This window comes from Lissotriton helveticus, chromosome 6 (genome assembly GCF_964261635.1).
Source record: "Lissotriton helveticus chromosome 6, aLisHel1.1, whole genome shotgun sequence".
Lineage (NCBI taxonomy): Eukaryota > Metazoa > Chordata > Amphibia > Caudata > Salamandridae > Lissotriton > Lissotriton helveticus.
In genome coordinates this window covers 41,921,297-43,074,729 of record NC_136067.1, presented here as the reverse complement: position 1 = coordinate 43,074,729, position 1,153,433 = coordinate 41,921,297, and the positions used below count along the sequence as shown (strand labels likewise).

General features: G+C 46.4%; 1 protein-coding gene across 1 annotated transcript; it reads left to right on the top strand.

The window, feature by feature from the left end:
• Nucleotides 1–384,908: 384,908 nt before the first annotated feature.
• On the top strand, nt 384,909–1,115,610 carry GLP1R (glucagon like peptide 1 receptor). The gene is made up of 9 exons (XM_078647341.1): nt 384,909–384,912; nt 385,736–385,843; nt 626,595–626,707; nt 693,171–693,274; nt 774,341–774,494; nt 782,616–782,775; nt 1,056,719–1,056,779; nt 1,089,195–1,089,264; nt 1,115,518–1,115,610. Exons 1-9 carry the CDS (start codon nt 384,909–384,911, stop codon nt 1,115,608–1,115,610), a joined length of 867 nt encoding a protein of 288 aa, XP_078503467.1.
• The last annotated feature ends 37,823 nt before the right edge of the window (nt 1,115,611–1,153,433 follow it).

Genomic DNA, 1,153,433 nt, shown 5'->3' with positions numbered 1-1,153,433 from the left:
CGGGACCAATAACAGGAGGGTGGACGGACCACGAGGAGAGAGAAGGCGGAAGGGAGTTTTTTTGGAAGGAAGACGTGGGACCCGACCAGAGGAAAGAAGACGCGGGACCCGGTTCCAAGCAGGAAGACGCGGGACCCGACCAGAGGAAAGAAGACGCGGGACCCGGTTCCAAGCAGGAAGACGCGGGACCCGAGAAGCCTTGGACATCGGAGATTGGTGAAGACGGTGAAGAAACCTGGTCGGAGGATTGGTGGTGTCCGGAGGTGGCTGGGGAGCGGCCGTGACTCAGGAGAGTTACGGCGGAGCCAGGTTAGTGCTGGTGACTTGGGAATAGGTGGGAGAGGGTGGAATAGAGTCGGGCGGCCATAGTGTGGTGGGGCCATAGAGTATGACAGGGGAACTAGGTTAACTCCTTCTGTGACTATATACGCTGCCATAGGTAAACCACTTACCGACGCACCCCTTGTGAATGCGCACCTTTTCTTTCCCAGTAGGCACTGAACAAACCTACATTAGAAACTAGAATACCTTTTCGTTTCTCCTTTTCCTTACCTTAAACCTACCTTACTTTGCTTTGGCTGTGGGACTATCCTCGAGGCACCTCAAAACATAGTGCACTAAGGTGTGGTGATGGAACTACACATCTAAACCAGTGCCATATATCAGTCTGACGGCTCCTTTCATTTCTTTGTCCTCCTATGAGCCTCCGGGGAGAACACCACGGTCCAGGACAACCCGAAAGCAGAACACCTTTATCGTCAGACCATTCCAGTTCAAGGGAAACATCCGACGAAGAGGAAAAACCAACAACAGCTATAACTCAACAACCTACATCTACTATTTTTGTTAATAAACCTACATTTAAACCAGTACTTAAGCCTCCACGCCTGTTTATCAAGCCTGTCCTCCCACATTCCCCTTTGCCAAGTATCTGTCGGAACAGCTCTCCAACATACTCACAAAGGTTATCTCCCTCCCCCTTCCACGGGACCACCCGGATTCTAATATTGTTCCGCCAGGACCGGTTTTACAAATCCTCGGAGTGGGCCTGGAGATCTAGGTTTTGTTCCATGAGACGAATAACATCCAGCTGAAGTTGGTGGATTTCATTTGCAGTGCCCAAGTCATGCTCCTCCAAGGTCACCACCCGCTCCCCAATGGCATCGACATCCCGCTGCATCTCGCGCATATACGGGGACAGCTGAGAGCGGAGTTCCAAGATGTCCTCCTTTATGGCTGAGAATAGTTCTATCATGAACGCTTTGGTTGCCGGGAGATCATTGTCTTCAGGTTGCGAGGATTTGACAACCGACTGAGAGATAGCTTGACCAGTCGCCTTCTGGAGCAGGTCCTTCAGGGGTTTGTCCCTCGTATTCCTGGAGGACGACATCTTGCCGCAGGCAAGGGCCCGCGTGCAGCAGCACGTGGATGGGGCAAAGGTATAATCAGCTCCCCAGGGACGCAGCCGTAGCCCACTCACGTCGGGGTGCAAACACAAGCCCAGACAGCAGCTCCTCACACCGCCTCACTACGCGGCCCTCGTGGCTGTCCGGAGGAAGGAGGGCCAGAGTTTGGTCGGGCCCCCAGCCTGTCCCTCAAAGCGCCACAGATCCCCAGGACAGAAGTTGTGTCTCAGCCAAAAGAAGGGGTCTCGGCCGAGGGCCCGGATTCCGGCCGCAATAGATGTATACTAGGGGCGGGGGGGAGGGTGGCACTCTGCATTACATACAGCGAGGTCTCGCTCGACCGTGCCGTCCCCCACCGTTGGGCCACACCGCACCACCGTCCGGCGAAACACAAACCGTGAAGGCGGCTGAGGCGCTCCACACGTCGCTCACCACCACGCTCGAGCAGACACAGGCCCTCAAGCTCCTCTTGGGCCAGCGGCCCCTCTCCGCCGCCATCTTAGCCACGCCCCTTCTGTCTTCTTTTAAAAGAGTCAGCAGGGAAATGTCTCTGAGCAGCTCTCCACTCTCATCCTCTGATCTAACTGTCGCTGACTGGTAGAGTGTCTCGTAATAGGATGTAAACGCCTCTGCTATGTCTGCTCTTGACCCTCGCCTAGTGCCATCCGTCATACGGATTTCAGCGACCAAGTTGCGCTCTCTATCTTTCTTTTCTAACCATGCGGTGAGCTTATTGGCCTTGTCCCCTAGATCGTTCAGCCGCCTCTGTTTGGCTACTGCATGGTGTCACTGTGCCTCTTCCTCTAAGTCCCTAAGTTCCTTTTGTTTAAGGCATATTGTGTGTCACAGCCCACAGGTCTTTGATTTGTCACCTTGCGTCGTTTGATCTAGTGTTCTAGCTTGTCGCACCTGGAGCGCGTCTCCTTCTTAAAACCCCCTACCTTTGCCTGTATGTATCCCCAGGCCACCACTTATATGCCTCCCATAGGGTGCAATGTGAGTCAACCGATCCCACGTTTTCATCAAAATATTGCTGTGTTTGCTGTCTAAATTTGTCTTGAAACTCTCTATTGTGGAAGTGCCAGGGTGCTATACGTGGCGGTGTGGTTTAGTCACTGACTGGGTCCTGAAGCAGAAACTCAACCGGTGATCGGAGATGCCTCTGGCTTTGTGGTGTGTCCGGTAAAGGTGCCCCACATGCATGCATTGCGTGAAGAAATAGTCCAAACATGACCCTCTGCCATGTGCAGCAGAAATATGCATGTACTGGATGTATGACATTACAACGCATGCTTTTACAACGCATGCCATTACGACGCAACTTTTACAACGCAAGTCGTTACAACGACTTGCGTTGGGGGGCGCTGGATAGTGAATAGTTTAATTTACTATTCCAACTCCAGTCCCCGTGGATAGTAGGGAAGGTGTTGGATAGTAATTAAACTATTCCCTATCCTAAAGCGCCCTCCAGCGCAAGTCGTTGTAATGACTTGCGTTGTAATAGTTGCGTCGTAATGGTAGTGCATTGTAAAAGTTGCGTTGTAAAGGATGTTTCCCCATGTACTGCCTACTGGTCGAGTTGTGCAATCTCCATAGGTCCGACAAGCCCATTACCTTCGCAAATACCAGCTGGGACAACCTCCCCCTACCAGGGCCAGTGCTGTTGTCCTGTCCAGGCTGTATGACATTAGGGTATTCATGTTCCCACCCATTATGAGCACTCCAAGGGGCATATCCACCAATGTTTTGCTTAACTCGGGAAAGGTTTCTGCGTGCAACTTTGGTGGGATGTATGTTGAACATAAGTTGAGGGTTTGCCCTTTCCATGTTCCAGTCAGAGCCACTAATCTTCCCAATGGGTCCTGCCAGATGTGGCCCTTTATTAGAGGCACTGAGTTTTTAAACAAGATCGCCACCTCCGAGATCCTGACGCGAAGCCCGCCTGGGCTACTAGAGTGCACACATATCCATTGAGTGGTAGATATTGATTACCTCGCAAGTGTGTCTCCTGGAGAAAGACCAGGTCGGGGGAGTTTCTGCGTAAGTATTGCAGGACTATTGTCTGTTTAATTTTGTTCTCCAGGCCCATCACGTTCCATGTCAGGACTTTCAGTGTGGTCGAGGGCTACGATGCTTTAGCTTTGATCAGGTGCTTAGTGTCTGGATTCCCGTTCCCTTCGCCCTCCCTAATACTCCCCCCTTGGCTGCCGCCCAATGTGTCTCACCTGCATTGATGGATCATTGTGTAGATCAAAATCAACATTTAACAAACATAACCTTGTAGTTAGTAAACTGATCCCCTTTGTAGTTACCCCTTCCCTGCTACCCTGCACTGTAGGTTTCGAACTACCCACTTCCCCAATTTGCAAAGCGCCTGTCGCCCCATTAGAACAATGTTAACAACTTGGTGGTGGCTGGATCCACCACTCATGTATATGTAGCCGCCCACCCACCCTCGTTACATCAGTTAGTTAAACAGACATAGGGATTGTTGTCTAACTCCCGGACCCTGCTATCATGTCCTGCTTTGGTCATCAGAAGAATCCCAATTACCTGTCAGTTCCCTTGGCATCCCTCTTGCCTCTCAAGATGGGCAGTGTCATGCTATTATTTTTCTTTGCTTTTCGGGACTCCTTCGTGCTTCCCCCTCCCTACTCAGGCGGTCGGCACCTGGGTGCCAGTTCCAGAGAAAGTGTTAGTTTCTGTTTCATCATTGTGGATTCTCCCAGGGGAGGTGTGCCCCTGGTCCTCACGTCTCCGACTTGGTTCCTGCTGCCGTTGTCTGGTGATTTTTCGTTCTCCTTCGAGCCATTCGCATTCCTCATATGGTGTTGTGAAATACCAGGATTTGTCATTGTCTTGAACTTTTTCCTTGGCTGGGAACAGCATCATGTATTTGAGGTTTTTACTTTGCAGAGTTCTCTTGACTTCATCAAAGGTGCGACGTTTCTGCTGGACCATGAGGGTGAAGTCCGGGGAGAACCGAATTGATGCATTTTCATAGGATAGGTCGCCCTTCATTTGGGCGGTTTGCAGGATTATGTCGCAGTACCTTAACTTATGGTCCGCAGCGGGGCCCCCGGTTTTGGTGTTGCTATCAGTGCTTTGTGAGCTCTTTCCAGCCGAAAAAAGTTTGATAGACGTATAGGTTGAAGGTGATTAAGTATGAGGTCTTCTATGAATAGTTCCGCGTCGGGCCCTCTGCCCCCTCTGACAGCCCCACCACCCTGATGTCATTCCTTTGGGCCCATCCCTTCTGGTCCTCAAGCTTTGCCGCCATTACCTTGTGGTGGTGTATGAGTCGCTGTATCTGTTCTTCCTAAATTTTTGGTGGTGACTTGTAATTTGGTGATATTCATCTCTGCCACCGCTATTTTCCCAGAGGTCTTGTTCGGGTCCGCTCTCGGGAGGTTCACTTCAACTGTGACCTTGTCTATTTTGGACTCGAGGTTCGTCCCCAGCTCCTGGATTGCTGTCATGATTTCCCCCAACGGGGGCTCCACCGGTTCCTGGGTCCCATGTGCCGGAGCCACTTCCGCCATAGACACCTTGGGCACTGTATATTTGTCGAGCTTATTAGCCTGAGGTGGGGGGGCGCCCTATGGTCGCATTTTACTCCCTGCCTCAGGAGTGGGAGGGGGGTTGTTTCAGTGTCTCAGTCTAGGCTGGCGCTTCTTGGGTCCGCCACTAGCACAGCCGCAGGCCTGATCGGGAGTGGTCATTGTACGGCTCCCCAGGGCTCTGTATAATGTGGGTTTTGGCCTCTACGGTTTGTTGCACATGTCCCCGGAGGCTCACTGTTATGGATTCTACCGCCGTCACTCGCCTTAGGGTCCCATCTGCCCCTCCAGCTACATCACTTATTCGTCCAAGGGGAGGAGATGCGCAGGGAATACTGAACATCAATTTTGAGGATGCCTCCACTGAGGTCCTGTTGCATCGAATGAACTTCCCGCGGCTGCTGCTGCAGTGGCAGGACCAGGTCCCCCATCTGAGCCAAGCCCTGATCCCTGTCGTAGGCCTCACCGGTCGGGTCAGTGGTTTCCGGATGTTCCACTGTCCCTGCAGGGTCAGTGGTTAGTTCAGTCGTCAGCCGGCCACTCACAGGCCCCAAATTCAAATGTACTCATGGTGCAGCCCAGTGTTCTCTTCTCCTCCAGGTGCCCCCATTTGGTACATCTGCGGGGACCTCACCGGGGAGGTCGAATGTCTATTTTAGATTGCCCTCACTCTGGGGGCGCCACCGAGTAGAGAGCGCGTCCCATGACCTCCCCTGTCACGCCAGGACCCCCGCTGCAGCCTAGTCCCAGTACTGTTCAGAGCCCAATAGCGAGTCTTCTTTCTCAGTGGGGCCAGCGGCTGTCACAGTCTTCAGTCGGTTGCCAGCCGGCTCCGACCTCGGGCCCTTTCCTGATGCAGCTGGTCCTGCGCCTCCAGCCCCAGCCAATCCCAGTACGGCTCCTCCCTCCAAGCCGCACCTCGATCCCTCAGGCCCAGTGCCGGTAGGTCTCCTGGGGTGCCGATCGCAGCCCCGCTTCGGTTTGCACAAAGCCCTCCTCTAGCATGAGCACTTGTAAACGTATTGTATTTATATAGCACACTTCTACCCGGAGGTCTCGTAGCGCTGTATTCATACCGCTATGGAACCCATCCTGGCTTTCCTGTGAAATGTCCACTCCTGGGCACTTCCAAGGTGAAGCCAAGCATCCTAGCGCTGCTGGGGCCTTTGTGGAGATTAAGCAAGCTATTGCCCAGAGTTGCAGAGTGGGGCCCATGATTAGAATAGGCACCGAGGCGAGAATTATCAGGTCCGAGGAAATTGAGCCCTAGACCCACCGAGGCGGGGAATTGAACCCTGGTCCCGGACCAGACCTCTGCATCAGGGTCTGCCGCTCTAACCATTGAGCCACACTTCTCCTCCTTTCTTGTGCAGGGTAAGTTGGACAGTGCCGGATTTTCCTGAGGGCGGCAGGGCCGCCGTGGAGCTCTCTGACTACGCGGCCATATTGGCTAGCGTCAAGCCCTCATGTCCCAGGTTCTTATTCTGCACATTCCTTCCTGCCTTTCAAATCCCACATGCAGCATATGGATCCAGTTGTTACTTACAAAACTCCGCTGCCTTCTGGGGCTAGATATGTTATGTGAATTTGTAGAGCATGGCTAATCACGCGTATGGGTATCCAAGTGGTTTATCATTGCCTTAAAAATAGCTCCTGCCTGTACCCAGTGCGCCACTGCCCCAGAGGTGAGCTATCCACCGATGAGGGCTCCTTCGGCCCTTGCTCCACCATGGAGGGTTGATAGGGCGCTGCCACCTGTTGCACGAGTGGGAGCGGACAGGAGCGTCTTCTCCACGGCACACTTGTGACCGTGAGCGTTGTGGAATTGTTCATTAAACAGTCAGGGCCCGATTCAGAAAGGGCCTCTGCATGTATTGCAGAGGTCCTGAAGTCGTGGCTGGGGTCCGCAGACACAGCAGAGGTTCTGATATCCTGCCGGGGGTCTGCACCCATGGCAGGGGTCTTGAAGTGGTGGTGGGGGTCCTCACTCGTGGCAGAGGTCCTGAAGTCATGGTGGAGGCCCTGCACTCGTGGCGGAGGTCCTGAAGTCATAGCTGTGAGTATGCACTCGTGGTAGAGGTTCTGAAGTCATGGCGGGGGGTCTGCACCCGTGGCGGAGGTCCTGAAGTCATGGTGGAGGCCCTGCACTCGTGGCGGAGGTCCTGAAGTCATAGCTGTGAGTATGCACTCGTGGCAGAGGTCCTGAAGTCATGGCGGGGGGTCTGCACTCGTGGCGGAGGTCCTGAAGTCATAGCTGTGAGTATGCACTCGTGGCAGAGGTCCTGAAGTCATGGTGGAGGCCCTGCACTCGTGGCAGAGGTCCTGAAGTCATGGCGGGGGGTCTGCACTCGTGGCAGAGGTCCTGAAGTCATGGCGAGTGGTCTACACTAATGCCAGAGATCCTGAAGTCATGGCGGGGGGTCTGCACTCATGGCAGAGGTCCTGAAGTTGTGGCGGGTGGTCTGCACTAATGGCAGAGGTCCTGAAGTCATAGCTGTGAGTATGCACTCGTGGCAGAGGTCCTGAAGTCATGGCGGGGGGTCTGCACTTGTGGCAGAGGTCCTGAAGTCATGGCGAGTGGTCTGCACTAATGCCAGAGATCCTGAAGTCATGGCGGGGGGTCTGCACTCATGGCAGAGGTCCTGAAGTTGTGGCGGGTGGTCTGCACTAATGGCAGAGGTCCTGAAGTTGTGGCGGGGAGTCCACACTTGTGGCAAAGGTTCTGATGTTGTGGCGGGTGGTCTGCACTAATGCCAGAGGTCCTGAAGTCGTGGTGGGAGGTCTGTACTCATGCCAGAGGTCCTGAAGTCATGGCGGGGGGTCTGCACTTGTGGCAGAGGTCCTGAAGTCATGGCGAGTGGTCTGCACTAATGCCAGAGATCCTGAAGTCATGGCGGGGGGTCTGCACTCATGGCAGAGGTCCTGAAGTTGTGGCGGGTGGTCTGCACTAATGGCAGAGGTCCTGAAGTTGTGGCGGGGAGTCCACACTTGTGGCAAAGGTTCTGATGTTGTGGCGGGTGGTCTGCACTAATGCCAGAGGTCCTGAAGTCGTGGTGGGAGGTCTGTACTCATGCCAGAGGTGCTGAAGTAGTGGCGGGTGGTATGCACTCGTGGCGGGACCTCCGTATTGCAGTTTTCAATTGCCACGTTCCCGCCACAACAGCATCCCCACCCCAGGAGCGTGGAGGCCTTTGTGAGTCAGGACTCATCCTCACAACAAACATCCTGGAAAGAGTTGCCTTGCACCCATCGGGATGCTAGTGAACGGTTGTAGATGGAGAGCTTACCTCTATACAGTCCAGCCGCAGAGAGACGAGATTGCGACAATCTGTCAGCCACTCTACTAGGAAGCCGACCTTCCCATAGGACCTCACAGACATGATTATATGAGACCACAGTAAACACCCCCATCAACCAGGATGTAAACGCTGTAAAGTATAAAGCTTGGACTTGCAAAACATCCTGGGCCCTATGCACAAAGGTATTTTTTGCCGTAAACATACATTTACAACTGAAAATACATTATTTATGCAGTCGATGAATTGAGCGAGGGAACCCTTGTAGGTGTAAATGGATGGATGGATGACGTTACAACGCATGCTTTTACCACGCATGCTGTTACAACACAGTTTTTACAACGCAAACCTTTACAACGCATAGTGCTTTGGGCTGGATAGTGAATAGTTTAATTTACTAATCCAACTCCAGTCCCTGTGGACACTAGGGAAGGTGTTGGATAGTAAATTAAAACTATTCGCTATCCTAGAGCGCCCCCCCAGCGCAATGCGTTGTAATGGTTTTCGTTGTAAAACCTGCGTTGTAAAAGCACTGCGTGGTAAAAGTTTCGTTGTAAAGGATGTTTCCCTAAATGGATCCCTGACTGCAGATTTCAGCAATCGTAGAACATAAGTCAGGAGTGGGAAGTGGGCGTTGATAGGCATGATGTGCCTTCCAAGTTTGGGTGCACCCTCCCTTTGATACCCCTCCCTCCTTTATCTTCTTCTGTTTCATTTCTCCCTCCATCCTGTTTACAATCACCAGTAGCGGCCAGTATGACTCGCGGGTGGCGGGGCAGGGTTGGGAGTGGGGTGAGGCTAGCGGAGCTGCGCAATACAAAAAATATATATATACATTTACCTTGCCGCTGGTGCCCTCTTCTCTTCTCCTGCTCTCCTCGTGGGACTCGAGGAACAGGAAGCCAGAAAGAATAGCCAGGCTCTGACCAATCACAATACTGCAATGCAGGTTGTGATTGGTTTTTAGCATCCTGGTCTGACGCTCAGTAAGGGAATGTAATGCAGCCTGCATGGAGAATGGGGAGAGTGCGCATGACTGGTTTGGGCGGCCCAAGAGGGCGACTAAACATTCATTGCACACTTAGGAGTGGGCAAACCACTCCTGCCCTGCTCCAAAACTCAAAGTTATTATCATTTTATATTTCCTTTACTTTGCACTGCTCAGAAGCAGTGGGCCGACGCTCTCCTGCCACAGCGGTGCCTTTCCCTCTGTAAAGGGCTGACATTTATTTATAGTGAGCAGTGTCTGATCAAAGCCTGAAGCTGCGAAGAACAAAGCAACCGTGGCCTCTAAGCTCATGTGTCACTCATCTGACACCTGCATCCATCTTTGGCACCTGGAAGCAGCATCTACTTCAGCCAAAAGAGATGACCAGGGGCTAGATGTAGGTAATTTGGATTTACCGATTCATAAATACCGAATTTTACCGATTCGGTATTTATGAATCGGTAAATCCAATGTAGGTAAAAAATCGGTAAAAAAATACCGAATCGGTAGGATTCGGTATTTACCGAATTGGTATTTACCGAGTCGGTAATTGCCATTGATTCCTATGGGCCTTGATGCCCATAGGAATCAATGTCAATTACCGAATCGGTAAATACCGATTCGGTAAAATTACCGAATTGTCAAGGGGGACAGGGTGTCAATTTGACATCCTGTTGCACCCCTGATTGTGGCTTGTGTGCCGTGTGACACACATACATGCCCTTAGGGCATGTATGTGTGCCACATTACATGCACAGATGTGCATGTATACAGGAATTCGTTATTTATCATGAAATAGTATTTCATGGTAAATAACGAATTCTTAAGGGCCTGTGGCACTGTTTTCAGTGCCACCTACATCTAGATTTAGCGATTCGGTAAATTTACCGATTCTGTATTTTACCGAATCGGTAAATTTACCGAATTGGTAAATTTAAGGATCCCTACATCTTAAACACCAAATACCAATTGGTAACGGCCGAAATTCGGTAATTTCGGCCGTTACCGACCGGTATTGGGCCACCTACATCTGGCCCCAGATCCCTTAATACATCGAGGTCTAAGGTCATCAGGTGTGGCAGGAAGTGACGTGCACCTGCGCCGCTCATCAGTGGGGCTCCTTGGTATTTATTTACAGATACATTTGCTTATTTATTGTTTTTTTGATTCACAGTTGCAGACAGAGCCAGGCTTTACTTCATGGCAGCGCATTGTACAGCTGGATGGATGAATAATTGACCGCGGCTAATTTGCATCCAATCTCTTTCCAGCTTTTCGAAAAAGATATATTCAGCATCATGGAATTAGACAAAAACTTTTCGCCAAATACACAAAAAACAGAAACAATTAAATGTCCAGACAAGCATGGGGTAGACTTCTATTAAAACAATTGGAGATTGGTTTATTGGTATCAGCATAGTTGTCAAACTCCAGACTTAAGAGGTCAGGGGTCATTCAGAGCGTGGTAATTGTAGTAATGTGACGGTCTAGTCGACGTGCACCCACGCACCCCTACATCCGCAGGCCAGGCGTGGCCTGCGGGGTTAAATAAAAGAAGGACGCACGCTCGTGCATGTCACTTCCGACGGAGATTCTGTGTGTGCCTGAGTGGTGTCGCTGGTGCGCGATCTGCCCCTGCGCAAGCGGCCCAACCTTGATGCGGCTTTCCTAAGGCCCGCGCACACACAGCACTACATTGGCGACGAGCGGAGGGGGCCCAACCCTCGTCCGTGCACCGGAGTGCTGCCGGAGCCATCCGCTCCCTTCCGCGGCGCTGACCGCGTGTCCCCTGGCTACGGTGCACGCCTCCACTGGGCCGGCCCGACCTTGCCTGCTCTTCCTGCCAGGACCTGAGCGTCCTCCCCACTGCCGCTGTAAGGGGGAGAGACTGGGCCATCGCTTCTGCTGCTTCGGCCACCCCACGGGGTGCTGGACGTCCCGCTTCCTGCGTGGTTCGTGGCCGATGCCGCCTCTGCCGATACTCACGCATCTCGCGTGAGCGGCGAAAAAGACCCTGCCATCGCCCACGCATTGCGCGTGTGCCGCGTTTTGACCTGTGCAAGTCTTGGAGGGTGCTGCTGCAGCCTGGAGGGGAGGCTACTGGCCAGCCTGCATCTGGAGAGAGACTTTGGGGGGGACCACGACCCTCACATCACTGGCAGCCGGTTGGACTTGTGGTAGGACCGAGGTGAGACGCGCAGCTCCCATGCAGCGACGCAGAATGGCGAACAGGGCAAGGTCACGCCACCTCGACGAGTAAGGAGACGGAAGAGACTCCTGGTGCGGCCCATCCACCCGCAAGTCTACCTTCATCATGGGAGACGGCAACCCACCAGCACCTATCATCAATATCCCTTTTCAGCGCGCCGCTACGGGGGTGCTGCCGCCTTTCATTGAGGCCATAGACCCATCCACGTCCTCGCCGCGATGGAAGATCTGGCTCGAGAGGTTGGAGAACTACTTTGTGGTTACGAGGGAAACAGACAATGCTGTTAAGAGGTCCCTTTTACTACACTAAGCGGGGGATGAAATCTTTAGACTCTTCAAACACCTACCGAACACGGGTGCGGCGGACAGTTACGACGCAGCTGTTGCCGCCCTTAACGGCCATTTTGATCCCCAGCTGAACGTGGACTTTGAAGTATTCAAATTGGGACAGGCACGCCAGCGGGAGGGCGAATCGATGGACCAGTGCCACACTCGCGTCAGGGAGCTTGCCAGCTCCACTGATGAGGATCAACCGAGAGCAATAAGGAGACAGATAATTCAGGGATGTCGAGACAAGACACTGAGAGGACTAATCCTACGTAAACCAGGAATTACACTGGAGGATATCCTTATTCTGGCCAGGTCTCACGAGCTCTCGAACGTCAGAGCCACGGCCATGGAACAGGCCCTACATAAAGCTCCAGTCAAAGTTGAAACCATTAAGGTGGAACGCGCAGATGCCGTGCGGCCCCGACCACGCGGATCTCCACAGAAAGGATACCGGAGAGATCCACCCCGAGCACGCTGTGGATACTGCGGCCACGAGCCCCACGCGGCCAAGGACTGCCCAGCCCAGGGACAAACATGTGCGAACTGTGGAATCCCAAACCACTTCGCATCGGTCTGCCGCAGGAAGAACCAATCCAAAAACTCCAAGAAGTCGTGGACGCCCACCAAAGCCGTCCGTCAACTATCACTGACCGACCCGCCACCGGGGAAGGCAAAAAAACACCTACCCACAGTGTACGACGATTCGGAGTCGGAAGATGAAGAGGCGCATGTCATATCATTCGCACGGGAACTTAAGAAACGACGACGACCGCAACCAACGTGCGTTGTGCAAATGGGGAAAAACGAGGTGAAGGCCGTCATTGATACTGGCGCCACCGTCAATGTCATGGGACTGCAACAATTCAACAAGCTACGCCCACGGCCCGAGGTGCTACCTTCCAAGACAAGAATCTTCGCCTACGGAGCAGACACGCCACTGCCCCTCAAGGGTAAAATCATAATACCCATCCAGGGTGATGAGTCAGAGGTAATGGCGACGGTCCACATAATCGACCGAGAAGCTGACACCTTGCTAAGTAGTCACACAGCGGAGGACTTGAAACTCATTGCTTTTGCCAACCGCATCAGAGCACACCAGGTGGAGGAACTACTAGAACGATTCCCAGAGTTGTTCAGAGGCCTGGGATGCATAAAATGCGAACCCATTAAACTCCACATTGATAAATCGGTCACTCCCGCTGCACTACACCACCGCCGGATACCATTTCACCTTCGCCCGCTGGTGGAAAAGGAACTTGAGAAACTGGAGGGGCTAGGCGTCATAGAAAAGGTCACGGGACCCACCCCGTGGGTCTCGCCCATGGTCATCGTAGAGAAGCCTAAGCAGCCGGGCGAAATCTGCCTATGTATCGACATGCGGTTACCAAATGCGGCCATTCGGAGGGAGAGGCACCTGACCCCCACAATGGACGACATCGTGGCCGATGTGAATGGGTCAAAGTGGTTTTCCAAGATCGACTTCAACGCTGGCTACCATCAACTACCACTAGCAGAAGAAAGCCGTTTCGTCACCACTTTTAGCACGCATCTTGGCCTCCAATGCTACAAGCGCCTAAACTTCGGCATCTCTTCAGCGGCGGAGGTGTTCCAAAACACAATCAGAGAACTCCTGTCTGGATTGCCGGGGGTAATAAATGTCAGCGACGACATTTTGATACATTCCGCCACCGCGTCAGAACACCACAAGCACCTTCGAGACGTCCTGAAGAGACTGAGCACCTATGGAGCGACGCTCCACAGAGACAAATGTCAGTTTTTTCAACCATCCATCGAATTCTTCGGCTATGTCTTCAACCAGGAGGGAATACAGATTGACCCGAGGAAGTCAAAATCCATAAAGGACGCCCCGGCGCCAAAGTCCCCGACGGAAGTGAGGAGCTTCCTCGGGATGGCCACCTACTGTGGCCGGTTCATACCGGGCCTAGCCACTCGAAGTGAACCACTACGAGCACTGACCAAAACGGATGCCACGGAAAATGATGCATTCCAGGGAATCAAAGATGCCCTTTTGGAAAAAGCCACACTCTCCTATTTTGACCCGGCGAAACGCACCGAGGTGATCGTCGATGCCAGTCCGGTAGGCCTTGGCGCTGTCCTGACTCAAGAACATGAACCTGGGCAATGGACGGCCTTATCATTCGCCAGCAAGGCTCGGACCCCAACCGAGACCAGATACGCCCAGATCGAGAGGGAGGCTCTCGCCATCAAGTGGGCGTGCAGCCATTTTCATCTGTATCTACAAGGACACCCCTTTGTCATGGTCACTGACCATCAGCCCCTAGTGCACTCTTCAAAGGAACTGCCCCGCACCCGCCACCTCGCATTGAGCGATGGGTGATTCAACTCGAACCATACGCAATGGAGGTGGTATATCGCCCAGGGGCCAAGAACCCTGCTGATTACCTGTCGCGTCACCCCTCCCAACAGGAGCCGGAACCAGTGGATGATGACTGCGAAGAGTATGCCCAGTGGGTGGCCCTCACCTCATGCCCACAGTGTATGACAATAGAGGACATCAAGGAAGCAGCTGCCAGTGACAACGTCTACGCGAGGTCGCTTCAGGCAGTTCGAGAAGGGTCGTGGACCGACTACCTACGCCCACCCGACTCCTGGACTGCAGAAGATAAAGAGGCACTCACGAAGATCTGGCGCATCAGACATGAGTTGAGTGCCACAGAAGAAGGAGTATTGCTAAGGGGGACACGTCTGGTGATTCCACGGAGCCTAAGATACCGGGCCACACAACTCGCCCACGGTGGCCACCAAGGTGCGACAAAGATGAAGGTGCGCATGAGGGAGAAGGTATGGTTCCCCGAGCTGGAAACCATGGTGGAAGAATATGTGAAGAATTGCATGTCCTGCCAGTTGACGAGCGATCCTGAAAGACCTGCACCCATAATCACGGAAGAAGCTAGCACGTCTCCCTGGACCAAGATCAGCATAGACTTTGGGAGCTTCCCGGGGGAAGGACATATACGTTGGTGGCCATCGACTCATACTCCAAGTACCCGCTAGTAGAGAGAGTTGTCTCCACGGCATTCACACACGTTGGGCCGGCACTGGAAAAGATATTCTCCATGTTCGGATACCCGGCCGAAATACGGAGCGATAATGGCCCGCCATTCCAGGGGGCTGAGTTTGCCACGTTCCTCAAGACCAGAGGTATTCTACACCGACGCATCACACCTCAATGGCCCCAGGTCAATGGGGACGTTGAGGAATTTATGCGGACTCTCAATAAGGTATTCCGGATAGCGGTGGTGGAACAAGCTGACCCCGAACAGAGATTGCATGACTTCCTGAGGGAATACCGAGGAACTCCCCACCGTACCACACAAAGGAGCCCGTGGACCATCATGTTCCAAGGACAACGCAGAGACTTCCTCCCCACTGTCCCGGAAAGGAAACCGGATCTGAACAATGCAAATGCCACACAAGAACGGAGACGGCGATGCAACCAGCGAACCAGCCGATGCCGGAGAGCCACACCAAGACACCTAAGGCAAGGGGCTCGAGTGATCATTCGAAATAGACGCCCTGGGGGAAATTCCAAACCCGCTATGAGCCGGGTACCTGGACAATAACGTCCACCAAAGGCACTATGATCACAGCAAGGAAAGGGGAAGAGGAAGTGTCGAGAAATACATCCTGGTTCAAAGTGGTGTCCCCCGTGCCGAGCCAACATTCGGAGATCACGGAAGAAAACAGTGAACCACCAGTAGCCGCAACGCCCGGTGATGAGAGTAACTCGCCCGCCGGAAGCCAGGGGGAGAGGTCCGAACCAGAATGTGTATCCTCCATCCCGTCGAGTACAGTCAGAGATAGTACTCCAAGAATAGAAGGTGGCTGGGGCAACATCCTAAGGTACAACCTACGGCCTAATCCACCACCCAGTCAGAAGTTGAAAGACTATGCCTGTTTGCTGAGGCCCTGAAGCTACCACCAAGGGATTTGCAAATACAGAGACTGTTTTGTTTGAACTGAAAGTCTACACCGCACCTATGTTCAGCTGCTGTGAAAATTTTATATAGTTGGATAGGGATGTAGTAATGTGACGGTCTAGTCGACGTGCACCCACGCACCCCTACATCCGCAGGCCAGGCGTGGCCTGCGGGGTTAAATAAAAGAAGGACGCGCGCTCGTGCATGTCACTTCCGACGGTGATTCTGTGTGTGCCTGAGTGGTGTCGCTGGTGCGCGATCTGCCCCTGCGCAAGCGGCCCAACCTTGATACGACTTTCCTAAGGCCCGCGCTCACACACAGCACTACAGTAATGATGGGCATCTGATGACATGGGGCGGATTCCCTGTTGTGCCACACTCCTCGATTCCCAGCTCATTAACCTCATGCGTGCGGCATGATTTCCGCCCGTACGCTGGATTTTGCGGATTCGCACTTTACATGACGAGCTCGTCATGAGCGTGCGAGGAGGCTACCTCATGACGAGCCCAGCTCGTCATGAGCGTCGAAGGGGTTAAGATTCGAAAGAAACTTTTCGTTCCGAACGTCAGAGCCTCAGCTGACTCCTACGCTGGAGGCCCTCTGGCAAGTGTCCTGTTTAGGGTGGGACTTCCGGTTTAGGTCTTTCTAGGCAGAGCAGCCTTGAAAAGCATGGTAGTCGTAGGTAGTAGGAAGGAATATAAAATATCACAATGCACAAGGAGGAAACTGCCTGTGTGTCGTGGGCTTCACTGGATTTTTTTTATCAAAACATTTCAGACTTTGGGGCTTAGTTTTGAAAGAAAACTAAATACTGAGCAGGCTGTCTTGGCGCCATGAATGAATGAGTAATTCCTCTATACACATGCATTCCTGTGTCGTTGGAAAACGTTTCTGCTAAAGATCCTTCCCACAACAGAAGGGTGAGGCGAAATGGGGGTTTAGTGAGGAATTTAAGATCTAGTGCAGAAGGTTCTAAGAGAAGGTCAAGAAGGCTCATGAAAGCTGGGTGAGCCAGTGGAAATGTAAGACACCTGATGGAAGGTATTCATTAAAGAGGCTAGGTCCTGAAACAGCCTTTGTCTGTCGACTGGAACATTTTAATTCAGTCTGTAAATGTCATGGCTTCCTCGCTGATCTGTATTCAGGTTCTGAGGCCAGAGAGCCCCAGTAAATTACCTTGTTCTTTTCAAACACTTGGAGTCTTAATGCCTGGCCTTTATACATCACCTTTACTAGTTCGCTTTCTCAATAGCCCCTTCACCCCTGTTATTCACGATTGTGGAAGAGCCCTGCTTAGAAGGTGCATGGACGTCACTTACGGGTCGCCAGGGGTGGCAGCTGCAACCCCTGGCTTGCTCCGTGCGACCCCTGGCACTGACTTTGCAATCCTGGACCTCAGTGGAAGTGAAAGCAGTGCCAGGAAGAGAAGGTAAACAGTGCTGTGTTGTGCACTATTTATTGACTGCAGCTCCAACTGCGACCTGAGGCATTAACCTCTTAGCTGAGTTAATATACAACGGCGCAATGTACACTCTCCTGAGTAGAATAAGGAAATAAAATAAAAAATAGACATTTTTAACATAATATTGCCGATTTTAATTATTGTGAACACATGGGAAATGATGTGTTAGAATAAAAACTTCACACATAAACGGACAGTTAAGGTAACAAAACAGTTGCATCACCCAATATGTCCTCTTTCAGTGATATTGCCCACCTTCCAGGATTAGGGCCCCCATTAGGATGACGGGCGGACACATCCCATCGCAAAAAGGGACTGCCCACCATAAGGGCGGGGGTCCCGTTGGTGGCATTAGGATGCGCCCACCACAGTGGCGGGCGCATCCAGCATTCCTACCATTGTGGCGGGCGGTGCACTCAGCACCGCCCACCACAATGGCAGGAAGGCATGCTGGGCACTTCCATGCACAACATGGCAGGCATCGCTCGGTGGGGTACCATAGGTACCCCCCATGTGCACCCCCACCCCCCTGGAGTCCTTGGGGGGCCCGCAACGGGCCCCCAAAGCAGACTCCGCATGCCGCCACGGAAAGGCATTGCAAAATGCCCATCCTAATATGGCTGGCGGTGTCTGATAGACATCGCCACCTTCCAGAACGCTTTTCCCTTGCGACCGGGGCGGAAAAGCGGCGGACAGTCTTTCCATCCGACGCGGACCCCCCAGCCATCCTAATATTGGGGGTGGGGGGTCATTCCGGCACCGAATCGGTAAATTTAGCGATTTTACAAGGGGGACACCCTATTGCACCCCTGTTTCTGGCTTGTGTGCCATGTGACACACAGACATGCCCTTAGGGCAGCCATGTGGCCATGCACAAATGTGCATGTACACTGGAATTTGTTATTTTACACGGAATAGTATTCCATGGTAAATAACGATTCGGTAAGGGCCTGTGGCACTGATTACAGTGCCACCTACATATGGATTTACAGAATCGGTAAATTTACCGATTCGGTATTTTACCGATTCTGTAAATTTACCAAATCGGTAAATATACCGATTTTGTAAATATGAGGCCCCCTACATGTCAAAACCCAAATACCGGTCGGTAACGGCCGAATTCGGCCGTTACCGACTGGTATTTGGCGACCTACATCTGGCCCAATATTTTCTAAATTGATATTTCTTACAACAATATTAAAAACAACACTTAATAAATATTCTAACCATCAATATTCCTGTTGACAATATTTTTTTGACATCCCGATATACTTGACATTATATTTTTGTATCACAATATTTTTTATCTGACGTTTTGTAGAAAACACCAATGGGACTCAATTATTGCAACCGCTCAGAAAATTCTCAGGCTTGATACTGATTTACATGCATTACTGGACCAACTGGAGACAATATTGCCCTCTCCGGGCAAGGAAATTGAATCACAATATACAAGGCACCAATGTCAGGTGTAAAAGCTACAGAGACACCCTCTTTGTTAACTGTGAGGGAATCACAGACCTTCGGTTGGATGTGAAAGGCAGGATCTTTTTAGTTCCACAGCAAGATCTGGTTCTAACAACTACGTCTATCTTATTCTTCGGTTGCTCAGCCCCATCAACCGAAAACTCACCTGTACACAAAGAGCATATTAATAGAGAAAAATATAATCCAGAGAATTTGGAACTCAACTAAAAATCTAAAATCGAAGATATGTCAGATTCAATTACAGATTTTGCAACCATGGAAAAGTGTTTCAGTACTTTGTCAGGTGGTGAAAGCGCTACACAATTGCTACTACAGTACAACGCAACACAATTGAAACAAAATGTAAAATGTAATTTAAAGCAGTAGTTTTAAAGACCTTTATAAATACATTTGATGACTAATTCAATTTCTTACAACACACAATCGGAGACATCTGATGCTCTGTGTTCAGCGTTAAGTGGTTATATTTTGAATAAGGTCAATTCATTATAAATTGTTTTTAACAATGCTTCATGGTTGGTGTGCATCAGCCCAATGCTTCCAGGTCCCACAGCTGTCTCAATCCTGTATTTGGAGCCCTCTTTCAAGTAAAATGTAGTAATGGAAATCCTGTTATTGTAAATATTTTGCCTTTATTGAATTGTCTTACAGTGAATAAATCAGTTGCTGTTTAATTTGTTTTGGATTTATTCGAATAGTTTCCTCTTTGTTTTCAAATATTTCAAATATAAATAAATTAAATTAATGTAAAAAAAGAAAAATTCAACCAGAACTGAAGGTATACATCTTACCCCAGACAGATGTTCTTTTTGAAATTTTGCCTAACAAACAGTATGATGTCCTTGCTGAGCATCAGCAGCTCTCTTATCAAGTTAAGATTATTTAAAAAAAGAAATATTATTCATGGTTTTCCATGCACGCACCTTCCTATTAAACTCAACACCCTCACCAACCTAGGGTGCTTGCTCAGGTACCTGAATGAGCTGATGTTGGAGTTGGCCCTTGATCACACGACCGGGAGACACAGGTGTTGCTCTCTGTGCTTTTGGGGACATTGGGGAGGTCTTTCTCCTGTGGCTTATACATTTGTCCTAATGGCCTTCCACTGAGGACCAGTTTGCTGACGGTTTCAAATGATGTGTCAGAGGAAGTCCACCTGCCGGACTTATGAGGATGCGTCTTGAGATGGACCTGATCCTCTGCCACTGATCTAATCCAAATCAGCCTTCCGCCTTGACACCCTGACCCTACATACAAGAGTCTAAGTACCTAACTGCTTTCATGGCTGCCCATCCACCACCTCTGTTCATTCATCACAGTGGGGGAGACCATCTTTGATCACTGCTGTTTTCTTGATTGGTGTCAGAAATGGGATTTCTGGTTGGCTGAGGTATGCACCCAGGCCAGGCAGCAACTACCACTCAAATGAGGTAAAGCTAAGTACACACTAAAATATAACCTGCACTCACCCTCTGGTGCAGGGCACAGACCAGCTAGGCATATCTAAAGAGGCAATGTGCAAAGTATTTGTGCAGCACACACGCAGTAACACAATGAATACACCACTAAAAGACTCCAGGTTTATAAAAAAAGATTATTATGTTTTAAACTAAACTAAACAAGACCAAAATGATAAACAAATCCCATGTTTAGAAGTTGAGAAATTGAATTTTAAAAGAATAAATACAAGTTACTTTAAAAAGGTTGCTTTAGGTCGCACTGGACCAGGGCAAAATCAAAGTTCGGGTCAATTGCAATGGATCGCGGACAGGCAAAAGGACCCACACAGACCGGGGTGAACAAAGTAACTTTCCTGGTTGCAAACAATGAGATGTGTCGATCTTCTACATGCAGTAAAGGCAATGCGTCAGCTCTGAAGATGAGTGCACTAGTCAAGAGGAGTCAAGGGATGCGCAGGATTCTGCCATGCAGTTTAGGGGATGCATCAATGTCACCAAGCTGCAGCGGCGACGATACACTGTCCGATGCATCGGTCTCTGGAGGCAAAACGCTGCTTCCGAGGCGATGCACCGATTTCACTCCTACAAATGGTTCTGCTACACACAGACAGGAGATGCATAGAAATCCATATAGCACGTCTCTGGGCCACTTCCAGTGAGCCAGGCACAGGAGCAGGGGTAGAGACTTTGATATCCCTGAGTCTCAAGCAACAGGAAGCAAGCCAACAAGCCCTTCGAGATCACTTGGAAGGGAGACAGAGTCAAACTCTCCTTCAGCAGAGTCAGAGAGCAGGAGGCAGCAGGGCAATAAACAGAAAAGCAGGCCTTCCAGATCAGCTGTCCAGTTGAGTAACTTTAGCAACACAGTAAATCTTCTGGCAGAGCTTAGTTACAAGCCCAGTAGTGTCTGATTTTATGGGGTAAGAGACCCAGTACCTATGCCCAAACGAGCCTTTGATGTGGGGGTGACTTCAAAGCAGCTCTCTGAAGTACACAAGGATTACTTCCAACCCAGCCCGCCTGCCAGGCTATCTGTGGAGGGTAATCAGTCCTTTGTGTGGGCAGAGAAAACAGCCTATTCAAGGGAAGTGTTAGCTTCATCCTTCCATCATGCTCAAGCAAGGCCATAAGAATGCAGATGTATGTAAATGTGTACTCAGAAACACCTATCCTTCCTGTGTTGTGAATGTCTAGAGGGAATGCACAAAGTGAAGCTGTCACCCACCCAAGACATGATTTTTAGACAGGCTGTCAGGCACACAAACCAGTAAGTGTGTAGAAATGTCCACTTTTTTTAAACAGTAATGTCAAAACCAATTTCCCGACTACCTCATTATGATGCGACCGCACATGTGTGGTTAAATTCTGACAATTCCCTGTGGGAGCATGTGTTACGGCCGTAAACCGGCCGTACTACATGCTCCCATAGGGAAATGTGAGGTGGTGTTTATCCCTGCACCCCGTGGCAGGCTCCTCATGGGGCCTGCCACGTGGTGTAGGGATTAACAGGGGGGCAGCATAGGTGCCCATAAGGCCACCAACCCGAGGTCACAAAGGAAAGGGGGCCCTACTAGGGCCCCCAAACACGTTGTCCGACAGGGTTTCCATGTTGGAAAGGCCAGCATGGAAACCCTGCCAGAAAGCGTGCAGCATAATCCGGACGGCATAAAACGCTGTCCATTGGATTACCGGCCGGTTCGGACTGGCTGATGGACCCCTTGAGCCCTTCGGAAGCCAGCCGGAATGACCTGTCTGTTTCAATTCCGACTGACTGAATCTAAATCAGCTGGTTGGAATTGAAACCAATGATGTGGGTCGTAAGGCCTCCAACCAACATCGTAATAGGGCCCAATGTTGTATCCACATTGTTTAGCTGAAGTAAGTATTAAGTTGGTTTGTGCATGAATTTTCTTTCTTTTTTTTCTTCTCGAAAACAGTCAGACACACACAGCCAATGCATTTCGCCCAAAACGTGGGCTCCTTCAGGGCTGCAAACATGTCAGAAAATGTATGCATAAAAAGGTTATCTAAAACGTGTAAAAGATGTTGGAAAGGAACCCTTGTTTTTGACCAAATCGTACACAGTTCCCAACAACCAATTACGATGCCTGGAAACTGGTAGGGCTGTCCAAATCTGTTCCGAAAGGAATTCGGTCAGGTCGCATCTTTCGGCACCGAAGCGTACAGCTCTATGGACTGTTCCAGTTTCTCTGGAACGAATTGGCTGCCAGAATCTGTTTTGGGGGGCCCGTAGCAGGACCCCCTTCACCCGGGGCTCTCTGAATGGGGCCCGTGGGGGTAAACAAGTGACCCCCTTTTCCAATCATGCACAGTGTGGCAGGCACCATGGGGTGCCTGCCACAGGGTGCAAGGCTTTCCCCAGCCACCTCTTTTTTCAATGGGAGCCTGAGTTCTCGTTAAGACCATAGGCTCTCATTGAAGTCAATGGACGTCCGACCGAATCGTATCGGAAAGCATCCGGATACATCCAAATCTCTTCATCGGACTCACCCGATCTGAGTAGTCCGGAAAGCCTTTTTGGAATGATTCAGTAGGAATGTTTTCCGGAATAGATCGTAATCAGTACCTTAATATTTGCTCAATTTTTCTAGCTTCCAGGGTATCACAACTAGGTAAATAGACTTCCTCTATCATCTCTTCAATAGTGAAGGCACTATATTTACTATATATTTTCTAATAGCACGGAATATGGTTTAACCCAATCGGGTGTGACCTGTTTTTAATACATGACTCTGGTGACTCACTGATTTTAAGCACAGAGGGTATTATTTGGATGCAACTTTGTGTTTTTCAATTGCCTCTCATCTGGTAGCAGGTCATTTGAGGTGGGCAATGATCATGCAGTGTTAATTGTGTGACTACTTTAGGTGGTGCAGTGACAGAGTTTCCTAGCTGCCAATGTTTTTTTAGTACACCAAGGTGCTCTACAGAGCTATGTTATCTCAGATTCTTTCTCATCGATAAGCCAATGAGGCCCAGATCTATCTCAAGATTTCTTCGCCGAACAACATCCTCCTACTCTAACACCCACATCCTGTTTCTAAGACACTTTGGCTGAGACTGTGAATGCTTTCTCCAAGTTGCTTGCCCATTCACTTCTCAATAAATCCCTTTATCTGTTCTGGCTTAATTGTGTGTATATGTTGATTTGCTGTTGTTAATTCATTGTTAATTGATTGTTATCTGTTTGTGAATTCATATTCTCTTGGAAAGCACTCTCGTGCCGTTGGTCCGCATGGGATCTATAGAAAACTAAAGTATATAAATAAACACTGTTCAAAGGGTTTTTCTAGCCTCTTCTTGCATTTAAGGAACAGGACAGTGTTCACAAAATGGTGACTCCCAACCAAGGGGCCGATTAGGATTGCAGTGAATCCGCATCCTCCTGGCCGGCGGAAGCCAGTCCTCCAGACTTTGGATAAGTACTGACATTGTGTGCTGAGCGTCCTGTGCTCATTTCAGATCTGCCAGAAGACTGCTGTCCAGCTGTGAGAAGTACTCTTCAAGCACCACAGCCGTCTAACCATTCCCTTCAAGGTGATGACCAAGCCAAAACAACCTGAGAAATTACTGCACCTGCTTTGCCGTAGTGCAGGAAGGATGGCGCTAGTCTGCTGGGTGTGGGATCTGCTCTCCACCAGAGGGACAATGCCCAGGCCTAGCTGATGGGTGGCCAGCTCCAAAAGAGTCAGCACAGGAACTGAGCTGACCCTGGCCAGATCTGCACACAATGGAGATGACTTTGAAGGAGAGTTGAGGAATGTGATTAGGAGCCCAGCATTACCCTATCTGCCTACATTAGTGGGTATTCCAGGAACAGAAAACCAGTGAAATAATTTGTATCATGCACTATGTAGAAACTATCTCTGCACAGCAACCCATCTCAACTGACCATGAGAAGGTGGCCCATGACCCCAGTACTGAAGTCTGCTTGAAGAGCATTGACCTCCGCCACACCTCTGGTGAGCCCATGTAGCTACTGACCAATCAATGGTGCTGGAACTTAGGGTTCCTTCAAGTCACTATCAGTTGGCTATAGAGACCTCTTTGTGGTCAGATGAAACCGAGGTATAAAACAGGAAATGTGGTGTTGTTACATTCACACCTCCCGCAGAGCCTTGAAACAAAGTCTTCAGTAGAATCATGTGAATCAATTTACTGCTAGATGTTCTTTGACACAACAAATTATTATTTTTAGTTAACCCCTTCGGTGCTGATGACGGCTCCCGGCCGTCATGAGTTATGGTGGGCGTGTGCTGATGCTCATGACCACTCCCGTGATCGGAATGTCCCGCACAGACGCTGAATTCCGGCCGCGGCCAGGGGGTTAAATTACAAACAAATAGGCATTTTCCGCTTGAATATCAATGAAACATTTCAGATCTTAGTCCACCCTTATTTTGAAGCCTTCTCCAGGGTGTTTTAATATAAGTTTTTTATAGGGAGATATTATAATGACATGTACATTTTTTAGTGAATTTTCCACAGTCGCTAGTTCTATCACCATACATAAATCCCGATGGTATATATGAACTATAATTACCATACATCGTTAAAGTTTGAAACATACACAGATTAATCCTCTTTGGGTTGCCCAGATATGCCAGAAAATTCTGAGTCTCAATTGTACTAAATGGGTTCTTTGACCTCTTGTAACTCTGAGGCAGCGCCAAAAACTTACACCTCCCCAGGAGAAGCGTAAGGGAGGCTACAACTAGGAGAAATATATTTATGGCTCCTCGTTTTTCCTTTTTCTCTGTGTGCTGCAGGATGCAGCACACATAGAAAAAAGAAAAAGTCTCACATGATTGTTTTTGTGGAAGAAGGTTTCTCTTCCTGCACAAAAATATTCATCCTTGCAACGCAGGCACGCTCGCACCATGGTGCAAAGGTGCCTGCCTTGGTGCATGGCAGCCCTTTGTGCACCAGCGCAAGAGAAAAGGACAGGAATGTGCTGTATCTGATAGATACAGAGCATTTCTGTCCTTTTCTTTTGCTGTAGGGCAGCACAGCAGGAAGGCCTGCAGCGCTGCCCTGTGGCAAAACCTCATAAATGAGACCCTCAAGGCCTTATCTACAAGAAAGTGACTCAGTGCGGCACCGCAAACCATTCGGCCGCGCCGCATTGAGTCACTTTCAAAGCACAGTGATGACTCATATTTACATTGATACGTCAAATCCCTGTCCTTTCCCCTGCTCAGGCGCACTATTGGCTGCCAGGCGCCAACACTGGCACCCTTGCACCATGTGCAAGTGTGTGTGCGTTTTAGGGAAGATTGTTTTTGTGCTGGAAGGGACACCTTCCAGCACAAAAACAATCCGGAGAAGTGATTTCCTCTTTCATGGGTGCTGCAGAATGCAGCTCATGTAGAAAGAGGAAAAAACGAGGAGAAATTAAAAGATTTCTCCTCGTTGCGCCTCCCTACGTTTCCCAGGGGAGGTGCAGCATTCTGACGCATTCCCACGTTTACAAAAAGTTGTACATCTGGGAATGCAGCAGGAGCCATGGGTGTTATGTGGGAACACCGACAGCAAAACCCACAGCACGCCCCATTCACGCAAAAGTGCTGCGTGAAAAGCGATCATATTTTTACAAGGACACGCAAAAAAGCCACACAGGGTGGCTTTACGTGTCCTTGTAAATATGGGGCACCAAAATGTGTCGCCGGTGAATCAAAAAAAGTGACAAACAGCCGGCACAAGGGGCTTGTAAATAAGCCCATACGAAATCAATAAAATATGAAACAAAACGGAAAAAACCAGGGTCCAGTCAATACATTATTCTTAAAAAAAGAATTACTATAATACAGACACAGCTACAAATTCCACATAAAAATACACGTATAGATATAAACTGGCAGGTGGAAATACCATTTATAACCCCTCCTAAAAACAGGGGTGCAAATCACATTACCTGATAAAAAGCTCACAGCAGGGAAATAAACCCCTAAATCTAGACTTGACCCATTAGGTTAGATGTGCATTGAGTCAGTCGTGCACCAGCGGGCTCTTCCGTACCCCCGTTATGTGCTTATAGCTCAACTTAGAAAGATATTGACTATTAGAAGCCATGCCTACTGGCTGTGCCAGGGATTCACAATTACAGTCCCATTCGCATCATCAGAAGTCTACATAGGCCTGTTCCAGTCCTCTCCGCGCAATGCATTGTGGTACGTGTAGTACAAGGAAGCCACGAGGATTGTTGTCATTGAGCATTGATGCACACCCAGTGCTGTGCAGCCTCTGACACCAGGGCTTCAGTCAAGTTCCTTTGTAATGGACATGATCTGATGCTCAGTTTATAGGGATCTGTGTTCACCACTCACAGGAGCTGACTCCAGGCCCTGAAAACCAAGCACCAGCTCCTCCATGAACAGGACCTGAGGGTGGCCTTGCACACCATTCAGAATTCTGTTCCAGTCCTCTCCACCCAATGCATTGTGAAGCATGTAGTACATGGCAGTCTGTTGGACAGGCCCCACGAAGGGCTCGCTCCCTCCCCGCATGACAGGGCCCAGACACCGGCTCTCCGGGGGCTACCCGCAGAAGCAACCCGCAACCCGTCCCCTCCGGGACGCCTGCTCCCGGATATCTCTGTGTCACGGGCCCGGGCCCCCGTCAGCCCCATTGCCCGGCCCAGCCGCCATCTTGGACACTGCACCACGCGGCCGCGTGGCCTCAGCTCGACCCCAACCCTGGGCCCGGCCAGGCCCCGCCATCCCGGCACCACCATCCATCCAGGAGGTGAACGGACCACTTGGCAGGCTAATGGGAGAAAGAAGTGTCGATGGCTCTCCCCCGCCAGGTGCCGATCGCCCCCAGCCTCCCCGGGTGCTGGCTCCACCCCCCTGCTGGGTGTCTGGACTCCCTCATCCCGGACCTCCCGACCTCCCAGTGCGAGGGTCCGGACATCAAAGGGCGCCAGACCTATAACCGAGGCAGCCCCAGAGCAGGAAGGCAGTTGTATCCTGGAGTCGAGAGACACCGAGAAGAACTCATCCTTGACGGACTGCTGGTGCTGCCGCAGCCCTGCCTTGTGAACTATCGTCCTGCCTGCTGGCGCTGCCGCGGCCTTCTGCAACCTTCATCCTCGTGGGACCTGCTGGCGCTGCCGCAGCCCGTTGTAACTTCCATCCTCGTTGGGACCTGCTGGCGCTGCCGCGGCCCGTTGCCACCTACGATCTCTTCGGGACCTGCTGGCGCTGCCGCGGTCCGACCCGTCCGACCACCGAGCTCGAGGATTGTGAGCTACCGCCGTTTCACCTCAGTACCCGTAGGTACCAAGACTGTCCCGCTACCCCCTTCCCCTACTAGAGACTAGAATTGAGAGGATCATCGTGTCCTGATCTCCTTGTATCGTACTACCTTACTTCAAGAACTGCCTATAAAAGGTGTTAATCTGATCTTCGTGTGGTGTCCATCTGTGGGGGGGGGAGTTACTTGTCTGTACGATCGCTGGAGACGGCCCTCACCAGAGGCCTCTCCCCTTGTGCTCGGCCGACCCTCCAGGTCCCCGTCTAACATTGGTGGCCAGCGGCGCGATCCGAACCAACGCGTAACCGTACAGAGAGTAACTCACCCTACGACTAATCCACAATGACGACCAGAGAGAGCGGATCTGCAGAGAAATTCCAGATGGAAAAACTGGAAGAGTACAACCACCGAGAGCTAAAACAATTTTGCATAGAACTAGGCATTGCCACCACCGGTCTGAGCACGAAAGAGGACTTCAAACACGCCCTAGAATCCTGGGCAGAGACAAATATCGCCGGACCCCGGGACCCCGAAGCCCCGGAGACAAACACCACTCTGACGGAAGAAAGGAGAACGGATCTCTCCCGGGAAGAGATCCGAGAACGAGAGAAAAATAGACTACACGAGTTAGAGTTGGCACGGCTCAAATTAGACGGAGAATTGAAACTGGCAGAACAAAAGATGAACTTAGAACACTTACGGCTCCAAGAAGAGCGAGAGGAAAAGCAGAGACAGAGAGAACTTGAAGAAAAAAGACTGGCATACGAACACGAGTGCAAGCTAGCGGAGACAGAAATGCGCAAACAGAACAAAGACCTAGGGGTGCCCGAGCAACCGCGCCCCCCAGGTACTACCGAACAGAAGGTCCACATCCCCAAGGATGTGGTCCGTGAATACTATCGGAACGACGACATACAGCAGTGGTTCAAGGCCTACGAGATCGCCATGACTGCCCACCGGATCGCTCGAAGTGACTGGGGAGCCGGTCTATGGGGGAGATTCGTCAATGAAGGCCGGGATGCCCTGCTGCAGCTTCCGGACCATCAAATGACATCCTATGACCACATGAAGGCCGCCCTCCTCAGTCGATATGGGCTGACGCCCGAGATGTACCGCCAGAGGTTCCGCAACTGCACCCGGATCCCGGGTACAACCTGGATAGAATATGTGAACTATTTCAGCCGAGCCTTCGAGGGATGGATCAAGGGTAGCAACGTAACAACCTACGAACAGCTCTTCAACCTCATTGTGTGGGAGCACCTCTCCAACAACTGCTTCGTCGAGCTCAGGCAGCACCTCCTCGACAGTAAATTGACTGACCCACGGCAGCTCGCCGCCGAGGCTGACCGATGGGAGAGCACCCGAGTGACCCGGAGTGGGCCAAACGAGCAGAACAGAACCAACCAAGGTCATCATCGTCCCCGAGGAGGAGGAGGAGGACAGGGCCGGGGCAGAGACGCCGTCCCGGCCGCTCCCGCCAACAACACCCCGCCCCCGGCCGGCCGGGGCAACCCCCCGATGCGCCCGGGGTTCCGAGCCAACATTACGTGTCATCGATGCCAGCGAGTCGGCCACTATGCCAGGGACCCGACCTGCCCAAAGAACCAGACCCCCGGACCCCGCCAGGTGGCTGCCGCCGCCCTAGGAGAAGAGCAAGTCTCCGAAGAGCCTGAAGAGTATGAGCAGGAGCAGCCCGAGTGGGAACCTGCCGCCATGACCCTGGCCTGCCTAGGGGGAAGAGACCTGATCCCGCGGGCTCCCCTACCAGCCAACACCAGGAAATACAGCCAGTGGGTGAACATAAATGGGCGTAAGGCCGAAGCCCTGCGTGACACAGGGGCCAGTGTGACGGCCGTCCGTTGTCACCTGGTGACCCCAGAACAAATTCTGCCAAACGTTCTTTGCCCCGTCCGATCGGCCGACAATTCGGAGAGCCTGTGTCGGATGGCCTGCGTCCCCTTCGAATGGGGAGGAGTCTCCGGTATGTTAAAACTGACTGTCCGCGACGATGCCCCCGTCGACTGCCTCCTGGGGAACGATCTCGAGAGTTCCCCGTGGGCAGCCGTTGAAAGAAGAGAGCACCTGGGGATGTTAGGCCTCCCGGGCTGGGCGTGCGTAACAACCCGGTCCATGGCCGCCGACACCATCCCTAGATCTGAAGGACCCGAATGGCCAGCACCTCCTCCCCCGATCGCTCCAGAGGGAGAGTCCATCCCTACCGACAACCCGGAACAAACCCACGAAGAGCCCGCTCAGCCCCAAGACCTTCCGGACCTGGCTCAGTGGCGTCAGGAAGGGGGGCCCACCCAAGAACAATTCCGGCAAGAGCAAAAGACATGTCCCTCCCTCGAGGGACTGCGACAGCAAGCGCTCACCCAGGGCGCAGGAGACACCGCAGGGGCCCACTGGATCTATTGGGACAATGACCTACTGTACAGCGAACAAAGAATAGCGGAGCTGGGGGCCAGTCGAGTGCTGGTGGTGCCCCTCCGTTTCAGAGACTTCCTTCTGAACTTGGCCCATGATGTCCCTCTGGCTGGACACTTGGGCCAAGACAAAACATACAACCGCCTGGTGACTCACTTTTACTGGCCGAAAATGAGAAATGACGTCTCCACCCACTGCCGGTCCTGCCCGACCTGCCAGGCCAGCGGGAAGAGCGGCCGCAAACTCAAGGCACCTCTGCAACCCTTCCCCGTTGTGACCACCCCGTTCGAAAGGGTGGGAATAGACATTGTGGGGCCCCTGGACCCCCGAACAGCACAAGGACATCGATTCATCCTGGTCCTGGTGGACCACGCCACCCGCTATCCTGAGGCGGTTCCCCTTCAAACTGTAACAGCACCAGTGGTAGGTCGAGCCTTAATGGGGATCTTCTCTCGAGTGGGCTTCCCCAGGGAAGTCGTCAGCGACAGGGGCACGAACTTTATTTCAAAATATATGAAATCCCTATGGCAACAGTGCGGAGTCACCTACCAATTCACAACCCCCTATCACCCGCAAGGAAACGGACTGGTCGAGCGATTCAACCGCACTCTCAAGGGGATGATCATGGGGCTGGAAGAACCCCTACGCCGCCAGTGGGACGTGCTACTACCGTGCCTCCTCTTCGCCTACCGAGAAGGCCCCCAGAAGTCCCTCGGCTTCAGCCCTTTCGAACTCCTGTACGGACACCCTGTTCGCGGGCCTCTCAGCCTAGTTAAAGAAGAGTGGGAAATGGCCCCCCTGAAGACCCCTCCAGACGTCTACAAGTACCTCCTGACCCTCCGTAATCAGACCCGGCGATTCAGAGAGCTCGCCAAAGCCAATCTTGAAGCCAGTCAGGAGGACATGAAGAAGTGGTACGATCAACATGCCTCCTCCATCGAATTCGAGCCTGGCCAGCAGGTATGGGTGATGTCCCCCATCGAACCGTGTGCCTTACAGGACAAATGGACGGGGCCCTTCAAGGTGATCGAGCGTAAGAGCCCCGTCACCTACCTCATCGACATGGAATCCCCCCGGAACCCCCTCCGGGTCCTCCACGCCAACAGACTCAAACCCCACTTCGTGCGCTCGGAGCTCAGCCTGCTGATGGCTACAGACAGTGGGGCGGAAGAGGACTCCGAGCCCCTCCCTGACCTACTGGGGGCCGGGGAAAAAGATGGTTCAGTGGACGGGGTCCAACTCTCCGAGGCTCTGACCCCAGAGCAGCGCCAAGACTGTCGGGCCCTCCTGCTGCAATTTGCAAACCTATTCTCCCTCACACCCGGGGTCACCCCCTGGTGTCTGCACGACGTGGACACTGGCGACAGTCCTCCTATCCAACACCGGCCGTACCGAGTACCAGATCGGGTACGCACCTGCATCCAAGAAGAAGTCTCCAAGATGCTCGCACTCGGAGTCATCGAACCCTCGGATAGCCCCTGGGCCAGCCCGGTTGTACTGGTCCCCAAAGCTGCGGCCCCGGGCACCACACCCGAGCTCCGGTTCTGCGTTGACTATCGGGGTCTGAACGCTGTCACCCGAACCGACGCTCACCCCATCCCCCGAGCCGACGAACTAGTTGACCGCATGGGGGCGGCCCGCTACCTAAGCATCTTCGACCTAACGGCGGGCTATTGGCAGATCGGCCTCACCCCCAGGGCACAAGAACGATCCGCTTTCTCCACCCCGGATGGACACTACCATTTCAGAGTGATGCCATTCGGCATGAAAAACGCTCCAGCCACGTTTCAACGACTTGTGAACCAGGTATTGGCGGGCCTCGAAGAGTTCAGCGCCGCATACCTGGACGACATCGCGGTGTATAGCCGCCACTGGTCAGACCACCTCCGCCACCTCCGAGGGGTCCTGCAGGCCCTCCAACGGGCCGGCCTCACAATCAAGGCCAGCAAGTGCCAAATCGGCCAGGGGTCCATGACCTACCTCGGACACCAAGTGGGGAGCGGTCTGGTGGCCCCCCTCCAGCTCAAGATCGCTGCCATCCAGTCCTGGCGCCCCCCCGTAACCCAAACCGAGGTCCGAGCCTTCTTGGGGCTCACCGGATACTATCGGCGGTTCGTAAAGGACTATGGCAGCATTGTGGGGCCCCTCACGGAACTCACATCCAAGACCAACCCAAAAACAGTCAACTGGACTCCCGACTGTCAAGCGGCCTTCGAGAAGCTGAAGGCCGCCATGTGCACCGCTCCGGTGCTCCAGGCCCCCGACTACAGCCGTGAGTTCATCGTCCAGACTGATGCCTCAGACCATGGCATCGGGGCCGTCCTCTCCCAACTGAACCCCGAGGGAGTCGACCAACCAGTGGCCTTCATCAGCAGACGCCTCCTGGCCCGAGAACAGCGCTGGAGCACCATTGAGCGAGAGGCCTTCGCAGTAGTATGGGCCCTCAAGAAGCTCCGGCCCTACCTCTTCGGAACACACTTCCGGGTACAAACAGATCATCGGCCCCTGCAATGGCTAATGCAAATGCGGGGGGAGAACCCCAAACTATTGCGATGGTCCATCTCCCTGCAGGGGATGGACTTCACTGTGGAGCATCGCCCTGGCCAAGACCACGCCAACGCGGATGGCCTGTCCCGCTTTTTCCGCCTCGACGAGGAGAGTCCCCAAGAGGATGGGTGACTCTCCCCGCCTTCAGCTGGGGGGGACGCATGTTGGACAGGCCCCACGAAGGGCTCGCTCCCTCCCCGCATGACAGGGCCCAGACACCGGCTCTCCGGGGGCTACCCGCAGAAGCAACCCGCAACCCATCCCCTCCGGGACGCCTGCTCCCGGATATCTCTGTGTCACGGGCCCGGGCCCCCGTCAGCCCCATTGCCCGGCCCAGCCGCCATCTTGGACACTGCACCACGCGGCCGCGTGGCCTCAGCTCGACCCCAACCCTGGGCCCGGCCAGGCCCCGCCATCCCGGCACCACCATCCATCCAGGAGGTGAACGGACCACTTGGCAGGCTAATGGGAGAAAGAAGTGTCGATGGCTCTCCCCCGCCAGGTGCCGATCGCCCCCAGCCTCCCCGGGTGCTGGCGCTGGATAGTAGAATAGTTTAATTTTCTATTCCAACTCCAGTCCCCGTGGATAGTAGGGAAGGTGTTGGATAGAAAATTAAACTATTCCCTATCCAACAGCACCCTCCAGCGAAAGTCGTTGTAACGACTTTCGTTGTAATCCCCGCGTTGTACTGGTTGTGTGGGGTAATAGTTGCGTCGCAAAGGATGTTCCCCGATAAGATGGCACTATGAGGATGGACTTAACCTCTGTACAATGGAGTTCTTTGTAAGAATGATAAGGGATCCAGATCTTTGATAAAAATCCCTTAAGGCAAACCCGAAGGAAGCCCTTTATCGATGGATACCCAGGGTATGATTAAAAATAGTGGCGGCAGATGAATAACAAGTGCTATGACTTAATCATCCTGAATAGTGTTGACATGTTTCAGCCCACTAAGTACCAATATGGTCAAGGACTTTCATCAGGGCAAATGGGATCCATAATATTAGATCTATATACTCCATCATGCACAGGTGAGATAAAGTTCCACATTGGGAATTTAGATGTAAGACCTAGAATATAATTAAAATATTAGGTGTAAAACAATTCAAAATATAGCATGGATATGCACTATACCCTTCCTATCAAAAGCACGAGTCATTGCAGAGGCTTTATGACAGAACATGAAAGCACAGCAAACACACTACATTTGTGAAAGAAGAATGTAATCTTACTGTCCGTAACGGGAGGTGTAATGGTCAGCCGGGTCTCAGCGGAAATGGACACCCTCTGTAGTTACCCACTTATCGGTTGTAGGAGTAAAAGGTAGCACAAAGAACACAGATGTATAATTCTCTGAATAGCGCCCATGTCTGTAGCATCAACGTGACACTTATTGCAGGGACTCACTGGAGCATACCCATACATCATGGTACCTGGTAATAAGGAATTGGCCATGGAATTCATTGATGGCAGTGGGGGTTCAACAACTACCTGAATTGTGTGATCTGAGCGGTGTCATGGTGTTAACAGCAATAGGCATACATTCTTATGGGGAGAGGCTCTTGCAAGTCAGGTCCCACATAAAAAGAAATGTAAATGTAGATGTAAATGTGTTGTACTTGTAAAGCGCACGGCTGCCTCAGCAACGGGACATCCCGGCGCTGCACTCATACCGCTGTGGAAGCCTTCCTGGCTTTTCCCTGTGAAATGTCCACTCCTGGGCACCCCCAAGGTGGAGGCCAGGCATCCAAGCGCTGGTGGGGCCGTTGTGGAGATTAAGCAAGCTATTGCCCAGAGTCACAGAGTGGGACCCATGATTAGACTAGGCACCGAGGCGAGAATTATCAGGTCCGGGGAAATTGAGCCCAAGACCCGCCGAGGCAGGAATTGAACCCTGGTCCCGGGCCAGACCTCTGCATCAGGGTCTGCCACTCTAACCATTGAGCCACACTTCTCCACTCACATTGATATGCAAACAATAAAAACATCAAGGACCCATGCACTTGGAGGGTAAGGGATCTGCACAATTCAAGCCTGGTAATCTTTCTCACCCAAGGTGCCACATTTTAAATTTGCCAAGAGCTTGTGTCCTGCAGGATTACCTAATCCTTCTTCCATAAGCCAAACTGCTCTCTTTAGCCAGCTCAGGGTGCTGCTAAATCTGTTAACCTGGTGCAAGACCCGCCCGCCACATGCGTTCATGTGCGATGACGTCACACCAGCATTACGCGCATGGTGGACATGTGATGTATCTGACCTTCTAACTCTCTTTGTGTGGCTCAGCAGAAGCTTGCATAGACCCTACCAGAAGGTGGAGTTGCACTCTGTTCACAAGCCGGCTCCAGACCCCTCCGGGCAATGCATTGTGGTACATGTAGTCCTCACACATTGTAATTGTAATTGTAATTGTAAAGGCTCTTCTATAGCGCATGGCTACTCGGAAGCATCCCAGCGCTTAGGACTAACCAAAGGGAGATAAACTGCAGAAGATGCGGAAGATGCGGAAGCCTAAGTTTATCTAAATCTTAGGGAACAAGACAGTTTTTAGCTTCTTTCGAAATGCAAGTAGGTTAGGCTCTTGTCTGAGGAGTGGAGGAAGAGCATTCCATAACCTAGCTGCATTATACGAAAAAAGACGGCCTCCTGTACGGGCTCTATTAATCCTGGGAATTACCAAAAGGTTTTGCTGGTTCGAGCGAAGATTCCTAAATGGTTTATATGACTTAATCATATCATCCAAGATGGGGGGGCCCCTCCCATAGACTGTTTTGTGGACCGTACAAAGGGTTTTGAAGTGAATCCGTTCCCTTATAGGAAGCCAATGCAAGGTACGCAGTGCGGGTCCCGCTGATGTACGGTAGCTAGTACCCGTAAGTAACCTCGCTGCAGAGTTCTGGGCGACCTGGAGTTGCCGGGTAACCGAAACAGGAGCTCCAAGATTGAGCGCATTTCCATAGTCCAGCCTAGATAGAATGAGGGACTGGACTATGGTTTTCTTAGCTGTTTCGGGTAGCTTAGGAAGGATTTTACGAATTGTCTTCAACAGTCCGAAGCAAACGGCCACTGTCTTTCTTGCCTGGGTCTTAAATGACAGCTCCGCATCCAACCAGAAACAGAGACTATTAATCTCGGTCTTTGGAGTGGGTCCAAGCCCCATGCTGGAAGGCCAATGTGTCAAGTTATTAAAAGTGGCTTTTTTTCCTAGTAGCATCAGCTCAGTTTTCCCCCCATTCAATTTCAGGTGAGAAGAATCCATCCATTTCGCAACCGCCTCCAGGCATCTGCAAAGATTGGTCGGGAGTGATTCCACCTGATTTAGGGAGACAACTAGCTGGGTGTCATCGGCATAGCTTACTAATTGGATTCCAAAGGGGGCCACTACTTCTGCCAGGGGCGCCATGTATACATTAAACAGTGTGGGGCTAAGGGAGGAGCCCTATGGAACCCCACACTGTAATGGTACGGGCGAGGAACAGCTGTTCTCCGAAAAGACCTTAAAAACCCTATCACTAAGAAAGGATTCAAGCCACATAAGGGCCTTGCCCGTGACCCCAATCCTTCCAAGGCGAGATAGGAGGACACGGTGGTTCACCGTGTCAAAGGCGGCACTGAGGTCCAGGAGGATAATGGCCGCGCTGCCACCCGCATCCAGAATCCTCCTGGAATCCTCGACCACCCTCAACAATGCTGTCTCAGTTCCCTGTCATCTCCGGAATCCTGTTTGAGATGGATGAAGCAAATCATAGGTCTCTAAAAAGGATGCCAGCTGTTTATTCACCCATTTTTCGATAAGCTTACTGATGCCAGGGAGAAGGGAAATGGGGCGATAGTAGGAGAAATCTTCAGGGTCAAGGTTAGGTTTTTTTAACAGAGCCCTGACCATGGCCAGCTTCCAGTCTTGTGGTACCATACCAGACTCAAGGGAGATGTTAACTAGATTAATGATGTGGGTACTAATATGGGGCAGAGCCAGATTTAAGATGGGCATAGGGGCAGGATTGAGCGGAGAGCCGCTCTTTATGGAATTAATGAGCGGGGGTAAGAGTTCTGCACTGAGGGGGGAGAAGAAAGAAAGATAAGGCGGAGTGGAGTCAGTATCGCCTATTTGAGGGGGAATTAGTTCTTCCATAAATAAGGGGGGGAGGGAGAGAAGGATCTTTTGGATTTTAGCAGCAAAACAATTTGCTAATTTATCGCAACGAGCGCCAGATTCCTCAGCGAATAATAATAATAATGGCGGTTCTGGAGCTTTTAGCAAGGATTTAACTATCTTAAACATCTCTCTAGGGGCATTGGCAGAGACCTCAATTTTTTCTGCGTAAAAGGTGGATTTGGCCATGTTAAGGGCAGATTTATATTTCTTTATGGTTAGTCTGTATTTATTTTATTTTGGGTTTCTTTGTTGTTGCTTGAGTCCTGGTGTGCATCCAGTGCTATATAGCTTTTGGCACTAGTGTTTCATTCTTGTCATCAGAACGTTAAAAACATAAACTTGTTATTGTTGTGATTTTCTCGTTTTTCACACTAGGAGCCAGATGTACCAAACATTTTTATGATCACAAATCCTCCTATTCATTTGAGCAGTCATCAGTGATGTCATCAATTATGTCATAGAACATGTGTTGCCATATGTGAGGTCACGAGCAGTGCATGGTTGGGGCGCAAGCACTGCTAACAACTACTTGTGAATTTCTGTAAAACATAGTTTATACTACATTATTTTAGCCTTAGTTTTTGCAGTGAATTTCTAGTTTTTATTTTTAAAGTAAATTAATTATTTTTGTGAGTGTATGTATGGTAGAATGACTTTATAATATATGTTGGGTTCTGACATTATTTTCTTAAAATAATGTTTTTTTGTTGTAACAAAACAGGGTATGGATCACAGTTTGCAAAATCTTTGGAAAATGTGTGTGAGCATTAAACAGATAAATATTCAATAGAATCTATTTGCTCAGTTCTTGTGACTCTGATATCAAGACATGTCACCAACAATCTTTTTTTGTGGTGTCATTTCTCTTTCAATTATGGATGTGCGTGGTAGGGTGTGTAGAGGAACTGGTCTCTCCACTGAGACCCCGTCCTTGTAATCTTGGATTTGTATAGTAGGGAGAGGAAAGGGACTCAAAGTCATAAGTTTATTCTTTAGTTAGTTAAAACCATAACAATTTAAAACCAGCTTTTAAAAACCAAAAATAAAAGAGAAAATCATTATCGTACAAGAAGAATAACCATACATTCATTTAATCTCTTCTGATACTTCTGAAATTCATTATAAAAAATACAGTACAGTAAGATCGACCGTCTTCCTCTTTAACCGAGTTTTCAGTCTTTTTAACCCCTTCCACGCTCATGACGAGCTGGGCTCGTCATGAGGTAGCCTCCTCGCACGCTCATGACGAGCCCAGCTTGTCATGTAAAGTGCGTTTTAAAAAATCTCAGCGTGCGAGCGGAATTCCGCCCGCACGCATGCGGTTAACAAAGCTTAGTAAATGCTTTAAGGAATTTAATCAGTCTGCTGTTCAGAGGGGGATCTTCCGGATTTAGGCACGCTGTTATTGCCGCTCTGCATGACCTAATACCTCTTACATTAAAACTTGATTTTAGTAGCATAACTCGTTCATTGTACAGTTTTTGGGCATATGCAGATTATATGGATGAAATCTTCTTTGGGGAAGTTGCACAGCCGGCATAATTTAGAACCTGTGTGCACCCAGGCTGGCTGGTCTGCCAAAGATGGTAGTTTACCAAAACGTAATGTCATTAATTGTTTTTTTACATTATGCTCAAATAAGATGCTGGAACAAAGGACTCCTTTTCAGACCTCTCTCTCAGATGACAAGGTGCATAGTAGGCTGTGTGGAGGGACTGGCCTCTCTGCTGAGACCTCTCGCTGTAATGATTAATGGGTGTAGTAGGATGTGAGGAGGGACTGACCCTTCCGATGAGACCTCTCTCTGTAATGATGATTGTGCGTAGTAGGGTGTGGATAAGGACTGCTTCTCCTCTCAGACCTCTCTCTCAGATGACAGGTGTGCATAGCAGGGTGTGTGAGGAGAGTGCCCTTGCCTTTCAGACCTCTCCCTCAGGTGACAGGTGTGCGTAGTAGGATATGTGGATGGACTGGCCTCCCTGCTGAGACCTCTCCCCAGTGCTTAATTTGAGCCGGTGGTTTCCAGTGCACAGCCCTGGCACTTAATCGTCAGCACCAGCGCTTGTGACAGTCTGCCACAAGGTGGCGCTGTCTTGCTAATTTAGAGATGACCACAACAACAGGTAATTATTTATTCAATATACATTACAAATGACTATTACCTGCCGACCAAGCCATTCTAATAGCTTTGTAGGCCTGGAATAGTCCGAATTGTCCCACTTGTAAGAGTGAGATGGTTAGTAGAGGGGTTGTTACTATCATTGGCAACATGGCAGGGGCAATGAGTGGTACAAGCTGCAGTGGCCTGCTGACGAGAGGCTTGGCACATATTTTGTTTACAAATTAAGAGCTGCCTCTCTCTGTAATGATAGGTGTGTATAGTAGGGCATCCTTTTAGACCTTTAGCTCAGATGATTGGTATGCAAAGCAAGGTGTTTGAATGAGCCTTAACTCTACTCACAACTCTTCTCAAACCAATGAGCAAAAATAGTAGAGTCTGATAAACCCCATCTCTAATAAGACTCCTTCATACAGTAATACGGAATTCACACAGTAACAAATGTGCATAGCAGAGTGTATTAAAAAATCACCTATTCCTTCCTTTTTTTCACAATTCGGTGGGAATCTCGCGAGATCGTAACTTAAAAAAAAAGAGATATAGGGGGCAGATGTATCAACATTCAATTTTGCGATTTCTTAATAGCGATTTTTAAGGAATCGCTATTTAGAAATCGCAAAATGGAATGTATGTAGAAAATCGTTATTTTTTTGCGATTTCTTAGTCTTTCTTATTTGCGAATTCGCATTTTGCGAATTCGCAATTAAGGAATAATTTCCCATGCATTCCTATGGACCCGGAGGCCCATAGGAATGATTGTGAAATAATTCTCAATTTGCGATTCGCAATTTACTACACGCAAATTGAGAATATTTTCAAGGGTGCAGGGGTGTCTCAAAGACACCCTGCTGCACCCCTGAAATCTACATGTGTGTGCATTTGGTGCACATGCATGTCCTATGGGCATGTGTGTGTGTCACATGCCACCTTCAAAAATGCCAAGTTGTGCATTTTTTAAAGAATTCGCAAATTACCATCAACTACAAGTTGGTGGTAATTTGCGATTTCTTAACCAAAATTCGCAATTCAAAAATGCTACACTCATAGCATTTAAGGAATCGCAAAATTGCGATTCCTTAAATGCTATGGCAAAATAAGGAATCGCAAATTTTTGCATTTCCTTACTTTGCGAATTTTTGATGCATGCCAAAACATGCAAATAGACCCTTTGCGATTCGCAAAGGCCGAAATTCTGCGAATTTCGGCCATTGCGATTAGCAAAAGGCTTGATACATCTAGGCCTTAATCTTCTAATGATTACAGTACTTATGTCTTATCTATAACAAGGGCCACAATATGCGTTCCTACTAAAAGAGTCTATTGAGGTGTCATATCATCCCTTTTAATTCTCAGGATCCCGCAAGATCGTAAACATTAGTTAAAACCAATATACATTTATCTTCACAGTAGTTAAACCATAGGCATCTCCTCCGTAAATCTAGAGGGACAGCATGCCTTTCTACTGCTGCCTTATATTGTTTCTTTACTTAATTTCCGCAACAACCCAAAACGGTAATGGTGGCCGTATCATTTCTAATATTCCAACAGCCAGCAAATCAGAGTGCTCGTTCTTGCAGGACTCACGGGAGCCTGAAGGCTCACGGGAAAAATGGGCCACTCGACCAATCACAGGGCTCTATTTTTGATTTTGCGCTCTCGCGGGAGGCTCGTGGGACTCTTGCAAGCCCAACTGCCAAATTATAAAATTATTTTTTACCCTTAATTTCTCAAAAACTACTGAATGGATTTACACCAAATCACAAAAAGCACAATCTGACGACCAAGATCTAGCTTGCTGACAAATTTCGGCATCAGTTCGGCAGTTTTTGCTTTAGCCATTATCTAAAGATGTCTATGGCAAATGCATGGAATTTTTCATTTTATGAGACCCCCCTCTTTGTTTCAGCCCCTGCTTGGGGGAACACCCCGAAACTTCCCAGGAAGGAGCTGCGGTGGTTTATCTTTTTTTTAGGGAAAGCTTTGCGGACATTTGTCAAACAGGGCCAAAGGTATTAGCAAATAAAAAAACGCTCTGTCTATGGAAAAGCAAACCTAGCTACAAATATGGTCAGATTTCGGCTGCAAGAAAGTTGGGGAGTTTTTTGATAGATGTGGAGGTCAAATGTTCTAATAGCATTTTTGGTGAGGATAAATTCGATAATCATAAATACTGTTATCAGAGATCACCCTGGCTGCTTATGCTCAACCTTCAAAATAGTCCCTGAACATGCAGCCTTCTGAAAACAAGCATTGGAAAAGCCACTAAACTTAGGTTTAATGTGCTAACACATGCCATCTTAGTGCTTTAACCCGTTGAGTGCTCATGACAAGCTCAGCTCGTCATGAGGCACGGTTGAGCTGCACTCATGACGAGCTGAGCTCGTCACGGCCGTTGGAACGTTCGCACGCGGGGATAATTACCCCGCATTGCTGAACGTTCAAAAACGGGTGTGGCTGTGACGAGCTCAGCTCGTCATGCGTGCAGCTCCGCTGTGCCTCATGACGAGCCGAGCTCGTCAAAAGCACAGCGGCGCCGCGCGTGGCCCCCCAGCCCACGAGACAACTCGCTGGGAACGGGTTAAAGTGGGTCGCAGGCACCGGCGGGGCGGGCCAGCAAGGGTGGACAGAAAGGGCTACAGTTGTAAAATAGTTTATCATGCGGTGGGGATGGAAGGATACACCAGTGTAATTAGGCGATTGATCAGTACTGCTGTGGACTGTTCCAAGATGTGATCGACAGTCTCACACCAATAAATAAAAGAGGCCGGTCGAAGAGAACCAGTGGTTGAAAGGGGAAGACCCAAAGCCTACTTTATGAATTGTTCTTAGCAATGGGTTTGATTGACAGATTCAAACTTTCAAGAGTTTAGCTGAGTAAGTGTGAAACTCCCTACCAACATTGTAATATTGCAGCAAGTGATTGAGATATCTGGAAAAGAATCATGCATTCTTCTGTCGAGGGCTCAAACTCAAGGCGAATTATTTTTCACTCCATGTACAATCGTACATCATGGCGGCTAAATAAACTCCATGAGGTGAAATACAAAATGATCAATGAGTGGTGTATGCCCTTGTTGCCTCGTTCACAGTATGGGTGATTAGGTCCTGCCTCCTCCCACATTCCACCCCCTCCAGTGGTATTGGATGGGGATGTATGACGTTACAACGCACACTTTTACAACGCATACCTTTACAACACATTTTTTACAACGCAACATCCATTACAACGCATTCCATTACAACGAAATTTTTAAAACTACATTTACAACGCATTCCATTACAACGCATAATACCTTTACAACGCATACCATTACATCGCATAACATTACATTGCATGTTTGGTAAGTATTGGATAGTGTAGGGGTTAAAATTACTATTCTAACTCCAGGGGGTGCAACAGTAGGGTAAGTGTTGGATAGTGTAGGGGTAAAAATTACTATTCTAACTCCAGGGGGTGCAACAGTAGGGTAAGTGTTGGATAGTGTAGGGGTAAAAATTACTATTCTAACTCCAGGGGGTGCAACAGTAGGGTAAGTGTTGGATGGTAATGTTATGCGTTGTAATGGTATGCGTGGTAATGACTGAGTTGTAATGACATGCGTTGTAGTGGTGTGCGTTGTAGTGTCATGCGTTGTAATGGTTGCGTTGTAATTGCATGCGTTGTAATGGATGATGCATTGTAAAAGTTTCGTTGTAATGGTAGTGCGTTGTAAAATTTGCGTTGTAAAGGTTGTTTCCCATTGGATTGATAGTGCAGGCTTCCTCGGACTTTCATGCAGGTAACTATAGAGCCACTGACAAGAACAGCAATGCTTGCTCGACCTTCACAACCACAGATCTAGTGTTAGACGAGGGGAAGGCAGATCCACGGCTCCACTTCTCCCAAAGAGGCCACCTGAACACAAAAAGCCACCATGCCTTTGCTCTAGCTGTCTCTTCTTCATCCATAAATTCAGCAGTTAGCACAGAGGGGACATTTTAGCCTGAAGGGTAGAATTCATTAGTCCATGTCTGCACTTATGAAGACACTAATCAAAGGATTAAATAATGCAAAGAGAGCAGGGTGAGGGAGTTATGTCTGACCTTCACTGGGGCTTGAAGCATAGCGCAGGGGTGCTGTGAATCACAGGCTGCTGGTCACCTGACAGGCAGGCTGACGCAGGCCCAGGTACACCTCTTACATGCTGCACTGACATGCACTGGCCACGGGGGGCACTCACCTCACGCAGGATGCCTGCATTAGTGCCAGTCTGTGGTTTGGCACAGAGTGACAGGTTCAGTCACAGCACACAGGCCTGCATTTACATTCCAGGGCTGACGATATAGACACGAGTGCAGCCCCTGGTTTTCAGACCATGTTTAGAAACCCCCCACATGCACCGCAGGCAATTGATTGTATTTGATATTGTTGCAAAGTCATCCTGTGCCCTGGGCACCCCCCAACTTTTTGCTGACTGGAACTGGTGGTAACTGACTCTGACTGACCCTGGGCTCTGTTTAACCGGGTCGAGGGTCAGTGCCAAACTAAAAGGAACACATTAGAATGCAGTTAAGACACCCAACATACACTAGGGTACACTATGGTATGGTGGGGTACCCCCTGTAATTGGCATGACCTACCACCTAAGCCCCTAGTATGTTATAGGGCAGGGGATTGAAACTACCTAGAAGTCTACAGTATCCTGGGGCATGGAAGTTTAGAGGCCAGCAGATTTTCTGCTCTAGCATGTGTGCAGTGCTGAAGCCTGAGGTCAGTTTAAAAGCATTCCTGGTGGCCAGGACAGCTTTTAAACCTTAAATTGTGCCCAAACTTGACTTTGGGGGTAGGGGCCCTTAAAAATGAAAAACCTACCATGGTTTTGCATATTAGGGACCCCCAGGGTCACCCCTAGGTATCCCAGGGGTGGGGGTCAGTCATCTATAAGTAGCACCCTTATAAAATGAGTTTTTATATGCCTGGGTAAAGTGAAATTTTAGATGTCACTCCCCATATTGTGTTAAAGAGCTGCTCAAATTCGACTTGCTAGAAGAATTGGGTAAGGATAATCTGCATGATTTCTGCCGATTCAGAACCCCTGAAGTCTCCCCTAGTTGCACAGGGGGTGGGGGTCCTGTAGAAATTAGGGAAATACTTACTAAATATGGTTTTATAAGCCCTGGTTCTGGAAAAGTGATCCAAGCCATTTTCCCCATTGCAAACCCCGTGGCCCATAGGTTAACATGGAAGGAAGTGATTGATTAATAAATATTGATAGGAGAGGACTAGCCGGACCATTCAAAGACTTCCCAGAATGGTAGTAGTAAATCCAACAATATTATATTGTTGAATTTCTCCTAAAGTGTACATACAATGAGTTATGAGACTTTCTTGTTTGTAAGTCCAAATTCAGCCTTTCAGTGGTCTGCCCTGATTGGTCAGTTTTAAGTGGATTAGTCAGCCTGCTGGGAGGGCAGTGATCTGTTCTATAGGAATTCCAGGCCAGGAGGTGGCATCGTAAACTACGCTCTTCAAAGGCAAGAGGGGAGGCCTGGGTTTCAGTCCACAATGACAGTCTTGACCCAGAGTCAGGGCTAGGATTAAGGAAGGTATGTGCAGATGGTATGTGCAGAGAAGTAGTGTGGCACACTGGTTAGAGGCGGCAGACCCGAGAGCAGAGGACGGCCCGGGACCAGGGTTCGATTCCCGGCGCGGCAGGTTTCTGGACCAGGGTCAGCGGACTCGATAATTCTCTCGCCTCGGTGCCCACTCTGATCAGCGATCACACTCGGCAACTCTGGGCATTAGCTTGCCTCATCTTCACTAACGGCCCCACCAGACCGCCGGGGATGCCTGGTCTCACCCTGGAGAAACCCATTAAGGGACCATCTCTCAGGGAAGCCAGGAAGGGTTTCGCAGCGGTCGAAGCGCCTTGGGACCCTACGGGTAAGTAGTGCGCTATATAAATGCCTATACATTTACATTTACATTACATGGTAGGGGGAGAGTCCATGGAAATAAGCTATCCCAGGGGGCGTGTTTAGCCAGCTCTTACCTCCTTGCTGGAAAATCAGCCATTATGGATTTGGAAGAATGATGCACTCTGGGACAAACTAATGCCACACTCTACAGGATGTGGTCATAACTATGAGGAGTTGCCCTGCTCTCCTTGGTCAGCAGTGACCTGGGGCCCGATTCACAGAACTAACTTAAGACAAAATCCTAAACTTACGACTTTTGGTATTCACAGAAGTTAGGATTTTGTCTTAAGTTTGTCTTAAGACTGACTTAAGACAGACTTAAGACAAAATCCTAACTTAAGTCTGTCTTAAGTCTGTCTTAAGACAAACTTAAGACAAAATCCTAACTTCTGTGAATACCAAAAGTCGTAAGTTTAGGATTTTGTCTTAAGTTAGTTCTGTGAATCGGGCCCCTGGTGCTTGACCCAGAGAATTTTGAATAAGTATCTAAGAGGGGCAGAGCCCTCCAGATCTGCTGCTTGAAACTGAATGAAGCAAGAAGTGCCCTGCTGAAGATTTTGCTGTGCAAGGAACTCTAAGGCCTGACCTATGAAGACTGCACCATTTGAAACTACAGCCCTGTGGATTACCTTGCTGCCAAAAGACTCAAGAGTGGAACTCCCTGTAAGCTACAGGTTAACAGAGCTCACCTGGACAGCCCCACAAAGAATTCAAAGCCTGGTGTACCAGTGGATTTGTAAGGGTTTTGTTCAAGTGGATTGCGGAATTGAAGTTTCACACTTTCAAGGACCCTCTTGGAGATTCCAGAACCTTGGATTGTGTGTTGGATACTTTGAGACCCGCAAGCAGAACACCAGGAAGGTGTTCTAACTGGACCCCGCTTGCTGAAGAAGGCGGCCCACCACAGTGGTGAGAAAATTCTTCAGAACAATTTATAAAGGTCTGTCCCTGACAGAGAAAACGAAATGACTAATAAAAAGGGCACTGTTAGTTTCTAAGCACTAGAAAGTGACTAATCCTTAAACATTCATACATCAGGTTCCCTACAGTGGTTTTTTCATCTTGGTGTTATTTAAAACATAAAAATATTATCTATTTTTATAAATTGATGTTGGATTTTTATTTTGTGCTGTCTTAATTATTTACTGAAATGGTGTTTTTAAATGCTTTACATACCAGTCTTTGAAGTTAAGCCTGTCTGCTCGCAGCCACGTTACCAAGGGTTGAGCAAAGGAATAATTTTCTAAGACCTATGCTGAGTCCTATCATGTGCTAGTGGCCTTATTGCCAGTGGCAGACCTACATTTGCCCCCATCAATAACCCACTTTCCAACAGATATGAATTTCCTGCAGCAGTAATTCTTTGTATGACTTGGCTTTGCATGGAATGTCTGCACACCGGTGGTCTCAACAGGCCGGAAGCACGGGGGCAGACCTCCACAGGGGTTGCAGTGTGGACTCTGTGCAGGCCACGGGGGTGTTGGTTAGTATCAACCACACTTTGTACTCTGAAACCAGCCAGGCCTGGCTGTCAGCTGCAATCACTGCTCACCACATGGCCCACACAAAGTGGCTGACCCTTTGAGAGGGAGAACAGCCATAACAACGCGGGGATTACCCCGCACTGCCATTACAACGTGGGGATTACAACGAAAGTCGTTACAACCACTTTTGCTGGAGGGCGCTGTTGGATAGGGAATAGTTTAATTTTCTACCCAACACCTTCCCTACTGTCAACGTGGGCTGGAGTTGGAATAGAAAGTTAAGCTATTCCACTATCCTGCGCCCTCCAGCGAAAGTCGTTGTAACGTCTTTCGTTGTAATCCCCACGTTGTAATGGCATGCGGGGTAAAAGCCCGCGTTGTATTGACATATAACCTTTGAGAGGGACACTCGTCCATATGAATAATGCATCATCACAGGGGTCAACCCGGGCCTCTGTCACATCACAGTGAAGTGTTTAAGGTCTCAGTACACGTTGGTCGGATTTAGGGTCAGAGATTGGAGGGGGGGTTTCTGAAGTGGAATCTCTGATTCCTGCTGGTATCCCCAATAAGGATACCAGGGGACCAGAATCTCTGAACTCATACCCCTTGCAAACTTTGTATCCATTACATGTTATGACCTACATAATGGGGAATAACTATGCCGATTCAGGAATACTGAGGGAAAGATGCATGTTTTCCTAATTTCGAAGATTACTTGTTGAAATTTACCACCGCCTGGGCTGAGCTGCTTGTAAATATCAGTGGAGGTGCAGGGCAGGGTGGGTGGAACGGTGTCTGGTGCAGGGTGGGTGGAACGGTCTCAGGTGCAGTACAGGATGGGTGGAGAGTGTCTAGTGCAGGGTAGGGTGGGTGGAACTGTGTCAGGGGCTGGGCAGGATGGGTGGAGGGTATCTGGTGCAGGGCAGGGTGGGTGGAACGGTGTCTGGTGCAGGGCAGGGTGGGTGGAACGGTGTCTGGTGCAGGGCAGGGTGGGTGGAGGGTGTCTCGTGCAAGGAAGGGTGGGTGGAAGGGTGTCTGGGGCAGGATGGGTGGAGGGTGTCTGGTGCAGGGCAGGGTGGGTGGAGGGTGTCTCGTGCAAGGAAGGGTGGGTGGAAGGGTGTCTGGGGCAGGATGGGTGGAGGGTGTGAGGGAAGGGTGGGTGCAACTCTGTCTGGGACAGGACAGGGTGGGTGGAGGATGCCTGGTGCAGGGAAGGGTGGGTGGAAGGTGTTTAGTGCAGGGAAGTGTGGGTGGAAGGTGTCTGGTGCATGGAATGCTGGTTTGAACGGTGTCTGGGGCAGTGCAGGGTGGGTGTCTGGGACAGGGAAGGGTGGGTGGAAGGGTGCCTGGGGCAGCATGGGTGGAGGGTGTGATGAAAGGGTGGGTGGAACTGTGTCTGGGACAGGACAGGGTGGGTGGAGGATGTCTGGGACAGAACAGGGTAGGTGGAGGGGGTTTGGTGCAGGACACTGGGTGTCTGGTGCAGGGCAGGGTGGGTGGAAGGTGTCTGGTGCATGGAACGCTGGTTTGAACGGTGTCTGGGGCAGTGCAGGTTGGGTGTCTGGGTCAGGGAAGGGTGTGTGGAATGGTGTCTGGGACAGAGCAGGGTAGGTGGAGGGGGTTTGGTGTAGGACACTGGGTGTCTGGTGCAGGGCAGTTTGGGTGGAAAGTGTCTGGTGCATGGAAGGGTGGCTTGAACGGTGTCTGGGGCAGTGCAGGGTGGGTGGAATGGTGTCTAAGACAGAGCAGGGTAGGTGGAGGGTGTCTGGAGCAGGGCAGGGTGGGTGGAATGGTGTCTAAGACAGAGCAGGGTAGGTGGAGGGTGTCTGGTGCAGGGCAGGGTGGGTTGTGAGTCGAGGGTGGAGGGTGTCTGGCCTCACAGCAGGCGTAAGACTGACGCAGGCCCTTTCACATGGTGCTTTCCCCATGTGAAAGGACACAATGTTGGAGTTGCGTCACTTTTGTGACACACTCCACCAATGCGTCACTTTTGCGCCATACAGATACGTCAGAAATACTGACGTATCTGTAACTCCTTGCGCAATGATGCGTCATACTGTAAATATGACGCATCATTGGTGTCGCAAGGAGGGCGCAGTGAAAAGTGGCGCATCGGTGTTTTCACGCAGCGATGCGTCACTTTTCATAAATGAGGCCCCTGGTGTTTATGGACTTGGTAATGCCAGGTCCAGAACTAATGGCAACCTCATAAAAGAGCATAATACCCCCTCCTCCAGACACTCCTCCACCAGACTCAAAAAGAGGGCCTAGTTCATTAATTTTAGGTACATTATTGTACTGCACTAAGGAAACAGTCTGGTGCGTAATTTATGTTATGTAGAATCAAAACTTGTGTACAATGTTAAGTTATGCTCTCAAAATGAGCATAATTCATGCAATGTTGGGTTACACAAAATACACAAAATGTCAGAAAACTATGCCATTGTGAAAGTTTGCATTTTGAAATTTTGAATTTTTTTTATATTGAGAACTGGTTCCAAAACATCCTACAAAAGGGTAGAGGAGTTGGCCTAATGGCTAGGGCGCTCGACCTCGGACCTGGGGATCTGGGTTCGAGTCTCAGTAAAAACGCCAAAAATCCTGTGATTCTGGGCAAATCATAATCTCCCCGTGCCTAAAAAAAATGTATGTGTGTCCTCATGTAACGTAACTGGTGCTATGAAAAGCGCTCTGATACCCGATTTGGTTCGAGTCAAGTTCGCGCTATATAAAAATACTCTGGAAAAAAAAGACATGTTTTACATTACGCAGTAATGGTACTGGCATTTTGAGTGACTTTTGAGCACAAAAGGCCGCATTACAATGTCGGTCGGAGTTGCAGGGATTAGCAGGGGAGCACCATAGGTACCCCCTCAGCCCCCAATCGGAGATCACAGGGGACCCTGCTAGGGGCCCCCAATGTCGCTTTCCAACAGTCTTTCCATGTCAGAAAGCCCAACATGGAAAACTTGTCAGAAGCCAACATCGTTATCCCTAATGGAAACGCCGTCCATAGGAATTACGGGCCGGTCTCCAACTGGCCGATGGGCTCCATGAGCTCGTATTGATCCATCCGGAAGAACCGGCCGTTTTGAATTCCGGCTGCCGTATTTATAATATGGCAGTCAGAATTCAAACTGTGGATGTTTTTTTTTTTCTTTGTTTGTTTTTTGCATATTTATATAGCGCGAACTCGACCCGAAGGTATTGGAGCACTTTACATGAGCACCGTATTTACATTACACATTCAGACACGGGGAGATGAAGTGATTTGCCCAGAATCACAGGATGCGGACGCAACCCCCGATGCTCGAACCCTGGTTTTCAGCACCAAAGTCGGCAGTCTAGCCGACGGACCACATCCTCTCTGACCTGCAGTCGGAGGCTTTCCAACCGACATTCAAATCGGCAACAAAGTATGCTCTTGCTTTTAATTTTCACTCCAGATACTGCAAGTGCATTTTGTACAATTTATCAAAAATTCTGCATCATTTTCCTGACATTTTGTGTAAATTCGGGAAGCAAACGAACAAGATTTTGCTCATCTTTAGTAGATGGGCTACCTCTCAGTGAAGTGCAGGTTTACTTGCCATATCTGTGACTGGATGCATGCATGCACTGGTATTTTTATAACAAAAACAAAGCTGGGGAGGTATGTTATGGAATCGGGAATTTATAGAGCGCACAATCACCATAAGCTCTCTTGGCGCTAAGGTAGAGGAAGCAAGGACAGCAGCAAGATTAGCCGTAAGCTTGTCTGAGCAGCCACATTTTAAAGCGTTTTCTAAAACACACAAAGGGCCTGATTATGATGTCATGTCTGCCGTCTCCGGACCGACCGATCTCCGGTCGGCGGTCCCGGCAACACTATTAGAATGCTGCCATATATGTTGCGGTCGCATACTCCCATTTCTCTATGGAAACTTGTGCCTCGGCCGTAAACGACCATAGAAGAAACAGGAGATTCTCTTAATCTCTACACCCAGTGGTAGGCACCTCAAATCTTCTGATGTTCCTTATTCTCCGAAGTTGAAGAAAGCAAGAGGACGAGACAGCCCTTATCTGCAGTTTCAGGGATAGATCCTCATCAATGAAAATCACAAGACTTTTCACTGCTTTCTTGGGCATTGGGGGGGGGGGGGAGAATCACATTCCAGGGGGCCAAAAGGAAGGCTTCCATTGATGCAGTTTTTTTTGCAGAGTTTTATATAGCACGAACTAGACCCGAACTGAATCAGGTATCAGAGCGCTTTACATATTTTTCCAGTTACGTTAAATGAGGACACACTTTCATTTTTTTAGGCACGGGGAGATTAAGTGATTTGCCCAGAATCACAGGAGGTTTTGGCGTCGTTACCGAGACTTGAACCCAGATCCCCAGGTCCGAGGTCGAGCGCCCTAGCCGTTAGGCCAACTCCTCTTTGTTCTTTGTAACCGTAATTTCGGTTTTGTCGGAGTTTAGCTTCAACTGGTGACTATTCATCAAGTCCCAAAAATATAACATATTGTTTTGAAAAAAAGCCTGAGATTCAGTCATGTTGTCAATGGTGAAAATCAGCTGCAATCATCAGCGTAGTTGAATATTTTCACCTTTTGCTTCTGTAAGGAATGTATCAGTGGGTGAATGTAGTCTGAACAAGTGAAGGGAAAGGGAGGATCCCTGAGGAACCACACAATTTAGTTGGACATTAGCTGAACAAAAAGGGAAGAGGTGGACCGATTGACCCTGGTCTCTAAGGAAGGAGGACAACCATTCAAGGGCAGTGCCCTGCAGGACTGCAGAGCTGATACAGTTGATCAAAATAGCATGGTCAACCGTGTCAAAGGCTGCTGAGAGATCTAGAAGGACCAGTGGTGCCAATATCTGCTTCTTTTCGCAGATCATCCATTACAGAGAGGATGACTGTCTCGGGTGAATGGGCGGGGCAAAAGCCAGCCTGATGAGTATCAAGATGGCAGGACTCCTCCAAAAAGGAGCACAGATGTTGAGAAACATGGCTCTCAATACGTTTTGCTAGGTAAGGAAGCAGTGAGATCGGTCTGTAGTTTTTCAGTATAGCCGGGTTCTCCTCAGGTTTTTTCAAGAAAGGGAGCATAAAAGCCTCCTTAAAATGTTGAAGGACCTTGCCCTCACTAAGGGATTGATTGAGAAGGGAGGTGGCCATCTCAGGAAAGTGGGAGAAAACTGTTTTAAGGATGAGGGGGCAGGTATAATTCGGAGAGCCTGATTTAAATATGTCCAGCAGCGCGGTAAAGCATTTTGGTCAGAAAAGCGGGGAGTGTCAAGGGATTTCTATTTCTGGGGAAGCAACAAACATACATGTTCTGGGTGGGATTAACGGCCAGATTCATCAATGTCCCGTTTTGCGAGTCCTTAATAGCGATTATTAAGGAATCGCTATTAAAGACTCGCAAAACGGGATTCATGTAGAAATCGCAAAAAAATTGCGATTCCTACAGCTTCCTTATTTGAGATTAGCAAATTGCTAATCGCAAATAAGGAATGACTCCCCATTCATTCCTATGGGCCTTTAGTTATTCCTTATTTCCTTATTTGCGATTAGCAATTTGCGAATCGCAAATAAGGAAGCGGTTTCAAGGGTGCCAGGGTGTCCAAAGGACACTCTGTAGCACCCCTGAAATGCAAATGTACACAGGTGGTGCGCATGCACATGTCCAAAGGATACAACTTAGATACAACTTAGAAAAATGCACTAAAGTGCATTTTTCTAAGTTTTCGCTATTTACCACGAAGTTACACTTCGCGGTAACTAGCGGCCCCATATTGCGAATTCGCAATTTTAAAAAGGTACATGAATAGCATTTAAAGAATCTCTAATTGAGATTCCTTAAATGCGATTCTTCGCAATTAAGCGATTTCGGTAATTGCAATTTTTGCATTTGGGTTGATGAACCCCAAATGCAAAAATAGCGCTCGCAAAGGGCTGGATTCTCAGAATCTGGCCCTTTGCGAGCCGAATTTACAATGATGAATCTGGTTGTAAGTCTTTTATTACTTTTATTACTTTTATTTTCTCAATGAAAAATTAGCACAAGTGGTTGCATGGGAAGAGCAGGTAAAGTTTTTCTGTCTTGATTGGAAAGTACTCGGACTATCTCGAAGACGGTCTTTGTTTTTATTTCTGATTTCAAATTTTTATTTGAAAAGTCAGTAGATTTTGCATATACAATTATTTTTTTGTAGGTTTGTAGACATTGGACGAAGACTTCCCTGCTTTCATTCAGGTAGGTATTTCGCCGTTTCCATTCTGCCTGCCGGAGTTCAAGTTTTTGCAAGTTTCAACTCCTCTAAAAAACATTTAGATGCTTAGTGGCGACGAGTGTGTTTAGGTTTGCGGAGAGGGGCATGAAGATTGCTGGCTACCCTAAGCCAGTCCAATATTGCTTCCTCTTGATCATCCAGGTTTTCAGTGGGATGAGGTACAGTATCAGTCTGTGGGCCCGATGTAGGTAATCCCAGATTACCGATTCTTAAATACCGAATCATACCGATTCGGTATCTAAGAACAGGCAAATGGGATGTAGGTAATTTTTCTTAAAAAATTACCGAATCTGTAAGATTCGGTAATTACCGAATCGGTATTTACCGATTCGGTAATTGCCATTCATTCCTATGGGCCTGGAGGCCCATAGGAATGAATGTCATTTACCGATTCGGTAATTGGGGGAAACATTGAAGGGTGGCAGGGTGTCACTTTGACACCCTGTTGCACACCTTAATTGTGTATGGGTGCACATGTTGCAGACATACATGCCCTAAGGGCATGTATGTCTGCCCTAAGGGCATGTATGTCTGCAACATGGCACTGTTGGAAAAGCAAAAATAAATGCTTTTATAAAGGTTTTCATTATTTACCACCAACTTGTAGTTGGTGGCTAAATAACGAATCCTAAAATGGGAAAATCACTCATTTGAGTGCTCCCTACATATCAGGATTCGGTAATTTACAGAATCGGTATTTAAGAATTCGGTAATTTACCGATTCCTTAAATTACCGATTCGGTAAAATACCGAATCCTTAAAAAGCACCACCTACATCTCAAAAACCCAATACCGGTCTGTAACGGCCGAAATTTGGTAATTTCAGCCGTTACCCACCGGTATTGGGCCACCTGCATCTGGCCCTGTGTGTTTCAGAGCAGATTAAGGTCTCTACCCTTCCAGTTCCTGGAAAGAGCGCCCAGATATGTAGGGGGTTTCTAAAAAGATATTTATTTTTAAGATAAATGTAATCTAGAAACGGTCCAAACAAATGCAAGGGGAAACCGTAAGGTTAATTATGGTTAGTCAAGAGGACTAAACCTGATCTAAAGTATGGCCTTTAATGTGAGTTGCTTCAAATACATGTTGGTCAACATTAGGTTTAGTTGATGACTCCATTAGGTCTAGAGACATTTGTCCACCAATGTCCTCATTCTCCCAGTAACTAAAATCACCAAGGGGTCTGATTTTCACATAGTCAACCGCTAGTGTGGAAAGTGACTCAGCTAAAAGTTAGGGTTAGTCCTACATGGGAAACAACCTTTACTACGCGGTCAAAACACCGCAATACATTCACAACGCAGCTTTTACAACGCAAGTCGTTACCACGACTTGCACTGGAGGGCGCTCTAGACTAAGGAATAGTGTGATATACTATTCCAACACCTTCCCTACTGTACGTAGGCTGGAGTTGGAATAGTAAATCTTACTATTCCTAAGTCCAGCACCCTACAGCGCAAGTCGTGGTAACGACTTGCGTTGTAAAAGCTACATTGTAATGTATCGCGATAATTTTGATCGCGTGGTAACGTCATACATCCATATTGTCCACCATGGGAATCGAGATTGGGTTGAGTTTGTCAAATCTAAGGTGTTTTTCTTACAATTGTCACCACACCTCCACCTTTTCCCCCTGTGGCCGATTAATATGAAGTAAATACAATTTGTCAGGAAGAGATGCTGAGATGTCTGGAGAGTGAGAGAGCTGGACGTGAATGGGTGCGTCGAGGTACACAATGAGGTGTATTTATATATTTTAAAAGCATATTTTATGTATTACATAACTACATGGAAAATGCATGTTTATTTTTTCCTATTCAGCCTTTTTGATTAGGAAAATTGCATTGTGTCTTTTGAAATGAAAACAATGAGCTCTGAAAATTATTATTCTGCACTATTTCCTCTCAAAGAATGGAAGACAGTTAGCTTAGAGGCACACAGACTAAAACCCATCCTCTCTGCTCGAGGGTGTTTTTTAGTCCAACAAGTTCTCTGGGTTCAATTGAGCTCACAGCATTGAACAGTGCACATTGCATTGAGCTCTACAAACCAGTTCCCCCAGATGATCAGTGCAGAAAGCAAAAGAACAAAAGTCAACTGCAATAATTCATCTCATGCACACATCAAAAGCACGTATAAGTATGACTCTAAACTTCTATGACTGTTTAATGCAGACAGAGTATTATGGGCCAGATGTAGGTAACTTCAATTTACCGACTCATAAATACCGAATTTTACCGATTCGGTATTTATAAATCGGTAAATTTGGAGGTGGGAGATGTAGGTAATTTTTAAATTTGATTTACCGAATCGGTAACATTCGGTATTTACTGATTCGGTAAATACCGAATCGGTATTTCCCATTGATTCCTATGGGCTGTGAAGCCCATAGGAATCAATTGGAAATACCGATTCGGTATCTACCGAATCGGTAAATACCAAATCCTGCAAGGGTGCAGGGGGTGTCACTTTGACACCCTCTAGCACCCCAAGTACAGGCATGTGTGACATGTGGCACACATGCATGCCCTAAGGGCATGTCTGTGTGTCACATGGCACAGGTGCATGCACACCTAAATTCGGTATTTTACCATCCAATAGGATTGGGTGGTAAAATACAGACTCTTAAGGGCCTGTGGCACTCTTAGGAGTGTCACCTACATGTGGATTTACCGAATCGGTAAAATTACCGATTCGGTATTTTACAGAATCGGTAAATTTACCGAATCTGAAAAATAATGGCCCCTACATGTCAAACACCAAATACCGGTCGGTAACGGCCGAAATCGGCCGTTACCGACCGGTATTTGCTCTCCTACATCTGGCCCTATGTTCCTAAAATTATAGGACTACTTCAATTTAAGATATTGACAAAAAATAACTATGCGATTTATGTTTGAACATTTCATGTCCCAAACCTAGACCCAGCAAAAATCTGAAATTAGCAGGATTAAACTAGGCAGGTCAGGGGAAAAACAATTAAAAAAAAAATTGTAATCAGGCGCAGCTGTAACTGTTCTTGTCTGAATTCAAAATGCATTAAATCCTATTTTGTGAGCTGCCCCTTCATTTGTATTCCACTGTTTATGTCTGTGCGATTGGGTGTGACACCCCTTCAAATAAATGCATGCTTGGCTTGGTAGTTGGGTCTGGGGGCCCTGAGTTGAGTCTGCTTTGTCTGTGTTAGTTTCCCTGGTGGTGTGCCAAGAATAAAAGACAAAACCTTGACCTTTGATGTAGAGAGTGGGAGACAGATATGCATCTGGTGGCTGAATTTAAAAATATCGTACCAGAGAACATGGAATCAAAACTGACTTGCCTACTTGTCCAAATTGTGTGATCCTACGCAAATATTTTATTCCACAGAGCCTCCATTATTTTTAATATCACATGTGAGCACACTTTTAAACATAGTCCGAGTTTCTTTTAATAGACTATAATGTTGCTTCATCTATAATAAGAATCTATGACACGTTTCGGGTTTACGTCACTACTGACTTAGCTCTTAATTCACTTATGGTATTGTCATGGGGCATGCCATTAATGTTTTGAAGTTTATGTTTAAAAATGATCACTTTTAATAAATGTCTGTCTATGCAGTGATATAATCTAATGTACTATGCTGAAAGGCTTCCGCACACTAAAAAAATAGGCTTCTTTAGACGGCAGACTGCGTGCTTCGAAAATACAGTTACTACAAGTGATCCTAGGGCAGGGAATCCAGTCTTTGTGATGTGTACGACAGGATTCTTGAGTTCCCACGGAGAACAAAAGGCCAAGTTGTGTCCGGCAGGGGGGTGGGTGCAGGGGGGTGGGGGGGTGGGCTTGGGGTGTAACACACCCACAAATGTATTCTTGGCTTGGGAGTTGGGTCTGGGACCCTCAGTTGGGTCTGGGACCCTGAGTTGGGTCTGCTATGTCTGTGTTGGTTTGTCTCTCCTTATTCTCATTTCACTAACAGCTTTTAACATATTGATTTTTTAGGGTGGAAACATGCATTGATTGGTTTGCCCCCAAAAAAGTACGTTTGCAGGCATAGTAAAATCGCTAATTACTGTAAGGAAGATGGACTCCGCACGCTTTGGTACATGGAAAAGACCCTTCTGTGGTAGACGACTGGGTGCATTACGTAGGGTGGTTTGAATATGGATGAGGGGTCAGGATTGACTGAAAGACAACACCACATTAAAAAAAGACGCAGAAATATACACAACACTGTAGCTAAATAGGGCCAGACCCAAAGATATATGGGGCCCACCTAGATGAGACAATGTTACCACTGATTTGGAAGCTACATTAAATGAATAGTGTGTATATGTTACAGCTGACACGAGAAGGCGGTGGAGCATTGATACACGTGAGGTGATGTGTTACTTGGTACAAGTGGTGGGGACGTGCTGCGTGCTTTTGTTCTGTTCAATTATTTTAACTGATTCTGCGTCACTGCCCATATAAAAAATAATTGGGTTCACCTACATTCTTTCAGGAAATTGAATGTATGCAACACCTATCATCTTTATCTTCTATCCTTTAACAATGTTTGCCAAAGTCTTAATAAAAAAGATATCAGTTATTGTATTTTATGAAGTATATTTCAGCAACAAAGAGATGTTCTCAGTGTGCTACAAAGCCACTCAATCTGTACCACATTCCCACGTTTCCAGCTTTGATGTAAAAATAATTGTCTAAATACTCTGGAGACAGAATAACATCTAAATTAGCAGTCCTGCCTAGTGAATAACAATGGTTCCTAGCCTAGTGAATAACAAAAGGTTCCTAGCCTAGTGAATAACAAAGGTTCCTAGCTTAGCTTAGAATTCCTTAATTGCAAATAGCCAATTGCGAATCGCAATTAAGGAATACTTTCCCATTCATTTCTATGGGTCAGGTGGCCCATAGGAATGAATGGGAAGTTATTCTCAATTTGCAATTCGCAATTTGCGAATCGCAAATTGAGAATAATTTCAAGGGTGCAGGGGTGTCTAAAGGACACCCTGTTGCACCCCTGAAATATGCATGGGTGTACATGTATGGGTGGGCATGTATGTGCGTCACATGGCACTTTGAAAAATGCAAAAATGTGCATTTTTCAAGGAATTCACAACTTCCCACCAACTAGAAGTTGGTGGTAATTTGTGATTCCTTATGGGCATTTTGCTAATTTTTTTTTGCTACATACATTGCATTTAAGGAATCGCAAAATTTGCGATTCCTTAAATGCAATTGCAAAATAAGGAATCGCAAATTTTGCGATTCCTTATTTTGCACCAGTTTTGCTTCATACATTCCATTTAGCAAATTCGCATTCGCAAAGGCCGAAATTCTGCAAATTTCTGCCTTGGCGATTGCGAATTTGCATGATACATATGGCCCAAAGTCCAGGGCAGAGTTTCGATTAATCTGGAAGAATCCCTTAATCAAATTTCTAGTTTTACAAACCCATGTCTGATCTTATAGTAAAGGTTTATCAAATTACCCCCTACCTCTCCCGGTCGGCCTAGTTTGATTTCAACTGATACAATAGCGTGGTCAGAAAAAGAAGCACTTGCCCAGATAACAGTTGCTCCTCTATCAATCGTTTGTGTAAAAAAAAAAAGAAAATGCAATTGTGATGCAATATTGAATTGACAAGAGAAACAGTTAATTGCAAGCCATTGTGATGATCAAAGCGCCGGGACCAATAAATGCAAAATCCTCCTTGAGGTTTGCAAGTAACCCCCCCGTCTTAGGTTTTAGTTGCTTATTCGCCCTATTCGAAGCACCCAGTTTTAGATCCTGAATATAATTAAAATCACCCCATAAAATTTGAAATCCTTCTGCCTCCATAGCAAGTTTGTCTCTAACAAAAGAGAGGGACCCCAACGTCCAAAAGGGTAGGGTACCAGACGACAAATTGTCAATTAAGAGTTCCCTTTTGGGTACAATTTATATATTAAGCACTTTCTGACCATACAACTCATTCATACAAGAGCAAAAAGGAAAGATTAGTTAAAAAAGACAATTTATTAAATCACAGATTTGCTAAAAGATGCTAATCTTCTCTTAACATCAGGTACAATAAAATATATTAAACGAAATTCTTCGTTAACAAAGTTTAAACACATTAAAAGCTCATTACAATACACAAGTGGGAAACAAAAGGCAACGGAATTGATGAATCCAATTAGCATGAGATAAGTACATTAGTGACACACATCATATTCTACTCTGATAGTCGTTTTTTTTTCTTCACCAGAGTTGTTATCACAAAAACTTAAAGTACTTCTACTCAAACAAAAAGGGGAATCGACGCGTTCGGTGGGCACAATAATTGGAAGCCAACACCTTCTTCAGGATATAATAGTTGAATCCCACACAATATTTAAAATATCTCATACGGGGACAACGAACATTTCCTATAAGTCCGTGTATACGTATTGATGCCGCTAAGGAGGCTATCTTACTTTCTATCGGATGTGGTCCTGACTCAACGTTTCCTTAAGGGCCACTCTAGCTTCAGTCTAGCATCAGGCATAAGATATCTTCATATGTTCTTTTATATAGCGCAAAAACTTTCAAGCGCTTTAGAGTCTGCTTCACTTGATATCGGGCTACTTTATAGTCCCTCTGTCACAGCCGACACGGTTCTGAAAATCTTAATACGGGCTCTTCAATCATACACTCGTTCCAAAGGGTTCCATAGCAAGTTTGTACAGTTGTTTCAGGGATTCTAGCTCATCTGCGATCAAGCCATAATAATTAATGAAGTTCACAAACTTAACCCAAATCCATCTTCCTTTATCACCCCTCGTCTCATCTAAAACATGCCAATTTACCTTATTCAATAAGTAGATCACCACTGCCCTCATGGCAACCCCATGAGGATGAAAAACATGCATGGATAAAACTTCTGGAAATAGCTAAATTCTGGTTATTGGAATTCAAATTTGTCTCCTGAAAGAAGATCACTTCTGCCCTGAGCATAGACCACCAACTCAGTACAGCACCACATTGTTCAACAATCCATTGACATCACAGTGTGGCTCAATGGTTAGAGCGGCAGACCCTGATGCAGAGGTCTGGCCCGGGACCAGGGTTCAATTCCCCGCCTCGGCGGGTCTTGGGCTCAAAAATTCCACGGACCTGATAATTCTCGCCTCGGTGCCTATTCTGTCCCACTCTGCAACTCTGGGCAATTGCTTGCTTAATCTCCCCAACGCTAAGGATGCCTGGCCTCCACCTTGGGGGTGCCCAGGAGAGGACACCTCACAGGGAAAGCCAGGATGGGTTCCACAGCGGTATTCGTACAAGCGCCTTGAGACCCTTGCAGGTGAGTAGTGCGCTATACAAGTATCAATTTACATTTACACTTAACTACCTTAAATATTTTCTCCATTATGTAAAGAAAAGAAAAAGAAAACAAACACAAATTGAAAAATCAAAGACCTGCTTCTATTCGCTAACTCTTGGAGGACTTCCCTGACTAAAAATAAAAAAAACACTGTGCATACGCAGGGTGATATTTTTGAGTAGGTAGTCTACAGCACTTTACAATTTACTAGCACTTTAATTAATAGGAATGTGGTTTATGAAATCGAATGATGTCTATGCAAGGGGAACATCCTTTACGACGCGGATGTTACCCCGCGCTACCATTACAACGCGTCTCTTACCACGCAAGTCATAACCACGACTTGCGCTGGAGGGCGCTCAAGGACAAGGAATAGTTAATTTACTATTCCAACACCTTCCCTACTATCCACGGGGACTGGTGTTGGAATAGTAAATTAAACTATTCCTAAGTCCGCACCCTACAGCGCAAGTTGTGGTAACGACTGGCGTTGTAAAACACACGTTGTAACGGTACACGTGGTAATAGCCCGCGAAGTACCATCATACATCCCTATGCAACGTTCTCTTGTACTAATATTTAATAAATGGAAGTTATTTCTTTGGTATGCTCTTTACTCGAATTCAAGATATCATCTGGTAAATGTTCAAACTATTGGTATGGATGGACTTTAAGAAAATGCACATATTTATATGCGAGTTTTTGTTTCCTCCTACTAGGCTCGATAAAAAAAAAATCAGATTTACTTTTGGTTGTTAGGGAAAACACAAAGCACATTTCTTTCTGTCTCTTCCTCAGCGCATTCACTCATACATTCATTCAACCGAAGGGAGGAGTTTATTTTGAGATAATGTCACCATCAGCACTTAGGAGTGCAGTAAACTAGCAGTGAAACTTAAGGAAAATGTAATTTGTAAAGTGCATTGAAGCTGAACACCTTCTTAAATTTTTTTTGTCATTAACCCCTTGGCCGTGGCGTGAATTTTGCCGGGGCGCGGGGGGTGGGGGTTCAGTGCAGTGCCGCTGTGCTCGTGAAGGAACCATGCCGTCATGAGTCACGTGCGGCGTGTGCTCATGGCGGCGTGGTTCAGTCACGGCCCCGCCCGCTCATCAATTCGCCCGCACAGGCGGGGAATTAATGCCGCGTGGGCGGAGGGGAAGCCGCATGACGGAAGCACGCCGTCATCAGCACACGCCGCCCGTGGCTCATGACGGAACCACGCCGAAATTTGAAGGTCACGCTGTGGTGACCTTGAAATGAAATATAACATGTTGAAAACTTAAACAAAACTAAAAAAAGAAATACAATGTGGAAAACACAAATAAGAAACAACTTCGTTGTGTAGTAAAGCAGTTTTTTGCGCCCTAAGCATGAGCTTATCGTAAGCCTTATGAAAAGAAATAGAGCTCCAGAGGGATTATAATAGATATTTTTAACGCATCAGACAGCGGCAAGACAGACGCCCTCCTTATGGTTACACACAGTGTTACTGTCGCCGCGCAGTGATGGCTGCCGTGCTGATGAGTGCGGTGACAGCCTGCCACTGTCTGCAGCGTGCGTGATAATTATGGATTACACTCAAGAGGGATGGCGCTTCCTCGCGAGGACAGATGTGTTCCTGTGAGCAGGCCTGATGCAGGCCATTCCTCACTGGATGGGCCGTCCCCGTGGCAGGGAGCTGCTGCTCCCTGTAAACCTGGAGAAGCCGCTTAACACCTTCGATGCTGAGCCCGTCATGAGGTATACCTCTCGTGTGCTTATGACGAGCTGAGCTCGTCATGACCACACCCATTTCCATTGTGGCCCAGCACAGCAGAGGAGCTTCTCAAGCAGCCAAGGTGTTAGATGGCAGCCCTGCGCGAAGCTACATAGGTGGTAAAAGAGCTCACCTGCATGGACGTCGACTTACCAAAATGTCAGGGGTAGCGGAAGTGACATCACACGCCTTTTAGGCCCTCTCACGTCCTTTAATGACATCACCGGAAGTGGCATCAGATACCTGAGCACCGGAGGCAAAGCGAAAGAGGTCATATGACCTTTGACCCCCTAATGTCATCACAGGAAGTGATATCATTAAAGTTGAACAAATAAACATTGGAAAATGCAATAATAAATTCAAGTCTATTAAAATAACTACAAAGTTGTGAAAGCTGGTATCAGTACATGTAGATGATGATAGATGCCTAACTTTCACTGAATGCCAAACCACTTGGGATGTATGACGTTACAACGCATGCCTTTATAACGCATGCCTTTACGACGCAAGTTTTACAACGCAAGTCGTTACAACGACTTGCGTTGGGGGGCGCTAGATAGTGAATAGTTTAATTTACTATTCCAACTTCAGTCCCCGTGGATAGTAGGGAAGGTGTTGGAAACTATTCCCTATTCTAGAGCGCCCCCCAGTGCAAGTCGTTGTAAAAGTTGCGTTGTAATGGTTGCGTCGTAAAGGTACTTCGTTGTAACAGTTGCGTTGTAAAGGATGTTCCCCAACCACTTGGACTCACCCTGCTCAACAAGCTAACCCTCAAGGAACACACTGAAAAAAACAAAGATAGCCTGGTATCAGCTCTCGCTTCCAAAGAAAGTGTAACTATTTCTTCCAGAAAACAACTTCAGAACTGCTGTTCAAGCCCTTGTACTCTCACATCTGGATGGTGGTAACACCGAGCTCTGTGGCCTCCCAGACTCCACACAGGCACCTATTAGGGGCACCCAACCTGCTGGATCAGGTCTCATCCAGGGTTTGAAGAAATATGATCACACGACCCCCATCCCCATGAAACCCCTTAGGCTCCCCTTGCCGGCCCACACCATCTTCTAAAGCACCATCATTTGCAAAGACGAGTTCACCATTCCTGGCGGCTTACACCACACCCGCAGCAAGGCCACCATCAGACTAATAAGTGTAAGAAAATTCAGAATCACCTCATCACAGCAGGATGGGGAACATCCTTTATCGCGAAACGTTTACAACGTGGTACCATTACCACGCACCTTTTACAACGCAATTCATTACAACGAATTGCGCTGGGGGGCGCTCTAGGATAGGGAATAGTTTTATTTACTATCCAACACCTTCCCTACTATCCACGGGGACTGGAGTTGGAATAGTAAATTAAACTATTCACTATCCAGCGCCCCCCAACGCAAGTCGTTGTAACGACTTGCGTTGTAAAACCTGCGTTGTAACGGTACGCGTGGTAATACCAGGAGTTGTAACGTCATACATCCCAGCAGGATACAGGAAACAGGGACTTATCCGGAACCTGTTTATTTCCTGACCATGTGTGCCGAGCTGAGGTCTCAACAAAATGGGTCATCAAGTACAAACAACATGCGTTTCGATCAACAAATGACTGGTTACCCTTTTCTCTTACTTATTGATCATTTTACCAGTTGATGCAGAGAGGTCACGCTGCTCCAAACGAATGTCTAGATACCTGTTTCATATGGTCAGTTAGACAAAAGCATGTTAACTCATTTGTGTTTTTAATTTCTACCAACTGGGGACAAGAATAAATCATTGACAGTCCACCAAGAGGTCGTTTTTGTTTGTTTCTATCCCTCTGCACACTCATACATATAACTAGCAGAACCCCCTCCTGTATTCCACCCAATGAGCTCCTCTGGGTGAGGGTGGTAACACACGCCTCCGTCTTCTGCAGGTAGCGGCGCGAGGAGGTGCCCTAAAATAAAGCATGCCACCCTAGGGTGGGTGATGTCCTTCATCGTTTAAAGTAGAGGACTTGCTACCTATATATCTACCTACCCACTCACTCATGGCTACCCCTTACCATGAGCTATTTCAAATAATCCTGCCCGCTGTGATGGGTACACGTGTTATGTTTTATTTTAAGAGTACGCTTGGACTAGCATGTGAAGTTTCACAAGACAAAATACTGTTGTTATCAAAGACAGAGTAAACAGAAGTAGTTTAAATTGTGTTGATTTTAAATGTGAGAGGGCACAGTCTGCAATAGACAAATCCAATAGCAAGCAATCGGCTAGCCTCATGACAATAGTAATAGACAGTGAATAATCATCATCATGCTGGTGCTGTTTGCCCTTTGAAGAACCGGGTTATTTAGAACCCAGCGGTGTCAGGGGACACACCCGAAGTCTCCGCATTCACCTGTCTCAGACTACAGAAACGCGGAAACTTCTTGGTGACGTCAAAGATCAAATTTATTGGCTGCAACCAGTAACAGAGGTCCACGAAGTACAATGGCTGTATATTCGTAGGAGACTGCTCAGTCTTACAAAGCAAGCCATCCCTTTTATACCAAATATTGTGCTTCAGGCAAACATTCCTTATTTACAGTTGACCAATCCCATGTGTACACGACAAAAGTATGGCATGACAAACCCACATTTCATTGTCCAGCCCACCATCAATTTCCCGGGAAGGCCCAACATTCTTCATCAGATAAGTCGAACGGGCCCCTAATAAAAACGGGCACCTCCCCATCGTAAACGTGCCATAAAGAAAGGAGCAGAGACAGGTGTGAGTAAGATAAGACATAGTTGTGTGCAATAAAGGGTTTATGATGTCCTGTGCCTTGATCCTCAATCTTGATCAGCTACTGGGAAAGGAACTGCCCTAACAAGTTTGGCTTCGGGCAACGGAGTCAGCTTGCCCAGGTCACACAGAAGTCAGCTAAAGGTGTACGTGTCCCAAAGACTCGTTCGGCCGTAGTCATCGGCCTATGTGAGGGCAACCACAAAATGGCTGCCGTACACAAAATGGAACCCAAGGGTTCAGAACGGAATCCCTGATTTCATGGTGATCTCGTCACTCGATCATGACGAAAACACTCGTACATCCTACACTCACCATTTTCGGTCCGTTGATACCAAAATCGTCATGATACGACGACATTTATGAAACGGGTTCAGAATCTCAGAACCTCAGCCCCTCCTTTTGCCCTTACATAGGCAATAACCTAAATCCATGTCAGTCTGAATCCAGGTCGATACTCATCAGATCTTCAAGATGTTGCTGTAGCATTATCCTATTACTTAGCACGTCTCTTGATACAGGTCTCCTTACACACGATGTAGCACAGAGGCCACATATAGCAGGAGCATACTGTACACAAAGACAGAACAGGAAAAGGATGGCTAAGATCATCCCAATGACCATCAGAATCTTCCATCCCCACGTGGATAACAGTTCCCAAAACCATCCCATCAACGACCAATCTCCTTTATCCACGTGTATAGATTCGGAGATCTTGTGTAACTTGGAAATGGCCTGGTACACTGTTGGAGCATTGTCTGGAATGAAAACACAGCAACTTGATTGGATCACTTTACATACCCCACCTCGATCTGCAAGTATGACATCTAACGCAACTCTGTTCTGGAGAGTCATAAGACGATCCGACTGGAGCTCAGCAGTCAAGTTACTAAGGGCACCGGCAGTTTCAACTACGGTGGACTCAACCACTCTCGTCAATTGCTGTATGTTCCTGCTGTTAACCATAGGTCCCCAAAACGGCAGAAAACCCCTCAAGAAATCACCTAATTCTTGTCCTGCAGTATCTTCCTTACTAAAGACACCTCTAACAACTCTCGTCTTGTGGTAATCTGCCGCAGCTGTATACGTAGGAAGCAACAGGAACGAGTCAAAACATGTGCCCGAGAAATCAGGGGGCAACCATTTGTGCGCTCTATCGTAACAGACAAAATAGGTACCCTTAGCTGCTAGAAACGATGAGGAAGTCTGGGACGCAAAAACATACGTCTCAGTGCAGATACTCTTCCCTAACTGAGCTCTCGGATTCTTGCCATTGCCTTGCAGACAGTAATGACCCTGATGAGGTACAATCCAAATCGGAGCGGATCTTTTCGCTCGCTGGTTCTCACTCAGACTCGCTCCATATCCTGTCACCTTCCATCCAATATACGCTAGTGTCTCATCTCTTGGGATAGTCTCATAGGAACTAGCTCCTCTAATCATATCGACTATACCCTTAACTAGAGCACTATTTTTTGGATTGTCTTTCACAGAACGTAGGGGGTGGACTTCACGAGCATAGATGAACATCGTTCTGTATGCCCACACAGAACCATTGTAGCTGAATGGCAGGACCAGGTAAGGAATACCTTTATCAGTAGTATGAGGCATAAGTCCACACACCCAACAGTTAGTCGTGTTCACTACTAATTGGTGTTGGTGCAAAAGCTGAACAAAGGAGTTATTAATGAATTCCAATCTTCTAATGGATTCATGTTCAGGCAGAAGATGAAAAGAATGTGAGGAAACAGTAGAAGGAGGTATGGGCTGTGTAGTGGGTGCAAACGTCACTTGAAAAGAGAATATAATATATCCCGTTAAAAACATCATTAAGCTAAGCAACATAAAAAGACACAATATTAAAAAACATTTTCTACTCATTATTTTACACATTCTGCTTCTGAAATTCATTTCTTCAACAGGTCTCTCCATCTCGAAAAACTCCATCCTCTAACCGTGCTGCTCGCGGCGGTAGGGTGTTCCGTGCTAAGGAATGCGTCTGTCAGTCCAGGGAACGCCCTAGGACCAACCAGAACCATCGACCTTGTGTCTTCAGCTTGCACTCCAAAGACCTGACACCGCGATCCTACAGCTGAACCCGATGGCGGTTCGAAAAACAAAAATCATTCAAAACAGTTTCTCAGATGGGAGAGCTGAATGTTCAAAAATAGTAAAGGAAAGGATTTTTCATTTTATTAGTCCCACAACTCTTTGTCGTAAATTATAACGGCCGTTCCCAGGCAATGTCTGATCTCGGAATAGGAGTTCAGGCTCGGTAGTGTCCAATCGAACTGACGGTGGCACAGCTTCTTGCAGAAGATCGTCACTTTCACGCTCAGAGGTTGTCCCAATTAAACGTGCATCGCTAAAAGGCAGAAAACGAGGCACAGTCTCAGTTTCCGAATCAGGAATACCCTCCTGGACCCACCGGTCGTACGGCAGAGGCAAAGGAACCCTCTTACAATGTACGCCGTGGATCCAGTTCTTCTTTCCCTGCACTCGCACTGCAGATCGCGTAGATAACAGCACCAAGTAGGGACCAATCCAGCGGGGTTGATCGTTCTTTGTCCGCTGAAAATTCTTGATCAGCACCCATGAGCCAGGATCGATAACATGTCCTGGATCTTCAGAAGCCTGAAGCAGTGTATCATGAACCTGTAAGACACGCAATTTAGCCGTCAAATCATACAGATAGTCAAGCAATACAGGGTGTTCAATCTCGCTGAATTTCGTCGGCCTCGGCACTCCCCATATGTTGGCCGGGCGACCAAAAATTATTTCATAGGGACTAAGTCCCACTCAAGAATGTACAGTCATCCTTGTTGACAAAAGTGCTAATGGCAAAGCATCAGGCCATTTAAGACCAGAGCTTGGCAAGTTTCAGTTTAAGAGTGCCATTATAGCACTCTTCTAGTCCAGCTGATTGAGGGGGATTTGCAGCGTGGAATTTCTGGCGTATTCCTAACCCGTCACACACTCTCTTCATCACTTGACCCACAAATTCGCTCCCATTATCACTCCAGACCATTCTCGGCAAACCATACCTAGGGGAAAACGCTTTGACAAGGGCTTTAGCTGTGGACAGGGCAGTATTATCTTTCAGGGGATATGCTTCTACCCATCTTGAGAAGGCACAAACAACCACGAGTACGTATTTCAGGTTGTTGCATCTCTCCATGTGAATAAAATCTAGCTGCAAAAGCTCGAACGGATACGTCGGAGGAGCAAAATGACCAGCTGGAGTTGGAGTTCCCTTGCCAGGATTGTACCTCAGACAAACCATACAATTCTTGACCACATTTTCTGCACACTTAGGAATTCCAGCATTTTGCCATACTGGAGCCAACAACTTACAAATCCCTTTCACACTGATATGGGCCATTCCATGCGCCATCGTAACCACTGCAAGCACGTACGCATCGGGTAACAACCATCGCTGATGCTCTGACAACTCAACCCAACAACCATTCGCATCCAATTTACCCGTACTCTCTCTCCACACACTCAACTCTTTCTCTGTAGCTTCAGCTTGAATCGTCTTCACACTCTCTATCGTATCCTCACACATTCCTCTATCCGGAACCCATCTCGCCGGACCCGCAACATACATTCGACTCATCACATCCCTTGCCACGTCTTTCGCAACTTCGTCTGCAAATGCATTACCACGACCAACGTCATCGGTAACCTTCTTGTGTGCACTGCATTTCACAATCGCAACTTGCAACGGCAAGGTAAGTGACTCCAGAAGCTCATTCACCAACTGACCAATCTGAATCTTCGTTCCATGAGACGTGAGGAACCCACGATCCTTCCACAAACTACCAAAACTATGAGCCACACCAAACGCATACTGGCTGTCGGTATATATGGTCACTTTCTTTCCTTTCGATAACACACACGCTCTCGTAAGTGCAATCAACTCTGCTGCTTGAGCTGAATTATGTGGGATACGTGCAGCTTCAACAATCGTATGCAAAGTCGTAACAGCATATGCCGCAGTCGTATCACCATTCGGAAGCTTGAAGCATGAACCATCCACCCATAAGGTACCATCACACTTCGCAAGAGGAGTATGCCTAACATCTATTCTCCCTTTCGTTTCCTCTTCTGTCCTGAGAAAACAATCATGCTGTTCAGAAACATCTGTCTCTGCTGAAATCGGCAACAACGTAGCTGGATTCAACGTATTGCATCTCTTTATGTGCACATGCCTCGCTAAAAGTGTCAACTCATAACCTGACAATCGAGCACTAGTTAAGTGCTGTGTCTTGGTCCTGTTTAACAAAGTATCCACTGCATGTGGAACCATCACGACCAGCGTATTATTCATCACCAAACCAGCAGACTGTCGAATAGAAACAGCTGCTGCCGCTGTAGCTCTCAAACAACTTGGCAACGCCCTAGCTACCGGGTCCAAAGTCGACGAGAAATACGTACATGGACGCTGCTTGTCCCCAAAAGATTGTGTCAACACGGACAACGCACATTCCTCTCTCTCGTGGACATAAAGTGTGAAAGGCTTACTGTAGTCGGGGGTACCCAACACAGGAGCCGCACACAATGCATTACGCAATTCGGAAAAACTTTTCTGACAATCTTCAGACCACGGGAGGGGATTCGGTGTATCTTTACAGGTCAATGCCACCAGCTGTTTGGCCAGCAGAGAAAAATTTGGTATCCATTGTCTGCAATATGACGTAATACCCAAGAAAGCACGCACTTCTCTCTGTGTAATTGGCACATTCATGTTCGCAATCGCTTGGATTCGTTCTGGGGTCAATCTTCTTCCCTCCTTCGATAAGAGATGACCTAAGTAGGTCACTTCTTGTCGACAATACTGTAATTTCAAAAGAGACACCTTGTGATGGAAATCAGACAAATGACGCAACAATGACAAAGTAGCTTTCTTACAAATCTCCTCATTATCGGCAGCGACTAGCAAATCATCAACGTACTGGAGAAGAGCAGCACCATCAGGTAAAAAATCGTATCAAGCTGTGTTTTCAAAGCCTGACTATAGATTGAAGGACTCTCACAATAGCCTTGAGGGGCACGCTTGAACCGGAAGCTTCGACCTCCTAAAGAGAAGCCGAAAATATCTCTACTCTCCTCGGCAATCGGGATGCTGAAGAAAGCATTCTTCAAATCAATCACCGAAAATCAAGTGGCTGAGGCTGGAATCATAGTCAATAAGGCAGTGATGTCAGGAACAACAGGAAATTGTGGCACGACTATTTTGTTCACCTCTCTAAGATCGATCACAAACCTGCAAACAGGTGGCTGAGAAGAGTCAGTGCGTTTCAAGACAGGCAAAACAGGGCTATTGTAAACATTACCTCTTGTTTCTTCAATTACATCTTTCTCAATTAGATCATGGATAATCGCTAGCAACGCCCTTGCTCCATCACAAGAGATCTTATATTGGGGAATGCGTGGCATTTTAACATTCGCTTTCAGCGTCACAACATATGGCGGTATCCCCAAAAGACCCACATCATTAGGACCAGTAGCCCAAAGAATATCAGGAAGAGAAGACAATTCCGTTGGAAGTTGATCCTTCGACAAATACATCGGGGAGACCACTTTCTTACCTAATGTAAGTTGTACTCCCGAAGGAGAACAATACAACATTGCATACAATCTTATCAACAGATCCAATCCCCACAGGTTCTCACCACAACCTGTCGTCAGAATAAGGGGTGCTTCTAGTTCGCGAGGTCCAACAGAAAGAGACAAAGGATTAGAAATTGGGTTTCTAACTGGGGCTCCAGAAAAACCTACTGAAACATTCGTTATGCCAGACAAAGGTGCGCCAGGGAGTTTAGAGTGCATAATAGAACTCTTTGTAGCACCAGTATCCAACAGAAAAGGTTCTGACACACCTGATGTAATCACTTCAACATAAGGTCCACTCTGATCCACTGGAACTGAAACCACTCCCTCTCTTTGTCCATGGCTGTCCTAGCAATCGTTACCATCCATATTCTCACCTTCAACATAGTAGTCGTCAGCATAGTACTGAGTCGTCCTACCAGATGCACCATTCTGCTGATCAAAACTATTCATCGAATTTTGTTGAGGAATGCAACGCGCGTTCTGGGGTAAACCCCCACGTCCCCTACCTCTAGAAGCTTGCAGAACACCCTGACCTCTTGTGCCAGAAACACCATTCATACGCTGCAACAAAACAGGGCAACTATGTTTAAAATGACCCTCTTCCTTACAATATGCACATTGATTAGGACCGACGGGAAAACGCGGTTGAGGAGATTCGAACCTTTGCGGGTTTCTCTGAAACTGCTGAGGCTGTTGATAATCACGCTGATTACTACGGGGCGGATACGCTTGCTGTAAAAGCACCTTTGTCTCCAACTCTTTAGTTTTCTTGTCTGCTCTATCCTTCTCATCCTTATCCCTATTTTCGTAATACTGTGCAGTAGCCAATATCTGTGCTGAAGAGGAAACGGCCCAAGAACTCTCTGAATCCTTCAACTTCTTACATAATTCGGGAAGTAAATTATGCACAAACTTGCCAACGAACAAACGTTGACCACCCTCTGTACTCATGTCTTGACCACTATGGTCGATAAACTTCTCTTCAAACCTAGTGAAGAAATCAGACATGCTTTCATCTTTCTTTTGCTTACACGCGGACAATTTGTCCCAGTTTACTCGCATAGCGGGCATTAAAGTTTTCATGTAGGTAATGACCTTACCAGGGAGTTCTGCAACTACAGTCTCAGGTTTAGCACCACCAACTTGTCGGCCGTCCGCAGCACTAATATTAACCCATGTATCACCTAACTCCTGCGCATGATCCGTATGATGAATCAAACCCCATAAAGGCTGTGGAACCACATTTCCAAACAACATGTCTATATCAGTTAGATTCATAACACATGAGTCTGCGGTCTGTGATAATTCCTTATAATACCCTGCAGGATTTTTACGGGGGTCAGGCAAAGTCTGCTTAAGAGCCAAAACTTCAGCTCGTTTCCATGGAACATGCACCCTAACACGTTGAAAATGAGCCGGTACGGCATCAATTTGATTAGCGACATCAGCCGCAACAGCGTCCTTCCATACAGGAGGAACTTCTCTCATTGGGTACTGTCGCACCTTCCTCCTAACAGAGGGGTCAGGCTCAAACAAAAGCTGAGAAGGAGACTCGCTCCTGAATGACAACAATGTCGCAACTGCTCTCTCAACATCGGAACCCACAATCGTACCTTTCGCAAACTCGGATTGTACACGGAGCAACTCAGACGCAGTCTGTCCCAAATCATCATCTTCCCATTCTTCACGAAGGAAAGTACACACCTTATCGAAAACATATCTCTGCTTCGGTGCTTCCCATTGACGGAAGACATCCATAACAGATTCTACATCATATCTTAAAGGTCGAGTGACCCATTTACGCGCCAAATGATCCAATACTTCCCTTTCTCGGGAATCAGGCAGTTGACTACGCAACTGTTTACGCTCTGAAACGGGGGTCGTATTAAATGACCCAAAGAAAGGAGATAATAGACTAGTAACAGTATCAGTCATTCTCTGTCGAACAGAAGGAGAAGTCGACGAAAGAACAGGAGGAAAAACAGGATAAGACATAGTAGACATAGAGGCAGTATCAGAAGGAATCACAGGAGAAATCGGAGACGGAGCAGATATCAAAGTCGGCGGCCCTTGAGGAGGCTGCACCAGAGGAGTAGGAGCCAACTGAAGAGGAGCTGGCGGCTGCGCAATAGCAAGAGGTAAAACAACCAGAGGTTGCGCAACTAAAGGTTGCGGAGGTGCTGTAGCACTCTGCGCATAAGGGGGTGGCGAATTCAACAAATGCGACATCAAAGGATCTTTCTCAAGTTCCTTCACTGCATCTTGCTGAAGAAGCGGCGAAGCTGGATAGCATTTATCAATCGCCATTTTACGTTGCCTGTGCAACTGCTCACTTGCTTGATCTTCTTCATTATCTTTAAACTGTATAGCAGCTTGCATTATCGAGATACCCTTCTCTCTTTTATTGCTCTTCGCTAATTTAATTTCTTTCTGTTTGGCTTCCTTTCGCCATAGGCGGAAAGAGTCAAACATCGCCGGCCGGGCTTTCTTCTTAAAAAGTCTAACCTCTAAATTATCTAAAACTTCCATGTGAAAACTACCATATTGGGGCCACTTGAGGACACCATCCTTCCTGGTGTACCTAATCCATACTTCATTATACGTGATGGGGCCCACTCCATGTTTCACATAGAGCTCATAGGTTGGAGTTCCAATCGGAGGAACCGGACACGAGTCCTCCAATCGGGAATCCCCATTACAACCACAACAAAATATCTTACCAAGTCTTCTAAGACCAGGCATCTTCGCTCACTAGCCTAGCTTCAAACTTCAAAGGATTATCGAATACGATAGTCTCGTGAATACACTAGTCCCTCGGCTTTGGTACTTGCAAGTCCCAAATCAAAGATCCCAAGGGGATACCCAAAAACTGAGGACTGGGAGACGCTCCACTCATACTTAACTGAAGTATCGATGACGTCACCAGAAGACCCGTCTATCGTCTCGCTCTACAAATCGTCTAAGGCTCCAAGACAGGGCGACAGTCAGGGCAGCAGTCCTTCGTAGCCGTCGGAAAGCGGGGAACCTCACAGCAAAGACTTTCGGACCATGACAACATACAGGGGTCAATGAAGTGGCAGGCCTTCCTCCAGAATTTTCACACGAAGCTCCTCATGATCGTCAGGCTTGGACCGGTACCGCTGAAGTCGCCACACGTTGGGCGCCAAATGAAGAACCGGGTTATGTAGAACCCAGCGGTGTCAGGGGACACACCCGAAGTCTCCGGATTCACCTGTCTCAGACTACAGAAACGCAGAAACTTCTTGGTGACGTCAAAGATCAAATTTATTGGCTGCAACCAGTAACAGAGGTCCACGAAGTACAATGGCTGTATATTCGTAGGAGACTGCTCCATCTTACAAAGCAAGCCATCCCTTTTATACCAAATATTGTGCTTCAGGCAAACATTCCTTATTTACAGTTGACCAATCCCATGTGTACACGACAAAAGTATTGCATGACAAACCCACATTTCATTGTCCAGCCCACCATCAATTTCCCGGGAAGGCCCAACATTCTTCATCAGATAAGTCGAACGGGCCCCTAATAAAAACGGGCACCTCCCCATCGTAAACGGACAATAAAGAAAGGAGCAGAGACAGGTGTGAGTAAGATAAGACATAGTTGTGTGCAATAAAGGGTTTATGATGTCCTGTGCCTTGATCCTCAATCTTGATCAGCTACTGGGAAAGGAACTGGCCTAACAAGTTTGGCTTCGGGCAACGGAGTCAGCTTGCCCAGGTCACACAGAAGTCAGCTAAAGGTGTACGTGTCCCAAAGACTCGTTCGGCCGTAGTCATCGGCCTATGTGAGGGCAACCACAAAATGGCTCCCGTACACAAAATGGAACCCAAGGGTTCAGAACGGAATCCCTGATTTCATGGTGATCTCGTCACTCGATCATGACGAAAACACTCGTACATCTTACACTCGCCATTTTCGGTCCGTTGATACCAAAATGGTCATGATACGACGACATTTATGAAACGGGTTCAGAATCTCAGAACCTCACCTTCCTCCATCTGCTCAAGTTAAGGAAACCAGACATGCAGAGCCAACCTCCCTGGCAGGAGAGGCCAGGACTCCTGCCCTCTGGAAGCAGAGCTGTTCCATCACTCCCCTTTTCAGCCACCCCTGAAGCTGGGGCCACGGAGTGCTTAGGAAGGCTTGTGGTCAAAGGGCCTTCACAAATAGCCACCAGAATAGACTTTGACCCAAAAGGGTCAGACAGAAGTTACATGAGGCAGGAAGATGGTGGAAGTGCACTGAACAGAAGGCACCAGTCCCAGAGTGAAGGGAGAGAGCCAATCAGTAGCTAGGGCGGCAGCGCAGGAAGCATCGTGGCCACAGGGGAAGAGCTGGGATATCTGTGGGGCTGGAGGTAGGAAGCACAGTGGGACCAGTAACTCATTCCAGAAAGAGCCCCACTCCAAAGAATCCAGGGTTGAGGAAAGAAAAGGGTAATCTGCTTACACCTGGTAGATTAAGGAGGCTATAGTGATATAGCATACAAGGGAAGGGGCAAGAAACAACCCAAGTTAGGTCCCAAAACCTGACCACCCACACAAGGCTCTTAAATACCACTTATGGAAGTAATCCAGGCTCTATCTCAGTGGCTATAACATCGATTGACCCAAAAACGTGGGTCTCCTCCTTGACCCCCACAAGGACCCCCACTTGCCCACGGATGTATGTCGTTACAACGCATGCTATTACAACGCATGCCTTTACGGCGCAAGTGCAAAGCGTTGTAATGACTTGCGTTGTGATGGTTGCGTCGTAATGGTAGTGCGTTGTAACAGTTGCATTGTAAAGGATGTTTCCCCTTGCCCACCTACCATGGAGCACCAGTACCCAGCACCACCCACAGCCCACCAAGACCCCCACAGGTCCGCACGGAAGAGCCCCACTCTGCTCACCCCAGCAAGCAATCCTTCCCAGGAATTCTAGGGACACCTCCCATCCACCCAGCCCTGAACTGCTGAAGGTGGAGGCGAGAGGATCAAAAAGTGCCTGAACCCCTGCACAGAAGAGGAACAACTGGAATCTCTGGTAGTGAACCCCAGGCTGAGGTCCTGGCTGATCTCTCTTAGTGGATCTCGGCTCCAGACTCAGCAGACACGCCCCTTAGGCCACGCCCCCTACACCTCGATCATGGACCCCAAACACCAAACAAGTCTCTTTCAGGCCCGTCTTTTGGTGGAGGCCACACAAGTGTCTGTGCACACGAGGGGTGATCACGGCTGTCATTGCACCCCGATCCAACCAAGGAACACACCTGCTCTTCGAGGCACTGTAACTCACAATTCTGCCAGTGCCTCTACTCACAGCGGCCACCGCAGCCTTGCTCTTCTAGGCGCTGTAACTCACAATTCTGCCAGTGCATCCCCTCACAGCGGCCACAGCAGCCCTGCTCTTCTAGGCGCTGTAACTCACAATTCTGCCAGTGCCTCCCCTCACAGCGGCCACAGCAGCCCTGCTCTTATAGGCGCTGTAACTCACAATTCTGCCAGTGCCTCCCCTCACAGCGGCCACAGCAGCCCTGCTCTACCAGGCGCTGTAACTCACAATTCTGCCAGTGCCTCTCCTCACAGCGGCCACAGCAGCCTTGCTCTTATAGGCGCTGTAACTCACAATTCTGCCAGTGCCTCCCCTCACAGCGGCCACAGCAGCCCTGCTCTACCAGGCGCTGTAACTCACAATTCTGCCAGTGCCTCCCCTCACAGCGGCTACAGCAGCCCTGCTCTTCTAGGCGCTGTAACTCACAATTCTGCCAGTGCCTCTCCTCACAGCAGCCACAGCAGCCCTGCTCTTCTAGGCGCTGTAACTCACAATTCTCCCAGTGCCTCCCCTCACAGCGGCCACAGCAGCCTTGCTCTTCTAGGTGCTGTAACTCACAATTCTGCCAGTGCCTCTCCTCACAGCGGCCTCAGCAGCCTTGCTCTTCTAGGCGCTGTAACTCACAATTCTGCCAGTGCCTCTCCTCACAGCGGCCTCAGCAGCCTTGCTCTTCTAGGCGCTGTAACTCACAATTCTGCCAGTGCCTCCCCTCACAGCGGCCACAGCAGCCCTGCTCTACCAGGCGCTGTAACTCACAATTCTGCCAGTGCCTCCCCTCACAGCGGCCACAGCAGCCCTGCTCTTCTAGGCGCTGTAACTCACAATTCTGCCAGTGCCTCTCCTCACAGCAGCCACAGCAGCCCTGCTCTTCTAGGCGCTGTAACTCACAATTCTCCCAGTGCCTCCCCTCACAGCGGCCACAGCAGCCATGCTCTTCTAGGTGCTGTAACTCACAATTCTGCCAGTGCCTCTCCTCACAGCGGCCACAGCAGCCCTGCTCTTCTAGGCGCTGTAACTCACAATCCTCCCTGTGCATCTCCTCACAGCGGCCACAGCAGCCCTACTCTTCTAGGCGCTGCAACTCCCAATTCTGCCAGTGCATCTCCTCACAGTGGCCACAGCAGCCCTGCTCTTCTAGGCTCTGTAACTCACAATCCTCCCTGTGCATCTCCTCACAGCGGCCACAGCAGCCCTGCTCTTCTAGGCGCTGTAACTCACAATTCTTCCAGTGCATCACCTCACAGCGGCCACAGCAGCCCTGCTCTTCTAGGCGCTGTAACTCACAATTCTTCCAGTGCATCCCCTCACAGCGGCCACAGCAGCCCTGCTCTTCTAGGCGCTGTAACTCATAATTCTTCCAGTGCCTCTCCTCACAGCGCCCACAGCAGCCCTGCTCTTCTAGGCGCTGTAACTCACAATTCTTCCAGTGCCTCTCCTCAAAGCGCCCACAGCAGCCCTGCTCTTCTAGGCGCTGCAACTCCCAATTCTGCCAGCGCCTCTCCTCACAGCGCCCACAGCAGCCCTGCTCTTCTAGGCGCTGTGACTCACAATTCTCCCAGTGCCTCCCCTCACAGCGGCCACAGCAGCCTTGCTCTTCTAGGTGCTGTAACTCACAATTCTGCCAGTGCCTCTCCTCACAGCGGCCACAGCAGCCCTGCTCTTCTAGGCGCTGTAACTCACAATCCTCCCTGTGCATCTCCTCACAGCGGCCACAGCAGCCCTACTCTTCTAGGCGCTGCAACTCCCAATTCTGCCAGTGCATCTCCTCACAGTGGCCACAGCAGCCCTGCTCTTCTAGGCTCTGTAACTCACAATCCTCCCTGTGCATCTCCTCACAGCGGCCACAGCAGCCCTGCTCTTCTAGGCGCTGTAACTCACAATTCTTCCAGTGCATCACCTCACAGCGGCCACAGCAGCCCTGCTCTTCTAGGCGCTGTAACTCACAATCCTCCCTGTGCAGCCCCTCACAGCGGCCACAGCAGCCCTGCTCTTCTAGGTGCTGTAACTCACAATTCTTCCAGTGCATCCCCTCACAGCGGCCACAGCAGCCCTGCTCTTCTAGGCGCTGTAACTCATAATTCTTCCAGTGCCTCTCCTCACAGCGCCCACAGCAGCCCTGCTCTTCTAGGCGCTGTAACTCACAATCCTCCCTGTGCATCTCCTCACAGCGGCCACAGCAGCCCTACTCTTCTAGGCGCTGCAACTCCCAATTCTGCCAGTGCATCTCCTCACAGTGGCCACAGCAGCCCTGCTCTTCTAGGCTCTGTAACTCACAATCCTCCCTGTGCATCTCCTCACAGCGGCCACAGCAGCCCTGCTCTTCTAGGCGCTGTAACTCACAATTCTTCCAGTGCATCACCTCACAGCGGCCACAGCAGCCCTGCTCTTCTAGGCGCTGTAACTCACAATTCTTCCAGTGCATCCCCTCACAGCGGCCACAGCAGCCCTGCTCTTCTAGGCGCTGTAACTCATAATTCTTCCAGTGCCTCTCCTCACAGCGCCCACAGCAGCCCTGCTCTTCTAGGCGCTGTAACTCACAATTCTTCCAGTGCCTCTCCTCAAAGCGCCCACAGCAGCCCTGCTCTTCTAGGCGCTGCAACTCCCAATTCTGCCAGCGCCTCTCCTCACAGCGCCCACAGCAGCCCTGCTCTTCTAGGCGCTGTGACTCACAATTCTCCCAGTGCCTCCCCTCACAGCGGCCACAGCAGCCTTGCTCTTCTAGGTGCTGTAACTCACAATTCTGCCAGTGCCTCTCCTCACAGCGGCCACAGCAGCCCTGCTCTTCTAGGCGCTGTAACTCACAATCCTCCCTGTGCATCTCCTCACAGCGGCCACAGCCGCCCTACTCTTCTAGGCGCTGCAACTCCCAATTCTGCCAGTGCATCTCCTCACAGTGGCCACAGCAGCCCTGCTCTTCTAGGCTCTGTAACTCACAATCCTCCCTGTGCATCTCCTCACAGCGGCCACAGCAGCCCTGCTCTTCTAGGCGCTGTAACTCACAATTCTTCCAGTGCATCACCTCACAGCGGCCACAGCAGCCCTGCTCTTCTAGGCGCTGTAACTCACAATCCTCCCTGTGCAGCCCCTCACAGCGGCCACAGCAGCCCTGCTCTTCTAGGCGCTGTAACTCACAATTCTTCCAGTGCATCCCCTCACAGCGGCCACAGCAGCCCTGCTCTTCTAGGCGCTGTAACTCATAATTCTTCCAGTGCCTCTCCTCACAGCGCCCACAGCAGCCCTGCTCTTCTAGGCGCTGTAACTCACAATTCTTCCAGTGCCTCTCCTCAAAGCGCCCACAGCAGCCCTGCTCTTCTAGGCGCTGCAACTCCCAATTCTGCCAGCGCCTCTCCTCACAGCGCCCACAGCAGCCCTGCTCTTCTAGGCGCTGTGACTCCCAATTCTTCCAGTGCCTCTCCTCACAGCGGCCACAGCAGACTTGCTGTTCGAGTGTCCCATACACAGCTCTGGCGCCTCAGTGGAGCCTCCTGCTGAGCCAATGCTGCAACCTTTGCCATCAATGACCCGTATGTACCTGAACTATGACCCTGGCAGCTCTGTCCGCGCCCTCCAATGCTGCCCTCCAGGACCCCGGTCACTAGTAGGGATCCCCGCGTCATAACCTATACCTACGGCTACATACATTAACCCTATGTACAGGTCGGATTCAGCACTTACTGGTGGAGAAACTATGGGAAAACCGAGTACATTATCATAATATTGATGACAAATTGAAGGGCGAACACACATTTATTGCGCCAAAGACTGAGAAGTATTTGTGGAATGCCATAGGCTCCTTCCGCAGTGGCAAATTACAAACATTTATATCATATAAGCACTGACACATTTCTGAGTATTGCATCAATGTAACTGCGCCAATGAAACAAGAACCCGTGTTGAATCCACTGGAGGTCAGTTAAGCCAGTACAACTTGTGACAAGTAAAATACTTAAAACTAGATGTAAAACAAGCACAGTGCAGTGAAATAACTGGGAGGCGCATTCCAGTGAGGAACGACCCTTCATAATGAATATTCCACATTACAACAAGAGAGCGCACAAGCAGCGGGTGTTGTGCTGACCATCGCTGGACCCCTGCAAAGTGACCCTGTCACCCCCAGGCTTACGGTGCGCAGCCGCGTCACAGACCCTTAGGGGCAGATTTACAAGCCCCTTGCGCCTCTTTTACGCCGCCGTTGCGTCACTTTTGTGACGCAGCGGCGGCGCAAAAGATGCGCCATGGTGCGGGGTATTGACAACGTGACGCATCCCTGCGCCAGAAGGAGGCGTTCCATCGCAGGGGGGTGGTGGCTTCCAGCGCAGGAACGCCTCCCAAAAGTGGCTGAGTGAAATCTACAAGATTTCACTCAGTCAAATCTACAAGATTTCACTCAGTCACTTCTGAGCCCATGCTGCGTCAAAACCCTGCGCCTGCTTGAAGCAGGCGTATGGATTGACGCAGCATTCATAAGATAGGGCCCCCCAGGGCATTGCTGGAGCTGCGTCTCGCTTGCGATGCAACTCCAGCAATGCGCCACTTTTACGGCACAGATGCGTGAGGCATCTGTGCTATTTTTGCCCCATGGTGCGCCGCATTATAAATGCAGCGCAACCAGGGTGGCGGAGGTGCGGGGCACAATAACTGTTGCATCCCTGCTGATACGTAGGAATGCGCCAGTTATTGTAAATCTGCCCCTTAATGAGCAAGACGTAAACACGCTCATTCACTCCTGCACCCTTGCCCAGAGGAAGCTGGGTTGTGTGTTTTCGTTTGCATTCTCTGTGTTTTTAATGTGATGCAAAGGAAAGGTCGGAGCTGCCCTGTAGTCTACAGTATAACACGGCTTGCAGACTGACACACCTTTGTGCACTGAGCACCGTCATCACAGAGGCACTGATCGTCTGCTAGGGGTTGATGCCACTCTCAGTATATTTCAACAAGCATTTGCAATGCAATCGGTCTCGCCTTTGGGACCTTATATGTATTTAGCTATGCAGCACATTAGACTGGGTGCTGAAACATCTACTGTTCTTTAACATGGAGGGAAAGTAAGCACCAAACTGCGTGACACGCCAGGTACGGGAACACATGGAGAGAAATATTGCATTTCAGCGGGAAATGGTGTAGTCCAAAGTTCTGTTTTTAATATGAAATCAGGGTCTTCGGTGGTCATATCACTAAAAAATACATGATTTGAAAAAAATATTATTGCCTACGGGTACTTGTGGAAGACAATTTCTATGGACTGGAATCTCAGAGAATGCTAAAGTGATTCTGGTATTTTACTGACCTCTGCTGGTCGTTTTCTATCAAGACAGTTAAATAGAGGCAGTTGAACAGAAAAAAAGTCCCGTAGCGGAAACAGACAAGTCCTAGGGCTGATCTCCAGAGCCCACACAGTACATACACATATAAGTATATAATAAGTCTATACTAAAGTATATACAAGACGTCTCAAATGCTCGACCTAAAAACTTGTGTGCTCAATGGCAGGCACGTGCCGGTAGCAGTCTATCTTGCCTCTGCCGCGCACGCACTGCTGACGTAGAGACGAAACACACTACTATGCTCTTGTTCCCCCAGCCAACCACAGGCTGGTTAATGGATCAGGATGACGCTGATGGACCTGGTAGAGCCCAGCCTCTTCTCTGACTCTAGTCGTCATAAGCCTGAAGGACTTTGGGAGAAACAAGTATGGGAATGATTCTATGGAAATGCGGCAAAGCCGCCTTTGCTTTCAGTTTTTGTCACAGCCCAGCTTCTGGGCCGGGGGTCCCAAAGGTAGAGCTAGGAGTAGCAAAGGGCAAGCTGGGGGTCACAGCCACAACCCCAGGCAACCCCCAATTGATGTCCATGCTCACATGGTTAATGAACATGCTGCAGGAATCAGTATGCAGTCTGTACATGACGGGTGTGACTCTCAGTGAGGAAAGTTCAGATTCTCATGCACCTTACGTCAAGAAAATGCTTTCAGCTGGGTTGGGTCATGCCCCATTACTTACCGGCAATCTTCATTACTCCTGCTCCTGTGGTCCTCGTTCCATTCATTACATGCGAGATATCCTATCTCACTAGATAGAAAAAAAGAACAGAGGAAAATTGGTATATATACACTGCCCCTCCCACTGGAAGATACTATGGCCTTATAGCCTGCTGTAGCGGGCTATACCGACTAGTAAAGGCCCGCTCCTGTGTTAAAGGCCCGAGCCAAAGGCGAGGGACTTTAACGAGACAGCGGGACTTTAATAGCCGGTATAGCCCAGCTACGAAGGGCTATAAGGCTATTAGAACATTCTGCCACTAGAGGGTAGAATGTTCTAACAAATTAAACAAAGGGTTCTCGAAGCTCAAGGGGATATAAATTGTCTGCAATGGAGCTCCCAACATTCCAATGTTCTAATTAAGCAGTATGTGCCCAGCATTCCTCCTAAACTACCAAGCCCCCACCATCTGAAGGCCAGCCAATGCTGAAAACCACCCCCATGCCTCTCATACGGTTTCAAAGTAGAAGGCCTGAGGGACTGCTCGATAGCAACAGCATCATGCCCGGAAAGTCCCTTACTCTGCAACCCCTGCCTCTCAACTTCCAACCCGAGAGACGCAGCCTCTATAGAGGCTGGAAAGGAAGATGACCGGAGACAAGAGGGGGAACATGGGACCATCCACAGACCCCGGATTGCCAGAAATGTGAGTCTGCGGAATCATGAGCGCCAGGGCCAAAATGGACCCACCATGACCACAGCTCTTGCTTCCCCCAACAGTCTCGTCAGTAACTTGGGAATGGGCGGAATAAGGGGGAAAGCATCCAACGGTTAATCCGGCTATGGAAGAGTTAATCTGCTTGCTCCCCAGGTCCCCTCATGCTGACTGCGGGATTAAAACCTGGGAATTTGTGTATTGAGCCAGTAAGCAAAGAGAGCTACATAAGTCACACCAAGCCTCTCACACAGACATCCCTGGTCAGAGACATCTCCTGGGAAGGAAAAAAAGACCCGGCTGAGAGAATGCCCCACCCCTTTGTCCATACCTCTGATATGAACCGCCACCAGAGACTGCACGTGAACCTCTCCCCACTGAAAGAGCAGGGTAGCCACAGCATTCAGGGACGTGGATTGGATCCACTCCTGATAGTTCTGTAGGCCACTGTAACCTGGTTGTCTGACCGGGCCACTGGATTGTGACCCACAAGAAGGTGTCCGAACCGGATGTATGTCGTTACCACGCATGCTTTTACAACGCATGCCTTTGCCACGCAACTTTTACAACGCAAGTCGTTACAACGACTTGCGTTGGGAGGCGCTGGATAGTGAATAGTTTAATTTACTATTCCAACTCCAGTCCCCGTGGATAGTAGGGAAGGTTTTGGATAGTAAATTCAACTATTTCCTATCCTACAGCGCCCCCCAGTGCAAGTCGTTGTAACGACTTGCGTTGTAAAAGATGCGTGGTAAAGGTAGTGCGGGGTAAAAGTTGCATTGTAAACGCTGTTTACCGTCCGAACCCCATCACATCTCTGATGCTAATTGACAAAATATAACACAAACATGGCTGAGCTTGTGTGTTTGCTAAATATTTGCACGTGCAATCAAAACCCATCTCAATGTGCTGTTTGGGAATTGGTGCCTATCTTCGTCAAACCTGCTAAATTAATGAGTATTCAGAGCAGTGCTTCCCAAATTGTTTAGAACCACAATTCACTTTTTAAAATGACAATCTTTTGCACCCCACCTACTTTTAATGGCCATGAGGCGGAGCAATCTCTGAATGTAACTAAAAGCCAGGTATGACAGCGCATTGTCATATACAGACAGCACATTTTCCAATCAACTGGTCACCGCACTTGCACAAACAGACAGAATATTTATCACATGCGCAGCACTGGCATACAATACATTAAGGTGGGGGTCCCTCCAAAGTACGTGGAGGGACCCCCTCCGGACTCAATCAGGGGATCTCCAGCCAGAGTACTGTGCTCAGGGGACCCCTCGGAGCCTGGAGCCCCCCCCACACTCCAGGGACGGCGGGGTCATGTTTTACGGGAAACATCCTTTACGACGCAACTTTCACCACGCAGTGCCTTTACAACGCAGGTTTTTCAACGCAAGTCATTACAACGAATTACGCTGGAGGGCGCTCTAGGATAGGTAATAGTTTAATTTACTATCCAACTCCTTCCCTACTATCCACGGGGACTGGAGTTGGATTAGTAAATTAAACTATTCACTATCCAGCACCCCCCAACGCAAGTCGTTGTAACGTCTTGCGTTAAAAAACCTGCGTTGTAAAAGCATGCGTTGTAACAACGTACATCCCTGTTTTACGCCACTGGTGTACAGCACCAAGTGAATAATCTTGATTTGTTTTGATCCTATTAAAGTATCTGTTTCCAGCACACTTTGCAACTACAACAAAGTGCTTAATTTTTGCTTTCCTAACTGCTGAAAGGATAGAGTTAAATGTACAGGAAATGTAAATGTACAGGAATTTATATAGCGCAAATCACCAAGCGGTTTCTAAACGCTTGCTTAGGGAACCCGTCCTGGTATTCCCCTGTGAGATACCCCGGCAGGGTATCCGCAAGGTGAAAGCCAGGCATCCCGCCGCGAGGGGCCGTTGTGGAGATTAAGCAAGCTATTGCCCAGAGTCGCAGAGTGTGAACCCCTGAATCGAGTAGGCACCGGAGCGAGAATTGTCGAGTCCATGGACATTTTAGGACTCAAGACCCCACAGAGCCGGGAATTGAACCCGGGTCCCGGGCTGACCTCTGCTTACAGGTCTGCCTCCTCTAACCAGTGAGCCACACACTTCTCCACAAGAGTTCATGTACAGGTGTTTATATTTTATTTTGTGTTCCGAAAAAACAACATCCCACAGTCTGCCCTTCACACTCCCTATACTCCTGCAAGATTGTCACATAATTCTCTTTAAAAACTCTTTTCAAGTGCAGTCAGAGAAAAAAAGTAAACACCAACCCACATGTTAAAAGAAGAAGCAGCGATCTGCCAGAAGACATAGCCTGACATTTGACCTCTGTCTTTGGAGCACTGGCAAATGTGACAGGATAACCATAGAATTTAAAGGCAACTTTTTTTATTACTTAGACTGCTTGCAACCCACCAGTGAGTCATGACCCACAATTAGGGAAAGCTGTTTTGGAGGATATTTTTTATGTGTTAAGGGTTAACCTAATTACTCATCTATGCTAATCAATGCTGAAAGAATATTCAAAACATAGAGGTCCGAAGAACCCCATGGTACCAGAAGGGAAGAGAAGTCCTTTAAAGCAAGGATACAGTAGTAGTTATGTAGGGAGGACTTCACCTTGGGGGTGCCCAGGAGTTGGTTCCTCACAGGGAAAGGCCAGGAAGGGTTCCTCAGCGGTATTCGTACAAGCGCCGAGATGCCTCTGGGTAGTCGTGCGCTATACAAGTGTGTTCACTCTTATGAAATGATTACCCACTCCTGGGCACCCCCAAGGTGAAGCCAGGCATCCTCAGCGTTGTTGAGGCCGTTGTGGAGATTAAGCAAGCTATTGCCCAGAGATGCAGAGTGGGACCCGTCGTTAGAAGAGGAACCGAGGCGAGAATTTTCAGGTCCGAGGAAATTGAGCCCGAGACCCGCTGAGACAGGAATTGAACCCTGGTCCCGGGCCGACCTCTGCATCAGGGTCTGCCGCTCTAACCATTGAGCCACACTTCTCTACTTCACTCTTATGTGTTAAGAGTTTGCATAATTACTCACCTTTTCTAATGGATGCTGAAAGAATATCCCTTAGGAAAGTCTGGCCTACTGCCTGCAACAGGAACTGATCCAACTAAGGACAATAGGAGTCTTTGCGATGGGATTCCAATTGACCTCGGTTTGATCTGTTCCTGTTACGGGCACTAGGCTCAGCCGCACCAGTGGCGCAACATTTTAATTGGCACAAGTGGGGTGATGCTGGATGGGAGGAATGTTGTGGATGGGGAACAGCGTTTACTATGCAACTTTTACAATGCTGTGCCTTTACGACGCAACTTTTACAACGCAAGTTACTTGCGCTGGGGGGCAGCAGTGGCGCGTGCTTCTTTTCACAACACTGCACAGTGCAGATATGTAGTGTGTGCCTTCTTTCACCCCAGTGCACAGCTGTGGTGCATGCTTCCTTTCCTCCATTGCACAGTACACAGCTGTGGCGAGTGCTTCCTTTCAACCCACTACACAGCAGTGGCGCGTGCTTCTTTTCACAACACTGCACAGTGCAGATATGTAGTGTGTGCCTCCTTTCACCCCAGTGCACAGCTGTGGTGCATGCTTCCTTTCCTCCATTGCACAGTACACAGCTGTGGCGAGTGCTTCCTTTCAACCCACTACACAGCAGTGGCGCGTGCTTCTTTTCACAACACTGCACAGTGCAGATATGTAGTGTGTGCCTTCTTTCACCCCAGTGCACAGCTGTGGTGCATGCTTCCTTTCCTCCATTGCACAGTACACAGCTGTGGCGAGTGCTTCCTTTCAACCCACTACACAGCAGTGGCGCGTGCTTCTTTTCACAACACTGCACAGTGCAGATATGTAGTGTGTGCCTCCTTTCACCCCAGTGCACAGCTGTGGTGCATGCTTCCTTTCCTCCATTGCACAGTACACAGCTGTGGCGAGTGCTTCCTTTCAACCCACTACACAGCAGTGGCGCGTGCTTCTTTTCACAACACTGCACAGTGCAGATATGTAGTGTGTGCCTCCTTTCACCCCAGTGCACAGCTGTGGTGCATGCTTTCTTTCCTCCATTGCACAGTACACAGCTGTGGCGAGTGCTTCCTTTCAACCCACTGCACAGCAGTGGCGCGTGCTTCTTTTCACAACACTGCACAGTGCAGATATGTAGTGTGTGCCTCCTTTCACCCCAGTGCACAGCTGTGGTGCATGCTTCCTTTCCTCCATTGCACAGTACACAGCTGTGGCGAGTGCTTCCTTTCAACCCACTGCACAGCAGTGGCGCGTGCTTCTTTTCACAACACTGCACAGTGCAGATATGTAGTGTGTGCCTTCTTTCACCCCAGTGCACAGCTGTGGTGCATGCTTCCTTTCCTCCATTGCACAGTACACAGCTGTGGCGAGTGCTTCCTTTCAACCCACTACACAGCAGTGGCGCGTGCTTCTTTTCACAACACTGCACAGTGCAGATATGTAGTGTGTGCCTCCTTTCACCCCAGTGCACAGCTGTGGTGCATGCTTCCTTTCCTCCATTGCACAGTACACAGCTGTGGCGAGTGCTTCCTTTCAACCCACTACACAGCAGTGGCGCGTGCTTCTTTTCACAACACTGCACAGTGCAGATATGTAGTGTGTGCCTCCTTTCACCCCAGTGCACAGCTGTGGTGCATGCTTCCTTTCCTCCATTGCACAGTACACAGCTGTGGCGAGTGCTTCCTTTCAACCCACTACACAGCAGTGGCGCGTGCTTCTTTTCACAACACTGCACAGTGCAGATATGTAGTGTGTGCCTCCTTTCACCCCAGTGCACAGCTGTGGTGCATGCTTCCTTTCCTCCATTGCACAGTACACAGCTGTGGCGAGTGCTTCCTTTCAACCCACTACACAGCAGTGGCGCGTGCTTCTTTTCACAACACTGCACAGTGCAGATATGTAGTGTGTGCCTCCTTTCACCCCAGTGCACAGCTGTGGTGCATGCTTCCTTTCCTCCATTGCACAGTACACAGCTGTGGCGAGTGCTTCCTTTCAACCCACTACACAGCAGTGGCGCGTGCTTCTTTTCACAACACTGCACAGTGCAGATATGTAGTGTGTGCCTCCTTTCACCCCAGTGCACAGCTGTGGTGCATGCTTCCTTTCCTCCATTGCACAGTACACAGCTGTGGCGAGTGCTTCCTTTCAACCCACTACACAGCAGTGGCGCGTGCTTCTTTTCACAACACTGCACAGTGCAGATATGTAGTGTGTGCCTTCTTTCACCCCAGTGCACAGCTGTGGTGCATGCTTCCTTTCCTCCATTGCACAGTACACAGCTGTGGCGAGTGCTTCCTTTCAACCCACTACACAGCAGTGGCGCGTGCTTCTTTTCACAACACTGCACAGTGCAGATATGTAGTGTGTGCCTCCTTTCACCCCAGTGCACAGCTGTGGTGCATGCTTCCTTTCCTCCATTGCACAGTACACAGCTGTGGCGAGTGCTTCCTTTCAACCCACTACACAGCAGTGGCGCGTGCTTCTTTTCACAACACTGCACAGTGCAGATATGTAGTGTGTGCCTCCTTTCACCCCAGTGCACAGCTGTGGTGCATGCTTCCTTTCCTCCATTGCACAGTACACAGCTGTGGCGAGTGCTTCCTTTCAACCCACTACACAGCAGTGGCGCGTGCTTCTTTTCACAACACTGCACAGTGCAGATATGTAGTGTGTGCCTCCTTTCACCCCAGTGCACAGCTGTGGTGCATGCTTCCTTTCATCCCACTGCACAGTGCACAGCTGTGGCGAGTGCTTCCTTTCAACCCACTACACAGCAGTGGCGCGTGCTTCTTTTCACAACACTGCACAGTGCAGATATGTAGTGTGTGCCTCCTTTCACCCCAGTGCACAGCTGTGGTGCATGCTTCCTTTCCTCCATTGCACAGTACACAGCTGTGGCGAGTGCTTCCTTTCAACCCACTACACAGCAGTGGCGCGTGCTTCTTTTCACAACACTGCACAGTGCAGATATGTAGTGTGTGCCTCCTTTCACCCCAGTGCACAGCTGTGGTGCATGCTTCCTTTCCTCCATTGCACAGTACACAGCTGTGGCGAGTGCTTCCTTTCAACCCACTACACAGCAGTGGCGCGTGCTTCTTTTCACAACACTGCACAGTGCAGATATGTAGTGTGTGCCTCCTTTCACCCCAGTGCACAGCTGTGGTGCATGCTTCCTTTCCTCCATTGCACAGTACACAGCTGTGGCGAGTGCTTCCTTTCAACCCACTACACAGCAGTGGCGCGTGCTTCTTTTCACAACACTGCACAGTGCAGATATGTAGTGTGTGCCTCCTTTCACCCCAGTGCACAGCTGTGGTGCATGCTTCCTTTCATCCCACTGCACAGTGCACAGCTGTGGCGAGTGCTTCCTTTCAACCCACTACACAGCAGTGGCGCGTGCTTCTTTTCACAACACTGCACAGTGCAGATATGTAGTGTGTGCCTCCTTTCACCCCAGTGCACAGCTGTGGTGCATGCTTCCTTTCCTCCATTGCACAGTACACAGCTGTGGCGAGTGCTTCCTTTCAACCCACTACACAGCAGTGGCGCGTGCTTCTTTTCACAACACTGCACAGTGCAGATATGTAGTGTGTGCCTCCTTTCACCCCAGTGCACAGCTGTGGTGCATGCTTCCTTTCCTCCATTGCACAGTACACAGCTGTGGCGAGTGCTTCCTTTCAACCCACTACACAGCAGTGGCGCGTGCTTCTTTTCACAACACTGCACAGTGCAGATATGTAGTGTGTGCCTCCTTTCACCCCAGTGCACAGCTGTGGTGCATGCTTCCTTTCCTCCATTGCACAGTACACAGCTGTGGCGAGTGCTTCCTTTCAACCCACTACACAGCAGTGGCGCGTGCTTCTTTTCACAACACTGCACAGTGCAGATATGTAGTGTGTGCCTCCTTTCACCCCAGTGCACAGCTGTGGTGCATGCTTCCTTTCATCCCACTGCACAGTGCACAGCTGTGGCGAGTGCTTCCTTTCAACCCACTACACAGCAGTGGCGCGTGCTTCTTTTCACAACACTGCACAGTGCAGATATGTAGTGTGTGCCTCCTTTCACCCCAGTGCACAGCTGTGGTGCATGCTTCCTTTCCTCCATTGCACAGTACACAGCTGTGGCGAGTGCTTCCTTTCAACCCACTACACAGCAGTGGCGCGTGCTTCTTTTCACAACACTGCACAGTGCAGATATGTAGTGTGTGCCTCCTTTCACCCCAGTGCACAGCTGTGGTGCATGCTTCCTTTCCTCCATTGCACAGTACACAGCTGTGGCGAGTGCTTCCTTTCAACCCACTACACAGCAGTGGCGCGTGCTTCTTTTCACAACACTGCACAGTGCAGATATGTAGTGTGTGCCTCCTTTCACCCCAGTGCACAGCTGTGGTGCATGCTTCCTTTCCTCCATTGCACAGTACACAGCTGTGGCGAGTGCTTCCTTTCAACCCACTACACAGCAGTGGCGCGTGCTTCTTTTCACAACACTGCACAGTGCAGATATGTAGTGTGTGCCTCCTTTCACCCCAGTGCACAGCTGTGGTGCATGCTTCCTTTCATCCCACTGCACAGTGCACAGCTGTGGCGAGTGCTTCCTTTCAACCCACTACACAGCAGTGGCGCGTGCTTCTTTTCACAACACTGCACAGTGCAGATATGTAGTGTGTGCCTCCTTTCACCCCAGTGCACAGCTGTGGTGCATGCTTCCTTTCCTCCATTGCACAGTACACAGCTGTGGCGAGTGCTTCCTTTCAACCCACTACACAGCAGTGGCGCGTGCTTCTTTTCACAACACTGCACAGTGCAGATATGTAGTGTGTGCCTCCTTTCACCCCAGTGCACAGCTGTGGTGCATGCTTCCTTTCCTCCATTGCACAGTACACAGCTGTGGCGAGTGCTTCCTTTCAACCCACTACACAGCAGTGGCGCGTGCTTCTTTTCACAACACTGCACAGTGCAGATATGTAGTGTGTGCCTCCTTTCACCCCAGTGCACAGCTGTGGTGCATGCTTCCTTTCCTCCATTGCACAGTACACAGCTGTGGCGAGTGCTTCCTTTCAACCCACTACACAGCAGTGGCGCGTGCTTCTTTTCACAACACTGCACAGTGCAGATATGTAGTGTGTGCCTCCTTTCACCCCAGTGCACAGCTGTGGTGCATGCTTCCTTTCATCCCACTGCACAGTGCACAGCTGTGGCGAGTGCTTCCTTTCAACCCACTACACAGCAGTGGCGCGTGCTTCTTTTCACAACACTGCACAGTGCAGATATGTAGTGTGTGCCTCCTTTCACCCCAGTGCACAGCTGTGGTGCATGCTTCCTTTCCTCCATTGCACAGTACACAGCTGTGGCGAGTGCTTCCTTTCAACCCACTACACAGCAGTGGCGCGTGCTTCTTTTCACAACACTGCACAGTGCAGATATGTAGTGTGTGCCTCCTTTCACCCCAGTGCACAGCTGTGGTGCATGCTTCCTTTCCTCCATTGCACAGTACACAGCTGTGGCGAGTGCTTCCTTTCAACCCACTACACAGCAGTGGCGCGTGCTTCTTTTCACAACACTGCACAGTGCAGATATGTAGTGTGTGCCTCCTTTCACCCCAGTGCACAGCTGTGGTGCATGCTTCCTTTCCTCCATTGCACAGTACACAGCTGTGGCGAGTGCTTCCTTTCAACCCACTACACAGCAGTGGCGCGTGCTTCTTTTCACAACACTGCACAGTGCAGATATGTAGTGTGTGCCTCCTTTCACCCCAGTGCACAGCTGTGGTGCATGCTTCCTTTCCTCCATTGCACAGTACACAGCTGTGGCGAGTGCTTCCTTTCAACCCACTACACAGCAGTGGCGCGTGCTTCTTTTCACAACACTGCACAGTGCAGATATGTAGTGTGTGCCTCCTTTCACCCCAGTGCACAGCTGTGGTGCATGCTTCCTTTCCTCCATTGCACAGTACACAGCTGTGGCGAGTGCTTCCTTTCAACCCACTACACAGCAGTGGCGCGTGCTTCTTTTCACAACACTGCACAGTGCAGATATGTAGTGTGTGCCTCCTTTCACCCCAGTGCACAGCTGTGGTGCATGCTTCCTTTCATCCCACTGCACAGTGCACAGCTGTGGCGAGTGCTTCCTTTCAACCCACTACACAGCAGTGGCGCGTGCTTCTTTTCACAACACTGCACAGTGCAGATATGTAGTGTGTGCCTCCTTTCACCCCAGTGCACAGCTGTGGTGCATGCTTCCTTTCCTCCATTGCACAGTACACAGCTGTGGCGAGTGCTTCCTTTCAACCCACTACACAGCAGTGGCGCGTGCTTCTTTTCACAACACTGCACAGTGCAGATATGTAGTGTGTGCCTCCTTTCACCCCAGTGCACAGCTGTGGTGCATGCTTCCTTTCCTCCATTGCACAGTACACAGCTGTGGCGAGTGCTTCCTTTCAACCCACTACACAGCAGTGGCGCGTGCTTCTTTTCACAACACTGCACAGTGCAGATATGTAGTGTGTGCCTCCTTTCACCCCAGTGCACAGCTGTGGTGCATGCTTCCTTTCCTCCATTGCACAGTACACAGCTGTGGCGAGTGCTTCCTTTCAACCCACTACACAGCAGTGGCGCGTGCTTCTTTTCACAACACTGCACAGTGCAGATATGTAGTGTGTGCCTCCTTTCACCCCAGTGCACAGCTGTGGTGCATGCTTCCTTTCATCCCACTGCACAGTGCACAGCTGTGGCGAGTGCTTCCTTTCAACCCACTACACAGCAGTGGCGCGTGCTTCTTTTCACAACACTGCACAGTGCAGATATGTAGTGTGTGCCTCCTTTCACCCCAGTGCACAGCTGTGGTGCATGCTTCCTTTCCTCCATTGCACAGTACACAGCTGTGGCGAGTGCTTCCTTTCAACCCACTACACAGCAGTGGCGCGTGCTTCTTTTCACAACACTGCACAGTGCAGATATGTAGTGTGTGCCTCCTTTCACCCCAGTGCACAGCTGTGGTGCATGCTTCCTTTCCTCCATTGCACAGTACACAGCTGTGGCGAGTGCTTCCTTTCAACCCACTACACAGCAGTGGCGCGTGCTTCTTTTCACAACACTGCACAGTGCAGATATGTAGTGTGTGCCTCCTTTCACCCCAGTGCACAGCTGTGGTGCATGCTTCCTTTCCTCCATTGCACAGTACACAGCTGTGGCGAGTGCTTCCTTTCAACCCACTACACAGCAGTGGCGCGTGCTTCTTTTCACAACACTGCACAGTGCAGATATGTAGTGTGTGCCTCCTTTCACCCCAGTGCACAGCTGTGGTGCATGCTTCCTTTCCTCCATTGCACAGTACACAGCTGTGGCGAGTGCTTCCTTTCAACCCACTACACAGCAGTGGCGCGTGCTTCTTTTCACAACACTGCACAGTGCAGATATGTAGTGTGTGCCTCCTTTCACCCCAGTGCACAGCTGTGGTGCATGCTTCCTTTCCTCCATTGCACAGTACACAGCTGTGGCGAGTGCTTCCTTTCAACCCACTACACAGCAGTGGCGCGTGCTTCTTTTCACAACACTGCACAGTGCAGATATGTAGTGTGTGCCTCCTTTCACCCCAGTGCACAGCTGTGGTGCATGCTTCCTTTCCTCCATTGCACAGTACACAGCTGTGGCGAGTGCTTCCTTTCAACCCACTACACAGCAGTGGCGCGTGCTTCTTTTCACAACACTGCACAGTGCAGATATGTAGTGTGTGCCTCCTTTCACCCCAGTGCACAGCTGTGGTGCATGCTTCCTTTCCTCCATTGCACAGTACACAGCTGTGGCGAGTGCTTCCTTTCAACCCACTACACAGCAGTGGCGCGTGCTTCTTTTCACAACACTGCACAGTGCAGATATGTAGTGTGTGCCTCCTTTCACCCCAGTGCACAGCTGTGGTGCATGCTTCCTTTCATCCCACTGCACAGTGCACAGCTGTGGCGAGTGCTTCCTTTCAACCCACTACACAGCAGTGGCGCGTGCTTCTTTTCACAACACTGCACAGTGCAGATATGTAGTGTGTGCCTCCTTTCACCCCAGTGCACAGCTGTGGTGCATGCTTCCTTTCCTCCATTGCACAGTACACAGCTGTGGCGAGTGCTTCCTTTCAACCCACTACACAGCAGTGGCGCGTGCTTCTTTTCACAACACTGCACAGTGCAGATATGTAGTGTGTGCCTCCTTTCACCCCAGTGCACAGCTGTGGTGCATGCTTCCTTTCATCCCACTGCACAGTGCACAGCTGTGGTGCATGTTTTCTTCATCCCACTGCATGTGCCCCCTCCATCACACCCACGTGGTTCTCTCGTTTTCATAAACAAATTTTACACACAGATGCCCAGATATCCGATGTTAGCATTTGTGAACTCACTGGACCTTTTCTTACAAGGCGTGTCCCCTCCACCCTGGCCGAGGGACAGACCCCACCGCAATAAACTGGATTATAAAGCGCTCTGACAGAAGCACCAAGGCGCTGGACCTTGCAGCTTTCCTTACAAGGTGCGTCCTCTCCACCCCGACCGAGGGACTAACTCGTCCACCACAAGCAGCTGTGATAGTATTGTCATATTATTGATTTTTATTATTCGTTGCAACTTTGGCATTGACATTATTGCCCTTTATTACACTATTTGTTAGTTTTTAACTCATCAGCAGCAACATTTGTGCCCCTGTGCTCCCCAGACAGGAAGCACACCAGTACCGCCACTGTACCAGGAGGCAGACTCACCACCCCCCACACTTCCAACAAATGGTTCTTCAGTAAACAGTCTGTGTATTGTTTATTATCGCTGCAATTTGTCTCCCTTCACTGGCTCCTCACCCGCCCCCTTCACTCTTCCCCTCTCTCCCTTGTTTAGGCTCTGTTAATCTGCAGGTACGTTAATACCCCGAACAGGCCCACGCTGCCACCTCTTTTTTATTTTTTAGCTAAACTGATTATATTGATATGCCAAAACCATCCAAACATCCAACATACAAAATAAAGGACACAGAGCATTAAAAGATGTTTTGTTTGTGGGAATATTGTTAAATAAAGAGTTTTCAGTGGGAAGCCTGCACACGGGGACAGTTCAGAAAGCCGGCACATTTCACTCTACGGCAGGAGGCCTACAGATCCACCTCTGTGTACCAGGCGTCCCTTGTATTACAGCTCCTTTGAGTGTGTTGTGTGTGTAGTAGTCCAGGCTCTTGGGGCTTGCTCGACCCAGGGCATAACGCAGTCCTCTGCTGGGAGCTTAATTTGAGCTGGTGTATGCTGGTGCGCACATAGGCACTTAACTATTAGCAATTGCTTTTTGTGCATGCTTGCTGGCACTGGCTGCTAAATAATGCCTCTGCGCAGCTGTGGTGTGTGCTACCTTTGACATGTCTCTACAGTGCACAGCTGTGGTGCGGGCTTCCTTTCCCCCATTACACAGCACACAGCTTAAAAATTGACCGCACCGTTTAACATTCGCGTTTTTCAGCACCGTGGTGCGTGCTTCCTTTCACACCTCTGCACAGTGCACAGCTGGTGTGCGTGCTTCCTTTCCCCCATTGCCCAGTACATCGCTTCGAAATTGACCGCACCGTTTAACATTCGCGTTTTTCAGCACCGTGGTGCGTGCTTCCTTTCACACCTCTGCACAGTGCACAGCTGGTGTGCGTGCTTCCTTTCCCCCATTGCCCAGTACATCGCTTCGAAATTGACCGCACCATTTAACATTCGCGTTTTTCAGCACCGTGGTGCGTGCTTCCTTTCACACCTCTGCACAGTGCACAGCTGGTGTGCGTGCTTCCTTTCCCCCATTGCCCAGTACATCGCTTCGAAATGGACCGCACCTTTTAACATCGCGTTTTTCATCACCGTGGTGCGTGCTTCCGTTCACATCTCTGCGCAGCTGTGGTGCGTGCCACCTTCTACAACACATATTAAAAATGTTAACAAAGCCAATAGCTAACACTTATAACGTCCCTAAGACGGGACCTATTGGCTATGCCAATGCTTGTTTTTTTTGCTTGCCCTCTGCTCGTGTATCAGCCCGGCGCCCGCTTCACGGACACCATGCCTCATGCTTTGGACAAACAAGAATGTTATATTTATTTGTATTTGTTTGGTCACAATGTGCGCCTTTGGCTCACTTGCAATAAATCCACCCAATTGCATGGGTTTATCTGCCTCACCATGATGTGGAGGCCCCCTTCTGAATGTGATGAACCCCCCTACCCTTCCCCTCACTACACTCGTCGCAGACCGCCCACCTCCGTACAGTGTTTACTTCTCCTGCTTTTCCGCTGGCAGCTGCCATCCCTCACTTTCTTCCTCTTATTCCCTCTCTTTCTGACTCTGTCTCGCTCCTCCTCACTTGCTGAAAAACGTGACTTCAACAAATGTCTCTTTCCATCTCTTTCCTTTATTTGTTCCCCTGTGAAATGCATCCAAAAGAGAAAGCACTTTGCTCCAATTTGTGTCTTTTTCTGACATTTTTCTATTCCAAATTGTAGCCTTGGGATAGAGAGAAAAAAAGGTTCAAAATGTGAAAAATAAATAAAAAACGAAATAAAGCAAGACAGAGTGGTCACAAAGTGGCCATATTGGTTTCATTCACACCCACACACATTAGCGCCACTTTCCAGAGTTTGGCAGTGTAGCACTACTTTTGTTTTCTCATCTTTCTTCGGACAACATTGTTTTCCCTGGGTGGGGAAGTGCACCGCTCCTGGAGGTACTGCAATATCTGGTTGATTTTAGAGTGGAAAATGTTTAATGTGATCTTTATCAGCTGTTTAACTTATTTTAGCTCATAAAATGTGTACCACAGCTCTGTGTTTAGGGATGTGGGGGCATATTACCAACAACTAGCGATAATTATCGCTATGTTGGCTTAGCGACAATAATTTTATCGCCGTGTTGCGGCGATTTTTATCGCTTAGGAGCCTTGCTATTATCAAGGTTTATCTCCTAAGCGATAAAAATCGGCCGAAATGCATGAATATCGCTGTAAAATCAGCGATATTCATGCATTACCGAGCTAATGCTCTTAGCCATGTTATCCAACTCCCATTGGATAACATGGCTAAGAACTGCTCAGGGGCAGGTGTTAGCTTTTGAAGATATTCGTGCTTAGCGCGAATATCTCAAAAAGTTGGTAATAGGAGATAGCGTTGTTAGCGACTGTTTCCAGTCGCTAACATCTTGGCACGCCCACTTTGCATGTCATTAGTGATAAATTTCTCTGACATGCAAAGCGGGGCCCAAGATGGTCGCTATCTACTACTAGCTGTCGCTAACTGGTGTTAGCGACAGCTAGGTAATAGGGAGATAATTTTATCTCCGCTTTCTTGGCTTTTAAAGCCAAAAAAGCGGAGATAAATTGCTTCATAATATGCCCCCCGGTCTTTTCAAACCATACTGCTTACATTTTGTAAAGATATCAGAAATGGACATTAAAACGGGTCTTTCGGGCCCTGTAGTCATGTCCTTAACTTTTCAGGCAAAAGGACTAATTGATTTCTGAATAATAAGTGTAAAAGAGTTAAGGTAACCACGTTGTTCCTGCTTACATTTCACATGCTTTACTTATTCCTACTTTCCCTCTGAGTATTTGCTTTTTTCCAGGATGTTGTTACTTTTTTTTCAGGCAGCACATTCCACATCTCCCCTACTATATATCTATTTCTCATTTTCTGGTTATCCAGCGCTGCGAGGTCATATGAATGGCAATAGCACAATGCAAATATGATAACTTCACTGCAAATACAAAAACAAAAGTAAAACACTATTATTTTCAACTCCAATACCTCTAACGTTCACAAATGTGGGACCAACTACATTGCAAATGCTTGTTTTATATGTCCCTTGTGTCTAGTAGTCTTTTTGCACCCCTGGGGGTTGAGAGATTGGGGGTAATCTCCCCATTTGCCCCTAGGGGCGGCAAGAGGACTGCCAGCATATTTTTGGGGGGGTGTATGGCCATTGCCATGATGAGTAGCCCCACCCAAAGATGTTTTTTTTATAGATTGTCTACTAGGCTTTCTCCCCTCCCGGAGGGGAAAAGAAATGCCAGCATACTTTTTCAGTGGGGAAGGGGCGTGGCCATGCCCATGATGGGCAGCCCTGGTCGTAAAAATATATATATGCCCTGGAGGGCAGATTGGGGCTAATCGTCCCCATCTTCACCCCCCAGGGGTTGGGGGGCACGGCCATGCCCATGATGAGCAGACCCCACCTCTATATTTATTTTTAAATTAAGCAATGATGTCCAGTGGGCGTTCTGCTCCCCCTCTTAGGGGGCAGATCTGGGGAAGTTATCCCTATCTGTTTCCCGGGGGGGCAGAAGGACTGATGTAATATGGGGTTCGGGGAAGCAAAGGGCGGCTTCCCCCAAATCCCTGAATTGGTGTGGCGCCGCGGCCAGGGCGACTGACGCTGGAATCTGGGGATCAGGGTTCGATCCCCGGCTCCGGCGGCAGGTTAGCCCAGCACCATGTGACTCTGGGCAATAGCTTGCTTAATCTTCCCGACGGCCCCCAGCGCCTAGAGACCCTTAGGGGTGATTGTGCGCTTTACAAATGTGGATTATTATTATTATCTTATGGGGGGATCCCTGCATGGGGATTGCTCTCCTGTGGCGATCCCCAAGCAAGGATCCACTGGGCAGGGATATAAGTTGGAAAGGGGGAATTCTTCCCTGAGATGTGCCCCCAAGCACTGATGCAGTGAGAACAAAACAAGCCCATCTGCTTGTTTTACTTTCACTTTAGTGTAATGACGTGAGCACGCCAAGTGTGCTGATTGTCATTACCCTAAAGGAAAAAAAAGACTCAGGCTGCTCGGGAAGCTCTTCCCAAGAAGTCTGAGTTTAAAATGTATTATAGGAATCCCTCTGCTGTCTCTGCACCAGAGTGCCTTTATCTGCTTTCCCAGTGGTGGCCAATGGCCGACAGATGCACTGGGGAGGTAGTGCTGGTGTCTGCCATTGCCAAGCTTCTGCACTTAAGAAGTTAAGAACAACAATAATGATGATGATGACAATAAAAATAATAATAATATTATAAGGGATAAAGTACACCCTTCCTTACAAAATGAGGATATTGCAATTCACCAAGGAGTTGCATAAGTACATAGAGGAGCAAGGTTGAAGGCTAAGTTCTTTTATAAGGTTATTGAACTCCGAGGTGACTTGCAATATTCTTTTCATGTACACCAGGGGGTACTTCATCCCATTTAATACGTGGTCGCACATCACCTTTACCATAAACCACTTAAAACCTTTGTACGTAGCTTTTTCATATGAAAGGGTGAGCATGTTTGCAAACATAAGGAATAAAAATAAAACATATAGTGTAAAATGTGTGAATGCCTTAGTAAATAAAAGTGCAAGCGGGTGAAAAATGTAATGTGTTAGTGAGTGAAAGAGTGGGTGAATGAATGAGTGAATATGTTAGTGAGTGAAAGAACGAATGAATAAACGTGTTAGTAAATATATGAGTGAGGGAGTATAAGCATAAGGGAAGGTGTGAGTTGTTGAGTGAGTGGTCTTCCATAGATCACTTCTGAACTGAGTTCCCATTGGTTCGTCCCTTACCGAACGGATGTTGACCTGACTCCAATGCTGCAATGAGGTGAGGTGTGGTAGTCCCCCAAGACAAAGTGCCAGTTTATAGCAAAGAATGAACACGTTAAAAGAAGGTAAATACAACATGGTGGTAATCATTCAAAAAGAAGTTGCGCTCTACCCGCACACAGTGTACGGCAGATGTGTTCAGTGTCCCCCTACCTCCACATTTGTGGTTTGCATTATTCTCCGCGTCTCTAGCCACTGGGATTGCGCAGACATGCTAAATTATATTTCAACCATGTTTAGGCCGAGTGTACTAGCCAGTGCATTTGATGTCTGTAGAGAGGCATATTGTGGCTTACCGTGAACATAGAGGGGTCTGGAGCCAGGTCCGGACAGGCCGTAGCGGGTAGCGGGTACCGGGCAAACCCCCGATGGACCGCATGGGTAGGGGCCGGTTTTGGGCCCTTGGCGTCCGTTTTTGTAACAGGGTTAAAGCTGCAAAATCGGCCCTGTAACTAAATCGTCCGAAAACCGGCCCTGGCAAAGAGCACCCTCAACCCCCCGGGGGGTGGGGGGCCGGATGAGCACTTTGCCAGGGCCGGTTTTGGCTCCCAGTCCGGCCCTGACTGGAGCCTGCTCCGTGCTTACCATTGCTTGGCTTTCCTTCTCACTCTACTTTGCCTACTTTTTATTTGCGTCCCAGCCTCTCAACCATGTGTTTGTCCCTCCCACAAAGCATTGCCTCTTTACCGTGTGTGTGTGTTTGCCTGGTTTTGAGCTGGATGTTGAGGAACTTTTTTTTTCTTTCTGTGGAAGCACTCGCAGAAAGCGCTTGTGTTTGCGTACTACTTGTCCCCCTCATGCTCCGGCTGGTCACTGTGTGCTTCTCCCTGTTCCCTCCCTGTTGCAATCACCAGTGGGCTTCTCCATGTTGAATCCACTCCTTCCCTCTCCCCATGTTGCTTCTGTGTCCCCCTTCTCTTCCCAGTGTTGCTTCCATCTCTCTCGGCCCCCTTATTGCTTCCGTGTCCCCTCCGCCCACCCCGTAGCCTTCCTGTTCCCCCAGCCTGCCCCGTGCTGCATCTGTGTCTCCCACTGACGCAGATCCGTAACCGAAAACAAATAAAAGCATTTGCGTCATTTTATAGGCGCATGTGTGGCGCATGAGTACTTTCGTCATGCGGTGCACCATCACAACCACTGTTCAGCATGGCTACAAATCATTGACAAACCCAATAGACCAATGCTTGTTTTATGGTTCCCACGATTCTTAGAAAAGAAATGGTCATTTGATTAACTTGGCTATTCTGGAACAGACAAGGGCTGAGTGGCGCAAAAAAATGTGTGCATGGAATTGTCACGGTTCTTTGTAACATTATTATTATTATTATTAATTGGGTTTTGTAGAGCGCATAGTAACCCGTGAGCATCCCAGCGCTGAAACCAAGACAGTCGAGAGAGAGGTGTGCACGAGAGAAAAGGGGAATCAAGGGAAGAGGTGCGTTTTCAGCATTTTCCTAAAGCGGAGGTGGTCTGATTCATTCCTTAGTTTGCGGGGGAGGGAGTTCCAAAGGCTTGCCGTGTTCACTGAGAATCGACGGCCGCCTGTGCGGGCCTTTTTCACTCTGTGGACTGTGATGAGGTGTTCGTGGTCTGAACGGAGAGATCTTGTGGCTTTGTAGGGTGTGATGAGGTTTTTGAGGATGGGGGGCCTTTGTCCTGTAAGAGTTTGTGAGCCAGGCAGAGCGCTTTAAACTTGACTCTTTCTCTTACTGGGAGCCAGTGGAGGAGCTTCAGGGCTGGTTTTGCTGAAGATCTGGCCGGGGTATTGGTCAGAAGCCTGGCCGCGGAGTTTTGGATTCTTTGCAGTTTATTGAAGGTGGATTCGGGGGCTCCTAGGTAGATGGCATTGCTGTAATCCAGCCTAGATAGAATAAGGCCTTGGATCAGCAGTTTGCGAGAAATGGTAGGGAGCAGGGGAAAGAATTTCCTAACTGATTTCAATAGTCCAATACAAATGCCAGCAGTTTTTTTTAGCTTGGGTTTTGAAGGACAGGTCTTCCTCTAGCCAGATTCCCAGGCTCTTGATCTCGGTTTTGGGGGCCGGAGGTTCCCCCAGACAGGAGGGCCAGACATTGTGGAGAAGGGAAGGCCCTTATTGACCGAGGAGCAGGATTTCAGTTTTGGACCCGTTGAGTTTCAACGCTGAGTTATTCATCCACCCCTGAATTTTGGAGAGACAGCTGTGGAGATTGGATGGTTCTTGGTTGGGATGAGATAGGGACACCACAAGCTGGGTGTCGTCAGAGTAGCTAATGATTTTCACTCCGAACGGGGTGACTACCTCCTCCAGTGGGGACATGTAGACATTGAATAATGTCGGGCTGAGTGACGAGCCCTGCGGCACTCCGCACTGGAGGGGGACTGCTGGGGAGCGAGTATCATTTTCCCAGACCTGAAAGGAGCGGTGGTTTAAGAATGACGCAACCAGGCAAGGGCCATGCCCTCCACCCCGATGTCTCTGAGTCGCTGGATTAAAACCCGGTGGTTGACAGTGTCGAAGGCCGCACTGAGGTCTAGGAGGATCACTGCCACTGATCCTCCTTCGTCCAAAATGCATTTGGTCTCCTCCACTGCAGCCAGGAGGGCGGTGTCCGTGCCCTAACCTGGGCGAAATCCCGTCTGCGAGTTCCTGAGCAGGTTGTTAGACTCCAGGAACTGGGAGAGCTGTTTATTCACTATTTTTTCAGTGATTTTACTGATTCCAGGGAGAAGGGATATTGGCCTATAGTTGGCCAGGTCCAGTGGGTCCAATGAGGGTTTTTTAAGGAGTGCCTTAACCACGGCCTCCTTCCAGCTGGGGGGGACCTTTCCCTGCAGTAATGAGGAGTTAATGAGGTCTGTAAGGGGGGGGGCAATGGTGGAAGACACTTTTTTAAGTATGCGTATGGGCACCGGGTCACTGGGCGAGCCACTTTTGATTGTGGCTAGCGTGGTCGAGACTTCTTCGATGGTGACCGGACCAAGGGTGTCTAGATGGACAGCCGGATGGGCCGGATGAGCGCTGGAGATAGGGTCAGGTTTGGGGCGGCCCTTGTTGTTAGTAAGGTAGTCGACTGGGGGTAGGGTAGCGAGAATTTTCTGGATTTTTTCGTCAAAGTATTTAGACAGTTTGTGGCATTTCTCCTCAGAGGATTTGCGATCAGGAGGTCTATCCGGTCGGGGATTCGGGACTTTGAGAAGTTCTTTCAAAATAATGAAAGTTTCGCTGGCTGAACAAGAGGATTTTTTTATTCTTTCGTCAAAGAAGTGACTTTTGGTGTTACGTACGGCAAGTTTGTAGGTTCTTATGGATGCACAAAAGGCGTCCTTTTTGGCAGTGGATTTGTCCTTTCTCCAGGTGCGCTCTGTTCTTTTGCAGTCCTTTCGTAATACGTTAAGCTCGGGGTGTACCAAGGGGCCGGGTTCAGTCTTTTGGCTCGTTTCACAGAATTAGTTATCGGAAGTATGCAGTCCAGTGATTGGGTGAGCCAGGAGTTAAACTGCGTATCGGCGGTAATAGGGTCTAGGGCCGGGGGGGGGTGCTTCTGTGAGCTTGGAGGCCCATTCTTTGGGCGAGAGTTTGTGCCAGCGTCTATCTGTGACCCTGGTAGTGAGCAGTTGGGGTGGCGGGACCTGGAGATGCCAGTCAATGGGAATTAGAAAGTGGTCTGTCCACGGGAGCTGATGGGGAGTACGAGTCTTGAGATCGGGGATGTTGGTGAGGACGGGGTCCAGGAGGTGCCCTTTGACGTGTGTCGCCTCTGAGTTCACCAAACGAAGATCATATGAGGTGAGGTCCGTGAGAAGTTCAGAGGCAGTGCGGTCCTTGGGGTCCAGTAAGTGGAGATTAAGGTCGCCCAAGATAACAAAGTTGGGAGATGTCGTTGCCAAGAGGGTAACGGTCTCTACGAGAGTGTTAGGGAACTTAGAAGGGGCTCCTGGTGGCCGATATATCAGAAGGCCAGAGAGGGAGGTTATAGCTGAGATCTGTAGGGCGAAGTGGCAGCTTTCGCAGTCATCGATGTTGCCGTTATAATGTTCTGCAAGCAAAGTGCTCTCTGTATATTATTGCCAGGCCACCTCCTCTTCCGAGGGGTCTGTTTTGGGAGTGAATTTGGTAGCCGGGTGGAAGGGCATTGACGATGTCGGAGTCAGTGCTGGGGGTGAGCCAAGTTTCCGTAAGAAACAGAATGTCTATTGCCAGGTCTTGTAGGAGAAGATTTATTTCAAGAGAGTGTTTTGGGAGGGACCTACAATTAAGAAGGCCGAAGGCCATTGCAAGTGCCCTTCTGTTTTAGACAGTTCTGAAATACCTGTCACTGATTTCTTGATATTTTTTGCTTTATAGGTCTCGCCTACGCAGCGCGCATGCGCTACATAGGCAGAAAGACCTTTTCCGATGGCTTTGGCTTTTCAGCCAAAAACGTGCACGCGTTCCATTGCCATCAATGGCAACGCGTGCACGTGAGGCGATCTACTTGCGGTAGCGCGCACCGCCATTTGGCAGCAATTATCGCTCCCACAAGTGCAGGCCCCTCCACCTCCCCCATGCTGCTGCACCTCCTCCTGCTGCCGTGTAAGCTTTTTTTCTGTTGCTCTCAGTTCCCCCGGGGCAGAAGCAGTCATCCACTTCTGTCTTTTTGTTGCGATCAGCTCTCCTGACAGAAGTGGATGCCTGCTTGTTATTTCTTATTTACCGGATTTTAATGAAACAGCCGATTCGCAAGAGTGGATTTTACAGCAGAGTTCAGACCTGCTCTACATCATCTTCCATGAGCTGTTTCCATTGGGCGGGACTGGGCCTCTGTGCACCTGCAGCTGCGAGCGCTTTAATTTGCATGTTCACCTCAGCCGGTGTTATGTGTTTTCTGTTGAGAAGATTCTGGTATGTCCGGATCTGTTTACACAGGTTAACTTCTCTCTCTCGAGCCTTCTATTCGTGCACGCGTTTATCAATCAACGTGTGCTCGACATTTCTGCGGCGATGGTTATTGTAGTGTATATGCAAATGTACTCTTGTGTATTCTAGGGAGACACTGGGTGTCAATGGGGTGCAGCCGGGAATTTCAGGGCCACAGATCACAATCCAGGAATCGACTCCCTGTCCTGCTCCAAGGCAAACGGCACACCCCAGGGATGGCGGATGAATTCACGGGCAGCAGTTCCCAATGCTCTCGGCCTCCTCGAGCAATCTGCATACTTGAGCTCTGGACTCCGCCTTACCCTACCTGCCTTAATGTTGCTTCAGTGTGTTTTGGTGTCAGGACATGAATTTACACCGATATATGGTATCCCCATACACCCGCAAACCCTAAAGTGGCTTGGGTCATGGCTAGGGGCGACATTATGCAGCATATTAAATGGGATGAGGTGGCAGGGTTACAGAGCTGCTCGAGGAAGATGACATCTTCCTCAGTGGTCGGCCACGCCTCCCCATTCGACATTCATAACCATGGGAATATATTGAAATTGATTGCATCAATTCCAGAGCTTTCACATCTCGCAACTGACACCTGTGATTCTGTACAATTTAAACATGACATGACAATTTCACAGAGGGAAATTACTTGCACTAGGTAGCTAAACAAAGATACTGCAAACAAGGTATTGAAAATAGCTACTGATCCCTAAAATTTCAATGAAGAGATAAGAACAACTCAGCCAAATAACCAGGGTCACAGATAGAAATACTGGGCCCGATTCACAGAACTAACTTAAGACAAAATCCTAAACCTATTAACAGTTTGGTAGTCACAGAAGGCACTTACTCGTTTTGGTATTCACAGAAGGCACTTACTCATTTCGGTATTCACAGAAGTTAGGAGTCCTAACTTTAGGACTCCTAAATGCCTTCTGTGAATACCGAAAGTCTTAAAGTTAGGATTTTTCTCAGTTTAGGAGTAGTACAGTTAGGACTCCTTACTTTAGAACTCCTAAATGCCTTCTGTGAATACCAAGTCTTAAAATTAGGATTTTTCTCAACTTTACTACTACTAAACTGAGAAAAATCCTAATTTTAAGACTTTCGGTATTCACAGAAGACATTTAGGAGTCCTAAAGTTAGCAGTCCTAACTTTACTACTCCTAAACTGAGAAAAATCCTAACTTTAGCGAAATGAGTAAGTGCCTTCTGTGAATACGAATATGGTAGTAAGTTTAGGGTTTTGTCTTAAGTTAGTTTTGTGAATCGGGCCCACTGCAATATTAGGAGGAGCTTCTGGCCCACTTTTTAAACCTATACTACCCTCAGGTCTGGTAATTAGAAGTTACATTTCTGGCTCACATGTTTCTGCGGACAAATTCCAAAGAGGCATGGCCTAATAGAGGATTGGGCTTGGCTCCGAGCAATCCTTACAACTGGAAACCCAGAGGAAGACGACTCATGGTTGATTGCCTCAGCCAAGTCTCAATTACCTATTAGTCTGGGGGCCATATTATCAAGAACAGGCGATAAAACAGGTTAACACCAGAACCTGGGCTGCTGTGGGAATTCACAAGGGCATATTATCAAGCCCATTATCACTTTAGCAGCAGTTTTCTGCTGATAAAGCGGCGATAATTTTATCGCCTGTTCTTGATAATATGGCCCTGAGGGCCAGATGTAGGAGAGCAAATACCGGTCGGCAACGGCCGAATTCGGCCGTTACCTACCGGTATTTGGGTTTTCAGATGTAGGGGCCAATATTTTACAGAATCGGTAAATTTATCGATTCTGTAAAATACCGAATCGGTAATTTTACCGATTCGGTAATTCCAAATGTAGCTGGCACTCCTGAGAGTGCCACAGGCCCTTAAGAGTCGGTATTTTACCACATAATCCTATTGTGTGGTAAAATACCGAATCCAGGTGTGCATGCACATCTGTGCATGCACACTGTGCAATGTGACACACAGACATGCCCTTAGGGCATGTATGTGTGCCACATGTCACACATGCCTTTACTTCAGGCGCTAGAGGGTGTCAAAGTGACACCCTCTGCACCCTTGCAACATTCGGTATTTACCGATTCGGTAAATACCGAATCATTATTTCCCATTGATTCCTATGGGCTTTACAGCCCATAGGAATCAATAGGAAATACCGAATCGGTATTTACCGAATCGGTAAATACCGAATGTTACCGATTCGGTATTTCTATTTTGAAAATTAGCTACATCTCCCTCCTTCTATTTTACCGATTCATAAATACCGAATCGGTAAAATTCGGTATTTATGAGTCGGTAAAAATAGAATTACCTACATCTAGCCCTATGTTCCTTGAATGCGCACAGCCTTTCTAGATTGCTGGAGGATTGTGATACAACAACCTTTCCACAGATGTTTGACTGATGTTCTGGGAACCTTGGAATGAAGCAAGGATGCTAGGTGTGTCGAGAGAGCACAACTCATAAATATTAAAATATTCATAATGCTAATAACAGTTTGTTTTCACATTATGCCTGTTGTTTATGAATTTGCTTGGCTAGGCGATACCATGTGGCCTTACTGCCTTCTCAGAGCCCTATGTCGTCATTCCGTAGTGCAGAGGAAGAGGGTAAACAAACATTTTCAATGCAGTTATGAGACTTTGAGCTATTGGCTTGTAAAAGACAATGGGTTTTATTTATGTGTTGTCTTTAAACAGATAAATAAGTGCATTGTCATTTACAATGCCAATAGCTGAAAATCTCGCAAATGCGAGACCTATTGCATTGCAAATGCTTGTTTAAGTTTATGTTTTAGAAGGGAAAACGTAGCAGATTTCACTGTGTTTCCAATATTGTTACCAGCCTGAACTTGATATTACGGGCCCGACTGGGAAAAACAAACAAAAAAAAAATCCTAGTGGCAACACTACCTGTTTTATAATATTTATGGGGCCTCATTTATGAAAAGTGACGCATCGCTGCGTGAAAACAGCGATGCGTCACTTTTCAGTGCGCCCTCCTTGCGATACCAATGATGCGTCATATTTACAGTATGACGCATCATGGTGCAAGGAGTTACAGATACGTCAGTATTTCTGACGTATCTGTAGGCGCAAAAGTGACGCATTGCTGGAGTGTGTCACAAAAGTGACGCAACTCCAGCAATGTATCCTTTCACATGGGGCAAGCCCCATGTGAAAGGCCCTGCGTCAGTCTTACGCCTGAGGTGAGGCAGGCGTAAGAAATTGACGCATTTGTGTCCTAGAAATGGCGCAATGAAATTTTATAGATTTCACTGCGTCACTTCCATGACCCTTTCTTGCGTGGGAACGCCCCCCCTGCATACATTATACCTGGCGTAGGTATAATGTAGCGCAGGGGTTCAAAAAGTGACGTATCTACATAGATGCGTCACTTTGTAAATATGGTGCAACAAGGCACATTTATTACGCCGCCGGTACGTCACAAAAAGTGACGCACCGGCGTCGCAAAGGTGACGCACGGCCTCATAAATGAGGCCCATGGTATTTTCAGCTCTCCACAAAATAATCCCGGACTGGAGTTAGAATAGTGCATCCGCCCCCCTGTGCCGGTCCCTGATGGGGTCAGCCTGGCTGACTGCTGAATGATATTAACCCTTTCACTGGAGACGCGTCCACGTGACGGAGCTGCTGCAGGTTCTGTTAGTTCCACAGCACGCCCCCCTCATTTCTCTCTGTCGCCCCCCCTGCACGCCCCCCTCATTTCTCTCTGTCGCCCCCCCCTGCACGCCCCCCTCATTTCTCTCTGTCTCCCCCCAGTGAATTCTCGCCTCGCGCGATGCCCCATCCTTCTCTTCTAAAGTCACTTTAATCCCAGCACTTTAACCCTCATCTTGTGACTCGGAAGACACACTGGGCTGGCTCTTAATTCCATTTATTGATTTTCAAGGACGCTCAGAACCGTGGAAAAGGTTAACAACGGAGACGTCACATCCGTCTCTTCCCTGAGAGCCTGAGCACAGGAGCCACAATGGAGCGGCCTTGTACCTGCGCTGTGGATGCGGCGGACGGCGCCCACCCGCAGCCAATCAGATTCGCTTCTATCTTCCTTTATCGAGTTTTATATAGCATAGAGTAGACCCTCCCCCTATAGCATACAAGGAGGCTCACAAAAGGCGTTCTCGATTTGTCGATAAATTGCTATTCGCTAGCCCCCAGATGCATCAAAGTCCTGTTTTGCGAGTCCTTAATAGCCAATTTTTAAGGATTCGCTATTAAAGACTCGCAAAACGGAATGCATGTAGAAAACGCAATATTTTTTGCGATTTCTACAGCTTCCTCATTTGCGATTCACTAATTGCTAATCGCAAATAAGGAATGGCTTTCCCATAAAGGCCCATAGGAATGAATGGGGAGTTATTCCTTATTTGCGATTAGCAATTAGCGAATCGCAAATAAGGAAGCAATTTCAAGGGTGCCCAAAGGACACCCTGTTACACCCCTGAAATGGTAATGTCCACTGGTGTTGCGCACGCACATGTCCCAAGGACATGTGTGTGTGTAACATACAACTTAGAAAAATGCACTAAAGTGCATTTTTCTAAGTTTTCGCTATTTACCACGAAGTTAGACTTCGCGGTAAATAGCGGCCCCAGATTGCGAATTCGCAATTTTAAAATGGTTCATGAATTGCATTTAAGGAATGTCAAATTGAGATTCCTTAAATGCAAATAATCGCAATTTAGCGATTTCTAGAATTGCGATTTTTGCATTTGGGATGATGAATCCCAAATGCAAAAATAGCGCTCGCAAAGGGCCAGATTCTCAGAATCTGCCCCTTTGCGAGCCGATCTTAGTTTGATGAATCTGGCTGTAAGTCTTTTTAAAAATATATATCCTAGTATGTAGGTGAAGTACAGGAGAAAAAAGCTGAACAGAATGAAAAACTATGGCAGTAACAAAAGGAAAATGGAAATACATGTTTCAGCCGGTAGACAAAATAGAAAGATGAAAAGTTGAAAGGTCAGAGCGGAGAAAACACAAGTCAAGGTAGGAAATCAGGCAGGAAGGGTCAGAGTGGATTGCTTAATTACAGGGCTTTTAGTGGGATGAAAAAAGTTGGGAGCCCTAAAAGGGGTGTGGCCTATGTAATTAAAGGCCTGGCCTTAACATGTAAGCTAGAATTCTGTGCTTCCCGTAGAGTGCCATCCAACAGGCATTTTAGTGCCTTTCTGAACTTCCCGGTATTGCGTCCAGGTACATCACACAACTGACATTCACCTAAACACCCAGGAGTCTTGGTTTTGCCAATAGTTGTTAGCTGTGATGGTGCTTTTCTCTGGTAATTTAATGCACCACTGGTGGACCAGGAGCTCCTCAACAAAGTTATAATGCGAGCTGTAAAGCACCTTAGGTTTTAGAATGAACATGGGACATATAATATAATAAAACCATAAAGGTTTATTCCAGTTTAAAATTTATTTTATTTATTTATAAAGTTTTATATAGCACTAGCTAGACTCGTGGATATCGGAGCGCTTTACATACTCAAAGGAAAAGAAAAATTGCATAACATCGAAGGACATGAGGCTGCATAAAGATATAAGCAAAGACATCATACTTCTGTATCCCGTGAGGGGAGAAGACGCAGGTGGTTGACACAGTCAGATAATCACCATCCATGATGGTCAGAGTGTGGGGGGGAGTCCATTATGTTATTGAAGTCTTGGTCGGTAAAGTATTGGTTGAGGAGAAGGATTTTCAGGTCCTTTTTGAAGCCGGAGTAGGAGGGGTTGCATCTGAGGTCAATAGGGAGTGCGTTCCACATCCTCAGCACGTTACCAGAGAAGGACTGGCACTGGGTCGTTTTCTTTTTCAGTTTCGGAGGGATGAGAAGAAGTGAGTTGGTGCTTCTCAGAGGTCTGGATTTCCTGCTTTTACTAATTTGCTGTTTAGGTAATTGTGGGATTGGGTGTGAAGGGCTTTGTGTGTGATGCAGGCCAGTTTGTAAATACACCTCCCTTCCATGGGAAGCCAGTTGAGAGCCTTGAGGGTTGGATGAGGTATATACCTGGGCTGACATCTATGCCCAACGTCGTCGAAACAAACCAACGAGTCAAAATACTGATACTTCCTCCTCTGGAAGCGATACCTCGAGTAGGCAACCTAGAAAAACACCCCATGAGACCACCAGGGGTCAACAACAAGATAGAGCACAAGCAAATGAGAGCGCCTCTACATCCAACAGCGGTCCTTTTTTAGAGAAGGGCCCCGCGGCAACCGACGACCCAGGCGAAGCAAGAGACAAGGAACCAGATGTTCCAAACACAAGAGGCTCCAAGAAGGACAAAAAGAAACAGAATCGCTAGTCATTAATATCTCGGATATTGAATTATCGCAACATGAGATTGAACTCTTACAGAAAGGCACGTCTTTTATCCCCACTTCATTTACCAATCAACTGGAATTGGAGACCAGCACATTCAAATTAACTAGAAAGTTAAGACTACGCCACTTCTTTGAAAATGTAATTCCACCATCATCAGATCAGAAAGTGGATCTTCTCTGTGGACTACGCCCCACAAGTTCATATATACCACCGGTTAGCCACAAAAGTATAGACACTTTTGAGACTTTAGTCAAACAGGATTTGGGAAAAATTAATTTCAGGAAAAAAACTAAGAACAGAAATTTAACACAGAAAGATAATGATACATTGAAAAAAATCGCCAACAACAAATTGATCAAATGTATTAAGGCTGATAAAGGCGGGGCTCTCGTCGTCATGAATTCTAGCATGTACAACGCCAAAATGGATGAACATATCGGGAAAACCGATACTTACATTCCATTAGATTCTAACCCCACGAACCTATATAAAACCACACTAACAGTGATTATCAACGCAGCCCACGACAAAGGAACCATCGATGATCGTACCAGGAAATTCTTATTGGTAGATTTTCCAAGAAGTCCCACCATAACCCTGTTACCGAAAATCCATAAAAATCTGATGGACCCACCCATGCGGCCAATAGTGTCCACCAAGGGATCCCTCCACGAGCCTGTGGGAAAATTTCTAGATCGGCATTTGCAACCATTCGTGAAGGAATTGAAAAGTTATGTAAAAGACACAACGGAATTCATTCTCAAATTGTCGGAAATCAAAATAGATAAAAATGACAAGATTTTCTTCTGCACAGCAGATGTGAATAGTTTGTACACCTCAATTCCACACGGAGGTGGAATTGAAGCAATTGAAAAGAGCCTAGCACACAGCAATATCTCAGAAACTTTGAAAGTATTCCTCATGGAGCTCATGATTTATACTTTATACCATAGCTATTTTTGTCACAACAACAACTGGTTCCAACAATCATCTGGGATGTCTATGGGCAACTGCGCCGCACCGGCGTACGCTAATATTTACATGGCTGATTTCGAACAACAGTACATCTATGAAAATCCAACTTGGACCAACAACCTACTGATGTACGTCCGGTACATCGATGATTTATTTTTTGTGTGGAAAGGCACTAGAACCACGCTGGAAAATGAACTCAACAATCTAAACACTAAAGATGATCGAATTCAAATCACATGGAATCTGGATGATACACAAATCAACTTCTTGGATGTACTGATCAACAGATCTGAAACTGGTTTAATCACAGACCTTTACAGGAAACCAACCGATCGCAATAATACGTTGCATTTCACAAGTTTTCATCAACAATCATTGAAGCGCCATCTCCCATACAGTCAAATGTTACGATTAAAACGCATAGTATCCAATCCGGATACATACATTCAAAGGATTGACGAAATGAGTCTAAGATTCACAGCCAGAGGTTATCCGGCAAACACCACAGCGGAAGCAAGAAGAAAAGCATCTGCAATCACACGTGAAACAGCTCTTAAAAAGACAACGAAAAAAGAAACAAACCGGATGGTAGTTGTTTCGAAATATTCCACACTAAGTGGTAGATACAAGAAGATTATTTTACAGCATTGGAGAATTTTGGCTTTGGAACCAGATTTCAAAGATATGTTTAAAGATCCTCCAATTTTTGCATACACTCGTGCCAACAACCTCAAGGAAATCCTATCGAAAGAAACACCTGTTCAACCCACCTACAAAGGCACAAAACCGTGCCTTAACTGCAACAATTGTAACAACATCATCAGTGGTAACAAAATCAACCACCCAATGAGAGGCACAGCAATCAAGGTAAAAGTCAATGCAACATGCGACTCGTCTAACCTAATTTATCTTCTCAAGTGTCCTTGTGGGAAGATTTACATAGGGAAAACTGAGCGAAAAATGAAAGTCAGATTGAATGAACATAAATCTAATATCAGGACAAAGCAAGCAAAATCAAGTGTAGCTGTACACTTCATGGAAAATCATCATACAGTGGCACAGTTGAAATTCATGATTCTTGAAATTGTGGATAAAAAAGAAGGAAGAGATAACAGCAAGTTCCTCCTCCAAAGAGAGACTTCATGGATTTACCGTTTGCAATCTTATAAACCGTTCGGTCTCAACGACCGCATTGAACTGAGTTGCTTCCTATAAATACCCGGCTGGGTATATAAGGACACATTAATAATTGTGCGAGTTTACATATATGTTTACATATTTGTGTACACATGAATTTATTGTTGCATTTTTTTGACTACTTATTTTTGATTATTAATTCATGGTTTGTTGCACCAACCCTTTTGTCTTACTCTTTGTTGTGTCCTCTACCATTTTTTTACACTGTTTGACGACTCCTTTCTTAGCTTTTCTCTATCCTTTCCCTCGCGGCAAACACCCGTTCCAATATGGCGCCCAAAGTCGCTCCGAGTTAGTCCTTCCTTGATCTTCATGATCAGTCAGCCCGCCGCGCGTTCATAACAGAGTCAGCCTTGCATGAGACCCCGCATTGCAAGCCAGCGACTTCACGTCGCTACTAACCAACCCGGAGACCCTTGCAGTCCCTTGAAGAATCCAGCTTTGGTAAGCTTTGACAACACTTTCGAGTGTGTCTCAAACGCGCTAGTACCCGCCCACAGAGCGTTTTCCTAACCTGCTTTTTCTTTCCGTCCCATCCAGCACGGCAGTTTCTGCCCGACATACACGTGAGCAAATTTTCATTTGCCTATCGCTTTCTTCTACTATCTGCTTTTATATCTTGGTTTCCTTTTTGGGTGCACCGATCATTTTCTTACATGATTTGATCACGCATGTGAAACAATGTGATAAGTCACTTTTGGTTCAAAAGTCATACTGGCTTTTTACGCACAGATTGTTTACATTCATTTAATTTTGCTGTCATTCACCGTTGAGAATGTCGTTTTCACTTGATTTACCTGTTAATGCTATGCTGATACAAACTGAGATCGTTCTCATTCCTTCACAGAGCTCCTTGAGAAAGATTTTTCAACTCGAAATGCATTGGAGCAATGTTGTTTTTGTGTAAAGGATAAACCTGGATGAAAAATAATCCATTAATGAAAATATGAATTTCAATTCAAACCAATAAACGTTTGAACAAAAACAGAGGAGTCCTTTTTGTGAACCAGAGGGAGTGCCCACTATACTGGGATGTGCGCATTGATTTGCTCACACATTTCTGGAGCACCTTTATACTCAATTAAAAATAAGACGAAGAGTTCAACTTTCCCAATCGACAACGCAGTGCATTGCCCATCTCATTTATTTGGAATTCAAATCTTTTTACATCAGTTATGAGGGATGTATGACATTACAACGCATGCTTTTACCACGCATGCCTTTACAACGCGGTATTTACAATGCATGCCTTTACAACGCATAGCGCTTTGGGGTGCTGGATAGTGAATAGTTTCATTTACTATTCCAACTCCAGTCCCCGTGGATAGCAGGGAAGGTGTTGGATAGTAAATTAAATCTATTCCCTATCCTAGAGCGCCCCCCAGTGCAATGCGTTGTAATGGTTTTCATTGTAAATACCGCGTTGTAAAGGTGCTGCGTTATAAAAGTTGCGTTGTAAAGGATGTTTCCCATTATGAGTCGAGCGGCCATGTTAAAGACTGACCTCAGGGGGGCTAGGTGAGCTTTTGGTGACCCTGTTAGGATGGCCTTTCCATAGTCCAGTTTAGGAAGGACTAGGGATTGTACAATTGTCTTGAGATCATCTTGAGGAATGAAAGGTTTAATTTTCTTGAGGTGTTTTAGAGAGTAAAGCGCTCTTTTTGTAGATTTCTTGATGTGGTCCTTCATTGACAATTTCTTATCCAGGGAAATGCCTAGTGACTTTACCGATTCGGATAAGACTAGGGAGTAGTTTAGAGCGTCAAGCTCCTTGAGCCAGTTTTGAATTCGACGGTGGTTACTTTTCAGAGAGAACACTATTAATTCCGTTTTGTCCAGGTTCAGTTTTAAGTGGTTTGCGTTAAACCAGTATTGAATCTTGGTTAGTGTCGGACTGGGTGATTTGATTTTGTAGTATATTTGTGTGTCATCTGCATATAGGTGGTATTGAACCCCTGCTTGTTTCAGAATAATTGCAAGGGATTCCATGAAGAGTTTGAAAAGGGATGGTAAGAGAAACGATCCTTACGGGACTAAAAGTTTGACTTGTGTTGGTACAGAGAGGCAGGATTTGATTTTAATCTGTTGCGAACGGTGCTGAAGGAAGGAAGTGGACCATTCTAGTACTGTGCCATTAATGCTAGAGCGTCTGTTCAGAGTCTCAAGCAAAGCTCAATGGTTTATTGTGTCAAATGCCGCTGATAAGACAATGAGGATGAGGAGACCGGCTTCACCTACATCTAAGGCTCTGTGGATATCATCTGCAATGTTGAGCATCGCTGTTTCGGTGCTACAACCTTTCCCGAAACCCGACTGAAAGGTGTTGAGGAGGTTGAAGTCATCAATATATTTGTTAAGTTGTTGGAGAATGCACTCCTCCAATGTTTTAGCTAGGAATGGAAGGTTGGAAATAGGTCTGAGGTTGTTGAGCTTGTTGGGGTCGGACCCTGGTTTCTTGAGTATGGGTGTCATTTGTCCTAGCTGAAGGGAGTCTGGGACACAACCTGATGTGAGAGAGGAGTTGATGATTTTTGTCCAGAAAGGGGTAATAATGTGGGTGAGTATTTTTACTATTGTGGATGGGGGGGGGTCCATAGTGTGAGAAGTAGGCTTAAAGCTTGCAATTATATTGAAGACTTCAATTTCCGACATGAGTACAAAGTTCGACCAATTAGCGTAATTTTTCAGTTGGAAGCAGGCCTGGTCGTCCGTGGTATGATTTCGATCTGTTTGCTCAAGGGTGGCTAAAGGGGGGCAAGTTGTGAGGGAGGGAGGATTTGCAATTTGTATGAACGATTACTCCATTTTTGTGACTGTATCTGTGACGAAGTTGGCGATTTCTTCGCATCGATCTTTGGTGGCTTTTATTTCTTGTGGGGGTGCTGTTTGTTTGACTTTTGACAATGTTTTAAGAGTACTCTAGGTCTATTCTTCGCCTGGTCTAGTTGGCTGCGGAAGAAAGTGGCCTTTTCTCTAAAATGTGTTTTTCATAAGCCAACTGGGTTGCTCTTAGTTGCGTTAAGTTAAGAGTCGAAGGATTTAGTCTCCAAGTCCTTTCTGATTGTCTGAGTTGTCTTCTTTCGTTGATAAGATTCACGTTGAACCACGATTTAGATTTGATAGATCTGAAATGTTTGAGTTTGAGTGGTGCTAGTTATCCTAACAACTCTGACATTGTGGAATGAAAGAGGGCTATGAGGTCCTCGGCCGTTGTAATGGAGGGCTCGGGTACGAGATGGGCATGAATCCTGGATTTCAGTTCGGTTATGGGGACTCCTTTGATGTTCACTACAGAAGGCAACATTGAATGGTTGGAAGGCAGTCAGTTAGTCATTTATATCAAGAAAAAGTGTGAAGCACAGAATGACATGCAATAAATAATTGTATAGAGCCAGATAATATTTCATATCTACTGAATATATCAAAGTCATAAGTCAGGTGTTATTGGGCTCAGACTCCCTTAAATCTGAGGTGGCAGCACCACAGTTGCACTGCCTCCTAAAACTTAATGGAGACTGAGTCCAATAACCTTAAGGATGAGTGTCTTCTTTTGTAATGCATTATAGAATGGAAGTCACTCAGTTAATACAATTGTGCAAAAGTCACTCCGTTTGAACCAATCACATTAGAGAGGGAACAATACAGTTTCTTAGCTCACATACTCAACATTATCCCACACACTCATTTAATGCAGATTTCATCCCTGGTGCCTTTGAGATGCCTAGATTGTTAATACAAGCGTCATGACTTAGCAAACAAGGGATAAGTCCTCATAAAGAATCCCACCGTGGTCCCAAAAGGTGAGGTCTTCGGAAATTTAACTCCCTGGAACAATGTGCTTAAAGGAAAGAAGCATCTTTCTGTTCATGTGAAAGGGACAATATATCTCAACATATTGTTTAAAAGGTTTCTTGTGTATAAAACGTCTGTGCGCAGGGTGAGACAGAGGCCGGCCACATCATGAAGAGAAATGTTATGGCTACCATTTCAGGACACAGAAACCCGGTCTCTCTGTCCAGAAAATTACAGAAAAAAGGTATAAAGGGATCAGGGAAAAGGGGGGTACCCTGACCCCATGGTCCTTGTGGACGGTCCTAGAGGGTGGGCACATTTTAAAAAGTATGTATATTTTTGGGTTTCCGTGATCCCAGGAGTGACTCACAGGAGCCAGCGTGTCCACTGGACTCCTGCAGGCTGTACTGGCTCCAGCGGGGCACTCATGGGATCAGATTTTTTTGTTTTGTAAAAGAAGGTGGTGGGGCCTAAGTGTCTGCGGTAGGTTGCCGCAAACAGATGAAGGCTGTGTGCCGAAGGGAGGTTGGTTGGCTGGGGTTGTAGGGTTGGGCACAGGGTGTTGGACCACAGGCCCTGTGGTCAATCCCACGCTTCACACATCCTTTGGCTGCGCACAACAGGGGTGTGGTGACTACAGACTGTTGGATAATGGACCTGACCGTCGACTGGGCACGGTGGCCAACACCACACCGCACATGGCCTCATAGCTTGCTCGTGGGGGTTGACCTTACGTATGGTAATACAATATTATATGACTATATAGAAACTAGAAATTCACTGGAAAAAAAACAAAGGTTAAACTGATGTTATAGTTAGGTATGGTAAGATTATCTTACTTTGCAATACAAACTCAACATTTTAAACATAAGAAACACTAAAATTCAACAGTTATAATTATTTCAAGTACCTATAACTCATGCTCTTGCCATGCACTGTCTATGACCTCACATATTGCAAGACTCGCGACACATTTTGTGACATCATTGATAACATAACTGATGACAAGTGACCTGACATCCTTGACAACAACAAAGTTCAAGGCGCAGGTGCAAGTTTAACTGACATTATCACCTAGGTTTAATGTTATTGCTATTAAGTGCTTGTAGTGTGCACAAATACTCTAGAGTGTCCTGGCGCGGGAGTGAACTGGGGTGGAGCAAGCATGACCCAATTAGAAGACCTGACTGAACAGATGCATCTTTAAGCGTTTTTTAAAAAGTCGGAAGTCTTGAATGTGCTGTAGATCTGAGGGGAGAGCATTCCAGGCCACTGCTGTTTTTACAGAAAGAGACTGGCCTCTCAAACGTGATCTGCGGAATCGCGGAATAATCATCCGACGTAGAGAGGCAGACCGCAGAGATCGATTGGGCAAATACAGAGCGAAGCGCCTCCTATACTGGACCTTGGCCATGGAGGGCCCTGTGCGAAAGGGTGAGGGCTATAAATTGCACCCGCTGGGCCACAGGCAGCCAGTGCAGATCCCGAAATGCTGCAGAACACTAGATCTCCTAGAGATGTTGAACAGGAGTCTAGCTACGGCATTCTGTATAATTTGCAGTTTTTTCAGCAAATACCCAGGAGTGCCAATGAATAGAGCATTGGCATAGTCGAGGCGGGAGAGAATCAAGGCACAGGCTACCATCTCTTTGGCCTCTCTAGGGAGCAAGGGAAAGAACCTTCTTAAGGCCTTGAGGGTGCCAAAGCAGACACCGGTAAGTTTTATGACATGATCAGCGAACAGGAGATCCTTGCTGAACCACAACCCTAAGTTTTTTGCTGGGCCTCCTTCAGAGTTAGGACAAGGGAAATCTAGAGGCCACAGAGATTGTCTGAAGGCTGGAGGGAACTGACCATACAAGAGGACCTCTAACTTGTCCTCATTGCACTTCAAATGGGCCTGTGCAAGCCAGCGAATTACGGACGCTAGGCCCGTCTGGGCGATGTTAGTGTCCAGATCCGAGCCCCTCCAGGTAAATAGCAAACGGGTGTCGTCCGCATACGCTATAATTTCTGCTCCTAGCTCCACTGCCAGATAAATCAAAAGGATCAAATATATATTAAAAAGCAGAGGGCTCAATGTAGGGCCCTGAGGAACCCCATAGAGAGTTTGATGACAGAGGATGAAAAAGGAGCCATGTGGACCTGCTGAGTACAACCATCCAGGAAAGATTTTACCCACTCCCATGCCGGACCGGCAATGCGATAGAAGATAGCTGGGCAAGGAGCAGCTGGTGTGGCACCGTATCGAAGGCGGCAGAGAGGTCAAGTAAAATCAAGGCCGCCCTGCCGCCCCCCATCCAGGCACTCCCTGATCGCCTCCAACATCTCCACCAGAGCGGTCCCCGTGCTATAGGCAGTTCTACACCCAGATTGGTCCGGGTGTAAAGCACCCGATGATTCAGAAAACGTCTCAAGCTGCCGGAAAACCACCTTCTCACAAACTTTGTCCAGGGTTGGTAGTAGAGAAATAGGCAGATAATTAGCTGGAATCAGAGGGTCCAGCGAAGGTTTCTTGAGAAGAGGTAACAGTTTAGCCGGTTTCCATCGCACGGGAACTGTGGCGGTCCGTAGGGAGAGATTAACTATCGCCACTACTTCAGGGCAGGCCTCCTCAGCAACCCCAGCTAAAACTCAAGCCGGGCAGGAATCAGTTGGAGAGCCCTACTTGAGAGATCTAAGGATGGCCAGAATGTCGGGCTCGGCAGCGGGCATAAATAGTGTGAACCGAGGGGTAGGGGCGCTGGAAATGGGGGAAGACACCGCCGGAGGAATCCCTATTTCCCTGGAATGTGAACCCATGCTGTCCTGAATCCTTGATATCTTTTCAACAAAAGAGGTAGATATCTCATCGCACCATTGTTGGGAGACAGGAAGAGTCCTTTGGTCCGCACAAGGCGATAAAAAGCTCTTGACACTAGCAAAGATCTCCTTGCTGTTGTTACTATCCATCGCAATCTTCCCAGCATAGTAATCGCTTTTAGCTTTCCTAATGGCCGTGTAGTTCTCCCTCTGCGCTATTCGGAGGGTCGACTTGACGGAAGTACAATACTTCTGGCACCAACAGCGCTCCAGTTTTGTACACCCCAATTTCATATCCTTGAGAGCCTTCGAAAACCAAGGCTTCGAGGGTGGACAGCGCTGTTTACTGCAACAGACTGGTTTGGAGAAAGAGCTAACCCTAGAGATGGCGAGCTCCACTACCGGAGCACAGGACTCACTCAGTCAGGTCTCCATTATAAAAAGAACATCCAATTTAGCATCCAACAGAAGCTCATGCTGCGTGCATTAATGAGTGCTGCCTGAATCCTGGGTCACTCGCAGCTAAAATAGGAGGGCTTAAGATGCTTAAGAGGCAGAATTTACAGGAAGGGTACATTCTAGATAAACTATGGAGGACGTCCCACTGCTTACCTCCACTACAATTAGTACCATCAAGCGCTAACAGTTCCTCACGGGTGAAGAGCCACCTGCCACTGCGGGCATCAGGCTCAGCCCAGCCATCGTGGCTGGCGCTGGTCGCTTCCGGGATGCGGACGGGCTTGCCTTTAGTGCACCTTCAGCTCGCCCGCTGCGCGTCCAGGCAGACATGTGCAATTTATGCTGAAACCCCTCCCCCAGCTAGACCCCTGCCTACGGTCCCGCCGGGATCCGGGACTCGCACCAAGATGGCGTCCTGCTCTCCACTCAAGCGGCTCAGAAAGCCGTGGTGGAACAGGGCAGGGGAAGCATACCTCCTTGCTAAGGTACGTGGGCAAAAGTGAGCAGTGCAAACAGTAAAACTTTAAAAGTCAGGCGTTAATATGCGAATCTTTAAAAAGTGTTAATGTCACTTTAACCTTTGTTTTTTTCAGTAAATGTATGAGGTTTATTATTGCAAAATATTGTGCAAGAGACCCCTGTCACCCTGTCAGACGTGTTCTTGTGCAAGAGACCCCTGCCAGGTGTGTGTTTTTAGACCCATGCCAGGTATTGTTCTTGTGCAAGAGGCCCTTGTCAGGTATGTGTTCTTGTGCAAGAGTCCCCTGCCAGGTATGTGTTCTTGTGCAAGAGTCCCCTGCCAGGTATGTGTTCTTGTGCAAGAGTCCCCTGCCAGGTATGTGTTCTTGTGCAAGAGACCCCTGCCAGGTGTGTGTTCTTAGACACCTGGCAGGTATGTGATCTTGTGCAAGAGACCCCTGTCAGGTATGTGTTCTTGTGCAAGAGACCCATGTCAGGTTAGTGTTCTTGTGCAAGAGACCCCTGTCAAGTTAGTGTTCTTGTGCAAGGGACCCATGTCAGTTATTTTCTCTTTTGCAAGAGACCCTGCCAGGTATGTGTTCTTGTGCAAGAGACCCATGTCAGGTTAGTGTTCTTGTGCAAGAGGCCCTTGTCAGGTATGTGTTCTTGTGCAAGAGTCCCCTGCCAGGTATGTGTTCTTGTGCAAGAGTCCCCTGCCAGGTATGTGTTCTTGTGCAAGAGTCCCCTGCCAGGTATGTGTTCTTGTGCAAGAGACCCCTGCCAGGTGTGTGTTCTTAGACACCTGGCAGGTATGTGATCTTGTGCAAGAGACCCCTGTCAGGTATGTGTTCTTGTGCAAGAGACCCATGTCAGGTTAGTGTTCTTGTGCAAGAGACCCCTGTCAAGTTAGTGTTCTTGTGCAAGGGACCCATGTCAGTTATTTTCTCTTTTGCAAGAGACCCTGCCAGGTATGTGTTCTTGTGCAAGAGACCCATGTCAGGTTAGTGTTCTTGTGCAAGAGACCCCTGTCAGGTATGTGCTCTTATGCAAGAGACCCATGTCAGGTTAGTGTTCTTGTGCAGGAGACCCCTGTCAGGTATGTTCTCTTATGCAAGAGACCCTTGTCAGGTATGTGTTCTTGTGCAAGAGACCCCTGTCAGGTATGTGTTCTTGTGCAAGAGACCCATGTCAGGTTAGTGTTCTTGTGCAAGAGACCCCTGTCAGGTATGTTCTCTTATGCAAGAGACCCCTGTCAGGTATGTTCTCTTATGCAAGAGACCCCTGTCAGGTATGTGTTCTTGTGCAAGAGACCCCTGCCAGGTGTGTGTTCTTAGACACCTGGCAGGTATGTGATCTTGTGCAAGAGACCCCTGTCAGGTATGTGTTCTTGTGCAAGAGACCCATGTCAGGTTAGTGTTCTTGTGCAAGAGACCCCTGTCAAGTTAGTGTTCTTGTGCAAGGGACCCATGTCAGTTATTTTCTCTTTTGCAAGAGACCCTGCCAGGTATGTGTTCTTGTGCAAGAGACCCATGTCAGGTTAGTGTTCTTGTGCAAGAGACCCCTGTCAGGTATGTTCTCTTATGCAAGAGACCCTTGTCAGGTATGTGTTCTTGTGCAAGAGACCCTGTCAGGTATGTGTTCTTGTGCAAGAGACCCATGTCAGGTTAGTGTTCTTGTGCAAGAGACCCCTGTCAGGTATGTTCTCTTATGCAAGAGACCCCTGTCAGGTATGTTCTCTTATGCAAGAGACCCCTGTCAGGTATGTGTTCTTGTAAAAGAGACCCCTGTCAGGTATGTTCTCTCATGCAAGAGACCCCTGTCAGGTATGTGTTCTTGTGCAAGAGACCCCTGTCAGGTATGTGTTCTTGTGCAAGAGACCCCTGTCAGGTGTCTTTTAACAGGTGCTGTAGATGATCTTTGAAGATTGCTCATCAGCTGAATGTTAAAGTGCTCATTCCTCAGAGGGTATGTGGGGTCCTCCCTGAGTGGTACAGATCTTCACAAGGGTGCTCCTGTCGTGATAACCGTGGCATGACACTGCTAGCGGCAGCCGACAAAAGCAGTGATAAACAGACATTTTTACCTGAGCCCCAGCAGAGGAGGCCACCTCCTGGATATCACTGGTCAGTCCATGTCGGAAGTCATGAGTGCTCAACCTGATTCTTACTGACTCTATGTGGTGTGCATGAGGGTGCTTGGGTGCCTGTGACGTCGGGTACGCCTGCTGCCCCGGATGGGAGTAGCCCATAAGGCCGCAGGGTGCTTCCTCAGTGATGCTGTCTCCTTTTCTCCGTACATGTCCCTTTCCAGTGTCCTCCAGTTCCTCTGTGGTATGTTTCAAGGCTCCCATGAGTCTGCCCATTTATTTTGCCCAAGGGACCTTGATATATATTGACTTTGCGATGACTGGGCCCGATTCACAGAATGAACTTAAGACTAAATCCTAAACTTACTACTATTTGGTATTCACAGAATGCACTTACTACTTTCGGGATTCACAGAGTGAATTTACTACTTTCGGGATACACAGAATGAACTTACTACTTTCGGTATTCACAGAATAGATTTAAGACTACTAACTTTACGTCTGCACTCGGGCCGGAAATTCAGGCCCGGAGGTGGAGTTTCCGACCCGGAGGCGGAGCTTCTGGCTTGGGGGCGGAGCTTGTGGCCCGGAGGCAGAGCTTCCGGTCCGGAGGCGGAGTTTGCGGCCCAGAGGTGGAAATTTCAGCCATGGCTAAATCCCCACCTCTGAGCCGGAAGCTCCGCCTCCAAGCTGCAAGCTCCGCCTCTGGGCCACAAGCTCCGCCTCCAGGCCGGAAACTCCGCCTCTGGGCCGGAATTCCCGGGCCGAGTACGGACGTAAAGTTAGTAGTCTTATATCTATTCTGTGAATACCGAAAGTAGTAAGTTCACTCTGTGAATCCCGAAAGTAGTAAGTGCATTCTGTGAATACCAAATAGTAGTAAGTTTAGGATTTAGTCTTAAGTTCGTTCTGTGAATCGGGCCCACTGTGTGTGTTCACCTGATAGGAACTTCTTCTCGTAAGACAGGTTTGTGCTGCTTATATTGAATAGGCCAGAATAATCTGTTTTATTTTGTGCATACATTGACACAAGCCTTCTGCTTCCACTCAAAGTTCTTTTATTAGCTGAAGTTTGAAAAATGTCTTGCCATATTATTAAGTAACTGAGGCGAGGATGTGGCTAAGGCCAGAGCTGCCAACTTTGGAACTGGAAAACCAGGTTTGAGTCTCGGGCCGGCTCAACAACCTGTGATTCTGGGAAAATAACTTACATCTCTCTGTGCCTAAAAAATAAAATAATTGTGTCCTTGTGTAATGTGGCTGGTGCTCGTGTAAAGTGGCCCAACACCTTCAGGTCGAGTTTGTGCTATGTAAAAAATTCAAAAATATATCTGCAAATACAAAATATACTAACACTTTGAAGACGCATTGCATCTGAAAATGTTGGTACTCATGGTTTGCTCAACTGAGCACATTTTTCAAAATATATTAAGTATGAAAACACAAATGAAGCGCATTTTGTTTAGTAATTGCGAAAAGTGCTGCAAACAAAATTTTTGTTACATTCAAAACAAATCTTGGTGATGCACAAAAGATAAATATTGTATTGTAGCATTTGTATAGTGCTAAGTACCCCTGTGTTGTGTACTGAAGCGCTTACTCACATGGGAAGCAAGTTACGCTATATATATACGTTGTGTGGTTGGAAGGGTGCTGTCTTCGTTTTGTGATCTTACGGGGAAGTGTTTCCATGTCGCGGGTGATGACCACCAAGGTGCGTTGTGAAAGAAACAGATGCACAGTATATGGTTTTTCAGTTTGATGTTAGCTGTGAACAACTCTGCAGGTCTCTTTGTGGTATTGCTTATGTTTATGGTAACCCTGGGCGAAGGACTTCGCTACGCCCACGGGCGTAGTGTTGCCTACTTCGCCCTTTGCAAAGTAGGCCTAGCAGGCAACACTCCGTGGGCGTAGCGAAGTTGCCCGCCACCCGCCTCCCTCCCACCCTCCCCTACATACCTAATTTCTGAAAATAGTAAAAGAAAAGTAAAAGAAAAGTAAATAAAAGGCACTAACCTTGTCCGCTGCGTCCCGGGGCTCCCTCTTCTCGTTCACGCTTGTTCGCGCTGCCGTCTTGGATACCAATGCGCATGCGCGGCCGCCCGCGCATGAGCATTTCTCGTGAGAAATGCGCATGCGGTGGCGGCTGCGCATGCGCATTGGTATCCAAGACGGCAGCGCGAACGAGAAGAGGGAGCCCCGGGACACAGCGGACAAGGTAAGTGCCTTTTATTTACTTTTCTTTTACTATTTTCAGAAATTAGGTATGCAGGGGAGGGGGGCAGGCGGCGTGTAGTGGGGCTACGCGAAGTGCGTAGATGGGCTTAGTTTCTCGCCCACTTTGCGTAGCTTCGCGTAGCCCCACTACGCATACTGCGCCCAGGGTTAGCTGATGGTCTGCCCAGCTGCTGTTTTGAGTTGACCAATTAGAAATGTTGTCTCTAGTTGTGGGCCTGAGCTGGTATTGATGGATGGAAGAGACCTGCTGGAATGGGCTTTATTACTATCAGCTCATATCTGAGTGTCTTTGTGAGATGCAAAGAAGCGTCTATAGCGTTATAGATATTTGGGACCTGTAGTTGTAGACTAGATTAAAGACCTCTGATTGGCCAGCAGTGTGTGACAGATCTCTTCAGGTATTCCATGACTGTTCATTTAGTGATGGCTGGTTTATTGGCTGCACAGTACTGGTGACTGACAACCCTTATAGCAGATACGTCTTATGTGAATGTAAGAGGTGTAAATTACAGTTCGCTGCTGACTCTGAGTGTTATGGTGTTAGTATTAGTGCGGGCCAGAACTGTTACGTATGAAGTTATATAACTATATAGTACCCTGGCCAACCACAGATCAGCCCTCCATCACTCACTGGCCTATAGAACATTGTTGCTGGTTGGATTGTTTCCAATCTGCGGATTTTAAGGTGAAGATTTAGTTTGAGGGTGTGACTGCCTTTCTGGGTTCTGTAGTTGGGCCGAGGGGTGCTGTGGTTGTCTTGGAATTAGCCATGTTTTTAAATGTGTTCTGAAGTTTATTTGCTCCTGGATGCTTCAAATGCGGGCTGGTCGTTAGTTCCAGAGGGAATCAACCTTTACAACGCAACTTTTACAACGCACTACCATTACAACGAAACTTTTACAATGCAACATCCATTGCAACGCATGCCATTACAACGCAACCATTACAACGCATGACACTACAACGCACACCACTACAACTCATGTCATTACAACTCAGTCATTACAACGCATACCATTACAACGCATAACATTACCATCCAACACTTACCCTACTGTTGCACCCCCTGGAGTTAGAATAGTAATTTTTACCCCTACACTATCCAACACTTACCCTACTATTGCACCCCCTGGAGTTAGAATAGTAATTTTGACCCCTACACTATCCAACACTTACCTTACATGCAATGTAATGGTATGCGTTGTAATGGTATGCGTTGTAAAGGTAGTATGCGTTGTAATGGAATGCGTTGTAAAGGTAGTTTTTAAAAATTTGTTGTAATGGAATGCGTTGTAAATGTAGTTTTAAAATTTCGTTGTAATGGCATGCGTTGTAAAGGTATGCGTTGTAAAAGTGTGCTTTGTAACGTCATACATCCGTTCCAAAGCTTGGTGCCCTGGCACTGAGGAAGCAGTGCCTCCTACGGACTTCTTATGGTAAGGTAGTATGATAATAAGTGGTGCAAGTCTGGAGTGGTGTCCTGAATTGTTTACATTGCTTGGATTAAGCTTGTAGGTATAGTTGTCCTTTTCCTTTGAGGCTCTGTGGAGAATGCAAAGTGCCTTCAACATTGCCCTTCGAGCTATAGGTAACCAGTGGAGTGATTGCAAGACTGGAGTCTAGTGTTCCCTTGGATGAAGGCAGAGAAGTTTTGCTGCACCATTTTGGATGAGTATTATTTTGCTTCTGATGAATAAGGTTTTGCCAAGTTATTGGTTGTTGACATAGTCAAGTTTGGAGATTACGAGTGCGAGGATGGTTTGCAGTTTCTGTTGGTATGCAAGGTATGGAAAGATGCAACATACTTTTTTTTATGTGTAGAAGACCCTCTGTGTAAGATTAGGATGTGGTATCAAATATAGGTTAGAATCGATGGTTACCCCTAGGTTGGTTTCTGACTTCTCTTGATCTCATTGGAGGGGCCTCCTGTTTCTTATGCACGTAGTGGTAGGCTGGAATTTTTTCAATTGTCCGGCGGTCATAATCACTGGGTCCGATTCACAGAACTAACTTAAGACAAAATCCTAAACTTACTACCATTTTGGTATTCACAGAAGGCACTTACTCATTTCGGTATTCACAGAAGTTAGGAGTCCTAAATGCCTTCTGTGAATACCGAAAGTCTTAAAGTTAGGACTTTTCTCGTTTAGGAGAAGTAAAGTTAGGACTCCTAACTTTGGGGCTCCTAAATGCCTTCTGTGAATATATAAACCAGACAGTGGTATTTGATTCGGGTAACACAGCGCCACATAGAAAATATACACAAATTATTATAAAGAACCCTGTATTTGATGGTGCTATAAAGTGAGGAGAACCACCCCACTCCTCAGGATAGGCCTCTGCCTTCTGGAACAAATAACACTCCTTAGTACACGTGACAGTTTAAAATAACACAAGTATGTAACTTGTTTCCACAAAATATAATTTAAGTAATGAACAGAAGATTAGTATTCTTTCTTCTTTGTTGGTCACTTTATTTAGTGCAAGTCTTCTCAGAAGTATTTCAACAGCCAACACGTGTTTCATCGCATTAGGGGAAGTCGTCCCATGACTTTCTCAAGGCTAATTCCTGTATGTAAGTTGATTTTAATATGCAGTGATAATTCCAAACCGCATAGGGTTTCCAAAGTGGTAGCGTCTGTTGTATGGATCGGGTTTCACTGGTATCTTAATCGTCTGGTATTTATTTTCTCTGTGCTTCTTCAATTGACGAAACTCCTCCTTGATGCCACCAAGTCTCCTCGAGGCTGAGTACGCGTACTCAGCCTCGAGGAGGAGTTTCGTCAATTTCCATGCCTAGCTGTCTTGTTGGTTGATGTCTGACGATGGTCTCCTTCTGTACAGCACCTTTTGCACAACCTTCCTGTAACTATGAGGGGTGTATGCCAATGTCTGAGTCTGCTAAACGTCCATGCAGTTTTGACTGCTGCTTTTTATCAAATGTAATTGAACTAACCATCTTTTGTCACACTCTTATAGTTGAATTCATTATGAGACCTTCCCAACCATCCCTGTAAAATTATATTTTAATTCTATTTAGTTATCACCATTGTTGCAGCCCTAACATTTATAAAACACACTGTTTGCCACACATTTCCCAAAATGTAGTTAATGGTATTGCATCCAAACTCTCTGTAAAGTGTCTTTAACCACATTGGTGCTAAGGCAATTCCCCCTGAGTGCTGTTACTCCAGATTTCCCATTGTTCATGACGAGCTCAGCTCATCATCAGCACAGGAGCAGTGCACTGCATGACGCGCTGAGCTCGTCATGAGCAGCGAAGGGGTTAAATTAGTGGTCAGTTAAATTGAAAACTTCACTTCTGAAGTTGTGAGGAGTAAGGAAACTCCACAGTGTACAAAGCAGATTAAGTTTTGTTACTTCACTTAAGGTAAGGTTTATCTCTTTGGGTCTTCCAGGTGTGACGATTTGCTGATGCAGAATGTCCCAGATAGGACATCCTTCCACAAAACATGCTGAGTGTGGATGCTGGCCATCCACCACCTCTGCTAAGAGGTGTAGGAGACTGCTCTCTGAGCTGAGCCCAACATATATTTTTTTTAAAGAGCCTCATTAGCTTTCCTAAGCTTAAACAGTGTAGAAATACACAAATTGTCATGTGAACTGTCTTTACAACTTTACTACACTAATTTACAATTCAAAGGATTTAAAGATGTATCGTGGAAAGTTGTTTGAGTATGCTGCAATGTATGCCTTTAAAAATTCACACAGTATTTGAGGATAGAATATCAAATCCAACATATCGACAGAAATATATATATACATACTAGCAGCCCGTCCCGACGTTGTCCGGGTATGAAATAGAATGTGTGTAATGTGTGTATTTGGCAAGGGCAATTTATTTTAAAATCTCGCGGTAGACAAAATTTTTTGTTTCATTAGAATAGGGACGGAGAAGGGCCAGCTGCAGCCCTGGTTGATGTTAGCAGGCGCGTGTAATTGGTGTAGTGATTCGCCGCCTGAGCCCGGCTACAGCCCTGGTTGATGTTAGCAGGCGCGTGTAATGTCGTTGAATGAGAAAGTTATCAGCCGCGGGGAAATCCGTTTAATGAGAGAGTTCAGTGACAGCGAGTAGGAGAGGCTGCAGTAATTGTCCCCGCAGACACGCTCATTTGCGTGTTCCCCCGCTTGAGGCCCAGCTGCAGCCCTGGTTGATGTTATCAGGCGCGTGTAATTAGTGTACTGATCCACCGCCTGAGCCCGGCTAGAGCCCTGGTTGATGGTAGCAGGCGCGTCTAATTTCGTTGAATGAGAGAGTTCAGTAACAGCGCGCAGTAGAGGCTGCAGTATTGTTACTTACCAGGCCTCCGGCTGAACGCATTTGTCACGCCCCCAGCACACGGCCACAGCAGACGATTTTCTGATTAATGTACGACCCACATGGCATGAAGGGCGGTACGTAGCACATGCCCCCAGCGTACGCCCCCAGCGTTTCCCTTGATGTGGCGCAATTGCGTTCACATGGCATGAAGCCGGACACACGCCCCCAGCGTGTCACGCCCGCAGCATGCCCCTTGATGCTGCGCAGCAACATAATTGGCGCTTGTATGTATGACTCACATGGCATGAAGGGCGGACACATGGCCCAGCATTTGTCACGCCCCCAGCTTTGGTCACGCCCACAGCACAAAGCAGACACGCCCACAAGGGACTACTTTGCTGGCACTGTTCTTTTACCTTTTAAATGTATATGGTGTCCTACGGTACAATTGTATGTCTTGCACTGTATGATTGTGATGAACACCACTGTTTCTTGAAAAGTTAATAAAAACATTTAAAAAATAAAACATTTATATGGTGTCCTTCTGCTGCAACTGTCCTTTCCAACGCTGTATTGGGTGTTGTGATTGGTGCTGTGGTTCCTGAGATTACCCGCCTCAAAAGTTTGGGCTCTCTCTTTATTATATTAGTATATATCTTCAAGGTACATTGACGTGGAGTTAGAATCCATAAATCTATACCTCCGTGTATTCACTTACCTTTCGATATTCTGCCCTCGATATTCTTGTACCACGGTATTCTGAGGGTTGAAGTGTGGTAGTACAACCAATCACATCAACAAGTATTTGGGGAAAAATGTATGTATAATGCACAGTGTTCATGTTTAGTCATAGCTCCACTCCCCCCAAAAAAAAAATATACTTCTTGCTGCAGGCCTGCCACAGTAATAAATATCAACCACAGCATCGGGTTAATAATGCGCTGCTGTGCGTTCTACAGAGCAACACAGAAAAGGACTGTAGTTATAGGGTTGAAAATCTGCTGAAATAAAGTTGATTTGTACTCTCTGCTTATTTTTACTAAAAGGTGTTTTCTGAGGTGTATACTATGATGCGTCAATAGGGCCGACAAAGCCTGGCCGCCCCTGTCTTGGCAATGACAACGGGTTAAGCAGTGACGTGCCCGGAGTGGGCGTGTCCTAGCAGTGAATGTACCAATGATTGCAGAAAAGTGGGGAAGAACAGACAGCCAGGAAAGCGTAACTTCCGGGGTCCCTCCTCATAATCAGTGTCTTGCCTTCATCAAGGCTCGATTTATACTCAACACTGTTCTTTCCTTCTTGTGTCTACACATTCTTCGTTGCACAAATGTAAGCTCATTCCTAAAGCGTAGTTGTGAATATGCACCCTATAAGTGCTTCAATGCCTCATCAGTGGTAGTAAATTCCAAATAAATACTATTACAATACTGTAGAATTGTGGGGCTGTCTTTATGATCACGTGTGAAGTCCATAGTCCCAAATGCCCAAGAAGGCTCTGGGTGCTGCTATGACTTTCCCCACTCCTCTAGGGTTAACTGCACAAGGCACAAGGAGGTTTTCCAGCGATGTTCCATGGAAAACGGCGATAACCTTGCTGATACGACCTTGTGGTCGTATCAGCATAATCCACCCCAAATGTTAAGTATACGTAAGTCAGCATTTTAGCAGACGTTAGTTTTTGGCGGAACCCGCTGTTTTCGCCAAAAACGAATGTCTGCTAAAATGCGTGGGCCTCCTCGTATATATCGCGATGTGCACATCAGCGATAATTTACATGCAGTACCGCCCAGTGACGCCCACTTTGCATCGCATTAGAAATGCAAAGTGAGGCGTCGGGAAAAACGGGTGCTAAGATGCACTAATGCATGTTCGCACCCACTTGTAAATAGGGTGATAGTTTTATCTCCGTGGAGATAAGGCCCTTGTTGATATGCCCCAAAGGGAGATGTTTGCATAGCAGCATTTTTGCCGGGTTTCTTCTAGTTCCGCTGTAGAGCCCGGCTGATGACCTGAGGGCCGGTGCTTCCAAGACAGTGGTTAAGTTCCTGAATGTCTGGTCACCAGAGATGTAGCGTGTGAAAACAGAGAGTGAAAAAACATAGACCACAAAAACAGACTGAAAAACTTCTAGGGGCATATTACCAAGGGTGGCGATAGGCAATTATCGCCGGTTTAGCGGCCGTTTCGGCCGCTAAGTGGCGATAATTCCATCGCTCTATTAGCAAGCTGTTGCTAACTGATGTTAGCGACAGCTTTTAGGCGATAGCGAGCGGTTTGGGGCCCGCTTTGCATGTCAGCGATATTTATCGCTAATGACATGCAAAGTGGGCGTACCCAAACTGTTAGTGACTGAAAGCAGTCGCTAACGTCGCTATCACCTATTAGCAAGGCAGGCGTAGCGATGGAAATATTCCCGCTATCGCCAAATACCAACGCCTGCTCAGACCAGTTCTTAGCCATGTTATCCGATGGGAGGTGGATAACATGGCTAAGAGCATTTTGTCGCTAATGCGTGAATATCACTGTATTCTCAGCGATATTCATGCATTTCGCCGCTATCGGTGGATATTTTAGCGCAATGCAGAAAAACGTTGCTAATAGCATGTTTTCTCCACTAACATATCCAACGATAGGCAGCGATAAAAAAATCGTCGCTAAGCCTATTTAGCGATAATTATTGCGACTTGTTGGTAATATGCCCCCTACTGCCTAACTTTCTACCATCCATAAATATCTCCTGCAGTGAGTGTGGCATTCCCAGGGCCCAATTCAGAATAAACTTGATTCGATCTAAATAAGTAGACCATAAAAGCACAATAAAAATGCAATGCATTAAAATATAATTTGATTCCAAGAATGCAATTACAATGCATTATAAAACAATTAGAAATTAATTAATAAAAGAGCACAATAATGTATTGCTATTCCGCACCCCAAGGCGTCCAGATAACAATGTTCCATATTTTAATTCAAATCGAGAGGAAGGGAAGGAGGGCAAAAACTTCAAATAAGGGCCCACTATGCACTCCTGCCTACCTAGTTATTTCCAAATATCCAAAAGGTGCTGAGGGGCACTCCACATATCTGGCTCACCATGGATGTTAACTCGATGTTAACTCGATGAGGTGTAAGTTATGGCTGATGGCTCAGTGGACTGTGGGGGCTTGTGTTCAACTTCATGGTCACAGGTTCAAATCCTGGTAGGTACACTCAGCTGTTCATCCTTCTGAGGTTGATAAAATGAGTACCATTGAGCTGGGTAACAAGAAACTTCTGTTTTTCAGTGCCAAGAGGCCCTTCTGGGTGAAAGCACATAGTCCAACCCTCCCTGGTGTAAAACCCAATCACAGAGACAGGGTATTATGACCTTCACTTCACTGTGTTACAGCACACACATGATGGACGGAATGCTGACAATGCAAACATTCTCCCCCAGTCAAAAAATCTGGGTTAAATCCATCGTTCTTTTGCTCACTACGCCACCGCAGTTTGGACCCAGCTATATGCAAATTAGCCTTGACCCTGTGCCTCATGGGAACAGTCCAGACAGAACTGCCAGGCCAGGTCCTCCCTGGACGGGAAACAAGCATCCTGGGACCAGTTTCAGGGTATGTCACCCTTCTTCAGCCAGGCTAGCTTGAATCCAGTGGCACAGTGAGCAAGGGACCCACTTCACTGACTACCAGTGGTAAAAAGGCTCTATGTTTGATATGCCGGCCTTTTTGTCTTCAAGACAAGATTCAGAAATATGGCCCAACCAGCTCTCTTCGTTCAGCCCCAGAGCACAGTCTGGGATGTATGACGTTACAACGCATGCTATTAAAACGCATGCCTTTACGACGCAAGTTTTACAACGCAAGTCGTTACAACGACTTGCGTTGGGGGCGCTGGATAGTGAATAGTTTAATTTACTATTCCAACTCCATTCCCCGTGGATAGCAGGGAAGGTGTTGGATAGTAAATTAAAACTATTCCCTATCCTAGAGCGCCCCCCAGCACAAGTCGTTGTAAAAGTTGTGTTGTAATGGTTGCGTCGTAAAGGTACTTCGTGGTAACAGTTGCGTTGTAAAGGATGTTTCCTCTGGTATTCCTTCACTTCTTGGAATGCCCCTTCCTCACTCTATGGATTTGTAATTCTCCATCAGGGAAGCGCTAAAAACCATCCTCCCTGAGTGATCTGTGAGGGGGAGGTGGGAGAATCCGAAGTTGGCTAGCGCCAGGACGCCCAATAGGGCAGTAGGTGGGCTCTATAAACAGCGTCACATAACATAACTTCAATCCGCTACCCACCACTCCAGTGCTTGGGGCTGAGTTCGAATATTAGATGAACAGAGCCCTCCAACAGGAAGGACAGGGGAGCAATGTAAAGCAGACTGACGTTTCCGCAGGCAGATATGTGTGTTTGGGAAACATCCTTTACAACGCAACTTTTACAGCGCACTTCCATTACGACGCAACTTTTACAACGCAAGTCATTACAATGAATTGCGCTGGAGGGCGCTCTAGGATAGGGAATAATTTAATTACTATCCAACACCTTCCCTACTATCCATGGGGACTGGAGTTGGAATAGTTAACTATTCACTATCCAGAGCCCCCCAACGCAAGTCATTGTAACGACTTGCGTTGTAAAACCTACGTCGTAATGGCATGCGTTGTAAAAGCATACGTTGTAACGTCATACATCCGTGTGCTTGGCAATGAGGATGGCTGAGTCCATTGGCTACAGTTCAGTGGCGGCTGGCACAGATGGGGGGTGGGAGGGCGGGGACGGCGGAGGCACCATGGCTGTAGTAAGTAGGTGATTCTCCTTTTTGCAGGCAAGACATTTGAACAAGCCAACTGCTTGGTGTCTGCAGTACAGTCTTTCTACAGTTTCTACCACAAATTTCAGAATTGGAGGTGCTTTTTTAAAAGAGGAAGATTGTGCACTTACCCAGCAGGCCTGCTGTGAGAAATGGGTTCTGTCCTATTTAATCCCTGTAGGAAGGGGGAGTCTCTGGTTGGCGCAGTGCAGCACTGGCGACAATCAGGGCCTCTCTCTTCCTCGTCAGGGCTGAGGGTTACCTTCAAGACAACCTCTGCTTACCCTCTAGGTAGTGTGGCTTAAGCAGTCTTAGGCTAATCTCTGGGGCATGTAGGGTTAAACATTTGCAATATTACACCATCACCACCAACCCACCACACAATGACACCAAACTGTATTTGTAAAAATATATATCTTTATATAAATCTCAAGCAGGCTTGTAAATACAGTCTTGGTTGCTTTGAAAAGGCAAGGTTCCAGTTACTTTCAATAATGTCACAGTTCTTATTTAGCTTGTAATAAAAACAAATAGTCTTTACCCCTCAAAAAGGGTGCCACAGTTCCTGAATGCGATCTTTGGGGTCACCTACCCCGTTCCAGGAAAGTACAGCGCTCCCTAGAGCTTCTGGGCGCTTTATCCGGCTTTTGCTGCAAGTCCCTATCAACCCTCACGCCTTCCGCGTGAGCAGGGGTGCGCGGCGTTCACTCCGATGGCCGAGAGGAGGCGTACCGGCCTCCCAGTCACCGTCACAAGCGCACAGGGTTTGGCAGCCAAAGAGCGGAAAGTGCGGCAATCTCGGGGAAGGGGCCCTTCAAGGATGGGGCAAGGTTAGCAGAGTACCGGCTCCCCTTGGGGGGGCGTTAGGGCACCTCGCAGGCTGAGAGGCGTTCCGCTGGCAGTGCGTCTCGAACTGGGCTGCGGGACGGCTTCCCGAAGTCTCGCAGTTCAGAGCGCACAGAGCGGGGGCCAGCAGGGGACGAGGGGTGCGCGCCTCACGGACTCCGTGTCCAGAGCGCGGCGCACCTCAGCAAACACAGTACCTTTTAGTCCTTGAAGGCGGGGGTCCGGGGCGGACGATGCCGGGGTTGATCTCGGGTCCCACGTCGCGGTGTCTTCCTCTGGCGATCCGAGCGGCGGCTCGGCTCAGGAGGGCGGCGTTGCGGTGGGGGTCAGATCTTCCGGCGAGGTGCTCCCGGCCTGGCAAGAGGGGGCAGGGCCCCGGGCAGCAGTGTGAGGCGCGAACACAGCCTCTGAGCGCACAGCGGGTAGTCCTTCTCTCCCCACGCCGCTGCAGCTTGCAAACGGCGGCGGCTGGGGCTTCAGGGCAACTTCTTCTCCTGTGAAGCAGGCAGGCACAAGGCAGGGTCCGTTCTTGCGGTGCAGACCGCAGTTAGGCAGGCGACAGGTACGGTGCTTGGGCCAGCGAGGCTGGTCCTGGCGATGTCAGCTGGGGCCTGCCAGATAGCAGTTGCGATGCTCGGCGGGACGGGGGTGCCAAGGGCCTCTCAGAGGGCACAGTGATTCTCTCACGGCGCTCTCCGCTTCTCCTCAGTAGTGGTGCAGGCAGATGCACGACACACAGCAGCTTTCTCTTCCAGGGTAGCGCCCACTGTTCCCGGGGCGCTGGTCAGGGGGCAAGTTCACAGGCAAGCCCTTGGAGATCTTTAGCAGAGTTTGGCACAAGTTGAATAAAAGCAAAGTCTTTCAGTCTTTCTTCTCCTGCTCTCCTTCAGCAGCAAGGCACCCACCACAGGCCAGTCTCTTGGGGTCAGAGTCAGTACTTCTCCATGCAGCTTCCAGGGTCCTTCTCTTCAGGCAGAGCTTCTTCTTTGCGCAAACTGGATCTAATTTACAAGGAGCAGGGCTCCTTCTTTTATACCCAGTTTCTTTTGTTCTAGCAAGCCAGGGGGGCCTCTGCATAACTGCTCCAGTCTCTGAGTACTTGCTGTGGGTACTTCTGGCTTCTGCATTCAGTGTGAGGGCAGGCACATCAGCCGCTCCCCAGGGGGGCGGAGCCGGCATTGTGAGGACAGGAGTGGCCTGAGCACTTTGTTGACAAGCTTCGGTCCTTCCTGGGCCAGGTGCAGGCTGAGTCATCAGTCGCTCCCCAGGAGGGCGGAGCCAGCATTGTGGAGGCAGGGGCACAGCCTGATGCATCATTCAGGGGAAACTCCCACCACCCACTAAGGGGTCCTCCTGCTAATCACTACCTGTCAACTCCCAGCCCTGTCACTCACACACACCAGACAGTCAGATCCACATCCAAGCAGAGGCGGGCTGAAATGGTTAGGCAAGCAAATGCTAACTTTCTAAAAGTAGCATTTGCAAACACAGGATAGTAAAATAAACTTTACTAAAAGAAGTATTTTATTATTCTGAGTTCAGGCATACTAAAAATTAATTTCTACCATGTTCCCTGAGCCTGCTGGGATTATAGAGTGTAATAATTCCAGCAGCCCATCTGGCCTAGAAGGGAACTGGTAGCCTTACAATAGTGAAAAACGAATTTGGCAGTAATTCACTATTAGAACATGCCACACACATCAGGGCATGTTCTACCTTACACTTACAATGCACCCTGCCCTCAGGCCTACCATAGGGGTGACTAATATGAAGTTAAGGGAAGGTTTAGGGGCTGGCAAGTGTGTGCACTTGCCCAGCCAGCATGACAGTACCAGACTGCACGCAGGTTCTGCAGTGGCAGACCCTAGACACATTTTAAGGCTGCTTCTGTGGGTGGCGCAACCAGCGCTGCAGGCCCACTAGCAGTATTGGCATTCACAAGCCCTGGCACTCCTGGTGCACTTTACTAGGGACTAACAGTAAATCCAATGGACCAATCATGGACATCAATCACATGTACACTTTTCAGTAGGGAGAGCATATGCACTTTAGCACTGGTCAGCAGTGGTAAAGTGCCCAGAGTCATTAAACCAAACAAAATAGGTCAGAGAGAGTATTGGAGGAAGGCAAAAAGTTTAGGGATGACCCTGCCAAGAGGCCCAGGTCCAACACAACCCCCTTCCAGCCAAAACGCAGGGTAGACCAATCACCACTGTGATGGGCTTCCCTGCTTTGGGCGATAGAACCTGGACCTGGCCCGCAACAGCAGGGGCACATTCCAGTTCTACGCCAATCTGCACCTCCTTCAAATCCTCTGTTCATACTCTCAGGGTCCACCAAGCCAATCCATGGGAAACCCTTCTCTACACCTGTGGACACCACCTGTGCAGCCTTGAACCTTAATTCGCTCACAGGTGTGTCCCAACAGGCAGACAGAAAAATGTCACAGTGGCCACTGACAGTAGTCAGGAATGAGACCCAAGCCTTACGCCTCTCAGGGCTCTCAAACCTCTGTGGCCTTAAAGAGTGGGGGGCATTAGCCCCAGGTGCTTGGCACCCTTGGTCCACTCTCCCTCCTGTCAGGTCAGGTATGCCATCCTGGCACTGACCCACCAGCCTCAGGTCTGTACCTGACGGCTGTACTAAAGACTGGGGTGGCCTCTCCCACACCCGGTCCTCCTCCTGGGGGCTCTGTACCCTCCCACCTGGAGTGGTACCCCCTTCCAGAATTGTCAGGGCACCTGTGGCAGGTGACCTGCACAATTTGCCCACCAGTTCAGGGGTGCTATCCTGCAACTGGGGCACCAGGTCAGGGGGGACACCCTGCACCTGGCCCTTAAACCTAGGGTCTAAACCCTCAAACTGCACCGGGGTCAGAGGCGAGGACTCCCTCCCTCTGCACCCCCTTCCACAGTACTGCCCACTCCCAACTGGAGTGGTACCCCTAGAAGTGACATGGGCCAGGACACTGATTACAGTGGCCCTGCCCTCCAGGTCAGACAACACCTGACCCTGGCTTCTCAACTCAGGGACCCAACCCTGCAGTTGAACACTTGCCTGGCGCACCAGGACTTTCCGGGGAGCACGCCTGCCCCCCCTGAGGGTGGCACATAGCTCATGTGTCGTGCAACAGCCTGCCCGGCGCGGATCTCCCAACCCCTGTCCCTCTGACAGTGCGGGAAGATCCCCCAGGACAGAAGTGGTGTCCCCCTGGTCATTCACTGGGGACGCAGCCCTGCTGGCTGGCCCCTGACCCACTGGTTCTTCCACTGGGGACTCTTTCCCCCTCTCGCCCCTCTTTCTGGACTTCTGCACCCTCCCAACTGGAGTGGTACTGCCAGTCACCAGAACTACTGGAGCCCTGTTTACAGAGCCTCCACGTTCTCTAGCCACTGGGGGATCCCCCTCAGCGGGTGACTCATCCGGACAGCCTAGGCTCCCCACCTGGTGTTCCCTTAAAGAACCATCCAGGCTCTGAGACTGAGGTTGGGCACTACCGGGACAAAACCCATTCTCACTCCTTCCCCTTAAGGACAGGACGTGAGGCCCTACACCCATCTCACTACTACAGGACCTAGCTGGGCTACTCTGCGCCACTTCCACCACTCTGGGCTGGAAGATACCTGAGACACTCCCCACAGGATCACACCCCAATGCCTCTCCAGACCCTCGGGAATCCACCACAAGGTCTGCCTCCAATGTGAGCTCCCTGGGGCCAGAGAACTCACTCTCAAACAGGTGTTGGCATAGCTCTGGAAAACTGGGACTTAAAGTATGCTCTCCCACAATTGGATTACACAGCCCCCTAGTAGGGTTAACCAAATTATCCTTCACCTCACCATCCAGCGCCTCACACACATACTCCACACCATTCTTCTGAGACTGGCCAGACAGTAGCGAACTGTCTCTGTCACACAACCCACACTCTTCTGGGCGGTCCTTACACTCACCCACCAGGACCTCAACCATGGGGGAATCCCTCCCACCACTAGGACCATGAACTCCTACGCCAGCTACCCTATTCCCTTCAGGGACGCTGCGCACTACTGGAGCTACCTCATGCCCTTGAACCTCCTGGTGTATGTTAACCCCCTCCAAGTCAGGTGCCATATCTCTAGGTGCGCGCGCTATGCTGTCTGCACTAGATACCTGAATGTTGCTGCCACCATCTGAGCTGGACTCCACCTCCAACTCAGCAAAGCTCAATCTCTGAGCTACACACATTTCTTGTTGCTGGGCTGAAGCCCTCCTGGCCTCAAGCGCCTCGAGCTCCAAGTCAAGTTTCCTCATTCTTAAGTCATGCGCAAGCTCCATTTTCATTACTTCCAGGGCTAACCTCCTAGATTCTAGCTCCAGTTGCCCATTTATTTCCAGCTCTGCCAACTTCAATTCATGATCTCGGGTTGCCTGTCTGTCCGCCAGCTCCTCTGGCGACAGACCTCGGCCAGAAACACTGCTACCCAATGGGGAGGTTGCACCCCTACACTCTGGAGTCAGGGGTCCCTCCAGCTGCTGTTCTGCATCCTCAAATTCAAAATCCTTTCCAGGGGCATTCCTTGCCTTGACCCAGGCCCTCAGCGCCTTTTGGAACTGCTCCCTTCTGGAGAGTCCGGTCATGGAAATGTTCAAATTTTTGCAGAAGCTCCTGAGCTGTTTCCCAGTGTAGTTTTCTAGTTTCTCCCAATCACAGTCAATAGAAGAAATGGATGCTGCCTTTTCCATTTTCACTGACACAGGCATGACTTCAAAAACACATGGAGATCTCTTCTCGCAAATCATAAATCCAAAAAAAACAAAGTCTGTGGCTTAGTTACTGGACTGTCATCACTGTGCAATGGTCAATAGTTAAGGCATGAACACTGCAAATGTAAATTCGCTATCCTCACCGCTGCGTCCAATGTAGGAAGGGGGAGTCTCTGGTTGGCGCAGTGCAGCACTGGCGACAATCAGGGCCTCTCTCTTCCTCGTCAGGGCTGAGGGTTACCTTCAAGACAACCTCTGCTTACCCTCTAGGTAGTGTGGCTTAAGCAGTCTTAGGCTAATCTCTGGGGCATGTAGGGTTAAACATTTGCAATATTACACCATCACCACCAACCCACCACACAATGACACCAAACTGTATTTGTAAAAATATATATCTTTATATAAATCTCAAGCAGGCTTGTAAATACAGTCTTGGTTGCTTTGAAAAGGCAAGGTTCCAGTTACTTTCAATAATGTCACAGTTCTTATTTAGCTTGTAATAAAAACAAATAGTCTTTACCCCTCAAAAAGGGTGCCACAGTTCCTGAATGCGATCTTTGGGGTCACCTACCCCGTTCCAGGAAAGTACAGCGCTCCCTAGAGCTTCTGGGCGCTTTATCCGGCTTTTGCTGCAAGTCCCTATCAACCCTCACGCCTTCCGCGTGAGCAGGGGTGCGCGGCGTTCACTCCGATGGCCGAGAGGAGGCGTACCGGCCTCCCAGTCACCGTCACAAGCGCACAGGGTTTGGCAGCCAAAGAGCGGAAAGTGCGGCAATCTCGGGGAAGGGGCCCTTCAAGGATGGGGCAAGGTTAGCAGAGTACCGGCTCCCCTTGGGGGGGCGTTAGGGCACCTCGCAGGCTGAGAGGCGTTCCGCTGGCAGTGCGTCTCGAACTGGGCTGCGGGACGGCTTCCCGAAGTCTCGCAGTTCAGAGCGCACAGAGCGGGGGCCAGCAGGGGACGAGGGGTGCGCGCCTCACGGACTCCGTGTCCAGAGCGCGGCGCACCTCAGCAAACACAGTACCTTTTAGTCCTTGAAGGCGGGGGTCCGGGGCGGACGATGCCGGGGTTGATCTCGGGTCCCACGTCGCGGTGTCTTCCTCTGGCGATCCGAGCGGCGGCTCGGCTCAGGAGGGCGGCGTTGCGGTGGGGGTCAGATCTTCCGGCGAGGTGCTCCCGGCCTGGCAAGAGGGGGCAGGGCCCCGGGCAGCAGTGTGAGGCGCGAACACAGCCTCTGAGCGCACAGCGGGTAGTCCTTCTCTCCCCACGCCGCTGCAGCTTGCAAACGGCGGCGGCTGGGGCTTCAGGGCAACTTCTTCTCCTGTGAAGCAGGCAGGCACAAGGCAGGGTCCGTTCTTGCGGTGCAGACCGCAGTTAGGCAGGCGACAGGTACGGTGCTTGGGCCAGCGAGGCTGGTCCTGGCGATGTCAGCTGGGGCCTGCCAGATAGCAGTTGCGATGCTCGGCGGGACGGGGGTGCCAAGGGCCTCTCAGAGGGCACAGTGATTCTCTCACGGCGCTCTCCGCTTCTCCTCAGTAGTGGTGCAGGCAGATGCACGACACACAGCAGCTTTCTCTTCCAGGGTAGCGCCCACTGTTCCCGGGGCGCTGGTCAGGGGGCAAGTTCACAGGCAAGCCCTTGGAGATCTTTAGCAGAGTTTGGCACAAGTTGAATAAAAGCAAAGTCTTTCAGTCTTTCTTCTCCTGCTCTCCTTCAGCAGCAAGGCACCCACCACAGGCCAGTCTCTTGGGGTCAGAGTCAGTACTTCTCCATGCAGCTTCCAGGGTCCTTCTCTTCAGGCAGAGCTTCTTCTTTGCGCAAACTGGATCTAATTTACAAGGAGCAGGGCTCCTTCTTTTATACCCAGTTTCTTTTGTTCTAGCAAGCCAGGGGGGCCTCTGCATAACTGCTCCAGTCTCTGAGTACTTGTTGTGGGTACTTCTGGCTTCTGCATTCAGTGTGAGGGCAGGCACATCAGCCGTTCCCCAGGGGGGCGGAGCCGGCATTGTGAGGACAGGAGTGGCCTGAGCACTTTGTTGACAAGCTTCGGTCCTTCCTGGGCCAGGTGCAGGCTGAGTCATCAGTCGCTCCCCAGGAGGGCGGAGCCAGCATTGTGGAGGCAGGGGCACAGCCTGATGCATCATTCAGGGGAAACTCCCACCACCCACTAAGGGGTCCTCCTGCTAATCACTACCTGTCAACTCCCAGCCCTGTCACTCACACACACCAGACAGTCAGATCCACATCCAAGCAGAGGCGGGCTGAAATGGTTAGGCAAGCAAATGCTAACTTTCTAAAAGTAGCATTTGCAAACACAGGATAGTAAAATAAACTTTACTAAAAGAAGTATTTTATTATTCTGAGTTCAGGCATACTAAACATTAATTTCTACCATGTTCCCTGAGCCTGCTGGGATTATAGAGTGTAATAATTCCAGCAGCCCATCTGGCCTAGAAGGGAACTGGTAGCCTTACAATAGTGAAAAACGAATTTGGCAGTAATTCACTATTAGAACATGCCACACACATCAGGGCATGTTCTACCTTACACTTACAATGCACCCTGCCCTCAGGCCTACCATAGGGGTGACTAATATGAAGTTAAGGGAAGGTTTAGGGGCTGGCAAGTGTGTGCACTTGCCCAGCCAGCATGACAGTACCAGACTGCACGCAGGTTCTGCAGTGGCAGACCCTAGACACATTTTAAGGCTGCTTCTGTGGGTGGCGCAACCAGCGCTGCAGGCCCACTAGCAGTATTGGCATTCACAAGCCCTGGCACTCCTGGTGCACTTTACTAGGGACTAACAGTAAATCCAATGGACCAATCATGGACATCAATCACATGTACACTTTTCAGTAGGGAGAGCATATGCACTTTAGCACTGGTCAGCAGTGGTAAAGTGCCCAGAGTCATTAAACCAAACAAAATAGGTCAGAGAGAGTATTGGAGGAAGGCAAAAAGTTTAGGGATGACCCTGCCAAGAGGCCCAGGTCCAACAATCCCTCTGGGTTTTTCTTACATTTTGGACAGCCTGGTTTTCGGACTTCTACTGTGACGGAGACTGACACACTGTCATCTCTGTTAAAATGGACTAGAGTGCTAGCCGCTGGTGCCCGCCTTTTAACACAAGGTCTGCTGCTGCACAGCTGCCGGAAAAGGCTCTGGGCTGTGCATGTTCACAGGCTGAGCAAGTGGGACTACCGTCCAAATGAACCTGGTATCTGAGCACAGGTAGCTCATCACAGAAGGGACCCCACAGGGATTGGTGCTGACCTGGTGTAGGCCATATAATGTGAGCTGCCTCAATGGAGAGGTTGTCCTTACTTTATTACACACTAGCTTACCCGTCGCGCGTTGCTGCGATCTCCGAAGAAAGGAAATTCAATGAAACTCGTTATGATAACATTCAATTTACATTGTGTCATTTTTATTGAAACTTATTCATTTTAATATGGAAAACATTTCAAAGTGTAGTTTTAATTCTATTTATTTATTCGAGTGCTTGTGGATACACGATTTTTTGGTTTTCCGTTTGGTGCGTACATCAGTATTCGAAAGATTATGAGGGCTCTGGGGGTCTGATATTTAAAAAAGTTTTATGGCAGAAACCTTCGCGGGAGTGTACTCAACAACTTCCCAATGTTTCATGGCGATCGGATGAATGGTGTAGTAATACATAAAGGACAAACAGACAGACAGACAGACATTCATTCGTTTTTATATATATAGATTATGGGCGAAATCTGCACCAAAATACAGTTTTGCCATTTTAAACCCTAAAGACTAGTGCTGGACACACTGAATATTTGCTAAAAATGGACCCAGGTGCAGATTCAATGTTATTTTTGCCATAGCTGCACTCCTTTTGCCATTTGAGTATTTGTCATATTTCCTTGACTCATCAACATGATCACATTGATAGGAGTCAGACCAAAGCTTTCTCCACCTCAAAAGAGTTTCCACCGTAAGCTCCCAAAAGATTGATCTGAGGCTGTGGATTCCTTTTTGGCCTCAGACTACAAGAGTAACCACATGAGAGAGAAAAGCCTTCTGTCAGTCTAATAAAATAACAATTTACTAAAAGAAGCCATTCATCGCAACCCACAGCCTTGCACTGGATATCAGCCTTTGTCTGAAACCTCCACTGACTGAATTTTTGTGTTTTTTTTTACTGCAGCCATCCAAACACCCTTGGCGACAATCACTTTTACAGCTTTCCATGCCAGTAGTCACTCCCATTGACTTACACTGCAATGGGTAAACCTATTCGCTCCTATTGACCAACACTGCAATGGGTAAACTTCTTTTGACCGCCCTGACTTCGTCAGAAGCGGTCGCTCCCTACTGCCCTTGCTCGCTCCTGCCTACTCTGCCTGGTATCGTTAGCGCTGCGCTGCTGATCTTAATTAGCACCTGACCGTGCCTGCAGTATTATTTCATTATTTCATTATTTCTTTATTTTCACGTGCCTGTTTGTTTGCTCGACAGTGCCTGCATTGTTTCATTAATTCTGAGTGCCTGTGTTGCTCAGCTCGCATTGCCGCATCGTTTGTGTATTTATTGCTGTGCTGCCCACCGCGTAAATAATTTATTCACTTTCCCCCAATCCCGGTCTGCACTTCCGTTTTAGCCGCCATTAGCATTGTTGTTGTTGTGCCCGGAGCCCGCCCCCTCCACCACGCACCTGCCTCCCAGCTGCTCCTCCCTCGCCCCTCCCCTTCCACTATCCATATATGTCAGATGCATTGTCGCGCAGCGTTTACGCGCAGCGATCGCGCCACATGCGCGCCGAAGGTGCGCCAAAGGTAAGCCCGTCTGCGCCCGTCTGTGCCTGGACCGCGCCCAGAGCCTGTCCCCCTGGCTCCCGCTGCTCCCAACCCTCTAGAGTCACATATGACGCCGCAACTCTCCTCGCCCTCAACCCCGGACGAACACCACAATGCTGCGAAGCCGCCCCAGGTCGTCCCACGGACCTTTCGCCTGCTTCTCCTGCAAATTCAACTGCACCAGAACCCTCACCAAATCCAACCCCTCCACACACAGCTCCGACTCTAACCGCCTGAAGTGCATCCTGCTCAACACCCGCTCGGTCCACAGACACGCAACGGAACTCTGGGACCTACTCGACACTACATCACCGGACATCGCCTTCCTCACAGAAACATGGATGAACACATCATCAGCACCCGACATCGCCATAGCCATACCGGACGCTTACAAGATCACCCGTAAAGACCGCACCAATCAAACAGGAGGAGGCATCGCCATCATCCACAAGAACACCATCAAAATCACGACCAGCTCCGAGGATAACCTTGCAACCGCCGAATATCTCCACTTCCAGATCCACACCGACCCTAGGACCACTCTTAGAGGCACCCTCATCTACAGGCCTCCAGGTACCCGTAGTCAATTCAGCGATGACATCACTGACTTCATCTGCCACCATGCCCTCGCCTCCGAGAACTACATTCTTCTAGGAGACTTCAACTATCACCTTGAAAACAAACACGACAGCAACTCCTCCACCCTTCTGGACAACCTGGCCAATCTCGGACTCAAACAACTTGTTGACACCCCCACCCATGTTGCCGGACACACGCTCGACCCTATCTTCTCCTCCAGCAAGCATATCTCCTTCGATCGCACCACAGCTCTCCATTGGACAGCCCACAGCTGTGTTCACTTCAGCTACAAAACCACACTGACCCACAACCGCCCACAACCTATTCCTCGGAGAAACTGGAACAAAATCACCTCCGACCAACTCGTCACATCACTCAACCAAAACCCTCCCACCCTCTCGTTAGACCCAAACCAAGCGCCCACCAATCTCAAGCAATGGATCACCCACAGTGCTGACGAATTAGCACCCCTGAAAAAACACCAGATCAAATCAGACTGCAAAAAGGCTCCCTGGTTCAATGATGACCTTAAAAAATCTAAGAAGCTATGCCGCTCCCTGGAGAAAACATGGAGAAATAACCCAACCTCCGACAACATGTCCATCCTCAAGGCTGCCACCCACAAACATCACCAACTGATTCGATCCGCTAAGAAATCAGCATTCAAGGATCGTCTTGACAACAACAATCACAACAGCAAGGAACTTTTCAACATCGTCAAAGAATTCACCAACCCCACCGCAGCATCTAACGACATCACTCCCTCCCAAGACCTCTGCAATGCGCTATCCTCCTTCTTCTTCAACAAAATTGCCGACATCCACAACAGCTTCGAGAATACTCCCAGCTTCCAACCCCCCCCACCACCCTCAGATCCTACTCCGCCAACTAACAACCTCACCGCCTGGAACCCAATCACCACTGAAGACACCATCCGCCTAATGTACTCCATCCACTCTGGCTCGCCAACCGACCCCTGCCCCCACCACATCTTCAACAAAGCGAACTCCATCATCGCACCCCATCTCCGTGATGTCATCAACTGCTCTTTCAACTCTGCCACCTTTCCAGAAAGCTGGAAACACGCCGAACTCAGCGCCCTTCTGAAGAAACCCACAGCAGACCCCTCTGAACTTAAAAACTACCGACCCATATCCCTCCTCCCTTTCCCGGCCAAAGTCATTGAGAAAGCAGTCAACAGCCAGCTCGCCACCTTCCTTGAATCCAACAACTCCCTCGATCCATCTCAATCCGGATTCCGAGCCAAACACAGCACCGAAACCGCCCTCATTGCAGCAACAGACGACATCCGAACACTACTGGACAACGGTGAAACTGTGGCCCTCATTCTACTCGACCTCTCCGCCGCTTTCGACACAGTCTGCCACAGCACCCTTATACAGCGCCTCAGCAACATCGGAATACAAGGAAAAGCCTTGAACTGGATCACCTCATTCCTCGCTGGGAGAACTCAAAAAGTCCGACTTCCCCCATTCAACTCTGAGGCCACTGAAGTCATCTGTGGAGTACCACAAGGATCTTCACTCAGTCCCACCCTCTTCAACGTGTACATGAGTCCACTCGCCTCCATCGCGCATCAACACAACCTTAACATCATCTCTTACGCCGACGACACCCAGTTAATCCTTTCCCTCACCAAAGACCATAACACCGCCAAAACCAACCTTCACGATGGCATGAAAGAAGTAGCCAAATGGATGAAACAGAGCCGCCTTAAACTCAATTCAGACAAAATGGAGGTGCTCATCCTAGGATCTTCCCCCTCTTCCTGGGATGACTCTTGGTGGCCGTCCGCTCTGGGCACAGCACCCACACCCACAGACCATGCACGTAACCTTGGCTTCATCCTAGACTCCTCTCTCTCGATGTCCAGACAAGTCAACGCAGTCTCATCATCCTGCTTCAACGTACTTCGCATTCTCAAAAAGATCTTCCGTTGGATCCCCCTCGAGACAAGAAAGACTGTCACCCACGCACTGGTCACGAGTCGACTGGACTATGGCAACACACTATACGCCGGAATCACAGCAAAATTACAGAAAAAACTCCAACGCATCCAAAACGCATCAGCGAGACTCATTCTAGACATCCCTCGCCAAGATCACATCACCGGACACCTAAAAGACCTCCACTGGCTTCCCGTCAACAAAATAATTACATTCCGCCTTCTCACCCACGCACACAAAGCCCTTTACAATCTAGGACCCGAATGCCTCAACACTCGACTGTCCTTCTACAAACCCTCCCGCCAACTAAGATCGTCCAACCAAGCCCTCGCCGCCGTCCCGCGCATCCGAAAATCCACCATGGGTGGCAGATCCTTCTCCTTCCTTGCCGCCAAGACCTGGAACTCACTCCCCACTCACCTCCGCCTTACCCAGAACCACATCTCCTTCAGAAAAGAACTTAAAACCTGGCTATTCGACAAATAATGAACCCCTACCCAAGCGCCTTGAGACCCTCTGGGTGAGCAGTGCGCTATACAAATACCGAACTTGAACTTGAACTTGAACTTTTTGTCCAGATTTTCTTTGAATGTTTTTCATAGTTCTTAGCTGATGAATGCTTTATTTTTAAGAACAGGTCATCTGACTTCTCCAGTTTCAGTAGCTGCATCCAAAACATAAGAGCCACTTTTTTGGGAAACATTTTGGTGTAAAAACAACAAATGTCTCTCAGTGCCGGACACTGTCAATGCTCATAAAGTATTATCCATAGCAAGATGAGGGCATTTCCAAGTATTTTAGTGAGATTTTTTTTTACTTTGTGCTGAACGCCTGCCACCATTTCAATAGTGGTGTTTCACGGGGTTAACTCCAATGGATATTGCGGCTGACCCCTCACCTTAGATAAGAAGGTTGCTCCACCACCATTTCTGGTGGGATAGAGTCTGGACCTTGATGGAGTTGCTCGAAGAGGTGCCTGCTCCGGCAGCATGTATGTCACCTATAGTATACGGCAAACATCCTTTACGACGCAACTTTTACCACGCAGTGCCTTTACAACGCAGGTTTTTCAACGCAAGTCATTACAACCAATTGCTCTGGGGGACGCTCTAGGATAGGTAATAGTTTAATTTACTATCCAACACCTTCCCTACTATCCATGGGGAATGGAGTTGGAATAGTAAATCAAACTATTCACTATCCAGCGCCCCCAACGCAAGTCGTTGTAACGACTTGCGTTGAAAAACCTGCGTTGTAAAGGCATGCGTAGTAAAAGCATGCGTTATAACAACGTACATCCATAGTATACTAGATAGGGTTGCTACAGAGCTCGACGTGTTGAAGTCAATCTACTGTTTCTTGGCGAATCCTTGTTACCGCCATCCTCACTCAGCTGGTTAGTTTGACCCTTATTACTTGTCAGTCATTTAACCATGCTATTTATTTGACTTGGTGATTTTCGCACCCCCGGGTCCTCCAACAGTGGGTCTTGGCCTAGACCTGTGCTGCACAAGGCAAAAGGGATGTTTAACCCTCCTGTGCTCATGACGAGCTGAGCTCGTCATGACCGCGCCCGTTTAATGGAACGCTCGCACGCTGGGCTGATTTCCCTGCTGTGCTGAGCGTTCCATTAAAACGGGCGCGGTCATGACGAGCTCAGCTCGTCATGAGCACCGGGGCGCTGTGCGCGCCCCCCGCCCCCAGCACAGCGGGGGGAAACACCCCACAGTGAAGGGGTTAAATTCTCTTTGTGACGTCCTGGGGGGGCTTAGCATTAATACATCCTCTGTAGCCTGGTCTCTGGTAGCTAGCATTAACGGTGGGGATCCTGTCGACCCACCAAAGTCTTCAGGGTAGCCTCCCCCCCAAAAAAAGCAGTGGTTCGCAAATGCAATATTTGTAGGCCTAGGCTAGAAGCTTTCTCAATGGTTTGCTGCACATTTTAGTTTAGAGTTCACCAGTTTGCACCTGGACTTGTTGCCTGGTAGAAGTGAAATCGCTTTTCATGGCCAAATTCACCTGAGCATGGATTAAATAAACAATGAGACCAAACGTATCTTTCCTACTGAATGTATCTACCTTTACTGGGATCATTTTGTTATGTACCATATAACTTTTTATCTACGAGACAATGTGTATACTATCATTGACTTGCACTGAACCCTATGCTTAATTACCTGTACTATGCTAACCAAGACACTTATCCTGTCTTGTTCGCGCTGTATAACACTTTCAAAATAAAATAAATAAATAAAAGGGGGGCTGCTTTGATTTAAAAGTTTTCCCTACTTGGTGTCTGGTTTAGTGTTAACCCCTTCAATGCGGGGTTGTTTCCCCCCGCTGTGCTAGGAGGCGGGGGGCGCGCACAGCGCCCCGGTGCTCATGATGAGCTGAGCTCGTCATCAGCCACGGCGCTCGTGTGCTCATGACGAGCTCAGCTCGTCATGACCGCGCCCGTTTTAATGGAACGCTCAGAACAGCAGGGGAATCAGCCCAGCGTGCGAGCGTTTCATTAAACGGGCGCGGTCATGACAGCACCGGAGTGCCGTGGCTCATGATGAGCTCAGCTCATCATGACCACAGGAGGGGTTAATATCGCACACATAGTGAGTCCCACACAGGTGAAGACAAGCGCTGCCTTCTAATGTGCGCTGAGAAGGGCAGGAGATCGAGCTGCCGTGCTGCTTGCCGCTCGGTGGACTACAAACTCCATCTTGGAGGTGTTGCACGGTTATGGTCGCCATCTTGGAATGGATTATTTACCACTGTAGACACTGCATGAAAAGGCTTCCAATATGGAGACAAGGTTACAGGCAACCACTGAGACACCAGGGCAGCTGTTTTTTCCCATAATGAGAAATAAGAAAGTCTGAACCATTGGTGAGTTTTGTTTCTGATCTTGTGAGAGTTTGGGGTTAAGTTGTGAGGATCTGCAAAGGGCATCTCAGTGCCATTGAGTCTGTAACCTGTGAGTCATTCTCATGCAGGACCCACAGCACAAATCAAACAAACCGTGTTTGCATTTCTGAATTAGTGCCTCTGTCACTTCATTAAGATGATAAACCTTTACACTGCCTTTGTGTTTCTGAGAATTGTTTATTTCACAGTGAGATGCTAGGCAGGCAAATGACTTCCATATATTTCATTCCTCCATCCAGAGCCTCTGGAGTGAGTTTTTTTAATTATGATGCCCTGACATGAACAATCTGACTAGACAGGGCTGTGCTCAGTTTTGTTTCTACTCAATATTTAGATTTGGCATAGACCAAGACCTTTATATATTTACTGAAATTTCAGCCAGCCCTCTTCACTTATTCAGTGGCGGCCGGCACGAACAAATGGTGGTAGGGCGGGTGGGGAAAGCGCGGGAGGGTGTGCGGGCGTGTTAGGAATAATTTTAAATAAAAACTTACCTGGAGCTGCCAGCTGCCTCCCGCGGGGTACAGCGTTTACAACACAACTTTTACCACGCAGTACCTTTACCACGCAACTTTTACAACACAAGTCGTTACAACGACTTGCGCTGGAGGGCGCTGTAGGATAGGGAATAGTTCAATTTACTATCCATAACCTTCCCTACTATCCACGGGGACTGGAGTTGGAATAATAAATTAAACTATTCACTATCCAGAGCCCCCCAACGCAAGTCGTTGTAACGACTTGCGTTGTAAAACCTGCGTGGTAAAGGCATGCGTTGTAAAAGCATGCGTAGTAATGACATACATCCGCCTCCCGCTTAGCATCGCTCCCGCTGTCCTCTTCCTGGCCCCAGCAGACTTCCATCCAATCCCCGTGCTGCAGAGCAGTGCCGGGATTGGCCTGAGCGGGCTGGAAAGACACTCTGGTCATGTCAGCGAGTCTGTGGGGCTAAGTGAACCCCTCCACCCGGCCCCACCCCAGAGTAGACCGACTGCACGTGATACCTGCATGATCCTGTGTCTCCTGCGTTATACAATTGCTCAATCAGGAACAGGTGCCTCAAGCTTCTGGCGACGCGGTTATGGAAAGATGGCGTGGGCACGAGGACAGGACCAAAGACTAGGACAGGACTCAAGACTAGGACAGGACTCAAGACTAGGACAGGACTCAAGACTAGGACAGGACTCAAGACTAGGACAGCACTCAAGTCTAGGACAGGACCCAAGAATACAATAGGACCAATAGGAGCAGGATGGGACCCAGGACTAGATAGGACCCAAGATTAGGGCAGGACGCAAGACCTGGATAGGACCAAAGGCTAGCTAGGACCCAAGCCTAAGACAGGATCCAAGAGCAGGATAGGGCCCAAGTCTAGGACAGGTCCCAAGACAATCATAGGACCAAAGCCTAGAATAGAACCAATGAACAACTAGGACAGGGCCTAAGACTAGAATAGGGCCCGAGAGAAGGATCGAACCGAAGGCTAGACTAAGACCTAAGGGATGGAGTTAGTGTCAGGATCAGGACAGGTCCCAAGAGTAAGACAGGACCCAAGACTACAGTAGGACCCAAGGGCAGTATAGGATCAAAGGCTAGACTAGGACCCAAGCCTAGGACAGGACCCAAGACTAGGACAGGAACCAAGACTACGACAGGACCCATGACTAGGACAGGATCCAAGAGCAGGAATGGACCAAAGCTAGACTAGGACCCAAGCCTAGGATAGGACTCAAGACCAAAGCCCAGGATAGGGCCAAAGACTAGATTAAGTGCCAAGAGCAGGATAAGGCCGAAGACTAGGACAGGAACCAAGACTAGGACAGGACCCAAGACCAGGATAAGACTGAAGGGTAAACTAGGACCCAAGATTAGGGCAGGATCCAAGATCAAGATAGGACCGAAGGCTAGAGTAAGTCCCAGGATCAGGACAGGTCCCAAGACTAGGACAAGACCCAAGGCTAGACTAGGACACAGTATTTGGGTTTCAACATTTACCACCATTGATCGTTCATCATCCAAAAGTACCAATCCCTCATCATTCTCTGAGGCTGGCAGAAAAGGAGTGGAAAGGTGCGAGTTGTTCTTGAAATAGGTCTCTTAATGGCCTCACGAACACTTCTAGATGAGTCCTTGATGGAGACAAGCAGTGCAGCCCCATGGAGAGGCCAACATGCCTTTATCAGGATGCGGAGGGAGAGAAGACTGACACGTGCAACTTTAGCCATCATTTTTAAAATGTCATTAAAATTAACACATTGGGTGGATGTGTTGGGAACACCCGCTCCCCACTCATGGAACGCTTCCCTGGGGGAGAGCAATGCAAGGCAACAATTCCTGCTGCCTCGCGTTACTCACGATTTACTAAGTCACGCAGGACCACGCAAGGTGGCCGTGTGTGCCTTGATAAACCTCATTATGGGCCATATGTTTCAACATTCCGTTTTGCGATTCCTAAATAGCGATTTTTACGGAATCGCTATATAGAAATCGCAAAATGGTATGTATGTAGAAATTAGCTTCTTCTTAGCGATTTCTTAAAATTCCTTAATTGCGATTAGCAAATTGCTTATCGCAATTAAGAAGTAATTTCCCATTCATTCCTATGGGCCAAGAGGCCCATAGGAATGAAGGGGAAATTTGCGATTCGCAATTTGCTAATTGCAAATTGTGAATATTTTCAAGGGTGCAGGGGCGTCCAAAGGACACCCTGTTGCACCCCTGAAATCGGCATGGGTGCACATGTGGCGCACATACATGCCCTAAGGGCATGTATGTGCGTCACATGGCACTTAGAAAAATGAAAAAATATGCATTTTGAAAGGAATTCGCAACTTACCACAAACTAGAAGTTGGTGGTAATTTTCGATTCCTTAATGCCAATTAGCTATTTTTTTTGGCTTCTTACATTGCATTTAAGGAATCGCATATTTTGCGATTCATTATTTTTAAAGAAGATTTCCTTGATGCATACCATTAGTCCAAATTGCATTCGCAAACGCCAAAATTCTGCTTGATACATATGGCCCTATAGGTTTTGCATCACCCTGCACCCCATTGTGTGATGCAAGGGCGATGCAGACCCCTTCCTTGATAAATATGCCCCATACTGCATTCTGAAGAATCTAATTGACTGCCCCACTGTCAACAATGCAGAGAATGTGTCGAGCTACTGTGCAAAAGTAACTTCTCTGCGAAATCACTGCCTGACAGTTTTTGAGAAGCCTGGGCAAAAATCTAATGAAGAATTTATGGACACTTCTTCAGTTTTTTATGAGGGGCCACAAGCACCTGTATTACACACAAAAGCAGTCCAGGGAAAGACAAAATATGGCACATCATGGCATCTAGGGATATTGAGCCACAGGTACGTAGCTTTTTTGTTGTCGCAAATGGCCCGATTCGAAATTGGGACTTATTTGATGAATATTAATGAGGTAGGTCAATTGCGACCCCATTAGGAATCACTAAGGGCTAGATGTAGGTAATTCTAATTTACCAACTCATAAATACCGAATTTTACCGATTCGGTATTTATGAATCGGTAAATTAGAAGGAGGGAGACGTAGGTGAATTTATTTTTTGAAATACCTAATCTGTAAAAATCGGTATTTACCGAATCGGTAAATACCAATTCGGTATTGCCCATTGATTCCTATGGGCCTTGAAGCCCATAGGAAACAATGGGAAATACTGATTCGGTATTTGCCGATTCGGTAAATACCGAATCCTGCAAGGGTGCAGGGGGTGTCACTTTGACACCCTCTAGCACCCCAAATACAGGCATGTGCGCCATGTGGCACACAGACATGCCCTAAGGGCATGTCTGTCTGTCACATGGCATAGGTGTGCATGCACACATGTGCAAGCACACCTGGATTCGGTTTTTTACCGCCCAATAGGATTGGGTGGTAAAATACCGACTCTTAAGGACCTGTGGCACTCTTTGAAGTGCTAGCTACATCTCATTTGCAGAATCGGTAAATTTACAGATTCGCTATTTTACCGATTCTGTATATTTACTGAATCGGTAAATTTACCGATTCTGTAAATCAAAGGCCCCCTACATTACAAAACACAAATACCGGTCGGTAACGGCCGAAATCAGCCGTTACCGACCGGTATTTGGGCTCCTACATCTGGCCCTAAATGTGTCAAGGACACATTTGTACATAGGGTTTTGCAATTTCCTAATAGCAAATCAGAAAAAAATCTCTATTAGGAACACACAAAATTAATCCTACATACATGTGGCCCCGTGTTCTCATAAGATACTATATTATTATTACAGGCAACAAACTGATTTCAGTTTAACATCTATAAATAGATGTTGCTGAAGAAGCACAGGTCCCCTGGAAAGAGCACAGCCTGGTGCATAATGCCTCATCCTTGACCCCTGTGATGACCCTATCACTGAGCTGACTTTTCTGGCAATGCGGGGCTTGGTATTAAGATTGCAGAGTGGACGGTGCAATTCTCCAACATCTGCACAGCCTGATAAGTGCAAAAAAAAAGAACATTTCCCTTGATGCAAATGACAAATGGAATCGTTAAATGTTGCTTCAAACCCACCAGCACTTCCGGATGAAGGGTGCGCCTCTGGCTGCTGGGGAACCTGCCCTGTGGGCCTCATTCATGAGCCCTTGCGTCACTTTTACGCCGTCGGTGCGTCACTTTTTGTGACGCACCGACGGCGTAAAAAGTGCGCCTTGTTGCGCCATATTTACAAAGTGACGCATCTAGGTAGATGCGTCACTTTGTAAACCCCTGCGCTACATTATACCTGCGCCAGGTATAATGTATGCAAAGGGGGGCATTCTGATGCAAGAAAGGGTCATGGAAGTGACGCAGTGAAATCTATGTGATTTCACTGTGTCACTTTTAGGATGCTGTTGCGTCAATTTCTTACGCCTGCCTCACAGCAGGCGTAAGACTGACGCAGGCCCTTTCACATGGGGCTTGCCCCATGTGTAAGGGCGCATTGCTGGAGTTGCGTCACTTTTGTGACACACTCCAGCAATGCGTCACTTTTGCGCTTACAGATACGTCAGAAATACTGATGTATCTGTAGCTCCTTGCGCCATGATGCGTCATACTGTAAATATGACGCATCATTGGTGTCGCAAGGAAGGCGCAGCGAAAAGTGACGCATTGCTGTTTTCACGCAGCGATGCGTCACTTTTCATAAATGAGGCCCCGTGTTTCGATGTTTTCGCAATTCATTTTCATGCAGATTATGTAGGGGCGCTTCGAAAACATGCTAATGCTAAACTAGGCGCTATATGAATGTAAGATAAGCTGATATGACAAACCATGTGATTGCAACGAATCGGCCACACTATTCGATCAGAATGAAACCATTGTTAAAGGTATTGCCAGCTGTCATCAGGCCCCACGTGTTTGTGTAAAATGTGAGAACAATGGGGCCTGGTTCGGATCGATATTATTGGATCGTAGAAGGAGGCCCGTGGCTGGAGCGGGGGTATTCCCGCTGCCTGTGGTGACGTGAAGGGTAATGATGCTGTCACTTGTAATGCGAGGAAACCTCCTCTCCAGGGGGTCCCTGCAGCAGTGAGCAGGAGTGAAGAAAGCCAGCAGCTGACCCTGCACGCCTCCAAGCCCGGCTTCCAATGACATTCATCAGATTAAAGGTAGCATTCCGAATGATTTTATTCCCACATGAATTGCCAGAAGCGACAAGAAACACGTCCGTGTGTTACTTCGAAGAATAAATGCACTTTTAACTGGATGTATGACATTACAACGCATGCTTTTACATCGCATGCTTTTACAACGTGGTTTTTACCACGCATACCATTACAACGCATAGTGCTTTTAGGCGCTGGATTGTGAATAGTTTAATTTTCTATTCCAACTCCAGTCCCCGTGGATAGTAGGGAAGGTGTTGGATAGTACATTAAACATATTCCCTATCCTAGAGCGTCCCCCAGCTCAATGCGTTGTAATGGTTTGCGTTGTAAAAGTTGCGTTGTAAAGACACTGCGTGGTAAAAGTTGCGTTGTAACGGTTGTTTACCCTTTTAACTGGACGTAAATGTACATTTACAACCAGCAATGCTTCTAAAACCATCGAATCATGGAAAGGACGTCATATCCGTGAACTCAAGGCTGAATTCAAACCTATGATAATCTTCTACAGATTCAACAATGACTTCCAACCATTGATATAACATTATAAACAAGCACTGGCAAACCCAATGGCTCTGGAGCTGTTTGGGATCTGGCAATGCTTGTTGAGCTCTGTCATGGTTTTTGCAAAACCTTAGGTTTTTGGGAAGCTGACAGCCCTCATCAATCTAAAAAAGAAAAACATTGGCTAAAGGCAAATATATCTTTTGTCTAAAAAGCACACATTACCATTGTACTCCTTTGCACTGAAGGAAACTCCTTTGTGAGTTCCTTATTAAAGGTGAGCATGCTGTAACTCGCAGTGACGTCAGCCCGTGGCTGAAGTGGGCTGAGACATTGACCCTGGAGTGGGTGGAACACCTGAAAGTTGCAATAACGGACTAATGGATGAAGTTTATTTAAAAGCCACGATAACTGACTATGTTATGCATATAATTTGGGTAAAATGAAAATGTCTGTTCCAGTAGCGGCTCCTGGAGGGAGTGCTGCGGGGCGGGGGAGGGGCAGGGTCGGGGGTAGTAAACTCCGGCATACGGACGATCGGAGTTAGGTAAATAAATAAAACGAATTAAATAGATAGATAGATAGATAGATAGATATGGTTGCATAGATAGATAGAATCAATAGATAGATATGGTTGCATAGATATGGAGTGGTGTGGCTCACTGGTTAAAGGCGGCAGACCCGGAAGCAGGAGTCGGCCTGGGACCAGGGTTCAATTCCCGACGCGGCAGAGTCGTGGACCAGGGTCAGCGGACTCGATAATTCTCGCCTCGGTGCCTACTCTAACCAGGAGTCCCACTCGGCAACTCTGGGCAATAGCTTGCCTAATCTCCACAACGGCCCCATCAACGCCGGGGATGCCTGGCTTCACCTTGGGGACTCCCAGTAGGGACCATCCCACAGGGAAAGCCAGGACGGGTTCCCCAGCGGTATACCGCGCCAGGATACTCCGGTAGTAATTGAGCGCGTTACAAAACAGCTTATAACATTATAACATAGATAGATAGATAGATAGATAGAATCAATAGATAGATATGGTTGCATAGATAGATAGATAGATAGATAGATATGGTTGCATAGATATGGTTGCATAGATAGAATCGATAGATATGGTTGGATAGATAGAAAGATAGATACATATGGTTGGATAGATAGCTAGATAGATAGATATGGTTGAATAGATAGATAGATAGATATGGTTGGATAGATAGATAGATATGGTTGGATAGATAGAAATATAGATACATATGGTTGGATAGATAGATATGGTTGGATAGATAGAATCAATAGATAGGTATGGTTGGATAGATGGAAAGATAGATACATATGGTTGCATAGATAGATACATATGGTTGGATAGATAGATGGATACATAGATAGATAGATAGAGATAGATATGGTTGCATAGATAGATAGAATCGATAGATAGATATAGTTGGATAGATAGAAAGATAGATACATATGGTTGCATAGATAGATAGGTAGATACATAGATAGATAAATAGAGATAGATATGGTTGCATAGAGAGATAGAATCGATAGATAGATATGGTTGGATGGATACATAGATAGATAAATAGGTAGATAGATAGATAGATAGATAGATAGATAGATAGATAGATAGATAGATAGATAGATAGATAGATATGGTTGCAGAAATACAGAAGGCTGCATAGATACACACATAAATAACATACATGGTTTCAAAGATAGACAGACAGTCAGACAGACAGACAGACAGACAGACAGACAGACAGACAGACAGACAGATAGATAGATAGATAGATAGATAGATAGATAGATAGATAGATAGATAGATAGATAGATAGATAGATAGATAGATATGGTTGCAGAAATACAAAAGGCTGCATAGATACACACATAAATAACAGACATGGTTTCAAAGATAGATAGACAGACAAACAGACAGACAGACAGACAGACAGACAGACAGACAGATAGACAGATAGATAGATAGATAGATAGATAGATAGATAGATAGATAGATAGATAGATAGATAGATAGATAGATAGATAGATAGATAGATAGATAGATAGATAGATAGATAGATAGATAGATATGGTTGCAGAAATACAAAAGGCTGCATAGATACACACATAAATAACAGACATGGTTTCAAAGATAGATAGACAGACAAACAGACAGACAGACAGACAGACAGACAGACAGACAGACAGACAGATAGATAGATAGATAGATAGATAGATAGATAGATAGCTAGATAGATAGATAGATAGATAGATAGATAGATAGATAGATAGATAGATAGATAGATAGATAGATAGATAGATAGATAGATAGATAGATAGATAGATAGATAGATAGATAGATAGATAGATAGATATGGTTGGATAGATAGACAGACAGACAGATAGATAGATAGATAGATAGATAAATAGATAGATAGATGAATGGATGGATGGATGGATGGATGGATAGATGGATTATGCAATCGATATTTCAACATACAACACAACATATAGAGCGTTAGATGTGTCTGGATGACACCAGGCAGGCTCTATGCCTGGTATTCTGGATTATGCAGGCAGTCACCGGGTGGGCGGTGGGAGCTATGCATTAAGTAGACGAGCAGTGGCAGGGCGCCTTATCTTTCACCCTAGATGAAGTGGAGCACCTTCACTGGGCTCCATGAAGCGCTAAGACGAACAATATGCCATACCTGGTATTCTTTGCATAGATTTCAACTTTAGTAGATCCAATACCATGGGTTTGATTAAAAGATATGTGTGGAAGTCAGAGTGGAACAGGCAGGGTCTCTGTTGAAAGGCCAACACATATTTTGATAAATGCAACACCATCATTTTGGAACATTATAAGAGAAGAAGCGCCCATTGCCAGGGGCAGTCAGTCTGGGGCGATAGTTCCTAACTGGCGTATGCATCAAAAAGGCCATTTGCGAATCCCTATGAGCGAAAAGTAAGAATTTGCTAATAAGGAATTGCAAAAGCCGACACAAGTAGGAATCGCTAAAAAAATTGCGATTCCTACAAATTCCTTAATTGCGACTACCAATTGCGAGTCGCAATTAAGGAATGGCTTTCCATTCATTCCTATGGGCCTACAGATCCATAGGAATGAATGGGAATTGCATGCGCCCATTAGGTACTCGCAAATTGCCCATGCAATTTCAAGGGTGCAAGGGTGTCAAAAGGACACCCTGTTGCCCCCCTGAAATTGTAATGCGAACCCATGTTGCGCACACACATGCACTAAGGGCGTGTGTGTGTGTAACATGCGACTTCAGTATATTTTTCGAAATGTCTGCTAATTACCATCAGGTATACTTTTCCGGTAATTAGCGGACCCTAATAGCAAAATCGCTATTTTAAATGGCATCTTGCATTGCATTCAAGGCATTGCAATTTGCGATTTTTGCATTTGGGATGATGCATCACAAATGCAAAAATTCCGGTCGCAAAGGGGCAGATCCTGAGACTCTGCCGGTTTGTGACCCTTTTTTTCCTCGATGCATGTGGGCCTGTATACTTTAAAGATTCTGAAAAGATCAATAATCTCCTGAGGAGTTCGAAAGGAAACATTAACTTCAGGGTTTTTATGACTTGACTCTGTGACGCAGCGGTAGCGCCTTGAAGTGTCTTCGTAGGTTTGTCAATGCTTAGAAATAACCATCACAGCATTCAGTAAAACACCATTATTTGGTTGTAAAGGATCATAAACAACTACACACTCCCCGACCCCTAGAACTAATAAACTTTAAACTAGTGAAGTGCTTTTCTGCTCCGACGGGCCAGTACGAACATCATGCTGAACTTACATACACGGGAGTAATGCACAGCTTTCATCTTCGTCCTATAGGTGCACATGTCCAGATAATACAAAATGCATTAAACGGGTTCAATTGTTAACTTCTTCGACGCTGATGATGAAACCACTCTGTCATCAGCCGCGGTGGCGCTGTACTGATGACGGAGCGGTTCCATCATGGCCCGCCTGTGTGGCGCTGATTTCGTGCCTGCGCGGCGCGTTCTATTGAGCGGGCGGGGCCATGACGGAACCGCTCCGTCATCAGCACAGCTCACCCGAGGCTGGTGACGGAGCAATTCCGTCACCAGAGTGTGAGCGCCGCGCGGCCCCCTGCCCCCGGAATAGCCGCCGCAGCGAAGAGGTTAAGTGACCTGTCCCCACATTAGGTAACTATAGGGATGATTTAAGAAGTCGCTCATCTCCCCCCCCCCCACCGCTCCCCCAGCGCCTTGAGACCCTCACGGGTGAGTAGCGCGCTTCAAAAACCCCCTATTGATTGATTGAAAAAGTATTCATCTTCTGCTAATATTAAAGAGTGTTTTTAAACCCCTGCCCACGCTAGTTTATGCGGATTCAGGTGCTCTGTCGACTGCTGACGCGGTTCCCTTAGGACTAAAAAAAACACTTCACAATATTCTCTATTCTGGGTCCAAATCAGTGGATTTAGTAGAAGCTGCTGCATCAAACCAACTGACAGTTGTGAGGTTTGTGGAAAATCTTTGCCCTGAAAAAAATTCACTCTGAAGAAAACAAAAAGCATCCTCCTGGGAAGAGTGTCTGGATCCCGGCAATGGTGTACGTGCTCTAGAAATAAATCCGTTTAATAAACTTTGAAGTGCTGTTTGTGAAGAGCATCATTGAAGAGTAGCAGCAACCTAGTCTAGAAGGTTACGCGCAGCTCCCAGCAGCTTTATTGGGAGCACAAAGTTCCTCGGATGTACGTTGTTACAATGCATGCTTTTACCACGCATGCTTTTACAACGCAGGTTTTTCAACGCAAGTCGTTACAACGACTTGCGTTGGGGGGTGCTGGAAAGTGAATAGTTTAATTTACTATTCCAACCCCAGTCCCCGTGGATAGTAGGGAAGGTGTTGGATAGTAAATTAAACTATTACCTATCCTAGAGCGTCCCCCAGTGCAATTCGTTGTAATGACTTGCGTTGAAAAACCTGCGTTGTAAAGGCACTGCGTGGTAAAAGTTGCGTCGTAAAGGATGTTTCCCCAAAGTTCCTCTCTGTGGAACAGCAGCAGTCAGACAAGCAAAGGCCACTCCAAAAGGAATGAAGTTTCAACAGCATCAGCAGGAGATGGGGTCTGAGAAAGCTGGAATGTGCCCTGTGCTCACATCAGTAGTCTCCGACTGTCACATCAGGCTCTGAACCCAAAGTCAACACTAAAGTATTAATGAAGTAAAAACACTGGCACTGAAGGGAACTACCTTGAGTGTGGATGCGCTCATTGTGATAAGGCTTAATGCAGTCACTTGAAGTGAAGTTAGCCAGTGGTTAAAGTAGACTGATCCGCTACCCCATGCTGTGATCGGTAGGAGTGGAAGCAAAGTATGAATGACACAGGCCAATGGATGACAAGAGCTGGCTGAAAGCCTCTTTAAATGTGTATATATGCACATCATTTTTAGTAAAATCGAAAGATGTTCTCTAATGTGAGATCTAATAATGCATCCCTAGTAATGTGTGAACAAGGACTCATATCCATATCTATAAGGATGTGGGCCAATCAGCTTCGGAGTCATGCCTGCCGTTACAGACATCTTTCTTGAGGAACAAAGAAAGGGAGAAATGTCCACTTGAAAGAAGCAGAACGCCAACATAAAACTCCAAAGACTCTGACCCTAAATCACATTTGGTGTTTGGAAAAGGACAATAACAATGGGAGTCCCCAAAACTTTGTCATCTGCCAATCAGCCAGATGGGCTGTGTGAGGAGGGGAATCTCTGCAAGACATCTGCCCGTGACCAGGGCTGGGAGTAACAACTTCCCAGTCTCCCTGCTGGGTGAAGGGACATCACCTGGGGAAATCAAGATTACCTCCCTGGAGCACCAGGACCTGCCTGCTTGCCAAGACCAGTGTTCCCTGTGACGAAGAGGAGAGCTTTGGAGAGAGCAAGGTCCGGTGGGGATCCCTACTCTGAGGGCTCCCTTTGTGAGATGTGAGATGTGAGGATTCAGCTCTGCACGGATTAGGCCATAACCCATGTGTAGGATTGTTTTTGGTGACCCGCGTATGACAGAAGAGGGCCGCCATAGGTCTTGCTGTGCCCGTACTGCAACGCTGCAGTGACCCTGAATGCCAAAGGGGCCATTGGTAAAATTGCCACTTTGAGTAGTGTCACGATTTGGGACGCTCTGGCTGCGGCACTTGTGCAAGAAGAGTCTGCGCCCATATTATTATGTACAACAGCAAGACCATATGCCAGGAGGAGCTGCCAGTTCCAACTTGCCAACGATTCGGGCCACCGTCTGAAGGATAGATAGAGGTTATGATCAGCAGCCTGGACCCGCAGCAAGATGAAAGTTACCCAGACTCACCACTGAGGACTGCCGGGGATGCAGTGGATGTTGTTCCACCAGATGTATGACGTTACAACGCATACTTTTACAACGCCTACCTTTACATCGCAGTTTTTACAATGCATGCTGTTACAACGCATAGCGCTAAGGGGTGCTGGATAGTGAATAGTTTAATTTACTATTCCAACTCCAGTCCCCGTGGATAGTAGGGAAGGTGTTGGATAGTAAATCAAATCTATTCCCTATCCTAGAGCGCCCCCCAGCGCAATGTGTTGTAATGACATGCATTGTAATAGTTGCGTCGTAAAGGCACTGCGTGGTAAAAGTTGCGTTGTAAAGGATGTTCCCCTGTTCCACCGTTGCTTTCTCCAGTCAGGAGCTGAAAAAAGTATCCTTCGTTGAGCAACGTCAACTTACTGCATCTTCACAAGTGGGGAGCTGCTCTGACAACTGATAGACCTGGACAGAGAGCCTGCACCCCTGGGTGCTGCCCGGTGGGCTGCAAAGGAGCCCGACTTCTCCGAACTGAGCAGGACTCGCGGATGAGCCTTGAGGGCTGCCACTGCATTGCTGAATTCTTCCATGCTGTGAGAGCGGGTATGATGTGAACTGGGTCAGCTGGGCCCCGGGGACTCGCTGCGAACGGTGCTGTGGCACCATGCACACTTTTTATTAAAGTCCTAAAGAGTCAAAGGGAGAACTCTTGAGTAGGGCCTAATAGTTTGCATGCTATGGATGTGGCCGGATGTATGACAGTACAACGCGATCATTTTGATCGCGGTACTTTACATCGCGGATTTTACAACGCAAGTCGTTACAACGACTTGCGTTGGAGGGCCCGGATTGAGGATTATTATAATTTTATATTCCAACACCAGTCCACGTAACAGTAGGGAAGGTGTTGGAATATAAAATTACAATATTCCTTAACCAACAGCGCCATCCAGCGCAAGTCGTAGTAACGACTTGCGTTGTAATGGCAGCGTGGTAAAGGTCGTGCGGTGTAAGCACCGCGTTGTAAACGACGTTTACCCTGTGGCCACCCATGAATGGGGAATAACTCCAAACATATTGCATGAAGGAGGGTGGGACAGAGATTTGCTTGACAACTACTAGAGACCCAAGCTCAAGGGAGATTGTGTTCTTGCTTCTGAATGTCGTACTTCTTTGTATCTTTTAAGTTAGAAATAAAACACTACTTTTCTTATCAAAACAAATATTTGGCTGGGCATTGATGTATTGTTTGCACTGTTTGCACTTGGAGTTAGAAGTTGTGTCCACTGAACTGTTTTCATCCCCCCCCTAGCAAACCTTGACTGATCGACCACAGCTGCCACTGAGAGTCAATTGCAGAAGGGGTACTTGGTCCAGTTAAGCAGGATCCATAGTAGGGCAGGTCCCATGACACGAGGAGTAAACGGCCTCATTCACCACAATTGGGTCCCAGTACCCCCTGCATGACCTGTGGCCCTCTGAAAGGGTTTTCAATGCAAAAAACACATTTAATAACTGAGTTGTGGTTCTGGCTCAAAAATGTATCACTCACATTCACCAGTTATGTTCATTAATCCACACAATACACTGTTGTTGTACGCCATGTTGATCTTATAGCTACAAAACAGAACCAGATGGCAGGGATTATTGCCACACTAACTAACAGTTTTTGAACCGTTCCTTGGTTCTAGCAACCATACACACAATTGCCCACCTCCTCAAACCAGCCACCTATGTTGGTTTGTGAAATACCATCAGACTACTTTTGCATACATGTGGAGAGGCAATGTGTACAATACAAGTTCTAGCTTTAAATGCCATGATAATATATAAACAGATGACAGGAGTGATGAGTCTCCAAACAGATGATGTAGATTTCAAATGCTTTTATTTCGGTTCATTTAATCCACAGCCTACGCGTTTCGCCCAACACGGGCTTCTTCAGGGCTTGTCGTTTTGTCTTGAGAAGAAAAACACGTAATTCCTATATTTACATAGTCTTCGCGGGATTCCTAATCATGGAAGAACCAATGTGTCATGGACCATGACATCACCAACTCAGTTTGCAAGTGGAGTATAGTAATTCCCTTCTATCCGCTTGAAGGGTATCTTTGCTTTCCAGGTTAGAAAATATATTTTGTGTCTCGGTAGCAGTGTTACGCTGTCAATGTGCCGATTTGGGCACAATTGGTTATCTCCTCTCTCGAAGTCTTCCTGCGTGTATCCTCGGTCCGAAAAAGAAAAGAAGATCTTATGACAACTGTTTTTGTGTGTTATTGCCTTTGGCAAACTGGTGTTTTGAGCATCTATATTTGAGAGTCAGCAATTGCAACTCTGTAGTTATAGGCATCTTAGTGTTTCCATTAAACAGCCATTTTTGTTCTCTTTATAGCTTTGTGAGGGGGGGAGAGTGTTAAAAAAAATTACCTTTCCCATTTTAACTCCCATAGGAATCTTTGCTCTCTGCTACAGAAAAACAGTGCGCATGTTTGCACCAAGCATGGTATGAAAGTAGAACTTTACTCAAGGAACTACTTTTGCATCCCAAAACCCAAAGAACTTTCACCCAGTATCTAGGCTGCCTTTCTAAGCGAAAGATTGTGGATCAGCATGTACAAAGAATCCTGTTGGTATTCACAGAGGAACATAATTTGCTTAATGCGCGGCAGGCAGGTTTCAGGGCACATCACAGCATGGAAGTGGTGATGCTCTTGGTATTGGATGAGCTTAGGCTAGCGGCTGATAAGAACGTGCCTTCAGTGTTGATCTTATTGGACCTCACAGCCGCTTTCGACATGGTGTACCATCAAATGTTGATGGACCGAATTTGAAAGCAGGAAACCACAGGTTCTGCCTTTCAGTGGATATCTCCCTTCCTAAAGGATCGGTTGAAAAGGTCCAGCTGGGTGGTTATGGGCCACATGCATCAAGCTGTTTTGCATTCGCAAATGGTGCGAATCGCAAAATTCGTGTGTTTGCGAATGCAAAAACCTTTTTTGCGATGCATCATTTTTTTTTCCATTTTTCGCAATTTAAGAAATCGCAATTTTTTGCGATTTCTCAAATTGCGATAGCATTTAAGAAATCTCAAATTTTGCGATTTCTTAAATGCTATGCATGATTTTTTTAAATTTGCGAATTCGCAATTTGGAAGGGGAAAATTACCATGAAGTAAACCTTCATGGTAATTTGCGAAAAGTTTCAAAAATGCAAAAAAATGCATTTTTGAAACTTATATTTTACACACACACATGCCCTTGGGACATGTGTGTGAGTAAAATGTACTTACGTGACATTTCAGGGGTGCAGGGGGGGTCCTTTGGACCCCCCCTGCACCCTTGAAATTGCATTCTCTTTTTGCGATTTCTTAATTGCGAATTTGCAAAATGAGAATGCCTTCCCATTGATTCCTATGGGCCTCTAGGCCCATAGGAATCAATGTAAAGCGATTCCTTATTTGCGATTCGCAATTAACGAATCGCAAATAAGGAAAATTAAGAAATCGCAAAAACGTTTGCGAATTCTTAATGCATAGGAATTTGCGATTCCTAAATTGCGATTCCTTAATTTTCGCATTTTAGGAATCGCAAATTCCTACAATGATGCATGTGGCTGTATGTGTCTAGACTAGGAGCACTTTCATGTAGAGTCCCCATAGCTTTTTAATATTTACCTCTAGCCACTGGTGGTGGCACTAGCACAAATGTTTAACTATGTGTTCGACACTCTATTGATCCTTCAGATTGATAATTCTAAACAAGCACAGTCTAAAGCACAACACATCCTCAGGTTTACAATGAACTGGATGGCAGCTAACTCGCTTAATGTGAACCCAGATAAGACAGAGGTTCTAGCAATCACCACAGCTGGTAACCCCTGAACAGATGGTTTTTGGCCACAGGAGTTAGGTGCCACGCCGACACCGGTGCCTATTGTGAAGAGTTTGGGTATTAAGTAGGAAAACAAGTTGGCACTGACCGGGCAGGTGACAACAGTGGTGCGAAACTGTGTGGGCCTACTGAGGCAACTTCAGTAATCATTACCTCTTTTATCCTTCTCAACGAGGTGAACTGTGGTGGCGGCACTGATTGTAGCGCCACTGGATTATGGAAATGTGCTATACATGGGGCTGCCCGACTAGTTGCTGGGTAGTCATGAATGATGCTGCAAGATTAAGGAATATGTAGGTTTTGCTAAATTATTTGCAAATCCTACATACATAGCGTTTTGCGATTCTCAAATAGCGATTCACAAAAAATCGCTATTTGAGAATCGCAAAAGAACACGTGATGGATGTATGACGTTACAACGCACACTTTTACAACGCATACCTTTACAACGCATTTTTTACAACGCAGCTTCCAAGCTGGTCACAAGCGGCTCCATTGCTGTAAGAATTGCATTGGCTCCCAGTCAAACAGAGGATCGGGTGCAGGGGCTTATGTATTGCACATAAGACCCTAAATGGGACGGTACCAGTGCATATCAATGGACTGTCTTAGGAGGTATGTTTCGGGACGATGCCTTCGGTCATCAGAGGCAAATTTGTTTACCTGCCCACAGTTTGACAAATTGACTATGGTTGCACAGGCTGTTTCAGTACTTGATACCTCAGCTGTGGAACAGGCTGCTGGAAAGTTTGCAAGAGGAAACTAATCTCCTGCCATTTTGGAAGAAATTGCAAACTTTACTTTTCAAGCAAGCCTTTGAACAAGATAAAGGGCTATATGTATCACAATGTTCTTTTGCGATTCTCAAATAGGGATTTTTTGTGAATCGCTATTTGAGAATCGCCACACGCTATGTATGTAGGATTTGCAAATAATTTAGCAAAACCTACATATTCCTTAATTGCGAATCGCAAATTGTAATTCGCAATTAAGGAATACCTCCCCATTCATTCCTATGGGCCTAGAGGCCCATAGGAATGAATGGGAAGACATTCTCAATTTGCGATTCTCAATTAGAGAATCGCAAATTGAGAATGCACTTTCAAGGGTGCCAGGGTGACAAAAGGACACCCTGTTGCACCCCTGAAATGTGCATGTGTGCACATGTGGCACTCATAGTATGTGCGCCACATGGTACTTTGAAAAATGGAAAAAAAGTAAATTTTTCAGAGAAATCGCAAATTACCACCATTAAGGCCAAATTGCACCTTTTCTGTGCTTCTTACATAGCATTTAAGGAATCGCAATTTGCGATTCCTTAAATGCAATCACAAAATAGGGAATTGCAAATGTTGCTATTCCTTATTTTGCAAGGCAGTTTTTCTTTCATACATACTACTAAACCCAATTGCGATTGCAAACGCTGCGAATTTCAGCGAAAGGGAAGTATGAGAAGTAATAACTGGTGTTACTTTCATACAAGCGCTAAAAGACGGTTGATCATTAGGCGCTATACAAGTAACATGTAACATAACAAAACATGACATCTACTCGTTTTTGAAAAGTTAACAATTAAAAATTTGTTGCAGGATCGGCCTTTAAGGGTGAAAAATGTTAGAGATAGTTGGATTTGGGTTGGCAGACCACCCACGGACGAAAATAAAAAATCTAATGTGATTTGAGGAAGGAGCTTGTACCCCCATCATCCATTTCACGCCCTCAAACCTAAAGCTTGGTCTTAGGACCTGAAGTCTCTGATTGATTTCAAAGTTTGGTCGATCACCCAAAAAATCAAAAAGAGCCACAAAATCAAAGGGGAGCAAGGTAGGGTAGAGGGCAATAGCTAACTAAGGGCCCGATTACGATTGCGGTGAATCCGCATCCTCCAGGCCGGCGGAAGCCACCGCCGGCCCGGAGGATGCGGATTCACCGCTGCGTTGAGAGTAATGACCCCCCGCCAGATCAGGATGGCGGGGGGTCATCTGCGGACGGCAAGACCGTCCACCACTTTTCCGCCGCGAGACCGCGGCGGAAAAGCTCTAATATGGTGGCGGTGTCTATCAGACACCGCCAGCCATATTAGGATTTGCTTAGGGATATGCCTTCCCGCGGTGGCAATGCCACCACGAAAAGGCATACGGTCTTTTCTTTGGGGGCCCATTGCGGGCCCCTAGGGTGAAGGGGGGGGAGTGGGGGTGCACATGGTGCCTGCCGCTTTGTGCATGCAAATGCACTTCCTGCATTTTTAATATTGCGGCGGGTGCTGCTTCAAGCAGCACCCGCCACAATGTTAAACATACAGGATGTGACCGCCAGGGTGGCGGTCACATCCTAATTTGCACGGAGGGACTGCCGCTGCCCCTGCGTACGGTCCCTCCACCTCTGGGGTGGCGGACGGACCCAGGTCCATCCGCCATCCTAATAGGGCCCTTAATGTTATCAATTGAAGAAGTGGATGGGGAGCTACAATGTTTTTTTCAAACAAAACTTTAGAAAATAATGAAAATTGCCCTCTAGAAACAATGGGAAAGCATAAAAATAATATTAGCCTGTGAGGTGACCAGGTATGAATTGCCTTTTCAGTAGGTAAATCTGGGGGATCATTTACAGGTTGTCAGATGTGGGTCCGTCTGCCAAAAGGTGCACATGTCGAACGCCCCCTCCCAGCTTCATAGTTCCCATGCCTGTCCCATTTAGATGTTAGAAATGTACTGTGTTTCTACCCATGTAGCCTCAACCTGTCTCACTCGTGAAAAACTTTGACCTGGTGGTTCTCTTACCCTATTTATGACTAGGTGATGGTAACTAGGGGGCATATTACCAAGGCGGGCGATATGAGAGTATCGCCGCTTTAGCGGCCGTTTTCGGCAGGTAAGCGGCGATAATTTAATCACCCTATTAGCAAGCTGTCGCTAACAGCATTTAGCGACAGCTTCTAGGCGATAGTGATCGGTTTGGGGCCCTCTTTGCATGTCAGCGATATTTATCGCTAATGACACGCAAAGTGGACGTACCCAACCTGTTAGCGACTAAAAGCAGTCTATGACATCGCTATCGCCTATTATCAATGCAGGCGTAGCGATGGAAATATTCCCGCTAAGCGCGAATATCTCCAAACCCTAACGCCTGCTCAGACCAGTTCTTAGCCTGTATATCCAATGGGAGGTGGATATTTAGGCTAAGTCCCTATTAGTGATAATGCCGTGGTGGATGTATGACATTACAACGCATGCTTTTACCATGCATGCCTTTACAACGCTGTTTTTGCAACGCATGCCTGTACAACGCATAGTGCTTTGGGGCACTGGATAGTGAATAGTTTAATTTACTATTCCAACTCCAGTCCCCGTGGATAGTAGGGAAGGTGTTGGATAGGAAATTAAACCTATTCCCTATCCTAGAGAGCCCCCCAGCGCAATGCGTTGTAATGGTTTGCGTTGTAAAAGTTGCGTCGTAAAGGCACTGCGTGGTAAAAGTTGCGTTGTAAAGGATGTTTCCCGCCTGAATATTGCTGGATTTCCAGCGATATTCACGCATTTCGCCGCTATCGCCGGAAATTTTATAGCTTTAGAGAGAAACATTGATAATAGCATGTTATCTCTGCGATATTATCCAGCGATGCGCGGCAATAAAAAAAAATGGCGCTAAGCTTATTTAGCGATAAATATCGCTAGTTGTTGATAATATGCCCCTAGATTTCCCTACCCAGACCAAAATGTGAAACAAAGTGGACCTCTGAAGGGAAAACCAATTTCAATCCTGAAACGTAGCCAGAAAATTTCATGCTCGGCAGCGCCATTGTTTTTTTGGTTTGTTTTTCTGTCCAGTTGTAACTGATCCCTCTCCGTCTGTCACTGTCATGATATAAGTGGCGGTAGATTTCCCTGTAATTAACCTACCCCTGATTCCAGCCAAGATTTTTGCAGTCGGCAGTTGTCCCACAAATTGCTTTTCCCATGGAGTACTTTGATGGGTGCCATTTATACCTTTTCTTAGATAAGTAAGCTCTAATTACAGTGACTGGGGAGGTTGGGATCCTGTTAGTTCCAGTTTGGAGTCTGCTCCAGTTCTGGTAGAGATGTAGCACTCTCATAAAACTTATCTCTGGAGCATTTTTGCCAAACTTCTAAGTCTACCGTTGAATTCAAATCTAAACAAATAGGAGATTGCCTTGAAGATGGATTTTCTAGTCAATGCCTAACCCAATTTATAAATATTATTTTTTGTTTTTTATTTGAAGAAGGCCTGGATGAATGGTCACCCTTAGATAAAGGTTGGTGGAAACATTTCTCCCATAAAGTACTAAGTTGGAGCTGTGCAAGACCTCTGTAAACCAGCAGCTGTTGCAGCAGTTCTATGGGTTAGCTTGCCTAAGCTCTCAGAGAGCATTGGCAAGTGAAAGCCTTCTAATCAGCCCACTAGCAGCCCATCTCATAGATGAAATAATAAATTACTACCCATGTGCAGGACTTGGCCAGACTTTGACTGTCATAAGTTCATCTTATTCTTTAATGGAAAGGACAACGCTTATGCTTCTGATCTTCAGCCGATCACCAGCCACTGCTACTAGGATCAGTTTAAGGGATACAATGTGGGGACTTATTATTATTATTATTATTATTATGCGTTCTTATATAGAGCTCGATTACCCGTAGGCATCTCGGCACTTGCCTTGGGAACCCGTCCTGTTTTTTTTCCCTGTGAGATACCCAAACTGGGCATCCCCAAGGTGAAAGCCAGGCATCCCGCCACGGGGTGGCCGTAGTGGAGATTAAGCAAACTAATGCCCAGAGCTGCAGAGTGTGAACCTGTGACTCGAGTAGGCACCGAAATGAGAATTATTGGGGCATGTCGATATTTGGGCTCAAGACCCTGCCGTGTCGGGAATTGAACCCTGGTCCCGGGCTGACCTCTGCTTCAGGGTCTGCAGCCTCTAACCAGTGAGCCACACTTCTCCACTTCTATAGATAAGCCATCCTTTGTAAGTCTAAATGTTGCTATTTTTCTATTCATCTAAATGTGACTGGATTTAGGAAACGAACAACCACTTGCTATACCTGTCAATGGTCGTTGTTCACGGTAGTGCAGAGCGAGCTCTCTCGCCATCGACAAGGCATTTTGCCAGGAACCTTTTTTCTGTAGCCGGAGCTTCTGCATGTAGGATAGCATGTGTGTGAGGTCCAGTTGGCAAATCAATGGAGTTAGCATGCTCACTGTAACATTTAAACATATCAACATGAATGAGGCAGGTCTAGATTAAGTGATTTTTACAATATTTCCTTTGTGTTCTGTAGCTGAGATTGCCAGTTCAGTTCAGCCCGTTTATTCACAAATTAGGACCTGATTTAAAACTGAGTAATAATTGAAAGTCCTCAAACTTGTGTCGGAAGTTGTAGATTCTCAGTTGCAGGCTTTTCCCCCAGTAGGATGATTCTCAGTTGGAAGATTCTTCCAGGTGGAGGATTCTATCATTAGGATGATTCCCAGCGGATGATTCCTCTCAATAGGATGATTCTCAGTAGAGGATTTTTCCCAGTAGGATGATTCTCAGTTGGAGGATTCTTCCAGTTGGAGGATTCTATCATTAGGATGATTCTCAGCGGATGATTCCTCTCAATAGGATGATTCACAGTGGAGGATTTTTCCCAGTAGGATGATTCTCAGTTGGAGGATTCTTCCAGTTGGAGGATTCTATCATTAGGATGATTCTCAGCGGATGATTCCTCTCAATAGGATGATTCACAGTGGAGGATTTTTCCCAGTAGGATGATTCTCAGTTGGAGGATTCTTCCAGTTGGAGGATTCTATCATTAGGATGATTCTCAGTGGATGATTCCTCTCAATAGGATGATTCTCAGTAGAGGATTTTTCCCAGTAGGATGATTCTCAGTTGGAGGATTCTTCCAGTTGGAGGATTCTATCATTAGGATGATTTCAGCGGATGATTCCTCTCAATAGGATGATTTACAGTGGAGGATTTTTCCCAGTAGGATGATTCTCAGTTGGAGGATTCTTCCAGTTGGAGGATTCTATCATTAGAATGATTCTCAGCGGATGATTCCTCTCAATAGGATGATTCACAGTGGAGTATTTTTCCCAGTAAGATGATTCTCAGTTGGAGGATTCTTCCAGTTGGAGGATTCTATCATTAGGATGATTCTCAGCGAATGATTCCTCTCAATAGGATGATTCTCAGTAGAGGATTCTTCTCAGATGGATGATTCTCAGTTGGAGGAATCTTCCCAGTAGGATAATACTCAGTTGGAGGATTCATCCCAATTGGATGATTCCCACTGGAGGATTCTTCCCCATAGTGTGATTTTCAGTTGGAGGATTCTTCTCAGATGGATGATTCTCAGTTAGAGGATTCATCCCAGTAGGATTATTCCTAGTGGACAATTCCTCCCAGTGGGATGATTCTCCCATCACCCTATCCATGTCTGGTGGCTTTGCAAGTCCTTAGTCATCTGATGCAAAGGGCCTTGCCCTTTTGTCTCTCAGTCTCAACATGAATAAGGAAGCACTGGCAAAGCCAACAAGTCTGATTTTTCTTTAGGGGAATTGTTTGGCACTAGGTGGGTGACTTTGTGTGTGTTGCCAAGAAATAACACAGCATTGTAAGTAACATCTTAGTCCACAGAATTTTGGAAGTTCAGAGTAATTCCTTGATGCTGAAGAGACTGCATTTGCATTGTTACTTTGTATCCTCAAAGGAGAGTATTGTGAAAAGGATTTAAAAGTTTGTGTTGTTGGCGCTAAAGTTAAAAGGCATAGGCTGTAAAATATTCATTAATAGACAGTTTTAACAAAGGAACATTATTTTCAATGCGTCGCTATAAAAGTTTAAATGCTCACACATCTATACTTTCTCAAAACAAGCACTGGCAAAACTAACAGGTCAGGCCTCGGCATGGTCATTTTTTATTTTTGTTTTGAAAGCGAATGCCACAAAAATTAAAAGAACATAGAAAGAGAAACATGCTGCCACTTAAATGTGGTGGCCATATGCTTATTATAAAAATGTCAAATACAAGAAATATCACATAGGGTGCTTCCTTGCAGACAGGTGTACTGGGCAGAAAAGTCCTTGATAGTTTTCATGCACATCACAGAAAAATATGATTCTTATTAGCATAAACGAAAAGGTACTACTGCCTTTGAATTAATGTAAGCTGTAGACATAGTTAAAGCAATCAATGACATCTATAAGAAATACACCAGGATTGGCAAAGCCAATAGGGCTTGGTTCTAACAGGACAAACTGTTGGCTTTGCAAGCTTTTTTTGTCTTCCACTCACATGTAAACACATACAACATGGCGGACACACACCCTTGGCCAGCAATCGGGCAATGTGGTATTGATTAATTAAAACCCATTACAAGATGGTTGCCGATGCATACTCATGTCATGATACTGGCACATGTGTGCATCATGACGCACGTGTACGCATCGTGCATGCACATGTACTCGTGATTTGTGGTGCACAAGAGCCATTTTTAAATTACTTCTTAACATGGTGGACTGCCATTTTAAAAGGATAACTTAAAAACAAAAAAGTGAAAAAAAATTAATAGCAGCAGAAACAAGGAATTGCACAACCTGGTAGCACGTTGAAGCTGCCAGGCCCTCCTAAAAATAAATAAATAAAAGATAAAATACAATGGCTTTGATGGACATCACATCTAAGCAAAGACAAACCATCCAAAGCACAGGAAAGTCAATGACTGAAGAGGGCTGACCAAAAGCCCACACTCGCTCAGTACTTTTTGAAGAATTGATAACATGAGGTTTTCCAACCAGTAAAACTGTCTGTAGCCAGATAATAAAATAAAAGCATATCAGAAGCTGGGAGAGCGATAGTGTTGGACCGTCTTGAATCATTTTTACAATAACTAAATGACATTTTCAATTCTGGCGACGAGGATGAGTGTTGCTTCTGTCCATGCAGTTCTTCCAGGCACCTGCCAAGGGGGGTTTCTATTAAATGTATTATTCCTATGAAAGGATGACAGCCAGTCCAGTTCCTGCACCAGAGCTCGTTTCGCGAACTTCTGCAAGTCTATGTCTAGATTGCGGATCAATTTTGCATTAGGAGCATTATCGAAAGCTTCAGCGGAATCCATATCAATGGCCCATGTATTGTTCCCTTTATCAAGCCTTGACTGGTCTCATCGAGCGCGCTAATTAAAAGCCCGCGCGGAATCCATCCGCCAGGATCCATGATGTTTGGAGTCCCCGCTGATGTGACACGCGCAGCATTAAAGGGCGCTTGCTCTTCACGGGCGATGGGCTTCGATCTCCAAGCATCCCATGGGATTCATTGTTGAGCGTAAACAAATCAGCATGGTAGATGGGATTTTAATTAGATAAATGACTTTAGGTACATGGTAAAGATGCCCCTCTTCGATTAAGAGCACTTCAGGAAAGCCTGAACATTTTGTCTGAATTACAAAGAAACACAGCCCATGTGGCATTGTCGACAGTATGGTTCGCGAACATAAAGCTGAAGTTATAGAGGGAATGGTAGGTGAACAAAGATCTGTAGAACCGTAAGATGGGTGAACATAGAGGTAAAAGGGTAGAAAGTATGGAAGGTGAACATAGACTTAAAACTCTATACTATATGGAAGGTTAACATAGAATTGAAATGGTCTGGCATGATGTGATGTCTTATATGCTCAAGAGAAATCAATTTATAGATGATGGAACTACAAACTTGCAGCACTACACACGTGGGAAGACGCGCTGCTGAAGAGATACCAACAAACAGTGTCACAGAGATGAGAAAATGCGCTGCTGAAGAGACGCCAACAGGCAGTGTTACAGAGATGAGAAAACGCGCTGCTGAAGAGACACCAACAGGAAGTGTTACAGAGATGAGAAGACACACTGCTGAAGAGACACCAACAGGAAGCGTTACAGAGATGAGAAGACGCACTGCTGAAGAGACGCCAACAGGAAGCGTTACAGAGATGAGAAGACGCACTGCTGAAGAGACGCAAACAGGAAGTGTTACAGAGATGAGAAGACGCACTGCTGAAGAGACGCCAACAGGAAGTGTTACAGAGATGAGAAGACGCGCTGCTGAAGAGACGCCAACAGGCAGTGTTACAGAGATGAGAAGACGCACTGCTGAAGAGACGCCAACAGGAAGTGTTACAGAGATGAGAAGACACGCTGCTGAAGAGACGCCAACAGGCAGTGTTACACAGATGAGAAGACACGCTGCTGAAGAGACGCCAACAGGCAGTGTTACAGAGATGAGAAGACGCACTGCTGAAGAGACGCCAACAGGAAGAGTTACAGATATAAGAAGACACACTGCTGAAGAGTCGCCAACGGGCAGTGTTACAGAGATGAGAAGACACTGCTGAAGAGACGCCAACAGGAAGTGTTACAGAGATGAGAAGACGCGCTGCTGAAGAGACGTCAACAGGCAGTGTTACAGAGATGAGAAGACACACTGCTGAAGAGACGCCAACAGGAAGCGTTACAGAGATGAGAAGACGCACTGCTGAAGAGACGCCAACAGGAAGTGTTACAGAGATGAGAAGACGCGCTGCTGAAGAGACGTCAACAGGCAGTGTTACAGAGATGAGAAGATGCGCTGCTGAAGATACGCCAACAGGCAGTGTTACAGAGATGAGAAGACACGCTGCTGAAGAGACGCCAACAGGCAGTGTTACACAGATGAGAAGACATGCTGCTGAAGAGACGCCAACAGGCAGTGTTACAGAGATGAGAAGACGCACTGCTGAAGAGACGCCAACAGGAAGTGTTACAGATATAAGAAGACGCACTGCTGAAGAGTCGCCAACGGGCAGTGTTACAGAGATGAGAAGACACTGCTGAAGAGACGCCAACAGGAAGTGTTACAGAGATGAGAAGACGCACTGCTGAAGAGACGCCAACAGGAAGTGTTACAGAGATGAGTAGACACACTGCAGAAGAGACGCCAACAGGAAGTGTTACAGAGATGAGAAGACGCACTGCTGAGGAGACGCCACCAGGCAGTGTTACAGAGATGAGAAGACGCACTGCTGAGGAGACGCCACCAGGCAGTGTTACAGAGATGAGAAGACGTACTGCTGAAGAGACGCCACAGGAAGTGTTACAGAGATGAGAAGACACATTGCTGTGCTGAAGAGACACCAACAGGAAGTGTTACAGAGATGAGAAGACACACTGCTGAAGACACGCCAACAGGAAGTGTTACAGAGATGAGAAGACACGCTGCTGAAGAGACGCCAACAGGAAGTGTTACAGAGATGAGAAGACGCACTGCTGAAGAGACGCCAACAGGAAGTGTTACAGAGATGAGAAGACACACTGCTGAAGAGACGCCAACAGGAAGTGTTACAGAGATGAGAAGACGCACTGCTGAGGAGACGCCACCAGGCAGTGTTACAGAGATGAGAAGACACACTGCGGAAGAGACCCCAACAGGAAGTGTTACAGAGATGAGAAGACACGCTGCTGAAGAGAGGCCAGCAGGAAGTGTTACAGAGATGAGAAGACGCACTGCTGAAGAGACGCCAACAGGAAGTGTTACAGAGATGAGAAGACACACTGCTGAAGAGACGCCAACAGACTGTGTTACAGAGATGAGAAGACGCACTGCTGTAGAGACGCCAACAGGAAGTGTTACAGAGATGATAAGACGCACTGCTGAAGAGACGCCAACAGGAAGTGTTACAGAGATGACAAGACGCACTGCTGTAGAGACGCCAACAGGAAGTGTTACAGAGATGAGAAGACGCGCTGCTGAAGAGACGCCAACAGACTGTGTTACAGAGATGAGAAGACGCACTGCTGTAGAGACGCCAACAGGAAGTGTTACAGAGATGATAAGACGCACTGCTGAAGAGAAGCCAACAGACTGTGTTACAGAGATGAGAAGACGCACTGCTGTAGAGACGCCAACAGGAAGTGTTTCAGAGATGAGAAGACGCGCTGCTGAAGAGACACCAACAGGAAGTGTTAGAGAGATGAGAAGACGCACTGCTGAAGAGACGCCAACAGGAAGTGTTACAGATATGAGAAGACGCACTGCTGAAGAGACGCCTACAGGAAGTGTTACAGATATGAGAAGACGCACTGCTGAAGAGACGCCAACAAACAGTGTTACAGATATGAGAAGACGCACTGCTGAAGAGACGCCAACAGGAAGTGTTACAGAGATGAGAAGACACACTACTGAAGAGACGCCAACAGGCAGTGCTACAGAGATGAGAAGACACACTGCTGAAGAGACGCCACCAGGAAGTGTTACAGAGATGAGAAGACACACTGCTGAAGAGACGCCACCAGGAAGTGTTACAGATATGAGAAGACACACTACTGAAGAGACGCCAACAGGCAGTGCTACAGAGATGAGAAGACGCACTGCTGAAGAGACGCCACCAGGAAGTGTTACAGATATGAGAAGACGCACTGCTGAAGAGACGCCACCAGGAAGTGTTACAGATATGAGAAGACACACTACTGAAGAGACGCCGACAGGCAGTGCTACAGAGATGAGAAGACACACTGCTGAAGAGACGCCACCAGGAAGTGTTACAGAGATGAGAAGACGCACTGCTGAAGAGACGCCAACAGGCAGTGTTACAGAGATGAGAAGACACACTACTGAAGAGACGCCAACAGGCAGTGCTACAGAGATGAGAAGACGCACTGCTGAAGAGACGCCAACAGGAAGTGTTACAGATATAAGAAGACGCACTGCTGAAGAGTCGCCAACGGGCAGTGTTACAGAGATGAGAAGACACACTGCTGAAGAGACGCCAACAGGAAGTGTTACAGAGATGAGAAGACGCACTGCTGAAGAGACGCCAACAGGAAGTGTTACAAAGATGAGTAGACACACTGCAGAAGAGACGCCAACAGGAAGTGTTACAGAGATGAGAAGACGCACTGCTGAGGAGACGCCACCAGGCAGTGTTACAGAGATGAGAAGACGTACTGCTGAAGAGACGCCACAGGAAGTGTTACAGAGATGAGAAGACACATTGCTGTGCTGAAGAGACACCAACAGGAAGTGTTACAGAGATGAGAAGACACACTGCTGAAGACACGCCAACAGGAAGTGTTACAGAGATGAGAAGACACCCTGCTGAAGAGACGCCAACAGGAAGTGTTACAGAGATGAGAAGACGCACTGCTGAAGAGACGCCAACAGGAAGTGTTACAGAGATGAGAAGACACACTGCTGAAGAGACGCCAACAGACTGTGTTACAGAGATGAGAAGACGCACTGCTGTAGAGACGCCAACAGGAAGTGTTACAGAGATGATGAGACGCACTGCTGAAGAGACGCCAACAGGAAGTGTTACAGAGATGAGAAGACGCGCTGCTGAAGAGACGCCAACAGACTGTGTTACAGAGATGAGAAGACGTACTGCTGAAGAGACGCCAACAGGAAGTGTTACAGAGATGAGAAGACGCACTGCTGAAGAGACGCCTACAGGAAGTGTTACAGATATGAGAAGACGCACTGCTGAAGAGACGCCAACAAACAGTGTTACAGATATGAGAAGACACACTACTGAAGAGACGCCAACAGGAAGTGTTAGAGAGATGAGAAGACGCACTGCTGAAGAGACACCTACAGGAAGTGTTACAGATATGAGAAGACGCACTGCTGAAGAGACGCCAACAAACAGTGTTACAGATATGAGAAGACACACTACTGAAGAGACGCCAACAGGAAGTGTTACAGATATGAGAAGACGCACTGCTGAAGAGACGCCTACAGGAAGTGTTACAGATATGAGAAGACGCACTGCTGAAGAGACGCCTACAGGAAGTGTTACAGATATGAGAAGACGCACTGCTGAAGAGACGCCAACAAACAGTGTTACAGATATGAGAAGACACACTACTGAAGAGACGCCAACAGGAAGTGTTACAGAGATGAGAAGACACACTACTGAAGAGACGCCAACAGGCAGTGCTACAGAGATGAGAAGACACACTGCTGAAGAGACGCCACCAGGAAGTGTTACATAGATGAGAAGACGTACTGCTGAAGAGACGCCACAGGAAGTGTTACAGAGATGAGAAGACACATTGCTGTGCTGAAGAGACACCAACAGGAAGTGTTACAGATATGAGAAGACATACTACTGAAGAGACGCCAACAGGAAGTGTTACAGATATGAGAAGACGCACTGCTGAAGAGACGCCTACAGGAAGTGTTACAGATATGAGAAGACGCACTGCTGAAGAGACGCCTACAGGAAGTGTTACAGATATGAGAAGACGCACTGCTGAAGAGACGCCAACAAACAGTGTTACAGATATGAGAAGACACACTACTGAAGAGACGCCAACAGGAAGTGTTACAGAGATGAGAAGACACACTACTGAAGAGACGCCAACAGGCAGTGCTACAGAGATGAGAAGACACACTGCTGAAGAGACGCCACCAGGAAGTGTTACATAGATGAGAAGACACACTACTGAAGAGACGCCAACAGGCAGTGCTACAGAGATGAGAAGACACACTGCTGAAGAGACGCCAACAGGCAGTGCTACAGAGATGAGAAGACACACTGCTGAAGAGACGCCACCAGGAAGTGTGACAGATATGAGAAGACGCACTGCTGAAGAGACGCCAACAGGAAGTGTTACAGAGATTAGAAGACACACTGCTGAAGAGACGCCAACAGGAAGTGTTACAGACATGAGAAGACGCACTGCTGAAGAGATGCCAACAGGAAGTGTTACAGATATGAGAGACGCACTGCTGAAGAGACGCCAATAGGAAGTGTTACAGATATGAGAGACGCACTGCTGAAGAGACGCCAACAGGAAGTGTTTACAGAGATGAGAAGACGCACTGCTGAAGAGACGCCAACAGACAGTGTTACAGAGATGGTAGGACGTTCTGCTGAAGAGACGGCAACAGGAAGTGTTACAGAGATGAGAAGACGCACTGCTGAAGAGACGCCAACAGGAAGTGGTTACAGAGATGAGAAGACGCACTGCTGAGGAGACGCCAACACTCGTGTTACGGAGATGAGATGACGCGCTGCTGTAGAGACGCCAACACTCGTGTTACGGAGATGAGATGACGCGCTGCTGAAGAGACACCAACAGGAAGTGTTACAGAGATGAGAAAATTTACTGAGAGAAAATCCAAACTTGAATACTTTCGGTATTCACAGAAGGCATTTAGGAGTCCTAAAGTTAGGACTCCTAATTTCTGTGAGTACCGAAATGAGTAAGTGCCTTCTGTGAATACCAAAATCAGTAAGTTCCTTCTGTGAATACCAAAATGGTAGTAAGTTTAGGACTTTGTCTTAAGTTAGTTCTGTGAATCGGGCCCGTCATTCTAAAGAAGATGTTCGTGTACATTGCAAACAATATCAGTTCGAGACACCTTCCAAACTTGACGTGTCCACATTAGCTATTGCAATGCTGTAGTTTCTATACATTTACCACTTACCATACCAAGGCTATACGCACGCCTCAATCTCAGCTGTGTACACTTCGGTGTACCTTGCAAACCAATCAAACCTAAGTTTGTTTCGGTCGTGAGACCATAAAAGTGCAAATGTGCATAATAAATAATAAATACATTTTGAAACAAATAATTAAAATCAACCACACTGTTAATTGGGGGTCTCTAGTTGGCACAGGTAGGCACTTGTGACAAATAGGGATCCTCTCCTCTAGTCAGGGTAATGGGGTACACTCCTAAAATAATCCCCGCTCACCCCCTTGGTAGCTTGGCACGAGCAGACAGGCTTATCTCAGAGGCAGTGTGTAAAGCATTTGTGAACACATACAGTAATTAAGTGACAACACTACAAATGGACACCAGACAGGTTGTATATTTATAAAAATAAGTATCTTTTATATAGATTTACCACAAGACCAAAAATGATAAGAATAATTCACAGTACTACTAAAAATCAAGAGTTCTTGTTAAAAATGCTTAAATCTGAATTCTGTGCGAGTCGATAGCCCTGTCCGGCTACAGCGTTGATAAAAATAACACAGAGTCTAACAATTCCAGCGGACCGCGACAATGCCGGGCCCACTCAAGGGTAGACAGACTCGGTCACAGTACCTTTAATTAATGCAGCAGGCACGGGCGTGCGTGACGGGTTCGGCGTTCGGCGCATTGTAGAAAAGAAAGCGCTGCAGGACGGGTTGTCCCTCGATGCGGTGCAGGCAGAGGCCCGTTAACGGAGACGGGGGGTCCAAAGCTACGTTGCAGGGCGAGAAGGTGCTTCGTTGCGGTGCTTGCAGCTTGCGGTGCAGCGACAGAACCGGAGTTCGGGAGCTGGTGTCGATTAGTCCGGACAGCGGTACGAGTCGGGTGGTGCGTCACGGAGCGTGCGAGGCGGTACCCAACTCCAATGCATTCACAGGACTTGAAGTTAGCATCCGTGACCGTGTCGGTCAGACCAGTACGATTCGGTGTAGCGAGGCATTGCACTTCGCAGTGTCACAGGTTCCGGTGCAGGCAATGGCTTGGTGACGGAGTTGGTGAGCTCAGAGTTTACGTTGAAAGATGCGGATGTTGTTCGATACGGTTCCTCCAGGACACCGGGCCGGTTGTGAGAGTCGGTCACAGCTCCCTGCCTCTGTTGCCACTGAAACAGCGTTTCCAGCTGCAATCCACAAAGGCTGGTGAAGTCTACTGGTCCAGAGACTTTGGTCAGGGGGCAATCTCTTTTCCAAGCCCTTGGAGATCCTTCACAAGTCGAATACAGTGCACACAAAGTCTTTTATCCTTTCTTTGGCAGTCAGGCAACCACTGCAGGCCAATCCCCCCAAGCAGCACTTCAGCTTAAGGATAGCTCTCCTCAGTTTCTTCAGGTTCTTCTCCTCAGCAAAGGTTTCTTCTTGTAGTCCAAAAGTGATCTAATTTCTTGGGCTCAGGGTGCCAATATTTATACCCCAAAATCCTTTGTCCTCTGAGGGCAGAGGAGCCTTTGCCTAGTCCAAACCTGTTCTGGAGCATGACTCATTCTTTCCTTTTACAGTGCGGAGCAGAAACATCAGACAAGCCACAGGAGGTGGAGCCAGCATTGTGGAGGGAAAGCACAGCCCAGGAGCACTTTATTGGCACGATTACTTCTCTCCATTCACAGTGCAGGGCAGAGACATCAGACGCACCATAGGGGGTGGAGCCAGAACTGTGGGGGGCAGGCACAGTCCTATTCAGGTCCCAGGTGCAACTCCTCCCTCCCATCTAGATGCAGATCTCCCTATTGAGTTGGGTAACAAAATACATCTGTTATTTCAGCGCCAAGATGCCCCGTTGCTGGGGTGAACCAGCACTTTACAAATACACCTGTTATGTTATTCACCACTGGGTGGACTCACCCTGTCTCCTTGAATCCCCCAGCCCTGTCACTCAAACTCCAGACAAAGAATACACAACCTAGCAGAGGCAGGTTAGGATAGTTAGACAAGAAAATACCTACTTTCTATAAGTGGTGTTTTCAAACACAGAATGTTAAAACCAACTTCACTAAAAGATGTGTTTTATCATTCTTAGTTCAGGCACACTAAACTCGAATTTCTACCATGTTCGCGGAGTCAGTTAGGATTATAACATGTAATAATCCAACTGCCCGTTCTGGCCTATGGAGAACAGGCAGCCTTGCAATAGTGAAAAATGAAAATGGCTCTAATTTACTATTAGGACATGCCACACACACCAGGGCATGTCCTACCTTACACTTACAATGCACCCTGCCCTTGGGCCTACCATAGGGGTATCTGATATGAAGAAAAGGGAAGGTTTAGGGACTGGCAAGTGGGTGCACTTGCCCAGTCAGCATGGCAGTACCAGACTGCACACAGGCTCTGCAATGGCAGACCTGAGACACACATTTACAAGCTGCTTCTGTGGTTGGCACAACCCGTGCTGCAAACCCACTAGCAGCATTTGGTTTACAAGCCCGGGGCACACTCAGTGCACTGTACTAGGGTCTGACAAGTAAACTAAACACACCAATCATGGAATCACTAATCCATACATCAATTTACAATAGGGAGAGCATATTCACTTTAGCACTGATCAGCAGTGGTAAAGTGCCCAGAGTCATAAAACAGCCAACAACAGGTCTGAAAAAATACAGGTGGAAGGCAAAAATGTCAGGGATGACCCTGCAAAAAAGGGCCACGTCCAACACAAATGATGCATTATACGTACTAAAAACGTTTGCTTATTAAAAAAGACTAGACGCTGCAAGTTCAAATGAAATCAGCAAAAGCCACCAAGGGCGATTGGGCCCACTAAGCTGTGTGCAGCAAATACGCAGCAGAAGAAATTACTACGTTAAAAATAACGATATTGCAACAACTTAACACACTAGAATTTTTATAACAACAGAGAACGGGGCTTGTGTAAATTCCTTCTAATACCCCACATGCGGCCCAGGAATTTAGACAGTGAGCAGGTAAACAATGGTCTACGTCAGATCTAATGATACGCAAAGGGAACCCAGGGCCTCAATTATGAAAAGTGACGCATTGCTGCGAGAAAACAGCGATGCGCCCTCCTTGCGACACCAATGATGCGTCATATTTACAGTATGACGCATCATGGTGCAAGGAGTTACAGATACGTCAGTATTTCTGACGTATCTGTAGGCGCAAAAATGATGCATTGCTGGAGTGCGTCACAAAAGTGACGCAACTCCAGCAATGGGGCATTACACATGGGCAAGTCCCATGTGAAATGTGCCTGCGTCAGTTTTACGCCTGCCATGAGGCAGGCATAAGATATTGACGCATTTGCGTTCTAGAAGTGGCGCAGTGAAATCTTATATATTTCACTGCGTCACTTCTACGACCCTTTCTTGCGTCACTACACCCCCCCATGTATACATTATACCTGGCGCAGGTATAATGTGGCGCAGGGGTCTACAAAGTGACGCATCTATCTAGATGCGACACTCTGTAAATATGGTGCAACAAGGCATATTTTTTACACCGCTCACAAAAAGTGACGCACCAGCGGCGTAAAAGTGACGCACAGCCTCATAAATAAGCCCCCCAGTTGTTTCCATAAAGGCGTTGGCCACCTTGCTCTTGGGGATGTTTAGGCCGGGCAGGAGAATAAGGCGTGTGCAATTTATTCAATAGATGCAAAACAGCAGGGACATGACTGTGAATGTGTTTGTTTGCAAGGCCATGATCTGGGAAAGGCGTTTAAGGGAAGTGTTCCAAACCTGGACTGGATGTAAAGTTTCGGCTCTATAGGTGACTGGATAATATCCAGATAGCCTTCCAGTGATCTGGTCAATTTGAAATCAACAAAGTCCGCTGTTAACCTACACCGCGAGGAATTATTGAGTACAGACATAAGTACCCAGTCCCAGTACATGGCTTTTTATGTCAGGGAGTTAGCATTGTCCCATAGGTCCTTTGACCCCAAGAGATTTCAATAAACATTTCATGTTTTTTAGCCAACATATCTTATTGATCTGATCCTGTGCCAAAAAAGCAACGGGTGTAGGGATGTATGACGGTACGACGCGGGCTATTACCACGCATACCGTTACAACCCGTGTTTTCCAACGCAACTCGTTACCACGACTTGCGCTGTAGGGTGCGGACTTAGGAATAGTTTAATTTACTATTCCAACTCCAGTCCCCGTGGATAGCAGGGAAGGTGTTGGAATAGTAAATTAACTATTCCTTGTCCTTGAGCGCCCTCCACCGCAAGTCGTGGTTATGACTTGCGTTGTAAGAGACGCGTCGTAATGGTAGCACGGGGTAACATCCGCGTCGTAAAGGATGTTCCCCGGGCGTAGTCTTGCAATATCAGAAATAGATTTGCAACCCATGTCCAGTGTTCTTGTGACTCTGTGGTGATGACATCAAGCTCCTTGCAAACAATAAATGAGGGTGCTGTCTTTTATAGGAAGCACGGCCAATGTCTGTCAATCACAAAATCTCCAGCAAGCGGCACCCTTCAATATGATTTTCCCTAGGAAGATTTCGCAAAAGTCAAACAAAATACCGCCACTGGCGTTCTCCAGCAAAAAAAATGGATTGAGCATTCTCATTTTGCTATGCATGTCGTCGGTAAGGTTGATGCGTTTTACGGATGTAGCATATTTATCCAGCGGCCCCCAGGATTGTGGAGGCAGCGCTTATAGAAAAGTGGAGTTCAAAGCAGAGGGAAAAAAGCAATATCTGAAAGTGTTTGTAGGTTTCACCTTCGGATGTACGTTGTTACAACGCATGCTTTTACCACGCATGCTTTTACAACGCAGGTTTTTTAACGCAAGTCGTTACAACGACTTGCGTTGGGGGCCGCTGGATAGTGAATAGTTTAATTTACTATTCCAACTCCAGTCCCCGTGGATAGTAGTGAATGTGCTGGATAGTAAATTAAACTATTACCTATCCTAGAGCGCCCCCCAGCGCAATTCGTTGTAATAACTTGCTTTGAAAAACGTGCGTTGTAAAGGCACTGCGTGGTAAAAGTTGCATCGTAAAGGATGTTTCCCTTCACCTTCACATCGCTTGCGCTGTGCTTCTGAAATCTCTTGTATTTAACATATCATATCTTAAAAGGGGGCTCTTATCAGTTCCCATGGCCGAATTACTGTGTTTATTCGCTTTTCTGTGGAACGTCTCTTGGCTGCACACATTTGCAATACTTCAACCAAAACTGTTCACTGTGTTTAAGGCCCATTTCACTGTCAAGATAAGATCTCTTCCCATGGAAAAGGCAGACAGTTTCTAACAGTATGCTGGAATGCTTGCTTTTTATTACTTAGTTGTGTAAAGCAGATACTTTAGCCTTAAAACCTTTGCGGCATTTCCTATTCATGCCTCAATACTTGCACTTTGTAGGCATTATCAGATTGATTTTTTCAACTTAATTTATTTGGTTATTATGATCAAATTCTAAATGTTGTAATAAACATTGCATTTTTAAAATAAAGTTAATATACAGGAGCTATGCTATATTTTACTACTAAACAGGCAGCCTCAAGTGCAGTTTCATGGTAGAATACAGGGTCATGATTTGAATGGTGCAGCAGGTGCAGTAGCACTGGGTCCAAAAGTTATCAGAACTCCTCTAAACAGATAACATTGCGATATTTGACAACTAAATAGACAGTGACAATTGCAGTTACCTTGCAGCTAAAAGGGACTTGATTTAAATGGTGCAGCATGTGCAGTGACACCGGGGACAAAAGCTCTAAGGACCCCACTAAACCCAGATTACTACTACATTTTAATACTTAACAAGACCGTCACAAGTGCATTTATCCAGCAGGCAATAGGGTCATGATTTGAATGGTGCAGCAGGTGCAGTAGCACCAGGACAAAAAGCTCTAGGCACTCCCACTAAACCCCTAATATTGCTATATTTTACTATTAAACAGGCAGTCACTAGTGCAGTTACCTTGCAGACAACAGGGTCATGATTAGAATGGTGCAGCAAGTGCAGTGGAACAGGGCCCAACATTTGTCATGACCGCCTCGAAACACCTAATATTGCTATATTTGACTACTATACAGAAATAATTGCAGTTATCTTACAGTTAAATGGGGCTTGATTTGAATGGTGCAGCCGATGCAGTGATATCGGGGCCAAAAGCTCTTGGGAACCCAGTAAACACAGAATATTGCTAAACTTTACTACTAAACAGGCAGCCACAAGTGCAGTTATCTAGCAGGCACTAGGGTAATGATTTCAATGGTGCAGCGGGTGCAGTGGCACCAGGGCACAAAGTTGTCAGAACTCCACTAAACACCAATTATTGCTAAACTAGCAGCCCGTCCCGACGTTCTCCGGGTATGAATTGCTGCCGGCCAGTAGTGTATTGTTTTGTAGGATTTCGTTTAGATAGCATTTCTTATCCGTGACAGGCCTGTGAAACGCTCCGATTCACAGTGCACTGCTGATGCACTTAAGAGTGCGCGTTCAGTAGTGTGTGAACTCGAGTTTCCCTACTTTATTTTTCCTTGCAATATTATATAGCCCGAACTCGACAACATGGCATGAGCACAATTTACATTACAGAAGAACACATTCATTTGTGGTAGGCACGGGGAGACAAAGCGATTTGCCTGGAATCACAGGATGTTGAGCTGATGCCGAGATTCGAACGTAGCTCCCCAGCTCTAAAGTTCGCAATTCTAGAACTTGTGGCGGGAGGTGTGTCTAAAAGTGTATGTCGATGCTGGCCATCAATGAGAGAGACCTGTGCATTTTTCAAATGGGTGGTGAAAAAATATGAGTATGTTGCTGGAGATGTGGGCCGCCGTGCCACCAATGTTCTTACCGGGGGAGGGTAAACACCCATTATTCCGCAACTTTCTTTCCGCATACCATCACTCCGCATACTTTCATTACGAAAGTACCATGACTCCGCAATGCCATTATAAAGCATGGCATTACATTTTATATGCTTTTACCACGTGTACATTTACAACGAAATTCGTTGTAAATGCATGAATGGTAAAAGCATGTTTTTTTTAATGTTTGGATAAGGTAAGTATGGGTTTAGGGGTATATGTTTTGGGGTACTGAGGTATATGTTTAGGGGTGTTTGGATATTTTAAGGGTTCAGATATAGTTTTGGGTTATGGGGTACAGGGGTAGTTTTAGGGTTTAGGGACAGGAATGGGTTTTGGGGTACAGGGGTATTTTTAGGGTTCTGGGGTAGGTTTGGGTTTTGGGGTACAGGGGTATTTTTAGGGTTCAGGGGTAGGTTTGAGTTTTGGGGTACAGGGTATTTTAGGGTTCAGGGGTAGGTTTGGGTTTTGGGGTACAGGGTTCATTTTAGGGTTCAGGGCTAGGTTTGGGTTTTGGGGTACAGGGGTATTTTTAGGGTTCAGGGGTAGGTTTGGGTTTTGGGGTACAGGGGTATTTTAAGGGTTCAGGGCTAGGTTTGGGTTTTGGGGTACAGGGGATTTTAGGGTTTAGGGTGGATTTGGGGTACAGTGGTATTTTTAGGGTTCAGGGCTAGGTTTGGGTTTTGGGGTACAGGGGTATTTTTAGGGGACTAGGTTTGGGTTTTGGGGTACAGGGGTATTTTTAGGGTTTAGGGATAGGTTTGGGTTTGGGGGTACAGGGTATATTTATAGGGTTAAGATGGGTTAGTGTTTAAGGGTGTTGGGGTATTTTAAGGAGTAAGGGTGGGTTATGATTATGGGGTGCAGGGGTACTTAATGGGAGCAGGGTGGGAATAGCACACAATATGAGACATGGCATGAAGGGCGGAACGTACCACACGCCCCCAGCGTTTGTCACGCCCCCAGCACACGCCCACAGCACAACGCAGACACGCCCACAAGGGACTACTTTGCTGGCATGGTTCTTTTACCTTTTAAATGTATATGGTGGGCGTCTGCATAGCCTATGTCCTTCTGCTGCAACTGCCCTTTCCAACGCTGTATTGGGTGTTGTGATTGGTGCTGTGGTTCCTGAGATTACCCGCCTCAAAGGTTTGGGCTCTCTATTATATTAGTATAGATGTAAATACTAAATAAGCAGACACAAGTGTAGTTACCTTGCAGGCACTAGGATCATGATTTCAATGGTGCAGCATGTGCAGTGACACCAGGCCCAACGCTCTAGTATCCCTGTAAAACCAAATATTGCAATATTATTCTACTAAACAGGCAGTCACAAATGCAGTTTCCTTACAGGCAATAGGGTCATGATTTGAATGGTGCAACAGGTTTAGTGGCACCGGGCCCAAAAGTTTTAAGAACTCCTCTAAACACATGATATTGCTATTACATCAATTAATTCCATTATTTCCCACTTTCATTTCATTTTTCAGAAACTTGCTATTACTTACTCGCACTATACCACTAATAACAGCACAATATATTGCCAGTTTGTAAATAAACAAGTCATAAGGCATCAACAAACTTTCTGTAACTTATATTTTACAACTACTCAGCAAGCTACAACTTACCACAACAGCCCCCTACGCGGCGAAAATTCTATCGCCCCATTATCAAGCTGTCGCTAACAGCAGTTAGCGACAGCTTGAAGGCGATAGCGAGCGGGTTGGGGCCCGCTTTGCATGTCAGCGATATTTATCGCTAATAACATGCAAAGTGGGCGTACCCAAACCGTTAGCGACTGAAAGCAGTCGCTAACGTCGCTATCGCCTATTCACAAGGCTGGCGTAGCGATGGAAATATTCCTGCTATCGCCAAAAACTAACGCCTGCTCTGACCAGTTCTTAGCCATGTTATCCAATGGGAGGTGGATAACATGGCTTAGAGCATTTCGTCGCTAATGCGTGAATATCGCTGTATTCTCAGCGATATTCACGCATTTCGCCGCTATCGCTGGATATTTTAGCACAATGGAGAAAAACGTTGCTAATAGCATGTTTTCTCCGCTAACATATCCAGCGATAGGCAGCGATGAAAAAATCAGTGCTAAGCCTATTTAGCGATAATTATCGCTACTTGTTGGTAATATGCCCCTTTATTACTTAGAAGCAGGCGCTGCTAATCGCACCTGCCACAATGTACGTTGTATCTAGAGGGCCCTACAGTATTTTTTGGGCCCCAGGCCTCGCATGCACTTATGACAAGTTAAGCCACCACCTTTCTGTGGTGCTGCATTATTTCAAAAGACCCAGCTGTGCCACCTCACTGCGGGCGCTGCCTCCTCTGTGGTCGCGCACCGACCCATGAATGAATGGATGCCTGAATGAATGAATGAAAAACATTATTGTTCAGTTAATTAAAACCTACATTTAAAACACATAAACATTAACAGAAGTGAGCGCACAATCCTCATATTATGACCTAAAAGTGCCTAGTGCACCAGTGGGGTTTTATAGAGTCTGTGCGCCCCGTGGCTGCATGGCTCAAGATCCCTGGGGGCCCTAGAAAGGGAGGGCCCCTGCCTCCTCCATGGTGTTGCACCAATGCACTAGTGGAAGTCTGTGGATCTGTGTCCCACGGTGCCCCATGTACCCAGGGCTCTGGTGGGCACCTGCCTCCGTCATAGAGGTATAGCGCTCAGACGCTGAATGGGCCACACTTCTAGCCCACTCTGGAGGGGCCACGTGGGGTTACTGTAAGATGAGTGGTGCAGGTATCACTTGCCCCAGACTCCACCCCACAACCCTAGAAGCGGTGGGACCACTGAGGCAGCCAACCTGGGGTCTGTCCTCTCAGCACAACTCACAGTGCCACAGACTGAGGGGCATATTACCACCGATTAGCGATATTTATCGATAACTAGGCTTAGCAACGACTTTTTTATCGCTAAGCATCGCCGGAAAATATCGCTGAGATAACGTGCTATTAGCAACGTTTATCTCCAAAGCGATACATTTTCCGGCGATAGCGTGAATATCGCTGAGAATACAGCGATATTCACGCATTAGCGACTAAATGCTCTTAGCCATGTTATCCACCTCCCATTGGATAACATGGCCAAGAACTGGTCTGAGCAGGCGTTAGTTTTTGGAGATATTCGTGCTTAGCGCGAATATTTCCTACGCTACGCCTGCCTTGTTAATAGGCGATAGCGATGTTATCGACATGCAAAGCGGGCCCCAAACCGCTCGCTATCGCCTCAAAACTGTCGCTAACATCAGTTAGCGACAGCTTGCTAATAGGGCGATAGAATTATCGCCGCTTAGCGGCCGAAAACGGCCGCTAAATTGGCGATAATTGCCTATCGCCCCCCCTTGGTAATATGCCCCTGAGTGCGGCGAATCATTCCAGTAGCATTAACCCCATCCTCATATGACATACAAGCACATAGAACACGCGTGTAAGGCCTTGTGCTGCTGAAGGAAGCGGCACAAGTGCTTCAATTAACTGACTACAAACACTGAACCTGAACCGCAGCTGAAAGCGAAGGCCCCTGACAAGTAATCCATACACAGCTGAGACTCCTGGAAATACATAATTATACTAATAAGACCCTTGCCCCGGGGCCCTGGTGGGCGGCATGTGGGAGCCAAATGAAGGCTATCAATAGAATGAATGATTCTAATGAGCTGCGGGCTGAAACCGTCAATAGAACAGCAGGTATTACACGACTTAAAACACCCCCCCAGCGACAGGCATCAATCCGTCTGCCAGCGTGGTGCGACCACGCAGAGTGCGCACATAGATTGTACAACTGAGCCTTCGCGAAGACGCATAGTATAATTAGGGCTCTTAGTTTTATGGTGTTTAGTTTTTTAACATTTCCGACTGTATTTTTTAATATTTATTCTTTGGCCATTTTATCTCTATTTATCCATATTTCTTTTGTGCTTTGTGGATAAATGAAGTTGTAAAACTGTAAATTTCCATATTTATTTAACTGATAAAAGCACACTCACACTTTGATGTCTGTCATATTTTAGCTATTTAAGCTACCAGATATTACATAACAATGCATCGGGAAACATCCTTTACAACGCAACTTTTACCACGCTGTGCCTTTACGACACAACTTTTACAACGCAAACCATTACAACGCATTGCGCTGGGGGGCGCTCTAGGATAGGGAATAGGTTTAATTTACTGTCCAACACCTTCCCTACTATCCACGGGGACTGGAGTTGGAATAGTAAATTAAACTATTGACTATCCAGCGCCCCAAAGCACTATGCGTTGTAATGGTATGCGTTGTAAAAACCGCATTGTAAAAGCATGCGATGTAAAAGCATGCGTTGTAATGTCATACATCCCAATGCATCCGCTGGTAAAGGTATTAGCATTTTATCACAAATGTATGTTGACACACGCCATTATTTAAATTAATTTCATCCTGATTTTTTTATTTCCCACGCTGTCCATCTGCTCAGCTTTTGGCATATAATGCATGAAAGAAAGCACAGAGAGTCCCTTAAAAGAAGCCCAATGTTCTGCACTTACCAACTTTTAAAAATAAATACAGATTTGCATTCTGTCTGTGTTTCTATGTAAAAATCCATAAAAACGGAAAACTGGGGGCCTTAGTTATAATGTACTCATATCTGACTAGGAATCAGTGTCAGCGGGAGCTGAGAAGGAACCATTGCCCCAGAGCAAAAGGCGTTACCAGGGCTCTGACGTCAGCTATGTGTGCTACTCTGTTTTCCCATTGTGCCATGTTCAATGTGACCCAGGCCAGATTTTATGGATAAACAGTTATTTTATAACCAATATCTACAAGTCTAGTAGAACATATACTCCATCCAGCAGTGCCATCCATCTCCGGTACAAAAGGGGGTGGTAATGGACGGAGCATTTGAACCAATCAAACACTCACACCCAGTCAAAAGATCTGGGTTTAATCCATCACCGTTCTTTAGCCCACTCTGCCACCCCAGTTCAGACATGGCTATGGTCCATCACCACCCCCTTTTGTACCGCTTTGGCCGCCATAAGTGTGGCAGGGTATGCTCAGACGTGAGTCCCTTGCTCACTTTGCCACTGGATTCAAGCAAGCCGGGCTGAAGACGGCTGGAATGCCAGAAACCAGTCCTCGGAAGCTAGTTTCCGGTCCAGGGAAGGCATGGCTTGGCAGTCCAGGCTGGACTGTTCCCATGAGGCACAGGGTCAGACTGATTTGCATATAGCCATGTCTGAACTGGGGTGGCAGAGAGGGCTAAAGAATGGTGATGGATCAAACCCATATCTTTTGACTGGGTGTGAGTGTTTGATTGATTCAGATGCTCCGTCCATCACCACCCCCTTTTGTACCATCCATTCATCTCCTGCATCTTAAAATTCCTAAAACTAGGGATATTCCCACCATGCACTGCTACCTGGCACCTCTCAACCACACATCCTGTTCAGGCTATATCTCCTCACATACAAAATATCATGTGGGCTGTAACTCATATATTTATAACTCATGGCTATGAGTTCCAGAGCCACCACATCTCAGCCATCACTCAGACTCTGATACACCCTTAAAATTCTGCTACACTGGCAGGACTTCACGCCGACCATGACCTTCCCACCAGGCACCTGCAAAGTCGAATGATCACAGCAGAGTACCTGAGCAAACCTATATCAGATCAAAGGATGTGACTGTTGCAAGTAGATTGGGTGAGGCGTGTGACATGCAAAACATTCTGGCGACGAAAAGCAACCATGCTTCAAGACAGGGTCCCCAGATGCACCGTCAGTGATCCAATCCAGGGTTATTTCCTAGACAGTGAAGGCTCAGCAAGTGGTGCATTAATAGAATGGGAAGCGTTTAAAGTATACATACAAGGCATTTCCATTAAAGTGACATAGGAAGTGAAAATGATCTAGAGTCACCCAAAAAGATGATAAAATAAAAGGATTTAGACTAAAAGTGGGAAACCCAGAAACTATCAGGCACTTACAAGAAAGCGAGCTACACAACAATACTTGAATATCCGAAGATGTTTGACTATATGAAAAATGTACTCAAAAATCAAATGGGGAATGAATCACTCGACCTGAGTAACCAGGGCTAGCAACTTTGTAACGAGAAGCCATCAATCACATTTAGTAAGGTTGTGTGGCGGTATATCTTGGATCTCTGTCAAAATCTAGAAACGTGTAAGCCTCATCATTGGGCTCCCTTTTTGTAGTTCGCTTACCTCCACCAGGAGGAATACCACTGGTTATTGCAGTAGTGATTAGGTATACAGTGAAGGTGCTCAAGTGAGGCGAAAGTCGAAAAAGCTTGTATGTCCTTGCCAATTATTTTTAATAAGTCAGGAATCAAGTATTAATAAAAAACAAAGTGGTGCGTGTGTGGACGAGTTACTAGTCCTACGCTTTTTCCAGGGCGCCGTAGAAAGAGTCAGCACAAGACGCTACCACCTTACGAAGCAGAAGGTAAGAAGTGCCCGCTGGCCCCCTGATGAAGCGCGCAATGTCGAGCTTGAAGTAATAATTTACTCTCCACACAGAACGGAACAAGTATAGTTCCTATTAGATACTTGTGTCATTCGCAAGATACTTTCACACTTCCTTTGAGGTCCTGAAGAAAGCCCTAATTAACCATTCAGGCGTACACACAGGGCTGAAACATGTCGACCTTTTCACCGGACTTTAGTATAGCGTAGGACTAGTAACTCGTCCACACACGCACCACTTTGTTTTTTATTAATACTTGATTCCTGACTTATTAAACACATTTTTGTCAAGGACATACAAGCTTTTTAGATTTTCACCTCACTTGAGCACCTTCACTGTATCCCTAATCACTACTGCAATAACCAGTGGTATTCCTCCTGGTGGAGGTAAGCGAACTACAAAAAGGGAGCCCAATGATTAGGTTTACACGTTTTTAAATTTTGGCGGAGAACCAAGATATACCGCCACATGACCTTACTAAACGTGATTGAGTGATTCTCATTACAAAGTTGCTAGCCCTGGTTACTCAGGTCGAGTGATTTATTCCCCATTTGATTTTTGAATATTATGACAAGGAAGCTGAATGAATCGCGAATCGTTTCATCTCCCCCCCATTGATTTATGATATATGAAATATGTAGCCAAACAACAAAAGGAAGGTGATAAAGCTGTTTGTATATTAGCATGCCCGGTAAATACAGACAAGGCACACTCATCTATAACATTGTCGAAGAACTATGACGACATAGTGTAATATTCTCCAAAGGAACTTGGACTCCAATTAATGGAGAATAATATACAGGTAGATGACATTACATCCACATATCGCACAGCAGAGGTGAGATACCATCTGACTCTGATCCCACTACAGAACCTTTCCTCAGCACAGTATGAACAGCTAGGTGTTCTACCAACATTAGCACAGAATACAGGTGCAGTAAGGGCCCGGCAAACAACAAGGCGTCCGGTAGTGAGGGACCCCCGAATGAGTTTTACACAACATATAGCATCTGTTACTAGATATGCATACTGTAGCCAAGAAAAGTAATCGACTATGTCCCACTACTAGGGAATCGATGGTTGAATCACTACCTAAGCTGTATAACGATCCCCTGAATGTAGCTACTTACCGCTAATTGTTGATGCCAAACCTGGATTGTAAAATCAGCGCCGCGCAGGCGCGTCGGGCGGGCCATGACGGAAACGCTCCGTCATCAGCACAGCGCCACCGTGGCTGATGACGGAACGGTTCCGTCATCAGCATCGATGCGGTTAAGACAATATTGGCAAAGCGAGACTCAGTGATGTTCTTATAAGGCTCCCTATGCTGCTAGTTTGTAGGGTCGCACTCTCAACCATAGAAGGGATGTTAGATCACTGTGGGCAGGTCAGTGCTTAATTTGTGAGAAAAAAAAGTGCCAGGGCTCTTGCCATGAGACCACTGCATCTTGCACCACACAGTGCCAATGCCATGCTGCAAATGATAGTGACAACCCAACTACTAACCATTACACTCCTACAAGTGTGACAATTCAGACTATTGCAGACCCCCAAAGCTATAAGAATGGCTTGGGTGGCAGGCAATACTCATTTTTAATGTATATTGAATTATTAATTAAATTATTCAGACAGCACCGCCTTGTAGCAGACTGTCACAAGTACCACTGTTGACAATTAAGTCCTGGAACCACTGGCTCAAATTAAGTACTGGGGTATCACGTGGTCCATGCAGCCATTGTCATTTTCCCCGTGTTAGCATGAGACTGTTACAGGCTGTTCTCTGCTTTGCGCATGTTACTTGTTAGAAATGGGATTTCTGGTTGGCTAAGGCTTGTGCCAAAGCCAGGCAGAAACCACCACTCTAGTCAGGGCAAGGGGGTTACACGCCGAAGATAACCCCTGCTCATCCCCTTGGTAGCTTGGCACAAGCAGTCAGGCTTATCCCGGAGTTAATGTGTAAAGAGAATGCGCAACACAGACACAGCACCAAAATCCTAGGCACACCACAAAAGAAACTCCACACAAGGTTATATCAAAAATAGCCTTTGTATTATCATAAACACATAGAATAATAATCACATAATATACACTGTGCCAACTGGCACTATGCAATATTTACAGGGGATTATATACACCTGGCAGAGCCAATTGGCCTCTGTCAGAACCATCACAAGTACACATGATAAATGTAGAACGTATAATACACTTAGAACACAACCAGTATGTTATGTTATGTTAGTATGTATTTGTAGAGCTCACGTTCACCCTGGGGTTTCTTGGCGCTGTGTACCACTGGGGAACCCGTCCTGGCTTTCCCTGTGAGATGGTCCCTATTGGGCATCCCCAAGGTGAAGCCAGGCATCCCCGGCAGAGAGGGGGCCGTTGTGGAGATTAAGCAAGCTATTGCCCAGAGTTGCAGCGTGGGTCCCATGGTTAGAGAGGCACCGAGGCGAGATTTATCGAGCCCGCTGACATTGGTCCCGTACCCTGCCGCGTCGGGAATTGAACCCTGGTCCCAGGCCGACCTCTGCTTCTGGGTCTGCCGCCTCTAACTGGTGAGCCACATCCGATGAGGACATCAGACTCTCATGACCATGGTGCACGGGAAGCTCATCACCCTGCTGTTCTATTCATTTGCTCCTGTTTATAAGTATTACTGGTAAACACTGTACTTAGCATCCTCTCCTGCAACATAAGTCATATTATGTAAGCAACATCACATTAGGCATGAAATACATTCTGCTCCAACCTCACCAGCATAAACACATTATGACATAACCTCACCAGCATAAACACATTATGCAATCATCTCATAGGTCTAAACGCATTAGACCATAACCTCACAAGCATAGATACATTAGGCAATCATCTCTTAAGTCTAAACGCATTAGACAATAACCTCACAAGTAACCCTGGGCGCAGCACTACGCTACGCTTGCGGAGTTTGCGCAACTTCGGACTACGCGAGCTGCACGTAGCACAGTGCGAACATGCGTAGTGCAGCATAGCATAGTGCAGCGGTCATTTTTTGCTTGTTCGCGGTCCTGAACGTCATGTTCGCGACCGCGAGCAAGCAAAATGACATCCCGGCGAGATTTTCAACGCGGGGAGGTCAGGTTTCTCATTGTGAGTGGTTGCGCATGCTCGCGACCGCTCTCAATGAGAAACTACCTGTTCGCGTTGAGAAAGCTGCCGCTCGAGTAATGATCTACTCGAGCAGCAGAAAACTACAGCTCGCACTGTGCAAGATGCCGTTTTCAATGTTTGCACAGTGCCGGATGCTTGTCCGCACTGTGCAATCATTGAAAACGCATCTTGCACAGTGCGAACATGCTACTACGCAGCTCGCGTAGTGCTACGTGAAGTTCGCGTAGTGCAAAGTGCACTTCGCGTAGCTTCGCGTAGCTTCGCGTAGCGCTACTTTGCGAACTCCGCCCACCCCTACAGTCACGAGCATAAATACATTATGCTGTAGAACATAAATCACATTAGGGCATTGCGCCCTATTAACCTCACACAGTCCAACTGGCCTTCTCAGAGGGCTCAAATGCCCTATGTCCCAAATGTCAGGGAAGCTGAATCCACAAGTGCGAAATTGCGCTAGGGCAGAGGAGTGTATCTCACTCCTGTCTCATTCAAAATGCCCCAAAAGAGCTAACAGCCTAAACGTTGCAGCTGACGCCAATTGCTGTGAAGCTGTGAGGAAAAGAAGGCCTGGCACCAGTGTGCCCTCTCTGGTCCCACTCAGGGACTTCTAGTAACCCTGGGCGCAGCACTACGCTACGCTTGCGGCATTTGCGAATCGCAAACGGTGCTTTGGTATGTAGGTGCACATTAGCAAAATAAGGAATCGCAAAAATTGTGATTCCTTATTTTGCTTATAGCATATAAGGAATCACAATTTTGCGATTCCTTAAATGCTATGTAGGGGTGCTTTAAAAATTGCGATTTTTGCATAAGGAATCGCAAAATACCACCTACTTCAAGTAGATGGTACTTTGCGATTTCCTTCAAAAATGCATTTTTAAAAAAAAATTCAAAGTGCCATGTGGTGCGCCACATGTACTTACAGGCACATTCCAGGGGTGCAACAGGTGTCATTTGGAAACCCTGGCACTCTTGGAATTGCGATTCTCAAATTGCGATTTTCTGTTTGAAAATCGCAATTTGAGAATGTATCCCCATTCATTCCTATGGGCCTCTTGGCCCATAGGAATGAATGGGACACTCATTCTTCAATTGCGATTCGCAATTTGCTAATCGCAAATAAGGAATATTAGAGATTCGCTAAAAAATTGCTAATTTTTACCTACATTCCATTTTGCTTTTCTCAAATAGCGATTCCTTAAAAATCGCTATTTGGGAATCGCAAAATGGAAATTACCTACATATGCCCCTTGGTCCTCTGTGAGTGAGTAGGAGGGCAAGTAAGACACTATTGCTAGTCGGTCCTGGGCTCATGGGTACTAAGGTGGTAGGATAACTCAGTCCCTGCCTACTAAGGTTTCATGACCCCAAGCATAGTTCTGTGACTTCCAGAAGTTTCACAGTCCCTGTCCACTATGACCTAAACTTCCAACTGAGTATTGACTTTAGGTAGTTTCCTTTAATCTGACCTGCTGTTTCCAAAGCATCCCATCCATAGACACTGAAGAGCCACTACGCTTGTGTAATGCAGATGCTGGCTTGTGTTTATAGAAGGGTTTGATGAATTCTCCACAATTAAACTTTCATTAAGTGAAGGCTGGATTACACGTTCTCCTTCTGAGAATCAACATCCATTTCAAGGAAGGACAGCGATCTATCAAACTCCCTACGCAACGTCATCATGCCTCATCCACCAATCGAAAATGTAGTCAATCGCTCTTAATTCCTCATCGGCTTTTTTGTTAGTTGCTGTCTACTTCATGCACTAAAAGGATACATTGCTTGTGCTGCCCACCTGATTTCAGATCAATAATAGTTTAAAAACCCCAGGGAGAGGCACTTGTAATCCACATGAGAAGGAGCAGAGAATGGCTTCAGAGGAGCTTAACATACCTTTTTGTCTGCTTTCCCTTACATTGAAATGTTTCCTCTTTAGACAGGAGAGGCTCCCATGTAAGGGCTGTGTGCGTAACTCTGTGGCTGGCGAGGACCTCTTCACCACGGGGGGAGTGGGGAGGGACAGACATCACCACCACTCTTAGGCCCTCGTTTATGAAAAGTGATGCATCGCTGCGTGAAAACAGCGATGCGTCCCTTTTCATTGCGCCCTCCTTGTGACACTAATGATGCGTCATATTTACAGTATGACGCATCATGTCGCAAGGAGTTACAGATACGTCAGTATTTCTGACATATCTGTAAGCGCAAAAGTGACGCGTTGCTGGAGTGTGTCACAAAAGTGACGCAACTCCAGCAATGTGTCCTTTCACATGGGGCAAGCCCCATGTGAAAGGGCCTGCGTCAGTCTTACACCTGCTGTGAGGCAGGCGCAAGATTGTGACGCATTTGCGTCCTAGAAGTGGCGCAGTGAAATCTCATAGATTTCACTGCGTCACTTCTACGACCCTTCCTTGCGTCAATACGCCCTCCTTGCATACATTATACATTGGCGCAGGTATAATGTGGCGCAGGGGTTTACAAAGTGACACATCTAACTAGATGTGTCACTTTGTAAATATGGCGCAACAAGGCGCATTTTTTACACCACTGGTGCGTCACAAAAAGTGACGCACCGGCGGCGTAAAAGTGACGCACAGCCTCATAAATGAGGCCCTTAGAGCTGAGAGGACACTTACATCTCCCTGCTATCACAGGGCAAGAGGCACTTTTACATGGAGTGGTCGCTCTGATTCTGCGCCCAATTTAGGGGTCATTGAGAACCCGCTGGTAATCCAACAGAGTTTAAAATTACGCAGAACTTTTCCATTTGTGGTTCGCCCTCAAAGCATGTTTTATATATTCCAAAGTCACCCAATTATTGATGCCATATTTGTTCATATGGCCTCAAAACACTGTTTTTAGTCAACCCTGCTTATATGCAGATTAGTAAAATTGCTCCACGCGAGGAACCTAGAGTGAAAAAGGCCTCAGCTTTAGAATCCTCGCTACATGATGATGATTGCAGTTCACAGAGCAAACAGGCCTGTGGACTGCGGCTCCTCGTGATTACAGTTCACGGTGCAAACACACCCGTGGACTGCGGTTCCTCGTGATTACAGTTCACAGAGCAAACAGGCCTGTGGACTGCGGCTCCTCGTGATTACAGTTCACAGTGCAAACACACCCGTGGACTGCGGTTCCTCGTGATTACAGTTCACAGAGCAAACAGGCCTGTGGACTGCGGCTCCTCTTGATTACAGTTCACGGTGCAAACACACCCGTGGACTGCGGTTCCTCGTGATTACAGTTCACAGTACAAACACACCCGTGGACTGTGGCTCCTTGTGATTACAGTTCACGGTGCAAACACACCCGTGGACTGCGGTTCCTCGTGATTACAGTTCACAGTACAAACACACCCGTGGACTGTGGCTCCTTGTGATTACAGTTCACAGTACAAACACACCCGTGGACTGTGGCTCCTCGTGATTACAGTTCACAGTGCAAACACACCCGTGGACTGTGGCTCCTTGTGATTACAGTTCACAGTACAAACACACCCGTGGACTGTGGCTCCTCGTGATTACAGTTCACAGTGCAAACACACCCGTGGACTGTGGCTCCTCGTGATTACAGTTCACAGTGCAAACACACCCGTGGACTGTGGCTCCTTGTGATTATAGTTCGCAGTGCAAACACACCCGTGGACTGTGGCTCCTTGTGATTATAGTTCGCAGTGCAAACACACCCGTGGACTGCGGTTCCTCGTGATTACAGTTCACAGAGCAAACAGGCCTGTGGACTGCGGCTCCTCGTGATTACAGTTCATGGTGCAAACACACCCGTGGACTGCGGTTCCTCGTGATTACAGTTCACAGAGCAAACAGGCCTGTGGACTGCGGCTCCTCGTGATTACAGTTCACGGTGCAAACACACCCGTGGACTGCGGTTCCTCGTGATTACAGTTCACAGTACAAACACACCCGTGGACTGTGGCTCCTTGTGATTACAGTTCACGGTGCAAACACACCCGAGGACTGCGGTTCCTCGTGATTACAGTTCACAGTACAAACACACCCGTGGACTGTGGCTCCTCCTGATTACAGTTCGCAGAGCAAACACACCCGTGGACTGCGGCTCCTCGTGATTACAGTTCACAGAGCAAACACACCCGTGGACTGTGGCTCCTCCTGATTACAGTTCGCAGTGCAAACACACCCGTGGACTGTAGCTCCTCGTGATTACAGTTCACAGTGCAAACACACCCGTGGACTGTGGCTCCTCCTGATTACAGTTCGCAGAGCAAACACACCCGTGGACTGCGGCTCCTCGTGATTACAGTTCACAGAGCAAACACACCCGTGGACTGTGGCTCCTCCTGATTACAGTTCGCAGTGCAAACACACCCGTGGACTGTAGCTCCTCGTGATTACAGTTCACAGTGCAAACACACCCGTGGACTGTGGCTCCTCGTGATTACAGTTCGCAGTGCAAACACACCCGTGGACTGTGGCTCCTCCTGATTACAGTTCACAGAGCAAACACACCCGTGGACTGTGGCTCCTTGTGATTACAGTTCACAGTGCAAACACACCTGTGGACTGTGGCTCCTCGTGATTACAGTTCACAGGGCAAACACACCTGTGGACTGTAGCTCCTCGTGATTACAGTTCACAGTGCAAACACACCTGTGGACTGTGGCTCCTCGTTATTACAGTTCGCAGTGCAAACACACCGGTGGACTGCGGCTCCTCGTGATTACAGTTCGCAGTGCAAACACACCCGTGGACTGTAGCTCCTCGTGATTACAGTTCACAGTGCAAACACACCTGTGGACTGTGGCTCCTCGTGATTACAGTTCACCGTGCAAACACACCCGTGGACTGTGGCTCCTCGTGATTACAGTTCGCAGTGCAAACACACCCGTGGACTGTAGCTCCTCGTGATTACAGTTCACAGTGCAAACACACCCGTGGACTGTGGCTCCTCGTGATTACATTCACAGTGCAAACACACCCGTGGACTGTGGCTCCTTGTGATTACAGTTCACAGGGCAAACGCACCCATGTACTGTGGCTCCTTGTGATTACAGTTCACAGTACAAACACACCCGTGGATTGTGGCTCCTCGTGATTACAGTTCACAGTGCGAACACACCTGTGGACTGCAGCTCCTTGTGATTACAGTTCACAGAGCAAACACACCTATGGACTGTGGCTCCTCGTGATTACAGTTCACAGTGCAAACACACCTGTGGACTGTGGCTCCTCGTGATTACAGTCGCAGTGCAAACACACCTGTGGACTGCAGCTCCTTGTGATTACAGTTCACAGTGCAAACACACCCGTGGACTGTGGCTCCTCGTGATTACAGTTCGCAGTGCAAACACACCTGTGGACTGCAGCTCCTTGTGATTACAGTTCACAGTACAAACACACCCGTGGAAGGTGGCTCCTCGTGATTACAGTTCGCAGTGCAAACACACCTGTGGACTGCAGCTCCTTGTGATTACAGTTCACAGTGCAAACACACCCGTGGACTGTGGCTCCTCGTGATTACAGTTCACAGTGCAAACACACCCGTGGACTGTGGCTCCTCGTGATTACAGTTCACAGTACAAACACACCTGTGGACTGCGGCTCCTCGTGATTAAAGTTCACAGTACAAACACACCTGTGGACTGTGGCTCCTCGTGATTACAGTTCACAGAGCAAACACACCCGTGGACTGCAGCTCCTCGTGATTACAGTTCGCAGTGCAAACACACCCGTGGACTGTGGCTCCTCGTGATTACAGTTCACAGTGCAAACACACCCGTGGACTGTGGCTCCTCATGATTACAGTTCACAGTGCAAACACACCTGTGGACTACGGTTCCTTGTGATTGCAGTTCACAGTGCAAACACCCGTGGACTGTGGCTCCGCGTGATTACAGTTCGCAGTGCAAACACACCCGTGGACTGTGGCTCCTCGTGATTACAGTTCACAGTGCAAACACACACGTGGACTGTGGCTCCGCGTGATTACAGTTCGCAGTGCAAACACACCCGTGGACTGTGGCTCCTCGTGATTACAGTTCGCAGTGCAAACACACCTGTGGACTGTGGCTCCTCGTGATTGCAGTTCGCAGTGCAAACACACCCGTGGACTGTGGCTCCTCGTGATTACAGTTCGCAGTGCAAACACACCTGTGGACTGTGGCTCCTCGTGATTGCAGTTCGCAGTGCAAACACACCTGTAGACTGCAGCTCCTCATGATTACAGTCACAGTGCAAATACGCCTGTGGACTGCGTCTCCTTGTAATTACAGTTTGCAGTAGAAACAGGTCTGTTGACTGCGGCTCCTCGTGATTACAGTTCGCAGTACAAACAGACCTGTGGAATACAGCTCATTGTGATTACAGTTCACCGTACAAACACACCTGTGGACTGCAGCGCCTTGTGATTGCAGTTCACAGTGCATACAGGCCTTTGGACGACAAATCCTTGTGAATATAGTTTGCAGGGCAAACACACCTGTTGACTACCGCTCCTTCGTGCCGCCCTCTGCTCTTTAATAACCCGATAGCTTATTGATGTTGCTGCCAGCTCTTGGACTGGCTACAATAACATAGGGGCTCATTAGAATGGCGGGTGGATTTGATCCGCCACCACCGTAGTTGCAATTGGGTTTGACCGTAAAACGTGCGGCGGTCCCTCCCATTCAATTACAATGGGACTGCCACTGCTGTGGTCGGATTCCGCATCCTTAACATTGCGGCAGTGGCTGCTGACAGCAGCACCGCCGCAATGTTAACAAGAGCATGTTGTGCATTTCAATGCAATACGTGGCAGGCACTACACTATGCCTGCCACTTGGTGCAGTGAAATGTAGGGGGTACCAAGGGTAAACCACCGGCACACCCACACCTTCTCCCAACACAAGGGGGGCCCGCAAAGGGCCCCAGAAGACATTCTGTGCCAACCTTTCAATGGCAGTTCAACCGCCATGGAAAAGCTGGCTTCCACCGGCATCATAATTGTGTCGGCGGAGCCTTGTAGGCTCCACCGCCATTGTGAGCATGCTGACCGCTCGCCAGGCAATCGTGATGATCGCTACTAGCGGAAAAGCGGCAGACGGACTTTTCCTCCACCACGGTACCCACCGCCTTTCTAATTGGGCAGTGGGTAAATCCTGTGCGGTTGCGGAAGGACCGCCACTGCAGGCCCGGTGGTGGCGCTCCTTCCGCCATCCTAATCGACCCGATAGTGTGTTGAATCGTGTCATTTTTTGTCATCTTAATACTTTTATGTACACTGGCAGGGCCCTCTTGCTGTGAATAACTTTTCGGTCCCCTGCCCCTGTTTTCAATGGTCTAAATGTTGTCTATGATTGATTGATTGATTGGTTTTTGATTAATCAATCAAATCAATCAATCAATCATAAATGTTGTCTATGGATTTTCCACTGTAAAAAGGTCCAACGAATCTCAACCGTGGTATTATTATTATTGTTTTTTCTATTTCTCTACTGATTTTTAACACATGATAAATGCATTCAAGACAAGTAGAAGAAGGCATCCTGTTGGGGATATGATTGCATACAATAGTATATTTGACTAGCATGCAGAAAAAAGGAAAATTGAGGACAAACAAAAAAACAATATAGCCTTATAGCCCGCCGTAGAGGGCTAAACCCGGCTATTAAAGGCCCTCTCCAGCGTTAAAGGCCCCGAACCGAAGGCGAGGGCCTTTAACAAGGGAGAGGGACTTTAATAGCTGGTATAGCCCATCTACGAAGGGCTATAAGGCTATTAGAACATTCTGTCGCTAGAGGACAGAATGTTCTAACAAAAACAACAAAGCCTTTTGGGAACGTGAGGGGATTGGAATCCCCTCAGGGTCCCTGAACCCTTTGATCACAGCCAGAGCTGTGAACGAAGAAGCATTGGAATGTTGGAGCTCCGGGCTTCTACCAGCCATTAGAAGCCCGGAGCACTCCATTGTTTTCAACGGAGCTCCCAACATTCCAATGTTCTAATATGCGGTACAGCGCTATTTGTTCTGAACCATTTCCCGACTTGCTACAGGCAGTATTGGATTTAGGAAGAGAAAGAAGTCTACATATAATAAGAAGCTAATACTCTGTGTGGTTTGCTGCTTCGCAGTTTGGTCTCATGAGAGAAACACGCACTCACAAATAGTTATCGGTTAATTCATCTGTTTGCCTGAACATTGCATCCATTTGTCTTAACTGTATGCGAGGGGCGTGCGTCTGTACTAACATGTATCAATACTTAAAAGGTAGTACCTTCAAGATGGCATCTTATCCAATCTAATTCTAATATAAACAATATCATGTCCCATTCTTCAGGTGGCACAAGCATATTCAGTTGTTTTTGTTCAGCAGTATCCAGTAAAATTATATGAAGCAAAAAAGAAAGTGCTCGGTGAAGCTGTCCATTGGTGTGACAAAACACTTGAGGGCATATTTACAAGCCTCTATCACAACAGGAACGTCACTTTTAGTGACGTTCCTGTGGCGATATGTGCTTTGCCTTATTCACAAGGCAGCGGCGATATGTGCTTTGCCTTATTCACAAGGCAGCGGCGATATGTGCTTTGCCTTATTCACAAGGGAGCGGCGATATGTGCTTTGCCTTATTCACAAGGGAGCGGCGATATGTGTTTTGCATTGTTCACAAGACAGCAACAATATGTGCTTTACCTTATTCACAAGGCAGCGTTAAGCCACACAAAGTGGCTTATCGCTGCTTGGTCAATGAGGCCCATTTTCATGCTATACTTAGTGCGAAAGGGGTGGGCATTGGTTATTATGTGGGCACGACACCGCACCACTCATTGATTTTGACACTGCCCTATATTTACAAGGGTGGCGTAAATATGGGGCTCTGCTAAAATCGATACCTGGGAAAACCTGGTCTTAAACAGGCACAATGAGGAGAAATCTTTAATTTCTTCTCGTGTTTGCTGCTTCCATGTGTGCTGCGTTGTGCAGCGCACATGGAAACAGCAAAAGGCCTTTGATTATGTGCAGGAAGGGGATCCTTAATTTTTTTTTTTTTTAATTTTAAATAAATAAAAAAAAAAAAATAATAATTCCTAAACATAAACAATCAATGAAAAAATGTTTAAAAAAAATTCCTAAACATAAACAATCAATGAAAACAATGATGTTTTGCAACTGATATGTGTACTGCATTAAGCAGCACACACAGAAGTTTCAACACACCTTTTAAAGATTGTTTATGCACAGGAAGGGACACCTAGTGCAATGGTGTCTGCTTTGAGGGGACGATTGTTTATGTGCAGGAAGGTGCCCCTTTCTGCATATAAACAATCTTCCCCTCAAAGCAGACACCCTTGCACTACGGTGCAAGGGTGTCTGCATTGGCGCTATTCTGCTAAATTTAGCACCAGCGCAGGGGAAAACGCAGGGCTGCACCATATTGTTGTAAATATAGTGCAGTCCTGCGATTCAGAAGTGGCGGAGCGCGGTGTAAAGGCAAGGGGGCTAATGCCACGCTCCGGCACTTCTATACTAAATATGGCCCTTAGAGTCAAATCTAGAGAACTTGAAAGGATATTGCTGGAGGGCGATACATTTAGTCAGCTTGTAATACCAAGGTTTATCTGCGGTAAAAATCGCCGCAGGTCGGCGATAAATTTTTGTCTCTTACCAAGCAATAGCGATAATTATCGCTATTGCTTGGTAATATGCCCAATATTCCTTAACCAACAGCGCCTTCCAGCTCAAGTCGTAGCAACGCCTTGCGTTGTAATGGCAGCGTTGTTAAGGTAGAGCGGTGTAAACACTGTGTTGTAAACGATGTTCCCCGGTTTCATCTTTACCTATAACACCAATTTTGCCTGTTTTGTGGACCATAGTGGAACAGTGATCTGGTGACCCTTCTGTGGCTTTAAAGGGTAGCGGAGTCGATCCACCACCCCGAGAATAACATATGGTGGAAGGCTGATCAATTTAACCGCAAACATCTGGTCAACATCAACTAAAACTTCATTCTTTGTTGTTCGGGCCAATGCCACAATAAGTGGAAGAGGGAGCCCAGACTGCTGCACTTCCTCCAGCAAAGCTCACTCTTATAACCATTCCATCTGTATATTCTACTAGGCTTTTAGGGCCACATGCATCATCCTAGGAATTTGCGATTCCTAAATTGCGAAAATTAAGGAATCGCAATTTAGGAATCGCAAATTTCCATGCATCAAGAAATCGCAAAAGTTTTTGTGATTTCTTAATTTTCCTTATTTGCGATTCCTTAATTGCAAATCGCAATTAGGGAATCGCTTTACATTGATTCCTAGGGGCCTAGGGCCAGATGCATCAAGCATCCATTTTGCGATTCCTTATTAGCGAAAAATAAGGAATCGCTAATAAGGAATAGCAAAATGGAATGCATCAAGCAATCACTACATAAATAGCGATTCCTTAGAATTCCTTAATTGCGACTCGCAAATTGCAAGTCGCAATTAATGAATACCTCCCCATTCATTCCAATGGGCCCAGAGGCCCATAGGAATGAATGGGAAGACAATCTCAATTTGTGAATCGCAATTAGCAATTCGCAAATTGAGATTGCGAGTTCAAGGGTGCAGGGGTGTCCAAAGGACACCCTGTTGCACCCCTGATTTTGATCTGTGCACATATGTTGCGCACACACATGCCCTTAGGGCATGTGTGTGGGCAACATGAAAATTTAAAATATGCACAAAAGTGCATTTTTCTAAGTTTTTGCAAATTACCACGAAGTTGTACTTCGTGGTAATTTGCGTGCCCTATTAGCGAATTCGCTATTTTTGAAACTTTCATGCATTGCATTTAAGGAATCTCAATTTGAGATTCCTTAAATGCAAACAATCGCAATTTAGCGAATTCTCTATTAGCGATTTTTGCATTTGGGATGATGCATCCCAAATGCAAAAATACCGGTCGCAAAGGGGCAGATTCTGAGAATCTGCCCCTTTGCGACCGGTTTTTAGCTTGATGCATCTGGCCCTTTGAGGCCTAGAGGCCCATAGGAATCAATGGGAAGGCATTTTCATTTTGCGAATTCGCAATTAAGGAATCGCAAAATGAGAATGCAATTTCAAGGGTGCAGGGGCGGTCCAAAGGACCCCCCCCTGCACCCCTGAAATGTGACGTAAGTACATTTTACTCACACACATGTCCCAAGGGCATGTGTGTGTGTAAAATATAAGTTTCAAAAATGCACTTTTGTGCATTTTTGAAACTTTTCGCAAATTACCATGAAGATTTACTTCATGGTAATTTTCCCCTCCTAATTGCGAATTCGCAATTTAAAAGAAATCATGCATAGCATTTAAGAAATCGCAAAATTCGCGATTTCTTAAATGCTATCGCAATTTAAGAAATCGCAAAAAATTGCGATTTTTTAAATTGCGAAAAAAAAATAAAAAATGATGCATCCCAAAAATGGTTTTTGCATTCGCAAATGGCCGATTTTTGCGATTCGCACCGTTTGCGATTGCAAAAACCAATGATGCATGCGGGCATTAGTACCAGGGTGTTGCAATTTTAAATAACATCTCTTCCACCACTGTGCCGGACGCGCTTAGCCTAGGTCTAGAGAGGATCTAACTCTTTGGTTGTAGTTGACTTCCCCAGTTGAGACTCCCATCTCTTCTCATGGGTGTGGCAGTTGTCATGGTTGAGGGCCCTACACATCCTGCTTAATAAGTGTTGATCTCCAGTTTTAAGTAGGAGCCATCTTTCATATGTAGTCAACAGTCTACTTGCCATATGTTTTTCACTGTCTTATTTGAAAATGTCAAACTCTTTCAGTTTTGGGGATCCCCAAAAATGTCTTGATCTGTTAAAAAGGTTTCATGCCTTGGGTGTCAACAAAATCTCCCTTTTTTGTACCCAGCTGTTCTCGAAATTCTCGAAATGCCTGTTGTTCCATGTAAGTTTTAATGTTTACATCCCCCCAAATGTGTCATCTTTTGAGGCAAACCTATCTAAATTTGATCAGTAGATTTAAGATGACAATATCCTACCTCTGTGTTTTTAATAGCAGGGGATCTCAATTCGAAACTCTTTCTGACTTGCTTCGATGAAGCAATGTACGACCAATTGTCCTTTCGTGAATTTCAAACTCGGTACCTGCTGTAAAGAGCTGCCCACCCACGGCTGAACAAGTACAATATCCTTACAGCCCGCCGTAGCGGGCTATACTGGCTATTAAAGGCCCGCTGAATCGTTAAAGGCCCGAGCTGAAGGCGAGGGACTTTAACGAGACAGCGGGACTTTAATAGCCGGTATAGCCCTGCTACGAAGGGCTATAAGGCTATTAGAACATTCTGCCACTAGAGGGCAGAATGTTCTAACAAATTAAACAAAGGGTTCTCGAAGCTCGAGGGGATATAAATCCCCTCGAGCTTCGAGAAGCCTTTGTAGAACAATGGAATGTTGCTCTGCGGGCCTTTACCGGCCCGTAGAAGCAGGGAGCACTCTATTGTCTGCAATGGAGCTCCCAACATTCCAAAGTTCTAATAATGCTTTTAGTCCAACAAAACTTAATTACCTTTAATGGTTGCTTTTTCTTTGATAGCTCTGGCATTGCTACCTCCATATAAGGCAAGCAAACGGCACCAATGGATTGCTCCTTTGTTTCATGGAAACATTTACAGCTTATTATTTATTTATTTATTTATTTATTTATTTATTTATTTATTTATTTATTTATTTATTTATTTTTTATTTTTTTTTTTTTTTTTTTTATTTATTTATTTATTTCCAAAGTGAAACACTTATCCAGTAGGAAAGTCATGGTGCTGAGTAGTTGCCCGAACTGACCACTGAGATGTCACACTAAACAAGAGACATTATACCGTCCTTTAGCCCGGGAAAAGCCAGGTTTTCAGTTCCTTTCTGAACCTGGTATGATTATCAATAAGACGAATCTCCAATGGTAGGGAGTTCCACTCAGCCGCGGCAAAATACGAAAAAGATCGGCCCCCAGATCTGACTTTCCTTTGGTTTTAGCTTGGGCCAAATTACGAGATCTCAGATCGCGAGTGGGTTTATAAAACTCCACCCTGGCTTGCAAGATCTCTGTACCTACGTTATGCGAAGCTTTATGAGCATAGCATTAGAGTTTGAAATTAGCTCGCTTGTGCATGGGGAGCCAATGTAGAGAGGCTAAACAGGCTGAAGCAGATCAAAATATGTCCATATTACAGATTAACTTGGCAGCTGCGTTTTGGATTACCTGCAGTCTTGTAAAAAAGGTAATCTGCCATGCCTATGAATAATGCATTGCCATAGTTCAGCCTACTTGTTATGAGGGCCTGAAATATGATTTTGTGCCATGCTGTTGGAATCCATTTAAACATCCTTCTCAGTAGCTTAAGAATGCCAAAGCATTTGCCGGGAAACATCCTTTACAACAAAACTTTTTCCACGCAGTACCTTTACAACGAAAGAATTACAACGCAAGTCGTTACAGCGACTTGCGCTGGAGGGCGCTGTAGGAAAGGGAATAGTTTAATTTACTATCCAAAACCTTCCCTACTATCCACGGGGACTGGAGTTGGAATAGTAAATTAAGCTATTCACTATCCAGCGCCCCCCAACGCATGTCGTTGTAACGACTTGCGTTGTAAAACCTGCGTTGTAAAGGCATGCGTGGAAAAAGCATGCGTTTAAATGACATACATCCGCATTTGCCATATGTAGCTCTGACCTACTCTTGCATGGAAAGTTGGTCCTCAATATTGACTCCAAGGTTTTTTGGCGATTTCTTGGGCATGGGCATCTCCCCAAATGTCTGAGGCCACCAGGAGGCATCACAAATCCAATGTGCAATTCAGAACAACAAGATCTCTGTTTTCTCTGCATTAAGTTTTAAGCACTGCTTCGTCATCCCTCCCGCAAGTTCGGTGAGGCATCCCTGTAGATTGTACGTTGTGATACTTCCCGAGTGATAAGCAAAAAGGATACACTATTCCCCTAGAGAAAATAACTAATAAAAGAATAGATTAACCAAACTACGTAAAGTGGGAAAAGGGGGTCCGGGGGGAATCCCCCTTTCGGAACTAAAACCCTCACACACCCAGCAAGCTAGGTGTCATGCTACATCATCTGGGTTCTGCTCCTCGTCAGACTGGCGCTGCAATGTCTGACGGGCACCCGTAAAGGGGCTCTTTATCGGAGATCTTTTGTTCCTGCCAGTTGGTGCATGTGGGTGTGAGGGCTCTAGTGGGTGTGTAGACGTGAAAGGTGAGTGTATCTTAAAACAGGTTAGTTAATCCAATAAGTCTTTTTAATAGGGTGGTTAACTACCTGAGTAAAAATGGTGGGGTGAACCTACACGCTGGTGCAATGATCCAGAAGTGTACGTTCTACCTAGTGGTCAACATGTTTCATGCTCTTTATAGCAATTCGTCAGGACCAAGAACTTAAACAGTGCTACACGTTGTGGTAGGATAGGATATTACCTTACCCAGGATACTAGTAAGCAGGCCGGTCGGTCCTGCCCATTCCTAATGGGACCCTATCTGATGCTAACACTGGCGTCAGCAGTCTTCTCCCTTGTCCAGGCATTAATAGGTACCCTGTCCGCATGTCGGACGCTGGCCAAGAACCTACCCGCAGGAGCGTCAGGCGGTCGGAGAATCTTCTAGTTCCAGGGCCTATACACTGGACCCCGTTAAAAAGCCCTCTTGGTTCCTATCTGTTGAATACTTCCCTAGTGATACCATCAACTAGGTATCATCTGCGTAAGACATGACCTCAAAGCCTCAGTTCCTGACTACTTTTGCCAGCGAAGCTAAACGACGTTAGAAAGAGTGGGGCTCAATGAAGAACCTTGTGGGACTCCACAATTCGATGTAAAAGATCTGGATCTGCAAGCACCCACCTCCATTGTCTGTGTTCTGTTTATTAAAAAGGAGCCCAGCTAACTGAGGGCACAGGAATGGAAGACAATCTTGTATAGCCTGCCAATCATCAATCTATGTGAGAAGGTGTCAAAAGCGGCAGACAGGTCAAGCAGGATCCTGGCCGCGGCTCCGCCCTGATCGACTACTGACCAGATGTCGTCCAACATAACTAGAAACATGAACTTGTGCTGTTATTGTCTCAGAAACCCATCTGGGAAGGATCCAACAGGTTGCTGGACTCCAAACAATTGGTCAATTTTTTAATCACACATTTCTCAAGAAATTAAGTCTTGAAGGGAAGGAGAGATATGGGGTGGAAATTGGAAAGGATTGACACCTCAATGCTAGATATTATTGCCAGGGGTAATAGTGTTTCTTCCTTCCAAAACTCTGGATATGTCCCTTCTGCCACATCGATTTAAAATAGGGGCCTAAAGTCGTAGCTAATTGAGAGTCGATAAACGAGTGTAAGGGTTAAACGGTGAGTCAGATTTAATTTCCCTCATCGGCTGTATTATCTGTGTGTCTGATAGTGTTTCAAAGGGGAACATCCTTTACCACGAATCTTTTACAACGCGGTACCGTTACCACTGAGGTTTTACAACGCAAGTCGTTATAACGACTTGCGCTGGAGGGCGCTGTAGGATAGGCAATAGTTTAATTTACTATCCAACACCTTCCCTACTATCCACGGGGACTGGAGTTGGAATCGTAAATTAAACTATTCACTATCCAGCGTCCCCCAATGCAAGTCGTTGTAACGACTTGCGTTGTAAAACCTGCGTGGTAACGGTACGCGTTGTGAAAGCATGCGTTGTACCGTCATACATCCGGTTCAAAAGCTCCCAAATAAGCCTTTATATTTGGGTGGGTGTCAAAGATGGCCCGTGACAGATGAGTAAGAGGGGTTGATTCTCAAAAGATGTACAGATCTTTGCAATGTTATCCATAAAAAATACCCAATTTCCTCACAGTATGCCTCTCTGTGAGGAATCGACTGAGACAAGGGCAAGTCCCTTTATAATTTAAAATAGTTCCTTAGATGAACTGCTATTGTCTTTGATTCAATTAATAAAATAGCCCTTCTTAGCTCTTTCCAAGGAATTATAATATCATTTTTGGAACTTGTGGCATGTAATGATATAACTAGCTAATCGAGAGAGTACTCATTTGTTTTAAAGTTCACTCCCCAAATACCCTTGTAACACCAGGGGCAAGATACCTGATGGGGTGCTTTGACGCAGAGTGTTATGACCTAAGGAAGGAAGTAAATGCAATGCGCTGAAAACTGATGAATAGTAAAATCCTTGTTAACATCATCTGAGTTGAATACCAAAAGAAACAGACACCACACATCACTATTCCAAAGGAAAGTCTGTTGGTCTAAAATGCAAGAAGCACTTGTACAAGAAAATTCTGAAAAAGCCTGACTCCTGATAAATAAAGTGGTGAAGATAAGACCATGCAATGTTGGTCAATCCCTTTGGGCCCGATTCACAGAACTAACTTAAGACAAAATCCTAAACTTACTACCATTTTGGTATTTACAGAAGGCACTTACTCATTTCTTTTAAGACTTTCGGTATTCACAGAAGGCATTTAGGAGTCCTAACTTTACTACTACTAAATTGAGAAAAATCCTAATTTTAAGGCTTTTGGTATTCACAGAAGGCATTTAGGAGTCCTAAAGTTAGGAGTCCTAACTTTACTACCACTAAACTGAGACAAATCCTAATTTTAAGACTTTCAGTATTCACAGAAGGCATTTAGGAGTCCTAAAGTTAGGACTCCTAACTTCTGTGAATACCGAAATGAGTAAGTGCCTTCTGTGCGTACCAAAATTAGTAAGTGCCTTCTGTGAATACGAAAATGGTAGTAAGTTTAGGATTTTGTCTTAAGTTAGTTCTGTGAATCGGGCCCTTTGTACTCCATGCCCATGCACACTTGCCTCCAAGGAGTTCCTCGAACATCTTGGTGGCTACTGTCGTCCATGCAGACTATGGTCATGAGGGGAACACTGGAGACCAAAGTGTGGCAGGGGACATATGCCTTTGCCACCATGTGCTGAATCTTCGTCCCTACCCAACGAGCCACATTTCACAACTAATTATCAGTGGCCCATAAACTGTAAATCAACAAGATGCACTTGACCCAGTGAGCCACCCACCCCATCTTGTGATCTAATGTCAAGTAGGACAGCCATCTCAAACCAACTCAATTAGGTAGACTACAAAGCAGATAGTAAGTGGCTAGAAGTCAGGAAGACGTCAAAGGGGGCATCCCAAAATCACAGATGGAATCTGGATACATGTATTGAATTAGCAAAATCGCTCCTCAAAGGAAATAATTGAATTGCTTGTACACTGTTTGCATGGATGTACGTTGTTACAACGCATGCTTTTATCACGCATGCTTTTACAACGCAGGTTTTTCAACGCAAGTCGTTACAACGACTTGCGTTGGGGGGTGCTGGATAGTGAATAGTTTAATTTACTATTCCAACTCCAGTCCCAGTGGATAGTAGGGAAGGTGTTGGATAGTAAATTAAACTATTACCTATCCTAGAGCGCCCCCCAGCGCAATTCATTGTAATGACTTGCGTTGAAAAACCTGGGTTGTAAAGGCACTGCGTGGTAAAAGTTGCGTCGTAAAGGATGTTTCTCGTTTGCATGATAGGTAGGAGTTTAACCTAATGTCTGTGATATATGCATTACAGAGTGAGGTGACAGCTCAGGCTCTGTCTGTTGAGTACAGAAGTGTACTAACATCTGACAAGACAAGTGTATAAACTATGAAGATAATAAGAACGTGGAGAGACAGAAAAAAAGAGACACTGTGCCAGTCACCACATACGTTATACAGACATATGTTTAAACAACATAAGCAATTTAAAAAGTGCAGCTGTTTGGATTTTTCAACCCTCAAACATTAAATGAGGTATATTTGAAACACTTTAAATGCCTCTTTCCAGCTAGCTTCATCTACAGTATTCAATGTTTCGGCACTGTCCATCAACGCAGTAGATCTTCATCAGGGCATTGTGTGTAATATCCGTTTACTTCTTTCTACGGGGTAGTGTGAAATATGGCAGTTGATGCCTAGAATCAAATTGATCATCCCCAGTTATAGGACTTAGAATTATATCAGTCAAGCATCAGAGAAACGATATCGTCAATTGATCTGCTTCTACCTTTGCTGATTTGATAAGAAGTATGGGGTAAAAGTGGAATTATTCAGCTATTACTGAGAAATAGGGAAGCCTCACTCAGAATCTTTATATTCTTGTACGCCCAGATAATAACAGTCAATATCCTGTATTAACAATGTTAATCGAGAGTGAATAAAGGAATCAATATTCCTCAAAACTTATCTAAAAATTAATTTGGCGGTCTCAGTTGTCGCGTAGGAAAATCTTGTGCATAACGCCTGAACTGAAATGAAAGAAAAACACAGAAATCCTGCAAAGGGACGATGTCAAAAGAATTTGTATTTTGTCGCACAAGCATAGATAAACTAAAGGCTAACTTCAACTGCACTAATTCTTCCTAGTCGAGGTGCCACTCTGCAAGAACATATGTGTCGCCTACTGAAGAATAGACTATCCGCCTTCCACCAGCATGAGGGATGCTTGGAGAGCTGAGATCAATCAGGCAGGTACTTCAGTTGAATTGATGTCAACCGAAATTAAAGCTAAGAGGGAAAGCAAAACATTAATAAAAGTGGCCCAATTACTTAAGCTCTTTTTTGTGTTGTCATTTCTCGGAAAACAATACTCAGAGAGAATTGTGAGAAGCCTGGCAAAGCCAGTCAATCATCATCCAAGCACTGATTAATTCAAGCTGAAGGAGTCAGTGTGGAATATCTAATAAATGAGAATTTTGTGGCCAGTGATCATCCTTGTGTGGACAAAAGGATACAATGACTGTTTAGAAAGCCCAGACAGGCCCATGATCTGATAGTCCAGGGAGTCAAGGTTAGAGATGAGACTTCTTGTATATACTTTAGTATATACTTATATGTGTACGTACTTTGTGGGCCCTGGAGATCAGCCCTAGGACTTGTCTGCTTCCGCCTAGGGATTTCTTTTCTGTTCAACTGCCTCCATTTACCTGCCTTGATAGAAAACAACCAGTAGAGGTCAGTAAAATATCAGAGTTGCCTTCTGCTTGTTCAACTGCCTCTATTTAACTGTCTTGATAGAAAACAACCAGTAGAGGTCAATAAAATATCAGACTTGCTTTCTGCTTAGGCACTTTTTTTTTGGCAACTGCCTCGATTTAACCTTTCTTGATAGAAAACGACCAGCAGAGGTCAGTAAAATACCAGAATCACTTTAACATTCTTTAGATTCCGGTCCATAGAAATAGTCTTCCACGAGCACCCGAAGAAAATTATATTTTTTTCAAATCTTGTATTTTCAGTGATAGGACCACCGAAGAACCTGATTTTTTTTATTAAAAACAGAACTTTGGACAATACCTTTTCCAGCTGAAAGGCAATATTTCTCTCCCTGTGTTCCCATACCTGGTCTGTCACGCAGTTTGGTGATTACTTTCCCTCCATGTTAAAGAACAGTAGATGTTTCAGCACCCAGGCTAATGTGCTGCATAGCTAAATACATATAAGGTCCCAAAGGCAAGACCGATTGCACTGCAAATGCTTGTTATGGTTGTATGATGTTACAACGCGATCTTTTAGATCGTGGTACATCACAACGCATCTTTTACAACGCAAGTCGTTACCACGACTTGCGCTGTAGGGTGCCGGACTTAGGAATAGTTAGATTTACTATTTCAACTCCAGCCTACGTACAGTAGGGAAGGTGTTGGAATAGTAAATCTACTATTCCTTAGTCTTGAGCGCCCTCCAGCGCAAGTCGTGGTAACGACTTGCTTTGTAAATGACGCGTGGTAATGGCAGCGCGGTGTATTGACCGCGTTGTCATGGATGTTCCCCCTTGTTATCTCTGCCTACACCCTTTCTCTCCTCTGCCTTATTTATCCCTTTTCCATCGTTCTCCTCACCTTCGTTTTGGATCAAAGACACAGGATGAAAAATAACTCTTGGTTCCAAGAAATAAGAGCCAGCGCCTCTACTACTTGCAACTTCTGGAACAAACTAAGCGCTAGTGGCAAGAAGTCACATCAAGTAATGCAACATTATACGAGGATGTAATGTGGGTGGTTATGTTGGGATTGGGCTGTTGCTCAGTAAAAATCAGCATATCTGAGTGTGACTGCCTTGTATGGTTTGATTACACGGGTTATAATATTAACCCTTTCCTTGCTGCCGTCTGCCGGATGTACGTTGTTACAACGCATGCTTTTACTACGTATGCCTTTACAACGCAGGTTTTTCAACGCAAGTCGTTACAACGACTTGCGTTGGGGGGTGCTGGATAGTGAATAGTTTAATTTACTATTCCAACTCCAGTCCCCGTGGAAAGTAGGGAAGGTGTTGGATAGTAAATTAAACTATTACCTATCCTAGAGCGCCCCCCAGCGCAATTCGTTGTAATGACTTGCGTTGAAAAACCTGCGTTGTAAAGGCACTGCGTGGTAAAAGTTTCGTCGTAAAGGATGTTTCCCCGTCTGCCAACGTCCGTCGCAAGCGCTACCTTGGTAGTGCTGCACACGTCCGTTGGCCGACGCGGCCCCGCCCACATAATGGAACGCCCCGCACTGCGGCAAAATTATCGCAGCGGTAAACGGGTTAAACAGAATAAAGGAATAACTCATTAGTTAAATTGTAAGTACGGCAAGCAAACACCCTACTTTGATTTAATCACAGAGCAATGTCAACTTAATGAAAAACATTTTCACGCGCTGCTTGCTAAGCAGCAGGGCAAGCCTGCTAATGCCAGAAACCTGTGGTTATCAGAAGCATTGTTTATTTGAACTAATTATCACGTGCACACTTCACAATGTTTCACCCACAAAAGATCAGGACATAAGGCGCTTCACAGACGAAAAATAAATGACTGACACATAAAATAGGCATTTGCAATTCAATATGTCTTGCATTTGGGAAAGTTAGAGCTATTGGCGTTGTAAATTACAATATTTTTTTCTTATATTTTTTTGTGTGCAGTGGAGTGATCATTTAGAAAAGGAGAGTTAGAGCTATTAGCGTTGTAAGTCTAAATATTTTTTACTTATGTGTTTTGGAGTGGAAACATCCTTTACAACGCAACATTTACCACGCAGTGCTTTTACATCGCAACTTTTACAACGCAAACCATTACAACGCATTGCGCTGGGGGGCGCTCTAGGATAGGGAATAGATTTAATTTACTATCCAACACTTTCCCTACTATCCACGGGGACTGGAGTTGGAATAATAAATTAAACTATTTACTATCCAGCACCCCAAAGCGCTATGCGTTGTAACAGCATGCGTTGTAAAAACTGCGATGTAAAAGCATGCGATGTAAAAGCATGCGTTGTAATGTCATACATCCGTTTTGGAGTGGACGTATGTGGTGTGCAGTGGAATTATATGGATAGTAATGTGGTATGTAGTGTTTTGGAATTATGTGGAGTAGGATTGTCTGGTATGGAGAGTGATTATGTGGAATGGTATTTTGTGTTGTGGAATGTTATATAGTGGAGTTTATGTTGAGGGCTGCTGGATGTTGTGGTGTGATGTGAAATTATGTGGTGTGGACTGTGTGGATGGGATTGTGTTGTTGATAGTGGAAGAGACGAAAAAAGAGGAAAAAAGGGAGGAAGGGAGAGAGGAGGTTTGAGGAAGAAATAAAATAAAAAAGACTAAGGGCCAGAATTAGGTAGGGCAATACCGGTCGGAAACGTCCGAAAATACCGATTTTCGGCCGTTTCCGACCGATATTTGGACATTGATATTTAGGGGTGTTTAAAACATACATATTCCATAATTTTACCGAATCGTTAATTTTACAGAATCGGTAAAATTACAGAACCGGTAAATTTACCGAATATGTGAATTTTACCGATTCGATAAAATTACCGAGCGGTAAAATTACCGAATATGTATTTTCAAATGTAGGAAGCACTGTTAACAGTGCTACAGGGCTTTTATTTATTTATTTATTTAGCGATTTGTATAGCGCCTGGTGACCCAAGGGCATCCCCGCGCTGTAAAAAGGTTGATATCCATTGAGGGAAGGGAAGGGAGGAGGGACATTTATTTCGGGAATAGGTGCGTTTTCAGTTTTTTGCGAAAAACCAGGTAACTGGATTCCAGTCTGAGGGTGCGTGGGAGGGAGTTCCATCCCATGGCCGCTTGAACCGAGAATCGTCGTCCTCCTGTGCGTGTCCTTTTGAATTTGGGGATGTTGGCTAAGTGCTCATTCTCCGAACGGAGGGATCTGGATGCTTTGTAGGGGGTGACCAAGCTGCTGAGGATCGCAGGGCCAGATCCGTTGATTAGTTTGTGTGTCGTGCACATGGCTTTGAATTCCACCCTTTGGCGCACAGGGAGCCAGTGCAGGGCCTTGAGGGCTGGTTTTGCTGACACTCTCGAGGGAAGGTTCATGAGCAGACGTGCCGCAGCGTTCTGTGTCCGCTGCAGTCTCGTCAATGTGGCCTCTGGGGCTCCCAGGTAGACCATATTGCTATAATCCAGACGGGACAATACTAGTCCCTGGATAAGGAGTTTCCTGGAAGCAGGTGGTAATAAGGGGAGAATCTTACGGGTAGTACGCATGAGCCCGAAACAGGTACCCGCAGTTTTTGCCGCTTGCGTCTTCATGGTGAGCTCAGGTTCGAGCCACACTCCAAGGGTTTTGATTTTACGCTTCGGAGAAGGGATTTCTCCGTACACGTCAGGCCAGACTGTTGGGGGGATGGTCGCCCATTGTTTTCCCAGGAGCATCACTTCCGTCTTAGACCCATTTAATTTTAATGATGAATCACTCATCCAGCTGTGGATTTGTGTGAGACAGTTGGCCAGGTTCTCTGGGTGGTCGACTAGTTGGGATAAGGAGACGACCAGTTGAGTGTCATCAGCGTAGCTTACCATTTTTATGTCAAATGGTGTCACCACGTCTTCAAGAGGGGCCATATATGCATTAAAAAGCGTCGGGCTCAGGGAAGATCCCTGAGGGACCCCGCTTGTGAGGGGGAGGGTGGATGAGTGGTAATTGCCGTCCCATACCTGGAACGTGCGTCCGGTGAGGAAGGATTCTATCCAGCTGAGTGCCGTCCCGGTGATCCCTGCTGCCGCGAGTCGGTGGAGAAGGACACGATGGTTAACTGTGTCGAAGGCTGCACTGAGATCCAGGAGGATCACTGCCACTGACCCTCCTGAATCCAGTATGCGCTTTGCCTCCTCGATGACGGCGAGGAGGGCAGTATCTGTGCCATGACCCGGGCGAAATCCAGTTTGGGATTCCCGTAGGACGTTGTTTGTTTCAAAGAACTGGGACAATTGTCCGTCGACCAGTTTCTCAGCTACCTTGCTGATTGCCGGAAGGAGTGATATTGGTCGGTAGTTTGCCATATCTGCTGGATCGAGCTGGGGTTTTTTAAGGAGTGCTTTTACCACGGGGCTCTTCCAGCTGGCAGGAACAGATCCCTGGGCAAGTGAGCTATTAATGAGCTCCATGACCGTGGGGACGATGACAGGGGCCACGGTTTTGAGGAATCTAATGGGAGCCGGATCCAGAGGTGATCCGCTTCTCATTTTGGTCATGGTTCGTTCTACCTCTACGTATGTTACTGGCCTGAATGTCGCAAGTTGAGGGCGGGGATTATTTTCGGTCTGGCTGGGAGGTGGAGGATTGTCCAAATGGCTGGCGGGACCAGGAGAGGGGAGGGAAGCTAGAATACGGGCGATTTTGTCGTCGAAGTAGGTGGCTAGATCATTACTTCGGTCCACCGGGGGTGAGCTGGAGGAAGGAGAGTTAGGTACTTTAAGCAGCTCCTTAACAATTAAGAAGGATTCCCTGGCCGAATTGGAGGATTTTGTTATCCGCGTGTCATAATGGGAAGCTTTGGCGTGCCCAATGGCATCTTTGTAGAGTCTGACTGTATTATGGTATGCTTCCTTGCTGGTGTGCTGCCAGTCTTTCCTCCAAAGCCGTTCGGCTCTTTTACAGTTTTTGCGGAGTAGTCGGAGGTCCGAAGTATACCACGGGGCGGACCCGGGTTTACCGTTTTTATCCTCCCTGGTTCTTAGTGGGAGTACGGAGTCCAGGGAGGTGGTGATCCACTCTCTGAAATTACTGTCGGCGACAACCGGGTCTTCTGCGTGTACAGGGATGGTGTTTTTAAGATTCCTGGCCCATTCTTCGGTGGGAAGTCTGGACCAGGTCCTGTCCCTGATGTAGGTAGGCGGTTTTTGAGGTGTCCTGAAAGATCCTGGTAGTAGGAAGGAGACTAAGAAATGGTCTGTCCAGGGTAAGGGAGAGGCCTCCTTCACTTGCATCGCAGGGGTGCTAGTGAACACTGGATCCAGCAGGTGACCCTTAGTATGAGTGGCTCCAGAATTAAGGAGGTGGATGTCAAGTGCTGCCAGATCGGAGATCAGGTCAGCTGCTGCCGGGTCGGTAGGGTCATCCAGTTGGATGTTTAGATCCCCTACGATCAGGAAATTTGATAAGGAGTGTGCCTGGGTCGCTACAGTGTCCAGGAGAGAGCTAGCGAAAGGGCCTGGATGACCGGGAGGGCGGTAAACAAGGACTCCTGTCAGTGAGTTGGTCGGGTCTAGCTTGATTGTAAATTGCAGGCTTTCAGAGTCAGGGATCTGCGCATCGCCGGATTTGCAGTGAAGGTAGTCCCGATGAATGATGGCAACACCACCACCTCGGCCTAAGGGGCGGGGTAGGGACTGAATGAGGAAGCCCGGTGGGGTAGCTAGCACCATGTCTGACTCCGAATGTGGGGCGAGCCATGTTTCCGTGAGGAAGAGGATGTCAATCTCCTGGTCTTCTATGAGGTGGTTAATCTGCGTCGCGTGTTTAGGGAGCGATCGGCAGTTTAACGATGCCAGTTTCAGGGCAGCGGGCTTGTGAGGTTTTGTAGGTAGTTTGAGCTGGACTGGCTTGCAGAGGGAACAGCGGATGAAAGGTCCATTTAGGTCATGAATGTATTCACAAGGGGAGGTGGGGGGTCTGAGGCTTAGTAGCTCCCGACGTGAGTAGCTTACCTTAGGGGCAGCTGTATCCGCCAGGGATTGTGGCCCTAGGCCCGGTGGTGCGCGGACGGGCGCAGACGGGCTTGCCTTAGGCGCGCAAACGGCGCTCCCGCTGCGCTCGTCCGCTGCGCTGGTATGACCGGCACATTTGTAGTTGGTGATAGGGGCGTGGCCTCGCAGTGGGCGTGGCTTCCGCGTTCTGACCGCGCTGGCGGTGTGGGCGTTTCCCAGCAACAGCGCTGGGGTCGCTGTGTCAGGGGAGGGCTAGGAGGGCTGTGAGAACGCTAGTAACTCAGCGTTTCAGTGCAGGTGAGCTCCGTGATAGTTTTAAAATCAAACACACGAAAGAAATACAATTTTAAAATCACTTGTGGGCACAGTCCTCCGGCTTCCGCCTCAGAGGATATCAAAACAAACACTAATGCGACGCGCTTGATTTCAGCGTTTTATAGTCATGGGGGCGTGGCCTCGCAGTGGGCGTGGCTTCCGCGTTCTGACCGCGCTGGCGGTGTGGGCGTTTCCCAGCAACAGCGCTGGGGTCGCTGTGTCAGGGGAGGGCTAGGAGGGCTGTGAGAACGCTAGTAACTCAGCGTTTCAGGATTCGGTATTTACCATGTAATACTATTACATGGTAAATAACGAATCCCTGTGTACATGCACATCTGTGCATGTACACCTGTGCCATGTGGCACACAGGCATTCCCTAAGGGCATGCCTGTGTGTCACATGGCACACAAGCCAGACACAGGGGTGCAACAGGGTGTCAAAGTGACACCCTGTTCCCCATGTCAATTCGGTAATTTTACCGATTCGGTAATTACCGAATCGGTATTTGCTATTGATCCCTAGGGGCTTCAAGGCCCATAGGATTCAATGGCAAATACCGATTCGGTATTTACCGAATCGGTAAATACCGAATCCTACCGAATCGGTAAAAATTACCGATTTTTTATCTACATCTAATTTACCGATTCATAAATACCGAATCGGTAAGATTCGGTATTTATGAATCGGTAATTTAGCTTTACCTACATCTAGCCCTAAGTGAGATAAAAGAAGGAATTAGTGAACGAGAAATAGAGGGAGCAGGAGAGAAAGAGAGTGGGGTAAAGGTAATGTAAATAATAAGGAGAAGGGAAGGAGGTAAGGATAAGTTAAAGGAGTGAAGGATGGGAAGGAGAGAGGAATTAAACGATTGTAAGGAATGAGTACCTGATGCAGATGAAAGGAGGATGTAAGGCGTTAGAGCGTGGATGCAGTGGAGAAGAATGAAAGTGAAAAGAGAACTAGAGGACTGAATGCAAGAAATGCAGGAAGGTAGTGGAGGTGGTTTCTGCATCCCTGAAGTGTGTAGGGATTGCTACAGCAGAATGTGCCATCCCACGTGGCTAACGTGCCTTAGTACATTTGAAACTACTAAGTTGTAGCCATTTAGGAAGCATCTGCTCTGCCTTTCATCTTTCTAAACTCTGTACAACAAATACCTTTGAGTTCAGTAATACAGTGGCGGCTGGTAGGGAATGGTGGCGAGGTGGCAAGGTGGGTAGAAAATAAAAAATATAGAAAAAATAAAGAAAACTTACCTGCTGGACACGTTGTCAGCCGCAACCTCTCCGCCGCCTCTCCTTGTCGCACAAAGCACCCGGGCTCCCAGGCTCCCATAGCAAGTGACATTGCTGCAATGCAGTGTTGTGATTGGTTCCCTTCAGCCAATCACAATGCTGCTTTGCTGTGCAGCATTGCGTTTGGTCAGAGTGCCGTAGTTCGGTGCTCAGACGCTGACAGGGAGCCTATGCATGTTCCCCGCCAGGCTGTGTAATGCAGCCTGGTGGGGAACATGCAAAGTGCGCATGACTGTATGGCCGGCCCAAGACAACTGGTCAAACATTCATGCGCACTTTGAGTGTGCTCATCACTCCTCCCCTGGGCCCTGCTCTGGCTAGCACCGCCCCTTCCTGTACCTAGGAATGGAAGAATAAAATGATAATCACATTTCGTTATTATCATTTTATTTTCCCTCTGCACTGCTCTGAAAGCAGTGGGGTGACGCTCCTCCTCCCTACCGGAGGAGCCGCCCCTGCAGTAATAACACAAGTTATTTGCAGTGATAAAAAGGGTCAAACAAAACTCCGCCCATTTATCTTTTCAAGGGTAACCTCAGAAAACTCTGAACTATAAATAAAGGTTATTAGCTGCCAGACTATTGGTGTGTGCCTGCCCAGTTATGAACGGTTATGCTATTTTTAATAAGCATCTGTATTACCATTTCCAAAACATCAGATATGGGGAATCTGGGTCGCCGCTATGAGAGACTGTGGAAGCTACCTTCTCCCATGTTGTGCGTAATTCTGCCTGACTGTAGGATGTGACTGGTAGCTTGGAGTCTGTATACCCAGCCAGGGAAACATCCTTTAGAACGAAACTTTCACAACGCGGTACCATTACCACACAGGTTTTACAACTCAAGTTGTTACAACGACTTGCGCTGGAGAGCGCTGTAGGATAGGGAATAGTTTAATTTACTATCCAACACCTTCCCTACTATCCACGGGGACTGGAGTTGGAATAGTAAATTAAACTATTCACTATCCAGCGCCCCCCAACGCAAGTCGTTGTAACGACTTGCGTTGTAAAACCTGCGTGGTAACAGTACGCTTTTTGAAAGCACGCATTGTACCGTCATACATCCCCCAGCTAGGATCAGGAAAAGGGTCTGACTGTCAGCTGCTGTCCATGATGAAGGAGGATAAACAGAGTATTATTGAGGTACGTTTGCTGGATAGCCGATGGACTTGTATGTAAAAAGTTCATTGTTATTGCTATATCATTGACATCACCATCTGGGGGAGGATTATGTGCAGTAATAGAAGGCCAAGCACCGGACAGGGGCCCCTTTTAGCAGCAGTCGCGTCTTCTCTCCACTTGGGTCACTGCGTCTGAAGATCCTGTTGCAAGAATGGCGGCAACAACTGTTCATCATGGTTTTTTAAGTTCTCCACAAACTTTTGTTGGTGTTACACCACACGGCACTGGCCCAAGCACCACATCATAGCATCACAGGGAGATTCAAGTGGCTGCTTACACGGCGGAGGAATCGGTGGTCCTCTGTTGTATACTTCACTATCATTGTATCCTTATTTATTGTACACCTTTGGGCGTTTATATTTTCTTCGGTATCATTTACTTTTGCCTGGTGAGGTTTTAAGAATGTTATGTGTGATAGTGTTCACTGCGACAAGCGTTCTGTGTCCAGCGCTTCACAGGTACGGAATTGAAGGGGATCGCATGAGTGCAGGCAGATGAGCTTGCATAATCCCCTTACTCTGTTACTGAAGAAAATAAAAGGAATTAGAAAATTGGAATTTTGGGAGCTCCATTGAAAACAATGGATTGCTCTGGGCTTATAATGGCTGGTATAAGCCCGGAGCTCCAACATTCCAATGTTTCTTTGTTCACAGCTCTGGCTGTGAACAAAGGCTTCAAGGGCCCTGAGGGGATTCCAATCCCCTCAGGCTCCCATAAGGCTTTGTTCTTTTTTGTTAGAACATTCTACCATCTAGTGGCAGAATGTTCTAATAGCCTTATAGCCCTTCGTAGCTGGGCTATACCGGCTATTAAAGTCCCTCTCCCTTGTTAAAGGTCCTCGCCTTCGGCTCGGGCCTTTAACACTGGAGCGGGCCTTTAATAGCCGATATAGCCCTCTACGGCGAGCTATAAGGCTATATTAAAGAACTCACTTTCCGTCTTGAGGATGATTACTCACCACTACATATTGGCGACAAGCAGAAGGAAATTCCTATTGGTGGTTGAAACGGCAGCTCATTGGCAGCGCTAATGCTTGTTAGTGTTAGCGATTCAAAAAGGGGGGTGGTGATGGACAGAGTATCTGAATTAAGCAGAACACTCCTACCCAGTCAAAAGATCAGGGCTTGATCCATCACCGTTTTTTAGCTCACTGAACCATCCCAGTTCAGAACCTGGCTACATGCAAATTAGTCTGTCCCTGGCCCAGTGCATCATGGGAACAGGGCAGACCAAACTACCAAGCCAATTCTTTACTGGAAAGGAAACAAGCTTCCGGGGACCGGTTTCTGGCATTACAGCCGTCTTCGGCCCGGCTTGCTTGAATCCTGATGGTGCAGTGAGCAAGGGAGTCACATCTGAGCATACCCTTCCACGCTTGTGGTGGCCAAAACGATTCAAAAAGGGGGGTGGTGATGGACAGAGTTCTGAATTAAGCAGAACACTCCTACCCAGTCAAAAGATCAGGGCTTGATCCATCACCGTTTTTTAGCTCTTCCACGCTTGTGGTGGCCAAAACGATTCAAAAAGGGGGGTGGTGCAATGAGCTAAAAAACGGTGTTGGATCTAGCCCTGATCTTTTGACTGGGTGAGAGTATTCTGCTTAATTCAGAGACTCTGTCCCTCACCACCCCTTGTTGTAAATATTTTTGTCCACCCTAAGCGTGGAAGGGTATACTCAGACATGAGTCCCTTGCTCATTGCACCATCAGGATTCAAGCAAGCCGGGCCGAAGACGGCTGTAATGCCAGAAACCGGTCCCCGGAAGCTTGTTTCCTTCCCAGTGAAAGAATTGGCTTTTGTAGTCTGGTCTGCCCTGTTCCCATGATGCACTGGGCCAGGGACAGACTAATTTGCATACAGCCAGGTTCTGAAACTGGGATGGTGCAATGAGCTAAAAAACGGTGTTGGATCTAGCCCTGATCTTTTGACTGGGTGAGAGTATTCTGCTTAATTCAGAGACTCTGTCCCTCACCACCCCTTGTTGTAAATACGTTAGTGTTAGCAGCACTAAAGTTTCCAGCGTTCCTGTCTCCTATTGGAATGATCTTGCCATCCAGCGAGTTGGAGAAACTTAGAGTCTCAAAGGACAGGAAGTATTTGGGAGTAACTGAGCCAAGTCGGTTGTGACGCTTTCGTCCAGGCAGGCTGCGGTGGACTGGTCAGGCAGCATCCAACACAAAAAGGAAAGCTAACGTCACAAGTGTCTATTGTTCAGGCAAGAAAATAAAGTAACACTATCTCAATTTTTTGATGCACAGCACCCCTGCCATGTGTTCCTGTGAAATGTGCTTCGCTGCAGGTGTGAGTGCTGCTGCCATGTCATAGGAGCAAGGAGAAAAAAAACAGCGATGGGAGGTGGTAATGGAGGAGAGCACCGCATGAAGAGATTAGGTAGGGAGAGAAGGGGCACCAGAGACACAAGAGAAAAAAAAATAGCGACGGGGGGGGGTGGGGAGATTAGGTAGCAAGAGCAGGGGCACCCAAGACACAAGCTGGACTTGTAGTGCAGGGAAGGGCAGCAGAAGGAAAAGAGTTCTGAAAAACAGCAGATAAGCCCTGAAAGCGTAGGGAAACTGTACTTGGCCAGTGCTCCTTAGCCTTCAGCAGAAGTGACATATCAGCTGCAGGAACCACTTAGGAGTCAGGAAAGAAGAGCACCGCAGGAGTCAACCAATGGCAAGCAGCAGGCGGGATTACACTCCGTATACTGATTACAGCAGGTCTTGCTGACAGCGCATGTGCGCTGCCTAGGCTCGAACTAAAAACATGCCCGGCTCAAAATAAGACATTTAAACAATATACAGAACGTAGAATCCGTAGGCTAAAGAGTACAGGCGAAGAATGCAAAATGTTTTGTTTTGGTGTGGGGAGGGCATTGGGAGGAGATCTGTGTGGAGTTTGTCTCTGAACTCTACTCAAGTCTCAGGTCTGTAGATGCACTTGCACAGCATAATTCCTTTAATTTCCTTATATCTTCCTCACTACCCAATGGTCATAAATGGCCCTGCTAACAAGAGTCTTAAAATTAGATGTAAAGATTTAGAGCACTGCTCACATGCACTTTACGTGATATTTTAACATTCAACACTCCCAGCAGTATGCCTGAATGCTCTGGTCCAGGGAAGGCATGGCTTGGCAGTTCGGGCTGGACTGTTCCCATGAGGCACAGGGTCAGACTGATTTGCATATGGCCATGTCTGAACTGGGGTGGCGGAGTGGGCTAAAGAACGGTGATGGATTAAACCCAGATCTGTTGACTGGGCGTGAGTGTTTGATTGGTTCTGATGCTCCGTCCATCACCACCCCCTTTTGTACCCCTTTGTTTGCCATAAGTTGGCAGAGTATGCTCAGACGTGAGTCCCTTGCTCACTTTGCCACTGGATTCAAGCAAGCCTGGCTGAAGACGGCTAAAATGCCAGAAACCGGTCCTCGGAAGCTTGTTTCTGGTCCAGGGAAGGCATGGCTTGGCAGTTCGGGCTGGACTGTTCCCATGAGGCACAGGGTCAGACTGATTTGCATATGGCCATGTCTGAACTGGGGTGGCGGAGTGGGCTAAAGAACGGTGATGGATTAAACCCAGATCTGTTGACTGGGCGTGAGTGTTTGATTGGTTCAGATGCTCCGTCCATCACCACCCCCTTTTGTACCCCTTTGTTTGCCATAAGTTGGCAGAGTATGCTCAGACGTGAGTCCCTTGCTCACTTTGCCACTGGATTCAAGCAAGCCTGGCTGAAGACGGCTAAAATGCCAGAAACCGGTCCTCGGAAGCTTGTTTCTGGTCCAGGGAAGGCATGGCTTGGCAGTTCGGGCTGGACTGTTCCCATGAGGCACAGGGTCAGACTGATTTGCATATGGCCATGTCTGAACGGGGGTGGCAGAGTGGGCTAAAGAACGGTGATGGATTAAACCCAGATCTCTTGACTGGGTGTGAGTGTTTGATTGGTTCAGATGCTCCGTCCATCACCACCCCCTTTTGTACCACTTTGAATGATCCCCCAGACGTAGGTTTCCAGGAGCACTACTGAGAAAGTCATGTGACCGTCTCAAGAGGCTCCTATTCCCACAGGCTTAACCTTATGTTGCCTCTAGTTCACCTTAGGGGCAATGGAGCCCCTGTACATATGCACATGTCTTTTGTCCAGGGTAACACAGTCATGGTCTGAATGTGGATGTGTGAGTTGTGACTGTACGTCCTACATTGAGGTTGTGAGATGTTTTGTGAATCGGACTCACTGATGTGTAGCTGTTATGATCTATGCGGTATCTGCCCCGCCAATGTTGTCGAAGATTCTCATTTATTTATAACACAGCTTTTGGCTTATCCTTTACTGTGCACACCTGTGTCATTGGCTGTGACTCTACATGAATCTTTAATAAATTAGTTAATAAGTGCATCTGTCCCTGTTTACAGATTGAAAATTGCGCTCTCTGTTCTACATCAAGACCTCATTCACGGGGTGTGGGTATGATATTACCTCTCCCTGGTTACCAAGACTTGATAATTCTGGAATAAGGGGATTAAGCTGTATTCCAAAGTGTACCCAAACATTTCTAGGAATTTGGGAATTACTGTAGAGGTCTGAGTTATTGCACCAAATCGCCATGGTATTTTCACCTGTAGCCGGTGCCTAGGTGGAAATTCCATTTTTTGCAGAATTCAACTCTCGGTGATAGCCACGAAATTCAAGAGAACGTTTTAATAATCTTTCATCTAGTGTCAACTATCAGATGGATCTTGGGTGATGGGATGATTTTATTTACTTTGCGAGACCTGGCCTGTGAGGTTCTATTTTCTGTTAGGTTGATCTCAGAGGGGAACATCCTTTATAACGCAACTGTTACAATGAAGTACCTTTACGACAAAACCATTACAACGCAACTTTTACAACGACTTGCGCTGGGGGGGCGCTCTAGGATAGGGAATCGTTTCCAACACCTTCCCTACTATCCACGGGGACTGGAGTTGGAATAGTAAATTAAACTATTCACTATCCAGCGCCCCCCAACGCAAGTCGTTGTAAAAGTTGCGTTGTAAAACTTGCGTCATAAAGGCAAGCGTTGTAATAGCATGCTTTGTAACGTCATACATCCATCTCAGAGGGTTGACCTCAGGGGGGCCTCCCCCTAGAGGTTCACCGCTGATTCTGTTCTCCTCTTGTGCAGTGTCCATGGGGGGGCTCCCCTACCAGCAGCTACTCGCATTCTACACACCGACCTCTGACTGGCTTCACCACATCATTCACTTTATGTTTTACTCATGTGTCAATTACATGAGGCTTGTGCTGGGGCCCCAAACTTACTCATGCCTATGAGTAGTCAATTGGTAGATTCTGGGTTAAAAGTGAAGGCATAAGAAACTAAAATGTTGTTTTTTGGACTCCTTAAAGATGAATTTTTCACTAATTGTCAGTTTTGAAACTTTGTGATCACATAAGGCCTAGTTATCTCTACCACATTAAATTCATGCTACAATTTTCACATAAATGCCCTGGAATCATCTACAGTCAAAGAAGTGTTTTATCATTTGAAAATCTGGCCAAAGAAGTAGTGATAGACCTGTCAACTTTAGAATGGTTTTTGCCCAAATGATTTGCCTGCCTCTTCTTTTATTTTGGCCAATGGTCTCTGGGCACTTTATCACTGCTAACCAGTGACAAAAGGCCTGTGATCACTCCCCAAAACATGGTAACATTGGCTTATCCCGAATTGACATATTACATTTACTCATTAGTCCCTGGTAAACTGCCCAGAGCCTGTAAATTAAATGCTACTAGTAGGCCTGCAGCTCTTCTTGTGCGACCCATCTAAGTAGCCCATTAAACATGTCTCAGGCCTTCCTTAGCAGCCTGTGCGTGCAGTTTAAACTTCCATTTCGGACTGGCCAAATAAACCTTTTTCTGGGCCCAAATCTTCCTTTTTAACATATATGTCACCCCTGGGGTAGGCCCTGGACTGCCCAGAAGGCAAGGTGCAGTTTCTTAAAAAAGTTGTATATGTTCTTTTAAGCTTTACATTTACTGTGAAGCTCCTAAAGTTGTATTTTTTACTGCTGCACGGCCTACCTCTCCGATAGGATAACACTGGAGTTACATTATTGCATTTAATAAGCTGTAATTTCCAAATGGGAGCAGGAGTGCAGTTCATGTTTGGTGTCTTTAGAATCGTAATGAAAAATCCTCTCTCATGGTAAAGTCAGATTTATAATTGGAATTTTCAAAGTTGTCATTTTCCTGCCTTAGCCATTTAGTGACTGTAGCCTGTCCCTTGGTCACATGAATGGGTAAAGCTGACAGGTTTTGTGTATTCCTCCTAAAGAGCCACACTCAATAGAGGTCCTAGGTCTGCCTGGATGGGACATCACTGGCAGGATGGAAGCGTAGAGCTTGGCATAGCCATATTTACACTTGAATAGGCTGTGTCCTGCCTCCACACAAAGGGCTGAATAGTCCAGGGCAGGGAAGGCAGGATGCCTGAGGACTTCAAAGGGAAACCTCCAGAGGAAGGGCAGCAGGTATAAATATTGGACCACAAACACCACCTCTGCATGATACTTTGGGACCTGTGGATATTCTTCAGGAAGAAAGACTGCTGTGCTGTGGAAAGGACTGCCTCTCTACTGGACTGCTGCTTTTAAGGACTGCTGCTCTGCTGTGCTAGCCCGCTTCCCTCTTGATTGGATGAGAAGGACTGGGCCTGCATCTGTTGAAACCAGGACCCCACAATGACTCCAAAGGCTAGTTGGCTGGCCTCCTGAGTAGAGCGTCAGGGACAGAAGACTCCAACAACCTTGAATCCAGCACCTGGACTCTGCCATCTATGAGACCTACCAAGTGGTGCCACTGCACTCCTGAACCCCTGTAAGTGGGCCTGAAGGTGCTCTGCCAGCTCATCTGTGGATCTAGCAGGATGGAGCATCTCCTCTGCTTTGCAGCATAAACCCCAGCAGAACCGATGGATTGCTTCTGCTATGAGAGTTCTCCTGACGCAAAGGTCTCTGCACCGACCCCACAGCTGCACCTGAATTGCCTCCTGTGGGATGCTTTCCTGACACGTGCTCATGCATTCCTCTTTGAGAGCAGCCTCACTGACGCAAGTTCTCGCATCACAGCCTCAAAGCTCCTCGGAACCGACACTTCACCTCGACTGTGCGACACATCTTTGATGCTGGACTTTGCATCGCAAGCCCTCTTCAACGGGGCACTCGAATCTGATGCAGGACCTCACATTGCAGCTCCGCATCACCCTGGAATGGACGCATCTCCTCACCCGCTCGATGCTTCCTTGGCGTCGAACCTCGTAACGCTCCGCAAACAGGACCTCAGGTACTTTGTTCGGCAGGCCTAAATGTTTTTCTCCAGCCAGCTAACGCTCCATCGCGGGTGCCTGAACTTGTGACTTTATACCAGCCTGGCACGACCAGATAAACCCATTTTGCACTTTGTGTTTTTTTGGCACACCTTTCACTGAAATCTTAAAACCTGCATCTATCTGGTCCTACCAATTGGATTTTTGTCATATTGGGCATTGTTTTATTTATTAATATTTTTCTACTGTGGTGTGGGGTCCTGTTGTGGTGTGTTTTTACCCTGTTACTGTTTGAAGTGCTGCACACTTTGCCTGTGAGTGAAGCCTGACTGCTCCAAGCCAAGCTACCTGAGGGTTTGGCACAGGTCAAATTACTCTTTCAGAAAAATCACAGGGCAACATGCCTAGTCAGTCTTTTTAACAGGGGAGGAATATGAAAAGTGACACTTCAGGGCAGCTAAGGTTAATGAGCAGTCATGCTTGGATTATGCCTTCAGCAAGCCCACAGGACAGATTCAAACTCAGACTCACATACAACCACCTCCCCACGTTTGTCGATATGGACAGGACTTCCAGAGTCTTGCCATCTCTATCCCCTTACAATCTTTGAGGGCTCTTTTAAGAGGAAACGGTCTGGAGAGTTGATGCGCCCCTGCCATCCAAGTAAAAAAGGACAGAGAGGCCAAATGCTTCCTTGTATAGGCTGGTAGGGGAACAACCTTTACAACGCAACTTTTACAATGCACTACCATTACAACAAAACCTTTACAACGCAACATCCATTACATCGCATGCCATTACAACGCAACCATTACAACGCATGACACTACAATGCATACCACTACAATGCATGTCATTACAACGCATACCATTACAACGCATAACATTACAACGCGTAGTACCCTTACACTATGCAACACTTACCCTACTGTTGCAGCCCCTGGAGTTAGAATAGTGATTTTTACCACTACACTATCCAACACTTACCCTACTGTTGCACCCCCTGGAGTTTACCCCTACACTATCCAATACTTACCAAACATGCAATATAATGTTATGCGTTGTAATGGTATGCATTGCAAAGGTAGTATGCGTTGTAATGGAATGCGTTGTAAATGTAGTTTCAAAATATTAGTTGTAATGGCATGCGTTGTAATGGAATGCGTTGTAATGGATGTTGCGTTGTAAAAAATGCGTCGTAAAGGTATGCGTTGTAAAAGTATGTGTTGTAACGTCATACAACCCCATCTGGTTTCTTGATTCAACACAATAGTGGAGCTGGGGCAGAGTGGGAGCCATTAAAGGCATCCATCAGAGGCACTTGTCTGTTGCCAGGCCTCCACATTTCTCTGTAGACTGGCCTCCCTTTACTCTCTCAGTCTAGTTTATTTCAGGAAATTAACAGTGTTTTCTGGCAAGGAAATCATTTTGATAGGACACAAAGGATGTATGACGTTTCAACGCATGCTTTTACAACGCATGCCATTACGACACAGGTTTTACAACGCAAGTCGTTACAACGACTTGCGTTGGGGGCACTGGATAGTGAATAGTTTAATTTACTATTCCAACTTTAGTCCCCGTGGATAGTAGGGAAGGTGTTGGATAGAAATTAAACTATTCCCTATCCTAGAGCGCCCCCCAGCGCAATGCGTTGTAATAACTTGCGTTGTAAAAGTTGTGTCATAATGGTAGTGCGTTGTAAAAGTTGCGTTGTAAAGGATGTTCCCCGGACACAAACCCTCTAATCATATGTTTCCTTCTGGTTCATGAATAAAGAGCTAGAAAGGCACTTCTGCAATATAAAAGTAGGACCATCGAATACACAGGAGAACAATGACACACATACCACACACGAAAACAGAAGAAGGACTGGAATCTAAAGCCTACCTGACTTCAAAGTTCCTCGAACGTGAGCCATCCAGGCAGTGCCTGTGGTAGGGAAAGCATAGTGGAGAGGTCGGCGCAATAGAGTTATTGATGGATGATTATACAGTGATAAAAAACCTGCGTAATTAATTCTTTTATTGCTCTTCTTTTCGCCTCCTGCCCTTTGCAACACTTTAAGGAGTTTTGTTGTAGGATCATCTCTTTTAAGTTTAAAGGTGATTCTATTAAGGGAAAGGATTACATTAACACACAAGATATGATAACAGTGAAAATAAAAGAATTGCATACAATATATCAATTTAGAATTAATAAAAGAAGAGAAATTTGAATGAAATACAGTCGGATATATCATGTACAAGTAAAAGAACAGTTTTATAGAGAACATCGGTATGGAAAGGAAACTTATATGATATTTTTCTATTAAAGCCCCTCTCCCTTGTTAAAGGCCCTCGCCTCGGGGCCTTTAACGCTGGAGAGGGCCTTTAATAGCCAGTATAGCCCTCTACGGCGGGCTATAAGGCTATACTATAATTTCATTGCAAAAAATAGTCTAAGATGAACTAAATAATATCAACATGAAGGAAGTCATGGAGGTTTAGTTACTTCTTGTTGTTGAGGAGTATGAAACAGAGAACGTCTGGCACTCATATCAATGCATATCGTAACACGTGACCATAAGTCTAGGTGTTTCACTGCCATGTGTAATGGATAAACAAATGTCGTATCCAGTCTGTGGTTATAACAGACAGCATACCACCATGCTTGGTAAGATAATTTTGTGAAGTCTTTCCAATTTTTGGTTACTTGTTGAAAGGCCACTGCTAATAATAAATCAATTATCTTGACATTACAGTCGCAACTTCCCCTGATAGGGGAGAAACTGCCTAAAAAGATGTGTGAGGGAGAGAAAGGGTGACTGGAATTAAAGATGGAATTAATTTGAGACCAGACCTTTTCACAAAAATTTGTAACAAGTTTACATGTAAAAGGCAAATGACAAAGGTCAGCGTGTGGTGATGAGCAGGACCAGCAAGTATCCGGAAGATGAGAGTGTTGTGCATTAAGAGTTAATGGAGAAAGTAAGAGCCTATTGTATATAAAGAAGAGTGTCTGTGTGGTATTTGCAGCCCTAGAGGATTTTCTGATTCTGAGCCAAATACAATCCCAAAATTCTACAGACCAGGAAGTTTCTATCAGCTAGATGCATCAAACAAAAATCCGCTCGCAAAGGGGCAGATTCTCAGAATCTGCCCCTTTGCGACTGGTATTTTTGCATTTGGGATGCATCATCCCAAATGCAAAAATCGCAAATTGAGAAATCGCTAAATTGCGATTATTTGCATTTAAGGAATCTCAAATTGAGATTCCTTAAATGCAATGCATGAAAGTTTTAAAAAATAGCGAATTCGCTAATAGGGCACGCAAATTACCATGAAGTACAACTTCATGGTAATTTACAAAAACTTTAAAAAATGCACTAAAGTGCATTTTTCAAACTTTCATGTTGCACACACACATGCCCTAAGGGCATGTGTGTGCGCAACTTATGTGCACAGATCAATTTCAGGGGTGCAACAGGGTTTTTTCTGGACACCCCTGTACCCTTGAAATCGCAATCTCAATTTGCGATTCGCAAATTGCGATTCGCAAATTGAGATTGTCTTCCATAGGAATGAATGGCCCATAGGAATGAATGGCGAGGTATTCCTTAATTGCGACTCGCAATTTGCGAGTCGCAATTAAGGAATTCTAAGAAATCGCTATTTTTTTAGTGATTTCTTGATGCATTCCATTTTGCTATTCCTTAATAACGAATCGGTATTTTTCGCTATTAAGGAATCGCAAAATGGGTTGTTGATGCATCTGGGGGTAAGTCTTTTTCCCACAATGTTTCTACCTTGTTTGTTTCTTTCAAACTAGATGAATTATGCAAAGGTTTATATATAGTGGATGCCTTAGATTCGTTAATATTAAGGGTCCTTAATTTATCTGTATGACAAAGTCCTGGGGAAGTGCTTGATGGAGAGGGTATATATTGTGTGTAAGCAGCTTGAACAGCTGTCAATAAAAGAGAATATTAAGAACTAAGAGTAGAAGGCAAGGCAAACAAAGTGTGGGCTTGTGCAAAAGACAGAGGTTGGTCGTTATCATATAATTAATGTACCCAAATCAGACCCTGTTGTCTCCAGGATTTCCAAAACAAAGGTTTATTATTAATCAAAATATATGTGTTATGCCGTATAGGAAGATTAAGAAAGGGAGTTAGGGAACCAAGCGGTATTATCTTGGAAGTATACTTGATTATAGGGGTGGATACAGACTGCGGTTTACGTGTGAAGGAAAGGTATTCCTGAAATGAGAATGGTGAAAGAAAGGATTGTTCAAGTGCGGTCTAAAGAGGACAGCTAGAAAGCCATTTTAATGCCTGATGTAATAAGAAGGATTTGTGATAAGTAGGAAAGTCAGGAAAGTTTGTCCCACCTTCTGACTTTGGACGAATCAGTTTTGATATGGACATACGCGCTTTCTTGTTACCCCATAAGAAAGAAGATAAAATGGAATTAAGCTTTTTTAAATATTTTGAGAGAATAGACAGTGGAATGTTAGAAATTGTATATAAAACAATGGGGGAGAGCATCATTTTTATGGTGTCTAAGCGACTGTAGGATCCTCTCTAATGTCTTAAGAGTAACCCTGGGCGTAGTATGCGTAGAGGGGCTACGCGAAGCTACACAAAGTGGGTGAGAAACTACGCCCATATACGCACTTCGCGTAGCCCCACTACGCGCCACCTGCCCCCCTCCCCTACATACCTAATTTCTGCAAATAGTAAAAGAAAAGTAAATAAAAGGCACTTACCTTCTCCGCTGCATCCCGGGGCTCCCTCTTCTCGTTCGCGCCGCCATCTTGGATACCAATGCACATGTGCGGGGGGCCGCGCATGCGCATTGGTATCCAAGACGGCGGTGCGAACGAGCGCGAATGAGAAGAGGGAGCCCCGGGACGCAGCAGACAAGGTAAGTGCCTTTTATTTACTTTTCTTTTACTATTTGCAGAAATTAGGTATGCAGGGGAGGGCGGGAAGGAGAGGGGTGGCAGGCAACTTTGCTACGCCCACGGAGTGGGCGTAGTGTTGCCTGTTACGCCTACTTTGCAAAGGGCGAAATAGGCAACACTACGCCCACTCCGTGGGCGTAGCGAAGTCCTTCGCCCAGGGTTACTTAAGAGCTGTGAAGTGAAGTGCTCACTTGGACTGAAAAAAAGCACAAGGTACCCTGCAGGACAGTGGTGCCGGCTGAAGGGCTGTCAAGAGAGAGCTTTTGTACTCACGTGCTTTCGTAAGGGAAACATGGGTGGAGGGGGAGTAAACAAAGCCTTTCTGGGGCAATGGTGCTATTGATAGGGCAGAAGGATATTCCTCAAACAAAGCATCAGCAAATTACTATTATTGTGGTAAATAAATAAATAATACCCTATTTTTGAATGCATAAATGAATAACAGATAGCTCAATAAATAAGAGTCAAGATTCGAGGTAGTAGGAGTTTTGCAGGTTTAATACAGCATAAGGACAGGAACAGGACGACCTGCACGGGAATAGGATGGCAGCTGCCGGGGGCAGGATCGGGACAAGGGAACGGAACGGATAACTTTTTAATAACAGTACATGGGCATATATACATATCGCAAACACATAGCATTACATTGCAATGGGCGTAGCAGTGGGTGGAGCAATAGGCGTGACGCGTAGCAGTCGCGAAAGATAAGGGTGAAAAGAGGTGTAACAGGGCGTATACATAGACATGTGATGCAAACGTAACAGAATATGTCATGAATGGGGCGGAAACCATGGAGGGGGCTACCTAAGGAGCCGGGACCTCTAACCTGATGGTGCGCGCAAACTGGCAATGACGTGTCACTAGGAGAAGCTGGGGGCTTCGAACTCTGTGCTAGGAGCAGAGACTGAAGTCTGGAGAGTCAGGGCGACATGTACCTAAACAGTATCTAGTATCTGATGTTTAGAGAACATGTTGATATAAACTAGAAGTCAGGAGGGGAAAGGCTAACAGACTCTAAGACTGGAGCATGCATTATTCTACATGTAGTGCGTGATGAAGAATATTAAATGACCATTAATACAGTATTTCTCTAACATGGGGCCGTAAAGGCTAGACAATGACGGAAACTATTGATGCAGTTCAGTAGCTTTAGGAATGCAGAGGAGGAGGACTGAACTGATAACTGGAATCATAACATACTCTTGGCAGACTCAGAGGCAGAGCCAAGCTGAACCGGGCACTGCGAGGCAGGAAGTAAGTGAAGGGTCGAGGATACAGGTGGGGGCTGTATCACTCCTCCGCGAGGCTTCAGGAGACAGGAGACAGGAGCTGAATCTGGTGTCCGGGCCCTTTTGAGGCCTAGAAACGGGGACTTTACAATGGAATAACGTGCACACTGAGAAACGTGGCAACGTAGTTTTACATAGGCCTGATATTCGTAGTATTCACGAGAACTGGAAACTGCCATACTAGAGGTGGACACAACTGTAATTGCGTCTTTAATCAAACATGGGGAATAACATATGCATATTAATCATGCACATATAACATATGATGGATGACATGTAGGGACACAGAACATGGCAAAATTTACTTTTCCACATTCCCTCCTTGTCACTACGTTTCATCAGGAAACATCAATATTCATGATACCATCTATCATTTCATACAGTATCATTTGCTCGTCTCGAATTTTCTTGGAACGGGATTTAGAACGGGGCTTGGGACTAGGAATACAAGAGGTAGCACAAATGCCGCAAATCGCAGGGCCACATTGTATACAGAGGCAGCAGCTGAATATGATCGCTACTGCAATACCTAGAAAGGACAAGACTTTCCATCCCCAGGCGGAAATTATATTCCAGAACCAACCGGACCATGTCCAGGTGCCTGGATCTTGGTGTAACAGATGAGCAATTTTATGGAGTCTGGTTATAGCTGAATAGACAGACGGCGCGTTATTTGGAATGAAAATGCAGCAACTAGATCCGATGACTCTACAGGCCCCGCCCCTATCGGGCAATATGACGTCAAGGACGAGACGATTTTGGAGCACGACAATTCTCATAAAGGATTGTTCTTCGGTTAAATTACTTAGAGCCGAAGTAGTCTCAATTACTACTGCTTCGAGGGTTCTGGTTAATCTACGTATCAGTTTACTATTCACAACTGTACCTAAATAAGGGAAGACACCTTTATTGATATCTATATATTGTTCTAGAGCAGTTTCAGTATAATCGACAATCGGGAGGTTTCTCTTGTGTCTAGTATGTACTAGGTGGGAATTCCTATGGTAATCGGGTGGGGCTAGAAAAACAGGTGGCAGTAGGAAGGCAATGTAACAGGTTCCCTCCCAATCGAGGGGCAGACGAACATATGCGGTCTGACCACAAATAAAATAAGAATGACGTGAAGCTTTGAAAATAGATTTCCCACTGTCACTATACTTGACAATAGTAGTACAATCACTATGTCCTACGTGTACGGAACCATTATTTCGGACACATAATTCGCCTTTGACTGGTAGTACTGAAATTGCAGGTAAATCTGGAGTAGTATCAGACTGAACATTCAGGACCATGAAATTCGAAGAATAATTACCTAAATTGTACACTTCATTTTCTAGATCTAACCCGATTCTGTGGGGAAGACCTTGCTTGTCTGGAAAACATGTACTGTTAAGAAAAGACATATCTGTTGAGGATGACGTTAACGTGGACCATGCTCCACACGAACCATTATGTGAAAACGGATAAGGAAAGAGTGGCAGAACTCCCTTCGGTGTCTGGAAAGGGGGGAGTCGACCACACACCCAACAATTAGTGGCATTGCTGGTTTGGTGTGAATAATGTAGCATGCGGATAAAAGAATTATTTCGCATAGCGAGGCGGTAAGAGAGTTCATGAGGAGGTAGATCACTAAACGTGTGCTCTACTGTAGTATTAGAAGACGTATTTACATGAGAAACTGGGAAACACAGGTAAAATGCATAACTGGTGCAGGAAATCATAATGCTGAGGAATAATATGAAACATAGAAAAATGATACATCGGATTGAGTTTTGACTAACTCTCTCACTATGGGGGTCTATTTTATACATGTCAGAAACAGTCAAAGCGTTTCACCTAGGGGAGGACTTAGACAATCAAACTGGCTGACTTATTTTACTAGACCGGAGTTTCAACTTATACTCCTGCTGCGGAGTTTTCTCTACCAAGGGAGGGGTTGTATCAATGTCATTTGCGGGACAGTCCTTAGGAACAATGTTTTGACAAGTCTTGATATCCTGGGAAATGTTCTTAGAGACCGGTTTTAATCCGTAGAATTTCTTGACGTGCGAAAGATGCACCCAGCCGCGGCGTCCTTCCAATTTCACGGCTGTACGGGTGGCGAGGAGGACCTGTCGGGGCTCCTTCCAGCGTGGCTCCAGCGGACTTGAGCGGTCAAAATTCCGGACAAGGACCATGGATCCTGGAACGATTTCATGCGGTGCCACCTCGGTGTTGTCTGGAAATGCGGCGGCAACCTGTGAACGACAAGAGTTGAGGGCAGACATCAAGGAAGCTAGGTAATCTGTCAGCATATTACTTGAAACATCGGTAATACTTCGGGGTCTAGGAGTACCCCACATGTTAGGGGGGCGGCCGAAAACGACCTCATACGGGGACAGACCTGATCTGGAATGTGCGACCATGCGCATATAAAACAAAGCGACTGGCAGAGCTACTAGCCAGTCCACACCTTTCTCTTTACAAATTTTAGCGATGCGGATTTTCAGGGTCTGGTTATGTCTCTCTACGAGACCGGCTGCTTCAGGATGGCGTACACAATGGAACTTCCACTGGTACCCTAACAAAAGGGAAACATGCTTCATTCACTCTGATGAGAATGGCTGGCCGTTATCAGAATATACGACCCTAGGGAGTCCATAACGGGGGAAGAACTCACGAACCAACTGCTTGGCAGTGGTCACGGCTGTGTAATCTGGGACTGGATATGCTTCTGTCCACCTGGACAAGGCGCATACAACTACAAGGACATACTTGAAACCTCGACATCGTTCCATCTGAATATAATCCATCTGGAGGACTTCAAAAGGGTGGTCAGGAGGCTGGAATCCCCCTTGTTCCACCGGGACACTTTTACCTGGATTAAACTGACAACATATCATACAGGTACGGACTTTCTGCTTGGCTGCAGCTCGTAAATGCTTGTTGAACCAAATGTTCTGGATACTGTCTAGCATAGCTTTTTCTCCTAAATGTGCTGGACTATGTGCGGTATTGATAATGACTTGAACCATAGAGTCGGGGAGAAACCATGTGGCTTTACCCTTCGTTACCCATCCTTGATCTGTCTGGACCCCTCCTTGTTCGGACCATTTCTTGATTTCATCGGGAGTAGCGTGTAACTGGATATCTATGACATCTTGAGTAGGGTCCTTAACTGTCATACATGGAGTCGGATCTGGAGTGTGTGTCATGTTAACTGGAATGTCTGGAGTCTGTGCTGTAAGCTTGGCTGTGCGATCTGCTAGATCGTTACCCTGGGAAATAATGTCAGTAACTTTCGTATGTGCTTTGCACTTCATGATAGCAATGGATGTCGGTAAATGTATGGCATCTAACAGAGCTTGAATAAGGAGACCATGCTGAATCTTGGTTCCATGAGAAGTCATGAAACCTCTCTCCTGCCAGAGCACTCCAAAGTCGTGTACGACTCCGAATGCGTAGCGTGAATCTGTGTAAACATTAACTTTCCGGTTCTTAGCGTGTATACAGGCTTGTGTCAGAGCAACTAGCTCTGCTGCTTGAGCGGACAGGGTGTCAATACGGTGTGTCTCAATAACTTCGGTGTCGGTAGTCACTGCATACGCGGCGACTAGTTCTCCTGTACTTGTTCTCATACATGAACCATCCACATAAAGTGTCAGGTCGGGATCTGGTAACGGAATATCTGTCAGATCTTGTCTTGGCTTTGTCGTAATGTTAACTACTTCCACACAGTCATGTGTGTCCGGACTTAAAGTAACTGATGGTAACAATGTAGCAGGATTTAAAATGTTGCAGCGTCTGATTTCTATGTGTGGCTGGAACAGTGTCAATTCATAACCTGTTAAACGTGCAATTGTCAAGTGCTGAGTCTGTGTTCGGTTTAAAAGAACTTCCACGGAGTGTGGAACTTGTACTGTCAGGGAGTGTCCTAAGACTATGGAATCACTTTGTCTGATAGCTAGTGCTGTGGCTGCAACTGACTTGAGGCACGCAGGCAGAGCCTGGGCTACAGGATCTAATGTGCTCGAAAAATAAGCACATGGCTTGTATTGTCCTGCTTGATCTTGTGTGAGAACAGATAATGCTGTACCTTCGCGTTCTGTGACGAAAAGTGTAAAAGGCTTACTGTAGTTTGGTGTAGCTAGAACTGGAGCTTGACATAAAGCTTTCTTTAACTCATTGAAACTGAGTGTATGTTCAGATGTCCAAGGGAGGACAGTCGATACGGCTGCCTCCTGTGTCGTTAACTGTATCAGTGGCTTGGCTAGGAATGCATACTGAGGAATCCATTGTCGGCAATAAGAAGTGAGGCCGATAAAAGCACGTACCTCCTTCTGGGTCTTGGGCTGAGGAAGACTCGCTATTAACTGGATACGGTCTGGTGTCAACTGCCTACCCCTCTTGGACAGTAAGTGTCCTAAGTATACCACTTGCTGGACACAGAATTGAAGCTTCGAAGGGGACACCTTGTGCCCCATCTCGGCTAGGAAATACAGAACCGTCAGTGACGCTCGCTCGCAGTCACGTTCAGAACGGGCTGTGATCAGTAGATCATCGACATACTGGAGCAGGGCAGTGTCAGTTGGCATGTGAATGTTGTCTAGTTGTCTCTTGAGTGCTTGACTGTAAATACTAGGACTTTCTGTGAAACCTTGAGGAGCTCGTGTGAACATATAGCTTCTTCCATTTAAACAGAATCCGAAAAGAAACTGGCTGTCTGGATGAATGGGAACACTGAAAAACGCGTTCTTGAGGTCTATGACAGTGAAGAATGAGGCTTCGGAATCAATGGCTGTCAACAGGGAAGAGATATCTGGGACAACTGGATACTGAGGAATAATACATTTATTAAGTTCTCGTAGGTCAATCACTAATCGATATACTGGGGGTGCATTTGGATCAGTACGTTTCATGACTGGAATGATCGGAGAATTGCATACATTGGAGTCAGTTTCTACAACTACTCCTTGAGCGATGAGCTCGTCAATAATTTTGGATAAGGCTGCTACAGCCTCAGGTGGCAATCTGTACTGTCTGATTCGTGGTAACACTACACCTGGCTTGAGAGTCACACGATGGGGTGTGATTTGCATGTAACCTACATCAGTTGGACCTTGCGCCCATAAATGCTGCGGAACATTAGACAATCTGGGATCAAAATCTCGTAATACATAGTGACCCTTGAAGTCACGTAGGAACAGACGTATTCCCTCTGGGGAACAGCATATAACTGCACCTAACTCTTTCAGTGTTTTAATGCCTAATAAATTCTCTGGACATGACTTAGTAAGTAACAGATCAGTAGTACGGGACAATGGACCTACTTCTAGAGTAACTGGCTTTGATATTTCATTTACGATAGGTTTTCCTGAAAATCCAAGGGAAACATTTCTTGAGCCTGAGAGCGGAGCCCCTGGAACTTCGGCATGGCTAATTGTGGTCCTACTTGCCCCTGTATCAATCAAAAACTTTCTATCTTTCCCTAGTACTTGACTGTGAACATAGGGACCTTCTTGATCTACAGGTATCTCGATGAGAGGCAAGCCTACCTCCCTCTCTAGGCTGTTTCATGAATACTGCTGGTACTCTGGATACTCGGACTGTGCATACTGGTACATCTGCTGTGTAACGTGCTGTGTTGCAGCGATGGGCTGCGGTGCTGTAACTGTCTGTGGTGCATTCTGTGGCTGAGGAATCTGTAAAACTTGTTCTTGTCTAGGCGGACGTGGTCTTTCTTTAGTCTTACCAGTAGCTATGTTGTGTTTCAGAACTGCACACTCGTTTATAAAATGACCTGGCTGTTTACAATAATTGCAGTTCCCTTTAACGGGAGCTGCAGGATGACTGGCTTGATTTGGACCCCTCTTCTGACTGTCTTGAGGAACAGATTGTGCAACTAGTACTTTCATTTTCGTGTCTTTCATACGTTTTCTCTCGTGTTCTTGCTCTTCCCTGATTCTATTCTGGTGGTATTGGAGCATCTGTAACATCTGGGACGGGGTATTAGCTTGCCAGGTACTTTCGACTTTCAAAACTCGATTTTTAATTGGTGGACTTGAATTCTCGACTAATTTAGTAACAAAAAGATGAGGGTATGACTCACTACTTGTCTTGAGACCACTGTTGATGCTAAAACATTTCTCAAATCTAGAATAAAAATCACTAATGTCTTCATCTTGTTTCTGTTTACAGGCTGAGATTGCATCCCAGTCTTCTTTTCTAGTTGTCAATAATCTGGGTAAAACTTGTATTAATAATTCTGGTAATTCTTTACATTTCGCTCCAAGACCGGTACCTGGTACTCGTGCCTTATCTTCAGCTTCTAGAACTGCCCAATCGATCTTTTTCTCTCCCACCTCCCATTCTTTTTCCTTGAGCTTTTCATACACCCCTGCGGGCAGCAGAACCTTTAACATTTTAATTATATCTGGATACGTGTATTCTCCCATACGGAGCATGTCTTTTAATTCTCGGTGGAACCCTGCTGGATCTTTATCATGACAGGGAATTAATTTCTTCATCTCTAGGAGTTCCATCTTTGTAATCGGAGTGTAAACAAACACTCGTTCTAGTTCGCCACCCGTTCCTCTAACTGGGTGGACTTCTCGTAACGGATTCTGTCTCTCCATGTAAAATGGTTTACTTTCTGGGGGTGAGACATGAACAAAATGCGGGTTCAAAAACGTTCTATATTTGTGACGCTGTTCTAGAACGACACTAATTAAATCGGTACCTAAACCTTTCAATCTATACTGGAGTAACTCGTTCAGGATATCATGTAACGGGCCTGGATCAGAGTGCTGACCCTCATACAATGTAATGAGGTGCTGAATCATATACATACCCGCCAGTCGTTGCTCGGCTGGGGGCATTTTCAGAAACATTTGTGCCACTATTTCGTCTGGAAAAGTGGTAGAATCAGTAATCCATCGGACTGCTGATCGGACTAGTTCTTGTTCATGCATGGTACTCAACTCACTGTAACCGATTCGTGATTTCAGAATGTGATCGGTAGCTTGGAATACTTGTTCTAGAGAACCTTGTTCTGGTGCTGGATGATGGAAAGTAGACTTGTGTTCTAGGCGTAAATGGCGATCTGGAAATCTAGATTTTCCTACATACGCTATTCTGTCGGGATTCTCGTCCTCTACCTCTTCAGTATCAGAGTTACTTTCTTTCTCGCTTACTTGTGTTGCTTTACGTTGATCGTGTAACCTTATTATTTCTTTACGAATTTTCTTGTACATACTTTCCATAGCACTGATGGTTCTGTGCTTACCCTCGGCTATATTATCACTCCACTTTGTCAGGGTTCTCATTTCGGCTTGATCTTTGGACGGGTAATCTTGTTCTCTTATTAGACAATTGATCAGAAACTTTAATATCATGAGCTGGGTCTCAGCTTTCCTTTGAGACATGGCCTCGCCAATGCTTTCTGGATCATCCCCCGTACGGATGAAACGATATATTCTGTCTAGGTCTTCTTTCATATTCGGTAGGGTGACTAGATACTCGGCCACCCTTCTTACACGTAATGAATATAAAACCATATTATCCTCGCCTGGGACTGGATCATAGCCGCATTCATTAAGGGCTTTTCTTATTTCTGCTACAGACTGATGTCTGGGCGTACGCTGTGACGCTTGCATATGTAATTCGGCTGTCGTTAAACGCTTATGTGGCGGCGGGGTCTGAGGAGGACCTCCCCCTGCGGCCCCTAAACTAGAGTCGTCTACTGATGCTCTTCGTCCTGGCAGAGTGGGAAATGGAAATGTAGGCTGAACTTGTATGGCGGGCTGGACCGGGGGTACCGTAACAGGTACTCCGGTGTCTGGAGGAGCGGGAAGTGCCTGATTTACAGGGACTGGCGGAGCGCGAACAGGATTTGCATATTCTGGGACTGTGTCGTCCAAATAGGACGAAATGAAAATATCAGCTGCGGTCTGTTTGTGACGTAGCTTGGTCGGAACTAACGGTGGCGGAAAGTTACTGGATGCCTCCGGGGTCGCTTTTGGCAGGCCCTCGGCAAGAAGAGGATACATACCCTTAATAAGAGCATGCCTCTGTCTGTCTGACTGTTCGGTTTTAACTTGTTCACCTATCTCGATTAATTCTTTTTCTTGGGCTCGTTCTAAGGATTCTCTACTTAATTCTGACTTTCTGATTTCTTTTTCGGTTCTTTTATGCGCCATAACTCGATGGCATCTTTCTGTGACTGTCTGGCTTTCTTTTTCCATAATGCTTCTTCTACTCTCATGATGCACTCGGCATCCCATGTACCCGATACGGGCCATCTATACTTTTCTTCTAACTGTTTGGTATACTCTACCCATAAATCTAGATATAATATGGCACTTATGCCATGCTTCTGATACATAAAATGACCTGGACTGTCCCTAGGCGGAACTGGAACTGCTGCTTCCAGCAGACCCTTTCTAGTTTTTAACTGACGTAACTTAGAAAACAAGGGCATGACTGGACTGTAATCTAGACACAATACAATACACAATGAACACGATACTTATTCCCCATTCATACCACGACATTAAAATACATGAAGAACATCATAACATAACAGTTCGGACAGAATATTACCTGGAATACTGAGAACAGAAACACAAGAATTTCTCGAGAACGGAACAGACTAGAGTTACTGGATGCACTGCTGAAACAGTACGGAACATACCGGTCCCATAAAGGGACGCATCAAGACCCGTATCCACCTAGGTGAACACTTCGTTTGTGGGTCTGTGTACCACCAACCCACAGACCAGAGTCAATTTAGATTGACCCTGTCTAGATACTACCCCAGCGACGGTACTCACCTGGCAGCAAGAACGGAAGGCCTCGGATCGGACTGGACTGCTACGACGACGGACGACGAACTTCGGACTTCAGTTACGGGTGGACCTCCAGATACCTCGGACCTTGGACTCTCGGCTTGGGCTCTGGTCGGGACTCGCCACGTTCCTCCACCGTCTCGTCTGGATGCTGGACCGCCTCCTCCGTCTCCTCCGTGGGCCTGAGGGATACTTGAAGCAGAAATATCTGCCGGTGCGCAGAAGAGTTCCGTCACGACTGCAGAGGGTCAGGGGGTCGGCGTGGCTTCACCGACGCGTGGGGAAAGGGCAAGTCCCTGTTCGGGCGCCATTATGTGGTAAATAAATAAATAATACCCTATTTTTGAATGCATAAATGAATAACAGATAGCTCAATAAATAAGAGTCAAGATTCGAGGTAGTAGGAGTTTTGCAGGTTTAATACAGCATAAGGACAGGAACAGGACGACCTGCACGGGAATAGGATGGCAGCTGCCGGGGGCAGGATCGGGACAAGGGAACGGAACGGATAACTTTTTAATAACAGTACATGGGCATATATACATATCGCAAACACATAGCATTACATTGCAATGGGCGTAGCAGTGGGTGGAGCAATAGGCGTGACGCGTAGCAGTCGCGAAAGATAAGGGTGAAAAGAGGTGTAACAGGGCGTATACATAGACATGTGATGCAAACGTAACAGAATATGTCATGAATGGGGCGGAAACCATGGAGGGGGCTACCTAAGGAGCCGGGACCTCTAACCTGATGGTGAGCGCAAACTGGCAATGACGTGTCACTAGGAGAAGCTGGGGGCTTCGAACTCTGTGCTAGGAGCAGAGACTGAAGTCTGGAGAGTCAGGGCGACATGTACCTAAACAGTATCTAGTATCTGATGTTTAGAGAACATGTTGATATAAACTAGAAGTCAGGAGGGGAAAGGCTAACAGACTCTAAGACTGGAGCATGCATTATTCTACATGTAGTGCGTGATGAAGAATATTAAATGACCATTAATACAGTATTTCTCTAACATGGGGCCGTAAAGGCTAGACAATGACGGAAACTATTGATGCAGTTCAGTAGCTTTAGGAATGCAGAGGAGGAGGACTGAACTGATAACTGGAATCATAACATACTCTTGGCAGACTCAGAGGCAGAGCCAAGCTGAACCGGGCACTGCGAGGCAGGAAGTAAGTGAAGGGTCGAGGATACAGGTGGGGGCTGTATCACTCCTCCGCGAGGCTTCAGGAGACAGGAGACAGGAGCTGAATCTGGTGTCCGGGCCCTTTTGAGGCCTAGAAACGGGGACTTTACAATGGAATAACGTGCACACTGAGAAACGTGGCAACGTAGTTTTACATAGGCCTGATATTCGTAGTATTCACGAGAACTGGAAACTGCCATACTAGAGGTGGACACAACTGTAATTGCGTCTTTAATCAAACATGGGGAATAACATATGCATATTAATCATGCACATATAACATATGATGGATGACATGTAGGGACACAGAACATGGCAAAATTTACTTTTCCACATTATGATGGTACATGTGCAAAGAGATAAACTAAATAACTATTTCATATCCGCCATCTGCTAATTAAAAACACGGGACTTATGGTGCACACAAGCCCCAGCGTATGTTTTATGTCAGGATCATAGGTTCAGATTATGCTTGTTTGCTGCTTCGAACGTTCAGCGCCAGTGCTGAACGTTCGAAGAAACGGGTGCGGCCGCGCCGGCCGTTGGACGTGCGCAGCACCAGGGAGGTAGCTCGCGTGACGTCCAACGGCCGACGGCAGCAGCGAACGGGTTAAAGCTGGTGCACCACAATTGATGCAATAGCAGTTATTGGTTTACAATAAAACCTTTTAAACATTGAATCTAAAGACTAATCATAATCAGCAGCCTCATACTATTCTCCAATCTACAATACCATGGCCCCTCTGACAAAGTGAGCCCCGAAAATACGTACATCAATTCCTGCCTCACAAATGAGCCACCTTACCCACCGCGCCAATGTGGCGATGAAAGCGGTTTGAGAGGTTTGTGCAATTAAATATTGTCTGGCATTATCATGTCTGAATTGTCTAGTAAATTCATCATAGGCCTTTAGCACAATTTAGGATTGTCAGGAAAAATGCACATTTAGAAACGGTTTTGTACATCTGGAAATAGCAAAAGTAACTTCCACAGGAGAAAGTTTCCTGCCTGCTAAATCAGGAACTCTGTGGAAAAGTAAATTTTGCCATGTTCTGTGTCCCTACGTGTCCTCCATCTTATGTTATGTGTGCATGATTAATATGCATATGTATTCCCCATGTTCGATTAAAGACGCAATTACAGTTGTGTCCATCTCTAGTATGCCAGTTTCCAGTTCTCGTGAATACTACGAATATCAGGCCTATGTAAAGTTACGTTGCCACGTTTCCCAGTGTGCACGTTATTTCATTGTAAAGTCCCCGTTTCTAGGCCTCAAAAGGGCCTGGACACCAGATTCAGCTCCTGTCTCCTGAATCCTCGCTGAGGAGCGATACAGCCCCCACCTGTATTCCTGACCCTTCACTTACTTCCTGCCTCACAGTGCCCGGTTCAGCCTGGCTCTGCCTCCGAGTCTGCCAAGAGTATGTTATGATTCTAGTTATCAGTCCAGCCCTCCTTCTCTGCATTCCTAAGCTACTGAATCGCATCAATAGTTTCCGTCATTGTCTAGCCTTTACGTCTCCATGTAAGAGAAATACTGTATTTATGGTCATTTAATATTCTTCATCACGCACTACATGTAGAATAATGCATGCACCAGTCTTAGAGTCTGTTAGCCTTTACCCCGATAACTTTTGGATTCTATCAACATGTTCTCTAAACATCAGATACTAGATAGTGGTAGGTACATGTTGCCCTGACTCTCCAGACTTCAGTCTCTGCTCCTAGCACAGAGTTCATAGCCCCCAGCTTCTCCTAGTAACACGTCATTGTCAGTTTGCGCGCACCATTAGGTTAGAGGTCCCGGCTCCTTAGGTAGCCCCCTCCATGTTTCCGCCCCATTTATGACATATTCTGTTACGTTTACATCACATGTCTATGTATACGCCTCTTGTTACACCTACTTTCACCCTTATCTTTCGCGACTGCTATTGACCACACCCACTGCTCCGCCTACTGTATTCACTGTAATGCAACTGTTTTAGTATATATGCTTGTGTATTGTTATTGAATGTTAGCGCGCTCATCCCAGATCTAGCCCCGGCAGCTGCCGGGCCACGCCAGTCCAATCCTGCCGGGCCACGCCAGTCCAACTCTGCCATCCTATTCCTATGCAGGTTGTCCTGTTCCTGTCCTTTATGCTGTATTAAACCTGCAAACTCCTACTACCTCGAATCTTGACTCTTATTTATTGAGCTATCTGTTATTACTATGTCCAGTAAAACCTAGATCCGGTATTATTTATTTATATACCACATAATGGCGCCCGAATAGGGACTTGCCCTTTCCCCACGCGCCGGTGAAGCCACGCGTGCCCCCTGATCCTCTGCAGCCGTGACGGAACCATACCGTGCACGTGCAGATATTTCTGCTTCAAGTATCCCTCAGGCCCACGGAGGAGACGGAGGTTGCGGTCCAGCATCCAGACGAGGCGGTGGAGGAACGCGGCGAGTCCCGACCAGAGCCCAAGCCGAGAGTCCAAGGTCCGAGGTATCCAGAGGCCCACCCGTAACAGAAGTCCGAAGTTCGTCCGTCCGGCGTCGAAGCAGTCCTGTCCAGTCCGAGTGTGGTATATAAATAAATAATACCGGATCTATTTTTGAATGAATGAATGAATAACAGATAGCTCAATAAAATAAGAGTCAAGATTCGAGGTAGTGGGAGTTTTGCAGGTTTATTACAGCATAAAGGACAGGGACAGGATAACCTGCATAGGAACAGAATGGCAAGGACTAGCATGGCCCGGCAGCTGCCGGGGACAGGATCTGGAATGGCTAGCTCTACCATTTAATGACATTACATGAGCATATATACATAACGCAAACACATAGCATTACATTGCAAGGGGCGTAACAGTGGGTGGAGCAGTAGGTGTGACGTGTAGCAGTCGCGAAAGATAAGGGTACAAAGGAGGTGTAACAGGGCGTATACATAGACATGTGATGCAGACGTAACAGAATATGTCATGAAATGGGCGGAAACCACGGAGGGGGTACCTGAGGAGCCGGGACCTCTAACCTAATGGTGCGCGCAAACTGGCAATGACGTGTTACTAGGAGAAGCTGGGGGCTATGAACTCTGTGCTAGGAGCAGAGACTAAAGTCTGGAGGGTCGGAGCGACATGTACCTAAACCCTATCTGGTATCTATGTTTAGGGAACATGTTGATATAAACTAGAAGTCATGAGGGGAGAAGCTAACAGACTCTAAGGCTAGAGCATGCATTTATTCTACATGTAGTGCGTGATGAAGAATATTAAATGACCATTAAATCCAGTATTTCTCTTACATGGATCCGGAAAGGCTAGACAATGACGGAAACTATTGATGCAGTTCAGTAGCTTAGGAATGCAGAGAAGGAGGACTGAACTGATAACTGGAATCATAACATAGTCTTGGCAGACTCAGAGGCAGAGCCAAGCTGCACCGGGCACTGCGAGGCAGGAAGTAAGTGAAAGGTTGAGGATACAGGTGGGGGCTGGATCGCTCCTCAGCGAGGGTTCAGGAGACAGGGGCTGAATCTGATGTCCAGGCCCTTTTGAGGCCTAGAAACGGGGACTTTATAATGAAATAACGTGCACACTAAGAAACGTGGCAACATAACTTTACATAGACCTGATACTCATATTACTCATGAGGACTAGGAAATGGCATATCAGAGGTGGACACAACTATAATTGCGTCTTTAATCGGACATGGGGAATAACATATGCATATTGGTCATGCACACATTACATATGATGGATGACTCGTAGGGACACAGAACATGACAAAATTTACTTTTCCACATTCCCTCCTTGTCACTACGTTTCCATCAGGAAACATCAATATTCATGATACCATCTATCATTTCATACAGTACCATTTGTTCATCTCGAATTGTCTTGGAACGAGATTTAGAACGGGCTTGGGACTAGGAATACAAGAGGTAGCACACATGCCGCAAATCGCAGGGCCACATTGTATACAGAGGCAGCAGCTGAATATGATCGCTACTGCAATACCTAGAAAAGACAGGACTTTCCATCCCCAGGCAGAAATTATATTCCAGAACCAACCGGACCATGTCCAGGTGCCTGGATCTTGGTGTAACAGATGGGCAATTTTATGAAGTCTGGTTATAGCTGAATAAACAGACGGCGCGTTATTTGGAATGAAAATGCAGCAACTGGATCCGAGGACTCTACAGGCCCCGCCCCTATCGGCCAGTATGACGTCAAGGACGAGACGATTCTGGAGCACAACAATTCTCATAAAGGATTGCTCTTCGGTTAAGTTACCTAGAGCGGAGGCAGTCTCATCTACTACAGCTTCAAGGGTTCTTGTTAACCTACGAATTAGCTTACTATTTACAACTGTGCCTAAATAAGGGAAAACACCTTTATCAATATCAATGAATTGCTCTGCAGCAGTCTCAGTATAATCGACAATCGGGAGGTTTCTCTTGTGTCTAGTATGTACTAGGTAGGAATTCCTATGGTAGTCAGGTGGTGCTAAGAAAACAGGTGGCAGTAGGAAGGCAATGTAACAGGTTCCCTCCCAATTGAGGGGCAGACGAACATATGCAGTTTGACCACAAACGAAATAAGAATGACGTGAAGCTTTAAAAATAGATTTCCCACTGTCACTATACTTGACAATAGTAGTACAGTCACTATGTCCTACGTGTACAGAACCATAACTACGAACACATAATTCGCCTTTGACTGGTAATACTGAAATAGCAGGTGAATCCATAGAATCTGGAGTAGTATCAGACTGAACATTCAGGACCATAAAATTCGACGAATAGTTACCTAAATTGTACACTTCATTTTCTAGATCTAAACCTGTTCTGTGGGGGAGACCTTTCTTGTCTGGGAAACATGTGCTGTTAAGAAAGGACATATCTGTCGAGGATGACGTTAACGTGGACCATGCTCCACACGAACCATTATGGGAAAAAGGATAAGGAAAGAGTGGCAGAACTCCCTTCGGTGTCTGGAAAGGGGGGAGTCGACCACACACCCAACAATTAGTGGCATTGCTGGTCTGGTGTGAATAATGTAACATGCGGATAAATGTATTGTTACGCATCGCGAGGCGGTATGAATATTCATGAGGAGGCAGATCACTAAACGTGTGCTCTACTGTAACATTAGAATGCTTATTTACATGAGGAACTGGAAAACACAGGTAAAATGCGTAAGTGGTGCAGGAAATCAAAAGGCTGAGAAATAATATGAAACATAGAAAAATGATACATCGAATTGAGTTTTGACTAACTCTCTCACTATGGGGGTCTATTTTATACATGTCAGAAACAGTCTAACCGTTTCACCTAGGGGAGGACTTATACAATCAAACTGACTGACTTATTTTACTAGACCGGAGTTTTTGCTTATACTCCTGCTGCGGAGTTTTCTCTACCAAGGGAGGGGTTGTATCAATGTCATTTGCGGGACAGTCCTTAGGAACAATGTTTTGACAAGTCTTGATATCCTGGGAAATGTTCTTAGAGACCGGTTTTAATCCGTAGAATTTCTTGACGTGCGAAAGATGCACCCAGCCGCGGCGTCCTTCCAATTTCACGGCTGTACGGGTGGTGAGGAGGACCTGACGGGGCTCCTTCCAACGTGGCTCCAGCGAACTTGATCTGTCGAAGTTCCGCACGAGTACCATCGAACCTGGAACGATTTCATGCGGGGCCACCTCGGTATTGTCTGGAAATGCGGCGGCAACCTTTGAACGACATGAGTTGAGGGCAGACATCAAGGAAGCTAGGTAATCTGTCAGCATATTACATGAAACATCGGTAATACTTCGGGGTCTAGGAGTACCCCACATGTTAGGGGGGCGGCCGAATACGACCTCATACGGGGACAGACCTGATCTGGAATGTGCGACCATGCGCATATAAAACAAAGCAACTGGCAGAGCTACTAGCCAGTCCACACCCTTGTCTTTACATATTTTGGCAATTCGGATTTTCAGAGTCTGATTATGTCTCTCAACGAGACCGGCTGCTTCAGGATGGCGCACACAATGAAACTTCCACTGGTACCCTAACAACAGGGAAACGTGCTTCATGAGTTCAGATGAGAATGGCTGACCGTTATCAGAATATACGACTCTAGGGAGTCCATATCGAGGAAAAAACTCACGAACCAACTGCTTGGCAGTGGTCGCGGCTGTGTAATCTGGGACTGGATATGCTTCTGTCCACCTGGACAAAGCGCATACAACTACAAGGACATACTTGAAACCTCGACATCGCTCCATCTGAATATAATCCATCTGGAGGACCTCAAAAGGGTGGTCAGGGGGCTGGAATCCACCTTGTTCCACCGGGACACTTTTACCTGGATTAAACTGACAACATATCATACAGGTACGGACTTTCTGCTTAGCTGCAGCTCGTAAATGCTTGTTGAACCAAATGTTCTGGATACTGTCTAACATTGCTTTTTCTCCTAAGTGTGCTGGACTATGTGCGGTATTAATAATGACTTGAACCATAGAGTCGGGGAGAAACCATGTGGTTCTTCCCTTCGTCACCCATCCTTGATCTGTCTGGACCCCTCCTTGTTCGGACCATTTCTTCATTTCATCGGGAGTAGCATGTAACTGGATATCTATGACATCTTGTGTGGGGTCCTTAACTGTCATACATGTAGTCGGATCTAGGGTTTGTGTCTGTGTCGGATTAACTTGAATGTCTAGAGTCTGTGCTGTAAGCTTAGCTGTGCGATCTGCTAGATCATTACCCTGGGAAATAATGTCAGTAACTTTCGTATGTGCTTTGCATTTCATAATAGCAATGGAGGTCGGTAAATGTATGGCATCTAACAGAGCCTGAATAAGGAGACCATGCTGAATCTTGGTTCCATGAGAAGTCATGAAACCTCTCTCCTGCCAGAGCACTCCAAAGTCGTGGACGACTCCAAATGCGTAGCGTGAATCTGTGTAAATATTAACTTTCTTTTCCTTGGCGTGTATGCAGGCTTGTGTCAGAGCAACTAGCTCTGCTGCTTGAGCGGACAGAGTGTCAATACGATGTGTCTCAATAACTTCAGTGTCAGTAGTCACTGCATACGCGGCGACTAGATCTCCTGTACTAGTTCTCATACATGACCCATCCACATAAAGTGTCAGGTCGGGATCTGGTAACGGAATGTCTGTCAGGTCTTGTCTTGGTTTTGTCATAATGTTGACTACTTCCACACAGTCGTGTGTGGCAGAATTTGAATTAACTGATGGTAACAGTGTAGCAGGGTTCAGGACGTTGCAGCGTCTGATTTCTATGTGTGGCTGAAACAATGTCAATTCATAACCTGTTAAACGTGCAATTGTCAAGTGCTGTGTTTGTGTTTTATTTAAAAGAACTTCCACGGAGTGTGGAACGTGTACTGTCAGGGAGTGTCCTAAAACTATGGAATCACTTTGTCTGATAGCTAGTGCTGTGGCTGCAACTGACTTGAGGCACGCAGGCAAAGCCTGGGCGACCGGATCTAGTGTGCTAGAAAAGTAAGCACACGGCTTGTATTGTCCTGCTTGATCTTGTGTAAGAACAGATAATGCTGTACCTTCGCGTTCAGTGACGAAAAGTGTAAAAGGCTTACTGTAGTTCGGTGTAGCTAGGACTGGAGCTTGACATAAAGCTTTCTTTAACTCGTTGAAACTAAGTGTATGTTCAGATGTCCAAGGGAGGACAGTCATTGCGGCTGCCTCCTGTGTCGTTAACTGTATCAGTGGCTTGGCTAGAAATGCATACTGTGGAATCCATTGTCTACAATAAGAAGTGAGGCCAATAAAAGCACGTACCTCCTTCTGGGTTCTGGGCTGAGGAAGACTCGCTATCAACTGGATACGGTCTGGTGTCAACTGCCTACCCCTCTTGGACAGTAAGTGTCCTAAGTAAACCACTTGCTGGACACAGAATTGAAGCTTCGAAGGGGACACCTTGTGCCCCATCTCGGCTAGGAAATACAGAACCGTCAGTGACGCTCGCTCGCAGTCACGTTCAGAACGGGCTGTGATCAATAGATCATCGACATACTGGAGCAGGGCAGTGTCAGTTGGCATATGAATGTTGTCAAGTTGTCTTTTAAGTGCTTGGCTGTAAATACTAGGGCTTTCTGTGAAACCTTGAGGAGCTCGTGTGAACATATAGCTCCTTCCATTTAGACAAAATCCGAAAAGAAACTGGCTGTCTGGATGAATGGGAACACTAAAAAATGCGTTCTTAAGATCGATTACAGTAAAGAACATGGCTTCGGAATCAATGGCTGTCAATAGGGAAGAGATATCTGGGACAACTGGGTACTGAGGAATAATACATTTGTTAAGTTCTCGTAAATCAATCACTAATCGATATACTGGGGGTGCATTTGGATCAGTACGTTTCATGACTGGAATGATCGGAGAGTTACATACATTGGAGTCAGTTTCTACAACTACTCCTTGAGCCATGAGCTCGTCTATAATTTTGGATAAGGCTGCTACAGCCTCAGGTGGCAATCTATACTGTCTGATTCGGGGTAACACTACACCTGGCTTGAGAGTCACACGATGGGGTGTGATTTGCATGTAACCTACATCAGTTGGACCTTGCGCCCATAAATGCTGCGGGACTTTAGACAGTCTGGGATCAAAATCTCGTAATACATAGTGACCCTTAAAGTCACGTAGGAACAATCGTATTCCCTCTGGGGAACAGCAAATAACTGCACCTAACTCTTTCAATGTCTTAATGCCTAATAGGTTTTCCGGACATGACTTAGTAAGTAACAGATCAGTAGTGCGGGACAATGGACCTACTTCTAGAGTGACTGGCTTTGAAATCTCATTCACGATAGGCTTTCCTGAAAATCCAAGGGAAACATTTCTAGAGCCTGAGAGCGGAGCCCCTGGAACTTCGGCGTGACTAATTGTGGTCCTACTTGCCCCTGTATCAATCAAAAACTTTCTGTCTTTCCCTAATACTTGACTGTGAACATAGGGACCCTCTTGATCTACAGGTATCTCGATGAGGGGCAAGCCTACCTCCCTCTCTAGGCTGTTTCATGAATACTGCTGGTACTCTGGATACTCAGACTGTGCATACTGGTACATCTGCGATGTGACATGTTGTGTTGCAGCAACAGGCTGCGGTGCTGTAACTGTCTGTGGTGCATTCTGTGACTGAGGAATCTGTGAAACCTGTTCTTGTCTAGGCGGACGTGGTCTTTCTTTAGTCTTACCAGTAGCTATGTTATGTTTCAGAACTGTACACTCGTTTATGAAATGACCTGGCTGTTTACAATAATTGCAGTTCCCTTTAACGGGTGCTGCAGGATGACTGGCTTGATTTGGACCCCTCTTCTGACTGTCCTGAGGAACAGATTGTGCAACTAGTACTTTCATTTTCGTATCTTTCATACGTTTTCTTTCGTGTTCTTGTTCTTCTCTGATTCTATTCTGGTGATACTGGAGCATCTGGAGCATCTGAGACGGGGTATTAGCTTGCCAGGTACTTTCGACTTTCAGAACTCGGTTTTTAACTTGTGGGCTTGAATTCTCGACTAATTTAGTAACAAACAGGTGAGGATATGACTCACTACTTGTCTTGAGGCCACTGTTAATACTGAAGCACTTTTCAAACCTAGAATAAAAATCACTAATATCTTCATCTTGTTTCTGTTTACAGGCTGAGATTGCATCCCAGTCTTCCTTTTTCGTTGTTAATAATCTGGGTAAAACTTGAATCAATAATTCTGGTAATTCTTTACATTTATCTCCGAGACCAGTACCTGGTACACGTATCTTATCTTCTGCTTCTAGGGCTGCCCAATCTATCTTTTTCTCTCCCACCTCCCATTCTTTCTCTTTAAGCTTTTCATACACCCCTGCGGGCAACAGAACCTTTAACATTTTAATTATATCCGGGTATGTGTATTCTCCCATACGGAGCATGTCTTTTAATTCTCTATGGTACCCCGCTGGATCTTTATCATGACAGGGAATTAATTTCTTCATCTCTAGAAGTTCCATCTTTGTGATCGGAGTGTATACAAACACTCGCTGCATTTCGCCACCCGCTCCTCTGACTGGGTGGACTTCTCGTAATGGATTCTGTCTGTCTATGTAAAACGGTTTACTTTCTGGGGGTGAGACATGGACAAAATGCGGGTTCAGAAACGTTCTATATTTGTGACGCTGTTCTAGAATGACACTAATTAAATCGGTACCTAGACCTTTCCATCTATACTGGAGTAACCCGTTCAGGATATCATGTAGCGGGCCTGGATCAGAATGTTGACCCTCATACAGAATAATGAGGTGCTGAATCATATACATACCCACCAGTCGCTGCTCGGCTGGGGGCATTTTCAGAAACATTTGTGCCACTATTTCGTCTGGAAAAGTGGTAGAATCAGTAATCCATCGGACTGCTGACCGAACTATTTCTTGTTCATGCATGGTACTTAACTCACTATAACCGATTCGTGATTTCAGAATGTGATCGGTAGCTTGGAATACTTGTTCTAGGGAACCTTGTTCTGGTGCTGAATGATGGAAAGTTGGCTTGTGTTCTAGACGTAAATGGCGATCTGGAATTCTAGGTTTTCCTACATACGCTATTCTGGCAGTATTCTCATCGTCTTCCTCTTCAGGATCAGAGGTACTTTCTTTCTCGCTTACTTGTGCTGCTTTACGCTGTTCGTGTATCTTTATTATCTCTCTACGGATTTTCTTGTACATACTTTCCATGGCACCAATGGTATTGTGCTTTCCTTCGGCTATATTATCACTCCACTTTGTTAGAGTTTTCATTTCTTCCGGGTCTTTAGACGGGTAATCCTGTTCTCTTATTAGACAGTTAATTAAGAATTTTAATATCATGCGCTGAATCTCGGCTTTCCTTTGAGACATGGCATCACTAATACTTTGTGGGTCATCCCCTGTACGGATGAAACGATATATCCTGTCTAGATCTTCTTTCATATTCGGCAGGGTGACTAGATACTCGGTCACTCTCCTTACGCGTACGGAATATAAAACCATATTAAACTCGCCTGGAACTGGGTCATAAACACATTCACCAAGGGTTTGCCTGATCTCTGCAACAGACTTATTATTCTTAGGAGTACGCTGTGATGCTTGAGCATGTAATTCGAGTGCTGATAAACGCTTGTATGGCGGTGGGGTTTGAGGAAGACTTCCTCCTGTGGCCCCTAAACTAGAATCATCAACTGATGCTTTTCGTCCTGGCAGGGTGGGTAATTGTAACGTGGGCTGGACTTGTATGGCGGGCTGACCCGGGGGGGCTGTTAAGGGCACCCCGGTATCTGGGGGAGCAGGAATTACCTGGTTTACAGGGACGGGCGGAGTGCGGACAGGATTTGCATATTCTGGGACTGTGTCGTCCAGATAGGACGAAATAAAAATATCAGCTGCGGTAGGCTTGTGACGTAGCTTGGTCGGAACTAATGGTGGCGGAAAATTACTGGATGCCTCCAGGGTCGCTTTTGGCAAGCCCTCGGCAAGAAGAGGATACATACCCTTAATGAGGGCATTCCTCTGTCTGTCTGATTGTTCAGCTTTGACTCGTTCACCTATCTCGATTAATTCTCTTTCTTGGGCTCGTTCTTGGGATTCTCTACTTAGTTCCGACTTTCTGATTTCTTTTTCGGTTCTTTTATGAGCTTCTTTGCGCCATAGCTCGATGGCGTCTTTCTGTGATTGTCTGGCTTTCTTTTTCCATAATGCCTCCTCTACTCTCATGATGCACTCGGCATCCCACGTACCTGATACGGGCCATCTATACTTTTCTTCTAACTGTTTGGTATACTCTACCCATAAATCTAGATACAATATGGCACTTATGCCATGTTTCTGATACATAAAGTGACCTGGACTGTCCCTGGGCGGGACGGGAACTGCTGCTTCCAGCAGACCCTTTCTAGTTTTTAACTGACGTAACTTGGAAAATATGGGCATGACTGAACTGTAATCTAGACACAATACAATACACAATGAACACGATACTTATTCCCCATTCATGCCACGACATTAAAATACATGAAAAACATTTAAAATAACAGTTCGAACAGAATACTACCTGGAAATACGGAACACAGAATACATGAATTTTCTCGAGAACAGAACTGACTAGAACAGGAACTAGATGCACTGCTGAAACAGTACGAAACTTACCGGTCTCTTAATGAGACACGTCAGGACCCGTATCCACCGAAGTGAACACTTCGTTTGTGGGACTGTGTACCACCAACCCACAGACCAGAGTCAATTAGATTGACCCTGTCTAGATACCACCCCAGTAACGGTACTCACCGGGCAGCAAGAACGGAAGGCCTCGGACTGGACTGCACTGCTGCGACGACGGACGACGAACTTCGGACCTCGGACTTCAGTTACGGGTGGACCTCCGGATACCTCGGACCTTGGACTCTTGGCTTGGGCTCTGGTCGGGACTCGCCGCGTTCCTCCACCGTCTCGTTTGGATGCTGGACCGCCTCCTCCGTCTTCTCCGTGGGCCTGAGGGATACTTGAGCAGAAATATCTGCCACTGCGCAGAAGAGTTCCGTCACGACTGCAGAGGGTCAGGGGGTCGGCGTGGCTTCACCGACGCGTGGGGAAAGGGCAAGTCCCTATTCGGGCGCCATTATGTGGTATATAAATAAATAATACCGGATCTATTTTTGAATGAATGAATGAATAACAGATAGCTCAATAAAATAAGAGTCAAGATTCGAGGTAGTGGGAGTTTTGCAGGTTTATTACAGCATAAAGGACAGGGACAGGATAACCTGCATAGGAACAGAATGGCAAGGACTAGCATGGCCCGGCAGCTGCCGGGGACAGGATCTGGAATGGCTAGCTCTACCATTTAATGACATTACATGAGCATATATATACATAACGCAAACACATAGCATTACATTGCAAGGGGCGTAACAGTGGGTGGAGCAGTAGGTGTGACGTGTAGCAGTCGCGAAAGATAAGGGTACAAAGGAGGTGTAACAGGGCGTATACATAGACATGTGATGCAGACGTAACAGAATATGTCATGAAATGGGCGGAAACCACGGAGGGGGTACCTGAGGAGCCGGGACCTCTAACCTAATGGTGCGCGCAAACTGGCAATGACGTGTTACTAGGAGAAGCTGGGGGCTATGAACTCTGTGCTAGGAGCAGAGACTAAAGTCTGGAGGGTCGGAGCGACATGTACCTAAACCCTATCTGGTATCTATGTTTAGGGAACATGTTGATATAAACTAGAAGTCATGAGGGGAGAAGCTAACAGACTCTAAGGCTAGAGCATGCATTTATTCTACATGTAGTGCGTGATGAAGAATATTAAATGACCATTAAATCCAGTATTTCTCTTACATGGATCCGGAAAGGCTAGACAATGACGGAAACTATTGATGCAGTTCAGTAGCTTAGGAATGCAGAGAAGGAGGACTGAACTGATAACTGGAATCATAACATAGTCTTGGCAGACTCAGAGGCAGAGCCAAGCTGCACCGGGCACTGCGAGGCAGGAAGTAAGTGAAAGGTTGAGGATACAGGTGGGGGCTGGATCGCTCCTCAGCGAGGGTTCAGGAGACAGGGGCTGAATCTGATGTCCAGGCCCTTTTGAGGCCTAGAAACGGGGACTTTATAATGAAATAACGTGCACACTAAGAAACGTGGCAACATAACTTTACATAGACCTGATACTCATATTACTCATGAGGACTAGGAAATGGCATATCAGAGGTGGACACAACTATAATTGCGTCTTTAATCGGACATGGGGAATAACATATGCATATTGGTCATGCACACATTACATATGATGGATGACTCGTAGGGACACAGAACATGACAAAATTTACTTTTCCACATTAGGCTTTCCGTTCTTGCTGCCCGGTGAGTACCGTTGCTGGGGTAGTATCTAGACAGGGTCAATCTAATTGTCTCTGGTCCGTGGGGTGTGGTGGTACACATATCCCAAAACGAAGTGTCCACTTCGGTGGATGCGGGTCCTGACGTGTCTCTTTATGAGACCGGTGAGTTTCGTACTGTCTTAGCAGTGCATCTAGTTTCTGTCCTAGTCAGTTCTGTTCTCGAGAAAATTCATGTATTCTGTTTTCCGTATTCCAGGTAATATTCTGTTCGAACTGTTATTTTAAATGTTCTTCATGTATTTTAATGTCGTGGTATGAATGTGGAGTAATTATCGTGTTCATTGTGTATTGTAATTACGTATTGTGTCTAGGTTACAGTTCAGTCATGCCCTTATTTTCTAAACTACGTCAGTTAAAAACCAGAAAAGGTCTGCTAGAAGCAGCAGTTCCTGTCCCGCCTAGGGATAGTCCAGGTCATTTTATGTATCAGAAGCATGGCATAAGTGCCATATTGTATCTAGATTTATGGGTAGAGTATACCAAACAGTTAGAAGAAAAGTATAGATGGCCCGTATCAGGTACGTGGGATGCCGAGTGCATCATGCGAGTAGAAGAGGCATTATGGAAAAAGAAAGCCAGACAGTCACAGAAAGATGCCATCGAGTTATGGCGCAAAGAATCTCATAAAAGAACCGAAAAAGAAATCAGAAAGTCAGAATTAAGTAGAGAATCTATAGAGCGAGCCCAAGAAAGAGAATTAATCGAGATAGGTGAACGAGTTAAAACCGAACAGTCAGACAGACAGAGGAACGCCCTCATTAAGGGTATGTATCCTCTTCTTGCCGAGGGCTTGCCAAAAGCGACCCCGGAGGCATCCAGTAATTTTCCGCCACCATTAGTTCCGACCAAGCTACGTCACAAACCGACCGCAGCTGATATTTTCATCTCGTCCTATTTGGACGACACAGTCCCGGAATATGCAAATCCTGTTCCGCCAGTCCCTGTAAATCAGGCAATTCCTGCTCCTCCAGACACCGGAGTACCTGTTACGGTACCCCCGGTCCAGCCTACGTTTCAATTTCCCGCCGCGCCAGTACGAAGAGTATCAGTTGACGATTCCAGTCTAGGGGCCGCAGGAGGAGGTCCTCCTGGTACCCCGCCGCCACACCAACGTAGAACGTTGGCAGAGTTACACGAATGTGCGTTACAGCGTACGCCCAGATATCAGTCCGTTGCAGATATCCGACGAGCTCTTACTGAATGCCGCTATGATCCAGTCGTAGGTGATGATAGTACGGTTATATATTCCGTACGTGTCAGACGGGTGACCGGGTATTTGGACACCCTACCAGATATGAAGGAAGATCTAGACAGAATATATCGTTTCATCCGTACAGGGGATGATCCACAAAGTATTAGCGAAGCCATGTCTCAAAGAAAAGCTGAAATCCAGCTCATGATATTAAAGTTTCTGATTAATTGTCTAATAAGGGAACAAGATTACCCGACTAAAGATCCGAACGAAATGAGAATCCTGACAAGGTGGAGTGATAATATAGCCGAGGGTAAGCACAGAACTATCAGTAGTATAGAGAGTATGTACAAGAAAATTCGTAAGGAAATAATAAGGTTACACGACCAACGTAAGGCAGCACAGGTAAGCGAGAAAGAGAATGACTCTCCTACGGAAGAGGTAGAGGACGAGAATCCCGACAGAATAGCGTATGTGGGAAAATCTAGATTTCCAGACCGCCATTTACGCCTAGAACACAAGTCAGTTTTTCATCATCCAGCACCAGAACAAGGTTCTCTGGAACAAGTATTTCAAGCTACCGATCACATTCTGAAATCACGAATCGGTTATAGTGAGTTAAGTACTTTGCATGAACAAGAACTAGTCCGATCAGCAGTCCGATGGATTACTGATTCTACCACTTTTCCAGACGAAATAGTGGCACAAATGTTTCTGAAATTGCCCCCAGCCGAGCAGCGACTGGTGGGTATGTATATGATCCAGCACCTCATTACTCTGTATGAGGGTCAACATTCTGATCCAGGTCCGTTACACGACGTCCTGAACGAGTTACTCCAGTATAGGTGGAAAGGTTTAGGTACCGATTTAATTAGTGTCATTCTAGAACAGCGCCACAAATATAGTATGTTTTTGAACCCGCATTTTGTTCATGTCTCACCCCCAGAGAGTAAACCGTTTTACATAGATAGACAGAATCCGTTACGAGAAGTACACCCAGTTAGGACAACAGCTGGTGAAATGCAACGAGTGTTTGTTTACACCCCGATTACAAAGATGGAACTCTTAGAGATGAAGAAATTAATTCCTTGTCATGACAAAGATCCAGCAGGGTTCCACCGAGAGTTAAAAGACATGCTCCGTATGGGAGAATACACGTATCCAGATATTATTAAAATGCTAAAAGTCCTATTGCCCGCAGGGGTATATGAGAAACTCAAGGAAAAAGATTGGGAGGTGGGAGAGAAAAAGATCGATTGGGCAGTTCTAGAAGCTGAAGATAAGATACGAGTACCAGGTACCGGTCTTGGAGATAAATGTAAAGAATTACCAGAACTATTAATACAAGTTTTGCCCAGATTATTAGCCACTAGAAAGGAAGACTGGGATGCAATCTCAGCCTGTAAACAGAAACAAGACGAAGACACTAGTGATTTTTATTCTAGATTTGAAAAATGTTTTATTATAAACAGTGGCTTGAAGACGAGTAGCGAGTCATACCCTCATCTTTTTGTTACTAAATTAGTCGAGAATTCAAGTCCACAAGTTAAGAATCGAGTTTTGAAAGTCGAAAGTACGTGGCAAGCTAGTACTCCGTCCCAGATGTTGCAGATGCTCCAGTACCACCAGAATAGAATCAGAGAAGAGCAAGAACACGAGAGAAAACGTATGAAAGACACGAAAATGAAAGTGCTAGTTGCACAATCTGTTCCTCAAGACAGTCAGAAGAGGGGTCCGAATCAAGCCAGTCATCCTGCAGCTCCCGTTAAAGGGACATGCAATTATTGTAAACAGCCAGGTCATTTTATAAATGAGTGTGCAGTTCTGAAACACAATATAGCTACTGGTAAGACTAAAGAAAGACCACGTCCGCCTAGACAAGAACAAGTTTCACAGACTTCTCAGCCACAAAATGCACAACAGACAGTTACAGTACCGCAGCCTATTGCTGCAACACAGCATGTTACACAACAGATGTACCAGTATGCACAGTCCGAGTATCCAGAGTATCAGCCATATTCATGAAACAGCCTAGAGAGGGAGGTAGGCTTGCCTCTCATCGAGATTCCTGTAGATCAAGAAGGTCCCTATGTTCATAGTCAAGTACTAGGGAAAGACAGAAAGTTTCTGATTGATACAGGGGCAAGTAGGACGACCATCAGTCACGCCGAAGTTCCAGGGGCTCCGCTCTCAGGCTCTAGAAATGTTTCCCTTGGATTTTCAGGAAAGCCTATTGTAAACGAGATATCTAAGCCAGTTACTCTAGAAGTAGGTCCATTGTCCCGCACTACTGATCTGTTACTTACGAAGTCATGTCCAGAAAATGTGTTAGGCATTAAGACACTGAAAGAATTAGGTGCAGTTATTTGCTGCTCCCCAGAGGGAATACGATTGTTCCTACGTGACTTCAAGGGTCACTATGTATTACGAGATTTTGATCCGAGATTGTCTAATGTTCCGCAGCATCTATGGGCGCAAGGTCCAACTGATGTTGGTTATATGCAAATCACACCCCATCGTGTGACTCTCAAGCCAGGTGTAGTCCTGCCACGAATCAGACAGTACAGACTGCCACCTGAGGCTGTAGCAGCCTTATCCAAAATTATTGACGAGCTCATGGCTCAAGGAGTAGTTGTAGAAACTGACTCCAATGTATGTAATTCTCCGATCATTCCCGTTATGAAACGTACCGATCCGAATGCACCCCCAGTATATCGATTAGTAATTGACCTTCGAGAACTCAACAAATGTATTATTCCCCAGTACCCAGTTGTCCCAGATATTTCTTCCCTATTGACAGCCATTGATTCCGAAGCGTCATTTTTCACAGTCATAGACCTCAAGAACGCATTTTTTAGTGTCCCCATTCATCCAGACAGCCAGTTTCTTTTCGGATTTTGTTTAAATGGAAGGAGCTATATGTTCACACGAGCTCCTCAAGGTTTCACAGAAAGTCCTAGTATTTACAGTCAAGCACTCAAGAGACAACTAGACAACATTCACATGCCAACTGACACTGCCCTGCTCCAGTATGTCGATGATCTACTGATCACAGCCCGTTCTGAACGTGCTTGCGAGCGAGCATCACTTACAGTCTTGTATTTCCTTGCCGAGATGGGGCACAAGGTGTCCCCTTCGAAGCTTCAATTCTGTGTCCAGCAAGTGATCTACTTAGGCCACTTACTGTCCAAGTGGGGTAGGCAGTTGACACCAGACCGTATCCAGTTAATAGCGAGTCTTCCTCAGCCCAAGACACAGAAGGAGGTACGTGCTTTTATCGGCCTTACTTCTTATTGTAGACAATGGATTCCTCAGTATGCATTTCTAGCTAAGCCACTGATACAGTTAACGACACAGGAGGCAGCCCTATCGACTGTCCTCCCTTGGACATCTGAACATACACTTAGTTTCAATGAGTTAAAGAAAGCTTTATGCCAAGCTCCAGTTCTAGCTACACCGAACTACAGTAAGCCTTTTACACTTTTCGTCACAGAACGTGAAGGTACAGCATTATCTGTTCTCACACAAGATCAAGCAGGACAGTACAAGCCTTGTGCTTATTTTTCGAGCACATTAGATCCTGTAGCCCAGGCTTTGCCTGCGTGCCTCAAGTCAGTTGCAGCCACAACACTAGCTATCAGACAAAGTGATTCCATAGTATTAGGACATTCCCTGACAGTACAAGTTCCACACTCCGTGGAAGTTCTTTTAAACCGAACACAAACTCAGCACTTGACAATTGCACGTTTAACAGGTTATGAACTGACACTGTTCCAGCCACACATAGAAATCAGACGCTGCAACGTTTTAAATCCTGCTACACTGTTACCGTCAGTTAATTCTAATCCTGCCGCACACGACTGTGTGGAAGTAGTCAATATTATGACTAAGCCAAGACAAGATCTGACAGATATTCCATTACCAGATCCCGACCTGACACTTTATGTGGATGGTTCATGTATGAGAACAAGTACAGGAGAACTAGTAGCCGCATATGCAGTGACTACTGACACTGAAGTTATTGAAACACACCGTATTGACACCCTGTCTGCTCAAGCAGCAGAGCTAGTTGCTCTGACACAAGCCTGCATACACGCTAAGAACCTGAAAGTTAATGTTTACACAGATTCACGCTACGCATTTGGAGTTGTACACGACTTCGGAGTGCTCTGGCAGGAGAGAGGTTTCATGACTTCTCATGGAACCAAGATTCAGCATGGTCTCCTTATTCAGGCTCTGTTAGATGCCGTACATTTACCGACATCTATTGCAATCATGAAGTGCAAAGCACATACGAAAGTTACTGACATTATTTCTCAAGGTAATGATCTAGCAGATCGCACAGCCAAGCTTACAGCACAGACTCCAGACATTCCAGTTAATCCGACACCGACTCATACTCCAGATCCGACTACATGTATGACAGTTAAGGACCCTACTCAAGATGTCATAGATATCCAGTTACATGCTACTCCCGATGAAATCAAGAAATGGTCCGAACAAGGAGGGGTCCAGACAGATCAGGGATGGGTAACGAAGGGTAAAGCCACATGGTTTCTCCCCGACTCTATGGTTCAAGTCATTATAAATACCGCACATAGTCCAGCACATTTAGGAGAAAAAGCTATGTTAGACAGTATCCAGAACATTTGGTTCAACAAGCATTTACGAGCTGCAGCCAAGCAGAAAGTCCGTACCTGTATGATATGTTGCCAGTTTAATCCAGGTAAAAGTGTCCCGGTGGAACAAGGTGGATTCCAGCCCCCTGACCACCCTTTTGAAGTCCTCCAGATGGATTATATTCAGATGGAGCGATGTCGAGGTTTCAAGTATGTCCTCGTAGTCGTATGCGCTTTGTCCAGGTGGACAGAGGCATATCCAGTCCCAGATTACACAGCCGCGACCACTGCCAAGCAGTTGGTTCGTGAGTTCTTCCCCCGTTATGGACTCCCTAGAGTCGTATATTCTGATAACGGCCAGCCATTCTCATCTGAGTTGATGAAACACGTTTCCCTTTTGTTAGGGTACCAGTGGAAGTTCCATTGTGTACGCCATCCTGAAGCAGCTGGTCTCGTAGAGAGACATAATCAGACCTTGAAGATCCGAATTGCAAAAGTATGTAAAGAGAAAGGTGTAGACTGGATAGTAGCTCTGCCAGTCGCTTTATTCTATATGCGCATGGTCGCACATTCCAGATCAGGTCTGTCCCCGTACGAGGTCGTATTCGGCCGCCCCCCTAACATGTGGGGTACACCTAGACCTCGAAGTATTACCGATGTTTCAAGTAATATGCTGACAGATTACCTAGCTTCCTTGATGTCTGCCCTCAACTCTTGTCGTTCACAGGTTGCCGCCGCATTTCCAGACAATACCGAGGTGGCACCGCATGAAATCGTTCCCGGATGCATGGTTCTTGTCCGGAACTTTGATCGTTCAAGTCCGCTGGAGCCTCGCTGGAAAGAACCCAGACAGGTCCTCCTGGCCACCCGTACTGCCGTCAAGCTGGAAGGCAGGAAGGGCTGTGTCCATTTGTCACATGTGAAGAAGTTTTATGGACTAAAGCCTGTTTCTAAGAACATTTCCGAGGATTTGAAGGACTGCCAAAGTACTATTCTTAAGGACTGTCCCGCAAAAGACTCTGATACTGAACCCTCCCTGTTAGAGAAAACTCCGCAACAGGAGTATAAGCAAAGATTAAGGTCTAGTAAAATAAGTCAGCCAGTTTGATTGTCTAAGTCCTCCCCTAGGTGAAACGGTTAGACCGGTTTCTGACATGTATAAAATAGACCCCCATAGTGAGAGAGTTAGTCAAAACTCAATCCGATGTATCGTTTTTCTAAGTTTCATATTGTTATTCAGCCTTATGACTACCTGCACCAGTTATGCTTTTTATTTGTATTTTCCAGTTTCTCATGTAAATAAGTCTTCTATTGTTACAGTAGAGCACACGTTTAGTGATCTGCCTCCTCAAGAACTCTCTTACCGCCTTGCTATGCGTAATAATTCCTTTATCCGCATGTTACATCATTCACACCAGACCAGCAATGCCACTAATTGTTGGGTGTGTGGTCGACTCCCCCCTTTCCAGACACCGAAGGGAGTTCTGCCACTCTTTCCTTATCCATTTTCACATAATGGTTCGTGTGGAGCATGGTCCACGTTAACGTCATCCTCAACAGATATGTCTTTTCTTAACAGTACATGTTTTCCAGACAAGCAAGGTCTTCCCCACAGAATAGGGTTAGATCTAGAGAATGAAGTTTATAACTTAGGTAATTATTCTTCGAATTTCATGGTCCTGAATGTTCAGTCTGATACTACTCCAGACTTACCTGCTATTTCAGTACTACCAGTTAAAGGCGAATTATGTGTCCGAAATAATGGTTCCATACACGTAGGCCATAGTGATTGTACTACTATTGTCAAGTATAGTGACAGTGGGAAATCCATTTTCAAAGCTTCACGTCATTCTTATTTTGTTTGTGGTCAGACCGCATATGTTCGTCTGCCCCTCGATTGGGAGGGAACCTGTTACATTGCCTTCCTACTGCCACCAGTTTTCCTAGCCCCATCCGATTATCACAGAAACACACATCTAGTACACATTAGACATAGAAGGGAGATCGAGTCCCCGATTGTCGATTATACTGAAACTGCTCTAGAACAATATACAGATTTCAATAGAGGTTTCTTTTTCTTTATAGGCCCTATCCAGAATAGTAAGCTAATCCGTAGGTTAACAAGAACCCTCGAAGCCGTAGTGAATGAGACTGCCTCTGCCCTAGGTAACCTAACTGAAGAACAATCTGCTATGAGATTTGTCGTGCTCCAGAATCGTCTCGTCCTTGACGTCATACTGGCCGATAGGGGCGGGGCTTGTAGAGTCATCGGATCTAGTTGCTGCATTTTCATTCCTAATAACGCGCCGTCTGTTTATTCAGCTATAACCAGACTCCATAAAATTGCCCATATGTTACACCAAGATCCAGGCACCTGGACATGGTCCGGTTGGTTCTGGAATATAATTTCCGCCTGGGGATGGAAAGTATTGTCCTTTCTAGGTATTGCAGTAGCGATCATATTCAGTTGCTGCCTCTGTATACAATGTGGCCCTGCGATTTGTGGCATTTGTGCTACCTCTTGTATTCCTAGTCCCAAGTCCCGTTCTAGATCCCGTTCCAAGAAAATTCGAGACGAGCAAATGATACTGTATGAAATGATAGATGGTATCATGAATATTGATGTTTCCTGATGGAAACGTAGTGACAAGGAGGGAATGTGGAAAAGTAAATTTTGCCATGTTCTGTGTCCCTACGTGTCCTCCATCTTATGTTATGTGTGCATGATTAATATGCATATGTATTCCCCATGTTCGATTAAAGACGCAATTACAGTTGTGTCCATCTCTAGTATGCCAGTTTCCAGTTCTCGTGAATACTACGAATATCAGGCCTATGTAAAGTTACGTTGCCACGTTTCCCAGTGTGCACGTTATTTCATTGTAAAGTCCCCGTTTCTAGGCCTCAAAAGGGCCTGGACACCAGATTCAGCTCCTGTCTCCTGAATCCTCGCTGAGGAGCGATACAGCCCCCACCTGTATTCCTGACCCTTCACTTACTTCCTGCCTCACAGTGCCCGGTTCAGCCTGGCTCTGCCTCCGAGTCTGCCAAGAGTATGTTATGATTCTAGTTATCAGTCCAGCCCTCCTTCTCTGCATTCCTAAGCTACTGAATCGCATCAATAGTTTCCGTCATTGTCTAGCCTTTACGTCTCCATGTAAGAGAAATACTGTATTTATGGTCATTTAATATTCTTCATCACGCACTACATGTAGAATAATGCATGCACCAGTCTTAGAGTCTGTTAGCCTTTACCCCGATAACTTTTGGATTCTATCAACATGTTCTCTAAACATCAGATACTAGATAGTGGTAGGTACATGTTGCCCTGACTCTCCAGACTTCAGTCTCTGCTCCTAGCACAGAGTTCATAGCCCCCAGCTTCTCCTAGTAACACGTCATTGTCAGTTTGCGCGCACCATTAGGTTAGAGGTCCCGGCTCCTTAGGTAGCCCCCTCCATGTTTCCGCCCCATTTATGACATATTCTGTTACGTTTACATCACATGTCTATGTATACGCCTCTTGTTACACCTACTTTCACCCTTATCTTTCGCGACTGCTATTGACCACACCCACTGCTCCGCCTACTGTATTCACTGTAATGCAACTGTTTTAGTATATATGCTTGTGTATTGTTATTGAATGTTAGCGCGCTCATCCCAGATCTAGCCCCGGCAGCTGCCGGGCCACGCCAGTCCAATCCTGCCGGGCCACGCCAGTCCAACTCTGCCATCCTATTCCTATGCAGGTTGTCCTGTTCCTGTCCTTTATGCTGTATTAAACCTGCAAACTCCTACTACCTCGAATCTTGACTCTTATTTATTGAGCTATCTGTTATTACTATGTCCAGTAAAACCTAGATCCGGTATTATTTATTTATATACCACAACTCCCACATCTGACACCCTCCTGCATGACACCAGACATAATGAAATGCTTAATTTAGCCGAAATGTGTTTCGAAACACAGATTCTTATTAACCTAACCCGAAAACCCTGAATAAATATAAATGTAGAAAAAAAATGTAAATTGATACTTGTATAGCGCACTACTCACCCGCAAGGGTCTCAAGGTGCTTGTACGAATACCGCTGTGGAACCCATCCTGGCTTTCCCTGTGAGCTGTCCACTCCTGGGCACCCCCAAGGTGGAGCCAGGCATCCTGAGCATTGTGGAGATTAAGCAAGCTATTGCCCAGAGTTGCAGAGTGGGACCCATGATTAGAATAGGCACCGAGGCGAGAATAATCAGGTCCGAGGAAATTGAGCCCAAGACCCGCCGAGGCGGGGAATTGAACCCTGGTCCCGGGCCAGACCTCTGCATCAGGGTCTGCCGCTCTAACCATTCAGCCACACTTCTCCACTACATTCCACAACCTTGAAGAATGAAGTAATGGTGAATTGGAGGTTCTTATTCCTCACATCACTTTACTTACCAAGAAATGTTTGCAAATTGATTTACTGTCTACTGGAGAATGCCCTGCCGAAATGGTAGAACAACATTGTTTTAATGATCTGTACACAAATCCAACAGAGCCAACTCAGATAAAGTTAATAATGAATAGTAATTGTACCGACACCGGATTCATATCCCGTCTGTCACACCAGTCCACACATCTCTTCCTGGATGAAGAATATGGATAATGGACAGTATTCAACCAGAATTGTCTGTGATGGTTTCAGATTGATGAGATAAGCCTGGCAGGAGCCAACGACCCCGGAAACATTCCAGAGATGTAGCTGCTACTGTGGCAACAAAGGATGCTGATGTCTCCCCAGAAATACCAACGTCTCCGTAAAATATGGAAGCTCAACCAGAGAACCCCACAACATCTCTAGAAGAGCTGGGAACCATGGGGCCGATTCACAGAACTAACTTAAGACAAAATCCTAAACTTACTACTTTTGGTATTCACAGAAGTTAGGATTTTGGCTTAAGTTTGTCTTAAGACAGACTTAAGTTAGGATTTTGTCTTAAGTCTGTCTTAAGACAAACTTAAGACAAAATCCTAACTTCTGTGAATACGAAAAGTAGTAAGTTTAGGATTTTGTCTTAAGTTAGTTACGTGAATCGGGCCCACGACTGTGCTCTCCATATTAGAGCCACCAATATCAGTTCTGCTTCTTGGTTCCTCACTTAAGCTGTTACTCGAGGAATCATCACAAATGAGGGAACTGACTAATTGAGGGAACTGTTCCAATGCTGAAGGAATGCATCCATGGCTAATGCCATCGGATCTGGTCTCCAATTTAAGAATTTGTTCACTGGCTTATTTATGTGGGAGACAAAGAGGTTCATGTCGCAGGGACCTCATCTGTCTTGAGATATCAGTGGGCCTAATTTCCAATCACTGACGTTCCATGTAAACTGCTCTCATTTAGTTCTTTACCGTTTCTATCTTCTGAGCTGGTAATAACAGATCTGAGGCCACTGAGGTAACTGGAATGCCAAAACTCTATGCATTAGCATGGGCTCAATATGGACTTCCTCTCATTCACTAACAGGTACATGCATCATTGTCGGAAATTGCGATTACTAAATTGCGAGAATTAAGGAATCGCAATTTAGGAATCGCAAATTCCTATGCATCAAGAAATCGCAAAAGTTTAATACATATAAGTCACTCATAGGGTATCTTCTAAACAGCTCAAAGGGTAGGGTGCATTGTATTTAAAAGGTTGGGCATGTAATTACATTTGTTTTTGACTACTGTGAGGCCTGCTTCTTCCGTAGGATAACATTGGGTTAGCTTATTACATTTAATAAGAGATAACTTTTGTTAGAGAGCAGGTGGAAATCTCATGTTAGGTGTCTAAGGAATTGTATTTTAAAATCCTCGTTAATAGCAAAGTCCTATTTTAAGTCCCAATTATGAAAATGCCACATTTACAAAGTTGTAACAAGGGGAGTTAGGCCCAGTGGGCCATCTGCTGGCTGGGCCGTTTATAAATGTGTAGCAAGGAAATGGGCCAGGGCCTGTGTCGTTTAGGATTTTGTCTTAAGTTAGTTACGTGAATCGGGCCCACGACTGTGCTCTCCATATTAGAGCCACCAATATCAGTTCTGCTTCTTGGTTCCTCACTTAAGCTGTTACTCGAGGAATCATCACAAATGAGGGAACTGACTAATTGAGGGAACTGTTCCAATGCTGAAGGAATGCATCCATGGCTAATGCCATCGGATCTGGTCTCCAATTTAAGAATTTGTTCACTGGCTTATTTATGTGGGAGACAAAGAGGTTCATGTCGCAGGGACCTCATCTGTCTTGAGATATCAGTGGGCCTAATTTCCAATCACTGACGTTCCATGTAAACTGCTCTCATTTCGTTCTTTACCGTTTCTATCTTCTGAGCTGGTAATAACAGATCTGAGGCCACTGAGGTAACTGGAATGCCAAAACTCTATGCATTAGCATGGGCTCAATATGGACTTCCTCTCATTCACTAACAGGTACATGCATCATTGTCGGAAATTGCGATTCCTAAATTGCGAGAATTAAGGAATCGCAATTTAGGAATCGCAAATTCCTATGCATCAAGAAATCGCAAAAGTTTAATACATATAAGTCACTCATAGGGTATCTTCTAAACAGCTCAAAGGGTAGGGTGCATTGTATTTAAAAGGTTGGGCATGTAATTACATTTGTTTTTGACTACTGTGAGGCCTGCTTCTTCCGTAGGATAACATTGGGTTAGCTTATTACATTTAATAAGAGATAACTTTTGTTAGAGAGCAGGTAGAAATCTCATGTTAGGTGTCTAAGGAATTGTATTTTAAAATCCTCGTTAATAGCAAAGTCCTATTTTAAGTCCCAATTATGAAAATGCCACATTTACAAAGTTGTAACAAGGGGAGTTAGGCCCAGTGGGCCATCTGCTGGCTGGGCCGTTTATAAATGTGTAGCAAGGAAATGGGCCAGGACCTGTGTCGTTTTTACGTCTTGAAATAGCGCTAGACCAAAATATTTCTTGTATTTGATCTGGTACTTTATTTATACCTTTCTTCAACTTTTTTTAAAATTCGTTGTTACCTATTTGGAACAAAAATAGACAATAATGTGTATATACAGAAAACACTTGTGTACATATGATTAACAAAACATTAAACAACCAAATTGTGTTTTAAATACACAATTTAAAAAACATTAATTTGAACAAACCATAAACTAAAGCATCCTAATATCTTAGAAGTCTTGTATCAAAATCCTATTTCATATATTTATATTATTTCATATATTTTCGACAAATGATTTATGTGTCAACATTTCAGTTAAGCAAACCTGAAAGAAATAACACGGGAAAAACATTAGTGTCAAATACATGGGACTTAGCCTCTATGTCCTGCCAAAAAATAAATTCATAATTCCTCCATGTTCATATCACGAATCATGATAAAGCCAGCGCGTTTCAAGTCTCGGATACTAAATATGCGGACTCTCATCAGGGCTCTTCATTTTTAACAGCAATGTGGGTTTCTGGGCACTAGTGTGTTTTTTTCTCCGTTTTATCTTTTCTTTCAGCCCAGGGTGCTTAGCTAAGGACTGCTCTGCCTTTATTTTATTTCATAAACCGGCTCTGAAAATTGTGGTTTACTTACAGCTCACGGGGACTTTTTAACGAGCTGTGTGGTTTAGCGCGATGAAACCTTTGTGCTCGACCTAAAAATATATATGTACCCAGTGGCGGCTGGTGACATTTGAAAGTGGTTAGGCGTAAAACTATTTTTGTACTGCACTGCGGCGAGCTTAGAGCACGCGCCTGAATCACATACGGGGGTTTGTTAAACCTTTAGGGTGCACACCTTCCCCTGCAGACCATAGGTCTGGGGAATACAGGCTGCTGAGCTGGGCCACAGCAGTGAAGTGATAACCCCATGTAACTGGAGCCTAAACTTTCCTCAAACTGCATGCTTGAAGGAGCGTCTTGGCCAAGAATCTAAGGTACTCCACTTCTCATGAGCAGGTGTCTGTGAAACACAGAAGAGGGAGGGGATCCTTACCCTTTTCTATGCTGCGGGTAGGAGTGACGGTCACCCCCTCACTGAGAAGCAGCTGCTGAGGACGGCCAGCGTCCCCCATGCGACCCAGAAGAGGACAGAACGCAGGAGCTGAGAAGTGCCCTTTCTTGCACACGCATAGACACCGAGCACTCCATGCCCTCCCTGCAAAGGCATGGGCAGAACTTCACACAAGCAGGGTTAAAAGACACACGCATTGAACAGCCAGCTTCCTTGCACCAACACCACACAAGCCCAGCTTCAAGATACGCGCTCTGCCACCCATCTCCGAACTGCACACCTAGCTCCGTCCTAGTGAAGCTGTTCTTGCCCCAGCTCACAGAAAAAACATCAGAAGTATCAGCCGCCATAGACACCCACCGTGCGGAACGCACGCAGCCTACATAGAGAAAAAGGGAGAGTGCGCATGACTGCTTTGCTCGGCCCTAGGGCCGACCAAACAGTCAGCACCCACAACAGTTCGTAAGCCACTCCCCCCTTACCCTAGACCAGGCCCGCCCACCCTCCCTCCCACAACCAGGCACTCCAGGCACTTCTGCTTTCTCGCAATGCGAGAAGGCAGAAACACGAAACGGCAGTTTTACCATTTTATGTTTCTGCCTTCTCGCACTGCGAGAAAGCAATGGGGCGACACCCCCACGCCCCTATGAAGGAGCCGCCACTGTAAATATACCTGGGTAGAGTTGCCACATTTTTTAGAAAAAATACCAAGAATTTGTTCACATTTCGCTGTTCAAGAACAAGAGCTGATGGTGTAAGGCAGGGCGGGCGCTAGGCATGGGCCCAGGGCCTCGCACTCATCCCACCAGCATGGGGCCACGCACTGGTGATGTGCCCTGTCGATTCCCTGGCGATCTATTACAAAGAAAGGTGTCACCTTTCTTTGAAATGGAGGGGCTCCCCTCCCCGGGCCTCTCAGGGATGGTATCTGGATACATAGGGAGGGAGACGCTCCCTTCAATTGAAAGGAGACCCATCCACAGACACTGTGGGGGGCCCATTGTCCATCATTTTGGCGACCCATAGTTTTAACTTTTAGCCCAGAAGCAATTCTCACACCTATCGGACTGAAGGTGTGAGAAATGCTTGTGGGCTCAAAATTAAAACTGTGGGGGGCGACAAAATGCTGGACAATGGGCCTCCCGCAGTGTCTGTGAATGGTCTCCTTGCAAAGGGCCACTTATCTACATTAGAGGGGCCTCGCACATTCCCTTTTAGCCCAGGGCCTCGCAAATCCTAGAACCGGCCCTGGTGTAAGGACTCGTATTTAATGTGGCAATTAGCTCTCTGTTGAATCATTCTCCAAGGATTTCCACGTGATGTCTTAAATTCTTTTTGATGGATTTCTTTATATGTTTGTTGTTTAGGTTTTTGTTTCAGGGAGGATAAATACCGCATTTAACTGCTTTTGACAATACCTTCACTGGCATGGAGTTAGAAATACAGGTCAGGCTGGTGAAACAACGCACACCAGAGCGTAAAGACACCCGCTGGCCCTGGAGTGGCTTCATTTAATCTTCTTTCAAGGAAACTGCCCCCCCTGCGGCGTTCCTTGTTCGTATTATGTGACAGTCTCCACCTGCACTGCAGGGGGGGAGGGGCACCGAAGAAACACTCACAAAAAGGTGTCAAATGATATAAAAAGAGACAAGGAAAGTGGTAGGTGTGCTGAAGGGCACCGCTGCGTCACTCCAGGCGCGCTGCGTCACTCCAGGCGCGCTGCGTGGGAGGATGATTGCGCGCTGCGTGGACCCTGACAGGTGCCACCAGGAGGCGGGCACAGACCGGAAGTGGTCATCAGCAGCTGTCACCAAACAGGTCCCTCCAAGGTTTGCAGGAGAGAAATATGCAGGGATGACTGACTGCTTCGAAAATATGTTATTTCACAACCATGAGTCAAGATTAAAGTGTCTTTAACATTTAGTGAGCATAAAACTCGAATACTCATAAAAGGGTAAAAAAAAAAAAACGATTCAGGCTAAGCCATAAGAGGAGACAGCAGCACTTTTTAATGCGGAAGTGGTGCTGTGTAACAATAAGAAACTGCACACAAACCGGCACTGTGAGTGACACGTGATGAAAGATGCAGTAAGCGCTTTCTTTCACTCCTGTGCATCTCAATATATATATATATATATATATATATATATACAATGTATGGATGGATGCATGACGTTACAACGCACACTTTTACAACGCATACCTTTACAACGCATTTTTTACAACGCAACATCCATTACAACGCATTCCATTACAACGCATGCCATTACAACGAAATTTTAAAAACTACATTTAAAACGCATTCCATTACAACGCATAATACCTTTACAACGCATACCATTACAACGCATTACATTACATTGCATGTTTGGTAAGCGTTGGATAGCGTAGGGGTAAAAATTACTATTCTAACTCCAGGGGGTGCAACAGTAGGCTAAGTGTTGGATAGTGTGGGGGTAAAAATTACTATTCTAACTCCAGGGGGTGCAACAGTAGGGTAAGTGTTGGATAGTGTAGGGGTAAAATTTACTATTCTAACTCCAGGGGGTGCAACAGTAGGGTAAGAGTTGGCTAGTGTAGGGGTAAAATTTACTATTCTAACTCCAGGGGGTGCAACAGTAGGGTAAGTGTTGGATAGTGTAGGGGTAAAATTGACTATTCTAACTCCAGGGGGTGCAACAGTAGGGTAAGTGTTGGATAGTGTAGTGGTAAAAATTACTATTCTAACTCCAGGGGGTGCAACAGTAGGGTAAGTGTTGGATAGTGTAGGGGTAAAATTTACTATTCTAACTCCAGGGGGTGCAACAGTAGGGTAAGTGTTGGATAGTGTAGGGGTATAAATTACTATTCTAACTCCAGGGGGTGCAACAGTAGGGTAAGTGTTGGATGGTAATGTTATGCGTTGTAATGGTATGCGTTGTAATGACTGAGTTGTAATGGCATGCGTTGTAGTGGTGTGCGTTGTAGTGTCATGCGTTGTAATGGTTGCGTTGTAAATGCATGCCTTGTAATGGATGTTGCGTTGTAAAAGTTTTGTTGTAATGATAGTGCGTTGTAAAAGTTGCGTTGTAAAGGTTGTTTCCTGTATGGATGATTGAGTAGAGTATCAGAGGGCCGTGCCTCCTCAAGCAAGTATTCACTATACTATAAAGCAGGCGTGTTTGTTTCAACATTATTAATTTCGACCAGAAGGTGCTTTAAGCTAGTCGGGTTTTTATTTCGGAATAAACAACATTAGGTATATGCAAGGCCACTGGAATTATTCAATATTGCTTTTTCTGGATGACAGCACATCACCCTTGACCGACCAAAGTTGGAATCTATAGTATAGAGTTTGCAAATATTCAAGAACAGGCGACCAATACAGATTGAATTCTAAACTGAGTAGGGACAAGCAACTAGATTAGGTATCTCCCTGGCATTGGATTAAATGCAGAACAATTTAAAAAACGATTGTGGCAAGAGGGACCATCTTTCTACTGTTAGATTCTTTGGGCCTCATAAATGACGCATCTACCTAGATGCGTCACTTTGTAAATATGGCGCAACAAGGCGCATTTTGTACGCCACTGGTGCGTCACAAAAAGTGACGCACTGGCGGCGTAAACGTGACGCACAGCCTCATAAATGACGCCCAATGTTTTTGCTCCACCACATTTCTGTGTTTTTATCTCCACTGATACCTGATGTCTGCAGTTTCGCCTCTGCCACTCTCTGTATCTTCAGTTTAATTGATGCCCCGTTCACCCCTAAGCAGTGTCACTGGCACAGAGGGTGAGGCCGGACACAGTGCAGGAAAAAGGGTCCTATGCCAGGATAGACGGAGGAGGATACTTTTCTTACTGCTTGCACTCTTTTTGTCTTATTCTGCTAAATGAAGGTCCTATTTCTTGATTAAAAAATACAAGTGTTACTTGTAAAATACTCTGGTACTCTTGGCAATCTCTGCTTTGTATAAATATGCATAATGAAATGAAATAGGAAGATTAAGAGGGCAGGAGTATTAGACATTCCTCCAGGACTCTCCTAGTGATGGGAGTAGGTGTCCTGCAGTGGCAGTGGCAGGAGACACAAAGATGGCTTCCACTCAGCCTGTGCTTGGTTTCAGTTTCATTTCAATACCATGAAAAGAGCTGAGAGGGTCAGGAGGAACACGTTAAATTTAAATATAAAGTGTCTGTGGTAAAAGAGACTCGGGGCTGCAGAGTGACAGTATTTTCAGAAACTAGATTGACTGATTGTTTTTCAGGACAGCAATGAAGCTTTTTGGATAGATTGGCATTATTTTAGGAGAAACCGTAGATTGCCTTGAGGCCAGGGCATAATGCCTCTCAGGGCGGATCTTTCAGATCCCACTGCCACGTCTATGATTAGAATCCAACGGGAAACAACCTTTACAACACAATTTGTTTTAATTTATTTATTTCTTTATTTCGGCCGGTTGGCCATAAAAGACACACATATATACACGCATAAAACAGAGGGTCATATCAATATACATACATCAGTTCATTTAAAACAACAAATTCTAAAATGGAGTGCAGAATTAATTTTCACCAGTCACTTTAAAACATCATTCATTTAGCAGCAAAGGTAAATCTGTAAAGTAGTCCTACTTAAAGCATCTGACCCAATTTCCTTCGGACGATATGCACAGAATAGAGGAACCTGCTGATACTGAATACAATAAACTGGGCAGTATTAGTTTTTAAGATCCTGTATGCTGTTAGACAGGATCTAGTTCCTAGGAGTACACACATGGGTTTAAGCCATCTTTTCCGAGCTTTCAAATACGCTTTGCATATAAACAACATGTGGACCTCGTTCTCCGTACACAAAACTGAGCACATAGGACATCTCCCACTTATACTATTCAGACATTCCGGTTTATTCTTTGACCAACGTTCTATGTTGGAATTCAACATGAGATTCCCATACCTAAATTTCAGGTAGAGAGTCTTAGCAACAGGGGGCTCTATTTCGTCCAAAAAGGATTCAAAGCAAGGTTCATCTTTGAAGGATAAGACATTTTGGGTTAGAGTGCCAATTCTGCTTTCATGAGCATGCCTATTATTCATAAAAGACCAGTAGGCTCTTTTTACCATGGGTTTAGCAAAGGGAGGTAAATTCTCTGGGTTTTCCCAGAACGAATACAAGCCCAGAATTATGAACCATTTTTTGATATGCCCGAACCACTGAAGGGAATTAAAAGAGTCTAGGTTCAATACTTCTCGGAGACCATTCCTGTAGTCTATCAATTCTGGGGTGGACCAAATCCTTATCCAGAACATTAACGGTCTTATAATGGTTAGATGATCAGTTCGTTTAAAATTCAGATCAAGCTGGAGGGGAATTAGTGGTGTACTAGTTGGAACCCTTACAATTGTTCTCATGAATTTATTATCCAGGCCTTGAAATCTCTCCCTGGCCCATGGTCCCCATATCTCAGCCCCATATAGGGCGGCAGATTGGATTTTGAATTTAAAAAGTTCAAGTACAGGTGTTACACTTTTACTTGTGCTAGCATTCAATCTACTGATTATTGGTTTGGCATTATGAGCATATGACACCTTACTTTTCTCAATTTGAGCCTTCCATGTTAACTTTGAGTCAAGTACTACCCCCAAATAAGAAAAATTCTCCACAGTTCCTAAAATTTTCCCGTTCAAAATCAAGTTCCCTCTGTCCGGCCTACTAGGATTCAAAGCCATACATTTAGTTTTATCAACGTTTATTTCTAGCCCTTTGGTCACACAGTAGCTACTAAAGGAGTTTAAGAGTGCCTGGAGGCCCTTCTTGGTTTGGGATATTAAGATGGTATCATCCGCGAAGAGCAACGCAGGCACCCTCTCTCCGTTGAGCTGAGGTGAATCATTGCTACAAACATTCAGGTGATCAGGAACATCGTTGACAAATATAGAAAATAAGGTGGGGGCCAAGACGCATCCTTGTCGGACACCACGCTCAATCGGGATGTCACGCGTCAGTTCACCATTCGGACCCCATCTGATGTTAGCATGATTTCTAGCGTGTAACTCGATTATATGTACCAAAAGGCTCCCTGGCAGGCCGGCTTTGTTTAAAGATCTCCAGAGCAAGTTGCGAGGGACAAGATCAAATGCCGCTCTCAGGTCAATGAAAGCTACATACAAATGACCTTTCCTAGTGTGAACATACTTCCAATATAAACAGCAAAATCTGAAGACCTGGTCTATGGTGCTAGTCTTAGACCTAAAGCCTGCCTGAAATTTGGAAAGTATTGCTGACTCCTCCAACCAATCATTTATCCTAAATAACAAATGTTTGGCATAGGGAATTTACAATTTTTGGACAAAGCATTAAACAAACGATTGATGTAGGGAGCCCAGACTTCAGTTTCGTGTTTATAGAGGTCACCCGGTATTTTATCAGGGCCAGGAGCTTTGCTATTTTTTAATTCATTCATTGCCCTTTTTGTTTCGTCCAGGGTAAAATCAAGACATACAGGTGGTGGAAGTAAACATGGAATCTCCTCAGCATCACTATCATATTGTTTGTACAGATTGGTAAAATGTGTCACCCATGTCATTTCATCAATGAACGTGTCCTTCACAACTCTTCCTGCATGCCCCCCGTTTGCAACCAACCTCCAGAAGCCAACATTATCATTTTGTTTTGCAGCAATCAACATGTCAGCCCAAATCAACTCTTCCCATGTTTTTTTTTAGACTTTTTGGACATGCTTGTACTCATCCCTAGCAATTCTGACATCTTCTTTGGATTTATTTTTAATAGCATTTAGGAGCTTCCTCTTGGCCATCTTACATGAGTGATCGTACCAGAGTTTCCCATGGCATCCCACTCGTACATTTTGCTGTTTCTTCCTTGGCATTTTGGACATGTAGGTTCTTAGTTCATTAAAGAAAACCTTGTGTAGCTCAACAAAGTAATCAAAGCTGTCAGTTAAGAAGGGTTGTCCTACTAAAGGTGCGAAAATCTTACCAAAAAGTGAGTAGACTGATGCTAAGGTCTTACCTTCAGTTAAAAGATGCGGCCATTTTAAAGCACGTCTGTTATTATTAATAATGTGTACATGTTCGCATAGATCATCAGTGACTATCTCACTCGATATAGGGGCAGGGATGTCTCTAAACATATGTACGTCAATATAAAGTTCCAGAGGATAGTGATCACTCTCGTCCCTTGTTGTTACTTTAAAATCAATCATATAATGCCAAATGTTTAATGAGACAAAGATAAAATCTAGCCTACTTTTTGATTTCCCAAAGGTTGGTTGTTTGGTTAGGTCAGATGGAAGGCGGCCATTACATGCTCTGAGACCATGGTCAACTGTTAGCCTCAGTAATTGGACCGCCAAAGTAGTACATTGAACATAATTCGAAGTTTCAAGCTGGGGAATATTATAAGCTTGATCTTCATCCTGAAAGACATCAGTAATCCCAAGGATCGGTTCGAAATTACAGTTCAAATCACCTCCCAATATCACTGGAGTCGACATAATTTGCCCATTCAGGATCTTTCAGATTTTTGCCTAGCCCAGCAATGTTCCATGACAGGAAAAACAACTTTGGGGTTAGCCCACTACCAGAGAAATCACATTCGACAATGGGCGACACTGGTACCAACAGAGGAACTACTCTATCTTGGTGTGAGTTGGCTATTTGGTTCCCTTCATCAGTGATCAAAACCCCTATTGTAGTGCTAATTGTTCCACCAATACAACCCTCATCTATATCGTTACATGCTAGGTTCAAAACTGGATGACTTTCCATATTCTGAATGCTATTTCCTGGACTAAGATAAAAACGCCCAACACCCAATGTGCAATAGGTGTCATATAGCTTTGAAATACAATTTGGCATAGTCTCAAGTCAGTCAACAGCATCTAGGCAGCTGAACCTATTAAAGGTGGAAATTCCACTCCACATGTTTCGGTCATTCTGCCTGATCAGACTTGGCGCATATCCATGATGTTGATTAAAAGTATCCCAACTGGATCCATAATTTAATGGCCTGGGTGGGGTATAGAAAAACGATAAGGGTCTGGCTACAATGGGTGATGAATCTCCATATGTTTTCCATGTACAAATCTGATCAGCACTATGGGGTTCTTCGAATGAAACAACTATACAATCGCCCGGGATTGACTTTGCTAGTGGACCGACCCATGGTACCCTTCGAACCATAAGAATTTTACTTTTCGTATGGTTTGGAATTGGTTTGTTTGAATTTAACCAATAGATCACCTTGTTTTTTAAAGATGAAAAATTCTCTTCATACTGGTTTTCCAATTCAGGTACCCCAGTAAGAACAATTACAAAGGGACTGACATCGGGGGGCAGGTCAATATATCCTCCCTTAAAATTGTGAAAAGCATGGGCCGGTTGGTTATTATGTAGGTTGGTTCTATTGGCAAAGGATCTGTCAGCCAAAGGTTTATTAGGACCCGAGATAGTGTGATTATTAGAAGGTATAGTAGATGATACAGACTTCTGCGTGACAGGAGTCTTAGGAGCAGAAGAATGGGTAACAGCAACATTTACTAACTGAGATTTTTTGCTTTGGACGGGACCCCTCAACAAAGGTTTGGTAGTAGTGTTAGCTGAGGGCGGGTTTGAGGGTGTGAGAACAGGTTTTATTTGAATGTTTTCAGTCAAATTTGTGCCTGTTTTTTTTCCTGCTCCTCCCTCTTTTTGATGCTGTACACTAGATGGATTGGGGTTCGGAGGTGCCACAGGGGCCGTAGTTGGAGCATGTATTGGGATATCACTACCATTAAGGCTTAAGCTTGCTAAAGTTATGACACTCTTTTCCACCTCTAGTAATTGATTTTCGATGCCAGTTAGCCTGACTTCTAGCGGCCTAAGAAGTGTTTTGAGTGTTTCCCATACTATTTTCAAGAACTCTTCCCTGTCCCCTTGTAAGGCCTCCATGGATATGGACGTTTTCTCGCCCTCATCTACAGAATGATCTACCATTGAGTCCGGTTTAAATGCCTCGGTATTGACAATAATACTTTGTACATTGGGGAGCATCTGATCAGACCCATTAGCAACATTAGTAATAGGTTGTTGAACCCCCCCCCACTATAAAACATTGGCTCGAGGCTACCTTAGCCTTTTTCCTGGCGTACACGGATGGATTTTTACGTTTGCGCTTTTGTTTAGGACTTGACTTAGCGGCCCCCTGGGTTCTGTTCAGAGCCGCTTCCCCTGACTCCTTTACCCCCTCAGTGATCACAATCAGTGGATCTGAAGATAGAATATTTTCAGATGCAACACTGACGGGTAACCCTGGGGGATCTGCTTCAAAGTTGACGGAGGAAACTGAGTCCTCGGGAATAGGATGCACCTCGACCAAGGTGATAATTGGTACGGGGCCAGAGGTGCGCTCGGGAGTTTTCGAGGTTGCAATACTACCCAATGAGGATTTCTTTCTTAGCGCTAGTTCGGTTGACAGCCTTCTTGCGGACTCTAATTCCAGGGAGACTCTATGCTGGAGTTTAGTAATCTCATTATCAATTGATAAGCTGGTCCTTGTAATGAAATCGTCCAGGGTCCCTGTAGCCTTTTTCCCAGTTTTAGTGGCCTTACTTCGTGTTTCTCGAACAGACATAGTTAAAATGGAGGGTGAAGGATTAAACAAACACTAATAATTTAGGGTACCGTGGCAAATACAGCCAAGGGGAATGGCCCGGTCCGGTCTTATTCGGTCTGGAACGGCCTGAAACGGCCCAGTGTTTGCCCAGTCTTCGCCCGGGCTGCGTCCCGCGTTGCGGGAGTTTGAGGTAGTAATATAGGGGGCGTGGTAGGCGGTGGGCGGGCCAGCAGGGAGAGCGGACCGGAAGCTAGCCGTCGGTCTTGCAGGGACTTCTGGGTATTGAAGTCCCCGCACGCTCGCAGCCCCGCTGATGCCTCACGCCCGGTGCCGCCTTACCGCCTCAGTCAGGCGCTGCTCCTCGTTGATGATATGGCCCCGTCACCCACAAACGAAGCGGCACCCGCGGAGCGGGTGCGGCGAGTAGTGGGCTGGTGCGCTGCTAAGCCTCTCTGATAGTTCCACGATCCTCCGTTGCCAAACAAACGATTGAGTAAGTGACCCACACGTTAAGCCTCAGGAGCACTGTTAAGAAGCCTCAGGAGGGCGGTGGGCGGGCCAGCAGGGAGAGCGGACCGGAAGCTAGCCGTCGGTCTTGCAGGGACTTCTGGGTATTGAAGTCCCCTCACGCTCGCAGCCCCGCTGATGCCTCACGCCCGGTGCCGCCTTACCGCCTCAGTCAGGCGCTGCTCCTCGTTGATGATATGGCCCCGTCACCCACAAACGAAGCGGCACCCGCGGAGCGGGTGCGGCGAGTAGTGGGCTGGTGCGCTGCTAAGCCTCTCTGATAGTTCCACGATCCTCCGTTGCCAAACAAACGATTGAGTAAGTGACCCAAATTTTACAACGCACTACCATTACAACAAAACTTTTACAACGCAACATCCATAACATTGCATGCCATTACAACGCAACAATTACAACGCATGACACTACAACGCATACCACTACAACGCCTGTCATTGCAACGCATACCATTACAACGCATAACATTACAACGCATAGTACCCTTAAACTATCCAACACTTACTCTACTGTTGCACCCCCCTGGAGTTAGAATAGTAATTTTTACCCCTACACTATCCAATACTTACCATATATGCAATGTAATGTTATGCGTTGTAATGGTATGCGTTGTAATGGAATGCGTTGTAAAGGTAGTCTTTAAAAATTCGTTGTAATGGTATGCGTTGTAATGGAATGCGTTGTAATGGATATTGCGTTGTAAAAAATGTGTTGTAAAGGTATGCGTTGTAAAAGTATGCGTTGTAATGTCATACATCCGAATCCAACTGGGTTTGATTGAAACCTGTAACTTCTGACTTAGAGACATTTGGGGTACATGAGATATTCTTGAGGGAGGACATTCAGAATATTGGGGTACCAGAGTGGCATGAGCATTTGAACCCAATGATTTAGGCAATGGCATAATGAAACATGGAGGGCCCACCCACACCCCAGACCCGTTCAGAAGCTCTCAGGCCAGGGACCCGTGCACACTGCCCGAGAGGTCCCCCTGGAGCTCAGGGCTCCGCCCCGCACTGGATGGGCAGGGGTGAATGTTACGCCACTGGTTTTATGCAGGCAGACTGACAGATTGCTCCGAGCCAGAATAGAAGACTCTTGACAAAAGTTGGCCTTGCCCAATCTTTCTTTAGCGTACAGTCAATATTGAAAGGACATATTCTGCGTCATAATAAAGACAGTTTATTATTTTTGAAAAACACTGAGGAGATGTTTTGGACTGATGAGAACAATTACTGCTGAGGAGAATTACCGGTTCCACCGAGTAGCATACATAACTTATTGAAGGTGGTTCTATTTTAAGGCTAACAAAGCAAACAAAAGAAGATGATGGACGGAGCTCTGAAACTTTTCAGACACTCCCCCCCAGTCACAGATCTGGGTTGAATCCATCATCGTTCTTTAGCTCACTTTACCACCCCAGTTCAGACCCAGCCATATGCAAATCAGTCTGACCCTGTGCCTCATGGGAACAGTCCAGCCCGAACTGCAAAGCAATGTCTTCCCTGGACCAGAAACAAGCATCCTGGGACCGGTTTCTGGCCAATCAGCCGTCATTAGCCAGGCTAGCTTGAATATAGTGGCAAAGTGAGCAAGGGACCCACATCTGGGCATACCCTGCCAACTTAGGGCGAACAAAGCAATACCAGGAGGTGATGGACGGAGTGTTGAACAATGCAAGCACTCACCCCCAGTCAACTGATCTGGGTTTAATCCATCAACATTCTTTAGCTCACTCCACCACCCCAGTTCAGACATGGCTATATGCAAATCAGTCTGACCCTGTGCCTCATGGGAACAGTCCAGCCCGAACTGCCAAGCCATGTCTTCCCTGGACCAGAAACAAGCATCCTGGGACCGGTTTCAGGCTAATCAGCCGTCATCAGCCAGGCTAGCTTGAATCCAGTGGCAAAGTGAGCAAGGGACCCACGTCTGGGGGGCATACCCAGATCTGTGACTGGGCGTGAGTGTCTGTAGCTTAATGACCGTGCCACTTGTAACAATCCCAATATTAACCTAATTGCAGCACAAGGGAGGGCCTAAATATAATACTCTTTGATTCTATGCCATGCACAGATTAAAACTTGTTGATAGCTTCCAGTTTAGTGGTTGTTAATTCCCTTCGAAAGTCCCCTTTAATTTGTGTGTTCTTTTACCTTTGCCCTCTACAATTTCCTGAGTAGTAATGGTTTTATGCCATAATAAAGTTCTTTCTTTTCTTAAATCAAGCACTGACTATTTATCGATTGTTATGAAATAATTTATAAAGTTCTGAGTTTCTACCCCATGCTACCTCTGGGAATAAACCCTGAACTGTTCGCGTTCACAGCCCAGCAGATCAAAGGCTAATCGGATGCACTTAGGGGCAGATTTACAATTACTGGTGCATCCCTGCATATCGGCAGGGATGCACCAGTAATTGTGCGCCGCAGCTCCGCCACCCTTGAGGCGTGGGGCAAAAACGGCACAGATGCGTCACGCATCTGTGCCGTAAAAGCGACGCATTGCTGGAGTTGCGATGCAAGCGTGACACAGCTCCAGCAATGATCAGGGGGTCCCCTTTGTGCACAATGCTGCGTCAATCCTTACGCCTGCTTCAAGCAGGCGCAGAGTTTTGAGGCAGCATGGGCCCAAAAGTGACTGAGTGAAATCTTGTGGATTTCACTCAGCCACTTTTGGGAGGCGTTCCTGCGCAGGGCTTTACAACGTGACGCATCTGGGAGATGCGTCACGTTGTAAATACCCCGTACCATGGCGCATCTTTTGCTCCGCCGCTGCGTCACAAAAGTGACACAACGGCGGCGTAAAAGCGGCGCAAGAGGCTTGTAAATCTGCCCCCTGGTGCTCAATTTTGGGGTTCAATGATAGCCTAAAGCTCCAGGTCAAGAGTGGAAAAAAAAATAATTTCAGTATAGCAAACCAATTACCCTGGGAATCCTGAATCAGTTCCCACAAGTATTCTTTCTTTTTTTTTTAAATGAAATATGCCACCCCTAATCCATGCATAATTTGTATAATTCTGGCATTATTTTATTTTGCATATATTCCTTGTATGCCAAAAGTTGCTGTGATTCTCATTTTCTTCTGAGCTGCATCAGCCGTCTGTGGAAGGTGCTAAATTAATTTTAAGGAACAAGGGAGCAGCTGCCCATGCTGTTGCAGTAGAGCTTTTAATGGGAACTCTTAACCTCATCGCTGCGGCGCGAATTCCGGGCCAGACCTCTGCATCAGGGTCTGCCGCTCTAACCATTGAGCCACACTTCTCCACTACCTCCACTCCACTACCTATTGCATGTCTGAGTCCTGCTCCTGAAGCTGATATAGATCTGAAACAATTGGGAAAAGAAAATCTACCCTCCCTGCCGTTCATGGAACCCTGTCATCTGCTGAAGCACTAGAAAACCATAGGTGGGTACATGGGAAAATTACACAGCTTGATCATGTAGACATCTGATGCAGAAGGCAGCACCCAGATGCAGAAGGCGAGACGCAGACACAGACACTATGAGGGGGCGCTGATGCTGCCGGTGCGGAATTGCTTAACCATTGAGCGCCTTGAGACCTTTTGGTGAAACGTGCGCTATACAAGAGCATATGACTATGACTATGACTATTGTGGGAGCTTGAGGATCGGCCTGTGCCCCACCCCGGTTGAATCGGTGGGCTTGTGGCAGTTGTAGGACACCATTTGTTCCCACTCCGTGTTCATCAGGTTACACGGTATACACGGCATATGCTGCATACATGGTGCCGAGCAGCCTATTTCTCCCAGCAGTGGTGAGCCAGGAGACTGCAAAGAACTACCAGTGGGATACACCGATAGTGCTAGGGGAGCCCGCTCTTAACCCCTTAGCTGCGGCGGCTATTCCGCCGCAGCTCTAAGGGGGAGGCGGGGCCACACGGCGCTCCCGTTCTCATGACGGAACCGCTCCGTCACGGCCCCGCCCGCTCTTTAGAACGTCAGCGCAGGTGTGGAATTCGCGCCGCACAGGCGTGGCGAGCGGTCCGTGACGGAACCGTTCCGTCACCAGCACAGCCCACCCGAGGTGAGCAGGCTCTTACCAGTGTGGGAAAGCCTAGTAACAGATATGAAACTCTTAACCCCTCCCATGCTCATGATGAGCTCAGTTCGTCATGAGTCACAGTGGAGCTGTGCTCATGACGAGCTGAGCTTGTCATAACGGCCGCGGCCCGGCCACGCGCGTCTAATTCCCTGCCTGTGCGGGAAAATTAATGAGTGGGCGGGTCTGTGACGAGCTCAGCTCATCATGAGCACAGGTTCACGGCATAGCTGAGCCACGGACCCCACCCGCAACCCGCACCGTAGGGGAATCACCCCAGCTGCCAAGGGATTAAAGGGGGTGCCCCTGAGCCTAAGTCTGAGGATGGGAATGTTGCCTCAAGCGGGCCAAATGCCCAGTCACCGGCACAGGAGCAAACTAAACACTGGCATGCCATGATAGGAAGAATGAATGGTATGCAAGACCGCTGATGAGCAAGTCTGAGGTTCTGGCAGACAAGCTAAGCAAAGATGTCAACCCCCATCCAGTGGTTTATTGGTTTGCCTCACACTGGAGGTAGTAACCGAAAGCTCTGCTATAACAGTGGACCCGCCGGAAGATAAATGTCCTAGTAACAAGTCCTTGGGTACTAGCGCTTTGATATTTCTGGACCCTACTCTGCTAAGGAGCCAATGAACGGTACAAAAGGGGGTGGTGATGGATGGAGCATCCGAACCAATCAAATACTCACACCCAGTCAAAAGATCTGCGTTGAATCCATAACCGTTCTTTAGTCCACTCTGCCACCCCAGTTCAGACATGGCCATATGCAAATCAGTCTGACCCTGTGCCTCATGGGAACAGTCCAGCCCGAACTGCCAAGCCATGCCTTCCCTGGACCGGAAACAAGCTTCTGAGGTGCCTATGAACAGCACAGTGCGAGTGAAGGTGCGCACTGGGGGGCGCGGAAAATTTGGTGCCCCACAGTATCCTTGTAAACCAGTCTTCTGGCAGTACCTTGATAAACTTGGAGGCAACACAAGGCTTTAGAATCTCTGAAGCAATGAATGTCCTTTATATAGGGGTAATTTCATTCAATTTATTGTCAATGTATAATGTGTACTTGTGATGTAAAGTGCTCTGGCACCGTATATTAGGATGGGTAGCGCTATAAAGAAATAAAACAAAATCGTGGCACTTCAAACATTTGAGGAAATAGTGGAAAACCAACACATCTGACTTTCTTATCCCCTTCCATGCTGCCACGATTCTGCTCCTGTGCTGGACATTCCAAGCGCGGGTGTGGCCATGACGGCCCCCAGCCGTCATCAGCACACGAGCACTGTAGTGCATGACGGCTGGGGGCCGTCATCAGCATGCAAGGGGTTAAAGTGCATGTATATCTCTTATTTACGGGGACTGAACAAAGTCAAAACCATGCCTCTCTTAAGTACTTGTGAAGTAATAAGCTGTGTGCCTTTGTTTCCTCCCCATTAGATTTGCATCTGATTGTGATGTACCAGAGAGCTCCCAGCCAGGACTCTCGAACAAAAGGAGGCCTAATGGCCCCTTAACTTCGGATTTTGTTTTGGGACCAGCTGGAACTGAAAATCACAAACCCTCCTCCCCGTCTACACCTTGATGCTGGGAAGAAAGCAGTCAATCAATCAATATAAACTTTATTCAGTTTTAAGAATAAAAAACATAAAAGCAGTAAATATGAAATAGCACTTCCAATAAAATTCGACGTAAAACATACTAGATATAAAAATACTTGTAAAAGCCACAACCATTAAAAACGACCCCTAACAAAAAGTTTAATCACAGCTTTTCCTCAACCTTACAGCAACTTTAAAATAAAACTAAGAACATTAAGTATAATATCTCATGCAAGCATCTGCAAATAAATAAGGGCTGGTCGAACCTAATAAAATTTGCCCTTTTCAATATGGGGAGAAAATATAACTTCCCGAGAACAGCATTAAAACTACAAAACATCGTAAAATGTAAAGTGTCCTGTGGAGACCAGTTGTCTCAGCCGCTGGACGAATGCTTTTGGCACCAATTCCCACAATTACCACAACCAGGGTAGGCTAAAAAAAAGGCACTAGATCCATCCGAAATCTTGTTAGTAAAAATTGGTCATACCGGTCGCAATATACCGGCTCAAAGTCAAAGTTTCAGGCCGACCGGATGGAGCACTAAGCGGCTACCACTGAGGGTAGGTCCCGGCCACAGTTTTTACCTTCGGACCTAGAAACTTTTCTGGAGCTTTTTCTCCGGGGGTCCCTCGATGCTCTTCACCAGGCTGGATTCGGTGAGGGTTCGCCGGCCTCAGATTTCTTCTACTCCCGGTCAAACTCTGGAAGTCAGACCTACAGAGCTTTTAGCGGAACGAACCTGGATGGCTTTTCCGGCTCGCGGTTGAAGGCAGGCGGCTTGGATGACCAGGTTGAGTCGGTCCCCCTATGGAGATTTTTTCCAAAGTTGCTCCAAAGTTCTCCAAACTTCTGGAACTTCTTCCTGAAGTTCCCCAAACTCACTCCAAGGGTCTGGAAGTTCTATGATGGTCCTTGAAAGTTGAGGACTTCAGTTCCCACAATCCACTTGGACAAAACCCTTACAAATGCACTGGTAGTTCTCCAGGTTGAGGATCCTTTGTGGTAATGTTCCAGGTGAGCTCTGTTAACCTGTAGCTTGCAGGGAGTCCACTCTTTAGTTCTTTTACAGCAAGGTAGTCCACAGGGATGTAGTTTCAGCTGGTGCAATCTTCAGAGGGCAGGCCTTAGAATTTGCACCCCAACTTCTCAGCATGGCAACGTCTTGTCTTCTTAAGTTTCAAGCAGCAGATCTGAGAGACACTGCCCCTCTCAGATACTTATTCCAAGTTCTCTGGCCCAAGCAGGAGGTCACTCCTGACCAATGGGAGCAGGCCAACACCCAAAGGATATGACCACATTCTGTAGAATGTGGCATTATTTTGTCCCAGAGGGCACAAAATCCTCCAAATTCTTAATGGCTGATTCTCACGCAGGGAGATAAGAGCTGGCTAAACACACCCCTAGGATGGCTACTTTCCATAGCCTCTCCCACCTGCATCTGTGCATGCATTCCATTAGCCTAGCTCCGGCTTTAGGTCAAAAGAGTGAAGCTGTAAATGACATTGAGGCCGTCCCCATGCATTTGAAGACCATGGTTTACGACTCCTCTCCCTGGTCTTGGATCTGAGAGCACCATTAGATTGGGCTTGCATGAGTCGAGCTCTCAGGTAGGCCGGACCCGTCTTCCGTAGTGCTCTGAAGACTAAGATCATAGATTTAAATTGGATACGTTTTGCCACAGGGAGCCAGCGAAGCTTCTTCAGGAAATGGGAGATCGAATGTCGGTAAGGGATATTGTAAATCAGCCTAGCTGCCGCATTCTGGACTATCTGTAAGCGTCTGATCAGGTAGGCAGGAGCCCCTGCGTACAAGCTATTAGCATATTCTAAATGGGAAGTAATACGTGCATGAATAACGGTTCTACGTGAGTCCTGAGGGAGAAAGGGGAAGATTTTTCTGATCACGCAGAGTTTACCAAAGCAGGCTGCTGATACTTGATCAATTTGATTTTTGCATGAAAGTTCGCTGTTGAATCTGACCCCTAAGTTCCTGGCTGATGTCACTGGTTCGGGAGGAGGGGATAATGCTAGAGGCCACTAAAGGCAGGGAGGAGGAGGGCTAGGTTGGTTAAAAAGTAGCACCTCCGTTTTATCCGAGTTTAGCTTAAGGGTATTGAGGGCCATCCAGGACGAGATGTTGCACAGGCAGCCATGAAACTTAGAAATGGTAGCTTCAGAGTGGTCCCTGAAAGAGAACACTAACTGGGTGTCGTCAGCGTAGGAGATCACACGGACTCCGTAGGCTGCGACAATTTAAGCTAGGGGGAATAGATAAACGTTAAAAAGTAACGGGCTAAGTGCGGGGCCCGGTGGGACACCACAGTTCAGTGGTTTTTCACAGGAGACAAAGGGGCACATGCATCATTGTCAATTGCATTCGCAAACGGTGCGATTCGCAATTTTCGGCCGTTTGCGAATGCAATTGACAAAATTGGGATGCATCATGTTTTTCGCAATTTTAGAAATCGCAATCATGTTGCGATTTCTAAAATTGCGATTGCATTTAAGAAATCGCAATTTGTGATTTCTTAAATGCAATGCATGAACATTTTAAATTTGTGAATTCGCAAATAGGGAGAGGTAAATTACCATGAAGTCGACCTTCATGGTAATTTGCGAAAACTTTCAAAAATGCACAAAAGTGCATTTTTGAAAGTTTCATTTTACACACACACATGCTCTTGGGGCATGTGTGTGTGAAAAATGCACTTTAAGTTATATTTCCCCCCTGCACCCTTGAAATTGCATTCTCAATTTGCGATTCGCAAATTGCTAATCGCAAATTGAGAATGACTTCTCATTCATTCCTATGGGCCTCTAGGCCCATAGGAATCAATGGGAAGGGATTCCTTAATTGCGATTCGCAAATTGTGAAACGCAATTAAGGAATTTTAAGAAATCGCTAAAAAAATTGTGATTTCTTGATGCATAGCCGTTTGTGATTTCTTAATTGCGATTCCTTAATTTTCGCAATTAAGAAATCGCAAACGGGAACAATGATGCATGTGGCCCAAAGGGGTGCAAGGAGACTGATTGAGAGTGATCAGTTAGGAATGATCTGAGCCAGGAAAGGGGGGGACCCTGGATCCCGAGGCTGAGTAGGCGCTCTATCAAGATGTCATGGGAGACCGTATCGAATGCCGCAGACAGGTCGAGGAGCACTAGCATGGCTGCCTCGCCATTGTCTACAGTTTTGCGGATGTTTTCCGACACCTCCAGCAGGGCGGTCTCAGTGCTAAAACTGGGTCTGAAGCCAGACTGAGAGTCGTGGAGAAGGTGGTTGGCTTCAAGATAGGTGGTGAGTTGTTCCTGGACAATTTTTTCAAGAACCTTTGCCGGTTTAGGTAGAAGGGAAATGGGGCGATAGTTTTTAAAAACTGAAGGGTCAGCATCAGGTTTTTTTTAAATCAGGTATAAGCATGGCCTGTTTCCAGGCAGAGGGGAAGATTCCAGTCTGTAGCGAAGTGTTCCAGATGGTGATCAGTGGAGCGATAATAAGGGGGGCAATTAAGCTAAAAAGAGAAGCCGGGCAGGGGTCAATGGGCGAGCGAGATTTACAGGAGAGCCATTTTTGAAGAGCAGCTTCTGTGGGAGATCGTAGAAAAGGAGGTGAAAGAGTGGGCAGTGGAAGGTTCAGTGATGGGTTCAGGGTGGTGCAAGGACGGGTCGAAGGAAGAGTAGATCTCAACAATTTTATCATGGAAAAAGTTAGAGAGGCCGTCACAGAGTTCCTGAGTAGGGGGAGTCTTACTGGATGGGGCATCCGGTTTAGCAAAACATTTTACAATTTTAAAGAGGGATTTAGATGACTTGCTGGCCGAGTTGATCTGCTTAGCGTAATAGTCTTTCATTTCTGCGCGCTTTAATCTGTGAAAGTTCTCAATGGCAGCTCAATATATGGCTTTAGCCTCTAGACTATAAGTGAGTCTCCAGCTAAGCTCCAATTTTTTGCAGCGGCTCTTTTGCGGCATGTAGTGCGGGGGTGAACCAAGGGGCAGAAGGCTTAAGTCTGGTGGAGACAATTGGTTGGAAAGGGGCAACATTGTCAAGGGCAGAGGAGAGCCAGTCGTTAAAGCCGGTAACAACATGATCCAGGTCTCCACTAGCCCGTGGCAGGAGGTTGTCAAGGGCAGGGGCCAGGGAAGAACAGGTGACCTTGCACCATTTTCTGTCATTCTCCCGGGTAGGGGGGGGGGAGGGGGCTGGAGAGGAGGTGGAATAAAATTGAAACTAAAGGGATCAGCGAGTAGTTTGACCAGGGGAGGGACAAGGGTGTATTAGTGACTAGGTTGGAATTGTTTGAGAATAGTAGGTCTAGAGTGTGGCCAGCCCTTTGAGTGGGACCCTTCACCCTTTGCGTGAGATTGAGGCCACTCATAGTTTCTAAAAGTTGGGTAGCTCTAGAACAGACTACGTCATCGACGTGATGGTTGAATTCGCCGAGAACAGTGAAGTACGCGTCTTTTAGTGATAGATCGGCCACAATGTCATAGAAATCTACGAGCGGTTGTGGCGGGGAATTAGGTGGATGATAAATGAGAATTCCATCCAACATCAGATTGGAGGTGGAGGATATGCAAAGGTACATTGCTTCCAAAGGACTAATATTAGTGATGGTTCTGGAGGATAATTCCCAGCCGTGTCTGAGTTTCTCAGCAATTTCACCGCCTAGTTTGTTATTAGGTCTGTTAATACCCGTGAGGTGGTAGTCTGGTGGGAGAGAAAGCTTAATATCAGGGTTAGAGGAATACCTGATCCATGTTTCGGTCAGAAACATAATGTCCCAGGCATGGATTGTTAGGGAGAGCCATATGTCATCAGAGTGGCGAGGGAGCGATCTACAGTTGAAAAGACAGGCTTTTGCAGTTAGGATTGTAATTAACCCTGGGCGAAGCACTACGCTACGCTCGCGCAGTTTGCGAAGTTTGCGCAACTTCGCACTACGCGAGCTGCACGTAGCACAGTGCGAACACGCGTAGCGCAGCGTAGCGTAGTGCAGCGGTCATTTTTTGCTTGTTCGCGGTCCTCAACGTCATGCTTGCGACCGCGAACAAGCAAAATGACATCCCGGCGAGACTCTCAACGCGGGGAGGTCAGGTTTCTCATTGCGAGTGGTCATGCATGCTCGTGACCGCTCGAGATGAGAAACTACCAGTTCGCGTTGAGAAAGCTGCCGCTCGAGTAAAACTCTACACGAGCGGCAGAAAACTACAGCTCGCACTGTGCAAGATGCCGTTTTCAATGATTGCACAGTGCGGGATGCTTGTTCACACTGTGCAATCATTGAAAATGCATCTTGCACAGTGCGAACATGCTACTACGCAGCTCGCGTAGTGCTACGTGAAGTTTGCGTAGTGCGAAGTGCACTTCGCGTAGCTTCGCGTAGCACTACTTCGCGAACAACGCCCACCCTTAATAATGTCGACTTAGCCTTTCATACTGGGGAGATAAAATGAGCATCAGTGAGTTTGGTAAGGGCTGTGAGAGAGTACTCTGCATTGTGGGCCTTGGGGCCCGGAGGGGAATGAATAGATATGAAATGCAAGGATTGATGGGATACAGTCACAGGAACTCGAGGGAGACTTAGTGAGAATTCTGACTGGGGCAAGAGATGGGAGTAAGGAGGGTAAAGGTCACTGGAGAATGGGGAAACTGGAAAAGGAGGAGACAGAAGGAATTGTCCATCCACCACCAGGGAATTATGATAGAAGAACCTCACCTATTGATACTTAAAACACGGGTAAGCGGGCCCATAGCACTTCATTGGTCTTACAACTAGACATGGGTACTCCATCTGGAGCAGAAATCCTATATTCCTGGCTCCAGCAGCTTAATTGACCTCATCCAAAGTAAAACTAAAATAGGAGCTTTAACTATTATTCATAATAAATCACTTGTCACTGATCTCCCCTTCCCTGTGTAGTTGTGTAGGCCACAGGTCAGCACACATCACATCCTCCAGGGCCTGATCTGTATACTTACTTCCAGGACATCCGGAAACTGGTCTTCAGAACACCCTTGCATCATGGCTATGACACGCCTATTGCGTCTCAACCCCAGCAGATCTCACATGGCCCTTTTTTGCCATTTTTAGAATTTCTTTACCATGTATCCTTCATTGAGTGACCAAAGCTAGGTTATGTGGTGAGGCTTGGGTTGCAGCGTTGAGATCACGCCTGGCCTTGCTACAAGCCTTGGCGAACCATCTGTATCTGCGGGGGGTAACCTTAAGTGTCGATTGGAACCGTCATGAATCTGATATATAAACATTTATAGCCTCAAACACTTTCACAACCTCCACATCGGGAAACATCCTTTACCACGCAACTTTTACCACGCAGTGCCTTTACAACGCAGGTTTTACAACGAAAACCATTACAACGCATTGCACTGGGGGGCGCTCTCGGATAGGGAATAGTTTTAATTTACTACCCAACACCTTCCCTACTATCCACGGGGACTGGAGTTGGAATAGTAAATTAAACTATTCACTATCCAGCACCCCCCAAAGCAATGCGTTGTAATGGCTTGCGTTGTAAAACTTGCGTTGTAACGGCATGCGTGGTAAAAGCATGCGTTGTAACAACGTACATCCTCCACATCACTTGCCTGTAAATCTAAACAGGGGCAAAGAATGAATGAAAACTACTGGATCGGCTTTGGCCTAACAAATTCTTCTCTCATCGTTAGAGACCATCTCTGGCCTTAGGACAGAAAAAGTACCGGTAGAACGGGTGGCGCCATGAAAATGATCCAGGGCGTGCTTAATTTCTAATAGAACAAGTGGTAATGTCCAAAGTTATGATCAGACGGCCCGCAGCCGGTGCTATAGAAGTCGGGGTGCGATTGTCAAGGTGAGATGTCTTGATTCCACCTCACTTCTCCACCACCAGACACTCCCTGCCTCTTCATGTCACTCTTGCAGGTTCTTTTTCATCTCTGCTGTAGGACTTGGCCTTTTTGGTTAGAGTTCTCGAAACTTTTTGCTTCGCACCTAGACCGTTTTCCTGACCTAGAGATGCCAATTTAGATGCTTTGGGTACTTTGCCTCTGCTGATCAGTGTCAAAGTACAGGAGTTCCCTGTGTAAAATGTAATGGTGATTGGTGGGCCACGATTGATATGTTGCCTTACTAGTAAAGGTCCCTAGTGATGTGCACTGTGTGTGCAAGGGCGCGCAGAGAAGGGAACTCAGACCTTCAGTGTAGTCCTGACAAGTGCAACCACTTGTCAGGCCTGACTTTCCCTTTTACATACACATGGGGCACCCCTGTGGTAGGTACCAGGTAACCCCTGGGCAGGGTGCAGTGTAGGTGAAAGGCAGAATATAAACTGAGCTGTGTGTGTTGTGTTCCGACAGTGAAACACTCTCTATTTCGATTTTCACTGCTGAAAGTCCATTCTGTCCATAGGACTGAAAGGAGGAGGCTGGGTGTTGTGTTAGCCTAGTTTCCTGTCAGTTTATAATGGAGAGGTGAAGTTTAGTATGTATGGACTCACAGTGTCATAATGCATCTTTCTATGAAAGTGGCTCAGTTTTGTGCTCTGAGCATTTCTGGGTGCCTCTGAAATGTGGATTGTTTGTCTGCAACTGAAAGGTGAGAGGAGCTGGGAGAGGTCTTGAGCCAGGGAGGGGTTGAGATGGCACCAGGCTGCCCTGCAGCTGGAGAGTAGGGGGAGGAGAAGCCGGGAGATGAAAAGGCCTGGGCTGCTGCTATAAGCCAACTGACCCTTCTCCTGCTGAGTGATTAAGGATCCAGACCCCCAGTATCAAAGGGAGAGAGGTGACACTGGGAGGGAGACGCCCAGAACCGATTTAGGGAGGGGTCAAGGACCCCTGAACACATACAAACTTCAAAGACATTAAGGGGTATAACTATGAGAGCTGAAACCCCTGAAAGTAGAACATGAAACAGATATGGATTGAGACAAAAAAGGCTTTGACCCATTCTGTGGTCAAGAGGAACCTCTGCTAAAGAAGGAGAAACTGAAGAAACTGCTGTGGATAGACCAACCCTTGCTTCGTGATCTGGGGCTGGTCTGCAGTTTGCTGTTCTAACTAAGGAAGAGGCTGTTGGGACTGTGCTGTGTGCTCTGGGTCCCCCTGCTTGAAGTAGACTGTGCTTTGTGCTGTGTCTTGGAAACACATGGACATAAAAGTTTCCAGAGAAGACTCTCAGATACGCCGTGGGTGTGTGTGCTCTGTCTAGCCTGAGACCTTTGCAATTTGTGTCCTGTGATCTTGGGCACCGAGAGTTCCAAAAGAAACTCGGACACGTGGGGTGTGTGTCGTGATGCAGCCCGGGTGGTGGTGAAGAGCGTCTGGGCCTCGTGTGCGCCAAAGGAAGAAGTGAGTCTCGGACGCGCTGGGTGCGTGTCGTGGTGCAGCCCAGGTGTTGGTGAAGAGCGCCGGGGCCTCATAGGCACTAAAAGAAGAAGTGAGTCTCCGACGTGCAGGAGTGCGTGTCGTGGTGCAGCCAGGGCATTAGGGAAGAGTGCCTGGACATCGTGTGCCCCGGGAGAAGAGGTGAGACTTAGACGCGCAATAGTGCGTGTCGTGGTGCAGCCAGGGTGTTGGTGAAGAGCGCCTGGACATCGTGTGCACCGGGAGAAGAGGAGAGGCTCGAACGCGCAGGGCACGTGTTGAGGTGCAAACAGAGCATTGCTGCAGAGTGCTGGATCGTCGTGAGCACCAGAGAAGAGGCGAGTATCGGACGCACAGTGTGCGGGTCGAAGTGCAGTCTGAGGTGCTGGTGAGGAGTGCCGGGTTAGGGTGTGCAGCGAATTGAAGTAAAGCCTCCACAGTGCGGAGGGCGGGTCATGGTGTGGACAGAGACCGCTGGAATGAGGGCCAAGTCAGTGGGGCTCTCGGAGTCAATCAGCAGCAGCCCGGACCGGTAGCCACAGAAGAACTGAGCCACCGGCCTGAGTCCACCGCAGTCCGTGACGGAGTTCTGGGTCATGCCCAAGTCGCTGACGTCAAGGAGGAGAGTGGGATCGCGCCCCCACCAGGTAACATGGATCAACACCTGGGGTGTGGTGCGTACCCGGAGGGACACTCTCTCGCCCTCCCACTTCAGTCAGCAGCGCGAGCCGTTGCTTCAGCTCAGATCGTGGCCCATGCTGACCCAAAACGGGGCAGTACTGGGGCCGGAGTGGGAAGCAGTACTTTTTGCGTCATCATTTGATCCATAACAGGGGCACTGTTAACTGAGCACATAAAACTGTCGTATTACACTTTGCATTATTGCTGCTAACGAACTATCGAGCTGGTGTGACGTATTGCTTTGTTTCTTCCTGGTACAGGGCATGCTGGTGGTGATACGCATTGCATTATTCCTTCAATTGCAAAGTACATGACTGTGGCGCTACGTATGTTTCTCTGTTGCACAGTATAAGAGAATATTGTTACGCATTGCAGCATTATTTCCTTTTGCAACTTGTGTGATTCTAGCAATACGACTTGCCTAACCTTTTGGGAAACAGTTAGAAGTGAGCTTACCTGTTCGTTAGAAGCAGTGGTTGGAATTTGAACCTACCGACCCACCGGAAAGAATACTACCCATTCTTATATGTTGATTTTGTATTGTGTGGTCGTATCATATAATTGCTTATATAAAGATTGTACTCATTTTATAAATACCCGTGTGAAGTCTATTTGTGATGACATCATGGGTTTACTGTGAGCTGGAGATAAGCCTGGTTGCTCGTGCCAAGCTACTAAGGGGGGTGAGCCGGGCTATCTCAGACGGTGTCCTTACTTAGCCTAACGTTGAAGCGAGGGGTCGGGCGCATGCCTCCAGCATTTGGTGGCAGCGATAAGCGACAGGGACCTCCACTTCTAACATCTGCTTTCTGCCTTTGTTGCTGTTTTTAAGTATTTTCGTTCCGCCTTCTTTCCCCTTTTGTGTTTTTACCTGTCTTGCTCTGGATCAAATTTTGTTGACAAATAAAAACGGTCCCCAACAATTAGTGGTGGTGGGGCTCACCTTCAGCCACTGGCTAAAATTATGCACTAAAGCCAGGGCTAGTATCATAGAGGCACCTTCGTTCTCAGGTTGTGGGTTAATGTCAAACGAATATGCAAGATTTCACAAATGACAAGACACTCATGTATGTTCAGTGACTCAGGACTTTCCTCTAGTCATAAAAGTGGAACTTGTGAACATCAGTAGAACTTTGTCCAGAGCAACTATTCAGGTTATCAGCCCCGATAAAGTCTGTCGCTAGCCTCCCCTGAGGGTCTGGTCTGCAGACTAGGACTGGCCTTGGGTTATCTTTGTAGATCTGAGTCTCACAGAAGGACAGCAGAAGATCTAATCCACCCAGCCTGGAACTTTCCATTAACACCACCCATGATGTCTACTTTAACTTTAAATCACTTTAAGAAGTATTCAGAAAAGGATAGAGCCTAGCATAGCCAGTTTAAATTGCTTTAAGAAGTATTCAGAAAAAGATGGAGCCTATCTAACTCAGTTTAAATCACTTTAAGAAGTATTCAGAAAAGGATAGAGCCTAGCATAGCCAGTTTAAATCGCTTTAAGAAGTATTCAGAAAAAGATGGAGCCTATCTTACTCAGTTTAAATCACTTTAAGAAGTATTTAGAAAAGGATAGAGCCTATCTTACTCAGTTTAAATCACTTTAAGAAGTATTCAGAAAAGAATAGAGCCTAGCATAGTCAGTTTAAATCGCTTTAAGAAGTATTCAGAAAAGGAAGGAGCCTATCTTACTCAGTTTAATTGCTTTAAGAAGTATTCAGAAAAGGAAGGAGCCTATCTTACTCAGTTTAAATCACTTTAAGAAGTATTCAGAAAAGGATAGAGCCTAGCATAGCGAGTTTAAATCACTTTAAGAAGTATTCAGAAAAGGATAGAGCCTAGCATAGCCAGTTTAAATCACTTTAAGAAGTATTCAGAAAAGGATAGAGCCTAGCATAGTCAGTTTAAATCGCTTTAAGAAGTATTCAGAAAAGGAAGGAGCCTAACTTACTCAGTTTAAATCGATTTAAGAAGTATTCGGAAAAGGATAGAGCCTATCTTACTCAGTTTAAATCACTTTAAGAAGTATTCAGAAAAGGATAGAGCCTAGCATAGCCAGTTTAAATCACTTTAAGAAGTATTCAGAAACGGATAGAGCCTATCCTACTTAGTTTAAATCACTTTAAGAAGTATTCAGAAAAGGATAGAGCCTAGCATAGTCAGTTTAAATCACTTTAAGAAGTATTCAGAAAAGGAAGGAGCCTAACTTACTCAGTTTAAATCCATTTAAGAAGTATTCGGAAAAGGATGGAGCCTAACTTACTCATTTTAAATCGATTTAAGAAGTATTCAGACTATCCAATAACTCAGTCGAGTGTAGGGAGCGATCATTGCCATAATGCCCTATGTAATAAATAAAAGGAAGACCCAGCATTAAGGGAAATGGTTAATGAATTCAGTGCATATGAGCAACAACACAAGAAATGCATGGGGTGTCAGACCACAAGAGGAACTGCAGGCCCTGGAAGGAGAGGTGCAGGGGTGAAATGTGCTGCAGCACCTCAAAATAACTATACTGGCGTTCAGAAGGTCAAAGTGCAGTAAAAATGACTTTACATTTAGTTTTTATCTTGTCACATTTGCTGTGCATTCAAATACAGAGGTAAAATGTCAGGCTATGCCTTCTGACAAATTACAGCTTATTCTTTTAACATGAGATTGGTGTTTACTTTTCTTTATCTGGCTGCAAAGATAAAGGAGTTTACAAATTGGACTATGTGACAATCTTGCTGGTGTTAAAGGAAAACCTGTAGGATGTCATCTCTTCTAACACAAAACCGAATTTAAATTCCTATAAATGAACTGTATAAATATGTCAAAATATATCAGCATTTAGGAAAGTACAGATGAAGTGCATTTTTAATCCTTCTGAGTTGCGATGGAAACAAATATTTTAATAAGAGCAAAACAAATGAAGCCACTTGAAAATGCGCGGATCCTCACTGAAACCGATTTAAACTCATAAATGTTAGTTGTTCAGCTGGTGAGTACCTAGGGACACTCAAAAGTTTGTCCGACAGGGGCCAGTGATTGGCCACAACAGTTTGCTATCGGATCGTACATCATCCTCCAAGCTGTCCTTGGTTTGTCCTTGGTATGTTCTCAACTTGTATCAATCAGTCAGGATGTATACAGCGCAGCAAATTACCTGTGAGGGTCTCAAGGCGCTGGAGTTGCTAGATGCTTCACGGAAAAAGCAGCAAAAATGAGGCAAAGCAGGAGAAAGCACTCAGAAAAACAAGGGAGAGGAAGGATAAATCAGTAAAAAATGAGGGAAAATGAGGAGAAAGCACTCAGAAAAACAAGGGAGAGGAAGGAGAAATCAGTAAAAAATGAGGGGAAAAGGAGGAGAAAGCACTCAGAAAAAGCAGAGCGGTGCAGCAGCTCAGGAGGGCAGGGCCTGGGGTCTGCTCAGTGGGGTCGCACTGCGGCCTCCATTAAGTAGGTCCTGGGAGGAGGGAGGGGCTTTGGGAGGTGGTGGGCGGGGCTAGGTGGGAAAACAGGCAACAGGGGGACTAGCAATTGAGGAAAAAACAAAGAGAAACAGGGAAAAACGACGCAAAAGCAGGCGACAGCACTCAGAAAAACAGGGGAGAGGAAGGAGAAAACATTACAAATGAGGGAAAATCAGGAGAAAGAACTCAGAAAAACAGGAGAAAGGAAGGAGAAAACATCAACAAACAAGGCAAAAGCAGGAGAAAGTGCTCATAAAAACAGGAGAAAGGAAGGAGAAAGCAGTGAAAAACGAGGGAAAAGCAGAAGAAAGAACTCAGAAAAACAAGGGAGAGGAAGGAGAAAACATTACAAATGAGGGAAAAGCAGGAGAAAGCACTCAGAAAAACAGGAGAAAGGAAGGAGAAAGCAGTGAGAACAAGGCAAATGTAGGAGAAAGCCCTCAGAAAAATAGGGAGGAAGCAGAGCGGTGCAGCAGCATAGGGGAGCAAGGCCTGGGGCCTGCTTATTGGGGTCGCACTGCAGCCTCCATTAAGTAGGTCCTGGGAGGAGAGGCGGGGCTTAGGAGGGTAGTGGGCGGGGCTAGTGGGGAGGTGGGAAAACAGGCGACAGGTGGACTGGCAAATGAGGAAAAAACAAACAGAAGCAGTGAAAAACTATGCAAAAGCAGGAGACAGCACTCAGAAAAACAGGGGAGAGGAAGGAGAAAGCAGTAAAAACAAACAAGGCAAGAGCAGGAGAAAGCACTTGGAAAAACAGGGGAGAGGAAGGAAAAAGCAGTAAAAACTAGGCAAAAGCTGGAGAAAGCACTTAGAAAAACAGGGGAGAGGAAGGAGAAAGCAGTAAAAACTAGGCAAAAGCTGGAGAAAGCACTTGGAAAAACAGGGGAGAGGAAGGAGAAAGCAGTAAAAACTAGGCAAAAGCTGGAGAAAGCACTTAGAAAAACAGGGGAGAGGAAGGAGAAAGCAGTAAAAACAAACAAGGCAAAAGCAGGAAACAGCACTCAGAAAAACAGGGGAGAGGAAGGAGAAAGCCGTAAAAACTAGGCAAAAGCTGGAGAAAGCACTTAGAAAAACAGGGGAGAGGAAGGAGAAAGCAGTAAAAACAAACAAGGCACAAGCAGGAGACAGCACTCAGAAAAACAGGGGAGAGGGAGGAGAAAGCAGTAAAAACTAGGCAAAAGCAGGAGAAAGCACTCAGAAAAACAGGGGAGAGGAAGGAGAAAGCAGTAAAAACTAGGCAAAAGCTGGAGAAAGCACTTAGAAAAACAGGGGAGAGGAAGGAGAAAGCAGTAAAAACAAACAAGGCAAAAGCAGGAGACAGCACTCAGAAAAACAGGGGAGACGAAGGAGAAAGCAGTAAAAACAAACAAGGCAAAAGCAGGAGACAGCACTCAGAAAAACAGGGGAGAGGAAGGAGAAAGCAGTAAAAACTAGGCTAAAGCTGGAGAAAGCACTTGGAAAAACAGGGGAGAGGAAGGAGAAAGCAGTAAAAACAAACAAGGCAAAAGCAGGAGACAGCACTCAGAAAAACAGGGGAGAGGAAGGAGAAAGCAGTAAAAACTAGGCAAAAGCTGGAGAAATCACTTAGAAAAACAGGGGAGAGGAAGGAGAAAGCAGTAAAAAAAAAACAAGGCAAAAGCAGGGGACAGCACTCAGAAAAACAGGGGAGAGGAAGGAGAAAGCAGTAAAAACTAGGCAAAATCTGGAGAAAGCACTTAGAAAAACAGGGGAGAGGAAGGAGAAAGCAGTAAAAACTAGGCAAAAGCTGGAGAAAGCACTTAGAAAAACAGGGGAGAGGAAGGAGAAAGCAGTAAAAACTATGCAAAAGCTGGAGAAAGCACTTGGAAAAACAGGGGAGAGGAAGGAGAAAGCAGTAAAAACAAGGCAAAAACTGGAGAAATCACTTAGAAAAACAGGGGAGAGGAAGGAGAAAGCAGTAAAAAAAAACAAGGCAAAAGCAGGAGAAAGCACTCAGAAAAACAGGGGAGAGGAAGGAGAAAGCAGTAAAAACTAGGCAAAAGCCGGAGAAAGCACTTGGAAAAACAGGGGAGAGGAAGGAGAAAGCAGTAAAAACTAGGCAAAAGCTGGAGACAGCACTCAGAAAAACAGGGGAGAGGAAGGAGAAAGCAGTAAAAACTAGGCAAAAGCTGGAGACAGCACTCAGAAAAACAGGGGAGAGGAAGGAGAAAGCAGTAAAAACAAACAAGGCAAAAGCAGGAGAAAGCACTTAGAAAAACAGGGGAGAGGAGGGAGAAAGCAGTAAAAACAAACAAGGCAAAACCAGGAGAAAGCACTCAGAAGAATGGGAAGGAAGCAGAGTGGTGCAGCAGAACAGGAGAGCAGTGCCTGGGCTATGCTCAATGGGTCTCGCTGCGGCCTCCATGAAGTGGGTCCTAAAGAGGATTGCGTGATTGGCCACAACAGTTTGTTGTCAGATGGTTCATCATCGTCCATGCTACCCTTGGTATGTCCTTGGATGGTTCTCAGCTTGTATTGTCTGATGGTGATGCTGTGGCCTCGTCGGGTATTCGTGCTGAACTCTTGTCTGTTATGTGTGGGTGATTGTTTCGGAGTCTTTCTAGCAAAACAATAGTGCCTCCGCTGCCATTACTAACAGGTTAAAAACAAGGCCAATGTGTGCCTAATCGACAAAAGCATTTCTGAATCATCGTGTAAACGTAATCTCAGAGGTCGTGAGCATCTTCGTGGAATGAAATGATTTCCAATATGGACAGATAAACAATTACACTTGGATGTATGACGGTACGATGCGTACCGTCACAACGCGTGCTTTAACAACGCATCCCTTACAACGCAAGAAGTTACCACCACTTGCGTTGGGGGCGCGGATTGAGACTAGTATAATGTACACAACAGCAAGGAACTTTTCAACATCGTCAAAGAATTCACCAACCCTGCCGCAGCATCTAACGACATCACTCCCTCCCAAGACCTCTGCGATGCGTTATCCTCCTTCTTCTACAACAAAATTGCCGACATCCACAACAGCTTCGAGAATACTCCCGGCGAACAACCCTCCCCAACCCCCTCAGATCCTACACCGCCAACTAACAACCTCAGCACCTGGAACCCAATCACCACCGAAGACACCATCCGCCTAATGAACTCAATCCACTCTGGCTCGCCAACCGACCCCTGCCCCCACCACATCTTCAACAAAGCTGACTCCATCATCGCACCCCATCTCCGTGATGTCATCAACTGCTCGTTCAACTCTGCCACCTTCCCAGAAAGCTGGAAACACGCCGAACTCAGCGCCCTCTTGAAGAAACCCATAGCAGACCCCTCTGAACTTAAAAACTACCGACCCATATCCCTCCTCCCCTTCCCCGCCAAGGGCATCGAGAAAGCCGTCAACAGCCAACTCGCCGCCTTCCTTGAATCCAACAACTCCCTCGACCCCTCACAGTCCGGCTTCCGAGCCAAACACAGCACCGAAACCGCCCTCATCGCTGCCACAGACAACATCCGAACGCTACTGGACAACGGAGAAACAGTGGCCCTCATCCTACTCGACCTCTCCGCCGCCTTCGACACAGTCTGCCATAGCACCCTTATACAATGCCTCAGCAACATCGGCATACAAGGAAAAGTCTTGGACTGGATCATCTCATTCCTCCCCGGGAGAACTCAAAGAGTCCGACTTCCCCCATTCAACTCAGAGGCCACTGAAGTCATCTGTGGAGTACCACAAGGATCATCACTCAGTCCCACCCTCTTCAACGTTTACATGAGTCCACTCGCCCCCATCGCGCGTCAACACAACCTTAACATCATCTCCTACGCCGACGACACCCAGTTAATCCTTTCCCTCACCAAAGACCCTAACACCGCCAAAACCAATCTTCACGAAGGCATGAAAGAAGTAGCCGAATGGATGAAACACAGCCGTCTAAAACTCAACTCAGACAAAACGGAGATGCTCATCCTAGGATCCTCCCCCTCTGCCTGGGACGACTCTTGGTGGCCTTCCGCTCTGGGCACAGCACCCACACCCACTAACCACGCACGCAACCTGGGCTTCATCCTTGACTCCTCTCTATCGATGTCCAGACAAATCAACGCAGTCTCATCCTCCTGCTTCAACGTACTTTGTATTCTCAAAAAGATCTTCTGCTGGATCTCCCTCGAAACAAGAAAGACTGTCACTCACGCACTGGTCACGAGTCGACTGGATTATGGTAACACACTATACGCCGGAATCACAGCAAAACTACAGAAAAAACTCCAACGCATCCAAAACGCATCAGCGAGACTCATATTGGACATCCCTCACCAAGATCACATCACCGGACACCTAAAAGACCTCCTCTGGCTTCCCGTCAACAAGAGAATTACATTCCGTCTTCTCACCCACGCACACAAGGCCCTCTACAAATTAGGACCCGAATGCCTCAACACTCGACTGTCCTTCTACACACCCACCCGCCAACTTAGATCGTCCAATCAAGCCCTCGCCGCAGTCCCGCGCATCCGAAAATCCACCATGGGTGGCAGATCCTTCTCCTTCCTGGCGGCCAAGACCTGGAACTCACTCCCCACTCACCTCCGCCTTACTCAAAACCACATCTCCTTCAGAAAAGAACTTAAAACCTGGCTATTCGACAAAAACTGAACACCCTTCCCCAAGCGCCTTGAGACCCTCTGGGTGAGTAGTGCGCTATATAAATCCCTGAACTTGAACTTGAACTTTACTATTCTAACACCAGTCCCCGTGGACACTAGGGAAGGTGTTGGAATAGTAAATATACTATTCTTAATCCTCTAGCGCCTTCCAGCGCAAGTCGTGGTTACGACTTGCGTTGTAATGGACGCGTTGTTAAAGCCTTGCGGAGTAAAATCCGCGTGGTAAAGGATGTTTCCCATTACACTTTCTTCGTGTAAGCCTTATACACTCAGCAGCACGCCACTTCGGAATGCTAATGGTGAAGGACGTGTTGGGCGTTACCGACCCTCCAGCATCCAATATTGATATTGACATAAACAGTTGTAAAGATGCAAGCAAGCCTGCTCTTATATATGCTGGAGAGGAAAGCTGACATTTGCTGCTAATTTGGATAGAGTGAGTAGTGTGCGAATGGTGTTACGTGCTGCCTTTGTTTTTTAATTCATCTGTCTCACTGTGTTGGGATTAGCTGTGTCTACGCAGTTGTGCAGTTTTTATTCAGTTATTAAATTTGCTTACCACAATTTAAATTACTCCTTTTTGTGTCGCTCCCTTCCCCGGTCCACGGTAGCTCGTGCTTATTGTGTGGAGGGAGTTCTCGGGGACTTAGCTGCCCGTTCTCCTCACTTCCGGTTGCACGATTAGTGTCGGCCATCTTGGAAGCTGCGGACTAGTCTTTTTGTCGGCTGCACAACAGTATAAAAGTCGAGCCATGGCGCTGCCGCGCAGCGGATGCGCACAGCGGGCGCGCCAAAGGCAAGCCCATCTGCGTCCGTCCGCGCCAGTTCGACGCCAGACATGCTGCCCTTTCTAGGAGGGATATTGTCATCTACACACGGGAGGACTTGTGGGAGCTTAGGACCTTGGGGAGTGGCTGTAAGCAGGATTGTGGGTATGTTGCTGAGGGCCCTTTTTGTTGTTTACGATGTGGCTTCCAAGCCACATATACTTTGCCCCTGTATCACCACCGCCCTGCTAAGCCTAGGATGCATATGAGCATATTCAGCCTTAACCGTCACTTGTTAGCTAAACGCCATGCCGATATTCTTGACTTGCTAGAGGAGGCTTCCCCGCATGTTCTTTTTCTTACTGAGACATTGCTCTCTGATGCCATGACAGCTGAACCTGGCATTGCGCTTCCCGTGGGCTACGGCATTCTCTCACTTAATAGAGCATCCGGGGGGGCGGGTATAGCGATCATTTTCAAATCTTGCTATTCATGCTCTTTTATTAAACATGTGGTCATCGGCTGTAAGAGTGCATTTTTTAAGGTCACCTTGAGCCCAAACTATACTATGTCTGGCCTCCTAGTTTATCGACCTCCAGGGCCATCCCCAGGTTTTAGAGAGGCTCTTGTAGATACGTTCAATATACTGGCAGTCAACACCGCTAACTTTACGGTTCTGGGGGATCTCAATCTCCACTTGGACAATACTGAGGACACTGATATGGCGAGTTTTTGTAGCCGACCTTGCAGCTTGTCAACTGCTGCAGTTGGTCGCAGGCCCTACGCATATTGCAGGACATTTACTTGACCCTGTTTTTACTAATATACCCCAAATCACCATGCGCGCACCCATCAGGCATTTCTTGATCTCAATGTCCCTTCATGGAGTCATCCCTGCCCAGTCTGAGGGTCGGCTGGCCTCCATGAAACGGCCCTGGTACAAATTGGATTGGGATCATTTTGAGGCTTGTCTCTTGGTCACCCGCCCAAATTTACCAGAGGACACTAATGAGGCACATAGGTTATTCTCAGAATGGTTAAGGCATCCATTAGACACTCTAATCCCTATGAAATGGTTAGTCAATCGTAAACCCAAAACAAGACCTTGGTTTAAGACTGAACTTGCTGATATGCGCAAGGGTTGTAAGAAATTAGAGCGGATATGGTGAAGAGATTTCAGCCCGGCGGCTAAAGACATCTATCGGGCAGCAATTAAAAGATATCATAAAGCCATATATCAGGCACAAGCAGTTTTTCTCTCCAACCAAATCCGCGAGAGTGCTAATCCCTCTAAGAGCACGTTCTCAATACTTGCCAGTCTGCAATCCCAGCAAATGGGGAACATCCTTTACGACGCGGATGTTACCCCGCGCTACCATTACGACGCGTCCCTAACACCGCAAGTCGTAACCACGACTTGCGCTGGAGGGCGCTCAAGGACAAGGAATAGTTAATTTACTATTCCAACACCTTCCCTACTATCCACGGGACTGGTGTTGGAATAGTAAATTAAACTATTCCTAAGTCCGCACCCTACAGCGCAAGTCGTGGTAACGACTTGCGTTGTAAAACACGCGTTGTAACGGTACGCGTGGTAATAGCCCGCCTCGTACCGTCATAAGTCCCCAGCAAACTAGTGCCGAGTCCACCATCAAGTCCGATAAGCAGTGTGAGGACCTGGCCACCATATTTGTTAAAAAGGTGGATGATATCTACAGATCCTTCCCGACCTCACACAGTAACTTGCCAGTGGCACCTTGTTGTCAACGGCTAAATACTCTTCACACTTTTCCACCGATCTCGGCAGATCAGCTGCTAGCATTCTGTAGTAGGATGACGTTGGGTTCTCCTGCCGATCCTCTCAAACCAGACCAATTTAAAAAAGGACTGCCGACCATTTTATCCTTTCTAAATCAGGTGATCAATGGGTCACTTAGTACATCCACGGTGCCCAGGGCTCGGAAACAGGCTAAGGTATTTCCGTTACTCAAAAAACCTGGGCTTGACCCAACAAAATCAGAGAGTTATCGCCCTATCTCTCTGCTTCCCTGGGCAGCAAAGATCACTGAGGCATATGCGAACTCCCTCCTGTCGGATTTTCTTTCCCTAAATAATATACTGGCTCCCTCCCAAAATGGTTTTAGGCCAGGTCACAGCACAGAGGGCCCCATGTAGGTCACCAAATACCGGTCGGTAACGGCCGAATTCGGCCGTTACCGACCGGTATTTGGTGATTGAGATGTAGGGGCCATTATTTTACAGATTCGGTAAATTTACCTAATCGGCAAATTTACAGATTCTGTAAAATACCGAATCTGTAATTTTACCGATTCGGTAAATCCCAGATGTAGGTAGCACTGTTTACAGTGCTACAGGCCTTCAGAATTCAGTATTTTATCACCCAATACAATTGGGTGGTAAAATACCGAATTCAGGTGTACATGCACATCTGTGCATGTACACTTGTGCCATGTGACACACAGACATGCCCTTAGGGCATGTCTGTGTGCCACATGACACACGAGCCTGGAATTGGGGTGCTACAGGGTGTCAAAGTGACACCCCGTTCACCCTTGCAGGATTCGGTATTTACCGAATCGGTAAATACCGATACAGTATTTCCCATTGATTCCTATGGGCTTCAAGGCCCATAGGAATCAATGGGAAATAGCGATTCGGTATTTACCGATTCGGTAAATACCGAATCGTACAGAATCGGTAATTTATTACCTACATCTGCCTGCTTCCGATTTACCGACTCTTAAATACCAAATCGGTATGATTCGGTATTTAAGAGTCGGTAAATCGGAATTACCTACATCGGGCCCAGAGTCAGCTCTCCTGGCTGTACCTTTGGTTATTTACAACAAGGGGTGGTGATGGACAGAGTCTCTGAATTAAGCAGAGTACTCTCACCCAGTCAAGAGATCAGGGCTAGATCCAACACCGTTTTTTAGCTCATTGCACCATCCCAGTTTCAGAACCTGGCTGTATGCAAATTAGTCTGTCCCTGGCCCAGTGCATCATGGGAACAGGGCAGACCAGACTACAAAAGCCAATTCTTACACTGGGAAGGAAACAAGCTTCCGGGGACCGGTTTCTGCCATTTCAGGCGTCGGTAAATCGGAATTACCTACATCGGGCCCAGAGTCAGCTCTCCTGGCTGTACCTTTGGTTAGCCATGGTTAAGGGGCAAACGCCTGCGTTGATCCTGTTGGATCTGAGCGCCGCATTTGACAAGGTGTCTCGAAACATTCTGTTGAGACGCCTTGTGGAGGTAGGAATCACGGGCATGGCACTGAAGTGGCTTGCCTCATTTCTTCATAAGAGGTCATTCTCCGTATCTGCTCCTCTGTTTGCTTCTGGTGAATATTGCTTCAAACAAGGGGTGCCACAGGGTTCCTCCCTCGGTCCCCCACTATTTAACATCTATGTTCAACCTTTGGCTGCAGTAGCCATTATCAGGGGCTTGACCATGGGCTCCTACACTGACAATACTCAGTTAGTGGTGGCACTCTCTGATAACACCGAGCAGGACGCCCTTAAGTTTCAGGGCGACCTTGCGGCAGTGGCCGAGTGGGTGACTGCTAACTGCCTCCAACTGAATCCCAACAAGTTATGTTATGTTATGTTATGTTAAATTTAATTTCTATAGCGCACGGCTACTTGATTAGAGTGTCCCGGCGCTTTATTTTGGCAGCTCAGAGAAGAAACATAACACTATATAAAACATTCATGAACAGCAAAAAAAACAGCACAACGGAAACACACTAAAGGGTAAAAAGCCAGGTTTTAAGGCCCCTCCTAAAAGACAGAAGATTGGATGTACCGCGTAAGGCCAAAGGCAGAGTGTTCCAAAGCTGTGATGCCCTCAGTCTGAAGGAACGCCCCCCGATACGGGCCCTCTTTACTCGGGGAACCGCCGCAAGAAACGAAGATTCAGATTGCAAGGATCGGGCCGGGCGGTAGAAGACAAGCCTACGCTGCAGATATTTAGCTCCTGAACCAAAAAGCGCCTTATGGGCCAGGGTCAACGCCTTGAAAATTATCCGCTTTCGGATAGGCAGGCAATGGAGCGACTGCACAAGGCCAGACACTCTGGCTCGCCTGTGAAGGCCAAAAATAGCGCGTGCCACAGAGTTCTGCACAACCTGCAGCTGCTGTACAAGATATTCTGGAAGACCCAGATAGAGGACGTTGGCATAGTCCAATCTGGAGCCAATTAAGGCTTGAACCATAATCCTCCTGTGCTCTTCTGTGAGCAGAGGCAGGAACTTCCGGAGCATCTTGAGAATGCCAAAGCATGTGCCCGTCAGACCGAGGATCTGAGATCTCAGCGTCAGACCATTATCAATCTTGACTCCCAGATTTTTTGCCAACTGGGACGCCTGTGCAGGGGGGGAACATATCCACTGGCCACCATGCCTGCCAGTCAGGATCTAAGGAGCAGCCAAAGAACAGCACCTCCGACTTGTTAGAATTGCATTTGAGGCTGTTCTGTTGAAACCAATTGAAGACCGCCCCGAGATCAAGTCAGATGCACTGTTAGTAGGTAGGGACCATGGTCTGTGGAGTGATCTCTGTTGGCCTGCCAGCCAGCCTGGGCAAGCCCCCCCACCCCAAACAAGTGGTAAAAAACTTAGGGGTTTGGTTGGACTCATCCTTAAACTATCGATTCCAAACCAAATAAAACAGCAGGGACCTGCTTTGGACTTCTACAGGGGCTCAGACCATTGCTGGGTTTCTTTGACGCCTCCACATGCCAGGTCATCCTCCAGGTGATGGTTTTGTCCAGACTTGACTATGCCTGCTCCCTCTATCTAGGGTCCAACAAAGTGGAGGTCCTGAGTCTGCAAAGGGCACAGAACGCAGAAGCAAGAACACTTCTAGGTCTGCGCCAGTTTTGTTCTGTGCCCAGCGCTATCCGTCATCTTCATTGGTTACCTGTGGCCAGGCGTATCGAATTTAAAGCCTTATGTACTTCTTTTAAGGTCTTGAAATCCGCCACCCCTCCTATTCTGGCCAACCTTCTTTCGCCATATGTTCCATCACGGCCCCTTCGCTCACGGGGCCAGCATTTAGTAGTGGTTCCTCGTATATGAAGAGTTCGAGCCGGTGGCAGCTCCTTTCGCTACAGAGCTGCCACTTTATGGACCACACTCCCTGTGAAGAGCCGTGGCCTCAATATATATTTGCAATTTAGGAAGGCCCTCAATACTTTTCTTTTCCCTGCAATTTAGTCTGTGTTAGCTCTGCTGTTATGCCAGTTTTTCTTACCAGCGCGGGGACGCCCCTTTGCTTGGGCAGCTGTTGCGCTCTATAAGACAACATAACATAACATATGGTTATCACAGCTAAACAAACATTTGCGATGCAAATTGATCTTGCATTTGTGAGAGTTATAGGTATTGGCGTTGTAAATAAGAATGTCTTTTACTCATGTGTTTTGGATTGGAGTGGATGTATGTGATGTGGAGTGGAATTATGTGGGTTGGATTGGAATTGTTAGTTGTGGGATTGCGTGGAGTGGAGTGGATTTGTGTATTGGAATTATGTGGCATGAGGTGCACTGGAAATATATGGATGGTAATTATTTAGTATTGACTGTACTGGAATTATGCGCAGTGGGATTGTGTGTGATAGAGTGTAATTATGCGGAATGTTATTTTGTGTTGTGGAGTGGAGTGTTGTGGAGTTTAATTATGTGGTGTGCTGTTGAATTTTAAGGTATGATGTGGAATTATGTGGTGGGGTTTGGATGTATGTGGTGTGTTGTGTAATTGTGTTGTTGAGTTAAAATTTGTGGGTTGTTGTCGAATTATGGGGTGTGGAATGGAAATGTGTTAACCCCTTCGACACTCATGACGAGCTGAGCTCGTCATGAGTTACGGCGCTCGTACGCTGATGACGAGCTGAGCTCGTCATGTAACGCGGCTTTTAGAAAAACGCAGCACACAGCGGGAAAACGCTTAGCGCGCATGCGGTTAAAATGAATTGTAGCCCAGCGCATTCAATTCCAGCAGCGACAAGGGCATTGACGATGTCACCCAGAGTCTTTCCCATTATCTCTGCAACTGCCCGATTGCCCTAATAGTTTAACTCACACATAGACAAGGCTTTTTAGCTTGCCAATGTTTAATGTAAATAGTGAGCCTGGTCCTTATAGTATTGACCTAGAAGGGTGAAAATACTTACTGGACCTGTCATATTTAAAGCTGTGTATTGTAGGTTGCGTGAATATCTTAAGCAACAGAGGCATTCACTCACTGAGTTATCCCACAGCTGCACTACCTTTAGAGAATAAAGAAACGGATCAACTACAGTGACCCATGTGTACCACCCCAGTTGTCACAGATCCAAAATGTGATGCTGTATTTATTTATTTTCATAAATTCCTGTATTTCGTCTGCAATAAATTTGAATATATCTGAAGGCATGGCTGCATTTGTAAAGAATGTTTTAATGATACGTATTTGTTGTTTCCAACCTGTAAGCAAAGGTCTGCAACTGCGAACAGACGGGCATCATTCAGAAAGATGCAGGGAGTTAATGTCCCAATAAGCATTTAGCGAAACAATTCTGCAAGGCTTACACGTAAATCAGTCGCGGCCGGCATGAATCGCGGGTGGGGAGGAGGGGGGTTGCACTGGGAAGGTCACGCGGGGAGGAGGGGGGAGGTTAATTTAATAATAAATAAAAATTTACCTGTTAGCCAGCAGGGTCCTGTGTTTTTTTTTTTTTATTATTTAAAAAGGCTTTTATTGGCATCAGCAGGTCCTGTGTTTTTCAGCTTCTGCTCCTGCTCTCTTGCCTCCGGCAGGAACAGGAGGTAGGCAGCCTCCCTCCCCTCTCCTAAGCCAATCACAGCGCTGCAGTGGCAGCATTGTGATTGGTGTGGCCGCCGCCCAGCCATGGGCTTAAGGGGAGGCCATGTTCTCCATGTAGGCTGCATGAAGAAAGGGCAGAGTGTGCGTGACTGGTTTGGGAGGCCCCCGAGGGCCGTCGAAACAGTCATTGCGCCCTCAGGAGTGAGCGCACCACTCCTCCCCTTCTCGCAGAGTAGCACTGCCCAGCCGCCGGCCGCCTGCACGCAACTAAACATAAAATGGTAATAACGGTAAGTTGTTACCATTTTATGTTTCTGTTTCTCGCACTGTGAGAAAGCAGAGGGGCCGCCCTTGACCTAAATTGCAATAGAATTAAAAGTGTACCAGATTTATAGCCTCATTTTGTGGCCATTGGGCGCAGCGGAAGTGTGCCTCGAGCTAGGCCATCTCTGAAAAGAGTTGGTGGGAGGCGGAACCCAATTATTTAGTCTAAGGAAGGAGAATTGGATTACACATTTTACAATACAATTAAACTACATTATTCAGTTCAATGAGGGGTAAATAATTGAAAATGTCTGAAAATTATTCAAAAAATGTATTTTGATAGCATGATTTCATTCTCCTGGACATTGGATGTAGGTGCAGGAATGTATGTGCAAGCGCACGAGTGTGGATGTTTACGAGTGTGTACCGTATTAGTATGTGCGTGCCTATGAGTGTGTAAGAATGTGTGTTGTATGTGTGAATGAGTGTGTGAAGTGTATATCAGTCCGTCTATGATTGTATATGTGTATGTGTGATTGCCAGTGTGTTATTTTTGCGTGTATTTGTGTGTGTTGTTTGGGTGTGTTAGTGTGTGTGTTACTGGGTTAGTGTATGTGATTGCATCAGTGTGTGTGTGAGCACGCGCATGTGTGTGCATTTTTGTGAGATTGTTTTTGGGTGTCGAGTGTGCGAATGTATCTATCTATCTGGGTCTGTCTGCATGTGTTTGTGTATCCGTGAATGTGAGTGTGTCTGTGTTGTTTCTGTGTGTCAGTGTGCATGTGATTGTTTGCTTGCGAGTGTACGAGTGTACGCGTCAGTGAGTGTGTTACATTTTGCTTTAGTAACAACGCACGACTTACAGGAAATGAAAATGCATGCATCATATGTGTCTGAATTACAGGCTGTGAGCTTTTGTGAAGAATTTCTATTAAAAAAAGGAGCAAAAAATATATCAGAGGGTGGCTCATTTGGTAGTGCATGAGGAAGAGTGCGATAAACGTCCGTTGGTGATCCGGACAGTGACAAAAAAGACAATAACTGTGACAATATTTTTTTCCTTAACCCCTTCGGTGCTGATGACGGCTCCCGGTCGGCATGCGTCACGGTGGCCGTGTGCCGATGACGGCCGGGAGCCATCATGGCCACGCCCGCGATCGGAATGTCCAGCACCGGCGCGGAATTCGGGCCGCAGCCAAGGTGTTATAGGCGACACAATATTTTTTCAAAAAAGTGAACCGAAGTAACTAACTCGAACTGTAGCACCAGGGATCGGAGGAAGGGACTTTGTGCTGCAAGACATGCTGCCCAACAGGTTTCTGCTTACCATGGTAGGACCTGGGCAAATAATAGATAAGCATCGAGTTAGTTGGTGATTTTTCACACACAACGGCTTCTAAATAGGTGCGACCAGCCGTTTATTCTGGTTCATTTTATGGACTGGATTATGAGGATTGTAGCGTGAACGGTCGCCAGTAGAACAGTCAGCGACTGTGAATTGATTGTTTTGGATATTATTTTATGCCGAGTCTAGTTTGAACTTATCTGTTCAACACCGATAGCAGTGATTCTGTTTCTTTGTATCTGATGATTTTGTTCCGACTTTTTGGATAACATTCATCTCTGGGAGATTTGGAAATGTACAAGTCTTTTGAGGTGTGACCAGGATTGGTCCATCAGGGTTCCTAATCGCATTTTGGATGCCCTATGGTCTTGAACCTGGTGATACGTACTAGCTATATGCCTTGAAAAACTCTTTTGTAAAACGAAACACGTGTCGGCAAGTCGTGTGCTGGGAGTTTATTTATGGAGAAACTGATTTTGGAATAAAAACAAATGAACAGCAAGATGACTACTTGTTCTGGATTTTCTGTTTGGGAAGAGTATTGTTGAGAATGTCCCTATAGCTTAATCAATGGGATTGTATAAACAGACGGTCTTAATACAAGTGTGTAGAACCTAATAACTGATACTAGGTGTGCTGGTAAAGCCCTACAAATATTCCTTGTTTTGCTGCACATCCAGGTGTGCTAACAACACCTCTAGGTAGTAGGTGTTCAGGGCGAACGTAGCACCCATAACCAATACTCTAAATCGGATATGTATATTGCATGCTTTTACGGGATGATCTTTATATTGTGCTAACGAATGTGCGGACTTTTCCCTGTTAGGGAACACCACTACATATTTCTCTTTTTGTGTATAACTAGAACACTTCACTGGTTTTGCTTGACGTCCCATACCTTTACTATCTGCCGTAAAATTTTATGTTTCCGTGTTCCTTCGTCCCTCCCCCTTCCATGTTTTTTTATGCTCCGTCTTTGACAAAATAAGCTCCGCCTCTTGACCACCAGGCAGCTCAGCACCACCACTGCTGTTTCTTGTGCACCGGTTACAATCAGATTGGCTTTCTTTCGCCCACAGAAAAAACAATATTGGCAATTCTATAGGTCTCACATTTAATTGCGATACCTATGGCATTGTAAACAAACATCCCTAGCTGCTTGTAAAATGAAAGCGCACATGGCGCGCTGAATGTACGCAAAGCACGTCGTGCCTGCAGTCAGAGAAACTCAATAAAGAACATAGTGCTTACAAAACTAAATAACACGTACCGTGTAACAACCGAAGTAAAGGGGTCAGTTGCCATGGGAGGTTACACATGAAGACAAGGTGGTACCAAGGAGGGATTAACAAACCTAGTAAGGAATCAAAAGCCAGCATTTATGATGGACAATGACACAAGCCAATGACACATATGAGCGGAGAGTGGGCGGGGCTTCTGTTCCATACTCCTGTACATTAAGTCTCGCAGAACAGCGCATGCGCACTGACTCTAGGCTCGACCTAAAAATGGACCAGTAAGACAAGAAAGCAGTAGTTTAAAGATACTATTGGTGTAGTATCATTGGCTATTTTTAAATGCAAGGAACAGCCTGGCTCGCCTTGGCTCTTCGTGCTGTCCTAGTAGGAATATTAAAGCTGTTTGTGGGACAGAGTCCAGTGAAGAGGAAAGGTGTTTGTCCTGCCTGAAGATGAGGGTTGTGATGACAACAACATGTAATGTGAGGGCTCTTCAGCTGAGGGGTGCAGGCAGTGTGGAACAGCAGTGTCCTCCAGGCGTACCACGCTAGAAGAGGGTCTCTGGAGAAGGAGGCAGGCTGAGTAGATAGGGCTCTCCTGAAACATTGTCACCTGATACAGGAGGCACCAGAAATACATTGGCATGGAAGGATAATCCATATTTGGTTTCAGATGTCCGGTAGCACGCGGACTGGGCTGGAAGTGTCTGTAGAACTGATAGTGGCTAGTGGAAGAGGTGTGGCCAGGGCGACTGACTCCGGAACCCGGGGGCTCACGGTTCGATCCCCTGTGCCAGCGGCAGGTCAGCCCAGCACCATGTGACTCTGGGCAATAGCTCACTTAACACCTCTCGTACGCTCATGACGAGCTGAGCTCGTCATGAACCGCGGTATTTTCAAATCTTCAGCGCACAGCGGGAAAATGCGCCGCACCGATGCGGTTAATCTTCCGGTGTCCCATAAAACTGGAATGTGCAATATATTTTGCAAATTATCTTGCTTCCAAGAAGTCTCACAGACTAAATGATTTTTTCCCTCAAATTTAGTGGGGACGCTGATTACAGACATACAAACAATACTTCCCCTAAGATAACTGTTTGATCAATCAAAAAGAGCTTATATCTTTCTTCTCTTTCCACAGACCCTCTTTATGACATAATGATATTTATTAGCCAATCACTGCCTGTGCGCACCTCAGCGATCACTTTGTAAATATCAGAGCGCGCGCACACCTCTGACCTTCACCCCTTAAACCAGCAGATTGGAGAGGTGTGCGTGCCTTCCGTTATTTTAAACAAATAGAAGTTCAAAGGGAAGAATATTTTTAATATTTATTATTTTTGTATGTAAATTTCGTCAATGCTACTTGGCTGTTTCTTTTCTCACTTACACTTGGGGCCAGATGGAAGGTCCTAGCGCAGGTACTAATGCACTAACACCTGCACTAATGCATGGGCTGGCAATCGGTGCAAAATGTCATTCATGCAATGGTCGTTCCAGAAAATAGTGGGGCATATTACCAACAACTAGCGATAATTATCGCTAAATGCGCTTAGCGACTTTTTTTTATCGCTGCCTATCGCTGGATATGTTAGCGGAGAAAACGTGCTATTAGCAACGTTTTTCTCCATTGCGCCAAAATATCCAGCGATAGCGGCGAAATGCGTGAATATCGCTGAGAATACAGCGATATTCAGGCATTAGCGGCAAAATGCTCTTAGCCATGTTATCCACCTCCCATTGGATAACATGGCTAAGAACTGGTCAGAGCAGGCGGTAGTTTTTGGCGATAGCGGGAATATTTCCATCGCTACGCCTGCCTTGTTAATAGGCGATAGCGACGTTATCGACTGCTTTCAGTCGCTGACGGGTTGGGTACGCCCAGTTTGCATGTCATTAGCGATAAACATCGCTGACATGCAAAGCGGGCCCCAAACCGCTTGCTATCGCCTAAAAGCTGTCGCTAACTGCTGTTAGCAACAGCTTGATAATAGGGCGATCGAAAACGGTCGCTAAAGCGGCGAAAATTGCATATCGCCCCCTTGATAATATGCGCCTGTGCTTTTTGTACTTTTAAGGCAGTGCGAATGTCAGATGCAAACTGCACCGAGGCATCCTCTGCAAACCTCTCTCAGTACTTGACTTCCCTGCTCCAGATGTCTCGGTGCACGTCTCTGTGCACCGGTTTCTTGATTGGTTCTCTCTGGGTCGTCTTGGCTTCTCTGACAATGTTTCTCTTTGGTTTTCAATTCATTCATCACGGTTTGGTGTAACATCCTACCTCAGCATCCATTTTCTAGGGTCACGTTGCTCTTTCTTTATTCCTTTTTGCAGTAAAGAGCACATTTTTCATTCTTGAGTTTATTTCTTTATTTAATGAATTTTATATAGCGCTGGCTAGGTCCGTAGGTATCAGAGCTCTTTACATTCGGTTATACAATGTTACAGAAAATGATAACAATTACACATTACGTCAAAAATAAACAGCACATTAAAAGAGGAAAGAAAAGTGAGAGAAGTAGGGAGGAGGGGGAGAAGTGTGAAGGGGGACGATGAGGGAAAAGAAGGCAGGAGAGACGAAGGGAAGTCTGCCCAAAGACCGACTGGGTAGGTGACGACCGAGGAGGGAATCCACAGCCCGTCTCCCCTTTATCTAAACAGGGTAGCTCCATTTGGCATCAGTCAAATAGCTAGGTCTCAACTGACGAGGGAAAGTTCACATAAGAAAGTCCAGTGGATAAACAGGGTGGGAACTATGAGCAAGGACGGGTGAGGGCAGGGGTCAAAAGCTGGAAAGAAGAGAGGAGTAGAGTGGTAGGGGGTAGTGTGAAGGGGAGGAGGGAGATAAGGTCAGGGGTGACGCAGGAGAGTTTGCCCAAGGACCGGCTGGGTAGGTGATGGCCAAGGAGGGAATCCGTAGCCCATCTCCCCTTTAGCTCGCGAAGTAGCTCCACCGGGCTTCAGTCAAAATGGCTGGGTCTCAGCTGTCGATGTAGAGTTCACAGACTCAAAGACTGAGGCGACCATCTTGAGGTCAGGCAGGGGGGGATTAGTCATTGATGTTCGAATTCAGAGGATCCCCACAATTTTCTACAATCCGGATGAAAGGGGGTGTAAACTAAGCAGAGGATCGGCATGATGACCAAAGCCAGGATCCGCATGTCTTTAGGGGGAGCGCGTGATGTCGAGTGATAACCGCCAGAAGGAGAAACAGCCCTCTCAATACAGTTTGGAGATAGGGGTGGTGTCATCCCTCATAGGTGCCGCAATGCATGAACTCCCTTGACTGCTATTTTAGGGTTAAGGCTTCCGCCTGACATAGACCCTCTGGCTAGTGCATGTAACTCCTCCACGGGCCCCGCTGAACAGTTCTTTGTCCTGCCGCCGCTGCTGCGCTCTTACGATCCGGGGCACAGCTCTCATCTGGCTGGGTGGCCTGGGACCGCCATGTTAGGGTCAGGCACAATCGAGTGCCTGACCCTGGTGGTCTTTCCCGCCAGGCCCAGACCCTCAGGCCAACACAGCTATCTCCTCTGCGACAGCGTTCCTTGCCCTGCTGCCGCCACCGTAACCCTCCTTCAAACTAGCGTGCATCACTTATCTGATTGGGTGCCCTGGGATGCAGCACATAGCTCTCCTGGTTGGCTGCACTGGGGAGCTTACAGAATAAACATACTTTCTGTTTTATCTATGCTGCGCTCCTGGGGCCATATTACACATGACTGCGCCGGCCCTAGTTGTCGCTGTGCACCGGAGTATGCGCCCATTGGCATTATGGAGGATCGGTTTGTAATGCGCAGCGATTTTGCTGCAGACTTTGCGCTCTGTGATCATGTGCGTCTGCGTCTGTGTGCATATTGTATTAGTGCTGGTGTAAATGCATTTTTGGCTGCAACATTCCAGTGCGTGTGGTTGCACAAACTGTTTCCTATTATAAATAGGTTTTGCGCCGCAGCAACATAATACAGCGCATAAATAAACATTCAAAGGGGCGCAGCGCAGATGAGACGGCGCACATTTGTATGCGACGTGTGCAAATCGTTCCGTAATACGTCCCCTGGTTTTCTTTTGTCCACCATGGAATGAATCGTAACAAAGTGGCGACATACCTGCCCCCGCTAGTGCGCAGAGGGCACATCCACTGCTCACCACTGGTTAACAAGTATTTAAAATTGTCCTTTTTCTGTTTCTGTTCTAGAACTCTGACGTGTCAATCATCGAAACGGTGCAGAAGTGGAGGGAATATCGACGCCAGTGCATCAACTTTCATTTCCAGACCCCCCTCCCTGTGACAGGTACGTTGGCTGCCCCCATTAAACTCATGTTTATAGACTTGTTGTAGTAACAAAGTCATGACCATTACTGCTAAATAGTGGGGTGGATGGGAACACACTGGTAGTCAGGCCCTTTGTTGCCTTCCTGCCCCAGTGGAGAGGACAACCAACCTTCTAGCACCCCGGACACTGGGGTAGGAAAGAGAGGTACCCTTGGAAAGCAGAGAAGTTCCCCTTTTTGATGGTGCACCTCCCAAAAGACCGTGAAGCGTAGAGCAGATCTTTCACACTAGAGAACATGAAGGGTGAAGCACCCACATGGCTGAGGGTCACACTCAACCCTCACACTCACCCACTCGGAGTGTTTTCCCTCTAACTGGAGGTAGAACAAGGAATTGCCCCCTCCCACGCCCCCAACCTGCCCTAGCCTCATCACTGCGGCGCAAATTCCGCCGAAGTGCTGAGCATTCCAATTGCGGGCGTGGTCATGACGGCTCCCGGCCGTCATCAGCACACGCCCACCGTGACTCATGACGGCCGGGAGCCGTCATCAGCGTCGAAGAGGTTAAAGGCAGATGAAAGCATAATAGATCCTAGGCATTCATTTGACATGAAACACAGATGATTCTTGGTCTTGTCGTGACCCGTAGACAGGTCCTCCATTTGGGAATAGCACAGGTGCGAAGGGGACAGTGTTCCCTACCTACAGTGACCGTCCTGTTGGTGTTTGAGTCTGGGGTACTGTGGTTTCAGCCCATGGGGTTGATACTATAATGTGTCAAGTGATTTCTGCTGTGCTTCTCTCCTCATCTTTGTCTGGGGGGAGATTGGTGACGGATCCTAAGATCTGCCTTCGCCTCGGTAGGTGATCATCTGCGGGATGTTAGAATTCAAGGTCCGTTTGTGTTTGCGTGTCGTTCACAGGTGTGTAGTGGTAAGGAACCTTTACAACGCAACTTTTACAACGCACTACCATTACAATGAAACTTTTACAACGCAACATCCATTACAACGCATAACATTACAACGCATAGTACCCTTACACTTTTCAATACTTACCCTACTGTTGCACCCCCTGGAGTTAGAATAGTAATTTCACTATCCAACACTTACCCTACTGTTGCACCCCCTGGAGTTAAAATAGTAATTTTTACCCCTACACTATCCAACACTTACCCTACTGTTGCACCCCCTGGAGTTAGAATAGTAATTTTTACCCCTACACTATCCAATACTTACCATACATGCAATGTAATGTTATGTGTTGTAATGATATGCGTTGTAAAGGTAGTATGCGTTGTAATGGACTGCGTTGTAAAGGTAGTTTCTAAAAATTTGTCGTAATGGCATGCGTTGTAATGGAATGCGTTGTAATGGATGTTGCGTTGTAAAAAATGCATTGTGAAGGTATGCGTTGTAAAAGTATGCGTTGTAACGTCATACATCCATTCTGACATAGGAGTCATAATAATATGGTGATCCCTAAGAAGGGCATTATTTTGGGTTGGTGAATTGATGCACAACATTGTCTTCCACCCCATGCCTGAAGCAGTATCACAAGAGGACTTCATCACACACTCATAGGTGACTTTGTGAATTGTCTCTGAAATGTCCAAGCCCCCATCAGATCAACAGCAAGAAGGGCACACAGTCTATTTGTACTAAGAGTGTTAGAATGTATTTTTATTTGAGATGTTATGATAGCAGAGTCCAAGGGCCTTTCTTCCTGATCTGAGCTGGTCAGCACTTGTGATCACATCTTACAACAGTGACATGAAGTCACTAGAACTAGGCACAGCCCCTTGGTGCCACCATTCTTTGGGTAGGAGGGTGGCATGGCCCACCATGGACTTGTGTTTACACATAGTCCTGAATTACTACCAGGCAATGCCTTGCACCTGGAGCAGGCCGGGGAACATCCTTTACAACGCAACTTTCACAACGCACTACCATTATGACGCAACTTTTACAACGCAAGTTATTACAACGCATTGCGCTGGGGGGCGCTCTAGGATAGGGAATAGTTTAATTACTATCCAACACCTTCCCTACTATCCACGGGGACAGGAGTTGGAATAGTAAATTAAACTATTCACTATCCAGCGCCTTCAACGCAAGTCATTGTAACGACTTGCGTTGTAAAACTTGCGTCGGAAAAGCATGCGTTGTAACGACATACATCCGACCAGGCCAGGAGCTGTCTATAGTGAAGCAAAAGGGAATTCATGAAGTGAATGTAGTCCAGAGACTGTTTTTGTCATTAAGTAAGACATGCATGTACACTGATATAACTGTTTCCGGCTGTACTTTATCTCTTTCCAAATATGACAAAACTCAATAAACTAATAAATGCATGCAGTGTTCTTGGAAGAAAGATGCAAAGACCTTGTTAACAACATTCAATGACCGACCTCAAGGGTTTGCTGCCTTTCTGGACTTCAGTAAAGACCTGAAGACTTCGGTGAATGCCCTCTTCTCATACTGCTCCCTAGCCTGGCCCTGGGGAGAGAGGGGGAGGGGGAGAGAGAGAGAGAGACGGGAGAAGAGAAAGAGAGAGAGAGGAGGGTAGAAGAGAGAGAGAGATATTAAGTACCAGGGTGTATTTTATCCCATATAATACATGGTCGCTCCATTACCTTTCCCAAAAAACAGTTAACACCTTCGCTGTGGCGGCTATTCCGCAGCAGCGCTAAAGGAGCGGGGGGGGCCGCGCGGCGCGCCCAAGCTGGTGACGGAACCACTCCATCACCAGCCTCGGTTGAGCTGTGCTCATGACGGAGCGGTTCCGTCATGGCCCCGCCCGTTCAATAGAATGCGCCGCGCAGGCGCGAAATCAGGAACCGCTCCGTCATCAGCACAGCGCTACCGCGGCTGATGACGGAGCGGTTCTGTCATCAGCGCGGAAGAGGTTAAAACCTTGGTGCGTAGCTCTTTCATATAAAAGATTGAGCATGTTTGTAAACATAAAGAAATAAAAATAAATCTTTTAGTGGAAAATTAAACACATCAAAAACCTGTAAAATATTTTTTGTAAACATATATTAGAAAGTATTCAATACGAGTCACTTAAAAAATAAAACAGCCGTATCAAGAAAGATTCTATTTTTTCTCTACCTTCGGAGTGCAATAAATAAACATATTCTCTCTACTTGCATTGTAGCTTTTAAAATAGAGCGGAAAAAAGAAAAGCCGCATTTCGATTGCTTCAAACAGCTGCTTCAATTATGCTCAGGGACAGTTTCAGATCTGGCAGCAACAGAAACACATCTGTTCCATGTCTGCAATTTCTGAGTGATGTGACTGTCTGACACGCTGCTCTGGTTTACATCACTGAAGGGTAAAGATGCCGGATGCAAGAGTGTGTGTGCCGAATATTAGGTTTTGTGTTTCAATATTGCAGATTTCTTGTTTAATAGTAAACTAATGTGAAAATGTCAATATTAAAAATAAGATCAAATTCTGGCCTTTACGCCTTGCACTTGGCAAGCTTCATTATAACTTGATCCTTATAGAAATGGTAACAGCCCCGTCACAGATGCAGCTGTTTGTGAGTAAATCTGAGTGATGTAGCTGAGTGGGTGGTGTTTTTGCATCATTGACAATGTTTTGCGCTGAACTATTATTTAGGGAGACTTGACACCCATCTAGCAACTTATTTCAGGGCACACATGTGAACTCCCAGCTCACTTGGGGGCAGATGTATCAAGCGTTTTGTCGCAAACGCTGCGATTCGCAAAATAGCAGCGTTTGCGACAAAAAAACAGGAAATGCGATGTATGAAGAAAATCGATTCGCAAAATTAAGGAATCACAAAATGTGCGATTCCTTAATTTTGCGCTACCATTTAAGGAATCGCAAAAAGCGATTCCTTAAATGGTATGTAAGAAACAAGAAAGTTTTGCGATTTCACACTAAGAAATCGCAAATTACCACCAACTTGTAGTTGGTGGTAATTTGCGAATTCTTTTACAAATGCACTTTTTGGCATTTGTAAAGGTGCCATGTGGCGCTCATACATACCCTTAGAGCATGCATGTGCGCCATATGCGCACACATGTACATTTTAGACACCCCTGCACCCTTGAAATTATTCTCAATTTGCGATTAACAAATTGCGATTCACAAATTGAGAATACCTTCCCATTCCTTCCTATGGGCCTCCTGGCCCATAGAAATAAATGGGAAATTATTCCTTAATTGCGATTAGCAATTAGCTAATTGCAATTAAGGAATTTTAAGAAATCGCAAAAAAAGAGCAAATTTCTACATACATCCCAATTTGCAAATCCCAAATAGCGATTTAAAAAAAATCGATATTTGGGAATCGCAAATGATGGTGATGACACATCTGCCCCTTGATGAGCTAAAATATTTGAGGTGTTAAAATGCCTGTGTGAATAGTCCACAAGCAAACAGTACTGTCCTACTGGTCGTCTGTTCTAATTTTGACAACACCTATCTATCGGGCTATCACGATTAGAGATTGTTTTTTGATTCGACAATGTATGCTGCGTTACAATCTGGATAGACTAGAATTGTGTCTATTTTTCAGAAACTTTAAAGACTTCTGAATTTCACATCTTTTTCTCCACATACTGCAAAAATAGGAATGACATGAACCTTGACAGCTTCGAACCCCAACTATCTCCCAGTGCCAGCTTCCCTGGCATCGCCCTGGACAGCAGCCCCGTCCTGAAGAAACATATTGCCAAGAAAACAATAGTGCCTGGGACCAGCTCACTTGGCTAAAGAAAGTGAAACTGTTACCCCCAAAAAGTGACTACAGACCTGCTGTTGGAGGCCATGTTCTCTGACTTCTAGATGGTGGAAACACCCCGCTTCACGCCCCCCGGGCTCAGCACTGGGCCCCCCGAAGGGCATTCTACATGCTTGATTCCGGTCCAGGGAAGACATGGCTTGGCAGTTCGGTCACAGATCTGGGTTTAATCCATCGTTATTTTGCTCACCAAGCCACCTCAGTCCAGGCATGGCCGTATGCAAATCAGTCTTGACCCTGTGCCTCATGGCACAGTCCAGCCCGAATTGCCAAGCAATGTCTTCCCTGGACCGGAATCAAGCATCCTAGGACCGGTTTCTGGCTATCAGCCGTCTTCAGCCGGGATAGCTTGACTCAAGTGGCTTAGTGAGCACGGGACCCACGTCTGGGCATACCCTTCCCACATAGGGTGAAAAGCAAAACACACAAGATGATAGACGGAATGTTGCACAATAAACAAATAGTCTGAGAAGGTGTATGCTTTCCAAAGATAAAGAAAAGCGCATGCAATATTGGTATACGTTCCCTATGAATTTAGTAGGACTGTGTATTAGAGCAACACAACTTCATAAAATAGGTACTGAGTCTTCTTCTGTCATTAGTAAATGGTGCTTTGACTGGCTCACAGTACCACATCTAAACTCCTAAACCTCCAGAGTTATACATGTTGTCGGCAACCTCGAACATGACCACTCCTATTCCCAAGGAATTCATGGAAACAGATCTAACCTTTTGTTTACCACTTTTGCATACTCAAGGTTTCACAAAGACAAGAGACAATAATACATTTTCAAATGTTTTTAAAAGATCTAGGGCCATATGTATCAAGCAAATTCGCATTCGCAAAGGCCAAAATTCGCAGAATTTCGGCCTTTGCGAATGTGAATTTGCTAAATGGAATGTATTAAGCAAAATGTGGTGCAAAATAAGTATTCGCAAAATTGGCGAATCCTTATTTTGCGATTGCATTTAAGGAATCGCAAAATTTGCGATTACTTAAATGCAATGTATGATGCAAAAAAAATTTGCTATTTGTCCCTAAGGAATCGCAAATTACCGCCAACTTCAAGTTGGTGGTAATTAGCGAATTTCTTGAAAAATGCCAATATTTGCATCTTTCAAAGTGCCATGTGACGCACATACATGCCCTAAGGGCATGTATGTGCGCCACATGTGCACCCATGCTTATTTCAGGGGGGCAACAGGGTGTCCTTTGGACACCCATGCACCCTTGAAATTATTCTCAATTTGCGATTAGCAAATTGCGAATCGCAAATTGAGAATAATTTCACATTCATTCCTATGGGCCTCCTGGCCCATAGAAATGAATGGGAAATACTTCCTTAATTGCGATTAGCAATTTGCTAATCGCAATTAAGGAATTTTAAGACATCGCTAAAAAAAAGAGAATTTCTACATACATACCATTTTGCGATTTCTAAATAGCGATTCCTTAAAAATCGCAATTAAGAAATCGCAAAAGTGTATGTTGATACATGAGGCCCTTAAAGCTTGTAACTAAAACATGTACTGCAATTATTAGATTGATGACACACATCATTGTTATAAGCACTATTATAATGGAGAAAAACACAAAAATTCAACCATGTTAACTGGCCTTTTGTTACTCCTATCAATCACTAATATCCATACAGTAGCGAGAGCGTTGTATGTGTCCCTGCCAGACCCTATTGGAATGATCTAACCCAAACCTTAGTGTAATGTCTGAGGAAGCTGGCATCAGTGCATTAAAGAATGCTCTCTGTCTCAGCGTGCAACCCTGCATACATCTACCTGTGTAGCTATCTTCCTTCTGAGAATGAATGTTGGGGCCTGCAGAGCTGCATCCCAGCCACAGCTCTCAGCAGCTTCCATGATAACTCCGGCGTGAAGTGCCTGCCACCGAATTCAAAACGGATGTTGTTTAACCCTTCTACTGCGCCCGCGATTTTGCGGAAGTGCGTCATTTCCGCAAAACGGGCGGGGCCGTGTCGGCCATTGGCCGACGGCAGCACCAGCTAGGTAGCGTTGCCGTCGGCCAATTCGCCGACGGCAGCATGGAAGGGGTTAAATAACACAACACCGGCCTTACCTCATTCTGCCAGAGATGCATAATAATATCTTAGTGTGGGCAAAAGGGTAGTCTCCTATGAGCAAATAATGAAGCAGGGACATTGCGTTCTGAAATGTGTGTCCCTGAAACGGACAGTGCAGACGACAGAACAACAATGGCTACCAGAAATAAATAGGTGCTTGGCATTTTATTGTGTTAAGGAAAAACATGTTGAAACCACCATGAAGGCCTAATGTAATCCCTATAAAAATATTAGAAAAGAAACCTTGGCCTTAGTCTACATCTTAATTCAGTGATGCCAGAGCATTCATGAAATGTGGCGCTATTATACCTTGAATTGTATGAAGAAAATGTACATTCTGGCTTAGTGTTTTATTCACTACACATAATATGCACGGTTCATAAGGGTTACAGTGAGCAAAATTGCAATTTATTTTCCAAATACGCGAATGTTTGCAAATACTAGGTCAATGTCTCACATGAAAATTGGACATGAGGCCAAGCCGCGTACACAGAAGAAACAGGTGATGCCAGTAGGAAACTGGTTAGGGGAGGAAATGTCTTGAAACTTGTAAGACATTTTGGGGCAGATTTACAAGCTCCTTGCGCCTCTTTTACACCGCCGTTGCACAAAAGATGCGCCGTGGTGCGGGGTATTTACAACGTGACGCATCTGGGAGATGCGTCACATTGTAAAGCCCTGCACCAGAAGTAGGCGTTCCTGATCGGGGGAGGGGGGGCGTTCCGGCGCAGGAACGCCTCCTGAAAGTAGCCGAGTGAAATCTACAAGATTTCACTCAGTCACTTTTGAGCCCATGCTGCGTCAATACCCTGCGCCTGCTTGAAGCAGGCGTAAAGATTGATGCAGCACTTTTCAGATAGGGCCACCCAGAGCATTGCTGGAGCTGCGTCTCCAGCAATGCGCCGGCTTTACGGCACAGATGCGTCACGCATCTGTGCCGTTTTTTGCCCCATGGTGCGCCGCATTGTAAATGCGGCGCATTCATGATGGCGGAGCCGCGGCGCACAATACCTGTCACATCCCTTCTGATATGCAGGGATGCGCCACTTATTGTAAATCTGCCCCTTAATGTTCAGACTAGGGTCTTGCAGGCAAGAATTATGTGAAATTGTATATTCATTCAATGGCAAGCAATATTGCCTAGTTTCATTAACTCCTAATTTGTGTGTTTCACAAGATTTCACCTGTGGGCCTGATTCACAAAGGCACTTACAACTCGTAAAAGGATTCGGGTGGAATCTCCACTCTGCAGTGCTCAATGCAGAGATTCTGCCCTGGGTCAGAGACTCCGCCCCGAGTACAGAGACTCTGCGCTTGTAACTTTACGAGTTGTAAGTCCCTTTGTGAATCGGGTCCTGTGGAATGGAAATGTTGCCAAGGCCTAAATTGGGTATATGTGCTACTACTGTAACTTTTGCAAAAATCTGTGTCTACCCTACATGGCATAAAATCACAGGTTTTTATCCTTAGATTTATAATATGTGTCAATGAGATAACTGCAGAAATCTTCTGAAGGAACAGGTTTCCATGTATGCCAAGGTTGCAACATGAACAAGGTACAAGCATTGTCAAAGCCAACAAATCTTCCTTGGACGCTAGCCTTTTGACTTTGTCAATGCGTGCCGTCCTTTTTTATAAAAACCTGTTGTTGGGGGAGCTACTGGGCCATCGCCAATATGAAAAAAAATTGATTAATAGCAAGCCTATTTTTTGGTCTAAAAAAACCACGCAATACTATAGCACTACCTTACACCATACGGTACTACTGTAATGTAACGTAATGATGTCTTGTAAAGCGCATGAATCACCCCACATGGGGTATCTCCGCGCTGTAGACCACTGGGGAACCCGTCCTGGCTTTCCCTGTGAGATGGTCCCTGCTGGGTATCTCCAAGGTGAAACCAGGCATCCCTGGCGTCTGTGGGGGCCGTTGTAGAGATGAGGCAGGCTAATGCCCAGAGTTGCCGAGTGTGATCCCTGGTTAGAGTAGGCACCGAGGCGAGAATTATCGAGTCCGCTGACCCTGGTCCACGACCCTGCCGCGTCGGGAATTGAACCCTGGTCCGGGGCCGTCCTCTGCTTCTGGGTCTGCCGCCTCTAACCAGTGAGCCACCACTCCACTTTACTGTGTGTGAAGAAGTGCTTCTTGTGAAAGAGCAAGGGAGGGCAGGGCAACAGTGGAGAGAGAAGGAGCTAGATAGGCTTGGTGGCAGTGAGTGGAATCAGGGCTTGGCAGAGAATTCGACAGCTGATGATCTGTTTGTTCAAGATATACCAGGGCAGGCTAGCATGAGTTGCTCGGAGGCAGCAGAAGCCCCCCCCGCGGTGTCTCTACAACTCACTCAAAGCCTCTGTCAAATTTTTCTAGTTGAGCCAAAAAACATTTTCTTTTTTGTTCTATTTCTGATTTGACCTATCTCTAATTCTGCAAGTCTTTTTTTTTCCTGCTGCTTCTGAGTATTTACTCTCAAAGTCCGGTTTCATGATCACTTCACCCCCTCAAAAGAATTCTATAGAAAAACTTTCACAATGCCATGTGTTACCGTATATGCAAAAATTTCACAAGAGTTGCAGCTGGCAGCCAAATGATGCATACTGCATGGATGCCAATTATTTTCATTTTTTTTCCGTAGCTCTTAATTGAATTTTGGACATGGTCATAGCAGTTGTGAGGGATTTGCAAAAGCTAGCATGAAGGACAAAACAATAGCACAGAACCATTAGTCACTGTGGCATTCTGAAAGTCTGTGCACTGCACCCGCTAATCCCTGTCCTGATGGGTACTGGTCTTTCATGATATCTGTGCCAGCCAGGCATGCTTGGTATCTCTTCAATGAGGGTTTATACCGCCCAAGAGGTGTCCTTCGTGCGTGGTACAGTCCGTGCCCGTGGGTGCTCGAAGTGGGTGCGTCGTCGTGAGCCCCAAGTTGTGCACCGGGATCTGCCCAATCATGGAGAAGTGTGGCTCACTGGTTAGAGGCGGCAGACCCGTAAGCAGAGAACGGCCCGGGACCAGGGTTCGATTCCCGACGCGGCAGGGTCGTGGACCAGGGTCAGCGGACTCGATAATTCTCGCCTCGGTGCCTACTCTAGTCAGAAACCACACTCGGCAACTCTGGGCATCAGCTTGCCTCATCTTCACAACGGCCCCCCCAGACCACCGGGGATGCTTGGTCGCACCTTAGAGATACCCATGAGGGACCATCTCTCAGGGTGAGCCAGGACGGGTTCCCCAGCGGTCGAAGCGTGGAGATACTCCTCCGGGAGTCGATTCCTAGCGCTATATAAACCCACAATTAAATTAAATTAAATTAAATGGAGAGTTCAGTCCTTCCCTGATCTCGTTCATGCTTGGCCACCAAGTCCTTCCAGTACCTTGCTATTTCGAGGCAGGACCAGACCATATGCTGGAAATTCACTGCCTATGAGGGGCGTCCCGGGCATTTAGGGTCCACTCCTGGGAGCATGTGGTCCAGCTGCACAGGGGCTAAGGTATGTATGGTGGAAGTCATTGAACTGAGTATACTTAATTCTTGGGTCCCTTTTCACCAGCAAAACACACAAGATGATGGACGGAATGTTGCACAATGGCAAAACATTCACCCCCAGTCACAGATCTGGGTTTAATCAATCACTGTTGTTTAGCCCACTTTGCCACCCCAGTTCAGACATGGCCATATGCAAATCAGTCTGACCCTGTGCCTCATGGGAACAGTCCAGCCCGAACTGCCAAGCCATGTCTTCCTTGGACCGGAGTAAAGCATCCTGGGACCGGTTTCTGGCTATCAGCCGTCTTCAGCCAGGCTAGCTTGACTCCAGTGGCCTAGTGAGCACGGAACCCACGTCTGGGCATACCCTTCCCACATAGGGTGAACAGCAAAACACACATGATGATGGATGGAATCATCGAACCCTCCCACTGCTCATTTGTCAATTCCTGTCCTACGACACATGTGACCCATTTACCCCACAGACCAGGGTAGTCAGTGAGGCTGGACCCCAGGTCCACGGTATATAACAAAGGTACCACCTTGTTCCCCCCATCATGTCCTAACCAAAGCCCCAGAGTTTCGGAGGAGGAGGGGGTAGTTTGGCCTAGTCCTGGCCCTATGTCCTCTTGAATATATGTGTCAGTGCATTGAACGTCAGGTAGGAGGCCAGGCAAATTCCATAATTCTCAGTCGCCTCTGGGAATGTGAGCATTACGGCGTGTTCAAACATGTCTCCCAATGTGGACAGTCCGGTGGTTAACCAGTGTTTCGTGTCATGGTGTAAGGTGAGTGCGTTAAAGTCCGGGAGTGACCGTAGCCGCAAATCCAGAAAATATGATGTACCGGGCATTCCAACATGCACATATTTATACAAACAGTACATTGCCAAGATTGCCAGTTTGTTAGTTGCATCATCAATCCCTGGATCCAGCAACCTCTCTAATAATGACTGCGCTATGAGCCCCCGCGTAATTTGCATTGCCTTGGGGGTCATGTTATCCAATAGCCTTATCATGGAACACTGCAGTACAACTCATAGTTGGGTCCCCCAGACCCATCTATCCATTGGGTGATACAGTTTCTGCAGTGCAACCCTGCACCAGCCATAACCTCAGACCAAAACAATCAGGACACTGTTTGTTAGATCACATGTACAGGATATGGATGTATGACATTACAACGCTTGCTTTTACATTGCAGTTTTTACAACGCATGCTGTTACAACGCATAGCGCTTAGGGGTGCTGGATAGTGAATAGTTTAATTTACTATTCCAACTCCAGTCCCCGTGGATAGTAGGGAAGGTGTTGGATAGTAAATTAAATCCATTCCCTATCCTAGAGCGCCCCCCAGCGCAATGCGTTGTAATGACATGCGTTGTAATAGTTGCGTTGTAAAGGCACTGCGTGGTAAAAGTTGAGTTGTAAAGGATGTTTCCCACAGGATATGTATGCACTGACACCATGTAAAAGTTCTGGTACTTTCCTTTCCTAATGTGCAGTGTCCTTAATGATGTTGCAGTAGTGGCTGGTAACTCAAGCAGGAGTGGAGTGGGTAGGCCACACATGGACACATAGACACTCACCCATCTACATGCACACTCACTCAAGTGTGCACATATTACACCCACCATTCACAAGCACACACACACACCCATTCACAACATGCACTCTTAAATACACATTCATTCATACGTAGACACAGGCACGCATGCACCAAACATTAAAAAAATAACACTTAGCTTCTGCAGCGTCTCAGGGAGCAAAGCCTCTGTTGTTCGAGAAGGGTTGGGACTGCTGCCTCCAAGGTCAGCCAATGAGGGGAAGCGGCAGTCCCTATCTCCCTATCTCGTCACAGAGTGGGGCGGAGTCAGTGATACTACTGACCCCATACCACTCTTTGATGAGGCGTCAGTGATAGACACTCTGCCTTGGGCACTTCAGGGCTTAAAACTGAAGTGCCACGGTCTGAGGCAATCAGTGACGCTCCCTCTCATCACGAGGTGTAGGGTCTTAAAGTGATTTGCCAGGCTGAAGAGGCCATGCCCACAGGGCTGTGATTTTTTCAGCCCAGCAAAGTTCAGTTCAGGCAGCCAGATGCCTGTGCATTTAAAACATGTCTAGCTCCAGGCTGCCTGACCTAACAATCTGAAAAGAAAGAGTGTCTGTCAGGCTCTTCTTCGCTCAGCCTGACAGGCACTCTTTAAGTTGGCCAAAAGGCGTGGGGCATGGCCATTCCGCAGTTATGAATGGGCTGACTGCATTTTTAATGACAATGAGGTCTATTCACAAACTGCATTTTGTAGTATGTTTGTAGTACTGTCATAGCACTACAAAGTACCATTCATAAACTTATGTGCAGTGGCTCCACCTCCTTCTCTCCTAATATTTCTGTGCAGAGAGCTCACCCCTGCAAGGAGTCTCCGCACACGTAAGTATATGATTTAGTAGTATAAGTCGGAATGACAGAGGGGAGTGGCTGTAAAATGGAGAATAGATATGACTAAAGGCGATGGAAATTGGAAGGAGTAAGGCGGGGTAAGAATGGTCAGGGATGGGTTTAGGGAGGTATGTGCACCTACTCATAAGAGTAAGAGATTGCTATTCACAGACTGCACATCTAAAGTTACTACAGCCAAAAAGGGATTTAAGACAATAGCAAATTACTCTAGTTCAGAGCTGGGGTAAGTCCTATACACCACACATGGCCAATATCTGGCACTGTAGCGCACTCTCATAGAAAATAATAGCAGTTAGGGCTATTTCGAAAATAAATAACTATAATGTAATGTTAAATATATATAAAAGAAATCATATGTTTTATTTAATTATAAAATATTTAACTTTTTTTATTTAAAATTAATTAACGATTAAATGTACTGAAATATATTTAAATTAATTTTAAATAATTATATGCATCACTTTAAATAATTATTAATGCCTAATAAAAAATAATGTTTGTACTTTAGATGAGAGTATAGTTTTCAATTAAATGTCAGAATTCTTTTTTTTTTTTAATTAATTAAAGATTTATTTCAAAATTAAGTTAATGGAGCTGTGGTATGTTTTACTTCTGTTTCAAATTTAAATAAAGATCTCAAATTAATTTACAGTAATATTTAACATTAAAAAAAATTACAAACTTTTTCCAAGTTAGAAATACTTTTTTTCTACTTTTCCCTATAATTTACGATAGGGAGAATCTACTTTCTATTTTATTATACATTAAGGGCCAGATGTAGGTAATTTTAATTTACCACCTCTTAAATACCGATTCATACCGAATCGGTATTTAAGAGGTGGTACAATAGAGGGGGGGAGATGTAGGTATTTCAGATTCGGTAAATACCGAATCGTTAAGATTCGGTATTTACCGATTCTGTAAATACCGATTCGGTATTGCCCATTGATTCCTATGGGCCTTGCAGCCCATAGGAATCAATGGGCAATACCGATTCTGTAATTACAGAATCGGTAAATACCGATTTTAGCAAGGGTGCAGGGGGTGTCACTTTGACACCCTCTGGCACCCCAAAAATAGGCATGTGCGCCATGTGGCACACAGACATGCCCTAAGGGCATGTCTGTGTGTCACATGGCACAGGTGTGCATGCACACATGTGCATGCACACCTGGATTCGGTATTTTACCACCCAATTGGATTGGGTGGTAAAATACCGATTCTTAAAGCCCTGTGGCACTCTGACATGTGCCAGCTACATCTGCATTTACAGAATCGGTATTTTACCGAGTCTGTATTTACCGATTCGGTAATTTTACCGAATCGGTAAATACAGAATCGGTAAAATACCGATTCTGTAAATGCATGCCCTACATCTCAAAATCCAATTACCGACCGGTAACTGGCCACCTACATCTGGCCCTTAGTATTACAATCAGAAACGGTTGTTAAATTATTTTATAAATAAATAATACATGTTTTAGTTGTACTTATTTAACATAACACTATATTTATTTTTATTTTTTGCGATTTTAAATAATCTATTTTAATTTTACACTATTTCCTATGAGGTTTTATTTTAAGTTCTTGTCTCTAGTATATTCTGTGGGAGGGTGTTGCGGTATTAGTGGTTGGCCACAGGTGCTGCTGGACTTCCTCTGTTTCTTTTATGGCAGTGGTAACTTTCACTTTTTGCTCAGAATTTATATTATAATTTGTTTTCATGATTCTAAGGGATTTTGGGACAAACTCTAGTTTGTTTTATGTGTTTTGTCTTAGAAGTTAGCACTGTGTTTTTGTACTTCAATTCATGGATTAGATGTTGTTAATCTGAATTGATCTCTTGCTTGAAGTGTTTTATTACTTTTTTTATTACATTTTTCAACCTTGAAAAAGGAAGTTCTGTACATCCAGTGAAATGTACAGTCTGAACTATTTGCAGTCATTTGAGGCTGATTTATAGATGATAACTGAAAACTCTCATAAGTTTGGAATAAAGAATCATTTTACTAGACAACTTATAAGGACTTGTGTTACACACTGAACGCGTGCACCGCAAGCTTCAGTTCAGCAGTAGCAGGCTTGCAGGATGTTCTTTAGGTCCAAATTAGGAAAGGACTGGCCAATCAGAAGGCGGTTTATTAGAGACAAGTCAGAAGGGGATGTTTTTAGGAGCCAATGGAGTTGCTGTAGAGAATGATATATGATTTTATCAATTAGAGAATTAGATTCGTTTTTAAGGGCCAATAATGAGGTTTTGTGAATTGTGTCCTGTTCACTAATTAAACTATTTTATCAATTGTTAAGCAAGTATGTGACTCCTTAACGATAACCTACAGAGAGGACCTGGGAAGAAGACAGATGTAAGAAAAAGAGGTATTGGTTAAGGAGGTGGGAGCCCCATTCAGCCAACAGCCACAATCCTTGTCAGGGCGAACTATGAAAGTCACTAAATCAATCTGTGCTGAACCCTCTGGTAGCTTGCCACAAAAGCGAGTAAGGCATAATTATGAGGCAATGTGCAAAGTCTTTATGCAATACAAAAACAGTAATAAAGTGAAAACAAAACACAAGAAAAATTCCAGACCAGATTAGAAACACTTCGCTGAGGTAGAGGTTAAAAGGTCCGGATCCCTTACTGGCCGGCATATGAGCGTAGATTTTCTTTTCTGGTTCTTGCCCTTAACAGGGGGAAGATCCCTAACCCCCTAATGCAAACAACGTTCAACAGGTTTGTCTGGGCAAGATTTATTTCATCCGTTCTGTTCTGGAAAAAATTCCAATCACGCACTGTTTTTTTGTTGTTTTTGTATGGTGTTTATAATGATTTTTCTGACACTCTGTTTCAAAGAGTGTCGACTTCAGCCGAAACTATGACTAAGCAGACGAGCATTATGCCAATATTATGAGAAATCCAGGGCCTAACCCAATTACGATGTTGAGGGACAGCATAAATATTCTACTCGCCCTGAGGAAGCCCCAGGCCGGACGGCCATGTAAAGGGGTGAAACACGTGTTGGCTGTTGTGTTGTTCATTCACTCTTCGCAAAAGAGTGTAAGAAAAATCATTATAAACACATTACACAAAAAAAAACAGTGCGTGATTGGAATTTTTTCCAAAACGGAACTGATGAATTAAATCTTGCCCAGAGAAACCAGATTAGAAACACACAATAAATGTCAAATAACAAAATGAAACCAGAATGACAAAACTCCAATCAGTAGACCTGCAGATATTCAGTTTGAAAGGTTTTGGTAAAAATAGCATCCAAAAGCATGAAGCGACTCTTGTGGTCATCTGGTCACAGTAGACGGGGGGGTCACAAAATCAGGCCTGCTGCAATGCAGCGTGAGTCTGATGCATTGGACCAAGTTAGTCCCACCAAAAAGTTACCTTTTAAGTTTGGTGTGAAGTGTTCCATTCAACGTTTGGAGAAGACCGCGAGGAGGAGGCTGAGTGTTGTTGACAGTTGTCGCTGTAGTGAGAAGAGTAGGTCAGGCATTGGGGACAGTCGTCGCTGTTGTGCGAAAAGCCAGTCGAGCGTTACGGACGGTCAATGCTGTAGCTTTGTGTTGCCCGTCGTCGCAGGCAGTCGTTGCTGTAGTGCATAGTTCAGGTCTTGCGTTGCCTGATGTCACTGGTGGTTTCTGCCGATGCATAGAGCAGGTCTCACCAGAGCTCCACCTTGGCAGTCGCCACGGGTGGCAGAGTTTTGGCACAAATGGACCCGTTACGGTCATGAGGATCTCAAACCTCAGGATTTTCATCTTTTCTTCAGAAGGAGTACACTCTGATGCCAGCCACGAGCCAACACCTAGAGAGGCACCTCTTGGGGATCAGGGATCACTGCCACAGAGGCCAGCAGGGCTCCGGAAGATCTGGGTACCGGTCCTGTTGCAGTAGGTCAGCTGGGCAGCTGTGGAGAGGCCCCTGAAACTTAGGATGTCCTACAGGGGGTTAGCCAACTGACCCTTGGAATCATTCTGGCTAGCCTGGGATGAAGGTAATCAGTTCCAGTCTTCCTTCTCAGACAGCAAGGCAGTCCAATATTTATACTTTGTGCCAGCCTTTGTGTGGAGGGACTTCCTGTCATATGCCCACATCTGGTTCTGGAAAGTTCTTCCCCTTCCCCTATCAAGGCTTCAACCTGTTTGAGGTGAAAAAAGACTGGGCAGGCCTGGTGTCGGATTACTTTGTGTGTGCAGGAGACAAAGCCCTTTGATGTGCAAGTGGGGCTGGGGACAGCCCCTCGCCAGTGATTCTGTAAGGATGGCCCATGCTGTCCACACCTAATCCCCCTTCGTGTTACTGTCTGGAAGCAATACACAAACCTCAACAGTTGAGCCATTCACAGGCATGTAACACAGGATACTGGTAAAAGGCACAGTTGGTTAGGACACAAAATGCCAACTTTCTAAAAGTAATACAAAAGGGGGTGGTGATGGACGGAGCATCTGAACCAATCAAACACTCACACCCAGTCAAAAGATCTGAGTTTAATCCATCACCGTTCTTTAGCCCACTCTGCCACCCCAGTTCAGACATGGCTATATGCAAATCAGTCTGACCCTGTGCCTCATGGGAACAGTCCAGCCCGAACTGCCAAGCCATGCCTTCCCTGGACTGGAAACAAGCTTCCGAGGACCGGTTTCTGGCATTACAGCCGTCTTCAGCCCGGCTTGCTTGAATCCAGTGGCAAAGTGAGCAAGGGACTCGCGTCTGAGCATACCCTGCCACACTTATGGCGGCCAAAGCGGTACAAAAGGGGGTGGTGATGGACGGAGCATCTGAACCAATCAAACACTCACACCCAGTCAAAAGATCTGTGTTTGATCCATCACCGTTCTTTAGCCCACTCTGCCACCCCCTTTTGTACAACTTTCTAAAAGTGGCATTTTCAGAATTACGATTCAACTTCGCCATTATAATTCATTAAGTGTATATAGTAGTTTTCTATGTCTTCCCAATCCCAAATCAGTAAGTATTACAGGTAGTAACATACCCCACTGCTAATCCATAGGAGAGATAGGCCTTGAAGCAGTGAAAAAAGCCTTTAGTAGTTTTCGCTCCCAGGACATATAAAACATAAATACACAAGTCCTACATTTCAGATACAAAATACCCTGCTCTATGAGCCTTAAGGGCCTACGTTAGGGGTGATTCATGAGTTTTAAAAAGGAAGGTTTAGCCTGGCAAAAGGTTTATTTTGGTAGGTCGAAATGGCAGTTTAAAACTGCACAACAAGCTGCGCTGGCAGGCCTGAGATATGCTTTAACCGCATCGGTGGGCGCATTTTCCCGCTGTGCGCTGACTTTTTGAAAAACCCGCGGTTCATGCGAGCTCAGCTCGTCATGAGCGTACGAGAGGTGTACCTCATGCCGAGCTGAGCTCGTCATCAGTGTCAAAGGGGTTAAAAGCCTAGTGTAGTGGGTGGCACAAAGAGTGCTGCCACCCACTAGCAGCATTTAATTTACAGGCCCTCGGTACAGGTCGTACCATTTACTACAGACTTACAAGTAAATTAAATATGCCAATTATTATCAGTCCAATTTTACCATGTTTGAAGGAAAGAGCAGAAGCATTTTACAATTCAGAGACCTCAAGCCAACAAAACAAATTCACAAACAGGAGGGATGAAGCCAAAATGGTTGTGGGAATACCATGCCAGAGATGTCAGGTCTGACAGAAGGCACCCTCTCTTGCAGCTGGACGCCTTGGGGGATGGGCAGAGGGAGCCAGTGCGAATATGATCAATGATACACCAGACCAGGGGTCTCCAACCTTTTCTGTATTGAGAGCTACTTATGTTCAATAAAACACATTAACAGCTACTAATATTATTAGTGCAGTATAATTTCAATTTCTTTATATGTATATAATTCAACCAAGGAAAATCTTTCTAATTTAATAAGCTGAGCTGCACACAGGTGAGCTAGTCAGAGTTACCTCAAGCGTTACAGTAGCTTACGAGCTACTGGTTGGAGACCCCTGAACCAGACCATTGGCTGGTAAGTGATAACATCTCTCCAGCAAGTTGGAGACAAATTTATGTTTTCCTTCTAATAGATCGGGATGGCCATCCAACCTTGCCCTGCTGTTGAGGCAGAATCGGATGGAGAAGAAATCGGTCTGTAAGATGTAGTTGCCGCCCAAAGCAGGGGGGGGGGGGCATTTAAATCATCAGCGTATGCAGGCTTGGGTACAGCTTTGTTGAATGTGTTCATTTTAATGGGAATTTAAGACATTCAAATAGGGTTTTCAGATACAGCAGCTCTAGTCCTGTGACTGGGAAGATATGCTAGAGTAACTGTTCACTCACGTGTGGAAAAGACCGCCACGCCAGGAGGCAGTACTGGCCCATTGTGGAGAGGTGTGGTGCAGCGGCCAGGGCAGCAAAATCGGAGGCGGAACTTCCGACCCAGAGGTGGTCATTTCAGCCATGGCTAAATCCCCACCTCCGAGCCTCAAGCCCCGCCTCCTCGATGGAAGATCCGCCTCCGGGCCGCAAGCTCCGCTCCCAAGCCGGAAGCTCCGCCTTTGGGCCGGAATTTCAGGTCCGAGTGCCCGCGTAAAGTTAGTAGTCTTAAATCTATTCTGTGAATACCGAAAGTAGTAAGTTCATTCTGTGAATCCTGAAAGTAGTAAGTTCATTCTGTGAATCCTTTGCCCCTGCCTGCAGGGCTGGTCGCTCCACACACCGCGCAGCTCCCTCGTTGAGTGGCGGGACCCCCGACCCCCCCCGCTGCTGCCTCGCACAGGTGTGTGCCGGGACCGCCACTCTACCGGCTCACCTCCTGCTTGTGCCCCTGAGCGCCTTAGCGGTATTTTCGCCCGTCTACAGCGTTTGTTGTGATTTTTGGGAACTGTTTGCATTAACCTGTGCTTTGTTTTCCCTTTGTGCCTCCTGTGCCGCCCTTGTGTCCTCCCCGCCGCTTGTCCCCCTCCCCGCTCCCCGCCGCTGCTCCCCTGCGGCCCCGCCCAGCTTCGCTAGCTTTGCCGCCCATTGGCCCACCCCGCTCCCGCCTCCCAGCTGCCCCTCCCTCCCACGGTCCCACGGTCCATTTATAGTGGTCGCCGCGCGGTGGTGAGCTGTGACCTTTGCCCCTGCCTGCAGGGCTGGTCGCTCCACACACCGCGCAGCTCCCTCGTTGAGTGCCGGGACCCCCGACCCCCCCTGCTGCTGCCTCGCACAGGTGTGTGCCGGGACCGCCACTCTACCGGCTCACCTCCTGCTTGTGCCCCTGAGCGCCTTAGCGGTATTTTCGCCCGTCTACAGCGTTTGTTGTGATTTTTGGTAACTGTTTGCATTAACCTGTGCTTTGTTTCCCCTTTGTGCCTCCTGTGCCGCCCTCGTGTCCTCCCCGCCGCTTGTCCCCCTCCCCGCTCCCCGCCGCTGCTCCCCTGCGGCCCCGCCCAGCTTCGCTAGCTTTGCCGCCCATTGGCCCACCCCGCTCCCGCCTCCCAGCTGCCCCGCCCTCGCTCCGCCCCCCACTACGCCATTTATGGCGGAGTCCACGCGTACGCGCAGCGGGCGAGCCGATTGCGCGCCGAAGGTGCCCCAAAGGTAAGCCCGTCTGCGCCCGTCCGCGCCAGGACCCCTGGCCCCCGCAGACCCCAGCCTACCCGCCGGTCGTACGACGCCGCCACCCTCAACGCACTCAACGCCGGCCGAGTCCCGGGCTGCACCGAGCCACCCCGAGACGCACCCACGGACCCTTCAGCTGCAACTACTGCAAGTTCACCTGCATCCGGACCTGCACCACTCCAGCAGTGCCCAAGACCTCGACGAGCAACAGCAGCAGCCACCTGAGATGCATCCTGCTCAACACCCGCTCCGTCCACAGGCACGCCACCGAGATCTGGAACCTGCTCGACACCACAGCCCCAGACGTCGCCTTCTTCACGGAAACCTGGATGAACGCCTCCTCTGCACCTGACATCGCCATCGCCATCCCAGACGGCTACAAGATCATCCGAAGGGACCGCACCAACCACACCGGAGGAGGCATCGCCATCGTCCACAAGAACACCATCCGCATCACGACCAACACCGATGACACCCTCACAACCGCCGAGCACCTGCACTTCCAAGTCCACATCAACCCCAAGACCACCCTCAGAGGCACCCTCATCTACAGACCCCCTGGACAACGCACACAATTCAGCGAAGACATCGCCGACTTCATCAGCCCGCACGCCCTCTGCTCCGCTGACTACATCCTCCTAGGGGACCTCAACTTCCACCTGGAGAACAACAACGACCGCAACACCACCACCCTGCTGTGCTGGACAACCTCGCCAACCTGGGACTCAAGCAACTGGTGACCACCCCCACCCACTACGCCGGACACACACTCGACCCCGTCTTCTCATCCAGCAAGGACATCGCCTTCAGCCACGCCACCGGACTCCACTGGACGGACCACAGCTGCGTCCACTTCAGCTTCGCAAGGACCACGGTCCACCACCACCAGCAACAGGCTGCACGCAGGAACTGGAACAAGATCACAGCCGACCAGCTCGCGTCCTCCCTGAGCACGAACCCTCCCACCAGCACAACGAACCCTAGCCAGGCGGCCACCAACCTCACGAAGTGGATCAGCGACTGCGCAAACGAGCTCGCCCCCCTGAGGACCCCGTCCTGCAGACCCGGCAGCAAGAAAGCCCCATGGTTCACCGACGAACTCAAGAGATCCAAGAAGAACTGCCGAGCCCTCGAGAGAACCTGGCGCAGAGACCCAACACCGGACAACATGACTGCCCTCAAGCTCGCCACCCGAAAACACCACCAACTCATCCGCGCCACCAAGAAAACCGCATTCAAGGAACGACTGGACAACAACACACACAACAGCAAAGAACTCTTCAACATCGTGAAAGAGCTCTCCAACCCCAACGCCGGAAACAACGACATCACCCCTTTGCAAGACCTCTGCAACTCCCTCGCCTCCTACTTCCACAACAAGATCGCGGACATACACAACAGTTTCAGCACTCAACCGACGCACGCCACGACCGAACCACCGCCCCCCACCACCACCCTCCGCGCCTGGACTCCGATCAGCACCGAAGACACCGTCCGCACGATGAACTCCATCCACTCCGGATCTCCGACCGACCCCTGCCCTGATCACATCTTCAACAAGGCCGACACTATCATCGCACCCCACCTGCGGGACATCATCAACACCTCCTTCGACACCGCTACCTTCCCGGAGAGCTGGAAGCCCGCCGAACTCAGCGCTCTACTCAAGAAGCCATCGGCTGACCCCACCGACCTCAAGAACTACCGCCCCATCTCGCTGCTCCCGTTTCCTGCAAAAGTCATCGAGAAGACCGTCAACAAGCAGCTGGCCGCCTTCCTCGAGACGAATGGATCCCTCGACCCCTCGCAGTCTGGCTTCTGGGCCAACCACAGCACCGAGACCGCCCTGATCGCAGTCACCGATGACATCCGAGCGCTGCTCGACAACGGAGAAACAGCGGCCCTCATCCTCCTCGACCTCTCCGCGGCTTTCGACACTGTCTGCCATCGTACCCTAGTACAACGCCTCAGCAACGTCGGAGTCCAGGAGAAGGCACTGGAGTGGATCATCTCCTTCCTCGCCGGAAGGTCACAGAGAGTCCGCCTCCCCCGTTCAGATCTGAAGCCACCGAGGTCATCTGCGGCGTCCCTCAAGGCTCCTCGCTCAGTCCAACCCTCTTCAACATCTACATGAGCCCCCTCGCAGACATCGCACGCCAGCACAACCTCAACATCATCTCCTACGCCGACGACACCCAGCTGATCCTCTCCCTCACCAACGACCCCGCCACCGCCAGAGCCAACCTTCACGAAGGGATGAAAGAGGTAGCCGAATGTATGAAGAACAGCCGCCTGAAACTGAACTCAGATAAGACGGAAGTCCTCATCCTGGGATCCTCACCCGCCGCCTGGGACGACTCCTCGTGGCCCCCCGCCCTGGGCAGCGCACCCAAACCAACAGACCACGCACGCAACCTGGGCTTCATCCTGGACTCCTCCCTCTCCATGACCAGACAAGTCAACACCGTCTCCTCGTCGTGCTTCAACATCCTGCGCATGCTACGTAAGATCTTCCGGTGGATCCCCACCGAGACCAGGAAGACGGTCACCCAGGCCCTCGTCACCAGCCGTCTGAACTACGGCAACACCCTCTACGCCGGAACCACCGCCAAACTCCAGAAGAGACTCCAGCGAATCCAGAACGCCTCAGCACGACTCATCCTGGACATCCCCCGTCGCAGCCACATCTCCGGACACCTGAGAGATCTGCATTGGCTCCCAGTCAACAAGAGAATCACCTTCCGCCTCCTCACCCACGCACACAAAGCCCTACACAACCAAGGCCCAGGATACCTCAACAGCCGCCTCAACTTCTACGCTCCCACTCGCCAGCTTCAATCGACCAGCCACGCCCTCGCCGCCGTCCCCCGCATCCGAAGAGCCACCACAGGAGGAAGGTCCTTCTCCTACCTGGCCGCCAAGACTTGGAACTCCCTCCCCACCCACATCCGCCTGACCCAGGACCACCTCGCCTTCAGGAAGCAACTCAAGACCTGGCTGTTCGAGCAGTAGCAGATCCCCCCCCCCAGCGCCTTGAGACCCTCTGGGTGAGTAGTGCGCTATATAAATACGATGATTGATTGATTGATTGAATCCCGAAAGTAGTAAGTGCATTCTGTGAATACCAAATAGTAGTAAGTTTAGGATTTAGTCTTAAGTTCTTTCTGTGAATCGGGCCCTGTGTGTTCAGCTGGTGGGTGGGTGTTTATAACAGGCCATGTTTGAGACCTCTGGTGCTGAGGCTGATGGCAGTGCCAGTTCCTCACAGTGCCTATCAGTGTGTCATAAAGGTGTTCAGAATATATATGTTCTTTAAATCATCGCCTTTCTGCAGATCACACAGAGAACTGGTGATGTAGCCGGTTTTAATTATGATTCTATGCTCAGTTCTTTGCAACAGGTACACAGCTGCCAAAAGAATGACAGGGAGGAAGTGAAAGAAACTAAGGTTCTTACAGGTGGGTGGGTGTGCTGTGTGCGTGTGGGAGGTGTTGGAGTGATGGAAATGCAAGGAAGTAGATGTAGAAAAGAGAGTGCTGAAGAGGATGAGATAAGGTGTAAGACATGCATATAGAGGATTTCAGACAATTGTGGGGGAAAGAGTGTGTCTAACAGAGAGATTGCAGAGGAAGGTGGTGTGAAGGAAAGAACAGGAGTGACCAAGGGCCATATGTATGAAGCAAATTCGCATTCGCAAACGCCGAAATTCTCAGAATTTCGGCGTTTGCGAATGCAAATTTGCAAAATGGTATGTATAAAGGAAAATATGGTGCAAAATAAGGAATCGCAAAATTTGCGATTCCTTATTTTGCAATTGCATTTAAGGAATCACAAATTTTGCGATTCCTTAAATGCAATGTCTGAAGCAAAAAAAATAGCAAATTGTCCCTAAGGAATCGCAAATTACCACCAACTTCAAGTTGGTGGTAATTTGCGAATTCCTTGCAAAATGCACATTTTTGCATTTTTCAAAGTGCCATGTGACGCACATACATGCCCTTAGGGCATGTATGTGCACCACATGTGCAACCATGCTTATTTCAGGGGTGCAACAGGGTGTCCTTTGGACACCCCTGCACCCTTGAAATTATTCTCAATTTGCGATTTTCAAATTGTGAATCGCGGTGAATCGTGGTTCTCTGATCAAAGCGCCAGGATGCCCGCTGGGTGACAGGTCTGCGCTCTAAAAGTATGCGAATAAATAAATATAAATATAAATAAAATTGAGAATACCTTCCCATTCATTCCTATGGGCCTCCTGGCCCATAGGAATGAATGGGAAAGTATTCCTTAATGCGATTCGCAATTTGCTAATCGCAATTAAGGAATACTAAGAATTCACACAAAAATGCACATTTGTACATACATACCCATTTGCGATTCTCAAATAGCGATTTCTTAAAAATCGCTATTTTAGAATCGCAAATGGGTACCTTGATACATATGGCCCCAAGTCACTCCGAAGAACTCTACCCTTTCCAGAGACCTTATTGATTAATTTACAATCCTATTTTCAGAGTTGAAACATTTTCAAACATTTTCAATGATAAATATTCCCTACATAATTCATTGTGTCTTACTCATTCATATCATACTGCTGACGAGCACTGGCAAAGGCAAAGCGTCTACCTAGTTCTGTGTGCATGCCCGCTACTATGTGATATGTGTAGATGCAACTTCAAAAACCTCACAAAAAAACATTGCAATACTGGTCAGCTGACACATCATGAAAAGCAAAGCATTGTAGTTTTCATGGTTTAACCCCTTCCATGCTGATGACGGCCCCCAGCCGTCATGGCACACAGCGCTCGTGTGCCGATGACGGCTGGGGGCCGTCATGACCACGCCCGCGATCGGAATGTCCAGCACAGGAGCGGAATTCCGGCCGTGGGCAAGGGGTTAAGCTACACCTATGATTACCTGTGCTATGCCTCTTGTAAAGGCTTCTTCTTCGGCCATCCCTCTTTTAGAAACCTCCCCAATGTTTCTATCAAATTCACTCCTGCCACCTCACATGGGGCCACCGTGTGTCACACAGTATCAGCTTCCTTCACACCATCACCAGGTGAGAAGCCGATATCACATGCTGGCGGGGAAAACAAGCTGGAGACCGCTGCAAAGGATGGATTTCCAGCTCGTCTTCCGAGGCTTTGAATAGCTGATATCCATTAACAGGTGTGAAAACACCCCAGGACATCAACACCAGCCTCAGCAAGCTTTTTATTTAATTTTTTACAGGAGGATATTTGGTGGGAGAATGGGGGACAGCTTAGGTTCTACTTGATACGCGGCCTCGTCACAAGGCCCTCTCCCTCACAGGGGGACTTTCTTTTTTTTTATTTGGCAGGTCTCCAAACATAAAGCCCAGAGTAGGTTTGCTTGCAGGGTGTGTGGGCAAAATATCGAAAACACAAATATCTTAAGACAGAATATTGTGTCAAAAATACCAAGCACAAGAATATTGTGAAGGTTAATTCTTATGGGTAAGTAAAGTTTTACTATATATAACTCCACATATATGTACTTTGATGATATATATATCTCCAAGGTGCCTAGATCTGGAGCTAAGAATAGTAAATTTATACCTTTCTATTTGCACTTACCTACTCGATATTTTTGCCCTCGATATTCTTGACACAATATTCTGTCCACACGATATTTGTGTGTTCGATATTCTATCAGTGAACCGTAGACGTCCTTAGTACAATGAGGTTGATCAAGGTGGGTAGGTGCACGAGAAAAGAAAGAGCCGGCCATAAGGCGGCAATGGCTGGTGAACGGGCTTTCCAAGGAAGGGAAAGACTGATAGGGGACGAGAAAAAACTGACACAGAAGTAATTCTTGGGGAATGGAAATGTGGATAGGAGAGGAGCATTAGAGCCCGGGGGAGAGGACGTTTTTCAGGATGGAGGACATGACAGACAGAAATGTCTTTTTAACACTTATGGATTTATACTGGTGTGAGCCAATGGGCACAGGATCTGTTTTGTTTTTATTTCTGTCCTGTGTCGCAGTCGCGGTTGCTGCCTAGAAGCATCATATGGGGGCGAAGGGGTGGGGGGAGAATTGGATAAAAAAAATAAAATCCTCTAATTCCCAGCCATCTCTCCTGTGTCTTGTCGCGTCCTCTTCCTAGCTTCTTGTGAGAAACAGGAAGCAGGAAGCACCAGGGCTCCCACACTCCCCGCAGCCAATCCCAACACTGCAATAGAGCGTTGTGTTTGGTCTGAGCACCGTGACAGGGCGCTCAGCCAAGGGCTGCACGGGTGGGGAATGTTTTCCGTGCAGGCCGTAATGCAGCCAGCATGGAGAACAGGGAAAGTGTGCATGACTGTTTTGGGCGGCCCGAGCAAACAATCATTGTGAACTTAGGAGGGTTGTACCCTCCTACCCTGCTCTGCAGCCCCGCCCCCTCACGCACGCTGCCGCAGCAGGAGGACAAAATAAAATGAAAGTAACATTAAGTTATTATCATTTTATTTTTTATTTTATTTTGCTGTTTCCTGGTAGTGGGGCAACGCTCCTGCGCCTTAACGGAGGAGCCGCCACTACTGTGTTGACAAGTGTAAAGAGTGTCTGAGGGCATTCATTTGCTGCGTTGACAGTGAAATTCGCTTAGTTGCAACCTGTGTGCCTTCTTGGTCAGTTCAGGTCCTGCGTCTGAAACAAATTATGTCGGTGGACCTTCTCTGCAACAAATGCTGTTCATTTCACCTCCGCTCCTTCTGCAAGGCTTTTACGGCGGCTGCAATATCTTTGACATTTGAGGGTGCGGACGCCAGGGCGCAGCGATGCATTTATCTTCTTTTGCTCCATAAAATTACCATTTTCATGTTTGATCAGCAGGGCATTTCAGTTTCAGTGCGGACAGTTTAATAAATCCAAGGCTGAAGCATTAAAGCATTTAATATGCAGTAATCTTGATGCACGACTCTCGGCGGGCGCGTTTAACCGTATGGTCTTTGTATTGGTTTAACATCTGCAGCAGTGGGCAGGGGTGGTGGTGACATGTCGCATTGGCGACAAAGGAGCTGTGTCCAGCTGCTGCACATTGTCTTCACAAATAATAAAACGTCAGCGGTGCCAAGGGTTCCAAAACATACAGTGACAGAAAAGTTGAAAATGAATGTCAATTACTGAATCGGTAAATATTTGAACATTGAAGGGTGGCAGGGTGGCACTTTGACACCCTGTTGCACCCCTCAATTGTTTATGGGTGCACATGTTGCAGACATGCATGCCCTAAAGGCATGTATGTCTGCAACATGGCACTGAAGCAATTTGCATTAAATTGCTTTTTTTTTTTTTTTCGTTATTTACCACCAACTTGTAGTTGGTGGTAAATAACGAATCTTAACATCGGATAAGCACTCATTTAAGTGCTCCCTACATTAGGAATTCAGTAATTTACCGAATCGGTATTTAAGAAATCGGTAATGTACTGATTCCTTAAATTACCGATTCGGTATATTACCGAAGCCTTAATTTCGGCCCCCTACATAAGAAAAGCCCATTACTGGTCGGTAACGGCCGAATTAGTTCATTTCGGCCGTTACCGACCGGTAATGAGCCACCTACATCTGGCCCTTGGTTGGCTGGGAGAGTGGCCTAGTTTATAGTAAGCCAGTAAAACCAGAGCCAGGAGTTACTCAGAGCCTAGTGATTTCACTAGTGCACAGGAACTTCCTGTTGTCACTGGCCTATGAAGTGCCCTTAGCAGGACACTTAGGGTTTAGAAAAGCCCAGGGCATGTTGGGCCCTTTGTTCTATTGGCCAGGGATGCACAGAGACAAAGAGCGGTTCTGATGCCCCAGTCCCGCCTACTAGAGTAGTGGTAAAACAACAGGGAGGACCAAGGCACTGTTAATGCCTCTACCAGTTGTCGGTGTTTGATTTCACTTGGTGGGAATAGACATAATTGATCCATTTAACTCCCCCTTCACAGTCAAGCAACATGTTTTTCAAGGGTGTGGTAGACCATGCCACCAGATACCCAAAAGTTGTACCTCTGAGGAGCATGACTGCACGATTGGTAGTAAGAGCTATCCTTGGGATTTTTTCCAGGGACCGAATAACAAGAAAGGTAATTTTTGACTGGGGAGCCAACTTCATCTCCTCATACATGAGAGAGATGTAGGAGCAAGCTGGAATTAAATAAAACTTCTCCACAGCATACCACCCACAAACCAATGGTTTGGTGAAGCGGTTTAAACACTGACGAACATGATGGTAACTCTGCTAGAGAACCTCAGGAGGAAGTAGGATCTTCTCCTGCCATATCTCATGTTTGCCTACTGAGAGATTCCATGGGGGGTTGGGTTCAGTCCCTTTACGCTTCTGTATCAACACTGGGTGTACGGTGCACTTACCTTAGAGAAAGATGAGAAAGAGACTCAAAGTCTCCACGGAAGAATGTAGGGGACTATGTGATGGGCCTTAGGACATTGAAAGCACAATACATGAGTCAGGCAAATAAAAACCTTTAGGGAAGTCGAGCGCTGAGGAAGAAATGAAACGACAAGAAAGCTATGCCTACTGGGTAGCTGAAAGATCAGGAGGTGTTAGTGCTAATGCCTATTTGTCCCAGGACTTTGTAGAACAAATCGTGTGGGCCACACAAGGTATTTCAGAAGATTTCTGAGGGTAACTACTTGGTGGACACAGGTTCCACAAGGGAACCCAAGAGGGGGTTGCATGTAAACAGGCTGAAGCCTTACTTCCGGAGGCATTTGTACAGTAATTGTCAAGCTATGGAACAGGAAGACCGTCAACCTCTTCCTTTCTTTCTGCATTGTGGCATGAAGGATGGCACTGTGGAAGTGATTCAGTTAGCCTCTAAGGTAAAACGTGAGCAGCAATGGGAGTGTAAACAGGTGCTGGGACAGTTTTCCAACCTCTTCCTGTTGGCTTCAGTCTTGCCTCTATTAAAAGAGAGGGACCCAATGACCCAAAGGAGTAGGGTACCAAGTGACAAATGTCAGAAAATAAGTTCCCCTTTGGTAACTATAAACCTAGGCATTCATTCAGCTCAATGATATCAACACAAAACATTAGTGCAACATATGTAAACAACACATAAGGAAATGCAGAATCAATCAATGTAAAAAGATATAGTAAAAATTACAGTTTATTTAAACAAGTTAAGACCAGCTCAGGCTTGTATTAAGCATATCCGTTAAAAATTACATTTGAAATTGCATATACATTAACATTGTACAAATACATAATAAATGGCAAAAACACCTGTCTGTGTGCAATCATAGATACAGGAGTTTGTCTGGCAGTGAAGGGCAGGATGTACAGAATCTGTGACTGGGTTCAGGGATGCATTGAGGCGTAACATGCCAAAATGTTGGGCCTTGCGGTCATTGAGAGATCTTATAGTCCGTGGTCTAGCCCAGTGGTTTTAGTACCAAAGCAAGTGTTTACTGAATTACAGTTCTATGCTGACTAATGAACTCCCTATGAGGTAACCAAGACTGTTGCCCTTCTAATCCCAAGAGGAGTGAATGAGTCTGTGGATTAGTTAGATGCTGCACAGTACTTGAGCACCTTGGATCTAACCCATTGATTTGTCCGATCACTTTGGCACCAAATGCTAAGGGGAAGACTGCATTTTCTACAACAGAGGGGCTATATCAGTCCAAGGCAATACCCTTTGGTTAGAAGAATGCTCTGGCCACTTTTCAGCACCTGGTGAACCATGTTTTTGCAGGGCTGGGAGTGGGGCCAGTGATTGCCAACACTCAGCACCAGCACTTGCTTGTGAACACCGGCACTCATGACAGCATGCCACATGGTGGCTGTGTTTGTCTTGTTTAGAGGTGAGCACAACAGTTGTCTATTAGTTCACATGACTCATTTCTGCCACCCAGGCACTTCTAATGGCTTTTTGGCCCTGTAATAGTCTGAACTGTCACACTTGTAGGAGTATGGTAGTTGTTAGTTGAGTTGGTACTGTCACTGTCATGGGCAATGGGTGGTGCAGGCTGCAGTGGCCTCCTAAAGAAGGCCCTGCACTTATTTCATTTGACAAATTAAGTACCAGTTGGAGTTCTGTGTGCCCTACCTGAATGACATTGCAGTGTTCAGCAATTCAGGTGTTGGCTAGGATACAGGAGGCAAAACTGACCATCAAGGCAACCAAGTGTCAGTCCTCTATATTCTACTTTGTGCATGAGATGTGGAACGGGAAGATTAACCCATTGGATGGCAAGCTTCAGTCTGTAATGGAGAGGGAAGTGCCTACTACCCAGACTGAAGCGAGGGCCTTTTTTTTTAGTCACCGGATATTACAGGAAAGTTGTGGTGAACTACAGAAGTATAGTTGCCGCATTAACTGCATTGACTTCCAAGAAGCATCCTAGAAAAGTGATGAGGCCTGAGGAGGGTCAGAAAGCATTTGAGAATCAGAGGAGGGCACCATGCACTGCACCTGTACGGAAAGCACCGGATTACAGTCAGCTTTTTATTTTACAGACAGAAGCCTCTGACAATGGAGCTGAAGTGTTGTTAGCTCAACAGAGTGACAGCGGTAGAGAGCATACAGTAGCCTTTATTAGTAGAAGGTTCTAGAACTGGGTGGCGATTCAGAAGGATTGCTTTACCATAGTTTTGCGTAAATTCTGCCCTTATTTGTGTGCCACTAAGTTTGTGGTGCCAAAGGATAATAAACCACTGAAATGGTGGATGGCTATGAAGGGAGAGAATCCCAAGATGTTGAGATGGTCTATTACTTTGCAAGGGTTAGATTTTGTGCTTCAGCACAGAGCCGACTTGAGCAATTGGAATGTTGATGGAGTTTCCCACCTGTTTTCCAGTTAGAAGTTGGTACGGGGTTGGTATCTAGACCCTTTCGCTGAGGCGAGGCAACAGGCAGGGATGCCCGCTATCACCTCTGATTTTTGCCTTAGAGCTGGAGCCTCTGGCGGCTTCGATCAGGGTAATTTTTACCCCTACACTATCCAACACTTACCCTACTGTTGCACCCCCTGGAGTTAGAATAGTAATGTTTACCCCTACACTATCCAACACTTACCTTACATGCAAAGTAATGTTATGCGTTGTAATGGTATGCGTTGTAAAGGTAGTATGCAATGTAATGGAATGCGTTGTAAAGGTAGTTTTTAAAAATTCGTTGTAAATGCATGCGTTGTAATGGAATGCGTTGTAATGGATGTTGCGTTGTAAAAAATATGTTGTAAAGGTAGGCGTTGTAAAAGTATGCGTTGTAACGTCATACATCCGCTAGATAGAGATGCGATGCCAAGTAATAACTACGGAACCATTCTAAACACTCATAGGGGAAGGGAGGGCCTCCCTATACATAGTGTCACTGTGGTGAAATGTTGGACCAAAGCTGAAATATACGCGGGAGAGAGAGATTCGCTGACGGCCATGACTCGCCTCTGGCACAGTGATAGACAGGCAGAGGTCTCCAACCTGATCGGCTTCTCAAGATGGGCACACATAGGTATTGAACATCTTGGGGATATATGGAGGAATCAAGCCTTTATTTCTTTCGATACTCTAAAGCAAGAATTTGATTTAGCAGACTCCCAGACACTCCTCTACCACCCAGTGTTGTTTAAATGCCCCTCACACACCAACAGGCCCCTTGGTGTCATGCTTCATCATCGGGGCCTTCGCACCCCTCTACGGGATGCGGCGTGCTACGACTCGCGGATACGCAGGAGCACTTTGAAGTGGACTATGTGTGGGGGTGTGTGTGTATATAGGATCAAAAATGTGAGTGAGGTGAGGTGAAAGGTTAAAAAATACCTGGCACGTGGGAGGAAAAAATATTTTAATTTAATCCCCGGCTGGTATTGTTAAAAAGAAGTGCAGGGCGTGGTTAAATAGATACGAGTTAAGGTATCGAGAACCACTAGTAAAGTGTCAACATGTTTCGGAGGTCACAGCCTCCTTCTTCAGGACAAGGGTTATGCACTTACCCTCCCCTTACTCACATGCAGAATGTTAAAGTGTATTAAAAAAATTACAAAATTACCACAATGTGTAATATTCCTAACAGTGTTTTAAGTGTTAGCGAATGCAGTTGCGCCCAGTTGGCGAAAGAACCTGCGAAAAGAAATGCATAGGTAAATACATGCAGATGTCACAGATCAATCAAATGGAGAAGAAGAAACCTTCTCTGAGTATCACCAGGTCAACCAAAAATAATGGGACCCTATGAGGTAAAAGAAAAAGAAAAACACACAAGTGGACATAACAACACTGACACACACACATATATAAAACACAGAATTACTCTCTGCTCTGATGGAAAGAGAGCACATAATAAGAAGGAAAAAGTCTTACTTAGAATTCTAAAATATAAGACCTCATGAGCCTAAGCGTATATTGGGGATCCCTCCTTCCTGCTTAGAAAGGACCTGAAAAAATTAATGAACGGGGTTCAGTTGGAAGAGAGGCATGTAATTCAATCTACCAGGCTACAAGATAATATTAGTCACTGACACCCATAAACTCACGGTTACTGCATAAGCAATTTGCCTGCCTTCCCTCAACGCGGCTCCGATGAAGTGAGCCTGTGTAGCGTCAGGGCCCTTATATATACTCCCCCTCTTAGTAATTGGTGATCGTTAATTAATTGATTGGGATCGGTGTATGCCCAAATACGGAGAAATAATCACCGGAGGTCCGGTGTTGCGCTCTCGGCGAACGCTAAAGGCGCGCATGCGCACTACAGCCTATCCAATGCGCATGCGCGGCCGAAAGGGGCGACCGCGCATGCGCGAAGTAGACGCACTACTTATTATGCCGAGTAGGACATGAAGGAACAATCTACAGCGCTCCCGCCCCACTAGACACAGCGCGTGTTAGGGGCTTGACTCGGCTTGTAAAACGGGCAATTCTCTCACCTTGCAACAAGGAGGGCAAATCATGTCACCAGATGGGCACTCGACCCGCACAACACTGCAATATAGCAGGGCACAGTATACAGTAGTGTGCAGAATACAGCAATACATGTACCCCAGCGGTTATCCTAGGGGAATTAACGCATATAATAAATTTTAAGGGGGAAACTGACAGGATTGGTACACAGATTAATGTCAGTTGCAGGTTTCGGAGGCCATGTGCACGTGGTGAGGTGGTGACAGTAACCAAATAAACCAGATGCATCATGATTTTGGGTACAGACAAAGCAATATATCAGAGACAGTTACTATCTCAAGAGGCTCCAAGGGATGGAGTCATTCAGGCCCGTTGTGTCAGTCCCCAGCCTGAACACCCATCGTTGTTCCTTTTCCAGAAGGCCCACCTCTGAGGGTAACTGTTCAATAACAGTCCACTGCAACTCATTTACACAGTGTTGGTGTTCAATGAAGTGGGTAGACATTTTGGTAGTGAGTTTCTTACATCTGATGTTACTTTTGTGTTCATTTAATCTCACTTTGACAGGTCTTGTTGTCATACCGACATATTCTTTTCCACAGGGGCACGTGATTAAATATACAACATTCTTGCTGTTGCAATTTGTGAACACACGTTGCTCCCATTGTGTCCCATTTGAGAAGGTCAAAGTCAAGCTTTTTTTAGTGAGGTGGCAGTTGTTGCAATTACCACAAGGATAATGACCATGTATGCCCTGAAGTCTTGTTTGATCCTTTTTAGTTGGGGGTGGCCTTGTGTGGACTAGCATGTCTCTCAGGTTCCTACCCCTTCTATGGGCAAACAATGGCTTCTCCAATGTCAGACCGCTACTCGTCAGAGTGCGCCAGTGTTTGTTCACCAACTTTGTGACCTGGTTGGTAACTGGACTATATGTGGTGACACATACTGTTCTTTTTTCGGCTGCCTCCCTCCGAGGATTATCCTCAAGGAGGGCCTCACGATTGTTGTTTCTCGCCCTCTTTGATGCTTTTCTGATTACAGTTTCAGGGTATTTTCTCTGTCTCAGTTTCATACTCAGATCCTTAGCCTGAGATTTATACTTGGCAATGTCACTGCAATTCCGCCGCAGACGCAGGAACTGTCCATAGGGAAGGTTCTCCCTCAGATGACGAGGGTGGAAGCTGTCAAATCTGAGGAGACAGTTCCTGGCCGTAGGTTTAAAATGTGTTTCTGTTTTAAGCACTCCTGCTTCGCAGTAGATGTTTAAATCCAAAAAGACCATGCTTTGGTTAGACATCTGGTGAGTAAATTTCAGGAAGGCATTTTGGTTGTTCAGCCAACCGGTAAAGTCAGTTACCGTAGTCATATCTCCTTCCCAAATGACCAAAATATCGTCTATATATCTCCGCCAGGTGAGAATCCTCGTCCTATATGGGTTGTCTGGGTGGAGGATTTTGGTGGACTCCAGGTGATGGACATATAGTCCAGCCAAGCTCGGGGCAAAAGTACTGCCCATACTGGTCCCGTGTTTTTGCCAGAAGAGGGTGCCCTCGTACTCGAAAAAGTTTTTGGTAAGGGCCAAAGAGATGCATTCCAGTACTACATTTCGTGGGGTATGGTATTTCCAGTTTGTAGAGTGTAGTACCTTCTCAATGATTTGTAAAGTCTCCTCATGTGGGAGACTCGTATAGAGGCTCTCCACATCCAGACTGAGGAGCATCTGAGAGCTGGGATCAAAAGTTTGGTTGTTTAACAATTGAAGTACTGCCTTCGTATCCTTCAAATATGTGTCAGTAGCCTGCACAATAGGTCTCAGGAAGGCATCCGCAAATTTAGACAACGGTTCCAGAATCGATGAGATACCGGAAACAATGGGGCGACCCGGAGGATTATCAAGGTTTTTGTGCACCTTGGGTATGGTGTAAAAATAAGGAGTCCGTGGGTTCTTCTGTATCAGAAACTCCGACTCTTTTTTGGTAATCCAATCATGGGCCAGTGCCTCTTCCACCATACCTCCTATTTGAACTCTCAGTGATTCAGTTGGATTTTCAGTGAGGATCTGATAGTTCCTATTATCAGAAAGGAGCCTCCTACATTCTTTGTCGTAGGCTAAGGTGGTTTGGATAACTACTGCGCCACCCTTATCCGCGGGTTTTATAATCAAGTTTTTATTCATCCTCAACTCCTTGATGGCCTCATTCTCCATTCTCGACATGTTCTGAAAAACCCTCTGTTTATTTTCAAGACATTTTAATTCTTGCATTATGGCTTTTTCGAAGGCCAGGACCTCGACCGGGAGTTGATTATCCAACGGTGTGAAAGTGGATCTCGGTTTTAAACCGGTGTCAGAGGTCTCAGTGGATAGTTCCCTATCTTTGAAAAAAGCCCGCAGTTTAATGGTTCTTATAAACTCCTGCATTTCCTTGTGCAATAAGAAAATGTCGGGTTTGTTTGTGGGGACATATCCCAAGCCTTTGTTCAGTACCTCCCTCTGTAGATCTGTGAGGGGCCAGGGAGTTATGTTAATAACTAGGTTCCCCTGCTGCTTGATGACGCCTGATTCGCCGTCATGCTCCTCGTCACCGCCCGTGGGTCTGCCTCCTCTGTGGGTTGCCAGTTGACGTTGTTGCCCTTCTTGTTCCGCCCTCTGCGGGATCCTTGGCCCCAGGATAAAAAAGGCTGTTGGTTCTGAGGGGCATTGGTTTGATCCGGGACCCATTGGGGATACATTTGTCCCATTTGTGGTGGTACAAACTGGTATTGTGGGAATTGGAAAGGCGGTTGATAAGGGTTAAATTGGGGTCCTTGGAAACCTCGCCAGCCTCTCTGGCGTGGAAATTGGGCCCTTTGCTGTCGGAAACCTCCCCGTTGTTTTCTTTGTTGGAAACCTCCAGACTTATTGCTAGAATTACTGCTATCAGAGTTGACACTGTTAGTATCACTTGAGTTATCCTTCATGACATAGTCAGCTCGGGTGTAGGGGTAGGCTCTTTCAGGGGTAAAGCGATCTTTATCTTTTTTGAATTTATTAAATTTGCTTTGTTTTAAGGTGGCCTCAAAATCCTTCATTTGTTGATTTAATTCCTCAAGGCCTTTTTTTAAATCTGCAGGGGAAATGAAAGCTTTAAGCTGTACTTCCAGTCTTTGGATCTCGACCTTTAATTCCACTGACTTTCTTGCGGCAGTTTGGACTATGAGTACCAGCCAATCCCTGGTACAATGCCAAGAGATGAGTGACCACGCCTTTTTAAAAACGAGGTCATCTTGGAAAATAAATGGTTCTGTCTTGACTAGTAGGCCTTGCGGGGCCATCTTACTCCGTAAGTATTCCCTCATAAGTAAGCCATGAAGGGCTGTCCTAATAAAAAAAAAGCCCCTCAGAACCAACAGCCTTTTTTATCCTGGGGCCAAGGATCCCGCAGAGGGCGGAACAAGAAGGGCAACAACGTCAACTGGCAACCCACAGAGGAGGCAGACCCACGGGCGGTGACGAGGAGCATGACGGCGAATCAGGCGTCATCGAGCAGCAGGGGAACCTAGTTATTAACATAACTCCCTGGCCCCTCACAGATCTACAGAGGGAGGTACTGAACAAAGGCTTGGGATATGTCCCCACAAACAAACCCGACATTTTCTTATTGCACAAGGAAATGTAGGAGTTTATAAGAACCATTAAACTGCGGGCTTTTTTCAAAGATAGGGAACTATCCACTGAGACCTCTGACACCGGTTTAAAACCGAGATCCACTTTCACACCGTTGGATAATCAACTCCCGGTCGAGGTCCTGACCTTCGAAAAAGCCATAATGCAAGAATTAAAATGTCTTGAAAATAAACAGAGGGTTTTTCAGAACATGTCGAGAATGGAGAATGAGGCCATCAAGGAGTTGAGGATGAATAAAAACTTGATTATAAAACCCGCGGATAAGGGTGGCGCAGTAGTTATCCAAACCACCTTAGCCTACGACAAAAAATGTAGGAGGCTCCTTTCTGATAATAGGAACTATCAGATCCTCACTGAAAATCCAACTGAATCACTGAGAGTTCAAATAGGAGGTATGGTGGAAGAGGCACTGGCCCATGATTGGATTACCAAAAAAGAGTCGGAGTTTCTGATACAGAAGAACCCACGGACTCCTTATTTTTACACCATACCCAAGGTGCACAAAAACCTTGATAATCCTCCGGGTCGCCCCATTGTTTCCGGTATCTCATCGATTCTGGAACCGTTGTCTAAATTTGCGGATGCCTTCCTGAGACCTATTGTGCAGGCTACTGACACATATTTGAAGGATACGAAGGCAGTACTTCAATTGTTAAACAACCAAACTTTTGATCCCAGCTCTCAGATGCTCCTCAGTCTGGATGTGGAGAGCCTCTATACGAGTCTCCCACATGAGGAGACTTTACAAATCATTGAGGAGGTACTACACTCTACAAACTGGAAATACCATACCCCACGAAATGTAGTACTGGAATGCATCTCTTTGGCCCTTACCAAAAACTTTTTCGAGTACGAGGGCACCCTCTTCTGGCAAAAACACGGGACCAGTATGGGCAGTACTTTTGCCCCGAGCTTGGCTGGACTATATGTCCATCACCTGGAGTCCACCAAAATCCTCCACCCAGACAACCCATATAGGACGAGGATTCTCACCTGGCGGAGATATATAGACGATATTTTGGTCATTTGGGAAGGAGATATGACTACGGTAACTGACTTTACCGGTTGGCTGAACAACCAAAATGCCTTCCTGAAATTTACTCACCAGATGTCTAACCAAAGCATGGTCTTTTTGGATTTAAACATCTACTGCGAAGCAGGAGTGCTTAAAACAGAAACACATTTTAAACCTACGGCCAGGAACTGTCTCCTCAGATTTGACAGCTTCCACCCTCGTCATCTGAGGGAGAACCTTCCCTATGGACAGTTCCTGCGTCTGCGGCGGAATTGCAGTGACATTGCCAAGTATAAATCTCAGGCTAAGGATCTGAGTATGAAACTGAGACAGAGAAAATACCCTGAAACTGTAATCAGAAAAGCATAAGTGGAGTAGTGTGGCTCACTGGTTAGAGGCGGCAGACCCGAGAGCAGAGGACGGCCCGGGACCAGGGTTCGATTCCCGACGCGGCAGGATTCTGGACCAGGGTCAGCGGACTCGATAATTCTCTCGCCTCGGTGCCCACTCTGATCAGCGATCACACTCGGCAACTCTGGGCACTAGCTTGCCTCATCTTCACTAACGGCCCCACCAGACCGCCGGGGATGCCTGGTCTCACCCTGGAGATACCCATTAAGGGACCATCTCTCAGGGAAGCCAGGAAGGGTTTCGCAGCGGTCGAAGCGCGGAGGTACCCCTTCGGGAGTGATTCCAGCGCTATATAAGCACATAATTAATTAATTAATTAATCAAAGAGGGCGAGAAACAACAATCGTGAGGCCCTCCTTGAGGATAATCCTCGGAGGGAGGCAGCCGAAAAAAGAACAGTATGTGTCACCACATATAGTCCAGTTACCAACCAGGTCACAAAGTTGGTGAACAAACACTGGCGCACTCTGACGAGTAGCGGTCTGACATTGGAGAAGCCATTGTTTGCCCATAGAAGGGGTAGGAACCTGAGAGACATGCTAGTCCACACAAGACCACCCCCAACTAAAAAGGATCAAACAAGACTTCAGGGCATACATGGTCATTATCCTTGTGGTAATTGCAACAACTGCCACCTCACTAAAAAAAGCTTGACTTTGACCTTCTCAAATGGGACACAATGGGAGCAACGTGTGTTCACAAATTGCAACAGCAAGAATGTTGTATATTTAATCACGTGCCCCTGTGGAAAAGAATATGTCGGTATGACAACAAGACCTGTCAAAGTGAGATTAAATGAACACAAAAGTAACATCAGATGTAAGAAACTCACTACCAAAATGTCTACCCACTTCATTGAACACCAACACTGTGTAAATGAGTTGCAGTGGACTGTTATTGAACAGTTACCCTCAGAGGTGGGCCTTCTGGAAAAGGAACAACGATGGGTGTTCAGGCTGGGGACTGACACAACGGGCCTGAATGACTCCATCCCTTGGAGCCTCTTGAGATAGTAACTGTCTCTGATATATTGCTTTGTCTGTACCCAAAATCATGATGCATCTGGTTTATTTGGTTACTGTCACCACCTCACCACGTGCACATGGCCTCCGAAACCTGCAACTGACATTAATCTGTGTACCAATCCTGTCAGTTTCCCCCTTAAAATTTATTATATGCGTTAATTCCCCTAGGATAACCGCTGGGGTACATGTATTGCTGTATTCTGCACACTACTGTATACTGTGCCCTGCTATATTGCAGTGTTGTGCGGGTCGAGTGCCCATCTGGTGACATGATTTGCCCTCCTTGTTGCAAGGTGAGAGAATTGCCCGTTTTACAAGCCGAGTCAAGCCCCTAACACGCGCTGTGTCTAGTGGGGCGGGAGCGCTGTAGATTGTTCCTTCATGTCCTACTCGGCATAATAAGTAGTGCGTCTACTTCGCGCATGCGCGGTCGCCCCTTTCGGCCGCGCATGCGCATTGGATAGGCTGTAGTGCGCATGCGCGCCTTTAGCGTTCGCCGAGAGCGCAACACCGGACCTCCGGTGATTACTTTCTCCGTATTTGGGCATACACCGATCCCAATCAATTAATTAACGATCACCAATTACTAAGAGGGGGAGTATATATAAGGGCCCTGACGCTACACAGGCTCACTTCATCGGAGCCGCGTTGAGGGAAGGCAGGCAAATTGCTTATGCAGTAACCGTGAGTTTATGGGTGTCAGTGACTAATATTATCTTGTAGCCTGGTAGATTGAATTACATGCCTCTCTTCCAACTGAACCCCGTTCATTAATTTTTTCAGGTCCTTTCTAAGCAGGAAGGAGGGATCCCCAATATACGCTTAGGCTCATGAGGTCTTATATTTTAGAATTCTAAGTAAGACTTTTTCCTTCTTATTATGTGCTCTCTTTCCATCAGAGCAGAGAGTAATTCTGTGTTTTATATATGTGTGTGTGTCAGTGTTGTTATGTCCACTTGTGTGTTTTTCTTTTTCTTTTACCTCATAGGGTCCCATTATTTTTGGTTGACCTGGTGATACTCAGAGAAGGTTTCTTCTTCTCCATTTGATTGATCTGTGACATCTGCATGTATTTACCTATGCATTTCTTTTCGCAGGTTCTTTCGCCAACTGGGCGCAACTGCATTCGCTAACACTTAAAACACTGTTAGGAATATTACACATTGTGGTAATTTTGTAATTTTTTTAATACACTTTAACATTCTGCATGTGAGTAAGGGGAGGGTAAGTGCATAACCCTTGTCCTGAAGAAGGAGGCTGTGACCTCCGAAACATGTTGACACTTTACTAGTGGTTCTCGATACCTTAACTCGTATCTATTTAACCACGCCCTGCACTTCTTTTTAACAATACCAGCCGGGGATTAAATTAAAATATTTTTTCCTCCCACGTGCCAGGTATTTTTTAACCTTTCACCTCACCTCACTCACATTTTTGATCCTATATACACACACACCCCCACACATAGTCCACTTCAAAGTGCTCCTGCGTATCCGCGAGTCGTAGCACGCCGCATCCCGTAGAGGGGTGCGAAGGCCCCGATGATGAAGCATGACACCAAGGGGCCTGTTGGTGTGTGAGGGGCATTTAAACAACACTGTGTGCTTCCCCAACACTTTAGGGATCACCACCACCTTGAGTGGATTCCACTTTGTTTATGTATACATTCAGGGAGACTGAATCCACTGACCCTCTCTCTCCCCCCTTCTGTTACAATTCATTCACTCCTCTACCACCAGCAGGGGCTCGCCCTTAGGATACACATCCAAGAAGGAACGAGCCTGCCTGATTCCTCTATTCTAGAATACTGCCTGTTAAAATTGAATTGAATTGAATTGAATTGAATTGAATTGAATTGAATTGATGATTTGTAAAGCACGTTGGCTACCCAGGGGCGTCCCAGCGCTATAGAAAAGAGTGAGTTGGGCTGGAGAGGCTGGAGTAAGAGAAGCTGAGTGAAAAGTTAGATTGGAATTTTGCTGAAGCTGACCCGGTCCCACACAGTGGTGTCTAAGTGATCAATAAAAAATAAATGAATAACTCGCCTGACCCACTGGGCCCCCTAAGGTTGACCTGGGCAGATGATCTGGACGAAATAGCGGAAGAGGAATAGGTGGAGGTACTTCAAGGCCCGCCGGGGCATAGCAATTTGGAGAAACAACCTTTACAACGCAACTTTTACAACGCACTACCATTACAACAAAACTTTTACAATGCAACATCCATTACATCGCATGCCATTGCAACGCAACCATTACAACGCATGACACTACAACGCATGTCATTACAACGCAGTCATTACAACGCATACCATTACAACGCATACCATCACAATGCATAGTACCCTTACACTATCCAACACTTACCCTACTGTTGCACCCCCTGGAGTTAGAATAGTCATTTTTACCCCTACACTATCCAACACTTTCCCTACTATTGCACCCCCTGGAGTTAGAATAGTCATTTTTACCCCTACACTATCCAACACTTTCCCTACCGTTGCACCCCCTGGAGTTAGAATAGTAATTTACTTACCATACATGCAATGTAATGGTAAGCATTGTAGTGGTATGCGTTGTAAAGGTAGTATGCGTTGTAATGGAATGCGTTGTAAAGGTAGTTTTTAAAAATTTGTTGTAATGGCATGCGTTGTAATGGAATGCGTTGTAATGGTAGTTTTTAAAAAATTGTTGTAATGGCATGCGTTGTAATGGAATGCATTGTAATGGATGTTGCGTTGTAAAAAATGCATTGTAAAGGTATGCAATGTGTAAAGCGTGTGTGCAACACACACACATAGCAGCAATACACTTGGCGCACCACAAAAGGAAATCCGCACAAGGTTATATAAAAATAGCCTTTGTATAGTCATGAACACATTAGAAACATAATCACACATTTACACTGTGCCAACTGGCACTAGGCAATATTCACAGGGGAATTATTTATTTATTTATTTAGGAGATTTTTATAGCGCTAGCCAGACCCAAGGGTACCGGAGTGCTTTACAACAAAAATAATGGTGAAATTTGTCAAAGAAAACCAATATAATACAATTGAGTCATGGCGAATCAACAGTTTGAGAATGTAATATCACATTCTTGTCATAGAAAATGCATTGTATGTGAGTGATAGCTAACTTGATTTGAGTGAGGACCTATTTCTAGAGGGGAGGTCTAGGTACCGAATGGATGGTAGGTGAGGTAGAAGTCTTGATGCTCGGGTGGCTGAGTGCTGCGGAGTGCAGGAGTTTGCGCTTGACGAGCGGCTATCCAAAATCGAAAGGGATTGGTTGAGAAACAGGTCTTTGAGGTGTCTATTGAAATTTACAAAGGAGGGGCTGGTACTGATACGGACTGGGATGGAGTTCCAGATTTTTGGCGCATTTCCGAGAAGGAACGATATGGGTTTTTTTGTTCGTGATTTCTCAGAGGGATGAGGAGTAAAGTGTTGCTACTCCTGAGGCTCCCTGTCTGGCCTGCTTTTTTTGAGTTTTGCGGCCAGGTAAGCGGCTTTTCCGGTGTGTCGGGCTATGTGCGTGAGACAGGCAGTTCTGAAGTTCACACGCATTTCTAATGGCAGCCATTTTAGTTCCCTGAGCGCGGGCGAGATGTGTTCACATTTCTTTACTCCTGTGGCCATTCTTGCTGCAATCAGAGTTGTTCTGAGGGCAGCCAGGTGGTATTTTGCTGCTCCTGTGACGGTTGCATTGCCATAGTCCAGCCTGGACAGCACTAGGGTTTGAGTAGCTTGTTTGAGGTCATTCAGAGGGATGAAGGGCTTTATTTTGTTGAACATTTGAGGTTGAGGAAGGCGTTCTTGGCAGAGTTTTTGATGTGTTTGGTCATGTCTAATTTTGGGTCCAGTGTGATTCGTAGTGATTTCACTGAGTCAGCCGGGGTGAGAGTGCAGTTAAGAGCATCCAAGGCTTTGAGCCATTCTATGACTTGGGGGTTCTGTTCCTTGTTGGAGATAAGAAGGATTTCTGTTTTGTCTTGGTTGAGTTTCAAGTGATTGAGTGATAGTCAGTGTTGGACTTCTTTTAAAGTTTCGTTTAGTCTTCGGATGTCGTCCATTGAAGAGGTTTCGAGATAGATCTGGGTGTCATCCACATAGAGGTGGAAGGGGATGTTGGATTTTTTTAGTATGGCAGTGAGGGGTTCCATGTCGATGTTGAAGAGTTGCGGGGAGAGGACCGATCCTTGGGGTACACCCCTGTTGACGGGGCGGTGGTCCGACAGGATGTTATTGATTTTTATATTTTGGATGCGATTCCGTAGACAGGAGGTGAACCACTGTAAAACCACCTCCTCTGCTCCCACCCTTTCTAATAGTACTTTAATGAGTAGTTTGTGGTCAACCATGTCGAATGCTGCCGATAGGTCTAAGAGTATGAGTAGACAGCATTGGTCGTTGTCTGGAGAGTTGCGGATGTCATCTATGACGTTCAGGATCGCTGTCTCTATGCTGCATCCTTTTGTGAAACCCGATTGGTGAGGGTCTAGAAGATTATTGCAGTCCATGTGTTGTGTAAGTTGGAGGACAGCACATCTTTCCGGGGTTTTGGCTAAGAGAGGGAGGTTGGAGACGGGTCTGAAGTTGTTCAGATCATTGGCGTCCGAACCCGGTTTCTTTAGTAGAGGTGTGACTTGTCCGACTTTGAGACAGTCCGGCATGACTCCAGTTCTCAGGGAGTTATTTATAATCTTGGTCCATATCGGTGCTAGGGTGAGATTGATCTTTTTGGCCAGTTGGGACGGGATGGGGTCCGATACGTGAGTTGAGGGAGTCGAACTAGCAATCATTTTTGATATCTCAGCTTCAGAGATGGGGTTGAAAGATTTCCATTTGTTTGGGTGGTGCTTTGCTGTGGTAGCTTCTGTCTCAATGAGTGCGCTACTGTCTGGGTGGCGGAGGTGGACGTCTAGGGAGAGCTCAATCTTTGTTATTTTATCATCGAAGAAATTGGCATAGTTCTCACATAGGAGAACTGCACAGGCTTTGAGGTTTGTTATCTGATGACATTGAAGAGTTTTTTATTTATTTAGGGGTTTTATTTAAAGAACCGTCAGCAGGGTACAAGTAATCTTTCAACCAGCACTGTAAAGTACATTATCATCATAAGCAGGTTAATAATTGCAATCATTTATACCTTGAAGGTGCCTGGTTTGACGTAAAGTCGGACATGATAATGTCACCAAAGAACCCCAAGGGAATTGTAGTTCTTTGAAAACGCCATGGTTTCTTGCACAAATCAATATTCAGGAAAAGGGGATGTCCCTGACTGCTGAAGCAGTTTTCCAAGAAATCGTTGTGGCTTTTTGGAACCAGTGGAAGTAGCCATGCGTGTATTTGGACTGGATGGGTTATGTCTAAATATGGTTATAATTTCTATGCCTATATAAGGGCAAGGTGAATTATACTTATATAAGTGCATGAAACTGGAAAATTGCGCTAGGATCCTAAAATGCCATACAACACCAGACCCTATATGTAAGGCGAGAACTTAGCATTTCGATAAAGTCATACTGTGACATATCTCCGCACCTATGTTTTGTCAACTCTTGTATTATCTGATAAGCATGTTTTAAAAAAAAGTTTGATGTGGAGAAAAAAAGAATATTTTTGCGTGAAAATCGGTGTATTTTCAATGCTGTCTACTAATACTCTTAGACCTATTGGCAGCCTTCTACATGGTTGACCACAAACTACTCATTAAAGTACTACAATAAAGGGTGTGAGCAGAGGAGGTGACTTACAGTGGTTCACCTCCTTTCTACGGAATCGTACCCAAAAGATAAAAATCAATAACATCCTGTCGGACCTCCACCCCGTCAACAAGGGTGTACCCCAAGGATCGGTCCTCTCTACATGGGGCCTCTCACCGCCATTCTATTTGTGTTGTGCCAGGTCGGAAGGGCAGTTATAAAACTGCACACACAGGCTGCAATGGCACACTTGGGACATGTTTAATTCACTACTTAAAAGGGTGGCACAATCAGTGCTGCAGGACTACTAGTAGCATTTATTTTAAAAGTGTTTGGCCCAGGTTGTGCCACTTTACTATGGAATTACAAGTACATTAAATATGCCAATTGTGTATGAGCCAATTATACCATGTGAAAGCACACTTGTATGCTGTACACAACATGTAGTAGTGCTTCTTAACCTCTTCCATGCTGATGACGGCTCCCGGCCGTCATGAGTCACGGTGGGCGTGTGCTGATGACGGCTGGGAGCCGTCAAGACCACGCCCGCGATTGGAATCTCAGCACTGCGGCGGAATTTAAACCTTTTTTTTTACTATTGATCACATAGAGTCACAGCTGTCAAGACAGACCTAAAACATAACCGGGATATGTGGAATAAAAGAAATACACCTTTTAATATAAGCAAGGTTTTAGGTAAAAAAAAATGTATGGGGGATCTCTAAATGCAACATGACCAAAGACCAAAGAGGTTTGACCAAAAGCCCTGTACAAGGGGTGTGACCTATGTAATTAAGGGTGTGGCCTAAATCAAGTGAATCTAGGATCCTGTGTCAGCAACATCCTAAAAGTGAGTCTGCTGCCTGAGATGTTTGAAGATGAAAGGATGCTGCAGCCCAGCAAATGGACATACAAAGATATGGCTGACAAAATGCGGCCAGGAATCAGAGGAGAAATGTGTCTGGCCCCATTTGAGAAAGTCTCATATTCACATTTTGCTCTTTCCTTTCGTTACATAGGGCCATATGTATCAAGGTACGAATTTGCGATTCTGTAATAGCGATTTTTAACAAATCGCTATTTCAGAATCGCAAATTGGTATGCATCAAGAAAATCGCACTTTTTTTGCGATTTCTTGATATTCCTTTATTGCGAATTCGCAAATTGTGAATTTGCAATTAAGGAATACTTTTCCATTCATTTCTATGGGCCAGGAGGCCCATAGGAAGGAATGGGAATTTTTTCTCAATTTGCGATTCACAATTTGCTAATCGCACATACATGCCTAAGGGCATGTATGTGCGTCACATGGCACTTTGAAAAATGCAAAAATGGGCATTTTTCAAGAAATTCGCAAATTACCACCACTTGAAGTTGGTGGTAATTTGCGATTCCTTAGGGACAATTTGCAATGTTTTTTAGTTTCATACATTGCATTTAAGGAATCGCAAAATTTGCGATTCCTTAAATGCAATTGCAAAATAAGGAATCGCAAATTTTGCGATTCCTTATTTTGCACCGGATTTTCCTTCATACATCCCATTTAGCAAATTTGCATTCGCAAAGGCCGAAATACTGAGAATTTCGGCCTTTGCGAATGCGAATTTGGATGATACATATGGCCCACAGTCACAGTCCTGCTGCAGAGAGTAAGAGGAGAAACCATGAACCTGAAAAATGACATTGATTTCCATTACTCACCTTCCTGTAGGACCTAGCATTGCTAATCAGCCAACAGAGTTTTCATTCTTTCACAAATGCATTATTTCCCTTCCCACCTAATGCAGTTCACAGAACTGCCTACCTCCTGCAAATGCAAAAAGACATATTATGAGTCGGCTGCTAACAGGCTCCATAGTTTAACAGTTTATCATTGCAGGGTGGGGAACATCCTTTTCAACGCAACTTTTACAACGAAGTACCTTTACGACGCAACCATTACAACGCAACTTTTACAACGACTTGCGCTGGGGGGCGCTCTAGGATAGGGAATAGTTTTAATTTACTATCCAACACCTTCCCTTCTAACCACGGGGACTGGAGTTGGAATAGTAAATTAAACTATTCACTATCCAGCGCCCCCCAAAGCAAGTCGTTGTAACGACTTGCGTTGTAAAACCTGCGTCGTAAAGGCATGCGTTGTAATAGCATGCGTTGAAACATCATACATCCTTGCAGGGTGCATGGAGGATGAGCAGTGCATATTCAGGCAGTATAAGAAGGCCTGGTCCTTCTGTGAGTAATGCAAAGGCACACAAGGTGAGTCTCTTACGAAAGTGTCATTAAAGAGAGCCCCTAGGCCTTCTCCTAGCTGCTATTATTTCTCTTCTCTTCGGTGCAGGCCCGTAAAGTGCAACAGTGAACCAGTTAAGTGCCGCCAGACACCTACAAAAGGTTGTATTTGTTCTACCAGAGCAGTGGCGGCTGGTGACATTTGAAAGTGGTGAGTGTAAACGTTGGGCATGATTTTTATATAGCAAGCGGTGCGAACACTTTCAGTGGACAAAGCTGGCGCCATGGGGAGTCCCTCGCCTGAGAAATAAATGAAACAAAGATTGGCAAATGGTGCATTATAACGCAAATGAACGTAGTGATAAAGCAAGGCTTATTAAGCAGTGGGAACGAATAGTCTTGAAATATTAAACACATTAAAAACTGCCCAGTATCTTCTTGCATTCATATTTTCAATAGTTACTGTAATGTGTAAATTGTTCTGCCTGACAACTTTAGCCGTTTAAAATGTATGCTTGCCTGATGTCTTACACTGCATGCAGCATTAACTTTGGAAATATAGGCTCTAACCAGACTTCGCGAAGCACCCACAGATGCTAGCTGTAACCGGTCATATAGAAATATGTGCAGACAGTTCTTCAAGTGAGATGAAAAAAGTGGGGGCTCTCATTAAAGAAACATGTCACATATATTTATATGATTCCCATAGTGTGCCATCAGAATGGTGGTCTGGTTTCTGAGATGTAATATTATCCAGATAAATGACACAGCAGTTGACATACGCCTAAAGCCTGTCAGTCTGATTGTCTCTGTCACTGGGTATTAGCTGGTTAAGATGGATGTATGTCACTACAACGCATGCTTTTACAACGCATGCTATTACGACGCAGGTTTTACAACGCAAGTCGTTACAACGACTTGCGTTGGGGGGCGCTGGATAGTGAATAGTTTAATTTACTATTCCAACTCCAGTCCCCGTGGATAGTAGGAAAGGTGTTGAATAGTAATTAATCTATTCCCTATCCTAGAGCGCCCCCCAGCGCAATTCGTTGTAATAACTTGCGTTGTAAAAGTTGCGTCGTAATGGTGGTGCGTTGTAAAAGTTGCGTTGTAAAGGATGTTTCCCGTTAAGATAAATGAGTAACAACAATGATTTCTTATAAATAATTAACATTGGAAATGTTTGAAGTTTTAAATAGTGAGGCTGTGGAAGGAGTTTTGGCCTTCAATTGTGTGTGCTTTATGTTGGATATGTTTCCTCTTCATATCTTGTCCATCTGCACATCTTCAACCCCCTCTCTTCTTTTCTCTTCAGCATCCTCCTTTCACTCTTCCTCGAAAGCACGTCCTCGCATCTCTGCCACTTCACCGGCCCCAACATGCACTGCACTCCCTCAAATTTAAGCACTATAATTTCCCTTACTTTTGATTGCAAATATGCTTACATCAGTGTACCCCATTCGCTCACATATCCACAGAATTTCAGTTGCACAAATGGAATACACAGACATTGTTCTGTGTGCTCTGCCACCGAGGCCAACCCACTGACAGGCACTTTGTTTTGCTCTAGCCTTTGCGCCTGAGTGCTCAATCAAAGCCCCACTTGGCATGGCTCAAGCCTCAAGTAACGCATCGAAAGAAATACAGAAAAACAGCATTATAAAATAGCCAACTCTTGGGGAATGCAAGATTAAGTAAAGCATATCAAATGAAAGAAAAACTAAATCACTAAAATGCATTCCCTTTAAATTTTCAACATTCATTGTTTGCAAGTCAATCCATGTTTTTGGCATCAGTCTTCACTTAGGGGCATATAACAGGGCCAGTTTTAATGTCATACATCTGAGAACTGGACACTGTAAGCACATGTTCCACAGGGATGTATGACATTACAACGCACACTTTTACAACGCACACTTTTACAACGCATACTTTTACAACGCATTTTTTACAACGCAACATCCATTATAACGCATGCCATTACAACGAAATTTTAAAAACTACATTTACAACGCATTCCATTACAACGCATAATACCTTTACAATACATACCATTACAACGCATAACATTACATTGCATGTTTTGGTAAGTATTGGATAGTGTAGGGGTAAAATTACTATTCTAACTCCAGGGGGTGCAACAGTAGGATAAGTGTTGGATAGTGTAGGGGTAAAATTACTATTCTAACTCCAGGGGGTGCAACAGTAGGGTAAGTGTTGGATGGTAATGTTATGCGTTGTAATGGTATGCGTTGTAATGACCGAGTTGTAATGACATGCGTTGTAGTGGTGTGCGTTGTAGTGGTGTGCGTTGTAATGGTTGCGTTGTAAATGCATGCGTTGTAATGGATGTTGCGTTGTAAAAGTTTCATTGTAATGGTAGTGCGTTGTAAAAGTTGCGTTGTAAACGTTGTTTCCCGTTCCACATTAAGCACATATCTCTCGCTTTGGGCATGACTCGGATATTTGGATCCATTTTGCAAGGGAACAAGAGCAAACCCTGCTCCTTATTCGGATCCATTTCACATGGGAGCAAATGCCGCAGCTCCACTTCCAAAGGAGCGAGCAATGTGCAGCGAGAGCCTGGGGTGTCACAGCGGGGGAGGTTACCATGATGAGGGGTCTTGGCACGATATACATTACACAGCATTAGCTAGCTAACACTTACCATTACCGAGAACAAGGCACCGGATCAGATGTGGTTGCATCTACTCTCACGTATGACGATTGACGAAAGGGTAGGATGTACGCCTTTGAATGACGGATGTCTGAAATCACGCAGGAATGAAGTCACCAACGCCCGAAACCATGACACTAATTGCGTCACTGACCTAAAGTGTGCATACAACCAGAGACCCCAATGGCAATGAAGGGCTTTAAAACAGAAAGCACTGCGTCGAGCTTCATCTTAAGAAAGTTGATTTACTGTCTCCTGCTTCAAATCGAGGAGAGGCAGGTAGCCTGAAACAGACAACCCAGACTTAAATACATCAATTTATTTATAGATACAATGGTATCTCTAAATAAATCGATCTATTTAATAATTTTTATGTACATGTGTAGGAATTTTAACCTGTTCGATGCTGTTGACGGAACCGCTACGTCATCAGCTGCGGTGGCGCTGTGCTGATGACGGAGCAGTTCCGTCATGGCCCGGCCGCCGCGCCTGCGCGGCGCGGATTCCGCGCCTGCGCTGGGCGTTCTATTGAGCGGGCGGGGCCATGACGGAACCGCTCCGTCATGAGCACAGCCCAACCGCGGCTGATGACGTAGCGGTTCCGTCACCAGCATGCGGCCGCCGCGCGGCCGCCCCTCCCCCTTAGCCCTGCGGCGGAATAGCCGCCGCAGCGATGTGGTTAAGGAAGCGCAGCCCCACGGTCGCAATGGAGAAACTGCCCCTGCACCTGAGGCAGTCTGCGTTTTTTTCACCTGTGTAAATGGAGGTGCTAAATATAGACCTACAAAGGGGCTTGTTTCAGTTGCCCTTGATGGTGTTCAGACCCAATAGGACCCAGCCCACTTAAAGCCCTGTTTAGAAGTGTGTACCAGCAAGACTTCTGCTGAGTGTCAATCTTCATGTTTCCCACAAACTATTTTACTTTGGGAACTTTTATTTATTTTTATTTATTTATTATACTTATAAAGCGCACTATCACCTCGAGAGGCATCCTGGCGCTGGAGAACTCAATGGAAAGGTGTGATTAGTTGCAGACTACAGATTAAGCCCGGGTGGGAAAGAGCAAGGTTTTGAACTGTCTTCTGAAAGTGAGAAGGCAGTTGATCTTCCTCAAATCAATAGGCAGCGAGTTCCAGAGCTTGGCCACAGCCAACTGCAGGGTCTGTGTCAAAAAAGGTCGACCTGTGTTTCTTTCAGAACAATGTATTTATTTGTTGGTGAATAGCATCTACAATTTTATTAGTGAATGTATTATTTCAATAATAATAACATTTAATTATAAATCACTTATATTGGCCCTGATAGTCTTGGGGTGGTGTTCCCCCAAAAGGTTGTGCCTTCACCCCTCTGGTTTTGCAGAACTTGTTTATATTGGCCTTAGAACTTTGTGCACGTCACAACTGCTAACCATTGCGGAGGTACTTGTGCTCTCTTCCTCAAACATGGGAAAATTGGCCTGCACCTAATTGCCACATTTACTTTACTGGTACATCCCAAGTGCATGGTACAGGGCCTGTAACCAAAATGGTCCTAGTGGGCCTGCAGCACTCATTGTCCCACCCACTAAACTAGCACTTTTTAAACCTGTCTTAGGCCTGCCAGTGCAGCCTGTAATGCAGTTTTTTTTAAACTGCCATTACAAGCTGGCATATAAAACTTTTTTGACAGTCCTAAACCACCCTGTTTAATACTTATAAGTTACCTCTAAGGTAGGCCCTAAATCCTTACAAGACAAAGTACATGGTATTGAAAAAGTAGGACATGTGGGTCTAAGTTAGACATGTGCTGGTATTGTAAAACGTTTTAACTAACACTGGGTTACCTTATTTCATTAATAAGTGCTAACTTTAGAAGGGGAACAGATATGCAATTTAGATTCAAATGATTTGTAATTCAACATCCTTTTTAATGATAAAGTTGGATTTTAAGTCACAACTCTGAAAATGCGTCTATTAGAAGGTTGGCATTTTCTTGTCTTAACCATTTGTGCCTTCTGCCACTATCCAGGATGACATGACTGTAAATGGCTCTGCTCTTTGTGTATTCGTCACATACAATGGCACAAAAGAGACTAGGTGTGGGCAGCTCGGACCATCCTGCCAGGATGACTGGGGACCGATCTTTACCCTGCCACACTCATAATTCAAAAGGCTTTGCCTCCAGCACACACAAAGGAACCTGACTCCCGCCTTTGTCACCCCAAAGAGTTTGGAACCTTGACAGGGGATGGGAAGAACTTTCCAGAACCAGATGTGTGTGTAGGACAGGGTATCCCACCACACACAAAAAGGCTGGCATCAGGTAAAAATACTGGACCCTCAAAACCACTCTTCAAAACACTGCTGGAACTGTGGACATTACAGAAGAAGGACTGCCCTGCTACAAAGCTCAAGTGAGATTTGCTCTTTGCCCTACAGTAACCAGCAGAGGAAACTCGCAACACGAGAACTGCACTTGGTGCTACAGGAACAACAGCCTGTGGTGACCAACAGTGCAAAGCTACAGCAACAACCATCATCCATGAATCCTGACTGTTTCTTCGAGTTAGAGCAATGACCACCTGTGACACACTTCCTGCTCCTCCCGGCTTTCTCCACCGTGAACGGAACTCTTTGCACTGGACATAGAAGGTAACTTTTCAGCTGGACTAACCTGGTCGCTTTGTACAACCTGCACTCCATTACACTTGACCTGAATTTGTGACTTCCCCCCAGTCTATGTCAGCCAGATGATCACTTGTGGCCCTTTGTGCTTCTACAGAAAAGCTACGGTAGAAAACCCACAGACCCAGTTGAGACCTGGGTGAATCTAGTAACAAACAACAACGTCTCAACCGGTAGTACTACAAGGCAATTGGTAAGGTGCAAAATCAATTACAACAGAAGAGAAACAGGAAAACGAAATTTTTTGAAAAATGCAGTCTGTATTGAAATTACTAAGTACAAATGTATTAGTTATTTCAGCAATATTATATTGTGTGGAGGTGTAATCGAGGAAAAAGTGTAGACAGAAGTGCTCGTACAAAGGTGAACGGCCCAAGGGAGACAAATGGTAAAGTGAGATAAACAGCTGAAAAGGTGCAAAAGTTTTAACCCCTTAGCTGCGGAGGCTATTCCGCCGCAGTGCTAGGGGGAAGGAGGGGCCATGCGGCGCTCCCGTACTCGTGACGGAACCGCTCCATCACGAGCCTTGGGTGAGCTGTGCTTGTGACGGAGCGGTTCCGTCACGGCCCCGCCCGCTCAATAGAATGTGCCGCGCAGGCACGAAATAAGCTCCGCGCAGGCGCGGCGAGCGGGCCGTGACGGAACCGCTCTGTCACCAGCACAGCCCACCTGAGGCTCGTGACGGAGCAGTTCTGTCACGAGCACGGAACGGGTTAAATGGGTGCATAACATGGGCAGTGAGAAAACAATTAATGGAAAACATGTTAAGAACCAAAGACACCAAAGAGTATGCGGAGTAGTTGATGGCGTTTCGACCTGTTCGAATTCAAGTCATCATCAGTACAGGATTACACAATAGTTCAGCGGGTGCTGATAATAAACAGGCTGGCAGGACTCCAATTGTAATTAAAGTAACCACAGGTGGGCAATTCAACCTGGGAGTACGTAGGATTGGTCAACAGAGCGGGGCATCAAGAACTACACCTGTGAAATAGTAAGCATGGGGGTGCCTCTACTATGAGATCAGGTGTTGTAGAGGAGCATGGAACAATCTGGACGTCCAATGAATGAGCTGTTACAGGGTGCAAGGCTAGTAACCCTAATTGGGGATGTCAATAGTTATCAGCGGGAAACATCCTTTACGACGCAACTTTTACCACGCAGTGCCTTTACAACGCAGGTTTTTCAACGCAAGTCATTACAACGAATTGCCTGGGGGGCGCTCTAGGATAGGTAATAGTTTAATTTACTATCCAACACCTTCCTTACTATCCACGGGGACTGGAGTTGGAATAGTAAATTAAACTATTCACTATCCAGCACCCCCCAACGCAAGTCGTTGTAACGACTTGCGTTGAAAAACCTGCGTTGTAAAGGCATGCGTAGTAAAAGCATGCGTTGTAACAACGTACATCCGCATGTTTTTGGTGGCACATATCGGTTGTTTTGTTGGTTTTTTTTGCAGGGGAATTGGGCCAGCAGCGAAGAGGTTAAAATTGCATGTTTCCGGTTCTATAGATTTGATTGTTGTCATTCTGGTATCAATTTATTTAGTAAAATGTACTCTATTTTTCTAAATTGATTTGAGACTTTTCTTGTGTTGTCTTTTCACTTTATGACTGTTTCAGTACTGCATAAATACTTTCTGCTTTGCCTCGAAGTTAAGCCGGGCTGCTTTTGTGCCAAGCTACCAGAGGGTTAAGCACAGGATAATTTAGTGAATTTTTTGGTTCACCCTGACAAGGATGGTTGTTGTTGCCTGAGTGGGGCTTCCACCCTCCTCAACTAATAACACAATTTCCAACAACTGATAACTGCTAGGCCAGCACGATAGTTCAATGAGTTGAATTCACACTTTTAAAACATTGTGGTGATCGTCAAGTCACAGGATTCAACTCCAGGGAGGCTGACTCAGTCTTTCATTCTTCTGAGGTTTGTAAATTAACATTACACTGTGTACTTTAATGCAATGCTTTCAAGTGACATAAGTGTTGTATTAAGTGCTACATATGATGCACATTTAATTATTACTTTTGAATTTGTGGGTGCTGCAAAGAGCAGGCATTGTTATCACTCAAAGTCCTGCAATCGGTTACAGACCTCTGAAGGATGGAAGGCTGATTCGGTCTCTCTGGGATTTGTACTCATGCTCCTCAGTAGCCTCTCACCATTGCCGAGTGTGAGTCCCTGGTCTGTGTGGTACAGCCCTTCAGGCTGGCCGAACAGTGAGGCAAGTGTGGTCATTGCGAATCTGCGTCAAATTGAGAGCGCAAGGCTGCGCCATAGTTGCCAAGATACGTTGCATCCCTGCTCTCTCTCTGCACTGGTGTACACAGTGCAGCCTAGCGCCAGCAAAGGCACCCTTGCACCATGGTGTAAGAGGGCCTGCATTATAGGCATGATTGTTTTTGTACAGTAAGGAACACCTTTCTGCACAAAAATAATTTTCAGAGGCGTTTTCCTCTTTCTTCATGTGCAAATAACGATGAGAACTAAACATATGTCTCCCAGTTGCACCTCCCCGGGAAGGCGTAGCATTTTGATGCATTTCTAGGTTTACTAACCTAAATAAATCTGTGAATGCACCACAATCCATGGGTTGATGCGTGAGAACACCAACGCACCACCCATGGAACACCTTCCCAATGAAGATTTGTGCTCTTTTGCGCTACTCTGGATTGACTAAGCCAGGCAGGGCCACGCAAGAAGGCTTAATGGGGCTCAGTAAATGTAAATGGAGCCGTACTTGTAAAGCGCACTGATACTCCTGAGTGTCCTGGCGCTGTACTCATACCGCTAGGGAACCCTTCCTGGTTTTTCCCCGTGAAATGTCCACTCCTGGGCATCCCCAGGGTGCAACCAGGCATCCCAGCGTGGTAGGGGGCCGTTGTGGAGACTAAGCAAGCTATTGCCCGGAGTTGCAGAGTGGGACCCATGATTAGAATAGGCACCGAGGCGAGAAATCAGGTCCAAGGAATTATGAGCCCAAGACCTGCCAAGGCAGGAATTGAACCCTGGTCCCGGGCCAGACCTCTGCATCAGGGTCTGCCGCTCTAACCATTGAGCCACACTTCTCCACTTATCACTTAAGCCCGTGCTTTACCTTGTGTGATGCAATGGCAATGCAAGGGTTAGCAAATCTGGGCCTATATATCTCACAAATACCTCTTGAAACTTAAATGTGGATCTTCGAAATCTTACCAAGTGTACTGCGATCTTATTAATAAAAACTATCTCAGACATTCTCCTCCATATAATACAACCAGATCTCTCTGAGATCATTGTGGTGAAACTTCATAAACTACATATGAACGATAACAGCATTTGTTGCGGATGCAGTAAAGTTGATGACGGATATTTCATATGTTTATTGAATGCCACTGTTTCTGCAGGGTGGAGAGGGATCTTTTCCAGAGTTAATTCTGTCCCAAATGTAGATCTTCAGAGGATCCCATCTATTCTACTCCTAAATGATTTCTAATCAGTTGAATCACCAAGCGGATAGTGCACTCTCTAGATCACAAAGAGTCAATAACATCTAATTGAATTATTCTCAGAGTTAATTTAGAAAAATAGGAAAGAACTGCTCTGCATAAAAGTGTCTGGGCTTTTTCCCCAAAACGGCATCAATGAACGGTTTGCTGTGCAAAAGTCACCATCTACCCAGCTTTCAGAAACATGCAGAGCTGAATAAAAAAAAACTAATTTTGTACCACAGTTTTGGAATTTTTCAAAGAGGTAGCCCATTTTTCCTATTTTTGTGCTCTCAACATACTTTCAGTTTGTGGTAGATGTCAGTGTGAAAACCAGGGGTGATTGAGGATTTCCGAAAAAGTAGACAAAATTCCAAATCCTGCAACGGATCATATGTGTAGATCTCTCAAGTTTTCAACTCCAAAATACAGTTGAAATAAAGAAATATTGAAAATGACTAGGAATAAACAGTAATTTGTGACATTTTCATCTGTAACTTTTAGTCATGATGATGTAGAACCCGCTTTTGAAGACCCCGCTCCCCCACCAGGAGAGTCAAAGCTAGCGGTGCAGGGGACACCTAGAATCTACGGGTTCTTCTTGCTTAAATCATACATTACCAAAGAGACCAGGACAACCAGCCGTAGAGGGAAGTGAGTTATTTATTTGCTAAGGACAGGGTCCCAGAATGGTACAAAGAAAATTCTACGGAGACTGCTGCTTTACTCCGCAGTGCACACATACTTATAGCGCTAGCCACGCCCATTTGCACAATACATAGTTCCTCATTTTGATAAGTTCCTCATCAGACAAGTTCTTTGTCAGTCTCATGTGGTGCAATCGTGGCCAGGGGACATCTGTCTCTGATTGCACAATGTACACAGCCTCGTGCTTCCTTGCCCAATTGTGTGGTCACAGGGCGCAGCCTCGTGCTTCCTTGATCAGATGGTGTGGTCACGGGGCACAGGAGTTGGTCGTGACAGGCTGAGTTACCAACAATGGACAGGATGTGGCTAAGTCTCTGGCACAACTGGGGGGGTGAGGCACACAGGCAGCTTCTCGGAATTGACTCGACCACAAGGAGGAAGGAGGGTTGTGCAAGTTTCAACAGGGACCTGGAAAGCAATTCTTCACCAGGTTGCCGAGAGCATGGCAACACACAATGGAGTTTTGTGGGTCATTTTATTTACAGTTCAACAGTGACCAATTTACAAAAGCAATATACCATGACGTCTGCTAGACCCTTCTGGTTGGGGAGATGTATAGGGTTTATAGATTATCCACGGACCCAAGGAACCCAGAGCCAACGACTGAGCTGCACCAGACGATGGTTTTTCCTTGTATACCGAATATAAACCACTTCATATGGTGAAACATGTAGAGGGAAAATGGGGTATCATGAAAAAATTATATTTCTGAAATGGACCCAAAATATGGAGTTTAAGAGCAGTGGTTATCTGTACATCTCTGAATTTGTGGGTACCCACTCTAGCGTATGATTTTGAGGATATTTTTAAAATGTCTTCTTTCTTATACACTGGCCTATAATTGAAAGGCACAGTTGATAATAACAAAGGTTCTGCTATTCTATGCTCCCAAATGTTTTCCAGGTGAAAATGGTACCTCACTTGTCTGGGCAGGCCTAGTGTCCACGACAGGAAGCGGCCAAAACACAACATGGACGCATCACATTCTAGCACTGAAAACTGACCCTTTTTTCCAATGTGGGTAGCTATAGATTTTGGATGCTAGCTCAGCCGCCACCCAAGGAGACCGAGCAAACCTGCAAATTTTTTGAAACTAGACACCTAGGGTTATCCAGGGTGGGCTGACCTGTGTGGCTCTCAATTTGCTTTTTTACCCAGAATCCCATACAAACCTCAAACTTTGACTAAAAAACACATTTCCTCACATTTCTGTGATGGAAAATTCTGGAATCTGCGAGGAGCCACCAACTTTCTTCCTCCTGGCATTTCCCCAAGTCTCCTACTAAAAATGGTACCTCATTCTTGTGTGTAAGCCTAGTGCCCGCAACAGGAAATGGCCCAAAATACAGCATGGATGTATCACATTTTCGACTCAAAACTGACCCTTTCTTTCCAATGTGGGTAGCTGCCGCTTTTCGACCCTAGTGCATCCGGCACCTAGAAAAATGTGAAGGGACCCCCTCCTGCACCCTCTCCTTACCTGATAAACACGACCGCAGCGCCCATCCTCCGCATACCATGATCGAGGGCACCTGAAAAAAAAGAAGGACAACTAATTAGAGGAAAGACGGCAGTCAGAGATCGCTGCGATGGACTTATCCTTTCAGGAGACGGGGTGGGGGCCACGCCATCGGAAAAGTAGATCGATGGCTGGTTGGGGCGAGGCGAACTTCTGGGTTCCCTTCAGAAATGCTGCATGCCGACGCTGACGGAGAGCAGTGGAAAACCCATTGTAATACCCAAATAATACTGAGCATTATAATACTGAGCATTTGTTCTCCTAAAATCTTGCTTCCATTTGCCAGGTTTGAAAGTGGGGTTATGCTTCTCAGAAATGTATGAATGTACAACCTTGAATAACAGGACCTCTGAGCCAAGTAAAACAATAGGGGCCATATGTATCATTGAAATTCGCATTCGCAAAGGCCGAAATTCGCAGAATTTCGGCCTTTGCGACTGCGAATTCGCAAAATGATATGTATAAAGGGAATCCCGATACAAAATGTGGAATTGCAAAATTTGCGATTCCTTATTTTGCGATTGCATTTAAGGAATCGCTAATTTTGCGATTCCTTAAATGCAATGTAAGAAGGCAAAAACATTTGCTAAATGGCCTTAAGGAATCGCAAATTACCACCAACTTCTAGTTGGTGGTAAGTTGCGAATTCCTTGAAAAATTCACATTTTTGCATTTTTCAAAGTGCCATGTGACGCACATACATGCCCTGAGGGCATGTATGTGCACCACATGTGCACCTATGCTTATTTCAGGGGTGCAACAGGGTGTCCTTTGGACACCTCTGCACCCTTGAAATTATTCTCAATTTGCGATTAGCAAATTGCGAATCGCAAATTGAGAGAAAATTCCCATTCCTTCCTTTGGGCCTCCTGGCCCATAGAAATGAATGGGAAAGTATTCCTTAATTACGAATTCGCAATTTGTGAATTCAAAATTAAAGAATATCAAGAAATCGCTAAACAATTGCATTTTTCTTGATACATACCATTTTGCGATTCTGAAATAGCGATTTCTTAAAAATCGCTATTACAGAATCGCAAAATGGTTCCTTGATACATATGGCCCTATATTCTTTTTCATATGTCTGTAAAACAATGATATTCTAATTCATAAGAATAGTGTTATATCTCAATAGCACCAGGATGAGCTAGTGGGAGGCAGTAAAAAGTTTTCGTGAACAAAACAGTCTGTAGTCCTGAATAGTACAAAATAGTGATTTCTTAAGACAATGCAAAATGCTACTTTCTGTCCATAAACTTTAATAGATCACAGGTTGCTGCTGAATTTAAAGTTCATCACATAAGAAGCTCCAAATCATCAAACACAAACCATACACATCACTAATTGGATTCTGAAGATTGTAGTGTGACCATTTCTTGAGGTGGCATCCACCGAAGGAGAGGTAGCTTACTTTTTTGCAATACATTTTTGAAATTTTTTATTAACATTTTAAGTAAATTAGGTGAATTTCTAAGTGGTAGTATATTTATAGAAAAGATACCAATATACAGTTAATTGGCGCAAGACGGAGATCATATTATCATTGTATGACGGTACAACACGTGGTATTACCAAGCGTACCGTTACAACGCAGGTTTTACAATGCAAGTCGTTACAACGACTTGCGTTGGGGGTTGCTGGATAGTGGAATAGTTTAATTTGCTATTCCAACTCCAGTCCCCGTGGATAGTAGGGAAGGTGTTGGATAGTAAATTAAACTATTCCCTATCCTAGAGCGCCCTCCAGCGAAAGTCGTTGTAACGACTTTCGTTGTAAAACCTGTGTTGTGATGGTACAGCATTGTTAAAGATTCGTTGTAAAGGATGTTCCCCAGTATTTGTTGTTGTTTGGCTACTTTTTCTCCATTTTAGGCTCCGAGTCTCATCCAGTAAGGGGCCTGTGCACACCGTCCCTTCCTCTGAGTTCCTCAAGAAGAGGTGTTGGTGTGGTGTTGTCATGTGGCTCAGTTAGGCCCGGGAAGAAACACTGCCACAATTAACATGTACACGTTTTGTAAGTTGCCTTCTCTTTCACAAGAAGACTTTTGACACACATTTGCCTGCGTGACAGTGCAGGATTCGTTTTTCTGAAACCACATTGCTTACAAAACCACTTCAAAAGTACATTATCACGACACCTCGAACATTTCTTGCAAGGCCTCAAACACATTGTCCAAATGTTATTTGCCCATAAAGGCGACATTGTTAATAAATAGACATTCAACAATGCCGTCTCAGCTGGAGTGTAGACACAGAGGAATGAACACTGTTGTTATAAATACACACATACTTCCGTACCTGATTAGAGTGAGAACTCTGCTGTTGTTATGAGGTCCCAGCTGTGTTGAAGGTTCATCTCAGCTGATTCCTGTTTCTCCCTCTGCGAGGGGGATGTCAAGTTCATTACCAAGACGGGAACCTCCATACTTTGCCTTCGGGTAATGGGGGTTAGATTATCCAATAGGGATTCTTGGCAGAACACCGTACCCCATGTACGCTGGGTGTACGGTGTGTACCCCATGTATGCTGGGTGTACGGTGCATACCGCCTATGATCGCAGGGGTACGTTATGTACCCCTGCGATCATGGAGGGAACGCACTGTACGGTGTGTGTATATGAATGTGCGCTTTTCCGTACGAATCGCCCTTACCTGAGGTGGACCGTACGAATCGCGTCCTGATACCCCGGTCCGGATCGTACTCGTCGGGTCGTACGGTGTGTGTACGAGTCGTACGGAGATGGCTCCGGATGCGAATCGTACGGACGGTAATTTTACCGGATCGGAATCAACCCCCTAATAGGGTTACACTATACACAGTACTTAGATGCCAGCCTATATACATTGTTTTAGCACAATGGTAGAATTGTTCATTTTGTTCACCATTTTCTAATCACTTGTACCTGCTTCTGTCTATTAATCATTGTAGTGCATATATTTTATACAAGAATCATGATGGTTCAATAAATATTGAAAATGCCCCTTTGTGTATATCTTGTATATCTCTCTGCGAGAACATGAGTGAATGAGCAAAAGGGTTCTAGATCTGTTGCTACGATTCCTGGGAGGGATCAAGGTTGTCATGTCCTGAGGTGGCCCAAACCATGTGTTACCTTACTAGGTTTAGGGGTACTTATGGTGGCATTCTGAGCTAGCTGGTCTATAGGCAAACATATCCGGGGGGGTGCATAAAATCAGTCTGGCAACAATCCCAACATTTACTTTGTCCCACAAACAGACAGCTCGTACAGTAAAAGTTGGAAACCGTTTAATGCTGTCCCATATACCAGAGTCTTTTAGTAGCAGTCATATGCACCTTTTGCAAATATGATGGCATATTCTGCATCAAAGTATGAAGTGGGTTACAAATTCCATGTTTTAGCTGCCTTATGTGCTTTTGCTTTTTTGTTTGTTGTTTCCTGGGTTGAAGTTAATTTAGTGCTAGAGTGTTACTACATGCCATGCAGAATAGAAGGTAGCTGACTTTCCTAATCGCGTGCGCAGGACGATGGGTATTGCCAAGGTAGAGGTCGGCAGATCAGCTGCCGAAAGAGCCATTCAAATTTCTCAAGTAACTACAGGAAATATTCATAGTTTGAAGATTGATTCTTGAGCTGAAGGCCTCAAGATGAGGGATATCTGTGAAAGACCAGGAGAGGATACTCCAGTGGGATAATGAGAACAACAAGGTAGTGACCATGGGTAGATGTATCAAGCCTTTTGCGATTTTCGGCCTTTGCGAATCGCAAAAGGCTTTTTTGCATTTTTTGAAATGTATCACAAAATCGCAAAGTAAGGAATTGCAAAAATTTGCGATTCCTTATTTTGCTTAGGCATTTCAGAAATCGCAAATTTTGCGATTCCATAAATGCGATGTATGTGTATTTTAAAAATTGCGAATTTGTGTTAAGAAATCGCAAATTACCACCAACTTGTAGTTGGTGGTAATTTGTGATTTCACTAAAAAATGCCCTATATGGCATTTGTAAAGGTGGCATGTGACGCAGATACATGCACACAAATGTACATTTCAGGGGTGCAGCAGGGTGTCTTTGAGACACCCCGGCACCCTTGAAGTTATTCTCAATTTGCAAATTCGCAAATTGCGATTCGCAAATTAAGAAAAATTTCACAATCATTCCTATGGGCCTCCTGGCCCATAGGAATGCATGGGAAATTATTCCTTAATTGCGAATTCACAAATTGCGAATTCGCAAATAAGGAAGACTAAGAAATCGCTAAAAAATAGCGATTTTCTACATACGTTCCATTTTGCGATTTCTAAATAGCGATGCCTTAAAAAATCGCTATTTAGAAATCGCAAAATGGAATCTTGATACATCTACCCCCTAGGGTGGTGACTAAGCAGACAGACAGAGAATCCTATCTTCGACCTCTTTCTTTCCCAGCAGCCCACATTGCACATTTTTTAATGATGTATTATCCTTCATTTTAATCTCCATATTAAAGCTTTAAGCTCTCCATTTTGGATTTTCATTTACTATCCACTGTTTCTTCCCCGCAGGCAGGTTCTGTAACCGGACATTTGATGATTATGCCTGCTGGCCTGACGGTGTGCCCGGGACCTACGTGAATGTCAGCTGCCCTTGGTACCTGCCCTGGGCCAACACAGGTAAGGGTTTATTTCACCACCTCAGCTAACTATGTGCACCATGGGCGTTTTTGGCTTTGCATTTGTACCACAAAATGTGATTATCATCATCTTCGTCAACCCTACTTGTGTCGCTAAGTCACGTCCAGAATGGATATCAAGACAACCCTAGCATGGCTGCAGCAGATTAACCCCTTCCATGCTGGGCCGATTCCGCCGCTGTGCAATAAACAAAAGAACAGGGCGGGGCGTGACGAACCCCAGCCGTCATCAGCACACGAGCACCGTGGAGCGTGACGGCTGGGGTTCGTCATCAGCATGGAAGGGGTTAAGAAAGAAGAATGCCAGGGTTTCTGCATGCCTAAAATAGAGCCATGGTGGAAGAAAGCTTGCTTTGACAAAGACCAGAAAACAAACACTGCTCAGTGGATCCAGTTGCATTTCTGTTTTTGAACCAATTTCCTACAGATGGATTTCCAAATGTTCCTTATTGACAGGTTGTAAACAGAATGTCGTTAATGAACCACAAGCTTAATCTGTCTCAAATGTGGATTTTCTATGTTGTGCCTGGGGGGCGTCGTACCAGAATATTGTAACCAAAATATCGTCTTGAGTGTCTTCAAAATTGCTTGAAAAATAATGGTTGGAAATGTGTTCTCAATAAGACAATATATATATCTATATATATAATATATTCATTGAAAGAACCATAGGTTTCACACATGTTATAGTTAGCTGGACATTTCACTCATAAAAAACCTTTGAAATTCCCCCGTTATAGTTAGTTCAGCTATCTATAACTCGCGCGCCCGCAATGCACTGCTGATGACGTCACATATTACATCACTCATGACATGGTCAGTGACATCACTCATGACATCACTGATGACATCTCAAATGACAATATAATTATATATATATATGTATATATATATATATAAATACAAATAGGACATTGATGGTAGAATAGAGAGCGCTCCGGCCGCTCGTTCTCAGCACAATGCCTGGTCCCTAACCGGAAGAGAGCGGGTGCAGAACTCTCAGAGACTGAGGCAAGGAAGATGCAAGGGAGAAGAGCAGTAGGCTGTATGGAAAGGAGAAGCAAAGGATGGCCAGGTGCCGCGACACCAAGTACCTTTTAAATGTGTATGGCAATAATGTTATTGAGTGCTGTGACGTAACAGGCAGCATTGCGTACCTTTAGGGAGGGATACGAGTGCGCTACATAGGGTTTAAATGTTTCATTCTTGAGGATGATGGCATTATAGCTTGCTTTCATATAGCCCTAAATATCACACTTCTGCCATATCCTTGTGCTGTAAATAACAAACGTTATTACTACCCAATTTATATTATTCATTTTAATTACCAGATAATTTAAAATGCCTTCTTTTCCAGGATTCAAACCTATAACCTCTGAAATATTTCATTTTGTCAGCAGTGAACACTTGGCTCACTGAACCCTCCTTCCAGCTGGGGTGCGTCCTAGTCTCCTAGGGTGACGTTACATTGGTGCTTTCTAGCGTTGATTCTGGTAAAGTTTTGCTGGCAGTTATTGCCCACTCTGCCACTCTTCAAGCAGCTGCTCAATTGGACACCCATCCCGAGACTAGTATAGACATTATAAAACCACAAATAAATAAATGAAGATAAAAATTCGTAAGTAAATTTAGGAAAATCCTGGCATCTTGCTCACCCCACCCATTCCAGAAAAAAAAGCTTACGTCTGACATCCTGCCACCCTCCATTTCAAATCAAACCTTTACCCCCTCAAAATAAAACATATACCTGCCATTAACCCCCTCCAGTACTCTCTGGGTCTCCGCTTCCGTCGCCACCTGATGCCGCTCTCTCTGCACTCAGTACGGTAGAAACGTGCTGGAGGCATACTGGCAGCGACTCTGTGGAAGCCTCAGGCCACAATCTGTGAACTCCCAAGGGGTGAGAAAGTGGATAAAACAACCTCCCCTGCACTGCCTCCATTGGGTGACTGGAGATCAGGGGAATAAAGGCCACTGTATTGTCAAAGTAAGTATATATAGGTTAGTAGAACTTACTACTTTTAACTCTTTGTACTTTGAAGATTTATATCGTCAACATGTGTAGATGTGGAGTTTAGAATAACTATAAGAATACCAAACCCATACTTATCTAAATAAACCTATTCGGAACTCTACATCTGTGTACCTTGGAGACATGTATCGCTAAAACGTGTAGATTTGGAGTTAAGAATAGAGCACTTAGACCTACCTAAATAAACTCATTCTTAACTCTACCTCTATGTACCTTGGAGACATGTATCGCTAACACGTGTAGATTTGGAGTTAAGAATAGTGCACTTAGACCTACCTAAATAAACTCATTCTTAACTCTACCTCTATATACCTTGAAGACATGTATCGGCAACACGTGTAGATTTGGAGTTAAGAATAGTGCACTTAGACCTACCTAAATAAACTAATTTTTAACTCTACCTCTGTCTACCTTGAAGACATGTATCGGCAACACGTGTAGATTTGGAGTTAAGAATAGTGCACTTAGACTTACCTAAATAAACTCATTCTTAACTCTACCTCTATGTACTTTGAAGACATGTATCGCCAACACGTGTAGATTTGGAGTTAAGAATAGTGCACTTAGACCTACCTAAATAAACTCATTTGTAACTCTACCTCTATGTACCTTGAAGACATGTATCGGCAACACGTGTAGATTTGGAGTTAAGAATAGTGCACTTAGACTTACCTAAATAAACTCATTCTTAACTCTACCTCTATGTACTTTGAAGACATGTATCGCCAACACGTGTAGATTTGGAGTTAAGAATAGTGCACTTAGACCCACCTAAATAAACTCATTCTTAACTCTACCTCTATGTACTTTGAAGACATGTATCGCCAACACGTGTAGATTTGGAGTTAAGAATAGTGCACTTAGACTTACCTAAATAAACTCATTTGTAACTCTACCTCTATGTACCTTGAAGACATGTATCGGCAACACGTGTAGATTTGGAGTTAAGAATAGTGCACTTAGACCTACCTAAATAAACTCATTCTTAACTCTACCTCTATATAACTTGAAGACATGTATCGGCAACACGTGTAGATTTGGAGTTAAAAATAGTGCACTTAGACTTACCTAAATAAACTCATTCTTAACTCTACCGCTATGTACCTTGAAGACATGTATCGGCAACACGTGTAGATTTGGAGTTAAGAATAGTGCACTTAGACCTACCTAAATAAACTCATTCTTAACTCTACCTCTATGTACCTTGAAGACATGTATCGGTAACACGTGTAGATTTGGAGTTAAGAATAGTGCACTTAGACCCACCTAAATAAACTCATTCTTAACTCTACCGCTATGTACCTTGGAGACATCTATCGCTAACACGTGTAGATTTGGAGTTAAGAATAGTGCACTTAGACCTACCTAAATAAACTCATTCTTAACTCTACCTCTATGTACTTTGAAGACATGTATCGCCAACACGTGTAGATTTGGAGTTAAGAATAATGCACTTAGACCTACCTAAATAAACTCATTCTTAACTCTACCACTATGTACCTTGAAGACATGTTTCGGCAACACGTGTAGATTTGGAAATAAGAATAGTGCACTTAGACCCACCTAAATAAACTCATTCTTAACTCTACCGCTATGTACCTTGGAGATATGTATCGGTAACACATGTGTATATTTGGAGTTAAGAATAGTGCACTTAGACCTACCTAAATAAACTCATTCTTAACTCTACCTCTATATACCTTGAAGACATGTATCGGCAACACGTGTGGATTTGGAGTTAAGAATAGTACACTTAGACCTACCTAAATAAACTCATTCTTAACTCTACCTCTATGTACCTTGAAGACATGTATCGGTAACACGTGTAGATTTGGAAATAAGAATAGTGCACTTAGACCTACCTAAATAAACTCATTCTTAACTCTACCTCTATGTACATTGAAGACATGTATCGGCAACACGTGTAGATTTGGAAATAAGAATAGTGCACTTAGACCTACCTAAATAAACTCATTCTTAACTCTACCTCTATGTACATTGAAGACACGTATCGGCAACATGTGTAGATTTGGAGTTAAGAATAGTGCACTTAGACCTACCTAAATAAACTCATTCTTAACTCTACCTCTATGTACCTTGGAGACATGTATCGCTAACACATGTAGATTTGGAGTTAAGAATAGTGCACTTAGACCTACCTAAATAAACTCATTCTTAACTCTACCTGTATGTACCTTGGAGACATCTATCGCTAACACGTGTAGATTTGGAGTTAAGAATAGAGCACTTAGACCTACCTAAATAAACTCATTCTTAACTCTACCTCTATGTACCTTGAAGACATGTTTCGGCAACATGTGTAGATTTGGAAATAAGAATAGTGCACTTAGACCTACCTAAATAAACTCATTCTTAACTCTACCTCTATGTACCTTGAAGACATGTTTCGGCAACATGTGTAGATTTGGAAATAAGAATAGTGCACTTAGACCTACCTAAATAAACTAATTCTTAACTCTACCTCTATGTACATTGAAGACATGTATCGGCAACACGTGTAGATTTGGAAATAAGAATATTGCACTTAGACCTACCTAAATAAACTCATTCTTAACTCTACCTCTATGTACATTGAAGACACGAATCAGCAACATGTGTAGATTTGGAGTTAAGAATAGTGCACTTAGACCTACCTAAATAAACTCATTCTTAACTCTACCTCTATGTACCTTGGAGAAATGTATCGCCAACACATGTAGATTTGGAGTTAAGAATAGTGCACTTAGACCTACCTAAATAAACTCATTCTTAACTCTACCTGTATGTACCTTGGAGACATCTATCGCTAACACGTGTAGATTTGGAGTTAAGAATAGAGCACTTAGACCTACCTAAATAAACTCATTCTTAACTCTACCTCTATGTACCTTGGAGACATGTATCGCTAACACGTGTAGATTTGGAGTTAAGAATAGTGCACTTAGACCCACCTAAATAAACTCATTCTTAACTCTACCTCTATGTACCTTGGAGACATGTATCGCTAACACATGTAGATTTGGAGTTAAGAATAGTGCACTTAGACCTACCTAAATAAACTCATTCTTAACTCTACCTGTATGTACCTTGGAGACATCTATCGCTAACACGTGTAGATTTGGAGTTAAGAATAGAGCACTTAGACCTACCTAAATAAACTCATTCTTAACTCTACCTCTATGTACCTTGGAGACATGTATCGCTAACACGTGTAGATTTGGAGTTAAGAATAGTGCACTTAGACCCACCTAAACAAACTCATTCTTAACTCTACCTCTATGTACCTTGAAGACATGTATCGGCAACGCGTGTAGATTTGGAGTTAAGAATAGTGCACTTAGACCCACCTAAATAAACTCATTCTTAACTATACCTCTATGTACCTTGAAGACATGTATCGCCAACACGTGTAGATTTGGAGTCAAGAATAGTGCACTTAGACCTACCTAAATAAACTCATTCTTAACTCTATCTCTATGTACCTTGAAGACATGTATCGGCAACACGTGTAGATTTGGAGTTAAGAATAGTGCACTTAGACCTACCTAAATAAACTCATTCTTAACTCTACCTCTATGTACCTTGAAGACATGTATCGGCAACGCGTGTAGATTTGGAGTTAAGAATAGTGCACTTAGACCTACCTAAATAAACTCATTCTTAACTCTACCTCTATGTATCTTGAAGACATGTATCGCCAACACGTGTAGATTTGGAGTTAAGAATAGTGCACTTAGACCTACCTAAATAAACTCATTCTTAACTCTACCTCTATGTACCTTGAAGACATGTATCGGCAACACGTGTAGATTTGGAGTTAACAATAGTGCACTTAGACCTACCTAAATAAACTCATTCTTAACTCTACCTCTATGTACCTTGAAGACATGTATCGGCAACGCGTGTAGATTTGGAGTTAACAATAGTAAACTTATACTTGTCTAAATATATACTTATTGGTAACACTACATCTAGGTTCTTTGAAGATATATCTAATAATGCTAAGTAGATGTGGATTTAACAATAGTAAATCTACAATTGCCTCCCTACACTTACGTCGATATTCTGGAGACGCCAATGTTGAAAGTCGAATTTACAAATTCGATATTTTGTTAGTACACTGTAAAGAGTGTAAATTCAACAAAACTGCACCTCTACATATACAACTATGTTTGGGTGCAGATTCTGAAATTTTGGGAGGTCACAAAACATTTCAAGAGAACTGAAAACATTTGTGAATTTACATTTATGTTAAAATGAAGCTATTTGTGAATGTGTAACTGTAGGTAATGCACAATCATGCATGAGAAAATGGAATTGCATTGTTAAGGGGCACTTTTTCCTGTTATTGTCCTACATCTCGCCAATTTGGTGGGTGTTCCCTCCCATACCTATCCTAGAATCAACTTTACTCCTGCCCTTGACAGAAGTAAATCTAGGACTTTGTCTATGATGTGAACAGGTCATGTATATTTTGCAATACCAACAGGCACACCAGTTTGTGGGTGAGCACAAACTTTCTAGAGCTCACCCCCAACCCCTGCAGCACCCTCTCCCACCCCATCGCAGCAAGTTATAGCCACGTCCTAGCACACCATACAGGCGTAATAGTATGAGTAAAACGATGACAGAGTCGCCTTTTTCTGAATAGGCACTGGTAAATGTTGGACATTCATGCTGAACATAAAAATAAAAAATTGATACATGTATAGCGCACTACTCACCCGCAAGGGTCTCAAGGCGCTTGTATGAATACCGCTGTGGAACCCATCCTGGCTTTCCCTGTGAGGTGTCCACTCCTGGGCACCCCCAAGGTGAAGCCAGGCATCCCTGGCGCTGTTGGGGCCGGTGTGGAGATTAAGCAAGCTATTGCCCAGAGTCACAGAGTGGGACCCATGATTAGAATAGGCACCGAGGCGATAATTATCAGGTCTGTGGAATTTTGAGCCCAAGACCCGCCGAGGCGGGAATTGAACCCTGGTCCCGACCTAGACCTCTGCATCAGGGTCTGCCGCTCTAACCATTGAGCCAGACTTCTCCACTCCAACATACTTGTGCAATGACTTTGTGAACTGTGCCCAATTGTTGTAAATTGCATGGAGGTAGAGATATTATATCCCCTCCTTCAAGCCCCCATCCCCCCCCACAAGGCTTTGGAAAAGACGATGACCTTGTCATTTTCGCTTGGGGGTCATAAAGGGCGTGATATCTCTTCCGCCTACCCAGCAATTAACTCGATCATTTTTACAAAGTATTTTTATATCAAGAAATCAAAGTGTATTATCTGCAGCAAGCAAGGGCATTTTGTTCAGTTTTCTGCACTATCATTTATCAGCCAAATGATATGTTTTAACACATCCGTATTACCCCCTAAGGCAAGGTCGTTTTAATACAAATTATGAATATTTAAAATACATGAATAATACTTTTAGAGCAAATCTGTAGTGCCGACGGAAAAAGGAAGAGATTTAAACAAATGTACAATGTCCACCTCTTTTTTTAATAAATGAGAATGAATAGGGCATTGGGGGAGGGGGGAGCATGAAACCTATGAATATTCAGTTCCATAATTGATGAGACGTTTGATAAATGCGACGACACTGGGTCCTGCTGGTTCTAACAGAACGGATGTATGACGGTACAACGCGTACCGTTACAACGCGTCCCTTAACGACGCAGTTTTAACAACGTAAGTCCTTACAATGACTTGCGTTGGGGGGGCGCTGATAATGAATAGTTTAATTTACTATTCCAACTCCAGTCCCCGTGGATAGTAGGGAAGGTGTTGGATAGTAAATTAAACTATTCCCTATCCTAGAGCGCCCTCCAGCGAAAGTCGTTGTAACGACTTTCGTTGTTAAAACTGCATCGTAACGGTACCGCGTTGTAGTGGTTTCGTTGTAAAGGATGTTTCCCTTCCAAAGTGTAGAGTATCCACACATTATGTAAGTGTGGTTCTTCCCAAGGTCACTGCACTCTCCTTGGTGTTTGTCAGCATATAGATGTATTAATCGTTTGTTTATTTGTAGTGCCTTGAATAGCGTTGATGTATGGCCTTGCTACCACTTCAGGGCGCTTCATTACAAAGGAGCTTGTTTTGTGGGTTTGTGACCAGCACTTACAAAATGGGCATGTCTTAGTGAGATGCGCATTCTTTTAAGATGTACAAAAGGGGGTGATGATGGACGGAGCATCTGACCCAATCAAACACTCACACCCAGTCAAAATATCTGGGTTTAATCCATCACAGTTCTTTAGCCCACTCTGCCACCCCAGTTCAGACATGGCTATATGCAAATCAGTCTGACCCTGTGCCTCATGGGAACAGTCCAGCCCGAACTGCCAAGCCATGCCTTCCCTGGACCGGAAACAAGCTTCGAGGACCGGTTTTTGGCATTACAGCCGTCTTCAGCCCGGCTTGCTTGAATCCAGTGGCAAAGTGAGCAAGGGACTCACGTCTGAGCATACCCTGCCTCACTTATGGCGGCCAAAAGCGGTACAAAAGGGGGTGGTGATGGACGGAGCATCTGAATCAATCAAACACTCACACCCAGTCAAGAGATCTGGGTTTGATCCATCACCGTTCTTTAGCCCACTCTGCCACCCCAGTTCAGACATGGCTATATGCAAATCAGTCTGACCCTGTGCCTCATGGGAACAGTCCAGCCCGAACTGCCAAGCCATGTCTTTCCTGGACCGGAAACAAGCTTCCGAGGACCGGTTTCTGGCATTACAGCCGTCTTCAGCCCGGCCTGCTTGAATCCAGTGGCAAAGTGAGCAAGGGACTCACGTCTGAGCATACCCTGCCACTTCTTTTAAGATGTCGCAATTGGTTTCAGATTTTCTGCAGCGTTTTGTCAAAGTACTACTGCGACATATTATACGGGGTCATTGTAGCGCTATGTCAACCAATGCTGCTCTTCGGTAGTCAATGCAACAGGTATGCTGCATTCTCGCCTGGCGCGATAACTTAACTCATCTATGTTACAGGAGGTGCTCCCTCACGTGTTCTGGACCACCAGCACCCCCATTCATATGATACCCACCCGGGTAGGTGGTGCAGGATCGCCTCCACCTTCCCGCCTTACCCCGGTGGACTCCCGTACTGCTCTACGCCCAATCAACCGCGCACATTCTACTCTTTCCCAGTTCGCTTGAGGGCCAGGCGACCCATTCAGTCGCGTGTTGCTTCCACACTGCATTGATAGCATAAGGGCCAGGTCTACAAGTCCATAGGGTAGTGTATTCTTTTTTGATCTGCTTATCAATTCTAAGATATGGATTGTGGGGCTTTAATCCCATCCTTTGGTCCGTGAAGCTGAGGGGACTCCCCCATTAAAGGGAAGAAGCAGAACATGTGCATTAAGCCAACCTCAACCACATGGGGAAACATCCTTTACAACGCAACTTTTACAACGCACTACCATTACGACGCAACTTTTACAACGCAAGTCATTACAACGAATTGTGCTGGAGGGCGCTCTAGGATAGGGAATAGTTTAATTTACTATCCAATACCTTCCCTACTATCCATGGGGACTGGAGTTGGAATAGTAAATTAAACTATTCACTATCCAGCGCCCCCCCAACGCAAGTCGTTGTAATGACTTGCGTTGTAAAACCTGCGTCGTAATGGCACGCGTTGTAAAAGCATGCGTTGTAGTGACATACATCCACCACATGGCACCGCAGCCGCACACTGGGCATCATCGGGGGCATTGTGTGCAGGTGGTTGGTATCAAGGTTAGTGCTGTGTCGGATGTATTATTGGGTCGCACTAACCCTAGCATACCTAGAGATCGCATGGGTAACCCACCATACACAAGCAGTCACTATCAGTCAGGCCGCCGCCAATGTTAGCAGCCCACTCCTCATGCAGGGTTGCTTAAAACATTTTGGCCATGGTTAACAGGGCGCTGGGCACTTGGTTCACTGCCTCCAGCCATTCCAAAGCATCAGTAATGTTGTGAAGCCCATGAGTGATTGTGGCAGCGATCCGTATAAACCCCATCATTTTTTAAATAGGTCAAGCAATGCTCTGAATGACAGGAATTGTCCGGCTGATGTAACATTTTTTAGCTTCAGGGTCTGAAATGTATAAAGTTGGTCCCCATTTATCAGGGCCCCTAATGTGGTCACCCCTGCTGCCTCCCAGATAGTCTGTTCTACTCACTCTGCCAGGCTAACAATGCCGCCTGGTACCCACAGTCTCAGCATCGGGTGTATAAGCTGTTCTGGTTTTTGTTCAAAGCAGTGGCGCCCCAGCAATATCTGGTAATGTCCACTAACCTCAGGAAAATTCCATGCCTATCTCCTCTGGACATTGCAAAAAACACAGTTGATGGACAGAATGTAGAACAATGTCATACATTCACCCCAGTACAAAGATCTGGGCCTAAATCCATCGTTTTTTTGCACTCCACACCACCCTGGGTTAGACACTGGCTATATGCAAATCAGCTCTGACCCTGTGCCTCATGGGAACAGTCCAGTCCGAACTACCAAGCCATGTCTTTCCCAGACCGGAATCAAGCATCCAAGGACCGGTTTCTGGCTATCAGCCTTCATCAGCCTGGATAGCTTGACTCCAGTGGTGTGGAGAGCCTGGGACTCACGTCTGAGCATACCCAGCCCACTCGGGGTGAAAATTGCAAAAAACACAGTTGATGGACAGAATGTAGAACAATGTCATACATTCACCCCAGTACAAAGATCTGGGCCTAAATCCATCGTTTTTTTGCACTCCACACCACCCTGGGTTAGACACTGGCTATATGCAAATCAGCTCTGACCCTGTGCCTCATGGGAACAGTCCAGTCCGAACTACCAAGCCATGTCTTTCCCAGACCGGAATCAAGCATCCAAGGACCGGTTTCTGGCTATCAGCCTTCATCAGCCTGGATAGCTTGACTCCAGTGGTGTGGAGAGCCTGGGACTCACGTCTGAGCATACCCAGCCCACTCGGGGTGAAAATTGCAAACAACACAGTTGATGGACAGAATGTAGAACAATGTCATACATTCACCCCAGTACAAGGATCTGGGCCTAAATCCATCGTTTTTTTGCACTCCACACCACCCTGGGTTAGACACTGGCTATATGGAAATCAGCTCTGACCCTGTGCCTCATGGGAAAAGTCCAGTCCGAACTACCAAGCCATGTCTTTCCCAGACCGGAATCAAGCATCCAAGGACCGGTTTCTGGCTATCAGCCTTCATCAGCCTGGATAGCTTGACTCCAGTGGTGTGGAGAGCCTGGGACTCACGTCTGAGCATACCCAGCCCACTCGGGGTGAAAATTGCAAAAAACACAGTTGATGGACAGAATGTAGAACAATGTCATACATTCACCCCAGTACAAAGATCTGGGCCTAAATCCATCGTTTTTTTGCACTCCACACCACCCTGGGTTAGACACTGGCTATATGCAAATCAGCTCTGACCCTGTGCCTCATGGGAACAGTCCAGTCCGAACTACCAAGCCATGTCTTTCCCAGACCGGAATCAAGCATCCAAGGACCGGTTTCTGGCTATCAGCCTTCATCAGTCTGGATAGCTTGACTCCAGTGGTGTGGAGAGCCTGGGACTCACGTATGAGCATACCCAGCCCACTCGGTGTGAAAATTGCAAAAAACACCGTTGATGGACAGAATGTAGAACGATGTCATACATTCACCTCAGTACAAAGATCTGGGCCTAAATCCATCGTTTTTTGCACTCCACACCACCCTGGGTTAGACACTGGCTATATGCAAATCAGCTCTGACCCTGTGCCTCATGGGAACAGTCCAGTCCGAACTACCAAGCCATGTCTTTCCCAGACCGGAATCAAGCATCCAAGGACCGGTTTCTGGCTATCAGCCTTCATCAGCCTGGATAGCTTGACTCCAGTGGTGTGGAGAGCCTGGGACTCACGTCTGAGCATACCCAGCCCACTCGGGGTGAAAATTGCAAAAAACACAGTTGATGGACAGAATGTAGAACAATGTCATACATTCACCCCAGTACAAAGATCTGGGCATAAATCCATCGTTTTTTTGCACTCCACACCACCCTGGGTTAGACACTGGCTATATGCAAATCAGCTCTGACCCTGTGCCTCATGGGAACAGTCCAGTCCGAACTACCAAGCCTTGTCTTTCCCAGACCGGAATCAAGCATCCAAGGACCGGTTTCTGGCTATCAGCCTTCATCAGCCTGGATAGCTTGACTCCAGTGGTGTGGAGAGCCTGGGCCTCACGTCTGAGGCACAGGGTCAGAGCTGATTTGCATATAGCCAGTGTCTATCCCAGGGTGGTGTGGAGTGCAAAAAAACAATGGATTTAGGACCAGATCCTTGTACTGGGGTGAATGTATGACATTGTTCTACATTCTGTCCATCAACTGTGTTTTTTGCAATTTTCACCCTGAGTGTGCTGGGTATGCTCAGACGTGAGTCCCAGGCTCTCCACACCACTGGAGTCAAGCTATCCAGGCTGATGAAGGCTGATAGCCAGAAACCGGTCCTTGGATGCTTGATTCCGGTCTGGGAAAGACATGGCTTGGTAGTTCGGACTGGACTGTTCCCATGAGGCACAGGGTCAGAGCTGATTTGCATATAGCCAGTGTCTAACCCAGGGTGGTGTGGAGTGCAAAAAAACGATGGATTTAGGCCCAGATCCTTGTACTGGGGTGAATGTATGACATTGTTCTACATTCTGTCCATCAACTGTGTTTTTTGCAATTTTCACCCTGAGTGTGCTGGGTATGCTCAGACGTGAGTCCCAGGCTCTCCACACCACTGGAGTCAAGCTATCAAGGCTGATGAAGGCTGGTAGCCAGAAACCGGTCCTTGGATGCTTGATTCCGGTCTGGGAAAGACATGGCTTGGTAGTTCGGACTGGACTGTTCCCATGAGGCACAGGGTCAGAGCTGATTTGCATATAGCCAGTGTCTAACCCAGGGTGGTGCGGAGTGCAAAAAAACGATGGATTTAGGCCCAGATCCTTGTACTGGGGTGAATGTATGACATTGTTCTACATTCTGTCCATCAACTGTGTTTTTTGCAATTTTCACCCTGAGTGTGCTGGGTATGCTCAGACGTGAGTCCCAGGCTCTCCACACCACTGGAGTCAAGCTATCCAGGCTGATGAAGGCTGATAGCCAGAAACCGGTCCTTGGATGCTTGATTCCGGTCTGGGAAAGACATGGCTTGGTAGTTCGGACTGGACTGTTCCCATGAGGCACAGGGTCAGAGCTGATTTGCATATAGCCAGTGTCTAACCCAGGGTGGTGTGGAGTGCAAAAAAAGGATGGATTTAGGCCCAGATCCTTGTACTGGGGTGAATGTATGACATTGTTCTACATTCTGTCCATCAACTGTGTTTTTTGCAATTTTCACCCTGAGTGTGCTGGGTATGCTCAGACGTGAGTCCCAGGCTCTCCACACCACTGGAGTCAAGCTATCCAGGCTGATGAAGGCTGATAGCCAGAAACCGGTCCTTGGATTCTTGATTCCGGTCTGGGAAAGACATGGCTTGGTAGTTCGGACTGGACTGTTCCCATGAGGCACAGGGTCAGAGCTGATGTGCATATAGCCAGTGTCTAACCCAGGGTGGTGTGGAGTGCAAAAAAACGATGGATTTAGGCCCAGATCCTTGTACTGGGGTGAATGTATGACATTGTTCTACATTCTGTCCATCAACTGTGTTTTTTGCAATTTTCACCCTGAGTGTGCTGGGTATGCTCAGACGTGAGTCCCAGGCTCTCCACACCACTGGAGTCAAGCTATCCAGGCTGATGATGGCTGATAGCCAGAAACCGGTCCTTGGATGCTTGATTCCGGTCTGGGAAAGACATGGATTGGTAGTTTGGACTGGACTGTTCCCATGAGGCACAGGGTCAGAGCTGATTTGCATATAGCCAGTGTCTAACCCAGGGTGGTGCGGAGTGCAAAAAAACGATGGATTTAGGCCCAGATCCTTGTACTGGGGTGAATGTATGACATTGTTCTACATTCTGTCCATCAACTGTGTTTTTTGCAATTTTCACCCTGAGTGTGCTGGGTATGCTCAGACGTGAGTCCCAGGCTCTCCACACCACTGGAGTCAAGCTATCCAGGCTGATGAAGGCTGATAGCCAGAAACCGGTCCTTGGATGCTTGATTCCGGTCTGGGAAAGACATGGCTTGGTAGTTCGGACTGGACTGTTCCCATGAGGCACAGGGTCAGAGCTGATTTGCATATAGCCAGTGTCTAACCCAGGGTGGTGTGGAGTGCAAAAAAAGGATGGATTTATGCCCAGATCCTTGTACTGGGGTGAATGTATGACATTGTTCTACATTCTGTCCATCAACTGTGTTTTTTGCAATTTTCACCCTGAGTGTGCTGGGTATGCTCAGACGTGAGTCCCAGGCTCTCCACACCACTGGAGTCAAGCTATCCAGGCTGATGAAGGCTGATAGCCAGAAACCGGTCCTTGGATTCTTGATTCCGGTCTGGGAAAGACATGGCTTGGTAGTTCGGACTGGACTGTTCCCATGAGGCACAGGGTCAGAGCTGATGTGCATATAGCCAGTGTCTAACCCAGGGTGGTGTGGAGTGCAAAAAAACGATGGATTTAGGCCCAGATCCTTGTACTGGGGTGAATGTATGACATTGTTCTACATTCTGTCCATCAACTGTGTTTTTTGCAATTTTCACCCTGAGTGTGCTGGGTATGCTCAGACGTGAGTCCCAGGCTCTCCACACCACTGGAGTCAAGCTATCCAGGCTGATGATGGCTGATAGCCAGAAACCGGTCCTTGGATGCTTGATTCCGGTCTGGGAAAGACATGGATTGGTAGTTTGGACTGGACTGTTCCCATGAGGCACAGGGTCAGAGCTGATTTGCATACAGCCAGTGTCTAACCCAGGGTGATGTGGAGTGCAAAAAAACGATGGATTTAGGCCCAGATCCTTGTACTGGGGTGAATGTATGACATTGTTCTACATTCTGTCCATCAACTGTGTTTTTTGCTATCTCCTCTGGACAGCAATTGCATCATTAATTGATTTTCCCCAGCCATTGAGGTTGTAGGGTTAGGTACTACATTCTGAGCTGTCAGGTCCCATGAGAGGACTGCCATTTTGAGGTGTCGCCCAAGCAGCGCTTGCCCTGTCTCTTCGAGACATGCTGTATTCAGGTATGGACTTGAAGCCCCGCCCACTCTCCGCCCATATTTTTCATTCGCTTGTGTCATTGTCCTTTGTAAGTGCTGGCTTCTGATTCGTTAATAGGCTTGTTAGTCCATCCTTAGTACCACCTTTTCTACATTTGTATCCTCCCATGAGGAGTAGCCCTTTCACTTGTGTTGTTACGCCATATGTCTTACATACAGTCTGTGAGCACTATTTTCTTTAATGATTTTCTCCTACTGTAGGCATGACATGCTTTCCTGCAGCGGCGCCCACTTTGCTTGCACCCTTCCATCTACATTATTTTTTTTTATTTTGGCAGTGCGGTACGCTTTAACTATAGCGACCGAGCGCCTTTATTTTCCTCGCAACATGCTAATTTTAATCTGCATTTTTTTTTACATTTTATGGTTTTTGCAAGCACGGTACGATTTACCGTAGCGGCCGCTCCCCTTCCATTCTTTTTTTGGCAGTGTGGCAGCTTGCTACTCATTGCCATCCTGCCCCCGGGTACCATGCAACTTTCAGTATTAACAACAACATGGGTGCCACACTTGAGGGTTGCAGCACAGCGCTCGCTTTTCCACTCTGCTGGCTGCTCCTAATCACTTTACCGACCCCGGGTGCTGCACTAAACTTTCTACACTCAATGACTCTGGCCTCCACATTAGTAAACAATAGTTCCGAGATGGCAGCAGGGCCGGACTAGCTACCGGGCGTTTTGGCATGCTGCCGAGCTAGGGGCTGATTTCGTTGATGGGGACCTGCGTGTGCTGAACGAAATTCGTTTTACTTTGTTTATTGCGCAGCACACACAGGTCTACATGAACGAAATTAGCCCCCACCACAGTGACATCAGCCCCCATCTCTGCAGCATGCCAAAACGCCCGGTAGCCAGTCCGGCCCTGGATGGCAGCCCCGTTAAGTGAGTCTAGGCGTGAAATCTGCACACATGTCCTCTCTCTGTGTCCACACAACGGTAACTTGTATGAAGTGGACCATGGGTGGGAGGTGTTAACTAAGAGGGCCAGGCGTCTCAGAGATCGCTGTAGGTTTTGCTGTGAGATTCAGGAAGGTACTACTGACAGCCACTGTTGCCGTGGAACTCGGACAGGTACAGTTTAAAGATATTTCTGATTCTGGGCGCCACGCTTAATATTTTAGCCCGCTTGACTTGCTGACTTTGCCAGTGCTTGTTTATTGCTCTTCCTGATTAGCTGTCTAAACTATTGTATCACCCTCTGCAGCTTACAATCTGATTTGCACCAAGAAAACAAAACAATAACAAAACCAATATTTTGCTTTTTTCGTCACAAGCACACGCATGACAGGAACAATGTCAGCAGCAGCTCAAGGTTTCCGCTCTCAAAGAAATGGTATTGCAAGGAAAGCAGCACGCACACACATATATGTGCACAAACATATACACACACTTAAACACTCACATGTGCACACATACACACACATGCACAAGTTCACACACATACACAGACACACAAGCACACAGACACACACATGCACACACACACGTGTGCGCACACACACACATGTGCACATGTGAACACACATACACACACAGTCAACTGCACACCCTCATCTACCCACCTTCCCATACAGAATCTACAGAACTTACATGAAAATGGGCAAAAGGTCACACAAGCACAACACTTCTCTGGGACAACATGCCAAACTAAAAATATTTTCCATTTGTCAATGAATTCTGTAACTCATTGTAAATGACAGTGCCTTTTATTTATGTGTTTTGAAAACATGCAATCGGGGTGTAAACACGCACTTTGTACTTATACTCCTTGCTTACGAGAAGCAAGGCTGGCAGTAAAAGAGGCGCACTTACTGCCAGCCTTGCTTCTCGTTAGCAAGGACTATAAGTACAAAGTGCATGTTTGCGCACCACTTGCAGGTTTTTCATAACACATAAATAAAAGGTATTGTCATTTAACAATGCCAATAGCTCAAACTCTAGCAAATGCAAGACCTATTGCATTGCAAATGCTTGTTGGTATTGCCACCCAGTGCTGGACCTAAAGGAGGACCCGTCTCTGGAAGGAGGAAAAACCTCAGACACCTGACAGCACCTTGGTCACATTGGCCTACATCAGGTTGGCATCGGTGCAGTAAATCAAGGTATATGACAGTGTCTGGTCTCCAGGCTATGGGAGGCCTAGCAAGTCAGCAGTCCCAGCAATCCCTACAGGACAAAGTGGATACAAGCAAGACTTTCAGAACTCAACTTGCCTGAACTCCACTTGTCCAGTATAGGGTGGGTAAAGGCCTATTATGGTCAACTGTACCTCATTTAATCCACTGGTGACTGCTGCATTCCTCTCATCTGGATCAACTCTGACTGTCTCTGCCACAAAAAGGGTGCCAGTTCAGATCCATATAAGTACCCCTCCAACATAAGGCTGAGTTGTAATAGTCAACTTCTGCATATCCCCATCCCCCTTCCCCCCAGTTTCGTTAGATGTGCCCCCTGGAGTCATGCAACATCAATGCCTCACCTAAGGAGATGTGTGTGTATCTTATGCTACTTGACCTGGTTGCCTAGCACCCTAACGTTCCATCTAAGGAACTTATAGGCGTTCGTAAAAGCTTGTCCTACTTCTACCAATACCAATATTCGCACCACACAGCCCCATAACTCAGTGTGATAACAGTAAACAGCCAGCCGTATGGCGGCCACCCCATCAGTGTTCGGTGCATTGGGATCCAATCAAATATCAATGGTCTATCACCGCAACCCAAACTAGTACAACATTGAAAACACAAAACAATAATAACTCCTTCCCAGGGCATAGCTAACAGCTACCACTGCCCAGCTACAACATGGAATATCAACATATTCCTTCAAAGTCCGCTTGGTGGACATTAAACATGTGTGGCCGTTGGCCACCGAACTGAAAGACCTCTCACCACCTCGCCTGATCCATCAAGTCATGGTTCCGTCGAGTGTTTGGAACCCATCTAGCATGTAATGCAAAGCTATGCTATGGTAAATTGTCTTGTAGAGTGCGGGAATAACCAAAAACTGGTGTCCCGGCACAAAGACTGTCTATCCAAATTTACTGGTGAAATATTTGAACAGCAATGAATTCCATTTAATCAAATCTGTGATTATGTTGTTTATGTAGATGAGACTTTAGCTGTTTTCAGAATATTAATTGATTGCTAGTAACCCTTACCTGGATAGGAGGTGTGTTCCATAAGGTAGAGGCTACATCAGGGAAGGATGCTCCTCCTTGCCTTGCTTTCTGTATTTAGGGATTTTGAGAAGATCTGTGTTGGAACCTGGGATGTCAGGTCACCTAGGGTAGCCTGGCCTAGGGGTAAGACATACAATTCTAGAGGCACAGTTTGAGGTTGCAAACCGCCCAATAGTAAATCCACGCAATAGCACACAAAAACAACACTACACCAAAGTATAGGAAAATAAGTACTGCTTTATAAAAATAATATATATTCTGTTCTCTTATACTTTAGGATTCACAGTTCAGTACCTTACAATCAATCAAGTGAAATAACAATCCGCTAAAGTCTAGGGAGAGAAAATTACCACTCAGTATAAGCAAAAGCAGATGTCATGGGATTAATAGCAATCTTTTTAGCAGGGTTAACTGGCATTAAAAATCCACATCAATAGTATCTTTCATTACATTTAGATGTCATGTCAACAGTAGCTCTACTTTCAGGGATGTTAACTTATTCTCAGTATTTATTATTAACAATACATTTAATCAGATCCCAGCATTAACCAGATTTGACTTCAATGAGGAATTCCAGTTTAACCAGAAGTTCAGTTATAAACCAGCAATCTCCATGAGGAATTAATTCCTTCACTTTACCAGCAGATTCCTTCGTGCTACTCCCCAACCTGTATTAAAAAGGGATGGGAACGACCAGTGTCTACTTTGCTCCACTGCAGGCACTAGCGCCACTTCCCCCTTCAATCCACCTCCTTACTTGTATCCACAACGTTGCTGGGTCCTTTTCTGTGTCAGAAGCAGGGGGGAAATTCACCACCGAGGTGGCCAAGCAATCGAATGTGGCAAAAGGCTCTCTTGAAACTCCCCTGCTCTCTCTCCTTACTCGGGCCAGCTCCTCTGCTTTGGCGCTCGAGCGGAGGGCAGGGCCGATGACACAATACCCCCCCAGAGAGCCACCGAGTCCCTAAGCTCCCTCTCCCTGCCAGCTCCTTTGCGTGGCGCGAGAGAAGAGGGAAAAGGGCGGGACACTCCCTCTGGCGGCAGCCGGTGCTCTTCCTCCGTGTGGATCGGCAGGGCCGCTAATCCCTCAGACATGCGCAGAAGCGCTCGCTCCGGTGCCTCCTTTCACTGCGCCCGCTCTTAGGAAGGACACACTACCCACGGGCCTGCTCGGTCCTAGGCCCCTCCTGAGGGAATGACTGAAGCGGTTTGGGCATGCGCGAAGGCGCCTTTTGGTAGCGTCTCGCCCTGGCTTTCCCCTGATAACCGGGACGTTACTCAGCAACGCGACAGAAGCGCGGAAGGTGCCCCCGGGGTCCCGCTCACAAAGGGAAGCCTCGCAAGGCTTCTCAGGCTCAGTGGATCCCGGGGGGGGGGCGCTATCTCAGTGCGCGATCAGTACCACAGGGGTCCCGCTCACAGTTGAGGCGGCGCTACCTCAGAGAACCCGGCACCCTTCACCAGGAAATCCAGGGATCGGCCGACTGCATGTCCGGCCAGGGCCTCTCAGGACACAAGGGCACAAGCCTTCCCCAGCACCCAGGAAGGTAGGAACAGCGCTGGTTTGATTTTGTACCTCAGCTCCCACTTCCCCACTTCTCAAAGTCCTTTTACTATTCAAGTCTGGATGGAGGCTGGTGTCTAGGGATGAGGGTTATTCTTCATGAGTCTCTTTCACTGGGCAGAGGACTGCGCTTCGCAGCGCCACAGTCTCCTTCTCCTGTTCCCACCCCACTATTTCCAAGCTAGGGGTTAGTCAGGCGCCCAGGGTCTCCCTTAAACATCCACAGCGGGGACAAGACAAGGATCCTAAAGGAGGAGTAGAGGAGTGGATTAATTAGGCTGCTTCCCAGATCAGGAGATCAACCCTCGCACTAGTCTCTCCCCACCTTTCAAGATAGCCTGTCCTCCAGCTGACTCTCACAGGTAGACAAAATGGCTGCCCTGCATTCCGCCTTATATAGGCTGCCCCTCAGTGGTCCAGAATGGACCAGAAGGTTCTGGAACGCCCTATGCTAGGCTATGGGCAAGTTCTGAGTTTGGCAGTTAAGGCAGTTGGTATCCACCATTTTGTGTGGTTCCAACTTTCCCTGACAGAACAGGCCTCTGGGCCTGAGGTGAAAAACTATAAGGGACAAAAGAACACCTATCCCCTTGGCCAACACCTATAAAAACTAGTAGACACAAAAATTATTAAGGGTATGAGGGGCAAAAAGGGGACAAAATAAAAATTAATTTGGAGGGACTACGCAAAAAAAAAAAACAGACAGGTCTAACATGCGTCCCCCCCAGCTGAAAGTGGGGAGAACTACCCAACCCCTTGGGAGTCCTCATCACTAAGGCGGAAATACCTGGAGAGACCGTCTGCATTGGCGTGGTCCACTCCAGGCCGATGTTCCACCCGGAAGTCCATTCCCTGTAGGGAGATAGACCACCTCAACAGCTTGGGATTTTCCCCCTTCATTTGCATCAGCCAACGAAGGGGTCGGTGGTCAGTCTGAACCAGGAAGTGCGAGCCAAAGAGGTATGGCCGCAGCTTCTTCAGAGCCCACACCACCGCAAAAGCTTCCCTCTCAATTGCACTCCACTTCTGTTCCCGGGGAAGCAGTCTCCTGGATAAGAAGACTACAGGCTGATCCAGGCCCTCTTCATTTAGTTGCGATAACACTGCCCCAATGCCATGTTCTGATGCATCTGTTTGGACAATAAACTCCTTGGAGAAGTCTGGGGCCCTCAGGACCGGTGCTACACACATTGCCTGCTTCAACTTTTCAAAGGCTTGCTGACAAGCCTTCGTCCAAACTACCCGTCGAGGTTGTTTCTTGGAGGTGAGCTCTGTGAGGGGCGCTACAATAGTGCCATACCCCTTCACAAAGCGACGGTAGTAACCTGTGAGGCCCAGGAAAGCTCGGACCTCAGTCTGTGTCTTGGGGGGTTCCCAGGCCATGATTGCCTCAATTTTCACCTGCAGGGGCTGCACTGACCCCCTACCCACCAAGTGTCCAAGGTACACAACCGACCCCTGCCCAATCTGGCATTTGCTGGCCTTGATTGTCAATCCAGCCTTTTTCAGGGCCTGGAGAACTGCTTGCAAATGTTGCAAATGGTCCTCCCAACTGCTACTGAAGACAGCAATGTCATCCAGGTAGGCAGCAGAGAAACTCTCCATTCCAGAGAGGACCTGGTTCACCAGCCGCTGAAATGTGGCAGGGGCGTTCTTGAGCCCAAAGGGCATCACACAAAACTGGAAGTGTCCCTCAGGCGTGGAGAAGGCTGACCTTTCCTTTGCTCCATCTGTCAAGGAGATCTGCCAGTACCCTGAAGTGAGGTCAAAGGTACTTAGGTATTGGGCAGCTCCTAGCCGGTCGATTAACTCATCCGCCCTAGGGATCGGATGAGCATCAGTCTTTGTAACTGAGTTCAGTCCTCGGTAATCCACACAGAACCTCAGTTCTAGTGTGGTGCCTGGTGGGGCGGCTTTTGGCACTAGCACCACCGGACTGGACCAAGGGCTGTTGGAAGGTTCTATCACTCCTAGCTCCAGCATCTTGGCAACCTCGCCATGGATGCTAGCCTTCACCTTGTCCGACAGCCTGTAGGTCTTTGACTTCACTGGGGGGCTGTCTCCTGTGTCCACATCATGGGTACACAGGTGGGTTCTTCCCGGGACAAGGGAGAACAGCGAAGAGTACTGCTCCAATACCTGGCGGCAATCCTCTCGTTGCTCAGGAGTTAGGGATGGGGAGAGAATCACTCCCTCCACCGACCCATCCTTCTCTTGGGATGAAAAGAGATCCGGGAGAGGCTCGCTTTCTGCTTCCTCGGCACCATCAGTCACCAACATCAGGATGACCTCTGGCCTCTCATGGTGGGGTTTGAGGCGATTGGCATGCAGCACCCGTAGGGGCTGTCGCGGGGGTCTTAAGATCCACCAAGTAAGTGGCCTTACCCTTCTTTTCCAACACCTCAAATGGGCCTGTCCAACGATCTTGAAGGGCACTTAACTCTCCAGGTTCCATCACCCATACTTTTTGGCCAGGCTCCAACTCCACCGGGTGAGCATTTTGGTTGTACCATTCCTTCATTACCGCCTGGCTGGCCTCCAAGTTGTCAGAAGCCTGCTTCCACAACTTGGCCATCTGGCTCCTGAAGGCCAGCATGTAGCTCACCACATCCTGAGGAGGTTTCCTGGGAGACTTTTCCCATCCATCCTTCACCAGGCTGAGAGGCCCATGCACAGGGTGCCCATACAACAATTCAAAAGGGCTGAAGCCCACTCCCTTCTGCGGCACCTCTCTGTAAGAGAACAGCAAGCAAGGCAGGAGGACGTCCCATTTCCTCCGTAAGCTCTCCGGCAGACTTCTTATCATGCCCTTCAGGGTCTTATTAAACCTCTCAACCAGTCCATTTGACTGGGGGTGATAAGGAGTGGTGAACCGGTAGGTCACTCCACACTCCTTCCACATTGTCCGCATGTAAGCTGACAGGAAGTTGGTCCCCCTGTCGGACACAACTTCCTTGGGGAATCCTACACGGGTAAAGATTCCCATCAGGGCCCTAGCCACCAAGGTGCAGTAACAGTCCTCAGAGGGATGGCCTCTGGGTACCGTGTGGCATGATCCACCAGAACCAGGATAAACCTGTGACCAGCTGTTGTTGGTGGATCCAATGGCCCTACAATGTCGATGCCCACCCTTTCAAAGGGGGTGCTAACGACTGGAAGTGGTTCCAGGGGAGCCTTTAGCTTCACTCCTGTTTTCCCACTGGCCTGTCAGGATACACATGTCCGACAGTAAGTGTTGGACGCCACTTTCATCTGAGGCCAGTAAAAGTGGAGGACAAGCCGTGCAAAGGTCTTGTCCTGGCCTAAGTGTCCTGCCAGTGGTATTGCATGAGCCAATTCCAGCAGAAAGGCTCGGTATTGCTGCGGGACCACCAAGGCCCTTGATGAGCCAGGTAGGGGTACCTTGGGTTCACTGTAGAGGAGTCCATCCTCCCAGTAAATATGGTGGTGTCCCGTAGCATCACCTGCTGCCTGGGCTTCAGCCTGTCGCCTCAGTCCCTCAAGGGTAGGGCACTCCCTCTGCCCCTTACAGAATTCCTCTCTGGTAGGTCCTCCCTCCACATGCCACTCAGCAGGGATGGGTAAATCCTCCAGAGAGTCTACTTCCCCCTCCATGGACTCCTGGCCTACCACCGCAGGTGGCCGATCTGTCACATGGGGCGTGGAAGCCGAAGCAGGCTCTTCCTGTCTCCGGGTCTGTCCCTTTTTGGCAGCGGGTTGGGCCATTGTTCCAGGCTCCAACCCAGGCGAACTCCCTCTCCGGGCAGTCGCAGACCGTGTGCTTACACAGGCCCAGTCAGGTGTACCCAGCATCGCAGAATGCATCCGGTATTCCACCTCTCTCCAAGTGTTGTGCTCCATGTCATTCCCCAACAGACAATCAAATGGCACGGCAGGGCTTACGGCAACTCGAAGTGAACCTGCAACCCCCTCCCACTCAAAGGGAACCTCAGCCACTGGATAGTGGCCCATTCTGCCGTCAGCCATCGCGGCGGGGTGGAGTACATTAGGAACAACCTGCTCTGGAGACACCAGTTGACTTCTCACCATAGTCATACTGGCTCCTGTATCTCTCAGAGCCTCCCCTCTTTGGCCATTGATGGTAACCCATTGCCCATACTTTGTAGTATTTGGGGGCACCTGGATCTTTGGAACCATCTCCCGCTCTCCCAGGGACACTAAGGTGACACCCGCCCACTCACCCCCCTTATCTAAGGGCAACTCCTCCCCGAGCGCTACACTAGCTACTCCCGGTGACTTTCCTCCGGTGGGAGGGGGTGGTCTCTTTGGGCATCTGACATCTCCCTTATAATGTCCAACACCACCACATTCAAAACAGTGGAGAACCCTTGGCTGCTGGCTTTGGCCAGGATTAGAGTTTCTGGGCGGGTTTGCCCTAGGGGTGAAACCTGCTCCCTTACCTTGGAAATTATTTTGGGGACCTTTGGAGAACTCCTTCGTTTTATCTCCCCCCTCCTTCTTCTGGGGGGGCGCCCTGTCCGGCTTTTTGAGAATCCCCTCCCGTCCCCTTTGAGGACACCCGGGTACTCGCCCAAGTGTCCGCCTCCTCTGCAAGCTTCCGGGGATCGGTCAGCTTGCTGTCCACCAGGTGTTGGCGCAACTCGGGAAAACATTTCTCGAGGAGGTGTTCTTTCAAAAATAGATTGTACAGCCCCTCATAATCTTTCACCTCGCTGCCCTTGACCCAACCCTCCAAAGCTTTCTTGGCGTAGTCTAAAAAGTCTACCCAATTCTGGGTACTCAGTTTGTGACTTCCCCTGAATTTCTGTCTGTATCTTTCAGGGGTAAGTCCAAACTTCTTCACCAGTGCCACCTTCATTGCAGGGTAGTGGGTTTGCTCATCCTGCTCCAGAGCCAACAAGGTGTCTCTGCCAGCAGGTGGCATGTATTTATACAGCCCACCTCCCCAGTGAGTTTCTAAGATCCCGTGAGCCCTTAGAGAAACTTCGTAGGCGGCCAGCCATTTGGCAATGTCATCGCCTGGGGTGTAACTAGCGATGACATCTTTGGGTAAATAGGGTCTGGGTTCCCTGGTGTTCACTTTATTTTCGCTGCCACCATTATCTGGATTGGGAGGCCTTTGTATTAAGGCTTGTAGGTCCATCTCTTTGATGGTTCGCTCATGGGCTAACCTCCTGTCCTCCCTTTCCATCTCCATCCTAGCTAATTCCAACTTCATTCTCCTCTCCTCCCTCCTATCTTCTAGCTCGGCGTCAGTTAAACCCCTGTCTGAGACGCTGCTGCTCGCCCTCGAAGGTGTCCTGGGACCTGTCAGCAGATTCCCCCTTCCAGCTTGGTTCAACATTGCAGTCTCAAGGACAGTGTCCCCGTCACTCTCTTCGGTATCTGGTTCTTCCACTAAATGAGCTTCCACCCATGCCCTTATGCTTGTCAGCAACTCGCCTTTCTTGGCACCTTTGTTAAAGAATACCCCTTGTTGCTGACACCATTCTCTGAGTTGGGCCACAGTATTGGATTCTAGCTCTTTAAAATTCAATTCCATCTTTCACTATGGAATAAAATTAACACACAGGAGAAAACCAAGAAGTGACCTGAGGTTAACCTCCACCCACCACCAGAAATAAATTTAGAAAAAACAAAATTCAAATTAGGAGGGCCGCAAGGAGAAAACTCCTGGTGTAGGTCAGTGTATTGCGTTGAATTACTAATGAGTAGCTGCAACCAAGTCAGAATCCCACCGCTAGGCACCAAATGTTGGAACCTGGGATGTCAGGTCACCTAGGGTAGCCTGGCCTAGGGGTAAGACATACAATTCTAGAGGCACAGTGTGAGGTTGCAAACCGCCCAATAGTAAATCCACGCAATAGCACACAAAAACAACACTACACCAAAGTATAGGAAAATAAGTACTGCTTTATAAAAATAATATATATTCTGTTCTCTTATACTTTAGGATTCACAGTTCAGTACCTTACAATCAATCAAGTGAAATAACAATCCGCTAAAATCTTGGGAGAGAAAATTACCACTCAGTATAAGCAAAAGCAGATGTCATGGGATTAATAGCAATCTTTTTAGCAGGGTTAACTGGCATTAAAAATCCACATCAATAGTATCTTTCATTACATTTAGATGTCATGTCAACAGTAGCTCTACTTTCAGGGATGTTAACTTATTCTCAGTATTTATCATTAACAATACATTTAATCAGATCCCAGCATTAACCAGATTTGACTTCAATGAGGAATTCCAGTTTAACCAGAAGTTCAGTTATAAACCAGCAATCTCCATGAGGAATTAATTCCTTCACTTTACCAGCAGATTCCTTCGTGCTACTCCCCAACCTGTATTAAAAAGGGATGGGAACGACCAGTGTCTACTTTGCTCCACTGCAGGCACTAGCGCCACTTCCCCCTTCAATCCACCTCCTTACTTGTATCCACAACGTTGCTGGGTCCTTTTCTGTGTCAGAAGCAGGGGGGAAATTCACCACCGAGGTGGCCAAGCAATCGAATGTGGCAAAAGGCTCTCTTGAAACTCCCCTGCTCTCTCTCCTTACTCGGGCCAGCTCCTCTGCTTTGGCGCTCGAGCGGAGGGCAGGGCCGATGACACAATACCCCCCCAGAGAGCCACCGAGTCCCTAAGCTCCCTCTCCCTGCCAGCTCCTTTGCGTGGCGCGAGAGAAGAGGGAAAAGGGCGGGACACTCCCTCTGGCGGCAGCCGGTGCTCTTCCTCCGTGTCGATCGGCAGGGCCGCTAATCCCTCAGACATGCGCAGAAGCGCTCGCTCCGGTGCCTCCTTTCACTGCGCCCGCTCTTAGGAAGGACACACTACCCACGGGCCTGCTCGGTCCTAGGCCCCTCCTGAGGGAATGACTGAAGCGGTTTGGGCATGCGCGAAGGCGCCTTTTGGTAGCGTCTCGCCCTGGCTTTCCCCTGATAACCGGGACGTTACTCAGCAACGCGACAGAAGCGCGGAAGGTGCCCCCGGGGTCCCGCTCACAAAGGGAAGCCTCGCAAGGCTTCTCAGGCTCAGTGGATCCCGGGGGGGGGCGCTATCTCAGTGCGCGATCAGTACCACAGGGGTCCCGCTCACAGTTGAGGCGGCGCTACCTCAGAGAACCCGGCACCCTTCACCAGGAAATCCAGGGATCGGCCGACTGCATGTCCGGCCAGGGCCTCTCAGGACACAAGGGCACAAGCCTTCCCCAGCACCCAGGAAGGTAGGAACAGCGCTGGTTTGATTTTGTACCTCAGCTCCCACTTCCCCACTTCTCAAAGTCCTTTTACTATTCAAGTCTGGATGGAGGCTGGTGTCTAGGGATGAGGGTTATTCTTCATGAGTCTCTTTCACTGGGCAGAGGACTGCGCTTCGCAGCGCCACAGTCTCCTTCTCCTGTTCCCACCCCACTATTTCCAAGCTAGGGGTTAGTCAGGCGCCCAGGGTCTCCCTTAAACATCCACAGCGGGGACAAGACAAGGATCCTAAAGGAGGAGTAGAGGAGTGGATTAATTAGGCTGCTTCCCAGATCAGGAGATCAACCCTCGCACTAGTCTCTCCCCACCTTCCAAGATAGCCTGTCCTCCAGCTGACTCTCACAGGTAGACAAAATGGCTGCACCGCATTCCGCCTTATATAGGCTGCCCCTCAGTGGTCCAGAATGGACCAGAAGGTTCTGGAACGCCCTATGCTAGGCTATGGGCAAGTTCTGAGTTTGGCAGTTAAGGCAGTTGGTATCCACCATTTTGTGTGGTTCCAACTTTCCCTGACAGAACAGGCCTCTGGGCCTGAGGTGAAAAACTATAAGGGACAAAAGAACACCTATCCCCTTGGCCAACACCTATAAAAACTAGTAGACACAAAAATTATTAAGGGTATGAGGGACAAAAAGGGGACAAAATAAATAATAATTTGGAGGGACTACGCAAAAAAAAAAAACAGACAGGTCTAACAATCTGTGTCAAGGAATTTAGTTTGTGAGAGGGCACGTAAGTTTCGACTATGTTTTGTTTAAAAAATGAGGGTACTTCCCGTAGATGGCTCACTGCCATCTTTTGAACCAGCTGAAGTGTGGGGACAGCACATTTAGGAAGTCCATGGTATAAAGAGTTGCAGTAGTTTCATCTTGAACCAACCACTGCTTTTATCACAGGAAATTTGTATTGTGTGGACAAGACTGCTAAGATTTTTCTTAACTGCTGGAGATGACGGAAGCATATGGCGGCCAATTTTTTAATTTGATGAACAATCCAATTTGGTGTCAAGTATGAACCCCAAGTTACAGACAGCACTCATGGGTACTAAGAATTTCCCTCTGAAGAATGGGCATCTGTGATTATTCCATGTTGATTGCGACCAAGCTATGATCAGAAATTCTGCGTTATCAGAATTGAGTTTAAGACAGTTATTCTTCATCCCTTCGACCACAGCTGACACGCATTTATTAAAAGTATCTTAGGTCAGTAAGATGTTCCCGTCCATCCTCAGAAATATATGAGTGTCATCCGCATAGGTCATCATGTCCAGGTTGTGGGGTCTAATAAGGCATTCTAAAGGAGCCATATACACAGTGAATAGAGTGGGGCTTAGGGATGAACCTTGCGGAACTCCACATTCCAATTTAAAATCTGTTGAAGTAAACAGGCAATGAAGATCTATTGACTATGGTCTTGGAGAAAAGATTTTAACCAGTGAAACTTCTTTCAACCCACTCGCACCAAGCATTATAACAAGTATGGAATGAGACACAGTGTCAAAAGCTGCGCATTGTTCCAATAAGATCAGAGGGATGTACGTCGTTACAACGCATGCTTTTACAACGCATGCCTTTACGACGCAAGTTTTACAATGCAAGTCATTACAACGACTTGCGTTGGGGGGCACTGGATAGTGAATAGTTTAATTTACTATTCCAACTCCAGTCCCCGTGGATAGTAGGGAAGGTGTTGGATAGTAAATTAAAACTATTCCCTATCCTAGAGCTCCCCCCAGCGCAAGTCGTTGTAAAAGTTGCGTTGTAATGGTTGCGTCGTAAAGGTACTTCGTTGTAAAAGTTGCGTTGTAAACGCTGGTCCCCAGATCAGAGCCACTACTGCACTTTGTTTCTGGACTATACTCAAGTTGTTCATGATGGCTAAAAGAGCCATCTCTGTCCCATGGCAGACTCTGAAATCTGTTTGATAGTCATCTAGGCTATTAAGTCTTTTAATAAATTGTGATAATTGACTTCACATTTTTTTAACAACCGTAAAAATAACAGTTAGTAAGGAGATTGATCTATATTTACTGTGTAAGGCTGGGTCACCAGTTGGCCTCTTTGTAGGGGTTTGACAATTGCTTTTTTCCGGCCCCTCGGGACCATGGCACTTAGGAATGAGCAGTGGGTGTTATGTTCTCTATAGCCATATGAAGGATACTGGCACTGCATGGATATAGGGGTAGGGGAGAGGATGTGGCCTAAGGGCTAGAGCAGTCAACCTCGAAGCTGGGTGAACCAGGTTCAAGTCTTGACAACAACGCTCAACATCCTGTGATTCTTGGCAAATCACTTAATCTCCTCGTGACTAACAAAATGTATGTGTCCATCTATAATACAACTGGTGCTCATGTAAAGCGCTCTGATACCTTCGGGTCGAGTTCCGCTATATAAAACTGCAACAAACAAAAAAGGGTGAGCTGAACTGAACACCGAGAGCAAAGTTATATACTTCCTCTGTTGTTAGATGCAAAAACAACAGTTGATGGACAGAATGCAGAACAATGTCATACATTCACCCCAGTACAGAGATCTGGCCCTCAATCCATTGTTTTTCTGTTCACCATGCCATGCCAGTTTGAACCCAGTCATATGCAAATCAGTCTTGACCCTGTGCCTCATGGGAACAGTCCAGCCCGAACTGCCAATCCAGGTCCTCCCTGGACTGGAAACAAGCATTCCGGGACCAGTTTTGGGGTTTCACCCCTCTGCAGCTAGGATTGCTTGGTTCCAGTGGCATGGAGAGCATGGGACCCACGTCTGGGCATACCCGTCCCACTTGGGGTGACAATGCAAAAACAACAGTTGATGTACAGAATGCAAAACAATGTCAGACATTCACCCCAGTACAGAGATCTGGGCCTAACCCCATTGTTTTTTGCTCACCTTACCATTCCAGCTTGAACCCAGCCATATGCAAATCAGTCTTGACCCTGTGTCTCATGGGAACAGTCCAGCCCGAAGTGCCAAGCCAGGTCCTCCCTGGACTGGAAACAAGCATCCTAGGACCAGTTTCGGGGTTTCACCCCTCTTCATACAGGATAGCTTGATTCCGTGGCATCGAGAGAACAGAACCAACGTCTGGGCATACCCATCCCACTCGCGGTGACAATTGCAAAAACAACAGTTGATGGACATAATGCAGAACAATGTCATACATTCACCCCAGTACAGAGATATGGGCCTAAATAATTAGTTTTTTTGCTCACCATGCCATTCCAGTTTAAACGCAGCCGTATGCACATCAGTCTTGACCCTGTGCCTCATGAGAATAGTCCAACCCAAACTGCTAAGCCAGGTCCTAGGATGGTTGTTTACGATCCAGGGAGGACCTGGCTTGGCAGTTCGTGCTGGACTGTTCCCATGATGCACAGGGTTAAGGCTGGTTTGCATATGGCTGGGTCTAAACTGGGGTGGCATGGTGAGCAAAAGAATGATGGATTTAACCCAGATCTTTTGACTGGGGGTGAATGTTTTGATTTTTCCTGCATTCCGTCCATCAATTGTGTGTCTTTTGTGTCCTCTGTTGTTAGAGCAGATTTTATGATTGAACCAGCGATATCCTTTTCTGAACTGGGAGCATGTATGTCAGTGGCATGTTGTGTTAATGCCTGTGTCATAATGGAAGCCAGCATCATCAACCCCCATAGGGACTAGCTCCAATGGGGGCAATGTACAGGAAAGGGGGTTCTATGAGTGTCTGGATCAGCTACTTGGTCTTTGGCAGTATCTGATGTAAAGAGGACCCAATCATCCTTGTTGCCAGTTTAAAATAGGATTCTCCTTAATAGCAACGAGGCACAGTAGTTGGGAAGCTCAAATGGTCTATTGCAGATACAGGAGATCTCATCCCTCCACCTCCAGCCTTCTCCCACTACTTTTTCCTGGTCATTCCAATTGACCTCATTACATTCCATATCAAGTAAAGATAAAGAAAGGGTCTACGCTTTATATAAATACCACAAAGACCTCTACCGGTAGACACTCACCACCACCTTGGCTTGTTCATCCACCACCTGCTTCTCCAATGGGCTTCGCCCACACCTTGATCTCCATCCTTTGTGCCTCCTGCTTTTCGCCGCATTGGGGCCTCTGCGGTGTCAAGGGTCTGCTCCATGTGTATCCTGTCAGCTGCAAACTAACTCCTCTCTGCATTCTTGAGCATCCTTCACAGCCAGCCAGCTTCTCATCCTCTGGAGTGGTGTAAACAGTGACCAATTAGCAGGAATGAGACATCTGGGAGGGTGCACGAAAAGATGTAAATGCAAAGGGGCTGCCACAACATCCAACGTTGACGTGGATTTTAAGTGAGGCCCTCAGTTAAATAAACCATTCATATCCCCCACAGACATCCGCCTGAGTTCACAGCAGTAGGGACACATGATTCCAGACAGGGAGAGCGGTGGTTCCCTTATTTCAGTTGGAGTGCATCTGAAAGGGGAAACCAGGCTCCTGCAAGGGGAAATAAGATTCAGGTCAATCAATCAAACAATCAATCAGAACATTTGTATAGCGCACTACTCACCCGGAGGGTCTCAAGGCGCTGGGGGGGGGGGGGGTCCGCTACTGCTCGAACAGCCAGGTCTTGAGCTGCTTCCTGAAGGCGAGGTGGTCCTGGGTCAGGCGGAGGTGGGTCGGGAGGGAGTTCCAAGTCTTGGCGGCCAGGTAGGAGAAGGCCCTTCCTCCTGTGGTGGCTCTTCGGATGCGGGGGACGGCGGCGAGGGCGCGGCTGGTCGATCGAAGCTGGCGCGTGGGAGCGTAGAAGTTGAGGAGGCTGTTGAGGTATCCTGGTCCTTGGTTGTGTAGGGCTTTGTGTGCGTGGGTGAGGAGCCGGAAGGTGATTCTCTTGTTGACCGGGAGCCAGTGCAGGTCTCTCAGGTGTCCGGAGATGTGGCTGCGGCGGGGGATGTCCAGGATGAGTCGTGCTGAGGTGTTCTGGATCCGCTGGAGTCTCTTCTGGAGTTTGGGGGTGGTGCCGGCGTAGAGGGAGTTGCCGTAGTCCAGCCGGCTGGTGACGAGGGCCTGGGTGACCGTCTTCCTGGTTTCGGTGGGGATCCATCGGAAGATCTTGCGTAGCATTCGCAGGATGTTGAAGCACGACGAGGAGACGGCGTTGACTTGTCTGGTCATGGAGAGGGAGGAGTCCAGGATGAAGCCCAGGTTGCGTGCGTGGTCAGTTGGTTTGGGTGCGCTGCCCAGGGCGGGGGGCCACCAGGAGTCGTCCCAGGCGGAGGGTGAGGATCCCAGGATGAGGACTTCCGTCTTGTCCGAGTTCAGTTTCAGGCGGCTGTTCAACATCCATTTGGCTACGTCTGTCATCCCTTCGTGCAGGTTGGCTCTGGCGGTGGCGGGGTCGTTGGTGAGGGAGAGGATCAGCTGGGTGTCGTCTGCGTAGGAGATGATGTTCAGGTTGTGCTGGCGTGCGATGGCTGCGAGGGGGCTCATGTAGACGTTGAAGAGAGTTGGGCTGAGCGAGGAGCCTTGAGGGACGCCGCAGATGACTTCGGTGGCTTCCGATCTGAACGGGGGGAGGCGGACTCTCTGTGTCCTTCCGGCGAGGAAGGAGGTGATCCACTCCAGTGCCTTCTCCTGGATTCCGATGTTGCTGAGGCGCTGTACTAGGGTGCGGTGGCAGACAGTGTCGAAGGCCGCGGAGAGGTCCAGGAGGATGAGGGCCGCTGTTTCTCCGTTGTCGAGCAGGGCTCGGATGTCATCTGTAGCTGCGATCAGGGCGGTCTCGGTGCTGTGGTTGGCCCGGAAGCCAGACTGCGAGAGGTCGAGGGAGCCGTTCGTCTCGAGGAAGGCGGCCAGTTGCTTGTTGGCGGTCTTCTCGATGACTTTGGCTGGAAACGGGAGCAGCGAGATGGGGCGGTAGTTCTTGAGGTCGGTAGGGTCTGCTGATGGTTTCTTGAGTAGAGCGCTGAGTTCGGCGTGCTTCCAGCTCTCCGGGAAGGTGGCGCTGTCGAAGGAGGTGTTGATGATGTCCCGCAGGTGGGGTGCGATGACAGCGTCGGCCTTGTTGAAGACGTGGTGAGGGCAGGGGTCAGTTGGAGATCCGGAGTGGATGGAGTTCATCGTGCGGATGGTGTCTTCGGTGCTGATCGGGGTCCAGGCGCGGAGGGTGGCGGTGGGGGGCGGTGGTTCGGTCGTGGCGTGCGTTGGTTGAGTGCTGAAGCTGTTGTGTATGTCCGCGATCTTGTTGTGGAAGTAGGAGGCGAGGGAGTTGCAGAGGTCTTGCGAAGGGGTGATGTCGTTGTTTCCGGCGTTGGGGTTGGAGAGCTCTTTCACGATGTTGAAGAGTTCCTTGCAGTTGTGTGCGTTGTTGTCCAGTCGTTCCTTGAATGCGGTTTTCTTGGTGGCGCGGATCAGCTGGTGGTGTTTTCGGGTGGCGAGCTTGAGGGCAGTCATGTTGTCCGGTGTTGGGTCTCTGCGCCAGGTTTTCTCGAGTGCTCTGCAGTTCTTCTTGGAGCTCTTGAGTTCGTCGTTAAACCATGGGGCTTTCTTGCTGCCGGGTCTGCTCGGCTGGGTCTTCAGAGGGGCGAGGTCGTCTGAGCAGTCGCTGATCCATTTCGTGAGGTTGGTGGCCACTTGGCTGGGGTTCGTTGTGCTGGTGGGAGGGTTCTTGCTCAGGGAAGTAGTGAGCTGGTCTGCGGTGATCTTGTTCCAGCTTCTGCGGGGAGCCTGTTGCTGGAGATGGTGGAGCGTGGGCCTTCTGTAGCTGAAGTGGACGCAGCTGTGGTCCGTCCATTGGAGTCCCGTGGCGTGGCTGAAGGCGATGTCCTTGCTGGAAGAGAAGATCGGGTCGAGTGTGTGTCCGGCGTAGTGGGTGGGGGTGGTCACCAGTTGCTTGAGTCCGAGGTTGGCGAGGTTGTCCAGCAGGGTGGTGGTGTTGCGGTCGTTGTTGTTCTCCAGGTGGAAGTTGAGGTCTCCGAGGAGGATGTAGTCGGTTGAGGGGAGGGCGAGCGGGCTGACGAAGTTGGCGATGTCCTCGCAGAATTGTGCGCGTTGTCCCGGGGGTCTGTAGATGAGGGTGCCTCTGAGGGTGGTCTTGGGGTTGACGTGGATCTGGAAGTGCAGGTGTTCGGCGGGTGCGAGGTTGTCGTCGGTGTTGGTCGTGATGCGGATGGAGTTCCTGTGGATGATGGCGATGCCTCCTCCTGTCTGGTTGACGCGGTCCTTCCGGATGATCTTCTAGCCGTCCGGGATGGCGATGGCGATGGGGATGTCGGGCGCTGAGGAGGCGTTCATCCAGGTTTCCGTGAGGAAGGCGACGTCTGGGTCTGTGGTGTCGAGCAGGTTCCAAAGCTCGACGGCGTGTCTGTGGACGGAGCGGGTGTTGAGCAGGATGCACTTCAGGTGGGTGCTGCTGGAGTTCGGCTTGGTGGGTGCTGGTGTAGCGTGGGTCCGGTTGCAGGTGAACTTGCAGGAGTGGCAGCTGAAGGGTCCGTGGGTGCGTCTCGGTGTGGCTCGGTAGCAGCGCGGGGTTCGGCCGGTGTTGAGAGCGTTGAGTTCGGTGGAGTCGTAGGTTCGTCTGGTCGGCTTCCGGCGGTGGGGGCCAGGGGTCCTGGCACTGGGCGCGGTCCAGGCACGGACGGGCGCAGATGGGCTTACCTTTGGCACACCTTCGGCGCTCAATCGGTGCTCCCGCTGCGCGCGTCCGCTGCGCAGTCGCTCAGGGGGCGTCATAAGAAGGGGGACGGGAGGGCGGGTCTGCTGGGCTGGGCGAGCGTCCGGGCCAATGGGCCGGTGGTGGGCGGGGCCGCAGGGGCCAGCGGCGGGAAAAGTGGCGAGCGGCCGGCTCCGCTGTGGCTGGGCGGCTCGGGGGTGCTGGGGGGGCGGCGGTGGCGGCAGGCAGGCGGCAGGCAGGCAGGCAGGGCAAGGAGGCTGGCTAGCAGGGCAGCAGGCGAGTGAGGGGGGTGACCCGGCCTCGAGAGGCACAGTGGTCACTCCCGCGGTCACCCAGGCGCTCCCCTTAAGAAGGGGGACGGGAGGGCGGGTCTGCTGGGCTGGGCGAGCGTCCGGGCCAATGGGCCGGTGGTGGGCGGGGCCGCAGGGGCCAGCGGCGGGAAAAGTGGCGAGCGGCCGGCTCCGCTGTGGCTGGGCCGCTCGGGGGTGCTGGGGGGGCGGCGGTGGCGGCAGGCAGGCGGTAGGCAGGCAGGCAGGGCAAGGAGGCTGGCTAGCAGGGCAGCAGGCGAGTGAGGGGGGTGACCCGGCCTCGAGAGGCACAGGTCATCCACTACAGTAGGCCCAAATGCATAGCCTGGACAAAGCACACTTTTCAACCTAGGAAAACTCAGGAGGAGTTGTGTCCAAAAAAACAGGACAGGTTACCCCCCTTCTAAAAAAAACCCTCTGCAGATGCAAACGACCTCAATAACTTCTGCCCCATCACCAATCTCCCTTTTCTTTCAAACATCACAGAAAAATGCGTAGCAAAACAACTTTCCCAACACATTATGGACAATAATCTCCTCGACATGTTCCAGTCTGGCTTTGTTCAAAATTGCAGCACTGAAACAGCCCTGCTGCGAGTGATCGATGATGCGCTGCATATTCTCGATTCAGGGTAATCGTGGCTTCTGATTCTTCTTGACCTCTCTGCAGCCTTTGAGACTGTTAATCACAACACCCTCCTTAACACTCTTCAACATCGAATGGGCGTGGAAGGCACAGTACTCAAATAGTTTGCCTCATTCCTCTAGGACAGATCCCGAATGATCAAGATTGCGAACAGTCTCTCGTATCCACTGGTGGTTGGTCAAGGCATCCCTCAAGGTTCTATCCTTGCTCCCACTCTGTTTAATATCTATCTCGAACCATTAGGGAACCTCCTAAGCAAATCTGGAATCCTCTACCATCTCTATGCGGATGACACCCAAATCTACCTCAAGGTGTCTTCCTCTCATGATCTCTCACTACTCAACTCTACTCTCAACTCTATTCACAACTGGATGTTAGTTCACCAACTCATTCTCAATCCCTCCAAAACGGAAATTCCTCCTTTTATCTAGCTCTCTCTCCCGTTCTATCCTGGATGGATCAGTTGAATTTACTCAACAGTAAACCCGTCTTTGTTGACTGCGCTGAATCCTTAGGTGTCATACTTGACAAAAGACTCAACCTGATCTCACACATCAACTCCATTGCCAAGAGTGCACGTTATCAGCTGCGCCTTCTATGGGGGATTTGTCCATTCTTCACGGAGAATGACCTAAAAACCTTGGTCCAATCGCTAGTTCTCTCTAGACTGGATTATTGTAATTCTCTTCTGACTGGCTTTCCCAAATCTCACCCCTCCCCCCTCAAATCCGTCCTCCATTCAGCAGCTCGCTTCATTTCAGCGTCCAAACGAAGTGACCACATCACTCCTATCCTGTCTTCTCTCCGATGGCTTCCCATTGAGGAAAGAGCTATCTACAAAACGGCGTGCATCACCCACAAAGTTTTGCACTCTTCCTCCTCTCGCTATCTGGTGAACAAACTGAAATTGTCTGGAGTCTCAAGACCTTCTCGGAATGCGGAAAAGTTCCTGCTTGAACTCCCCTCCTTCAAAAGGGAAAAATTGATGACGCAATCGTTCTCAGGTAACGCATTGAGAATCTGGAACTCACTTCCTCCTTTGTTCCGTGCCATCACCTCCATCCAGATCTTCAAAGCGGACCTCAAATCTCTCCTATTCCAAAGATACTTTCAGAACTAATTCCCTCCTTCTCAGTCCCCGCCAGGAAGTTCTTTAGTCATTGTAAATTTGTCATATATATATATTTATTTGTACATTCTGTGCTTGCTGTGTTTGATATTGTGTTCCTTTTGCCTGCGGTGTTTTGATTCTGTATCCTGCTATTTTTGTTTGTTCCATTTTTGTAACAGTTTTCTCATGTAACGTAGCTGGTTCTATTGTACAGTGCTCTGACACCTTCGGGTAAAGTCTGTGCTTTATAAAAATGCATTAAATAAATAAAAAATAAAAAACCCAGAAGTACATGCTGCAGTTCCATGTGGAGATAACTCCAAAAGCACATGCTGCTGATCCATGTGGAGATAACCCAGGAAACACATGCTGCTCTTCCACTTGGAGATAAACACATGCTACTTTTCCATGTGGAGATAACCCCAGAAGCACATGCTACTCTTCCATTTAGAGATAACCCTGGAAGCGCAAGAACATGCTGTTCTTCCATGTGGAGATAAACACATGCTGTTCTTCCATTTGGAGATAACCCCAGAAGCACATGCTGCACTTTCATGTGGAGATAACCCCGGAAGCACATGCTGCTCCTCCACGTGGAGATAACCCTAGAAGCCCAAGCACATGCTGTTCTTCCATGTGGAGATAACCCCAGAAGCACATGCTGGTCTTCCACGTTGATATCACCCTGGAAGCACATGCTGCTCTTCCATGTGGAGATAACCCCAGAAGCCCAAGCACATGCTGCTCTTCCATGTGGAGATAACCCCAAAAGCACATGCTGGTCTTCCACGTGGAGATAACCCCGGAAGCACATGCTGCTGTTCCATGTGGAGAGAAGCACATGCTGCTCTTCCATGTGGAGATAACCCCAGAAGCACATGCTGCTCTTCCACATGGAGATAACCCCGGAAGCACATGCTGCTGTTCCATGTGGAGATAACCCCAGAAGCACATGCTGGTCTTCCACGTGGAGATAACCCCGGAAGCACATGCTGCTCTTCCATGTGGAGATGAACACATGCTGCTCTTCCATGTGGAGATAACCCCAGAAGCACATGCTGCTGTTCCATGTGGAGAGAAGCACATGCTGCTCTTCCACGTGGAGTGAACCCCGGAAGCACATGCTCCTCTTCCACGTGGAGTGAAGCCTGGAAGCACATGCTGCTCCTCCTCATGGAGATAACCCGGAAGCACATTCTGCTCTTCCACGTGGGGATAACCCCGGAAGCACATGCTGCTCTTCCACATGGAGATAACCCGGAAGCACATGCTGCTCTTCCACATGGAGATAACCCGGAAGCACATTCTGCTCTTCCACGTGGAGATAACCCTGGAAGCACATGCTGCTCTTCCACGTGGACATAACCCCAGAAGCACAAGCCCATGCTGTTCTTACACGTGGAGTGAACCCTAGAAGCACATGCTGCTCTTCCACATGGAGATAACCCTGAAAGCACATGCTGTTCTTCCATGTGGAGATAACCCCGGAAGCACATGCTTCTCTTTCACGTGGAGATAACCCTGGAAGCAGAAGCACATGCTGCTCTTCCATGTGGAGATAACCCCGGAAGCAGAAGCACATGCTGCTCTTCCATGTGGAGATAAACACATGCTGCTCTTCCATGTGGAGATAACCCCAGAAGCACATGCTGCTCTTCCATGTGGAGATAAACACATGCTGCTCTTCCATGTGGAGATAACCCCAGAAGCACATGCTGCTCTTCCATGTGGAGATAAACACATGCTGCTCTTCTATGTGGAGATAACCCCTGGAAGCACATGCTTCTCTTCCACGTGGAGATAACACTGGAAGCACAAGCACATGCTGCTCTTCCATGTGAAGATAACCCCGGAAGCACAAGCACATGCTATTCTTTCACGTGGAGTGAACCCCAGAACCACATGCTGCTCTTCCATGTTCCTCGGTCATGTTCTAAAGTTCCGAAATGTTATCCCCACAATATGATATGGTGGGACACATTTTCAGCAGAGGGGATAGCTGAAGGATAGTCGGGCGTAGTGTAAGGTGATTATAAGTGAGAAGGGTGGCCTTAGATTGATGGTATGGAAGGAGGAGAGTGGGGTCTGGCCCTCTGACAACCAACTTCCCCCTTCCAACTGTAGCGGGAATACCTGTGAAGAGTGGTGATACATAAACAGCTGTCCTGGATTGCACCAGGCAGTCAGGTACGGTGGGTGAGACCAACATCTGCCTGGACAGTTTAGAAGAAGTTTTGATAACAAATGAGACCAAATGGTGTATTTCATAACAGAATATTCAACTAAATTGATTAGAAAGACACATTTTGTAGGTAATTCTGAAGAGGTAGATACAAAATGTTTCACAATGAAGGCAAGATGGAGGCAGGGACAAGTGCCAACCAGGCGCAGGAGGTATTGTGGGCACTGCATGTTCTTGCTCTCATAGATGGATCCCTTGCCCGCTGTGCCACTGGAACCAAGCTACACCCGAATGAGGAGCCCCAGGCAGGGGGAACCGGTCACAGTTGCTCGTGGTCCGGTTCAGAGAGGACCTGGCTTGGCAGTTCAGGCTGGACTCTTTCTTTTGGAGCAGGGGCAAGGCTGATTTAAAAATGGCTGTGTGGCATGGTGAGCCAAAGAACGATGGATTGGAATGCTACCCCAAGCGATTGACAGTTGTTAGACTTCTTGCAAGCATTCCTCCCATCACCTTTTATGTTTTTGATAGCTGTGCCTGTATTGCACTTTTGAAGAATTTGCATGTTTTAATAGTCACAAGCGCTGTATTTGTTTCCTATGTGGAATCTTAGCACCATAGCGCCTGGTGTCTATTCCAGGCCCTGTGTTTCTCTGGGTGAGTTGTGCAGATTCGCCATGCCTCGTAACAGAAGGACTCATTCTCGTTGTGACAGAAATGACAGCCTACCTCATGTGCTAGAAAAGAGAAGACACACGTGATGGTGCCCAGTTTGTTAAACATCACAGAACCGGAAGAGAAGCCCACGTGAGTAGGGGGGAAAGTACAGGTTAGGCCCGCAGAGAACTGACTGATGGGCATGTTTGGGGGCCGACAAGGAACGTAGGGGCATATTATCAAGGAACGGTGTTAAAATTATCGCCGTTTAATCGGCAGAAAACTGCCGATAAAAAAGGCGATAATGGGCTTGATAATACGCCCTTGTCCCGACGGCCCCCAGCGCCTAGAGACCCTTATGGGTGATTGTGCGCTTTACAAATGTGGACTTTACTTTACTTTCATTCCCATAGAAGCCCATATTCTATGGGATTTAACAAGGGCGTATTATCAAGCCCATTATCGTTTTATCTGCAATTTCCTGTTGATAATAATAACAAATCCACATTTGTAAAGCGCACAATCACCCGTAAGGGTCTCTAGGGGGCTGTCGGGAAGATTAAGCAAGCTATTGCCCAGAGTCACATGGTGCTGGGCTAATCTGCCGCCGGCACCGGGGATCGAACCGTGATCCCCAGATTCCGGAGTCAGTCACCCTGGCCGCGGCGCCACACCTCTTCCTCAAAATGGACATATTTTTAACACCGGTCCTTGATAATATGCCCCATAATGACTTGCATTAGTGCGATAATCACTACCGTCTCGAACGATAATTAGAGCCATTATTTCTCAATTTCTATTTTTGTGGCTGGCAGCTTAACAAAGAGGCTGGTGTGTGCACGGTGCTGTCTCCCCGATAGAGAGAGGGGCTGTGCTGTCTGCAGGTCTGAGCCTGGAATAGTGATGGCTGCCGGCCGGACAGGCCTGTCACTCCACCGGGCATCTCCCCGGTGGACTGGAGCCCAGGGCTGACTCTGCCTTCCCGGGGAGACTCTGCAGGGGGCACCTGCCCGCCATGCCACAGCAATCTTTGGCTGCCACTGTCCTGCTTCTTCCTCGTCTAAGAGCCGACAGTGGAGAAGAGCACCCCCTTCCTCCATGCGCCCAAGCGATGCCCCCCTCAGCACACACGTGGCGCTAGATATCTGAGACAGATGCAGCCAGGACCGCCCCCCTCTGGGGAGAGCCGTGAAACGACAGAGGGTGGTGGGGGTGGTTGTATGATGGAACCACGCATGCATTTACCACTCGTAACTGTACAACGCCGTCCATACCATGAATGTGTCTCTATAACGCATTCCTTTACCGCATACGTTGTTACAACGACTTGCCTTAGGGAATGCGCTGGAATTTCAATAGTATAATTTACTATTCCGGCTCCAGTTCGTGCGACACTAGGGAAAGTGTTGGATTTAAAGTCTAACATAAGTCCAACAACGCTTTCCCTAATGCAAGTCGTTGTAACTACTTGCATGGTAAAGGAATGCATTGTAAAGACACATTTGTGGTTCAGACCGTGTTGTAAAGGCACAGCATGGTTCAAGCCACGTTGTAAAGGCTGTCCCCTGTCCCTTTTATTAACTTTAGGACTCCTAAATGCCTTCTGTGAATACCGAAAGTCTTAAAGTTAGGATTTTTCTCAATTTAGTAGTAGTAAAGTTGAGAAAAATTCTAATTTTAAGACTTTCGGTATTCACGGAAGGCATTTAGGAGTCCTAAAGTTAGGACTACTAACTTCTGTGAATACCGAAATGAGTAAGTGCCTTCTGTGAATACCAAAATGATAGTAAGTTTAGGATTTTATCTTAAGTTAGTTCTGTGAATCGGGCCCAGCGTGGTAAGAGCAGAAAGTGGGTAGAGTGGACATGACAAGGCACAGAACAGATGGGTTTGTATGAAAGACATCATTTTATTAGGGGTTCCCTACATTTTCCTGCTTCATCTTGCCGGCGCTAGGATTCTGTATGCTATGGAACTACTACTCTGTGTCACAGCACACGTGCTGTTCCCTTTAGTATATAACAGGTTACCCGCTATGGCTTATTTACTTTCCAGTACGGCCATGGTAACTTGGCAAAGATAATGCACCAGTGTCATACACGTTAAATGTCATATATGGGCTGAAGTGTGTATTTACACATCCTACATGTATGACTAAAGTGTATGGCCCCACAGATCAGCGTGGATCTCTGGTTGGACTGCACTCTACAGCCACTGGAGTGACACTCCGAAGGAAAAGGGATGTATGACGTTACAACGCATACTTTTACAACGCCTACCTTTACAACGCATTTTTTACACCGCAATATCCATTACAACGCACACCATTACAACGCATGCCTTTACAACGAATTCTTTGAAACTACCTTTACAACGCATTCCACTACAACGCATACTACATTTACAACGCATACATTTACAACGCATTACATTGCATTGCATGTAAGGTAAGTGTTGGATAGTGTAGGGGTTAAAATTACTATTCTAACTCCAGGGGGTGCAACAGTAGGGTAAGTGTTGGATAGTGTAGGGGTAAAAATTACTATTCTAACTCCAGGGGGTGCAACAGTAGTGTAAGTGTTGGATAGTGTAAGGGTACTATGTGTTGTAATGCTATGTGTTGTAATGGTATGCGTTGTAATGACTGCGTTGTAATGGCATGCGTTGTAGTGGTGTGCGTTGTAGTGTCATGCGTTGTAATGACTGCGTTGTAAATGCATGCATTGTAATGGATGTTGCGTTGTAAAAGTTTCGTTGTAATGGTAGTGCGTTGTAAAAGTTGTGTTGTAAAGGTTGTATACCAAGGAAAAGTGTTCTGCTGTGTAAAAATCTGCTTTTTAGACATTTTATACATAAGCAGAAACATCCCTAAGTGTGCCTTGTAATCCAAAGGGCACACTAAGGGGCAGATTTACAAGAAAGCGCCACAGCGCGGCAACGCAAGCCCTTCTGCTGTGCCACGCTGCGGCACTTTCAAAGCACATGGATGCAACATATTTACGAGAATGTGTCGCATCTCTGTGCTTCCCCCTGCGCTGGGGCACAAACTGCAGCCAAGCGCCGGCGCAGGCACCCTTGCACCATGGTGCAAGGATGCCTGTGTCATGGGGAGATTGGTTTTATGCAGGAAGAGGCACCTTCCTGCGCAAAAACAATCACTGCAGGCTTTTCCTCTTTCAATGCGTGCTGTAAAATGCAGCACGCATTGAAAGAGGAAAAAACAAGGAGCAATGAAAATATTTCTCCTCCTTGCGCCTCGCTACGCCTCCCCTGGGGAGGCGTAGCATTGACACGCATTTCCAGATTTACGATTCCTTGTAAATCTGGAAATGTTCCATGGGTTCCATCGTTCCATGGGTGTTGCGTGGGAACACCCACAGCAACACCCATGGAGCGCCAAAGTGCTGCGTGTAAAGGGGCCATACTTATAAGGACATGAAAAGCCACACAGGGTGGCTTTACGCGTCCTTGTAAATATGGAGCAGTGAAATGCGCCACCAGTACGTCACAAAACGTGGTGTACTGGTGGCGTAGGGGGTTTGGAAATCTGCCTCGTAATATAAAGCAGTCCCTAGGTGAATCGCTGACAAAACCTGTGTGCTATGGTGCAGGTCAAACCTCACCTCTTAATGGGGCTGATTCACAGAACTAACTTAAGACAAAATCCTAAACTTACTACTTTTGGTTTCACAGAAGTTAGCATTTTGTCTTAAGACAGACTTAAGACAGACTTAAGTTAGGATTCTGTCTTAAGTCTGTCTTAAGTCTGTCTTAAGACAAAATGCTAACTTCTGTGAAACCAAAAGTAGTAAGTTTAGGATTTTGTCTTAAGTTAGTTCTGTGAATCGGACCCAATGTGAATAACAATCGCTGTTCACTCCAGTTTGGGAACATCCTAGAATCTTTCACTTTTAAGAAGTGTATTTTGTGCTTGTTGACATCAAACTGGAATTAAAGCGAGATTGCCTGGCAGTCTGCACCCCAGAAACAGGAATAAATATCCCGGATTACGTGTGGATGGATGACCTCTCGGGTAGAACAGAGTTGCCTCTGGGGGCAGGAAGGCTGGGGTGGTGTAAACAGCGACCACTTTGCAGGGAGTGAGCAGCAAAAGATGTCAGAGCAAAGGGCCTCAACAGCAGCCAACGGGGAGGTTGGGGGCCCAGATGAAGATCTCAGGAAAATAATCCATTCACCCCCCCACCCCAGAAGTGGGCGAGAGGAGACTTCGGGCCCGATTCACAGTACTTACTTAAGACAAAATCCTAAACTTACTACTTTTGGTATTCACAGAATGCACTTACTACTTTTGGTATTCACAGAAGGCACTTACTGCTTTTGGTATTCACAGAATGGATTTATGACTACTAACTTTACGTCCGTACTCGGGCTGGAAATTCCGGCCTGGAGGCGGAGCTTGCGGCCCGGAGGTGGAGCTTCCGGCTTGGAGGCGGAGCTTGCAGCCCAGAGGTGGAGCTTCCGGCCCAGAGGTGGAGATTTCAGCCATGGCTAAATCCCCCACCTCCGAGCCGCAAGCTCCGCCTCCGGACTGGAAGCTCCGCCTCCCATCCAGCAGCTCCACCTCCGGGCCAGAATTTCCGGCCCGAGTCCGAGTGCGGACGTAAAGTTAGTAGTCGTAAATCCTTTCTGTGAATACCAAAAGTAGTAAGTGAATTCTGTGAATACCAAAAGTAGTAAGTGCATTCTGTGAATACCAAAAGTAGTAAGTGCATTCTGTGAATACCAAAAGTAGTAAGTTTAGGATTTTGTCTTAAGTTAATTCTGTGAATCGGGCCCATGATCATTTCAATTTTAATTGGGGGGTGTCTCAAAGGGGATTCCAGGCTCCTGCAAGGGAAATAAAACATGGGTCACAGTGAACAGGGTATTCTCTGAAAGTGTACAGCAAAAGGAGAAAGGAAGGGATGAGAAAGGGGTGTGTTCTAATCGAAAGTGACATAGGTCGGAAATCAATGTGCATTGGCGGAAAATTAAAATCTTAAATTGGAAAAAAAAATCAGAATGAACTAAAATTTTTTATCTTGAATGGTCTTCGTGTGACAAATAATTAAGTTATTAAAATCTGTTCATTATTAATGAAATTCAAGGCCCCAGTCTTTTTCAGGCTGGCTGGTGTCTCCTCCACAGGGAAAGATATCAGTAAATACTGTTCTATTATACTGAATTTCAGTTATTTATGTTGTAGCTCATCAGTTGTAGGAACTCAGCAAGCTGGATGGAAGTTTAATAAGGAAGTTGAATTTGTTTAATATAATATTTTTTACATTCTGAAACATGGCCAAGTAGGAGGCAGCAAGAAAGGGTGTTTCATTACTTCCTAGCTCTCCTTCAAAGTTTGGATGTATCTCCTTTGCAGGCAGGGGGCCGCAGATAGCGGTGGGGGTGCCCTGCCCTACAATGTGTATTTGCCTTATCCATTAAACCGCTGTGACTGGTCACCAGCGGTGGGTCCGGCGAGAGGGTGGCGCTGGGTAGTGGGGGATAAGGGAAACATCCTTTATAACTAAAATTTTACAACGCAGTGCTTTTACAACGCAGGTTTTACAACGCAAACCATTACAACGCATTGCACTGGGGTTGCGCTCTTGGATAGGGAATAGATTTAATTTACTATCCAACACCTTCCCTAGTGTCCACGGGTACTGGAGTTGGAATAGTAAATTAAACTATTCACTATCCAGCATCCCAAAGCGCTATGCGTTGTAAAGGTTTGCGTTGTAATAATTGCGTTGTAACAGCATGCGTGGTAAAAGCATGCGTTGTAACGTCATACATCCGAGGGATAAGGGTGAGGAGACCCCTAAGAGGAGAGGAAGATGGAATAGGAGATGGGGATATAGCTAGTGCTTAATTTGTAAAAAAAACACAAGTTCCAGGTCCCTTGTCAGCACGGCAACGCAAGCCCTTTTGCTGCGCCACGCGGCGGCACTTTCAAAGCACATGGATGCAACATATTTACAAGAATATGTCGCATCTCTGTGCTTCCCCCTGCGCTGGGGCGCAAACTGCAGCCATGCACCACCCATTGCCACAGCCAATGACAATACCTACACAACTACTAACCATCACACTGCACCAAGTGTGACAAGTTAAACTGTTCGAGGCCCTCACAGAAAGACACAACCTTTGTCAGAAACACCCACATGGCCTGTAGCACATTCTCATGTGTCTGCTCCACCAGTAATCTACATTTCACACTTTTTACAGCTATGTTTTATATCACGCGTTGAAATAAAATGTGGGATTTCCACACTGGAACATACTGTGCCATCTTCTACTGGTCACTGTCCCCACAGGGCGCAGTTTGCCCCCACTTTTCCACCTATATACAGCATTCAATAAAGATAAAAAAGCACAGACATAAATCCATTTGATAAATCCAAGCACAGAATATTTCGTAGAAAAGCAAAAAACTCCATGTTTGCAAAATTGGATCCTATTCTGGGCCTCATATTAACTCATTGTGCGTTGATTTATATGTGTAAAACCCGCAGCCTCCTACTGTGTGGCTTTGGCATTGTGCAATGTGTCCTGGGCTGAGGTTGAAAGCATTCAGGGGCAGATTTACAAGCCCCTTGCGCCCCTTTTCTGCCACCATTGCGTCACTTTTGTGACGCAGCGGTGGCGCAAAAGAAGCGCCATGGTGTGAGGTACTTACAACGTGACGCATATGAGAGATGCGTCTCGTTGTAAAGCCCTGCGCCAGAAGGAGGCGTTCCTGCGCAGGGGGGGGCGTTCTGGCGAAGGAACCCCTTCTAAAAGTGGCTGAGTGAAATCTACAAGATTTCACCTAGTCACTTTTGGGCCCATGCTGCGTCAAAACCCTGCGCCTGCTTCAGGCAGGCGTAAGAATTGACTCATCATTAACAAGATAGGGCTCCCCAGTGCCTTGCTGGAGCTGCGTCATGCTTGCGACGCAACTCCAGCACTACGCCGCTTTTACGGCACAGATGCGTCACGCATCTGTGCCGTTTTTGCCCATTGGTGCGCCGCCTTGTAAATGCGGCGCATCAATGGTGGCGGAGGCGTGGCGCACAATAAGTGGCGCGTCCCTGCTGATATGCAGGGATGCACCACTTATTGTAAATCTGCCCCTCAGTGTTTCCCTCTATGAAGTCACAAGGGCTACAGAGCCATGAACTACTAGTTCACAACACATCACTGCCTGGAGCTGACTTAGCGACAGCCATCCTTTCACCAACATACCACAATGCACGTCATACAGATGGCACATATTGGCAAACAAACTCCCCTGCTCTCCTAGCCCCCTGACTATCTCTACTGCTCTTTACTCAGCGCCACTTTCCCCTTTTTCCCCACGTGCAGTCACGAGATGAGCTGCTGAACAAAAGGAACAATTGATGGACGGAATGAAAGGAACAATTGATGGATAGAATGAAAGGAACAATTGATGGATGGAATGAATGGAACAATTGATGGATGGAATAAAAGGAAGAATTGATGGATGGAATGAAAGGAAGAATTGATGGATGGAATGAAAGGAAGAATTGATGGATGGAATGAAAGGAACAATTGATGGATGGAATATAAGGAACAATTGATGGATGGAATGAAAGGAACAATTGATGGATGGAATGAAAGGAAGAATTGATGGATGGAATGAAAGGAAAAATTGTTGGATGGAATATAAGGAACAATTGATGATTGGAATGAAAGGAAGAATTGATGGATGGAATGAAAGGAACAATTGATGAAAGGAACAATTGATGGATGGAATGAAAGGAACAATTGACGGAATGAAAGGAACAATTGATGGACGGAATGAAAGGAACAATTGATGGACGGAATGAAAGGAACAATTGATGGACGGAATGAAAGGAACAATTGATGGACGGAATGAATGGAACAATTGATGGACGGAATGAAAGGAACAATTAATGGACGGAATGAAAGGAACAATTGATGGACGGAATGAATGGAACAATTGATGGACGGAATGAAAGGAACAATTGGAGGACGGAATGAATGGAATAATTGATGGACGGAATGAAAGGAACAATTGATGGTCGGAATCAAAGGAACAATTGATGGATGGAATGAAAGGAACAATTGATGGATAGAATGAAAGGAAGAATTGATGGATGGAATGAAAGGAAGAATTGATGGATGGAATGAAAGGAAGAATTGATGGATGGAATATAAGGAACAATTGATGGATGGAATGAAAGGAACAATTGATGGATGGAATGAAAGGAACAATTGATGGATGGAATGAAAGGAAGAATTGATGGATGGAATGAAAGGAACAATTGTTGGATGGAATATAAGGAACAATTGATGATTGGAATGAAAGGAAGAATTAATGGTTGGAATGAAAGGAACAATTGATGAAAGGAACAATTGATGGATGGAATGAAAGGAACAATTGACGGAATGAAAGGAACAATTGATGGACGGAATGAAAGGAACAATTGATGGACGGAATGAAAGGAACAATTGATGGATGGAATGAAAGGAACAATTGATGGACGGAATGAATGGAACAATTGATGGACGGAATGAAAGGAACAATTGATGGACGGAATGAATGGAATAATTGATGGACGGAATGAAAGGAACAATTGATGGTCGGAATGAAAGGAACAATTGATGGTCGGAATGAAAGGAACAATTGATGGACGGAATGAAAGGAACAATTGATGGTCGGAATGAAAGGAACAATTGATGGTCGGAATGAAAGGAACAATTGATGGACGGAATGAAAGGAACAATTGATGGACGGAATGAAAGGAACAATTGATGGACGGAATGAAAGGAACAATTGATGGACGGAATGAATGGAACAATTGATGGATGGAATGAATGGATGGAATGATTGGAACAATTGATGGATGGAATGAAAGGAACAATTGATGGATGAAATGAATGGAACAATTAATGGATGGAATGTTGACAATGCAAACACTCACCCCCAGTCACAGAGATCTGGGTTAAATCCATCGTTCTTTTGCCCACTACGCCACCCCAGTTTGTACCCAGCCATATGCAAATCAGTCTTAACCCTGTGCCTCATGGGAACAGTCCAGCCTGAACTGCCAAGCCAGGTCCTCCCAGGACCAAATGAGGGGCAGATTGCTGAACAATACAAACATTCACCCCCTATTCCTCTTGGCTGAGGCTGCAGAGCAGATAGCAGGGAGGGTCTGGTGGGCACATGTTAACTCCTTGGCCGCGGCGGTAATTCCGCCACGGCGATGGGGGGGGGCGCGTGGCGCCGCCATGCTCGTGGCGGAACCACTCCATCACGAGCCACGGGCGTGCTGTGCTTGTGACGGAGTGCTTCCGCCACGGCCCCGCCCACTCAATAAGACGGCCACGCAGGCGCGGAATTGACGCCGCGTTGGCGGCGCGGATGCACCGAGACGGAATCACTCTGTCAAAAGGGGTTAAAGACCCTGTGGCCCAGTGACGAAGGCAAGGCTGAGTGGTGCTGCTTCCTACACTCTAGTTGTAGATGGCAGGACCACAGTAGATAAGTACAAGTTCTAGTCATGCCAATCGGTTTTCCTTCGCCAATGCTTTGGGGTTGACGCTATTGTTTTTTTTTTTAACGGGCCGAATGCAAGGACTGTTAAAGATGCGACTAACTATTGTTTTAAAAATCACTCTCCATCCTTTATAAGTGCCTTAGGGCCATATGTATCAAGATACCCATTTGCGATTCTCAAATAGCGATTTTTAAGAAATCGCTATTTGAGAATCGCAAATGGGTATGTATGTACAAAATCGAATTTTTTTTGCGATTCCTTAAAATTCCTTAATTGCGATTAGCAAATTGCGAATCGCAATTAAGGAATACTTTCCCATTCATTTCTATGGGCCAGGAGGCCCATAGAAATGAATGGGAAGTTATTCTCAATTTGCGATTCGCAATTTGCTAATCGCAAATTGAGAATAATTTCAAGGGTGCAGGGGTGTCCAAAGGACACCCTGTTGCACCCCTGAAATAAGCATGGGTGCACATGTGGCGCACATACATGCCCTAAGGGCATGTATGTGCGTCACATGGCACTTTGAAAAATGCAAAAATGTGCATTTTTCAAGGAATTCGCAACTTACCACCAACTAGAATTTGGTGGTAATTTGAGATTCCTTAAGAGCATTTTGTTATTTTTTTTTGCTACATACATTGCATTTCAGGAATCGCAAAATTTGCGATTCCTTAAATGCAATTGCAAAATAAGGAATCGCAAATTTAGCGATTCCTTATATTGCACCAAATTTTTCTTAATACATTCCATTTAGCAAATACGCATTCACAAAGGCTGAAATTCTGCGAATTTAGGCCTTTGCGAATGCGAATTTGCTTGATACATATGGCCCTTAGTGACATTTCTTTTTCTTGTTTACAGTATTTTGCGACTCTTCTGTGTTGCTTTGTACAGATTATGAAACGTAATTTATATTTTGTAACCAGTAATTTACATCTAATCTGAATTATATTTATAGGCTAGCTTGACAGCTCAGTCGTCACCAGACAATTATGTGAGCATCACTGGGGAGGTGTTATTGCTCCACTCTCACATTGGGAGTCGAGAGTACATATTTTGATTGGGCAGAAGTTGTGTGCTTCCACAAAAAAAGTGCTTGCCCTCTGTGCAGCTGTGATCATTGGGCCCGATTCCCTGAACTAACTTAAGACAAAATCCTAAATTTACTACCATTTTGGTATTCACAGAAGGCACTTACTCATTTCGGTATTCACAGAAGGCACTTACTCATTTCGGTATTCACAGAAGGCACTTACTCATTTCGGTATTCACAGAAGGCACTTACTCATTTTGGTATTCACAGAAGTTAGTAGTCCTAACTTTAGGACTCTTAAATGTCTTCTGTGAATACCGAAAGTCTTAAAGTTAGGATTTATCTCAGTTTAGTAGTAGTAAAGTTAGGAATCCTAACTTTAGGACTCCTACACTATGAAAAATCCAAATTTTAAGAAGTAAGTTTAGGATTTTGTCTTAAGTTAGTTCTGTGAATCGGGTCCATTTTGTTTATTTATCTATCCTCCTAAACTTGAACTTTCAAGGGCACACAAATGACATTGGACTGCAATGAAAAATTGTATAACTAGATTTCTTTTTTTCTCATGTGGCAGCTCTGATGAGTGGAGGGCAGTCATTAACCTCCAAGGCTTTTTAGGTCTGACTTGACGGTGCATATATCACCTGCTCTTTTAACGTACACCATTATTATTATACAGCTTTTTGCCTCCAATGCTTCACATTACCGTAGAACATTCCTTTAAAGCCAGATCTGGAGAGACGTGGAAGAGGGGACAGAAGCTGAGAAAAGGACAGAGGACCAGGAACTGAGCCGCAGTAGTGCTCGGTGTCAGAGACGATGGATAAAAACACGACTGGAGGTTTGAGAAACAGCAAAAGGAAGGGGTCAAGTAACAGGGAAAGCATGAAAACAAACGCTCAAAAACTGTAGTAAAGAGAAGAAAGCGCAGGGAAGGAGCAGCATACGCACCGTGAGTAGACAGGGAGAGAAGTGGGTTGGAGAACAGGGGAAAGAGCTTAAGCGTGCTCTATGCAGAGAGGACTGAACAGAACATACACTCCATGGAGTGCAGAAGGAGATGAAAAGGCAACAGGAAAAGACATAATGACTAGGGGCGCGGCAGGCACAAGAATTAGGGTGGAAAGCCATGCGATAAAGATCAGATAAAGGAAAAGGAGGCTCGTCCACTCATGAGCGAGCCCTTGTAGCAAGGCCACAGAAGATCGCTCTCGTAGGACACTGAAGATCGCTCTCGTAGGACACTGAAGATCCCTCTTGTAGGACACTGAAGATCCCTCTCGTAGGCCACTGAAGATCCCTCACGTAGGACACTGAAGATCACTCTCGTAGGCCACTGAAGATCACTCTTGTAGGCCACAGAAGATCCCTCTCGTAGGCCACTGAAGATCCCTCTCGTAGGCCACTGAAGATCGCTCTCGTAGGACACTGAAGATCCCTCTCGTAGGCCACTGAAGATCCCTCTCGTAGGCCACTGAAGATCGCTCTTGTGGGCCACAGAAGATCGCTCTCGTAGGACACTGAAGATCGCTCTCGTAGGACACTGAAGATCCCGCTCGTAGGACACTGAAGATCCCTCTCGTAGGACACTGAAGATCCCTCTCGTAGGACACTGAAGATCGCTCTCATAGGCCACAGAGGATCCCTCTCATAGGCCACAGAAGATCCCTCTCATAGGCCACTGAAGATCCCTCTCTTAGGCCACAGAAGAGCCCTCTCATAGGCAACAGAAGATCCCTCTCGTAGGCCACAGAAGATCCCTCTCGTAGGCCACAGAAGATCCCTCTCGTAGGACACTGAAAATCCCTCTCGTAGGACACTGAAGATCCCTCTCGTAGGCCACTGAAGATCCCTCTCGTAGGCCACAGAAGATCCCTCTCGTAGGCCACAGAAGATCCCTCTCGTAGGACACTGAAAATCCCTCTTGGCGGACACTGAAGATCCCTCTCGTAGGCCACAGAAGATTCCTCTCATAGGCCACAGAGGATCCCTCTCGTAAGCCACAGAAGATCCATCTCGTAGGCCACTGAAGATCGCTCTCGTAGGCCACTGAAGATCCCTCTCTGGACCGGAATCAAGCATCCTAGGGCCGGTTTCTGGCTATCAGCCGTCTTCAGCCAGGATAGCTGGACTCCAGTGGCGTAGTCACACAAGATGATGGATGGAATGTTGCACAATGGCAAAACATTCACCCCCAGTCACAGATCTGGGTTTAATCCATCATTATTTTGCTCATCACGCCACCCCTGTTCAGACCTGGCCATATGCAAATCAGCCTTGACCCTGTGCCTTATGGGAACAGTCCAGCCCGAACTGCCAAGCCATGTCTTTCCTGGACCGGAATCAAGCATCCTAGGACCAGTTCCTGGCTATCAGCCGTCTTCAGCCAGGATAGCTTGACTCCAGTGGTGTGGAGAGCCTGGGACTCACATCTGAGCATTCCCATCCCACTCGGGGTGACAAATGCAAAATAAGAGGTGATGGACAGAATGCAGAACAATGTCATACATTCACCCAAGTACAGAGATCTGGGCCTAAATCCATCGTTTTTTGTGCACTCCACACCACCCCAGTTCAGACATGGCCATATGCAAATCAGCCTTGACCATGTGCCTCATGGGAACAGTCCAGCCCGAACTGCCAACAGCATTTGATTAAACCAAGCACAGAATATTTCGTATAAAAGCAAAAAACTCCATATTTGCAAAATTGAATCCTATTTTAGGCCTCATATTAACTCATTGTGCGTTGATTTATATGTGGAAAAGCCGCAGCTTCCTACTGTGTGGCTTTGGCATTGTGCAATGTGTCGTGGACAGAGGTTGAAAGCATTCAGTGTTTCCCTCAAAGAAGTCACAAGGGCTACAGAGCCATGAACTACTAGTTCACAACACATCCCTGCCTGGAGCTGACTTACCCACAGCCATCCTTTCACAAACATACAACAATGCATGTCATACAGATGGCACATATTGGCATACAAACTCCCCTGCTCTCCTGGCCCCCTGACTATCTCGATTGCTCTTCACTCAGCCGCACCTTCCTGTTTTTCCCCACGTGCAGTCACCAGTTGTGCTGCTGACCAAAAGGAACAATTGATGGATGGAATGCTGACAATGCAAACACTCACCCCCAGTCACAGAGATCTGGGTTAAATCCATCGTTCTTTTGTTCACCACACCACACCACCCCATTTTGGACCCTGGCAAGCCAGGTCCTCCCTGGACTGGAAATAAGCATTCTGGGACCGGTTTCGGGGCATCACCCTTCATCAGCCAGGCTAGCTTGAATCCAGTAGTGTAGTGAGCATGAAGCCCACGTCTGGGCATACCCTTCCCACTTAGGGCGACAAATTCAAAAGAAACAATTGATGGACGGAATGCTGACAATGCAAACACTCACCCCCAGTCACAAAGATCTGGGTTAAATCCATCGTTCTTTTGCCAACTACGCCACCCCAGTTTGGACCCAGCCATATGCAAATCAGTCTTGACCCTGTGCCTCATGGGAAAAGTCCAGCCCGAACTGCCACGCCAGGTCCTCCCTGGACCGTAAACAAGCATCCTGGGACCGGTTTCAGGCTAATCAGCCCTCATCAGCCAGAAAAGCTTACATCCAGTATCACAGCGAGCAAGGGACCCACGGCTGGGCATACCCTGCCAACTTAGGATGACAAAAGCAAAAGGACCAAATGAGTGGCAGAATGCTGAGCAATACAAATATTCACCCCCTGTCACTCTTGGCTGAGGCTGCAGAGCAGATAGCAGGGAGGGGCTGACGGGCCCATGTTAAAGACCCTGTGGACCAGTGACGTAGGCAAGGCTGAGTGGTGCTGCTTCCTACACTCTAGTTGTAGGTGGCAGGACCACAGTAGATAAGTACAAGTTCTAGTCATGCCAATCGGTCTTCCTTCGCCAATGCTTTGGGGTTGACGCTATTGTTTTTTTTTTAACGTGCCAAATGCAAGGACTGTTAACCCCTTCGCTGCGGCGGCTATTCCGCCCCGTCACGGCCCTAAGATGAGCTGTGCTTGTGACGGAACGGTTCCGTCACGGACCCGCCTGCCCATTAGAACGTCAGCGCAGGCGCGGAATTCGCGCCGAGCGGGCCGTGACGGAACCGTTGCGTCACCAGAACAGCCCACTCGAGGCTCGTGACGGAACGGTTCCGTCACGAGCATGGGAGGGGTTAAAGATGCAACTATTGTCTCAAAAATCACTCTCCATCCTTTATAAGTGCCTTAGGGCCATATGTATCAAGATACCCATTTGCGATTCTCAAATAGCGATTTTTAAGAAAGCGATATTTGAGAATCGCAAATGGGTATGTATGTACAAAATCGCATTTTTTTGCGATTCCTTAAAATTCCTTAATTGCGATTAGCAAATTGCGAATCGCATTTAAGGAATACTTTCCCATTCATTTCTATGGGCCAGGAGGCCCATAGAAATGAATGGGAAGTTATTCTCAATTTGCGATTCACAATTTGCTAATCGCAAATTGAGAATAATTTCAAGGGTGCAGGAGTGTCCAAAGGACACCCTGTTGCACCCCTGAAATATGCATGGGTGCACATGTGGTACACATACATGCCCTAAGGGCATGTATGTGTGTCACATGGCCCTTTGAAAAATGCAAAAATTTGCATTTTTCAAGGAATTCGCAACTTACCACCAACTAGAAGTTGGTGGTAATTTGTGATTCCTTAAGGGCATTTTGCTAATTTGTTTTGCTACATACATTGCATTTAAGGAATCGCAAAATTTGCGATTCCTTAAATGCAATTGCAAAATAAGGAATCGCAAATTTTGCGATTCCATATTTTGCACCAAATTCTTCTTAATACATTCCATTTAGCAAATTCGCATTCGCAAAGGCTGAAATTCTGCGAATTTCAGCCTTTGCGAATGCGAATTTGCTTGATACATATGGCCCTCAGTGACATTTCTTTTTCTTGTTTACAGTATTCTGCGACTCTTCTGTGTTGCTTTGTACAGATTATTAAACGTAATTTATATTTTGTAACCAGTTACTTACATCTCATCTGAATTATATTTATAGGCTAGCTTGACAGCTCAGTTGTCACCAGACAATTACCAGAGTTGCTCCTGAGGCGTGAGCCGGGAGCTAGGGAGGTTACATTGATTTTAACCTGAATTGCTTTGTGTGCTATTGTGTTTTTACTCGGGCTGGTGCGCTGCTCACAAGTCACGGTGGGATCTTTTATCAATTTACCCTGCATTTTACCCCGCATTTTTAAATACACTGAATCTCGGGCAGGAGGGGCAGGCTGATTCACGAGCTCCTGAGCCCTTTGCCAAGCACAAGGTCAGAGACAGGGAGAGGGGAACTGCGATTAGACGCTCACCAGGACGGCCGCCATCTTGTGGTGTGCCAAGGCCGAGCAGTCTAGTCTTTCTCCTCCCCTGTTCCCCGGTTGCATAAAGGTCGCGATGACGCGTCCGCGCAGCGGGCGCGCCGAAGGCGCGCCAAAGGCAAGCCCGTCTGCGCCTGTCCGAGCCTGGCCCGGGCCTAGGGCCACTCACCTTGCCGGTTACACTAGGGGAGATTCAAATAGGGTGACATATAGCGCAGAAACATTACGAGACTTGATGGAACCAGGGAGAAAACCTATTTGCACTGTCCTAAATCTGAATAATGACCAGTCATCTAGTTCATGTGCATGCTCAGGCTGTATGATAACTATTCCAGCCGTATTGATGTCCCCGATTAAGGTACTATCCAGAGTACATCGTGGAAATTATAAAGCAATGGGATGTAATGTTGAGTGCCTCCTGTTGAATGCTAGATCGCTGGTAAAGCACAGCTTGGAGTGCGCACTGTTAATACAGGAAGAAAATATCAAAATCGCTTTTATCACAGAATCATAGACGGATGCCGCGTCGGGCCCGGACTTAGTTAATGCCACTCCCCCAGGCTACCTTAGTTTCACGAGAGACCGGCCATTGAGGAAAGGTGGAGGTTTGGCAGTTATCTATCATAACTCCCTCAACGCCCTCTTTCACCCGTTGATGGTCGACGGCTGTGAAGCGGTAGCTTTTAAGTTTACCTTAGGCAATCACCATTCTTTCAATGGCTGTTTAGTCTATAGACCCCCTGGTTCCAAAAATATCTTCCTGAGCTCTGTGGGAAGTATTCTGGAGGAGGGACTCTGCTCTAAGGACTTTACGGTCCTGGGAGATTTTAATTTCCATTTAGAGAACCCCACGGATGTGGACACTAACGCATTCATCGACTTGATGGATGGCGCCGAGCTTAAACAACTGGTTAGTGGTCCCACGCATAAGGCCGGTCATACCCTAGACGGGATTTTTTTTAATCACCCTACTCTGGGCTTTACCAAATCTTTACCGCTGACCTGGACTGATCACAGGGCGCTGCTATTTGTCATCTCAGCGCCTAAATTCCAAGGTGGGGGGTGCCCGCCTAAAGTAGCCAAGGTATGCAGGGCCTGGAACAAAATCGAGGGTAGCACACTGGAAGAATACTTGCTCTTCTCAAAGGAGCCCCCTCCATTAGAGGTGGAGGCAGCGGCGCTCGCCCATACCAGTTGGATCAAGAGAGCCTGTAACATCTTAGCCCCACCCAAATTACGTCTCCTGGCCAGAGCCCAGCCCTCAGCGCCGTGGTTTTCGGAGGAATTAAGAAACCACAAGCTGGAATGTAAAAATCTGGAAAGGGTTTGGCGGAAGGAATACAGGGAAAGTGACAGAATGCGGCTTAAACAAAGGGGCATATTAGCAAGCAATAGCGATAATTATCGCTATGGCTTGCTTAGAGACAAAAATTTACCGCTGAGCTGCGGCGATTTTTATCGCAGATAAACCTTGGTATTACCAAGGGTTATCGCAAATGCGATAAAAAACGGCCGCAATGCATGAATATCGCTCAAAAGTCAGCGATATTCATGCATTACCCAGCTAATGCTCTTAGCCATGTTATCCACCTCCCATTGGATAACATGGCTAAGAACTGCTCAGGGTAGGTGTTAGCTTTTGGAGATATTCGCGCTTAGCGCGAATATCTCCAAAAGTTGGTAATAGGAGATAGCGATGTTAGCGACTGTTTCCAGTCGCTAACATCTTGGCACGCCCACTTTGCATGTCATTAGTGATAAATATCACTGACATGCAAAGTGGGGCCCAAGAGGGTCGCTATCTCCTACTAGCTGTCGCTAACTGGTGTTAGCGACAGCTAGGTAATAGGGAGATAATTTTATCTCCGCTTTCTTGGCTTTTAAAGCCAAAAAAGCGGAGATAAACCCCCTTGATAATATGCCCCAAAGTCTCTTAGCATATAAAAAAACGGTGAGGAAGGCAAAACAAGAGTACTATACCAACCGCATAAATTTGGCTAAGAACTCGGCGAAGGAACTGTTTACGACGGTGGCAGTTTTGGCGGACCCGGTTCCCGCGGCCATTCCTGCGAGTTCAGAATTATGCGAAGATCTTGCCAGATTCTTTTTAGGCAAGGTGGAGACGATTTTTAGAGCCTTCTCTAGTCAGGAGAGGTTAAATAGCCAGACGGTCTCATCAGAAGACGTTATGCAGTCATCCTCAGGACAATTTTTGGATAGTTTTTCGCCAGTAAATGGGGAAGAAATTTGGCGGCTACTGTTAGCAGCAAAATCAGGTGCCCCGTCAGACCCCTGTCCGGTGGCTGTAATAAAAATGGCCCCAGATCCGATAGTTTAATCGCTGGTGACCGTTTTTAACAAAATGCTGGTGACAGGAGGTTTCCCAGCATGCTGGAAACAGGCATCAATTTTGCCCCTTCTTAAAAAACCCAACCTGGATATTAGGGACCCAAATAACTACCGCCCAATAGCAAGGCTCCCTTTACCAGCTAAACTAATAGAAAAGGCGCTGAATACTCAACTAAGCTCCTTTCTGACTGCCACCCAATCTCTGGACGCCTCCCAACATGGTTTTAGGCCTCACCATAGCACGGAGTCCGCCCTCATTAAAACAACGGAGGAGATTAGAGCGGTGACCGACGCGGGAGGAAGGGCTGCCCTGGTGCTGCTGGACCTCTCCGCGGCTTTCAATACGGTCCACCACGGGATTTTACTTGACCGCTTGAAGGCCTGCAGAGTTTGAGGGAAAGCGCTTGACATACTCAAAGCCTTCCTGTCCGGCAGAGTTCAGACTGTGGCCTTAGGAGAATATGAGTCAAAACCCTTCATCGTGCCCAGTGGAGTTCCTCAGGGCTCGTCTTTGAGCCCTACGTTATTCAACGTTTATGTTAGCTCATTGGCCCCTGTAATTCGGGCATATGGTTTTGATCTCACATCATATGCCGACGACACCCAGATTGTGGTGTCAGTATTACCAGGGATGGAAGAAGGTGTAGCTAGGAATCTCCAGGACTGTATGCTGGCGGTAGGAAACTGGATGGCAGTCAACTGCCTCAAATTAAACTCGGCAAAAAACCAAGTTATAGTGTTTGGTTCAAACACTAACTTCTGGAGCCCAAGCTGGTGGCCAGACGAGATGGGCAAGGCCCCCACCCCAGTTGCGAAGGTGAAAAACCTGGGGGTGCTGATCGATGATCAACTGACTTTTCGTCCCCAGGTCAAGGCACTCTCCTCCTCGGTGGCCTACCTGCTCAAATCCATTCGTAAGATCCTTCCATTTATCCTGGGAAACGATAGGAAAACAGTGGTCACAACGTTGGTCATGGCAAAATTGGATTACTGTAACAGTCTTTTCCTTGGGGCCCAACAGGGGGTACTTAATAAACTACAGGTACTACAAAATGCGGCGGCTAGGCTCATTCTGGGGATCCCGAAATGTGCCCCCGTGTCTCAGGAGCTGGCTAAGCTGCACTGGCTTCCAATGCGAAAAAGAATTCTCTTTAAAGAACTATGCCTAGTATTTAAGTCCTTACAAGGCAAGGGACCCTCATTCTTTCGGCGGTACTTCTATTGGTACCGACCGACTAGAAACCTCAGATCAGCTGACATGGGGCTGATCGCGGTGCTTCGTATCAAGAGAGCCCGCTGGGGAGGCCGAAGCTTTGTGCTGGGCGCAGCCAAAGCTTGGAACACCTTGCCTTATGCCCCCAGAAAAATGACGGATCTCATGGCCTTTAGAAGAGCTTTAAAGACATGGCTGTTTACCATCTGATTCCCCTTCCAGCCTCTATTTCAGGAGCATCACTTAGCGCCAGGACACCTACGGGTAACAGAGCGCTGTACAAATGTAAAAAATAAATAAAATAAATAAATAAATTATGTGAGCATCACTGGAGAGGTGTTATTGCTCCACTCTCATGTTGGGAGTCAGGAGTACATGTTTTGATTGGGCAGAAGTTGTGTGCTTCCACAAAAAAAGTGCTTGCCCTCTGCGCAGCTGTGATCATTGGGCCCGATTCACAGAACTAACTTAAGACAAAATCCGAAAGTTACTACCATTTCGGTATTCACAGAAGGCACTTACTCATTTTGGTATTCACAGAAGTTAGTAGTCCTAACTTTAGGACTCCTAAATGCCTTCTGTGAATACCAAATGTCTTAAAAATTGAATTTATCTTAGTTTAGTAGTAGTAAAGTTAGGACTCCTAACTTTAGGACTCCTAAATGCCTTTTGTGAATACCGAAAGTCTTAAAAATGGGATTTTTCTCAGTTTAGTAGTAGTAAAGTTAGGAGTCCTAACTTTAGGACTCCTAAATGCCTTCTGTGAATACCGAAAGTCTTAAAATTAGGATTTATCTCAGTTTAGTAGTAGTAAAGTTAGGAATCCTAACTTTAGGACTCCTACACTATGAAAAATCAAAATTTTAAGACTTTTGGTATTCACAGAAGGCATTTAGGAGTCATAAAGTTAGGACTACTAACTTCTGTGAATACCGAAATGAGTAAGTGCCTTCTGTGAAAACCGAAATGGTAGTAAGTTTAGGATTTTGTCTTAAGTTAGTTCTGTGAATCGGGCCCATTTTATTTATTTATCTATCCTCCTAAACTTGAACTTTCAAGGGCACACAAATGACATTGGACTGCAATGAAAAATTGTATAACTAGATTTCTTTTTTAATCATGTGGCAGCTCTGATGAGTGGAGGGCAGTCATTAACCTCCAAGGCTTTTTAGGTCTGACTTGACGGTGCATATATCACCTGCTCTTTTAACCCCTTAGCTGCGGCGGCTATTCCGCCGCAGTGCTAAGGGGGAGGGGGGGCCACGCGGCACTCCCGTACTCGTGACAGAACCGCTCCGGCACAAGCCTCGGGTGGGCTGTGCTTGTGACGGAACGGTTCCGTCACGGTCCCGCCCGCTCAATAGAACGCTCAGCGCAGGTGCGGAATTCGCGCCACGCAGGCGCGGCGAGCGGGCGGTGACGGAACCATTCCGTCACCAGCACAGCCCACCCGAGGCTCGTGACGGAACGGTTCCGTCATGAGCACGCAAGGGGTTAATGTACACCAATATTATTATACAGCTTTTTGCTTCCAATGCTTCACATTACCGTAGAACATTCCTTTAAAGCCAGATCAGGAGAGACGTGGAAGAGGGGACAGAAGCTGAGAAAAGGACAGAGGACCAGGAACTGACCTGCAGTAGTGCTCGGTGTCAGAGACGATGGATAAAAACACAACTGGAGGTTTGAGAAACAGCAAAAGGAAGGGGTCAAGTAACAGGGAAAGCATGAAAACAAACGCTCAAAAACTGTAGTAAAGAGAAGAAAGCGCAGGGAAGGAGCAGCATACGCACAGTGAGTAGACAGGGAGAGAAGTGGGTTGGAGAACAGGGGAAAGAGCTTAAGCGTGCTCTATGCAGAGAGGACTGAACAGAACATACACTCCATGGAGTGCAGAAGGAGATGAAAAGGCAACAGGAAAAGACATAATGACTAGGGGCGCGGCAGGCACAAGAATTAGGGAGGAAAGCCATGCGATAAAGATCAGATAAAGGAAAAGGAGGCTCGTCCACTCATGAGCGAGCCCTTGTAGCAAGGCCACAGAAGATCGCTCTCGTAGGACACTGAAGATCCCTCTCGTAGGCCACTGAAGATCCCTCACGTAGGACACTGAAGATCACTCTCGTAGGCCACTGAAGATCACTCTTGTAGGCCACAGAAGATCCCTCTCGTAGGCCACTGAAGATCCCTCTCGTAGGCCACTGAAGATCGCTCTCGTAGGACACTGAAGATCCCTCTCGTAGGCCACTGAAGATCCCTCTCGTAGGCCACTGAAGATCCCGCTCGTAGGCCACTGAAGATCACTCTCGTAGGCCACTGAAGATCACTCTTGTAGGCCACAGAAGATCCCTCTCGTAGGCCACTGAAGATCCCTCTCGTAGGCCACTGAAGATCGCTCTCGTAGGCCACTGAAGATCCCGCTCGTAGGCCACTGAAGATCACTCTCATAGGTCACTGAACATCCCTCTCGTAGGCCACTGAAGATCCCTCTCGTAGGCCACAGAAGATCCCTCTCGTAGGCCACTGAAGATCCCTCTCATAGGCCACTGAAGATCCCTCTCGTAGGACACTGAAGATCCCTCTAGTAGACCACTGAAGATCCCTCTCGTAGGCCACTGAAGATCCCTCTCGTAGGCCACTGAAGATCCCTCTCGTAGGCCACCGAAGAGCCCTCTCGTAGGCCACATAAGATCCCTCTCGTAGGCCACAGAAGATCCCTTGTGTAGGCCACAGAAGATCCCTCTCGTAGGCCACTGAACATCCCTCTTGTAGACCACAGAAGATCCCTCTCGTAGGTCAATGAAGATCCCTCTCATAAACCACAGAGGATCCCTCTCGTAGGCCAAGGAAGATCCCTCTCGTAGGCCAAGGAAGATCCCTCTCGTAGGCCACAGAAGATCGCTCTCGTAGGCTACTAAAGATCCCTCTCGTAGGCCACTGAAGATCCCTCTCGTAGGCCACTGAAGATCCCGCTCGTAGGCCACTGAAGATCACTCTCGTAGGCCACTGAAGATCACTCTTGTAGGCCACAGAAGATCCCTCTCGTAGGCCACTGAAGATCCCTCTCGTAGGCCACCGAAGATCGCTCTCGTAGGCCACTGAAGATCCCGCTCGTAGGCCACTGAAGATCACTCTCATAGGCCACTGAACATCCCTCTGGTAGGCCACTGAAGATCCCTCTCGTAGGCCACAGAAGATCCCTCTCGTAGGCCACTGAAGATCCCTCTCGTAGGACACTGAAGATCCCTCTCGTAGGCCATGGAAGATCCCTCTCGTAGGCCACAGAAGATCCCTTGTGTAGGCCACAGAAGATCCCTCTCGTAGGCCACTGAACATCCCTCTTGTAGACCACAGAAGATCCCTCTCGTAGGTCAATGAAGATCCCTCTCATAAACCACAGAGGATCCATCTCGTAGGCCACTGAATATCCCTCTCGTAGGCCATGGAAGATCCCTCTCGTAGGCCACTGAAGATCCCTCTCGTAGGCCACTGTAGATCCCTCTCGTAGGACACTGAAGATCCCTCTCGTAGGCCATGGAAGATCCCTCTCGTAGGCCATGGAAGATCCCTCTCGTAGGCCACAGAAGATCCCTTGTGTAGGCCACAGAAGATCCCTCTCGTAGGCCACTGAACATCCCTCTTGTAGACCACAGAAGATCCCTCTCGTAGGTCAATGAAGATCCCTCTCATAAACCACAGAGGATCCCTCTTGTAGGTCACAGAACATCCCTTGTGTAGGCCACTGAAGATCCCTCTCGTAGGCCACTGAACATCCCTCTCGTAAACCACAGAAGATCCCTCTTGTAGGCCACTGAAGATCTCTCTCATAGGCCATGGAAGATCCATCTCGTAGGCCAATGAAGCTCTCTCTATAGGACACTGAAGATCCCTCTCGTAGGTCACTGAAGATCCCTCTCGTAGGCCACAGAAGATCCATCTCGTAGGCTACTAAAGATCGCTCTCGTAAACCACATAAGATCCCTTGTGTAGGCCATTGAAGATCCCTCTCGTAGGACACTGAAGATCACTCTCGTAAACCACAGAGGATCCCTCTCGTAGGCCACAGAAGATCCCTCTTGTAGGTCACTGAAAATCCCTCTCGTAAACCACAGAAGATCCCTCTCGTAGGCCATGGAAGATCCATCTCGTAGGCCACTGAAGATCCATCTCGTAGGCTACTAAAGATCGCTCTCGTAAAACACATAAGAACCCTATCGTAGGCCACAGAAGATCCCTTGTGTAGGCCACTGAAGATCCCTCTCATAGGCCACCGAACATCCCTCTCGTAGGCCACAGAAGATCCCTCTCGTAGGCCACTGAAGATCCATCTTGTAGGCTACTAAAGATCCCTCTCGTAGGCCACTGAAGATCCCTCTCGTAGGCCACTGAAGATTGCTCTCGTAGGCCACTGAAGATCCCGCTCGTAGGCCACTGAAGATCACTCTCATAGGTCACTGAACATCCCTCTCGTAGGCCACTGAAGATCCCTCTCGTAGGCCACAGAAGATCCCTCTCGTAGGCCACTGAAGATCCCTCTCATAGGCCACTGAAGATCCCTCTCGTAGGCCATGGAAGATCCCTCTCGTAGGCCACTGAAGATCCCTCTCGTAGGCCACTGAAGATCCCTCTCGTAGGACACTGAAGATCGCTCTCGTAGGCCACTGAAGATCCCGCTCGTAGGCCACTGAAGATCACTCTCATAGGTCACTGAACATCCCTCTCGTAGGCCACTGAAGATCCCTCTCGTAGGCCACAGAAGATCCCTCTCGTAGGCCACTGAAGATCCCTCTCATAGGCCACTGAAGATCCCTCTCGTAGGACACTGAAGATCCCTCTCGTAGACCACTGAAGATCCCTCTCGTAGGCCACTGAAGATCCCTCTCGTAGGCCACTGAAGATCCCTCTCGTAGGCCACCGAAGAGCCCTCTCGTAGGCCACATAAGATCCCTCTCGTAGGCCACAGAAGATCCCTTGTGTAGGCCACAGAAGATCCCTCTCGTAGGCCACTGAACATCCCTCTTGTAGACCACAGAAGATCCCTCTCGTAGGTCAATGAAGATCCCTCTCATAAACCACAGAGGATCCCTCTCGTAGGCCAAGGAAGATCCCTCTCGTAGGCCAAGGAAGATCCCTCTCGTAGGCCACAGAAGATCGCTCTCGTAGGCTACTAAAGATCCCTCTCGTAGGCCACTGAAGATCCCTCTCGTAGGCCACTGAAGATCCCGCTCGTAGGCCACTGAAGATCACTCTCGTAGGCCACTGAAGATCACTCTTGTAGGCCACAGAAGATCCCTCTCGTAGGCCACTGAAGATCCCTCTCGTAGGCCACCGAAGATCGCTCTCGTAGGCCACTGAAGATCCCGCTCGTAGGCCACTGAAGATCACTCTCATAGGCCACTGAACATCCCTCTGGTAGGCCACTGAAGATCCCTCTCGTAGGCCACAGAAGATCCCTCTCGTAGGCCACTGAAGATCCCTCTCGTAGGACACTGAAGATCCCTCTCGTAGGCCATGGAAGATCCCTCTCGTAGGCCACAGAAGATCCCTTGTGTAGGCCACAGAAGATCCCTCTCGTAGGCCACTGAACATCCCTCTTGTAGACCACAGAAGATCCCTCTCGTAGGTCAATGAAGATCCCTCTCATAAACCACAGAGGATCCATCTCGTAGGCCACTGAATATCCCTCTCGTAGGCCATGGAAGATCCCTCTCGTAGGCCACTGAAGATCCCTCTCGTAGGCCACTGTAGATCCCTCTCGTAGGACACTGAAGATCCCTCTCGTAGGCCATGGAAGATCCCTCTCGTAGGCCATGGAAGATCCCTCTCGTAGGCCACAGAAGATCCCTTGTGTAGGCCACAGAAGATCCCTCTCGTAGGCCACTGAACATCCCTCTTGTAGACCACAGAAGATCCCTCTCGTAGGTCAATGAAGATCCCTCTCATAAACCACAGAGGATCCCTCTTGTAGGTCACAGAACATCCCTTGTGTAGGCCACTGAAGATCCCTCTCGTAGGCCACTGAACATCCCTCTCGTAAACCACAGAAGATCCCTCTTGTAGGCCACTGAAGATCTCTCTCATAGGCCATGGAAGATCCATCTCGTAGGCCAATGAAGCTCTCTCTATAGGACACTGAAGATCCCTCTCGTAGGCCACTGAAGATCCCTCTCGTAGGCCACAGAAGATCCATCTCGTAGGCTACTAAAGATCGCTCTCGTAAACCACATAAGATCCCTTGTGTAGGCCATTGAAGATCCCTCTCGTAGGACACTGAAGATCACTCTCGTAAACCACAGAGGATCCCTCTCGTAGGCCACAGAAGATCCCTCTTGTAGGTCACTGAAAATCCCTCTCGTAAACCACAGAAGATCCCTCTCGTAGGCCATGGAAGATCCATCTCGTAGGCCACTGAAGATCCATCTCGTAGGCTACTAAAGATCGCTCTCGTAAAACACATAAGAACCCTATCGTAGGCCACAGAAGATCCCTTGTGTAGGCCACTGAAGATCCCTCTCATAGGCCACCGAACATCCCTCTCGTAGGCCACAGAAGATCCCTCTCGTAGGCCACTGAAGATCCATCTTGTAGGCTACTAAAGATCCCTCTCGTAGGCCACTGAAGATCCCTCTCGTAGGCCACTGAAGATTGCTCTCGTAGGCCACTGAAGATCCCGCTCGTAGGCCACTGAAGATCACTCTCATAGGTCACTGAACATCCCTCTCGTAGGCCACTGAAGATCCCTCTCGTAGGCCACAGAAGATCCCTCTCGTAGGCCACTGAAGATCCCTCTCATAGGCCACTGAAGATCCCTCTCGTAGGCCATGGAAGATCCCTCTCGTAGGCCACTGAAGATCCCTCTCGTAGGCCACTGAAGATCCCTCTCGTAGGACACTGAAGATCCCTCTCGTAGGCCATGGAAGATCCCTCTCGTAGGCCACAGAAGATCCCATGTGTAGGCCACAGAAGATCCCTCTCGTAGGCCACTGAACATCCCTCTTGTAGACCACAGAAGATCCCTCTCGTAGGTCAATGAAGATCCCTCTCATAAACCACAGAGGATCCCTCTCGGAAGCCATGGAAGATCCATCTCGTAGGCCATGGAAGATCCATCTCGTAGGCCACTGAAGATCCATCTCGTAGGCTACTAAAGATCGCTCTCGTAAACCACATAAGATCCCTCTCGTAGGTCACAGAACATCCCTTGTGTAGGCCACTGAAGATCACTCTCGTGGGCCACTGAACATCCCTCTCGTAAACCACAGAGATCCCTCTTGTAGGCCACTGAAGATCTCTCTCATAGGCCATGGAAGATCCATCTCGTAGGCCACTGAAGCTCTCTCTATAGGACACTGACGATCCCTCTCGTAGGCCACTGAAGATCCCTCTCGTAGGCCACAGAAGATCCATCTCATAGGCTACTAAAGATCGCTCTCGTAAACCACATAAGATCCCTTGTGTAGGCCATTGAAGATCCCTCTCGTAGGACACTGAAGATCACTCTCGTAAACCACAGAGGATCCCTCTCGTAGGCCACAGAAGATCCCTCTTGTAGGTCACTGAAAATCCCTCTCGTAAACCACAGAAGATCCCTCTCGTAGGCCATGGAAGATCCATCTCGTAGGCCACTGAAGATCCATCTCGTAGGCTACTAAAGATCGCTCTCGTAAAACACATAAGAACCCTATCGTAGGCCACTGAAGATCCCTCTCATAGGCCACTGAAGATCCCTCTCATAGGCCACCGAACATCCCTCTCGTAGGCCACAGAAGATCCCTCTCGTAGGCCACTGAAGATCCATCTTGTAGGCTACTAAAGATCCCTCTCGTAGGCCACTGAACATCCCTCTCGTAGGCCACAGAAGATCCCTCTGGTAGGTCACTGAACATCCCTCTCGTAGGCCACAGAAGATCCCTCTCGTAGGCCACAGTAGATCCCTCTCCTAGACCACAGTAGATCCCTCTTGTAGGCCACTGAAGATCCCTCTTGTAGGCCACTGAAGATCCCTCTCGTAGACCACTGAAGATCCCTGTCGTAGGCCACTGAAGATCCCTCTCGTAGACCACAGAAGATCCCTCTCGTAGGCCACAGAAGATCCCTCTCATAGGCCACTGAAGATCCCTCTCGTAGACCACAGAAGATCCCTCTCATAGGCCACGGAAGATCCCTCTCGTAGGCCATGGAAGATCCCTCTCGTAGGCCACTGAAGATCCCTCTCGTAGACAACTGAAGATCCCTTCGTAGGCCACAGAAGATCCCTCTCGTAGGCCACAGTAGATCCCTCTCGTAGATCATGGTAGATCCCTCTTGTAGGACACTGAAGATCCCTCTTGTAGGCCACTGAAGATCCCTCTCGTAGACCACTGAAGATCCCTCTCGTAGGCCACTGAAGATCCCTCTCGTAGACCACAGAAGATCCCTCTCGTAGGCCACAGAAGATCCCTCTCGTAGGCCACTGAAGATCCCTCTCGTAGACCACAGAAGATCCCTCTCATAGGCCACGGAAGATCCCTCTCGTAGGCCATGAAAGATCCCTCTCGTAGGCCACTGAAGATCCCTCTCGTAGACCACTGAAGATCCCTCTCGTAGGCCACAGAAGATCCCTCTCGTAGGCCACTGAAGTTCCCTCTCATAGCCCACAGAAGATCCCTCTCGTAGACCACTGAAGATCCCTCTCGTAGGCCACTGAAGATCCCTCTCGTAGGCCACTGAAGATCCCTCTCATAGGCCACTGAAGATCACTCTCATAGGCCACTGAAGATCCCTCTCATAGGCCATGGAAGATCCCTTGTGTAGGCCACAGAAGATCCCTCTCGTAGGCCACTGAACATCCCTCTTGTAGACCACAGAAGATCCCTCTCGTAGGTCAATGAAGATCCCTCTCATAAACCACAGAGGATCCCTCTCGTAGGCCACTGAAGATCCCTCTCGTAGGCCATGGAAGATCCCTCTCGTAGGCCACTGAAGATCCCTCTCGTAGGCCACTGTAGATCCCTTTCGTAGGACACTGAAGATCCCTCTCGTAGGCCATGGAAGATCCCTCTCGTAGGCCACAGAAGATCCCTTGTGTAGGCCACAGAAGATCCCTCTCATAGGCCACTGAACATCCCTCTTGTAGACCACAGAAGATCCCTCTCGTAGGTCAATGAAGATCCCTCTCATAAACCACAGAGGATCCCTCTCGTAGGCCATGGAAGATCCATCTCGTAGGCCATGGAAGATCCATCTCGTAGGCCACTGAAGATCCATCTCGTAGGCTACTAAAGATCGCTCTCGTAAACCACATAAGATCCCTCTCGTAGGTCACAGAACATCCCTTGTGTAGGCCACTGAAGATCCCTCTCGTAGGCCACTGAACATCCCTCTCGTAAACCACAGAAGATCCCTCTTGTAGGCCACTGAAGATCTCTCTCATAGGCCATGGAAGATCCATCTCGTAGGCCACTGAAGCTCTCTCTATAGGACACTGAAGATCCCTCTCGTAGGCCACTGAAGATCCCTCTCGTAGGCCACAGAAGATCCATCTCGTAGGCTACTAAAGATCGCTCTCGTAAACCACATAAGATCCCTTGTGTAGGCCATTGAAGATCCCTCTCGTAGGACACTGAAGATCACTCTCGTAAACCACAGAGGATCCCTCTCGTAGGCCACAGAAGATCCCTCTTGTAGGTCACTGAAAATCCCTCTCGTAAACCACAGAAGATCCCTCTCGTAGGCCATGGAAGATCCATCTCGTAGGCCACTGAAGATCCATCTCGTAGGCTACTAAAGATCACTCTCGTAAAACACATAAGAACCCTATCGTAGGCCACAGAAGATCCCTTGTGTAGGCCACTGAAGATCCCTCTCATAGGCCACCGAACATCCCTCTCGTAGGCCACAGAAGATCCCTCTCGTAGGCCACTGAAGATCCATCTTGTAGGCTACTAAAGATCCCTCTCGTAGGCCACTGAAGATCCCTCTCGTAGGCCACTGAAGATTGCTCTCGTAGGCCACTGAAGATCCCGCTCGTAGGCCACTGAAGATCACTCTCATAGGTCACTGAACATCCCTCTCGTAGGCCACTGAAGATCCCTCTCGTAGGCCACAGAAGATCCCTCTCGTAGGCCACTGAAGATCCCTCTCATAGGCCACTGAAGATCCCTCTCGTAGGCCATGGAAGATCCCTCTCGTAGGCCACAGAAGATCCCTCTCTTAGGCCACTGAAGATCCCTCTCATAGGCCACTGAAGATCCCTCTCGTAGGCCACTGAAGATCCCTCTCATAGGCCACTGAAGATCCCTCTCGTAGGTCACAGAAGATCCCTGTCCTAGGCCACTGAAGATCCCTCTCGTAGGCCACTGAAGATCCCTCTCGTAGGACACTGAAGATCCCTCTCGTAGGCCATGGAAGATCCCTCTCGTAGGCCACAGAAGATCCCTTGTGTAGGCCACAGAAGATCCCTCTCGTAGGCCACTGAACATCCCTCTTGTAGACCACAGAAGATCCCTCTCGTAGGTCAATGAAGATCCCTCTCATAAACCACAGAGGATCCCTCTCGTAGGCCATGGAAGATCCATCTCATAAGCCATGGAAGATCCATCTCGTAGGCCACTGAAGATCCATCTCGTAGGCTACTAAAGATCCCTCTCGTAAACCACATAAGATCCCTCTCGTAGGTCACAGAACATCCCTTGTGTAGGCCACTGAAGATCACTCTCGTAGGCCACTGAACATCCCTCTCGTAAACCACAGAAGATCCCTCTTGTAGGCCACTGAAGATCTCTCTCATAGGCCATGGAAGATCCATCTCGTAGGCCACTGAAGCTCTCTCTATAGGACACTGAAGATCCCTCTCGTAGGCCACTGAAGATCCCTCTCGTAGGCCACAGAAGATCCATCTCATAGGCTACTAAAGATCGCTCTCGTAAACCACATAAGATCCCTTGTGTAGGCCATTGAAGATCCCTCTCGTAGGACACTGAAGATCACTCTTGTAAACCACAGAGGATCCCTCTCGTAGGCCACAGAAGATCCCTCTTGTAGGTCACTGAAAATCCCTCTCGTAAACCACAGAAGATCCCTCTCGTAGGCCATGGAAGATCCATCTCGTAGGCCACTGAAGATCCATCTCGTAGGCTACTAAAGATCGCTCTCGTAAAACACATAAGAACCCTATCGTAGGCCACTGAAGATCCCTCTCATAGGCCACTGAAGATCCCTCTCATAGGCCACCGAACATCCCTCTCGTAGGCCACAGAAGATCCCTCTCGTAGGCCACTGAAGATCCATCTTGTAGGCTACTAAAGATCCCTCTCGTAGGCCACTGAACATCCCTCTCGTAGGCCACAGAAGATCCCTCTCGTAGGTCACTGAACATCCCTCTCGTAGGCCACAGAAGATCCCTCTCGTAGGCCACAGTAGATCCCTCTCGTAGACCACAGTAGATCCCTCTTGTAGGCCACTGAAGATCCCTCTTGTAGGCCACTGAAGATCCCTCTCGTAGACCACTGAAGATCCCTGTCGTAGGCCACTGAAGATCCCTCTCGTAGACCACAGAAGATCCCTCTCGTAGGCCACAGAAGATCCCTCTCGTAGGCCACAGAAGATCCCTCTCGTAGACCACAGAAGATCCCTCTCATAGGCCACGGAAGATCCCTCTCGTAGGCCATGGAAGATCCCTCTCGTAGGCCACTGAAGATCCCTCTCGTAGACAACTGAAGATCCCTTCGTAGGCCACAGAAGATCCCTCTCGTAGGCCACAGTAGATCCCTCTCGCAGATCACGGTAGATCCCTCTTGTAGGACACTGAAGATCCCTCTTGTAGGCCACTGAAGATCCCTCTCGTAGACCACTGAAGATCCCTCTCGTAGGCCACTGAAGATCCCTCTCGTAGACCACAGAAGATCCCTCTCGTCGGCCACAGAAGATCCCTCTCATAGGCCACTGAAGATCCCTCTCGTAGGCCACAGAAGATCCCTCTCATAGGCCACTGAAGATCCCTCTCGTAGACCACAGAAGATCCCTCTCATAGGCCACAGAAGATCCCTCTTGTAGGCCACAGAAGATCCCTCTCGTAGGCTACTAAAGATCCCTCTCGTAGGCCACAGAAGATCCCTCTAGTAGGCCACTGAAGATCCCTCTTGTAGGCCACAGGAGATCCCTCTCGTAGGTCACAGAAGATCCCTGTCCTAGGCCACAGAAGATCCCTCTCGTAGGCCACTGAAGATCCCTCTCGTAGGACACTGAAGATCCCTCTCGTAGGCCATGGAAGATCCCTCTCGTAGGCCACAGAAGATCCCTTGTGTAGGCCACAGAAGATCCCTCTCGTAGGCCACTGAACATCCCTCTTGTAGACCACAGAAGATCCCTCTCGTAGGTCAATGAAGATCCCTCTCATAAACCACAGAGGATCCCTCTCGTAGGCCATGGAAGATCCATCTCGTAGGCCATGGAAGATCCATCTCTTAGGCCACTGAAGATCCATCTCGTAGGCTACTAAAGATCACTCTCGTAAACCACATAAGATCCCTCTCGTAGGTCACAGAACATCCCTTGTGTAGGCCACTGAAGATCACTCTCGTAGGCCACTGAACATCCCTCTCGTAAACCACAGAAGATCCCTCTTGTAGGCCACTGAAGATCTCTCTCATAGGCCATGGAAGATCCATCTCGTAGGCCACTGAAGCTCTCTCTATAGGACACTGAAGATCCCTCTCGTAGGCCACTGAAGATCCCTCTCGTAGGCCACAGAAGATCCATCTCATAGGCTACTAAAGATCGCTCTCGTAAACCACATAAGATCCCTTGTGTAGGCCATTGAAGATCCCTCTCGTAGGACACTGAAGATCACTCTCGTAAACCACAGAGGATCCCTCTCGTAGGCCACAGAAGATCCCTCTTGTAGGTCACTGAAAATCCCTCTCGTAAACCACAGAAGATCCCTCTCGTAGGCCATGGAAGATCCATCTCGTAGGCCACTGAAGATCCATCTCGTAGGCTACTAAAGATCGCTCTCGTAAAACACATAAGAACCCTATCGTAGGCCACTGAAGATCCCTCTCATAGGCCACTGAAGATCCCTCTCATAGGCCACCGAACATCCCTCTCGTAGGCCACAGAAGATCCCTCTCGTAGGCCACTGAAGATCCATCTTGTAGGCTACTAAAGATCCCTCTCGTAGGCCACTGAACATCCCTCTCGTAGGCCACAGAAGATCCCTCTCGTAGGTCACTGAACATCCCTCTCGTAGGCCACAGAAGATCCCTCTCGTAGGCCACAGTAGATCCCTCTCGTAGACCACAGTAGATCCCTCTTGTAGGCCACTGAAGATCCCTCTTGTAGGCCACTGAAGATCCCTCTCGTAGACCACTGAAGATCCCTGTCGTATGCCACTGAAGATCCCTCTCGTAGACCACAGAAGATCCCTCTCGTAGGCCACAGAAGATCCCTCTCATAGGCCACTGAAGATCTCTCTCATAGGCCACAGTAGATCCCTCTCGTAGACCACAGTAGATCCCTCTTGTAGGCCACTGAAGATCCCTCTTGTAGGCCACTGAAGATCCCTCTCGTAGACCACTGAAGATCCCTGTCGTATGCCACTGAAGATCCCTCTCGTAGACCACAGAAGATGCCTCTCGTAGACCACAGAAGATCCCTCTCATAGGCCACGGAAGATCCCTCTCGTAGGCCACAGAAGATCCCTCTCATAGGCCACGGAAGATCCCTCTCGTAGGCCATGGAAGATCCCTCTCGTAGGCCACTGAAGATCCCTCTCGTAGACAACTGAAGATCCCTTCGTAGGCCACAGAAGGTCCCTCTCGTAGGCCACAGTAGATCCCTCTCGTAGATCACGGTAGATCCCTCTTGTAGGACACTGAAGATCCCTCTTGTAGGCCACTGAAGATCCCTCTCGTAGACCACTGAAGATCCCTCTCGTAGGCCACTGAAGATCCCTCTCGTAGACCACAGAAGATCCCTCTCGTAGGCCACAGAAGATCCCTCTCATAGGCCACTGAAGATCCCTCTCGTAGACCACAGAAGATCCCTCTAGTAGGCCACTGAAGATCCCTCTCGTAGGCCACAGAAGATCCCTCTCATAGGCCACGGAAGATCCCTCTTGTAGGCCACAGAAGATCCCTCTCGTAGGCCACTAAAGATCCCTCTCGTAGGCCACAGAAGATCCCTCTCATAGGCCACAGAAGATCCCTCTCATAGGCCACTGAAGATCCCTCTCGTAGACCACAGAAGATCCCTCTTGTAGGCCACAGAAGATCCCTCTCGTAGGACACTGAAGATCCCTCTAGTAGGCCACTGAAGATCCCTCTTGTAGGCCACAGGAGATCCCTCTCGTAGGCCACTGAAGATCCCTCTTATAGGTCACAGAAGATCCCTCTCGTAAACCACATAAGATCCCTCTTGTAGGTCACAGAAGATCCCTCTCATAGGCCACGGAAGATCCCTCTTGTAGGCCACAGAAGATCCCTCTCGTAGGCCACTAAAGATCCCTCTCGTAGACCACAGAAGATCCCTCTCGTAGGCCACAGAAGATCCCTCTCATAGGCCACTGAAGATCCCTCTCGTAGACCACAGAAGATCCCTCTTGTAGGCCACAGAAGATCCCTCTCGTAGGCCACTAAAGATCCCTCTCGTAGGCCACAGAAGATCCCTCTAGTAGGCCACTGAAGATCCCTCTTGTAGGCCACAGGAGATCCCTCTCGTAGGCCACTGAAGATCCCTCTTATAGGTCACAGAAGATCCCTCTCGTAAACCACATAAGATCCCTCTTGTAGGTCACAGAAGATCCCTGTCCTAGGCCACAGAAGATCCCCCTCGTAGGCCACAGAAGATCCCCCTCGTAGGCCACAGAAGATCCCTCTTGTAGGCCACAGAAGATCCCTCTCGTAAACCACAGAAGATCCCTCTCGTAGGCCACTAAAGATCCCTCTCGTAGGCCACTGAAGATCACTCTCATAGGCCACATAAGATCCCTCTCGTAGGCCACAGAAGATCCCTCTCATAGGCCACTGAAGATCCCTCTCGTAGGCCACTGAAGATCCCTCTCGTAGGCCACTGAAGATCACTCTCATAGGCCACAGAAGATCCCTCTCGTAAACCACAGAAGATCCCTCTCGTAAACCACAGAAGATCCATCTCATAGGCCACAGAAGATCCCTCTAGTAGGCCACTGAAGATCCCTCTTGTAGGCCACAGGAGATCCCTCTCGTAGGCCACTGAAGATCCCTCTTATAGGTCACAGAAGATCCCTCTCGTAAACCACATAAGATCCCTCTTGTAGGTCACAGAAGATCCCTGTCCTAGGCCACAGAAGATCCCCCTCATAGGACACTTGTCTTGTGGAGGAATCGCCTTCAGCGCCCTCTCCGCTCCCAGCGTTGCATTTCAATATCTTTGTCGCGCAGGGCCCTTGAAATGGGGGGCCCGGGGCAAACAGCCCTGGCTCCTCCCTCTAGCGTGACAGCCCTGCAGTGTCTATCACCCAGATGGTATTACTTCCCATAAAGTTTTCCTGACCTATCTTCCTGCCTTGCAAAGTTCTGACTATCCATTTTTTTTCTTTTTTTACAAAAGTGCCGCGCCACACTTTGTATGCGAGGACGCGCCTGCGTTTAATTCACTTTTATTGTAGAGTGACCTGGACCTCGCGGATAGCGAACATCTCAATACACAGTCTCATGCCGAAGGAATTAAATGAAGCCGTGCCCTCATTATGTCCCCAACTTGCTTTATATGCAGACAACTCATTGCATTATTACATAAATACAGAGGTCTTTCCTCTAAACTGTAGTTCTGCAAAAATATATAGACACAAACAATACAAAAGCAGCACACTTTATCACACAGGGATAAATCTATGGTCTTTTGTTTAGCATTGTCCTGGTCAAATGTTGGCTATTAGTCTTCAGAGCATTTCAGAAACATTAAAATCAAGGCGGTTTATGATGTATTTAATTATCCAATATATCTGGAGGCAACTGCTGTAGGAACAAAGGAAAAGAACAATCCATACTAGGCCTGTTAATATTGTGTACTGAACACAAACTAGTGCATGAAATATGGCACACACTGCTGGAGAAACAATACTGACCTCATATGACCAGCAAGCTCAGCAGGGGGCGAAGAAAGAAGCAAGGTCTGTGGGAGCTCCTCGACTCCAACCGGCAAGGGCTTCGAAGCGCTAATGCGGGGGAAGTTACCACTGTGCCCATCAAATGAATGACACTACGGGGGATGTATGACGCTACAACGCATGCTATTACAACGCATGCCTTTACGATGTAAGATTTACAACACAAGTCGTTACAACGACTTGTGTTGGGGGCGCTGGATAGTGAATAGTTTAATTTACTATTCCAACTCCAGTCCCCGTGGATAGTAGGGAAGGTGTTGGATAGTAAATTAAACTATTCCCTATCCTAGAGCACCCTCCAGCGCAATGCGTTGTAATAACTTGCGTTGTAAAAGTTGCGTCGTAATGGTAGTGCGTTGTAAAAGTTGTGTTGTAAAGGATGTTCCCCGGATGGCCCATTTGACACTGCAGAGAGCAGAGAGATGTTAAATGCTAGAAAATGGAAACCCTTCCTTTCCACAAAGCTGAGTTTAAAAAACACAGATTTAAGAAAAGCTGGAAAATCAAATTAGTTTTGAGTGTGTGGATCTGGGGACAGCACAAACAGGTGAATATTGTTATTCACACACAATAAAGAAAATATGTGAATTCGTGGGAAGCGGAAAACATATGCAACAATGAGCACAGTACACCGATTACTAAATAAGGAAAACAACCTGGATTAATACCTTAATACATCAAAACATGTGTCTGCTCCCTCTGCTATTATTTCCTTTTCCTTTAAAAATATGCTATATATGAAATGGCTTGTTCAACTGTAGTCTTAAATGCAGTGATCCAGTGTGCCTTCGCTAGGCCTCACTTCAGCTCCTCCGGTGCAGTGATCCAGTGTGCCTTCGCTAGGCCTCACTTCAGCTTCTCCGGTGCAGTCATCAAGTGTGCCTTCACTAGGCCTCACTTCAGCTCCTTCGGTGCAGTGATCCAGTGTGCCTTCACTAGGCCTCACTTCAGCTCCTCCGGTGCAGTGATCCAGTGTGCCTTCGCTAGGCCTCACTTCAGCTCCTCCAGTGCAGTGATCCAGTGTGCCTTCACTAGGCCTCACTTCAGCTCCTCCAGTGAAGTGATCCAGCGTGCCTTCGCTAGGCCTCACTTCAGCTTCTCCGGTGCAGTGATCCAGTGTGCCTTCGCTAGGCCTCACTTCAGCTCCTCCGGTGCAGTGATCCAGTGTGCCTTCACTAGGCCTCACTTCAGCTCCTCCGGTGCAGTGATCCAGTGTGCCTTCACTAGGCCTCACATCAGCTCCTCCAGTGCAGTGATCCAGTGTGCCTTCGCTAGGCCTCACTTCAGCTCCTCCAGTGCAGTGATCCAGTGTGCCTTCGCTAGGCCTCACTTCAGCTCCTCCAGTGCATTGACCAGTGTGTCAGCTCTTTTCATCTCAACTGTAGTATTAAATGCAGTGATCCAGTGTGCCTTCGCCAGGCCTCACTTCAGCTCCTCCGATGCAGTGATCCAGTGTGCCTTCACTAGGCCTCACTTCAGCTCCTCCAGTGAAGTGATCCAGTGTGCCTTCGCTAGGCCTCACTTCAACTCCTCCGGTGCAGTGATCCAGCGTGCCTTCACTAGGCCTCACTTCAGCTCCTCCAGTGAAGTGATCCAGTGTGCCTTCACTAGGCCTCACTTCAGCTCCTCCGGTGCAGTGATCCAGTGTGCCTTCACTAGGCCTCACTTCAGCTTCTCCGGTGCAGTGATCCAGTGTGCCTTCGCTAGGCCTCACTTCAGCTTCTCCGGTGCAGTGATCCAGTGTGCCTTCACTAGGCCGCACTTCAGCTCCTCCGGTGCAGTGATCCAGTGTGCCTTCGTTAGGCCTCACTTCAGCTTCTCCGGTGCAGTGATCCAGTGTGCCTTCCCTAGGTCTAACTTCAGCCCCTCCAGTGCAGTGATCCAGTGTGCCATCACTAGGGTTTTCTTCAGGGCAACTGCAAATTCCAGTGCATTGATCCAGTGTGTCAGCTCTTTTCATCTCAACTGTAGTCTTAAATGCAGTGATCCAGTGTGCCTTCGCTTGGCCTCACTTCAGCTTCTCCGGTTCAGTGATCCAGTGTGCCTTCACTAGGCCTCACTTCAGCTCCTCCCGTGCAGTGATCCAGTGTGCCTTCACTAGGCCTCACTTTAGCTCCTCCAGTGCAGTGATCCAGTGTGCCTTCACTCAGCCTCACTTCAGCTCCTCCGGTGCAGTGATCCAGTGTGCCTTCACTAGGCCTCACTTCAGCTCCTCCAGTGCAGTGATCCAGTGTGCCTTCACTAGGCCTCACTTCAGCTCCTCCGGTGCAGTGATCCAGTGTGCCTTCACTAGGCCTCACTTCAGCTCCTCCGGTGCAGTGATCCAGTGTGCCTTCGCTAGGCCTCACTTCAGCTTCTCCGGTGCAGTGATCCAGTGTGCCTTCACTAGGCCTCACTTCAGCTCCTCCGGTGCAGTGATCCAGTGTGCCTTCACTAGGCCTCACTTCAGCTCCTCCAGTGCAGTGATCCAGTGTGCCTTCACTAGGCCTCACTTCAGCTCCTCCGGTGCAGTGATCCAGTGTGCCTTCACTAGGCCTCACTTCAGCTCCTCCGGTGAAGTGATCCAGTGTGCCTTCACTAGGCCGCACTTCAGCTCCTCCGGTGCAGTGATCCAGTGTGCCTTCGCTAGGCCTCACTTCAGCTTCTCCGGTGCAGTGATCCAGTGTGCCTTCCCTAGGTCTCACTTCAGCCCCTCCAGTGCAGTGGTCCAGTGTGCCATCACTAGGGTTTTCTTCAGGGCAACTGCAAATTCCAGTGCATTGATCCAGTGTGTCAGCTCTTTTCATCTCAACTGTAGTCTTAAATGCAGTGATCCAGTGTGCCTTCGCTAGGCCTCACTTCAGCTTCTCCGGTTCAGTGATCCAGTGTGCCTTCACTAGGCCTCACTTCAGCTCCTCCGGTGCAGTGATCCAGTGTGCCTTCACTAGGCCTCACTTCAGCTCCTCCAGTGCAGTGATCCAGTGTGCCTTCACTCGGCCTCAGTTCAGCTCCTCCGGTGAAGTGATCCAGTGTGCCTTCACTAGGCCTCACTTCAGCTCCTCCAGTGCAGTGATCCAGTGTGCCTTCACTAGGCCTCACTTCAGCCCCTCCGGTGCAGTGATCCAGTGTGCCTTCACAAGGCCTCACTTCTGCTCCTCCGGTGCAGTGATCCAGTGTGCCTTCGCTAGGCCTCACTTCAGCTTCTCCGGTGCAGTGATCCAGTGTGCCTTCCCTAGGTCTCACTTCAGCCCCTCCAGTGCAGTGATCCAATGTACCATCACTAGGGTTTTCTTCAGGGCAACTGCAAATTCCAGTGCATTGATCCAGTGTGTCAGCTCTTTTCATCTCAACTGTAGTCTTAAATGCAGTGATCCAGTGTGCCTTCGCTAGGCCTCACTTCAGCTTTTCCGGTTCAGTGATCCAGTGTGCCTTCACTAGGCCTCACTTCAGCTCCTCCGGTGCAGTGATCCAGTGTGCCTTCACTCGGCCTCACTTCAGCTCCTACGGTGCTGTGATCCAGTGTGCCTTCACTCGGCCTCACTTCAGCTCCTCCGGTGCAGTGATCCAGTGTGCCTTCACTAGGCCTCACTTCAGCTCCTCTGGTGCAGTGATCCAGTGTGCCTTCACTAGGCCTCACTTCAGCTCCTCCGGTGCAGTGATCCAGTGTGCCTTCACTAGGCCTCACTTCAGCTCCTCCGGTGCAGTGATCCAGTGTGCCTTCACTAGGCCTCACTTCAGCTCCTCCGGTGCAGTTATCCAGTGTGCCTTCACTAGGCCTCAGTTCAGCTCCTCCTGTGCAGTGATCCAGTGTGCCTTCACTAGGCCTCACTTCAGCTCCTCCGGTGCAGTGATCCAGTGTGCCTTCACTAGGCCTCACTTCAGCTTCTCCGGTGCAGTGATCCAGTGTGCCTTCACTAGGCCTCACTTCAGCTTCTCCGGTGCAGTGATCCAGTGTGCCTTCCCTAGGTCTCACTTCAGCTTCTCCGGTGCAGTGATCCAGTGTGCCTTCACTAGGCCTCACTTCAGCTACTCCGGTGCAGTGATCCAGTGTACCTTCACTAGGCCTCACTTCAGCTCCTCCGGTGCAGTGATCCAGTAGCCTTCACTAGGCCTCAGTTCAGCTTCTCTGGTGCAGTGATCCAGTGTGCCTTCATTAGGCCTCACTTCAGCTTCTCCGGTGCAGTGATCCAGTGTGCCTTCACTAGTCCTCACTTCAGCTCCTCCGGTGCAGTGATCCAGCGTGCCTTCACTAGGCCTCACTTCAGCTTCTCCGGTGCAGTGATCCAGTGTGCTTTCACTAGGCCTCACTTCAGCTCCTCCGGTCCAGGGATCCAGCGTGCCTTCGCTAGGCCTCACTTCAGCTTCTCCGGTGCAGTGATCCAGTGTGCCTTCAGTAGGCCTCACTTCAGCTTCTCCGGTGCAGTGATCCAGTGTGCCTTCACTAGGCCTCACTTCAGCTCCTGCGGTGCAGTGATCCAGTGTGCCTTCGCTAGGCCTCACTTCAGCTCCTCCGGTGCAGTGATCCAGTGTGCCTTCGCTAGGCCTCACTTCAGCTCCTCCGGTGCAGTGATCCAGTGTGCCTTCGCTAGGCCTCACTTCAGCTTCTCCGGTGCAGTGATCTAGTGTGCCTTCGCTAGGCATCACTTCAGCTCCTCCGGTGCAGTGATCCAGTGTGCGTTTGCCAGGCATCACTTCAGCTCCTCCGGTGCAGTGATCTAGTGAGCCTGCGCTAGGCCTCACATCAGCTCCTCCGGTGCAGTGATCCAGTGTACCTTCACTAGGCCTCACTTCTGCTTCTCCGGTGCAGTGATCCAGTGTGCCTTCACTAGCCTCACTTCAGCTCCTCCGGTGCAGTGATCCAGTGTGCCTTCGCTAGGCCTCACTTCAGCTTCTCCGGTGCAGTGATCTAGTGTGCCTTCGCTAGGCCTCACTTCAGCTCCTCCGGTGCAGTGATCCAGTGTGCCTTCGCTAGGCCTCACTTCAGCTCCTCCGGTGCAGTGATCCAGTGTGCCTTCGCTAGGCCTCACTTCAGCTTCTCCGGTGCAGTGATCCAGTGTGCCTTCGCTAGGCCTCTCTTCAGCTCCTCCGGCGCAGTGATCCAGTGTGCCTTCACTAGGCCTCACTTCAGCTTCTCCGGTGCAGTGATCTAGTGTGCCTTCGCTAGGCCTCACTTCAGCTTCTCCGGTGCAGTGATCCAGTGTGCCTTCACTAGGCCTCACTTCAGCTCCTCCTGTGCAGTGATCCAGTGTGCCTTCGCTAGGCCTCTCTTCAGCTCCTCCGGTGCAGTGATCCAGTGTGCCTTCACTAGCCTCACTTCAGCTCCTCCGGTGCAGTGATCCAGTGTGCCTTCACTAGTCCTCACTTCAGCTCCTCCGGTCCAGTGATCCAGCGTGCCTTCACTAGGCCTCACTTCAGCTTCTCCGGTGCAGTGATCCAGTGTGCTTTCACTAGGCCTCACTTCAGCTCCTCCGGTCCAGTGATCCAGCGTGCCTTCGCTAGGCCTCACTTCAGCTTCTCCGGTGCAGTGATCCAGTGTGCCTTCAGTAGGCCTCACTTCAGCTTCTCCTGTGCAGTGATCCAGTGTGCCTTCACTAGGCCTCACTTCAGCTCCTGCGGTGCAGTGATCCAGTGTGCCTTCGCTAGGCCTCACTTCAGCTCCTCCGGTGCAGTGATCCAGTGTGCCTTCGCTAGGCCTCACTTCAGCTCCTCCGGTGCAGTGATCCAGTGTGCCTTCGCTAGGCCTCACTTCAGCTTCTCCGGTGCAGTGATCTAGTGTGCCTTCACTAGGCCTCACTTCAGCTCCTCCGGTGCAGTGATCCAGTGTGCGTTCGCCAGGCATCACTTCAGCTCCTCCGGTGCAGTGATCTAGTGAGCCTGCGCTAGGCCTCACATCAGCTCCTCCGGTGCAGTGATCCAGTGTACCTTCACTAGGCCTCACTTCAGCTTCTCCGGTGCAGTGATCCAGTGTGCCTTCACTAGCCTCACTTCAGCTCCTCCGGTGCAGTGATCCAGTGTGCCTTCGCTAGGCCTCACTTCAGCTTCTCCGGTGCAGTGATCTAGTGTACCTTCGCTAGGCCTCACTTCAGCTCCTCCGGTGCAGTGATCCAGTGTGCCTTCGCTAGGCCTCACTTCAGTTCCTCCGGTGCAGTGATCCAGTGTGCCTTCGCTAGGCCTCACTTCAGCTTCTCCGGTGCAGTGATCCAGTGTGCCTTCGCTAGGCCTCTCTTCAGCTCCTCCGGTGCAGTGATCCAGTGTGCCTTCGCTAGGCCTCACTTCAGCTACTCCGGTGCAGTGATCTAGTGTGCCTTCGCTAGGCCTCACTTCAGCTTCTCCGGTGCAGTGATCCAGTGTGCCTTCACTAGGCCTCACTTCAGCTCCTCCTGTGCAGTGATCCAGTGTGCCTTCGCTAGGCCTCTCTTCAGCTCCTCCGGTGCAGTGATCCAGTGTGCCTTCTCTAGGCCTCACTTCAGCTTCTCCGGTGCAGTGATCTAGTGTGCCTTCGCTAGGCCTCACTTCAGCTCCTCCGGTGCAGTGATCCAGTGTGCGTTCACCAGGCATCACTTCAGCTCCTCCGGTGCAGTGATCTAGTGAGCCTGCGCTAGGCCTCACATCAGCTCCTCCGGTGCAGTGATCCAGTGTACCTTCACTAGGCCTCACTTCAGCTTCTCCGGTGCAGTGATCCAGTGTGCCTTCACTAGCCTCACTTCAGCTCCTCCGGTGCAGTGATCCAGTGTGCCTTCGCTAGGCCTCACTTCAGCTTCTCCGGTGCAGTGATCTAGTGGGCCTTCGCTAGGCCTCACTTCAGCTCCTCCGGTGCAGTGATCCAGTGTGCCTTCGCTAGGCCTCACTTCAGCTCCTCCGGTGTAGTGATCCAGTGTGCCTTCGCTAGGCCTCACTTCAGCTTCTCCGGTGCAGTGATCCAGTGTGCCTTCGCTATGCCTCTCTTCAGCTCCTCCGGCGCAGTGATCCAGTGTGCCTTCGCTAGGCCTCACTTCAGCTTCTCCGGTGCAGTGATCTAGTGTGCCTTCGCTAGGCCTCACTTCAGCTTCTCCGGTGCAGTGATCCAGTGTGCCTTCACTAGGCCTCACTTCAGCTCCTCCTGTGCAGTGATCCAGTGTGCCTTCGCTAGGCCTCTCTTCAGCTCCTCCAGTGCAGTGTCTCAGCAACAGTGTGCAGGCAGCAGGTTTTTTCTTTAATTGTCACCTACAGCTGTGTCAAACATAAAGGCCAAGTTAAGGGGCCATCAGTCAGGAGTCCCCTTTTGATCAAGAATCCTGACTTGACTTGGCCTGGAACCTCACTTAAATGCAAATTCAACAGAGGAGAAACAAAAGAACACAGCTAGTTATCTCTTCACAGGTACTTGAGAGATGCGAAATATGTTGCTGCCAGCCATCACATGTCTCATTACTTAGCATAACAAACAAATACTCTCAGACACTTCAAACATGCCTCTTTGAAAGTGGAATACTCTGCTTAAACAGTGTCCATTGATTTAGGACTGAAAAGGAATGATTATGAGTACAATAAAGTGCCGCAATAATGCCGCGAAATTTCAATATTTGTGCCGCAAAATTTCAATTTTGTGCCGCTAAATTTGCAAATCTATGCCGCAATATCCTGGGGGGTCTGACTTACGTGAAATGTGATTAGAAGATTAACATCTGTCGACATGACCATTTCATCTGCAGCCGGAAGTAGGTCAGCGCTTCTTCCAGGATCCTGGCTGCTGTGTGTGCATACCTAACAATGAGCCTGCAGTGTAACGAGTATATGTTTCAATTGGCATGTATGTTTCATGTAACATGCTGTGTTCGCCAAATTCGCTTTACTTTTGGAGGGAGTGCTTTGGGCAGAACAGCAGCCCCGCCTCCGCTCTTCACCCACAATGAAATAGAGACCCCCCTTCCCGACCCCCCTTCCCTTCCCAAATATCGAGGATGTCCTAATCTCAGGTGCCGTTTATCATTAAACGAGGCGTAGACTGCTTAAGGCGGATAGTGGATTTGCATGGAGCCGCCCAGTGGGTGAGTGACAGGCTCCTTCCCCAATAGACAACAGCTCCTTCCCGAGCACAGCCTGCTCCAGACGCACGAGGCAGCACTTGGCGTGCTCCCAGCGTTGCTCTTGATGCTCGGGCATTAATCCCTTCGCTGCGGCGGCCATTCCGCTGCAGCGCTAGGGAACCGCTCCGTCACGAGCCTCGGGTGAGCTGTGCTTGTGACAGAGCGGTTCCGTCACAGGCCCCGCCCACTCAATAGAACGCGCCACGCAGGCGCGTAAGGCCGGGCCGTGACGGAACCACTCCGTCACCAGCACAGCCCACCCAAGGCTCGTGACGGAGCGGTTCCGTCACGAGCATGCATGAGGTTAAGACCTCAGCTTACTTCTTTCCGTGCCTGAACACTTCCAATACACTCGTATTTTCGACACTTTTTTTAATACACACACAGCCACGCTTCTGGACAAGTCGGTCTCACCGGTTGTACTTGCAAAGGAGACCCGCGGCGTTATTGGCGGTGTCAGATGCCCCGCTTCGAATGCAGACGGGATGTGCCAACATAATTACAACCTTAAAGTGAATTCATTCTTATGACTATGATCAACTATACGATGCTTGCAGCGAAAACGCAAGTATGCGAGCGGTAGGCCAAATCCATGGGTAACGTGCGACTTACCCACAATTCCACGAACGCTGCAAGTAATGACTGTTTCTGCAGCAAACAAGGAGCACATTCAGGGCAGGAATGCCTGCCTTGAATCCTTTCCATGCCCTGTGCTCTGCTAATCCGCCATTTAACCTCACCCAAGCCTTTGTAATACATGCGCGTATTCATAATTTGAGTTCTGGTTGGAGTGGGAAGAACTCCCCACCAGATATTTAGAAAATTATGTCTGTTGCGTCATTTTAATGTCATAATACCATTCAATACCACATAATCACACGTCACAATTACACTCTACTCAATGCAACATAAATAGACTCAACATATTACCACTCAGTACCACATAATTACACGTCACATAATTACACTCTATTCAATGCAACATAAATACACTCTACATACCACTTAGTACCAAATAATTACATGCCACATAATAATTACACTGCACTCAATGCAAAATACACTCCAAGTACCACTCAGTGCCACATAATTACACACCACATAATTACACTCTACTGAATGCAACATACACTCCGCACAATACCACATAGTGCCACATAATTATATGCTACATAATTACACGCCACTCAATGCAACGTACACTCCAAATAATACCACTCAGTGCCACATAATTACACACCACATAATTACAGTCTACTGAATGCAACATACACTCCACACAACACCACTAGGTGCCACAGAATTACACGCCACATAATTACACTCTACTCAATGCAACATAAATACACTCCACATAATACCACTCAGTGCCACATAATTACACTCTACTCATTGGAACATAAATAGACTCCACATAATACCACTCAGTACCACATAATTACACGTCACATATTTACACTCTACTCAATGCAACATAAATACACTCCACATAATACCACTCAGTGCCACATAATTACACTCTACTCAATGGAACATAAATAGACTCCACATAATACCACTCAGTACCACATAATTACACGTCACATAATTACACTCTATTCAATGCAACATAAATACACTCCACATAATACTATTTTGGCACATAATTAGACTCCACATAATTACACTCTACTCAATGCAACTTAAATACACTCTACAAAATACCACTCAGTGCGACATAGTTACATGCCACATATTTGCACTCTACTCATTGCAACATAAATACACTCCACATACCACTCGGTACCAAATATTTACATGCCACATAATAATTACACTGCACTCAATGCAACATACACTCCAAGTACCACTCAGTGCCACATAATTACACACCACATAATTACACTCTACTGAATGCAACATACACTCCGCACAATACCACAAAGTGCCACATAATTATATGCTACATAATTACACTGCACTCAATGCAACGTACACTCCAAATAATACCACTCAGTGCCACATAATTACACGCCACATAATTACAGTCTACTGAATGCAACATACACTCCACACAACACCACTAGGTGCCACAGAATTACACGCCACATAATTACACTCTACTCAATGCAACATAAATACACTCCACATAATACCACTCAGTGCCACATAATTACACACCACATATATACACTCTATTCGATGCAACACAAATACACAGCAGCCACAATGCTCTACAACATAGCCAAAAGTTCTGGCTAAACACATAAGGTCCCAAAGGCGAGACCTATGGCTATGCCAATGCTTGTTAATAAATGATTATAAATCCTGAAGTCTCTCCTTGAGACATTGAGGCCACTAATTTGTAATGCAGAATAATATCCCTCAAGAACATAAAAACAATCTGAATTTCATAATAATAAAAAAACACAGCTATATATGCAAGAAAAGGTTGTTTTAGGAGTATTTTCAATCATTTCTCATCTCCGTGCTAAAAGTCTGAAATACTGAGCCCGGAAGGGTGAATTCCGATGTACAGGACAAAGACACAGGTCAGGTGTCATCCAAGAGAGGTCAAAGGTTGTGCAGAAGCATCACTAGCGCCTTGATAATGTGCTCCTAGCAGGAGGCGCATTGTTGTGCGAGTCTTCAAGTGAGGGGTACAGGAGGGCACACAGACATCTGCTCCAAAACACAGATACATATAAGGGGGTGGTACGCACTGTTTTTCACGCCTGCAAAGTACTTGATTTTCGCCTTTTGTGAATTTTGCACATTTTCCTGGTTTTGTCACATCTACACTCGACTGAAGCAGGTTTTCACACTGTTGGAAACCAGTTAAGCCCAGCACAACCAGCCTATGTTTTACCCCACTTGTGCATTTACTTCACAATTCCGTTCCAGAGTTATTGCCCATTTCTCACTATTTTGGCAGGCGCTGGTGGTAAGACTTGTGGAAACATAGGAGGGAGTGAAATTTGCACTTCGGTAAGTGCGTAAACTGGTATAAATACATATGGGGTTTGTATTTACACCATAACTCCAAATACCCTTGTGACTATTTTCTATGAGCCATATTTAGTGACAACCTGCCTGGGTCCTAGTAGGTCTGGTGAGTACCTGAGAGTGCCCCTTTGTTAGGTCATCTGGTGGCCACATTTAAGCCCAATGCTGACTTAGAAGGGTCCCAAGGCTGGAAACATCACATCGTCTGTGGATTCTGAGGCACTGACTTTAACCCCTTCGCTGCGGGGGGTATTTTCCTGCTGTGCTGGGGGGGGGGAGGAGGACGCGCACAGCGCCCGCACGCTCATGACAAGCTGAGCTCGTCATGAGCCACGGCGCTCCGGTGCTCATGACGAGCTGAGCTCGTCATGACCGCGCCCGTTCCAATGGAACGTTCAGCACAGCAGGGGAATCAGCCCAGCGTGCGAGCGTTCCACGGCTCATGACGAGCTGAGCTCATCATGAGCACCGGAGCGCCGTGGCTCATGACGAGCTCAGCTCGTCATGAGCGTCGAAGAGGTTAAGGTCTGGCTCGTGCGCAGACCCTGCTTCAGTCAGACATGGCTGTCTGCTTCCTTTTCAGTTGTGGAGAGAGTAGGATGTCATAATATGAGGACGACAAGCAGCATACGCGTCTTAATGACAGCCAGGTGCTCCGTCATACCATTAAGTTGGAGCAATGTAACACTTGTCATTTAAATCATACAGAAATAGCAAAAATGTTGTCGGAAATGTTATAACAATATATTACCTCATAGTCTCATTTTTAGGTCGAGCCTAGCGTAGCGCGCATGCGCTGCTCTATCAAAGATCCTCTTAGAATCACTCCAGACTTCCAAGAGACTTCTCCGTGTTGGTCGGACTCCTCCCACACATTCCATTGGCCTTTGCATATGGCCTTCAAAAATGAAAGCACGCAAATGGCCAAAGGCGGGTGTATGTCCCTCCTTTTCTGTAAACGTTCACTCCCATGGCCTATGGGTCTCGGGAGCGAGCAGAGCGAGCAGCGGCGCGCAGTGTGCCAGCTGCATTCTTGGATCATGTTAATAATTAACCCAGCGTGGTCGCTTTCACTTTCGCATCTGTGCTTGATTTCAGTTCCTTTCAGTTGCACCTGTGTGTCTTTGGGAAGAAAAACAATTAATGTGCCATTAAGACCTCTGTAGCACGTTGAAACTCAATGTTAACTAACATTTATTAAACAGCTAAATAACCATTTGTCAATGCAATAAGGGAGTGCGGATTAACAAACAAAAAGAGGGAAGGCTTTAATGCAGGCAGTGGTTTCCCCAGCTCTGGAGAGATTAGCAATTGAATTGGAACATTACCACTCCAAAAACACATGTTAAAACGTATTCAGGCGCTCTAATATTCGTCTTCGGGGACAATTGTGCATCCTGGGGTGGCAGCGTGACCCATGCCAGCACCTCACAACTGTGTTTGTCCACAGCCTCAACTTACGATTCCTCTGCTCGGGCTAAGAAACGTTCATGGCACGGTGAGGTACTGGCAGGCACACACACGCACACCCACAAGTGTGCGCGCGCGCAGATTTAACCACCCCATTCCCACCTCCCACAAGCGCGCCTAGCAGCTGAACACCTAGCTTCTGTTGGAGCCGAAGACGACCAAAGCAGAATGGCTGACATCAACAGCAGCAACTGGCCATTTCCCAACAGTCGAAGGCCATTCCGTAAAGGGATTAGTCTGTTGTTTGCAGCCTAAAGGCCTCCGGCAGTTTGTTAGCCATGTTCTGCATGGGATGACCCCTCAACTGTGGGGCACACAAATGAATACTGTATGTGAACAAAGGACTGACCAGCTGACCAGCTGAGATGCCTTTGAGTAACCACCAGAGAATCAAGCATTGGCTCAGCCAATAGGTCTCACCTTTGGGACCTTATAAGTGTTTAACTATGCAACAGTTGATGTTGTTTTAATAGGTCCCAAAGGCGAGACCTATTGGCTATGCCAATGCTTGTTTTACATGGAATCCATAGTTTTCCAAGATGCTCGATATTAATCTACAACATTTCTTTCTTAATCTATCTTCAAATGGAAAACTTTTTCCCACCCATAGTTTTCCCTTCATTTTCCATCACCTTCAGCAAAACTGACGTTTGAATCAAATTTACGACTCTCGAGAACATCCATCAGGGTCACTACAGGGTAAAATCTGCATTACTAGCAGAGCCGACCTTTCCCCATCCATTACGCTTTAAGGATATGTGTCTTTAAAAGAGCACGTGACTTCCCGGGGTTGATAGGCCTAGCTTTGTGCATGCTTCTCAAGCGTTGCTTGCTAATTTTTTATGTGCTGCAGAGGTTCACTCTTGATTGAGTGGCTGTGATTTGAAATTTTGAATACTTGTTCAGATAGGAGCTATGCATCGTTGTATAATTGGACCCGATCAAGAGAGAGGTGGGGCGACGGGAACTGGGTAGTTAGTTGGGGATAAAAAGCCAGAGAGTCTGATTCAAACTTCGCGTGTCCACCTTCTGAATCGCGAACACGGACTTTTGTAATTTCAATATGTGTTAAATATTGCAGACTCCACTGGTATGGCCTGTTTCTTTTTTAATGATGTTGCTTAGGCTTTGCTTATGTGAATTTTCCTATTGTCATATCTGCATGAATTCCGTGAACAATGTATTTTCTTTTTCCTGGAATGTAAAAGATGTAAAATTTTATTTATGTTTTAAAGATGACATGATCCTATAAACAAATGCTTGATAACTGTTGTTTGACAGGGACATAACAAGGCAATGAACACAGAAGAGAGATGTACAGGGTTGTGCTGCTGCTTGCCAGGGAAAAAGCAAGGCAACGAATAGAACAGAGAGAGATATGCAGGACCTTGCTTCTGTTTGATAGGGACATAGCAAGGCGATGAACATAGAAGAGAGACATACAAGGTTGTGTGAGTGTTTGACAGGGACATAGCAAGGCGATGAACATAGAAGAGAGACATACAAGGTTGTGCGAGTGTTTGACATTGACATAGCAAGGCGATGAACATAGAAGAGAGACATACAAGGTTGTGCGGGTGTTTGACAGGGACATAGCAAGGCGATGAACATAGAAGAGAGACATACAAGGTTGTGCGGGTGTTTGACAGGGACATAGCAAGGCGATGAACATAGAAGAGAGACATACAAGGTTGTGCAGGTGTTGAACAGGGACATAGCAAGGCGATGAACATAGAAGAGAGACACACAAGGTTGTGCGGGTGTTTGACAGGGACATAGCAAGGCGATGAACATAGAAGAGAGACATACAAGGTTGTGTGGGTGTTTTACAGGGACATAGCAAGGCGATGAACATAGAAGAGAGACATACAAGGTTGTGCGAGTGTTTAACAGGATCAGAGCAAGGTAATGAACATAGAAGGGAGATGTACTGGGGTGTGATGCTGCTTGACAGGGAAATAGCAAGGCAATTAACAATTACTTTATTAATCTTTCTGCTTTCTCAAATTTGCTTGAAAAAGCACCATTTGCCACTCTTTTTTAAAATGTTCGCGGGGGGAGACCCATCCTGAGACCCGAGCCCCCAGGGTGTTTGTGCTCGCTATGCTTGTTCGTCGCATTGGTGTACAACAATTATTTTGCGCCGCACCACTTTCAAATGTCACCAGCCACCACTTGGAAGGGACACGTAGAGGATTCACAAACCACGTCTCTTGCAGCTATCTGCAAAATTATCTAGGGACCCTTCTTATGCAGAGCTGCAGGGCGCGTTTCAGCATGCACGCCAAGGGCCGAAGTCACTTTATATTAGAACATCTATCCCAGCCCTTTGTCTTTGCTCTCCTTACTGCCAAGGACTGAATGGAGCATGCTGGGAATTTTCCAATATGACTGCTTTATGGAGACTGATGGTCAACACCTGTGCAGCAAGCCAAATGGACTTGCTTTTTACTTTCTGACAATGTTTACATGGCAGAGGTTTTACACTTGGCCAATTCAGTCAACAAACAATCTACAAGTACCTGGGGCCACCGTTGCGTCACTTTGTTTAGCACACCGGCGGCTCAGTGCTGGTCCACATTAGGAAGTCTATGCAAAGCAACCCTGCTTGGCTTTTGATGGCCTTGTAAATACGCATCACTTTTGCGTGAAAGGGGCGTGCCTTGGGTGTTCTCATGCAACACCCGTGGATTCGGCTGCATGCTCAGATTTACGACATTTTGTGAACCTGGGAATACACCAGAATCCTACTCCTCCCCATTCTAGCACAAGCAGAAAGAGGAAAACACCATTAGTGGAGAAGTGTGGCTCAATGGTTAGAGCGGCAGACCCTGATGCAGAGGTCTGGCCCGGGACCAGGGTTCAATTCCCGCCTCGGCGGCTCTTGGGCTCAAAATTCCAAGGACCGGATAATTCTTGCCTCGGTGCCTATTCCAATCATGGAGACCCACTCTGCGACTCTGGGCAATAGCTTGCTTAATCTCCACAACGGCCCCCACAACGCTAAGGATGCCTGGCCTCCACCTTGGGGGTGCCCAGGAATGGACACCTCACAGGGAAAGCCAGGATGGGTTCCACAGTGGTATTCATACAAGCGCCTTGAGACCCTTGCGGGTGAGTAGTGCGCTATACAAGTATCAATTTACATTAATTATTGTTTTCCGGCACAATAACAATCATCCCCACAACGCAGGCAGCCTTGCACCGTGGTGCAAGGGTGCCTGCGTTGGCGCATGGCAGCCAAATGTGTGCCAGCATAGGGTAAAGCACAGGGATGTGTCATATTTTTGGAAACATGACGCATCTCTGTTCTTTTAAAATGACGCCGCTCTGCAAAGCAAAATGGCATGCAACACCGCGCTGCGTCATTTTGTTGTAAATGAGGCCCCAGTATTTTGGATTGGACCACAGCAGTGCGTTATCTAATGCACTCGTGTGTGTGATGTCACTTAGAGCCAATATTTAACCACATGAAGGGTCATTCCTCTGCTCTGTCTGTCAGCCTTCAAGCAGCTTTCACCCCATGTCCTTAAGAACAGGAAACCCTGAGTCAATGCTTAAAACTCAAGACGCCCCGCCTACAACAACCAGAACTTGCCTTGATTGACAGGTCAAGGAAGGGCGTACACCACATAACATCTTAGCCCCAGCAGCCCCCCTCACACCAGGGATCCACTCTATGGAGTTATGTTATGTTATAAGCTGTTTTGAAACGCGCTCAATTACTACCGGAGTATCCTGGTGCGGTATACCGCTGGGGAACCCGTCCTGGCTTTCCCCTTGGGATGGTCCTTACTGGGAGTCCCCAAGATGAAGCCAGGCATCCCCGGCGTTGATGGGGCCGTTGTGGAGATTAGGCAAGCTAATGCCCAGAGTTGCCCCTGGTTAGAGTAGGCACCGAGGCAAGAATTATCAAGTCCGCTGACCCTGGTCCACGACCCTGCCGCGTCGGGAATTGAACCCTGGTCCCGGACCGACTCCTGCTCCTGGCTCTGCTGCCTCTAACCAGTGAGCCACACCACTCCAGGAGTGAAAAGGTTGTCACTGTTTGAGACATGTCACTCCTACATAATGAGAGTGGCAGCATTGTGTGGTTCCAGCAGCTTTCATATTTCACCCTGAACCCTTAGCAAACATAATAACGCCAGGAATGATTGGAGATTCATCCTTTAATACCATTGTGAGGAAGATAAATGGCAAAATATTATTGCACAACTACACATAGGTGGAACCGTGTGTATATATGTTACATTTCAGGCTAATGGAGTGGCGACAATAAGTCTGTGTACCTTTCATTTGTAAATATAATGGCTCATTAAGCAATTTAGTGTAAAGCATGGCCTTGGCATGACAAGCCACTTTAGTATTATTAACCCCTTCGCTGCTGGGTGTTTTCCCCCCGCTGTGCGGGAGGGAGGGGCCGCGCGCAGCGCCCCCATGCAGGTGACGAGCTGAGCTCGTCATGAGGCAAAGCGGCGCTGCCCTCATGACGAGCTGTACAAAAGGGGGTGGTGATGAACGGAGCATCCGAATCAAACACTCACACCCAGTCAAAAGATCTGGGTTTAATCCATCACCGTTCTTTAGCCAACTCTGCCACCCCAGTTCAGACATGGCTATATGCAAATCAGTCTGACCCTGTGCCTCATGGGAACAGTCCAGCCTGAACTGCCAAGCCATGTCTTCCCTGGACGGGAAACAAGCTTCCGAGGACCGGTTTCTGGCATTCCAGCCGTCTTCAGCCCGGCTTGCTTGAATCCAGTGGCAAAGTGAGCAAGGGACTCACGTCTGAGCATACCCTGCCACACTTATGGCAGCCAACAGCGGTACAATAGGGGGTGGGGATGGACGGAGCATCTGAACCAAACACTCACACCCAGTCAAAAGATCTGGGTTTAATCCATCACCGTTCTTTAGCCAACTCTGCCACCCCAGTTCAGACATGGCTATATGCAAATCAGTCTGACCCTGTGCCTCATGGGAACAGTCCAGCCTGAACTGCCAAGCCATGTCTTCCCTGGACCGGAAACAAGCTTCCGAGGACCGGTTTCTGGCATTCCAGCCGTCTTCAGCCCGGCTTGCTTGAATCCAGTGGCAAAGTGAGCAAGGGACTCACGTCTGAGCATACCCCGCCACACTTATGGCAGCCAAAAGCGGTGCTGAGCTCGTCACGGCTGCACCCGTTTTTAGAACGTTCAGCACTTGGGGAAATTAGCCCCGCGTGCGAACGTTCCAAAGGCCGTGACGAGCTCAGCTCGTCATGAGCGGAGCTCAACTGTACTCCATGACGAGCTGAGCTCGTCACCAGCATGGATGAGGTTAAGTCTATTTCAAGTAATCTTTTTTCTCTCCGACTATGTGAATAAAGGGTTTCAAAATGGCTTTGCATACTGCTCAGAGTGGGGGAGAGTGTCTCTCTGTCGCTTCTCCTCGACAGTTCGGTTGGCAGACTGAGACCTCTTGGGCAATGCTTAATTTGTAAAATTATAAGCGCCAGGGCCCGAGCTATTTCTGAGGAGCTCACTGCAGCTTGCACTGCCCACCGTCCATGCTAGCGCTACTATATACAAGTACCAACGATATCTACTCACAGCTACATTCCTATAAATGTCACAATCCGGACTGATATTATTTTTGTAGTCGTATATTGAATTTTTTTTTTTTGGTAACGTTTTTTATTATATAAAACAAAAAGAAACAACATATCAAACAAACAATCAAGGCAATACGGTAATAATACAGCCATTAGGTCTGTGCTCATGGAGGACGGGAGATACATTACAGCAGTAGAAAAGATTCTTTAAGTACAGAAGAGGGGAGGGCGGCAGAGGCAAAATTGCATATGAACAACACAATATACCACAGCTAGAAGGAATGTAGGTCAGGGCGACTGGGAAGGACTAGGAATAGCAGTGAGTGGGGGCACACAGATATCTCCACGGTATGAGTTCCAAGGGTTCCAAATCTTCCCCCATTTTTTGGGTCTGCCTCTTGCCATATACACTGTCTTCTCTCTGAACATGCACCAGTCCAGACCCTCTTTCCAAGCAGTCACTGTAGGCGACCTTGGGGACCCCCACAACTGTGCAATATCCCTCTTCGCAACCATATTGGCCAGAGTCACCCACCGAAGCTGTGATACGTCATAGTCATTCGGACCCCACACATTCAATAAACATTGTCGGGCTTCCGGCATCATCACAACACCCGTTACTTCATCCATCACCTCATGTATACGTTTCCAAAATCGCGCCACCTCAGGGCATTCCCATATGATATGGAGATAGGTGCCAAGGAGACCACACCCACGCCTACACATGCCATCCGTGGAGTAGCCCATATGGATCAGATGGGGACCGGTGACATAGATTCTATGGAAGATCTTGAGTTGGACCAGACGGAGGCGAGCCGGAATCGCCACCTCCCTGGGAGAGGAGATCGCAGACTGCAAGTCCTCATCATCCAGTTCAATACCATCAGCAATCCAGGCTTCACAGAGGCGATCAAGCAGACTCGATCGGTCATTAATCATTTTCTTATAGAACAATGAGATAGTACTGTCTGGCACATAGCCGTCTAGTATACGATCTTCGAGGGGGGAGGAATCCGGAATGTCACTACCCACTGGCAACACAGAGTTCAGAGCATGGCGTATCTGGACATAGCGCAATTTTTCCCTGTCACTCAGCTTATACTCTATTTGCAGATCAGAGAATGTCTTCACCCCTCCTTTAACCCAGAGATCACGCACTTTACCAATACCGATCGTGTCCCATTTATCAAATCCCTTCGTCTTCCATAGGCCACCCAACTTCGCTGAGGCATAGAGCGGAGTCGCACCAGTTAATTTATCGCTCCAGCCCATAGCCGCCGTTGCGCTATGCCATACCCGCACGGCTATAGCAGTAGGTCCCGAGAGTTGTGAACGGGAGGGTCCCGAATAAAGCGCCCTGTAGTAATCACCACCCGGGAGCAGCCACTTATCCATTTCAAAGGCTGGATTAAACGCCGGGCCATACATCCCGTGGTTGATGGCAGCGAGGTGGGAAGCCCAATAATACCTACGGATATCCGGGAGCGCTATACCGCCATCATACCAGGGGAGTGTCAATTTCGAAAGAGCGATGCGTGAACGTCCGTCCCATATTAGTTGCCTCTGCAACGATTCTACTTCCCGAAAATATTTCGACGGGATGACATCAAAAGTATTCTGAAGGGCGTATAGGAACCGCGGTAAGGACATCATTTTAAAAAGGGCCGCACACCCTAGGGGTGATAACGGTAAGTTACGCCAACGAGCTACATCGGAGCGCAAACTTTGGAGTGGGGGGAGTAAATTACGTTCATAGCGAACCGCCGGATCCATTGAGATAAATACACCCAAGTACTTAAAGCCAGACTGCGACAACTGGATGGGACAGCCCCGTGGCAAACGAGGGACATCACCCGCAAGTACATAAATGTAGGATTTCGACCAATTAATAACAAGGCCCGAGTTTTTCCCGAAGGAGTTAAGTACGTCAAACAATACGTTGAGCGATTTTTGGGGAGATGTAAGGTACAATAAAATATTGTCCGCGTATAAGGAAATGCGATCTTCAAATTCCGGCATCCAGCGTATACCCTTCATCGAAGGCTCCCATCGTAGCCAAGCGGCGAGTGGCTCCAACGCCAAAGCAAAGACGAGCGGGGACAACGGACAACCCTGCCGCGTGCCCCTCCCGAGGGTAAAAGGCACGGAGACACGGCCATTAACCACCACCTGTGCCAGTGACGTTTCATACAGGAGTTTGACCCAACCAATAAAACCCGCGCCGAATCCAAATTTGGCAAGTACCGCCCAGAGATAAGACCATTCGATTGTATCAAAGGCCATCATGGCGTCCAAGGATGCCAAGATGGCCGGTTCACGCAGCATCGGGGCCCTCGCAAGAACACCATGCAAACGTCGCAAATTTAACGCCGTGTTACGGTGCGGGATAAAACCTGATTGATCCGGATGAATCAGGTCACCAATAACTGTAATCAGACGAGTAGCAAGCAGTTTGGCGAGGATCTTGGGCTCCGCATTCAAAAGCGAGATGGGTCTATAAGACGAGCAGCAGTCTCGTGGGTTACCCTCCTTATGGATCACCACAATGGTCGCAAGACGCTGATCTCTAGGGAGGGAGCCACTGTTTCGCGCAGCCAAAAACATATCACGGAGATAGGGAGCTAGGGTATCAGGACGTAATTTATACAGTTCAACAGGAAGGCCATTGGGACCCAGAGCCTTGCCGGAACGAATGGAGCGTAGCGCAAGAGCCACCTCATCCACAGAGGGCATGGCATCCAGACAGTCCCGATCTGATTCCGACAAACATGGAAGTGCTATATCTCAAAGCATCAATTGCGAATCCTTCTCGGGCCTGTCGGACACCGAGGTATAGACCTCTCGAAAATATTCAGCAAAGCATTCAACAATTTCAACAGGGTCCGTTACACGCACACCACCGCATGTCTCAATCACCGGAACCACTCGACTCGCTCTCTCCCTTCTGTCCAGCCAGGCAATCAATTTTCCTGCTTTATCACCCACATCATATAGCCGTCCTTGCTGTTTCCTACTCATCGTCTTTGTCAGTAACCAAAGTTTTATATTCTAATTGTTTATGGCGGAGGACATGTAATGCTTCTCGAGACACCTCTCGTTCCAATGCAGTCTCCAGGTCTGTGATTTCAGTTTCAAGCTGAACAATTGCCTCATTCTTACGTTTCTTGGCACACCCCACCAAAGACAATGCCTGTCCCCTGATCACAGTCTTAAAAGCTTCCCATAACGAAACAGGCGAGGATACAGAACCAGCATTCTCAGTAAAATACAGATCAAATGATTTAATCAATTCAGCGCGAGTCCTAGGGTTTAGAAGATACCAGGGGTTAATCGGAGCCACCCTCCCCTCGGCCCCGATGCTAAGATTGAAATGAAACCAAATAGGGGAATGGTCCGAAATACCCCGGGCCAAGTGTCTAATCTCTCCAATCGAGGGGGACAGTGCCGCCGGTATCAGGATATAATCCAATCTAGAAAGAGTGCCATGAGCTCCCGAATGGAAAGTAAACTGTGTTTGCTCTGGATGCATTAGTCTCCAACAGTCTATGAGTCCCAATGTTTCCAGGAAGTCACCCAACCAGGATTGCGCAGCAGGAAGATCTCGGGGCAGATAGCGGTCTAACCTGCCAGAAATGACGGAGTTAAAATCACCACCCAGTATCAAAACACCCTCCGGGAGACCCAGAACCATCCGACCCAGGTCCGTAAATGTCGTGGATTGTAAGCCCGGGGGGACATACACCGACACCAACGAAATTGGTTTTCCCTCCCACCGCCCAACAAGTGCAACATATCGACCCCTGGCATCAAGGATCACATCATCAACCTCGAGGGGGAGGGAAACCCTAAGCAAAATACCCACTCCTCTAGAACTAGATGTAAATCCAGAATGGGCAGCAAGACGATAACCCCGTCTATTAAGAGCGTGACAAGTGTTTCCTATCAAGTGTGTCTCTTGTAGCAAAACAACATCAGGCGAAAGGTGCCGCAACAGCTGCATAACCACCCCTCTCTTTATGCGATCACCCAACCCATTCATGTTCCAGCATAATACCCTCAACCCTCTACCCCCATCCAGATCCACAATGAACTCCCATCGCAAAACGAGCATCACACCAATGTCAAAGATAGTGAAAGTACCTTGCCTTGAAAAAGAAAAAACAAACAATCCCAAAACATGTCCCTCCCTCCCCCCAAGGTTCCTAACACAACTCCCCCCCCACCCTGCACCCCTGCACCGACTCAAAAGCCACCCCAATTTGCAGTGTGCCTGTCGCCCTAACAATTACAAACAAATAACTAATCTACACAAAGAAAACCCCAGAGGAGGAAAGGGTCCCGCCATCCCCGCTACCTCCCAAGATACGAATGGAATGATCAAAGAAGTCCGTGAGCCTCAGCTGGGCACGTTGAATAGTGTTCCGGACACAGGCACCATAATCATTATTGGTCCATCAGTCCCCCTTCAGCACCACCAGCATGTTCCTGGCCAGCACAGCGAGCCGGCAAAGTGTCCAACCAATCACTCGCTTCTTCAGGCCTGACAAAGAAGAATGTTCGATTGTCATATTCAACACGCAATCAGGCCGGGAATAACATAGCATATTTTAGTTCCATGTCTCTTAGTCGCCGTTTCACCCCTTGAAATCCCATACGTTGTTTCTGGACCGATTGAGAAAAGTCCGGATAAAAGTTCACAGCAGCGTTCTCGAACTGCGTAGGGCCGCTTGTCCGTGCCGCCTGCAAAATGGCGTCGCGATCTCTAAAGTTGAAGAGCCGTGCAATAATCGGACGGGGGGGAAAACCAAGCTTCGCCTGTCCCCCTGGCACTCTGTGCGCACGTTCGATGGCAAAGAATTTGCTCAGGCCCTTGGGTGCAAGATGATTAAGAATGAGGTCCTCCAGTCGGAGATCAGTGGTGAGTGAACTAGAATCTTCCGGGACCCCAATAATACGCACGTTATTGCGCCATGCACTGTTTTCAACATCCTCCAGGCGACGAGCAAAAAAGTCATTAGCAGATTTAAGGTTGCGCACTTCTGTTTGCAAGTCGGACACATCCGTGGTAAGGCTGGATGTCTTTAGGTCCAAAGACTTCACCTTCTCATTCGTCTTGGCCAGATCAGTTCGAATGAGGTTAACATCAATAGCCACCGTGTCCAACTTCAAAGCCAAGGCTTCATACTGTTGGCCAATAGAAGATTGAATACCAGCAATGGCGCCCATCACGTCCTGTAGCGTTAAGTCCGCCAATACAGCAGATTGTCGACAGCCTCCTCCCGGGTCTTAGGTGCGCCACCAGGGGATCCTTTAGGAAGTGTGTAGCGATCCATGACATTCGTCTGGGTTGAACCTCCACGGATAGTGGTCTTCACTTTCCGTTTCTCACCCTCAGGCTTGCCCGTCATGACGAGTCGGGTGCCCCGGAGGGAGGCTCGGGATCTGGTCCAAATGGCTCCTTAAAATTTACACACAAGAGTACAGGAGGTAAAATTGAGCCAATTTAAGTCCACAGCCGAACAGTCGCTAGCTCGAAGCTCAATGAGCTGGCATCGGGGCTCGTCCGATCAACAGAGACAACGCAGATAGGAGACAGTGCGCTTGAGAAACGAAACCGAAAGTGAAGTGGGGCTGTGGTCTGATCCCCTCAAGCCGTTGTTGTTAAATTACGACGTGGGCACTACCACAACTCAAGGTCCAGGCTGTTCCATGGAGAAGGCCGTGAATTTCAGGACGGCAGAACTCGGGGACCCTGCGTCCGATTCCGACCCAAAAACCTGCTAGTACATCAGCCGGGTTGTGCCTTCAATGACCTTCCATCAAATCAGGATATTATCCAGGATAAATGCGGGAGGCAGCGAGGGTCCTCGGGAGCCCTGTGCTCACGCGGCCATCTCGGATGCACGCAAAGCTCCTCGTATATTGAATTTTTAAACAGTTTGATCAAGTGCTTTTTTTAAATCAGACTCACAGTGGCCGGTCTTAAATATGTGACTGTGTTACCAAATAGGGGACAGTACCAAGCACCGTCAAATACCAGCACAAATTAAGCGCTGCCCTTGGGCCACTGCTCGGTGATGTGTGACACAGCCTCTGTTGTCATTTGGTGACCTCATAGGCTGGTTTCTCAATCTGTGACATCATGCGCTGGTCTGTGTGAGCCATCAGTCAGTGACATCATGGGCTGGTCTGTGTGAGCCATCATCTGTTTTCAATCCGTGACATCATGGGCTGGTCTGTGTGAGCCATCCTCTGTTTTCAATCTGTGACATCATGGGCTGGTCCGTCTGAGCCATCAGTCAGTGACATCATGGGCTCGTCTGTGTGAGCCATCCTCTGTTTTCAATCTGTGACATCATGGGCTGGTCCGTGTGAGCCATCCTCTGTTTTCAATCTGTGACATCATGGGCTCATCTGTGTGAGCCATCCTCTGTTTTCAATCTGTGACATCATGGGCTGGTCTGTGTGAGCCATCCTCTATTTTCAATCTGTGACATCATGGGCTGGTCTGTGTGAGCCATCCTCTGTTTTCAATCTGTGACACCATGGGCTGGTCTGTGTGAGCCATCCTCTGTTTTCAATCTGTGACACCATGGGCTGGTCTGTGTGAGCCATCCTCTGTTTTCAATCTGTGACACCATGGGTTGGTCTGTGTGAGCCATCCTCTGTTTTCAATCTGTGACATCATGGGCTGGTCTGTGTGAGCCATCCTCTGTTTTCAATCTGTGACATCATGGGCTCATCTGTGTGAGCCATCCTCTGTTTTCAATCTGTGACACCATGGGCTGGTCTGTGTGAGTCATCAGTCAGTGACTGTGAGAAGTTGGCCTGATATATGATGTTTCCAATTCTGTAACCACCTTGTATCAGTCCAAACAATCCCTTATGGTGTCTGGTTGTAAGTCAACCTTATTAGACAAGCTATCCTAGGGGTAGCATGGACTAAGCAGCCTAAAGGCTTAACTTAAGAGGTCGTGTTAAGCGAGCTGTTTTACCAAATACAATCCTGTAATATCAAATGAAAGGACACCACACAAGTAAATATTATAAAAATATATGTATTTATTACTAAAAACAATCCTCAGTATTCTTTATGAACAAAGGGGCACAAGCGTTAAATCAAAAGCACAGTATAACATACAAAGTTGCACAATTTTGGATGAGGACGAGGGGCCACTCAAACCATATACTAAAAAAGTGGTATAAGAGATACCAATCAATCAGTGGTTAGGCCTAGGGCCTAGGGAATAGCTGGGAGCAGTCGGGACAAGCAATGCTGAAGTCGGGAAAAGCCCGCGGGATTCGGGTGCAGTGCTGAAAGCACAAGCATGTACCAATGTTAACCAATGGTGCGTAAAAGTTACACAAATAGAGTTTAAGGACACTTCCGCTGAACCTAGAAAGACAAAACTTTTGACACAGACCCTAGAGGTGTGTACCAGTGTGGGAACACCGGCGTTGCAATGTTACCTCACCCACAGGAAGTGGGTGCACAGGGACGAAGTTGAGTCGGGTTTCGTCACGCAGGTTCTTGGTGCTTGAAGCTGAAAGGGCTGCAGGCGGGGTGAAGGAGAAGTGTCCGGTGGGGTCCAAGGGTGGACCCAAGTCGAAAAGTACCTGAAAGCAGAGGGGACAGAGTCTGGGTCACTCAGCAGTGACCAGGGTGGAACCAGGATGGAACCAGGCAATGTCGGGCGCAATCAGGTGGTTGTCTAGGAGCTTCTCTCCGCTGTCACGTGGGCTCTGGGGCATTTACGACGTCCAGGAGCTGGTCACGATCTGTCCCACGCAGGCTCTCACTGTTGGCGCTGTCGGCTTCAAGATAGGAGCAAACAACACTTGGCAAAAGCAATCCACAAGGAACTGGAAGATTGCTTCTCACTCGGTCCAGGAGGGTCAGAGTGGGTGCTCCTTTTCAGGGGAGTGGGTGCAAATCTGGAGCAAACAGAATCACAAGTCGTATTTCAAGTTTCTTTGGCACAGGGGCCACAAGCCAGCTGGCAAGTGACCGGGCCAATGTGTTGAGCCAAAAGAAGCAGAAGGGCCCCACGCAGCACTCGTCGAGTGAGGAGGGCTGAACTTCGGTGCAAGAGTGGCTCAGAGATGGGGCTTCTCAAACCCCGGTGTACAGCTTCGAGGGTCACTCGTGGGCTGCACGGTCAGCGTCTTGTGGTCTTTTCAAGATGGCGTGCCCCACGCTTCCGGTCGCCTCCACGGGTCTCAGCTCTGCAGGGACTGTGGATTGGGCTGTTGGAAGGCAGGCAAGCTTGATCTCGTTGACCTCTGTCGCTTGAGTTCCGGCGGGAACTGCAACAAAGCAGACGTCGATGGCTGGATGGTGCCTGTTTGCACAGGGTGGTCACTCCTTGACCACAAGGGAGATTCTTCAGTCTTCTACGTCGAGTAGGATGTCGAAGGGTCCAGAGTTTAATTTCTTATGTTTCACCAGGATAATCTGAAGTGCATTGGCACTGCTCCCACTCTTATTCGAATCTAGGGGGCTGGATTACCTGCTAGGTCCCCTCCTATGGGTGGGACCCAGGAAGTGGGTGGATACACCCCCTTCCTTTGATCCTGGCCACGCTGGTACAGGGGCTGGAGTGCCCCAGAACCGGTTTGGCCGGATTATGCAAGGGGCAGCCTTGTGCTCCCCATGCAGTGTCTGGTTTCTTTCAAACCTCCCTGCTACAATCCACTATCTCCTGTCTGGGGGGGTGTAACACCGCCCTGCAACAGGAAACCCTTTGTCCAGGCCCCCTTGGCTGAGTTTCGGTCAGCTGCAGGGGTCAGACCTGTGTTTGTGGCAGAAGCATCCATTTTGTGGATCTGAGGTTCTTTTAAAATTAACCGCATTTCAGTAAAGTAACATGTCTTCTTCCTCTAGAGGGGTGGAATGCTATCCCCGTCGCCAGAACTGGTGAGGGGATAGTATTCCAAATCGTATGACACCTTACACGACATGTTTTGATAAAGCCAAACCAAAGTTGCTATATAACCGCGAGGATTATAATGCACTTAATAGTATATGGTATGGCATTATCCGGAAACAGCTTAGGGAGTTGTTCCCGACAGCTGTAGACAGGCTCAGCTCATGCTAGAGCTCCATCTCACATTAAACCACGCACTCTGCCTCCAGGATTGATGAGGCCTTCCATAGGAGTGGCTCACAGGTTTATATGTGTCCAGATATAGGTTTAGATATAGGTATACTATACCTAAGCAAGAGGTGATTACACCAACTTGTCCCAGCTGAGTGGTCAGCCAGTTGTGTCAATTTAGGAACCAGCCAGGGGTGGCAAAAGATATGCTGCAGCCCCTGGTAAGCCTTGGTGGCACCTATGCCCTGAGCACCTATAGTGCATGGTACAGGGGCTAACAAGGAGTCCATTTCCAATTGTGGTATGTACCTATAGCACATGTATTAATAATTTAGAGAGAGAACAGCAGGCTGGGGGTCTGATTAGCAGGCCCACAGCCTCAGTAGTCGAAAACCAGTGAAGCAAAAAGCAAAAATTTTGGGTGACCATAGGATAGCAGACCCTACTCTCCTACACAACCCCCCCCCCAAACGCAGGGACATTAAACTAACCTTGACCAGATAAGTCTTCATGTTCTAAGTGGAAGTACCTGGAGAGACCATCTACATTACCATGGTCAGTCCCTGGGCGGTGCTCCACTGTAAAGTCCATCCCCTGTAGGGAAATGGACCACCTGAGCAGTTTGGGATTTTCACCCTTCATCTGATTTAGCCACAAGAGGGGCTTATGGTCTGTCTGAACTAGGAAGTGAGTACCAAACAAGTATGGCCTCAACTTCTTCAGGGCCCAAACCACAGCAAAGGCCTCCCTCTCAATGGCTGACCAACGTTTCTCCCTGGGGGTCAGCCTTCTGCTAATAAAAGCAATGGGCTGGTCTTGACCATCTTGATTAAGTTGTGAAAGCACAGCTCCCACCCCCAACTCATAAGCATCTGTCTGTACAATGAACTGTTTGGAGTAGTCAGGACTCTTCAGGATAGGTGCAGAGCACATGGCCTTCTTCAGGTCATCAAATGCCTTTTGACAGCTAACTGTCCACTGAACCTTTTTTGGCATCTTCTTGGATGTCAAGTCATTTAATGGTGTCACAATGGACCCATAGTTTTTCACAAACTTTCTGTAATGCCCAGTCAGGCCCAAGAAGGCTCTGACTTGTGTCTGGGTAGTTGGAGGAGCCCAGTCCTGTATGGTCTGGATCTTGCTCTCCAGTGGCTGAACCTGACCCCCACCTACTAGGTGGCCCAGGTATACAACCTTGCTCTGCCCTATCTGGCACTTGGTAGCCTTGATAGTCAGGCCTGCCTTTTGCAGGGCCTCCAGAACTTTCTTCAGGTGGATCAGGTGATCCTCCCAGGTGGAGCTAAAGACAGCAATATCATCTAGATATGCTGCACAAAAGTCATCCAACCCAGCAAGGACTTGGTTCACCAACCTTTGGAAAGTGGCAGGTGCATTCTTCAAACCAAAGGGCATTACCACAAACTGATAATGTCCACTAGGGGTAGAGAATGCTGTCTTGGCTTTTGACTCTTCAGCTAGTCTGATCTGCCAGTAGCCAGCTGTCAAATCAAATGTGCTCAGAAACTTGGCAGAAGCCAATTTATCAATGAGCTCATCTGCTCTTGGAATGGGGTGTGCATCTGTCCTAGTGACAGCATTGAGACCTCTGTAGTCCACACAAAATCTCATTTCTCTCTTTCCATCTTGGGTATGAGGTTTTGGCACAAGGACCACTGGGCTTGCCCATGGGCTCTCTGATGGCTCAATCACTCCAAGCTCCAACATCTTTTGCACCTCAGCCTTTATACAATCCCTGGCATGGTCAGGTTGCCTGTAGATCTTATTCTTCACAGGCAGACTGTCACCGGTGTCCACCTCATGGGTGCACCAGTTAGTTTGACTGGGTGTGAGTGAAAACAAGTGTCTGTGGGCTAACAGAACCTGTCTGCAGTCCATCTGCTGCTGGTCAGTGAGGCTGCCTGCCAAGGCTACTCCATCAACTGAACCATCATCAGGGTTCTGGGAAAGTAGGTCTGGGAGAGGGTCACTCTCTTCCTCCTGTTCCCCATCTGTGGCCATGAGCAAGCTCATGTCCTCCCTGTCCACAAATGCTTTCAAACGATTTACATGGAGAACCCTGTGGGGGCTCCTAGGGGTTCCAAAGTCCACCAAGTAGGTGACTTCTCCCTTTTTCTCAATGATAGGGTAGGGTCCAGTCCATTTGTCCTGGAGTGCTGCTGGGGCTACTGGCTCCAACACCCACACCTTCTGCCCTGGCTGGTACTCAACCAGAACAGCCTTTTGGTCATGCCAAGCTTTCTGTAATTCTTGGCTTGCCTCCAGGTTTTTGGATGCTCTCTCCATATACTCAGCCATCCGGGAGCGGAGACCAAGTACATAGTCCACAATATCTAGCTTAGGCTTTTTGAGAGGTAACTCCGATCCTTCCTTCACCAAACATAGTGGACCCCTCACAGGGTGGCCAAACAAAAGTTCAAAAGGGCTGTAGCCAACCCCCTTCTGTGGGACCTCTCTGTAAGCAAAGAGCAAGCAGGGTAAAAGAATGTCCCATTTCCGCCTAAGCTTCTCTGGTAATCCTTTTATCATTCCCTTGAGGGTCTTGTTGAATCTCCCACAAGCCCATTGCACTGTGGGTGATAGGGTGTGGTAAACTTGTAGTTTACTCCACATTCCTTCCACATTGCTTTTAAGTAGCCAGGCATGAATTTAGTGCCTCTATCTGACAACACCTCCTTTGGAAAGCCCACTCTTGAGAAAACTGCAATGAGGGCTTTTGCCACCACAGGCGCTGTGGTGGTCCTTAGGGGAATTGCCTCTGGGTACCTGGTGGCATGATCCACTACCACCAGTATAAATCTGTGCCCAGATGCTGTTTGAGGATCCATGGGACCCACAATGTCTATTCCAACACGTTCAAAGGGTACGCCCACCACAGGTAGTGGTATGAGGGGGGCCTTTGTTGTGCCGCCTGACTTACCACTGGCTTGGCAAGTGACACAGGAGCGACAAAACTCCTTGACATTTTCTGACATATGAGACCAGTGAAAGTGTTGGACAAGTCTTTCCCCATTCTTGTTCTGGCCTAAGTGTCCTGCAAGGGGAATATCATGGGCCAAGGTGAGAAGGAAACCCCTAAACTGCAAAGGTATGACCAACCTCCTGGTTGTACCAGGCTTGGGGTCTCTAGCCTCTGAATAAAGGAGTCCATCTTCCCAATACACACTAGGGGCACCTTGGGCATTCCCTGCAGCCTCAGCAGCAGCTTGCTGTCTGAGGGGTTCAAGTGAAGGGCAATCTAATTGGGCCTGCCCCAGGTCTGCCCTTGAGGGCCCCCCTGTCCCCAGAAACTCAACCTGATCCGGTTCAAGTTCCTCAGAGACAGTCTCCTCTTGGACTGCAGAATCAGTTTCCTGTGAAATCTGATCCTCAACCTGGGGCAAGGGGGAAGACATAACCTTAACCCTCTTGCTCCTTCTCTTGGGTTGTGGTTCGTCTATTGTTCCAAGATCCACCACTGGTTCAGGAAGGCACTTCTTAGCCTGAGTCCTTGTCACTGCAAGGACATGTGCTGAAATCCCTAGCATTTCTGCATGAGTCCTGTACTCCACTTCTGACCAAACTGAGCTTTCAAGGTCATTGCCTAACAGACAGTCTACTGGGAGGTCTGCACTCACAACAACTTTCTTTAGGCCATCTACCCCTCCCCAGGAGAAGTTCACAACAGCCACACTATGGGAAGTAGTGGAGTTGCTTGCATTGGTCACTTTCACCTAGTACAATCTGTCCAGGGTCCACAAAGTCAGGTGTCACCATTGTGACACTGGCACATGTGTTCCTGTAGGCCTGAGCCAGTTTCTCATTTATCAAAGGCGTCTGCCTATATTTGCCCAGGTTACTGGGACTCACTGTAGTGGACAAAGCTAAGTCCACATCATATAGGAGAACTGCCTGATTAGGGACTCTGACTAGGCCAGGTCCCACCTCAGTACCCAGGGTTAACCCTACTACACCCTTTGGCTGTGTACCACCACTGCTTACTGAACTAGGGGGTGCAGGTGCTTTAGGAGCTGCAGTGGTGGGGACTGGATTTTTCTTGGTGCATTCACTGCCCCAGTGTGAAACTGATTTGCAGGTATTACACCAAGGTTTCTTTGGGCCATCGTTCTTCTTTTTCTTGTTTCCATTTTGGGAACCACCCTCCTTATTACTAATTTGGGGGCCTGAAGACTTCTGGTCCTTTTCTTTATCTTTCTGATTCCCACCCTTCTGGTCTGTTTTCTTCTGGTCACCACCTTGGTTCTGGGGTTTCTGCTTAATCCTTGTTCTGACCCATTTGTCTGCCTTCTTTCCCAATTCTTTTGCAGAGATCAGATCAGAGTCAATAAGGTATTGATGCAACAGCTGGTTTGTACAGTTATTAAGGATCTGTTCTCTCATGATAAGATTGTACAATCCTGTATAGTCTGAAACTTTACTTCCCTGCAACCAACCCTCCAGAGTCTTAGTGGCACAATCAACAAAATCAGTCCAGTCCTGAGTCTGTGCTTTTTGGGTGTCTCTGAACAACAACCTGTATTGCTCAGTGGTTAGGCCAAACCCTTTAATAAGAGCACTCTTCAGGACAGAGTAGTTTTTGGCATCCTCAGGTCTAACTGTGAGGAGCCTGTCCCTCCCTTTCTCAGAAAAGGAGTACCATAAAATTGCAGCCCACTGTTCCTGAGGAACCTGCTGTACCATGCAGGCTCTCTCAAGAGCAGTCATCCATTTGTGGTTGTCATCCCCTTCCTTGTAGGGGGCCACAATTTTTGTCAGGTTTCTATTGTCATAGCTCCTGTCTTTTTCTCTAGGAATATTGCTGCCACCAGTGGCATCTAAGCCACACAATTTCTGCTCTCTTGCCAAGGCAAGCCTAGCTTGAGCCAGGGCTACCTCCTCCCTCTCTATCTGGAGTTTGACAGCCTTCATCCTGGCCCTATGCTCTTTCCTCTGAGAAGGAGTCATTCCTCTCTGAGATTCTCTTGAGGCACTAGAAATATGAGAGTCCCCTGATGGAGATCTCACTCTTCTGTTGCCTGGGAGAATGTGGTTTTGGGGTCTGGGGAGGTGCTGGCCCTCACCATTCCCAAGTAGGTCTAAGTTGGCCTGGTTAAGCCTGGCAACTACAACCTGGTTAACCCTCTGATCCTGATCTTCAAGGTCCTCTCTATCTGAGTCCTCCTCCTCCTCCTCTTCTTCCTCTTCTTCCTCCTCGGGAGTGGTATCAGTTACAGGTGGGTTCACTCCATCTCCTGACTCTAAGGGAACTGCATTCGCCTTTTCTAAGTCATCCTGTTCTAGAATGGCTATCAGGGAAGGACTGGTGGGACTTCTGCCCCTTTTTAACCCTCTTGAGATGCACAAGGCAACCAAGTCTTTGCGGGTTAGTTTGTCATAGCTGGAAGTTGCCTTGGTAAGGTCAACTGTCACAGAAGCAGAGCCTGAGGCCTTTCCTGTGTCAGACATGACTCTAGTGTGGTGTAAGTGATGCACCTACCTACACAAAGTGTTTCCCTACTGTACCTTGCTAGTGAGTTGTAGTCAGGGTGTGCTACTCCCTTTAATCTACAACTACTAAGTCCAGTAGAACTTAAATATGCTAAGCTTTTGATTTATATGTACCTAAGGTACTTGATGTGATCTTTCAATTTGATAAAAAGATTGAAATGGTAAAACAAACAGCAAGCTCAAATCCGCACCGCTGCTCACCAATGTGAGAAGTTGGCCTGATATATGATGTTTCCAATTCTGGAACCACCTTGTATCAGTCCAAACAATCCCTTATGGTGTCTGGTTGTAATTCAACCTTATTAGACAAGCTATCCTAGGGGTAGCATGGACTAAGCAGCCTAAAGGCTTAACTTAAGAGGTCGTGTTAAGCGAGCTGTTTTACCAAATACAATCCTGTAATATCAAATGAAAGGACACCACACAAGTATATATTATAAAAAATATATGTATTTATTACTAAAAACAATCCCCAGTATTCTTTATGAACAAAGGGGCACAAGCGTTAAATCAAAAGCACAGTATAACATACAAAGTTGCACAATTTTGGATGAGGGCGAGGGGCCACTCAAACCATATACTAAAAAAGTGGTATAAGAGATACCAATCGATCAGTGGTTAGGCCTAGGGCCTAGGGAATCGCTGGGAGCAGTCGGGACAAGCAATGCTGAAGTCGGGAAAAGCCCGCGGGATTCGGGTGCAGTGCTGAAAGCACAAGCATGTACCAATGTTAACCAATGGTGCGTAAAAGTTACACAAATAGAGTTTAAGGACACTTCCGCTGAACCTAGAAAGACAAAACTTTAGACACAGACCCTAGAGGTGTGTACCAGTGTGGGAACACCGGCGTTGCAATGTTACCTCACCCACAGGAAGTGGGTGCACAGGGACGAAGTTGAGTTGGGTTTCATCACGCAGGTTCTTGGTGCTTGAAGCTGAAAGGGCTGCAGGCGGGGTGAAGGAGAAGTGTCCGGTGGGGTCCAAGGGTGGACCCAAGTCGAAAAGTACCTGAAAGCAGAGGGGACAGAGTCTGGGTCACTCAGCAGTGATCAGGGTGGAACCAGGACGGAACCAGGCAATGTCGGGCGCAATCAGGTGGTTGTCTAGGAGCTTCTCTCCACTGTCACGTGGGCTCTGGGGCATCTACGACGTCCAGGAGCGGGTCACGATCTGTCCCACGCAGGTTGTCACCGTCGGCGCTGTCGGCTTCAAGATTGGAGCAAACAACACTTGGCAAAAGCAATCCACAAGGAACTGGAAGATTGCTTCTCACTCGGTCCAGGAGGGTCAGAGTGGGTGCTCCTTTTCAGGGGAGTGGGTGCAAATCTGGAGCAACCAGAATCACAAGTCGTATTTCAAGTTTCGTCGGCACAGGGGCCACAAGCCAGCTGGCAAGTGACCGGGCCAACGCGTTGAGCCAAAAGAAGCAGAAGGGCCCCACGCAGCACTCGTCGATTGTGGAGGGCTGAACTTCGGTGCAAGAGTGGCTCAGGGTTGGGGCTTCTCAAACCCCGGTGTACAGCTTCGAGGGTCACTCGTGGGCTGCACGGTCAGCGTCTCGTGGTCTTTTCAAGATGGCGTGCCCCACGCTTCCGGTCGCCTCCACGGGTCTCAGCTCTGCAGGGACTGTGGATCGGACTGTTGGAAGGCAGGCAAGCTTGATCTCGTCGATCTCTGTCGCTCGAGTTCTGGCGGGAACTGCAACAAAGCAGGCGTCGATGGCTGGATGGTGCCTGTTTGCACAGGGTGGTCACTCCTTGACCACAAGGGAGATTCTTCAGTCTTCTACGTCGAGTAGGATGTCGAAGGATCCAGAGTTTCATTTCTTATGTTTCATCAGGATAATCTGAAGTGCATTGGCACTGCTCCCACTCTTATTCGAATCTAGGGAGCTGGATTACCTGCTAGGTCCCCTCCTATGGGTGGGACCCAGGAAGTGGGTGGATACACCCCCTTCCTTTGATCCTGGCCACGCTGGGACGGGGGCTGGAATGCCCCAGAACCGGTTTGGCCGGATTATGCAAGGGGCAGCCTTGTGCTCCCCATGCAGTGTCTGGTTTCTTTCAAACCTCCCTGCTACAATCCACTATCTCCTGTCTGGGGGGGTGTAACACCGCCCTGCGACAGGAAACCCCTATGTCCAGGCCCCCTTGGCTGAGTTTCGGTCAGCTGCAGGGGGTCAGACCTGTGTCTGTGGCAGAAGCATCCATTTTGTGGATCTGAGGTTCTTTTAAAATTAACCGCATTTCAGTAAAGTAACATGTCTTCACCCTCTAGAGGGGTGGAATGCTATCCCCGTCGCCAGAACTGGCGAGGGGATAGTATTCCAAATCGTATGACACCTTACACGACATGTTTTGATAAAGCCAAACCAGTTGCTATATAACCGCGAGGATTATAATGCACTTAATAGTATATGGTATGGCATTATCCTGAAACAGCTTAGGGAGTTGTTCCCGACAGCTGCAGACAGGCTCAGCTCATGCTAGAGCTCCATCTCACATTAAACCACGCACTCTGCCTCCAGGATTGATGAGGCCTTCCATAGGAGTGGCTCACAGGTTTATATGTGTCCAGATATAGGTTTAGATATAGGTATACTATACCTAAGCAAGAGGTGATTACACCAACTTGCCCCAGCTGAGTGATCAGCCAGTTGTGTCAATTTAAGAACCAGCCAGGGGTGGCAAAAGATATGCTGCAGCCCCTGGTAAGCCTTGGTGGCACCTATGCCCTGAGCACCTATAGTGCATGGTACAGGGGCTAACAAGGAGTTCATTTCCAATTGTGGTATGCACCTATAGCACATGTATTAATAATTTAGAGAGAGAACAGCAGGCTGGGGGTCTGATTAGCAGGCCCACAGCCTCAGTAGTCGAAAACCAGTGAAGCAAAAAGCAAAAATTTGGGGTGACCATAGGATAGCAGACCCTACTCTCCTACAGTGACATCATGGGCTCATCTGTGTGAGCCATCCTCTGTTTTCAATCTGTGACATCATAGGCTCATCTGTGTGAGCCATCCTCTGTTTTCAATCTGTGACATCATAGGCTCATCTGTGTGAGCCATCCTCTGTTTTCAATCTGTGACATCATGGGCTGGTCCGTGTGAGCCATCAGTCAGTGACATCATGGGCTCATCTGTGTGAGCCATCCTCTGTTTTCAATCTGTGACACCATGGGTTGGTCTGTGTGAGCCATCCTCTGTTTTCAATCTGTGACATCATGGGCTCATCTGTGTGAGCCATCCTCTGTTTTCAATCTGTGACATCATGGGCTCATCTGTGTGAGCCATCCTCTGTTTTCAATCTGTGACATCATGGGCTGGTCTGTGTGAGCCATCCTCTGTTTTCAATCTGTGACATCATGGGCTCGTCTGTAGGAGCCTTCCTCTGTTTTCAATCTGTGACATCATGGGCTGGTCTGTGTGAGCCATCAGTCAGTGACATCATCGGCTTGCCTGTGTGAGCATCCTCTGTTTCAATCACTGATACCACAGTGATACTCTGCAGTGGTGAGTCCCTTTCTGTGTGTTTTCTGGATGCTTGAAGGCTTGTGTTGGTCTTCTGTGCCACCATAAGCTGTTATATTGCAGGAACTCTGCTCGCCAGTGGGTTGCATCGTTGGTTCTTTCGAGACTGCACTTCCTTAATAAGTGGACCTACCAGGTGCAACAGTAATCACCGAGTTTACTTTACGGTTCCGCGTCAGCAGTGTCTGCGTCCGCCAATGTGATTTCTGTACATAGGCTGTTCGATCAGCGCAGTCTCCGTTGCATAGCTGACCGAAGATCCCAAGGCGTTGGATACCTCTGGCTTGAAGGATTCTCTCAGTTGTATCTTGGCGCTGTCTTCCCATAGTAGGGACGGCCCGTTGCTGCCTTCTCGCCCCTATGTTTCCTTTGGTGGCATAGGTCGGGCTTTAGCTGGTTTTCTTGACTACTGGAGGGCACCATCACTCTGGTCTCAGGTGGGACCAATGAAAGTTCACTCTCAAATGTCAGAGGTTTTTCAAGGAATTTGTACATCAGGGGCAGGGATGGTTTTCTCTCACCTGGTGCAGTCTGTGTTCGTCTGGTTCTTCATGAAGAGCTCTCCTGAGTGAGGGAACTTTGAATGCCTTTTCACCGGATGTATGACGTTACAACACACACTTTTACAACGCATACCTTTACAACGCATTTTTTACAACGCAACATCCATTACAACGCATTCCATTACAACGCATGCCATTACAACGAAATTTTTTAAAACTACCTTTACAACGCATTCCATTACAACGCATACTACCTTTACAACGCATACCATTACAATGCATAACATTACATTATGGTAAGTATTGGATAGTGTAGGGGTAAAAATTACTATTCTAACTCCAGGGGGTGCAACAGTAGGGTAAGTGTTGGATAGAGTAGGGGTAAAAATTACTATTCTAACTCCAGGGGGCGCAACAGTAGGGTAAGTGTTGGATAGTGTAGGGGTAAAAATTACTATTCTAACTCCAGGGGGTGCAACAGTAGGGTAAGTGTTGGATAGAGTAGGGGTAAAAATTACTATTCTAACTCCAGGGGGTGCAACAGTAGGGTAAGTGTTGGATGGTAATGTTATGCGTTGTAATGGTATGCGTTGTAATGACTGAGTTGTAATGACATGCGTTGTAGTGGTGTGCATTGTAGTGTCATGCGTTGTCATGGTTGCGTTGTAATGGCATACTATGTAATGGATTTTGCGTTGTAAACGTTTTGTTGTAATGGTAGTGCGTTGTAAAAGTTGCGTTTTAAAGGTTGTTTCCCCTTTTCACCTCTGTTTAACTCCTTGGGTGATTGGTGTATTCTTAGTAGGCACGAGGAATGAATGGGGGCATCTCTGCTTAGATCGTTCCATCGGTGATGAAAAGAGGGGTGCGTGGAGTGCTGCAGCACCCCCAAAATAAAGATGCGGGAGTTCAGAAGGTAAATGGACATTAAAAAAGGCTTTAAATGTTGTTTTTATACTATCAAATGTGTGTGCGTCCTAAGACAGAGGTGAAAAGTCAGGATATGTCTTCTGGAATATTGCCGCTTATTCTTTAAACTTTTGGATTGGTGTTTACTTTTCTTTTTCTGACTGCAAAATTACAGGATTTGGATTAGGGATCTGTAGGAAGAACTTGATGGGGTAGAGGGAGTGTGAAAAGAAATGCTGTGGGTCAGTTTTCTTCTAGCACTCATTAAATACCTGTAAATGACCTGTGTACATATTTCAAAATATATCCGTAGCTAGGAAGTCACAAATTAAGTATCCTTCCCAGCATGGGAGCATATAACAGACCACGCCGCACATGGAGCTCCGGTTTGCACGTCTTTATTCTTCAGCATCCAATTTTTTTTTTTAAAGTTTTGTATAGCGCTAGCTAGACCCGTAGGTATCAGAGCGCTTCACATACATATTGTGCAAAGCCGAAGGGCCTTACATTACCTAGAAGGCTGACAGTAAGTAAGCAAACCACGGATAAAGAATACAGTATGAACAATAAGTAACTGTGCAGCGGAGGGGGAGGGGAAGAAAAAAAGAAAAACAGGGAGATTAGCATAGTCCGTTCACCAACAATCCTTGAATGGGAGTCAACTCGGAATATTGAGGTCTAGGTTAGTTGACGTTATTCAGGAAAGTATTTGTTAAGGAGATGGATGGGGAGACCGCATTGCCTACCTGCCACATCCGTTACAGAGACTGCTGCTTGTTGCAGGGACAGAGGAAACTCTACCGCTGGGGTCCGCGCTACTGAGAGCGCTGCTGCCTTGATCTGCTAGTCCCCCCCACCGCCGCTTTGTACATCGGACGCGGCTGACGAGCAGGGGGACTACCGGCACCATAATCCCTGGCTGGGCTAGCTCCGCCCATCCACGCCCTTTCACCCGACCGGAGGCACACAAAACATCGCGGCTTCCACACAGGAGTGGGAGACCGCATTGCCTACCTGCCACATCCGTTACAGAGACTGCTGCTTGATGCAGGGACAGAGGAAACTCTACCGCTGGGGTCTGCGCTACTGAGAGCGCTGCTGCCTTGATCTGCTAGTCCCCCCCACCGCCGCTTTGTACATCGGACGCGGCTGACGAGCAGGGGGACTACCGGCACCATAATCCCTGGCTGGGCTAGCTCCGCCCATCCACGCCCTTTCACCCGACCGGAGGCACACAAAACATCGCGGCTTCCACACAGGAGTGGGAGACCGCATTGCCTACCTGCCACATCCGTTACAGAGACTGCTGCTTGTTGCAGGGACAGAGGAAACTCTACCGCTGGGGTCCGCGCTACTGAGAGCGCTGCTGCCTTGATCTGCTAGTCCCCCCCACCGCCGCTTTGTACATCGGACGCGGCTGACGAGCAGGGGGACTACCGGCACCATAATCCCTGGCTGGGCTAGCTCCGCCCATCCACGCCCTTTCACCCGACCGGAGGCACACAAAACATCGCGGCTTCCACACAGGAGTGGGAGACCGCATTGCCTACCTGCCACATCCGTTAAAGAGACTGCTGCTTGTTGCAGGGACAGAGGAAACTCTACCGCTGGGGTCCGCGCTACTGAGAGCGCTGCTGCCTTGATCTGCTAGTCCCCCCCACCGCCGCTTTGTACATCGGACGCGGCTGACGAGCAGGGGGACTACCGGCACCATAATCCCTGGCTGGGCTAGCTCCGCCCATCCACGCCCTTTCACCTGGCCGGAGGCACACAAAACATCGCGGCTTCCTCCGCGTCGCGGGACACGCGCGGGCGGCGCCGGGCTAAGCCCGGGCAAAGGGCGGGCCCTCTTAGGCCCTCAGAGGCCTGAGGAGACTGGACTGGGCCAGAAACCTTGCCTGTTTTCCAACCAACGAGTAAGTGTACTTTCCAAACATTACTATCACTTTATTGCCACTACATTACTATGGCTACAATTGCTAACAGTCCTGCTACTGTCAGTTTTGATAAAGTTGGGGGCACGCCTATTCGAACTCTGGATAATTACTTCCTCAAAGCCGCTACCGAGGAATCTAAAGATTTATCTCTAGCAGAGCGGCGGGCAGATCGCCGTCGTTCTATTGAACGCATCAAGAATAGGACTTTATCTGAGCCTACTCCTGCTGTCATCCCGGACGACGAGCATAACATTACCATTTTGGATGTTTCATCACCAACTCCCAGTGTACCCTTATTACTTAGGGAATGTTTAGCACCCGCTATTGTTTTAACATCAATACAATCAGAAAACTGTACTGCCACTCACGATCCTCCTAGTACACTTATTTCATCAAAGACCCTGATTTCACCTACAGCTAGGCCGGGGAAGATAGTAAGAGCTAAAACTACGAGGACTTTCCCATATACAATTCATGGCCCTCCGCCAACAAAAAAGAGACGGAAGAGGATGGACCCCAACAAGCCAAAACTGACTCACACAGAGTTTGGGAAGAAATCCAACTCTACTATTAATGGGGCTACGGGAGAATTAGCTGTCCAAGAAACAACATGACTAAAATCTGTTCCCGCAATATCTGTCTTATCATCATTGCATCCAGTATCAGAGTGTGACACCAACCATGCTATAACAGCTGAAGGGCTTGAATCAGCCCCTTCTAAAACTCTTCTGGACAGCATAGAATCCATCGTGCGAAGCTATACGTTGGCTATAGCAGAAAGACTAAAGGGAATAGAATTAAGGTTGGGGAAAATAGAGGTGGATTTGTTGACACATGGGAACTCCATCAGGCCACTAGGGCCAACAATAGTACCAACACTTTCAAATGTCCCTAACATGGCACATACTATTCTAACAGACGTAGTGGCTGTAACTCCATCTACTTCCATCTCACACAATATTCATAAACCAGTTACTACGGCTGTCACGAACCATCCGCCCATAGGAGTATCATCTGCAAGCAAACATCCCCCCAACCTCAATCCAAAACAGCTAAAATCATTAATGGCTAGACCAACTATAACACCAAAGTGTACTTCTGATAATTCAGGTAACATTCAAGTAAGGGAAACAAGCATCCCTCCAAATAGACCTATAAGATTGGAGGAGAATGAAACTAGCCATGTAAGAGGGGGCCAGGGTATGAGACCTCCCACTGAACTACCGCCGGAAGCTGTACCATATGTGGTGGTACTTACTGGTGTTCCGGAACTGACGGGTGGTAAACGGGAAGGTTTTTTCCAGTTAAAGCATAAAATAATGCATTGGCTGTCATTATATAGACCTATAGCGAGCAATATAAATGGTGAAATAGTCCATGTCCGACGCCTGCCTTGGTTGGGTGGAAGATCTAAGGACATAGGGGGAGACATTGTTGTGGTAAATTTTAGGGACAAAAAAGCGGTACAATACATTTTGAATTGGCCATATGGCAACGAGAATAATTGTATTGTACCGCGTCCTTTGACATACTTTTACCCAAGATCCATAGTCCTCCCTCCCCAGCCGATAACTTACAATGCCCCCTTTGTTAACCATTTTTCTAACATGGAGATTGCAAGGAATCCAGCCTATATGTACCATCCAGCTCCAACTCCTGTTACACTAGGGTGGAATACAATACCCACCAGTCATAATATAGGCGAATATAGAAAAATGGCTCCTCTGATGCCATTTACACCTTTAGAGCTATCAAACAGGTTTGATGTATTCAGTGGTTTGGAGGAGTGCGATTGAAGATTAAAGATTAGGGAGGATGAGAGGGTGGATGTAAGCATCTTTTGTATTGAAGGGTCTACTGTGGAAGATGGGACCAGATCCCCAAAGGTAGACAACCTTTTTACTGTAACTGGTGACGAGGCTAACAGCAATTTGCCTCTATCTACACCCTTATTGCCCCTTAGGACAAATGCGGAACTTCCTTTGCTTTCACTCGTTTCATGGAACATAGCAGGTGTACGTGCTAAACTTTGTGACCCAGAATGGAACACCTATATGAACAGTTTTGATATCTGTGTGCTACAGGAGACCTGGGCCACGGCTCAAATGTACAGGGTTGGTTATAAATCCTACCAAGTAGAGGCTTTGCCCTCATCAAGAGGCCGTGCTTCTGGAGGCCTTTTAATATGGATCAGTGTATCCATTAATATTGGTATAAAAATGCTTAACATTGATTCCCCAGATATCCTTGGTTTGGAAATGACCACAGCAGACAATAGGGTGATCTACCTCCTCAATGTGTATAATAGTCCCCACCCACCACACAAGGAATCACCATGCATAGGGAAGCTGGAAACCCTTATGGACTCACTAAAAACTGATGCAAGTGTAATCCTGTGTGGAGATATGAACTGCAATTTTGAACCAATTGTAGGAATAGCACAATTGTTTGAAGATGAGGATGTTGCGAATGGGATCCCTGCCCTGAATGAAAATGGAACGGTTGCTGGTACCACATTGGCTCTTCAGATCACACGGTTGTTTATAGCCCATGGATGAGGGCATGCAATGGGCGCATGCCATCTGATAGCCCGAAAGCACCTACCTTTAAGAGGCGAGATTATGAAAGCAAATTAGACTATGTCATTATCTCTTTTGACCTCTGGCAATTTACAACTGATTTAAAGGTCAAGGAGAGATATGACAGTGACCATTGCCCACTAGAAACTAGTTTTCTCCAAAGTCTTTTAAAGGGGCCGGGAGGTAATGAAGGCGGTAATAGGCCAGTACCTCCACTTACAACAGACAACATTATCCTCAGCAACAATCGTAGGGCTGTTAAATGGGCACATATAATAGAAAGAGAGGACCTACTGGCTAGGATCTACTGTACCTTTGCAAATGTTTTCGAATCATATTGTCCACTCAGATGTGATTCAAAGGAATTTATTAAACTGCATAAATCCCTTTTTAGCAACTTATTAGAACTCCTAACTAAAAAACCCAAAAAAGGGACGGGCACAGCAGCAGCTAAACCGGTGGGTAAACCTTGGTATAACAAGGAATGTCGCCTTGCCAAAACTGCACTGATCGATGCTGTCAAAAGAAAAGGCCCAATAGAAATTAGAGATAAAAGGAAGTCATACAATAAAATAATAACAAAAGCAAAATCCTCCTGGGATGAGGAATTATGGCTTAGTATGTTAGCCGCAGCCAAAAATAAGGATCAGAGACAATTCTGGGAACTAGTGGCCAAGGGGAATAAACGCGAAAAGGGTTCTAGAGAGGTTTTCCTGGATGAGGGCACGTGGGTCAAACATTTTACAATGCTGTACGCAGCCAAAACTTCTACTGAAGTTTTGATAGACGAACCTACGGTTGCACTATTAGAGAAGATCCACCCGTTGGTAGTCTTTGACCTACAGGAAACAGTGACAGCAATTGCTACGGTAAAGCAAGGGAAAGCGCCTGGGCTTGATAAAATCCCTGGCGACCTCTATCTGTATAATGTTGATGTTTGGGCACCCTATCTAAATCATTTATTTAACATTATTGCGGCTGGTGACCAAATTCCGGACACATGGAATGGCGCAGAAATTATCACTATTTTTAAAAAGGGGGATCGTGGCGATCCAGCCAACTACCGTCCCATCAGTCTTTTAGATATAACACAAAAGATATATGCCAGGCATATTTTAAACCGAATAAACACGTGGTTGGAGGATGAGTCAGTTTTATCCAAATATCAGGCGGGGTTTAGGGAAAAAACTGGAACCATTGATCAGGTATTAAGGCTATGCTGCTTGTATTGGAAATATGTCATCATTCGCAAGGGTCACCTGTATGTGACCTTTGTTGACCTGCGAGCAGCATTTGACCTGATTCCTCGAGATCTACTCTGGAAAACTTTGGACATGCAGGGGCTCCCTGGTGAACTGTTAAAACTTGTGATGGGTTTGCACCAGGAGAATTATGCTAAGGTCAGGTGGGGCCCAAATGGGGAACTTACCGACCCAATCCCCATAAAAAGAGGAGTACGCCAAGGATGCGTTCTGGCTCCCACACTTTTCTCCCTTAACGTTAATGACATTGCAGCCTATATGGAGAATTGCGATAACGATTCGCCCCGTTTGGGGGGGGAATGAGTAGCGTCCCTCCTATTCGCGGACGATACAATTCTCATTTCACAAACACCAAGGGGCCTCCAGACCTTATTAGATAGGTTTCAGCAATATTGCACCCTAAAGGGATTAGAAATTAATATAAAAAAACAAAATATATGGCACTAAACCCGCATAAAAGTTTAAAAAAAATATATTGTTAAACGGCCAAAAATTAGATTATGAACATAGTTTTACTTACTTGGGGATTCTGCTGGATTCGTCAATGGGATGGAGCCCACAGCTAGAAAAATCAAAACTGGTGTTCAAACAAAATTGTTTTCCAATAGTACAAAGATATAACAAAAGTGTGAACAAGGCAGTTACCCCAGCATTAGAGATTTTTAGGTACAAGGTCCAATCAGCTGCCCTGTATTGAGCAGAAATATGGGGTCCAGTATGTAGGAAGACTTTTGAAATACAGGAGAATAGGTTTATCAGGGGATTACTGAAAGTTCCTAATAACATTCCACTGATACCTCTATTCCTTGATTTAAATATCAAACATACAGACCATCATGTTATACTGAGACCATTATTGTTATGGGTTAGAATATGGACAATGTCAGAATTGACTGATTACAGAAATGGCTTGAAAGAAGTTCTGGACCTAGACAGTGGCAAAAAAAATTTCTGGTTCAAACATGTAAAATCTTGGCTAATTAAGCTAGGATTAACTCATTTTTGGAATGAGCCGGAATCTCTAAACTCATCCTCCAAGAAAATAGTTAAACTGTCTTTTTGGTCAAATGTGAGCCATGATTCCGTATATATAAGAACGCATGGTCCTCTTACCGAAAAATTCCTAATGGTAAAAAATGAGGCCTTCTTTGAATCATTCCTCGATGAGATCCAGCCACCCTTGGCTAAAACATTGTACTTAAAATTTAGATATGGAACTCTGAGGACAAAGGCCACTGAGAAAAGCTGGGGGAAGACAAACAATGACCACTGTACCTTGTGCACTAGTAACCAAAGGGAGGACGTTTTACACATACTGTTTTTTTGTTCGAGTTATGGTAACGCAAGAAAAAAATGGATAGTTCCCTTGTGTTATAATATTGGCTCCATTTACCATAAGGAAGCTGGCAGAATCTTAATTACAGATACCAGTCAAGTAATTGTGTTCGGAATCAGTAAATTCTTATTGGCTGTAAACTTTATTAGACAGAAAGCATCGCTTTCTTTTTTAAAAAAAAAAATGTTCATCCTACGGATTTGTTTAAACCGCGAACTATGTTTAGTTAAATTGTGCGATCTTAACTATTTTTGTCTTGGCTGTTATAAACCCAATTTAATGTTTTTTTAAATATGAATTTTAGACTTTTAAATATTTATTTATTTCTGTGATGGATTCTAACCATAACAATGTGTCCTAATATGATGAAATGTAAATTTGATAATAGGGTGTCCGTTATGATGAAATGTAGTATTGATTATTGATGTCTGTGTGTTATCTTGTATTTTATTGTTGTCTTTTATGTTGCAATGCAACGAAATAAAGATTGAAATGAGAATGAGAATGAGTTTGAGGTGCCTTGTGAAACCACAGCCAGTTAGACCCCTCAGATTACGTAGTACTGGTAAGGAGCCTGCCAAGGACCACTAGAGACTTCATGCACATAAACACAGGGCACTACATGTTTCTTCTTGAATTGCCTCGTTCCCAGTCTGGTGATGCCACTGCTTTAAGTTGTGTGGATCCCACTGGAGGTCATGACCTTGGATTCGCAGGTATCATTGGGTGGTGGCATTGACTGCCTTGTACACCGTGCAGTAGCGGAGTCGCCACTTAGCTGGTGTTGGACCTCATTTACTGCTAATTCCACATGCCCAACCTCAGTGAGAAGGTAAAATATTAACCCTGGGCGAAGCACTACGCTACGCTCGTGTAGTTTGCGAAGTTTGTGCAACTTCGCACTACGCGAGCTGCACGTAGCACAGTGAAAACACGCGTAGCGCAGCGTAGCGTAGTGCAGCAGCCATTTTTTGCTTGTTCGCGTTCCTCAACGTCATGTTCGCGACCGCAAGCAAGCAAAATGACATCCTGGAGAGACTCTCAACACGGGGAGGTCAGGTTTCTCATTGCGAGTGGTCGCGCATGCTCGCGACCACTCGCGATGAGAAACTACCAGTCCGGGTTGAGGAAGCTGCCGCTTGAGTAAAAATCTACTCGAGCAGCAGAAAACTACAGCTCGCACTGTGCAAGATGCCGTTTTCATTGATTGCACAGTGCCGGATGCTTGTCCGCACTGTGCAATCATTGATAACGCATCTTGCACAGTGCAAACATGCTACTACGCAGCTCGCGAAGTGCTACATGAAGTTCGCGTAGTGCAAAGTGCACTTCGCGTAGCGCTACTTCGTGAACTACGCCCAGGGTTATAAAATATATGCAAGATCCAAGACTGGTCGTAGCTTGTACAAATCATATAAAAGCCATGTGCCAACACCATGGCAAGAAGGTATAGTAATTATAATGGTCACAACCCAATGCCCGGCAAGGGATAGATGACTTTTATAAAGACATGTCCATGCTGGCAACAGACCCTCAAGCCATCAATTGACTGATTGCATTTCTAGCACGCGCCGCCTTCACCGGACGCATGATGCAGGTCCTGCTTACCCCCGCTGACCATGGCAGCGATTCACAATGTGAAACAAGAAGTGCAGAGAGAGGGAGGGCCGGCTTTGGGTCAGCCCTTCAGCCGTTGACTTTCATGTGTTTTTCATGGATTGCCGTTGAACGCATGTGCTGTCCATCAAGCCACGGCCCGTTATGGATCGTTCACCTTTTGGTGTTGGTAATGTGGGTTGGAGTAGTCCTTTTGCTGGACTACAGCCAGTGAGCGCTCCTTGGTATATCTTCTTTAGTGGCACATTGATCTTTTAATTGCTGGCTTATGCTATTTTTGGTATTTGTAGTTTTAATTTGTTCCCTTTTGATAAAGTCACAGCGCTCCTCCCTAGTCAGCTTTCCATGTTGATTTTTTTTATTTTCTGTGGTGATAACATGTTGTAATATTAACAACTTTTTCGTTCACAAAGTAAAGGAATGCACACTCATTTCTTTCTGAGAAATTATGAAAATACTGCACATCTGTCAGAAGTACCTACTATACAGTAGTATGCTGTTTATGTCTTTCTCAGTTCAATTTTTACTTTACAAACTTCATCTTAAGACTCATTTTCAAAACACATTTTCGGGTAAAGATTAACTCCATAACGGCAGTCTGTTCTGCAAAGGAGCGCTATCCCCAACTTCCACACTGTTGTCGCCCAACATATTGCTTCAGGTATCACTGTAGGGCAGAGTGGAGGGGGGACCAACACACACACCTCTACCTCTACCACACACTTCTTCTAACCCAAAATCAAACTATTGGCTTTGCCAATGCTTGTTTAAATTTGTGCTGTCAATTTATTTCCTGGACAGCGGTCCCAGAATGCTTGTTTCTGGTCCATGGAGGACCTGGTTTGGCAGTTCGGGCTGGACTGTTCCCATGAGGAACTGGGTTAAGACTGATTTGCATATGGCTGGGTCCAAACTGGGGTGGCGTAGTGAGCAAAAGAACGATGGATTAAACCCTGATCTTTGTGACTGGGGGTAAGGTTTGCATTGATCAGCATTCCGTCAAACTTTTGATTTTGTCACCCTAAGTGGAAAGGGTATGGCCAGAATTGGGTGCCATTCTCACCGCGCAACTGGATTCACGCTAGCTTGGCTGATGAGGGGTGAGGCCCTGAAACCGGTTCTAGGATGCTTGTTTCCAGTCCAGGGAGGAACTTGGCAGTTCGAGCTGGACTGTTCCCATAAGGAACAGGGTCAAGACTGATTTGCATATGGCTGGGTCCAAACTGGGGTGGCAGAGTGGGCAAAAGAACGATGGATTAAACCCGGATCTTTGTGACTAGGGGTGAAAGTTTGCATTGTTCAGCATTCCGTCCATCATTTGTTCCTTTTGCTTTTGTCAATTTATTGTAGGCATATTCTCTCGCTGTGTCTGAATGATTGCTTCCACTACATCTACTTGGGGTTTTGTAACATTATAAACCTGCTTTGTTTTCTTTTTCTCAATTTTTTCTGCAATTGCACTTTGGATTAAGCACATTATTTTTTATAGTATAATCAAACGCATTTCCTTCTGGTTCTGTAGTTTTTATTAGCTCTCTTATTGCCAGTGCCTGAATCAATGTTTGTTTTTCAACCCACTGCTGACTGGTAGCCGGAGATGGAGCTGTCTCGCCTGTCTGGAGCGGATGCTAAAGTCTTACCAATGTTTGTTCATTTCTACTTCTTATACCACATGCATTTAAAAAGAGCATTGGGTATTCCGGCTGAAGAATACCGAGGCCTCCTTGTATTTGTGCATTTTAACTATTGGATGTTTAATGTGCGAATATGTTATCTTGTAAAAATGTGGGCACTTTTTGTGCATTCTAAAGTAACCGAAAATGTAAATATGCCGGTGTTCCTGACTGCAGGTAATTCAAAGAAAAGCCTAGAAAGATATCCATATCCTGGCGCTAGTGAAAAGCTGAGGCAAAGGCATTTCATTTTGTTTGAATTAGCGCATATTGGGTCTAATTTATGAAAAGTGACGCATCGCTGCGTGAAAACAGCAATGCTTAACTTTTCACTGCGCCCTCCTTGCTACATGCTGGATGCGTCACATTTACAGTATGACGCATCATGTCTCAAGGAGTTACAGATACGTCAGTATTTCTGACGTATCTGTAGGCGCAAAAAATGACGCATTGCTGAAGTGTGTCACGAAAGTGACGCACCTCCATCAATGGGTCATTTCACAGGGGCAAGTCCCATTTCAAATGTGTCTGCGTCAGTCTTATGCCTGCTGATATTGCGTCCTAGAAGTGACGCAGTGAAATCTCGTAGGGGCATATTAGCAAGGGAAATATCGCCGCTTTAGTGGGACTTTTTCCCGCTAAAGCGGCAATATTTTTATCGCCCTATCAGCAAGCTGTCGCTATCAGCAGTTAGCGACAGCTTTTAGGCGATAGCGACCGGTTTGGGGCCCGCTTTGCATGTGAGCGATATTTATCACTAATGACATGCGACTGAAAGCAGTTGCTAACAAAGCTATTGCCTATTAGCAACGCAGGCTTACCGATAAAAAAAATTGCGTTAAGCGCGATTATCGCTACAATCTAATGCCTGCTAATAGGATGTCTTATCTGTGTATTCAATGGGAGGTGGATTGTCAGATTAAGCCCCCATTGGCGTTAATGCGTGAATATCGCTGGATTTCCAGCGATATTCATGCATTTCGCCTCTATCGCTGGATATTTTAGCACAATGGAGAAAAACGTTGCTAATAACATGTTTTCTCTGCTAACATATCCAGCGATAAAAAAAAAAACACGCTAAGCGAGTTTTGCGATAAATATCACAATTCCTTGCTAATATGCCCCGTAGATTTCACTGCGTCACTTCTAAGAGGCTTACTTGCATCAGAACGCCCACCCTGCATACATTATACCTGGCGCACGTATAATGTGGCGCAGGGGTTTAGAAAGTGACGCATCTACCTAGATGGGTCACTTTGTAAATATGACGCAACATGGCACATTTTTTACCCTGCTGGAGCGTCACAAAAAGTGCTCACCAGCGGCACAAAAGTGACGCAAGGCCTCATGAATAACCCCCATTATATTGAAAGCTTATCATTCTTTCGCATTAGCAGCTGAGTATAAAAGGCAGCAAAAGAACATCTTGAATGAATCCTGTCCTAAGTCTATATAGATTTTACTACAGGGGTGACCAACGCTGGCCCAGGAGAGACAGGTCAATAGACTTTGCGGTGTTAGGGCCACTATTAATGAATGAAGGCCAGATCAATGCCAGGATTTCAGGATAATCACTCACTAAGTAAGTTATGCTCACTGATATTCATTAGCTATGTGTATCCTGGTTGGATGTCCCGGATGTCTGCCACAGATCCCGGGTTTTTTTGCAGGTTTTTGTAGCACCATTCCAGGCTGCTTTATGTAGTGACCTAGTCCACGAGGTGCCTACATTTCCTGCTTTGTGCATTTCCCATGCTTATGACGAGCTGAGCTCGTCATGAGGCAGAGTGGAGCTGTGCTCATGATGAGCTGAGCTCGTCATTACTGCCGCGGCCTGCCAACGCGCGGCTAATTCCCCGCCTGTGCGGGCGTTCTATTGGAGTGGGCGGAGTCATGACGAGTCCAGCTCGTCATGAGCACAGCTCCACTGTGCAGCATGACAAGCTGGACTCGTCATGAGTACCGCGGCGCCGCGCGCGGCGCCTCCCCCCCCCGCACCGCAGGGGAATTAGCCCAGCGTGTAAGGGGTTAGATGCGTAGTGAAGCTGTTAAAATACAATGACAGATTATGTTTAGCAAGTGGCCAGGCTACACAAGAACCCACCACAAAAAATGCATTATCCTGAAGCTTTCCTCTTGTCAGCTTGTTCTGGCTTAGCCTTAATGAGTGTCACGAAAAAGATGTTTTATTTGTCTAGGGGACGAAATTGAGGAGGAGGAAGAGGGGGCTCTGGAACAGTGGGAGAAGAAAAGTCATCTTGAAGAAGTGAGAGAAAAGAAGAATATTTTAGACATGTTGACGTTGCAGACCAGAGCAGTGACTGAGAAGGCTTTTCCTGCAGCAGGGGGATTCCTGGCATCAGATCTCATCGATACACAGTTCTCAAATATGGTTTAATCATAATCTTGCAGGTATCTGGCAGTGTCTTTTCAAGGCAACACAACAACTCAGTTGTCACTTGTTTTATACTCAGCTAATAAATGTTCCTGCCAAGGCCCCATATTTGCGTCTATTTGGGCATCTCTGGACAGAAACATTGGCCCTGCTGTTTTCAGGCACCAGTCCATGCCCCCAGTGGAGAAGTGTGGCTCACTGGTTAGAGCGGCAGACCCTGATGCAGAAGTCTGACCCGGGACCAGGGTTCAATTCCCGCCTCGGTGGGTCTTGGGCTCAATGTCCACGGACTCGATAATTCTCGCCTCGGTGCCTGTTCTAATCATGGGTCCCACTCTGCAACTCTGGGCAATAGCTTGCTTAATCTCCACAACGGCCCCCACAGCGCTAGGATGCCTGGCTTCACCCTGGGGGTGCCCAGGAGTGGACACCTCACAGGGAAAGCCAGGATGGGTTCCACAGCGGTATTCGTACAAGCGCCTTGAGACCCTTGCGGGTGAGTAGTGCGCTATACAAGTATCAATTTACATACTCAGCTGATAAATGTTTCTGCCAAGGCCCCATATTTGCTTCTATTTGGGCATCTCTGGACAGATACATTGTCTTGCCCATGCCCCTTTGCCCTGACAGTGTTAGGTGCAGTGCACCGCCGGAGGCTGAATTCTGTTTTTTAACTAGTACGCAGTCTCAGTTTCCTGTGCAGAACCTAAGTTGCTGCTTCATATATCCGTACTGTACAGTCGAGTGCTGTGGTTTCCCTCAGGAAATCGGTTTTACCTAGTCTTCCCTTCCTCCTCCTTTGTCTCCTTACATTCAAAATTAATATTATCTTTCTTGAGTTCTCTGTATAATTCCTATAGATTCATGTAGGCCTTCTTTTTATCAATTATTTTTATGAACAACTTAAATGCGACATTTACTGTTGACATTAAGTACAAAAATATTCGATGTGACAAATGCAATTTTTCAGAGGTCAGTGTTTCATTCCAAAACAACATTTACATTACATTTCTTTTGATGTACATGGTTCTGACGGAGAGGGGACACTGGGTGGGATACAGATATTACCCCGGGATTCGGTCCATTTTCCCCACACCTGCGTCCATTTTTGGGGGCAGCCTCTCGCAATATAGACAGTGTTTTCTCGCATCATACACCAGTCCATATCAGTCTTCCGGTCTGCCACTGTGGGAGCTGTACTGGCACCCCATAGCCTGGCCACGTTCCGTTTCGCTACCATCAAACCCAATGTCGCCCACAGCTTATCCTTACTATTTAGATCTGTGGGTTCCCAGACGTTTAGTATACTCCTCTTAGCATCAATGTCTATAGTTATTCCAAAAACTTCCCTGAAGCATTGGTGGACGTCTGCCCAATATTTCCAAATATGTATACAGTCCCACAGTATGTGTATGAACGTACCCTCATGGCCACACCATCTCCTACACTCCGCATCATCTGCTCGGCCCATCTTAGCTAGTGTTGGTCCCGTAATATATATCCTATGAAGGATCTTAAGCTGAACCAGTCTTAGGCAGGTGGAGATTGTGACCTCTTTAGGAGACGCCAACACTTCTTGCCACTCTTCCTCGTCTAGTTTTGAGATGTCTCTTTCCCAGTGCAGTCAAAGCATTTCAAGGGGGTCTGGGATATTATGGATCAACTTTTTATATGTTAGAGAGACATCTTTTGTTTGCATGTATCCATCGAGGAGTCTATCCTCCAGAAGAGAGGCCTCCGGGAGGGTCTCCCCCTCGGTATTTGCGATGACAGTGCATGTCTCACCTGTGAGTATCTATAGCGTTCCGAGTCAGCCATCTCATATTCCTATTGACGAGTAGCAAATTTTATGACTACACCCCCTTTCCATAAATTGCCTATTTTCACGATCCCTATTATATCCCAACAGTTGAATCCCTTTGTTTTCCCCAGTGTACCCAGTTGCTTGGTAGCCCACAGGGGAGTGCCCTGCGTTAGTTTCAGTCCCCATCCCATGCTTCTTGTGGCAGTGTGCCACACTTGTACCGAATGTCTAGTCGGTCCGGTCAGGGAAAACTTGTTAGGTTTAGAGTAGAGGGCCATTTTAAAATTGCCACCTGGCAGCAACCATATGTCCATTCTGTAGCCCGGGTCCTCCCAGTGACGGTATGTGCAGTGGTTGATGGCTGTCAAGTGAGTCGCCCAGTAGTAATTTTTTATATCAGGGAGTCCAATACCTCCATCGTACCAACCCCAACTAGTTTTGAAAAGGCAATACGGGGACGTCCCTCCCAATGCAATTCCCTCAGTACACTTTCTACTTCTTTAAAGTATTTTGCAGGGACTGGGTTTGGATAATTTTGGAGGGCATAGAGGAAGCGCAGCAGTGACATCATTTTGAATAATGCCGCTCTACCCAACAGCGACTGAGGAATCGCTTTCCAGTTTGCAACATCAAGTCTAAGTCGTTGTAATCGGGGGAACAGATTATGTTCGAAACTAACATGAGGATCCGCTGTAATGTAGATCCCTAGATATCGAAATCTGTCTTTTGCCTCCTAAATGGTACAATCGCTGCGCAGGGAGGGAGGATGTCCGTAAAGGACATATAGTATGGATTTACTCCAGTTTATGGTATATACGGAATATTTATATAGATGGGAATGTTTTGAGAACCATATGAATTGATGCTTTGGGGGATGTCAGATATAACAGAATGTCATCAGTTTATAGTGAGATAAGATCCTCTCAACTATCTGCCCATTTTGGGCCACAGATGACAGGGTCCAGGCTGCAAGTGGTTCCAAGGAGAAGGCGAAGAGCAACGGGGACAGCGGGCACCCCTGTCTTGTTCCACGTTCCAATACAAAGACCGCCGATATTTTGTTGTTTACCACTATATGCGCCAGGGGTTCTGTGTATAGTAGATGTACCCACCGAATGAAATTAGGCCCAAATCCCATTTTACTCAATACTGTGAAGAGGTACGGTCATTCAAAGGTGTCAAAGGCCATCGTGGCATCTAAGGACACCACTACTGCATCCTCCCATATAAAACGCTATCATCCCTAGACTCCATGCAGTCTTCGCTGTGTTCCTGTTGGGCATAAAGCCCTATTGATCCGGGTGTACCAGTTTATTGATCACCTTTATCAGGCGTCCCGCTAGTAATTTGGCTAGGACTTTAGGTTCAATGTTTAGTAACGAGATAGGCCTATACGAGGAACACTTGTTTCTGGGTTTACCACTTTATGTATGGTGACCTCGGTGGCCACCCTTTGGTCTATCGGGAGCACCCGTATTTCTTGACTTTCCTCAAACATGCCTCGCAGGTGTGGTGGGATTTTGTCAGGTTTCAATTTGTAAAGTTCGATAGGCAGTCCATTAGGGCCCAAGGCTTTCCCCGACTGAAGACTCTGTATTGCCTGGGCCACTTCATCATTAGTAAGGGCGCTCTCGAGTAGCTCCCTATCTTTGGTCTCTAAAGTCGGGAGCGCTATGTCGGAAAGCCGATCTGCAGAGTCTGTTTCCTGAAAAGAGGTAGATGCCTGGTAAATTGTACGGTAGTTGTGAGCGAGTTCATCAGTTATTTCTTGCGTGTCTACTATTGTCGTACCTGATTCCGTGGTTAGTTCAGGTATCAGGCGGTTTGCTAAATCCTTCCTATCCAGCCAGGCCAGCAACTTCCCAGCCTTGTCTCCTAGTTCGTACAGCCTACCCACCTTGTCCCTGCTCAAAGTTTTGGCCATATCTGTAGCAATAGTTTTATATTCCTATTTTTTAAGTGATAGCGTGTGGAGTGTGTCTTGTTGTGTTAGCCCTTCTGCGTCTTCCTCTATGTGGAGGATGTCTTCTTCTAACCTGACTAAGTCTTTGATCTTTTCGTTACGCAATCCTGTAATCAGGAAGAGTGCCTGTCCCCTAATAACCGCTTTGAAAGCATCCCAAAGAGTTACTGATTCTGCATTCTGAAGGAAATAAAGCTCGATGGCTGCTGACAGTTTCTCCCTGACAACAGGACTCATTTAGGCCTTCTTGCCTGACCCCTCAAACTGGGTTCTACTCTAGTCAAAGTCCTAGTTTAGCGTCTCTACAGTCTTTATTTTTCTTTTACCAAAGGTATTTAGCGCTGCTGCCTTTTGACCTATTGTTACCAATTCTTTAAAATATACATAGAGCAGTCTTTGGCTCCACCCTGAAGAGTGTTAACATCTCATTTCACGATAATGTTGTAAAATCCCGAAGCCAGACTCCATTTTGAGCACATGAAGTTAGCCTTTCTGCCTTTGGTCCACATTATCCTTCACAGAACTTGTGAAAGTGTCAATTCATCTAAACAGTGACTTTGCTATCACGTAAGGTGGCATAAGTCTGCTACAAGCTACGCGATATCTGCTTTCCAAGAATTTGAAGAGTAGAATGTCGAATAAACATATGGTCTGAGTTAACATATTTTCAACATGCTGGACTAGACCGGTTATGTCTTGGATTATTTAAAAGTCCCCCAATGGTGGCTGAGTCAGTGGTCAACCCTATGTCAACCCCTTGAATTGAACACTGATTTCAAGAGACCTTCACACCAGGTTGTCACAAGAGGTACAGATCGCTGTAGCATCCATTCCTATGCTGAGAGTCGATACAGAGAGGAGAGGAGCTGAGACCTGGCAATTGTTTGTTTTCCTTCTGAGGGAACACTCTCTCCCGGCTGAAGTTCTGTTAACCACAGCTGATCTGCTGAAAGTAGGTATGAAGTGAAACTCTTGAGATAAAGTTAGTTACTCCATACTTCCATAGTTTAGCGCATAGAAGGAGGCTTTTGGGTGGTAGGCTGCTAGGAACATTCTACTTATATGAGACTGTTCATTTTATTCTTACTACTAGCAACATGCATTAGTAATGTTTTAAATATACTCTGTGAGGGTATTACTCATGTACTAAGCAACTAAATGAGAAAATAAAAAACCTTTAAATGTATATAGTGTCTTCTCTTTGTGTAGTGCTTGAGTCTGCTGTTCTGAAGAATTAAATTGGTTCTGAAGCACTACTACGTCCCTGAAACTTGTAGACCTTGTAGACTTGGGACAGGGTCCCAAATTACACAACAATATTGGCAGTCTGTTGTGTCATTGCAGCTCCTATAGAGTATTTTTTTCATTCATGGAGGACTATATTACATCTGGAAAGTGCACTGAATCATCACACATTAAACCCTATGCCGCGGGGATAATTCCTTTGTGGTGCTGGGGCAGCGCCGCGGTGCTCGTGACGAGCTCAGCTCGTCACGCTGCACGGTGTCGCTGTGCTCATGACGAGCTGAGCTCGTCATGACCACCCCCGTTTCTGTAGAACGCTCAGCACAGCAGGGGAATTATCCCCGCGTGGGGGTGTCGCAGCGGTCATGACGAGCTCAGCTCGTCATGAGCACGCAAGGTGTTAAATCCTTTACCTCATACGATGCATTTTATATAGTATGCAATTGTTTTTGGTTTGTGTTATTCACTGCTCCGCGCTTTTTAAAATGTTTTAGTCAGAACTCAATATGCAAGCCAGGCCTATTGGCTTAGTCAACACCTGTTATGTAGTGCTGACATGGCCTTGAAGGGAAGCTTTACATACCAACAAGGATGTATGACCTGTGTGCAGGAACACAGAGTTCAAGCAGGTGCACGTACACACTTGGGGAGAACATGTACATCACAGTGAAGAGGAGGCAGGTGGCAGGTGGAAGCGATTCAATCCTTGGGTGGCACTATTTACCAGCTATGGTCTGATTCGCTCCTGCCTATCCCCTGTGGAAGAAGTGTGTCTTGTAGTCTTTCCTGAAGCACTTGGGTGGAGTGGAAGGACATGTGCTATGTTATGTTAGTATGTATTCGTAGAGCGCACGTTCACCCCGGGGTTTCTTGGCGCTGTGTACCGCTGGGGAACCCGTCCTGGCTTTCCCTGTGAGATGGTCCCTTTTGGGCATCCCCAAGGTGAAGCCAGGCATCCCCGGCAGCGAGGGGGCCGTTGTGGAGATTAACCAAGCTATTGCCCAGAGTTGCAGCGTGGGGCCCATGGTTTGAGAGGCACCGAGGCGAGATTTGTCGAGCCCGCTGACATTGGTCCCGTACCCTGCCGTGTCGGGAATTGAACCCTGGTCCCAGGCTGACCTCTGCTTCTGGGTCTGCCGCCTCTAACCGGTGAGCCACACTTCTCATGACAGACATGAAGCAAGGTAAGTGATGTTCTGTTTTGTGATACTTTTTCAGTCTTTGCAGGAGAAGGCCTGTGTGGTGCAGGGTCCACTGGAGATGGTGATCCTTCACTCCAAGGTGTCTTCATTCCTGTCATGCAGGAAGCTTTGAATTGGATTTGATCTGGAGTGAGCCAGTGTGAGTTTTTCAGTCTGGGAGTAATATGTCCAAAAAACGTTTGTCTCCCCTAGACTTGTAGCTGTTGAAGAACATAATAACCAGTATGTGAATGTACTGGCCCGTGTGCCACTATGTCTATGTGGAGAAGTGTGGCTCAATGGTTAGAGTGGCAGACCCTGATGCAGAGGTCTAGCCCAGGACCAGGGTTCAATTCCCGCCTCGGCGGGTCTTTGGCTCAATTTCCTACGACTTGATAATTCTCGCCTCGGTGCCTATTCCAATCATGGGTCCCACTCTGCAACTCTGGGCAATAGCTTGCTAATTCTCCACAAAGGCCCCCACAATGCTAAGGATGCCTGGCCTCCACCTTGGGGGTGCCCAGGAGTGGACGTTTCACAGGGAAAAGCCAGGAAGGGTTCCACAGCGGTATACGGACAGCGCCGGGACACTTCTGTTCTGCTGTGCTTTGTCTAGAGATGCATGGAGTGGGTTAGTATTGGTAAGATGCGTTCACTAGTTCCTGGTGTGCAATGGACAGAGTCTGCGGAAGGGTTGTGGTGGTCTAAGACATCTATCTCAGTCCTCCGAGGGTCAGTCTGTATGGAGAAGTGTGGCTCACTGGTTAGAGGAGGCAGACCTGGAAGCAGAGGTCAGCCCGGGACCAGGGTTCAATTCCCGGCTCGGCGTGGTCTTGAGTCCTAAAATGTCCATGGACTCGACAATTCTCGCTCCGGTGCCTACTCGATTCATGGGTTCACACTCTGCGACTCTGGGCAATAGCTTGCTTAATCTCCACAACGGCCCCTCGCGGCGGGATGCCTGGCTTTCACCTTGCGGATACCCTACCGGAGTTATCTCACATGGGAATACCAGGACGGGTTCCCTAAGCAAGCGCTTAGAAACCGCTTGGTGATTTGCGCTATATAAATTCCTGTACATTTACATTTACATTTACAGTCTGTGCACTTGATGACCTATCCAAGACTTGTGAGATGAAGAATCAGTCCATGTTATAGATTTCGTGAACCAATCAAACCTCTTCATAGGCACTGCTTAGCTCGCGGATCAGGGAGCTGCCCTGATAGGCTGGTGTGATCCCTGATTTTCACGTATGCCTGTTGTAGCAAATTGATGTTGCATGCACTGGGACCCTTGTGGTTCTTGGGTGGAACAGGAACTATGTCATATGCGGGGAGGTGTTAGGGTGTGGTTAATGTTGAGCATGAGATAATGCCCAGAGCGTGAGTGTATGTCGAGTAACAAAGACTTGTTTGACTACAGCTCCTGTGTGGTGTAATTCATCTGCATGCTCCAGGGCTGGGGAAGACTCTACACCTGTATCATTCATTTCAAGATCACAGGGCCCGATTCACAGAATGAACTTAAGACTCAATCCTAAACTTACTACTTTTGGCATTCACAGAAGTTAGGATGTTGTCTTAAGTTTGTCTTAGACAAACTTAAGACAGACTTAAGACAGACTTAAGTTAGGATTTTGTCTTAAGTCTGTCTTAAGTCTGTCTTAAGTCTGTCTTAAGTTTGTCTTAAGTTTGTCTTAAGTCTGTCTTAAGTCTGTCTTAAGTCTGTCTTAAGTCTGTCTTAAGTCTGTCTTAAGTTTGTCTTAAGTCTGTCTTAAGTTTGTCTTAAGTCTGTCTTAAGTCTGTCTTAAGTCTGTCTTAAGTTTGTCTTAAGTCTGTCTTAAGTTTGTCTTAAGTCTGTCTTAAGTTTGTCTTAAGTCTGTCTTAAGTTTGTCTTAAGTTTGTCTTAAGACAAACTTAAGACAAAATCCTAACTTCTGTGAATACCAAAAGTAGTAAGTTCATTCTGTGAATGCCAAAAGTAGTAGGTGCATTCTGTGAATACCAAAATAGTAGTAAGTTTAGGATTGAGTCTTAAGTTCATTCTGTGAATCGGGCCCACATTGTCTAGGTGGCATCGTACCTGGAGAACAACACAAAACACAGTGTTATATGCATCACAGACAGTGTGTTACGCATAAGAGATGCCAAGACGAAGATGGAATTCATGAGTGCCACCATGACCACCTGGACCAAAAGGAAGTGGGTAGAACAACCGGTCAGCCAAAGAAGGCTGGAACTAACCCAAAGAGGCTGTGGTTAGGCACCGCGTGCCCCTGAACACCATTTATTGACCTATCGCTTGCAAAAGGTGTTTGATGTCACGAGATAGGTGGGGATACAAATTTCCCAGCAGCCTCTGTTTCTATGATCGTGAAGGCAAGGAGATATTCTGGCACCTTGTAGCTACATAATCATGAAAGGAAATAAACTGGTGACATTCAGCCCCAATCATCACCTAAAAAAACACAATTCATGCCTGGGATTACACAGACCAAGAAGCATACACAAAGTGCCTACCACCGATCCCAATCACCAGTAGCATTGAAACTGTTAACCAACAGTTGGCGCTGATCACAATACTTAGTTTAATTATCTGCCTAGAAAGTCAACATATGACAAGTAGGCAAAAAAAATGTGAAAAGAGCTGTGTGCAGCGAGGACAAGACAGAACCAACATGGCGCCGAGTTGCAGGCTGATGCATGTCTCTTTTTCGCCTGCAAAAGGTGCCAGTCCACCACTTCGATACGTTTTTGGGGGAAACATCCTTTACAACGAAACTTTTTCCACGCAGTACCTTTACAACGCAGGAATTACAACACAAGTCGTTACAACGACTTGCGCTGGAGGGCGCTCTAGGATAGGGAATAGTTTAATTTACTATCCAAAGCCTTCTCTACTATCCACGGGGACTGGAGTTGGAATAGTAAATTAAACTATTCACTATCCAGCGCCCCCCAACGCAAGTCGTTGTTACGACTTGCGTTGTAGAACCTGCGTTGTAAAGGCATGCGTGGAAAAAGCATGCGCGGTAACGACATACATCCCGTTTTTGGGTATATTAAAAAAAATAATGTTGATATGATTGTCAAAGAATGCATAGCGTTGCATTTTGAGTGAAAATTGTGAACTGTCTTATACTGTGCTTGCTCGAGCCATACAATGAAGAGACATAAGGACAATTCCTAAACGATATTCTGACAATTTCCCACTTTCCCTCCAATCCATATAACACATAAAGAGGTAGAAAATCGGATTATTCAGTGTGTGTCTAAAAGCGCAACTGCCTTAAACTGAGAGAAGTAAAACCTAAACAGAGCCACTTCAGATGCTTGCACGCTGCCCACCACTAATACACGGCAGTGGTGAACTGTGACGTCATTTACAGCTGCCCATCACTAAAACACTGCAGTGGTGAACTGTGACATCATTTACAGCTTCCCATCACTAAAACACTGCAGTGATGGACTGTGACGTCATGAACAGCTTCCCATCAGTAAAGCACTGCAGTGGTGAACTGTGACGTCATTTACAGCTGCCCATCACTAAAACACTGCAGTGGTGAACTGTGACATCATTTATAGCTTCCCATCACTAAAACACTGCAGTGGTGAACTGTGACGTCATTTACAGCTGCCCATCACTAAAACACTGCAGTGGTGAACTGTGACATCATTTACAGCTTCCCATCACTAAAACACTGCAGTGATGGACTGTGACGTCATGAACAGCTTCCCATCACTAAAGCACTGCAGTGGTGAACTGTGACGTCATTTACAGCTGCCCATCACTAAAACACTGCAGTGGTGAACTGTGACATCATTTACAGCTTCCCATCACTAAAACACTGCAGTGGTGAACTGTGACGTCATTTACAGCTGCCCATCACTAAAACACTGCAGTGGTGAACTGTGACATCATTTACAGCTTCCCATCACTAAAACATGGCAGTGGTGGACTGTGACGTCATTTACAGCTTCCCGTCACTAAAACACCTCAGTGGTGGACTGTGACGTCATTTACAGCTGCCCATCACTAAAACACTGCAGTGGTGAACTGTGACGTCATTTACAGCTGCCCATCACTAAAACACTGCAGTGGTGAACTGTGACGTCATTTACAGCATCCCATCACTAAAACACTGCAGTGGTGAACTGTGACGTCATTTACAGCTGCCCATCACTAAAACACTGCAGTGGTGAACTGTGACGTCATTTACAGCTGCCCATCACTAAAACACTGCAGTGGTGAACTGTGACATCATTTACAGCTTCCCATCACTAAAACATGGCAGTGGTGGACTGTGACGTCATTTAAAGCTTCCAATTACTAAAACACTGCAGTGGTGGACTGTGACGTCATTTACAGCTTCCCATGGATATATGACGGTACCACGCGTACTTTTACAACGCGTACCGTTACAACGCTACTTTTACCACGCAAGTCGTTACAACGACTTGCGTGGAGGGGCGCTGGATAGTAAATTTTTTAATTTACTATTCCAACTCCAGTCCCCGTGGACTCTAGGGAAAGGAGTTGGATAGTAAATTAATCTATTTACTACCCTGGAGCGCCCCCCAGCGGAAGTCGTGGTAACGACTTGCGTGGTAAAAGTAGCGTGGTAACGGTACCGCGTTGTAAAAAATGCGTGGTTACCGTTGTATACCCTTCCCATCACTAAAACACTGCAGTGGTGGATTGTGACGTCTTTTACAGCGTCCCATCACTAAAACACTGCAGTGGTGAACTGTGACATCATTTACAGCTTCCCATCACTAAAACACTGCAGTGGTGAACTGTGACGTCATTTACAGCTGCCCATCACTAAAACACTGCAGTGGTGAACTGTGACGTCATTTACAGCATCCCATCACTAAAACACTGCAGTGGTGAACTGTGACGTCATTTACAGCTGCCCATCACTAAAACACTGCAGTGGTGAACTGTGACGTCATTTACAGCTGCCCATCACTAAAACACTGCAGTGGTGAACTGTGACATCATTTACAGCTTCCCATCACTAAAACATGGCAGTGGTGGACTGTGACGTCATTTAAAGCTTCCAATTACTAAAACACTGCAGTGGTGGACTGTGACGTCATTTACAGCTTCCCATCACTAAAACACTGCAGTGGTGGATTGTGACGTCTTTTACAGCGTCCCATCACTAAAACACGGCAAAGGTGGACTGTGACGTCATTTACAGCTGCCCATCACTAAAACACTGCAGTGGTGAACTGTGACATCATTTACAGCTTCCCATCACTAAAACACTGCAGTGGTGGACTGTAACGTCATTTAACGCTTCCAATTACTAAAAGACTGCAGTGGTGGACTGTGACATCATTTAACGCTTCCAATTACTAAAACACTGCAGTGGTGGAATGTAACGTCATTTAACGCTTCCCGTCACTAAAACACCGCAGTGGTGGACTGTGACGTCATTTACAGCTGCCCATCACTAAAACACTGCAGTGGTGAACTGTGACGTCATTTACAGCTGCCCATCACTAAAACACTGCAGTGGTGAACTGTGACGTCATTTACAGCAGCCCATCACTAAAACACTGCAGTGGTGAACTGTGACGTCATTTACAGCTGCCCATCACTAAAACACTGCAGTGGTGAACTGTGACGTCATTTACAGCTGCCCATCACTAAAACACTGCAGTGGTGAACTGTGACATCATTTACAGCTTCCCATCACTAAAACATGGCAGTGGTGGACTGTGACGTAATTTAAAGCTTCCAATTACTAAAACACTGCAGTGGTGGATTGTGACGTCTTTTACAGCGTCCCATCACTAAAACACTGCAGTGGTGGACTGTGACGTCATTTACAGCTTCCAATCACTAAAACACTGCAGTGGTGGACTTTGACGTAATTTCCAGCTTCCCATCACTAAAACACTGCAGTGGTGGACTGTGGCGTCATTTCCAGCTTCCCATCACTAAAATACTGAAGTGGTGGACTGTGACGTCATTTCCAGCTTCCCATCACTAAAACACTGCAGTGGTGGACTTTGACGTCATTTCCAGCTTCCCATCACTAAAACACTACAGTGGTGGACTGTGACGTCATTTCCAGCTTCCCATCACTAAAACACTGCAGTGGTGGACTGTGACGTCATTTACAGCTTCCCATCACTAAAACACTGCAGTGGTGAACTGTGACATCATTTACAGCTTCCCATCACTAAAACATGGCAGTGGTGGACTGTGACGTCATTTAAAGCTTCCAATTACTAAAACACTGCAGTGGTGGATTGTGACGTCTTATACAGCTTCCCATCACTAAAACACTGCAGTGGTGAACTGTGACATCATTTACAGCTTCCCATCACTAAAACACTGCAGTGGTGGACTGTGACGTCATTTACAGCTTCCAATCACTAAAACACTGCAGTGGTGGACTTTTACGTAATTTCCAGCTTCCCATCACTAAAACACTGCAGTGGTGGACTGTGACGTCATTTCCAGCTTCCCATCACTAAAATACTGAAGTGGTGGACTGTGACGTCATTTCCAGCTTCCCATCACTAAAACACTGCAGTGGTGGACTTTGACGTCATTTCCAGCTTCCCATCACTAAAACACTACAGTGGTGGACTGTGACGTCATTTCCAGCTTCCCATCACTAAAACACTGCAGTGGTGGACTGTGACGTCATTTACAGCTTCCCATCACTAAAACACTGCAGTGGTGGACTGTGACGTCATTTACAGCTTCCCATCACTAAAACATGGCAGTGGTGGACTGTGACGTCATTTAAAGCTTCCAATTACTAAAACACTGCAGTGGTGGATTGTGACGTCTTTTACAGCGTCCCATCACTAAAACACTGCAGTGGTGAACTGTGACATCATTTACAGCTTCCCATCACTAAAACACTGCAGTGGTGGACTGTGACGTCATTTACAGCTTCCAATCACTAAAACACTGCAGTGGTGGACTTTGACGTAATTTCCAGCTTCCCATCTCTAAAACACTGCAGTGGTGGACTGTGACGTCATTTCCAGCTTCCCATCACTAAAATACTGAAGTGGTGGACTGTGACGTCATTTCCAGCTTCCAATCACTAAAACACTGCAGTGGTGGACTTTGACGTCATTTCCAGCTTCCCATCACTAAAATACTACAGTGGTGGACTGTGACGTCATTTCCAGCTTCCCATCACTAAAACACTGCAGTGGTGGACTGTGACGTCATTTACAGCTTCCCATCACTAAAACACTGCAGTGGTGAACTGTGACGTCATTTACAGCTTCCTATCACTAAAACATGGCAGTGGTGGACTGTGAAGTCATTTAAAGCTTCCAATTACTAAAACACTGCAGTGGTGGATTGTGACGTCTTTTACAGCGTCCCATCACTAAAACACTGCAGTGGTGAACTGTGACATCATTTACAGCTTCCCATCACTAAAACACTGCAGTGGTGGACTGTGACGTCATTTACAGCTTCCAATCACTAAAACACTGCAGTGGTGGACTTTGACGTAATTTCCAGCTTCCCATCACTAAAACACTGCAGTGGTGGACTGTGACGTCATTTCCAGCTTCCCATCACTAAAATACTGAAGTGGTGGACTGTGACGTCATTTCCAGCTTCCCATCACTAAAACACTGCAGTGGTGGACTTTGACGTCATTTCCAGCTTCCCATCACTAAATTACTACAGTGGTGGACTGTGACATCATTTACAGCTTCCCATCACTAAAACACTGCAGTGGTGGACTTTGACGTCATTTCCAGCTTCCCATCACTAAAACACTACAGTGGTGGACTGTGACGTCATTTACAGCTTCCCACCACTAAAACACTGCAGTGGTGGACTGTGACGTCATTTACAGCTGCCCATCACTAAAACACTGCAGTGGTGGACTGTGACGTCATTTCCAGCTTCCCATCACTAAAATACTGAAGTGGTGGACTGTGACGTCATTTCCAGCTTCCCATCACTAAAACACTGCAGTGGTGGACTTTGACGTCATTTCCAGCTTCCCATCACTAAAACACTGCAGTGGTGGACTGTGACGTCATTTCCAGCTTCCCATCACTAAAACACTGCAGTGGTGGACTGTGACGTCATTTCCAGCTTCCCATCACTAAAACACTGAAGTGGTGGACTGTGACGTCATTTCCAGCTTCCCATCACTAAAACACTGCAGTGGTGGACTTTGACGTCATTTCCAGCTTCCCATCACTAAAACACTGCAGTGGTGGACTTTGACGTCATTTCCAGCTTCCCATCACTAAAACACTGCAGTGGTGGACTGTGACGTCATTTCCAGCTTCCCATCACTAAAACACTGCAGTGGTGGACTGTGACGTCATTTACAGCTGTCCATCACTAAAACACTGCAGTGGTGGACTGTGACGTCATTTCCAGCTTCCCATCACTAAAACACTGCAGTGGTGGACTGTGACGTCATTTACAGCTGCCCATCACTAAAACACTGCAGTGGTGGACTGTGACGTCATTTACAGCTGCCCATCACTAAAACACTGCAGTGGTGGACTGTGACGTAATTTCCAGCTTCCCATCACTAAAACACTGCAGTGGTGGACTGTGACGTCATTTCCAGCTTCCCATCACTAAAACACCGCAGTGGTGGACTGTGACATCATTTACAGCTTCCAATCACTAAAATACTGCAGTGGTGGACTGTGACGTCATTTACAGCTGCCCATCACTAAAACACTGCAGTGGTGGACTGTGACGTCATTTACAGCTGCCCATCACTAAAACACTGCAGTGGTGGACTGTGACGTAATTTCCAGCTTCCCATCACTAAAACACTGCAGTGGTGGACTGTGACGTCATTTCCAGCTTCCCATCACTAAAACACTGCAGTGGTGGACTGTGACGTCATTTCCAGCTTCCCATCACTAAAACACCGCAGTGGTGGACTGTGACGTCATTTACAGCTTCCCATCACTAAAACACTGCAGTGGTGGACTGTGACGTCATTTCCAGCTTCCCATCACTAAAACACTGCAGTGGTGGACTGTGACGTCATTTCCAGCTTCCCATCACTAAAACACTGCAGTGGTGGACTGTGACGTCATTTCCAGCTTCCCATCACTAAAACACTGCAGTGGTGGACTGTGACGTCATTTCCAGCTTCCCATCACTAAAACACTGCAGTGGTGAACTGTGACGTCATTTACAGCTGCCCATCACTAAAACACTGCAGTGGTGGACTGTGACGTCATTTCCAGCTTCCCATCACTAAAACACTGCAGTGGTGGACTGTGACGTCATTTCCAGCTTCCCATCACTAAAACACTGCAGTGGTGGACTGTGACGTCATTTCCAGCTTCCCATCACTAAAACACTGCAGTGGTGGACTGTGACGTCATTTCCAGCTTCCCATCACTAAAACACCGCAGTGGTGGACTGTGACGTCATTTACAGCTTCCCATCACTAAAACACTGCAGTGGTGGACTGTGACGTCATTTCCAGCTTCCCATCACTAAAACACTGCAGTGGTGAACTGTGACATCATTTACAGCTTCCCATCACTAAAACATGGCAGTGGTGGACTGTGACGTCATTTCCAGCTTCCCATCACTAAAACACTGCAGTGGTGGACTGTGACGTCATTTAAAGCTTCCAATTACTAAAACACTGCAGTGGTGGATTGTGACGTCTTATACAGCTTCCCATCACTAAAACACTGCAGTGGTGGACTGTGACGTCATTTACAGCTGCCCATCACTAAAACACTGCAGTGGTGAACTGTGACGTCATTTCCAGCTTCCCATCACTAAAACACTGCAGTGGTGGACTGTGACGTCATTTCCAGCTTCCCATCACTAAAACACTGCAGTGGTGGACTGTGACGTCATTTACAGCTGCCCATCACTAAAACACTGCAGTGGTGAACTGTGACGTCATTTACAGCTGCCCATCACTAAAACACTGCAATGAGAGTTCCAGTTTCCTAGGGTGGGGGTTCAATATTAATACGTCATGTCGTTTCTGAGCTCTCTTAGTTAAAATTCTCCCATTGCCATATTTATGGTACTTAATTTCCCAACTGAAGGACTGAGCCAGCTTTTCTGGGTTTTGAACTTTCGTCCCTCACATCACTGCATTTATAAACGTGAACGTTCAAGTCACGGGTGTTTGGAGAAAGGACATGGGTGAAGCACAGAGGTCTGTCTGGCATTTTACCCATTCCAGCTCGAATAATGTTTGCAACATTTGCATCATGAGAGATGAGTTGAATATTTGACTGGAATGCAGATATGGTGGCATGTGCCGGATATATGACGTTTCAACGCATGCTTTTACAACGCATGCCATTACGACGCAGGTTTTACAACGCAAGTCGTTACAACGACTTGCGTTGGGGGCGCTGGATAGTGAATAGTTTAATTTACTATTCCAACTCCAGTCCCCGTGGATAGTAGGGAAGGTGTTGGATAGTAATTAAACTATTCCCTATCCTAGAGCGCCCTCCAGCGCAATTCGTTGTAATGACTTGCGTTGTAAAGGTTGCGTTGTAATGGTAGTGCGTTGTAAAAGTTGCGTTGTAAAGGATGTTTCCCAAATTATACTATTCCAAAGTCTAGCACCCCCTATGGTAAGTCATTGTAACAACTTGCGAGGTAAAGAAACTTATAGTAACGTTGCTGTCGGAGTATAGTTTGTGTTGTAAAGGCATGCGTGGTAAATGCATGCGGGTTCCGTCATACAACCTTCCTCTGCCTCTTTGTGGCCAATCAAAAATGTAACACTCAGCGGCGAATTAGAATTGTAAACACTCATCGACTTACTACTATTGAGTGAAAGGCGTCCAATGGCAAAGCGTGAGACAATTGGTCTTTCAGACATTCAAATTAGCCGTCATTTAACAAATTAGGATTGTTGACCGTGTAATTAGCTGGCAGACCGCCAATCGGATGCCTGGGACTCAGTGATGCTTCCTGGCTGCTTTGAGGTTGTGAAAGAATGTTTTATCCACAAGGAAAGAGGAAGACAGTGAGAATCTGTGATCCCTGGAGTGGTCGGTGTCCTGCAGCAGGCTCCACCTGTAATTTATGGCACCCATTACTTGCTTATCATTTATTCACTATGCTTTCACCTGAGTAGGCAACCTAATGCCGTAAAAAACGCAAGAGCAGCAGGGCAGGTTCCAAGTATAGGAAACAGCATTTTTCATATTTCTGATAAATGGGAGCTGCAATATTTGTTCTTTCAGTCGCTTATTCCGGAGGATGCTTGCCCGCGGGAACTGTGCTCGCGCCAGGTCTGGCCTCCATATTACAAGCTCTTAGCATCATCCAAGACAGGTGATGGATTCTTGGTGCTTTGTTGTGATCAAATACAGTGGTTTATGAAAAAGCTTGCGGACCATGAAAAGATCAATCGTATGCCCTGGTATCCAGGGTGGAGAAGTGTGGCTCAATGGTTAGAGCGGCAGACCCTGATGCAGAGGTCTAGCCCGGGACCAGGGTTCAATTCCCGCGTCGGCGGGTCTTGGGCTCAATTTCCCCGGTCCTGATAATTCTCGTCTCGGTGCCTACTCTAATCATGGGTCCCACTCTGCAACTCTGGGCAATAGCTTGCCTAATCTCCACAACAGCCCCAACAACGCTAGGATGCCTGGCTTCACCTTGGGGGTGCCCAGGAGTGGACACCTCACAGGGAAAAGCCAGGAAGGGTTCCACAGCGGTATGCGTACAAGCGCCGAGATACCCTCATGGGTCGATTTGTGCGCTATACAAGTACCTCTACATTTACATTTACATTTACATACCTCGTAGAGCATGTGTGGGGCAAGGTACCCATGCCAGGGTGGTGGCCCCCGAACAACAGACTGTTGCAGGACCTGAAGTTTGCAGATGGCATCTTCAGTGAGGCCCTCGACTGGCAAAGGGTTGCTATCATCACATTTGGCACCGATGATGCCTCTAGAATGCCCATCGGGTGGTAGAAAGGATCTTCTCAACAGGTTGAGGGGAGTTTGCACTACACCATTGCATTTACCTCTCTATACACTGCCATCCATGAGTCAAAGCAGGCTCCTGAGGATTTCACCTCAACTTTAGGGGCAACTTCTGTGCTTTTTACTCTCCATTACATCCTACCACGCTTGGATCCTTTTGAAATGTCTCGTCCGCTGGTCCTAAATCTTTCTCAGGTTTCTCATAATATGGAAACTCATCTTTCTTGTCTTCAGCACGGTAGTGACACCCAGATACAGTGGCTGTAGAAGTTTGAGAATGGCTTGGTTGATATATTAAATGAGACTACAGGCATTCCATACAGAGCTTGTCCTTGGGGGACAAATATTTGCCCACTTATTCTATCATGCTGATCACTCACCAATGACTGTACCATCTTCTGGCCAGTTCAGCACCCTGGCCACTTTCTTATGTCCGTGTAAATTGAATCGTGGCTCATGGTATCGAAAGTGGCTGAGAGGTCTAGCAGAATCAGGAGATCAGGGTCACCCTCGTCTGCCAGAGGTATCAAAAGTGGCCGAGAGGTCGAGCAGAATCAGGAGAGCAGGGTCACCTTCGTCTTCCAGAGGTATCAAAAGTGGCCGAGAGGCCTAGCAGAATCAGGAGATCAGGGTCACCCTCGTCTGCCAGAGGTATCAAAAGTGGCCGAGAGGTCGTGCAGAATCAGGAGAGCAGGGTCACCTTCGTCTTCCAGAGGTATCAAAAGTGGCCGAGAGGTCTAGCAGAACCAGGAGAGCAGGGTCATCTTCGTCTTCCAGAGGTATCAAAAGTAGCCGAGAGGCCTAGCAGAACCAGGAGAGCAGGGTCACCTTCGTCTTCCAGAGGTATCAAAAGTGGCCGAGAGGTCTAGCAGAACCAGGAGAGCAGGGTCACCTTCGTCTTCCAGAGGTATCAAAAGTGGCCGAGAGGTCTAGCAGAACCAGGAGAGCAGGGTCACCTTCGTCTTCCAGAGGTATCAAAAGTGGCCGAGAGGTCTAGCAGAACCAGGAGAGCAGGGTCACCTTCGTCTTCCAGAGGTATCAAAAGTGGCCGAGAGGTCTAGCAGAACCAGGAGAGCAGGGTCACCTTCGTCTTCCAGAGGTATCAAAAGTGGCCGAGAGGCCTAGCAGACTCAGGAGAGCAGGGTCACCTTCGTCTTCCAGAGGTATCAAAAGTGGCCGAGAGGTCTAGCAGAATCAGGAGAGCAGGGTCACCTTCGTCTTCCAGAGGTATCAAAAGTGGCCGAGAGGTCTAGCAGAATCAGGAGAGCAGGGTCACCTTCGTCTTCCAGAGGTATCAAAAGTGGCCGAGAGGTCTAACAGAATCAGGAGAGCAGGGTCACCTTCGTCTTCCAGAGGTATCAAAAGTGGCCGAGAGGCCTAGCAGAATCAGGAGATCAGGGTCACCCTCGTCTTCCAGAGGTATCAAAAGTGGCCGAGAGGTCTAGCAGAACCAGGAGAGCAGGGTCACCTTCGTCTTCCAGAGGTATCAAAAGTGGCCGAGAGGTCTAACAGAATCAGGAGAGCAGGGTCATCTTCGTCTTCCAGAGGTATCAAAAGTGGCCGAGAGGTCTAGCAGAATCAGGTTAAGATGTTAAAAGTGGATGCTTGTACATCAAGTAAGACAGGTTCCACCACTCTACTGAGATGGGAACATGATTTCCATTCTCCCAGGATGCTTTAAGTCCCTGGGTGATGCTGTAATTTGTATCTCTAATGTTGGTCTCGAACATCGGGGTTCCTTCTGACGATCCACATCTGAAATGTGCAGACAGAAAACTGCGGGTTCCATCTAACCCTAGTTCTCTTGCCTCTGGTATTAAGCAAGAAATCAAGGGCAGATGAGGAGCAGCCAGCTCTTCTGAAACAAGTTCCCAAGGGCAACTACTTGGAGTTCAGGCATCAATTCTGACCTGGACTGATGCAAGTACTATACTGTGAATCTTTCAACCCTGGGTGGAATCAAGGCGTGCGGGCACTACAGGCACTGTGGATGAGAGGTACCCCACGGTGACTCAACTCTTCTTCAGGTGGATACCGTCTTCACCTCGTAAAGGCTGATTATGGAGCCCACCGGGCCAGTGAGGGTGTAACCTGGAGTCTACGGCACCCAATGAGGTGGCTTCCATCTGACCTACAGCGTGAAAAGGTTCTACCTGAAAACGAGCCCGCAACCTGACGGGCGTGTACCAGCTGTGCCTGGGCCCGCGCACCCTCAGCCTGGTGAAACTGCACGCCGAGGCAGCGGCGCTGGTGCTCCAGCTTATGAACATCCATTGCTGCGGCCACTCAGAGGGCTTCTTCTTCGTGGAGTTGGGGCACTCTGCAGCTAGAGAGCTCTGGATGCAGGTGGACGATGCGGTGATGGCGGACCTTCTTCTTGCGGATCGTGGACAGTGAACTTCTCCTAGGTTTGGGGGCGTGGGAGCCACGACCGGCTGATGGTCTTCGGCGTTGCTCCAGTGGACCCGAGTCCACACGCCTCCTCTCCCTTCCTGACTTTGATTTTTGTTAACTATGTACCCCCTCCCCCGGACTTCTCCTGGCTCTTTGGGTCATACTCACTGGGTCACTCTCATGGACTTCTTTACTTTTTTCTTTTGTCCTGGCTGCCATTTTGCTGCTGTTCTCTGCCGCTTTTTTCTCCTGACCCTGGCCCGCCATCGTGTCCGTTTTCTCGGCCTTTACCCTTCTCCCTTGTTTCCCCCTTGACGTTCCTCAAATGTTTCTGATTTGCCTTTTCTCCATACCCCTGTATAACTCCCACCCAAAACTACTATTTGTATATATATGTATATAGAGATAAGTCTAATCACTAGTATATGCTGTAGACCATTGTACTCTCTACCATTCCTGTGTGACGCTTAGAGTTTATCCATTTGTATCGCTTCCTTGAGTGACTTTACAACTTGTACATTTGCAATTTTTTATGCTTGTATCTTTTATGTAACGCAAGTAATCCTAAGTCCTTATGTACTGAAACTGGTTCTTATGTAAAGCAGTCTGACACCTTCGGGTAAAGTTTGCGCTATATAAAATCGCATTAAATAAATAAAAAAGCCTCATTCCTTCCAGAAACTGGAACTTTATTCAAACCTTCCTCAACATCATACAATTGAAACGCTTTACTCTGGCATTGCTTTCAGCGGTGTTATCAATGCGCTTGCAAACAGGCTGACGAGGCGCAACCAGCCCTACAGGACGTCCTTCCATAGGTGATGGGTTGACGAGGCGCCATCATTGATCCCGCCAGAGTCCACCATTGTCCCTGACAGGGATATTTCAGATCTTGACCGCGCGCAGTATAAAGAGTTCTTTTGTCGCATTCAATTAAAGTTTGTGTGGCAAGCGTGGAGAAATTTGTGCTGAAATAATTGCTTCTCAAAGCCATTTTTGCCTGAAAGAATATTTTGAATGAGCCTATTAGCGGATAAGTCGTTTCCAATTACCCCTGGTTAGTATTGCTTTCTAAAGATATGGCGCTCCCAGTAGGCGCGCGCAGCCTCTCTACGCAGACGCGGCTCCCGCGCAGTGAGGTCAATAGGTAGCGACGACGTTAATGACGCCATTCATCAAACCGTAAAATCACGCAATGGGACGCATAACGAAGGCGATGTCCAGAGAGCAAAACCTGTTATCGCCAGCCAATTGCTCTACGAATACTTTATTAGCCGCAGTGAAACGTATTCTTGTGCTAATAGCAACATTTAATACATTTTCTAACAAATTAAATCTTTTTGCTGCATCTGGATAAACACATTTGTGGAAGGCGCGTCTTCCAATCACCCTTAAGAAGAAATAAATACAATGTATCTTTGTGGAAAACGACAACATATCTCTTCTGGTTATTTTTTGTGTGAAGGGAGTGGATGTGTGTGATGTAGGAATTATGGCTGGACCAGGGTAGGAAAAAAGCTCTTCTGTTGAACTAAGCACCTGTTAGCCACTGTTGGCACCGACTCCAGACTGTCCAGAATGCTGCAGTACGGTTGGTGGGTGGCATTCCCCTACGTGAGCACATCTCGTCACACCGCCGTAAATTACACTGGCTGCCTATACAAAAAAGGGCAGAATTTAAAGCACTTATACTGGCCCACCGCGCAGTGAGGGGAAAGGGCTCTGCCTACCTCTCCACCTGCCACTCTCCCTACAGTAATGCCAGGCTCCTTCGCTCTTCCTCAGAAATTCTCCTCACTACCCCTAGATTCAAAAAAGCACGCTCCGGCGGTAAAACCTTCCAAGTATGCGCTTCTGCCCTCTGGAACAAGCTACCCATTTCCATCCGGATGATCCAGGAAGAGCTCCCCTTTCGGAAAGCCTTAAAAACCTTTCTCTTTTGTTAAATTTCCCACTAAAAAATCTAGCTCAGCACACTAACACACAGGAGCGCCGGGACACCCCGTTGGGGTAGCTGTGCGCTATATAAAACACACTAAATAAATAAATAAATAAGCAAAATCTTCTGAAAAATTTGTACATTTTGGTACTGCCCTATAGCACCAGTTTGGACCACTTTTTGCTTTTTCCGAAACCTCCGTTGACACAAGGGATTTTGTCTACATATTGTACCACTATGAGGTGTATCTATAGCAGTGTTTTTCAGACTTTTTAGAACCACAACCCAATTTTTAGAATGACAAACGTTTGCAACCAACCTGGTTTTAATGAACAGAGACAGGTGATTATTTTAATGGAACTAAAGCGTCATGTGGTAGCGAACTGTCATTTTCATACAGCTCATATACCATTGAAATGGGCACTAAATATGCAGAAACATTCAGAGCCTTCTCAATCAAAATAACTGACTAAGATATCCGCCACTCAAATGACTTTTGTTTTTCACTATACTAACTCACCACTAATCCTTCATGAGTTTTGGAGTAGCGTGCTACTCGCCGAAAAGTGATTCAACACCTCGTCAGGGGTAGTAAGCGCTATATAATCACAATGCAATACAGTTTTACTGATACAACTATACTGCTGACAATTGATAATTTATGGAAATCGCGTTTCTGTGAATATTTATCATTTGTGAGTCACCAAGTAAAGTGTCTTGGTTTGCTTTGATGTTATTAAAATTCTTCTTTCCATCACACTTTAGAATTACAAAAAAAGACTCATTTTTGCTTTGCTAACTGCTGAATGTGTACAGTTCATTTACAGGTATTTACATTTTGTTGTGTTATTAAAAAATGACATCCTACAGCCTTTCCTTTCACACTCACCACATTCCACCATGAGTGCGGGGGCGCTAGGACTGTCGAGCATCCGCCACGGGTGCGGAGGCCCTTTGTAAATTGGCCCATAATGTGCTTTACTTTCTCTGACTGCAAAGTGAGAGGAGTTTGTAAACAACAATCCCCATGTTAAAAAACATAAGCTGAAAATTGCAGGAAGACAGTCTAACATTTGACCTCTGTCTTTGAAGCGCAGCAAACGTGACAAGATAAATACAGAATTTAAAGGCATCTACTTGTTGCTTGGACTTTGGTGACTAACCAAAAATTGGCTTGCGACTCACCAATGGGTCTTGACCCACAATTTGTGAAACTGATCCGTGGCATGCCCTCGCGGCTGCAGTCCTCTTTCTACTCCACACCCCTGTGTTCTTGCTTTGAATGGTTGTGCAGGCCCTCATCCAGGGGCAGCTCTAGGCTCATGGCGGCCCTGGGCAGGGAGCGTAGGTAGGGGGCCCCTGAAAAGGGGGTCTGGGTGGGGAAGAGTACGGAGGCCAGTGAAGAGGGGGGGTCAAGGTGTTTGAAAGTGGAACAGAGCCGGAGGCCGCCAAATCCCTGCCAGGTGTGTATCCATCCTCAGTGGATTATTATATTAAGGATATATATTGGCGTGGTGGCCCCTGGGGTTTGGTGGCCTTGTGCAGGTGCACAGCTTGCACATGCCTAAGGCCGTCCCTGCCTCATCACATCACGGCCCTCCCTACACTGGCTAGGATGCTGTGCAAAATGTCCACGTCTCAGAATGTCAACACCAGCGTGTACCCAGCATGCCCCCTTCTGGTTGTATGTGGCCTCACCCCCAACCTTTCAAGGCCTCCCCCCTTTCACCTGGGGCTTCCTGGCACAATTATCAGACCTCTCGGGTGCTTTGTCACAGGCAGTGGGTACACACGAGCGCCGCCCCCTTTTTTCCTTGTTTGCACTGTCTCACCTCTCAGCTCAACAGGACAGCCGTGTGTTCTCTGAGCTCTGGGACCAGTTTTAGTTTGTGGAGAGCACCTCTGAGCCCCCATCTGAAAACAAGCCATGCAGGCATGTGAAAACGTGTGTGCGTGGTCTGTTCATGCGTGTACAGGCGCTACTGTGCGCGTGTAGCAGCAGCGCCGATCACCGCACAAAAGCAGCCATGATCTGTGTCATCTGCTTCCTGATAAGGCTACTTTTAAAACCTGCCTCAACTCCCCTTTCCTGGAACCCGGGCCATGCCCTCCATTTGCGGAGATTTACCGATCCAGGTGAGAAACTGGGCTCCCGGTCACGGGTCACCCTAACTACCACTCCATTTATCCACTAGAGCAGGACAGCACGGGTGCGCCCCACAAACTTATAGGACACATTATACGTTAGAAAGGACAAGATCGGCCTTTTAGAGACGGCGCCCCCTGAGCTCCACTTCAGAGAGCTCTGCTAGCCCAAAGAAGACATTACAGAGGCCTCACGTGGCCCCCAGGAGTGGCCCGGTCAAGTGTTCTTTGCATTCTGGGACTTGCTGTTTTGTTTGTATAAAGGTACAAACAAAACTGAGAGTGCAGAAAGCAAATTAGAACATTGGAATGATGGGAGCTCCATTGAAAGCATTGGAGTGCTCTGGGCTTATAATGGCTGGTAGAAGCCCGGAGCTCCAACATTCCAATGTTTCTTTGTTCACAGCTCTGGCTGTGAACAAAGGCTTCAGGGACCCTGAGGGGATTCCAATCCCTTTTGTTCTTGTTTGTTAGAACATTCTGCCCTTCGGCTCGGGGCCTTTAAGGCTGGAGAGGGCCCTTAATAGCCGGTATAGCCCTCTACGGCGGGCTATAAGGCTATAATATAAAATCAAAACGTCATAAGAATAAACAAATGTCTCCCAGATGGATGGAAGGTGGTGTATAAATACCTGGATCCACAATAAAGGTATTTGCCTCATTTATCATATATGAGTAAAAAGAAAACATAAAGGGGCTCTTTTGGAAAGATGACCCGCATTAAAGTTGTGCCAGCTTTGCTCATATTTCAAACAAACAAGTTCAAGTTCAAGTTCAGGTATTTATAAAGCGCACTACTCACCCAGAGGGTCTCAAGGCGCTGGAGGGAGGGGTTTACTTTTTATCGAATAGCCATGTTTTCAGTTCTTTTCTGAAGGAGATGTGATTCTGAGTAAGGCGGAGGTGGGTGGGGAGTGAGTTCCAGGTCTTGGCAGCCAGGAAGGAGAAGGATCTGCCACCCATGGTGGTTTTTCGGATGCGTGGGACTGCGGCGAGGGCTTGATTGGATGATCTTAGTTGGCGGGTGGGATAGTAGAAGGACAGTCGGGTGTTGAGGCATTCGGGTCCTAGATTATAAAGGGCCTTGTGTGCGTGGGTAAGAAGGCGGAAAGTAATTCTTTTGTTGACGGGAAGCCAGTGGAGGTTTTTTAAGTGACCGGTGATGTGCTCTTGGCGCGGGATGTCTAATATGAGTCTCGCTGAAGCGTTTTGGATGCGCTGGAGTTTTTTCTGCAATTTTGTTGTAATTCCGGCGTAGAGTGTGTTGCCATAGTCCAGTCGACTCGTGACCAGTGCATGGGTGACGGTCTTTCTTGTTTCGAGGGGGATCCAGCGGAAGATCTTTTTGAGAATGCGAAGGACGTTGAAGCAGGAGGACGATACGGCGTTGACTTGTCTGGACATTGAGAGGGAGGAGTCTAGAATGAAGCCAAGGTTACGTGCATGGTCTGTGGGTGTGGGCGCAGATCCCAAAGCGGAAGGCCACCAGGAGTCGTCCCAAGCTGAGGGGGAGGATCCTAGGATGAGCACCTCCGTCTTGTCTGAGTTGAGTTTTAAGCGGCTCTGTTTCATCCATTCGGCTACTTCTTTCATACCTTCGTGAAGGTTGTTTTTGGCGGTGTTGGGGTCTTTGGTGAGGGAAAGGATTAGCTGGGTGTCGTCGGAGATGATGTTGAGGTTGTGTTGACGTGCGATGGAGGCGAGGGGACTCATGTAGACGTTGAAGAGGGTGGGACTGAGTGAGGAGCCTTGAGGTACGCCGCAGATGACTTCGGTGGGCTCTGAGTAGAATGGGGGGAGTCGGACTCTCTGTGTTCTCCCGGCTAGGAATGAGATGATCCAGTCCAAGGCTTTTCCTTGTATGCCGATGTTGTTGAGGCGTTGTATGAGGGTGTTGTGACAGACAGTGTCGAAGGCGGCGGAGAGGTCGAGTAGAATGAGGGCCACTGTTTCATCGTTGTCCAGGAGTGCTCGGATGTCGTCGGTCGCCGCAATGAGGGCGGTTTCGGTGCTGTGTTTGGCTCGAAAGCCGTTCTGTGAGGGATCCAGGGAGTTGTTGGATTCAAAGAAGGCTGCTAGTTGGCTATTGACGGCTTTCTCGATGACTTTGGCCGGGAAAGGGAGTAGGGAAATGGGTCGGTAGTTTATCAGATCTGAGGGGTCTGCTGTTGGTTTTTTCAGAAGGGCGCTGAGTTCGGCGTGTTTCCATATTTCTGGAAAGGTGGCGGAGTCGAAGGAGCAGTTGATGACATCGCGGAGTTGGGGAGCGATGATGGAGTCAGCTTTGTTGAAGATGAAGTGGGGGCAGGGGTCAGAAGGTGAGCCAGAGTGGATTGAGTTCATGAGGCGAATGGTGTCTTCAATGGTGATTGGGTTCCAGGAGTTGAGGTAGTTAGTTGGAGGGGTGGGATCTGAAGTGGGTGGGGTGAGTTGGTCATTGGGAGTATTCTTGAAGCTGTTGTGGATGTCGGCAATTTTGTTGTAGAAGAAGGAGGATAGCGCATCGCAGAGGTCTTGGGAGTTAGTGATGTCGTTGGATGCTGCGGGAGGGTTGGTGAATTCTTTGACGATATTGAAGAGTTCCTTGCTGTTATGAGAATTGTTGTCGAGACGGTTCTTAAGTGCTGATTTCTTGGCGGATCGGATCAGTTGGTGGTGTTTGCGGGTGGCTGTCTTGAGGGAGTCCATGTTGTCTGAAGTTGGTTCTTTTCTCCAATTCTTCTCCAGGGTGCGGCATGTCTTCTTGGATTTTTTAAGGTCATCATTGAACCAGGGAGCTTTTTTGCTGGATGATTTCGACTGGTGTTTTTTCAGGGGTGCTAGTTCGTCCGCACTGTGGGTAATCCATTGCCTGAGGTTGGTGGCCGCTAGGTCTGGGTCCGTTGCCAGGGTGGGAGTGTTTTGGCTGAGTGATGTGAGGAGTTGTTCGGTGGAGGTTTTGTTCCATTTTCTTCGGGGAATGGGTTGTAGACGGTTGTGGGTCAGGGTTGTTTTGTAGCTGAAGTGAACACAGCTATGATCCGTCCAGTGGAGGGCTGTAGTATGATCGAAGGAGATGTGCTTGCTGGAGGTGAAGATAGGGTCGAGCGTGTGTCCGGCTATGTGAGTGGGGGTGTCAACAAGTTGTTTGATTCCGAGATTGGACAGGTTGTCCAGAAGGGTGGTGGTGTTGTTGTCGTGAATGTTGTCAAGGTGGTAGTTGAGGTCTCCTAGAAGAATGTAGTTCTCGGAGGCGAGGGCGTGCGGGCTGACGAAGTCAGTGATGTCGTCACTGAATTGAGATCGGGTGCCTGGGGGCCTGTAAATGAGTGTTCCTCTAAGTGTGGTCCTGGGGTCGGTGTGGATCTGAAAGTGGAGGTGTTCGGCGGTTGTAAGATTTACGTCAGAGCAGGTTGTAATTTTGATGGTGTTTCTATGGACGATGGCGATGCCTCCTCCAGTTTTTTTATTGGTGCGGTCTTTTCGAATGATCTTGTAAGTGTCCGGTATGGCTATGGCGATGTCGGGGGCAGAAGATGCATTCATCCATGTTTCAGTAAGGAAGGCGATGTCAGGTGACGCAGTGTCGATTAGGTCCCAGAGTTCGGTTGCATGTCTGTGGACCGAGCGGGTGTTCAGTAGGATGCATTTCAAGTCGTTGGGTTCGGAGCTGTGTGTGGAGGAAGTGTGTTTGGTGAGGGTCCTGACGCAGTTGAACTTACAGGAGAGGCAGGAGAATGGGCAGTGGGTACGTCCTGGAGTAGCTTCGCAGCATAGTGGGGTGCGTCCGGGGTTGAGGGCGAGGAGAGTAGCGGCATCGTAAGTTACTCTGGGGGGTTGGGAGCGGCATAGAGCAGGGGGACGGGCGCTGGGCGTGGTCCAGGCGCGGACGGGCGTAGACGGGCTTACCTTTGGCGCACCTTCGGCGCAACTGGGGCGCGAACGCTGCGCGTGGAGCTGCGCGTTGGATCATTAGTCATAAATGGATAGTGGAGGGGCGGAGCATGGGAGGGGCAGCAGGGAGGCGGGAGCGAGGTCGAGGGAGGGCTCGGGTCAACCTGGGAAATGGCGGAACAACAACAACAACAAGAAGCAATGGGGCGCTATGAGGGCCAAAAGATGTTACCGCTACTATCGTGGTGGGAGCGAGTTCGTGCGCGGAGACAGTGCAGATCGTGACACAGTTTAAATATCAACACAGCCAATGCAATGCAGACAGTGCGCAGCTAATATAATCACAGGTACTGCACGGTAAATGCGATAACAGTTCACACTCAGCCAAAGCGCTATGAAAATAAATGAGCAAAAGTGCGCGCTAGCAAGTAAAATTACAGTGCCCAGTCAGCCAAAGCAGATGTAAGCGCTACGATACCACAGGTGAGGGAGGAAGCGGGGGGAGCGACCACTCGCGTTGGAGGCAAGATGGTCACCAGTGCAACAGGTGCTTCCATTACACAACCCCTCTCCTCTTCACCGTGCTGTGGTGGAGCTGTGGGGGGTGGGGGGCATCTTGTGCCCAGCTGAGGGTCTCCAGAGACGCCTCTCCCCCCCGCGGGGTGACAGCAGCACAGCAGGGGGTCTTTTAAACACCCTTAAAACTCGAGATGCCCCAAGCACCAGCCCCGACGCTGCAAAGCTTCCCCACGCCATTCACCCTAAAGGTCATGCCCCCAAACCCCCGTCTCCACAGCTTCAAACACCAGACCAGCAAGGCTACGATTTAACAAGCATTGGCAAAGACAACTGGCCTCGGCTTTAAATAGCTGTGCCACCTTACATTGTGCATTCTGGGAGTTGTAGTGTTTAAAACACATATATGGTTAGCCTGGCTGTGGCTGGACTGTCTTTCTGAAAAGTAGAAGTACAGCCTTCATCCGTGCAAGTTTCTGCAACGTTTCACTCTTGAACGTTTTCATCATAATGTTTTCAAGGACGACCTTCTCATTGTGTGATTGTAGTGCTCAAGGGCTCATGTCGGATGCGAAGGGCAGAGTGTAAATAAATGTTTATGAAACGTCATGATTTCAAAGACATATGCTGAAAATGTTTCAGAGCGGGTTTCAGATATAATGGGCTATTTAGCAAAGTGGTGTTATGTATATATCTGGGCTGTGTCAGCTGCACTCTTCTCCCTGCTGTGAAGCTGTCAGCTGCTGGACTGATGTTTAATATAGCCTTATAGCCCGCCGTAGAGGGCTATACTGGCTATTAAAGGCCCTCTCCAGCGTTAAAGGCCCCGAGCCGACTGCGAGGGCCTTTAACAAGGGAGAGGGACTTTAATAGCCGGTATAGCCCATCTACGAAGGGCTATAAGGCTGTTAGAACATTCTGCCACTAGAGGGCAGAATGTTCTAACAAAAAAGAACAAAGCCTTATGGGAGCGCGAGGGGATTGGAATCCCCTCAGGGTCCCTGAAGCCTTTGTTCACAGCCAGAGCTGTGAACAAAGAAGCATTGGAATGTTGGAGCTCCAGTCTTCTACCAGCCATTATAAGCCCGGAGCACGCCATTGTTTTCAATGGAGCTCCCAACATTCCAATGTTCTAATTAGTTATATACTCATCAATGGACAAAATGGGAATTGACAGGCAGGGTTGGATTAGGATCAACAATAGGCCCGGGCACCCTATAAAAAGTGGCCCACTTTTGCAGATTGAGCTTATTTGCAAAAATTCTGCTAATGTGTTTTGAGTATTATGAAAATAAGGAGATGGGGAGGTTCTCTAATAGAGGGATGTTTTCTTAACTTCACTGTGATTCAAATAAATGCAAATGTTGCCAGAACTCTTTGTGCACAAATTAGTTTTCACTGGTGAACCACATCTGACAATAAGTGCGGCCACTTCTGCTCAGGCCCCGCCCCTGCTCAATCTGCAAACATTAATGGGCGGGCCCAGCCGGAGACTGGGAATGACATCTCCAGCCACGGGTAAAAGGGAGGTAACGGAGGCGTATCCGCCTCCTTTAACCCCTTGGGCGCGGAGGCGATTCTGCGCCTGTGCGGCACATTCCGATCGCGGTGCGGTCATGACGGCCGGGAGCCGTCATCAGCACATGAGCACTGTGTGCCATGACGGCTCCCGGCCGTCATCAGCATGGAAGGGGTTAAGGCTCCACTGGGCTGCTGGCAGCATCTGAACAGCACAAGTACAGCCCAGGTTGGATGACCTGCTTTGGCGCCTTGATGCCCTTGGGCTAAGTTGCACGGTATAAGACTCTGTTCATTCATTCATTCATTCAAATCGACCACTGATGCCTGAAAAAGCAGCCCACATTTGCAACTCAGATACTGGCCCATCGCCCGATTGCCCACCTTACCATTCCGGCCCTGTTGACAGGTCACAAGTTCAGGTCCTAGCAGGCCGGTTAAGCCGAGCACCATGAATTGGGTGATAGGCACATCCGATATCACACGGAGGCAAGCCATATAAGTTGGAAACCCACGAAGAGGGTGTTTCTACCTCACAATGTGTGGAGGTTGAGCACATCTGGTGTCCAGTGAGGGTTGGCAATCTCCCAAGACATGGGCAGCAGCCTTTGTAGCCTTGTTTTTTTTTCTTTTTTTCGCAAGGTTAGAGTGGCTGCGGGGCAGTGACCTTCACAATGAACACGCCACCTCAAGGCACTTTCATGGTGTGGGAGTTAACAGGCTCACAATCCCACCCATTCCCAGGCTCAGCCCCATCTTGGTCCCCTATTAACACCCAGTGAGGTTTTGTTGGAGTCTGACAGGTCTGGTGGCAAGTCCCGAGCTGCAGAGGAAGAGAGGCATTCGATGCTATTACTTGATACTGCTGTTCAAATAAATTACATGGTACTTCTGTCTACAGAAATGGTTCGGAACAGACAGGGTTTATAGTCCAATATAGCCACAAGACATGTGGTGCTGAGCTCAAACAGTGCACATGTCTGGTGGCCATGGAGAGGATGTGGAGTAGCCGGCAGAGCTGATGACTTTGAAGCCGAGGAACCTGGTTCGAGTCTCAGTGTTGGTTCAACATCCTGTGATAGTGGAGAAATCAATTAATCTCCTCGTGCCTACCAAAAAAAGTAACGTGCTCATGTAAAGCGCTCCACCAGCAACATCAGAACCCTCCTCGACCAGGGAGAAACATCTGCACTAATCCTCCTTGACCTCTCAGCAGCGTTTGACACCGTACCCCACTACACCCTTATCAAGCGGCTCCACCATATTGGAATCCAAGAAGACGCCCACAAATGATTCGCCTCCTTCATCACAAGAAGAACCTAAAGAATCCGCCTTCCACCTTTCACCTCAGAACATGAGAGCATAATTTAAGTCGTCCCTCAAGATTCGTCCCTCAGCCCTACACTGTTCAACAAATAGATGACCGCCCTGGACAACATCGTCAGGACTCATGGACTCAACATCACATCTTGAGCCGGTGACACCCAGCTCATCCTCCCGCTATCTGGAGATCCCTCCACCACAAGGGTCAATGTTAAAAACTGGGTTTCTGGTTGGCAAAGGTATACACCCAGTCCAAGCAGGAACCACAATTCTAGACAGGGTAAATCAGATGCACACCCTAAATTAACCTGTGCTCATCCTCTGGCTACTTGGCACAATGTAGTCAGGCTTAAAGTAAGAGACAATGTGTAAAGAATTTGTGCAACACTTCAAACAGTAAAACAGTGAAAACACCACACAAAAAGATACCACACCTGTTTAGAAAAATAGAATTTAGTTTCATAAATAAAACAAGACCAAAACAACATAAATGCAATAAGCAGATTCTGATATATGCAATTTTAAAGATGTAGGTGAAAATAGTGCATCAAAGCTCTAACTGTGGTTATTTGGTGGCGTCGGACCGGCACAAAGTCAAAAGTTGACCAAGAGCAGGCTTCAGGAACCCTCTTGGGCCCTATTAACACAGAACCTTAAGTCCTGGTGCGCGGTCTGAGTGGCATTGCTTTTTAAGGCTTTGTGGCGGTTTTGATGAGGACCACAGAGGGCAGAGCACCTTAGGCCCACTTACAAAGGTCCAAGACTGGGGTTGTAACACTTGGCATGGCAAGACTCACAGGTGGCAGAGTCCAGATACAGGAGCAGGTTGCTTGGAAGTCTGTTGCGACCCCGATACTTCAGAAAACCGGAGGCCAGTCAGCTGGCTCTTGGATTCTAGGATGTAGAGATGCGGGTCCAGTCCTTCTCACTCCCAGGCAAGAGGGCCCCAGGCACAGATCAGCACAGCAAAGCAGGAGTCCAGCAAAGTAGCAGTCCAGCAGAGTGGCAGTCCTTTTAGCAGCACAGCAGTCCTTTTTTTCTGGCAGAGCATCCACAGGTACAGAAGTCTACTGAAGTGTTGGTGTCTGAGGTTCAGTATTCAAACTTTGGTGCCCTGGTTCTGGAAGATGGGAGAAACTTGTAGGCAGTGGTTTGAAGTGCAGGGAATACCTTTCCCCTGCCCTGGCTCCAAACTGTCTGGAGTGACAATACAGGGTCATCAGGCCTGTTGTATAGTGATAGGGCAGCGCCTAATCAGGTGCAAGTGGGACTGTGCATAGTTCCGCCCCCATGAAGCCAGTTACTGGCACATTAAGGCCCATCAAGTCACACGTTAGCTCCCATTGTGAGGTTGTCTATAGGGAATGTTCTAGGCCCTGCTGTCAACCATCCCAGACATGTATTCAGAGACAGGTAGAAGGCACAGAATGGTTTAAGTAAAAAAAATCTACTTTCCAAAAGTGGAATTTTCAGACTTGAAACTTAAAGTCCAACTTTACCATAAGTTCTGATTTTGAATTGTGAATCCAGAGACACCAAACTTGAAATATCAAACTTGCTCACAATTGGAAATTACATCTATAACATGGAATAAGGTAATCCTAATGTAATCCTAATGTTACTATTGGCAAGATAGGCCTGGCAGTAGTGAAAAACAAATGTTGAGTTTTCACTACCTGGGCATGTAAAACTTAAAAGTGCATGCCCAACTTCTTAAATACACTGAACCTCACCTTTATGGCTGCCTACCTTGTATGTGACTCATAGGTGACTTATATGTATGAAAAAGGAAGGTTTGGGCCTGGAATGAGGGTTAACTTGCCAGGTCAACATAGCAGTTTAAAACTTCACAAACAGGCTGTGCAATGTCAGGCCTGTGACATGCTTCAAAGGTTACTCGAAGGGGGCCGTGGCAAACATGGCACCTGAATAGCAGCTTTTCCTCGTAGCTCTGCTGCTTCACTATTGCAGGGGCTGTTGAGGCTCACCACGGGCCCCAAAAATTGACCCCTATCAATCGGAGACCTGCCAATAACTTCAATAGTACCGATATTGGCCCCTGTCGTCGCCCTGCAGCCCACGGTTTGTGATTGGCATAGGGCTGTGGCTCCTCTACAATACTGGCAGATGACTCCTGTGAGGCCCTGAACCACTTGGCGGTGACTGGAAACGTTGGTGTCGGTGTGGGGTAGATGGATGCATGGTCTGCTGGGGAACGCTGCTAGCAGAACAGGCCACAGGGAATGGGAGGCAGGGAATCAGCACATGTGTTCCTGGCTGAAGCAAAGGATTGACATACAGCACACTCAACGGAGGCACGGCAAATGTACTGGTGACACAATGGACAGTGCTACATAAGCTTACTTGGGGTGAAGAAGTTTGCGGGGCCCCACTTAAGATGCCACAAGGTCCCTGGTGGGGCGTGTCCCTTCTATCAGCGATCACAAGGACACCTCTGCAGCCCGTGGTGCCCTAACCCTCTACTGTCTACACCTGGTGCCTAGTTGGAGGGCTACAAGTGGTACATTGTCAGCCCCCACCCCTCTTGTGCACCCCTGAAGGTTTTCCTTGTTTTTCTCTCCGGAACCTGGTGTCAACGTGGTGAGGCCACCAGTTTGGGGCTGTTGGTCAACTGCCTCTGCTGCCCCGTGGCTACTAGGGGCATAAATTGAAGAAGTTGCGATGTTGCTTATGTGAAGGTGAGGCTGAGTGGAGCTGGAGCATTGCACACTTGCATTTGGTAAATTGACCTCCTACTCTCTCGCCCCACTTATCGGTTTGCAAAAACCCTGGGAATGCCGTCCTGACTCCCTGTCAGTCTCAACGGCCCCACTTGACAGACAGAACCTGGCATCACTACTCGGGGTCCCATCTCAGTTCAAACTTCCTCCGCTGGTGCGTAGCAGTCTGTGAGTCCCGTGGCACTCCTGTTCTACTCACCCTCACTTCGGAAAGTCTTAAAATTCCTTCAATGGACTACACTAAGCGGGCAACTTTGCATCAATGTGTTTAAGGGCCATATGTATCATTGAAATTCGCATTCGCAAAGGCCGAAATTCGCAGAATTTCGGCCTTTGTGAATGCGAATTCTCAATATGGTATGTATTAGGCAAATGTGGTTCAAAATAAGGAATCGCACAATTTGCGAATCCTTATTTTGCGATTGCAATGAAGGAATCGCAAATTACCACCAACTTCAAGTTGGTGGTAAGTTGCGAATTCCTTTCAAAAAGCAATTTTTAAAAAAACAAAAGGTGCCATGTGACGCTCATACATGCCCTTAGGGCATGTATGTGCGCCATATGCGCACACATGTCATTTTCAGGGGTGCAGCTGGGTGTCCTTTGGACACCCCTGCACCCTTGAAAATATTCTCAATTTGCGATTAGCTAATTGCTAATCGCACATTTCCCCTTCATTCCTATGGGCCTCCTGGGCCATAGAAATGAATGGGAAATTATTACTTAATTGCGATTAGCAATTTGCTAATAGCAATTAAGGAATTTTAAGAAATCGCTAAAAATAAGCTGATTTCTACATACATACCATTTTGCGATTTCTAAATAGCGATTCCTTAAAAATCGCTATTTAGGAATCGCAAAACGGAATGTTGATACATATGGCCCTACACCTTTCTTTCGTCTCCAGATGAGGTGCCGTGTAGCCCCTGGGGAGGCACTGAATGCTCCAGGTGATCACAAAAGGTGTGTCCTTGGGCCCCCATGCTCGTCTTCGCCTGCATAGGCGCCACGAGGTGTTTTCATCATGTTCACCCACAGTAGTAATAAAAAAGATGCAAATCTCAAAGTCTTGTTTGCCATACCCTCCTCAAAGAAGACTGACCAAGGCGGGAATGCGTCCCTGACTGCCTCTTGACCAACATCACCTCAGTCTGCACGGTCCACCACTCACCGGGAAACATCCTTTACAACGCAACTTTTACCACACAGTGCCTTTGCGACCCAACTTTTACAACGCAAACCATTACAACGCATTGCGCTGGGGGGCGCTCTAGGATAGGGAATACGTTTAATTTACTATCCAACACCTTCCCTAGTGTCCCTGGGGACTGGAGTTGGAATAGTAAATTATACTATTCACTGTCCAGCACCCCAAAGCGCTATGCGTTGTAAAGGTTTGCGTTGTAAAAACTGCGTTGTAAAGGCATGCGTGGTAAAAGCATGCGTTGTAATGTCATACATCCCCACTCACTATGTCCTTTTTGAAAAACTTATTAGGTGCCCTCAGGGAAGATCTGGCTGCCTTGAAGCGCGACATAGCATCAGAGGTCAGGGATATGAAAACATACATTATCAAACTGGTCAGGTGGTCAATGCCTTGGAACAGACAGGCTCACAGACGACAACTATTCGAACTGAGGAATAAGAACGCAGAACTTTTTTACCATCTGGGTTAAAGGTGCCCCAATCCAGGTGGATTCAGGGAAACTGGAGGAATATGTCACCCTCCATACAAATTGGCTTTTATTTTCCTTTAGACGTTGTTAAAACATTGCCCCCATCTTCATGTGTTAGCCCCCCCTCCTGCCTCCCCCTCCCCCCCCCATAAGTCAGTTTGGGAAATCCGAGGGCAAGCGAGGGGAGAAGTGTTGGCTATGGAATTAATTGCGGGCGGACTATTGAAATTCTCATTTAGGCACCACATTGCTTCGTTCCCAAGTGGACGAGATGGTCGTTATTGTAGCACCCTAGCAGGCTCCGAACACTCTTTGTTCACAAACCTGTTGTCTACCTGCATTTGCCTACATGGAATACCTCCTCACGGAGCTCGGGCCTCTACACTAACCGATAACTCAAACATGTGACTGCATCTAGTTGTTTTATTAGGTTTATGATCACTTTCGTGACACACTCCAGCAATGCGTCACTTTTGCGCCATACAGATACGTCAGAAATACTGACGTATCTGTAACTCCTTGCGACATGATGCGTCATACTGTAAATATGATGCATCACTGGTGTTGCAAGGAGGGTGCAATTAAAAGTAACGCATCGCTGTTTTCACGCAGCGACGCGTCACTTTTCATAAATGAGGCCCCCAATCTGCATCTTTACAGAAGTCTGAGGATGCCAGTATCCAGCGATGCCATCATTGAAAGGTGAGCTTATCTGCTCGAGGACGACCTCCTGCTTGTAGGCTCGCGCTGCCTGTGCTTTTCCTGCATTGCCTGGTGGCTTTGGAGCACTCCTCATCTCGCAAGCAAGAAAGGTTTGAAACCAGAATCTAAGACAGGGCCATCAGTGTGGACTAGGCCCATCACTTAAGTTATTAGGAGGATCTTATTGTTAGAAATGAAGGGAGTGAGATCACTGTACTGTCCATCTTGGGTTTCTAAGGATAAAGGTTGCAATATCAATAGCAAGTTTTAGCAACCTGACTGTAGAAATGAAGATTCAGGAGTTCTCTCGCCGGATCACGTTTTTTTCTTTCAGCTTTTGTAGAATATGCTACGGTATGTGCTGGGTTCCTGCTTCAAGGGCTGTTTCAGCAGAGTCGTTTCTTGAACCTTTCTATGGCAGAGGAGGATACATACATGCATTTCCTGAAAGAGTGTTTGTTGCATGATCTTTAATTTGTGCAGGTCGGTTAAGTGCCTGCTCTGCCCCTGTTTGAATTTTGTAGTGGGTCTAATGCGGATGTAACAAGAAAGAGGTACAGTGCCCGACAGGCATTTTAATGGCCGGAAGGGGAAGTCTATTCAGTTGTCTTTAACTACGTGCTAACAGTTCCTTTCAATGGCAAGTGGCCACCATGCCTACTCTTTGGCGTCTGTACAGCATAAGAGCGACTGCTGTTGGTCACGGTATTGACATAGACCTGCCTAGTTGTCGTGAAATAGGCATCAGCATTTTTCCTTGGGGATTGAAAATGGCACATGATGGCAACTGGCATATAAAAGGGGAACATCCTTTATAACGCGGATGTTACCCCGCAGTACTGTTACAACGCGTATTTTAGAACGCAAGTCGTAACCACGACTTGCGCTGGAGGGCGCTAAAGGATGTGATGTATTCCTATGGGTTCTGTATCGATCCCCCTATTCCTGACCCTGTTCTGGTTAACAAGTTAACTAGCAGCCATCCCATGATGCAGAAACCGTTATCTGATTAAGCCACACTACGGCACAGGAACGTGTTATCTGATTAGGTCATAACGCTTGCCATCTAATTAGACAAGCGATATTCCTCCAGCCCCTGATAAGGCATACGGAGTTCTCAAAACAAATCAAACCTATGACAACCTGGGAAAAACCCTGCGGCCATTGTTTTGATTTCACCGAGAACTTCAGCAAAAGAATGTGCTAACGACCAAGTCGTATGACATCCTTATTGACGTATCTATGTCCATCCTTACGTCAATCTCGGCACCTTACAGGTATAAATATTACCGGTATTGCCTTAAGCAAACACACGCGGTGGTGACGAGATCGGAGCAGCCAGACTTGCCGAAGCCCAGAGCAGAGCAGACCCCGCTGGCGCAGCCCCGCCTTCCTGATGCGCTGAGAACGAGACGCTGCCTTTCTCCTGCCGAGAAATCCAGCTCCGGCGCTTCCAAGCAGCCCTCGCAGGCAGCCTGGAATATCGAGACCAGAGACGAGAGATACCATCCCTCATTCATCCTAAATTCCAGGTACAGAACTGAATAACCCCTCGCAGAGAATTCTTAAGTCAGTCACTTGGCAAAACAAACTTAACTTAAACTGCTACTTTCTATTCCCGCCCACGTATTAGGCTTAGGTCAGGTACACTGGGGTAGGCGTAGTTAGAAACACCAGTTGAGTACGATTAGTCAAATGTATATATGTATGTATCTATTTTATCCATGTTAAACCTTCATATGGCTTAGAAACCATATAAATGTTTTTACAGTATTATTTTATACTTCTGCTCTTATTGTATGCACTTTACTTAACCATAAGTATTGCGATAATATCGATCCATTTCTCTTGTATGAGAAAAGAGACTGATCAATAAATACCATCTTTTATTGAACACGCCAGTCTCTTCCTTTTCTCTACAATCTGGTGAGACTAAGAATGCACGTACTGACTGAGTAAAATAAGTTGTCTTTTGTTTTCACACGACTCTAGAGATACACTCTTGATTAGGGGAGAGCAAAGTTGTCATGTTCTATGGTTGTCAGAAACTAAATCCCTTCTTGTTTATCCAGGGAGGTTCAACTCCTCCTTGTCTATTCGAGAAAGTTTCTAGTGAACTCTGAGCTAGCTGGCAAACCCAAAACTTTAAGTCTAATATCGACAATGGAAGACCTAGTTAACGTCTGGTCTAGGCCTATACTATTGAAGGTATTATTCCAATGCGCAGAGCCTATTGGGATAATAGGAACTACACTACATGGCGCCCAAACGTTTGGAAAGGCGATAAAACTAACGCAAGACATTAGAGTAACTCAGTCGTGCTTTTTCACTCAGACCCCTTTTCTCCCATAATACTCCAAAGACGTCTGGAGTGGGTGAAAGGTTATATCCGCCAAACCTCGCAGGAGGAAACTCCTATGTATGGTTCTTGGTTTAGTCAAAGTTGAAGGATACACTGTTCCAAAATATTGTGCATCTAATCTTTGTTTCCATAAGAAACCTGATCTGCGAACAAACGGAATAACCTTCTGGACAGTACAATGTCAGACAGTGAAGGAGAAAGAGAGGCAGCTAGAATAGCAGCTGAACTCGTAGCAGCTGATAATGCACTACAAGAAGCAGACCCGGGTATAATACTCATCCCGGTCAATACAAGAAAATCTATAACTTTAAAACTTATAGAAAATGGACTGACACCTAGAGGTGGCACAGTCATATTCGTAATAGAGGCACACGAATATCGGCAGACAGAGGTATTCTATTCATGGATAAACTTTCCAGCAGCTAATGCTGTAACAAAGGTCTTCCACTATTACAAAACAGAGGAACCTCCTGAAGAGTACACTCCTTTCGAGGAGGTGGAAGTACCACTTAAATTTCAAGAGCACCTGCTCTTGTTTAATGGCGCCCTAAAACATAATAATCACATCACCAGGCTCGGTCCATTAGGTAGACCAGGAGCAACGTGGCCGGTCCTAGCCGGATACACACCACATCCAGACATCGAAAGAATGCCTGCACCAGAGCTTTTAATACAGCTAAAACAATTAATAAAAGTACATAGACAATTAGTCCAATATGTAATGCGGACTTCAACAATCCAACCAGCAATTAAAATTCCACAGCTGACCCCTCATCAGGGGAACACAAATAAAATTACACCACAGAACATACAGTCCTGCCTAGGTAAAGTACCAGCTAAACGGGAACAAATACCATTCTGGTTAGCACAAAAAATCACCCAAATAGAGGCGGTGTTTCCAGACACCACCCCGTTAGAAAAACACAGGATTCTGACTATCTGTCTTCCAATGGGAATCGCACCACACGTGGAGGACTGTGACACTTGGGGTACAGTCTTTGCTTCCATTTACACAAAAACGCATGGTGTTCCATCCATCTCGGTAATACCAGATGTGCTAAAACAAATTCAAGATGAATACGGTCCTGAACCCGCTTTAACTCTTGGTATGAAATTACTGAAAGACTTCAAGCAGGTCTCGGCTATATTACTAGCCAACATAAAGGGAGAAGCAGCAAACGTGGCGATCCGCCAGAGGTTAAAAGAAACAGATATAGCAGACCAACCAGCTGAAATTGTCAGAATTATAGAAAAATCCTATGAGGAACTAGGTAGAGATAGTCTAGGTGGAATACCAGTAAAACCCCGACTGATTGAAAGTCCTGAAAAAATATTTTTTAATAATAATTCAACATCACAAAAAAAGAGCTGGGATGGAAACAAACAATCCAATCCTAAAGAAAAGAAATTCCAGTCCAGAGGAAGGTCTCCTCGGTGGAGAGAAAAATCTCCAAACCAAGGACACAGGTCTCCCCAAAGGGAGCCCTCTGGGAAAAAATACAACCTTAGAAATAGGGATAATATAAAGAAGCCTGATAGATATCAAGAAATTGATACACGTCCCTCTCAATCTTTTCAGACTTCCTCGCAGAAATCGGAAAGAAGAGGACGATCAGAACAAAGAGAAGAGCACGTCAAGTCCAAAGACAAGGAACCTGCTCATCTAAAAAAGAAATTACAATTTCCAAAAAAGAAGGTAGCCAGTATTAAAGTAGTTAACAATGCCGAGAATACTGAGGACACAACTGAAAAACGGAGAATGGGCTCAGACAATGCTAGACAGCGCAGCAGAAGTGAGCATAGCTCGCAAAGTCCTTATGAATCATCTGGAGACAGTGGACACGAATGAATACCTTCAAGTGGAAACTGCAGACACCAGAGTTAGCAAACCTCACAAAATATATGAAATAACTTTACGTATAGAAGGGGATAAGACTAGAAAAATAAGGGGACTATTTTGGGATAATCTCTCCAAGGGCTATGACATCCTTCTAGCTGAAAAAGACTGGCCACCAGAGTTTGTCAGGGACTGCCCTCATGGCGAAGAAATAATTATGCCTGCCTTCTCAAATCATATCCCAATTCATAAAAAATACACACTTGCTAGAAAGTGGGCAGTAGCTCAAGCTCCTGCTTTATATAAAAATCATGTAGGATGGGATGAGGACTCTCCTCCTCACAAAATCCAGTTAAAATCACAACCTACTGCACAAAGACAGTACCCAATTAAGCAAGAAGCTAAAAAACAGGTAAAAGAAATCCTAGATCAGCTAGAATACCAAGGGGTGATTGAAACTTGCACCTCACAAATGAACAACCCTTTGTTTCCGGTCTCCAAACCAGACAATTCATATCGTCTAGTTTTGGATTACAGACACCTTAACTCATGTTGCAAAACTTTTGCAGTGCAAAACTCGCATAGTGCTGCACTAATGAATAACATAGTGCGCAAAAAATACAAAACAACATTAGACATCTCTAATGGATTCTTTTGTCAAAACATAGCACCAGAGAGCAGATATTTGTCTGCGTTCTCAATAAATGGCACTCAAAAACAATTCTGTCGGTTAGCCCAGGGGTACAAGAACAGCCCAGGAGTATTCTCAGCGAGAGTAACAGAATTACTACAAACATATGATGACGAAGCATTATCTTATGTCGACGACATATACTTAACAGATGATGACTTGGATACTCACTTGAAGAGAGTGAACACCATAATACTTGGGTTCGCAGCAGAGGGTTACAAATTCAACTTTAAAAAATCTAGAATTGCCCATCTAACAGTCCTGTTCTTAGGATATGAATTATCAAGTGAAGGCAAAAGCCTGGCTGACAATTTCCTAGAGAAATGTGCCGTACTCCAAGCACCTAGAACACTAAAAAACCTATAATCAATTCTAGGCTTCCTAAATTTCGGAAGAACATACATTGCAAATTACGCAGAAAGGGTCAAACCCATTTATGATCTAATAAAACCAGATTTTAAAAGAACCAATTGGACTCAAATACACACAGAAATTCTGAGATCCTTACAAACAGACATGTTAATTAAAACAAAATTAGAAACATGTGACAACACACGCAATCTTGTGATTCGAGTCATCCCAGGAAGATGCGGATTCACATACCTGACCTCTAATGAGGGAGAAAAGGTACCAATTGCATTCAAATCACACTTGTACACAGAAGCTGAAAAGAAGTTCAGCATTAAAGAAAACATTGTTCATGCAGTTCAAACCGCAATAGCTAGAGAAAAAGATCAAGCGGACGGTAGACACATCACAGTCAGAACAGCAGAATCAGCCTTTGAGGCATTAACAACACCGTGTAATTTACCAACAACAGCATTGAATCCAAAGTGGATACAATGGGTGAATTCAATCACAACGGACAAAGTATACTACTACTTTGATCCAGAACTAAAGGAATTAAAAAATCTAGAATATGAAAGAATATTCCCTCTGCCAACCGACATTCTGCCCTTACGACAATACGCTTGTGTAATCTATACAGACGGACATGCTCAACCCTCCGTTTGGGGAGAACAAGCATACAACCCCACATGTGAGATTACAAAAGAAGTGTGGCGCGGAGGTAAACTAAGACCTCTATTAACAAAAACACACTCAGTAGAAACTAATTCAGAACAACAGACTGAAATAATAGCATTGAAAATGGCGCTAGATAATGCGGATCGCGAATTCCCGACACTTATAGTGTCCGATTCATATTACTGCGTCAAATCATATAACAACGATTTGCAGACATGGATTCAAAACGGTTACAAAGATGACACAGGTGCAACAATAAAGCAAAAAATGCTTTGGGAACAAATAGTTCTGTTACAAAAAGAACTACCAAAGACTCACGTGATACATACACTGAGTCATCAGCGTGATGGCGTTCACGTTGCAGGGAATTCATTGGCTGAGACAGCCACAGCGGCAGCAACTAAATCGGCTTCCGTAGCTAGAAAAAAGCGTACAGTAAAATACATTGACGGTGAAACAGTGCTGGCGGTGAAAACGTCATCAAAAGGCGACTGCTCAGCGCTACCGATCAACTATCCACTCAATTATACATACATAATCGATGCAAACTCCGTCCCTTTTGCTCGAATCCCTGGAGTGGGGGATAGAGTAATTCCAAACAAGGACAGGAGAACCTTGTTAATAGCAGACGCACATATGGGCGAGGGTCTCAGACACCTCAAACTAAAAGATTCTCTGGAAGAATTACAATCAAGGTACTGGTGGCCAGGCATGAGCCTGCATCATCACATTTTTGTAAAAAAATGCCCGGACTGCAACAGAGATCGCAGTGGCGAGAGAAACGGTATACTACCATGGCGTTTCACTCCAGAAAGAATCAACAGTAAAAAGCAAAGCGTCCGATTAACATATACAGGCTAGTTTCCACTTATAATGTAGATCCCCAGCACTCGGCTGACGTCTGGACTGTTATACAAAGATTTGCGAGTCTAAATGGCATATACGCTAGGAGCATGCTACGTTTGACCAATGCTTTCACTTTAGCCCTCAAGCTTGTGGGAAAGCTCGGCCAAATGAGCATAGCAAAGCGGGATTCTTCTCACTTCCTTCCTGAGGGATACGGGATGGTGTAAAGAAAAAACCAAGGCATAAAGCTATCTATAACAGAAAAGATATTAGGTTGGGGAGCTGGGTGGGTCAAACATCTAATAAGTGTCCAACGTAGTCTAAATAACCTGCCAAGAAATTCTCTGAAGGGATTCAGTCCGTACGAATTATTGTTTGGAACTAGGATGTTAGTCTTAGATCTTGACAGTCAGACTTCAGTGGTGAAGGAAAAAAGCTTTGATATCAAAGATCGTTTGGCTATTTTACAGGACTTAAACAAAACAAGAAAAGACCTGAGCAACATAAAGTTGAAACAGCAGCCAACAACCACTGAAGAACCACCACCTGTCCCAGCAAGACCTGTCTGGATTCCAAAAGTCGGGGATCTAGTCAGAGAAAAGATCGCGGTAAAGAAGGAATTTGGGCCTTCTTACAGAAAAGCAGTTCCTGTCTTGTCTATCAACGGGACAAGATCAGTTGTACTACCGCCGCTTGCTGGTAAAAAGGAGAACCGAGTTGTATCCATCGACCTGGTAAAACCACAATCATGTGGCCGATAACAAATAGTAGGCCAAGTGGACTCCCGATAAGTAGTAGAACACCAAGATTTGCTACCAATACAGAGGTCCTAACTAAGAGGCTAACCACATTCGAAACGCCTACAGAAGAACAACAAGGACTATGCAACAATGCAATGGAACTTAAACCTCTGAAAACCCAAATTAAAACATTTAGTAGAGACACACCAACCTATAATGAAGTAACAAACGAATATGCAAGAAACAGTAATCCTGAAGCAATTGGAACGATTGACAGAACTGCATCCGGCTACTTCACAAACTTCGATGATTCCTTTGAAGACCTCAGTGAATCAAAAACACAGCCATCAACAAAAACCTTTAAAGTTAAAGCTAAAGAACTTTTGAAACAACTGAAAGAAACATATCTAATTTCTCCATGGATTGAATTTTGGGTGGGTTTTGGTGCATTTATCCTCATACTTTGGCTCATCATGGTACTAACTTTGGGACGCTTCATTGAGGGAAAATATGCTAAAATGGACACAGCAAGTCAGAAAATCAACTTGATCCTCAAGCCACACACATCTTCACACATCGAGAAAAGAGAACTTTCTTCAGTCAACTTCACAGCCAATCCTATACCGGGTGGGGTAGCATGGGACAACACTGACTACGAATTTATGGTCCGGTTGAGATCCTGAAATATCCACACCAAATCAAGATCTCGTCGAGTGACTTTGTAAAAACAAGCTCATTTGCTGATGATTGGGACTTTGAAAGCATTAATAATATGATGTCTGACTTAGTGATGTCTGCTAAATTTACAAAACATGATTATTTGCAGGGTTCGACTAATTATGATAGTATGTATTGTTACAACCACTATGGTAACCATTTTCTACATAAATCTGCACAACCTAGAAATGTTTTAAATTATAATCAATGGGAACATTGTGCAACCCCTCCAAAAGGAAGCTCAAGAACCTTTTATGACAAATATTCATACTTTTCAGGGTTCAATACAAGTAATGCTGAAACATTTTATTTTAAATTGTCAAATAAGACAGGGACAAAGACCATGATAACAAACACGAAATTAATATATTCAGACTCATTTTTTGAACAAATGAATACTTTTGGTTTTGATTATTGGGACAAAAATGTTGAATTTAAAAAGTGTTTGGGGTACAAAAGAATGGCAAGTACAAGGTATAGAATCATTGTTTAGAGCCTGCATGATCCCAGAACAAATTATATTTTTGAATGACACTGTTCAACAAACTACCTGTCTTGGCCTAGCCAAAATCAAAGATTTAAATAAACCGTCTATTCCAAAGCCAACAATGAACAGCAATAGCTCTACAGATGAAGAGATAGACGTAAACTATGTATTAAACCAAAACAGAACACATCCTGATTGGAAACAGTGGTTGATCTGGCCCACAGATACTAATAACTGTCAAAACAGATTCCTGAACAAAGCACAGGGGTTCACATTGACCAGGCCAGACCCTAGATATTCCCAAAGACAACACCCAGGGATAATAACCACCTACAGTGTGGGCAAATTATGCCTTCAATGGCTACAAACTTCCACACTGACAGAAATTAAGCAACACCTAACTTTACTTACTGATGGTGCTGACTTGCGTGATTTCATTATGGGACAGCGCAAACAGCGTCAAAAACGTTTCATAGCAGCCTCTGTATATGCAGCTTACAACAAGGCCTGGAAGGTGACTCAAATTGAGACAGCAGAAAGTATACGGGAAATTGACCGTATTCATTTGGAAAAATCACTTTCTGTAGTGGACAATGGGTTAATGACTCTGTCCTCCAGAATTTTTTCTTTGGACAGCATTGTGTCTTCAGCAATCGACATAATATCGCAAGACTTACTGTTGTTACAACACGGTCAGTCTCAATTGCGTTCTATTGTACAGCTTGGCTGGACGTTACAAAATCTGCGTTCAGGCTACGTGCCTTGGCGTTTAATCAACACAACGTCACTATTCAATATCTTTAACCTTACTGGTAAACAAATCAGTATGGCACAGAAGGGTGCTGATTATACAATCCTGAGCATTGAGAAACTCGAGAGATTACCAGTGACAATGTCAGAACGACCTGTCAGTGAATGGATAATACATGGGATAATTAATATTCCAATATCAACCTTCAGGTTTCAATACTGCCAAAAATATATACAGGCTGGCATGTATGAAAAATTGGGAAAAGGGTACATTAAGACAACATGGAACTTGCCCTATTCACATGCATGTGTCAGTAATAAAGGACGGAAAGTGTTTCTTAGTGGCGATAATTGTGCGATGTCACTAAGCGGCACACTTCTGTGTAATGGAATTAGTTTGCATGGAGCCTGTGAAGGGAACTCACATAACCTTTCATGTCACCAGCTAGGCACACCTGCAACAGAGATAGAACCATTCTTTCAAAGACTCTATAATGGGAGTTACATTCTAATTGTGGATCGCAGATGTTGTAGTCTTATGCCCGGGACTCCTTATCTCGTAACTACGACTGCGAAGGTCAAGTGCTGTGGACGCTCATTGTTCCCCAGCTCCTTTCCAGACAGGGAGGCAAGGGCATGGCCCAACTTGAAAATTACTTCTATTCGAATAGATACTTTAAGCAGAATGAAAACAGTGCTTCTTCAGACGCCGACCAGGCTCACGTCATCAAAAGAAACGTATGATCTCCTAGTCGCAAGGACGACTGCAGAGATTCACTCATTGTTATCAACTAATTCCCCCATACATTTCGCAGAAATCCTGAATGAAATCTTAAATATTTCTGATACCAGTGGAGTCTCAAAGGTATTTAAGACAGCATTTTCAATGGCATTAACACCATTCAAAGCCATACTGGGTATTTTTCCAGATTTCGTCCATTCGATTTTTGGCGGACTTCCCCTCATTTTGGGACTAATTGCAGGAATCCTATTCTTGGTCCTAATATTTCGTTATGGCAAACCGTGTCACAGACAAAACACCTGCGACAAGGGAAGAAACAATCCGAGCCATTGGATACCGGGACCGGATATCAAAAATCCTGGGACTATCCCGGCTTAGAGACCTGAACATGACTTGGTTTCTTTCATTTCGACCAATGTGGCATCGATGTGTTTTACCTGTATTAAGGTGCTTGCTATGCGGAGAAGAATGCATGTTGGACACCTGTCTGACGCTACAATCGGATGCGCCAATGGATGCAGAAACATTGTTGAGTCCAATAACGGCTCATGCTTTGTGCTGCCCTCAATGGCTACCAATCCTGATGGCGGCATTCGTGGAAACTTCACCACTACGATTGAGGGGTAGTGAAGTTCAAGATGAAAGCAGCATCGATCAGGTACGACCTTCTGTCAGCAATTCTAATCATAACGTCAATGGAGACAATCATGCGCACGAATGCATGGTTACACCTTTTTCCGAGTTAGTGGAACTCTCCCAGGAAGCTGTTGACAGCTTTTTCGACAGTCTAAATTATATGATGTTCTCACCAGAGCAGAAATAGAGACTTTTGAGCAAGCTAGCACACGGCGTTCCCAACACCCTGAATTTGGCCTTCAATTTTAATAACAAAATAGCATGAACAACTTTCCCTCCAGTTCACGGACAGCAATTTTTTTCAGCAGCCCCAAAATATTTTTACGATTTTTCGGGACACTTATCTTCTGCTTAAAGTAAGAACTATTCTTAGAGAACTAAAATTTCTATTTTTAGATACTTTATAGACATTAGCTGCCCGCTGGTATGTTCATAATTATTTTATTCTGTGATGGAATGGTCTCGAAATTTTTCTTCTGTATTAAGAGCTATTTCATGTGTAATTCTCATATTCGATTAGTGATAATGTATACATATGCTTGATTACTTTGGCATTATTCTATAGCTTGAGTGCATATAGTACATGTGACTATTTTTTCGTATATTAGATAAATTCGAAATGCATTATATGTATTTTGGGGTGGTAAGGTATACACAATACTCTACAGTATGTTTTACTATGCCTAGATTCGTAAACATGGCCATAGTTAGCGTGGAGTGGGTGTGATGTATTCCTATAGGTTCTGTATCGATCCCCCTATTCCTGACCCTGTTCTGGTTAACAAGTTAACTAGCAGCCATCCCATGATGCAGAAACCGTTATCTGATTAAGCCACACTACGGCACAGGAACGTGTTATCTGATTAGGTCATAACGCTTGCCATCTAATTAGACAAGCGATATTCCTCCAGCCCCTGATAAGGCATACGGAGTTCTCAAAACAAATCAAACCTATGACAACCTGGGAAAAACCCTGCGGCCATTGTTTTGATTTCACCGAGAACTTCAGCAAAAGAATGTGCTAACGACCAAGTCGTATGACATCCTTATTGACGTATCTATGTCCATCCTTACGTCAATCTCGGCACCTTACAGGTATAAATATTACCGGTATTGCCTTAAGCAAACACACGCGGTGGTGACGAGATCGGAGCAGCCAGACTTGCCGAAGCCCAGAGCAGAGCAGACCCCGCTGGCGCAGCCCCGCCTTCCTGACGCGCTGAGAACGAGACGCTGCCTTTCTCCTGCCGAGAAATCCAGCTCCGGCGCTTCCAAGCAGCCCTCGCAGGCATCCTGGAATATCGAGACCAGAGACGAGAGATACCATCCCTCATTCATCCTAAATTCCAGGTACAGAACTGAATAACCCCTCGCAGAGAATTCTTGAGTCAGTCACTTGGCAAAACAAACTTAACTTAAACTGCTACTTTCTATTCCCGCCCACGTATTAGGCTTAGGTCAGGTACACTGGGGTAGGCGTAGTTAGAAACACCAGTTGAGTACGATTAGTCAAATGTATATATGTATGTATCTATTTGATCCATTTTAAACCTTCATATGGCTTAGAAACCATATAAATGTTTTTACAGTATTATTTTATACTTCTGCTCTTATTGTATGCACTTTACTTAACCATAAGTATTGCGATAATATCGATCCATTTCTCTTGTATGAGAAAAGAGACTGATCAATAAATACCATCTTTTATTGAACACGCCCGTCTCTTCCTTTTCTCTACAATCTGGTGAGACTAAGAATGCACGTACTGACTGAGTAAAATAAGTTGTCTTTTGTTTTCACACGACTCTAGAGATACACTCTTGATTAGGGGAGAGCAAAGTTGTCATGTTCTATGGTTGTCAGAAACTAAGGGGTATATTACCAACCAATAGAGATAATTTTTGTCTCTAACTTGTTTAGAGACAAAAATTATCGCCGCACATCGGCGATTTTTATCGCAGATAAACCTTGCTATTAGCAAGGTTTATCGCAAATGCGATAAAAAACGGCCGCAATGCATGAATATCGCTGAAAAGTCAGCGATATTCATGCATTATCGAGCAAATGCTCTTAGCCATGTTATCCACCTCCCATTGGTTAACATGGCTAAGAACTGCTCAGGGCAGGTGTTAGCTTTTGGAGATATTCGCGCTTAGCGCGAATATCTCCAAAAGTTGGTAATAGGAGATAGCGATGTTAGCGACTGTTTTCAGTCGCTAACATCTTGGCACGCCCACTTTGCATGTCATTAGTGATAAATATCACTGACATGCAAAGCGGGGCCCAAGATGGTCACTATCTCCTATTAGCTGTCGCTAACTGGTGTTAGCGACAGCTTGGTAATAGGGAGATAATTTTATCTCCGCTTTCTTGGCTTTTAAAGCCAAAAATGCGTAGATAAAGCCCCTTGATAATATACCCCTAAATCCCTTCTTGTTTATCCAGGGAGGTTCAACTCCTCCTTGTCTATTCGAGAAAGTTTCTAGTGAACTCTGAGCTAGCTGGCAAACCCAAAACTTTAAGTCTAATATCGACAATAGAAGACCTAGTTAACGTCTGGTCTAGGCCTATACTATTGAAGGTATTATTCCAATGCGCAGAGCCTATTGGGATAATAGGAACTACACTACATGGCGCCCAAACGTTTGGAAAGGCGATAAAACTAACGCAAGACAATAGAGTAACTCAGTCGTGCTTTTTCACTCAGACCCCTTTTCTCCCATAATACTCCAAAGACGTCTGGAGTGGGTGAAAGGTTATATCCGCCAAACCTCGCAGGAGGAAACTCCTATGTATGGTTCTTGGTTTAGTCAACGTTGAAGGATACACTGTTCCAAAATATTGTGCATCTAATCTTTGTTTCCATAAGAAACCTGATCTGCGAACAAACGGAATAACCTTCTGGACAGTACAATGTCAGACAGTGAAGGAGAAAGAGAGGCAGCTAGAATAGCAGCTGAACTCGTAGCAGCTGATAATGCACTGCAAGAAGCAGACCCGGGTATAATAATCATCCCGGTCAACATAAGAAAATCTATAACTTTAAAACTTATAGAAAATGGACTGACACCTAGAGGTGGCACAGTCATATTCGTAATAGAGGCACACGAATATCGGCAGACAGAGGTGTTCTATTCATGGATACACTTTCCAGCAGCGAACGCTGTAACAAAGGTCCATACCCATTACCACCTGGCCAAACATGCAGAGGGCTTCACAAAATGTCTCTCCTAACCTCTAACAGCTCAGAATGCCACTCCATACTGACAGATGGTTAAAATACTAAGCTTTATTTGTATGGGGTCTCAATGCACCGGCAAAGCTGCTAGGACTTCTCGCCTTCTTTAGGGATATCAGGAGTGGCATTTACTTGCTACAGGAAACGTTTACGGTTGCGCTTGTTTGACCATCAGTTATTTTCCTCTGGGTTCGAGAAGAGGGCGGGAGTACATGTTCCTGTGACTTGAGGTGAGGAGTTATAACTTCACGGTCGCCTAAGTATATGCCCAGAATGACCATCAGAAGACCTTCATTAAAGCATTTAGGGGCATATTACCAACGATTAGCGATATTTATCGCTAACGAGGCTTAGCAACACATTTTTTAACGCTAAGCATCGCCGGAAATTATCGCAGAGATAACTTGCTATTAGCAAGGTTTATCTCAGAAGTGATATAAATCCTCGCGCTAACTGCCAAATGAGAGATTATCGCTGGAAAACCAACGATAATCTCTCGAAGTTTGGCGTTAGCTTGATGATAGGGGCTCACAAACTTAGCCATGATATCCACCTTCCATAGGATAACATGGCTAAGTCAGGAAAATACCAGGTGTAAAAAAAGCAGCACTAACCACGGTTAGCGCTGCTTTTTTTTATCACTAACAGGGTTAGCGAAATCCTTGATAATGGGAGAAATGTCGCTTAACAACACTTCTCCTATTATTTTTCTCTGGAACGCCCCCTTTGCATCTCATTAGAGATGCAAGGGGAAGCGTAGAGAAAAAGGGTGCTAACATGCGAATTTGCGTGTTAGCACCCTGTTGCTGATAGGGAGATATTTTTATCTCCGCTTTCTTGGCTTTTAAAGCCAAAAAAGTGGAGATAAATCCCTTGAGAATATGCCCCTCAATTGGGCGGGTGATGGACACAACAGACGTCGACATACTAAGGGGGGGGGCGATTTTAATATATTTGGCGATGCTTTACTGGACAGGTCAAGTTAAAGAGCAGGATAGTCATGAGCTCTATCAGGGATGAGCCAGAAATAGGAGTCAGGCATTGGGTTAGAAGAGGTGTGGTGACAACGCAATCCAAAGACGAAAGAATATACATTCTTTTCTGCTGTACACCGGGCTTATACATGAATAGAATTTGTTTACCCTTGTCACTGCTTCAGTGGACATTTGTGTGGCGCCCCCTCCGACTATTCGTCTATCACTCTCATATTACAACTGCCCCCGAAGAGACATGTTGCCAACGTACTTGACGCTTAAAGCATAGACTGCTTACATATGAATCTAACATCTCTGCAGTCACTGATATAATCCATGACTACCTGGACACCAGTGATACACGGGAGACACCCCATAGCTTTAGTGTCGGACACCTTGAAGGCAGTTGTCAGTGACCACTGCATTGCTATATTGCCTAGACTCAGTAGGGACAGGAGGGACAAATGTATGCATCTAGAAGGAGAAATAAAAGAATTGGAAGAGGTCCATATACATACCGGTACAAAAGGGGGTGGACGGAGCATCTGAACCAATCAAACAGTCACACCCAGTTAACAGATCTGGGTTTAATCCATCACCGTTCTTTAGCCCACTCTGCCACATCCAGGGAAGACATGGCTTGGCAGTTCGGGCTGGACTGTTCCCATGAGGCACAGGGTCAAGGCTGATTTGCATACGGCCATGTCTGAACTGGGGTGGTGTGGAGTGCAAAAAAACGATGGATTTAGGCCCAGATCTCTGTACTGGGGTGAATGTATGACATTGTTCTGCATTCTGTCCATCAATTGTTGTTTTTCCATTTACATACCGGCTCCCTCAAAGGGAGATGCCAACTTACTGCCGCCCACAAGCAACTTAAGGCCTTGGATATAGATAAAGCAGAATATGCTATATTGCACACAAGACAGAAATATTATACAGGGGATAACAAGGTGGGCCATCTCCTTGCACAGTGGTTTTGTGCCCAAGCCATAGAGCAACAGGGGTCCAAGATCGTAGGGCCAGAGGCGAATCGACTTTACCGGACAAACGGAGAGCACAGAAATTTGAATGATTCTATTCCACCCTCTACTCAGCTGAGGCGCTAGACGCATGCGCGCTGCAGCGTACCTAGCCCAAGCTCCCGTGACCTGACTTCCTGAAGGTGAGGCTTCCAAGCCGCATAAAGATATCCACCATGATGAAGTTCTCAAGCCATACAGGGGTTGTCCTCAGGCAAAGCACCCTGAGAGGACTCATACGCCTCTTACTTTTATAAAGTGTTCACGGCCACCCTTGCACCTCTTTTAGCGTGCTTCTACACCTCTTTCAGTGACACTTGTGCTCGCGCAGATTCCAGGAGGATGGCCACCATCGCAGTCCTCCCTAAGCCAGATAAGGACCCAGCGTACGGCACCTCATATCGACCCATCTCTTTGCTAAATGTAGATGTGAACATTTTCACTAGTATTCAAGCATCCTGCTTGGCTCCCTACATGCAGGGCCTTATTGAACCATATCGATCCGTGTTCATACCTGAGAGAGGCTGTAGTGACAACACCAAACGCATGTCATCGCCTTGATAAGACAACGCTCTCATACACCAACACTTCTCCTCCTCCTTGGAGGGACTCAATCTCCTCCTAGATAAAACAAAATCTGCTTCCCCTCTGGACCCGGTTCCTTTGAAAATACTAAAGGACTGTAGGGATATCATTCTTCCTCCGATGCTGGAAATAATGAATGGAGCCATGGAACAGGGTATTTTCCCAGTAGCATGGAAGAGAGCTACTGTAAAACCTCTCCTTAAAAAGTCTACTTTGGATCCTGGTATATTGAAGAACTTTAGACCAATATCCCTTCTGCCGGCCCCTGCTAAGATGTTGGAGGCCCACCTGAATTGTCATCTTTCCCACTTCCTGGATCCCTCAGGGTTCTTGGATGGGTCCCAACACGGCTTTAGAAAGCTTCACAGCACGGAGTCTGCTTTGACTAAAGTCACGGATAATATCCGCCGGAAAGTAGATCTGGGTCAATCCACCGTGCTAGTACTGCTGGACCTTACAGCAGCATTTGATAACTTGTCTCCCTCTACTTTAACATCTAGGTTAAGGGAGGCAGGGGTAGCAGGACCGGCCCTTAGTCTCCTGAGCTCTTTTCTTCATCAACGAGAGCAGCGTGAAATGCTTGGAGACTGCCTCTCCCCTGCTAAGTCTTTGCAATGCGGGGTGCCACAGGGGTCGGCCTTGAGTCCGACCCTGTTCAATATCTACGTGGCCCCCCTTGCAAGACTAGTAAGATCTCAGGGGATGGAGGTAGTGTCGTACGCCGACGACACGCAGATTATGGTGTCCCTGACCCACTCTGTGAATGTCGCCGCGTCCAACTTTAGGTCCTGCATGCAACTTGTTGCAGAATGGATGATTCTCAACTCCCTAAAGTTGAACGGCGACAAGACAGAAGTCCTGGTCTTTGGCAAAGACCAGGGCTTGTGGTCAGGTGAGTGGTGGCCTTCATCCTTGGGCATCTGCCCCACTCCTACACAATCTGCTAGGAACCTTGGCGTCATTTTTGACACCCGGCTCTCCATGGAACTCCAGGTCAATAGGACGGTGGCCACCTGTTGGGGTGTCATCAGGACTCTGAAAAGAATCGTCCATTATCTTTCCCCACAGGCACGTAAGCAGGTTGTGATCGCTCTTGTTGGCTCAAGGCTCGACTATTGTAATTCACTCTACGCCGGGTCCAACAAGGGCCTCCTGCAGCGCCTGCAGGTTGTACAGAATGCGGCGGCGCGTTTTGTACTGGCCCTGCCTTGGCTGTCCTCCGTGACCTTGGCCAGGAAGAATCTCCATTGGCTCCCCATTCCCTCCAGAGTTTCGTTCAAACTTCTCTGCCTCACGTACTGTGCCCTGATGGCAGGCCCGGCTGATGCCCTGGGATCCTTGCTCACGAGGTATGTCCCGAACAGATGTCTACGCTCTCTAGAGCTAAACCTACTTGTGGTTCCACGCGCTAAGAATGCTAGATGGGGGAGCAAGGCCTTCTCCATTCTGGCACCCCAGTTATGGAACACACTTCCCCTGGAGATCAAATTACAGCCTTCACTTGATCTCTTCAGGAAAGCGTTGAAAACCTGGTGTTTCACTAAAGCATATCAGTAAGCTCCTGTATCTGACTGCCCTTAGCTAGTTGTTTGAGTTAGGCGCCTTGACGCCCATTGGGCATAGTTGCGCGTTATAAAAGCCATTTCATTCATTCATTCATTCATTCTTTTATCAGTCGATGCGGGAAAGGCGTTCGACTGAGTGCACTGGCCATATCTCTAACATGTGCTTGCCAAATTCGGTTTCGGTCCACGTTTCTGACACTGGATAGAGTGTAACTATCCAGACCTTGAGGCAAACACCTTGAGGCTAGAATTAGGGTCAATGGGATATTTTCTCAGGGCCCGATTCACAGAACTAACTTAAGACAAAATCCTAAACTTACTACCATTTTGGTATTCACAGAAGGCACTTACTCATTTCGGTATTCACAGAAGGCACCTACTCATGTTGGTATTCACAGAAGGCACTTACTCATTTCGGTATTCACAGAAGTTAGGACTCCTAAATGCCTTCTGTGAATACCGACAGTCTTAAAGTTAGGATTTTTCTCAGTTTAGGAGTAGTAAAGTTAGGACTCCTAACATTAGGACTCCTAAACTGAGAAAAATCCTAACTTTAAGACTTTCAGTATTCACAGAAGGCATTTAGGAGTCCTAAAGTTAGGACTCCTAACTTTACTACTCCTAAACTGAGAAAAATCCTAACTTTAAGATTTTCAGTATTCACAGAAGGCATTTAGGAGTCCTAAAGTTAGGACTCCTAACTTCTGGGAATACCGAAATGAGTAAGTTCCTTCTGTGAATACCAAAATGGTAGTAAGTTTAGGATTTTGTCTTAAGTTAGTTCTGTGAATCGGGCCATACGTCATTCGAGGTGGCAAGGGGCACTCAACAAGTGTCCCCATTACTATTCGCCCACTATATGGAACCCTTTGGCAAAAGAGCGCAACAGCACCCTTCCATAGTGGGCATACTGTTGGGGGGTATATAACATAAATTGGCGCTCTACGTTGATGATATTATGCTTGCAGTGACACAGCCATTTACTTCTCTGCCCCTGGTCATGCTCGTAATGGAAGAATTCGGGAAAGTCTCCAGTTTCAAAATGAATCTCCAGAAAGCCCAGGCCCTACTGTTACTAGCAATGATCAGGCTCAACTTGAACATCTATTCCCATTTGAGTGGGCCACAGAGAGAGTTAAGTACCTGGGGCTTCAGTGTGCAGAAAATGCTCCATAACACAAAGGGGACTACAAGGTGTAGGATCCATGTCCTCATACCTGGGAGGCATTTTTTAAGACAGCTGTGTCTAGAGAAGCACAAACTCAGGATTCAAAACGTATCTTAGGGCCAGATGTAGGTAATTCCGATTTACCTACTCTTAAATACCGAATCATACCGATTCGGTATTTAAGAGTAGGTAAATTGGAAGTAGGCAGATGTAGGTAATTGTTATTTTACAATTACCGATTCTGTAAGATTCGGTATTTACCGATTCTGTAAATACCGAATCGGTATTTCCCATTGATTCCTATGGGCCTTGAAGCCCATAGGAATCAATGGGAAATACAGATTCGATATTTACAGAATCGGTAAATACCGAATCTTGGCAGGGGGAACGGGGTGTCACTTTGGCACCCTGTAGCACCCCAATTGCAGGCTTGTGTGCCATGTGGCACAGATACATGCCCTAAGGGCATGTCTGTGTGTCACATGGCATAGGTGTACATGCACACTGGAATTCGGTATTTTACCACCCAATAAGATTGGGTGGTAAAATAAGAATTCCTAAGGGCCTGTGGCACTGCAAACTGTGCCACCTACATATGGATTAACAGAATCGGTATATTTACCAATTCGGAAAAATACCGAAGTGGTAAATTTACCGAATCTGTAAATATACCGATTCTGTGAATTCCGAACCACCTACATGTCAAAAGCCGAAATCGGCCGTTACCGACCGGTATTTGGCTACTTACATCTGGCCCATAGTATTTAGGTTTGGCTTTACTAATAAGAATGTATTTCTACCCAAACAAATCCTTTTTAGCAACATTAGGATAAAGAATTACTAGGAAAAAAAATAACTTTAGCACTGAAAGAAACAAATGAGTCTGTTTTCCGAACACAAGACAAGCAGCTCGGTTTCGTATAGCCCCGGATGTCCTTCGTTTCGATCGCTGAAGCCCAGCGTTTGACACAGCTCTTTGCTCCTTCTTTTCATCATCCTTAATCGTTTTTTGATATATATCAATAGCCTCCACTCGTGTCTTTCCCGCTAGGTTTGCAGTACAATCTGATTTATCCCCAGCCATCGGTCAAGGCAGAAGATTGGAAGACCATGGTGACAAGATGTATCTGTCTGAAAGTGCCTCTAAGAAACCGGAACTGAAAGCAGAGCCCGTAAAATGAAGCTGCATCCTGTAAAAAAGGGATCATTCCGCAAAAGGTGTTACAGAAAGATACCACCTTGGCCGAGCGGCATTGCCATATTTCCAAAATACAGAGTGGGTTAAAGAACGGTGATGGATTAAACCCAGATCTTTTGACTGGGTGTGAGTGTTTGATTGGTTCAGATGCTCCGTCCATCGCCACCCCCTTTTGTACCGCTTTGTTCGCCATAAGTGTGGCAGGGTATGCTCAGACGTGAGCCCCTTGCTCACTTTGCCACTGGATTCAAGCAAGCCAGGCTGAAGACGGCTGGAATGCCAGAAACCGGTCCTCGGAAGCTTGTTTCCGGTACAGGGAAGTAATGGCTTGGCAGTTCGGGCTGGACTGTTCCCATGAGGCACAGGGTCAGACTGATTTGCATATAGCCATGTCTGAACTGGGGTGGCAGAGTGGGCTAAAGAACGGTGATGGATTAAACCCAGATCTGTTGACTGGATGTGAGTGTTTGATTGGTTCAGATGCTCCGTCCATTACCACCCCCTTTTGTACCGATATTTAAAAAATACAGCAGGTTGCAGCAGTACATGTATGTGGCTCTACCTGATATCACATCAGTCATTAACTAATTCAGCAGACAGGCCAACTTTCCTCTCCAGATCATGCCGACGCAGACAAATATTTAACTTTTTGTTCCATCCCTTTTCCTCTTCTTTAGGTCGAGCCTGGACAGCTCATGCTCTGCGAGGCTTGCTGTATTAGAGTATGGACTTGAAACTCCGCCCACTCTCCGCCAATATTTTTCATTGGCTTGTGTCAATTTCCTTTGTAAATGCTGGCTTCTGATTCGTTAATCGGCTTGTTAGTCCCTCCTTGGTACCGCCTTGTCTTCATTTGTAGCCTCCCATGAAGACTGGCCCTTTTACTTCTGTTGTTACAGGGTATGTCTTTTTTAGTCTGTAAGCACTATTTTCTGTAATGAGTTTCACCTATTGCAGGCAGGACATCCTTTCCTGCAACATTCCGTGCGTCATGCGCTCGTTCACTTTCCAAGCAGCCCAAGACAAAGGCGGCCGCTTCTTTGAAATGCATTAGGTCTTGCATTTACAAGAATTTGAGCTATTAGCATTCTAAATGACAATGCCTTTTGTTTATGTGTTAATTATCAAAACAGATAAATAAAAGTCATTGTCATTTGCAGTGCCAATAGCTCAAACTCTCGCAAATGCAAGACCTATTGCATTGCAAATGTTTGTGCTTAGAGGTTCTGTGTGTGTGTTGTTGTCATTCTGTCTTTTCAGATTAAGCACAGAGCATGCTTATTCATTTTAAAATCCACTATTAATCAGATCTGTGTCTGAGATCCTTCCAATTGTCATGGGATAGGCATGGGCAGCAGTTCCTGCCTTCATTATTTTCTATGGGAGGGTGTTGAGTGCGGGTGGTTGTCCATGTGTAGTGCTGGACTTTCTACAAAAGTGCAGTTTGTGAATACTGAAAGGTAGTAAATTTGCTGAAATTCAACACTCAAATCAGGCTAAATCCCTTCATCGTTCAGACTACTTATAGGACATTTAGCACAGTTCTAAGGAGTCGGTCACTGCTTCCCTTTCTCTCCAAACCTGAAATGTCCCACTTCTAGTTCTAAAATACCCACTGTCTTCAATATGAGACTTGTAATGCAGAGCAGTGCTCCAATTCCAGGGACCCTACAAGCAGAAACAGGAGTCTGGCAAAGGAGTTGCAGCTTATGGCTCTCTCAACCCTAACGGAGAACAGCCATTACAACGCGGGGATTACAACGAAAGTCGTTACAACGACTTTCGCTGGAGGGCGCTGTTGGATAGGGAATAGTTTAATTTTCTATCCAACACCTTCCCTACTGTCAACGTGGGCTGGAGTTGGAATAGAGAATTAAACTATTCCTCTATCCAGCGCCCACCAGCGAAAGTCGTTGTAACGCCTTTCGTTGTAATCCCCGCGTTGTAATGGAATGCAGGGTATAAGCCTGCGTTGTATTGACATACAACCTTCCTAACACCACTGATCGACCCAATTGCCGCATCTGAATCAGGCGTCCGCCATTGGAAACCTGCCCTGCAGCATCTTTTCAGCTTCAAACACCGTTTACCTGTCTACGTGTGCCCAGAAGCACATGGCTTTCATGGTGAGTCGCGAACCAGCGAGCACGGTCATTATAACTCCCTTTAGTGCATTCTTAGTTTGTAGTCTCCCAAAACAAGAGGCCCGATTCACAGAACTAACTTAAGACAAAATCCCAAACTTACTACCATTTTGGTATTCACAGAAGGCACTTACTCATTTTGGTTTTCACAGAAGGCACTTACTTATTTCAGTATTCACAGAAGTTAGGAGTCCTAACTTTAGGACTCCTAAACTGAGAAAAATCCTAACTTTAAGACTTCTGGTATTCACAGAAGGCATTTAGGAGTCCTAAAGTTAGGACTCCTAACTTCTGTGAATACCGAAATGAGTAAGTGCCTTTTGTGAATACCAAAATGAGTAAGTGCCTTCTGTGAATACCAAAATGGTAGTAAGTTTAGGATTTTGTCTTAAGTTAGTTCTGGGAATCGGGCCCGGAGTATTTGCAGTCGGCATTCGGTGGCCATTCTCCAAGCACGAGGGTCAGTGTGTGTATCTCTATGGCTAACTATGTCTATGTGAATGGCGTCTCAGTATGTCAAACGCTCTCAAATACAAAAAGGCCAGAATGATTGTCTTTGCCAATGCTGGTTTTTGAAAAGCAAAGTTTCTATATACTTTTACTGTCCATTCACAGATGAAAGTCCAATGGAAGCTCAAATTGCTTTACAAGAAAATGTATCTATTTGACATTTTCAGTTTTCCACTTGGCCAGAGCACAGCTTATAAAACTATTATTTTCCATCAGGGTATTGAAAAGGAATTTGATGCTTCAATTTAAAGCTCTTGAGAGGATGAAATTATTAGGATGAGTTATATGTTAGTGTTGAACTGCCCATGGGAAATATGGTGCGTGTCCAGGAAGCTAGGAGTTTCGACAGGCTTCGAATTGAAACTCAATACTTCTGAAAATCCAAACCTTTATGACAAGGTTTTGCAAGGAACTCATGTGAGAAACTGGGTTATTGTTAGGGTGGTGGGTGAAACTCTACTCAAGCAACAACCACAATCCTTCTCAGTGTGAGCCACAAAAGGTCACTAAATTACCCTGTGCTTAACCCTCTGGTAGCAGTCAGGCTTAACTTTAAGACAATGTGTGAAGTATTTATACAGTACAAAAGCAGTAATAAAGTGAAAACATAGCACATTTAGAAAAATAGATTGTCATTTAATAAAACATTTGAGTCCAAAACAACAAAAATCCAATCAGTAGAACTGGAGCTATGTCATTTTAAAGATTTCAATAAAAGTAGCGCCAAAAAGCGGATAGCACCAACTGAGGATATCTGGTCATGCTGGACCAGTACAAAGTCACGCGTTCAGGACAACAGCGGTGGGGCACAGTCTGGGCACAGGACCAAGGTTGGCCTACTGAGGTTTGAGCGGCATTGCTTTGTGAGGCTTTGGTTTCCGATGAAGCTGTGCACTGAGGCTTTGATGCCCACAAGCGCGGTGAAGCAGACCCAATAATTATTAGAAAACGAACGTACAATGGAACGCCTTCCAGGTACCGATATGGTTGAAGGCGTTCCATTGTACGTTCGTTTTCTGATAATTATTGGGTCTGCTTCACCGCGCTTGTGGGCGGTTTCAAGCGGTCAGAGCTCTATGGAGTCTCCTGGGGGTAGGAAGGATAAGCTTCTCTGGTCCTCAGCACGATGGCTGGAGGACCAGAGAAGCGTATCCTTCCTACCCCCAACCGATATGGTTGAAGAAAAGATGTAAGAATGCCGCCCCCTGTACATCCCTACCCTACGGACCTATGCAACCCCTCGCTTGAATCCGGGCACCAACGACATATACCAGGCAATTGTAATTATAAAGTCCTGATGATGATCCCCCTCATCTAGGAGCAAGGGATCGAAACGTTGACTGTTTTAAAACAGCGCCACAAACTGACCATTGAGTGATATTATTGTGGACACTGTTTGGTAGAGCTTGCTTTACTATAATTTGAGTGCAAGCCTCTGTGGCTCCAAAGTTATTGCCTGACTATATACTTTTTATGTCTTTGCACTATTCAATTGTTTTTCTCCCTCACTGCCTTCCTTGTGTTGGGTACAGGATTGTGCCCGATTGTATTTGTCTGCGCTTCTAATTCCTTCATTTGGACTCAAACATTGACTAAAATAAAATTCCTTGTCCGGCTGGGCAATGGAAAAACATATATAGTACTCATTGTAGTCTATATTAATCATTATTTAAAAATTCCATGTTAGCTCAGGACCATTGTTTTTTGTAATAAGTGATATCCGCAGTCCTATGCTACCTATCGGGTTCCCTTGTTTGTAATTTACAACACTCAAGCAGCAGGGCAGCCCTTATGTAGTAATCACGGGTCCAGAAGTGTACTGAGGAGTGGATCTGATGGTCCTTTTCCACCCTGGTGCCAGCTTTGAAGTGGAAGAAAATTCTGGAGATTTCCCCTCACAGCTAGTTCTGGAATTTCTTTCCTCCTTCCCTGGTCCCAGGATGTCCGGGGCAAAGTTCTTTGTGAGTGAATGAGGCAGACCCTGTTGAAGTGCAAGTGTAATCGGTGGCAGCTCCACCCCCACCCATCTTGGCCCATCCTGCCAACACCCAGTCCCTCTTTGTGGCACTGTCTGGAAGGAACGCACAAAGGCCAACAGACAACTACACCTGGTCATGTGACCCAGGATACAGGTACCAAGTAGTTGGGTTAAGAAAATATAAACTTTCTAAAGGTGACATTTTCAGAATTGTGACTTAAAATCAAACTTTACCATTAAAGAGGGTATTAAATTACAATTCTTTAGACTACACACACTTTAGCACTGGTTAGTAGTTGTGAAGTGCACAGAGGCCTAAAAGCCTACAAAAGGGGGTTCAGAAAACAGGAGGGGCGAAGGAGGTGAAGCAGCAGAGAGGACCAAGTCCAAGAAAATTGCTCCTACTGTCAAGGGTAAACACCTCCCATGATATCTTCAAAAAAGCACATGCATTTGACTTTCTTAAAGCTAATTCCACTCATGAACTCTGAATGAGAAAATGTCCAAAGTCAGCTAGTATTTTGAATCTTAAATTCCATGAATCAGTGGAAAGATGCTGGCACTTGTATTCCTGTTCCTTGATTGCTTGGAATAAGTTTTCAGGTGAAGTCCTGGGATTTCGTTTTCTCTAAATGGTACTCCCCTATATTCAGCTGGCTCGATAAAACAAGTAATATCTTGGTTCATCACTTCCTATGGGTAAACATCCTTTACAACGCCGTGTTTACACCGCGTGTCCTTTACTACGCAGCCCTTACAACGCAAGCCGTTACTACGACTTGCACTGGAGGGCGCTCTTGTTAAAGGAATAGTTTGATTTTCTATTCCAACACCTTCCCTACTGTTACGTGGGCTGGAGTTGGAATAGAAAATTAAACTAATTCACAATCCAGCACCCTCCAACGCAAGTCGTTGTAACGACTTGCGTTGTAATGGCTGCGTCGTAAAGTACCGCAATCATTTTGATCGCGTTGTACTGACGTACATCCCTTCCTATGTCAATCGGTCTGCTACACAACTGGGTCTGGTTTGTGCTACTTAAAAAATGCAAAATAAGTAAATATATAAGTAAACAAACAAGTCAGCCGAGCTTTCACTATGCCTCTTAATGAATGTGGTACTATTTCAAACATCTGGTTATAAAAATAGGAGGCCCAACACTATTCTTGGTACGACTTCCATCTGAAGGGTAACTAGTATAGTTTTGTTTTTCGACACACTTTTCAGTGTGATGTGCAGATGAAATGTGCTCATCCTTGTACATTCCCTTGGATGTATCATCCCAAGTGATAGGCAAATTATATCTTGAGTATTGTGGTGAGATGGTAGTAATGATCCCATTGGGACTTCAACCCTAGCATTCCTCGTGCACGTGTAAATCCAAGGTTCGAGAGAGAGCTGGAGATGTGATATTTGGAAATTCCATTTGAAGACGAGGACTGGACGAGGGCCTTCAATTATTGGACCTCTTCAGTCTGTAATGTCAGGTCCAAAGTACTACGGGCCTGATTCACAAAGGTAACTTACATTTTTGAGCTAAGTTTACACTTGAGTACGTTTACAACTTTTCAGTATTTACAAACTGAGAGTGTAAATTACTAATTAAAAAAACACTAGTAAGTCCAGCCCTATGCATGGCCAACCACTGCTACAGCAACACCCTCCCAATGAAAATAATGGAGGTAGGGACTAAAATATTAGCCCACAAGAATTGATGTTGAATTAAATACAATATTAAAAATATTAAAAACATTTTATTAAACATAATTAAAAAAGATAAAAAAGGAAAGCAAAAACTTTGGCAACGCAATACGTTGACCCACCATCCCTGCAACTGGAATACACTTCTTTTTGGGCAGATATGCATATTTGATCAGGAAAATAAATGCCGTTGATCTCTGCGCAAGAGAGCCAATGGCTGAAGTGGTGTACGGCGCGTTGAGCAGGAGCGAAATGTGAATTACAGTTGAACAGACCAACCAACGTATGAAGAGGACTGTCCCATAGCCCTCTTTGTTTGTAACTACATATTGTTACTCATTTTCTGTTCTTACACGAGGTGAGGGAACGTAGCTAAAGCTGTCACTAAGCCAGACCTAAGAATATTGTGGGAACAGAGGCTTGTGGTGGGGCTCCCTATACCCAAGTGCCGCGGAGAACGCAAAGGGACGTCTAGAAATCATACTACTAGCTTTGAGGTCAGGTTACACCATATTGTCAGTACAGTGACCTTCCAAGCTTTTACCTTTATTCAGGTAACTGGAAGAATGCACTCAGTTCAGCACTTCGTGGCCACTGCACTTCACTCTGGAGGCAAATGAAGCAGACCTTCGGGACCAAAAGAATAAATGGAGAGACACTGGGGCATATTACCAAGGGATTTAACTCCGCTTTTTTGGCTTTAAAAGCCAAGAAAGCGGAGATAAAATTATCGCCCTATCAGCAATAGGGTGCTAACACGCAAATTCGCATGTTAGCACCCCTTTTCTCTACGCTTCCCCTTACATCTCTAATGAGATGCAAAGGGGGCGTTCCAGAGAAAAATAATAGGAGAAATGTTGTTAAGCGACATTTCTCCTATTATTAAGGATTTCGCTAACCCTGTTAGTGATAAAAAAAGCAGCGCTAACCACGGTTACCACTGCTTTTTTTACACCTGGTATTTTCCTGACTTGGCCATGATATCCTATGGAAGGTGGATATCATGGCTAAGTTTGTGTGCCCCTATCATCAAGCTAACGCCAAACTTCGAGAGATTATCGTTGGTTTTCCAGCGATAATCTCTCATTTGCCAGTTAGCGCGAGGATTTTTATCACTTCTGAGATAAACCTTGCTAATAGCAAGTTATCTCTGCGATAATTTCCGGCGATGCTTAGCGTTAAAAAATTCGATGCTAAGCATCGTTAGCGATAAATATCGCTCATCGTTGGTAATATGCCCCACTGTGTTTTCTCTTAGAAAGTATTTTGGTAAAAAGTTTTTCAAGTTAGGATGAGCTAATGGTCAGCTGAGTAGGAAGGGGCGGGGGTGGGTGGGGGCCGCCCCACGTGTCATCACTGAGCGGGTGACAAAATGGCAAAAATATGTGTTTTTAAAATAAAAAAAATACACTTGTATCTTACTTTTCCTACCTTCTTTAATAATTTCAATGTGGGGGATGGGGGGTGACAAGAAATGTTCCCACTCGACATTTCTACGTAGCTGCTAATGGTCAGGCCGCTCTCTACAGGAGATACATAATTTGTTCATACAATACACATGAAAAATTTGAGTATTTACCTTGTATTTGTTTTGCGAACTGAATATCCTCCATAAATGTTAAACAGGTAATTTGTAGTCGTTGATTACACGTTGGAGCATAGCATGCAATGTTTATTCGTGAGGGTGGGGGTTCTTCACCCGCTGCCAGCCGTGCTAAAACAATGTGAACAATAAAAGGGCAGTGAAATGATTTCATTGGCAATTTATTATTCACAAAGTGCGCCACAGCTGTCAGCCTGCCCAGGAGCCGGGATAAATGAGGGGCGTGTCCTCCACAGCACGGAGGACTGGTGACATGGCTGGCCACACACTGCAAAGGTGTGCAAGTCAATTTGGCCAACTGTCTTGAGCCGGCCAAACTGGCGTGTGCACTTTTTTACAGAGCCTAAAGGAGCATCTAGCCAACCCGCTCCACCCAATCCAGGCGCTGTTCTCGTGCAGCATGAGAGCAGCACCTGGATTGGTTAGGGGAATTTCCTGTTCCACAGGTGCCTGTCAGAGCCACGGACTACAAGCACACAGAGGACGCTGCCCAGGTAAGTACATTTATTTTATTTTTATTATAATGGTAGTGTATGCAAGTGCTTTTAGTTTGTCTTCTTGTTTTTATTTTAATGTGTTTTGAGATGCAGTGTGGCTCTTTGCTCACCTCACCGCTTTTATATGTAACCAGCCGCTCCTGTTTCTTACTAATAAAGTAACTCTTTTGTAGAATGCCATTGAAAAGCATTCTAATTATGCATTCCAAAGTAGAGCCGGCCATCTTTTCTGCTGCTGTCGAGGCCTGATGCAGCGCTTACCCAGAAATATCACCAACCCAGGGTCCAGGTCACTCCGGTGGGGCCCATAACAACGAAATACAACTCACCTAGTCACACATACTTTTACCCCAGACCCTAGCAAAAAAAATATATATCAAAATAATGGGTTGAGTTAATTCTCTCGTATGACAGGATACCTTTAAGCACAGATTTCTAACACCAATATTTGTTTTCATCAATAATTCTACTAACTAATCTGGATCACTGACATAATATCGACGACACAAATATCGAGATACACAAATATCGAGTCAAAAATATCGATTGACAAAATATCGACTCCCTATCTTCAAACAGGTAAGTACCAAAATATCGACTCCAAAATATCGACTTACAAAAATATAGACTGTCAAAATATCGATTTTTTTAAAAGTCTTAAAATTAAGTTAAAACTAATATAGTAATAAATATATTTAATATAAACTTAGAAATAATTAATAAAAAAATGTAATTTTAATAAATAATTTATATAATTAAAAAAATTATATCACAAAAAATTACACACACACATATATATATATATATATATATATATATATATATATATATATATATATATATATATATATATATAAACATATTATTAAATAAACATATATAACATTTTAGAAAATGTTTAAAATTTATTGTTACAACTATAGTGAGTTCAACATTAGCAAAAGTGTTGGATAGCGTAGAGGTCAAATTTACTACTCCCACTCCAGTGGGTGCAACAGTAGGGAAAGCGCTGGATAGCGTAGAGGTTAAAATTACTATTCCCACTCCAGGGATGTATGACGTTACAACGCATACTTTTACAATGCCTACCATTACAACAAAACTTTTACAACGCAAAAACTTTTACAACGCATACATTTACAACGCAAGATTTTACAACGCATATACCTTTACAACGCATACCATTACAACGTAAGTATTGGTAAGTATATAATAATTTTTTGAATATAAATTAATAAAAAATATTATAATATAATTTAATATAATTTAATTTTATTAAATAAATTTAATTTAAATGTAATTTTACTTTATTTTTACAAAGTACCCCTGTACCCCAAAAACCCAAAACTGACCCTGAACCCTAAAAATACCCCTTTACCCATAAACTGAAAACTGACCCTGAACACTAAAAATACCCCTTTACCCGAAAACTGACCCTGAACCCTAAAAATACCCCTTTACCCCAAAAACTGAAAACTGACCCTGAACACTAAAAATACCCCTTTACCCAAAAACTGAAAACTGACCCTGAACCCTAAAAATACCCCTTTACCCCAAAAACTGAAAACTGACCCTGAACCCTAAAAATACCCCTTTACCCCAAAAACTGAAAACTGACCCTGAACCCTAAAAATACCCCATTACCCAAAAACTGAAAACTGACCCTGAACCCTTAAAATACCCCTTTACCCCAAAAACTGAAAACTGACCCTGAACCCTAAAAATACCCCTTTACCCAAAAACTGAAAACTGACCCTGAACTCTAAAAATACCCCTTTACCCAAAAACTGAAAACTGACCCTGAACCCTAAAAATACCCCTTTACCCAAAAACTGAAAACTGACCCTGAACCCTAAAAATACCCCTTTACCCATAAACTGAAAACTGACCCTGAACCCTAAAAATACCCCATTACCCAAAAACTGAAAACTGACCCTGAACCCTTAAAATACCCCTTTACCCCAAAAACTGAAAACTGACCCTGAACCCTAAAAATACCCCTTTACCCAAAAACTGAAAACTGACCCTGAACTCTAAAAATACCCCTTTACCCAAAAACTGAAAACTGACCCTGAACCCTAAAAATACCCCTTTACCCAAAAACTGAAAACTGACCCTGAACTCTAAAAATACCCCTTTACCCAAAAACTGAAAACTGACCCTGAACCCTAAAAATACCCCTTTACCCAAAAACTGAAAACTGACCCTGAACCCTAAAAATACCCCTTTACCCATAAACTGAAAACTGACCCTGAACCCTAAAAATACCCCTTTACCCAAAAACTAAAAAGTGACCCTGAACCCTAAAAATACCCCTTTACCCAAAAACTGAAAACTGACCCTGAACCCTCAAAATACCCCTTTACCCAAAAACTGAAAACTGACCCTGAACCCTAAAAATACCCCTTTACCCAAAAACTGAAAACTGACCCTGAACCCTAAAAATACCCCTTTACCCAAAAACTGAAAACTGACCCTGAACCCTAAAAATACCCCTTTACCCAAAAACTGAAAACTGACCCTGAACCCTAAAAATACCCCTTTACCCAAAATCCCAAACATATAACCTTTTTAAAATAATTATATACTTACTAATACTTACATTGTAATAGTATGCGTTGTAACGGTATCTGCGTTTTAAAAACATGCTTTGTAAATGTATGCGTTGTAAAAGTTTGTGCAATTTAAAAGTTTTGTTGTAATGGTAGTGCATAGTAAAAGTAGCGTTGTAAACGTTGCATACCCACTCCAGTGGGTGCAACAGTAGGGAAAGTGTTGGATAGCGTAGGGGTTAAAATTACTATTCCAACTTCAGAGAGTGCAATAGTAGGGAAAGTAAATACTTCACAAATATATATAAATAACATAAATAGTAATACCAATTACAAATAATTAAAATATTAAAAAAGTGTATAAAAATATTAAATATTTATTTATAAATACAAAAAAAAAATATTTAATTATAAAAATTGCCTACTCATACTAATTAATTACCTATTAACAATAAATTAATTTACAATTTAAAAATTAATAAATTATTTTCAATTACCAATTATATTTTAATTAATTACCAATTAATAATTAATTAACAATAAATTCAAAATAAATATCAATAAATAAATTAACATATTTAATAAATTATAATTAAATTACTTCCCACCCTATTCCCCTATAAACACACAACCCGCTACAGAAAATAAATTACTAAAATTAAAATATTTATCAATTAATCAATTATAATTAATTACCAATTATATTTTAATTAATTACCAATTAATAATTAATTAACAATTAATTCTAAGTAAATATCAACAAATAAATTAACATATTTAATTAATTATAATTAAATTACTTCCCACCCTATTCCCCTATAAACCCACAACCCGCTACAGAAAATAAATTACTAAAATTAAAATATATATCAATTAATCAATTATAATTAATTACCAATTATATTTTAATTAATTACCAATTAATAATTAATTAACAATTAATTCTAAATAAATATCAATACATAAATTAACATATTTAATTAATTATAATAAAATTACTTCCCACCCTATTCCCCTATAAACCCACAACCCGCTACAGAAAATGAATTACTAAAATTAAAATATTTATCAATTAATCAATTATAATTAATTACCAATTATATTTTAATTAATTACCAATTAATAATTAATTAACAATTAATTCTAAATAGATATTAATAAATAAATTAACATATTTAATTAATTAGAATTAAATTACTTCCCACCCTATTCCCCTATAAACCCACAACCCGCTACAGACTTATATTACACAAAAAATAAAAATTATTATTAACTTACCTTAAATTCGATATTTTTGTTGTCTATATTATGTCTAGTCGATATTATGTCCATTCTATATTTTTGATTCGATATTATGTCCATTCTATTCGATATTAATTTTCTCTAGTCGATATTTTTGTTGTCTATATTATGTCTAGTCGATATTATGTCCATTCTATATTTTTTACTCGATATTCTGTCCAGTCGAAATAAAAGACTCGATATTATGACTGTACACCAACTAATCTATGCATCAATGTACCCCGCCAATTAGGTCGATGGACCAATTAGTTGAGCAAGTTGATGGTGATTGATCAAGACCAGCTTAACCTCACGACAGCAAGACATTGATTTGCATAATTAATTGACTCTAAAAGAATCACAAACACCTGAAATCATTTAAAAGATTTTATATAATAAATTTGCATAAAAGAAAATTAGCATTTATTCTGTCATTATTAATTCTCACTGAGCATTGCCATTTATTCAGGAAATAAATCAAGAAGACTGTTTAATAGAAGACATGAAGAGAAAATTCAGGTTCACATTAATTCCATTATTCTCTAAAATAAACATCACTCAATCCTTGGTCATGTAACTGAAAGAGAAATTCTTCATGAAAAAGATCAGAGAACCATAGTTAAAACATGCATTTAATTCTAAAGATTTCTACACTAAAACCTTCCTACCCAGCACTAAACCCCAACTATACTTACTAACCCAGACCTCCTCGAGCGCAATCTCTTACCCAGGCTAGTGTCCCGCAACGATCTCAAATCCCTGTCCCGCAACGATCTCAAATCACAGGGATTATCAGTGTCTTCTGGCATATTTGTAGGCTTCCAGCATCTTTGCAAACAGCTGCAGTGCAATCAGCATCTCTCTGCGTTCAGCTTTTCTCTCTGACATTAAACCCCAATTTTGACCTGATATTTATACTGCATTTGCTGGCTCTCTACCCTCAAATGTTTCAAGTCTTGCTGTTTCTCTTTCTCTGAGGTCATGACATTGCAGTTCTTAGCTCTCAGGATGTCCGTTATTGACAATGTATTTTTTAACTTTCAGGATATCCATGAATAGCTTCCTGATTAAAAAGCTGATTAAAAAGCTGACAGATACAAATTTGACTGTCCATGCATTTCTCAACTTCCAGGATGTCAGTGAATAACTTTGTTTGACAAACTGATAAATACTAGTTCGACTGTTCCCATTCATCATCAGGCATTTAAATGTTCATTGTCGGTGATTCAGCTGTTTCCACGTGGTCATTTTTGGAAGGCATTTGACTTTTCTCCTTGGCAGACATTCAGCTTTTCTCGTGGTTATCATTTTGGCCCTAAGCCACTCACCAGCATTTACATCAAATGGCCTCGAACATAGCCATCTGAGGTTGCAAAGTTTTCAGTGAAGCACAGAGCATGGACGAGTTTCTCTCAGCAAGATGATGTAAGCTTTTTTCTACTGCGCAGAACCGGGAAAAGCGAAGCCATGTTGGAATTGGCAACCAGCCAATACTACGATAAACACAAAAAGAAAATGTAAATACGCAGAATATAAGTGTTTTCTGTCCCCCCACCCACCAGTGCTAATATTTATCCTTTAAAACTGTTACCTAGCAGAAAAGCATCACACTGCAAGCCATTAAAAATGAAGCAGAAAAGCAGCATGCAAGGCACAATGTACATTACAACATAGACATGAATTATTACACCACTTTCATGCACAAAATAGATTAAACATGCGTTTTACATCATTAATTAAGATGTTACTCAAATCAGTTAGTGCAAAGCATTTCCCACATGTAATGTGTGTGTTTTTAGTTAATACACAGCAATCAAAATTAATATATTTACTTTGTTATGGGGGTGACTGATCTGAATGGGGTACACACAAGATCTTTTGTACCTCGCTCCATCAAGCCTAACATAACAAGAGGCAGCGAGAGGCCTGGTAGCAGCCTTCGAGAAGCTTCCAGGTGTGACATACCAGTAAGGTAGTGTTGCTTTCAGTATCAGTTGTAGCAGTTGCATTACATAGACATTGAATCTTAAATGATAATTAGACTGTTATTATTCGAGTTGTTTGGGGAGCTGGAGCAAGAGACTACATGGATAAGGTTCTTAAATAAAGTGTACCTACAACAACACACTGTTAACACATTGACTTCACAATTTAGTGATGATTACTGGGAAGAAGAAAAACACTTCGACATACAATATGCTACTGTTGACAAAAGTGACAAAGAGGCATAAAGCAAGTGTATCCAGCTGAAAATCTGTGACTAGCAGACATGAAGGGAGTTCATCAAGCTGCAAGTCGTCTGGCAGGCAAGATATAAACAGAGTATGGTGAATTGAAGCGCAGAGAGCCCTTTTGGGTAATTTATGAACTTGAATAAAATGTGTGGGGTGTAAGGAAAAGCTGTAAAGGATATATACTTTATTTGAGGAAAATTCATACATTAGGGTTTGAAACATGCAGAATATGAAATGAAATGAAATGATTCGTACTTGTAAAGCGCACTTATACTCATGAGTGTCTTGGCGCTATACGCATACCGCTGTGGAACCCTTCCTGGCTATTACCTGTGAAATGCCCACCCCTGGGCACCCCCATGGTGAAGCCAGGCATCCCAGCGCTGTTGGGGCCGTTGTGGAGATTAAGCAAGCTATAACCCAGAGTCGTGTGTATTAACCCCTCCACTGCACCCTCGATTTTGCGGAAGTGCGGCACTTTCGCAAAACGGGCGGGGCCGCGTCGGCCATTGGACGACGGCAGCACCAGCGAGGTAGCGTTGCCGACGGCAGCATGGAAGGGGTTAAATCCTCTTTTCCTGTTCTACAAAAATGGCAGAGATGTTCATCTGCTCTCCTTTTCCAAGGTGCCAAGTGAGGTAGGATTGGTAGGATGGCGAAGCGCAATTTTAGAAATGTTTCTTTTGTCTTCTGTGTAAGTCCCGTTTTCAGCTATTCTTGTGGCTTAAGAGCTTTATAATCATTCAGCACTATCCATCCATGAGCCCTCTTGGCCAGAATTTCTTCATCTTCTATGGTTGATATAATATTATTTACTTTTGTTACCACCTTTTTGAAACTTTTAATATCTGTGGATGACTCCCAGAGGTTTGTCAATTCAAGATATTCCAGTGATTCCAGCAGGTACTTCTTAATAACCCTGGACGAAGCACTACGCTACGCTCGCGTAGTTTGAGAAGTTTGCGCAACTTCGCACTACGCAAGCTGCACGTAGCACAGTGCGAACACGCGTAGCGTAGTGCAGCTGTCATTTTTTGCTTGTTCGCGGTCCTCAACGTCGTGTTCGCGACCGCGAGCAAGCAAAATGACATCCCGGCGAGACTCTCAACGCCGGGAGGTCAGGTTTCTCATTGCGAGTGGTCGTGCATGCCCGCGACCGCTTGCGATGAGAAACTACCAGTTCGCATTGAGAAAGCTGCCGCTCGAGTAAAAATCTACTCGAGCGGCAGAAAACTACAGCTCGCACTGTGCAAGATGCCGTTTTCAATGATTGCACAGTGCCAGATACTTGTTCGCACTGTGCAATCATTGAAAATGCATCTTGCACAGTGCGAACATGTTACTGCGCAGCTCGCGTAGTGCTAGGTGAAGTTCGCATAGTGCGAAGTGCACTTTGCGTAGCTTCGCATAGCGCTACTTCGCGAACTAAGCCCACCCCATCTTAACAGGTGAATTCTCTCGGGTAGACAGTTCGGTCCAGAGGTGGGCCTTTAGAGATTCTTGCTCCGCGCCTCTGATTTTACGCCAACTTTTTATGTAGGCGCCTCTTCTCTCCATTGCTGTCTTAACCGTGTCTATCAGTAGAGTTAGTGCCATGATATTATTTGTTGTACCCTGCCCTCTGCAGAACCCTGTTTGGTTAGCTGGGATGATATGTTTTGAGGTTGCCCAGAATGTTAGTTCCTATAGGAGGAGTCCCGCATAGTACTTTGCCAATGTGTCAATTAGGGTGATAAATCGATGATTACTTGGATTACTCCTTTCGCCCTGCTTATAGATTGGGCTTATTATCGATCCTCTCCAGGACAATGGACATATCGCTGTTTCCCTAATTTCCTGGAAGACTGGTGCCAATGTGTCACTCCAGAAGTCAGCATCTTGCTTGTACATTATATGAGTTTACTCCATTACGGCCTGGCCGTTGAAGGCTATGGATTGTCTTCCAGAACGTGGCACTGTTCCTCTGTTTCGAGTCATGCATTATTTTCACCCAGAGTTCCTCGTTCATTTGACTTTTCTTTTCCCAAGTCTTCTTTTTTTGCAGAGCCTTTAAGTTCCGCAACTCCTTTTGCAGGGCTTCATTGTATGTTTGTTTGCGGAGCTGCCTTAGGGTGTGGTTTATTTTCCGTTTTTTATCTCAGGTGCGGTTACCTTTCCTAATAGGTTGCATGATATATGCCCTTTGCATGTTTTTGGCTCTGTGGCATATGTTGTTCCGAGGTCCTTTACAAATTCTTCCCAAGCCTCTAATGGGTTCTTTAACAAGCTGGTTTTCCGATGGATAATTATTATCCGTCTGAAGTTGGAAGTGTACTCTGTGCCGACGCTTTCTCTTGCTTCCATGTCGTTCCCTCTAGTGACACTCAGGGGGTCATTAGGATGTCTGGCGGATTGCCTCCGCAAGGCTGACGGTGGCCACCGCCAGCCTGGCGGAGGCAATCCGCCAGACATCCTTCCCTGAATTCCCCCCGCCATATTACAATGGCGGGGGGGACCGCAGCGGGAGAAAACACCGCCCGCCTGTTTTCCGCCCCGGTCGCCTTGCGGCCGGGGCGGAATATGATTAATATGGTGGCGGTGTCTATTAGACATCGCCACCCATATTAACATGGGTTGTGTGTCATGCTTTTCCGCGGCCGCAATGCTGCTACGGAAAGGCAGGCGGTATTCACTCTGGGGACATGCACAAGGGGGTACTTGTGGTTCCCCCCACATTTACATAAACAAAGCGGCAGGCACCGCGCGGTGCCTGCCGCTTTGTTTATGTAAATGCTGCAAAGCATTTTTAGTATTGTGGCGGGCGGTGCAGAGAGCACCGCCCGCCACAATACTAAAAATACAGGATGTGCCCGCCACTGTGGCGGGCACATCCTAATATCCCCCACGAGACCCCCACCCTTATGGCGGGCGGTCCCATTTACCACGAGGATGGCGGGCGGGCAAAGTCCGCCTGCCATCCTAATGAGGCCCTCAGTTTCACTTCTTGTGGTAGATGGTCACTTTGACCATTTTCTCCCACCTTGAAGGAACCTATCATATCAAACAGTGGAAAAGTTGCCAGGGTAAAGTCGAGGTGAGAAGTGGTTGAAGAGAAATATGTTAATGCTTGCGGTGTGTCCTCTTTAAATCGGCCATTCAGTACCCTCAGGTTTAGCTGCTCCGAATCTTTCAGTATTTGAATAGAGCATCTTGTTTGTTCGTTTGGGGGTGCTAGGGCTTGGTTTGGAATTCCCCACTCAATGTTAAGTTCCTGTGCTATTTCGTCTTCTGATGTTGTTCCAAAGAGGTAAAGATTGAAGTCGCCTGCCGGAATTAAGTTCTCCATTTCCCTTTCTTCCATGAGTCTTACCAGTTCACTGACCAGTTCTCTTGCCCCTTTTAGTCTATGCTTAGGGTGTATGTATGTGTTGATTATGTATAATGTTTGGTCCACCTGGTTGTTTATGATTGTTATAACTATTGCATGTATGGCACTTGGGGGAGTAATTTTTACCTTGATCTCTTCCATTGTTTCTATTGTTAGTATTGAGGCGAGTGTCACCAGGCCTCCTGAGCTGTGAAAATGTTGAGCCTCTGGTAGCTGGGTGGATTTGAGTTGTGTATCTTTGTAAGGCTATCTCTTTCTGTTCCCAGGTTTCTTGAAGTAATATCAAGGAATGATTTTAAGTAGTTTGATGTTTCTGGATCTTCCAGTTTACTTGTCAGACCATTTATATTCCAGATGCATATTTTAATATTTGAGGAGTCGGCTTTTGTTGAAGTCCGGCCTTGTGCCCTTTGGCTCTTTGTGTCCCCTGTTGAGGATGAGGCATGCCACTAAAAGGGTGGGTGGGAGTCTTTTGCAAAAACAACAGTGTTAGTTGGATTATTAGCACTCCATTGCAGAGCCATGGGTCTTAGGTAGGACTCAACAGCAGGAAAAATGATGAATACCGTACCAGTCTTTCCTAACTCATCGTACGTATGGGAGACAGACATGACAACACGGGCTTTACACCGCGCTGCCATCACAACGCAAGTCGTTACAACAACTTGTGTTGGATGGCGCTAGATACTAAGGAATAGTAGATTTTTCTGTTCCAACACCTTCCCTACTGTTGCGTAGGCTGGAGTTAGAATAGTAAATTAAACTATTCCAAAATCCAGCGCCTACAGCGCAAGTCGTTGTAACGACTTGCGTTGTAATGGATGCGTCGTAATGGCATCGCGGTGTAAAAGCCCGCGTTGTCATGAGGTATATCCGTACGTATGCCGTAGGGGTGAACATTTTGCTAATATTGGTGTAAGGGCAACCAAACTTGTGCTTGATCCTGAGGGTAAACTGGGTGCAAGTGGCACATGAAAATATAGACTCTGTACCCACTCAGAAGTCGAGCGAAAGGTCTCAGATTAGAATTGAAAATCTGCAAGATAGCCTGCATCGCAGCCTCAAACAGGTTCCAACCATGCTCCACTTTACTAGCTTGGTGAGTTGTCTTGGTAACCGGGAGACTCTAACACTTGGGAGTTGCTATAACCCTTGTATACCACGTGGAAAGGTATGTGCCAGCCATCTGATTCTCTTAGCAGCCTGGCCTCCTTGACTCAGGAGGAGTTTGTTTCAGCTGCACAGGGTTCTTCCTCCAGATGGCTGACCCAGGACCATCTCTCCTTCAGGAAACAACTCAAGACCTGGCTGTTCCAGCAGTAGCAACTCCCCCTCCCCCCAGCGCCTTGAGACCCTAGCGGGTGAGTAGCACGCTCTACAAATCCCATGATTGATTGATAGGGGGTGGGCCCTAGAGTGTCTACTTCCGGGTCCTGCAGGTGGGTCTGCAGATACGCCCTGTCCCAATGGCAGACAGTGGAAGGGTAAAGGCGTTGTAAGGTTGCAGTGTTTTCCTAATTCCCACCCAACGCCACTTGCTTCAGGGACTCCACCAGCTTGGTCCGGGGCCAATGTCCCCCAAACGCACATCACTACACGCTAGGTAACTACTGTCCAACTACGGGAAACTGAGCAAAGGTGAGTTCACATACTGCATACCTGCCAACTTGAAGAACAATCTCACAGTGAGGAGGGGGCGGGGCCTCGTGCCGTGAAGTACCGATGAGGCACTTTTGAACCCCACCCCGCACTCAAGCCCCCTCCCCGAAAAATAAAACATACTGAGGCTAGTGCTTATGTCATGGGGTGTTTTCGCGCCCCTTAATGGATGTTGGCCTCTCAACAACGAGCTGGAAAACCACTCTTTACAGGGGTTTTCAGCTTGTTTTCCCTGCCACCGTGTGATGTCGGCTCCTCACCGTGTGACCGACTGACCGTGTGATGGGAGCGATATTGTTTGTCACATTGTAGCAACGTGTGAGTTGACAGGGATGTATACAACGCATACTTTTACAACACATACCTTTACAACACATTTTTTACAACACAACATCCATTACAACGCATTCCATTACAACGCATGCCATTACAACTAATTTTCAAAAACTTCCTTTACAACGCATACTACCTTTACAACGGATACCATTACAACGCATAACATTACATTGCATGTATGGTAAGTGTTGGATAGTGTAGGGGTACAAATTACTATTCTAACTCGAGGGGGGTGCAACAGTAGGGTAAGTGTTGGATAGTGTAGGGGTAAAAATGACTATTCTAACTCCAGGGGGTGCAACAGTAGGGTAAGTGTTGGATAGTGTAGGGGTAAAAATTACTATTCTAACTCCAGGGGTGTGCAACAGTAGGGTAAGTGTTGGATAGTGTATGGGTAAAAATTACTATTCTAACTCCAGGGGGTGCAACAGTAGGGTAAGTGTTGGATGGTAATGTATGCGTTGTAATGACATGCGTTGTAATGGTATGCGTTGTAATGACATGCGTTGTAATGGTATGCGATGTAGTGTCATGCGTTGTAATGATTGCGTTGTAATGGCATGCTATGTAATTGATGTTGCGTTGTAAAAGTCTCGTTGTAATGGTAGTGCGTTGTAAAAGTTGTTTCCCAGTTGACAGCTATGTTGCTGGAAAAGGTGGCGGGGCTGAGCACCAGTTGCTCGAAACCTGACGTTCCCACTGGGAACGTGGGAGCAGCCACGGATGGCGGGCAGTTTACCGGTGCCAGCAGCCACCTGCCCCACGGTGGTTCCCGTGCTTGCTTCAAGGGCGCAGCAACAATCTAGCAGGCGTCGACTTTTCATGGTCGTTTTTTTTTTCTTTATTGTGAAAAAAAAATACGCTGATTGTTTTCACATGCTGCTTTGGTGCTGATTTATTTATATTTTTTTTTTTACAATTTTAATCTTCGACGTGCTGAGTAAATGACCCTCCACAGCCCAGGCCAGGAATGAAGAGCGCGCCGCGCGCCAGGAAGCGCACGTGATGCGCAGTGAAAACATCATTAAGTAATAAACATGGCCCCGCGAGGGCTTTTCCATGGAAAATGAAATCAGAGCTGATAAAGTGCAATGATAAAAGCCGGCGGCCTGTGTTAGTTACCGCCCGATGGTTTATTTAGCTATTGTCCCTCCTCTCTGGTCCAAGCCGGCCTCAGCTCTTCCTCCGCCTCGTTGCCTAGCAACGGGGATGCTCCGCTGATCTAATTGGCTGCCATTATGCATACCTCTTTACTATGCCTGACACCGCAGTGGCACCTTTAAAGGAGTGCAGCGCCCAGAAGCAAAGACACTTCCAACGCTAGTTGCATCCTCCTGTGAGGCCCCGCCCCTTCCAGCTGACGTCCTCTGTCGCAGGCTGCTGCGGGACAGACAGACAAGCACCTTCCTCTTAACTCCGCCTGGGAGCATGTCTGCTGTGTTTAATTTGTCATTAAGGCTAGACGTTTACTCTATTTAGTAGTGAATAACCTGTGGGCATATTATCAAGACAGGCGATAAAATTATCGCCGCTTTATCGGCAGTTTTCTGCCGATAAAGCGGCGATAATTTTATCGCCTGTCTTGATAATATGCCCCCAGGATCTTATTAGGTGGGAAAAGTAACGCCTTGCCCAGGGCTTTAACTGTGATGAAAAGGGGGCTCTAAAGGGGGCGTGGCCTATGTAAATAAGAATGTGGTTCGAATAGGTAAAGGTTATAGTGCCTATGCGCTTTTAGTTATCCGATCCAAATTTAGGATACAAGTAAAATTCTTCTAAAACCTGCCAGGACTGTTGGCTTTGTCAATTTTTTTGTGCAAATATTGAGAATTTTTCAATATTGAAATTGTGAGACTATGAATTAAACATCGGGGGCCCTTGGAAGGGGGAGGGGGGTTCAGAGAGTCTCAGCCATGTCCGGTATGTTCACTTCATATTAGACATGTATGACTCGGGGCGCTTCAGGCAACATGTGAAACCCTCTCTTTCCAGCCTCACTGCATGAACTTTAAGAACCTGGGAAGCCCCAGGGATCTCTATCCAGACACGTCTACCCTCCCCTCTTCCTCATCTGTGCACCCCCCACTATCCCCTGCACCAGGAAGTGATGCAACATATACCCCAATAAATAAAATGTATATATCCAAAAAATGGGTGCAGAAAACGTGCTGAGTTGTCCATCCATACATTGTTTGGATTCTTTTCCTCGTTTTTATTTTTTGAATTTTATTTGACATTGTATTTTTTTGTCTTACTTTATATTTATTGCTGTACATATACATATACCTGATATACATATACCTGATATTTTGCGCAGTCGCTTCGCACCCGTCGGCAGAAGTGCACTAAATATGGAACTATATACATTAAATGTAGGTACCCCTCAGGAATTGGCCTTTATTAGGTGCAATATTTATAGCATTATTTGGCTGGGGCAGTAAATTACACTTATTATGAATTTCCACCCTTGAATGGGGAATAACATGCAGCTTTTGGTGCCAAATCAGAATCAGCATGCATCTGGTATTTACTGGGCATTTTTTACCTCATAAATATTGGTAGTTTTCACCTGCCCAAATATATCCGCTGAAGCCGTTTTTATCACAATCTTATATGTATTGGGTGTGATAAAAATACAAAACTCAGAGGGGCATATTACCAACGATGAGCGATATTTATCGCTAACGAGGCTTAGCAACGAATTTTTTAACGCTAAGCATCGCCGGAAATTATCGCAGAGATAACTTGCTATTAGCAACGTTTATCTCAGAAGTGATAAAAATCCTCGCGCTAACTGCCAAATGAGAGATTATCGCTGGAAAACCAACGATAATCTCTCGAAGTTTGGCGTTAGCTTGATGATAGGGGCTCACAAACTTAGCCATGATATCCACCTTCCTTAGGATATCATGGCTAAGTCAGAAAAATACCAGGAGTAAAAAAGCAGCGCTAACCGCGGTTAGCGCGGCTTTTTTTTATCACTAACAGGGTTAGCGAAATCCTTGATAATAGGAGAAATGTCGCTTAACAACATTTCTCCTATTATTTTTCTCTGGAACGCCCCCTTTGCATCTCATTAGAGATGCAAGGGGAAGCGTAGAGAAAAAGGGTGCTAACATGCAAATTTTCGTTTTAGCACCCTGTTGCTGATAGGGAGTTAATTTTATCTCCGCTTTCTTGGCTTTTAAAGCCAAAAAAGCGGAGATAAATCCCTTGATAATATGCCCCCTAATTCCTATATGTGTGTCAAGAGGCGTCACCGCACATATCATAAATGATCGACGCACTTGTAATGAGGGCCCAAGTAAATACAAGAGGGACGATTCTGATACCTACACCAGGAACAATCTAGTTTCACCCAGAACAAAGTCGAGCCCACATTACTTCAGTTCATCAGACCATCAGACAAGGACAATTAATTACACATTCTTCCCTAATAACGCAGGCATAGTGTGCATACTGCAGAATACCTACAATTGTAGGGGTATAAAGATTACCCTACGTCACTATCGTGCTTCAAATCTATGCACATACATGTCTAAATTAGGACAACATCTTGTACACACAGATTCTAATGGAATGTCTGTAAATAGACATGAGGGCAGTCATTACAAGGTGGAAGAGTTTGGGTACATCCCACACGTAAACCTGACCCGCCGCAATCAGAATGTATCGGGTGTGGTACATACCACCCAATTTGGTTTTAGGGACAACATGCGTACTTAGGTGCTTACTGTACCGAAATCTGCATGTTCCAGTAAATACTGGGCCTTTTTCCTCCAATAAATACTAGGGGCCTCATTTATGAGAAATGACGCATCGCTGCGTGAAAGCAGCGATGCGTCACTTCTCTGTGCGCACTCCTTGTGACATACCTGATGCGTCATATTTAATGTATGACGCATCATGTTGCAAGGAGTTACAGATACCTCAGTATTTCTGACGTATCTGTATGGCGCAAAAGTGACGCATTGCTGGAGTGTGTCACAAAAGTGACGCAACTCCAGCAATGTGTCCTTTCACATGGGTCAAGCCCGATGTGAAAGTGCTTGCGTCAGTCTTACGCCTGCTGTGAGGCAGGCGTAAGATTTTGACGCAACGGCGTCCTAGAAGTGATGCAGTGAAATCTCATAGATTTCACTGCGTCACTTCTACGACCCTTCCTTGCGTCAATACGCCCCCCTTGCATACATGCCTGACGCAGGTATAATGTAGGGCAGGGGTTTACAAAGTGACACATCTGCTTAGATGCATCCCTTTGTAAATAGCGCGCAACAGGCGGCATGTTTTACGCCGCCGATGCGTCACAAAAAGGGTCGCATCGGAAGCGCAAAACTGACGCAAGGCCTCATAAATGAGGACCAGGGAAAGTCGACCGGCCCACGTTTGTCTCACATCTCCTAGTTGCGAGAGTGTATTAACCACACTGACTTAACATATCACAATTCACTGGGCCACTCATAGTAAGAGCCTTTGAGACACCTCGGCAGTGTGTGTGCATCTTACACATTTTACTTCAAACCTTTGAGAATTGGACAAATATGACTAAAAACATGCACAGAAGAGAGTCCACGCCTGAAAAATAAAATGGCCAGAATTATAAACCTATTGCCCTAAGAAAGTCCAATCACCTTCTATGTATAAATCCGCGCAAATATGGGTGTTTTTTTGTCCTGAAATTGCTTTACTTTTTTTCCTGAATTTTATGTGTGTTGCTCTCTTTTGGCTAGATTCACAATATGTAAATAATACAGACGTACATACATACATAAGAATACTTCTGCAAATAATTTTAGGTGACAGATGGCATCTGTAAGCATATATGAATTACAGATTCCACAAAAACAACCGAATAGTTTTTATGACCAGCAATGGTTGAAATCGTCTTGAGGCACACAGGGTGTCATACTCTCCGGGAAGAAGCGATGGCTCAAGCCACGCCCCCTCCCCCGCATTAATCCCCCCTCCAGTGTGCACCCAATTATTCACGGCATTGGTCCTTTGAACTAGATGCATTCGGCTCCACCAATCACAGCGCACCTGCTGCAGGCCTGCTCCCAATTATGCAAATCCGTCTCGGGGTCAGGGGTCAGAAACAGTAATACCCAATGGCAATAGTAAATCATGAAATCTGATTAACGAGGAAGCGAGAGTCAATGTATGCCGCCCACCTCTGCTGTGGACAGACAGACGAGATTCCGAGACAAATTGACAAATGTGATGCGAACCGTAAACCTGAGAATAATCACCCAGGAAAATAAAAATGTCTTTACTCATCCTTGAAATAATGAAGCGAAATAATAAATTATACAGACAGACATCTGGGAAACTGGGGGAGGCGGATATTGTACCTGCCTGGAGTGTCTTTATGGCAAATATAGTAAATATATTTATGAGGGGGGACAGGAACAGATCAGGGCTTTCTTAACCTTTCTGGGCACTCAACCAAAAAATATAAAAATAAATATAACATATAAATACAAATAAATATAAAATATAAATAAAAATAAATATAAAATATAAATAAAAATAAATATAAAATGTAAATAAAAAGGGGGACCCATAAATATGCAAATGCATTTAAAGGTGGAACTGATGCACCATAAATATATGACAACAACTGCATATATTTGAGTCTCCCTGGCTTTTTCCACCCTTGTATTTTTTGTAGCCTTCATGTATTTCTGTCCCTTGCCCTCTCGCCTCTCCTCCAGTCTCGTGCCATTTGTACCTCACACTGGGGGCTTCATCTTGGTGTTTCTACTCACCAGTTTTCATGCTCCACCATCCGCAGTTCTATTTTGTCTTTCGGTGCTTGTTCCCAGGAGGCCAAGTGCACTGGCCTTACACTGCACGACAACAGTGCCTTACACAGCGGACAGCAAAATTCAAAGTCATTACAACGACTGCGTTGTTACCACGCGTTGCTTTACATCGCAAGTCGTTTCAGCGACTTGCGCTAGATGGCATGCAATACCAAGGGAATGTGTTGGATTTTAAATCCAACACATTGCCTGCTGTTGTGCTAACTGGAGTAGGAATAGTAATTTATACTATTGCAAAGTCCATCGCGCCATCTAGCGCAAGTCGTAGAAACGACTTGCGATGTAAAGCCACGCGTGGTAACACCACGCGTTGTATCGTCACATATTCATTTAAATCATTACAGAAGGGATGTATGACATTACAACGCATGCTTTTACCACGCATGCCTTTACATCGCAGTTTTTACAACGCATGCTGTTACAACGCATAGCGTTAAGGGTTGCTGGATAGTGAATAGTTTCATTTTCTATTCCAACTCCAGTCCCCGTGGATAGTATTGAAGGTGTTGGATAGTAAATTACATCTATTCCCTATCCTAGAGCGCCCCCCAGCGCAATGCGTTGTAATGACATGCGTTGTAATAGTTGCGTCATAAAGGAACTGCGTGGTAAAAGTTGCATTAAAAAGGATGTTTCCCTTACAGAAGGGAAAATGTAATAGCTCGAATCAGGCACTTGCTCATTTTGAATCAAAAGATAACTTATTGTTCAGAATAAAATGTAAATAACAAAACAAAAGAGCAAAATGAAGTTCAGCTCAATTAAAACAAGTCATAACTCAGAGGTCAGACGGTCGCAGGGAAGAGTGAGCCCACAACCCTCTGGCGAGGACTTCATTTATAATGCAAAATACAATCAACACCCTATATGAATACAATCATATTAAAACCACAGAAATTAGACCAATCATGGTAAAGGAAGAAAGATAGAAATTATGAAATCACATTATTCAGCGCTATCCCACAGAGTCACATAATGCGGTCCCCTCCTTGGCATTCTTTAGGCACCTCAATAGTTAGTATAAACATTGCTACATAATATACAAGGACAAGTTCTCATAAGAGTCACACCTCGGTCCCAACAGGTGAAGCTTTGAAACCAGTACTTAATTTGTAAAAAAAAAATAAGTGACTTGGCCCTGGTCAGGAGGCCACTGCAACTTGCATCACCCATTGCCCCTGCCAGCGCTGCCAATTAGAGAACCAACACAACTACTAACCACCACACTACTAGAAGTGTGAGAATTCAGACTGTTTGAGGCTCCCAAAGCTATGAGAATGACTTGGGGCCATATGTATCATGCAAATTCGCATTCGCAAAGGCCGAAATTCACAGAATTTCGGCCTTTGCGAATGCGAATTTGCTAAATGGAATGTATGAAGCAAAACTGGTGCAAAATAAGGAATCGGAAAATTTGCGATTCCTTATTTTGCAATTGCATTTAAGGAATCGCAAATTTTGCGATTCCTTAAATGCAATGTATGTAGCAAAAAAATTAGCTAAATGCCCTTAAGGAATCGCAAATTACCACCAACTTCTAGTTTGTGGTAAGTTGCGAATTCCATGAAAAATGCAAAAGTTTGCATTTTTCAAAGTGCCATGTGACGCACATACATGCCCTTAGGGCATGTATGTGCGCCACATGTGCACCCATGCATATTTCAGGGGTGCAACAGGGTGTCCTTTGGACACCCCTGCACCCTTGAAATTATTCTCAGTTTGCGATTTGCAAATTGCGAATCGCAAATTGAGAATAATTTCCCATTCATTCCTATGGGCCTCCTGGCCCATAGAAATGAATGGGAAAGTATTCCTTAATTGGAATTCTAAGAAATCGCAAAAAAAATGCGATTTTGTACATACATACCCATTTGCGATTCTGACATAGCGATTTCTTAAAAATCGCTATTTGGGAATCGCAAATGGGTATCTTGATACATATGGCCCTTGGACTTTACATTTCAGTAATTTTTTAATGTATATTGAATTAATAAACAACTGTTGCTGTGCTGATCTGTAAATTAGACAGGCATGCCACCATGTGGCCAACTGTCATACGCGCTGGTGTTGATAATTATGTGCCAGTGCTGAGCACCAGAAACCACTTGCTCAAATTAAGCACTGCTTGAAACAATTCTCTCTCAGTGGAACATTGTGATAAAGAGTCCTAAAGGAAAGAAACACCAATCTGTACCTGGGGAAGTGACATCACATCTTGATGCAACGTTACAAGGTTTCTGTTGCAAGAATCGTATGCATGCAGAGTGAAATAGAAACACGAAATAATTACATGGTGAGCCGAAAAGATGGTTGCAACAGAACCAGCCATTTTGGAACTGAGGCCTACATCAGCTAACAGGAGGAGAAGCAGATTTTCTCAACAGAATATCTGGATTTCACTATCTGTTAATCACATTGTGTTAATACAATTATACATACAAAAAACTGGATATCACAGCCCAGTGGTCATGTCTTATGTAAATGACACCAATGCTTAATTTGTGCCAGTTGGTTCCAGGTGGGGCACACTGGCACTCATGTTTGGGCACCAGAGCCAATTTTTCACCACCAGACTTTGAACCAGATCTAGAATGCGAGAGAGGCAGAAATGGGTGTAAGAAAGAGAAAGACAGCGAAACAGTGAAAAAAGGAAGAAAGCAGGGAAGAAAAAGTCCCTGCACAGGGATTGTATTTTGCTGGATGTATGATGTTTCAACGCATGCTTTTACAACGCATGCCATTACGACGCAGGTTTTACAACGCAAGTCGTTACAACGACTTGCGTTGGGGGGCGCTGGATAGTGAATAGTTTAATTTACTATTCCAACTCCAGTCCCTGTGGATAGTAGGGAAGATGTTGGATAGTAATTAAACTATTCCATATCCTAGACACCCCCCAGCGCAATGCGTTGTAATAACTTGCGTTGCAAAAGTTGTGTCGTAATGGTAGTGCGTTATAAAAGTTGCGTTGTAAAGGATGTTCCCCATTTTGATGAAGGAAAGATCAGGCAGTGGAATCATGATGAGACAGCTTTGGTATTCGGCGACCCAGACACTTAGACTTGTAGACATGAGCACTTTGCATTCAAGGAAGTAGGGTAGTGAACTTGTGTAGACACTTCAGGGGCACTACTGTGGTGTTAAGGCCATTTCTGGACATTAAAATGCATAAAAGAGTGAATTTTGCACATGTATCTCATTGAATGAACATGACTGCTTGCAACAAATTGTCACTTAAATTGTCACACTTATGCCTTAAATGCCACCCACTTGAACACTGACAACCTGGAAATGTCACTCTTAAGCAAATGAAAACGTGGCAGGTATGCATACAGATATGTATGCTAGGTAAGTCGCTGAACAGCAGCTGCGATGAATCCCCCTGGGGTGAGAAGGTGTGGTGATTTGTGTTCTACCGCCAATTGTATAGAGTGGGACAGGACTACACCCTTGCTGGGGGCTGTGTAACCAGTGAGTTGATCACAGGGCAGAGTTGTTTCACCCATTAAGAAATGCCCACATTTCAAATGCCCAACACTCATTACTGCTGCTGGGAATGGGGATGATCTGCAGACTTTGGAACTGACCCTTCCACCTCTCCTCTCACAACTCTTCACCTGTGGACGTGCTGGAGGAGGAGGAGGACGGCGCTTCCCTGTAACACCGTGACCAATGCACTCGATCGAACTTTGACGATGCCCCCTGGGCGGAAACCATAACTGTTCTGTACTTACTGCGGTGCCCGAGCAACTTTGGCTGATGCCCGGTGGAGCTGTCCTATGCAGCTATAGAGGAGTTTGGCTCTGGTTCACCCCTCGGCCGCCACCTACCCAGCCGGACATCGGACATTGTTTTCCTCATCTCCCCGTTGTGTTTCCTACCTGCTTTCCTTACCCGTTTTACCATTCCCCCTCTGCCTTTCACCCCTCATAAGACGTGTGTACGCGCTAATAACTCATATTATTGTGCCGATCGTTGCGGACGGATGTGGCTCCTCCCCTCTCACTGTCATTTCCGGGTGATGGAATTGATATATAAGCAGCAGGCAGGAGGGCTCGCGTAGCGGTTAGCAGCAGCACATGCTGCTTATAGACTGAGGTTGCTTTTAACTTGTTTATATTGTTTTAAACTCTGCTGCACTCTGCTCATTTTAAAATACCATTTGCGCATACGTTTTGCACATACCTTTGACCGTGGTTGTTTTGAACTTGTTTTGCCAGTCTCCGGTCCGCCACGGCTGTTGTGCCGATCGTTGCGGAGGGACGTGGCTCCTCCCCTCTCACTGTCATTTACGGGGGTGTAATTGACATATAAATGCCATGCCAAAACGGGCGCGCCAAAGGCAAGCCCGTCTGCACCCATCCGCTACTGGAACGCAACCAGCGCTAGCCATGCTGGCCAAAACAAGTCCTTAGCTAGAATTTCCTGGTCCAGAGAAGAGTTATTCGCCTACTCCCAGGTGGACTGTTTGAGCCCATCCTGCATAGACCTGTCCATATTGGAGGGTAGCAAAGACGACTTGAGGCCACGATGTGAATACTGTGCTTTTTCTTTGGAGAGCTGGCCAAGGAAAGATGGCAGTAGGAGCATGGCTGCTGCCCCGCCGCAGCCATCTATAGTACATTAACAGACACCGTGGTTTCACACGCAGGCCTGCTTAATCAACTGCAGATCCCTGCCAAAACATGCAGCCGAGATTTGGCTCAATCTCGAAGTTAACTCTTGGGATGCCATGCTTTTAACCGAAACCTGGTGAAAAGATAGTTCCAACCCCGATGTAGGTCTGGCCATCCCGGATAGTTATAGAATGGTAACAGCTAATTGTGCTGGTAACAGGCGGGGGTGGGCTGGCAGTGATTCTCAGAAAGGATTGGGACATCTCATAAAAAAAATTTGAATTGGCAGGATCTATAGCGGCAATGTCCTTTTGTATTAGATTCTCTCCTACGTCCTCTTATGCGGGCCTGTTGGTCTACAGACCTCCAGACTCCCTGTCCATTCATTGGCCGGAGTTGTTTGATACTATTGCAGACTTATCCTTAAAATACTCTAATTTTCTAGTTCTTGGGGACTTCAATGTCCATATGGATAAGGATAACTCTCCCCTGGCCCTTCAACTGGCCGATACTCTCAATGGGCTAAATCTGACACAAATGGTTACTGTACCCACCCTCGCTGCCGGCCACACGTTGGATCTGATTTCTTCCAACGACCACACTATGAAAGTGTTAGTTCCTTTACCGATGACCAGGATGGATCATCGTTTAGTTCCCTTCACCCTCACTAGTCTGGTCGGCACTAATCAGTCCAGTTTAGAGTCTGAAGATAGAATAAATTGGAGGAAGGTTACACCTGAGCGTATGGGTCCAGAAGTACAGGAAACGCTCCGATTACTTATAGGAGATCCCAATCAAGATGCGGCTGCCTTCGATGATTGGATTATTTCATCTCTTGATAAAGTAGCCCCCATCAAAACCTTGAAACCGGCTAGAAAAAAAACCTCAGCCCCTTGGTTTTCGCTAGAACTCCGCCAGGAAAAAAGCCTATGTAAGTGACTTGAACGTCTATGGCGGAAAAAGTATGACCTAGAGGCTAAGAGCACATATAGAACAGCATTAACAAGATTCCATAGGCTAAAATGCAATACCCTGAAGGAATTTTTCGCAGATCAAATAAAAGCCTCAGACAACTCTTCTAGAGAAGTTTTTAAGATTGTGCAGGGATTTCTGAAGCCACAAGCCTTAAAGAGCACGATTGCCCCTTCAACTAGTTTATGTGAAGAGTTAGCTAGTTTTTTCCAGGAAAATATTCAGACGAATTACTTTTCTTTTCCTAAGATAGTTCCAGCAAGTCTTTCAGTCAAAAAAACTACCTATGATCCAGCATGTGGAAAGCTGGTCAGAATTTCGGCCCTTTAGTCTGGAAGCCTCTATGCTGGAACTTCGTAAACTCAAGTTCGGCTCACCGGCTGACCCCAGTTCACCTAGGGTTTTTAAACTACTAGCCTTCTGGCTGAACCCCTCCTTTATTTTATCTGGAACTCTTCTCTGAAAGAAGGCACCTACCAGACAAGGTGGAAAACAGCTTTTGTGCAACCAATCCTGAAGAAAGAAGATACAGACCCGGCAGGCCTAAAGAATTTTACACCTATCTCATTTCACTCGGCACTGGCTAAGGTCCTTGAAAAGGAAGTTCATACATAAATGGCTGAATTCTTAGAGTCCCACAATCTTCTGCATGACTCTCAGTCGGGCTTTAGGTCAGGCTACATCACTGAGGTGGCCTTGCTGGAAGTGGCAGAAACTATAAGGGAAATGGTGGACCAGGGTAGCTGTGCGATGTTAGTGCTGTTGGACTTGTCCGCAGCATTCGATACTGTGTCACACCAGATCCACATAAAAAGACTTGCGCACCTGGGAGTGTCGGGGACAACCTTGAGTTGGTTCCGCTGCTTCTTGGAGGGACAGTCCCAAAACGTGTTCTTACGACCACACGTGTCCTCTTCCAGCCCCTTAGTATGTGGAGTCCCGCAGGGCTCAGCTTTGAACCCCACTCTTTTTAAAGTCTATCTGGCTCCTTTACCTCCAATCATTGAACAACTAGGGGTGAAGGTCATCTCGTACGCTGATGTCACTCAGCTTGTGTTCTCCTTTAGGGAACACTCAGAGGCTGCATTTATAAACTTTAAGCGGTGTCTGTTGAAAGTGGCGACCTGGATGACTGATAGCTGCATGAAGTTAAATGCAGATAAAACAGAGGTAATTTTTTAAAATCAATCAGCTCCTCCCAAGCCTGACCTTTGGTGGCCTTCAGAGCTAAATCCTCCACCTTCGCACGCTACATCAGCTAGGAACCTCAGGTTTTGGTTTGATTCCAATCTAACTGGCAAATCTCAGATCTGCCAGGTCTCTTACACATGTTTTTGCAAGTTGAAAGCCTTGAGAAGATTATAACATCTTCTGCCGATGGAATGCAGAAAGTCAGTGGTCCATGCAATAGTCATTTCACAGCCGGACTATGCAAATAGTCTGTATTTGGGTATGCCAGATTCCCAAATCAGGAAACTGCAGACTATACAAAATGTGGCAGCAAGGCTAATTAGGAACGTGCCATTCCGCCACCATATATCAGTACATCTCTGAAGCATACATTAGCTGCCGTCAAGAGACGAATTGAGTTTAAGGCGTTGACTATGGCTTACAGAGCAATTAGAGGCTCTGGTCCACAATACCTTAGAAAAGACTTCGGAAATACCATCAAACGAGGGTTCTACGATAGAACCACCAGCAGTTTTTGGTGATTCCGAGCTTTAGGAAAGCTAGGACTGGTGGACGAGCCTTCTCTGTGAGGACAGCCTTGCTATGGAATTCCATGCTAGAACACTTTCGGAAGGCCAAGTCGGAACGCCTGTTCAGGAAAGCACTGAAAACATGGTTGTTTGACCTGTCTTAAGTGTTCCTAGTCACCTGGTCATGCCGCTGCTGCTGCTGTTAGCGCCGGGACACCTCCGTCGGAGGTAGCCGTGCGATCTATAAACTGCATTAATGATAATAATAATAATAATCTCATGTTTTTCTCCTATGTCTATACTTGGATATGAAATCTTGTAACTGTAACTCGCTGATCCTCATGTAAAGCGCTCTGATACCTCCGGGTCTAGCCAGCGCTATATAAAACTCTTCAAATAAATCAATCAAATAAAGATATGAAACAGGAGGGAGGGAGCGCACTGCCTCACATCCCAGCACTCATTCATTCATAAACTTTATTCGACCATCAGCATGGGCACAAAAGTACAAACACACAATAAACCATCTTATTAAAAAAGTGATCAGTACTTATCAATTTCATCATAAATCAGGTTGCAAATAACAGCATCAAAATAAAACACACATCTCCATACAACATAAAATGCTATAAAACCATATAAAAATCTCTTATTAGTCAGGATGTATGGTGCCCCTCGAGCGAACTGCAGCACGCAAGAGTATAATAACAAAAAACCAGGTTTCATCATCCGGTAGGTCCATTAAACATTCATAGGTTAACCTGCACTGCCTATGATTTCTTGCTTTTAATAGGAGAACCAGATATTGCTCAGTAAATCTAATGTAATAACCACCAAATAATATAAAATGCAGCATAGACTGACCAGCGTCATCCTTACCAGGGCACGGTTGAAGCTCGTGCTTATGCTGAAAGCCTAAAGGGCAGGACAGCAAGTATTCCAGGGTGTTTGCCCTAAACCCAAATGATAGAGCTCGCCCCATCTTCCACCTGTAGCTGGTGAGGGCTCCTCTGGCCAGATAACTCACCACCATAGACTGGTGGGATTCTGACCCCAGTCTGCAGCCTTGTGCCTGTACTGACAGGAGAGCTTGAACTTGTTTTTTCTCGGCTAAAGTGTGAAGTGCAGTGTTAAAAACAGGCATGGCTAAGGCCGATTATGTCAAAAGTATTCTTTACACTGGTCGGCCATGTTAAGGTCAGGCCTTTGTCCCATGCTAGGCAGTCACTGATTAATTAAGTCCCTTGTGAGGGCAGCTTTCTCCGTTTTCCATTCAGGCAACCAAAGCAGGACTGGGCGGTACTGAGAGGCAGATTTACAACTGCTGGCGCATCTCTGCTAATCAGCAGGGATGCGCCAGAACAGTTGCGATACGCCAAACCACCGGTTACCCTATGCCTAACATGCTGTGTCAATCCTTACGCCTGCTTCAAGCGTAATCTTGTAGATTTCACTCAGCCACTTTTAGGATGCGTTCCTGCGCCATAACGCCCCCGTGCCGGAACACCCACATGTGCGTCACGTTGTAAATACCCCACAGGAGGATGCTGGCATTGCGCCGCCGCTGCGTCACGAAAGTGACGCAACGGCGGCGCAAATGTGCCTAATGGGGCTTGTAAATCTGCCCCTAAGTCTTTCAGTTTTGTATCCCAGGCCTACTTAATTGTGCCATATACAATGTGGGGTAGGGGAAGTGATGCGTATCTTCCTACAAAATAGTTTTTCTCTGTTTGAATAGCTGTGTAATTAGCTATGCCCCAAATTTCTGCCATCTAAGAAACCGGGACTTACCTGGAGGTATATATTTTAATTAATGGGGCCAAAAGCAAAGGGAGACTGAGTAATGATCCGACCACTTGCGATAGCTTCTCCCTACGCGGTGCTATATTTGGGGCCCAAGAGCCTGGCGCACTGAAACAACCCGTAAGTATGAAAAAGTGCGAGTGCTTAATAGGCGATTAGTGCCCTCTGAGATACCAGAAAGGTGCGAGCACTTTGGACTGCGCGCCATTGTAAATGACTTACCAAACTTGCACAGGGATATTGATTAGGGATACTGGCCGATAGCACGCTAGCATGGACCGACCCCCTTTCTCGAATATAGGGATAATAGTTGAAGAAGCCCATGAGAAAACTTTGTCAGCAATGGGGCCCGGAGATCAGAACTGCATTTAATTAAATCAATCGTAACCCCATCGGATCGGGAGACTTACCCCTAGCGCTCTGCTGTATAGCAACTGCAACTTCCTGGGAGGTTACCTGCACGGCCAAATCTGTGGTGTCCAAAGTTAGTAAGTCAACACCTGCACCGTCGTAAATTTGGGAAAAATGTACCAGCCGTCTAACCAAGTGGCAGCTAGTTTGGGACACATGTCGGCTGATGGACCTCACTTTTGCCACTTTGGGCCATATGTATCAAGGAACCAATTTGCGATTCTGTAATAGCGATTTTTAAGAAATCGCTATTTCAGAATCGCAAATTGGTATGTATCAAGAAAATCGCATTTTTTTGCAATTTCTTGATATTCCTTAATTGCGAATTCGCAAATTGCGAATTCGCTATTAAGGAGTACTTTACCATTCATTTCTATGGGCCAGGAGGCCCATAGGAAGGAATGGGAATTTTTTCTCAATTTGCGATTCGTGATTTGCTAATCGCAAATTGAGAATAATTTCAAGGGTGCAGGGGTGTCCAAAGGACACCCTGTTGCACCCCTGAAATAAGCATAGATGCACATGTGGCACACATACATGCCCTAAAGGCATGTATGTGCGTCACATGGCACTTTGAAAAATGCAAAAATGTGCATTTTTCAAGGAATTCGCAACTTACCACCAACTAGAAGTTGGTGGTAATTTGCAATTCCTTAAGGCCATTTAGCAATTTTTTTGGCTTCATACATTGCATTTAAGGAATCGCAAAATTTACGATTCCTTAAATGCAATCGCAAAATAAGGAATCGCAAATTTTGCGATTCCTTATTTTGCATGCAGATTTGTATGATACATACCATTTTGCGAAAATGCGTTCGCAAACGCCGAAATTCTGTGAATTTTGGCGTTTGCGAACGCATTTGGGCATGATACATACATGGGCCCTTTGTCCCAAAAAAACGTATTATTGCTGGTACTAGCTGTGTCGGCTAATATGTCCCATTGGTTGGTAATTACTATTTTCCAACACCTAGTGGTCACTAGTTTATAAAGTTTCTGGAGGGTTGTTGCTGCTACCGGGTCGCTCTGGGTTGTATTGAGGGCATTTCCCAATGCTCGGTTTGCTGCCAAGCATTTGTGGTTGAACCAACGCCTCTGAACGCGCCTTGCCTTGCACGGCTTGAGAAAGGACTGCTTAACCCCTTAAAAAAACCTCAAACGAGGCTACAAAACTCTTAGGGCCTCATTTATGAAAAGTGACGCATCGCTGCGTGAAAACAGCGATGCGTCACTTTTCATTGCGCACTCCTTGCGTCATGATTGATGCGTCATATTTATAATATGACGCATCATGTCGCAAGGAGTTACAGATACGTCAGTATTTCTGACGTATCTGTAGGCGCAAATGTGACTCATTGCTGGAGTGTGTCACAAAAGTGACGCTACTCCAGCAATGTATCCTTTCACATGGGGCAAGTCCCATGTTGTTAGTGCCTGCGTCAGTCTTACGTCTGCTGTGAGGCAGGCGTAAGAAATTGACGCATTTGTGTCCTAGAAGTGGCGCAGTGAAATCACATAGATTCTACTGCGTCACTTCTACGCCCCTTTCTTACGTCAATACGCCCCCCTGCATACATTATACCTGGCGCAGGTATAATGTGGCGCAGGGGTTTACAAAGTGACGCATCTACCTAGATGCGTCACTTTGTAATTATGGCGCAACAGGCGCTTTTTTTAACGCCACTGGTGCGTCACAAAAAGTGATGCACCGGCGGAGTAAAAGTGACGCACAGCCTCATAAATGAGGCCCTTACTGTCTACATCATCAGCCAAACAATTCAGAACAAAATCCATGTTCCTAGCCACAACTCCTCTCACTGCTAAAAAAGGGTCTGAGGCCGTTGGTGGATACCTTCACATTAGGAAGTCTGTTATCAGCTGGGCAGTTATTGAAGGGTGGCAGGGCGTAGGTGGCAGTTAGCGAGTTGTGATCACTGAATTCAGAGTAAATAATGGTTCTATAAACTAATACGTGCCTTAAATTGTGGAAAACAAAGATCTAATCAATAATAGATGCACTAAACCCTCCCTGAAATGTGAGCAGCCTCAGATCACCTGCTCAAGCCACGCCCCGTACAGTGTGAAAATCAATGTAAAATTTGTTTATTGTTCAGTTAATTAAAACCACAATAGCAACATTAAATAAATACCCATTAAAAAAAATAAGGTGTATCACTTTTTGTGTTGTCTAAAGATAAAACAATTTCTTATCATGATATTTACACTTCTTCCTGTATAATGTGGACAAAACATTTGATAAAATTACCTAATATTAAAAACAATATCTCAAGTGTTCCATCAAACAACCATTTTACCAGGCCACTAGCCTTGTTTTGAATGTTCCTTTTACTAGATTTTGAGGCTATTCAAGGGTCGACTAGGCTGCTCAGGAGCATTTTGATATATCAGTTCCTCAAGAGTAAGTGGTCAACTTAGCATAGACCCCAGTGTTACATCTTGTAACCATTTAACCTTGCCACTAGTCTTTATTTGATATTTCCTCATGTTTAATTAGGAGTTAGATCAAACAACAGTTAAGCTGTGGATCTTCCGGATCTAGGCATTTTAATATTTCAGTTCTGCAAGAGCGTACGCCTCTTGTAGTGAGTGGCCCACTTAACAATTTCCGGCGATCCTCGCCTAACGCTAGGCAGATACAGACTAACTGAATAAAATCCTGCGTTGGTGCTCCACAGAGAAAACAAGATTTTGGGCCCTGATATTTCCAACTTGACTGGTCTGCATTTGATGGCAATTTACCAAAGCGTATTGCTATAAATTTCGATTTTAGATGGTAAGAAAATGGCTGGTCCAAATATGCTGCCGGTTGCAGGTTTACATAGGATTGCAGTGTGCAAATAAGCCACTGACAAGAAAGCCCCCTGCTCATTCCCTCTCTGATCATGTCCTTCATCGGCTCTAGACCCCTTGGCTTGGACCAGAGTTACAAGTTTTGCATTAAAATCTGCTGCCAGACACAACTGCAGCTGGTGTCCCTTACTTGATGCTTTCTCCACCATAAAGTCAATAAAGTCGAAAATAATGGGAGAACTCGAATTAGGATTACTTACAAAATCATTGTTATAAAAATGTGGTAAACATCCTTTACAACAAAACTTTTACCACGCAGGACCTTTACAACGAAGGAATTACAACACAAGTCGTTACAACGACTTGCGCTGGGGGCGCTGTAGGATAGGGAATAGTTTAATTTACTATCCAAAACCTTCCCTACTATCTCCGGGACGGGAGTTGGAATAGTAAATTAAACTATTCACTATCCAGCGCCCTCCAACGCAAGTCGTTGTAACGACTTGCGTTGTAAAACCTGCATTGTAAAGGCATGCGTGGAAAAAGCATGCGTTGTAACGACATACATCCTAAAAATGTCTGAAATGTAAAGCCAGAGCCCCCTTAAAAACAACCACTTGGAATTCAGAGCTGGAAGTATATATTGCCTCTGCTTCACCCAACGACAGCTGAATCGCGACTCTCAGCCCCCGGGCTGGCGACCCGAACAGGATGGGGAAGCAGATACACTCAAACATTGAAACCCATCGAAGGCTTAGTACTGAGCTCCCGTGTTTCTTGGAATAGGAGAATATCCACGTTTTTCACGAATGAGAGGTCTGTCTTGGCATGAATGCCAGCGATGTTCCATCTCATTATTCTCTGATAGGGACCCTTGCAACGGGGACTGAATGGCTCGATCCCATGCACATGCACCCGGATATAGACATTGGAATAGGCGAATCAATAATCTATCTGTTTGAAATGGACAAGTCCAAGGCAGCCGGCCAGTCACCTGTAGAACGATTCCACACTGGGGACCTGGGTACACACAGTCAATTTTGTTGAGGAAAGAAAGGGGTGCGCATCTGTTATGGATGTATGACGGTACAACGCGTACCGTTACAACGCGTACCGGTATGACACAGGTTTTACAACGCAAGTCGTTACAACGACTTGCGTTGGGGGCGCTGGATAGTGAATAGTTTAATTTACTATTCCAACTCCAGTCCCCGTGGATAGTAGGGAAGGTGTTGGATAGTAAATTAAATTATTCCCTATCCTAGAGCGCCCCCCAGCGCAAGTCGTTGTAACGACTTTCATTGTAAATCCTGAGTTGTAACGGTTCCGTTCTAAAGGATGTTCCCTGGCCTATAGAAGTAACCCAGTGGCAATGCAGATATTCCAGTGGCCATTGGTGGCCTCTCCTCATGGGACCTTATTAGCCTTCTCACAGTCGTCGAATGACAAAAACTCAATAACAAACAGTCTCCTTAAGCAGTCTTTGCTGAGGAGGCCAACCCAACCAACCCCGCGCACCACTACAATCTTGATTCTCTCTGCTGTAGTAAAGTGTTTCTGAAACCCAAGCCAGTGTGTAATTTCACATATGGCACGCCTCAGGGGGGAGGTTTAATAGCATAGTGCTGGGAGCAGTGTCTATACTGCTATTTACTTCTGACACCATGTATGGTCGCCTTGTACACCTGCTCTTAATAGTGAGTAGGTCTGACTTCCCATGCCACTGACTGCTCCACCCTATGCTGACTCGACAATCCTTGCACCATTGCCATCCACCCCTTCCGCCTCATCATGCATCGAAGTCCTCCCATTCCGCGGCACGATCACTGCCCTAGTGACGTCTGCCGCTGCTGGCCCATGAGGTTTACATAGGCAGACATGGCCAGATTCACCCAATTTGGGGGCATTCTGCTCACACAGTGACATTTGCCTCTGGAAAGGTTGATCATTTGGACTTCTATGACAGCCAGACTTTCCTTCATTGGTTTAAGATGGCCTTTTTAGGATTTCAGCAAACTTCCCATAAATTTAATCGAGATTCAAAACCCTTCACCCCCGCCCCCGAACCCGCCCTGATTATTCCAGATCTTTTTAATTTCAGTTGTTGAAGTGATTGAAGATTCCAGGTATTAGGCCTGGTTCAGAGGAGGAGTTGTGCTTACCCATGGTGTGTTATAATGTGAAGAATTAATACTGGTTGTCAGGGAGGTGGCCCAACCCGGTCATCTCTAGTCACTGACGGGCAAGGAGGGGCCAACCCTTGACCCAGGCTATGTCCGGGCATGTCCTGTGCGGCAGGAAGAGAGAATGCGCTTTATAATACCAGGTGCTGCTGTTGCTTGCAAGTGCAAACCAACAGTTGATGGACAGAATGCGGAACAATGTCATACATTCACCCCAGTACAGAGATCTGGGCCTTTTGCACTCCACACCACCCCAGTTCAGACATGGCCATATGCAAATCAGTATTGACCCTGTGCCTCATGGGAACAGTCCAGCCCGAACTGCCAAGCCATGTCTTCCCTGGACTGGAATCAATCATCCTAGGACCAGTTTCTTGCTATCAGCCGTCATCAGCCAGGATAGCTTGACTCCAGTGGTGTGGAGAGCACGTCGGCTCTCCACACCAGGCCCAAAGGATGGTGGGACTCGTGTCCGGGCCCAAAGGATGGTGGGACTCGTGTCCAGGCCCAAAGGATGGCGGGACTCGTGTCCATGGCTGCCGCTGCCTCCACCTACAACTCCTGCATGGCCGAAAGCGAGAATGCGCTTTATAGTGGCAACAAGCCCCAGGTGCTATTGTTGCCTGCAAGGACCACCTCCAGGCCCAAAGGATGGTGGGACTCGTAGTCTGTGGCTGCCGCTGCCTCTACCTACAACTCCCAGCACTCAATTTGCCCCAGTGCATCATGGTAAATGCAGTGCATGATTACACTTATGTCAATAGTATCCTTTAATGTTTCACCCTTGTTGATGCAGTCTGTGCTGTGTAACTCTAGACACTTGTTTCTGGATGCATTCCTTCACCAGTTGAGAGCAACAAGTTGTTTTGGGAGTGCTGGAAATGCTGCCCAAAGTCTTCTCAGGTCTCTGTACTACTCTCTGGGTGCAGGTGCACCTACAAAAGCTTGTCAGCTCAATAGCTCAAGGGAGCCTTTTCCAATGGAAGGAGGGTGGGAGCAAACTGCCCCATATCCCAACCCTCAATTTGCCCCAATGCATCATGGCATTATAGCACTTACTTCAGTAGTAGTCTTTAATTTGGGGAACATCCTTTACAACGCGGATGTTACCCCGCACTACAGTTGCGACGTGTCTTTTTCAACCTCGACTTGCGCTGGAGGGCGCTCTAGACTAAGGAATAGTAGATTTACTATTCCAACACCTTCCCTACTGTACGTAGGCTGGTGTTGGAATAGTAAATTTAACTATTTTAAGTCCAGCACCCTACAGCGCAAGTCGTGGTAACGACTTGTGTTGTAAAAAACGCATTGTAACAGTACGCGCGGTAATACCACGCGTTGTATCGTCGTATTTTTATTTTATTTTATTTTTTTCCATTTGTATGGCGCTCAGCTACCCAACAAGGGTTTCCCGGCGCCTATGACATTAAGTTGAATTGAAGGGATATGCTGAGTTGTATTTTAGCACAGTTGTTTCTGGAAAAGCCAGGTTTTTACATGTTTCCGGAAGTGAACGTAGCTTTCCTCTTTCCGGATATGTAGGGGAAGTGAATTCCATAAAATAGGCCCTCTGACAGAAAACGATCTCCCGCCAGTTCTTTGCAGTTTGAATCTGGGAACAGCGAAATTTGCTGCAGTTTGGGAGCGAAGGTTTCTTGTTGGCAGGTAGGGGGAGGCCAAGGCTTGTAGATAGGTAGGTGCCGTGTTGGTTTTGATCTTAAACATGTAACTCGTACATCCCTTTAATTTCCCACCCTTGTTGGTGCAGCCTGTGCTGTGTAACTCTAGACAAATGTATTTGAAGTACTTGCCTGTCTGCAAAGAGCAATCTGTATATTTTTAATGCATGTTACATAAATGTTTTCTTCACTCATGAGACTACATTTTTTTAATGTTCATGATCCTCCTTATGATGGTTTTTGGGGGCACAGTCCATTTTGGGCTTCTTATAGAATCCCTAATGCTAGTTTTGGGCTTGGGAGTTGTGCTTGTGTAGTGTTTCAGAACTGGCAACAAACCAGCAGCCGACAAGCCGCAGGAAACAGGGAGTATCTTGGCCACAGAGTGAGGGAGGCTCCATAATGCAATTGATACTAAGGAGCACAGTGCTTTGGGGCACTTGTTGGAAGTACTTTGGGGAAACACAGTAATGTGGTGTCTGTGAAACAGGGTACGTAAAAGCAGGATACAGATAAGAAAAGCATCTGAGTAATTCATGAGGGAAGTGTCTTCATTTTTTCACACTATTAACCCAGTTGAGTGGGTTTCAGGCATAAATGCTTATTGGTCCCATTTCTTGAGTGGCTCCATCAGCCATGGGCGCATTTTAGTCACCGGCCCAACGTATCTTGGGAATTCTAGTTTATTTTTTTAACATGGTAAGCAGTGTCGTACATGGGCTGGGCATTACATCTGCTGGCCATAATTATTGTTTTTGACAGTGCTGTCTCGCAAAAAAATGTGAGTGACAGGCTTGAAGGTTGAACCTAACTAAAGACATTGCGGAGGGGACCTAGGGAAGGAAGGAGAAGGACCAATAGGAGGAGGATGATTACTAATAAGAGGATAAAGCCCAGGAGGTGGACCACTAGGGGAGCTAGGATACCCTGAATCAGGAGAACCAGGACAAGAAGAACCAGGACCAGGAAGACGTAGTTAATGAAGATCAGGGCGACCAATTCCAGAGGGGACCAGAAACAGACAAGGAGGAACAGGAGCAGGAGAAAGGAATAGGGGAACCAGGACAAGGGTGAGAAGGATCAGGGGGGCCAGATAGATGTAGAACAGGGAATGAGGACCCAGTGAGCCATGGCCCGCAGAAATAGACGGTAAACAATGTTTACCACGAAAAAAAATTCCCGCAGGGAATCACAACGCGGTCGTTACAACGACCTCATTGTGATTCCGCATACCATTGCTCGGCAAGTCGGAACAATGACTTGCGGAGGGGAGGGGACCTTCCCTAGTGTCCGCACAGACTGGAGTTGGAATAGTAAATTATACTATTCCAACATCCAGCGTCCCCCCTCCGCAAGTCGTTGTTCCGACTTGCGGAGTAATGGTATGCGGAATCACAACGCGGTCGTTGTAACGACCGCGTTGTGATTCCCTGCGGGGAGAAAGACTACGGGATAAAGACATATATTCGAAATAGACAGATCAACAGTAGGAGGAACAGAAGGCCCTAGACCAGCAAGATGAGGAGGTCTAAAAGGGCCAGAAGCACCAAACTGGATCAGAGGGATGAACAGGACCAGAGCTGGAAGTAGCAGACCGAGGTGGACTGACCCAAAAAGATCAATACCAAGAGAACAATTGAAAGGAGGACCAGGACTACACAGGTCAGATCACGGAGGACCAGGGAGTTAGAGGCAGAAGGAGCACACCCAGAAGAACACAACCAGAAGGGACAGGGCTGGCAGGTTGAGGAGGCCCCAGACCAGCAGGAAGCCCAGCAACTGATTGACAGATCACCGGTGGGGTGGCACGTAGCCGGTAGACAAATGCGTAAACAGGAAAAACCCAGACCAATCCCACAGATAGGCACAGCGACACCACAGTGGTGCAGGAAGATTGGCTCCAATAAAACACACATGGCTGGAGGGGCGCACACGTTCCCAAAACACCATGAAGTTACTTGCCACATGAGTTAGGAACACTCAGCCAATCAGAACACAGCACATACAGTGATCACGTGCTCCCCATGTCGCACATCTGGACACGTTACCCACTGGGCCACATTGTGACCATGCATGGTCGAGACCCACCTGCATTTGTTATCGGAAGTGAGTATTTTATTATTCCAAGACTAGACCTGCATTCCTTTTAGTAAGAGCGATCTCTGAATTGTTTAACGATGCTCCAAGAACTGTCTATAATGGCGCTCAGATCAATTGAACTTTGAGGCAGTCCTCAGACCTGCTTCTATAACTGTGCACACTGCCAATGTGTTTAATTAAACCAACTGTTTCTCTTTTGCCAAAGGCCTCAAGTCTTTAGTTTTTTCAAGGTAAATTCATATTCAAACTAAATTTTGGCGAGCCAGATAGGAGAGATTGTTGCTTTGAACCTGATTGCAGCTTAAGAACAAGGACCCCGCCCAGACGGATTCACATCTGCACAGCAAGGAAGGTGAGCAGATGCCGCAAGTAATTGAAAGGTCTGCTGAAGGCGTGAGGCAGAGCTCTGTCCAGAATCCACTGTCACTGGGTAGGAGACTATGTCTGATCCTTAGTCTGAGCATTTGGCATATGGCAAACTAAAAAGAAGCGCAAAAATGTAACCTGAGTGCCTGTTACTGACAGAAATATGACATTTTGCCTATTTTATGTGTCCGAACTGAGTAGTCGCAAGGCGGCCTCAGAGGCATTCCTGCGGAGGTCGCATTTTTTCGATAGTCAGCACGCGAGGAAAGGTGAAGCTTGTTAGTCACTTGGACCACTGGGAATGACACAGATGGTATGTTTGTCACCTGGGTGTGATACAGGGGTGCGGCCTCACTGCTTGGACCACTCGATGTGACACCGAAGGTATGTATAGGCCCAGGGTGAGATATAGGGCCACCACTCAATCTTATTTTTTGTCTATAACGGTTTTCTCAGTAATACCGGTTTCTTAAAACATTGTTGGTATCTGAAAAAAATGAGAGGTGGTGTTCGCTTGGACCGCTGGGCATGACAAAGATGGTTCGCTAAGCCCCAGGGTGTAAAACAGGGTGAAATTCGGTCGTTAGGGAAAAATGTAGGCCTTGGAGATTAGTTGAAGCTTTTGCTTGGTCAAGGAGGGCCTGTGGTAGTCGAGTTGTTCCTTCTTCTCCATGCAGATTGTTGTTATCTTTGCCCCGGAGCTGATATTGACAGACTACCATTGTAATTTAGCCCCATGTACCCTGCAGAGCCTTCCCTCCTCATAGGGTACCATGCGCTAGGAGCGGGCTAAGGTATTTCTTTTTACAAAGTCATCTTTTTTTCCAGTATTCTTTTTTTTCTCTCTTTCTCATCATTGTGGTTTTAAATTGATGCCATCTTGATGTTGTGGTACTGATAAATTATTGCAACTGTACTTTATGTTGATTATTGTGTTTTGTTGATGACTTGATATGCGCATGAAGACGTTGCTACTTCTCAGAATAGTTATCCCATATCTGCTGTTTTTGCTGCTAAACTTACAGAGTTTGAACAAGCCCTTGCACTTTCTTTCAATTTGCGACCCTTCATATGCATTGTTATTTGTGTTTGTGATATGTTTATTCTAATGAATCTGTATATAACATCGAGCTTGTAGTAAAGTAGTCACAGCCAGCACAACCCCTGTATAAATATATTTCTCCAAGACCAGAGTAGAACTTTCAGAGGCTATCTGGGGCAGTCATCTTTAATAACAAATGGACCCCAGACATGGAGTTCCTGTGTAGGGCCAACCACCTCCATGATGAGAAGGGACATGAGTCGCATAGGGGAGGAATGAACACCATCACAGATACACCATGTCAGGAAATCTGGGATACTGATATAGATTGGTACAAGTGGTTGGAAGGGAATAGGCAACACCTAATTGTACGAAAACCTTTATTGTATTCCTTGTGTTTCAGAGGTAAAGAAACGATTCCACTTGGCACAAACGAGACCTATGGGGCAAAACTACACATACCAGACATGCGATAGGGCACCTCCACACTAATGGATACCTGCTGGCAGTGCAGCGAGTTTGCCTACATTCAGCTCATCCCCAGATGGCATGGCCTCTTCTCCCTCGTCACCATACACACCCCAACTCTTGTCATCCCTGGAGAAGATCTGTCAGAGTTGTTCCAAATCCACTACAGAAGAAGACAACTCTGTTCCAAAAGGCTAGAGAAAAAACTGCTGATGATTTTGGCCGGGCTCAGTACAAGCATATTCTGGAAAAATTCAGACTGTTTTCAGACACATAAGTAAATGCGGGAGGGTCCATACTCATCTTCACCCTGCAGACGGAAGCGAATGCCCGCTGGTTGCAAATAACCAGATGGGAAATGATGAAAATGATGAACAGTACAGAGCTCAGCCTTATTGCGATCAAGGAAGCAGTAAGAGCCATCTCCCTCATGGTGCTGCAACATTGATATGTGTTCGACTTGATGACGACAATGGAGTAAGAAGTGGGTGCCAAGATTGGTGTATCCTGACGGATGTTTCTCCCATATGGACAGTGGGACTCTTGCAATCCAAGCACTGCACATTTTACAAAGAGACATGCGTAAGGAGGGAGGTGCCCATGAGCAGGAACGGTACGCCAAATAGTTTTCCTAGCTCCCCACTTATTGACTGGTCTGTGTGCTTCATTACTGTCTGTTCTCATTTTTATAATATGCTTCTGTGATTTCTTTCAAGTGGAGGTTTCATGCTGTAAAAATGCAGTCCTCGAATCCGGTAGAATGCAAGTAACTGGGGAAGTAGCAATGGTCAAAACTGAAATATGACAAGCCCTTAATAACGTGACTGTCAAGAAGTGTGGGGTAAATTATGTAGTTGAAAATTGAACTAGAGGAGGGAAAAAAGCGATGTTGATGTACGCAACGATACATGTGTATATAAAACGAAATTGCATCACTGCTGACTAATTCACCCGACATGACTTCTCCATCGACTTAAGTCAGAAATACGTGATCAGGCAGGCCCTGTGACCTAGGCATCGGGTCACAGGGCCTGCCTTGGCATTATCAAGGGTTGGCTTTGTGGAAATGTCACTAATAACAATCATAAAAGGTATATTTCAGTAATTTAAACATTACAATGTTTATTAATGGCAAGACAATGTTTTCAATAAAGACTTTGAAGAATTATTAATGTGTGTTTGAGGTTTTTTCCAACATATTTCAGGCCACAAAGTGCATTCACAAACCCAGACACTAGAGGGCCCTGCACTCCTGCTGAAGTGCTCCAGCTTGGAGTGCTTTATATATATATATATGTATGGTAAGCTCTCCTGGGGTCATGGATTCAATGACTCAAGACTTATTGTGTGTTTTAAAAAAAATGTGTTAAGGGCTGCTGCAATCCCATCAGTCCCCCCCCCCCCGCCCAACAAAGATGTTATTTGATGCCCCTGCCCCTTCTAGGGGCACTGCCAGCAAGACATTCTGTAATTTATAATGCCCAAGGGCATTCTAGGATGCTCCTCACTGGAGCAGTGAATAATAACTGATCTGCTCCTGGCACCCATGTATTATTCATTATACTCAGCTGCCCACCTGGGCAAGCACACATTTTTTTAATGTAGAGAACTGGGTGAGGGCAGCCATTAGCCCCCCACAGCCCTTGCCGGCTTCCCAGCAGTCACTCATTGTGGGTGCCGGTGGGAGCCAGCATTGTATGGTTTTGTTGCCCCTGGTGGGGCCCCCAAAACATTATATTCGTTTGGGGCAGTTGGGGCTCCCTTTTCAGGAGCTGACCACTCACATTCTTGGTGGGTGCCCGTGTGCTAAAGCTCAGTATTTAATATCTCTGGGCTCGATTCACAGAACTAACTTTAGACAAAATCCTAAACTTCCTACCATTTTGGTATTCACAGAAGGCACTTACTCATTTTGGTATTCACAGAAGGCATTTACTCATTTCGGTATTCACAGAAGGCACTTACTCATTTTGGTATTCACAGAAGGCACTTACTCATTTCGGTATTCACAGAAGGCACTTACTCATTTTGGTATTCACAGAAGGCACTTACTCATTTTGGTATTCACAGAAGGCATTTACTCATTTCGGTATTCACAGAAGGCACTTACTCATTTTGGTATTCACAGAAGGCACTTACTCATTTCGGTATTCACAGAAGGCACTTACTCATTTTGGTATTCACAGAAGGCACTTACTCATTTTGGTATTCACAGAAGGCACTTACTCATTTCGGTATTCACAGAAGGCATTTACTCATTTCGGTATTCACAGAAGGCACTTACTCATTTTGGTATTCACAGAAGGCACTTACTCATTTCGGTATTCACAGAAGGCACTTACTCATTTCGGTATTCACAGAAGGCACTTACTCATTTTGGTATTCACAGAAGGCACTTACTCATTTCGGTATTCACAGAAGTTAGGAGTCCTAACTTTAGGACTTCTAAATGCCTTCTGTGAATACCGAAAGTCTTAAAGTTAGGATTTTTCTCAGTTTAGGAGTAGTAAAGTTAGGACTCCAACTTTAGGACTCCTAAATGCCTTCTGTGATTACCCAAAGTCTTAAAGTTAGGATTTTTCTCAGTTTAGGAGTAGTAAAGTTAGGACCCCAAACTTTAGAATTCTTAAATGCCTTCTGTGAATACTGAAAGTCCTAAAGTTAGGATTTTTCTCAGTTTAGTAGTAGTAAAGTTAGGACTCCTAACTTTAGGACTCCTAAATGCCTTCTGTGAATACCGAAAGCCTTAAAGTTAGGATTTTTCTCAGTTTAGGAGTAGTAAAGTTAGGACCCCAAACTTTAGAATTCTTAAATGCCTTCTGTGAATACTGAAAGTCCTAAAGTTAGGATTTTTCTCAGTTTAGTAGTAGTAAAGTTAGAACTCCAACTTTAGGACTCCTACATGCCTTCTGTGATTACCCAAAGTCTTAAAGTTAGGATTTTTCTCAGTTTAGGAGTAGTAAAGTTAGGACCCCTAACTTTAGGATTCTTAAATGCCCTCTATGAATACCGAAAGTCTTAAAGCTAGGAATTTTCTCAGTTTAGGAGTCCTAACTTTACTACTCCTAAACAGAGAAAAATCCTAACTGTAAGACTTTCGGTATTCACAGAAGGCATTTAGGGGTCTTAAAGTTAGGACTCCTAACTTCTGTGAATACCAGAATGAGTAAGTGCCCTTCTGTGAATACCAGAATGAGTAAGTGCCTTCTGTGAATACCAAAATGAGTAAGTGCCTTCTGTGAATACCAAAATGAGTAAATGCCTTCTGTGAATACCAAAATGAGTAAGTGCCTTCTGTGAATACCAAAATGAGTAAGTGCCTTCTGTGAATACCAAAATGGTAGGAAGTTTAGGATTTTGTCTTAAGTAAGTTCTGTGAATCGGGCCCTCTGTGCGCAGCAGCCAGGGGCTGTTTAGCTGGGACTGCTCTGAAGAATTTCAATCCCTTAATTTAAAAAAAAGTATATGTACTCGTAAAAATACAAGCACATGGTCTTTCAAAGTTTCAGGGAAAGGTAACAGCTAGACAAAACAAATGTTTGAACTATCTTTCAAATAGCCTAGTTTATCTTCTTTCGTATCTTCAAAGGTCTCTCCTCCTCTGCTATTAACACTAAAGCAAAGCGGTGTTAACACCAGTGGGTTGAAGGCTGTAATACGGTGGAATGCTGGAAGGAATGAAGTACTTGTCAGGATGTGGTAAGGAGGCAGGTTTAGGGCTTGCATGGAAGTAGGGTGTAAGAAAAGTCACTTTGGCCAGAGGGGTGGAGCACACAGGTGGGGTGCCTTATGGGGAAGCAGACGAGTGAAGGAGGCGGGTAAGGCGTGAAGGGTTCCATGGCAAGATCCCAGCCAGATATTCTGAGAAAGTAACTATGAAGTCCACTATCTAACTCTGTCTTGACCTTTCACCAGAGGATATGATGCTCTATCCTGAGATGTATATCTCTCAGATATGTTGGTAACCACTGTCAAACTATAAGCACTCAAAGTCTTGTAAAGACTCCGGGTTCATTACTCTCCTTGGCACCTTCCACTCTGGCACCTGAAGAGATGGGATTGAAGAGAATGGCAAACAGCGTTTACAATGCAACTTTTACCACGCACTCCCTTTATCACGCAACTTTTACAACGCAAGTCGTTACAACGACTTGCGCTGGAGGGCGCTGTAGGATAGGGAATAGTTTAATTTACTATCCAAAACCTTCCCTACTATCCACAGGGACTGGAGTTGGAATAGTAAATTAAACTATTCACTATCCAGCGCCCCCTATTGCAAGTCGTTGTAACAACTTGCGTGGTAGAGGCATGCGTAGTAACGACATACATCCAAGAGAATTCTAGGACAAATCAAACATGGTTTCTAGTCTTAGGCCAGTTGGGCATAGGATGTGTGAAGGGTAAACTGGCATGGGTAGGGAAACAGCAGACCTGGCCTTCTCACCTGCACCCTGGAGTGGGCGACCCCACACGCCGCACAGTGACATGACACCAGAGCTCTTAAATTTAAAGGGTGTTAAGGTGTTTGCTATGCATCACCCAGACACAGAGAGATATAGATTTGGGGAGCTGCCTGCAGTGATGTGGGAGGCAGAGGTGCAGAGAGGGAAGAGGGTAAAACAGAGGAGGGAGGAAGAGCAGACAACACTGTCTTTCTGCTACCTGGGCCATAATGTTGATTAGAACATTGGAATGTTGGGAGCTCCATTGAAAACAATGGAGTGCTCCGGGCTTATAATGGCTGGTATAAGCCCGGAGCTCCAACATTCCAATGTTTCTTTGTTCTCAGCTCTGGCTGTGAACAAAGGCTTCAAGGACCCTGAGGGGATTCCAATCCCCTCACGCTCCCATAAGGCTTTGTTCTTTTTTGTTAGAACATTCTGCCCTCTCGTGTCAGAATGTTCTAATAGCCTTATAGGCCTTCGTAGTTGGGCTATACCGGCAATTAAAGTCCCTCTCCCTTGTTAAAGGCCCTCGCCTTCGGCTCGGGGCCTTTAATAGCCGGTATAGCCCTCTACGGCGGGCTATAAGGCTATATTATTCTTTTTTTTGGCTGCCAGAGCTCATTCACTGAAAACACATGGATACATACAGATGAGCTGTGTCATTCACATTGTGGATAAGCCCTATACAAGGAAGGAGCAGGCATCAGACAGAGGAGACGCGTGCCCTGAAGCTGTTCTGGCAGTGCCAAGAAGGAACGGGCCAAGTATACCTCCGGGTCACATTGTGGGCAGCAATGTTGGGGTCATCTTCCATAAAACAGAGCCTACCTACCCCTCACATGCGGGGAACATCCTTTACAACGCAACTTTTACAACAAAGTGCCTTTACGAAGCAACCATTACAACGCAACTTTTACAACGACTTGCGCTGGGGGATAGTTTCCAACACCTTTCCTACTATCCACGGGGACTAGAGTTGGAATAGTAAATTATACTATTCACTATCCAGCGCCCCCCAACGCAAGTTGTTTTAACGACTTGCGTTGTAAAACTTGCGTCGTAAAGGCATGCGTTGTAATAGCATGCGTTGTAACGTCATACATCCCTCACATGCAGATGTTTAAGGCAGTTCATATCACCACTTTCTGTGTGTGTCTCTCTGACATCACAGCTTGCTCTGCACACAGCTGCACCATGGATTCTCCTCCTTGGCAGGGAAGAAGGATGGTTGGGCTGGCAGTGGATGAGGTTGACAACAGCATTCAAGAGGGTTGGTCCCAAAGTGCCTCTACATGCTTAGAGCCAACATTGCACTTGTCATAATCCTGTGATCCTCATGTTTAGCTGTTATTCAAACAAGTTACTTCAGACTTCAGAAAACCTTTTCACACAAACCAGTGATACTCCAGAATAAGAGAAACCATGGGGCATATTATCAAGGGATTTATCTCCGCTTTTTTGGCTTTAAAAGCCAAGAAAGCGGAGATAAAATTATCTCCCTATCAGCAACAGGGTGCTAACACGCAAATTCGCATGTTAGCACCCTTTTTCTCTACGCTTCCCCTTGCATCTCTAATGAGATGCAAAGGGGGCGTTCCTGAGAAAAATAATAGGAGAAATGTTGTTAAGCGACATTTCTCCTATTATCAAGGATTTCGCTAACCCTGTTATTGATAAAAAAAGCAGCGCTAACGCCAAACTTCGAGAGAGTATCGTTGGTTTTCCAGCGATAATCTCTCATTTGGCAGTTAGCGTGAGGATTTTTATCACTTCTGAGATAAACCTTGCTAAAAGCAAGTTATCTCTGCGATAATTTCCGGCGATACTTTGCGTTAAAAAATGTGTTGCTAAACCTCGTTAGCGATAAATATCGCTAATCGTTGGTAATATGCCCCCATAAGTTGAACAAATGGTGAATTTGGAAGGGTTAGAGAGATTCCACAGCAGCCCTGGCTGAAAAGGCTTAATCTGTTTCTCACCCCTCCAGGCTCAAATCTTAATTCTAAGGATCAACATACTTTACATTTAGTAAATCTAGGACCCCATACAGAAACATTACAACTGAAAGACAGCCGTGCTGTTAAGAGAGTTTATACAACGTATGCTAATATGTTTTTTGTTTTATGATTGTAATTAAAACACTGTTTAACAAACTTGCAATTATTAATGACAAACACCGAGCAATAATATAGCCTTCAGGCTTTTAAAGACCATACATTTGTAAGGGAAATGGCTTAGCCATTGGAAGTGGGCATCACTGGGGGGTCCTAAGAAAAGGTTAATATCAGACATGCAAGTACTTCAAATGATACACTCAAGCAATATTTTGTGAAGTTTCATGTATCACATCCCCATAAAATCATTCTTTTGTTTCAATCCCATTTACTCTTTCCTAAAAAACACAAAAACTCATTTATTTTTCAATAACTGATTTCTACCCAGTGTCAGGAGACCATCTTTAAAGTGATGACGCGCTTTATAAGAATAAACAACAAAACAATTAAATAAATACTTACTTCTAGGTGAAATACCTAATGTTATTTACCTAGATAACCACCTTCCAAAGATTGCCTCTTATTTCCCAATATACTTACATGTAATAAACCAGTGAATCTGACTTGAAACTATAATTTTCTCTGACTGTTCAATCTCTCCGCAAAACAGATTTAGATTGAATAAGGATTGACCTAAACATTATTATTTTCTTGTATGTTGTCCCCTTTTTCCTGTCTGCATTCTTTGGTGTTATTGAAGTAAGCTCTGAATTCCCTGCCATGGGAAACATCCATAACAACGCGGGCATTACCCCGCACTGCTATTACAACGCTGCTATTACAACACAAGTCGTTAGGGAATAGTTTAATTTTCTATCCAACACCTTCTCTACTGTCAACGTGGGCTGGAGTTGGAATAGAAAATTAAACTATTCCACTATCCAGCGCACCCCAACGCAAGTTGTTGTAACGACTTGCGTTGTAAAAACTGCGTTGTAACGGCTTGCGGGGTAAAAGCCCGTGTTGTAATGCCGTACAACCCCCTGCCAGTAGTGCAGATAGGTTTATCTGACAAAACATTTGAAGAAAAAGCATTCTTTGCTCTGAGGAAACAACAATTTAGTGAGTGTTGCAAACACAATAAAGCTGTTACTCAGATGTCTCGCTACCACCCATCATTACCACGTATAATGTCCTTATTAATTAAGAGATTCCAGTCACTGCATACCATACATTCATCCTCACCAACAATTACACTCCAAGCCCAGCATAACCACAGAAAAAGATTTAGGGCCATATGTATCATTGAAATTCGCATTCGCAAAGGCCGAAATTCGCAGAATTTCGGCCTTTGCGAATGTGAATTCGCAAAATAATATGTATGAAGGAAATCCCGATGCAAAATAAGGAATTGCAAAATTTGTGATTCCTTATTTTACAATTGCATTTAAGGAATCGCAAATTTTGCGATTCCCTAAATGCAATGTAAGAAGGCAAAAAAATGTGCTAAATGGCCTTAAGGAATCGCAAATTACCACCAACTTCTAGTTGGTGGTAAGTTGCAAATTCCTTGAAAAATGCAAATGTTTGCATTTTTCAAAGTGCCATGTGACGCACATACATGCCCTTTGGGCATGTATGTGCACCACATATGCACCTATGCTTATTTCAGGGGTGCAACAGGGTGTCCTTTGGACACCCCTGCACCCTTGAAATTATTCTCAATTTGCGATTAGCAAATTGTGAATCGCAAATTGAGAGAAAATTCCCATTCCTTCCTATGGGCCTCCTGGCCCATAGAAATCAATGGGAAAGTATTCCTTAATTGCGAATTAAGGAATATCAAGAAATCGCTAAAAAATTGGATTTTTCTTGATACATACAATTTTGCGATTCTGAAATAGCGATTTCTTAAAAATCGCTATTAAAGAATCGCAAAATGATTCCTTGATACATATGGCCCTTAGGAAGGAAATTAACCTTCCAATAAATATTCAAAGGTAGTGATTGGTTCCAAGTGAGGGAGTCACAGCTAGATAGCCACCTGGGATGTCTGAAAAAAGTGCTCCCATCAGTACCCAGGGCAAGTTGTAGCCTTCTCACTTTCAATTTCTCAGAATCCAGAGAGTCTTCATCAATCTTCAGAAGTAAAAAAAAGTAATTTAATTGGCATCTTTTATCAGCTTGTGGCGTCACTAGAACATATGTTAGATCTCAGGAATGTATCTGGCAGGTAGTGTGTCGACTACATCTAATATCACTTATAGATTGGGAAAAGCAGGAACTAATAAGGGAAATTTTGGAGTATGAAAATAGAACAAGGCATTGGCAAGGTATTGCTGGAAAATAGAGACAATTTGGGCTCAACAGTGGAATGCTCTTAATAGGAATGACATTTTAGGTGATTAAAGTTTAAATCCTGCCAATGAGTATTGCCTGGTGAAATGTAGAAAATACATTGTTTTAAAATGTAACAAAAATTATATAGAAATAGATCATTTATAAAAATAGAAACTGCATCTGTAAAGCTGGAAGGAATTCTGATGCAGTCATTTTGCATCCAGCATTACCAATACCACCTGTATTGGTAATTCCAGGGTGTAAAAGTATCCTGGCAATACTTCTCAGGGAATGGGGAATTACCAGGGAATTAAATTTTATTACACAGATTTCTGCAAACAATTCCCAAATTTCACTTCATTTTCCAGCAATTTTGTATCTTGACTGTGGCGCTGCCTGATGCAGCAATGCCCCCTCCTCTAGTCACAGTGCCACCTACACAGAGCAAACATGGGGCCTCATTTATGAAGCTGTGCGTCACTTTTACGCCACCGGTGCGTCACTTTTTGTGACGCACCAGTGGCGTAAAAAAGGCGCCTTGTTGCGCCATATTTACAAAGTGACACATCTAGGTAGATGCGTCACTTTGTAAACTCCTGCGCCACATTACACCTGAGCCAGGTATAATGTATGCATGGGGGGGGCGTATTGACGCAAGGAAGGGTCGTAGAAGTGACGCAGTGAAATCTATGAGATTTTACTGCGTCACTTTTAGGACGCCGTTGCGTCAAAATCTTGCGCCTGCCTCACAGCAGGCGTAAGACTGACGCAGGCCCTTTCACATGGGGCTGGCCCCATGTGAAAGGACGCATTGCTGGAGTTGCGTCACTTTTGTGACACACTCCAGCAATGCGTCACTTTTGCGCTTACAGATACGTCAGAAATACTGACGTATCTGTAACTCCCTGCGACATGATGCGTCATACATTACATATGACGCATCAGGAATGTCGCAAGCAGTGCGCACTGAAAAGTGACGCATCGCTGCTTTCACGCAGCGATGCGTCATTTCTCATAAATGAGACCCCTGGTGTGTTAAGCAGGGTCACTCCGGAAACGTTGCAGGGGAGGAAATACTCAAAAGACAAACATTCCCAGAGACAGATGAAGAAGTAAATGTTTGAAGATGAGTATCAGGACACATCTACTCAAAGGATGAGTTGAAGGAAAGGGTAAGACTTGCAAAAAGTTCTTGACTCAAAGAAACATCTTGAGGAAAAAACAATGAGACAAAAATCTAAACCAATAGGTGAAGGGGGCGACGAAAAGCACTATTGGCTGTGTTGCAGCACACCTTCCCCTAATTGTAGCATGATTTTATACTAATTGTACGGAAAGTGACATCACAGGAAGTACAGCGGCCATCTTGGATTGGGAAGCAGGCATAAGAATCCACTGAAACTACCATCTTGGTTTAGGAATATTAATATAGTCCAGCTTCGCATCTTCCTGGAAAACTACGGGACAGAGAAGGCAGAATGGATTATACCGAAGGGTAAGTTGATGACTTCCTGAAATAAATAGGCATTCCTAAACATCTTTTGCCTCTTAGATTTTTGCATGCATAGGTAGGATTTTATGAGAAAAAGTTGGACAGGTCCTCAAACCTAAAACTGTATTATTGCATTCTCTGTGCGTCTCTGCATCTTCAAAGCGCAAAAGGAACTAAGGGCCAAATGTATCAACATTCCGTTTTGCGATTTCTAAATAGCAATTTTTAAGGAATCGCTATTTAGAAATTGCAAAATTGTATATATGTAGAAAATCGCTTTCTTTTAGCGACTCCTTAAAATTCCTTAATTGCGATTAGCAAATTTTAAGGAATAATTTCCCATTCATTTCTATGGGCCAGGAGTCCCATAGAAATGAAGGGGAAATTTGCGATTCGCAATTTGCTAATCGAATATTGAGAATATTTTAAAGGGTGAAGGGGTGTCCCTGAAATCGGCATGGGTGCACATGTGGCGCACATACATGCCCTAATGGCATGTATGTGCGTCACATGGCACTTAGAAAAATGAAAAAATATGCATTTTGAAAGGAATTCGCAACTTACCACCAACTAGAAGTTGGTGGTAATTTGCGATTCCTTAAGGCCAATTAGCTATTTTTTGGGGCTTCTTACATTGCATTTAAGGAATCGCAAAATATGCGATTCCTTAAATGCAATCGCAAGATAAGGAATCGCAATTTTTGCGATTCCTTATTTTTCGAGCATACTTGCTTGATACATACCAGTAGTCCAAATTGCATTCGCAAACGCCGAAATTCTGCGAATTTCGGCGTTTGCGAAGTCAATTTGGCTTGATACATACGGCCCAAAATCACTGACATAATACGCGTCCTTAGAAAATCAAGTGAAATAATACCAAATACGGTAAAACCACCCTTCTCGGAATCCTGATTTGACTAGTAATAATGCCTGTTACTTATCGAATTCAATTTCCTCTCAACTAGAATGAGCGCCTAAATATGAGTAGCACGCATGTAAATGTATAACAAATGTAATAATTAACAAATTCTCTTCCAGGTGTTCCTGTGGACCACTTGTACAATATATTTTAACGTGAAAACTATTTTGTATTTTAAGTATTTCACATTCTCAGTAAGAATGCATTAGATCTATTTAGAGAAGGACTGTAAAAAGTGCTTATGATAACTGAACCTTGGCTCATCTAGTCTTGATTTTCTTGGTGTTCCATGTGAAGTTGGTCAACGAATGTCTGTCCTCTTGTGTCCGCAGTGCTTCGCGGACGCGTCTATCGCTTCTGTACTGTGGAGGGAACGTGGCTGCTGAAGGAAAATTCTACTAAACCTTGGAGGAATCTATCTGAATGTGAGGACAGGCCTCTAAAGGTAAGGATGGTTTTTCTCTCCTTCAAATTTAACATTTTTAAAGTGCCTCTTATCAAACTTTCCTGGGTATTCCCACAATTCAACGCCCACTTCCTACTGGGGAATATTTACAGACACACACACACAAACACACACCTTTTCATGACTGTTGTTTAGATCCCAAATATATATTGGATTTATGTTCAAAGAAATTGCTATTTATAGAAGTTCTGGTCTGGCTGAGGTTTTAAGTGTAGGAAAGACATAGGGCTAGATGTATCAACATACCCTTTTGCGATTTCCAATTAGCGATTTCTAAGGAATCGCTATTTCAGAATCGCAAAATGGCATGTATCAAGAAAAATGCAATTTTTTAGCGATTTCTTGATATTCCTTAATTGCGAATTCGCAATTAAGGAATACTTTCCCATTCATTTCTATGGGCCAGGAGGCCCATAGGAAGAAATGGGAATTTTCTCTCAATTTGCGATTCACAATTTGCTAATCGCAAATTGAGAATAATTTCAAGGGTGCAGGGGTGTCCAAATGACACCCTGTTGCACCCCTGAAATAAGCATAGGTGACGATGTGGTGCACATACATGCCCTGAGGGCATGTATGTGCATCACAGGGCAGTTTGAAAAAATGCAAAAATGTGCATTTTTCAAGGAATTCGCAACTTACCACCAACTAGAAGTTGGTGGTAATTTGCGATTCCTTAAGGCCATTTAGCACATTTTTTCGCCTTCTTACATTGCATTTAAGGAATCGCTATTTCAGAATCGCAAAATGGCATGTATCAAGAAAAATGCAATTTTTTAGCGATTTCTTGATATTCCTTAATTGCGAATTCGCAATTAAGGAATACTTTCCCATTCATTTCTATGGGCCAGGAGGCCCATAGGAAGAAATGGGAATTTTCTCTCAATTTGCGATTCACAATTTGCTAATCGCAAATTGAGAATAATTTCAAGGGTGCAGGGGTGTCCAAATGACACCCTGTTGCACCCCTGAAATAAGCATAGGTGACGATGTGGTGCACATACATGCCCTGAGGGCATGTATGTGCATCACAGGGCAGTTTGAAAAAATGCAAAAATGTGCATTTTTCAAGGAATTCGCAACTTACCACCAACTAGAAGTTGGTGGTAATTTGCGATTCCTTAAGGCCATTTAGCACATTTTTTTGCCTTCTTACATTGCATTTAAGGAATCGCAGAATTTGCGATTCCTTAAATGTAATCGCAAAATAAGGAATCGCAAATTTTGCAATTCCTTATTTTGCATCGGGATTTCCTTCATACATATCATTTTGCGAATTCGCATTCGCAAAGGCCGAAATTCTGTGAATTTCGGCCTTTGCGAATGCAAATTTCAATGATACATATGGCCCATACTGTTTACAATATGCAGAGAGACAGCCCTCATCGACTATTGGCTTGTATAAATCAACTTTTTTCAGAAATGTGATTGAGACATTGTCAGTCACAAGTCAGGTCAGAGAAATTTCCTGTCTCACACTCATGCAGTTGGCTGCTTGGATATGCCCTTCCACCTCCTATGCAGCGCTTACATTCCAATGCTTGAGGGACTATTTTATATCCAAGCTATGTCAACTAACACTCTTTTCTGTCACACTCAACTTCTTTTCTCATACATATATGTGTTGTATATTAATTCTTCTTGTAATATGGCTGACAGTAGTCATTAGCCCTTCCTTAGTGTTTTCACCTTCTCTCTCCCAGAATACCTGTGAGTGTTCTACCTTGTACCAGAGTGTTCTACCTGTGTCAGTTGAAGGTCTGGTCAGCTGCCGAGGTTTTGTACTCAGCTGTGTCCTACAATAAATCTACATGTAATCAACTAGAAGTATCCTGTCATCTATCACCATCTTATTTAAAACAATATTGCATAGAGAAAGCAATCCTTTTTTAAAGTCTTGTCTTGAAAAATACTTGCATTCGTGTGTACATAGAATGGCTTTTAGTCAGCCCTCTGCATTCATTCTTCCATTCAACATCAACCACATGTTGCATCTGCTCACTGCCACATACAGCGTGAGGGAATGCATCAGCCTTCTTCAGGCTGTCTTGCACTGTGAGTGATGGGATTGTTCATGATGACAAGTGCCCATCAAAAAGAAGTACATTTCAATGACCAAAACTTTACTTTACCATTGTTTTATATAGTTCCATTTTTATCTTTCTAGAAGTCTTTTAGTCATTTTGTGTCTATAAACTTCCTCTCCAAGTTACCGTAATTCATAGCCAATGGTACCTTTTCTTTACTCCAATAAGAATCATATTTCGTTCTAATGAGCATTAGACCTTAGAAGCAGCCGGGGCCCGTGCAGATAAGCGCGGTGGGGCCGGGTGGGGGGGATTTATTAAATATTTATTTAATTTCCATTTGTCGTCATCTGCCTAAATGAGTTTCAACACCTGTTCTAAGTATATCTGCCTGCTAGAAGACATCAATACTGTTCTGTTAAAATCATATGAGATAGTTATGTTTTTAATTAAGTTTAAACATTTTATTGCTGGACGATCACCTTTTTGTTTTGTGGCCATATTCCAGCAATACATGTTTTCAATTGAAAAAAACCCACGTTTATGCACGTGATGTTTCCAATGCTTGTGTCTGTATTAGGCACCCATGCTGGCATAGAGCCCTACATTTTGAAAGATGCTTTCTAAAGTGGAGTGCACAAAGTTGATGAACTAAGCCACTGATTACAAGTCTTTTGACACTTTACATGGTGCCCTCTAGAATCTGGTTCTAAATCTCCACCCCGACATCTGTCTTACCATGCTCCCATGCTGTGGGTTGCTCCCATGCAGTGGTTTGCTCCCATGCTGTGGTTTGCTCCCGTGCTGTGGTTCGTTCCCGTGCTGTGGCTTGCTCCCGTGCTGTAACTTGCTCCCGTGCTGTGGTTTGCTCCCGTGCTGTGGTTTGCTCCCGTGCTGTGGTTCGCTCCCATGCTGTGGTTCGCTCCTGTGCTGTGGTTTGCTCCCGTGCTGTGGTTCACTCTCATGCTGTGGTTCGCTCCCATGCTGGGGTTTGCTCCCATGCTGGGGTTTGCTCCCATGCTGTGGTTTTCTCCCATGCTGTGGTTCACTCCCATGCTGTGGTTCGCTCCCATGCTGTGGTTTGCTCCCATGCTGTGGTTCGTTCCTGTGCTGTGGCTTGCTCCCGTGCTGTAACTTGCTCCCATGCTGGGGTTTGCTCCCATTCTGTGGTTTGCTCCCATGCTGTGGTTCGCTCCCATGCTGGGGTTTGCTCCCATGCTGTGGTTTGCTAACATGCTGTGGTTCGCTCCCATGCTGTGGTTTGCTCCCGTGCTGTGGTTTGCTCCTGTGCTGTGGTTCGCTCCCGTGCTGTGGTTCGCTCCCATGCTGTGGTTCGCTCCCATGCTGTGGTTCGCTCCCATGCTGTGGTTCGCTCCCATGCTGTGGTTTGCTCCCGTGCTGTGGTTCGCTCTCATGCTGTGGTTCGCTCTCATGCTGTGGTTTGCTCCCGTGCTGTGGTTTGCTCCTGTGCTGTGGTTCGCTCCCATACTGTGGTTTGCTCCCATGCTGTGGTTCGCTCCCATGCTGTGGTTCGCTCTCATGCTGTGGTTCGCTCTCATGCTGTGGTTCGCTCTCATGCTGTGGTTCGCTCCCATGCTGGGGTTTGCTCCCATGCTGTGGTTCGCTCCCATGCTGGGGTTTTCTCCCATGCTGTGGTTCGCTCCCATGCTGTGCTTTGCTCCCATGCTGTGGTTCGCTCCCATGCTGGGGTTTGCTCCCATGCTGTGGTTTGCTCCCATGCTGTGGTTCGCTCCCATGCTGTGGTTTGCTCCCGTGCTGTGGTTTGCTCCCGTGCTGTGGTTCGCTCCCGTGCTGTGGTTCGCTCCCATGCTGTGGTTTGCTCCCATGCTGTGGTTTGCTCCCATGCTGTGGTTCGCTCCCATGCTGTGGTTTGCTCCCGTGCTGTGGTTCGCTCTCATGCTCTGGTTCGCTCCCATGCTGTGGTTTGCTCCCATGCTGTGGTTCGCTCCCATGCTGTGGTTCGCTCCCATGCTGTGGTTCGCTCTCATGCTGTGGTTCGCTCTCATGCTGTGGTTCACTCTCATGCTGTGGTTCGCTCCCATGCTGGGGTTTGCTCCTATGCTGTGGTTTGCTCCCGTGCTGTGGTTCGCTCCCATGCTGTGGTTTGCTCCCGTGCTGTGGTTCGCTCCCATGCTGTGGTTTGCTCCCGTGCTGTGGTTCGCTCCCGTGCTGTGGTTCGCTCCCGTGCTGTGGTTTGCTCCCATGCTGTGCTTCGCTCCCATGCTGTGGTTTGCTCCCGTGCTGTAGTTTGCTCCCGTGCTGTGGTTTGCTCCCGTGCTGTGGTTTGCTCCCGTGCTGTGGTTCGCTCCCATGCTGTGGTTCGCTCCCATGCTGTGGTTTGCTCCCGTGCTGTGGTTCGCTCTCATGCTGTGGTTCGCTCTCATGCTGTGGTTTGCTCCCGTGCTGTGGTTTGCTCCCGTGCTGTGGTTTGCTCCCGTGCTGTGGTTCGCTCCCATGCTGTGGTTTGCTCCCGTGCTGCTCTCATGCTGTGGTTCGCTGTCATGCTGTGGTTTGCTCCTGTGCTGTGGTTTGCTCCTGTGCTGTGGTTCGCTCCCATGCTGTGGATGTATGACATTACAACGCATGCTTTTACCACGCATGCCTTTACAACGCAGTTTTTACAACGCATGCCTTTACAACGCATAGTGCTTTGGGGCGCTGGATAGTGAATAGTTTAATTTTCTATTCCAATTCCAGTCCCCGTGGATAGTAGGGAAGGTGTTGGATAGTAAATTAAATCTATTCCCTATCCTAGAGCGCCCCCCAGCGCAATGCGTTGTAATGGTTTGCGTTGTAAAAGTTGTGTCGTAAAGGCACTGCCTGGTAAAAGTTGCGTTGTAAAGGATGTTTCCCCTTTAAATGCCTGATAGGCACAACTTGAAGGCATTGATTTCCAATGAGCAGAGAATAGAAGCTTCAATCACATTAACGCTAAGGCACAATTTCAACCCGTTCGATGCGTCGGACGGCTAGGAGCCGTCCGATGCCACAGTACTCGTGTGCGTCAGATGTCTCCCAGCTGTCCCCGCACATGCGCTGGAAATCCCTCTAGTGCGTGCACCATAAGGATTTCTTTCAGTCCAAAACAGCCTTGGGAAAGGCTTCGCCAGCCCCCGAGGCTGTTCGGTTTGTTTCAGTGAAATGACGATCAGTCCACACGTCGCGCTGATGTCATTTCACTGAAACCGAAACTGAAATGAGCCAATCGGTTCATTTCAGTTTCACTGCCTACGTGCTCAGGGGGCTATGTCATTTCTATCTTTCTGCCCCTCCCTGGGGAGCAGATGGGGGCAATATCCCTGATCTGTTTCCCCGGGAGGGCAGGAAGCCCACTTAGCACCAGGGTTTATGGTTTTTTTTTATTCGTGGGGGTGAGGCCACTGGCCTGCCCATTTTGAGCAGCTCCTACCCCTACTAATTGGATAGTCTTTCTGCCCCCTTTGGGGATAAATGGGGGCAATAGCCCTTGATCTGTCCCCCCAGGGAGGGTGGGGGCAGGAAGCCCACTAGGCAACCAGGGACAATTTTGTTTGTAGATGATTGGTGGGGGCTGATCAGAATGGGCATGCCAATGCCCTGCTCCCTAAATCAATAGCCCCTTATCTACCCCCCAGGGAGGCAGAAAGCCCACTTGGTACCAGGAATTATGTTTTTTTATATATAGGGGTGGGGGTTGCCCAAAGTGGGCATGCCAGTGCCCCCCAAAGACGAATTTGACAGCCTTTCTGCCCCCTTTGTGGGCAGATGGTGGCAAAAGCCCCTGATCTGCCATCCTCACGGAGCAAAAAGCTTACTAGGAAGCCAGGGACTCTTTTTTTGGTAGGTATGGGGTGGGGGCTTTCTAGAATGAGCTTGCCAATGCCCCCACCCCCTAAAAAATATGCACAGTCTTTCTGCCCCCCCCCCGAGAGGCAGATAGGGGCAATAGGCCCTGATCTTCCCCTCCGGGGGGAAGGGGAAAGCTCACTAGACACATATGGTATGTTATTTTTATATGTAGGGTTGGGGCTGTCTAAAATGGACATGGGGCCAGAGGAGGGTTATTACCCCCGATCTGCCCCACAGGGGGGGCAGAAAGCCCACTAGACACCAGGGATAAACACTTGTTTGATTTTTCCTTTCTTGCCCAGTCTTGGGGCGGGCCAGGGGGGGTGACTGACGGGGGTGGTAGAAGCACTCCCTTCACTGTGCATGACAGTTTGGCCTGCCGTCTCAGGCCGGCCAAACCGCCACGGACAGTGAAAGCTGTCTCCAACGCAGCAACACAGCTGGGTGGGGGAGAGCAGGCACAGCATCGCAGTCTGTCCTGGAGAGCCAATCGAGGGCACTCAGGCCAATCCTGAAGCTGCACCTCAGAATCGACTGCAGGGCATTCTGGGAGCCTGTACCTCCTAGAGAAGAAGACGAGAAGAGCGAGACACCAGCCGGCTGCAGGTAAGTTATTTATGTTGTAACATTTACTTTTCCCACCCGTGACACCTATGCCCTCCCCACCTCCCCTCGCCAGCTCTGCCCACCCCGCCGCTCGTCCAGCACACCGGCTGTGCCTGGGTGTGCGCGCACTGGCGGTGTGGCTTGTGTGGATCCACCAGTGTTTTTTTACCCAGAATCCCATGCAAACCAAATTAAGCTAACAAAATCAAATTTTTCTTACATTTCTGTGTGGGATCACAGTACCGGCACAAACTTCCTATCGCATAGCATTCCTCTTGGTCTCCCGATAACAATGATACCTCACTTGTGTGGGAGTCCAATATAGAATCACCTAAAAACATATTTTAAAAAAATATAGCGCTTAGAGTTGGCTGGGCTATCACCTGAATCCCTATCTGTATGGACCTTCCCAGTCGCAGGCCCTTCGCCCACCCCCACAAGTGAGGTATCATTTTACTCGGGAGCCTGAGGGGAACGCTGAGTGGTAGGACATTTGTGCTAGCACAGTTATCCTAGACAGAAATGTGAGGAAAATTAGCTTTATTTAGCTACATTTGAGGTTTGAAGGGGATTCTCGTTAGGAAAACATTGGGGCATCCACGCAAGTCACACCTTCCTGGACTCCCCTGGGTGTCTAGTTTTCAGAAATGTCTGGAATTGGCAGGTTTCCCTAAGTGGCCGCCGAGCTCGGGACCAAAAACGAAGGTGCCCCCTTGCCAAATCAGTCGTTTTGTGACAGATAATTTTGATGTCTCCACAATACGTTTTGGGCCCTTCCCTGTCATGGTTACTTGGCCCACCCCCACAAGTGAGGTACCATTTTATCAGGAGACCTGAGGGAACGCTGATTGATAAGAAATTTGTGTCAGCCCAGTGATCCGAAAACGTTCTCACACAGAAATGTGAGAAAAATGTGTTTTCTTTTAGCTAAATTTGAGGTTTGCAGGGGATTCTGGGCAGGAAAACATTGAGTCACACCTCCCTGGATTCCCCCCGAGTGTCTAGTTTTCTGAAATGTGTGGTATTGGTAGGTTTCCCCAGATGGCTGCCAAGTCCGGGACCAAAAACACATGTGGCCCCCTTGCAAAACCAGGTTGTTTTGAGATAAATAATTTTGATGTCTCCACAAAACGTTTTGAGGCCTTCCCTGTTGTGGGTACTTGGCTCACCCACACATGTGAGGTACCATTCTTACCAGAAGACCTGGAGGAACGCTGGGTGGTAGGACATTTTTGTCAGGCTGGTGATCACAAAACTTTCCGACACAGAAATTAGAGAAAAAATTTGATTTTTTTTTGCTAAATTTGAGGTTTGCAGGTGATTCTGCGTAGCAAAACGTTGAGGGTGTCTGGTTTTTGGAAATGTCTGGGATTAGTAGGTTTCCCTAGATGGCCGCTGAGCCCGGGATCAAAAATGCAGGTGACTTCCCTGCACAACCAGGTCTTTTTTTTAATCGTTAATTTTGAAGTCGACAGAGTATGTTTTGGGCTGTTTCCTGTCACGGGCACTAGGCCTGCCCACACAAGTGAGGTACCATTTGTATCGGGAGACTTGGGGGAATGCTGAGTGTGTGGAAGTTTGTGGATCCACGCAGATTCCAGAACATACCATCCCAGAAATGTGAAGAAAATGTGTTTTTTGTGACAAAGTTTGAGGTTTGCAAGGGATACCGGGTAATAAACCCTAGGGAGAGCCACACAAGTCACCCCATCCTGGATTCCCCTAGGTGTCTAGTTTAAAAAAATGTATAGGTTTGATGGGTTTCCGTAGGTGCCGGCTGAGCTAAGATCCAAAATTCACAGCTAGGCACATTGCAAAAACAATGGTCAGTTTTCACTGGAAGAATGTGATGTGTCCATGTAGCGTGTTGGGCTGTATCCTGTCGCAAGCACTAGGCCTACCAACACAAGTGAGGTACCATTTCTATTGGGAGACTTAGGGGAACACAGAATAGTAGAACAAGTGTTATTACCAAATGAATTTCTTTGTATTTCTGACTTCCAAATGTAAGACAATCTGTAAAAAAGAAGTCATTTTGAAAAGTGTCCTCTAATTCACGTTTGTAAGGGTACCCACAATTTCGGAGATGTGCAAATAACCACTGCTTCTAAACTCTATATTTTGTTCCCATTTCGGAACAATATATGTTTCCTTGGTACCTATTTTTCACGCATGATATCCTTGTAGCAGCATTGTGCCTCCCTCCAACCGTGCTCCTCGTCTCTCCACAGCCCCTCTCTCACATACATTTCATTTCTTTTACAGCACTACTCATACCAGTGTAGGGTATCAAAGCACTTTGTATCCCGCTCACAGTACACAGAGTATGAATCATACCTGTGTAGGGAACATCCTTTACAACGCAACTTTTACAACGCACTACCATTACGACACAACTTTTACAATGCATGTCATTACAACACATTGCGCTGGGGGGCGCTCTAGGATAGGGAATAGATTTAATTTACTATCCAACACCTTCCCTACTATCCACGGGGACTGGAGTTGGAATAGTAAATTACAAAAAACTATTCACTATCCAGCACCCCTTAGCGCTATGCGTTGTAACAGCATGCGTTTAAAAACTGTGATGTAAAGGCATGCGTGGTAAAAGTATGCGTTGTAACTTCATACATCCTACCTGTGTAAATCAGTCTATAGGAATTTTTACATAAATCAATAAGGATTATGAGATGTAGAAATCACATGTCCTCTATACCAGTAAGTAAACAGTATATTTTAGGAGTGTTTGGTCTGAAGAAGCACAAACCCAGGATTTAAAACATACCACAGTGGTTGGGATTGACTCTACTAATAGGAATGTATTTCCACCCAAATGAACCCTCTTTTGCCGTGTTAAGAAAATGAAAGACTGGGGGGAGAAACATAGCATTCTAACCTATTCCATGCAGATTCCATGCAGCTCGTTGAAGAGAGTTCATAGGTCATTGTGCTATAGTAGGATTGTAACTTAGAGCTAAAAGTATCAAAAGTATCTTTGACAAAAGCTGTAAAAAAAGCACTGGGCTGTACAATACAGTTCTTTGGTCTGCATGGTATATGTTCTTTACAGCAGGCATATTACCTTCTGTGCTACTTTATGTTGAGGCAAAACTGCCACTAGACAAATCTCTGATCTCTCCACAGCAGTAACATCAATCACCAAAGTCATCTTGACATTTTTATTATTCCCTGAAAACTGCTTGACACAGAAGGAACTCTGCAGCAGGTGCTTTTAAACCCATAAGTTATTTCTAAACATAGCGCCCCAAACTCAGTGCCAGGTGTGGCTGCACCAGCCGCACTGTCCTACGGCTGACCCTGATACTAAGAAGAAATTTAATGGCCTCAGCCTGAGGCTGCAGTCAGGTAAAACATCTGGGGCAGGTGAGATAGGATAGATGACTGTCCTACAAGGACGAGCTACCTTTGGTGGCCTAAACAAGTGCAGAGAAAGTTGGCTCAAAAACCTTATCATTGCTCTACTAATGCATTGAAAAATTACAATACATCTGTTTTAAAAATAAAAAGTATGTTAATGCTAATTACTAGGGGTGGGCAGAAGTCGCTGAGTTTCACTCTGCGGAATTCTATTAACCCCTTCGACGCTCATGACGAGCTCGTCATGAGTTACGCCTCTCGTACGCTCATGACGAGCTGAGCTCGTCATGAACCGCGGGTTTTTGCAAAAGTCAGCGCACAGGGGGAAAACGCGTAGCGCGCATGGGGTTAAGTTACATAAAAACTCAGTGATATTCCGGAGAGTTCTGCCAGCAGGCAGAATTTGGTACATTGTTCTGGCGATGCCTAATTCTATAGCCGGCAGCTTGTTCCGCGCTGTAAAATCATTGCGAACTGCACCTTGCAGCACGCCAGAGGGCGTGGCTTCTTTCTACCACTCGAGTAGGTTTTCTACGCTCGAGGCAGCTTTCTCAAAGCAACGGCCCGCATTGTGGAATCTCTCCGCGAGTCGTTCTAGCTCCCCAAAATCACACAAAGGTTCGCACATTCTCACTCGTGTTGCCAACTTAACGTTGGCAAGCCATGCACGAGAAAAAAACTCCACCACGTGGCAATTGGCGTAGTTTTGCCAGAACTCTGTGATCCAAGCGAAACGCTGAGTGGGCAAAACTCAGCAAACGCCGCCGACGGAGTAGAATTTTTTGCCCACCCCCACTAATTACATGGGTACTCACGGTTTATACAATAATATTTTCAGTGTGGTTGAATTTCAAACACAGTAAACTGGACATTTACATGAACACTTTTGTTCTAATAGGCCTTTTGTTAACATATACATTATTTAACTTATTTTAAAAAACTGACTACTCAGTAATGTGTTCCAATCATAATAAATTTACACTCATACAATTAAAATTAAAAATACAAAAGAGAAATGTAAAGTAATTCCCACGTGCCAAGCTGTTTATTGTATTTGTAGATATAGAGGAGTACCTTACAGACCTGTAACAGAATACAGTTCCACGTCTTGAGTACAAGTTGGAAATCACTCATGAGCCAAGTAAATAAAGGGTGTAACTGGTATTTTTATTTTTGTATTTTTTTTGGTTTATTTGAGTTTTATATAGCGCTAGCTAGACCGGAAGGTATCAGAGCACTTTACATATCATGCGAAGAAAATTACACGTGAGGATTCTTGTGGGTCGCATCAGTTGACCAAAGAATATGGAATAATACAGCATTAAGGTAGTCAAATAGTCAAAGAGAAAAGTAAATAAAAATACAGCATTAGGGTAGTGGAGTTAATGACAGATTATAGACTGCACAAGTCTGACGCCCGCATTCAGGGCCGGACTGGGAACCAAAACCGTCCCCGGGAAAATGCTCGGATGGCCCCCGGGGGGAGGTCTGAGCTCTTTGCCGGGGCCGGTTTTCGGCCGATTTTGTAGCTATGCTGCATAAACGGCCCTGTAACAAAACCGGCCCCCAGGGGCCCAAAACCGGCCCCCACCCTTGTGGCGCACCGGGGGATTGCCCGGTGCCCGCAACGGCCAGTCCGGGCCTGACCGCATTGAAGGATCGTGTTGCTGGAGGTTGGATCTTTGGTAAACGTGGTTCAGCTCGTGGGCGAGCTTAAGTAGTTGTTGAGCAGTAGAGATTTGAGGTCCTGTTTGAATCACGCCAAGGAGGGGTTGGTAACGCTGTCAGGTCTACATTACGCAAATTAGACACTCAGTCATATGTATACATGATATTCTAGTTAGAGCTAACGTGTCCGTTTCTATGGAACACGCTATCTACTCCATTATATAAAAGTACATAATTACATCAGTCATACTCTGTATAAGACATTATTAGGCAAGCTAGAAATTTTCAAAACAAATCACAGAAAATAGGCCATCTTCATTTACACTCCCATTCTCTGGTTACATAAGAGCTGATCAGGTGTCCACACCATACAAATATCAAACCTATTGGCTTTGCCAATGCTTGTTTGGCTGGCAGCACTGAGGAGTGAGTGCAGAACGAAATCTGTAAATGGATGCTACAGAAAACAAAGTAATCTTTTTTACATAGCATCCATATTTCACTGGGCAACGATTGGGTCATCAATCGTTGCCCAGTGCCACTGGGCCGCTCGCGGGCCAGTTTCCGGTGCAACAGAATGGCTCGTGCATTCCAATGGAGGCAGAAGGACACACCCAAACATCCAGTAAAAAAAACTGTGGGACTAAAATACTCTGAGGGGACGATCCAAAACATGATTGACAACATTGCAAGCCAATGGGTGAAGCTTCCAGAGCAAAATAAGTCAATGTCTTTAGGGGGGAACATCCATTACGACGCGGTGTTTACACCGCACTACCATTACAACGCTGGTTTTACAACGCAAGTCGTTACCACGACTTGCGCTGGAGGGCGCTCTAGGCTAAGGAATAGTAGATTTACTATTCCAACACCTTCCCTACTGTACGTAGGCTGGAGTTGGAATAGTAAATCTTCCTAAGTCCAGCACCCTACAGCGCAAGTCGTGGTAACGACTTGCGTTGTAAAACCAGCGTTGTAATGGTAGTGCGGTGTAAACACCGCGTTGTACTGACATACAACCGTCTTTAGGAGACTGATCCAATGTCCCATTAAAGTGAGTATACAATACAATATGTTTGCCAGGAAAGGTGCATGTGTCATTTGATGTCAAACCTAAAAACAGGCCAACAATCCTACAGCGCGCAAGCTGGGTGTGGATGTTCATCGATGGCGCTGTCTTAAATTGTCGCGTCCAACCTGTAAGGCTGGGTTGGGTGTGTTGATGGGGAACATACAGTATTTTAAAACGTGGGGACCTTGGAAGGAAGACTAACAAAAAACACCACTATTTATGATGGGAGTTTAGGAAAAAGGGGGCGTGTTCTATAAAAATACTAAGCACAACTGGACATACCAGTAAAATCAGCGGGGAACATCCTTTACCACAAAACTTTTACAATGTGATACCATTACCACGCAGGTTTTACAACGAAAGTCGTTACAACGACTTTCGCTGGAATGCGCTCTAGGATAGGGGATAGTTTAATTTACTATCCAACACCTTCCCTACTATCCACGGGGACTGGAGTTGGGATAGTAAATTAAACTATTCACTATCCAGCGCCCCCCAACGCAAGTCGTTGTAACGACTTGCGTTGTAAAACCTGCGTTGTAATGGTACGTGTGGTAATACCAAGCATTGTACCGTCATACATCCTTATTGAAGCCTTTGTGTTGTCACCTTGCCTTTGTGTTGTCCGTGCGTCACCTTGCATGACTCAAGAACAACACAAAGGCTTCCTAAATATGTGCCCGGGTTTGTAAATAACCTGTAGACAAAACCTGTGCCAATGAAACAGAAAGGATCTGAGGGGAAAACCTTCTGTTTTCCTTTTTCTAAGAACATTTCTGTCTGTCAAGCTGTCTGTAAAGCTTGGTGCCAGGGCCATCTGGTAATTGAGGAAGAGAGGATAGAAAATGACGTTCCAGACACATAAATAAAACAGATAAAGAGGAGAAATGTGAATTTAAATTAGCCCCTAGGGGTGGGCCAACACAGCCATTCTGCTTTAGAACCTTCTGACAGAGATTATTGAGAAATCTGCTGCTGAGGCCATCACAGCCAAAAGCCACAAAAAGGATATTAGAGATTGCCAGGGAGGGACATTAGGAATCAGAAAGATGAAAAATAAATTTGGTTTATTTGCCTGTTATCACGGTCGGACTGGGCTACCAAAAGCACCCCGGGCAAAAATGCTCAAACCAGACTGCTCCCATCCATTCATCCACCCAACCCACCCAGCCCCAACCCATCTATCCGTCCGTCCATCTGTCCGTCCATCCATCCATCCAACCACCCAACCCAAACCACCCAGCCCCATCCCATCCATCCACCCAGCCCCAACCCATCCATCCATCCATTCATCCATCCAACCCAACCAGCCCCACTATATCCATCCATCCATCCATCCATCCAACCCACCCAGCCCCAATATATCCATTCATCCGTCCATTCGTTGGGCCATCCATCCATACATCCTTCCATCGATCCATCAATCCACCCAACCCACCCAGCCCCAACTCATCCATCCATCCATCCATCTATCCAACCCACCCAGCCATAACACATCCATCCATCCGTCCATCCAGCCATCCATACATCCTTCCATCTATCCATCCACCCAACCCACCCAGCCCCAACCCAGCCATCCATCTGTCCGTCCGTCCATCCATCTATCCAACCTGCCTAGCTCCAACCCAACCATCCATCCATTCATCCACCTATGCAGGGTGGTACCACAGGTACCCCCCCGTGTGCACCCCCCACCCCTCCTTCACTTTGGGGTCCCCCTGCTTCACTTTGGGGGACCACTTTGGGGGACCGCATGCAAGGCATTGAAAAATGTCCATCATAATATGGCTAGACACCGCCACCATATTATTCCTGTGGCGGACGGTCTTTCTGTCCGCCGAGGTCCCCCCCACCATACTAATATGGCGGGGGGGGAAACGAGTGTGGATGTCGGGCGGATTGCCCCCGCCAGGCAGGCAGTGGCTACCGCCAGCCTGGCGGGGGCAATCCACCCGACATCATAATGGGCCCCCTAGTGTGGAGATTGTAGTCTAGGGGGACATGCAATCAATAAATAGTGTGTTACATGCTGAACGGGGAATGGCGTTATGCCTCAGTGCCCACCCGACATTAAACCCGCTAAGAGCTCTTGAAGCCTCCTGGTGGAAGGTGGGCAGACAAATTGAGAATTATCGCAAATTTGTCTATGTTCCCTCGGATTTCTGTTGTAATTCCCCATTTCTCATTAGAACCTTTGGGTTTTCCCACATCCTTACACTACCGATGTGCGGAACTGATCACTGTGGGGTCAGAAATAGTGCTTCAGTGTTCCCAACATCTCTGTAATGGAGCCTTTTGTATTTGTGTAGTGTGCATCAGCCATGGACATGGCCTCCTAGCAGTGATGTCTAGCACATAAGAGTAAGGCCTAGATGTATCAAGCCTTTTGCGATTCGCAAAGGCCGAAATTCCCAAACGGCTATTTTGCATTTTTTGAAATGTATGAAATAATTGCAATTTAAGGAATCGCAAAAATTTGCGATTCATTATTTTGCTTAATCATTTAAGGAATCGCGAATTTTGCGATTTCTTAAATACGATGTATGAGGCTGTTAGAAATTGCGATTTTGTGTTAAGAAATCGCAAATTACCACTAACTTGTAGTTCGTGGTAATTTGCGATTTCATTTGAAAATGTCCTATTTGGCATTTGTGAAGGTTGCATGTGACACACATACATGCCCATGGGGCATGTATGTGCGCCATATGCACACACATGTACATTTCAGGGGTGAAGCAGGGTGTCTTTGAGACACCCCTGCACCCTTGAAATTATTCCTTAATTGCGAATTCGCAAAATGCGATTCGCAAATTAACAAATAATGCACAAGCATTCCAATGGGCCCTGGCCCATAGGAATGCATGGAAAATTATTCCTTATTTGCGAATTCGCAAAGTGCGAATTTGCAAATAAGGAAGACTAAGAAATCGCAAAAAATCTGCGATTTTTTACATACATTCCATTTTGAGAATTCTAAATAGCGATTCCTTAAAAATCGCTATTTAGAAATCGCAAAATGGAATTTTGATACATCTAGGCCTAAATCTCTGCTTTGCAGATAAACTGGATGATTGATTTTTGTTTTGTGTATGTGTTTGGCTTCGGAGTTGTGCCACAGGGACGTATACACTCTTGAATGGTACCCAGAGCCTTTGCTAAGATAGCGCCCCGGGCGTGGGTGGAGAGAAACTTGGCGCTCTTGCTGATGGGAGTGAATTAAATGAGGCAGCAGGGGGTCCCTCTGGGGTTCACTGGTCAGTACCTGGATGAGCAGGGACTGGCCCCTGAGCACAAGCACCCCCCGGCCCTCCCCAGCTCACCCAGACCACCGATGGCTGATGGTTTTGTTGATGTGTGCCAATAGGGGTCAGAGGTTGAAAGGAGGGCAAGGGGTGTTAAAAACATCACCCGCCACATGATAATGAAGCACTAAAACCACTTTAAACTGGCAAATCAGACAGAAAAGAACAAGCAGGGACAAGGCAGGAACAAGATGAAAAGGGCGCTGCTGTTGGCATAAACTTAATGCATACAGCTCTGGGCAGCCCTTAAAAGAATTGGCGCCCTGGGCCCATCTCGTCCATGCTAAGGGCTGGCCCTGGGGGGAACAGCCATGACAACGCAGGGATTACCCCGCACTGCCATTACAACGCAGGGATTACAACGCAGCGCCATTACAACACAGGGATTACAACGCACTGCCATTACAACGCGGGGATTACAACGAAAGTCGTTACAACGACTTTCGCTTGAGGGCGCTGTTGGATAGGGAATAGTTTAATTTTCTATCCAACACCTTCCCTAATGTCAAGGTGGGCTGGAGTTGGAATAGAAAATTAAACTAATCCACTATACAGCGCCCTCCAGCAAAAGTCGTTGTAACGACTTTCGTTGTAATCCCCGCGTTGTAATGGCACGCGGGGTAAAAGCCTGTGTTGTAATGCCATACAACCGGCCCTGGTAGCACCCACGGATGCCTTTCAAGATGGAGTGCTATATATTTAAAAATAGACCACAAACCAACGTAATATGCAGCCACATAAATAATCATTTAAAAAATAGATTTATTTCCCATCATTAGCCTTAGAAATTGATATTGAATTCTCCAATGGCCACCTTAAATAATTCCCATTCCTAGTCTAAGAAGGTAATTTCGTATGACTGGATTTGGGAAAAGGATCATATATTGTGCAGTGTTTGGCAAGTCCAGGTACTTAAATTAGACTCAGGCTTTCCAAAGAAGTAGATTTTTTATCCCATTTCCCCTTACACTCCTGGTCATTGCTGGGGTGAAAGTGGCCAGTTATAGAAAGGGCTGTTTATGTTTTAGGATCGATTCCACTACCAGAGAGTAAGGATAAAGGATACATTTTTGTTATGCTTGATTAATTAAAACCATTGCATATATTAAATACACGTTTAGATTCGAACTCCTTGCACAAATGCAATAAATGACCAGAGAGTACTCGCAGATGCCCTGAAGACTAATCCTGCAGAGCTTAGGGGTAGATGTATCAAGCCTTTTGTGCGAATTTCGGCCCTTGCGAATCGCAAAAGGCTTTTTTGCATTTTTTGAAATGTATTAAAAAATCGCAAAATAAGGAATCGCAAAAATTTGCGATTCCTTATTTTGCTTAAGCATTTAAGGAATCGCAAATTTTGCGATTCCTTAAATGCAATGTATTTGGGTTTTAGAAATTGCGAATTTGGGTTAAGAAATCGCAAATTACCACCAACTTGTAGTTGGTGGTAATTTGCGATTTCATTTAAAAATTCCCTATTTGGCATTTGTGAAGGTGGCATGTGACCCACATACATGCCCGTAGGGCATGTATGTGCGCCATATGCACACACATGTAAATTTCAGGGGTGCAGCAGGGTGTCTTTGAGACACCCCTGCACCCTTGAAATAATTCTCAATTTGCGAATTCGCAAATTGCGATTTGCAAATTAAGAAATATTTCGCAATCATTCCTATGGGCCTCCTGGCCCGTAGGAATGCATGGGAAATTATTCCTTAATTGCGAATTCGCAAATTGCGAATTCGCAAATAAGGAACACAAAGAAATCGCTAAAAAATAGCGATTTTCTACATACATTCCATTTTGCGATTTCTAAATAGCGATTCCTTAAATCTTACATCTACCCCTTAGTCCCAACAGATTCCGTTATGTTTCTTAGGAATTCTTTTTTTTTTTTTTTTTTTTTTTTTTAAAAACCTTTATTTGAGCAAGCAAGAAGGTACAAGGATGGGCCTACAACCACACGGGCCAGCCGCTAAAAAGGAGTAGACACATATCATATATGCCCGCAGAGGTAACAGTCAACCAACAATGCAATACTCCACATTATATACAGAGCAAAAAACAGGTTTTATATTTATTTCTTAGGAATTCTTGAGCTGGACACTGCTAAGTATCCTAAGAGCACAAACCCAGCTCAGTTCTAACCGCGTTCTCATTGCACAACTTGGAAGGGCGAAGGCTTTTTTTTTCATCACCCTGTCTTCAGCCTTAGAATATTTTACCCACCCATCCAGCATTCAAACAACAGACAGACAACACCATTGGAACAATTTTCCTTGCAATTGGTTTTACCAGTGCTTACAAAGAAAACCGCCCATAGAGCTTATCGAAACGAGAAAGGGCCACCAAGGAGGTGGAGGCCTTTAGCTTTGTTTTCCTGCAGGGATGGACTCCATCAGCCCCAAAAATTCCTCAACAATCTCCGTACTGGTTTCCACCAACCATCATCAGCTCTAGATCTGATTTTGACAAGAACATAGTTATTGTTGTGTGGTTTCTGATTCTCGGTTCATTGATGTCACAGACGACGTTTAACCCCTTCCATGCTGATGACGGCCCCGTCTGTCATGCATCACGGTGGGCGTGTGCTGATGACGGCTGGGGGCCGTCATGAACCCGCCCACTCATTAAAATGGCCGCACAGGCGCAGAATCGCGTCGCTCCTAAGGGGTAAAAGCATCAGTTTTTCTCTGGAGTCCTACTAGAGTTTGATCCAGTAGGAAAAGATCACTAACAAAAAAGAGCAAAACAACAGGAAGATTTTCACTTTTAGGGTAAAAATGAGTGGGATTTGGCCGGTGCAGCGGTGTCGGCTCATAGCACTCGAAAAAAGACGGAACAATGAAAAGGCCAAGAGACAGCCCTGTTTTAGACCAATTCTAAACAGTATTTTGGCCATTAGTCTTCCACTCTGGCCCAATGACCAATGAGTGGAAGCCGGCGGATGATTGACATGAAGCAGGAGGAATCTCCCTGCTCCCTAAATTAGACTATAATTGACAGCGCTCGATGGAAAACTGCTCACTTGTAGATTGAACAAGTTGGAATCAGGCTTGCTCCAGAGGCATCAGGCATTTATCAGTAGACCAGTCATCAAGCCTTTCCAAAACAGCTCTAGAAAGAATTTATTGAGTGGTATTCTTTAATGATTACATTTTAATATACGAGCTCATTTATTTTGCTGCTTTATGTTAAGCCTACCATAAACAAGCTGTCTGGTTGCAAAAGACCTGTTGTGGGCTTACCAAAAACTTACAGGGACTCACAGTCTGCCGTCTGCTGATCATGGTTTCGCTTCATTGACCCTCATTTCCTTGCTTCTTTTTTGATGGCTTCCCCAGTCCCCGCTTCTCCATCTTGTGTTTGTCCTTCCCCGGTAGCACGACCTTGTAGTGTTGCTGCCAGTGGGGTGTACCACTGCAGCACACGCCCCCTCCCCGATATTGTATTGGTAAAAACCCCCATAGCGCAGACGGACCTGGTTTGGTCCAAACGTGAGCGTGGACACGCAAGGCTGCCAATAAAAGGCCCAGGGGAGCTGGGCGTGGTCAAGTTACGCACTGCCACCACTGTTACTCCACGTGTCCTGTGTCTCCTTGTAAGGGCCCACACCAGGACACTACACTGGCGACGAGGTGGTCAGCAATCCACCCAGTGGCCCCGCCGCCACTCCCACGAACCCCCGGCGCACCCCGCCGCAGAGCGCTGTGCAGGCCCGCACCGGGCGCCCCGCCCGTCACCCAGCCGCCGACTTACGGAAGCCTGCCGACGACTTGGAGCCGCTCCGCGTGCTGCCCGCTCTGCTGCTGCTCCTCTGCAGGGGCCACCACCAGCCAGGTACCCCGCTACCTCTCGCTGCCCCCAGCCTCCCTCTGCTCCGTTTTCCACGGCCCGCAGGCGTTTGCCGGCTCCGGACGCTTCCCGCGCATGCGCGGTGGGATCAAGCAACGCTCTCCTGCTGCCCGGCGCGGCGGCCCTACCTTTCCTCACGCATCCCGCGTGAGCACAGACCTGCCGTTCCTCACGCATCTCGCGGAACGGGCTCCCCAGACCATTCTGATCAGCGGAATCCAGTTTTGAGCGTCCACAAGGCCTCCTGGTGCCCCCTACACCCCTCCTGAGCGTCCTCCACCAGTCTCTCAGGCGTCATGGCCACCGTGCCACATCTGGAGCCTTTCGCCATCACAGGAAGCCCCCCCTCTCAGGCTGCCCGTTGGAAGTCATGGGTTGAGCGGCTCGAGAACTATTTCGTCGCTGTGAACATCGCTGTGGGACGTCAACGGGCCATGCTGCTCCACCTAGGGGGTGAGGCTATCCACGACATATCCAAAGAAATCAATGAAGGTGCCCCACCACACACATACGCAACCATGCGTGACGCCATTACAAGGTACTTTGAGCCGTTTACTAGTGCGGACTACGAACGGTTCCTGCTACGCCAAGCGCGCCAACTCCCGGATGAGTCCCTCGACGTTTTCTACGCCCGGCTCAAGAAATTAGCGAGCACGTGCACCCTCCCGGATGCCGCGGATGAAATTTGCGCGCAATTTATTCAAGGGTGCTCCTCCCTGAAGCTACGTGAAAGAGTACTTGAAACGGACGCAATGCCTATGCGCGACATCCTTGCCATGGGACGATCCAAAGAACTCTCCAAGGCACGTGCCGCGCACATGGAACCCCCCCCTCAGTGGCGATCAAGACAGAGCCCGTGTGTGCCATCCGGTCACGTCCAGCAGACGGCAGGGTGAAAACCCCCAGGAGAGAGCGACCGCAACCGAGCAAATCCAACCACGACCAAGGCTGCATGTGGTGCGGAGGTGTCACCCCACACAATGGCACCTGCCCGGCCCATGGGAAGATATGCAGCGCATGCGGAAAAGCTAATCATTTTGCAAGTGTATGCTTGTCGTCCCAACGGAAGAAGCCAAGTGCCCCGCCCAGGAGAGTGCGACAAGTGGCGCCACAGTCGAACACGTCGAACAGCAGTGACATGGACGACGACGAGGAAGACGCCAAGACAGTCCACGTGGTGCGCATGCTCAACGTCTTAGCTGCCGCATCGTCCACCGAACCGATGTGCACTGTCCAAGTACAGGACCAATCTATCAGGGCCCTCATCGACACCGGCGCCACAATAAACCTCATGGCTGCCAGCGTGTACCAATGCCTCGAAAACGCCCCCACGCTTCACCCCACCAGGGTGCAAGTATTTGCCTACGGGACTCGGCGCCCATTGCGCCTGTGCGGAGTATTCCAAACCACGGTGGCCCATGACTCAATCCAGCTACAGACAAAAATCTATGTCTCCCAGGAAGGGTCAGGTTTCCTTCTTGGCTGCAAGACGGCACGGGAGCTCGGCCTCATACACTTCGCCTTAACAGTACAAGCCCAAGGTGTAGACCAGCTGGTTACCGAACACTCTTCACTGTTTGAGGGCATCGGGTGCCTACGGGGCCCCCCCGTACGACTTCACATTGATCAGTCGGTTACCCCAGTAGCCCTCCGCCACAGACGGATCGCTTTTCACCTCCGGCCAAAAGTCGAAGCCGAGCTGAGGATGCTTGAACACGCCGGCATCATCGAACGAGTAACGGGACCCACGCCGTGGGTATCCCCTATCGTCGTAGCCAAGAAGCCGAAGCAACCTGAGGCCGTGAGGATATGCGTGGATATGCGCATCCCCAACCTGGCGATCAAGAGGGAATGTCACCTGACACCGACCATCGACGACATCATCGGGGAGCTGGCAGGATCAAAATGGTTCTCCAAGATGGACCTGCGGTCAGGGTACCATCAGATCCCTCTCCACCCGGACTCACGCCCAATAACGACTTTCTCCACCCACGCTGGCCTGTGGAGATATAAGAGGTTGAACTTCGGGATCTCAAGCGCAGCAGAGGTGTTTCAAAACATCATTCACAACGTCCTCCACGGCCTGGACGGGGTGCTCAATGTGAGCGACGACATCCTTGTGCATGCCCCGACGCTGGATGAACATGTTACACGCCTCCAAGCAGTGTTTGATCGGCTCAAAGAGAAAGGACTGACCCTCCACAAGGACAAATGTGAGTTCCTACGCAAGGACATCAGCTTTTTCGGATACAAGTTCTCCGACCAAGGAGTTGGCCCCGATCCGGACAAAGTCAAGGATATTCACGACGCACCAGCCCCCACTTCCGTAACAGCCGTCCGCAGCTTCCTACGCATGGTGACGTACTGCGTACGTTTCATCAAGGACCTCTCAGACCTAACAGGCCCACTCCGAGATCTGACGAAGTCGACTGCCACATGGACGTGGGGCCCAGACCAGCAAGAGTCGTTCGTGAAAACAAAAGCAGCCCTGTCGGCTGACACGACGCTAGCATACTTCAACCCGCAATGCGAATCGCGAATGCTTGTGGATGCCAGTCCCACTGGCCTGGGAGCCGTACTATCGCAACGTCAAACGTGCGGAGAGTGGGCACCTGTAGCATACGCCAGCCGCATACTGACCCCGACCGAACAGCGGTATTCGCAAATCGAACGAGAAGCGATTGCCATATTATGGGGGTGCCGCCATTTCCACGTCTACCTCTACGGCCATCCGTTCTCCGTGGTCACGGATCATAAACCCCTCATACCACTGTTCCAAGGCTCATCTTCTCGCCCACCTCCACGGATTGAAAAGTGGGTACTGCAGTTGCAAGAGTACCAGTTCACGGTGGAATACCAGCCAGGCACGAGGAACCCAGCTGATTACCTGTCAAGACACGCACGGCCGGTCACTGACGCTGAAGCCGCTGAAGCATCAGCCACAGAGGAATACGTCCGACTAATCGTGGAACGGTCGAGACCGCGCCCGATGTCCCTCGAAGATGTAACGAGAGCCACAAAGGATGATGATTGCCTCCAGATTGCCATCCAAGCCATACAATCCGGTGACTGGAAAGCGCTACAAAGCCCGGCATCGTTTCGCACCCCGGACGCCCAAGCGGTCCTAAAAGCCCTGCATCAGGTCAAACATGAACTCTCCGTCTCAGGCGAAGGATGTCTACTGAGAGGCCCACGCCTGGTGCTACCCAGCAGCCTCGTCCAGCAAGCAGCTCTGTTGGCCCACGGGTCACACCAAGGAATCGTCAAGTCCAAAAACAGGCTCCGAAGTAAGTTATGGTTCCCGGGACTCGACAAAGCCGTTGAAAACATAGTTCATAGCTGTCCAGTGTGCCTGGCCACGAGTTTACCAAACCCCCCGGCACCAATCATCACTGAAGAAGGACCGACATCCCCGTGGGTTCAAGTGAGTGCAGACTTTGGCAGCCTCCCTGGAGGCAAGTACATGCTAGTTGTAGTGGACGACTACTCCCGCTACCCTGAGGTAGAAATTGTAACATCAACGGCGGCAGTGGAAGTGATACCAAAATTCGAAAAAATCATCGCCACCCACGGGATTATGAAGGAAGTCCGCACAGACAATGGACCCCCATTCAACGGCAGTGAATTCACCGACTACCTGCAGAGCCATGGCGTCAAACACAAACGAATAACTCCAAGATGGCCACAAGCCAATGGGGAAGTCGAACGGCTGATGAGAACTCTGAATAAAACAATCCAGATTGCAGTCGCAGACGATCACTGTCTGGAGATGGCCATCTACCAATTCCTCCGCGAATATCGCCAGACCCCACACTGCACTACTGGCGTTGCCCCGAACAGACTCTCTTTCAACCGAGCTGTGACTGATACCATCCCACACCACCCCACGTGGGAAGTAGCCCCAAAACCCAGTAACCGATCCATGGAACACCGCATGAAAAACAACCAGGATGCGTCTCGAAGACGGAGGGCTGCAGACAGCCCCATTCAAATCGGAGACGCTGTTCTTGTGAGAGACCTCCATCCAGGCGGAAAATTCCGGTTGCCGTTTGAACTAGAACCATGGAAAGTAACCGAGGTGAATGGAACCATGATCACTGCGATCAGGAATGGAGAGGTGGTCACAAGAAATGTTTCATTCTTTAAGCAAGTGCCGGAAAGCAGAGAAGATCCGGGACAGGACGACAGAGACGTCAGTCCAGAGAGATCCACGGATGGGCCCAGCGCTGCAGAGCCGGAGGAAGCCGGAGAGACCCCCACAGCGACGGGAGGAGATCGCAGCCAAGCGAGATATAGCCTACGCCCATGCCCCAAGCCTTCCCAAAGATACAGAGACTTTGTGGCCCAGTGCTGGCGATGAGAATCTCCTGATGGCTGACCCCGCCGAGAACACAAGTAAGACTGTTCCAAGTTATATCCTGTTGCCACGTTTGTTAGAATAACTCAAAGACTGCCTCAGAGACTATTACAGTTGGACTTTATTAACTTTTGCTGATCCAGACTGTCACAGCGCCTCCGCTGTCCAACAGAGTTTGTTTGTATTCCACTATGTTTCTCTTTTTGTCTTACCCTTAGGTAAAGGAGGAATGTAGTGTTGCTGCCAGTGGGGTGTACCACTGCAGCACACGCCCCCTCCCCGATATTGTATTGGTAAAAACCCCCATAGCGCAGACGGACCTGGTTTGGTCCAAACGTGAGCGTGGACACGCAAGGCTGCCAATAAAAGGCCCAGGGGAGCTGGGCGTGGTCAAGTTACGCACTGCCACCACTGTTACTCCACGTGTCCTGTGTCTCCTTGTAAGGGCCCACACCAGGACACTACAGACCTCTTTACAATCTCTCTGATTGACTGGCTTTTGTACTTTACAACTCACTTTTGAAGAGCTTCATTTTCCTTCATGAGAGTGTATGTGTTTTCCAGCTTTCTCAATTGTGTGCTTTTCCTCTCCCCAAATATCCATCTCCACCATCTTTGTTGCTGGCTCCCTCAAAGCTTTCTCTCATGTGCTTCTCCCCGTCAAGCTTCCTCCCCTGCACTCTGTGTTGCTTTCCTGCCCGTGTGCTTCTCCCACTCCCTGTTTTTCTCTCCCTCCCATTCTACTTTTCACCTCCCCAGCAACTCCCTGTTTCTTCCCATCCTTCTCAACAGCCACCGTTTTTTACATTTTTATATTTTTTTATTTTTGGGGGGGCCAGGCAGCAAATTGCGGTCAGCTTCTCGGTCTTAAAAAAGAAAATGCTATCACTCGACCTATTTCTTTTTTATTTACTAACCCATCTTTGATAGGTAAATAAAACAAACCGTGACTGCTTGTTTAGTTGTGTAGGTGCTCATGCGTAATGACTCGTGCACACACAAATGTGCATGCACGCTGCAGCTACGAAATGAGGAGAGCAGCATCACTGTGTCTTTTGGCCATGCTGCTCAGCATCTTACCAATGTAGTACAGCATCAGCAAAATACATTAGGTTACAGAGGCAAGGCCTATTGACTTTGCCAATGCTTGCTGAATCATGGATTCATTGTGGCACCATTCCAAGAGTGGGGGATTATTCCATTCAGAGAGCTCCTCCACCTGTAGAGTGTTTGAAGAGGATGTATGTTGTTTCAACGCATGCAATTACAACGCATGCCTTTACGACGCAAGTTTTACAACGCAAGTCGTTACTTGCGTTGGGGGGCGCTGGATAGTGAAGTTTAATTTACTATTCCAACTCCAGTCCCCGTGGATAGTAGGAAAGGTGTTGGATAGTAAATTAAAACTATTCCCTATCCTAGAGCGCCCCCCAGCGCAATTCGCTGTAAAAGTTGCGTTGTAATGGTTGCGTCGTAAAGGCACCTCATTGTAAAAGTCGCGCTGTAAATGCCGTTCCCCGTTTGAAGATGCTGGGCCCACCATAAGGATTTCATGCATTTCTCATATCCTTGTCACCATATACATAAATCATGCCTGGATCATGTGTCGCAGAAAATGTGCATGCATTTGTAATATTCTGTGTAGTATTTAGTTATGTGTGCATTAAAGTAGTTTTATTTTCATTTTTTTTCAATAAAATGACTGGCTGAACGTTGATGTATTGAGGGCTATTTTATGCACTACTTAGTTCTGAATTTCGAGCTCAGACCCCCCTCCCGGGGACAGCAGTGGACTGCTCTGCCTCGACGTCATGAGGGTCAAATGCTAAAATGTTTTTTTTGTCTTCAGTTTGAGGGCTCGTGGCCAGAGGCCAGAGGCCCCCCTTGATACACTGGGGGCCCAGTCACTTCTGATTGCCCAGGCGCCCCACAACCGGATTTCTCACTAAGACTCCGATGGTTTTATAGCAATACATACATATTAGATAACATTAAAAAAAAGCAGAGAATGAAAAATAAAGTGAAACTATATTTATATGCATGCAAAGTGATAGAATTCTGTCCTGCGTGTCTATTTTCAAATCTTTGCATGTGGGATCAGCAGGGGTCAGACAAGTCTTGCAGACATACATGAGGGGAGGTCACACACCCATGCCATGACATGCACTGATGGGTAGGCCCTGGGGATGTACGTTGTTACAACGCATGCTTTTTCCACGCATGCCTTTACAACGCAGGTTTTTCAACGCAAGTCGTTACAACGACTTGCGTTGGGGGCGCTGGATAGTGAATAGTTTAATTTACTATTCCAACTCCAGTCCCCGTGGATAGTAGGGAAGGTGTTGGATAGTAATTAAACTATTACCTATCCTACAGCGCCCCCCAGCGCAATTCGTTGTAATGACTTGTATTGAAAAACCTGCGTTGTAAAGGCACTGCGTGGTAAAAGTTGCGCCCTTGTTGATATTTTAAATACTGACATAACAAACCCTTGAAATGATCGCTGCTGCTTTTTGTTTATTTATCAAATGTTTGTTGGACTGCTATACCTGAATATCTTCTTACCAACCACAAAACCACCAAAGTAGACAGCAGGGACCCAAGACCACTGGCTGAATGCGGTCATAGTTTCAATTTTTTTTAAAGAAAAATAAATGGTTTGTGCTAGCCCAGTGGAGCAGATCTAGGAGAGCCTGACCCATATCAGATAACCACTGATCATGTATGTGACTTCCATGTACACCCATCACGTGTCAATGTATCTCATGTGCATCATCGTAGAACTGGCCTAGATCTGACCCTCCTGGACCTAAGTTGGACATCCCTACCCTAGCCGAAGGGCAGAAGGTGATTCTGAATACATGTTCAAGCAGGAGGGTAACGGACCTGCCATCTTCTGCAGGAAGAGATGACACAGACAACCAACCTACAGGAAGCAGTGCTCTGACTTACTAAGCATAATTATCTGGTCCAGAAATGTTTTCCGAAAACATAGTCATCCAACTATTGTTTGTGCAAAGTTCATTCTATGGCTTCTAGCCGCACAGCTGTGTGCAGCACTGTCCTTCCCTGACCCTGTGAGCGCCATCTATAGGGAAGGTGGGACACGGGTGCAGAAATGCAGCTGTGTCTGACAGCTGCATTTGTTCCAGCTGCTGCATTCATAGAAAAATAATTATATGAAACAAGCATGTTATATATTAGAAGCTGTGATGTTCATAGCTTAGTTCAATGGAAGTCATTATATGAGATATTACATAAAGGGATGTATGACGTTTCAACGCATGCTTTTACTCCGCATGCCTTTACCACGCAACTTTTACAATGCAAGTCGTTACAACGACTTGCATTGGGGGGCGCTGGATAGTGGAATAGTTTAATTTACTATTCCAACTCCAGTCCCTGTGGATAGTAGGGAAGGTGTTGGATAGAAAATTAAACTATTCCCTATCCAACAGCGCCCTCCAGCGCAAGTCGTTGTAACAACTTTCGTTGTAATTCCTGCGTTGTAATGGTGGTGCGTGGTAAAAGTTTCATTGTAAACGATGTTCCCCACATAAAGGGGGTCAACTTGACTTATGTCTCCTTGCCATAAAAGGTACATTATTGACCCGGTGATCTACTATTCTGTGATCGGCTTACAACGTTTTTCTGCTTTTGAACATCTGCTTTTACCTTTGCTGTAGTTTGAGATTCCCCACTGGAGTCTCACAAGCTGTAGTGCTCTGTTGAAATTGGATTTTGAGGACCAACCTACTGTGCCTACCTTTTACAAAATGGTTTGAAATCCATAAATGTAAGAAATTGGGTTATTGGCTGAGGGGGGGTGGAAACCCTACTCAGGCACCAACCACAATCCTTGTTAGGTTGAAGCACAAAAGTCACTTAATGAACCCGTGCTGAAAGCTCTTGTAGCTTTGCACAAAGGATGTATGACATTACAACGCATGCTTTTACATCGCATGCCTTTACAACGTGGTTTTTACAACGCAAACCTTTACAACGCATAGCGCTTTGGGGTGCTGGATAGTGAATAGTTTAATTTACTATTCCAACTCCAGTCCCCGTGGACACTAGGGAAGGTGTTGGATAGTAAATTAAACCTATTCCCTATCCTAGAGCGCCCCCCAGCGCAATGCGTTGTAATGGTTTGCGTTGTAAAAGTTGCGTCGTAAAGGCACTGCGTGGTAAAAGTTGCGTTGTAAAGAATGTTTCCCTTGCACAAAAGCAGCCAGGCTTAACTTAGAGGCAGTGTGTAAAGAATCCACGCAGCACACAAACAGTAATAAAGCGAAAACAGCCACAGGTATCTGGTTGCTCGAGACCGGAGCAAAGTCAAAAGTTAAGGCTGACTACAATAGAGTAGGATACTCGGGTTGGACTAGTCCTGGTCTACCTTCGGACTAAGAAGAATTTTGAAGAAAAAGTCCAGGAGATGATAGAGCTCAGCAGGGCAAGACAGCAGGCTGTGTTAGAGGAGAAGTCGTCATCGCAAGGAAGTTGCCTGGGAAGGTCTCGGTTAAGCCATCGATGACGGTGGGAAAAACCTCTGAGCGGAAATGTCCCAGCCGAGTCCTCTAACCCGGTGAAGATTTTTACCTTCAGACTTAGACAAGTTTTTGGAAGTCAAAAACATCCAGCGAGACAAAGCTTAAGGCTGTAGCCAAAGAGGGCTCAACAAAGCTGGATACTATCGTCAAAAGGTCCCGCTGGACAGGATTTGCTGCTCAGAGGAAGAAAGTAGCAGGAGCTACCGTGAAGTCAGTTTTACCAGAGATGCACCTTGGTTGGAATGTCTGTCAGGTAGATCTAATCTTCTGTCAGTTCCCCGGGAAGTTTTTGTGAAAATTGTCCAAAGTCCCAGGTTTTAGGGTTAGGCAGGAGCAGCACTTCTAACCCTCAGGACATAGGGGGCTCCACTTGGGGGGTTTGAGCTCAATCCAGCAGAGGCCAAATGCAGGTTCAAGGCCTCAGGAGCTTGTGACGTCCCTGTAGCTCACACAGGAGGACAGCTAACTAGTCCTTGTAGTCACATTTCGTGGTCCTGAATTCAAGACAATGGTTCAGTTCTCCTTCAAGCAACAGGGCAGTCCTCTGGCAGAGGCAGCGCATTCCTCTTGTGACAAGGCATTCTTTCCGAAGTCTTCAGCAGGTCCAGGAGTATAGTAAATAGTTTTTCTGGGGCCCAATATTTATGCCTAGTGCCCACCTTTGTGAGTGGGTACACCCTATCCAACCCCACGTCTGACTCTGGAAAGTCCTGCCAAAGCTACACTTTCTCTGTCACAGCTACAAGAAGTCTGAGGTGACAAAAGGTTATTTTTAGGGTCCTTTAACTGCGCTGGAGGCAATCCCTCTGGAGTGTAAATGGGGCAGGTAACAGCTCTCCCCCAGCTATCCTGTTCACACTAAGTCCCCTTTTGTGTCAATGTCTGGGAGGAATACACAAAGTCTAACAGCAGAGCAATTCACAGTGATGTCATCGCAGAAGGCACAAATGGTTATGACAAGAAAATGTCAAGCTTTCTAAAAGTGGCATTTTCAGAATTGTGACTTAAAATCAGACGTTACCATTACATAGAACTTCAATTTACAATTCATTTGAGTAAACCATGACTTCTCTACCTTCTCCCGTTTTCTAAAAAGTTATATTTTAATAGTTGGTTATACGGGTTTAAAGATTTGTATTACCTGTTGCATGAAAGGCTCATGTCGTTGGAAATGTCAAATGAACTTAAAACTGAAGGCCTCATTTACAAGGTTTTAGCACAGCGCTGTGTTGGAAGGAATCTTGCTGCGCTGACCTGCATAAAAAAAAAAAGCGCAGGAATGTGCCGTTATCTATGAAATACGGCACATTCCTGTCTTTTTCCCCTCTGCTGGCGCACAAAGGGCTGCTATGCTCCAATGCAGGCACCTTTACGCCATGGTGTGTTTGTGCAGGAAGGGACACTGAACACCTTCCTGTACGAAAACAATCACAAGAGGTGTTTTCGTATAAGCCTCGTCCATGTATGTAAATTTATATTTTTCTATATACAATAAAGAATTTCGGAAATTAAAAAAAGAGGAAAAAACGTGGAGAAATAAGGATATTTCTCCTCATTGCGCCTCCCTAACGCCACCCCTTGGGAAGCGTTACAATCCGATGCATTAACAAGTTTACGACTCCTTGTAAACCTGGGGATGCTTCAGATTCCATGGGTGTTGCTTCGGAACACCCACAGTAACACCCATGGAACGCCCCATTCACGCAGTGCTCTGTGTGAAAGGGGAACATATTTACAAGGCCATGAAAAGCCGTGTAAAGTGGCTTTGTGAATATGCTGCAGCACATTGTGCCGCTGGAGCGTTGAAAAAAGTGACACTCCGGCGGCCCAATAGTGCCGCTGGGGGCCTCGTAAATGATACCCACAAACTTACACATGGGTGCCTGCGGGAGAAAAGGTGTGTGAGTCTGTGGCTAGAATCGACCATGTCTCTTCACCTGATTCCTCGGTTCCCAGCCACTCTCTTTTTGTGTGGTGGTTTTAATAATACCAACATTTATAAAGCGCAAGCAGCTACCTCAAACAGAGGTGTCCCGACGCTCTAGCAGTAGGCAGTATGCAAGTGAAAAGCTCATAGCAGAGACCCTAACCACTATCTGACCTAAAGAGCCAGGGGGCTTATTTATGAGCCCTTGCGTCATTTTTACACCGCTGGTGCGTCACTTTTTGTGACGCACCAGCAGTGTAAAAAATGTGCCATGTTGCGTCATATTTACAAAGTGACGCATTTAGGGAGATGCGTCACTTTGTAAACCCCTGCGCTACATTATACCTGCACCAGGTATAATGTATGCAAGGGGGGGGCGTATTGACGCAAGAAAGGGTCGTAGAAGTGACGCAGTGAAATCTACCAGATTTCACTGCGCCACTTCTAGGACTCAAATGCGTCAAAATATTACGCCTGCCTAACAGCAGGCGTAAGACTGACGCAGGCCCTTTCACATGGGGCTTGCCCCATGTGAAAGGACGCATTGCTGGAGTTGCGTCACTTTTGAGACACACTCCAGCAATGCGTCAATTTTGCACTTATAGATACGTCAGAAATACTGATGTATCTGTAACTCCTTGCGACATGATGTGTCATACATTAAATATGACGCATCATTGATGTCGCAAGGAGGACGTAATGAAAAGTGACGCATCGCTGTTTTCACGCAGCGATGCGTCACTTTTCATAAATGAGGCCCCAGGTCTTAACCGCTTTCCTAAAAAGAGGCTGTGAATCAATGCGACGAAAGTTGCTTGGCAAGGAATTCCACAGTGTGGCAGCCCCGACCGTAAAGGATCTGCCGTCTATGCGAACCTTCCTAAAGCAAGGGGTACAGAGCAGCTTTTGTGAATTGGACCTTAACGCCTTAACCGCGGCGGTTTTTCTGCCGCGGTGCGGGCGTTCTATTGAGTGGGCGGGGCTGCGTTGGCCGACGGCAGCGTTAGCGGGGTAGTGCTACTGTCGGCCATCGGCCGACGGCAGCACTTAAAGGCAGCGAGTCAGCTTATAGCAGCATAACCTTTGTTTCAGGTAGCTGGGGCAGTTACCATGCATAGCTCGAAATGCCAGAGTCGCAGCCTTGAACTCAGGGGCATATTATCAAGGGGGTTTAGCTCTGCTTTTTTGGCTTTAAAAGCCAAGAAAGCGGAGATAAAATTATCTCCCTATTACCTAGCTGTCGCTAACACCAGTTAGCGACAGCTATTAGGAGATAGCGACCATCTTTGGCCCCACTTTGCATATCAGTGATATTTATCACTAATGACATGCAAAGTAGGCGTGCCAAGATGTTAGCGACTGGAAACAGTCGCTAACATCGCTATCTCCTATTACCAAAAGCTAACACCTGCCCTGAGCAGTTCTTAGCCATGTTATCCAATGGGAGGTGGATAACATGGCTAAGAGCATTAGCTCGGTAATGCATGAATATCACTGACTTTTCAGCGATATTCAAACATTGCGGCCGTTTTTTATCGCATTTGCGATAAACCTTGGTAATACCAAGGTTTATTTGCGATAAAAATCGCCGCAGCTCAGCGGTAATTTTTGTCTCTAACCAAGCAATAGCGATAATTATCGCTATTGCTTGGTAATATGCCCCTCAATTCTTTTTGCCACCAGTAGCCAGTGGAGCTCTTTTAAAATGCGGAGAGACATGATGACGGAATGGCACACGTCTAATCAGTCTCGCAGCCGCATTTTGTACCATCTGCAGTCGTCTAATTAACAACATTAATTTAACATTTGCTACTCATTCTTGTCCCGTGGTCAGCATATATGTGGATATATAGGTTTTACACACCTACAGATAATCAAGTCCGTGGCAAGACGTACTGGGTCGTGACGAGATTACGCATTCTGAGCACGAGTTCACCTCTTGCGTCTTCACGTCTGTCCAGGTTTTCTTTCCTCTTTGAAAGATTGGGCATTCTTTGCTCCAGACCCGTCACAGACTCGGAAGGATGCGATCGAGTGAGTCATGAAATAAATAGACGTGTCACCGAGGAGGGGGAGGCAAGGAGACAGCTGGATAATGACACAATCTGCTAATTGGAACGTTTCACACTTCCATAAAACTCAGTGTCTGGGAATTGGGCCCATAAATTAGAGCAGCAAATACAGCGTGTCACCATAATCTGCTCATTTCATTACCTTTATCTTTCGCCTCTTGTGCTGCTCAGCTCTTGGCACTGGACCCCCCTGTCCGATGTTGCACCTTAGTGTTCAGGGTTCTCCCTTTAGGTGAGCACTGAACATGCCTGGAGAACCGTGCCCGGCAAAGGGGGATACATCAAGTGGCGACGAGGCTTCAAAAAGAGAGGCAGAGAAAATGAACGCCATGTTCTATACGTAGTGTCATAGCTAAAGGTATATGTATGTACGTATGTATGTATATGGTATCTATAGCGTGAACCTAGCCAAAAGGCTGCAGAACGCTGCACATGCCTCACGATTCCTACTGGATTTTACAACGCGCTGCCACCCAAGGGAGGTGGGTGAATGTCAGTGAATGTAACATACCATGGCAGGACATGTCGTAACAGCATAATTTGGGGTTCAGCTGATTCCTTTCCAGCCATACCCAGTATCCCAGCAGGTTTGACCCAATTCTGATGATGTTTTGGGGTCAGCATGTGTCGACGCTAGCCCCCACTTTGTCAACATCTATGTGGAACTGCTGTGAGCACCGCGTGAGGCCAGGCTTATAAGTACATTGATGACATCCAACCTTATCTCATAGGATCATGACCAGGTAGGGCGGCTCATTTCGGGATGTCTCATTGCTTCCTCAAACGCAATCCACCCAAGTCTGAGTTTCTGTTGATGTACTTCCCACATCAACCCTTAACTCACTCCCCTCCCTACTCTAAACATCTCAGCTCCCATCTCTGCAAGGATGAAACCCCTGGGCTTCATGCTGGACGGTGCCCTTTCATCTAGGGCTCACGTCATGAAAGCGAGGTCACCCTTCGTGCCAGGCTCTGACTTGTTTTCTGTGGGTTATTCATTTATCGTCTCCGGATTGAGTAACGAAAATGCACTCCTCTCACGCCTCCCTGCTCGCTTGATCTACTTCTAGTAGATATCCTGAAGGTCTGTATTGTCAAGGTGTCCACTGGGGCTATCTTTGGCACCCACCAGACCCCCACCCCAGAGAACTCTCTGCCTCTAGAGATTAGATTGTCTCAACCCTCTTCTAGGTTCAGGAAAACTAATTTCCTCTGCCTGGGATTCCTAACAGAGATGTATGACATTACAACGCATGCTTTTACCACGCATGCCTTTACATCGCAGTTTTTTCAACGCAAGTCATTACAACGACTTGCGTTGGGGTGGCGCTGGATAGTAAATAGTTTAATTTACTATTCCGACTCCAGTCCCCGTGGATAGTAGGGAAGGTGTTGGATAGTAAATTAACTCTATTCCCTATCCTAGAGCGCCCCACAGCGCTATGCGTTGTAATGACATGCGTTGTAATAGTTGCGTCGTAAAGGCACTGCGTGGTAAAAGTTGTGTTGAAAAGGATGTTCCCCCCCTAACAGGTATCTAGAGTTGGACCCACAGATCATCTGAATTTCATCCTTTACCTCATGTCATTTCTTTGTTCCGTTGTCATTTTAATTTAGGATATTCGCTAATTTACCTTCCAAATAACTATTTGTGAACCTCTTCGACGCTGATGACGGCTCCCGGCCGTCATGGGTCACGGTGGGCAGGTGCTGATGACGGCCGGGAGCCGTCATGACCACGCCCGCGATTGGAATGCTCAGCACTGCAGCGGAATTCGCACCGCAGTGATGAGGTTAAGGGATGTATCAATGTTTTGTGACCATAATCTGGCAACAAAACATTGAAATGTACTGATTCCCAAGATGGGATGGTGGTGTATCCAAGTGTGTTGTGATGATCGCGTGCTTGCGTCTGTCTGGCTCGCGGTTTTGTCTCACAGGGAATGCATATTTAGAATCATTGTGTGGGGCATTCTATGCCAGATGGTTGGTGGTATTTCATAGTCCGGATTTATTTTAAGGCTGATGCAGAAATCACAACTGATTCGACAATTGAACTTATGAAAGATGTGCTTTCCTTGGAGGGTGTTCCTAAAATGTTGGTGTCGGACAATGGCACGCAATTGGTTTCTGACAAAAATGTGTACTTTTCTAAATGAAAATGGCAAAAATCATAACAGAGTAGCTCGTTATTCTCCACATTCTAATGGTTTGGTGGATAGTGCTTATAGGCTAATCAGAGAGGGTGTTCAAACCGCTATCTCTTCCAGTTTAAATGTAAATGAGTATTTGAGGTGTAAAATTAATAACTATCATAATACACTTCACTCTACGACTGGTGCAACACCTTTTGAGTTGCTACCCAAGAGAGCTGTTTTTTCTAAAACATTAAGGGCCATATGTATCAAGCAAATTAGCATTCGCAAAGGCCGAAATTAGCAGAATTTCGGCCTTTGCGAATGCTAATTTGCTAAATGGTATGTATGAAACATTTTTGCAGCAAAATAAGGAATCGCAAAATTTGCCATTCCTTATTTTGCGATTGCACTTAAGGAATCGCAAATTTTGCGATTCCTGAAATGCAATGTACCAAAGAAAAATTAATGCAAAAATGCCCATAAGGATTCGCAAATTACCACCAACTTCTAGTTGGTGGTAAGATGCGAATTCTTTAAAAAAAGCAATTTATTTAAAATCCAAAGGTGCCATATGACGCTCACACATGCCCTTAAGGCATGTATGTGCGCCATATGCCCACACATGTCATTTTCAGGGGTGCAGCAGGGTGTTCTTGTGACACCCCTGCACCCTTGAAAATATTCCTAAATTGCGATTAGCAAATTGCTAATTGCAAATTTCCCCTTCATTCCTATGGGCCTCCTGGCCCATAGAAATGAATGGGAAATGTGCGATTAGCAATTTGCTAATCGCAATTTAGGAATGTTAAGGAATCGCTAAAAAGAAGCGATTTCCTACATACATACAATTTTGCGATTTCTAAATAGCGATTCCTTAAAAATCGCTATTTAGAAATCGCAAATGGTGATGATGATACATATGGCCCTAACTCCATGGATGGATTCGCAAAAAAGTGTAGTTAAGGATATTTCTGAGGTTAGGAAAACTGTTGAGGAATCTCGGTCTAAGAGAAAGGTGTGCTATGACAAGAAATGTAATGTAAAGCAGATAAATATTCAGGTGGGTGATTGGGTACTAATACAGAAAACGAATTTTGTACCCAAAGGTGTATCCAAGTTTCAGAAATCCTTCCTTGTTAAAAGGGTGGGGAAGAATTTGGTATAATTGAAGAACAAAGGTTGGTGGAACTTAAACAAGGTCATCACCGTTGATGCTACTCAAGCACACATATAAATTGAAGTGGGGAAAAGTGGACATGAGCATCCGGTTCATACAGTAGGTTCCAAAAGTTTATGTAGGTCTGTTCAGGATGGTCCAAGCGCGCAGAATGTTTCTGACTATACTGTACAAAACGAGGGGAAAAGTACCAGTGACTGTGTTGTTAGATCTGGTAGGAAACGTGTTCTACCAAGCAGATTTAAAGACTAACAGGCACATGCATCAAAGGATTTTGCGATCGCAAACGGTGCTAATTGCAAAAATCGGCCGTTTGCGATCGCAAAATCTGCTTTTGGAATGCATGAAGGGTGAAGGCCCTCGCAATTTGAGAATATATATAAAGATGCGATTCCTTAAATGCAATGCATGAAACTTTAAAAAATTGCGATTTCGCAATTAGGGGGAGCAAATTTGAACCTCATGGTAATTTGCAAAAACTTTGAAAAATGCACTTTTGTGCATTTTTCAAAGTTTCATGTTGTGCACACACACATGCCCTTAGGGCATGTGTGTGCACAACATATGTGCACAGATTGATTTCAGGGGTGCAACAGGGTGTCCTTTGGACGCCCCTGCACCCTTGAAATCGCATTCTCAATTTGCGATTCGCTAATTGCTAATCGCAAATTGAGAATGTCTTCCCATGCATTCCTATGGGCCTCTTGGCCCATAGGAATGCATGGGAAGGTATTCCTTAATTGCTACTCGCAATTTGCGAGTCGCAATTAAGGAATATTAAGAAATCGCAATTTATTTAGCTATTTCTTGATGCATGCATTTTGCAATTCCTTAATTGCGATTCCTTATTTTTCGCAATTAAGGAATCGCAAAATGCAATATTGATGCATGTGCCTGTAAGACATGTAAGAGGTAATGTGTTTTTTTAGTTATTTTTGTTACTTTTGTTTTATTTTCTGGTAGAGGAGGTGTTGTATCCAAGTGTGTTGTGATAATCGTGTGCTCCTGTCTGTCTCGCTCATGGTTGTGTTTCGCATGGAATGCATGTTTAGAATGATGTGAGGCGTTCTATGCGAGAAGCTTAGCAAGCGGATAGATGAGAGGAGGTGATTTCTGGTTCGGGTCTGTAGCTAATAAACGAAGGGGGGATTTACTAAGATTTTGCTCCGTGGTTGCGCCACAAAAGTGACGCAAAACGGCACAAAATCTTTTTTTCCTAATTAACTTTCCAGCGTTAAACTTGCGCTGGAAATAACGTACTTTGTGCCATGGGTGCACCAAGGGTGGTGCACGGGCATTCCCATGCAACCACCCAAAGTTTCTCACGCTAAACCCAATTTACTAAAAACAGTCGATTGGGTTTAGCGTGAGAAAACTGTGCCCTTTTCAACGAGGCGCAAGGAAGGAGAAATGCTTTAATTTCTGCTTCCTTTTCCATCTTTGCATGTGTGCTGCACTGTGCAGCACGTATGCAAATTGGGAAAATTTTGTATAGGAAGGGGACCCTGCCTGTAAAAAACATATGCTACACTCATGCACACATCCCAGCGCTGCAGCGCTAAGGCTTGTGCATGGCGCACGGCAGCTGAAATTAGCGCAAGGGAAAGGGGAGGAGAGAGCTATATCTTTAAAAATAAGTCCCACGTCGAGGATGCGTAACACTGTGGCGATTCCTAGGAACTGCGAGGATGTGAGGTCCTGCGTTGTCATCGAGGATGCCATCGCTGAAGGGCTTGCGATGCAAAGTCCTGTGTAGAGCTGCATCACACACTAGCTGGTTCCAAAGAAGCTGTGGGACTTGAAACGCGGACTTCTGCGTCATCGTTGAGGATGCCATCAACGAGAGGCTTACGATGCGAAGGCTTGCATCGAGGATGCGCTACATAGCAGCGGTTTCTGAAAAACTGCGGGCAGTGATAAGAAGTCCTGTGCCAGAGACAAACCACACAGTGGTCCCAATGTGGAGTTTGGTGAAGCAGTACATTGGGCAGCAGCTCCGATGCGGATTTTCTGGTCAGTGATGCTTATTGCTACAACTCCAGTGTGTTGTTTCTGCTGGGACCACGGTTGGGGCTGGTTGAGCACCTTCAAGCCACTTCCAAAGGACCAGGACTTGGAAGGGAAGGACTCACAGCTGCCAGGTCCAGGTTCTGGATAGAGGATCGAGCAAGCCTGTTGGAGTCCATTTGGTATTCCTGGGTTCAAGAAGCATGTCCAGTCCTTTATTCAGGCAGCGGGGCAGCAGTGTGGCACTCCTTCTTGCAGAGAGGCACATCAGTCCTTCTTCTGAGTCTTCCACAGGTCCAGATGTGTACTGAAGACTTGGGGTTTGAGGATAGGTTCAATATGTATACTTCAGTCAATCAATCAATCATAACATTTATAGAGTGCACTACATATCCGTGAGGGTCTCAAGGCGCTGGGGGGAGCTGCAAATGTTCGAAGAACAAGGTCTTGAGGAGTTTCCTGAAGGTCAGTAGGTCTTCGGTCTGCCGTAGGCAGATGGGGAGGGTGTTCCATGTTTTTGCGGCGAGGTGGGAGAATGATCTGCCACGGCGGTCACTCTTCGAATGCGGGGGACGGTGGCTAGGACGCAGTCTGCGGAGCGGAGCAGGCAGGTGGGGGTGTAGAGGCTGAGTCGTCTATTGAGGTAGGCTGGTCCGGTGTTGTGGAGCGCCTTGTGTGCGTGGGTGAGGAGTTTGAAGGTTATCCTCTTGTTGATGGGGAGCCAGTGTAGGTCTCTCAAGTAGGGTGTGATGTGGCTGCGGCGAGGGATGTCGAGGACCAGGCGTGCGGATGCGTTCTGGGTGCGTTGGAGCCGTTTCAGGAGTTTGGCCGGTGCTCCTGCGTAGAGTGTGTTTCCGTTGATACTTGGTGCCCACTTTGAAGTAGGAGATGATTCCAGAGGTTTCCTCTCCCCTGAGGTGCGTGGAATTTCCTGCCTCCCTGCTCTGGACCCAGCTTGTCTCGGGGTCCCAATAGACTTATGTCAAACCCCTTTGTGAGAGTGCTCAGGCAGGGCCTTTGTGATGTGCAAGTGTGGTAGGTGCTTGTCCTCTCTCTCATTAACTCACAGTGGCCCATCCTGCCAACACCTACCTTTCCTTTGTCTCACTGTCTGGGAGCAATACACAAAGATCAACTGCCAACGACATCTAGTCATCTCACCCAAGATTTAGGCAGCAGACACTAAAGAGTTGGGACAAGAAAATGTCAACTTTCTAAAAGTGGCATTTTCAGAAGTGTGTTAAAAAAAATCTGAGTTTCCAATTAAAGGGGGCTTTTAATTACAATTTGTTAGGCACCTAACATGATCTGTCTACCTGCTCCCAATTGGAAGTTATCACTTAATAAATGTAATAAATGATACCCACTGTCATTCTATTGAAGAGGTATTTCTCACAGTATTGAAAAACGAATTTAGGAGTTTTTCACTACCAGGACATGTTACACGTAAAAATAAATATGTCCAGCTTTTTAAATACACTGCATACTGCTCACTGGGGTGTGTAGGAACTACACTAGGGGTGATTTACATGTATTAAGTTTTATTTTGCCAGGTCAAAATGGCAGTTTAAAACTACACACCCAGGCTGCAATGACAGGCATGAGACATTTTTAAAGGGCTACTTGAGCGGATGGCACAATCAGTGCTGCGGGCCCACTAGTAATATTTAATTTATAGGCCCTGGGTACATGTAGTACCACTTTACTAGGAACCTACAAGTAAATTAAATATGCCAATTGGGTATAAACCAATTCTACCATGTTTACGGGAGACATCACAACTACTTTAGCATTATTCAGAAATGGTAAAGTTCACAGAAACCTAAGGCCAACCAAAACGAGATCAGATAAAAATAGGAGGGGTGAAGGCCACAAGTTTCGGGGCCGACACCCCAAGTCTGACAGGTCTAACACATCCCTTAACATGTCACTATTTGTAAAGGATTCCCTAAACAAGCCTCTTGCAAATGCACTAAGATCTGGCAGTCTAGGTCAGGTCTGCCTTCCTAAGATAAAGAGAGCCCGATGGGGTGGCAAGGCTTTCTCATTTCAGGCGGCAGAATTATGGAATTCCCTGCCTACAGAGCTACGCTTGCAAATTAATTTTAGAAATTTTAGAACTTTAGAAAGGCATTAAAAACCTGGCTATTTACTAAATCTTAGACTGGAAGCTGCCAATCCCAATCCTCACTCAGCGCCAAGACGCCTCGGCAATAGTGCGTTCAATAAATAATTCAGTCAGTCAGTCATAGTGATTCGTAATGGACTTCTTATCCTATTTTGTGACTTGGTTGCCATATCGGAAAATGGGTTCAGTACATAACAAAAAGCCATTTTGCGGTTGCGAACTTTGTAAATCTCGGGTTTTGCGACTGCAAAACGTGTTTATCAGCGGCCGCAGATTCTCTACTGGTGCCGCTGGCAGTGCAACTGCCCTGTACAGTGTACTCCACTCAGTAGACTCCGCTGTCTCTTTCATCGGCTACTTCACGGTCGGGAGTGATCTCCACCAGACAAGATGGTGGATGCGATTCCCACTCTGGCTAGACTTGTTCGGCCACCTTCTCCGCCGTAGTCTGCTCCATGAAATACTGCTGTGGAAAATGTGGCAGACATTAAGGAAAAGGTAAGTAATGCCTGGCTAACTTGCAAGGAAGCCCCCCATCATGTTATGTAGGGTACTATGTTGGCACATATATTTGCTAGCTACATTTCCTGTGCCCACTTTAGCTGATGAAAACTCTGCCAATAGTAACAAAGTTTGGGGGATTTTCAACTGAGCCAAATATATCACTGGGTCTGTTCTTCAAATGAAAATAAACAATAAATTCAAAATATAACACTCACTACAGTTAACGAGCTAAGAGTGGCAGCCTGTCTCCTGTCTGTCGCAAGGAAGACGGGCAAACTGGCATAGACCCAGTTTAGATCAAAAATATTAAATTTGACTTGACTATAGAGACTATTACGTGGATGAACTAACGGGTCACTTACTAATGGGCCAGTGTAAAAGGGGCGATGACACCAAAACAACACAAACACATTTACAATAGTTTCAAACTACTGCATCTACTTTCATGAAAGAAATCATGGGCCAGATGTAGGTATCCAAATACCGGTCGGTAACGGCAGAAAATACCGATTTTCGTCCGTTACCGACCGGTATTTGGATACTGAGATGTAGGGCATGAAAAAATACAGATTCGGTAATTTTACCGAATCAGTAATTTTACCGATTCGGTAAAATTACAGATTCAGTAAAAATACCGATTCGGTAAAATTACCGATTCAGTAAAATTACCACTTCGGTAAAATTACTGAATCTGTTTTTTTAAATGTAGGTAGCACTGTAAACAGTGCTTGTGTGCTTTAAGGATTCGTTATTTACCAACAACTATTAGTTGGTGGTAAATAACGAATTCCTCTGTAAATGCAAATATGTGCATTTACACCTATGCCATGTGGCACACATACATGCCCACATACATAGCACACAAGCACTAATCAGGGGTGCAGCAGGGTGTCAAAGTAACACCCTGCCACCCTTGACTTTTTCCCAATTTTACCGAATCGGTATTTACCGATTCAATAATTGACATTCATTCCTATGGGCCTCCAGGCCCATAGGAATGAATCGCAATTTCCGAATCGGTAAATACCAATTTGGTAATTACCGAATCTTAACGATTCGGTAAAAAATACAGAATAATTACCTACATAGGTTTTACCGATTCTAAAATACCGAATCGGTAAAATTCGGTATTTTAGAATCGGTAAAACCTTTTTACCTGCATCTAGCCCCAAGTTCTGGGGCACGCATGAATATACATAATTAGTAATCGGAATTGATATCAGTTTTGCTTTGAGAGAGATTGTTCTTTCACTAATTGAGAATGCTGTATTTTGAAACAGCCATTTTATCTGAATAGTTGTGATACCAAGAAACTGAACACTATGGTGATATTGGAGCAAATTCGGGGCCCATAAGGCGCTCTCAGATGACCCCTAATTTCCAACTGAGACAACTCACCACATTCAACACATTTCAATAACGTGAAAGTTCAGTTTAGGATTAGTCGTGTATGTCTCCAAAATGGAGATATTGCACTCCCTGTGGGCACTATAAGCTCTGGTTTAACATTTCCCCAATCATGCGGGTCCCACTTTGGTGATGATAGGGGAACAAAGGGGCATATTACCAAGGCTGGCGATAGGCAATTATCGCCGGTTTAGCAGCTGTTTTCGGCCGCTAAGCGGCGATAATTCTATCGCTCTTTTAGAAAGCTGTCGCTAACTGATGTTAGCGACAGCTTTCAGGCGATAGCGAGCGGTTTGGGGCCCGCTTTGCATGTCAGTGATATTTATCGCTAATGACATGCAAAGTGGGCGTACCCAACCTGTTAATGCTAACGTCGCTATCGCCTATTAGCAAGGCAGGCGTAGCGATGGAAATATTCCCGCTATCGCCAAAAACCAACGCTTGCTCAGACCATTTCTTAGCCATGTTATCCAATGGGAGGTGGATAACATGGCTCAGAGCATTTCGTCGCTAATGCGTGAATATCGCTGTATTCTCAGCGATATTCACGCATTTCGCCGCTATCGCGGGATATTTGAGCACAATGGTGAAAAACGTTGCTAATAGCATGTTTTCTCCGCTAAAAATATCCAGCGATAAAAAAATCGTCGCTAAGCCTATTTAGCGATAATTATCACTACTTGTTGGTAATATGCCTCTGAGTGCGGTTAAAGTTCAAACTAAAAAGGTCTATTAAAGGATTAGCAAAGTTGCAAATTCACATCATTAAATTAGTTATAAATCAATAATCAATACGTGAATGTATTAGTTAATGTATAGTTCAAAGCCATTCGAATTCATAAATGTAAAGACAAACTATTATAAAGTTGTTTTAAAGGGAAAATTATGTACAATCATTTCTACCATAAAGATAGCAACCAACTCTGCTGAGTCAGGGAAAGGTCCAGCTAATATTTCAGGAAAAGGGGCTCTGAAAGGCACCTGAGCTCACACCCACTAAACATTAGCTTAAATCGCACAATTCTAACATTTAATAGACCTGCGCATAGTTCTCATATAAGGCATATCAGGTTAACGGCAAAAGCATAAGGTGATTCTTTTCTAAGCGTCTACACAATAAAGTCACTCATAGCGACGTTCAAGCTTACATTTATCTGTAAGATAATGAGATATATTGGAACAAGCTGTGCTTTTCAGATGCATTGAAACAGTGCATTATTAGTACATTCTATAGCATCACCTAAAAGAAAGCCTTTCATGAGAGAACATGAACAAGACACATTGTGTTGCAATCGCGGACTCAGCTTCTCCTGGAATAAAGACAGGCGCATGATGATGGTAACCGGATGTTAGTCATTATAGCCTTATCGCCCGCCGTAGATGGCTATACCGGCTATTAAAGGCCCTCTCCAACGTTAAAGGCCCGAGCCGAAGGCGAGGGCCTTTAACAAGGGAGAGGGACTTTAATAGCCGGTATAGCCCGACTACGAAGGGCTATAAGGCTATTAGAACATTCTGCCACTAGAGGGCAGAATGTTCTAACAAAAAAGAACAAAGCCTTATGGGAGCGCGAGGGGATTGGAATCCCCTCAGGGTCCCTGAAGCCTTTGTTCACAGTCAGAGCTGTGAACAAAGAAACATTGGAAGGTTGGAGCTCCGGGCTTATACCAGCCATTATAAGCCCCGAGCACTCCATTGTTTTCAATGGAGCTCCCAACATTCCAAAGTTCTAATTTAAAATACAGACCTACATTAGCTATGATAAGTCTAAGGGTGAATAATGCACAATAAATACATTTATTTGTTACATGTTAATGGATTTGTTTCCACGAAAGTTTTCCCAACCACCTCACATAACAAAGGTACAGTGTGGGCTGCAGCAGAGCAAGCTTCTCTAAGACAATGAGAGGTGCAGAGTCACACTCAGAATAGGCAGAACAGAGATAGCATCCATCCATCACACACAGCAGAAGAGGTGCAGCGTGCGCAGCAGAGGTGCAAGCTTCCCTAAGACAGAGAGAGACACAGGGCAAGTGCAAGCCTCAGTGTGAGGGTCCCTCACACGTAGAATAAGTAAAACAGAGATAGCAGCTCTGCAAGCTTCATCACACACAGCAGAAGAGGTGCAGCGTGGGCAGCAGAGGTGCAAGCTTCTCTAAGACACAGAGAGACACAGGGCAGGTGGAAGCCTCAGTGTGACGGTCCCTCACACACAGAATAAGTCAAACAGAGAAAACAGCTCTGCAAGCTTCACCACACACAGCAGAAGAGGTGCCACGTGGGCAGCATGGGTGCAAGCTTCTCTAAGACACAAAGAAACACAGGGCAGGTGGAAGCCTCAGTGTGAGGGTCCCTCACACACAGAATAAGTGAAACAGAGAGAGCAGCTCCGCAAGCGTCATCACACACAGCAGAAGAGGTGCAGCGTGGGCAGCAGAGGTGCAAGCTTCTCTAAGACAGAGAGAGACACAGGGCAGATGGAAGCCTCAGTGTGAGGGTCCCTCACGCACAGAATAAGTAAAACAGAGAAAGCAGCTCTGCAAGCTTCATCACACACAGCAGAAGAGGCGCAGCGTCGGCAGCCGAGGTGCAAGCTTCTCTAAAACTCAGAGAGAGACACAGGGAAGGTGGAAGCCTCAGTGTGAGGGTCCCTCACGCACAGAATAAGTAAACAGAGATAGCAGCTCTGCAAGCTTCATCACACACAGCAGAAGAGGCGCAGCGTGGGCAGCCGAGGTGCAAGCTTCTCAAGACAGAGAGAGATACAGGGCAGGTGGAAGCCTCAGTGTGAGGGTCCCTCACACAGAGAATAAGTAAAACAGAGAAAGCAGCTCCGCAAGCTTCATCACACACAGCAGAAGAGGCGCAGCGTGGGCAGCAGAGGTGCAAGCTTCTCTAAGACAGAGAGAGACACAGGGCAGGTGGAAGCCTCAGTGTGAGGGTCCCTCACACAGAGAATAAGTAAAACAGAGAAAGCAGCTCCGCAAGCTTCAACACACAGCAGAAGAGGTGCAGCGTGGGCAGCAGAGATGCAAGCTTCATCACACAGCAGAAGAGGTGCATCATCGCAGCCGAGGTGCAAGCTTCCCTAAGACAGAGAGAGACACAGAGCAGGTGGAAGCCTCAGTGTAAGGGTCCCTCACACACAGAATAAGTAAAACAGAGAAAGCAGCTCTGCAAGCTTCATCACACACAGCAGAAGAGGTGCAGCATCGCAGCCGAGGTGCAAGCTTCCCTAAGACAGAGAGAGACACAGGGAGGTGGAAGCCTCAGTGTGAGGGTCCATCACACACAGAATAAGTAAAACAGAGAAAGCAGCTCTGCAAGCTTCATCACACACAGCAGAAGAGGTGCAGCGTGGCAGCAGAGGTGCAAGCATCATCACACAGCAGAAGAGGTGCCGCGTGGGGAGCAGAGGTGCAAGCTTCTCTAAGACAGAGAGAGACACAGGGCAGGTGGAAGACTCAGGGTGAGGGTCCCTCACACACAGAATAAGTAAAACAGAGAAAGCAGCTCTGCAAGCTTCATCACACACAGCAGAAGAGGTGCAGCAGAGGCAGCAGAGGTGCAAGCTTCTCTAAGACAGAGAGAGACACAGAGCAGGTGGAAGCCTCAGTGTGAGGGTCCCTCACACACAGAATAAGTAAAACAGAGAGAGCAGCTCTGCAAGCTTCATCACACACAGCAGAAGAGGTGCCGCGTGGGCAGGAGGGGTGCAAGCTTCTCTAAGACAGAGAGAGACACAGGGCAGGTGGAAGCCTCAGTGAGAAGGTCCCTCACACACAGAACAAGTAAAACAGAGAAAGCAGCTCTGCAAGCTTCATTACACACAGCAGAAGAGGTACAGTGTGGGCAGCAGAGGTGCAAGCTTCTCTAAGACACAAAGAGACACAGGGCAGGTGGAAGCCTCAGTGTGAGGGTCCCTTATACACAGAATAAGTAAAACAGAGAGAGCAGCTCTGCAAGCTTCATCACACACAGCAGAAGAGGTGCAGCAGGGGCAGCAGAGGTGCAAGCTTCTCTAAGACACAAAGAGACACAGGGCAGGTGTAAGCCTCAGTGTGAGGGTCCCTCACACACAGAATAAGTAAAACAGAGAGAGCAGCTGTGCGAGCTTCACCACACACAGCAGAAGAGGTGCAGCAGGGGAAGCAGAGGTGCAAGCTTCTCTAAGACAGAGAGAGAGACAGGGCCGGTGCAAGCCTCAGTGTGAGGGTCCCTCACACACAGAATAGGTACAACAGAGATAGCAGCTCTGCAAGCTTCATCACACACAGCAGAAGAGGTGCAGCGTCAGCAGCAGAGGTGCAAGCTTCTCTAAGACAGAGAGACACAGAGCAGGTGGAAGCCTCAGTGTGAGGGTCCCTCACACAGAGAATAAGTAAAACAGAGAAAGCAGCTCTGCAAGCTTCACCGCACACAGCAGAAGAGGCGCAGCAGGGGCAGCAGAGGTGCAAGTTTCTCTAAGACACAAAGAGACAGGGCAGATGCAAGCCTCAGTGTGAGGCCAACTCATACACAGAATAAGTAAAACAGAGATAGCAGCTCTGCAAGCTTCATCACACACAGCAGAAGAGGTGCAGCATCGCAGCCGAGGTGCAAGCTTCTCTAAGACACAAAGAGACACAGGGCAGGTGGAAGCCTCAGTGTGAGGGTCCCTCACACACAGAATAAGTAAAACAGAGAGAGCAGCTCTGCAAGCTTCATCACACACAGCAGAAGAGGTGCAGCATCGCAGCCGAGGTGCAAGCTTCTCTAAGACAGAGAGAGACACAGGGCAGGTGGAAGCCTCAGTGTGAGGGTCCCTCACACACAGAATAAGTAAAACTGAGAAAGCAGCTCTGCAAGCTTCATCACACACAGCAGAAGAGGTGCAGCGTCAGCAGCAGAGGTACAAGCTTCTCTAAGACAGAGAGAGACACAGGGCAGGTGCAAGCCTCAGTGTGAGGGTCCCTCACACACAGAATAAGTAAAACTGAGAAAGCAGCTCTGCAAGCTTCATCACACACAGCAGAAGAGGTGCAGCGTGGCAGCAGAGGTGCAAGCTTCTTTAAGACACAGAGAGACACAGGGCAGGTGCAAGCCTCAGTGTGAGGGTCCCTCATACACAGAATAAGTAAAACAGAGAAAGCAGCTCTGCAAGCTTCATCACACACAACAGAAGAGGTACAGCAGGGGCAGCAGAGGTGCAAGCTTCTCGGAGACAGAGAGAGACAGAGGGCAGGTGGAAGCCTCAGGGTGAGGCCAACTCACACACAGAATAAGTGAAACAGAGAAAGCAGCTCTGCAAGCTTCACCACACACAGCAGAAGAGGTGCAGCGTGGGCAGCAGAGGTGCAAGCTTCTCTAAGACAGAGAGAGACACAGGGCAGGTGGAAGCCTCAGAGTGAGGGTCCCTCACACACAGAATAATTAAAACAGAGAGAGCAGCTCTGCAAGCTTCATCACACACAGCAGAAGAGGTGCAGCGTCAGCAGCAGAGGTACAAGCTTCTCTAAGACAGAGAGAGACACAGGGCAGGTGCAAGCCTCAGTGTGAGGGTCCCTAACACACAGAATAAGTAAAACTGAGAAAGCAGCTCTGCAAGCTTCATCACACACAGCAGAAGAGGTGCAGCGTCAGCAGCAGAGGTGCAAGCTTCTCTAAGACAGAGAGAGACACAGGGCAGGTGCAAGCCTCAGTGTGAGGGTCCCTCTTACACAGAATAAGTAAAACAGAGAAAGCAGCTCTGCAAGCTTCATCACACACAACAGAAGAGGTACAGCAGGGGCAGCAGAGGTGCAAGCTTCTCGGAGACAGAGAGAGACACAGGGCAGGTGGAAGCCTCAGGGTGAGGCCAACTCACACACAGAATAAGTGAAACAGAGAAAGCAGCTCTGCAAGCTTCACCACACACAGCAGAAGAGGTGCAGCGTGGGCAGCAGAGGTGCAAGCTTCTCTAAGACACAGAGAGACACAGGGCAGATGCAAGCCTCAGTGTGAGGTTCCCTCACACACAGAATAATTAAAACAGCGAGAGCAGCTCCGCAAGCTTCATCACACACAGCAGAAGAGGTGCAGCATGGCAGCAGAGGTGCAAGCTTCTCTAAGACACAAAGAGACACAGGGCAGGTGGAAGCCTCAGTGTGAGGGTCCCTCACACACAGAATAAGTAAAACAGAGATAGTAGCTCTGCAAGCTTCATCATACACAGCAGAAGAGGTGCAGCGTGGGAAGCAGAGGTGCAAGCTTCACTAAGACAGAGAGAGACACAGGGAGGTGGAAGCCTCAGTGTGAGGGTCCATCACACACAGAATAAGTAAAACAGAGAAAGCAGCTCTGCAAGCTTCATCACACACAGCAGAAGAGGTACAGCGGGGCAGCAGAGGTGCAAGCTTCTCTAAGACACAGAGAGACACAGGGAGGTGGAAGCGGCAGTGTGAGGGTCCCTCACACACAGAATAAGTAAAACAGAGAAAGCAGCTCTGCAAGCTTCATCACACACAGCAGAAGAGGTGCAGCGTGGCAGCAGAGGTGCAAGCTTCCCTAAGACAGAGAGAGACACAGGGAGATGGAAGCCTCAGTGTGAGGGTCCCTCACACACAGAATAAGTAAAACAGAGATAGAAGCTCTGCAAGCTTCATCACACACAGCAGAAGAGGTGCAGCGTGGCAGAAGAGGTGCAAGCTTCTTTAAGACACATAGAGACACATGGAGGTGGAAGCCTCAGTGTGAGGGTCCCTCACACGTAGAATAAGTAAAACAGAGAGAGCAGCTCTGCAAGCTTCATCACACACAGCAGAAGAGGTGCAGCGTGGGCAGCAGAGGTGCAAGCTTCTCTAAGACAGAGAGAGACACAGGGAGGTGGAAGCCTCAGTGTAAGGGTCCCTCACGCACAGAATAAGTAAAACAGAGAAAGCATCTCTGCAAGCTTCATCACACACAGCAGAAGAGGTGCAGCTTGGCAGCAGAGGTGCAAGCTTCATCACACAGCAGAAGAGGTGCATCATCGCAGCCGAGGTGCAAGCTTCCCTAAGACAGAGAGAGACACAGAGCAGGTGCAAGCCTCAGTGTGAGGGTCCCTCACATACAGAATAAGTAAAACAGAGAAAGCAGCTCTGCAAGCTTCACCACACACAGCAGAAGAGGTGCAGCGTGGCAGCAGAGGTGCAAGCTTCTCTAAGACAGAGAGAGACACAGGGCAGGTGCAAGCCTCAGTGTGAGGGTCCCTCACACACAGAATAAGTAAAACAGAGAAAGCAGCTGTGCAAGCTTCACCACACACAGCAGAAGAGGTGCAGCGTGGCAGCAGAGATGCAAGCTTCTCTAAGACACAAAGAGACACAGGGCAGGTGGAAGCCTCAGTGGGAGGGTCCCTCACACACAGAATAAGTAAAACAGAGAAAGCAGCTCCGCAAGCATCATCACTCACAGCAGAAGAGGTGCAGCCTGGGCAGCAGAGGTGCAAGCTTCTCTAAGACAGAGAGAGACACACGGCAGGTGTAAGCCTCAGTGGGAGGGTCCCTCACATGCAGAATAAGTAAAACAGAGAAAGCAGCTCTGCAAGCTTCATCACACACAGCAGAAGAGGTGGAACGTGGCAGAAGAGGTGCAAGCTTCTCTAAGACACAGAGAGACACAGGGCAGGTGGATGCCTCAGTGTGAGGGTCCCTCACACACAGAATAAGTAAAACAGAGAAAGCAGCTCTGCAAGCTTCATCACACACAGCAGCAGAAGAGGTGCAGCAGGGGCAGCAGAGGTGCAAGCTTCTCTAAGACACAGAGAGACACAGGGCAGATGCAAGCCTCAGTGTGAGGTTCCCTCACACACAGAATAATTAAAACAGAGAGAGCAGCTCTGCAAGCTTCATCAAACACAGCAGAAGAGGTGCAGCAGGGGCAGCAGATGTGCAAGCTTCTCTAAGACACAGAGAGACACAGGGCAGATGCAAGCCTCAGTGTGAGGCTCCCTCACACACAGAATAATTAAAACAGAGAGAGCAGTTTTGCAAGCTTCATCACACACAGCAGAAGAGGTGCACCGTGGGCAGCAGAGGTGCAAGCTTCTCTAAGACACAAAGAGACACAGGGCAGGTGGAAGCCTCAGTGTGAGGGTCCCTCACACACAGAATAAGTAAAACAGAGAGAGCAGCTCTGCAAGCTTCATCACACACAGCAGAAGAGGTGCAGCATCGCAGCCGAGGTGCAAGCTTCTCTAAGACAGAGAGAGACACAGGGCAGGTGGAAGCCTCAGTGTGAGGGTCCCTCACACACAGAATAAGTAAAACAGAGAAAGCAGCTCTGCAAGCTTCATCACACACAGCAGAAGAGGTGCAGCGTGGGCAGCAGAGGTGCAAGCTTCTCTAAGACACAACGAGACACAGGGCAGGTGCAAGCCTCAGTGTGAGGGTCCCTCACACACAGAATAAGTAAAACAGAGAAAGCAGCTCTGCAAGCTTCATCACACACAGCAGAAGAGGTGCAGCGTGGCAGAAGAGGTGCAAGCTTCTCTAAGACATAGAGAGACACAGGGCAGATGGAAGCCTCAGTGTGAGGGTCCCTCACACACAGAATAAGTAAAATAGAGAGAGCAGCTCTGCAAGCTTCATCACACACAGCAGAAGAGGGACAGCGTGGCAGCAGAGGTGCAAGCTTCTCTAAGACAGAGAGAGACACAGGGCAGGTGGAAGCCTCAGGGTGAGGGTCCCTCACACGTAGAATAAGTACAACAGAGAGAGCAGCTCTGCAAGCTTCATCACACACAGCAGAAGAGGTGCAGCGTGGGCAGCAGAGGTGCAAGCTTCTCTAAGAAACAAAGAGACACAGGGCGGGTGGAAGCCTCAGTGTGAGGTTCCCTCACACACAGAATAAGTACAACAGAGAGAGCAGCTCTGCAAGCGTCATCACACACAGCAGAAGAGGTGCAGCGTGGCAGAAGAGGTGCAAGCTTCTCTAAGACACAGAGAGACACAGGGCAGGTGGAAGCCTCAGTGTGAGGGTCCCTCACACACAGAATAAGTAAAACAGAGAAAGCAGCTCTGCAAGCTTCATCACACACAGCAGAAGAGGTGCAGCGTGGGCAGCAGAGGTGCAAGCTTCTCTCAGACAGAGAGAGACACAGGGCAGGTGGAAGCCTCAGTGTGAGGGTCCCTCACACACAAAATAATTAAAACAGAGAAAGCAGCTCTGCAAGCTTCATCACAAACAGCAGAAGAGGTGCAGCGTGGGCAGCAGAGGTGCAAGCTTCTCTAAGACAGAGAGAGACACAGGGAGGTGGAAGCCTCAGTGTGAGGGTCCATCACACACAGAATAAGTAAAACAGAGAAAGCGGCTCTGCAAGCTTCACCACACACAGCAGAAGAGGTGCAGCGTGGCAGCAGAGGTGCAAGCTTCATCACACACAGCAGAAGAGGTGCAGCGTGGGCAGCAGAGGTGCAAGCTTCTCTAAGACAGAGAGAGACACAGGGCAGGTGGAAGCCTCAGTGTGAGGGTCCCTCACACACAGAATAAGTAAAACAGAGATAGCAACTCCGCAAGCTTCATCACACACAGCAGAAGAGGTGCAGCGTGGGCAGCAGAGGTGCAAGCTTCTCTCAGACAGAGAGAGACACAGGGAGGTGAAAGCCTCAGTGTGAGGGTCCATCACACGTAGAATAAGTAAAACAGAGATAGCAACTCCGCAAGCTTCATCACACACAGCAGAAGAGGTGCAGCGTGGGCAGCAGAGGTGCAAGCTTCTCTAAGACAGAGAGAGACACAGGGAGATGGAAGCCTCAGTGTGAGGGTCCCTCAGACACAGAATAAGTAAAACAGAGATAGCAACTCCACAAGCTTCATCACACACAGCAGAAGAGGTGCAGCGTGGGCAGCAGAGGTGCAAGCTTCCCTAAGACAGAGAGAGACACAGGGAGATGGAAGCCTCAGTGTGAGGGTCCATCACACGTAGAATAAGTAAAACAGAGATAGAAGCTCTGCAAGCTTCATCACACACAGCAGAAGAGGCACAGCGTGGCAGCAGAGGTGCAAGCTTCTCTAAGAAAGAGAGAGACACAGGGAGGTGGAAGCCTCATTGTGAGGGTCCCTCACACACAGAATAAGTAAAACAGAGAGAGCAGCTCTGCAAGCTTCATCACACACAGCAGAAGAGGTGCAGCGTGGGCAGCAGAGGTGCAAGCTTCTCTAAGACGGAGAGAGACACAGGGCAGGTGGAATCCTCAGTGTGAGGGTCCCTCACACACAGAATAAGTAAAACAGAGATAGCAACTCCGCAAGCTTCATCACACACAGCAGAAGAGGTGCAGCGTGGGCAGCAGAGGTGCAAGCTTCTCTAAGACAGAGAGAGACACAGGGAGATGGAAGCCTCAGTGTGAGGGTCCCTCAGACACAGAATAAGTAAAACAGAGATAGCAACTCCACAAGCTTCATCACACACAGCAGAAGAGGTGCAGCGTGGGCAGCAGAGGTGCAAGCTTCCCTAAGACAGAGAGAGACACAGGGAGATGGAAGCCTCAGTGTGAGGGTCCATCACACGTAGAATAAGTAAAACAGAGATAGAAGCTCTGCAAGCTTCATCACACACAGCAGAAGAGGCACAGCGTGGCAGCAGAGGTGCAAGCTTCTCTAAGAAAGAGAGAGACACAGGGAGGTGGAAGCCTCATTGTGAGGGTCCCTCACACACAGAATAAGTAAAACAGAGAGAGCAGCTCTGCAAGCTTCATCACACACAGCAGAAGAGGTGCAGCGTGGGCAGCAGAGGTGCAAGCTTCCCTAAGACAGAGAGAGACACAGGGAGATGGAAGCCTCAGTGTGAGGGTCCATCACACACAGAATAAGTAAAACAGAGATAGAAGCTCTGCAAGCTTCATCACACACAGCAGAAGAGGTGCAGTGGGGGCAGCAGAGGTGCAAGCTTCTCTAAGACAGAGAGAGACACAGGGAGGTGGAAGCCTCAGTGTGAGGGTCCCTCACACACAGAATAATTAAAACAGAGAGAGCAGCTCTGCAAGCTTCATCAAACACAGCAGAAGAGGTGCAGCGGGGGCAGCAGAGGTGCAAGCTTCTCTAAGACAGAGAGAGACACAGGGAGGTGGAAGCCTCAGTGTGAGGGTCCCTCACACACAGAATAATTAAAACAGAGAGAGCAGCTCTGCAAGCTTCATCGCACAGCAGAAGAGGTGCCGCGTGGGGAGCAGAGGTGCAAGCTTCCCTAAGACAGAGAGAGACACAGAGCAGGTGGAAGCCTCAGTGTGAGGGTCCCTCACACACAGAATAATTAAAACAGAGAGAGCAGCTCTGCAAGCTTCATCAAACACAGCAGAAGAGGTGCAGCGGGGGCAGCAGAGGTGCAAGCTTCTTTAAGACAGAGAGAGACACAGGGAGGTGGAAGCCTCAGTGTGAGGGTCCCTCACACACACAGAATAATTAAAACAGAGAGAGCAGCTCTGCAAGCTTCATCACACAGCAGAAGAGGTGCCGCGTGGGGAGCAGAGGTGCAAGCTTCCCTAAGACAGAGAGAGACACAGAGCAGGTGGAAGCCTCAGTATGAGGGTCCCTCACACACAGAATAAGTAAAACAGAGAGAGCAGCTCTGCAAGCTTCATCACACAGCAGAAGAGGTGCCGCGTGGGGAGCAGAGGTGCAAGCTTCCCTAAGACAGAGAGAGACACAGAGCAGGTGGAAGCCTCAGTATGAGGGTCCCTCACACACAGATTAAGTAAAACAGAGAGAGCAGCTCTGCAAGCTTCATCAGACACAGCAGAAGAGGTGCAGCGAGAGCAGCCGAGGTGCAAGCTTCCCTAAGACACAACGAGACACAGGGCAGGTGCAAGCCTCAGTGTGAGGGTCCCTCACACACAGAAGAAGTAAAACAGAGATAGCAGCTCTGCAAGCTTCATCACACACAGCAGAAGAGGTGCAGCGTGGCAGCAGAGGTGCAAGCTTCTCTAAGACAGAGAGAGACACAGGGCAGGTGGAAGCCTCAGTGTGAGGGTCCCTCACACACAGAATAAGTAAAACAGAGATAGAAGCTCTGCAAGCTTCATCACACACAGCAGAAGAGGTACAGCGTGGCAGCAGATGTGCAAGCTTCTCTAAGACACAAAGAGACACAGGGCAGGTGGAAGCCTCAGTGTGAGGGTCCCTCACACATAGAATAAGTAAAACAGAGAGAGCAGCTCCGCAAGCTTCATCACACACAGCAGAAGAGGTGCAGCGTGGACAGCAGAGGTGCAAGCTTCCCTAAGACACAAAGAGACACAGGGCAGGTGGAAGCCTCAGTGTGAGGGTCCCTCACACACAGAATAAGTAAAACAGAGATAGAAGCTCTGCAAGCTTCATCACACACAGCAGAAGAGGTGCAGCGTGGGCAGCAGAGGTGCAAGCTTCCCTAAGACAGAGAGAGACACAGGGAGATGGAAGCCTCAGTGTGAGGGTCCATCACACTTAGAATAAGTAAAACAGAGATAGAAGCTCTGCAAGCTTCATCACACACAGCAGAAGAGGTGCAGCGTGGGCAGCAGAGGTGCACGCTTCTCTAAGACAGAGAGAGACACAGGGAGGTGGAAGCCTCAGTGTGAGGGTCCCTCACACACAGAATAAGTAAAACAGAGAAAGCAGCTCTGCAAGCTTCATCACACACAGCAGAAGAGGTGCAGCGTGGGCAGCAGAGGTGCAAGCTTCCCTAAGACAGAGAGAGACACAGGGAGATGGAAGCCTCAGTGTGAGGGTCCCTCACAAACACTACAGTAAAACAGAGAAAGCAGCTCTGCAAGCTTCATCACACACAGCAGCAGAAGAGGTGCAGCAGGGGCAGCAGAGGTGCAAGCTTCTCTAAGACACAGAGAGACACAGGGCAGATGCAAGCCTCAGTGTGAGGTTCCCTCACACACAGAATAATTAAAACAGAGAGAGCAGCTCTGCAAGCTTCATCAAACACAGCAGAAGAGGTGCAGCAGGGGCAGCAGATGTGCAAGCTTCTCTAAGACACAGAGAGACACAGGGCAGATGCAAGCCTCAGTGTGAGGTTCCCTCACACACAGAATAATTAAAACAGAGAGAGCAGTTTTGCAAGCTTCATCACACACAGCAGAAGAGGTGCACCGTGGGCAGCAGAGGTGCAAGCTTCTCTAAGACACAAAGAGACACAGGGCAGGTGGAAGCCTCAGTGTGAGGGTCCCTCACACACAGAATAAGTAAAACAGAGAGAGCAGCTCTGCAAGCTTCATCACACACAGCAGAAGAGGTGCAGCATCGCAGCCGAGGTGCAAGCTTCTCTAAGACAGAGAGAGACACAGGGCAGGTGGAAGCCTCAGTGTGAGGGTCCCTCACACACAGAATAAGTAAAACAGAGAAAGCAGCTCTGCAAGCTTCATCACACACAGCAGAAGAGGTACAGCGGGGCAGCAGAGGTGCAAGCTTCATCACACACAGCAGAAGAGGTGCAGCGTGGGCAGCAGAGGTGCAAGCTTCTCTAAGACACAACGAGACACAGGGCAGGTGCAAGCCTCAGTGTGAGGGTCCCTCACACACAGAATAAGTAAAACAGAGAAAGCAGCTCTGCAAGCTTCATCACACACAGCAGAAGAGGTGCAGCGTGGCAGAAGAGGTGCAAGCTTCTCTAAGACATAGAGAGACACAGGGCAGATGGAAGCCTCAGTGTGAGGGTCCCTCACACACAGAATAAGTAAAATAGAGAGAGCAGCTCTGCAAGCTTCATCACACACAGCAGAAGAGGGACAGCGTGGCAGCAGAGGTGCAAGCTTCTCTAAGACAGAGAGAGACACAGGGCAGGTGGAAGCCTCAGGGTGAGGGTCCCTCACACGTAGAATAAGTACAACAGAGAGAGCAGCTCTGCAAGCTTCATCACACACAGCAGAAGAGGTGCAGCGTGGGCAGCAGAGGTGCAAGCTTCTCTAAGAAACAAAGAGACACAGGGCGGGTGGAAGCCTCAGTGTGAGGTTCCCTCACACACAGAATAAGTACAACAGAGAGAGCAGCTCTGCAAGCGTCATCACACACAGCAGAAGAGGTGCAGCGTGGCAGAAGAGGTGCAAGCTTCTCTAAGACACAGAGAGACACAGGGCAGGTGGAAGCCTCAGTGTGAGGGTCCCTCACACACAGAATAAGTAAAACAGAGAAAGCAGCTCTGCAAGCTTCATCACACACAGCAGAAGAGGTGCAGCGTGGGCAGCAGAGGTGCAAGCTTCTCTCAGACAGAGAGAGACACAGGGCAGGTGGAAGCCTCAGTGTGAGGGTCCCTCACACACAAAATAATTAAAACAGAGAAAGCAGCTCTGCAAGCTTCACCACACACAGCAGAAGAGGTGCAGCGTGGCAGCAGAGGTGCAAGCTTCATCACACACAGCAGAAGAGGTGCAGTGTGGGCAGCAGAGGTGCAAGCTTCTCTAAGACAGAGAGAGACACAGGGCAGGTGGAAGCCTCAGTGTGAGGGTCCCTCACACACAGAATAAGTAAAACAGAGATAGCAACTCCGCAAGCTTCATCACACACAGCAGAAGAGGTGCAGCGTGGGCAGCAGAGGTGCAAGCTTCTCTCAGACAGAGAGAGACACAGGGAGGTGAAAGCCTCAGTGTGAGGGTCCATCACACGTAGAATAAGTAAAACAGAGATAGCAACTCCGCAAGCTTCATCACACACAGCAGAAGAGGTGCAGCGTGGGCAGCAGAGGTGCAAGCTTCTCTAAGACAGAGAGAGACACAGGGAGATGGAAGCCTCAGTGTGAGGGTCCCTCAGACACAGAATAAGTAAAACAGAGATAGCAACGCCACAAGCTTCATCACACACAGCAGAAGAGGTGCAGCGTGGGCAGCAGAGGTGCAAGCTTCCCTAAGACAGAGAGAGACACAGGGAGATGGAAGCCTCAGTGTGAGGGTCCATCACACGTAGAATAAGTAAAACAGAGATAGAAGCTCTGCAAGCTTCATCACACACAGCAGAAGAGGCACAGCGTGGCAGCAGAGGTGCAAGCTTCTCTAAGAAAGAGAGAGACACAGGGAGGTGGAAGCCTCATTGTGAGGGTCCCTCACACACAGAATAAGTAAAACAGAGAGAGCAGCTCTGCAAGCTTCATCACACACAGCAGAAGAGGTGCAGCGTGGGCAGCAGAGGTGCAAGCTTCTCTAAGACGGAGAGAGACACAGGGCAGGTGGAATCCTCAGTGTGAGGGTCCCTCACACACAGAATAAGTAAAACAGAGATAGCAACTCCGCAAGCTTCATCACACACAGCAGAAGAGGTGCAGCGTGGGCAGCAGAGGTGCAAGCTTCTCTAAGACAGAGAGAGACACAGGGAGATGGAAGCCTCAGTGTGAGGGTCCCTCAGACACAGAATAAGTAAAACAGAGATAGCAACTCCACAAGCTTCATCACACACAGCAGAAGAGGTGCAGCGTGGGCAGCAGAGGTGCAAGCTTCCCTAAGACAGAGAGAGACACAGGGAGATGGAAGCCTCAGTGTGAGGGTCCATCACACGTAGAATAAGTAAAACAGAGATAGAAGCTCTGCAAGCTTCATCACACACAGCAGAAGAGGCACAGCGTGGCAGCAGAGGTGCAAGCTTCTCTAAGAAAGAGAGAGACACAGGGAGGTGGAAGCCTCATTGTGAGGGTCCCTCACACACAGAATAAGTAAAACAGAGAGAGCAGCTCTGCAAGCTTCATCACACACAGCAGAAGAGGTGCAGCGTGGGCAGCAGAGGTGCAAGCTTCCCTAAGACAGAGAGAGACACAGGGAGATGGAAGCCTCAGTGTGAGGGTCCATCACACACAGAATAAGTAAAACAGAGATAGAAGCTCTGCAAGCTTCATCACACACAGCAGAAGAGGTGCAGTGGGGGCAGCAGAGGTGCAAGCTTCTCTAAGACAGAGAGAGACACAGGGAGGTGGAAGCCTCAGTGTGAGGGTCCCTCACACACAGAATAATTAAAACAGAGAGAGCAGCTCTGCAAGCTTCATCAAACACAGCAGAAGAGGTGCAGCGGGGGCAGCAGAGGTGCAAGCTTCTCTAAGACAGAGAGAGACACAGGGAGGTGGAAGCCTCAGTGTGAGGGTCCCTCACACACAGAATAATTAAAACAGAGAGAGCAGCTCTGCAAGCTTCATCGCACAGCAGAAGAGGTGCCGCGTGGGGAGCAGAGGTGCAAGCTTCCCTAAGACAGAGAGAGACACAGAGCAGGTGGAAGCCTCAGTGTGAGGGTCCCTCACACACAGAATAATTAAAACAGAGAGAGCAGCTCTGCAAGCTTCATCAAACACAGCAGAAGAGGTGCAGCGGGGGCAGCAGAGGTGCAAGCTTCTTTAAGACAGAGAGAGACACAGGGAGGTGGAAGCCTCAGTGTGAGGGTCCCTCACACACACAGAATAATTAAAACAGAGAGAGCAGCTCTGCAAGCTTCATCACACAGCAGAAGAGGTGCCGCGTGGGGAGCAGAGGTGCAAGCTTCCCTAAGACAGAGAGAGACACAGAGCAGGTGGAAGCCTCACTATGAGGGTCCCTCACACACAGAATAAGTAAAACAGAGAGAGCAGCTCTGCAAGCTTCATCACACAGCAGAAGAGGTGCCGCGTGGGGAGCAGAGGTGCAAGCTTCCCTAAGACAGAGAGAGACACAGAGCAGGTGGAAGCCTCAGTATGAGGGTCCCTCACACACAGATTAAGTAAAACAGAGAGAGCAGCTCTGCAAGCTTCATCAGACACAGCAGAAGAGGTGCAGCGAGAGCAGCCGAGGTGCAAGCTTCCCTAAGACACAACGAGACACAGGGCAGGTGCAAGCCTCAGTGTGAGGGTCCCTCACACACAGAAGAAGTAAAACAGAGATAGCAGCTCTGCAAGCTTCATCACACACAGCAGAAGAGGTGCAGCGTGGCAGCAGAGGTGCAAGCTTCTCTAAGACAGAGAGAGACACAGGGCAGGTGGAAGCCTCAGTGTGAGGGTCCCTCACACACAGAATAAGTAAAACAGAGATAGAAGCTCTGCAAGCTTCATCACACACAGCAGAAGAGGTACAGCGTGGCAGCAGATGTGCAAGCTTCTCTAAGACACAAAGAGACACAGGGCAGGTGGAAGCCTCAGTGTGAGGGTCCCTCACACATAGAATAAGTAAAACAGAGAGAGCAGCTCCGCAAGCTTCATCACACACAGCAGAAGAGGTGCAGCGTGGACAGCAGAGGTGCAAGCTTCCCTAAGACACAAAGAGACACAGGGCAGGTGGAAGCCTCAGTGTGAGGGTCCCTCACACACAGAATAAGTAAAACAGAGATAGAAGCTCTGCAAGCTTCATCACACACAGCAGAAGAGGTGCAGCGTGGGCAGCAGAGGTGCAAGCTTCCCTAAGACAGAGAGAGACACAGGGAGATGGAAGCCTCAGTGTGAGGGTCCATCACACTTAGAATAAGTAAAACAGAGATAGAAGCTCTGCAAGCTTCATCACACACAGCAGAAGAGGTGCAGCGTGGGCAGCAGAGGTGCACGCTTCTCTAAGACAGAGAGAGACACAGGGAGGTGGAAGCCTCAGTGTGAGGGTCCCTCACACACAGAATAAGTAAAACAGAGAAAGCAGCTCTGCAAGCTTCATCACACACAGCAGAAGAGGTGCAGCGTGGGCAGCAGAGGTGCAAGCTTCCCTAAGACAGAGAGAGACACAGGGAGATGGAAGCCTCAGTGTGAGGGTCCCTCACAAACACTACAGTAAAACAGAGAAAGCAGCTCTGCAAGCTTCATCACACACAGCAGAAGAGGTGCAGCGTGGGCAGAAGAGGTGCAAGCTTCCCTAAGACAGAGAGAGACACAGGGAGATGGAAGCCTCAGTGTGAGGGTCCATCACACTTAGAATAAGTAAAACTGAGATAGCAACTCTGCAAGCTTCATCACACACAGCAGAAGAGGTGCAGCGTGGGCACCAGAGGTGCAAGCTTCCCTAAGACAGAGAGAGACACAGGGAGATGGAAGCCTCAGTGTGAGGGTCCATCACACGTAGAATAAGTAAAACAGAGATAGAAGCTCTGCAAGCTTCATCACACACAGCAGAAGAGGTGCAGCGTGGGCAGCAGAGGTGCAAGCTTCATCACACAGCAGAAAAGGTGCAGCGTGCGCAGCAGAGGTGCAAGCTTCTCTAAGACAGAGAGAGACACAGGGCAGGTGAAAGCCTCAGTGCGAGGGTCCCTCACACACAGAATAAGTAAAACAGAGAGAGCAGCTCTGCAAGCTTCATCACACACAGCAGAAGAGGTGCAGCGTGGGCAGCAGAGGTGCAAGCTTCTCTAAGACAGAGAGAGACACAGGGCAGGTGGAAGCCTCAGTGTGAGGGTCCCTCACACACAGAATAAGTAAAACAGAGAGAGCAGCTCTGCAAGCTCCATCACACACAGCAGAAGAGGTGCAGCGTGGGCAGCAGAGGTGCAAGCTTCTCTCAGACAGAGAGAGACACAGGGCAGGTGCAAGCCTCTGTTTGAGGGTCCCTCACACACAGAATAAGTAAAACAGAGAAAGCAGCTCTGCAAGCTTCATCACACAGAGCAGAAGAGGTGCAGCGTGGCAGCTGAGGTGCAAGCTTCTCTAAGACAGAGAGAGACACAGGGCAGATGCAAGCCTCAGTGTGAGGGTCCTTCACACACAGAATAAGTAAAACAGAGATAGCAACTCCGCAAGCTTCATCACACACAGCAGAAGAGGTGCAGCGTGGGCAGCAGAGGTGCAAGCTTCTCTCAGACAGAGAGAGACACAGGGAGGTGAAAGCCTCAGTGTGAGGGTCCATCACACGTAGAATAAGTAAAACAGAGATAGAAGCTCTGCAAGCTTCATCACACACAGCAGAAGAGGTGCAGCGTGGGCAGCAGAGGTGCAAGCTTCTCTAAGACAGAGAGAGACACAGGGAGGTGGAAGCCTCAGTGTGAGGGTCCCTCACACACAGAATAAGTAAAACAGAGAAAGCAGCTCTGCAAGCTTCATCACACAGAGCAGAAGAGGTGCAGCGTGGCAGCTGAGGTGCAAGCTTCTCTAAGACAGAGAGAGACACAGGGCAGATGCAAGCCTCAGTGTGAGGGTCCCTCACACACAGAATAAGTAAAACAGAGAAAGCAGCTCTGCAAGCTTCACCACACACAGCAGAAGAGGTGCAGCGTGGCAGCAGAGGTGCAAGCTTCTCTAAGACAGAGAGAGACACAGGGAGGTGGAAGCGGCAGTGTGAGGGTCCCTCACACGTAGAATAAGTAAAACAGAGATAGAAGCTCTGCAAGCTTCATCACACACAGCAGAAGAGGTGCAGCGTGGGCAGCAGAGGTGCAAGCTTCTCTAAGACAGAGAGAGACACAGGGAGGTGGAAGCCTCAGTGTGAGGGTCCCTCACACACAGAATAAGTAAAACAGAGAAAGCAGCTCTGCAAGCTTCATCACACACAGCAGAAGAGGTGCAGCGTGGCAGCAGAGGTGCAAGCTTCTCTAAGACAGAGAGAGACACAGGGCAGGTGGAAGCCTCAGTGTGAGGGTCCCTCACACACAGAATAAGTAAAACAGAGATAGCAACTCCGCAAGCTTCATCACACACAGCAGAAGAGGTGCAGCGTGGGCAGCAGAGGTGCAAGCTTCCCTAAGACAGAGAGAGACACAGGGAGATGGAAGCCTCAGTGTGAGGGTCCCTCACACACAGAATAAGTCAAACAGAGAAAGCAGCTCCGCAAGCTTCATCACACACAGCAGAAGAGGCACAGCGGGGGCAGCAGAGGTGCAAGCTTCTCTAAGACAGAGAGGGACACAGGGCCGGTGGAAGCCTCAGTGTGAGGGTCCCTCACAAACACTACAGTAAAACAGAGAAAGCAGCTCTGCAAGCTTCATCACACACAGCAGAAGAGGTGCAGCGTGGGCAGCAGAGGTGCAAGCTTCCCTAAGACAGAGAGAGACACAGGGAGATGGAAGCCTCAGTGTGAGGGTCCATCACACGTAGAATAAGTAAAACAGAGATAGAAGCTCTGCAAGCTTCATCACACACAGCAGAAGAGGTGCAGCGTGGGCAGCAGAGGTGCAAGCTTCCCTAAGACAGAGAGAGACACAGGGAGATGGAAGCCTCAGTGTGAGGGTCCATCACACGTAGAATAAGTAAAACAGAGATAGCAACTCCGCAAGCTTCATCACACACAGCAGAAGAGGTGCAGCGTGGGCAGCAGAGGTGCAAGCTTCCCTAAGACAGAGAGAGACACAGGGAGATGGAAGCCTCAGTGTGAGGGTCCATCACACGTAGAATAAGTAAAACAGAGATAGAAGCTCTGCAAGCTTCATCACACACAGCAGAAGAGGTGCAGCGTGGGCAGCAGAGGTGCAAGCTTCCCTAAGACAGAGAGAGACACAGGGAGATGGAAGCCTCAGTGTGAGGGTCCATCACACGTAGAATAAGTAAAACAGAGGTAGAAGCTCTGCAAGCTTCATCACACACAGCAGAAGAGGTGCAGCGTGGGCAGCAGAGGTGCAAGCTTCATCACACAGCAGAAGAGGTGCAGCAGAGGCAGCAGAGGTGCAAGCTTCTCTAAGACAGAGAGAGACACAGGGCAGGTGAAAGCCTCAGTGCGAGGGTCCCTCACACACAGAATAAGTAAAACAGAGAGAGCAGCTCTGCAAGCTTCATCACACACAGCAGAAGAGGTGCAGCGTGGGCAGCAGAGGTGCAAGCTTCTCTAAGACAGAGAGAGACACAGGGAGGTGGAAGCCTCAGTGTGAGGGTCCCTCACACACAGAATAAGTAAAACAGAGAGAGCAGCTCTGCAAGCTCCATCACACACAGCAGAAGAGGTGCAGCGTGGGCAGCAGAGGTGCAAGCTTCTCTCAGACAGAGAGAGACACAGGGCAGGTGCAAGCCTCAGTGTGAGGGTCCCTCACAGACAGAATAAGTACAACAGAGAGAGCAGCTCTGCAAGCTTCATCACTCACAGCAGAAGAGGTGCCGTGTGGGGAGCAGAGGTGCAAGCTTCTTTAAGACAGAGAGAGACACAGGGAGATGGAAGCCTCATTGTGAGGGTCCCTCACACACAGAATAAGTAAAACAGAGAGAGCAGCTCTGCGAGCTTCATCACACAGCAGAAGAGGTGCAGCGTGGGCAATGGAGGTGCAAGCTTCTCTAAGACACAGCGAGACACAGGGCAGGTGCAAGCCTCTGTTTGAGGGTCCCTCACACACAGAATAAGTAAAACAGAGAAAGCAGCTCTGCAAGCTTCATCACACAGAGCAGAAGAGGTGCAGCGTGGCAGCTGAGGTGCAAGCTTCTCTAAGACAGAGAGAGACACAGGGCAGGTGCAAGCCTCAGTGTGAGGATCCCTCACACTCAGGATAAGGAAAACAGAGAAAGCAGCTCTGGAAGCTTCATCACACACAGCAGAAGAGGTGCAGCAGAGGCAGCAGAGGTGCAAGCTTCTCTAAGACACAGAGAGACAGGGCAGGTGGAAGCCTCAGTGTGAGGGTCTCTCACATACAGAATAAGTACAACAGAGAGAGCAGCTCGCAAGCTTCATCACACACAGCAGAAGAGGTGCAGCGTGGCAGCAGAGGTGCAAGCTTCTCTAAGACAGAGAGCGACACAGGGCAGGTGGAAGCCTCAGTGTGAGGGTCCCTCACACACAGCATAAGTAAAACAGAGAGAGCAGCTTCGCAAGCTTCACCACACACAGCAGAAGAGGTGCAGCGTGGGCAGAAGAGGTGCAAGCTTCATCACACACAGCAGAAGAGGTGCAGCGTGGGCAGAAGAGGTGCAAGCTTCCCTAAGACACAAAGAGACACAGGGAGGTGGAAGCCTCAGTGTGAGGGTCCCTCACACAAAGAATAAGTAAAACAGAGAGAGCAGCTCCGCAAGCTTCATCACACACAGCAGAAGAGGTGCAGCGTCGGCAGCAGAGGTGCAAGCTTCTCTAAGACACAACGAGACACAGGGCAGGTGGAAGCCTCAGTGTGAGGGTCCCTCACACACAGAATAAGTAAAACAGAGAAAGCAGCTCTGCAAGCTTCATCACACACAGCAGAAGAGGTGCAGCGTGGGCAGCAGAGGTGCAAGCTTCTCTAAGACACAAAGAGACACAGGGCAGGTGGATGCCTCAATGTGAGAGTCCCACACACACAGAATAAGTAAAACAGAGATAGCTGGAGGAGGAGGGAGAAAAACCTCCGAGACTTCAGCTAGGAGGTTAAGGGACCCTAGATATACTCGCCCAAAATCAAGCATAATGTATATAAATATTTAGAATAAATACGCTATTTTGATGATCTCATTACCCTGCATGCCTGCTCAATCCTAGTACTGGTGTTATGTAAAAAATGTATACATGTTGCTACGTACTTGGTAAAAAAAATAGTTCTTCGTAGAAGGATGCCACATGAGATGCAGATGCCAACACTACTATGATGGAAGTTGTAAGGTATCAGTGACTGCAGGGGGCAGGAAAATCCGTCCCTTTATGGGTTGGACTCCGAGTGTCCACTAAGAAAGACAACGGGACGTGTTTAGTGTTTGTAACAACCCAAGTGTTCGTGTACACCTAGAGCAATGAAGACAAAGAAAAAGTCAGAGGCTAATGATATGTGCATATTGGGTTGCATGCAAAGGAAGGGCCAGGGTGTCCAGTGTGAAAGTCCAGTTAATGGCCACAGGAAGGAAGGTGGTGTCATGTGGTCACAGTCAGGTCTGGGCAGGAACACCACCATTATACATTCTCACGTTTAAGCTTGACATCTTTGTCTGCACGTTGACACTTGACACACTTTTTTGCTTGCGCACTTGTATGGATAATGTTGTATGAAATAACTTTGCTTACATTTACACATCTTCGTAGGCACATTATCAGAGCCTTGAACATTCTGCACGAAAGCTAAAGTTCAGTTTAGGATTAGTCGTGTATGTCTCCAAAATGGAGATATCACACTCCCTATGGGCACTATAAGCTCTGGCTTAACATTTCCCCAATCATGCGGGTCCCACTTTGGTGATGATAGGGGAACAAAGGGGCATATTACCAAGGGGGGCAATAGGCAATTATTGCCGATGTAGCAGCTGTTTTAGGCCGCTAAGTGGCGATAATTCTATCGCCCTATTAGCAAGCTGTCGCTAACTGATGTTAGCGACAGCTTTTAGGCGATAGCGAGCAGTTTGCGGCCCGCTTTGCATGTCAGCGATGTTTATCGCTAATGACATGCAAAGTGGGCGTACCCAACCTGTTAGCGACGGAAAGCAGTCGCTAACGTCGCTATCGCCTATTAACAAGGCAGACGTAGCGATGGAAATATTCCCGCTAAGCGCGAATATCTCCAAAAACGAACACCTGCTCAGACCAGTTCTTAGCCATGTTATACAATGGGAGGTGGATAACATGGCTAAGAGCATTTAGTCGCTAATGCGTGAATATCGCTCTATTCTCAGCGATATTCACGCATTTCGCCGCTATCGCTGGATATATTAGCACAATGGAGAAAAACGTTGCTAATAGCATGTTTTCTCCGCTAACATATCCAGCGATAAAAAAATGCGCTAAGCGCATTTAGCGATAAATATCGCTATTCCTTGGTAATATGCCCAAAAATCGGTGCAAGATGACAAGCACAAAAAGCTTTACTCAGGCTAAGCAAGCCCTGCTTGATCCAACATCTTGGCGAATCATCCTCATGCTCGATCACTGCAATAGCAGTTTGGTTAACAAAGTAGGAAAACAATCAAAGTTGGTGCAAAGAGGCGTGTGCTCATCAGACAGGGCCACAATTTAGCTCATGTGCACCTACACAGCAAAGACCAAAAAAGCTACCACCACCCACCCAGGGCGTGTAAAGAGGGGTCAAAGCAAGACTACACCTTTGAGGCTCTAGGGTGGGGATATCAAAGTATATATCTCCTTCTCAGGCACACCAGATCTACAATGTGAGGGATCCCTAGAGGGGAACATCCTTTACAACGCACCTTTTTCAACGCTGTACCTTTACCACGCAGGTATCACAACGACTTGCGCTGGGGGGGCGCTGTAGGATAGGGAATAGTTTAATTTACTATCCAAAACCTTCCCTACTATCCACGGGGACTGGAGTCGGAATAGTAAATTAAACTATTCACTATCCAGCACCTCCCAAAGCAAGTCGTTGGAACGACTTGCGTTGTAAAACCTGCGTGGTAAAGGCATGCATTGTGAAAGCATGCGTAGTAACAACATACATCCATCCCTAGAGATCAGGAGCTCCACAAATGTTTCCCATAAGTAAACATACAGTAGAGCCATGAGATAAAAGCTAAAAGTGCCTTGGGTGGCAAAACTGCCTGGGGTAGTTCTGTCCTTTTTCCACAACAGCCTTATTTAACCCATTGCCTCAAGGATCCCTTTGTAGCGATGAACACAGCTGGTCAGTATTGGAGGTACAAGAATGGAGAGCCCTGAATAACCATGTGTCTTTTCTTGTGTTGTTTCAGAAGCCTCCTGAAGAGCTGCTGCTTTCCCTTTCTGTCATCTACACCATCGGTTATGCACTCTCCTTCTCGGCGCTTATCATCGCAACGGTGATCCTGCTGGCATTCAGGTACCAGTGGAGCATGTTTGAAGCTTGCATGTACGGTCTTTGGATACTAGACTGGGACACTTATCACCTGGAATAAAGCCGTTGCAGTTACTCATGTGCATTTGTATGAAATATGTATAATATCTGTGACCATACTCACCGGCGGAAGAGGGGTAGGTCGGACGGAGAGGACACGGGACTACACAACCTTTAAACTACAGGGGTCGTTACCCGATGTACTACCCGCCGGGTACTGTTGTTGTGCTGATTCCTGACCATTTAGGCAGATACAACGCAACACAGGTACAACATTGTTTTCACTTTATAGTTAGTCATGAATACTTAACTTAGGAGAACACTTAGTGTAGACAGTTCCCCTATAAATATTAACTTCCGTCTTAGGTCCTGATGAATCGCTAGTCATTGTACGTCTGCGAGAAACATCTCGACCAATTCCTGCACACACTAGTCGAGTCTCGAATAAGGGAACATAATATTCCATCGAGTACAGGCTAGTATTTTTCTTATAACCCCTTCAGTGCTCATGACGAGCTCAGCTCGTCATGAGCTACACCTCTCCGGTGCTCATGACGAGCTCAGCACGTCATGACCGCGCCCGTTCGATGGAACGCTTGCACGCTGGGCTGATTTCCCTGCTGTGCTCAGCGTTCCATTGAAACGGGCGCAGTGAGCACCGGAGAGGTGTAGCTCATCGTGAGCACCGGAGCGCCGTACGCGCACCCCAGCACAGTGGGGTAATCCCGCCAGCACTGAAGGTGTTAATTGAAGCAGGGGACCCCCAGAATAAACCTGATCCTGGTACTCCTAGCCTCATTTTAATTCACTAGAACGTCTACACCATCCTGGCCCCACACCCACACCTCACCTAAACGGCTGTTGGATTGAAGATCTCCGCTAAAGAGCCCCTCTTTGAGGTGCCGCCCGTCGGGTATTGCACCGCCGACCCAACGAGGAGCATTGCCAATGATGAAGCATGACACCTGCAAGGGTGTGTGGGGGCATTGTATCCAACTAAATGGATGCCCAACTGTAGGACTCCACTGAGACCCTACTGCTTCCAAACACCTGTGTGACCCATACACTCATTTCCACTAGGAACAGCGCAGTACCTTGTTGTTGATACCATACTCACCTACTCAGCTGTTCAGAACTTGTGAACATTTATAGAATGAACACACCCAGAGGTACACACAAAGAAAGGAGAATAACAAACATCTTCTATTGGTCCTTTCGGAATCCCTCTTGAATATCATGACTTGTCTGCCAACCCCTTTTTTGACATTGAACTTTTCCTAGGTCAATGCATCAGGGGCGTAACAAAGGCCCCCCCATGGTGCGGGGATGGGGGGGGGGGGCAGCCTTCCCTACATTTGAAGGGGCGGCCCCACACTGCCTGAGCAATGCACATCACGTCTGTGTAACTTCAGCCTTTCTGCAGATCTCGGGCACAACAAAGAAACAGTTACAATTTAATAGCTTCAGTTTCTTGACAGCTAGAGGGGCCAGGAAGGAAAGACACTCCAGCCTGGAGTGCAGAAAGGAGCGGTAACCAGGAGAGGTCAAAGGGCAAATGGCAGTTCAATGGACTCCTCTCTCTCAAAAAGAGAAACAAAGTACCAAGTTAAATTGTTTCTCTTCAGTCACAGCCAGGCCGGAAAAAGGAAGGGGGTGGGGGCCCCAGAGAGAGCATTCCCCACAGGGCAGGGCACTGCTCAGGACCCTGAGAAGGAAGGGGGTGGGGGCCCCAGAGACAGCATTTCCCACAGGGCAGGACACTGCCCAGGAGTCAGACCCTGAGAAGGAAGGGGTGGGGGCCCCAGAGAGAGCATTCCCCACAGGGCAGGGCACTGCTCAGGACCCTGAGAAGGAAGGGGGTGGGGGCCCCAGAGACAGCATTTCCCACAGGGTAGGGAACTGCTCAGGACCCTGAGAAGGAAGGGGGTGGGGGCCCCAGAGAGAGCATTCCCCACAGGGCAGGGCACTGCTCAGGACCCTGAGAAGGAAGGGGGTGGGGGCCCCAGAGACAGCATTCCCCACAGGGTAGGGAACTGCTCAGGAGTCAGACCCTGAGAAGGGTGGGGGTGGGGATGGGGGGGGGGCCCAGAGAGAGCATTCCCCACGGGGCAGAGCACTCCTCAGGAGTCAGACCCTGAGAAGGATGGGGGTGGGGGGACCCAGAGACAGCATTCACCACAGGGCACAGCCTCTGAGAAGATTTGGATGAGGCAGCACAGAGGAGAGTTGACAGGGCCAGAGAAGGATTGCAGCTCCCTCCAGAAACAGGATCTGCTGGGAGGCATTGGAAGGTAAACAAGCATTTGCAATATATGGTTTTGTAATATAAGTTTTTGCATATATGCAAATCATATATGGTTTGGATTGGAATAGTTATCTGTGGAATTGTGTTGTTTGGATTGGATCTGTGTAGTGAAATAATGTGGCATGGTGTGTAGTGTGATTATGTGGATAGTAATTGAGTGGTATTGAGTGTACTGGAATTATGTGGAGTGGGATTGCGTGTCATGGAGTGGGATTGTGTGTCTTGGAGAGAGATTATCTGCAATGGTATTGTGTGCTGTAGAGTGTAGTGGTGTTTACTTATGTGGTGTGTTGTTAAATATTGTAGCATGATGTGGAATTTTGTGGTGTAGATTAGATGTATGTGGTGTGCTGTGTAATTGTGTTGTTGGTTTGAATTATGTAGTTTGTTGAATTATGTGGTGTGGAATGGAAATGTGTAGAGTTCAATTTGTGTGACGTAGAAGTGTGCGATGTTGAGTGAAAATTATGTTGATTGGTATTAGGAATGTTGCTAGTTGGTGCTGAGTGGTATTATGTGTAGTGTAATTATGTTGTGTGATCAATTCTGTGGGGATGAATTGTGTGACGTGTGGAATTATGTGGCATGGTGTGGTGTATAATTGTGCGGAGTGAAATTATGCAGCATGTTGCGGAGTTGTATTTTGTGGAGGGTAATGAAGTGTTTGGGAGTGGAGTGTAAATATGTTGTGTGAAGTATAACTATATAGGTTGAAGTGGAATTCTGTGTAGTTGAATTGTGTTGTGTGAAGTATAATGATGTGGTTTGGAGTGGTATTAAGTTGTGTGGAATGTTATTATGTGATGTGGAATTATGTGGTATGGCGTGAAGTGGAAATATGTGTTTTTTAATTTTTAGGATTGCAATTATGTTTTATGGAATGTTGTAGGGTTAAATCATTTATAGTAGGGTTCTCTGGCATGGAATTTTGAGATGTTCAAATGTGCTGTGTGTGATAGACCTAGCATAGCTGCCAAGGTTTCACATTGCGATGTGTGACATTTTCATAATTTCAGTGTCATTATAAGTGACATTTCAACATGACAGGGGCGTAACAATCAACCACATTCCAAATAAATTAAAGGAAAACGGTATTTAAAAAATGTGTTTAAGAATTACTTAAGATCATCAGGGTAAGACATAGCAGAGCTGGCTCTAAAAGGAGCCCCCTAAAAAGGCTGGGGCCCTGGGCCAGAGCCCACTTTGCCCATGTCTTAAAACGTCTCTGTGTGGCTGGCAGTGTCCCATGTGGTGATCTGACTAGAAGTGCTGCTACGGTCCATTTAACGCTCTGGTGTCCCTTGAGAAGTGCTGCACTCTCCTTTTAGGCGCTACGGGGTACAGTTCAGAAGTGTCGCCACTGTCCATGAAATGCTTTAGGACCTGCATGTACTGCCTATTAAATGTTACGAAGTCTGCACGGATTTATGTATGTACTGTCCGATTTGTGTATGCACTTCACATTGGAATGCTGTGTTTCTTTTTAGAAATGCGGTTCTGTCCTATGAAATTGTCTGAGATCTGTTTGGGTGTGCCTATATTAGACCTTGAAACGGTTGGGACTTTCTAATATGTTTGAATATGTTTGCACTGCCACACGAAATTCTTTGGAATCTGTTGATACTGTCCAAAGAAATGTTTTGGGAACTGGTTGTACTGCCCCATAAAATGCCCAGGGATATGTTTGTACTGCCCCATGGAATGCTTTTAGATCTGTTAGTGCTACTGTCCAGTGGAATGCTCTTAGGTCTGGTGGTACTACTGTCCAGTGGAATGCTCTTAGGTCTGGTGGTGCTACTGTCCAGTGGAATGCTCTTAGGTCTGGTGGTGCTACTGTCCAGTTGAATGCTCAGGGATCTGTTTTTACTGCCCCATGGAATGGTGTTAATTCTGTTGGTGCTACTGCCCTGTGGAATGCTCAGGGATCTGTTTGTTCTGCCCCGTGGAATGCTCTTTGGTCTGGTGGTGCAACTGCCCCGTGGAATGCTCAGGGATCTGTTTTTACTGCCCCATGGAATGGTGTTAGTTCTGTTGGTGCTACTGCCCTGTGGAATGCTCAGGGATCTGTTTTTACTGCCCCATGGAATGGTGTTAGTTCTGTTGGTGCTACTGCCCTGTGGAATGCTCAGGGATCTGTTTTTACTGCCCCATAGTGCTACTGCCCTGTGGAATGCTATGTTTGTACTGCCCCATGGAATGCTTTTAGATCTGTTAGTGCTACTGTCCAGTGGAATGCTCTTAGGTCTGGTGGTACTACTGTCCAGTGGAATGCTCTTAGGTCTGGTGGTGCTACTGTCCAGTGGAATGCTCTTAGGTCTGGTGGTGCTACTGTCCAGTTGAATGCTCAGGGATCTGTTTTTACTGCCCCATGGAATGGTGTTAATTCTGTTGGTGCTACTGCCCTGTGGAATGCTCAGGGATCTGTTTGTTCTGCCCCGTGGAATACTCTTTGGTCTGGTGGTGCAACTGCCCTGTGGAATGCTCAGGGATCTGCTTTTACTGCCCCATGGAATGGTGTTAGTTTTGTTGGTGCTGCTGCCCTGTGGAATGCTCAGGGATCTGTTTGTACTGCCCCGTGGAATGATCTTAGGTCTGGTGGTGCAAGGTTCTCTTTGTAGTGCCTATGGAATGTTCTGGGATACGTTTGTGTACTGTCCCATGAAATGCTATGGGCTCGGTCTATGCTGACCCACAAAATGCTGTGGAGTCATGTTGGATGTATTGATACTGTCCCATAAAGTTCTGTTGAGAAGTGCTGCTTCGTGTCTTAGAAGATGCTCTTAGATCTGTTTGTGTTTTCACTATTCCACCGCACGTGCAGCAGACTCGCAGAGATCGGCATAATTTGTACTGCCCCATCAGCAGTGGCAGATGCCTGCTGAGACTACTGGCGCTGCCTCTGCCCCACTAAATGTAATCAAATTCTTCGGAAAAGTGCTTCTGCCGGTCCGTGGAAAGCATTGCAGGTATGTTAAGACGTGCCCGGGGTGTTCCGTTAAAAGTGTGCTAAGTGTCAAGCGCGCACTGTCCCTTTAACACCTTGCCTGCGATGACGATTCTTCCCCGGTGCTGAACATTCCATTTGCGGGTGTGGTCATAACGGAACGGTTCCGTCATGAGCACAGTGCGACCTATGCTCATGACGGAACCGTTCCGTCATGAGCATCAAAGGGGTTAAACGTGATGCACCGTTCTAGATGCTAAGTGCTGCTACTATAACATAACATGTGTATTTGTAAAGCGCACGTATCTTGACGCTGAATATCAGATGTTTCTTATTACCCAACTCAATGGTACTCATTTTATCGACCTCAAATGGATGAAAGGCTGAGTAGACCCACCGGGATTTGAACCTCTGACCATGAGGTCGAACACAGGCCCCTGCAGTGGAAGCGTTAGTCCAATGAGCCACCAAACCTGGCTAATTGCCAATGAAAGTGCTTGAAGGGGTGAAGCAGGCCGTGTCCCTTTAAATGTGATGTAGCTGTGGATTTGAACTGCTATCACTGTCCCATTGGTGCGGTTACAGGTTTTGGTTGTGAATTGCCGGTAATTTGGCTGCTTTATTCTTCGTAGTGTATTGAGTGAGTTACTGCGTTTGTAGCTGCTGTTATCATGTCACTGTTAATTCATTCAGGACAGTGGGAATTTTGCAGGCCATACAAGCAGGGAAGAGCCAATGTATTTACATGAAAGTGCCAGCTCTATCTGTAAAGTGCTGCTACTGACTAAATGAATGCTGTCATGTTAGAAAGTGCTTGGATCGCCCCATGTAAAGTGCTGTGTTCCTCGTTGTGAAAAAATTAAAAGTGCCTTACGCCCACCTAGGCAGTAGTGTAAGAATAGTTTTTTTATTTATTGTTTATGTTGGCCTTCATGTCCTTTTCTTTAACATCCATGGTGTTCTTGCCGAGTGTTGTGTGAGTGACTTTGATGTATTGGTCAAATCTTTGTGTCTATATCCAACAACGAAGAATTTTATTTATTTTTTAGAGTTTTCAGTCGGACAGTTTGTCAGGTCTTCCTATGACGTGTATATGACGTTGACATGGTCTTGTGTGCTTCCAGACTCCATTGGATGATTATCAGTGTCACTTCTACAGCGCATAACAGTTTAGCTGCAGATGAGTATGACAGCCTCGGCCACGAACAAGGATGTATGGCGGCCAAAGCAGTGTTGGCAAGTGTTGGCTGCAATGGGTATCTTCATATAAAATCCATCAGCTAATGGACAGTTCCTGTGGCATTGTGACCTATAGAAAGAGCGGGTCATCCCTACATACTCCATTGGGGCCTACAGCTGTAGTCTTGGACACAAAGACATGATGGCCAGTCCGGGGCATGTCAGCAAGAGGACTTCATGGGTCACACCTTCTTGAAGGTTTGCAGAACACTAGCCATGAAAGGACAGATGCTCATTTAACAGATCAAACATTTATTTTTTAGTTTTCATTTTGGTTTTTTTTGCATCAACGTAGCAGCTAATGGGTAGCGTAATGTGTCTTCGATTGTTGACGGTGGGACACTACTCAAGCTTTTGTCTGTCCCCTTGAAAGCAGAAACACTTCCCTAGTTACACAGGTGGTATAGTCCAATTTTCCCAATTGATAAGTGAAATTTGTGTTACAAAATCATCAAAACCAGGTCCTGTTTTTCAGGAATTTGTGATTGTGGCCCATACATAGTAGAGATGGGGGGGGGGAAGGGGGTCTAGAGTCCAAGGAAGTAATACTAAGGCCTAAGAATAAGCAGAGATCAGCAGCTGGCTGACTTGACTCAAAACGGGGACATTTCCTGAAAAGATCAGTGTCTCTGAAAGCTTGTGAGGGTTGGGACAGAGTCAGTTGTTTCTCAGGCAAACTTGCTGGGTTTTGCTAGTTTAATGGTTAAATTGGTTTGAATGGATGAATAGATGGGGTTGGATAAGTGGGTGGGTGGATGGGACACTTGGGTGGTTTAGTTGGATGGGTAAGGATGGATGTGTTACGACTTGTGGATGGCTAGGGGTGAATAAAAATACAAAAGACAAATGTGTAGCATTTGACTCGAAAATGGTCACACAAATGTGTCCGATATTGGCACAGCAATGACGTGATTAAAAATGCTCCCGCCCTCGCCTTCATAATTGTGAGCATCCTCATAATGCGGCCATATTGCTCTCGCTGGCTGTTGCTCACTCATATCCATTAATGATTTTTGCCAGGGCAATTATGTCTGCAAGTGTATGGTTTTTACACCAGTTCTTTGGAATTGCCAAAGAAATAGTATTGGGTCATTCCCCATTAAGCTTCTAGTGCCAGCCCTCTGTCTGCGAGTAGCATGTGAGCTGGTGGGATTTAAATGTCCCCCATTGCATTACGCTTCTCTCTTCTCACAAAGGGGAGCAGATGTTAAGCGTCTTGCGACATCTTTGATGGCATGTGCGAGCTATATCATAAATGTGTGCAGTCAACACGGTCCTACACGTTTCCTCAGTGGGTTCCGCTTTTGAATCCAGTCCTGGATTTGCTCTGGTAAGCGCTCGGTCAGCATGGGCCCTTGACCATGAGGGATCATCCACCTTGTCCCACCTCTAAGGACCATCGGAGTTTCAGTGGGTGGTAATCAGATAATTTAGAATCAGAGAGGGCATCATGGTGGGGCGGCTGGGGCCCGGTCGGCAATAAAAGTAAAACATATTGTAGGGCGGTACATACTTCACCCACTTTCCAACTCATGCCGGTCTTACACCTGAAGGAAATTCGCCCGCATATACTATAAAATCAATAGATCAATCTACAAGCAAAATGAAAGCCTTTCCAAACTATATCTAGATTTTAGTATTTCTACTAGTGGTTGTCTAATCTCACATTGGGGCTCTAACGGAGCCAGTATATATTGATGAACATCATGATCCCTGTAATAGGCAATGTTTCCTTAATTCACTTACCGCTTTAACTAGTTTATCTACTTTAGTTGATCATTGTTGTACTAAATCCTATTTTACGTTATCAGTGACATTCTAAAGTCTTTAATGTGGCTTTAAGTTTGGCTGATATAAGTTTGCTGTGCTCTCATTTCTCACGTATGTCTCAGTCATGTATTAGTTATTCCTGGAAGACATTCCGGCAGTTTGGCCACTCACCCTCCAAAACTTAGAGCTGCCTTTATCACATGCCTCAGAGCATTCTACGAGGAGCAATATGTAAATATACCTATCTTTGATAAACGCGGTACTTCTACCACTTGTGTGTTTAACCTGAGGAATTGCTGGACTGAGATGTCGAGATGATATACTGTAGGTGGTGGGCAAGGCTGCCGAGGGGGGGGGTGGGGGGGGCCTCCATGAGCTTTGCAGGGGGGCCTCCTCAAATTTCGTTACGCCACTGCAATGCATGCCTTGCAGTCCGGTCAACATAGGTGAAGAGGTGACAGAGTACAGACTTGGCTCAGAGTTAGCATTTTTTCCTGAGCAACAAGGCAGTCCTTGGAGACAGTAAAAGAGAGGGCGAGGTTGGTGTCCAGGCTGAATTCAAGGGACTTGGAATAGAGTGACAGCTGAGGTTCGAAGCTGTCAAGATTCATGTCATCGAGCCAGGCTTCTACTGCATCTTGTTTGTTGTTATTGTCAGGATGGCAGGAGACACTATGAAGCGCTAGGAAACTGCACAGGTGATAGCAATCTTTCGTGACCTGAAGGTGCCCATGCAAATAAACTGGCACTGGTTGGAAAGATAGGAGGAGAACCAGTGAAGGATGCTGCCAGTGAATGTCATTCAAGTCTCCAGGGTGTGCGTAAGAGAGTGGGATATTTGACTGTGTGAGAGGTAAATGTAAATGTCATGGTACTTATAGAGCACACTGTCACCAGACGGATACCTTGCGGTGTCGCCTATTTGGCTTCCTGGCACTGTACGCATACCGCTGTGGAACCCCTCCTGGCTTTCCCTGTGAAGTGTCCACTCCTGGGCACCCCCAAGGTGAAGCCAGGCATCCTTAGCGCTGTTGGGGCCGGTGTGGAGGCTAAGCAAGCTATTGCCCAGAGTTGCAGAGTGGGACCCATGATTAGACTAGGCACGAGGCGAGAATTATCAGGTCCGAGGAAATTGAGCCCAAGACCCGCCGAGGCGGGAATTGAACCCTGGTCCCGGGATAGACCTCTGCATCAGGGTCTGCCGCTCCAACCATTGAGCCACACTTCTCCACTATATTAGGAGACAAAGGTCATCTTCATCACTGGGGTCAGGAAGGCATCACTTACGATGCATAAGGCTGCAGTCTCATTGCTACAACGGGATCTGAGCCCGACATGTAGTCGTGCAGAAGATGGTTCACTATGCTGTGGTCTTGGAGTTGAACAGACATTACTTTTTCAATGATCTCGCTGATGAATGGTAGGAGAGTGACGGCCATTGGTTGGCGAGGTCATCAGGATCTAGTGCAGGTTTCTTTAGGAGTGGGAGGATCTGGCCGATCTTGAGAGCTTCTGAGTGAGGGAGTAATTTACGATGGTAAGCAGAAGGATGATGGAAAGACGTCATCTTCATAAGAAGTGGCTTTCAGGGAGTTGAGTTCTGTTTTCCTTCCATTTTCTTTCCGGTCTGTGAATGTATCGTTTATTGTCAGCAAGGTTTTAGATTACAAGGATGCTAATAGCTTTGACTTGCACTTGTGTGATGTAATTGGGTTGTGAATGTTCACATAGCTTTCACAAAAGTTCTTGAAGTTGTTTGGAAGGTGTCAGACGTGGAGGGTGAAAGGTGAGTTCAAGCATTAGGTTGTCTATGGAGAGGTCTTCAAAGCATCTGAAGGTTTGAATTTCTCTTTTGTGTTAACCATTCTTTGTGGCTTGAATGCTAAGCTTGGAGCGAAGAATGGCAAAGTGTACGGTCGAGTACCGGGTTATGGGTGGTTTGCATTAGATTGTTTGTGATGTTAAGAAAATGTTGAGGATGTGGCCTTTAGAGTGTGTTGGTTGTGTGATAAGCTGTACTATGTAGAGTGCATTGATGAGGGTGAAGAGGGTGTCTCAAGTTTTTTGTTGAGCCTGTGTTGTATGGGAGGTTGAAGTCACCCAAGAGGGTGGGGTGGGCTTGCTGGATGGATGGGTTGGTGAGGAGATCTGGGAATTCATCAATGTACTCCTTGTTATGTCCGGTAGGCTTGTAGATGATATGGACGTTGATGGTCGGAGTTACAGAAAGTCAGAAATGGCATGTCAGTAGTTCCATGGAGTTGAGTGTTACTTGTTTGCCTAAGGTGCAGGATCAGGAAGACTTATTAATGACAGAGAGGCATCCTCTCGTCTTATGTGCCCGGTGCAAAGGATGTCTAGGATGTGCAAGGATGTGAGTGTGAAACATGTTTCTGTGATGAAGCCATCAAGCCTGCTCTAGGTTAAACGCTCGGCAATGTGGAGGAGTGTGGCTCAATGGTTAGAGCGGCAGACCCTGATGCAGAGTTCTGGCCTGGGACCAGGGTTCAATTCCCGCCTCGGCGGGTCTTGGGCTCAATTTCCTTGGACCTGTTAATTCTCGCCTCGGTGCCTATTCTAATCACGGGCCCCACGCTGCAACTCTGGGCAATAGCTTGCTTAGCCTCCACACCAGCCCCCACAACGCTGGGATGCCTGGCTTCACCCTGGGGGTGCCCAGGAGTGGACACTTCACAGGGAAAGCCAGGAGGGGTTCCACAGCGGTATGAGTAGCAGAGCCAGGAAACTGAATAGGCGACACCGCAAGGCGACCGTCTGGTGGCAGTGCGCTCTATAAGTACCATGACATTTACAATGTCTGGTGGATGGAGTATCGCAGAGTAAGTATTAATGAGCATGAGTTGGGTTGTGTGTTCTGTAGTTTCAGATGATTTCTGGTCGGTAATTAGTGCTATGTGTACAAGATTGCACCTATGCAGTGTGCAAATGCTATGTAAGTGTTTGGGTTGTCTGAATTCTGGTTGTGATTTTATGGATTAGCAGTATCTGGTGCTGGGTGAGGCACGTCATTTTATCTTACCTTGTAAGTGTCAGTAGGACAGGGGTTCTGACCCAAGGCCCTTTCTGGTTCCATTAGGCCCAAACAGGTGATACAATTGTCTGTGTCTGACCTTTGCTGGGAATGCCAGGACGATGGGAGGCCCCGAAAAGTTGATGAAAGTATGGAGAAGGCAGAAAGTGTTGTCACTTCTTGTGTAGATGTATAATGAAAGACAATGATGTCACTTCCTGTGCCAAAGGATGATGGGAGATGATGTCCTCTTGCTTAGCTTTTCCATTTAATGACGGTTTTGGTGGCAAACCATTGATATCACTTCCTGTGTAGATGGATCATGGGACATGCAGAGGTGCCACTCCTGTGTAGATAAAATATGGGAAATGAATTCCTCTTGCTTGGCCTCTTCTTCTAAAGATGGTTTTGACAGGAAACCAGTAATGTCACTTCCTGTGCAGATGGATGATGAGAAATCCAGTGATGTCACTTCCTATGCAGATGGATGATGAGAAATTACATCATCTTGCTTGGCTTTTTCTTTTAAAGATGGTTTTGGTTGGAAACCAGTGATATCACTTCTTGTGCTGATGGATAAAGGGAAATGCAGTGGTGTCACTTCCTGTGTTGATGGGTGATGGGAAATGTAGTTCTCCTGCTGGCTTATTTTAATTTCTGTTTTGATGGGACATCATTGATGTCACTTCCAAATGCAATGATGTCACTTCCTATGCAGGTGAGTGATAGGGTCACAGCACCGGGGCTGATTAGAAACCCCTCTGAGGTAAGCGGCTTCGTCTAGAAACTCAGGCTATAGCTTCCTAATGCAAACAGTCCAAAGAAAACAAGCATACTGTTCACAACAGACACCAGTGCAAGTACCACAGAGGACTAGTTCTCGAAGAAGAATGTCCTTTCCAGCCAGAGGATATCTTCAAGTTTTGTAGAACAGTAAAGAGTGGTGCTGGCCTAGTTGAAGAAAAAAATAGCTTTCTAATTTAAGGCATATTACTAGCCAATCATAAATTATTTCCCACACATAACACACCTGCTTCATTATAATCTGATGTTAAATCCGGTCATTTTTGGTTGCAGAGTGGTCAAATCATAAAGCAAAATGAAAGTGACAGGGAGTCCTTTCTAGATAATAAAAACCTCCTAAAGGACCGGAAGTTCCCACCAAAATGTGTGTTGGTGAAAGGAATAAGCAAGCTTTCCTGCAGATATCTGCAGCCAGAGACAATGAAAGCTTGAGATTGGTACCTCTGGTAGGTCGGTATTTAGAGAGAATATCAGAAATGGAAATATCTTGGACCAAAATATTGTGTCAAGAATATTGAGGACACAAATATTGTGAGGGCCTGTTTCTGTAGGTAAGCAAAGTTTTAGTAAATATAGCTCCACATATATGCAGCAGCGGCTTCTCCACTAAGGTGGAGGAGCGTCGCTCCACTGCTCTGTGAGCACTAGTTAACCCCATCCATGCTGCCGTCGGCCATTGGCCGACGGCAGCGCTACCTCGCTGGTGCTGCCGTCGGCCAATGGCCGACGCGGCCCCAACCGTTTTGCGGAAGTGCCGCACTTCTGCAAAACGGGCGGCGCAGCCAACGGGTTAAAGGAAAACTGAAATGATAATAACCAACGTTATTATCATGTTAGTTTTCTGTTTCCTGATGGAGGGTGGGGCTGTTCTGCTGTCAGAGCAGGGGCCAGGGGGAGGAGTGGTTTGCCCACTCAAAGGGCTCATGAATGTTTGGCCCACTGTCTTATTCATGCGCACTTTGCATGTTCCCTACCTAGGCTGTATAACAGCCTGGATGGAGAACATGCCCAGGGTCCCATTCTCTATCTGAGCGCTGAACCACGGCACTCAGACCAATCACAGCGCAATATTACTGCGTTGTAATTGGCTTAGAGAAGCCTGGGAGACTGGGTGCTTCCTGTTGCTGGACTCCAGACATGAAAAAGAGAAGAAGAGGACAGAAGAGCGGTGGCGGACAGCTGGCTGTAGCCAGGTAAGTGTTTTCTTTTCTTCTTTTTCATTCCCTCCCCGCCCCACCACTCGGTCCAATAACAGTCACTCCTGAATATATGTACCGTGACGATATATATATTCAAGTTACATAGATGTGGAGTTAGGAATAGTACATCTATACTTACCTATTTTTATTTACCTTCTCGATATTTTGGTCCTCGATATTTTTGACACGATATTATGTCCACATAATATTTCTGTTTCTGATATTATGTCAGTGATCCGGTATGTCTGGAGGCCAGACCCAAACTATGTCACTTGTAACAAAGACTTGTTGTAAACGGTTGTATGTCAATACAATGCGGTGTTTACACCGCACTACCATTACAACGCTGGTTTTACAACGTAAGTCGTCACCACTACTTGCGCTGTAGGGTGCTGGACTTAGGAATAGTAAGATTTACTATTCCTACACCAGCCTACGTAGAGTAGGGAAGGTGTTGGAATAGTAAATCTACTATTCCTTAGCCTAGAGCACCCTCCAGCGCAAGTCGTGGTAACGGCTTGCGTTGTAAAACCAGCGTTGTAATGGTAGTGCGATGTAAACACCGCGTCGTAATGGATGTTCCCCGTTGTAAACCGCAGCTATTCCTTCTAATTTGGCTTCCACTGTCCAGGGTTAAACAAACCTGCTCAGCCCTTCCTGACTCGGTGAGTTAATAATGAGAAGATAGTACACAGGGAGGTTGGATCCATTGCGTACTCACACTGACGGTGGCCGGATTGGTTAATCACGTTCTTTTCGTGCAGTATGTCATAGTGCAAGAGATTTACATACAGGTATGTTTATTACATCAGTTATCGACATGTGTCGGCTTGTAATAGATATGTTAATTTTCTAGGTATTTTTGCAAAATGATAATGTGTGAACAGTTCATGAGTGTAATTAAGGATATTTTAATGATTTAGGCATTGTGTGGCATTGATGGGACATGCTTGTTGTGTGGTCACTCTGAGGTTACTCCTCGTTGTCCCTGTGCATTCCAGTTCCTGCAGTTGTCTGTCCCCTCCCCTTCTCTACCCTGACTCTCATGGTTTACTTGCACATTCATCCTGTGGGATGGATGTACGTTGTTACAACGCATGCTTTTACTACGCATGCCTTTACAACGCAGGATTTACAACGCAAGTCGTTACAATGACTTGCGTTGGGGGGCGCTGGATAGTGAATAGTTTAATTTACTATTCCAACTCCAGTCCCCGTGGATAGGAGGGAAGGTGTTGGATAGTAAATTAAACTATTACCTATCCTAGAGCGCCCTCCAGCGCAATTCGTTGTAATGACTTGCGTTGTTAATCCTGCGTTGTAAAGGCACTGCGTGGTAAAAGTTGCGTCGTAAAGGATGTTTCCCTGTGGGATCTGTCTCTCCACCCAGTATCTCAATCACAAGGTGGGACTACCCTTGAGTGAATGAGTTTAGTCATATATCCCTAAGTGTGCCTTGCAATACTTCACTACTCTTTCAGTGTCCCACATTGCTTGATGTCGCTTGTGTGTAGGCGTCACTGAATCGTGCTGGGGTTTGGGATAACGGCAGGCATGTTCATTGTTTATTTGTAATGCGCTTTGGATTAGGTTATGACTTGCTCCTGTGGGTATGTGCTGGACTAGCATATGTAAAGGAAAGCTGGTGGTGATGTTGGGATTGGATTGTAGTTAAGTCTAGCATCTTGGATGTGGAACGGGTTGTGGTCCCGTGCCATTCCTGGGCAGCATTATCTTCTGTACATCCATGTGGAGGTGGACTGCTCCGGATGTCTGATGTTACAACGCATACTTTTACAACGCATACCTTTACAACGCATTTTTTACAACGCAACATCCATTACAACGCATTACATCCATTACATGCATTACAACGCATGCCATTACAACAAATTTTTAAAAACTACCTTTACAACGCATTCCATTACAACGCATACTACCTTTACAACGCATACTATTACAGCGCATAACATTACATTGCATGTATGGTAGGTATTGGATAGTGTAGGAGTAAAAATTACTATTCTAACTCCAGGGGGTGCAACAGTAGGGTAAGTGTTGGATAGTGTAGGGGTAAAAATTACTATTCTAACTCCAGGGGGGGTGCAACAGTAGGGTAAGTGTTGGATAGTGTAGGGGTAAAAATTACTATTCTAACTTCAGGGGGGTGGAACAGTAGGGTAAGTGTTGGATAGTGTAGGGGTAAAAATTACTATTCTAACTCCAGGGGGGTGCCACAGTAGGGTAAGTGTTGGATAGTGTAAGGGTACTATGCGTTGTAATGTTATGCGTTGTAATGGTATGCGTTGTAATGACATGCGTTGTAGTGGTATGCGTTGTAGTGTCATGCGTTGTAATGGTTGCGTTGTAATGGCATGCGATGTAATGTAAATGTTTTGTTGTAATGGTAGTGCGTTGTAAAAGTTGCGTTGTAAAGGTTGTTTCCCGACTGCTCCTAGACTGCATTTGGTAGCTGGGCGCTTCCCTTAGCATGTTACCTCATCATGGCCATGATACTGGCATCTGCGGTGGCTTGTCACACTGCTCTCTGAATGCGCTGTGCCTTAGGCGGAAGGGTAGAGCAACTACCCAGGAGGTCATATCTCCTGTTCAAGCTTGAATGTTTTTGGTTCAAATCATTTTATTGTTACTATTGCAAGGTGGTACAGAAAAACAAGGCAGTAATAGTGAGCGTCGCAGTGACCCCAAGGCGAGCGAAGAACCTTGACAACATAAACCAAGCCCATCAACCACCCCACCCTCCTAGGAGTATGCACAGCAAAAAACCTATCAAGATATGGCACTACCAATGCCCCTGAATTACCCAGAGTCCTCTCACGGCCTATGAGGGGTCACTCACATCTGTCAAGCATTGCAATCTCAAGTATTTGGGGCAGGTCAGTTCTCAGAACTCTGCAGAAAGGAGAGCTGTGCATGGGTACCATAGGTCCCTGTATAAGTGGGGAAGCGTGGCTCAATGGTTGGAGCGGCAGACCCTGATGCAGAGGTCTGGCCTGGGACCAGGGTTCAATTCCTGCCTCGGCGGGTCTTGGGCTCAATTTCCTCGGACCTGATCATTCTCGCCTCGGTGCCTATTCTAATCATGGGCCCCACTCTGTGACTCTGGGCAATAGCCTGCTTAATCTCCACAATGGCCCCAACAGCGCTGGGATGTCTGGCTACACCTTGGGGGTGCCCAGGAGTGGACACCTCACAGGGAAAGCCAGGATGGGTTCCACAGCGGTATTCGTACGAGCGCCTTGAGACCCTTGAGGGTGAGTAGTGCGCTATACAAGTATCAATTTACATTTATAAGTCACCATGTGCAGTCAAGACCAGAGTGAGCTTTTCCATTCCCAGCACATGCCATAAGCTGTGGAGCCACTCCAGATATGTTGGGAGCTTGTTGGTGCCCCAGTGAGTAAGGATGCTCTGCCCCCAGCGCTAGGCTAATGTGTTGCCCCTTGTGTGATTCAAGCAGATAAGTAAGCGTGTTGGGGAGACCCAGGACATTTTAGGCAGGGAATCAAGGTAGTTGAGTGTTGATGTGAGCGTTGATATCATACAGGAAGTCTGGCTCAATGGTTAGAGCGGCAGACCCTGATGCAGAGATCTGGCCCGGGACCAGGGTTCAATTCCCGCCTCGGCGGGTCTTCGGCTCAATTTCCTCGACCTGATAATTCTCACCTCGGTGCCTCTTCTAATCATGGGTCCCACTCTGTGACTCTGGGCAATAGCTTGCTTAATCTCTACACGGCCCCAACAGCGCTTGGATGCCTGGCTTCACCTCGGGGGTGCCCAGGAGTGGGCTCCTCACAGGGAAAGCCAGGATTGGTTCCACAGCAGTATGAATACAGCGCTACGAGGCCTCTGGGTAGAAGTGCGCTATATAAATACAATACATTTACATTTACATTTACATCTCAATATGGCTGGAGTTTGGGGCATTCCCATAGGAAATGGACTAGTGTCCTGGGGGATCACAGTGTCTCCAACAGTCAGCACTCTGTGTGGGGTTGCCCTTATGTAGATGGACCGGTGTAAGAAACCAATATGTGACCATTTTCATGGCCGTCTCTCTGCTGGCTGTGTTACGTGCCGTGTGTCATGCTCTATTGTACACTTGCTCCCACTCTTTGGCTGTCAGTTTCCTCCCTCGTTCCCATTCCCAATGTTTCTGCCCTGGGGTGGTAGGGACTGGGAAAGCCTGTTGTAGTAAGCCGTATAATTCGGTAATAAGGCGTTTGTCAGTGGTTTTCGTTATCAGCCATTTTTCGTATATGGTAAGGGATCGGTGTGTTCCAGGGTGGACCGTGGGATGCGGGATTCAGTGCTGGACCTGCAATTACCACAGCAGCTCTGACTCCGGGAGCTCATAATCTGCTTGTAATTGGTCAAACAGGATAGGGCCTCATCAGTGAAGTGGCCAAACAACAGCAGCCAAAGTGTTGCCAGAAGTGAAATGCACCCTGATGAAGGCCATGCACAAAATCAGTATTGCCTACAGCCGGTGTCAGCGGAGCGGGGAAATATGATAGGCCTTTGCGTTTCGCTTCTCGGTCCCATATACTCAAGACAGGTTTAGTAACTGGGGAGATATAAAGTCCCCATTCTCTCTGAAGATGAGGCAGAAATGGGACTTTCCATGGAGCAGTCCCTGCAACTGCGCGATCCATCAGCAGGGGAAACATCCATTACAACAAAACTTTTACCACGCAGTGCTGTTACAACGCAAGTATTACAACGAAAACCTTTACAACACATTACACTGGGGGGCGCTCTAGGATAGGGAATATTTTTAATTTGCTATCCAACACCTTCCCTAGTGTCCACGGGGACTGGAGTTGGAATAGTAAATTAAACTATTCACTATCGAGCACCCCCAAGTGTAATGCGTTGTAAAGGTTTGCATTGTAATACTTGCGTTGTAACAGCATGTGTGGTAAAAGCATGAGTTGTAACGCCATACATCCATCAGCAGCCAATGTTTTTCGGATTCCTCCTGGACCACTCCACCATGTATGCCATTGAATTGGGTATCGCCAAGCAAAGAGAGCTTCAGTCTCTGGGGCAACTGAGAGGTTAAGGGCCTGCGATTTCTGGATATTCACCCAAAATCCCGCAGCTCTGCTAAAGGCATCCATTTCTTTAACGAAGGTTGGAAGAGCTTCCTCAGTATTGTGTAGTGCTACTATGACATTGTAAGTGTAGACGCTAAATAGATCCCCACCAAACATAACTCCAGTGATGCGTAGGTTGTCCCAAATTCTTTGGGCAAATGGCTCCATGTACTGGGTGACAAGCAAGGGTGAAAGCGGACACCCCTGTCTTGTTCCTCTGTGGATATGAAATGGGGCCGAGCTTTGACCGTTCTCCTGTACATCTCTCGCGGTTGGAAATAATCCCGGCAGTGGGCACGGAGGGACAATAAAACATGTCCTATCCATCCCCCATCTTGACCACGCTTCCGAGCTTGAATATTTAAGGAAATGGGAATCTTGTTTTTTTTCTTCGAAACAGCTCTTTACTAAAGTTTTGAACATAACGAGCACAGTATGGACATTCAAGGGCACCAGGAGTAAACAATAATTGCAAATAACATGGCCTTGGACCACAGGCTATCAACACCCTAAAAAAACAACATTAAAACAAGCACAAGGGAGGGGGTCATGGGGCCCCAAGAAGTCACGGTCTGCGGTGGGGGGTAGGGAGGGACGGAAAGAAAGTTGTCTGTGCAGTGAAGGGGCCAGTAGCCATGGAAGGATACAAATGACTGACATGGCTGTCATGGGGAGGGACTAACACACTTAAAACCAATCGGAAGGTAGCATTTATAACCTAAGCCAATGAAGAAGATGGGCCGGAGACTGGGCGGAGCTTCCATGAAGCTTCCACAGTATAGTGTATACTGCATGACTCGCAAAGCAATAGCAGCGTATTTGCGCTGCAACGCTAGCGAGACCTAAAAAATTACTCATGTCCCACATACATAAAAGGTCCCCAGTGAGATAGGCCACTGACTAGAAACAACTGAGTCCCCAGACAGGTCAGAGGGTGAAGCGTCCACGTGTAAAGACTGTGTAAGACCCCTATCGGAAGTCGACCACAGAAATAGGAGCAAAAATATGGCCACAAGTCACAAACGTGGGAAGCCGATAATGTCTGTATTGAGGAACGCCCATTGGCACCTCACAAGAGAACGCCATGACTTTATGTGTCCCAGCCATCGGAGGAGCAGGAGAAGGGTAACCAACAACCAGTCCCATGAAGGAGTTTATCTGTTTGTATCTCTTCCTTGAGTGACTTTACAACTTGTACATTTGCAATTGATTTCCTTTTTATATCTCTTATGTACCTCATGTAATCCAAAGTCCTTATGTAACGCAACTGGTTCTTTTGTAAAGCGCTCTGGCACCTTTGGGTAATGTTTGCACTATAGAAAATCGAATTAAATAAAAAAAAAATAAAAGGGAGCCCGGGGCAAAAGGAAGAGAAAAAAAAACCTCTAAGTATCCCAACAGTGAAAGGGGGTAATAACAAGCAGCAGGGGCAGGGAAACAACCCCAACATCAAAAGATAAGTGAGCAGCTGTGAAAGAGAACCTCCACCAGGGGATCCCCAGCCTGGCATGGAGCGCCAGACAGAAAACAGGGGGCTATCTCATCGGGCCGAACCAACAACCTATCAATGCATGTATCCTAAGCATACATTGAAGGCACCGCCCCACGTTGCAGAGGGAGCAAACCCACGCTGTCATCTTAGCAGAGGCCCATTTAAGGAGATCCTTTAACCTAATGCATGCTGGTGACGGAACCGCTCCGTCACGAGCCTCGTGTGGGCTGTGCTGGTGACGGAGCGGTTCCGTCACGGCCCGGCCACCGCGCCTGCGCGGCGCGTACTATTGAGCAGGCGGGGCCGTGACGGAACCGCTCCGTCACCAGCACAGCTCACCCAAGGCTCGTGACGGAGCGGTTCCGTCACCAGCATGCGAGCGCCGCACTGCTCCCCCTCCCCCCTAGTGCTGCGGCGGAATTGCCGCAGCAGCGAAGGGGTTAACCAGAGTGAGGCGAAACTGCAGACTTTCAGGCCATAGCTATGCAGCACTTCAGGAGAACAAATGCCAAGTTTAAAGCTTAGCAACTTACTTGTTCCTACATGTATGAGCGGTCAGAGCCAGGAGGTAATGAAGGGGATCGAACTTACCGATTTCATTGTTTTTGCCACAAAACTTCTAACATAAGTACAAATACACACGTTTATCCGATTATTTCTTCAATACCACAGCTCTATATTAGTATGACTCTTTGCTTTATTAGCAAATTAGTTTTTGCAAAACAGCAATTAGTTTTCCCGCATGTAGTTTTGTAAATGTAAATGTGTGTATACGTTTAAAGCGCACTATCACCTAGAAGGTATCTTGGCGCTGTATACCGCTGTGGAACCCTTCCTGGCTTTCCCTGTGAGATGCCCCTTACTGGGCACCTCCAAGGCGAGGCCAGGCATCCTAGCGCTTTCGGGGCCGTTGTGGAGATTAAGCAAGCTATTGCCCAGAGTTGCAGAGTGGGACCCATGATTAGAATAGGCACCGAGGCGAGAATTATCGAGTCCGTGGACACTGAGCCCGAGACCCGCCGAGGCGGGAATTGAATCCTGGTCCCGGGCCAGACCTCTGCCTCAGGGTCTGCCGCTCTAACCATTGAGCCACACTTCTCCACTTCTCTTATTCTATGAGCATTCGGTTGATTCGTTTTCATGGTCCACTGTTATGAGACTAACTTTACAAGGGGTACACAAAAAATGTTGTCTTCCCCCTGCTCCATCAGAGGTAATGAAGGGGATCAAACTGTAAGGAACGGCCCAGGATGTCAGACAAGGTCTGGATGGCCTCTCTTTAGCGTTCAATCTCTAGGGAAGCCCACACCATATGAAACAATCATTGTCAATGCGATTGGTCTCACATTTGTTTGAGTGGGAGCTATTGGCATTGTAAACGGCAATGTATTTTACATATGTGTTATGGAGTGTATGTATGGAGTGTGTAGTGAAACTATGTGGATTGGATTGGATTAGTTAGCTGTGTAATTGTGTGGTGTGTAATTGTGTGGTGTGGAGTGGATTTGTGTAGTGGCATTATGTGGCATGGTGTGCTGTGGAAATATATCATTAGAAATTATGTGGCATTCAGTGTAGTGGCATTATGTTGAGTGGGATTGTGTGTTGTGGAGAGGTAAGGTACAGTTTCATTATTTGTTGTGCTGTTGAATTTTGCAGCACGGTGTGGAATTGTGTGGTGTGTATTGGATGTATGTGGTGTGTTGTGTAATTGTGTTGTTGAGTTGTATAATGTGGTTTGGTGTTAAATTATGTGGTATGGATTGGAAATGTGTGGAGCTGAATTTTGTGGCATGGAACTGTGTGTATAGCTTAGTATTTTGGTGACAGAAAAGAAGAAATAGGTAGGAGCTAAGCATTACATCTGTGTGTTTAAAAAAAGGAAACTGTTGGAACTATTGGCATTATAAATGTAAATGTCTCTTACCTATGTGTTATGGATTGGAGTGGATGCATGTGGTGTGTACCAATTATGTGGGTTGAATTGGACTTGTTGTATTGGGTGGTGTGAAACTATGTGGTGTAGATTGTGTAGTGAAATTATGTGGTATAGTGTGCAGTTGTATTATGTGGATAGTAATTATGTGTTTTTGAGTGTATTGGAAGTATGTAGAGTGGGCTGTGTGTAATGGAGTGTAAGTATGTGGAATGGTATTTTGTGTTCTGGAGTGTTATGTAATGGAGTTTAAAGAACACATTGAATGACTCTTTTAACAAAGGAATTAACAAAAATTGTCTTCTTTTTTTTGTCCTTGCAATGCTGGGATCAGCGCTGGGATACCCCTGGGGGTGACTACGCGCTTTAGAAATCTATAAATAAATAATAAATGCTGGCAACCTCTTCCTGCCTGTTGTAATGTTTGTTTGGTATAGCCTTTTTTTGTTATGAATGGAGGAACTTAAACAATAGGAGGGTGGAGATTGAGAAACAGTACCTGAATTACAACACAAGCAGCAGACAGACACATGAAGAGAATCAACAGATGCCAGATTCCAAGGGCAGACTGAGGTGGTGCTAAGTAATGCTGAAATGGTGCTGAGGTGGTGGTGTGCTGGTGCAGATGTGATGCTCAGGTGATGCTAAATGATACTCAGGTGGAGCTGAGTGATGCTGAGGTAGTGGTGTGCTGGTGTAGATGTGATTCTGAGTGAATCTGAGGTGGTGCTGAGTGAATCTGAGGTGGTGCTGAGTGATGCTGAGGTGGTGCTGAGTGACTCTGAGTCATGATGAGGTGTTGGTGCTGCGCTGGTGTTGTGTTGAGGTGATGCTCTGTTGATGCTGAGGTGGTGCTGCGTGGGTGCTCAGTTGTTGCTGAGGCGGGGCGCGGTGGTGGTGGTGCACTGATGCGGAAATGGTGCTGTGCGGATGTCTATATTGTACTGCACAGGTGCTGAGGTGGTGCTGCGCTGATGTTGAGTTGGTTAGTGAACTGATGAAAAAGTGGTGCTGAATGATGATGAGGCGATGCTGACTGATGCTGAGGTGGTGCTGCACTGCTGCTCAGGTGGTGCTAAGTGATGTTGAGTTGGTGCTGTGCTGTGGTGGTGGTGCGCTGATGCTGAAGTGGTGCTGCATTGGTGCTGAGTTGCTGCTGAGATGGGGCTGCGATGGTGATAGTGCACTGATGCTGAGATAGTGCAGTGTAGTGCTGGTGTGAAGGTGGTGCTGCGCTGGTGCTGATGTGGTGCTGCGCTGGTGCTGAGTTGGTGCTGCACTGGTGGTGGTACACTGATGAGGAGGTGGTGCTTTGCTGATGCTGAGGTGGTGCTGAGGTGTTGTTGAGGTAAGGCTGAGTGATACTAATTCCCTCACCACCCCCACCCTTTTACAGTGTCCCTTAAGGCTCCATAACCACTAACGTTCAGATGCATTTAACTAGTTATATAGCGCCACTCATATTAGTGTAGGCTGTCAGTGCACTTTGCATCACACACAAATTACACAGAGACAATTAATCATGTGTATAAATTAGCGTAAAGTACATTTTACATAAGACAGAGGACTACAGGGTGTAGAAGTCACAAGTCATGCATATTGATAGGCAGCCTTGCTAAAGAGTGCTTGGGCCCCAGAGTCACCAACTCAGAATTGAAAACAGAAAACCATAGTTTGGGCTTCTCTTAAATAATAAGAATTGATTTCTTCCCAGATGAACCTTTTTGGCAACATTAATATTTGCTCTGATCTATACTTTGCAGTGCATGCAGTTCTTTGACGACAGTTATAAATTCACTGTTGTGTGTTAGGATTTTAATGTATAAGATGCAAGTAGCAGAAAAGCAGTAATCCACTGACCTATTTGCATGTTATACACTTTGTGGTCTGCATGGTAAAACTTTCTTTGCAGCCAGCATACTAACCCTCTGCGCTACCTTGCGATGAGTTAAAACTTCTTCCACTAGACAACTCGAATCAATCCAGGAAAAACATTAATCACCGGAGTTATCTTGACATTTTTATTGTCTAGTAATTGCTGGAGGCCAGCAATGTGTCAGCCAGTGCTTTAAAAAGCAAAATAAACTCGTAAACATTGCCCTTCTGAATTCAGTATCCAGTGCCATCGCACTGAAACATTGTCCCTCTGAAGTCAATATCCAGTGCCATCGCACTGCCCTTGGGCTGGCCCTGCTTTCTTGTTCTGCATTTGTTTAATGTAGTACATTCAAATGCACATTTTACAGGGGACATTTTTGCAGAAGGAAACCTTTTGGCCTCAGAGCTAAAGAGACCAGGAGAGACTTTGAACTCATCAGCCAGCAGCCAAGCACAAGTCCTGGAGGGGAGGAAAGAAGACAAGCAGCATGCATATTAAAGTATCATTTGAAGCGTTGATTAAATGGAGCTGAAACAATGCACTGTGTTTAAGTAGCGGTTTAACTAGTTACATTATTTAGAGCTGCAGTAGCTAGAAGGCATAGCTGGACAAGACAAGAGAGTCAGGGCGGTTTCACGGGAACAGTTAAAGAGGCAATCAATGCCAGTTATAGCCTTATTGGGCCCGAGCTGCTGTTGTAGTGTTTTTCTGCCTGTTTCTGGAGGAAATTAAAGGAGGCAAACTTAAAACCACAATAATTAATTGCTTGCATTCTAAGCCAGCCTGGGAGCTGCCTTTGGGGAGAATACAAAAGAATGCCAGGCAAATGGAAGGAACTGGGAGGGTTAATGCTGCAATAAAATGTAAGCAGCTGCTTCTGAGCACCCACAGTGTAAACACAAGGTTGAAAACGTGATAAAATAGCCCCCCCACAATCAGATCAACAGAACAAAGCGTAATGATATTGTACTAAGTCCCTGCTCCTTGGAGGAAAAAGGAGGGACAAAGAGGCAGGACTGGCCACTAATAAGCAAGGATTTTTAAAGGACATTACAACAAGCAAATAAGAAGAAAGGAATGGCATTTGGCCCACAGAGATATATCTATACTACTGTATAGAAGAGGTTGTACACTTATGCTCAACCTAAAAAGTAGACCTATATAGGCAGGGGTACTGGGGACATTTTGGAATTATACCTGGGAAGATGTGATGGTGTCGCAAAGGGGTCAGATCTGTCTGATGCCCATAATTGACTTGGAATATTTCAGATGTGAGTTCTTAGAAACACCCCATAACTGCTCCAGCATGTAGGGCCATTATACATCCACAAGATTCTGGCCAAGAAACTGAGCCCACTGACCCCTAAAAACAGGGAGATTCAGATGTGAGGTTCCAACAACCTGCTATAAAGTAGTGTTACTTCACAGTTACCCATACGATGGTCCAACGTTACATGGCAATGATAACCGGGAATGTGACAGGTTCGGTACGCTCCGGCTCTCACACAACCCCTACAGCTGACACCAGAGCATTGTAAGTCAAACATGGTACTGAAATGGCAGATAATCTCATCAATGAGAATATTGATACTGGGCCCGATTCACAGAACTAACTTAAGACAAAATCCTAAACTTACTACTTTTGGTATTCACAGAAGTTAGGATTATGTCTTAAATTTGTCTTAGGACAGACTTAAGACAGACTTAAGTTAGGATTTTGTCTTAAGTCTGTCTTAAGTCTGTCTTAAGACAAACTTAAGACAAAATAACTTCTGTGAATACCAAAAGTAGTAAGTTTAGAATTTTGTCTTAAGTTAGTTCTGTGAATCGGGCCCACTGTGTTTAGGTCTGAAACTTGGCTCAAAGACTCATCCGGACCTGATTTTAGCATTTCATTTTCCCTTTCATTATAAGATACTTTGACAAACCTGGTCCTGTAAGCCAGGTGGGGGTCTTGTTCTGATCTACCAAGACTTTAGCGAGATATACAACATTCACAATTTCTGTTTCTTTTGCAGAAATACTACTTTTTTAAAACATTGACATCTCTGCTAGTAGACCGTAGTGCTCATTTACTGACTGCCAGGATGTGCAACAGATGGTGGTTCTTTGGTCAGAGACTTTCTTTCACCCTTCTTCGTTAGGTCTTCGTTAGGCCTGGGATATCTCAATATCTGTACCAATGGACCTCACTGCTGGTATCTTCTCTCTGTTCTTAACTCTCTATCAGAACTCAGACATTACTAGATTGGTCTTTGAGAGGACAGTAGATGTCAGGTGAAGTAAAGTAAAGTAAATTGATACTTGTACAGCGCACTACTCACCCGCAAGGGTCTCAAGGCGCTTGTACGAATACCGCTGTGGAACCCATCCTGGCTTTCCCTGTGAGGTGTCCACTCCTGGGCACCCCCAAGGTGGAGGCCAGGCATCCTTAGCGTTGTGGAGATTAAGCAAGCTATTGCCCAGAGTTGCAGAGTGGGACTCATGATTAGAATAGGCACCGAGGTAAGAATTATCAGGTCCGAGGAATTTTGAGCCCAAGACCCGCCGAGGCGGGAATTGAACCCTGGTCCCGGGCCAGACCTCTACATCAGGGTCTGCCGCTCTAACCATTGAGCCACACTCACTGAAGATGTATCAGCTTGAGAGCTGGAGATGCCATATTGGCTCTTGGTCACTTCAAGGGGCCAACATCATCAGCGGATCTTCACTGGACCTTGGCAGAGGTATCACCTTGGAAGCAGGGAAAGGGGTAATTATTAACGAAGAGGGATTAAGAATGAGAGGTGCCTTTTGCAAAGATGTCATCTGATAGCCTAAATGACCAGGGGTTCTAGCACTGGTTGCATTTCAGGCACAGATGGGTATAGATGGGCTTCCCTTTGGTGAACATCTGGCATGCCACCATTTCACCCGCTGCACTGTTGTTCATTCAGCACCATTTTGTAGATCCCTGGCATGAGAGATACGCCAATGGAAGGAAGTGGCATTGGTGGGCAATAGGCATGCAGCTCATGAGTCCAATCTCTAAAAGAACAAAGCTATGTACACCAACAGAGTCCTGCAGGAGAAATAAAAAAAAACTAGTTTGTTTTACTCACAGGCGTACAGGGTGCTAGGAATCCAGCAGAACCATCAGAATGTCTCTTAACCTTAAAAGGCAAAGTTGAGAGATCCCTCCCTTAACTTGCAAAATCAGTATATACACAAACATTCGCTTTCTGTAATAATTAGAATTTAACCCCTCCCACGCTTATGACGGAGCCGTCCCTCATTGCCCTCGGGTGTGCTGTGCTGGTGACGGAGCGGTTCCGTCATAGACCGCTCGCTGCACCTGCGCGGCACTGATTTTGCGCCTGCGCTGACGTTCTAAAGAACGGGCGGGGCCATAATGGAACCGCTCCATCACAAGCACAGCCCACCCGAGGGCCATGACGGAGCGGTTCCGTCATAAGCGTCGGAGCGCCGCGTGGCCGCCCCACCCCCTTAGCACGGTACAAAAGGGGGTGGTGATGGACGGAGCATCTGAATCAATCAAACACTCAGACCCAGTCAAAAGATCTGGGTTTAATCCATCACCGTTCTTTAGCCCACTCTGCCACCCCAGTTCAGACATGGCTATATGCAAATCAGTCTGACCCTGTGCCTCATGGGAACAGTCCAGCCCGACCTCCCAAGCCATGCCTTCCCTGGACCGGAAACAAGCTTCCGAGGAACGGTTTCTGGCATTCCAGCCGTCTTCAGCCCGGCTTGCTTGAATCCAGTGGCAAATGCCAGAAACCGGTCCTCGGAAGCTTGTTTCCGGTCCAGGGAAGACATGGCTTGGCAGTTCGGGCTGGACTGTTCCCATGAGGCACATGGGTCAGACTGATTTGCATATAGCCATGTCTGAACTGGGGTGGCAGAGTGGGCTAAAGAACGGTGATGGATTAAACCCAGATCTGTTGACTGGGTGTGAGTGTTTGATTGATTCGGATACTCCGTCCATCACCACCCCCTTTTGTACCGCTTTGTTCGCCATAAGTGTGGCAGGGTATGCTCAGACGTGAGTCCCTTGCTCACTTTGCCACTGGATTCAAGCAAGCCGGGCTGAAGACGGCTGGAATGTCAGAAACCGATCCTCGGAAGCTTGTTTCCGGTCCAGGGAAGACATGGCTTGGCAGTTCGGGCTGGACTGTTCCCATGAGGCACAGGGTCAGACTGATTTGCATAAAGCCATGTCTGAACTGGGGTGGCAGAGTGGGCTAAAGAACGGTGTTGGATCAAACCCAGATCTTTTGACTGGGTGTGAGTGTTTGATTGATTCGGATGCTCTGTCCATCACCACCCCCTTTTGTACCACCCCCTTAGCGCTGCGGCGGAATAGCCGCCGCAGCAAAAGGGGTACTATAATCTTATATAAAAATCTGAATTATGATCTTTCACCATCATATCAATGAATAACTCAGTGATAATTATTATTCTTAGAGTGAATAAAATATAGACCACAACCATTGTTTTTCCAACCTTATCTAACCAGTTAATCAGTAATTTGAGTGACATCATCATATTATTACAGAGCTCCGCTGTGTTTTGGCTGGTTCAGCGCTGTATAAATACCATGGGCCTCATTTATGAGGCCTTGCGTCAGTTTTGCGCTTCCAATGCGTCACTTTTTGTGACGCATCGGCAGCGTAAAACATGCCTCCTGTTGCGCACAATTTACAAAGTGACGCATCTAAGCAGATGCGTCATTTTGTAAACCCCTGCGCTACATTATACCTGCATCAGGAATAATGTATGCAGAGGGGGCATTCCCCCGCAAAAAGCCTCGTAATAGTGACGCAGTGAAATCTATGAGATCTCACTGCGTCACTTCTAGGACACCGTTGCGTCAATTTCTTACGCCTGCCTCACAGCAGGCGTAAGACTGACGCAAGCCCTTTCACATGGGACTTGCCCCATGTGAAAGGACGCATTGCTGGAGTTGCGTCACTTTTGTGACACATTCCAGCAATGCGTGACTTTTACGCTTACAGATACGTCAGAAATACTGACGTATCTGTAACTCCTTGCGACATGATGCGTCATACTGTAAATATGACACATCAATCATCTCGCAAGGAGTGCACACTGAGAAGTGACGCATCGCTGCTTTCATGCAGCGATGCGTCATTTCTCATAAATGAGACCCTATATGCACACGTCAAGAACCTCACAGTCAACTGAGAGTGTTCTACTGGACGGTTTGGAGTGGTTCCCTTGCGTCTGGGGCTTGATGGGTCGAATACGACGGATCTGGGGTTTGAACTTTGGGGAATCCTAGCACTGAGCTGGGGTGAGGCTGGAATCACTTCGGCTCGCCAGTCTGGTAGCCTCCCAGTCCTAGATCTAGAAGGTCACAACCGGTGATTGGTGTATCCTACTGCAGGAGCATCTGGGAAGGCAGGCATCGGAGAGAGCGTTGCCGTTCCAGTACACGGTGGGGGAGGTGCAGATGGCTTGCTTGCGTGTTCTGAGAAGGGATTGTCGGTCTGGGCCACCTCAAAGATGGGCGACAGCTCTAGCAGTGCCTGTCTTCTAGCCTTCTTCTGCCCTACATGTTTGGTTCGAATGTGTGTCCTTGTGTGTTCTATTATGTAGGTATTGAAGGAGCCCCCCCTCTGGCCAGGGCAACACGTGTGCCTTATTGTGTGTGCCATTCATGGAAAACGTATCTCGGTTTTTAGCCTGCGTGGGAACTTAGGGCCCGATTCACAGAATTAACTTAAGACAAAATCCTAAACTTACAACTTTTGGTATTCACAGAATGCACTTACTACTTTTGGTAGTCACAGAATGGATTTACGACTACTAACTTTACGTCCGCACTCGGGCTGGAAATTACGGCCTGGAGGTGGAGCTTCTGGCTTGGGGGCGGAGCTTCCGGCCTGGAGGCGGAGCTTGTGGCCCGGAGGCGAAGGTCCCGGCTCGGAGGTGGGGATTTAGCCATAGCTGAAATCTCCACCTCCGGTCCTGAAGCTCCGCCTCCAGGCCGCTAGCTCTGCCCCAAGCAAGAAGCTCTATCTCCGGGCTGCAAACTCCGCCCCAAGCCGTAAGCTCCGCCTCCGGGCCGAATTTCTGGCCCGAGTGCGGACGTAAAGTTAGTAGTCGTAAATCCATTCTGTGAATACCAAAAGCAGTAAGTGCCTTCTGTGAATACCAAAAGCAGTAAGTGCCTTCTGTGAATACCAAAAGTAGTAAGTGCATTCTGTGAATACCAAAAGTAGTAAGTGCATTCTGTGAATACCAAAAGTAGTAAGTTTTGGATTTTGTCTTAAGTTAGTTCTGTGAATCGGGCCCTTCGTTTGCATGTGGTTAGAGGCGGCTCCATTGATTTAGTTGGGAACTACTCAAGGGACCGGTATATTCTAACTTCTCTAGTCAAATATTCCTAAATTCTACTCTGATCGTGGGGACATATGTACACGGGATTATGTCTTTTGGCTAGGTTGTTGCTGTATAAATACCATATACATACGTTAATTCATCATTCGTTTCATACTGAGTCTCGTAACATAGCCATGCACACCTGCAGACCAGAGGGTCCTCTGTGAAGAGTCTGCGCAGACAGCATGTCTCACCCGGTGTCTGAAATGGGAATTTAGTAGAGCAGGTACTCACCATCCAAGAGTACCTGCTTACTCCTCAGAATTGCTGTTAATCTCCCATTAAAAGTGTCACTGCCCTGCGAAAACGTTCAGATAGTCTCCATTTCAAATGTAAAAAGTGCAGGAACTCAGGGGCATATAACCAAGGGGGGCAATAGACAATTATCGCCGATTTAGCGGCCGTTTTCGGCCGCCAAGCGGCGATAATTCCATCGCCCCATTAGCAAGCTGTCGCTAACTGATGTTAGCGACAGCTTTCAGGCGATAGCGAGCGGTTTGGGGCCCGCTTTGCATGTCAGCGATGTTTATCGCTAATGACATGCAAAGTGGGCGTACCCAACCCGTTAGTGACTGAAAGCAGTCGATAACGTCGCTATCGCCTATTAACAAGGCAGGTGTAGCGATGGAAATATTCGCGCTAAGCGCAAATATCTCCAAAAACGAACGCCTGCTCAGACCAGTTCTTAGCCATGTTATCCAATGGGAGGTGGATAACATGGCTAAGAACATTTTGTCGCTAATGCGTGAATATCGCTCTATTCTCAGCGATATTCATGCTATCGCCGGAAAATGTATCGCTTTGCAGATAAACCTTGCTAATAGCAAGTTATCTCAGTGATAATTTCCGGCGATGCTTAGCGATAAAAAATTTGTTGCTAAACCTAGCGATAAATATCGCTAATCGTTGGTAATATGCCCCTCAGTACTGGGCAGCACCTGCCCATTTAAAGCACTGCTCTCAGCAGCTGACCTCCCTGTCTACTACTCACTTATCGAGGAGAGTTGATATACCTTTTCCTCCGTAGTATTTCAAGTGGCCAGGTGTGGGATTACTCACTGGGAACCCCCATGTTTTCAATATCCAGGTAAGACAATTCTTTCATTTGAAGTACGCAGAAGTGCATTAGGTTTTCTTACTTTTTGAACCTTGAACCTTAGCACTGAGCTCAGACCCTATTACAAGGTTATTTTTTTTTAACAGCTTTGCCGCTGCACTGCTAACATTCTGCTGGAAAATGAAACACTCCCCTTCAGCTCAAGCAAAGCAGAAAAGATGTGGTTGTTGTGCACACAAAACATTCTGGCAGTCTGCACAAAATAAAGTTAACAATACCCTTACATTTTGTAATATTTATTTGTTAATAATAACAACATAATTGGAAAAAACCTTCCCATGTGCTCTACACAAACTGTGGAGTGATAGAGAAGTAATAACAAACCTATGCAACAAACTTCAAGATGGCGCCCACTGATCTTCTAAGAGTGGGTGTGACAAATGGTGCACCAATCACACATCCCCCTGCAATCTCCTGAACTAAAAATGCAGCCTCTGTTGTGTCAGGAGGTGCAGGGGCTATTTAATGTCTCTGAATGGTACTGCTAGCTCGATTTCCCGAGTTCCATTTGGTTTTCTGATTGCCTTTCTGTCTTCAGGTGCACAAGATCATTCTGTGAGCACCACAGAGAGGCAATTTTGCAGAGTCAAGTGCAGGTGTCCTGACGGCTGATGGGACCTTCTTGTCGCTTTTGCGGCACTACCCATTCTGCATTTACCGCTAACTGGGCATCAGTCGTCCGCTAACTGGGCATCAGTCGTCTGCCCGTGCAGCTCTGGGAGCAGCTGAGATCCCTCAACCACTGGAGAGCTGCCACTATGACTGTTGTTTATGGTCTGCGATGCCCATTGTCTCTCATTTCCCTTCGTATCATCGAGGTGGATGGTCCTCCACTGGAACTCCATGCCGGGCGTCCATTTGTTATTGAAGAAGACTGCACCAGACTCGCTAATGGGAGACGGAAGCGGGAGCAGACGTGTTTGTGCACTGGTGCTCGGGTGCTTATGTTTACTAATACTCTGTGGGGTTCTACTCTATTGGGTTGTATCTTGGCCCTAATCCTACATAGGTACAGGCGGAGGAGAGATTGTGCTCTTTCGGGCGCTACCTCTTGAGATAAATGAAGCCTGTCTGCGCCTACTGCGTGTGGTATCAGTAAACATACAAAACATGCCCTGGCTGATGTCTGGGCGAGCACGGACGTCATTTGCTGATGACATGTGTTGGGTAAGAGCACACTGTGTAGTGCGTGTGGCATACTAGCTTTGGGTTTAGTATAATTGTAAGTGATGTGGGAGAGATCCCTAAGCAAGTATTGTATTGTAGAAATGTCGGAATAGGCTCCATTTGACTAGGCAGATTTCTGGCTACGGGTATACAATGGTACAATATTACATAACTTTTGAAACATTACAGGTCCTGGGACGTGTTCCAGAGAAGACATCTGTAGTCTTCTGGTGATTGGGGGTTTCTTTGCTTTGATGACAGTGCAAAAGAGTTTGTTTGCAAATGTCAGTGGTCTTTGATTTGCACACTGAAGAGGTAGTGGACCGCTGTAAAGGTGGTGCACTTGTGGCTCGGCTGCAGACCTGTTAGATAAGAGTTGTCATTTGTGAGTTAGTTTAGAAAAATGTGCATCCTTATGTATCATCATAAATCAACCTTGAGGGATCCTGTGCCATTCTTAATTGGAGTTTACTCTTTATTATTCACGCAGTTTGAGTGTGGTACCAAAGGTGGCATCAATTGGGGTAGTTATTTTTAAAAAAAAACACAGAGGTGAGTGGTTATTCATGGGTAGCCCGAGTCTTTTCTCAAGGGTCATTGTCTCTCTCCCTTCACCATGACGTGAAAGAATGTTCCAGGTCTTGGCAGCGAGGTAGGCGAAGGATCTCACTCCTGTTCTGGTCTTGTGAATCCGTGGGACGGAGGCCAGGGCGAGTTGGGTGGAGCAGAGTTGTCTGGCGGGTGTTTTGAAAGCGAGTCGGTGGTTCAGATATTCTGCATCGTGGAGGGCCTTGTAGGCATGTGCGTGGAGCTTGAAGGTGATTCTCTTGTTGATAGGGAGAAAGTGGAGTCGTCTGAGGTGTTGTGTCATGTGGCTGCGGTGGAGGATGTCGAGGACCAGTCTGGCTGCGGGATTAAGGATGTTCTGTAGTTTCCTGGGCTGTTTCTGGGTGATGCAGGCATAGAGTGCATTGCTGTAGTCAAGTCAACTGGTGAAGAGGGCGTGGGGGACAGTTTTCTGGATTTCGTGGGGAGCCATCTGAAAGTCTTTTGAAGCAGGCAGAGCGAGTGGAAACAGGATGAGAATACTGCATTGATTTTGGGGTTCATTGAGAGCGAGGGGTCCAGTATGATGCAGAGGTTGCGTGTGTGGTCAATAGGGTGGGAGGGGTTCCTAGGATGAGGACTTTAGTCTTGTCCGAGTTGAGCTCGAGGCAGCTGTCTTGCATCCAGGTAGCAACTGCCTTCATTCCATTGTGAAAGTTGATTCTGGCGGCTGAGGGTTCGCTGGTGAGGGAGATGATCAGCTGGGTGCCGTGAATCTATGACATTACAACGCAAACATTTACAATGCATGCTTTTACAACACAGTTTTTACATCTCAGCTACTGTTACAACGCATGATTTTACAACGCATGCCATTACAGTGAATTTTTAGAAACTACATTTACAACGCATTCCATTACAACGCATACCATTACAACACATACCATTACATTGCATAATACTTTTAGGGCAACAGTAGGGTAAGTGTTGGATAGTGTAGGGGTAAACATTACTATTCCCACTCCAGTGAGTGCTAAAGTAGGGATAGTGTTGATAGTGTAGGGGTAAAAATTACTATTCCCATTTACCCCAAAACCCATACCCACCCTAAAACTTGAAAAATCTCCATTACTTACCTTATAATGCGTTGTAATGGCATGCGTTGTAATGGTATGCCTTGTAGTGACATGCGTTGTAATGGCTGCATTGTAATGGTATGCAATGTAAAGGCAGTTGCATTGTAACTGCTGTGTTGTAAAGGTAGTGCACTGTAATGACTGCGTTGTAGCAGAATTTCGTGGGTGCCGTTGATGTAGGAGACGATGTTGAGTCCATGGCTTTTGATGATGGTTGCAATGGGAGCCATGTAGATGTTGAAAAAGGTAGGGCTCAGGGAGGAGCCCTGGGATGCCCCATAGCTGATCTCTGTATGTTCTGAGAGGAACTGGGGTAGTCTGACTCGCTGTGTTCGTCCAGTCAGGAAGGAGTGGATCCAGTCCAGTGCCTTTTCGCGGATGCCGGCGTCGTGGAGTTTTAAGATTAGGGTGCAATGGGAGAAGGTGTCGAAGGAAGCCGAGAGGTCCAGTAGGATGAGGACTGTGGCTTTACCCCGGTCAAGGAGTGTTCTGAGACCTGATTGTCGGCCTGAGTCACCTCTAAGATGGGCCACAGTTCTAACAGCCTTCTTCTGCCCTACATATTTGGTCCGAATGTGTGTCCTTGTCTGTTCTGTTATGTTGGTGTCGAAGGATCCTTCCTCTGGCCAAAGGCATGTGTGTGCCTTAGTGTGCGCGTGCCATTCATGGCAAAACGTACCTAGTTTTTTAGCCTGCATGGAGAACCTAATTTGCATGTGGGTTAGAGGCGACTCCATGATTTAGTTGGGAACTTTTCAAGTGATCGGTATTTTCTAACTTTTCGGGTCAAATAATCCTAAATTGTACTCTGATTGTGAGGAAATATGTACGTGGGATTATGCCAGCAATAGCTACTTTACTACAAGCTCAACCATAGACAAAGATGCATCGAAAACAAAATGTTCACAATACAAAACCAACAATGCCTATGATGGGTCACATTCTGAAAGAAAGTGCAATGGTTAAATTCAAAATCTTGTGAATTTTTAGCAGCAGAATAGCAGATATGGAACAACAGTTTATGAGGATGGCAGCCTCTTCACACATAAATTAAATACTTTACAAGACACTACATTCAACATAACAAACATGCTTCCCGATGACGATGGGAGGCTTTGCGCAGTTCACGGGACTACGTCTGTAAGCCCGTAAGTCTGTCAATGTCAGCTCTTGGACAAATATAGGAACAGTTTATGTGGAGAAGAAGGAACAACTTAACAACCCCAGGCCCTCCTTGGTCAAGCACAAACTACACCTAATCTCCAAGATCCAAATTCTCCTTAACATTCGAATTTCAACCTATATCACACCCATGGGCCTTGCGTACCGTCTGTGTCACGCACAGTGGTCCAAGCGAAAAACAACTCACTTCTTTCAAATACTACCATAGTTAGGAAACCAACAGCACTGAGAAAAAACCCTTTTAGACGAATAAATAAGATAGAGGTGTTGGCCCTGTATCACATAATAAACACAAAAATCTGCGGGTCGAGACACAAGAATAAACAGTTCAGGCAACCAAAAATCTCTTCTTGTGTGGAAAAAAAGTCCTATTTAAAAGAGGACAAAATCCAATCACCCACCAAAGTGACTTGCTTCTCCATCTGGGATCTCCTCTTGGCTGCAATACTAGTGCAACCAAGGAGCTACAACTCCTTCACTGGGAGGGAGTAGCTTTCGGATGTTTTGATTGTTGGAGTAGATCTCCTAAGATCTATGGAGCATGACAAAGTGTAAGTAGATGTATTGCAGTGTGAAGAGTAGAAAACGTGAAGTGAATCTAAAATTGGCTACCAAGAGAAAAAGTTTTATTAAGTGTCTCTTAGTGTCAATTGTTAAAACAGTGCAAGTGCGATCTGAACACATTATCGAGCGCGCTGGTCTAAATAGAGGGTCTACATGTTTCAGCCATTAGGATCATTATTAGATTGTTGTCTTCCTCAGGACCTAGATGGTACTACAACTGCAAAAAGCAAGTAAAAATAAACAGTGAATATGGGTAAAGGAAACAATACAATCCACAATCAACAGTGTTCCACTTGTTTGAAGAAACTACAGGATTGTTTTTCGCACCTCTATGGATACGGTTGGACTCCTCACCACTCCACTCCTGGTAACAACTCAGGGCGTGAGGCACCGCTCTCTCTGTCGCTACCTCGGACTGTCTTTTGTCTGTACCGAGCGGTGTATCACACCTAGGGCCTATGTGTACCTTCCATGTCGCGTCCAGTGGTCCAAGCGGTGAGGCATCAACCCTGTATCACACCCATGGGACAAGCGTATCATTTGTGTCACGCCCAGCGGTCCAAGCGACTAAACAACTTACACCTTTCATAGTGGGCTGACTATCGAAAAAGGTGAATTCCGTGGGATCAACTCCGAGGCATTTGTTGCAGGGCGCCCAGATTACATTCATGCATTTCTTCCTAGAATGCTATACGCCAAATGCTGTGACTAAGGGATCAGATATAGTCTCTTACCCACTGACGGTGGCTTCAGGATAGACCTCTGCACCTCAGATTCAGCAGAACTTTCAATCATTTGTCTGCTCACCTTCCTTGCTGTGCGCAGATGTTAATCAGTTTGGGTGGAGTCCTTTTTCTATCGGCTGCAGTCGGGCTTGAAGAACCAGTCGCTCCTGGATGGCTTGCCAAAATGTTACTGGAATGTGAATTTACCTTGAAAAAACAAAAGGCAAGAGACATTTGGCAAAACAGGAACAGTTGGTTTAATTAAATGCTGCGGCCGGGAAACAGTCACTGAGACGGGTCTGAGGACCGTCTCAACATACATTAGTTCTGAGTGCCCTTATATACAGTCTTTGGAGCATCATAGAACAATTTAGATCTTAATTTAGAACAAGCATTTGTAATGCAATAGGTCTCACATTAGGAAAGTGTGAGCTATTGGTATTGTAAATGACAATTTTTTAAAATATGTGTTGGCTTTGAAAATATATAAATTAATAGCATTGTTATTCACAAAGCCAATAGCTTACACTTTCCTAATGCGAGTCATATTGGCTATGGCAATGCTTGTTGGTAGCAAGCAAGGACAGTGCTGTTGTGGTGCTGAGTGATGATGTGGTTGGGCTGAGTGAAGTGGTGGTGTCCCAGAGTGATGTGGTGGTGTCCCAGAGTGATGTGGTGGTGTCCCCGACTGATGTGGTGCTGTCCCCAAGTGATGTGGTGGTGTCCCTGAGTGATGTGGTGGTGTCCCCGAGTGATGTGGTGGTGTCCGTGAGTGAAGTGGTGGTGTCCCTGAGTGATGTGGTGGTGTCCCTGAGTGATGTGGTGGTGTCCCTGAGTGATGTGGTGGTGCCCCTGAGTGGTGCCCCTGAGTGATGTAGTGGTGCCCCTGTGTGATATGTGGTGGTGCCCCTGAGTGATGTGGTGGTGTCCCCGAGTGATGTGGTGGTGTCCCCGAGTGATGTGGTGGTGTCCCCGAGTGATTTGGTGGTGTCCCCGGGTGATGTGGGGGTGTCCCCGAGTGATGTGGTGGTGTTCCTGAGTGATGTGGTGGTGCCCCTGAGTGATGTGGTGGTGTTCCTGAGTGATGTGGTGGTGTTCCTGAGTGATGTGGTGGTGTCCCAGAGTGATGTAGTGGTGTCCCCAAATGATGTGGTGGTGCCCCTGAGTGATGTCGTGGTGTCCCTGAGTGCTGTGGTGGTGTCCCCGAGTGATGTGGTGGTGTCCCCGAGTGATTTGGTGGTGTCCCCTGGTGATGTGGGGGTGTCCCCGAGTGATGTGGTGGTGTACCTGAGTGATGTGGTGGTGTCCCCGAGTGATTTGGTGGTGTCCCCGGGTGATGTGGGGGTGTCCCCGAGTGATGTGGTGGTGTTCCTGAGTGATGTGGTGGTGCCCCTAAGTGATGTGGTGGTGTTCCTGAGTGATGTGGTGTTCCTGAGTGATGTGGTGGTGCCCCTGAGTGATGTGGTGGTGTTCCTGAGTTATGTGGTGGTGTTCCTGAGTGATTTGGTGGTGTTCCTGAGTGATGTGGTGGTGTTCCTGAGTGATGTGGTGGTGTCCCAGAGTAATGTGGTGGTGCCCCCGAGTGATGTGGTGGTGTCCCTGAATGATGTGGTGGTGTCCCCGAGTGATGTGGTGGTGTCCCTGAATGATGTGGTGGTGTCCCTGAGTGATGTGGTGGTGTCCCTGAGTCAAGTCAAGTCAAGTCATAAAATTTGTATAGCGCACTACATACCCAGAGGGTTTCAAGGCGCTTAGGAAGGGGAGGAGGATTATTTGTCAAATATCCACGTTTTAAGCTGCTTTCTGAACGCTAGGTGATTCTGGGTGAGGCGAAGGTAAGCGGGGAGTGAGTTCCATGTTTTGGCAGCCAGGTATGAAAAGGATCTGCCTCCCATGGTGGTCTTGTTGATGCGAGGTACAGTGGCGAAGGCTTGGCTGGAAGAGCGAAGTTGGCGGGAGGGGGTGTAGAAGGACAGTCGAGAGTTGAGGCAATCTGGTCCGATGTCGTAGAGTGATTTGTGTGCGTGGGTAAGCAGTCGGAAAGTGATCCTCTTATTGACGGGTAGCCAGTGGAGGTCTTTAAGGTGACCAGAGATGTGTTCGTTGCGTGGGATGTCTAATATGAGCCTGGCTGAGGCGTTTTGGATTCGTTGTAGTTTCTTCTGGAGTTTAGCGGTGGTACCTGCGTAGAGGGTGTTTCCGTAGTCCAGTCGGCTCGTGACCAGAGCGTGGGTGACTGTTTTTCTGGTTTCGGAGGGGATCCAGCGAAATGTTTTTCTGAGCATGCGAAGAATGTTAAAGCAGGAAGAGGATACGGCGCTGACTTGTTTGTTCATTGAGAGTGAAGAATCCAGGATGACGCCAAGGTTCCGTGCGTGGTCTGTCGGGATGGGTGCTTTTCCGAGGGCTTCCGGCTACCAGGAGTCGTCCCATGCAGAGGGGGATTTACCTAAGATGAGGACTTCTGTTTTGTCTGAGTTCAGTTTCAGACGGCTTTGTTTCATCCATTCGGCGACTTCTTTCATTCCTTCGTGTAGGTTAGTTTTGGCGGTGCTGGGGTCCTTGGTGAGAGAAAGGATCAGTTGAGTGTCATCCGCGTAAGAGATGATGTTGAGGTTGTGTTGGCGGGCGATGGCCGCGAGGGGGCTCATGTATACGTTGAAGAGGGTGGGGCTGAGTGAGGATCCTTGTGGTACGCCGCAGATGACTTCAGTGGCCTCTGACTTGAATGGTGGAAGGCGGACTCTCTGGGTTCTTCCGGTGAGGAACGAGGTAATCCATTCAAGTGCTTTTCCTTGGATTCCGATGTTATTGAGGCGTTGTAAGAGGGTGCTGTGGCAGACTGTGTCGAATGCTGCAGAGAGGTCGAGGAGGATGAGGGCGACTGTGTCTCCATTGTCCAGTAGAGTTCGAATGTCGTCTGTTGCTGCGATGAGGGCGGTCTCAGTGCTGTGTTTGGCTCGGAAGCCAGATTGTGAGGGGTCGAGTGATTTGTTGGCTTCGAGGAAGGCGGTGAGCTGGTTGTTGACAGCTTTCTCGATGACTTTGGCCGGGAATGGAAGAAGCGAGATGGGGCGGTAGTTTTTGAGTTCGGTGGGGTCTGCTGTTGGTTTTTTCAGAAGGGCGGTGAGTTCAGCGTGTTTCCAGTCTTCAGGGAAGGTAGCGGAGTTGAAGGAGCAGTTGATGACGTCTCGGAGGTGCGGAGCTATGACGGAGTCTGCTTTGTTGAAGATGTGGTGAGGGCATGGGTCTGTGGGGGATCCAGAGTGGATGGAATTCATCAGGCGGATGGTGTCCTCAGTGGAGATTGGGTTCCAGGCGTTAAGGGTGTTGACGGGGGGAAGATGGTCAGCAGATGGTGGGGTGGGTTGGCTTCCGGGTTGGTTGTCAAAGCTGTTGTGGATGTCAGCAATCTTGTTGTGGAAAAAAGAGGCTAGGGAGTCGCAGAGGGTTTGAGAGGGGGTGATGTCGTTGGAGTTGGCCGAGGGGTTGGAAAATTCCTTGACGATGTTGAAAAGTTCCTTGCTGTTGTGGGCGTTGTTGTCAAGTCGATCCTTGAATGCTGTTTTCTTGGCTATTCGGATCAGTTGGTGGTGAGTGCGGGTGGCGCTTTTGAAGGCGTCCTTGTTGCTGGTGGATAGGTCTTTTTTCCAGGCCTTTTCAAGGGAGCGGCACAGTTTCTTGGACTTCTTGAGGTCATCGTTGAACCATGAGGCCTTCTTGTTGCCAAGTTTGTGTTGACGTTTTTTCAGTGGTGCTAAGGAGTCGGCGGTGTTGGATAACCAAAGGGTGAGGTTAGAGGCGGCTTCGTTGGCATTAGAAGAGAGGGCTGGGGAGGTTCGAAGGAGCGATGTGGAGATCTGCTCCGTGGTGATTTTGTTCCAGTTTCTTTGTAGAGTTGGTTGGAGGTGGATGATGGGTTTTGGCTTGTTGTAGGTGAAGTGAACGCAGCTGTGGTCAGTCCAGAGGAGATCCGTAGTGTGGCTGAAGGAGATATGGTTGCTGGAGGTGAAGATGGGGTCGAGTGTGTGACCTGCGATGTGGGTGGGGGAAGTGACCAGTTGTTTAAGTCCGAGGTTGGCGAGGTTGTCTAAGAGGGTGGCGGTGTTGCGGTCGTTGATCTTTTCAAGGTGGAAGTTGAGGTCTCCCAAAAGGATGTAGTCTTTGGAGGGGAGCGCGTGTGGGGTGATGAAGTCCGTGATGTCTTCACTGAATTTTGCGCGGGGTCCTGGTGGTCTGTAGAGGAGGGTGCCTCTAAGAGTTGTCTTGGGGTCGATGTGGATCTGGAAGTGGAGGTGTTCGGAGTTAGCGAGGTTGGCGTCGGAGCTGGTAGAAATGCGCATGGATTTCTTATGGACGATAGCGATTCCACCTCCTGTATGGTCGGTGCGGTCCTTGCGTGTGATCTTATAGTCATCAGGGATAGCGATGGCGATGTCAGGGGCGGAGGAAGCGTTCATCCATGTTTCCGTTAGGAAGGCGACGTCAGGAGAGATGGTGTCTAGTAGGTTCCAAAGGTCAATGGCGTGCCTGTGGACCGAGCGGGTGTTGAGAAGGATGCATTGAAGGTGGTTGGGGTCGGGAATCTGTGTTGTGGTCGTAGCGGAGATGTTGTCGGTGCCGCTAAAATTGCAGGAGAAGCAGGAGAACGGTCCATGGGTGCGTCCAGGAGCGGCTTGGACGCAGTTGGGGGCGCGACCGGGGTTGAGGGCTAGGAGGGTGGCGGCATCGTAGGTGATGCGGGAGGGCAGCGCAGCGTGAGGGGCAGGGGGTCTGGCGCTGGGCGCGGTCCAGGCGCGGACGGGCGTAGACGGGCTTACCTTTGGCGCACCTTCGGCGCGGATTGGGCGCGGTCGCTGCGCGTGAACACTGCGCGCGGGAACTACTGTCATATATGGATAGTGGAGGGGGAGGGGCGAGGGCGTCTCAGCTGGGAGGCGGGGCGGGTGCACGAGGACGGCGAGGAACAACAAACAAAATGGAGGCGGAGGGGGGAGGCACAGCGGAGCGCTACAGGTAAATGCGCTGAGAGCGTTGGGGAAGCAGTTCTAATGTTACAGAGCGCTAATGAGGCACAAAGCAAGCAAAATGACAATAAAGCGGCACAATTTCAACAAAAGACACAGAGCGCCAATGCAGATTACACTTCTAGCAAATAAACAGCGCAGATGAAGCAAAGCGCTACTTTACTATGCAGCAGGCGAAATCAGCCAGGTGGATATTTCAGGCAAACGAGTCAAAGCAGCGCGGAGAAACCAGCTGTCTGCAGGGACAGTGGGAGCGACTCCTCAGCTCGTGAGAAAGGAGCGAGTCACGTGTGATGTGGTGGTGCCCCTGAGTGATGTGGTGGTGTTCCTGAGTGATGTGGTGGTGTTGCTGAGTGATGTGGTGGTGTCCCTGAGTGATGTGGTGATGCCTCTGAGTGATGTGGTGGTGTTCCTGAGTGATGTGGTGGTGTCCCAAAGGGATGTGTTGGTGTCCCCGAGTGATGTGGTGGTGTCCCTGAGTGATGTGGTGGTGTCCCTGAGTGATGTGGTGGTGTCCCCGAGTGATGTGCTGGTGTTCCTGAGTGATGTGGTGGTGTCCCCGAGTGATGTGGTGATGTCCCTGAGTGAAAAGGTGGTGTCCCTGAGTGATGTGGTGGTGCCCCTTAGTGGTGCCTCTGAGTGATGTGGTGGTGCCCCTGAGTGATGTGGTGGTGTCCCTGAGTGATGTGGTGGTGTCCCTGAGTGATGTGGTGGTGTCCCCGAGTGATGTGGTGGTGTCCCCGAGTGATGTGGTGGTGTCCCTGAGTGATGTGGTGGTGTCCCTGAGTGATGTGGTGGTGTTCCTGCGTGATCTAGTGGTGTTCCTGAGTGATGTGGTGGTGTCCCAGAGGGATGTGGTGGTGTCCCCGAATGATGTGGTGGTGTCCCTGAGTGATGTGGTGGTGTCACCGAGTGATGTGGTGGTGTCCCCGAGTGATGTGGTGGTGTCCCTGAGTGATGTGGTGGTGTCCCTGAGTAATGTGGTGGTGCCCCGAGTGGTGCCCCTGAGTGATGTGGTGGTGTCCCTGAGTGATGTGGCGGTGTTCCTGAGTGATGTGGTGCTGTCCCTGAGTGATGTGGTGGTGTCCCTGAGTGATGTGGTGGTGCCCCTGAGTGATGTGGTGGTGTTCCTGAGTGAGGTGGTGGTGTTCCTGAGTGATGTGGTGGTGTCCCAGAGTGATGTGTTGGTGTCCCCGAGTGATGTGGTGGTGTCCCTGAGTGATGTGGTGGTGTCCACGAGTGATGTGGTGGTGTCCCCGAGTGATGTGGTGGTGTCCCTGAGTGATGTGGTGATGTCCCTGAGGGATGTGGTGGTGTCCCCGAGTGATGTGGTGGTGTCCCTGAGTTATGTGGTGGTGCCCCTGAGTGATGTGGTGGTGTCCCTGAGTGATGTGGTGGTGGGAGTGATGTGGTGGTGTCCCAGAGTGATGTGGTGGTGTCGCTGAGTGATGTGGTGTGTGCCCGAGTGATGTGGTGGTGTCCCCGAGTGATGTGGTGGTGTCCCTGAGTGATGTGGTGGTGTCCCTGAGTGATGTGGTGGTGCCCATTAGTGATGTGGTGGTGCCCCTTAGTGATGTGGTGGTGTTCCTGAGTGATGTGGTGGTGTCCCTGAGTGATGTGATGGTGTCCCTGAGTAGTGTGGTGGTGCACTGAGTGTTGCCCGAGAGTGATGTGGTGGTGCCCCTGAGTGATGTGGTGGTGCCCGTGAGTGATGTGGTGGTGCCCCTGAGTGATGTGGTGGTGTCCCAGAGTGATGTGGTGGTGCCCCTGAGTGATGTGGTGGTGTCCTCGAGTGATGTGGTGTGTCCCCGAGAGATTTGGTGGTGTCCCCGAGTGATGTGGTGGTGTCCCTGAGTGATGTGGTGGTGTCCCTGAGTGATGTGGTGGTGTCCCTGAGTGATGTGGTGGTGTCCCTGAGTGATGTGGTGGTGTTCCTGAGTGATGTGGTGGTGTCCCTGAGTGATGTGATGGTGTCCCTGAGTGATGTGGTGGTGCACCGAGTGTTGCCCGTGAGTGATGTGGTGGTGCCCCTGAGTGATGTGGTGGTGCCCCTGAGTAATGTGGTGGTGTTCTACAGTGATGTGTTGGTGTCTCCGAGTGATGTGGTGGTGTACCCGAGTGATGTTGTGGTCTCCCCGATTGATGTGGTGGTGTCCCTGAGTGATGTGGCGGTGTCCCTTAGTGATGTGGCGGTGCCCCTGGCGGATGTGGTGGTGCCCCTGAGTGATGTGGTGGTGTTCCTGCGTGATCTAGTGGTGTTCCTGAGTGATGTGGTGGTGTCCCAGAGTGATGTGGTGGTTTCCCCGAGTGATGTGGTGTGTCCCCGAGTGATGTGGTGGTGTCCCCGAGTGATGTGGTGGTGTCCCTGAGTGATGTGGTGGTGCCCCTGAGTAATGTGGTGGTGTTCCTGCGTGATCTAGTGGTGTTCCTGAGTGATGTGGTGGTGTCCCAGAGTGATGTGGTGGTGTCCCCGAGTGATGTGGTGTGTCCCCGAGTGATGTGGTGGTGTCCCCGAGTGATGTGGTGGTGTCCCTGAGTGATGTGGTGGTGTCCCTGAGTGATGTGGTGGTGCCCCTGAGTGATGTGGTGGTGTTTCTGAGTGATGTGGTGGTGTCCCTGAGTGATGTGATGGTGTCCCTGAGTATTGTGGTGGTGCACCGAGTGTTGCCCCTGAGTGATGTGGTGGTGTTCTAGAGTGATGTGTTGGTGTCTCCGAGTGATGTGGTGGTGTACCCGAGTGATGTGGTGGTCTCCCCGAGTGATGTGGTGGTGTCACCGAGTGATGTGGCGGTGTCCCTTAGTGATGTGGAGGTGCCCCTGGCGGATGTGGTGGTGCCCCTGAGTGATGTGGTGGTGGTCCTGCGTTATCTAGTGGTGTTCCTGAGTGATGTGGTGGTGTCCCAGAGTGATGTGGTGGTGTTCCCGAGTGATGTGGTGTGTCCCCGAATGATGTGGTGGTGTCCCCGAGTGATGTGGTGGTGTCCCTGAGTGATGTGGTGGTGTCCCTGAGTGATGTGGCAGTGTCCCTGAGTGATGTGGTGGTGTTCCTGAGTGATGTGGTGGTGTCCCTGAGTGATGTGATGGTGTCCCTGAGTATTGTGGTGGTGCACCGAGTGTTGCCCGTGAGTGATGTGGTGGTGCCCCTGAGTGATGTGATGGTGCCCGTGAGTGATGTGCTGGTGCCCCTGAGTGATGTGGTGGTGTCCCAGAGAGATGTGGTGGTGTCCCCGAGTGATGTGGTGTGTCCCCGAGAGATGTGGTGGTGTCCCCGAGTGATGTGGTGGTGTCCGTGAGTGATGTGGTGGTGTCCCTGAGTGATGTGGTGGTGTCCCTGTGTGATGTGGCGGTGTCCCTGAGTGATGTGGTGGTGCCCCTGAGTGATGTGGTGGTGTTCCTGAGTGATGTGGTGGTGTCCCTGAGTGATGTGATGGTGTCCCTGAGTGATGTGGTGGTGCACCGAGTGTTGCCCGTGAGTGATGTGGTGGTGCCCCTAAATGATGTGGTGGTGCCCCTGAGTGATGTGGTGGTGTTCTAGAGTGATGTGTTGGTGTCTCCGAGTGATGTGGTGGTGTACTCGAGTGATGTGGTGGTCTCCCTGAGTGATGTGGTGGTGTCCCCGAGTGATGTGGTGGTGTCCCCGAGTGATGTGGTGGTGTCCCTGAGTGATGTGGTGGTGTCCCTGAGTAATGTGGTGGTGCCCCGAGTGGTGCCCCTGAGTGATGTGGTGGTGTCCCTGAGTGATGTGGCGGTGTTCCTGAGTGATGTGGTGCTGTCCCTGAGTGATGTGGTGGTGCCCCTGAGTGATGTGGTGGTGTTCCTGAGTGAGGTGGTGGTGTTCCTGAGTGATGTGGTGGTGTCCCAGAGGGGTGTGTTGGTGTCCCCGAGTGAAGTGGTGGTGTCCCTGAGTGATGTGGTGGTGACCACGAGTGATGTGGTGGTGTCCCCGAGTGATGTGGTGGTGTCCCCGAGTGATGTGGTGGTGCCCCTGAGTGATGTGGTGGTGTCCCTGAGTGATGTGGTGGTGTCCCTGAGTGATGTGGCGGTGTCCCTGAGTGATGTGGTGGTGCCCCTGAGTGATGTGGTGGTGTTCCTGAGTGATGTGGTGGTGTCCCTGAGTGATGTGATGGTGTCCCTGAGTATTGTGGTGGTGCACCGAGTGTTGCCCGTGAGTGATGTGGTGGTGCCCCTGAGTGATGTGGTGGTGCCCGTGAGTGATGTGCTGGTGCCCCTGAGTGATGTGGTGTGTCCCCGAGAGATGTGGTGGTGTCCCCGAGTGATGTGGTGGTGTCCCTGAGTGATGTGGTGGTGTCCCTGAGTGATGTGGTGGTGTCCCTGTGTGATGTGGCGGTGTCCCTGAGTGATGTGGTGGTGCCCCTGAGTGATGTGGCGGTGTTCCTGAGTGATGTGGTGGTGTCCCTGAGTGATGTGATGGTGTCCCTGAGTGATGTGGTGGTGCACCGAGTGTTGCCCGTGAGTGATGTGGTGGTGCCCCTAAATGATGTGGTGGTGCCCCTGAGTGATGTGGTGGTGTTCTAGAGTGATGTGTTGGTGTCTCTGAGTGATGTGGTGGTGTACTCGAGTGATGTGTTGGTCTCCCTGAGTGATGTGGTGGTGTCCCCGAGTGATGTGGTGGTGTCTCCGAGTGATGTGGTGGTGTCCCCGAGTGATGTGGTGGTGTCCCTGAGTGATGTGGTGGTGTCCCTGAGTAATGTGGTGGTGCCCCGAGTGGTGCCCCTGAGTGATGTGGTGGTGTCCCTGAGTGATGTGGCGGTGTTCCTGAGTGATGTGGTGCTGTCCCTGAGTGATGTGGTGGTGTTCCTGCGTGATCTAGTGGTGTTCCTGAGTGATGTGGTGGTGTCCCAGAGTGATGTGGTGGTGTCCCCGAGTGATGTGGTGTGTCCCCGAGTGATGTGGTGGTGTCCCCGAGTGATGTGGTGGTGTCCCTGAGTGATGTGGTGGTGCCCCTGAGTGATGTGGTGGTGTTCCTGCGTGATCTAGTGGTGTTCCTGAGTGATGTGGTGGTGTCCCAGAGTGATGTGGTGGTGTCCCCGAGTGATGTGGTGTGTCCCCGAGTGATGTGGTGGTGTCCCCGAGTGATGTGGTGGTGTCCCTGAGTGATGTGGTGGTGTCCCTGAGTGATGTGGTGGTGCCCCTGAGTGATGTGGTGGTGTTTCTGAGTGATGTGGTGGTGTCCCTGAGTGATGTGATGGTGTCCCTGAGTATTGTGGTGGTGCACCGAGTGTTGCCCCTGAGTGATGTGGTGGTGTTCTAGAGTGATGTGTTGGTGTCTCCGAGTGATGTGGTGGTGTACCCGAGTGATGTGGTGGTCTCCCCGAGTGATGTGGTGGTGTCACCGAGTGATGTGGCAGTGTCCCTGAGTGATGTGGTGGTGTTCCTGAGTGATGTGGTGGTGTCCCTGAGTGATGTGATGGTGTCCCTGAGTATTGTGGTGGTGCACCGAGTGTTGCCCGTGAGTGATGTGGTGGTGCCCCTGAGTGATGTGATGGTGCCCGTGAGTGATGTGCTGGTGCCCCTGAGTGATGTGGTGGTGTCCCAGAGAGATGTGGTGGTGTCCCCGAGTGATGTGGTGTGTCCCCGAGAGATGTGGTGGTGTCCCCGAGTGATGTGGTGGTGTCCGTGAGTGATGTGGTGGTGTCCCTGAGTGATGTGGTGGTGTCCCTGTGTGATGTGGCGGTGTCCCTGAGTGATGTGGTGGTGCCCCTGAGTGATGTGGTGGTGTTCCTGAGTGATGTGGTGGTGTCCCTGAGTGATGTGATGGTGTCCCTGAGTGATGTGGTGGTGCACCGAGTGTTGCCCGTGAGTGATGTGGTGGTGCCCCTAAATGATGTGGTGGTGCCCCTGAGTGATGTGGTGGTGTTCTAGAGTGATGTGTTGGTGTCTCCGAGTGATGTGGTGGTGTACTCGAGTGATGTGGTGGTCTCCCTGAGTGATGTGGTGGTGTCCCCGAGTGATGTGGTGGTGTCCCCGAGTGATGTGGTGGTGTCCCTGAGTGATGTGGTGGTGTCCCTGAGTAATGTGGTGGTGCCCCGAGTGGTGCCCCTGAGTGATGTGGTGGTGTCCCTGAGTGATGTGGCGGTGTTCCTGAGTGATGTGGTGCTGTCCCTGAGTGATGTGGTGGTGCCCCTGAGTGATGTGGTGGTGTTCCTGAGTGAGGTGGTGGTGTTCCTGAGTGATGTGGTGGTGTCCCAGAGGGGTGTGTTGGTGTCCCCGAGTGAAGTGGTGGTGTCCCTGAGTGATGTGGTGGTGTCCACGAGTGATGTGGTGGTGTCCCCGAGTGATGTGGTGGTGTCCCCGAGTGATGTGGTGGTGCCCCTGAGTGATGTGGTGGTGTCCCTGAGTGATGTGGTGGTGTCCCTGAGTGATGTGGCGGTGTCCCTGAGTGATGTGGTGGTGCCCCTGAGTGATGTGGTGGTGTTCCTGAGTGATGTGGTGGTGTCCCTGAGTGATGTGATGGTGTCCCTGAGTATTGTGGTGGTGCACCGAGTGTTGCCCGTGAGTGATGTGGTGGTGCCCCTGAGTGATGTGGTGGTGCCCGTGAGTGATGTGCTGGTGCCCCTGAGTGATGTGGTGTGTCCCCGAGAGATGTGGTGGTGTCCCCGAGTGATGTGGTGGTGTCCCTGAGTGATGTGGTGGTGTCCCTGAGTGATGTGGTGGTGTCCCTGTGTGATGTGGCGGTGTCCCTGAGTGATGTGGTGGTGCCCCTGAGTGATGTGGCGGTGTTCCTGAGTGATGTGGTGGTGTCCCTGAGTGATGTGATGGTGTCCCTGAGTGATGTGGTGGTGCACCGAGTGTTGCCCGTGAGTGATGTGGTGGTGCCCCTAAATGATGTGGTGGTGCCCCTGAGTGATGTGGTGGTGTTCTAGAGTGATGTGTTGGTGTCTCTGAGTGATGTGGTGGTGTACTCGAGTGATGTGTTGGTCTCCCTGAGTGATGTGGTGGTGTCCCCGAGTGATGTGGTGGTGTCTCCGAGTGATGTGGTGGTGTCCCCGAGTGATGTGGTGGTGTCCCTGAGTGATGTGGTGGTGTCCCTGAGTAATGTGGTGGTGCCCCGAGTGGTGCCCCTGAGTGATGTGGTGGTGTCCCTGAGTGATGTGGCGGTGTTCCTGAGTGATGTGGTGCTGTCCCTGAGTGATGTGGTGGTGTCCCTGAGTGATGTGGTGGTGCCCCTGAGTGATGTGGTGGTGTTCCTGAGTGAGGTGGTGGTGTTCCTGAGTGATGTGGTGGTGTCCCAGAGTGATGTGTTGGTGTCCCCGAGTGATGTGGTGGTGTCCCTGAGTGATGTGGTGGTGTCCACGAGTGATGTGGTGGTGTCCCCGAGTGATGTGGTGGTGTCCCCGAGTGATGTGGTGATGTCCCTGAGGGATGTGGTGGTGTCCCCGAGTAATGTGGTGGTGTCCCTGAGTTATGTGGTGGTGCCCCTGAGTGATGTGGTGGTGTCCCTGAGTGATGTGGTGGTGGGAGTGATGTGGTGGTGTCCCAGAGTGATGTGGTGGTGTCGCCGAGTGATGTGGTGTGTGCCCGAGTGATGTGGTGGTGTCCCCGAGTGATGTGGTGGTGTCCCTGAGTGATGTGGTGGTGTCCCTGAGTGATGTGGCGGTGTCCCTGAGTGATGTGGTGGTGCCCCTGAGTGATGTGGTGGTGTTCCTGAGTGATGTGGTGGTGTCCCTGAGTGATGTGATGGTGTCCCTGAGTGATGTGGTGGTGCACCGAGTGTTGCCCGTGAGTGATGTTGGGGTGCCCCTGAGTGATGTGGTGGTGCCCCTGAGTGATGTGGTGGTGTTCTAGAGTGATGTGTTGGTGTCTCCGAGTGATGTGGTGGTGTACCCGAGTGATGTGGTGGTCTCCCCGAGTGATGTGGTGGTGTCCCCGAGTGATGTGGCGGTGTCTCTTAGTGATGTGGCGGTGCCCCTGGCGGATGTGGTGGTGCCCCTGAGTGATGTGGTGGTGTTCCTGCGTGATCTAGTGGTGTTCCTGAGTGATGTGGTGGTGTCCCAGAGTGATGTGGTGGTGTCCCCGAGTGATGTGGTGTGTCCCCGAGTGATGTGGTGGTGTCCCCGAGTGATGTGGTGGTGTCCCTGAGTGATGTGGTGGTGTCCCTGAGTGATGTGGTGGTGCCCCTGAGTGATGTGGTGGTGTTCCTGAGTGATGTGGTGGTGTCCCTGAGTGATGTGATGGTGTCCCTGAGTATTGTGGTGGTGCACCGAGTGTTGCCCCTGAGTGATGTGGTGGTGTTCTAGAGTGATGTGTTGGTGTCTCCGAGTGATGTGGTGGTGTACCCGAGTGATGTGGTGGTCTCCCCGAGTGATGTGGTGGTGTCCCCTAGTGATGTGGCAGTGTCCCTTAGTGATGTGGCGGTGCCCCTGGCGGATGTGGTGGTGCCCCTGAGTGATGTGGTGGTGTTCCTGCGTGATCTAGTGGTGTTCCTGAGTGATGTGGTGGTGTCCCAGAGTGATGTGGTGGTGTCCCCGAGTGATGTGGTGTGTCCCCAAGTGATGTGGTGGTGTCCCCGAGTGATGTGGTGGTGTCCCTGAGTGATGTGGTGGTGTCCCTGAGTGATGTGGCGGTGTCCCAGAGTGATGTGGTGGTGCCCCTGAGTGATGTGGTGGTGTTCCTGAGTGATGTGGTGGTGTCCCTGAGTGATGTGATGGTGTCCCTGAGTATTGTGGTGGTGCACCTAGTGTTGCCCGTGAGTGATGTGGTGGTGCCCCTGAGTGATGTGGTGGTGCCCGTGCGTGATGTGCTGGTGCCCCTGAGTGATGGTGTCCCAGAGTGATGTGGTGGTGTCCCCGAGTGATGTGGTGTGTCCCCGAGAGATGTGGTGGTGTCCCCGAGTGATGTGGTGGTGTCCCTGAGTGATGTGGTGGTGTCCCTGAGTGATGTGGTGGTGTCCCTGTGTGATGTGGCGGTGTCCCTGAGTGATGTGGTGGTGCCCCTGAGTGATGTGGTGGTGTTCCTGAGTGATGTGGTGGTGTCCCTGAGTGATGTGATGGTGTCCCTGAGTGATGTGGTGGTGCACCGAGTGTTGCCCGTGAGTGATGTGGTGGTGCCCCTAAATGATGTGGTGGTGCCCCTGAGTGATGTGGTGGTGTTCTAGAGTGATGTGTTGGTGTCTCCGAGTGATGTGGTGGTGTACTCGAATGATGTGGTGGTCTCCCCGAGTGATGTGTTGGTGTCCCCGAGTGATGTGGTGGTGTCCCTGAGGGATGTGGTGGTGTCCCCGAGTGAGGTGGTGGTGTCCTTGAATGATATGGTGGTGTCCCTGAGTGATGTGGTGGTGCCCCTGAGTGATGTGGTGGTGTCCCCGAGTGATGTGGTGGTGTGAGGGATGTGATGGTGTCTCAGAGTGATGTGGTAGTGTCACCGAGTGATGTGGTGGTGTCCCTGAGTGATATGGTGGTGTCCCCGAGTGATGTGGTGGTGTCCTTGAGTGATATGGTGGTGTCCCTGATTGATGTGGTGGTGTTCCTGAGTGATGTGGTGGTGTTCCTGAGTGATGTGGTGGTGTCCCTGAGTGATGTGGTGGTGCCCCTGAGTGATGTGGTGGTGTTCCTGAGTGATGTGGTGGTGTCCCTGAGTGATGTGGTGGAGTCCCTGAGTGATGTGGTGGTGCCCCTGAGTGATGTGGTGCTGTCCATGAGTGATGTGGTTGTGTTCCTGAGTGATGTGGTGTGGTTGGGTGAGGGTGTGTGGTGGTGTGAGGGGGTGAGGGCGAGTGAGGGTGAGAGGGTTGTGAGGGTGAGGGGTGTCAGGGTGTGAGGTTGTGAGGGTGTGTGAGGGTGGGTGAGGGTGAGTGAGGGTGTGTGAGGGTGTGTGAGAGTGAGGGGGTGTGAGGTTGAGGGAGGGTGAGTGTGACGTGGGTGAGGGTGATGGGGTGAGGGTGAGGGTGTATGAGGGTGCGGGTGTATGAGGGTGAGGGTGTGTGAGGGTGAGGGGGTGTGAGGGTGAGGAGGTGTGAGGGTGAGGGTCCGAAGTAAATGGTGGCAGGGCAGACATCATAAGACAGAGAGAAGAGACGTGGTGACTGCGTTGGTCAGTGTCAGAATCAGGAGGGGCAGAGTCAGCACAGTCTGCGAGGGATCAAGTGTCTAGAAGCAAAGCATAGTGGAAGTAGCATTGCAGCTAGTAAGTCGGGTGCTTTCAAGCTGAAAGTCCCTAGAGAGGTGGCAACACAGCAACAGCACTTGAGGAGCAAGGCTACTGTAAACAAGCACGGTAGGCTTTCACTTACGTCCAGAAACAAGCTCTCAGCATTGCTGTGGCGGGGGGTGGGCGGGGTAGCGGCATCCTTTGAAGACTGATGCTGAGGCACAGACAAATGTTGGGGCGCGATGTGCACGCGGGCGAGGGGGGGCGGAGGAGCGGCAGCCTTTGAAGTCTGATGCCGAGGTACAGACAAATGGTGGTGTGTTATGTCGCTGGCATTATGTGTGCACGTGCATAGATCACATGAACTTTATGCAATCCGCAGCCGTTTTGGTAGCCTGTTCTTTTCCGCTTACTATATTCTCGCCGGAGCAATGCGCAAGCGCATTGGCTCAGGCGAGACTTAAAAAGGAATGTGGGCCTATTCATGGAGCTGTAAATCAGGGTTCCTGGTAGCGAATGCAGGTGGGTTTCTTTCTTGCGTGGACACAATGAGGGCCAGTGGGTAAAGTGGCCAGACGTCCGGCATGAGGAGCACTTGATCACTGCGTGTACTGTGTGTGCTGTTTTCTGATTGTCTGAGTGTTCCTAACTTCATGTGGGATCTAACTTTATGGTGTTTATGGAAACAAGCACACCCCTACAGCCATATGTGCTTTATTGGGACCAATCTCCTAGAACCATTATGGGACTAATCTGGGGTTTTCCTGTTTGCGCACGGTTGCTTACGTGCCACTCCCCATGTCATCTGCCAATCAGTAGCCTAAGGCCTAGGTGGCGGAGCCTGGCTGACTACATATTTCTCACTTAGGGTTGATGGTGAGGTTGTCTCGGGAGATTTCAACAACAGTGATTCAATCTCGTTTTTAAACATACACATATTGTTGCATATATTGACATCGAGATTAACAAATGGCTCTCGACAATGTACCAGAGAGCCTCCTATGAGCGTTTCATCTATACCCTACAGGATAAGGCAGAGATCTTCCTCCTCACCTGGGCACCATCTCTTCGGGATGAAGCCCACAAGCCCCTAATTGAGAGCGCCACTGTCCCCAAAAGGATGACCAAACATTATATTACACTACCCTGGGGATTCCATCTGGTCATGATCATTGAGGGTGTGTACCTACTTTCCCCACTTTTCTCCCCCACCCCCGATTCACTTGATCTTTGCCTCTCATCTTTTTCCTCTCTTCACCTGTCTCTTCCTACTCTTGGCCTTTCTCCCCTCTCTCCGCCAGGGCGTGTGGATGCGAGTTTGCTTTTGCTCTATTTGTTTCTTTTTGCCATGTTACATTTCTCTGGCCCCACATTAACCTGCTGATCAATCTGTGTACACATGCGGACCAGCGTATCCTCCTTGATATTGCCTTTCCTTGACATTTAAGATCTCCTGTCTCGTGCTATGTACCTTGCGCTTTCTTTCATCTTGCATTGTGTTTTTCAGTACAGTATTACTGTTTCACATATTTTACCTTATGTTCCCTATCCCTTCTTCTCCTATACATTGTTTTGTTTTAAACTTCCAATAAAGAATTTTGAAGACTTTATAGTCAGCTAAATTCACTCCCCCTTGATTCTTCGGCTGACTAAGGGCCAGATGTAGGAACCCTAATTCCGGTCGGTAACGGCCGAAATTACCGAATTTCGGCTGTTACCGACCGGCATTAGGCATTTGGGATGTAAGTGGCTACATTTCAGATTCGGTAATTTACCGAATCGGTATTTAAGAATTTGGTAAATTACCAAATTCTTAAATACCGATTTGGTAAATTACCGAATCTGAAATGTAGGAAGCACTCAAGTGAGTGCTTTTCACCTGTAAGGATTCGTTATTTACCACCAACTACAAGTTAAAAAAGCAATTTTGTGCTTTTTTAACAGTGCCATGTGGCAGACATGTATGTGTGCCACATGTGCACTCATGCACTATTCAGGGGTGCAACAGGGTGTCAATGTGCCACCCTGCCACCCTTGTAGGTCTTCTCCCTTTACCGATTCGGTATTTTTTCGGTATTTACCGAATCGGTATTCCCCATTCATTCCTATGGGCCTGGATTCTGTAAAAATTACCGAATTAATACCTACATACCATTTACCCATTTCAAAATACCAAATCGGTCAAATTCGGTATTTTAGAATCGGTAAATGGTATTTACCTACATCTGGCCCTTAGTTTCTTCATGCTAATCCTTGCCTTTTTATCTTGCCATAGGAATTTGGTGCACATTTTATCTATTTTCTGGTGGAGCTCATGTATAATCAGCAAAGGGGAAACCGGCCGAGATGTATGCCATTAACTCTCTACCTTGTATTCTCAGAGGCGGGTAGCCCACATAACAATTCTTGTCTGTATTGTATGTACACAAAATCTCATAAATAAAATGTAAAAAAAATAAAAAAGAATTGTGAAAAAAAAATAACCAGACCTACTTGTATGCCAGCATGAAGGACACTAACTCTTTAGAGTGTGTATGCATAAGACTTAGGGCCTAGCGAAATAATATACTAAATGGTAATGCTAACTAACGTGTGCAAGATCGCCCCATTAATTTAGCTGCAGATTGTTATTAGTCACTGTAACAAAAATAATACTAACAAAGCATAAAGACATCTTCCATTGTCCAGTCTGGAGCACTGTATGGTGTGATTAGCACTGCAAGCCCATCCGGCCTTGCAAGGAACTTTGCAATAAGGAAGAGGCCGTGTTTTGTTTACAGTTGCTTGCCTTTTAGAGTGCAGCTGTATTAGAAACATTGCTATTGCACATGTTCTGAAGTGCAGACACAAGAGACTCCACAGAAGCTGCACCTCCCCTCTCCACAGAGAATCATTGGGGAGGTAGCTATAAAGAGACCAAGTAACTTGAGATGGGTAGACACAGATTAGATAGGCAGACTGGTCACTAGAGGGGACATGCCAGGTCGCCATTTTGTGACTGCAGGCCTGACAGCTTTCTGAGGTGTGCAGGGTTTGATTAGAGTAATTTATCAGTGGAAGTAGGGATGCGTGATGTGAAATGTTTTGGCTTTTCCTAATATTTTATTTAATAACTGCTGAGATTGCTTTTATAATTACTGTTAGAACTGGGGGTCTCTAGTTGGCAGAGGTAGGTACCACTGCCCAAATAGGGACCCCTGCTTCTAGTCAGGGTAAGGAGGAAACACTCTTAGATAACCCCTGCTCACCCCCTTGGTAGCTTGGCACGAGAAGTCAGGCTTATCGAAGGCAATGTGTAAAGTATTTGTACCAACACTCACAGTAAAACAGTGAAAACACCACAAATTGACTCCACAACAGTTTAGAAAAATATAGGTATCTTTAATCTAAACTACACAAGACCAAAATGACAAACATCCAACATACACAGTTCAAGAATATGGTTTCAAAAGAGTTCTTAAGGTTGCGTCAGAATTGTTCACAGTTGCTTCACGTTTTAGCCAACAGTAAGCGATACGTCACTCCTGAGACCCTGGGGAGGCGATGCGACAACCCCGCTTGATGTAGCGGGCGTGTTGCGGTGACTCCGGTCTGTACGCGGAGGGATGCGATACCTTGCGTGGATTCCGGTGCACAGGTTTTCGTGGAAGTGGCTCGCAAAAGGGATGATGCGACGATCTTTGGGGCGGCGACGATCTCCGGTGCGGCGACAATGTGCGGCTCAGCGGCGATCTTCTACTCTCGCGGCCCCTCGATGCGATGGCTCTGCGACGACTCTCGCAGCGACGTGATGCGGTCCGCAAGCAAGCGGTGCGAAGATCTCACCCAGTGAGGACAGGCTCTGCGACGATGCTCGCAGTGATGATACTGGACTGGTGAGTCCGGCAAACGAAGGATGCGACGGCTCTGGCAGCAGCAACAGGCGTTGCGACGATCTCGGCCTTCGTAGCAACGGGAATTTCCTCGAACTGACGGGGATGCGCTCCGCAAGGGAGAGATGCGATAACTTTGCAGAAAGTTCTTTAAATCTTGGTTTCCAGCTTCCCAACACAGGTACAACTTCCAGAGGCACCACACATGGGCCATGCACTCCAGGAAGGACAGAACTCTCTCAGTAGAGTTCAGGGAAGCTGGGGGTGAAGTCCTTTTGTTCCTGGAGTTTCTTAACAGGGAGCCAGCTCTTCTGCAGACCCTTGGAGATTCCTTCAAGCAAGGGGACACAGCACAAAGCAAAGTCCTTCCCCTCTCCTTGGCAGCAAAGCAACAGCAGGTCAGTCCAGCAGAGCAACAGCAGGACAGTCTTCCTTCTTCAGCTTCAGCTTTCTCCTTGGCAGAGGTTCCTTCTTGATTCCAGGATGATCTAATTTTCTATAGTCAGGGGTCCTGTACTTATACCCTTAAAAGTCTTTGTTCCCTTTGTGCATGAGGGCTCTGAGCCCGGTCTGAACCAGTTCTGGGTGTTCCTTGAGCACTTTGTTTTCCTGACCTCTCCTTTCCTTTCAGAGAGAGGGGCCGGGTCATCAGCCGCCCAGCAGGAGGTGGAGCCAGCATTGTGGAAGGCAGGCACAGCCATATTCAGGCCCAGGTGCTGCCCGCTCCCACCACTCTAGATGCAGATGGAGCTATTTAGCCCAGGGATGGCCCTCTCAGCCTCTGGGAGCCACCCAGCGCCTGTCACTCACAAACCAGACAGTCAATACACAAACAGGCCAAGGCACACAGAAAGGTCAGACAAGAGAACAGCAACTTTCTAAAAGTGCTGTTCTCGAACACAGGATTTAAAAACAACCTTTCCTAAAAGATGTATTATTAAATTCTGAGTTCAGGGATACCAGACGTTTATGTCCTACCTTGCTCCTATGGGAAGATATGCGGGTAGCCACTGTAGCCAGTATTCCCCATGATAGCCTATCGGCAAGCTAGCCTTACAATAGTGAAAAACGAAAATGCCTGTCATTCACTACCAGAGCATGTCACCTGCACTAGTACATGCTCTGCCTTTCATATACACTGCACCCTGCCCAAGGGGTACCTTGGTCCTTCCATAGGGGTGACCAATGTGCACAGAAAGGGAAGGGTTAGGCCTGGTCAGTGGGGACACTGACCAGGAGGACATGGCAGTTCACAGACTGCACACAGGCACTGTGGTGGCAGGCCTGAGACACCATTTTAGGGCTACTCATGTGCGTGGCACAATCAGTGCTGCAAGCCCACTAGTAGCATTTGTATCACCAGCCCAGCCCAGGCACACTCAGTGCACTTTACTAGGGACTTCTTAGTGATACAAATATGCCAATCATGGCTAACCAATTACAATAACAATTTAGACAGAGAGCATATGCACTTTAGCACTGATCAGCAGTGGTAAATTGCCCAGAGTCCTATTGCCAACAGCCACGGGTTAGGAAAAATAAGGGAGAAAGAAGCAAAAAGTTTGGGGATATCCCTGCAAAAAGGTCCATTTCCAACAATTACCATCATTCTGGTACATAAAATTTGTTGTGCTGATAGTACATAAAAAATAATCTTATACAGTAGAATACCAACAGCGGTGTGTGTGTATACTGTTTCCACAGGCCAGGTGTGGGGTCCGCGCATATAAAGTATGTTTAGCTCCCTCTGCAGGGATGTATTTCTCTGGCTGGGTTGTCTGACTCATAACACTGAATCTATTTGAGCTTAACTCATCAAAGAGAATAATGAAAGATACCTGCCTGTATTACTTAATTGTTTCCGTAGGTGGCGCTGCACGCATTATTATCTTGTGAGCAGAAGATCTAATCAGATGTGCCCCTCCCCCTAAACTGGAAGATTTACAACACTGTTTAAAAGTCAATTTCCTAAGCCTGTCTGTGGCTTTATAATCATCCACATTTGTTTCACTTTCCTGATGACCACACCTTGTAATCTCAACATTGTGACAGTTTAATCATTACATTGTTTGTTTTTGACTGAATTGGTTTATCTATTTTTTTTCACATAAAAGCTTGCTTGCCTCCTGCTCATTAAGGTTGCTCTTCTGTCTGATACCATATAATTGTGAAAGGCAGAAAGTATGTATCTGTCAATACCTCTATGTGAAGTCTCTTGAATATCGCTTAGTGATTACTCTCAAGCCCACATGCTCAAAGCTATACCCTGTAATGGGCGCCCAGCTTCCAGACACCTTTCTGAGATTGCTGCCTTTTGTCTCTTTACTGCATTGAATTACTGTTTCTTTCTGAGACTTGGTTATCTTAGGATATATCTCCTTTAATAGATTACTTAATGCTACAGGATTTTTTATTTTTCAACAGGCTAGACCAGATAGGAGAGGTGGAGGAATTTTGATGATTGCGTATTGAGCTTTTAATTGAGTAAAGCCCTAGCTGGGGCTGCGAGGTATTAGCAGTAGGGATAAAAGTTGGTCTGACATCGTTATTTTTTATCTCAGTAAAAAGACCACCTTACTCTGCCGCTAGCCATCTTTCCATGTAGGCAAAGAAAATTGCAGTGTTCACCCTTCAGAAAGGAAACTTTATTCTCTTACTCGACTTTAATTTATGGGTCGGTTCTCCAGCTGACTCCAACTCATTTTCTTAATGACCTCTCCTATATCTCTTCCATGGACTGGATCTCTCCTATACCTCTTCCATAGACTGGATCTCTCCTATATCTCTTCAATGGACTAGATCTCTCCATGAACTAGATCTCTCCTAGATCTCTTCCATGGACCAGATCTCTCCTATACCTCTTCCATGGACTGGATATCTCCTATATCTCTTCAATGGACTAGATCTCTCCATGAATTGGGTCTCTCCTTTATCTCTTCCTTAGACTAGATCTCTCCTATATCTCTTCCATAGAATAGATCTGTCCATGAAATAGATCTCTCCTATACCTCGTCCATGGACTGGATCACTCCTATATTTGTATATGAAACGTAACAACCTAGGCAATTATATCATCTTGTCTGTACAATGACAACTGAGAGAAGTAGCACAATAACAGCTATGGTTTTGATTTTTATTAACACAATTACATGTAAAATACATATTTCATTAAAATACTTGTATCCATATCCAATATAGACCAAGTCACACAATATTAATACAACAAAATCACAAAATTAAAAGGAGAACAACCAATGGCACATTAATTAAATCGACGCGCGTTTCGGCGAACCAGCGCCTTCTTCAGGAATAGCCACGTGTTACCTGGAAAAATTATATAATGGAATACATTCATTATAAAACATTACATATTTAGTTACATATTTAATAAATCACAAATACAAAGATAAAACAGTACAGAAACCATAGTTGAACAGTCTACATTATCTTTTATTTAATGCCTCCCATTTAGAGACCCACAAGAAAGACTTACAGTGATAAAAGTCTATTTAGTACAGTTTACTTCAATGCTCATTTTAGGCCCTATATCATACTCCACTCTTGCATATTAATTGAAAATAAAAACCACTAACCCCGAGTGGTTATATAGTTCTTGGGACGTTCTGGATTATGGCAATAGTTCTGCACCATATCACATTTATGTCTAGGCACAATGGCCTCTCAAGTCCATTAATTCCAACGACTTTGACCTCACTAAGTTTTGGTTAAACTTTGAGATAATACTTACTGTAATTAGACCGTAGTACTTCTTATTAACACAATGGCCATTGCCGTACAGTAACTCCATAGATTCTAGTCTATTTGGGATATAGCTATAATTTAAGATGATACTTACTTATAACGCTTTCGGCAGATCAATGAAAATGAGTTTCTTATAGATGTAATGGATAATATATCTGTAGGGAAATAATACATTCGATATAAATAAGGCCCCCAAATAAAGAACCTAAATGTGCAAGCACAACCGGTCTCAGATCTTATTCATTACTTACTAAAAGTATTTTGGTTGATTTCTTATAGAGTTCTATCTCAGTTTTGACGAGCTGTTTTTGTTTGTGATATCGAATGAGAACAGCCACCACATGAACAAATATGTAGTTATTCTCTCGTTATTAGGCGACGCCTTATATTTGAAAAAGCAGGATCTCTGTTAAACCATAATCAGGGTAAAACTACCTGTAATTATGGTTTACCAAAAATACATAAAGATCAGACAAACCCTCCTTACAGACCTATAGTGTCAACTATAGGCACTGTGACTGAGCCCCTATCCAAATACGTGGATCATCATCTTCGTCCATACATTCCAAATATAGTTTCTGATGTTAAGGACACAGGTGATATGATCAGAAAAGTTGAAAACTTGAGTTTTAATTCATCTGGTGACTTACTTGTAACGCTTGATGTGGAATCTCTTTATAGCAATATTCCACTATTGGCAGCTATGGAGACCACTGAGTTCTTTATTGAAGAAAAGAAGATACCCTGCCCCAAAACCTTTATTCTTGCATGCCTTAAACTAGTCTTAACTGAGAACATCTTCGAATTTGGATCTCGCCTATATCGCCAAGTAAAGGGCGTTAGTATGGGTGCATCTGATGCTCCATCCGTAGCGAATATATTTATGGCTGCATTTGATAAGAAATGTATATACAACGAGATTGCCCCATTCCATGAGTCTGTCTCCCATTGGTCCAGATATATTGATGATATTTTCTTCATCTGGACCAATGGGAGAGTAGCTCTATCCGAGTTTCTGAATTGGTTAAATGCCACGGCCCCAAACCTTAAATTTACGTTTCATGTAAGTGCAGAAAAATTCGAATTTTTGGATATTTTAATCTTAAATGATCATGGACAACTAAAAGTGGATCTATTCGTAAAGCCTTCTGCGAGGAATACTTTGTTGCATTATCAAAGTTTCCACCCGCGTAATCAGAAGCAATGTATCCCCTTTTCACAATTCCTGAGGGTGAGACGCAATTGTTCTGATCTTGCTGATTTCGACAAACAGGCAGCTATGATGAGAAGGAAGTTTATGGAGAGAGGGTACCCTCATCGTCTGGTGAGGGATTCCTATAAGAGGGCAAGATATTTTGACAGAGATTGTCTTTTAAGATCAAAGACTGCCAAAGAGAATAAGCAATTAGTTTGTATTACCAAACATTCAACTCTGGATGCGAAAGTTAAACAAATTGTAAATTCTAATTGCCATATTTTGAACAGTAATTGTACCAAAGATCAAAAACTGGCTAAACCATTATTCGCACACCGGCGTAATCGGAATATTAAAGATCAGATCGTTCATTCCCGGTTCACTGATATTCAAAGTCAGCAGAATTTCTTACAGAAATCTATTGATACTAATCAACCGATCAAAGGTACAATGCCATGTTCCTCTTGCAAATCTTGCTGTACCATTCTTAATGGTGAAAGTTTCATCCATAATGGCTATACTGCCGACGCCAGTCAAATGTGGAACTGTAAAACACCTAACACCATTTATTTTATCCAATGCCCATGCTTACTTGGATATGTTGGGGAGACTTCCAGACCGATTCAGGTTCGATTGACGGAACATCGTTCCGCCATAAGAACAAAGAAGTTATTGTCACCTATGGTGAAACATTTCATTGAGCATAATCATGGACCAGACGATTTCAAATGGCGTATACTGGAAAAAATTAACACTCCAGACGCCAAAGGAGGAATGAAAATTTAGAAAGAAACGTGAAGTTTTCTGGATCTTTTCTTTAAATACTTTCAAATGTGGATTAAATAGTGAAATTCCTTGGGAAAATGCTATTGTTTAACACCCACGCACTATCCCATAATTAATAGCTTAAGTGTATAGATTATTTTATCTATACACTTTGCTGATTCGACCTTGTTGATCCGTTTTTTGGTTTTTTTTTTTTTATTTTTTTTTATTGGTTCTACATTGTTTGGGGAAGAGAAGGACGATTAAGATTTAACATGATGCTCTCCCATCTATTGCTTATGGGCTGCGAGTACATGTGTTTTTAGTTCGTGTTCGATTTATTTTCTAGTTGATTCCGTACTACTAGCTGCACATATGGAACTTCGTGTATATATAATTACGCCTTTATGTAAGGTGTGGTAGTGGCTTCATTATTTCTTGCCTAATATAATCGTGTATATGAGTTTTTCTTAAACACTATTTTTGGTGCCCGCGATAACCTCCTCTCCGCCTGACTACATCCTTTGAACAAGCATTAGTTTGTTTTTTTACTTTTATGATTAGCATGCGTTGTGTATGTATCCCTGCCGGCTTCCCCGCCGTCACCTTCCTTTTGTTATTTCCTTGCCTGGGTTTGTATACAGATTCAGAAAAGGGGGTGGCGATGGACAGAGCATCTGAATTAAACAGAACACTCATACCCAGTCAAAAGATCAGGGCTTGATCCATCACCGTTTTTTAGCTCACTGACCCATCCCAGTTCAGAACATGGTTACATGCAAATGAGTCTGTCCCTGGCCCAGTGCATCATGGGAACAGGGCAGACCAAACTACCAAGCCAATTCTTTACTGGAAAGGAAACAAGCTTCCGGGGACCGGTTTCTGGCATTGCAGCCGTCTTCGGCCCGGCTTGCTTGAATCCTGATGGTGCAGTGAGCAAGGGACTCATGTCTGAGCATACCCTGCCACTCCTATAGTGGCCAAAACGATTCAGAAAAGGGGGTGGTGATGGACAGAGCATCTGCATTAAACAGAACACTCATACCCAGTCAAAAGATCAGGGCTTGATCCATCCCCGTTTTTTAGCTCACTGCACCATCCCAGTTCAGAACCTGGCTACATGCAAATTAGTCTGTCCCTGGCCCAGTGCATCCTGGGAACAGGGCAGACCAAACTACCAAGCCAATTCTTTACTGGAAAGGAAACAAGCTTCCGGGGACCGGTTTCTGGCACTGCAGCTGTCTTCGGCCCGGCTTGCTTGAATCCTGATGGTGCAGTGAGCAAGGGACTCATGTCTGAGCATACCCTGCCACTCCTATAGTGGCCAAAACGATTCAGAAAAGGGGGTGGTGATAGACAGAGCATCTGAATTAAACAGAACACTCATACCCAGTCAAAAGATCAGGGCTTGATCCGTCTGGCTGTAATGCCAGAAACCGGTCCCCGGAAGCTTGTTTCCTTTCCAGTAAAGAATTGGCTTGGTAGTTTGGTCTGCCCTGTTCCCATGATGCACTGGGCCAGGGACAGACTAATTTGCATGTAGCCAGGTTCTGAACTGGGATGGTGCAGTGAGCTAAAAAACGGTGATGGATCAAGCCCTGATCTTTTGACTGGGTAGGAGTGTTCTGCTTAATTCAGATACTCTGTCCATCACCACCCCCCTTTTTGAATCGTTTTGGCCACCACAAGTGTGGAAGGGTATTCTCAGATGTGAGTCCCTTGCTTACTGCACCATCAGGATTCAAGCAAGCCGGGCCGAAGACGGCTGTAATGCCAGAAACCGGTCCCCGGAAGCTTGTTTCCTTTCCAGTAAAGAATTGGCTTGGTAGTTTGGTCTGCCCTGTTCCCATGATGCACTAGGCCAGGGACAGACTAATTTGTATGTAGCCAGGTTCGGAACTGGGATGGTGCAGTGAACTAAAAAACGGTGATGGATCAAGCCCTGATCTTTTGACTAGGTAGGAGTGTTCTGCTTAATTCAGATACTCTGTCCATCACCACCCCCCTTTTTGAATCGTTTTGGTCACCACAAGTGTTGAAGGGTATGCTCAGATGTGAGTCCCTTGCTCACTGCACCATCAGGATTCAAGCAAGCCGGGCCGAAGACGGCTGTAATGCCAGAAACCGGTCCCCGGAAGCTTGTTTCCTTTTCAGTAAAGAATTGGCTTGGTAGTTTGGTCTGCCCTGTTCCCATGATGCACTGGGCCAGGGACAGACTGATTTGCATGTAGCCAGGTTCTGAACTGGGATGGTGCAGTGAGCTAAAAAAGGGTGATGGATCAAGCCCTGATCTTTTGACTGGGTAGGAGTGTTCTGCTTAATTCAGATACTCTGTCCATCATCACCCCCCTTTTTGAATCGTTTTGGCCACCACAAGTGTGGGAAGGGTATGCTCAGATGTGAGTCCCTTGCTCACTGCACCATCAGGATTCAAGCAAGCCGGGCCGAAGACGGCTGTAATGCCAGACACCGGTACCCGGAAGCTTGTTTCCTTTCCAGTAAAGAATTGGCTTGGTAGTTTGGTCTGCCCTGTTCCCATGATGCACTGGGCCAGGGACAGACTAATTTGCATGTAGCCAGGTTCTGAACTGGGATGGTGCAGTGAGCTAAAAAAACGGTGATGGATCAAGCCCTGATCTTTTGACTGGGTAGGAGTGTTCTGCTTAATTCAGATACTCTGTCCATCACCACCCCCCTTTTTGAATCGTTTTGGCCACCACAAGTGTGGAAGGGTATGCTCAGATGTGAGTCCCTTGCTCACTGCACCATCAGGATTCAAGCAAGCCGGGCCAAAGACGGCTGTAATGCCAGAAACCGGTCACCGGAAGCTTGTTTCTTTTCCAGTAAAGAATTGGCTTGGTAGTTTGGTCTGCCCTGTTCCCATGATGCACTGGGCCAGAGACAGACTAATTTGCATGTAGCTAGGTTCTGAACTGGGATGGTGCAGTGAGCTAAAAACGGTGATGGATCAAACCCTGATCTTTTGACTGGGTAGGAATGTTCTGCTTAATTCAGATACTCTGTCCATCACCACCCCCCTTTTTGAATCGTTTTGGCCACCACAAGTGTGGAAGGGTATGCTCAGATGTGAGTCCCTTGCTCACTGCACCATCAGGATTCAAGCAAGCCGGGCCGAAGACGGCTGTAATGCCAGAAACCGGTCCCCGGAAGCTTGTTTCCTTTCCAGTAAAGAATTGGCTTGGTAGTTTGGTCTGCCCTGTTCCCATGATGCACTGGGTCAGGGACAGACTAATTTGCATGTAGCCAGGTTCTGAACTGGGATGGTGCAGTGAGCTAAAAAACGGTGATGGATCAAGCCCTGATCTTTTGACTGGGTAGGAGTGTTCTGCTTAATTCAGATACTCTGTCCATCACCACCCCCCTTTTTGAATTGTTTTGGCCACCACAAGTGTGGAAGGGTATGCTCAGATGTGAGTCCCTTGCTCACTGCACCATCAGGATTCAAGCAAGCCGGGCCGAAGACGGCTGTAATGCCAGAAACCGGTCCCCGGAAGCTTGTTTCCTTTCCAGTAAAGAATTGGCTTGGTAGTTTGGTCTGCCCTGTTCCCATGATGCACTGGGCCAGGGACAGACTAATTTGCATGTAGCCAGGTTCTGAACTGGGATGGTGCAGTGAGCTAAAAAACGGTGATGGATCAAGCCCTGATCTTTTGACTGGGTCGGAGTGTTCTGCTTAATTCAGATACTCTGTCCATCACCACCCCCCTTTTTGAATCATTTTGGCCACCACAAGTGTGGAAGGGTATGCTCAGATGTGAGTCCCTTGCTCACTGCACCATCAGGATTCAAGCAAGCTGGGCAGAAGACGGCTGTAATGCCAGAAACCGGTCCCCGGAAGCTTGTTTCCTTTCCAGTGAAGAATTGGCTTGGTAGTTTGGTCTGCCCTGTTCCCATGATGCACTGGGCCAGGGACAGACTAATTTGCATGTAGCCAGGTTCTGAACTGGGATGGTGCAGTGAGCTAAAAAACGGTGATGGATCAAGCCCTGATCTTTTGACTGGGTAGGAGTGTTCTGCTTAATTCAGATACTCTGTCCATCACCACCCCCCTTTTTGAATCGTTTTGGCCACCACAAGTGTGGAAGGGTATTCTCAGATGTGAGTCCCTTGCTTACTGCACCATCAGGATTCAAGCAAGCCGGGCCGAAGACGGCTGTAATGCCAGAAACCGGTCCCCGGAAGCTTGTTTCCTTTCCAGTAAAGAATTGGCTTGGTAGTTTGGTCTGCCCTGTTCCCATGATGCACTAGGCCAGGGACAGACTAATTTGTATGTAGCCAGGTTCGGAACTGGGATGGTGCAGTGAGCTAAAAAACGGTGATGGATCAAGCCCTGATCTTTTGACTAGGTAGGAGTGTTCTGCTTAATTCAGATACTCTGTCCATCACCACCCCCCTTTTTGAATCGTTTTGGTCACCACAAGTGTTGAAGGGTATGCTCAGATGTGAGTCCCTTGCTCACTGCACCATCAGGATTCAAGCAAGCCGGGCCGAAGACGGCTGTAATGCCAGAAACCGGTCCCCGGAAGCTTGTTTCCTTTTCAGTAAAGAATTGGCTTGGTAGTTTGGTCTGCCCTGTTCCCATGATGCACTGGGCCAGGGACAGACTGATTTGCATGTAGCCAGGTTCTGAACTGGGATGGTGCAGTGAGCTAAAAAAGGGTGATGGATCAAGCCCTGATCTTTTGACTGGGTAGGAGTGTTCTGCTTAATTCAGATACTCTGTCCATCATCACCCCCCTTTTTGAATCGTTTTGGCCACCACAAGTGTGGGAAGGGTATGCTCAGATGTGAGTCCCTTGCTCACTGCACCATCAGGATTCAAGCAAGCCGGGCCGAAGACGGCTGTAATGCCAGACACCGGTACCCGGAAGCTTGTTTCCTTTCCAGTAAAGAATTGGCTTGGTAGTTTGGTCTGCCCTGTTCCCATGATGCACTGGGCCAGGGACAGACTAATTTGCATGTAGCCAGGTTCTGAACTGGGATGGTGCAGTGAGCTAAAAAAACGGTGATGGATCAAGCCCTGATCTTTTGACTGGGTAGGAGTGTTCTGCTTAATTCAGATACTCTGTCCATCACCACCCCCCTTTTTGAATCGTTTTGGCCACCACAAGTGTGGAAGGGTATGCTCAGATGTGAGTCCCTTGCTCACTGCACCATCAGGATTCAAGCAAGCCGGGCCAAAGACGGCTGTAATGCCAGAAACCGGTCACCGGAAGCTTGTTTCTTTTCCAGTAAAGAATTGGCTTGGTAGTTTGGTCTGCCCTGTTCCCATGATGCACTGGGCCAGAGACAGACTAATTTGCATGTAGCTAGGTTCTGAACTGGGATGGTGCAGTGAGCTAAAAACGGTGATGGATCAAACCCTGATCTTTTGACTGGGTAGGAATGTTCTGCTTAATTCAGATACTCTGTCCATCACCACCCCCCTTTTTGAATCGTTTTGGCCACCACAAGTGTGGAAGGGTATGCTCAGATGTGAGTCCCTTGCTCACTGCACCATCAGGATTCAAGCAAGCCGGGCCGAAGACGGCTGTAATGCCAGAAACCGGTCCCCGGAAGCTTGTTTCCTTTCCAGTAAAGAATTGGCTTGGTAGTTTGGTCTGCCCTGTTCCCATGATGCACTGGGTCAGGGACAGACTAATTTGCATGTAGCCAGGTTCTGAACTGGGATGGTGCAGTGAGCTAAAAAACGGTGATGGATCAAGCCCTGATCTTTTGACTGGGTAGGAGTGTTCTGCTTAATTCAGATACTCTGTCCATCACCACCCCCCTTTTTGAATTGTTTTGGCCACCACAAGTGTGGAAGGGTATGCTCAGATGTGAGTCCCTTGCTCACTGCACCATCAGGATTCAAGCAAGCCGGGCCGAAGACGGCTGTAATGCCAGAAACCGGTCCCCGGAAGCTTGTTTCCTTTCCAGTAAAGAATTGGCTTGGTAGTTTGGTCTGCCCTGTTCCCATGATGCACTGGGCCAGGGACAGACTAATTTGCATGTAGCCAGGTTCTGAACTGGGATGGTGCAGTGAGCTAAAAAACGGTGATGGATCAAGCCCTGATCTTTTGACTGGGTCGGAGTGTTCTGCTTAATTCAGATACTCTGTCCATCACCACCCCCCTTTTTGAATCATTTTGGCCACCACAAGTGTGGAAGGGTATGCTCAGATGTGAGTCCCTTGCTCACTGCACCATCAGGATTCAAGCAAGCTGGGCAGAAGACGGCTGTAATGCCAGAAACCGGTCCCCGGAAGCTTGTTTCCTTTCCAGTGAAGAATTGGCTTGGTAGTTTGGTCTGCCCTGTTCCCATGATGCACTGGGCCAGGGACAGACTAATTTGCATGTAGCCAGGTTCTGAACTGGGATGGTGCAGTGAGCTAAAAAACGGTGATGGATCAAGCCCTGATCTTTTGACTGGGTAGGAGTGTTCTGCTTAATTCAGATACTCTGTCCATCACCACCCCCCTTTTTGAATGGGTTTGTATACAGGTCACGGCAAACTTCCTCCAATCAAACATAAGTATTTAAAGGGCCTTGATGGCGACAATTTGTTGATATCTTCCCGCCATCAGTCCTTGTACGACGTAGGACGCCGTTTGCCTCTGGTCTTTCCCGACAGCGCATTATCACAGGTAAACGCGATGGGGCTGTGTTTTTTAACGAGAATTTTAATAATTGCCTCTCACTCTGGATATCGTTTTCTCATATCGGTTCACATTTATTCTTAGTTGTATGCTGGAGTTTTAACAAATTAGGTAATTATTGCATATTGTTGAGAGTTATGTTTATTTAAAATGAGACGTTCTATAGCTCTCCTCTCCTAGCTTGTATCTTAGTTTTTCAAATGAATATTGCAGCCTTGTGTTTCGAAAATCGGTTATAAGTTTGAAGGCGACATTGGCTGTTAAAACACATTTGGGTAATCATTGCTCGTTTTTCTGAGACATGACAATCTATAATGGGTGATTTGTTCAGCCACTTCTTATTCTAAATCTGCCGTCTTTTATTCCAAATCTATCGTTTTCTCTTCTGTATCCTTGCAGGTTCATGTCTAAATTAGTAGCTTCGAGTCTTATTAGTTAGTCAGGTTTTAGCGAACTACAGATTACATCGTTTCTGCATAAAGATTGCAATTCCAAATATCGTTTATACAGAATTATTTAGCTAGTTACATATTACATCTAATTTTTATAAAGACTGTAACTTAGAACATTGCATCTTAATGGAGGTTTTTGAATTTCGGTCTATATTTTTTGCAGTCTCTTGTTTCAACCAGCTCTACATGCACTAAAAGGCAACTTTAGCTACTATATTCAGAGTACTGTGAAACTTAGGGTTACGTTGTGGGCCGTTGATGTGTCCCCATTGAATCTTATAGATCTTTCTTTTGAATATAGAAATTTGGACAAGGCGTGCCTTACATAACAGAGATCCTGCTTTATCAAATATAAGGCGTCGCCTAATTTCGCCTTACGCTAATAACGAGAGAATAACTACATATTTGTTCATGTGGTGGCTGTTCTCATTCGATATCACAAACAAAAACAGCTCGTCAAAACTGATATAGAACTCTATAAGAAATCAATCAAAATACTTTTAATAAGTAATGAATGAGATCTGAGACCGGTTGTGCTTGCACATTTAGGTTTTTTATTTGGGGGCCTTATTTATATCAAATGTATTATTTCCTTATAGGTATATTATCCATTACATCTATAAGAAACTCATTTTCATTGATCTGCCGAAAGCGTTATAAGTAAGTATCATCTTAAATTATAGCTATATCCCAAATAGACTAGAATCTATGGAGTTACTGTACGGCAATGGCCATTGTGTTAATAAGAAGTACTACGGTCTAATTACAGTAAGTATTATCTCAAAGTTTAACCAACTGACTTGACTTATTATTATTATTATTATTATGCTGTTTTGTAACGCGCTCAATTACTGCCGGAGTATCCTGGCGCGGAAAAAAAAGAAGAACGAGTTTTAACAGCAAACACTAAACTGACCAAAAAAAACGAAACAGCCAATCTAAACAGATACGTTTTTAACGCTTTTTTAAAAGCACCAAAGTCAACAAGAGCGCGCAGAGAAAGGGGAAGCTCATTCCAAGCTAACGCGGCCTTCACCGCCACTGAGTGCCTTGAGAGGCCATTGTGCCTAGACATAAATGTAATATGGTTCAGAACTATTGCCATAATCCAGAACGTCCCAAGAACTATATAACCACTCGGGGTTAGTGGTTTTTATTTTCAATTAATATGCAAGAGTGGAGTATGATATAGGGCCTAAAATGAGCATTGAAGTAAACTGTACTAAATAGACTTTTATCACTGTAAGTCTTTCTTGTGGGTCTCTAAATGGGAGGCATTAAATAAAAGATAATGTAGACTGTTCAACTATGGTTTCTGTACTGTTTTATCTTTGTATTTGTGATTTATTAAATATGTAACTAAATATGTAATGTTTTATAATGAATGTATTCCATTATATAATTTTTCCAGGTAATACGTGGCTATTCCTGAAGAAGGCGCTGGTTCGCCGAAACGCGCGTCGATTTAATTAATGTGCCACTGGTTGTTCTCCTTTTAATTTTGTGATTTTGTTGTATTAATATTGTGTGACTTGGTCTATATTGGATATGGATACAAGTATTTTAATGAAATATGTATTTTACATGTAATTGTGTTCATAAAAATCAAAACCATAGCTGTTATTGTGCTACTTCTCCCAGTTGTCATTGTACAGACAAGATGATATAATTGCCTACGTTGTTACTTTTCATATATATTTGTCCCTGACCTATGAATTGAATTAATTTTTAACTCGGGGGTCCTTGTTACATACAGTGTCACTCCTATATTTGTTCCATGGACTGGATCTCTCCCATACCTCTTCCATGGACTGGATCTCTCCTATACTTCTTCCATGGACTGGATCTCTCCATGAACTAGTTATGATTCAAATGAAGAAGTAAAAGAAGCATAATGCTTAAATTACTTACTGATAATTGCATTAGAAAGTAAAAGAAGCTCTATTGGACTATATACTTCATAAAAGCATTGGAGTTCAAAAGTTAAAATAATACAGGGGTTAAAATCTTGAGTTAAAAAAGTTTGTGCACAATGGCAAGATAACAGACAAATAGTTCAAAGGCGAATTCCATAGCGTTACAATAATTTAAAAAAACATAAAATTCATATATTTTTCATCATTTTAGATCAAGTTGAACCCCCACAAACCTCTTTTAGTCTAGATGCACCTACATGATTAGGGGAATATTCCCATTTTCGCTATTCATGCACAATTTTCTTGGATCAAAAGTGCCTCATCCACCTTAAGAATTTTCCCACCGGGATTGCATGCCTAGGTGATGGCTCGGAGCAGAGAATACGCAGAGCAGTGCTACATGATCTAGTACCCGGATGTATGACATTTCAACGCATGCTTTCACAACGCATGCCATTACGACGCAGGTTTTACAACGCAAGTCGTTACAACGACTTGCGTTGGGGGGCGCTGGATAGTGAATAGTTCAATTTACTATTCCAACTCCAGTCCCCGTGGATAGTAGGGAACGTGTTGGATAGTAATTAAACTATTCCCCATCCTAGAGCGCCCGCAAGCGCAATGTGTTGTAATAACTTGCATTGTAAAAGCTGTGTCGTAATGGAAGTGCGTTGTAAAAGTTGCGTTGTAAAGGATGTTCCCCCTAGTACCCATATTCCTACAAGTCTGCACCAACCAAGCTTTACACGGGCCTGAGTATGTGGGGCAGATAAACAGCACATGCAAATAGGTTTCTGCATAATTGACACCTATGTGGCATTTGTTATATTCGGCGGTGGACCATTTAGATGTAAAACACTAGGCGTAATGATCCAGATCTAAATTGAAAATACAATTTCCGATCAAAGGGCTTTTTGATGGCATCCCAGTAGCGCTCTAGGCTGGGGCGTGGTTTAATCTGCAAAAAAGGCCCTGAAAGGGAGGTGGGATCATGGCGCTTTATCTCTTCATGCGCAACCATTTCCCAGTATGTATCCTTCAGTGAATCTCTTGACGGGAACAAAGCACTGGAAGGAGACTCCCACAAATGTGAAAGGCCCATCTTATTAAGAAGGATTCTCAGGTCTCACAGCCAATTGAGTTTATGGAATTGATCTGTGTCGATAATATCTCTTAGCCCCTCAGCAAATACAGCCAATTCCTGTGTACACCATAATCTACCGGACGATTGAAAACACATCAGGTCTAAGTTCGCGGTGACAAGACCTGTTGGTGGTTACCCGACGGATGCGCGATCGTATGACGCGTATCCCTAGTCCTATTATGGTTGCCGGTATGCTGCAGTGACGCAACCGGATGGTTTGATGCAAATCCCACATGAAAACGTCTATTTGGATCCCTAGCCCTGACGAAGTTGCTTAAAATTGATAACAGCAACGAAACATGTTGGCTAGTTGTTATTTGATCATGACTTGATAGGAGTAATTTTTAACGTGGAAAAGCGTACAGCAAGGAATAAAGTGTATCAGTAGCAAGTAAGCTTCACCAATTTTTGCTGTTGAGGATTATGTTTTTGTTCTCACAGGATCCTTGAACACGTGGTTGATTCTTACACATATAGGAAGTACATTCACATTTAGGTTTCTTCCTTTTGTTTTCATTGGGTTGAGGCTTTGTCTTAAAACACACGCACATTTCCGTATTGGAAAGAAGCTAACCAATGATGATAAGTGGGTTTCTGGCGAGTTCAAGTCAGTTTACCCCTTTGGTGTTGCTACCGTGAGGTGCCTTCTTTCCTTCTCACACTTTTTTTTGTGTATGAAAGGTCTGTGTATGGTAGTTTATTTCTCGTCTTTTTTAAAAAAACGGATACACTACAGCCAAATAACCAACTCATTGAATTGGTCTCTGTAAAGTGAGGTCGCAAAGATATTGACCCCTTTTGGGCTGTGATTTGAAAACTATTCATGGTGTATCATTTCAGGGACAGCCAATTATTGATAGTACACCATAATCTACGCCAATATAGGATAGGCCTTAACCTGGCTAGTTCCTCCAGAGCTTCTTTCCTAACCTAAATTGTTCCATAATGGAAGGATGGGTCTGCTTTGTGGGAGACTAGTTATCGCTCGCATGAACGCGTTCTCAGCAGATGTTAGCTGTGGCCTGTTCTCTAAGCCCCACAGCTCTGCACCATAAAGAACTTTGCTCACGACTTTGATGTTATAAATTTGGATCACAGGGCTAAGAGGCTTAGTCGGGGAGATTTTTGAATTCCTTCCTTATGACTCCGGCTAACCGCCAATGTTTTAATGTCATGGCTTCTATGTGTGGCTTCCATCTCATATCCTTCTGCAGTTTTATGCCCTGATAAACAATGCATCAACCTGCTCAAGGGGGAGCCTGTCCATTGTCAATCTACCCTTGAAGGATCTATGCTGATAAAAAGCCATGAACTTTGAGTGAAACAACCATTACAATGCAGTTACTACAATGCACTATCTTTACAACGCAGCTGCCTTTACATCACATGCCATTACAACACATGCCATTCCAACGCATGTCACTACAACGCATCATATTACAATTAATACCATTATAACGCATGCCAATACAACAAATTATAAGTTAAGTTATGGGGATTTTTTTGTTTTAGGGTTGGTATGGGTTTTGGGGTACATGGAGATAGTATTTTTACCCGGACTTTATCCAACAATTACCCTACTGTTGCACTCACTGGAGTGGGAATAGTAATTTGTACCCCTACACTATCCAACACTTACCCTACTGTTGCACTCACTGGAGTGGGAATAGTAATTTGTACCCCTACAGTATCCAACACTTACCCTGCTCTTGCCCTAAAAGTATTATGCGTTGTAATGTTATGCATTGTAATGGAATGCGTTTTAAATGTAGTTTCAAAAAATGCATGTGATGGCATGCTTTGTAAAATCATGGGTTGTAATGGATGCTGCGATGTAAAAGCCAAGTTGTTAAGGTATGCATTGTAATTGTTTGCATTGTAACATCATATATTCGAACTTTTTATTAGCAGCATGAATTTTTAGGCCTCGTAAAACACAGAAGTCTCCATAACGTCTCAGAGCACGCTGTAGACCTCTTGGGGGTTTAGAGATAATCAGCGTGTTGTCTGCGAACATCATAATCGGGATCTTTCTTCCAGCTAAAAGGGGTGCATCAGTATGAATAGCAGCCAGAAAATTTGCTACACCATTAATAAAAAGGTGTAGGGGCCAACCCACATCCTTGACGGACGCCTTTTTGTACAGGAAGGGCTCTGTCTTATTTTCCTGCACCCCCAACAAATTTGTGCATTGTTATCCTGGTGAAAACTAGCGATGTGGGAAAGTAGGTCAGGTGGTATTCCCATCTCCTTCAGCATCTCCCACAATTTGCACCGTGAGACCATGTCAAAAGCTGATTTAAGATCAACAAAGGCAGGCAAATGTACTTGGACAAAACAGAAGACCTGATCAATTGTGCTAATGTGGGCCTTGAAGCCTGCCAGGTGGGGGTAAGGATGGTGTTTTCATCTATCCATGCATGAGCCTTGGCCATGACAACCACGGCCCACCACTTTCTATATGGAATCTATGAGGCTTATTGGCCTATAATTACCGGGCAAGGGTTTTTCTCCTTTTTAGGTCTCGTGGCGTTGAACCGCTCGAAGCGCGGTCTCGCCAGAGAACCTCTTGTTATGGAGTCTTCTTTCCAGGAGAGGGGACAGGAGCTGGCCGCGCGCTCGGAATTGAGCGGGCCACACGCACGCGAACGCGCTTGCTGAGGCCAGCTCCTGTCTCCTCTCCTGGAAAGCTGCCACACAGCCATACCTCCCCCTGCACGCATGCGTACAAACAGAGACAAACACACACACTAGCACACCTACACACACGCATGCACACACACATACAGAGACCCCCCCCCCGCCGCCGCTGCACACACACACACACAAGCGCACCCTCCCTCCCCACTCCCCCTCCAACTAAGCCCCACTTACCGGCTTTGTTGACTTCTGCAGACTCCGCGGGGCTCTCCCTCGGGCATGGGAGCCCCGCGTCACCAGCACTGCTTCTCTGGCCATCCGTGGGCGCATGCGTGGGCTTCCGGAGTGCGAACTACAAACGTCTACGCTATGACGTCATTTTGTAGTTCATCACACGTCAGGACATTGTGGCGCATCTGGGGAGCATTCGGATTTTAAATCCCTACACTCATTTGCGGAGGTGTGGTTTTGACTGACAGAGACTTTTTGGGCTCAGGTTGTCTCCCCTTTTGAATTTTCCTAGATACACATGCCGCACGTTGCTTCTGTACAAAGACTACAGACGCCATATTGCTGACATAACATTGTAGTTCTAAATATGGTCGCGGAGCGGTGGCTAGTACCGAGTGTTTCTCGTTTTTACACAGTAGACTGCTGTCCACTCCCTGGGGTGCTATCCTGTGATCTTGAACAGGCGTTTTGTGGTTGGCATGGGAATGTGCACATTTAAAAGGAACTTTCGGTTGCAATGTCCACGTTTTGATTGTCCACTGAGAACAGATACTTAGTGGGGGAAAGCAGGTAGTTGAAAGTCGAATTTTGAAAACGTATGTAGGCACTCCGAAGTGCTACACCTAAAAGTTTAAGTGTATATATTGACATCCGATGACACATTCCTTTGCATTTTTTAGAAACTTAGTTTTTTGTATTGGCAGATTTAATGCATCTCAGTGGTTCATAATTTGCACCGGTCTTTATACGCACCCTCCAGGTTTTGGTACCTTTTTATTTTATTAAAGAAAACTAGCATAGGGTGTATTTTAATTGGTTTTATTCGTACGGTAGTGTTCTAATATAGTGGTGCCTGACCTCGAAAGAGGAGTGAGTTTATTTCTTTTTCCATTGGTTTGTGCCTCTCTAACGTGAACTTCTGGAGTGTGTGTACTCTATGAAATACCTAGCCCATGAATTCCATTCCCCAAGCGCACAGATCACATCTTCTGTAGAATTGACAGGTGTACTTTGACTAACGATGATTTTTTTTCTTTTCAGGCGGGGACATATTGTTTATTTATGTTCTAGCATGTTGGCCGTGTGCCATGCCATTGAGTTTATTAGCGATGTGCACTAATCCTTTTTTTTCTACCAGTGTCGACTTGTGCGAGCTGTAGTACGTCCTCAGAGGTAGAATATAGGCCGCCCCTTTCGAGTGTGCCTTCTGTGCACATTTGACATTTCTAGAATACTTCTATTTGTACTTTATCAACTTATTTATAGAGCACAACGTAGGTTTGCCCTTATATTTTGCTTTGGGTTTGCAAATCATTAACGTGATCGTTTGAATCAAATGCCTTCGGCTAGGCGTTTGTTTTTATACAGACGGCCGGTTAATTTAATGTTTAACATAGCTTTGTTTACAGTATTTACTGCCTGTTTTGGTGTATGGTAGGTGTCTCCTCATTTGTTAGTTTTTTTTTCTGTAGTACTCATTAGAAATGAGCAGGTTATATCCTGCGATTTCACCAATTTGTTAACTTCATTTTTCTGTTTTGACACTTGTGAATACTGTGATCACGAGGCAGGGGCTTCATTCATGTTGGGTTCATTTTATAGATCCCTCTTTGGGAAGAGGTCCATGTCTGACATGAACCAGCTGGTTACTTCTTGTTGCCTGCCAACTGTTTTCTGAATGCGCCGGGCACATTTTCTACAGGCACACACACCACCAGCCATCAGTGCACGCATCAATTGTTAACACATCCACAATTAACTATTGTAGCAATCGCAGTATGGCGCACTTTACTTTTAAACATGTCAGTGCACGCTTTTCCACCATGGACACACAGCACCAGCCATCAGTGCACACTTTCAACAGGCACACACACACCACTAGCCATCAGTACACGCTTTCATCAGTCATACACTCCACCTGCCGTCATTGCACGCTTTCACCGGGCACAAACACCACCAGCCGCCAGTGCACCCTTTCACCAGGCACACACCACCAGCCGTCAGTGCACACTTTCACCAGGCACAGACACCATAAGTTGTTAGTGCATGCTTTCACCGGGCACAAACATCACCAGCCAATACAGAGTTTTCCCAAAAATTCATGCAACACATTGTTATATACAATGCCAATAACTCAAACTTGAATGCTGCGAAACCTATTGCATTGCAAATGCTTGTTTATATACAGGGATGATCTCCGCCTCCTGCCTTGTGTCTGGGATTTGTGCACCCTGGGTTATAGCTTTAGCTAATTTTAATATGTATTGAGTCCATTTGTGTCTGTCCTGCAATAAGATGGTGGCAGGAACACAATCTATCGCCGGGGCTCTACCTCCTGTAAGTGTTCGAAGAGCAAAGCTAATGTCTGCCTCATCAAATACTATATCAGACGATTCAGTCAGGGTCCGCAATCCTCAACTTCATCATAGGCGTATTGAGAAGCGAAGTGACTAACCCACACACCTGGGTCAACGTAATTTTCTGGGGCCTGAGGCACTCCTCCCCTGCCCCATTTTACCAAATTCCAAAACCGCTGAGAGTTGCTGCTTTCACAAGCTCGTTTTATTTCCAACCACCTGCCTTCATCCCAAGCTTTTTTGGCACAGTGGGTAGCCTTCTTATATAGATCCAAGGCCACCGAAGTCATCTGCGGCCTACCACAAGGATCATCACTCAGCCCAACCCTCTTCAACATCTACATGAGCCCTCTCGAGCCATCGCACGCAAACACAACCTCAATATCATCTCCTACGCCGACGACACCCAGCTGATCCCCTCCCTCACCAACGACCCCGCCACCTCCAGAACCAGCCTGCATGAAGGGATGAAAGACGTCGCCGAGTGGATGAAGAACAGCTGCCTGAAACTGAACACAGACAAGACGGAAGTCCTCATCATGGGATCATCGCCTCCGTGTGGGACCACTCCTGGTGGCCGCCTGCCCTGGGCAGCGCACCCAAACCAACGGACTACGCACACAACCTGGGCGTCATCCTGGACTCCTCCCTCATGATGACCAAGCAAGTGAACGCAGTCTCATCATCCTGCTTCAACACCCTGCGCATGCTCCGAAAGATCTTCCGATGGATCCCCACCGAAACCAGGAAGACGGTCACCCAGGCCCTCGTCACCAGCCGTCTGGACTATGGGAACACCCTCTACGCTGGATCCACAGCCAAACTCCAGAAAAGACTCCAGCGCATCCAGAATGCCTCCGCACAACTCGTCCTGGACGTCCCCGGACACAGCCACATCTCCACCCACCTGAAAGACCTGCACTGGATCCCCAACAACAAGAGAATCACGTTCAGACTCCTCACCCATGCACTCAAAGCTCTCCACGACCTGGGCCCCAAGTACCTCAACAGCCGCCTCACTTTCTACACACCCACCCGCCAGCTCCGATCCGCCAGCCTCGCCCTCGCCTCCGTCCCAAGAATTCGGAAATCCACGGTCGGAGGAAGATCCTTCTCCTACCTAGCAGCCAAGACATGGAACTCCCTCCCCACTCACCTACGGCTGACCCAGGATCACCTCTCCTTCAGGAAATTACTCAAGACCTGGCTGTTCGAGCAGTAGCGACCCCCCACCCCTCAGCGCCTTGAGACCCTTACGGGTGAGTAGCGCGCTATACAATTGTTATGATTGATTGATTGATTGATTGACCTAGCAGTTCACACTCTAACCATGTCCCCGACTCGATTGCTTCACCAAGAGCACTACGGGCGTGTCTACAGTCAGTATTATACCAGTGATGCTTTGGCCGATTATCTTTTTAGCCCTAGCCTTGCTCGGTCTTTGGACATAGGTACGCATTTTTGAGAACAATGAGTTATGCAATTGTGTAAGTTCATTTAGCGTCTGGTGGTTAAGAAGGCATATCTCCATTGCTTTTACAGTACTTTCCATCTCACTAGATATGGAGGATAATATTTCCGAGCGCTCTAGGATCATTGGTCACTTAACTCTCCACATGTTATTTGATAGCTGAAGATCAGTAGTAATAGGTAGGGTCGCAGTTTGTGCTACTGCTTTTAGAGCTCTAAATATGAACCTAGAGCAAAGTGGATTGTGGTCGCTCTACATACGCGGTTGTACGACCATGTCCTCAAAGGTGTGCCATAGATTCAAGCTAACTAGGAGATAATAAATCCGGCTAGAGTGATAACCATTATTAAATGTGTTTGCCCCACATCTGTCGGTGGGGGATCTGCCAATGGCCGCTCTAAAGCCATATTCTAAACAAAGAGCTTTCAATTGAATGGCAGCCTCTGTCCATCGTTTAATTGGGGTTAACTCCAAGAGTGGTACGCCCCATTGTTCGTCCTAGTCCCTTCTATCACACTATCAAAGGGTTCAAACGTCATGTTTCGATCCCCAGCTACGAATACTGCAGCTTCCCCTGAGATCCTATCGAGAAGCTTGCCCAGGGCATCGATGAAATCAGATCTCCGCCCCCCACTGAGTCCTCTAGTGTATACATTTAAGTTGACAATTGTTCCGTATGAGCCGGATACCAACCTAATTGCAAGAATATCATTACTCTCTATGGGTAATACCAAGATTTTAAGACTGATGTCCTGTCTAATCCAGAGCGTACGGCCCCCCCAATGGCTGACCCTTAATACCCAGAGTAGCCGGGATATAATAGTTTAAATATCCAGGGAGGTAGAGGGGCTCCATGGACCAGGTCTCCTGGAAGGCACAGATGTCAAACTTTTCTATGAAATTGTTTCAATCAGAAGCGGCACCCCTATTCCTAAGTCGCGCAATATTCCAAGATAGAACTGTGATAGTGCATGATATTGGATGTGTATCTAGGGACAGGCTGACCATAGGAATTATGCATCCTGACACCTGGTCTAACTCCCTCCAGGCACTACCGGGAGAGCTCAGCCCAATAAGAGATGAACTTTTAGAGCTAGGAACTGAGGGGCATATTACCAACAAGTAGCGATAATTATCGCTAAATAGGCTTAGCGACGATTTTTTTATCGCTGCCTACCGCTGGATATGTCAGTGGAGAAAACATGCTATTAGCAAAGTTTTTCTCCATTGTGCTAAAATATCCAGCGATAGCGGCGAAATGCATGAATTTTGCTGAGAATACAGCGATATTCACGCATTAGCGACAAAATGCTCTTAGCCATGTTATCCACTTCCCATTGGATAACATGGCTAAGAACTGGTCTGAGCAGGCGTTGGTTTTTGGCGATAGCGGGAATATTTCTATCGCTACGCCTGCCGTGCTAATAGGAGGTAGCGACGTTAGCGACTGCTTTCAGTCGCTAACAGGTTGGGTACGCCCACTTTGCTTGTCATTAGCGATAAATATCGCTGACATGCAAAGCGGGCCCCGAAAACAGCCGCTAAACCGGCGATAATTGCCTATCGCCACCCTTGGTAATATGCCCCGATATTCTTACTAGTATTTGCTATTTTTACAGCCTGCGAGCTGAACATTGAGGGGGGGAGAAAACCTTCATTCTATCTCTTCAAGAGGGGACGTGATGAGTTGAGGGGCGACAGGTTGATTAGAAGATGGTTCACTAATCTCATTTGGAAGGATATCCGGGAGGCTATAACTGCATTACTCTAACTTCATTCTTCTTCTTTTCAATCATCACTTCCTTCTTCGCTTCCGTTAGTAGGACAGCCGGGCTGACTTGGCGGGAGAAAGAAGGTTTTTAGTCCCCTTAATTATATATAATAATAATAATAATAATAATAATAATAATAATAATAATAAAGGTTTTTAGTCAGCTTAATTATATTCAATAATAGAATAATAATAATAATAATAATAATAAAAATAATAGAGGTTTTTAGTCAGCTTAATTATATTCAAGATGTGCTGGGGTAGGCAGCATTAATATTATACTGGTGGGAGTAGGAAGGACAAATGTTTAGACTTCTAGTTTTGTGTTTCAATTTAGAGGCGCTGATTGTCTGTGGAGGAGAACACATCTCACAACTGAAATGAGAAAGAGAAAACTCAGAGTAATGGAATTACTGGTAAGTAATTTAGACCTTCATGTTCAGAACACATTTGAGAAGAAACACCAATAATATTTTCTCTATTTTAGTTTTTATGAAACTTTTTCTTGCAGTCCATTGTTTCATCAAACAATTTGACAAAATGTAAATTATCTCCTTATACTAAACCATACCTTTACAAAGCATTTTTTACAACGCAACATCCATTACAACCTATTCCATTACAACGCATGCCATTATAACTAATTTTTAAAAACTACCTTTACAACGCATTCCATTACAACACATACTACCTTTACAACGCATACCATTACAACGCATAACATTACATTGCATGTATGGTAAGTATTGGATAGTGTAGGGGTAAAAATTACTATTCTAACTCCAGGGGGGTGCAACAGTAGGGTAAGTGTCGGATAGTGTAGGTGTAAAAATTACTATTCTAACTCCAGGAGGGTGCAACAGTAGGGTAAGTGTTGGGAAGTGTAAGGGTACTATGCGTTGTACTGTTATGCGTTGTAATGACATGCGTTGTAATGACATGCGTTGTAATGACATGCGTTGTAGTGGTATGCGTTGTAGTGTCATGCGTTGTAATGGCATGCGATGTAATGGATGTTGCGTTGTAAAAGTTTCGTTGTAATGGTAGTGCGTTGTAAAAGTTGCGTTGTAAAGGTTGTTTCCCTTTATCAGCTGCTGTTTCTCTGTATCTTTTTTGTAGACATTTACACTGCACCAGGAACTACATCCACCTGAATCTTTTCACCTCCTTCATCCTTCGAGCGCTGTCGGTCTTCATCAAGGATTCTATCTTGAAGTGGATGTACAGCACAGCCACCTACCACCACCAGTGGGATGGACTCATTTCATACCAGGTAAGTCTCCAGTCCTTTCCCACTCCTTTCTTGTCTCCTTCCCTTCTCTCCTTCCCATATCTGTATCATTTCAGTGCTCGAGGAGCTGTGCCTGGTGGACAGGGCTGCATTCTGAATTGTGAGCCTTTCAGCTCTCTCAGCCAGCTGATGAAACTACTGGAAGGCTGTCTGATTGAGAACTTAAAACTGAGTTAAATGTGACTAATCCTCCCATCCTCGTCGCCAATGTTAAATTCCAATAACAAAGAGTAAAAATCCTTGTAGGTATAACTCCAGTTTAATAGCAGAGGTCTAGATAAAGATTCCCCTTATAACATTCTAAATTTACACATAACAAATTAAAAGGGCAAGAAGAATTACAAGGGAAATACAAACACAAGTACAGGATGTAACAGAAGGGTATGTGGACGGTGTGAGACATGGACATGGATGTAATGGAAAGCCATCTCTCACTCTGATCTGAGCATTATTGGTAAAGTACATTTTCTTTCAAAAACTGAACATTTTATTTACTTAATTAAAAAGTAATTCTTTTATACTAACCAAGTGGCCCACTCTTGTATCTGACTTGATTTCAACTGTCACTTTGCATTATTTCAATTGTATATATATATATGTACATACATGCATGCATATATATATATATATATATATATATATATATATATATATATATATATATATATATATATATATATATATATATATATATATATATATATATATATATATATATATATACACATATATAGATCTACACATATAGTGAGCGGGAGAGTGCACATATTAGGTCACCTTGTATTATGGTCGATGAAAACAAATTGTATAATCATTTGTCAACCTATTTATTTGTGCGAATTAGTAAGGGGCAATACATCGCAGGAACCTCAAGGGAGCAGGGATTGGATTTTCTAAATTTAACAATGTCATGGGCTGGTTATAACATGCAATATCTCTGAGATTGCCTGCCTGGAGAGTGTTAAATCCACAGTGCAGGACAACCAGGCATAGCTTTTTATTACTCCTCCTGTACACAGCCAGGGATAGGATTTTATTTTATCATGTCTCTAGTACAAAACCAGGTATAGGTCTCTCTCACTCCTGTTGTACCCAACCAGGCATAGGTTTTTTGCACTCCTCCCACACAAAACCAGGTATAGGTCTTTATCACTCCTGTTGTACACAACCAGGCATAGGTTTCTAGCTCTCCTCCCACACAAAACCAGGTATAGGTCTTTATCACTCCTGTTGTATACAACCAGGCATAGGTTATTTGCACTCCTCCCTTACAAAACCAGGTATAGGTCTCTATCACTCCTGTTGTACCCAACCAGGCATAGGTTTTTTGCACTCCTCCCACACAAAACCAGGTATAGGTCTTTATCACTCCTGTTGTATACAACCAGGCATAGGTTTTTACACTCCTCCCTTACAAAACCAGGTATAGGTCTCTATCACTCCTGTTGTACCCAACCAGGCATAGGTTTTTTGCATACCTCCCATACAAAACCAGGTATAGGTCTTTATCACTCCTGTTGTATACAACCAGGCATAGGTTTTTGCACTCCTCCCTTACAAAACCAGGTATAGGTCTCTATCACTCCTGTTGTACCCAACCAGGCATAGGTTTTTGCACTCCTCCCACACAAAACCAGGTATAGGTCTTTATTACTCCTGTTGTACCCAACCAGGCATAGGTTTTTTGCACTCCTCCCACACAAAACCAGGTATAGGTCTTTATCACTCCTGTTGTATACAACCAGGCATAGGTTTTTGCACTCCTCCCTTACAAAACCAGGTATAGGTCTCTATCACTCCTGTTGTACCCAACCAGGCATAGGTTTTTTGCACTCCTCCCATACAAAACCAGGTATAGGTCTTTATCACTCCTGTTGTATACAACCAGGCATAGGTTTTTGCACTCCTCCCTTACAAAACCAGGTATAGGTCTCTATCACTCCTGTTGTACCCAACCAGGCATAGGTTTTTGCACTCCTCCCACACAAAACCAGGTATAGGTCTTTATCACTCCTGCTGTACCCAACCAGGCATAGGTTTTTGCACTCCTCCCATACAGAACCAGGTATATGTCTTTATCACTCCTGCTGTACCCAACCAGGCATAGGTTTTTGCACTCCTCCCACACAAAACCAGGTATAGGTCTTCATCACTCCTGTGGTACACAACCAGGCATAGGTTATTTGCACTCCTCCCACACAAAACCAGGTATAGGTCTTAATCACTCCTGCTGTACACAACCAGGCATAGGCTTTTTGCACTCCTCCCACACAAAACCAGGTATAGGTCTTTATCCCTCCTGTGGTACACAACCAGGCATAGGTGTTTAGCTCTCCTCCCATACAAAACCAGGTATAGGTCTTTATCACTCCTGTGGTACACAACCAGGCATAGGTTATTTGCACTCCTCCCACACAAAACCAGGTATAGGTCTTTATCACTCCTGTTGTACACAACCAGGCATAGGTTTTGAGCTCTTCTCCCATATAAAACCAGGTATAGGTCTCTATCACTCCTGTTGTACACAACCAGGCATAGGTTATTTGCACTCCTCCCACACAAAACCAGGTATAAGTCTTTATCACTCCTGTTGTACACAACCAGGCATAGGTCCTTAGCTCTCCTCCCATACAAAACCAGGTATAGGTCTTTATCACTCCTGTTGTACACAACCAGGCATAGGTTTTTAGCTCTCCTCCTACACAAAACCATGTATAGGTCTTTATCACTCCTGCTGTACACAACCAGGCATAGGTTATTTGCACTCCTCCCATACAGAACCAGGTATAGGTCTTTATCACTCCTGTTGTACACAACCAGGCATAGGTTATTTGCACTCCTCCCATACAGAACCAGGTATAGGTCTTTATTACTCCTGCTGTACACAACCAGGCATAGGTTATTTGCACTCCTCCCATACAAAACCAGGTATAGGTCTTTATCACTCCTGTTGTACACAACCAGGCATAGGTTATTTGCACTCCCCCCATACAGAACCAGGTATAGGTCTTTATCACTCCTGTTGTACACAACCAGGCATAGGTTTTTAGCTCTCCTCCCATACAAAACCAGGTATAGGGCTTTATCACTCCTGTTGTACCCAACCAGGCATAGGTTATTTGCACTCCTCCCATACAAAACCAGGTATAGGTCTTTATCACTCCTGTTGTACACAACCAGACATAGGTTATTTGCACTCCTCCCAAACAGAACCAGGTATAGATTTTTATCACTTCTCCCGAACATAACCAGGTATAGGTTATTTGCACTCCTCCCATACAAAACCATGTATAGGTCTTTATCTCTCCTGTTGTACACAACCAGGCATAGGTTACTTGCACTCCTCCCACATAAAACCGGGTATAGGTCTTTATCACTCCTGTTGTACACAACCAGGCATAGGTTTTTAGCTCTCCGCCCATACAAAACAAGGTATAGGTCTTTATCACCCCTGTTGTACACAACCAGGCATAGGTTATTTGCACTCCTCCCATACAGAACCAGGTATAGGTCTTTATCACTCCTGTTGTACACAACCAGGCATAGGTTTTTAGCTCTCCTCCCATACAGAACCAGGTATAGGTCTTTATCACTCCTGTTGTATACAACCAGGCATAGGTTTTTGCACTCCTCCCTTACAAAACCAGGTATAGGTCTCTATCACTCCTGTTGTACCCAACCAGGCATAGGTTTTTAGCTCTCCTCCCACACAAAACCAGGTATAGGTCTTTATCACTCCTGTTGTATACAACCAGGCATAGGTTATTTGCACTCCTCCCTTACAAAACCAGGTATAGGTCTCTATCACTCCTGTTGTACCCAACCAGGCATAGGTTTTTGCACTCCTCCCACACAAAACCAGGTATAGGTCTTCATCACTCCTGTGGTACACAACCAGGCATAGGTTATTTGCACTCCTCCCACACAAAACCAGGTATAGGTCTTAATCACTCCTGCTGTACACAACCAGGCATAGGCTATTTGCACTCCTCCCACACAAAACCAGGTATAGGTCTTTATCACTCCTGTGGTACACAACCAGGCATAGGTTATTTGCACTCCTCCCATACAAAACCAGGTATAGGTCTCTATCACTCCTGCTGTACACAACCAGGCATAGGCTTTTTGCACTCCTCCCACACAAAACCAGGTATAGGTCTTTATCACTCCTGTGGTACACAACCAGGCATAGGTGTTTAGCTCTGCTCCCATACAAAACCAGGTATAGGTCTTTATCACTCCTGTGGTACACAACCAGGCATAGGTTATTTGCACTCCTCCCACACAAAACCAGGTATAGGTCTTTATCACTCCTGTTGTACACAACCAGGCATAGGTTTTGAGCTCTTCTCCCATATAAAACCAGGTATAGGTCTCTATCACTCCTGTTGTACACAACCAGGCATAGGTTATTTGCACTCCTCCCACACAAAACCAGGTATAGGTCTTTATCACTCCTGTTGTACACAACCAGGCATAGGTCCTTAGCTCTCCTCCCATACAAAACCAGGTATAGGTCTTTATCACTCCTGTTGTACACAACCAGGCATAGGTTTTTAGCTCTCCTCCTACACAAAACCAGGTATAGGTCTTTATCACTCCTGCTGTACACAACCAGGCATAGGTTTTTAGCTCTCCTCCTACACAAAACCAGGTATAGGTCTCTATCACCCCTGCTGTACACAACCAGGCATAGGTTATTTGCACTCCTCCCATACAGAACCAGGTATAGGTCTTTATCACTCCTGTTGTACACAACCAGGCATAGGTTATTTGCACTCCTCACATACAGAACCAGGTGTAGGTCTTTATTACTCCTGCTGTACACAACCAGGCATAGGTTATTTGCACTCCTCCCATACAAAACCAGGTATAGGTCTTTATCACTCCTGTTGTACACAACCAGGCATAGGTTATTTGCACTCCCCCCATACAGAACCAGGTATAGGTCTTTATCACTCCTGTTGTACACAACCAGGCATAGGTTTTTAGCTCTCCTCCCATACAAAACCAGGTATAGGGCTTTATCACTCCTGTTGTACCCAACCAGGCATAGGTTATTTGCACTCCTCCCATACAAAACCAGGTATAGGTCTTTATCACTCCTGTTGTACACAACCAGACATAGGTTATTTGCACTCCTCCCAAACAGAACCAGGTATAGATTTTTATCACTTCTCCCGAACACAACCAGGTATAGGTTATTTGCACTCCTCCCATACAAAACCATGTATAGGTCTTTATCTCTCCTGTTGTACACAACCAGGCATAGGTTACTTGCACTCCTCCCACATAAAACCGGGTATAGGTCTTTATCACTCCTGTTGTACACAACCAGGCATAGGTTATTTGCACTCCTCCCATACAGAACCAGGTATAGGTCTTTATCAATCCTGTTGTACACAACCAGGCATAGGTTATTTGCACTCCTCCCATACAGAACCAGGTATAGGGCTTTATCACTCCTGTTGTACACAACCAGGCATAGGTTTTTAGCTCTCCTCCCATACAAAACCAGGTATAGGGCTTTATCACTCCTGTTGTACCCAACCAGGCATAGGTTATTTGCACTCCTCCCATACAAAACCAGGTATAGGTCTTTATCACTCCTGTTGTACACAACCAGACATAGGTTATTTGCACTCCTCCCAAACAGAACCAGGTATAGATTTTTATCACTTCTCCCGAACACAACCAGGTATAGGTTATTTGCACTCCTCCCATACAAAACCATGTATAGGTCTTTATCTCTCCTGTTGTACACAACCAGGCATAGGTTACTTGCACTCCTCCCACATAAAACCGGGTATAGGTCTTTATCACTCCTGTTGTACACAACCAGGCATAGGTTATTTGCACTCCTCCCATACAGAACCAGGTATAGGTCTTTATCAATCCTGTTGTACACAACCAGGCATATGTTATTTGCACTCCTCCCATACAGAACCAGGTATAGGTCTTTATCACTCCTGCTGTACACAACCAGGCATAGGTTATTTGCACTCCTCCCACACAAAACCAGGTATAGGTCTTTATCACTCCTGTTGTACACAACCAGGCATAGGTTATTTGCACTCCTCCCATACAGAACCAGGTATAGGTCTTTATCACTCCTGTTGTACACAACCAGGCATAGGTTATTTGCACTCCTCCCATACAAAACCAGGTATAGGTCTTTATCACTCCTGCTGTACACAACCAGGCATAGGTTATTTGCACTCCTCCCATACAAAACCAGATATAGGTCTTTATCACTCCTGCTGTACACAACCAGGCATAGGTTATTTGCACTCCTCCCATACAAAACCAGGTATAGGTCTATATCACTCCTGCTGTACACAACCAGGCATAGGTTATTTGCACTCCTCCCGTACAGAGCCAGGTATAGGTCTTTATCACTCCTGCTGTACACAACCAGGCATAGGTTATTTGTACTCCTCCCATACAAAACCAGGTATAGGTCTATATCACTCCTGCTGTACACAACCAGGCATAGGTTATTTGCACTCCTCCCATACAGAACCAGGTATAGGTCTTTATCACTCCTGCTGTACACAACCAGGCATAGGTTATTTGCACTCCTCCCATACAAAACCAGGTATAGGTCTATATCACTCCTGCTGTACACAACCAGGCATAGGTTATTTGCACTCCTCCCATACAGAACCAGGTATAGGTCTTTGTCACTCCTGTTGTAGACAACCAGAAATAGGTTTTCAGCTCTCCTCCCATACAGAACCAGGTATAGGTCTTTGTCACTCCTGTTGTGCACAACCAGGCATAGGTTATTTGCACTCCTCCCACACAAAACTAGGTATAGGTCTTTATCACTCCTGCTGTACACAACCAGGCATAGGTTATTTGCACTCCTCCCATACAAAACCAGGTATAGGTCTTTATCACTCCTGCTGTACACAACCAGGCATAGGTTATTTGCACTCCTCCCACACAAAACCAGGTATAGGTCTTTATCACTCCTGTTGTATACAACCAGGCATAGGTTATTTGCACTCCTCCCATACAGAACCAGGTATAGATTTTTATCTCTTCTCCCCAACACAACCAGGCATAGAGCTCCATTGCCCATCCATACTCAACATGGCACCAGGCTTTATCACTCCTACCCCCAGAACCAGGCATAGAGGGCTTTAAGCGAGGAGGCGTTTACCTTCAAAAAGTATCCACAGAGGCCTTTTTGCTTGCTAAAACAAACAGGGTGCAATTTTGTTTCAAATGTATAGTTAATATGTTTTATATACATTTTTTATTCTAGATGTAAAATGTTCACTGCCTATCTATCTTTGAATTTCAGTCAAAACCAATATGTAATAGTTTTTCAATGTATGTATTTGTGCGAATTAGTAAGGGGCAACATATCACAGGCACCTCAAGGCAGCATGAATTGAATGATCCAACTTTAAGAGTGCCACTGTGCTAGTTTTACCATGCAATGGGCCAGATGTAGGTCGCCAAATACCGGTCGGTAATTTAAAGAAGAAAAAAAATAATAATAATAAAAAAAAAAAATAAAAAAAATAAAATAAAATAAAATTTTAAAAATCGGTAAATACAGATGTAGGTGGCACTTCAAACAGTGCCACAGGCCATTACCGATTCGTTATTTACCATGTAATACTATTGCATGGTGAATAACAAATTCCAGTGTACATGCACATCTGTGCATGTACACCTGTGCCATGTGGCACACAAGCCAAAATCAGGGGTGCAACAGGGTGTCAAAGTGACACCCTGTCCCCCTTGCAAATTCGGTATTTGTACCGAATCAATAATTACCGATTCGGTAATTGACATTGAATCCTATGGGCCTCAAGGCCCATATGAATCAATGACAATTACCTAATCGGTAATTACCCGATTCGGTAATTACCGAATCCTACAGATTCGGTAAAAAAATACTGAATTTTTAACTACATCTCATTTGCCGAATCTAGAATACCGAATAGGTAAAATTCGGTATTCTAGAGTCGGTAAATGAGAATTACCTACATCTAGCCCAATATGTCCTGGAATGCCTGCCTGGAGAGGGTGCAAGTCACAGAGCAGCCCAGCCCCTCCTACCCTCTCCTCTCTCTTCCCCTCCAGGAGTCCCTGAGCTGCAAGCTGGTGTTCATGATGATGCAGTACTGTGTGGCGGCCAATTACTACTGGTTACTGGTGGAAGGTGCCTACCTACACACTCTCCTGGTTCTCTCCGTCTTCTCCGAGCAAAGAATATTTAGGCTGTATCTCTGTGTCGGATGGGGTGAGTACTGAGTCTGGCCTTCACAAGGTACCCCAAGCTTATGAAGATCCACTTTATTCTCTTCTCTGATTTTTTATGAACACTTGATCAAATGTACGTGGCGGCTGGTGACATTTGAAATTGGTAGGGCGTAAAAGTTGCGGATGAGACGCGAAGCGAGCGTGAACGTCATAAGAGGGTGGGGAAAATTATCCCGAGAAAAAAGAGTGCAAATGGGGCATTTTAAAGACCATTTGACAAAGCAAAACGGTTTATAAAGCAATTGTGAAAGTGTAGACATACATACTATAGTTGACATCACCCGACAGGGCACAGGCCAATTGCTAAAACCGTAGTTAAACACTGCTCCATGCATTCCGTCAGTCCCTCATGAAAACTCGTTATTTTTAGAGCTGAACTAAGGCTACGATATTTTTTTATTTTTTACCCATCATCTCAAACTACCTTTCAGCTGGGATATGCAAGTATCCAGTCTCTGAAAAATTAAAAGCTGGACAGACTAGAACAGAGACATTGCCAGGCATTCATTCTTTGCAAGGAAACTGATATTTTTGGACAACAAGGAAACTCTGAGATAAACGTTAACCTGTTAACCTCTTTGTGTGGCCATACCCTGGGGAGTACATGAAAAAGCCTCTAAACCCAAAAATAACTGGAAAGTAACATTAGTCTACAACCAAGTTTAAAAAAAACATGCAACACAATTGTGATTATTCAGTCTTCCTATGCACAGACAGACACATTACATTAAGAGCGGTTGGAATTGTTTTCACACTAGGACACGACTGTAGGGGCACTTCAATAATTAATAACAAATAGTAAATGTTACACCTTGTAGCATGCGCTTTCATTGTGTGGTTTCTAGGCGCCGATGACAGGTGCTGCCGTGCTGCATCTGTTCTGGGACCAGATCAGCAGTAGGACGCACCCACCCCCAAATTGCGCGGATGTGCACCCTCATTGCGTGAGTCAGGCACAGACCAGCGCAGCAGGGAGCACCAGCCCTCTCAGAAGTATAGATTTTGCAGGAACACCACAGCTGTGTTTTACACGGAGATTATTCCAGCTGCAAGCAAGCAAAGTCTTCAGGTGGAATAACCGGGGAAAAACATGCAAAATTAGCACTTAAGTCCGATTTCCGAATATTATGTCAGAAAAACTCGTAATTCATATTATTTCCCTGCACTAAGAATTAACGTGAACTCTGATAACAAGAATTATGAGGCAGGCAAATAGCAAAAAAAAATTGTTACTGGCCACTCGTAATGAGGACCTACAAAACACACAGACCATAGTACCCTTTTCAAACCATTATTCATCGTGTGAGGAAGGGACGATTACGGTATACTCTGTAAACATTCCTGCCCCTATATTGTATTGTATAGCTTTATTTCGAAATATTTGTCATTTCATAAAAGCATTACAATTTAAAAACAAATATAAAAATAGAAACAATTGTGCAGTTTGACCATCAAAACAGGCAGATCAAAAAAGGCAGTAAAAATATACAACAATTGTGGGAATCAGCCGTCTAAAATACATTTATACACACATATTAAATCATCCTTAAAAGAAGAGGAGGGACACAGCAATGGATGGCTGGGGCCAGTGGAAGCTGGATAGGTAACCTTACTGGAGGATCATTTTCCTCGCAGATCTTATCCTCCAAGCCCACCCCAAGAATTTGGCCAAACCACAAGCAAACAAGGGGTGAGGGTCTGATCTTAGCATCCGTAAGGCCTCCATGTGTGACCGAGTGCCCAGCCTCAAACAGAGCGGTTTCAACCATCTACGGCGAGGAGCAGCATATGCTGGACACTCAAACATTAGATGGGAAATAGATTCGACCCTATTAGTACAGAAAGGGCAGGTTACTATAGTTTGCCAGGGTGGTTTCCAATTTGCTGTCCATGTGCCAAGAGGCAGAACTCCAACCCTAAATTTAAAATACAATGCCCTATCAGTTGGGTTGGAGATCACGTCCAAGTAGGGTTCTCTAAAAGGGAGGTCTTTAATAACCAAGAACTCAGCAGCAGATCTGCATAGATTAGCATGTCTCACTCATTTTCCACCCACGCCCAGAATATTTTCTTTAACAACTGTTTAGGTGGTGAAGATCTATTGGCCCATGCGTCTCCCAGGCCCAGTTCACAAAGGAGGCGCTTAACTTCTGAGAGCCAACCGATCTTACACCAACCCGGGATTGAGAGGAGTTCGCGTAGTGCTTCCGCATAGCTTGCGAGTTCAGGGACATTCCACATACGGGCCCATAGAAGAAGGGGGCGTAACTTAGCCTGCTCAGCTATGGACCGTGTGCCTGTGTCAAGTAGGAGAGGAAGGGTGGGCGAGCTATGAGGGAGCCTCATTAAATCTTTGTGAAATTTGTTCTCAAGGTGGGACAGAGTGTCAAATTTCTGGGTACCCCACAACTCTGCCCCATACAGCGCCGCGCTTACAGCTTTTGCCCTATAAATGTCTAATATCGCCCCGATAGGTTTAAGGGGAGAGGCAGGATGTTCTTTTAATAAAGCGCCCGTGACCCTCCTATGAGTCAGGATAATTTTTTGGTGATGCGCCTTCCAACTCATAGAGTCACAGAGTCGAATGCCCAGATAGTCGAATTCCCTTACCCTTTCTAATGGAACTGAATCAAGGGATGGGGGGTGCACTGTCTTCCTCGGGGGATTCAACACCAGGAATTTGGTTTTACTGATGTTAATAGCCAAGCCCCTGGCATCGCAAAAGCCCTGGAACCCTGATAACAGCGTTTGGAGGCCCATCGGGGATTTCGAGATCAACAGGGTATCATCGGCAAACAGGAGAGTTGGTATCTTCCTGCCTGCCAGGGAGGGTGCGTCTGCTGGTAATTGGAGAAGATGCTCCACCACTCCGTTTAGATATAATGAAAACAGAGTGGGGGCTAGCACACACCCCTGGCGGACACCCCTGTCTACAGAGATACGAGATGTTTTTTGTCCCTGCGCACCCCATCTGACTTGGGCAAAATTGCTTTCATGGAATTTAATGGTCAATGCCAACAGATACGGGGGCATGCCCAAACCCACAAGGACAGCCCACAATTGGCTACGTGGAACTAGGTCAAAGGCAGTCCGCAGATCTATAAAAGCGAGGTACAGACTGCCTTTGCCCAGTTTTACTACTTTCCAATAGAGCATTAGGAAGCGAAATGTCTGCTCAATCGTGCCAGTTCCTGTTCTGAAACCAGCCGGAAAGTCAGACAAGACCTGCATTTCCTCAGCCCACTGCAAAATCCTCCCTAAAACTACCTTCCCTGCTACCTTCTGGGTGGAATCAAGCAGACTTATAGGTCGGTAGTTAGCAGGGTCTTCCCTACACCCTTTTTTAAATATGGGAACAACTTCCGCACCCCTCCATGAATCTGGGAAGCCTCCACCCTTCATAGCCTCGTTCAGGAGTTTTGCGATGAATAAGCACCACACCTCCATGTTAATCCGGAGCAAATCACCAGGTACGCCATCTGGGCCTGCCGCCTTATTGGGCACAATACACTTGATCGCTACCTCGACCTCCTTACATGTGAAAATGGGGTCTAGATGTGGACTAATGACCGGCACTCTGTAGCTGGGACCTCTAATCAGGGCCGAAGCCCCTGGTGGATTAGAATAGAGTTTGGAAAAATGGGCCAACCAGGCCTCCCCTGTGATGTTACATGTCAGCAGGGAGTCGACCGGCCTGTCCCTGCCTCTAAGCAAGGCCCAGAAGGCCCTTGAATCCTTGCTGGAGCAGGCGTCCATTAGATCTCTCCAGAAGTTTGTTTCATGGGTCTCCTTTGCCACTGCTTGGGCTTTTTTATAGTTTTTCCTAGCGAATGAAATCAGAGCGGGGTCTTTCTTGCCCACCGCCCGGATAAGTTCGCTTTTAGCTATGCGGCAGGCGGGGGAGTACCATTGGTCTCTACCCCTGGTCACAGCTCTCCGCTTTGCCCTGGCCCCACCCTGAGGAACCAAGAACAAATTACTAAGTGATGCAATGGTCTCCGTAAATGTCGTGAGAACGGCACTGTCGGAATCCAATGCCCCCAAGAGACGCTTAGCATCCGTCATTATGGTCCCTACTTGAGCCATTCTCGTTTCGTCCAAGGCGACCCTAGCCCATTTTAAACGCCTCCCACAATTGGATGGAACAACATCGTGGGACGATTTCCAGTTAAACCCGGGCAATACTAGGTCCCCTGTCTCCCACGGGAGGGCGAGTGAAAGGACCAGCGGGTTATGGTCGCTGTCCGATGTTTGTTGGACGTCCATGTCCTCAAAGTACTCCCAGAGGTTATGGCTTAACAGTATATAATCTATTCTCGAGGTGTGGCCCACCCTATTAAAGGTGTGCGCACCCCTAATATCTGATTTAGAACGGCCATTTGCGGCTCTGAGGGCATATTCTAAACAGAGAGAATTGATCTCAATGGCATTCTGGGTCCATTTTTTGATGGGGTCAAGTACGAGCAAAGGGATGCCTCTCTTAACATCGTCCTCCCAGGTGTCCAAAATGTCTTCGCTGGCCAGCGGTTCAAAACAGCAATTGAAATCCCCTGCCAGGACAATAAGGGAGTCAATGTTACAACCACTAAGCTCCTCTTCGACTCCGGTAGAAGCTAGGGAGGAGGAGTTCCCCCCCCAAGCCCCCCTGAGATACAGGTTGAACACTTCTAGGATCCTGCCCCCCGGGCACTGTATAGTAAGTCTCATAAGATCTGGGGATTGGGTATTTATATGTCTTATGGTAAACCCCAGAGAGATACTGACCCAGATAAGAAGGCCACCCGATGGGCGGCCTTTGTTGCCCTTAGATCTAAAAGCTGGAACAGAGTACGTCGTGAAACCCACCCTGTGCAAGGGCTCCAAGCACCAGGTTTCTTGGAGGAGGCAAATCCCAAAAGGCTCCACAAAGGAGTTCCAGTCTGGCTTGTCAAAATTTCGTGCAAGCCCTGCCACATTCCAGCTTCAGATCTTGAGCTGGGAGTTGCCAGCAGGTCTTTTACAGGTCAGGTGGGCAGGAGCTAGGGGAGCAGCATGAAGGCCGCCAGGCCAGGAGGACTGGGAGGGAGCTATAGGTGGCAACGGATCAAGGGGTATCTTGCTCTCAACTACGGTAGTGCTAATGATACAGTCAGAGTTGGAAGGGTGCAACAGGCCCTGTGTGGGGGAAGCCTGGGTCATGAATTGGGTCGAAGGGGTAGTACTAATCACAACCAGGGTAGTCGTCAAGGGGCAGGTCTTGGCTGCCAGCGGAGAGGCATTAGGTTGAAGTGAGGGTACCGGAGGAGGAGACGTTGGGAGTCAGTCAACATCCTCAAGGCTGCCAAACCTGTTAGAAGTTGTAATACCGAGCCAGCCTCTAGTTGGATTATGCTCCCTGGAGGAGTACCCCCAGCTGGATTGTTGGGGAACCATAGACCAATTGCCCCCCTGCGGATATACAGCACGTGGTGGGTAAAAGAATGCCAGAGGTCTCGGGGCAATGGAGAAGCCCCCGTCTTGACTCACCCAGGAGCAGATATGATTAGCCGTGAAGAGATCGTCAAACGTCACGACTATGCAGTCGCCGGGGATATGTTTCCTTGTTGTGCCCACCCACGGTACTCTGCGTACCATTGTAACTCTACTCCTCCTACCACTAGGGATCGGTCTGTAGGTGTTGAGCCAATGCATGACCTTATTATGTAAGGAGTGGTGATGTTCATAATGGCCGTTCTCAATTTCCGGAACACCCGTCAAAACCACCACATAATCATTAGCTTCAGGAGGGAGATCAATATATCCCCCTCGGAAGTTACTCTTAGTGTGGGGACCCCCAGCAGAACGAGTAACGGTTTTATTCTGAGAGGCCTGGGTGGGACGAAGACTAGGACTAATGGAATTCTGTAACCTCGGGACAGCCAACTTAGTGCGAGTGTGTGGTTGGAGGGTGTTAGCCCTAGGCTGGGGCACCGGGTTTGTGGAAACAACTCTCTTAGTGCGAGGTTTAGGGACGGGCTGGGTGGGACAAGGCGCAATAGAGTTGGGTAGCGGACCAAGCAAAGCTGTGGAGGGAGGGGTAGGGATCTGGGGAGCCATACTATTATCTATCAGACCCTGGTGTTCAAGACCTCTCAGGCCAAGGGTGGCCAGAGCAATAATACTTTTCTCCATCTCTAGGAGGTTATTCTCAATTCGGGAAAGCCTTAAATCCAGGGGGGATAAGAGACTTTTCAAGGTGTCCCAAACCACTCCTATAAATTCCCTATCCCCCCCCCTCCTGGTCAGTTAGTGCAAGGTCTGCTCTCTCAGTTAATAGTATTCTTTCCGGTGCCACTGAAGCTAACCCCACATTATTATTGCCACAAGGAGTCTGCGGGGAGGTATGGAGCGTTCTAGGACTGTCGTCGGCTGATGTGTTACCTGCAGTAGACAAGTTAACCCCCTGGTTTTTAATCTTTTTCTGTGGAGAAGTTGTGCTGAGGGAGCGTTTTTTCTCTTATTCGGATTGGCCGGAATACTATCTAATCCACCATAAGAAGTGGATGCAACAGAAATGTCTGAGGAATATGAAGTAGAAATAAGGAGATGGGGAGGGCTAGCCACAGGGATGGTCGGACCCTCATGCAAAGCTAATGAACACGGAGGTGTGGAGGGGATAAACAAAACTGGGATGTCATGGACATCAACTAACGTTGATACTTCCTGTGGGGTATGTGCGCGTTTTGGGGTGATAGCAGATGCTATGTGCCCAAGGGAGGATTTCTTAGAAGCAGCGAATTCGAGTGACAACTTCCTGCGGCTTCCAGGTCAAGGGACACTCTGGTTTGGAGTTTTGTAATTTCATGGTCTATGGCGATATTCGTGCGAGTGATAAAATCGTCCATAGGCCCATTGTGTGCCAGCCCCCCCTTGGCCGCCCTATTGCGAGTTACACGAGTACACATACAGGCAAACAGAAGCTATCAGCCAGAACAACAGAAATGAGCAGACACAGATACAAAGGAGCAAGGGAGGGACGAAAGAGATAGGGCCCAGACCAGACCGCTCAGACCTCGAACGGCCTCAAACGGCCCGCTCTTAGCCCGGTCTTCGCCCCGGGCTGCGTCCCGCGCTGCGGGAAAGCTAGGACAGTAAGTAGGAAGTCGTAAGGGGCGGGGGGCGTGGCAGCAGGGAGAGCGGACCGGAAGGTCGAAAATTGTCTTGCAGGGACTCCTGGGTACTGGAGTCCCCTGCACGCTCGCAGCCCCGCTGACCACACTCACCCGGTGCCCTGGTTGCAGCCCGTCAACAATGCCCCGGTGCCTGGTGATTCGAAGCGGCACCCGCGGAGCGGGTGCGGCGAGGTGTGGGCTGGTGTCCTGAAAATGCCGCTTCAGGTCAGATAAACAAATAAAGTGCCTCCGTGCTCTGGATAGCGTCCCACAGGTGAGGAGGTGCAGGAAGTTTTTAAGGCCACAGAGGGGCGGGGGGCGTGGCAGCAGGGAGAGCGGACCGGAAGGTCGAAAATGGTCTTGCAGGGACTCCTGGGTACTGGAGTCCCCTGCACGCTCGCAGCCCCGCTGACCACACTCACCCGGTGCCCTGGTTGCAGCCCGTCAACAATGCCCCGGTGCCTGGTGATTCGAAGCGGCACCCGCGGAGCGGGTGCGGCGAGGTTTGGGCTGGTGTCCTGAAAATGCCGCTTCAGGTCAGATAAACAAATAAAGTGCCTCCGTGCTCTGGATAGCGTCCCACAGGTGAGGAGGTGCAGGAAGTTTTTAAGGCCACAGAGGGGCGGGGGGCGTGGCAGCAGGGAGAGCGGACCGGAAGGTCGAAAATGGTCTTGCAGGGACTCCTGGGTACTGGAGTCCCCTGCACGCTCGCAGCCCCGCTGACCACACTCACCCGGTGCCCTGGTTGCAGCCCGTCAACAATGCCCCGGTGCCTGGTGATTCGAAGCGGCACCCGCGGAGCGGGTGTGGCGAGGTGTGGGCTGGTGTCCTGAAAATGCCGCTTCAGGTCAGATAAACAAATAAAGTGCCTCCGTGCTCTGGATAGCGTCCCCGACTAATGACTACAGTGTTTAACCTTTGATTACTTGTTTGTGCCGGCCGGGCTGTGCCATCATTTTGTAACTCGTGTAACGCAGTAAGCAATTTGTCAATTGTACATTTCATTTGTTTTTTAATTGGTGTCTGAAAAACTTCAGCGATCATGTCACACAATCCACCGTAGCTCACGTAAAAGCGCATCATCACAATTAATTAAAATTCCCTCAAACAAGCTACAATAGTAGTTATACGATAACGATGTTCATTTGCCATAATTTGCCACAACGTCACGCAGTCATCATCACTGTTGTGAGTCACAAAGCCTCGAAACCAATAATATTTATTCGTGCGTTGGCGTTAGCACGCAGACTGTGTCACTGAGTCAAAAGTGTTTTCTGAAAACGTGCACATAATCCAGGCAGTCATAGTTTTACCTCTTTTATTCTTGTTTTACACGGTCACGGTGGTATCTCTGTCTCTGGCCCCGACTGCAACTGCTGCCTTTCGGCCTGCAGGGTCAGCTCAGCAACACCATCCTCGTGCGCGCGGTAACTCAGCCAATCCTGGCGCAGATTAACATCGCCACTGCGCCAGGATTGGCTAAAGAGCAGGGCTAATATTGCCCATAATGAGACCCGGCTCCCCCGGGTCTCTGCCTGTGTGACGGCGACGGGAGGAGGAGGAGGGAAGGGGCTACTGCGTGTGTGCGCATGCGTGGGCAAGTCAAAAAAATGACTTGTCCTAAATGCGCACACTGCTGCTGCCCAACCTGCCACGCTGCACTGATAATAAATCAGTGAGTCACACGCTGCCAGCCTGCCACTCACTGCCGCAGGTCCGCCCCCCGCACCTTCCGTGATCGCGATAGCTATTCTTGTTGTGTGCTCTGCGCTCATAATTTTACTTTTCAATTCGCAGGCAGTGTAAGTGACACTTGCAGTGACGGTCGTCCATCTGGGTAGTGGGGCAACGCCCCAACGCCCCTAATGGACGAACCGCCACTGGTGGATAGTTAACAAGTGGTTCTCATGTAAATGTAAATGTAAATGTGTGGGACTTGTAAAGCGCACTGCTGCCCGTAAGCGTCCTGGTGCTGAAGACCGCTGGGGAACCCGTCCTGGCTTTCCCTGTGAGATGGTCCCTTCTGGGTATCTCCAAGGTGAAACCAGGCATCCCCGGCGTACGTGGGGGGCCGTTGTAGAGATGAGGCAAGCTTAATGCCCAGAGTTGCCGAGTGTGATCCCTGGTTAGAGTAGGCACCGAGGCGAGAATTATCGAGTCCGCTGACCCTGGTCCACGACCCTGCCGCGTCGGGAATTGAACCCTGGTCCCGGGCCGTTCTCTGCTTCTGAGTCTGCCGCCTCTAACCAGTGAGCCACACCACTCCACTACAATAAGGTCATAGTGCTGAGCTGTACAAAAGACAAAGCAAAACAAAGTACTAAATAGGTAAGCTGTGTGACATTGGAGTCCAGTGGGTAAGGTGAAATCCACCAGCCCTCATTCTTTAATCGAGATACCTGAAAAAGGGATTCAAGCTAATCATTACTCAAAGTTCAGCTTTAAGACGTTTCCTAGAGAGGTACTTTAGCACACCTCTACCCTGGGGATTCAGGGTGTTCCACATCTTGGGGCCTAGTACAGTTCAGGAAAAAACAGAAGGGCATATTATAAAGGGTGGCGATAGGGAATTTTCGCCGCTTTAGCTAAGCGGAGATAATTCTATCGCCCTATTACCAAGCTGTCGCTAACAGCAGTTAGCGATATTTATCACTAATGACATGCAAAGTGGGCGTACCCAAACTGTTAGCGACTGAAAACAGTCTCTAATATCGCTATCGCCTATTAGCAAGGCAGGCGTAGCGATGGAAATATTCACGCTAAGCGCGAATATCTCCAAATACTAACACCTGCCCAGACCAGTTCTTAGCCATGATCCAATGGGAGGTGGATAACATGGCTAAGAGCATTTCATCGCTAATGCGTGAATATCGCTGTATTCTCAGCGATATTCACGCATTTCGCCGCTATCGACGGAAAACTTATCGCTTTGGAGATAAACGTTGCTAATAGCACGTTATCCCAGTGCTAAATTCCGGCGATGCTCAGCGATAAAAAAATTGTCGCTAAGCCTATTTAGCGATAAATATCGCTACTTGTTGGTAATATGCCCCACAATTTTTTCCTATTGTTGCTTCATTGTAGGATCAGGAGAAGAGAGGAAGACCCAATGTTCCTGGTGGGGTTGACTTCAGATAAGAAACCGGACTGTAAGCAGATTGCTAACACAATAAGACAACAATAACACTCAATAACACATTTTAAGCACTTCCCCTTCAGAAATCAGAAGTGAAAATGTTCTTCTGAAAGGACAAATCAATTTTTTTCAGGGACTTGGCCAGGAAGATGGACCCTTATAATTTGTTATTGAGGGGTGATTGTGTGCCTGCAAGGATGCAACTAATGACCCATTAGGAGCACGTTAATTTGATCCCTTATAAACAAAAACATTGCAGTCATGCAAGGCTTCTGACCTGCTATTCTAGTCATGAAGGCTGGACAAGACATGGACTACAGTGAAAAAGGATTCCGACCAAGTAGCCGCGTAAGACCCGTGTATTAACACATGGAAAAGGACACGCAGGGTTGCCTTCGAGACACCCCAGATTTAAGCTGCACCTGACCCACAGATATTTTTATACTGAAGGGACACTGCTGGAGGAGTGGACAAAGGAATATCTGGAACCCACAATTACAACTCTAATTTAACACAGCTCGCTTGCACTTTTCCTTTTCTGATGCCATTGAACACAAGTGCTCCACGCGCAGCCGAATAGGCGCTGACGCGGTTGGAGTCAGGGCTTGCCGCCATCTTCGGTGGGAAAGGAGGGTAGCGCACCAGTTGTTGGCCGCTTCCCACCCTCCTCCTCCACCTCCATAAAATGAACACTAGTGGACGTCCGCGCAGCGGGCGCAGCGGGCGCGCCGGCGGCGCGCCATAGGCAAGCCCATCTGCGCCCGTCCGCGCTAAGACCGCGACAGGCGCAGGACAGGCTGGATATTTATCCCCAATACTGACCTATCAGGCAAGTGACCTCCTTGGGCTAAACGTTCTTAATGATTGCTTATGTTGTAGTTCCATGGAACAAATAAGGGGTCCCTTTTCATGTAGGATGTGTAATCAGACTATACCCTGGTCTGCACCGGAAATGATGTGTCACTCAGGAACTGCTCTAGTGGGTAATTCCTATTTTAAAGGGGGGCTGATTAATGCGCGCTCTATGTGTCGCCACAGCCGAGATATCAAGGACTTAATCCTTGATTTGGATCTAGACATTCTCTTTATAACTGAGACCTGGCTAAATGTTAATAGTAATCCAGATTTAGCGATCGCCCTCTCCTTTGGTTTTACTATTCTAAGGCAGGACAGGCCGAAGGGTAGAGGAGGAGGGGTTGCTGTGGTTCTCAGAAGTGCCTTGAAGTGTCATCCCTTCAATTTAGACCCCCTTAAAGTGGCCAAAGGACTGGGTTTCTCCATCATGTTAAATGCGACTGCCTCATTCTCAGGTGGCTTGGTCTATCGTCCCCCAGGCAGTGCCACCATGTTCTTAGAATCCCTGAGTGACTCCTTAGGGCAGCTCTTACTACGTTACCACTATTTTACATTGCTAGATGATTTCAACCTCCAGTTGGAATCCAAAACGGACGCCCAAGCGCTTAATTTCCATCAGACACTTGAGATCTTTGGCTTACACCAAATGGTGAGTGAGTCAACTCATCATGCCGGACACACTCTAGATGGGGTATGTTCTAACTTTCCCTCTTTGGTGACCCTGGCACCCACTCCACAAATTTGGACAGACCACAGTCTGATTCCTTTTAAGATCTGTATTCCTCGATCTCCTAATTTAGCCAAGGCTAGCCAACATTCCCCAACTAATGTAAATTGTAGGATTTTGGAGGAGAACATTAAGTGTAATCCTATTCACCAGTCACAGATCCCCAGCATGACCGGGGAAGTGGCCCATGATTCCAAACTCTTCCATACATGGATGCACCAAGTGATTAAAGAACGGGCCCCACCCAAACGCTCTCCTGGAAAAGAAAAAAGAGGAAAACTAAATGCCCCCTGGTTCACACAAGCTCTGGCTGAAAAACACTTACTGTGCAAGCAAAGTGAGCGTAAAATGGCGAAAAACGTATGATTATATAGCTAAAACTTCTTACATCCTGCAAAGAAAACTATATCTCTCTAGCATTAAAACAGCTAAAAAGGATTATTATATAAAAGCCATTAAAGAAGCCCAACAAAAGCAGAAAATGTTTTTTCCCATCGTTAAAGCCTTCACTCACCCCAAAGCTCTTCAGCCTGAAATTCCACCTTCTTTAAGGTTTCTGCAACCAAATTGCGGACTATTTTGAGAAGAAAATCGAATTGATACAGAAAGACTTTTTGACCCTCCCTCGGCCTCCCTTGTCTAGCCTCCCTGACAGGGTGGAGACTAGGGTTCATACTCTTAGTGCATTCAAGCCGGTTTCTTTGCTTCATACGCGGGAAGTCATCTTGGCCTGTAAATCGGGGGCAACATCTGACTCATGCCCACCACGGATACTCCATCAGATAATCAACGTGGTTAACCCTACTATCAATGAGATCATCAATGCTTCACTCAGTTCAGGTACGGGCCCCCCTGACTGGAAAAAAGCAATAGTCAAGCCCTTGATGAAAAAACCTAATAAGTCCACCACGGACCTCTCTAACTTGCGTCCAATTATCTCTTCTCCCAGTTCGGGGCAAGATAACCGAACAGATGGTTTATCAGGAGTTAAAAAAAATCGTGGAAACACATTATATCCTTCATCCTCAACAATCGGGCTTTCGCCCAGGGCATTCGACGGAAACGGCCCTTATTGCGCTTGCTGACTCAATTAAATTCCTGCAGGATGAAGGGAAAAGCGCCGTTTTAATTTTATTGGACCTCACAGCGGCGTTCGATACCATCTCCCACACAATACTGATTAGTAGGTTGAGAGATATCGGTATTACAGATATGGCCCTCGCATGGATAATTTCTTTCCTGACTGATAGATCTCAAATTACCTCCTTGGGCCCTTTTCTCTCTCAGGAAAAGAAGGTTTCATCAGGAGTTCCGCAAGGCTCTATTTTGAGTCCTTTATTATTTAATATCTATATGGTCCCCCTCATTTCTTTAATTGAGTCATATGTCATATTTGTCACTTCATACGACGATGACACTAAATTAATTGTACCCTTAGACAGGAACTCCAATGAGGCTGAACAGAACTTAAAGAACTGCCTGACGGAAGTTTTCCAATGGATGGAGAATAATCATTTAAAATGCAACGCCAATAAGACCAAGATTCTGCCCTTGGGGAAAAAAGCCCATTTTTGCCCAAGCAAATGGTGGCCAGATGACTCTCCTGCCCCGCCCCATGCAGTGGAATCAGCCAGAAATCTGGGAGTCTTATTCGACTCCACACTTTCCTTTGACCAGCATGTGAGGAATGTGGCAGGGAGCTGCTTCGGCATTATTAAATCTTTGAAGACGTTTTTTGACTTCCTCCCTACTGATTCAAGAAAGGCTGTGGCTGTAGCCCTAATACTCTCTTGGTTAGACTATTGTAAGGGCCTGTTGGCCGGGGCAAAAAAGGCGACATTAAAGAAACTCCAGAGGGCGTGGCTTAAGGCTGAGGCAGGACATACTGGAAAGCGAGCGGTTAGCGCTCTAGACTCTGACACTTCCTGGGCTATTTAGGCGGCGAGGAGGCAGCGCATTTTGCGGTAGGGAGGTGGTGGCAGCTTCTCCTGACCCCGCTTGGCGCTACAAAATTAGATAGCGGTGCCTAAATTGCAATTTGTAAAAGGAAACGGAATTTTTTAAAAACGACCGATTTATTTTAATGTTGATTGTAAAATTATGCTGACAGTGTTTTAACCTAAATAAGAAGGAATTAGGTTGTGTATTTCTCTGAGGCACACTGCAATAATCTCGCATACCTGCAAACACCAAAGCCACGATAGTTGAAAATCCTACCTAAGCCTGCACGCTCGGCAGCCAATCCCGGTGTGTGGAGGGCGGGGCTGAGGCAGGACATACTGGAAAGCGAGCGGTTAGCGCTCTAGACTCTGACACTTCCTGGGCTATTTAGGCGGCGAGGAGGCAGCGCATTTTGCGGTAGGGAGGTGGTGGCAGCTTCTCCTGACCCCGCTTGGCGCTACAAAGTTAGATAGCGGTGCCTAAATTGCAATTTGTAAAAGGAAACGGAATTTTTTTAAAACGACCGATTTATTTTAATGTTGATTGTAAAATTATGCTGACAGTGTTTTAACCTAAATAAGAAGGAATTAGGTTGTGTATTTCTCTGAGGCACACTGCAATAATCTCGCATACCTGCAAACACCAAAGCCACGATAGTTGAAAATCCTACCTAAGCCTGCACGCTCGGCAGCCAATCCCGGTGTGTGGAGGGCGGGGCTGAGGCAGGACATACTGGAAAGCGAGCGGTTAGCGCTCTAGACTCTGACACTTCCTGGGCTATTTAGGCGGCGAGGAGGCAGCGCATTTTGCGGTAGGGAGGTGGTGGCAGCTTCTCCTGACCCCGCTTGGCGCTACAAAATTAGATAGCGGTGCCTAAATTGCAATTTGTAAAAGGAAACGGAATTTTTTAAAAACGACCGATTTATTTTAATGTTGATTGTAAAATTATGCTGACAGTGTTTTAACCTAAATAAGAAGGAATTAGGTTGTGTATTTCTCTGAGGCACACTGCAATAATCTCGCATACCTGCAAACACCAAAGCCACGATAGTTGAAAATCCTACCTAAGCCTGCACGCTCGGCAGCCAATCCCGGTGTGTGGAGGGCGGGGCTGAGGCAGGACATACTGGAAAGCGAGCGGTTAGCGCTCTAGACTCTGACACTTCCTGGGCTATTTAGGCGGCGAGGAGGCAGCGCATTTTGCGGTAGGGAGGTGGTGGCAGCTTCTCCTGACCCCGCTTGGCGCTACAAAATTAGATAGCGGTGCCTAAATTGCAATTTGTAAAAGGAAACGGAATTTTTTAAAAACGACCGATTTATTTTAATGTTGATTGTAAAATTATGCTGACAGTGTTTTAACCTAAATAAGAAGGAATTAGGTTGTGTATTTCTCTGAGGCACACTGCAATAATCTCGCATACCTGCAAACACCAAAGCCACGATAGTTGAAAATCCTACCTAAGCCTGCACGCTCGGCAGCCAATCCCGGTGTGTGGAGGGCGGGGCTGAGGCAGGACATACTGGAAAGCGAGCGGTTAGCGCTCTAGACTCTGACACTTCCTGGGCTATTTAGGCGGCGAGGAGGCAGCGCATTTTGCGGTAGGGAGGTGGTGGCAGCTTCTCCTGACCCCGCTTGGCGCTACAAAATTAGATAGCGGTGCCTAAATTGCAATTTGTAAAAGGAAACGGAATTTTTTAAAAACGACCGATTTATTTTAATGTTGATTGTAAAATTATGCTGACAGTGTTTTAACCTAAATAAGAAGGAATTAGGTTGTGTATTTCTCTGAGGCACACTGCAATAATCTCGCATACCTGCAAACACCAAAGCCACGATAGTTGAAAATCCTACCTAAGCCTGCACGCTCGGCAGCCAATCCCGGTGTGTGGAGGGCGGGGCTGAGGCAGGACAAACTGGAAAGCGAGCGGTTAGCGCTCTAGACTCTGACACTTCCTGGGCTATTTAGGCGGCGAGGAGGCAGCGCATTTTGCGGTAGGGAGGTGGTGGCAGCTTCTCCTGACCCCGCTTGGCGCTACAAAATTAGATAGCGGTGCCTAAATTGCAATTTGTAAAAGGAAACGGAATTTTTTAAAAACGACCGATTTATTTTAATGTTGATTGTAAAATTATGCTGACAGTGTTTTAACCTAAATAAGAAGGAATTAGGTTGTGTATTTCTCTGAGGCACACTGCAATAATCTCGCATACCTGCAAACACCAAAGCCACGATAGTTGAAAATCCAACCTAAGCCTGCACGCTCGGCAGCCAATCCCGGTGTGTGGAGGGCGGGGCTGAGGCAGGACATACTGGAAAGCGAGCGGTTAGCGCTCTAGACTCTGACACTTCCTGGGCTATTTAGGCGGCGAGGAGGCAGCGCATTTTGCGGTAGGGAGGTGGTGGCAGCTTCTCCTGACCCCGCTTGGCGCTACAAAATTAGATAGCGGTGCCTAAATTGCAATTTGTAAAAGGAAACGGAATTTTTTAAAAACGACCGATTTATTTTAATGTTGATTGTAAAATTATGCTGACAGTGTTTTAACCTAAATAAGAAGGAATTAGGTTGTGTATTTCTCTGAGGCACACTGCAATAATCTCGCATACCTGCAAACACCAAAGCCACGATAGTTGAAAATCCTACCTAAGCCTGCACGCTCGGCAGCCAATCCCGGTGTGTGGAGGGCGGGGCTGAGGCAGGACATACTGGAAAGCGAGCGGTTAGCGCTCTAGACTCTGACACTTCCTGGGCTATTTAGGCGGCGAGGAGGCAGCGCATTTTGCGGTAGGGAGGTGGTGGCAGCTTCTCCTGACCCCGCTTGGCGCTACAAAATTAGATAGCGGTGCCTAAATTGCAATTTGTAAAAGGAAACGGAATTTTTTTAAAACGACCGATTTATTTTAATGTTGATTGTAAAATTATGCTGACAGTGTTTTAACCTAAATAAGAAGGAATTAGGTTGTGTATTTCTCTGAGGCACACTGCAATAATCTCGCATACCTGCAAACACCAAAGCCACGATAGTTGAAAATCCTACCTAAGCCTGCACGCTCGGCAGCCAATCCCGGTGTGTGGAGGGCGGGGCTGAGGCAGGACATACTGGAAAGCGAGCGGTTAGCGCTCTAGACTCTGACACTTCCTGGGCTATTTAGGCGGCGAGGAGGCAGCGCATTTTGCGGTAGGGAGGTGGTGGCAGCTTCTCCTGACCCCGCTTGGCGCTACAAAATTAGATAGCGGTGCCTAAATTGCAATTTGTAAAAGGAAACGGAATTTTTTTAAAACGACCGATTTATTTTAATGTTGATTGTAAAATTATGCTGACAGTGTTTTAACCTAAATAAGAAGGAATTAGGTTGTGTATTTCTCTGAGGCACACTGCAATAATCTCGCATACCTGCAAACACCAAAGCCACGATAGTTGAAAATCCTACCTAAGCCTGCACGCTCGGCAGCCAATCCCGGTGTGTGGAGGGCGGGGCTGAGGCAGGACATACTGGAAAGCGAGCGGTTAGCGCTCTAGACTCTGACACTTCCTGGGCTATTTAGGCGGCGAGGAGGCAGCGCATTTTGCGGTAGGGAGGTGGTGGCAGCTTCTCCTGACCCCGCTTGGCGCTACAAAATTAGATAGCGGTGCCTAAATTGCAATTTGTAAAAGGAAACGGAATTTTTTTAAAACGACCGATTTATTTTAATGTTGATTGTAAAATTATGCTGACAGTGTTTTAACCTAAATAAGAAGGAATTAGGTTGTGTATTTCTCTGAGGCACACTGCAATAATCTCGCATACCTGCAAACACCAAAGCCACGATAGTTGAAAATCCTACCTAAGCCTGCACGCTCGGCAGCCAATCCCGGTGTGTGGAGGGCGGGGCTGAGGCAGGACATACTGGAAAGCGAGCGGTTAGCGCTCTAGACTCTGACACTTCCTGGGCTATTTAGGCGGCGAGGAGGCAGCGCATTTTGCGGTAGGGAGGTGGTGGCAGCTTCTCCTGACCCCGCTTGGCGCTACAAAATTAGATAGCGGTGCCTAAATTGCAATTTGTAAAAGGAAACGGAATTTTTTAAAAACGACCGATTTATTTTAATGTTGATTGTAAAATTATGCTGACAGTGTTTTAACCTAAATAAGAAGGAATTAGGTTGTGTATTTCTCTGAGGCACACTGCAATAATCTCGCATACCTGCAAACACCAAAGCCACGATAGTTGAAAATCCTACCTAAGCCTGCACGCTCGGCAGCCAATCCCGGTGTGTGGAGGGCGGGGCTGAGGCAGGACATACTGGAAAGCGAGCGGTTAGCGCTCTAGACTCTGACACTTCCTGGGCTATTTAGGCGGCGAGGAGGCAGCGCATTTTGCGGTAGGGAGGTGGTGGCAGCTTCTCCTGACCCCGCTTGGCGCTACAAAATTAGATAGCGGTGCCTAAATTGCAATTTGTAAAAGGAAACGGAATTTTTTTAAAACGACCGATTTATTTTAATGTTGATTGTAAAATTATGCTGACAGTGTTTTAACCTAAATAAGAAGGAATTAGGTTGTGTATTTCTCTGAGGCACACTGCAATAATCTCGCATACCTGCAAACACCAAAGCCACGATAGTTGAAAATCCTACCTAAGCCTGCACGCTCGGCAGCCAATCCCGGTGTGTGGAGGGCGGGGCTGAGGCAGGACGTACTGGAAAGCGAGCGGTTAGCGCTCTAGACTCTGACACTTCCTGGGCTATTTAGGCGGCGAGGAGGCAGCGCATTTTGCGGTAGGGAGGTGGTGGCAGCTTCTCCTGACCCCGCTTGGCGCTACAAAATTAGATAGCGGTGCCTAAATTGCAATTTGTAAAAGGAAACGGAATTTTTTAAAAACGACCGATTTATTTTAATGTTGATTGTAAAATTATGCTGACAGTGTTTTAACCTAAATAAGAAGGAATTAGGTTGTGTATTTCTCTGAGGCACACTGCAATAATCTCGCATACCTGCAAACACCAAAGCCACGATAGTTGAAAATCCTACCTAAGCCTGCACGCTCGGCAGCCAATCCCGGTGTGTGGAGGGCGGGGCTGAGGCAGGACATACTGGAAAGCGAGCGGTTAGCGCTCTAGACTCTGACACTTCCTGGGCTATTTAGGCGGCGAGGAGGCAGCGCATTTTGCGGTAGGGAGGTGGTGGCAGCTTCTCCTGACCCCGCTTGGCGCTACAAAATTAGATAGCGGTGCCTAAATTGCAATTTGTAAAAGGAAACGGAATTTTTTAAAAACGACCGATTTATTTTAATGTTGATTGTAAAATTATGCTGACAGTGTTTTAACCTAAATAAGAAGGAATTAGGTTGTGTATTTCTCTGAGGCACACTGCAATAATCTCGCATACCTGCAAACACCAAAGCCACGATAGTTGAAAATCCTACCTAAGCCTGCACGCTCGGCAGCCAATCCCGGTGTGTGGAGGGCGGGGCTGAGGCAGGACATACTGGAAAGCGAGCGGTTAGCGCTCTAGACTCTGACACTTCCTGGGCTATTTAGGCGGCGAGGAGGCAGCGCATTTTGCGGTAGGGAGGTGGTGGCAGCTTCTCCTGACCCCGCTTGGCGCTACAAAATTAGATAGCGGTGCCTAAATTGCAATTTGTAAAAGGAAACGGAATTTTTTAAAAACGACCGATTTATTTTAATGTTGATTGTAAAATTATGCTGACAGTGTTTTAACCTAAATAAGAAGGAATTAGGTTGTGTATTTCTCTGAGGCACACTGCAATAATCTCGCATACCTGCAAACACCAAAGCCACGATAGTTGAAAATCCTACCTAAGCCTGCACGCTCGGCAGCCAATCCCGGTGTGTGGAGGGCGGGGCTGAGGCAGGACATACTGGAAAGCGAGCGGTTAGCGCTCTAGACTCTGACACTTCCTGGGCTATTTAGGCGGCGAGGAGGCAGCGCATTTTGCGGTAGGGAGGTGGTGGCAGCTTCTCCTGACCCCGCTTGGCGCTACAAAATTAGATAGCGGTGCCTAAATTGCAATTTGTAAAAGGAAACGGAATTTTTTTAAAACGACCGATTTATTTTAATGTTGTTTGTAAAATTATGCTGACAGTGTTTTAACCTAAATAAGAAGGAATTAGGTTGTGTATTTCTCTGAGGCACACTGCAATAATCTCGCATACCTGCAAACACCAAAGCCACGATAGTTGAAAATCCTACCTAAACCTGCACGCTCGGCAGCCAATCCCGGTGTGTGGAGGGCGGGGCTGAGGCAGGACATACTGGAAAGCGAGCGGTTAGCGCTCTAGACTCTGACACTTCCTGGGCTATTTAGGCGGCGAGGAGGCAGCGCATTTTGCGGTAGGGAGGTGGTGGCAGCTTCTCCTGACCCCGCTTGGCGCTACAAAATTAGATAGCGGTGCCTAAATTGCAATTTGTAAAAGGAAACGGAATTTTTTTAAAACGACCGATTTATTTTAATGTTGATTGTAAAATTATGCTGACAGTGTTTTAACCTAAATAAGAAGGAATTAGGTTGTGTATTTCTCTGAGGCACACTGCAATAATCTCGCATACCTGCAAACACCAAAGCCACGATAGTTGAAAATCCTACCTAAGCCTGCACGCTCGGCAGCCAATCCCGGTGTGTGGAGGGCGGGGCTGAGGCAGGACATACTGGAAAGCGAGCGGTTAGCGCTCTAGACTCTGACACTTCCTGGGCTATTTAGCCCCTCGTCGGCCCTAGCGCGCAGCGTTGGCGCGCAGTGTGGCGCCTACTCCTGCGCCTAAGACGAGCCGAAGACCAGCCCGTCTGCGCCCGTCCGCGACAGGACGGGGCCAAGGGGCTGGAGATTATGGCGCTACCATCACATGTCCTAGAAACATCGTCCACTACACGAATATCATATACTTCGCAGGTATTGCTTGCGATTCGTGTTGATATGTCCTATGCCTGTACTTTTTGTATTGATTCCCCGGCTGAAGGTCCTTTTTCCTGTTACAGATGCTATAGACAGTTTGATCTTGATATGAACTGGAACAGGCATTCACAGGTAGCTGAGGTCATACCAGCAAGAAAACTAGATTGTGTTCCTATTAATATACAGGCAGATAACTCCATTAGTTGGAGTAAAAATCTACTCTGTAATACCCGATCTTTAGTGAAGCATTCTACACAGATATGGGATCTCGTACTGACTGAGGAGCCAGACCTCTGTTTTTTGACAGAAACCTGGCTTAAGCCCCATTTGGTTCCAGCAATCACACTTAGTGTCCCATTAGGATATAAGATTGCCAGGGTTGACCGCTTAAAGAAAACTGGAGGGGGGGTGGCAATTGTTTATAAAGAGGAATTGAACTTAACTATACTGGAGGAAGTTAGTAATCCTCAAATGGAACTACTCATTTTTAAACTTAGTCCTAATCCCAGAGATCAAAGGAAGGGTGCATTGTTGTATAGACCACCAGGTCCGATTGGGACTTTTCCAGTCGTGCTAATAGAGGCTTTAGCACCATTTGTACAAGATAATCAGGATTTCCTCTTGGTAGGGGATTTTAATGTCCATAGTGAGTTAGAGGACTGTATGGAGGCAAGAACTCTCCTAATGGACCTAGACTCCCTAGGGCTGAAAAAGATCAATGACGGCCCCACTCATGAGGCAGGCCATACGTTGGATCTGGTAATGTCCAACTCACCTTTAATCAAATGTATGCCGCCTGAACAAGTAGACTGGACAGATCATTTTATCTTAAAGTTCCACACTGCTACTAACAATAAACCTCAAAAGCGGAGTACTCTGGCTACTAAAAGGAGGCCCTGGCATAAACTAACGGTGGAAGCCTTTAGAGATCAGTATAAAGCTCCCCTGTATGGACTCACTACAGGAGATATAACAACAGAATTGTACAGGTTTGACGAGGCAGTTAAGGATGCATTAAATAATACTATCCCCCAGAAAATCTATAAACCCCGCCCAGCTACAAAGCAAGAAATCTGGTTTTCTGAAGATTTAAGATCCTTGAAACAAAAGACAAGAAAATTGGAAAAATTATGGAGACGGTCTAGAAAGCAGGAGGATAAAACACTCTATAAATCCTCTTCTAAATTGTACCATAAAGCCATCAGGACTGCGCGGAAAAACCATATTGCTGCACAACTCATAGAGGCAGGGAAAGATTCCAGAGTTTTGTACAACATCCTACAAACTTTTACCAGACCAGCAGCCTGTGAGACTGTGGAGGTAGCCACTCAAGAGCTGTGCAATGAGATTTCTACCTTCTTCATGGAGAAGATAGAGGCTATTTATGAGAAGATAATGGCCTCAAAGACGGCTGTGGGAATAAATAATAACAACATATCCCAGTCGAGTGTACTATCAGGACCACCTACTCAATGCCTCTCTAGCTTCCCTCCTATCTCGTTGGAGGAGGTAATCTCACTGATTGCACAGATCAAGAGTGGAAGTCCCTATGATAGCATTCCCGCCCGTATCCTGCCTAAGCTGGTAGAAGTCCTTGGACCAGAAATCCAGAACTTGATTAATCTTTCCCTCTGTACAGGGCAGGTTCCTATGGACTGGAAGAGGGCGCTAGTAAGGCCACTGAGGAAGAATACCACCATCCCCTGGACGGAGTTGGCGAATTTAAGGCCCATCTCTCTTCTCCCCTTTTTGGGGAAGATTATAGAGAAATATGTAAATCGCCACCTATCCAGCTACATTGAGCTAGTAGGCGGTCTGGATCCTTCTCAGTCGGGATTTAGACCAAGACACAGCACCGAGACCACCTTGCTGTCAGTCGCAGACGATCTACGCATGTTCCAGGATAAAGGTTATTCTGTTATCCTGGTTCTGCTGGATCTGTCTGCGGCGTTTGACACCGTGTCATATGACATCATGACAGCCAGGCTAGTTAACATCGGCCTGGAAGGCAAGGCGTTGTCATGGCTGAGGAGTTTCCTGACAGGCCGTACCCAAAGAGTCACCCTGGGCGATTATCGGTCAGAGGAGTTGGAGATCTCTAAGGGGGTGCCACAGGGCTCTTGTTTGAGCCCTACTCTGTTTAATATCTATGTGGCCCCCCTAGCTAACATCATGAGATCGTATGGATTTATTCCAGTGTCATATGCAGATGACACCCAACTCCTCTTTCCGTTTAAAACTCTTACGGTGGAGGTCAGGAACTCCTTTGCCCAGGGGATGAAGGCGGTGGCAAACTGGATGGCATCAAACCTCCTGCAGTGTAATGTTGCAAAAACGGAGGTGATGCTGTTCGGTGAGGCCAAACTTCTATGGACCCCAGACTGGTGGCCTCAAGATCTTGGCCCGGCTCTAGAACCCAAGCAGGTGGTGAAAAACCTTGGCGTCCGACTTGATCAGGAGCTTTCATTAAAACATCATAGCAATCAAGTGGTGGGCTCCTGCTTTCATATCATCGGGATGCTAAGAAAGGTCTTCCCTTTACTACCTGACTCTACTAGGAGAACCTTGGTGCAGGCCCTAGTATTGAGTCGTTTGGACTACTGCAATGGGTTGTTGTTGTCAACAAATGAAGCGGTAATCTCTAGACTCCAGGTAGTCCAGAATACTGCTGCCCGTCTGGTCCTGAACAAGCCCCCTCGTACCCCCTCTAAACCCCTTTTGGAGAAGTTGCATTGGTTACCCATCAAACAGAGGGTGAAGTTTAAGATCTGCTGTACAATGCATAAGTGTCTACAGGGAAATGGTCCAGCATATCTGATTAATAAATTCTCCTGGTATACACCGACACGCTCTTTGAGATCCAGTGAGCAGGCATTGTTACAGGTTCCAAAATTTAGCAAAGTGAGACAAGGGGGAAGATCTCTTACGGTTGCTGGTCCAACTTTGTGGAACAGCCTCCCACTGTATTTGAGACAGTGCAAGGATCACCTTCCTTTTAGGAAGCAATTAAAGACATTCCTTTTCCAAAATTGACTTATGTTTATGGTTAGGGTCCGCTAGTTGCTTTTTGGCTGCCAAAGGCGCGGAGATACTCCTTCGGGAAGTGATCCTAGCGCGGTACAAACACGCAAATAAATAAATAAATAAGCGCCGACCGGGATGGCTGCGTGAGCGAGTTGCTCCGCGCCAAGTCCCGCACTTTCTCCTGCAAACCCGAGCCCCGGGGCACCTGACGGCGGACATTGAGGTCCTGGAGGATCGCTGACCTCGTGGGCTGCATCCGGGCCCCGACTGACCCCTGGTCGCTGAGCGTGGGCTGACCTGGCGACTGGCCCGGTCTGGCCGGATCCAGACGGCAAGATGGCGGCGCCGCATCACTGAAGCTGTGAGGCGGCGAGAGGCTGGGGGAAGGCGCCTGGAGGGCTGCCCCAGGGCGGTGAGCCGGGAGGCGGACTGCGGGTGCGGACCAGAGAAGCAGCGCTGACTGACGCGGCGTACAGGGGTGGTCGGCGCCCCTCCCCCGCTTGATTCCCCGGCTGGCTGGAGAGCCGGGCCCCGGAGTGCGCTGGGAAGGCGGAGGCGCGGCTGGAGCGCAGGGCCGCCGGGCCGCTACGACCGCAGCAGCGGAAGCCGCAGAGGCGCAGTGGGGGACGACGAGCGGCCGGAGTACTGGAGTGGGAGCCGCCCGTGGCACCTGGGCGTCCCGAAGGGCGGATTGGCCGAGCGGCGGCTGGCGGCCTGCTCACTGGTACAGGGCCCGCCCGGCGGCCGGCAGGGGTGAGCTGAATTCTACGGCCCTGCCTGGGACACTGGGCACTGCTCCGACAGAGCCTGCGCCATGAGCCTGGGGATGACAACGCTTCCCGAAGGAGGATAGCAGGACCTGCAGTGGGGCCTGGTGCGAGCTCCCACTGTCTGCCCAGAATTTGCCGGGGGATTGTCTTGCTCTCTTGTGCTGACACCTGCCTATCCCTGCTTGCTGAATCTGGGGGGTGCCTCCGGCCGATGGCGGCCGCCCCTCTCCTGGCGCGGGTAGTGGGCTAACTATCGCAGGCCCGGCATGGACAACGGGCTGGGGCGGAGCCCATTCTGCGTCTGTGGCCGACCCATCCCTGAGGGCTTTGAAGCAGAGGCCACCAGGTCGCAGAGAAGAACGGCGAGTTAACCGTGTGCTGGTGGGACAGCTGCCCAGGGCGATTGGACACCTGGTTGGAGGCACGAGAGGGTGAGGCCGGTGGGGCAGTGTGTGGGCCCTGCAGTGCGCTGAGACCGTGCGGACCGGTGCCGCGGGGGGCGGCGGGCTCCACCTGCCCGGTGGGACGACCCCTGCTATCGGTCTTCTAAGGGGGCTTACTCCCCTGGCATCCGCACTTTGATGACGCACTGAGGATATCGGCGGGGCTGCACGGAGTCCATTTCTGGGCTGGCGGTTGGCGACGGAGCGCAGAGGACGGACAATTGGCACAGTCTGGAGATTGGGGAGCTGCGCGCCTTGTGAGCGGCCATTGGGATACGCCTGGTGGCCCTGGAGACGGGAGAGACGGACGGACTGCAGCCGCCGGCCGTCATTGCTAGAGGCGGCTTGAGTGGCACGATTCCCGTTGTCAAGATGGCCGCGCAGGGGACTGGCCTCGCTGCGCCTCCTGAGCGAGGTGACGGGAGGTCCGAGGCCGCAGATGGCGATCTCTCAACGGGACCCTCGCCGCAGGAGATGCGGCTGAACCTCCGTCTTGATGCCATTTTGGCCGCGATTACCACCACCAAGGATGAGCTGCACCAGGATATTGCGCAGGTGGCGACCGGGCTTGGCCTGCTGAGAGCGGACCATGCCAAGCTCTCTGACCGTGTGAAATCCAACGAACAACTGCTCCAGGAGCTGAAACCGGCGGTGGTCACGGCGGAGCATAAACTTGACGACGTTATCCATCGATTGGCGATTCTGGAACGTCGGGCGGAGGACGCGGAAGGACGCAACCGCCGGAACAACGTGAGGGTGGTGGGGCTTCCAGAGAAAATTGAGAAGGGAGATGCGGTGGCCTACTTGGAGGACTGGCTCCGCACAGTAGTAGCGCCGGATGGCCTCTCCCCCTTCTTCTCCCTGGAGAGAGCGCACAGGGTGCCCGCGAAGCCTCCCCTGGAGGGCCGACCGCCCCGGCCGATGGTGGCCAGCCTGCTGCACTATAAGGATCGGGATCTGCTGATCCAAAGGGCGAGAGATCGTGGGCCCTTCCAAGTGGACAACAGCAAGGTGACGATCTTTCCGGACTATACGCAGGAGGTGCAGCGGGGCAGAGCTTCTTTTCTGTCGGTAAAGAAAGAGCTGAGAGAGGAAGGGATTCAATACTCCTTGCTTTTTCCGGCCAAGCTGCGGATCGTCGTTGATGACAGGACTCACTTTTTCCAAACACCCGATGAAATATGGTCCTGGCTGGAATTGTATCGTGCTGGAACGGATCGAGCACACAGGCCCGCCAGGGATCGTGAGCAACCGGTCAGGGTCAGGAAATCGCAGCGCATCCGCTCCCGGAATAGGCGCCAACGAGCCGAGCGAGAGGCGCAAATGCTGGCTGATAGACAGAGGGCGTTGGAGGCCACGGCAAGCATCACGGGCTCACAGCGAGAGGACGCCTCCAGGGGCTCGGCTTCGGAGGGTGAAGGTGAGAAGACCGGTGATGAAGACTCGGAGGTGGGGGGAGCGCGGGGGCCGGAGGTTACCCCACAGACGTCAGATGGTATCTTCAATGGGTGAAGCTCGTGGCCGCTGGACTTTTGGTAAGGCCTGGACGCTCCTGACTTCTATTGGACTGTCAGGTATGGGGCTGCATTGGCAGTATGGGGCTGTGGGCGCGGGGTGGTTGCTCTGTCGTCCTGGTTCGGGGCTCCATAGTCCTCGTTAGACCCTTAAGGTCTTCTGTGGTGTCGACCACAGATTAGTGTGATGTGTTGGGTGTTTTAGGTTAGGAACGGGGCCGAAGCTGGGTTACTAGGCCCTGTCCTGGGGAGGGGGTGGGTGGGAGTTATGGGGTGTGTTTTGAAGGGGTTGCGCAATTGCTGCGATGCGGGTCACATTTATTGGCGTACGCCACTGTTGGGATTGATGCTCTATGGGGACGTTACCTAATTTGAAATGTGTCACATGGAATGTCCGGGGTATTCGAACTATGGTTAAGCGCCACAAGGTACATGCCTACTTGGTGAGGCGGGCGTCCAGATAGCGATGCTTCAAGAGACTCACTTGACACAGCAGGAATGTGGGGCGTTACAGAGGAGGTGGCGGGGTCAGGTGTTTGGCACGACTTACTCAGCGTTTGCCAGAGGGGTGTTAATATGGATCAGAGCGGGCACGCCATCCCAAGTCACGAGCCAGAAGATCGATCCGGAGGGTCGTTATGTGGTGGTGGAAGGGAGGCTGTGTGGTAGGGAAGTGGGTCTGTGTAACATCTATGCCCCCAACGCTGATCAAGCACATTTCTTTGAGGGTTTGTCGCGCTCTCTGGCGTATTATTTGGCAGGCCCTATATTGCTGGCGGGGGATTTTAACACCATTTCAGATGTGCTCTTGGACAGGTCACACCCGCCTTTGGTAGACTCCCCAGTGCGCAGACTTGCGACCCATCGGCGGGACTGGCAGGAGAAGTGGGGCTTGGTGGATGTATGGAGGGCGCAGCACCCCGAAATTCGATATTACTCCTACTTCTCAGCGCTGCATGATCTGCATGTTAGATTGGATTCGGTGCTGTGTTGCGCGCATCTAGCGAAGGTGGTGGTTCACTCTGAGTACTTGGCTAGAACCATCTCGGACCATAACCCACTGCTGATTTCTATGCAATGGCGGCAGGCGAGATCGGCGGTCCCTTCGTGGAGACTTCGTCCGGAGACGCTGGATGACCCGGCGTTCTGTGACACGGTCCGACAGGGCATTGACGACTATTTCGCGGTCAATGCTGGGTCGACAGCGACTAGAGCGAATGAATGGGATGCGATGAAAGTGGTGGTGAGGGGGGTATGTATGGGGCGGTTTTTGACTGTGAGAGGAACGGTGCTGAATGACCTCGCGAAGGCGGAGGATGTGCTGAGAGGGGTGGAACGGCAGCGACCCGAGAAACCGGAGCTGCAAGACAGTATATTACGTGCCAAGGAGGCGGTGGCAACTGAGACGGAGCGATTGCGGTGTTATGATTATAAGTTGTATGCGGTGAAAGTGCATGAGGAGCGAGATAAAGTGGGCACGCTCCTAGCGAAGTTGGCTGATCCGAACCCTAGAGGTTGTCCGGTTATGAGTGTGCGACAGGAAGATGGGGAGGTGGTTTATTCGCAGTCAGCGGTCCTGGGGCGCTTCCAATCCTACTACACGAGTCTGTACACCAGCCACCTCGAAGTGGAAGCCGCGGACATTGGCGATTATTTAGATCAGATCCCTTTGCCGGTATTGGAGGAGGAGGAGGCCCGGGATCTGGGGGGCCCTGTCACCCTGGCCGAAATCAGAGGGGCGATTAGTCATATGGCGAGAAACAAAACCCCTGGGGTAGATGGGTTGCCGATCGAGTTCTACGCCAAATTTATGGATGTGCTGGCACCCAGACTGCAGGTTGTGTATGCGGAGGCGAAACAATTGGGGCGGTTGCCTGACTCTATGACGGAAGCGCTGGTAGTGCCCCTGCTGAAGCCGGGCAGAGATGCTTTAGATGTCTCTTCTTATCGTCCGTTGTCTATGCTGACTGTAGATTATAAGATCTTGAGCCGAATCCTGGCTACCCGGCTCCTACCACTGATGACCTCTTTGGTGCATAGGGATCAAGCGGGATTCATCCCCTCTAGGAGCACTTCGATGAATATCCGTCGGCTGATTGGGGTCATTGATAGTGCTGCCACGGCGGATCCAGGCCCGGTAGTACTGACGGTTGATATTGAAAAGGCGTTTGACAGCTTGGAATGGGAATTTTTGGATGGCGTGCTGTTGAAGTTCGGGGTTGGGGATGGGTTCCGGGGCTGGACGAGAGTGCTCTATTCTTCGGCTAGGGCGCGGGTGCGGCTGGGGACCTTGGTCTCCTCGGTTTATCCGGTCTGTAGGGGCACGAGGCAAGGCTGCTCGCTATCCCCCCTGCTCTTTGCTCTGGCAATGGAACCACTAGCGGCGCAGGCGAGAACGGGGGTTGTTTTCGACGGGATTGCGCAGGGACTTGACTCGCATTTTATCTCGTTGTACGCCGACGACTTGTTACTGTACCTGGCGGACTCTGGAAGAGCTCTAGAAAGCGCGGTGGGCATGCTGGGCAGGTTCGGGAGGCTTTCAGGCCTCAGGGTGAACTGGACTAAGACTTGTGTGTTTCCGCTGCGAAAGACCACGCTCTGCCCGCGGCTCACGAGACCGGTGGTGTGGGAACCCTCTTGTTTTGTTTATTTAGGAGTGCGCATCTACCATGACGCGGCAGACCTCCTCGAGGGGAATGTGGGGCGCTGTATTAGGGCGCTGAGGGGCAGTATGGACTTTTGGGCCTCTCTTCCGCTGTCTGTACTGGGCCATGTGGCGCTGTTGAAAATGGTAGCACTCCCGAGGCTCCTCTACTATTTTAGAACGCTGCCGGTGTGGATCCCGCAGGGTATCTTTAGGGAGCTGAAGACGTTGGTGACTGGCTTCCTCTGGGGCCACGGTCGCAGACGGGTGGCATTGACCACCCTGCTGAGACCCAAGTGTGAGGGAGGGATGGCTGTCCCGGACTATGAACTATACTACCTAGCAGCACAGCTCCAGGTCCTGACGCAGAACGTGGCCAGAGAATTCAGGGGGCCTGAAGAAGGCCAGGGGGTCGGCATTCAGAGGCATGTCTTGTCGTCTATCGTGATGCAACAGAGACTGGCCAGTAGGGACCTCACGATGGAGGAGTGGACACTCAGATTGTGTTGGAACAGGAACCTGAAGAGGGCTGGGAAGCGCCGGCCATACGCACCGGAGATTCCGCTGGGAATGCTCACTGCCTTACCGCACGGAGGTGATTGGTCCCAATTGTTAGAGTGGGAGGGCCTGGGCTTGCAGATGGTGGGAGACCTCTATGTGGACGGGACGCTGGCCCCGTTCCAGACCCTACAGGAACAGTTCGGCCTGCCGAGTGGCACCTTCTTGCTGCATGCGGCGGTTGTCGCGGCTCTGCAAAAGCATTGGAGGGGTGGACTGGCTGAACCGGAGGTGACAGCGGTTTGCCAATATGTGGTGATGGCAGCGGGCACCGTCAAGGCGGTGACCTGCCTCCACAATAGGATGTTACATGAAGGTCTGGCCCCGTTAGCTGAGTTGAAGTCGCGTTGGGAGACCAGCATCGGTAGACAAATCCCGGATTCCGTATGGGGTCAGGTGCTACACAGGACCTGGAAAGGGACGAGGAATGCGAGATTCCAACAGGTGCATTATTTTGTGCTCCATAGGGCGTATTTGACCCCGGAGAGGTTACGTAGACACTTCCAGGTGCTTGATGCCGTGTGCCCGCGATGTCTAGAGCCTGGGGTGGATCTTGACCACATGCTGTGGGGTTGCCCAAAATTGGGGGACTACTGGTCTGAGGTGGGGGGCCTCTTGAATGCCGTCACGGATCGGGAGGTGGACTTTGACATGGCCGCATGTCTGCTTCTTTGGTTCCCGCATACCAAAAAGACCAAGGTTACGAGCAAATTCATTGGGTTGGGACTGGTATTAGCACAGCGTGAAATCACTTGGCATTGGAAGTCTAAGGAGGAGCCGTCTGTACGGAGATGGTGGAATGAACTGGTGAAATGGTCGGGCTGTGAGAGTGTGTTACGAATGCGCCAGGCGACTAGAACTGGTAATGAGAAAAGCTTGGAACTGGCACGGTCCTGGGAGCTGGTGGTGCAGGCGTTGAGGGACTACCTAACTGAAGGCGAAGAAACTGATCAGTCATAGGCAGGGATTCCGTGTGACTACTTGCCGGTCAAACCTTCCTGATAGTTGTTGCCCTGGAGCAGGAGAGGGAAAGTGGTACCCGCATTAGCAGCAGTTGAGGGGGGGGGCACTGAGAAGGAGTCGTAGGAGGGGGTGGTTGCCGGCTAGCGGCAACCTCCCAGAACCGGATGGCTCAGGAAGGTAATCGTGATGATATGGTGACGTGGCATTGGAGTGGCCTAGGATTAGATGGAGGGGGTGGGTTGGTTGTGTTGGGATAAAAGCGGAAACGGAGTATTACACTTGAACTGTGTCTCGAATAGGGCGTGCACCGAGGTACCTCCAGTGAACTGACTCATTGAAGCGCCGCCCAGCCTCCGGGATGTGGGCTAATTGGCTGTGTATTGTATTACTATCGCACTGCATGCTGGGTACCATTGGTGTGGGGGTTGGCTTGTTGGAAGTGTTTCCTCCTGATTCTGCAATAAAAATATATTTAAAAAAAAAAAAAAAATTAAAGAAACTCCAGAGCGTGCAACACACCGCTGCCAGATTGGTATTTAAATTACCTAGAAGCTCCTCGGCATCGGCGGCCCTTAAGAGCTTGCACTGGTTACCTCTGCATAAGAGGATTTTGTTTAAAATCCTGGTGACGACATTTAGAGCTCTAAACCACACAGGCCCGAGGTACCTTGCTAGAAGATACACTCGCTATAATCCGTCTAGAAAATTGAGGTCATCAGGGGGAAACTTGGTCAACATCCCCAGATTTCAGTATAAAAACAAGGGAGGGAAGACCTTGACTGTCCTGGCTTCTACGGCCTGGAACGCAATGCCCAAAGATCTTAGACTTCTGGACAAAGAGGCCGCCTTTAGGAAGCAATTAAAAACCTGGATCTTCAATCTACCAGATGCCTCTGTATTGGCTGCTATCTAACCTCCTGTGATTGTATTGTACCTTTTTTTTTTTTCAGCGCCAGGATGCTTCTTTCGGAGCGACAGTAGCGCTTTACAAATATCGAATACAAATTACAAAATACAAATACAAGTGCTGTTGGTTTCTTGACAGGTGCTCCAAAACTCCCAGTGCAGCTACAGTTCATTGGCATAACCTTCAAAGTTGAGCCCCCACATAGGGGGCTCACAGGGACATTGTGGAGGCTGCAGAGACAGGTGAAGCCCTTAGCACTTGCCAGACCTACTACACTTGTAGGAAGAAGTGCGGACAAACGGAGGCACCAAAGAAGCCCTGGCGAAAAATACTCAAACCAGCCCCACTCTTTTTCCATCCATCCATTCTCTCGCTCTCTCCCTCGCTTGCTCTCTCTCTGATCTACCTTCCCCCGCCCTCCCTTTCTTTCTTGCTCCCTTGAAGCCTCACCGTGCCTCCTGACAGAGGCTCCAGGGGTGGCCCTAAAAACCTACTCCAGGAGCTCCAGCCCAATGGGGAAAGTCCCAGTGGAATTAAAGGCCTGTCTGGTCCTGGGAAGTGGAGAAGTGTGGCTCAATGGTTGAAGCCGCAGATCCTGATGCAGAGATCTGGTCCGGGACCAGGGTTCAATTCCCGCCTCGGCGGGTCTTGGGCTCAATTTCCCCGGAACTGATAATTCTCGCCTCGGTGCCTATTCTAATCATGGGTCCCACTCTGCAACTCTGGGCAATAGCTTGCTTAATCTCCACAACGGCCCCAACAGCGCTGGGATGCCTGGCTTCACCTTGGGGGTGCCCAGGAGTGGGCACTTCACAGGGAAAGGCCAGGAAGTGTTCCACAGCGGTATGCGTACAACGCCAGGAAACCCCGATTTCATCAAATAATCTTGGTAATTATCTCATGCTGGTGACACCGCTTGTAATTAAAATGCTTAAGCACGGTCCAATATTTACATTCTACTTGTAAACTACGCAGTCTGCAGGGAAACTGTTATCGATGTCATCTTTAATAATTTTTCTTATCTATTTAAATTAATTTCTAATAACTGCACTTGTGCAATAGTAAAACTTCAAAGTCATTTATCACCACCCACAGCTAAACAAACTTTCTAGCTTAACCCCTTGCATGCTGCCGCGATTCTGCACCTGTGCGGCACTTTTAAAGAGTGGGCGGGTTCATGACGGCCCCCAGCCGTCATCAGCACATAAGCGCCGTAGTGCATGACGGCTGGGGGCCGTCATCAGCATGCAAGGGGTTAAAAGTACCGTTTTGTTTTGGAAGCTTCCAGATGCTCAATTACTAAATGTCAGCCCAGATGTACGCAGGTTTTGTGTCACTTTTTTGAAGCAGACTCGTTGCAAAATCCATTTTGATATTTACAAAGCAACGCAAATGTCGATTTGTATTGCTTTCTATAAAAAAAAGTAATGCAGCGGAATGCGTTACTGTACATAAGGGAGGCGTTCCATGGGCAGACGTCCATGAGTTCTCCTGCCCAACGAGTTGTAGACATTGGTTTGTGCCAGAATGGTCCACATGCCCAAGGCTAGAGTAACAATATATATATCTACATGTAAACATATATATACACACACACAGACACATTTATATTTAAATATACATATATACACATATGTTTATGTGTGTGAGTAATATATATATATAACGTCTGTTTGTTTAACAGGGTCACTCAATGTATGTTTCACATTAACCACTACAAAATGGCTGCCATGTTGATTATATTTTTTGTCTCTCTTTTGTGTCTATGTAACATGAGATTGACGTAAACAACATAACTTTATTTAAATCCAAATGAACTTAGTACGAGTCACAGCAGACGAAGGCGTGATGCCGAAACGCGTCCTGTTTTGATTGAGTAATAAACCTTAAAATCTTGAGTATCGAGTTGTGGAGTGCCATCCATTCTTTTGTCGCAGTAAAGGAACTTGGAGCGTTCATATATATATATATATATATATATATATATATATATATAAATATATATGTATATATGTGTGTATGTATGTGTGTATGTATGTGTATATATATATATATATATATATATATATATGTGTGTGTGTGTGTGTGTGTGTGTGTGTGTGTGTGCGTGCGTGTTTGTGTGGGTGTGTGTGTGTGTATGTATATATGTATGATACAAGATACAAACTCCCTTGCAGCAAAAGCAAAACGTGGCTAGACCTCCATGACTTCCTCTTTGATAATATATAGTTCTATTTATATTTCTCATGCATTATAGTGTGTTATCAAATTACAATATTTTATTTCTTATTTTTGATGTAATTAAGGATAAAGTCGTTTTCACTGTTTAGATAATATTTGACTACTTTTTTATTCTTACATGCTTTCCAATCCAACTGATGTACTATGTATACTCTATTTCATGTTTTTACACCACTGTATAACATTGTATTCTTTTATCTTAATAAAATCTTTCTGAACTAAAAAAAAAGTTACAAACTCCCAACTTCTTCCCAGCTGGATAACCACGCCACAGTTCACTATAACACGGGCAATTTATGAGACGGGAAACAAGTACATATATACGTATTTGTTTAAAATATTTATTTTGACTTAGTATGTACGTGTCTTTATCTCTATGTAGGTACATTTAGATACAGATAAATTAACCAATATATAAAAAGTCAGATTTAGACATTTTAAGCAAACACTGCTTTGCAGTGAAAGGTGACAGGACACACTAATGTGTGTGGCAAGGTAAGGTATCTTTTTTTCTGTGCCACTTACTGGAACACACAGCAGCTGTGGTGATGGGGCAGAGCGTGGAGCCAGGTCAGATATAGACCCCCCCCTTAGAGGCCACTGGTTGGTGTTGGCTTGGACCTGCAAAGAAGAGTGTCAGGTTCCCAGGGTAAAGCGTGTTAAGTCATACTGGGCCATATGTATCAAGGTACCAATTAGCGATTCTGTAATAGCGATTTTTAAGAAATCGCTATTTCAGAATCGCTAATTGGTATGTATCAAGAAAATTGCTATTTTTTGGCGATTTCTTGATATTCCTTAATTGCGAATTCGCAAATTGCGAATTCGCAATTAAGGAATACTTTCCCATTCATTTCTATGGGCCCGGAGGCCCATAGGAATGAATGAGAAGTTATTCTTAATTTGCAATTTGCAATTTGCTAATCGCAAATTGTGAATAATTTCAAGGGTGCAGGGGTGTCCAAAGGACACCCTGTTGCACCCCTGAAATATGCATGGGTGCACATGTGGCGCACATACATGCCCTAAGGGCATGTATGTGCGTCACATGGCACTTTGAAAAATGCAAAAATGTGCATTTTTCAAGGAATTCGCAACTTACCACCAACTAGAAGTTGGTGGTAATTTGCGAATCCTTAAGGCCATTTAGCAATTTTTTTTGGCTTCTTATATTGCATTTAAGGAATCGCAAAATGTGTGATTCCTTAAATGCAATCGCAAAATAAGGAATCGCAAATTTTGCGATTCCTTATTTTGCATGCAGATTTGGGTGATACATACCATTTTGCGAAAATGTGTTCGCAAACGCCAAAATTCTGCGAATTTTGGCATTTGCGAACGCATTTGGGCATGATACATATGGCCCACTGTCCCCAGTGCATTTAAGGAGCATGCTTCGATAGGCAGGTATAGGTGTACTTTGAGAGCACTCTTCATGGTAGATCATAGATGTCTCAAGGTTATGGGTGAATATAAGATCTAAGATGTGACCAGTGCTGAGCCTCGAGCTGCCGGACGCTTGTAGGTGGCCGAGTGCCTGCATTCTTCAGCTAGCTTGTGGTATGTTTTGAGCTTGCTGACTTACCCAAAGATTAAAGTGACCCACAATCAGGAATGTGTTGACTTTGGAATTTAAGTGACGCATCAGTGCTAAACATTGCCGTATCTGTGGTAATTTATGCAGCTTACAAGCGAACTTATGTCATCACATTTAGAACCTGATGCTCTGCTAATTTCTTTCTCTGACAATAGAAACAAAATCAATTTATGTGTCTCTTGAAAGTGTAGCAATAAAGAGGTCAAAGAATAATATGTATCTTAAAAACAGAAATTAAGGGGCATATTACCAAGGTCCTTATCGCCGCTTTAGCGGGAATTTTTCCCGCTAAAGCAGCGATAATTTAATCGCCCTATTACCTAGCTGTCGCTAACACCAGTTAGCGACAGCTAATAGGCGATAGCGGGCATTTAGGGGCCCACTTTGCATGTCAGCGATAATTATCGCTAATGACATGCAAAGTGGGCGTGCCAAGATGTTAGCGACTGAAAACAGTCGCTAACATCGCTCTCACCTATTACCAACTTTTGGAAATAATCGCGCTAAGCGCGATTATCTCCAAAAGCTAACGCCTGCCCAGAGCAGTTCTTAGCCATGTTATCCAATGGAAGGTGGATAACATGGCTAAGAGCATTGTCACGATAATGCATGAATATCGCTGATTTTACAGCGATATTCACGCATTTCCCACGATTTTTACCACTTTAGAGATAAACCTTGATAATATCAAGGTATCTCAGCGGTAAAAGTCGTAGGAGCGCGGCGATATTTTTATGCCCACTAACCAAGCTTAGCGATGATTATCTCTGTAGCTTGGTAATATGCCCCTAAGTATTTTTAAAGTGCACATTCACCCAGGGGTATCTTGGCACTAAATAGAGATGTTTATTGTCACCCAACTCAATGGGACTTATTTGATCAAACTCAGAAGGTGGTACACCGGGCCAGAGGTGACAGCTTAATAGGCGAGCGGGAGACCGCTGTCACGGCGGGACCACTGCTGTGGCGGTATGTCAGTAAGACCGCCAAACTCATAATCAGGTCCTTAATTCTGATTATAGCAAACTGCCTTGTAGCTGGCTTTCCAGGGCCCATTATCTCTAGGTGGAGCTGTTCTCCAGGTCAGGAGTGATTCCCTCTTCTGTGGAACAGGTGGTACGATCTATGATGTCACCACCACCATGTAACTAAGGGGCATATTATCAAGGGATTTATCTCCACTTTTTTGGCTTTAAAAGCCAAGAAAGCGGAGATAAAATTATCTCCCTATCAGCAACAGGGTGCTAACACGCAAATTCGCATGTTAGCACCCTTTTCTCTACGCTTCCAGTTGCATCTCTAATGAGAAAAATAATAGGAGAAATGTTGTTAAGCGACATTTCTCCTATTATCAAGGATTTCGCTAACCCTGTTAGTGATAAAAAAAACAGCGCTAACCGCGGTTAGCGCTGCTTTTTAAACACCTGGTATTTTCCTGACTTAGCCATGATATCCTATGTAAGGTGGATACATGGCTAAGTTTGTGAGCCCCTATCATCAAGCTAACGCCAAACTTCGAGAGATTATCGTTGGTTTTCCAGTGATAATCTCTCATTTGGCAGTTAGCGCGAGGATTTTTATCACTTCTGAGATAAACCTTGCTAATAGCAAGTTATCTCTGCGATAATTTCCGGCGATGCTTAGCATTAAAAAATGTGTTGCTGGAGGAGGAGCCAAGCTCGCGAGCGCGATGGTCGCCTTTTAGCTCGGCTCCGACAGCCCTCCGACCTGCCTCGCATATCCTGATGCATATCCTGCCCAGAGACGACACGTTTTCGAGGAAACATGATCGCAACATTTCGCTCTCACTTACCGTCTGACCTGGAAGATCCGGCGAGCTGAGAATCCGAAGCTGTGCCCCTCCGAAGGGACCGGGGCCTCCGTGGGGCTGGGGCCGGGGCCTCGCCTATGAGATCCGGCCAGGCGTTGCTGTGACCACAGGCCCCGGCCGAGAGAGTGAACCGCTGGTGAGAGCCATTGTGCGAACATCCCGGTTTCCCTGATCTGGGCCTGCCTTGGTGGCTGTGGGGCTGTGAGGGGCGCGGTGCTCCGGGGACTGTTCGCGTGAAGGGGACCCCCCGCCGCTGCTCCGCCCGGTGGCCCTGGACCCGCGCGCTCCGGCTCTGCTCGTGGGGAGCGCCGGTGGTGGTACGGGCGGGCCCCCGCGTTGGGCGGTACTCCTCTTTGTGCCAAGGCCACTATTGCTGGGACCCCCGGGACATCTGTAAAGTCCTGCATTTGTGTACTGTCCCGAGAGTTGCGGAGGGCGGTGAGGAGGCTCAATTTACAAAATGGCTGCCGACGATCTGGGCTGTAGATCTCCTCGTGATGGCGGACTCGGGTCACTGGATTGCGCGGGGGCTTGGACGTGTGCAAGAAAATTTACTATTGGAGATGTTCTTGGTGCTGTGCGATCCTGGCACGCGTCCTTGGCCCCCAGTGCCCCTGGAGACTCGTTGCGATCCGCCGCCATCTTGGGTGGACGCTTCTTCATGGCCCCTTCTTGTCCCGGTGATGCCGCTGCCTCGCCCCCCTCGGCCGCCATGAGGGTTGCTGCCGCTGTTCGTCGACGGGATTTTGGGCCGGTGGCTTTGGAACTTCCTGCTCTTCTATGGTTGGAGTTAGGGGACCTGGATATAGAGCGGAGGCCCGTTTCTCCCCGGATGCCTGAGAAATATGGTGGACTGCTTCCTGTTGCTGCCTTGACGAGGTTGTCTCTTTCCTTTGCAAGTACACCACCGCTTTTCCGACCTACGAGACTGAACTCCTATTTTTTGCTGTTTGTGTTGCTATTGCTGAGGCATTTGAACTACCTATCTGAACTTTTGTTCACTTGCAGATCGACTGCCCTCCCTGGTCTACGTCTTGATCGTACTTTCTTTCAATTGTGTGCTTGCCTCGCATCGTGTTGCTCACTTCAACTTGTCATGTGGTGGGTGGGAATTGTGGTTAAGAAAGGATTGGGGTGAGACGCACGACTCCCGGTGGTTTATTGGTGTACGGATTCATGGCGCAGTTGTCTATATTCATGACGCTGTGGGAGACCCCCCTGTCAGTTTTTATGGCGCTCGAGATCGTGACGTTCTGGTTCACATGTAATACGATTATGGTTGGGCGGAGGGCTCTGGCCGACCGTATTTGTTTATGCCCTTTTGCTCCTCCCCCCCATTCATTTCTTTGTTTTTTCTCTTCTTCTTTTTGTCTCCTTACTCCTTTTCTCTTTTTTCTCTACTGCATTTCGGGTTCAGGTTTAGGGCGACAGGCACACTGTTTGGAGGGTAGGCCGTAGCCTTCTGCAGGGGTGCAGGGTGGGATGGGTGGGATGGGTTTTCTATGATGTTTCTTTTTCCTCAGTTCTATGGCCCTTTTGTGTATCTTTATTGGAGTGCTGCGTCTGTCCTGCCTTTCGGGGCGTGCTATTTCAGCGCGGCACTCCTTCTTTCGTCTGTGTTTTTCTTTCCCTTTCTTCTTACCCTTCCCCCCCCTTCCCCCCCTTTCTTTTTCCTCCAAGGTTGTTATGATGGGCTAGGATTTGTGAAGTCGCTTCTCCGGCCCCTCTGTCCTGGTTCCGATGTGGTTCTGGGTGGTGGGCGGGCGAAGTTGTTAATAACTGCTTATTGTTTGTATTTACCGCACCTGTTTTCGTACCGATGTATACAGTACTGATACTCCTGTATTATGGCCCTTTCCCCTCTTTGTTGCCAATGGTTTATCTGGGGACTCCGGATTCTTCTATGTTGTCATTAAGCCTGTCATACCCCTTTTCCCTATATTATAAAATGAACCTTCTTTGCTCCTGATTGCTGGCCGTCTAGATCTTCTTTTCTCCTTTCCCTTTTTAAGATTGTGTTGCTCATGCTCCTTTATGATTGATTCTGTACTGTTCTCTCTGGATTTTTCGTCTGCTTTTCGTATTGTGGCCGGCCAATTTGGTTGTAGGCCTCGACCTGTATATCCTTTTCGTACAAATAAAGGTTTTAAAAAAAAACAAAAAAAACAAAACAATTTGTTGCTAAGCCTCGTTAGCGATAAATATCGCTAATCATTGGTAATATCCCTCTTAGTTCCTAGCTGTTCCACTGTTCCACTGTTAACGGAAAAAAAGATATGAGAGAAGGCCTGCCTTGACATGTGCCCCTCTTTACCTGTATCTCTTCAGGAATCAACTTTCCTGTGCTTATTCTAGCTGTTGGATCTGCGTAGAGTAGTTTGATGCATTTTACTATGTCGGGCGAAAATCCAAATTCTGACAAACAAGTATCCTCAGTCCCTGGAGTCAAAGGCCTTGGTCATGTCTATGGCAACTATTGCTGGAATACCCAGCGCAGTAGGACTGGCAGTCACCACATGAAAGATCTGTCTAATGCTTAGGTGACCTTTCATGGTGGAATGAATCCCAACTGGCCCAGATGTATTAATACTTGTAGAAGAGCAATGTTTTGCCCAAAATCTTACTGCCAGTGTTCAGTAGTAACAGGGGTCAGAACAGGGCTACCTCTAAGTGGGGTAGATGATACTTTAGCAGGGGAGTAAGCAGATCATTGCTACATGTGGGAAGTTGACCCTTAGTTTTAACACTAGGTACATGTTTAACCCCTCCCATGCTCGTGACGGAACCGTTCCGTCACGAGCCTCAGGTGGGCTGTGCTGGTGACGGAACGGTTTTGTCACGGCCCGCTCACCGCACCTGCGCGGCGCGAATTCCGCACCTGCGCTGACGTTCCAATGGGCGGGCGGGTCCGTGACGGAACCGTTCCGTCACAAGCACAGCTCATCTTAGGGCCGTGACGGAGCGGTTCCGACACGAGCACAGGACCACCGCGCGGCCCCGCCTCCCCCTTAGCGCTTCGGCGGAATAGCCGCCGCAGCGAAGGGGTTAAGGTCTTACGTGCCAGGATAACCAATGTATGTGGCATAAAATGTAGGGGGGACGCCATTGCTTCCCAGTGTTATGCTCGATTCCAGTTACTTATGGTTCTTGCTTTTTCTTGTAAATGAAGTGGTTCTTGAAGTCTTGTGACCTGCGCTGGGGTCGACCTCAGGAGGGTAATATTTTGACAACATTAGTCTGAATCAGTAGGTGCTATAGGGGGTGTGATGCATATAAATCATTATAGAATGCTCACATAAAATCATTTATTTGTGTGCGTTTATTGACTTTCTCCCCATTCATGGTTTGTAGAGACATGATTGGTTGAGGGGGGGGGGGGAGGGGTCATTTTTGACCAGCCATGCAAGCAGTTTGCCTGTTTTGTCTGCCTCGCTGTGTTGCTGGACAGTATAATCTCTATAGCGGGTAGGCACAGGGGTTCTATCGTATCATAGTATGTCTTCCTAGTTTGAATGATGTACTGCCTCATCTGATCAGTGGAGAAGTGTGGCTCAATGGTTAGAGCGGCAGACCCTGATGCAGAGGTCTTGGGCTTAATTTCCTCGGACCTGATAATTCTCGCCTCGGTGCCTATTCTAATCATGGGTCCCACTCTGTGACTCTGGGCAATAGCTTGCTTAATCTCCACAACGGCCCCAGCAGCGCTGGGATGCCTGGCTTCACCCTGGGGGGTGCCCAGGAGTGGACATTTCACAGGAAAGCCAGGAAGGGTTCCACAGCGGTATGAATACAGCGCTTTCGAGACCTCAGGGTAGAAGGCGCTATATAAATACAAACACATTTACATTTACATTATATTTACTTACTGCAGTTACTAGGTGGCGTATTTCCTGCTCTAATCGTATAGCATCGCTACCCAGTGTTATCGTCATCCAATACACAGTCTGAATACATATTCCTCTCAGAAAGCAATAAATGCATTCCATTCTATTCTGATGTCAGAAGTTGTTCCTCTGTTATCTTTGAAGTACTGTCCCATGTGTAGTTTGATACATGCATGATATTGGGTGCCTAGTAAGACTTGTGGTTGCAATTACCAGGTGGGAATGCATGGTACATATTGAGTCCGGGTTAGGCAAGCCAGCACTGGGTTATGACCAGACTAGGTCCTCCCAAGGTGCTCAACGTGTAATGTACAGCACCCACTAATAATTCAGAGGGAATTATCATGTCCAGTCTAAAGTGATGTGTGTATTCCTGTGTGTTTTAGTTTCACTTCCTCCATATGACTATCAGTCTATCTACCAGCCTCCAATTCTTGAACCATCTCTGAAATCCCATTGTGCTTTTAGGCTCTAAGGCATTGAGAAGTGGGATCAGGATCTATGGCCCACATGCATCAATGTTCCCGTTTGCGAATTCTTAATTGCAAAAATTAAGGAATCGCAATTAAGAATTCGCAAACGGCTTTGCATTAAAAAAATCGCAATTTTTTTTCGATTTCTTATTTTTCCTTAATTGCGATTCACAATTTGCGAATCGCAATTAAGGAATACCTTTCCATTGATTCCTATGGGCCTAGAGGCCCATAAGAATGAATGTGAAGGCATTCTCTTTTTGCGATTCGCAATTAAGGAATCGCAAAATGAGAATGCAATTTCAAGGGTGCAGCGGGGGGTCCAAAGGACCCCCCCTGCACCCCTGAAATGTACCTTAAAGTGCTTTTTTCACACACACATGTGTGTTTAAAATAAAACTTTCAAAAATGCACTTTTGTGCTTTTTTGAAAGTTTTCGCAAATTACCATGAAGGTTAACTTCATGGTAATTTACCACTTCCAATTTGCGATTTCGCAAATTTAAAAAAATCATGCATTGCATTTAAGAAATTGCAAAATTGCGATTTCTTAAATGCTATCGCAATTTAAGAAATCGCAAATAAATTGCGATTTCTTAAATTACGAAAAAAGCCAAAACCTTAATGCATCCCAAAAAAGGGATTTGCATTCGCAAACGGCCGATTTTTGCGATTCGCACCGTTTGCGAATGCAAAAACCCTTGATGCATGTGGGCCTATCTTACATTGGGTCTTGTACACATTTATAGCTCCCACTCTATATGGACGGGGATAGCATCACCTTCAAAAAGTGTGGTATCAGCTCATCCAAGAACCCTGTTCATGCTGTTTTGAGGGCATACAAACTCACTATTATGAGAGCTCTACCATCAATGCACTGTCCAGCATTCCATATCTGCCTTATGGATATATCTTGTCAGGGAGCAATACATGAGGTACTTACGGCTTGATCCCGGTCAGTGTACCTCTTGTGTATACAGAGTACGTTGTGAAGAACATCTGTCCTCTATCCTTTACAGCTCCTTCAGATGATGTCAGGTATATTTCCTGCAAGCATACAATATCTACCTTATGTCGTCTTATGTAGGAGTATATTCTTTGCCTTTTAACTGTATTCTCCGTTTTACTTATTTCCAGGTCATCATTCAATATCTAGCCTGCATCATTAGTGCATGAAAATGCAATGATATGATGTAAAAGCCAGAACTTACTGTGTATCCGTGGCTCCCCTAACTTTCACCATCATCCTAGTGATTGCATTAGTTAACCTTTACCATGCTCATGACGAGCTGAGCTCGTCATGAGGCACGGTGCTCCGGTGCTCATGACGAGCTCAGCTCGTCATGAGCCGTGGAACGCTCAGGTGTGGGGAGAATTCCCCTGCTGTGCTGAGCGTTCCACGGGAGCCGGTGCACCTGTGACGAGCTCAGCTCGTCATGAGCACAGCAAAGGGGTTAAGTTATTTCGCCACCTTTTGCCATTTGCTAGTCTCCAATCAAATGTAAACATTACATTCCAATCCAGGGCTCGGCTCCAGACTGTCCAAGTGCAACCCAACAGTGTAGTCATTATATCCACCCCTGTCAGAACTAGACAGCTCTAGTGGGGTGCAAGAATATATTTGAGGGGTGTTTATGGGATGTTACCTCATGTTTGCTCAGCTGTTAGATGTCTGAGTTCAATGACTCTACATTGCCCTGCATAGAGTTTTGCCCCCATGCCAAGTCCTTGATGTGTGCCTTCTACTGTTGCCTGTTCAGCAGAAGGTTTATTTGGCATGCTGGGTCTTGCATTTCGGTCCCTTCACCCAGGTCGTGGCCCCTTTAGACTTGGAACAGAAAGATAATGTTCAGCAACCCATCTTGCCATCTATTCTTTTGCTTCCATAGGATTCCTGAAGAAGTGGGGTTTCTCTCTGTCTACTATGTTGAGTGTTACTGGAAATATTGCATGAATTTAGGTTTAAGGGCATGCAGTATTTTTTTTAACTTTTCCAAATCCGTTCTATTGTTCTACCATAGCTGTGTAGTCTGGAAAGAGAAAGACTTTGGTGTTTTGGATCACATGCAGTCCGTCTTGTGGTAACCTCACCTCTTCAGCAGACAGTATCGCTCTCTGCACTTAAAAAGACGGGCCCCTGTGGTGTTGACAGGGCAGTCGGGGCAATTGGTTTGGGAAGAACTCTGTGTGCCCGCTCACCAGAGAAAAACTTGGATAGATGATTAGAGACAACCTGCATCAGGAATCATTCCTCTGTGTTTGAACCCTCCACTTTTTCAAGCAGTCTTGTAATTCTAATATTGTGCCTCCTCAAGTGTTCCTCAGCATCCTCTGCTCTCTATTCCAGAAAATGTATTTCTTCCATTATGTCGATCGCCAGTTTATGCAGGTCTGTTGCCACTTGCCACAGCTCAGAAAGGACAATTTCTAAACTCTCTGATAATTTCTACCGGTCAACTGACATGAGGGAGAGATGCGTGGCCACAGTGTCTATTTTATTCCATTGGCCTTCACGGGTATGTGATTGCTTTAAACATAATGTCCAGTTTGTCCTGTTTTTGAGACGTCATGTCTTACCTTCATGTTCGATTTCAGGTTGTTCTACTGAGATTTCGCTTCTCTGTCTGGACCCCAGTAGTGCTTGTGTAGTGGGCCGGGGCAGCCCAAGCCTACCCATGACTGAGTGCCAATGCCTATCAATGTGTCTTAAAGGTAAAGGGCTAACAATGGAATCAATTGTAGAGAGGGAATGTTTCCAAGTGATTTACTTAAATTATCTGTCCCAGTAGTGACAGCAGAGAATACATCAAAATAAAACCCTGTATGTATTCATAGAATTGGAGCAAATCCATTATATATTCGATATGAATACATTAGGGGTACAAATCTTGAAATTCCACAGCAACATTAATCTTCCAGGGGGGCGTGGCCACGGAGGCGACCAAGATGGCCGCTACCGATTGAAGCTCCGCCGTCCGGGCGGCCAGCCTTTTCCATCCTGCGGGAATAAGTCTGATCTGCCCCCGCTCAGCACTTCCATCCTGCAGCGGCAGCGATCCGCTGCCATCCGCAACCTGTTTGGGGCTCAGGAGTGCCCGGAGAGGAACCACACGGCGGAGGAGAAGGAGCGCCACCCCACCGGCGTCCTCTCTAACTGCGCCCGGCCTACCGGTGAGTGCTGCACCGGGGACGTGTTACTGCACGCCTCTGGCCCGCCTGGGGCGTTGGGGCCCTGTTCGTGCTTTCTCGGTTCCTGCGGGGGGGCCGCCTGGTGGTTCCGGGACTCTGGGACACGCTGAGGCCTTCGAGCCTGGGGCGTGGGCCAGAGCCGGGGACTCGGTGGCTGCTGGCCCCGGCTGGGTCTGGGGGATTGCGCGTCCTGGCCCTGGTGCCGCGGGGGGGAGCGGGGTGGTGGGGGGCGTCTCTGGGGCAGGGACCGCTGTGGGGTTGGGTGGCCCCGCCTTACCTCGAGGACTTATCCCTGTGGCTGCCTGCTGAGCGGTGTGCTATACACAACTGCACCGACCGTTTTCCTCCTAATTGCGCAACAACTTTGGTCCGCCATTTTCTTTGGGACAGCCTTCATTACAGCCCGGCACATTCTGGTTCCTGAGGATGATGCCTCACTTCATACTCGAACTCTGAGCAGCGGCAGTTGATCTCCATGTGTACGACCTCCCCTGTGTCTGCCTAAACATTGACTTGGTGTGCCTGGCCTCCGTGGATCCCCTCTCCTTCAGGAAGCCTACGTGCCCGGCGATAGACATCCTCCTTCCCACCTGAACAACAACAGCCATCTTACTCTGCCCCCGGTTCTCCACGACAAGATCCTTATTGGTCACCATGGGAAAGAGAGACCCTAATCAAAGAAAACTTAGCTTTGATAAGACCTCCCTACTTACTGCGGACTCTGCAACAGGACCCCCATCAAGCACAATGCCTCCTCCCCCTCAAGACGCCACCACTTCTCTGGTCACCACCATGATGTCCGAAATGAGGGCCAGATTCAAGTCACTGGACAACAGATTTGACGCCTTGGAACAAAAATTGGCGGACATGGGCTCCAAGGTACAAACTCACGATCTCCGGCTAGATGTCGTCGAAGCCCATGTGTCCGACCTTGAAGACACGGGCGCCAAAGAGCGGAAAAGGCTTGAACGAGTTGAAAAGATCCTGAAGGAAGTGGCCATAAAAAATGAGGACTTGGAGGCCCGCGGACGACGCAACAACGTCCGTAATTTAGGTGTGGCGGAATCTACCCAAACTGGCCGGATGGATGTATTCGTGAAGAAACTGCTCATTGACCTATTCGGCAGGGATCTATTTACCCCAGGGTTTGTGGTGGAACGGGCCCACCGATCTCTAGGACCTCGACCAAACCCGGGTCTACCGCCGCGCCCCATTATAGCCAGGATCATGAACTTCAGAGATCGCGATGCAGCCCTCAAAGCGGCTCAAGAGAAGGGGGAGATAGGATGGCAGGGCACCTCCCTGTCTTTCTGTCCAGACTTCACTCTTATGGTTCAAGAAGCCCGCCGAAAATACACTGGGGTGAAGGCTATCTGCGCAATCTAGGCCTTAAATATGGAATGCTTTACCCCGCACGCCTCAGAGTGGAAGTCGCTGGCAGAACCCGCATCTTTGACACCCCTACGGAGGTCCAAGAATTTTGTCACTCTTATAAGTCTGGAGACACACGGGCCGCTGCAAACTCCAGACCACCCTCTCCAGCACAGGAAAACTCACAGCAAAGTGTTGATCTGTTTTCGGGCTCCGGCCAAGGCTGACACTATGACTCCTTCCCTTGCTTCTACTTTAATGGCACGGACTTTCCAGGAACAATCTGAATGCCCATTGATCTGTATGTTGCTCGAATAATCGGGTTGGTTTACCCGGATGTCGTGGCGTTGCCTCCCCCCATGGCGCACGCCGTTATTTCTTTGAAGGTTTTTGTTTCACTTGCTGCGGTGCATTTAATTCACACTGGTTTTTCTTCACACATGATGTTCAATTTCACCGCTATATTGGGATGGGTTTTCCTCTTTGGGGTTTATGAGAGGTTGGGTGGGGGGTGGGAGGGGGGTTTTGTTTGGTTTTGCTCTCTTCGTATGTGTCACGACATTATCACGATTGCAAACTGCGTGCTGAGCTGCTCATGTCATAGGTCGTCTTTCGCGTTCCGGTACTCATGGCCAGATTAGGGTTACAGCTCGACCTCTCTGACCTTTCACTGATGTCATGGAATGTTAGGGTGCTAAACAACACCAGGAAGTGCAGACAGGTCTTCAACTACATTGCCAGACACAAGATAGACGTGGTTTTCATGCAGGAAACTCATTTATCGCCGGACCCTGCTTCCCAGATTGCCAAGAGTTGGGGCTCCCATCGCTTCTTCTCCCACTATAGCAGGTACTCTAGGGGAGTCGCTATTTGTATACATAATCTCTTACCTTTTAATTAAAGAAAACAATCAAAAAGAAAATAAATGTAATTAAATTAAATGTGTACTTCCATCTACCCAAATTTTAAAACAATACTTGGTTCTTCCTTTTGCGCTATCTCACACGATACTTGACAGCGAGGGCAGATATGTTATCGTTGCAGGGACCCTCTTGGGTCATAGGATTACACTTATTGGGGTCTATGGTCCTAACACAGACACGCCTGCTTTTTTTAATGAGTTGCAGGTGCGCCTGTTGAACTTGGAGCCAGGGCTACTGATAATAGGTGGCGATTTTAATCTGCTGCTTAACCCTGCCAGGGAAAGTACATCATTGACTCCAGACATGAAACCCCGCTCCTGACCGGTCCTTCATGATTTATGCTCCCATTTCTCCCTCATTGACATCGAGGCTTCTCTACATGCCTCCACACCTGCTTACACGCACTACTCTGGATATCATGACACCTGGACCAGGATTGATTACTGGCTGATTTCCCCGGATGTGGTTGGATGGGTGGATGACCTCCTTACTCTCCCCCGCACTCTGTTGGATCATTCTCCCATTGTGCTGCGACTGAAGGTTCCCAGGGCGGGTGGTTATGAAAGACAGTGGCGCTTCCCCGGGAAAGCTTTATTAGACCCAGTATTCACGGAAGACATCAGGGAGGCCATGGAGGAATATTTTGCACTCAACACGGGCACGATAGACACCTGGGCGGTCCTGTGGGAGGGCTTTAAGGTGACTATCAGAGGGGTTTGCATTGCTAAACACACGGGAGCACTGCGCGATATTCGCGCTGCCTTGCTTCAGACAGAGCGTGACATAGCGGCGTTGGATGCGGAACAACTTCAACAATATACGGAGGAAAGGGAAACCAAACGCTTACAATTGATGGTGCGGTTTCGTGAGGAATCTGAGAGAGAACTTAGGTTTCTGACTCGATCGCACACTGCTAGGCAATACGGTGAGGGCGACTGGCCGGGTAAATTGTTGGCTCAACTATTATGGCCCCCTTACAAGTCCTCTTACATCACTGAACTGATAGGCCCTACGGGTGACACTCTACACACCACGCCTGCAATATGTGAGGCCTTTTTAAACTATTACACATCTTTGTACACTTCTACGTTGGCTGATGACACCATTGACCGAGGTAACTATCTTAATGAAATAGCGATGGTGTACTTAGAGAACTGGATGAGGGATTTTCTGGCGGATCCCATCACACCTGACAATATCATTGAAGCTATTGACTCCATGAAAAGTTCTTCGGCCCCTGGTTTGGATGGCTTTTCGGCTGATATTTACAAGGCCTATAAAGACCTGTTGGTCCCCCGTTTGGTGGAGGTTTACGCCGAAGCCCTGGAGACAGGCTGTTTGCCCCCCACGCTTAGAGAAGCGGTCATAGTGCTTCTGCCCAAACCGGGAAGAGATCCTACACTGTGTGGCTCTTATCGCCCTCCCTCTTTGTTAAATCTGGACTACAAGATCCTAGCGAAAGTCATCGCCATTCGCCTCTCGTTATTGATGGAATCCATCATTTCCCCGGCACAGTCTGGCTCCGTGCCGCATCACTCCACCTCGCTCAATCTCCGCACTCTTTTTTCCGTCTTACACCGTGTAGACCCTGCCACCCCGGCAGCGGCGATTCTCTTAGACGCCGAAAAAGCGTTTGACTCTTTAGAATGGCCCTTCCTTATGTCTGTGATGCAACGGATGGGCATACCTGAATGCTTGGTGAATACGGTGGAATTGCTGTACACTCTGCCTGTAGCACGACTTCGCCTCAATGACAGCATTACTAAGCAGTTCCGCCTGTTGCGTGGCACGCGACAGGGCTGCCCCCTCTCACCGCTGTTGTACATATTAGCAATGGACCCCTTGGTCCATCACTTTCAGGAAAGGCATTTACATCGTGGTCTCCAGTTCCGCACCGGCCCACTTTTAATTTCACTTTATGCGGATGACACCATACTTTATGTCAGACATCCACAGCTCAACCTTGAGCCTTTGATCTGAGAAATAACCCGGTTTGGCAAGTTTTCGGGCTTACGCATAAACTGGCATAAATCTGTCATTTTCCCGCTCACGCCTAGCACAACTGAGTGGCCTTGCCCCTTTCCCCTCACTTGGAACTGAGACTCGGTGAGATACCTGGGAATACAAGTACATTTGGAAACTGAGTCCATCATCACACTAAACTACGGCACCGCGCTTTCTGCTCTGGAAGGCCAGACTGAACGATGGATTCAGAATGTGGAGAAGTGTGGCTCAGGGGTTAGAGGCAGCAGACCCGGAAGCTGAGATCGGTCCTGGACCAGCGTTCAATTCCCCGCCTTGGCGGGTCTTGGGCTAAAAATTCCACGGACTCGATAATTCTCGCTCCGGTGCCTCCTTGACTCATGGGTTCACACTCTGCGACTCTGGGCAATAGCTTGCTTAATCTCCACAACGGCCCCTCGCGGCGGGATGCCTGACTTTCACCTTGTGGATACCCTGCTATCTCACAGGGGAATACCAGGAAGGGTTCCCTAAGCAAGCGCCGGGAAACCCACTGCGGGTAGCTGTGTGCTATATAAGCTCAACTACATTTAAATTTACATTTACATTCAGCTTCCACTGTCCATGGCTGGGCGTGTCGCAATAATTAAAATGATAGTGCTACCGCGGTTTTTATATTTGTTCAACAATATACCGGTACCCCTCACAAAAATCTTCTTTACACAGTTACGATCATTATTATTACGATTAGTGTGTGGAGAGATGAATGGATTCACCCAGAATCACAGGATGTTGAGCAGATGCAGAGAGATTTGAACCCTATTCCCCAGTTTCAAAATCCACAGCTCTGGCCGGTACGCCACATCCTCTCCCCTCTACTTTCTCGTAGCGCAGTGCTCCTACGCATACCCCTGGTTCCACCCCGATGCTCAGATTGTTTATCCGAAGCCGGAAGCCGACTTGGTTCTACCGGGGTCGCTGTCCACCACCCTGCCGTCAGGCGTACCCAGAGACCCACGAGACATTCAAACTGTGTCATCGACTTGCTGGGCGTGGGGTAGACTACGCCGCTTAGTTGGGCTCACTCAACTATATTCTCTAGCTCTCCCATTACTCAATACCACCTGGCTGGCGATAACTGGGTAAACTGTGGAAACTGTGGTAATGCAAACGTTATCCAAATTCCACATATCGACCATTGGAGATCTGTTCCCGGAAGGCCATGCTTTTTCCCTCACAGAAGACCATCGCTTTACGGAGAGAACGTTTATGGATTCCTTCATACTGTCCAGATTGCGCTCACTGCTGCCGCCTCATTCCCCTCGTTCCCCCTCCCTCCAGAGGAGATGCCCCCCCTCACCTTTCTTATCCAACACCCATCGGGATCTCATTTAGTCTCTAAACTATATCGTATGTGCTGTGACCTGATCAGAAAGTGCGGACAGCGTGGGAGGCAGATTTGGGCTACCCTATTGCAGATGGGCAGTGGTGCTGTAGGGCGACCAAATACATCTCCCTTAACAGTAGACATAAGCTCCTACACTTTAAGTTCTTGCGTATATTATACTTCACTCCAGCGCGATTACATAAAATAGACCCGACAAGGCCACACACCTGCCCCAAGTGTTGAGGTCCCCAGGCGGACTTTGCACACCTCTCCTGGTCATGCCCCCTGCTTCAGGACTACTGGACCAGGGTACACCGCACACTTAGTGACATATTGCACCTGAATCTGGTCCCCATCCCTGAAATCGCCCTATTGGGTTACATGGCTGACTTCCCTAAGGCAACACGTAGACTGGCGGCACTGGGGTTCTTACTGGCCAAACGCGAGGTGGCACTGCGATGGTTTGACCGTCGCTCCCCGTTGCACAATTCCTGGCTCCGGAGCATGGCGCACTGCAACGCCAACAGTGAGGAATACTCTACTATGGTTCCCTGCACTTCCAGACCCAAAGATATCTGGGGACCATACCGCTCATATCTAGCTGGCGTCAGGGCTGTAGGTCAGAATGCCTCTACCAACGATATGGATCCTATAGGGATCGGTTAAAGGTCTGTACAGGGACACCAACAGAAACACTTAATTTGTTTGTTACATTAGATTGCTACCCTAGTTACTTTTGCCTTTTTTACCGATTGATGTTAAACACCTAGTATGGCTCGTAACTCATCGATGCAGAGAAGTGATATCGGCGGCTCTGAGACCCGGCGTTACGAATGCATTCACTCAGATATCTTTCTTTTTAACCTAAACCTGGACCTTGAGTATGCTCAATTTATTGTATATTACACGTATATGACTAGAGTGACATGTTGTGATACGAATGAACATTTGCAACAAATATGCATTCCTTTATTTGTATGTTTCTTTTGGAAACTGATAAATAAAGATTTTAAAAAAAACATTAATCTTCCAGAATAAATCAAACCTAAGAAGTCAGAGATTAATGTATGTAAAGTCCGCTCTAATTCATTTCAATTTACCAAAAAAGATACATTAATTCAATGGTGAATATTCAGTAACTGTACGTCGAATGGGTTGGACTTGTCGATGACGTTTCAGAGTCTATTGCTCATAGTCCAAGAGACCATCCTCAGGACAACCAAATTACATTGGAAATTCAAAGAAGATCCCACAAGAACTGAAAAGTATTGAACAATATAAACAAAATCGAACTCCTGTATGCGCCTAAATGTTAATAACGTCTGTGATCGTAAGGTACAATTAATACACATGACAAGAAAAGAATCAAAGTGAATGTGCTCAAGTGCACCCTCATAGATATAGAAGTAAATAAGAAAAAATATACTAAATCCAAAAGGTCCAACAAGGAAACTATCACCTATTTTTAAATCACTAATCATGATAGCCTTAACAATGAAAGACAGGGACTAAGGATATCTGTGAATCATACAAATAAAGATCAAAAGCCATAAATCAATCTAAAACATTTACTATCATTAATGCCACAACTCACCTCTAACCTTGAGTAAATCATTTCTAAAGTTGGGGAAATCCTCAAAAATGGGAAGGCAATTGGTAAAGCTGAAAAATTAGTAGAGGTATAAATGATCAATAAGGTAAGTGTCTGGGGGGCGTGGCTAGCCGAGCAGCGAAATGGCCGCTGTGTGAGTGAGCTCCGCCGGCTACGATAATTAATCCTGTGCTTATCCTGTTCCTGGTGCCTGCGGACCCCAGATACCCCGAGGGTCGACGTCGAACACCCAGGAGCTCCTTCGGCTTCAGTTTGGGGCGCATAGCTGACAATCCTGAGGAGCGGCGGCCATCCGGACATTTGCCGACCTACGCGCCCGCTCTGCTCCTCACCGGAAGTGCCGGACTCCGGGCATTGCGAGGCACCGCAGGCCGCGGCTTCGGGGGCCTCCGGAGACCCGGCGGCCTGCAACGTGGGACATCGCCTGCGAAGGGGCTGCCACCGTATCTGATACCGGTGAGTCCCGGCTGTGCCTGAGGGGAGGTCTGGCTGCTGTGGCACTGTGAATCACGGAGGAAGGCCAACGCTCCTACCCTAGTTGAGAATCCAGCCGGGGCGCCGCACGGAGCTCAGCCATTCACCCGGAGCAGCGGTGGGCTGTGGGAGGCCCCCGGGGCTCGGCTGCGAGGTGGTGTCTGCAATTGTACTAACACCACGCGGGTTGGGGACAGGACAGAGCGGAGCTGTGACGAGGCGGGGACCGATCGAAAATCTACCCGCTGCACCTTTATACCGCGACGCATCGACTGCTGTCCGTGGCTGAGTACAGAGCGTCACTTGCACATTTATGTACCTGGCTGACTGGATCCCCGGGGTCTCGATCAAGCCTCCGATACTACTGCCTTATTAGACAACACAAGGTCTTGCTGGAGGGATTCCGGCGCCCGCCATTTTGTGACTTGGTGCTGCCCCGATTTGCGCGCTGCAGCTAATCAGTAACACAGGGCAGCTTTGGCGTTAGTACTCGATACTTGGCCGATACATAACTCTCCCTCGGATAAGACCGACTCACTTTGTCACAACACGGGCCATTGCATGACAGGTCTGCAGAGAGGCGCACAGAGGCGCTGCTCCTTCGCGACGCTAGCGGAACACTCCAGGCTTCAGAGATGGGGAAAAACGAGGCCAGGCAGCCCAAAATCAGCTTTGACAACAAGAGACCCCCGAAAAACCAAGCGACGGAGATGGATGGCGGCGAGTCGTCGTCGCATGGAACACCTTCGGACATAGACTTTGGGGCGCTTATCATGGAGGTGAGGTCCAGCTTAAAGGGTATCGACGCCAAACTTGATACCATGTCCTCGCAGCTAGAATCTGTGAAAACTAAGGTGGGCGCCCACGAAACCAGACTGGACTGCCTAGAAAATAGGCAAACTGAATGCTGCGAATTCCAACAGCAAGCCAAGCAACACATCACATCCCTGGAGCGGGAAATAGATAACCTACGCGCCAAGTCTGATGATTTGGAAGCACGTTCCAGGAGGTCCAATATCCGCATTACGGGTATTCCGGAGACAACCAACATTAGCAAGATGGAGACGTTTGTGGCAGACCTCCTACATGAACTATTCGACCCGAATTTGTCCCCAGTCTTCACAGTTGAGAGAGCGCACAGGTCGCTTGGAAAAAAACCTCCGCCGGGTGCCACACCTCGCCCAATCCTGGCTAAATTGCTCAATTACCAAGATAGGGACCCTATCCTGCGATTGGCGAGAGAGAAGGATAAGATCACGCATCAAGGGAATAACATCTCCTTCTACCCGGACTTTACCCCCCTGGTACAAGCGGCCCGTAAGGAGTTTCTGCCGGCGAAGAGGGTGCTGCTGCAGGCTGGTGTGCCATACTCTCTGCTATATCCGGCGAAATTGAAGGTACAGCATGACAACACTTCACACTTCTTCACTGACGCTAAATCTGCGCTCAAGTTCGCTAAACATATCTGTGCTGGGGCCAGAAGAAAATCACCACGACTGGAGGATGCTTCGGACCACCTTAGTGACAATGACTGATGGGGCTACCGCTGTGAATTTGTGTACCTGCACCTCCACCCCATTCGTGCCTCACATGGGCGTCTGGGTACTCCTTTTGCCCACGGCTGGTGCATCTGAACTGAGTAAGTGGGGGTGAGACACTGGCGAAACCACGGGTGCCAAGCTGAGGCTACTGACTCCATGTTCTCTATGCGATTATGGTTAAATATGGGTTTTGTAGGCCCTGGGGTGGGGGCACCGTTAGGACCCAGGAGATTTCCGATTTGTATGTAGCCACCCCGTTCACACGGGGGTGTACGCTGGGCGCACCACGCCTCATGGGGTGCTTCTCATTGTTACTGGCGTTGGGGTTTTTGCACGCCCTGCGTGCCTGCTTTTGGGATATGTCACGACCTGATTGGGGGGTTGCTGAGGGTGGAGGGTGGGGGGGGGGGTGTTTATTACGTTGCAAGTTCTAGTTCTAATATGGTTCACTGTACTTTTACCTCAGACTACCTGTTTGCGCATTGGAATGATGGTCACGATGTGTGGGCGACCTTGTGGCTCTGGGGGATGGGGACAGTTGGGGATAGATCTGACTCTACACCACCTACTAGATGGGGGGGGTTAAGATATGGACTTGGAACATTAGAGGCCTTGGTGATTACAGGAAAGCCCGCCTGATGCATGGTATACTGTCAAGGCACAATGTAGACATTTGCTTCTTGCAGGAAACTCATCTTAACACGACCCCCTCACCCAGATTGAAAAACTCCCGATGGGCGCATGTATACTCTGCCATTTATTCTAACTATGCGAGAGGTGTGGCTATACTCATACGCAGAGGGCTGGATTGGCGGGAACACACTCATGTGCAGGATGTGGAGGGGAGATATGTGTTACTACATGGTTCTTTGCAGGGGCGGCCTATTGTGCTGGCTGCCATTTACGGTCCAAATGTGGACGATCCTGGATTCTTCAGGGGTGTTTGGGCGGAAATTGCGTTGCTGGACTGCCAGTCGGTTGTGCTGGGAGGTGATTTCAATATTGTGCTGAATGATGACATGGACCGAAGGGGTGTGAGCAGACCACCGCATGCTAAAGCACGTCAAGCAGTCTTGGATGTAATGAGTGAGGGAATGCTTTCGGATGTGTGGAGAGCTAGACATCCGGATGTCAAAGTGGGAACCTGCTATACTTGCCACAAAGCTGCTTGGTCCAGGTTGGACTTCTGGCTAGTGTCTCCTGAGGTTGCAACGTGGGTGTCGAGTGTTGATATCCTAGCTAGGTCACTGTCGGATCATGCCCCATGTATGTTGGAGTTGCGCCCCCCAGACACTATCCACAGGGCGTTCACATGGCGCCTTCCACCACACGCGCTCACGGACCCAGTATTTGTAGAGGAGATCAGAGAGGACATCGTTAAATATTTTGCTGAAAATGCTGGGTCAGTCTCCTCTAAGGCCATCGAATGGGACGCCTTTAAGGTTGTGATCAGAGGCCAGTGCATAGCACGAAAGGCGGGAGTCCTGCGCGCCATCAGAGACACGTTGGCTAAACTGGAGGGAGAGCTGAGAGACCTAGATACTGCTTTTAGCACTGACCCGTCATTAGAGATTGCTGGGGCTCTAAAAACCAAGCTGCTAGCCTTTACTGAGGAGGCGGAGCGAGAGGTGCGATTCCTGGGGAAACAGGCAGAGGCACGTAGGTATGGGGAGGGAGACAGGCCAAGCAGGACCCTTGCTAGGTTGATAGCTCCTCGTACACAGTCCAACTTCATCCACACCATATATGACAAGGAGGGGACCCTGGCAGTGTGTCAGGAGGCAGTGTTAGGCGCTTTCGCTGACTTCTACGCATCCCTCTACACCTCCAAGCAACCCGCGGCCCCAACCTCCTTGCAAGACTTTTTCGACTCTATTGCCCTCGTCTGGTTTAATAACAACCACAGACAGTACATGGACCTTACTGTAACTGTCCAAGATATCACTCAGGTGATTAAGAGCATGCCGGCCAACAAAGCCCCTGGCCCTGACGGCCTGACAACATCCTTCTATAAAACTTATGTTGATGAGCTGGCGCCGAAACTACACTCTGTGTTTGTCGAGGCCCTTGAATTGAGCGCCCTACCAGACTCCATGCGTGAGTCCTTAATAATTACACTCTTAAAACCTGATAAAGATGAGCTGCGCCTGGATTCCTATAGGCCCCTTTCTCTGATAAATGTAGATGCTAAAATTTACGCAAAGGTAATTGCAGATAGATTACAGCCAATGTTACCTATGATTGCACTCCCTGACCAGTCAGGGTTTATCCCTGGCCGCGCAACGTCACATAACCTCAGGACCATTTTCTCTGTCCTTCACTACTTACACCCGTCTGTGCAGGCGGCGGTGGTGTTCCTAGACGCCACCAAGGCTTTTGACTCCTTAGAGTGGCCTTATCTGTTTAGGGTTTTGGAACGGATGGGATTCAGTCAAAATTTCATGACCTTGATCAAACTGCTGTACACGGAACCTAGAGCTAGGGTGAGTGTGAATGGACTCGTATCCAAGCCCTTTAGTATTTCCAGAGGGACTAGACAAGGGTGTCCTCTGTCCCCTCTCCTTTTTGCCATTGCAATGGAGCCGCTTGCGGCTCGGATAAGGCAGCACCACACTGCAAGGGGCATCGGATTCAGCTCTCGGAGCTTACTAATCTCGTTGTATGCAGACGATGTCACCTTATATATCATCAATCCCAAAAACAACATGAATCCGCTGCTCCGAGAATTTGTGAGGTTTGAGGGCCTGGCAGGAGTGTCCATCAACTGGTCTAAGTCCGTTGCCTTCCCCTTGACGGAGGAGACCTGTCGCCCGGCTCCGGACTACCCACTGAGATGGGAGACGGACGCTGTTAAATATTTGGGAGTTTGGGTCAGTCGTGATGTACAGGAGCTGTGGTCACTCAATTTCGGAAGGGCGGTGGACTGGCTGGAAGGGAAAATCGAGGTTTGGAACAAACTGCCACTATCCCTGGTTGCAAGGATAGCCTTAGCGAAAATGGTGGTTCTCCCCAAATTCTTGTATTTGTTCGTGAACGTCCCGCTGCCAATGACAGCACACTTTCACGCTCGTGTCCGCTCGCTGTTGTTGAAATTGGTGTGGGCTGGAGGACAGGCGAGAGTGTCCTGGGACCTGCTCACACTACCGCTCCGTCAGGGGGGCCTCGGGGCTCCGGATTTAAAGCTTTACTCCCTCTGTGCACAAGCGCAATTTCTACACTTCTGGGCCTTCCCTACTCCCTACCAACCGCATGTGGCGGTGGAACTGACCGTGGTAGCCCCATTGCCGCTGCGTGTGGCGCTATACGGGAGGGTTTCATGCCCGTCGCGGGAGGTAGATACCGTGGAGATGATTCGCTGGGCCTGGCGCGAACTTCAGAAAAGAGCGGGACTCTCCTTACTTTACGCACCGGCCATCCCCCTACGGGGAAACCCGATGCTGCCTTGCTTGACCGCCAGAGGCGACGTCCTCATGATCCGAGGGAAAAGACTGCACACCTTTGCTGATATATATCCTAACGGTACCTTTGTCGAGATGAGCGGGAGCGATGATGTCCAACCTGAATCTTTCGCAGACGCGTTGTTATACCATTCCCTTCGGGAATCCTGCAAAAAGATGGGGCCCAATTCCCGGAGGAGCCATGCACTCTGGACGCCCTTCAAAATTTGCTTTCACGGCCCTCCCCCAAAAAGCTGGTATCGAGACTGTATAACTGCATGCAGGAGCAGGCCCCGCTAACAGTAGCCACGGCCAAGCAGGCTTGGGCTGCAGACCTGGCAGGCCCTTTAACAGATGACACATGGGAGTACTGCTGTAAGCAACTCACGGCACTGTCTCCGAACTATCGGCTGCGGCTCATCCACTTCAAATTTCTGCACCGATATTATCGTACGCCGACACTGTTACACCGAATGGGCATCCGCGCGGATGCCTCCTGCTGGAAATGTGGAGGGGAAGATGCGTCCTTTCTCCACGTAGCATGGAGCTGCCCTAAGCTGGATGCATACTGGTCGGAGGTCTTTACAGCCATTAATCAAATCACACATAGAAATGATACACCGACACCGCTCCTGGGATTGTTAGGCTATGTTAAGGATACTGAACCCTGCGACAGAAAACTGCATGCACTACTCCTTCTCTATGCCAAGAGACAGATCGCGCTGCATTGGGGCAGGAGGGCTCTCCCCTCGTTCACGGGGTGGATGAGGGATGTGACGTATGGCCATGCACAACTGACGCACTATTGGGAGACAATGCCCACCGCTTCCAGACCTACTGATATCTGGGACCCGTTCATACAATGGGCTAGAGAACGTGCGGGCTCGGACACCTCGGGGGGGTCACCTGATGCGGGTGTTTCGGATTATATGGGCTGAATGTGTTCATTATGTGGTTGAGTGATTGCTGCTCAGAGAACCTGTGCTAGTGCGGACCTGCTCTGAACTGCCACACGCTCCGAACCTGCTGCCCCACTGATCCTGCGTATGTCACTGGCCCTGTCCCCGCTGACCCTACTGCGGCCTCAGAACTCGGTGGATGGCCCCGCTCAGCATCCTCCCCCTCCCCCCATCCCCCTTCCCCCACCCTCTCCGCCTACACGTAACAGTGTGGAAGTCTCCGCACCCCCACTCTAAACATGGCTTGTCTTGTGCTCATGGTGATCCAGCACAGGTCCGCGCAGCCCCATGGATGGATGGTATGTTGGGTAGCTGTTTCTATGTACTTGCACCGAAGTTTGCTGTTTTCGTTTTCTGTTTGTTAGTGGGATACGTTGGGAGAAAACAGTGCTGTTAGACGTATCCTTTCCACCTGCCGCTGCAGCAGGTTGCTGACCGCTGCTCGTTCCGAGGCGGCTTAGTTGCTTTCTAATTCATCTGCGTGTCTACGACACTGGGAGAAAAGTAAGACCACTTAAGCGCTGAAGTTGCACTGCTCACATCCATGTTTTTGCTGTATTGTATTTATCTCTGGGAGTGCTAAACCCGGCCAGGTCCTGGCCCCTGAACTATTTTACTGACTCTTATGCCTTGTATACCTGATAGCGGCCTGCCTCCGGGTTGTTGGCGTGACGCAGTGTAAATCTTCTGTCTCTTTATTGCAAAATAAATGTCTTACACCAAAAAAAAAAAAAAAAAAAAATAAGGTAAGTGTCTGGCTTACATGAATTGCCTAACATTTACAAATATTCTGAACAACTCACCAACACTGAATAAATCAGCTCCGGGTGCATCTCATGCACTTAGAACGAATCAAACAAAGCACAGAGAACACTTCAGTTTTTATGCGCGTATGGCACCAAAGGAGACTATAAGTAACTAGACCGATAACCATGGCTGCCATCTTGAATGAGGGCGCGGTTTAAAATATCGGGTAGTCCTTAAAAATTTATAATTTATAACTACGAATGGCGTAAAAAAATGAAATACTTCTTTTTTGCTTCATAATGAATAGTATTCACCTTACTCTGCCAAAAAAGGTTAAAGTTAACAGAGTGGCAAGCAAACTGCGTGGGTGGATCGGGGTGGTAAAACATAAATTCCCATCAATCAATAATTTCTACCATTCATCGTAAACTGCGTAAAAGGTTAATCTAACTCAAGCACCGAGCATGGCAGCTTATATTTGATAACACCGTGATAAAGTGAGCTGGCGTCCATCTTAAAAAGGCGTAACACGAGGTAAGAAAAATGTCTGCTATTTAATGGAAGATAGTAATTCAGGACATTATAGGTGATAGATTCATAGATCATTAATAATTTGCAACATTAAAAATAATGTCAGGGTGCACTCAGATGATAACCCAAAAAGTTCAATTGCACAATTAAATGCAAGATATAATATGGGTAATTCCCTAACAAGTCTGTCAACATACTTCATATCAGAGGCGGTATGTAGGGGGGCTTGTATCGGGAGCATACAAAAAATATTTAAAAAGCATATAATATAAAAGAACCAAAAAAATCATATTACATTCACAGGATCAATAATGTCATTAGGTTGATACATTGGTAATCGTATGGAAACAAGTGCCACGTTGTTCACATATCAATTATACATAAAATTCCTACTTGTGAAAATGTGTCCCTGATTTTTACACCATCTATGAAGTATATGTGTTTCCATTATACATAAAAACACATCAACAGCACATGAGGGGTTATATGTCCAAAGAAATGTCTGTGCAATATAAATTGATATCCACAGTGAATAGAATCCAAAATTGTAAGAATATCCAGATGTTACAATGTTTCCAACTAGTAATAATTATACAATGTTACATTGCAAGACAGGTAAAGATTCCTAAATCAAAATAGAAACTTGTAAAGACTAAAAAAAAAAAAATCCAAAAATGCTCCAGTTACTAAGTACAGTTTTTCCTTTTTATTTCACGGGTTATTGCACTTCTGTGCTGCAATCCAAGTTGTTATTTATTTATTTATTTATTTTTATTGCTAATACTTTGTACTGATGTTCTACATTGTTTTTATCCTATCAATAAAGCATTTTAAACTTAAAAAAAGACTAAAAAAATTATACATGAGGTGATCAGATCTAGTTTTTTTAAAGAGTGGCTGAAGTAGCCCATTCTACAGCATTGTTCGAACCGCATTTCACACTATCAGTTTTGCAGATCCATCTTTTTTCGTGAATTGTTAGCAAGCTGTTTGTGTTGGTTGTTCTAGCATTCGGTTTGATCACATCGGTACCCCACCATGCCATGTCTATATTTGAAAGATTGAATTTGGTGCAATGCTCAACTTTAGGGGAATGCTCAATCCTACACCGAATACATGATTGATGTTGTAAAATCCTTTGAGTATTGGTTGTGTACTCTTACACAAAACCACAGGTAAGGTAAGGTAGACCGCAAGGACACTGAATTCAGTCGATAACATTGGAAGTATTACTGTTTGAAAAGTTTTTGATGGGAAAATTAAGACCATTCAGCGAGAAAGTTATGAGTACTTTACTGATATCACATGCTGTGCAGTTTCCACAGTGATAATGCTCAATAATTGAGGGCAGATTTAGTCATTGTAGTAGGGTTTTTTTTTAGGCTAACAGGTACATGCATCAAAGGATTTTGCGATCGCAAACGGTGCGAATCGCAAAAATCGGCCGTTCGCGATCGCAAAATCCTCTTTTGGAATGCATGATGGTTCAAGGGCCTCGCAATTTAAGAATTCGCAAATATTTGCGAATTCTCAAATTGCGATTGCATTTAAGGAATCGCATTTTGCGATTCCTTAAGTGCAATGCATGAAACATTTCAAAATTCCGATTTCGCAATTAAGGGGAGCAAATTACCATGAGGTTGAACCTCATGGTAATTTGCGAAAACTTTGAAAAATGCACTTTTGTGCATTTTTCAAAGTGTCATGTTGTGCCCACACATGCCCTTAGGGCATGTGTGGGCACAACATAGGTGCGCAGATTGATTTCAGGGGTGTAACAGGGTGTCCTTTGGACACCCCTGCACCCTTGAAATTGCATTGTCAATTTACGATTCGCTAATTGCTAATCGCAAATTGAGAATCCCTTCCCATTCATTCCTATGGGCCTCTAGGCCCATAGGAATGAATGGGGAGGTATTCCTTAATTGTGACTCGCAAATTGCAAGTCGCAATTAAGGAATAATAAGAAATCGCAAATTTTAATGCAATTTCTTGATGCCTTGCATTTTGCAATTCCTTAATTGCGATTCCTTATTTTTCACAATTAAGGAATCGCAAAATGCAATAATGATGCATGTGCCTGTAAGTGTATGCCTTTACTAATCTGTCCTTTATATTGCAGCTCCTTTTGAAAGCAAACATTTGTTCATCATGAAAGATAAGTTCATCAATTTATAAGTAAACACAAGGAGATGATGGACGGAGCGCTGAAACTTTTCAGACACTCACCCCCATTCCCAGAGCTGGGTTGAATTCATCATCATTCTATAACTCCGTTCGACACCTCAATTCAGACCCAGCTATATGCAAATCAGGCTTGACCCTGTGCCTCATGGGAACAGTCCAGCCCGAACTGCCAAGCCATGTCTTCCCTGGATCAGAAACAAGCATCCTGGGACCGGTTTCAGGGTAACACCATTCATCAGCCAGGCTAGCTAGTATAACGTAAAGTTTCTGATTCTTATTACAATAAGAAAAGAGAAGGCCACAGCCAGTGAGCCAGTAGACAGAGTCTCAGATGAATGCCACTTCACCATGTTTCAAGATGGCAGGCTCAGATCCTGACATCAAAGCCCCGCCTCCAGTGTCGGCTGCCCGCTATTGCCTCGGAGTTCAGGTCACAAATATTTTGTTCTCGTTGGGTGCCGCTGCGTAAACAGTTGGTTGTGGGCCCCTTCCAGGGCATTTATGAGTTGGTGCAAAGGCAGATTTAGCTAGATTCTGACAGCAGCATCGGAGCAGCATAGATTTGCTCCTGACCAACCTTCTTGCCAGGCGACGACCCCAAGTCAGATATACTATAACAGAAAAATTTATATTTTTGAAATTTTGAAATGTAAACATGCTAAACAAATGTGCACCACTTTTATCATTTGAATACAGTTAAAAGAAGTCCTTCTACAAAACAAAAATAAAAATATAAAAAGTAGAATTTACATTAAAACTTTATCCACCCAATCCCCAGTAAACAATGTAGCCTGTAATATAAATATAAAAATAAAATGAAACAGCCCAAAACATAATGAACCCAAGCATTAAAAAATATCAATTAAAAAAAATAAGAAAGTACAACAATTATATTAATTTATGAAATGATACTATATAAAAATATGACCTTCAATAAATATATCATAGCTGTATTTGACTCCCAAAGACACTTTCAACTCTAAACCCCAATAAACTCCACAACCTATGCTACAAATATGTACTATACAGCCGAAAATAAATGAACCCCAATTGGTTGTAAAAATGTAAACAAATTAAAAAATGTATTAAAAAAAATTTGAATAAATGATTCTTAACGCTTAGGGTCTTATTAAGTGCTTGGTTTTCCGGGAGCAGAACCACCCTGCTCTCGCACCACTAAACCCATGTATTAACTGCCTGCCAGATTACGAGTTTTCTCCTGTCTGATGAGCTGTTTTTTTGCATTGCACAGCTTTGTCTATGAAATAGGCAGCGCAATAGGAATGTCAAAATCCGTACCTGCGTCACATGGACTGCTGCAGTCCATGATGTACAGGTAGTGATGTACATTCACACATGGGGGCACATGCTCTGCCCCCTGTGTGCATCCATATTGTGTAAGGCACCAGTTTCCTCACTGCCACACTTTTCATGGCTTTCACACCACCATGAAAAGTGTGGCAGTGAGGAAACTCGTACTATGGGGTCGACTAGGATGGCCGCCATCCTGTCTGGGGCAGGCACCATCCGCCACAAGGACGGAGGTACCGTGCCCCGAATTAGGATGCACCCGCCACAGTGGCGGGTGCATCCCGCATTTTTAACATTGCGGCCAACGGGGCTGAAAGCACCGTCTGCCGCAATGTCAAAAATGCGTGTTTCACAGCACAACATGACAGGCACCGCGCGGTGCCTGCATGTTGTACTGTGAAACGCATAGGTACCCACCATGTGAACCCCCACACCCCCTTCACCCTGGGGGCCAGCAACGGCCCCCAAAGCAAAGCCCGTATGCCTTTCCGTGGCGGCATTGCCGCCACGGAAAGGCATCTGCATCCGGCCATCGTAATATGGCTGGCCGTGTCTGGAAGACACCGCCAGCCATATGAACCCTTTTCCGCCCCGGCCGCAAGGCGACCGGGGCGGAAAAGCGGCGGACGGTGTTTCTGTCCGCCACGGTCCCCCACGCCATTGTAATATGGCGGGGGGGAAATTGGTGGCGGACGGGCACAGATGGCGGACGGATCGCCACCGCCTGCATGGCGGTGGCCATCCGTTCGCCATCCTAATCGGCCCCATAGCTTGGTGGGGCCACAGCGGCCCTGCCAAACATATTGTGGCCTCAGGACTGCTGCGCAACCCCTAGGGAACAGTAGTTCCCTTGCGGTTGCGTTGGTCCCAGGATGGCCGGACCATCCTAGTCATAATAGGGCGGTCGGGAGACCACCAGACTCATAATAAGGCCCTTAATAATACAAATGATATTTGACTGTAATATTAGAGTCAAATGATGCATTGGAGTCGATTTTTGAGTACTTTACCATTGGTGTTGCTAATATTTAGACTGTGTCTTGTAGCTGTACATTATTTTTGCTAGCCGTCGCATGGCTAGATTGGTGTAGGTGGCCCTTGGTCTACCAAATATCTCTATTTTAATGTATAGGAAAAATCAGATGCTGCTGTTTGGTTCTGGAGGCTAGATAACTGAACATAATCTTAGTCAATGCTTCCTTTCATGGGTTGAAGAGTTACTATTTTCAAAAGAGAACCATGCCACTTTATTTTATAAAGAAAAGAGTTAAGCCATGTGTTTTTCGGTGCTCTGGACATATCCTTGGGTGAAAGCAACTGGTAATTAAACCAATCACATTGCATACAGGAAGAATATATGATTTTGTCTATGTATAGGGCAGAGCAGTTCAATTTCCATTATCAAACTTTTCATACATTTTGGATTTGGACTTCATTTTACATAAACTATTGCAAAAAATTCAGGGGCATAATATCAACAACTAGTGATATTTATCGCTAAAATAAGCTTAGCGGCATTTTTTTTAGCGCAGCGCATCGCCGGATTTTATCGCAGAGATAACGTGCAATTAGCAACGTTTATCTCCAAAGCGATAAAATATTCGGCGATAGTGGTGAAATGCGTGAATATCGCTGGAAATTCAGCGATATTCCGGCATTATCGCTAATAGGAACTTAACCTGAATATCCACCTCCCATTGGATATACAGGCTAAGAAGTGGTCTGAGCAGGTGTGAGGATTTGGCGATATTCGCGCTTAGCACAAATATTTTAATCGCTACGCCTGCGTTGATAATAGGCGATAGCGGATAACAGGTTGCGATAAATATCGCTGACATGCAAAGTGGACCCCAAACCGCTCGCTATCACCTAAAAGCTGTCACTAACTGATGTTAGCGACAGCTTGCTAATAGGGCGATGAAATTATCAGCGGCGATAATTTTATTTCACCTTGCTTGGTAATATGCCCCTCAGTTTTTTGTTAGAATTTCCATACCAACTGTATACAGTACTGTCAACTTTGTTTAGCAGCAGTTTCTCCAGGATGTTAGTCTACTTACATTACAGTTACCCTGTTAAGTGGTAGTTGTTTTACCTACTTAGTTTCTGTACAGTTGTTTGGGGCAGTGGCCTAGGAAGTGGCACCAGTGGACTAGACTGATTAGTCTGCTTGTTTCTGGAACATCATGTATGGGATGCATAGGGATATACAAGAATTCCTCTTGTTTCCCTTGAGTCTATAATGCACAGGAATTTGCAGTTGAACTCTTTTTGGTTGCCATTCTCTTTCCTGTAATACAGTGATCAATATGACTTGGTACATGTTTTAGAGCAAGTTGGTCCTATATGCTAGTGAATCATATGGCCATGTCTGAACTGGGGTGGCTGAGTGAACTAAAGAATGGTGATGGATTAAACCCAGATCAGTTGACTAGGGGTGAGTGTTTGATTTGCTCAAACGCTCCGTCCATCATCCCCTTTTGTATCGCTTTGTTCGCCCTAAGTGTGGCAGGGTATGCTCAGACGTGAGTCCCTTGCTCACTTGGCCACTGGATTCAAGATAGCCTGGCTGATGAGGATTATGAATCCGAAACCGGTCCCAGGATTCTTGTTTCCGGTCCAGGGAAGACATGGCTTGGCAGTTCGGGCTGGACTGTTCCCATGAGGCACAGGGTCAGACTGATTTGCATATGGCCATGTCTGAACTGGGGTGGCTGAGTGAGCTAAAGAATGTTGATGGATTAAACCCAGATCAGTTGACTGGGGGTGAGTGTTTGATTTGCTCAAACGCTCCGTCCATCATCCCCTTTTGTATCGCAGTGAATCATAACGAAGCAGATAATCACCATCATCTGTACCAACTAAGACTACATTTACATTCAACCATTTATGTGAGACATACTTCACAGTGAAATTATAGCAATAAGATAAGCATTTAACTATTTTCCAAGAACAAATATTTTAAGAAAATTCTAAGAAAAGTTGCTTGAGCACATGTTATTGTACAAAGGCATTTACAAACATTCAACACACAAGACTATATTTAAATAAAAATGTACTTTTTTTATGTGTATATCTCCTCAAACGTAGAACTGCATCTTGGCGTAAATCTTCTCATGGATGTAATTCCCCATTTCCAAAGGCCTGATTCACAAACTGCATGTTGGCCTGCATTTAATGGGATGTAAAGTAATTTTTCCAGTAGTGCTAATCACATGCGACACAAACCTATGACCGCAGATCTCCATTGCTGCCTCTCCTATCTTTTCTGTTCGGAGATATTGGCTCTGGTGGCAGAGATCTCAGCACATGTATGTATACTTCTTGGAATAAATGTTGAAGTAACCGGGGGAGTGGTGGCAAAATGGGCAATAATTACTCAGAAATAGTTGTGACTAAGGGAAATTAATGGAGTGGTTTGGGCAGGACATGGTAATACAAAACACACACTCACAAGAAAGTAAGTTCATTGCAAAATACACTTCTATAGTTACTAAAGCCCTAAAAGTGCAACACACTTCCATTGAAAACAATTGAGGCAGGAAACTACCTATAACTAAAGAAATCCAGAAATACACTCTATTGCCAAATATTGCTATTTATTCACTGATCAGTTCTCACAAACATCAACCCATGTAGATTCCTTCGCAGAACTTTGATCATTGTGTTAGAAATTTAGGGCGATATGTATCAACGTTCCGTTTTGCGATTCCTAAATTGCGATTTTTAAGGAATCGCTATTTAGAAATCGCAAAATGGTATGTATGTACAAAATCGCTTCTTTTTAGCGATTCCTTAATATTCCTTAATTGCGATTAGCAAATTGCTAATCGCAATTAAGGAATAATTTCCCATCCATTTCTATGGGCCAGGAGGCCCATAGGAATGAAGGGGAAATTTGCGATTCGCAATTTGCTGTTCGCAAATTGTGAATATTTTCAAGGGTGCAGGGGTGTCCAAAGGACACCCTGTTGCACCCCTGAAATCTGCATGGGTGCACATGTGGCGCACATGCCATGCCCTAAGGGCATGTCTGTGCGTCACATGGCACTTTGAAAAATGAAAAAAAAAATATTTTGGAAGGAATTCGCAACTTACCGCCAACTAGAAGTTGGTGGTAATTTGCGATTCCTTAAGGCCAATTTGCTATTTTTTTTTTGCTTCTTACATTGCATTTAAGGAATCACAAAATTTGCGATTCCTTAAATGCAATCGCAAAATAAGGAATTGCAGATTTTGCGATTCCTTATTCTGAACCACATTTTGTTTAATACATACCATTTAGCAAATTTGCATTCGCTAAGGCCGAAATTCTGCGAATTTCGGCCTTTGCGAATGCGAATTTGCTTGATACATATCGCCCTTAGACCGTTAACTATGTTTATGAATCAATTGCATAAACATACAAAGATGGCATTTTCGATAGAGATAATACCTCAGATAATCTATGCATTGACAAAGCTGTCACAATTCATTGTAGGAATAGCATCCTTTGTAAATTAGGATCTTTAGTTTTCATAATTCTATTACAGTTGTACAGTGACGATGAAAAATGTTATGGCATTGCCAGAGTTTTGAGGTATTCAACAGGAGAAGACAGAGCACTTCAGAGTAGAGTCCAGGTAAATTATTGACCTAGGCTATGGAATAAGGACCTGGGAGGTCACAACTCAGATGAAAAGCTGACACTACATCCGTAACTATTGTTTTTTCTCTTTTATCTGCAACCTTTTCCAGAGAGTTGTAAAATTGCACTTACACTTTATTTAATTGCTGATGGATCTATTTTTTTGAGAAACTGACAGGATTCCACAGTTAAATCATTAACTGTTTATGGGTTCTGTATTTTATGGAACTTTGGCCTAGATGTATCATCGTTCCTATTTGCGATTTCTTAATAGCGATTTTTACTGAATCGCTATTAAGAAATCGCAAAATGGGATGTATGTTTAAAATCGCAATTTTTTTGCGTTTCCTTATTATTTATAATTTGCGAATTCCAGGAGGCCCATAGGAACGATTGCTAAATAATTCTCAAATTGCGAATTCGCAATTTGCTAATCGCAATTTGAGAATTATTGCAAGGGTGCAGGGGTGTCTCATGGACACCCTGCTGCACCCCTGAAACTTACATGTTTGTGCATATGGCGCACATACATGCCCTATGGGCATGTATGTGTGTCACATGCCACCCTCAAAATTGCCAAATTTTGGATTTCGAAAGGATTTCGCAAATTAACACGAACCTCAAGTTGGTGTTAATTTGCAATTCCTTAACCTGAATTCGCAAATGAAAAAAACTTCATACATGGCATTTAAGGAATCGCAAAATTGCGATTCCTTAAATGCCTAAGCAAAATAAGGAATCGCAATTTTTTGCGATTCCTTATTTTGGTAATTTCACATACATCCCAAAAGATGCAAAATGTCCGTTTGCGATTCGTTAAGGCCGAAATTCTGCGAATTCCGGCCTTAACGAATCGCAAAATGCTTGATACATCTAGGCCTTTATGATTAAGTCATTTCAACTAAATAAAGAATTTTGATGATGATGAAGTAATTAATTAATGGAGAAGTCTGAAGATGTATTGTAAGTAGAATTTGGAGACAAACAGATGGAATACCACAACAAGACCGATCAACGACATAATTGCCCAATAAGGCACGATTGATATAACAGAATCATTCATGGAGTGAAGCCTCTACTTTTGTTTCAGATGACACACTATAATGTCCATTAGGTCTTGATTGAAGAAAATAAATTAGTATTTTGTAAAGTTAATGTTTTCAGCAGATGTATGAAACTTGTACATATGAGGGAGAGTTTTTACTGTACAACTGTGATAGAATAATGAAACCAAAAGATGATAATTTACAAATTATGTTTTTCCTACAATGAGCTATGCTTGCTTTGTCAATAGATAGATGATCTGAAATATTTTCTATATCTCCTTGAGAGGGACAATGTCCTCTTTGTATGTTTTTGTACTTGGCCTTTAACCCTTTCCATGAAGATGACGGAACCGCTCCGTCATCAGCTGCGGTTGGGCTGTGCTGATGATGGAGCAGTTCCATCATGGCCCCGCCGCCGCGCCTGCGCGACGCTGATTTCGCACCTGCGCGGCGCGTTCTATTGAGCGGGTGAGGCCATGACGGAACCGCTCCGTCATGAGCACAACCCAACCGCGGCTGATGACGGAGCGGTTCCGTCACCAGCATGCGGCCGCCGCGCGGCCGCCCCGCCCCCTTAGCGCTGCGACGGAATAGACGCCGCAGCGATGTGGTTAAAAATAGGTAAAGGACTAAAGTTTTGATACCGTGATAAAGGTTCCATGTAGGAACTATAATGATTAAGGTCCTAGAACCCATGTCAGCATTCCATATCTGGAGGCAGTAGTTGTAAAATGCGGTGCCCATTTTCACGGCACTGCTGTGGGAACATATAAAAAATCCTGCCAGACACAAGAATCACTCGTAATGTGGGGGACTGCCCACCCACCCACAGGTTTGGTGGTGCGGCAGCGGTGCAGACCCGGCATCATACCGCCAAGCTCGTAATCAGGCTCTTAGTGTTTGTGACCATTGCCCGGTGAATAAAATGCAGTTTTAGGGAATAGAGATTGCGTCTGAATATCTTTTGTTATTCGTTGTTGATCCTGGCCATACTATTATCTCTCTCAATGATGCCGCCACTGAGCTACTATCTTTATTTGTTGATCTGCACCTCCAACTGATTGTCTAGGAACTTTCATGATGTGTTAGGAATATCAATCACTTATTTCTAATTATTGAAAAATTAATCAAAACCCACACATTTGATGATGACACACTCCTGGCTACATTTGATGTTACATCATTATACACCAACATACAACATAAGGGTGGCCTTTTTGCCTAATCTTAAGCTATTAATGAAAGAACTATGAAGAAGCCATCAACCAAAGTGCTTACCAACTTTGCTAGAGTTATCCTTAAATCCAACAAATTTTACCTTCAATAGTAAACACTGTTTGCAGATACAAGTGACTTCCATGGGCACACAGATGGCTCCATCCTATGCAAATATCTTCATTGGCAAACTAGAGCACCATATATTTGCCACTGCCAGCATCAAACTTCTGGTATGGCTAAGATATGATTCTGGGATTCACACGCCGCGTTCTTGCCATCACGAGTCACACTATGTTTAATTTCGATATTGCTTTACTCTTAGCACGCAGTTTAACGACGTGCCTACTACTCTTTAATACCGGCTACAATGCATAGACAACTAAACACAGCATCTTTCGGGCACTTTGTTTTTTTTAAATAAAAGCACATTCATCACTTCCCTTTGCTACGTATCTATTTATAAGTTTGGCACTTTCTGGGTCCTTTCTACAATCACTTTGCGCACCGCTCTCCTCCTAGTAATCTGTTTGCACTTCACTCATAGCACGTTTGATCCTCCATTGCTAAACCTCGGGCCCCTGTTACTAGCCTGTTTTTTGTTCATTTTTTTGTGGACTTTATACCCCCTGAAGAAGAGCCGATGTAGGGCTCGAAATGCATTGGGGTTATCTCATACTGGATGCAATTCTGATGTCAATGTTCGATAATCACGACTTGTGGAATTTATCATTATGATGATCATTACTTTGCACTGCATTTTTCCACTTAGGGAAATTTGATATTTTGAAGACATTTTGAAGATTACAAAGTGAATAAAACTTAGATTCCTCGTTCCAAATCAAAACATTTCCTTTGGAATCTTTCTAGCAAACCCTGATTTGCACAAAGGTGTGCTCAAGAGTTCCACCTTACATCTGTAAGGTCTATCTTCCTAAGATATGATGATGACATATTTGCAGTATGGAAAGTAGGAAGTAGAAAATTAGAAGAATTGACAGCTTCTATCAACAGTATCCATCCTACAATCCACCAGCCACACTCCTAAGCGCAAGAATCATCTTCCTTTTCTATATGTGCTACTTTCCGTCTACAAACAGAAAATTGCAACTGATCTGTACCACACCCTACAGTTGCTTATTTGTATCTAAGCTGGACTTTGTGTCACCCACACTACACTAAACTCAGCACCATCTGCAGTCCAATGCTCAGAATAAGTGGCACCTACATCAATGAGGGCACTTGTAAAGAACATCTATGGGAACTTGCTGAATTATTTCAAATGCGAGGCTGTCCTCTGCATATCATACAGCAACACATTGATACGTTTTTGCAGTTAACCAGAGAAGCACTTATTTGGAATACCAACAACAGAAACTATAGTGACAGAATCCCATTTGCCTATCAACCATCAGCTGCTAAAGTATAAAGTATTACCCACCTGCAAAAAGCTAGAAAAGGTTTTTCTATAATAATAATAATCCACATTTGTAAAGCGCGAACAATCACCCGTAAGGGTCTCTAGGCATTGGGGGCCGTCGGGAAGATTAAGCAAGCTTTTGCCCAGAGTCACATGGTGCTGGGCTAATCTGCCGCCTGCACCGGGGATCGAACCGTGATCCCCACATTCTGGAGTCAGTCGCCCTGGCCGCGGCGCCACACCTCTTTCTAAAAATCATACAGTCGCAACTTATCACCGAGATTTCAATTTACAAGCTCTTACAGTGAAAGCTGAACTCAAGCAATCTGTAAAACAATGCAGGAGTTCACTTTTGTGATTCTAAAAAGTGCATCTCATAGGAATACCTCTAATAGAGCATCATTAGTATCAAGTTCTGTTACAAGAAGAACCAATGGCAGAAGAAGCATCTTACAAATCGATTAACGTGATTTTTTATGTGATTGAGAGCCAGCGGCAAAAGTATAAATGACAATATGGTTGCCCAACAGGGAATGACCACTTGGCAAAATTCAAGAATCACAAACAGCAATAATTATTTAGAAAATTCACCAGCCTGTAGTCAACCATGTTATCCTTGTGGATCATTTGCAACCAGATTTGAAGATTTTCCCTGTGCAACATGTGTTAAAGGAAGAACTGCTGTACTTCAGAGAAAATGTCTTCGCTCATGATGCTTTTTGAAAATTCAGCAGTGTCAGCTGTGCAGTCAGTGATCAAACCATCTTGTACTACCTGAGGAAGATGGAAGCCGAAACGTGGTAATGGAAATATATTTTTGTTCTTTTGTTAGCCCATCATTTGAGTCGCTGTGGATATTTAATTTCTTTGTGGCTCATTGTATCTTTTGGCATCCAGACTTTTGTCCTGGCTAGATGTGTATTCTCGTGATCCTTCATCTATATATGTATGAAAGTTCAAGAACAAGGGGAGGGTACCAAAAAGTGTTTTTTCCATGGTATTTCCCATCGGAATTGTAGACAGTGGTACAGAAAATCCAGCTGAACAGAAACACAACCATTTTTTCAGAATGCATTCTTTTTCTGATTTGGTGTAAATGCGTACTTGATTTGAAATTCAAACAATTAGGGATATCTTGACAGTTGGCCCCGGGGAAGTTCCACTGTACTGCAAATTATCAAAGTAGAGCAATCTGATTGGCAGAGAGGCTTTTTTTTCCTGTCAGCTGCTTTGGCCCCATGGGACGAAGTGTTCTGATTGGCTAGCTGCAACGTTGAGAGAAATGTTGTCGCTGCCACTACAGAACAAGGAACTCGGTCCCTGTGTACTGAGTTTGTCTGAAATATTTTACATAAGTGACAGGGTACGATTACCCTGACCCCCTGGTCCATGTGGCAGGGTCAATAAAAAAAATAAAGTACCTCAAGCCATGCACTGTAAAAAATACGCTTACTGAGGGAGTTGGGTAAATATATGATTACAAAAACTGAAATTCACTGAAAAAACAAAGTTTAAAGTGATGTTATGGTTAGTTATGGTAATAAGATGTTACTTTATGTAAAACAAAATACTTAAAAAAACAAATGTGATAGTGATGTTATAGTTAGGTATAGTGATAATATCTAACTTTATTTTAAAAAAACTCTAGAAATTCACTGAAGACAAGAATGGTTAAAGTGACATTATAGTTAGGCCTTGTATTAATATAAAAAAGTATTGTAACTATAACGTAATTTTAACCTTTGATTTGTTCAGTGAATTTTTACGTTTTTTAAAAGTAAATACATGGATATTATACCTGAATATTTTTTTAATTAATAATAACCGTAATTAGAAAATAAATTACTTTTTTCAATTAAAATGAATGCATAACTCTTAACCAAGTTTACAAAAACATTTATGAAAATAGAATTTTTTGTCAACGTGGATATTATTTAAAATATTTTTTAAAGATATTTATAATTTAAATAATATATCTAATGTTTGTTAATATTTAATACACAGTTTGATAAGTTAATCTGCTTTCATATTTTATGTTATCTCCAGGTAAAAATAAATATTTGACATTATTTTACATGTGAGTTATATATTATTTTTAATAAAAAACAATAATAATAAACTTTATTACATTTCTCTATACTTTCTGATAGCGTGATCTCAATCCTGATGGTGGATCTTCACCAACAGGTCAATAGTTACTGGTAGTTGCTATTGGTTTTTGTAGTCACTCATAAATTCCAGCAGAGTAGGCTTCAGCCCTGCCTTTGAGGGGTGGCCGTATGTAAATCTACACCTGGGTGGGAATTTTGACGTGAAAATTCTGAATAGCAAATGAGTGCAGAGTTACACCTATGGGCTCGAATACGAAGTAGTTCGGTAAGCATTCCGACCGAATCGGTCTCGGAATGGTCTTCTGACCGAATCGGATTCGGGGAGTCCAACCGACCGATTACAATGGTTCTGGATACAATTCGGTCGGACTCCCTTGGACTTCGATGGGAGCCTGTGTTCCTACCGAATGCACAGGCTCCCATTGAAGAAAGGGGTGGTTGGGGGAAATCGTGCACTCTGTGGTGGGTCCCTCTTGGTGCCTGCCACACTGTGAATTGTTGGAAAGAGGGACCTATGGGTACCCCCACGGGCATGATTCGGAGGGCCCTGGGTGAAGGGGGGCCTGCTACGGTCCCCCAACATCGGAATCCGGCAGCCGATCAGAGTCGGAATAACTGATTTGGAAAGGCTGTCCGAATCTGACATCGTAATACGTTATTCAGAAAGCTTCTGAATCGTTTGGAAACGCAGCCCGTAGACACATACGTTTCGGCTCCGAACGACTCAGACTTTCCGGTTTGGATTTGGAACCGAGTACGAAAGTCCAAATGCCTTCCAATCATCGTAATCAGTCGGTCGGAAACCTTTCTGAATCCGTCGGAAAGACGGGTTCAGAATCGGAGTCCGCAGACCGGAAACAGATTTGAAGCCTTTCCGAACAGCATCGTAATCAACCACTAACTATTGAAGTAGATCTGCACATGAATAAAAGTATCGTAAAATGTATTTGCAGATAGAAGTAGACTTACAAACATCCACCCCTCCAAATAATGAATCAATTTACTATGCTGCGTTCTATCTATGGGAATCTCCATCTACATGGTGGAGATTTCTGCTACTGGGGAAAGTAATATGTGATGGTAACAAAAATAATTTTACAAAAATGTTTATTTTTAATTAAAATATTAAAACACATTTCCCTAACTCCTATTCACCTAAGACTATGACAGTCACAAGCAATAAGACACCTGCAGTAAAACTTAACAAATTATTTCATTTTAACATAAATAGTTATTTTTAGTTATATTTAAATTAATTTTCAAATCTATATTAAATGCTAATTTTTTCTCCTTTGCACTGATAGTATCACTTGTGTAGAATGTGTCTAAGACTTGTTTGCCATTTACATATTGTGTTATTTGTGATGTTATTAAAAAATAGATTATCATTTACAATAAATTTGATTAAAATGTCATTGAGTATATTCTGAAATCCCTCCTTCAAATTTTCTTAACCCTACTCATTTTGTAGTCATTTTTCCTCCATTTTCCAATTTACCACATTTACTACTGAATCCTGTACTTGTGCGTGGAACTCTTTGCTACTGGGGTAGAGATCTTCATACAGAAATGATACAAGAGGCAGAGATCTCGAGTAAGAGGTTTGTGATTCTCATTTTGTGGTATGTAAAGTTTTATTACTTTACATCATACTCCAAAATAGCATTTTGAAATCCGAACTCACATTTTTGAAAATAGTATTGCAGTACTCCTATGATTAGAAGAAAGTCACGATTTCATAGATATTCAATTAGAAGGACCCTGTATTTTTGTTTTGTGGATTTTAAGTCGGCTTTCGATTGTGTTCATAGAAATCTATTGTGGCAAAAGGTGAACGAACAAGGTATACTCCTCTCCCTCTTAACACCAATCCAACTCCTCTACTCCGACACTTGGGTCAGAGTCCGGATAGGAGATGGATCGTCTGTAACAAAAGAAATTCCAACTACTGCAGGCCTAAAGCAAGGATGTGTACTGGCCCCACTCCTTTTTAATTTGTTCTTAGCAGATCTAACGCAAGCACTAGATGAGGTGAACGCCTATCCGCCTAAATTAGCCAATACTTCGATATCAAACCTGCTATATGCAGAAGATGCAATCCTACTTAGCCAAACGAAAGTCGGACTGCAACGCCTGATAAACAGGATATAAAGATATTCTAAAGAAAAGGGAATGTTATCAATAAAACAAAGACAAGATTCATGGAGGTTAACAAAAATTTATGGTCAAAACATATATATAAGTATAAATGGATCCTGGACAACTCGCAACTAGAGCAAGTAAGAACATACAGATACTTGGGAGTATTATTTGATGACAAAGGAACTTTTCATCCACATAAGTTTGATATGCAAAGGAAAGCAAATATATTGTTATCTGCCTTTAGAACCTTGCAGAAATCTTTCGGAGAGCTGAATTACTGACCATTTCTAAAAGTAATATCAACAAAACTCCTGCCAACCCTAACGTATGGTAGTAAAGCATTTTGTGGTAAAGAATCAGTAACAATTAATAATGCTGATATAAAAAAAAATTAAAACCCTCCTACACTTGCCGCATAATGCATCGCCTGCACAGATACCCATGGAATTTGGGTTAACTAACCAATTACTTGCACGAAAAGGCCAATTTATAAAAGTGTGGAAAAGAATAAAAATGGATACTGTAAACCAAATGTCCAAACTTCTGTGGCAGGAAATAAACACAAACCGGAAAGCCCAGGTCTGGAAATATCTTTATGTTCATTAGATAAATATTCCGCGAATTCGATCTGGGAAACGACAATAACCATAGATTCATTTAAAAAAAAAAAATCAATAATACAACAAAACACGTATTACTTCTTTTGGATAAAGACTCTTTTGTAAAAAGAAAACATGCATGGCCTTTAATGAATGGTTATACCAAGGTGAAAGTTCAACCATATCTTGAAATCTCATGGCCCTTGAAGCATAAACAAATATTTATAAAAGCTTGCTTTGGAGTATTTCCAGGCTTATGTCACGTAATGCCATGGCTAAGAACAGAGAAAGGGACAGTCTGCCACTTATGTAATCTTGGAGAAGAGACCATCATTCACCTGCTTTGTATATGTCTGAAACTGAAACTTGAAAAAATATCTATACTTAGGAGATATTTTAGTGCTCGAAAAATACGAAGTTGTAGACAAGCATTGATTAGATGTCTTCATACTGATGATATAATACTAACCTCAGCTTTTGTAAAGTTTTTAATGCAATTAAGAACAAAGTTAGACCACCAAAATCAAATAGAATGTAATGTATGATGAATATATTATGTAAATAGTATTATGAAAGCAGTGTTATTAAGTCTAACTTATTTTAAAATATGAAAGACTATTACATCTAATCATGTTTTTAATAACCTTTTTTCTTCCCCTTTAAAACTCGATTTTATAATAGGAACTATTGTTTACATATTGTAAGATTTTAATTAATCAAACAATAAAGTATAAATAAAAAAAATGACTTAGGATAATAGTCAATGTTTCCTAAATGTTATACTAGAGTTACTAAAATGACTGTTAAACTTTGTAATTTATTTTTTTAAGATTGTGATTTCAAAAAATGTGTACTGCAATTGCCCTGTATTTTGTTATCAGGAATATGGTGTTTCACCTTGAGCCCAGATATTCCTCATTTAAAAGGAAACACCACATCCCATCCAGCATGCCAATAGTCTTTTGATTCCGTCAGTTTTTTAAATTGGCAACACAAGATAAACTAAATTTAGTTTCTATAAAAATTTCAGAAAATGGGACATACTCAACAAAATGTACTACAAATGTATTGATGTTATGAAGAAGGCCACCTTTGTTTTGAATGGCTGAAACGAGGTGCTTTTCTTACCACTCATTGACATACTTTCTTCTGAAGTCACTGTATAAGGGTATCTCCAAAATGTTGGTTTAATTTTTGTGAACACCTATGTGCTTGTGATGGATTGCTGCACCTACACATTGTGGGTGCATGTTGGTTTGATTAAGGTTGAAATAATTATTGTGTTAGTCCATATAAATGATGGTGTTGATGTAGTGGGCACTGATGTTTAAGAAGTTAAGTGCATCTTAGATCCTCTAACCTGATCATGAGTTCTGGGGTTTGTGTTGATCACGAAGGCCTAAGAACCTCTCACTTTTACGACTAAAAAACTAGAGTGATTTTGGTTAATAAGGTCTTCGCTGTGAGAAAACTTAAAATGAATACATTCTCCATTGGGGACGCAAAACAACGGTCATTAAGGGATAATGTGCCAGGCTGCACAATGGGTGTGTAAACACAGAAAGACTCAAAGGACCTCTTTTACAGATATGAGTGGAGCCCAGCTGGAAATGTTTTAGCCAAAAAGGTTCAGCCAGACTTGTAGGGTTTTCTTTTTTGCTGGAACATTTCTGGTTGTGCTTCGACCTCTCATCGACAGAAGATGACCACGAAGGAGCAGGTTGTAAGGTATATTTTAATACATGTTTCTCTGTTTTTATGCTAATTTGACTAAATTGCTGAGTCAAAGACCACAACTTTAAGGAACAGAATTAAGCGCTGGTAATGTTTCTGTACATCATAATCTAAGTCTGGATTGCAAAATATAAGTAATTGGATCCAAGTTTCACAAATGATGACGACACTTCACTAAATCCATTAATCAGGCAGAGAAACAGACATTTATTTATGTGCTACCTGCAGCATCTTATTTTTCCATTTTTCTGTTCTGAGGCTGAATTTCTCCCCATATCAAAACAACACTTTACCTGTGAAGTATCTCAGAATGAATACACTGGCTCAATCCAGGGTCCACACAATAAACTCATATTAAAGACACTCACTACTCACCTTGAAAAAAATTTAGTTTCTTCACAAAGGAATTTGGAAGAAGTAAAATATTACTCCTGTAATACACTTTAATGTACTCTTACATGTCTTTGTGAATTAGCTCGAAGACATCTGAAATGGGAGACAGACCGCCAGAGGAGCGGCAGTCCCGCCGTGCAATTAGGATGCAACCGCCACACAGGCGGTCGCATCCCGCATATTTAACAATGTGGCGGGCGGTGTTGTAACTTGTAAGCAGCACCCGACACAATGTTAAAAATGCATGTTGTGCGGAGTCTCCGCCATGGAAAGTCACTCCACTGCACACATCATATATGGATGGCGGTGCCTGCAATGCAATGCACCGCCACCATATTATGGGCCTTTTTCGCCTGGCAGGCAATTGTGACGATTGCCAGCCAGCGGAAAAGTGGAGGACAGTCTTTCCATCCGCCGCGGTACCCCCGCCATGCTAATGTGGTGGGGGTGAATGGCCGTCCTGCGGGGAGTTTTGGCGGGCAGATCGCCACCGCCGGTAGGGTGGTAGTGATCCGCCCGCCATGATAATAGGCCCCAAAGTAAGGATATTGTACTTTTACTAATAACACGTTAGACTTTTTGGGGCCTATTCACAAAGGTATATAAAATAATACTTCTGTAGAACTAATTCCCTAAATCATAAAGGCTTCTGTGAAACAACCCCAACATTTTTTATTGGACATGTCCTAAGTTCCGTTGGACCTCTTCCCATTTCTTCCTTCCTGAACTGCCTTTCCATGAAGAAGTGCTACTTTTTTGGAAAACATGTTTACACTTCCAAAATATATTGAACCCTGTTTAGAAAATCTATTTTGGAGTACGTAACGTGCATCTAAGTTTTACTCCTTTACATATTCCAAAATGTGGTTTAGAATCTTCTAACCAGAGAGAGAGATTCTTACTGTGTGGAGATATCCACCCCATAGCTGTAAATGTCCGCACATGGAGGTATAGTGAGAGCGCACAGGATTACCAGCTCAATTAATCATACTCACCTGGGCCAATAAACATTCACACCTTTGAACCGGTAATCCTGCTTTTACTTGCTGCCTATCAGGATTTTATTTCTTAGGACTTATACCTATACACCATGACTTACCAAACCTTTTTCACCTATGCTATAAGTCCTAGGGACCGAAAAGGGAATTAGCATAAAAGGTAGCAATTTAATAATTTAGCTTTCCTGTAATAACCACAGACTCGGGCAAAGTTTTAAACACTTTATCTATGCATAATTTGATGAGTCAGAGACCACAACAGATTGACCAGAAATTTTACAAATAAGAATGCAATTAATAAGACATAGAATGAGCAAAAAATTATAGTAACACCTTTAGATATTGGTACCTGGGAAGGGTGAGAAAGGGAAATAGCACAAGGACATACCACATGGATTATATTTACCTAGAATGTTGTGAGGACCAACCCTGACCATGGCTCGGGCAAAGAAAAGGGTGCCCGACTAATCAGGTGCCAATGGGACAGGACAGGTGCAAATGAGGACAGATGACCTCCACTAAGTGTAACGCCAGGGTCACACCCCTCTCTATGGCAATCTGGTACCCCGACTGGGTAATCGATACTTCTCCCTCAGCACACCCCGATTCTTCAGACAGAGTGCTCCGCCAGCACCTCTGTTCTCGATTCTCCTTCAGAATACATTGGGTCAGTGACAGGTCTGTGACAACTTGGACAAATTAACTAACTAAGCCTACCTTAGTTATACCAATTTCTGGACAATGTACCACCCCTAAATGTTGCAAATTCTATTTGTTCCCTTCATTTTGATTGGTCAGAAAGGCAAGGAGAGGTCATCACACCAGACTAAAATGAAGTAATTTTCATTGACTTAAATTGGTCAAGTTACCGCCCATAATTTACTTTCCCATGAATTTTATTCCACCCAGCAATAATATTTCATTTAATATACAAAGTTTAATAAAGTTGCGAGTAGTCTTCCTTTCTGAGGTTATGGGTTGTGGTTCCCAAGCGCGTTGCCGGAAAGACAGTCACTGGCATCAGTTCCCGACCATGCGCAGAGGGATTTCAATATGGCTGTTCATGTCACCCTTAGGCCCAAATACGAGCTATTAATAAAATCAGAGTGAGACCATTAGATTACAAAAATACATGAATGCACTGTATGCCACTTATATCTAATCTAACCCCATTACTTAATTTTAACTATAACATTAATAGTTAAGCAGAACAAACAAAGTTTAGATGAAGCAGTAGCAGGTGCATTAATGTGTGAGACATGAAGCGGCCATCTTGGCACTAATGCGCAGCTGCCAAGATTTCCCACCAGAAGTGAAAGACGTCACACCACGTAGATGTAGCAGACGCATGAGCAGAAAGTTTCCCGCGTTTTCGGCGGCCATTTTAAGACACTCTGGTTACTGTTAGTAAAAGCACATATGCAAGCTTCCCCATCTTACTAATAATGTTGTGTAATGCAAATATTAGTAAACAAAACATGTTGATTAATTAGTTACATGTTATTCGAGAGCACTGAGTCCAAGCACGTTTCTGTACATATGAAACCATGCTCCATCAATCGCCTCTATGTTGGTATTTTATACCATCACTAATTACGGAACCAGATTCCAACTTTAGCACTCTCTCAATTCTATCTCTTCTATTTCTTTAGGGTTTCCTTTATCCCGTTTCTTTTGAAATCCTTTCATTCTCTTGTAAATGTCCCCCTTCAACTCCATTTGAATCTCCTCAAATTTTCGGTTCTTTCTTTTTTCATTTACTGCATACAACTTTCTGTTTCTGCAGCATTTGCACCAAGTCATTATCACCAAAACTATTAGTGATATCCCCATTATTGGTATCAGTACTTTACCTACAATGCTCTTACCTACATTAGAAAGCCAACGACCTACTGAGGAGAGACCACCAGTTAGTCTCTTCCATGCACTATCAACCTCCAGTGGTTTCAGTTCTTCTTCCAAATTAGTAATATTTCTGACATACCTTCCAATTTCAACATTTTTATAAGGTATGTAAGTGCAACAATGTTGCGCCTTCAACATTCTACAGACTCCGCCCTCTTTTGCCAATAATATATCAAGAGCAAGTTGATTTTGTAAAACCATTGATCTGATCGCAACTAATTCAGTATTGATCAATAAGAATCCTCCAGCAGTGTCAGTCGATAAGTGATACACCACTGTAGATAATTTACAAATGTGTTGAGTGTTCAGAATTACTCCCACTGATGGTATCAATGCACTAAATATATCACCTATGATTTCTGAAAAACTAGGGGCCATATTATCAAGCAAGGGCGATACATTATCGCCGCATTTATCGTCAGGAAACTGCCGCTAAAGCGGCGATAATGGGTTTGATAATATGCCTTTGTGAATTCCTATAGAAGACCAGGTTAACACCAGAACCTGGGCTTCTATGAGAATTCACAAGGGCAGATTATCAAGCCCATTATCGCCGCTGTAGCGGCAGTTTCCTGCCGATAAAAGCGGCGATAATGTATCGCCCTTGCTTGATAATATGGCCCTAGCTCTTTTATGTCGTGTTAGTTCATTACCTTTTTCATTAATTCCAGTGATTCTTTTTACATGGTATACTTTCGGGAATACTATTCGGAAATAGCAACTCCCATACCAATGATCCGGCTGCTTAAAATAAGCTTTGTTCCCACAAATGTAATAGACTCCAGGAAATACTTGATCAGTTCCCCTTTTCAGTCCCCAACCCCCAATTATCAGGAAATTGTGTTCACATTCACTGGAACCGATGAATACATTGTTATATTCTGTTTTCAATCTATGGAGACAGATTCTCCCCTTTTCAAAATCCAGAGACGGAGCAGCAAGAGTCTTGTCAGTTGCCATAAATTCTTCCCTTTCAGCCCATTTGGGTATCTGAGGTTTCGGTTCAGTGGCCTTTCTACGGAAATCCTGTCTCCTTTTCTCTACTAAATTAAAAAATATTTTCTCTTTTTCATGTAATCTACAAGTTAAATTGTCTTTTTGTGCTTCAGCTATATCTATTGTTTTCATTGTTAGAAAATATTCACCCATAAATTGTGAGTCTCTACTACTAAGGACAGGATTAATTTTTCTGCGTATAGCAATTTCAGAAAAAATGACATCTAAATTGGAATAATAATACTGTAATTTTCCATTTCTATAGAACAAACTAGTTAATATACTACATGAAATACCATATGTCAGTGGTAAATGATGGTACGTAACCCCTTCTGCTACTGATGTCGGTAATTTCATACGGACATAGCAATCACTAACTTGCATTGTCTCTAAATAGTGCACTAATAGATTAGCAAATACATTCAGATCCGTCTCATTTCTATTTCTAGTATGGTGTAATTCTATCTCATCTGGTGCTTCTAAATCTACTCTGACTTGTTTAAAGTTTGCTACCTTTCCATGTATACTAGTGTCATTCTGTTTATTAGCAGCCATCAAGTAAGGTATTGCTATTGTCAGTCCTAGCTATACTATAAGCACTATCAATACACTACATGTGCATATTCTACAGTATGTCTTTTTACAATTTCTTTTCGATTGTCCGGTAACTCTATTATCAGCCATTTTGACTAAGGAGACTTAGCCCTTCTTTGTAAACTTTACACAAAATACAACTGTGAATTTATCTCAAGTTGGTCTCACTTCTTCGATAGAATGATCAGCAATTAATTCTTCATCACTTTCATCACTGATTTCAAGATTCTCAAATTCCTTGAGAATAACGTAAGTCCATTTAAGACCTTTGAATTTATTGTTCAGTCTTTTCATAGGTGGACTTATTCTTCTTTGATTACTTGTCGACGGTTCAGTTTGACTTGTTACTTCATCCACTTGTTCAGGTGCTTCCTTTATTGTGACTAGGCAATATTTCAGTCTTTTAACTAAACTAGGCCAAGCATCACCTTTTCTGAGTCTTTTAGCTGGCACTGTTCTTTTCGATTCTTCAAATGTTCTCTTATTTTCCTTGAGTTGCGGCACAATTCGATTTTTCGTCGTCTTCAGGTTTCCTCTCTATTTGAACTTGTCCAGGGCTTATTACTGTTGATGTTTCTGCCTGGATGGGTTCTTCTATACTCGTCTGACCTTGTTCAGGGTTTTGTTTTGTTGGGCCTGGAGTTTTCTCTTCTTCCTGAACACGCTTTACTATTCCTGTCTGTCCTGCTCAGGTCTTGTAGTTTCTTGATTGTCTTCTGCCGGTGCGTTTTCTCTAGTGCCTATCTGTCCCTCCTCAGACACAGGAGTTCTGATGGGTGTTTCGTCTGTCTGAGTATGTTGCTCCCTCCTTATCTGGTCCTCCTCAGGATTACCATTAGTTTTGATTTTTGTAATCGGAGTGTGTTCTTCTATTCCAGTTTCATCCTAACTCTCACTCTGACTATGTAAGTACGTTTGACCTCTTGTACTTATTCTTATTTCAGGTATGTCGACTACTGGAATACATTCATCCTGACTGGTTCTCAGTTGTTCTTCGTCAACTACTTCAGGATCATCTTCTTGAGACCCTTCAGCTGCGCAACCTTCAGCCTCTACTACATCAGGTTCTGTTACTCTTTTGGTATTGCTGGCATGAATCCAGTTTGGGATTCACTTGCTCTTTACAGCTGTGGTGGTAACCAGTATAACTTACCGTGGTTCTCCCCACCTTGGTGCTAGGCAAGATTCCCAGGTGTGATCTTTTATCACTACCCAATCTCCAGGGTTCAAGTCATGTGCTGGAGTTGATTGTCTGGCCACAGCGTCTTCCCCAACCTGGTGAGCGATAGAAAGCACTTGGTCGGCCATCGCTTTGCAGTACCCCAAAACCAAATCATCAGATATAGTTAACAGCGTGTGTCCTGGCACACATGCCTGCCTCATTTCCTTTCCCTTGAGTATTTCATGGGGACTCAAGCCTGTTTTCTTGTCTGGAATGCTTCTGAGTCCCATCAGGACAAGAGGTAAAGCATCAGGCCATTCCAATTGGGTAGATTCACACATCTTTCCCAATCTTGCTTTGATTGTCCCATTCGGTTGTTCTACCACTGCCGAAGCCTCTGGGTGATATGCACAGTGCAGCTTTTGCTCAATTTTGAATGCTTCACAAATCAGTTGAATTATTTAACTATGAAAATGAGACCCTCGGTCTGATTCAATCGTTACTGGAAAAACTAACCGAGGAATGAGCGCTATAAAAAAGAGTTTGCCTACAGTTAAGCTGTCATTCTACCCATTTCGAAAATAAGCAGACGATGACAAGAACATATTTTAATCTCCAACAAGCAGGTAACTGAATGAAATCAAGTTGTAGTCTGATAAATGGGCCTTCTGCCTTTCCAATTTTCCCAGGTCAAACCACAGTTTTCCTACCAAGATTCATTCGTTGACAAATTAACCATCTCTGGCAAAGACTCTCTGCTATGTTCCTGAACCTTGCATTAAACCAATACTGTCTGAACAACCTGATCATTGCATCTTTTCCTATGTGTGAGTCCCCATGGTACATTCTGGCCTTTGGTGCAAGCATACAATCAGGTAGTACTGGTCTCCCTTCTAGATGAACTATCACACCATCTTCAGGTCTGACATCCTATTTTCTCCCATTATTCCTTTTCTTTAGGTTCTGCTTCGTTTTGCAAATCCCTCACTTCCTCCCAGGTATTTACTCCTCTTAGCAGCATAAGTTGAAAGCTGATTCCACATGCATGGATTTCCTTGTTTACTGCCATATTGTATCTGGCACAATATTGGGCCACTTGGCCAGTATAACAATTACCAGCTGTCACTTTGTCATTTCCAGATTGGCGAGCAGCACACTTGACCACGGCCAATTATTTAGGCAATTGAATTGCTTCAAGTAATTCTTTTAAAAACTGTCCATTTTTAATAGCGGTTCCTGAAAAAGTCATGAACTTTGCATACATAGTTGGCCAAAGTCATGCACAACCCTGTAACCATACTGGCTATCAGTGTAAATGGTTACTCTCCAATTTTTCCCAAGTTTGCACGCTTTTATTAAAGCAATCAATTTCGCTACTTACGCAGACTTTACTCCTGGTAAATAGGATGCATCGACTATACCAAATAATGTACATACTGCATAAGCAGCGCTCATTCCTCCTTCCTCATGACGCATACACAAGCCATCTATAAATAGCTCATGTTCTGGGTCTTTTAAAGACTCTTCTTGTATATCTGAGCGTGGTTTAGTACTGAATTCAGTGAGGTCGATACAATCATGTTCAACTTCCTCCCTTACTTCTTCAAAGTGTGAATTTGGTAACAGGTTTGCCGGATTTAGAATAGTACACCTGACTATTGTCACATTCTCTGAACCAAGAATGATTCTTTCATATTTAGTCATCCAACTAGGAGTTAAGTACTGAGTACGTGATCGAGTTAACAGGATCATGAATGCATGTGGGACATATATTGTTACAGGGTGTCCCATGAAAATGGATTCACTTTGCTCAAGACTCATACAAGTTTCAGCTACCGATTTTAGGAAGCCTGGCAATGCTGATGCCAATGGGTCCAATGTGGCAGAAAAATATGCCACAGGACGTCGCATTAATCTATGGGTTTGTGTTAGAACTGAGAGAGCACAATTGTCTCTTGTGTCACAAAATAGTGCAAACTCTTTTGAATAATCAGGCATCCCTAACGCTGGAGCTTCACATAGACAGATGAGTAATTTTTAGAAAGCAGTTATGCTTTCATCATCCCCTTCAGCTGGATTGTTTGCCCGTTTTTTTGTTAGCTGAATCAAATGTTTAGCTAGTACTGCAAATCCCACAATCCATACCCTGCAATAACCTACAACTCGGAGAAACATTTTAATTTCTTTCTGAGTTTGGGGTAGTTTCATGTTTTGAATTATTTTGATCCTTTCGGAAGTCACTCTTCTGACCCCTCTTTCTATCTGGTGTCCCGGATATTTGACTGAGGTTGTACAATATTGCAATTTTTCAGGGGACACTTTATGTCCACCTTTTGCCAAGTGGTTCAGTAATGCAATGCAATCAATCATGCAGTCATTTCTGGTCCTCGATGTTATTAGTAGATCATTGATATACTGCACCAAAACAGACTGTCCAGGCAACACCAATGATTCAAGACACTTTTTCAAAATTTGATTAAAGATGGATGGGCTTTCTGTGTACCCCTGTGGAACACGATGCCAGACATAAACATGCTCATCAAATTTGAACAAAAATAAAAATTTGCTGTCTGGATGCAATTGAATGGAAAAGAAGGCATGACATAAATCAATTACAGTGAACCACCCTGCCCTCCATGGTATTTGTTACAGAATCACTGCTGGATTCGGTACTACTGGGCAACATGGGATGCCAATTTTATTTACTTTCCGAAGGTCTTGGACCACCCTGTACTTTCCGTTTGGTTTCTTTATGCCAATTATAGGTGAATTACTAGGACTGCTCATTATTTCTTCTAAAATGCCTTGTTCAACCAAACACTCTATTTCTTTTGCAACACCTGCTTTTATTTCTGGACTCATTTTGTACTGTCGAATAATTGGGTAAACTGCACCTTCTTTCACTGTCACTTTTACGGGATCGACATTTGCCATTAAGCCTACTTCTTTCCCGGAAAAATCCCACACATCAGGATTTACATAGGTTTGGAGCTCTACTGGTAAGTCTCCTAGGGACATCTTTTTAACTTCTAACCTCTTGTTTAGCTAAAATAATTTTGTACCCTCCGTCTTCATCTGGAGTCTGAATTTCAACACCGTTTGGTGTGCAAAAAAGATTGTGCAATTCATCTTGCATAGTAGATCCCTTCATAGCAAGTTTACAGGGCTAGAGTTGCACACGACAAACTTGTGCATCTCTTTAAAATTACCTATATACACTTCCCTTGGTTCTGTGGCAGGGGTCCTAATTTCTTTATTAGAAATGCCCACTACTTGGATCGCTTCTCCCGAGAGGGGTAGGTTTGGGATATCTGCTGTTCTCACAATAGAACGGGTAGCACCAGTGTCCAACAAAAAGGTAACATCATTTCCCTCAACTTTCCCTCAATGTAAGGACCTGACTGATCTACCGGTAAGGATGCACCAAGTACACATTCCTCTTCCGCCCCTCTCAGGCACCGTCAGTAGGGCTCGTCCTCAAAAAATGTGTCCTGTAAAAGAAATTGTGGTTTTACCGTATTTTTCTTACCACTTCCCTCCAAAATCCGGTGTCCACACTGTATTTGGCTTGACTCACAAAATCAGGCATAGGGGCAGGAGGTAACTGATTCTGTATTACCTGCTGCGGCTGTCTCATTGAAACCTCATTCTGCGTCTGTGGATTTAAATTTTGATTTTGGACATTATTATTCTGTATTCATTTACATTTGTTTCTCCAATGCCCCAATTTTCCGCACCCATGACAGGGGAACTTTTTCTTTGCCTCTTCCTTACTCATTTTCCCTCTGGGTTTGCCCCCACTTCTTTCACCCTGGCCTTCCCCCTTCTTATGATTATTTGCTTGCTGACTTAACTGAAGTTCATGCTGTTCTTCCATTTTTACTTGAGCCCACATGACCTTTTAGTCCAATTTCTTTCGCTTATAATAAATTTCATCCTCACAGTATTTTGCATGCTTGAGATTCTCGTCGACAGGCTACGCTTGTCAACATAGTTTATGTTCTTTAATCGTTCGGGAAATTTATGGTTTTAGTCCAGACACAAAACGATATATAAAATGTATCATGTCCTTATCATCAATGTTTTCGAACCCACTGTATTGTTTAAATACCTGCAATACCTCCTAATATGCATGTACAGATTCATCTTTATTTTGGGTGTTTTTCTCTATTTTTGTCCAATCTGTTTCTTTAGGAGGTATCTTTCCCCTTAAATAGGTTATTAGTTGATTATACTTTTTCATCACCTCTTCTGACAGGGCTCCTGTCTTTGGATCTTTAGGGTATTCCTCATTTGGCAGATCTACTGTAATTTTACACTCGGTCCTTAACCCCTCCCATGCTCGTGACGGACCGTCACGAGCTTCGGGTGGGCTGTGCTGGTGACGGAACGGTTCCGTCACGGCCCGCTCGCTGCGCCTGCGTGGCGCGAATTCCGAGCCTGCGCTGAAGGTTCTATTAAGCGGGCGGGGCCATGACGGAACCGTTCCGTCACAAGCACAGCTCACCCGCGGGCCGTGATGGAGCGGTTCCGTCACGAGCACGGGACCGCCGCGCGGCCCAGCCTCCCCCTTAGCGCTTCGGGGAACAGCCACCACAGCGAAGGGGTTAAGTCAGCTGGAACAACTATGTCAAATAAACCATCTAAATCTTTTAACAGTAACTTCAAAACTTTCACAAGCCTTTCAACTTGTTGGTACCATTCTACAGGTTTTTCGAAGTCATTAGTAATTGATAAAATGTCCTGTCGAGACCATGAGACATGTACATAACCTCCTCCTGGCACTTCTCTCATCGGACACAACCTTTCATCCTTTTCTGTTTTTTTTAAGTAGTACTCTGATACATTTTTATTTGTCTGTGCTTTTTCCTTTTTCTTTGTCCATCTGACTTTCCATTTGTCTAAATCTCCCCATTTTTGCAACAATGACATTAATTCCTTTATCTGCAATTTTCGTCCTGACACATTCATGTTTTCCAGAACTTTGTCAGAAAATTCAGCTCTATGGGCCAAATGTATCAAGGTACCCATTTGCGATTCTGAAATTGCGATTTTTAAGAAATCGCTATTTCAGAATCGCAAATTGGTATGTATGTACAAATTCGCATTTTTTTGCGAATTCTTACTATTCCTTAATTGCGATTAGCAAATTGCGAATTGCAATTAAGGAATACTTTCCCATTCATTTCTATGGGCCAGGAGGCCCATAGGAATAAATGGAAAGGTATTCTCAATTTTGCAATTCGCAATTTGAAAATCGCAAATTGAGAATAATTTCAAGGTTGCACCCCTGAAATAAGCATCGGTGCACATGTGGTGCACATACATGCCCTAAGGGCATGTATGTGCGTCACATGGCACTTTGAAAAATGCAAAAATGGGCATTTGTCAAGGAATTCGCAAATTACCACCAACTTGAAGTTGGTGGTAATTTGCGATTCCTTAGGGACAATTTGCAATTTTCTTTGCTTCATACATTGCATTTAAGGAATCTCAATTTTTGAGATTCCTTATTTTGCACCAGATTTTCCTTTATACATACCATTTTGCAAATTTCCGCATTTGCGAATGCCAATTTGCTTCATACATATGGCCCTATATGGTTTCTGTAATACCTTTGATTTGCCAATGTCAATTCCCATTTCAGAAGCCAAATTCATCAATTTCTCATGATATATTTTCGTATATCGAGTAATTCTGCATATAAACAATATTTCTTCTTCATTAAAATAATGTAATCTTTCCAATCCTACATTTCCAGCTACCATCTCTTCTAATTCTACCCTTAATTTGAATATGTCCAATACCTTTGACTGTGTATTTTGGCTTTTCTATGTCTAGGGTCCTTCTTTCTGATTCGTCAGGACTTACTACAGTTGCACGTCTCGTTCCTGAGGATGTCTCAATCTGTACTTCCTTTGAGCATCTGGGAGTCATTTTCCTGATTGAGTCACCCACTGGTTCTCGTTTAGGTAAATCCATCAAGGAAATTACTGACTCGCACTCACTTGCTTGATCATCAACTATTAGATTTTCTTTCCTGAGCTGTACTATGGGTGTAGTTAGAACGGGAGTTCTAGAACTGGGTTGCTTATCTCCATATCGGCAGATAGTAGATCAACCGAGTTCGAGGGGCCACTCTGCTGCTCTGCTTATCTACTCTTGTTTTTAAAGTGATTGTATAATTACCGGCATTGTTTTAAAAAGTAAATTGTATTTGACTGCATACTGTGTTGCTTGGGGCAATTGTTTAAGCTATTTTAAAAAACAGTATTGTGTTTATTTTTAGCCTCACCTCAATTTTGGGGGTTACTTATTCTTAGGCTCTTGGGTTTGGGGGCCTTTTGAGGGTCTATCGCTCCTTCCCAGGTTCACCACGGCTTGCTGATTGTAGTGGAGGGAAGTAAGTATTTTACTTGGCTCCTCCCCCACATTTCCTGCCTCAGCCCCATGGGCAGCGCTCTAGTCTTTTCCCGGTCCCAGCTACTTTTCACTGGGTGCAGCTCACTATCCCTTTAAGGACAGTTGTTGTTGGCTCAACCCTGTTCCTTTAAAACATTATTTTTTGGATATCTTCTCAATGCTAGATCCCTTATAAAACATGCCACTGAATTTAATGACTTAGTGTCCCTTCGAAAACCCGATTGGGTCTTCATTACAGAAACCATGGGCCAGAGACTGCTGAGGCTCAGATTTAGTGGAATCTATTCCTTCTGGGTATCTTTTTGCGAGACTTGATAGGGAGGGGAAGGTGAGCGGGGGGTTAGGGGTAATGTATAAAGACGTCTACTCCTGTCTTACAGAGGCCCTCACATCTCCTTCGGATCCCTATCAGGCCCTTTATTTTTCCCTGAAGGTTCTTCCAACTGAAAGTTTCATTGGAGTGGTTACTTACCGGCCTCCTGGACCCAGAGCTCAGTTTTCCCAGAACTTTAGTAGTTGAATAGAGCCCTACTTAGCTAGTTCAAAGGTGACGTTTCTGGGTGGTTTCAACTTTCACTTGGAGAAAACTCTGTGCCTCGAAACGCAGGCCTTTTTTGAAGTTATGGATTCCTGTGGTTTCCCTCAGCTAGTGAAAAGCCCTACGCATACGCAGCACATATCCTTGATGGGATTTTTTCGAATGATCCTAGGGTAAAAGTCTTGGACCCTAATCCACTCTCATGGTCTGACCATTTTGCCATTTCCTTTACCCTTGAAATGTTAGTATGTCACCACGACCCTAACATTAGGAACAGGGTGGAGTTGAAGAGAAACCTCAGACGGATTCGTAAGGAGGTTCTTCTTGACAAACTTAACAATTACTGCTGCTTCCCCTACGCCGATATCAATGCCGTCTATGACGAGTTTCCCAACTGGTTAACAGCAACTTTGGATTCCCTTGCCCCTTTTAATAAGCATTATGAGGCAAGAAAACACCCCTCTGCCCCATGCTTTTCTGAGAGACTGAGAAAGCTCGGGCAGGTCTGCAGACAGCAGGAAAGAAAGTGGCAGATGGGCCCTACTATAGCAGAAAGGGATCTGCATAAACTCAAGCTAAGGGAATATAAGCGAGCTATTCGCGAGGAAAAGGTCTCCTACTATTCAACAATGACGGAATCTATTAGATCCTCTAGGGAACTTTTTACTATAATTAACTCCCTCCTAGCCCCCTCGACCAGTGTTAATACTGAGGTCTCTCAGGATCTTTGTGACAAAATGGCAGGTTTCTTCTATGCCAGAATTAAGGACATTAACTCTTCCTAGCAGAAGTCAAATTTGGCGGGAGATAAAACAATTCCCCCCTCTGATCCTCTGGTAGTACCCCCGGTGGACTGCCATTTGCGCTTCTTTCCCCCTATCTTTCAAGAGGATACTGAGTTGCTATTAAGTGGGATTAGATCTGGCTCTTCCCTCGAACCCTGTCCTCTTAAGATTTTGAAATTAGGAGGCGAGGCTATTGCACCTCCTCTGACCGCTATCCTCAATACCGCCATCTTCTCTGGCCAATTTCCCACCGCATGGAAACTGCGGTGGTAAAACCTCTGTTAAAGAAGGCTTCTCTTGATCCGACCGAAATAAAAAACTATGGGCCCATTTCCCTGTTACCCGTTCCAGCTAAGATCCTGGAAAAACATATCAACCTCCATCTCAGCTCCTACTTGGAGGAATTCCAATTGCTTGATGGCTCGCAGCATGGTTTCAGGAGTGAACACAGTATGGAGACGGCTTTAACCGTTGTCTTTAACAACATTCGGCAACAGGTTGATGCTGGTCACACCACTCTACTGATCCTCCTGGACCTGATGGCAGCCTTCGATACGATTTCTCCAGGTAGACTGGTTGTCAGGCTGCGGGAAATTGGGATGGAGGACTCCGCACTCAATTTGCTTTCATCTTTCCTCACGCACCGATCACAAATAGTCAAGATGGGCCAATTTCTGTCTGCCCCCAAACAATTGTTCTGTGGAGTCCCCCAGGGATCCTCATTGAGTGCTACCCTCTTTAATATCTATGTAGCCCCGCTCGCCTCCGTGGTAAGGTCCTTTGGCCTAGAAGTCCTTTCCTACGCTGATGACACTCAGATTTTGATTTCCATCACTGAGAGCGTCCCAGCCTCAGCAGTAAATTTCAAAAACTGTATGCGGGCGGTGGCTGCATGGATGGTTGAGAATTACCTTAGACTTAATTGGGATAAAACGGAGGTCTTAATCTTTGGAGACAAGATGGACATCTGGTCAGAGGCTTGGTGGCCCGTCTCTCTTGGATCTTTTCCCTCCCCCTGTCTTAGTGCCAAGAATTTAGGCATCATCGTGGACTCCTCTCTGTCTTTCAGTTCACAAATAAATAGAACAGGTAGAGTTCACAAATAAACAGTTCTATTTATTTGTGAACTCTACCTCTTTTGGGATGATACGGACTCTTAGGAAGATCTTCGGTTTTCTTTCCCTTCCAGCTCGGAAACAGGCAGTGGTGGCTCTTGTTGTTTCTAGGTTAGATTACTGCAATGTCCTTTATTTAGGGATAAACAAGGGACTCCTACATCGACTTCAATTCGTGCAGAATGCCGCCGTTAGGCTGGTGATGGGTCTCCCTAAATTTCATTCAGTTTCATTAGAAGCCTTCATTGGCTCCCGCTGGGGAGGAGAATTGTGTTCAAAGCCTTATGCCTGGTCCACAAGGCCGTCCACAATAGGCGGTCAGAAGGCATCAATAAAATGTTTCAAAGATACCTTCCTGGGAAGGGCTTGTGATCTGCTAGCAAGAATCTTGTAATAGTTCCCAGGGTTAGGAAAGTCAGGTGGGGGGAGGGCATTCTCGCTGATAGGGGCTAATCTGTGGAATTTGCTTTCTCCCCCAATTTCCACTCTGGAAACCCATTCTTCATTTCGTAAGACCTTGAAGACCTGGTTCTTCACCTGTCCCAATCTTTCACCTGCCCTAACCTTTTAGCTCTGAAACATATTAACATCTGATACTCTGATCTCTGTCCGCAGCGCCTTGATGCCCCTGGGCTACATTTGCACTCTATAGGACATATATTCATTCATTCATTCAACTACAGGACCTATTGTTACTGGTATTGTCAGGGCTTCAGGACTGGTATTTAGTTGTGTTATTTTCTGTATTAACTCACTATGCTGTTTGTTTATTGCTTCCTTTTCTCTTTCTCGTAGTACCATTTCCAATGAGGTTTCATGTATAACCTGCGGTACTAAGGGGGGTTGTAGAAACAGAGCACTAGGGATAACTCTATTGGTCTCTTCTTGATAAGGTGGCGGATTTTTCATTAATTAATCCACTAAATAATCATCATCTGAATCACCACCACTAGTCATTAAGGGCCAGATGTAGGTGGCCATTTACCGACCGGTAACGGACGATTTCGGCGGTTACCGACCGGCAAATGGGTTTTCGGTATGTAGGGGGCCTTAATTTACAGAATCGGTAAATTTACCAAATCGGTAAATTTACTGATTCTGTAAAATACAGAATCGGTAATTTTACCGATTCGGTAAATCCAAATGTAGGTGGGACTCTTCTGAGTCCCAAAGGCCTTACAGATTCGGTATTTTACCACCCAATCCAATTGGGTGGTAAAATACAGAATCCAGGTGTGCATGCACATGTGTGCATGCACACCTATGCCATGTGACACACAGACCTGCCCCTAGGGCAGGTCTGTGTGCCACATGTCACACGTGCCTGAATTCGGGGTGCTAGAGGGTGTCAAAGTGACACCCCCTGCACCCTTGCAACATTCGGTATTTACCGATTCGGTAAATACCGAATCGGTATTTCCCATTGATTCCTATGGGCTTGACAGCCCATAGGAATCAATAGGGAATACCGATTCGGTATTTACCGAATCGGTAAATACCGAATGTTTCCGATTCGGTATTTCAAGTTCAAAAATTACCTACATCTCACCCCTTCATATTTACCGATTCATAAATACCGAATCGGTAAAATTCGGTATTTAAGAATCGGTAAATACGATTTACCTACATCTGGCCCTATATGTTTTGTTTTCTCAGTATTTTTACTTCCAGCTGGTTCTTCTGTGGTAAAGACAGGTTATAATCCTTTCACTAGCATAGACTGTCTCCATTGTTTCATTTGCTTATCTCGAGTTTCTTTTGGAAATCTGGGATAAAATCTGCTAAAATTTCTGTCACTTTGAGATCTATCTCGCTCAAAGGCCTCTGTCTCCCACTCTTCTAAGGCTTCATATTGTGGTAATCTTGATCTGGGGTCTAATTCATTCATGCGAGTTCACAAATTTTGCAATATTCTACCATTAAATGTACCATGTTCTGGGAATGCCAATATACCATCTTCCTTTGTATACTCTATCCAATTTTTTAACCATACACAAGTATGGCAGCCTCTTTCTATCATCATGTATGATGCTGGCGTTTTTGGTGGTGGAATAATAATTCCTTCTCTTATTTTCACTGGTTTATCTTTCTTAAAGTAATTCTTGATTTTCTGCATAGACGACATCTTTCTTTTTACTCCTTGTATGTTATATGGTCTTCCTCTAATACTTTGTTCTCGGGCAAAACCTAAGTATTTTCAATCTGTACAATTTACTATGATTGCTAGATCTAAATGCCACATGCAATTACCTCTGTCTAATTTTAAATTTTTTTAATTGATTTAATTAAATTAATTAGTTTACTTTGCAGAAATATTTCTCCAATACCAGCGCGTCTCTTCAATGACCAATTAGTATTTGACTTACAAGCTGCGGTAACCAATACTTGCGCGGCTTTTCTGTGACGTAAATCTCACTCTCTGCACTCACCCCTCCTTTACAATTCCCACAACTACACACCCGCTGGTTCTACCAATCCCAGCGCGGTTCTCTGTGACGTCAGTGCAGCGCCCACAACTGACTCCTCCTTTGCAAGGTAATAGATCAACTCTATTTCTTTCGATTTTATTTACACGTTAAATTAATTACCAACATTAAAACATTCGCTACTGTGCCTGATTGACAAGATTTCAAGAAAAGACAATTTCTTTCACAACAAGTTAACTTTTTCTGTCTACTCTTCATGCACTACGAGTAAAACAACCTTCCGCTGCTCTTCACTCAAGCAAAAAGAACCTGTTTCTCCTTCAGACTTACCCTTTCTAGGTGATATAAGACCAAAGTTTCACCAGCGAACTCCTTTGCTGTCAATCACTCTCACTTTTATACAAGAAAATAAAACCTATTTTAGTGCTTCAAGTTTTACCTAACTTTCCGCACTTACTTCATCAAGGCAAGTAACCTCACTGCAGTGTGGCTTCCATTTACCACCCGCTATTCAAAATCCACGGGGATCTCCAGACAACCGAATAACAAATCAAACGGGTGTTGGTTAGTACATAAATCAATAAAATCAATAAAATACGCAACTAACTACCTATCGCTCAATTAATCATACTCATCTGGGTCCATAAACATTCACACCTTTGAACCCGTAATCCTGATTCTACTTACAGCCTATCAGGATTTTATTTGTTAGGAGTTATACCTATACACCATGACTTACCAAACCTTTGTCACCTATGCAATAAGTCCTAGGGACCGAAAAGGGAGTTAGCATAATAGGTAGCAATTTAATAATTTACCTTTCTTTAATACCACAGACTCAAGCAAAGTTTTAAACACTTTATCTATGCATAATTTGATGAGTCAGAGACCACAACAGATTGACCAGAAATTTCACAAATACAAATATAATTAATAAGACATACAATCGGCAAGAAATTATAGTAACACCTTTAGACATTGGTACCTGGGAAGGTTGAGAAAGGGAAATAGCACAAGGACATACCACATGGATTATATTTACCTAGAATGGTGTGAGGACCAACCCTGGCCCCAGGCTGGGGCAAAGTAAAGGGCTCCCGACTAATCAGGCGCCAACGGGACACGACAGGTGCAAATCAGGACAGATGACCTCCACTACGTGTAACGCCAGGGTCACACCCCTCTCCATGGCAATTTGGTACCCCGACTGGGTAATCGATACTTCTCCCTCAGCACACCCCGATTCTTCTGACAGAGTGCTCCGCCAGCACCTCTGCTCTCAATTCTCCTTCAGCATACGTTGGGTCTGTGACAGATCTGTGACAAGTCGGACAAATTAACTAACTAAGCCTACCCTAGTTATACCATTTTCTGGGCAATGTACCACCCCTAAATGTTGCAAATTCTATGTGTTGCCTTCATTTGATTGGTCAGAAAGACGAGGAGAGGTCATCACACCATACTAAGATGAGGTAATTTTCATTGACTTAAATTGGTCAAGTTCCCACCCCTAATTTACTTTCCCATGAATTTTATTCCACCCAGCAATATTATTTCATTTAATATACAAAGTTTAATAAAGTTGCGAGTAGTCTTCCTTTCCGAGGTTATGGGTTGTGGTTCCCAGGCACGTTCCCGGAAAGACAGTCACTGGCATCAGTTCAATGTCATTGCTCGAGGTCGCCGGGAACTTTGAGTAGTAGCTCAAAGTTCCCGGCACATGCGCAGAGGATTTCAATATGGCTTTTCATGTCAGCCTTAGGCCCAAAAAAGAGCTATTAATAAAATCAGAGAGAGACACATTAGATTACAAAAATAAATAAATGCACTGTATACCAGTTATCTCTACTCTAACCCCATTACTTTATTTTAACTATAGCATTAATAGTTAAACAGAACGAACAAAGTTTAGTTGAATAAGTAGCAGGTGTATTAATGTGTGAGACATGGAGCGACCTTCTTGGCACTAGTGCGCAGCTGCAAAGATTTCCCACCAGAAGCGAAAGACGTCAAACCACGTAGATGTGGCGGACGCATGCGCAGAAAGTTTCCCGCGTTTTCGGTGGCCATTTTAAGACACTCGGGTTACTGTTAGTAAAAGCACATATGCAAGCTTCCCCATCTTACTAATAATGTTGTGTAATGCAAATATTAGTAAATAAAATATGTTGATTAATTAGTTACATGTTATTTCGAGAGGACTGAGTCCAAGCAAGTTTCTGTATGTATGAAACCTTGCTCCATCAATAGGCTTTGGTAGTAAATATGGAATGGACAAGAAGGAGTGGTGGTAAAATGGGGAAATGAATGGTGTTTAGGGAAAGTAAAAGGGGGCGTTACAAAGGAGCATTCCAAAACAAAAACACACCCACAAATGATTAAGACAATTATACACACCTAGATCTACTAACAAAGTCAGTTTAAAGGTAGTCCACTAAGTGTTAGAGTAGGCTAAGCACCACACATAATCAGCCACTGACACTGAATCACATTCGGAGGCAGTGAATAACACTAACGCTAACAACATAGAGGAATAAATATTTAATAAATAAAAATGAATAAAAAAATATATTACATTTATTTTGTAATATTTTGCATGTTATAATGCTTTTTAAATGAAATATGTCAGTATATTTTAATTTAGGCAAACTATTAAACTACATGTTAATATAATTTAAAAGGCAAATTAAAAAAAATACTTGTAAAAAAATATTAACATAAACCATAACTTACAACCGAGCTTGTAATATATACAATATAATTGATACTACCGGTGGTAATTAGAATTGTAATACAAATATTCAATTAAAGAATTATCTAAATATATAACTTTCACTTAAATTATAATTAATTAGTATGCTAAACATATGACCTGATTTGTTGTGTTTTGTTAGTGTGACAGTCATACGTGAAGAGGAGTTAGGGGTGTGTTAATATATTTTTTTTAATTATATTCATGTGTATTAACTTTTTAAGCTTGTATATAACTTTTAAAAATGTTTCTATTACTTTTTATAGCGAGATATCTATCTCTACAAACAGCCAAGTCTAAGTCTTCTCCCTCCCCAAATAAAGGTGGTAAATGTATAATTTGGCATTTTGGTATTGATGTGGGTAGTGTTTGAAATAAATATAGTATTTTCTGCAGCATCAACATCTTAACTATGTTAAGATGTCCCAACCATGATACTGGCATAGACTTCCATGTTCTCAAATCTTCCATGACAGCTTTTTTGTAGTCGTGCCAGTTTGCCTGTGCCCATGTGCTCACTGTGGAAGTTAGGTTGAACCCAAGGTATCTGATTGAGTGTTTAGCCCATTAATACGGGACCAGGGATTGAAGTCCCATGATCGCTGTTGCGGGAATTGTAAGGTTAGGGCCCAAGATTTAGTATGATAAATTTGAAGGCCCAATGCTACTTCAAAGGTTTGTATTAGAGTGTGGAAGGCTGGAAGTGAGGTGTGTGGTTTTGATAGGGTAAGGAGAAGATCATCAGCAAATAGTGCTATATTGTGCTCCACATGACTGGTGTATTGCTGTGGCAAGAAGCTCCACCACAAACACAAAACCAAGGGGGACAGTGGGCACCCCTGCCTAGTACCTCTATGTATGTGTATGGGGTTCATGAGTTGGCCGCTGACTCTAACTTGAGATTTGGGAGAGGTATATGGTGCCATTACCCTTGAGATCATTATAGGTCCCAACCCTATTTTCTGTAATACTGCCTTTAAGAATGTCCAGTCCACTCGATCAAACACCTTTTCTGCATATAGTGACAGCAGGCAGGCAGGGATGTCCCAGTGATGCAGCTTTTCTACCAGGTGCGCTATCCGTCGCACATTGTCAGAGCCCCGGCGATGCTGAATAAAGTCAACTTGGTCTAGCTCGATGAACCCCAGCATATGTGGCTCCAAACGTCTAGCTAGGATTTTAGTGTACATCTTTAAATCTGTATTAAGAAGTGCAATATGACAATACGAACAGTATAATGTAACGTCTTTTCCTGGCTTGCGAAGGAGTGCTGTTTCGGCCATGGCCATAGACGCTGATGGACCGCTAGTATCCGTGAATGAATTGAAAAGGCAAAGCAAGTGGTCTTGTATTTGTGGGATAAAAGTGCGGTAAAAATAACCGGTAGGCCATCAAGACCCGGTGGTTTTGCCTAGTGATAGGTCTTTCACTGCATGTATAAATTCATCCAGTGAGAAGGGCTCCTCGAGGAGCTGTGCATGTTGCCCGTCTATTGGAGCCCACTTGCAGTCATTCAGCACTGCCTTTATCTGGTGTGGGTGGGGATTCTCCTGTGTGTAGAGAGTAGTATAGTAATCATGGAAGGCTGCTAGTTTAGCTGTTTCAGTTGTGGCCTGTTTGTTGAGCACCATTTTAATTTTTGCAATGTGCGCCTTCGCTGTCCTCTTCCATAGTCAGCACACTAATATTTTCCCCCGTTGTCCCCCCCAGTAATAATACTTTTGCTTCAATGCCATTAATGCTTGTTTTGTCTTGTTGGTTCTGTGTGCTCTTAACTGACCAAGCATCGTTTATTAATGGTTAGGGGTGTCTCTTGATCTAGTTTCTCAAGGGTCTTAATGTCCTTAGTCAGTTTGTCTTCAACCAGACGAGCTTCTCGAGTGCGCGCTATCGCTATGGATGTTATTAGACCCCTGATGGTGGCTTTAAAAGCATCCCATACGACTGGGAATGGGGTTTCTGGGAGGTCATTAGCTGCAAAGTATGTCGTAATTGCTTCTCTAATTTCGGCTACATCTACTGGAACACGCAGAATATGTGGGGGGAGGGGCCAGCGGGGTTGCATTGTGTGGAATGTGTGTTGTTTTGCAACAGCAGTTCCATATGTGCATGGTCTGAGATTGAAATATCAGACATAGATGCCGACAATGCATTTTGCACTAGGGAGTGGGAAATGAACAGATAATCTATGCAAGAGTAAGATTGATGTACATGCGAGTAATACGAGTAGTCTCGTGTATCAGGGGAGTGATAGCGCCAAGCATCTATTAACCCCAAGTCGCTGATCGCTCTTTTCAAAGAGGCGGACATGGCCCCAGTCCCTTGAAAGGTGCTGGCACTCTGATCGTGCATGTCATCCCATGCTAAATTGAGGTTTTCCCCTAAAATACGTTGGTGTTCGTCTTGTGATATCTGCTCTTCTAAGAGGTCCCTGATGAAGAGGTCTTGGGCTTTGTTAGGTGCATAGATGTTAAGAAGAGTAAATGTTTGTGCCCCAATGTGTGCAACAAGTTTAAGATATCTACCCTCTCTACTCTTCACAGCTTGTGAAGCACCTAGAGGGATTCCTGCTCTACAGAGTATCGCCACCCCAGCCGTTTTCATAGGCACATATGCCCAACATTGGAGTAGATATTTAGTATGAGTCATACGGTGGGTGTCTTCCCTCAAGAGGTGTGTGTCAAGGCTCCAGGTTCTCCTCAGGGTCAGATTGATGCTTAGTGTGGTCCACCTCTCGACAGCCCCAAGTCCGGAAAGAATAAATCCTCTCGGACTAGTGGGATGGTCAAGTGAGGGAAGGAAAGGGAAGGAACAGCAGGGAGGGAGACCTAAGGGTAAACAAGAGAGAGAAAAACAGTGTTACCATATGGTTCAGTTCCTCCCTATTTGAAACATTCATAAACTATTTAATAGGCAGGTGTCTATAGATGTTTTACAACTACCTGTAAAATAAGATAAGGGTAGCTGACTAGGGGATGAGCCCAGAGGGTAAACACCGGGTATCAGCATGAACCTATGTTGTGGAGACATATACAATAACTATAATAAATACAAAGATCAAACAGTGATTCATAGGTTAGGTAGGGTGACATGTACGGAGTATATCTTACTTAGACTCAAGCTTGTCCTTCTCTAAACTTAGACAGTTTAGCCCAGGGTACCCTCCAAGATCTCCCTTATAAATAAGAGATAACACAATGTCCCGGGTTACTAAGAAATCCTGAAGAGTCAGACTTTTGTATTCAGCAGTAATGACAATACTGGACATATAAGCTCATAACCTTGAGCTCGATTCTTTAGTCGCTTAAATATATGAAGCAGTATTACCCCTTGATTCATGAAGCAAGGAGAAGCGAAAGAAATCCTGATGAAGACAATTCCCACTATTCCGTCATAGCAGGATGAGCTGTAAACATAACCCAAGAGTCTCAGGGCATTAGCAATCCCCTTCTGGATCGTGGCATAACCACCACTGATTCCTCCCGCATGAGAACACACGTAGCGTGAGTCTCGCCAACAGGAGGAAAGGAAAACAGAACCCTCTCGCGTTTCCTCCCACAAGAGACCGCCAGAGAAAAGCGCGTCTCGCCAACGGAGGAAAGCAGAGTTAGAAATATCCCGGCAACTTCCGAGATACAGGCAAATAACAAAGTACAGGGCAGGAGCTGGTGCGTGTGCACCCTTACTGTCCAGGAACCTTCTGTGACACTTAACGGCTGGAATAATCGGCGTCTTCGCTAAGGCGCCCTCCATTGATGTACCGCTCTGATGACAGCACATCTCGGACCGTGATGACGGCAGTGCGCTCGTCGATTGCCGGAAGGGAGTGACGGGAAACGTAGTCTTTCCCCTTAATCCCGTGTAAAACCCTCGATCCGCGCTACACAGACCGATGAGCCCTGACAGTGTGTCTCCTGTAAAAAGATAATGTCCGGGTCCTGTTGCAAAAGATAGTGTCAAATCTGACATCGTTTATTGGGTGCGTTAAGGCCCTTCACAATAAGTGGGAGGATCTTCAGGCAGGGAACGGTAGTCATCGCGAAAATCTAGTGTATTGTTTGCTTGGAAGCATTGAGTTGTGGGGAGTGGGAACGGGCCTACCACTCAGACCCAGGAAAACCACCCATTAGAAATGATAACAAAGGACAACGCCCCGTCCCTCAGCCGATAGTGGCTAGGAGCAGTCTTGCCTCTCAATATCCAAGGCCAGGAAGCCAATGCAGCCATGACATAGTAGCCCTTCCTCCCTCCAACAAAGGGAAAGGAATAAAAAAGGAGAAAAGCAAAAACAAGAAAAAGTTCAAAAACGGCACGGCCAACAAGTCCTATTCCAGTACGAGAAAGGGCAAGGCACCAGTGCACAGGCCATTCCAGAGATGTCACTCTCTTAGGAATAAGGTGGGGGTGAGTCTCGTGGACCAAACACTTCGCCAGGCGGGGTCCACCGGCCCCGCTACCTCGCTTCCACAAAGGCAAAAGGGCAGATTATGTTGAGTAAATAAGCTCAATGCCATCTTGAGAGGCTGTAAGAGGAGCAAAATACAGTTACGTATCCCAGCACAACATGTCTATCATTCTGATAGTGCTTGCGAAGGAGTGGGCAACTTCTGGCCATCCATGGAGCGGAGATGTTGGATAATATCTTGCTTGGCCTGGGAGGAGGATTGCCCTTTGTTTCTAGTCCCTTGTCGCTGTCTGAGTGCTTTGGTCCACTGCAGCCATGCAGGTTCTCTGTCTGGTGGTGTCAAAAGAGAGTAGCTGGCCAAGGTGGAGGGCACTGAGATTAGTAGCAGTTGTTTGGCCTCCTGAAGAGAGCGCAACACCCTTCGTTTTGCCTCCCATGTGAAAATCAACGCAAAAGGATGTACCCATTGGTATTGGATGCCCAGTTCACGAAGCTTATCAGTGACTGGTTTAAAGTCTCTGCAATGCCGGTGTGTAGTTGGTGTGATATCCTGAAAGAGCTGAATAGTAAATCCCTGGCATGCCAATTCAGCTTTTAATATTGCCTCTAGTTAGTATATTGGGGACTAGTACCGAGTGTCCAGGAGATGCAGCCACTCAGTGTGCCCTATCAAGCGCTGGTGGGAGGCATCCTCATCTCCTCTGATCTCATGAAGGAACTCCGCTACAAATCTCATTCTATCCGAACCCTCTGCCCCTTTGGGTACACCTCTAAAGCAGAGGTTGTTTCACCTACTTCTATTCTTCAAATACTCCTGTTTTATAGGAAGTTCATGGTTTTGTTCCTCAGGAAGAGTCAGTCATTGCCAAAGGTGCTCCTGGTCTTCCGCGCGAGTGTCCATTGTTTTTTCAAGATCGCCCACCCTCTCTCCAATTTCTGTTATGTCTTTGTTGAGTTCCTTAACATATGATTTAAATTCAGTTTTAAGAGAACTAATTTCTGATTTGATCTTGTGCAAAAAGTTGGTCATAAATGCTTGGGTAAGAGGGTCTACCAATCCTTCTGATGAGGACGCAAGGGACACGGTAGTTGAAGGACCAGTTTTGTTCCACAGGGATACTACAGGATTATCTTTCAGATTTGCTGTGGCGTCTTCCCCTGTCTTGGACAGTGGCATGTCCTTTGGTCAGTAGTACTCCCACTATGTACCAGGGTCAGGAAGACAGAATTTGGGTGCCACACGGCCCAATGTGGGATCATTTGCAGTGGAGCAGGCAGCTCAGTTGTAGAGTGTCCTTGTGCAAAAAGTTTCTCTGTGAAGTAGTTTAGATCAGTGACACTGTTTCCCCATGTCGGTGGCCCTGTCGGCCTCTTTGATGTGGACCATGAGAAGAGAGGTGTGATCTATAGCCGCGCAGGGGGATTTCACATTCGCCCTAGGCATTGTCTGTTATAGCATACATTGTTTCTTTACTGACCCCTGCTAGTGACATTGAAGTTAGATGATGACAAGGAGTACACAGTGTAGCATGAGGTAGTTAACGACCCTCCAAAGAACTATGAATTATGCTAGAAAGTCAGAACCATTAGCTAGCAAGGTGCCCCCAAGTACACACATAGTCGAGTGGGCCAACCAATGGTGTGCTCTGTCCTCCCGCTCCATAAATGGCCGGGCCGTGGGACCTTCCGAATCAGCCACTATATCACATAGGTCCCCAGATGGCTTGCGGCCTAGTGGGGGCGAGGCCTCCGCGATCTCCCTCCTCAGGTTCCCCACTCCGTCCATCGACCCCTCTCCATTGATCGGGTCTATGCTTGCTGTGGAATGTCTTCTTCACCTCCAGTGCCACAATCAGCCTAGCTACTGCCTGAGGGGGATGAGCCCGAAGACAGTTCGGCTCTTCACTGTACCTCTTGAGGGACTGTCCCGCAGCGCCCGATAGGTGTATCGCCTCAAATATGGAAGGATACGTGGCTTCTTCAGACCAGCAGGCCCCAAAATGGCAGTCACAGGCTTTCCCCCAGAGAGGCAACGCTCTTCCACTCCTTCAGGAGATGATCCCCGACCCCATCTCCTCAGCCTTCAGGATCGTACAGACCAGCGGCAGACTAATTCGAGGTTTTACAGCTCACAGTGGATCGGGACCCTAGGTCCCGCTGCGACACTAATGGTTCCCGCGTTCGCCGACCCCACAAATGCCTATGGTTCATTCTCCTGCCCCTCCGATAGCCCCTCTAGTGCCCCAGTGTCATGTTGAGAACCCCGGGAGTGGTGCAGTGTGCCGTGTTTCCAGCTCTGCTAGTCCCCGAGATGGCAGTTTCAGGCCTTCCCCCCACAGTGCACCGTACCTTCGTGCCTCCAGGCCCCGGTCCCGATCCTCCTCTCCTCAACCTCGGAAGTCATTCTGAGCACCACCCAAGTTGGTGCATGGCTCACTCAAAGCCGCTGATCTCCCGGCGGCCCTTGGGCATTCATGCAATCAAAGATGGCAGTCGCGTAACCCGGCCGCAGGCCTCTCGATCGCGTCCGCAGCTCTCGGGCCCACCGACTCAAAGAACGCGGGCAGGCTGCTCTCTGACACTTCTAGGGTCCTGTATGTTGTCGGTGGGAGCCCTCCAGTGCCCCTGTGCCGTGATATTAGCTTTGAATGGCAGTGGCAGCCCAGAGCTTCCCAGGCACACGTCTCACTCCATGCGCTGCGAGACCAAACCCCCATGACACTCTTTTAAAGAATTCTGATAGGAAGCTTTGGCACAGGATCCTGCAGCTCTGTCATGGCAGTAACCACCAGGGTCTCCTGTACTGTGAGTTCTGCCAATGCCATCAAATCTTCAAAGTGAATCTCTGGCATCTGTAAATTATGGATGAAGCCCAACCGGTCTATTTTCTCAGCATCTGTCTTGGTTGCATAGAGTTTGTCAAAATATCTGACAAATGTTGGAGCAATCTAAAAAATCCCTATCATCAGTATTCTAGCTTCATCTGCTACTACACCCACCCGGCAATTACTTTTTCCGTACTTACTGAGCCAAGCTGTTAATTTCATTCCATTCCTCCCAATCTTGTATAGTCGCTTTTGAACAGCAGCATAGTGGGCATGTGCATCATTATTTAAGCGAGACCCATGTTCCTACACCTTAACTTGCAACCTATAGAGCATTATTGGGTCTTTGATATCTAGGTGTGCCTTATCTAGTTCAAGATGTTCTTTCACATGATCCGCCACTTTTTTCAGCCTCTCCCTCTTTTTCCCCATCATTGCAGAAATTGCATTGCACCGAAAAACTTTCTACACTTCGCATACGGACGCAGAGACGACTACTCCTGGCCACCCTGCCTTTCATTGTTAACGTTTGCATAATTATCGTCGTATCAAGATGATTGTAAAGACACTATACTTATTTATGTCTTAGAACTTTTCTCTGTTGCTAGAATACAAACATATAACATATTCATAATTTTGAACCCTGAAGAAGTCTCTTTTGAGACGAAACGCGTTGGCTAAATGAATTTTGAATAGTGGTTTTTAACAACTTTACATGTTCATCAATAAAGGAATTTTTGAGATCATAAAAAAAATTGGACCTGGCATATTCTTCAGATCATCATGGACAACTAATGTTTAGTGAACTCTAAATATACATACAATTGATGGGTGCTGATTCCATGTTTTTGGCACCGAAAAACTAATTTGCATGCCTCCCATATCACAACTTTCAACTGAACCAATCAAATAGAGCTGTGAAGTATCCCTCCCACTTGTCCACCAGTTTTCTATCTTTGAGTTCTCAGGCATCGAGATAACAACATATCTTTCTATGCCTTCTACAGCACACCAGAACCCCCACGCCCCCACACAGCATAGAGTGAACGGAAGTGCCTCAAACAAGAATCCTTATAACCCTAAACCTATGTTGTTACAATTGTGATAGAAGAAAATAGTATATTTTAGGGAGTTGGGTGCTCCCATGTAATAGAAATATTGTCTGCCCCTCAGATGTGTTTCTTTCGACATGTCGACCACTTAAAGTGGCAAAGCAAATTTACTCAGGTGCCTGTCTCTGACCATCTACACCATTATCCAAGGGTAGTTCCAAGTCCATAATGGCCACCCCCCGTGCCATTTAAGTAGTAATTATGTTGCTAGTGTCCATTTGAGGTACTGGGGGAAGGGAAACCAACTTAGGGCCTCATTTATGAGGCTGTGCGACATTTTTACGCCGCCGGTGCGTCACTTTTTGTGATGCACTAGTGGCGTAAAAAATACGCCTTGTTGGCGCCATATTTACAAAGTGACGCATCTAGGTAGATGCGTCACTTTGTAAACCCCTGCGCCACATTATACCTGCGCCAGGTATACTGTATGCAAGGGGAGCGTTCCGACGCAAGAAAGGGTCGTAGAAGTGACACAGTCAAATCTATGTGATTTCACTGCGCCACTTCGAGGACACAAATGCGTCAAGTTTGTACGCCTGCCTCACAGCAGGCGTAAGACTGACGCAGGCCCATTCACATGGGGCTCGCCCCATGTGAAAGGACACATTGCTGGAGTTGCGTCACTTTCGTGACACACTCCAGCAATGCGCCACTTTTGCGCCATACAGATACGTCAGAAATACAGATTGTATCTGTAGCTCCTTGCGCAATGATGCGTCATACTGTAAATATGACGCATCATTGGTGTCGCAAGGAAGACGCAGTGAAAAGTGGCGCATGGCTGTTTTCACGCAGCGATGCGTCACTTTTCATAAATCCCTTAGTGTCCCTTCCCCAAATTCCAGCCCCAAATGTGTAATCGCCATTAGATTCTGACCACGCTTAGGCTCACAGGCTCACATTCTAACTCGACACTTCAGTAACTGGTGGGATAATTATTGCGCCTGATAAAATCTGATTCTACTGGTGCAATAAATACCACCTGATTATGAGTTTTTCCACATTAATAGGGAAGAGCATTTGAATTTGGAGAGAGGAGGTGGCCTAACGGCTCAGGCGGTCAACCTCGAATCTGGGGAACTGAGTTTGAGTCTCAGCAATGACGCTGAACCTCCTGTGATTCTGGGCAAATCACTTAATAAAAGAATGAATGTGTTCCCATGTAATGCAACTGGTGCTATGTAAAGCGCTCCGATACCCGCGCTATATAAAAGTCTGTAAAAAATTGGTGCGTCTCACACCACATTTGTCATGTCCTGGGCCGTTTTTCCCTGATAAATATTGTCAGGTTTGACCTGCCGAATTGTATACAAGAGATGTGACTTTTATTGCAATACGCGTACTTCCGATATGTGATATGGGTCTTAAGAATTCCCATACCATCAGAAATTAAAGCCCAATCCCATGACTACAGCCACCCGTCTAAAACAGGTGGTAAACCCCATATGCTCCATAGGGTCCCCAGCAATATGGCCCCATTTTAGACATCGAAAACTCTATGACAAGTACAAGTTTGGACAGACTTACCGACATGAGCCAGGCAGTCAAGCACCTGTAAACCACGAATGTATGTCGTTACTACGCATGCATTTACAACGCATGCCTTTACGACGCAACTTTTACAACGCAAGTCGTTAGAACGACTTGCGTTGGGGGGCGCTGGATAGTGAATAGTTTAATTTACTATTCCAACTCCAGTCCCCGTAGATAGTAGGGAAGGAGTTGGATAGTAAATTAATCTATTCCCTATCCTGGAGCGCCCCGAAGCGCAAGTCGTTGTAACAACTTGCGTTTTAAAAGTTGCGTCGTAAAGGCACAGCGTTGTAAAAGTTGTGTAGTAAACGCTGTTTCCCGTAAACCACGTAACTCCCACAACCTGTTACCGCCGATGATGGAGCATGACACGATAAGATGTGGGTGAGGCGACCGCTCAGGTCTTTGGTTCCCTAGGTTAGGACGTCACCTCGGAAACAGCTTCTACTCGGCCCTTAGCACACTCAAGAACTTGTTGTGAATTTATAGTTTGTTTTGGAGGTTTTGCTTGTAGTTTTTTCCTTTATCCCTCTGAGTGTGATTGCATGAGAATAAAAATACCCATCCCAACACATCTCGCCACTTCTTCCTTTCTCCAACCATGCCAGTTCACGACCACAACTACATACAAACTTTCAGATGGGCCATCCAGGTGCCGTAACCAGCTAAGCAGACTGTGATCTTCAGAAATACTCTAAGGGGAGCTGCAGAGCTCTTCAAAGCTACAAGCAAACAGAAAATCATAAAGCTGTGTGTCTGTCTCTCACACCTCATCATCCACCACACTGCTATGTGCTGAGCCCAATAACATGATAAACACACCGGGGGTCATCACACACAACATGGAAACACTCCCACATAAGTTCAAAACAAAGACAAAACACTTCCAGCCACACACCCTTCACAGTGTAGCGTGCTACTCATGTACGCAAGTGCTTCAGCGCCCCCATAGGGGTAGTAGGCGCTATATAAATGCTGCAACACAATACAATTCACCTTATGAGAGAGGATTTTAAGAATGTGCCTCTCTTTCCTTTTGAAAATTTGTCAGTGGCGTCAGGATACTGTCCAGTGTTGATCGCAGCTAGGGCGGGCAGACCATCGTTCATTAGGGGGAGGGGTGGCACTGCGGCAGTGTCGTGCCCACTTCTGGAATTTGCTGAGCAGGATGTTTAGTGTTACATATCTACATTTACAACAATCCCACAATACTATAACATGCAATTAGTATGTTGTGTGCCCTGAGTATCTCATCCAGTCAAAGTTTCTCTTTGCATTCTGGGATTTGTAGTCCTGCTGTTAGAGTGGCACCTAGTAAGTGTGTTTATGTGCAGCCCATGCCTAGAGAGAATGCAGAGTGGAACAGCTTCTATTCTGGAAGGAGATGTGGGTTCTGTTATGAATCTGGCTGTTAGTGGGGGGGTGTCTGTGAAGTGCCCATGCGGTGGGTGCTGTATATTGATCTGTGCAGCTGTTCGTAACTTGGCGCTGTATATTCATGTGGAACGTGGCTCAGGGCAGTACTTACTGCTGCTGTCCTGCAGGCAAGCCTGCTTCTGGAGGTCAGTCTCCTCGATATCCAGGACGCAAAGATAAAAAAATGTTCACTGGACGTGCTACTCACACATAGAGCTGAGTGCCATAGCTCATAGAAGCACTGCAGCGGTTATAGGCACTGGGCCCGATTCACAGAACTAACATAAGTCAAAATCCTAAACTTGCTACTTTTGGTATTCACAGAAGCCATTTAGTAGTAGTAAAGATAGGTTTTTGTCTTTAAGTTTCCCTTAAGGCAAACTTAAATGTATAATGTACATTTGTACATGTATTTATATAGCGCAAATCACCGACACGGTATCTAAGCGCTTGCTTAGGGAACCCGTCCTGGTATTCCCCTGTGAGATACCCCGGCAGGGTGTCCACAAGGTGAAAGCCAGGCATCCCGCCGCGAGGGGCCGTAGTGGAGATTAAGCAAGCTATTGCCCAGAGTCGCAGAGTGTGACCCCGTGAGTCGAGTAGGCACCGGAACGAGAATTATCGGGTCCGTGGAATTTTTTGAGCCCGAGACCTGCCGAGGCGGGGAATCGAACCCTGGTCCACGCCGATCTCAGCTTCTGGGTCTGCCGCCTCTAACCACTGAGCCACGCTTCTCCACTCGACAGACTTAAGTTAGGATTTTGTCTTAAGTCTGTCTTAAGGCTGTCTTAGGTTTGTCTTAAGTCTATCTTAAGTCTGTATTAAGTCTGTCTTAAGGCTGTCTTAGGTTTGTCTTAAGTCTATCTTAAGTTTGTCTTAAGTCTGTCTTAAGGCTGTCTTAGGTTTGTCTTAAGTCTATCTTAAGTTTGTCTTAAGTCTGTCTTAAGTTTGTCTTAAGTTTGCCTTAAGTCTGTCTTAAGTCTGTCTTAAGTCTGTCTTAAGTTTGTCTTAAGTTTGTCTTAAGGTTGTCTTAAGACAAAATCCTAACTTTACTACCACTAAATGCTTTCTGTGAATACCAACAGTAGTAAGTTTAGGATTTTGTCTCTAGTTAGTTCTGTGAATCGGCCCCCATGTTTCTAGTCCCCTGCACAGAAAGGTCTAATTTATGGAATCTATCTCACTGCATGAGCATAGCTGCTTCTTCTACTCACAGCAGAGAGGACGGAGTGGAAATGTCTCACACAAACACATTGGAAACAAGGAAATGTCACATAGAAGCAGTCAGAAATCTTAGCAGCCATTTGTTTACTATGTTCACAGTAAACCTGCTTCTTACTATTAATATAGCAAAGACAGGAACGGGCTAGGAGCCCAAAGCAGCCCTGGCAATTTCCTCGGCCCAGCCCCGGGGAAGCACTGCCTGGCCCCCGGAGGCTGGAAACGCTTGCTTGCTGCTTTTGTTACTGGGGCCCGATATTGCCGCACAGCTCCAAAACTAGCTCCCAGTAACAAAACCGCCCCCCAACGTTGTTTGGCCCTCACCCTTCCAGCCTCCTGTGGATACGCCCGGTGCCCGATCAGGACAGTCAAGCCCTAAGCAAAGAGGCCAGAACCTGGTCTGGACAATAGTTGCATCATACCCAACACTACCATTGGAGGGTATAGAGGCCGATTACGACTTTGGCGGTGCTACGCTGGCTCTGCGTCAGCTCAGCACCGGCTCAGCACGTGCCTGATTATGAGTTCAACTTGTGTCTGGTGGGCTTTTCCTGTCTTGTTGTTTGCCATTCCCATGACGGTGCCCTGAAAACTGGCACTGTAATGAGAACAGAAAAAAGTTCCGGCACGGACTACAAAGTCCATGCCTTGCTGGAACTTGGGGTGTATGCTAACAGGGGTCATATGTTGTGCCCCCCTACATGCATCCCCACGGCAGTTTCTTCCCCTCCGCCAGCGTTTTCATGGCGGTGAGCTGGCAGAAGGGAAACTCATAATATCTTTGGGGGCGGTGGCGGTCCAGCCTTGCATATTATATAGGACTGTGCACTGTGCCACCGCCAGGGAATGGCGGTACCCTATTGCAGCCAGCGCAGCCGGTGCAGCGATGGATGCACCAAGAAACCGCCTTGGAACAGGGCGGACGCAGGAGCGCCACCATTGGGCCACGGCAAGTACGGCAGTCAATGAGCGCTGTACTCATAATTTCAGGCCCGGCTTGAACGAATGGAACCAACTATACATATAAGACAAAGGGCCATATGTATCAACATTCCGTTTTGCGATTCCTAAATAGCGATTTTTAAGGAATCGCTATTTAGAAATCGCAAAATGGTATGTATGTAGAAATTAGCTTCTTTTTAGCGATTTCTTAAAAATGACTTAATTGCGATTAGCAAATTGCTAATCGCAATTAAGGAATCAATTCCCATTCATTCCTATGGCCAGGAGGCCCATAGGAATGAAGGGGAAATTTGTGATTCGCAAAGGACACCCTGTTGCACCCCTCAAATCGGCATGGGTGCACATGTGGCCCACATACATGCGTCACATGGCCCTTAGAAAAATGAAAAAATATGCATTTTGAAAGGAATTCGCAACTTACCACCAACTAGAAGTTGGTGGTAGTTTGCGATTCCTTATGGCCAATTTGCTATTTTTTTGGCTTCTTACATTGCATTCAAGGAATCGCAAAATGTGCGATTCCTTAAATGCAATCGCAAGATAAGGAATCGCATATTTTGCGATTCCTTATTTTTCAAGCAGATTTCCTTGATGCAAACCATTAGTCCAAATTGCATTGGCAAATGCCGAAATTCTGCGAATTTCAGCGTTTGCGAAGTCAATTTGGCTTGATACATATGGCATTCAAACAATATCTAGGAGCTAAGAGGGAATACAGAAAGGGTCACCCTCCACTCACAATCTACAATGCAAATTAAGACCCAATCCACTGGCGTACGCCTATATCAGTGACTAAAGGGGGGTTCAGAAATCCTACTCCCCACTGCTCTCTTATCCACTTCATAAGGAGAAAAATGCACTGTCCTCCGCCAACGTTAAAAAACCTGTTCTCCCGGGCAACACCAAAGAACACCCACTAAAAGTGCACCAAACTATAATTTGTCACACAAGTCCACACCCAACATTGAACCCTGCTCTTAATAGAGCAAAAAAAGGTGAGAGAAGCAAATGACCCCTCACGGAAACACCACCAACGGGGTAACTGGTATGCAATTTCCAGACAGGCCCCTGTCTCATCATCGGTAGTCACTTGCTTCTCAAAGAAAAATAAGCAGAAAGGAAAGAAGTGTCCAAAACAAACAACATATAAAGTGACAAAAGGTGAAGTGCAGAAATATCTGCTAGTGACAGACACACACAAAGATAACTGAGTGCCTAAAAACACACACAAAGCACACCAGTCCCTTAACCAATTTTATTCATAGGGCGGTGATTGTGTGCTGTAAATATTAAAAAGGCTGGTAGCTAATCATGCCTACCATAACCTACTGCCAGTGCCGACATGTTTCACTGCTATGTTGCGTTAAGCAGTTTCATCAGGGCTGCACTCGAATGCTGCCACTTCACTTTTTTTGGACACTAGTTCTGTAGCATGCAGGGGACAGCCAAGCCACTCGTACCGGCCGCTCCTGTTTCATCAAGGTCAACAGGCACTTCTAACGTAAGTATGTCCCTTGTTTCTTTCGTTAAAAATCGTTATCGTGACGTGCCAGGAAGGCGCCTTTCCTCAGCCGTCTGGTGTGCTTTGTGTGTGTTTTTAGGCACTCAGTTATCTTTGTGTGTGTTTGTCACTAGCAGATATTTCTGCACTTCACCTTTTGTCACTTTATATGTTGTTTGTTTTGGACACTTCTTTCCTTTCTGCTTATTTTTCTTTGAGAAGCAAGTGACTACCGATGATGAGACAGGGGCCTGTCTGGAAATTGCATACCAGTTACCCCGTTGGTGGTGTTTTCGTGAGGGGTCATTTGCTTCTCTCACATTTTTTTGCTCTATTAAGAGCAGGGTTCAATGTTGGGTGTGGACTTGTGTGACAAATTATAGTTTGGTGCACTTTTAGTGGGTGTTCTTTGGTGTTGCCCGGGAGAACAGGTTTTTTAACGTTGGCGGAGGACAGTGCATTTTTCTCCTTATAAAGTGGATAAGAGAGCAGTGGGGAGTAGGATTTCTGAACCCCCCTTTAGTCACTGATATAGGCGTACGCCAGTGGATTGGATCTTAATTTGCATTGTTGATACATATGGCCCCAAAAAGATTAAGCCGCAGTAAGAAATCACATCACTTTTTATCTGTCCTTAAATAAACCAACATTCCTGGATGACCTGATAATACTGAACTCTGGTGTAGTTCTTTATTTTAGCATTACAGGGGGTCAAAGTTCAGGATATATTCATCATCTTTTTAAGGAATGGCGGGTGTCGGTTCAGGTGCTCAACCAGCCTGAGCCTTCAAATAGAAATACGTCTTGTGGTGTCCTACAAAAATAAGTGATACATATCTAGTGTGAAAAGCGCCTCGTGCGGGGAGCGGCGCTCGCCCTGCTGCTTCACATCAAGTCAGTGGCAGGGTCCCGAAAGGCAATTTAAAAGGTGTGGAGGTGTCTGCCAAGGTTCCTGGCAAGAAGAAGCATGTTTTCCACTGAGCCGCGTGAATGTCATTTGAAAATAAATTGCATATTTCCTCTTTCACTCAGTCACGAGTATGGTTCAGTTAAAGTAATCTTTCCTCTCAGCATAGACATTTTTAAAAATCGTATTCTGATTCTTGTAGGACTGGTTCTACAATTTGATTGATTTACGACATTTGAGTTCAAAACAACCACAAAGCATTTTTGTCAGCTCACTAAGGGCCATATGTATCAAGATACCCTTTTGCGATTCTCAAATAGCGATTTTTAAGGAATCGCTATTTGGGAATTGCAAAATGGTATGTATGTAGAAATTCGCTATTTTTTAGCGATTTCTTAAAATTCCTTAATTGCGATTAGCAAATTGCTAATCGCAATTAAGGAATACTTTCCCATTCATTTCTATGGGCCAGGAGGCCCATAGGAATGAATGTGAAATTTTTCTCAATTTGCGATTCGCAATTGGCTAATCGCAAATTGAGAATAATTTCAAGGGTGCAAAGGTGTCTTAAGGACACCCTGCTGCAACCTTGAAATTGACATGTGTGCGCATATGGCGTACATACATGCACTAAGGAAATGTATGAGCGTCACATGCCACCTTTACAAATTGCAAAAAGTGCATTAGTAAAGAATTCGCAAATTACCACCAACTTCAAGTTGGTGGTAATTTGCGATTTCTTAATGTGAAATCGCAAAACTTTCTTGTTTCTTACATACCATTTAAGGAATCGCTTATTGCGATTCCTTAAATGGTAGCGCAAAATTAAGGAATTGCAAATTTTGTGATTCCTTAATTTTGCGATGTGATTTTTTTCATACATCGCATTTCCCGTTTTTTTGTCGCAAACACTGCTATTTTGCGATTCGCAGTGTTTGCGACAAAAAAAACCGCTTGATACATCTGCCCCTATATCCTAAACCGGAGCTATTTTGAGGTAGAAAACCTCATTATTTAATTTTTTAAGGCGCAAATACACAATTCCTTTATTTTTGTTTGGAGGCCAGTATTTTTGTGGTTGAGGAGCGCCCATTCCCGCTCATCTAGAAGATTTGGGGGCTTTTTATATATTTTTCTAAAACACTATCAACACACTGATCCTAACATTTTTGCAATCGTTTTAGTTGTGAAACGTGATGAGAAAATATATTGGATTTATTTGTCAATACCCTCAAACTTTTTCTCAAAGCTAACTCCTCCTACTCCTGTGGTAGTACCCTTGTTTCCAGGGCTTAATTTGTATCGGTGTTATCCATGCACCTTTAAGCAACACAGTGGGGCCGATTCAGAGAACTAATCTGAGACAAAATCCTAAACTTACTACTTTTGGTATTCACAGAAGGCATTTAATAGTAGTAAAGTTAGGATTTTGTCTTAAGTTTGACTTAAGACGGACTTAAGACAGACTTTAGACAAACTTAGGACAGGCTTAAGACAGATTTAAGACAAAATCCTAACTTTACTACTACTACTAAATGCTTTCTGTGAATACCAAAATTAGTAAATTTAGGATTTCGTCTCAGAATACTTCTGTGAATCGGGCCCCATATATTTATGACAAACCACCACGAGGTGGCACTGTGAGTGTATTTTTAAGCAAAATTAATTAGTGAAGCATTAAACTATTTAATAAATCTCTAAAAAAAACTAGGCAACTTGAACTTAAGCCTGCAGTTTAAAGTGACATGGGTTGCGCCAGCTGCAGTGGGCCAGTGAGTAATACCTTGGGCCCCGGCAGTTCATTTGTTACAAATTAAGTGCTGCTTGGTCCCACTCAACCCTAAACTTCTAACTACAGACTACGGGCCCGATTCACAGAACTAACTTAAGACAAAATCCTAAACTTACTACTTTTGATATTCACAGAAGTTAGGATTTTGTCTTAAATTTGTCTTAAAACAGACTGAAGACAGACTTAAGTTAGGATTTTGTCTTAAATTTGTCTTAAAACAGACTTAAGACAGACTTAAGTTAGGATTTTGTCTTAAGTTTGTCTTAAAACAGACTTAAGACAGACTTAAGACAGATTTAAGACAGACTTAAGACAGAGTTAAGTTAGGATTTTGTCTGAAGTCTGTCTTAAGTCTGTCTTAAGACAAACTTAAGACAAAATCCTAACTTCTGTGAATACCAAAAGTAGTAAGTTTAGGATGTTGTCTTAAGTTATTTCTGTGAATCGGGCCCAATCTGTTCCCCAGTCTTAATTGTAAGTTGCATATATGGTCATGTTATGTCTATTTGTAGAGCGCACATCTCACACGGGGGAGTAACCAGGCGCTAGACAATGAAGGAGCTGGCCAAGGTGAGGTCCAGGTAGAGAGCCAGGTTTTCAGATTCTTGTGGAATTCAAGGACTAAGGAGGCTTCGATATTTAGGGGTGATCGTTTCTGGTCTTCACTGCACGGTACGAGAAGGTGCGGCCTCCGACTCTGCCGATGCGGGGGATGTGAGCGAACAGGAGACCATGAATGTCGAAAATATATGCAGTTGCTGGTTGAAAGGATCATGCCATCTCATTTGATTTCTGCAAATAAATGAAACATCAGTGTCCAAAATATTTTGAGGTTAGGCCTTCAGCAGATACCTGACTCCCCAATACTCATAGACCACAAAGATGTGGCGTAGGAAGGGGGGTGCGGTGGGTGCGGACCACCCCGGTTGTCATCACTGAGGGGGGGGGGACAACATGGCAAAAATATGTGTTTTTAAAATAAAAAAAAACGGGGGGGCTCAAAACACTTAAAAAATATATATATATATATATATATATATATATATATATATATATATATATATATTATTTAAAACAAGTGGTGCGCAGCAAAGATAAAAACAGAAAGGCAAAACATTAAGTATTTAATTTTTTTTCACATTTTTTTTTTATGTAATTTATTTTTTTTTAATTAATTTTTTTATTTATTTTTTTTATTTTTCCTTCTTTTAATAATTTCAATGTGGGGGAGTGGCAAGAAATTTTCCGGACCGTGTACCACCTGACCTTGCTACGCCACCGCCACAAAGTGACGTCCTATGAGTCAGTTCCAGACCCGGTACCCCGTATCTCCTTGGCTTCTGCTCTTTCCATAATCCATCCAGCAGTGGTGACATCCATCCCCCAGATGGGCCTGTCCTCAGCACTTGCTCCCTCCCAGTCTTGAGATTGTTTGGACTTCACACTCCTTGCTGGCTGTTTTTGTAAATGAGGATAAATCGTTGTAGTAATCACTTTGGTTACCAGTTAGGTAGATGATGTAAGTTTCTTAGTCATAAGTAGGATGGTACAAGAGTGCCCCACCGGGAGCAGCACCCCACTCACTCAAATTGACCACTCATTCAAACCAAGCATTCACGAACATTCTGATTACATCACACTCGCAGACTGAACAGCAGGGAGAAGGGAGACACAGAAGAGTACAGAATACAACAGCTGTCCATACCGGAAGCTTCCTGCAACCTGCTCTCCCAGGTTGGGGTCTGTGCTTGTGACTTCACCTTCCCTGCTCCCTGATGCAAGGTCCTGGCCATCAGTACCTGTGGGCAGCCACGGCCCGTGGAGGGAGTTCCGGTGGGGCAGAAAGGCGGGGAGGGGGAGAGGCAGGGTGGGGGGTGTTAAAATCCGGAATATGGATAATTGGAGGTAAGTAAACAATTTAATTAATAAACCGAATTTGGTAGCACGCACTGCATCGCATTTTGCAATGCAGGGCACGCTACGAAATTCGCAAAAGACTCGATATTCAGGCAGGAGTGTAAAGTGAAATATGTTACATACACCTAATTGAACACTACAAAAAGTAAAACATATTCGCTCAGCCCTAGCATATTGTAGATGGAGCTCATGGCGAATTCCTGTGGCTGTTTTAAACTACAAAGCAAATAGGAAAAACTGCGAAAATAAGCTCTAGCAGAAAGCCGATCTCCAAAATCCCTTTTCAAAACGTTTCATTTTCTCATGGTCTCAGCAGCTTGCTTTGCTCAGGGCGGTGCTTAGTTTTATACTCCTTATACTACCAACATGGCACTGAGCAGGTTTGTGTGCCTGGCCCCACCTATGGTAATTTGGCGTAATTGCCAGAGCTGCTGAATTTGGTGCTGGGGAACTAAGTTTGAGTCTCTGTGTCGGCTTAGCATTCTGTGATTTTGTGCAAGTCACTTAATCTCCCTGTGACTATGTTATGTTATGTTATGATAAATCCATTTATATATCGTGCACAGATACTCAGAAGAGTGTCCCGGCGCGCGCTCAAGAAAAGGAACCACTAACCAAGGCACTATTCAAAGAGGAGAGTTTTTAACTTTTTTTTTAAGATCACTGAGGCTAGGAAGGACCCCAGCCATATAAGGCCCTATGGACAATAACCAGGGTTTTGAATTTTATTTGCACCTCCCCTGGTAACCAATGCAAAGAACGCAGGTGGGCACGCACACTACATCTGCGAGATATACCCAGCAAGAGTCTAGCAGCCGAGTTCTGCACGACCTGCAATTTGTTCAGAAGGTAGCCAGAAATGCCCGCATGAATGTGTCCGAATGTAATGAGATCGGTGCTCATGTAAAGCTCTCCAACACCTTTGGGTTGAGTTTGCACTATATAAAAAGGAAAGAATTTTGGGGGGAAAAGCCAGGCCTTCAGACTCTTGTGGAATTCAAGAAGAGAGGAGGGGGCTCTGATGTGTAGTGGGAGGTCGTTCCATGCTTTAGGAGCGATGTAAGGGAACGCCCGTCCTCCTGGTCTGGTTCTGAGTATGCATGGGATGTGTACGAGTAGGAGTCCTGCAGTGCGGAGGTGACTGGGTTGTCAGTGGAAGGAACAGCGACTGTTCAGGTAGGTGGAGCCTAAGTTCTGTAGTGCCTTGAATGTGTGTGTAAGGAGCTTGAATTGAGCACTTTTGCGCATTTGAATCCAGTGTAGTTCCCTGAGGTCTGGTGTAACTTGTGTTCTGAGCGGGAGGTTGAGGATGAGTCTGGCTGCTGAGTTCTAGATGGTCTGTATTCTTCTAGTGAGTTGCTTGGTGATCCCTGCGGGTGCATGTGCCACTTCCTTCCTGGACCTCTAGGTGTCCCTCTTTTACACACCGAGGGGGGCACCCACCTCAGAGGGTATGCAGCTGCCACTTCCCTCCTGAACTGCTAAGTGTCCCTCTTTCACAATCAATTAATCAATTAGTGGTTTATAGAGTGTGCTACCCACCCGTGAGGGTCTAAAGGCGCTGGGGTGGTGGGAGGCAGCTAAGAGCCAGGTTTTGAGGTCCTTCCTGAACGTGTGCAGGGCTGGGGAGCGTCTGATGTTGATCGGGAGCTCGCTCCAGGTTTTGGCTGTGAAGTTGGAGAAAGCATTCCCGCCGGTTCTGTTTCTCCAGATGCAGGGACCTCTGACAGGGCGAAGTCAGCCGAGCTGAGGTTCCTCTTGCGTACGTGGAAACATACTCTGTCGTTGAGGTATTTGGGCCTGATGTTGTTGAGGGATTTGTAGGTGTGGGTGAGGAGTTTGAAAGTGACCCTCTTCTCGACGGGGAGCCAGTTGAGGCATCATAGGTGTTGGGTCATATGTGTGTGGTGCGGTGTCCCTAGGACAAGCCTGGCTGCAGCGTTCTGGATGGTTTGGAGTTTGTGTAGAAGAGTTTTGTTGATTCCGGCGTAGAGGGCGTTTCCGTAGTCTAGTCTGCTGGTTATGAGTGAGTGGGTGACGGTCTTTCTGCAGTCGGGGAGATCCATTTGAAGGTCTTACGGAGGATGTAGAAGCAGTTGAAACTGGTAGACGCGACGGCGTTGATCTGGCGGTTCATGGAGAGGGAGGAGTCGAGGATTATGCCGAGGTTCTGAGCGTAGTCTGTCAGCTGGGTGGGCTCCCGAGGGCGGAGGGCCAAGAGGTGTTACCCCAGGCGGATGTGCATGGTCCGAGGATGAGGACTTCGGTCTTCTCAGATTTGACGTTTAGGCAACTGTCCTTCATCCAGACTGCTACGTTTCTCATTCATTCCTGGAAGCAGAGTCTGGTGGTTTCTGGGTTCTTGATGAGAGAGAGGATGAGCTGGGTGTCGTCGGCGCAGGATACGATGCTAAGCCCGTGCTGTCTGACGATGGCAGCGATGGGGGCCATGTAGGTGTTGAAGAGCATCTGGCTTAGTGAAGATCCTTGGGGTACTCCGCAGATGATGTCAGTGGGATCGGAGAGGAAGGGGGGTCTTATACACTGGGTTCCTCCGGGGAGGAAGGATTGAATCCAGTCAAGAGGTGCCCCCCTCACACACTGAGGGGGCACCCACCTCAGAGGGTATGCAGGTGTTACCTCTCTCCATGATCTCTAGGTGTCCCTCTTTCACACACTAAGGGGGCACCCAGCTCAGAGGGTACGCATGTGTCACTTCTCTCCATGATCTCTGGGTGTCCCTCTTTCACACACTGAGGGGGCACCCACCTCAGAGGGTACGCAGGTGTCACCTCCCTCCATGATGGTTGTAGTAGGGCTCTTTCTCTCAAAACTAGACTATTGCAATGCCTTGTTTCTGGGCATTGGCACAATACACCAAACTTCAGTCTCTGCAAAACATGGCGGATCGACTACTGCTGAACATACCTAAGGGTCACTCCACCTCGGCAGCCATAAGGTCACTCCACTGGCTCCCGGTTCAGCAATGAGTTGAATTCAACTCTGGAATCGTATTCCAAACAGCTTGCGACATCAGCCCAATCGGGTGCTTTTCAGAAAAGTGCTGAAAACCTGGCTGTTTCCTGTGAAACTAAGCCTCTGAGGACACAGCATAACTCTTCCCTGCTCACTCAGCGCCAAGACGCTTCGGCATTCAAGCGCTTTACAAGATACTATCCTATCCTATCTCTAGGTGTCCCTCTTTCAAACACTAAGGGGGGCACCCACCTCAGAGGCTAGGCAGTTGTCACATCCTTACTGGACTGCTAGGTGTCCCTCTTTCACACACTTAGGGGGGGCACCCACCTCAGAGGGTACGCAGGTGTCACCTCCCTCCATGATATCTAGGTGTCCCTCTTTCACACACTGAGGGGGGCACCCACCTCAGAGGGTACGCAGGTGTCACCTCCCTCCTTGATCTCTGCGTGTCCCTCCTTCACACACTGAGGGAGGGCACCCACCTCAGAGGGTACGCAGGTGTCACCTCCCTCCATGATATCTAGGTGTCCCTCTTTCACACACTGAGGGGGGCACCCACCTCAGAGGGTACGCAGGTGTCACCTCCCTCCTTGATCTCTCGGTGTCCCTCCTTCACACACTGAGGGAGGGCACCCACCTCAGAGGGTATGCAGGTGTCACTTCCCTCCTTGATTGCTTGGTGTCCCTCTTTCACACACTGAGGGGGGCACCCACCTCAGAGGGTACGCAGGTGTCACCTCCCTCCTTGATCTCTCGGTGTCCCTCTTTGAGACACTGAGGGGGGCACCCACCTCAGAGGGTACGCATGTGTCACCTCCCTCCTTGATCTCTCGGTGTCCCTCTTTCGCACACTGAGGGGGGCATTCACCTCAGAGGGTAGGCAGGTGTCACCTCCCTCCTTGATCTCTGGGTGTCCCTCTTTCACACACTGAGGGAGGGCACCCACCTCAGAGGGTACGCAGGTGTCACATCCCTCCTTGATCTCTGTGTGTCCCTGTTTCACTCACTGAGGGGGGCACCCCCCTCAGAGGGTACGCATATGTCACTTCCCTCCTTGATTGCTAGGTATCCCTCTTTCACACACTGAGGGGGCACCCACCTCAGAGGGTATGCAGGTGTCACTTCCCTCCTTGATTGCTTGGTGTCCCTCTTTCACACACTGAGGGAGGCCACCCACCTCAGAGGGTACGCAGGTGTCACCTCCCTGTTGATCTCTGGGTGTCCCTCTTTCACTCACTGAGGGGGGCACCCACCTCAGAGGGTATGCAGGTGTCACTTCCCCCCTTGATCTCTGCGTGTCCCTCTTTCACTCACTGAGGGGGGCACCCACCTCAGAGGGTACGCAGGTGTCACCTCCCTCCTTGATCTCTCGGTGTCCCTCTTTCACTCACTGAGGGGGGCACCCACCTCAGAGGGTACGCAGGTGTCACCTCCCTCCTTGATCTCTCGGTGTCCCTCTTTCACTCACTGAGGGGGGCACCCACCTCAGAGGGTACGCAGGTGTCACCTCCCTCCTTGATCTCTGCGTGTCCCTCCTTCACACACTGAGGGAGGGCACCCACCTCAGAGGGTACACAGGTGTCACTTCCCCCCTTTATCTCTGCGTGTCCCTCTTTCACTCACTGAGGGGGGTATCCACCTCAGAGGGTACGCAGGTGTCACTTCCCCCCTTGATCTCTGCGTGTCCCTCTTTCACTCACTGAGGGGGGTATCCACCTCAGAGGGTACGCATATGTCACCTCCCTCCTTGATCTCTGCGTGTCCCTCCTTCACACACTGAGGGAGGGCACCCACCTCAGAGGGTACACAGGTGTCACTTCCCCCCTTGATCTCTGCGTGTCCCTCTTTCACTCACTGAGGGGGGCACCCACCTCAGAGGGTACGCAGGTGTCACCTCCCTCCTTGATCTCTGCGTGTCCCTCCTTCACACACTGAGGGAGGGCACCCACCTCAGAGGGTACACAGGTGTCACTTCCCCCCTTGATCTCTGCGTGTCCCTCTTTCACTCACTGAGGGGGGTATCCACCTCAGAGGGTACGCAGGTGTCACTTCCCCCCTTGATCTCTGCGTGTCCCTCTTTCACTCACTGAGGGGGGTATCCACCTCAGAGGGTACGCATATGTCACTTCCCTCCTTGATCTCTCGGTGTCCCTCTTTCACTCACTGAGGGGGGTATCCACCTCAGAGGGTACGCATATGTCACCTCCCTCCTTGATCTCTGCGTGTCCCTCCTTCACACACTGAGGGAGGGCACCCACCTCAGAGGGTACACAGGTGTCACTTCCCCCCTTGATCTCTGCGTGTCCCTCTTTCACTCACTGAGGGGGGCACCCACCTCAGAGGGTACGCAGGTGTCACCTCCCTCCTTGATCTCTGCGTGTCCCTCCTTCACACACTGAGGGAGGGCACCCACCTCAGAGGGTACACAGGTGTCACTTCCCCCCTTGATCTCTGCGTGTCCCTCTTTCACTCACTGAGGGGGGTATCCACCTCAGAGGGTACGCAGGTGTCACTTCCCCCCTTGATCTCTGCGTGTCCCTCTTTCACTCACTGAGGGGGGTATCCACCTCAGAGGGTACGCATATGTCACTTCCCTCCTTGATCTCTCGGTGTCCCTCTTTCGCACACTGAGGGAGTGCACCCACCTCAGAGGGTATGCAGGTGTCACCTCCCTCCTTGATCTCTCGGTGTCCCTCCTTCACACACTGAGGGAGGGCACCCACCTCAGAGGGTATGCAGGTGTCACTTCCCTCCTTGATTGCTTGGTGTCCCTCTTTCACACACTGAGGGAGGCCACCCACCTCAGAGGGTACGCAGGTGTCACCTCCCTCCTTGATCTCTCGGTGTCCCTCTTTGAGACACTGAGGGGGGCACCCACCTCAGAGGGTACGCAGGTGTCACCTCCCTCCTTGATCTCTCGGTGTCCCTCTTTCGCACACTGAGGGGGCACCCACCTCAGAGGGTACGCAGGTGTCACCTCCCTCCTTGATCGCTAGGTGTCCCTCTTTCAGTCGCTCTCAATGCTGAACAACTTGAGTGAATAAATGAAAAACATTTGTAAAGTGCTCTGTTATCCTGGAACGGGCTGGTTTAGTGCTCCTTACTGAAACTATGAAGCACAAGCTCAGGGGAGCTGGGATTAGAGGTTGGAGGAGTGAAGCCGTATTTCAGTTAACCCCTCCCATGCTGGTGACGAACCCCAGCCGTCACGCCCCGCTGTGGGCGTGTGCTGATGGCGGCTGGGGTTCGTCAGGGCCCCGCCCTGTTCGTTTGTTTACAGCACAGCAGAATAATTGCGGCCACAGCGAAGGGGTTAAGAAAAGTGGGAGAAGGGTTCTCCATCCTTTGGTGATCAATACTTAGAATTCACAATCACCCAAGAGGGCCTGCATAGCTACAGATTTCTTTGGTGGTTTGGACGGCACGCATTGGCCAGTGCCTGATGAAATTTCGAGGATTGAAGGCGGGATGTCTGATGTTGATGGAACGGGTAGAGGGATTTAGAGAGACAGATTTGGCTATAGGTAGCCATTGTAAAGCAACCAAGTGAGATATGAAAGGTGAATTTGTACAGCTGCCCAGTCACAAGTAGATCCTGGGCAGTTTTATCAAATGCTGCCAGCAGATGGTCAAGAATAAGAAACCATCCTAAGGTGGGCCAAGTGTGGCACCAGGCCATACGAGTGCTCCAGATCGGTCTGGGCCGAACATTCATACATCAACAAGAGACTTGGGGGCAGATTTACAAGCCCCTTGCACCACGTTTACGCCGCTGTTACGTCACGCAAGGCGGCGTAAACGTGGCGCATCCCTACGAGGCATTTACAACGTGACGCATCTATGGGGATGCGTCACGGTGTAAGGCCCTGCGCCACATGAAACCTGCGTCAGGTTTCATGTAGGCGTTCCGGTGCAGGGGGGGGGCGTTCCGTCGCAGGAACGCCCCTGAAAAGTGACTCAGTGAAATCTACAAGATTTCACTGAGTCACTTTCCCAACGCTGATGCCTCAAAACCCTGCGCCTGCTTGAAGCAGGCGTAAGGCTTGACACCCCACGTTAAAGATAGGGCAAGTTGGAAAAGTGCTGGAGTTGCGTGCCGCACGCAACACAACTTCAGCACTGCGCCAACTTTACGTCCAAGATGCGACACGCATCTGTTCATTCCTGCGCCATGGTGCGTCGCATTTACAATGATGAACTTGCGTGCCGTATCTTTCCTGGCGCATCTCTGCCAATTTGCAGAGATGCGTCCGCTCAATGGAACGCCCAGCGCAGGCGCGGAATCCGCGCCGCGCAGGCGCGGAATCCGCGCCACGCAGGCGCGGCGAGCGGGCCATGGCGGAACCACTCCGTCATCAGCACAGCGCCACCGCAGCTGATGACGGAGCGGTTCCGTCATCAGCATCGAAAGATAAACGACAACATCATACAACAACACAATTATAACAACAATAATTATAATATATAGCAATAATAATAATCATTAACATCGTAAGATTTCATGATACCATTAGTTTATTCTAGAATTATCTTCACAGAATTATTTTTACTGTGGTCAGTGACAGGTTTCCCTATTTGTCAACCCAAATGTGCTCTTTTTTTTCTCTGTCTTTCACCTGAGATCTCAGATGGGAGTACATTACGAACCTGTGGTACATTAAAAACCTGCAAGTCCTCATTTTAATAATATTCCAATCATGTGCATCTCATATTTTAAAGTAAAAAGGCCCCCTTTCTCCAAATAATATTTGCTGTATTTTTAAAAGTAGTTGATGATCATAACTCTCCACAGTTTAACCGCCATTATGTCCATGTCTTTCGGATCATTCGTTGTATCTACTATCTGCATGAACTGTAATACACGCGCTTCTCTGCTACGCGTGCTTTGAAGGACCCTTGTGGATTAACCAGTTTAGACAATGGCTTAGAACATGCATCAGCATCTATTCTCTCTATCATTTATAATACATGTCAACGTCATCTGAAAGATTTTTGTGCAGATATTAACATTTTTATACATAGACAATGAGCTATCAGTCTACGTTAGTTCGCAAATATTATACACATTTTTTGCGGTACTCGTAATATTATGACTTGGCTCTTGTGTTAATTACTTTCTACTTTCTAGAGAGGCGGGAACTTTATTTCACAAATGTTATGGGACTCCAACCTCGTGTTTTTAGTCAAAGGGATTTGGAGCACCCTGCTGACACGTCACAGCTGAATTACCTCATGCATCATGGTCGATGTGGTTCAATGTTGCTCGCTTCACACACAGTTCTCACAGTTTGTTGGCCAGTGCCAGTACCAGTATTCTTTTCAAGTGTATCCCCAGACACGTGTTTCTAGAATCCTCTTTCATCAGTGGGCAAATGTTCATAGGTCGCTGGACGTGCTGCCGCAGTTTCCTCAGGGTTAGTGCCACTCTCAGCGCGCAGGTGCTCACAGAGCTCGTCAGCTCACGGCCCGTGTTTTTAGGTCGAGCCTAGTCAGCGTGCATGCGCTGTCTGCAAGACCTGTTGTATTAAATGACTTTGATCCCGCCTGCTGCTTACCTTAGGTTCACTCCAGTGTCGCTCTGTTTTGCTGCCTCCGAAGTCGCTACAGCAGCCGATACCTCACTTCCGTTCAAGGCTGAGAAGCACCTGCCAAGTACAGTTTCCTTTCTCTTTCAGTCTTTTTCCTTTGTTTGGGAGAACAATTATTTCTAATTGTTGCTTTTGTCGCTCTTTCCCCACTTGGCCAGCAGGGCTCGTGCACAGCACTGCTTCCGAGCTGCCAACATGGCCGAAGGTTTATTTTCTTTGATTCCACCCATTGCGTGCATATGTGTGTGTGTGTGTACCCAATCGTGGATCCCAGTGTGCCAGGTAGAGAGGCCTCAGCCTCCCACTCCAAAATCCAGTCGCTTATGTGACGAATATCACATGCAGGGTGTGTGTTGAGGTTTTTTCTTTTTTTAAACTTGGCCCATTCCTTTGTTGCCCTTTTCTTTTATTTAATCCTTCTGCAGTCCATGACGATTGGCAGATGGTCAGTAACTTGGCTGCGCTGTGTATCTGTACGCGTCTTTCTCAGACGAAAGGTGTCACTGTGCATTGGAAAACAAAGAACAGCGCTCCACTTGAGCGTGCTTTCACAGTCACAATCAGATTATTTGTGTGGCATGAATGACTTTGCACCAAGCTCGCGAGCCAGACCATGTGTCACCTCCGACTCGCGAGTCTGCATCACGTCAGTTTCACACTCCGCTTCGAAGCACCCGACAGATGGGATTATAAAATACTTGGAAAAGCTCATCCAATCAGATATGGCGTCAAGATTTTGGAAATTAAGTTACCATCGAAAAGGATCCTATCATATTGAGTAGGCAAGCGAGTATCCACATTTGATGACCCTTGGGTCTTGGGAGAAGAAGAAGGGTGGCGGTAAAAGCCATCAACCCGCTGTCTTAAGTGACTCTGGCTGTCTCGCTCCTCCTCACTTGCTGAGCAAACAATGTTACTTCAACAAACAACTCTTACTCTCTCTTTCCTCTCCTTTCCTTTATTTGTTACCCTGTAGAATGATTCCAAAATGCCCTCTTTTCCTGACATTTTTCTGTTTCTGGAGAGAAAAATACATTCAAAATAAGAAAAAAATAATAATAAATAAATAAAGCAAAACAGAGCGGTTGCAAAGTAGCCAGCTTGGTTTTATTCACACCCACACATATTAGGGCCACTTTACAGACTTTGCCAGTGAAGAGTTACCTTTGTTTTCTCATATTTCTTTGAACATTGTTTTCCCTGGGTGAGGAAGTGCACCATTCCTGCAGGTACTGCAACAGCTAGTTGATGCGTACAGTGGAAAATGTGTCATGTGATCCTGATCAGCTGTTTTCCTTCTTTTAGTTTCTAAAATGTGTGCCCCAGCTATCTTCAGCGATGTAGTCTTTTTAAACCATACTGCTTACGTTTTGTAGGGATCAGTGGGCGCTCCTCCGCTAAGGTGATGGAGCATCGCCCCACTGACTTCAACAGGAAAAATAAAATGATAATAATGTATTGTTATTATCCTTTTATTTTTCCTTTTGAAGTGAGTGGCTCTCGGGGTGGGGCTGGCCACAGCAGGGCGGGGAGTGGTTTGCACTCATTAAGTGCGCATGACTGCTTGGCCGGACCTCTTGCGCCGGCAAAACAGTCCTGCGCACTTTGCTCCCAGTCCCCGTCTGAGCGTTGTGTTATGGCACTCAGAGCAATTACAACGCTGCATTGCAGTGTTGTGATTGGCTACGGAGAGCATGGGAGACCGGTTGCTTCCTGCTCCGTCCTGCAGCAGGCAGAGACAGGAAGCAGAGAACGGAGAATATACAGCAGCCGGCCCAGGTAAGTGTTTTTTTTTCTTTTCATTCTTTCCGCACCCCATTCCCCCACACTCCTACAACCCACCACTCCAGATTGGTAGCAGCCGCTACTGGTAAGGATATGTGCAATGGACATTGAAATGGGTCCCTTCCGGGCCCTGTAGTCATGTCCATAACTTTTCAGGTAAAAACACTCATTGATTTCTAATTAATAAGTGTAAAAACGCCAATGTAACCATGTTGTTCCTGCTTACATTTAACTTGCTTTACCCTATCTGGCATTCCGTATCAGTGTTTGCCTTTCCAGGATGTTGTTACTTGTTTTTTCAGGCAGCATGTTACTCGTCTCCCCTCCCTCATAACCTATTTCTCATTTTCTAGTTCTCCAGCGCCGCAAGGTCATACGAATGGAAACAGCACTATGCAAATATGATCCCTCCATTGCTAATAAAAAAACAAAAGTAAAAAACATTGTCATTTTCAAAGCCGAGAGATCTAACTTTCACAAATGCGAGACTGATTGCATTGCAAATGCTTGTTAAACTTGGGCTCAGGTTGTCCATGTGGTGTGCGTATTCTGAAGGTACATTTATGTCCAGAAACAATTCTAGTGCTAGCCCTGACAATGTGTGTGAAATGAGAATATTAACATATTGCATGCAAAGGTAAAAGTAATTTAGCATTCATTGTATTACCCAATGCATCTAAAATCCAAGGTATTTCAGACAGCCACAAACAGGCAGATAGCTACAGAAACATATTTCTCTATTTGCTATGAGGATTATCCCTACACAACCAATGTACTCAATTTGACTTGTGCAGAAATATTCCATATTCCCTCTCTTCAGCAGGAGTTCAAATCTCATTCAGAGTGTGTGGTTAAAGGCCAAACATAGGGGTCGATTATGATGGCGGACGGACGCCACCCCCAAGGTGGAGGGACCGTCTGCAGGGGCAGCGGCGTTCCCTCTGTTGTAATTAGGATGTGACCGCCACCGTGGCGGTCACATCCCGTATCTTTAACATTGCGGCCGATGCTGCTTTAAGCAGCACCCGTCGCAAAGTTAAAAATGCATGCTGTGCATTTGCTTGCACAAAGCGACAGGCACCGCGCGGTGCCTGCCGCATTGTGCATGCAACTGCAGGGGGGTACCATAGGTACCCCCCATGTGCACCCCCCATAACCCCCCTTCACCCTGGGGGCCCACAACGGGCCCCCAAAGCAAGCATTGCCGCCACGGAAATGCTTAGCTCTCACCACATCCTAATATGGCTGGCAGTTCATGATAGACACCGCCACCATATTAGAGCTTTTCCGCCGCGGTCGCGGCGAAAATGCGGCGGACGGTCTTCAAGTCCGCCACGGTCCCCCCCGCCATTGTAATATGGCAGGGGGAAATAGGTGGCGGACGGGCAAGGATGGCAGACGGATCGCCACCGCCTGCATGGCGGAGGCAATCCGTCCGCCATCCTAATTGACCCTATAGTTCATGGAGAAATCCTAACATTGCGACACTAACGCCAAAATCAGGATCAGCCTATCATCTGTGCAAATAGCACATGGGTCGAAATTTAGGTGCAAGAATGTTTAATGATTCCCCTGCAGATTTGTTATTAAACACACAGAAGACCGCTCGAGCTGCATTTCAGCATGCAGCGCTGTGCTGCCCTGCGCTATCGTGGCGGTTCCTGACGACTGTATGTTGTACACTAAAATAGCGCCGATGCATTACTGTGAAATTCTAAGCTACCGGATCTACACGTGACTCATACTTGTAGAAGGTTTTAAAGAAGCAGGGTGTTTTACTTTAAAAAAGCTTGTGCTGAGTTATGGACAAATCGTAGTTGTTTGGGCTGCTACAGCTAATTTTGTCAGCTGCACACACCATGTCGTATCAGTGGTTGACCCAACGACAGCTGCGGTATTCGCTGGTACCCGGTGCAGGCAGGTCCTGTCAACCGGATATCTGCAGTGCTATTCCCTACATTAGTTTCCTAGTGCTGGCAGTGCTTGGTGTAAGCCCAAGTGCTGTTTTGTTGCCACCTGCCGACAGAGGCGCTGGTAACATATGAAAGTGGTGGGGCGAGTGACGTGCCCCACCGCTTCCCGAAACAGATCCAAAAAAACAAGCATGCAAAAAAAACAACACACTGGCATGCATTACAATAAAATTAAAAATTAAATACATGTACTTACGCGGGCTCTGTCCTCCGTGTCCTGTCTCGCTTCGAGCATAAGTTACTCTGCAAACTTCCCTAAGCAATCCTGATGCTACTCATGACAGCAGCACCAAGATTGGATGGAGCGGGCTGGTTAGACTCTCAATCACACCCTGGTGGCGGATGTACGTCATTACAACGCATGCTTTTACAACGCATGCCTTTACGATGCAAGTTTTACAACGCAAGTCGTTACAACGACTTGTATTGGGGGGCGCTGGATAGTGAATAGTTTAATTTACTATTCCAACTCCAGTCCCCGTGGATAGTAGGGAAGGTGTTGGATAGTAAATTAAAACTATTCCAGATGCCAGAGCGCCCCCTAGCGCAAGTCGTTGTAAAATTTGCGTTGTAATGGTTGCATCGTAAAGGTACTTTGTTGTAAAAGTTGCGTTGTAAACGCTGTTCCCCCTGGAGGCCTATGCTTGGTCTCAACCCATCTGTCTAAGACAGCTTGCTGGAGACCTGTAAAGCGTTCATCTCATGCTGGCCATCACAAGACAGCCGGCCAAACTGACATGCGCACTTTGCAGTGTCTGGCCAGTCTTCCTCTAGTCCTCCATGCTGCTAATCGGCAGCGGAGGACAGGACACCCTCCCATTTCTCCAACTCCCTCTGACTAATGGCTGCAGTGAAAAAATAAATGGCAATTAAATTTTTTCATTGCCATTTTATTGTTCACATTTACTGCAGTTCACGGCGGGCCGTGGGGGGGACGACGCTCCCCTGCCCTCAAGAAGAAACCGCCACTGCCTGCGGAACAAACCCAAAATAGTATTGACATTGAGGAACAAAATGTCAGCCGTGCCGGCCAGCTCTATGTGTGCTGTGTAGGAAAGGAGTGAAGGAGCGGCAGCCCCGCCCCATGGCGCCACCCAGGCCGTGTCACCGTGAAGGACTGGGCTATTTAAGGCTCAGCGGTGCCAGGGAACAACACCTAAAACCTTCGTGGGATACCTGTTCTGGCGCACTAAAGACAGAGACACGGGAGACTTCCTTGGGCGTCAAAGATCAGCGTTTATTACTGCAGGGAGGCAAAAGTCACAAGAAGTACAACAGCATGTAGGTTCTGCGAGTCTGCTTCCAATTGCATTTGTAGGTCGCTCTCTTTTATACAAGATTTTGTCATTGCACAATATGTAAGCAAAAGGTTACAGCTCAGTTCCCACAGTAAAATTTAAAAGGATCGCTTTCATGTATTGAGAACCCCGGAACATAATTACATTAACATCACCAGTTCCAACTGTAAAAGCACATCTTCCCACCATTAGGTACATTCCACTTGAGTTGTAAATAAGCAAGAGAAAGAGACAAGAACAGCTGCAAGGAAGTCAGACAACAGGGAAGAGAGAGTGTGAGGATAATATTGGATGCGTAATCGTAGCTTAAAAGGGCTTGATCCCAGCACGTGCGAGGCTGAAACAATAGACCGGCTCGGCAGAATCACCTTTGAGCGGAGGCAACTGCCTTAGCAGTTGTCCTCCCCCTAGCCATAAAAGACGCATGAAAGGAATATGCTTCTACCGTAAAGCTTGGGAACAAGAGGGTCACGATGCGGGCAGTTGCCTGTTCGCTGACTACGTGAGGGCAAGGAACAAAATGGATGCCGTATCTAAAATGGAACCCGAGGGTTCATTGGAGAAACCTGTAAATGAGACGAACAAATCTGAGTAGCATGGCGAAACCGCGTACACTTACTAAACTCGTCATTTACGGTTCATAGATATCAAACTCGTCCATATTCGGCGATGCCCAAAACGTCGTAACGATTTTCACGGAACCTCAGACGCTCCTTTTGCCCTCATGTAGGCAAGAACTAGTCGAAGTCGGAGTCAATTTCGATTCTCATTAGATCATTCAGATGTTGTTGGAACATAATTCTATCCATCAATGTCTCTTTGGTAACAGATGGCCTTCTTATACACGTTGTAGCACAAAGGCCACATAAGGGAGGACCACACTGTACACAAAGACAACACGTGAACAGAAACGTCACAACAACCCCTATAACCATCAGAATCTTCCAACCCCAAGTCGACATTAGACCCCAAAACCATCCTAGAAGCGTCCAATCTCCCTCGTCCACGTGTATGGACTCCGAGATTTTGTGCAACTTGGAGATGGCTTGATAAACCGTTGGAGCGTTATCAGGTATGAATATGCAGCAGCTCGAATGGATGACCTTACACACACCACCTCTATCTGCTAGAACAATGTCCAGAACCATCCGGTTCTGTAACGTCATAAGCCTATCCGCTTGAAGCTCTGCTGTCAGATTACCAAGGGCGCTTGCAGTTATGTTAGCGGTTGACTCTACTACATGAGTTAACTGTCTCAGATTTCGGCTATTGACCATAGGGCCCCAAAACGGTAGAAAACCCTTGAAGAAGTCTCCTGCTTCTTGACCGGAAGTATCCTCTTTACTAATGACACCTCTCACAACTCTGGTTTTGTGATAGTTGGCAGCAACAGTGAAAGTCGGGGGCAAGAGATTTGCAATATAGCAGGTACCTGAGAAGTCATGTGGTAACCACGTATATGCTCGGTCATAACATACAAAATAGGTACCCTTGGCAGTCAGAAAGACAGGGGAAGAGAGCATCGGTAGAACATAAGTATCCACACAAGCACTCTTCCCAAGCTGGGCTCTTGGATTTCGGCCACGACCTTGCAGACAAAAGTGGCCTAGGTGAGGTACAATCCAGATTGGAGATGAGCTTTTAAGCTGCCTATCACCCACTGATATACTATACTCAGCCTCACTAAGGTACTTATAGGCCTGCACTTCCTCCTCTGGGATAAGCGAAGCATCAAAAATGTCTCTATCTAGATCAGCAATCGCTGTCGCCAGAGACTTATGGTACGGGCCAGGACCAAAGCTTGCTGAGCGTGGCTCTCGATGGGGGTAGGAATCTAGTGCACTACGGAACATAGTTTGGAATGCCCGAGCTGACCCTTGGGGGCTGTACGGAAGAACCAAATATGGGATACCCTTGTCCATGGTATGTGGCATTAGCCCACACACCCAACAATTTGTAGTATTTACCACCAACTGATGCTGATGCAAAAGTTGCACAAAGGAATTGTTTCTAAATTCTGCACGTCTGACTTGTTCATGTTGGGGCAGGAGATGAAAGGAATGTGGAGAAACAGTGGAAGCGAAATTCAGATTATAGGAAGGAGGAGTAGGTGAAATGGAAGGTAATAATAATTGAATCCCATAATATACTCCACCCACCAGTATCATTGAAACGGTTAGGAACAACATAAAGATCTGAAATAGAAAACATTTTGTACAAAACACTTTTGATCTTTGCGCCAACATTTTCTCTCTTTCTGACAGCTTCGAGAAGTCCATCCTCTAAAAAACCGTCCGTGACGTTCTTGACGCACTTCGTTCTGAGTAGCGATTGCCAATTCCCAGGAGTTCCCAGAAATCGACAAAAGAAACCGACCTAGTGTCGATAGCTGCTAAACAGAAGGAAGTACCCGCACGGCCCTACGGCCAACCCAGATGATAGGTTAAATGAATTAGAATCAATTCAATAATAGTCTCTTAGCTGCATGAAAAGAAAGGGTAAACACAATATATAATATCCACAATGTTCATGACAACAGTAAGGGGTACTGTAAATTCAAAAACGGAATAAAAAACAGAACTCTTTTATTTGTCCTTAACGCGCGGTCGAAGAAAGTATCGACTTCTCCCGGGTTGAGTCTGATCTTCAAACAGTGGATTGGATGGTGAATGAATGTTCGATGGTCCAGGCAATTGTTCAGTACTTGTATTCCCCAATGTTGAAGGAAGGGAAATTATTTGAGGGGAATCAACAGGGGTGTCAGATAACACTGAAGTGTTCCCTATGGTCTGAGCTTCGCTAAATGGGACAAAGCGCTGGGGAACGTCAGTTTCTGACGAGGAAAAACCTTTACGTATCCATGTGTCTGCCGGCAGAGGAAGCGGAACCTTCTTGGTGTGGGTGGCATGCACCCAGTGTTTTCGCCCCTCCAGCCGAACCGCTGTCCTCGTGGCTAGTAGCACCTGGAAAGGTCCCACAAATCTCGGCTCAAGGTGACGTTTTCGTCCGAAATTACGGGTGAGGACCCAGTCCCCTGGTTGGAGCCGATGACCAGGACCCTCTGTTTGTGACGGCAGAGCCTCAAAGACCTGTTGATGAATCAAACTCAATTTAGCAGTCAGATCATATAGATAATCGATTAACATTGGATATTCAAGTCTGTTCAATTCTTTAGGCCTTGGAACCCCCCAAATGTTCGCAGGACGGCCGAACACAATCTCATATGGGCTAAGCCCTACTCGAGAGTGTACAGTAGCCCTGGTCGATAAGAGAGCTAGAGGCAAAGCGTCGGGCCATGATAAACCAGTTGTTGCCTGAATTTTAGCAAGTTTTAGTTTCAGGGTGCCATTGTATCCTTCCACCAAACCCGCTGACTGAGGATGATTAGCACTATGAAATTTCTGGGATATTCCTAAACCACGACACACACTCTTCATCACGCTTCCCACAAGCTCACTTCCGTTGTCCGACCATACAATCCGAGGCATGCCGTACCTGGGGAAATACTCTTTGAGCAGATTTTTAGCTGTGGATAGGGCAGTATTATCCTTAAGAGGGTAAGCTTCAATCCATCTGGAGAATGCACAAACCACGACTAAAACATACTTCAAATTGTTGCATCTCTCCATGTGGATGAAATCTAACTGAATAACCTCAAAAGGATATGTCGGGGGGGCGAAATGGCCAGGTGGAGTGGGAGTGCCCTTTCCAGGATTATGCATCAAACATACCATGCAATTCTTAACCACTCTCTCTGCACATTTAGTAATCCCATCATTCTTCCATACAGGAGACAACAACTTGCATATGCCCTTCGAGCTAATATGTGCTGTGCCATGGGCCATTGTAACAACAGCAAGCACATATGCATCCGGTAACATCCATCTCTGTTTCTCTGACAAGTCAACCCAACATCCATCCTCATCTAATTTTCCCGTGCTTTCTTTCCACTTAGTCTTTTCTATCTCAGTAGCCTCATTCTGTATTTCCTTCACACTCTCCACTGTGTCCTCACACATACTAGTTTCTGCTGGCCATCTTACTGAATTCGCAACGTACATTCGATTTGTCAGATCTCTAGCTGTCTCTTTAGCAGTTTCGTCTGCAAACGCATTACCACGACCAACATCATCTGTCACTTTTCGATGCGCACTACATTTAATTATGGCCACCTGTTTAGGCAACGTGAGTGCATCTAAAAGGTCATTCACAAGCTGTCCATGCTGAATCTTCGTGCCATGCGACGTTAAGAATCCTCTTTCTTTCCACAATCGCCCAAAACTGTGTGCCACACCAAAAGCATACTGACTGTCTGTAAACTCATTCACCCGCTTTCCTCTGGACAACACACACGCTCTCGTCAAGGCGACCAACTCAGCTGCCTGGGCCGAGTTCTGACTCAATCTCGCAGTTTCCACAATCGTACTCAACGTCACTACAGCATACGCAGTCGTCACATCACCATTCGGTAACTTAAAACAGGAACCGTCAACATACAAAGTACCATCAGGATCTACCAATGGAGTATCTTTTAGGTCAATACGACCCTTCGTTTCTTCTTCAGTTCTCAGATAACAGTCATGTGGTGCTACATCACTTGACTCCGTGGTGATCGGCAATAATGTTGCTGGATTCAACACATTACACCTTTTTATCCGTATGTGACTAGCCAGTAACGTCAGCTCATACCCAGACAACCTTGCGCTCGTCAAATGTTGAGTTTTCGTTCGGTTCAAGAGAGTGTCAACTGCATGCGGAACCATCACCGTGAGCATATTATCCATGACCAGACCTGCGGACTGTCGAATGGACGCCGCAGCTGCCGCTGTTGCTCTTAAACAACTCTGCAAAGCTCTAGCTACTGGGTCTAAGGTCGAAGAAAAATATGCGCAGGGACGCTGTTTGTCACCAAATTGTTGCGCCAGAACACTCAACGCACAACCATCCCTCTCGTGAACGTACAGTGTAAACGGCTTACTGTAATCAGGAGTACCTAACACAGGAGCCGAACACAACGCATCACGTAATTCAGAAAAACCTTTTTGACACTCTTCAGTCCATGGCAAGGAGTCGGAACATTCTTGCACGTGAGAGCTAACAGTGGTTTCGCCAATAGTGAAAAATTTGGGATCCATTGTCTGCAGTATGACGTAATACCTAGAAAGGCACGTACATCTCTCTGAGTTTTTGGCACAGTCATTCGGGTAATCGCTGCAATTCTCTCTGGGGTCAACCTTCTCCCTTCTTTTGACAATAAGTGACCTAAGTAGGTTACTTCTTGGCATCAATATTGCAGCTTGGACGGTGACACCTTGTGATGTAAGTCACATAAATGCCGCAACAACGATACTGTAGCAGTTCTACAAATATCTTCGGTATCAGCAGCTACCAACAGGTCGTCAATGTACTGAATCAAGGCTGCGCCTGCCGGTAATACAAATGAATCAAGTTGACTTTTAAGGGCTTGACTGTAGATCGACAGGCTCTCACAATAGCCCTGTGGTGCGCGTTTCAGTCTAAAACTGCGACCACCTAATGAGAATCCGAATAGGTCTCTGCTTTCCTCAGCAATTGGGATACTAAAGAAAGCATTCTTTAGGTCAATCACTGTGAACCAGGAGGCAGACACTGGAATCAGGGTCAACAAAGTCGTGATATCAGGGACCACGGGGTATTGTGGAATCACAATTTTATTTACTTCTCTCAAATCAATTATGAAACGATACACAGGAGGTTTAGATGGATCAGTGCATTTTAAAATGGGTAACACAGGACTATTACACACATTTCCCCTAGTTTCTTCAACGACATCCTTTTCGATCAGATCGTGTACAATCGTTAATAGCGCCCGTTCTCCCTCAATGGAGATACGGTACTGTGGTATACGTGGCAATCGCACATTTGGTTTCAGCTTGATCGTATAAGGTGGGATGTCCAAAAGACCCACATCATTGGGACCTGTGGCCCATAGAGACGCGGGAAGGGAGCTCAATTCCGGCGGGAGTTTATCAATCGATAAGTACATAGGAGAGATTACTCTCCGACCTAATGTAAGCTCCACTCCTTCAGGAGAGCAATACAATGTCGCATATAACCGTTTTAACAAATCCAAGCCCAAAAGATTCTCACCACAACCAGTAGATAGAATCAATGGAGCCTCCAACTCACGAGGACCAATAGTGAGGGGCAAAGGGCTGGAGACAGGATTGCTAACCGGGGCGCCAGAGAATCCAACGGAAACATTTGTTAAGCCGGACAAAGGTGCGCCAGGGAGTTTCGAATGCATGATGGAACTTTTCGTCGCACCAGTGTCTAACAGAAAAGGCTCAACTACGCCAGATGTAGCAACTGCGACGTAAGGCCCACTCTGATCAACCGGAACTGATACTACTCCCTCTCTCTGTCGGTGGCTGTCCTAGTAACGATCGTTTACAACAGTCTCATGTTCAACGTAATAGTCGTCCGCGTAATACTGCGCCGATTTATCGGACCTTACATTTCGCTGGTCAAAACAATTATTCGCGTCCGAGGACGTATTAGGGCGCTCAGTCTGATTTTGAAAGGCACCGCGACCTCTACCTCGAGATGCTTGTTGAGGACCACCACGACCCCCTCGTGCCGACACACCATTAAGGCGGTCACGCAAAGCTGGACAATCATATTTTATATGTCCCTCTCTTCTACAATATGCACATTGGTTATACCCAAGCATAGATCTAAAGTCAGAGGAGTCAGGACGTGACCGTATTCTGGAGGATTGTGATTGTGGTCTATATTGCTGTTGCAAATCAGTGTGATTTGAACGCGGAGGATATGCCTGCTGCAACAAAACCTTCGTTTTCAGCTCCTTCGTTTTCTTATCTACACGATCACTTTCTTCTTTTTACCTATTCTCATAATATTGAGCCGTCGCTAATATCTGTGCAGTGGTTGAAACAGCCCATGCACTTTCTGAATTTTTCAATTTGTTGCATAGTTCTGGCAACAAATTCATCACGAATTTGTCAACAAACAACCGTTGGCCTCCCTCAGTGCTCATATCCTGACCACTATGATCGACAAATGCCTCTTTGAATCTAGTAAAGAAATCAGAGACACTCTCGTCCTTCTTCTGCTTACAAGCTGCTAATTTATCCCAGTTTACCCTCATCGCCGGCATAAGCGTTTTCATGAACGTAATTATTCTCTGGGGCAGATCCGAAATGACCTGCTCAGGCTTAGCCCCACCAACTTGTCGGCCATCAGCCGCTATTATTGCAGCCCAATCACCGCCTAACTCATTCGCATGATTTTCCTGACGAATTTTCGCCCAAACGGGCTGTGGTACAACATTACCGAACAGCATGTCGATGTCGGCAAGGTTCATAATAGTAGCATCTACTAATTGAGACAACTCCTTGTAGTAACCCGCCGGATTCTTGCGTGGATCAGGCAAGGACTGTTTGAGTTGTAAGACTTCTGATCGCTTCCATGGGAGGTGTATCCAAACTCTTTGGAAATGTGGAAGGACCGGAGGAGCAGCACCAGGATCACCTGGCATCCATACTGGCGGAACCTCCCTCATAGGATACTGACCAGGAGCCGTTTTCCAAGTTTCTAAGTCGTCATCATTAAATGACACGCTAGAAGGCACTGTGGATCTAAACGATAACAATCGCTCTAAGGCACGTCGTACATCGCCACCTACAATCATACCGCTCGAAAATTGACTCTGAAGTTCAATCATATCGGGCGGTACGTTATCTAAATTGTCATTATACCATTGTTCCCTCAAAAAGTTACACATTTCTTCGAACACGAATCTCTGTGTCGGCTCATTAAACTGAGAAAACGTCTCGAAAACCATGCGTGGGGGGTAGTTGGCAGGATGTCTTATCCACCTACGTGCCATTGTCACTAACGTCTCTTTCTCCCTTCCACTAGGGATCTGACTCCGTCTTTGGGGAGTTTCAGAAGTATCGGATGGAAATAACTGACCAGAAAGCGGTGAATAAAGGGTAGCAACAGTGTTAGGGATACGATTACGAACAGAAGGAGAAAGAAGAGCAGGAGCCACAACGTTTGAAGTGAAGGCAGACACAGCAGAAGCAGGCAAGGTAGTCGGGGTGGCAGGGACAAGAGGCTGAGAGGGTACAGGCAAAGGAGCAGTAGGAATAGAGACAGGTGGTGCGACAAACGTAGGACCAACAACGGGTTGACCCGCAGCCGCCGGAACAACAGGAGGGACAACAGGAGGAACAACAGGCGGAACTACAGGAGGAACTACAGGGGCCGTAGCACCCTGTGCATAAGGGGGTGGCGATTTCATCAAATACGCTAACAGAGGATCCTCCTTTGAATCCTCTTCTTTCTTATCCTGACTAGTTGGTAAAACCGGATAACATTTGTCTATCCTCATATGATGTAATCTAGTAGAAACTTCTATTTCTTTTTCTTCTTTTTCTCGCTTACATTGTTGTACAACTTGCATTATCGAAACGATACCTTCTCTTTGATTCTTTTTAAGCTGTTTGATTTCTTTCTGTTTGGCCTCTTTACGCCATAACCGAAAGGAATCGAACATAGCTGGCCTAGCTTTCCTTTTAAACAGCTTAGCTTCTAGATTATCTAAGATCGTGAGGTCAAAACTTCCGTGCGGTGGCCAACTAAGGACACCATCTTTTTTCGTGTAACGGACCCAATATTTATTATATATAATAGGGCCCACACCATGTCGACTATAGAGCTCATATATCGGAGTTCCAACCGGAGGTATCGGACACGAGTCCTCCAACCGGGAATCCTTGTTGCAACATTTAAAGAAACCAAGAAAACCACTATGGCTAGGCATCGTGCACACTAACCTAGTATCAAACTTCAAGGGTTACCGAAGCACTAATTCTTCATGAAAAACAAAACCCTCGGTTTTTGACAATTGCAATTGTCAAATAACAACTAAGGACCAACAACTAAGAACCACAAATGCAATGGAACCATGCAATACAACAAAGCTTCAATAAGCTGCAACAACCACTAAGGACTGGGAGCGACCCACAAATACTTAACTGAAAATACAATGGCGTCACCCGGAAGGCCCGTCTATCGTCTCGCTTGTACGAAAGGTCTACGCCAGGCGTCGAAAACAGGTCGACAGTCAGGGCATCAGTCCGTCGCAGCCGTCAGGAGGCGGGAATCTTCGCGGGAAAAATCTTCGGACCACTTATTTCGACAACAGGATCGATGAAGCGGGGTGCACCTTTTCCTCGGAGATTTCACACGAAGTTCCTCACAATCGTCAGGCTTTGGACCGGTACCACCGATGTCGCCCCACGTTGGGCGCCAACTGAAGGACTGGGCTATTTAAGGCTCAGCGGTGCCAGGGAACAACACCTAAAACCTTCGTGGGACACCTGTTCTGGCGCACTAAAGACAGAGACACGGGAGACTTCCTTGGGCGTCAAAGATCAGCGTTTATTACTGCAGGGAGGCAAAAGTCACAAGAAGTACAACAGCATGTAGGTTCTGCGAGTCTGCTTCCAATTGTATTTGTAGGTCGCTCTCTTTTATACAAGATTTTTTCATTGCACAATATGTAAGCAAAAGGTTACAGCTCAGTTCCCACAGTAAAATTTAAAAGGATCGCTTTCATGTATTGAGAACCCCGGAACATAATTACATTAACATCACCAGTTCCAACTGTAAAAGCACATCTTCCCACCATTAGGTACATTCCACTTGAGTTGTAAATAAGCAAGAGAAAGAGACAAGAACAGCTGCAAGGAAGTCAGACAACAGGGAAGAGAGAGTGTGAGGATAATATTGGATGCGTAATCGTAGCTTAAAAGGGCTTGATCCCAGCACGTGCGAGGCTGAAACAATAGACCGGCTCGGCAGAATCACCTTTGAGCGGAGGCAACTGCCTTAGCAGTTGTCCTCCCCCTAGCCATAAAAGACGCATGAAAGGAATATGCTTCTACCGTAAAGCTTGGGAACTAGAGGGTCACGATGCGGGCAGTTGCCTGTTCGCTGACTACGTGAGGGCAAGGAACAAAATGGATGCCGTATCTAAAATGGAACCCGAGGGTTCATTGGAGAAACCTGTAAATGAGACGAACAAATCTGAGTAGCATGGCGAAACCGCGTACACTTACTAAACTCGTCATTTACGGTTCATAGATACCACACTCGTCCATATTCGGCGATGCCCAAAACGTCGTAACGATTTTCACGGAACCTCAACCGCCCGCGCCTTACATTCACAAGATAATATAAAGCTGCAGCACCAAAGACAATGAAGGAAAACAAAGCAGAAACAAATAATAGTGCCAGATCCAAGAATCTGGAATCCGCAAATGCCCTAGAAAGAGGACTACGATTCACAAATAGCAGTGGACGTCTTTATTCTGGCCACTTCCCATCTACAGGGATATGGTCCATGATAGATTAAAGACTCTTGATAATATTTTTGCATGATCATTTCTATAATGCTTCTTTGAGTCCTGCATTTGTTTTCATGGTTGATGGCCCAAGATGGCGTGGCTATGGTAGCTTCATTGTGGCAATCTGGGCCTAACTGCTCAGAGCGTGTACAGTGACCCACAAAAGATCAGAAGCAAGTGCTGATGCTAAGGACCACACTGAAGCTCCCCCGAGGGCATACACAAGAACCTGTGGAGGATGATTTCATGGGGGGGGGTCACCTAGGCTGGTTGACGCTCAGTGCCCCTTTGAGAAGGAACCCACCCAGGAGACTGAATGGCGAAACAAGATAGGTGCTTTGGGAAATCACTCCTCTTAAGCGGGTGCTTCCTTTCCTGAAACGCTACTCTGATAGAATGTATGATGTTACAACGCATGCTTTTACCACGCATGCCTTTACAACGCAGTATTTACAACGAATACCTTTACAACGCATAGCGCTTTGGGGTGCTGGATAGTGAATAGTTTAATTTACTATTCCAACTCCAGTCCCCGTGGACACTAGGGAAGGTGTTGGATAGTAAATTAAACTTATTCCCTATCCTAGAGCGCCCCCCAGCGCAATGCGTTGTAATGGTTTGCGTTGTAAAAGTTGCGTCGTAAAAGCACTGCGTGGTAAAAGTTGCGTTGTAAAGGATATAAACCCTCTGATACAGTGCCACCAGAGGTGAGGAGGACAGAAGCAAGGAGAATAGATCTCTTTGATATGGAAAAGTAGTGTGGGGCTGGGAGATAAAAAGGAGAAAAGTAGGGCACCAGGTCTAGATCTTTCTATTCTCCCTGCTTTCTTAGGTGGCTCCTAGTACCAGGACTCCCGCCCCTTTACTATGACGATGACCCATTTTGATCTCGCCTTGCTCGCAAATCACCACTCCTAATCCGAAGTCAGTACATTCAGCATCAACCATCCTCCAAGTCTCTCAAAATACTTGATGAAAGCTTTAAAACCAATATCCTGAGAGAATTCCCAAAAACCCTATTCGAAGACCAATATCATTGTATAAGAAACCCTCAGAACCAAACTCCTCTTCTTCACGGAGAAGTGTGGCTCAATGGTTAGAGCGGCAAACCCTGATGCAGAGGTCTAGCCCGGGACCAGGGTTCAATTCTCCGCCTCGGCGAGTCTTGGGCTCAATTTCCTCGGACCTGATAATTCTCGCCGGTGCCTATTCTAATCATGGGTCCCTCTCTGCAACTCTGGGCAATAGCTTGCTTAATCTCCACAACGGCCCCCACAACGCTAAGGATGCCTGGCCTCCACCTTGGGGGTTCCCAGGAGTGGACACCTCACAGGGAAAGCCAGGATGGGTTCCACAGCGGTATGACTACAAGCGCCTCGAGACCCTTGCGGAGTAGTGCGCTATACAAGTATCAATTTACATTTACATTTTACACACCCAACACAGAATTATAGTCCAGTTCTTTACAAAAGAATCTGCTCATCTCCTCATCGACATATATTCCCTTTGGAGATAACCTAACATATCTACCACCCTCCATCTTAAATGCTAACCTTTTGATATACATCTTTAACAATGGAGAAATTATGTTCGAAGCAGATAACACAACCTTCATCGTGGCTGATCATCTCTTACCTACTCCGCTGACTCAAAACCATCCCGCTCTGGACAATACCCCACAAACTCTCCTGACAACCTCTTCTGTCCCTACTTCAGATAACCTACAAGCCAAATCTATGGACAATACCCCACAAACTCTGCTGACAACCCCTTCTGTCCCTACTCCAGGTAACCCACAAGCCAAATCACTTCAACCCAACTCTTTCACTTCCTGGCCTCATCTAGCCAAACTCTTTCACCCCAGTCCCCTATCAAAAGTCCCTCAACAGCCTACCTTCACCCCAACAACTTGTGTCCCTTACCCACCCCTTATCCCATACACGCCCAGCTCTCTACCGTTCGTCTATCCACCCCATCCCCTCCACCTTCCTTTCACTTCCGCCACCCTTAACATTTTGTTGAACAGGTGGCCATAAAGCCAATGAGTAGACACGTAGAGGAGGAAAAAGACCCTGTGGGAAGGTCAATGTGGAATGGTAAATAGACCGCAAAGCCCAAAGCAAGACATATCTGCAATCAAGTGTCAACTGCTTTGCAATAAATGCTATTATGATATAACATACACTGCCTTAACCCACTCGACTAAGTCAGGGGGTCTCCCTTCATCCAGCACAACTCAAGTCACAAGCACCATGGGTGTGATGCTGGCGGAAGGAAAATCCAGAGTTTACCATATTAGAAACAGCTAACCCTATTCACAAAGTAGAACCCTAACTAAGGGGTTGATTAGGATGGCGGACGGACAAAGTCCGTCCACCATCCTGTTTGGGACAGGGACCGTCCGCCACAAGGGCGTAGGTACCGTGCCCCAAATTAGGATGCACCCGCCACAGTGGCGGGTGCATCCCGCATTTTTAACAATGCGGCCGACGGTGCTGAAAGCACCGTCCGGCGCAATGTCAAAAATGCATGTTGTGCGTTTCACAGGAAAGCATGACAGGCACCGCGCAGTGCCTGCCATGTTGTACTGTGAAACACAGGGGGCTACCATAGGTACCCCCCATGTGCACCCCCAACCCCCCTTCACCCTGGGGGCCCGCAATGGGCCCCCAAAGCAAAGCCTGTATGCCTTTCTGTGGCGGCATTGCTGCCACGGAAAGGCATCTGCATCCGGCCATCATAATATGGCTGGCGGTGTCTGGAAGACACCGCCAGCCATATGAACCCTTTTCCGCCCTGGCCGCAAGGCGACCGGGCGGAAAAGCGGCTGTGTTTCTGTCCGCCGCGGTCCCCCCCGCCATTGTAATATGGCGGGGGGAAATTGGTGGCGGACGGGCACAGATGGCGGACGGATCGCCACCGCCTGCATTGCGGTGGGGATCCGTCCCCCATCCTAATCAGCCCCTAAATGTGAAGGCCTAACGAGAGAGAAAGAGACAGAGATAGACAGAGAGAGAGAGACAACATGTGCATTGTGTGTTTTGTGCACTGGTGCAGCTGGCCTAGGCGCTTGATGGTTGTACTCTTTCATGTACTTATTGTCCCAGGCAGCCATGGTGTCTGGCTCCAGCTAGATTTTGTATGGGGTAATTTATACTAGGCACCATTGGGAAAGCTGGAACCGATCCTCCTCAACAATCTAGTTGCTTGTTGTTATGCAGCATGAGAGGTACTGAGTAACCTTCTTTCACAATATCTAAATTACAAAGTATCCATACTGTTTCATAAGAACTTAGGTCAACAGCAAAATTCAGATTAGTTTGTTTATTTCAAATTCTGAAACAGATTAATGTACACCAATCTCATCATTATGGAATTAAAATATAAAGTAAACAGGATGAAACCGAATCTCCCGATCCGATTCCCCCTATATAACAAAAAGAAAACAACTAACTCGATCATCACAATATGTTATCAGGAGGCAAAGACTAGAAAGCGAAACACGTTTGATGGAGTTGCGTTGTATGAACTGGCTCATTAAAAATATTTAGCAAATTTCTGTGAGTTCGCAATAATTTGGATGAGAAACTAATGTTATGTGGGAATCCACCCCCCACAAATCGCAGCACCCACTATATCAAGTGGTGCAGCAGCGGGGAGATAAAAAGGCAGAGAAGGAGAAACGCATATACATATAATTTTCTAAACAAGCAAGACTTGTTTGGCTTTGCCAGAGCTTATGTCCTGCTCTACGTCATGTGATTTCATAGAGTTCAGCCAGGCTGAATTCTGTGAGGGGGTATAAGGCACATTGGTGCAGGTGCACGGTTCCCTGTAGTGGTACAATTGGGTCGGTGTAGGTCAGGCTTGAGGTGAGTTGAAGAGCATCAATGATATGTGTGTCGAGCGGATGTATGACTTTACAACGCATGCTTTTACCACGCATGCCTTTACAACGCGGTTTTTACAATGCATGCTGTTACAACGCATAGCGCTTAGGGGTGCTGGATAGTGAATAGTTTAATTTACTATTCCAACTCCAGTCCCCGTGGATAGTAGGGAAGGTGTTGGATAGTAAATTAAATCCATTCCCTATCCTAGAGCGCCCCCCAGCGCAATGCGTTGTAATGACATGCGTTGTAATAGTTGCGTCATAAAGGTACTGCGTGGTAAAAGTTGCGTTGTAAAGGATGTTTCCCGTGTCGAGCACTAAAAATAAAGGCCAGCACTGAGGTGCTTGGGAAGGTCTCAAGAGTGAGGTACATCATTGAAGCTTTTTGATGTATCTAGTCCTTGAATAGTAGTGGAGGCTGGAGGTCAGACGTGAGGTGCATCATCAGAGCTTTGTATGGGCCCCCAATGTTCTAACAAAGCCAGCTTTGGTATTGGTGGTACCAGGTGCGATTACCCCCTTCATGGATTCCGCCACTACCACCCTCCAATGGTGACCCTCATTCTGTTCTAGACTTTCTCTCACATTTATTTATTTTATAACCCTACTCTCAATACGCTTAATATCACAAATATGTTTTACAGAGCATTGAATCATACAAGCGTGTAAATCTTAAACATAGGGAATGTTACTAAAGACAATGTGGGAAACAACCTTTACAATGAAACTTTTACAACGCAACATCCATTACATCGCATGCCATTACAACGCAACCATTACAACGCATTACACTACAACGCATACCACTACAACGCATGTCATTACAACGAATACCATTACAACGCATAACATTACAACGCATGGTACCCTTACACTATCCAACACTTACCCTACTGTTGCACCCCCCTGGAGTTAGAATAGTAATTTTTACCCCTACACTATCCAACACTTACCCTACTGTTGCACCCCCCTGGAGTTAGAATAGTAATTTTTACCCCGACACTATCCAACACTTACCCTACTGTTGTACCCCCTGGAGTTAGAATAGTAATTTTTACCCCTACACTATCCAATACTTACCATACATGCAATGTAATGGTATGCGTTGTAATGGTATGCATTGTAAAGGTAGTATGTGTTGTAATGGAATGCGTTGTAAAGGTTGTTTTTAAAAATTTGTTGTAATTGCATGCGTTGTAATGGATGCTGCGTTGTAAAAAATGCGTTGTAAAAGTATTGCGTTGTAACGTCATACATCCGACAATGTGGACTACAAGGTGTAGGAGTCACATCTCATCCACACTGGTAGGCATTATGGGGCTCATTACGATCGCGGTTTTCCCGCATTCTCCGGGCCGGCGGAAGCCACCGCCGGCCCGGAGGATGCGGGAAAACCGCTGCGGACCCACCAAAGACCCACCGCCACATTAGGATGGCTGGTGGGTCCTGGTTTAAGTCCGCCGCTTTTCCGCCGCGGTCGGCTTACAACCGTGGCGGAAAAGCTCTAATATGGTGGCGGTGTCTCCCAGACACCGCCAGCCATATTAGGATGTGTCTAAAAAAAAGCTTTTCAGCGGCGGGTTTTCCGCCGTGGAAAACCATGTGGGACTTCACTGCGGGGGCCCGTTGCGGGCCCTCTGGGTGAAGGGGGGGGTAGGGGGTGCACATGGGGGGTACCTATGGTACCCCCCTGTATTTGTATGCAGAAATCGGCAGGCACCGCACGGTGCCAGCCGCTTTCTGCATACAAATGCAATGTATGCATTTTTACCATTGCGGCGGGTGCAGCTTGAAGCCGCACCCGCCGCAATGGTAAATATAGAGGATGTGACCGCCAGGGTGGCGGTCACATCATAATTTCACAGGAGGGAACTCCGCAGGCCATGCGGAGGTTCCCTCCTACTGAGGGGTCGCGGACGGACGCAAGTCCGTCCGCGATCGTAATGAGCCCCTATATGTGAAGAGTGCTTTGTCTGGAGAAACTAAGTGGCAGATTTACTAAGTTTTCATGCTGTGCAGTAACCACAGTTGCTGCGCTGCACTGCATGAAAAGAAGAGAGTACAACAGCTCCACATCTACTCAAATATAGTGGTGTTACTCTCCTCTAGTGCTAGTGTACCTTTAGCTGCATTGCACCTGTGCTCAGACCCTTGCACCATAGCACCGCAATGTGTGCAAGATGTCAAACATTGGTGCTATAATGGAAGGGTGCCCTTCCAGCACAAAATTCTATGCTCTGAGAAAGTATAACACTTTACCACTGTCTTTGTGGGGAAACAACCTTTACAACGCAACTTTTACAATACACTACGCTTACAACAAAACTTTTACAGCACAACTTCCATTACAACGCATGCCATTACAACGCAACCATTACAACACATGACACTGCAACGCATATCAGTACAAGGCATGTAATTACAACGCAGTCATTACAACGCATACCATTACAACGCATAACATTACCATCCAACACTTACCCTACTGTTGCACCCCCCTGGAGTTAGAATAGTCATTTTTACCCCTACACTATCCAACACTTACCCCAATGTTGCACCTCCTGGTGTTAGAATAGTAATTTTTACCCCTACACTATCCAACACTTACCCTACTGTTGCACCCCCTGGAGTTAGAATAGTTTTTACCCCTACACTATCCAACACTTACCCTACTGTTGCACCCCCCTGGAGTTAGAATAGTAATTTTTACCCCTACACTATCCAACACTTACCCTACTGTTGCACCCCCTGGAGTTAGAATAGTTTTTACCCCTACACTATCCAACACTTACCCTACTGTTGCACCCCCCTGGAGTTAGAATAGTAATGTTTACCCCTACACTATCCAACACTTACCCTACTGTTGCACCCCCTGGAGTTAGAATAGTGTTTACCCCTACACTATCCAATACTTACCAAACATGCAATGTAATGTTATGCGTTGTAATGGCATGCGTTGTAATGGCATGCGTTGTAATGGAATGCGTTGTAATGGATGTTGCGTTGTAAAAATGCGTTGTAAAGGTATGCATTGTAAAAGTATGCGTTGTAACGTCGTACATCTGTCTTTATGTGCTGTACAGTGCAGCACACATGCAAAATTGGGAACGGTTGGAGAAAATACATCTTTTCTGGAAAACTTTTTGTTTGCTTTGAGAAGTTGTAATTTTTTATGCACACCCCTTTCTATCAAAGTTAGTAGATAGCGATTAGCATCAAATCCATGGGTAGGGGCTCAGGAACGCCCATGTACCACCCATGGGGTGCCTCCTTGACTCAAAGTAGCGCATAGTGCGAATTAGTGTTTCTTTAGGGCTTTTTTCCCCAAAATAATTCAGGATTTGCACTTGGAAGAAAACCCTAAAACAACAGTTTGCACCAGGTTTGTGTCACTTTTGTGAAATAAACCAGGCACAACATGTCAGTAAATCCACCCCACAAACGAAGGGTTTGAAACTTAACTCACTGACTGGGGGTGACATAATTACAAAATTGTATTACTAATCAAAAGAAACCTTTTAAGCAAGTGTAGAATAATGAAAGATTGAGGAAAAAATAATACAATTCTAAACCTGTGCTTGCAATTTGCATTCAGCTCCTTGATGCCTATTCATAGCCTAATGTGCTGTATTATGATTGCACCTTATCAACTCCAAGTAATAAAGAGTCTCTTTAAAAAAAAAGTAACCCTCGGAGCTGTCCGCATAAAATCCAAATCTATGGTATTAATGTTATATATTGTGCTTTGCAGCAGGACCACTAACGTTCTGTGCTGACTTATCAGGAGTCAAAATTGAGACTAGACATTGCCATCTCCTGAGAAATGCAGCCACAGAAAGATCTCTGCAGGCTGCTCTTATCTCATCTTAGCGATACAAAAGTGGGTGGCGATGGACGGAGCATCTGAATCAATCAAACCCTCACACCCAGTCAACAGATCTGGGTTTAATCCATCACCGTTCTTTAGCCAACGCTTCCACCCCAGTTCAGACATGGCCATATGCAAATCAGTCTGACCCTGTGCCTCATGGGAACAGTCCAGCCCGAACTGCCAAGCCATGTCTTCCCTGGACCGGAAACAAGCTTCCGAGGACCGGTGTCTGGCATTTCAGCCGTCTTCAGCCCGGCTTGCTTGAATCCAGTGGCAAAGTGAGCAAGGGAATCACGTCTGAGCATACCCTGCCAACTTATAGCGAACAAAGCGGTACAAAAGGGGGTGGCGATGGACGGAGCATCTGAACCAATCAAACACTCACACCCAGTCAACAAATCTGGGTTTAATCCATCACCGTTCTTTAGCCCACTCTGCCACCCGAGTTCAGACATGGCCATATGCAAATCAGTCTGACCCTGTGCCTCATGGGAACAGTCCAGCCCGAACTGCCAAGCCATGTCTTCCCTGGACCGGACACAAGCTTCCGAGGACCGGTTTCTGGCATTGCAGCCGTCTTCAGCCCGGCTTGCTTGAATCCAGTGGCAAAGTGAGCAAGGGACTCACGTCTGAGCATTCCCTGTCACACTTGTGGTGACCAAAAGTGGTACAAAAGGGGGTGGTGATGGACGGAGCATCTGAATCAATCAAACACTCGCACCCAGTCAAAAGATCTGGCTTTCATCCATCACTGTTCTTTAGCCCACGCTTCCACCCCAGTTCAGACATGGCCATATGCAAATGAGTCTAACCCTGTGCCTCATGGGAACAGTCCAGCCCGAACTGCCAAGCCATGCCTTCCCTGGACCGGAAACAAGCTTCCGAGGACCGGTTTCTGGCATTTCAGCTGTCTTCAGCCCGGCTTGCTTGAATCCAGTGGCCTTTGGCCTGGTCGCCCCCACGCTCCTCGCTTCTCCTGCCCTGAGCCTCCTGCTGCCTGCGCTTGAGCCTCCTGCTGCCTGCTCGCCGTTCCCGGCGCCCCAGCCGCCGCAGGGCCGCCCGCCAAGCCCGCACAGACTTTCCCGCCGCTACCTGCCTGCGGCCCCGCCTCCCCGCGAGCCGATTGGCTCACACGCTCCCGCCTCCCAGCGAACCCTCCCTCCCGGCTCCCTTCTTATGACGCCCCCTGAGCGACCGCGCAGCGGACGCGCACAGCGGGAGCACCGAATGAGCGCCGAAGGTGCGCCAAAGGTAAGCCCGTCTGCGCCCGTCCGCGCCTGGCCCGCGCCCAGTGCCAGGACCCCTGGCCTCCACCGACGGAAGCCGACCCGACGGACCTACGACGCCACCGAACTCAACGCACTCAACGCCGGTAGAATCCCGGGCTGCTATCGAGCCGCCCGAGACGCACCCACGGACCCTTCTGCTGCCACTCCTGCAAGTTCACCTGCACTCGGACCTGCACCACACCAGCACCGACCAAGCCGAACCCCTGCAGCAACCACCTCAAGTGCATCCTGCTCAACACCCGCTCAGTCCACAGACACGCCGTCGAGCTCTGGAACCTGCTCGACACCACAGCCCCAGACATCGCTTTACTCACGGAAACATGGATGAACGCCTCCTCAGCGCCCGACATCGCCATCGCCATCCCAGACGGCTACAAGATCATCCGGAGGGACCGCATCAACCAGACTGGAGGTGGCATCGCCATCATCCACAGGAACACCATCCGCATCACGACCAACACCGACGACACCCTCACACCCGCCGAGCACCTGCACTTCCAGATTCACACCGACCCCAAGACCACCCTCAGAAGCACCCTAATCTACAGACCCCCGGGACCACGCACACAATTCAGCGAGGACATCGCCGACTTCGTCAGCCCGCACGCCCTCTCCTCCGCTGACTACATCCTCCTCGGGGACCTCAACTTCCACCTGGAGAACAACAACGACCGCAACACCACCACCCTGCTGGACAACCTCGCCAACCTCGGACTCAAGCAACTGGTGACCACCCCCACCCACTACGCCGGACACACACTCGACCCGGTCTTCTCATCCAGCAAGGACATCGCCTTCAGCCACGCCACCGGACTCCACTGCACGGACCACAGCTGCGTCCACTTCAGCTTCAGAAGGACCACGATCCACCATCACCAGCAACAGGCTGCACGCAGAAGCTGGAACAAGATCACTGCCGACCAGCTCGCTACTTCCCTGAGCAAGAACCCTCCCACCAGCACAACGAACCCCAGCCAAGCGGCCACCAACCTCACGAAATGGATCAGCGACTGCGCAGACGACCTCGCCCCTCTGAAGGCCCCGCCGAGCCGACCCGGCAGCAAGAAATCCCCATGGTTTAACGACGAACTCAAGAGCTCCAAGAAGAACTGCAGAGCACTCGAGAAAACCTGGCGCAGAGACCCAACACCGGACAACATGACTGCCCTCAAGCTCGCCACCCGAAAACACCACCAACTGATCCACGCCACCAAGAAAACCGCATTCAAGGAACGACTGGACAACAACGCACACAATAGCAAGGAGCTCTTTAACATCGTTAAAGAGCTCTCCAACCCCAACGCCGGAAACAACGACATCACCCCTTCGCAAGACCTCTGCAACTCCCTCGCCTCCTACTTCCACAACAAGATCGCGGACATACACAACAGCTTCTGCACTCAACCGACGCACGCCACGATCGAACCACCGCCCCCCACCACCACCCTCCACGCCTGGACCCCGATCAGCACCGAAGAGACCGTCCGCACGATGAACTCCATCCACTCCGGATCTCCGACCGACCCCTGCCCTCACCACGTCTTCAATAAGGCCGACGCTGTCATCGCACCCCACCTACGGGACATCATCAACACCTCCTTCGACACCGCCACCTTCCCGGAGAGCTGGAAGCACGCCGAACTCAGCGCTCTACTAAAGAAGCCATCAGCCGACCCCACCGACCTCAAGAATTACCGCCCCATCTCGCTGCTCCCGTTTCCAGCTAAAGTCATCGAGAAGACCATCAACAAGCAGCTGGCCGCCTTCCTCGAGACGAACGGATCCCTCGACTCCTCGCAGTCTGGCTTCCGGGCCAACCACAGCACCGAGACCGCCCTGATCGCAGTGACCGATGACATCCGAGCCCTGCTCGACAACAGAGAAACAGCGGCCCTCATCCTCCTAGACCTCTCCGCGGCCTTCTACACTGTCTGCCACCGCACCCTAGTGCAGTGCCTCAGCAACGTCGGAATCCAGGAGAATGCACTGGAGTGGATCATCTCCTTCCTCGCCGGAAGGACACAGAGAGTCCGCCTCCCCCCGTTCAGATCAGAAGCCACCGAAGTCATCTGCGGCGTCCCTCAAGGCTCCTCGCTCAGCCCAACCCTCTTCAACGTCTACATGAGCCCCCTCGCAGCCATCGCAGGCCAGCAAAACCTCAACATTATCTCCTACGCCGACGACACCCAGCTGATCCTCTCCCTCACCAACGACCCCGCCACCGCCAGAGCCAACCTTCACGAAGGGATGAAAGAGGTAGCCGAATGTATGAAGAACAGCCGCCTGAAACTGAACTCGGACAAGACGGAAGTCCTCATCCTGGGATCTTCACTCTCTGCCTGGGACGACTCCTGGTGGCCCTCCGCCCTAGGCAACGCACCCAAACCAACAGGCCACGCACGCAACCTGGGCTTCATCCTGGACTCCTCCCTCTCCATGACCGGACAAGTCAACGCCGTCTCCTCGTCGTGCTTCAACATCCTGCTTATGCTACGTAAGATCTTCCGGAGGATCCCCACCGAGACAAGGAAGAGGGTCACCCAGGCCCTCGTCACCAGCCGTCTGGACTACGGCAACGCCCTCTACGCCGGAACCACCGCCAAACTCCAGAAGAGACTCCAGCGGATCCAGAACGCCTCAGCCCGACTCATCCTGGACATCCCCCGTCGCAACCACATCTCCAGACACCTGAAAGACCTGCACTGGCTCCCGGTCAACAAGAGAATCACCTTTCGCCTCCTCACCCACGCACACAAAGCCCTACACAACGAAGGCCCAGGATACCTCAACAACCGCCTCAACTTCTACGCTCCCAAACGCCAGCTTCGATCGACCGGCCACGCCCTCGCCACAGTCCCCCGCATCCGAAGAGCCACCACAGGGGGAAGGTCCTTCTCCTACCTCGCCGCCAAGACCTGGAACTCCCTCCCGACCCACCTCCGCCTGACCCAGGACAACCTCGCCTTCAGGAAGCAGCTCAAGCCCTGGCTGTTCGAGCAGTAGCGGACCCCCCCAGCGCCTTGAGACCCCCCGGGTGAGTAGTGCGCTATATAAATGCTTTGATTGATTGATTGATTGATTGAAAGTGAGCAAGGGAATCACATCTGAGCATACCCTGCCAACTTATAGCGAACAAAGCGAACAAAGCGGTACAAAAGGGGGTGGCGATGGACGGAGCATCTGAACCAATCAAACACTCACACCCAGTCAACAAATCTGGGTTTAATCCATCACCGTTCATTAGCCCACTCTGCCACCCCAGTTCAGACATGGACATATGCAAATCAGTGAGTGTTTGATTGGTTCAGATGCTCCGTCCATCACCACCCCCCTTTGTACCGCTTATCTCATCTTAGCCTGTCATGCAAAGGACTCCCTTCAAGATAGGTCTGGTACAAGTGCAGCAATGGGCGTGTACAGGGCAACAGTAATTTAGTTTAGAGTTGAGGTACACTAGGTGATCAGTATGCAGGGTCAACTCTTGAAAAGCAGGCAGGCTGACAGACAGGAGCCAGGTGCATAATCAACGCAGTGTACATGGTCATATGCTTGACCGGTAAAGGAAGCTATCGGTCAGGGCAGAGATGCACCATCGGTAACTTCCTAAGAAGGGTGGATTGCACATTAGTGTACAGTCCATTACAATAGTCAAGTTTGGACAAGACTAAGTGTGAGAAGTTGGCCTGATAGGTGATGTTTCCAATTCTGGAACCACCTATTATCAGACCAAACAATCCCTTATGGTGTCTGGTTGTAAGTCAACCTTATTAGACAAGCTATCCTAGGGGTAGCATGGACTAAGCAGCCTAAAGGCTTAACTTAAGAGGTCGTGTTAAGCGAGCTGTTTTACCACATACAATCCTGTAATACCAAATGAAAGGACACCACTCAAGTATATATTATAAAAATATATGTATTTATTACTAAAAACAATCCCCAGTATTCTTTATGAATAAAGGGGCACAAGCGTTAAATCAAAAGCACTGTTTAAACATACAAAGTTGCACAATTATGGATGAGGGCAGGGGGCCACTCAAACCATATACTAAACAAGTGGTATAAGAGATGCCACTCGAGCAGTGGTTAGGCCTAGGGCCTAGGGAATCGCTGGGAGCAGTCAGGACAAGCAATGCTGAAGTCGGGAATGGCCCTCGGGATTCGGGAGATGTGCGGAAAGCACACGCATGCACCAATGTTAACCAATGGTGCGTAAAAGTTGTAAAGTTAAAGTTTAAGGACACTTCCGCTGAACCTAGATGGATAAAACTTAACACACAGACCCTAGAGATGTGCACCAGTGTGGGAACACCGGCGGAGCAAAGTTACCTCACCAACAGGAAGTGGGTGCACAGGGTCGAAGTTGCGTCGGGTTTTGACACGCAGGCTCTTGGTGCTTGAAGCTGAAAGGGCTGCAGGCGGGTTAAAGATGAAGTGTCCGGTGGAGTCCAAGGGTGGACTCAAGTCGAAGGGTACCTGAAAGCAGAGGGGACAGAGTCTGGGTCACTCAGCAGTGACCAGGGTGGAACCAGGACGGAACCAGGCAATGTCGGGCGCAATCAGGTGGTCGTCGAGGAGCTTCTCTCCGCTGTCACGTGGGCTCTGGGGCATCTGCGATGTCCAGGAGCAGGTCACGATCTGTCCCACGCAGGCTCTCACCGTCGGTGCAGTCGGCTTCAAGTTTGGAGCAAACAACACTTGGCAAGAGCAATCCACGCGGGATCGGAAGATTGCTTCTCACTCGGACCAGGAAGGTCAGAGTCGGGGCTCCTTTTCAGGGGAGCTGGTGTGGATCTGGAGCAACCAGATTCACGAGTCTTCTTTGTAGTTTCGTCGGCACAGGGACCACTAGCCGGCTGGCAAGTGACCGGGCCAACGCGTTGAGCCAAATGGAGCAGAAGGGCCCCACGCAGCACTCGTCGAGTGTGGAGGGCTGAACTTCGGCTCAGGAGTAGCTCAGGGTGGGGGCTTCTCAAACCCCGGTGCACAGCTTCGAGGGTCACTCGTGGGCTGCACGGTCAGCGTCTCGTGGTCAATTCAAGATGGCGTGCCCCACGCTTCCGGTCGCCTCCACGGGTCTCAGCTCTGCAGGGACTGTGGATCGGGCTGTTGGAAGGCAGGCAAGCTTGATCTCGTCGATCTCAGTCGCTCGAGTTCCGGCGGGAACTGCAACCAAGTAGACGTCGAGGGCTGGATGGTGCCTGCTGCTGAAGGGTGGTCACTCCTTGACCACAAGGGAGATTCTTCGGGCTTCCACGTTGAGATGGAGGTCGAAGGGTCCAGAGTTTCGTTTCAAATGTTTCTTCCAGGAAATCTGATGTGCATTGGCACTGCTCCCACTCTTATTCGAATCTGGGGGGCGTGATTACCTGCTAGGTCCCCCCCTATGGGTGGGACCCAGGAAGTGGGTGGATACACCCCCTTCCTTTGATCCAGGCCGCCCTGGCACGAGGGCTGGAGTGCCCCAGAACCGGTTTGGCCGGATTATGCAAGGGGCAGCCTTGTGCGCCCCAAGCAGTGTCTGGTTTCTTTCAAACCTCCCTGCTACAATCCACTATCTCCTGTCTGGAGGGCGGTGACACCCTCCTGTGACAGGAAACCCTTTGTCCAGGACCCATTTGGTCGAGTTTCGGTCAACTGCAGGGGTCCAGACATTTGTCTGTGGCAGAGGCATCCATTTTGTGGATCTTAAGGTCTTTGGAGAAATTAACCGCATTTAAGTAAAGCAACATGTCTTACCCCTCTAGAGGGGTGGAATGCTATCCCCGTCGCCAGAACTGGCGAGGGGATAGTATTCCAAATCGTATGACACCTTACACGACATGTTTTGATAAAGCCAAACCAAAGTTGCTATTTAACCGCGAGGATTATAAGGCACTTAAGAGTATATGGTATGGCATTATCCCGAAACAGCTTAGGGAGTTGTTCCCGACAGCTGCAGACAGGCTCAGCTCATGCTAGAGCTCCATCTCACATAAAACCACGCACTCTGCCTCCAGGATTGATGAGGCCTTCCATAGGAGTGGCTCACAGGTTTACATGTGTCCAGATATAGGTTTAGATATAGGTATACTATATCTAAGCAAGGGGTGATTACACCACCTTACCCCAGCTGAGTGATCAGCCAGTTGTGTCAATTTAAGAACCAGCCAGGGGTGGCAAAAGACATGCTGCAGACCCTGGTAGGCCTTGGTGGCTCCTATGCCCTGGGCACCTATAGTGCATTATACAGGGGCTGACAAGGAGTCCATTTCCAATTGTGGTATGTACCTAGGGTACATGGAATCCATTTTACAGAGAGAGCAGATGGCCTGGGGCCCTGATTAGCAGGGAACCAGGTCAACTAAGTCGAAAAACCAGCTAAACACAGGCAAAAAATCTGGGGTAACCATAGTCAGGTAGCCACCTTCCTACATAACCCCCCCCCAAACGAAAGGAGATAAGGCTATTGAAGGACTGGACTTTTTAACAGTACCAGCGGTGCCAGGGAACAACACCTATAACCTTCATGGGATACCTGTTTCGGCGCACAAACTACAGAGACACGGGACACTTCCTTCGGCGTCAAAGATTCAAGGTTTATTTACTGCAGGGAACACAGAAGTCACAACAAGTACAACACGTGCAACTTGGGGAGACTGCTTCAAATTGGTTCTGTGGAGCGCTCCTTTTATACAGAATTCACTCATAGGACAACATGGTACACAAAAGTTTACAACCTGGTTCCCATAATTATCCCCCAGAGGGGTCGCTTTGGTCACTTTGGTACACATAAGGTCCGGAACATAAGTGCGGAAACATTTGGCGGTTCCCAACTGTAAAAACCCATCTTCCCAACATTAGTGAATTCCGATCGGCAGTAAAACAGATCGAAATAGGGACAAAGACAGGTGCAGAGGAAGATGGAGACAGTGGGGAGATCGAAAGGGGTGTAAAAGGGGAGGTATCGGGAAACACGAGATACAGGCATCAAAGGGACGTGCCTAATGAGATGCACGGCTGAGACAATAAACCGACACGGCAAAAGCGGGGCCATCTGCCTTGCAGTATCATCCCCCTCATCGTAAAAGATATTTACAAAGAACATGTGTCTTCCACAAATATCTTGAGAGTCCCAAGGTAACGAAGCGGACAGTGTCCGTTCGCTGGCTACTTGAGGGCAAGAGACAAAATGGATGCCGTATCTAAGATGGAACCCGTGGGTACCGATGAAAAACCCACATATCAAACGAACGGTTTAAGTTAGCACAGCGAAACTGCGTATACTTACTAAACTCGTCATTTGCGGTTCTTAGATACCAGACTCGACCATATTCGTGCGAGTCGAAAACATCACTTACAATTGTCACGGAACCTCAGACGCTCCTTTTGCCCTCATGTAGGCAAGCACTAGTCGGAATCATATTCGATATTCATCAGACCCTCGAGATGTTGCTGTAGCATAGCTCTGTTCAACCGAGACCCTTTGGTAACAGGTGGCTGTCTCATACACGTTGTAGCACAGAGGCCACATAAGGCAGGACCGCACTGCACGCAAAGGCAACACGTGAACAGGAACGCTACAACGACTCCAATGATCATCAGAATCTTCCAACCCCAAGTCGACATCAGGCCCCAAAACCATCCAAGTAGCGTCCAATCCCCTACATCCACGTGTATGGATTCGGAGATCTTATGCAACTTCGAGATGGCTTGATAGACAGTCGGAGCGTTATCAGGAATGAAAATACAGCAGCTCGAATGGATCACCTTACATACCCCACCTCGATCTGCTAAGATCACGTCTAAAACCATACGGTTTTGTAACGTCATAAGTCTATCCGCCTGAAGTTCTGTGGTGATATTACCAAGGGCACTGGCAGTAATATTAGCTGTCGATTCTACCACTCGAGTCAACTGTCTCAGGTTCCTACTATTAACCATAGGTCCCCAAAATGGGAGGAAACCCTTGAAAAAGTCTCCTGCCTCTTGACCGGCAGTATCCTCTTCGCTAATTACGCCTCTCACAACTCTAGTTTTGTGATAATCTGCATCTACAGTAAACGTCGGAGGCAACAAGTTTGCGATAAAACATGAGCCCATGAAGTCAGAGGGCAACCATGCATACGCACGATCATGACAAATAAAGTATGTACCCTTGGCAGCCAAAAACACAGGGGACGAGACCATTGGCAAAATATAATTTTCAGTGCAAGCACTCTCTCCAAGTCGGGCTTTCGATCTACGGCCGCGACCTATTAAACAAAAATTACCAATGTGGGGTACGACCCATATCGGAGGCGAGCTTTTAAGCTGTTTTTCACCAGTAAACACACTATATTCGCCTCTACTTAGGACCCTATAGGCTTGTACCTCTTCTTCAGGGATAAGCGAGGGATCATAGATATCGCTATCTAAATCCTCTATTGCTATAGACAAAGGTTTTTGGTACGAGGTAGGACCAGAGTAGGGGGAACGTGGTTCTCGAATGGGGTGGAAACCCAGTGCGCTTTGAAACATTGTTTGAAATGCTCGAGCAGACCCTTGGGAGCTATACGGTAACACCAGATATGGAATTCCCTTATCCGTAGTATGCGGCATCAACCCACACACCCAACAATTAGTAGTGTTAACCACTAACTGATGCTGATGAAGGAGCTGAATAAAGGAATTGTTGCGGAATTCTGCACGTCTAGCCTGCTCGTGTTCAGGTAAGATGTGAAAAGAATGAGGAGAATCAGTGGAGATGAGTTTAAGGTCAGGGGTAGGAGTAGGTATGATAGAAGGCAAGAAGTAAGACATCGTGTAATATACTCCACCCGCCAATAACGCAGAAACAGTCACAAACAGTACGAATATTTGGAACACAAAACATTTGGTACGACTGAGTTGCTGCAGCTTGAATCTTTGTGCTTGAGCTCTTTCCAAGTCCATCAGCTTTGAAAATGCCATTCCCTATGACCGTCCGCAACGTTTCTTGACGCACTTCGTTCTGTGTAGCAATAGTCAATTCCTAGGAGTTCCCAGGAACCGACGGTCTTTAACCTAGCGTCAAGACCTACTAACCAGAAGGAAGTACGCGCGCGCCCCTACGGCCTTCATTTCACAAATATATATATATGCGAAAACAATGTCTCTCAGCTGTGGAAACAAAAAGTGTAAGGAACGAAGCTCAATGAATATATACAAAATAATTACAATAGTATGAGTGTTCAAACTGATCATGGAGAACGGGATAATGCACTTGTCAAGGGACAGAACGGGGTTTTTTATTAGTCTTTAGTGCTGGATCGCAAAAAATATCGGGTTTTCCCAGGACGTGTCTGTTCGTTAAACAAAAGATCCGTCGAAGGGACAACGCCCTGTTGATCAGCTGAATGTTCTGGTCTTGAGTCTTCTGATGACAAGTGTTCGACAATGTCTTTTTGCTGCACTGAGGATTCTCCGACAGGTTGTGCGTCGCTGAAAGGTACAAACGCTGACAATCCTTCGGTTTCAGTTGATGCAATGCCTTTCCTCACCCACGAGTCTGCTGGCAACGGGATGGGGACTTTCTTGGTATGGGTGGCATGCACCCAATTCTTTCGCCCCTCAAGACGAACTGCAGTTCTCGTGGCAAGGAGGACCTGATAGGGTCCAGTGAACCTGGGATCCAAATTGTTCTTGCGCGAAAAATTTTGCGTTACCACCCAATCTCCGGGCTGGAGCTGGTGGCCTGGACCCTCCGTCTGCGTCGGCAATGCTTCGTGAACCTGTTGGTGAATTAACCTCAGTTTAGCAGTCAAGTCATGAAGATAATCGATCAACATTGGATACTCAAGATCACAAAAGGCACCCGGTCTAGGGACCCCCCAAACATTGGCAGGGCGACCGAACACTATTTCATAGGGACTGAGCCCTACTCGGGAGTGTACAGTTGCCCTTGTTGACAGTAATGCTAAGGGTAAAGCGGCAGGCCATGAAAGACCTGTCGTAGCCTGAATCTTTGCTAGTTTTAGTTTAAGGGTGCCATTGTACCCTTCAACCAAACCAGCTGACTGAGGATGATTGGCACTATGGAATTTCTGATTAATTCCAAGGCCCTTGCACACACTCTTCATCACACTCCCCACAAACTCACTTCCGTTGTCTGACCACACAATTCTAGGCATTCCATACCGAGGAAAGTATTCCTTCAGTAGGATTTTCGCAGTGGACAAAGCAGTATTGTCTTTGAGAGGATAGGCCTCAATCCATCGGGAGAATGCGCAAACAACAACTAAAACGTATTTCAAGTTATTGCATCGCTCCATATGGATGAAGTCCAATTGGATCACCTCAAAGGGACATGAAGGGGGAGCAAAACTACCAGGAGGAGTTGGGGTTCCCTTACCAGGATTGTACAACATACATACCATACAATTCTTAACCAAGCGTTCAGCACATTTCGTAATACCATCATTCTTCCACACAGGAAACAGCAATTTACAGATACCTTTCGCGCTAATATGTGCTAACCCATGTGCCATAGTCACAACAGCCAGCACATATGCATTAGGCAACATCCATCTTTTCTGTTCCGATAAGTCAATCCAACAACCATTCGCATCCAACTTTCCCTTACTTTCTTTCCACTTCGTCTTTTCAGTCTCGGTGGCCTCATTCTGAATTGCTTTCACACTCTCGATAGTGTTTTCACACATACTTGATTCTGCAGGCCACCTAACCGAACTCGTCACATACATTCGAGTGCTAAGGTTCCGGGCAGTCTCCTTAGCAGTCTCATCCGCAAACGCATTACCACGACCAACATCATCCGTCACCTTACGATGCGCACTACATTTAACAATCGCCACTTGCTTAGGCAACGTAAGTGCATCCAAAAGATCATTTACAAGCTGGCCATGCTGAATCTTCGTACCATGTGACGTAAGGAATCCTCTCTCTCTCCACAGTCGTCCAAAACTATGTGCCACACCAAACGCATATTGGCTATCTGTAAACACATTCACCCGTTTATCTTTAGACAACACACACGCTCTCGTCAAAGCAATTAACTCAGCAGCCTGAGCCGAATTCTGACTTAACCTTGCGTTTTCCACAATCGTTCTCAATGTAACTACAGCATACGCAGTTGTCACATCACCGTTCGGCAACTTGAAACAAGAACCATCCACATACAAAGTACCATCGGGATCTGTCAATGGAGTATCTTTTAGGTCAATGCGACCCTTGGTTTCCTCTTCAGTTCTGAGATAGCAGTCATGTACTGCTTCACCACTTGATTCTGTGTCGATCGGCAGCAATGTTGCTGGATTCAACACATTACATCGTTTTATCCGTATGTGACTGGCCAGCAACGTCAACTCATATCCAGACAATCTTGCACTTGTCAGATGTTGAGTTTTCGTTCGGTTCAATAGAGTGTCGACTGCATGCGGAACCATTACCGTGAGCATATTATCCATGACTAGACCTGCGGACTGTCGAATGGACGCCGCAGCTGCCGCTGTTGCCCTTAAGCAACTTGGCAAAGCTCTTGCTACTGGGTCTAAAGTCGAAGAAAAGTAAGCACACGGGCGTTGCTTACCACCAAAAGGTTGTGTCAAAACACTCAACGCGCAACCATCCCTCTCGTGAACGTATAGTGTAAACGGCTTACTGTAGTCAGGAGTGCTCAACACAGGAGCCGAACACAACGCATCACGCAATTCAGAAAAACTTTTCTGACATTCTTCAGACCAAGGTACTGGGGATGAAACATCTTTGCACGTAAGGGCTATCAATGGTTTCGCCAACAATGAAAAATTTGGAATCCATTGTCTGCAGTAGGACGTAATACCTAAAAAGGCGCGAACATCTCTCTGGGTTTTTGGCACAGTCATTCGGGAAATCGCTGCAATTCTCTCTGGGGTCAACCTTCTCCCTTCTTTTGACAATAAGTGACCTAGATAGGTAACTTCTTGACAACAATACTGTAGCTTTGAAGGCGATAGCTTGTGGTGCAAGTCATGTAGATAGTGTAACAATGATACTGTAGCCGTTTTGCAAATAGTTTCTGTATCAGCTGCCACTAAAAGATCGTCAACGTATTGAATCAAAGCTGCACCCGTTGGTAATACAAAGTCATCAAGTTGACCTTTAAGTGCTTGGCTGTAGATTGACGGACTCTCACAGTAGCCCTGTGGAGCGCGTTTTAGCCTAAAACTGCGACCACCTAATGAAAATCCGAATAGGTCTCTGCTTTCCTCTGCAATTGGGATGCTAAAGAAAGCATTCTTTAAATCGATCACTGTGAACCAGGAGGCAGATGCCGGGATCATTGTTAATAAAGCCGTAATGTCAGGGACCACGGGGAATTGTGGAACCACTATTTTGTTTACCTCTCTCAAATCTATAACGAAACGGTACACAGGAGGTTTAGTTGGGTCAGTTCGTTTCAGAATTGGCAATACAGGGCTATTACATACATTTCCACGAGTTTCTTCAACAACACCCTTTCCAATGAGATCATAAACAATTGCTAACAGCGCTCGTTCGCCCTCGAGAGAAATACGATATTGAGGTAAACGCGGTAATCTCGCATTTACCTTCAATTGAATCACATAGGGTGGAATGTCTAACAGGCCCACGTCATTGGGACCTGTGGCCCATAAGGACGCAGGGAGGGAACTCAACTCCGGTGGGAATTTATCGACTGACAAATACATGGGAGAGATCACTCTCCGTCCCAATGTAAGCTTCACTCCTTCGGGGGAACAATACAATGTTGCATATAATCGTTTCAACAAATCCAGACCCAAAAGATTTTCACCACAACCTGTAGATAGAATCAGTGGAGCGGTTAGCTCACGGGGTCCAATCATAAGAGGCAAAGGATTAGAGACTGGGTTACTAACAGGGGCGCCAGAGAATCCAACGGAAACGTTCGTTAAGCCAGACAAAGGTGCGCCAGGGAGTTTTGAATGCATGATGGAACTTTTTGTCGCACCAGTGTCTAACAGAAAAGGCTCAACTACACCCGATGTAGCCACTGCAACGTAAGGCCCACTCTGATCGACCGGAACTGACACTACTCCCTCTCTTTGTCGTTGGCTGTCCTAGTAATGGTCATTTACAACAGTTTCATACTCTGCATAATAATCATCAACATTATACTGTGCAGATCGAACTGACCCCGCATTTCGCTGATCAAAGTAATTATTTACATCCGATTGATTTTGATAACGATCACTCTGATTGTGGGATGAACCACGACCTCTACCACGAAGTGCCTGTTGAGGACCACCACCACGGTTTCCACGTGTCGACACACCATTCAGACGGTCCCGTAAGGCAAGACAATCATATTTTAGGTGTCCCTCTTTCCTACAATATGCGCACTGATTATACCCAAGTGAAGATCTGGAATCAAAGTTGTCAGAGCGCAGCTGTGTTCTATCGAGCTGTGCTCGTGGTCGATACTGCTGTTGTGCATCATTTTGGTTTGATCGTGGAGGGTATGCTTGCTGCAACAAAACCTTCGTTTTGAGCTCCTTCGTTTTCTTTTCTACACGATCACTTTCTTCCTTTTCCCTATTCTCATAATACTGAGCCGTTGCTAGTATTTGCGCAGGGGTTGAAACTGCCCATGCACTTTCTGAATTCTTTAGTTTGTTGCTTAGTTCAGGCAACAAATTCGACACGAATTTGTCAACGAATAACCGCTGGCCTCCCTCAGCGCCCATGTCCTGGCCGCTGTGGTCGACAAACGCTTCCTCAAACCTTGTAAAGAAATCCGAGACACTCTCGTCTTTCTTTTGCTTACAAGCTGATAACTTATCCCAGTTCACCTTCATCGCTGGCATGAGAGTTTTCATGAGCGTAATGATTTTCTGAGGCAAATCCAAGATCAACTGTTCAGGTTTAGCCCCACCGACTTGTAATGCATCAGCTGCTAGCAGTGCAGCCCAATCACCCCCTAATTCAGCTGCGTGATTGGCTTGACGAATTTTAGCCCAAACTGGTTGCGGTACAACGTTGCCAAACAACATGTCGATGTCGGCAAGGTTCATAATAGAAGCTTCTATCAGTTGTGATAACTCCTTATAATAACCAGCCGGATTTTTACGCGGATCGGGTAAGGATTGCTTCACTTGCAAAACTTCCGATCGTTTCCATGGAAGATGTATCCACACTCTTCGAAAATGCGGTAGCACCACAGGGTTACCCTGCGGATCTCCAGGCACCCACAGTGGCGGGACTTCTCTCATAGGATACTGACCAGGAACCGCTTTCCAGTTTTCAGTGGTATCATCTAATGATACCCGAGAATGTGCTGTGGGTCTGAATGCTAATAAGCGTTCCACGGCACGTCGTACATCGTCTCCTATAATCATACCGTTTGAAAAGTGACTCTGAAGTTCAATTATGTCGGACGGTACATTATCTACATCATCATTATACCATTCTTCTCTCAAAAAGTTACACATCTCCTCAAATACGAATCTCTGCGTAGGCTCATTAAACTGAGAAAACGTATCAAAGACTACACGTGGAGTGTAATTAGCAGGATGTCTTATCCACCTATGTGCCATTGTTACTAACGTCTCTTTCTCCCTACCACTAGGGATCTGACTCCGTCTCTGAGGAGTTTCAGATAAATTAGACGAAAATAACGGACCAGAAAGAGGTGAATAAAGGGTAGCAACAGAGTTAGGAACACGCTTACGAACAGAAGGAGAAAGAAAAACAGGGGCAACAACACTGGAGGTGAAGGAAGGCATAGTAGGAACGGACAAGATAGTTGGAGTGGCAGAAACAACAGTCTGCGAAGGTACAGGTACAGGAGCAGTAGGAACGAGGACAGGTGGTGAAACAAACGTAGGGTTAACAGCGGGCTGACCCGCAGCCGCTGGAGCAACAAGAGGTACAACAGGAGGTACTACAGGAGCAACTACAGGAGCAGTAGCACCCTGTACATAAGGAGGTGGTGATTTCATCAAGTATGACAGCAAGGAATCCTCCTTCAAATCTTCTTCTTTCTTTTCTGATTTATTCGGTAAAACTGGGTAACATTTATCTATTTTCATGTGATGCAATCTAGTAGCGATTTCCATGTCTTTTTCTTCTTTGTCTTGTCTACATTCTTTTATAGCTTGCATTACAGGAACGAACTCTTGCTTTTGATCCTTTTTAAGTTGTTTGATTTCTTTCTGCTTGGCCTCTTTACGCCATATCCGAAAAGAATCAAACATAGCTGGCCTAGCTTTCTTTGAAAATAATTTAGCCTCAAGATTATCTAAAATCGAAAGTTCAAAAGTTCCATGTGGTGGCCATCTAAGGTCACCGTCTTTCTTTGTATAACGGACCCAGTAATCATTATAGATTATAGGACCCACACCATGTCGACTATAAAGATCATGTATCGGAGTTCCAACTGGAGGTATCGGACATGAGTCCTCCAACCGGGAATCCATTGCGCAACATTTGAAAATACGAAACAAATCACTATGGCTAGGCATCGTGCACACTAACCTAGTATCAAACTTCAAGGATTACCGAAGCAATAAAACCTCGTGTAAGTCAAAACCCTCGGTTTTTGGCAATTGCAACTGTCAAATAATACTAAAAACCAATACTAAGAACCACAAATGCAATGGAACCATGCAATACAACAAAGCCTTAAGGCTATTACAAAGCTCGGAGAGCTAACCACAAAGCCTGAGGAGGCTATTACAAAGCTCAGTGAGCTATTACCACAAAGCCTTAAAGGCTAACCACAAAGCTTTCAAAAGCTAGAACAACCACTAAGGACTGGGAGCGACCCACAAATACTTAACTCAGAACTTCAATGGCGTCACCAGGAAGGCCCGTCTGTCGTCTCGCTTGTACATAAGGTCTACGCCGGGTGTCGAAGACAGGTCGACAGTCAGGGCATCGGTCCGTCGCAGCCGTCAGGAGGCGGGAATCTTCGCAGGGAAAAACTTCGGGCCACTTATTTCGACAACAGGATCGATGAAGCGGGGTGCACCTTCCCTCGGAGATTTCACACGAAGTTCCTCACGATCATCAGGCTTTGGACCGGTACCGCTGAAGTCGCCCCACGTTGGGCGCCAACTGAAGGACTGGACTTTTTAACAGTACCAGCGGTGCCAGGGAACAACACCTATAACCTTCATGGGATACCTGTTTCGGCGCACAAACTACAGAGACACGGGACACTTCCTTCGGCGTCAAAGATTCAAGGTTTATTTACTGCAGGGAACACAGAAGTCACAACAAGTACAACACGTGCAACTTGGGGAGACTGCTTCAAATTGGTTCTGTGGAGCGCTCCTTTTATACAGAATTTACTCATAGGACAACATGGTACACAAAAGTTTACAACCTGGTTCCCATAATTATCCCCCAGAGGGGTCGCTTTGGTCACTTTGGTACACATAAGGTCCGGAACATAAGTGCGGAAACATTTGGCGGTTCCCAACTGTAAAAACCCATCTTCCCAACATTAGTGAATTCCGATCGGCAGTAAAACAGATCGAAATAGGGACAAAGACAGGTGCAGAGGAAGATGGAGACAGTGGGGAGATCGAAAGGGGTGTAAAAGGGGAGGTATCGGGAAACACGAGATACAGGCATCAAAGGGACGTGCCTAATGAGATGCACGGCTGAGACAATAAACCGACACGGCAAAAGCGGGGCCATCTGCCTTGCAGTATCATCCCCCTCATCGTAAAAGATATTTACAAAGAACATGTGTCTTCCACAAATATCTTGAGAGTCCCAAGGTAACGAAGCGGACAGTGTCCGTTCGCTGGCTACTTGAGGGCAAGAGACAAAATGGATGCCGTATCTAAGATGGAACCCGTGTGTACAGATGAAAAACCCACATATCAAACGAACGGTTTAAGTTAGCACAGCGAAACTGCGTATACTTACTAAACTCGTCATTTGCGGTTCTTAGATACCAGACTCGACCATATTCGTGCGAGTCGAAAACATCACTTACAATTGTCACGGAACCTCACTATCCTTGGCCAGGTAAGCCTATATTGCCTGAGTGGCCATATAAGGAAGTACCTGCACTAGCATGGGTACCCCCTGTCTCATGGTCCACTAAGCAGTCCCTCACCCTTTGGGTATTAGAGGGTCTCCACCATAGGGAATCACTACCTTGGGTGTGTTTATGCACAGTTAAAGGCTGGTTTGGATATGGAGTATTGAAGTGAGGCTCTACTAAGTTAGGGCTTGGCTTCCTCCAATTATCTTCCACCATGTGTGCCTTTCTTTCTTTAACTGAGTTGCACTGTGCTCTCAGGGTCAACCTCTGGCTACCTAAAGCTGGAGGCTGGGTCCCTCTGTTTGGCTTGCTGGAGGGACAGTTCAGGTTTGGGCCCTTTGGGTCCCAGGTTTGGCTGTGCCCAACAGAATCCATCTGTGGGAGGTCCCTAACTGTTTTTAAGGGGGCTCCCTCAGGAGTTTTTAAAGTTTTCACCTTACTAGGGCTACTAGTTTTGGTGCACCTAATCTTTTGATGGGGGCGCTTTATTTGACAGGGGGCCCCCTGGGTCTCACTGTCCTTCTTGTCCTCTGCAGCCCTGGGCTGGCTAAGGCAAGGGAGAGAGGGGCAGGTTACCTGCTCCAGACTGGGTCCCACCTGAGAAGGGTCCACTGACATCAGAGGTTCTGTCAGGCTAGGCCCAACCACCTCTGGGGCAGTTCCTTCATCAGGGGTAAGATCAGTTCCCTGAGGAGGCTGATCCTGTCCTAAAGTCTGGTGAGGGGGAGATTTCTCTTCCTCCTCCATGCTCTCAGTTTGTGTGGGGTTATCCATCATTTCAGGTTTCACAACACACATATCAGTTTGAGTTTGGGCTGTGGCCATCACAGCCCCACCAACCTTTTCAGGAGGAGACTCAGTTTGGGTTTCTGCTGTTATCATAACAGCTTTGCTATTCTGTTCAGGAAGAGAGTTTCTCAGCCCTACCAACCTTTTCAGGAAGGACATCTTGAATTGGGGCTGTAGCCATTACAGCCCCACTAACCTTTCCATTGGAATTTACCATTCTAGAATGGATTTCCTGTTCAACCTCAGCCCAGGCTGAGATTTCCAAATCATTACCAAGTAGACAGTCCACAGGCAAGTTTGATGACACTGCCACTCTCTTTGGGCCAATGACACCTCCCCAGCTGAGACTTACTACTGCCATGGGATGATTTGTTTTGATGCCATCAATGTTTGTTACCTGGTATGTGGCACCAGGTAAAAGTTGCTTAGAGGGGACTATACAGTCAGGTGATGCTAGCCCCTGTGTCTCTAAAAGCTTCAACTTTCAAACCATTGATGATGGGTTCTTGTCTATATTTGCTCAAAGTATTTGGGCAATCAGAGAAGTTGGCAAACCCCCTGCCAGTCTCATAAACAAGATCATTTGGGGAGGGGGACCTGGATAGGCCAGGGTCCTCCTGTGCTCCAAAAGTAAACCCACCCAGATTCCTGGGTGTGCTCCCACTTCCTGGGGGATTACTGCTGACAGTAACAGGAGGTGTTGGAGCTGGCTTTGGAGGTATATTCTCTTTATTGTTATTCTTGGGACAACAGTTGTCTGTTTTGTAATGCCCAACCTGTTTACAGGCATAACAATAAGGCTTTTTCTCTGTTGAAGAAGTGTCTTGGGACCCACCCCCATTCTTGGAGTTTTGGGGCCCTGGGGAAGTCTTTTCTTTATTTTTATCCCCACCCTTATCTTGAGGCTTGGTAGACTCCTTCTTCTGGTTACTGTCCTGATTCTTAGTCCTAATCCTGGTTCTGACCCACTTGTCTGCCTTCTTTCCCAATTCTTGGGGAGAGGTCAGATCAGAGTCCACCAGGTGCTGGTGTAAGAGCTGGTTCTGACAATTACTTAGGATCTGCTCCCTCTTAATCAAATTATACAATCCTGTAAAGTCATGTACTTTGCTGCCATGTAGCCAACCCTCCAGAGCCTTAGTTGCACAATCAACAAAATCAGTCCAGTCCTGAGTCTGTGTCTTCTGGGTGTCTCTGAACTTCAACCTGTACTGTTCAGTGGTTAAGCCAAACCCATCTATTAGGACACTCTTCAGGACTTTGTAATTGTTTGCATCCTCATGTCTGACAGTGAGGAGCTTATCTCTCCCTTTCTCTGAAAAGGAGTACCATAAGATTGCTGCCCACTGTTCCTCAGGAACCTGCTGTACCATGCAGGCTCTCTCAAGAGCAGTTATCCACTTGTGGATGTCATCCCCTTCCTTGTAGGGGGGCACAATATTTGTCAGGTTTCTACTATCATAGGACCTGGGTTTCTCTTTAGGAATATTGCTGCCACCAGTGGCATCTAAGCCACACAATTTTTGCTCTCTTGCCAAGGCAAGTTTAGCTTGGGCCATGGTAAGTTTAGCTTGAGCCAAGGCTACCTCCTCCCTCTCTATTTGGAGTTTGACAGCCCTCATTCTAGCCCTATGCTCAATCTTCTGAGAAGCAGTCATGCCTCTCTGTGATTCTCTGGAGGCACTAGAAATATGAGAGTCCCCTGAGGGAGATCTCACTCTTCTGTTGCCTGGGAGAATAACTTGATGGGATCTGGGGAGGTGCTGGCCCTCTCCATTCCCCAGTAGGTCTAAGTTGGCCTGGTTAAGCCTGGCAACTTGGACCTGGCTACCCCTCTGATCCTGATCTTCTAAGTCCTCAACTTCTGAGTCCTCCTTCTCCTCTTCTTCTTCCTCATCTTCCTCCTGAGGGGGGTCAGTTACAGGGGGTTCCCTCCATTTCCTGTCTCTAGGGAAGCTTCCTTTGCCCTTTCTAAGTCATCCTGCTCTAGGATGGCTACCAGGATTTGGCAGGTGGGGCTTCTGCCCCTTTTTAACCCTCTTGATTTGCACAAGGCAACCAAGTCCTTTCGGGTTAGTTTGTCATAGCTGAAAGTTGCCTGGGTAAGGTCAACTGTCACAGGAGTAGACCCTGAGGCTTTTCCTGTGTCAGACATGACTGCTAGTGAGGTGTAAGTGGTGCACTTACCTACACTAAGTGTTTTCCTACTGTACCTTGCTAGTGAGTTGTAGTCAGGGTGTGCTAATCCCTTTAATCTACAACTACTAAGTTCAGTAGAACTTAATATGCTAAGCTTTTGATTTATATGTACCTAGAGGTACTTGATGTGATCTTTCAATTTGATATAAAGATTGCAATGGTAAAACAACAGCAAGCTCAAATCCGCACCGCTGCTCACCAATGTGAGAAGTTGGCCTGATAGGTGATGTTTCCAATTCTGGAACCACCTATTATCAGACCAAACAATCCCTTATGGTGTCTGGTTGTAAGTCAACCTTATTAGACAAGCTATCCTAGGGGTAGCATGGACTAAGCAGCCTAAAGGCTTAACTTAAGAGGTCGTGTTAAGCGAGCTGTTTTACCACATACAATCCTGTAATACCAAATGAAAGGACACCACACAAGTATATATTATAAAAATATATGTATTTATTACTAAAAACAATCCCCAGTATTCTTTATGAATAAAGGGGCACAAGCGTTAAATCAAAAGCACTGTTTAAACATACAAAGTTGCACAATTATGGATGAGGGCAGGGGGCCACTCAAACCATATATTAAACAAGTGGTATAAGAGATGCCACTCGAGCAGTGGTTAGGCCTAGGGCCTAGGGAATCGCTGGGAGCAGTCAGGACAAGCAATGCTGAAGTCGGGAATGGCCCTCGGGAATCGGGAGATGTGCGGAAAGCGCACGCATGCACCAATGTTAACCAATGGTGCGTAAAAGTTGTAAAGTTAAAGTTTAAGGACACTTCCGCTGAACCTAGATGGATAAAACTTAACACACAGACCCTAGAGATGTGCACCAGTGTGGGAACACCGGCGGAGCAAAGTTACCTCACCCACAGGAAGTGGGTGCACAGGGTCGAAGTTGCGTCGGGTTTTGACACGCAGGCTCTTGGTGCTTGAAGCTGAAAGGGCTGCAGGCGGGTTAAAGATGAAGTGTCCGGTGGAGTCCAAGGGTGGACTCAAGTCGAAGGGTACCTGAAAGCAGAGGGGACAGAGTCTGGGTCACTCAGCAGTGACCAGGGTGGAACCAGGACGGAACCAGGCAATGTCGGGCGCAATCAGGTGGTCGTCGAGGAGCTTCTCTCCGCTGTCACGTGGGCTCTGGGGCATCTGCGACATCCAGGAGCAGGTCACGATCTGTCCCACGCAGGCTCTCACCGTCGGTGCAGTCGGCTTCAAGTTTGGAGCAAACAACACTTGGCAAGAGCAATCCACGCGGGATCGGAAGATTGCTTCTCACTCGGACCAGGAAGGTCAGAGTCGGGGCTCCTTTTCAGGGGAGCTGGTGTGGATCTGGAGCAACTAGATTCACGAGTCTTCTTTGTAGTTTCGTCGGCACAGGGACCACTAGCCGGCTGGCAAGTGACCGGGCCAACGCGTTGAGCCAAATGGAGCAGAAGGGCCCCACGCAGCACTCGTCGAGTGTGGAGGGCTGAACTTCGGCTCAGGAGTAGCTCAGGGTGGGGGCTTCTCAAACCCCGGTGCACAGCTTCGAGGGTCACTCGTGGGCTGCACGGTCAGCGTCTCGTGGTCAATTCAAGATGGCGTGCCCCACGCTTCCGGTCGCCTCCACGGGTCTCAGCTCTGCAGGGACTGTGGATCGGGCTGTTGGAAGGCAGGCAAGCTTGATCTCGTCGATCTCAGTCGCTCGAGTTCCGGTGGGAACTGCAACCAAGTAGACGTCGAGGGCTGGATGGTGCCTGCTGCTGCAGGGTGGTCACTCCTTGACCACAAGGGAGATTCTTCGGGCTTCCACGTTGAGATGGAGGTCGAAGGGTCCAGAGTTTCGTTTCAAATGTTTCTTCCAGGAAATCTGATGTGCATTGGCACTGCTCCCACTCTTATTCGAATCTGGGGGGCGTGATTACCTGCTAGGTCCCCCCCTATGGGTGGGACCCAGGAAGTGGGTGGATACACCCCCTTCCTTTGATCCAGGCCGCCCTGGCACGAGGGCTGGAGTGCCCCAGAACCGGTTTGGCCGGATTATGCAAGGGGCAGCCTTGTGCGCCCCAAGCAGTGTCTGGTTTCTTTCAAACCTCCCTGCTACAATCCACTATCTCCTGTCTGGAGGGCGGTGACACCCTCCTGTGACAGGAAACCCTTTGTCCAGGACCCATTTGGTCGAGTTTCGGTCAACTGCAGGGGTCCAGACATTTGTCTGTGGCAGAGGCATCCATTTTGTGGATCTTAAGGTCTTTGGAGAAATTAACCGCATTTAAGTAAAGCAACATGTCTTACCCCTCTAGAGGGGTGGAATGCTATCCCCGTCGCCAGAACTGGCGAGGGGATAGTATTCCAAATCGTATGACACCTTACACGACATGTTTTGATAAAGCCAAACCAAAGTTGCTATTTAACCGCAAGGATTATAAGGCACTTAAGAGTATATGGTATGGCATTATCCCGAAACAGCTTAGGGAGTTGTTCCCGACAGCTGCAGACAGGCTCAGCTCATGCTAGAGCTCCATCTCACATAAAACCACGCACTCTGCCTCCAGGATTGATGAGGCCTTCCATAGGAGTGGCTCACAGGTTTACATGTGTCCAGATATAGGTTTAGATATAGGTATACTATATCTAAGCAAGGGGTGATTACACCACCTTACCCCAGCTGAGTGATCAGCCAGTTGTGTCAATTTAAGAACCAGCCAGGGGTGGCAAAAGATATGCTGCAGCCCCTGGTAGGCCTTGGTGGCTCCTATGCCCTGGGCACCTATAGTGCATTATACAGGGGCTGACAAGGAGTCCATTTCCAATTGTGGTATGTACCTAGGGTACATGGAATCCATTTTACAGAGAGAGCAGATGGCCTGGGGCCCTGATTAGCAGGGAACCAGGTCAACTAAGTCGAAAAACCAGCTAAACACAGGCAAAAAATCTGGGGTAACCATAGTCAGGTAGCCACCTTCCTACACTAAGGAAGTTACTACTGACTTTCTGCATGGTTTGGGAATAAAAGGCAGAATTTTCGTAATAGTCTTAATCATAAAGAACGAAGAAGACACAACCTTAGAGACTTGAGCTTTAAAATTGAGCTTTTCATCTATAAGATTTTTTGCTTCATCTACCGGGGTAGGGAGAGGGCCGAGATTATCTGGCCACCAAACTGGGGACCAAGTAGGAAAGAGATTACCAAACATAATCACCTCAGTTTCGCTTGAGTTTAGTTACAAGCAATGAGTGCTCATCCAGTGACTTAACCCCTTCGACGCTCATGACGAGCTCAGCTCGTCATGAGGTACACCTCTCGTACGCTCATGACGAGCTCAGCTCGTCATGAACCGCGGGTTTTTTAAAAGTTCAGCGCACAGCGGGAAAATGCGCCGCACGGATGGTGTTAAGGAGAGCATACAATCATGAAGCTTTAATGAGTGATTAATGTCCTTGTCCACTGTCGAGATCACCAGCTGGGTGTCGTCGGCATAGGTTGTTGGGATCAAATTAACCCCTTGGGCGCGGCCGCGATTCTGCGCCTGTGCGGTGTTTTTCGAAGTGGGCGGGTTTATGACGGCCCCAGCCGTCATCAGCACACCCCCACCGCGGTGCATGACGGACGGGGGTTGTCATCAGCACCGAAGGGGTTAAAACTTCTTATCAGTGGTGCTAATTCGCTACATAGATATTAAAAAGTGTAGGGCTCATCGACGAGCCCTGCGGAACACCACATGGAAGAGAAAAAGGTGCCGACTTAAATTCGCCCAAATTGACTGATTGGGTTCTCTCTGCTAAGAACGATGTCAACAAGGAGAGGGCTTTACCTCCTATCCCAGCTTCTTGTAGGCGCTGAACCAGTAGAATATGATCGACTTTATCAAATGCAGCGGATAGGTCAAGCAGCACCAGGGCTGCTGACCCCCCGCTGTCTAGCGAGGTGCGGATTTCTTATGTGGTCTTAATTAGAGCTGTGAGAGACAATCAAAGTTATGCGCATGTTTGGGTGCTGGAATGGCAAAAGAGAGTGTTGGTTGGGTCAGAGAAGCATTGTCTGAGCTGAGGAAGCCCAATACCAAAACTGCTGTAAATCATCCCTGGATGCTGTACGTAGAAAGAAATAATGCGGGCCCAGGTTCAGGTGTATTAGTAGAGCTGTGTGTAGGGGCGTGGTTAGATAGATCAAGGTAGAGGTGCATTATTGGGGCTGTGTGTCTGATCTGAGAAATGCAGGTCTTGATTAGAGCTGTATGTTGGAGTATATAGGTCAAGGCTAGTATGCACTTTGCTATGTGGAGCTGTGGTCTTCAGGACAGGGTAGAGGTGCAAAGGTAGAGCTGTGTGTACGAGCAGCAGAATGAAAGTATGGACTAAAGTACATTGCTGGAGTTGTGTACAACAGGATGAATGACTGAGCTGGGTGGAGCTGCAGAGATGCGTGCTGGAACAGGAGATGCAGATGAGAATCGAACAGAGCTGTGTATGAGAGGTCGGTGGTGAAGGGCAGGTCAGAGTTGAGTTGCAGTATTGCGTCAGTGTTATGAAGGTGGGGTGCAGATCAGGAATGGGGTGCTTTAGCTGATGAGCTATGCTTGTAGGAGCAGGGTCACGTGCATCAGGGGGATGTATGACATTACAACGCATGCTTTTACATCGCATGCCTTTACAACGCAAGTATTACAACGCAGTTCATTACAACGCATAGTGCTTTGGGGTGCTGGATAGTGAATAGTTTAAGTTACTATTCCAACTCCAGTCCCCGTGGACACTAGGGAAGGTTATTGGATAGTAAATTAACCTGTTCCCTATCCTAGAGCGCCCCCCAGAGCAATGCGTTGTAATAGTTTGCGTTGTAATGGTTGCGTTGTAAAGGCTCTGCGATGTAAAAGTTTCGTTGTAAAGGTTGTTTACCGCATCAGGGTGATGTGCATTAGAACAGCTGCGTGTAAGAGAGCAGTATAACAAAGGCAGAGGGAGCTCCAGCCCTCGTCTCAGTACAATGCCCCTCTTGTGTCTGCAAAGAGAATGTTAGCATTGTAAACAAATGGGAGAAACAGAAAGTACCAGCAGGGAGCGATCCTTACTGCTAAAGGTCCCCATTAAAAAGACACCACCTCTGGGGAGCAACATTTGTTGCCAGTTCCGGATTATAGAGTCTAATCTGTTGTGCACATCACGCCTTCCTTTTTCTAATTGCTCCTCACCCGCCATGTCATTGTAATTAGCACCAAGAGATCTTGCAGCCTGCAAAGCTTCAATTCATGTTTAAAGAAAGGGCAAAATATGTCTAAGTTCAGGGAAATTTTCCAATCCTGAAGAACAATTTTCTTGCAGGGCCCCTAGAGTAGGACGTGCTACCACAACACCCCCTTGGAACAAACAGAACCTACCACCGAAGTGAAAATAATTAGGGGCGCCAGGGCTGACCGGGGAACAACCTTTACAGCGCAACTTTCACAACGCACTACCATTACAACGAAACTTTTACAACGCAACATCCATTACAATGCATGCATTTACAACGCAACCATTACAACACATGCCACTACAACGCACACCACTACAACGCATGTCATTACAACGCAGTAATTACAACGCATACCATTACAACGCATAGCATTACAACACATAGTACCCTTACACTATCCAACACTTATCCAACACTTACCCTACTGTTGCACCCCCGGGAGTTAGAATAGTAATTTTTACCCCTACACTATCCAATACTTACCTTATATGCAATGTAATGTTATGCGTTGAAATGATATGCGTTGTAAAGGTAGTATGCGATGTAATGGAATGCGTTGTAAAGGTAGTTTTTAAAAATTCGTTGTAAATGCATGCGTTGTAATGGATGTTGCGTTGTAAAAAATGCGTTGTAAAGGTAGGCGTTGTAAAAGTATGCGTTATAACGTCATACATCCGGGCTGACCAGAACCCCAGTGTGAAGACACCAACAACCTCACACATGTACATAGAGCAGGGGCCTTCAAACTAAGGGGCAGGCCACCTAGAAGGGCTTCAAGTGATCCCAGGGGGGAACCAGATTTAGCCAAAAGAAGCATTATGCTGATAAGTGCTTTGTTTTCAGCTGAACGAAATGTGCACAAGCCGCTCTGCAGTGGGCTAACACTAACATCTTTTGTCATTTGTATCCTGGCTGGGAGTAGCTGTCAAAAGGGAAGGGACTCCACATATTCTTCAGACTCCCCACCCACATTTCTAATAATCACATGGATACTTTCCCATTACATGCTTTGGCAACTCGAACATGTTTATGGTGTGTTGAGTAGTATTCGATGAAAGGCAGTTGCATAGAGGACAGGCATTCAATTCTCTTGCAACTCTCTCATCGAGATGAGGAAACCAGACTCAGTCTCAAAGAGCTTATTTTGTGGCCCAATGTCTTTCATGTGCCACATCAATTATCTGTTGTCGCAGAATTTCCAAAAATAACAATTCCTGAACCTCTCAGGATAGTGCTTTCTTGAGTAATGTACAGTTCATCTTTGGCATTTTAAAACTTCTGGTGTTCACTGTCGCTGGTAAGAGGTTGAGTGAGCTGGTTCCAAGATTGATGTCTAATATTGTCTTTCAGTTTTAGCATGTCAATATCTTGACTTGTGGCAGTGACAATTTGTTCCAACGAAATGGCAGCTGCTGGGCTTGATTTCACAATAAAATTAATGTAGGCTTCAGCTGCCTTGGAAGGGGTACCATGGCATTGCAGAGGCACTCTTGAAAAGTAGCCAGCAGGGTTTTGATCTTTCCCGGGTCAGTGTACAATTGTGTTGTTGTATTCTTGTAATTGTAGACCCCAACGTTCAATGCTAGGAGGCAACTTTCCTTTTGGATTGCCAAAGATGGATATCAATGCTTGATGATCTGTCACAAGCGTAAAAGGTTTTCCATATAAGAATACGTGGAAATGTTCACCAGCCTACACCACTGCTAAGCTTTCTATCTCAGGTTGTGAATATGCACATTCAGTTAGGGGCAAACTTCTACTGGCATATGCCACAATACATCTTCGAGCATTCGGGTGTCTACTGTGCTGTGCAAGGATTGTGCCTAACCCGACGGGGCCAGCAACAACATCATAAGGAAGCTTTGGATCAAAGTGTGCCATTTCAGTAGAACTCTCTCAATAGGTTGTTTGATTCTCTTGAAACTTTGCTCACATTCATGTGACCAATAAAATAAAATAAAAAATTCATCAAGTCTCTCAACGGAACTCTCTCAGTGACAAAGTCGTGTATGTATCTAGAACAGTAGCCGGCCATGCCCAGGTATGAACGTAACATGGAAACACCGTGTCGGGGACTGGCAATTGACAACGCTTGCACTTTAGCTGGATAGGGTGTCATACCCCCATCAGAAAAGAAATGGCCAAAGAATGTTATCTTTGTCTTATGGAATTCACATTTATTAGCATGCAAACTCAAACCTGCATCTGAAATTAAATGATACACTTGAGTGCTAGCTTTATCATGCTCTTTCTGTGTAGCTCCGAAAACCAATATGTCATCACTATAATTTAACACATTCATGATAGGCTGTGTGATACGTCGAAAGACTTCTTTTAACAGCTCTGCATGACACACCAAAACTGAGACTTTGGAATCGGAACAGACCAATATGTGAGGAAATGTTTTAATGTACTTGCACTCCTCCTAAAGTTCCAACCGATAATATCCTTTCTTTAAATCAAGGAGAGAGAAGAACTTCGCATAATGCAATTGTGTTGTCATGTCGGCAATGTGCAGACCTGGATGTCGTTCTCGTTCAATTACTTCGATTGATGCATATCAACACAGATGTGTATAGATCCTTCACTGTCCTTTTTAGAAAATCATGGCATTGGACCAGTTGTACTTTTGTTTTCTTGTGTTTCATCGTTGCAACAAATGAACCTTGACGTTTTAATGAAGTTGCTGCAGCCCATGTATACACTTTAGTTTTCGATGGCGTAAATGGTAGCAATGGAGATAGTTCATTGTATTTCTCTTCAGGCGTTATGTTTATCGACACACCACTGTCGATAGTAAAAGGTATTGAGCAACTGTTTACTTTTAGTATAAGCTTTGGACAATATTTGAATGACTTTGGTGCTTTTTCATGTCGACTTTTCTTTGACCTGCATTTCTATTCAGATGCGAACTGTCCAACATGCGCACATTTTCCAGAAGTTAATAACAACATTGCACAACCATTGTCTTCACTTTCACTTGACATGGACACTGAAGAACTGTTTGACAATGATTTAGATAACGATCAACTATGTTTGGTGTCGACTTGCCTCAAGTGGCTTGATTGCTTGACCTCGTGGGAGTGCGTCAAACGTCTTTTTTGGAACGTTCGGGCGGCCATTTTCTCTTCGTGCTGTGATGCACCTATTTTTTCCTTCGCCTCGCAAACTGTTACAAAATGGTTCTCCTTTCCATAGCCTTTGCAAACCTGTCCAATGATGGGACATTTTCTTTCATGTGGAAATGAAAATCCACACCCTAAACACTTCTTTTTCTATGGAGAAAACACTCTATGTCCATCTGCCTTACTTTTCACATTCATGACTGACTCAATCTGGACAAATCTGGCCGCCATGTCAGAAGCTTGTCAATCAGCACGTTCTTTAGCTCAGGCATCTATGAGAACATACCCAAGGCTACCAGTTTCTCTCAACATTTATCGTCTGAATAAATCTGACAAGCTTCCGTCATTAACTCTAAGACATATGCTTCATTAAATTGATTGAACTCACAGTGTTTGATGAGCGTATCCAGTCTCTCAACAAATTTGTCGATGGTTTCAACAACTTTTTGTTGTTCTTGACTGAAAATGTATCTTTCATAATCTATATTTGGCATTGCATTGAGCTTGAAATTTAAGGCTGCTTTCATTTGACAGTGTATAAGTTTGTCAGCTCGCCACACTTTCTAGCAAGATTCTCAAGGTATTTGATGATCTTCTTGTTATCTGCTTCTTTTGTTCAGATCAGAAAACTTTATTTGATCAATATCAAATAAGATCATAAACGTACATAAAAGCAGGAACAAGCTTTGAATTACAACCATAATCAGCATGCTGTGATATTTCATAAGTTCCAAGAATACAAACATTATTTAAAAGATAATAAATTCATTATAAGAGTCAGTATGTACATACACGGATACCAAGTTAGGATGTAAGTTAAAATAGGTTTTAGTTAAAAAATAAAGCAAATCTAAAACAGTAAATACCAAGGCCAATTATGATCCCAAAGTCTTTCTTGTTTTCACACAGGCCAAAAAAAATGACGCTACTGCAAAACAAACTAGAGGGTCGGGAAGTGATTTTAAAAATACAATGCCACACTACATTGTTTAAAATTGTGGGGCTTTAGGGTTGGTATAATGTACTTTTTACTTTCCTTCTGGTAAAATCCACAGAATAATATTAAATGGAGGTCTGATTGACGAGAGTTCATATCGCAGGGACAATTCTGAGTGGTTAAACCTTTTGGCTGGGAATCCTAGCATCAAAGGAATCACATTTAGGCAAAGATGCAATAAAATGAATTTATGTTGCGATAGTGGAACATCCTCTAGATAGAAGTATCCTCCCTCTAAGATGGAAGGAACTAATTGGTAGGCGAGAACTGACATTTTGCTATAGTTCTTCTCCCTACGGTTATATTGAGCCTTCAAAGTAAATGTATCTACGAACCTTTGTCGTGACGTCAGTCTATAGACTGCTTGGTCCTTAAATAATCTTTCATCCCCATCGCGTTGAGTTCTAGTTCGACATAGTTTAACCACCTGATCCTTTTATAATGTTCTAATCTCAGACAGTCCCTTATTATATATTGGGTAAAGGGCACTGTGTCCCTACGCCAGATGGAATGCCATAATAAAATCGGGGCTAGTCTGATTACGTCTGTGATGTAGGGTATGCCCAACTCCATGTGTAGTATGTAATCTGTGGAAGATTGTGGAAGAGACACCAGTGATTTAAAAAAAATAATCTCAATAGATTGGAGTCGAACCACTCGGGCCATACCCCAGACACCAGCCCCATAAGTGGCCGCATAGTTTTAGAATAATAAATATGTTTAAGGGCGGCTAATGGTTTCGCACCATTCCTAGATATGAATGCTTTTATCTCTGCTAGGCTCCTTTCCATTCCCAGGGCCCTCCCCTCAACTAGCCGTGACCATGTTTGTTTGTTATCAAATAGTACCCCAGGAAAGGGTAGGACTCAACCACCTCTATTTTCCCTGTTTCCATGTGAAGATATGGTGATTTCTCACAAGCACCCCCACGTTATAACTGCGAATGACTTTGTCTGGTTAACCCTCAAGTCTAATGTACTCATGAAGGCCACATAGGCAGTGATGAGATGTTGAAGCCCTATCCCTGTTCCGGCGATCAGAACTGCATCGTCAACATAAGCCAAGATTGGCAGCTGAATAGAGCCAGATACAGGAAGTTCCGAGGTTTCACCGAGCAGGGTCTTCTCCACGCCATTCGTGTAGATGAAAAAAAGGAACATTTTGAATGGGCGAGTGCATTCTCCATTTTTCCCATATCTGACTGATGCGGTGGCATCAGTATAAAGTTGCCGGATGAAGTCAATTATGGGCTGATCAATCCTCATCCCTTCCATAGCATGCCAGAGTTTAGGATGGGAAACACAGTCAAATGCTGCTGAAAGGTCCATAAAGGCATGATACATTTTCCCACCCTTAGCTATGGCATACTTATCCATAATCAGTGAAAGGTTAAGGCACTGATCCAGGGTACCTTTGCCTCGCCGAAACCCGTATTTCCTTATCCAGTGCCCAGGTCTCCAGCCTTGATAGGAGAAGCCGGCCGATGAGTTTTGCTGTTGTGTTTAACAGTGATATGGGTCTATAGTTTTTGGGACTTCCTCTATCTCCTTTTTTTGTGAATATAAACAATTACGCTAATTTTTCATGAAGCGGGGGGTCCTACTACAGCTATATTATTGAAGACATTGGTCAATAAGGGGATCCACAGATCATCATAATTGTCCTGAAAAAAATCTACCGGGACCCCATCAGGTCCATCAGCTTTCCCGGCACTACATGCCAGTAGCCCATTTCTCACTTCAATAAGTGAAAATGATAAGGTATCCTGCGTATTTAGGGGTGCTAAGATGGATGGCCGAGCAATAGAGGTGATGGGGGAAAAAATATCAACAAAATGTTCCACCCATTTCTCTTCTCCGACATTTGAATCTGGCGTGGGGTCCTTCTCACTTTTGAAGTGCGATGAATTAATTATACCCCAGAACTCTCAACTGTGACCTGAGGAACTTACGTGGCCAAGCTTTTCCTAAATCTCCTCCCTCAATGTCCTCTCACTATCCCTTCTAGCCAGTTTATATTGAGTACGGAGTAATGCTGTCTGACCTTGGTTTCTTGGTTGAGTTTTAATAGCAGCATTAAGGCCCAGATGTAGGTAAATCTAATTTACCGACTCATAAATACCGAATTTTACCGATTCGGTATTTATGAATCGGTAAAATAGAAGGAGGCACATGTAGGTAATTCTTAAAACACAATTACAGAATCTGTAAGATTCGGTATTTACCGATTCGGTAAATACCGAATCGGTATTTCCCATTGATTCCTATGGGCTTTGAAGCCCATAGGAATCAAAGGGAAATACCGATTTGGTATTTACCGAATCGGTAAATACCGAATCCTGGCAGGGGGAACGGAGTGTCACTTTGACACCCTGTAGCACCCCCAAGGGCATATCTGTGTGTCACATGGCATAGGTGTATGTACACCTGAAATCGGTATTTTACCACCCAATAGAATTTTTCCAATTCTGTATATTTCCCGAATCGGTAAATTTACCGATTCTGTAAATCAGATGCCCCCTACATCTCAAAAGCCAAATAGCTGACCCTTGAAAAGGTGGAGTAAACCAACCTTTGACTTTAGTGTTTATATCTGACGAGTCAACGCCACCTTGATATGTTCTAATAAATCCATACAAGAAGTAACCATGACACTTGGTGTGGTTCCTATGTCTAGGTATGTATCACTGCTAGTCTGGGCAGATGTTATTATTTCCGGGACTAGCTTAAGCTAATCTATTTGAGCCCATTTAAGTTGATAACCATTTTTCCTAGCCAGTAGTGGGAGGTCTATAGTCTGGTGTCTACTCTTTACCCTACTAGCCAGGGTTAGTGCACAAGTTAAATTTGCATGATCACTAAAATCCGTGAATTTGGCATCCGTGTTTCTAAAACTATCATAAAAAGGGTTAGAAACCATTATAAAATCAATTGTAGATTCCTTTGCTTCTCGGCGAAAAGGTTTCATAGGGGAGTTCTCTAAATTGTTTCAGATGTTGACTATGGCCATATTCCTAGTGGACATAGTCTTATTAAGACTATTTCCATAATTACTGTGGTGGAAATGGAGGACGGGGTTTCCCATCAAATCAGCCAAGCCACAGACAGTATTGTGGTTATATTTGCACAGATGAATATTGAAAATCTCCAATCTAGATTATTGTTGGAGCCTCAGTTTTTTTATTAAGAGCTAATGCTACGTCAATCCCCAAATTTACCTCATCTATAACCATATGCATGTTGGGTCCAAACTTATTATTATATTATATTATATTATTATTATAAAAGTTTATTAGAATCCAAATCCCTTTGTTTGGATATTCAAGAATAAGGAGTTAAAAAAGGGGCTCCTACCTTCAAGCATCCTCACGGATGTATGACGGTACGACGCGTACCGTCACAACGCGTCTTTTACAACGCAAGTCGTAACCACGACTTGCGTTGGGGGCGCGGATAGTAAATATTATAATTTACTATTCTAACACCAGTCCCTGTGGATACTAGGGAAGGTGTTGGAATAGTAAATTTACTATTCTTTATCCTCTAGCGCCCTCCAGCGCAAGTCGTGGTTACGACTTGCGTTGTAAAGGACGCGTTCTGAAAGTATTGCGGGGTAACATCCGCATCGAAAAGGATGTTCCCCATCCTCACTTTCAATTACAGTGTATTTGGGGTTAGCGTTAAGAGGACCCCCTTGGATCTCCCTGCAGGCGATGGAACTGCCTTTGTTTGAAAGGACCGGAAACCATTGATAAAAATAGGTTCCACAGCCCATGTCTCCTGAAAACAGGAGATGTCACTGTCCTGCCAAAGTTTTAGCCAATGACCGTTACCTAGTTTACTGGTAATGCCTGCTATGTTTTAAGATGATATTTTAAGTAAAGAGGTTTTCCCTTCTGCGGTTCCATTAGCTTTAGTGATAACTGGGGGACAGGGGATAAGAGATTCCCTACTGCGATCCTCTCAGTTGACGGAGAGGATAGTCAGTCGCATTGATCCAGTTCAGAGAATCTATTACTAATAGGGATCCCCGCCCCCACACATTCTACTCCACCTTCCAATGTGGATCATAATGTGCCACCTGTTCACTCTTGGTGCCTGGGGCAGGGTCTGAGGGAATCTATAAAAATAATCGAGGGGGAGTCCTGCAATCTGTGTGCTCTTCGAGGGGTTTCATTATAAATGGGCAAGAATGGTTCGTAAAACTAAGTGATTATTGAAATTTATCACTACACAGTCACCATCTGATGTTTTCCTAGATGGGCTCACCCAGCCTACCCTTCTGGCCATAATAATTTGGGTAGCCAGTGACGCAACCCCTCTGTTCATGGTAGATGTATGACAAGACAACTCATTTAGGGCCAGATGTAGGAGAGGAAATACCGGTCGGTAATGGCCAAATAAGGCCGTTACCAACCGGTATTTAGGAATCGGCATGTAGGGGCCAGCATTTTACAGAATCGGTAAATTTACTGATTCGGTAAATTTACAGATTCTGTAAAATACCGAATCGGTAATTTTACCGATTCGGTAATTCCACATGTAGGTGACACTCCTGAGAGTGCCACAGGCCCTTTAGAGTCGGTATTTTACCACCCAATCCTATTGGGTGGGAAAATACCGAAAGCAGGTGTGCATGCACATCCCTGCATGCACACCTGTGCCATGTGACACACAGACATGCCACATGGCACACATGCCTGTATTTGGGGTGCTAGAGGGTGTCAAAGTGACACCCCCTGCACCCTTGCAGGATTCGGTATTTACCGATTCGGTAAATACCGAATCGGTATTGCCCATTGATCCCTATGGGCTTCAAGGCCCATAGGAATCAATGGGCAATACCGATTCGGTATTTACCGAATCAGTAAATACCGAATCTTACCGATTCGGTAAATGTGAGAAGACAATTACCTACATCTGACTACTTCTATTTTACCGATTCATAAATACCGAATCGGTAAAATTCGGTATTTATGAATCTGTAAAATAGAATTACCTACATCTGGCCATTAGTGATTTATCCATCAATTGGGCCGTAGATTCGAACTGGAAGGCCCTAAGAGTCGGAACATTACCCAGAACCAGCACAAGGGGAGAAGATGCCGGATGGAGGTGCAAAGTCTGATAGCAGGAGGAGGAAGGTAAAACCACAGTTGTCCCCAAGCTAGGTCCTTGCGGTTTTCCTTTATCCCCTGATGAGTTTGTCCCTGTGTTGACGGCAGACCTACTTGAAATAATTCTAGGGTCTGAGCATGACGCTGTGTCTCCCCCCACACCAGTAGGAATAAGAGAATGAGTGTGATGAATATTGAGTAGTGAGGGAGGAGCTTGTTGGGGGGCAGACTCAGGGGCGGGTGCATTGTTGCACAAGTGATTTCCCATGCGGGTAAATTCCTCACTAGCGCCCAATCTTACCTCTGCCCTTTCCCCTGTTTCTACAAGTATAGCATTGTCCCACTCGGCCCCTAGAGGAGAGTTAGTTCTGTTAAGGCCCTCAATGTTCTTTAACCCCTTGGCTGCAGGGTGTTTTCCCCCCGCTGTGCGGGGGGAGGGTGCCTCGCGCGGCGCCGCTGTACTGATGGCGAGCTCGGCTCGTCATGAGGCACAGCGGAGCTGAGCTCGTCACACCACACCTGTTTTTAGAACGTTCAGCACAGCGGGGAAATTATCCCCGTGTACGAACGTTCCAACGGCTGTGACGAGCTCAGCTCGTCATGAGGGCAGCTCAACCGTCCGTCATGACGAGCTGAGCTCATCAACAGTACACAAGGGGTTAATCTGTCCTCATGTTAGCTTATGTAATAGAGGATTCAGGAGCACAGTCATCATAGCCTCAAGTCTTTTCCATTCATTGTCATCAGTCATCCTTGGCACCAGTGTTGAGGTTAAAGTAGGGAATGAGGTGGAGGCTTGACCCAGCCCGACTTCTCCGTCTCCTCTTACATTACAAACGTGCACAGTTTTCAGGGGTTTTTGTTTTTGTAAACCATCAGCTTTTCTCCTTTTGACCGGTGGCTCACCGCTATTGTCATGCTGGGATTTCGCCACCTGGCCCCTAGTAACTATCTTAGGAGCTGGTGGCAGTGTTTCACGGCTTTGAAGGGTATTTAGTATAATGCCAGCCATGGGATTACCACCAAGGGAGGAGCGCTTCTGGTAAATCAGAGACCCCAAGGAATGCCGTTGCTCCGTTATCTCTATCTCGTGTGTGAGTTCAGACTCACCCCTCGTTAAGAAAGCGTCCAATGTCACTACTAAACCACTCCCTGGTTGTTCACTGGGACCTTTTCATTTACCCATTGATGATATCAGTTCAGGTTAGCGGGTTAGTGAAATAAATAACAAGTACACGCACACAGTGCCTTGTTACCTTGAGGTGAGGAGCAAAGAAGATCCTTCAGTCCAGATGAAAGATTTCTTCTTTTGAACCAATGAAATCAGCGGATGTCTCTGTCCAAGAAGTCCATCTGTTGTCAATATTTAGCTTTTTAGTGGTATCGATTGGCGCTGGTGGTTTCAGGAAGGCAGCGGCATTGTAACCATTAATAAGATTGGCTGACCCTGAGGGTGGAGTCCTCTCCGACATTGTCTGCCGCCCACTAGGACCAGCTTCATCCATACCATCTCTAAGGCCCTGTGCTGTTCTGGCCCCTGGGTCATCTTGAAACCTTAAACTCCCTCTTGGTCTCCACGGGAGCCCTTCACTTTTATGGAGACCTCTGAAGCTGTTCTGAGCCGCCACCCGGCAGCTTTGGTGCTGTGCTGCCTCGTGTATGGCTAACCCCGTAAGGGTAACCCTGGGTGCTTCCTCTGGGGTCACTCCACCCAACACGGTGGTATAACGATTCTCATTACTCAGTTCTGCTAGACAGATGACCGTTTCTTGTATTTGGCTTGCTTTGCCTTTAGGCTTCTATTGTTACTGTCTGACACCTGATTGCACTCTGCCTCGCAGCGCTTCTGATCAGAGCATTCGTTATCTTGCAATTTGCTATTGTAATTTGCTGCTCTTTCAAAACCTGGTTGTATCTACCTTTAACGTTATCACTTCATATGATGTATAGCTGTAAATTGTTTGTAGCGTGCTACCTCTTTTTACGGGCTTACCAGCAGGTTCTTGGCCAACATTAGGTAGACTTTTCAGTGAAACGTTTGTTATCTTCAACTGCTTTACACAGCCTGGAGTTGCACTTCGACTCCACATACGCCAAACGCGGATTCCGCACTTCGACGGAGGCACGCATGTGCAGTTCTCTAGACCACAGCACACTCTTTGGGAGAGCACTATCAATCTTTGGGTTACTAATGCCCAGTCTCGCCACCAGTTGTAGCGTCCGCTCCAGCCTGGGTACCCACCAATTACTATGCCACACACGGAGCATAGTATAACACGTCTTTATTCTTCTACGCGTAACCCTGTGCTCGACATTCTAACCTTGCATTCACTTCACTGCGCTCTAACCCTTATATCACAGTTCTCTGGAGTCCCTCAGGAGCCACAAGAGTTCTGTCACTCCCAACTCACACAACTCTACAAAGGACACTTCAGAATAATAGAACACAACATCCATATGTTGTTATAAAACACAGCAGCACATATTGTAGATGTGACATACAGAAATGCAGGGGACATTACTGTTAAAGCAATAAGAATACACGATTATGTTTTCATAACAGTGTTTTAAACATCTATTTCTTTTACTTGCTAACAACTGTTACCGTCAATAAATCGCTGAACTGCACAGAGAGGTGTAACACCCAGCGCACAGCCAGCAGACATCGGAGAACTTCCTGCGTCATGGCGCTTGTTTCCTTCTGCATGAACCAACTGAAGTGTGATTACAGGGGACAAACCCTTAGGGCCATATGTATCAACATTCCGTTTTGCGATTCCTAAATAGCGATTTTTAACGAATCGCTATTTAGAAATCGCAAAATGGTATGTATGTAGAAAATCGCTTCTTTTTAGCGATTCCTTAGAATTCCTTAATTGCGATTAGCAAATTGCTAATCGTGATTAAGGAATAATTTCCCATACATTTCTATGGGCCAGGAGGCCCATAGGAATGAAGGGGAAATGTGCGATTAGCAATTTGCTAATCGCAAATTGAGAATATTAAAAGGGTGCAGGGGTGTCCAAAGGACACCCTGCTGCACCCCTGAAAATGACATGTGTGCGCATATGGCGCACATACATGCCCTAAGGGCATGTATGAGCGTCACATGGCACCTTTTGATTTTTAAAAAAATGCTTTTTAAAAGAATTTGCAACTTACCACCAACTAGAAGTTGGTGGTAATTTGCGATTCCTTAAGGGCATTTTGGTATTTTTTTTCCTTGATACATTGCATTTAAGGAATCGCAAAGTTTGCAATTCCTTAAATGCAATCGCAAAATAAGGAATGGCAAATTTTGCGATTCCTTATTTTGCACCAACATTTTTTCATACATACCATTTACCGAAAATGGGTTCGCAAATGCCGGAATTCTGCGAATTTCGGCATTTGCGAACCCGTTCGGGCTTGATACATATGGCCCTTACAGCTAGATTCATCATTATCCCGTTTTGCGAGTCCTTAATAGCGATTCATAAGGAATCACTATTAAGGACTTGCAAAACGGGATTCATGTAGGAATTGCAAAAAATTATGCGATTCCTACATCTTCCTTATTTGCGATTAGCAAATTGCTAATCGCAAATAAGGAATAACTCCCCATTCATAGGAATGAATGGGGAGATCATTCTTATTTGCGATTAGCAATTTGCTAATCGCAAATAAGGATGCGATTTCAAGGGTGCCAGGGGTGTCCAAAGGACACCCTGTAGCACCCCTGAAAAGCAAATGTAGCCAGATGTTGGTCACACTCATGTCCAAAGGACATGTGTGTGTGTGTAACATACCACTCAGAAAAATGCACTAAAGTGCATTTTTCTGAGTTTTCGCTATTTACCACGAAGTCTGACTTCGTGGTAAATAGCGGCCAGAAATTGCGAATTCGCAAATTGAAAAGAGTTAATGAATTGCATTTAAGGAATCTCAAATAGAGATTCCTTAAATGCAATTCCTCGCAAATATGCGATTTCGCAAATAGTGATTTTTGCATTTGGGATGATGAATCCCAAATGCAAAAATTGCGCTCGCAAGGGCCAGATTCTCAGAATCTGGCCCTTTGCGAGGTGAATTTTTTTTGATGAATCTAGCTGTTAGTCTCTTCTAATATGTTATATGAAATAATTTGTTGTTTTAAAGCAACACTTTCTTGTGTGCGTTTTTGAGACCCAGAAAATTCACAAACTTGCTACTGTAGGATTTTGTTGGAATACTGTGTTGACGGAATAATAATTCAGAGTTGTGGCGCTGATGAAACTTCACACATGAAATTAAACAGCGAACATGCTGCGTAAACAAGAAGGAAAGCCTTGGCACACGTTATTCAAATATTCTGCAATCTGCAACAAATATTGTGATCCTGTGAGAGCCGCAGGCACAAGAACAGAACGGTATCAGCTGAAGACCACGATGATGGAAGCAGTGAGCATCGACACACCAATAAAGGGGGAACCGCTAACTGTGGTAATGAAACCCCCTCTGCCAGAGAACTATCCTTCACGCAGCACACGGCGGAGGAGAGCCAGCTGCAAATGAGAAATCCCTGCGCGGCGGACGCATCACTCCCGACACAAGCTGCGCGCGCGCAGGACCGATGATGGAGCGCAGCACGGATACAGGACAGGAACCCTGCGCGCGCGCGACAACCCGTGCACAGCAGCGCGAGCATCTCATTACACAGGATACACGGAGGGCCAGGGGAGCAGATGGAGGCAGCATTTACATTTATACAGCACGACAAATGGAAACATATTTGGAGCGAAGTCACATTTAAGTTGTATAACAGGGCTGCCAAAACTGTGATTCTTTCATTCTATTTTTTCTCCTCCTGGTTGGTTTGCTGCTTGACTCGTTGGGATGCCTGCATTTATGTATATTATTTTTTTAGTTTTATATAGCGGAAACCTGGCTCAAGGGCATTAGTGCAGTGCCACTTCCTGCACAACTACTACCCTCACCACCAACACAGACAGCCTTGCACTCTGGTGCAAGGGTGCCTGTATTGGTTCTAGGCAGCACAAATGCCCACATGCATCAAACTGAATTGCATTCGCAAACGGTGCGCATCGCAAAATTCGGACGTTTGCGAATGCAATTCATTGTTTTGTATTGTATTGTATTGTAGGTATTTTTGTAGAGCGCGATCCTGTCACCCAAAGGGCATCCTGGCGCTTGAACTTCGGTCAGCATACACTGGGATGCATTAACCTTTTTGGCTTTTTCGCAATTTAAGAAATCGCAATTTATTTGCGATTTCTTAAATTGTGATTGCATTTAAGAAATCGCAATTTTGCGATTTCTTAAATGCAATGCATGACTTTTTAAAAATTGCGAATTCGCAAATTGGAAGTGGTAAATTACCATGAAGTTAACCTGCATGGTAATTTTCGAAAACTTTCAAAAAAGCACAAAAGTGGATTTTTGAAAGTTTCATTTTAAACACACACGTGCTTTTGGGCATGTGTGTGTGAAAAAAGCACTTTAAGGTACATTTCAGGGGTGCGGGGGGGTTCTTTGGACCCCCCCTGCACCCTTGAAATTGCATTCTCATTTTGCGATTCCTTATTTGCGAATCGCAAAATGAGAATGCCGTCACATTCATTCCTATGGGCTTCTAGGCAAATTGTGAATCGCAATTAAGGAAAATTAAGGAATCACAAAATAAATTGCGATTTTTTTAATGCATAGCCGTTTGCGAATTCTTAATTGCGATTCCTTAATTTTCGCAATTAAGAATTCGCAAACGGGAACATTGATGCATGTGGCTGAAAGAGTGCTAGCGCTAACAGTGTGGTCAAAGTATGCCAGCCTATCTCTTTGAAGATTCAATTCAGTTCTGCTTTCTCCAGGTGATGCAATGCTGTGCGGCAAAATTTGCTTGCTGCGGTGTGCCACTTGTTAGTCAATCTCGCCCAGAATGTTTTTCCATCTGATTCTGGAGGGACCTCTCGTGAAGAACTGCTGCTGTGTGAAAAAATATGAACGATTTTGCATATGGTTCCAGAGAGAAATCTAGTAAATAGGAAAAAGAAAGAGGGACCCTATCACAACAAAGGGGTACCAATAGGCCGCAGTCAACAAGCGATCCCCTTGGGAGCAAATATTAAGCCACAAACACTACTAATCACATACAACACCCAAAAATTCTCATTCAACCAGGGTGGACCAAACCCAAAAGTGCAGATCACCTGAACCAAAGAATCAAATCGGTGCAAAAAAGTGTAGTATTATTTTTTACGTATTCTAACAATTTATTAAAATAAATTCTGTACATGTAATACCAACTCGCAAAGTTACATTTCAAAGACAGATTTAACTCCTTGGGTGCTCATGACGAGGTCAGCTCGTCATGAGCCACGGCGCTCCGGTGCTCATGACGAGCTGAGCTCGTCATGACCGCGTCCGTTCTGTGGAACGCTCGCACGCTGGTCTGATTCCCCTGCTGTGCTCAGCGTTCCATGGGAACGGGTGTGGCCGTGACGAGCTCAGCTCGTCATGAGCACCGGAGCGCCGTGGCTCATGACGAGCTGAGCTTGTCATGAGCATGGGGGCGCTGTACGCACCCCCTCCCCCCAGCACAGCGAGGGGAAACAGCCCCCCACGGAAGGAGTTAATGTTCGAATATATCATTCAAATTTAAAAACAATTAATCACAATAATCAATACAAGTTAAAAACCACAACAGCAAGTTGAATGAGAATCTTTGGGTGGTGTATGTGATTAGAAGTGTTTGTGGCTTAATATTTGCTCCCAAGGGGATCACTTGTTGACTTTAGAAATCCAGACTTGAGGTTTAGGAATATATATGTGTGTATGTGCATATATAAGTGCATGTGTGCATATTGATGTGTGTATATAGTCTGAAAAAACAAAGGATAAAGTGATGTTATAGCTAGTTTAAAATTTTGGGGACAAGGTAACATTTTAACTTCAATAAACGACTGAAACTCCTACCACGTGTGTCTGTCTAGTTAGAGCGCATCAGAGAGAAATAGATTTGTACAGATATAAGGGAGCACCCAGTATTTGGTCAAATATTTTGGTCATTTTTTTCAGCTCCATATCCAAACACAAGCAACTCCTTATTTCCTTGCCCCAGTGTGGGTGAGGTTTCATTGCCGGGGCTGCCGAAAGAACCTCAAATCTAAATATCTCAAAAGACGAGAGAAACGCACACTCAAATGAATTTATTTGGCAAATCCCTTGATGCGTTTCAACCACACTGGGTCTTGCCCAAGATCATGATTTGGCAAACACATTTGCTAGATATTTACACAGTGTCAGAATGGGAGAATAAAAAAAGAACTTAACTTACAGGCTCAATATTGTATAGTAACAGAATATATATAACCCTGTGCATTCCCATGAAATTAACGGATGTATGATGTTACAACGCATGCTATTACAACGCTTGCCTTTACGCCGCAAGTTTTACAACGCAAGTCGTTACAACGACTTGCGTTGGGGGACGCTGGATAGTGAATAGTTTAATTTACTATTCCAACTCCAGTCCCCGTGGATAGTAGGGAAGGTGTTGGAAACTATTCCCTATCCTAGAGCGCCCCCCAGCGCAAGTCAGTGTAAAAGTTGCGTTGTAACGGTTGCGTCGTAAAGGTACTTCGTTGTAACAGTTGCGTTGTAAAGGATGTTCCCCGAAATTAACTGTTTTTAATAGGCTCCTACTTATCCAAATACTCCCCCCAGTCTGAGCACTTTAAGGTACCAGAGATCTGTTTCACATGTAAGGAGCATACTTTGAGGGGGGAGTGCCTTGGAAGTAAAATCTTAGACATACCGCACCTTGGGCTTCATGCCAATAGTCCTTACCCTGGTGAGCTGAGAAATCACATAGAAAAACACACACACACTGTAAGAGGCAAGTGGGGTCAGCGCCAGCACACCAGCACTTTTATACTCCACTGTATGTGCATGCCGGCACGGTTTTAAGACGACTCCGTCTATGACAGAGATAATGTGTAAAGTTTTCTGCCACTCATGATTTGTGGTATTGATACCGGGTATGAAGCATCTGGTGCACTAGATATATTACCGAATGTCAACATGAATGTGTATGTTTATTTACACAGTATTGAAGATTCTGAAATGTTGGCTTTGATTGTTGTATTTATGGCTTGTGGAATGAGACAGTATGAACGTAGATACCATAGTGACTGATGCATTATTTCATCTCTCTAAGATGGCGATCATGTTATTCTCTAGAATCTTTGTCTGTCTTTTATGTTTACATGGTGCACTATGGGTGAATGAAGTAGTATAAATGATGTAATTTCCACTTGCCATCAATAAATGTGTACTATGCAAACTGCCTGGACTGCTTTGTTGATGCTTGGAACCAAGAGTTGTATATATATATATATATACACACATACATTGTAAAGCATGCCCTGGGGAGGGGATGTGGGGTCTTCCCTGCATCATTTTATTATTTGCCTCCAGGAGGTGTTGGTCCCAGGGCTGCGGGGTGCCGCATGGGTACCCCTCGCATAATTAATAAACACTGTCCCGGGATTTGGTCCACCTGGGGACTTCAAAGAAAAGAAGCATAGTTACCCGTGTGTCTATTTTCTAAACATTTTGCCGCAGATCTGTGGGTCCATCGGTGATTTTGCGGCAAAATTAAATTAAAAAAAATACTTTTAACCTATTGCGGCTTCCCTGCGCGACCCTCCACCATATCTGGTGGGGTCAAGGTATTCCCACCCTGCCCCCTTTTCTTTATTTTATCCTTTTTTGATGGGACTCTGCTTCAAGCCAAATCCAAGATTGGCTGCCAACACTTCCTGATTGAAGTGTTGGTAGCCAATCAAATTTTAGTAGGGTACGCAAGTCCACTGCAAGGACTCACATTCCCAGATATCTATATTTTTGTTACTTAAATATCTCTGAAACTAGTGAACGGATTTACACTTGATCACAAAAAGCCCGCTTTCTGGACCAACATACAGGTTACTGACCACTTTGGGGTAATTCCGTTCAGCGGTTCAAGCTGTAGTCGTGTTCTGTTCAAAAAATGAAAAATCCCCATATCCATAAAATCGGGGAAACGCATTTGTGCCCCCCCCCTTTATGCGCGCTCCCCGCTTGGTGGATCACCCTGAAACTTTCAACATGGCAGCTGAACCAAAAAGGGGACGTTTTTCAGACATTCTGTGACGATTAGTCAAGCGGCGCCAAAGCTATTGGCAAAACAAAAACCCCTTTTCCTTTGGAAACTTTGATCCTAACTATAACTACCTAGTGGTGATATATATTTCAAAAAGTCCAAAGTGTTCCCATACCAAACACAAGAAGGGCTTGCACTCTGGGGTGTGTTTCAAAGAAAGTTTAATAAAAGTGAAGAGTTTCAACTTAGTGGTCTTTGTCATGGCCTTCAAATAATAATGACAAAAAAATAAAAAATTGTCTAGTTGCTGTACTGTTTAATTCATTTTTTTATGGATTATATTATTTATATGTGGTTTACATGTGTATTTTTAAGTGCTGTGTTTTAATTTGTTGGGATAAGTTGGTTGAGAAGAAAATAAAAAAATATTTTTTATAATAATTGATATTTTTATGTAATTTATTAATTGGTAATTAATTGTGGATTTTTTTTATTTAGATTTTTTTTGCCATTCGTTATTTATTTTATTTTATGTTAGCACGTAATCTTGTCTCCTTTTTGTAGCCCGGATGAAGATGAGTCTCTGGGGTGAGAGTCAGAACCGAAGGGAATTTTGTGTCATAGAACACATTTGATAAGATTGTAGTGAATTCATAAGAGCCTGCCTCATCTGAAACATATACAATATGGCAGTGTTATTTATTAAAGTGAATGCCGTTAATAGATCTATTTTATTCAGAAAGTCAGTCAATCACTCAATTAGTGTGTCTTTTAGAGATTGGCTTGTCACCCAGGGGGTCTCCAGGTGCTGGGGGTAGTTCGAGCCTCGGTCGGACACTGATGGTGGTCGAAGAGTCAAGTCTTGAGTTGCCTCCTGAAATCCTTCAATGATGGGGGGGTGCAGGTGGAGGGGTAGGTCGTTCCAGGACTTGGTGGTGAGGTAGGAACAAGAACAAACCCCACAACGGCTATGACAGAGCTGGGCCAAGGCTAGGGTTAAAGGATCGGAGCTCTCTGACCAGTTGGTGGAATGTCAGACGGTTGAGGTGGCGATTTCAGCCATGGCTAAATCCCCACCTCCGAGCTGGAAGCTCCTCCTCCAAGCCGCAAGCTCAGCCTCCGGGCTGGAAGCTCCGCCTCTAAGCCAGAAGCTCCGCCTCCGGGCCGGAATATCCGCTCCCGGGCCGGAATTTCCGGCCCGAGTTCGGACGTAAAGTTAGTAGTCTTAAATCTATTCTGTGAATACCGAAAGTAGTAAATTCATTATGTGAATCCCGAAAGTAGTAAGTTCACTCTGTGAATCCCGAAAGTAGTAAGTGCATTCTGTGAATACCAAATAGTAGTAAGTTTAGGATTTAGTCTTAAGTTCATTCTGTGAATCGGGCCCTATGTCACCGGTGACTGCATAAATTATGCTAGCAATGACATGACTGATGATATAACATCTCTCATCTTTGACATTACTAATGGCATCAATGAAGTCGCTCACATATATTGCTCTTCAGCACTCACTGGATCAACCTTTGCCTGTGCCCAGCAGGCTTTGAGTGCAAGAGTTGTTCCTCGTACAGGTGGGTGCTGGGTAAAAGGAGCTATGCCCAGAGCCCACTTTGCGTGTTGCCGTGGACACTGGGCAGGCCCTGACCTTTTTACAAGACCCTATAATGAACACCTACATCCCAAAAGCTCACTGGACACAGTTCATGGCTAGACTGTTGTAGATGGAGAAGGCCCCGAATTTAAGTCTTGCAGTTAGTAGCCCTACTTTCAGAGTCCACTGGACATGGCCTTTTAACAGGCCTGGTGCATCCTAGGTGCATGGCATACATTGCACATAAGCCACCCCACCTCATAATTATACTGGGTAGGGCCCTCAGAAGTGACCAGCAAGCTGTGGGTGCATGCCACTGGGAAAAGCCTTTGGCTGTGCCAGTGTGCTTTGGTGCTGAACTTCAGCAAGGCCCTGGGCCCATCACCCCTTCTTCGAGCTCCCACTACACTCTTCCATTGGCCTTGAGCACAGAGTCTCACCAAAGCTCTGCACAGCTCTTTCTAGGGAGGCAGAGCTTGTGCCGTCCTGTTGACCAGCCAATTCCAGACATGCAAAAGAATGTCACCATGCACGTTGGCTTGAAATTGGCCAATCACAGGTTGCAGACTTTAGAACCTTGTCTTATGTTAGTGACATTGCTTGTTGTTAACCAGTTATGGCTCTCTAAAAGACGTCTCCCTCCTCTCATATCAGACTGGCTCCTTCCATCTTATCTACAGATCTCCTGGACCCATAAAGAACTTCACTGAAGAAATTCCAGACCTCATCGCCTCTCTCTAAATATTTTGTGAACTTACCCGGAGACACCAGGACAAAGACAGTGAAGGAATACTTCTTTTCTCGGGCCTGGCGGGTCAGTGGACTAATGCATCCACTTTAGGGGCCTGTATTCGACCTCATGATCAAAGGTTCAAATCCCAATGGGTTCACTCAGCCTTTCATCTTCTTGAAGTTGACAAAATGAGCACCATTGCGTTGGGTAACAGTAAACATCTGTTGTTCAGCGCCCAGATACCATCAGGTCAACGTGCGCTTTAACTCCTTAACTGCGCCGATCGTTCCGCGCTAGTGCGGAACGTTCTATTGCGCGGACGGGGCTGCGACGGCCAACGGACGTGCCCAGCACTCCAAAAGTAGTGCATACGACGGCCGTTGGCCGTCGGCAGCAGCGATGAGGCTAAAAATACATGTTATGTTCACTTGCCTAAAACCTGGACATAAAGCAGCATGTCACTGAACCAACACACTACAAAGGTCACAAACAACCGGCCTGATTTAAAACTTGGTGATGATACTCCTGCTGTCCCTCCGTGGTGGCGGTTTCAAGTACTCCATTGAGTTGACAGAGACCTGCTGGCTCTGTTGGCTCTGTGAAGCCGGCGGTATTCCACCAAATCTATTTAAATGACCCTGTTGTTCTGGCATTGTCCTAACCCTGGTGGAGTGCAGATTGGTAAGTACTACTTATTTTTGTGTCAATATAGATGTGTTTTGTTTGCCTCAAAAACATATGTAGGTAATGTGTTATGCCCCTTTTTGTTACATATTGCATGCCACACAAACAACATTGAATGCACACCCACAGACACCACAAGCATAACACTCACAACTACCACAAAACCCACCAAAAATGTTTAACTGTCAATACAGGTGTGTTTATTTTACCTTGACAAGTTGGAAAATGAACACTACTGCACTACACATGAGGAAAAATTGTATGTAAGAGCATTGCAAAAATACACGAGGCTACAGCAATTGTCAACCCACAATTCATAGTAAGACATTTGTAAAAGTTGCTTACCTTGGAACCTGGTGACAATGGAGTCAGAGCTTCAAAGAAGGGACCTGGACAATGGGGTTCAATACAGAAACGGAGGTGGAAAACAGTAAAAAAGGTAAGAGGCATATTATCAAGGACCGGTGTTAAAATTATCGCCGTTTTATCGGCAGGAAACTGCAGATAAAACGGAGATATGGGCTTGATAATACGCCCTTGTTAATTCCCATTGAAGCCCAGGTTAACATCAGAACATGGGCTTCTATGGGAATTAACAAGGGTGTATTATCAAGCCCATTATCGCCGTTTTATCGGCAATTTCCTGCCGATAAAACGGCGATAATTTTAACACCGGTCCTTGATAATATGCCCCCAAGTTCTTACCTCATTTCCCTCAATACAGCCAACTCAAAGTAGGAGGTATTCCTGCCACAATTGCCTCGATGGAAAGCCAAATTGTGATTAGCTCTGCGGTCATCTTGGCTGGACTCCCGCTGACTGCTGCTTTTGCCTATGACGCTGTTGATGCGGGTGAGAATTCCTGGCTGAGTCTGCGGGACTCTGGCGGTATTTCATCCATGGACCCTCCATGAACCACCAAGTAGGCCGGTGGTGATTCCATCGAAAAAGTGATGGCGGAACCATTACCGCCAAGTTCCAAACCAGGCCCTGAATCTTATACCATCAGCTTTAGCCTCTGTCCACTGGAAGGCTCCCATGGCTCAAGACTGGGCAGACCACTTTTACACCCGCTTCAGCTCCCTGTATACCACAACTCTCTACCATGGTCAAACCAGACAACAAAAACAGACACCCCACTCCACCCCACTCCTAATGATATTTAGCCATGGAGGTTAGCGCAATACTAGAGACATACCTATAAGGCACTTGGCTCCTCATCGGGTGAGCAAACTACTATTTCAATGCAGCTACAGTCGAATGTGATGTGAAATCCATGCTCTCAATAACTCTTATCCCTAGGTAACCAAAATACTTAAACCTATCTAGTTTAGCATGCTTGGTATGCGATGAGTGGGCTGACCGTGTCCTATACTACAGGAACCAGTAGGGCTTCACTGTGAGGATACAGGATTTTAACCCTAATGTCTTAGCTCCCTGGTTCTGGCATCCAGCAGAGAATGATTAATTTACTAGAACACTTCTTTCCCACTGAAGGCTTGAAGCATTTTATTGTTGCAGCTTGAATCACTGATCCACACTGCAGCAAATAGAAGAAAACCGACCAAGGCCAGACTTCGAGTTGGATTATAACAGAGAATCGTCTGATTTGGAAAATGATAAATCCAAAGGATTATTTGGAAGCAGAATGTTCACTAGCATTGGGCGATTAACCCCTCCCACGCTGGTGACGGAACCGCTCCGTCACGCCCCTCGGGTGGGCTGTGCTAGTGACGGAGCGGTTCCGTCACGGCCCGGCCGCCCCGTCTGCGCGGCGTGTTCTATTGAGCGGGCGGGGCCGTGACGGAACCGCTCCGTCACAAGCACAGCCCTCCCGAGGGGCGTGACGGAGCGGTTCCGTCACCAGCGTCGGAGCGCCGCGCGGCCCCCACCCACCCCCTTAGCGCTGCGGCGGAATTGACGCCGCAGCGAAAGGGTTAAAGGAGAAGATATTTTGCTGCAGATTCTCCTGCGGATGAACATTTTCTCCTCAAGCTGGAATATTTTCTATTACCAGCCAGATCTTTACTGTTCCATAGGTGCATGTCTCCTCTGTGAAAGAGCTGTTATGGAACCTATCATGAGAAGTGATCCAAGCGGTATGAGGAGCTGCCTCCGAGCTGTAGGAGACCCTCCTTCTTTAGCGGTCTCAAAGCTGTAACAACAGCTGTGGTAGACGTTGTGCCTGAGGGGGGTATTTGTCTGTGGTTTATTTGCACGAGATAGCATTGGTTAGGATGTGAACTGCTATCTTTGATTTGTAAAGCAGGCTTCAAATCAGCAAGTCGGTAGGTTTGGCAGGCTTGCTTCAACTTCTGCACCCTCTCACCCGTATGCTAAAGCATCGCAGTTACAACACCATGGGGCATATTATTAACAAATAGCAATATTTGTCGCTAAGTAGGCTTAGCGACAATTTTTCTATCGCCGCGCATCGCCGGATTTTATTATTATTATTATTATTAAAGGGGTTTGTAAAGCGCCTGGTGACGCCTCCCGGCGTGTCCCCGCGCTGTGGAGAGAGAGTCTTAGGAGGACGGAGACATATGACAGGCAGCTAGAGAGTGAAAAGATAAGTTTTCACCAGTTTTCTAAAGGAGACCTCATTTTTATCTAGTCTGATATTCATGGGGAGGGAATTCCATTTCTTAGCTGCAAGGGTGCGGAAGGACCTGCCTCCCATTCTGGCTTTTTTAGGGAGCGATGTTTTGAGCATACCCATTCCCTTGGAGCGAAGGGATCTGTTGGGCTCATACAGTAAGGCTAAATCAGACATGTATTATGGAGCTTTTTTGATAGATAATCCTGTGGCACCAGAGGAGTGCTTTAAATAGTATCCTCTTACCGATAGGTAACCAGTGGAGGGTAGCTAGGGAAGGTTTGGAAGGAGCTCTGCGGGGGAGTCTTAGCACTAGACGTGCGGCTGAGTTTTGTAGGACTTGTAATTTTCTGATGTTTTTTTCAGAAGTGCCCAGCAGCAGCACGTTGCCATAGTCTATTCGGGAGGTAATGAGTGCCTGGGTCATGGTGCGCCTGCAATTCATGGGGAGCAAGTCCAGGGTGCGATTAAGAGTTTTCATGACTCCAAAGCACTTCCCTACTGTTTTTTTGACATGGCTATCATAGGAGAGCTTGTTGTCTATCCAGACACCCAAGTTCTTAGCTTCCTGACTGGGAGTTGGTAGGGGTCCCAGACAGGTAGGCCACCAATCTTTAGTCCATGTTGTGTCTTTTCCTCCTATTATGAGTACCTCAGTTTTTGTGCCATTTAATTTGAGGCAATGTTCGGTCATCCAAGCTGCAAGCTTGCTCATACAGGATTTAAAGTTGTCGGCCTCAGAGGAGGGAGCTTGAGACAGGGAGATCAGAAGTTGAGTATCGTCGGCGTAAGAGACAATCTCTACGCCGAACGATTGGACCACCTCTGCCAACGGTGCCATGTATAGGTTAAACGGGGTGGGACTCAGGGCAGAGCCCTGAGGTACCCCCTGTTCTAATGTCATGCTGTCCGAAAGGAAGGTCCCTCTCTGGACCTGAAAACTCCTGTTGGTAAGGAAAGCCTTCAGCCATCCCAGCGCCTCTTTGATGACCCCCGCTCTGTTTAGACACTGTAGCAAGATGGAATGTGCTACAGTGTCAAACGCGGCGCTGAGGTCCAGCATGATAAGAGCCATGGTCTTGCCTTCGTCAGCTCCTTCCCGCAGAGTTTCAGTAGCTCTCAGGAGTGCTGTCTCTGTGGAGAAGCTCGATCTGAAACCCGACTGCGATGAATGAAATGCATTTTGGGCTTCAAGATGGGCCATAAGTTGGACATTAGCTACTTTCTCTGCTAATTTTGCTAGATAGGGTAGCAGGGAGATAGGGCGTAGGTTCTCCAATATGTCTTGACTTATGTTAGGTTTTTTTTTGATTGGAAGCACTATAGCTTTCTTCCATTCTGCAGGTAAACAAGCAGTGGAAAAAGATATTTGGAGCAGATGTCTGAAGTGGGGCTCTAAAACAGCAAGACTGGCTGCTAAAATTTTGGGTGGAGCGGGATCTCGTGGAGAGCCGGATTTGATACTTTTACAGGTTTTCACTAGAATTTCAACAGGGGGAACGTAGAAAACACATAGACAAGATTGTGTACGTATATGGTCTTCGCTCTCTGCAAAATCAATGCCAGATTTTATGTTGCTAGAGAATTTAGCATATATGTTCGTGATTTTGCCAGAGAAAAACTTAGCAATTTTATTACAGGTTTCTACTGAGTCATTATGTGAAGTAGAATTAGAATCAATTATTGAGATATCCTTGTAAATTTGGAAGAGCTCCTTCGAGGAGTTTTCAGCTTCCAAGATCCGATTATTATAGTGAGATGCCTTGGACAAGCGTATCTTTTTATTATATTCTTTTTGTGCTACTTTATATCGGGCTTTGATTTCAGGGCAGAAGTTGAGGCGCCATTCTCTTTCGAGCTTTTTACAAGCGGTTTTGGCAAGTTGGAGCTCCTGACTAAACCACGGGGCAGTTTTTTTAGTCCTCGTGTCGTTAGTTACCGTACGATTAGGGGCAGTAATGTCCAAAGCTTTCGTGATGCATTCTTGTAGATGCTCATATGCTGTCTCACAGTCGGATCCTCTAGGAGATCCTGCATCTTGGAGGAATTTTGTGAAGGAGTCTATAGAGAAGTTTTTCCATTTCCTGCGTTTATAACGCTGTGAGCTTTGTTTGTACTGCTCCGTACCATCTAGTTGGAGTTGTATAGGGATAATAAAATGATCAGACCAGGGTACTGGCTGGGGAGATAGGGTCTGAACTCCCTTCCAGTTCACAAAGACAGGGTCCAATAAGTGTCCATGTTGGTGTGAAGGATCATTATTTTTTAACTCTAGTTGTAAGGAGAGTAGCTCGTGTTTGATGTCTACCGCCTCCTTATCGATGGGATCATCAAAGTGGACATTTAAATCACCTAGTACTAGTAATCGTGTTTTTCTAAGTGCTAGATGGGTTAAGGCTTCCATAAGAGTGAAAGTGAAGTCATAGAGCCTTCCAGGGGGACGGTACATGAGGATACCTGAAAAAGAGTGGTTGGGTCCAGTAGTGATGGTAAATGAACCAGCTTCACTATGGTCAACAAAAATAGGAGAGAGGGTGCATTCTAGAGGAGTTTTAGTGGCAATGGCAATACCCCCGCCTCTACCATCCTTCCTATCCAATCTGGAGAGGGAGTAACCGGGAGGTAGGGCCTGAATGATATCGGGGTCTGAGTATTCGTCCAGCCATGTTTCAGTGAGAAACAGGGCATCAATCTCGTCATCCTCGAGCAGGTGAAAGATTTCTGTACGGTGTTTTCGAAGGGACCTGCAGTTAAGTAGGGCTGCTTTTATTGTGCATGTCGCACTATTAGTTTTTACATTTTTTTCTGGAGCAAATGTGCATATAGTACAGTTCTTTAGCGATAGCGCATTCGTAGAATGTTTGCAGCATAAGGGAATATTGGACTGGATATCCAACAGTTCTTGTCTGTCATACCTTATGGTGGCAAATGTAGGAGAGCCAGGGTTTATGGCCCCGCGCCCCGTCCGGCCGCGGACGGGCGCAGACGGGCTTGACTTTGGCTCGACTTCGGCGCGCTTCCGGCACGCCCGCTGCACGCGTCCGCTGCGCGGTCGCTGACCAAAGCACATTTATAACGTTGGGGGGGGTCGCTAGAGCGCTGACCTGTGATCCCTGAGCCCGTAAGTGCAAGGCTCCTCCTCACCCTCCGCATCAAACGCCCATGATTGGACGCGGCGGACGGGGAGGGAGTGGGCGGAATACAAACAGCCTGGAAGTGTGGTGCAGTGATACAAGTGCAATCAGGTAAACAAAACACTGAACGTTTTTAAAATTAGCCTCAGTCGCTAAATTAAAACAGACCGCTATGAAAACAGCGCGAGCAGTGTAACAGACAGAAGTTTAAGCGCTAAGTGGATAGAGCCCGCCTCTGCCACCGGCAACGCTCTTCTCCACAGCGCGAGATAACCCAGCTGACCTTAAGTAGACTTCCACTCTCAGCGTCGCTAGAGCGCTGACCTGTGATCCCTGCGCCCGTAAGTGCAAGGCTCCTCCTCACCCTCCGCATCAAACGCCCATGATTGGACGCGGCGGACCGGGGCGGGAGTGGGCGGAATACAAACAGCCTGGAAGTGTGGTGCAGTGATACAAGTGCAATCAGGTAAACAAAACACTGAATGTTTTTAAAATTAGCCTCAGTCGCTAAATTAAAACAGACCGCTATGAAAACAGCGCGAGCAGTGTAACAGACAGCAGTTTAAGCGCTAAGTGGATAGAGCCCGCCTCTGCCACCGGCAACGCTCTTCTCACAGAGATAACTTGCTATTAGCAACATTTTTCTCTGAAGCGATAAAATTTCCGGCGATAGCAGCGAAATGCGTGAATATCGCTGAGAATACAGCGATAATCACGCATTAACGCCAATAGGGTCTTAGCCACAATATCCACCTCCCATTGGATATAATGGCTAAGAACTGGTCTGAGCAGGTGTTAGGTTTTGGAGATATTTGCGCTTAGCGCAAATATTTCCATCACTACGCCTGCGTTGGTAATAGGCGATAGCGATGTTAGCGACGGTTTTTAGTCACTAACAGGTTGGGTACGCCCACTTTGCATGTCATTAGCGATAAATATCGCTGACATGCAAAGCGGGCCCTAAACCGCTCACTATCACCTAAAAGCTGTCGCTAACTGCTGTTAGGGACAGCTTGCTAATAGGGTGATGAAATTATCGCCGCTTAGCGGCCGAAAACGGACACTAAAGCTGCGATAATTTCATTTCACCTGCCTTGATAATATGCCCCCACGAGCGGTAAGGGGGTGCGAAATGAAGCACTGTATTTATTTCAGTTCTTCCCCCGGCATGTTCATCACACACATAAAATGGCAGAGGAGCAGCAGCACGTCCTAACTTTCAGACACAGTGCAAGGCATACATTCTGACCCTTGGCTCACGGCGCAGACCTGACGTTCACACCTAACAATCTGACTCTTGGCTAGGGGCGTGACAGCTGTATAAGAGTGGTCAGCGTGAGACTGAGTCACAGTGTCAGGGCTGCAGTGGGAACTGAAAGTCCAGATTGCTAAGCTTGGCAGTGCAACAGTGAGTAGTGTTACTCAGTAACTGTGGACGAGCTAATGGCTTGGCCAGTATTTATTAACGAATTAAAATGTTTTCGCCTAAGCAGCACCCCCATGCAATATAAGCAGCACAAACTGAGCGAATTTACATATCAATACAAAAGAACCCAATCAGACCCTGCGATAGGGCATGCATGATCACGTGATTATTGAGACTCTTCTATGCAAAGCATGCCTCAGACATAAGTGTCCAAAATAGCAGGAAATATATTGAAATATTGAGGATATTGTATTTAAATACATAAATGTTATACTTGATTTATCTTCTCTTTTTCAGCTTTATATTGCTTCATGGAAGATCACCTCTTCTTCCCTGATCTGCTTCCTACTCCATCTGTTTCTTTCCATCTTAAATCTTTTGCCCGAACATAAGCATTGGCCCCTAGGTATACCTAGTTTTCTTTTCTTTTGTGCGACCTCCGTTCGCATTGAGAGGGGCGTGGCTGATTTCCATTTCATTGCCCTTGCCCACTTGGCCAGGAGTAGCGCTAGGTTTGTAAAGCGAGTTGTGGCTTTCCCTGTTTTTGGAGGGGGATACTGTCCAAGCAGGCACTGCCCCGCTGTGTCAAGTGCCCCAGCCGGCAATCTCCAACAGAATCGCGTCCCAGCAGGCAGAAAATGTGGATGATATCTGCTGAGTACGTAAATGTAAATGTAGTAGTGATAGAGCAAGATTTCGCATCACGACTTGCTCGAGTCAAGAACCTCGAATCTGTTATAATCCTATAATACCATTTGTATGTTTACTAATTTCCTTTATTTGATATACGTGTATATTAGCGACGCTTGCCTATGTGTTTTATTAATACGAATAACCCTTGTATATAAAATGGCCGCTGTTTTAGAATTTGCTTCTGCGCATGCGTTAGTCATACTCACGTGATGTGACGTAATTACAATTCTGGAGGGAAAGGGTGTGCATGCGTAATAGCCATAAAAAGGCCGCTTCTGTATTAACGTGGTGAAGCTCGTGCAGATGCTCTCGTGTTATTGTGTATTGCTCTAACCTATAATTGCATAGTATATTTTTATAATGAGAAACCTTAAGTACACAATCTTGATGTGTAGTACACTCATTTATTTCTATGTATTAATTTGTTTTCGCTTACTTTCCATGTACCGCGATAAATGGGGGGTCTGAATGAGACGGGAACCATCTTGGAAGTCCTTTCTGCGCATGTCAATATCGCAGAAGGAAGACAGCCTTGAGCAGTGGAACTCAGCCAGCTGGCAGCTATAGTCAAGATGCTCGTGTGAAAGCAACCTCTGACCCAGCAAGATGGAGTTGACTGTTCTGAAACTGTTACAATGATATTTTTCTATTGTATTCTGTGTATTCTCTCATGGGAACCCCAATCTTGCTAGGTGGTACCCTAGAATGTAAATTAGGGCTTGGAAAAGCCTGTTCTGATTGGTGTGTTAACCCATCCTACCTTAGGACCAATCGAAATTGGGGATTCTGACACTTTGCAACATTGGGGGGTGGTACGCTGACCCGAAAACAGTATAACTAGCCTAGGTTCACCTAGGGAATTTGTCCGACTTGTCTGAATAGCTGACCTGTCACTGACCCAACGCACTCAATAGGTGACTGAATACAGAGCGCTGCGGAGCACTCTGTCCGAATTTGATCATAGACTCAAAGGTTTTACTAAACCTTAAGTGCTGGCGGAGCACTTTGCTGAGGAGTTCGCTAACCCAATCGGGGTTCTGACTGATAGCTGCAGAGAGGGTGGAGCGCAGGCGTTGCTTCCAAACTGCGGGTGCTAGTCGTGCCTTGGTGGTCCTGTCCTGATCCTAATCTGGTTTTCCTGTCCTGTCCTGGGGTGTCCATTCTGCACCTGCTGTCCCGTTGATGACTGTCCTTCCTTGGGGTATTTCCTGTCCTTAACTGACCCGTGGCCAGGGTTGGTTTTCACACCATTCTAGGTAAATATTGCTGAGAACTCTATACTGCACCTTCTATTTTTCTGTCTTTGCTTTAATAAAGACATACCTTTGCATACGTAAATTTTCCATGCTTTCCGCAACCATTGCATATCCTAAAGTCGTTGCATTTTATTTTTTATAGCATGTTCCTATGTTACCCTTCCTTTTAGTACAAACTCTCCGTACTACTTTGAATTATTGATGTGGTCTATAAATTTCTTATGGAAGCTGACCTGAAGTAAATGTTGCTATAATTTAGCATGCTCCATTCTTTCCTGCCTATAGGTGTATAGAATTTATCTAAGTTCTCTCCCTACCCCTGAAGTATTTCCCAGTAATAAATTTCTAGTATGTGCATAAATTTGCCCTTTGTAGATACCCATTCTCGAATTTCATTTCTGAATTCTGCTTCGCAATATTTTATGTTCTCATCATTTTAGGGACTTCAAATGATTGCCCTTACATTATTCCTTTATGGTTATGTGATTTTCATTATCTTGATTATTGATTTGTCTTTTAACTGTAAACTTCATGATTTCCGAAACTGATTTCTAGATAAAATTCTTAAAACTTCCCAGTTGTCCGTGGTCATTTGATAAATATCAAAGTTATTTAAAGTTGGGTTTGTATTTTTCCTGCTTTTCCTTCACAGCTAGCTCCCTGATCCATGGTGGTCATAGGTACCCGTAACGGTGGATGGTAAGTCGGGTACACTAGAAACATTTTGAAAGGACTCATGGTTATTGGTAGTAGATTGTGAGGTCATCTGATCAATGTATATGATAAATTAAAGTATATGGGCCCGAAACCTAAGTGGTGAAATTATTGGTCGGGTGACCTGCGATCTCTATCAGTAATTTACTGGTAGCACAGAGGATGGTTAGGGAATAGTTAAAGGTGAGGTAGGACTAGCTAAACTAACTAAGTTGGATGCTGCTAAATAACGAACCTTAGTGCTGCTACAAGGGCAGGCAGGTCAGGTGATTTGATCACTCACTTGGAATGTTTGCTTTGAAATATTATGAAATGTTTTAAATTTGTTATTCTTGTCATTATATTGATATATGTACTAATCCATTCGTTCGTAAAACGTCTTCTGTGTTGTTGGAAATCCCCGGGGAATTGAATAGCGAGTGGTGAATAGAATCCACTTGCTTCGAGGTCACTGACTCCAGGAAAGTTGGTGCTGGTTAGGCAGAACTGGAAGCACTAACTAGGGTTTTTCTGAATATATGTTTGAATAAATGTTAGCAACGAGGTTCATTGGCAAAATTCCTATTGTGGCATAACCTAGTACGGGTCACACCGGAAAAGTAGCAGGTTCATCGGAGCTTGGGTGAAAGCAAAGGGGCTCGCTGGTGAAACTTTAGACTTGGATATATCCCGGGAAGGTGGATGAGTCTAGGGAAGTAGCAGGTTCCCCAATGCTAGTGTGAAGGATAGGCAGAAGAGATCTATCCGTAGTGTGTGAAAAGTAAATGGAAGTAGTTTACTTGCAGTGAAACAAAATTCTTTCCTGTCTAGACACTTGAGTACAGTGGCGAATGTGTATTCGTTGTAAAATAACCGAGCACTAGCACTTTAGAAAGAAAGAAAGTTTCCGTTACCTTGTAAAGGAGGGAGTCAGTCACGAAGCTGCTCTGACGTCACTCTGTGCCGCGCTAGGATTGGTAGACGCGGCGGGTGGGTAGCGGAGCTGGAATTATAAAGGAGGGGTGAGTGCTGAAGCGTGAGAACTGTCTCGCGAAAGGGCCGCGCACCCATTGGTCGAGAATATTTGAACCCGTGCACTTCATTAGTCGCACGGAAATAAAAGACGCACTTGGATTGGACGTGATTTTGTAAACAAAGTCACTCGTAAAAATCGTATGTGGCATTCGTATAGACCGCATATCAGACCTGATCCTCGGTATATGGGATTTGAGAACGATCAGTGGAAAGGTGTTAAAAACGACATCATGTACGGAAACAAAAGAAAATTGTCTCTTGTAAATAAGGTAAAGAATTACTTCAAAAAAGACAAACCGATTAAGACTAGGGAAGGTGTTGTCATTCCGCCACCGAATACTCCCGCATCTTTCACGATGTTCGATAAAGGGTACAACACATGTGTATGGTTGGAAAATTGGGCGGAATACACGAAAGATGACGGAGTATTGGCTTTTCCGTTAGAAGGGACATTGAACAGTAGGATTCTATTTTATTTAAGAACCCGAATGAACGATTTACATCCCAGACCTAGATTAACGCAGTACGAAGCCCTAGAAGAATGGGAGATTGAGGCTTTTGAAAGGGATAAGCCCCGAATGGATAAAGGGTTAACTACATTTTATCCAAAGTTGAAGCAGGAAGCCCGAGCCAAAAAGATGAAACAGTGGAGACAGAATATGATTGTAGAAGGACTGTTTCCAATGATGTCAGTGGGTGATCCTCCTGTGGGGGAAAAGAAGACAGAGAAGTGCAAACATTGGGCGGCTATTGGAGAGTCGGATGATGAATTATTAGACGATATGTTTATGAGAAGTCCGCCTCCTTACAATGAAAGAAATAGACCTTGCAGTGAAGGGGATAATTCTCGAAGACTTCATCTCCAGGATGAGGCCAGATCTGCCAGTGTAGGAGGGGGTTGCCTCATACCTCCCTATACCGAGAGTTTAGGTCCTGTAGATACAAGAGATCTTTATCCAAGAATACCAGCTAGTGGGGATGTAAGATACTCCTGTGAAAGCGACTTTTTCTCGAGACCTCCCTACGAAGGTGAGGCGAGACCATCAGGTTCAGGAATGCCGTTCTTACAACCTCTATACGAAAAGGAACCAAGATCCCTAGGTACAGGAAGTTTGTTCCCAAGACCTAATTATGGCGAAGGACCAAGTGAGACCTATCCCACTGCCCCGAGTTATGCTCCCACTCTGACCCCGCAGGTGTTACATGACAAATCCTTAGAGAGATTGTTGGAAGAAAAGGAGCGAGAAGCTCTAGCAAAACAGAGAGCAGAGATAGTTCAGAGAATCTCCCAGTTAAATACAAGCCCTGAAGCCTTGACAATCCCAGTAACTATTGGACCAGTGGTTCCGTTGTATGGGGACCGACAAGAGAGTCCAAAACCTCCAGTCATTACCCCAGTCATAGCACAACCAAGACCAGAACCCTTAATCGTAGATGAACAGACGAGCGAGTGCGAGTCTGAAGTCTCACTATTGGATCTGCCCATTAGGAATACAGGGAAAAGGATGCAGAAAAGACATAATCCTTTCAATACGAGGGAGATTCAAATAGAATCGACTTCGGGTACTAAGAGTGTCACACCGATGACTCCGGAGGAAATCGAAAGGTGGAGTCAAGAATTAGAAAAACAACTTCCATAGACGAAACCTTTAAATCTCTACAAATTGAGAGTAGAAATAGAAGAACTAATGGCAGGAAACGTAGGATTAGACCGATTAAATACTTACTCTGAAGAAGAGCTGTTGTTCATTTGCAAAAGTCTTACCCGAAATACCCGAGTACTCCATGAAAAATTGACAGACACTGCTGCTAGCATGGGAATAGATATTTCTAAATCTAAACCCTTGCAGAAACCGTACAGAGCAGATTTCTCAGACAAAGATTTGGAAAACCTGAATGTGTCAGGAAAGAAGGCACAGGTCAAAGAATTATTGACAGTGTTGCAAAAATGGGGAGATGTAGAAAGATGGAAAGCCAGGTGGGCCAAAAAGAAAGATGAGGCTAGATCTAAACAGGCGACCCCAGAGTTTGTTCTAAAGGAAGCTGACAAGCCAGAGCAGTTATGCCCTATGCGTGAAGTGCCAGGTGGAAAATACGTGCACGTTCCGTGGTCCAGACAGGATATTGTGTCCTTTACAAATGATTTCCCAAAGTTGCGAGAAAACCCCGTGGACTGGTACAGGCAGGTGGAAAGATTTGTAAAAGTGCAAAAATGCCTATGGAAGGACCTGGATGGGTTCTTCGATATTGTGGTCCCGGTAGATTTATGGACCAAGTGTAAGATCGCCATAGGTTGGCCTAGTGAGGAATACCCGAGGGACCATGTCACAGGCGCACCCTCTAATGAAGTGATGAAAAAATATGACCAGGTAATATTACACCTAAAGGGAAAAGTGCCTGCAAAGGAAACTGATTGGACCAAGATAGATAGAACCACGCAGGAAAGGGATGAGACTGTACACTCCTTTTATGAAAGACTGTTACAGGTGTTCAAAACATACAGTGGTATAGATAACATCGAGATGAAGGACATGACCCATTTTATTTACAGGTTTGTAAACGGTTTAAGACCCGAAATTTGTCAGTGGATAAAAGATAATAAAATTTGTTGGCAGTCCAAGAAAATGGATGAGGTCCTACGGTACGCAAAGTACTGTGAGGATGAGATGGCAGAAAAGCGAAAGGCCCTGAAGGAGAAAGTCATGTGGGCACAGATAAAATTTGCTGAACAGCAGGAAAAGCAATTGAATAAGTTAAATAAGAATACTCAGAACCAAGGCCCTGGGGTTGGGGGAAAGCCTCTAGCAAAAATGAGTAGAGAGGAAGCAAAAAAGACATTTCCCTGCCACCAGTGCGGAGAAATTGGACATTGGCGAGACGAGTGTCCGTATTTACAGCATGATAATACCCAAACCCCTGATTTAATTCCACAGACGCAGAATGAAAAACCAAGAAAGACCCAGCAACAGGTAAAATTACCCCGAGCGCCAAAACCTAATTTTAAGGGAAAATCACCGCAGGGTGACGACGTAGAGATCTGGGGAGGCAATGAGAACAGAAATGCAGCAACTTCGCAGTATTTGTTAAATGACACTTTTTTCTGTGACGATCAGTGCTGACGGGGCCTGAGAGGGGAGGACAAGGAGTGCGTACTTGGCGCCTCCTTGCCGGTAGACCAGTCAGGGCCATACATCGAAGGAAAGGTTGATGGAAATGATGTCACCTTTCTGTTGGACACTGGTGCTACCCGTTCTACTGTGAGAACAGCAGACGTTCCAAACCTACCCCTCTCGGGAGAAGCAATCCAGGTAGTAGGTGTGTCTAATCAATTGATTAGTACCCCAGTTACTGAGCCCATGGAGATTTCAATAGGGAACTTTAAAGAAATGCACAGATTTGTCGTCTGTGACACCAGCCCAGTGAACTTACTGGGACGTGATTTGCTGTGCAAAATGAACTGTACCATCGTTTGCACACCAAAAGGCGTCGAAATTCAGACACCAGATGAAGATGGCATCTACAAATTAATGTTAATCAGACCTGACTCAGAAATTAAGCGAATGACTATACAAGACTTACCTGAAGAACTTCAACAGACAGTAAAGCCAGAAGTATGGGACTTTACAGGAAAGGATGTAGGATTAATGGCCAATGTAGACCCAATACAAATAGCCATGAAAGAAAATGCAGTTTACCCCAATACAAAGCCCTACAGGATGAGTGCCGAAGTAAGAGCAGGAGTTGCCATTGAAATACAGAAATTGCTAGAAGCAAACATCATACAAGAAGTGATGAGCAGCCCGTGTAATTCCGCCATAATTGGAATCAAGAAACCTAGTGGCAAGTACAGAGTAGTGCAGGACCTGAGAAAGGTAAACAAGATTGTGGTTCCTTGCTGTCCTATTGTCCCGAACCCCGCAGTGATCCTGTATCAGATTCCCTGGGATGCTGAGTGGTTCACGGTGATAGACCTATGTCACGCATTCTTTTCGATCCCATTGCATCCAGACAGCAAATTTCTTTTCTCATTTGCTTTCAACAGTCACGTGTATGTTTGGAATCGTGTCCCCCAGGGGTACACAGAAAGCCCCTCTATCTTTAATCAGATCTTGAAAAAATGCCTTGAATCTTTAGTCTTACCTGGAAAGTCTGTGCTGGTACAATATATTGACGATCTCTTAGTGGCGTCCAGAAGTCATAGGGATTGCGTGATTGACACAATTGCCCTACTGAATCACCTAGGTGAAAAGGGACATAAAGTGGCCCCCGAAACATTGCAGTTCTGTTCAAAATCGGTGAAATATCTGGGGCACCAGATAGAAAAGGGAATCAGAAAAGTCACCTCAGAAAGAGTCAGAATAATTCAAAAGATGCAGTTACCCCGTACTCAGAAAGAAGTCAGAATGTTCCTTGGAGTTGTAGGTTACTGCAGGCAATGGATTGTGGGATTCGCAGTCCTAGCCAAGCCTTTGATAAAGATGACAAAGAAAGGCGCAGGGGACCCAGTGGAATGGGATGATGAAAGCTTAACAGCATTCACTAAATTACGAGATTGTCTGTGTACAGCCCCTGCCTTAGGGATGCCTGACTATTCTAAAGAATTTGCCTTATTCTGTGACACCCGAGACAATTGTGCATTGTCGGTCTTAACTCAAGAGCATGGGTTGACTAGACGTCCAGTGGCATATTTCTCAGCCACTTTGGATCCAGTAGCTGCTGGATTACCTGGGTGTTTGAAAGCAGTAGCTGCAACTTGCACGAGTTTAGAACAGAGTGAATCCATTGTTATGGGACATCCTGTCACTGTATATGTTCCTCATGCAGTTGTAATTTTGCTGACCCGAACCAAGACTCAGTATCTCACCCCTAGTCGGCTGACTAAGTACGAGAGGATTCTCGTGGGTGCTGCAAATGTAGTCATTACTCGGTGTAATATCTTGAACCCAGCCACCCTACTCCCTGACTCAATGATTATGGAAGATGGGGGAGAAAACGAGCATGACTGCATTAACTTGACAGAATTCAGTACTAAACCCCGCCCATACATTAAAGAAACACCCTTGCCTGAACATGATAAGGAGTGGTTTGTGGATGGTTCATGCATGAGACACAAACTTGTAGGCCTAAGTGCTGCATACGCTGTGGTCGCTTTAGACAAAATTGAAGAAGCATCCTGTTTATTTGGAGTAAAGTCTGCACAAGTAGCCGAATTGATTGCCCTGATAAGAGCTTGCAAATTGGGAAAAGACAAAAAAATAACAGTGTATACTGACAGCCAGTACTGTTATGGGGTTGTGCATGACTTTGGCCAATTGTGGCTACAAAGAGAATTCCTGACTTCATCAGGTACCCCCATTCGAAATGGAAAAGTTGTACAAGACCTTCTAGTGTCAATCCAATTACCAAAAGAATTGGCAGTGGTCAAATGTGTTGCTCATAAAAAGGGCCTTGATCCTGTATCTTTGGGAAATGATTTTGCTGATCAAGTGGCAAAACAGTGTGCTAGGGATCGCATGTCAATAAATATCAAACTGGGAGGGACTGGAAACAGCTGCCAACTTATGGTGTTTGAAGAAGTGCCTACCTGGGATGAAGTGAGAGAGTGGCAGAATGCTGTACCATCAGAAGAGAAAGAGAAGTGGAGGAAACTTAATTGTCGACCAAGACGTGGGGATGGTGTCATTGTGGGCCCAAATGGTATGCCTGTGTTACCTAGACACCTGCTTGCCTCTATGGCCAGATTGATACATGGAAATTCACACACTGGTAGGGATGCCATGGTTTTGGTGTTTCAACAAACCTGGTATAATCCGAAATTCAGGAAGGTAGCGGAATCACTCTGCCAGAGGTGCTTGACCTGCCAACAGTTCAACGCTGGGAAAAGAACAGTAGTTGAACTGGGGAAAATTGGAAAATCAGGGGGTCCCTTTGTAAGAATTCAGATTGACTTCATCACCATGCCTCGTTGTGAGGGAAAAAGATATGTCCTTGTCATTGTCTGCCTGTTTTCAAAATGGGTGGAGGCTTACCCTGCCAAACAGAGTGACGCCATAACCGTAGCCAAACTATTACTGAAAGAATTGATACCTAGGTTCGGGGTTCCAGTCACTATTGAATCAGATAGAGGTGGACATTTTCAGAATGAAGTAATGGATCAGCTCTGTAAAGCATTTGGAATCACACAAAAGCTGCACTGTGCACATCGTCCAGAGGCTTCTGGAGTAGTAGAACAAATAAATGGCACTATAAAATCGAGGTTGGCAAAAATGTGTGACTCTACTGGCATGAATTGGATAACTGCCTTGCCTCTTGTTCTAATGGGACTCAGAAGTATTCCAGACCGGAAAACAGGCCTGAGCCCCCATGAAATCTTGATGGGAAGAGTGATGAGACAAGCATGGGTACCAGGATACAAACTGTTAAGCATTACTGATGATTTGGTACTTGAGTACTGCAGGCAACTAGGTGACCAAGTGCGTTCTATCTCTCGCCAGATTGGGGAAGACGCCGTCGCCAACCCGACAACTCTAGTTCACAAGTTGGTACTAGGTGACTGGGTTAGAATCAAGAAGCATACTCGTTCGAGTTGCCTTGCACCGAGGTGGGGAGAAAAGCGCCAGATAATACTGGTGACCATGACAGCAGTGAAGTGTGCAGGCGTTCCCAAGTGGATCCATGCCAGCCATACACAGAAGGTGATACCTGACAAGGAACCTGGAGCTGAAGGTTGTCCAGCTGAGGGGTCTGCAGACGTCGGTCCTGAAGTAGCTGATGATGAACAGCCGAGCATCAGCCAAGATGATTGGATACCTATAATCGATCTCACTGAGGACCCAATAAGAACAAGAGAGCGAAACTACGAAGATAGAGAGTGGAATAGTGAGGACTAGACAGGCACAGGCGAAGACCCTCAGATTATTGAGATTCACGTCAAGTCTGAGGACGAAGAAGAAGGTCAGACAGGGACAGAACAAGTAATCGATACACCTCCACTAACTCCTGAAATTGAAAAGGGACAGTCTAGAACTAGTATAAAAGTTCGAGCAGAAGAAAATCAAGGGATCGAAGTGCTTGAACAGGATCAGATAGAACTAGAAGAACGTGTTCAGGACATAGAAACAGAGACATTCGAAAGCCAAAACCAAAATTCACCTGAACCAGGCCAGCTTAGTAACCAGGCAGAAGAAATAGATACAAGACCTGGGACTAGTCAGACAGGAAGGGAAGAAACAGAAGCCGAAGTGCCACAAACAAACGAAAATAAAAGAGCATTAGAAGAAAGCCAAATCACAGTGCCAGCCAAAAGACTAAAGAAAAGGAAAAATATCGAGCCAAGATATATTAAGAGACTAAGACTAAGAATAAAAACAGTAGAAGAGAAACTTGCAGACAGAAGGAAAAGTCCACGAATTACAGAGCAAGCTGGAGAAAGCTCCAAAAGAAGAAGGGATCGAATAAAAAGACTAAATGAAAAATACCAGGATCCTGAATGGACATACTTAGTTTTGGAAGAATTTGAGGATCTTGATATCTCTGACGAAAGTGACGGAGAACAGATTGCCGATCTATCTGCCGAAGAAGACGAACTAACCTGAAAAGTTGCTCAGAGTAAGCTACCTGTGCAAAGTTACAAAGAGGGGTTGAAAACTTCTTCTGAGCAAAATGTCTGATTCAAGAGTGAATGGTAGACCTAGTCGCAGTTGTTGCAAAACATGCTGCAAAGTATGTACATGTAGTATAGCTATAGTAATAATAATATGGATAGGACTAACAGTTTTCATTCCTTTTATGGTAAGCAAAAATACTAATATTGACCCTACACAGACTACCGACACTGAAGAACTGACAACACGAGGTGTAGAAAGACGTGAAAAAGCACTCAGACAAACAAGATCAGACTTAGAAGCATCAGATGAGGAAGGACTACATTATCATGGAGTTAAGAACCAGACTCATTTAAATGTTTTCGCAAACCTGTTAGTGCATTATGTAGAAACTATGGATATAGAAGACTGCTATGTCTGCATGAAGCTACCTACTTCTGTAGCTGAAGGCATGACTTATCACCACCTACCTTTGACTTATGGAATTTCCTGTGGTATATTAGCAAGCTTATTTTACAAAAGAGGACCGTTACAGTACTATTACTCTAACTCAGACGTGATATTTTCTGAACTTCCAATACGTGGAAATCTGAATCCTGTACATACTAAAAGTGACGTTACACGTTATATGGGAGAATACTTTCTGACTATAGGTACCATAGACCTGAATGACGCACACAGGGACAACTTGACCTGTTCATTACATGAACAAGAGAAAATGTTTCTAAACATGGCAGAGAAAAGAATGGAGAGTTTCCAAAGAAAGGCAAATGATAAGGGACAGAAGACTCCTAAATGGACTGAGAACATGGAGAGCACCTCAAATGGTGGGAGTGGTCCTGCTCTGTTGCTGAATTTCGAAAGGAAAGGGAAACTTTGTCTTCATCGCGAGAAGACTAGTTATTATAATAATATTTTCATTGGTTCCAGTCAATGTGAACACAATTACAAGGTAATTGGAGGTTGGGGATTCAAAAATGGGTCAGAACCTGTGTTTCCCGGAATTTATTATATATGTGGAAACAAGACTTATTTCAAATTGCTGGATCACTAGTATGGAAGCTGCTACTTTGGCATTGTCTTCCCGAAAATATACCATGTGAATGAAATTGCTGGAAGCAATGAAAATACTAATGGCTTAGTGAGTAGCAAAAGAGAAAGCATAGGTGAAATAATGGGTAGTATTTTTAGTGCACTGATACCTGGAGTGGGAGTGGTTCTGAACACTCATAGAATTTGCAAATTATCCACAATAGTGGATGTGTTGTCTACTGACACAGCACATGGATTTCTGATGGTCAATACCGAAATGGTTGCGATCAGATCAATGGTTTTGCAGAGCAGACTTGCGCTTGATACCTTATTAGCAAAAGAGGGCGGAGTCTGCCGGATGCTGAAGGCGCAACATTGTTGCACTTACATTCCGGACAAAAGTGTACAGCTCAAAAGATATGTGAAAAACATTACTAATTTGGAAAAGGAACTCAAACCACTGGAGGTTGACAGTGCCTGGAAGAGACTGGTCGATGGTCTCTCCAATGTAGGTCATTGGTTTGCTAGCTTAGGTAAAAGCTTATTGTTTAAGGTACTGATGCCAATTTATGATAGGTTTTAACCTATTTCTCATATTCATCTGTTGCAAATGTCGCAAACACACAAAGAAGTACCAAGTGAATGCGAGAGGAGTGAAAAGAAGTGTGGATGAACTTGAATTGGAAGAAATGAATAATCAGATTTACAAAAGGGTGAAAAATTCTCACCCTACCAAAGATGCGAAAGAAAAACTGAATCGCCTGTTGGAAGAGATAGAGTTGTATAAGGTGTGAAAGAAAAGTTGGCATCTGGTTCCATTATTTGTGATGATAGTAAATATCATCAAAGAGGGGATTGATAGAGCAAGATTTCGCATCGCGACTTGCTCGAGTCAAGAACCTCGAATCTGTTATAATCCTATAATACCATTTGTATGTTTACTAATTTCCTTTATTTGATATACGTGTATATTAGCGACGCTTGCCTATGTGTTTTATTAATACGAATAACCCTTGTATATAAAATGGCCGCTGTTTTAGAATTTGCTTCTGCGCATGCGTTAGTCATACTCACGTGATGTGACGTAATTACAATTCTGGAGGGAAAGGGTGTGCATGCGTAATAGCCATAAAAAGGCCGCTTCTGTATTAACGTGGTGAAACTCGTGCAGATGCTCTCGTGTTATTGTGTATTGCTCTAACCTATAATTGCATAGTATATTTTTATAATGAGAAACCTTAAGTACACAATCTTGATGTGTAGTACACTCATTTATTTCTATGTATTAATTTGTTTTCGCTTACTTTCCATGTACCGCGATAAATGGGGGGTCTGAATGAGACGGGAACCATCTTGGAAGTCCTTTCTGCGCATGTCAATATCGCAGAAGGAAGACAGCCTTGAGCAGTGGAACTCAGCCAGCTGGCAGCTATAGTCAAGATGCTCGTGTGAAAGCAACCTCTGACCCAGCAAGATGGAGTTGACTGTTCTGAAACTGTTACAATGATATTTTTCTATTGTATTCTGTGTATTCTCTCATGGGAACCCCAATCTTGCTAGGCGGTACCCTAGAATGTAAATTAGGGCTTGGAAAAGCCTGTTCTGATTGGTGTGTTAACCCCTCCTACCTTAGGACCAATCGAAATTGGGGATTCTGACACTTTGCAACATTGGGGGGTGGTACGCTGACCCGAAAACAGTATAACTACCCTAGGTTCACCTAGGGAATTTGTCCGACTTGTCTGAATAGCTGACCTGTCACTGACCCAACGCACTCAATAGGTGACTGAATACAGAGCGCTGCGGAGCACTCTGTCCGAATTTGATCATAGACTCAAAGGTTTTGCTAAACCTTAAGTGCTGGAGGAGCACTTTGCTGAGGCGTTCGCTAACCCAATCGGGGTTCTGACTGATAGCTGCAGAGAGGGTGGAGCGCAGGCGTTGCTTCCAAACTGCGGGTGCTGGTCGTGCCTTGGTGGTCCTGTCCTGATCCTAATCTGGTTTTCCTGTCCTGTCCTGGGGTGTCCATTCTGCACCTGCTGTCCCGTTGATGACTGTCCTTCCTTGGGGTATTTCCTGTCCTTAACTGACCCGTGGCCAGGGTTGGTTTTCACACTGATAGAGCGCGCGGGTCACCCGACCAATAATTTCGCCACTTCCGGCTTCGGGCCCATATATTTCAAATCACCATATACATTGATCAGATGACCTCACGCTCTACTATCAAATTTTGTGTGTTCCTTTCGTTATTTCTCGGAGTACCCGATTTACCATCCACCGACACGGGTACCTATGACCACAATGGATCAGGGAGCTAGCTGTAAAAGGAAAGGCAGCAAAATATAAACCCAACAACTATCATTCGAATTCTTAGCAAATGACCACGGACAACTGGAAGTTTTAAAAGTCTTTATCTAATTTAGTAAAATTCTGAGAGTATCAAATTCACAGTAATCAAGCAATCAATGAACAAGATAACATACAGTATCCAGCTAAAGAGCAAATAGGTCAGCACAACCATTTATACTACTTGAAAGGGATCAGGGCACAATCTATAGTGGAGGGTAAAACAGAACATCATGGGGTAGACTTTGATTAGGACTAGTATTCTAGAATTATTTCAAAGGAATGAGACGGGAGTTCCGACACTTATATCTATAGGAGAGTCTTATGGAGAGAGACACACTATGTTTAAGGCAAAAGTTCTCTAGACAGTTTAAGTAAGGAGGTTCTAGACCATATCAGGAAATGACAAACTGCAATGCAAAATATAATTTCTAACAGATAGGGTAACATAGGAACAGGTTACGAAATAAATGCAAATGATTTTATGTTTCAATGGTTGCGGCAAAGCATGGAAAATAACATATGCAAAGGTATGTCTTTATTAAAGCAAAAGACAGAAATATAGAAAGGTGCAGTTTCAGGAGATTCAGAGTGATATTTACCTAGACTGGTGTGGAAACCAAACCCTGGCCACGGGTCAGTTAAGGACAGGAAACCCTCAAGGAAGGATACCCCTCAATGGACAGCAGGTGCAGAATGGACACCCAGGACAGGACAGGAAACCCTCAGATTAGGAATCAGGACAGGACCTCTCGGACAGGACCCTCAGGACAGGACCGGCACCCACAGTTCGGAAGCAACGCCTGCGCTCCACCCTCTCTGCAGTTATCGATCAGGACCCCGATTGGGTCAGCGAACTCCCAGCAAAAGTGCTCCGCCAGCACTTTAAGGTTTATTAAAACCTTAGTCTATGGTCAATTTCGGACAGAGTGCTCCGCAGTACTCTGTATCTTCAGTCACCTATTGAGTGCGTTGGGTCAGTGACAGGTCAGCTAAACCAGACAAGTCGGACAATTTCCCTAGGTGAACCCAGGGTAGTTATACTGTTTTGGGACGGTGTACCACCCCCCAATGTTGCAAAGTGTCAGAATCCCTCAATTTGGATTGGTCCTAAGGTAGGATTTGGGTAACACACCAATCAGAATAGTCTATTTGGAGGCCTAATTTACATCTCTGGGTACCGCCTAGCGAGATTGGGGTTCCCATGAGAAAGCCGCACAGAATACAATGAAGAAATACATTTTGGTTACATTTGCACACAATCATGATGCTTCTGCTGGGTGAGGTGTCCCTTTCCCAGGGTGGCTCTGGCATCCACCTTCTTTGGCCTCAGTTCAATGCCACAGCAGTTTCTGGCGAGTTTGCGCAGAAGTACCCTCCAAGATGGACTCCCCAGCCCAGCACCCCTCCGAGTCGAGGATACATGAAAAGTAAGCGAAAACAAATTAATACATAGAAATAAATGTAGGCAAACACATCATTCGTTTTGTACTTTGAATTTATCCTTATGAAAATATACTATGCAGTTTAAATGTTAGCAACATATACACTCTTACAAGAGCATCACCACGTTATTCACGAAAGCTGTGTATTACGCATGCGCACCCTTTCCCTCCAAACTTATAACTACGTCAGGACACGTGAGTGTGACTGACGCATGCGCCGAAGAACTTTGCAAGCGGCGGCCATGTTTTTAGAGACATGGATTAATCGTATTAGAAAACACATAGGCAAGCTTCCTCTACCTCGTTCGAATATAAAAATAAAAGATTAATAAGACGTACAAATTTATTAATTGATTACACACGGGCGAGGTTCATGACTCGAGCAAGTCGCGATGCGATTCTTGCTCTATCAATCCGCTCTTTGATGATATTTACTATCATCACAAAAATAATGGAACCAGATGCCAACTTCTTCACACTTTATACAGCTCTATCTCTTCCAACAAGCGATTCAGCTTTTCTTTCTCATTTTTGGTAGGGTCAGAATTTTTCACCCTTTTGTATATCTGATTATTAATTTCCTCTAGTTCAAGCTCATCCACACTTCGTTTCACTCCTCTGGCATTCACTTGATGCTTTCTGGTGTGCTTACGACATTTGCAACAGACAAATATGAAGAATAGGATAAGACCTATAATTCCAATTGGCATCAGTACCTTGAACAATAAGCTTCTGCCTAAGCTAGCAAGCCAATGACCTACATTTGAGAGACCATCTACCAGTCTCTTCCAGGCACTGTCAACCTCGAGTGGTTTGAGTTCCCTTTCCAAATTAGTAATGTTTTTCACATATCTTTTGAGCTGCACACTTTTGTCCGGAATATAAGTGCAACAATGTTGCGCCTTCAACATCCGGCAGACTCCACCCTCTTTTGCTAATAGGGTGTCAAGAGCAAGTCTGTTCTGTAAAACCATTGATCTGATCGCAACCATTTCGGTATTGACCAGGAGAAATCCATGAGCTGTGTCAGTAGACAACACATCCACTATGGTGGACAATTTGCAAATTCTGTGAGTGTTCAGAACCACTCCCACTCCAGGTATCAGTGCACTGAAAATACTACCCATTATTTCACCTACGCTTTCTCTTTTACTACGCACTAAGCCATTAGTATTTTCACTGCTTCCAGCAACTTTGTTCACATGGTATATTTTCGGGAAGACAATGCCAAAGTAGCAGCTTCCATACCAGTGATCCGGCAATTTGAAATAAGCCTTGTCTCCACATATATAATAGATACCAGGAAACACAGGCTCTGACCCATTTTTGAAACCCCATCCTCCAATTACCTTGTAATTATGTTCACATTCACTGGAACCAATGAAAATGTTATTATAGTAGCTAGTCTTCTCGCGGTGAAGGCATAGCTTTCCTTTCTTTTCAAAATCCAGCAACAGAGCAGGACCCGCCCCACCATTTGAGGTGCCTTCCATGTTCTCAGCCCATTTTGGCGTTTTCTGTCTTTCGTCATCTGCCTTTCTTTGTATTTTTATTCTCCTCTTCTCTGCCATGTTCAGGAACATCTTTTCCTGCTCACGCAAAGAACAGGTCAAGTTATCTCTGTGTGCGTCACCTATGTCTATATTACCTATAGTCAGAAAGTATTCGCCCATATAGCGAGTAACGTCACTTTTGGTATGTACAGGATTCAAGTTCCCACGTATAGGAAGTTCAGAAAAGATCACGTCATTGTTAGAGTAGTAGTACTGTAACGGTCCTCTTTGGAAAATAAGCTTGCTAAAATGCTACAGGATATTCCATATGTCAGGGGCAGGTGATGGTATGTCACGCCTTCAGCTACAGAGGTAGGTAGCTTCATGCAGACATAGCAATCTTCAATTTCCATAGTCTCTACATAATGTATTAACAAGTTTGCGAAAACATTTAAATGTGTCTTATTCTTAACTCCATGATAATGTAGTCCTCCCTCATCTGATGCTTCTAGGTCTCGTTTTGTTTGTTTCAGTGCTCTCTCATGTCTTGCTACACTTTGTGTCGTCAGCTCCTCATTGTCAGTATTTACAATCTCAGTAGGGTCAATATTAGTATTTTTGCTCACCGCAAAGGGAATGAAAACTGTTAGTCCTATCCAAACTAATATCACTATAACTATACTACATACACATATTTTGCAGCATGTTTTGCAACGACTGCAACTAGGTCTACCATTCACATTTGAATCAGACATTCTGGCTCAGAAGAAGTTTCTCGACCCCTCTTTGTGACTTTACACGAGTAGCTTACTTTGTGCAAATTCACGGTGGCTCGTCTTCTTCTTCGGCAGAGTACTCAGCGACTGGTTCTCCGTCGCTTTCGTCAGTTATATCAAGGTCTTCAAATTCTTCCAAAACGAGAGTCCATTCAGGAGACTTGTACTTTTTGTTTTGTCTTTATATTCGATCGCTCCTTCTTTTGGAAGTGTCCTCTTGTTGCTCAGCTATGCGAGCACTTCTCCTTTCTTCAGCACGTTTTTCTTCCACCGTTTTTATCCTCAGCCTCAATTTCTTTACGAAGCCAGGCTCAATGTGCTTCCTTTTCTTAAGTCTTTTAGTTGGCACTTGGATTTCGTTCTCTTCTCTTGCCCTTTTATTCTCATTAGTTTGTCGCAATTCTGCTTCTTCTTCCCTTCCGATCTCACTAGTTCCAGGACTTGCATCTATTTCTTCTGCCTGGTTACTAATCTGGCCTTGTTCAGTAGAGTCTTCAGTTTGCTTATCAAATGTCTCTGTCTCTGTGTCCTGAACACGTTTCTCTAATCCTGTCTGATCCTGTTCGAGCACTTCGATCTCTTGATTTTCTTCCGCTCGAACTATTATTCTATGTCTAGTCTGTCCCTTTTCGACATCAGGAGTCAGTGGAGGAGTATCGATCACTTGTTCTGTCCCTGTCTGACCTTCTCCTTCCTCAGTTTTGATGTGAATCTCAAGAGTCTGAGGTTCTTCGCCTGTGCCTTGCTTTGCCTCTCTATTCCACTCTCTACCTTTCCAAATTCCAAATTCGTTCGCTTGTTCTGATTGGGTCTTCGGTAAGGTCAATCAATGGTATCCATTCATCTGGCCATATACTTTGCAGCTCGTCATCAGCTACTTCTGGACCAACCTTTGGGAACCCTTCAGCAGGCTGGACTCTTGGTAGCTCGTCATCAACTACTCCTGGACCAAAGTCTGCGGACCCCTCAGTTCGACTGGTACTGGGCTGTGCGTCGTCAGTTACTTCTGGTCTGGCTTCTGCAGGCCCCTCTGCTGTACCGTCTTCTTCTTCAGACTCCTCGTCTGGTAGTACCTTCTGGGTGTGGCTGGCGTGGATCCAATGGGGAACACCGGCACACTTCACTGCTGTTGTTGTTACCAGGATCACTTTCTCCCCACCTCGGTTCCAGGCAGCTCGACCGAGTATGCTTCTTTATTTTGACCCAGTCCCCGGGAACCAGTTTGTGGAGAGGAGTCGTTGGATTGGCGACGGCGTCTTCTCCGATCTGGCGAGAGATATAACGCACTTGGTCACCTAATCTCTTGCAGTATTCAAGCACCAAATCATGAGTAATACTCAACAGTTTGCTTCCTGGTACCCATGCTTGTCGCATTACTCTTCCCATCAAGATTTCATGAGGGCTCAGGCCTGTCTTCCGGTCTGGAATACTTCGAAGTCCCATCAGAACCAGAGGCAGGGCCTTCACCCAGGTCATGCCAGATGCATCACACAATTTTGCTAGTCTTGTTTTGATAGTCCCGTTTATTTGTTCCACTACTCCAGAAGCCTCTGGATGATATGCACAATGGAGTTTTTGCGAGATCCCAAATGCCTTACAGAGTTGGTCGATCACATCATTCTGAAAATGTCGGCCTCTATCTGATTCAATAGTGACTGGAACCCCGAATCTAGGTATCAGTTCTTTCAGTAAACACTTTGCTACAGTCAGTGCGTCACTTTGGGGAGTAGGGTAAGCTTCCACCCACTTTGAAAATAGGCAGACAATGACAAGGACATAACGCTTCCCCTCACAACGTGGCATGGTGATGAAATCTACCTGTATTCTCACAAAGGGACCCGCTGACCTCCCAATTTTCCCCAGTTCCACCATTGTTCTCTTGCCTGGGTTCATCTTTTGACATGACAGGCACCTCTGGCAGAGGGACTCTGCTACCTTCCTGAATTTTCTGCTATACCAAGTCTGTTGGAATACCAGAATCATGGCGTCCCTACCAATGTGTGATCCCTCATGTATCAATCTTGCCATTGTGCCAAGCAAGTGTCTGGGTAACACAGGCATACCATTTGGGCCCAAGATGACACCATCCTCACGTCTTGGTCTACACCCTTCTTCCTTCCACTTCTCTCTCTTGCCAGGGTGCCGCCTGCTGCCATTCTCTCACTTCATCCCAGGTAGGCACTTCTTCAAACACTCGAAGTTGGCAGCTGGTTCCGGGCCCCCCCCCGTTTTGGATTTATGATATATCGATCCCTGGCGCATAATTTGGCCACTCGATCCGCAAAATCATTTCCCAAAGATACAGGGTCAAAGTCCTTCTTATGGGCAACACACTTGACCACTGCCAGTTCTTTTGGTAATTGGATTGCCTCTAAAAGGTCTTGAACAACTTTTCCATTTCGAATAGGGGTACCTGATGAAGTCAGGAACTCCCTCTGTAGCCCCAATTGGCCAAAGTCATGCACAACGCCAAAACAGTACTGACTGTCAGTATACACTGTTAGGCGTACGTTTTTCCCAATTTTGCAAGCTTTTATCATAGCGATCAATTCGGCTACTTGTGCAGATTTTACTTCGAATAAATAACCTGCCTCTACAATTTTGGTTAAGGAGACCACCGCATAGGCAGCACTCAGGCCTCCTTGTTCATGTCTTAGGCATGAACCATCCACAAACAATTCCATGTCATGTTTAGGCAAAGGTGTTTCTTTAATGTCTGGGCGTGGTTTTGTTCTAAATTCTGTTAAATCAATACAGTTATGCTCATCTTCTTCCCCATCTTCCATATCCATTGAGTTAGGAAGCAAAGTGGCGGGGTTCAGAATGTTGCACCTGACAACAGTTAGATTTGCAGCACCCACGAGAATCCTCTCGTATTTAGTCAGCCGACTAGGGGTGAGATACTGAGTTTTTGTTCTTGTTAACAAAATTACCACTCCATGTGGAACATACACAGTTACAGGATGTCCCATGACAATGGATTCACTCTGCTCTAAACTTGTGCAAGTAGCAGCTACTGCTTTCAGACATCCTGGTAATCCAGCAGCCACCGGATCCAGGGTGGCAGAGAAATATGCCACTGGCCTTCTGGTTGTGCCATGTTCTTGTGTTAGGACTGACAATGCACAATTATCGCGAGTGTCACAGAACAGGGCAAATTCCTTGGAATAGTCTGGCATTCCCAACGCAGGGGCTGTACACAGACAATCTCGCAGTTTTGTGAAGGCTGTTAAGCTTTCCTCATCCCATTCTTCTATATCCGGTGTTCCTCTCTTGGTCATTTTTATCAAGGGCCTAGCTAGGACTGCAAATCCCACAATCCATTGCCTGCAGTATCCTATCACTCCAAGGAACATTCTGATTTCTTTCTGAGTACGGGGTAACTGCATCTTTTGAATTATTCTAACTCTTTCTGCCGTTACTTTCCTGATGCTTTTCTCTATCTGGTGCCCCAGATATTTCACTGATTTTGCACAGAACTGTAATTTCTCAGGGGCCACTTTATGTCCCTTCTCACCTAGGTGATTTAGTAGGGCAATGGTGTCAATCACACAGTCTCTATGACTTTTGGACGCCACCAAGAGGTCGTCGATGTATTGCACCAAGACAGAATTTCCAGGTAAGACCAACGTTTCCAAGCATTTTTTCAAGATCTGATTAAAGATAGAGGGGCTCTCTGTGTACCCCTGGGGGACCCTGTTCCAGACATACACGTGACTGTTGAAGGCAAATGAGAAAAGAAATTTGCTGTCTGGATGCAGGGGAATGGAAAAGAATGCATGACACAGGTCTATCACAGTGAACCACTTAGCATCCCAGGGAATCTGATACAGAATCACTGCTGGGTTCGGGACAATAGGGCAGCAAGGAACCACTATTTTGTTTACCTTTCTTAGGTCCTGCACTACTCTGTACTTGCCACTAGGCTTCTTGATGCCCATAATCGGTGAGTTGCATGGGCTACTCATTACTTCCTGTATGATGTTTCCTTCCAGCAATTTTTGTATCTCTAGGGCAACACCTGCTCTCACTTCTGCATTCATTCTGTAGGGTTTAGTATTCGGGTATACTGCGTTGTCCTTTATTGCTATCTGTATGGGGTCTACGTTTTTCATTAATCCTACATCTTTCCCAGTAAAGTCGCATACCTCTGGCTTCACTGCTTCTTGGAGTTCTTTGGGCAAATCCTGCATAGTCATTCGTTTAATTTCTGAGTCAGGTCTGATCAACATTAATTTATAAATACCATCTTCATCTGGGGTCTGAATTTCAACGCCCTTTGGTGTGCAAAAGATGGTACAGTTCATTTTGCACAACAAATCACGTCCCAGTAAGTTCACTGGACTAGTGTCACAAACGACAAATCTATGCATTTCCTTAAAGTTTCCAATTGAGATCTCCATGGGCTCGGTAACAGGAGTACTAATCAATTGATTAGATACACCCACTACTTGGATGGCTTCTCCCGAGAGGGGTAGGTTTGGAACGTCCACTGTTCTCACAGTAGAACGGGTAGCGCCAGTGTCCAACAGAAAAGTGACATCATTTCCGTCAACCTTTCCTTCAATGTATGGTCCGGACTGGTCTACCGGCAAGGAGGCGCCAAGTACGCACTCCTCGTCCTCCCCTCTCAGGCCCCGTCAGTACTGGTCATCACAAAGGAAGGTATCATCGAGTAAATACTGCGAAGTTGCTGTATTTCTGTTCTCATTGCTTTCCCAGACTTCTACGTCATCACCCTGCGTGGACTTTCCCTTAAATACTTGCTTTGGTGCTCGGGGCAACTGAATCGTTTTTACCTGTTGTTGGGTCTTTCTCGGTTTTTCTTTCTGCGTCTGTGGAGTTAAATCAGGTGTTTGGGCATTATCATCCGGCAGATAAGGGCACTCATTTCGCCAGTGTCCAATTTCCCCGCACTGGTGGCAGGGAAATTTTTTCTTTGCCTCCTCCCTGCTCATTTTGGGCCGGGGCTTTCCTCCACCCCCACCCCCAGGACCTTTGGTCTGTGATGATTTAGCCATTTCATTTAATTGCTTTTCCTGCTGTTCGGCGAGCTTCACTTGAGCCCACATAACCTTCTCCTTAAGAGCCTTTTTCTTTTCTGCCATCTCGTCCTCACAGTACTTTGCGTACCGTAGGACCTCATCCATCTTTTTAGTATGCCAACAGATTTTGTTATCTTTTATCCACTGACAAATTTCGGGTCTTAAACCATTTACAAACCTGTAAATAAAATGTGTCATATCCTTCATCTCGATGTTGTCTATACCGCTGTATGTTTTGAACACCTGCAACAGCCTTTCATAAAAGGAGTGCACTGTCTCATCTCTTTCCTGCGTGGTTCTATCTATCTTGGTCCAATCAGTCTCCTTTGCGGGCACTTTTGCTTTCAGATGCTGAATTACCTGTTCATATTTTTTCATCACCTCTTTCGATGGTTCCCCTGTTTGTTCATCTCTCGTGTATTCCTCACTAGGCCAAGCTATGGCTATTTTACACTCGGTCCATAGATCCACTGGGACCACAATGTCGAAAAACCCATCCAGGTCTTTCCACAGGCATTTTTGCACCTTTACGAACCTTTCCACCTGCCTGTACCAGTCAACTGGCTTTTCGCGCAATTTGGGGAAATCGTTAGTAAAGGACACAATATCCTGCCTGGACCATGGAACGTGCACATACTTTCCACCTGGTACTTCACGCATGGGGCATAACTGTTCTGGTTTCTCAGTTTCCCTCAGAACATATTCGGGAGATATTTGCCTAGTCCTGGCCTCATCCTTTTTCTTGACCCACCTGGCTTTCCATCTTTCCACATCTCCCCATTTTTGCAATACTGACAATAGTTCCTTGACCTGTGCTTTCTTTCCTGAAGCATTCAAGTTTTCCAAATCTTTGTCTGAGAAATCTGCCCTATATGGTTTTTGCAGCGGTTTTGATATTGAAATATCTATACCCATGCTAGCAGCAGTGTCTGTCAGTTTTTCATGAAATACTCGGGTATTTCGGGTGAGACTTTTGCAGATAAACAGCATTTCGTCTTCGGAGTAGGTATTTAATCTGTCTAATCCTACATTTCCTGCCATCAATTCCTCTATTTCTATTCTCAGCTTGTAGAGATCTAAAGATTTCGTTGGGGACATCTGCTTTTCCAATTCCTGACTCCATCTTTCGATTTCTTCAGGAGTCACCAAGGTGACACTCCTAGTACCCGAGGTCGATTCCATCTGAATTGCCCTCGTACTAAACGTGTGCGGCTTTGGTATCTTTTTCCCGGTCCTTTTAATGGGCAGATCTAACAGTGAGACCTCCGATTCGCACTCACTGGTCTGGTCATCTATAATTAAGGGTTCTGGTCTGGTTGGTGCAATGGCAGGGGTAATTACGGGAGGGTTTGGACTTCCTTGACGGTCCCCATACAACGGAACCACCGGTCCGATTGTTACTGGGATCGTCAAGGCTTCGGGACTTGCATTTAGCTGTGACATTTTCCGTATTATTTCAGCTCTCTTATTTCCTAGCGCTTCCCGCTCTTTCTCTTCTAATAACCTGTCCAAAGTGTTTCCATGTAACACCTGCGGGGTTAGAATGGGAGCATAACTCGGGGCAGTGGGATGTGTCTCACTTGGCCCTCCACCATAATTAGGTTTCTGAAACAGACTTCCTGTGCCTAGGATTCTCGGATCTCCCTCATTCTGGGGCTGTAATAACGGCATTCCTGAACCTACGGACCTCACCTCTCCTCCATAAGGGGGACGAGGGAAAAACTCTCCTTCACATGAATATCCTGTCTCCCCACCTACGGGTCTCCTGGGGTAAATACTTCTGGTTTCTACGGGTCCCAGATTCTCAGTATAAGGAGGAATTAGATAATCTCTCCCTACACTTGCGGACCTGACCTCTTCCCCTTGTAGGGGTCTCCGGGGTATATCTCCTGCACTCGAAGGTCGATGTCCCTCATTATAAGGAGGCGGACTTCTCATGCATAGGTCATCTAACAATTCATCATCTGATTCTCCAAGGGACCCCCAATGTTTGGTCTTTTCTGTTCTTTTTCCCCCCCCCAGGAGTATCTTCTGCCGGCATCATGGGAAACAGTCCCTCAACAATCATGCTCTGTCTCCATTGTTTCATCTTTTTATCTCGGGTTTCTTGTCTCAGTTTTGGGTAATACTTTGTCAGCCCTTTGTCCATTCGGGGCTTCTCTCTTTGGAAAGCCTCAATCTCCCATTCCTCTAATGCCTCATACTGCGTTAGTCTCGGTCTGGGATGTAATTCATTCATTCGGGTTCTTAAATTAAATAAGATCCTACCATTAAAGGTATGGAAAGGCCATTATTCCGTCGTCTTTTGTGTACTTCACCCAATTTTCTAACCACACACATGTATTGTACCCTCTGTCAAACATCATGAAAGAGGCGGGAGTATTTGGAGGTGGAATAACAATGCCCTCTCTAGTTTTAATCGGCTTGTCCTTTTTGAAGTAATTCTTTACCTTATTTACAAGGGACATTTTTCGCTTATTTCCGTACATAATGTCGTATATATTAGCTTTCCACTGATCCCTTTCGAAACCTAAGCTTCTTGGATCGGGTCTAGTCTCAGTAGAATACGAGTGCCACATATGATTTCTACGCTTAACTTTTGTTTACAAAATTACCTCCAATCAGAATGCGTCCTGCAATTCCGTGCGACCAATGGGTGCACGCGTTCAAATATTTTCGGCCAATGGGTGCGCGGCCTTTTCGCGAGACAGTTCTCACGCTTCGGCGCTCACCCCTCCTTCACAATTCCAGCCCCGCTACCCGCCCGCTGTTTCTACCAATCCCAGCGCGGCACAGAGTGACGTCAGAGACGCTTCGCGACTGACTCCCTCACTTCACAAGGTAACGGAAACTTTCTTTCTTTCTAAAGTGCTAGTGCTTGGTTATTTTACAACGAATACACATTCGCCACAGTGCTCAAGTGTCTAGACAGGAAAAAGTTATTTTACTGCAAGTAAACTACTTCCATTTACTTTTCACACGCTGCGGGTAGATCTCTTCCGCCTACCCTTCACTCTAGCATCAGTGAACCTGTTACTTCCCTAGACCCATCCACTCTTTCCGGGATATATCCGAGTCTAAGGTTTCCCAGCGGACCCCTTTGCTTTCACCCAAGCTCCGATGAACCTGCTACTCTTCCGATGTGACCCTTACCAGGTTACGCCACTATTGGAATTTTGCCAATGAACCTCGTTACTAACATCTATTCACACATGTATTCAGAAAAAGCCCTAGTTAGTGCTTCTGGTTTTCTACCTAACCTGCACCTAACTTTCCTTGAGCCTGCGACCTCAAGGCAATGGATTCTATTCACCACTTGCCTATTCAATTCCCCGGGGAGTTCTGACAACACTGAACAATACGTTTTACATACGCTTGGATTAATACATATAACAATATAAGAACAAGAATAACAATTTTAAAACAATTCATAAATTTCAAAAGCAACACATTTCCAGAGAGTGATCAGTTCCTCGAAACGGCCGCTCTTGTAGCAGCATCAATATACTAGCAGCTACCGACTTGACTAGTCTAACTAGTCCTACCTAACCTTTAACTAGTCCCTAACCATAGCTCTGCTACCAGAAAAACTGATAGAGCGCGCGGGTCACCCGACCAATAATTTCGCCACTTCAGGCTTCGGGCCCATATATTTCAAATCACCATATACATTGATCAGATGACCTCACGCTCTACTATCAAATTTTGTGTGTTCCTTTCGTTATTTCTCGGAGTACCCGACTTACCATCCACCGACACGGGTACCTATGACCACAATGGATCAGGGAGCTAGCTGTAAAAGGAAAGGCAGCAAAATATAAACCCAACAACTATCATTCGAATTCTTAGCAAATGACCACGGACAACTGGAAGTTTTAAAAGTCTTTATCTAATTTAGTAAAATTCTGAGAGTATCAAATTCACAGTAATCAAGCAATCAATGAACAAGATAACATACAGTATCCAGCTAAAGAGCAAATAGGTCAGCACAACCATTTATACTACTTGAAAGGGATCAGGGCACAATCTATAGTGGAGGGTAAAACAGAACATCATGGGGTAGACTTTGATTAGGACTAGTATTCTAGAATTATTTCAAAGGAATGAGACGGGAGTTCGGACACTCATATCTATAGGAGAGTCTTATGGAGAGAGACACACTATGTTTAAGGCAAAAGTTCTCTAGACAGTTTAAGTAAGGAGGTTCTAGACCATATCAGGAAATGACAAACTGCAATGCAAAATATAATTTCTAACAGGTAGGGTAACATAGGAACACGTTACGAAATAAATGCAAATGATTTTATGTTTCAATGGTTGCGGCAAAGCATGGAAAATAACATATGCAAAGGTATGTCTTTATTAAAGCAAAATACAGAAATATAGAAAGGTGCAGTTTCAGGAGATTCAGAGTGATATTTACCTAGACTGGTGTGGAAACCAAACCCTGGCCACGGGTCAGTTAAGGACAGGAAACCCTCAAGGAAGGATACCCCTCAATGGACAGCAGGTGCAGAATGGACACCCAGGACAGGACAGGAAACCCTCAGATTAGGAATCAGGACAGGACCTCTCGGACAGGACCCTCAGGACAGGACCGGCACCCACAGTTCGGAAGCAACGCCTGCGCTCCACCCTCTCTGCAGTTATCGATCAGGACCCCGATTGGGTCAGCGAACTCCCAGCAAAAGTGCTCCGCCAGCACTTTAAGGTTTATTAAAACCTTAGTCTATGGTCAATTTCGGACAGAGTGCTCCGCAGTACTCTGTATCTTCAGTCACCTATTGAGTGCGTTGGGTCAGTGACAGGTCAGCTAAACCAGACAAGTCGGACAATTTCCCTAGGTGAACCCAGGGTAGTTATACTGTTTTGGGACGGTGTACCACCCCCCAATGTTGCAAAGTGTCAGAATCCCTCAATTTGGATTGGTCCTAAGGTAGGATTTGGGTAACACACCAATCAGAATAGTCTATTTGGAGGCCTAATTTACATCTCTGGGTACCGCCTAGCGAGATTGGGGTTCCCATGAGAAAGCCACACAGAATACAATGAAGAAATACATTTTGGTTACATTTGCACACAATCATGATGCTTCTGCTGGGTGAGGTGTCCCTTTCCCAGGGTGGCTCTGGCATCCACCTTCTTTGGCCTCAGTTCAATGCCACAGCAGTTTCTGGCGAGTTTGCGCAGAAGTACCCTCCAAGATGGACTCCCCAGCCCAGCACCCCTCCAAGTCGAGGATACATGAAAAGTAAGCGAAAACAAATTAATACATAGAAATAAATGTAGGCAAACACATCATTCGTTTTGTACTTAGAATTTATCCTTATGAAAATATACTATGAAGTTTAAATGTTAGCAACATATACACTCTTACAAGAGCATCACCACGTTATTCACGAAAGCTGTGTATTACATATGCGCACCCTTTCCCTCCAAACTTATAACTACGTCAGGACACGTGAGTGTGACTGACGCATGCGCCGAAGAACTTTGCAAGTGGCGGCCATGTTTTTAGAGACATGGATTAATCGTATTAGAAAACACATAGGCAAGCTTCCTCTACCTCGTTCGAATATAAAAATAAAAGATTAATAAGACGTACAAATTTATTAATTGATTACACACGGGCGAGGTTCATGACTCGAGCAAGTCGTGATGCGATTCTTGCTCTATCAACACCATTCTAGGTAAATATTGCTGAGAACTCTATACTGCACCTTCTATTTTTCTGTCTTTGCTTTAATAAAGACATACCTTTGCATACGTATATTTTCCATGCTTTCCGCAACCATTGCATATCCTAAAGTCGTTCCTATGTTACCCTTCCTTTTAGTACAAACTCTCCGTACTACTTTGAATTATTGATGTGGTCTATAAATTTCTTATGCAAGCTGACCTGAAGTAAATGTTGCTATAATTTAGCATGCTCCATTCTTTCCTGCCTATAGGTGTATAGAATTTATCTAAGTTCTCTCCCTACCCCTGAAGTATTTCCCAGTAATACATTTCTAGTATGTGCATACATTTGCCCTTTGTAGATACCCATTCTCGAATTTCATTTCTGAATTCTGCTTAGCAATATTTTATGTTCTCATCATTTTAGGGACTTCAAATGATTGCCCTTACATTATTCCTTTATGGTTATGTGATTTTCATTATCTTGATTATTGATTTGTCTTTTAACTGTAAACTTCATGATTTCCGAAACTGATTTCTAGATAAAATTCTTAAAACTTCCCAGTTGTCCGTGGTCATTTGATAAATATCAAAGTTATTTAAAGTTGGGTTTGTATTTTTCCTGCTTTTCCTTCACAGCTAGCTCCCTGATCCATGGTGGTCATAGGTACCCGTAACGGTGGATGGTAAGTCGGGTACACTAGAAACATTTTGAAAGGACTCATGGTTATTGGTAGTAGATTATGAGGTCATCTGATCAATGTATATGATAAATTAAAGTATATGGGCCCGAAACCTAAGTGGTGAAATTATTGGTCGGGTGACCTGCGATCTCTATCAGTAGTACTTGTATAGCGCACAAATCGACCCCATGAGGGTATCTCGGCGCTTGTACGCATACCGCTGTGGAACCCTTCCTGACTTTTCCCTGTGAAATGCCCACTCCTGGGCACCCCCAAGGTGAAGCCAGGCAACCCAGCGCTGTTCGGGCCGATGTGGAGATTAAGCAAGTTATTGCCCAGAGTCACAGAGTGGGACCCGTGATTAGAATAGGCACCGAGGCGAGAATTATCGGGTCCGAGGAAATTGAGCCCAAGAGCCGCCGAGGCGGGAATTGAACCCTGGTCCCGGGCCAGACCTCTGCATCAGGGTCTGCCGCTCTAACCATTGAGCCACACTTCTCCGTATGACCTGTAACATGAGCATTTGCCTGCGAATGAGGGGTATATATGGTGTAGGCGTCAGAAGGCCAGGTAGGCCATGTGTGAGATGTAGAATGCACTTGAAACTGGTGCTGTGGGCAACCTTGCTGAAGTACTCCAGAGTCTGTAACCACTGCAGGTCGTGGAACAGTTGCCCCAGGGAGACCTCCCATCGGACCACAGGCGTGCCAGTGCCATAAAAGGGTCCCGCAAGAAGTCTCAACATATTCGGGTCACCAGGCGTCTTCTGTGTCACATGGAGTTAATGCATGGAATAGCAAGTTCTGGGCATGTTCTAGGCCGTGGACATCCCAGTATTGTTGCAGAACCTCAATGAGTTACTCATAGGTCAGCGATGCTCCCCGTGCAACCCAAGGAGGTCCTGGAGAACTTGGAAAGTCTTTAGCATACCGTCTGCAAACAGGTCGCTGAGTGTTCATGTTGCCGGCTGCCTCCCACACCTCCAGCTGACACCTACTAAGAGCATGGCCCACATCCGAAAGGGAGTCTGCAGAGCGGTGGAAGAGGGGACTAGCACTGAATGATTCTGGCCTGTGGCAAAAACCATGCCTTAGACATGTTTGGGCTGTGTATGAAAGAAGTGGGTGGGGGCCCCCTCGTCCAATTCCCCAGAGTCGCAAGGTTAGTATGTAGCCCTTGAAGATGCTAGCCTGGGGAAACCTCGTCTTGTCAGTGTGGTGGCCCGGCAGCTGGAAGACCACCTATTGGAGTTGGCCCGCTAGGTAGTAGCGTGCGAAATTCAGAGCACCCATACTGCCACTGGAGGGAGGGAGCAGCAGTGTACATAGTGCAACTCTCTTCCTACCTGTGTCCCAGAACAGATCGAGTAATAAAGAATCCAAGTGGTGAAGGTTGTATCCAGGGATCGCAACAGGGACATTTGTAAAATGGTAGAGGAGTTGGGGCAGCATCACCATTTTCGACAGAGCCATGCAACCCTCTGCTGACAATGAGAAAGTCGTCCCGAAGCAGATTTGTGACCTTAAGGACCATACTGTTTTGCCTAGGTTTCCCTTCTGGAGATATGACTCTTTCTGATGTATTTAAATCCCCAGATATTTAAATGTCTGGTTAGACTCTTATTTCCCAGCTGGACTCTCCATGTGGGCAGGTGCTCAGTAATCGGCAAGACATGGGATTTGGTATAGTTGACGTTAAGGCCTGAGATCTAGCCAAAGTTGTTCAGAATTGAAGTAACTCGGGGTCATATCATTGTAAACGTTGCAGAGGTAGATATCATGATGTCTTCATAAAGTGAGACGATATGCGTCTGGGTACCCCGAGGTATGCCCCACCTCCAGCCCCTAGTTTGGGGTTCCAGAGCCTGTACAATTAATAACTGTGACAGGAGCAGCCTTGCCAGGTGCCCTTAAATATGGAATCGGTTTCTGAAATATGGTGGCCCGCCATGGTCCTGGTGGTTGGGATGGGATAGATGAGCTAAATCCATCCTGGGGTTTGAGGGCCAAAGCCATATTACCGAAGGGCCCAGAACAAATAATCCCAGTTTAGCGAGTCAAATGCCTGTTACAGGTCAAGGGAAAGGCAGGCTGCATTGGGGCAAGATTGGGGAGCCTGTTCCATAACCGCATACAGACTTCGTATATTTATTGAATATTAGAACATTAGAATGTTGGGAGCTCCATTGCAGACAATGGAGTGCTCCCCGCTTATACGGGCCGGTAAAGGCCCGCAGAGCAACATTCCAATGTTCTACAAAGGCTTCTCCAAGTTCGAGGGGATTTATATACCCTTGAGCTTCCAGAACCCTTTGTTTAATTTGTTAGAACATTCTACCCTCTAGTGGCAGAATGTTCTAATAGCCTTATAGCCCTTCGTAGCAGGGCTATACGGCTATTAAAGTCCCGCTGTTTCATTAAAGTCCCTCGCCTTCGGCTCGGGCCTTTAATAGCCGGTATAGCCCGCTATGACGGGATATAAGGCTATATTACAGTGAATAATAATGCCATTGTGATTATTATGGATCAATTCTGGCTGGATATGGACTATGTGGTCTGCAATTATTTTTCTGCGATTTTTATAGTTTGACTAGAGGAGGGAGAACGGTCTGTAGAAGGATAGAAGAGAGGAATAGAGGCCAAGTTTGGGATTGTCACTACCTGGGCTTCCTGCAGAGTGGGTGAGTTCTCTGGTTGTTTGGAGCAGTTGTAGGAGGTGTATAAGTCCCATAGAATTTGAGAGGTATTTTGTCGGACCCTCTTGGGAGGGTTCTGTTCATTTCCTTTATATCTTGTTCGGTAATTGAGCCCTCTAGAATGGGCTAATGGTCACTCTCGTGGTACCTGGGGTAGGTGCATGTCTGCTAGGGACAGGTACGGTGTCTTGCACGTTCTGGGGGCCACCCTCAATACAGCTTGGAGCAGTATGAGTGGAAGGTTGCATTAATGCTGCTATGTGTGTTGTGTATCACTCCCTTGTGGTCTCTTATAGTGTGGATGGGGATGTATGACATTACAACGCATGCTTTTACCACGCATGCCTTTACAACGCGGTTTTTACAACGCATGCCTTTACAACGCATAGTGCTTTGGGGCGCTGGATAGTGAATAGTTTCATTTACTATTCCAACTCCAGTCCCCGTGGATAGCAGGGAAGGTGTTGGATAGTACATTAAACCTGTTCCCTATCCTAGAGCGCCCCCCAGCGCAATGCGTTGTAATGGTTTGCGTTGTAAAAGTTGCGTCGTAAAGGCACAGCATGGTAAAAGTTGCGTTGCAAAGGATGTTTCCTGTGGATGGGTGTTCCTTGGCTGTGGGGCGTAACCAGCCTGGCTAGGAGTCTGCCTGGCCTGATGCCCCCATGAAAGGAAAAAAGGGAGTTTGCTCTTCTAACCTCACTTGACCTGCTTAGAAAATACTCAAAACAGAAGTAGGGGTATACCAAACAGATACAAAATTAATAGGCAATCACTCATTCCACAATTAAATAAATATTTTCCACCACGAATTTGGCTTAATCAATCATGTATTCCGTTTTCAATGTATTACATAAACCTACCTGTACATCTGTCTACATTCCATAATTTTTTTAATATTTCTAGATCTCTGATGTGAAAATTAGGACAAAAACTAATTATAACATTAGAAAAAAATGACTTACCTATTACACATATTACAAATGCCAGCGATAAACGGGAAAGCCCATTGTCCATCTGTTCCTCTTTGCTTCCTTATTATTAAAGAAAAAAGGTGGTTGCATAGTGAGTCCAGCTTTCAGTCCACTCAGAGGTAGCCACTGATTCAAGGGAGTATTGGGGTGCCTGCCCCCCTTGCCTTCTCCTTATGACTTTAGGGCCCGATGTAGGTAGGCAAATACCGGTCAGAAACGGCCGAAAATACAGATTTTCGTCCGTTTCCGACCGGTATTTGTATATTGAGATGTAGGGGCATGTAAAATACCGAATCGGTAAAATTACTGATTCTGTAATTTAACATGTAGGTAGCACTGTAATCAGTGCTACAAGGGTTTAAGAATTCGTTATTTACCACCAACTAGAAGTTGGTGGTAAATAATGAAAACCCTTCAATAAGCATTTTTTTTTGCTTTAAAAATGTGCCATGTTGCAGACAGATATACATACCCTAAGGGCATGTATGTCAGCAACATGTGCACCCATGCACAATTGAGGGGTGCAACAGGGTGTCAAAGTGACACCCTTTCCCCCTTGCAAATTCGGTAATTTTACCGAATCGGTATTTACTGATTCGGTAAGGCCCATAGGAATCAAAGGCAATTACCGAATCGGTAAATACAGATTCGGTAATTACCGATTATTACCGATTCGGTAATTTAAAAATAGAAATTACTTACATCCCATTTATCTACTCTTAAATACCGAATCGATATGATTCGTCGGTATTTAAGAGTGGGTAAATTGAGATTACCTACATCGGGCCCAATATATCTTGTTATACTCCTCCTAATATAAGGTTCACGCATTTCGTCCATAGTCAGTAAAGGCCTCCTCAGAACTTGCAGGACAAGAGTACCTGAGCCTGTGTGTTAACAGCCTGTTATGTGAAATTGTGCAGAGCCCACAAGGTTGTCCAAGTTCCACTGATCGTGAGATAAGGGATCCAGTGTTGGGGCAGATAGTGTACTCTAGAATTCAGATGAAGGTGCACACAGTGTCAGTGTTCTGGACTTCAGATCTCCTGCATGCAACTAAAAGCCAACTGCCTGTTGGCCTGAGCATGGGTGCAGGCTATGTGTGCTGTCCAATCCAGCCAACAGAGGTGCTCTGTTAGAGTAAGATGGTTTTCTCTATCTCTCAATCTATAAGTTGTCTCCCTGTGTGGGGTCCTTCATTGCCTCTATCTTCTGAGTCCCTAGGGACTCCTCAACTTCTTGGAGTTTGTTGACTGTATCTCAACGGGATCCTATGACAGTGCAGATACATGTCCATCGCAGGACCGCTTTGAAAGCCTTCCACTCCACCAGCGGGGAGGAGGAGGTGTTTGCGTTGTGTGCAAATTAGAAAGTAATTGTGTCTTGAATGTTGGACTTGAATGCAGTGCCTTTTAACCACAGGGGTTGCAATCTGCACGTCGCGAATAAAGAAGTCACTCTCCCTCAGTGCATATCCACATTTAGCAGGTTATGGTTAGAGAAGGTTTTACCTAGATAGGACGTGCACATGGCCTACGTCTGTGCTATTAGGTCCACAGAGCACACTATGTGGTTCAAGCGAGCATGGAACTTGTGGGGTGCGGAGAAGGAGGAGTAGTCCCTGTCACTGGGGTGTTGGGCATGCCACATGTCAGTAAAGGGTGACCATCTAGGCATCCCCACAGCAGAACGTACCAACCATCTATCAGGCACATGCATCAATATTGCATTTTGCGATTGCTTAATTGCGATAAATAAGGAATCGCAATTAAGGAATTGCAAAATGCAATGCATCAAGAAATCGCTAAATAAATTGTGATTTCTTAATATTCCTTAATTGCGACTCGCAAATTGCGAGTCGCAATTAAGGAATACCTCCCCATTCATTCCTATAGGTCTGGAGGCCCATAGGAATGAATGGGAAGACATTCTCAATTTGCGATTAGCGATTTGCGAATCGCAAATTGTGAACGCAATTTCAAGGGTGCAGGGGTGTCCAAAGGACACCCTGTTGCACCCCTGAAATCGATCTGTGCACATATGTTGTGCACACACATGCCCTAAGGGCATGTGTGTGCACACCATGAAACTTTGAGAAATGCACAAAAGTGCATTTTTCAAAGTTTTCGCAAATTACCATGAGGTTCAACCTCATGGTAATTTGCTCCCTCTAATTGCGAATTCGCAATTTTTTTAAGTGTCATGCATTGCATTTAACGAATCGCAAAATGCGATTCCTTAAATGCAATCGCAATTTGAGAATTCGCAAATATTTGCGAATTCTTAAATTGCGAGGGCCTTGACCCTTCATGCATTCCAAAAGAGGATTTTGCGATCGCAAACGGCCGATTTTTGCGATTCGCACCGTTTGCGATCACAAAATCCGTTGATGCATGTGCCTGTCTGTTTATTAAGAACTCTTTGGCATGGAAGGGGATGCCAGGGTGGGTCTAAATTGCCACAGAGGTGTGAAGAGTTGATCCCTTCAGCTGCAGCACAACCGGCCACCTTCTCTCTGGTCGAAATGGGTCTCCTGGAGGAAAAAATTAGCAGGGAGTACACTTTATAATGCTTGCCGACTGATGTCATGTCCCTGACATTCCAAATTAGAAACCTGTAGGTCTCTATCGGTGCCTGAGACATAACAATGTTTAGAAATCAACTCGTACCTAGGGTTGGGCAGGAATCTCTGCTCTGCTGGTGGAGTTTGCGGAGTTTTAGCACTCCGCGCTCTGTGTGGAGTATGGAGTGCCGCTCACCCCTAATTATAACCTCTCGAATGCTCATGACGAGCTCAGCTCGTCATGAGCCACGGCGCTCCGGTGCTCATGACGAGCTGAGCTTGTCATGACCGCGCCCGTTACATGGAACGCTCGCACGCTGGGCTGATTCCCCTGCTGTGCTGAACGTTCCATGGGAACGGGCGCGGTCATGACGAGCTAAGCTCGTCATGAGCACCGGAGCGCCGTGGCTCATGACGAGCTGACCTCGTCATGAGCATGATGGCGCTGTACGTGCCCTCCCGCCCCCCAGCACAGCGGGGGAATCCCCCCAGCTGCGAAGAGGTTAACCCATAGCTCTGCAAAGAAGCATTATTTGAAATGGAGTGAGGTAAAGACAGGGAAGCTGCAGCATGGAAGGAAGAAACTGTGTCTTTGTTTACAGGCAGCTCAGGTGGGTTTCCCATGGCACTTAGCTCCATTAATGCCTTGAAATAAACGATTAACGGGGAAGTAAATGTGGCTAATCTACAATCTCTGCGGATCACAGACACATGTTATTTAACCAATTAACAGATCAGAGACTCTGCGGTCTTAGGTTTTTAATTAGAAACTCAATGTAGTATGTTTCAATTTTTCAGCCGGGCATCAAATTAGGTTTAGTCATAGTACTCTTGTTTAGAATGAAATTTCAAGCCTATAATGCAAATTAAAATGCAATGATTTTGTGGCACGCTGTCTACAGTTTCCTCACCTTCAAGTAGTTGCTGCAGGAAAAAACAGGAAACGTACACGCCGGCTTTGAGAGGGTGTTATGAAATAATTTCAAAAGCTGTTTTTTTAATAAGAGACAGGCTTTCATATCAGGAGCTGAAGCGCTGCTTTTCTTGCCAGCACCGCTTTATGGTCATTACAAAAGACACTTAGGGCCATATGTATCAAGCAAATTCACATTCGCAAAGGCCGAAATTCGCCTTTGCGAATGCGAATTTGCTAAATGGAATGTATTAAGCAAAATGTGGTTCAAAATAAGGAATCGCAAAATTTGCGATTCTTTATTTTGCGATTGCATTTAAGGAATCGCAAAATTTACGATTCCTTAAATGCAATGTATGATGCAAAAAAATTGCTAATTGTCCCGAAGGTATAGCAAATTACCACCAACTTCAAGTTGGTGGTAATTTGCAATTTTCTTGAAAAATGCAATTTTTTGCATTTTTCAAAGTGCCATGTGACGCACATACATGCCCTTAGGGCATGTATGTGCACCACATGTGCACCAATGCTTATTTCAGGGGTGCAACAGGGTGTCCTTTGGACACCCCTGCACCCTTGAAATTATTCTCTATTTGAATCGCAAATTGAGAATAATTTAACATTCATTCCTATGGGCCTCCTGGCCCATAGAAATGAATGGCAAATTATTCCTTAATTGAGATTAGCAATTTGCTAATCGCAATTAAGGAATTTTAAGGAATCGCTAAAAATTAGCGATTTTCTACATACATACCATTATGCGATTTCTAAATAGCGATTCCTTAAAAATCGCTATTAAGAAATCGCAAAAGGGTATGTTGATACATATGGCCCATAGCCAACTGAGCCATCCTTGTTTCTGCCTTGAAACAAGAACACTGCCTCACAAGGAGCTAAACTGCTGCTGTGCACGTGCTGGCAACTGATAATAATAACCAGCACGGCTGCTGCCCCTACACCCACCGTGCACCGCAACCATCAAAAACAAAGTGCAGTTTCATTCACTGATCTGCATCATAAACATAAAGCCTGAATCGTGGCCCTGTTTGAATGCTTATGAACCAAAATCTTTACACAGGTTGTCCTGTATTGGGGGCCACACGCCTTCTTTAACACAGGGTCCACGAATGATTGCTATGTGCAACGTTTAATTCTCACCAAGGGGCATATGTAGGTAATTTCCATTTTGCGATTCCCTAATAGCGATTTTTAAGGAATCGCTATTTAAGAATCGCAAAATGGAATGTAGGTAATAATTCGCTTTTTTTGCGATGACCTAATATTCCTTATTTACGATTAGCAAATTGCGAATCGCAATTAAGGAATGAGTGTCCCATTCATTCCTATGGTCCAAAAGGCCCTTAGGAATGAAGGGGGATACATTCTCAAATTACAATTTTCTATGAGAAAATCGCAAATTGAGAATCGCAATTCCATGGGTGCCAGAGTGTCCAAAGGACACCTGTTGCACTCCTGGAATGTGCCTGTAAGTACATGTGGCGCATCTGTGCGCCACATGGCACATTGAATTTAAAAAAAAATGCATTTTTAAAGGAAATCGCAAAATACCATCTACTTGGAGTAGGTGCTATTTTGCGATTCCTTAAGCCTGAATCGCATTTTTTTATTGACTCCTACATAGCATTTAAGGAATCGCAAATTGCGATTCCTTAAATGCTTGAGCAAAATAAGGAATCACAATTTTTGCAATTCCTTATTTTGCTAATATGCACCTACATATCAAAACGCCGTTTGCGATTCACAAACGCCAAAATTCGCCGAATTTCAGCGTTTGCGAATCGCAAACAGCTACCTACATATGCCCCTTATGCTAACCACAGACCATGGAAAAGGTAGATGCAGATATGCCACTAGAAAGGGTTCCATTTGACCGATATAGGCTATCACTTCCGGTGGTCAACCTGGTGGTAATCTTTTCCTGTTATTGCTCTTTACTAACCAGTGGCACCTTGAGTGGACAGGCAAAGTCTCAATATCAATTTCCTATATATCCTTTGAACTTGTCAGTCAGTATAACCTAGAGTGCCTCTTGGCTCTCGCCACTTTCAGTTTTTGGAGAACTTTTTATTATCTGGAGCAAGGCAGAAGATTGAGAAGAAATAATGGGCCATATGTATGAAGCAAATTCGCATTCGCAAACGCAGAATTTCAAAGTTTGCGAATGCGAATTTGCAAAATGGTATGTATAAAAGAAAATCTGGTGCAAAATAAGGAATCGCAAAATTTGCGATTCCTTATTTTGCAATTGCATTTAAGGAATCGCAAATTTTGCGATTCCTTAAATGCAATGTATGAGGCAAAACAAAATTCAAATTGTCCTTAAGGAATCGCAAATTACCACCAACTTCAAGTTGGTGGTAATTTGCGAATTCCTTGAAAAATGCACTTTTTTGCATTTTTCAAAGTGCACTGTGAAGCACATACATCCCCGTAGGGCATGTGTGTGCGCCACTTGTGCACCCATGCAAATTTCAGAGGTGCAACAGGGTGTCCTTTGGACACCCCTGCACCCTTGAAATTATTCTCAATTTGCGATTTTCAAATTGCGAATCGCAAATTGAGAATAACTTCTCATTCATTCCTATAGGCCTCCTGGCCCATAGAAATGAATAGTAAAGTATTCCTTAATTGCGATTTGCAATTTGCTAATCGCAATTAAGGAATTTTAAGAAATCGCAAAAAAAATGTGAATTTCTACATACATACCAATTTGCGAATCTCAAATAGCGATTTCTTAAAAATCGCTATTTGAGATTCGTAAATGGGTATCTTGATACATATGGCCCATAATTTTTATTTTAAGGCACTCCTTTGGGAGACGGGAGGTAAGGTCAGTTACCTTTGCGATATCCCTTTTGAATTGAGAGTTAGCGGATCTTATTTTGTAAAATACTTTGAGTTCATGGACTCCTGACACTGCAGCGCATTCAAAAAGCTCACCTGACGCAACACCAACAGTACACTCCTTAACCTATTGAGTTTTGAACGAGGTTAAAGTCGTGTATTTGTGTTAGGTTGTCTTTTCGATATCAAGGGAGGGAAACATGTTTTTTTGGCAGTGAAGGTGTTTGCCAAAAGTAAGCCCTCAACAAGCTCAGCGGTGTACTGCTCAATTGTGCCAACAGCGCCTTTATTGAACTTAAAAAAAAAATTAAATATAGTCATAGTTGTGCGTTAAAGTTCCTTGCATTGAAAGGGAAGCCCTGGGAAGATTGGGGGGCATATTACCAAGGGGGGCGATAGACAATTATCGCCGATTTAGATAATTCTATCGCCCCATTAGCAAGCTGTTGCTAAGTGATGTTAGCGACAGCTTTTAGGCGATAGCGAGCGGTTTGGGGCCCGCTTTGCATGTCAGCAATGTTTATCGCGCTAATGACATGCAAAGTGGGCGTACCCAACCCGTTAGCGACTGAAAGCAGTCGATAACGTCGCTATCGCCTATTAACAAGGCAGGCGTAGTGTTGGAAATATTCGTGCTAAGCGCGAATATCTCTAAAAAACTAACGCCTGCTCAGACCAGTTCTTAGCCATGTTATCCAATGGGAGGTGGATAACATGGCTAATAGCTTTTTGTTGCAAATGTGTGAATATCGCTGTATTCTCAGCGATATTCACGCTATCGCCGGAAAATTTATCGCTTTGGAGATAAACCTTACTAATAGCAAGTTATCTCAGCGATAATTTCCGGCGATGCTTAGCGATAAAAAATTTGTTGCTAAGCCTAGTTAGCGATAAATATCGCTAATCGTTGGTAATATGCCCCTGAATTTCCTTTCCGGGCTTCGAAGCGGGGAGTGGAGAGGCAGACAGGTGATACCAGAGTCACACGGAGCGGGTTGCACGCCTCTGCTGCTGTCAGTTGCGTACGCAGTGCAAGCACACAGCCCACCCACCCTCCACGGCGAGGCTTTCTTTGGGCACGGAGCTCTGCCGATCCTCTGCAATTCACAACGGCTACTCCAGACTCTTGCATGTGGGGGCCACAAAATGGAAGTAGTGTGTGAGTCCTGAGTAGGGGTGGCTCTGGCCAAGCAATACTCTTACCTGCTCACAGAAATCTCCACAATTAGGTAGAGTTTTTTGGTAACTCAGCAGAATTCCACGAAGTGAAGCTCCGCGAGCTCCGCCCAGGCCTACGGTCGTACCATGGTGGAGGGTTGCGTTCAAACACCCTGTGGCACCAGTACGTTAACTGGAAGTGAAAGCTGTTGGGGGTCTCATAGATAAAAAAAAAACCAGAACCCTTCAACTAAAAGTAGAGGGGCTAACAGACCATCCGTCTATATACAACCATGAACCAATCCACAGCAAAAACATGATGGCAATTGCTAGAAGGGGTGAGATATCCACTATCAAAGTTTGTTGAAATGAAAAGAAACTAAAATAACATTTACGAAGCGTGACTATTATCTGAGGGTGTCTAGGCGCTAGCTCAGCGAGAAAGAGAGAAAAACTGCATTGAGAACAAATTTATTGGTTAAGGAACCGAGGGGCATATTATCAAGGAACGGCGTTAAAATTATCCCCGCTTTAGCGGCAGGAAACTGCTGCTAAAGCAGCGATAATGGGCTTGATAATATGCCCTTTAGAATTCCAATAGAAGCCCATGTTCTGGTGTCAACATGGGCTTCTATTGGGATTCTCTACGGCATATTATCAAGCCCATTATCGGGCTAAAGCGGCGATAATTTTAACGCCGTTACTTGATAGTATGCCCGCATGTTTTAAGCGCCTTTCTGAACGCTAGCAGATTGGTTTCGGGTTTTAGTTCCAGGGAATGGTGGGGCATATTATCAAGGGATTTGTCTCCGCTCTTTTGGCTTTAAAAGCCAAGAAAGCAGAGATAAAATTATCTCCCTATCAGCAACAGGGTGCTAATACGCAAATTCGCATGTTAGCACCCTTTTTCTCTACGCTTCCCCTTGCATCTCTAATGAGATGCAAAGGGGGCTTTCCAGAGAAAAATAATAGGAGAAATGTTGTTAAGCGACATTTCTCCTATTATCAAGGATTTCGCTAACCCTGTTAGTGATAAAAAAGCAGCGCTAACCATGGTTAGCGCTGCTTTTTTTACACCTGGTATTTTCCTGACTTAGTCATGATATCCTATGGAAGGTGGATATCATGGTTAGGTTTGTGAGCCCCTATCATCAAGCTAACGCCAAACTTCGAGAGATTATCGTTGGTTTTCCAGCGATAATCTCTCATTTGGCAGTTAGAGCGAGGATTTTTATCACTTCTGAGATAAACCTTGCTAATAGCAAGTTATCTCTGCGATAATTTCCGGCGATGCTTAGCGTTAAAAAATGTGTTGCTAAGCATCGTTAGTGATAAATATCGCTAATCGTCTGGAGGAGGTACAAAGGGGAGTGGCTGGACACCCCGGAGGATGCGTAGTGGGAACTTCCCTTGCTAGACACCGCCCACGACATGCATATGACACTTCCTTTCCAGGGAGGCGATGGACCTTGGCTCTGATACGTTTTGCACATCTGGTGGGGGGGAGGGGATGAGGGGAGGGCAAGAGGGAGGATGGCTCCGAGGGCAGGGGAAGGGCCGAAGGATGGAGTCGGGGTAGAGGACGCACTGGCTTGGAGGTAGACCGTCACTGTACCCGCCAACGACTGAATTGATGTGATTTTCTATAATGTAAGCACTACTGCACTTTCACTGCTCCATGATGTGTCTTATGATGGAACTGTTTCTTTCAATAAAAAGATGTTAAAAAAAAAAAATATCGCTAATCGTTGGTAATATGCCCCGGTATTCCAAAGTTTGGTGGTGGCACCAAGAAGCTTCTACCGCCCCAACTGCCAATTTTGTATTTAGGCACTACCAGATTGTTTGCTAAGGTGGACCTACTTGGCCTGACCAGGGTATACCATTGAAAACTCTGCCTAAGGAACTCTGGGCCAGTTCTGTGGAGTGTTTTGAAAGCAATGCACAGAGCCTTGAAGATAATGCTCTTTCTGGTTGGTAACCAGTGAAGATGTTTTAGCGCAAGAGAGGTAGATTCTTGCTTAGGGATGCTTACAAGTAGGCGAGCGGCTGTATTCTGAATGACTTGTAATTTGGTCAGGTATTTTATTTTGATATTAATGAAAAGGGCATTGCAATAGTCGACCTTGGATAAAACCAATGGTAACGTTACCATTTTTTTATGAGTTGAGGTATGAACGGGAAGATCTTTTTGAGAAGTTTAAGCATGAAGAAGGAGGCTGAGGTGACAGTGACCCTCGTATGAGAGTAGATGGTCAAGGTAACTCTTAAATTCTTCACCTTACTCACAAGTGTGGGGAGAGATCCTAATACTTGTGGACACCATGAAGGTGCCCACAAACATATATTGTCTCCAAAGAGAAGGACCTCACTTTTATGTGTCAAGCAGTTTAAGGCCATCTTGTCAAAGCCAATGGGGTGAAAGATACAACAGCAGCAGTCTTTTCCTCCACAGGAGAGCGTAGGGGAAATCTGGCAGGTGGACGGGGGCCAGACCCTGTGCTCAACGCAGGTTTCTATGATGTAGCAAACTGAAAATGACCTAGTGTCTGAAATTGTTAACCTCTTGAGTGCTCATGACGAGGTCAGCTCGTCATGAGCCACGGCGCTCCGGTGCTCATGACCGCGCCGGTTAGATGGAACGCTCGCACGCTGGGCTAATTCCCCTGCTGTGCTGAGCGTTCCATTGGAATGGGCGTGCCCCCCGCCCCCAGTACAGCGGGGGGAAACATCCCCGCACGGAAGGGGTTAATATTAGTTCTTCCACCATTTGCAGGGTGACTCGTGGCCTCTCCAGCATTGACTTTGTCGATCCTTTGTTCAATAAGGTGTCTGGGAGATCCCAGCTGCATGGAGAGGTCAAGGCGGATCTTACTGCTGCTGCCAACGCAAGGCCTTCCTTTGGCTTTCGCAGGCCTGGTCTATTGTGGGGGCCGCAAACACCAGATGCAGGGCGGCCATGTTGGCCCCAACCCATGCGGTAGGGGGGCCCGGACACTCTATGGGCCCGTCTGGCCATACTGTAGTTCCAACCTGGTCCACACTTCCGTAGACTGCTCAAAAATGTGTGTTCGTCGTCTGCCACCACTCGTATTAGTGAGAAAAAGAGTAGGGCATATTTGAAGCCTAGGTTTCTGAGCTTATTTTGAATTAAAATACACTGTGCCTCTGTACACCTAAGGTGAAGTCAGGTAAGAGTAAGACTCTGGAGGTGGCAACAGCTATTTGGACCTGGCCTTTGGAGAATAGAGTTGCAGTCCCGGAAATTCATTAGTCTGGCAACTATTGGTCGAGGGGCTGCGTACATTGTTGACAGCTCAATTGGGCTGATCAGTTCCCGCAGCCAGCATTCCTGGAAGGTAGTGGGGTTGTTGCTCTACTTGCATTCCTGCAAGCCCCAACTCAAATATTGTTTCTTCGGGCTCTGCTCTCTGTATTCTCAGCTTGGTATTGGAGGAGTTGAATGTAGTCTCCCAACCCCATCAGGCGGGCTGCATGGCCTCCGTTTTAGGGAAGATGTCCTCTAGGGTGGATATATGTTGCTGAACTTTCTCTCACAGTTTCCACTGGTCTCCTGACAGCATGCCAAGGCCCTAGGCCAGTGTGTTTATTTTGAGTTGTAGGGTGGCTCCCGACTCACCTATTTTTGCAAGGATGAGATCTAGCTTTTCGAGGGTAGTCGCAGTGGAGTAGGTGGGTTCAGAGGAGGGATTGAAGTCCCTGGATAAGGCCTCAAGTGCCATTATTTCCTCATTTGGGGAGTGGTGGGATGCAGCTGCACCAGCACTCTTTGTTTCGCCGACTACAACAGATAGATAGCGGTCTCTCTCTGCACTCGGATGACATTGCTTGATTCCAAACACCATTACGGGTCGTTTTGAATATACTTAAACTACTTGTGGCATCCAAATGACTCCAGATTAACTTCGTATTCTGGAGTTCGGCTAATTTCTACATATATAAGAACTTGGAAAAATCTTTGGAACGTGGAAACTTTAATAAATAATCACATTGGTGAATGCCGTGGATTTGTGAAGGCACACCTCTTGCTACTCTAGTTACCTTTGAGTCTAGCCATAGCCCTGAAGAAGTCTTTTTGGTTACCATACCAAGACGAAACACGTGTTGGCAGCGGCTAATGTATGTTCTCTTGGTGAAGACTGGATTAATTAATGAACTGGAAAATAAAGGAAGACGAAATGAAGACAATCTGACTCATTGGATTTGATTGATGGACTATGATATTTACTCTTTAGCTCAGGATATACCATTTGTTCTCCAGTTTTATAATTGTGATTTGCCTCTTGATCACATTGTTTGGTCCATGGTGGGTGACCTGGACCTTATCCTTGGAGCTTAACAGATATTGACTTATACTTGTGTTTCTTCCTAGCGCGATTAACACTCATTCACCTGTTTTCTTTGTCTTGCTATATCCAAAGGGAGCCCAGGTGGAGCACGAGCCCAGGACCGAGGGCAAATTACATTTTGCTGACTGAGGGTAGTTTAGCAGTGCATTCTGGGTACCAGGCGGGGCGAGCATGAGCAACACCATCAATGGCTCAGGTCCTATGGTGTCAGCTGAGGCAATCAGGTTGGTAGGGCGGGCGATGGTGTCATATCCTTGCAGTGCTTGTGCGGTCCCAAGGTGCAGCTTGTGTGTCCAGGCTCCAGGCACCCATGGCACAATCATGCCTCGGTGCCACGCTGTGCGCAAGGCCCATGGCTGCTCTCTTCCCCCCTCCTCCAACCAGGCCCTCACCCACTATGGCCCTGTAGGCGAGGGATGAGGTGTGTTTCGGGCATGGTGGGCCCTCCTGTGCGGATGTATGACATTACAACGCATGCTTTTACCACGCATGCTTTTACATCGCAAGTTTTACAACGCATGCCTTTACAACGCATAGCGCTTTGGGGTGCTGGATAGTGAATAGTTTAATTTACTATTCCAACTCCAGTCCCCGTGGATAGTAGGGAAGGTGTTGGATAGTAAATTAAATCTATTCCCTATCCTAGAGCGCCCCCCAGCGCAAAGCGTTGTAATGGTTTGCGTTGTAATAGTTGCGATGTAAAAGCATTGCATGGTAAAAGTTGCGTTGCAAAGGATGTTTCCCCTCCTGTGCCTGTGCTGTAGTGTGTTCACTGCTGGAGTGCGGCAGTCTATAGGCAGCAGTTCCAAGTGTCTCTCTGCCTGGTGGCCGAGTCCACTCTGATTGATTCCACCAGGAAAGCAAGTGGGGGAAGTCCGTGCTAGGCCATGACCCGGCGAGGCCCAGGACTCTGGTATGTGGGGGGGGCTTGCATCCTTGCAGGCCAAGTGGACAATTATTTATTTATGAGTTTTGTATAGTGCAAACATGACCTGAAGGTATCAGAGCACTTTACAGAGTAAAGCAATACCAAGGGGTACCTAGAGAGTAGATAAAACACTATATAGTAACAGTAAAAGGAGTATGTGGTATAGAGTGGGATATGATATTATTTGTTTGGATAGATGCACAGCTTATAGTTTGGTCAACCGGTAGTCTGTAGTATACTATATGGTGTACAATTTGGTGGTGCACAACAAGGAGGCGTCGAGTGTCCCACGACGTCGAAGCTATAACCAAAAAATGTGGGGCTAGAGAACCTCTAGTTCCATCCCTCAGTTGGCACACACATTCACGATGTTCCTTTCATGAAAGAAAGCTACTTCCATTCAAAGTTCATTTCTCAACTTGAGAGTTTATTTAATGTTCGTTATTGTTAAGTATATTTCAGTTATTTTCTTTTTCAAGTTCAAACAAATCAATTTGTAAATCGGGCATGATTATTTTCCACATATCCAATGCATTTCGAGCATTATTGGCATGCTCTTCATCAGGGAAATAGACACTAGAAGCAATAATATATACAAAAGATTATTAGCGGTAGTTGAGTTAACATTAAAAAAACAATCAACTATACTATGATTTGCATTTTTTCATTGCACAGTTAAAGTATTAACAGCATACTTAGAGTTCCAGGGCATCTTAAGCTCAGTAGTGCATTTGTACGTACAATACGTATATACATGAATTTACTGTGTCCTAAAGCATAAATTAAATGAATGAAAAAACTTGCGTTTAAACGCGATAGTTTGCTTACATGCCCTTCATGATGTGTTCTCCTGCAAATCTGTGAAAAACGAATGAAACGAAAAGGATGTGTGAGTGCCTGTGGTCAAAGCGGTAATCCGCAAAGCTCTTTCTTAGTTTAAGCGATGGTTGACACTGACCTGTTTAGCAACGGGTGAAAGCTATCCGAAGATCTCTTCCAAAGGACGCCGGTGAAGCAGTAGCTTCCCGCCTTGCTCCTATTCAAACCTTAGGGTATCACGTGGTTTGGCTGGTAATAGAAGTGGACAACAGACTCGGGGGCTTTTAGTTAAAGTCTGATTTGTAAATAAAACATGTCTAAGTGTGATATACCGGGTAATTTAACGTTAGGTATTAAGACAGTTGTAATCTACAGATTCCATTATAGAATCAAAACGTAAAGGTGAAAAAGGACAAATTAAAGATTTGAAAATGGGAAGATCGTGGTATCGAACTAGGTGCGCCTGGACTGAGGTGATGCCTGTTCAGCTCTGTTCGTTATGGTGATGCTAAGGCTACAAACAGCTACCTGGGGGTACATATTAGTGCATAGTGTCAAAGTGAGGGTGTGCCCAATGACGGCAAGATAAGTACAAAGAGCAAATTATTTATAAATAACATGAAAATTCAATTCTCTCATTGATCCCCATCGGGTTTTGCGTAGATAATTTGTGGATCCAATAATTTTCACGTCTCAAGAGGAACTTATTATTGTCTCTTCCCTCATATTTTTGGATTGTCTCAAGTACTATAAATTTCATTTGAGAAACATTGTGTTGTTTTTCTGTGACAAATCAACAACTTCACGCCAGCACCCTCATCAAGTACCATAGGAACCAACGCATACCCCGTGGGCTTAGGATAGCTCTTAAACCCTCCCTATGCAAACACTCTAAAAAATTCCAGGAACGGTGGTATGAGATTCTGAACAAGTGCTCGTTGGATTTAATCCTGTTAATCATCCAAGAACTATCTGTCATTTTAGAGGAAATCACCGCGGAAATCCAAGAAACTTCCACTGAGCTAGCTAAAATGATGACAGAAGAGGATCTCAAGACTACCTTAGAAGACATGAAAACTCAAATTGATAGACACACCAGGGAAATCAACGAAAGAAAAATCCGTAAATTTAAGCGGGATACCTTGGACTACCGGCTAGACGAGGTCTACACATGGGCCGACATCTATGCACAGAAAAGAAGAAACCGTCCTTACAACTCAAACACGGACACTTCCTCCACGGATAGTGATCCTAGCCAAAGAGGCCGCAAAGGACAACCCACGAAAACATCACGAGAACAACCGTCCACTGAGGAACCGACTACTAGTCGAACACGGGACAAGAGTCCTTTTTTAGACCAGGGACAAGCGCAAAAAGGAGACCCAGGAGAGGGCAAAGAAAAGGAAAAAGAACGAGATCCTCCGAACACCCGAAGCACTACTACAACAACCAAGGAGAAAGAAAAGAAATCCAAGAAGAATCTACCATAGAACACCTGGTGATCAATATTAGTGATCAGAAGTTTAGTAACTACGAATTAAAACTACTGGAGAAGGGCACCTCGTTTGTACCCACGACTTCCACAGATCATCTAGAACATGAAGTGAGCTTTTTCAAACTCATGAGAAAACTTAAACTCAGATATTTTTTTGACAACGTAATACCGGAACAACCACAAGAAAGAAAGGATCAACTATTGGGATTACGTCCAGCAAGCACATTCCAAGCGCCAACAAGTCATAAGACACTAGACCTCTTCGAGAATCTAGTAAAACAGGATCTCAAAAAAATCAAACATCATAAACCCAAAACCAGAAACATCACACAAAAAGACTTAAGCACATTGCGTAGAATAGCAGAGAATGACCTCATAACCCTTACCAAAGCGGACAAAGGGGGAGCAATCGTCATTATGAACACACTGATGTACAAGAATAAGGTGATGGAACACGTTAGTGATCAGACAACTTACCTGAAATTGGAATCTAATCCCACACAAGAATATTCGAAGGTGTTGAAACACATTATCGACAGGGCACATCAACAGGGGATCATAACGGAAAGGACCAAAAACTTTTTGTTAACTACCAACCCAATAAGTCCAACCTTGAGAATGGTACCCAAAATCCATAAGAACCTGGGAGACCCTCCCATGAGACCAATAGTATCCACCAGAGGAAGCATTCACCAACCCATAGGACAACTCATTGATAGATACCTGCAATCATCGGTACAAGCTACTCCTACGTACATCAAGGATACATCGCAATTTTTGTTGAAACTACAACAAATCCCATTAATTCAAACAGAGAAAGTAATCTTATGCACTGCAGACGTATGCAGTCTATATACGAGCATACCCCACGACATGGGGATTGAAGCTATGGAGTCAGCTTTACTGAACACGAATCTAGACCAAGATTTTCAATTATTTCTCATGGAGCTCATGTACTTCACCCTTTATCACAGCTACTTCAAAGTTAACGAGGAGTGGTATCAACAACTCACCGGGATGGCAATGGGCAATTCGGCTGCACCTGTGTATGCCAACACCTTCATGCACTGGTATGAAACTCAACATATCTTGAAGCACACAGGATGGACTGATCATTTGAGACTGATACTACGCTACATAGATGATTTTTTCATTATATGGACAGACACGGAAGCAAAACTGAATGCGGCTCTCACTGCATTTAATACCATCGACCAAAGAATCCAACTCACATGGGACATTTCTGACACATCGGTTAATTTCCTAGATGTCAAAATAACGGTAACCCCAAAGGGATTCACCACTGACCTGTACGTTAAACCAACAGACAGAAATAACTTGTTGTTACATTCCAGCTTCCACGAACCAAACCTGATACGCAATTTACCATATTCCCAGATGGCAAGAGTTAAGAGAATTGCATTAGATGAAACCACATTGGAAACCAGACTCGACGAAATGTCCAATAAATTCCATCAGAGAGGCTATCCGATAACCTTGATACAAGATACTAGAAAGAGAATCGAGGACACAGACAGATTGAAACTGTTAACACCAACAATTAAACCTGAACAACCACGGATAGTAGTGGTTTCCAAATATTCTACCACCAGCAAACATTTCAAGCAGAGCATATTGAAACATTGGTCAATCCTCAATCTTGAACCAGACTTCAGAAATGCTTTCATCCAACCACCTCTTTTTGCATATACTAGAGCCAAAAACCTGGGGGAAATTTTACAAAACAAACCAAAAGAAAACATAAGATATACAGGGACAAAGCCCTGCTTAAATTGTGGACACTGCAACAATGTTATTAAGGGCAACACTGTGAACCATCCAACTCAGGGCAATCCCATCAAGCTCAGAGTAAATGCAACATGTGACACTAACAATCTAATATATGGCATAAAGTGCCCTTGTGGAAAAATGTATGTAGGCAAAACTGAGCGTCGAATCAAGATACGCCTTACAGAACATAAGTCCAACATCAGACTTAAAAACATGAAATCAGCACTGTCTGCGCATTTCACAGAAAAACAACACAATGTTTCTCAAATGAAATTTATAGTACTTGAGACAATCCAAAAATATGAGGGAAGAGACAATAATAAGTTCCTCTTGAGACGTGAAAATTATTGGATCCACAAATTATCTACGCAAAACCCGATGGGGATCAATGAGAGAATTGAATTTTCATGTTATTTATAAATAATTTGCTCTTTGTACTTATCTTGCCGTCATTGGGCACACCCTCACTTTGACACTATGCACTAATATGTACCCCCAGGTAGCTGTTTGTAGCCTTAGCATCACCATAACGAACAGAGCTGAACAGGCATCACCTCAGTCCAGGCGCACCTAGTTCGATACCACGATCTTCCCATTTTCAAATCTTTAATTTGTCCTTTTTCACCTTTACGTTTTGATTCTATAATGGAATCTGTAGATTACAACTGTCTTAATACCTAACGTTAAATTACCCGGTATATCACACTTAGACATGTTTTATTTACAAATCAGACTTTAACTAAAAGCCCCCGAGTCTGTTGTCCACTTCTATTACCAGCCAAACCACGTGATACCCTAAGGTTTGAATAGGAGCAAGGCGGGAAGCTACTGCTTCACCGGCGTCCTTTGGAAGAGATCTTCGGATAGCTTTCACCCGTTGCTAAACAGGTCAGTGTCAACCATCGCTTAAACTAAGAAAGAGCTTTGCGGATTACCGCTTTGACCACAGGCACTCACACATCCTTTTCGTTTCATTCGTTTTTCACCGATTTGCAGGAGAACACATCACGAAGGGCATGTAAGCAAACTATCGCGTTTAAACGCAAGTTTTTTCATTCATTTAATTTATGCTTTAGGACACAGTAAATTCATGTATATACGTATTGTACGTACAAATGCACTACTGAGCTTAAGATGCCCTGGAACTCTAAGTATGCTGTTAATACTTTAACTGTGCAATGAAAAAATGCAAATCATAGTATAGTTGATTGTTTTTTTAATGTTAACTCAACTACCGCTAATAATCTTTTGTATATATTATTGCTTCTAGTGTCTATTTCCCTGATGAAGAGCATGCCAATAATGCTCGAAATGCATTGGATATGTGGAAAATAATCATGCCCGATTTACAAATTGATTTGTTTGAACTTGAAAAAGAGAATAACTGAAATATACTTAACAATAACGAACATTAAATAAACTCTCAAGTTGAGAAATGAACTTTGAATGGAAGTAGCTTTCTTTCATGAAAGGAACATCGTGAATGTGTGTGCCAACTGAGGGATGGAACTAGAGGTTCTCTAGCCCCACATTTTTTGGTGATAGAGTGGGATATAACACAATAGCAACAAGTATCCGAGTTAGGTAATGAGTCAACAAAAATACCTAGCAACATTATAAAATAGAAGACTCCATCCTTGTTAAATGTTGCCCTCTTTTTTGCATGTATTATTACCAGACTTTCTCTTATATTTACCACTTTCCCTGTGCTAGATCTCACCCCCTCTCTCCCTCCTCCACATGTTCCCTATCATTAGCGAAGGGAGATGTGTTATAATCTGCTTACACTGTTATGTATTTTATAGTGGTACATTCCGCCCCCCTCTGGACCCCTACCTGTTGGTATGTTCCACTGGAGTCTGCTTTAGAATGTTGAGATCCTCCAGGCAGTTCTGGAGAGTGGGTGACAGAATAAAGACAGTTCTACTTTCTCTTGTCTCTGATTATCTTCATTTCAACAACTCCATTAAACTGTAGAACATGGAAATGCGACAGTTCTGAGGTAGGGAGATGTGAGGGAGAGGAGAGTAGATGCATAGTTATCCAACGGGGTAGAGAACAAACATGGCATCTTAGCATTTACGTTCGCGACAACTTAGTGCTATACAGAGTAAGCACAACAGCAATAGCACGAGGTACATAGAGAGTAGATGCAAATATATATATATTGTAACAGTAAAAAAGAGTAAACAAAATACAGTGGGATATGTCAACAGAGTAACAGCAAATACTTGAGTTACATACAGTGTAAATAAAAATTCATAGCAACATTAAATTAAAGAAGAATACAATAGACAGTGTACACAAAGGTTCTGAGGTAGTTGTGGTAGGGAGGAGCGCGGGGGGATAAGATGCACAGTTTACCCCAAGGTAGCACTGCATAGATTTACGTGAGCGGTGTAGTGTAACATGGCCCAAGACTCAGGCATGTTACTGAGTGACAAGAGGCGAAAGGACTTCAGGATCTAGACAGGGAACGGGGTGTGACCGAGTCCTCAGTGAAAGAGGAATTTGTTGATAGAAACTTTTTTACTTCTTTCCTGAAGAGGGATGTGGATAGATTGCATCTGATCTCCGATAGGAGAGAGTTCCAAATATCTGTAGCCATTCCATAGAAGGATCAGTTGTAGGTTGTCTTTTTCTTGTCAGGGCTGCCTGGGGACTGTGGCTGGTCACACTCAGATCCCTGCTGTTCCAGAGTGGGGAGCAGGATAGTTAGGATCAATCCGGGGTCAAGAGCTCCTGTCGGTTGCACTCGTCACCTTAGGTTGACAGCCACGCTTGTCAAATGACATAGGTTTATTTTATCTTCTATTTTATTAAATAACCACAGACTCGGGAAAAGTTTAAATGTTTTATCTAGTAAATGTAAATTGATACTTGTATAGCGCACTACTCACCCGCAAGGGTCTCAAGGCGCTTGTACGAATACTGCTGTGGAACCCATCCTGGCTTTACCTGTGAGGTGTCCACTCCTGGGCACCCCCAAGGTGAAGCCAGGCATCCTTAGCGTTTTGGGGGCCGTTGTGGAAATTAAGCAAGCGATTGCCCAGAGTTGCAGAGTGGGTCAGAATATCGACAGACAAAATATCGACGCTGGAATATCGAAGGCAAGTATATCGACACCCTATCTACAACATGGTAAGTACAAAAATATCGAAACTAAAATATCGATGTTAAAAATATCGTAATTAAAAATATCGTTTTTTTGTAAAAAAAAAAAAGTTAAAATAAGTTAATAATACTTATATGTAATTTAAACTTATTTAAAAATATGTTATAATGTTTAAAATGATTAAATAATACATATTTAATATTAAACATTTAATTAAAATTAAACATACAATATTTAATATATACTTAATTAATAATAATATATAAATATGTTTTAATTATGTAAAAAATATTAACAAATACTATAAATTACAAATACATCAACACTCATAAAATAATAACATAAATAATAATAAATAATTACATTTAATAAATAAAAACAATTAAATATACTTTCAATATTATAAAAAATAATTAAATACAACATTATGTAACATATTAAATACATAAATAAATATAAATAATATTGGATAGCGTAAGGGTAAACATTACTATTCAAACTCCAGAGGGTGCAACATTAGGGAAAGCGTTGGATAGCGTTAGAGTAAAAATTACTATTCCAACTCCAGAGGGTGCAACAGTAGGGAAAACGTTGGATAGCGTAGGGGGAAAAATTACTATTCCCACTCCAGAGAGTGCAACAGTAGGGAAAGCGTTGGATAGTGTAGGGAGAAAAATTACTATTCCCACTCCAATTAGTGCAACATTAGGGAAAAGGTTGGATAGCGTAAGGGTAAAAATTACTATTCCAACTCCAAAGGGTGCAACAGTAGGGAAAGAGTTGGATAGCGTATGGGGAAAAATTAATATTCCCATACCACAGAGTGCAACAGTAGGGAAAGCGTTGGATAGTGGGTGGGTAAAATTTACTATTCCCACTCCAGTGAGTGCAACAGTAGGGAAATCATTGGATAGCATACGGGTAAAAATTACTATTCCAACTCCAGAGGGTGCAACAGTAGGGAAATCATTGGATAGCGTAGGGGTAAAATTACTTTTCCAACTCCAAAGAGTGCAACAGTAGGGAAAGAGTTGGATAGCGTAGGGGGGGAAATTACTATTCCCACTCCAGAGAGTGCAACAGTAGGGAAAGCGTTGGATAGCGGGTGGGTAAAAATTACTATTCCGACTCCAGTGAGTGCAACAGTAAGGAAAGCGTTGGATAGCGTAGGGGGAACATTTACTAATCTAACTCCAAAGGGTGCAACAGTAGGGAAAGCGTTGGATAGCGTAGGTGGAAAAAATACTATTCCAACTCCAGAGGGTGCAACAGTAGGGAAAACGTTGGATAGCGAAGGGGGAAAAATTACTATTCCCACTCAAGTGAGTGCAACAGTAGGGAAAGAGTTGGATAGCGTACGGGTAAAAAATAATATTCTAACTCCAGAGGGTACAACAGTAGGGAAAACATTGGATAGCGTACGGGTAAAAATTACTACTCCAACTCCAGAGGATGCAACAGTAGGGAAATCGTTGGATAGCGTCAGGGTAAAATTACTATTCCAACTCCAAAGAGTGCAACAGTAGGGAAAGAGTTGGATAGCGTAGGGGGAAAAATTACTATTCCCACTCCAGAGAGTGCAAAAGTAGGGAAAGCGTTGGATAGCGGGTGGGTAAAATGTACTATTCCCACTCCAGTGAGTGCAACAGTAGGGAAAGTGTTGGATAGCGTAGGGTGAAAAATAACTACAAGAGAACCACGGTAACTGTTAAAGTTTGAGCGCACAGCTGGTAAAGGATTGTCACAAAGCAAACTATTAGATGTGGTGCTCCAGATGAAACAAGTCGGTTACCACGACAAGATTCAAGTGCTATAAAGCTAGCTCAGACAAAGCCAATTATTTCCATCGAGCACTCAAAGTCCACTAAATACTTTTTCATGTGAGATGATTTAGGTTTTTATTCTTGATATGTTTCAATTCTCTTCTTCATTGAAATACAATCTTCAGTGTAATCTCAAACCATGTGCAGCCAACACGTGTTTCGTCTGGTCTAATTCGACCAATGACTTCCTCAGGGCTGCAACCCAAAACAAAGTGTAATAACCATTACAATTCTGATTCAACCTTCGGTGTACCAAAGTTATCTCTAAATGTAACCTTAATTCAAAGGGATACATCCCATAACCAAACAGGTGCTCCAGTAGAGATATGGGTCATAGTATTCTGCTCACCACCAAGAAATAGCATAGAATCACCAAAGTGTAAATCATAATTTTACCAAAATGTAAAGCGTTAATAGAATTGTGTAGCTTCACCTAATCTCATTATAGATCCGGTAGATATACTCATTTAAAAACCACTTGGATGCTATGCTTCTTGTTGCTCTTCAATGTAATTTCCATTGAAATGAATGGGCACTCCATGACGAGTTACCCTTGTCATTAGCATCCAAGTGGTTAAGGGGATTAGTATAAAATAGAGTTTGCGGCCATGCTGCAGGGCTTCATACCTATATGCCTCAACGATGCGCAAAAAATTACTATTCCAACTCCAGAGGGTGCAACAGTAGGGAAAGCTTTGGATAGCGTAGGGGGAAAAATTACTATTCCAACTCCAGAGGGTGCAACAGTAGGGGAAGCGTTGGATAGCGTAGGGGGAAAAATTACTATTCCAACTCCAAAGGGTGCAACAGTAGTGAAAGCTTTTAATAGAGTAGAATTTTATTTTAAAATACTTATAATTAATGTTTATATTTGCAACAATGTATAATTAATTTTTTTTATACATCAACATCAATAAAAAACTATTAATAATTAATAAAACCAATAACATTAGAAGAATTATTTGACAATAAATTAACAAACACCAATAAATAATAATTATAAAATATTACTCACCAAACAATAAATATAAAAAAATAAACTATTTATCATAAAAATATTATATATTTTTTACATTTAAATCACAATTAAAAAACATTAAAGAAACAATATAATTTTCTCCTCATGTATCATTACTGTTCCTATTGTGAAGCGCTTTGACACCTTCAGGTAAAGTCGGCGCTATATAAAATAGCATAATAAATAAATAAATACATAAATAAATAAATAAATAAAAGGGTAGGGTATATAGAGTTTTGGCTTAGATTATTAGATAATCCTGGCATTAAAGCCGTCTTCGGTGTGGAAGGGTATGCTCAGACATGAGTCCCTTGCTCATTGCACCATCAGGATTCAAGCAAGCCGGGCCGAAGATGGCTGTAATGCCAGAAACCGGTCCCCGGAAGCTTGTTTCCTTTCCAGTGTAGAATTGGCTTGGTAGTTTGGTCTGCCCTGTTCCCATGATGCACTGGGCCAGGGACAGACTAATTTGCATATACCCAGGTTCTGAACTGGGATGGTGCAGTGAGCTAAAAAACGGTGATGGATCGAGCCCTGATCTGTTGACTGGGTAGGAGTGTTCTGATTAACTCAGATACTCTGTCCATGACCACCCCCTTTTTGTAATTTTTTACACCTGGGGCATATTACCAAGCAATAGCGATAATTATCGCTATTGCTTGGTTAGAGACAAAAATTTACCGCTGAGCTGCGGCGATTTTTATCGCAAATAAACCTTGGTATTACCAAGGTTTATCGCAAATGCGATAAAAATCGGCCGCAATGCATGAATATCGCTGAAAAGTCAGCGATATTCATGCATTACCGAGCTAATGCTCTTAGCCATGTTATCCACCTCCCATTGGATAACATGGCTAAGAACTGCTCAGGGCAGGTGTTAGCTTTTGGAGATATTCGCGCTTAGCGCGAATATCTCCATAAGTTGGTAATAGGAGATAGCGATGTTAACGACTGTTTCCAGTCGCTAACATCTTGGCACGCCCACTTTGCATGTCATTAGTGATAAATATCACTGACATGCAAAGTAGGGCCCAAGATGGTCGCTATCTCCTACTAGCTGTCGCTAACTGGAGATAAACCCCCTTGATAATATGCCCCCTTGTATTTTCTTGACTTAGCCATGATATCCTATGGAAGGTGGATATTATGGCTACGTTTGTGAGCCCCTATCATCAAGCTAACTCCAAACTTCGAGAGATTATCCTTGGTTTTCCAGTGATAATCTCTCATTTGGCAGTTAGCGCGAGGATTTTTATCACTTCTGAGATAAACCTTGTTAATGGCAAGTTATCTCTGCGATAATTTCCGGCGATGCTTAGCGTTAAAAAATTCGTTGCTTAGCCTCGTTAGCAATAAATATCGCTAATCGTTGGTAATATGCCCCTAGCATTGCAAGAAAGATCGAGACCAATGGCTCAGTGCTCCACTGAATTTAGCCTCTTTACTAAGTCTTTAAGTGGCTTCCTATCACGCCACTCCAGCATGATTTGTTAAAAACCGGCAACAGGGCAGTGTGTAGAGAAGCACCAAAACCGCCATGCATACTTTATTCAAGGTAAACTATGCTTTACCTTTTAAAAAACGTTTGTCACTCAGGCTACAAGTTGACTTAATTTGATGCCCTCCCTTCCTTCCCCATATGTGATTACATGGGTGCATGTCTGTTTTGAAGGTATTAACGCATGGTATCAGTGGGGATTATGGTATCATGGAGAAGTGTGGCTCAATGGTTAGAGCGGCAGACCCTGATGCAGAGGTCGGGCCCAGGACCAGGGTTCAATTCCCACCTTGGCGGGTCTTGGGCTCAATTTCCTCAGACCTGATAATTCTCGCCTCGGTGCCTATTCTAATCATGGGTGCAACTCTGGACAATAGCTTGCTTAATCTCCACAACAGCCCCAAGAGCACTGGGATGCCTGGCTTCACCTTTGGGGTGCCCACTAGTGGACATTTCACAGGGAAAAGCCAAGAAGGGTTCCACAGCGGTATGCGTTACAGTGCCAGGACACCCATGGATATTAGTGCGCTTTACATTTACATTTGCAGAATATTTTTTCTATACTTGAGTTAACTTTTCTTAAAATTTTAATTAATGTTTGTTTACTTTGAGCCATAAAAGCACTATCATTCAATATGGTGTTAATTTTGTCTCCTAATGTTGGGTGAATACTGTTATTGGTATAGCTCCGTTTACTAGCTTCATTTTCTGACACTATCCCTTCGCCAGAGTAGAAGGAACGAACATATGAAGCATATACCTGATTGGTTGATTGATCTACATGCTTGCATGCTGAGGGCTTACTTCTCCCCAAAGCTACTAATGGATTGAATCGAGCTGGGCTCACTAGATATAACAGATTCATACTTAAGGCTTTAACTGGTGGGCAGTAGAGAATATTTTAGCAGGTAGCAGACTGTTCAGCAGGAAGAATACTATGTAAAGTAAAATTTGTGAAAAAAGTACTGATAAAAAAGACCAGACCTTTAACATGAATCTTAATTTGAAATTTGTACAAGGTGCATACTTGTCACACAGGTTGATCATTAGTACACAAAAATGAACATAATTGAAATAGTGTCATAAACATTAAGGGCTAGATGTAGGTGATCACAATTTACCGATTCTTAAATACCGAATCTTACCGATTCGCTATTTAACACCTTCGCTGCGGTGGCTATTCCACCGCAGCGCTAAGGGGGGCGGGGGGCCGCGCGGCACTCACACGCTGGTGATGGATCCCCTCCGTCACCAGCCTCGGGTGAGCTGTGCAGATGACGGAGCGGTTCCGTCATGGCATCGCCTGCTCAATAGAACAGCGCCGCGCAGGCGCGTCGGGCGGGCCATGACAGAACCGCTCCGTCATCAGCACAGCGCCACCGCGGCTGATGACGGAGCGGTTCCGTCATCAGCGTCAAAATGGTTAAGAATCAGTAAATGTGATGTAGGTAATAATTCTGTAAAATTTACCGATTCGGTAAATAAGGAATCACCTTCCCATTCATTCCTATAGGCCTGGAGGCCCATAGGAATGAACGGGAAGCCATTCACTATTACCGATTCGGTAAATACCGAATCGGTAATAGGGGGGGCATATTCAAGGGTGGCAGGGTGTCACATTGACATCCTGTTGCTCCCCTGAATTGTGCATGTGTGCACATGTGGCGCACATACATGCCATAAGGGCATGTATGTCTGCCACATGGCACTGAGAAAAAACCAAAAAAATACTTTATGTAAGGTATTCGGTATTTACCACCAACCTGTAGTTGGTGGTAAATAACGAATCCTTAAAGCTAACATGCACTCACTTGAGTGCCTCCTACATAGCTTTTAAGGATTCGGTAATTTACCAATTCCTTATTCTAAGGAATCGTTAAATTACCAAATCCTTAAAACCTGCCTCCTACATTAGAAAAGGCTAAATACCGGTCGGCAACGGGATAATTACCGATTTGCGGCCGTTACCGACCGGTATTTAGCTACCTACATCTAGCCCTAAGTCTGTATGTCATATGACTACCGAATTTGGTGGTTTACGGTTTATATTTCCGGGTCAGTCCAACCAAATATTGTCACTTTTCCTTCCTATCCTGAAGTTTGTGATGGCAACAACTATTGCTTTCCGGTTTTCCTGAATTAACACTTTTATTTTGAAACGCATCTGATCTTTCAGCTCCCTGGTATAATTGAGAAGTCGCACTGAGCAGCGCTTACATTGTGGTTTATTAGTTTGTTTCTTTATAATTGTTTTATACAGTGCAAACTAGACCCGAGACATTGGGTATCAGAGCGCTTTACATGAGCACCAGTTCCGTTACAGAAGGACATATAAAAAAAATGTGTTAGCCACGGGGAAATTACGTGATTTGCCCAGAATCACAGGATGTTGAGCGTCGTTGCCAAGACTTAAACCCGTTTCCCCAGCTTCAAGTTCGACCGCCCTAGCCCTAAGGCTACATCCTATTCAACATGTTGCTTACCTTTCCCGTGCTCTGTTTCGTTCGAATGAAATAATTCAGTTCCAATTCAACATGCAACCCTCAGTACATTCCTGCTTCTGTGACCTGTGAGCGTTTGTTTTCGCATACAGTTAACAGTGAACTCTAACCATTGAACTGACCTGCACAGCAGAACGTGAACTCTAACTATCCCAATTAGTTTCCAACAGTGTGTTGCATTTAATGGAAGAAATGTTGTAAATACTAATACATTAGGTGCGAAATTTTGAAGGATACTTCAAACCACACGTGGTTGAGCATTCACCTTAGAGTACTCCCCAGGTACCAGACTGTACCCAGAACACTTTTCTCAATAGGAGTGGTGCCCTGAGCCGTAAGGCAAAAACAGTGTGGGATTTCTTTAAGTCACCAGGCCTTGTGTGAAATGAACTTCTATATATCAAGAATCAGCTAGAGGTTTTTGGCGCGATAGAGCAAAGCTACATGTTTTGACTCCAATGGGCTCCAAAGCAAATACATACTTTTCCCCAGCAATCCCCCTGCTACCTGCCATGGGCGGCAATCTGACGGAGAACCCCGGGTGCCAGAAGCTCTAGCTATGCCACTGTATCAGATGTTAATTTTGGGCGAAAACTGCGCATTTTGCCAATTTTGCATTTTATCATCTGATAAAATGCTGTAGGCCGCCTTGTGCACTTAGCAATATTTTACATGTCTTTCTGTGTGAGGTACGCCCAGTGACGCCCACTTTGCATCCCATTAGAGATTCAAAGAGAGGCGTAGAGAAAACGGCTGCTAACATGTGCTAATGCATGTTAGCACCGCCTTGTAAATAGGGCGAAAAGATTATCTTTTCCATACATTATTATCATTTAACTTTGGTGACACATTTATTCACATGATTTCTGCTCTGTATTCTGCTCCTACTGCTCGTTTATTTATCAATGGCCAAATATCAATCCAATTTTCCCTTTTCAGAGGTACAAGACAAGGATGCCCCCTTTCCTCACTTTTGTTCGTTAGAGGTATTGAACCCTTACTTACTTCTATAAGAAATTGTGATAATATTAAGTGAATCAATATTAAGGACTTCATTATTAAAACTTTTGCATATGCTGATGATGTTCTTTTATTTATTAGTGATCCTTTATGCTCATTCCCTCCCCATTAGAGATTATTTCAAAATATTCTTCGATATCTGGCTACAAATCGAATACTAATATAACTGAATTTTTTCCTTTAAATATTTATTGTACTCCTGATATGTTACCTGTGAAAGAAATTATTTGGCAAAAAGATAATTTGAAATATTTTGGTATTCTGTTCTCTTCATCCATAAAGTCAACAATAACTTTCAACTGTGATGTTATCTTAAATATATTAAAGATAAAACATCCAAATGGTCTTCACTTCATCTTTCATCGTGGGGAAGAATGGATTCTCTGAAAATGAATATTCCTCCTAAAATTTTCTACACTTTAGCTATGATTCCTACCCAATTTTCATTAAAATTTTACAAGATGTGGATAAACTTCTCTCCAAATTTCTTTAGAATAAAAAATCACCTTGTATTAGTTATATAAAATTAAAAATATCCAAATGTAATGCAGGTTTTGGTTTACCTGACTTTTCTCATTATCACAAAGCTTTCATTTTAAAACAAAGTTCCCTATGGTTTAACCATTCCTCTTTAAATAATCCACCTAAGTGGCTTCTTATAGAGAAGTCAATAGGTGTCTAATAAATCAAAACAATTTAAAAAATCTGTTATTCTCAAATCCACTCAATTTATTTTTAATGATTTAGACTCAGTTTTTCAATCTCCCATGTTTACTACGGAAGACATGTCATTATGGTTTAGAACAGTCATTAAATTAAATAGAAATATAAGTTTTTAGTATTCATGGATTAATGCTGGTATTTTTTATCTTAAAGATGTCTATTACAACAATGCATTCATATCATTTGATGTTTTACAAACAAAAATTTGTTTACCTCAGTCCGATATTACCAAATATGAATATTTAAGTAATACAATTTTTCATTAATTTCCTCGTTATGCCTTCTAGTGTTAAAGCTGACTTACCAATTTATAGTCAAACTGTTTCCACATCACCTCATGGTGTTTCTATTTTATATAAAAATTATCTAATTCTCTAGGAACCAACATTAATATTATTGCAGTATTTTGGAATAATGAACTTTCGCTCTCCTTATCTGTTGATATATTGAAAGATATTTGGCTTAGTAATATTTCTGGTTGGTTACCTGTTTCACTTTATCAAACTAATTCTTATATTTTATTTAACTGTTTATTGACTCCATTACGTTTATTTCCAGCTAAACTTCTACCATCTTCAGCTTGTTGGCACTGTAAATTACATCTGGGTTCATTAAAACATATGCTTTTTGATTGTCCTTTAGTTGCTAAATTTTGGACAGGCGTTTGGGATATTATAAAAAAGATATTAACTATTCAAGATGATGTTTCATTTAAAATGGTAACATGCAAATCTGCTGTTTTGACACACAAATTAAATGACTTAGAAGGTAAACTTTTTATTTTTCTAATATTAGCTGCTTTAAAATCTATTACATTCTGTTGGAAAGATGTTTCGGTATTATCGGTACATGCTTGGTGGTCATGGGTGATTTTTACAAGAAGACAAGCTCGGTTATCTTTTTCCGGTATTGGTCATAATTCTAATTCTTATCATTCTTTTTGAAAACCTGTTGATATATATTTATTTCATTAATTATATATTTATATCTAGTTTTATAAACATTATAATAGACAAATATTTTTCGCTATAGTTGCTCTATATTTGCTATTTAATGCAATATTTTATAAATGTTTTCTTCCTTTCCCCTTTTTATTGTTTCATTGAATAATTGTAATGTTGTTACTTACTGCAATCCATTTGATGCTTTTGTATCTCTATTTGTTGATTAGGTATTTTCACTCAATATTTTTCTGTATTGTCTTTATGTTTTGCTTAATATGAAAACTCAATAAAATCTTTTGAACACAAATAAATCATTATGACTAAAAAAATCATAATAAATAAATAGATCGTCAATCAAGAGCTACATCAATTGACAAAAGATTTTGTTTTCTCCTTTGTTGGTTTTTCCTCCTAGCTTTAACCTTCCAAAGGAAAAACAGAATAGGATCATGGGTGTGACAAATACTCCAACAGTATCACTGTTGTTTGATACATAGTGCCACGCCTACTGCTGGTGGCATGCTTCATCACAGGATCCTGTCCACATTCAAGCCACATATTTGGCTGAAGAGGCTCCACCAAGTTGGGAACTCATCAGGGCTAACGTCGGTGGCTAGTCCTATTCTGCCCCGATGGGCTACCCACTGAACTGACCTTGTTAGTCTGGAAAGTTTCAAGTCATTGACTAGTTTTTTTTAAAACATGACTAAGCGTTTTAAATGCCATTAATCAATCAATCATACCACTTGTATAGCGCACTACTCACCCGGGAGGTTCTCAAGGCGCTTGGGGGAAGGGGTTGCTACTGCTCGAACAGCCAGGTCTTGAGTTGTCTCCTGAAGGCGAGATGGTCCTGGGTCAGCCGAAGGTGGATGGGGAGGGAGTTCCATGTCTTGGCAGCCAGGTAGGAGAAGGATCTTCCTCCGGCGGTGGCTCTTCGGATGCGTGGTACGGCGGCGAGGGCGAGGCTGGTGGACCGTAGCTGGCAGGTGGGCGTGTAGAAGGTCAGGCGGTCGTTGAGGTACTTGGGGCCCAGGTCGTGGAGAGACTTCTGTGCGTGGGTGAGGATCCGTAACGTGATCCTCTTGTTGACAGGGAGCCAGTGCAGGTCTTTCAGGTGGCCGGAGATGTGGCTGCGTCGGGGGATGTCCACGATGAGTCGGGCGGAGGCGTTCTGGATGCGTTGGAGTTTTTTCTGTAGTTTGGCTGTGGTTCCGGCGTAGAGGGTGTTTCCGTAGTCTAGTCGGCTGGTGATGAGTGCTTGGGTGACCGTCTTCCTGGTTTCGGTCGGGATCCATCGGAAGATCTTTCGGAGCATACGCAGGGTGTTGAAGCACGATGAGGAGACGGCATTGACTTGTCTGGTCATCGAGAGGGAAGAGTCCAGGATGAAGCTCAGGTTGCGTGCGTGGTCGGTTGGCTTGGGTGCGGTGCCCAGGGCGGGGGGCCACCAGGAGTCGTCCCAGGCGGAGGGCGATGGTCCCATGATGAGGACTTCCGTCTTGTCTGAGTTCAGTTTCAGGCGGGTGTTCTTCATCCACTCGGCGACGTCTTTCATCCCTTCGTGTAGGCAGGTTCTGGCGGTGTCGGGGTCTCTGGTGAGGTAGAGGATCAGCTGGGTGTCGTCGGCGTAGGAGATGATGTTGAGGTTGTGTTGGCGTGCGATGGCTGCAAGAGGTCTCATGTAGACGTTGAAGAGGGTGGGGCTGAGTGAAGATCCTTGCGGAACGCCGCAGATGACTTCGGTAGCCTCGGATCGAAACGGGGGGAGGCGGACTCTCTGTGTTCTTCCGGCGAGAAACGAGGTGATCCACTCAAGTGCCTTCTCTTGGATGCCGATGTTGCTGAGGCGTTGAACTAGGGTGCGGTGGCAGACAGTGTCGAACGCTGCAGAGAGGTCCAGGAGGATGAGTGCCGCTGTTTCCCCGTTGTCGAGCAGGGCTCAGATGTCGTCGGTGGCTGTGATGAGGGCGGTCTCGGTGCTGTGGTTGGCTCTGAAACCGGACTGCGAGGGGTCAAGGGATCCGTACGTCTTGAGGAAGGCGGCAAGCTGTCTGTTGACGATCTTCTCGATGACTTTAGCAGGAAAAGGGAGGAGCGAGATGGGGCGGAAGTTTTTGAGGTCGGTGGGGTCCGCTGTTGGTTTCTTCAGTAGGGCGCTGAGCTCTGCGTGCTTCCAGCTCTCCGGGAAGGTGGCGGTGTTGAAGGAGGTGTTGATGATGTTCCGGAGTTGGGGTGCGATGGTGGAGTTGGCCTTGTTGAAGACGTGGTGTGGGCAGGGGTCGGTCGGTGATCAGGAGTGGATGGTGTTCATCGTGCGGGCTGTGTCCTTGGTGGTCACCGTGGTCCAGGTGCAGAGGATGGTGGTGGGGGGCGTTGGTTCGACGGTGGGGTGCGTGGATGGTGCGCTGAAGCTGTTGTGGATGTCGGCGATCTTGCGGTGGAAGAACGAGGTGAGGGAGTCGCAGAGGTCTTGTGACGGAGTGATGTCGTTGTTGCCGGTGCTGGGGTTGGAGAACTCCTTGACGATGCTGAAGAGTTCCTTGCTGTCATGGGCATTGTTGTCCAATCGTTCCTTCAGGGATTTCTTCTTGGTGGTACGGATAAGCTGGTGGGTGGCGTGTTTGAGGGCGGTCATGTTGTCGGTGGTCTGGTCGAGGAGCCAGGCTTTCTCGAGGGTGCAGCAGGTCTTCTTGGAGTCCTTGAGTTCGTCGGTGAACCATGCCTTCTTGCTTCTGGGTCTGCTGGGAGGGTTCTTCAGTGGTGCGAGGTCATCGGCGCAGGCGGTCAGCCACTGCGTGAAGTTGCAGGCTGCTTCGTTGGGGTCCGTTGCGCTGGCGGGTGGGTTCTGGCTGAGGGAGGTGGTGAGCTGGTCGGTGGTGATCTTACTCCAGCTTCTGTGGGGAACCTGATGCGGGTGGTGGTGGGTCGTGGTTCTTCTGAAGCTGAAGTGGACGCAGCTGTGGTCGGTCCAGTGGAGTCCGGTGGAGTGGCTGAAGGTGATGTGCTTGCTGGATGAGAAGACGGGGTCAAGCGTGTGGCCGGCGTAGTGGGTGGGGGTGTTGACCAGTTGCTTGAGTCTGAGGTAGGTGAGGTTGTCCAGCAGGGCGGTGGTGTTGCGGTCCTAGTTGTTCTCCAGGTGGAAGTTGAGGTCTCGTAAGGAGGATGTAGTCAGCGGAGGGGAGGGCGTGCGGGCTGATGAAGTCTGTGATGTCTTCGCTGAATTGTGTGCGTGGTCCCGGGGGTCTATAGACGAGGGTGCCTCGGAGGGTCGTCTTTGGGTCGGTGTGAATCTGGAAGTGGAGATGCTCGGCTGCGGCGAAGGTGTCGTTGGAGTCGGTCGTGATGCCGATGGTGTTCCTGTGGACGATGGCGATGCCTCCTCCGGTCTGGTTGACGCGGTCCCTCCTGATGATCTTGTACCCGTCCGGGATGGCGATGGCGATGTCGGGGGCTGAGGAGATGTTCATCCAGGTTTCCATGAGGAAGGCGACGTCTGGTGATGTTGCGTCGAGGAGGTTCCAGAGTTCCACGGCGTGTCTGTGGACGGAGCGGGTGTTGAGCAGGATGCACTTGAGGTGGTTGCTGCTGGTGCTTGGCTTGGCGGGTGTGGTGCAGGTTAGGAGGCAGGTGAATTTGCAGGCTTTGCAGGTAAAGGGTCCGTGGATGCGTCTCGGGGTGGCTCGGCAGCAGGCGGGGTTCCGGCCGGGATTGAGTGCGTTGAGGGCGGCGGCGTCGTAGGTCCGTCGGGTCGTCTTGCATCGGTGGGGGCCAGGCGCTGGGCGCGGTTCAGGCGCGGACGGGCGCAGACGGGCTTGCCTTTGGCACGCCTTCAGCGCACAGTCGGCGCGCCCACTGCGCGTCAACGCTGCGCGTACGAGGGGGCGACATAAGAAGGAGCCGGGAGGGAGGAGCAGCTGGGTGGCGGGAGCGGGGCGGCGAATGGGAAGGAGGGGGGCGGGGCCTTTGGGAGGCAGCGGCGGGAAGGAGGGCAGCGGGCGGCTCTGCGGCGGCTGGGTCGCCCTGTGGAGAAGCGCGAGGAGGGAAAAAACGGGGAAAACGAGGGAGCAAAACAAAGGTAGCAAGGGCACAGCAGAACGTAGTCAGCAAGGGCACAGCAAAAAATGAGGGCAGCAAAGGGCACAGCAGACGGAGGGAGTAGCAGGGGTGTGTGGGGGCGACCTCGCCTGGTTATAGGCTCAGCTCAACATTGCTCCATCTGGACCAGCGGCATAGGAAGGGGAGGTGCAGTGGATTCTTTTTTTCCTACTTTCTTTAATAATTTCAATGTGGGGAGGGGGTGACAAGAAATTGTCCACTCCAGGTACCACCTGACCTTGCTATGCCACTGATCTGGACATATTATTGTTTCATTCAACAGGACAGCATTTGCATTTATCAATAAGATCACAAGCAGCTGCATTTTTGTTCCCACTTCTGGACTATATCCAGGATCTGTTTACTCACAAATATTTCTGTTTGTTTCTGTCTAAATGGACGTCCAGAGCTCACTCCTTTAATGTTTTAAGGCAGAGTTCACTTGTTTGCAAATTCAATATCTGCAGGTGCCGGGTCAAAGCCTGGCAGGGTTGACTATCTAGATCACTTGGAGTTTGGCAGAACAGTACATCCACCATCAATCACTCAATCAATCAAGACATTAAAGCGCGCTACTCACCCGTGAGGGTCTCAAGCTACCCCATTATCTCAAACACTGTCCCCCTTTACCTTCAGAGTAAGGGAAGCCACTGGGTGTTCAACGGTGGAGCCTCAGCCGGCTGTACCGTGACACCCTTGACCCAGCGGTCCATCCAGCAGAGGATGTTGGGTCTTACAGCTAGATGCATCAAACAAAAATCCGCTCGCAAAGGGGAAGATTCTCAGAATCTGCCCCTTTGCGACCGGTATTTTTGCATTTGGGATGCATCATCCCAAATGCAAAAATCGCAAATTGAGAAATCGCTAAATTGCGATTATTTGCATTTAAGGAATCTCAAATTGAGATTCCTTAAATGCAATGCATGAAAGTTTTAAAAATAGCGAATTCGCTAATAGGGCACGCAAATTACCATGAAGTACAACTTCATGGTAATTTGCAAAAACTTTGAAAAATGCACTAAAGTGCATTTTTCAAAGTTTCATGTTGCGAACACACATGCCCTCAGGGCATGTGTGTGCACAACATATGTGCACAGATCAATTTCAGGGGTGCAACAGTGAGTCCTTTGGACACCCCTGCACCCTTGAAATCGCAATCTCAATTTGCGAATCGCTAATTGCGACTCGCAAATTGAGATTGTCTTCCCATTCATTCCTATGGGCCTCTAGGCCTATAGGAATGAATGGGGAGGTATTCCTTAATTGCGACTCGCAATTTGCGAGTGGCAATTAAGGAATTCTAAGAAATCGCTATTTTTTCATGATTTCTTGATGCATTCCATTTTGCTATTCCTTAATAGCGAATCGGCATTTTTCGCTATTAAGAATCGCAAAATGGGTTGTTGATGCATCTGGGGGTTAGTGTCCAAGCACTGGAGCAGGGTTATTCCTCTCTCTGGTCCTGGGTGGGGAAATTGCACCAATGCTGTGAAGCACACACGCAATCTCCTTTCGCCTGAGGGCCAGAATTATTTTAATCTGCACAAACAGTCTCCTGATGTTGGTGTTTGTTATTGAACAACAAAATGCTATCCTGGGCTGGTGCAACAAATATTGTGCCAGCTCATTAAATCCTCAGTGTCTTCAGTGGTGCCTCAGCAGCAGTGGCTCAACTGAAGGCACAGGATCCTTTCCAATTAGGAGAGAATCTTGAAACCTGGTGGGTAGTCCTCCACCACTGGAGTGGAGGCCATAGCTTATCTCTTACCTAGTGAGTTGGCAAGCAGCCCTCTCGCTTTTTAACCCCTTCACTGCGGCGGCTATTCCGCTGCAGTGCTAAGGGGGCGGGGCGGCCGTGCGGCGGGCGCATGCTGGTGACGGAACCGCTCCGTCACCAGCCGCGGTTGCGCTGTGCTCATGACGGAGTGGTTCCGTCACGGCCCCGCCCGCTCAATGGAACGCTCAGCGCAGGCGTGGAATCCGCGCCGCTCAGGCGTGCCGAGCGGGCCGTGACGGAACCGCACCGTCATCAGCACAGCGCGACCGCAGCTGATGACGGAGGTGTTCCGTCACCAGCAGGGGAGGGGTTAATGAAGTCCTACATTCTCAGTATTTTCAAATTGTACAAAATAAGTAATTTATATTTTGGTAATAATGTTTTTCAATGTACTGCTGAGGAGACCAAGTTCAATGCTATGAAAGTCCACATGTTACTCTTCTACTTTTTGCTGTGTCTTTTTTCAAAAATATATTCTCTGTCAACATATCTTTATTGCCTCTTTCTCCATTAGGTGTGCCGGTGCTGTTTGTCGTGCCCTGGGGCATCGTGAAGTACCTCTATGAAAATGAAGGGTTGGTTTCACAGTTCCATGATTTTTATTTTCCTGTGTGTTTACATGTGGGAATAGGCCAGATAGTACCCATGAAGGATACATCTGTGTGCTCTTCCATCAGTAGTGTTTAACTCAGTATGTTCCTCTTGGTTAGAACTATTCCACCAGCTGTGAAGCCTGCTCTTCTGAAGTTAGAGTTCTCACACATCTTTTACCCGACATTTCTCAAGCAGCAAGTCTTTCTGTTGAGTATCCGTGCATGAAATAAATTCATATAACATAACACAACATCTCTAATTCTCTTTCGCTCTCTGTTTGTATTTCTCTCTCTGCCTGTTAGGATTCCGTCATCCAGTCACTGATGCACGCTTGGAAACATCCTTTACAACGCAAGTTTTACCACGCATTGCCTTTACGACGCAACTATTACAATGCATGTCATTACAACGCATTGCGCTGCGGGGCGCTCTAGGATAGGGACTGGATTTAAGTTACTATCCAACTCCTTCCCTACTATCCACGGGGACTGGAGTTGGAATAGTAAATAAACTATTCACTATCCAGCACCCCTAAGCGCTATGCGTTGTAACAGCATGCGTTGTAAAAACTGCGATGTAAAGGCATGCGTGGTGAAAGCATGCGTTGTAATGTCATACATCCATGCAGGCTGTGTAATGGCCTTCCTTTAGATCTGACCATGCCAGCACAGTCTTCAACACACAGTGCACCTTGTTCAACATTGCGTTCTAGTCCTGGTTTTCCTTTTACCAACTTGGTGCATTGTGGGACATGTAGTTTCTCCTGTTGCCAAACCTTATCCCAGTCACGTCTTGGTGATGGTACTCCATTTTGCATCATGATTCCGGGTTCCTACAGATACCCCGGTTCATTGCGCGACTTGTCAAACTTACAACTCCATTTCTGCACTCCACTCCTGGTTTCTTTGTGTCTCCTGGCTTCCTTTGTCTCCCCTTCTTGAAGTTCCCTTCAATGGTGGTCCCTTGATTCCCTGCACCTGGTTGTTGACTCAAACCTGGCTCGCTCTGTGTAGCCGTGCTCCTCCCACGCTCATCTAGGCCCATAACAGGTTTCTACCACTGGGTCGCTGATGTAATCTTTGCATGCTCTCCTTATGTACTCCCCGTTGCCTTCCACATTTCGCATATTCATTTATTTGAATACATATTTTCAATTTATAAATGCACATGGCATATATGTTTGCATATGTAAACAATATAACATTTGCATTCAAATATTTTATAGTTCAGCAATACTTCATAAATATATTCAGATGATTTATAATGCATTAGATCATTTATGTGACGGTGCAACAAGAGTAATATGTTAATTCTTGCATTGACATAATTTATTGTGAGGCCTGCCATGTTTAAAATAATGATAAATGTGTATTTAAGTTGGGTACCAACAGGTGGAAGGCGGAGGGAAAGTCTTTGACTTCCTAGGACACCAGATCGAGTGAGAGAAGCTGTAAACACTCACTGAGAAGGGATGTATGTCGTTACAACGCATGCTTTTACAACGCATGCCAGTAAGACGCAACTTTTACGACGCGAGTTGTTACAACGCATTGCATTGGGGGGCGCTGGATAGTGACTAGTTTAATTTACTATTCCAACTCCAGTCCCCATGGATAGTAGGGAAGGTGTTGGATAGTAATTAAACTATTCCCTATCCTAGAGCGCCCTCCAGCGCAATGCGTTGTAATAACTGCGTTGTAAAAGTTGCGTCGTAATGATAGTTCGTTGTAAAAGTTGCGTTGTAAAGGATGTTTCCCCTGAGAAGGACAGAGGCTAGTATCTTCGAGCCAACATGGCCTTACCGGCTTGCTGTGACACCATAGCTCTCGAGCAGAGATTGACAAGATCTTCTTCACACAAACCAAGACCTCTTTTGTTCAACTTAGGTATCTGGGTGAGAGGCCACCTTAGAAACTCACACTGGCCCTTTTATTGCTAGGACAGCTCAGCTAGAGGCAGGAAGGAAGAGATGGAAGAATAGAGATAGACTCCATCTTTTCATGGAAGAGAACTCTGAATTTTTAGACCACCATCACAATGTTGCAAACTGCAATTCATTTTATTATATTGTTTATCAATAATTTGCATTATCCCTGTCTCATTCATTTTTGTATTAATAACGATGCATTTTTATGCACTAGGATAGGACCTTGATGTTAATAAAATCTATCTTTATTGTGCATTTTTTTTTATGTTTGAAAGCTTTATTGATTCAAAGGTTATAAAACAGCAAGGTGACATCAGCAGAAACAAAATGAGTGAGAAAAATATGGAAAAAAGATAAATGCTAAAACTACTGGTGACACTAAGAAAAATCCAAGCATTTTCTAGTTTTTAAGGGGGGTAAAGGGAGGAGGGGGGGAACAGGGGGAAGTAAAAACCATGTTAATATCAACATTATATATATATAGGCAAAAACAATTGTAGGCAATTAGAACAAATCAAGTGCACAAGAACCGAAAGAAGGAAATATCATATATAACATGAGTGAAAGAACCAAAACTGTGAAATCTAAGGAACGAAACTGCAGGCAGGAGTACAGATGTTCAAGGAGGTTTAAAATTGGCAGAGGAAAGTGGAGTATAATCTCTTCTAGCAGATTGATCTAAATACAGGGTAAGGGGTAAGCAGTAAAGCTCAACATTGCGAGAGGGTGTACAGGAGGAGGCAAAGGCAACATCAAGTCTATGGGAATTACACAGGAGATTCCACCAACAACGAAGGGAAAGATTTGTAAGGGACGTCCAATTGGAGGCAATGTGTTGGAGAGCATGGGCTAGCATGAGGTCAAGAAGACCAAGTGAGAGTAAAGGAAGGTTCAAAGAGTCTGAAAGACTGCCCAGAAACACAAGGGAATTGGAGTAGGGAACAGAGAGTGTAAAAATGCGGGAGATGCGAGACCAAACTTGTTTCCAAAAAACTTGAACAGGGGGACAGAGAAAGAAAAGATGAAAAAGATCGGCCCCAGGGTTGTTACATGTCCAGCAATTAGAGGTGGAAGAAGAAAGAAAACGAGACAGAGAAAGAGGAGAAAGATAAAGTCTATGATAGAAGAAAAATAGGGACTGCGTGAGGGATGCAGTGCGAGAAGTCTTCAACGTTTTAGTCCATATTTTGTCCCAGAGAGAAATAGACCAAGAACAAGCCAGGTCCTTCTCCCAAGATAGTTCCACTTTAGACTTGGGGCGGTCAGGTTTAGGGACGGAGAAGAAACAATAGATAAGAGAGGCTTTAGGAAAAGTGGTAAGGATGGTAAGAAGAGGGGAAGAGGAGGGAGGTAATCCTGAAGATGGGAGAGAATAATAACGATCAAGGGCAATTTCCATAAGAATACAATATTTCTGTGCAAATGAACGGGGGCAGTGAAACTGTGTCTGAAATTGAGGGAAAGAGCAAGGTGAGGAACCATCAAAGAGCTGATGAACCCAAGTAATACCTTTCGATCTCCAAGAGGACCAGGCAATAGGTCTATTGCGCAAAAGAATAAGTGAGTTATACCAGATGGGTGAAAGTAAAAAAGATTCACGGGAGACGGTCAGTGGGGAGAGCAAAGGTTTTAAAAGAGAAGAAGTATGCTTGAACAGCGGAGGGACTACATAAGGGGATTTAGAAGTAAAGCGAAGTACCTCAGGAAATGAAAAGGGTAATAATAAAGAACGTTCAATATGAAGCCAGAGGGTAGAAAGAGGGGATAGTTCTGATGATAGCCAACGAGAAGCCTGACGAAGAGAGAAGGATTTATGGTAGAGGCGAAAATCTGGAAAATGAACTCCTCCATTTGATTTGGCCTTACGAAGAGCCGATAAAGATATGCGAGCTTTTTTCTGTTTCCAAAGGAATTTGGATAGAATAGAGTCAATTCGATGAAAGTAAAGGGCCGGGATATGGACAGGGAGCATAGAGAGTAAATAAATCAAAATAGGTGCAATCATCATCTTGACAGAATCAAGACGACCCCACCAGGAAAGAAAGAGAGGATTCCAGGAAGAGAGCAGGTGTTCAATTCTAGAGATGACCGCGTTCAGATTGAGTTTGATAGAGGATGAGATAGAGTTAGAAAAAAGGACTCCGAGATATTTGATCTTATTACTATTCCAAGCGAAGCCTGTGGAGGTAAAGAAATGTGGAAGACAATATTTAGTCAATGGAAGAATTTCCGTCTTATCGGAATTAATTTTATATCCTGAGACAAGAGAAAACTTCTCAAACTCAGCCAACAAAGACGGGACAGAGGAAACTGGATCCGAGATAAATAAAAGAATATCATCAGCGTAAGCAGATAATTTGAGTTGATGTTCTCCATATGGAAAGCCAGAAATCGAGGAATTGTTACGAATAGAGGTTAGAAAAGGCTCAAGAGCTAAAATAAAAAGAAGAGGGGAGAGTGGACAGCCTTGACGAACACCACGTCGAAGCGTGAAGGATGAGGTGAGTTGACCATTTACAAGGACTGAAGCTTTGGGCATGAAATATATAAAAGAAATAAAAGAAATAAACTTAGGCGCAACACCATGCCATCCAAAGGATGCAAGCAGGAATGATCAATCGACACGATCAAAGGCTTTTTCAGCATCCACAGAAATAGCTGCTAGGGGGATAGAGAGAGAAGAAACTTTATTTAAAACATTAAGGAAAAGTCTAGAATTATCCGAAGTAAGGCGGCCCTTAACAAATCCGCATTGTTCTTTCCCTATGAGATGTGGCATAAAAGGATCAAGACGTAAGGCTAACAATTTGGCAAAGAGTTTGTAATCAACATTAACTAAGGTAATCGGTCGATAGTTCTTACAAAACTTAGGATCGCGACCCTCTTTGGGAATGAGGCAGATAGTTGCATCTTGAAAGGAACCCTGAGAAAGGCCAGCGGAGCAAAACGATTGAAAGAGAGAAAGAAGTTTAGGCAAAAGAAGGTCGGAAAAATGCAAATAAAATTCGACCGGAAATCCATCAGGACCAGGTGTTTTGCCTTTAGTAAGGGAAGACAGCGCAATGGAGAGTTCATGAAGGGTAAAATCCGTTTCGATGTCTGAAAAATTAAGTTGGGACGTATCAGGCTTAGGTAAATTATCAAAGTAGGACTGAAGAAGAGCTGGTATAGGAGGGTTCTCGGGAGTGTACAAAGATTCATAAAAGGACTGAAATTGTTCTAAAATATCTTTATCTGTGTGCAAGAGGACATTGGAGGGGGAATAGATAGAGTCTATGAAAGTACGTTCTTTACGCGACTTGAGGTAGTTAGCAAGTAATTTGCCTGATTTTTTGCGACCGCCATAATAACGTGCACTACTCCGGAGGAGAAAGGAGGAGGCCGAATCAGGGGTGAGTTTGTTAAAAGCAATTTTGGCTTGAAGAAGTTCAGAAGACATATGATTGGGGGAAGAAGTATAGAACTGATGCTCCAACGTTTTGATATGGGATAAAGCAACTTTACGCTTTTGAAGAAACTGTTTCTTTTTTTTGGACACAAAATCAATAATGAAACCACGGGCTGTGGCTTTAAACGAATCCCAAAGGACATGGGAGGAGACATGAGGATCCGAATTGAGCTGGAAGAATTCAGAGGTGAAAGAGCGAAAAGATGAGGAAAAATGAGGGTCAGTTAGTAGGGAGGAGTTGAAACACCAGCGAGAAGACTTAGGGAGAGGGGGGAGGAGGTCAAAGTCTGTAACAATAGCAGCATGGTCAGAGATTACAATAGGTTCAATAGAGGAAGACAAAAGATTTTTCTTCCAGGAAGAGAGCAGGTGTTCAATTCTAGAGATGACCGCGTTCAGATTGAGTTTGATAGAGGATGAGATAGAGTTAGAAAAAAGGACTCCGAGATATTTGATCTTATTACTATTCCAAGCGAAGCCTGTGGAGGTAAAGAAATGTGGAAGACAATATTTAGTCAATGGAAGAATTTCCGTCTTATCGGAATTAATTTTATATCCTGAGACAAGAGAAAACTTCTCAAACTCAGCCAACAAAGACGGGACAGAGGAAACTGGATCCGAGATAAATAAAAGAATATCATCAGCGTAAGCAGATAATTTGAGTTGATGTTCTCCATATGGAAAGCCAGAAATCGAGGAATTGTTACGAATAGAGGTTAGAAAAGGCTCAAGAGCTAAAATAAAAAGAAGAGGGGAGAGTGGACAGCCTTGACGAACACCACGTCGAAGCGTGAAGGATGAGGTGAGTTGACCATTTACAAGGACTGAAGCTTTGGGCATGAAATATATAAAAGAAATAAAAGAAATAAACTTAGGCGCAACACCATGCCATCCAAAGGATGCAAGCAGGAATGATCAATCGACACGATCAAAGGCTTTTTCAGCATCCACAGAAATAGCTGCTAGGGGGATAGAGAGAGAAGAAACTTTATTTAAAACATTAAGGAAAAGTCTAGAATTATCCGAAGTAAGGCGGCCCTTAACAAATCCGCATTGTTCTTTCCCTATGAGATGTGGCATAAAAGGATCAAGACGTAAGGCTAACAATTTGGCAAAGAGTTTGTAATCAACATTAACTAAGGTAATCGGTCGATAGTTCTTACAAAACTTAGGATCGCGACCCTCTTTGGGAATGAGGCAGATAGTTGCATCTTGAAAGGAACCCTGAGAAAGGCCAGCGGAGCAAAACGATTGAAAGAGAGAAAGAAGTTTAGGCAAAAGAAGGTCGGAAAAATGCAAATAAAATTCGACCGGAAATCCATCAGGACCAGGTGTTTTGCCTTTAGTAAGGGAAGACAGCGCAATGGAGAGTTCATGAAGGGTAAAATCCGTTTCGATGTCTGAAAAATTAAGTTGGGACGTATCAGGCTTAGGTAAATTATCAAAGTAGGACTGAAGAAGAGCTGGTATAGGAGGGTTCTCGGGAGTGTACAAAGATTCATAAAAGGACTGAAATTGTTCTAAAATATCTTTATCTGTGTGCAAGAGGACATTGGAGGGGGAATAGATAGAGTCTATGAAAGTACGTTCTTTACGCGACTTGAGGTAGTTAGCAAGTAATTTGCCTGATTTTTTGCGACCGCCATAATAACGTGCACTACTCCGGAGGAGAAAGGAGGAGGCCGAATCAGGGGTGAGTTTGTTAAAAGCAATTTTGGCTTGAAGAAGTTCAGAAGACATATGATTGGGGGAAGAAGTATAGAACTGATGCTCCAACGTTTTGATATGGGATAAAGCAACTTTACGCTTTTGAAGAAACTGTTTCTTTTTTTTGGACACAAAATCAATAATGAAACCACGGGCTGTGGCTTTAAACGAATCCCAAAGGACATGGGAGGAGACATGAGGATCCGAATTGAGCTGGAAGAATTCAGAGGTGAAAGAGCGAAAAGATGAGGAAAAATGAGGGTCAGTTAGTAGGGAGGAGTTGAAACACCAGCGAGAAGACTTAGGGAGAGGGGGGAGGAGGTCAAAGTCTGTAACAATAGCAGCATGGTCAGAGATTACAATAGGTTCAATAGAGGAAGACAAAAGATTTTTCTTCCAGGAAGAGAGCAGGTGTTCAATTCTAGAGATGACCGCGTTCAGATTGAGTTTGATAGAGGATGAGATAGAGTTAGAAAAAAGGACTCCGAGATATTTGATCTTATTACTATTCCAAGCGAAGCCTGTGGAGGTAAAGAAATGTGGAAGACAATATTTAGTCAATGGAAGAATTTCCGTCTTATCGGAATTAATTTTATATCCTGAGACAAGAGAAAACTTCTCAAACTCAGCCAACAAAGACGGGACAGAGGAAACTGGATCCGAGATAAATAAAAGAATATCATCAGCGTAAGCAGATAATTTGAGTTGATGTTCTCCATATGGAAAGCCAGAAATCGAGGAATTGTTACGAATAGAGGTTAGAAAAGGCTCAAGAGCTAAAATAAAAAGAAGAGGGGAGAGTGGACAGCCTTGACGAACACCACGTCGAAGCGTGAAGGATGAGGTGAGTTGACCATTTACAAGGACTGAAGCTTTGGGCATGAAATATATAAAAGAAATAAAAGAAATAAACTTAGGCGCAACACCATGCCATCCAAAGGATGCAAGCAGGAATGATCAATCGACACGATCAAAGGCTTTTTCAGCATCCACAGAAATAGCTGCTAGGGGGATAGAGAGAGAAGAAACTTTATTTAAAACATTAAGGAAAAGTCTAGAATTATCCGAAGTAAGGCGGCCCTTAACAAATCCGCATTGTTCTTTCCCTATGAGATGTGGCATAAAAGGATCAAGACGTAAGGCTAACAATTTGGCAAAGAGTTTGTAATCAACATTAACTAAGGTAATCGGTCGATAGTTCTTACAAAACTTAGGATCGCGACCCTCTTTGGGAATGAGGCAGATAGTTGCATCTTGAAAGGAACCCTGAGAAAGGCCAGCGGAGCAAAACGATTGAAAGAGAGAAAGAAGTTTAGGCAAAAGAAGGTCGGAAAAATGCAAATAAAATTCGACCGGAAATCCATCAGGACCAGGTGTTTTGCCTTTAGTAAGGGAAGACAGCGCAATGGAGAGTTCATGAAGGGTAAAATCCGTTTCGATGTCTGAAAAATTAAGTTGGGACGTATCAGGCTTAGGTAAATTATCAAAGTAGGACTGAAGAAGAGCTGGTATAGGAGGGTTCTCGGGAGTGTACAAAGATTCATAAAAGGACTGAAATTGTTCTAAAATATCTTTATCTGTGTGCAAGAGGACATTGGAGGGGGAATAGATAGAGTCTATGAAAGTACGTTCTTTACGCGACTTGAGGTAGTTAGCAAGTAATTTGCCTGATTTTTTGCGACCGCCATAATAACGTGCACTACTCCGGAGGAGAAAGGAGGAGGCCGAATCAGGGGTGAGTTTGTTAAAAGCAATTTTGGCTTGAAGAAGTTCAGAAGACATATGATTGGGGGAAGAAGTATAGAACTGATGCTCCAACGTTTTGATATGGGATAAAGCAACTTTACGCTTTTGAAGAAACTGTTTCTTTTTTTTGGACACAAAATCAATAATGAAACCACGGGCTGTGGCTTTAAACGAATCCCAAAGGACATGGGAGGAGACATGAGGATCCGAATTGAGCTGGAAGAATTCAGAGGTGAAAGAGCGAAAAGATGAGGAAAAATGAGGGTCAGTTAGTAGGGAGGAGTTGAAACACCAGCGAGAAGACTTAGGGAGAGGGGGGAGGAGGTCAAAGTCTGTAACAATAGCAGCATGGTCAGAGATTACAATAGGTTCAATAGAGGAAGACAAAAGATTTTTCTTCCAGGAAGAGAGCAGGTGTTCAATTCTAGAGATGACCGCGTTCAGATTGAGTTTGATAGAGGATGAGATAGAGTTAGAAAAAAGGACTCCGAGATATTTGATCTTATTACTATTCCAAGCGAAGCCTGTGGAGGTAAAGAAATGTGGAAGACAATATTTAGTCAATGGAAGAATTTCCGTCTTATCGGAATTAATTTTATATCCTGAGACAAGAGAAAACTTCTCAAACTCAGCCAACAAAGACGGGACAGAGGAAACTGGATCCGAGATAAATAAAAGAATATCATCAGCGTAAGCAGATAATTTGAGTTGATGTTCTCCATATGGAAAGCCAGAAATCGAGGAATTGTTACGAATAGAGGTTAGAAAAGGCTCAAGAGCTAAAATAAAAAGAAGAGGGGAGAGTGGACAGCCTTGACGAACACCACGTCGAAGCGTGAAGGATGAGGTGAGTTGACCATTTACAAGGACTGAAGCTTTGGGCATGAAATATATAAAAGAAATAAAAGAAATAAACTTAGGCGCAACACCATGCCATCCAAAGGATGCAAGCAGGAATGATCAATCGACACGATCAAAGGCTTTTTCAGCATCCACAGAAATAGCTGCTAGGGGGATAGAGAGAGAAGAAACTTTATTTAAAACATTAAGGAAAAGTCTAGAATTATCCGAAGTAAGGCGGCCCTTAACAAATCCGCATTGTTCTTTCCCTATGAGATGTGGCATAAAAGGATCAAGACGTAAGGCTAACAATTTGGCAAAGAGTTTGTAATCAACATTAACTAAGGTAATCGGTCGATAGTTCTTACAAAACTTAGGATCGCGACCCTCTTTGGGAATGAGGCAGATAGTTGCATCTTGAAAGGAACCCTGAGAAAGGCCAGCGGAGCAAAACGATTGAAAGAGAGAAAGAAGTTTAGGCAAAAGAAGGTCGGAAAAATGCAAATAAAATTCGACCGGAAATCCATCAGGACCAGGTGTTTTGCCTTTAGTAAGGGAAGACAGCGCAATGGAGAGTTCATGAAGGGTAAAATCCGTTTCGATGTCTGAAAAATTAAGTTGGGACGTATCAGGCTTAGGTAAATTATCAAAGTAGGACTGAAGAAGAGCTGGTATAGGAGGGTTCTCGGGAGTGTACAAAGATTCATAAAAGGACTGAAATTGTTCTAAAATATCTTTATCTGTGTGCAAGAGGACATTGGAGGGGGAATAGATAGAGTCTATGAAAGTACGTTCTTTACGCGACTTGAGGTAGTTAGCAAGTAATTTGCCTGATTTTTTGCGACCGCCATAATAACGTGCACTACTCCGGAGGAGAAAGGAGGAGGCCGAATCAGGGGTGAGTTTGTTAAAAGCAATTTTGGCTTGAAGAAGTTCAGAAGACATATGATTGGGGGAAGAAGTATAGAACTGATGCTCCAACGTTTTGATATGGGATAAAGCAACTTTACGCTTTTGAAGAAACTGTTTCTTTTTTTTGGACACAAAATCAATAATGAAACCACGGGCTGTGGCTTTAAACGAATCCCAAAGGACATGGGAGGAGACATGAGGATCCGAATTGAGCTGGAAGAATTCAGAGGTGAAAGAGCGAAAAGATGAGGAAAAATGAGGGTCAGTTAGTAGGGAGGAGTTGAAACACCAGCGAGAAGACTTAGGGAGAGGGGGGAGGAGGTCAAAGTCTGTAACAATAGCAGCATGGTCAGAGATTACAATAGGTTCAATAGAGGAAGACAAAAGATTTTTCTTCCAGGAAGAGAGCAGGTGTTCAATTCTAGAGATGACCGCGTTCAGATTGAGTTTGATAGAGGATGAGATAGAGTTAGAAAAAAGGACTCCGAGATATTTGATCTTATTACTATTCCAAGCGAAGCCTGTGGAGGTAAAGAAATGTGGAAGACAATATTTAGTCAATGGAAGAATTTCCGTCTTATCGGAATTAATTTTATATCCTGAGACAAGAGAAAACTTCTCAAACTCAGCCAACAAAGACGGGACAGAGGAAACTGGATCCGAGATAAATAAAAGAATATCATCAGCGTAAGCAGATAATTTGAGTTGATGTTCTCCATATGGAAAGCCAGAAATCGAGGAATTGTTACGAATAGAGGAGAGGAAAGGCTCAAGAGCTAAAATAAAAAGAAGAGGGGAGAGTGGACAGCCTTGACGAACCCCACGTCGAAGCGTGAAGGATGAGGTGAGTTGACCATTTACAAGGACTGAAGCTTTGGGCATGGAATATATTAAAGAAATAAAAGAAATAAACTTAGGCCCAAAACCATGCCATCCCAAGGATGCAAGCAGGAAAGACCAATCGACACGATCAAAGGCTTTTTCAGCATCCACAGAAATAGCTGCTAGGGGGATAGAGAGAGAAGAAGCTTTATTTAAAACATTAAGGAAAAGTCTAGAATTATCCGAAGTAAGGCGGCCCTTAACAAATCCGCATTGTTCTTTCCCTATGAGATGTGGCATAAAAGGATCAAGACGTAAGGCTAACAATTTGGCAAAGAGTTTGTAATCAACATTAACTAAGGAAATCGGTCGATAGTTCTTACAAAACTTAGGATTGCGACCCTCTTTGGGAATGAGGCAGATAGTTGCATCTTGAAAGGAACCCTGAGAAAGGCCAGCGGAGCAAAACGATTGAAAGAGAAAAAGAAGCAGATAACGCTTAACGCGAAAAAAACTGAGGTGATGATCGTGGGAAGAGATGCGGACCGCTGGGGTGACAGTTGGTGGCTGCCGGAGCTGGGGCCGGCCCCTTTACCAGTGGTGGAACTTAGAAACCTGGGAGTGTGGCTTGATCACACTCTCTGTTTTACGACCCACACCAAGAGAGTGGCGGCAGGTTGCTTTGGTGTCCTACGCGGGTTCCGACCGGTGCTCAAATTTTTTGATGCCCCGACAAGACAGCTGATCATCCAAGCGATGATTATTTCCCGCTTGGACTACGCCAGTTCGCTCCTACTTGGAGCAAACCAAGCGGAGATCCTTCGCTTACAACGGGTACAGAATGCTGCGGCGAGGGCGGTGGTCGGTTTGCCTCGGACCTGTCCTACTTCTAACACCTTACGGTCCTTGCATTGGCTACCGATCAAAAGTAGAATCCATTTTAAAGCTCTCAGCTTGGCCTTTAAAATTTTAAAAAGGTTGGCACCTAAGATACTTAATAATCTTGTATCTCCCTATGTCCCGACTCGCCCTCTTAGATCTCTTGGGCAATCCCTTGTGGTTGTCCCACGTTTCAGACTCAGCCGCATGGGCGGTCGTTCCTTTCGCGTGAGAGCTGCGATTCTCTGGAACGCTCTTCCTTTAGAAATCCGCCTCTTAGACGACTTATTAGCATTTCTTAGGGCTTTAAAAACCCATTTGTTTTAAATCTCTATTTCCTTCTCTTTTTCCTGTTTTAGTGCTGTGTTGTGTCCACCTTTCCCTGCGCCAGGACGCTCCTTAGCTGGAGCATCTGTGCGCAATAAAAATGACAATAACATAACATAACATAACATAACATAAAGAAGAGGAAAGAAAAATGTAGTCAAGACGGGAAAAAGAGGCATGTGGAGGAGAGAAGAAAGAAAAGTCTAACATGTCTGGATGGGTGAGTCTCCAGGAGTCTACAAGGTGAGCCTGTGTAATAGTGTCCAAAAACTGTTTATGGGGCTTATGTGGGGTAAAGCGAACAGAGGATTTGCGATCTAAGAAGGGATCAACAATCTGGTTACAATCGCCTCCTAAAAGGAAATAATCATCTTTATGCTGGACACATTTGGTAGTAATTGATGGCCAAAAAGAAGAATCAAAGTTTGTGGGACCATAAACGTTAAACACAGTAATTGGAATTGCATTAATAAGAAGCTTAGCTAACACCCAGCGACCTTCATCATCCTTTTCCTCTAACACAATCTTACATTTGAGACGTTTGTGAATCAAGATAGCAACTCCATTCTTTTTATGAGAGGCTGAAGAAAATAACACAGTACCAACCCACTGCCGTTTCAACTTCAAGGATTCAAGGTCAGAGAGGTGGGTTTCTTGAATAAGGGCGATATCTGGATTATGAGAAGCAAGATGGGATAGTACTCTCTGCCGCTTAATAGGGTTGTTAACACCTTTCACATTCCATGAAACAACTTTAAATATTAAAACAGAGTAAACAAGTTAAAGTCAAAAAGTGCGAAACATACTGTAATAGCAATAAGCCAATTCTTTGAAAAAAGACGGAAAAAAGAAAGGAAAAGGGAAGAATAAAAAGGAGAAAGGGTAAGAGAGGGGAGAAAGGAAAGGAAGGAGAGTTAGCAAAAGGAAAGGAAGAAAAGAGGCAGAGAAGACAGTACAAATCCTTAAGGATGACTGCAAAAACATACCTGAAGGGGAAATACGAAAGGGAGAAGAGGGGATGGCGACACTCAACAAGATGAACCAGCCAAGGAGCAGGGTCACAACCGCACCGGGACATCATAGAACCACAAAGGGAAGGGTACAGGATGGATGGAATAATAAAAGAACACATCTGTGGAAGGGGAGAAAAATAGTTAGAAGCAATATCAGGACAACAAAATACATTCTGAAGATTACAACAATCAGTACAACAAAAGATGACAACAAGAACAAATAAAACAAACAGCAATCAAGTTAAATACAACAAGCTCAAGGAGGGGGGAAGAGAAAGGCAGGAATGCAGCGAAGAAAGAGAACGTGGAGCCAAGTATAAAGTATCATAAAGAATTTCAAACTATTCAGCCATTTGACGAAGAAGTGTCCATGCCGCCGCCGTTTTGTAGAAGAATGAAATTCCTAAGTTCACCAGGATCTTGAAATGTCCAAGTTTTATTCTGATGGGTGACCTTAAAAATGCAGGGGTGGAACAGGCCATATCGTGCCCCAAGGGAGCGTAGAGATGGGCGAAGAGAGAGGAATTCCTTCCGTCGTGTTGCGGTAGTATTGGAGACATCTTGAGCAAGGAATACCCGTTGACCCAACCAGGAGACTTGACGTTTGGTTCTGGCAGCCGAGAGGACAGAAAGTAGATCCGTGAATTTCAGAAAAAGGATAATGACCCCACGAGGTTTTGTAGAAGCAGCTGAGCGAGGACCAAGTCTATGGGCTCTTTGAATACTGAGAGCCGTGGATGGTAGCATGTCTAGAAGTTTCGGGAGGAAGGAGGTAAAGAAAGTCACTGGGTCATCTCCCTCCAAGGATTCTGGCAGGCCATAAATACGAAGTTTTGTTCCTCCTGTTCCGGTTTTCCAAATCCTCTGTATGCTGTTGGAGGGAAAGGACAGTCTTCTCTAGAGAGGAGATACGCTGTGAATTAGATTGAATATCAGGAACTTTCTGTTCAACAAAGTGATTCGGGCATCCATGACTGACCATTTTTCTTTCAATAGTTGCATGTCCTTACTTGTTTCTTCAATAAATGGACGCAAGGCGCGTATCTCCTCTAGAATCAGATCCGTTGAAGAGGATGTTGATGGTTTGTCAGGGGAGGGAGGATCCTGCTTAAGGCGCTTGGAAGAGGATGCAGGAGGTGAAGACTTATTTGAGACAGCCTGTGTGACTGAAGAACGGTGAGGAGCCGAGCCAGCCATTCTCGGAATACACAATTGTGCCGAGGATGACGTTGGAAGAGTCTTGGAGGGAACAAAAATAATTTTGGCTTGCGCAATTTGACCATATGCACAAAGTACGAATAAGTTCCTGAAGGGCGCGTGAAGTAGACACTTAGAGGTGCTTACACATGAACAAAGCTCAGCAGTCTTGGGTTATGAGTGAGCTAGAGTCCAAACAAACATTATTCCTGTATAGAGTAGGAAGGATCCAAGTATTAGTCAGTAGAGGTAGAGCTACTAAAGCAGAAAGTCACAGGAAATTGCTGTAGAAGAGGAGGGAGTATTAATGAATGGATGAAGAACTCTCCGTTATCATCAGCAGAAGAGGCAAGTATCAGTTGGAGGCAGAAGAAAGAAAGAAGTCATTGCGAAGCGTGAAACTGAGAGCAGTGACATTGTGCAAAGGGCAGTCAAATGTGGTAATAAATGAAACAAACGTTGGCATTTTGAAGTGTATCAGTTGAGGACGTAGTTGAAAGTTAATAAAGGCAGCGCAAAGTAAATATGTATTGTGCATTTTTTAATGTGTCTATTCATGGTGAGAAGAGATTCAGAAGCTAATAATCCTCTGAAAAGTTGGCAGCGAGCCTACACTTTTGCCAGAGGGGTTAGACATTCTAAATTCCAGCCATATTTGTTATGGATTTAAAAATAAAACTAATCAATGCTTTATAATTTCATCCGGTCCAATACCTTTTAATGGAAAGTTCACCTTGAGCCATCTTTTCATGTCCCAAATATCCTGCTTACAACACTGTGGCCACTGTGCTTACCTGGCCAACACTCACCCAGCTCTTGCCACTCCCCTGCTGCACCACACACATGTGTTTAGTGCCCCCTCCACATCCCTGAGTATGCATCACACACCTGGAACATTCAGGGGGATATTGCTGGGCAGCACAGGTGAGGACCATGAAAAGTGCATGCTCTGCTTACCATATGTGTTCATTCTAATCTTCCCACACAAACTACACACATAGGGGTTGATTATGATGGCGGACGGACCTGTGTCCGTCCGCCACCCCGAGGTGGAGGGACAGTCCGCAGGGGCAGCGGCGTTCCCTTCATTTCAGTAAGGATGTCACCGCCACCCTGGCAGTATTATCCCGTATATTAAACATTGCGGTGGGTGCTGCTTTAAGCAGCACCCGCCACAAAGTTAAAAGTGCATGCTGTGCACAAAGCAGCAGGCACCGCACGGTGCCTGCCGCATTGTGCATGCAACTGCAGGGGGGTACCATAGGTACCCCCGATGTGCATCCCCCACCACCCCCTTCACCCTGGGGGCCCGCAACGGGCATTGCCGCCACAGAAAGGCATAGCCCCCAGCACATCCTAATATGGCTGGCGGTGTCTGATAGACACGCCACCATATTAGAGCTTTTCCGCCGCGGTCGCAAGGCGACCGCGGCGGAAAAGCGGCGGACGGTCTTCCCGTCCGCCACAGTCCCCCCCGCCATTGTAATATGGCGGGGGGGGGAAATAGGTGGCGGACGGGCAAGGATGGCGGATCCGTCTGCCATCTTAATTGACCCCTTACTTTCTCACACAGATACAGGCATGTACTCAGTCACATGATGCTCAATAACACACATTCATTAGCACTCACTGGAACATTTACTCTCACACACACATATAAAGTAAGTGAGTCAGGTGAAAGGTGAGTGAGAGGTGATACTCACCATCATGTGCACATGCCCAATAATGAGTGAGCAAACAAGTGAGTGTATGTGTTGTGCCTGTGTGTATGTGCAGATGAGTATGCATTTCTCAGGGTATTAGTGTGTGTGTTTGAGCACATGCACGCACCTGTGTGCACGTGTATGTGTTTTCATAGATTGTGAAAGAGGTCACTGCAGTAGTGGCACCCACAGTAATACTTAGTGGCCAATTCACAGAACGAACTTAAGACAAAATCCTAAACTTACTACTTTTGGTATTCATAGAATGAACTTACTACTTTTGGTATTCACAGAAGTTAGGATTTTGTCTTAGGTTTGTCTTAGAACAAACTTAAGACAGACTTAAGACAGGCTTAAGACAGACTTAAGACAGGCTTAAGACAGACTTAAGACAGACTTAAGACAGCACAGACTTAAGACAGACTTAAGACAAACTTAAGACAAAATCCTAACTTAAGTCTGTCTTAAGTCTGTCTTAAGTTTGTCTTAACACACACTTAAGACAAAATCCTAACTTCTGTGAATACCAAAAGTAGTAAGTTTAGGATTTTGTCTTTAGTTAGTTCTATGAATCGGGCACTTAGAATATTACAATTAGGTTACTAGTTACTATAATTTCCATAGAAAACCAATACACACTGCTTGTTCGGCACTCAGGAGTACCAAAGACAGGATCAGCTCTTTAAAAGAACAAAGAAAATGATGGGATTGCTTGAGGATGTAAAGATACTCCTTGGCCCGCGAAGCTGTACATACGCGGATGGTCCTTTACCTGGTGTTTCACGTTGTGTCAACATTTGAGACCAATGTCTACAATATGACTGCATCTTAAGGGCACATTATAGCTGTTCTTGCCCGGACAATCCTGTACTTAGCCCTGAACAAAATTGTATTTAATAATAATATCTAGACATGTGGTGCAGCAAATGTGCAATTAGTGATACCATGTAGTCATGAAATGGCAGTCTCTGAACATTTGATGCATCACCTAGACTAGTGAGGCTATAAACGGGTGTCTAAGACCACTCCTTCTCAAGTGAGGTACTACCAGATGTATGACGGTACGACGCGTACCATTACAACGCGTCCCTTTACCACGCAGTTTTAACAACACAAGTCGTTACAACGACTTGCGTTGGGGGGCGCTGATAGTGAATAGTTTAATTTACTATTCCAACACCAGTCCCCGTTGATAGTAGGAAAGGTGTTGGATAGTAAATTAAACTATCCCCTATCCTAGAGTGCCCTCCAGCGAAAGTCGTTGTAATGACTTTTGTTGTTAAAGCTGCGTTGTAACGCAACCGCGTTGTAGCGGTTGCGTTGTAAAGGATGTTCCCCGGTACTACCATATATATGAGATCACATTTTGAGAGCTTATATCCAGATCTTCTTGACCAACTTGCACCAAACTTTCCACAATATGGCTTCTCGTCATGACCGGTCAAGGAAGGCAACATTTGTAGAGAAACCCTGGAAATTTGTTACCCGTTTAAATCAAAACTTACTTCTTCATCTACCTCCACATCCCCGTCCAAATGTGTGGATGTTCCAAAGAAAGGTTATTCGCCATCCCAGAATAAACAAATAGACAACCAGACTAGAATACAAAATGCAACCAAGATAGAAAGAGAGTTGGCAAGACAGAGACAGGCTCTGTATGAGGCCTGAAATCACAGTTTATTCACCCACATTTCCAGGAGTTAAGAATTAAATCCCAGGGACCATGGAAAAGACACAGACGAGGGCATATAGGAGAGCGAGCACCCACCAAGCAATCAGTTCTGAGAGCAAGAGCACAACAGAGGCAGGGGCGGCCTTAGGCCTGTGCAAGCTGTGCACCTGCACAGGGCCACCAAACCAATATATATCCTTAATATAATAATCCTCTGAGGAAGGATGCATATTTGCATTGCGGCTCCTGGCAGGGATTTTGCGGCCTCCGGCTCTGTGCCACTTCCAAACACCCTAACCCCCCCCCCCCTTTACTGGCCTCCGCGCTCCACCCCGCCGGAACCCCCTCTTCCGGGGCCCCCTAGCTACCCTCCCTGCCCAGGGCCGCCATGAGCCTAGAGCCGTCCCTGACAGAGGAGGCAGGTTTAACGCAAAGAGGTCTACACAGGTAGCCCTGAAACACTCACACAATGTGGCAAATGTATATCTTGAAGACACAAAACCTGGAAAGAGGGTAGCATCCTGCTTGAAGCGTCCACCAGCCCATTGCCCATCTCCTGGATGCCGCGGGATGCCCTGAAGTGATGCGTCTGATTCCGCCATTGATCCTCCAGGACTGAAATCGAGCCGCCACTCCATCGCTCACTTATAACTCGCCCCAGATAAATCCAAGCATTCCATCCATCACTTTTTCATATACTTTTGTTAAATGCCCTAAGTGGGACGGGTACATGCAGTAGGTCCCAGGCTCACTGTGCCACTAGAATCGAGCTATACTCGACTAATAAGCCCTAATAAAGGTAAAACCGGCCTGGGTCGCTTGTGTTCCAGTTCAGGAGGACCTAGCCTGGCAGGTTGGAATGTTCCCAATAGAGCAGGGTCAAGGCTGGTTTTCATATGTGTGGGTGCATCCTGAGGTGGCATGGTGTGCAAAATAACAATGGATTGGGATACCAAATACCTCAACAACCGCCTCTCGTTCTACACCCCCACCCGCCAGCTCTGCTCCACCAGCCTCGCCCTCGCCACCGTCCCACGGATTCGCAGAGCCACCACCGGAGGAAGATCGTTCTCCTACCTGGCAGCCAAAACATGGAACTCCTCGCCGCACACCTACGACTGACCCAGGACCATCGCACCTTCAGGAGACACCTCAAGACCTGGCTATATGAGCAGTAGCGGCACCCCCCTCTCCCTTCAGTGCCTTGAGACCCTCACGGGTGAGTAGAGCGCTCTACAAATGTATTGATTGATTGATTGATTGATTGGCCCGAGTAATTAACAGTGGCTGAGATTCATTTAAGCGTTCCATCCACCACTTTTTCAGTGTAAAACAACAACAGAAGCGCTCATTTATCCCCCTTCAGTGCTCAACTCATCCATCACCCTGCTCCAACTGGGCTAACCTCCCAGGAAAGAGACACATAAGATCACCCGCAAAGACCGCACCAGCCACACAGGAGGAGGAATCGCTATCGTCCATAAGAAATCTATCCGCATCTCAACCAGCTCCGACGCCAACCTCGCCAACTCCGAACACCTTCACTTCCAGATCCACATCGACCCCAAAACCACACTCAGAGGCACTCTCCTCTACAGACCACCAGGACCCCGCGCAAAATTCAGTGAAGACATCACGGACTTCATCACTCCACACGCGCTCCCCTCCAAAGACTACATCCTTCTGGGAGACCTCAACTTTCACCTTGAAAAGAACAACGACCGCAACACCACCACCCTCTTGGACAACCTCGCCAACCTCGGACTTAAACAACTAGTCACTTCCCCCACCCACATCGCAGGTCACACACTCGACCCCATCTTCACATCCAGCAATCATGTCTCCTTCAGCCACACTACGGATCTCCTCTGGACTGACCACAGCTGCGTTCACTTCACCTACAACAAGCCGAAACCCATCAACCACTCCCAACCTACCCTGCAAAGAAACTGGAACAAAATCACCACGGACCAAATCTCCGCATCGCTCCTTCGAAACTCCCCAGCCCTCTCTTCTAACGCCAACGAAGCCGCCGCCAACCTCACCCTATGGTTATCCAACACCGCTGACACCCTAGCTCCACTGAAAAAACGTCAAAGCAAACCTGGCAGCAAGAAAGCCTCATGGTTCAGCGATGATCTCAAGAAGTCCAAGAAACTCTGCCGCTCCCTTGAAAAGGCCTGGAAAAAAGACCCAACCACCAGCACCAAGGACGCCTTCAAAAACGCCACCCGCACTCACCACCAACTGATCCGAAAAGCCAAGAAAACAGCATTCAAGGATCGACTTGACAACAACGCCCACAACAGCAAGGAACTTTTCAACATCGTCAAGGAATTTTCCAATCCCTCGGCCAACTCCAACGACATCACCCCCTCTCAAACCCTCTGCGACTCCCTAGCCTCTTTCTTCCACAACAAGATTGCAGACATCCACAACAGCTTTGACAACCAACCCGGAAACCAACCCACCCTACCATCTGCTGACCATCTTCCCCCCGTGAACACCCTTAACGCCTGGAACCCAATCTCCACTGAGGACACCATCCGCCTGATGAATTCCATCCACTCAGGATCCCCCACAGACCCATGCCCTCACCACATCTTCAACAAAGCAGACTCCGTCATAGCACCGCACCTCCGAGACGTCATCAACTGCTCCTTCAACTCCGCCACCTTCCCAGAAGACTGGAAACACGCTGAACTCACCGCCCTTCTGAAAAAACCAACAGCGGACCCCACCGAACTCAAAAATTACCGCCCCATCTCGCTTCTTCCATTCCCGGCCAAAGTCATCGAGAAAGCCGTCAACAACCAGCTCGCCGCCTTCCTCGAAGCCAACAAATCCCTCGACCCCTCACCATCTGGCTTCCGAGCAAAACACAGCACTGAGACCGCCCTCATCGCAGCAACAGACGACATTCGAACTCTACTGGACAATGGAGACACAGTCGCCCTCATCCTCCTCGACCTCTCTGCAGCATTCGACACAGTCTGCCACAACACCCTTCTACAACGCCTCAATAACATCGGAATCCAAGGAAAAGCACTTGAATGGATCACCTCGTTCCTCACCGGAAGAACCCAGAGAGTCCGCCTTCCACCATTCAAGTCCGAGGCCTCTGAAGTCATCTGCGGCGTACCTCAAGGATCATCACTCAGTCCCACCCTCTTCAACGTATACATGAGCCCCCTCGCGACCATCGCACGCCAACACAACCTCAACATCATCTCTTACGCGGACGACACTCAACTGATCCTTTCTCTCACCAATGACCCCAGCACCGCCAACACTAACCTACACGAAGGAATGAAAGAAGTTGCTGAATGGATGAAACACAGCCGTCTGAAACTGAACTCAGATAAAACAGAAGTCCTCATCCTAGGTACCTCCCCCTCCGCATGGGACGACTCTTGGTGGCCGGAAGCCCTCGGAAAAGCACCCATCCTGACAGACCACGCACGGAACCTGGGCGTCATCCTGGATTCTTCACTCTCAATGAACAGACAAGTCAGCGCCGTATCCTCTTCCTGCTTCAACATTCTTCGCATGCTCAGAAAAACATTTCGCTGGATCCCCTCCGAAACAAGGAAAACAGTCACCCACGCTCTGGTCACGAGCCAACTGGACTACGGAAACACCCTCTACGCGGGCACTACCGCAAAACTCCAGAAGAAACTCCCACGAATCCAAAACGCCTCAGCCAGGCTCATATTAGACATCCCACGCAACGAACACATCTCTGGTCACCTTAAAGACCTCCACTGGCTACCCGTCAATCAGAGGATCACTTTCCGACTGCTTACCCACGCACACAAATCACTCTACGACATCGGACCAGATTGCCTCAACTCACGATTGTCCTTCTACACCCCCTCCCGCCAACTACGTTCTTCCAACCAAGCCCTCGCCACTGTACCTCGCATCAACAAGACCACCATGGGAGGCAGATCCTTTTCATACCTGGCTGCTAAAACATGGAACTCACTCCCCGTTTACCTTCGCCTCACCCAGAACCACCTAGCGTTCAGAAAGCAGCTTAAAACGTGGATATTTGACAAGTAATCCTCCTCCCCTTCCTAAGCGCCTTGAAACCCTCTGGGTATGTAGTGCGCTATACAAATTTTATGACTTGACTTGACTTGACATAGGCCCTGATCAACAGTGGATCGGCGTTTTTCAACACTGGCTTAACCCGTTGTATGCTTATGACGAGCTCAGATCGTCATGAGGCACGGTTGAGCTGCACTCATGATGAGCTGAACTCGTCACAGCCGTTGGAACGTTCACGCGCAGGGATAATGTCCTCGCTGTGCTGAACGTTCCAAAACGGGTGTGGTCGTGACGAGCTTCGCTCGACATGAGTGCAGCTCCGCTGTGCCTCATGACAAGCCGAGCTCGTCACCAGCACAGCGGCGCCGCGCGCGGCCCCACTCCCCCCGCACAGCGTGGGGGAAACACCCCACAGTGAAGGGGTTAAATCCCTATTTGCACAGGGTTCGGAATTATGACTTGATATGGTATCTACCATTTCTGGTAATTACTGGGCTAGGGTTACATATCTCACTGGTTGTTAACTTTCAGCAGGTCTAATCTGCCTGAATGTTTTACATGTACAGTATTTACCGCTTAACGCAGATTTTTCACCTAAATCTGCACATTATTTCCCAGAAACTCAATATATCATGATTTATCGGATGTAATAAAAAACACCTGGATTCCAGCAAACTTAAAATCAGGGTCTTAGGCTCTCATTACAAATTGAGGGCTAAATTCCAATGCCTCTGGAAACTTGTATTTGCACAAGGATAAGATATATGATAATTATCACACCCTCAAAGTTTTCCCCTAATAGATTTCAGCAGGTTAAACCTGCTTATATTTATTGGGGGAAAGAATACACAAAATTGGGAATCAAAAGCATAGATGCCCGCACAAGTCCTAATTTCCCTTTTCAGTAGCGTAGGAGCAGAAAGGTGAAAAAACAAGGGCTGGAGGCACAATTCCCTATACCCCCAAAGTTTAGGAAGCTGGTCCAACACAACCAGCTTACCCAAATGCCAATACACACAATAGCCCAGCACACTTTATACACGGAATGTAGCAATTATACAATCAGGATATGCAAAATTGTTTGAAAGCCGAGTCGATGTTATGTTCCAATTCATTCTTTATTTTTCTTTATTAAAAAACTTTTGAAACCGCCAACGCGTTTCGTCCCATCCAGGGACTTCTTCAGGGCTTATAATAAGTAAAAAAAGGAGTTCTGGTGTGGTAATTCCTCATATGCTAGGGATGGGTAGTTCTGTAATAGATTTTAGTGTCAGTTTTTAAGCTTCCCCATAGGTTTATATTCCATGTAGTTTTGACAAGTGATTTTTCTTTAGTAGAAAGAGTATCCCAGATAGTGTAGTTCCGGTCCAAACAATTCTCAGCAATGTCAGGGTAGCGCGGTATTTATTGGGGGAAAGGCCTGTAAAAAATGCAACACGTGAATTTCGGTGTGGTAAACGCAGATTCTGCATGTTATATCTCATTTGTAAATGTAAAAAACACAAATAGGAGGTATTTACCAAACTCTGGTATACTTTTGTTTTCCGTGTGTGGTGAACACCTCAGTCTATTCTACCTGAGGACTGAAACGCGTTGGTGATGAGTCCTAAACTGCTCACCGCTGATCAGGGAACAAAAGAATCAAAGCCAGAACTTGCATCAGCTACTGGGAAATGAGAAACAGATAAAAAAAAGTCAAAACATGGACAGCAGTTGCGATAACTGAAAGAAGAAAGCAAAATAACAAATCATCAAGGGCGGGCTAGGCTGTCCAAGCAGTGGAAAACAACAGACTGGGGCAGGTAAAGAAAAGGCCAATACACAGCAGCACCTTGGTGATTGGCTTATAATTAAAGCGCACAGATACCTATGGCTTCCTGGCGCTACGAGAGGTGGCAGACTGGGAAAGGAGGAACTCACTGAGGGAGGACACGAGTCTTTAGTAATAAACGGAATGACAACAAATGAGTGTGGTTTTAGTGGGAGACGAGTCCAGAGAAACGCCGTGATGACCGAAAAAGATTGTCTTGTCTTTTTAACCCCTTGCATGCTGATGACAGCCCCCATCCGTCATGCACTGTGGTGATCGTGTGCTGATGACGGCTGGGGGCCGTCATAAACCCGCCCACTCGCGATTTTGCTGCACAGGCGCAGAATCGCGGCTGCATGCAAGGGGTTAAAGCGACGGATGGCCAAGGTGACAAGAATGCGAAGACCTGAGAACGCGGGTGGTTTATGGAAAGCGAACAGAGTTGGCATGCAGGATTCGGATGGAGTGGGGGACAGCGCCTTATGACAAATGTACAGTGCTTCAAAGATGATACATATGGACACAGGTAGCCGATGTAGGGAGAGAAGAGTGGAGTGGCTCTTGAATCTTTCGGGGTGTTGCATTTTCCAAGGCTTGATGTGGATGCGCCGAGGACGCAGGATGACCAGCGTGTTTTATAATCCAACCTGCTCAGGACTCATGATTGGCCAGAAGCTTCCTGCAGGCCAGAGGAAGGGGAGGGCTGATTTTCAAGAGAGAAGGAATGATTCGTCATCCAGGTGGTTAGAGTAGGCAAGCAGGATTGGTGGAGCGTTTCAACATCTGAAAGAGAACCTCTAGTCCAGGAGATAATCTGTGCATTGTCTGTGGATTGAGAACATCTGAGACATTCTCCAGATCAGGCCCAGGTGCCCCACATCAGGCCACAGCTGGCTTGTTATGATGTCAGATCCTGTGTGCTGAGCGTCAGGTCACACCTGTCCAGGTGTTAGGTTCCTGTGTGCCCCACATCAAGTCACAGCTATTCCACAATGGCGTCAGGTCCTGGTTCCCTGCATCAGGTCACAGCTGTCCAGGGTCAGGTTACAGATGAATGCAAAAACAACAATTGATGGCCAGAATGCAGAACAATGTCATACATTCACCCCAGTACAGAGATCTGGGCCTAAATCCATCGTTTTTTTGCACTCCACAACACCCCAGGTCAGACATGGCCATATGCAAATCAGCCTTGACCCTGTGCCTCATGGGAACAGTCCAGCCCGAACTGCCAAGCCATGTCTTTCCTGGACCGGAATCAAGCATCCAAGGACCGGTTTCTGGCTATCAGCCGTCATCAGCCTGGATAGCTTGACTCCAGTGGTGTGGAGAGCATGGGACTCACGTCTGAGCATACCCATCCCACTCGGGGTGACAAATGCAAAAACTACAATTGATGGACAGAATGCAGAACAATGTCATACATTCACCCCAGTACAGAGATCTGGGCCTAAATCCATCGTTTTTTTGCACTCCACACCACCCCAGGTCAGACATGGCCATATGCCAGAAACCGGTCCTGGGAAGCTTGAGTCCGGTCCAGGGAAGACATGGCTTGGCAGTTCGGGCTAGACTGTTCCCATGAGGCACAGGGTCAGACTGATTTGCATATGGCCATGTCTGAACTGGGGTGGCGGAGTGAGCTAAAGAACGGTGATGGATTAAACCCAGATCAGTTGACTGGGGGTGAGTGTTTGTATTGTCAACGCTCTGTCCATCATCACCTTTGGTTTTCCTTTGTCCGCCATAAGTGGCAGGGTATGCTCAGACGTGAGTCCCTTGCTCACTTTGCCACTGGAGTCAAGCAAGCCCGGCTGAAGACGGCTGTAATGCCAGAAACCGGTCCTGGGAAGCTTGATTCCGGTCCAGGGAAGACATGGCTTGGCAGTTCGGGCTGGACTGTTCCCATGAGGCACAGGGTCAGACTGATTTGCATATGGCCATGTCTGAACTGGGGTGGCGGAGTGAGCTAAAGTACGGTGATGGATTAAACCCAGATCATTTGACTGGGGGTGAGTGTTTGTATTGTCAACGCTCCGTCCATCATCACCTTTGGTTTTTCTCAGGTTACAGATGACCTTTTATGGTGTTAGATTCCTGTGTGCCCCACATCAGTCACAGCTATTCCACAATGGCGTCAGGTCCTGGTTCCCTGCATCAGGTCACAGCTGTCTTGTTATGCTGTCAGGCCCAGCGTTACTGACATCACGCCACATCTGGCCTGCAATCCTGTCAGGTCCTGGTGCCCACTGCCTCCTGTCAGGTCCTTGGTTGGCTTCATCCATCATGTTGATATCCTTTGTTGCCTCCTTCCTCCGCTCCACTGCCCCCTGCACCCCTCAGTCCGGATTGCCCCCATTGCATTTCTAGCTCCTTCTTCGTTATCGTTTTGTAGTACCCCGCCCCCTCAGCCTGGGAACTGTCCCAGCAATAGTGACCTCTCTTCTGTATGGATCATGGTGCACTGCATTTTACTCCAGAACATGATTGGTCTATTTGAGGGATGCTGGCAGTGCCCAGCCCCGACCCTAGCCTGGGAGGTGTATGCATGAGTCTTACAAAAAAAGGAGCCCACATAATGGTTTAGAAGAGTAATACCCAGAGTGCACTGCCATTAGTCAAGCACTATACTGCACGCACCACCGTGCATATCGATTAGAGTGAGGCGTTGTGATATGCCTCAGTGTTACTGACATCCGTGCCTTCTAGTGAGTGCACACATGCACCAAACGCGAGCCTCAGCTTCGTGCTGTGTCATGACGCGGCCTTTCGAAGGCTAACACTGCTTATATGATATCTAAAATGCTGCAAGAAGATACGCCTTCCTGCACAGGGGCATATTGATCTTTCTGTGTGTGCTGCAGAATGTAAAACACATAGAAACAGGAAAAAACGAGGAGAAATAAACATATTTCTGCTCCTAACCCTTCTCCAGGGGAGACACATCTTTTTTTCTGTGCATTACCAGGTTTACAAGTCCTTATAAATCTGAGAATACGTCAAAAAGCGCTGGTGTTGTGTGGAAACACCCACCGGAAACGCCCATGGAACGCATTCCCTGCGCAGATTGATGCAACACATTGATTTGCGCTGCGTTTCTTTACTTCTGACTTTTTAGGCCACACAAAGTGGCTTTACGTGGCTTCATAAATCTGACTTAGAGATTTGCATCACAAATGTACCACGTTGCGTGGTTCGAGGATGATGCAAAGCTGTCATAAATGTGCCCTAAAATGCCCAAGACTAATATCTTGCAATGGGGAACATCCTTTACAACGCGAATATTACCCCGCAGTACTGTTACGACGCGTCTTTTACAACGCAAGTCGTAACCACGACTTGCGCTGGAGGGCGCTCTAAGATAAGGAATAGTAGATTTACTATTCAAACACCTTCCCTACTGTACGTAGGCTGGTGTTGGAATAGTGAATTAAACTATTCCTAAGTCCGCACCCCTACAGCGCGAGTCGTGGTAACGACTTGCGTTGTAAAAGACGCGTTGTAACGGTACGCGTGGTAATACCACGCGTTGTACCATCGTGCATCCTCTTGCAATTCTAGATAGACTGCAGACCTTTAGTAAAAGTCACCCCAACTTGTATTGTTCAGCGTGTCTTTTAGTGGTGTGTTGTACTTCACAACTCTAGTGTCACAACTTCTGTGCATCCAAAGCTGGGCCATCCTTCTGCAGATCTCAGGGCTGAAGAGCATTAAATCCTGCATTAATATTTAAGGAGCATCATAAATGTCTTCCTGCATCTTGTGATGCCCAGAGCTCCTCCATTAGGTTCCCTGGATTTCAGCATTATGGCTTGCAGGCCTCCTGTGTTAGGAGTTCAGCTGTGGCTTCCACCAGGCTGTGAATCAGCTTGGCAGCAATAATAGTCTATTGCCAGGCACTGAGGCGTCTATAAAGCATATGGGGCTACTCTGCAGTGACAGGTTTGTTACACTGCGATTACAGGCTTGTTACACTGCGTCTGTACAGCGCCTTCAAAACAAGGACTCCTGAGCACACTCCCATCTCCAGGGAACACTGTGTGGGGAACAGCAGTGGGTGGGTGACATGCTGCTAAGTACAACTCTAACTCCACACCCTAGGGTGCTCGGGTTCAAATGGGGAAACATCCTTTACAACGCAACTTTTACCACGCAGTGCCTTTACGATGCAACTTTTACAACGCAAACCATTACAACGATTGCCCTGGGGGGCGCTCTAGGATAGGGAATAGATTTAATTTACTATCCAACACCTTCCCTACTATCCACGGGGACTGGAGTTGGAATAGTAAATTAAACTATTCACTATCCATCACCCCAAAGCGCTATGCGTTGTAAAGGCATGCGTTGTAAATATCACGTTGTAAAGGCATGCGTGGTAAAAGCATGCGTTGTAATGTCATACATCCGTTCAAATGTGCCCTGACGTTTGCACAGAGGGCCTTGTTACCAAAAAGGTGACCCGTGCATGACAACACTACTAGCTGTTTGCCCTGCTGGGGCATCATGCTGTCATTACAAGGCGATCTCTCAGGAACCCAAATAGAACATAACCATCTGGGCATGCCCAAGGCAAAGGATAGAAGTTCTGCTTGAGACATTGCAAGGTCTTTTGGTAGAACATGTACCAGGTCAGGCTCCAACTTCTGCAGGAAGGTGCCAAATCTAAACCACTCATTAGGAGGCCTCCCATGGACATAGACAGTCCAACCAGGGGCTGAACCCCTGAAGGCGGAAATGAGGGTCATGCGAACCCTGTGAGCAGCATTCTAGAGTGGGGGAGGGGCTTCAACTACACATCACAGGTATTCTGGTATGGTGCTTGCCTCTCATAAAGATATATAGAGGGTTCCGCTATCTGGCTCTTAACCCCTCCCATGCTGGTGACGGAACCGCTCCGTCACCAGCCACGGACGCGCTGTGCTGATGACGGAGCGGTTCCGTCACAGCCCGCTTGGCACGCCTGCGCGGCGAAGATTCCGCGCCTGCGCTGGACGTTCCATTGAGCGGCGGGGCCGTGACGGAACCGCTCCGTCATAAGCACAGTGCACCCGAGGCTCGTGACGGAGCGGTTCCGTCACGAGCATGGGAGCGCTGCGCGGCCCCCCCACCCCCCTAGCGCAGCGGCGGAATTGCTGCCGCAGCGAAGGGGTTAAAAAGGGAGCTCAGCTGTCCTTTCAGTGGGAAGGCACGAGGACGGTTGTGGCCAGGGTCCCTTCTCTTCCACAACCATCTGCACACCTGGGACATCCCTGACATTTTCATTCAGACATGTTTACCTGGATTTTGGGGTATAACTGAGATTGAGGGTTTTAATGCATATGGACCCCACAAACTGCACATCAGTTGCTACCCCCAGGGACATCTCAGTTGTATTCTGAGAACGTGGTTGCACTTAATGAGTTGCCAGGACGCCATCCCATGCAAATATAGTCCACGGGTTGGGGCAAGTACAGGCCCGTTATTTTTTTTCCCTATTAAATGTAATGCTAGAAAACATTATGATGGCCATCGATCACCTTGACTGCATTTATTCTCTCTGGCTCATCCCTCAAAATGTAATGTAATGTATATACTTGTAAAGCGCACTGTTGCCAGTCGGCGTCCTGGCACTGTATACCGCTGGGGAACTCGTCCTGGCTTTCCCTGTGGGATGGTCCCTGCAGGGAATCCCCAAGGTGGAGCCAGGCATCCCCGGCGTTGATGGGGCCGTTGTGGAGATTAGGCAAGCTAATGCCCAGAGTTGCCGAGTGGGACCCCTGGTTAGAGTAGGCACCGAGGCGAGAATTATCGAGTCTGCTGACCCTGGTTCACGACCCTGCCGCGTCGGGAATTAAACCCTGGTCCCGGGCCGATTTCTGCTTCCGGGTCTGCCGCCTCTAACCAGTGAGCCACACCACTCCATAAGAGGAGGAGAGGCTCCATTGCCTTGATCCAAAGAGGGTGTTGAGCTTTTACACTGACCAGCGAAAGATCATTTGGTGGACAATCAGCTCTTTATCAGCCTCTGCGAACAAGGGCATTGCGGGATTAAACAGAACCCTGTCAAGGTGGATAGTCATCTGCATTAGGATCGGCTATGCACTTGCAAAAAATCAGTCCTACAGGGGCCTGAGAATCCATTCGACCAGGGCCAAGGTCAATAGAACAGTGTTGGTACAAGGCATGCCTGTTCTTGACATCTGCCAGGGTACTATATGGGCGTCAGTACATATGTTCACAAAGCACTACTGCCTTGACAGCCAGGTCAGATGAAAAGGTCACTTCGCTTGCGTGGCAAATCAGGAATACTTTGTCTGTATCGACTCCCAGGCCCTTGCCTTTGGAAGGCACTGCTTTGGTATCTATTCTAAAGGTGAGGAATCTTCGGTTAGTAGTATCTTTTGAAAGAACAAGTTACTTATCTTCGTTAATGCTCTTTCTAGTGGATGCCACACGTCCCTCACTGCCCTTCCTGTTCTGTGGAGTGGCCTCTGTAACATCTAAAAAGTACCCAAGATAGAGATCTGCACACTGTCACCAACAATTGTTCAACTCTCTGTGTTTGAAGGTGTGGAAAGGGAGAGACAAGAAAATGCAAGAATTTAAGGGTACTGTTTATATGCGGCTTGGCTCTGTCACTACTAGGGCTGTTTGGAGCCAATTGCGCGAGCACTGCTGTTAAAGTTCTCCAGATCTATGGGGTAGATATATCAAAATTCCATTTTGCGATTTCTAAATAGCGATTTTTAAGGAATCGCTATTTAGCATTCTCAAAATGGAATGTATGTAAAAAATCGCTATTTTGTAGCGATTTCTTAGTCTTCCTTATTTGTGAATTCGCAAATGAGGAATAATTTCCCATGCATTCCTATGGGCCACGAGGCCCATAGGAATGATTGCGAAATATTTCTTAATTTGCAAATCGCAGTTTGCGAATTCGCAAATGAAGAATAATTTCAAGGGTGCAGGGGTGTCTCAAAGACACCCTGCTGCACCCCTGAAATTTACATGTGTGTGCATATGGCGCACATACATGCCCTATGGGCATGTATCTGCGTCACATGCCACCTTCACAAATGCCAAATAGGGCTTTTTTAAAAGAAATCGCAAATTACCACCAAGTACAAGTTGGTGGTAATTTGCGATTTCTTAACCCAAATTCGCAATTTCTAATACCTACATACATTGCATTTAAGGAATCCCAAAATTTGCGATTCCTTAAATGCTTAAGCAAAATAAGGAATCGCAAATTTTTGCGATTCCTTATTTTGCGATTTTTTTTATACATATCAAAAAATGCAAAAAAGCCTTTTGCGATTCGCAAAGGCCGAAATTCGCCGAATTTCGGCCTTTGCGAATCGCAAAAGGCTTGATACATCTGCCCCTAATAGTTGTGTGTCCATCTTTGAGCGAGTGCAATTTTTGAGAATCCGCTGCCACAATTTGTTATTTTTTGTCTGAAGGCCTTCTGTAGGAATTTTTTGGGAAGGTTGTTTGTGGGTTGGATTGAAACTCAATAATAAATGTTCCATTGATGAGTAAAGTGGTTCAGGTGACTTTCTTATTTTAGTGTAGATGAACGAGCCTCGTTCAGGTTGTTGAAACCTACTCAGAACATTATATGCATGTATTTCATACAGATATATGAGATATGTTCTTTCAATATTAAAGCATGCTTCTTTGATTTACTTAATATATACCACCAGGTCATATTCTGAGCATGCCACTCACCTCCACCACCCAGGCGTTGGGCGTGGTGGTCCCTTGACAAGTCCTGCATCTGATAAAGGTCCAGGTACTGGTAAAGTGAACATACCTGGAGGGTGATGTAAGACTCATATTTACGGGAAATATCCTTTACAACGCAACTGTTACAACGCACTACCATTACGACGCAACCATTACAATGCAAGTCATTACAACGAATTGCGCTGGGGGGCGCTCTAGGATAGGGAATAGTTTAATTTACTATCCAACACCTTCCCTACTATCCACGGGGACTGGAGTTGGAATAGTAAAGGAAACTATTCACTATCCAGCGCCCCACAACGCAAGTCGTTGTAACGACTTGCGTTGTAAAACTTGCGTCGTAAAGAGTTGTAACGTCATACATCCATATTTACTACTGAAACCTACTCTGCAGACAGCAAGTTAGAGTGGAAGCAGTGCTTGATGCTGGGCCCTGTGTCGAAGGTCCCCTGAGGATAAAGGCTCTCAGCTGTACCTATAGAGTCACGAAGGCCCTTGTCTTCACCCACACCTGTCTAGGAGAGGGCTCCTATCTGAATAGGAGGAGGAGGATGTGGCGCACAGCCCTGAGGTAGTAACATGTTTTACTTTTGTCTCTCCCTCTCTCAGCTGCTGGACCCGTAATCACAACATGAACTACTGGCTGATCATCCGAATCCCGATTCTCGCAGCCATTGGGGTGAGTGATTTATTTATTTTATTTATTATTACATTTATACAGCGCAACAGCTACCCGAAGGCTTCCCGGCGCTAGAAAACGCAAAAAGAAGGAAGGAAAAGCTAGGCAGTAAAAGAAGAAGGGGACTATTGATTGAAGAGCCATGTTTTTACATCTTTGCGAAATGTGGGATAGTGTTGTTCAGTACGTAGATGGTAGGGGAGAGAGTTCCAGAGTGAAGGAGCCAGATGGGAGAATGAAGGCGGAAGCACACACAATTAAACACTCACAAGTTAAGAGCAATGATTCACTCTGCTGTTATCATCATTAATGCAGCCCAGGTGCAGACAGAAGAGGTCAATTAGATCCACAGAAAAAAATGAGAGTAGAGTTCCTTCTTCTGCCAGTGGCTCCTCCCATTTCAAATCACAGAAACATGTGGCTTAGTTCTGGCTGCAAACACCTTTTGCTGTCTGGAGCCTCATGAAATCATGTTTTCCCCAAAAGCCTGTTCATGTGCTTGTCTTGGGTTGCAATGCTTGGATGGGCTGCCCATCAAGGCCATGACATTCTAGAGTTGGTTAGGTTGTGCCACGTGTGTCCCCATTGTGGAGAAGTGTGGCTCAATGGTTAGAGCGGCAGACCCTGATGCAGAGGTCTGGCCCAGGACCAGGGTTCAATTCCCGCCTCGGCGGGTCTTGGGCTCAATTTCCCCGGACCTGATAATTCTTGCCTCGGTGCCTATTCCAATCATGGGTCCCACTCTGCAACTCTGGGCAATAGCTTGCTTAATCTCCACAACGGCCCCCACAACGCTAAGGATGCCTGGCTTCACCTTGGGGGTGCCCAGGAGTGGACACTTCACAGGGATAAGCCAGGAAGGGTTCCACAGCGGAATGCATACAGCGCCAAGACGCCTCAGGGTATAAGTGCGCTATACAAGTAGGAATTCATTTCATTGGTTTTGATGATGGAGCATCAAGTAGTCCTAATGTCAGACTGCAGATGCAACGCAACATGACATGCAGCTTGTATTTGAAGCCCAGAGTGGGGTTTCTGATGTACCTACTTTTCTGGCTCATGAGCACTGTAATTACTGATTTATTGCAGTTTTGTTTAGAAAGTGGGAGCTGCATGAATGCCTCAGCCTGATCCAAAGAAACTGTGTTACTCACTAATCACCCTTCTGTATTCATTTGTTTTACTTTGCTGTCATGTCGGAGTTACCTTTTATTACTTTCAGAAAGTGAATACTTGCCTGCACATAGGCTTCTTCAGAGGTGCGCCAAAAGGTCAGATGTGTATGTTTCTCACCTGCAGCCATTTGATAAAGACACGTAGGCACAGAGGCTTTGTTAAACAAGCATTGGCAAAGCCAATAGGTCTCGCCTTTAGGACATTATAAGTGTTTAGCCATGCAACAGTTGATGTTGCACCAAGGGTATTGTGCTGCATAATTAAATACTTATAAGGTCCCAAAGGCGAGACCTATTGGCTATGCCAATGCTCGTTGTAGAATATCTTCACTCGGCTGCAGAGTATTTACCGCTCACTGCCGTTTATGAACGGTTTCGTGCCTTATGTGTATGAAACAGGAACGGATATAAACAACATTAGGTCCCTAAGTCTACTGTAGTGGTGCTGCCAGTTAAGTGCAAATAGAGTGTTCTCTCTGTTCACCCGATTGAAGCTCACCTTTCAGTCAACAAATAAAAACAAACAATGCAAGTATTAATTCATCTAAGATTGAATCTTTAGCATGGAACAAACTTCGAATTTGCGAGAACGTTTTATAGAATTGAACTTCACACATAAGGGAAAATAATGCAGTATACACCCAGAAATCACAGACCTAAATTTCACGCATAGCTAAATTGTCTTATATTGTAATTGCATTTATATAGCACACACAACACTTGACGAGGCGCTGAAGCGCTTATTGTGTGACCCTGGGTGCATCATTATTTCTGCGTGTCTTAGTTCCTTTGCCTTCGGGCACCACTGTGGACATGAGTGTAACATTAGCAGGTGCCGCGAGGTCCCTGTGCCTCCCCCGGGGCAGTGTGCTTGCATCATGGCCTGCAAAGCACCAGGTCCCAGGAGCACATTGTCTTGTGGCTGGTGAGAAAGACCACTGTGTCCTCGGGGTCGAGTCTCGAGCGCCCCTGGACAGCAGCCCCTCTCCCAGGCTGTGAAATGCAAAGGTGCGTGTGCAGGTTGGTGTAAGTTAGGGAGGAAGCATCCTACGGGTGTCCTAGCCTGGGTCTGCCATTTGCATTCAATTGTCACTCGACTTCCTCTGTGGGTTTTACATTTCCCCGCTTCAGGGCATGTCTGAGGAGTCGAATTCTATTGTATGGAGAAAAGAAGCAGTCCAGGCTCCTGTTAACCCCTTCGCTGCGGGGGTTAATCCCCTGCTGTGCTGGGGGGGAAGGGGACGCGCACAGTGCCCGCATGCTCATGACGAGCTGAGCTTGTCATGAGGCACGGCGCTCCTGTGCTCATGACGAGCTCAGCTCGTCACAGGTGCATTACCTGCCGTGGAACGCTCAGCAGAGCAAAGCGCCATGAAACCGCGTGGTATAAGCGCGCTTAATAAATGTTTTTAAATTCAAATTTAAATTCAAAATGAGCGTGGAAGAGGTTAATGTCTTAGGGTGATTCAGAGAAGAATAAAATATACAAATTAAACATTCCACTCGCTTTGCTGCTATCAGTCATTGGGCATCTGCTTACAAAGCGGCCCCTCCTACAACAATTCACTGCCTACACCAATAGTGGGACCATACACAACCGAGGCGCAATCATCATCAGCAGAAGCGAAGTGGGCGCCGCCACAATCAAGATGACCTCTTGACTGACTACAGCTTAGAGAGACAGCGCATGCGCTGCCTAAGCTCGACTTTTAAAAGCAACTTGGCACCAGCCTGCCGGAACTAAGTTGTGGGCAATTTAGATGGGTTGGGGGGAGGTGGAAGATGTTCGTCATCGGAAGCAAGTCACTGATTTGATGTAAACCAGGCAGCGTAGCCAGTGACGGACCTGTGCAAAGCTCCCCCTTGCCTAATTTTGCAACAAAATTATTTACAACAAGGGGTGGTGATGGACAGAGTCTCTGAATTAAGCAGAGTACTCTCACCCAGTCAAGAGATCAGGGCTAGATCCAACACCGTTTTTTAGCTCATTGCACCATCCCAGTTTCAGAACCTGGCTGTATGCAAATTAGTCTGTCCCTGGCCCAGTGCATCATGGGAACAGGGCAGACCAGACTACAAAAGCCAATTCTTACACTGGGAAGGAAACAAGCTTCCGGGGACCGGTTTCTGGCATTTCAGCCGTCTTCGGCCCGGCTTGCTTGAATCCTGATGGTGCAATGAGCAAGGGACTCACATCTGAGCATACCCTTCCACGCTTAGGGTGGACAAAATTATTTACAACAAGGGGTGGTGATGGACAGAGTCTCTGAATTAAGCAGAGTACTCTCACCCAGTCAAGAGATCAGGGCTAGATCCAACACCGTTTTTTAGCTCATTGCACCATCCCAGTTTCAGAACCTGGCTGTATGCAAATTAGTCTGTCCCTGGCCCAGTGCATCATGGGAACAGGGCAGACCAGACTACAAAAGCCAATTCTTACACTGGGAAGGAAACAAGCTTCCGGGGACCGGTTTCTGGCATTTCAGCCGTCTTCGGCCCGGCTTGCTTGAATCCTGATGGTGCAATGAGCAAGGGACTCACATCTGAGCATACCCTTCCACGCTTAGGGTGGACAAAATTATTTACAACAAGGGGTGGTGATGGACAGAGTCTCTGAATTAAGCAGAGTACTCTCACCCAGTCAAGAGATCAGGGCTAGATCCAACACCGTTTTTTAGCTCATTGCACCATCCTAGTTTCAGAACCTGGCTGTATGCAAATTAGTCTGTCCCTGGCCCAGTGCATCATGGGAACAGGGCAGACCAGACTACAAAAGCCAATTCTTACACTGGGAAGGAAACAAGCTTCCGGGGACCGGTTTCTGGCATTTCAGCCGTCTTCGGCCCGGCTTGCTTGAATCCTGATGGTGCAATGAGCAAGGGACTCACATCTGAGCATACCCTTCCACGCTTAGGGTGGACAAAATTATTTACAACAAGGGGTGGTGATGGACAGAGTCTCTGAATTAAGCAGAGTACTCTCACCCAGTCAAGAGATCAGGGCTAGATCCAACACCGTTTTTTAGCTCATTGCACCATCCCAGTTTCAGAACCTGGCTGTATGCAAATTAGTCTGTCCCTGGCCCAGTGCATCATGGGAACAGGGCAGACCAGACTACAAAAGCCAATTCTTACACTGGGAAGGAAACAAGCTTCCGGGGACCGGTTTCTGCCATTTCAGCCGTCTTCGGCCCGGCTTGCTTGAATCCTGATGGTGCAATGAGCAAGGGACTCACATCTGAGCATACCCTTCCACGCTTAGGGTGGACAAAATTATTTACAACAAGGGGTGGTGATGGACAGAGTCTCTGAATTAAGCAGAGTACTCTCACCCAGTCAAGAGATCAGGGCTAGATCCAACACCGTTTTTTAGCTCATTGCACCATCCCAGTTTCAGAACCTGGCTGTATGCAAATTAGTCTGTCCCTGGCCCAGTGCATCATGGGAACAGGGCAGACCAGACTACAAAAGCCAATTCTTACACTGGGAAGGAAACAAGCTTCCGGGGACCGGTTTCTGGCATTTCAGCCGTCTTCGGCCCGGCTTGCTTGAATCCTGATGGTGCAATGAGCAAGGGACTCACATCTGAGTATACCCTTCCACGCTTAGGGTGGACAAAATAATTTACAACAAGGGGTGGTGATGGACAGAGTCTCTGAATTAAGCAGAGTACTCTCACCCAGTCAAGAGATCAGGGCTAGATCCAACACCGTTTTTTAGCTCATTGCACCATCCCAGTTTCAGAACCTGGCTGTATGCAAATTAGTCTGTCCCTGGCCCAGTGCATCATGGGAACAGGGCAGACCAGACTACAAAAGCCAATTCTTACACTGGGAAGGAAACAAGCTTCCGGGGACCGGTTTCTGCCATTTCAGGCGTCTTCGGCCCGGCTTGCTTGAATCCTGATGGTGCAATGAGCAAGGGACTCACATCTGAGCATACCCTTCCACACTTAGGGTGGACAAAATTATTTACAACAAGGGGTGGTGATGGACAGAGTCTCTGAATTAAGCAGAGTACCCTCACCCAGTCAAGAGATCAGGGCTAGATCCAACACCGTTTTTTAGCTCATTGCACCATCCCAGTTTCAGAACCTGGCTGTATGCAAATTAGTCTGTCCCTGGCCCAGTGCATCATGGGAACAGGGCAGACCAGACTACAAAAGCCAATTCTTACACTGGGCAGGAAACAAGCTTCCGGGGACCGGTTTCTGGCATTTCAGCCGTCTTCGGCCCGGCTTGCTTGAATCCTGATGGTGCAATGAGCAAGGGACTCACATCTGAGCATACCCTTCCACACTTAGGGTGGACAAAATTATTTACAACAAGGGGTGGTGATGGACAGAGTCTCTGAATTAAGCAGAGTACTCTCACCCAGTCAAGAGATCAGGGCTAGATCCAACACCGTTTTTTAGCTCATTGCACCATCCCAGTTTCACAACCTGGCTGTATGCAAATTAGTCTGTCCCTGGCCCAGTGCATCATGGGAACAGGGCAGACCAGACTACAAAAGCCAATTCTTACACTGGGAAGGAAACAAGCTTCCGGGGACCGGTTTCTGGCATTTCAGCCGTCTTTGGCCCGGCTTGCTTGAATCCTGATGGTGCAATGAGCAAGGGACTCACATCTGAGCATACCCTTCCACACTTAGGGTGGACACAATTATTTACAACAAGGGGTGGTGATGGACAGAGTCTCTGAATTAAGCAGAGTACTCTCACCCAGTCAAGAGATCAGGGCTAGATCCAACACCGTTTTTTAGCTCATTGCACCATCCCAGTTTCAGAACCTGGCTGTATGCAAATTAGTCTGTCCCTGGCCCAGTGCATCATGGGAACAGGGCAGACCAGACTACAAAAGCCAATTCTTACACTGGGAAGGAAACAAGCTTCCGGGGACCGGTTTCTGGCATTTCAGCCGTCTTCGGCCCGGCTTGCTTGAATCCTGATGGTGCAATGAGCAAGGGACTCACATCTGAGCATACCCTTCCACACTTAGGGTGGACAAAATTATTTACAACAAGGGGTGGTGATGGACAGAGTCTCTGAATTAAGCAGAGTACTCTCACCCAGTCAAGAGATCAGGGCTAGATCCAACACCGTTTTTTAGCTCATTGCACCATCCCAGTTTCAGAACCTGGCTGTATGCAAATTAGTCTGTCCCTGGCCCAGTGCATCATGGGAACAGGGCAGACCAGACTACAAAAGCCAATTCTTACACTGGGAAGGAAACAAGCTTCCGGGGACCGGTTTCTGGCATTTCAGCCGTCTTCGGCCCGGCTTGCTTGAATCCTGATGGTGCAATGAGCAAGGGACTCACATCTGAGCATACCCTTCCACACTTAGGGTGGACACAATTATTTACAACAAGGGGTGGTGATGGACAGAGTCTCTGAATTAAGCAGAGTACTCTCACCCAGTCAAGAGATCAGGGCTAGATCCAACACCGTTTTTTAGCTCATTGCACCATCCCAGTTTCAGAACCTGGCTGTATGCAAATTAGTCTGTCCCTGGCCCAGTGCATCATGGGAACAGGGCAGACCAGACTACAAAAGCCAATTCTTACACTGGGAAGGAAACAAGCTTCCGGGGACCGGTTTCTGGCATTTCAGCCGTCTTTGGCCCGGCTTGCTTGAATCCTGATGGTGCAATGAGCAAGGGACTCACATCTGAGCATACCCTTCCACACTTAGGGTGGACAAAATTATTTACAACAAGGGGTGGTGATGGACAGAGTCTCTGAATTAAGCAGAGTACTCTCACCCAGTCAAGAGATCAGGGCTAGATCCAACACCGTTTTTTAGCTCATTGCACCATCCCAGTTTCAGAACCTGGCTGTATGCAAATTAGTCTGTCCCTGGCCCAGTGCATCATGGGAACAGGGCAGACCAGACTACAAAAGCCAATTCTTACACTGGGCAGGAAACAAGCTTCCGGGGACCGGTTTCTGGCATTTCAGCCGTCTTCGGCCCAGCTTGCTTGAATCCTGATGGTGCAATGAGCAAGGGACTCACATCTGAGCATACCCTTCCACACTTAGGGTGGACAAAATTATTTACAACAAGGGGTGGTGATGGACAGAGTCTCTGAATTAAGCAGAGTACTCTCACCCAGTCAAGAGATCAGGGCTAGATCCAACACCGTTTTTTAGCTCATTGCACCATCCCAGTTTCAGAACCTGGCTGTATGCAAATTAGTCTGTCCCTGGCCCAGTGCATCATGGGAACAGGGCAGACCAGACTACAAAAGCCAATTCTTACACTGGGAAGGAAACAAGCTTCCGGGGACCGGTTTCTGGCATTTCAGCCGTCTTCGGCCCGGCTTGCTTGAATCCTGATGGTGCAATGAGCAAGGGACTCACATCTGAGCATACCCTTCCACACTTAGGTTGGACACAATTATTTACAACAAGGGGTGGTGATGGACAGAGTCTCTGAATTAAGCAGAGTACTCTCACCCAGTCAAGAGATCAGGGCTAGATCCAACACCGTTTTTTAGCTCATTGCACCATCCCAGTTTCAGAACCTGGCTGTATGCAAATTAGTCTGTCCCTGGCCCAGTGCATCATGGGAACAGGGCAGACCAGACTACAAAAGCCAATTCTTACACTGGGAAGGAAACAAGCTTCCGGGGACCGGTTTCTGGCATTTCAGCCGTCTTTGGCCCGGCTTGCTTGAATCCTGATGGTGCAATGAGCAAGGGACTCACATCTGAGCATACCCTTCCACACTTAGGGTGGACACAATTATTTACAACAAGGGGTGGTGATGGACAGAGTCTCTGAATTAAGCAGAGTACTCTCACCCAGTCAAGAGATCAGGGCTAGATCCAACACCGTTTTTTAGCTCATTGCACCATCCCAGTTTCAGAACCTGGCTGTATGCAAATTAGTCTGTCCCTGGCCCAGTGCATCATGGGAACAGGGCAGACCAGACTACAAAAGCCAATTCTTACACTGGGAAGGAAACAAGCTTCCGGGGACCGGTTTCTGGCATTTCAGCCGTCTTCGGCCCGGCTTGCTTGAATCCTGATGGTGCAATGAGCAAGGGACTCACATCTGAGCATACCCTTCCACACTTAGGGTGGACAAAATTATTTACAACAAGGGGTGGTGATGGACAGAGTCTCTGAATTAAGCAGAGTACTCTCACCCAGTCAAGAGATCAGGTCTAGATCCAACACCGTTTTTTAGCTCATTGCACCATCCCAGTTTCAGAACCTGGCTGTATGCAAATTAGTCTGTCCCTGGCCCAGTGCATCATGGGAACAGGGCAGACCAGACTACAAAAGCCAATTCTTACACTGGGAAGGAAACAAGCTTCCGGGGACCGGTTTCTGGCATTTCAGCCGTCTTCGGCCCGACTTGCTTGAATCCTGATGGTGCAATGAGCAAGGGACTCACATCTGAGCATACCCTTCCACACTTAGGGTGGACAAAATTATTTACAACAAGGGGTGGTGATGGACAGAGTCTCTGAATTAAGCAGAGTACTCTCACCCAGTCAAGAGATCAGGGCTAGATCCAACACCGTTTTTTAGCTCATTGCACCATCCCAGTTTCAGAACCTGGCTGTATGCAAATTAGTCTGTCCCTGGCCCAGTGCATCATGGGAACAGGGCAGACCAGACTACAAAAGCCAATTCTTACACTGGGAAGGAAACAAGCTTCCGGGGACCGGTTTCTGGCATTTCAGCCGTCTTCGGCCCGGCTTGCTTGAATCCTGATGGTGCAATGAGCAAGGGACTCACATCTGAGCATACCCTTCCACACTTAGGGTGGACAAAATTATTTACAACAAGGGGTGGTGATGGACAGAGTCTCTGAATTAAGCAGAGTACTCTCACCCAGTTTTGCAACAAGGGCGGCAACTTTCTTTCTTTTTTTTTTTTTAGCCCAAGGCTCACTCACTCTGAGTAAGGGCCCGGCTCTGGATGCAATAGTAACAATCTGTCTGAGGGCACTGGAGCGCAGTCATTGGAACTAGATTATTGGATTTCAAATCCCAATCAAAACAAGGGAGGGTGAGACAGGCCGCACTAATTGGAAACAGATGCACCCTGTGCACTGCTGCTCGCTCCCACAAGGTGGATGCCGCCACAAGCACGAGTGGGAGGAAAAGTGCACACCGTTTCCAAAAGGTCATCTCCTAGTGTAGCGCATGCGCGCTGCGCTAAGCTCAACCTAAAAAGCAACAAAATACGTATATGTTGTCTATATTTGACTGTTTTTACAACATTTTCATTAAATGAAGCATATAATTCTCTTGATAACAAAAATTGCAAAATGTTAGTTATTAACAAGTACCCTGCACATGAATTCTTTTTCACAAACACTATTATACCAAAGTTTTCATATCCTATCCCAGCTACTACTTTTGTACTATTATGTCATATATACTAAATATATACCACATTCAAAGTCATAAAAAACTCCTCTTTTATTAAAAGGGAAACATGCATAAAATACATATATGGATGTGCATTTGCCATATGGTATAATGCTAATGGCCTCACCACCATCTCTTCTTACCTCCTCGTCCATCTTCCATGTCCAGTCCTTATATGGTTTCTGCCTTCAGACACAGACATATTGTACCAGTCCAAGCAAACACAGGAAACTACCAGCTTCCACCCTAGCTCTAGGGAGTAAGCTCCGCCCTTTCCTGCCTCCCTTGAACATGAGTATTAGGGATGTATGACGGTACAACGCGTACCGTTTCAACGCGTGCTTTTACGACGAGTCTTTAACAACGCAAGTCGTAACCACGACTTGCGTTGGGAGGGCGTGGATAGTGAATAGTATAATTTACTATTCTAACACCAGTCCCCATGGATAGTAGGGAAGTTGTTGGAATAGTAAATATACTATTCGTTATCCTTTAGCGCCCTCCAGCGCAAGTCGTGGTTACGACTTGCGTTGTAAAGGACGCGTCGTAAAAGCACTGCGGGGTAACATCCGTGTTGAAAAGGATGTTCCCCAAGTATTAGTTGTTCTCTTGATCAGGAGGCAAACGGAGTTAGTTCTATTTGGTGACATGCTGTTTCACTGCCTTAGAGACTGATAGAAAATGAAAACGTTTGTGGCAGTCTTTGTGGCTAGCTTTGGGACACCTGTGATTTTTTTTGTCCCTGATTTGCTTACATGGAGCTTTAAAATGCTTCAAAAGCTACTATTGTATAGAGGCTTGCTTGACTCTCTTGCGCCTCAGTGTTGAAAGGGGGCTCTGGGGATTGGTTCCCCCACCTCTGCCTTTTCTGAAAGAAATGATCCCACAGGCTGTGACTGAAGCTTTGCAAAGTATGTAGGTACAAAAGGGGGTGGTGATGGACGGAGCTACTGAACCAATCAAACACTCACCCCCAGTCAACAGATCTGGGTTTAATCCATCATCGTTCTTTAGCCCACTCTGCCACCCCAGTTCAGATATGGCCATATGCAAATCAGTCTGACCCTGTGCCTCATGGGAACAGTCCAGCCCGAACTGCCAAGCCTTGCCTTCCCTGGACCAGAAACAAGCTTCAGAGGAACAGTTTCTGGCATTTCAGCCGTCTTCTGCCCGGCTTGCTTGAATCCAGTGGCAATGCGAGAAAGGGACCCATGTCTGAGCATACCATGCCAACTTATGGCGAACAAAGTGGTACAAAAGGGGGTAGTGATGGACGGAGCATCTGAACCAATCAAACACTCACACCCAGTCAACAGATCTGGGTTTAATCCATCACCGTTCTTTAGCCCACTCTGCCACCCCAGTTCAGACATGGCTATATGCAAATCAGTCTGACCCTGTGCCTCATGAGAACAGTCCAGCCCGAACTGCCAAAGCCATGTCTTCCCTGGACCGGAAACAAGCTTCCGAGGACCGGTTCCTGGCATCTCAGCCGTCTTCTGCCCGGCTTGCTTGAATCCAGTGGCAATGCGAGAAAGGGACCCATGTCTGAGCATACCCTGCCACACTTATGGCGGCCAAAAGCGGTACAAAAGGGGGTGGTGATGGACGGAGCATCTGAACCAATCAAACACTCACACCCAGTCAACAGATTTGGGTTTAATCCATCACCGTTCTTTAGCCCACTCTGCCACCCCAGTTCAGACATGGCTATATGCAAATCAGTCTGACCCTGTGCCTCATGGGAACAGTCCAGCCCGAACTGCCAAGCCATGTCTTCCCTGGACCGGAAACAAGCATCCTAGGACCGGTTTCTGGCATTGCAGCCGTCGTCAGCCCGGCTTGCTTGAATCCAGTGGCAAAGTAAGCAAGGGACTCACATCTGAGCATACTCTGCCAACTTATGGCGGCCAAAAGCGGTACAAAAGGGGGTGGTAATGGACGGAGCATCTGAACCAATCAAACACTCACACCCAGTCAAAAGATCTGGGTTTAATCCATCACCGTTCTTTAGCCCACTCTGCCACCCCAGTTCAGACATGGCTATATGCAAATCAGTCTGACCCTGTGCCTCATGGGAACAGTCCAGCCCGAACTGCCAAGCCATGCCTTCCCTGGACCGGAAACTAGCTTCCTTCCGCTTTGCAAAGTATGTAGGCGGAAGCCTCAATAGGGGTACATAAGGGCTCTTTTTGTGCAAGGGCTGATCTGTCAAAATCCTGCAGCATTTGTGCAACAAATGGCATTCTCATAGCCTGAGCAGGAGGCTTGGCATGCAAACCATCACTTGCATGCCAAATGCAATGCTTATGATTATCACCTTTAATGAAACAGGGGCAATTACAAATGTTATAAAATCATCTTAAAGATTAGGGTACATGTCACATTACTCCCACCAGCTTGACAGACACAACTCTGTAGCATTATTTATTGAATTGATACTATGTTGTTGTTGTGTAATTATATTTTACTTTTGTTCTGTGTTGTTATGTTTTGGTGTGATATTGTTAGGTCAGAGGCACTGCATGTAGTGTGCGGGTTATGGTTTGCATGGCTATTGTGTGAGCTATGGATTGCGCTCCTAGCATAACTTGCACATTTCAGTGGTTTTCTGTTTTAATTTGTAACCATGATGGCACTTAAACTGTGTTTTTAGGTGAATTTTTGATATTTTTAAAACACATACGTTGAAGTGCTAAAACCGAAGCTTACCATAACTCACTTGAACCTTTGGTTTTTCAGTGATTTTCTTTTAATTTAATACCACATCCACGAGTTCCCTCTGCATATGATCCTCATCAAATGTGGCAACTGTTTGGCATGTTTACGGTTCTGTTGGTTTGTCAAGTGTTAGGCAGATCAATCAAGGAGTTGCAAATTTAAAGGGAGTGGGTCAAACATCCTTGCATATTCTAACAACGTTGCTGCCTGATCACAGATTTGACAAAATGTGACAGACCCTTACCAGGCTTAGCTTACATTTCATATATTTATCTTCATGAAAATCCATCAAGGAGGGGCAGAGTTAGACAGGGTGGCTCAAAATGTTTACATTTTCTAGTACCATTGACACAAATTAATGCATGAACATAATATTTGTCAGAGGATTAGTGTTAGAAGGGGCGCTCTCAGAGGGCCAGGTTGTGCTCACCCGACCACCCCAGGACCCACCTCTCCCACAGATCTTACCGAGTATTATCGTGAGGTCCCCACCGGGGAGGACTTCGAGTCTAGGATCGTACACACTGAGCTCACACCACACTCACGAACGGACACCACACCGTAGAATTTCAGTAACAAGTTCTTTATAAGCAGTAAAAGGGAATTAGCACTCTTATGTACAAATGATCGAGGGATCACAAAGTCTTTGAGGATTCGGCAAGAGGGAAGCGGGACAGTCTTTTGCCTTTGGGCCAGTACGAGGCATACCCTGCGCACAGCTCTCAATCCTCGAGCCGGGGGATACGGAAGATGATGGTCGTACTGGCGGCTTCACTCACGTCGGGTCGGCTCAGGTCGTGATGGTAGCGTCGTTGGTCCAGCCGGACCAGAGTACTCCTCGAGCCGCGACGAGGTCAGCAGGGCTCGATCCGGAGAAGTTCTTGAAGAGCCGCGACAGCGTCAGCAGGGCTCTGAGGTCTTTGCAAGGTCGAGCCGCGACAGCGTCAGCAGGGCTCAGATGGTTTCGAGTTCAAGCTCGAGCCGCGACAGCGTCAGCAGGGCTCCGAGGTCTCTGAGAGGACGAGCCGCGACAGCGTCAGCAGGGCTCAGGTGGTTCAGTTCCGTGTTGCGAAGAAGGAGCCGCAACAGCGTCAGCAGGGCTCAGCGATGCAAGGATGAGTTCTTCTTAGGGTCAGCCGCGATCAGATCAGCAGGGCTTTCAGGTCGAAGATACAACTGCCCGCTAGTTGTTGGGCGGGCCTTGATATAGTCCATCGGCCCTTTGATGTCCGGACCCTCACAGGCGGAGGTCTCCTGCCTTGGGGCTGGTCGTTGGGGAGGTCCGGCGGTTGGCTCTTTGATCCTTGGAAGATGCGCCCGGGAATTCCCAGACGCCCAGCAGGGTCTGGAGCCAGCACTCGGGGAGGCCAGAGGTGCAATTGAAACTGGCCCACAGGGGGAGGCCAAAGGTGTGACAGAAACCAGTCTCTCAGGGGAGGCCGGAGGTGCCATCGAAACTCCCTGGCTTATCTCACTCGGGGAGCCCTTTACCCCCCAGCCGGGACTGGCGCGCCTTTGGAGTCTGGGTTTCCCTGGGGCCGGGGTCACGCTAGGCCCAGGGAGTCAGAGATCTCGGGAAGGGAAAATGGCTGCCGGGCCTTGTGGGGCATGCAGGTTCTAGGCGCTCGGAGCCGGGAGTGGGACGGGACAAGCGGGACTGGTCGTCGGTTACGGGGTCTGGGCGTACAGGGGGCAGGACAACCAGGGAGCTCTGGGTGCAGGCTACGCTAATGGGGTGCTGTGCAGGGAACTCTGGGTGCAGGGCTACGCTAATGGGGTGCTGAGGAACGGGGGGAACCACGCCACGAGGCCAGGTCCAACAATTAGCAAGTTAAGACTAACCCAGGAATCTGAAACTTCAAGCAGATCTGACAAAGTCAGCCAAGTTAAAGGGGGAGGGGCCTGTCAAAAATGTGTTCATTTACTAATATCTTGAGTGCTATATCCCCCACCCGTACGAAATTCAGCAGACTCTAACTAAGTATGTTTAGCCTACCCTTAGTATATGGGGCCAGACGTAGGAAGGCCATTATTTCGGCCGTTACCAACCGGTAATAGACTTTTGTTATGTAGGGGGCCAATTTACAGATTCGGTAAATACCGAATCGGTATTTACCGATTCGGTATTTACCGAATCATCATTTACCAATTCGGTATTTACAGAATCGGTAAATGACATGTAGGAAGCACTTTAAACAGTGCTCATGTGCGTTAAGGATTCGTTATTTACCACCAACTATTAGTTGGTGGCAAATAAGGAATACCTCGGTAAATGCAAATCAATGCATTTTCAACTGTGCCATGTGGCAGACATACATGCCCTTAGGGCATGTATGTCTGCCACATGTGCACACAAGCACTAATCCGGGGTGCAACAGGGTTTCAAAGTGACACCCTGCCACCCTTGACTCTTTCACTATTTTACCAAATCGGTATTTACCGATTCGGTAATTGGCAATTATAGATTCGGAAATACCGATTCGGTAATTACCGAATCTTAACAATTCGGTATTTTTTACCGATTTTTTATCTACATAGCAATTACCAATTTGAAAATACCGAATCGGTAAAATTCGGTATTTTCGAATTTACAATTACCTACATCTAGCTCATGGAGTTTCATGCAAATTCGTCAACTGGAAGCACAGAACCAAGGGAAGCAAAATGTGGTAATTTGCTAATCAGCTTCAAATTACGGGGCTTCAATCAAAGAAGAAGGGTTTGTGGACCATATTATGAGGGTTTGTGGACCAAACTTTGGTACCACAAGCTCAAAATTGACAACGGGAGCTAAAACTTGAAAGACTTTAATTTTTTTAAATCTCTGTCCAGGCACTGTGTGCACACATCGGTTCGAGACTTAAGAATCGGATATCTCTGACTTTTAACCCTTTGAAGCTCTCTGACACATAACTATGATGCAAATTTGTTGAAAATTACTGAACAGATTCACACGAAACTAAGGAACGGCGGTTTGGGAACTAAAGTTTTAGTTTCATACTAAGTTGGCTAGCAATCTGTTCGAGATTTCTTTCTGTAGCAAAGATTCCTTTGCAAGATAAATTAGGAAATGCTTCTTTTTTTGACCATCCCTTAAAGTGCCTCACCACCCCCTTGGTGGGTTTGACTCACATTCACTGATATAGAAAACAAACAACATACATTCTATATATTCTCATATGTTTATCTCTTTTTCATACCAGCTAAGTTGATTCCGAGAACGACCACATTTTTATAGACATACATTTTTTGTGATTTTTAATTTTGGGAAAAAAGGGAAACAGATCTGGTTTAACGGATGTATGACGGTACAACGCGTACCGTTACAACGCGTCCCTTTACGACTCCGTTTTAACAACGCAAGTCGTTACAACGACTTGCGTTGGGGGGCGCTGATTGTGAATAGTTTAATTTACTATTCAACACCAGTCCCCGTGGATAGTAGGGAAGGTGTTGGATAGTAAATTAAACTATCCCCTCTCCTAGAGCGCCCTCCAGCGAAAGTTGTTGTAATGACTTTCATTGTTAAAACTGCGTCGTAACGGTACCGCGTTGTAGCGGTTTCGTTGTAAAGGATGTTTCCCCGTTTAACAATACAAGTTTTTCTCAATAAAAATATAAAAAGAGAGCCTAAAATTGTGCTATTAGAAATGAATAACTTTTTTGCAATAATTCTGTGTATCTCAGTTGTGCTTAGTGCAGCAGAACACCCTGATAGACAGCAAACAATGCAACGCTAAAGACTGGTGACAAGGACTGATGGCTCCCTGCCCCTCTGATGGCTTTCATAGAGGTTGCAGAGGGATTACTGACCTCTTCAGCGTCCTCCCCTCTTTGTTTTTCAGCAGTGGACTGCCCTTCAAGACCAGCATTTGGATGGTTCTGCATCACTGAGACTTTGAAGCTGTATTTTCTTCAGCTAACCCTACTGAGCCATTGATTTCACAAAATGCACATCACGTATTTGGCCTGCATTTGTTTTTCACCCGGTCGAACGGTGAAAGTTTTCAGACGATGGATTCAGATGGGAGCCTTGGATCACTAGTTTACAAAATTTCAAGCCATCAGAAAAGTTGAAAAAACTTTGCTTCTTCAAAACAGAAAGGCGTGGCATAAAATATACTGTCTCTTTTGCTGCAGAGCTCTGTGTCGGGGTTCGCAATGGTCTATGCGAGAAAGTCAAAAACTATTTGAAAGTGGAGCAATGCAGTCTCATGAACCAATCAAACCTCTGTAATAGCCCGTATGGATCCACGTCTCATGGCCAATCAACCCTCTGTAATAGCCCGTAAGGATCCACGTCTCATTACCAATCAACCCTCTGTAATAGCCCGTATGGATGCATGTCTCATGAACCAATCAAAACTCTGTAATAGCCCGTAAGGATCCACGTCTCATTACCAATCAACCCTCTGTAATAGCCCGTATGGATCCACGTCTCATGACCAATCAACCCTCTGTAATAGCCCGTAAGGGTCCACGTCTCATGACCAATCAACCCTCTGTAATAGCCCGTAAGGATCCACGTCTCATGACCAATCAACCCTCTGTAATAGCCCGTATGGATCCACGTCTCATGACCAATCAAACCTCTGTAATAGCCCGTAAGGATCCACGTCTCATGACCAATCAACCCTCTGTAATAGCCCTTAAGGATCCACGTCTCATGACCAATCAACCCTCTGTAATAGCCCGTAAGGATCCACATCTCATGACCAATCAACCCTCTGTAATATCCCTTAAGGATCCACGTCTCATGACCAATCAACCCTCAGTAATAGCCCGTATGGATCCACATCTCATGACCAATCAAACCTCTGTAATAGCCCGTAAGGATCCACGTCTCATGACCAATCAAACCTCTGTAATAGCCCGTATGGATCAACCTCTCATGACCAATCAACCCTCTGTAATAGCCCGTATGGATCCACGTCTCATGACCAATCAACCCTCTGTAATAGCCCTTAAGGATCCACGTCTCATGACAATCAAACCTCTGTAATAGCCCGTAAGGATCCACATCTCATGAACAATCAACCCTCTGTAATAGCCCGTATGGATCCACGTCTCATGACCAATCAAACCTCTGTAATAGCCCGTATGGATCCACGTCTCATGACTAATCAACCCTCTGTCATAGCCCGTAAGGATCCACGTCTCATGAACCAATCAAACCTCTGTAATAGCCCGTAAGGATCCACGTCTCATGACCAATCAACCCTCTGTAATAGCCCATATTGATCCACGTCGCATGACCAATCAACCCTCTGTAATAGCCCGTAAGGATCCACGTCTCATGAACCAATGAAACCTCTGTAATAGCCCGTAAGGATCCACGTCTCATGACCAATCAACCCTCTGTAATAGCCCGTATGGATCCACGTCTCGTGACCAATCAACCATCTGTAATAGCCCGTAAGGATCCACGTCTCATGACCAATCAAACCTCTGTAATAGCCCGTAAGGATCCACGTCTCATGACCAATCAACCCTCTGTAATAGCCCGTAAGAATCCACGTCTCATGACCAATCAGCCCTCTGAAATAGCCCGTAAGGATCCACATCTCATGACCAATCAGCCCTCTGTAATAGCCCGTAAGGATCCACATCTCATGACCAATCAGCCCTCTGTAATAGCCCGTAAGGATCCACATCTCATGACCAATCAACCCTCTGTAATAGCCCGTATGGATCCATGTCTCATGACCAATCAACCCTCTGTAATAGCCCGTATGAATCCACGTCTCATGACCAATCAACCCTCTGTAATAGCCCGTATGGATCTACGTCTCATGACCAATCAACCCTCTGTAATAGCCCGTATGAATCCACGTCTCATGACCAATCAACCCTCTGTAATAGCCCGTATGAATCCACGTCTCATGACCAATCAACCCTCTGTAATAGCCCGTATGAATCCACGTCTCATGACCAATCAACCCTCTGTAATAGCCCATAAGGATCCACGTCTCATGACCAATCAACCCTCTGTAATAGCCCGTATGGATCCACCTCTCATGACCAATCAACCCTCTGTAATAGCCTGTATGGATCCACGTCTCATGACCAAACAACCCTCTGTAATAGCCCGTATGGATCCACGTCTCATGACCAATCAACCCTCTGTAATAGCCCGTAAGGATCCACGTCTCATGACCAATCAACCCACTGTAATAACCCGTATGGATCCACGTCTCATGACCAATCAACCCTCTATAATAGCCCGTATGGATCCACGTCTCATGACCAATCAACCCACTGTAATAGCCCGTAAGGATCCACGTCTCATGACCAATCAACCCTCTGTAATAGCCCGTATGGATCAACCTCTCATCACCAATCAACCCTCTGTAATAGCCCGTATGGATCCACGTCTCATGACCAATCAATCCTCTGTAATAGCCCGTATGGATCCACGTCTCATGACCAATCAACCCTCTGTAATAGCCCGTAAGGATCCACGTCTCATGACCAATCAATCCTCTGTAATAGCCCGTATGGATCCACGTCTCATGACCAATCAACCCTCTGTAATAGCCCGTAAGGATCCACGTCTCATGGCCAATCAACCCTCTGTAATAGCCCATATGGATCCACGTCTCATGACCAATCAATCCTCTGTAATAGCCCGTATGGATCCACGTCTCATGACCAATCAATCCTCTGTAATAGCCCGTAAGGATCCACGTCTCATGACCAATCAACCCTCTGTAATAGCCCGTATGGATCCACGTCTCATGACCAATCAACCCTCTGTAATAGCCCGTATGGATCCACGTCTCATGACCAATTAACCGTCTGTAATAGCCCGTATGGATCCACGTCTCATGACCAATTAACCCTCTGTAATCGCCCGTAAGGATCCACGTCTCATGACCAATCAACCCTCTGTAATAACCTGTATGGATCCTGGGCTCCTAAGAAATTGGCATGGGTGGGTCCAGTGTGCCAAGAATCGCAGAGAGCTTAAAACATGAAAACTTTGAAATGTACCACTAAAGCTGTGATGTTTCACTTGTACTTTACTAATCGCTACTCTTAAACAATAGATGAAAATTTGTTTTCCCACTGACGACATTGATTAAAAAATGTACAGGGGTCTCCGAGCCAGTTAGTGGATTTGTGGTAATCGGAAGGGTAAACCTGCCTCTGCGATCGCAGGATAGTCATGGACCTATGAAGAGATTCTCTATATCAGTGCCTAATGGAGGAGGCAGGGAGCGTCCACCAATCCTGAAAGAACAAACAAAATGGAAAGAGGCATCAGATTGGTTACATTCTCTGCACCTTAGGAAAACAACAAGTCCATTGCTTCTGGTAAAAGGAGTCCATCCTTTCTTAATAATCAGTTGGAGTTTCACTCTGTGCAAAACACACCATTATCAGCACATCCACCTCCTTTTCTACAAGAAGGATTACTTCCAGAAAAGTCAGCACCTTAATTGAAAAGGGAGTGAGCTGAAGCACACAACCTCCACAATTGGCAAAAAGAAGGAAAACATGTTGTTGAAAAAGCTTCAACTTCTAAAGCCTCAGAAAACCAGGGAGTCACTTACCTGGAAATTGATGAGGCACCCAAGGGGAGAAAAAAGAGTGAAAGCACATTTTGTGACCAAGTGCAGCAGAGAGGACTCTCTGGCTTATACTCGTTTGGAACTACTAGCATGAGCAAGCGCCTGAATCACAAGTAGTCATGAGCAGGAAAAAAAAGAATGTCTTCCAGGGGACATTCTTTGGGCAAATGAGGAGTCACATCCACCGCTGACCGTGTTTGCCTCCTGTTGCAGGACATGCAAAAAGATACTCTGTTCTGGAAGAATAAAACAGAGTCATGCCCACTTTAATGAACACACTACCACAATAACAAGTGTGCAAATATGCAAGGTTAAGGAAAACAAAGGTGACATGCTGTGCCAATAGGTAATCAAAGATAAGTTACAATAAAATGAAAACATGGGTTATTTGACACTTGCCATCAATGTTTGACCAAGTCCGCAATTAACCACTGTTTTCATGTCCTTAAAAAGAGGTAAATGAAAACAAAAACGTTTAGCTTATAAATACGGATGTATGACGGTACAACGCGTGCTTTTACAACGCGTACCGTTACCACGCAGGTTTTACAACGCAAGTCGTTACAACGACTTGCGTTGGGGGCGCTGGATAGTGAATATTTTAATTTACTATTCCAACTCCAGTCCACGTGGATAGTAGGGAAGGAGTTGGATAGTAAAATAAACTATTCCCTATCCTACAGCGCCCTCCAGCGCAAGTCGTTGTAACGACTTGCGTTGTAAAACCTGCGTGGTAATGGTACCACGTTGTAAAAGTTTCGTGGTAAAGGATGTTTCCCATAAATACAAGTACCATAAAAAATATTAGAAAATAAAAAAGCACAATCAACATACAAACACACACACGCCTGAATGCCGTGCTCTGTGGATGAAATTCACTGAACGAAATCACAGATAACATCCAAGGGGCTGATTATCAGTTTGGTAGTCCGCCTGCCGCTATTGCATCGGATTCACCGCCTCCAACTTTGCAGTCTGCCCGCCATATCACGCCGCCTCTGTTGAATATCAGAGGTGGCGGTTGGGGAAAAACAGCTGTCATAGGGCAGTACTGAGAAGCTTCACTGCTGTCTGAATTGCAAGTTGGCTTTTCGACAAACTGACTGTGGCGGTGGGACCACCTGCTTCGAGTCGGCAGAATCTAAGGTGTAGTGGCGCATACTCGCGCATTTCCTTTTCTTCCCTTCATTCTCTAATGTGGTCCCCATTCTCCAGGTCGCCCCTTCACAGCAGTATCTTGACCCCAAAGAAAACAACCATTTGGGCGTCTAAATCCAGGTAACTCTACTTGGCTCATACCGTCCAAACTTCAGCAAAAGTAGGTATTTTTTCACAGGAGTCATGCATATGTGTATATGCGATACTTGTGCAGTCAAAATATACAAGCATGGATCGACGAATTTGAAAAAACATTCACTACTGTCAGAAAGACCGCTGCTGGCCCATCGTAAACATAATAATACCTTGGACGGGAGACCGCGGCTGCGGTGGACTTCATCGTACCGCTGCCTTTGCTGTACGACAGTCGGTCCATCAAACTCGTAATCAGGACTTGTTATGTTTCTGGCTCAAACGTGTTTTTCCCACTGGAGGTTGGGTATGGGTAGGTATAGTGTTATGGTCGTTAACGGAACAAATCTAGAAATTCACTGAAAAAAAGGTTGCATTGATATTATAGCAAACACAAAAAGAAGATGGACAGAGCGCTGAAACTTTTCAGATACTCACCCCCAGTCACAGATCTGGGTTGAACCCATCATCATTCTTTGGCTCACTTTGCCACCCCAGTTCAGACCTAGCTACATGCAAATCAGTCTTCACCCTGTGCCTCATGGGAGCAGTCGAGCCCAAACCGCCAAGCCAGGTCTTCACTGGATTGAAAACAAGCATCCTGGGACCGGGTTCAGGGTAACACCCCTCATCAGCCAGGCTAGCTTGAATCCAGTGGCAAAGTGAGCAAGGGACCCATGTCTGAGCATACCCTGCCAACTTAGGGCGAACAAAGCAAACACAAAGAGATGATGGACGGAGCAGTAAAACATTTCAGACACTCACCCCAAGTCACAGATCTGGGTTGAATCCATCATCATTGTTTAGCTCACTTTGCCACCCCAGTTCAGACCCAACTTTATGCAGATCAGTCTTGACCCTGTGCCTAATGGGAACAGTCCAGCCCGAACTGCCAAGCCAGGTCTTCACTGGACTGGAAACAAACATCCAGGGACCGGTTTTGGGGTAACATTGCTTATTACAACTATATAAAAGCTAGCAATATCAAATAGAACAACATACTTAAAACAATATTATATACAAAAAAGATATTCTTACCTTTGATATTCTGTTTCACAGTATTTTTATAGTGACAATATTTTTGATACAATATTCACGTCACATGATATTTCTCAATCTATGTTTGTGTTATTCACTGCCCTGATATACTTACATTTTTAACCCATTCTTGACGTCCGAGCACCTCTGTAAATGCACACTTCTCAAAAACGGCTGAATCGATTTACACCAACTAATGAAAAGCAGGCTTTCTAATTAAAGTTCTAATTTTCTGCCAAATGTGGTGTAGTTTTGTTGAGCTGTTTTTTTTCTGTATTGTTTCCAATATTTCCTATGGGAATTACTATAGGGAATTGTTTTAGGATCCTCCTTTTTCCTTGGCCCCTGCTGACAGATCACCCTGAAACTTCTCAGGAAGGAGCCGAGGTGGATGAACTTATTAGTCAGAAGGTTTTTGATGATTCATTCAATTCAATACCATTCATCAAATGGTTTGAAAGTTATTTGCTAAATAAAAAGGCTGTTCCTATGGAAACTCTGAGGTACCTATTGCTGCTCCAGTTTCATGTATACATATTGTATATGTGTTTTCACAGAAATAAACAATTTTAAAGTGAAGCTATTGTAAGGATTGATTTTAAGACCTTTCACAAATCCTCAGAATTTTATTTAAAAACACAGTTAAAATAGAGCACTGGTTGTGTATTAAAACCCCAAAAACACAAAAATGTGCAAGTCATTATTGTATATGCAAACCATAGCTTGCACACGTGCCGTGCAAACTATAACTTGTATATCAAATGCAATGTTCTTGTTGTGGAAAAAAGGAATTGTGTAGTATTTTGTTTATTGCTGATGGTGAGTTATATACATAAGGACAATTTCCATCTGCATGATTAGACGTCCCTGCCTCGATTTCTGGAAAGGCAAACTTTACAGAGAAGGCAAAATCTTTCTTCTTTGCATCAGCCACAATACTATTTGCGGATCACATCCAAAATCCGATCAGATGATGAGTACATTGAAAATATACTTTTCCCAATAAAGAGGCCTGGACATGATCTGTCATTCGGGAAACATCCTTTACGGCGCAACTTTTACAACGCTGTGCCTTTACAATGCAGGTTTTTCAACGCAAGTCATTACAACGAATTGCGCTGGGGGCGCTCTAGGATAGGTAATAGTTTTAATTTACTATCCAAAACCTTCCCTACTATCCACGGGGACTGGAGTTGGAATAGTAAATTAAACTATTCACTATCCAGCGCCCCCCAACGCAAGTCGTTGTAACGACTTGCGTTGAAAAACCTGTGTTGTAAAAGCATGCGTAGTAAAAGCATGCGTTGAAACAACGTACATCCCTGTCATTCTTATTCCATGAAGTTACAGCCTACCTTCCCCTCCCAAAAACATATTTCTTATAACGCAAGCAAACACCTAGGAACGAGAAAGACATTTGTCCCATATAATATAGAAGCCATCGAATGCAGGGGCATAAGGCAGTGCCATGCAGCCCTGGCACCATGGGGGGCCCCCAACCCATCAAGATACCCCCCAGTAATTCAGTGAATGAATATTTGTGAGATATGGGAGACTCAGTCAGCTCATCACATTTTGCAGCACCCCTCCTCCCCCATCATTTTGCGTTACGCCACTGATCGAGTCACCCCAGGTCTTAAATATTATCCATTAAAATCCCTTTGTTCTTGATTTTTCATTCAATATTTAAGTGAAGAAATGTAATGCCCTCCACTGAAACTGAAAAACAAATATATGTATCAGTAAAATAGCTATAGTTTGTAAATTATTAAAATACAACCCAATCCCTCCTGAAACAGCAAGAAAGCAAGTAGCTCCTTACCCTTGTAAGAGTACTCATCAGAAGAGGGTAGTCTTATTAACCCGTTTGCTGCTTCGAACGTTCAGCGCCAGTGCTGAACGTTCGAAGAAATGGGTGCGGCCGCGGCGGCCGTTGGACGTGCGCAGCACCAGGGAGGTAGCTCGCGCGACGTCCAACAGCCGACGGCAGCAGCGAACGGGTTAAGATATAAGCAGTATACCAGTAATTTTAGCTTGGTTGTGTTAGTCAAACCACACTGATCACTGCCCTTCCTTTGAGATGGATCAGTCTCCTCTACAGAGGGTGTTATGCAATGGAGTAGTCACAGACCTCTTATCTGGAGTGTGGGGATCTTTGTGTTTAGATTTGTGCGTTGTCTCCTCATCATCATCATAACTTTATTCAGTACTTTTCAGTATCATAAAAGTGCAATACAAACACAACTAAAAAAGCATTAAAATATTAAAAACATGACTCTCCATGTAAATAATTGAGTTAAAATATATCGTGAAAGTGACCAATTAAACCAATTTCATCCATACACATAACTCATTTAAAGTGCAACGGTGGACCTGTGGTCTGCATTATTTATGGGAGGACCCCCAGCAGACTTTTCCTTATTTTTAATACCTGCCATAAGTGAGAGGACATAACACAGCACACATAAGGGGCATGTAAACGTTCTAAAAATAAAAGTGCTGGTCTGCACTGCCTTAAGTGTTTTGAGTGCAGGTAAGATATATCTCTTCCTCGGAATTTCATAGAATTTACAAAAAAATACTATGTGCAAATTGGTTATGGATGTCACGGTGTCGCATGGGCATACAGCTATCTCTGACAGGGAGTGACAGTTATTTGGGAACCCTACCATCAACTGGAGCATAGTTGCCCTGAATCAGGTCAGAATAAACTTTGTTGGTCGTTGCATACCAGGGTCAGATATAGTTTCAAGGCCTCCTGTGCCGCTAGCCTGTTGTACATGATTACAGACAATTTTGCACCCTCGCCCACCCTTCTCTTTCCCATGAAATTGTTCTGGGCACGTTGTTTCAACTGATCCTTGTCTAACGTTTCACAGACTTGAGGATTCTTAAAAGGATTTGGTAGGCCGATCCCCTCGCATATAGTTTAATTACTATCCAACACCTTCCCTACTATCCACGGGGAATGGAGTTGGAATAGTAAATTAAACTATTCACTATCCAACACCCCCCAACGCAAGTCGTTGTAATGACTTGCGTTGTAAAACCTGCGTCGTAATGGCATGCGTTGTAAAAGCATGCGTTGAAACGTCATACATCCAGATTTGACATATCTCAGCCAAGGGATTTGCAACGCGTGTTCTTATTTAGGCGCATCACTGAGAATTAATTTGTTCATTCCCAGATCATGTGCCAGAGCAATATAGGAGCCATCTTTAGTCGATCAGAGATATACGGGTTCTAGGTTCAGTGGTTCGTTGAAGGGGCAGAACGCCACCTTCGGAACACGCGGCGTGTTGGCCCAGCTCCCGTGACCTTACCCATCTCTGTTGTTAGCTTTATCCCATTCTCTAGGTTACTGACGTGGGCACCTCAGAGCCTGCATCTTACTATGTATTCCAGGCCCTCCCTTAACTTTGTGCCCAGGTCTTGATTCAGTCCCCTGTAAGACTGAGCATGCGCAGAGGCCATCTTGTTGACAGATAAGTGTTTGTACTGGAAGGAGGATCATCTTCTATTTAACAGATTTGTCTACAATAGAGGACCGGAACATGTATCTGAATTGTAGGTTTAATAGGTTCCCTGCCCCCGTTATTGTGGTATCCTATAAGAACTTGCCACACGACAAAGTATTCTTTGTGTTTGTAAATGACGCTCTGGGCACCCATATTACCTTGCAGGGGATTGGATTTTCAGTATTGTGAGAGAGAATGTTGAAATATTTGAAAGGTGTAACCAGTGTTTGTGATCATTAAGATAGGTGTATATATTTACTATTTAGTGTTTCAAAATAATGTGTTTTTTAGATGTAAATAATTTAAATATTGTAGTCTAATTTTGAATGAAATGGGTACATGAGATTATTGATTTGTAAATGAAATGTCTGTTGAGAAATAGTTGTAGTAATGTAAAGTCGTGTAACTGTACAACAGAGTAAACTTCTATAGGTACTTAACTCCTGTTTTTCAGACTAGATGTTTTAGTTACAGATGTGCATTGCTTACCTGCGTACATTGTAATAAACTTTGCACAACACAGGATAATCTGTACTTCTGTGTCTTCCTTTAGCTAAATTTTCTGATCTTCATCAGAGTTCTCTGCATCATCGTCTCCAAGCTGCAAGCCAACCTCATGTGCAAGACGGACACAAAATGTAGGTGAGTGAGAGGTGGCTTGATGTGATGGTGCACCCACGGATGTAAGTTGTTACAACGCATGCTTTTACCACGCATGCTTTTACAACGCAGGTTTTTCAACGCAAGTCGTTACATTGACTTGCGTTGGGGGGCGCTGGATAGTGAATAGTTTAATTTACTATTCCAACTCCAGTCCCCGTGGATAGTAGGGAAGGTGTTGGATAGTAAATTAAACTATTTTTTTTTTCTTTTTTTATCCTCATATTGCGAAAATTTTATGTATATGGAAAATTTGGTTTCTGCCTCTGAAGCTTTTTTTGTACCGTCACTGCCCAATGGTCTCTCTCGTCTTGGGAGTTTTCCCTTATCTTGCTCGGTCAGAGGAGTTCCTTTGCCATTTACATATAAACATATCTGTAGTCGAGAGGAGGGGAGCTAGCCACCTTGGCTACTCTATGAGTATCATACTCAATATCCAGATTATGCTTTCGCTTTAATCATAGGACAGTGTGTTCTGCCCTTTCCTCAGAGGTCAGATGTTTTTCCATGATTTCCCAATATTTAAACCTCTTGCTAGTTTTCCCCCTTCTATCTAGTTTATTTATCTTGATAGCTGAGTTCATCCACTCTCCATGCGTCGGGGGTGAGTAAATTAAAACTATTACCTATCCTAGAGCGCCCCCCAGCGCAATTTGTTGTAATGACTTACGTTGAAAAACCTGCGTTGTAAAAGTACTGCGTGGTAAAAGTTACGTCGTAAAGGATGTTTCCCGCACCCACTGTTGCCATGAGATGCAGATTGTGAGAGCAGCTTTCATGCCTACCACTGTTGTCTGTCAGTTGGAGCAGCATTACTTTTCCACAGGTACCAGCCTGAGCTGCTCTGCCAGGGTTCCTTCTGAGGGTGCAAGCAACACCTGGTGCCCGCCTGGTGCCACGCAGAGCGAGGCTTGGAATATGCATCTCGTTCACCAGGAGCACCACAGGCGCAAAACTCCTCTGGTTGTGCAGGTGTACGCGAGTCACTGCTGAATGCAGTCTACAAGAATCTTTCTAAGATTTTTTAGTCGGAATTCAGTATGGATAGAGGTAGGGAGTGTCTGGTGGTGGATGAAAGAGGCATGAGGTGGAATCAAGACTACACAGCCTGGGTATTCGATACCCAGGCCTCTGAAATCAGCTCTGGCAGATTCCTGAGCAAAACTTTGGGTCCTGCACTTATTCTTTTACAGATTAGGCACTGCCTCAAACCCAAAACTGATTGTCTGGAAAGTCCACTTCTGAGTTTAAAAATACACTTTTATCCCATATTTTAAGAGAACAATTTGTCAAGACATTTGTCCATGTGTCTTGCGGCCCACGCTTCCGCCCACGTGGCGGTAAATGGATTATCGTGAGAGGTGGAGGGCGAGATCCAGCAATTACTGGATAACCTGTCACCACCACAGAGGAGCAGAAATGATGAATCACAGCAGGATATTGAATTAATAAAATATGAGAAATCAAAGGGAAGAAAGAATCGACCCCAACGCCGTTTCTGCACATGGACTGCGACACTGGTGTTTCCAACTTTTTTTTAAATAAGTGCATGGTCTGTGCTTCTAATGGTCTTATGCAAAGTTTTACCAGCAAACTCATTGTTCTAAACAATCTAAAGGCACTGTTGTTATGTTATGTTATATGTTATGTTATGTTATGTTATGTTATGTTATGTTATGCTATGTTATGTTATGTTATGTTATGTTATGTTATGTTATGTTAAAAAGACTTATAAAGAGTATGGCTGCTCCAGCAACGGAATTTCCACCCTACAACAAGCATTCAGGGTACCACGTGGCGAAAATTAAACAGAGAGGAAAGCACTGGCAAAATTCAAATTTCTATGGGCCTCATTTATGAAAAGTGACGCATAGCTGCATGACAACAGCGATGCGTCACTTTTCATTGCGCCCTCCTTGCGACACCAATGATGCGTCATATTTAAAGTATGACGCATCGTGTCGCAAGGAGTTACAGATACGTCAGTATTTCTGACGTATCTGTAGGCGCAAAAGTGACGCATTGCTGGAGTGTGTCACAAAAGTGACGCAACTCCAGCAATGTGTCCTCTCACATGGGGCAAGCCCCATGTGAAAGGGCCTGCGTCAGTCTTACGCCTGCTGTGAGGCAGGCGTAAGATTTTGACGCATTAGCGTCCAAGAAATGGCGCAGTGAAATCTCCTAGATTTCACTGCGTCACTTGTACGACCCTTTCTTGCGTCAATACGCCCCCCTTGCATACATTATACCTGGCGCAGGTATAATTTGGCGCAGGGGTTTACAAAGTGACGCATCTACCTAGATGCGTCACTTTGTAAATATGGTGCAACAAGGCGCATTTTTTACGCCACTGGTGCGTCACAAAAAGTGACGCACCAGTGGCGTAAAAGTGACGCACGGCCTCATAAATGAGGCCCTATGTATATCTGTATTTAATTAGGAGGGTGTTTTGACCTTGCATTCCAGCACAACATGACAGTAATTCATGGTGGCCCAGAAGGGGTTCATTGAGCAACAATCACAGAGCCCCCTGATCATGGGGTAAAAAGGCTACAGCCCCTCCCCCAGCTTCACGTGCCATGGCCTGGGCTGCTGCTTTGTGGGGGGCTGACTCACTGACGGTTCTCAGCTGTCAAGGCTCTTCCTCTGGTATGTATGTCACTACAACACATACTTTTACAACGCATACCTTTACAACGCATTTTTTACAACGCAACATCCATTACAACGCATTCCATTACAACGCATGTCATTACAACGCATCTTTAAAAACTACCTTTACAACGCATTCCACTACAACGCATACTACCTTTACAATGCATACCATTACAACGCATGCCATTACATTGCATGTATGGTAAGTATTCGACAGTGTAGGGGTAAAATTAACTATTCTAACTGCAGGGGGTGCAACAGTAGGGTAAGTGTTGGATAGTGTAGGGGTAAAAATTACTATTCTAACTCCAGCGGGGTGCAACAGTAGGGTAAGTGTTGGATAGTGTAGGGGTTAAAATTACTATTCTAACTCCAGGGGGTGCAACAGTAGGGTAATTGTTGGATAGAGTAAGGGTACTATGTGTATGCGTTGTAATGGTATGCATTTTAATGACTGCGTTGCAATGACATTCGTTGTAGTGGTATGCATTGTAGTGACATGCGTTGTAATGGTTGGTTTGTAATGGCATGCGTTGTAATGGATGTTGCGTTGTAAAAGTTTCGTTGTAAAGGTAGTGCGTTGTAAAAGTTGCGTTGTAAGTGTTGTTCCCCCTTCCTCTGCTGTGAGGAGGTTGTTTTTGAGGGCTCGGTTGAAGGTGTTGAGAGGAGCTGGCCAGCTCCACAGGAAGTAGCCGAGGCACCGCTAAGGGCAGGAATCTTGGGTTGGTCGACCATGACGGGGCCAGGGTGCAGAGCCTGATGGGTAGCTTGCCAGGCCACGCACTGGTCACAAGGCCTGAGTGATGACGTTCTAGAGATGGCTCACCGGTGAGAGCCAACTGTTGTGTTTGTGGAGTGAGGGGATAGAACTATTGCAGTTGGAGGAGGAAGTAGTCGGGGAGGGAAATACCACTGTGTGCAGTTCTTGGGGGGTGGAGGGGCAGATAGACGAGCTGCCTCTTGCAATAGACAAGGAGCTGGACATGTTGAGGTCTGTCTTTGGAAAATGCACGTGCAATGCACCAACACTCACTAAGTATGAGTAGTGTGTGACTTAGGGCTAGATGTAGGTAATCCGAAAATACCGATTCTAAAATACCGAATTTTACCGATTCGGTACTTCAGAATTGGTATTTGGGATGTAGATAATAATTCGGTAAAAAATACTGAATCGGTAAGATTCGGTATTTGCCGAATCGGTAATTACCGATTCGGTATTTGCCATTCATTCCTATGGGGCTGTAGGCCCATAGGAATGAATGTCAATTACCGAATCGGTAAATACCGAAAAAGTCAAGGGTGGCAGGGTGTCACTTTGACACCCTGTTGCACCCCTGATTAGTGCTTGTGTGCCATGTGGCACACATACATGCCCTAAGGGCATGTATGTCTGTCACAGGTGTAAATGCACATATTTGCATTTACATAGGAATTCGTTATTTACCACCAACTAATAGTTGGTGGTAAATAACGAATCCTTAAATTAACAGTGCTTCCTACATTTCATTTACCGATTCGGTAAAATTACCGATTCGGTAATTCACCGAATCGAAAAACTTACCGAATCAGTAATTTTTTGAAGCCCTACATCTCAATATCCAAATACCGGTCGGTAACGGACGGAATTCGGTATTTTCGGCCGTCACCGACCGGTATTTGGATACCTACATCTAGGGCCAGATGTAGGTCGGTCGGTAACGGCCGAAAATCGGTATTTTCGTCCGTTACCGACCGGTAATTCAGAAATGGTATGTAGGGCCCTGAATTTTACAGAATCGGTAAATTTACCGATCTGTAAATTTACAGAATCTGTAAAATACCGAATCGGTATTTTTACCGATTCGGTATATTTGAGATGTAGGTGGGACTCTTCTGAGTCCCACAAGCCTTACAGAATCGGTATTTTACCATCAAATCCAATTTGATGGTAAAATACCGATTCCGGTGTGCATGCACATGTGTGCATGCACACCTCTGCCATATGACAGGCAGACCTGCCCTTGGGGCATGTATGCCTGTCACATGGCACCCGAGCCTATTTTTGGGGTGCCAGAGGGTGTCAAAGTGACACCCCCTGCACCCTTGCTAAAATCGGTAATTACCGATTCTGTAATTACAGAATCGGTATTGCCCATTGATTCCTATGGGCTTCACATCCCATAGGAATCAATAGGAAATACCGATTCGGTATTTCCAGATTCGGTAAATACCGAATCTTAAAGATTCGGTATTTACACATCTGGAAATACCTACATCTCCCCCCTTCATATTTACCACTTGTTAAATACCGAATCGGTAAAATTCGGTATTTAAGAAGTGGTAAATAAGAATTACCTACATCGGGCCCCTAGCCCTTAATCCGGAATGTTCCTACTGGCACCTCGACCTGGTCCTTGTGGGTCCCAAAAGGAATGCTTAGCTCAATGCACCAGTGGCACTAGGCTGCAGGCAATAGTCTTTGTTATCACTCCTGTAATATAGGAGTTACATATTTCTCAGTAGTGACCAATGCTATAAGTCCAATCTGCCTATCAGTGCAGCCCTTGGTTACCAAAAACATCTTTCGGAGAGAGCAACCCTCTTGTACATCTTCTTGAAATCCTACAGAGTTTTGGCCGTAGCGACTGACCAAGTGCCCTTACAAAAGCACCATGTTACGTTACGTTACAGAAGTTTATATAGCGCTCAGCTGCCCCAGCAAAGGGGCATCCCGGCGCTTTGCAACAGAAAAATGACTGACTTCAAAGAAAGAAGGGGCTTAGTTTCGGGGAAAGAGGTAGGTTTTGACGGCCCTTCTGAAGCCCAAAAGGTTTTCCTGTTCACGTATATGTGCCGGCAGGGAATTCCACAATTTAGCCGCCAGATAGCGGAAGGAACGTCCTCCTGCTCGGCAGCGCTTGATCCGGGGTATCTTGACCAAATGTTGGCCATGTCAAAGCATGTTTGCTGCGGACCCTTCTGTGCATTTACCACACATCGCACAGCCGCTGTCCCACACCCCGGCCATGCTAACCACACTGGTCATGACTACTGTAGTGCAGTTACAGAGACTGATGTACTGTTGCCTGGGGAAGGCTTGCATAGAGTGCCTTCATCTGTGGAATTCACATATTATGAGTGTCATTTACAAACTTTTGCCGCATGACGCACTGCAGTGCATCAAAAGAAAAGGGCAGGAATGCGCCATATCTATAAGATACAATGCATTCCGGTCCTTCTCCCCTGCACGGCACACAAACAACAGCCGTGCGCCACAGCAGACACCCTTGCATCATGTTGCAGGGGTGCCTGCGTTACGGGGATGATTGTTTTTGTCCAGGAAGGAATACCTTCCACTACAAAAACAATCATTAACCCCTTGTATGCGGGGCAGATTCCCCCGCTGTGCTGGGGGGCGGGCACAGCGCCCCAGTGCTCATGACGAGCTCAGCTCGTCATGAGCCACGGTGCTCGTGTGCTTATGACGAGCTCAGCTCGTCATGACCACACCCATTTGTGCAGAACGTTCGCACAGCAGGGGAATTTCCCCAGCGTGCGAGCGTTTTAACGGTCATGACGAGCTCAGCTCGTTATGAGCACACGAGAACCGTGGCTCATGACGAGCTGAGCTCGTCATGACCGTTCAAGGCGTTATTGACATTTTAGAGGATAAAACGAGTATGAAAATAAAAATATTTCTCCTCGTTGCACCACTCCTACGCCTCGTCTGGGAAAGCATAGGATTCTGACGTAGTCCCAGGTTTGCGATTCATCATAAATCTGGAAATTCCTCACATTCCACGGGTGTTGCTTGGGAACACTCATGGAACGCCCCTTTCACACAGTTTTCTGGATGAAAGGGACACATATTTGCAAGGCCTTGAAAAGAGGAGTCCCTTTCCTACCTGGTTCACGCCTTCTTTGTAATGTAAATTGATACTTGTATAGCGCACTACTCACCCGCAAGGGTCTCAAGGCGCTTGTACGAATACCGCTGTGGAACCCATCCTGGCTTTCCTTGTGAGGTGTCCACTCCTGGGCCCCCCCAAGGTGGAGGCCAGGCATCCTTAGCGTTGTGGGGGCCGTTGTGGAGATTAAGCAAGCTATTGCCCAGAGTTGCAGAGTGGGACCCATGATTAGAATAGACACAGAGGCGAGAATTATCAGGTCCGAGGAAATTGAGCCCGAGACCCGCCGAGGCGGGAATTGAACCGTGGTCCCGGGCTAGACCTCTGCATCAGAGTCTGCCGCTCTAACCATTGAGCCACACTTCTTTCCCTGCGCCCAGCTAAAGCCTTAGTGGATGGATTGATGTTGATGCAGTAAGTGGTCATGTCTCTTTATGAATGTCATGATCTCCCCCTAAAACTGACAGAGCTGTCAATCTCTCAAAGGTTTCCCAAGCCAGCGGGCAGCTGTAAATCTGTGTACATCACCTAAATGTTTCTTCCTTTGCTCTAATAATACAAGAGCATTCGTTTTATTTTATTTTATTTAGCTGATTTGGTTACCTCTGACCAGTTCTGAGGCACTGGGGTGCTTCACAAAAACAGCATACAATAAAAAAAAGAACAATTTAGATAAAACCAACTAACACTCTGCCAAAGAGAAAGAACAACATGTACATGATAAGAAAAACAATCAGACCCAGCCCATAAATCAGCCAGGGCAAGAAGCAATGTTGTTTATTTTTGTTTTACTGAATGCATCAGGCCTTTTCTTTAGCCAGCAGCTACAGGGAGCACACAGCTCTGGAAAGGGATAAATGTGGGGATGTATGTCGTTACAACGCATGCTTTTTCCACGCATGCCTTTACAACGCAGGTTATACAACGCAAGTCGTTACAACGCGTTGGGGGGCGCTGGATAGTGAATAGTTTAATTTACTATTCCAACTCCAGTCCCCGTGGATAGTAGGGAAGGTGTTGGATAGTAAATTAAACTATTACCTATCCTACAGCGCCCCCCCAGCGCAATTCGTTGTAACGAATTGCGTTGTAAAAGTTGCGTGGTAAAGGTAGTGCGTGGTAAAAGTTGCGTTGTAAACGAAGTTACCTAAATATGGATATTCACAGTGACCTGGGACCCTGGTCCTGTGTCTGTGATGGACAGTAGCCTCATTGAGTCTCCGGATGGCCCTAAGTCAGCAGTCCAGGTTGAGGCCAGGAGAACAGGCTTCAGGCAAGTCAAGCTACAGTACAATAAAGATGCAGTAAAGATTTCAATGTCCAGCCAGAGTTGTAGTTATAAGACACTTTACGGTGCATCCCTACTGAGCAGGTGCCCGTGCCCAGGCCCAGCTCCTCAGTTACCTGGACCAGTCAAGGCCCTTTAAATGAGAACAAAGTCCGAGCTCTCACTCTCTCTTTGTACTCTCACACCATTTTCTCTTGCTCTTCTTAAGTCTCTCTCTGCCCCTTTTTGCTGTTACACTGATGTTTTCTTTGCTTTCACTCTTGCTCTTTCCGGTTTTTGCCTCTCTTTGTCTCTTAATGCCTCTTTTCTCCAATTCACTCATGTTTTCTCTCAGCTTTTTTACTCCATTCACCCCTTTTTTGCCTCTTTCGCCTTTTTGCTTTTCCTCACCCCTTTATGCTGCATGCACCGCCTTTCACCCGCGCCTCCTCCCGCCGCTCCTTACCTGTTCTTCTGCACAGCTTCCTGCCTCTTCTTCCCACATTGCAAACCCCGCCCACATCCTCTGCGCCCCACCCACCCCACAGGACTTACTTAATGGCGGCCGCAGCGTTCCCTTACTGAGCAGGTGCCCAGGACCTCCTCCCCACTTCTGGACTGGTCTTCCCACCAGTCAAAGGCCTTTCGTACCCAGCTCCGCATTCACGCTGCTAAACTCTTTCTCTCGCTCCGTTTTCTCTAGAGATGGGCGTAGTTCACGAAGTAGCGCTTCGCGGAGCTACGCAAAGTGCACTTTGCACTACGCGAGCTATGCGTAGCAATACGTGAACTGCGTAGTACAATGTTCGCACTGTGCAAGATGTCGTTTTCAATGATTGCACAGTGCAGACAAGTATCTGGCACTGTGCAATCATTAAAAACGGCATCTTGTACAGTGCGAGCTGTACTTTTCTGCCGCTCAAGAGGATTTTTACTCAAGCTGCAGCTTTCTCAGCGCGGACTGGAAGTTTCTCATCGCGAGCGGTCGCGAGCATTCGCGACCACTCGCAATGAGAAACCTGATCTCCCCGTGTTGAGAATCTCACCGGGAGGTTTATTTTCCATGCTTGCGATTGGGAAGTTGATGTTGCTGAATGCGAACAAGGAAAAAGTCTTGCGAGGATGTCATTTTGCTTGCTTGCGGTCGCCAACTTGACGTTGAGGACTGCGAGAAAGCACAAAATGACCGCTGCGCTATGCTACACATGTTTGCACTGTGCTACATGCAGTTCGCGTAGTGTGAAGTTGCACAAACTTCACAAAGTACGCGAGCGTAGCGTAGTGCTTTGCCCAGGGTTAGTTTTCGCTCTCTCTCTCTCTCTCTCTCTCAGACTTTCACTTTATCTCTTTTTTCAGCTTTTCATCTCTGTGCCCTTTTTTGTCGTTCTACTCATATTTTCTTTGCTCTTTCCAGCTTAGGCGTCTCATTGTCTCTCTCTGCCACTTTTTCCCCCATTCAGTCATGTATTCATTGCCTTCACTCTTTTCAGCTTTTCTCTCTCTCTCTTGCAGTGGGACTCTCTTTTGCCTTTTTACTTGTGCCCTGTTCCCTCAACTTTTGGACTCCTTTCACCCCTTTTTGCCTCTTTTGACTTTTTGCTTTTCCTCACCCCTTTTTGCTGCTCCGACCTCCTTTCACCCGCTCTCCCCTCGTTCTCCCCACCCATCTCCCCTTGCTTCTGACCTGTTCTTCTGCATGTCTTACTGCCTCTTCTTCCCGCCTCGCAAGACCGAAGATCTCAGGAACTCCAGACACCTCTTCAAACAACTAGATAGGAGATAGAGAACCAGAAAAAACACCAACAATAGGACTAGTACAAAACGGCACTCAACCACTACCAGCATCTACTATAGGAAACAAGGAAAAAAGCCCTTGCAGCAAGAATGGAAACCAACCCCAACAAGAACGAGGACCTCTTCACAATCGTGAAGGAATTCTCCAATCCCTCAGCCGCAGCAAACAAGTTCCCCACTTTGCAAGATTTCTGCAACAACCTCGCTGACTTCTTCCACAACAAGACAGCCAAGCTTTACCGAAACATCAAACTTCAACCCAAACCGTCCGACTTCATTAACCGCCCTATCACCACCACTGGCATGACAGACACCCATGGCCGAATGGAGCCAACTCACCCACCAGGACACATCCACCATCATGAAGACATTTCACTCAGGGGCCTTCCACCAACCTCTGCTCTCACCGCGTCTTCAATCTCGGTAGACTCAAGATCAGCTTTGAACTTACGAACATCATTTACCCCCTCCTTCCCGGAAAACTGGAAACACGCAGAGGTCAACACCCTCCTAAAGAAACCCTCGGCCGACTCCAGCAAACTCACTGATCACTGTCTGCACCCCAAAAAAGGCACACCCACGACCACCCCAAACTGAACTTGCAAAAGAGTACCCTTGATCTGGGGTGGCCGGTGCCATTTCTCCCATTTTCAACACTCGCCAGAGAGTTCTCAGGTTTCCGAGTGCCATGTGAGAGTAGGAGCCAGTACAGGACTACAAATCCCAGCATGCAATGCACAAAAAGCTGGACTGTATAAGCTGCTCACACAAGGAACTGGGTAACTTGAGACTTACCTGGTTCAAGGAATGGGCTGCTGCATTGGTAGCGCCCAAAAGCCAGTCTGCGCTTTGTTTGCACGCTACAGTCCTTCACATGTAACTTCACATGTCACTCCTTTCTTTAAAAGTCTGACTGCCTTTGTACTGGACTGGGAAGAAATGAGCAGCCAGCAGAAGGCTTCACACCGAGCACACAAACATATGGCCCTTGTTTGTTCCTGACCTAAGGGGCTCTGGGCTGTAATCTTTCCATCATATTACAGGTCTCCTGGACTCACTGCGCACAGCATTTCTCTGATTAATGACCACATGGGTTCAGTTTCTACAGCTCGCTGCTCCCTGGAGGGCTTGTGGCATTTGTTCTGGTGTGACCCTGAACTCTTTGCATAAATACAACAAGTGGGGTTTTAGTGTTTCAGAAAAGGTTGGGCGCACTGCCTAGTGTGATCGTTGAAGTATACAAATTGCTACGTTAAGGCGTGGTGCGGAAGGGCGAGCGGATAAGACCCCTTAACCGTTCTAAAGTAGGTCAGTCACCAAACCTACGAGACAATGTATAACAGCAATGCCCTCGCACACAACAATCACGGTGTTTCAACAGTGGTTACGAAATTAACAACATTCTATGCATAGAGCCAAAATTAAGACAATTGCAATCCTGTTCCGTTTCTTAGGAAATGGATGTAGGTTTATTGGTTCCACAACCAGCCGACACGTGTTTCGTCGCGTGGGAACAAGTCACTGCGACTCCTCAGGGCTGGGAAAGAAGCACAATAGTACAGATATGGAACACTTGGTCAAATTCAGTGCATGCATATACATTTTTAGCTTATGCATGCACTAGGTACAGTGGTGGGTATGTATGGTGATCAGGGTGTTAAAACAGAGGTGAAAGACGTAAGGATCTCACGAGTCATGATTGGAAGATTCCAACCGCCGTGACGAAAGTGGCCTTATGGAGAACAAAAGATATTAGTGGCGAACAAAAGCTTATATCCAAACATTTACATTCTCCATTTAAAACACAATAATTTTGGCTCTATGCATAGAATGTTGTTCATTTCGTAACCACTGTTGAAACACTGTGATTGTTGTGTGCGAGGGCATTGCTGTTATATACTGAACTCTTTGCATGTTTGCCACTGAGTGCAAGAGTAAGTAAGTAAGTAAGTAATGTTTATTTGTACATGATTAATTAAAATCTTAAAAAAATTATAAAAACACCAGTAGATACATTTAACTTTACTACTCCTAAACTGAGAAAAATCCTAACTTTAAGACTCTCGGTATTCACAGAAGGCATTTAAGAGTCCTAAATTTAGGACTCCTAACTTCTGTGAATACCGAAATGAGTAAGTGCCTTCTGTGAATACCAAAATGGTAGTAAGTTTAGGATTTTGTCTTAAGTTAGTTCTGTGAATCGGGCCCTCTGGTTTTACCTTAGCGTCTTATGATGACGACACCCAAATTGTGGTGTCATTAGCAAATCCTGAAGACAATTCAGGCGCGGCATTCAGCTCATGCATGAGAAAGGTGAGCCACTGGATGGGCTGCAACTGCCTGAAATTGAATGCCACAAAAACTGAGGTCATCATCTTCTGCAATAACCCCTCTCTTTGGACACTGGGCTGGTGGCCTCTAGAGTTGGACTCATTGTCTACACCTCCTAATAAAGTAAACATGTAGGCTTCTTGGTAGACAGTGAACTGAAGTTCAATAACCAAGTTAACATAATTACATCTGCCTCTTTTTGCTCTTTAAGGCTTATAAAAAAGTTCAAACAATTCTTGCCTCCCGAACTTCTGAAAACAGTAACCATGGCATTGGTTCTCACAAGGATTGACTATTGCAATAGTGTCTACCTTACTCTTGCATCAGGTCTTTTGAAGAAACTCCAGACACTGCAAAATGCTGCTGCTCGTTTCCTTTTGAAAATTCTCAAATATGAATCGGCCAGAGGAGCCATCAGGAATTTACACTGGCTGCCAGTTAAGCAATGCTGTAAATTCAAGGCCTTCTTTCTGGCATTTAAGTCCTTGCACGGACTCGGGTCAGACCGTTTTAAGAAGAAACTCAAATGGTATGCACCAGCAAGGACGCTTCGCTCAGGCTCTGCTAGGCACCTGATGGTCCCCCCATTTAGGCAGGGCCGTAACACAGGCCCCCGCAGCCCACGCGGTGCGGGGGGCCCCTAGCTCTAAGGGGCCCCCTCGGCACTGAACTCTGGCCGGGAGAGCTCCTAATTGAGCCCAAAGGGGGCCCCTCTAAGTACCGTGCAGGGAGTCCCCCTCACTTTTCGTTACGCCAGTGCATTTAGGAAGCCACTTGGGGGGGAAAGAGTTTTTTCTGGACCACTGCGATGCTCTAGAACAGTCTGCCATTGGCTCTAACAACAGCCCCTCCTTACTCACCTTCAGAAAAGGTTTAAAAAGTGGACTCTTCACACAGGATTAGAAGGCACTTTGGGCAGCTGCTTGAACCGTCGCTGACTTTGCTGCTGCCCTAATCGGATTTCTATTAACCCGGGCGTAGTGGGCGTAGTGGGGCTACGCGGAGTGGGCGTGCAACTACGCCCACCCCCGCACTCGGCGTAGCCCCACTACGCACCTCCCTCCTGCTCTCCCCTACATACATTATTTAAGATAAATACCCTGAATTAAACAAGTTTAAAGCACTTACCATGTCCCGGGCTCGTCCGTGGCTCCCTCTTGGAATCGCGTCCCGTGTTGCATACCAATGCGCATGCGCGGGCGGCCGCGCATGCACATTTCTCCCGAGAAATGCGCATGCGCGGCTGCCCACGCATGCGCATTGGTATGCATGACGGGACGTTATTCCAAGAGGGAGCCCCGCACGAGCCCCGTACACGGTAAGTGCTTTAAACTTGTTTAATTCAGGGTATTTAGCTTAAATAATGTATGGGGGAGAGCGGGAGGGAGGCGGGTGGCGGCCGACTCGGCTACGCACACGGAGTGGGCGTAGTGTTGCCGGCTACGCTTTCTACGCCAAATGCGTAGGAGGCAACACTACGCCTACTCCGTGGGCGTAGCCGATTCGGACGCCCAGGCTTAATTTCTATAGCGCCAAGACGCCCCCAGGCATAAGTTTGCGCTTTATACATCACATCACTTTATATGCCAGGAAGGATCCTTTTGAAATATTGCACTTTCATCAATCCCTTCAGACACCTGATGACTCACTCAAAATGATGCCTGAAAGATAAGCCTCCCTACAAGTCCTATTACACCTCACTCAGGCTCTCTACGTAACATACTTCTCACATCTACAATGTAAATCCAACAAAGTCTGCTTATATGGCCTGACAAATATTTATTGCTAAAGTGAATGAGCACATTCTTCTGTAAACTGAACATGACTAAAGCTGTAATTCCTTCTCTACCTCAGTGCTGCATCCAATTGAAAAAAGAAAAAAATCCAAAACAAATCCCCAAAAAAAGAAAATATCCCCAAAAAAAGGAAAAAAAAATGATTTGTAACTCTCTAGGTGTCTCTCTTGGTTTGATTATATATCACACAAAAAAACATGAGAGAGAAAGGGATTTTCATGAGTTTAAAGGGAATACTGTGGGAGGAGTACACCCAGGACACCACTCAATGTCTCCGAAGTACTGGGAGAGGTGCACAGGAAGGGGAATTCTCCTTTCTTTTAGAAGACCCCTCACTCACCAACCTAGTTGGTGACGTGCTTCATCATTGTGGTCCCAACCGAATAGCCGAATGCTATCCGGGTGTGCTTCGACTCCTGATTACAGTGGAACAGGTTATTTTTTGGTGCGAGTGAGTGACAATAGTGATCTAAAAATTGGCCAGATTTAACTCCCTACCTTTTTTTTTATTCTGGAACAACTGGACAATATTAAGTATGCTGGTGAGATGACGTTCTCGGTTAGACTGGCCTCTGGTATCTTTGTAGTGACAAAATGTGCATAGAAAGTGCATAAAAATGGTCTACATGTTTCAACCTGAGGATGATAATACCAGGTTTTCGTCAGGGCCAGTGAAGGTGACCAGGGCGGTATACACTCACTAAGGTGTACCCTACCCTTGATCACTACAACCTAACCATGTACTCACAGTCAGGTGTTCTTTCGTCCAATTGTAGAAAAGAGGAAAGAAACGACACGATTTAGCGTGCCTCATAGAACCCGGGGTCGTGGTGCTTGCTCAGTTTCACGATTGTCCTTCATACTGTGACTGGTTCACCCTCAAGAACATAGAAATCAGTTCACATCACCCCCATCTCACCAGGCCCATACTGCCCTCAATGGAACCTAGAATTACATTTAATTCAAAATAGCTGACATAACCATCAAAGCCCTTGTGCTGACCTCCCTTAACTTAATACAACAGGAGCCCTGAGGTCAGCAAGAAACAAAATCTGCTTATAGTTATTAGAGACACCCTGAGGCCAAGAAAACAAAAGCCTAAATCCAAACCTTCTCCTGCTTGACCCTGGGATGGTTCAATATGATATCTGTTCCTTCAACAATAAATGCAATTAACTGCTCCTATTGTTATCCTTGATATCCTAAAGCGTTCTGCCTCCCCGTACGTATGTATGTACATTGTATTTCTGTAGTGCAAACCTAGCGGAAATACAGCGTTGTGCTGTACAGGATCAAAGACAAACATAAAGTCAACGAGTAAGGTGCGATGGAGCCGTGTTCAGGAGGGTTGATGCGGTGTGAAGTTGTGCTCTTTAAACAGATGAGACTTCACTTTTTTCCTACATTGGAGCTGCACTGGGACGGTAAACAGCCATAACAACGCGGGCATTACCCCGCGCTGCTATTACAACGCTGCTTTTACAGCACAAGTCGTTACAACAACTTGCGCTGGAGGGCACTGTTGGATAGGGAATAGTTTAATTTTCTATTCCAACACCTTCCCTATTGTAACGTGGGCTGGAGTTGGAATAGAAAATTAAACTATTCCACTATCCAGCGCTTACAGCGCAAGTCGTTGTAATGACTTGTGTTGTAAAAACAGCGTTGTAATGGCACGCGGGGTAAAAGCCTGCATTGTAATGCCATACAACCCACTGGGACGGACCTGATGGATACGGGGATGTTGTTCCCGACGGCAAAGGCCTGCTGACTTGCTTTTTTCTTTTTTTACACTTCTTCGTCTGCAGTCGGATGGTGTCCCGGCTGCGGTTGTGCTGAGTATCACCAGAGATGATGAGCTTGTATGCAAGATAAACAGGGGTGCTGGTTGAGATGACTTTGTAAATGATGCAGCTGGCTTAGAAATGGGTGAGTGTTGGCAAGGGGGGGGCCAATGGAGTTCCACCAGGATGGAAGGGATGTGACCGTATTTGCAAAAATAAGGCGCACCCCTGCATTTCCCCTAGTGCTAGGGCTAAAACAGCAGCCTAGCGCCAGCGCAGGCACACTTGCGACATGTTGCAAGGGAGCCTGCGTTGCAGGGATGAATTTTTCTGTGCAGGAAGGGACACCTCCCAGCACAAAAACAATCTTTAAAGACGATTCTCTGTTTCTCTGTGTGCTGCAGCAAAAGTACCAGGAAATATTTATCATTTCTTCTCGTATTGACTTCCTAGGACCAGGCTTTACCTGGTCTTAGTTTTTGCCAATGCCCCAACCTTGCAAATATGGGGCTGCGTAAGAAAGCAATGGGTGTTACAGTGGAACCCACAGCAACACCCATTGCCCGACCCTTTGCTGCAGCAGACTGCTGCGACAAGGTGCATATTGACAAGGTGGCGTTAGGCCATGGTAAGTGGCTTTACACCACCTTGAAATATGGACAATGCCACTGGAGCGTCAGAAACGTGAGGCTCCGGTGGCGTTAGGGCCTTGTAATATGCTGGCATGTTCTGTTGGAGGTGTGTTTTCTTCCTGTTCCTTCGAATCACGTTAGGCTTGAGGTCCAGTGTTTGAGGTCTCTCCCTCCATACTCCAGCGTTTGAGTCCTCTTTCTCCACACTGCAGTGTTTGAGGTCTCTCCCTCAATACTCCAGTGTTTGAGGTCTCTCCCTCAATACTCCAGTGTTTGAGGTCTCTCCCTCCATACTCCAGTGTTTGAGGTCTCTCCCTCAATACTCCAGTGTTTGAGATATCTCCCTCAATACTCCAGCGTTTGAGGTCTCTCCCTCCATACTCCAGTGTTTGAGATATCTCCCTCAATACTCCAGCGTTTGAGGTCTCTCCCTCCATACTCCAGTGTTTGAGGTATCTCCCTCAATACTCCAGTGTTTGAAATATCTCCCTCAATACTCCAGCGTTTGAGGTCTCTCCCTCCATACTCCAGTGTTTGAGGTCTCTCCCTCAATACTCCAGTGTTTGAAATATCTCCCTCAATACTCCAGCGTTTGAGGTCTCTCCCTCCATACTCCAGTGTTTGAGGTCTCTCCCTCCATACTCCAGTGTTTGAGGTCTCTCCCTCCATACTCCAGTGTTTGAGGTCTCTCCCTCCATACTCCAGTGTTTGAGGTCTCTCCCTCAATACTCCAGTGTTTGAGATATCTCCCTCAATACTCCAGCGTTTGAGGTCTCTCCCTCCATACTCCAGTGTTTGAGATATCTCCCTCAATACTCCAGCGTTTGAGGTCTCTCCCTCCATACTCCAGTGTTTGAGGTATCTCCCTCAATACTCCAGTGTTTGAAATATCTCCCTCAATACTCCAGCGTTTGAGGTCTCTCCCTCCATACTCCAGTGTTTGAGGTCTCTCCCTCAATACTCCAGTGTTTGAAATATCTCCCTCAATACTCCAGCGTTTGAGGTCTCTCCCTCCATACTCCAGTGTTTGAGGTCTCTCCCTCAATACTCCAGTGTTTGAAATATCTCCCTCAATACTCCAGCGTTTGAGGTCTCTCCCTCCATACTCCAGTGTTTGAGGTCTCTCCCTCAATACTCCAGTGTTTGAAATATCTCCCTCAATACTCCAGTGTTTGAGGTCTCTCCCTCCATACTCCAGTGTTTGAGGTCTCTCCCTCCATACTCCAGTGTTTGAGGTCTCTCCCTCCATACTCCAGTGTTTGAGTCCTCTCCCTCAATACTCCAGTGTTTGTGGTCTCTCCCTCCATACTCCAGCGTTTGAGTCCTCTTTCTCCACACTGCAGTGTTTGAGGTCTCTCCCTCAATACTCCAGTGTTTGAGGTCTCTCCCTCAATACTCCAGTGTTTGAGGTCTCTCCCTCCATACTCCAGTGTTTGAGGTCTCTCCCTCAATACTCCAGTGTTTGAGATATCTCCCTCAATACTCCAGCGTTTGAGGTCTCTCCCTCCATACTCCAGTGTTTGAGATATCTCCCTCAATACTCCAGCGTTTGAGGTCTCTCCCTCCATACTCCAGTGTTTGAGGTATCTCCCTCAATACTCCAGTGTTTGAAATATCTCCCTCAATACTCCAGCGTTTGAGGTCTCTCCCTCCATACTCCAGTGTTTGAGGTCTCTCCCTCAATACTCCAGTGTTTGAAATATCTCCCTCAATACTCCAGCGTTTGAGGTCTCTCCCTCCATACTCCAGTGTTTGAGGTCTCTCCCTCAATACTCCAGTGTTTGAAATATCTCCCTCAATACTCCAGCGTTTGAGGTCTCTCCCTCCATACTCCAGTGTTTGAGGTCTCTCCCTCAATACTCCAGTGTTTGAAATATCTCCCTCAATACTCCAGTGTTTGAGGTCTCTCCCTCCATACTCCAGTGTTTGAGGTCTCTCCCTCCATACTCCAGTGTTTGAGGTCTCTCCCTCCATACTCCAGTGTTTGAGTCCTCTCCCTCAATACTCCAGTGTTTGTGGTCTCTCCCTCCATACTCCAGCGTTTGAAATATCTCCCTCAATACTCCAGTGTTTGAGGTATCTCCCTCAATACTCCAGCGTTTGAAATATCTCCCTCAATACTCCAGCGTTTGAGGTCTCTCCCTCCATACTCCAGTGTTTGAGGTCTCTCCCTCAATACTCCAGTGTTTGAAATATCTCCCTCAATACTCCAGTGTTTGAGGTCTCTCCCTCCATACTCCAGTGTTTGAGGTCTCTCCCTCCATACTCCTGTGTTTGAGGTCTCTCCCTCCATACTCCAGTGTTTGAGTCCTCTTTCTCCACACTGCAGTGTTTGAGGTCTCTCCCTCAATACTCCAGTGTTTGAGGTCTCTCCCTCAATACTCCAGTGTTTGAGGTATCTCCCTCAATACTCCAGTGTTTGAGGTCTCTCCCTCCATACTCCAGTGTTTGAGGTCTCTCCCTCCATACTCCTGTGTTTGAGGTCTCTCCCTCCATACTCCAGTGTTTGAGTCCTCTTTCTCCACACTGCAGTGTTTGAGGTCTCTCCCTCAATACTCCAGTGTTTGAGGTCTCTCCCTCAATACTCCAGTGTTTGAGGTATCTCCCTCAATACTCCAGTGTTTGAGGTCTCTCCCTCAATACTCCAGCGTTTGAAATATCTCCCTCAATACTCCAGCGTTTGAGGTCTCTCCCTCCATACTCCAGTGTTTGAGGTCTCTCCCTCAATACTCCAGTGTTTGAAATATCTCCCTCAATACTCCAGTGTTTGAGGTCTCTCCCTCCATACTCCAGTGTTTGAGGTCTCTCCCTCCATACTCCAGTGTTTGAGGTCTCTCCCTCCATACTCCAGTGTTTGAGGTCTCTCCCTCCATACTCCAGTGTTTGAGTCCTCTCCCTCAATACTCCAGTGTTTGTGGTCTCTCCCTCCATACTCCAGCGTTTGAAATATCTCCCTCAATACTCCAGTGTTTGAGGTATCTCCCTCAATACTCCAGCGTTTGAAATATCTCCCTCAATACTCCAGCGTTTGAGGTCTCTCCCTCCATACTCCAGTGTTTGAGGTCTCTCCCTCAATACTCCAGTGTTTGAAATATCTCCCTCAATACTCCAGTGTTTGAGGTCTCTCCCTCCATACTCCAGTGTTTGAGGTCTCTCCCTCCATACTCCTGTGTTTGAGGTCTCTCCCTCCATACTCCAGTGTTTGAGTCCTCTCCCTCAATACTCCAGTGTTTGTGGTCTCTCCCTCCATACTCCAGCGTTTGAAATATCTCCCTCAATACTCCAGCGTTTGAGGTCTCTCCCTCCATACTCCAGTGTTTGAGATCTCTCCCTCCACACTCCAGTGTTTGAAGTCTCTCCCTCAATACTCCAGCGTTTGAAATATCTCCCTCAATACTCCAGCGTTTGAGGTCTCTCCCTCCATACTCCAGTGTTTGAGGTCTCTCCCTCAATACTCCAGTGTTTGAAATATCTCCCTCAATACTCCAGTGTTTGAGGTCTCTCCCTCCATACTCCAGTGTTTGAGGTCTCTCCCTCCATACTCCAGTGTTTGAGGTCTCTCCCTCCATACTCCAGTGTTTGAGGTCTCTCCCTCCATACTCCAGTGTTTGAGTCCTCTCCCTCAATACTCCAGTGTTTGTGGTCTCTCCCTCCATACTCCAGCGTTTGAAATATCTCCCTCAATACTCCAGCGTTTGAGGTCTCTCCCTCCATACTCCAGTGTTTGAGGTCTCTCCCTCCATACTCCAGTGTTTGAGTCCTCTCCCTCAATACTCCAGTGTTTGAAATATCTCCCTCAATACTCCAGCGTTTGAGGTCTCTCCCTCCATACTCCAGTGTTTGAGGTCTCTCCCTCCATACTCCAGTGTTTGAGGTCTCTCCCTCCATACTCCAGTGTTTGAGTCCTCCCCCTCTATACTCCAGTGTTTGAAATATCTCCCTCAATACTCCAGCGTTTGAGGTCTCTCCCTCCATACTCCAGTGTTTGAGGTCTCTCCCTCAATACTCCAGTGTTTGAAATATCTCCCTCAATACTCCAGCGTTTGAGGTCTCTCCCTCCATACTCCAGTGTTTGAGGTCTCTCCCTCCATACTCCAGTGTTTGAGTCCTCTCCCTCAATACTCCAGTGTTTGAAATATCTCCCTCAATACTCCAGCGTTTGAGGTCTCTCCCTCCATACTCCAGTGTTTGAGGTCTCTCCCTCAATACTCCAGTGTTTGAAATATCTCCCTCAATACTCCAGTGTTTGAGGTCTCTCCCTCCATACTCCAGTGTTTGAGGTCTCTCCCTCCATACTCCAGTGTTTGAAATATCTCCCTCAATACTCCAGCGTTTGAGGTCTCTCCCTCCATACTCCAGTGTTTGAGGTCTCTCCCTCCATACTCCAGTGTTTGAGGTCTCTCCCTCCATACTCCAGTGTTTGAGGTCTCTCCCTCAATACTCCAGCGTTTGAGGTCTCTCCCTCCATACTCCAGTGTTTGAGGTCTCTCCCTCCATACTCCTGTGTTTGAGGTCTCTCCCTCCATACTCCAGTGTTTGAGGTATCTCCCTCAATACTCCAGTGTTTGAGGTCTCTCCCTCCATACTCCAGTGTTTGAGGTCTCTCCCTCCATACTCCAGTGTTTGAGGTCTCTCCCTCCATACTCCAGTGTTTGAGGTATCTCCCTCAATACTCCAGTGTTTGAGGTCTCTCCCTCAATACTCCAGTGTTTGAGGTCTCTCCCTCAATACTCCAGTGTTTGAGGTCTCTCCCTACATACTCCAGTGTTTGAGGTCTCTCCCTCAATACTCCAGTGTTTGAGGTATCTCCCTCAATACTCCAGTGTTTGAGGTCTCTCCCTCCATACTCCAGTGTTTGAGGTCTCTCCCTCCATACTCCAGTGTTTGAGGTCTCTCCCTCAATACTCCAGTGTTTGAGGTATCTCCCTCAATACTCCAGTGTTTGAGGTATCTCCCTCAATACTCCAGTGTTTGAGGTATCTCCCTCAATACTCCAGTGTTTGAGGTCTCTCCCTCCATACTCCAGTGTTTGAGGTCTCTCCCTCCATACTCCAGTGTTTGAGGTCTCTCCCTCAATACTCCAGTGTTTGAAATATCTCCCTCAATACTCCAGCGTTTGAGGTCTCTCCCTCCATACTCCAGTGTTTGAGGTCTCTCCCTCCATACTCCAGTGTTTGAGGTCTCTCCCTCCATACTCCAGTGTTTGAGGTCTCTCCCTCAATACTCCAGCGTTTGAGGTCTCTCCCTCCATACTCCAGTGTTTGAGGTCTCTCCCTCCATACTCCTGTGTTTGAGGTCTCTCCCTCAATACTCCAGTGTTTGAGGTATCTCCCTCAATACTCCAGTGTTTGAGGTCTCTCCCTCCATACTCCAGTGTTTGAGGTCTCTCCCTCCATACTCCAGTGTTTGAGGTCTCTCCCTCCATACTCCAGTGTTTGAGGTATCTCCCTCAATACTCCAGTGTTTGAGGTCTCTCCCTCAATACTCCAGTGTTTGAGGTCTCTCCCTCAATACTCCAGTGTTTGAGGTCTCTCCCTACATACTCCAGTGTTTGAGGTCTCTCCCTCAATACTCCAGTGTTTGAGGTATCTCCCTCAATACTCCAGTGTTTGAGGTCTCTCCCTCCATACTCCAGTGTTTGAGGTCTCTCCCTCCATACTCCAGTGTTTGAGGTCTCTCCCTCCATACTCCAGTGTTTGAGGTATCTCCCTCAATACTCCAGTGTTTGAGGTCTCTCCCTCAATACTCCAGTGTTTGAGGTCTCTCCCTCAATACTCCAGTGTTTGAGGTCTCTCCCTACATACTCCAGTGTTTGAGGTCTCTCCCTCAATACTCCAGTGTTTGAGGTCTCTCCCTCCATACTCCAGTGTTTGAGGTCTCTCCCTCAATACTCCAGTGTTTGAGGTATCTCCCTCAATACTCCAGTGTTTGAGGTCTCTCCCTCCATACTCCAGTGTTTGAGGTCTCTCCCTCCATACTCCTGTGTTTGAGGTCTCTCCCTCCATACTCCAGTGTTTGAGGTCTCTCCCTCCATACTCCTGTGTTTGAGGTATCTCCCTCAATACTCCAGTGTTTGAGGTCTCTCCCTCCATACTCCAGTGTTTGAGGTCTCTCCCTCCATACTCCAGTGTTTGAGGTCTCTCCCTCCATACTCCTGTGTTTGAGGTATCTCCCTCAATACTCCAGTGTTTGAGGTCTCTCCCTCCATACTCCAGTGTTTGAGGTATCTCCCTCAATACTCCAGTGTTTGAGATCTCTCCCTCAATACTCCAGTGTTTGAGGTCTCTCCCTCCATACTCCAGTGTTTGAGGTCTCTCCCTCAATACTCCAGTGTTTGAGGTCTCTCCCTCAATACTCCAGTGTTTGAGGTATCTCCCTCAATACTCCAGTGTTTGAGGTCTCTCCCTCCATACTCCAGTGTTTGAGGTCTCTCCCTCCATACTCCTGTGTTTGAGGTATCTCCCTCAATACTCCAGTGTTTGAGATCTCTCCCTCAATACTCCAGTGTTTGAGTTTTCTCCCTCAATACTTGGGTGTTTGAGGTCTCTCCCTCCATACTCCAGTGTTTGAGGTATCTCCCTCAATACTCCAGTGTTTGAGATCTCTCCCTCAATACTCCAGTGTTTGAGGTCTCTCCCTCCATACTCCAGTGTTTGAGGTCTCTCCCTCAATACTCCAGTGTTTGAGGTCTCTCCCTCAATACTCCAGTGTTTGAGGTATCTCCCTCAATACTCCAGTGTTTGAGGTCTCTCCCTCCATACTCCAGTGTTTGAGGTCTCTCCCTCCATACTCCTGTGTTTGAGGTATCTCCCTCAATACTCCAGTGTTTGAAATCTCTCCCTCAATACTCCAGTGTTTGAGTTTTCTCCCTCAATACTCCAGTGTTTGAGGTCTCTCCCTCCATACTCCAGTGTTTGAGGTCTCTCCCTCCATACTCCTGTGTTTGAGGTATCTCCCTCAATACTCCAGTGTTTGAGATCTCTCCCTCAATACTCCAGTGTTTGAGTTTTCTCCCTCAATACTCCAGTGTTTGAGATCTCTCCCTCAATACTCCAGTGTTTGAGGTCTCTCCCTCCATACTCCAGTGTTTGAGGTCTCTCCCTCCATACTCCAGTGTTTGAGGTCTCTCCCTCAATACTCCAGTGTTTGAGGTCTCTCCCTCAATACTCCAGTGTTTGAGGTATCTCCCTCAATACTCCAGTGTTTGAGGTCTCTCCCTCCATACTCCAGTGTTTGAGGTCTCTCCCTCCATACTCCTGTGTTTGAGGTATCTCCCTCAATACTCCAGTGTTTGAGGTCTCTCCCTCCATACTCCAGTGTTTGAGGTATCTCCCTCAATACTCCAGTGTTTGAGATCTCTCCCTCAATACTCCAGTGTTTGAGGTCTCTCCCTCCATACTCCAGTGTTTGAGGTCTCTCCCTCAATACTCCAGTGTTTGAGGTCTCTCCCTCAATACTCCAGTGTTTGAGGTATCTCCCTCAATACTCCAGTGTTTGAGGTCTCTCCCTCAATACTCCAGTGTTTGAGGTATCTCCCTCAATACTCCAGTGTTTGAGGTCTCTCCCTCCATACTCCAGTGTTTGAGGTCTCTCCCTCCATACTCCTGTGTTTGAGGTATCTCCCTCAATACTCCAGTGTTTGAGGTCTCTCCCTCCATACTCCAGTGTTTGAGGTATCTCCCTCAATACTCCAGTGTTTGAGATCTCTCCCTCAATACTCCAGTGTTTGAGGTCTCTCCCTCCATACTCCAGTGTTTGAGGTCTCTCCCTCAATACTCCAGTGTTTGAGGTCTCTCCCTCAATACTCCAGTGTTTGAGGTATCTCCCTCAATACTCCAGTGTTTGAGGTCTCTCCCTCCATACTCCAGTGTTTGAGGTCTCTCCCTCCATACTCCTGTGTTTGAGTTTTCTCCCTCAATACTTGGGTGTTTGAAGTCTCTCCCTCAATACTCCAGTGTTTGAGGTATCTCCCTCAATACTCCAGTGTTTGAGGTCTCTCCCTCCATACTCCAGTGTTTGAGGTCTCTCCCTCCATACTCCTGTGTTTGAGTTTTCTCCCTCAATACTTGGGTGTTTGAGGTCTCTCCCTCCATACTCCTGTGTTTGAGTTTTCTCCCTCAATACTTGGGTGTTTGAGGTCTCTCCCTCCATACTCCAGCTGGCCCTGGTTGCTGGGGACTAGTCATAGCAGCGACTCCATGGCGCATCAGGAAGCTTGTCCAGAAACCTTGACTGTTTCTGCAGAAAGGGGCGGAGTTTGCATGTTGGACTTGGATTCTTTTTTGTTATGATCCAAACCAGGCTTCCACATGAGCCCAAGCAGGTGTGCAGTTCCACCTGGACGTACAGACCTCCAGTGGCTCTCACTCCCCTTAACCCTTTACCTCAAGATACACTCCTCCCCAGCTGGACTTCAGTTGGAGGTGGGCTAGCTGCTTCATCCTGTGACCACCACGTTAGCTCATGATTCTGACAGGTTTATGATGTTCATTTTAATTTGAATTAATTATTGGTATTACTCATTTTAAGTTTACAAAAGCAGCACCCGAGTGGAACCACAACACACAGAAATAGACTGATGACATGAACCGAGGGGCATATTACCAAGCCTGGTGAAATGACATTATCGCCGCTTTAGCGGCCGTTTCCAGCCGCTAAGCGGCGATAATATCATCGCCCTATTAGCAACCTGTCGCTAACTGATGTTAGGGGCCCGCTCTGCATGTCAGCGATATTTATCGCTAATGACATGCAAAGTGGGAGTACCCAACGTGTTAGCGACTGAAAGCAGTTGCTAACGTCGCTATTAGCAAGGCAGGTGTAGCGATGGAAATATTCCCACTATCGCCAAAAACTAACGCCTGCTCAGACCAGTTCTTAGCCATGTTATCCAATGGGAGGTGGATAACATGACTAAGAGCATTTTGTCGCTAATGCGTGAATATCGCTGTATTCTCAGCGATATTCACGCATTTCGCCTGATTTTTATCGCTTTTGAGATAAACCTTGCTAACAGCAAGTTATCTCAGCGATAAAAAACGGTGATGCGCGGCGATAAAAATATCGCCGCTAACCCTACTTAGCGATAAATATCACTATTTGGTGATAATATGCCCCCGAGATTGTATCTGTAATGCAGAGATCATCTCCATCACTGACAGAAGCTACACACCAGAGGCGCTCACCCCTCCTGTGGGACAGAGAGATGAACTGTGTGCTGTGCCCTGGGGAAAATAGACCATTTTTGTCGCATTAACCTTTAAGGAACTGAATTTACTTTGAAGAACTATAAATATATGTGTCAACACAGATGCAGCGCAAGGAAGCCTCTCTTTTATTGCTTTCTGGCATTAAAAACTGTCAGTGTAAATCCGGAAGGCGCTTGGGGCTGTGACCCCCAATATCTTAGCATCATAATATTGTTGGTGTGACTTGTCATAGAAACATAAGGCGCGGAGAGATTTATAATATGTGGAAGATTGCAAAGGCAGATCAGGTTCAGAGGAGCACTAGACTGCAAAACAACTTGAATACAGATCTAGAGATGGGGTGAAAACGACAACCCTTTGTAACATAAACAAACAAGACTTGGTAAATCACATTGGTCTGGCTTTTGTATATGGCAGGGACGGGGAACATCCTTTTCAACGCAACTTTTACAACAAAGTACCTTTACGGCGCAACCATTACAATGCAACTTTTACAACGACTTGCGGTGGGGGGCGCTCTAGGATAGGGAATAGTTTTAATTTACAATCCAAAGCCTTCCCTACTATCCACGGCGACTGGAGTTGGAATAGTAAATTAAACTATTCACTATCCAGCGGCCCCCCAACGCAAGTCGTTGCAACGACTTGCGTTGTAAAACTTGCGTCGTAAAGGCATGCGTTGTAAAAGCATGCGTTGAAACGTCATACATCCGGCAGGGACATATGTACAGACATCTATCACATATAGCTTGGCCAAGTAGATGCAGACAACACACACACACACAGCAGCTGTGCACATGTGTGCCCAGTGGTAGTGGGTAGAGGGTAGTCCGAAGGCTTTAGCTGCACCCTAGCCCTTGGCTTAGCAAAGGGACGCAGTCAAACTGTGCAACAAAATAACTAAGATGCTCAGGCCAGCCTGGTTCTGAGAGGCACCGGCTAGCCTTGACACCGCCCCAACTCATCACACATGGGCCAGGCAGGATAGACCAAAAGCCAGTAATGTGTGCGTAACATCCGCCTGAGACCACGCCCCAGCCGACATCGCCCCGCCCTCTCTCAGCTTGACTCTCTCATGTACAGGGGCTCTCCTGGTGGTCGCTGACTTAAAGTAAAGGAAGAGATCCCTAGTAAACCAGGAGTAAAACTGGTGTGCACAAGTAGACAACCAGCGTGGCATAGTCATGCCATTTCAAAGATGGCGGCAACAAGGCTGCCATAGGGAGACAAAATAACAGCTGACAGGCCAAAGGTCAGCAGGGCCGGACTGACCATATTGGGCACCGGGCAATCCCCCGGTGCGTCGCAGGTGTGGGGGCCGGTTTTGGGCCCCTGGGGGCCGTTCTTGTTACAGGGCCGTTTTTGCCGCACAGCTGCAAAATCGGCCCTGTAACAAAATCGGCTGAAAACCGGCCCCGGCTAAGAGCTCGGCGGCACCCACAACCCCCAACCCCCCCGGGGGTGGGGGACGCGGCCGAGCACTCTGCCAGGGCTGGTTTTGGTTCCCAGTCCGGCCCTGAGCATTCCTGGTAAAGAAGTTGGAAACTACAGGTACCAGGGGTTTCTGGGAGTGTGCGAATAGAAGTTTGATCTTCTCTGCAAAGCAAATTGCACTCCTCGAATGTATGACGTTACAACGCATACATTTACAACGCATGCCTTTACAACAGATTTTACATCGCAACATCCTTTACAACGCATACATTTACATCGCATGCCATTACAACGCATTATACCTTTACAACGCATACCATTACAACGCATGCCATTACATTGCATTTAAGGTAAGTGTTGGATAGTGTAGGTGTAAAAAATTACTATTCCACTCCAGTGAGTGCAACAGTAGGGTGAGTGTTGGATAGTGTAGGAGTAAAAATTACTATTCCACTCCAGTGAGTGCAACAGTAGGGTGAGTGTTAGATAGTGTAGGAGTACTATGTGTTGTAATCGTTTGCGTTGTAATGACATGCGATGTAATGCCTGCGTTGTAGGGACATGTGTTGTAGTGTCATGTGTTGTAGGGACATGCAATGTAATGGCTGCTTTGTAGTGACATGCATTGTAAAGGATGTTGCGATGTAAGGACTGTGTTGTAAATGTAGTGCGATGTAATGACTTCATTGTGAAGGTTGTTTCCCCACTCGTCTATGGCAATGTCATAGCCTCCCTCACACTAATCAAACACCGTACACTTGTAATTGTAGGTCGAGGCTTTGGACCCATTGGCTATTTTTAGGATGTTGAAAGCCCACAGCCAACAACCGAGGCCTTCGATGTCATGTCATTCCAGGTTGACTGCTCCCCAAACTTGGGTATGTCAAGCCTGGCTTTCGCAATGGCCCAATGGAGCTATCAAGCGGCAGTAGATGGTGTCATGAAAGAGACCAGGGGGCATATTATCAAGGACCGGTGTTAAAATTATCGCCGTTTTATCGGCAGAAAACTGCCAATAAAACGGCGGTAATGGGCTTGATAATACGCCCTTGTTAATTCCCATAGAAGCCCATGTTAACATCAGTACATGGGCTTCTATGGGAATTAACAAGGGCCTATTATCAAGCCCATTACTGCCGTTTTATCGGCAGTTTCCTGCCGATAAAACAGCGATAATTTCATCACCGGTCCTTGATAATATGCCCCCAGGAGTTTAGAAGTCAAGCAGGAATAAAAACGTCTTTTCCTCTTACGCTCTTTGAGATGACTAGCAACACCTAAGAAGGGACAGCCTGTACAACAGGCTCATGAGAGTGAAAAGATATTGTCTCTCTCTCTTGGTACTCCTAGGGATACACAGAATATGTCTGATTCTTTTTGTAGGAATGAGGCTTAGAAATGTGGTCAGTTCAACAGGGATGTATGTCGCTACAACGCACACTTTTACAACGCAAACCTTTAAAACGCATTTTTTAAAATGCAACATCCATTACAACGGATTCCATTACAACGCATGCCATGACAACGAAATTTTAAAAACTACATTTACAACACATTCCATTACAATGCATACTACCTTTACAACGCATACCATTACAACGCATAACATTACATTGCATGTATGGTAAGTATTGGAAAGTGTGGGGGTAAAAATTACTATTCTAACTCCAGGGGGGTGCAACAGTAGGGTAAGTGTTGGATAGTGTAGGGGTAAACATTACTATTCTAACTCCAGGGGGTGCAACAGTAGGGTAAGTGTTGGATAGTGTAGGGGTAAAAATTACTATTCTAACTCCAGGGGGTGCAACAGTAGGGTAAGTGTTGTATAGTGTAGGGGGAAAAATTACTATTCTAACTCCAGGGGGGTGCAACTGTAGGGTAAGTGTTGGATAGTGTAGGGGTACAAATTACTATTCTAACTCCAGGGGGTGCAACAGTAGGGTAAGTGTTGGGTAGTGTAGGGGTACAAAATACTATTCTAACTCCAGGGGGTGCAACAGTAGGGTAAGTGTTGGATAGTGTAGTGGTAAAAATTACTATTCTAACTCCAGGGGGTGCAACAGTAGGGTAAGTGTTGGATAGTGTAGGGGTAAAAATTACTATTCTAACTCCAGGGGGTGTAACAGTAGGGTAAGTGTTGGATAGTGTAGGGGTAAAAATTACTATTCTAACTCCAGGGGGTGCAACAGTAGGGTAAGTGTTGGATGGTAATGTTATGCGTTGTAATGATATGCGTTGTAATGACTGCGTTGTAATGACATGCGTTGTAGTGGTGTGCATTGTAGTGTCATGCGTTGTAATGGTTGCGTTGTAATTGCATGCGTTGTAATGGATGTTGCGTTGTAAAAGTTTTGTTGTAATGGTAGTGCGTTGTAAAAGTTGTGTTGTAAATGTTGTTTCCCGTTCAACAGGGACCTTTTTAAGAATGAGGTGTTGGAGTTCAAAATGAAGGAACCTAGGTGAGTAAGACAGGAGAGCTCTGTTCCCCTCAGCAGCCTACAGACAGGATAAGTCTTGCTTGGGAATAGAATCCAGAGAAGGGTGGCCGGAGGAAATCGCTAGTGACTGATAATAAATACCCTATAGATGAAGGGATATCAAGCAGTTTGCTACCTGTGAAGGAATGAATCCAAAGGGATCCTCCCTCCATTGCATTCGCCACCCCACCTGACCAGGCTTTCTTATGGGACATTTTAATGCCAGATGCCCAGGAGTCGTAAAATGAGCCTTGAAACGTCTGATGAAAGGCCTGGAAATTGGTACCGAGCCACAAGGCAAGCCAGGTCTGTAGAAGGAGGTGTCCGTGCAAGAGCAACTTTTGCGGATTCCCATCAGAGTCCCACAGGGTGATCAGAAGAAAAGGCATCAGGTGTTCCTGATGGGGAACATCCTTTACAACGCAACTTTTACAGCGCACTACCATTACGACGCAACTTTTCCAACGCAAGGTATTACAACGCATTGCGCTGGGGGGGCACTCTAGGATAGGGAATAGTTTAATTTACTATCCAACACCTTCCCTACTATCCACGGGGATTGGAGTTGGAATAGTAAATTAAACTATTCACTATCCAGCACCCCCCAACGCAAGTCGTTGTAACGACTTGCGTTATAAAACCTGCGGCATAATGGCATGCGTTGTAAAAGCATGCGTTGAAACGTCAGACATCCGTTCCTGATGCACCACAGAGGCCCAGAATGGCGTCACAGGGACCAGACCAGTCCGACAAAACTATAAACAGGAATAGAAACTCTGGAAATTACAGAGAGAGGAGAGAAAGCTCTTTTTGAAAAGTTAGGGGAAGTGTGTAGTTTAGCAATGACATGGTAAAAAGGAAACTCAATCTCAGCTAACACCACACAAATAAAAGGCCACTCAACACAGCCAAAGACCTTCTCAGCTCCAAGTGCCATCACTACACGTGATTCCAAACATTCTCTGCCTAGGCTTGAACCAGCCCATCACCCCCTCCTACCCAGGATACATCCTCTTTCAGGTGTGTGAATCAGGCGGGGTAAGCATCTATTGATTCTGATAGAATATGGAATCAGCACCCATCAAGTAAATATCATGATCAGTCTTTTTCGTCTTGAGTAAATCAGAGAAAAGGATTTCGTAATGAACAGGTCCGGACTTCAGTGATGATCGTATTCAATTCTTTATTAGTCGATCCAAAACAGATAAAATCCAAATATACAAGTACTTTTTCTTTTAGCCAACGCGTTTCGTCTCAAAAGCGAGACTTCTTCAGGGCTCGATAAAGTGTCTGTACTAGTTCGAGAATAAGATGATTGCTCTTGTGTCAGTAACATAGAATTTACTATCCTGTCTTGTTCTCGCTGTGTCTCATGTGTGCGAGAAAAGGCGTGGTGGCCAGAAACGAGAAACAGCATCCGCGGTTCGGCAGTGCTAGGGCTTGAACCAGCCCATCACCCACTCCTACCCTACCCAGGACACATCCTCTTTCATGTGTGTGAATCAGGAGGGGTAAGCATCTATCGATTCTGGTTGAAATCAGTTTTAATAAGATTTTATAGTGAAAGCTCAAGAGAGATATGGGGCAATGGTTACTTTCCTGGTTTTGGTATTACTGTTACTAGATCTTTGAACCATGTTGTTGGTCACAGGTGTTTCAGTAGTTCAGAGTGTGTCTGAAGCTCTGAAAGTTCCCTGTTCTGTGGGGGAGTTTCAAATACAATTATGGAGTGTATTAATTCGAGCCTGGAGCCTTTAAGGAGGAAACTCCCTTCATAATCTCTGTCACCTTCTCCAAGGTGGAGGTTCACTGCTCTGTTCCACCCATTCATCAGATGTTTTATGGAGAGAGATCCTATCCAAGTGTGTCATTATTGCAGGATTTTGAGAGACTTTCAGGTTAGTAGTTTATAAATCAAGATAATTGTGATGGAACATCTTGACTTTTTGGCTAGGAGCTGATGTGGCGCCCCCTAGAGCCTTGATCGACTGCGCTTCGGTTGTCCATGCTTGTTTGTGTCAGAGTTGTAGCGCTTTCTGCTTTGTTACCTTGCGCATAGCAGTGCAGCTGTGTGAACGCTACCACACAGCAGTGGTTAATTTGTAAAAAAAGAAGTGCAGGGGCTCTTGTCAATAGGCAACTTCGACCAGCAGATTTCTCCTTTAACACTTCTTAACATACAGCCAGATTCATCAACGGAAAATCGGCTCGCAAAGGGCCAGATTCTGAGAATCTGGCCCTTTGTGAGCGCTATTTTTGCATTTGGGATTCATCATCATTTCGCAATCCGTGGGCCGCTATTTACCGCGAAGTCTGCCTTCGTGGTAAAAAGTAAAAATTTGGAAAAATGCACTTTAGTGCATTTTTCTAAGTTGTATGTTACACACACACACGTCCTTTGGACATGTGTGTGCGCAACACCAGTGTACATTTGCATTTCACGGGTGCTACAGGGTGTCCTTTGGACACACTGGCACCCTTGAAATCGCTTCCTTATTTGCGATTCGCTAATTGCGAATCGCAAATAAGGATGACTCCCTGCAAAACTGCTCTGCAAAATAACACCTACAGAGAAATGTCTGCGTTCGTTTTCAGCACGGAATTATGACATATGGAAGTAGTGTCAATCACACTGGCTTGGCTGGGTTCTGTTAATGAGAAAATTATCTTGCTAGGAAGAGACAAATCTTGGAAAAGGAAACCCGGGAAAGTTTGTTGAATGGTGTAAATTGTGAACAGCACAAGACTCCTCATAATTTCTAGACTCAGCTGTGTTCATTTCGTCAGCCTACCTCTTTGTTCCTCCTTTTACACTTCTCTCAAAGCCTCTGACACACCTTTACCATTTCCTTCACTCTCTCTCTCCCTCAGCTCTCCTCCTTTCACCCATCTCCATCTATCTCCACTTCATTTATCTCCTCTCATTCTTCCCCTTCCGAGCTTGGGGATCAGGTTTGAGTCTCCGCATCGCACCAACATCTTGTGATTCTGGGCGAATCATTTAATCTGCCTGTGCCCACCAAAAATGATTGTGTTCTTAACTAGTGTTCAAACGCCGGTGTAAATGATTAAGTGCTGGTGCTGCGCACCGGAAACCACCGGCTCAAATTAAGCACTGCCACACAGGCAGTTTTATCTTCTCCTTTCCTGTTCAGCTCTCTCCTTGCAAATGGTTACCGCAGTTTTGAAAGGCTGTGCTCAGCTCTGAGTAGTGATATTTCCAAAGTGAATCCAGCTAAGGTATTTGCACATTCCCCACCTTACCTTTATTTTACCGCCGCGAAAAACCTGCCAGTGTGGGACAGTTGAACCCCATCACCTTTGGAGACAACTCCCATGCTGTCGGGATCGTAAGCTTTTCTTTGAGAATTTGTTTAAAAAAAATATAAAAACAGGTTCAAAGTGGAGGGAAATGCTCATGTCTGATGAAGCCATCCGTGAAATGTGTACAACATTGGCAGGAACCCCATGGCAGGAGTTTCCACCAATGTTTAAAGTTGGTGGTGATTAACTCTTCATTTTTAGCCAGCTCACCTCGTATGTCGGGGGTCAAGTCCTCCTCCATGCCGACAGACATACCTCTGCCCGCCAAACTCTAAATCAGGTTCTGAGTTCTCCCCAAGGAAACATTTGGGATTTGAGTTTTATGCACATTGTGTCAACTGTATGCACATCACAGCTGAGACTGTTATATGCCGTGTGTATGCAATGACACAGACCCTTGTGAGTTGCCGAAGGGATAACCAAGCAACAAGATGGATTTCGGATACATGGTATTTGAGAATATATTTTTTGTCATTATTATAGCCTTATAGCTCGCCGTAGAGGGCTATACCGGCTATTAAAGGCCCTCTCCAGCGTTAAAGGCCCCGAGCCGAAGGCGAGGGCCTTTAACAAGGGAGAGGGACTTTAATAGCGGTATAGCCCATCTACGAAGGGCTATAAGGCTATTAGACTATTCTGCCACTAGAGGGCAGAATGTTCTAACAAAAAAGAACAAAGCCTTATGGGAGCGCGACGGGATTGGAATCCCCTCAGGCTCCCTGAAGCCTTTGTTCACAGCCAGAGCTGTGAACAAAGAAGCATTGGAATGTTGGAGCTCCAGGCTTATACCAGCCATTAGAAGCCCGGAGCACCCCATTGTTTTCAATGGAGCTCCCAACATTCCAATGTTCTAATATAGCCTTATCCCCCGCCGTAGAGGGCTATACCGGCTATTAAAGGCCCTCTCCAGCGTTAAAGGCCCCGAGCCGAAGGCGAGGGCCTTTAACAAGGGAGAGGGACTTTAATAGCGGTATAGCCCATCTACGAAGGGCTATAAGGCTATTAGAACATTCTGCCACTAGAGGGTAGAATGTTCTAACAAAAAAGAACAAAGCCTTATGGGAGCGCGAGGGGATTGGAATCCCCTCAGGCTCCCTGAAGCCTTTGATCACATCCAGAGCTGTGAACAAAGAAACATTGGAATGTTGGAGCTCCGGGCTTATACCAGCCATTAGAAGCTCGGAGCACCCCATTGTTTTCAATGGAGCTCCCAACATTCCAATGTTCTAATAGTGCTTTGAAGTAGCCTGCTAACTGCTTCAGTGCTATATAAAAGCAACACGCACAGTATGATGTGAGAGAGCGCAAACTGACCTAAATGTATGAGTGCATCACACTTACCTGTAGTAAGCACAAATCATGAGGAGAAATGCCATGAGTGCTAGTAGTATCTGCAATTATATTCTGAATGTATAGCTAATGTAGAGATTTAAGTAGAAGTGGAACTAATACAGAAATGTGTGACACTATATGATTTTATTAGATGTGATTATTCCTGAATCCATGTCGTGTAGCTGCTAAAATGTAAGATGGCATGTGGTTAAACGCAGAATGTGGTAGGCCTCAGGGCCAGAGCTAGAAGGGAAGGGGAAGGTGTTTCTTTTCACGACATAGATTGAACTAATGTTTTGGTCATTGCATTAATGGGCCATGATTTATAGATGTGTTTACTGAATAATAGAATAAGAGTATTAACATGCTTTAATTAATGAAGAAGTTGAATGCTATAATCATTATGAGAAATGTTGTAGGCCTGAGATGTTTTAACATTGATTTACACGTACATGTCTGGGCCGAGAAATGTTGCGAACCTTTTTGGAAGTCTATGAGAGTTGGGTTCTTGGCTGCAGATGTCTGTCTGCAAGAGAAAAGGGAGGATCCGATTATAAATAATATGAATAGAGGTCTGTTCAGTAGACGGCCCAGACATGGAGGAGGGTTCCGGAATGTTTTAAGGGGTATCAGCGGGCCGGAGAAGAGTCTGAGAAGCAAGGTCAACTCCAACGTATGAGGCCCAATACAAAGCAGCATGGAAAAAGCCAGAAGCTACACCACGTGAGGGGCGTCTCACGAGGGGCGTCTCAAATGTTGTTGACTGTTTTGTATTAGGGACAGCACCCCTGGGTGGAGTTAGAGCAGATGCCTGAGGACCCTTTAGAGAGCGGATGGGTAGGCAGAGAGGGGTCATGACTGGAGAACTATAGGTTTTCACCAAGAGACTAAGAGTGAGTGACTTCCCTTGGGGGTCATTCACTGCTGACACCTTTTGTTAGGTTGAGACTTGGTTAAGTAGGGATACCATCTAGAGCAGGGTAGGGATAGACTAACCTGTGTGTTTTCCTCCAACTTAAATGAAGGAGAGATCTCAAAATGCGTCAATGCTGATAGCTTTATTATTCTTAGAACTTGTGTTAGTAATTTCCGTTGCTCGTCTGAGGGCTTTCAGAGAGCACATGTATGTAGTTGGACCTGTGTATCTCGTGAATCTCATTCTGAGATGCCTGTATTTGCAACTTATCCTATCCTTACAATAAACTTTTGAAAGCTAGAAGTTGTTTGTGATCTTTTGGAGCGGAGTCCTTTATTGGGTGAACTAACTTGGTAAGAGAGGCACTTTCTTCCTTCAATGACAGGCAACAAAGGTTCAGTCGACCAGATCGGGGTTTAGATCTATAGTGATAAGGTATCGATCAAAATCTCGCCCTTCCAGTTGGTAGCTATAGAGGATGGTTGCCTTCTTGAGGACGGTGACCTAGGCCAGGTTAGCTTACCCCAAGGCCCCTAGAAATCGATGATCGGAAGAACCGCCCGCCGAAGAAGATCCGGATGACGTGAGACAGAAAAAGCAGCAGTATCGGTCGAGAGTGAGTATAAAGGGTCATGCGTGTTAGATTGCGGTGTTTTTGTATTGTATCTATGTTGTAATGTCTGGCGGAGTTGAATGTCTGTAGAGTGACTGTGGAACAGGTTGTGAGCGCGCGCAACCGGTGGAAATCTTAAGTTCAAGAGAGCTTAAGTGGTTCGGGTGTATCGGACACCCAGAGTAATTGTCAAATAGTGTGAAGGGGGTCATGAGGTACCATTGATCACCCGAAAGACCGAGATAGGGGGAACGTAAGAGTGAGTGCGTGAGTAACGGACGCTGGTCGGAGGTTACTGTGTGTGTAAGCAACCTATCAGAGAGACGATAGACATTTCGTCAGTTGTGTTGACAATTACATATAGACTGTGGACGTACAGTCGAGGGAAGTGACCGCTTGGTCGGAAGTAGTCAGTTTTCGGTGTATGAATGGGACGCATGCATGACCGGGAGACGAGTTGAGAAAGGAGGGGTGCTGCTGCGAAGCGGAGAAAAGTGACGTCAGGAAGTGTCGCGCAGTGATTGGCTGACCGGAGAAAGACCGCGCTGTGATAGGCCAGCTAGCAAAGACGTCAGAAAGTGTCGCTCTGTGATTGGCCGACCGGAGAAAGACCGCGCTGCGATAGGCCAAGTTAGCAAAGCCGCGTTAGGATTGGTGGATTGTCATCAGGAAGTAAACAGAGTAGCGAGGCTGGATATTGTGCGCATAATTATGAAGTGTTTTAAATGGCTGAGAGCGGCGTTTAAAAAAGAGAAGCGGGGATCGGATGAAGGGGAAGAAGCCCCGCCGGAGGGTACGCCGGCTCGTTACATGGCAGTGAATGTTGGGCTGCATACGATCCTTTGGATATCAGAGTGGAGTAAGATCACGGAAGGAAATGAGGAACTGACGTTCCCGAAGTACGGGACGTTCAGATTAGAGGTGTTACATCGATTAAAATCAGTCATGACCTCAATGAGACCCTTGCCTAGACCGACCCAGTTTGAAGCCCTTGATGCATGGATTAGGGCAGCGCATGAAAAAAATATGAACAGACGACAAGAAAGGGTGAAACGATCGGTAAGGGCAGTGCAGGATGCCAGGTGGGATGCGGATGCTAAAAGATGGAGAGTGCATAACATGGAAGTAAATAAACTGTACCCAGTGTTAGAGGTGCCCGGAAATAAAAGCCCCCTAGAAGAAGATGATGAGAGCGAAACAGAGGACAGCCTGATAAACAGATTACTGACAGACAGGCCACCCCCGTATAATAGAGCAGGGGGAGAGGTCGAGCATAGTGAAAGAGAAAAGGGGGGCAATGCAGGGGAGCATGGACCGCTTCCCAGTTCAGAGTGGGATCCTGAGGCAAAGAAAGAGCTGTCCCAGCCTAGTCAGGTGCAACAGGTAGTCGGGAGGTTTGTGGTACAAAGAGCGCCGGAAACGGAGTGCGCCACATCCTACGGATTACCAGCTGCACTACAGGTACCTGTTACCATAGGTCCTATAGTATCGATATATGACCCAGAGAGAGCAAGAGGGGAAGAACGGGTACGGAAGGACGGAGAAAGAGCAGAGACGGCAAGGAGGAACGATACGATCAATTCCCCAAGTCAGATGCCGATACCCAGAGAGTGGAGCACCCCGATGCACACAGCAGGGGATCCAGGAGGGGATCCTGGGGGCCCTAGATGGCCAGTGGATCTGAGGGGATCTGGACGAAAATCCTTTCAAGAGCTAAATGAGTACATGAAGAAGTGGGATGAGGCAGTGGAGGCTCACAAGAGCATCATAGCTGCAGAAGCTGAAAGGGAAAGTCAGGACAGCAGAGCTCGGACTCACTGCGGGGCTGGGGAGAGCAGCCCGGAGTGGGACTGGAGAGAGAGAGATAGTAGGGGAGTCACCCATTGGGCCCGGAGTGGAGATAGAACGGACCTAGAAAACGGGGGCCCCGGGAGTGGAGGGGTGGCGCGCCCAATACTCAGTGAAGGGGAGAGGAGAACGCAAGAGTACAGAAACAGCTTTAAGTGTACCCACTGTGTGCCCGGCACCAGAGAACTGAATGGGAGTTGTGAGAGGTCGCACCATAGTCCCTGTGATGACGGAAACGAGCGCAGCCCAGGGAATATGGGGAACCAGGAAGGATCGTATCGGATACTGAGCGATACTAGGCAAAGGGAGAGTAGCGACCAGAGGGAAAATAACAGAGAGGAGTACGGTGAAAGGAGAGAAGCAGGAGAGAGTGGGCAGAGCAAGAGTGGGGGTAACAGGCCCGTGTTCCATCACCTCCCAAGATCGGATGGCCGAGCATGGGACCTGGAGAGATGGGAGCAAGGGAGAGCACTCATTAACTCTCCCGAGCCCAAACGTAGAGCTCGGAGT

Excerpts from the sequence above, each read along its gene's own strand:
- GLP1R (XM_078647341.1), top strand. Across the intron at positions 774,495-782,615 it reads ATGGACTCATTTCATACCAG|GAGTCCCTGAGCTGCAAGCT; the intron begins GTAAGTCTCCAG and ends CTTCCCCTCCAG. Across the intron at positions 782,776-1,056,718 it reads GTATCTCTGTGTCGGATGGG|GTGTGCCGGTGCTGTTTGTC; the intron begins GTGAGTACTGAG and ends TTTCTCCATTAG.